Here is a 1128613-nt window from a genome sequence, read left to right as displayed (position 1 = left end):
TTAATATTACAATACCTACTATAATTAATTAACCAATTATTCGTATTACGTAAATTAGTAATCAATACTTGCAGCTATAATATACATTTTAAGGATTATGTAACTATCAGTTTAATAAAGAACACCTACTTCTATAAGTATAAGACAAATTACCGAACAGAGTTAAAGTTAAAAGGTCGACAAAAATTATGAAGTCAAGTCAATGTCAAGAAAACAAATCGTCCAAATTAACTTTTTTATATCTTTATTATTATTTAAATCTTGATTACATAGAGTTAGTAGCATGAGTTTCTTTAAACAATAGACGTCTCAAGGTTAATGCAAAAAACACCCATACTAAAATCGTTTGTGTAGATAATATCTATAGTCGCTGATATAGTCAATCCTAACTAAAATAATTGAGTCTTTTCAGCGTGCATATAGTTTTTGGTGGCCTTAAAGCAAGGTACCTGGTGGAACATTAACCTTTCGAGCGACAGATTGCGCGATCTGATTCACATTTCTCATATCGCAATCTCTAGTTGTAGTCCATAGCCGTTGGCGATAAAACGCGCACCGAGCCCATATCGCTCGATCGGTCCCATTCATGAGGTGAGAGGCTCGACCGTGGCTTAATTACTGACAGATGCTGCAGGCAGCGCGGCTGCAGCCCACGACCTGCCGACCCCAGACAAACGCCGTAACGTCGTATTGTCATACAAATCGCTCAGACGTGTACACGTTCTCACCGAAACGCGATCGTGTTTTTAGAAGTTATTTTTAAACTCGCGTCGATTTTCATTTGAGTGTTTTGTACATTATTTGTGTTCTAGTGCTCGATGATGTGAAGTTTGCGCAAGTGTAACATAACTTAATAAAGTAAGTACCTCACTATGTACGTTCTAAGTAGGTGTTGTTTACTTGCGGGTAGATTAAAATCTTGCTAATCTACATAGTCGTTTCAGCACACTTTTAAAGTTTCGACAGTGAACATGATTTAGGTACATTAAAGAAACAAAATATAAGTTCTTCCGACAATATACAATGCAAACTAACCCATAACTTTTGAAATTAGCTATATTTTGTCAAAGTTATCGTTGACATAATATTAAAATCTAAATTTTACACTATGATGAGCACCCGTGACTCGACGTATGCGCTCTGGTGCAGTTTTATAAGTATTTCTTCTTTTTATGTCTAATACTTTTTGAAGATTGTATCTCATATCCTGTAACATACTATATATTTAAGTTATAGTACGAATTATACGTATAAAGGTAGTTTTTATTTAATTTCATTTCGATTTAACCATTATAAAAATAGGTTGGTAAGTACAAAAGATAGGAAACATTTATAAAACTGAAAAATAATTAAAAACCAATGAGGTAAATACCTACTTGGTAAGCGATTAGGTGAGTACCTATATGAACATAAAAATCAAATTAACCTTTTGATCGTTGATTTTTGACCTCTAATCCAATTAAAAAACTATTACTAAACTATTTTATTAAAGATTGAATTATGGAGTACATATCTAATTACAATGTGAAGTCTAATAAAAACACACATTAATTAATTTTTACTTACCTTGCCACATTTCAGTTATAACCAATTGAGATCGAGTAGGCTTTGATAACAATGAAACAAATCACGTGAAACTATAAACACAGATAGTTATGGTAATAACCAGGATGTGACATAACATTGTGGTGTGCAGGGGCTAAGATCTAGTTCTAGACATTGCAACACCTGCCTACACAAAGGCTATGTTAGTCGTGTAGGATACTCACGCAATCCAATTATATTTACTTATACTGTAATTAGTGCCAACGCGTACGCCTGAGGGCAATTATCGATTAGTTCTCACTATATTTTTCCTTATTTTAGGTGTTGACATGAGAATATACGTAGGTATACAACTTAGTATGTACTCAATTCTTAAATTCCAAACTGCAATAACTATAGAACGTTATTTCCTGTTTGTTTGCGATATCGTAATAATTGCCATATTTTTAACATTACGCTTATATACAAGATATCAAAACAAAAAGAAATACATCAATACTTGGATCAAATACCTACTTGTTCGCAGCAACAGTACCTCTACCCATATTCTGTCGTTCGTAGAAACTAATATTGGATACAGTTGAAGCGCCATTAACATATAAAGGAAATAAGTAGTATTAAGCTATACATTCTATTTCTCACGAAAATATAGCTATTTAGGTTCAATAGAGTATCTAAGTAGGATATCTGTACCTATGGCAATTTTAAAATCGTGTAAAAGATTACGCACGAGAGGAACCACGAACGGATGCTTGTATGTAATCTCGGATAGGTAGATGTTTGATGAGATTTTAATTTGTTTACCAATTTGGTCAAACATGTGGTCAGAATATTTGGTGGATGTGTAGATTTTAGAGGTATACGTAGCATATGGTTATTGATTACGTAATTATTTCTCAATTAGGTAATACTTAAGATGCTTAAGTAAAAAACGACCAAGTGCGAGTAGGGCTCACGCGTCGAGAGTTTTTTCCTAATTTCTAAGCATAGATAATCGAGAATCTGTATTAACAATCGATTGTAAATCTTTCGAGCAATGTTGAATGTTGATGCCTGGAAGTGTGGCCAGCTCTTTGCCATTTTATTTTTGAGAATTAACATAGTTCCTTCCATTGAATGCTCATCATCACATCAGCCTTTATCATTCCACTGCTGGATACAGTTCTTAACCATACTGTGTCACAACTGTATGTCGTTCGTTACGCTCATTCAACTACAGCAATCCAGAGGGCATGGTAGTTTATTACACTGAGTGCTTCAGAGCATTCGTATAAAGATTTGATATAGAAAATATATTATGTCTTAGCTGCGCAGAGGACCTGCATATTCTCTTCATAGTTTAATTATGAGAGAACTTATTATGGCAAAGAATGGGACGATTAGAGATTGGTGCTTTAGTAGCAATTAAAATACTCGTATTTACAGTTTTTTTCTATGATTGTATTATAAAATTATTTATCCACATGATAAAATAAATGTTGATCTCGACTACGAAACCCTTCTCTGCGCGTGTTCCGATACGCACTTGACCGCTTTTATTAGTTAATTTACGTCTTCTGAATGAGTAATTTTCCTACGCTATGCAGTATTAATTACAACTAAATAAATACTTACTTTAATTTAAACACACAGTCTGTATGTTTGTGTGTATGTATGTGGCAATGCTATTTGACTCGCTGACAGCTGTTTGCAAATAGGCTTGCCATTCTTTCGCTATTATCTTGGATAATGTCCTGATTTTCAATTAGCGACAGAGATGTACTGTCGTATGGTCAATAAGGAATGATATTATAATTTTAATATGAAAGTCCAAAAAATAGGCCCGCGACAAATGGTTTATCAGTTTCCGTTTAGAAGTAAATTAAGTAAGTGCTCAACAACAGTTTAAAAAGTCAACAGCAGTAAATTGACTTGCAACACGCAAGTTGCTCGTTAAACAGCATTATTTTTTTATAATATCCGTAATTTCAGCGTACCACCATACTAATTTTTGAGTATTTGTACTAGTAATAATTATGACTGATAAAAATATTATTTGTGCACAATAATATCAATCATTATAATCAAAATATTCATCATCATACTTATAAATATAAACTATTAAATCCGCTAGAAAAGAATCTATAAGGCATTCATTGTATCATTTAATCATAATGAAACAGATCTTCTACTCTGACATTATATAAAAATACATATTTCTGTACAATGGAAAAGTATTCGAGAACAGTTCTCGAAAATTTTCTAAAATTTGTATCTCCTAGTTTTTCAAAATCTAACATAGCAGCCCTACCACCGTGCACATGTGCTCTTAATTCGTGATTGCAAGTTGCGAGGTGTTCGCCTTGGCTCAAAACGGGATCCCAATAATTGTATTTAGTTACCTATACCGACCCACAGATGATTGCCACAGATTTTTGGTCACGCCATATGCCTTAATGCTTTGTAACAATTGCGCAAATAAAAGTAAATAATAATATTATAATCTTATATCCTATATGAGTATATTTTTCTGGATACAATCGAGTTATAAGTATATGTCAATAGTGCTGTCTCCATTTCCTAAAAAAAGCGAATTTAAGTTATTTTGAAAGTTCAAAATCACCCACATATATGTAGGTATATATGTAGGTGACTCAAATTTTGGCATTGAAAAAGTAGGTTAACTATTATTGGTCTCATTTATCACTGGCGCAGAGTTATTGATTGAAATTGATAATAATATTGACGGCAAGATATTGATACGCGTTGGGTAAAACAATCTGATTAAGAAAAACTCACAAAACGGTTTTCAAATGCTCCTGTGCGCGGACGCCTAATAGCCGTTTTAATTAAAAACTCAGAAGACTGTAACTTTGTACGGTTAAGTAGTCACCTCAGCTGCGAAAGCAAACTAAGCGGAACAAAATAGCCACAAGATCGCGGAAAGAGTCGGATAAGTACTGAATAGGAATTCGCTTATGATTTCTCTTTCAGCGCTTTCATACAAGTTTTCAGCCGGTGTAGCAGACATTTTTTTTATAATATAAGAGTAGCAGACGAGCATGTAGTCCACGTCCTGGTAAGTGGCTACTGCCGCCCATGGACATCTGTAATGAGCCCCAGATAGGATTAGATATTCTTACGTGAGATCGGCCACAGATGCTACCCCTGAAGACTAAGCTGAGAAAAAGCCTGCCTCGGAAAAGTCTGTCTCCCTTACCACACCCTTCAAAACGGAACACAGCAGCGCCAACACTGCTGTTAGGCAGAAATAGGTGTGGCGGTGGTGCCGCAGGAGTCGTACCACACAGGGTTCTACCACCTTCAAACATTGCAGACAACCGTGCATTGCGCGGAAATAATCGGGTTCTAGAATTACTTTAATATTTTAATAACATTTTTGCAGTTCAGTGAGTGCTTAGCCTAATAGATATAGGTACATTTACTCAAACATTGGCTGGTTTAACACTCAAAATATGTAAAATAGCAAGATCAAATAAAATTATTAACTGGCAAAGTTCTAATTTTATCCTACAAAATGTGACTTTTAAATTAACCAAAACTTGATGTTGAACATAATTAAAGTAGTAAAATAATAATAAAACAACTCTATTTTAAGTATAGGTACCTATGTACCTACCAGTAACGTTGCTATTCATGTTGTTCTTTTTCTCGGACATTGGCATATTTGAAAAAAGTTTATTTAATTTGTTTCAATAAGAAGTGAGTGCAAGTCATAGGTGACTATACTCTTTGGTGCAAGTCACTAAGTTTATAACTACAAACCAAAACAGGATTAGTTTATTTCACCTTCATTAAATATTGTTAATTTACCATTAACCAAGATGTGTGTTATGGAGTTTCTTTCGCCGCTTCTTCTCCATAACGAAACACCTTGTGAAGTGGTGGTATTTGTATTGACTTTCAAAAAGTGATCTGTAAAGAACCTATTTTGAATAAAAAAAATGATTTGATTTGATTTGATTTATTACGACATACCCCTATCCTCTAGCAATCTTGGCGTGGGTAGGTATCCAGTACCCTTAGTATGAGTTTTCAATCGAGAACTTATATTATAAACTCATTACTCGATAGTTTAAAAGCTCGATTTGAATTACATTACAATATTAAGTAGTGCTAATTGCACTAGTTACAAGCGCTGCATGTATGTATAATACACATATTTATAATATATGTGTATGGGAGAACTCGATATTGAGGATCGAGGATAAAGAGCGTTAGATCCATCCATAGTTATTTTGAGCAAGTATTGGTTGTTAAACTTCACAATATACCTGTATCTTTGTAAACAACATAATATGTAAAACAGACATAATATATACAGTTCCATTATAAAGCTTTCACTACCGTTAAAAACAGTTATACTTATAGTGTTATTAATTTCTGAACAATGCAACCAAACAATCACATTAAGTATAGTCCGCGTAAAACTGCTAGTCCGCTCTGAATATAAAAATGACACGCGTCGCCATATCAAATTGTATGACTAAACCTTCTCGCAACAACTTCTGAGCGGACTAGCAGTTGGCGCGGACTATACTATGATTTGTTGAAAATAGCATTGATGTAGTATACATTGTATCGTAAGACATAGTCATTGTCATACATTTGGGCAATATATTTCAGAATGTTGAACGAGCAGGACTTGATGGTGGCACGCGCCATGGCCGCGGAGTCCAGAGAAAACTCACCAGGTGGCTCTCCTGGACCTTTAAGGAAAACGCCACTTACAAAGGTGGCAGACAGATTAAATACTTTCAGGTAAAATAGTGCTATAATTATTATTTATACCGGCGTTATTCTTCGAACTGCAGAATTTACATAATTAAATTACTTTTATAAAAGCAACAAACAATGACATACTTACGTTTTGTTGCGGCTATTATTTTATTAGGCGCTATTCTTATAATACAAGATTTTCGCAAAAGCATAACGTTAATAATAATAGCTTTAATAACTGAAATATTATATACCATTCAATGTGGATACAACCAAATTTAACACTTTCAAAATATAACATTGTACATAGTTGAAATGATTTAATGGCTACTTGACACTTTTTGGGAAACTGTTTTAATGAATTCATATACGTATTATATATGCCTTTCATTGATCATTTTTTCGAAAAAGGGCTATTTATTAATAAAAAACATATTTTTATTACGGTAAACGGAACGTTACGCCAAAACAGGCGGTCAAGTGTCATTTCGTAGCGTGACGTCAACACATTGAAAATATAGAAATAAACTTCGACGTTACACATATAGTGCCACCAACTTTTCTGTTCAGTAGACAAATCTGGAACTAAAACAAAGCCGACCGCCATTTTGAAATGTCATTCCGCTGTCAATTCTTTGAAGTGTGAGTGCTCTTTGTTTTTCGATTCGAATATAATTGTAATAAGTGATTAAAAATGCCTAAGCCTCTCAAAAGTGATGCACGGGTCATTATTTTAAAGGTTTTAGATTTCATGAGGGAAGAAAAACGCCTGCTAGCTCCGAAAATACCGTTTGAGAAAGTGACAGAACGCGTCGCAGCTGCGACAGGTTAGTGTTGCTATGAAGTGTTGATAGTTAATTAATAGAAAGTCCCGCGTAAATATTTCAGTTATTTTATTTTACTTAGTTAAAGTGTCACTGAGTATTTTTGGTAGTAAATGTTTTTTTATACTTCATGTATTTATATTTTTGCTACAGGAGTAAGCGAACGATTTGTTTACAAGCTCATGAATGAAAAGAAAAAAGCTGAAGAAAGTAATGTCAAACTATCTACTCCCGGTAAGAATAGAGAAAGAAAAACAGGAAAATTGGACATTGATGATTTTGACATTGGCGTCATACGGAGAAAAATTCATGAATTTTATTCATTTAGGAAAGAAATTCCGACTATACCAAAATTATTAAACATACTTAGAGAAGAAATTGATTTCTCTGCAAAACGTGAAACACTTAGAAAACTGCTGCATAAAATAGGATTTCGTTTTAAAAAAACTAAAACAAATAGAAAAGTGCTATGTGAGCGTAATGACATAACTGCGTGGAGGGCTGCATACTTACAAAAAATTCGTGAGAATGAGTCTGGAGAAAAAAAAACCGTCGTTTATTTAGATGAGACCTATATACACTCATCTCACTCAACTGACAAATGTTGGCAAGGCCCAGATGTTGAAGGTGATTTGGAGCCAGTATCAAAAGGGAATAGGTGGATTATAGTTCATGCAGGAGGCGAAGAAGGTTTTGTAGAGAATGCTCTTCTTGTGTTTAAATCAAACACTAAGAGCGGTGACTACCATGATGAAATGAATAATGATAATTTTAAAAGATGGACTATTAAGAAATTGCTGCCGAACCTGCATAAGCATACTCTTATAGTGATGGACAATGCCCCCTATCACAGCATTTGTGTTAATAAATGTCCCAATTCAAACCACACTAAGGCTGTCATGCAATTGTGGCTGAGGGAGAGAAATATAGAATTTTCTGAGCAAATGACGAAACCTCAACTGCAAGAATTAATAAAGCGTAATAAACCAGCTCCTGAATATGAAATAGATAATCTATTAAAAAGTCATGGCCATTCTGTTCTCAGGTTACCGCCATACCACTGTGATTTGAACCCAATCGAGATGGTTTGGAGTTCAATGAAGAGAAATGTCGCTGAGCGAAATGTTGGTAAATCTAGTGCTGAAATGCCCCAGTTAATTCAGAATGCATTCGATAAAATAACAAAAGAAGAGTGGAAAAACCATTGTCACCACGTAAAAAGAATTGAAGAAAAATACAGGAACAATGATGGATATTTAGAAGAACCATTCATTATTAAGTTGCATAGTGATAGCGAAAGCGATTCAAGTGACTCTGATGACGAATTATGTAAATCACTTGGCACAGGCACCTCAGGCGCATCGTCATTATTTCGCTCAGGGATGTCTGGTGTGGAGCCCCTCGAAGTTAGAGATCATGACCATAATTATTTTTATAAAATATAAATTTAATTTTTATAAAATATAAATAATTATAGTTAATAATTCTGGACTTTTTATTTTTCCTGTCCTAGAATATCATTTAAGAATTAAAATTTGACATTATTAACCTAGTTCTTTTTTTTAGGATGTTTACGAAGGTTATTTATCTTTTTAAATATTTTTTACATATTTTATCTAGTAAAAATCATAGGTCTCAAAGTTGTTGAGCTCCCTCTTCAGTAGGCAAATATAATTATATGGTAACATTGGACGCTGCACTAGCGACCCTGTCAACTGAACAGATAAGTTGGTGGCACTATACTTCAGGTTTCCATGTGATCGACAGGTTTCGATGTAGTGACGTCACATGACATTTGAGGCAGCACTGTCGCCGTTTTGGGATTTAAAATCCACAGATAAAAATCGAAAATTTCTTTTTAAAAATTAAAATACTTAGAACATATTAAAAAATAAACGAAATACTGCATAATTTATGTTTACTTATAAGCTATCATATCCAACATATTTCATATTTTATTGTTATAACTGTCAAGTACCCAATTATGGCCCGCAGAATTGTGCTGCTGATCGTCACTAAACTAAAACAGAATTGAATTTAGGCGCTAATTTTCAAATTACGAACGATAATAATAAAAAATTCCATTATTTTTTTATATCCTCTTTTTATCTATTTTTATAACAGCAATAACTCTTTGTTTTTCACTTTTTAGTTCATAAAATATGAACATGTTTAATTAATAACTTGTATTAATATCATAACTTACTACCTATTCTATTTTGATTATGTTTAAATAAAAGTCATTTATAACACGATTTAGTCAGGATCGTTGATTTTTTTACATTGCAATAAATAAAAAATAAATCAGTCAATGTCAATTGTCAATGTCATTGTCAAATTATTACACAGAAAAAAGTGAAGTGAAGTTTAACGTCAATACAATTAAGTTAGACTTATAGGTTAGAAAAATAGTCGCTTTAAACAAAATAAAGGTAAAAGAACTGTATTTGTGTTTAAGAGAAGATTGTTATATTGGTTGATTTTCAATATTCGTTAAAATGGACATCTTCGGTAACAGTGCTGTGAATAGTTACGAGTTTATGTTATGATTATGAACATGGAACATAAGTCAAAACACAAACATCCGACTACAAGCAAAGATAGCGGCGACGAAGAGGAAAGGTAAGTGCGAAGGCGTTCCATCTATTTTCTAAATAAAATATTTCTTTGTTGTTATTTTGAAATGTTCACAATTTCTCTAATAGGACTGTCACATATTTGCCGCGTGTTCCACTTAACGATAGTAACCATTACGCGTGTATAATTCGGCTCCACTATCCACTTGAACAAATAAAGTTGGTGTTCAAATCTTTTTGATGTTAGAATTAAAATAAAAACAAAAATGAGAATAATTTTAAAATAAAAGTGAAACTAATTGTTAAGCGATCACATGACTGCACGCTTATTAGTCACGCTGTAGTTAAGTGGAATAGTAAAGAACAGTGTACACAGATAGTGCAGAAACATCTGCAAATAAAATAATATTTAATTTAAAAATCAAATGATTTAATGCAATCTTAAAAAGTAAACACATTAATTAAATTTAATACATTATGTAAAGCTTAATTATAATATTTCATTATTTTGTTTATTACATTTTGTTGTTCAGCTGTATTTGTAATATGTGTTAGATTGTATTTTTTAAATAAAAGTGCTGGTCATAATATGACAAGGCTTTTGTGTTGCTTATTCCATTTTATTGGAAAAGATAATAAAACATATTACAACAACTGAGGATTAATTAAGAATGTTTCATGTTGTATAAATGTCTTGCCCATATAATAATTTCAATGGATTATAAAATTCTTCTCAAACTATTAATTATAATGAAAACAAAAACCTTGCTGCATAAAAATTATTTATGGCAAAGAAAAGTAATGCAGCTAATTAGACAAATCCAATGACACCGCACATGTTAAAATCCAGCTATTTAGGCCAAAGAATCCGACATACAGACATACACTCAAAAAAATGTACCCTCCACATTTAAATAAAAATTAATAAGATAAACTGACACTTAATAGACTACCTGATATTACATCTGTGGCTAAAGATTAGAAAGCACATACCTATGAGTAATTGAAGAAAGTGAGTAATAAACATAAACTTTGCAATACATTCTACAACTTCAGCTTCAGAAAGTGCATACATAAATTATTAGCGGATGAAAGAGTTAGTAGCTAACAGCTATATACTTTCACTTCTGTAAAGATTAGCATCCGACATTGAGATTTCAGCAACTAAGTGAAATTTTTCATAATTGCTCTCAGTGCATCAATTAGAAAGTTTCACACACAGGTCTTCTGAAAAAGAGATTTAGTCTTAGTCATCATAATTTGTTAGGTTTTCATATTTAACTGGGTTTTTTTATATTTTTTATATTATAATTTGTTAGGTTTTCATATTGGCCATCTCCTGAATTTAACCCCTTAACCATTAGCATAGTCCAAGAAAGAGGAAATGGTGCTAATTGTAGCCACCCAAACTTACATTCCTCACAATAGATTTTCTTTGGTATCATTCATTTTCTACAAATATTCAGTCTACAGGCCAGAGCTGCCGACCGACATACTCAAATATGCGCCACCGTCAGGGCCGGGCCCGGGCCGGATTCGGTCCGCGGATCATTTGGCGAGTGGAAAAATTTCACTTATAAAAGATGGGAAGCCTTCTTTTTCGTCAACCTATTTTTAAAAGGTGGACCAAATTTATATAATTTAAGGTTGTCAAACGCAGGTCGAATACGTCGCTAACGTCCTTCGTAACGGGAACGAATCTCGCGACGTAACAAGGATAACTAAATCTATAATTCTATCTATAATCTATAATTAACGAATATTACTGCGAATATTATCTACTGTGTAATTATTTCGGCATTTTTTTTTTATTATTATATAAGAGTAGCAGACGAGCATGCAGTCCACCTGATGTTAAGCGCCTAACACTGCTGTTATTAGGTAGAAATAGGTGTGGCGGTGGTGCCGCCGGAGTCGAACCACAAAGGGTTCTACCACCTAAAAATATAATATATGGCATAAAAATCGGGTAAAATTCTGAACGATGATTTTCTGATTCAAGATAACTTATGTTGCCAATAATTATTAGTTCAGGTCTATCTAGTAATTATAAATGCTAACGACAGTAAACACTTTAATAGCTGCTGACAAAGCATGAGTTCTTAAAAAGTGATCATTCAGGTGTTTCGTCAAAACACCAGATTTATCACTTAGAGTAATTATGTCGGCGATATTCGCATGTTCATAAAATTATAGGATTTAACGAATACGTAAGTCACCGATGGTATATTATACAGCAAAAATTGTACTTAGGATATCGGTAGCCAGTGTAACGCGTGGTAGGTTTAGAAAAATTGTACAATAATCCGACTAAAAATTACATATTAATCGTGATCGCATTACCCTAGTTTTCTTGGACATTTAAATGAATTTATTTATTTACCAAACTTTTACAAGGCTGTGTATGTTATCAGCGTCTAGAGCGAGCTACCGCGATAAAGCAATATAACACAAAGCCCTGTAATTGTTTGCAATTTTCGAACATTCGATAGTGGCGTATTCCGGTGCCGGTGTATTCCGCGCCTATCATCAGTCGGCCAGTCCCTCCTGAGGCGAGTCCACGTACGCTCGCCTGCGGCGGACTCGGTTTGCCGTGTTTTCGTTACGAATCATTCAAAATTCACGACTCCCCAGCCTTGCAATATTTAACAATCCAGTCGAGCGGGCTTTACGTGTGCAAAATTTTGCAATAAGATTTCTCACCGGCATACCGCCTCGGAAGGTTGCCGTACCCAAACACGCGTGTTGTGAAACTTTACATACATTTTGTCTTAACGTTGTATAATTGCACACCTAATATTTCCGCGGGATATGACGGTCCGTGGCTGCTGAAACATGACGCCCTAATTGTAACGGTCGTGGACGCTGCTAAGGGTTTGTTTAGTGATGTGTTAAAGTTTCTTGAACACGATGCTGTCAATCGATTCCTTGTGGAGCGGGTCCGAGGGGGAACTTTCGAAGTTGAAGGTGGCCAAGGGTGTGGAGAGGTCCGAGTACAGGTTCAGGCGACGAGCGTCGAAGAGCCTGATCCCTCAAGCTCTGTTGCATTCGCTGCCAGACCACCAGCCTCGAGCTCACCGGCAACGGAGATCGGGCACATGGCCGTAAGTTCAAAAACATGTAAAAACTTAACGCAGTAATAAGTCTATAATTTAAATTATTGACTACCCAAAGGTTATCGCTTTTGTGTCAAAGAATAGATGCCCCGTTAATAACTGTACGTTCATTTATACAAAAGTTATCAATGTTTTGTTACAAATTACAAACAACACAAAGATCAATTAATTAAAATTTAATTTTAATATTCTCTGCAATATTAATATCGAAAACAATATTTGTATCGCTTTACAAAGCTTTTGAAAGATCTGTAAAAATAATATTAACTGGGACAAATCTAATACCACTGATGTCAAGTAATGGTCGGTTGTTGACCTTAATCATGTCTTCACGATGTCTGAATACAGTACTGTTCGGCTCTATTTTAGGCCTTGCTAGTCATCTAGCCAGTGCATTGTAAATCTGTTATAGGAGCAGTGACTAATTCCACCCACGGAGAATTTCTTCAGCCTACAAATGTTTTGATGGTTTCATTGCTTTGGTGAACTAAAACGAAATGAACAACAATATTAAATATGAAATCAGTATAGGAAATTAGTTTCTTTGTTTACTCTAGCTTAATCATCTTGATCGAAATGAATTTGCTCAGAGCATGTACCTACTTCCATTTGTTATCCCCCTAAGAGTATGTTTTTGTAATTCCCCATAGTTAATTTCATATTCAAATGAAGAAACCTAGTCATAAAAGTATGTATGACGATTAATATGTTCCTTGGCTCTTTACAAGAATCGTAATACATTACGTGAGCTGGATTAAAATCAGGTGTGCTTATCTGTTCTCATATTTATGGATAAGCAATCGATATGAAAGATAATCTTGGATGAAATTAGGAATTGAGTACACCACACTTATCATGCTTGATACGAACATCGTGATAAAATAACGGATGGACGTCAATATCGGTTATGTATTGGAGAAATATAATATCCTACATTTTGCCGTTATGAGAAATACTTAACAATCTCGAGAAGTTTGAAATTCAGTCAAAATTATTTCATGCTTTTTTTAGCAAATATGCGTCGGGGTTAATAGCATATAGTGTAATATGCGCAGTAGTGTAGCGTGTAACGGTGAAGGAAAATATTGTGAGGAAACCTATGTATATGCTTATGGCAGTTCTTTAACACTTTTCAAAAATATGTGAACTCTACCAATCCACATTTGACCAGCGTAGTTGACTATGGCCTGAACCCTCACTATGAGCAGGGACCAATTAGCAATGACACAATAGTGGATTGAATTAATTTTTAATCCATGAAATATAGGTACAACGTAAATAATGAAGCGTGGAATTTACAAGCGTTACCTCATAAATTTCAGAATTTTTTTCTTCATTGCTTCCAAATACGAGTGAAAGATTAATCAGAAATCCTATGAAGCTTTAATTCCGCATTGCTAATTGGCATAATGGAAGTATGATTAATTAGTTACCTCATAATTATACGGTAACAATTAGGCACCTTTCTCTTCTATTGTTCAGTCATTAGTCGTGCTTTATTTACTGGTTTCAATTTCCATACATTCATCATCTAAATTCGCACTTTGCATAATATTGTTTATTCAATTACAATCTCGAAACAAACTGTTTATAGAGAGAAGATATCCTATTAGTTACATTGAGCAAAAATAGTTTCGAAAATATTTATTGGAGGCATCACATTTACTTCGTAATCTTTTCTTCCAGTGAAGAAATGCATGATTCATAAAATCTAAGCTTAAAAATTAAATTCCGTAATGCTAATGGGCAAATTGGAATCTCATTAATTGCAATTTCGCGCTAAACTTGATCGTTGTACACTAATTACCGACTAGACACCTTTCTCTTTTGCTAGTTCAACTCTTTAGCCTTGCTTTACTTTCTGCCTTCAAGTTTCCATATATCGGCGCCTCGGCAACTAAAACCACGATGCATTATATGCAGAAAGTATACGGGGAAGGAAAAAGCTTGCGCTAATACGACCGTATCACCAAAGTAGAAATACAAGTTTTTAAGCCATGTTTATGAGCGAATATGATTAATCTGCTTATAAAGATAAATGTTTTTATGATTCTGTTATGCACGATTATTATATTTAATTGTTCATACTAACTGAACTGAACTTTTTTGGACCTCCAGGTAAAAAGTTTTCTATCTTTTTCAAAAGTAGTCTTATAGTCAACCTTTACTAGGTCTCTCCTCTTCATTTTTTGGGAAAGCGCCGTATTTTATGATTCAGACCCTTTAATTTATGCTCTTAGCTAATTCTTTGTCTTCATATTCAGAGCCATATTTTCTTCGGTTCCTCTCTCTATTATATTTTCGTCTTCAACCGACCTACATAGGTTTTAGCGCGTAAAACCAACCTTGGATTAAATTGGCATGACTTGAGGCTTAGTATCCACTGGTAAACAATCGTCAAATATTTCACAGTCCTTTCGGATTGGTTTATCCACTTATCGTCCTTTTACAAAACAGTTTTGCTAACGTGTTTAAACATATCCGTAATCATCATGTTATGTTTTGGCTTTTATTTGTCGGGTCGCCGGCCATGTCGATTCCCTATTGATAAGATAACGAAATCGTCGTAAAATTTATTATGTATTTCCTATTGTGATGTCAATGTTTTTGGTATAGGGAGGTTATGTAAAAGAGAAACTAGATGTTAATCTTAAAATAATAATAAGGATTCAATTAGGATGGCAAGACATTCGAAATTCATTGGAAATATTACTTCGAAGATAAAATGTAAATTTATATGAAATTGTAAGTTTCACGAAAATTTAAAAGGTACACCATAAAACGTACTACTATCTGAAAGACCTTGGTTATATCTTATCTTATAGGAAATAGATATGTAACCAACCAACAAGATTCGTACGTGTTCATGTAGATTACTCCTTGTTTAATTTCTCTTTACAAACACGCCCTATTTGCAAAGTTCAGCATTTTAGGTAGGTACTGTAAGCGGTGAGTCGGCTTCTATGGTTTCATTCTGCTCACCCCATTTCGTCTCGGTCGACCCAGATAATTTTTAGCGCGTGAAACCAACCTTGCTGGAGCCAGTATTTCACTAAATCTAACCTTTCATTTGTAGGAATATGACTAACGTCTACGAGCGTTTTTGTTTTGGATGCATTGATGATTAATGATAATTAATTTGGGTAATTAGTGGTCATAGTCTAGTGGCAATTAAGACGAAGTAGTGTTACTTTGAAATGTTAAGGATTTGACTTTCACTGCGTTTATTTTTTAAGTTTTGTTATTGTATGGTATAATTGGTGTGAATAATGATTATTTTTTAAATTGCTGGGCTTATTTGAATTATTATGAGTATACTCCGGACATGGGATGTGCCCATTAGTAAGAGCGATAAATTAAAAAATATATATATCTAAACACTACATTTGATAAAAATATACATTATCTTGGACGACAGATTTTCAGGCTAAAATTCACTACGATACCATTTTGGCTTTTATAAGGCAAAAAGAAGCGTGGCAGAGATGCCGTAGTATTACTGCCAAAGGTTTCTACCACCTTTGAATATCGAGTGATTAATGTTTACTAACAATTTAGAAGTCTACAAAAACTAAGCAGTAATAGAAGGAGATAATTTTCTACAAAGCAGCCAGCTATATTTGTATCAAACCACATTACAACGTAAGAAAACATGTTAGAAAACTTGCATGCCACACATTATATATGAAAAGCAACGTAGATGGCAATACCTTCCAACTGATGTAGAGTCTAGAATAATTAACCTAGGAAACTAGTTTCTTACCACAAGGTGGTTAGAAGGAGGGTTAATATACCATAGTGTAATGTAATAATCTGTACGCATAGCCTATGGTTTGTAAGCAGACATAATATGTACTTTAGTTTTAAATCCAAGGCTATGATTTAAGGAGACAAAAAGTGGATTACCATGTTTCAATGGTAAATACGTTTTTGTTTGATTATTAAATTAATCTGTAATATGTAACAGGAAAAATGAGTGTGTTTTTGTAGATACTACTAATACATATATATATGACGTCATCAGCCGGATATCTAGTTAAGTAGACAGGGTTATACATAAATAAATAGTATATGAAGTGCTCAAACATATATCATACTTAGATTTTAACATCATAATTATGTTGCATGTTTTCCTGCTCCAATGACCTAAAAATATAAAATTCAACCAGAAAAGTAAAAGCGGGAAATTGAAAACAATAGACAAACATTTACATTTAATTATCTGTATTTATAGTTGGTCTTGATCTTGACAATTAACGCCATTGACTCGGAAGTAATCGTATTCGGAAACGGCCGTTGTATAACAAGCCCGTTAAGAGAACCATAGAAAGTCGATCCTGTTTAGGAGTTGGATTTCCTTTTACAAATGCACAGGGACTTAAAGTCTAGACAACTACCTACTAACTTCTGCATATTTTTAATGTACTTATAGTTCGTCTAAAATTACATGCCTAGATTTTGAATTGAAAAAGTTTTGAAATAATAAAAAAAAAAATACCAACTAAAAGTGTTTTACCTTAAAGTTTTTCCTATCTATAATTTTAATTCTACCTATAGTTTCTGCTGGTAAGATTGGTACACATATATTTTCCTCATGTGATCAGCGTAGCATGGCATACCAATGTCAATAAAAATCAGGGAAGGGATGAAAAACAAAAAACAAAAGAATCACGTCAAACCCGCGCGCAAAACAACTCAATATCATAGAGTATCTACTAATCTTAAAGTTTGATATGATGGATGTTTGTAATTCTTTTACGCCAATACGGCTGAACAGATTTGGATAAAATTCGGCATATAGCAAATTAATGACCTAGATTAACACATAGACCTAGATCTTTTTTTTTTTGTTGACGAGGGGGAAACCTTCAAAAGGTACCCGACGCCATGGGAGTGAGGCCGGGTTATGTGGGATTTTTACCGCACTAAAAACCCCCTCGGTGGCCGTCCTCAGCGTTTGGTAGAGAACTCCGGGATCTCCAACGGAACACAACCGGAGTCCTCCTAACGCGATGCCCTTTTATCGGGCTCTGCCCTGGGGGGAGCAATTTACGCTCCTCTCACATCCCCTAGTGATTACAGCGATATGCGATCACACAAACCGCTGTCCTTCCCGGGGTCGCTTGCTGGACGGTTTGAGCTCCCACTCTTGCCGCCCGCAACCCCGGAAGCCCATTTTAGTCGCCTCTTACGACAGGCAAGGGATACCGTAGCCCTATTCTGGTCCCGGTACTACAGGGACACATAGACATAGACCTAGACCTAGACTCTTTACCGTGGTAAATGAAGCCCACGCGGGCAGAGCCGCGGGCGAAACAAATACAATAATAAAACTACCGACAGGTTCAAATTGATTTCTTGGCCAGTTAATAAGCTGTGGGTTTTTATTAGTTATACTAATAGTTTATTTATAAACATGTATGATGTAACGCTACACTTCATATTCATGACAAGTACTAAACATTTAAATTTAGTAATTGACTTGAGCTTTGACTTTAAGTAAACCTTAAATTTTCTTGTACAAGATAATGTTTATTATTTTAAACTTAGTAGCTAAGGCACGTGTAATACCATGCATGTATATTATTAGTAATATATTATTTTATCATATAGGAGCAGTAGATGAGCATGCAATCCACCGGATGGTAAGTGGCTACTGTCGCCCATGGACATCTGTAATCAACTCCAGACAGGATTAGATTCCTACGTGAGGACGAAATTTAGATTTTTTTTTAAATGAGTGTTGTGACGCAAGATTAGTGACGTGGGCATGGAAAACCGTCTTTAAATATTATTATCCTTATCAGAAGCATATAAAATGGTAGGATGATAATAATAATTAAAATTCATGAGTTATCTTCAATTGTCTTAAAGATAATTTCCTTTTTTTATACAACGAACTTGCAGCTATATTTGGGTACAACTTGTTATAAAAAGTATTTTACAAGTAAATGAACGTAAAGGAGTCTTAATATTACTAAATAAGTAAAGCCAAATTAGTTTGTTCAAATATTTACAAACCAGGAAGCTTACAAATTGTTGTTGTTTTGTTAATAGTCAATTGCTAGTGATTGTCAAGCAATGAATAGACTCAAAGGTCCCATTATTGAGGCCCCTAATGATTAGACCGTCTATAAATAACGTTACGAGAATAGATGTCTGGTAGTATACTTTGGCTACCGTACTGTACTTACATAATAGTATTAAGAAGTAACAAAGAAGCTTATACCTATCTAGCCTCTGCCGATTTGTATTCAGCTCCAAATATGAATAGAGTCCTACCTTAGGTCCTACAATTACTAATTGATTAATTAATAATTAGTTATGTCTAAAGACTCATTAGAATCGCCTCGTATATGTGTGTCCCTTACCACACTCTTCAAACCAGGACGTAATAGGTAACGGTTAACATTTTTGTTATAAGGCAGTCGCTGGTGTGTCGGTGTGATGCTGCATCTGGAGTTCAACTACGTGTACGGTGTATGATACGAGCACCTTTACCTTAATTTTGTATGTATATGTATGTACTTACGTTTGACGATTCTTTCTACGAAATCAATCAAGCAATTATAAATAACCTTTTACTAAAAGGGATTATCTAAGGGAAGGGAAGGGAGGATCAGTTCTCAAGGGCAAATGTGATTGTGATTATGTCCTTCCTTTCCAATAAACTGAAATGTAACTGTTCTTCTCGAATGAGTTCGTTCCACGATTATAGTGTTTTTATGATTTAATTTAAAATGTTTTGCCTCATAACGTTTACCTACCTTTTTAAATGACCTTACATTCAATAAGATTTTTAATTTAAGATTGTTAATCATGAGTACCAGAGTAACTAGACAAATCTATACATATCTGACAATTGAAGTGTCCGTTTTTAAAGTCAAAATAACAGTTTTCACTAAATTGAAATTATGAAACTGCATACGATACTTTGTCTGTCTGTATGTTTGTTCTGGCTTATCTCCGAAACGGCTGGACGGATTTTGGCGAGTCTTTCACTGACAATTAGCTGATGTTATAGGAAGTAAGTTAAGCCTCTTTCATTTTAGAAAAAAGTAGGGTTTCGTGAATACGAAACCCTACGAAAACTCCAGAGTATTTAGGTACATTTTTAAACGCTGGTAATACAGCGGGGCACAGTTCTTAAAAATAAAATTATCTTACTATTTTAACGTTAACCAAGGAGGTATTTGTTTTAATGTCATATGTATTTTATTTATTTATTTCTTTCTTAGTAAAAAAACCCTTACGGATATTCCGTGAATATTTTAGCTTGAATCCTGGCAAACCATCAGATTATTTAGTGTGTTCATCAACTTTGCATTTTCGAATTCAGGACAGACCCTCTAACCGGTTCCACTGCTTATTGGCATTCAGGTTTTTGCAACATCTCCAAGGACGAAAGTATCTCGTTCAAACTCCAAAATTCCCCGGTCAAACTGCCGAATAATTCAATTACATCGTCATCCTTATTTTTAAAGGCTTTTAAACACGAAATGCTTAAAATATTATGCATTTTGCATAAAATATCATTTTAATATACGAGTACGTACATTAAATAGGTATCATTTTGATGCTAATTATCTTGCACAATGAAGTTAATATTTTTTGTTGAATGAATGAATGAAATAAAGGTGTTATTCTTATTCAGTCAAAAAGGGCATTTTTTATTGTGAATTACTTCAGTAAGCGTCAAAATTAAATATGACATTCATATTAAATTGAGACACATAAAAATAAGATAAACAAGAGATTGAAATTGTGTTTTATAATTCACGAACATGGTTTAGATTAATTATAAGAGATTTTTTTTCTACCTTTTGTTTTATAACTCCTAAAAAATCATTACGACGCTGTCGAGGTCAGTCTATATGTGACGTACAATGGTTTGTTTGTACCCCTGTTACTATAGCAAAGTCATATGTTACTACATTAGCTAAAAATGTAGTTTCCACAATCAATAGGTACTTATTAGTGTCGCCGGAAATTAAAAATGTATTTGCGTTAATCGATACTGTACTATTGCAGTATTTTAAATATTAATGTTTGCCAAATGAACTTTATCTGTTGTAAATTTAAATTTTCATTCATACGTGTATGGAAGGTGGTAGAAACTTTTGTGGTTCGACTCCGGCGGCACCACCGCTACAACTATTTCTACCTAATAACAGCAGTGTTAGGCGCTGCTATGTTCCGGTTTGAAGGGTGTGGTAAGGGTGGAAAATGGTAAGTGGCTACTGCCGCCTATAGACATTTGTAGTGAACCCCAGATAGGATTACATATTCCTGAGATCGGTAACAGATGCGCCGCTACCCCTGAGGACTAGGCTGGAACGCCCCGGAAAAATATGTCTCCCTCAAAAACTGCATACTCGTTTGATAGTCTATTTCATAAAAGAAGAACATATTACCTACTGCGTTCTAGTTAGATTTTCGTACTCAAGTCACGAACGCTTTTAACCTTATATGGAGTACTCTCGTGCCTCGCATGGGATCTAGTTCAAGCTCCATTGTGCCATTTGCGTCTAAAGGGCGCGATACCTTACAACAATGGCTGTTTTCATTTTGTATGATAAATCCCTTGAGAGGTTTCGATATATGAAGTGCTAATAATTATAACCATAGAATCGTATAAAGGCATTTTTTTTTAATTTAAGTTGAAAACGAGCATGCTTTCCACATGATGGTAAATGGTGACTGCCGCACATTGATGTCTGTTACTTGCGGAATATAAAACAGGTGTCCCATCTGAGGCCGATCACAAATATAGTCCGCGTAAAACTGCTAGTCGCCATAGCAAAGTGTATGACTACACCTGCTCGCAACAACTTCAGAGCGGACTAGCAGTTTGGTGCGGACTATACCTACGTTGATACTCCTGAGGACTAAGATCTTCCAAAATTCCCTTAAAACATGAGTATAATTGGGGATCTTTACACAATACATAATATAATGAAGTCTTTAATATGTAACGGGTGCTCACGATTAAATCGGGTCGAAATATCGGAAATATATAAATTAAAACTGCGTATCGACAATAACCTTTACATATTAAAATGCCACAATTCCGCGATAGTATATGTTTAAAATTATATAATGAAATCGTAAAGAATTCCTTCTTGTTTACATAAGTCATATTTAAATAAAATGTAGCTATTGAAGACAGAATATAAAACAACAGTTTATAAAAATCTGTGTCATTCAAAATTATCTCGATTATTAAAATTAAAATTTTAATGAGCTATAAAAACAAACAAAGAACAAAAAATAGTTACTATCTTAAACAAGGAGGTAATGAAATGGAAATATTACCGCTTCGAACCAAAAAAATGCGGATTCCTTATCTCACAGGCCGCGACCTTATGTCATACGTTACGTCATACATACGAGTATGAATGTTATGTACATATTATGTAGTGTGATAGTGAAAGTCCTATGGACAAACTTATGGCAGCCATTATCGAAACGACGCTTGTCAAGCAGAAATGGTATGAGAATGCTTCAATCATGCCATATATTACATGATACTATCTGCGGCGGTAGAATTATTTTGAATCCAGAGGCACTATCGGCATACCTTTTTGTGCTTCAAAAGAAACGTGTTTCAAGCTTAGGTGCTGGTTTTGAAGAATGTCGTAAGGAGACAAATGATTGTACTTATTTATGCGAGACGTTCCAACTTTGCCCTCAGGGGTAGCAACTAGCAACGCATCTTTGGCCGGCCTCTGGTAGGAATCTAATCTTACCCGGGGTAGATTACAGATGTCCATGGGCAGTAGTAGTCACCCTCTATGAGTTCCTCCCAGTCGTGGGGGCAGCGGAGAGGACATGCGAGACTCCTATCGGCTAAAACCCTACGGTGTTCCTCTGAACGTCCTTCGCTCGGACCACGGGTAGGCTAGGATCACTCGTCCTTGGTCAAAGCTTTTAACAACACATTGTTTTAAAGGAAAATTATAGTATACTAGTTTTTGCTCGCGGCTTCGCCCGCGTTTAAAAGAAAATAATATAACATACTAACATACATAAAACTGTAAATTCGTATCTTCAACCTTACTAAAAATCATCACTTGATCAAATACGTAGTTTACGATTCAATCCTTACTAATATCGGTTAAAATAATCGATGTTTTGGGTCCAAAAGATCTATTCTCCGATTAATCGATCTTAGATCGCCACCCCCAGTTCCCGTGGGATTTCCGGGATAAAAACTATCCGATGTCCTTTCTCAGGTCTCAAACTATCTTTGTATAAAATTTCATAAAAATTGGTTCAGTGGTTTAGGCGTGAAGAAGAGACAACCAGACAGACACACAGACAGACAGAGTTACTTTCGGATTTATAATATAAGTAAGGATTCTAGAACGGTTGACAACCCTAGATGTAATGTGCGCGTATAAGATCACTTTCTGTCACATTTTGACCGCCGAGAAAGCCTCCATCCTCCAGTCTCGACCGCAACTCGTTAACCCAAGCGTCTAATTTCCAATGAGTAGGCGGTTTATAGGTGGCTACTTTCCATTATGATCTTATCCACGTAATGATAGGCTATCGAAATATTATCTGTTATGGACGTAGTAATTTGATAGACTCCTAGTGCCATTTGCATATACTTTCTGCTTGATTTAAAAAATACACTCAGCCGCACATAGTAGGTGCCTCCGCCTTAAAATCGGTAAAAAAGCAATGGAGTATCGTGCTAAAAGCTAAAACAGCAGCACCGGGTCTTTTCCGTAGATTTCGAAAATAATATAATACAGCAGTAGATAAATATATGAGAAGCAACATCTTTCTGCAAAGTTCTCCAAAACCTCCCTAAGAAATCGTAAATTTCGATGGGTTTACACATTAAGCCACTTTGACCGTATTCGACTACAAATAACTTCGGCCACTGCCCAATGTTAGCAGCAATTCGCATTCGCTCATCCACCATGCCAATTCGGTTAACGAATACGGTTAAACCAAATAGAAACGACGCATTCGGTGATTCAATTATGTAATCGGAGCCTAGAACACCCATATACCATAACATAGGATACGAGTACCTATTTGTAACCAAAGTAGGACAATATAGGGAAAATTACCATGACTTCCTTATTTGTATGAATTACCGACAATCACATCAATAAGAAACCACATAAGATGACGTCATTTGAACTTAATAAATCCGTTTCTTTAATATACTGTCCCATGGACGAAATAAACAAATAGACTGCTAATAAGTAGAAGCTTATGATCTTACGCGCGGTATGGTGAGGACGAATGCACGCAAAATATTACACATTCATTGTTTCAAAATGAACGCTGATTGAGTCAGAAAGCACTATGATTGAATCACATTACGTCATAATGTACGTAACCGTAAGAATTCGTAACGAACGTAACGTAACGAAATGCTTAGACGAACGAAGCTCATCGATATAGCTCTCAAAATTAGTAGGTAGTCAACAAAGCTGACACAACATTCTAAGGACCGATAAACCGTATTCATTAGGAAAAGAAGGTTCCCAAGTTGCAATGTCAAAGCAAAAGGAATACAGGGCGCACCGGATTAAGTAGACCAATGAAGAAGACTACAGAAAATGTACTCCAAGCTGAGGAGGTCCAGAGACAGATGTTTTTTTTAAAACAGGAGTAGCAGACGAGCATGCAATCCACCTGATGGTAAGTGGCTACTGCCGCCCATGGACATCTGTAATCAACCCCAGATTGGATTCGATATTCCTACCTGAGGTCGGCCACAGATCCGCCGCTACTCGAGTTGGATCGCCTCAGAAAAGTATGTCTCCCTTACCACACCCTTCAAACTAGAACACAGCAGCGTTTCACACTGCTGTTATGAGGCAGAAATAGGCGTGGCGGTGGTGCCGTCGGAGTCGAACCACAAAGGGTTCTACCACCTTCTTATTGAAAAAATATATTCAATCACTGGCGTATCATTTAGTAGGAAAAAGGACAATATTTACATCATAACATCAAAAAGCACACGGCTTGATTTAGGACTCTATTTTGTTACTTTGTCCACGTAACGGAACCTCGGAAATGCGTTTCAATCAAATCAGGTTTTAGTTTTTTGTGATCGTTATATCATAACTACAAGAGTGACGGCATTCGCATAAAAACAAACGGTATTAATGATTACAAAATACATGTTAAAACGATTTAAGTGTCAGCAGAAGTGCTTCCTGATGTGTTAATATTTAGTTTTCAGTTGTACGATATAAATGCTACTTATATAAATTATGTACAGATTTAACATTTTATAAGGTTTTAAGCAATAATATTGTTATAAGTAAAAAAGCTTATTGCACATAAAGCCCTACACTAAAATTCCCTGTATTTTGGGTGTCATAAACACACACAAAGATATGTACACAAACACCCAGGCCCAGATTAAAAATGTAAATACTTTACTTTACTTAGTACGGCCCAATAGATATATTGGGCCGAGGATCGAACCCGGAACCCTTGCGTGGCAGGCAGGTATCATGACCTCTCCGCACGCGAGTTAAGATCCATTGTAGATAATATATTTTTATCTAATATATTCAAAACATACATTTTCTGGAACATACATACATTTTCTAACAGAAGTGTGATAACGTCGTGGAACTCACTGATTATCACATGCCGGTCGAGTGACCTCCATCACCGATATTAAACAAACAATGTTTTTGTAATCAGTAATGACATGTGCGTTGTACTTACCGTTGGTTTTATCTCACGAAGGCACTTCAACGAGCCGTACTATACAGATTATAAGATTGTAAATATGATCATTTGTAGCATATGAATGGTCATCTATTATAATTACAGGTCAAGTAACACGTGCTCATACTTGCATGCATACATTGCATACTGATAAGTTTTTGCTAGCCCCGTACCGTTCGATCCAGACTGTAAGGACGCATATGGGCATTGGGCAAATAGTGGCCCGCGGGCCGAATGCAGCCCGCCTCTGCTTAGGTAGGATCCGGCCCGCAGTACTTTTAAGGGGCGGGCCGGGCGGTCAGACATCGCAATTAAAAATAAAATTTAAGATTTAAATGGACTTGCAAGCTGATGAGTGCTGCTGCTCATGGAGATCTGATGATTTGAACTTTATTAAATCAATTCTCTTTATTGAAAATATGGATTGAATTCGATCTAATGGTTTTCGTGGAAACACTATAGAATCGCGCAAATTATCAGCAGATTAAACTGAACAGATAAGTAATTCTCACAATTCCACAATTTAAAAAAACAATAAACAGACCGGCAGACATTTTAAACACTATAAATCCGTGCAAGTTAATATGTGGGAATACTCGAACAACAGTAATAATAAACAAAGATTTTAAAATTGATTTCATTTTTTGTTTGCGAAATTAATGTGTGTACTGTGAAATGAGACTTTTTTATAAGAGTGCTTGATGGCAAGTGGTCACTGCCGCATATGGACATCTGTAACAAACTTCACTCTGTGGTTCGACTCGGGCGGCACCACCGCCACATGGTTCTGCCTCACAACAGCAGTGTTAACCGCTGCTGTGTTCTAGTTTGGAAGGTTTAGTATGACATATATATTTATCGGCTTCAAAAATCTACTTATATCTGATTTTATTACGACAATTTATACAAATAACAAAGCTGTCACAGTTCGAAATCTATCACGTATTCGCATGCTATTTGCTGCTTAGATTATGCCATTTAAGCAACATTTCGGAGGAGAGAATTGAGGCCAAATGTATGATTATAATGCATAGTTGATTTCAAAGGTGATCAACTCTACTGTTGCAGATTAGAGGCAACATGCCACGAATTTTTGCCACATAGCAAATTTTATTGCGCTGATTTTGGTTTGAAAATATAGGATGAACTCCTTTTAAAAGGCGTTCTAATTTAGGGCAACAGCGCAGAGAACAGTCGATTTCAGGAAGTATCCTGTTATATTTGGAGTTTGCACATGTATTGATGTTCCTGAAAGGTATTGGGACGCCTCGTTTTGGTGTCTGCGATCGTACACTCAAACCAGAATGCAGCAGCTCTATCATTATTATAAGGCCGAATTGGCCCTTAGGCCTATGCTTCATCGCAATCGAACCACGACCAATTCCACGTCAGATCAAATTTAGTTAAAACATTATGATGTATACAACTATGATATATAAGGGCGGTCATAAGCTCCGAGATCCCCCTTAGCATATAAAAAAGGGGAAAAATTCCTTTAAACAAAACAAATTTCAAGTCTTTTAAAGACTAGCCGATCTTTTTTTCGTTGGCTCCGGTAACACTACTTACTTTATGACCATCCCCTTAACAAACGCATGGCCCATGGCGACTCTGACTACTGATCGTCAAGTCAATTACTAACCCGTTAGCTACTTCTATTACGTAAGAAATAATCGATTACGTAATGCATGTTCGTGCTGCGAATTATATGCATACGTGATGCGTAACTTTGATTTCTGGTACGTGAACGAACGACCCATATATCTGGGTTATTATACTCCTGATTGCAAGTACTAATTGGGTTTGTTTTATATCAAAATATGGAATTAACTTTAAAGAATATTTACGAAAAGGTATTTTATATTTGACTAGCTGCGCCCCGTCGTTTCACTCGTGGTAGCGTCGTTAATAAAATGTAGCATATTACTTCAGAATAATTTGTCTTTCAAATGGTTAAAGATTTATGAAATAGTCATAAGTAGTTGCATGGGGTTATCTTTTACAAACAAAGTTTCCTTTTTGTAATAAAACTACAAATAGACACAGGGAATTGTAATCATCTGTTCAGTATAATAAATACGGTTAGCGTTAGTTTTACAGACATTAAATTAATTTAGGTAACGAAAGACAAGATAGTTAGATTTAAGATTAGATACGCTGGGCTTATGGTGACCACTTCTAGCAAGCTTTATCGACTATATAGTCATACTAATAGGCAACTGCGTCGATACTCATTACACAACATTGCTTTGCTTAGAAATAATGCTACATAGGTATATATTATAATGCTTCCTTAAGTGCTTCAGGAAAACCAACAAACAAACATGGTGCATGCGACAACAGTTTTGAAACCGCCCGTCCCTATGTCGGTCAATGTTGCCGTGTTGACACCTAACACTGGCTCGATCGATTCCAACGGCCAGCCTTGTTCATTACTGCGCAGGAAAATTAGGCACGGTCACGGCGACGCATGGTGTGACTCTCGACCTAATTGTTTAGTTTAGTGTTAAGGACCCGATGTTACTAAGAATAGTTCAACATACATAAAGAGTTTCATTATGTATTAGAAATTAATTATCACTTATTTATACGGCGAACGGTAAACATTGCGAGGAAACCTGCATACCTGAGAAATTAAAAAAAAAAAAACTAGTTTCAAAGGTATGTGAGGTCTACCAATACGCACTTGACCAAAGCGGTGTGCTATGGCCTAATCCTTCTCAATCTGAGAGGAGACCCGTGCCCAGCAGTGAGACAATAATGGGTTGATTATGATGTTGATTATGACGATGATATAAAGAGTATATAACATAATCCACAACAGATACGTAGAAGTAGCAAATTGCAAAATCCACGTGGTTATAAATGAGTACAACCGCGCCCATGAACATCTGTAATGAACCCCTAGATAAGATTACAGTCCTAGCTAAGTTCAGCCGCAGACGCTGCTACCCCTTACCTAAATAGAACACCTCGGATATTATGTCTCCTTTACCATACCCTTCAATTAGAACACAGCAGCATTTAACACTGTTGTTATTGAGCAGAAATAGATGTGGCGGTGGTGCCGCTGGAGTCGAACCACAAAGGGTTGTACCAACGTATACGTTTTAGAGTCTAAAAATGTTCCTTAAGGAGTGCGAAGTCCACCATTCCGCATTTGACCAGAGCGGTGCAGCCGTGTCCAGCAGGACAATAGTAATGGGTAGAAGGAGAGACTTGTTGGTAATAACTTACAGATAAGGTATGTATTGTCGTTTGATTTATATTCAATATTCATCTCAGCTGTGCCGTAAATTACATTTTATAGGCCAGGTCAGTGCAATATGATATATATATATGATTTTTATGTGCACAAACTTACGTAAAATCAGAGTTTAACTGACTATTCGTGAATATTAAATAATCTTAACAGGTTTTCACAATGAAACATGCTTTTAATTATTTTCCGCAATAAAAAACGCATTACAAAGTTAATTTTAACACGCTTTTATTAGCTTGGGTTGTACGTTTGTATGTATGTATGTAACAGTAACGGAATCTTTGAGCCCGATTTTTATCCACTTTGAACGTTCAGTTTAATTCAAAATTTTAAAGAATTATCAAAAACCGATGACAATACACGATTTTAATAATTTTGTACCATTGTCCTTGTCAACAACCTCAGGATTAACGATTTTCGAGGGGAGAAAAAACGCCTTATGGAGCGTACAGGCAAAGTTACTAGATTGATTTTTAGCTATGAGAAATAATAATGCTATTTCCCTATAACTCAAATGTATTGAAACATATCTATAATGCCATCTTTTAGAATGATTTTTAGGATTCCGTACTGAAAGGATAAAACTAGGGTTGTTGCGAATATCAGCATCAGCATCCGCTGATTATCAGCTTTCTTTTAAATATCAGCATCAGCATCCGCAACAAAAGACGCTGATATTTAATACTGATATTGAAGTTGTAACGTGTTCGTTGAAGGCGGGACCGAGCTTAAATCACGTGGAGTTTTAGCCAATCACAGACGGTTTATAAACATAAGTTGTCACTTGTTCCCTCATCAAACAATCATTCGATTGTATTGACAACGTAATTTGGTCAGACATCAATGACTTTCGATCATAGTTCAATCAATCAATAACAGAATTATGTATTCAATTCATGCCACATCCAGTGAAAAGTGCAATATGACCAAATATTTCGTTATTGAACAAAGATACGGCACAGTCTAGTATTTGTAAAAATAAAATAACAAACAAATGCCGACTTCTGTGTCACTGCAAAGTGGAGGGTAGCTGAAGTGGATGTTGGTTTGGTACATGGTTCTGAAGTCGGTGCTAAATATCTTTCGTTGGATAAGGCTGCAAACAGCCTGTTCAATATGAGCAAATCTCTGAAGCCCTCAGAGATTTGTGCTGAGCCAAAATTTGTTTCAGTTGATTTTTGCTTTGTAGTGACATGGCAGTCGATTGTATTTTTAAATATTTTTTTTCACCTTTTTTAGTGATGACATACTAAAAATCTTACAAACGCACTAGTCGCCCTTACGATAACCAATGGAACCACTATAATGTGACAATGTGACAATAATGGAACCACTTTGGAAATATCTTTTTTTCAAACAAAACAAAAAACATTCAGTTCGGTTCATAAACTACGAAGTTATCCGCGATAAAAAATAACATAAAAAATAACATATATGTCGGAGAAGGACGGCTCTCATCGACATCATTGATAGAATCTATGGGTTTTGTGGGCGTTGTCATAGGGTAGATGCAGGCACAAATACAGTAATCACAGTATTTATTGTTCTCTTTACATGATAACTTCGGATTTACAAAATAACTATACTATAATACTACTATTACTTTACAAACAAAGGATTTGAGCAGCAGGTTCAAGGTAGTGACTACACGCTCCAAAGCACAACGAAATAATGATCCACCTCGATCACTCACATCAGTTCTTATCCATGTTTCCCCACCGCGCCGCCACATACCTCGACTCCACTAGAGACCTCTTAAAGGTCTCTGCTCTGATTCTAATACGAAAGCTATACAATGACTTCGATTGATCAAGTACCAATAACATTACTAAAATAGTAAAGTAACAGTATAGCTAAAGCTATATTAAATAACTCTGACTCTTCCTCCGACACGGCCATCCTGACGCTTCACACGTCCTCGTGTGACCTTGAAGGATGAGTGCAATTGTTATCTGAAATGAAACATATTTATTTTGGTAAAACTGTATGGTAGGAATGACCTCGAACGGGGACCACATCTGATCAAAAGGAGACCAGAGTATCCCCCGACCAGGTCGCGCGGATTTGGGTAGGCCTATGTCCAGCAGTGGACTTTTAAGGCTGATAGATGGATGGTTGGAGAGTTGTATGGTTAAATATTAAATAACGAGTCTCACGACACTCAGTCACATTAAGCAATGCTTTCACCCTTCACCCTTTGTTGATTTATTGGCACCCATACATTTGACCATTTAAACAATCTTAAAACAAAAATATTGCAGTTAAAGTGTAATCTTAAGTGGGGTCTTAAAATGTTAATGATTAAGAAATTCTCAAACGTTAAAAACAGGACGCCATATCACTCGAAATCTGTCACGGAACTTAGCCAAAGTCATAAACTAAACCCAACTTGGTTTTCAAGTGGCATTTTTATATTATGAGGTGTCAAATGCCAATGTGTTAAAAATTCTTGGGAGTTTCTTTCCTTTCAAGACATAAGTGGTTATAAATTTGCTCTCTATGACCCTCAACATTATAAAATAAAGAATGTTGTGTTGTGACGATGCATACCTAGCCACTTTACACTTATACTTAATCAATGACTGGTTCTTATTACATTTAACAACCGAGAGTTCAAGTCGGTAAAAATTGCCCCTTAATGTTTTACTTAACTGTATCCCAAATCAATAAAACGTATATACTTTATGTAAGCAATGAAATACTTTCAAGTACCAATGGTCAAAATAAACTTATTCGTTCAACTATTATACAAAAGAAACATTTACCTACACCAAACAATTTTCTATATAATCGGGGCACAAGTAATCTTCCCCTCAGTTAAACAGCCACCACGTCTATTTAACTTATACATAAATATAATTAAAACAGTCTATTAAATGGCCAACTCGCCTATTTAACAAATATATACTCATACTACAACCAGTCCGTTAAATGACCACCTCGCCTATTTAACAAATATATCCACATAATACAACCAGTCCGTTAAATGGCCACCTCGCCTATTTAACAAATATATCCACATAATACAATCAGTCCGCTAAATGGCCACCTCGCCTATTTAACAAATATATCCACATAATACAACCAGTCCCTTAAATGGCCACCTCGCCTATTTAACAAATATATCCACATAATACAACCAGTCCGCTAAATGGCCACCTCGCCTATTTAACAAATATATCCACATAATACAACCAGTCCGTTAAATAGTCACCTCGCTTATTTAACAAATATATCCACATAATACAACCAGTCCGTTAAATAGCCACCTCGCTTATTTAACAAATATATCCACATAATACAACCACTCCGTTAAATAGCCACCTCGCTTATTTAACAAATATATCCACATAATACAACCAGTCCGTTAAATAGCCACCTCGCTTATTTAACAAATATATCCACATAATACAACCACTCCGTTAAATAGCCACCTCGCTTATTTAACAAATATATCCACATAATACAACCACTCCGTTAAATAGCCACCTCGCTTATTTAACAAATACATCCACATAATACAACCAGTTCGTTAAATGGCCACCTCGCCTATTTAACAAATACATACACATAATACAACCAGTCTTTTAAATGGCCACCTCGCTTGCATAGCCTCCACGACGTGTACCTAAGTATTTCCTAAGTATATTCATCCTATTTAAATAGTCATATCACCTTTAGAAGGTATTAACCCCCTTAGTTATTCAAATCTATATACTATTTTAATAGTATACTACACTATAACTGATACACTTACGCTACTAACGTCTATCAACGCTATTAACAAACTTAAAACCCAGTGGAGAGTTGGTACAATTAAGGCCATTGTTATTGTTACTTCTTCTAAGATTATATTTTAAAACCTCGCGCTTTGACATTTAAATAAGTCATATTTGCCCATTTTATTTGCTTACTGTACGAAAAAAAAAAGCATATTTGAAATACATGTACAATTTTCATTATTGCGATTTTGTAGACATCACATAGAAGTTAAGAACTCGGTAGGTTTCCGCACGAAGTGTTCCTTCACGACTATAGTAAGTGATAACCAATTTCTAATACGCACAAAACTTCAAAAAAAAACTAAAAGGTGAGTGCCTGGAGTTGAAACCTAGGTCCCAGCGATCGAGAAGCCATGCTTGAACCCCTAGGCTATCACTGCTTTTTTTTTTCTTAAATATTTTATAATCATAATCCCATCCTATAACTTATTCTAACCACGACGCCAATTAAAGAGCGGCCACTGGTACGTTGATTTAATTTTATACCATCTTAATTATTACGGTTTCTTCTGTACCTTAAACAACTTTTCTTGTAATTAAAAATACTTAGCTAGCCCTATGTGTTAAACACGGCTTGAATTCTACCATGAAGATACGCTAGACTCGAATTTGCAAAATTGATAACTTTAATCCAAATCAATCAAAATTGTATAGTTATCAATTACTAATTTTGATAAAAAGAAATTGAATACTTTAGACTCCGAAACAAATACCAATCCAAACCAAATAAAAATACATAAAACGTATATAGCGACGACACTGGAAGTTCAATGTAAGCCCAAAAAGGTTTTTTTTTGTTTTTTTTTTTATAGTTCGCATTGGTGGAAATATTTCTTATGTCGTTTATACTTCAAATGTACGAGATACATACGAGATATTATGTACAGTTAACTTATCGAAAAAAAAATCTACGGAACAAATGCACTTGTAATGATGTAAACAAGGACACAAGCAACAAAAAAGTAAGAATTATGTTATTTACGGAAAATTTTAAAGTCACAAAGAAATTATACAGTTTTTGTTTATAAATATTTTATGTAGCGAATAATCTCTTTAATAAGTAATTTGACAATGCTTTTGGCATTTTTTTTCTGTGTTACATTATTCTTCAAAAATTCAAACTAGTTTATATCGACGAGAAAAAAATAAAAGATATATCACATCCATTACAGTGTAATATTGACTATCATCACACCAATATCTCAGACATAATCTAGTAAAATATAATTAATATTGTACTGTCACTTTTCGTTTTGATGCGATAGGTGAGCATTTACTTGCGGACACCTTTTATAATAATAGTTTGAAAAATATTACTTTGGATCAAATACTCTAGGAACTCTCAAAATTTAATCCGAATCTTAGTTATTTTTATATTATATAGCGGCGCTATCTCGACAGAAAAAAATAGATCAAACTGCCTGAAACACCAATCCCATACGTAAAACGTTCATTTATCAAAATCTATATGTATGGGTAACAAAATTAGTTATCACTTGTACGAGTATATCTAAAATCGTCAGTCGTCAATCAGATTTGATATATTAACAGTAACATTTTGCAATCCAAAAACTAAACTGTGAAATGCAATCATTGAAAAGAAAACTGCTTTCCTATTAATTCCTTCAAAGTATTCGTAATTTAATTCCTAATTTCCTTCATACGTTAATAATTATCATGTCACAAATATGTAACTAATACCATATGCTTCTATTAACTTGCATGAAACCATACAGACGGCTTTAGAAGTGGCTCTTAAAGGAGATTATAAATGTGGTTAAAATTTTCATACAAAAATGTTATCTTGCGTCACACGAACAGTTATATTATTTGACTTATATTTCAGAATGACTTACGCATTTATTAATAAAATTGGTAACAACTCTTGGATGATAAATTTCCTCCCTTTTTTTTTTATTTAGCTTAAAATACAATTATAACGTCATAAACACAAAGTACTTAAATGTATTTCACAATAAAATGCAAGAATCTACATTTTTTATCATTATATCAGGTATTTTAATTTCTGGCCATTATTTCTCTTTTTTATCCTAATTAGCATCAGAATCAAAAACAAAATGAATATTGCTCACCAAATTGTGTGAAGTACTCGGGCTTTATACAATACACGTCCACTCGTGTACTATGTCCTATACAGTCAGATGGAAGGTTTTACTTGTTTTTAGCTGACCATAATCTCCAACTGCACGTTCTTATATGAAATTCAGCGGCACGCTTATATCATCAGGTGACTTGTAGCCTCGTCATAGCCATCGTCGTATTGAGGCACTTGGAATTTCGTACATAGTGTAGTTTTCCGTTGGTTTAACTGAAACATTTATAACAGCTATGACAAAAAATAACAAATTGTCCACGAGCTAATAAAAAAATGTAAAATCTGGGATAAGATTAAGGTCCTGTATTGTAGACTTTCATATTTTTCTACAATTAAAATGTCACGTTACAAAGGAACGAACTAATAACACATAATTTGTCCTGAATGGACAAAAATAATAGATTATCTAAACTGATCTATGCTGTAGTAATTATATAATATAACCCATCTCGCATAAACATATGGACAACGAAACACTCACAACATTGTAAAATATCACTAATAATCGAGAGAAAAAAAATCTTAAAATTTTACAATATGTATGACAGAATCTTTCATAGTAACACTCAGACAATAAAAGAGAGAGAAAAAAAATACTCCCCTGACTTCAGCTGTTCATCAAACAAACAATCACAGTCGTCAGGTTGCACCTCCTCAGGATGAAACTCAGGTGATGTCTTTAGACCAACTTTCGCAAGTTGCGCAGCTCCTCCACAAGTAATTGTTATATTACTATTTCTCGTTGAACACCGCCGCCGTTATTTGTTACACTCAATTCACTTAAGTCTTTTGTGCCTGCACAGATCCCGCTTCTGATGTCGGAGAAGGACGGCTCTCATCGACATCATTGATAGAATCTATGGGTTTTGTGGGCGTTGTCATAGGGTAGATGCAGGCACAAATACAGTAATCACAGTATTTATTGTTCTCTTTACATGATAACTTCGGATTTACAAAATAACTATACTATAATACTACTATTACTTTACAAACAAAGGATTTGAGCAGCAGGTTCAAGGTAGTGACTACACGCTCCAAAGCACAACGAAATAATGATCCACCTCGATCACTCACATCAGTTCTTATCCATGTTTCCCCACCGCGCCGCCACATACCTCGACTCCACTAGAGACCTCTTAAAGGTCTCTGCTCTGATTCTAATACGAAAGCTATACAATGACTTCGATTGATCAAGTACCAATAACATTACTAAAATAGTAAAGTAACAGTATAGCTAAAGCTATATTAAATAACTCTGACTCTTCCTCCGACATATATATGGTCGAATTGATAAACCGCCTCATTTTGTGAAGTCGGTTAAAACAGACTATTCTCGTAAGGGACGTACAAATACCTCAGCATAAAATATATTTATATTTAGTATTTCTAAATATCAGCATCAGCATCAGCTGATATTAATCGGCAAAAATCAGCATCAGCATCCGCTGATCTAGTAAAAACCTGCATCAGCAACAACCCTGGATAAAACGAAACCCTCCGCTGTCTGTTCGTGAGTCACAGGGAAAAACTGTGGGGTGCTTTTCGAAAATTAATAAGTGGAGCACTCCACGCTTTTTTCACAATTATACAATTTACTGTTCCTTAATTGATTCCTAGATTGAAAATTATTTTCTACTTTTTAGTTGATTTTATCATAAAAGCGTGTTTTTTAGTTTGTTGAACTATATTTATTATTATTCAAAGCTTTAACAAGTGATATAATTTGTTTTTTGTTATTAATAAAGGAAACTCAAACGTATGTTTCTTATCTTTTATAAACCTCCTTGACTTTGGCATATCTAAATAGATAAATAGACAAAACACTTACCTTATCATACTATGCATTTATACATTTTTAATTTGACAAAAGTAATTTGTGTAACATTTGTGAATTAGTATACAAGTTACACTGGTTTAATTATGTTAAATTCAGTTTGGTAACAAACTCTACCTAAAACTTGTTATGTACTGCCATGGTACTCTCGTCTTAATCTTGTTATATGGGTTTACACTTTGTTATATGGGTTATTGGGTTTGTTATTGGGTTTGTTATATGGGTATTTTACACTTGGTAAATTGACTTTATCATACAAGATGTTCTCAAATTGTCGTGTGCATTCTATTGTAATTCAGTTTTTTGTAAAGTTTATAATTAGGATAATCTATTTAGCAAGCATTCTACAATTCAGAAACATAGCGGCCAATATGATACGTTAACATTTACGTAGGTTATTAATAATCAATCTGTCTAATGTTTTGCCAACCAAAAATCCAAATTTGACCATGTCTGTGACAGAAATTGTCAGATATCGATTTTGATTTTTGATTCGCAAAAATTGACTGATTATATTAATTACATATATATGATCTAAGTTTTAATCATGCCGTGGGAACAAAATATCTAATTTACCTGTCACTTAATTATACTGTAGGTGCAATCGTATAATTTAACTTTTTGAGCGATAAATAACAAAAAGTTAGTATTTATGTACGGAGGTGTAACCCCACCTATTCTGCACCTTTAAATTAGTCTTTGTTTTTCTTTGTTCTGATTTTAAAGTATAATCTAAAAAATCACTTACTTTAGCAAACACTTACAAAAAATCTCTGTATAAAATATTTCTCAGGATAGTCTACATACAATTCTTATTCTACTCAAGGCTAATTAGCCAGTCAGGTGTATTTGGGTATTTCCACTTATTTTAAAAACAGAATTGTTTCTTTTATCTTTTTTTCTAAAACTGCTTCATTGTAAAATTGCATAGTCTTGTAAACAAAGCAAGCCAATCTAATTTGCAATGCATTCGCGATTTTGTCGGTCAATGTCCAGACCGTCCCACCACCGCTGTCAACCGCTCTGAATCATCGGTTGCTTATGTTGCAACCATGCTAAGTGGTCTGTGCGACCAAAATTCTTGGTTATAAATTTATGTACTATTTAATGTACAGTCTATACTAATGTGATTTAAAAATAATTGCGCAAACCTAATGTTATTTGTCGATAACAAAAGGTAGTTTGTAAAATTTCCGCAATGACTAATTTTGGAATTTTTGGAAACTACCGAATCAATAGACAAAAACATAAGAATTACAAAGAAATATATTGAAATTCTACAGTAAGCTAGATATTTTGAATACTTGGAAAAACTTTCTTTGCTGCCGAATATGACTCAACATTTTTTTTTATAAATGAATGCGTAGTTCTTTTCTTATGGTGCAAAATATTATATACGTTTTAAATGCGGGTGTTACCGCGGGCCACAGCTCGTTAATAATAAATTAAAATAATCAATCATCACCTTAATCCATTGTATTTTTAAAGCTTTCTGAAGCTGACGGATTAGTTGCATTATATTCGAATCCATGTATTTTACTCACAAGTAAACTTCATCTTATGTCATCTTTAAATTAAAAAAACAGTGTATATTTTCAAAAGTTAACACGGATAACTTAAGTTTGGTATGTCGAATCACGCGAGCTCGTCAAGGTCGCATCTGTCACTCGCGCAATGCCCAAAGGGTGTCGAGTCGAACGAAGCAGGCTTTTAGATGCGCGCGCGCTTCTGCCTGGACGCCGGGCACGCCGCAGTCATACGATTCGCGCGTGCGGACATCTCTCGTGTTGCAATATAAACAGTTCGAAAATATTACGCTATTTTAAAATTATAACTTAAAAAATATCTATAATAAATACCGTAATATCAATAGATTCGATTATGAGTAGTTGGCGATAGTTCCGCTATTTGACAACCTTGGCAGAAACCACTTAATAATCTTAGTACGTACGTACTAAACTTGTAAAAAAACAATGTTCACGGTTTCCCGCGCAAATGGAACTCTACAAGATGTTTGGATGTAACTTAGTGAAACAGTGTTTGTTGTTTATGTGTGTTATATGAGTGATTTTCATTGATTGCACAATGTTGAGAAGGCAATTTTCGCACGAATCGGGCAAAACGGCTCTCGACCATCTTGCTAGAGAGGAATATTTTGATCGGAGGTATGTAAACAACAGTAAATCATACAAATTTTTGGTATAAACAACAAATTATTTTCTATATATCTTTCTCATACTTAGTAGGTAAATTAGTACTTACTTGCGGTTAACACTTAACACCTAGATAAGAACACATGATACTAGTGTTAAAGTGTGCATAGTAGTATCAAAATTAATATACCTACTGATAGTATATAAACAGGTACACGCTACCAGTGCGGAGGTGCAAAGGTACTTCACAAATGACTTCTAATAGAACCGGTAGTTAATAGTGTCTTCTACTTGTAAATAATGGGTATGTAACGATATATTATTGCTATTATTTGTATTTGTAATTAAGTTAATTTACAAATTGAATTTACTTATTCAACCATTTCGATTTGCTGTCCATAAAGTACTACACTAAATTTAGTTACACCGAATTTTATTTTTATTATATCGAAAATAGTACTACCGAATGGTAAGTAGTCAATTATAGCCATAGATAAGTAAAGATTACTCACTCCTAACAAGAAAATGTACCCAGTTTTAAGAATTGAAATAGTTATGTAAAAAAGTTTTGGCACGTCTCCGTGCTAAAATGTCCCTAAAATATTTGATAGAATTATTTATTTATTATGTAAACTACGTAATTATTACGTAAATTAGTTATTTACTCGTAAATTTTCTCTAAAAATGTTTTTATTTGTCAAGGATGCAAAAAAAGAACTTACTAAAATAAGCCGTTTTTGGCTTCATTCAATTTCAAGGCGGCGAAGTATCTTTACTAATCTATGATTGTAGCATAAAAAAATTGTAATTGCTCTTAAATAGTGTCGCAGTTCTATATCAGGTCTATGGCGACCCCTAATGATTAAAGTTCGCTATTAACAATTTTTAGTAAACAGAAATTCCCAATCTCGATCTTACGTACACAAAATATTGGAAAGATTGATTATTATTATTCAATATTAATGAGTCTGAAGTTGTACAGCTAAGTGTCTTCACCCTAGCACATCCTATAAACCGAAACATTAGGTATGCTTTCTAAATAGAACCACAAATGTTCCACCTTTAAAAATATTCGTTTATTTTCCATTACAGTTATACTTATTTATACCTTATATAGTTATACGGCTCGCAGTACTTTGCTCTGAGGTCGCGGGGTCAATGCAAATGTCTACACGTACGAAGACCATGCTTGGGCAATTCGGTTACCTTACGGCCGGTTCACACATGTCTCCGTTTTGCTGTTCCGTTTTATCGTGTACGTGTTTTTTTCGTCGATGGTGTATGGAGTTGTATGAGCGACTTCACACATGGTACTTTCTGCATGGCGGCATGGCGGTTTCTGTATACAGTAAAAAATATCGTTCCGTAAAAAAATGACATTCCGTTTTGTCATCGAATACTGGACGACGGAACAGTAAAAATATACGGATACGTAGAATTTTAACGGATAGATACTGTGTGGGCGGTGTGTGCGGGGTGTAGGACGGGGGAGTGATGCGACAGGTTTTTCATTTTCGAAAAAATGAAAAATTTCGATTCATCACCACGTAACTGACTCATAAGTAAACTGTAAGCACTATAAGCACTCTCTCTAGATCTTTGGGCCATAAGTGGATGCTGCCAATAACGTCGAATGTCCCTTCTCCGACGATAGTACCAATACAACACGACAGTGTCCATCCTTGTAGAATAGCGGCGGTATACTGCGAGTTTTCTGTTCACACATCGCATCCAGTAATGACGAATCCGTTGAACGTTATACGGTGCCTATGTGTGAACAGAGCATAAATTTACGACTTATCCGTTAAAAACGTACCAGTAAAACGGACTCTCATGTGTGAACGGGCCGTTACTGTGAACAACAGCGTGATTCGTGTTATACGGCTACTTTTATGGCGTTCAATTTAATAATTAATAAGAAAAATAATGTTATTTTTGTCATAAAAATGTTGTTACCTTATTACCTACTATCTTAATTAATATTTATATGTTGTGCTTAAAAATAAAACAACTATAAAATACGTAATTACGTATAGTCCGCGTAAAACTGCTAGTCCACTCTGAATATAGAAATGAATCACGTCGCCATAGCAAATTGTATGACTACATCTGCTCGCAACAACTTCAGAGCGGACTAGCAGGTTGGCGCGGACTATAAGAAGTAAAGAAATTTAATCACGATCATACTTGTATCACGAGGGGAACTGTGTAAAGTATTATTATCAGCATCGATTTGAAAACTAAACCGGAGGCATCACCCGCACACCTATCTGCCTAATATTTAACAGTGGCAAGCGCTACTGTGTTCTATGTAGGTTGTAGAGTGTGATCGGAGGCGTTCCAAATTAGTCCTCATGGGTACTCAGCAACGCATCTGCCGCCTACTTCAGGTAGGACTCTAATATTATCTGGGGTTGATTAGATGGATGGTAGGGGTCACAGGACTCAGGATAAGGTTGTGGCAAAGCTGAGACGTTCCAACTTAACGCTAGAGCGGATTTTGTAGTCGACCCCTGATATGACTGATTTGGGGTTAATTACAGAAGTTCGTAGGCAGGAGCGACTACTTTAATCAGGTCGGGTCTATGTGCTTGGTTGCTACTTATAAGAATAAAATAAAACAACTATGCTCGGTTTTAATAGTCACTGTGTGCTATGGACTTTGGTAATCGAAATTATTGGTGGAATCATGGAATGGGTCTCATAAAACGTTAAAGGTTTAGTTAAAGGTCGAAATGCATTGTCACGGTTGGCCTTTCAAACCAAAAATAATTAAATTAAAACATGAAAATCAGTGAAGTATTTAACACTGAAACAACCTGGTTGGATTTAACGTATTCGGTGTGAATATTAATTTATTTAAACCGTACGTCGCGTCGGGGCAAAGTATTAACTGCTCGCGGTGGACGCAGACGTCTTTTACTCAAAATGCGTTCAGGTATTTATTATTTGGTATTTTTATTTTTTTAATAGTAATAATAAGACATGTTTTTATTAATCTACTCAATGGTTGATATACATCATGTACAGAGACTGCGCGGAAAACGGCTTTCGGCGTGTCTAATTTTCGACATTTAGGTACAGTCTCTTTGATGTCAAATAATAAAATAAATTTTGGGTAGTAAAAGTCCGAAATAAACGATGATCTCAAAACATTTTCGGATTTTACCGCTGCGAGTTGATAAATCTCAAAAGTTACCTGGTTAATACTTCGGGGTTTTTGCAGTAACATTCAAATAACAAATATTTATTAATGTATTTAAATTTATTGATTCTACGGTGTCAGTTGTAAAGTCTAATAATAAGTCAATATACCTAATCATGACGAGGAAAAACATTTGATTTGGGCTATACCATTCCTTAATTTTATCGGTGTAATGTGTTAAACGCTGCATATTATGTGCGTACGTTACATTACATATGAGCAGTGAATAATGAATTAAAATTGGACTATAGTAGACCTCAGAATTAGGTACTTCCACCAGTATTTATTTGTTATAAAACATTACTTATAACATGTAGATATTATGAATTTATTTTGTAATTAAAATTACTGTATATTTTATTCCTCAACTCGTATATTCTAAGCACGTAATATGTAGTATGCATGCAGTATAAAAGTTTCATCTCGCATCAGTTGATATTATCTTTATAAATTATTATTTTAATAAAAAGCTTTAAAGTACCAAAGATATTCAGTTATATTATATTATAATATTAAACTTATTACATATATATTTAATCTCTTTATACGTCGCACAAAGATTAAATATCACCAAAATCCGTTGTTAGCCAGATATACTAAAACTTATTTAAAATCAAAATACAAATCAGATTTACATTAAAAATTTAACAAAATTAAATCGCGTTCACCTTAAGTTTTTATTTTTAAATTATTATACCTTATGTAATTGTAATTAAAGTAATTACATATAGGTATGTTAGGTCCTTAAAGTAATCTCTAGGTTCGTCCGTTCTTACGAGGATATACATTTTGTCATTTTTTTTTTTTAATTTTTCCATATACAAACTCATGAACTCTACTTCAAAGACTGCTGTTATAGGGCAAAAATGGATGTAATTGGTATTTTCTTACAAATATTTAAACTAACAAAAGTTGTCTATCCAATTTTTTAAACTTTGAAATTAAGTAGGCAACGATTGATAATGATATTATTAAGTACTAACTAGGTTTCATGTATGATGTGTTTGTATGGATTTAACTCATATTTTATGTTTGTTTTGTTCCAGGAGGACTAGGTCTCTGAACGCCCCGTCGCCCATACAACAGTTCGGACCATGCGGCAGAATAATGAAGAACTCGGCAATGGTCATGTAAGTGATTTATGAAATGTTATGGTCACTACCACACCTTATACAGCGCCGGAGAAGTCTCGGACCTCTAACCAATGAGGAGTTAGAAGCCAATCATAGACACTTTGAAACCCAAGAAAGTTTATAACAAACTTCTTGTAAAAAAATTTATAACTGCATTTTGAAACCAATATACCTACTCGCAGGGGTACAATGGCAGTGGATTTACCTAAACCGAAGGAAAAAAATATAAATAGCTATTATATTATACATTGTTTAATATTTTAATAAATTTAATATTAATTGTTGCCACTTCTCGAAATGGCAATGGTTTAGGCCATCATCCACTATGCTGACCCAGTGCGGATTTGTAAACTTTACCGCCATTTGAGATTTTGTAGTGGTAAATCAATTTAATTTACAATAATATGTTTACAATAATATGTTCTGACTTCGAATTATTACGCGTACCAATCTGAGGTTTTAGTTTATTGTTTAGCCTAACGATTAAGCAGACATGCTAATTGATGGAAAGTAGTCATCGTCGCCTATGGACATTTGTAACACCAGAGAAGTCGCCAATGCATCGCCGGCCTTGGATAAGAGCTTTGCATCTTTCTTGAAGAGAGGTTTGAATCCAGGCTTCCCCACGTGAGAGGCAGGAATACCACTAATGTATGACTGACATTAAGTACTTTAACCATAGATAAGTATAGATATCTCACCGCCTTGTAATTGAAGGAAGCCATTAGCCATGGCTTAAATGGCTGTCATGGTGTAATTTACGCGGAACAATGCAGCCATGTGCATTTAAGTGGTGCAAAATCACGAAATCGAAGAAAAAATGCGAAGAAATATCGTTTCATTCGTAAATGCTCTAAAACCTACATTTTTTAATATTTTTCAAACTTAAAAATATATGACAGTGACAATTTCAATTGTCAATACTGGTTACATTTCGTTGTTAGGAGTGAATAATGTTTACTAATCTATGACTTTAACCATATGTTTCCAGGCAAATCCAGGACCCGGCGTCGCAGCGGCTGACGTGGTACAAGCCGCCGCTGACGGTGCTGGTCATCAAGAAGGTCCACGACGCCACCATCCTCGCGCCCTTCGTCCAACTCGTACATTGGCTGGTTCATGTGAGTTATCCACTATTGTAATTTTATACTAGACTAGCTTACTTTTTTTCTTAACAAACGTGCCCAGTGCAGTGGGAGCGACACAGGTTTATGTGGGATTCTTTCCGCACTAAAACTCCCTCGGTGGCCTTTTTCGGCGTTGTGAAGAGGACTCCGGGATTCCCAACGGAACGCGACCGGAGTCCTCTGAATGCGTTGCCCCTCCGGGCTTCGCCCAATGTGTGGTGAGCACAATACTCACCACATCGCTTGGTGTTTACGGCGGTATTCCACCACCCATACCCCCATCCTTCCCGAGGTCGCTGGCCAGGCGGTTCGAGTTTCTACTCTTCCGCTCTCAACTCCTAAAGCCCTTTTTAGTCGCGTCTTACGACCGACAAGGAATACCGTAGCCCCATTCTGGTCCCGAAACTACAGGGACAGATTAGATTTTTACTCGCGCCAGATGTTATTATTTAACCTTTACCCTTACCCATGTCCTTTTCTGAAGCCCTCACAACGTGTGTACTAAATTTCATGACAATCGGTTATGAGGTTGAGTCATGAAAGTGTAATAAAAAACAAACAACAATGTTGTTAGGATTTTATCGTCGTCGTTAACCCATTATCTGTTGTACAGCTGGGCACGTGTCTACTCTTACAGTGAAAGGGGTTTAGGCAATAGTCAATTGCGCTTACTAAGTGGGGATTGGTAGATTTCACACACTTTGAGAACATTTTCTTTTAAGTACTCTCAGGTTTCGTTTCAATGTTTTCAGTAGCTCTTATAGCATAGCGAGTGATAGTTATTTTCTATTATACACGTGACTTTCAAATTTAAGTGGTTTGCCTGGCTGCCTGAAGTCATGCCTGGGATTCGAACATTGGGCCCCTCGATTTAGACACTGAGTTTCAACCACGAGATTATCACTGTTTGCTATACTACCTATAGCTATCGGTTTTTGTACTTACTTACTTACTTACTTAACAATAGATTTTCAATACAATACTTTATTGTGATCACTTAAAAAGGAAGACAATAACAGACAAATCAGACTAATAAATAAATTCTTCAGGAGCAACAATGCAACCATTGCAATAGCATAAAGAAAAGATAAATAAATAAAGAAAACTTTCTACACTCATAGCCCCCCACTCAGATTTTTCCTGTATCGAGGATAACATGCATCAACCCATTACTGTCCCACTGCTGGGCACAGGTCTCCTCTCAGAATGAGTAGGATTAGGCCATAGTCCACCTCGCTAGCCAAGTGCGAATTTTGTTTTTGTGTAAAGAAATTTCCTCACGGTGTTTTCCTGTGCCTTTTAAGTAAGCGACAATTATTTTTTTATATGCGCGTAACTGAATAATCAGAGGTGCGTGCCTGATAAGTGAGATTTGACCCTCGGACCCCTCGTTCATGAAGCCGAGTTTTTTAACCACTTGGCTATAACTGCATGCACCATGGATACACAAAGCCAACATAAACAAATAAACAAACAAAAACGCTTTCTACACTCACAGCTCCACCCTAGGATTCCCTGTTTCGTGGGTGCCATGGACACACACATAGATAAATACACAAACACCCAGACCCAGAAACAGCAATCTAAATTCATCATTCAGATATCTGTCTGGCCGGGGATCGAACCGGGACCCTTTGCGCGTCAGACCGGTATGGTGACCGCTCCGCCACGCGGGTCGTCAAATGAACACCCTTGAAGTTTCCACATAGAAATACAAATATCATAAACATAGATACGCGCTTTTATTTTATTTATGTGCATAGAAGAGTATGGATTGACCACAATAATAATTGATGAACAGTTAATAGTCAATTTATACGTATCACTCCGCAGTATTTATTACAGTAGATACGGAACATCTATGTGTTGCAGTAGTAGAAGAAGAAGTTTAGTTTTTATTTTTGGTTGTTTATAAAGCATGTACGTATTTTCAAATATTTTCAACTATAAGCTAACAAACTGAAATAAAGGTGATTCAACTGTGCTCCGATTTATAATCACTAGATTGGGCCGTTTGGCCGCAAACTGTTATAAGAGTCGAAACACGCAACACGCGTGGGCATTTTCGTGGAAAGGATTCCATTAAAAATATATACATTTTGTTTCCGCGTAATAACGCTAGTTGCATTTTTAGGGTTCCGTACCCCAGGGGTAAAACCGAACTATCACTAAGCTTCCGCCGTCTGTTCGTCTGTCCCTGAGCTCTATCTCTTGAAACGTAAAAGATATATACTTGATATTTTTACAGAGTCTGTATAATGATCGCTGCTGTAATAACAAATACTAAAAATAAAAAAACTTGAAAATAAATTAGGGTTGCCATACAAGAAACCGCTTTTTTTCGACCTTTTTCGCTTATAAGTAAGCAAGTCAAATGTTCACAATGCATTAACTGTATTTGCTGCTACTTTATAGCTGCTATGATAACAAATACAAAAAAGGCAATGAAAATTCGGTGGTACGGAACCTACGGTACCCTTTAGTTGCAAATTCGCACTTGGCGAATTATTTAATGTCTGTAGTGACTCATTGGAGTTGAAACCGTTTTTGCAAAGTACAATGGTGGGTATACCTGATGCTAATGTGACGGTAAAATACAATTGTACCGGTTTTTGTTGAATTAATACATAAATAAGCACTTAATTATAGATGTATAGTTAAAAAGTAATTAAAAAAATAATAATGTAAGGTAATGACGACACATTAATTAAGAAAAAGCACTTATTACAATTAAGGTATCCAATGTTTTATGTGGCAATCCAAAGACATGAAGTTCACACATTTTTAAGCGGTATTCACAAATGTATTTTTATAACATAGGATTTTTTAGTTTCAGTAGAAGGGTGTGGATATGGACCATCTTAGTCGACAACGCATTAAGTTAAAACAGAATATTTATGAATCTATATGAAGTTGGTCGTCGTCATCATCAGATGGACTGCAAGCTCGTTTGCAACTCGCAATTGACCAATTATTTTTATAATTGGAAAATTCGTAAATAATTTTAAGTATTTATTATCATAGCAGCCATAGAAGGAAATTTATTGTCAAAATTTGAACTGTAAATTCAAATTTTTAAATTTTTAAATTATTATTAAATTTTTAAAATTTGTAAATTTGTATTTGAAATTTATTGTGAAAATTTGAACTATTTACGGTTTAATATTTAAAGCAAAAATTGTCAAGATATAGACCCCTGTGACAGACGGACAGACAGCGGAGGCGTAAATTACACATACCAACAAAATCTAATAATAGGTACATAGTACATACGTTATATTACAGGACAAAAGCATGGTAGTGTTCGTGGAAGCAGCGGTGCTGGACGACACGTTACTGGCGGAGTACGGGGACTTCACGTCCGTCCGCGAGAGGCTCATGACCTTCCGCGCCGGCACCGACGACCTCACCGACAAGATCGACTTCATCATATGTCTGGGTGGCGACGGCACGCTACTGCACGCTAGCTCGCTGTTCCAGGTGGGTTCAATATACAGATACTTCCATAAGTAGAGTAAGAAGATGATGTGTATTGGTATAAAGTGGGTGTAAGTCGCCTGGAGCGCAAACGAAAATGCCGCTCGAGAGGTAAGCCAAAAAAAAACGGTTTAATGTAGGAATTATTTAATGACCGATTTAAAATACACAAAAATAATAACTTTACTTGTCCTTCATTTCGCTGAACTAATTATCAATTACGACTTTGAATTGAAGCATCGAAAGTTTCGTGAAGTCTTAATAGTTCTCTTTAAATCATAAATTATTTACTTTTTCCCCATATAGAACATCATATATTATGGTGAGCACCATAATGGCTGAAATTAAATTAAATTACTTTTCTTACTATTTAAAACATATCGATTTTAGAATGTAGGATAAAGACAAAGAGAAGTTGTATATTTAATAAGAGGACTCTATAGTTTGTAACCTTTTAAACTAATTAATAAAATTTGTCATTTTCAGCAATCCGTCCCTCCTGTGATGGCATTCCACTTGGGTTCGCTGGGCTTCCTCACGCCCTTCGAATTCAACAACTTCCAGGACCAAGTTATGAACGTTCTAGAAGGTATCGTATAGTCATTGTAACTTTTATATGGTTAAAATTGCCGAATATACTAAATAATTTTAACGCCAAGCTATTATTGGTAAAGTCAATAACTTATATCACTGCGAATAATGTCAAATCGATAATAACCATTCCTTTTATTACTTTTTGTTCGCACGCGTGGACCGTGTTTACTGCAATAAAGAATATCCTATGTGTTAATCCAGATCGTAAACTATCTATGTGCTAAACTTCATCCTAATCCAATCTATAGTTTTTGCGTAAAAGAGTACCAAACATCTATCCATCCTCACAAACTGTCGCATTGATAATATTTAATTCAATCTAATAGCCACGGCTAACGATAAATATGATCGATATGATACACTTGATTTCATATTTTTATAGTGCGCGCCAAACTTCTAGTCCGCTCTGAAGTTGTTGCGCGCAGCTGTAGTCAGAGAGCCAATGCGGTCGAACACAAATACAAGCATATACTTCGTAGCAACAATAAGGGCACACTAACGCAGCTTTGTACCCGCGGACGAGAGCGGGCAGCGGAGGGTGCCGGGGGTGTCCCACGCTGTCTTCGTCATGCTAATATCTACAATATTCTGTTGCGACGCGACTCATTTCTATATTCAGTGCGGACTAGTAGTTTGGCGTGGTCTCTACCAGGTTAGATCAAGATCTTTTAATATTTATTCTAAAATAAACATCTTAATCCCAGGTCACGCGGCCCTCACGCTTCGTTCGCGGCTACAATGCGTGGTGCTGCGGAAGGCGAACGACGGCAACGACAAGAAGAAGCCCACCACCATCCTGGTGCTGAACGAGGTGGTCGTGGACCGGGGGCCCTCGCCCTACCTCTCCAATATAGATCTGTTCCTTGATGGGAAACATATCACGTCGGTGCAAGGAGACGGTGGGTGTCTTTTAATGTAAAAACACAGGGTGAAGGTAGTCTGTAATGGAGTTTATAGTATACTTTGATATTTTATTTTTTATATACCACGGTAATGCTTCAGGCTCATTATCTGTAGCAATGGTGAATGGACATCTCTCACCAGGCAAGAAGATCGTACCCGGGGAGCAGTCTTGATCCAATAATTTCAGTTTGAAGCTTGAGTATATAGAATGTGTTAGAAAACTAGAAAATAATTGAGTGATTTAATAGTGGCGAGTGATTTAGTAGTTACTAGTGGCGCCATCTCTTGCGAGTTTCGCAATGTTCTCACGCAGCTATGTATGTAAACAATGTTGCTTTACATTAATATACTCTAAAGTTGATCCATGAAGGGTGTTATCATTTAATGATATTTTTGTTCCGCGTGCGCAGGTCTGATCGTGTCGACGCCGACGGGCAGCACGGCGTACGCGGTGGCGGCCGGCGCCAGCATGATCCACCCCTCCGTGCCCGCCGTCATGGTCACGCCCATCTGCCCGCACTCGCTGTCCTTCCGCCCCATCGTCGTGCCCGCCGGCGTCGAGCTCAAGGTGACCCCCGCCCCCCTACAGCACGACCACCCTCCGTGCCCGCCGTCATGGTCACGCCCATCTGCCCGCACTCGCTGTCCTTCCGCCCCATCGTCGTGCCCGCCGGCGTCGAGCTCAAGGTGACCCCCGCCCCCCTACAGCACGACCACCCTCCGTGCCCGCCGTCATGGTCACGCCCATCTGCCCGCACTCGCTGTCCTTCCGCCCCATCGTCGTGCCCGCCGGCGTCGAGCTCAAGGTGACCCCCGCCCCCCTACAGCACGACCACCCTCCGTGCCCGCCGTCATGGTCACGCCCATCTGCCCGCACTCGCTGTCCTTCCGCCCCATCGTCGTGCCCGCCGGCGTCGAGCTCAAGGTGACCCCCGCCCCCCTACAGCACGACCACCCTCCGTGCCCGCCGTCATGGTCACGCCCATCTGCCCGCACTCGCTGTCCTTCCGCCCCATCGTCGTGCCCGCCGGCGTCGAGCTCAAGGTGACCCCCGCCCCCCTACAGCACGACCACCCTCCGTGCCCGCCGTCATGGTCACGCCCATCTGCCCGCACTCGCTGTCCTTCCGCCCCATCGTCGTGCCCGCCGGCGTCGAGCTCAAGGTGACCCCCGCCCCCCTACAGCACGACCACCCTCCGTGCCCGCCGTCATGGTCACGCCCATCTGCCCGCACTCGCTGTCCTTCCGCCCCATCGTCGTGCCCGCCGGCGTCGAGCTCAAGGTGACCCCCGCCCCCCTACAGCACGACCACCCTCCGTGCCCGCCGTCATGGTCACGCCCATCTGCCCGCACTCGCTGTCCTTCCGCCCCATCGTCGTGCCCGCCGGCGTCGAGCTCAAGGTGACCCCCGCCCCCCTACAGCACGACCACCCTCCGTGCCCGCCGTCATGGTCACGCCCATCTGCCCGCACTCGCTGTCCTTCCGCCCCATCGTCGTGCCCGCCGGCGTCGAGCTCAAGGTGACCCCCGCCCCCCTACAGCACGACCACCCTCCGTGCCCGCCGTCATGGTCACGCCCATCTGCCCGCACTCGCTGTCCTTCCGCCCCATCGTCGTGCCCGCCGGCGTCGAGCTCAAGGTGACCCCCGCCCCCCTACAGCGCGACCACCCTCCGTGCCCGCCGTCATGGTCACGCCCATCTGCCCGCACTCGCTGTCCTTCCGCCCCATCGTCGTGCCCGCCGGCGTCGAGCTCAAGGTGGGATACCCTTATATACATCAAACTTAGTTGCAGAAAGGTCGCAAGGTACCCTTACATATACCGAACTGACTTGCAAAGAATAGACTTCCTTATTGAACCTTTAGTGCGACTACTAAAACTCCGCGTGGATACGGGGCCTTAGAGACACCGCGGATGACCGTCGAGTGCAATTTGTGGTATGTATTGACGGCAATCAACTGATTTGGAGAAATACTACAGGACAAGCAGACGCTAACCGCGTGTGTAAAATACCCGCACTTGTGCGTAAGCTGCTGCTCCTACTATTTTTCAATATAGGCACGTGAGCATTCACCTCAGTTTTTACATACACTCTCAATTACTACAAAGAGCTGAACGTACGAACTAGTGACTGACCGAAGTTAAGATTTCGGTTTGGTCCCTGGGAAAAATGACGTCCATATCAAATCACGGTTTTATGATGCTGTAATCAATACAGAAAACGATATGTGTGATTTAATTTATTTGATTTGAAAACGATGATATACGAAAAAAGCATATCCAGTTATTTTTAAACAGCAACTAAAGAACAATAAACACAAAATTCTAGATAGCGCTTTCCCCGGAAGCGCGGAACGCGATGTGGGTGTCGTTCGACGGCCGCAACCGACAAGCCCTGCAGCACGGAGATAGGTAGCTATGGACCCTTACTCCGAGTTACGCACGCTGTAACACGCTTGTTGTTTAGCATGTCTACATGTAATAACTGTAATGTGTAAGTAGGTACTATTTTGTGTAGTCGGCGTTATGATAATTGTATAGTTGTATTGTAATCGTAGACGAAATAAGGATATAGACTCTTAATCAATAAATTTTTAGCCTTTTGTCGTGTCGACGCCAATCTAAATTTCGTTTCGATTTAAGTTTTTTGTACTGCAGCTGTCAAATAGATGTGTAACTGGTCTTATTTGTGCGAAAAAATCGGCAGTTTGAACTCTATTGATGTGAAAGTTTTATCAAAAACTTTTCCGTCTTTTCTAAAACTAAACTTATACAAACAGAGCTATTCAAATTTAAACAGTTTTTTCTGATCTCTTTTAAATTAACTTAAAATTACAGTTCCTAATTTTATTTTTGAGTCTACTCCATTACTTCGTCCATGATGTTGATAACTGCACGTCCTCTCACCCCAGTCCCATAGATCCCATACACCCCTGCACAAACCAAATGTTTGAGATAAGAGAGCTTGTTTCAGATAAAGCTAAACCTAGACGCGAGACAGGTGGGCAGCGTGTCGTTCGATGGGCGATCGCAAGTGGCCCTCAAGCCTGGGGATAGGTAGGAGTTGATCTTAGGTGGTGACGTGGATAGTGGTACCATATCATACACGACATAAGAGCGTTGTTGTACCATTCATACACACATTTAGTATTAGTTAGGATGTCCTCACACTTTTCGACGCGAAAATGACTAGAGAGTACACGAGCACGAAGTGAAACTATTGCAAAATATGAAAATATTACAAAATGTTTCGTACAATGTTATATTGTATCATATCTTTAATCTGTAAATTAGTAATAAATTAATTGAAAAAAATGTTTATCAATACATTTTTTTCTTCTCATATCGCGCCTAAAAAGTATAACTTAAAAAAATATATTCAATACTAAAGAGCCTATAAACGACATAATAAACGGTAAATGTTGATAGCAATCAGTATCGTCGATGTCAAAATATCTCCGTAGATAAGTGTGACTGGACAGTTATGATCATTGAGTGCAATTAAAGGTGTATGACAACACTGATGGGAAGGAATTTCAATTGAAATTGGAAAGTCAAATTATTGTCAGTCTGATTTTTTTATGAATGGTGTGGTTTTTTCTCAAGTTTGTTGAACGTGTGTATAGAACTACTTCTTGATTATATGGTGAAGGAAAATATTACAAGAAATACGTTTTAATTTCACTTGGGCTAGGTACGAATACAGTGCCCTGTGCATATTATACCGTTATAAGTATAACGAATATGTATAAGTCGAAACGAGTCGTCCAATTAAAGTATGCTACGAATTCTTCAATCCCTTACTAATGGAACATATTTATTAATTAAGAAATAGCTGTACAAGTACTCTCATTTAGTGAAAATTTTGGGAAATGAACTTAATAACCATTGTATTTAATGTATTGTTGTGCCCTGGTTTCGCTTGCATGTTGCTTTTGCTGCGTATAACTTATGAAATACTTCATTTTATATTTAACTATGCTGCATGTATACTAATTTTATATTTAAAAGCCTGGTTGTTGATTTTTCTTGACTGCTTATTTTAAAATTCACTTTATTGTCTATTTTCGATTGTTTTAAGCAAAATAACTTAATGTTTGGTACCCCTCTCTTAATATATATAAATAATGAGGATGAGAATAAATATAATCCATCAACTGTTTCCATTATCCACCGATGGACATAGTCCTTCCAAAAAAACCTATGTTTTTCCACAACAACATTTTCCATAGTCAAATGGTGACTATGGAAGGAGTATCTTATGACTGTAGTTAATATGTTTGCAAAAAATAACAGATTAATGCATAACTCCATAACTTAATATAGTCACACCCAAATTGTATTGGTGTCTACATGAGTACTCAATATTAAACACAAATTAACCCTTTCCAGTCTATACGTGACGACATCGGTGTACCCGGTGCCGTCTATCTGCGCTCAAGACCAGATCTCCGACTGGTTCGACTCCCTCGGCGAGTGTCTGCACTGGAACGTGCGCAAGAAACAGAAGCAGATCGACGAGCTCAGTGACGTCACGCACTCCTCCAGCGACACGCTCGAGGAGCTCGACAACAACCACCACGACGAGCGGCCCGCGGACACGTGACCAACACCCACAACAACCGCAGCGACCGGCCAGACACGTGACCACGACTAGCAATAACCGCGACGCCCAACCAGACACGTGACCACGACCAGCAAGAACAACTGCGAAGGTCGGCCGGCGGACACGTGACCACGACCACACACTGCCGCCGTGACGACTGACCGGACGTGACCAACGCCGACAACAACCGCATCGACAGGCAGACACGTGACCATGTCTAGCAACAACGACGACGATGGTCGGCCGACGGACACGTGACTACGACCGGCTAATCAAGTGACCACGACTAGCAACAACAACGACTGCGGTCGGCCGAAAGACACGTGACCACGACCGACTAATCACGTGACCACAACTGGCAAACGATGGCGGGGGTCTTGGAGTGACGTCGCTCCGTGACCACAACTGGCCAATGGATGGGATTAGATGTAGGTTTATGTTTGTTAAGTATTTTATAATGGATATGGTTGTGTTAAGCAAACTATTAATATAATGGACAAGTTAGACACTTGACTACGAGTGACCAAGGAGTTTTTGACAAAGTTGTCAGACTTCAAAGGTATAGTACTTTTACGCAGGATAGGTGGCGCTGTTGTCGAGTTTTTGGACTTAGACAAATTCTGCCTAGGTCCTGTAGTAAAAATATAAATTGTTTATTTAATATATTATATCAAGAAATAGGATCTGTTAATGATGTTATAATTTTGTAAGTGTCAACTAGTTACAGTTCCGTAGGTACAAGATTTTTTTTTATAATATAGATGAAGCAGACGAGCATGCAGTCCATCTGATGGTAAGTGGCTACTGCCGCCCATGGACATGTGTATTCAACCCCAGATAAGACTAGATTCCTACTTGATGTCGGCAACAGATATGCCACTATCCCTGATAACTAAGCTTGAACGCCACGGAAAAGTTCGAGTATGTTTTATTTTAATCGACTTAATGGTCAGGTTAAAGGTAAAGTTAATGAAATCTTTCTTTATAGTTCACATTTATAGAAGGCAAGGTCATAAAGTATTAATATTTTCAAAATAGTTTGCTTGACGGGAACAATTTCCAAAATGTAAAGTTATTAATAATTATTATGTTTATTATACATGTTTAAAACAACATTCGTTGAATAGTGTGATTTGTAATGTGAAAATAATGTAATGTGTTCAAAAATGGATCATTTCTCAACATTCCCTTTGACAAAAATAATTTATTATGTCTTTATGGGCATACATATATGTTGTCTACTATTTAATTATAAATAATTGGGTATCTCACATTTCATTGAGCCATCTGGCGTTTTCAATATGCAATAATAAATTTTACGACGAAGCGTTTACAACAACACCTTTATATCTACAGACATGACATGTGACATACGGGCCATGATGACATTATCATATTTTCCTATACTATACTATAATCGTATGCAATATCAATATTGTTGATAGGTAAGGCCGCGCAGACGTAGGCCGTACATATCAATAATATTGATATTGAATACGATTATTGTATGGGAAAATATGATCTCAATAATATTAAAAATATTACTTTGTCTGCCACGGTTCGCATTTGACACGTTCACTGTAGATAAAAATGTACTGAAATGCTTGCTTTACAAGCGGGTTTTAGCGAAAAGGGCCTTTTCGGCTAAATTTTTCATTTTGATTCAAAAATCCTCAAACAATTTATGAGATACCTTTCTTTTTGGTGAAATGGATTGTGCATTTGCAATCAATTTTATACCTTTGATGTATAAAAATATGTTAAAAAATACACAAGACATGCATATAACAGTTTTGGTCTCATCTCGGCAGTTAAGACTGATGGCAGTGCCCTCTATGAGAGTTAAATAATAATAGATTTTCATCATTGTACCTAGTTCTAATATATAAAAAAAGTTTATTACAATAATAAAATTTTACTCCTTAATACTTTTATCAACTCTCTATAGATGTGGTGTTTGTCTTAAATTCATAACATCATTGAATTTCATGAATATGCACGATTTAATAAATCAGTAAGGTAGGTTGGGGTATTATTGGCGCTTAGGTAAAACCATATGATTAAAACTGCAGATTATTTGATCTTTTTTCAATTCGCTACATCGTTCAACATTTCTTGATAAGAAAGTGACGTTGCAATGAAAAAAAATGGTCCAATTAGCCTGCAATTTTATTCATATGCCTTTATCCTAACGCCAATATTACACCAACTTACCATATTTGCTTCATAAATAATTAAAATAAGGCTCAATATCTAATCAAAACCATCAAGCTTCGCAGTGAAGCAGTAAAAACAAAAACGGTAAAGGTGCTAACGAAATAATAGTGCCAATGTGAGTTATACATAGAGTTTAGCATTAGACATGCACAAATACTTTGGTATTTCTATCTTTAGTTTTAATAATATTTATCTGAACTCATCGTATAGGTGCTGGATATTTAATAAACTCAAACATTTTTAAACAATAGGCTAATTATAACTGTACAAATAAATTATATAAGAACTATGATGTAATGTGGGAATAATAAGATCTTAAATTTGTTCCTCGTGTGATTTATAATTATTTGATATATTATAAGACATTCTATGTGACAATGCCTAAATGTTTTATTATAAATTATACAGATTACAATATTGATATATGTTTTTTTATTTAATTATTGCCCTAAAATTACTGTAAGAAGAAAATTGAATAGATTTGGCAGGCAGGATTGTGGTAAATATCGAACGAAACTGTATTCGACTGCTAAATATACATTCTTTTTTTAAAATACGCGATTTTCTCTAAAACTACTGAACTAATTTGGATAGTGTTTAGTTTTTGACGTCATATTCATTAACGTTCTCAATAACCTGAGCCAGTAGGATACTCTTTAGGAGACCATGTAGAACCCTAATACTCTTTGGTCCTGAAAAATTGACAATGAAAAGAAACCACGTTAGTTATGTTAGACAAATAATGTAATAATTATATAATTTTATTCAAAAGAAACTGTAATAAACACACAATAAAAAGCTGTTTAAAAACAAGTATAATACATTTTTAAATGGTTAATAAATCAGAGTAATGGAACGACATTGAAGTCTGACACTTACTAATCTATATCTGACACTGACACCATAAGTCACAAGTCGGGCTGTCCCACTGACAATTTTACATAACCTCAAAACAAAACTTAAACCAACAACCAAATCAAAACAATTACTAAAAACCATGTCGAAGATACCTTTGCTAATCAATTACGTTTGGAAACGATCCATATCATTATCAGCACCTCGCGAGGGTAAGAGGAATTTCAGAAAATTTGTGATTGCAAACAAGAGAGGCAGCCGTATTCACAAACAGCAACAAACTGGCCCGAATCCTGAATTAGAGGTGGACAAGCGCGGCGTGCGAGACGTCGGGTACGTTATGAACGGGAAGTTCGTCACTGTACCTGAAATGATACCCGAAATCATCGTTCCTGACTTGAAAGACTGTGATCTCAAACCATACGTCACATACAAAGCCCAAGATGTAGTACAGAGTGAATTTACTGCGCAACAACTCTTCAACGCTGTTTATAGCAAGAAAATAGTCGCGGATTATAAGCAAGGCAAGCTGGACGCGGATGGACAGCCTCTAGAACCTTCAGAAGAAGAATTGTTGCAACCTGACGAAGCTGTGGCAAAAGCTAAAAGAACAGGCTCCGATATATTTTAAATCGATATAAGTAATGTGTATTAGTATGTAATAGTTGTTATTAGTTTAATAAATTATGTTTTACCTGAAGTTGTACACTGATTCACAACTATTTTCTCTATAGAAGAGTGGATACTCTTACTATAAATACTAAATGATAATATTAAAATTCCTGGAGAGTATTGTTGAAAAGTAATGATTTTATTTCCTTATCTTATATAAAAAATTCTCATGTCACAATGTTACTTACCGTACTGCTCTGAAATGGCTTTACTGATTTTCACCAAATTTTATATGTATATTCAATTGGTCTGAGAATCGGCTGCTATCTATTTTTCATACCCCTAAGTGATGAGGGTTTTTTACCCTTAACATTTTTTTATTTATATGTAAACACAAGGTTTACCAGGTCAGCTAGTATTTGTATAACATTCCAAGATTCCTTGAATTGTAGGTGTTAATGTACTCATAGCAAGTAACAAATTTAAACAAAATACTTGTAAACGTATTTAGATTTAACTCAACTGATAATCAAACCAACAATTCAATACATCTGAAAATTAATTTAGTACAAAATAAGAGTTCATTTAATTTATTCAGTCATTTTTATAATGGACTTTTAGTAGTACATACTTCAGTTCTGAAGTATATGTTGGCAAAAAATACAAATATATGAGGTATATAAAAATCACCAAAAGTAATTATTATTTTAAAAGGCATTAATGATAATACTATTTCATAAAACACTCGTACTGTCTACAATTAATTTGACCCAGTACTCTCAATATAATCATTGCGATTATCAGGTCTATAATGATATTGACCCATCAGCTTATCGTCAGAAAGGCTACCTAGTAGCAATAATCAAGTAAGGTAAACAAGAATTACGATACCACTACTTTTGACCTGAGCCGGGTTTATCTAATATTAATAATTCCATTATACATCTCAACAAATACACAGCGTTTATCATTTTAGAGAAATTTATCAATACGCGCGGTCGTGAGCCGTCCTGCGCGTGCGCAAGTCGAATTGTTGATATACCTACATACATACTATAGAATGGGTGGTAATTATTCAGCTATGGATCCGATGGACGTACCCGTCCCCGATATAGCGAAATTGTTTGATCGTGATGGTTATTTGAAGCCTTATGAACGAGAAATTCGGAGAAGGTGAGTAAATAACCATTTTCTAGTGTTATTCTAAATGTTTACCGGCTTTATGTTACCTAAATCAAAGATTAAAATGCAAAGTGCGCCAGTTATAGGTTAGTTCGTCCGTGTTTATGATTTTTTGTCTATCAAGCCAATAAAGCGCTTTCCCAGTTAACGTTACGTATTATTATAAAACTGTTTACTCTAAATATACTTGCATTCTTTGAAATGATTATGAGCAAATATAATAAAATAAGTATTTCAATATAGGATGTAATTATCATTAGATCATTTTATCAAAGTAAACAACTCTCCGCTTGTAAAAGCGCACGCAGCGCTTCTTATCATAAGCGTGACATATTCCAATGTCAAACAAAAGTCGTATCAACTACAACAAGCGCGCAGGACAGGAAACGAAACTTGATTTGTAATATTTGTATAAATTATAAATGAATACCAGTCTTTTGGTGCTTAAATCTTGGGGGCTATTCGTAATTCTATATAAGTTCTATAATATCATTATGATCCTTTGTTGAAATCCCGTATTATATCGGCATTAATTTTGTTCTTGTAGTAGGCACTGTACCTAAGCCTGCACTACTATACCTACAATATAATTTGATACCTAATGATTGTCGAATTTTAGTAATTACGTAATGGGAACAAAAATTATGAATACCTTTATAGGTTTTAAGAGTACCTGCTATTTTAAGAGTATCTTTATAGGTATCTGCTATTTGACGCAATAATATTTATGTTAGATACCCGTATACTTATTAATTGAATAGCCGTGCCTTGGAGCTGGAGAGTTTATGGAGAGCAAGCATGCGTGTCGCAAATGTAAGCTCTTTCTTACAATAAAACATGTTATTCGCTTCTGTCAAATTCTACCCTCTTTTAGGTATTAAAAAGCCGTTAAATAATTTATTTTGTAGTCGTATTTCTTCTTATTTTGTACCAGTATATGCCTACCCTATATAAGGGTTTTTAGTGAAGCGAATGTTTTGTTTATATTTAGAATAAAGTTATCTAGGTATGTCTATAATAGCCTATTTATAAAATTCGTAGGTACTAGGTACTACATTTAAAATATATAAAGTTTACAAACGTGTTATTTTCAGATATGGGTGCTTTAAAGATCTATGGCAACGTATAGAATCATGGGAAGGAGGTTTCAACAGTTTCACCCAGGGATACAAGTATTTCGGGCCGCAATACAATCAAGATGGCTCCGTTGTATGGCGGGAGTGGGCTCCGGGCGCCCATTCCTTGCACCTACAGGGAGAATTTAGTAAGACATTAACTTTTTGTCACATATTTAACAAACAAATTTATTTTCTAACACAAGATCTCCATTTACTATAGAATTTGCCTCATTGACATGCATATTTTACGCAACTTGCTTTGCACGAGACTGGTAAGTTGTTGGCAAATTATAATGATGTTGACAAACCGGTAATTTGTTGTAAACAGATGACGCTGTTGGTATAAAGATAAATCATACAAGCTGCCGACAATATAGGTGATATATACCTACGTATGCGCATCTCAAACCGCTACTTTTTAGACTGGTCGTAAATTATTAAAAATTAAAATTAAATTAAATTATATAAGCTTATAATATAGTTAGATTACGTAGATATACTAATACTATAGCAAGGTACATAAGTAATTAAGGTATCTACAATGTGATTTAGGTTGAAAATTCAATTTTTTTAGATGGCTGGAACTCAAAAAGTCATCCGTTCAAGAAGTTAGAGTACGGGAAATGGGAGCTGGTCATCCCGCCCAACGCAGACGGCTCCTGTGCCTTGAAGCACGAGACTCGGGTGCAGATCATAGTCAACGAGCACCTGTACCGGGTGTCGCCGTGGGCCAGCTACGTCAAACCCTTTGAAGGGTTTACCTACCAACAATTTATATATAAACCGGATAATGTAAGTAAAATACTCTATCTGTTTTCAAAGTCTCTTATCAAAGTTATTAGTAGATTAGTGTTGTTATTTATTATGTTCTTCTGAACTTTCAGTATGGATATTGAAAAGATGTGTTGTTCATAGGCTTAATTTTTATTATGCCTTGAGTTTTGTAATAGATGACGTTTTTTATATACGATTTTAGTGCGATTTGGTTTGCATAAAATGATTCAATTTTTAATTTGCGTATCGATGCATGAAGTGATAGTTCCACTATAATCTCCCTATTTTCATATCCTACCAAAGTAATTAGTTATGGTTATAGATTTGTATATTAGCATGACGGACGCACATAAAAAGATTATAAGTCAAGAGACTTAGATAACAAAAATAAGATTACTACTATTTAATTAAATTTCCCGTAATACCATTTGATGTTGATAATTAAATAATTATAACTTTGTTTTATTTACAGCCTTATAAGTTTAAAAATCCTAAAGTGGATAAGCCAAAGTCATTTCGTATTTACGAGTGCCACGTCGGCATAGCTACCACTGAAGGGAGAGTTGGCACCTACTTGGAATTTAGAGATAATGTGCTACCGAGGATTAAGAAACAAGGTAACATTGGGAATTAACTATCAAATTTGTTTTGCAAATGCAAATGTATGTACAAAATTCTTAGAAAACTTCGGTAGCGTGATTCAGATTACTAGTGCTGCCATCTGTTTATGAGTTGCGGAAAGTCGGCGCATTACTCTCATAAAATTATGTGTAGTAAAATAGATTTGTACAAGGTTATTTAAAAGAAATTGAAGTTTTTAAATATTTTAGGTACAAGTATCGTACGTAGCATAACACTTATTTATGATAATGTATAAAATACTTTATAACAGATATTCATTTGATTTTTAGGTTACAACGCCATTCAGGTCATGGCAATTATGGAGCATGCTTACTACGCTTCCTTTGGATACCAAGTCACAAGTTTCTTTGCAGCTAGCAGGTACGTCTAACTTAAAACTAACTTTTATGGAGTAACATTTTTTCGATGTAATGAATTCCCGGGGAGTTAATTAAAAATCAAATTAACTCTTGGTAACGTTAAGTCGATTATTGCATTTTTTGTGATCGAGGAATTCAAAGGAACGGATGGCGCAACAGTAGAGCAGCGTGGTAGAACATGACCCAGGCTCCTCCAGTTATGCAAAGCCACTCCCAACTACAGGATATAAAAAGTTGCAGCCATTATTCTTTTATATAATGTAGAATTTATAATATACCTGCCATTGCCTATAAATGTCATGTTAGTGATGTATTAATGATGTGTTAGTGATATGTTGAAGGTAATAGAACCCTTTGTGGTTCGACTCCAGTGGCACCACCGTCACACCTATTTCTGCCTCATAACACCAGTGTTAAGCACTGTTGTGTTCCGGTTTGAAGGGTGTGGTAAGGGAGACATACTTTTGCGAGGCGTACCACCTTTGTCCTCAGGAGTAGCGGCGCATCTGTGGCCGACCTCAGGTAGGAATATCCAATCCTATCTGGGGTTGATTACAGATGTCCATGGGCGGCAGTAGCCACTTACCATCAGGTGGACTGCATGCTCGTCTGCTAATCCCATATTATAAAATAAAAAATGTTAATGTTACAATTTCCAGTCGTTACGGCACACCCTGCGAGTTGAAGCAGCTGATCGACAGAGCTCACGAGATGGGTCTGTACGTGTTGCTGGACGTGGTGCACTCGCACGCCTCCAAGAACACGCTGGACGGCCTCAACGAGTTCGACGGCACCAACGCCTGCTACTTCCACGACGGTGCTCGGGGCACACATACCCTCTGGGACAGCCGCCTGTTTAATTATTCCGAGTACGTTTTGTACTTACTTGAGTACTCGTCTTCTATAAAAAGGTCTTAAAGTGTGTAAAGTGGAGAACTTGGTGCAAGTACTATGGCCTGAATATTTCTCATTCAGAGGTGTTTTGTGGCCGGCAGTGGAACAATACCTACAGTTTGTTGATTGTAGTTAACTCTTATGTATAACAAGGAATGTTTATATAATTCATGGTCAAGTTTAATGGACACACATCACTAATGCAATTGTTACTGTAATTCTAAGTTTTCGTTATTTTTGATTCCAGGATTGAAGTTCTGAGATTTTTACTGTCTAATCTAAGGTGGTATCAAGAAGAATATCAGTTTGATGGATTTAGGTAAACACAGTATTTATATGCTTATTATTTTATAAATAATTACCATATTGCCTGAGACTTTTAGCGGCGTAGCATGGCGGAAGAGTAAGCGCGTTTTGCCCTGGGCGTAATTATATGGGGGGCGGCAGAATTATTATGAATGACATTTTTAATCTACTACATTATGCAATTCAATTAACTAAGCTGCTTAGAGATTTTAGAAAAAATGAACAATTAACATACCATAAACTCATAATTTCACTTCTTATTATCCTTGTAATTTTTTTGACCTAAATTTATTCTTAATATTATTATTCAAATTATATATTATAATACCTTTTCAGATTCGATGGTGTCACATCGATGTTGTATCACAGTCGGGGCATCGGGGAGGGTTTCTCGGGGCACTACGACGAGTACTACGGTTTGAACGTAGATACCGAGGCTCTGGTGTACCTCATGCTGGCCAACGAAATGATACACAAGATTGATAGTAGAGCTGTTACTATCGCTGAGGTATTTACTTTCACGTTTAATTATTGCAACGATTTGGTTAAACTTTATGATCCCTAATCGAAGTTCTAATAATTTTCTTACGGTTTGTGCTTTGTAATCATTATGACCTTAACCCCTCACACTAAGATCCGGGTCTCAGCAGCATTGGCAAAATAAGGGAGAGGGAGGGGCAAGACCGTTGCGTCCCGTACTTTTGATCCCGGGACTCCCCCAAAATGTTTGCAAGTTACCTTGTAGACATTTGTAAAAAAATGTAAAATTAGATCAATTTCTTCAACTGGGGACTTCATTCAACATTTCCGTCACATACTTCCGATGAGCTTAGTATCACTGTTTCGCTGTCCAAATTATAATAAGACATTATTTTCAGGATGTATCAGGCATGCCAGCTACCGGCCGACCAGTCGACGAGGGCGGCACCGGGTTCGACTACCGGCTGGGCATGGCCATCCCGGACATGTGGATCAAGCTGCTTAAGGAAGAAAAAGACGAGGACTGGAAGATGGGTCACATTGTCCACACTCTCACTAATAGAAGATGGATGGAGGGAACCGTTGCGTACGCTGAGAGTCACGACCAGGTAAGCTGTTCTTCCTAATGAAAAGTAGTTACCGCCATGGATATCTACAATGTCAGAGAAATCGCCAATGTATCACCAAATTCGAAGAAAAACTCCGCATGACCAAGTTGTTTAAATATAGTAGAATCCTGTGTAGTTCAATTCCGACAACACCATCGCCACAACTATTTCTGCCTAATAACAGCTGTGTTAAGCGATGCTGTTTTCTGGTTTGAAGACTGTGGTAAGGCAGACTATACAAGGAATTCCAGCTTAGTCCTCTAGGGTAGTAGCGCGTCTGTGGCGGACCTCTAGTGGGAATCTTATGTTATCTGCGACAGATTACGGATGTCCATGGGCGACAGTAGCCACTTACCATCATAGGGGCGCGTCTGTGGCCGACCTGAAGTGGGAATATTATCTTATCTGGGGTTAACTACAGATGTCCATGAGTGACACTAGCCACTGTACCATCAGGTGGACTGCATGCTCGTCTACTACTCCTATATTTTAAAAAAGATGTCCATGGGCGGCAATAACCACCACGAGACTGCATACTCATCTAATACTCCTGTAAATAAATCTGGGCCGCAATAGCCACGAGACTGCACACTCATCTACTAGTCCTAATAGGAAAATAAACCATTGTACAGGCGTTGGTGGGCGACAAAACGATCGCGTTCTGGCTGATGGACGCGGCGATGTACACGCACATGAGCACGCTGAGCGAGCCCAGCGCGGTGGTGGAGCGCGGCCTGGCGCTGCACTGCATGATCCGCCTCGTCACGCACGCGCTGGGCGGGGAGGCATACCTCAACTTCATCGGTGAGTTGGATCCAACTATTAACTTATGTATGATTACTACTGACTTATGCAACTACTGACTTATTTATGATTACTACGGACTTATGCAACTACTGACTTATGTATGATTACTACTGACTTATGTATTATGATCTTATCTAATTTCAGTCCAAAACAAAAAAAATATGCCTGCTTAAATAAACCTCAAAGAATTATCTTATATCACTTCCGTAATTTAAACTAATCCAACGACACCTCATATGTTAAAATAAGTCAAGTCGATTGGGTAATAGAGTGTGCCGTATGAGACATACATAAATATCCTCAAAAAACATTACTCTCCTCAGTCAGGTAATAAAAAATAGCAACAAAAAAACGACAAAGAAACCATACAACTATAAAAAAGACCTCTTTTCCTAACGTCGTCCTATTTTGTGGGCGGCAGACTCAAATTGTCCGCTGGACGGCATTTTTTAGGAGGCGGCAATATTTTATTAACTTACCTTACTTAACTGCTAGTATTTACCTATTTTTTTTTAAATAAGTAGATATATTTCTTAGTTTTGCTGCAACACAAGTGGTCGCGTTATTTTAAAATGTTTAGCATACAATTTTTATGTAGTTGTGGTTTCATACATGCTATTTTTATGCAGGTAACGAGTTCGGTCACCCGGAGTGGCTGGATTTCCCGCGAGCTGGGAACAATTCATCGTATCACTACGCGCGTCGCCAGTGGAACCTCGTGGACGACGAATTACTTAAATACAAGTTCCTCAACGAATTCGACAAAGATATGAACGCGTTGGAAGAGAAATATGGCTGGCTCAGATCGGACCCCGTAAGTTTCTGTTCTTACAATTTTATTTATCTTGCTTTGTTAGTTTGTATAAAATTGAGGATTAAATATTGTGAATTAAATTGGTAGTACGTACTTCCCCGTATCACCTGCACAATATGGGTAATAAATGAATGAAACCTTATGATAAGTGGCCATGCCTATTGAGATTTATAACAACCCCAAATAGGATTGAGTTTCTTCTTGAAATCTGAACTTTGCTTTTAATTTTACGTAGGCGTTCATATTTAATTAGTGTAATTGAGACGTCATTAACTTTCTTATTAAATGGATCGGTGGTGTGCTGCATTAACGTTAGCTTAAGTTTTATTTAAATCGAACCTGATTATCATCCCCAAATTCGTTCATGCCGCCTGAAAACTAAGTTGCGAATGCCTCATTTTATTGAATTTCGCTTGATGAATGATACTGACGTGTGTGTTCTGTGATAATAGGTCATTTAATATTTTCATGTATCATAATTATTAATTTGGCAAATTTTCTTAAACTACATTTAATCTCACCAGGGATATGTTTCGTGCAAGCATGAAGGCGACAAGGTGATAGCATTTGAACGCGCTGGTCTCCTGTTCGTGTTCAACTTCCACCCCTATCAGAGCTTCACGGATTACAGGGTCGGAGTTAACGAGCCCGGAAACTACCAGGTGATTATACTTCTTCATAAAATTTCGTATCATATCATAAATCTATACTTGTGAAAACTATTTCTTAACACATCGAATATATAATGATGGTGGAAACCACTAAGAAGAAACACCTTGTACCTACCTAACATTAAAATGTATTAATAAGAAACATATTGATGTCGTTTTTACAGCCAGACAAAATATACATTGCTAGAATAGTATACGCGAATAGGCGAAGATACTATGCGTCAAAAAAATGTACCAAAACTGAGCCTATTATAATATACACTTTTTTGAAGAAACTTCTCTAAAAATATACATCTTATTTTCTTTCAGGCTATTCTATGTACCGACAGCAAGAAATATGGTGGATTTGGTCGCGTGGAAATAGAAGGAGACTCCCATTTAACACAAAATATGCCCTGGGGGAACAGGAGAGATTCGGTGCAGGTACATTATTACCATTAGAAATTTTATATTGCCTTACACATTTTCATGATGTCTTGGATCAAAAGGTTTTTTTTGTATTTTTCAGGTATACATACCGTGCCGCACAGCTATAGTGTATGCCCGTTTCTAGATCTCGAAAATTATTTTTACAATAGTTTTAGAAGCAAAATTGTTTACTTGGCATGTGATTCATATGTTGGCCATTAGCTCAATTGCAATAATATAGGTGTAGTCTCAACAAACCAATGATTAAGTTAGTTTTTGCTTAATTAAGGATTTGTAAGGTAACCTGGAGTCTGGACCCTATATTTGGTGATGAAAAGAAAAGACTTTTATTGAAGTACAAAGATGGTTTATTTAAGAAAAAATATGATAAAATAGTTGAATATTATAATGAGTTTTATTACTTATGTCTAAGATGGTACCCCAATAAGGAAATTATTCTTAGGTGTACATGAAAGTGGATTTAATTTTAAGATCTTTACTTTATAGCCAAATTCCTCTGCTAGTCTTGCACGGTCTGAATCAACTACTATCATACATTTGTCACCCCTTCTTGTTAAGGGATGTTCTTTATGAGTTTGATCTGCTGTGTGGCAAATACACAAATATTGGTCAATGGTCAATTCACTAAACATTTTGCTCCTTGGATAAACTAGTCTGTCGGTAGCATGAAGGGAACCATAACAGCACGGGCAGAGAACAAACCTAGCATTCGCTTTCAAGCATTTATCCAGAACTAAATCACTTGCTATGCCACATGCATGCAATGCTACACCAATGTCAAATTTACCTATAAAAAAGTCTAGATTACATTGAAAGAAATAGACATTTGAAAGACCCATTTCGTGCACTCTGTCTCTTGCTCGTAACAAAGATTGTTCCTTATTCTCTAACAAAATAACTGTACATTTAGGCAGAAGGTGAGCTATTAAAATACCTAGATGCCCACTTCCACTACAAAAATCTACAATAAGATCCCCTTCCTTGGCTACAGACATGACTGTCAAAGTTAAATTTTCTAGTTGTTGTGATTTTCTGAGTATTCTCTCATTTGGTAGATGGCCGGCAGCTGGATTAGCTCCATCTGGGATCATAGTCCAATCAAGTTCATTCACTCTATTATTCAAACATACATTTAATTCCATATCATCTCTGAGGATGCTTAGAGCATTTTCAATGTCATCCTCTTTTGTGAATAGCCTCTTTTTAGGGTTGTGCTTTTTGGGATCTGATTTGTAGAGGCTCACATCATCAGTGGTTGGTACAATTAAATTTTCAGTAATTAAGTATTTGGTATTGAGATTTTTTAAGATATTAGAAATAGATTTTAGTTCAGGGATATTAGCAATACTATTAAACCATTTGTGGGTCAATGGAAGGAGAGATTGAAATATACTTGAGCCTAGAGATTCTATTAAAATATGATAAGAAGGGAACAGTACTAAATCGGCTAATGTTAAAAATGGGCCTTCTGCAAACTGATGGCTTAGATCCAGATCTTCAATCTTGGTGGAACAATCTATTTCAAGTTCTTTCTTAGTCTTTGATTTCCATTTTCTACTCTTAGGTATCCTTGTATTATCTGATGATTCTTTATTTTCCTTTGTTTCTTCAGTTTTATTCAAATTCAAAGCATCTTTCTTGAAGTCCCTTGCTACTTTATATACATTGTGGATCCTAACAGGCTTATGAAGATGGTTTTCAAATCTTACCAAGTTTTCAGGCATCTCTGTCACATTTTGAGCTTTTAGTATATCATGGACAGTCTTTATGACATCAACTTCACAGAACTTAGTCCAGATTGAGACTTCGTTTGGTGCTTGAAGGCAGCTTTTGCGGAAACCGAGCAAGCCGTCCTCATGCTCCTGTGCGGACTGTGGAACTGAGCGATATTTACAGATGTGGCGCGCCACAGCACACAAGCCGGTAATGACCGTATCTTCGTGAATAACAACAGGAAATACGCATGACGAAGCTTGCCATGGCAACTTTCTCTCGTCAATAAAGTTTAATTCACCATTTGTGAACAAATTTAAACTTACTGGTGTATCCTTTGACAGGAACACAAACTTCAAGGTAATCTCTTGAGGAGCGCAGTATTTATACACCCAATATATTAAAAGAGATTCTATTGAAACTTTTATTTCAGGTGATGATTGATATTCTTCGTAAGTGGAACATGCTTCTACATATATTACATTAGGCATGTTTGTGTTTATTTCATATCTTATTACATTCAACTCTTCACTTCGATTTTTATAAATTAAGAACAAAATCGTATTTATTTGTACATAACCACACTTCTCGACATTCACACAAGTTGCGGGTTTCGGGGTTTGTTTTTTGGATACCATAGATATAGGATGTCAAAGATAAACAATGTGAGATTAAACGCATTCCCAAATTTTAGGTGTATGTGTGCGTAATAGTGTTGTTACCTTCATACTTTTTATCGATTGACATCCAATATGAAGGCCTTGGGCAATTCTAGAATTTTGTAAGAAACGTTTTTATTTATTTGTTAATAATTTGAAGTTAAGATCACCTTGCTTAAAACTTATTGTGAAACATTTTACACGTGCAGCCTATGGGCCAAATGTACTAGAGGATCGCTGAATGCCCTACGCGTCCAATGTAATAATGGATTTAGGATGCTAATGATGCTGCGTCGGTATTGTAGCGCGTCTGCTATGGTCGCTGAGGCTCGTGTTGACAGTTTTCAAACGATATTATGCACACGCATAGCCCCAATGATGCAACGGGCGGGACAGGAACATTGGATCCTAAATACCATTCTGGAAAGAGTCAACTGTCCTGTCGTAAAGCACTGGAATGCATACCATATGAAGTCCAGAGCCATATTATTTAATATTAAATAATATGAATGTAATTAAAATGTAAATTTAATTGTATTTGTTTTACTAACATAGATCGTAAGAATATACTAACATTCAATGGACTTTGTCTGAAATGAAATATAATAATAAATGCTTCCTTTGAACCTCAAAAATGAAGCCACTAAATATTATGGGCGGGAAAAACCTCTAAATACTCCGTTGTCGAATTTTCGTACAAGATCGTCAGGTCAGCGAGTTCCTTTAGTCATTAGTGCGATGCGAGCAGGTATATGGCAGATGATTCAAGTTTTTCTTCATCATCTTCTAGAATGAGTATTCATTCATCTTCAGCAGTCATTTTTAATTTAAATACATATTTATTGATAACACGAACGCATGAGCACCATACTGATGGCAGACGGCACTCGCTTTTCGCTTATGACGAAAGAAGCAGTTGTCTTTTTCCGACCATTACGCTGGGTGTATTAACAATATTCGTTTCTAAGCATGCAGGCTAGGGATGGGAATTATCACTTTAATCATTGATATTTTTAAACTTATTTTAAAAGAAATAAAATAAAATAAATTAATTAATTTCTATAGTAACAAATGCTTTATGTATTTTGTAATAAACTAGTAAACTAGTGAGTATAAACAGAAATATTTTAGCCTACATGGATTTTTGAATCAGTATATCTTTACTTATGTCCCAATCTTATTGTCGGAATTTTCCGACATTGGTATTGGACATCAATATTTTTTTAAGAATAATATCAGTTATTTATCTATCTTTAAACATTATAGAAATATAATACAGTGCTATTAAATTTAAAAAAAAATAGATTTTTACGAGTACTGTTATTTGGTCGGAAAAATCCGACGTTGGCGGAATGGGCCCGAAAATATTAGTCGGATAAAAATTCGACATTGGCGGTTAAAAGGTTAATAAACGACGACAACTTCTTTGTATAAAACATTTTTCCTCAAAATGTTATAAGAGTCCATTCTGGCCGATTTATTATTCTTATCCATTTTTCATGTACTTACTTCACTTGATCGACTTGGTATTCTTGAAAATATATAGCTGATACAAATATTATTCGAGTTATAATAACAGGGTATTCCACACAGAAAATCAGAATATATAAATTCAGTCAAGCAAGTTCGTATTGTTCAAATCGCATTTATACTAATTTTGTTATACATAAAATGATCTTTATTATTAAATTATCGATATAATATGACGTCACCATTTTAAGCCCTAGCGTAAATTAATAATTTAATTCTTGGCATATGTCTTTCTCATGTTTTTTTATGCAATTCTAAGTCTATGTTGAATATAAAATTTTATTTTTTTGAATATATACTGTCTTGTATGATAGCTAATTTTATGCTTGTCAGTATATTTTCCGAACGTGAAATCAAAACAATATCCTAAAATCTAAATAAAATAACAACTATGACAAATATATGTTAATCAACAATTTAAGCAAATTATAAGTAATTTACTCATTTTACAACCACAACAAAGCTATGAAGAAGATTCAACTCCTCGTAACAGTTGTGTTATAACGAACATCACTAGTGTGTCGCAAAACCATAGAGTTAATACAGTTTTTTTGTTAGATTTATTACACGGCTTCTTTTATTTTATATGTAATTTCTTACTTAATTTTTCATTTGTTTTTATTTTCTTAATATTCATCAATGAATAGTATTATGCCACTGGCATTAAAAATATATTATTTTTCATCATCAAATGTATCCATGTATGTATATCAATTTTATCTTTGCGTGTATCAAATAAGATGTCAAAATCAAAAAGTCCTAACGTCATTGTCAAGTATTAAAAAAGGTTAAAAATTAAATTAAAAATATAAACATTGCATTTTACTGCTTTAAAATTAAACGTATGAGTTTAATCTAATAAATTTATAGAGAACTTGGCTGTTCTATCTATACAAGTCGATAAAATTACATTTATAAAATAACCTCACAATACGAAAATGCTGGAAGTTATAAATGGGTTCCTTTTAGTTTATTTGACTATTTTATGTGCTGTGAACGTTTTAGTGCCAAGCTTGGTTAAACCGGTAAGTAACACTTCAGTCAAACAATAGTTGAAAATCAGTCATATATTAATTTACGTTGTTTTCATCAGATTGTAGCTTGCTTTGCAAGACCATCCAATGAGGAAAGAACCATTTGGGGCGAAATACTCAAACTTAAAGCAGAACAGAAAACAATTTCGATGAAAGACGAGTTCGCTGCGTACTCCAAACTTCAGCGAAGAATCAACAAACTTGAGACTGAGTTAAAAGACATTTCTCAAAGTCGGATGCGAAAAAGTATCGCCATCAAAGGATCAGTGCATTTAGGACTTCAGGTTTTGTGTATAGTAGTAATGTTTTGTTCTATCGTGTGGTATAGACGTGAACCTATTGTGACATTAAAAGGGAACTTGTTCCCGCTGACAAATGTTCTAACTTATCCGAGTAATACGCCTAACGCTATCTCCACTCACATTTGGGTGTTAATCACTAATGTGTCTTTCAAGTGTCTGATCAAGCCTTTTATGTCATAGGAAATGGGACTCAATAAATAGTATTTAAATGTATAGTATTTATTTATTAGCAGCAAATTAAACTTAAGTGCCAGTAATGGTATGCGATGTTTAGACTTGTGTTGAAAATATTATGAATTTTGGTATTTAACAACTGGGTATAGTCGGCGCCATATTGCTAGTCCACTCTGAAGTTGTTGCGAGCAGGTGTAATCAATTTGCTATGGTGACACAATTCATTTTTATATTCAGATTGGACTAGCAGTTTTATGTGGACCATTAAGTATAAAAGGTAGTAGAAGGGATTCTGTTGTGCCTATCCTGTAAACATTTTTATATAAAAAATATTTTGGTGTATTGTGAAAGACCAAAACAATAAAAAATAATATAAGAAATTGGAAATGAAAACTTGACATTGGTTTTTCTTACCTGTAATAATTAAAATTTACATTTCAGCCTGTTCAATATTAATTCAATCATACTATTAAAGTTGTTTGATGCCCAGCTAGACAGATATCTAAATGATGAATTTAAATTTTTATTTTGAGTTTTAATGTTTCTGTATGTCTTTGTGTATATTAATGGTACACATTACAGGTACAATTCTTGTGTGGGAGGAAGTGTTAATATACTTAATTAGATTTGTGTGGGATTTTTTGATAAATTATTGGGGAGTCAGATTATGCTGTGATATCATCAATTCAAATCATCTGTCTTTATTAAAATAGGAGCCTTAAATGCAACAGGGGCTATGAATATAAGGAATCAATTTATTTTGGTAAATAAACTTTCAAATGTCACATTGGTCTGTTATTTCATTATTTTTTACAACATTGTATATAATGTAAAATCATAATGTATAATATTTTTAATTGCATTTAAAAACCTATCATATGAATTTATAAAGTGTTCTGTCATGTTGCTAAGAGTGAAATAAAAAAACATATATTTTTTTAATTTTATTTATTTATTTAACAAAAGTATCTTATACTCAGTCTGACACATTTCTAATCTGTTCTTACAATACAATCTGTTACAATTTACATAGAACGATTACCCATGTTCCTGCCAAAAAACTATGCCAACATAAAATATCATCAAATGAAGCAATAATCCAAATTTCAAAGTTTTTAATCGCTATCTAAACAAAAAGTCGAACAAATAAAGTGTGCATCTTGACTATTCAGAAACGATCTAAAAGTAAGAGGTATAAAATTGATAGGGAATCAAAACCTAATAATGTGCGTAATATAACTAATATTTACAAGCTCTATATCACAGCTCACAACTTACTATATCTGTGCTAAGGGACTGAAGTTGCGGAAATTTTATATAAAAATCGATTTGATACACAAATCTATTATTTTTCTTACATGCTAAATTTGAAGAAAGTACGGTAAAACGGTAGTTTCACTACGTTGCAAGCAACTTAAGATACGCAGGCACTTAAACATATTAATATTTATTAACCACATAGAATCATTTTTAAGGGCACTATTATAGTCGAGATTTCGTTAACGTTCTGTCACAAGGAATAAGTCGAGTACGCAACGAGTTCGTTGTGTAACCGCAACGTCGTGATATTCAGACACTGCCGCGTGTGCGTAACGAGATCGCAACGAACACTCAATGAAACCGCTTGTACAAATCGCAACTATAACACCACCCTAACAATCAACATAAATATACAAAGATCATCTACAATATTCATTTAAAATTTCGTTTGTTTTATAATCTACTTATTTGGAAATATAACTTTGTAAATGATCGACTAAATTTGCTTGCATCTGACTACGTTATAAGTTATTTTGATATTTTTTAATACAATCTTTTATAAAAAGCTCACAAGAAGCTCTTATTATTGGGCACTGATGAAGTGACTAGTAAAACTGCATATGAATATTATAATTGATATTATATATTAGTTTCAATATAATATTTTGTTTTTAATATAATTTGTGCATAACATTTATCCAGTTGAACAAATTACTAGACTAGAAAAATGTTGACTTCTTTATTATTTGGAATCAAATCACTTAGCATTAACCTTTTTATGGGTGATCATTATAAACGATACTAATATCCTTCACGAATCGAGTTTCTTAATTAGGATGTAGAATTCCTAAAAAAACACAAGATTTTTTCTTTGATTACCGATTATGAAAGGCAAAAAGCTAATTATTTCAAATAGAAGCAGATTTTGAAAATGTGTTGAAAGATACTTCATAAAATGAGAAACGTGTAATTACAATTCTTACGCAGTCACCGCAGATATGAAACACAAGCACCTAAAGATATTGTATAACCATTTACGACCCATAACAGACCAGCACTTTTAGCATCAGCACGTTTAAACGATTTCATCAATGCTGCATCACGTTTTGACGACTTACTGCGTTCAGTCGCGATATTGAAAACGCGTTTCTTTTATTTATGGATCGCATATTTAGCATAAAGTTGGTGTATAGTGTCCAAAAGTAGCTACAACCAGCTCCCAAATATGTACGCTTCTTTGATCGCAAATCGCTGACTGCCGATACTAAAATTTAAAAACCTGTTGGGACTCTTAGAACAATTAGTTCCAAGCTAATTCACTTGATAAACAGTACAATTCATGTGGCGCAATAAATGGACAACACTTAACCCTATTATACATACCTACAATAATTTACAAACAAATATATCATCGAGTTTATTCGCAAATGATCCACCATCATTTATGAGACTAATATAATTCCACAACGACTTGTATTTCAAAATAGATCTACTAAGGGACTTCAATATCCACTATGTGTATATACAGTGACAAGATACATATAACATGTATGTTATAATTCTTGTATTGGCTTGTACTGTCGTTATCACACATATTAGTCGTGGGTCTAAGAGTTTGAACCACTAGGTCCAAGCTTCGGCGACCTAACTACGAAATATTGTTGCAATCATAATTGGTTAATGATCGCTATTGAAGCAGTCTACCTCCTAGCAGTCCTACCTCTTTGACACAAGACAATTTTTAAAAGATTATTAAAAATTGTCCTTAAAACTTTAAGACAGTCCTTATTAAAATTCCTTAAAATATCCTTCTTAAAGCTTTTTAAGCCACATCTTTTAAGGATTCTTAAAATCTTTTTCTTCTTAAGACCCATTCAGGGTTCTTCAACTCTCCCTTAAGTCTGTCCCTTCTTAAGACTCTATAAACCTTCCTTAAGCTGCTTTTAAGACTATCCTTAAAACCTTGTCCTTCTTATGACCTTTTAAGACTGTCCTTACGGCTTTAAGACACCCACTGGGGTAGCACGAACACTACAACGCGATCATACAACAAGGCAACAATCTCGCAATAACAGGGTAGGTCTGGGGTACTATATTTATCACCTCCGGGCGTGTTAGCTAGGTGTTTTCATAGAAGGAACTGTTGAAGTGCGTGGTGAGGAGGTACACCACCGCCTCGTATGTGGACATCATGATCGCCGTGTTGGGTATTTGCCGCACGAGCTGTGTGCCGAGGCCCCTGTGGGTATTAAAGTGTGTAATTAGCTTAACAAGAAATTTTTGATGTTATCCTTTTAAGAGGCATTTGGGAAGAACAATGAAAGTGGTTTTTTATAATAAAACAATGGGCAGAATTTGACACTATTTATTAAGGTATTTAGTGCAAATTTATTATAGGAAATATTGTTTATTAAAAAAAAATTACAACAGTGAAATAATTATTAGGATAAATAATTGTAAACTATGTTGAGTTTTATCCAATTCATAGAACTTTAACTAGGAACTACGGGAATTTATTTCTTTCTTTGATGTTACATCTTTAATAGATTGAGCTTGTCCACAAACATCTGGTTTTGTGTCCTTAAAGTGTATGATTAAAGATCCTTAAAGTATTTTTTAAGTTACCTGTAGACACCACGGTAGCCCTCCTCCAGCCACACAGTGTGCAGTGTTTGCCAGAACTTGCGGTATTTGTCGCCCTCCTCGCGAAGCCGGGTCCTCGCCACCTCTGCAACAATCAGAGATTTGAAATGTAGAACCCTTTGCGGTTCGACTCCGGCGACACCACCGCCACACTTATTTCTACCTTATAACGGCAGTGTTAAGCGCTGATGTGTTCTGGTCTGAAGAATGTGGTAAGGTAGGCATACTTTTCCGAGGCGTTCCAGCTTAGTCCTCAGGCGCGGCGCACATGTGGCCGACCTCTGGTAGAAATATTTAATCCTATCTGGGGTTGATTACAGATGTCCATGGGTGACAGTAGCCACTTACCATCTGGCGGACTGCATGCTCGTCTGCTACTCCCACATTATAAAAAAAAAAACAACACACATCATATAATACTAATTAACAATGGGATGTAATGTTCACCATAAAGGTTTAACATAGTGGATTTCGGGCCTGGGCTCAACCCCAGCCAACCTCTGGGATGGCATCAATTTCAAATTTTTCTGAGACACAAAAATATGAATTTAGACTTATTTGGTTTATGTGTTTCTGGCGTTACCAAGGAGGACCAGGGATGAGACAAAAACAACTTGCACATTCCATCTCTATCGTTTGGCGACATCAAGGGGGATAGCTGCCACTTATAGAAATGCAAAAAAAAAACGATATCCCATACATAAAATGTTCCTCCCTCCCGGGTCATCGGCAGGCGATGTTTTTGAACAAAGGTTATCCTTATGTGGACTATGAGAGCAAAAATACTACTGAGAAATATTCTACTTACAAAAATATAATTTCTATTAGCCACATAGTAAAATATCTGGGGGTACAATCATAGTAAGGTTCATGCTGATGGTACAGTAAATCCTAATACAAACGCACAAACAATTCAATATCTCAAAGGATGGGATGATGATATTACATCTTTAGTCAAGGACAAATAATACTATTCCTTTGGTAGACTTAAGTCATCTTCATTATGTAATTCACACACTTATATCTTATAGCGACTATCTGTAAGACCTTATAGATTGCAACAAAGGCGATAAGGCGACCTACTAACGATTTTTATAGATAAACTAAACATTATGTATGTACATTATATAAGCTATGATAGGCATTGTATAATTTATATGGAGTTTCTGATGGAAAATAGCTTCGCCCATTGTTTACCATATGTTAATTAATAATTAGTTGAATAACATGACAGTTGAAGGACAAGTACATGTGATCAAAACTTTTAAGGTTACAATAATTATTCAGTTGTTAAGTACACGTATTCCGAGATACAAGGCTTTCCTCCTCCTTGATCCACGTTGGTAATATGTTTTCTAAATATTTAGGATATGTTACCCAATTGTTAAGGACACGTATTCCAATATTTAAAGGACACATAGTCGATTTTTAGGACATGTCTACTTTTAAAGACACTTCATTTAATTTTATGGATATACCATCAATTTTTGAGAACACACCATCAAATTTAAGGACACACCATCAATTTTGAGAATATACCGTCAAATTTAAGGCCATACCGTTAATTTTAAGGCCATATCGTAAATTTCTGGTGACTTACCGTCAAATTTTTTAGGACACCATAAATTTTTGAGGACATATCTAATTCTTAAGGGCACACAACTACCCAAACACATCAAAAAACTCACCATGGGGATAGGCGATACACGACGCGACGGTCTTCGAGAAGGCCCCGGCGCCCATGAACTCTATGAAGTCCCGCGGAGAGCGTTGATCGCTCGGCACACCGTCCGCACTCCTGGCCGCCATCAGCCGCGCCTTCACACCCTCGTAGAGCACGAAGTGGACCACAGTTTCGCTTATGCCCATGTAGGACGCCGTTATGCCCTTGTAGAAGCCGCGGATGCCCTGGAATTACAATAATACCATTTTTTATATTCATAGATATTCAAGATGTCACGTGTATTTGTTGCTTGTAGAGGTATTTGGTATTATTATTCGCTTAATTTTTTGATACAAATCATATTAGAATATTGTTTTTGTTTTTTAATTTTTTTTAAATTTTTATTTGGTCATAATACTCATAATAAATAAAATCCTAGTTTTCCCAGTGCTCATATGTGGCGCAAGTCATTTTTCTGCTATAACATCAGTCAAATAAATCTAATATTGTCCCGTCATGAAAAGGCCAATTACTTCACAACCCACGTCAATCAAATTCTCTGCCCACACACCGCAACCGATTCGCAGATCACATCCTACTAACATTGTCGTCCCCCACACAATCTACAAATACACCACCGGCGCCCGTACACATCATATAAGGTCCAAGTGGCATTCGATCATGCGAGTTTACAAACAAGTCAATTAGTGGTGTCCACTAGTGTTGTTGAACTATCGAGATTTTTTATCGACATTTTAACGTGATAATTATCTACATCTTAAATATCGATACGCCGATTGGTGTTACCGATACTTTGGATAGTACCGATAGATAGAAAGCAGGAATAGTATTGATACATTTCAATGCTGTATAGTGAAATGGATATTGGTAATACATACATCAATCGTGTCGATAACATTGTTGTGTATCAATAATATTGCATTTTTATGAAAAAGCCATAATGTTAATATTGTCTAGATGTTAATATCTATAGTAGTTAATTAGTCTTAGTTTAAAAAATAGTAGAGTCTTAGTGATTGGGGACATCACACCTATTTCTGTCGAATAACATCAATGTTAAGCGCTGCTGAGTTCCGGTTTGAAGGTTGTGTTAAGGAAGACACACTGAATTCATGGGTAGCAACGCATCTGTGGCCGACCTTAGGTAGGACTTTTATTATATGGGGTTTAAATATATAAGTCCACGGACAGTTCCCACTTAGCCTCAGTTAGACTACATGTTCGTTTGCTACTTGTGTACCATAAAATCTATCGATATCGATAGTGTACCATCGTACACAACACTAGTGTCCGAGCGTCCACGTACCGTTTTCGCGTATATCCTCTTGATACACTGCACCGCGGTGACGTTCTGCCCGTCGAGTTGTAGCCGCGTCTTCACGAACCAGATGGGGTTCGTCATTGTGCATGACACGAAACCTGGATACAAAGTAACAGGAACTTAAGAAACTAATTACAATATTCTTACATGAAAGAACGTAGTACTTGTAAGAGTTACATAAAAAAGTCAATCATTCGGTGTCAAATTATGCGTTTTATTAACCGTGTTAGTATGGTTTGACCTCCCCGGTACCACCGCCACACCTATTTCTAGCGTGAAGCAATTATTGCGTTTCGGTGGAAGGCTCTGGATGCCGGTTACACATGAGGTCCATTGTAGTTCTCAGAAGTTTTGATGCATAAGGGATCGGCTTCGAGTTCTATGTGGAGTTACAGATGTCCATGAGCGCCAATGATCCCTTAGCATCAGGTTGATTACGTGGTGATACTTCAATGTTATGAAAAATATATTACATACATTATATCAAACAAATCAATTTTCAATGTTTTCACACCCTAATCTTTGAAACCGTTTAAACGATTTCCGATAAGACCGTGCAGGGAAAGAACTTGATTTTTATAAATATTCTGTTTATTATAGCGTAAAATAAAATCACGGTATTCTGTTTTAGTTCTAAGAATTTTTGTTCTTAGAAAGATGTAAGAAGACCGTTCCAACTAGTATCGAAACGTGACAAGTTGACAACACACCTGTGATAAGGTGTAAATGGTTTTACTTCTATACAAGGCTGGTCATAAATATACATTGGCTGAAGGGACACGTAATAACGGGACGCATGCTGTAGACCTATGTCACTCAAATAAAAAAAATCAAGCATTATATTAAAGGGCTGGTAAACAAACAATCCATATTCTATTAAAGTAAATCTCATATCTGTTCTGTATACATTATATAAATGTTTAATCTTCTTCCTAAGAGCATTGCAAAAAATATTGTCATTTACATCAACCGAATAATTTCTCATCATCTCACTGAAATTTAGTACACTTATGTTGGTGTTTCTATTTTCTGTGATTCAATTATAAATGCATGGTGTATTGACCATTCCCTACCTCTTATTTTATAAGTACAGAGACTAAAACTTTGAAAAAAAAAGTAATTCTTTATTTACAGATCACAAGATAAGCTATTAAAAATATCTTTCGAGTCGTGAAAAAACTTTGTAAGTAAATCTTTCTATATAGTTTAATTTCAGGTTGAATATATGCTATTTTTTTACTATACCTATTTGTTATGTTTATTTTTGCGAAAAAAAAAACTGCTTAATTAACTGTAGAACTCTTCGTTAGCGAGTCTCATTGGGATGATTTTTGTATTAATCTTTAACGTAAAGTACTCGTATCTATGTATATCCAACGCGTAATAATGCGTGCAACAATATGGTGAAAGTTTAGTATCCATTATTATTTTGGCGCCAAGCCCTTTCAACATATTATTAGTGAGTATATCTGTTAAGTCAAAGTACAATTTAACTTGGATAAGGTCCAAGAAAGTAAGGAAATAGTAAAACACATGATACATTTAAATTAACATTAAGGTATTTGTATAAAACCATTTGTAAATGTAAAATTTATTTTATTTTCTTTTTTACTATAGAAAACTACTCGTATTGTATACGCGTACAAAAGACTGGAGCGAACATTTTCTCAAAGAAAATTTAAAATCTGGGGCATTAAGAAAATAATTGTTTTAAAGTAGTACCAGCTGGTTTGCAGACTAAAAGTTACTTTTTGTACCTACTAATGGTATTACTGTAGCTTGTGCAGAAAAGAAACAAAAGAAGAGGAAAGAAAAGAAAGAAAAAAGGAAAGGAAATTAGTCATGACCTTTTACTATCCCACATTACGGTCTGTTTCAAAACATTCGATTGGCTAATGGTAAGCTAAATTTACTCTAATGTATTCCAGGCCTCCCTCTATCTGGGGAGACACCTCTAATATGAAAGGAGAGTTGCAACCTATTTTATTATCATCACTATCATCATCATCATCATCATCATTACCAATCCATTATTGGCTCAGTCTCTTCTCAGAATGACAACCACGTTCACCAAGCTGGTCAAATTTTGTTTTTTACACCTCACACACCTGTAGGCAGTTTTTCAAAAACTATCCGCATTTACATTTACCTAGCAAAACGAGATTTGTGTCTGGAATTTAAACCTATAAGTCCCATAACCCACAATATCTGACCTGAATCCGCTACCACTAGGTTATCACCACTTCATCGTATCTCACAACATAACATACCCTAATCAGCTAGCAACAGTTACATAGCGAACATTCCTTACCAAACACTGTCTCCAAACTTCCTAGCACGTTGAAAGAAATCCATCTTATTCACCAACTTCTTGGCACGGAGCGAAAAGATAATTTCTAAATTTAATTAGTCGTGTAGTTCGGAGACATTCACATTGACTCATGAGTTCATGAGTGGTCTCGTCATAAGTGCATTACACATTTATTTAATTTCAAATTGTGTTAACAACAACATACTGACATTTTAATGGATTTTTATAACCGCTGTCATCATAAACGAAATTTATAGAACCGCGTCTGGAACAACGCAGACGTTATCCTGTTTTGAAATAATCTCCATAACTATGCGACTCATCTGGTCCAAAAGAGTCTTACGTTTAAATCTAGGTAGGTACATTGTACAATCATATTGCTGGAACTAACTATGGGTACATAGTTACTCAAAAAGTGTCATTGAATTCGGTTGATAGCTTTCTAAGATTACATTTATATAATACGTAAAATTCTTTTATAAATTAAGAAATAAACTGACAGATATTTATTAAGTTTATAGTTTTTTTTCACAGGATATATTGAAATTTTCAGCTTATAACTGGACAGTTATTTCTAAAATACCATCGCACGCTTAAAATAACTATTTACGCTTACATAACTTAAATATTTTCCGACATAATTATACCATAATGAAATCTATTATAAGAAAACTTCAAATCCGCGAACTCATCGCAACGATAAGATTAAATCTTGAGCGTGGACTTTGAACAGAGCTACTGTTAACACATTATTTATTTTGCACAAAAATTGCGTAGTCTACAAGAAGTATTATCTATCTTTGGCGATTTCTATGAAACCAATATAATTATATCCTTCGTAAGATTTTTATCCGATTGTTTTGACTATCTATAAAAGCTAAATTTAAAAAATGGCTGAACAAATTTTGATGCAACTTCCAAGCAGTGATAGAAAAATTTAAAGATAATTATTTCTGATAGTTTACCATGCTAGATCTAATATTTTATACCTATATGTAAATTAAATCAGATTATATTTGAAGTATAAATAATGTTCAAAAAAACTTGTCTTTAGAAAATCTCACTAAACTTATTACTAACAAACAAAATCATATGTTTCTAAAACGTCGATCTTTCCAAAACCATCCGCGTTATCATTTACAAAACATTTAGGATACATTACGAGACCCGCCTAACACTGTATCTCACGTGATCTTATCAGTAACACGCGTTGGCCGCGAGCCGCGGGGAGCCAATATTGAATAACGAGACATTAATATGATAACGGCCTTAGTTTCTTTAACTAAGTCCAATTGATATAAGTATGGGATGTAGATTTTACTTCATGTCTGCTAATATTCCATTTTTGTCTACAATAATCGCAATATTTTTGGCTAGATCGTGTTGCATTTATAATGTCAATATTACTGAAAAAAGTTACACTCAGACGCTTCACATACGGATATTGTTCCTAAAAGTTGCACTCGCCTACAGCTCTAATTGCTAAATTAAACCCACAGAAAGTTGTTATTTCCTAGTGCTCTAATAGTTGAAACTTTTCCATAGAAACTTTTACTAACAGCTGAATTATTGAAAAGGAAGCACTCAACTGTTCGTTAAAACACTTAGACTATTGCACAGAAACTTGGACTCACCCGCTATTCTAATAACGATACTAGGGCACTGTAAGTTGCATTTATTTGTTTCTCTAACAGTAAAACTATCGCTGAGCAACTTGCTTGCCCGCTGATCTAAGAACTAAACTATTAGTAACCTGCAGTCACACACTACTGTTACATCTAGCGTATATCATAGAAAACTCTAAACTATTACCCAGAAACTTGCACTCACCTGTTACACTAAGAACCAAATCTTCACCAAAAAACGCTTGCATTCACCCGCCGGCAACTAGTACATACCGCGTATCCGGCGGTATGTGCTGGTTGAGTTTCGCCTTCGCTTGCGAGTACGTGCAGAAGTAGATGGCCAGGGATGGCGCTACACCGACTATGTTCGGCCCGAGACCCATGAGGAGCGTCCTTGGGAAACTTGCACTCACCCGTTACACAAAGAACTATTTAACACCACAAAGCTTGCACTCACCCGCCGCGCTGGCCGCAGACAGATGTACGATCGGCGTGTCCGGCGGTATGTGCTGGTTGAGTATCGCCTTCGCTTGCGAGTACGTGCAGAAGTAGATGGCACGGGACGGCGCCACGCCTACTATGTTCGGGCCGAGACCCTTGAAGAGCGCCCGTGGGCCCTCATTCTGGACTATATGCCTGTAAAGTTCAATGTTGTCTTTTACTATTTGAATTTCTTTACTCCGATTTTATTATTATAAGCAGGACAAGGGTTTGTTTGGATCTAGTAGAAAGAATTATCACAATATATTCCATGACGTTTATGTGGGCATTTCATCAGGTAATATGTAGGGAATTCAAATATTTTTCAGCAAATATAATGAAATGAAACAGTAAAATAATGATGGAAAAAAGGCAATTATAAAATCAATTAATCACAAATCTAAATGTAAGATTTTGCATACCTAATTTAATCAATATAACTTTCTTCGTAACTATGCGTGAATAATACAAAAAATAAAAATCCCCGCCATCACCCAATCAACAAATAATAAGCAATACCTTCAAAACGAAAGAATTATAGTTGAGACTTTACAAAGATGACCAACACATTATAATATCACCTTTGCACTATTAATGTGAGCGATTTAACTAATCGGAATTTAATTGATAGCGAAATGTAAACAACGGTTCTCGTGACGTAAATGGGGACCGTATCTGCTTCCATGCAGATAAATTATTGTCAACAATTCTCATGTATATAAATAACCATTTTGAATGGAGTCGTAACCTCGTGAAAGCTTTATTCGGTGTCTGAAACTACGTAATACGAATGATATGTGCATGTGTTTACTCAGGGCGATTCGCAAACATGATCTTGCAATATATTCCCGATTTTCATACCTGTTGCGTTCAAATAAAAATATTTATAGCGGTCGCATGTAAATAAAAATCGTGCATGTTCTGTGTGCGTGATACAACTGCTGTCCCATATTTTGCTTGTTTGTACAATAACAAACTGCAATTTTTATGTTATGTTTGTCTATCGACAGACAGACTGAAAGTGTATACTGCCAAATCTATTTTCGTAAATGGTTGAGTTTATAAAGAAACATTTCATGTAAAGTAAGATTGCATCTTTTAATTACGTGAGGCATTTAGGGTGGGGAAGAGGGTCAATTCATTTGGCTTGACCCTCTTCCCAGTATCACATGGTGATGAGGGGCTCTCGGCATTTATATTTTTGGAAAAAGAAACATATATGTGCACAACAATAAGGCTTACTGCTAGACAATAATACGAATTTAAATTTTGGACGATATAAGGTGGGTTTAGAGGGGATGAAAGGGTCGAGTATTCTGGATCCGATATTTTAAATGTTTAAATGTAAAAAGAAGAATTTATACATATAGATCTCTGTATAGTGATTTTATGTGTGCGATACGACTTCTGTATAATATACATTTTTACATTGTAACCTATTAGCGTACCACTGATAAGTATGTCAGCTGTAACCGGCTCTAACCTCTTCTATTCGCCGGCAAAGTATTTATACAACAAATAACTTGTATCTATACGAATTGCTCAGAATTTTTCCATCAAATATACATACTTGTATGTACCTACTTATACTACGGAAGAACGTGATTCTTCCGTAGTATAAGTAGTTATATTATACGTTATACGAGTATATGCCAATAAATAAAGTTAAGTATAATTTCGTGATATCAAAATAGGCGCCCTTTTTTATTATCAAAGTTTATCTTAATTAAGTCGAAATAAAATCTTTAAACCGTCCGTCAATCTGTCTGTAATTTGTAAATAACGACAGCTAAACAAATTTTGCATAATACTAAAGCTAGATAAATTATGTTTTTGGCAAAAATCTCTAGAAAAACCCGCGCAATGGCTCTCCGTGAACTTCTAATTGAAGATATCAATGTCATACCGTACACGGTCGTATATTACACACTAAATATACTCGTATTATATTAATGGGATGTGCCCTGCGGTTTCACCCGCGCTCAAAAGTGTAAATACTCTGGAGATTTCGTGGGTTTTCATTTTTTTTTGCGCGTAGCTCTCATTATTTTTCTGAAATAAATGTGCCCTAAGTAACTCTTTATAAAATGAGCTAAGTGCCAGTGAAAGTCCCGTTAAATCGGACCAGCCGTTTCGTAGATTAGCCAGAACAACCCGACACATAGACAAACAAAAATTTAAGCAACTGTTATTTTTTTTATATAAGTACCCATCGTATACACTTTCATATACAATCAGTAAATTACTGTTGTTTTGGCACTACAAACGGAAACATCAATTTTATTTATTTCTATACGCCCGTTATTTAATATCAATCTATCCACAAATTTGATTACAAAAGATCAACATTTAAACATTTCTATTGTAATATGCCGAAATTATCCAATTTCTATCTCTGGTAGGCAAAACATTGGATAAGTTGATTATTAATAACAGACGATAGATATACATAGATACGGTCGCTAAAATAAATTATGGCCGGGCGCCAAAAGTATTGATTATGCGCCCTTAACACAACCGCACTATTTCCTACTGTCAGATCCGGTAGCATGAAAGGACGTCTTCACTATGCAAGGTTAATTGCCAAAACATTATAAGCAAAGGTTAATTAAGTTTTTCAGAGCATGTGAATAAATTTGTTAAACATAGTAAGTAAATTGTAAATACCTATACTTTTGTCAAGTACCTACACTTTATGTATTCGACATTGGTTAAGCATATTTAGATTATTCCACTTGGGTATTGTTAATGAACAAGTCTTAATCTAGAGTTCGATTGTATTGTGAATAAAAGATATTCCTAGAAAAAGGAATTTAAGAATGCAGTCTCTGAAATAACTCGGGAAGAGATCCCCCTATATCTACCTATTTGTATTTTGTCGCCCCTTAAAGGCCACGGACGGTCCTGATTTTAGATTTTCCCACGATTTTATATCAAAGAAAGGTAGAAATAGTCCCCGCTCACCCCTTCCCCAGATCAACTATTGAAGGTATTTAGTATCTAGTCACATTTCACAATCTAACAGACAAAGTAACCATCCTAGGCGCCGCAAAAACATCGCATGTCGCGATGCCAAGCGTCGTACGATCGAGTCTCCGACAAAAACATGTGACAGTTGCCAGTAGACTCGTCTATATTCAATAGGTGTTCGGTACATGGCTCTGATTTTTTGTGGCCTTTCAATTTATACTATAAATACTAACGGTCTTATTCATAAAAAATGCTTATAGAAGGTTTTAAGCACTCATTAGTTAAAGTGTTCAATAAGCTTATAAAACGTTCTATAAAATTGCTTATTCATAAACGTTCCATAAACCTTCTATAACTAATGTGTCGCTAAAGTCAACTATAAATGAAAATGTTGCCATTATAGTGAAGTTCGGCGAACAAATTGACGAATATCCATAGATAAACATCATTAAATGACGTTATTTCGTACTAAAAAATATTCTGTCTTGACATTCTTGTCAATGGGTTGTCGATAAAACCAAATCACATGTCAGTGTCATTGTATTTGTAAATACCGCGAATTTAAAAATATTTTATTTGTTAAAATGGGATGTAAAGCAAAAGTTGTTAAAAGATAAAGGAGTGAAAATTGGTTGGATATTAATGTTTTATGTAATATTGATATAATTATATAAAGTTAAATTCAATTAAGTTTCGTTTTGTAAACATTCGCAATATCTTATGGCAGTAAACCCTGTATTTCAGAAGGTGTACCAGGACCTCTGCGATCTAATTTACGATTATTACGTACGGGATCAATTATAAATTTTACTGTCGATTTATTAAAGCGATAACGCTTCCTCTGTTCCTCTGTTGTCTAATGAAAACAGATCACTCTTTCGTGCAATGTTCTTCGAAGTGGACGGTTTTCTAGATTTTTAATAATCTAAGCTTTGTAAAATTTGCATTGTAATTTTAAAGTAGTGATATAATAATGTTATTTATCGGATATTAAAATAAATTATTTCAAGTTTGTATACAAAATGGACATTGACATACGTATTGTCAAATTAGGTTAGTAACATAGATATATTATCTTACTGACGTAGTTAGTAATCACGAATCAGCTGTTGAGAGTCGGCCATCTTTGCCTTATAGCACTGTTATAGTAGGGTTCTGGCCTCTATAAGTTATAGAAGGTTTATAGAACGGTTTAGTGCCTAAAATGCGTTTATGAATAACACTTTTTGACAATCGTACTATAGCAACGTTATAAGTGTGCTATAACTTTTTATGAATAAGACCGTAAGTTTTTTGTGTGAATCTCGGCATTTATTTGCAAACATCATGACATACTCTTGTCCAAAGATTTAAATGATTTTGAGAACAGTATTTTTGATTGTTGTGTTATTGTGTGTGATGCAATTATTATAGTAATTCGTTAGGTGTGCACGATCGCATTGACAATTAGGGTTGCTACCTTTAAAAATATAGTATTTTTATTGTTTGATTTTACAGATTTTCACTAAAAGATAACTGATGTTACTAAGATACAAAGAACGTAGCCTATGGGCTACATTTAATTTAAATGCGGGAGAAACCTAAGGGCACAGCTAGTATAAAATAAAGCAAGTCACGCGATCAATGTTTACTTGTAAAGATGTAAGTACAACACGGATAACTTACTGTTTACATTACACTACCGATAAGGTGTAACATACTTACTAATGTTCTATACCTATCACTATTAACTAGTACTACGTCAAGGCAGTGGCGGATTTACATATTTGCCGCCAGTAGGTTATAAAGATTTTGCCGCTCCTGCCGCCCTATCTAAATGAATACTCGAGTTCAGGACAGTTCATCCAGACAAGATACAGTCGCGGGCCAATACAATTAACTAGTCGTTGCCGCCTTCTATACTTAGCAAAAAGGTACTTTAATTTGCCGCCCTAGTGCAGAGTTTTTTTTATTTATTTTATTGAACTGAAATGGCAAACGAGCAATGCATTCCAACTGATGGTAAGCTACTATCACCCCTTCACATCTATTACCAACCCCAGATAAGATTAGATTCCTGCCTCAGTTTGGCCACATATCCGTTACCGAGGACTAAGTTGCAACGCCTCGGATAAGTATGTCTCCCTTACCACACCCTTCAAAGCGGAACACAGCAGCGCCTAACACTGCTGTTATTATAAACTGCCTACTGGTAAATCCGCCACTGTGTCAAGGTTCCATCTCCGTACACTAGGAAACAGTGGCGTTTCAGTGTTTCACAAATGAAAACCGTTTCGCATTATCACAAATACTTTTGACCCAGATTCCGTATTCATTCGTTTCAGCTCATATTCAATGCAAATACCTACAGTTTAAAACGTGGTATAAGTAATTACGTATATTAACTATTTTATCTATACTCTATAGGTACTTAATGGTTTTGTTTATCAATACTTATTGTTATACGATCATTTAGTCGGCGCAACGAAAGAACAGTTGTAAAGTTACCGAGTTCAATCTTACCTAAGATAACCTAACAATGGGTGCAACTATAAAAGTTATTCTATGATTTGTGCAATTTTAATTTTTTTCTTCTAATTCCTGAGACTTGTGCTCAGCCGTGAGACAGTAATGACTTGACGACGACTAACAACCACTTCACACATTTTTATTAGCCTCTTTGCCTGTAGCAATGTTTATTTGTCTGTAGAATAAGTTCAACATTTTATATACTTATTGTCTATCTCTAATATCCAGTTAACAAGATTTTTTATGTATAAAGTTTGAAGCGTCTTTTAACGCACATGCACGCCAGACGTAAGCTATGAGCTGATAAACTACAACAGTTTATTTACATACATACATGTAGGCATATGTAATTGTATAAAGATGTTAGAAGGTGGTAGAACAATTCCTGATTCCTATCACCTATTTCTGTCTAATTATAACAGTTTTAAGCGCTACCCTAGTCTGGTTTAAAGGGCGACATGCTTCTCCGAGGCGTTGCAACTTAGTCTTAGGGACTTAGGGAAAACAAAGATTATATGGTCGAACTTCTGTAAAATTCCAATCTCAACTAGAGTTGACTACAGTTATCAATGGGTGGCAACCCAACCTTATCATGAGGTGACCTTAATAGTCTTTTGTTATATCAATATTACAAAAAAAAAGAGTAAAAGTTCGTCTGTCAGTCGTGTAAATAAACTGTACGTGTAGTTGCAGCGAACCAACTCTAATTATAACCTTGTTGTTCACACGTGTTGATGGATGCATGATGTGTTAGAAACGTATGGATTTCTACATTCAGGTTATTTATAAGTTTACATTTAGGAAATCGTTGTCCATTACGCACGGAGCGATAAATTGTTAGATTAGCTACTTGTGAATTAATTTGTTTGGACGTTACTGGGAATTATTGCCACGAAATTATATTTAACGATGTGTTTTTGTGTTATAGTAACTGTAAATATATACGAGGAAATTGAAAGAACTTTCTGGAAGCTGAGATCTGGTATTAAAGGGCAAACTTGGCTTAGGGACTCGAGACGTTTCAGTTTAGTCTGGTATAGAGACGAAAGTGGAGCGTACTTAAAACTATTTGATTGATTTTAAGTAGGTACTTCTGTTATGTGTGGTCAAAGTTAAGTCTGTCGATAGCAGGTTGGGTGGTGCAAAGTTTTATGGAAATCGAAACCACTGTTGGGTACATATGCAATATATAATTTTCATTGTTTCTAAAGTATAGTAAACATCTATTGCACCTTATTGATGACTTACCTTGTAAGAAAGACAGTTTGCATTGATTAATTTGACTATTAATATATTATGATTTATGACTATTAATAAAATAATAAGCACTAATCTTTCACTAAAATACTTAGCTCACACAAAGAATTAATTTATGACATACAGAATACAGACAAAACACAATTATCATAAATTTACTCACAACTTGGTATATGTACAAGATGCATACATAGTATTACATAGACTACATCCTCCACAACAGAACATAAAAAAGGCATAAAACATACAATACCATAATTACATAGACTACAAATCACATACAGAAGCAGAACATAAAGTAGGTATAAAACAATAAAACGTCTCACCTGATGCACTGTATAAGGCTCATCCTCGCTGCTGTACGGGCGTGACCGGCGCGCGCGCACTGCTGCACCTGGTAATTGTACGACATCAGCATGCGATCTGCTTGCTTGCTGTATGCGAACATCGCGCCCATCGTGCGTCTGTAGCCCCATTTGGCCTCCTGTATTACACGGCCGATTAATATCGTTAGGGTTTTTTGATGACGTTCTTTCGGACTGTTGTGCCACTTTTGTTTGTTTGAATTTTGGACGAAGTCTGATAAAATAAAGATATCAATGTGAAGGAATTGAACTATTATGAAACCCGCTACCTAGTCAATATCAAAATTAATAAAGAAACTAAAAATGAAAAATTTATCTTCACATTAGTTAGCAGTAGAATTTGCGCCAAACTGTATGACCACTCTAGTGATTTAGCTGATTTTAGTAGCATCCGAGTTTGTTTGTGGTTTACACATCTCTGTGACTGTCATCAGCTACGACTGACATATCTGTACCGAGAGGTTTAATCTGTACATTCATCGTCCATGAAGTTTTCGATACGTTCAAAGTAAATTTGACAAAGCGATCTTATAGAAGTAATGCGTAGTAGGATTTGACCAAAACTTTAAATGGTAACATATTTGGTGCATGCAGAGTAGACCTGTACTGGGTTACTGCCCAATGTCAAAAGTCAATGTACGAGCAGTCATAAAGTTTCACGACGCATTTAATGGTCCATTCAAGGCTACCTTACTTGCTAGGATACTTATTCGGCACTGAGTAGGAGCTCAAAATATTTTTTGTACTCTATCAACGTTAAATAATAATAATCAACAAAGAAAAACATATGAAAAGGACAGGTATACTTCTTCAGACTTCGTCCAAAATACAGGTCAATCGGTCAGTAGAACAGCAGTTCGAAACATCGCCAAAGGACATATCATGATTTAGAGTAAAAACATATTTTTCTTTTTTCAAATTCTTACGGATTTCTTTATTAAAATTTAGGAAGAAACTAGGGACTAAATTAGGAAGAAAATTTAGATATCTATCTAATACATTACTCTGAATCATGACAAACGGTCCCACTAACTGTAAATTACGTTTTGAGAGATAGGTGGGTACCTAAATAAATAATCGAGTTAGATAGTAGGCGTCGGTCGTTATGTAAGCATCAGCAGTGTTACTGCGACAGACAGTCCAATTTCTTTCAAAATTGTTTTGGTGCACACTTTCTTATAAGATAAATCACTTATAATATCTATTACTGCTTTGAAGCCTCGATGTGAAGCTGATTTTTAGGTTTGAACGCTTTGAAGAGTAGATATAAATACTCGTATTAACATAAAGCGTTACAATTTAGTCTTTAGGGGCAGCGAGGCGTTTATATTTAGTAAGGAGTTTGCTATTTGGCGTTAACAATGGGCGTTAAAAATTAGTGTATATCCTATAGATTAAATATTGGACACGGCAAAATAAAAATTTCTTTGACAACAAAAATCTCCTCGGTTACAACAATCCATCAATCGACGTAATTATGACGTCGTTACGGCATCATAGATAACCATATCATTAAAAACTATTTTATTTTCTATGCAAGAGAAGTAGCCGGTACACCGTCATCAACAACAACAAATAACAGAACTTGTGCCTATTATGAGGATAACCTGCGCTTCTCTTACCCATATAAGGACAAAGTTGAAGTCTCGTTTAAATCTGATAACAGGTTATTTATAACATGTTTACAGCTACAATTGAAGTAAGACAATGTTTTATATTCTTTTGTAAATAAATTTCATTTATTTCTAGTTCCTTACTCCTTTCTTTACTTTTCCTTCGTCCGAGAAAAAGATATGTGCTCCTTCCTCTTCTTTAATTTTTATGTATTTTTAACCAAACCAGGGAATCGAAGGCATATTCATATCGATATTTTAATTCGCAAATCAGCCAACTCCACTTTTTGTCAAAATGATTTTTTTTATTTAAAATAAATAAAAATAAAAAGGTATCGATATGTATGTTTAAGTAGGGAATAAGCCGATAGTCTCAAAGAACCAGTTTAACCCTATCAATGTACGTGTTTATGTCGCCTTTTTGTTACGAGAATAGCTCTAGTGCATTTTGATACGCTTACATGCAATGCGACGTAACTAACACACTGCATAATGATTTAACTGAGTTTAGTGCACCAATTAAGCGAATTACGCATTTAGATTAACCAAATTATACGGATTTTACTTTACTACTAACACAACTTGGCTCTACACTGCCGTGCGCTATTTTTAAGATACATATTTACACTGAGATTTATAACAAAATAATTTATGATTTTTTATAAAATTTGAGTAACAAACGGTAACAGTCATTACTTAGTGATGTATGATGGTCTATAGTATCCATGGAGATCTGTAATCAATCCTAATAGGACTGCAGTCCAACCTGAGGTCGAACATAAATAAGTTCCGATTCTAGAGTATGTACTGAATTTCTACACCTCATGTAATTGTATTTACCTCATACTAACACTTAACACTGTTTGTAGATAACAGAAGCAAATGTGTTGATGCCTCATGCCGAACCACGGAGAGTCCTACCACCTTTACTTTAGCATGACTTTGTAAAAGTGTTATCAATTTTTTTCCGTTATCTATGTACACATGTACACATAATTACACTGAATGTCCAGATGTCTCCAGTCATGCTTGTCGCATTCGTGAGACAGCAATAATGTTGCGCTGGACAGTTTATAGGCACGATAAACTCGGCCTTAACTTTTAAGCGAGTTTTTATCAACTGATAGGATAAAAAGATTACGTTTTATAATTTAGAATGTGCGCGTTTATTTTGCGTAAACAAAAATAAAACCTACACTGTGTTAGTATAGCGATTCTTTTTATAGAAACATTATGATCGCGCATTTTTTTTAGGTTCAGTGAACTAACAAAGTCAAGGCCTGTCTAACTCATGAATATTTTTCGGTACTTAACTGAAAAAAATGTAAGAAAATGAAAAATTATATGTAAATTCATTTAATAATATAAATGGATCGATGCGATTATTTAACTCTGTATAGCTTGCCCAAAACTTGGCTTGACCCCTGCCATGCGCCTATCGGAGTATTGAACTATCTATCGCAGTAACTACGAAAACGTAATTTAATTAATAAGTTAATTATAATGCTAATTCTTCCTTCACTCAACGTCACATGAGCGTGGGTCCACAGTAACATGAGTAGACAAACAAACAGAAATCAGAAATTAAATTTCGATGTATGTCTGACCGGGAATCGAACTCGGAACACCTTACGTGCTAACCTCTACGGCGACCACTACGCCACGCTTATATATGCATTTATATTTATATATTAATTTATTCACTCCTATATTTTGTATGAAATCATAGTACTTATTAAGTTGAAATACAATTAAAAGCACCTCATTATAAACAAGTTTCTTAAAGTATTGGTATTTTAAACTCTACGATTTAAGCTTACGTAATCTACTTATATGCCTATTATCTTGTTATTATCAAGGTAGTATGTGTTTGTAATACCATTTAAAATTTCAACGAAATTATAGTATTGTTATTTATTTACGCCGAATTGGTTATACTAAAATAAATGTTAATCCACCGTCTCTTATTTGTTATAGTAAATGCGTATTTCCAAGGCTTCCATGTTTACGAATGCATTGTTTTAGTGTGTTTTGCATAATTTCCTTGACGATATAAACATGACCAATGTGGTACTATAAGTAACTATACTATATGTACGAGCAATACTATGTGTAGGTTATGGTTTAGTTTTGGTTCACGTGTATAGAGTATGTATGTATTTAAACTAGACAATTTATTTATAAATTTTCTACAGAATACAAATCAATATTTTGTTTTTCCATATAGTAATCAGCCAGAGTAACTCGCTTCAAGTACTACGCCCTCATAAATAATCACAAATCTGCTAAATTAAAAAAAATGCATTTTTGGATATAGTATGGTTACATAACCATACTAAAATGATTTTCGATCGTATGTATGTCACAATCTATGGCACGTCCTACAGCCCAAATGACTTGACGGTGAGACTTGATTGTGAGAGTAACATAGGCTACATTGCTTTCTTTTTCACTTAAGTATTTGACAATAGGATTGTTTGTTATTATAACAACTCCTAGTTCTCGAAGCGTGTTGTTATCCCATCAGACAAGATGGCGGCACCAAACACTACTGACTAGACTATCGCAATACAAAACAATTGCATCTAGTTCTAGTAGATGCTAATATTAAAGCTGTTTAGAAATAAACACTGAGTGCATTGTTCTGACATCGGTCGCTCGTATGAACCGCCTTGCCCAGCGGCGGATCGTGTTACAAAAATAGGTACATCGGTTGTTTGTATACATTTTATATATATAAAAACGTAGGCGGCGGGCACAAGTTGCATCGGAATATCCAGTTGTTGCAAGTTTACTTTGTTACGAAATAATGGTGAGTCACTATGTTTAATTTGCACAGGGATAAGTTGAAACTGTGCTCTGAATTGTATTAAGTTCTATACAAAGCTTTACGTTCACAGACGTGTTGCTAATCTTGAGGATTAAGATGATCCCCTCATATACCACAAATAATCCACAATCTTCAACAGTAACGTCGAAATGCTTCACGCTAGAAATAGGTGGGGCGGTGGGATCCCCCAGGTCGAACCATGCTGGTTCTAATAAAAAAACTTCTCTTTCTAATAAAAAAACTAATTTGAAAATTATAACTGTTTGTTTTTAATATCTGAATACTGCCAACCAGTAATGTTTAAGGTTCCGTACCCAAAGGGTGTGAACGGGTTTAAGGTTCCGTACAAAGGGTATTACTAAGCCGCCGCTGTCCGTCACAGGTCGCAGCGCTCTCTTGAACCGTAATAGATAGACACTTCAAATTTATAGAGTGTGTGCAAAGCTACTCGTGTGTCCATCATAACAAGTAATACTTAAAATAAGAAGGTTTACATTTTAAAACAAACAATCGCATAAATAAGACATTATTAAGTCTTATATTTACAGTAATATTTTGTTTACATTTACCAAAAATAGTATTCCAAGAAAAAAATAAGGCATCGCAGGTAAATTTTAACGTAAACAGTCTGTGACAGATGCGATATACTAACAACTGTCATAATAATGTAAACTGACTTAATCATAACAATGGAAAACTACACGCCAAGATACCTACAGAGATAGTACGGAGATGACAATCAACTTCCCTCTCGCGAAATGAATCATCCGTTTAATAGAACCTTCCAAATATAGACGCAACTGATATCTTTAAAGATAACGATAATATAAAATTTTACTTAATTGATGGCGGAATTAATGCGGATAAAGAAGAAAGAAAAAAATTTAGTTTAAGAAATTATATAAAAAACAAACGTTTTCATATTCTTCCCAGCAAAGCAATTTATTTGAGACCAATATAATTGAGGGGATTGATAAAAAAATTCCGCAATCTTAGAGCGTCCACCGTCTTAAATTATTAGTAAGGTTTAAAAAAAAAAACATTTTTTTAATTTGATATCTATTTCATGAGGGTGTATAAAAATAATTGATCCATCATCTTGGAGCCTCCGCCATATAAATAACGACATGTATGAATTAGAAACTAATTTAAAGTCGCGAAAAAAATATGCGCGACGAATTGGGAACTTCTTGCCTTGTAGAGTTACTTAAAATTACACGTGTGTAAAATAGTTAGAAGAATAACAATTAATACCTACTTCTGCTACTTCCTTACAATGACGTGTGAAAAAATACCTGTAGTTTCTTACGAGATGATGTCACACAAATTTGTATCAACTCAAAATAAATATTCAAGTATTTTCTATCAAGTATTTGTTGCGGTACTTCTGTAATGTACACTACATTACATACATGTTTGTTACACGAGATAAAGTTGGAGAGATCCGTTAAGGATTCAATTTGTCCACGCTAACAAACACGCAAATATAAGAGCGTGATTGTCCAATGGACGTTTGCAGTTCAAACTCGTTATTGAGGAGTAGCTAATTTGATTTAATCATAAGACTTGCAATCGTGAGCAAAATATTTAAAGTCGTCTACTACCACTACAAATATGTATTCGAAATATTCCTCTTTGAAGCGTTTTCTATCGACAATATATGGTCTTTTAATCTTAGCAAATGTTAATTTGCCGTTATACAATTATTTACTACTAGCTTTTACCCGCAGTGTGGCTCGCGGTTGAAGGATTTCACCTATTTTACGGAAACGGTTCGGAATAAAACGTCCCTTATGTTCTTTTCTGTACCCTTGACAACGTGTGTACAACATTTCATGAAAATTGGTTAAGGCGTTGTAGCTAGGCGAGAAGTGGGCCTGAAAGTGAAGTAAACACACAAGTCAAGTCACATAAGTCAAGTTTATAAATTTAAGTTTGGATTCGCTCTCATCAATATTACCTAACTGAGTAGGATTTTATATAGCTTCATATTAGTTGGCTTTATAACCAAGAATAATTTTATCATAACAAATACCCAAAGTTTATAATATTAAATATAGTATTATCAATAATATTATAAACAAATCGTTTAATCTTTTTCTATATTTATAATAACGCAGCACGTTCGCCGTGCGTGAACACTCATTCTTTCGATTTTTGTTTGTTATTGTTACGATAAAACCGTTGCATCATATAATATAAACAATTACATTTGCGTCATTTACCCCACGCTTTATCACAAATATATACTTCATATCTTATTTACATACTTTCCAAACCAACATTTTTATGTCCGTAAGATAAATGGTATCATCTAAAATGTCTCTGCATCAATGAATTTTCTGAAAGCTGAAAGATTACTTTTCCTACTAATTCTCTTAATGTTTATTACGGAAAGATTATTTACTTAGCAAAATTTTGAATTTTGGCATGATATGGATGTTTGTCTTGCACCCTTCACATACGCAAGTAGCAGCAAGCACTTGTGGTAAGGGAGACACACTTATTCGAGGCATTCCAATTTAGTCTTCAAAAGTAGCAGCGTAGCCGTGGCCGACGTCTGGTGGGACTTTTCTCACAACTAGTATAGATTACAGATGTCAATGAGCTGCACTGTACACTTACCGTCAGGTGGACTGCATGCGTAAACTAAACGAGCCCACTTCAATATTATAAAAAATCATATCACTTAATAATATAAAAATTCCCCTACTGACGTTTAACGTTGATATCATCCGACCCTGCCCAAGGTCAATATCTGAAAGGCTATCTACTCAACGAGACGAAATAAACGAGCCTAAACACGATACGTCTGCTGTAAGTTATCAAGGAGTTAGGTACTTCGCAGACCGTTCTGGTATCTTCAGGTCACGGCTGTCTTGTTATTGAATTTTTATCCGATTTGCTTCGCGAGTCAAATTTGGTCGATTGTTCTAATGGAAGTTAAATCAATATTCGATGTATGATTGAAATTCGTACGCTAATTTAAAAGTAGAAATTAAAAAAAAAACTATATTGTCCTTTATTTTTTTCACAGTAAACGTCAACAATGAAGTAGCTACCTGATGGATAGTAGTCACCTCTGCCTAGGAACATTTGCAAAACCAGAGAAATCGCCAATGCATCGCCGGCTGTAAAGAAGAGACCTGCACCTTTATTGAAGAGCCACATGTCATAGCGCTGCGGGAATACCTCGAAGTACACAAAAGCGCAGTTTGTGTCCATTTCGGCACTGGATTATTGAGGGTCTGTATTAAGATCATACGGACACGGAGACCATGACATGAAGTTTTATTTATTTATTTACTAGGTCTCTAAGCTAAAATCGATACAAAATGTAAGAAACCGCATGCCCTAATCTATTTTGCAACAGCTAGGTACGCCACAGCTACGATCGATATTACAATAACCTCAGTAGCCGTATGCCTAGGGTTGCCATCTTTATTGGACGCAAAAACTAATTTACTAACTATGATAAAAAAAAACGGAATTGGTCGCCGAAAAGGAGGTCCTCAAGAATAAATTTGGATTTTACGGGAAAAGTTGCGGATTGCCGGCGGCACAAGTATATTGGTATTAAATTTAATTTGGAAGCGCTCTTAAATTGTTTCATTTCGTTAACGTTTTAATATTTTCGTGTATTTTATTGAAACCTAAACTCCTGAGCGTTATTTAGAGTGTTGAGCGGTATTTATTGTCAAATATATTTTAGGACTACCAATTTGCACTTCGCTAGTACAAAAAGATTAGCTAGCGGTGGACTAAATCCCTCTAAACACTTCTAGAGGAGACCCATGCCCAGCAGGACCTAATGATCCATTGAGCTCAAAAATAATAAAGTACGTTTATCGAAATAACTTACGATGATTTATTATAAGTGTAGTAAGTAGTACAAGTGACATTTATACTGTAGGGATGCACTTTATTGACCGCTAAAAGTATAAAGTACTTGTATGCCAAATACTGTATTAAACGGGTGGCAACCCTACCCGCATCTATCGTGAAAGTCACGTCCGGGCAGCATCATCTCATCGCCAATCAAAAGAAAATCTATTAGGCATTTCTATTTATAGAGTTGGAGCTCAGCATTGATGGCTGCGACATTGACCAAGGTCGCTGTCATTATGCAATTGCACTAACAAGGCTCGTTGGTCGGTGGTCAGCAGCTTGTTTGCTTGGCTGTAAGTGGACAATCACCATTCTGCCACAATAGATATGATTCGTCAATAATTTTCTGCAATTGCTAGAGGAAATAAAACGCGATTCATTCTCTAGAATGCACTGATCAAAATTTATTCATAAACTGTTCATTTATACAAAATCTTTTTTTTCCTTAACTTTAATAACTTAATAATAACTTTCTTAAATAAAAAACGAAAATATGATTGCTGCTTATTTATTTGCACCAACAACCCTACTTTATTATCTTTTTTTTCTGTCTTTTAATAACTATTCTCAAACTAGTATTAACACAACAAAAGTATATGTCCCGCAAACAATAGAGACACGATACTTGCAGTTTCATAATAAAAAAATATTGCAATGTACTACAGAAGTGGTGCAAAAAATCTCAAAGGTGATAACAGTGAACGTAACTAATGTATTGATTCTAAACTTCGACATTAGACATTTTTTTAGACATTGATAGTCAAAATTCTGACGTTGGTAGATAGAAATTGATAAATAATTTTCATTACTAACGGCCGTTAGATATAAACGATCGAACGTTTTCCTAATTAAATGAAATAAATAACAATTTTCATACTTCGTACGTATTAACACTACAAAATAACAGACACTGAAGCTGCTAAAACCCACAAAGTTGCAAACTTATTAGCATTCTGCTAACTATTCGCAAATTATAAGTAGATTCATTTGTATACTCGCAAATTATACTTGTATTCCTTTGTGGTTACTATTATGGTGTTTCGGAATAATATTCTAATTGCAGACAACTCATCTTGTATAGAATTGACTTATCAAAATTAGTTTTAGCTCACTATTTCGCAATACTTACAATTTGTATTGCATCAGAAGATTGCACAATACTCTGGGAATTTTCAACTAGACTTACAAATAGGGAACCTATTTGTAATTCTAGGATTTATGATGTAAAGTTTAATTAAAACGTTTTTTTTTTAATATAAGAAAACAAAAAAGGTATTCACAATTTAGTTTGACTGCGTTATTAATTAATTAAACTGTTTAATTATATATAGGTACTGCAATACTAATGGTTAAAATTAAATTGTCCATTTCATAGAACTGACTAATATTACGTTATTATTTTGACCTTGTGAGCAACAAATTACAAATTTTAAGAGTCTACAATTAATCCCCTAATTGTTACATTCCTCTTTCAATTGCATCTATTGTTTTTATAGTTCAAAAGTCGCAAAAACATTTTCATTGAAAAACAAAAGAACTATGCCTTTTGAAATGTCATAGACGAAGCCTGCGTTAGCATAAGTCTTCGGTTGTTCAATCTCATTAGCATGCAAGTCCCTTTTGTCCTGGAGGTCGGCAGCGATCCGGTCAACGACCTCAACATCAATGCTTCAATGTTTATCAACGGAAAGCAATTTTAAGAAACCTTAAACACATTATGAAACGGAAAGCAATTTTAAGAAACCTTTAACACATGGCTCTGTAATGTCACGCTACTGATATAAATATTTGCGATATTAAAAGCAACAATTGGCCAGATGAAAGTTGAAGTCGCATATGGAGTGTTCCTAACCACCAGCATTTTATTTATTTTTTAATTTTTAGTATTTCTTATTATAGCCATTGAAGTAAACGCATTACGAAAGTTTGAACTGCCTATCTGAACACTGTACATTGTAAAAAATCAAGTGTCTATCTATTACGGTTAAGGCGATAGAGCCATGTGACAGACAGACAACAGCGGAAGCTTAGTAACAGGGTTCCGTGTTTACCCTTCGAGTACGGAACCCTAAAAAGCTATGAACGCCTTTCTTTTAAAGATGTATAAAAAGAAAAGGAAGCTTAAAGACAGGAACAAGTGACACTAAGCCTGACTTGGCACGGCTTGCGACCACTCCGCGATCTCTTACGATCCCATCTCACCTACATGAGTACACAAGTACCATTTGCCATGTAATTTTTTTAATAGTAGTAGCAGGCGAGCAGTCTACCTGATGGTAGCCACTTAACCATCAGGTGGACTGCCACCGATAGGATGAGATTCCTACTTGAGGTCGGCCTACAGATGCGCCGCTACCTCTGAGGTATACGCTGAAACGACTCAGCATAGTATGTCTTTCCTACTACATTCTTTAAACCAGAACACAGCAGCACTTAACACTGAAATAAGAGTGGCGGTGGTGCTTCCGGAGTAAAACCATAGGGGGTTCCGATTCCATCTCACCTTCATCAGTACGCAAGTCCCTGTTGCCCTGTACTTGTCCCTGAGTTCGGCAGCTAGGTCGACGGCCCCACAATCTCGATATTAGCGTTTATCTAAATAGGTTGATTTGATTGGAACGGCGTTAGATTACAATGATAGATGTAGTAACGGAAGTTTTGCCTTCGATGTGACGTGGGTATAACGTTGATAGATTTATGTTTTAGCCTAGTTCGTATGAATTACACACCGTGTATGAAAATTAAAAGCGTTTAAGATCTTTTCCCGTGTACCTACTATTACTACTACTATGGTGTACCAGATGGTTTTAATAGGTCTTCAAATCCCACGCATGGACTCGTGTCCCACCCCACCAACAAATTTTGTCACTGGAGCATTCCCCAATATATTTCTCCAGTATCCGATGAAGGAACGGAACCTATGTGGGATGTTTTTTATCAACAGCTCAGAAGACCTCAACCAACGTTTAACATCTGCTTAATGATAGCAACCTGTGTCTACTACTAAACTATCATCAATCTGCAATTGAACTACAAAAAAATATAAAGTAAAACATTCCAACGAAAACAACTGAGATTAAAAACAAACAGTTACTTAATAACTCAGGTTCAGCATCCGCTTAACCTGTGATAATGAATTGGGTGGGATATTGAACAGGAACTAGAAACATTAGCAGATAATGTTCTACCAAGTTATTTATTGACGCTAGCTTCTTATTTATAAACATCCTTGACACGTAAACACGAGCTATACGCGTCTCTACATCTAATTTTATCGTCCATAGCTTACCAATGTGATATAGAGACAACAAGCAGGAATCACAGACAAACACATTTGTAATTCAAAGAGGGGAAATAAAAAAAAACGTTTAAGTAATCATAAAATGGTTATTGCTTTCTACACTAGAAACTACGCTACTAATACTACTCTTGTCGTGGATGATATAGCCATAAACAAAGTCTATTTAAACTTAGACCTGGCAGACAAATCTAAATACTCAATTTAAATGTCTGCCTAACCGAGGATCAAACTCAGAGGCATAATGATCATCGTACCACGTGGTCATACCAACACAGTAGAATTGAGTACTGAAGAATGCTGGCATTTCATCAGTGCTTCGGAAGAATCATAAGATGTAAGTAAGAAAATTGATAAATTTATGTATTTTAAAGGTGGTAGAACCCTTTGTGGTTCGACTCCGGCGGCACCACCGCCACACCTATTTCTACCTAATAACAGCAGTGTTAAGCGCTGCTGTGTTCCGGTTTGAAGGGTGTGGTAAGGGAAATAGACTTTTCCGAGGCGTTCCAGCTTAGTCCTCAGGGGTAGCGGCGCATCTGTGTCCGACCTCAGGTAGGAATATCTAATATTATCTGGGGTTGATTACAGATGTCCATGGGCGGCAGTAGCCACTTACCATCAGGTGGACTGCATGCTCGTCTGCTACTCTTATATTATAAAAAAAAAAAAAAACAAAAAACTGGTTGATGTAAACTGTAGGCGTGGTTCATAAATAATGTAGGTATGTATGGTATGAAATGTGGAATCAGTAAAACGTTTATTTATTATTTATTCATTAATCGCTATATGGATTAATGAATCAATAATACCGTAACTGTTATCATTAAAATTGGATAAGGACAAAAAAATCGACAAAAGCACATGCAATAAAAGATCATCTGGAAAGGTATGAAAAACATGATGCCAATTTAGTTGCTTATAGAGTTATAACTTCGGTGCAAGTTGCAGAAAGTAAGAAAGAAAGTTCTAAAAACAAGAAAAAGTATAGGAATAAATTTGTTGACCCTGATGGAATTCCAGAATTTCAAGATCGGATATTAAGTTGGACATCTGATAATTGAAACAGTACACGGTACATTACTTTTAAATGATTATTATTAAATCACCACTTGTCATGTAAAACCTAGTGGTCGGATATTGATATTTGGCTCGGAACGGATGCTAGGATGCCAACACGCATTGAACAACACAGCTGTTGCGACTTACAAATTAGTTACAGGATTAATGTATTTATGTACCAAAGATGTAAACTGTTTATTAATATGGAATTTTGGAATATTATATCAGATATTTGTAAACACCACCAAAAATTAAAAGGATGTTTATGATCGAAAGATAACTTAATTGTGCGGTCTTTATATTTTGTGTTTTAACAAAAGGTTACTGTATCTTAAATTGATATTTACGCGGTTTTTACAGAGGATTTATGAAGGGCATTTAATATTGACTTCACAAAGTAAATCACCATAAACCATAAAAAAATCTAAGGTCCTCTTACAAAAACCTAAAACTTGCTTCTTTGGTAATAAAAATATTTGCAAAGAACATACCATACATGCCATAATGGGTTAAAAGTAATCATAATTATGTTCCTACACTCATGTGTTAAGGAAACTTCAATCTTTATTAAACTCATGTAACAAAACGTGACAAAACAATTTCCTTCAATAGACGATAGCAAACGAATTAGTCGCATGGATGCCAGTAACCAATTATCGTCATGACTTCCACACAAACAACAACAACGTGTGTTACAACGACATTGTGTGTAACCATATCATCATAAGATCTGGCGTGTGACCGCTCTACATGATTGATTACAGATGGGTCAATATCATTAAATAATTGTGAAATATCTAATTTGAATTCAGTTTTGTATTGGGGCTCACAAATAAAAATACGAGTATGGAGTTGGTACAGAATAGACAACAGACTGTTCCAGGGTAAAAAATGTAATTGTAATTGCAAAATCAAGATATTTCTGTTTTTAAAATTTGTAATAATCAATGTTTTCCTAACAAATTTCGACGTTGACAATTTAATTCCTGCCTAGAAATTGCCAATTTCTATCGTTAATCCATAGATTAGTAAACTCACTCCTAACTAGAAAATGTACCCAGTTTTGAGAATTGAAATACTTGCGTAAAAAAGTTTTGCCACGTCTCCGTGCTAAAATATCCCTAAAATATTTGACATAATTATTTATTTATTATGTAAATTCATGTAAATTACGCAGTATTCGTTATTTATTCGTAAATTTTCTCTAAAAATATTTTTATTTGTCAAGAATTCAAAAAAAGAACTTACGATAATAAGCCATTTGTGGCTTCATTCAATTTCAAGGCGGCGAAGTATCTTTACTAATCTATGCGTTAATCAGCAAACATTGGATACATTCTTTATTAATAAAATGTGCATGACCTTATAAACACGACTGATCTCTACTCTCAATGTTAATTATTTATGGAAACCCCCATACATGGGTTACTTACTTTACGACATACATTTATACATACATGGGTTATTAACTTTACGACAGCTGACTATGTAGTTTAGTGAGAATTTCCACTGTAATTAGCTGTATCACAGTAATGGGGTCAATCGATATCAACGAAGTATGGCACTAACAATTCTTCAGTGGGGTGTTTCACATCACTAACATAATAAGAAATATAAACAAAACATACAATTATTATTGAATAACACGACAAATCTATATTTATTAAAGTGAATGAACCGGAAACAATTATTTCGTATTTATTCCACGTGTATGACCTTTCATTTCAGTCTTATGTCAGAATTTGCGGACAATATTTTATTGCAATTTTAATTAAGATTCAGGTGGGCATTTTCCTAATAATCCGTAGTACTTGGCTGTAAGACCGGTTCGCTGCCATAAATCTACAATTTTACTGGAAATTTTCAATAAATAATAAGTTTGGATTCAGTTCATCCACGGGTCCTGTAGTTAATGCACACAAACTTTCTATTAAATGTTATTTATTACGAGTATTTATTATTTTTTATTAATGATGTTTAAATTAACGCGTACAAAGTGACAAACAAAAGCTGTTACCTATAGCAAAATATCAACTAACAACCAACTCAGTGATATTGTATGAGCCATAGAAACACACATAGCTGTGGGATAGAAAACCACGCATTTTGGCGTGTATGCTCTACATCGTATAGGTAATTTGAACCGGTGCCAACACCAGGTCAGTAGCTCAAGATACTTAATCGCTGATGCAGAGCAGTCAGATGAGGAAGCCAAAGTGTTTTTTGATGTTTTTACAGTTATTTTTACACATTTAGCCCGTACGGTCGACTATGGCATAATCCTTCTTATTCTGAGATGAGACCCGTGCCCATTGGGACAGTAATGGGTTGGCGATACATTCTTTTTATCAGTGACCAAGTGAGTGTCGATGACGAAGACGAAATTCTTTAGAATGAGAAAGATTTAGACTATAAACTAGAATTGAGTAGCTCGCGAGTGAGTGATATAAAAAGATATATATCTTCACCAAAGAGCTAATCACTTATCAACTCCGACGATTTCGAATTATATCTTTATATCCGCGTCACATGGTTATGATCTTAGGTCCATACGATACCGGATATAAGATCTTCTTCAACTCAACAGTGTTATACTCGATCGCGAGTGAGTGATGAGTCAAATGAGCAACTGACTGAGAGAGTCTGATTTTAGTTAAATGGATTGATTGAGATACATAACAGTTACGGTTACGTATTAAACACTGAATTTTTAAGCTATTGCATAGCTTTTATCGCGGGCTTTGAGCGCGGCGACCGAATCGAGAAATTCCGTAACGAAAATAAGTAACACCTTTCAACAAATCGGTTGCCTGGAGACTTGATATCCAACTATCAAGTCTCCAGGCAACCGATTTGTTGATTGTCAATAGAAAAATATGGATATAATTGAATAAAGTATTATTTTACATTCCTTATTATTTTATTTGATATTGGCGACGAGGTGTCGAATGAACTAAAACACAATAAGGAAATACGAGCCACATTACGTGGGTTAATGAAACGAACCGAAAATTACATTTCGGGAATAGAAAAAATTGACATTGAAGAAATAAATATACGACTGAATTCTTTACAAGAAAATTTGAACAAATTCTACGCGATTCAAGAAAAAATTGAATGGCTTACAGAAGAAGAAAATTTAGAAGAGGAAATAAAATACAGGTACGAATTTGAAGAAATATATACAAAGCTAAAATTTAAATTTTTGAATGTACAAAAAGAAAATAATCGGCTAATACCTGAATGTTCTTTTATATCAGCAAGAGCGGAAGTTTATTTGATAAACTGTTAACTGTCAAGGCACGCTTGAGACGTACACCTAATACAAAAGAGTTATCACCTTATCAGTTAATGTTCGGCAGAGAGGTAAGAACCTATATGCATGCCTTATTTAAGAAATCCGCCCCACTATCCAAATTACATTACAATGCACCGCCAACGCAGGAGTTCGGACAAGGTGATAAGGTACAAGTCCGCAGTTACACCAACCCAAGAGTTAAATGGGAGTTCGGAGTCGTCATCCGAAGATTAGGTAGACTCCATTATGAAGTCAGAACTGAAAATGGCATACTGGTGCGCCGTCACCTTGACCAAATGCTGCCGGCGCCCCTGGTGGTGTAAGTGAAAATAGCGGTGGAGGACTGTTGGATATCAAGTCTCCAGGCAACCGAGTTGTTGACTGTCAATAGAAAAATATGGATATAATTGAATAAAGTATTATTTTACATTCCTTATTATTTTATTTGATAACCTTAATTCGTCAACTTGAACACAGATGGCAGTAATACACATTTTTTTATAATCCGTGCAGAAATCTTAAAATTGCGTGAAGTATATTTTATATTCCCATTATAAAATTCAAAATTATATTACCATATTATCCAAATAATATGTTTTATCAACATAAGCTATGTTGAATTTTGGATTGATAAAATAACATAAAAGAGTGTTTGTTATTTTTAAACGTACAATTACAACTGACAGACTTGACAGCACAAAATCAAAACGCCATTATGATTTATGGTACAAATAATTTGTGTACAAAGTGTTTTAAATATGAATAAACAAAGTGCATTTATTAATGAAAAATGCGATGTACCTGTAACATTCGGCCAAATGTCACAGGCACATCGCATTGATCCATTTATATTGCTGGTTGTTAATACTTTATGTCACTTATTAAATACTTTTCTATTTTATATTTTAGAATGTTCAGTCTTGCTTGGAGTTATGAAATGTCAGCTGATATTTGCAATGTCTTATATAATGGAGATATGATAAAATAGTGGATAAAGATGTATTAATGTAAATATTGATGATTATGGAAGAATATATTGTATTTCTGGAATTCTTTCTGAGCGTTTTCATAGCATAAAAAATGCTATGCAATAGCTTTACCGCGGCAGTCTCCGAGTGCCACACGTATTTTTTTTTTCTTTCCTAAGAATATGAAAACAGGGATATACAAATAGTGTTGGCTGTGAAATTCATATAAAATTTCTTGCCAGTTTTGTATTAATTATAAGAATCAAAAATGTTGTCAAAAGATTTTGATCTGATTCTCTGAAATACTGATATAAAATGTAGCTTATATCGTTACAGAGCTACTGAGCTAAAAGAGTGATATATGTACATATATCACTGAGTTCAAAAGATATACTCGTATATTCTTTTCACTTTAGTGATATATTTTGCGCACCTCTACCATAAAGTACTAAATTGGCAAAGTGCGGATTAATAGAACCCACATTTTTGAAACCTATTGAAAATTCTTCCACGATTAATTAAATTCACGTTAAATACGTAGGTACAGCAACGTCCAAAAGCTATACTTTCCGTACTTTTAAGTACCTTTGAGTAATAAACTTATCTTCAGGTAGGAATATCTAATCCTATCTGGGGTTGATCACAGATGTCCATGGACGGCAGTAGCCACTTACCATCAGGTGGACTGCATTCTCGTCTGCTAAAAAAAATATAAATTTTGTATTTATAATGCAATTTGTAAAATTATTTCCTTTAAAAACGACTCTGATACTTTACTTCTATATACTTTTACAGACTTTACTTCTTCACGCTCGAATTACCATGTAAGCGCTGAACCGAAGAACCTACAAGCTTTTGCTCGTTCGACCGATCTTTAGTGGTTAAACTCCACATATTTATATTATCAACGAGGGATCGGAGTATGTTTAAGACTATAAGCAGCCCGGTCACCTTCCGCGTCATAGATATAGGATATCAAAATACAGAATGTCACATAGTATTCATGACCAAACGAAACATGAATCGTAACAAATATGTATGGGACCATATAATCTCTTTCTCATGCTTTGTTGGTCTTAGGGTCAGTACATATCTGACGGAAAATGGCCGAATAACCGAATAGCCGCGACCGATGATATGCTTGACGCATTTTCCGTCGGATATGTAGCGACCCTTAGCGTAGCGAAGTCTATGTCCGCTTATATTCAACCCCTAGTTGTGGATGTTGTAACTAGATGTCGTTGTACCACTTTCTGAATCACGCTAACGATGTTACCGCGTAGCTTGTATAAGTACTGAGGTTTGGCATAATTAGGTGACTTGGGTGTCCGAATATGGGCTGCAGTTACTTAATAATTTTTTGTAATAGCATAAGGCTTAATAGTACTTAATACCCTTATGCTCAGAAATATATAGATCGTCGTGTCTGGTGCATGGCGCATGCCCCATGCAAGTCGTGAAACTTTTGGCATGCGCCAAAATTATAAAAGAGTTTATAGAAATTAAAGTTTAACAATGATAACTTCAATAGTATCAGAAATCAGAATATATACAAAATGTATCATGCATGTCACAAATGTTTTACTTTTGGCAATATCAGTATATATTATCATGCATGGGGATTTCTGCGGATAAATCGCCGTTACAAAGTTTAGCTATTTTCTAATTTTAATTTACGTACATCATTTTCTTGGTCACATATTACAAGAAGTTGCCAAAGTTAACATGAAGTTATGTTCGCGGTATGAAGCATGGATTATAGTTACGAAAAAAGAGAGAAAAAGAACTTCAAGAAACAGAAGCGGGCTTTAGGATCCTACGATCCCAGAACATAATAATATCACAATATTTTACCGTTAAATGTCTACATGTCTCTCATACATTAATATTAGCTTAATTTTTCCGGTTCTGTTATTATCTATCTTATTGTTTTTATTGTTCGCGATTCTCTACACGTGAACTTATCACGTGTGACTGGTCACGCTTCGCATTTGAAAAATAATAACAAAAACTAACGGCGTAATTTCTGATGAAAAATTTCTACGAATTATATTTCTGAGTATGCTGTTTCTGTGTCGAATGCTATTTCTGAATTGAAGAAAACATAAACTTCTAGAGAACTTGCCATTTCTAAAAAGGTTTAAGTACTAATGATATTTCTGCGCATGACGTTTTAAATTGTATTTCTGAGTTGCAATATCCTTCATGACGAACGAATTTTTTACATTTTACATACTAAAATGATACGTTTAATATTGCCATGTCGTTAGCAAACGATTTACTACCGTTAAAATGCAGTGTAAAGACTCCTCTGCTCAAGGTCTCACGTTTTCTCGTCCAGTGTTCTCGTGCTCGCGTTTCGTTGGTCGGTCAATTATCTTGTTATTACCAAGTTGTGTAGTACGCCTAGTTTTAGTGCGATCTCGGTGCGTACTCGCATGCCGGTCGCCTGACACAACCAGTTTTAAGATCGATCTGTCACTATTTTAAGCAAAATTACTGTTGACCTACCGATGCCAAGGATTTCGCTAGATGACACAACCATGAATGTTTACTGTTTTCTTACTACGTTTCGAAGTTTTCTCTCAGAACGAGGAGAGTTATATTCTTTTCTAGGATATTACTAAAATATCTCGGACAGGTTCATACAATGTCTTCCTTCACCATTAAGGCATAAAACAAGTTTAAAAAACCGGAAATAAGATGGCGTTGCGAACATGATTGATAAAACGCATCACTAATACGGAATTATAAACGCAAAAACAAATATAAAATATTATTACATACAATTAAAATAATTAATGATAAACAAAACACTCATTACAAGACGGTATTAACTTGTCTAGAAATACTTAAGAAAGTAATTACATATCTAAACCGAAACAAACATTAATGTCGAAGCAACGCAAATCGATTACAACAACAATATAAAAAAGTGCATTTATTATGCACATAGCAGTGAGAATTGCGCGGTTACGCCGGTTCACATGCTTCTAAAAACACATGTGAGCAAACGTACGTCGTCGTATCAAATTCAAAACATCCACGAATATCGACGCCAGCAGATAGGTCATCTAAAGTTGGAAGCACTAAGGAAATGAGGTTATGTTCAAACACTCGTATAATTGAACAGAGATCTAGCAATAAAACTATTTAGAAAAATGATATTTTTATCGTTTGCACATAAATGCCAGATGATGGATGTTGTCCTAAAGATACTTAATATTTCCTACATTAAATTTAACTAAGAAACATCAAAAATAAGTGTGCCAGGCACAGACCTATATCTAAGTACAGGTCTGTGGTGCCAGGTTATCAGATTTAAACGTATCAATGAATATATATTTTGGATTTTGTCGATTTTTTTGTACAATTTTTCATAAGTTTTTGTCATCAAAAATTTATATGCCAGTGGGCATACTATTTCTGACAATAAACCTGTAAACATGGTTCACGATAATTAAGACTTTCGTGATTGTATTTAAAGGAATAAATAATAAACGAATTTATTTTTTAAGTAAATCAAGAGCAATTGTAAGGCCCAGTTTAGCTGATAAAAAAGATTTAGGAGAAGTAAAACATATCGAACACAATTAGAATGGTCCCATTGTTTTAACGAGGCGAGCTGAATTTGTAGATTAGCAAAACAAAATATAGATGTGTTATTATAGTACCAACAAATACCAAGAAATTTGTATAGCATACCAAGAAATTTGCATATTAAAACCGAGGCAGACTGTTTATTCGATAAAAATATACTCTAAAATGCTATTGTAAAGAATACAGTTAACGTCCTCATAGCAGTTACTGGTAGTAAAACTTAGATTTAAGAGTGTTCAGACATCAGAATTCTCTTTTTATAAAAATAACATATTACAAGTTAACTAGTCCCTAGAAGACCGAATACATTTTATCTAAAAGCACTTGGAAGTCAACCTAAATCCTTACTAATATTATAATCCAAAAGTAACTCTGTCTGGTTGTCTCTTCTTCACGCCTAAACCACTGAACCGTTTTTAATTAAATTTTGTACAAAGATAGTCTGAGACCCGAGAAATGACATAGGATAGTTTTTATCCCGGAAATCCCACGGGACCTAGGAATGGCGATTTAAGATCGATTAATCGGAGAATCGATCTTTTGGACCAAAGAGTCGATTATTTTAATCGATATTAGTAAGGATTGAATCGTAAACTATGCATTTGATCAAGTGATGATTTTTAGCAAAGTCGTTGTCCATGAGCCCACGAAGGTTTCAGAGTTGGTACGACCAATTTTCGCCAGATGGCGCCACTTTAATTCCAACGAAGGTACAAATTTTCAGTTTCATGTATGTTAGTATGTCATATTATTTCTTTGAAACGCGGGCGAAGCCGCGGGCAATTTTACAAAAGTAGCATAAAAAATAAGCTGGATTTAATACGAATGATGCGATTTTAAAGATATTTTAAAATGTATGCTATTACTCAACTAAACCTAAGTTTGAGATTTAGATTTCTCGTCTAGTGATTGAGAGATGATTTCATATGTTCGTCCCAATCGAGCAGTTAAGTAAGAGTTGAGCATTTCCACTCAGAACATACTTATTAGTGTTTTCATACAGAAGTTGTAGATAAGGACGGAAGTACTACTTCATTTGTTATCACAAGTGGGTCCACTATCTTTACAATGCATCCATTAATAGTATTAGCACTTAATGTCTATTGTGAATAACAATTATGTTTACATTTGCAAACGGTGAACCTTTAGTAAGGGCACTCTACACGACGACATTTCTGCAAATTTCAAAAAGGCGGACAAACAGTATTCTTCTTTATTTTTATGTAAAACATTGTTTGTACCTAAGATTGTGTCTGTCAAACACCAACCAACCAACCGGTAGATATCACAAGCTTTTCTCAAGTCATTTTCTCTAGAGAATTTTTGTTTTATTTTTTTAGAATAATCTTTATTCTGGGTCATAGCTTACATCTTTGATTTTATCGACTTTTTTTAAGAGGACACAATCAAAAAACAAATCAACCTAATTGATGCATTAGCGATTGCTCTTGCCCTATGGTTTAAGGATACAGTAATCACCATCTAGGCGTTCATTAGTAGCATGGCATTTACAAGTACTTATATTGCAAGTAATGAATCCCTCTACAATTTTCTGCAATTATTTTTGGCTTATCTTAATAATTATTTTTAGCAATATTTCTTTCGATATAAATGCGTCGAGTCGCAATTTGCGCCAGATAAAATCGCGTTATAAATAAATAATAATCGTGGATCGATGAAAGCTTATAATTATCTCCGAGATAATTTTACGAAGAGGATTTAAGATTTGATTATCAGATCATTACGTTTAGAATAACCTGATCATGATTACGGTAAAAAATTTAGGGCGCGAAATTATTCTGTAAAAAACATCTTAACTTTGTTACAAGGCGATCCAGAAAATAAAATAAAATAAAAATATAAGATCCCCGTGCCCAGCAGTGGGATAGTAATGGGTTGATGATGATGATGATGATCCATAAAAATAAGTGTTTGTAAATTTTCTATATATGAACCTATCAAATGTGTTATTATTTTTTTTAGTTTTTTCCAGAAATATACGTTTTTTTAATATGGAACAACTATTTCAACTGTATTAAGTCGGGTGTTCTCGCCTTTAATCATAAAATTATTTAATATTATGTAACATACGTATAATTTCCCATAACATATCATTCTACATAATTATAAAGACATATGAAGTCGATTTTGAAATGTATGAAAAGCTCTCTCGATGACATTTCTATTAATTATTTAACAGTTTACGGTTTAAGACATTTATTTTTCATTTGAATATAACATGAGAAATACAAGTTACAAATAATGTGGCTGGGTACAGACGGTCGATTAAAAATTATTTTGATTCCAAATAAAATATTTACCTATCTCAAGATAAAAAGGATTAGCTAGCACGGGCTATTATTACTTTAATTTTATCATAATCATTGAATAATTAATAATAAATAACTAGATATGAAGAAATTGGGGGCAATCTTTCGTATTGCGCAGACTGTATTTTTTTATATAAAATTCTATATCTAGGCTAATCTCCACTTATGACTGTTAGAATTAATCAATCTATCCAATATTTGTCTATCAATGTTCTAAAGACGATTGTTGCCTACCTAAAATGTCAAAAATTATCCATGGCAATCAAACATTAGTACAATATATAATAGTAATGTATAGCTTCATTGATGTTAGAAAATTATATTGTACTAATACGCTAACTACAAAATTTTCTATTTTGCATTATGTAACGGAACTAAAATACTTAATTCAAACATCTCAATACCTATCGTTTAATAATAATCTTATATATTAAATTCTCGTGTCACAATGTTAGTTACAGGAATTTTCCGAAACGGCTTTACCGTTTTTCACTTAATTTATATGCATAATCAGTGAGTCTGAGAATCGGCTACTACCTATTTTTCATACGCCTAAGTGATAAGGGTTGTTCACCCTTAACATTTTTTATTTATATGGCACCACAACATTTGCCGGTGTTAGAAAAAGTGAATTATACTAATCTGATAATTTGGAAATTTTCCACTTCATATCATGTAATGGAACTTAAATACTTAATTCGAACATTTCAATACCTATCGTTTAATAATGAGGTGCTTGTTTCTTAAAAGGATATTTTAATTCAAGGTCATTTCTGTTCCTTAATGTAATTCAATTAATATAATTCAAATCAATTATTATTAGGTATAAATTTGTTATTTAAATTGTTAGCTGATTATTAAAATTTGTTAATAGTGAAGAATTTCATACTGGGAAATAATTTTAAATTGTATTTTTTAAATATTCTTATAACATGTATTTTTTTAATTGTAATATTTTAAAATTTAATTAATCTTTATTTCTATTATTAGAAATTAATAAAAATATAACTGTTCCTGGCAAAAAAAAAATTGAGTAAGGCCAAAGTCAAAACTGGTAAATACACATTTATATAAATAAATTTCTTTCATAAATTTCTTAAATACATAATAAGTAGCATGAAAATTGAGAAATATTTCTCAAATATATAATCTTAGAGGCCTTATAATTATGTTACTATTCATAGGTCCCCTTACCTGATGTTTAGGTATCTTGGAGCATACTCTTCTAGAGTTGGCAGCACTGGACGAGGGCGGTTGGGTTGGTGGTACCCCAACACCCTTTGATGACTGGAGACGTGTCTTCACCACTTCTAACGGACATGTTACTACAGCACCAGCTGTTCCTGCTAGCCTGTTGAAAATATTTTGAAAATTATATTTTTAAAATTTTTCATAGCAACAATATTTAACATGACACACAAATAAAAACATATTATGACATTCAATAGCCAATAAATAAAATTCATATCAGTATCTGTCTCAGATTTCAAAATAATAAAAATAACACTTAACATTGCATTATTGTTGTACATTATTTTATATTTTGAACATGTGTCTGTATATCAAATTGTTATGAGAAATTCATAAACTTCTTTATTTAGTGAAAGGTCAAAATTTTTAAATCTTCAAAATAATTTGAAATATGTCTTATTACTTTCTCAGTGATAGCAGTGATAGCCTAGTAGTTTGACGACCCGCATGGCGGAGCGGTCACCATGCCGGTCTGACGCGCAGAGGGTCCCGGGTTCGATCCCCGGCCAGACAGATTTCTAAATGATGAATTTAGATTTCTGTTTCTGGGTCTGGGTGTTTGTGTATTTGTCTCTGTGTGTGTCTATAGCACCCACGAAACAGGGAATCCTAGTGTGGGGCTGTGAGTGTAGAAAGCGTTTTTTTAAAAGTAGTTGAAATTCAGCCTCTCGACAGGGGTCCATGTTTCAAATGCCAGGCACACAGACTAGGCCTCTGATTTATCTAAGTTTTGTTTGTATTAAAAAATAATTATCACTTGCTTTTTTGGTAGAAGAAAAAATTCAGAGACAACCTATATATCTGAGAGTGCTCAGAACAAAAAGTACTAAATGGTGCAAGTCTATAAATTTGTATAATGGCCAGCGTGGCAGACTATAGCCTAAACTGCTGTCACTCTTAGAAGCAACCCGTGTCCAGCAGTGGGACAATAATGGGTTATGACGATGAATCTCTCTCCGTCTTAACATTACCACTACAAAAACTACTTGTTATTTAGCAAATAATTAATGAAACCAATGGGAAATAGGATATAAGAAGCAAATATCAATTTATCACAACATAGAGTATTATATTAAGTGACACTCGTTATAAACTAATAAATTAATAATAACATAATCTTTTCTTAATACCATAAGTAATTTACATCTATGTCCTTAATAACATGAATATCTAACATAAATAGAGTGTATATGTTAAGTATATGCTTATTTTATGTCAATAACTGTATTGTTATAAATTATTGAACTGAATTTGAAAGGCATTAAATTTAAAGCGGAAATAATATTTATTTAGGTGGAAAAGTTATTAAAGTTTGCGCAAATATATACTTGCTCCGCTATAGTATTTTGTGCCATATATAAGTAGCAAATATTGGAATTCAATCATTTTGTTGAAATATTATTTTTATTTATAAAAGTATTGAATTATTTTTATGGCAACACAACGTTTGCTGGGTAAGCTAGTTAAATTATATATCTGTCTGTGTAAATAGATAAAATTAAATAACATTCATTAACTAAAAATGCTATACCAACAAAAAGTAATTTTTAAAATTTTAAACTATCAAAAAATAATTCATTACATTTTCTTAGTAAAAAAATTAGGACATGATATGCCCAATGAAGTATAATAAAACATATTATATTTCTTAATAAAATAAAATAATGTAATCAAAATTATTTTCGATGCGAATATTACATGTAAAACGATCTAATGTTTTATCAATATATCTTATAACCACTAGACTATAACAGTTAACTTTACTTTATTATTATATCTGATTTATTACACATGACATGAATACAATAAAACATGTTTACTTTTGTACGCTGCAAATATTAATCAGCATGTTATTTTAAATAAATACCTACTAATACTTGATTACTTTAGAAATAGATTTCAAATAGATAAGCATATAATTTATGACTGTTTTACATAATAGTGGCAAACACATGCAATGCATCTGTTATTAAGTGTCATTGCCACCAATTGACATCTATGATCTCCATATAGATTAGGAGGCCTACCTGAACTCAATTATAAGATGACTGAAATGAAACAAAAATTACGAAATGATGATTATGAAAATATAGCTACTGTTAAAAATTCATCATCATCATCATCATCATCATCATCATCAACCCATTACTGTCCCACTGCTGGGCATGGGTCTCCTCTCATAATGAGAAGGATTAGGCTTTAGTCCACCGCGCTGACCAAGTGCGTATTGGTAGACTTCACATACCTTTGAGATTTTTTTTATTATATATCTCTCAGGTATGCAGGTTTCGTCACAATGTTTTCCTTCACCGTTTAAGCAAGCGATAATTAATTTCTAATACGCACATAAATTTGAAAATCAGAGGTGCGTGTCTGGGGTTTGAACCTCGGACCCCTCGATCGTGAGACCGCATTTCTTAACCACTAGGCTATCACTGCTTTTTATCACTGTTAAAAATTATAAGGCCAAAATAAGTATAAGAGTAATATCTTCACAAGTCACTTTCAGAGTCACATTTTTTGAACATGTTCATTTACTTTCATTCTATGAGACCTCTCTTTAATATACATTCTACAAATGTTTAAACCATATGAATATTCTATCTCAAATAGAGAAGACATGCGAAATATTACTCTAGCGGGTTATTTTTCCATTAAAAATAATACAAAAACATGTGTCTATATTATGTAAACAGAACGGTATGAAAATGTGGCCGGTTTTATACTTTCTTAGTTACAATTCGTATTAGTCTAGACGACTATGAAATTAATATAAAAAAAACAATTATGCAATTACGGCGTTCTTTAATTAGACTGCCTTGCTAATGAAAAACAAAAGCTGGCATAAACACCTAACCATATCCAAATGTATTATAACTACGAAGTACCAACTGCGTATGTGCGTTCAATTGCATATCATTATAGTTTATTTGACAAATACACTATAAATCCTCACCCTCCAGCCACTAAGTGAATCGCTGTATCCCTTTGAGACATTTTAGCGCCACCGGAAGATTAACATGACTGCAAATTGCGAAGTCTATAAATAAACAAATGCACTAGTACCACCACTTATGAAGCAATCGCTACACAATACTTGTTACAACTCCAACAATATTTCTCAGTAAAGAAACTATATACACTGGCGCAAATACGCAATATTTACGATATTTTTTGTAACCAAAGTCACTATTATTTTATTTAGCAAAATATTTTAGTGCGCACGATACCGACGTTGTCGCGACGTAGTAACGTAACAATCTGTGCAGTAGTGTGCATAGGTAGCGTAGCGGCAAATGAAAGACTGCCGATGTACGCACGTGCACTATCACACGTTTCTCCCTTCATACCATGCTATACGATACTGAAATCTATTGTTCAGAACCGAGAGTTTTATGTAGCTGTTAATAATTTGAGCGAAATGAAAAAACTTAAAGAAAACAACAAAAACAACCCGCGTTGACGGGTAGCTTGTTTACGGAGACTGTTATTAAAATATTTTCCTTGCTACAACGCTTGATTATGAAATACATTTTAAACACCCGATTTATTTAGTTTTACTTAATTAATTAAAATTATTAGATGAATCATATATAATTTAAGCCCCTTTTTCCATGTACAAGATATTTTAATTTAACAGTATACTATGGTTGCTTTAGTAGTAACAGTGACTTTTTTTTTTTTTAAAATTGCGGACATTCTGTTCTGAGAGTAAAAGATAATTATTTCGTTACAAACGAAGTAAAGTAAAATAAGGACGTAAATGTACTTATGTATTTTTTCTCTGCTAGCAAATAACAAGTTCGTTTAATAATTGTGCATAAATAAGGAACAACACTATTATTAAAATAACTTCTAGTGTCAATTGACAATGACACTCAGTGACAGTTCGATTTTGACAACATAAATGTCATCATTTTAAATGCCGTACGCAGTTGCATAATAATTGTCGAACTGCATAAAAATATCTTTCTGGAATATTTAGCTGATAAAATCCGCCGGTTCTTGGCTATTTTTACAGTTGGTGTCCAGTCGCAGTACCAGAAGAGTTTACCATGTTCGCATCACGCAGAGTCGGCTCTCTGATGTAAGGATAATATACTTGAACTTATTACAATATAATAATCATTAACAACATAATTACAATATTTATTAAAGATTATTGCTTTATAATTTAGAAATGCCAAAAGAGCATGAAGTCTACCTGATGGTAAGTAGCGGCTGCCAATTACGGAAATATCTGATCAACTCTAGATGGGCTGTTGTTGCTCGCCGGTAATTTCTGATCAACGACAGATGCGTAGCTACCCTTGAGAACTAAGTTGGGACTTATCGTATAAAATCTTCCTTATCACACCATGTGTAACATGTACAAAATATTGATTTTTATTTCCAATTCCTTTCCCCAACTTAAACTCGCTAGCTAGCCAGCTTGTGGTAAGTAACACAACTCCTCATACGACGCCCTTGCATACACACTTGCTTATGTAGTCATTCACACTTACATGGTCCTTATATGTTCAATATATACAACAGTATGTAAAATTCTTGTAACAATACTCTGGTGGCATAACGGCGACATTTATTAATAGGTGGCATGGGAATGGGGTGCGGTGGAGTTGCATTACAAACCACTACCTTGTATAACACATTGTGTTTTTTTCTTTTCCAGTTGCAGCCGAGTTGCAGGCAGCCGTCAGAAGCACTCTCTCCCCGAGCTGCCATATGAGTACAGCGCCTTAGAGCCCGTTATCAGCCGGGAGATAATGAGCCTGCACCACAGCAAGCATCACGCCACATATGTGAACAACCTGAATGCTGCTGAGGAGAAACTCGCACAAGCCCAGGCGAAAGGTTATAATTTTTATTGATAATCTTAAAAATACATTGCTATACTGATATTTATAGACTTTTTTATATTGTACATACTTAAATAATGTTTTAAATGATTATTTCAATGCAGGCAACAATTCTCACAAGATTAGTTGTTTTTTTTAAAGTAAACTCATGCAAATTTCAATTTAAAATTTATACAAATATTCTTATAGGGCATTGATATAATTTATCTAAATTACGACCTATATACAAGACATCAAATAAATGTTACATATTTTTATTATGTACACAATTTTACAATAGGATGCATGTGACCATAGATTAGTACATGTGACATAACTGTCAAAAAGATCTTAAAATTTGGTTTTCTAATAATCAGATCACTTGCTATTTGTCTCAACAGCAGCAGATACAAATACAATGCTTGCTTTGCTCAGTGCTATCAAGTTTAACGGTGGGGGCCATGTGAATCATGCCATATTCTGGTTGAACCTCACCCCATGCGAAACGGAACCCTCCTGTGCACTCACATGTGCTATTGAGCAGTAATTTTTTTAATGTATTCATTGTAAGGTTTAAGTAAATGTAAAGTATGTAAGGTTAATTAGGGTTTAATCAAAAATGTGGTAGAACCGTAATTATGATTAAAATTTTAGACCAATTTAGTTTTTTTTTTGATTAGCAACATATATGTTACTTTGTTAGTTATGTATGTTGTTGTCTATTTTTGTAAAAGATTGCTAAATGAGCCTACAATTTATATTATACAGTCTTACCCTAGTAGGGTGTGTGTATTAGAAAAGGTGTTAATTTTCATGGAAAAATAGGTAGATACAAGTAATTCCAGTAAATCTGTTTTAATGTAAAATTTTAAATGCCTTTTCTTTTTCTAAATTTCAGTAATCTAAGGTAATTTCTTATTAGGTTCCGATTAGCATAGTATTTTTTTTTAATTTTTGTGTATTTTGTATTCTTATTGAGGAAGTAAATTAATATTACATTTGTTATGTCATACCTTCAACGGATAAACATTGAGCAAAAAAATTAACATTACAAACATTACAACATTACAAATTTAATAATGAAAATCTATATTTGTGATTGTAAAATACCTTTATGCTATATTTACTTACATATTGTAACTTGTATGTATTTATATTATCTTCAGGTGACATCAACACCATAATCAACCTGGCTCCAGCCCTCAAATTCAATGGGGGTGGCCACATTAACCACACCATCTTTTGGCTAAACCTCTCCCCAAATGGTGGGAAACCCTCAGACCAGCTTACCAAGGCTATTGAAACGTAATATTCATAGAATTTTATTTTTTACACTTTACTAATATAATGCTCTACTTATACATCTTATATCAAATATAAAAATATCTATTTTTTTTTCAAGTGTTACCATATATGAGACATTCTTTATTGCTTTATCAAAAGTGGGTAGTTATTAATTCGACAAATAATATTTATATTTAAGGACTTTGAATTTTAAATAATTTACATTTAATTCCCTCATGCCTACATAATTAGTCCTTTTAATATTTATATTGCATTTATATATTTTTGTTATGGCTAAGAAATTTGCAATTATTCACTTTTTTTCTGTACATTTGCATATTATCATATTAAGATGAATTGCAAGTACCTTATGTCCCTGTTGTGGTCTCCCTCTTATCCAGCACTGGATTTACGAGTTGATGGCTATAGTTACATTGATAACGAAAATGTAAAATTGCTCCAATTAAATATGTGCATTGTAAAAAAAGTGTTTACTGTCTCTTTAATCACGAATATTCTTATCTCTTCTTAATTTCAAGACATGTATGTATGTCATGACCTATTGATTAAAGTTATTATAGCTACACTATAACAAATACAATAATAATATTACAATCTTAATTATACATAGAATACTTTACTATATGAATAGTCAGTAGCTATTGTTGTAAATATCTAGTAAATAGTATATGAATAACAGTAATTGTAGTAGAGAAGTTGCTTTGGTTTATTTTTAAGATACATTTTATAGTCATTTTTTTAGCTCTTAAAGTGATAGATTTAAAGGATGATTTAAATCTACATGACCACAGAGGATCTTGGTTGTCCATTTAATATTTTTACGAAAAACGGTAATTCACACTACTAAGGTTTCACTATATCCACAAACAATAATATTTTTTATGTTAAACAATGTTCATTACATAAAAAAATTAATTTACAATTGAATATAATTACAATTATATTAAGTCATAGATTAGTAAAGATTACTCACTCTTAACAAGAAAATGTACCCAGTTTTGAGAATTGAAATAGTTGCCTAAAAAAGTCTCCGTGCTAAAATGTCTCTAAAATATTTGAAAAAAATATTTATTTATTATGTAAATTACGCAATATTAGTCATTTATTAGTAAATTTTCTCTAAAAATGTTTTTATTTGTCAAGAATTAAAGAAAAGAACTTACTAATAAGCCGTTTGTGGCTTCATTCTATTTCAAGGCGGCGAAGTATCTTTATGAATCTATGTATTAAGTGCTAACAATACCCATTAACATAAAATTCATTTTATACGTCACTAATTCTACTATTTTGGGTTGTAATCAAAATTATTTTTTTTCAAGTGATTTTGGATCATGGGAGAACATGAAGAATCAGCTAGCCACTGCCTCCGTTGGCGTGCAGGGCTCGGGTTGGGGTTGGCTCGGTTACAACAAGCAGATGAAGAAGTTACAGATTGCTACATGCCAGAACCAAGACCCATTACAAGCGACCACAGGTAATCTATTTGTATTCAAATATAATATAATTTTACTCTTTCTTTACTGTGCTACACACAGTATAGTACAAAGAGAGACTCAGTTTGTTTTTTTTTTTTTTTTTTTTTTTATTATATAAGAGTAGCAGACGAGCATGCAGTCCACCTGATGTTAAGTGACTACTACCGCTCATGGACATCTGTAATCAACCCCAGATAGGATTAGATATTCGTACATGAGGTCGGCCACAGATGCGCCGCTACCCCTGAGGACTAAGCTGAGGACTAAAATAGTGTGCTGTTATGCTTAATACATTTCTTTTCTTTTTCAGGTCTGGTACCTCTGTTCGGTATTGATGTTTGGGAACATGCATATTACTTACAATACAAGAACGTCAGGGCAGATTACGTAAAAGCCATATTCGACGTTGCCAACTGGAAGGACGTGTCCTCCAGATACGAAAATGCCCTGAAGTAAATTTATCATTCCTTATGAAGACTAATCTCAGCATTTTTGGTTAAACCGTTAGTTGTAAAGCTTTATGCAGTCACATGGTGGTTGTATTCACATGGTGTTTAGATCGTGATCTATTTCAATATTAATAAGATAAAAACCAATCTGTAATTTTTTAATATAGTGCACCCACTAAACATTGTTTGTTTTATTTTAGTTAAGCCTATATCCTCATGTTTATTAACTCTATTTAAGTCATACAATACATACACGTACATAAATGTGTATATGTACATATGTAATGGTTACAAACAATTTGTGTCGTTCAATTAATGACGGAATTGCGTCTTACAATGTTAACAATGCACTTCGGTCTTCCAATAAAATTAATAAGTGTGTCAGACTATAATTATTGTAAGCTTCTGGTATATAGTTACGGTCATAATTAATTTTATCCTTGAGAGCAAACGTTGATATAAATAAAATTGTTATTGAATATCAATTCGAATTACAAAGCAAAAAATCTACACACGAACCGGAAATGATTTATGTTGTTGTTATTCGTTGTATTTTTGAATGACAACGGGCAGTTAGGTATATAAAATATAATTTGATAAATAGTTGGAAAATCTATTAAATATTTAATTAAAAAGAATATGTATTTTTTAATATTCTTAATTAACACATAATAATGTCTGTATATACTTAAAGCTGCGAAATTCCGTGAAATGGAACGTCAAAACTGTCAAAGTGACTGTCCTTTTTAGTCATCTAATTGTCATTGTCATAGGTAACGATCGAATAGTGTTGTGGTTTAAGGTGAAAATAAATAAATAATTCTTTTAATAAGACTTGTATTGCTGTTAGAAAGGGCGCTTGTGGTGAAATAACTTCGGTGCAGCACTTGGAGGCTGGTGAGTAGCTTATTCTGGTAGTTTTGTCTTATAATTGGAGCAATATTCCTGCCCGTCACTCTGTTATTGATTTTTCAGCACATAAAGACTTCAGCCTAGGAGAATGTCTGGTTTATGTATCACTTTTAATTATTGTTTTACTTTGTACAAACACTTTATTGGAGTTGTTATTGACTTTTTCTACTACTAGAATTTTTAACGCACATATAATTATGCGGTGACTTACGTCTGAGGGCTATTATGATGTAGTTCAAAAATTGTATGCAGTTAATTGAACGCATTTAACGAATTAATTTTTAATTCGTATAATAAACAGTAATTTATGTATTAAGCCAGCCACGACTCATAACTATATATTTATTCCTACTATAAATATATGAATGTTATGAAATACTTTCACTTTGAAATTCATAAGGTTTTGTTAATAAGAAAGAATCACTTATCACTATAATTATTTAACACAGATAAGAAGCTATGAACTTGAATCTTTCTTATGTTGCTTAAAATAAATTACATTGTTCTAGTTATCATTTTTTTAATTATTCAGTACTCAATTCATACATTGTTAAAGCAAAATATAATATATAGTCATTATAATTCACAGCCAATATGAATAAAAGGATAAGTGACTAGGCATTTGGTTGAATTATACTCCCTTATTGAGCAAATAAAGCGGTTAAAATATAGGATTGTGAAATACTTTAAATAATAAAATCTTATTTTCTTAGTTCAGACACATCTTTATTTCTCTAAATATTTGACAAGAAGGAATAAATCAGAAAACATTACCAAAGAGTTAGTAACCTATAACAATACTTTTTGGATATGAAGATTATAATATTTACTTATTTACAACAAAAGCCATTGTGTTTTTTTTATATTTGAGCCTAACAATAAAGTGGACGTGCTATCTGATGGAAAGTAGTCAACGTCACCTATGAACATTTACAACACCAGAGGAGTCGCCAATGCATCACCAGCTTTGAAGGAGACCTCTTTTTCCACTTTTTTTGAAGAGCCCTATGTCATGTGTGGAATTGTTTGATTCCATGTTACATAATCATTATTTTATTTTGAGAATTGCATAATATGATATCTTCTTGGTTGGTTGGTGAAGTTAATTTTTTCTATTTTAGTTTATGATTTAATTGTGACTGGATTTGTATGATAAAACATTTTAAGTAATAAAGGATTAATGACATAATATTTAATATTTCATTGGGATTTCTCAAAGATAATCACTCAATATTACTGTCCTCAGGTCAGATTGGAAACAGTAGTGCAGGAAAATATAAGAAACATTAGAAGATTCAAATATGCTGTAAACTGAATAAAAATAAAAAGATTTATGCATAGACATTATTGAAAGACTTGTTAAATCCATTATGGCCAATTCTACACCTCAAAGTACTTATTTATTCTAATAAGTTCATAAAATTGCCCACAATAATGTCCCACAATGTTTTTAAATTTAAAATTTCAGTTACACAGTTAAATGTATTTTAATAATCTTCAATTATATACAAAACAATGCTTTTATTATTACAACAATACAATTATTTTGTGGTCAATGTCTTAATAGTAATTTTTCGTTATGTTTAATATTACGACACATTTTATCATGAAAAAAATCTCTAATACTAGAGAATAAGCTACATAATACAATATTTTATACACAATAAGTTAGTCTCATAGTTACAGATAAGAGATCTTCTGTAGATAACCTTAAACAAAAAAATGCACTAAAAATAATTAATTGGGACAAAAAAAATATAGTTCAAAAAACTAAAAAACACACTTTTATGATAAACTCAACTAAAAAGTAGAAAATAATTTTCCATCTAGGAATCAATTAAGGAACAGTATTTACTGTATAATTGTGGAAAAAGTGTGGGGTGCTTTTCGAAAACTGATAAGTGGAGCACCCTTTTAGTACGGAATCCTCAAAAATCCTCAAAATCATTCCACAAGATGGCATTATAGATATGTTTCAGTACATTTGAGTTATAGGGAAATAACATTATTATTTTTCAAAACTAAAAATCAATCTAGTAACTTTGCCTGAACTTTCCCTAAGGCGCTTTCTCTCGCTTCGAAAATCGTTAATCCTGAGGATGTTGATAAGGACAATGGTACAAAATTATTAAAATCGTGTATTGTCATCCTTTTTTGATAATTCTTCAAAATTTTGAATTAAACTGAATGTTCAAAGTGGATAGAAATCGGGTTCAAAGATTCCGTTACTGTTACGTACATACATACAACACAAGCTAATAAAAGCGTGTTAAAAACAATTCAATAAGTATGGTAAGTCCTACCTCAACATGAAACACTACCCCAAAATATGAAAATTGCATGATTGCAATTATAGGGTTGGAGTTATTAGTCAGAAATAAGTCAGCTATAGGCATAGGTCAGGTTTTACAATAGGGTGTCCATGAGTGTATTTAAAATGACTTTATGAAATCAAGCTTAGAATACTGACTGATAAACATTTAATTACTGATTTAGTTTTTATTTAGTTGGTAATCAACTGACTAGGGTTTAAAAATGAATCGCGTATGATCATTTTTAAAGAATAATTATACAAATAACTTCATTACCTCCTGTGTTATATCCTTGTGAGTAGCCAGATAGCCTGTAAAATAACTCTTGTAGTTACTTTTATAAATACTTACTACTTATACATACTTTTTATAAATAGGTAATGTTATTCATATGCCAAATAAATGTTTTAACAAATAATTTTGTTAATGATGAAATACTTCAGTATGTCATGAAATGTGCTGCAATCCTTTGCAGTCTCCTAGACTTAAGTTCAATTATGTAAAAACATCATTGTTTGTCAATAAATTAGATGAAAGAGATATAGTTTCATGTAATTTATTTCGTTGTTGCTATACATTGACATTTGTAATTTAATTTGTAATAAGTCAAGGTATTCAAAATCACCATTTATTATTTTCGCAACATCTACCATTCACCTTCACTTCAAAACAATCAAAGCGCATTTTGTACATAAAAAGTTTGTTAAAAACATTGATTCCTGACATAATTCCAATAAGTACTGTGTAGATTAAAAACCGATGGTCCCCCTACAACGATGGTTTATCGTGACGGCGCCTCACGCGATCCCCCGTTCGCTAGGTGAATGCACTCTGCAGGCTCATCCATAATAAAATTTAGGCTCGAGGCTCGAAAACTTGTATCCTGTATGTATCCTACATGCTGCTTTGTGTAGGACATTCGCAGAAACTTATTTTGTGAATCGAAATATGTAAGTTCTATTCGAATTGTAATGCGTAATACACTTTGTAGTTTTGCTACCCCTATTTCTTATTAAATATTACTAAAGCTAATAAACTCTTGTTATTTCTTATTTTGAATAGGAAATTTTATTGTAACTACAAGTTTGAAGTTCAAATAGATTTTTTGTTTGATAGTAATTTGCATAGGAGTGTGGGCGGATTCGAGAGCGCAATTAAGAATATCAGTATTTTAGGCTTATAATTTGGTTCTAATTATAATTACCTAACTTAACAAGAACATTAAATGTTTAATGTGTATGATTTTGAGTAGATAAAAAAACTAAAACGTGTCAGCAATTGCTTTTATACCACATTTACTATAACAATATAAGGGCTTGGGTAAGTAATTATTTAAAAAGCTGTATTTTATTGTACTACTATTATAATTGTTAAACCAGTTTCAAGTTTAGCTATTACAATAGTGATCTGTACCTACGTATTCTAGACTAGTCTATACCTATTTGTATCGACATGACGTTGTTTCGTGCGATTCTTTGTTCTCGCGAAGAGAAAGCTTTTATTAAACTCGCTGCTTTGTTTTAAGCCGTCAATAGAATGATAGTGTACTTAAAATAGAAATAGTAATTTTAAATACCTTTAGTAGGACAATGCTTTAGTAAAAAAATGCTTTAGGACAAATGAGTTAAGATTTCAAAGTGGTGGAAATTTTCGTAGTTTGACTCCGGAAGCACCACTGCCCCATCATCTGCCCCACCGTCTGCCTAGTTACATCAGTATTAAAGGACACGCTTATTAGATAGGGCGTTCCAACAAGTCCTCAGGGCTCCGAAGCGTAACGCACTCGCGACCGATCTCCGGTAGGAGTCTTATTCTATAGAGATATCATGAGTGCAGATGCTACTTACCATCACGTCTACTACTATTTTTATATGTATAATAAAAAAAATCCTTTCTATACAATCATGTGCTCCAGACTTTCCTTAGATGTGGAGAAAACCGTACCCAATAGTAAAAGGGTTGTAAATGTTGTAATTAATAATGAAATTAGTTATCTAAATGGTACTTCATCCAAGGAAAAAGGACTTGAAATGTAATTAAGTAAAAGGACCGTTTAAGTAACGGCCGATTTTACTTTAATTTCCATGATATACTACTACTGCGTTGGCGCAACGACCCAAAGCGAGTCTCAGCCGATACTAAGAGACACCATTTCACCCTGTCCTGCGCCATCGCCATGCGCCTCACGCAGGCCCTTCATTACTTCATCTTTCCAGCGATATCTGGGACGGCCGACTGGGCATTTACCACTCGGTCGTCCCAGGTATGCGCGCTTTACCGCCCGATCTTCATCCATTCTCTCAAGATGCCCGAGCCAGCGGAGTCTGTGAGCCTTTATTTTGCCGATGATATTTGTACTGGTCCCAAGATCTTACGCAGCACCTTCCTTTCCGTAACTAACAGTTTCTGTTCTTCTTTTTGAGTCAGGTCTCACAGCCGTACATTAAGATAGTTCTAATGACAGTCTTGTAGATCGTATCTTAGTCCGCTTGACAGTTATTTTAAATATTTACGGTCTTATTCATAAAAAGTTATAGCACACTTATAACGTTGCTATAGTACGATTGTCAAAAAGTGTTATTCATAAACGCATTTTAGGCACTAAACCGTTCTATAAACCTTCTATAACTTATAGAGGCCAGAACCCTACTATAACAGTGCTATAAGGCAAAGATGGCCGACTCTCAACAGCTGATTCGTGATTACTAACCTAAATTGACAATACGTTTTTAATAAATTATGTCAATGTCCATTTTATGATTTTAGACTAAAATTATCGCGGAATTGAGACATTTATTATGTAACGGGTACTCACGATATGCGTTTTTTATTGCCGATATTTCGACCCAGTTGCATGGATCGTGGTCACGGCGAAACTGAGGTGGAGGGGAGAAACCGTTGACAAGTACTAGTGGTAGATTAATCTATCTACCCTACGTCTAGTTCGTTTTTCTTTTCTAGGTTTCATATCACGACACACAACACTGACAATATCCTTACGCACCGTACTTTGCACTATTTGTGACTTGCATAAACTAACCACTGGATTCCACGTTTGGGCTAACTTAAAACCATCTTCTCTATTGAAGTTCCTAGGATGTTTCTTGATCTCTATTGCTTCTCTTACTAAACGAGGAAAGTAATGACGCTCAGTGGAGATCACCTGAGGTTTGTGTAATTCAATCCAGTGGTTACAACCTGAACTGAGGATGTGTTCGGCTACCGCAGATTTCTTAGGGTCATTATTTTTGACTGCGCTGATATGTTCCTTAATGCGTTGTGATATGGCTCGTTTTGTCTGCCCAATATACGAGCTACCACAACTACAGTCAACCTTATAGACCCCTGGGCACTGGTATGGAATAGTATCCTTGGGGGAACGAAGATAGGCCGCGAGCTTTTTAAAAGGCGTAAATATACTTTTTATGTTATATTTTCGATCTAAAATCCTCCCTATCTTATCCGTGACACCTTTCACATACGGGAAATATGCGGAATGCCTTTCTACTACGCTGGTGGTGTTATGATTCAGTTCAGTTCGTTTGGCTATAGTTGCGTGGCCATTGAGACGCAGGACCTTTTCCAGGTGTTCCAACTCCTGCGCCAAATGATCATTGTCACATAATTCATAGGCCCGGTTCGTGAGGGACTTTGCAACCGAAGCTAAGTGTCTGGGGTGGTGGTGTGAAGTGCCGTGTAAGTATCTATCCGTGTGAGTAGGTTTCCGGTAAACTGCGTGACTAAATGTACCATCAGGGCGGGCCTCTAATGCGACATCCAAGAATGCCAACTTCCCATTGTCCTCAATTTCGCAAGTGAATTTCATACTGGCATGTACAGAGTTCAGATAATCTAAATAACTTCCTACCTGTCCCCGTCCTCCTGTTATGATGGCAAAGATGTCATCTACATATCTTCTCCAAACTCTAACGCAATTGGGCCCAGTAGCAATGGCTATCCCCTCGAAATATTCCATCCATATGTTTGCGACTACTGGAGCGACTGGACTACCCATGGCTACACCATTTATTTGAAGAAAATATTTACCGTTATACAGAAAGTAACCAGACCGGAGACAGTGTTCTAATAATTTGACGTAATCTGTGTGCATATTATTATTACGAAGAACATCAGTAACTACCCGTAGACATTCAGTGATTGGAACGTTTGTAAACAACGATTCAACATCAAAACTAACCATACAATCACTTTTTTCTAACTTAATGTCTTTTACGATACTCACGAAATGCCGGGAATCCTTTATGTAAGATGTTGTCCTACCTACCAGCGGCTGCAGCACTCCCGCTACATGTTTTGCAAGTTCGTACGTAGGGGAGTCAATTTGACTGACTATAGGTCTTAAAGGAACGCCGGGTTTGTGAACTTTTGGTAGGCCATAAAGTTTAGGTGGTTGTACTATACGGGGTTTAAGTAAGTATTTAACTGTATCCTCCCCTAATATAGACTGACATTCCTGAACAATTTTACGTGTATGTCGTGTCACTCTAGCAGTCGGGTCGTAATTGACTACTTGGTAAGTGGAGGTGTCGCATAAAAGGTTTGCAATTTTCTGCTCGTAATCCGCACTATTTAAAACGACCGTCGCATTGCCCTTATCTGACTTTAAAATGATAATGTTTTTGTTGTCACGTAACTCCCTAATCGCCGACCGTTCTTCGGGTTTTACGTTGGACGATGGAGGTTTCGACTTCCTTAGTATGATGGAGACATCTTGTCTGAGAGCCTCAGCGTCATTTGGTGGTATTTTATTTCTATTAATAGTCTCCTCGATGTTTCCAATTATCTGACCGAAACCGTTGACAAGTACTAGTGGTAGATTAATCTATCTACCCTACGTCTAGTTCGTTTTTCTTTTCTAGGTTTCATATCACGACACACAACACTGACAATATCCTTACGCACCGTACTTTGCACTATTTGTGACTTGCATAAACTAACCACTGGATTCCACGTTTGGGCTAACTTAAAACCATCTTCTCTATTGAAGTTCCTAGGATGTTAGGACGGTCGTTTTAAATAGTGCGGATTACGAGCAGAAAATTGCAAACCTTTTATGCGACACCTCCACTTACCAAGTAGTCAATTACGACCCGACTGCTAGAGTGACACGACATACACGTAAAATTGTTCAGGAATGTCAGTCTATATTAGGGGAGGATACAGTTAAATACTTACTTAAACCCCGTATAGTACAACCACCTAAACTTTATGGCCTACCAAAAGTTCACAAACCCGGCGTTCCTTTAAGACCTATAGTCAGTCAAATTGACTCCCCTACGTACGAACTTGCAAAACATGTAGCGGGAGTGCTGCAGCCGCTGGTAGGTAGGACAACATCTTACATAAAGGATTCCCGGCATTTCGTGAGTATCGTAAAAGACATTAAGTTAGAAAAAAGTGATTGTATGGTTAGTTTTGATGTTGAATCGTTGTTTACAAACGTTCCAATCACTGAATGTCTACGGGTAGTTACTGATGTTCTTCGTAATAATAATATGCACACAGATTACGTCAAATTATTAGAACACTGTCTCCGGTCTGGTTACTTTCTGTATAACGGTAAATATTTTCTTCAAATAAATGGTGTAGCCATGGGTAGTCCAGTCGCTCCAGTAGTCGCAAACATATGGATGGAATATTTCGAGGGGATAGCCATTGCTACTGGGCCCAATTGCGTTAGAGTTTGGAGAAGATATGTAGATGACATCTTTGCCATCATAATAGGAGGACGGGGACAGGTAGGAAGTTATTTAGATTATCTGAACTCTGTACATGCCAGTATGAAATTCACTTGCGAAATTGAGGACAATGGGAAGTTGGCATTCTTGGATGTCGCATTAGAGGCCCGCCCTGATGGTACATTTAGTCACGCAGTTTACCGGAAACCTACTCACACGGATAGATACTTACACGGCACTTCACACCACCACCCCAGACACTTAGCTTCGGTTGCAAAGTCCCTCACGAACCGGGCCTATGAATTATGTGACAATGATCATTTGGCGCAGGAGTTGGAACACCTGGAAAAGGTCCTGCGTCTCAATGGCCACGCAACTATAGCCAAACGAACTGAACTGAATCATAACACCACCAGCGTAGTAGAAAGGCATTCCGCATATTTCCCGTATGTGAAAGGTGTCACGGATAAGATAGGGAGGATTTTAGATCGGAAATATAACATAAAAAGTATATTTACGCCTTTTAAAAAGCTCGCGGCCTATCTTCGTTCCCCCAAGGATACTATTCCATACCAGTGCCCAGGGGTCTATAAGGTTGACTGTAGTTGTGGTAGCTCGTATATTGGGCAGACAAAACGAGCCATATCACAACGCATTAAGGAACATATCAGCGCAGTCAAAAATAATGACCCTAAGAAATCTGCGGTAGCCGAACACATCCTCAGTTCAGGTTGTAACCACTGGATTGAATTACACAAACCTCAGGTGATCTCCACTGAGCGTCATTACTTTCCTCGTTTAGTAAGAGAAGCAATAGAGATCAAGAAACATCCTAGGAACTTCAATAGAGAAGATGGTTTTAAGTTAGCCCAAACGTGGAATCCAGTGGTTAGTTTATGCAAGTCACAAATAGTGCAAAGTACGGTGCGTAAGGATATTGTCAGTGTTGTGTGTCGTGATATGAAACCTAGAAAAGAAAAACGAACTAGACGTAGGGTAGATAGATTAATCTACCACTAGTACTTGTCAACGGTTTCTCCCCTCCACCTCAGTTTCGCCGTGACCACGATCCATGCAACTGGGTCGAAATATCGGCAATAAAAAACGCATATCGTGAGTACCCGTTACATAATAAAATGTCCATTTTGTATACAAACTTGAAATAATTTATTTTAATATCCGATAAATAACATTATTATATCACTATTTTAAATTACAATGCAAATTTTACAAAGCTTAGATTATTAAAAATCTAGAAAACCGTCCACTTCGAAGAACATTGCACCAAAGAGTGATGTTTTCATTAGACTATAGGAAGCGTTATCGCTTTAATAAATCGACAGTAAATTTTATAATTGATCTCGTACGTAATGATCGTAAATTAGATCGCAGAGGTCCTGGTACACATTCTGAAATACAGGGTTTACTGTTATGGTTTACTGCCATAAGATATTGCGAATGTTTACAAAACGAAACTTAATTGAATTTAACTTTATATAATTATATCAATATTACATAAAACATTAATATACAACCAATTTTCACTCCTTTATCTTTTAACAACTTTTGCTTCACATCCTATTTTAACAAATAAAATATTTTTAAATTCGCGGTATTTACAAATACAATGACACTGACATGTGATTTGGTTTCATCGACAACCCATTGACAAGAATGTCAAGACAGAATATTTTTTAGTACGAAATAATGTCATTTAATGATGTTTATCTATGGATATTCGTCAATTAGTTCGCCGAACTTCACTATAATGGCAACATTTTCATTTATAGTTGACTTTAGCGACACATTAGTTATAGAAGGTTTATGGAACGTTTATGAATAAGCAATTTTATAGAACGTTTTATAAGCTTATTGAACACTTTACCTAATGAGTGCTTAAAACCTTCTATAAGCATTTTTTATGAATAAGACCGTTAATATTTGTACATACCCTGTAAAATTGAGTATCTACAGCCCTGTAACCGACAGATAGATGGACAGATAGCGGAGGCTTAGTAATACACTTCTGATTTTACCCTTTAGGAAAGGAACCCTAATACAAAATAAAATAAAATGGATTACTAGTATACAGTAGCGGTTATAGAGGTGCATTATAAAACGTTTTTTTATTGGTTTATCTTAAGCAGAGTCAAAGTTCTGTAGTTGCATTTTATTATCAACAATGTGTGCTTACTTACATAATTATGTATTTGTGGCATATAAACAGATATGAGTATTTAGCCCTATATAGGTTACTTATCTAAATTTAAATTCGATAATTTAAGTGAAATTTGCAAGGAAAAGTAGTCCCGAATTGGATGCGTGTTTCATTTTTGTAAGTTTATTGCAGAACTTATTTCAACAACATTGTGAAACATTTTAAAATCTGTTGACGGGGCCATCTTGACCGACTCTTACGAAATCAGGATCTTACAGTAAAGCAAATGTTTACTTTTACCACGATAAAAGGAGTAGGATACTGGAGTAAAAGTTGTAACACTCATATGTAACCTGATGTACTTCCGATACTATTGTCAGCTGAATAATATAAAATAAACACATCAGAACCATCTTAGATATATCGATCTATCTACATCCGTATACAATGTTAACCTTCCTAAGTCTTAAGCCCTTTAAGTGTTAGAAGTGGTTTACCGCAATAAACCAACCCGGTTGCACAACACCTGACTCTGTCTTCCTGACCTTTGTAACGGCTTCCTACATAGACGAACTAACTAAATAGACTTAATGCAATACGTTCTATCGGTTTCGGTGACACATCAGTGAAATAGGTATTTTTTATTTTGTCTATGCTTTCATACGGCTTCATGTTTTGTTAACGGTGTACTGTATCGATTGAAATGAAGTAGAATTGCCTCCAGGACATTTTGTATGTATTCATTTATTTTTGATCTATTTTTTTCTCCGTGTATATGATATTTGTACATTTTTTCACTCTCCCTTAATTATGAAAATAATAATACACTTTTTGATAAAGGAAGAGGTTTGCTCCAATGCCCGTGAATTGTGGAAGTGGAATGTAAACATTGCAGCTAATTGTCAGTATATCAAACAGAATCATAGATATAAGCTTAGCGAAAAAATCTAACTCTGTGGACGAAACTATTTGGTACCGCCAAATCTATGTATATAAATGAATGTTTGTCTATATGTCCTTTATAGAGTCGTAAATTATATGCATTTGATCATGTGATGATCTTTAGCACAGTTGTGTATGAGCCCACGAAGGTTTCTGAGTTGGTAACACCAACTTTCTGACAGATGGCGTCACTATCGTTCAATGAAGGAACAAATTTTCAGTTATATGTATGTCATGTTATTTATTTTAAAACAATTTTCTTAGCTTTGGTTGTATCTATGTATGTATTTATGTAACGTAACGGAATCTTTGAACTCGATTTTTAATATTTTTACCCACTTTGAAAGGTCTGATTAATTCAAAATTTTGAATAATTATCAAGAACCGATAACAATACACGATTTTAATAATTTTATCCCATTCATCATTAGGAATCAGGATTTAGCACTACTAGTATAATATAAAATTCAAAATACGTACCATCTACAAGGACGCGTCTCCATAACTTCTAGTTTCGTTTGTTTCGCGTTATTTAATTATGTTTTGCGATTCCCAAGCTTACGCATTCAGTAAGTTTTGCTGAAGACGCTACGCTAATTAGATCCGACAATCTGTTGTCTTCACGAAGTACACGCTTCGTTAGTTTGTCGCTTTTAATTATGTATTCGTATGTAGGTGTGTATATTTCCTGAAGATATTTTGTTTCTTTCTTTCAAAAGATCTTTGTTCTTTTGAAAAGTCTTTTCGTGGCTTAATCTTAGTGTCAACGCATAGGTACTTATTAATGATTTTTTTGTTCTGCATGTTGTAACTAAATTAAAAACGAATTAAAAAATAAAGGCAGTATATATTTTTAAGGCTGCCACATCTATTTCTGACCAATAACTGTAGTTTTAAACTAAGTAGTTTGTCATCAGGCGGAATGCATGCTGGCTAGCTATTTGTATTTATAATTTCAATCCGGTCTTTAGAATGAGATGATATTACAAAGAAAGATTTCGCTGGGTGTGGGAATGAAACAAAGATGTTTTAATCTATAACAATGTATTGTTGAGGTTTAAAAAGAGTTCTGATTGAAAATTAAATAAAATGAAAATGAGTTTTGAATTTGAAAACACATCGATAATTTTAGGTTTTTCACCCAAAAATAATTTTATGAACAGATATTTTATTTACAATTAAAAATAAATGAGTAAGTCTGAAGTACAAAACCATATTTACATGTATGAGTAAGGTTTATTACGTCACAACAGAATACTTTAGGCGCCCTAGTGATTCCCGACCTACATTACATGCAAGCTTCCCTTGTTGACTAACCACTTAGTATACATGGGCGTGTCGGCAAACCTTGTGTCAGTTCTATGACGGGTACGAAGGGACATTAAGTGCTTAAAACCTAAATAAATAAACAAGCAACGATTCATTTGCATTTATTATAGATTTTAATGAAGCGTTTATAATTTCGACACGTTAAATTGCTGTTATGAGGCAGAAATAAGTGTGGCGGTGGTGCCACCGGAGTCGAATCACAAAGGCTTCTTCCACCTTCAAGAATATGGTGCACAGGACCTCGCAGCTATAAGGCAGGAACCGGCATGGCGATGCAGTATTAATGAGGTATACAATGAAGTAGTAACACTAATAAGTAATAATTAATTATAACTATCTACGGGCAATAAAACGAGTGGCTGTAGCCGGCCGTGACGCGTCCAATAACGCAGCGACGCTGGACGTCAAAACATGATGCAAATTTAATTGCGGACTGACGCACGACATCGATGTTTCATTACGCAATTGAGGTTTTGTTCACAGTTTGTATTTGTACGCTGGTTTGCGTATACCACCGTCGTCAGTAAACAATTAAGGATTTTAACTTTTAACACAAATATAAAACATTTATGGTTAATTAGTTCTAACTATTTACCGGCAACGAGTGGCTGTAACCGGCCGTGACGCGTCTATTAACGCCGCGACACTGGACGTCGTCAGCATTTGATGCAAATATAATTACGGGCCGACGTGCGATGTCGACGTTAATTGGTGGTGGTAAAGTGGTGTTTCGCAGTTTGTACTTGAACGCGAAAATAGTTTCATACCTCTGTCAGTAAATAATGAAGAGTAATAACGCAAATAAGTAATAATATTCGTCATTACTTAGCTGCAACTGGCCGTGACGCGTCCATTAACGCAGCGACGCTGGACCTTGTCAGCACTTCATGCAAATTTAATTACGGACCGACGTAAAATATCGATGTTTAATTACGCAATTGGAGATTGTTCCCAGTTTGTACTTGTACACGAATCTAGTTTCATACCTCTGTCAGTAAATAATGAACAGTAATAATAACACAAAAAAGTAATAATATTCGTCATTACTTAGCTGTAACCGGCCGTGACGCGTCCATTAACGCAGCGACGCTGGACCTTGTCAGCATTTGATGCAAATTTAATTACGGGCCGACGCGCGACGTCGACGTTAATTACGCAAGAGGAGTTTGTTCACAGCTTGTACTCTTACGCGAACCTAGTTAATATGCTTATGGAAATGTATATTTTGAAGGTGGTAGAACCCTTTGTGGTTCGACTCCGGCGGCACCACCGCCACACCTATTTCTACCTAATAACAGCAGTGTTAGGCGCTGCTGTGTTCCGGTTTGAAGGGTGTGGTAAGGGAGACAGACTTTTCCGAGGCGTTCCAGCTTAGTCCTCAGGGGTAGCGGCGCATCTGTGGCCGACCTCAGGTAGGAATATCTAATCTTATCTGGGGTTGATTACAGATGTCCATGGGCGGCAGTAGCCACTTACCATCAGGTGGACTGCATGCTCGTCTGCTACTCTTATATTATAAAAAAAAAAAAAAAAAAAAAAAAAAAATGTAAATATGTTGACCTAAATAAAATTCACCTGAATGTCAGCCATAGTTACTCCTACAAATATTAACTAATGGTTTTTTAATTTTTTTAACGAAATTTGGAGGATTTGAAGATAGTGGATTAGCAAAACTTCGATTTGGCCAAAAAATAAATATCTTTCTTTCTGGACAACAAAATGACAAGCCCTCTTATTAAATGTTTATAGAAGACTGTCAGTGTAAGAGAGGGCTTCCCATGAGAGATACGAGGATATATTTGAATATTGAGCCTCTACAACATAACTCATGGTTTAATTCAAATGTAGGGGTCAAAATTACTAAGAACCTTCTCATGCCTTCATGGGTTCTCCAAATTCGCACGTTTTGGTCTATAGCTCTTACAATCATCCTCTGGTACCATCAGCTAATCTACTGTTTTTACCGAACTGCGGACGGTAACTTTTGAGGAGTAGATATGTACTATGTATGTCCCATTCTTTATCAGGCCCAAAAGACTTGACGGGTTGTAACCTACGAGGTGTCGTTGGGTTCGTCTAAATTGTAATAGGTACTCCTACAATTTAGTAGTAGTAGTAGTAGTAGGTACTCCTACAATTTAGACATACAAAAGACATAGGCTTCCTTTTTAACCATTTTTTTGTTTTTATAATAGCTCTCTAGTTACCAGTCATACCAAGTGATTACCAAAATATCCTCACAGTTCCTTAAATATGCAAATTCATTAAAAAGTTGCGTAACCTTCTTCTAGTTTAGCTGTAATACGAAAAAGTCTACTAATTTTGATACTTAGTATTCATGACATTACCAAATTACTTGCAGCAAGGCTATTAATACATCAATTTTTCCAATTCCAAAAAAGTTTTAGATGTCGCGAGTTAATGAAAATATTTATATTCATGGCGCATTGTCGCTGTGGGGTCACAACTTTGCTTGACGCATTATCAAATTTCCCATTATGCCACTTGTAATACGCCTAATTCTTCTTACGACTTCTTTGGTCTGAACAGTTCCTCAAAGTGGAAGATAAGCCCCCTTGTGGGCGCCAGAGATTTACGTGGGGCGGTGAAAAACCCAGAAGAAATTTAGGGAAGTTGAAATTGTTTAAAGTTTAAAGGAGCTTTTTTTTCCTTGATTTATTTTAGAGAAGATTGGTATAAGACAATCATCACTTTTTCGTCACTTGTTCTCAAAGAGCGGATTGAAATTTTTGGAGGTGCTAAAAACATAGTGAGACTAAAAAGACCGATACACGAAATGAGTTTGAGAACCGCTGCTCTAAAACTTTGCCGGATGAAATGAACCCTGTTCCTGTCAAATAGAGACGTGTTTACATTCCACCTTTAAGTCTGGGGTGTCGTTGGGGTGCTTACTTCGGTTCTTATTATAGCTACACCTGCATCTTTGTTACGGAAAAGCAGATCTAGTATTTATTTTCTGCAAGTACTTCACCGGCTTTTTAGGGCAGCGCTCTATTGTTCAGGGCAGTAGGGCAGTTGTTGGTTATCATTTAGTAAGTAAAACCTTTAATTAACTTGTTTTGTTTGTCTGTATGTGATGTATGTGAGCGTCAAGTCTTGCATCATAAGTTAACCCCAAACGATTGACATAAAAGTTTGTATTCATGTTTGTTTTTGATGACAATACACGATTGGTTTAATTATGTTAGTCTACATCCAACATGGCGGATCTAGTTTTACACGATGCATTTCATGCATCCTCATGATATGAATCAAACGAAAGGGTTTGGAGAAGAACACAAAAAATGTTACTAAAAGTCGACTCCGGTGGCATCACCGTCACACCTATAACATTGTTAAGCGCTGCTATGTGTGTGTTCTGGTCTGAAGGGTGTGGTAAGGGAAACAAACTTTTCCGAGGCGTTCAAGTTTAGTCCTTAGGGGTAGCGGCCCGTTTGTGGCCGACCTCAGGTAGGAATATCTAATCCTATCTGGGGTTGATTAGGGATATCCATACGCGGCAGTAACCACTTACCATGAGGTCTGCATGCTTGTCTACTACTCCTGTGTTATAAAAAGGCTTGTTTTATATATAAATAATTTTAATAATAATTTAATAAATATTTTTATACATAACTTTTTAATATAAATTTGTTGTATTATTATTAACCATGTTATTAACCATGTGCTATTGCTTCAAAGGCTTTAAAACCGGCGTCAATCTGTGATGTGATGTCACTTGCGGGTTTGTCTGATACCGACAGCCAGATCGAACCGTTGTCCCCTTCTTTGATTATCTTGACTATAGCATCAGCCGCTGATTCTGCCCTGAAAAGGTTGGGTCTCGTTTTAATATATAAATCTTGTTTTATACATAAAAAAGTTACATTACGTTTGATAGGATAATCTTCGAAACTTGTCAAATGATTTCAGTGATTTTTTTGTTTGTATGATTGGTTTCTAGCTTGCATGATGGTACTTTTGGTCACATTGGACGATACTGTATAATACGCGTTTTAGGGACTATCTTTGAGACGATGTATACTTTTTCTTAATTGATAAATTCGTTTGGAGTACGACGAATTAAATAGCTTACACAGCAAAGGTCTCCCGTTTTATAGTAAAATAAAAAAAAAAAATGTGAGCCGTCACGGGACGCCTGGCAGATGTGAAACATCGACATTATTTTGTAAAAGTAATATGCAGAAAAGAACATATTGTGATAGGAACTAAATATGTCATAATGATAAAATAAAATATTACGATTTTTTTCCAGATAACGATGACTATTTATTGAATAAACATTTATTTTCATTAAATACAAAAATTTACGAATTTATTTCAAATCGTGAGTACTTAATTCGTTTAATCAGTGGTCGATTGCGCATGGCGACGCGTCGCCATACCACAGTACAAATATGGACAGTATGGAAACTAAGCCTAATTTATAAAATAACTACCTAAACTTCATCGAAGCATAGGGTTGTCACTATTTTTTTAAACGGTTTTTTAATAATTGTGTTATTTATTTCTATTTTAGCATTTACTGTGCTGTAATGATCAATCAATCGAATTTCAATAACTATGCAGTTTACAAATAATATAAGTAGGTAATCTCACGGCGTCAGCTAATCCCAGCAAAAGACGATAATCATTATTATTATATTTTTAATAACGGAAAACACTTAAAAATTGATACAACTTGTAATGCAACTTACTTTGATTTTTTGTAGATCTTTAACTTAGTATTAATTACGGCGTAACCTTTTACGAGTTTTGGCGGCAGCATACACGAGCCGCGGTTGTACGAAGACGATTCGTCCGCTCTTCGGAGCGGACGCGCGGGCAGGGAACATTAATCACTCTTTAGGTGTTTGTCACGCATTTTTATGTCAAAAATGCGTGTGATATCTAGTAATTAAACCATTACATAAAAAAATGCTTTATTCTTTATAAATTACAAATTATTTACTGAAAAATATTTTCTTCTGCTACGACAAGTCCGGAATTCTTTATTGTTAAATTTTATAGTATAAAAGATTCTCATTCTTATGAACAGCTTTTTTAAATGAGGTATTGGGAAACAAGGACAAGGTACTGTAAAACTGATTTTATCTAATTCCTTGTAAATAAATTCCGCCACTTTGCAGTTTACGTGTTCTCTCTTAAAGCAACTACGAAAAATGTCATCCATTCACAATTGTTCACAAATTTATTACAATCGGTCACACGGACTTATAATTCGAGTAAGTACCTACAAATTAATTTAATTATACTTCCTATTTTTATAAAGTTTTTATTTGTGTATAATAATTAAATTACTTTGGAATAATATATATAATTTAGTTTAGAATGATGTTTATAATGATATAATATTAGAAACATATGATTTAAAACACCTACAAATTATAATAATAATATTATAACAATAAATCATTCTTACATTTCAAAATCACCAGGAAGTGTAAAAAATGATAACTCCGGTTTTGATGAAGCCGAGTTTAAACAGCCGTATACCACGCAATACTTTCGTGGCATTTTTAAAAAGATCGCAGGAAAAAATAGCAAATAAATAACAACGTGACCGCTCGTTTTGATGCGACACTCGCTACTGAAGCACCGGGAGAACCACTTAAGGGCCTCGTAGATGCGCTTGTTTGTGTGAGTGTGCCGTTTCGAGCGCTTTGTAGGGAGTTTCCGTACTGTCCATATTTCTACTGTGGCCATACCGTACACACTACTGCATATAGACTGTATATATATACCATCGTATAGCGTGGCACGGCATGCGTCGCCACGCCAGAAATCGGTTTTACGTGCGGCTATAGATGTTTCACATCAAAAATGTGAGCCGTCACGGGACGCCTGGCAGATGTGAAACATCGACATTATTTTGTAAAAGTAATATGCAGAAAAGAACATATTGTGATAGGAACTAAATATGTCATAATGATAAAATAAAATAATACGATTTTTTTCCAGATAACGATGACTATTTATTGAATTCGATTGCGCATGGCGACGCGTCGCCACACCGTACACATTACTGCATATAGACTGTATATATATACCATCGTATAGCGTGCACGGCATGCGTCGCCACGCCAGAAATCGGTTTTACGTGCGGCTATAAATGTTTCACATCAAAATGAGTATATTCTGGTACTATTAGATTTACAAAATCTTACATAACATTAATAGTATGTCTTGTGTTTAACTGATCTTGGTGACGTCCAGTTTCAATAATAATATTTTGTGACCCCTGTGATGATTGTTGGGTTCTGAAATATTTATAAAAAATATGTTATTAAAATATACAGAAAAATTTAAATTGGCTCCAACATTTATTAGTAAACTCAAGAATCTTAGCTAGTTATTTCAATATATTACTAAAATCGTAAATTATAAGTATCAATAATGAATGTTTCACAATAAATGCCACTATGATTAGAAAAATTAATTAATTTTTTAATGTTCATATTTATAACAAATAAGAAAAAACTTTCGTGCGCTGCACGCCATCAGCTGATTTTGAAATACAATTCTGTCAGTCTTAATAAATTTATTCTCTGAGAAGAATGAAATTAAAATTAATTAATAATTTAAAAACATTGTATGCAATGAAATTTATGTGAATTTTAATCTACCAAGATAGTAGATTTTACATTTGCTGGCGCTCAAAACACACCAAATATACGCGTGCTTAATGCACAGATAAATGCATACTTTAATTATAAAAAAATAATTAACTTACTGATGACTTGATGGTGTGTCATAGTGTGATTTTGCTTTCTTTGCAGGAGGCTGATCACTTTCACTCTCTAAATTATCACGGTCAGACATTTGATTATTAGAAAAATAATTTGTTTTCAAGCATTGATCTATAACCTGAAGTTACGCCGCAAGCGGGCAAAACTTGAAACATACAAAATACGTCAAGTGGTGTAAAACGAGTTAAAACGACTCCAGTCGCTCTCGCGCGGCGTAGTAATACACACTAATGTCACTGAACACGTTAAACGTCATTATTTTGAATTTTAAGCCTCAAAATGCCTTCTTGTGCAATGCGTAAATGCAAAAATTATGCTCGAAAAAGAAACAAGCTTCATGGAATCACCTATCACACGTAAATAAAGAGAAATTATTAAATTTTGTTTATTTTTCGTGTTCGATCCGCCATGATTACGTGAGTAACCAGAAAGAGACAAAGTATGTTTTTGTCAATGAAAGTGATAAAGATGCAAAATGCATGGTCATAGATCAACAGAACAGAAGTGACATTTTATTGAAGCTCACGATGTTCATATGTCGTATGTTATAGTTTAAGATCCCACTGCTTAATTTTTATATTAGTGTGTTTTTAGTCAAAATATAACTTTTTATAGTTTATTTTAATAAAATAAAAGCGATATATGGGAAATTCTGTATCCTAATCTCTAAATTTTCTTCGATACCTGTGGTAAATAATAAAAAATATTACCATAAAATGTATATAGGATAGTATACGGTATTTTAAAATTTCTTTAATTGAATAAATTAACCTAAACATAATTTAATAAACAATCTTTGTATAGCCAGAAATTAATCCTCAAAAAGACCACGGTAAGATTCGAATCTTATATATAAAATTCGCATGTCACGATGTTAGTTACTTTACTCCTGCGAAACGGCTTTACTGATTTTCATCAAAATTTATATGCATATTCAGTAAGTCTGAGAATTGGCTACTATCTATTTTTCATATCTCTTAAGTGATAAGGGTTGTTCACCCTTAACATTTTTTTTATTTATATGGCAACACAATGTTTGCTGGGTCAGCTAGTACATAACATTTATAAAATGTACACAACTTTGCAATTAATGGTCGTGTGTAAAATAAAACTGAAAATAATAAACATAAATTAGTAAAGATACTTCGCCGCCTTGAAATTGAATGAAGCCACAAACGGCTTATTAGTAAGTTCTTTTTTTTAATTCTTGACAAATAAAAACATTTTTAGAGAAAATTTACAAATAAATAACTAATACTGCGTAATTTACATAATAAATAAATAATTATTTCAAATATTTTAGGGACATTTTAGCACGGAGACGTGGCAAAACTTTTTTACGCAACTATTTCAATTCTCAAAACTGGGTACATTTTCTTGTAAGGAGTGAGTAATCTTTACTAATCTATGATAATAAATATAAACAATTTTTAAATCGTATATTTTAAACCAGTCGATACATCTGTATAGATACATTCTTTCAAATTATATATTTATATAATAATAATTTATTTAGTTAAACTGTACTATAACATTTCTACGTAAACGATGTACTAAAACTATTATCGACAGTTTTGGACATTTTTTACCTTCTGTTCCATTATTTCATTGTCTTTGACAAGCATGCGTATCAATGCGAAAACCACCATACGTCCCGTTTTTAACGGGACAGTCCCTTTTTTCGATGCTTCGTGCCGTTGTCTCCGAAATGAACCGTTGCCATTGTCAATTAAGTAACAGTAAATGTATTATAATTATGAAAAAAACATGGGGTGCTCCATTTATCAGTTTTCATAAAGCGCCCCACATTTTTTGCACAATTATACTATTTACTTTTCCTTAAATGATTCCTAGATTGAAAATTATTTTCTACTTTTTAGTTAATTTTATCATAAAATCGTGTTTTTTATTATTTTTAACTATATTTTTTCAAGTAAAAAGTATTTGACATAAAAAAATCGATGTCCCGTTTTGACTGAAGTAATCATTGGTCACTATATTCCATTGTCAATATTTACGTTTGCGTACACTTGAAACGCAAGGTCAAACACTAGTTGTCTTTTTTTATCACATTGTTCTAATAGCTCTGTCCCTTATAGAACATTTGTCTATGTAGTTAAAGGTAAGCGTCGCCACGCCAGAAATCTTTTTTACGTGCGGCTATAGATGTTTCACATCAAATATAGTCCTCGTAAAACTGCTAGTCCGCTAATATAGAAATGAGTCGCATCGCCATAACAAATTATTTGACTACACCTGTTTGTGACAATTTCAGAGCGGACTAGCAGTTTGGCGCGGACTATACCTATTATACAATATTTCTTGTTATTACCTATAATATTACTTGTCTTTGAAATAAATACAAAAAAATACGATTAGATACATACTTTTGCACATCAACTTCTGTTGAAAGGTAATCAACGATGTCCTTCTTCGTTTTTTCGTCCCAACACCTGCTTCCTAGATTGTCCAGCAACGGTGTGTTGGTAGCGCCTAAGCAGAATGTCAGTATTCTCACACCTGTGTTCTCGTAGAAGGGGGGCATCTTAAAATAATAAAGAGAAGTTAATGGTGAATACTTTTCGATATAAATGCACACTCTAATTATGTAGAACATATTAATAGCAATAAATTATTTTGACTTGATGACATACATTTAATTATATTAATTATGAATTTAATTTAAAATTAAAAGATGAATGGAAGGATGCATGAATGGACTGCATGATACAGACATAACCTGTACAATTTGATAGCCACATTAGGTTTTAAATACCATGGGTACACACAAAGACGCATACCCTAACACCCAGACCCAGATCAGAAATCTAAATTCACCATCTAGACATGTGTCTGGCCTGGGATCGAACCCGGAACCCTCTGAGTATTAGACCGGTATGGTAACCGGAGCAATTTCCATTCTCAAAAGATTTAATATAAAGTCTTAAAAGTGCTGTACCGCATGTGTCTGGCCGGGGATCGTTACCGGATTTCCATTATCAAAAGATCTAATATAAAGTCTTAAAAGTTTTGTACCGATAAACTAAGTCCGAATTGAAGCACGGCCGCCTTACTGCCGCAGTAGATTGGCAAGAAGGTGGTCCTCACAAGAGCCGCCGTGGACGACACGTTGAGAATGGTGCCGCCGGCGCCGCCCTCGTCTACACGCATGTGCTCCACTCCTTTCAGCGTTAATGAGACGAGCCCTCGCTGAAAAAATGTTTTGAAAATGTGAAAGAGCCGCGGACGGTACCGAGTTTTAGTTTTGGCTATGGTACAGGTACTGAGAGGTGTATTCTCTGTATATTAGGTACATGTGGTATTTTTTTTTGCATTTCATACTTTCATATTACGTTGGAAAGTAGTAGTAATGAACCTAGCATTAGATAGAAGAATACTTAGAGTATTTGGTAACAAAAAGTACATGTGGGTATAATTCTACAACTATATCTATATTAATCTATTCTTGTTATTTATCCCAATTTAATCTATAATAATAATAATCTACAAACTCGAAAATGGAAAATACCGGATTATATTGTTATCGTTGTTCACAGTTATTATATGAAAATTTTGGAAATTATAAATTTCTATCAATTATTTACACATTTTAAATAATTATCATAGGAATAGGTAAGTAACAAATCGATAATTCTAAAGATAAGCTTAGGATTTAAAGTAAAAGTTTTATCACAACAAAATATCTAAAGTTATGTGAGAAATATTATCAATTAGATTTTCAGTGCTATAGTGTAGATGCCAAAAATGCTAGCATACACATGATATTTTACGAATTTCCAGATCTAAATACCTAAGGGGTAGGAAAGCATGAAACCAAGCATTTTCTAAGAGATGACAATTTGAAACATTGTCAAAGTTGTTTCTAATTAGGATATCCAGGTAATTTAGAACACTTATCAATGGAATATAGCTGGATAATGGAATATAGCTACTACTCAGTGATCTGCTAAAGCTACGGAAAAAATTTAAAAGATTTTACCCAATTAACATCAACAGATTTTCTCCAATTTTCCGGCGAGTCGTTCATAATACCGGCATTGTTGATGATGGCATCCAGTTTCCCAACATTTTTAAGAACCCGTTCAAACACGTCGCTCAATTGGGCTTCGTCTCCGACGTCGCATTGGTAGAATGCCACTTTTCCTGGATAGATTGTGTTCAGTTTTGCTGTCAGCTCTTCGCCTTTGTCAGCAGCTACGTCTAGAATTGCAATGGACTGCAGAATAAAGAAAAAGGATTACCAGTCGAACTCGCACATGGAGGCTTCCGTACCACCAAAGGTTCATTATTTTTTACTTATTTTTATTCATTTTATTATTTTCAACAATACTTAGTTATATGAAACAATAATAGATGGCGTTGGGGTGACGATGAATGATACGTAAACAACGTACAATAAAATTAACATAACTATATTAAAATATGTTTTATGGTTCTTATTTGTATTTATTTTAATATCAGTTATAGTAGTAAACGGATTGTAAAAAATTCAACAGTTTCCCTAGTACGGTTTAACAGTTAGATCGAAATATGCCGAAAAATACCGGTTTGTTGTATGGAGATCCCGTTGAATATTCAACTTTATTTTATTTTTAGTATTTGTTGTTATAGCTGCCACCGTTATGCATCCTCTGTAAAAAATTAATGTGTCTATCTATTACAGTTCCGGAGATATAGCCTTGTGACAGACGGACAGACGTACAGACAGCGAAGTCTTAGCAATAGGGTTCCGTTTTAGAGCGGACTAGCAGTTTTACGCGGACTATACTAACAGTACTTCCTGATAAAACATGACCTAAGTGTTATTATCATGAAAACAAACAACTATACTTTGAATTTTAAGCTATTGTAAAGCCAGATAAGATAAAAAGTAATTATCCTCGGTCAAATATGCTCTTAATATAATTTTAATTGCAAATTTAGATTTTATGGCGCTATTCCGGTTATTAGGTTTTGACGTAAATTATATTTTTAATGCAATGTCTCTTTAAAATAGAGTGGAACAGTGTTACTCACGAAATAGCGATGTGGGGAAAAATGAAATTTTTAGTTTGATGATTAGATGTATTTTCTATCTGAAGTTGATCACAAATGTGTTGGTAGTCCTAAGAATTCAGATGGTTGCCTCATGTGTAAGTCAGTCGGCCACTCCAACTCCAAGTCGGCTAATCCATTCCCTTCTAACGACACGCAAAACTATTCCATGATAGAAATATGTATGGTGTACAAATAAAGAAGTAGCAACTTCTACCACCAGGTTTGACTAAGACTTTAAACACTTTTTTTGCTTGATTTTAAAGCGATTAAAGTTTATTGGATGTATAATATCGGTTCCAGAAGTTGACTACTGTAATTCGTAATAAAAAAGCCTGTATTTACTATGTCGCACGTAAGAAGTAAAACTTCTTTGGCGTAATTAATAAAAAAAGCTTGTAGAGAGTGTAAGTATCAATGTGTAGGCACGCCAGTCAGGTATAAAATTTACAGTTAAAATACAGTAGCCCTCTCTGAAATACTTTTTGCGATAAGCTATATTTATTGCGTCGATCTTATATTTTCGAAATTGATTATCACTTGCTAAACGGTGAAGGAAAACATCGTGAGGAAACCTGCATACCTGAGAGATATATTAATTAAAAATCTCAAAGGTATGTGAAGTCTACCAATACGCACTTGGCCAGCGCGGTGGACTATGGCCTAATCCTTCTCATTCAGAGACCCGTGCCCAGCAGTGGGACAATAATGGGTTGATGATGATGATATGTCAGTGTTGTAAAAAATCACTCACCTCAACTTTCCACAAACACCCAAAATAATTAAAAAAATATATTTATTCTCACCTTTACTCCTTCTCTCAAAAGCCACTCAGTGTATAGCGCTCCAAGGCCTGAAGCACCACCAGTTACCAGAAATGTCTTGTTCTTGAGATCCCAATGGCCACTCATTTTTATTTTTCTCCAAATTGCCGTATGTTTTTACGCGACGTGTTTCGGTTGTGGGCGTTTATCGTTCACTAATTCGTTTATATATCACTGATATGAAATTCATTATGACAATACAAATTATGTAACGGTTTGCAATTATGTAAGTCATAATGACAATGTAATGAATAATGAAATGAATATTCATAATGAAAATTCTTTGTTGTGGTAAACAAAGGATGTCATTGTTGAATTTAAGATTATTTGTTTTTCATTTTTTATGCTAGAACCCTAAATATTTTAAGGGTAGAAAGTGCCTCATAGGATAGAGTTTGAATGAAGACTGCCTGGAAAATCGATTATCTGTGTCCAAATATATCGGAAATAAGCTACAGATATAAATTACTAAAACGATTTTTTTCGTACTACTCGTATCTTACTGATTTTACTGCCTTTACCACGAGCAATTTCTTACTCATGTGCTTTTACGTTCGGATATTGTGCAAACAAGGCAGACGGCACTTCAGTTTTATTGAACTGTATGCAGTTCAGATAAGGTATTCTTTATTTACATAGATACAGTCACACACAGTTATAAATATTTTTTACATACAATCATGGGTGCTTTACATGTACCTATCATATTCCTACCTAATAACAGCAGTATTAGGCACTGCTGTGTTCTGGTTTGAAGGGTGTGGTGTGGAGACATACTTTTCTGAGGCTTTCCAGCTTAGTCCTCAGCGGCGCTTCTATGGCCGACCTCAGGTAAGAATATTTAATCCTATCTGCGGTTGAATACAGATGTCCATGGGCGGCAGTAGCCACTTGCCATCAGATGGACTGCATGCTCGTCTGCTACTCCTATATTTAAAAAAATCATACTTGGTAGGATTAGCTGTAGAGAAAACATTTAAATAAAATAATAATTAATAGAAACCAACTAACTGTAAGGGGATTGTATGCTAAGCATCTAAAAATGAAAGAAAAAAGAACTTATGTTCGATAACATATTAAAAATACTAGCGTTGTTTTTATTGCTTTACTTTTTTAAATATAATAATATTATGTATTTAGAATTGCAATTAGATCTCTGTCGTGGTCCGTGGATGCTACAAACTCGTATCACTAATTTATGCTACTTAATTATTTTCATATATCTATTCATTCAGGATATTTTCAAAATTTTTGAAAGCGGCGTCAACAGTCGAAGTGATGTCCTTGCCTTCTTTATCATTTACTGATAACCATATCGAACCGTTGGCAGCTTTTTTGTACATGCTGTATAGCGCTGCAGCTGCTGATTCCGCCCTGAAAGTATCATCAACAGCAATATTATCAACAACATCATTATCATTGATTACAATCATCAACATATTAAAAGAACCAGCACCTACTTCTGTCTAATAACAGTTTTAAGCGTTGCTGCGTTTTGGTTTGAAGGGTATTGGAACATTTATGGGTAGGGCATTGGAATACTTATGGGAAATATTAGAACACGATGCGTTCCAAGTTAGTTCCTCAGTGTTAGCAACGAATTTGTGAGGGCGGCACCTTAGGTAGTATTCTAATCCCATCTGGGCTTGATTATAGATGTTTATGGGTGGCAATTTCCATTTACTAACAGAAAGACTGTACGCTCGTTGGCTACTTCGATATAAAATAATTTAACATTATTATCATAATCATCACTGTCATCTTAATTGTCAACAATATCAAATCGCACTTTCTCTTGTGTTAGATATAATTATAGTCCTTAATTAATATTCTGTTTACTTCGTGCTCGAGCTGAATGATAATAATGTCTAATACATGTGTGTTTGTATACTATATCATTTTATTTGAAAATCATAATATTTGTAAAATCTGAGTTACCAACTTAGACCGCTAGATGTGCTAATACTTTAATGTGATCAATTTCGCTTAGGATTACGTTCGGTTATTTAACTCGGAGTTATTGGGTATTTACTTTAGGTCTATTCCTTTAAACTATCTTTTATGAATTCTAAAACAAAAAAAAAACTGTAATATATTCAATATTCATATAAAAACACACGCTTTCTACACTCACAGCCCCACACTAGGATTCCCTGTGTCGTGGGCGCCATGGACACACACGGAGACAAATACACAAACACCCAGACTCAGAAACAGGAATCCAAATTCATCATTTAGATGTCTGTCTGGCCAGGGTTCGAACCCTTCCCCTCTGGACCCTCTGCGCGTCAGACCGGTATGGTTACCGCTCCGCCACGCGGGTCATATTTTCGAACGATATCTCAGTACAATGTAGGTATACCTCTGAACTGGAACAGCAGGTGCAACCATTTTGGTTACATTCTTGCCCAACACCTCGTCCCAAGTTTTGTTTTCAATATTAGACAGCAATGAAGTATCTGTGGCCCCGTAACACATCACCAGTATTCTCACTCCTGTTGTTTCGAAGAAAGGATTTAACTGTAATAAAAAAATGGCAAGTAGACTAAAATTATGAAAAAAACGAGCTATATTTTTTAGTTTGTCATTTATCATTATTTTCAACAATTTTCTCCTTATGAGTAACATTATCGTGAAATAATATGTAAATGTTTCTTTTTTTTCTAAAATGAGCATTGAATCTCTGCTAGAAATATGTTTTATATCACGGCGTGCGTAAATGGACGTTTTACGCACGCTTCGCGTGCGCAAAACCCCCATTTCCGACCCCGTAATATAAAATTTTATACAACACGCGGACGAAAAATATTTTTCTGACTCGTGTGATTGCAGTCCTCGCCTGCGGCTCGGCCTGCAAACTCACACTTGTCAGAAAAAAATTTTTCGTCCTCGTATTGTAATGTACTATTTTGTTATGTGTAATTAGGTATCTTATCTATTACAGTTAAGTTACTATATATATTTTTTGTTAATAAAATCGGCACGTGATATTTTTATGGATTTGTCACAATTACTTATTCTTTTGGAGTTCACCTTCCATGTACACTTGAAAAATTCTTCTAGTACCTATGGCCACAGGAAAACAAGGGTATATGACCTTCTACTAGTAGTAATAGGTATCCTCATAGCATAAATAAGCCTATAGCAACGTGTACCTATCTCTATTAGTAATGTCAAAGATAATAAACATTTATTCTAACAAAGCGAAATTGCTAGATACATAATAATTAGGGTATCTTTAGATTATAGGTATGCGTCTATTCGTTATTATCACATTTGAATATATTTTGTGTAAATTTTCTAATTCTAATACAATTTATTTACGTACGGGTAATACCCAAATATGATCCCTTGTATAATGATGATTATATTGTTAATTGTATCTGATGGTCCTGGTCATTAGGCCATTAGCCCCGTGTGCTCCTATGGTAAAGAAGTTACTGCCTGTAACTTTGCACTGTAACATTGTATCACTGTGGACCAGAAATATTGCTGAAATCACTTATATCATCATAATCATCATCATCGTCAGCAACCCATTACTGTTCCACTCTTGGTCACGGCTCTTTTCAGAATGGCAATAATTCGATAACTAATTTGTAATTTATAGTAAACTTTTGAAAATTAGATATACGAGCCTGGGATTTGAACCTGGGACGTCTCGATTCAAAGGCCGCGAATCAGCCAATAGGCTATCATTGAAATCAGTGGTATTAAGATAGTTATTACTTACTGAAATAGTTTGACTGAAGTGAAGAACAGCTGCTTTACTACCGTTGTAGATTGGCAGATACGGGAATCTCACCAAAGCAGCCACTGACGACACATTGATAATCGTACCACCCTCACCACCTTGGTCTTTTCTCATGTGTTTTATCCCTTTAAGTGTGAGCGAAACTACTCCTTGCTGTAAATACCATTATTTGATTATGTTTAAGATATTCTCAGTTAATAACTGGTGCATTAATTGAAACAAAAAAAGATTCCTTATATTAAAATCCACGACTGCAAAGTTTTAGTTTTTATTAAAATCGGCTTCCTAACTCCTTTTAGCATTTTTGGCTAATCCTTATAAATTCAAATTTGTCTCTGAAGGCCAATTTGAAAAATTCACTCTGTATATTTCAAGAAAGTGATTTAATTACCCAATTAACGTCACATGCTCTTCGCCACACGTTCGGGGTGTCAGCAAATATTCCAGCGTTGTTGATGATGATGTCCACCCTCTTGAAGTCCTCAACTACTCGATCGAAGGCACGAGATATTTGCTCCTCATCAGTCATGTCACATTTGTAGAATAATACTTTTCCTGTATAAAGTAAATTTAGACGAGTCTGTAGCTCTTTGCCTTTCTCTTCTGCTACGTCTAGGATGGCGACCTGATGATGAAATAAATATTGTTGTATTAAAAACGTTTAAGAAATCAAGCATTTTAATTTTTTTTCCCAGAAAACTTTTTAATTTGATACCGATATCATAAGGTTGCATAAAAAATAATGAGTCCGCGAACTTGCGTTGTTCGTTATATTAGTTTTAGAATGACGCCACTAATCTCATTAAAAAAATGTGTATGTAAAATTTTGGGTTCGGTTGGGGCTTACAATTAAATTGCAAAATTTTACCCTCACATACAAAGGTACGAACTAACAAGGTAAGTAATAACAGCTTGTTATAATAAAGTACAACTGCGTTTTACTTTGTAAGTAAACTACATTATCATCATCATCAACCCATTAATGTCCCACTGCTGGGCTCGGGTCTCCTCTCAGAGTGAGAAGGATTAGGCCATAGTCCACCGCGCTGGCCAAGTGCGTATTGGTAGACAACACATACCTTTGAAAACTTTTTTTTTTTTTTAAGATTTCTCAGGTATGCAGGTTTCCTCACGATGTTTTCCTTCACCGTTTAAGCAAGTGATAATTAATTTCTAATACGCACATAACTTTGAAAAATCAGAGGTGGCCTGGGATTTGAACCTCGGACCCCTCGAGCGAGAGGTCGAGTTTCTTAACCACTAGGCTATCACTGCTATCACTGCTAAGTAAACTACATAACAACCCATAAATAAAAATACATATTAATATTCATGAACATAAATTATTCAACGTGTTATTTTGTGCATTGATGAATAGAAAATTTACTTTAGTTTTGTTACGTAATGCGCTTCTGCTATAGTTCGCGCCAAACTGCTAGTCCTCTCTGAAGTTGTTGCGAGCAGGTGTCATACAATTTGCTACGGCGACGTGATTTATTTCTATATTCTGAGCGGACTAGTAGTTTTAGCCGGACTATAGCTACTTTGAATTAGCTCCATCAGAAGGACTGATTGTCTTAGAAGTTCTTTACTGAACGCAGCTTCCCAAAATATCTATATTTTTCACAAAATTGAGCTCTAACAAAATCACTTTAATAAATCGAGGTTTTGCAGAAAAAAACAAATTTAACTTTCAAGATATTATTACCGCAAACAAATTGTTAATAATTTGTATTAAACTTATGATATAACTTGTTACAACTATTCTCTATCAGTTATCAGTGAAGTCATTATTGCTCTTGACACACTAACATAATGAACTATGAAGGACATAATATAGTGAATAATAACATATATGTATCGGCAATACTAAAGGTAGTAGAACTCTCTGGTTCGACTTCGGCGTCACCACCGCCATACCTATTTCTGCCTAATCACAGCAGTGTTAAACGCTGCTGTGTTACGGTTTGAAGGGTGTGGTAAGACATACTTTTTCGTGGCATTCCAGCTTAGTTCTCAGGGGTAGCGGCGCACCTGTGGTCGACCTCAGGTAGGAATATCTAATCCTATGTGGAGTTGATTACAGATGTCAATAGGCGTCAGTAGCAACTTACCATCAGATGGACTACACGCTCGTCTGCTACTTTTTTTTTTTTTTTTTTTTTTTTTTTTATAATGTAGGAGTAGCAGACGAGCATGCAGTCCACCTGATGGTAAGTGGCTACTGCCGCCCATGGACATCTGTAATCAATCCCACACAGGATTAGATATTCCTGTCTGAGGTCGGCCACAAATGCGCCGCTACCCCTGAGGACTAAGCTGGAACGCCTCGGAAAAGTATGTCTCCCTTACCACACCCTTCACACCGGAACACAGCAGCGCCTAACACTGCTGTTATTAGGTAGAAATAGGTGTGGCGGTGGTGCCGCCGGAGTCGAACCACACTGGGTTCTACCACCTTCAATCTACTCTAATAACTACTCTAACTCTCTACTAGCTACTACTACTCTAATAGCTACTCTAATATTATAAAAAAACATACTCGAGCTCCTTCTCTAAGGAACCACTGAACGTTCAGCGCACCTATGCCCGAAGCCCCTCCGGTCACGATACACGTCTTGTCCGCACAACACCATCCTTCCGCCATTGTATCAACTACACTATGAGACACCGCGTTCTGTGTTCGTCTTTTATATCCTTATCGCAATTAACGGTACTTTAACGCTCTTAATATAACGGTATTAAAGTTTATTGTATCTATGTGGGTCGTGTGTCGATTTTTTCGGCCATACTCTGGTTTGTATGTCGATCATTTTTATTGTAATTTTTAGCAAGTAAAATGTTTTTAGTACACTTTTTTAGGTTGACGTGTATCTATCTATGTAGGTGTATGTATGTAACGGAATCTTTGAAGTCGATTTTTACCCACTTTGAACGGTCAGTTTAATTCAACATTTTGAACAATTTTCATGAACCGATGACAATACACGATTTCAATAATTTTGTCCCATTATCCTTACCAGGATCACCAGGGTTAGTAATATTCGAGGTGGTTGTTCGAACTGTTCGAAGTAGGTGACGCGCGGTGATGTGGTTCGGACAAATATCATCTACAAAGTTCACCACCGAACCGCTAGATGGCGTATGAACTGTATTCCGACAATCATGTCGGAATACAGTTCATGGCAAAGTTAGTAGAATCCAACAATTATTACTTTTTAGTATGATTAACTATTAAAGCGTGGTTTTTAGATTTTTAAACTAATTTATTAATTCGTTTAATTATTAAATAGGTACTTCTGCTAATATACTTGTCAATTGGTAATTTCGAAATAATTGACATTTTTAAACGCATTCTCTTATTTGTACAATATTAGTTTAGTTTACACCGACTTTTTTAATTTATCTTTTCGTCCGTTTGTACTTTTGTAGCACTTTAGTGGAACCGATTTTAATGAATATTTCATTGAAAACAATTGAAGAGCCACATCACTTGGAGCTAATTAGATATGGTCAAGGCTATAGCCGTGAGATATATTATGAGTATTATTTAGCTTTATTAAATAACTAGCTGACCCGGCAAACTTTGTACCGCCACAAAATCTATTTATCAAATATATTTTATATAAAATATAGCCTATGTTACTCGTGGATAATGTAGCTTTCGAATGGTGAAAGAATTTTTAAAATCGGTCCAGTAGTTTTTGAGCCTATTCATTAGAATCAAACAAACAAACAGTTTTCCCCTTTATAATATTAGTATAGATAATAAGTTAACATGTCAACTAAATATTGCTAGAATAATTAATATTGGTATTAAGACGAATAAAACAGCAATAAAAACATATCAATTTGTAGTAGAGTGTATGCCACTGGTTTTGGCTGTGAGACTTGTGCCCAGCAGTGGGACAAAAGCTACAGTCACGATAATATTACAAGTTAAAGTGTTTATTGTTTAAAACGAAACGTCTCGGAAACTGACTGAAATGGTCCATAAATTGCATCAGGGAAAATAGCACTACAAGTTATAACTTATGTATGTCTTCCTACGTTACTTTAACTGTAGATACATGTTATTACTTAAGCCAGTGTTTCTCAATCTTTTGTATGGCACGACCCCCTATGTAGGTAAAATACTTCCCGACCCTCGGCTGTTTATAACCTATTGTGTTCGCTATTGTTCACAAGTGGATCGAGCTAGAGTATCAGAATTTTCCTTTTACTTTTGTTTGTCCCATGATTTGCAAGATTGCAAGTAAAATAATAAGCGTAAGACTTATGGGGAAGATTTTAGTTGCAGCGACCATTCGCAGTACTACCAAAGTGCGATGCTTAGGTATCAACTCCACGTTAAAAAATGTATATTTTATTGTGTTACAAACATAAATGTTAAATGAATGTAATATTTATAAAACATTCTTTTTTATTTTTATAATCAGGCGTCGTAATATCCGTTAATTAATATTTTCTTAACAAAAACATTTTTGAACTCTATTATTTTTAAGAGGCGCTGTCGTGTCCCAAGTCAAATCAAATCAAATCAAATCAATTTTTTTTATTCAAAATAGGTTCTTTACAGAGCACTTTTTGAATGTCAAACTACCACCACTTCACAAGATGTTTCGTTATGGAGAAGAAGCGGCGAAAGAAACTCCATAACACACATCTTTAAAAAAAATGGATTTTACAATGTTAAACTTAACCTAATGGTACATGTGGAGCTGGAACTACTTCAGACCACACCGTTTTGTCAGTCAAATAATCACTTAGTTTATAGTACGCTTTTTTACATAGCGTTTGTTTAACGACATGTTTGACATCCCCTTAAGGATGTTGAGATAGGGGGTCGCGACGCGTACTTTGAGAGACACTGTCTTAAGCTATAAAGTGTATAAAGGTCTCACTCGCTCAGCAAGGCAGGCTTGGTATAACAAACTGCAACACTGTTCCTAAGGAATAACTACGACTTTTACGGTTAAGTTAACTTTTAACATGTGTTACGAGCGCCTGCAACATTTATGCATCGTGTGGTGTTGCTATTGATTTTTATATGGTGCGGTCACACACTCGACGAGTGGCGAGGAAGTGGACAATGACGTTGTGTGGCCGCATCTCTCGTCTTGGCCCTCGTCCTGCCACTCGTAATGCCCGGTTACTGGTGGGGCCACACACTCGATGCTTGGCGAGGAAAATAGCAAGGAAGTGAGTTAGGACACCGTGTGGCCTCTCCACTCGTTTTTTCGTTCGTCACGTCCAACTATTCAAATTTTGTTGATTTTTTTATTGAAATTCAAAGTCGCGGGAGTGACCGGCCACACTGTCGCGTTCATCGCAGTAGGTAAGCCCCGAGCACTCGTGGCGTTGCACATATACATGAGTGCGAATGAGTTTATGCGAGCAGGGCAGTGTGCGGCTGCTACGACACTAATTGCGACAGCGCGATGACCATTGTGTGGTCGTAGGGTTAAGTTGCTGGTGTTGGTAACGGGTGAACACATTATTAATCATTGTTATCACCAATTAAAAGGAGTAATAGCCTAGTCGTTAAAACCATTAAATCGAGGAATTTTAATGATATTTAAAATAGTATGTACCAGGTCATCACTTCACTCGTACACATCACGAAAATACAAACAAAAAACATAAAATAATAATTTTAAATGTATAAATGTCTATTTCATACAATTTTATATTATTTTAACATTTTTGGTATGAAAAATAGTTGAGAAACAATTTATTACGGTTCCTTCATACTGACGTTTCTCCAGCGTAGACTTGCGCTAACGTCGCGTATGCGCAACGTTGTCGTGGCGTGTCGTTATGATCATCGAACTCCTACGCTGAAAAAACGCTAGTGTGAAAGAATTCTTAGAGAAGCAAGTATCAGCGCTTCAAATGTTTTGACGTATTATTACGGAGATAACGTAAATTACAGTACCCACTGATAGAAGGATACTCTAAAGAAATAACAAGGTAACTTCTGTAGAACAGTGAGCGTTTTCAACAATATTGTTTCGCTTGTTCTACAATGTTGAAGTTGGAATATGTTTCCGAGTTATAATTTACATTATTTATGATGGCTCTAAGACAAGTGTTGTCTGAAGTTGAGAACAAATGTGTTGCTACCGGAGGAACTAGGCGTAACATCTCATACTCTATGTATGTTAGTGTTTTCTCATTATTTATATGTAAGGTTTATGAGGTATCTTGTTTAAACTTAAGATTATATAGGTATAGTTAGTAATTAAGGTCTTATAGCATTATCTACCAGTCATCCCTTCTTAAAATTGAGTATAAAGGTATTACTTGATAAATAAAAAGCATGTAAAGAAATTAGCAATATTTAATATGCTGCGTATATGGACACCGGAAGATTAATTTATTTAGTCGCTCACTTAATTTTGTATTTTCTTTTATATTTGAAAATATCCTAACAAATTCTATGTAAACGTCCAAGCAAAAATCTTATAATTCTTATATATTATTTTTATTTTATTACATTATTCTTCCGTTTACTCTAAGAATAGTGACAAAGTTATGTAATTTATTCAATCAGTAAGTAATGGGTTGATGGTGTTGTATGAAAAGTAGTCAACCCAGACGAATCATTATTATTTTATTCATCCGGTACATGGATAAATCGTCACTACGTATTTAATATAGGTATCATATACTTAATGCTGCATTATTAGTACATATTTCCACATAAAGAAGAAAATAAAGTCTTATTTATATGTATAACAGAGCTTCTTGTATGTAGCTTCTTACATGTATAGCAGGATTAACATTTTGACTTCAATTATGGTTTTAATCATATCACATACTATATGTAAGTGAATTTACTTGGTACAAATAATAAACCATATTTTCTCTTCTGTTTCAGTTACCAGCTAAAAGGGGATAATATCTCCAGTCGGTAAGTAAGTCAGACGTTATAAATTTCGACTATACCGGGCTTACCCTTGTCGTAAAATTACGGCCGGATGGCAGGTATTTTCATAAAATCTTCATGACGGCATCTTAAAAGCCTTTTACAGCTAGTTTTATACAATGACCCAATTACGTGGAGGTTATTTGATACGTGAGGCGAATAAACCAACTCGGGTGACTAAATAAATTTATAATATAGAAAATAATAATGAACACAGCTTTATAGGTAATGCGTTAGAAAGCAAATGACAATTGTTATCAAACCAGATTTCTTATTGAACTTGGTAAGGCTTTCTGTGTTTACATTTTTGAAATTCAGTTTGATATTTCGGTAAAAACAGCTTGGGGGTTATGTGGGATGTTTCTTTATTTGCCACAATTCATTTTAAAATGATAAAACGCATACGTAATATGAACTAACAATTTGAAATATTTTGTAATTACGACATAGTTCCTTCCAATACAATTAATTTGTATTGTATGAACTACGAACATTGGAAAGGCAAGCGATATTTAGTTAAATATAACGGACGCCGGTCTTTCTCGGCGTGAAAGTGTAGAGCCGATGTAAAATCTCTCGAGAGCCTCCGAGAACCGCTTTGTTCGGCTTTTAGGCTTTTAACTTGATTAATGTTTCATTTTTGTGGAGCCTTGAACTTTATGGACTTGGGACATTGCTTTCTACTTTAGCAAGACGCGTCTGCCTAAATGACAATTTAATGCAATTTAATACAAGCTACATAGATTAGTAAAGATACTTCGCTGCCTTGAAATTGAAGAAACACAAAAGGCTTATTTTAGTAAGTTCTTTTATTGAATTCTTGACACATAAAAACATTTTTAGAGAAAATTTACGAATAAATAACTAATCCTGCGTAATTTACGTAATAAATAAATAATATTATTTCAAATATTTTACGGATATTTTAGCATGGAGACGTGGCAAAACTTTTTTACGCAACTATTTCAATTCTCAAAACTCAGTCCATTTTCTTGTTAGGAGTGAGTAATCTTTACTAATCTATGACAAGCTACCCTTTTGTACTTTTTGGTTTATACAAAAACTGTATATAGATAAACTCAGAAATTAGAACAAACTTGAATATCTATTTAATTTTGTAAAAAGGCAAAGACCAAACGGTTCAGTACCTTTTTCTGTTCTGTTACTGATTTTCTTCCTATTCAGTGTCATTAATAAAAAGTGATAAATTCATATTCATTTGTATTTGAAACATTATCATCATTATTTTACCAGTTTACTTAATTGTAATAAAACGTACAGTAAACGACAATAACATTTAAATCTAATATTTGTAATAAATAACTGTTATAAAATAAGAAAAATCCTGCAATAATTAAAGTATAGAATATTAAAAGTGTATTTAATAAATGTAGCTGTAAATGAGACTCTTTAAATTATTTTTACCTATAAAAGTAAAGCATCGCAGGTGGCGCTCGGGTTCGTCGTCATTTGACGTAATATGACGCCAATTAGGGCCCGTCTGTTTATCTCGCTACAAGGTCCAATTAATAATTCCCAGAATCTATATGAGTAAAGTTATTCAAAATGTTCGGTCGTAATTTTAGAGGTGGTAAAATTGTTTGTTGGTTTTAAAAATCTATTTCTACTTTACTCGTATAGCGGCAGTGTTTATATTTATTTGTAGTTTATGAACATATCAATAATAATATTATAAAGAGGAAAACTTTGTTTGTTTGATTGTAATGAATAGGCTCAAAAACTACTGGACCGATTTTAAAAATTCTTTCACCATTCGAAAGCTACATTATCCACGAGTAACGTAGGATAAATTTTATATGAAATATATTTGATAAATAGATTTTGAGGCGGTACAAAAATTGCCGGGTCAGCTAGTTTCTAGTAAAATAAGAACAAAATCCGTACAATAATCGAAGTATAAAATATTGAACAAATTTCTGACAACTATAATTATAAATGAGGTACTTTTTAAATTATTTTCCCCATAAAAGTAAAGCATCGCAGGTGGCGCTCGGGTTCGTCGTCATTCTGCGACGTAATATGACGCCAATTAGGGCCCGTCTGTTTATCTCGCTACAAGGTCCAATTAATAATTCCCAGAATCTATATAAGTAAATTTATTCAAAATGTTCGTTCGTAATTTTAGAGGTGGTAAATTTGTTTGTCGTTTCTAAAAATCTATCCAACACAGACCGTCGCAGATATTAATTTTTTAAGCAATATTTTGACATGACACGTCTTAACAGTCCACCATGCTCGCCAAGTACGAATTTGAAGATTTCTCACACCCTTGATAACTTATTTCTGGTGTTTGGTTTCTTCACGATTTTCTTCTACTGTACCTGCTTGTAATATATTTTTTAATATGCACATAACTTACAAAAATCTGAGATTCGAACCTCGAACCTGTAGATTGAAAGGCTAAGAGTAAGCCTCGGAGACATCACTGCCTTAAAGTAGAACAATTTACCCGCAATTGTACTTCTTGTTTACTCCCAAGCTGTAGTTATTCGCAATTCTTTAGCTAGACACGACATAGTTACGACTTCGCTGACTTTATTTCCCAGTTAGCCACTAGAAAGGTGATCCAACTTTTTAATTGAATTTGTACTTAAACCCATCGTAGCTAAATGTTCTGCTACTAACGCAGTTCTTTAGATTAAGGCTGAACGGCCACTGGTTACTATCGCTTGACCAAGTAGTAGTTTTGCCCCCGTTTTTAATAATCAATCTATCTGTTTTCACTACCAAAGATCGACTTATCTATCTTGTCTGCCACGGCCCGTGTCTGACACGTTCAATGTCTGTAGATGTAAATAACCCTTTTACTTTAATAACACCATCAACCCATTACTTTCCCACTGCTGGGTACGGGTCTACTCTCAGAATGAGAAGGATTAGGCAATAGTCCACCGCGCTGGCCAATTGCGTATTGGTAGACTTCACATACCTTTGAAAACTTTTTAAGATTTTTCAGCTACGCAGGTTTCTTGACGATGTTATCCTTCACCGTTTAAGCAAATGATAGTTAATTTCTAATATGTACACATTATGCACATACTGAAAAATCAGAGGTGCCTGGGATTTGAACCTCGGACCCTTTAATAACATCAGTTTAGGGTAAATAATTTCAAAGAACACGCATAATAAAATTCAATAAAAGTCCTCTTAGCTTGTTCGAGACTTTTAAGAGATTTTTTATAACAAAAATACTTTCAGACTCTGAGTTTCAGACGAAAAGCATACGTAGTTAATATCGTGTGGCGCGTGTGTCGTCATATGTGATTTATTTATACGCCAGCGACAGCGTGGCGCCGTGTGCCAGATTATTACTATGTTATGTATTATATTTCATATGGAAATATGAGCTCAAGTGAAAACTTTAAATTACGGTTACTGCCTTTTTAAATAATAAATAGAGTTACATTTTTTGTTAAGACGTAAGCGAGTACGTAGTTCAGTTGATGGTAAGTGGCCATGACAGTCAATTAACATATGTATTCCAGAGAAACTTGGTGTTCTAAGGAGTCCTAAAGAGTAAGGTGTCCTAAGGACTTCAAACAGAACACATCTCATTAACACCGTTAGTATAAGGTAATAAGTGAGGCGATGGTGGTCAGGTCCGAATGGCAAAAAGTTTTACTATTTTTTATATATAACAGGAATAGCAGATGAGCATGTAGTCCACCTGATGGTAAGTGGCTACTGCCGCCCATGGACATCTGTAATCAACCCCAGATAAGATTAGATATTCCCACCTGAGGTCGGACACAGATGCGCCGCTACCCCTGAGGACTAAGCTGGAACACCTCAGAAGAGTATGTCTCCCTTACCACACCCTTCAAACCAGAACACAGCAGCGCTTGATACTACTGTTAATAGGCAGAAATAGGTGTGGTAGTGGTACCGCCGGAGTCGAACCACAAAGGGTTCTATCACCTTTATCTTACCACTTAACCCTTTAATAAATTACTTACAATAAAGATGTGCACGCGGGTTTTTTCAATTTAAAAGTGTAATAGAAATGAGATCATATGTTCTGCTTATTTGACTTCTAACAATATAGTGAAGAAGTTATTGATCTGAGATGGGCGCCGTGCCAAAGGCTTAGTTACCTATGCGTTAGGAATAAGTAAGCCACCGGTCTACTTTCGAATAGTTTTCGCTATTGAATAACTGTATTCATCGTGAAATTAATTGGTGATGCTGTTTATAATCTGATGACACGTTTTGAAGGTGGTAGAACCCATTATGGTTTTATATTGGAGGCACTACTACCATATCTATTTCTGTCGAATAAGCGTTGTTGTATTCCGTTTTGAAGAGTGCAAGAGGGACATTCTTATCTGAGGGGTTCCAGTTTAGTCCTCATGGGCTGTAACGTTGGTGACCTCACGTAATAATTCAATCTTATCTGGGGTTTATTTCAGATATCCACAGGTAGCAGCAGCGGATAACTTATCATCAGGTGGACTATATACGTTTGTTACATTTATTAAAAAACATCATGTGGACTGCATTACCATTTACCACGTCCATTATATAATTATTGTGCATATAATAGTAAAGTTTTTTTTTTATATAATATAGAAGTAGCAGACGAGCATGCAGTCCACCTGATGGTAAGTGACTACTGCCGCCCATGGACATTTGTCTTCTGTAATCAACCCCAGATAGGATTAAATATTCCTACCTGAGGTCGGCCACAGATGAGGACTAAGCTGGAACGCCTCAGAAAAGTCTGTCTCCCTTACCACACCCTTCAAGCCGGGACACAGCGGCGCCTAACACTGCTGTTATTAGGTAGAAATAGGTGTGGCGGTGGTGCCGCCGGAGTCGAACCACAAAGGGTTCTACCACCTTGATTATCATCAGGTGGACTATATCCGTTTGTAACATTTATAAAAAAGAAAACACATCAAGTGGACTGCATCACCATTTACAACGTCTATTATATAATTAGTGTGCATATAATAGTAAAGTTTGAACTTTGAAAGCAATCCTAGAAAATGTTTTCCATTAGTAATACCTGGAATGCATGATTGAGTCATAACTATTTGCGAAATACGTCTAGTGACATTGAATAAACGCATTCTTTGCAAAGTGGAGCAAAAACCAACTGCTGGTGGCGTGCGGTATAAAATCCATGACATTTATGACCTTACTATTAACATTCGTAACATTTATACGGAATTTTATAAGGATTTTGGAAATATTTGTATTAAAGTGCTCCTTTTGGGATGTGGTCATTTTGGGGAGTGGACTATATGGAAAGTAGACTGTATGGGAATAGGACGTTTTGGGAAGTGGTCCTTATGAATCTAAAGAGTGTAATCGTATTATCGACGTCAGTAATATTATGATATTAGAGAGTTTGATACATGAGCGACGATTCACATCGCCGACGGTTGCCGATTGTTGTCGGCTGCTGTGAGAGACTTGAAGTGACTCTGAGCTGTCGTCGACATGAACTGTCGTTTGTGTACCTATTCGCTCACTGTCGCTCATGTATCATCACCCTAAAATTTAATCGACGTCAAAAGAAAACACAATATTAAAGACTGTCATTTGTGTGTTCGCTCACTGTCTCTCATGTCTCGTATCATCTGCCTAAAACTTAATCGTAAAAATAAACACAATCTTGAAGAACATATTCATTTCGAATTGGCTCTTAACTATTAAAACTTTTTTATTAGTCTTTGGATTGGAATTGCTTTCTTTGAGACCTTAATTGAATTTTATATTTGTACTTTTCTAATTTGTATTCATTATTAATTTATAATGAAAAGTGAAATCATAGCCTACTTCTTACTTTGTCTAAAGCAAGTAATTTTGTTTGTATAAATATTTGAGCTGTCATCATATTGTGATACAATTAAACTGATTTTTGACTAGCTTGTTACAAGTATATTGAATTTATTATTATACAAGAGTCTTGATTGAAGTATACAATGAAGCATGCTGGTGTGAATTAAGCTATAAATGGAAAGGGTGTTGCCAGTAATTGTCTGAGAGTGCGTTTTAAATGAACATGCGTCATTCAGGCGCTCGCCTACACCCTTTGTACTGTAATTTTAATTCAACTATTCATTCATTCTGTCAATCATTGATTAATTGATACAATCAATCTTCCATTCATTCATCCTTTATTCTACTATTTTAATATATTTAAAATAAAAATGTATTCATGATTAGATATAAAGTCATAAAAAAGTTACCATCATATTGTGACTCAAGTAAGTGATTACCTAATCTTGAATAGCTTCTCATAAGTTTATTGATTCTCTATAAGAGTATTCTGCGATTGAACTATTCAATAAAGCATGATAAAGTGAATTACACTATCGATGACAAAATGGAAAGAGCACGCGACTTTCAGGCTACAAGTGTAGGTCACAAGTTTATTATTTCATATTAATTCATATAAGAATTGATTGAAGTATACAATGAAGCACACCGAAGTGAATTAAGCTATAAATGGAAAGAGCAGCCAGTAATTGTCTGAGAGTGCGTTCTGAAAGCAATGAAAGAGCATCCGACTTACAGGCGCCTGCGCTCGCCTACTCACCCTAACTTAATTTAAATATTAATTCACTCACTCCTTCAATTATTCATTCATATGTCCAGTCACTCATTCATTCGTCTTTCATTTTTATCATATTGTAATCGATTTTAAATAAAAATCGTTTTATTATTCGAACCATGTTGCAGTGGTATGGCAGACATTCTTTTCCGAGGCGTTCCAGTTTAGTCCTCAGGGGTAGCGGCGCATCGATGGTCGACCTCAGGTAGGCCTATCTGGGATTAATTACAGATGTCCATGGGCGGTTGTAGCCACTGACTATCAGGTGGACTGCATGCCCGTCTGCTACTCCTATATTATATAAAAAAAACTTACCATCCTGTGCACTCTATGCTTATTTGCTACTTCCATCGTTTAAAAAAAGTTTCCAAGTTAATGTTGCTAGGGTATTGAATTCAAGACTTGAATGCAAATAGCAAGAGTAGGATTACACTGTATGCCAAGGGTTATTTTCCCGTAATTCCAGGTATTGCGTGTTTTGATATCGCCACCGACTTGCAGGCGCTTACGATAGGAACTGTTATGTTACTCAGTTATAACTTGAGTAACGGTATCGGCAAATACGTAAATAGATATAAAAAGAATCATTTTTGTCAAAACGCAAAAACTTATACTAAGGGTACTCGTTACTAGTTTTACGAAATATTTACGCTAGTCATATGGCTTTATCGAAATCTATAGAAATTAATTATCACTTGCTTAAACGGTGAAGGAAAACATCGTGAGGAAACCTGCATACCTGAGAGATTTATAAAAAAAAAGTCTTAAAGGTATGTGAAGTCTACCAATACGCACTTGGCCAGCGCGGTGGATTATGGCCTAATCCTTCTCATTCTGAGAGGAGACCCGTGCCCAGCAGTGGGACAGTAATGGGTTGATGATGATGATGATGATATGGCTCTATCACGAAGGGTTATTGCTTTCACGAAAAAAATGAAATTAGAAATCAAGCAGTAAACACTTTCGAACATAATTGTTTTAAAGTTTCTTTGTCGCCTAATTTATGTCAATATATACTTTAAGAAGCTTTTAAAAATGTTATGATAAAAAATCTTGTAGTCCAACAGTTATTTATTTTTCATGTAGATAACATTTCAGATTAAACAGAAGTGAATACAAAAACATCAAACATGGATCAATCGAAATTGAAAAAAATCTGATTTACTTTTTTTGATGTCACTGAAAATATATTTACTTATTTGTATACATATGAATATCTTAGTCATTGATAACATTAATGTAGCTCATTAGTCGAGAATATGAACGATCATCAATATCAAATACATCAACGTAGGCAATCTTGAGTGACAGTCTTGAAGGGCTTTAGAATTGTAAAGGTAATATCAGTAATAGCATTGCGTGTTCTGAAGTAGAGTCCGCCTACCGGGCGCCACGCTCTACATTTACGTTCGATAGCCACAACGAAAGTCAATGAGTTTATTCAATGGTTAAAAGGTGGTAGAACTCTATGTGGTTCGGCTTTGAGGCATCATTGCTACATTTATACCTGCTTTGTAATAATAGTGTTAGGTGCTGTTGTGTTCTCGTTTCCCCCAATTTCAGGGGGTAGTAATGCATCTGTAGGTGACCTCAGATAAAATTATAATCCTACCTGGAGTTAATTACAGATGTCCCTGGTAGGCAATTTCCGTTAACATTAGGTGGACTGCATCGTTTAATACTTGTAAGATATATAAACGGTTTTAAGGTCGCCCAGGTCCACAAAGTATTGATGACAAAGTTATAGATGACAAAAATTTCATAGCTTAATTTATAGAAATTGTATTAAATTTCGTAGTTGAAATTATAGAAGTACCAGTTATATCGTTAACTAGCTGACCCGGCAAACTTTGTACCGCCTCAAAATCTATTTATCAAATATATTGCATATAAAATATAGCCTATATTACTCGTGGATAATGTAGCTTTCGAATGGTGAAAGAATTTTTAAAATCGGTCCAGTAGTTTTTGAGCCTATTCATTACAATCAAACAAACAAACAAAGTTTTCCTCTTTATAATATTAGTTTAGATCAGTTAACAACGATTATTGCAACCCATTTTCAAACAGCGTAATAGTTGTACAGCAAAATGGTTCTCGCTTCGCAAAGCAATAATCCATTAGGTACTTCAGGTGCGCGGAACAAAGAGCTAACTGCAATTCTGGAAACAATGGCCGAACTGGTGCAATTGTTTGGACATTTCAAACAGCTGGAAAATCCAGATGTTCGTCGTGCTAGTGCCGTAATATCTAGATTTTTGTTAATTTATGAATGATATATTTTCTTGATCTAACGATATTAATTTTGCGTCAGTACGAAAACAAGCATGTGCCATATTAAAAAAAATGCCGTCTTAGGTATCGCACATTGGATAATCATAAATATTAACTTTTTGAGGCTAGAAATAAATTTAGTAAAAATATGTCCGCAGGAAACTTTTCGAAAATCTTATCTTCTCTTCTTTCTTCCAGAAAAGCATCTTAATTACATGTATTATAATCATAAAAGAAACAATACCTAGTACGTTAGGTATTGCAACCCATTTTCGAATAGCGTAATAGTTGTACAGCAAAATGTTTCTCGCTTCGCAAAGCAATAATCCATTAGGTACTTCAGGTGCGCGGAACAAAGAGCTATCAGAAATTCTCCAACAATGGCCGAACTGGTGCAATTGTTTGGACATTGCAAACAGCTGGAATATCCAGATGTTCATCGTGCTAGCGCCGTAATATCTAGATTTTAGTTAGCTCATTAATGATATAAGGAAAATGAGGATGTTTTAAATACGAATGTCCATTAGTGTGAATGTCTTATTTGCCGTAGCTTGTAATAACTTTAACATGCACTTGTTAAAGTAATGACAATGTATAATTTTTGTAACTAGTTGTAAGTTGTTGTAATAACTTTTTACTTCTACACACATGTTGCCTTATTGTATTCAAACACTGTTATTTAGAAGTTATTCGTTATAATATGTTTCACAATTGCAATCTATCATTATTGAATTTATAATGAGTTTTGATATTATGCAACATAACATAAGTAATTATATTTATAATATACAAGCCATTCAAGCCATTAATTAATGTCGTACCTCAAACAAGGATGACAGTCTTGTATTTATTAGTACGAGTAGGTGAGCAGTCAGAGTAAGTCGGAGTAAGTAAAGTAACTAAGCAGTGATAGCCGAGTGGTTAGGAAACTTGGCCTCTTGATCGAGGGGTCCGAGGTTCACATCCCAGGCATCTTTGTTTTTTCAAAGTTATGTGCGTATTAGATATTAATTATCACTTGCTTAAACAGTGAAGGAAAACATCGTGAGAAAACCTGCATAACTGAGAAATCTTAAAAAAATGTTTTCAAAGGTATGTAAAGTCTACCAATACGCACTTAGCCAGCGCGGTGGACATGTCCTAATCCTTCTCATTCTGAGAGAAGACCCGTGTGCAGCAGTGGGACAGTAATGAGTTGATGATGATGATGATGATGAGGAGGACTGCAAAGGTCTTGTAACCCAATGCATTCCTTGAAACAAAGAAACGTCCGTTATCAACAGGACGTACAAGTATTTCATGTACAAATATGAGTATGTCTCTGTGTGCTGTTGGAAAATTCTAGTTTCCGAGCGGGCGCCAGTCGGACTGCAAGCGTGGGAATCGATGCATGATTCACCACGCTGGCAAATACGGAAAGTGCAGAGGGAATTGTAGGAACTCGTCACAATAACATAGATATCCTTTACAAGTTTTTAAACTTAACAAAGAAATGAAATAACAAGTAGTTTGAAGATTCTGAGTACGAATGGATAAGAAATAAATTTATTGAGTACTAGTTTTACTACCTATTTTGCTTAGTAGTAATAGAACTAAAGAAGGGAAATAAAAATACCCGTGTTACTTCTTATAAGAGAAGATAGACAAACATAATATAATGGTTAATAGTAACTATAACTTACATTAGAATAAGGTTAGGAAGAAGAGTAGTTATAGACTAGTGGTAGGAGCTACGGTCTCTCGTGCAGACGGTCCAGGGGTCAAATCTCGACCATCTGTAATTTTATAATTTTTGGAAGTTATTTTCAAATTAATCATGACTTGTAAATACGTGAAATATTAAAAAAAAAATCTCAAATATGATATCCACTTATCTGCATTTGGCCATTAATATGGTGAGCTCTGGATAAATACTACTCATTCTGAGAAGAGACACGTGCCCAGCAGTGGGCCAGTAACGGGCTACGACGTCGTAGTTGAAATTGAGAAAAGCCTTTCCAGACGTCGTCGACAGAAAATATAATTAATCTAGTAATATAGCTCTACGTATTCTCTTGATTAATTATTCCGCGCAGAGGTAGAGTGATTGAGTACCTCCACGATTGCTTTGGGACCTTTCGATCTCAACTAGCGATGTCTTATCGTAGAAGCCTTTATTGTTCTATGCATTGTTAATATTACCTCATCTCTCTGTAGATTTTACGGAGATGAAGATAAATTTAACAATATAATTGTAGATATGAGTAACTTCAAGTAATGAAAGCAATAATAAAGATTGCAAAAACTGACATCCGTAGTATAAATGTTCTTTATGTTAAATATGAGGAATAAGTTGTACTAGCTGTTTTATTGGGTATCAGTACCTTAGTATGAGGTTTTACGTTTTTATAAAAATGACTATTTTTGTATTTGTTTACGTATTTCCCATATATTTCCAACCAGTTTTCATACAGTCCGCTGGGAGCGCTGATTGGAAATGTATGGGCAAATACGTAAACAAATACAAAAACAGTCATTTCTGTAGAAACGTAAAAACACATCCTAAGGGTATATATAGTCATATTCTGTTTTATTACCCAATACTAACAGTCATACCCTTATCCAATACTAAGGGATAGGGCTAGAAGTGATCGATATACGTCAATCGTATATCACACTGTTGAGCAAGTAGAAATAATATGGCTAACGCGAATCACCGCTGCTAAAAGTAGCTAGTATGGCTACTAGCTACTTTTAGCAGCGGTGATTCGCGTTTTTGCGATTAGATTGATACTGTATCACGTTTTAGGGACGGGCTACCTTGAATTGCAGTATTGATAATTGTTTATCGACTAAATTAAAGTTGCATGACGTTATTTACTTTCAATTACTGCATTGAGTGCTCAAAAGTAGCTGATATCGGCGCTTAAACGCGTGCAAGCTACAACTAGCGCCCGAAAGCAGCTAAATCGTCGATCGCCGATGCTAAAAGTAGCAAGTATACTGGGGTCTTAATTAGACATGTGATAGGTGTAAGCATATGTCCATCAGAGATCCCGGAGTTCTCCACCACCAACCGCTGAGGACGGCCACCGCGGTAAAAATCCCACATAATCCCGTGTCGCTCCCACAGCGTAGGTACCTTTTGAAAGTTTCCCCCTCATTAAAAAAAAGGTGTAAGCATATGTTAGATGCTTAAGCATATTAACTGAATAAGTCAATATGTTTAAGCAAATATCTCTAAAATTTAAAGCAGAAATGAAAAGCGTTTGATCAACTTTGTCCATAAATCGTTGAATTAACGAGCCAATGTTGCCCTAACTGGGTCCGACCTAGTTTCCCATATCGAATCAACGAGGCCCGAATGACGATGACATTAAAGTATTACACTTTCCTCTCCTGCAATAAGGATTAAAGTATCTACCAGTTGGGGAGACTCGTACCCAGTAGTGGAACATCAAAAAAGTGTAGCAAAAAAGAAAAAGATAAGTCAAAAGATCAATACAATTTTGTATGAATTTGTACCAAGTCTATACTATTTCTTTATAATGACTATTTACTATCTTAAACTATTTAACACTAAGATAAAAAAAAACAAGAAACTGTTTAAATGTAGACCATTAACAATATTTAATTTTATTTTTTAATAAAACTAACTTTAAAATTACATTATAATGCTTGTATACACGTAGGTGTTCGCACATACTCGCGTATATGTATACCTGCACCAACAAGTTCGCAAGTTACTCGTATGTAATATAGTTTAACGCAGTTGGCAAGCACTTGGCAACGTTGTATCAGATCGTTAAATGTCGAGCTGCAGGTACTGTAGATAAACTACAGCTTATCTGCAGGTATCCAAAATGTATTCGAGTCTAGTTAATATTGTGATGTTATGTTATTTCAGGATTTGTTTGATAGTTTTTAAAATGACAACTGCCACCCATACACACCTGTAATCAACCACGATTCGGGTTCTACCTGAGGCCGACCACAGATGGGTTGGTACCCCTCATGTCTAAATAAGACTGTCTCTTATATTTAAGTGCCTCTCTCTAATTCAGGTCCAACCAGAACACAGCAGCATTATATGACTGAAATATAGGTGGCGCTAGTGTCTTTACCTGGTAGTGCCTTCAAAGGGTTCTACTACCATTGATTAAAAAAAACACTAACACTAAAATTATTATTCAGTTCACTTGATCAGAAGCAGAAGGCATGGTAAGAGAGAAACTTACACGTGTGTTAAGGGCACCACGGCACTTGTGGTGAGTCTCAAATAGGACTTCAATCCTATTTGGCTTATTTTAGTCCATGGGCAGCAGCATCTTCTACATCACTACTCAATTCACTATTAAGTAATATAAAACTACATTTGTGCACTAAGTAGTAAGTCTTATTTAATTCGATGAAGGGAAAGGTAGAAGGCAGAAGTGCGTGGGGCGAATAACTCACCGGGGAACGGGCAAGAACGCGATTTATAGTGTTGTGTATGCAATTTGTGGCTATCCCGGCTCCAGACCGACCCCTGGCGGTTTGTTTACACTATCCTGGTGTAATTTACTAAGTTGTGGAACTGTAGGGGTCTGGGTCAACCCTAGAACCCGCAAATAGAAGCGTTTGTGGGTTATCTCGTCTGTCTAGCAGCAATATTTAACACGTCGTCAACTTGTTACTGTCCAACTGCTGGGCACGGTTCTCCGCTCAGAATGAAAAGGATTAGGACATAGTCTACCGCGCTGGCCAAGTGCGTACTAGTAGATTTTACATACCTTTGAAGGTAGGTACAGTGTACACTCTTCAAAGCAAAACAGCAGCGCTTTAGATTGCTGTTAGGAAATAGGTATGTTCCTTTGTCCGTCGAAAGCCCTAAAATCGGTATCAGTTACTACTACTGGTGCATACTATCTGCCTACCTACCTTGAATGCATTTTTATTTAGTTAGCAGTGTGAAAAACGTTCAATGCTGCAGTGAGCACTTAACAACTGCAAATGCTAAATATTTCGATAAAATAAAAATCCTCGTCCGAACTCGATGAAAGCTATAGAGTTTTCAACCAAGTGGTACAGCTCGTAGACTCCTAGTTTAGCGTATACGCGAACGCGTGTTATTTATGTGTCCATTCGCACAATTTGTGGCGATCCCGTATTCCAGAACCGATCTCCAGCGGTTTGTTTATTAGCTCGCGATGCAAGCGCGGTCAGTACGAATGTGGATTGGGATTGCATTCGGGTGAGTTGTGTATGAGCTATTGTCGCTTTGGCACTGTTGACTTCGAAATACGTTGGCACTATTGGCGTAGTATAATTTACACCAATTGTGTATACTCAAAGAGAACTAAGAGATATTTATGTTATATATAGAGTGGGCATTGTCAAGATTTTATATATAAACTTTTATGCCGCTTCAAACTGGCATCTCGAATTGATGGACGTTTGACGTTTAATTTAGTCTCATCATAAATTACCAATTTATTACCAAGTTGTGGATAACAATTCCTCCCCCTAACCCAATACCCAGTATATCACTCCTATATAATTGAATATCTTAGTTCATTAATAAATATTAGTATCTTTTTGATATATTGACGTGTATACCTGATACACTTTATATATTGTATGTATATATAGGTTAAAGCTATAAAGTTTTCAACCAAGTGTTAGCTAGTTTAGCGTGTACGCGAGCGCGTATTATTTATGGGTCCATTCGCACAATTTGTGGCGATCCCGTATTCCAGAACCGATCTCCAGCGGTTTGTTTATTAGCTCGCGATGAAAGCGCGGTCAGTACGAATGTGGATTGGGATTGCATTTGGGTGAGTTGTGTGTAAGCTATTGTGGTTTTGGCACTGTTGACTTCGAAATACGTTGGCACTATTAGGGTAGTATAATTTGCGCCAATTGATTATTCCCGACAAGATATATTTATAGGGTTATGGAGTCGATTTTTTCTAAATTTTCACACAAAAACCTTTATCCCGCTTTACCAGTGTAAAGCGTATTTATGAAGTGTCCTTGATTTTAGTTTTAGTTGAATAAATGTTATTGAAAAATCTTAAGTAATTTTCTCGTTTACAACAACCAATCGACCATTATTATAGAGCATTTTTAAAGATTCAAAAAGTTCTTACAATATTATTTGATACCCTACCCTACCGCCTACAGAAAACTTACATATTTTTTGCAAAATAAGTTTAGTATCTATCCATAAAAATTCTATTAAAACAAAAACGAGATTAATGAGAGGTTATAAATAAAGTTCGACCGCCAATCCCGGGGATCAGGCATAATTAGGATTCCGGTACCAACCGACCTTAATGAAGGTTTAAGAGATACGGGCAGTAAATTACCATTTAGATGCCAATGCCTTTGATTTGACCTTTGATAGCGTTACTTCCTATTTATACGTAGCTTTGACATTGCACCTCTGTCGGTATATCAGTATGGTACCAACCAATGATAAAGGCATTTGAAAAGTTCGGTATTTCTTTATGTGAATAAGACAAATATTAATTGCTTTCTACACTTCCATATGGATTGTATGATTGCAGTTGTTGTGGGTGTCACGTACATACAATTCATTTAATTTACTATATTAGTATTCTACAATAGATTATATTTGAATACTATTCAACAATAGATTATATTTGTCATTTAGATGTTTTGTAGCTGAGAATGGGACACTGAAAATATTGTCTGTTCTTACGAGGAAAATAATGCCATCAGCTTTGACAGACCTTCAATTGTCGCGATGATCCCTTTGCAATAGAATCACAAAAAGTAGCACTACAATTGTACTGTAATACACTTGCAATGGTGCTTTTCTTACACATTAAATAAAGTTTGCTCGTCAAACTTACAAAATTACAAAAGCTTACGTATTTTTAACTAAAATCCGATGTTCCATAACAAAAGCTCGCCGTTTTATTCTCTGCGAACAATTACCTTAATGACTCGGAACTGGTCGTAGTTATAAAATACCACGGATGTTTACTACTGTAGTCACGCGAAATTGTCATCAAAGTGTAGCCTGTGATTTGACTCTAAACTACCTAGTAGTAAGAATGAATTAAATTGAGAGTGAAGTAATCTTAGCTAGGTAAGCTGTGTTGTCCCTGTAGTTCCGGGACCAGAATAGGGCTACGGTATCCTCTGCCTGTCGTAAGAGGCGACTAAAAGGGGCTTCCGGGTTTGCGGGCGGCAAGAGTGGGAGCTCAAACCGCCCGGCCAGCGGCCCCGGGAAGGACGGCTGTATGTGTGGTCGCATACCGTCGTGCACACCAGACGGAGTGGCGAGCGTCATGCTCACCTGGGCGGAGCTTGACGGGGCAACGCGCTAAGAGGACCCCGGTTGCGTTCCTTTGGAGACCCCGGAGTCCCCTACGCAGCGCCGAGGACGGCCACCGGGGGGGTTTTAGTGCGGTAAGAATCCCACATAACCCCGTGTCGCTCCCACGGCATAGGGTACCTTTTGAAGGTTTCCCCCTCGTAAACAAAAAAAAAAAGAAAAAGGCCACAGTCTACCGTGCTGGTTAGTGAAACCTCTTTAGCGGCGTTGTGCACTTTTTGTGATGGGTAAAAAATGTTAAACTCGCGTCAGGACACGTGACTCAAGAGTCGAGTTTCAAACTACCAAAACTATCTATCGTTTCAAGAGTGAACCCAGTAATCTATTGGTATTCATTTTCCAACAGACTACTATATTTGTATTGACTTTCCATAAGCAGAGTGGGTAAAAGATTCGACTCTCAGACACGACACATTTTTTTCAATTTTTCCCAGTTGAGCCATAGATTAAAGATTACTCACTCCTAACAAGAAAACGTAACCAGTTTTGACAATCGAAATTGTCACTGTCATCTATTTATGTGTTTGAGAAATATTAAAAAAATCTAGTTTTGAGATCATTTACGAATTAAACGATATTTATCCGCACTTTTCTTCGATATCGTGTTTTTGCACCACTCAACTGCGCATGTCGGCATTGTTCTGCGTAAATTACACCATGACAGCTATTAAATGGCTGACAGAATTGTCTAAGCCATTTAATGGCTTCATTTAATTACAAGGCGGTGACATATCTATACTTATATATGAGTTGAGCAGTCAAATTGAGTTATTACGTAGAATATTAATTTGAATAAAACTTGTTGCTCACTCGTTTCGTCATAAGTAATACGAGTTTAATATTTACTTTTATTACGGCGCAATGTTTTAAGTGTTTGCTTGTTAGTGAAACTTTCGTAAAGTTTTTAATTTCAATAAAAGAGAAAGAAAACACGAAGGTAATTTCCTATTTTCCACGTTTCCTTTATTATTCATTCCGTTTATTTCGATGTTGATTAACAAAGAGCTAAGTGCGAGTAGAGCTCGTAAACAAAGGGTTCCGTAGCACGGTTACTTATCGATTTGTTTGCTGTTATTAAGCAATACATTTTATGTATTGCTTAATAACAGCAAACAAATCGACAAAAGAACATGCTTCTTCAAGTATGGATACCTCTTAGATTTTTTTATTATTTGTTATTATAGCAGCTATAGTTATAATATGAACATATTTTGATAAACTTTGAAGTCTATACAATAGGTAGAATTTAAAAAGTAAGACGTAAACGAAATGCAACAAATTTCTTGTGTGCCCCACACATATTTGTTACTTTTTTGATTTTTTGTATTTTCTGTTATATCGGCCATAGTAGGTAATACAGACCCCATAAGATTTTCAAAAGTGTCATAAAAGTGTCAATCTACTACGGTTCAGTAGACACAGCCCTGTGACATACGGACGGTTAGCCTTAGTAATAGAGTTCCGTTCGCACCCTTTACGCACGGAACCCTAAAAAGTATTTTTCGCACCGAATTCCAAAGCTTATAAAACGCTGTTGGGTTTATTTAGTTTAATTAAATTAATCCTGAGTTAAGTAGAAGTTATGAAGCGCTTAATTTGTTAACGTTCTTACAAAGTATTCCTAAGCCCTTATTGTGGGGTTTGATTACATTACGCCCAACTAGGGTAGCTAAATAGTACAGGAAAAATATCGGGACAAGCCTCATTAAATGATTTTTTAAATATTAGGTATTAATCCTTTTTATAAGTTTTATGTGTAGATAATAGAAGCACAACGTGAATGTATTTAGTTAATGTGAATATGAAATCTAAAAACTATCGCTAAATCCACTAAATCTATAACAAATACTCAAAAAATCAGATATTTAAACGGATATATCTTTATTTACTTGTATTAATTTTTGTGTGAAGGAATGTGTGAAGGGAAGGAAAGGAATGTGAAAAATTACATAAACTTCAAGTGTAAGGGGTGAAAAAACTGTAACGAAATGTATGAGGTTCATTCATAAATAAAGAGCCGTTTGAGGAAGAGCATTCTTAAAAAGAATATTGGAATGTCTCGAATATTCCCTTATGAACGACACCCTACATTTGTCCTTCATTCTCCCACTGGCCTTCATTTTATAGGCTTATCAATGAATGCGGTTCGCTTTAGAATTATATTTTTAAGAAAATACGTAATACAATCTATTTTTGTGTCGATCATACTCATTCGATGAACATTCGTGACAAATTTAATAAAATTTTCTTTGAATCTACACGTTTTTGCAAATAAGTAAAAATAAATGGTTGTTTAACGAAATCCAATTGACTCTTGTCTCGTTCTGTTTTCAAATTAACAGAAATTGTTTTCGTATCTCCATCGTAGGTACTTTGCTGTTAAATGAGGCTGTATAGGTATTATTAGTAACTACTTAGGTACGTGTCTAGAAAAAACGTTACTTATTTTTCATAAGAAGCAAATTACATATGTTGGCAATCGTGTCAACCATATTGTATTTTATATGCGGCTACAGTATGCGAATACATTTTCAAAACAAACTCGAAGCGTTCCATTCTGTCCAATACGAATGTACCAATACAAGCGATACGTCGTTCCTATTACGAACCGGCCAATGGCGTGCGAGCTCGCTGCGCGGCGCATGCGCGCACGTGGGCGTCGGGGTCGATACGCGTGACGTCACGCGCCCCGACCAATGGCGCCGGTCCGCCGCGTCAATCGATGTGAACGATTGTTTTCTCTATTTTACGTCTTATGAATGTAGATACGACGTACCTGCTTTCAGGTACTTGATGGTCAATGAAGTCTTGTTAGGTTTTGGGGACGGTTCGGTCACTGCTTGATATACAAACTTGGTTTGAAGAAACATGTTCGATTTGGTACGATTTTCTTGTTCGGCGTTATCTATTTCATAATGTTTATATTGGGAATTGGTCTTGTTATATGGAGAAAATACCTTTTTACCACCCTTTTATTAGCTTGGGTTGTATGTATGTATGTATGTATGTATCTATGTAACGGAATCTTTGAACTCGATTTTTACCCACTTTGAACGGTTCGATTAAGTTAAAATTTTGAAGAATTATCAAGAACCGATGACAATACACGATTTTAATAATTTTATCCCATTACCCTCATCAGGATCATCAGGAATCAGGATTAACGATTTTCATTGTGTGATTTTAGCGTATTTTTTAGTTTTTAAACTATGTATAATATTCTTAACTATGGTCAATGTATATAATGAAATCCTGTAACAGTTTTGTTATAAGTACAGATTAAAACAGGTTTTCAATTTACATTATTTGTGAACGAAATAACCTCTTTCTATGAGAGGAGATCTGTGGCCAGCAGTAAGACAGTAATGGGTCGAAGACATTAACGATATGTGCAATAGTGCACAGTGTTTACCATACTGATTTGCCCCGCAAAGTTTCAAGTTCGATTCCTTCGAGCGAAAATTTTAACGATACATTCAGAATTATGTTTTGAGTCTGGCTATTTTGTATTTGTAACTGTACGCGAAAAAAAAAACCCATATCAGATCAAATTATTTATGTGGAATTAAGTATTTACGATTACTATTTATTATTGTAAATTGTCTTGAAATTCTACATAAAGATATGCGCTCAAAACAGTACGTTTCTACATAAAAATCACTTACTGCGATACAGTTACACCTTTTTCGAGATTTACGAAGAACAAAGGTCAGCCATCTGAAACGAATCGTACATATATCGTACATAGGTATAACACTGTCTCGCCTCCTAATTCTGTACTGTTTCAGACTGACATCATTTGAGGACGTGATAGCTATTTTCGTCCTAACAGCCTATACCTAAAGCTCAGGCGAAAAAGCTTAGGTGGGTGTAGGATTATCGCTTATTTGTACAAGTATTATATTAATTATTAGCTAGTCTTATAATTTGGGATGTTATGCAAGTGGTAATTAAGAGGTACGTTGGTAAGATATTATTTTATGTAATGTAGAGCTTAGGCGGGTGTAGTTTTGCGCCTTTTTATACAATTATTATTATATTTATACACAAGTCTTATAATGTGGGATGATTTACGCTATTGAGCATAAGAGGTACATTGGTAAGGTATTATTTTAAACAAGTATAGTCCCCGTAAAACTGCGCTCTGAATATAGAAATGAATCGCGTCGCCATAGCAAATTGTATGACTACACCTGCGCGCAACAACTTCAGAGCGGACTAGCAGTTTGGCGCGGACTATACAAGTGTAAATATTGGTAGGTAATAATTCGCCTAAAATATTGCAGACGGCATTTTAGTTTCGACTTCGTGTGATTAACCGTAAGAGCGTTATATAGCTTTTATTCAACTTGCCTTGTTAGTTCGCATGTGTGAAGATCAAATCTTGCATCTGATTTTAAACCAGTTAACCTCAGCCGATTGTGCTGAAATTTTATTGGCCTATTATTTGCTGATTGTGCATATATTTTGTGCTTGGTTGATAATGCTTAGCTTAATGACGTCATTTTAAATCCATGAATGTGGCGGGTGGGTGTCTCAGGCCGTGCGTAATGCGTATTATATTTTATGCACTCCCATGTCTCCCATGACAGTGTATGAACATATAGATATAACAACAACAATATATAGCTAAGAAAAATCTAGCTAGCTGAAGGTGGTAGGACCCTTTGTGGTTCGACTCCGGCGGCACCACCGCCACACCTATTTCTACCTAATAACTGCAGTGTTAGGTGCTGCTGTGTTCCGGTTTGACGGGTGTGGTAAGGGAGACATACTTTTCCGAGGCGTTCCAGCTTAGTCCTCAGGGGTAGCGGCGCATTTGTAGCCGACGTCAGGTAGGAATCTCGTCTGGAATTGATTACAGATGTCCATGGGCGGCAGTAGCCACTTACCGTCAGGTGGACTGCATGCTCGTCTGCTACTCCTATATTATAAAAAAAAAACTCTATGCCAAGTAATATTACTTGGAGTAAGTACCTTAATTGGAGTGTATTTTTGTATTGCACGACTCATGATGCGAAGCATCAGAGAGTGCTTTACGATCGAAAAATTTTTTTCGCTTCATTTTGGCGGCTATTTTTATTATTATAGCCTTGATAGTTCACGGAATCAAGATATTTTGCATACTATTGTCGAGATAATTTAATGGAGATTAATTCCATACTTTTTAAAAATTGATTTACTGCAACAGAATTGGAAAAAAACACCAAAATAGGTCAAAAAATGTTTCCTGTCCGTCATGTGTGAAACCTGAAAACACTGTAACTTGTGAAAAAATCCATCATTTGAGTTATTTTTTTTTTTTTAAATTCTAATCGACGATTGTAGGTCACTGAATGCGAATGATTAATTAATTCAGTGTCGTTTAATTGCAATTAATAAAAAACGAAAAGTACAAGACTGTATATCTATAGATATTATGTACATTTATTCCACCAGGGGCGCTTGTGCAGTACCTTCTTCCTACTACAGCTGTTTTTTCGGCAATTAATTTTGAACGACTTAAGTTTTTTTTTTTTTTTTTTATATTTCATAATTAAATGAGCATTATGAGTCGTGCACTTTTGGATTTTCCAAACTTTCGTTTGTATATACAAACGATACAAAAATACACTCCAATTACGGGGTGCTACAAAATCTACGTAGATATTCAGTGGAGCTCATTAGAATTTTATTTCAATACAAGAAAATGTGTAGGAGGTAATGGGCGAACTAGGTCACAGGCGCCGTTTGAAGCTATATGGGAATGTCTGGGAATAAATCTTGGAGTTTTTATATATTATTGTATTTTGCAGTTAGCGCTTGTGAATTCTGGTCTGTTACGCTTGAGGCCTGGGGTTTGAATTTTAATGTTTGTCTGTCTGAGACCTTATTTTGGGTGGAGGATGACCCTAACAGTGGTTTAGTAATCGTTGATGATAGTTATAATTATATAATGACTGAAATAATCCATTGTAAACAATGATTATAAGTAATTATGTCCCAGACATACAACAATTAATTTTAAGTGGCTATTTAAGTCTACTATAAATTACAATGAACTTTTTAGAAGATGTTTGGATAATTTTAAAAATTAATTCACCTTCATCTCTTAAAATTGGTATTCACTATTTTTTAATAAAGGTCCGATCTTATTACAAGTTTTTATTTATAATTTCATGATATTTTTGCTAAACAGGTACACGTCAGAGAAGTTTTACTTCAAATACACTCAAAGGATACCCTTATATTATATTTGTACACTTTTAAGTTTAAAACTTCTATCTATCTATCATACTCGTATATATAGTTTGACACTAAAAATCTACTGATATTATTTTCTATTTCTATGTGTTTACTAGGCTTTTATGCTGACTTATGTTATCCCATTTGGCTTATGTTGAATGTTTAAATTTCTACCGTCCCATATTTTCTGTTACTTGTAGTGCCAAAAATTTGTGTCATTCTTCATTCCACGTTAATACCGATAGTTTGTACAAATCATAGAAAGTTCTTTTTCGATGTTTTTATGGCCATTATGACACCGTTTTATTTTTTAACTAGTAAATTTTGGCTACACTTTGCAAAATTATTTATTAGGTAATTTTCTGATTTTATAGGAAAAACATTCTTATATAGAAATGCAATGTAGTATGAATTAATAATAATTTGCATATTTTTTTGTTTGTAAAGATTACGATAGTTATTATTAAAAAGCCTTACAATAAAATTTAATATTATTTATTCGTTTTACATTATGATAGGCGGTATGACAATCTTCTCAATTTCCATTACTTTTAAATCTCTATCTGTACAAAAATTTAGGTAAATTTAAAATTACTCACTTATCCTCGCGACATCGTCTGCTGTTTGAAGTATACGTATACTGTTTGAAGTATACGTTTTGATGGGAAACATCTATAGCCGCACGTAAAACCGATTTCTGGCGTGGCGACGCATGCCGTGGCGATGGTGTACATATACAGTCTATATGCAGTAGTGTGTACGGTGTGGCGACGCGTCGCTATGCGCAAAAATCGTAATATTTTATTTTATCATTATGACATATTTAGTTCCTATCACAATATGTTCTTTTCTGCATATTACTTTTACAAAATAATGTCGATGTTTCACATCTGCCAGGCGTCCCGTGACGGCTCACATTGTTTTTTTTTTTTAAATAAACATAATTAATATCCATTTCGTAATTTATGCCTGACATTCAACCTGACATACAAGTTTTATATTAGCGAGGTAGGCGAAGCTTCAACGTTTTTAAAAAGTCGTCACTCATCCCTGACGTGGTTCGGTATGGAATCAAGACCATTGTACACGACATTCTCAAACACCTTATGACCGTTATTGATGACGTGTGTTATGTCCTCCGCGGTACGGTTGTTCATCGAGAGCCACACGGAGCCATTAGCCCCCACTTGGTACATCTTCACCATTGCCGCTACTGCGCTCTCTATCCTGGAATTTTGTGGAAAATAATATTTTTTTGTGTGATTTCACGATTGGGGATCACGATTCTTCCCGAAAAACGACAATTTTTGAATTGATTCGAATAGAAGTGTGATAAATTGATTCACAAAAAAAATCGAGGCCTAAAGAATCGATTCTCCAAAAATCGATCTTCGATCTACTCAGGGGCGAAGTTAGCGAAAAAAAAAGATTCTAGGATGAAATATCGATTCAGTGAATATATCTGTTACTCGAGATCGGATAAAATTATCGATTTTTGGTCTAACAAATCGATTCTTCAATTAATCGATTCAGATCGCTTGCCCTATTTTGTGGCTGTTAACATTTTGTGCTTCGCCACGCCTATTTCTGTCTTATAAACGCTCCCATAATTAAGTTTGAAGGGTGTTGTAAGGGAAACTTACTTACCTAATGTGGTCCAACTTAGTCATCAAGGATAGCAAAGCATCTGTGAACGACCATAAGACCATAGAATGCATAGGACTCTAATCTTATCTGGAATGGAGGAATGGAGGTGATTCAGATTCAGTCCATGGGCGGCAGTCGCCACGCCACTTCGGTGATCTGCATGCTCGTTTGTCATTTTTTATATTTAATTGTCATCAAATATTTCGCAGTTTTTTGAGGAAAAAATATACAAAAATCCAATCTATTATTCCTTAACCAGCAATGTATCGTGACTTTTTACGTCCAAGGATGAATATTTAGCAGGTGGACTGCATGTTCTTATATAGTATAGAATAAACTTACAACTGGTATGTAGAGAAAGAAGATTCAGCCTCCTGTTTCGCTGCGCTCTCTTTGTCAATGGACCTTTCGACCAGGTTTCTCATTAAGTCCGTTCGTGTCGGCCCGATGCAGAACGTCAGTACCCGTATATTCGTTTTTTCGTAGAATGGATGCGCCTGTAAATTTAATGTAATCACAAATATATGTAGCTAGACAATTGTATTTGTACATTTTTTATAAGAGTGTAGATATTGATTATCAATTATTATGATTTATGAAGGCATTATCTTATAAATGTTATACGATTTTATAATCTTTACAATAAATACAATTTATTAATTGTAAATATTATATTAGTTTGACTGGTCAAGGTAATATCGCCACACTTATTTGTGCACAATAAGAGCAGTGTCAAGTGATGTTGCGATCTGGTTTGAAGGGTTTAGTATGGGCTCTCTCTTTAGTCTACTTACACGAGGCTTTTCAACTTAATTTCAATGGAAGCTATGCATTTATGGCCTACCTTAGATAGGATTGACGGATAGTTTCTGGGATTGATAAGTAATGTTAATAGGAGGCATAATCCGGTGGCGCCGAGTCAGGTACATCTGTAATAAGCCCCACAATATAGGTTCCTACTTGTGGTTTGCGACAGCATTGGATCGCTTCTAATAAAGAAATTCTTATTGATGTGAAACATCTATAGCCGCACGTAAATCGATTTCTGGCGTGGCGACGCATGCCGTGGCTATACGATGGTATATATATACAGTCTATATGCAGTAGTGTGTACGGTGTGGCGACGCGTCGCCATGCGCAATAACTACTACCGAAGTCACTGATTAAACGAATTAAGTAGTCACGATTTGAAATAAATTCGTAAATTTTTGTATTTAATGAAAATAAATGTTAATTCAATAAATAGTCATCGTTATCTGGAAAAAAATCGTAATATTTTATTTTATCATTATGACATATTTAGTTCCTATCACAATATGTTCTTTTCTGCATATTACTTTTACAAAATAATGTCGATGTTTCACATCTGCCAGGCGTCCCGTGACGGCTTACATTTTTTTTTACCTCTTTTATACTAATTTACCCTTCGAAGCAGGACATAGCAACACTTAACACTGTGTTATTAGGCAGAAATAAGTGAGGCGATGGTGCTACGGGAATCGATCCGCAGAGGATTCTGCTACCTTTAAATCTATATCATAAATAATTACCGCTAGACATAAACTGAAGTGTAGAACGGCAGCCTTGGAACCGCTGTAAGACGGGATGATGGGTAGTTTCAAGAACGCAGCAATGGAGGAGATGTTGATGATGGTGCCACCAGCGCCACCGTTTTCCTTCCGCATGTGGCTTACACCCTTCCAGGTGAAGGAGAGTAGACCTTGCTAGAAAAAAGATATATTTTAAAAAAACTTTTATTCAGATCCTTCTCAGTATAATGAAGGGGAATACGACCTACGCATATTATGGAGGTGCATGTAAAATATTTCATTGTTTCGCCATCTTCGGGCGTCCGTATATTGGATATAGAATGACGTCACAGGCGTAGGATTTAGAATGACGTCACTAATCGTTGCATTGTCATCTAAACAAAGCGTGTATTTAAAATTTCATCTCAATCGGTGATTTTCAAATGCAACATTTGACTTTGATTTTGCTTAATTCTGACTTAAATTAAAGCCAATTTTATTAATCTTTCTTTATTTTTCCTTTTTTATCATTCCTATTAGAGTATTATAATATTCGATTATGGGTTAAACCCCTCTCATTTAGCGAAATGATTATTGTCCTACTGTTGGCCGTGCCCAATAGTGGGACAATAACGGTCGACATGGCGTGTCATCCATATATTTTAATTTAGCGAAATTATATCTTCAAGATTTAATATTACACTAGTTATTGCCCGCGGCTTCGCCAGCGCTTAAAAGAAAATAATATGACATACTAACATATATAAAACTGAAAATTCGTACCTTCATTGGAACGACAGTGGCCCCATCTGGCGAAAATTGGTCGTACCAACTCTGGAACCTTCGTGGGCTCATGGACAACAACTTTGCTAAAGATTATCACTTGATCAAATGCATAGTTTACGATTAAATCCTTACTAATATCGATTAAAATAATCGATTTTTTTGGTCCAAAAGATCGAAATCCGATTAATCGATCATAAATCGCCATCCCTAGTTCCCGTGGGATTTCCGGGATAAAAACTTTCCTATGTCCTTTCTCGGGTCTCAGACTATCTTTGTACAAAATTTCATTAAAATCGGTTCAGTGGTTTAGGCGTGAAGAAGAGACAACCAGACAGACAGACAGACAGACAGAGTTACTTTCGGATTTATAATATTAGTAAGGAAGTAAGGATTTAAATCGAGTCTCAGAGGTATATAAGTTGTGGTTGAAGATTAGGTTACTGTCACACGATCACTAGTAAAAATACGTTCTTAGATAAGATATTACAAGTGCATTTTTTATTGAATGCAATAACATAACTTATCTAATCGGCCACTGTTTATTGTAGCCGGCGTCCTACTATCATTTATTATGTAATTACGTTCATATATAAATTATGCTCATACAATGTCTGTTTGTCTGTGTGAAAATTAATTTGTTTGAAAACAAGGGTCTGGCTTCAAAGGGTATTAATTCTGTCTTATAAACGATGATTAGGTGCTACTGCTTTTTGATTCGAAGAATGATGAAGCACGCTAAAATCGCACAAGGAAATTTGTTAATCCTGACGATCCTGAGAAGAATGGGACAAAATTATTTAAATCGTGTATCGGTTTTTGATGAGTGTTCAAAATTTTAAATTATTCGGATCTTTCAAAGTGAGTAAAAATTGTGTTCAAAGATTCCGTTACATACATACAGGTCAAGCTAATAAAAGCGTGGTAAAAAGGTGTCTTTCCATCAGAAATATGTTAGGTTAGTTAGTTGAGCATCATGCAAAAATCCATCAATAAGTTTGTTGATTTGATACCACAACCGTTTGATGACGATCGTTACCTCTTTATATCTACAGTGAAAATTCACCCTAATTCTAAGGGAAATCAATACGTCTGTTGCCGACGTCAAATAGACCTTACTTGTGAATGTTCATCGACAGCATTGACTATTTAATACGAAATGGACTTGGCTACTTCAATTTCATAATAAAATGCAAATAGGCATACCCAGTTGACGTCATTCGCCAACCTCCACACATGTTCAGAATCGTTCATAATTCCAGCATTGTTTATGATCACGTCTATACGTTCGAATTTGTCCAACACTTCCTTGAATGCTCTCGTGATGTCTTCCTCCTTACTGACGTCACATTTCACAAATATCGTCCTGTTGTTGTACACCTCGTTGAGTCTCTGTGACAGTTCCTTTCCTGCCTCTTCTGCTATATCTACGATGGCAATACACTGTAAGAGAAAGTCAATTTCAATTCTCGTCAATTTATTTTTGATGTGTACAGAAGAAGTCAGTGTGATGAGGCCTGATGTTAACGAGTGAAAAAAAAACAAAATATATTTGAAAATTAAGCAGCATTGAGATTGTACTCAAATATTATTGCCAATTATCTAATAAAAGTAAAATAATGTCTGTTAATTACGTCCCATTAATTACGATGTTCTATTAGATTCTCGATGGCAATTAAAATGTGCAACTGCCCTTTAAGATTTTTTTAAATAACCACCACCATGTGGCACCACCATGTGGCACCACCGCCACACCTATTTCTACCTTATAACAGCAGTGTTAGGCGCTGCTGTGTTCCGGTTTGAATGGTGTGGTAAGGGAGACAGACTTTTCCGAGGCGTTCCAGCTTAGTCCTCAGGGGTAGCGGCGCATCTGTGGCCGACCTCAGGTAGGAATATCTAATCCTATCTTGGGGTTGATTACAGATGTCCATGGGCGGCAGTAGCCACTTACCATCAGGTGGATTGCATGCTCGTCTGCTACCCTTATATTATAAAAAAAAAAAAAAAAAAAATAAACTAATCATATTGAGTAACAAATGATCTTTTTTCACTTTTCGCGTATTTTTCTTCAACTTAAGTCTTGATGTTAAAGTTTTCTGACCTTATGTGAGATTTATTTGCATGTGATTCTATCATTTATTTGGATTAAGAAGTAGCTTCAAGCATAAACTTATTGATATTTACCTTTGCACCTTCCTTAAGGAAAGCTTCAACGTAAGCTGCTCCCAGGCCATTCGCTCCACCGGTCACTAAGAATGATTTGTCCTCTGCCTGCCACACTTCAGCCATTTCAACTTTTACGTTAATAGTATTTTTATCGATTCTATCAATGAAATGCCGTGTCGATATACACTTTTTTACTATTTATGTGAACGGTGTTTATTGTATTTTATCTTATCGATACTAATGTAAAGTTCACGATGAAATTTAGTTTTATTATCACATACCATAAAAGATTATGAAAATTTGTCCCTAAGAATGTGTTTAATGTGTGCTGGTTGTAAATTATGGTGCTTTGCTCCAGTGTCTTCTTAAAATTACTCTGCTCTGTTGAGAATATTCCAATAATTGTAAAACAGGTGGAAAAAACGTTCAAAAGGCGGTGAAAACAGTATTGCTAGTTAGAGGAAGTAAAGAAGATATGTAGTCACCGGCCAACATATAGAAAAAGTTTAATTATGTTTAGATTTCATTTATTTTGATACTCATATGAAACACATACGGAGAACTAAATACTTAAGGAACTCTTGAGCTCTCGTAAGATCCGCACGGAGCAAATGTCGGTAACCTAGATACTTTCTCGAATAAGCAACAAAAATGTACAGCGGTTTCTGTGTGCGGTGAGCACCTAGACATATATTTTCGCAATTTGCCGCAGCCACTTGGAACACTGAAACCCAGAACTGGAAAAAGTCTAAAAAGAACTTGAAATCGTCAAGTACGTCTGCCGTAGGTATCGTGTAAGTTGAGCAAGTTGTGGTGGTGAGTTGAGATATTGTATTGAGCCGGTTGCGTTATAGATATCTATGTGGTTCTGTAGGAAAAGTGGTGTTGTCTGTACCCTTAGTATGTGTTTTTACGTTTTTACAGAAATGACTGTTTTTGTATTTGTTTACGTATTTGCCCATACATTTTAAATCAGCGCCCCTAGTGGACTGTATCAGAAATGATTGGAAATATATGGGAAATATGTAAACAAATACAAAAATAGTAATTTTTGTAAAAACGTAAAAACTCAAACTAAGGGTACTGTTCCGTGATTCGTTTATTACGATACTATTTAAGTAATGGACACTATTTTGTATACGTGGGGTATTGAATAAATTCAATCTCTTATTATCTACGATTATTTATGTCGGTTAATCGGAATGCAAAAGAAAACACATACAGATACTCCTCCCTATTCTAAGTCGATAGAAAGAAAGGCGTTAGAAATTTTACCTTACTCGAGGGAACGAGCAACTTGCAACCGGCGATCGGGCGGTAACTTGCGCGAGTTTGTCTTGACGCTTTACCTATCACCCGTGTTTACGCCCGCATGCGTGTTCAACTTGTGCACATGAAACTCGCTGCAGTCTTATGGCGGCCAGTTGTATATTTGTGTAAAACGAAAGGACGCACGAAGTGACACGCGTGAAGTTTTGACGCAAAAGCATGCGTGTTACGCATGTTACGCGCGACAGGAAAACTCACCTAAAATTCTAACTATGCTATCTTATGTGGCTTAGCTACATTACACTATACTGTAGTGGAGTGTAGTGCTATCCTACTTGAGCTGTAAGTCTAAAGTGGCGTCTTAATGCACGGTGACAGTTGCGATGAACAAGGGGGATGTAATGAATGTAAAGGGTGCCTTTGTTCATGTTTCAAGTTTATTATGTTCTACGTAAAACAATTGTTAGGCCTTGTTTACACATAACTCTGTCATAAATATTGTTACGTGCAAAACATTTTTGAAGATTAGACAAAATGGACAAAAACAAATAGTTTTTATCACGCAAACAAATATAATATTAGAAGAAAATAGATGTAATGATAGATAGATTCTTCAATTTTTATCTATATCGTTCATTTGATAATGTATGAGATAACATACTCGTGTATTAAAACGTATGTATGTTATGCCTACAGTTTAACTTATTATGTAAACTAGGGTTGATATTGGATTATTTTTACACCCATAAATTTTATATGGTAAAATCACCTTTTTACTAAGGTCTCACTCTTGCGTTCCACACCAAGTATCGCGATGTGACATACATTCTAAAGAGCATTGTAATACGAAGAAAACGATATATCTATCATTGCGATACGTGGAGAAAACACCCAAAAAAACGTACGACACGGCGACCCACTGAGTACATTATAACACTTTGTATCAGTAGTATTGAGTACCCAGGTGGACTGCATGCTTGTCTGCTACTCCCATATTATAAATAAACCCACTGAGTATTAATATATAGATAAGACATACCTATATATCAATTCCGGGTATCTCCGCCAATGTTATAGCCGATTACTGCGCCCCAGAATTCCGAGATATGGTCGTGACGTGGTATCATAAGTGCGCCGCGCCTGCAATAGTATTATATGTATTAAAATACCATGATTTGATACTATTAGTCTTTATGACAACCTAGCTTTAATTAAAGATGCATCATTTAGGAATTTAGGATATATTTACATGAATCGTAACGAAGGATGCTTAATAAAAATTGAATTTCATTAAATGATCTTTTATCTAACTTTTATATTCCAAAACGATTATTTTGTTTCGGTGAGGTGTTTTTATGAGCCGAAACCGAGTCCATCATCAGATTAGCTTATTAAATGTCATAGCATTCACTACAATGTGGTCGAAATTACATATGTAAATATTTATTTCAGGCCAAATTTACAGTACGGTCTTTATTCCAATCACGCGTGTTCCCACGCATTTATGCACATTGCAAATGAGTTGATTCTCTGCAGTTTCGCGACCCACAATCGCGTATGTATGAAACGATAGAATAAGCGGCACGCATGCGTTTGGGACGCGCGTGCGGGTGTAAACGCATGTGCCAGGGAAAAGACTGCGTGATAAACTCATATTTTTTTTATTTAATATAAGAGTAGCAGACGAGCATGCAGTCCACCTGATGGTAAGTGGCTACTGCCGCCCATGAACATCTGTAATCAACCCCAGATAGGATTAAATATTCCTACCGGAGGTCGGCCACAGATGCGCCGCTACCCCTGAGAACTAAGCTGGAACGCCTCGGAAAAGTCTGTCTCCCTTACCACACCCTTCAAACCGGAACACAGCTGCGCCTAACATTGCTGTTATTAGGTGAAAATAGATGTGGCGGTGGTGCCACCAAGGGTTCTACCACCTTTAAAAACGTTTAAACTGAATCTATTTTGTTCCATACTTAAAATTTTAAAATGCAACGGGAGTTACGGAAGCTTTTAAATGAAATGTATGCTTTGTCAGAGTTTAGGATAGTGTAGATACAGGGTGTTTACCTCCTTCATGTCGTTCGGGGTACAAAATATCGAAATATTTTACATATTTTTACATTGAAGTTGACGTTTAACGTTCGTGAGTATTTTTATCGAGGTCGTAGCTTTGCCCCAGATTGTGGCCCCATAATTTTAAAACTAAATATTACATTTGTATTTTTTTAATCAGGTGATTATTTCAGATATGTCTTCAGATGTCCTCGGATGGGCATAAGATATATAGAAAGCTCCTTATAAAGTAAATGGATGTGCTAAATAATTTGCCTGGAAAGATCTAGATTCAGTTTTTCCGATAAAGATTCTTTATGTAAGCCTTTCTGTATTTTATTGCTGTTATTTATGGTTACGGATCACATGTGTTATTCTTTATGGCTCGACTGCAGCGGCATCCATTTTTTTCGTCACTTGCAACACGAGATAAGTTCAGATAGTAGTAAGATTACTAGTACATAAATATTTATTGGCATTGATAAAGTACCTATCTATATTAATATGTGATATATATTAAAGATACAGTGAAAATAATTGTATATTAATACAATTTTGAAAACAATATACCGTCTATAAAGGACGTGGGTGGGGAGCCTATAAGCGGAATAAGTCTGCCCACGCACTAAAATTGTTCTGTTGAAATTGTTTTAATAAGAAATAAAACCTATTATTTCTGTTTCTGGGAACTTACCTATTCCAATTTCGTTATAAGTATTATGAGGTTTAAAACTGTGGGGTGTTATTTTACAATAACGCTCATAGTACATAATTGTACGCATAATACATACAATACTACGTATATACAAACATGATTGTCATTACTACTACGAGTAATACGAGTAGAAGGCAGAAATAGTTGTGACGATTGTGACGTCATCGAACCTGGCAAAATTCTAAATGATTATAATGGTTTTCACAATCGTAGTTGTCATCGTCAAGTCGTATCGTATATTTACTGTCCCACTGGGCAAGTGTCGTCGAGGCCAGGGACATATAGTCCATAGTCCACCATGGTTTTTGGTTGATTTCTTACACGCACTTAACTCTGAAAAAATCACAGATCCTCAGGGTTTTATCCTCGGACCCCCGATTTAGGGCAAGTTTCTACTGCTAGGCAATCATAGTATCACACTGGAATTCCTTGTTTTAAATATCACACACACACACACACACATAACTAAGGATGAATAAAGGATAGAAAATTGATTAGGTAGGAATACATGTGTAGAGTCAAGAATGCATAATAAGTAAAATTATGAAATGATGTACTTTCTGTGCCTTGAATATTATGTAAATATGATTTCTGCTTTCAAAGGGTTTCCAACAAATATTATCTTTGCAAATAAATAAAGCCGTAATCTCAAAAGCAATTTACGATTGAGATAGCTTTCTCTGCAAAATCAACATTTATTTCGCGTAGCTAGTAGCTACGGAGACATGATTCGTAGAGCTTTCGTAGCACTGCTACGACTTCGGAAATTTCAGTGACAGTGATAAAATTAAATGTATCTTTCTAATGTACGTTGGTTTCTTTAATAGGCATGTTAAGAGCTCTTAAAGGTAGGATAAAATGTTTTGTTCTATTTTAAATGTTATTTTGGCCAAACCGCTGGAAGGTTTAAGTATTTCATTGACCCTGTGGTATATAGTGTACATACACACATACAAATATAACACATAGTAGGCAAGAGACATTGTTAAATGAGTGGAGGGCGGGGTCGCATGCATTAAAAAGGTTCTCGCGAATGCCCTTCGTAGCCACTCAATGTTACTTGTAATATCTACGTTACAAGAGATATAGTTATACTAGCTGACCCGGCAAACGTTGTGTTGCCATATAAATAAAAAAATGTTAAGGGTGAACAACCCTTATTACTTACGGGTTTGAAAAACAGAATATTTGAAACTGCGATGGTAGCGAAGTCTGTCGAATCCAATGTGAAACATTCTAAAATCAACAACTACTTACGAATTATAAAATTAATTAAAAAAACCTATTCCCACGGACTAAATTGTGAAACCATTCTCAAGTCCCCTTGAACACACACAACAAATTTCATCAAAATCAGTCCAGTCGTTTAGAAGGAGTTCAGTGACATACACACGCATATAAGAAATATATATATATATATAAAGATGTTAGATGATATAATTTGGATGGTAGAATAAATGTGTCACCTATTTCTGAGGTGAAGGTGCAGGTGGAAGGGTGTAGAATGTAGATGCCGAGTGACTTACATATAAGGCAACATATCTGTTGTATACTTTATACAAAACCCATGTTCTATGTCGCGTTGGTTACAAGTTAATTGGCGGCTGCTGGCCCATTTGTTATATACTTCAATTTTATGAAACAAATTGTTATGTAACGTGTTAAGGTAAGAACAGTAACGGAATACACATTTATTAAAACAGAAAATCTGTTATAATGAAACATAATATAGAAAGTACGTATGATAAGTGCGGTTTACTTATTATATTTATAAAATGTTATTATTACAATATAGTTAGTGGTATAGCATCAGGCACGCGAAAGCTCGTGGAGTGCCAAGTGGTCATTGTGATTTGCGCTCATTGAGGTCAGGTTAGTACTCGTATGTCCCCAATAAACGCGACCCATGACGAAAAATACAGCTAAAATATTTATATTTGTATTAATAACTTAATTATCGTGGTAACTGCATTAATTGTAACAGTTTTACAAGCTTGTATTTAACTTAGTTAACTTACTTAACTTACTAGATCATTAGTTCCAATCATGTAAAAGAATGTTAAACAGATAGATTTGAAATTTTTGAAAATATAAGTTTTGCTTTGGCGATAGTGCATGAGCACTTACTGACGTCACTTCAAACCAATATGGCGAACGCTTCAAAGTGGCGGATCAATTTTTTTTTCGGACCCCACGATACCCATCCAATTAAAGGGTTTAATATGGAGAAAAAGAAAAAGTGAAGCTATTTTTCAGTATTATATAAACGAATTCGTTAATTAATACTGAAAAAATTACAAGTTTCATCCTCGTCGTCGTGACCTTTCATGATTCGTGATCATTGCGAAATGATCATCAATCAACATAAAATATATTGAAAGTATTTATATTTTTGGGTTACATTACATGAATGCATTCCAAAAAAATAAATTAATAAATTCACGTTAAATCCAGTCTTACTTGTTTCAGTCTGTCTAGAAAAGGAATATACGAAAGTTTTTATCTTGATCTATTAGAACAGTAAGTAAGTTTATTTTAAGTGGGAGTCCTCGTGTTCCCAGTCGTCCATGCACCGTGCAGTGACTCACACAGACACATGTCGTTAGTCTGGAGTTGAGTCGGTGTATCATCGAGTGACTCATTCGATGCACTGAGCCAAAATGTGCATTTAAAGGTCATGTATATGAAACATGGTAATGAATGACGAATTGCAGGCCACCCGCCAAATTAGGGGCGGTTGGTCCTTGACTGAGAAACTTGAAGAGCTTTTCTGTGCTACGAAGGAGTTTGGGGGTCATAAGTCTTTATGTGATTCAGCACATATCTACATATAAGTTAGTAATTTGGTTAGATTTGAGTAGATACCATAGAATTACGCGTGTAATCAATCTATCCAGTGTTTTGTTTTAAATATTGAAAATTAACAATTTCTGCCTATTAGAAATAAGCGATCTTTGGTACGAAAAATTACATAAATAATTGCGTAATAAATTATATAAATTATAAGCGTAAGTGAATCATAATATGAGATTGAAAAAAATAGTTTTTTTGGAATCATACTCGACTTATTATTTATTTATGTTCACAGATGTTGGTATATATGTTAAAATCTACAGTAAAGACGATTCAAGCGCATTATGCAAAGTATTTATAATATAAGGTTATATGTCTGGCACTCAGACAGTCTGAAGATTTCTTAAAAATATATACATTTTATTCATGACTTGATTTTTCTTTTCAATGTAATCTTTGAAGTGTAGCAATTGCGAAAACGATTTATTTTTGAAGGCAATTAATCTTATTCAGAGCGATTTATTTAATGAAATTGTTCGTAATACATGTTTGTCTTGAAGGGTTGTGAATATTGATCGTATGTCTACATACCCTAGGGTAACCTGACCCCCACGGCCCACGCAATCCAATGACAGTTATTTGAGTGGCGTACGCAAAATATATTGCTTAAAGCTGTCACTGACTAAAATGATTTGAATTATTTTAAGATTTCTTGTATAGACATTCTAGACTATCCTGATTGTAGAGTTCTGTAGAGTTGAGGAGCTAATAAGATGTTATATATAAGATGGTAGGATAGATTGTGGACTGGATAAACTCAGACTATTGCGGGATTCTCATAGCAAGTATAAGTAAGTAGTGTCTGCTGTAATGTTTTAATAAGTGTATTGCAGGCAAATTCTTCCATATATCGTTTAGACCTTTTGAATGTTGTTTAAGCGTTAAAGGTGCGTGTGGAAAGCGTTAACAAATTATTAATTAATCCATTAAATTTGAATTAGATAGACCTAAGTCACGCCGAACATTTGTAAGCAATCCTAGATAGAAAAAATGTTATACCGACCTGAGATTGATCATAGATTTTTTATCTATACCTTATCACACGTCCCTTAAACTAAAACGCATTTTTTTATTGTCAGATAGTTAATTGTATCAGAGGTTACTTTGCGGAAATCCATGCTATTAAGCTAGGATTAAAACTACTTGGGAAGTAATATACATACTGTGTGGTTTAAAATATATACCATCATACTTATTAGTAGCCGATTGTTGCGAAGTAGTTTTATCCTCACAATTTTTATTCCTTTTAAAGGGCAGAAAGCAATATAGGAGCGGAGCTACGTATAACCTGGTATCACCCACAATTTTACACACCCTAGGAGCTGTAGGAAACGGTCATGTACACCATAAATAAATGTGTTTTGAAAAAGTTCATTTGGTAATAATGATGTCGCCGGCGCCGACCGCGCAAACATTTCAGTTTTAATTGTACATTCGCGTGTTACTTTTCCGTAATTTAACATGAGTTTTGATGTTCTACTTCCGATATTAATGACAGTTCATGTCATATTGATAATGCATAACATACCTTGTTCTAAAAAAGACGTATGTCATAATACCTGAAAAAAATTGAAAACTTTTTTCATAGAATAGAATTTGCTAATAATGTAAGAGATGGCCATCTTATCCTCAGCTGTGGCAAAGCATCTGTAATCGGCTTCAGGTTCTAAATGGAGTCGGTTAGAAATGTCCATGGAGGGCAATTACGTACTATCAAGTGCATGTCTTATAAAAATATGACATTCGAATTTCCTTAGAAGAAAAACACATATTTAATCATTATCATGACCTTGTACTTAATATGTTTAAATTAAAAAAGAACTAATTTTTCACATTACAATATCGGAAATCTGAGGATATAAAAAAAGTTTTTATATGTTTGCGGACGGTACGTCAAATAGTAAATTTATTCATCATTCATACATAATAAACCATCTCCGCGTCTATTTTGATAAAATAAAACATCCCATTAATTCCTATCAGATCTCATACATTGTTAATTCTCTCGCTAAGAACCCATACATTACAACTGGCCGTTTTCAGCTGACCTGTCGTCTTCGAGGCGCCTTCATGAATATTTTAATATTTAACAAGCCCTCGATGCCTTGAAACGAGTCAGTGTCGGCGAGTGAACACTGCGAGTGAGGTGATAGCGGGCAGAGGCGCGGGTAGTGACGCGGGTAGTAACGCGGGTAGTGACGCGGCTAGCCGAGAAACTCCTTTAAGGTAATAGCGATGACTATCTTAATAGTTGAATGCTATCCGCTAGCTAGAACGAGATTAACGATGTACCTAAGATCTTGGTTAAATATTTTGGTTATATTACCGTCTCTTTTGTGTTGCTAGCAATGGCTACCTCGCTACCGACTACCTTGTTTTTGTTCTTCGTTGTTTTTCCAGTTAGACGTATACAGCGCCTCGTTGACTGTACCAGGTATTGTCAAGTTAACATTATGCGTCGATATAGCCACGTTACGATAGTATCAACTCATCTCATTATCGCATTAATCTCACAACAAATGTTGCCTAAACGACGCCAAAATCTGAGTCTGCATACCATACGTTTAGGTTTTAGTCATATACTACCTCTACATTCTATTAAACCTAGCTCATAAAGCTTAAAGCTTTTCGGAATCGCTTAAGAACAACATAGGTATAGGTTCTATAAGCTTAAACTTAAAACATTCCGTCTATTTTCGACTTGAAGAGCTTAATATTGGAGAAACTTGTAAACTGATGTCACCCGCTAGCTCGCTGCAATCGATATGAGGAATATAACGCATGTTTAACGTACATATACTAGTAAAGTAACGTCCGGTTTTAATAATCAATCTATCAGAGGTGGACATTTGACAATTTGTGTATACCAAAAAATGTTATATTTTGTTCTTTGGTTGGCTCAAATTAGATAAATTGGTCAATGATCATTTATAACAGGCGAAAATAGAATTGCCCAAACGTTACATATTGTAAATGCCTTTTTTAATAATATAGTAGTAGCAACCATAGAAGAGAAAAGCAAGTTTTTCTGTTTCATGGTAGCAACCGAGTACGCAGTCCACCAGATGGTAAGTGGCTACCGTTGCCTACGGACATCTGTTACCAATCCCAGATAAGATTAGATTCCTAGCTGAGACCTAAATTTCCACGGATGTCTTGCTACCTCTGAGTGCTAAGTTGAAACACCTCGGATATGAATGCCTCCTTTACTACATTTTTTTTATAATATAAGAGTACCAGACAAGCATGCAGTCCACCTGACGGTAAGTGGCTATTGCCTGGACGTCTGGAATCAACCCCAGATAGGATTAGATATTCCTACCTGAGGTCGGCCACAGATGCGCCGCTACCCTTGAGGACTAAGCTGGAACGCCTCGGAAAAGTCTGTCTCCCTTACCACACCCTTCAAACCGGAACACAGCAGCGCCTAACACTGCTGTTATTAGGTAAAAATAGATGTGGCGGTGGTGCCGCCGGAGTCGAACCACAAAGGGTTCTACCACCTTAAATACACTACATACCCGTCAAAGTGGTGACAATAGTTAATCCACCTTTAATTTGTTTTACATACCTATCGTTTTTATATTAGTTTTATTAAACCCTACAAAATGGCGTGGACCGGAGGCAGTCGAGAGCATAATCAATACTCCTCTAGCCGACACATACAGCACACCTACATGCATACCTGTGTATACTTTAGCCGTTTGACAGAGATAAAATACTTGAGTAATCCCATTTCACGAGAAATGGGATAATTTGTCAATTTGCCTACTTTACCCTCTCGGGTTATATAAATTTAGGCATGTAATTTTGATGTGAAAATCGCAGTTAAAACTAAAGACTAAATTTAAATGTCTCATTTAGTAAGCCATATACTTCATGAGGCGTTCTAATTTAGTTCTGGCTGGATCTAAACTGAATTTGATACTAAACTAAATCTTTACGGATCTGAAAGGTGGTTCATGTTGATCCGTACCTAGTGGAAACACAAGAACTGCTTTATGATAGAAATAAGTGTGACAGTGGTACCTCCCCGGTCGAACGATATTGCCTCTACCACCTTTCAAATTAAATTTCAATTATAATTTCGAATCTTTGTTTTTAATTGGCGGTTTTTGTTCTTCCACGAATAAATTAGATTCAAATTACATGATTCTTTGAGATGTATTCGACGAGTAATATAACAAAATGTCATACAATGTTGTGTAGCATCGCTTCTTTTAATAAATAAAAAGCCGTCGTTTAATAATCAAGTGTACAACAGAATGCAACATAGGTACAAAGCCGGGCGTGGGTCAAAGTTCAAGCGCTCAATCAATACTAGTCGACTGGGAGTAGGTATGCTGTCGTGTTTAAAGTATTACATCTCGGAACAGTGACGAGGCACTTGCAATTCTTTGTTTACAAATATCCAATACAATACAATTTTTGAAGGTGGTAGAACCCTTTGTGGTTCGACTCCGGCGATACCACCGCCACATTTATCAAATCAAATCAAATCAAATCAAATACTCTTTAATGTACCCAATAAAAGAAGATACATATAAAAAATAAACAACTAATTTAAAGACAATACAAAAGGCGGTCTTATCGCTAACCAGCGATCTCTTCCAGACAACCTTTAGGTAAGGAGTTATAGTAGGGATGAATAGAAAAATAGGTAGGGTTCAAATAATAATAAAAAATATAATTATAGGACTAAGATAGCATAAACATGTTGGAATAAATAAAATATAGCATACACTAAGCACCAGTAAAAGAAGGAGACTAAAATAGAATGGGAGAGATGATTGAAAAATAAAATAGCAAAGGAAAATAATAATAATAATAATATTAAAAAATAAAAATAAACAAAATTAAGAAGAAATAAAATCAAAACCAGAGTTATAGTTGTAAGTAATGAGACTTAACCAGATTTTTAAATGAGTATAAGGATTTAGCAGTACGTATGGAAACAGGAAGGGAGTTCCAAAGACGGATGGCCACTACCGTGAAGGATTTCTTGTAGAAGGAGGTAGAGTGGGAAGGAGTACAGAGAGCAAGGTTTTCAGAAGAGCGAAGGGATCGATCATGGGATGAGTGAAGAAATTGAAAGCGCTGCTTGAGGTAAGGAGGGGTATTCGGATTAAATAAAACGCCATAAAGAAGAGATAGAATGTGGGCATTCCGGCGAAGGCGAATTGGGAGCCACTTGAGTTTCGCGCGATATTCAGAAACATGGTCATATTTACGTAGTCCAAATATGAATCGTATACACAAATTTTGGAGACGCTCAAGCTTATTTAATTGCTCCTCGGTAATGTCAGGATAACACACATCAGCATAGTCAAGTATTGGGAGAAGAAGAGACTGCGCAAGCGTTATTTTAGTGGGAATAGGTAAAACATTTTTCAACCTTCGAAGGAAGCTCACGGCAGCAAACAGCTTCTTGCTGACTTCAGTAATCTGCGGTATCCATGATAAATGTTGGTCTATGCAGACACCGAGATTTTTAACCTTGTTACTGTAATGAATAGTAACATTGTCTAGTTTAATAGGAGGTAACTTTTGCCAATCAATTTTTGACATCAGCCGCGAACTTCCTATGACTATCGCCTGGGACTTAGCAGCATTCAGTTTGAGGCCAAAATTTTTGCTCCAAATCGAAATAGAAGTCAGATCCGTGTTGGTTATATTTATAGCATTGGCTAAATCATTCAGGCTAGTTTGGTTGTAAATTTGCAAATCGTCTGCATAAAGATGGTAGAGAGAGGTGAGGTGTAGAGTAATAGAATTTATGAAAATAGTAAAGAGGAGTGGAGACAACACGCCACCTTGTGGAACGCCGGCAGTGGTACTGGACCAGTTGGAGAATTTGTCATCAATTTGAATACGTTGCCGACGCCCACACAAGTAACTATGAAACCAATCAATTGCCGTCGGAGATATGTAGAGTGAACGCAAAACTCCAAGGAGGACATCAAAGTCAACAGTGTTAAACGCATTGCTGAAGTCCAGCAGCGTCAGCACCGTCAGCTGCTGATTGTCCATCCCCATGCGAATGTCGTCTGTGATTTTTAGCAACGCAGTAGCCGCACTATGACCAGGACGGAAACCGGATTGCAATGGATTTAGCAGAGCATGAGCAGAAAGAAAGGAGCTAAGCTGTTGGTGGATGAGGCGTTCCAGGACTTTAGAAAGGAAAGGGAGTATGGATATAGGTCTAAAATCAGCAAAGTCGGATGGATTGGATTTTTTAGGCAAAGGGATCACATGGGCGTCTTTCCAGGAGGAAGGGAAGGAATTTTTACTAATGGAGCTGTTTAGGATGAACGTCAAAGAAGGTAGGAGTATGTCAAGAAGAGGGATGATCATTTTACGGCTAACGCAGTCGCTACCAACCGCATTAGATGGTATTGAAAGTAGCGCTCTCTCGACATCACGATCCGAAAATTGACTAAAAGAAAATAGTGAATAATTTGGATTGGGAAAATGAGAAAGGTGATTAAGAGTATTTTCTTTTGTTTTGCCATCTATGCAAGAAGTGACGGAAAAATGACAATTTAAATTGTTTAAATCAAGATTGTGCGGAAGAGATTTTTTTGTTGATTTCCCATTTCCTAATGTAATTTATTTCTTTCTTATTAAGTGCTCTTGCTGTGTTCTGGTTTGAAGGGTGTGGTAAAGACATACTTTTCCGAGGCGTCCCAGCTTAGTCCTCAGGGGTAGCGGCGCATCTGTGGCCGACCTCACGTAGGAATCTTATCCTATCTGTGGTTGATTACAAATGTCCATATGCGGTAGTAGCCGCTTACGGTCAGATTTTATGCTCATCTGCTACTCCTATATTATAAATAACGTATTTTTACCACCTTCAACATGTCTTTGTTCTTGTAGTCGTTGTTGTCTATGTAGGTGTAGGTGTATGTTCTCATTGGTTAGATTTTCCTGAGTAGGTATGAATAATGCGTATATTCTAGTTTCCACACTCTTGGATATATCAGAGCATCGGCAAAAGGTCAGACCACTCAACAGACGATCAATACGCGTCAACACATAGCCATTTTAACATAGTTTAACAAAAGCTTTTATAAGTTTAAAGTGACTATTAAAATAGGCTAATGTACTAATAGATAAAGGTGGTAGAATTCATCGTGGTTCGCCTCCGGATGCAACACCGCAGCACCTATTTCTGCTTTATAACAATAGTGTTAAGTGCTACTGTGTCCTGGTTTGAAATGTGTGAAAGGTATTTATGCGAGGCGTTTCTACTTATCATATGAGGCAGACCTCAAGTAGGACTCTAAGGCAGGATGCCTTGATTTTATAGATGTTCAGAGCGGCAGTCGTCACTTACCAGCAAGTGGATTTTATGCTCGTTTAAAATAAACAGCGCTGAAATTCCAACTAATTCTTAGTTCCAAATACTCTCTACTTCAGTAAACATAAATGTCGTCATATCTAAATATAGTGCTACTGAGCTTGGCAGAGTTTTGTCGTCCATTATATCAGACAAATTGGTGCAAGAAATACCATATTTCGTTACTATAATGATTCATGGAATAGTCTGCAAGTTCAAATGCGCATTGTTTTCAAAACCTTCCCTTCTTCTTCATTCATATCTACATACTTAGAACGTATTAGACGTGTGCCGTGGCAGACATATTTTTCCGCACTAAACCCCCCAGTGGCCGTTCTCAGCGCTTGTTGGAGAACTCCGGGATCTCGGACGGAACACTACCGGAGTCCTCCAAGCGTGATGCCCCGAACGGGCCCTGCCCTGGGGAGCAGTTTTCTCTCCTCCCACACCAGTTTACACTGGTATGCGACCACATATACCGCCGTCTTTCCCGGGGTCGCTTACTGGACGGTTCGAGCTCCCACTCTTACCGCCCGCAACCCCGGAATCCCCCTTTTAGGCGCCTCTTACGACAGGCAGGGGATACTGTAAACCTATTCTAGTCCCGGAACTGCTGGGATAATAACAATGGTGTATGCTACGGCCCGTCTCTGTCACGTTAAATGTCTGTAGATGTAAACAGGGCTTTGGAAGCGAAGCCAGGTTAAAAGGCTACTTCAGAAATACCTTAAAGGGCAAGGACGCACTTCCTTTGAGATTGTATTTGCATTTGGAGTGCATTTCCTTTCAGATCCCTAAGCGCTATACGTAAGTCACAAGTAAGAAGAGTTCTTGGTACCTTACTAGATATCTCTAAGAAAAAGTAGTGTAATATAATAATATAATATTTATCTCTTAATCTCTCGCAATAATTTTAGTTCCAGTTTATATTAATGCTTTGTGAGAGGCTGGAGGCCTTAGGAAAACCTGTATGACAGATCTCCAGGCCCTCGCTCAGGAGAGATTGTTGTGACTATTTAAAACATTAATACAGAAATTGGTAACATAAATGAAACAGTAATTATTTTTGTGTTTTGGGTTTGTGTGTGTGTGTGTGTGTGTGTGTGTAAAACAAAGCACATTATCGGTTTGAACTGGTATAAACTCGCCAAGTTCAGAAATGTTTTCTGAAATTCAGTACGACGCTCTAGATTTTGTTCATGTATTACGTAATCTGTATTTTAGGCTTTAATGTGAAGCGAGGGTGGAAAGGTCATAACCACGTCGGTCAATCGATACCCGATAATCATACTATACAAATTGCTAGATAAGCGGCTATCCACCAGATCTCTGGCTGACGTCAGTAAACAAATAATTGGCCAAGTGTAAGTCAAACTCGCACACGGAGGGTTCTGTATAACAAAATGTTCATTTATTTTTTTATTTTTAGTATTATTTTCGTAGCCATACAAGTATATGCAATATGCATTGTGAAATTTTGAACTGTCTACCTATTATGGTAATAATAATAGATAAACGCCGAAATTCCGAACACGAAAACGCCGGAACACATCGGCGACCCCCATTTATTTAAGACCTTATTTTATTTTTAGCTATTTGTCGTTATGCTATAACGTTGGCCTTATACATACGGTGTAAACTTTTTATGTGTTTAACTTATCTTTTAAATTGCCATAGATAGAGTAATGTGACAGGCGGATAGATAGCAGAGGTACAGAATAATATCTTTTTATTTTGTGGCGGAGGCTTAATAATAGGGTTACGGTTTAACCCTTTGAGTACGGATCCCCATAAAAGGCTCAATAAATTAAATACATATGTATTATGTTACTTAATATGGCGGTGGGAGCGTGGGAATAAGTCACAAAGGGCAACATAAATTGTATCTTCAAGCGTGGCTTTAATCCAGACTCATGTTTGTCCAGACATAGAATACTCTTTTCTTTCGACTCGAAAGAGTTAAGAAGTAGATAAAGAAAGATGTTTTGAGAAGTTTTCTCTACTTATTTATGATATGAAGCATTTTAACCCCATTTTCTTTTGGTTTTGGCATCCCTCATGTCGTTGAATTTTTTTGCATATTTTTTCTTTTAAATTTAACTGGATAGATATAGTTCAAACCAATTAAAGTTTATATTTTTTGTATGCGACACAAATTAATTATAATGTTTATAATGTTACAATTTAATTATAATATTTATTTTGTTTTTTTTTTCCTTTATGTAGTTATAGGTTTGTCTCCAGTTGTGTTCCTTTGGAGGTCCCGGAGTCCTCTACGCAGCGCTGAGGACGGTCACCGGGGGGGTTTTAGTACGGTAAAAGTCCCACATAACCCGTCGTTGCTCCCAAGGCGTCGGGTACCTTTTGAAGGTTTCCCCTTCGTCAACAAAAAAAAATGTTATAGGTTTGTAGCTTTCCACCATTTAAGGTCCAGACACATGTACCGATGAACTTTAAAAAGCTTACGAAATACCGAACTGTAAGACTACATGTAAGGTTGGTTTACACTTGTCTTATATATAAAATTCTCGTGTCACAATGTTAGTTACCGTACTCCTCCGAAACGGCTTTACCGATTTTCACCAATTTTTATATGCATATTTAGTAGGTCGGCTACTATCTATTTTTCATACCCCTAAGTGATGTGGGTTGTTCACCCTTAATATTTTTTATTTATATGGCAACAACGTTTGCCGGGTCAGCTAGTGTAATCTAGATTCGTTAGGCTTATGAGATCGGTGATGCCGCAAGTCTCACCAAACATTCAGTGACTAAATACAAATGGAAACAAAAATGTATTCGTTGAACTTGAGGAAATTGAAACAATACGTTATGTACGCAGTCGCAGTAACCATGTAGCTCAGTCAAGATCAATATGCGATGTTACAAGGACAGGAATGTTATAATTTTATAGAGAATGAATTGTCTGTAAATATAGTTACAGTACTTCATGTCTCTTTTTTTCTCCACTATGAAATCTCCATAAGGAATGATTTAAAAAAAAAACCTTTCCATCGTGATCAGTTTAATTGTATAGGATCCCTGTGATTCAGTGTTTGACCTTGTTAGAAAATGAAATTTCAAAAAATATTTGTTAGTGCTTAACAATTTTTTTAGGAGAGTCCTGCGCTACAAACTTCCAAACAAAGAAATAAAAGCAGTCGGGTAAATACTAAAAATAGCATTCCTATGAGTTTGTTTTCATACCTAGGCATTTCGGATCGATCAAAACAATCAAAGTTTAATGACTGATAAGATTAAAAAAATGATCGACTTCCCCTGATAATCTAGTCAATTGAAAATTGATAAAGCGTACACGTGTACGCGTAATATATTTAAAATATAGTATTATTTATTGAAAACTATTTTTAACCAATATGTAGAAATTAATAAGTATAGAAAGAAAATAAATGTTTGTCATAAATATTCTAAATTGGTTACGAACAGAATAATGTAAGTGATTTTCTTTTCATTCGACAATTTCAGATTGAATTGGATAGATAACGGACGTAAAACAAACGTGGATTATTGTCTGTACTTTTATCTGCTACTTAAGAGAGTAAAAGAAAACCAATGTTAGTTTCAAACACTGTTGCTACCTTGTAACTCTTTAAACTCGTGAATGCGGACCCGGTAATCTTAAACTGCCATAAAGCTGGCAGTCTTAGCCTTAATACCCAGGGTTAGGTCCAGAACCACATCCCTTAAGTGCAACAAAATATAAATTCTCTTATCTTAAATGACTTAGCTAAGACTTTAACTATGTGTAGACTAATCTCTGGTAAGGTTTAGTTGAGTTACTTTGTTACGTTTACAAATGGGAAATAGAAGGTATAGGAGGTATGACGTCACCAGATTTGCTACCGAAGAAATGGTGAAACAGACTTAATGGAAAATAATTGTGTCTAACAGACAAAGTTTAGGCGGCATACGGCGTGACCGGCGTAAGATGTTGAAGAGATGTAGATATAAGTCATAGATTAGTAAAGATACTTCGCCGCCTTGAAATTGAATGGAGCCACAAACGGCTTATTTTAGTAAGTTCTTTTTTTGAATTCTAAATAACTAATACTGCGTAATTTACGTAATAAATAAATAATTATTTCAAATATTCTAGGGACATTTTAGCACGAAGACGTGGCGAAACTTTTCTACGCAACTATTTCAATTCTCAAAACTGGGTACATTTTCTTGTTAGGAGTGAATAATCTTTACTAATCTATGATATAAGTATTAAAGTTAAAATTTTAATTTCCACGATCCTGTGGTCACTACAATACATAAACAATTATCATACTCAGGAGAACGCCAAAAACTGACTAGACTATTTGCAAATAACCTTTTTAAATTCAATATAACCTTGTCACTGAAAGTTTAATTAACAAATTTGCTTACCATTTACTAAAAGCGACTATATTGAAAATCTGTAAAACAGTGCAAAAAGACATAGGAGTAGAAGCGCTAAACCTAGAAATAAAAGCAATCAAGAAACTTATACGGGCTAATAGAAAGTAGTGGCAGCAACAAACTGCGGAGCGTAGTCGGGAGGTGCTCTATGTTCTAATTAGAGGTCTTTGTCAGGGGAATAAACATCGTTTGAGCTCGCTGGCTACTAAAGTTTAATGAAACGTCGCACTTCGCAGATGTAATTTTAAGTAGGATGCCGCTAGGGTTATTTGGTGTTAATTTTGTGGAGTTTCTAGGCTATTGTTTCTCAGGCACTTCGTTTTTGAATTCGTAATCCGAATCCGTAAAGTCGAGCCAGAAAAGTAAAGAGCCAGAAAGTTTGTTAGTAATTTGGTAACATCTTATTTTGTTCTTCCTTAATTGCAAGGTTTTTAGCCGACTTCGGAGGGTAATGTTTTTTGACCGTATGTATGTAATGATGTTGTATGACTCATTCTTTAGCACGATCTGTAGCCCAAACGGATAGAAGGATTTAAACATAGACTATCGTTGGGTTTGACTAAATTATGTGGAGGAGTGACATATCTTAAAGCAGAAAGTTTTTTTGTTTTAATAATAATTCTCTAGCTGCTACCGGAAATGTTCCGGAAAAAAGAATTATCCATTGATAACACAAATCTTCATTATTCTTACAAAATGTAATGTGCAAGTAAACTACTAGACAGACTATAATATCGAAATTGAATTGCATGATAGAAGCAGAAAAATGCATCGTGACGTGATCTGATTTTAAAAGAAACTGTCGCCCATTGACATTTATAACCAACCTCAAATAGGACAAGAGTCCTACTTAAAGTCGGCCATATGCATTGTGCTTAGGACTAAATTAGAACATCGCAAGTAAATATGCCGTATTTCTCACCAATTGAAATCCAGAATACAGAAATCGATACTTATCTTTATAAATATATTTCTTATATGTGTGTGTATGTCACTGAACTCCTCTTAAACGACTCGACTGATCTTGATGAAATTTGTTGTGTGTGTTCAAGGGCACTTGAGAATAGTTTAGTTTTACAATTTAGTCCGTGGGAAAAGGTTTTTTTAATTAATTTTTAATTCGTAAGCAGTTGTTGATTTTGGAATGTTTCAATTGGATTCGACAGACTTCGCTACCATCGCAGTTTAAAATATTCTATCTATTTTTCAAACCCGTAAGCATAGATTAGTAAAGATTACTCACTCCTAACTAGAAAATGTACCCAGTTTTGACAATTGAAATACTTGCGTAAAAAAAAAATTGCCACGTCTCCGTGCTAAAATATCCCTAAAATATTTGAAATAATTATTTATTTATTATGTAAATTCATGTAAATTACGCAGTATTAGTTATTTATTCGTAGATTTTCTCTAAAAATGTTTTTATTTGTCAAGAATTCAAAAAAAGAACTTACGATAATAAGCCATTTGTGGCTTCATTCAATTTCAAGGCGGCAAAGTATCTTTACTAATCTATGCCCGTAAGTGATAAGGGTTGTTCACCCTTAACATTTTTTTTATTTATATGGCAACACAACGTTTTCCGGGTCAGCTATTATATTATAGATATTATCGATACCGTTCCTGCAACAAGGGAAATAAGCAGTGGAAGAAGGGATAAGTTACAGATTTTTTATCAACTTTTCTTTAGATTTTTTCAGTATCTTTTAGTTAAATAACATTGTCTCTGGGATAGTGATACTTGTCGAGAATTGACAACGCACACATTTTATTATCTATGATGGCTCATGGTTTATGCCACGTGCCGCTAGTAATATTTACTCCTCTATGTTTGTCTTTGGTTTGTCTATGCAAAATTGTCTATCATTGTCATCTAAACAAATACAATATTTTGCGTTACTGGATGAACTATTACAAAAATGTACACTGATATCGACTTTTCATAAAAGTTGCAGGACAAGCAAATGTTTTACAACATGTTACCCTAGATGTAGGTCAAATGCATAAATTAAAGAGCGTTGAATCGAGTGCCAATATTTGACTGATCCTACATGCCAAATTGCTTTACGCAGACCTCTGAATATTTTAGGATCAAGAACGGAACACTCAAATACTGACAAAAATGCTGAAATTGAGTTTCTATGGCCTTAGCAAAGCTATAGTTTTCACGAAGAATAAAAAAGCCCACATCACAGCCCTTAGGAATTTTTGATTATTGCAAATAACTCCATCCCAGGCCAGCCAGGCTCATGGAAGCCAGATTACCACTAGGCTATAAACCTATTAGTTTAAAATGTAAGCAAGGTATTTTAATACCCAAAGGCAAAAGTTCAAGACCAAGGCAAGGCAAAAGTTCTAGACCCAAGTAGTTATTGACCCGAACCATCTATTCAACAGTTTTAAATGCAACTTCTGGTCATAGGCTTCACCTAATCGGAACTATTAACCTCGAATTGACTGTAGCTAACCGAATTTATTATAAATGGATAATACTAAACGGAGACTACAATGAATACTAGTTATCATTATTTCCAGGCAAAATATGTTTTAGACTCGCTACGTTATGGAAAATTATCTTTGTTCAGAAGAATGTAGGTTCCAGCCACTGCTTGACATTTAAGCGAGTTTACCAGGAAATCCCGTTAAAGATTTCTCCGATAATACTCTCCACAGGGACCGGTAGCCACTATCTCGGAACAAACTTCAATTTCACGGCAATATTTGTAACGGAATCTCCAGGGAAGTAGTCCTTCTGCTCGCTCTAGAAAGATATATCGACTTCTAGATGTAAAAGATTTTTTTTTATTTTTTTATTTATAATATAGGAGTAGCTGACGAGCATGCAGTCCACCTGATGGTAAGTTGCCACTGCCGCCCATGGACATCTGTAATCAATCCCAGATAGGATTAGATATTCCTACCCACGGCCACATTTGCGCCGAGGACTGCACTGCACTGAGGACTAAGTCGGAAAAGTATGTATCCTTCCCTTCAAACCAGAACACAACAGTGCTTTTCACTGCTGTTATTAGGCAGAAATAGGTGTGGCGGTGGTACCGCCGAAGTCAAATCACAAAGGGTTAAAAATAACCAATGTTAAATAAACAATGTCCAATAGTGGAATACGTCCGATAAAATGTAAATGGGTTCTAGATAAACGTTTGCAAGCGCTTTAAGATAAAATCCTTTTAAGGAATTTTCCAATCATTTTGTCTGCTGGGACTAAGAAGTGCTCGGGTCGAAGTTTTTGACAGCAATATTTGTAACGAAGCCTCTAGAGAGATAGCCCTTTCAGATCTTTCTGAGTTACGAAAAATGAAAGGGTTCTGAGAAATAAAAGCTTTGATACTTTTTTTTCAATGAAATGGAAGTAGCAAACGGGAATTAACCTGTACCCTTACCATGAGTTTTTACGTTTTGACAAATATGACTGTTTTGGTGTTTACGTATTGGCCCATACAATTTCCAAGTTCTGTTATAATCCGCGAGGGGCGCTGAATACGTAAACCAAGACAGTCACTTTTGTCAAAACGTAAAAACTCATGGTAAGGGTACTGATAGAGAATTATTGCTGCCGCCCATGTACATTTGTAATCAACCTCAGGATAGGATAAGATCTACCTGAGGCCAGCCAAAGATGCCTTGCTACCCCTGAGGACTAAGCTTGATCGTCTCATGTAAGTGTTTTTGTCTACGACGCCGATCAAAGCAGAACACAGCAGCGCTGCGTAGATTACTTGCCGAATAAACAGGCTGAAATACAATGGACCGATAAGCATTGGGAATGAAAGGTTCTTGAGTGTTGATCACGTTTCTTCAAGAGGAATCCGGAATACCTCTGATCAGTCCAACTGATCTGAGGTATTCCGGATTCTTTTTAGTTTAGTTCGGAGTTTTCCCGCTGTTATCTTAAGGTCCACCTTAAGATAACAGCGGGAAAACTTGGATTCAGAATGCATAATAAGTTAAAGAGACTCGAAGTAGGGAATGTTCAGAATTGGCCTCAAAAGCTACAAATTAACCACTTTAAGCCAAACGTTGCCATTTTACCGAGTTTAACGTAAAATTCTTTTAAAGAATCCTCCATCAATACCCCTGAGACGGAGACCACTCGTACGGGTCGAACTTCAATTTCATAGCAATATTTGTAACGTTACCCCAAGGGAGGCAGCCCTGCCACTGTTCCAGAAACCGAGCATCATAACCGTGATTGGACCAGACTGTTTTCCTTTGTTGCACTTGAAATCAGAACAGTTTTCTATGATTGATTGTTTCTTCTAGTTGAAAACTGTTTCTAGTGGAATTAGTATATTTATTTTGTAAAGTATTTCTTTGTTGGTGTAAATAATAGTCATAAAAGCTAGTACGTGACGTTAACCTTGTTTTTTATTAACTCTGAAATATTTTTACAGGAACTTTGCATGAGGTATTCAAACCATATCCTATTGGACATATTAAAAATACTTCAAAATGAACACTTCATTGTTTAAACGTCTAATATTTTAGTAACTTGTTATTCCTACTTTATACCTTTCTGCAAGATAACGCCTGATGCTATTGATTTTATTATTTCCAATTTAAGAAAGGGCATCTATGTAAATAGGATTCCATTTAGTTTGTGACGAATTCAGAACGAAGAACTCTATAATAGGCAATCGTATAGAAATCCATATAGGTCTAATTCGTCTGTTATCAATATAGGGGATAAACTTACCCCCAAGGCATTCACGTGAAATAGAAATTACGTTATAGCTAATACAACGATGTGTTAACAGTGGGTACTTTACAACGGGTTAATGGGAACCCTCGGCAGGTGTAAAGGGGTACTAATTGAACACGTTGAACAAACAGCGACATTTGTGGGTTATAAGGGGTGAATATTGTACATGGTTGAATGTGTTACGACCATAGATTAGTAAAGATACTTCACCTCCTTGAAATTGAATGAAGCCACAAACGGCTTACTAGTAAGTTCTTTTTTTGAATTCTTGACAAATAAAAACATTTTTAGAGAAAATTTACGAATAAGTAACTAATACTGCGTAATTTACGTAATAAATAAATAATTATTTCAAATATTATAGGGACATTTTAGCACGGAGACGTGGCAAAACTTTTTTACGTAACTATTTCAATTCTCAAAACTGGGTACATTTTATTCTTCGGAGTGAGTAATCTTTACTAATCTATGGTTATGACGATAAGAGTCAAATTTGAGCTGTTTGTGTAACATATTATCTACAAATTAATTTGGCGTTGAGTTTGATTTAACGTAGAAATAATGAAGCAAAGTAAGGACCTTCCATTACTACTTTTTAAGCAGATGCCGAATATTTTTGATTATTGTATATAATAATTCTATACTTATTGCATAAGCTTCCTATAATAGTTTCTAAACAAATAGTGGGACAGTTAAAAGAATTGTCTACAAATTTGTATTGGTGGTAATGATCTCAAATTATCAGATGGACTGCATCTCATTTACTACGTCATTAAATCATTCCTTCTTGTACAGAGACCTGAAATTAATGTGTATCTGAAATAAATTTAATTTCATTGCTCATGACCAGATTTAAATAATAACTGTAAAAAGAGAAAGCCTTTCTCTTCAGTTTTTTTTTTAGTATATTGTATTAAATAGCTTTTGAATAAAGTTCAATAACAATAATATTTTATGAGCCCTAAAATTGAAACAATCGAAAAGCTACAACTTAACAGCCCATATGGGTTTTAAAATTGAACACTTTGTATAATAAGTACCGATACAGTCGTTTACGGGTTACCAGACGAGGGTCAAACCCGTAAATGATAATATGGTGATCGTGGTTTAACGAGACATTTTACTGTTGAGTGGTCTCTACACTGTTTTAGTACTTTAGGGTTGTACGTTTGATATGGAATGACGAAAGGGTCGTTATTAGACCAAATACAAAGATGACGCCTTGCAGAACATTGTATAAGAGCATAGTTTAAACAAGTGTGACTTTAATTGTCATTAAGATCTCATCATTGAACTAATGTAAAGTTTTTATGTTGAATTTTATTTGCACCACTGAGGTCTTGTAGGACTTTTCCCAAAGTTTTGTTATTTACGGAAAATAATTGCTTCTTTGCATTGGATTGGCATCGGCAGAAATTTGGTAAGCTTCTTTTTAATTTGAGGATCGAGTTTATGTCTATCTTTTTTGGTCTAAGGACTCAATGCGTTGATATGTTAAGGTAAAAGATATATACAGAATCGTACTTCGTTATCATTTTAGATAGTATTTTGCGTACATAAAGAAAAGACATAAGATTCTCCATACGAACAATTTTCATATGCACATCACATTATGCATATAAGATTGTACGTAACTCTGCTAGTGAAATTTCATAAAATATCCATTTTTCAGCGATAAAATATTCAGTTTTCTGCACGTAGATATAATGACATTTGCAATGTCAAGAAATATTAGCCTCAATTTTAAAATACGATTGGAATACACTGGGTTTTAGTGCCTCATAAATATTAAATTTAAAATTGATTCTCAATGCTAATTTCGCTTTAAATAAAAGTAGGTATGTCTGAACGTAAAACGATTTGCCTCGGTGTTTTATAAAACTCAAGAATGCCTTTTTATTGCTATAAATATACTTTAATTTTATTGTTACAAGGCTCTTTTAGAATATTTAATGTAGTTAAACTGAAACCTTGATCTTATATTATGCGTTTAAAATAGTTTTGAAGGTGGTAGAACCCTTTGTGGTTCGACTCCGGCGGTACCATCGCCGCACCTATTTCTACCTAACAACAGCAGTGTTAGGCGCTGCTGTGTTCCGGTTTTAAGGGGGTGGTAAGGGTGACAGACTTTTCCGAGGCATTCCAGCTTAGTCCTCAGAGGTAGCGGCGCAACTGTGGCCGACCTCAGGTGGGAATGTCTCATCCTATCTGGGGTTGATTACAGATGTCCAGGGACGGAAGTAGCCACTTATCATCAGGTGGACTGTATACTCGTCTGCTACTCCTATATTATAAAAAAAAAGTAAACGTGCATACAGCCCACTTAATGCTTAGTGATTAATAATATATGATGAACTACTGTAGTCAAGCCTAAAAGAGATTCGAGTGTTAGCTTAACTGAGGCACTGATTTGTTTCGAAACATGAGGATTCAAAGAGAACGGCTAAGTTGCTACGAGTAACTTGTCTTTTAACCAGAATAAGGCAGCTCTTAAAACTGCTGTTATTAATTAGAAGTACAGTGTTATGCGTTGCAGTAGAAACACGAAGAATTATACCATCTTAAAATTGTAAACACAATTTGTGTGCCTTCCTCTAACATAAGTTTCTAAACTCAAAAACATACCTATCCTAATTTTTTATAATATTTAAATTGGTAATAGTGCAAAAATTGAGTTTCAAATTTTAATCTACACCGAAAGATGTTATAGGCTAATATCATCTTCGGAGGTTTTAATATAGGCAACTTTATAAGAGTAAGATCTTTTACCGATAACTAATACCTGTACAAGATTCCTGCTTACAAACCGCGCAGGGAACTTAAGTTAAAACTCGAGCAATTTTTATAGCCGCCTCATCGTCTTATAAGAATTTATGCTGCGCTGCCGAGGCATTTAATTAAAAACTTTAAAATAGCACTTGCGTAGGGGTTGGGGATGTTCGCCTCCCTCCGTAAATAGGTCTTGCGTGTAGCTCTGATGTCAGATGCTAAGATTGAAGCCTAGACGTAACCTCGTTTGCGTAGCGTGTTGGTGTTCAATGGAGAGTAATTTGACCCGTAAGATTGGCCCGTGCTCAGCTGTTTATACTTTTTTAAGCGTTCTAATGTTGTCCACGGTGGTAGCACTAGCAATGTACCTGTGGTCAACCTCAGGTAGGAATCAAATTTGTACCCTTACCATGACTTTTCAAAACATCCACATTTTTACGTCACGTTTACCATCCATTATTCTGTTCCGTTTGCTTCACTAGACTGAGTAAACGTAACAATAAGTAAGTACTCAAATCTTTTTGTCTGCCTCACATGTTCGCTAAAAAAAAGACAAAACATAAAGCGCCCTTTTGTCTATTTAGACATTTAATGTTGCGTTACTGACACTATAGTTCTGATACAATCCGCTAGGGGCGCTGATTTGAATTTGTATGGACAAATACGTAAACGAATACCAAAACAGCCATATTTGTCACAACGTAAAAACTCATGGTAAGGGTACTGACCGAGTTGGGATTACCATAAGTCTACTGTATAATACGAGTATATCTATGTAGTTGGTTTTGTAATAAGTAACCGTCTCGCAGGAAAAGGAGGAACATGTTGAGGATTTGTTGCCTTTCCTGGAATACTTACGTTCATTCCTGTTGTACGTTTGCCGTTTCCGCCAAATATGCCACGTGCTAGTGTTGTGTAACACCTCGGATCTACATGAGTATAGACATAGATTAGTAAAGATTACTCACTCCTAATAAGAAAATGTACCCAGTTTTAAGAATTGAAATAGTTGCGTAAAAAAGATTTGCCACGTCTCCGTGCTAAAATGTCCTTAAAATATTTGAAATAATTATTTATTACTATGTAAATTACGCAGTATTAGTTATTTATTCGTAAATTTTCTCTAAAAATGTTTTTATTTGTCAAGAATTAAAAAAAAATACTTACTAATAAGCCGTTTGTGGCTTCATTCAATTTTAAGGCGGCGAAGTATCTTTATTAATCTATGAGTATAGAGTTATGGACACATTTTCGGATATTCAATAGTTTTAAGACATAATCCTACTTGATTTAATGATTATCGTTTGTTTCAAATAATCGTTGCAATTACTTTTACCCGTACTTTTTTTTCTTACCCAATTGAAATTAATTAAAGTTTTCAATGAATTATAACCTTTATTGTAATGTTTGTTTGGCTAATAATAATCACGTGAACAAAAGATGTTAATTTAAATTTCACTCTTAACGAGACTGAGTTAAATTATTTAAAATATATTTTGCGGAAATAAATATATCCGGAACACTTATTTCGTATTCGGATATTTTTATATCGGATATCCGTGTCGTTAAGGGATCCCTGCAACATCCCTAATACGTCGGCTGTCGCATATAGACGACGCATTTCATTTCTACATGTCGCTGTTGAATTATATTAGACGTTTCATTCGCATTTTATGCGACAAGCAGAAACAAATTTGATTATTTCTTATGGAAATGGAGCAATTTCAATCAAAAATGTTTCTTATTTTACAAAAGTAAATTGCAATATGTTAATTATAAAGAGATTTTACATAGCTAAAATAATATAAAAATCATAAGGGTACCTTTAAATTTCGATTAAGTATTATAATGAAATTGTGACGTGAAATTACGTCGCAAAGCAATATACGTCAAATTAATGTTAATTGAATTTTCCGCGTATATTTGGAAAACAATTAAAAAGCTCTACGGTTAGCGGGCTGCTAATTAATTCATTAGACCCTTGAACTTTGGCTTGAATGGTAGCGAGCACTCTCCACCTTTCGACTTCTTGGTAGTTTGTAAAAGGCGCAAGTTTGGTTTTGTCTGAGTAGTTCGGAGAATTCAGTGTTTAAACATATCCGAGCTTAAAATTTGCACTTAATTTTATACTATTGCGATAGACATTTTTGTTTCTTTTTAATTTCTGGTCATAAAGAAAGTATTAAAGAAATGATGACGTTGTGGTAATTTTATTGTTTTAATTTTATGTACGTCTATAGGACGAATTAAACAACAATATTCGCGTGTAAGGGGAATACCACAATCAGCATGTTCTACGCAACAACAGGTAATAAGCATTTTGGTTTGTGTGAAAACTGCAATACGAGTAGATAGATAGAATAACTTCGCATGAACATTTTCAACCGATGTCTTAGTTTAAAGTTTATATATTTCTTCTGCAACTAAATGGATAAAGGACGAGAAGAGGTAGCAAAATTCTTTACTTTCAAGACTCTGAACTACACATTTATATATACAGACTAACTTAGAAAACAATAAACTCATTTTGACGCATTTTTACGACAAACATAGACGACTTTATTTAATGTGATGTAAATTTTTGCATATCTAAGTTTTGTGTCTAAAATATCTAAAGCTCTTACATAAAATAAAAATACAAGAGTGCACGATATAAATAGCTGCACACGAGACTTTTTTTCGAAAATCTCATGCTTGTAAAGTCTAAAAAGCGAGTGTAGATTTATCGAGGGCGGAACGTTCGTAGTCAACAGCTCGCCGCATTTTTAAGAACGTCCTTATGCAAAGTCAAAAGGCTTTGAAAAAGAATCTACAAGGCCGGAAAGGTTAGGAGAAAAGGGTGGCTGTATGACGAATATTAATGAGTAGATTAGAGTCATCATGATAATAAATTAACTGATAATGATTACGTATTAATATGACTTGCTGATTTATATGCTGTGTATATTTTAGTTTTTAATGCTAATATTTTTGAGGTACAAGGCTATGCGACATTCTGACTTTGGATGTAAAAGGTAATCTCGAGAATTAGTTATTAGTTCGATTGTGAAAATTCTTTTACAAATGAAATGTTAAATACAATGATGAATTTTCAGTGATTATTACAATATCTGTGATTTACTAGTAAGTCAAAAAGGTCATCTGATGCAAATAAATTCCGTTTCATACAACACCATACAATAGAGTAAGTACTTAAGAGGGAAACGACGTGAGTCCAATTCGAAATTCTGGATATTCGGTGAATACGAGCGAAGTCGACTAGGAAAGGTCGCCTTTTTTAATAATAGAGGATTATTCGAAGAGCATGCATTTCACCTTCATTGCATTGCACCTTTCATGCATAAGTTGCTACTGCCGCCCATGGACATTTGTAATCAACCCCGGATAGGATTAGACTCCTACCTGAGGCCGTCATTGTCCCATGACATACCATTGATGTGATGTTGAGGGCTAAGCTGGAACGCCTCGAAAAGTATGTCCTCCTTCCCACACCTTCAAACCATAACACAGCAGCGCTTAACACTGCTGTTATTAGTTAGAAATGGGTGTGGCGGTGTTGCCGCCGGAGTCGTACCGTAAAGAGTTCTACCACCTTTGAAAGTCTTCGATATAAACCGGAAGTGTTTGCAATTTTCTGTAATTTTCCTTGAATTTCCCCGAGTACCCGGAAAGGTCCTGGGTCCCAGCTCCGGTAACTTTCATAAAGTTGTCTTTATTGCGGCGTTACGTTGTAATGCGCACCCGAAAGGCAATTTGCGTAATCGCAGGTTGTAAAGCGGTCGGTTCGATAGAACCTATACTGTGGTATCAAATCAAATCAAATCAAATAGTTTATTTGTTAATAGATATAGGACAATATAGGTATACATGGTGGTTTACATATTACTGACAGTTCCATTATATCTAGTCATATTGTTATGACATACAAATATTCTAATAATTATTTATAATACAAAAGATAAAAAAATACAAAATTGAAGCAGAATATAAGTCAGCCTATAAATTAGTCAGTATAATAAATTAGTCAAGTAGAATTTCCATTGTAATTGTTCAGTATTTAGAACTGGTCGAAATACTGATTATAAATACAAGGAGTAAATTCAAAATTTAAAGGTTGACGTTTCTGTCATAACACACATTGTACAGACAGTCGGTATTCAGATTTCGTCACGGGACGTATAATATAATTTATATTTATTACGGGGGTCCTGGGGACCTATTTGGAGTCGCGAGTGTGTGTGCATCACGGTCGATCGGTCGCCGAAGGGAGCACCGCACAGTTCTACGGTATTTATACATATATTCACCTACATTATTGTTTCTAGCGCACAAGGGTTCCAAATTATATATCGGATTAGAAACCAGCGACCTAAAACTCTACATTTTGGTCACTTCGAGTCGGGATTCGGGTTTCCGTGCTCGCAAGTATATTCTTGTGTGTTGGTGAACAGTAGTGTAGACATCGGCACACGTCCACGTCGTTTGTAAATACTTTGCCGGATTATAAGTATATACAGCGGCTGGACAACATCAAAAAACGGGTGTACTCTACAATTATTACGTAGTTACACGTATTTATTTCGGTTACTATTTTATTTATGTACATCGGGTACTACAAGAAACGTCAACGGTTTTAGGCGTTTTTTTCGGACTATTATTAGTGTTTCGGTCGGGCTTGTATTGAGCATTCTCCTGTTTCGGTTTGTTTCGGTTGTAGGTGGTTCGCAACACCACCGCCACATCTATTTCTGCCATTGCAGCAGTGTTTGGAGCTGCTGTATTTTGGTTTGAAAAAGGTGTGGTAAGGGAGATATACTTAATCGAGGCGTTCCAACTTAGTCCTCAAGAGTAACAGCGCACGTGTGGTCATTTACACCAGGTGGAGGTGGACTGCATGGTCGTTGTCTACTCTATTATTTCGGTCGGTTTTATTTCGGTTTGGATTTTTATTATTGCGGATTATAATTTATATTCGGTAATATTTTGTGCTTTCATATTTGTCAGGTCGGTTGACATATAATTTTGTGACAGCGTTCTATCGGTTTAAATTTAATTTAATTTTTTCTTATTTCATTTTTTTGAAATGGCTCCTAAATCTAAACAAAGGTTGAATAAATTAAAATACGATTTAGCAATTCATAATTTGGATTCTATTTACGATCTTTCTCAGCGGGAACCTAAATCTGAAATAGATAAAAATAATTTTAAAATACGGTATCTTGATTTGGATCGTAATTATGAAGATTTTACGTCGATGTTTTTGGAACTGCAATCGGAATTGGACGAAGGCTCTGATGTGGATTATTCGGACGATTTTAAAAAATATAATGGAATATATTATGATATCAAGAGGAAGTTTTTAGAAATATCATCTTCGGAGACTGAACATGGTTCGGAGTTCAGATCAATGGATGATGGTGACAAGCGGAAGCGGGTGGTTTTACCACGAATACAAATTCCTACATTTTCGGGAAAAATAGAAGAATTTGTTTCATTTATGGATTTATTCAATTCTTTGATATGTGAAGATAATGCTTTATCTGATTCGGAGAAAATGTATTACTTATTAGGTTCATTGGCTGGAGAGCCAAAGGTTTTATTGCAACACTTATCTATTTCGGGAGATAATTTTTCGGTTGCTATGGATCTATTGAACAATAGATATAATAATAAAAGATTGTTAGCAGATAAACTATTTTATAATTTGTTTTATATTTCACATGTCACCAAACATTTAAATTCTATTAAATTATTTTTAAATACATTGCTAGAAAATACGAAAGCGCTAGAAAAGATGAATTTTCCGGTTGATCAGTGGACTCATTTATTGTTTTATATTAATTTTCAAAAATTAGATAATAGTCTAAAAAAAGGTTTTGAAGAACGGTTTACAGGAAAGGACTTTCCGGAATTTAAGGATTTAATAAGGTTTTTGGAAAATGAACTTAGGATTTTAGAGTCAAGTGGTGATTCACATCGGGCATATGGCACTACTAAAACTCATGCGGCATTTCAGGAAAATAGGCAGGTAGGCTGCAAATGTTGTAAAAAGGGAATACACCATCTTTCCAAATGTAATAAATTTTTATCTTTAAGGGTGGGTCTTAGGAAAGACTTTATTAAAGAAAATAAACTGTGTTTTAGATGTTTTAACTCTCATAAGATAGCGGACTGTCAATCTTCATGGGTTTGCTTTAAGTGTAAGTCACCTAAGCATCATCATCTTATTCACATGGATTTACGTCACTACCAGACAGCATCGAGCAGTGCAAGGTCGGCGGCGATACCTACTGTGACCGGTAACAGTAGGGCACATGCTTCTAATGTTGTCGCGGATAGGGTGGAGGATAATCCATATACTGCATCTGTTAGCGGATCTAACAGGGCAAATATTACGGTTTCGAATCAAGGTGGTGCTTCGTTGACTTCTAACATGATTGAAGGTAACATGTTTAATCGTACGGTCCTTTTGTCTACGGCCATGGTGCATATTAAGGATGCACATGGGCAATATCAAGAAGCGCGTGCGTTATTAGACAACGGTAGTCAAGGCAGCTTTATTTCAGAGAGTTGTGCCAATAGATTAGGTTTAAGGCGGTTTAAAACAAATGCTTCTACAGTCACGGGACTGAGTGGCATAACAGTGGATAGTGGTAGAAATGGAGTTAGTTTAACGATTCGGCCGCGGTTTTCATGTCGACCGTTATTGGTAACTACCGCTACTATTTTAAATAAAATAACTAATCAGTTGCCTAGTTTTAATTTACCTCAAGAGATTTGTAGTCATTACAAAGATTTACCTCTTGCGGATGAATATTTTTACCTTAGTCGGGAGGTTGATATTTTAATCGGTGCGGATTTATTAGGAGAGGTTATGCTCAGGGATATTGTTAAAATAAATAATAATTTGCCTCACGCTATACAAACTATTTTTGGTTATGTATTGTCCGGGCCTTTTTCATACGCGGTAAATAATGATGAAGGTGCCCAGAATATTAATGTTTGCCAAACATTCACAAACGTTAAATCGGATAATTTTGTACATAAAGTTAGGGACACTAACGATAATCCTAGCGTCATTGCGGATCCAAGATATTTCGATCATAAAATTTATAATAAAAATAATCATCAACGGGATGATACACGGCGATATGCGGTAGATTCGTCATATTTACCATATACGTTTACGGTAAATAACTCTTTTGCATCAGTGAGAAAACGGTTCTCTGATATGGAAAAACGACGTACGGTAAATAAATTTCGAAAAAGATATTAATTTGATTTAGCGGTTTTACGGTTTTATTTTAGTTATATTTTTTATGGCTTTAGTTCTGTTATTTTTTTAATTGGGAAAGGTCTATTGTTTTCATTGTAGAATATTTTGTTTTTTGGTCAAATGGATTGACACATTTAATGGTTTCGTTACCTACGGATAGGGTGAATACCACCGGGGTATTTCACACTGCAAACGGATCTTGTTTTTCTTTTGTTTTAAAGATTTTCCTTATTTATCGGGGTTTCGTGGTTAAGGAATCCTAAAGCCTTATGGTGTATATCTTTTTGAGTTTTTCTTTGTTCTTGTGCAAAGGTTGTACAATGAACATTTAGTGTCAACGATTTGACGACGGAAGGTTTTCTTGTAGCATTAACTACATTTACTTCTCGGCGGGTTCTTTCACATGTCATTCGGTTTGACTGTGGGACAAATAATACAGCTGCAAGAAGACATCTAGATGAAGAACAAACATTATTAGATCAAGAAGTACTGATTAATGATGCTGCTGTAAGGGATATAATATGGTTATCTATTATACCTTCGGCACCTCATGTTGGTGATTTATTGGAAGCGGCTGTAAAGTCAGCAATAACTTTGTTGAAACGGGTAATCGCTGAACTTGTTTTAATTTATAAAGAGCTGGAAACTGTATTTACCAGGATGGAAGCAGTTCTCAACTCTAGACTATTGCGTGTGGTTACGGAAGATTCTTTGGGTTTGACGTATTAACGCCAGCTCATTTTTAATAGGTAAATCTTATTATTGGAACTGGAATATAACTTGGCGGATTTACCAAACAATACATTGAAGAGATGTTAATTGGCGCAAGCTCTTTATTAAAGATTTCGGAGAAGACGGAGTAGTATATATCTTCACTTGCTTCAAACTAGAAGTAAATGGATAAAACCTGGAGGATTATTTAAAATTGGAGATTTAGTTTTATTAAAAGAAGAGAACTTGCCTTCTTTAAAAATGGAAATTAGTGTGGATTTTGTGTTACTGCCTGAGAAGGATTGTATTATTCGGATAAACTGAAAACAACATCGGTTATATTTATTCGGCCTATGGTTAAGTTTTGTAGGCTGCCTTCGGAATAGGGTTGTCACAAACTTGTTTGTGTTAATTTATGTTTATTATATGTTCGGTGTAAGCGTTTATTCTTTGGATTTTGGTTGATAAAGGCTTGGCCTTTCTCGGGCGGGGGTATGTTCAGTATTTAGAACTGGTCGAAATACTGATTATAAATACAAGGAGTAAATTCAAAATTTAAAGGTTGACGTTTCTGTCATAACACACATTGTACAGACAGTCGGTATTCAGATTTCGTCACGGGACGTATAATATAATTTATATTTATTACGGGGGTCCTGGGGACCTATTTGGAGTCGCGAGTGTGTGTGCATCACGGTCGATCGGTCGCCGAAGGGAGCACCGCACAGTTCTACGGTATTTATACATATATTCACCTACATTATTGTTTCTAGCGCACAAGGGTTCCAAATTATATATCGGATTAGAAACCAGCGACCTAAAACTCTACAGTAATCATGTTTTACACTTTAGTGACGACACTGTCGTAGGAGTGGGAGGAATTATTAAAAATAAAGAAGTTATAAAAGCATCTGACCAAAGCTTCCAAAATAATACTTATTTCTTCTCAAAACTGTCAGACTTCGCTTTATGGTATAGTATGATAGTGTCTTCTATTTTCAAATACGCGTCTCTCTCTGTACGTAAAAGTGGTTTGTTCAATAACTTCCATACTAAGTTGTTAGTAATAGACAAACAAAATTTAATAATAATAAAAAAAATCTATATTTTAGTATCATCCTAAAAAATATTTCTTAAGCTCATTTAGTTAAATTATTGTACCTATATTTATTAGTACTGGCATTATATTATTTCAGTTTTATGGATTTCTATAGATCTTACTTACTGCATTATTAGATACTTTGTCCATTACATTTATATAAATACCGTATTTTGTAAAAAAAAACCTAATAATTCCATTTTTTATGGCAAATCAATTATAATGGTACCTATACTTAAATTAAAATTATGCATTAAAAGTTAAAAGAATAACTGACATAGTATGGATTGCATTACGTGTATCTATTTGGCCATGAAACAAGCCTCGGAAATAGAACCTTGACATCATCCTTCACCGAGCCATTAAGGTAAGATGTATGACCTTCCAAGTAGCTAGGCTATATTGAATATGTAACAGGACTGGAAGCTTCGTGCAATGTGGGTCTTAAAAGCTGTAGATGGATTTTATAGAAACGTATTCAAAAATTCAATTATGAGTCGATGTTATCTTGAATAACATCTACATATTGTGAATATTAGGAGAAAATGAAATAAAAAAAAAATGAGACGTGTCAAGGGACACCCCGATGGGACGAAGTTCCTTTCGAGTGAAGGAATTGTAATAAAATTGTATTTCCTTTAAGTTATAATTAAAATAATAATTTATTATTTATTAAGTATGTGCAAAAAACTTTTATACACTCAACAAAAATAATCGTCGCAACACCACACTGTCCAATGCGAAAGACGAAACGAAAGTAACTGGCTTGCTTTCTATGAGAGAGCGAGACAGACAGAGAAACGCACGCCGCACGGCTTACAACTATAGCAATAGCAAAAGTGTCGTGAGGATTTTTCGTGACGGTCGCCTAGCCCCCTTACCCAGCGTACCGCGCGGTGAGGAACTACGTTCCAAAAAGTAATTATCTTGGTATTAAATATTTCAGTGTAACTTCCGATACATTCAAACGTAAAATGAGTTTATGTACTTATGGATATACGTAAGAAGTTATACTTCTTTAGCGTTTTTATCTAAAAAATTAAGAAGGGCTCACATATCAATAAGGGCGCAAAGAGTGAAAGTATTACGAAACAAAAAAAATATACCGGCCGAATTGATAGGTTATCAACCTTTTAGAAGTCGGTTAAAAATATGACAAAGTAAGCCGATACAACACGACACGATTCAGGACGACACGTCGCGAAGTGACTGTATGTATCGTATCGTAATGTAACGTTTCGTATCGTATCGTATCTTGTAAAAATATTATTTTGTCAGTCATGTTACGCAAATGATACACTTTTTGTATGTAGATAAAAATTACATTCAATCGGTATATCTTACAAATCCTACATAGTATAAGCACACTAACATAAATAGTATGTGTACACATATTTTTAGTGTCGTTAGATAGATGGCGCTGTATACGATAAAATTTATCGTTTTAATGTAGGTACGCTTAGTTACAAGAAACTGAAATCACTGCTCGGCTTTAAATAGATTTTGTATGGTTTCCACGTGTACATTGATTTCTTCCGCACAACTTAACCGTAATTTTTATAACAGTCGGTTACTACGAATACAAGTTTATTAACTCAATCAACTTTGGGTACCAATCAGTAGCACTACCATGAGTTGGCATAGAAACGCCACTATAGAAATTGTAAATAGAAAACTATTGTCATTTTGCTAGTGAATAACATAACTACTATCGTTACGGTATTTCTTGACAACGTCTGTCAAATTAATGACTCATGGGACCGAATTTGTATGGCAATAGATCATAATGACATTCGCTAGCGATTTGATTTCGATAGGTTTTTTACGTTACGAGTGGCTCACACTACGGAATTTAGTTCTACGAGTAACCACCAGAGGCGCTGTACAATTTTTCATACATTTATTTTACGCAGTCGCTAGCGAGTAATACTATTGTAAACTCATGGTAGTGCTACAGATAAGATCTATGAGCTAATTAAAATGTATTTCTAACTGTAATACTTATTAATAAAATAAAACGAGGTCAAATAACAAATGTTCGTTCTAAAACTACATTGTTCGTTCTACATACTTTTTTTTTGCGTTAGGGCTAAAAGATATACGAGTACAAACGATACGACGTCGCATCGTGGCATGTTGGAACGATTTATTTTTATGATCGACGATCTTCTTAAGATGCCTCGTAGAGTCGCACGTGTTAAAGTTATAGAAATGCACGACACACGACACGTCGTATCGTATGTATGTGTTTGAGTCCTTACCCATTTCTTGTTGTTACATTTATTTTAAAGTAAGACATGAATACTAAAACGTTTATGTATTTTAAATATGAGGTCTACGTGATGCACCCCCCGAACCACTCAAAACATTAAGGGTGCTGTGGAGGGGTATAAATGTATTTGCTACAATGAAATTTTATTTTGATCGCTGCTACTTTGGTTTCCTGGTTTGGAAATACTCGTATCTTTGATGCTGTGTTGGTTCAGACCATTATTGATAATTTACTGAACAATCATAATCGTAATCAGTGATGCATTGTTGAGTCTAGTCTAGTGATTGACTTGTAACATTTTGATTGAGGTGTAATGTATTGCGTTACAACTCGAGTACTACACTACTTAATATAGCGAAACGAGCTGCTTCGAATGCTACATTACATGTAATGTTGTATGTAAGTCTCGCCATTTATTATTTAGTTTACTTTAAAGTACCAACACGCACTTGTCCAGCGCGGTGGACTATGGCCTAATCCTTCTCATTATGAGAGGAGACCCGTGCCCAGCAGTGGGACAGTAATGGGTTGCTGATGATTACTTTAAATTTCAAAGATAAAAAATGTGCTAATAAGATAAATAATTTAACGTTAACGAAAATAATGTAAATAAATGATGCTAATGTGAATGCTCTAAAGTGAAATTTGCTTCTATCAGTCTTTCCTCGCTCCTCTCAAATAACATTTGAGAATGTCCAAAATTGGACTAAACAACAAAATTGTAACGATTTTGGGTTTGGGTTCAAATGAATATTTAATGTTCGCATGCGCATATCACCGTTGAATTTATTTGTATAAAATGGTAGCACTTTCATTGCTAATTTTTGTGTTGCCATTTTATGTATCTTAAGTTTTCTATTTACCTATATCCCACTATTTTGTAAATAATTAACATAATTGTCGTCGTAATGTGTGTGTACAATGCATTACGTAATAAAGTTATTTCTTTCTTTCTTTCTTTGATCTTATCGTTGGCAATCTTTACTGTTGCGTTTCTTGTACAATACGTTATCTTTCTTCAGTATCTGCGCTCCGTTCTTTCGGCTATCTTTACTTACGATCGAGTATAATTTTAGATGGGTTTCGCTTGGGTTTCGTAAAGTTAATTCAGAATCGACTTTTCTTACTTCTGATTCGAATTGGCCTTACAATAAAGTTAATTAAAACAGCCTTGTTATTTGTAGGTTTTATTTTTATAAAATTGTTTAATTAGGAATGTTAGTCTGAAACAAAAGATCCAATGCTGTGAAAATCGTATCTCGAAAAGTTCTACCAAATATTATGGCATCCTCCGCGCTTTCTCGGACGAATTGTCGCATCTACTCCTAGAATCATATATGATTTTATGAGCCTCCTACCAATCCGATTGAAGTGAGGGAAAGTGAAGTAAATTGACATATTTCGGCTTTGACAAGTAAAATAGAAAGATACTTTACTACCTTTAAATTGGATGAATACAAAAGGCTGACTTGTCAGTTATTTTTCATTCTTGACAAATAAAAACACATTTTAAGAGAAAATGTACGTATAAATAACTAATACTACATAATTTACTTAATAAATCAATAAGTATTTCAAACATTTTAGGGGCATTTAAGCACGTAGACGTGGCAGAACTTTATTGACGCAACAATTTCAATACTCAAAACTGGTTACATGTTCTTGTTAGGAGTGATATATCTATGTATTTTGCTCATCTAAGTATTCCGGCCTAACTTCCCCTCCAGACGGCAGATGCTCCGGGACCGGACTGGGACCAATCGATACGGGCACGTTGCGTCATCGCGCGCGCTCGTTCGAATAAGTGCGTAGTTTGTCTAGTTCCTTGACCCACGCATCTTTCTCTGCTTTTGTTGTTACTGTTAAAGGGGTTTAAAAGAACTGACAGCCTACTGGTTAGAAACTTGGCCTCTTTCGAGAGGTCCGATATTCGAATCCTAGACGTGGACCATTGATTTTTCGAATTATGAACGCGTTGGAAATTAATTATCACTTAAATTGCGATTAAACGGTGAATTAAAACATTGTGAGGATACTTAAGAGCTCTAAAATAAGAAAGAGTTTGCAAGCCAGCGCGGTGGACTATGGCTTCAGTTCCATTCACTCGAACTCGAACTTTCTTTCAAAGGAGACCCGTGCTCTGTTATGGGATAGTAATGGGTTGACAACGGCGTTAAGGAATCATTAATGCCTTGCTGTCTCACTGCTGGGCTTTCTTAGAATGGTTTTGGTCATACTACCAACATACCAAGTGCAGATTACGTAAATATTTCGTGCCTTTGAGAGATTTTACGTTCATTAATATTTTTTCCTCTTGAAATTCTAATGTTGAAGGATTAATTAAGCAAAATGGTCAGTAAGAAGATGTGTTGAAACTTTTTACTTTAGATTTATCGAGACGCATTATAATTTACACAATGGCATGTAAAGGTTTATGATATGGAATAAATTTACTAGATTATACGTTATTTATATTTATATGTTTTTTATCTTATTTCGCAAGTGGATCTTTAATGTATTAGAACTAACAAGGTCATACAGTTCATTTGTGTTAAGTGGCTTCCCACGGACATCTGTAATCAACTTTGAGCAGAACATGAGTCCTTCTAAAGGTCGTTTTTTATGCTTTGCTTATTCAGTTTTGGTTAGGATTAAGTTGGAACTCGTCATATAAAAAAGCTGAGGAAGCAATTATTTAAATCGATCCAGCAATCAGCACCTGCTCAGTGCGATAGACTATGGTGTAAACCCCTGTCGAGAGGAGACCAGTGCCCAGACATGGCACATCTACTGTCGCATTAATGGGTTGACGATACTGAGACAGAAACACATTTAAGAGAGACGTTGATATCGCCACAATTAAAGTTCAAACATTTATCGCCATGTCGACCGACAATGAGACTTGACCGGAGCGCCTTGCTCTAAACGCTTCGATAACAAACGCAACGCCACATCTTCACCCTCGTCGAGCTGACTAGGGTAAGTTGGTAGCAATACAAGTTGTAAAAACATGTTTTGCATTAAGATTAATTACACAAGATGATATATTTTCATCGAAAAGATTGAAAAGGGTGCGAAAATGATCAAGATTTTCATATAAAAACTTTCACCCGGGCTTTACACTGATACTATCTTGGATTGATTGACTTTTGACATATTTTTCAGAACAACTTATTACCAATTGGTGATAAGTCCTGAATGACACTTTCCTCCCCATGTCCGATCTATGACTACTATATTGATGAATGTCTTAGGTTTATTATTATAGGGTATTATGTTATCCTTCGAAATTTCCCTAGAAATACACAAATGTTTCCTTCGACATTATTATCTCATGAATGTACGTTTGGTTTGTAAGGGACGCATATTTTTCCAACGTTATCTGAAGGATCGGATCGCCTACTTGTCCTAAATTCAAAGCAGATCTTCCATGACCGATCAAGTCGATCGGGCGACTGAAATCAAAGAGAACGTGATCTGAATACCCATAACAGGTTTCATTTCGGCTCCCCCGTCCACTGTCATTTGCATTTAAAATATACCAAGATATTATGGTACTTTTATAGTATAAAATTATAAATTCAGTAACCTATAGGTTGCGATGTCGACACACACGTATATATCTACTACGCTTCCATTATTCATCGCCCTTAAGTACTTAAGTAAACGGCTTTCCACCTAGACGCTTAAGGGATGACAGCCCGAGAACATTCGATGACGTGTCTAGTAATGGAATTAAAGCGTTGACCCATTCAAGCCAACTCTTTTACCAAAGGTGAGCCGTCACAAAAATGTAACAATAATTAGGGTTGAATTCAGCTATGTTCAATGAGTATAGTAGTGTACGAAATGGTCGGTTTTGTGGATTTGTTAACGTTATTTGCGGTGTTGGATGCGCAGCGGGGTTTCCGCGCAGCGCGGCGTTAGATCGAAGGCGCCGGGGGTGGCGCGCATGCGCGGCGGCGCTCCGCCGATGCCTCCGCCGCTGGTCCGCAGTCGCACCGCGCATCCGTCGGCGACGCCATGCCGACCGACGCTGAGACTTGACCGGAGCGCCCTGCTCTAAACGCTTCGATAACAAACGCAACGCCACATCTTCACCCTCGTCGAGCTGACTAGGGTAAGTTGGTAGCGGCTCGCTCTCATTCCCATTCGGGCCTCGTTCGAGTGCAGTGTCCAAGGTTAAAAGCTTCCGATGTGCTTTTCCCGGATCTGAAAACTGAAGGGGGACAGAGGGCGCTGGCGTGCGCGGTGAGTCATCTCTGCGGCGACACGTTTTCATGGCCGCCTCTTCCACTCGATCTCATGAAGTTTCGCTGGCGATCCCGATGTTCGAAGATGTAGGTTGCAGTGGATGTTACGTAAGTGCGTGAGGAGTGCAGCGGCCGTGGCGCCGGTACTTTCGACTCCGTGTTCAGCCGACCGTATTCAATTACGGCACGCGAGGATCGCTTTCAGGAAAACATTCACCATTTTATATCCGAACCTCGCGGCGTTCGCATCGTGAATTTCGTCGATAGTTTCGTGTCGAGCCGTCATGCGGTCGCTTTTAACTGTGGATCGATCGAATGCCGTATTTTTCGAAATGGACATTGTGTGATTTCTTTGTTGTATTGTGATAGTGGTTTACGTTTTGTAAGCGCTGCAATAGTGTTGCGGTCGGACATATTTGTATCGATTTGTAATTTGTTGCGTCGGTTCGTTTTACGTGGTAGTGTGGGGAGTGTGAGGGTTTCGCAAGTAAGTTAATAGTTTTTTTTTATTTTGGTGCTGTATTTTCGGGATTATGAATGCGACCTTTGTCCGCGTATCGTTCTGAATCAGCTGATGAGGCGCACGCGCACGGCTCCGATGTGTATCGGGCCGTGACGGTGATCGGAGTAACGGCTCTTGACCCGTTATGATCGCCTTGCTGAATCGAGTAGCCAAATTACGTTGTGCATTTACGGTACACACAAATTGCAGTTATTAAGTGGCAAGTAGGTAGTACTTTAAAAATATTTAACTGTTTACTACTAGAAAAAATGTTTCAAAAATATAAATATAACATTTTTATAATAATTGCGCTTACCAAAACAAAACAGTTACTTTTCAGTAATCATTGACGATCTCTGAGATGTTTACCGTAGCGTATATTGATTTGAAAATCTGGGTCAGTTACCTTATCTTAATCTTATGTTACCTTTAATCTGTTTAAATTCGAAGCATTTTTATAAGAATACATTAAATTGTACAAATAATATGCAGATTTCTAATATAACAACATTTTGTTCGGACAACGAAATGTAAATGTTGTGCAATATCATAATGTGGCTTATTTTAAAATTAGCATTTAAACAAACCATACTTTATATGTTATTTTAACTTTCACTTTGGAATTAATTCTAAAATTTCAGGCAAATATTTCACGATTATGTAAGTAATAAAACATAGTTTAATAAATTATTAGAAGTGAACAGTTCAGATTAAATGGTTTTAAATAGTTGCTATTCTCCATTCAATAAATGTTTTTGAAATGTTTACTATAGAATTGACAAAATCAAGTAACCGAACGACACTTTTAAGGACATTTAAATTCGTTAATTTGATATTAAACGCCCGTGAACTAAATTTTGATTTATGATTAGAAAAAATGGGGCCGACGGCAAACGGATCGATACAAATTAATTTTAAATGCTTTGTATTTAGATGACTTGTAGGTTATGTTAAAGTGTTTTAACTTTCAAGTCAAATATCGTTTGCGTAATTTGCATTTGTCTCGTGAATATTTTTCGAAGTATTGCAGAGGGTAATGTTTTTGAGTGTACATACATTTTGTATGTATGTCTCATTTTTTGTATGTTTCATTTTTTGACATGTCTTACAGCCAAAACGTCTTAACGCCTTTGAACATATGAGATGTCATTACATTTATCAAAAATGTTGGAGTGACATATTTTTTTAAGCGGTCAGTTTTTTTGTTTTTATAATATTTCTGTGGTTTATTAAAACTTTGCCATCGCAATTTTGAAATTATACGTACCTATGACTACATTCACCTCAGAGTTAACTTCTCTAAATTCAACCCTAGTCGTATTTAAATGGCTCCCAAAGAAGAGGGTCTCAATGTATCACGTAATATTAACTTTTTAAATTTAAAAAGAGATCTAAAAGTTAATAGGTATTCGTAAAGCAAACAATTTGAGTACGTATTCAAATAGGTAATATAAAACTATCTACATTACACTTTTATTTCCCGTCTCGTTTTCCCGACCTCATTAGGCGCACTTAAGGACCATTTCCCGTCGGGAATGAAAATTGAAAATACAATTTCATACTGCGTTTTTGTGAATGAACTGCACCTTAAGGCTTAATTGCATTAAGCAATTTACAGTCTACTATTTGGACTGGCAATTCATTGTTGAGGTTTTATAAAGACCCTTTGTTAAGCCAACCTTGAAATTTAATCGTGTTTAACTGAGAGTTAGTTAAATGAATCATTTTAGTAGTATAATAATAATGCTTATTGCTTGACTTTTCGTACGTATAAGTAACGAAATAATATCTTACTTTAAAATTTTCTAATAGTTAATTAACCAATTATGATTGATATAATATATGATTGCATATAGCAATAACAATTATGGTTGATATAATATTATTGTTTGAACGTTATTTATTTTGGAAAAGTAGATTTGTAATTGGACATTACAATTGTAGTAACATTTTAACATTATTTTAATCTGCAACAAATATATTGGTGCAACACAACATATTAGAATCTAAAAACCATAAATTTTCACGTTGATAGAAAAGTTTTGTGATTTCTTGCTTATAAATAAATTTTGAACTATGATAATTTCCCGATGAACTGGAGACTATGAATTATTAAAAAACCTTAATCATTAATCGTGTTCCTGAAAGTAGGCCTCGTTTGAACTATTGAGTCATTGTCAACACTAATTAACTTGACTCTATTATTTTTATTTCAATCCATTCATTGCGCGTCTTCATCCTATACTGTTACAATTGACGAAACCATGCCTCGTTTGAACTATATCCCGTTGTCCCCAGGTGCACGTTACGCGTAGTACCGATGTGTTAGTGGCGCGGCGGGCGAGCATCAGCAGCCATGTCGTCGGTGAAGGTGGCGGTGAGGGTCCGCCCCTTCAACTCGCGCGAGATCTCTCGCGAGTGCAAATGCATCATAGAGATGTCTGGCAATACAACAGGTATGTTTGTGTTTGTTTTGTGCTGTACCCTTAGTTTGAGTTTTTACGTATTTACAAAAATGACTGTTTAGGTATTTGCCCATACATTTCCAATAAGCGCCTCTAGCGGATTGTATCAGAACTGATTGGAAATGTATGGTAAATACGTAAACAAATACAAAAACAGTAATTTTTGTCAAAACGTAGAAACTCATGTACCTACTGTTCTTTTTTTTGGTGTATCATGCTGTTTTTTATTGTTTGTTTTTATAGTAATGGTAACTTAGCGGTTTTAACAGTGTTCTAACAGTGGATTTGGTTTATTTCTTATGTAATTGATTTTAAAATTTGGAAATTGATTGATTTTAAAATTTCTTAAGTAATTGATTTTAAAATTTGGGATTTACTAAGAATGTAAGTATAACACAACTAGGACACCTGATAAATGTTTAAAGATTGTTGATTATTTTACGGTTGAACATCATATCACACATGTCAAACACTGCTGCCTTCCGGTTTTACGGGTGTAGTAACATTTAAATTACATGACTAGCTATATGAAATCAAGGGACCGTTACCATACAACCGTTATCAGGCTATTTGGTATATATTTTTCAGAATTTTGAACCCATTTTTTCATTATAATCTGTACTGAGACATTGTAAAATACGCCTTAAGAAACACTAAACTTTACCGAATATTATATAAAGTGTAATCTGTGAAATTTCTTCTTTTAAAACCTTGAAATGTTTTTAGTAGAATAAAAGTTATTTACAAGGGTTTCTATAAAATTTCATTACCGCGACATTTACGGCCGCTAAATGAAGGTTTACGGGCTGGCTCTTAGGATTTATTACTTTAACCTTAATGCTCTTTTAAATTAAGCTTTTCGTAAAAATGTAGACTCTGCTACTTTGGCTCAGGATTAAAGACATAATGTCCATAAAATAATTTAACGCTTAAGTTATCTTTCTTTACTATGATTCGTTCGTAATAAGTCTTTATATTGTTACTAGCTGACCCGGCAAACTTTGTACCGCCTTAAAATCTTTTTATCAAACATATTTCATATAAAATATACCCTATATTACTCGTGGGTAATGTAGCTTTCGAATGGTGAAAGAATTTTTAAAATCGGTCCAGTAGTTTTTGAGCCTATTCATTACAATCAAACAAACAAAGTTTTCCTTAGTATATATAAGAATTTATGGAATGTATGGAATGTATCTCTTTCCAAAATTGGGGGTTCAGTTGTACCTTGCTTCAAATTGAACTTTTAGGGGAATATTCAAGTTTTTCAATCAGTTTCGATGTGATAACGGACCTGTAGATCTGTTGAAAGTAGTAGAACGTCTTGTGGTTCAATTCCGGTGGCACCAAATCCACATACGTGTATGCTTTATAACAGCAGTGTTAAGCTGTAATCTGTCCTAGTTTGAAGGGATGGTAAAGACATATTTATCCGAGGCCTCAAATAGGTGTCTAATATTATCTGGGTTGATTACAAAAACATATTTTCTACTTCCTTAAGCTACCTTAGAAATTTATAAGAAACCAGGATACAGTACAGTCGCGTGACCTCACAATATATAAACCAGTATAGATATCCGCGACCCGCGGTTGAGTACCCCTGTTCTGTAACGAAAAGTGACGTTTACGGCGCAGGGCAGTAAACCGCTTTCAACCCCTGTTGTTCATTGATGGGCTGTGAAGCCCTGGCCAATAAAAGCTTCCTTAATGAATATTGATAGAACCTTCATTGGCCGATTGGGTGGAGGCTTATCAGTTTCGAATTAGCAGTAATGTATGATTAGCAGTTTTGATCGTGGTAAAGTATTTTGTTAGTAGAAGTTAATGTTAGTAACGTATACTTGCATATATGTCCAATGTATATTTACATATATACCAAATATACTATATGAAAATAGTGTTATAAAAACACTATCATTTCACATAGTACATTTGGATTAGGCTTATTCAATACACGACGTATTCAAAAGAATCCATTTTGTACGATCAACATTGGACATTGGACGTAGTATTGATACAGTATTCATTAATGTATGTAAGTAAAAAGGACTGCGCGCGTTCGAATGTACTATTTAATGATAATATTACGAATGTTGTGTGACAAATCTCAATATATCCTTCTAATACTTCTTAATGGTCCAATTTTGAACATTACCTTTCCCCAGTAAAGGTTTTGTCACAGTTACGACACTAATGCACATCAGTGACAATTACCAAGGGACAACAGAGCAGCAGTAGATAAATAACTAACTTAGAAGATGCTGACTATTTCTTCCACCCTTACCCGTTTGCGACATTTACCTCTTACTTATGACATTACGGCCAGAGAGATAGTGAGTCTCTACCACACGGCAAGAGAGATAGTTAGTCTCTACCACTCGGAAAGAGAGATAGTTAGCCTCTACTACTCGGAAAGAGAGATAGTGACTCTCTACCATTCGGCAAGAGAGATAGTCACTCTCTACCATTCGGCAAGAGAGATAGTGAGTCCCTACCACTCAGCAAGAGAGATAGTTAGTCCCTACCACTCGGAAAGAGAGATAGTGAGTCTCTACCACTAGGCAAGAGATATAGTTAGTTTCTATCATTCGGCAAGAGAGATAGTTAGTTTCTATCATTCGGCAAGAGAGATAGTGAGTCTCTACCATTCGGCAAAAGAGATAGTGAGTCTCTACCACTCAGGAAGAGAGATAGTCTCTACCACTTGGCAAGAGATATAGTGAGTCTCTACCATTCGACAAGTTCGACAAGACAAATCGTCTATTACTCCAAGGCCCTTTTGGTTTGGTTCCGACTTCGCCTGACATTCATAATGCTCCCATTTTTTATTTTAAATCATATAGCCACCACCTTCACAGGAACTAATAGAGTGATGTCTTTCATGGCCAAACGGCAATCAATAAAATCATTACTTAAGACGCCAGAGGTTTGGTTCTGAATTCGCGTGTCGCATACCATTCGACCATTATGTTGAAGGACATATACAGAAACCTTCCAAGTTATCAATGTCGGATCAATCCGCCGAAATAGTGCGGTTTGTGTGGTTTTCTGACATTAATCACTCGATTTACCTTGGTCAAGTTGGCTCTGTTAGGGTAGAAGAGACTTTTTAAATTTAATTATATTAGCTGATTAGGAGAAACTTTTAAAATTCAATAGTATATAGAAGTAGTAGTATAGAAGTAGCAGACGAGCATACAGTCCACCTGAAGGTAAGTGGCTACTGCCGCCCGCGGACATCTGTAATCCTACCTGAGGTCGGCCACAGATGCGCCGCTACCCCTGAGGACTAAGCTGGAACGCCTCGGAAAAGTGTCTCCCTTCAAAACGGAACGCAGCAGCGCCTAAAACTGCTGTTATTAGGCAGAAATAGGTGTGGCGGTGGTGCCGCCGGAGTCGAATCACAAAGGGCTCTACCACCTTAAAATAACACTAAAACGACCTCACAGCATTATGTGCCCGTGGAGATCTGTAATCAACCACTGATAAATTATATTCCTACCTGAAATCTGCCGCAGGTGCGCCGTTACCTTTGAGGACTTAACTGTAATCCCTTGAAAAAGTTTTTCTTCTTTCAAACTAAAACACGTTAGTGCTAAACGCTGCTGTTAATAGGCAAATAGGTGTGGCAGTGGTGCCGCTAGAGTCGAACCATAGAGAGTTCTACCACCTTCAGATAATTACATGTTTACTAATCCTATTACATATCTAAAAGAGAGCGGTATCTTTTTAATTAAAAAGGTCCACTCCACCATATTAGCCAAAGGTTTGTAGATTTAAGCTTTGAAAGTTTTTTTGGGATATACGTACATTGGTTAGGAGAAAAATGTTCTCACAAATTTGTTACTTAATATTACTTAGGCATTTTAGTTGCAGCCTCTAACTTATAAACTATGACTTATACTCTTAACTAAGTTATACTTAGGAGTAAGGCTGTATACTCTCGTAAATTACTTTTGTTCCTAGGACCAAGTTTAACAAAGACGTAATTCTAGAAGTTTCTAGAACTTAAGACTCACTGTGTATCTTTGTGGAGGCGCTCTTCAGTAAGTTTGTAATTCAAGCTTTACTTTCCATCAGCGGTTCTCAACTTGAAGTATTATTGTTTTATTACGAACGTCTTTCGCGTTGATTAACTCGAGTCCTTGCGCGAATTTTATTATTGTTCTTTAAATTTCAATGTCACACTTAAAAGTGGTGAAGGGGTTGACCTCTGTGGTGCGACTCCGACGGCACACCGCCAAAGCTATTTCTACTTCATAACAGCAGTGTTAAACGCTACCGTGTTCTGGTTTGAAGGGAGACATACTTTTCCGAGGCGTTCCAGCTTAGTCATCAGGTTAGCGGCGCATCAAATCAAAATCAAATCAAAAGGACAATGCTCATGAAAGTATGGACCGCCGTCCAGAGTTGCATCAAATTGAAACTTGTTGTGGACGATGTATAATTAACCAAATACTACCACCAATAATTATTTTTTAGATCAGCACCCGGGTTCTGAAGTAATTTACCGAAATGTTACATAACCTCAAAATCGAAAATATCCAACGATAGATTGATGGTCGGTTTTAATTGATAGTAGGTACCTATAATGTAGTTCGATTAACATATTCCATTTACTTTTAAAGGTAGTAGGTAAAAAAACCTTAAATAATCCCAAAAACCTAAAATAATGAATTTCGAGTATAAAATACCGCCATTATAATTTTTAAGAACAACAATCAACATTTAGGCCGAGAACGCACTGCGGTTAAACGCAGACTGAATAAAAATAGCTGAAAACGCCAAAACGCATACGAACACGCACTGCGGTTTTCTTTTGGCTTAATTTTATTTCAGTCTCATCATGGATTTCAGGCGAACAGCACGTGTTGTGGGGTTAGTTTCATCGCTCGCCCATCGAGACTGAATAAAAAACCAATGATATTTAAAACTATAGATATGTTACCTGCCCACTAAACTACACTAATAAGTGAGCGTACCGCGAGCGCATTGACACATAAATGCACGTTTTTTATTTTGCTTACTTGATATTTTATAAGTGACGGAGCTATTGGAACAATGTGGTAAAAAAGACAACTAGTGTTTGCGTTTCAAGATTCATTCGTACGTACGTAATATCTATATATCTCTTTTTTGTCAGTTACATAATTATGGCGGACCAAACACGAAAAATAATCAAGATACACCTAATGATTTCTCCTCATTTACTTGTGATATGTGATTTCATGAAGCTTGTGTATTTTATACATAATTTGTACATGCACGCATTGCACAAGAAGGCATTTTGAGGGTTAGAAGACTAAAATAATGACGTGTACAGTGACATACATACGTATCAGTTACTACGCCGGGTGAGAGCGACTGGAGTCGATTCACTCCAATTGGTGTATTTTTTATATTTCATGTTTTACCCGCTAGTAACATATCTTTACTTTATATCAATGCGCCACCATACAATTACTATGGGAGACAAAAAAACCGCGCTTTAAACAAGCCGCGGTCAAAATGTAACAATAAATCAGTCGCCTGAAAAAGTCACTAGTGCGTGCACTTGTATGGAAAGCAATATGTTTTATATTTTTGCGGTTTCAGTCTTGCGGTTAAACGCGCGCGTTTAATCGCAGTGCGGTCTCAGCCTTAGTCTTATTTTATCTTAAATGGAACCCCCTTGTTGAAAGAAACTATTCTGATCGACAAACTATGTAAAAAAATCAAAAAATAATTTTAATATTACTTTCATTTTGACGCATGAGAAAAATCAGTACCAAGAATGGGCATTCTCCTTTTTTATTCAAAATAGGTTCTTTACAGAGCACTTTTTGAATGTCAATACAACTACCACCACTTCACAATCTGTCGCCGACCTCAGGTAGGAATCCAATCTTACCTGGGATCGATTGCAGATGTTCATGGACGGCAATGGCCACTTACCATCAGGCGGACTGAACGCTCGTCTGCTACTCTTATATTACAAAAAAAGAAACCTTTCGTTCTGAGGGCCTTTCATTTTCTTAAGAATGGCCACGTATGGATTGGTCAACTTCACACATCTTCGAGAACCCCATGTTTTCTTCACAGTTCAAACACGTGAAAATTAATTTCTAAAACGCGTATAATTTCAAAAAGCTGTTTAAAATTCATAGATCTAGACTATCACTGTAATTTATCCATAGAGTAATTTTCAAAAGCTCATTTCAAGTCGAGAACATTTTAATGAAGATCAGTTCCCGCTGCTCAGTTCGTTTTAACGAGCTGCGTAGTTGGAATTGCTTTTTGCCGCCAATTTGTACCTAAAGTTTTTATTTTTGAATTCTTACTATAGATTTCCTATAGTTTGTTCTCGTTTTAATGGCACTGTTACGTTTCAGACCGGTTTTTTAGAGTATCGTTCAAGTTTTAAAACTAACAATGTCAAATTTTACAGTGACTATTACGGTATTTTTTACCAATGTAGTTTAAATTGAAAAAATATATACCATATTCGAAATCCATCTGTTGTATGTAAAAATACTGTTGTGTCAACATTTAAATAATGTCCGCTTAAAAAAGTATTAAATATTAATCCTTATTTGAAACAATAGGGGACAACTTATTCGTAATTAAATTACTTCCCTAAAGTTTTAGAACCACTGACTGTCTATGACTCATTTTATCTTTCCTTTAAAGCGATATCAGCTAGAGATATCATTTATTTATATGACTGTCAAGTTCATTGTCGACACGGGCGACATGTGCGCATGACGTCACCGTGGTCCGTGACGCACGAGCGCCCGGCACCATAAATACACGTTAGCATAGACCTCGTAAAAGCTCTGCTATGCTTTTATTGTAAGTCTGATTGAAAGCTTTCGTAGCTCCGGTTAACTACGCTTCATTGGGTTATGAAAGCGGCCCTAGTTTAGTCAGTTTCGATTTTGTTATACTTAAGTGTCTTTGTCTGTTATTAATCTATACTACGAGTAATATTATAAAGATGAAAACTTTGTTTGTTTGTTTGATTGTAATGAATAGGCTCAAAAACTACTGGACCGATTTTAAAAATTCTTTCACCATTCGAAAGCTACATTATCCACGAGTAACATAGGCTATATTTTATATGAAATATATTTGATAAATAGATTTTGAGGCGGTACAAAGTTTGCCGGGTCAGCTAGTTAGTTATATATGTATGTAGTCTAGGTATCCTAATTTAATCTGGCTATCTTTAAGGACATTGGAGAATCACCTAGTGTTGCAAATGTCCATAGGGGACGATTATCGCGTTCCACCAGGTTGCCCGTCTGCCTTATCGTTGGGTTAAATTATAAAAAAAAACCTACAACGATTTAAACACACTTTACAGAGGAAATAGATTACGTGTACTACCCAAATTGATATATTGGACGTAATTAATGTCATTATCCAGCGACTTCCTATATAACCGTATTTTAAGAAATTAAGAGTGAACTGAGTGAACATCATACTGAACCAACATTATATTTCAAATTATTTGTTACTTTGAACTACTGTTAGGATCGGTTGCAGTTTTTGCTAACCATTGTGTGTGAAATAGGTATAGGCGCAAACGTAATGATTACTCAAAAATGTAGGACCTGAATGTTATTATGTCACGTCCAATCAATATAGCAATAGCAATATATATCAATATGGACAATATGATCAATATATCAGTGTGTTTTGTCCACAGTTCTTTTTCCGATCAAGTAGATTTTTTTATTTAATTTTATTGGTTTTTGCGCTTGGGTATTTGCAAGTGTTAATGACACCCACAAGATTTTTTTTTGTATGATATAGGAGTAGCACACAAGCATGCAGCCCTCCTGATGGTAAGTGGCTACTGCCGCCCATGGACATTTTGACGACCCGCGTGGCGGAGCGGTCACCATACTGGTCTGACGGACAAAGGGTCCCGGGTTCGATCCCTGGCCAGACAGATATCTAAATGATGAATTTAGACTTCTGTTCCTGGGTCTGGGTGTTCGTGTCTATGTCTATGTTTATGTCCATGGCACCAACGACACAGGGAATCCTAGTGTGGGCTTGTGAGTGTAGAAAGCGTTTATATATAATCAATCCCAGATAAGATCAGTTTCCTATCTGAGGTTGGCCACATGCGCCGCTACTCCTGGGAACAAAGCTGAAATCCCTCGAAAACGAGTATCTCTCGTACCACACTTTTTTATACTAATAACAAGCATTTACGTATTTTATGCTATTTACGTTTAGGCAAAAGTCTATGTAAACGGTTAAATAAAATCTGAAATATTCGCTCAATGGCCTCATGGAATCCCGCTAAGCTAGTTCATAGCCCATTAACCGATCTTTACGAGCTGAACTCCATGGGGTGCTGATTGATATGCGATGTGGCATTTCAAGCACTTTTTATTAAGTAAATTGCGGTGAAATAAAAATATTGAATGGAAAAATATTTTATGTTCTGATCATTATTTTAAGCGATATTTAATTTACAAATTAATTTAAGGAAATTAACTTTGAATATTTCTTTTTGCGAGCAAGTCAATATATTTGGCGTAATTAAAGGACCGAATTAAAAATTAAAAAATACATATTTAGTGGAACTGTGTCATGTGGCATAGCAAATATAAATACCTTATTACTACAAATAGAAATGTTATTTTATTATAGAAATAAAATTTTAAATAAAAAAAAAATAAATGTATAAAAAATTCTTTGTGGTTTGAGTGCGGATCCCCAATCCCACACAAGTATATTTTTGCTTACGAACAGCAGTGTAAAGAGCTGTTGTGTTCTGCATTGTAGGGTAAGGTTGTAAGGGAGATATATTTATCCGAGGCGTTCCGAATTAGTGCTCATGGGTAGCAGCGTACCTGTGACTGACCTCAGGTAGGAATCTAATTCTAGCTGAGGTTGATAACAGATGACAGGATTGCTTGCTCGTTTGATACTTCAATATAATAAAAAAACAAAAGTGGTGTACAGCTGGAACTGGTTTATGGATAATTTTCACCGGCATTTAACTGGAATTTTAGGTCTTCTTTTGAGTTTAAGACATTTCTGTGTCCTACTTTGAGGGATGAAAAGAAAAAGCCTAATTGCGGACTTAAGGAAGCAATTGTGTCTGACAGATCTGCAAAGTCCTGTACCCAGTGCCTTGTATTTTTCTCAGCTTAATAATTGGACATTTAGTCCAGATTGAAATATTATTTTATTAATTGAATTTAATGCAAATACATATTATGAATATATATAATATATATATATTCATAATATGTATATATACATATATATATATATATATATATATATATATAATATAAGAGTAGCAGATGGTAAGTGGCTACTGCCGCCCATGGACATCTGTTATCAACCCCAGATAGGACTAGATATTCCTACCTGAGGTCGGCCATAGATGCGCCGCTACCCCTGAGGACTAAGCTGGAACGCCTCGGAAAAGTCTGTCTCCCTTACCACACCCTTCAAACCGGAACACAGCAGCGCCTAACACTGCTGTTATTAGGTAGAAATAGGTGTGGCGGTAGTGCCGCCGGAGTCGAATCACAAAGGGTTCTACCACCTTCAAAATACATATATCCTAATTCGTAGTTTTTATTTTTCCAGAATAAAACATACGGTACTTTCATTTTCATGACATTAGACTACAGTACTTCTTTCAGACTCTAGAATCTAGAGTGTAGGCTATAGTCTTTCGTATAGTCTTTCGTGAAGACCCGATGATTTAACTAACGAAAGCGGAACGAGACGTTGAAGGAAGTTACAATTATATTTATTCTATTCTACACACTATTGCTTACCTAACAGTTTAATAACATACAAATCGATTCATAGTAATATTACGTCGATATGACGTCAAGACCTTGCTAGGCGTAAATAATTCAAAGGTAGGCGAAGTCGGCAGTACGTATGGTAGAAAACTTCGATCTGGTTCAATTGATCGAAGGGAGATAGATACATATAGATAGGGAGGTAGGGAGTATTTTACAATAGAGTAATAGCTCTGTATATTAATATAGAGTCTAACTGATATATGTATTATGTTGTATGGGTGAAGTCTTAAGTCTATCGGCGCTTATAAAATGGAGAAAGCGTAATATAACTCTTAATTCAATCAAATAAAAAAATCAAAAATCCTAATCCCAAATTTTTTTGCCTGTTTGGTGAAGATGATTAATCAATGATGTGTAAACGGAGCTACCTGAAGCTGATCACAGATGCTTTGCCACTCTCGAGGGCATCCATATCCTTATATATGATATCCGATATGGTATTCCTAGCGATGGTACGTCCTCGGTCGACCACCTAGTTCTACCACCTTTCAAAAGTTCAGCTTTTTATTCCTCAAAAATCTCTTCACATCCGCCTTCACAACCCTTCATTATCACATCCTTATAATCGATTACTTGAACATTTAACACGAGTTTCAGTCCACAAAACCGCCTACGTATTTCAGCGAAGCTATTCGAAAGAGTATTAAGGCGAATCGTGTGAAAGGATTTAGAAATTTCCATTAAAGTTCTCGGAAAGCACTCGGCGGCCATTTTAACGATTTTCGCCCACACGCGACCCATGTTTCAATAAAGTTCCGGGGTTTCAGCGAGATTGAACGAGGGTTTCATAATGTGGAGTTGAAGCCCACGTTAAAATGTTAAAATGGTTAATTAAAGTCGAATTGAGAACAAAGAGTTTAATGTCATGTAGTTTTAAAAATACTAGGAAGTGAAAATAAATCTTAATGCGAGTTTTTGAAAATTTTATATGGATGAAGAACGATACGCCATAGGAACCAATTTTTTTTTTTCAAAATAATATTTTTTATTGCACATATATATGTCGGAGTGGTCACCTGTGACGTCATAAAATGGGTACTTCAGAACACAAGCTACGCCTAAAGCACTTGGTGGAGCTTCGACAGAGTCTCGGTGCGGCGGTCGTAAGGGACGAACGCATAGAGAGCGACTTGGGACCCGACGAGTGAAGTAGACTTGCGCGCACCGAGGAACTGTCTCCGTTTTGATAGTGTCCATTTAGTTGTAGTTGTATTAATTAGAATATTCTCAGTAAAGTTATTTAGGGACTATGTAAAGTATTACCAGTGATTGAGTTAAGAGACATAAGCTAGTGATAAGAATATCTGTGACTGTATACGTGATACCTGTATCATAATTATCCTGACAAATATGAAGTAACAAAGATGTCGGTTCGGGAACACATACAAAATCAACTAATTCGGCCATCCTGTTCCGACATCAGAAGTGGGATCTGAACGAGAAAATGTGAGCAATTACGATAACCATAGTGGATCTCAGTGTAAGATAATGTTTGATATGAAGAACAAGAAAAATGCGTGCTGTAATACAAACGCTAAAACGTCAGATGTTGTTTTAATTGAATTGGATCCAGATAAGTAAGATGCTGGTGCACAAGCGCGTGAATTACCGCTGATTTATGTCCTGCCGATCACCCACTTGAAAAGAGCAAACATAAAGTAAGATAACGTAAAATCCGACGGCATCTACATGGTTCGCTCGTGCCACTTACCCTGGCACAATATAGAAGAAATTTCAAGAGATTTTGTGAATAGGAGCTACTGAAACAATTATCACTACGTTAATAACCCTGAGCACTGATAAAACTTATGAGGGTGAAACAAGTGTTGCTTATGCGAGCCACTTGTTCTCTAATGAACCTATAGAAAAACATAAGCACCAAAGAAATGATAATACCAAATGCGTACTGAACATTTAAACTATTGAACAGAAGCGATTCACGCAGACAAACAAATAAAAAAAAGGATGTTAAAAGATGATGGTAAAAGAACATAAGATGACAAAGTGCTGACTAACGACTGTGGTTATGATAAAGAGCAAGATGTCAGCATCTACAACACCGGGATCAACTAAGCATGATAATCCGGAGAACACATCTACGATCGTCGTACGGGCTACGGGTGCAACGCAGCGGGACACATGCTCTCGCAAGAAGCCGACCAGCAGCGGCGTCGGTGCAGCGTGTGTTGGTGCAGGGCGGGCGCAACGAGTATTGGCGCAGGGAGGACGGCGTGGCGCCTAAACGTATGCGCGGTGAAACCGCCTACCGGAAAAGTAAATCAGGTGTGTTGTTTTCATGTTGATGCGGGTGCTGAATACTTGGTAGATAAAGGCTATGACAGTAAAAACCATATCTGGAAGACGAAATCTTAATACAATATCATAAATGGGTGTTGTTCAAGCAACAGTATTCAGTACCACGCAGATCTTGTTGTTATGAAAGGAGTTGTGGATACCCTATAGCGATTTTATTTTGTGTCTTGCCATAGTTTATGTGAATAGCAACTTAACGTTGAGCCGACAATTTTATAAATTAGGGTTTTGGAGCGGTCGGCGTCAGAGTTCTCAAGTGTGGAGAAATGTTTACAAGTGGACAGATTGTTCAAAGAGTATTTTTTGTGATTAATGCAAAGTTAATACAATACAATAATAAAACGAATAAAAAAAATATAAAGATAACAAACGATTAATAATAGAGACTCAATGCAGACACTGCAGACGAATGTGAAATGATTCAAAGGAATAGGGCTAATGAGATATCCCGACTTAATATTATTAGGCTTAGTCTATTTTAATAACGAAAATGCAGATGCAGAAATTAAATCAAAAGGCGATACTATGTGAATAGATTATCGTAAAGTTACCAATAACTATAGATCGAAATTTGCGATCATGAAACGATCGTTTCTTTACAGAGTAAGACTTTGCTAGTGGTTTATTTGATTCCGATAAAAGATAACAAACCTAGAACGGACTGCATTTATAGCGGCAGGTGGGTTGTATGTAAATCTAGGCATAACGTTATAGTTACTGAATACTATTTTTATTCTAACGAGTAATTATTAAAGCCCGAATATCGCTAAGATTATACTCACGTGGTTGTTTACGCTGGTGACGTTTTCATTGTATCGAAATTGATTATGGAAATTATAGAAAGTTTAAGAATAGTTTATGAAACATTGACTAAAGAAGAGTTCTTTATAAATCTTAAAACATTCGTTTTTTTTTTAAAACTACCGTAAAGACCTGGGAATATCTTGCCACAAGGTTCAGGCAAACAAAATAAGACCTAGTAAATGAACTTTATCGGCAGAGTCAAAATATAATTTTATGAACTTGAAAGTCTCAATATTGTTAACGCTATTATACGATTTTAACACTTTTGTAATGTATTACACAAAAATGTTCTTGTAAAAAAAAGAGAAAGAATAAAAAAGGGGAACAGTTTGTTTTAATAGACGCATTTACTAATTTCGTGTAATTATGACACATTTGAATATTGATACCGAGAGGAGTATTATAGCTAACAAGAAAAGTATTGATGTATCTGGTAGTCCATCGAGGATTCTTGCTAAATGAAATAAACTTGATTTTGTACTACATTATTATTTAAAGACTTTTGTGTAAATGAGTTGACAAGTATACCGAGTAATGAGTGTCTCAAAATCTATGCTCACTAAGGTAGGGACGCCCGACAATAAATCGTTACAAGATACGAAATACTTAGGCCAATTTTAGGTGGCAATAAACAGCACTAATAATCCTATTATAAAAGGGAAAGATTTAGAAGTAACGATAGAAAAAAATGCGCGTGCAATATCTTTAATGACATGAAAACTAACTATAGAAGTTGAAATATTTATTATCGATTATAGATGAGATGCTATGTAAAATTAATAGAATGATAAATTAAACTAAATTAAAATGATAAAAAAACGATGGAAACAAAGACAAGAGTTGAATAAATTCTCTGTGTAATGATATAATGAATTTATTTTGAAAATTTGTTCTGATAGAATTGAAAAAGGAATGAAATATTAAATGATGATCAATAGTTCACATGCAAGCGATTGAATTATGAATTTGAAGGTGTAATGAAAAATTTGCACACAAAAAAAAATGGTTAGTGATCAAGGAAACATTGAACAGTTTAAAATTGAAAAGGAAAGTTTTAAGTTTAGAAGAGGTGGAGTAGCGAAAATAGCTTGCATTCGTTAACATATGAGTGAAAAGTTGGCACCAACGGTTTCCGTAGCCGTAGGGTAATTGAAATCGGTATCTACTTTACGTAGGGCGTGCCTGGGCGGAGTGCGGTTACCTTGGTGGAGATTGGTTTCGAGGAAACCAAAGAGGAATGGTTCCTGGGCCTAAAGGCTAAGTTTGTACTGGGTATCCGCCCTGGAGCGGTTATCCTGGTAGAGATTGGTTTCGAGGAAACCAGAGAGGAATGGTTCCTGGGCCTAAAGGCTAAGTTTGTACTGGGTATCCGCCCTGGAGCGGTTATCCTGGTAGAGATTGGTTTCGAGGAAACCAGAGAGGAATGGTTCCTGGGCCTAAAGGCTAAGTTTGCACTGGGTTTCCGCAACGTTTGCGGTTGCACCGGTGGGGTTTGCACTGGGTATCCGCCCTGGAGCGGTTATCCTGGTGGAGTTTGGTTTCGAGGAAACCATTGAGGAACATTCCTGGGCTTGAGGCCGCGAACACTTGAGTTAAATAATGCAGAGCTATTGTTGCGCTATGTTTATGTTACTTGAGAGTTAAACAAAGAGCAGAGTTAATGTGAACTGAGGTTCGATTGTTCATCAATGCTTCCTTGTTCAAAGATTTTGTTTATAAAGCTTAAATTAATTGAGTTGAGTTGAGTGTGTTTAGTTTAGATTACTGTTTACCAAAAGAATTGAAAGCTTGCATTGTGTAAAGTTGAGAATCTAATTAGTGTAATTGAGACTTGTTAAAGACTTAAGAAATGGTCAGAGTTGGCCGAGCGAATGATACTATTCGAAAATTTGCAATACAGAGTAGGTAAACACACGAGGACGTGTGTCTCGCAGGATGGCCGTGTCGGAGTGGTCACCTGTGACGTCATAAAATGGGTACTTCAGAACACAAGCTACGCCTAAAGCACTTGGTGGAGCTTCGACAGAGTCTCGGTGCGGCGGTCGTAAGGGACGAACGCATAGAGAGCGACTTGGGACCCGACGAGTGAAGTAGACTTGCGCGCACCGAGGAACTGTCTCCGTTTTGATAGTGTCCATTTAGTTGTAGTTGTATTAATTAGAATATTCTCAGTAAAGTTATTTAGGGACTATGTAAAGTATTACCAGTGATTGAGTTAAGAGACATAAGCTAGTGATAAGAATATCTGTGACTGTATACGTGATACCTGTATCATAATTATCCTGACAAATATGAAGTAACAAAGATGTCGGTTCGGGAACACATACAAAATCAACTAATTCGGCCATCCTGTTCCGACATATATATGTATTGAGTACACATATGTACTTGTATATGAGTCCATACTTAGTCATCATCAACCCTTCATTGTTCCGCTTCCTGGCATGTGGCTTCTCTTATAATAATCTTATTATGAGAGTAGCCACACACCCAGAATTCACCAATAGTCTCGTACGGATTCGTAGACTTCAGACACCTTTGAGAACTTTTTACAGAATTTTCAGGCAATGTGCGTTATTTGACGAGATTTTCCTAAAGAAACCACTTTGTAATCTTATCGAAGAGTTATTACATTAATTCTCTAATTTTATATATTTTTTTCGAAACATATACCATACTACATATAAGATTTAAAACTAACCACCCACAGTGTACCTAAATACAGGCTTTTATGTCAATCTAAGCGTAGACCGATATAGGCCATTCACTTGACTGAAAGTTGAAAAGTTCTAAGAAGCTTTCGTTGTATTTTTACCTTTCTTTAAAGTCGATAAAAGAAATGCGAAACCAGGCCGTGGCACTTCAGGCGGGTTTCTATACCGAACGACTTGCGGAGCTTTCATTTAGTGGGAAAGTTATAAATGTAAGTGAGCTGGGTGTTAGCACTTAACACGTTCAGAAATGTGTACTGGTTTTCATGTAAGTGTTGCGAATGGGTATGTGGTATAGTTGTAAAGTGGTTATTATTCATTTTTTGTTTACACACGAAACGTATGAATTTTAAGTCGTTGGCTTTATTTCCGAACTAGCTGACCCGGCAAACTTTGTACCACTCAAAATCTATTTATGAAATATATTTCATATAAAATATAGCCTATGTTACTCGTGGATAATGTAGCTTTCGAATGGTGAAAGAGTTGTTAAAATCGGTCCAGTAGTTTTTGAGCCTATTCATTACAATCAAACAAACAAACAAAGTTTTCCTCTTTATAATATTAGTATAGATGACAAGTTAGGCAGCTTGTATTCTGGTTAGAATAGTGTGGGTGGTATACCACTGTCTATTCGTGCAAATATTTAGCGATCTTAAAAATTTAACCCTCATAGCGATAGCGTTGCTTGATGAATTTAACCCCCATGTTTACTCTTTACGATGCCTCTGAAATAGTTATAATTGATCACGATGTAGAATGATATTTGACTTATCCTCTAGACTTTTTTATTTTTATTATTGTTATAGCGGCTATGAGAAACTTTGTAAAAAATCAAGTGGCTTACTATTACGATGTAAGAGATACACCCCGTGACAGACGGACACACATACGAGGCTTAGTAATTAAGTTCCATTCACCCCTTGGGTATGAAACCTAAAAAAGAATGAATAATAAATTTAAAACTTTTTCAAAGTGAAGTGACCTGGAACCATTTGGCAACCATTTTAAGAACGAAGAAACTCCAGTTAACCGTGATTTGTGGCCACTATCGTATGCCGTCAAGTGCCAAAATATGGGTTAACCGTTCAACCATTCGTAAACTGGTTCATTTACTCCCCTACCGAATTTCACACGTCACTACGTAACAATAGCGGCCCCTTTGTGAGACTTACCACTAGGATTGTTCACTTAACCCTGCGTGCGTCGACCTCATTCGGTTATGTCCCATGAGGTCGTGGGATCTTTGACCGCACGCTTTCGGCCCGATCTCAGGGTAATTGATCAATCGGTCATAAGTACACTTCACACTTATGTGGCGGGTAATATAACGGATCGTTTTGGTTACGCGTCATAAAAAATAACGAATAACGAAATTAACGTATAACGGCTATTTTCGGACGCGTAAAGGGCAGATTTATGTTTAAATTAAGTTATTTATAACGTTTTGCGTTGTCAATAGCAGGCCTGCCTATGACGTAAGAGTAGAATGTCACAGGCAGGTCTGCTTCGATTGTTTTTGTTGTTGTTTCAGCGCCTCTAGCGGATTGTATCAGAACTGATTGGAAATATATGGGAAATACGTAAACAAAAACAAAATAAGGTCATTTTTGTAAAAACGTAAAAACTCATACTACCCTTAGTATTACTGATCTGTATTGTACTTTACAAAACAATACAATACAGATCTGTGGTTTGATCGTTGTTCTATTCTTGAAACTGTATTTATAAATATTAGATAATAGGTAATAGTACTCTTAGTTGACAAGGATACAACATAATAATAAATAGAGTTGAAATCTAAACAGTAACCAGTATTTTCAGAGATGGTTTTAGAATAGTTCGACCTGAAAGGTACTACTGCTAAACATATTTCTAATGTGTAGTTGTTTTGTGTTTTGTTAGAAGGATGTGGAAGCAAACTGACTTTGAGGGACCATCTTAGTCTTCGAGAGTGGCAACAAATCCGTGGTTGATTATACGTAGAAACCCTGTTCCATGTGGAGTTGAGTACAGATATAGGTACATAGGAGGTAATGTCCAGTAACCATCAGGTGGACTGAATATGCGTTTTCTATTTCAATCATATGTAAATAACTAGCTGCCCTGCTTTTAATTGTTAAGGGTGAACAACCCCTTGATAAGTGATCTTAGGGGTATGAAAAATAGATAGTAGCCGATTTTCAGACCTACTGAATATGCATATAAACATTAGTTAAAATCGGTAAAGCCGTTACGGAGGAGTACGGTAACTAACATTGTGACACGAGAATTTTATATATAAGATTAACAATGTTTGACACTGTTTTGCCTTATCAATGTAATTTCTAACTGTTTCTACTAAACTGACTGAATTTCATGGTCATTGGTTCGCAGTAAATCTTAAGTTGTTTCAAATTGACCTAAGAGTAATACTTTTCGTAATAGAGAAAATCTTTGTTCCTTATGTACTTGATATTGTTTCGATATCGCGCGATTTTTGACCTCGGTAGCGTTTTTGTGACATTAGCCATGCTGTCAATCATATTTCCTTACACACTACTACTTAACTTATAATTTTATATTATTTGGACGATTGTACTAAATGGCAGTTTTTTCAAGATAATAATTATCATATAGTTGCCTTATACACTACTACTACTACTAAACATATAACGTAGCTTATAATTTTATATAAAGGTAACTAGTAGACGGTTTTTTCGAAATATTAAAAAAATAATATTGCTTATGTTACATTTCTTACTTCATGTAGTCCTCTATCTTCGGATAAAGTCGTAAAAAGTCAAATTCTTAATAGTAAAAAGAGTCTTATTAGTAAAACTATTAATAAATGAATTTTTGGTCTCGTGAAAATAAGCAAAGCATAGGAATAGAGAAAATGACAGCTCTTTTAAAATGATAAATAGACACCACCATTTTCATAAGTAACTAATTTTAATACGAAACTACAGCTTACAACAACCATACAACCAAAGCGTACGTAAACGTAGAATTTAGTAAAATAACGTTATAAAGCTACAATGCGTTTATTGTTACATATCGCCAGTTAAGAGCCAGTTTCCGACCTTGAGCCCGTTCAGTTTCCTAACAATGCCCATGAACGGAGCTGGCTTCCGGACCCTCGGCGTGATAGTGCATTATGCGCGGTTCCGTTTTTCGTTGCATATTCAACTTCAGTTTTCAATTGTCCAGTTATTGTTAGGAGTTAACGTTATTTACAATATAGTTGTGACAGTAACGTTACATTTTTTAATAATGTTATAACTTTATGTTTTGATAACGTTACGTTATTATAACGGTTATTGTTGTAACGTTAAATCAAAATATTCTTTAATTTGAAAACTCACAATGTATCTTATCTACGGAAAGGGTGGATAAATGCAACATGCAGCCCATTACTGTCCCATTATCCCATACACCTCTATAAAGATTGGGAAGACACAGTGTCCAAGAATGCTGCAACCCACTGCTGGGCAAAGATTTCTCCCCACGAATGGAAGAGGCCTGGCGCGTGTTCCACCACGTACTCCAATGCGAATTGCTTGAAGTGTCATCAATACAAACAACCCGAACCATGCCAGACCATTTCGTTGAAAGCTATAAAGATAAACCGTAGTATGGGTAGTGAATATGTAACCATATTAAATTCTGAACGGAATCTCGGATTTTAACTAGAATCCGAATATTTCATACACCTGAGTCCAATAATATAATACATTTACAACATAAAGTACACTAAACATTTTATTGAAAATTTAAAATTAGTCCTGGCGCTGTAAAATAAGGTTTCAGCGGCCATAAAAGTTTCAGTTCATACAGGACATAACTCGTGGATCTGAAATTATAGCTCTATACTCCTGTCGCTGGGGATGCTATAAAGGGTAGTTTAACGACTTTCCACCTTATACTCTGTGGGGTAAGATAAAACTCGTGTGTTTTGTTGCTGACGGTACTGCAAGGGGTGCAAGTTGATGACTCATAAAAGTCTACGTGTTTGCTATTGGGAGTCAGTTGCATCTAGTTTTATGCTCTCCTGGTAGTTTATTTAACGTAAAGTGGAATTTATTTTAAGTCGGCAATGAAATGTTAATGAATTGTTAGTAAAACGGCAAATATGAGCTTAAGTCTGAGCGCCAATAGGCTATTGCTTGAGCAAGATGGTTAACGCGACTGTCAGAAATTCCTCGGCGAGGATTTAGAAGACTTTGCGACACTTTGATTCAGTCGCGTAAATAAATCCGATTTTTTGGTAACAAAATAAAACCTGTACCGCGTCAGTCAAACAACAAATTGAACGACGAGCGACTGCGGATTAAGCGATTACTTAGTGACTTCAATAAAATTAATACAGATCACCCATCTATCGATTAAGCGATTGTAAATGGGTGTTCAATCAGAAAAATGACTAGAAGATTATTTTTCATAACATCATAATGCATTTAATTTTTAATTTCCATCTAATTTAAGCGAAATTCTTGTGTAAAACTTACGCACAATATTCGGCTCTCAACAATTTTTGCATTAAATATATTTATCTATTTTAAAGAAATAAGTAACCATTGATAAATTACGGTAACTTTAATTTCAAATGAAGTCTAAAATAAATTGTGTTTACCTTTCTAACAATAAAACTAATTGAGACTGGAAACTTTTGCCAACTACTTTGAATATAAATTAACATGTTGTGTGCCTGACGGCAAATTAGAATTCTATTTCAGACGGTCACCAACCCCTACAGATTTTGTCTAGTCAAATTAATTTATAAATTTAGAATGATATAATTTAAATTAAATATTTATGTAGCTAATAAGACACTATTTTATTTTGTTATTCGACTTTTCCATCGGAATATAAATATTCTATTGAAAGTACACTCTATCTTACTTTTAAATAGAGTTTTATACGTGTTATTTTTTGTTTAATTTTTATCATCTTACTTATGAATGCACATACGAGTACAATGCTGCGTGCGTATTTGTATGCGTATTTGCATTTTAGTTATATTCTTCATATATTTAATGACAGTTAGAAAATTTAAATAAATCTTTTGACATTTTATGTGAAATAATATTCACAGATTGACTACCACTGTTTCTTAGAATACTGTTTCTATTGAATTCATAAAAATTTACATTAATTTGTATACAAAGGAAAAGTATACAAAATACACTCTAAGTAAATATTTGTTTCAAAACATAATACCGTTACATAATATCAAGCGGACATAAGCCTCACATTCGTAGCTTCTTATCGATTTAAACCCTATTCGTAAGATCCCCGAACCCTCGCGCGAGGCTTTGCGACGCCGTGGCGGCGGCGGCTCGCCCGGTCGATACGTCGCGACGGAGCGACGACGCACACCGCGACGACGCACAAAGAAGCTTGCAAACACTAGATGTTGTTTAGCTTAACGTGACTATTTGCGAAGTAATCGCCTGAATTGCTACGAGGTCTTGAATTGCATAAGACAAGGCGGAAAGTAAAACATTGAACATCGTAATATTGTTTATGTATCGTTTGTCGATGTCGGGAAAACGTACCTTCCGTAAAATGCTGGCTATAATTAAAATTTTATTTTTGCTTATCATTACCAATTATATTAATACTTATATAATAATGAAATATGTATCCTATCTGTAGTTTATCGAATGCTTTTCTTATTAAATAATTTCACTCGGTTTGGTCTACCAAAAATTACTAAAAGGTGTCTTAGACATAGCCTTTAGCTATATTTTAAAAATAAATTTTAATTATTAACAAGTAAAATGTGGCTAATGTGATGGGGTAAAATGGTGGAATGCGTTTAGGTACAATAAATATGTATATTAGGAGCGACACAAGATTGTATGAAGTGTTTAAATATTTCCTTTCATTTATTTTAACCGAATCTAACATCCGTTCGTCTAGTCAAGCTTAAAATCAGTTTTTTTTCTATCAACTTTTGACATATTTTCTTTATATAGTTCTCTATTAGTTTTGTTTTGTTCCGTGTTCTATATAATTATGTATTATAAAAATGACTTACTTTTAATGTATATAGGATTACATAAATCATCATTTCTAAAATATTAATGTCTTGTTTTTATTGTTACAGTTATAGTTAATCCTAAAGCTCCTCCGGGCAACAAGGATGCCGCGAAAAGCTTCAACTTTGATTTCTCATACTGGTCGCACAATGTAAGTATTTTTATTATCTAATAATTATACAATATATTTTATTGTATACTTTCGGTGCTTATATCTTCAATCACGAATAGGAACTATGAATCGAAGGCTCATAGAGTAAATGGGTCATTATAAAAGCTTCGTTGCAGATTTCGTATGAATCAGGGACCATACTGACGACATACACACGTACATGCAACATACACACATTCTAATATAATACATAACTATTTCAATCCATTGCGTCTGTGAAAAATCTTTATATACCCCTATTAGAGATGACTGTACCCCTCGTGTACAACGCACACTCATGCATTCGTGAAACTTCAGTGATTCATATTTATAAAACTCACTGTGTAGTGAGGCATCAATCAAATGCATTATCGTCAGTTTGTATTTATTGTCTGCAGACTACCAGGCGCCTTAGGGTGCTATCACACTCACATCGATAGACATTAGACACTGATTGATGATTGATTGTCCGATATAGAATGTATTAAATGTGAAAGGTCGTTAATCGACTGTCCGATTTAAAATTATATGGTATTTGTTATCTATTTAATATTAAATTATGTGTATAACATTTAATTCATGATATCGTGAAAATTCTAAATTCAAACGTCACGAAATATAACACAACATCCATTATTATCACGAGAATACAAAGATAAACAAAAAATCAAAAACGTATCAATATGTTTGGTTATTATATATTTTATTGTGTCAACTTTTTTTATCATTGACAATTACGTAATCTATGCTATTTATTAAGAAAAAAATGGTTCGGAAACATAATCTACATGACATTACACTTATTGACGATAAAAACGTAAATACACAACTAATTCTTCGTACGTTAAGCTTATCTTTTAATATATTTAACCTTTTACTGGTAATAAAAACGGATATGAGCGTTGAACTTTGCTGCCATCAAATCAGTTTAGGCCCCGACCGTACGAGGATGAAAGGGGCTAAGTAGTAATTAAGATATATGAGGTTATTGAACCAGTGCCATGTGTCTGTGACCTTATGGGAAGACAGCTCTACTTTACTTTTATCTTGGGGTTTAATAACTGCTAGCTGTAATTAAATCTAAATATATATAACTCAAAGGAGACTGACTGACATAGTGATCTATCAACGCACAGCCCAAACCACTGGACGGATCGGGCTGAAATTTGGCATGCAGGTAGATGTTATGACGTAGGCAACCGCTAAGAAACGATTTTGATTAATTCTACCCCCAAGGGGATAAAATAGGGGATGAAAATATTACTTCGTAACGCGAGCCAACCCGCGGGCAAAAGCTCGTCTTTAATAGAAGATTCGTACATTCGTAACGTGGTTTTCAGTAAAATTAGAAAATTTTCGACAATATTTGAAGTATTCTAAAAACATCATAATATTTTTAAGAGGGATTTTGTCTGTACCATTTAATTTTACTTAAAGTTGTGCTTTCTCTCTTATAAATTGCGGACGGACCACGGATAAAATACAGATAATTAAAAAAAGATGTATTGACAATGACATTTCTTTAAAAAAACATAATCCTTTGTTTTCGAACGTTGCAATAATTTACAAATAATAAGGAATAGTAGCAATGACAGTAACACGAAATAAAAACAATTTCATGTTACGTATTGTTTGTTTTCGAACATTGTTCCAAAGATAGTATTGTCAATCAATATCGAATAGAGATTGGCCGTGATTCGAAATTAGAATTTCCTGCGTCGACGAGGGGAGATGGGAAATTAATGGAAACCCGGAGACCGCACCGCCGTCTCGCTATTGGTTTTGAATTACCTCCCGAAGTAAACATTGTTGCCAGACGGCGCATGACGTTCACAGACAACAAAGAGTCGTTGTACCCTATACTTTTGATGGATGAGGGATAATTACAGCGGAATAACTTTATACGGGCGGTTTTTATACGTGTTTAGGTTTTCGGAAATGGTTCTAACGATTTGTATTTCTGTAATATGTCTCTTTTACATTCATATGTAGTAATTAAAATATTTTCATTTAGTAACGCTATGTACTGACGACTCATAAACTTTTGACGAGTGACGTGTTTTATCTCTGAAAAGGAACTTTACAAGAAAAAAAAATAATTTGTCAATTCATCATTTGCTTCAATGTTGTTTTAACTTATTTATATTGAACGCCATTTTGAATTTTCGCATATATGACACATTTTTTTTTCTTATTTGATATACGTTTGCATTTTCGACCAGCTTACTAATTTTAAAAAACAGTGTCTAATAGTTTCCATAGAAATGTCATAGTTCAAGCGCTGTGAATGAAATCGTATATTTTTGAGGGCAGTCATGTTGGATTTATCCGCAACACGATTATAGGATTACTTATCTGTGGAACGTTCTAACTCGCAAAGTACGGCTTCGGTATTGAATAGCTGGCTGATTAAAAGAAAAAATATAAGATCCTTATTATGCCCTGTAATTCTGTGAATGAGTAATTTATATTTTATATAATTTGTGTTCGAGTTAGAGGTGAATAGAGAATTTTATTCATCGCCATTGATTATAAAAGAAAAAAAAATCGTTAAATATTGCTTACGAATTAAAAAAAAATCAGTTATTTGAACGATAATAATAATTTAAAAATAAATATCATTAAATCAATAAATATCAAACACATCTTCTGATTTATAAGATTTATTTATACAATCGTCTCATTGTATTGATCAAAAAATTAGTCGCTGTATTCCTTCTGGAAATAACAAACAATTTTGGTATCCATAATGAATAAACGAGCTCTACCCCTTTTTAATCAAGCTTTGGGAGACAGATTTCCATAGATTTGCAATTGTAACGAGATATTTAGGAGATAAGTCCGATTTATGTTGATTTATGCGTCAGTTGGGCCGATTAAAGGACTTTATTTCGATTCACGTCGACTTTAATATGAGTAGTGACGTAGCTATCGTTATAGGATTTTAATAGAAGTTGTATACGAGCATAATATGAGTAAGTGGTATAGTCCGCGTAAAACTACTAGTCCGCTCGGAATATAGAAATGAATTGCGTCGCCATAGCAAATTGTGTGACTACACCTGCTCGCAACAACTTCAGAGCGGACTAGCAGTTTGGCGCAGACTATAACAGATGTTCAAGGAATAATAGGAGATATGAAGAGCCAAATTTCAAGATGGTCAAAGATGCGAAGCTACCCTTAAGGACTAAATTGGAATGCTTCGTATGAGTGTCAGGAACGCTTGACACTGCTTTTATGTGAAAGAAGTAGTTATGTCGAAGAAAATCTAACAACCCTAAAGCGCAAAATTTAGTGATTCTTTAACAAGACATTCCAACTTAGTCGTCAGGGCTAGCACGGCATCTGTAGATCGTGATCAGATAGCACTTCCATCACATTTATTGTTGACTATGTCCATAGTCGATAGTGGCTTACCATCAGCTCATCAATTATTGTAAGGGTATTTAAATAAAAAAAACAGTGTAATACTTTAATTCCACAACAAAAATGAAAATACTAATGCTGCTCCAATATAAAGCCCCTGTCATATCATATGTGGTCATAAGCACAGTGGTTATATTATCTTTGTAACGCACTGTTATATAACCTCGATGTATGTAAATGTATTCGGCTCCGCTGAATGGTATTGGTCGTTGTGGCTTGCAATTTGAATATTGTAATGCCCCACAAGTATTATACTTTGAATCTATTGCGGTGGCCATTATAATCCTTGCTTTGTTTGCGATGATGAAATAGTACATGGATTATATTCGGTTATCGTTGTTTTTATAATATACGGGAAAAAGTTGGTAATATGACAGGAACTTAATATTAAATACGGTCTTGAGTTCTCTTTCCTTTTAAAAGGAAACAGAATTAACAGGTATTGATAGAAATAATATATTGTATGTTTTTTTCTGTGATTTTAAAACACACATTTTTGTGGTGTACGAATAATAATTGGGTATTTTCTTATTCATGTATGTGCTATTTTATATATAGGTAAGTATATAGTATACTCGCGCGTTAGTAGCGATGTAAATCTGCATTTATAAAACGCATTACTAAATCACTACAATATATCGCCCTATAAGTAAGTCGCTTATAAGTTGTGTCGTGTTGAAATGGACCGAACTGTTTCTAAAGATTCTTTCACTATTTTATAGTTGGCACACAGACTCAAGACAGACACGCACACACACACGAAACAGCAGGCAATATTTAGTTAATAATAATATGATAAAGATAAGAACGAATACTCCCGGATATAACGGGAGTACCATTTACGAGACTGTTTTCTTCCCGGAAATGAGGGTTCCGTGTTTCCGTGCCCTTTCACATATCCTCAATTTGAATACCAACTTAACGCACACTGATTACAATTCGCAGGTATTTAATGTTTTGGAAATGTCTGTTTGTAAAACGAGTAGGTAGATCATGTTATTTTTTATATTTTCGTCCGTTTTAATATTTGTGGAAATTTAGAAAAACGTTAGGTAAATAAATTGTCTATAATGTGCTTGAAAAACTGTTTTTTGTTTGCAGCCCTCCGATCCCGAATTCTCCTCGCAAATCATGGTGTACAAAGACATCGGAGAGGAGATGTTGCAACATGCCTTCGACGGTAAGTGGAAATATTATAAGATTTATTTACAAACATTCTATGGGGTATCGTGGATGTCATGGACACACATAAAGTCGAATACATAAGAACTCTGACTTAGAGAGATCGAACCCGAAACCCACGCCGTGTCATACCGGTATCAAAGGGTTAATATCCCTCGCCACAAATTTCTTGATTTCACATCCCTCTGAAGTAGTTTTAGTGTAAAAAGAAGCATTTTATATTCCCTGTAATTCCCAGTAAGTAATGAGACAAAATGGGTTGGTATCAAATACATCCATAGTTCTATAATAACTGAAATTAGGTAGAGTTATATATTATGTATAACGTTCGCTTTAATGAAATAGCACTGGTAATAATTAGTAATGTGATCAGTTAAATCAGAGAGCCGTTATTATCGGCGTTAGCTAACGAGATTACTCGTTATTAACATTCATGGCCTCGCTAACGACGAAATGTTACACACACTCGTATATTTGTGGTTATGTTAGTAGCTATAGTTACAACGTTAATCATTATTTAAAGGTACATTTAGTGGCTCGACTGTGAAGCACCACAACTATAGAGAGTACCTATTTATGACTTGTAATAGCAAAGTTACTGCTATGTTCGTTAGTCCGCAGGTGTAAATTTTTAACAGCGATCCATCCAGCGTCAGGGTCCAGGCACCACTTAACGTCATGGTAGTGTTGCTGATTGCCAATGATCTATTCCGTCAGCGAAATAAATAAAAACTCCTATTTCTGTCGGTTGAAAATAAAAAGTCTTGAAATCCCCTATTCCCGTTCCCCTATTTTACAAGGCTACAAACGCCCCTCTTGTTTCAGGCTACAACATATGCATATTCGCGTACGGGCAGACCGGCGCGGGCAAGTCCTACACGATGATGGGCCGCGGCGAGGACGGCCAGGAGGGCATCATCCCGCAGATCTGCAAGGACCTCTTCAGGCGTATACGACAGACCACCAGCGATGACCTCACCTACTCGGTAACATTTATTTACTAACGCCTATTACATTATTAAGCTATGCAATTTTTTAGTAAGCTGATTTTGTAAATTTCGATCTACATAAAAAGTAGCTACATTCAAAGTACTTATTTATAATGTAGCTCCTTTTCTATGTGTTTGTGACTTACGTCATCTTTCGCTTTAGTTTTCTATTATAGCTCTAGGTCTCTACCAGTTGTGAGGAGAGAGCCGTGCCGAGCAGTGAGACTTAAAAACCGTTGGAAAGCTCTATGCACAAAATATTTTTTCCATTAATAATTTAACCACTGCTATCTAAAGCTTATCAAAAAATCGATTGATATGAAAATGAATAGGTTCCTACCTATTATTAGCTTTTGTTTGGAGTATTGGAGATTAACTAAATGTTATTTATTTTATAGCGTTTTTGCAGCTGGAGAATAAATATCATAGCATACTCTTATAAGCTTTTTCATAACAAATCATTCGCTGAATTTATATTCATCATCAACCTATTACTGTCCCACTGCTGGGCACGGGTCTCCTCTCAGAATGAGAAGGATTAGGCCATAGTCCACCGCGCTGGCCAAGTGCGTATTGGTAGACTTCACATACCTTTAAGATTTTTTTTTTATAAATCTCTCAGGTATGCAGGTTTCCTCACGATGTTTTCCTTCACCGTTTTAAGCAAGTGATAATTAATTTCTACTACGTACATAAATTTGAAAATCAGAGGTGCGTGCCTGGGATTTGAACCTCGGACCCCTCGATCGAGAGGCCGCGTTTCTTAACCACTAGGCTATCACTGCTATAATTTATATTGAAACTAATAAATTTTCCAAACAATTTAATTCGTCTACAAAATATCCCTAATATGTACTAATTTTAAAATCCATTTATTTCTTATCATCACGTAAACTTCACATATGTAACATTTGGTTCACAGGTGGAAGTATCATACATGGAGATTTATTGCGAGCGCGTCCGCGACTTGCTCAACCCTAAAAATAAGGGCAACTTGCGTGTCCGCGAGCACCCGGCCCTCGGACCCTACGTGGAGGACCTCAGCAAACTGGCCGTGACCTCCTACCAGGACATTTACGATCTTATTGATGAAGGCAATAAGGCTAGGTGAGTCTTTCACATAACACGATATTTAGGTGTCATAGGAAGTAAAACACTTTATACATAGGTACAATACAAATATAAAAGTACTTCAAAATTATTAAAAGGAAAATACATACAGCCAATACAGAACCTAGTAATCTATGAGAGAACAGAAGTAATACAAATTTCGAAGTTATAAAAGTAAAAGGTTCATATGTCCTTTTCGCTCTTTGAGCCGTAAAGTCCGAAATATGTACTCGTATACACGATAATACGTGATATTTGAAAATAAAAAAAGTCTTAAACCTTCTAAACATACAAACACAAAAAATAATATGTTTAAATTGTGCTGTGTACATAATTATTAAATATGTTATGAGTACTAATATAATCGGTCAGCAAATAATCTGGCTACAGCATACTGTAGTCGGAACGCGTCATGTCCTCGCCTTTGTAACTTTCAGGCTAATCATCGGAGTAGCTTAGATATAAATATACGTTATAGATACATTCACTTGATAGTTGATAGCTATGATGGAGCGAGCAATCCATTAGGGATTAAAAGACATTAAGGACATACGTAGTCATATCCATATGAAGTCAACTCGATCATAATGGTCGTTGCGCAACAAGGTAAGCTACCGCCGTATCAGCCGGGGCCCCCAGGGACAGGGGCCCATGTGTGTTAGTGTTAAATAATAAATATAATATAACTATAGTTTGTAGATATAGTTTGTAATATAAGTATTGATTAGTATGTAGTTGCTCAAGCTGTTCGCACCTGTAATTGAGGTGGCACTTAAAAATCTCTCATTGTTTTATCAAAATAATTTGTATCAGTGTTCACCTTGTTGGTGCGACTTTTCAATAAATAAATAAATAAATGTTCACAATTCTATTGAAGCACTTAGGCCGCACTCTTACGCCATAAAAAACAGAACAAAAAACGTGTTAAAGAAGAAATAAGTAGAACAGAGTAGTTTTGGGGGCCCTTGCTCGCTTAATATAGAAAAATTGGGGGCCCCAATATTTTTGGGCCTATCTAAGGCTTGTTACGCAACTGTTACGCAAGCATTAATTATGATTCTAAATCTGTCGCGACTTTGTCTTACGTCAATGGGTTTAGGCGATGTGCGCAGAGGGTGAATTTGGTAACATTTTCCGATGATTATTTTTAGATTATCTGTGTTTTGAAGTCGATTATATAAAGGCAATTGACGTCATGGTTTATAATTGTATAATACGTTTTAAAGATTTAAGCAAACAAAAGTGTCTTGCTATAATGCCTCATTTGAAATCATCAAAATTAAATCTAGGAAGAGGCGAAATATGATGTATTGGATTCATTTTTATTTTATGAATACTAAGGTACCCAACATGGTATTAAGGTTACATGCAATCTTTTTGATGATGAGTAGTTACTGATATCCATAAATCTGTAATCAACTGCATACGGGATTGGAATCCTAGCTGAGATCATCCACCTGATTTCAAGGACCAAGTGAGAAGTCCTTGTGAGCCTTTGCTTGTCTCCTACTGCTATTTGTTTTTATTTGGGTGCAGTACACATGCTTACGTGAGCCATTATGAATCGGGCGTAATATGTGCTGTAACTATATAAGAGAAACATGCTTAAATAATAATTTAAACACTTTGTTCTCAGAACGGTGGCAGCCACCAACATGAACGAGACGTCGTCCCGCTCGCACGCCGTCTTCACAATATTCTTCACGCAGCAGCGCCATGACAAAACCACGGATCTGATGTCCGAGAAGGTAACTTATTGAAATACTCATTATGCTACTTATCCTTATGATGTTGCGGTTTTGTGTTGTTTGATGTAAGAATATTATTGTTCGATATTGGCGGATCAAGAATTTTTGTCAAATTGGATGGTGAAACAAAAATGTCTTCCCAACAGTAGAAATATAGATATGCAGTCTCTGTAATCCGTCAAGAGTCAGTAAAAATCTAGATTTAGGGTGCTTAGGCATTCCTATTTTTCTTCATTTTCGCTTCTTAAAAGGTCACGAATGAAATTAACAGATAGTTGATATTACATTTTGAGGGGCTTGAGCCCTCTTAGTCCCTGTATCCATAAGTATTGGTCAAAGTAATAGAAAATTAAAAATAAATAAAATTCTTTACAAAAAACAAAACACTAACATAATGTTATACATGTAGATAATAATATTACAATTTTATGATGCAGGTATCGAAGATATCTCTGGTTGACTTGGCCGGCTCCGAGCGAGCTGACTCCACGGGCGCCAAGGGCACCCGCCTCAAGGAGGGCGCGAACATCAACAAATCTCTCACCACACTCGGAAAAGTCATCTCTGCTCTCGCCGAAATCGTAAGTTGCACTGAATCGTCTTTAGATTGGTTGGAATGTGGTGTCATTGCTAGTTTACTGTAGAATAGTATGTGTTACATGTGATGATTTAAAAAAGATTGATTAATATTGCATTTTAATTTTAATTTGGTCGGAGATGTAAAGTTACATTCAATAAAGAGTGGAAACTTGCTTAATATTAAGATGTATATGGTGTGTTTGTATGTGTGTGTATGTATGTCTATAAGTGAATACCACTTTCATCTATTATTTTTCATAACTAACTAACGTTCTTAAAAATATTACTAACTTCCTAATAATGTCTTGCAAGATACTATTAATAAAAAAATACTATCATATAATTTTACTAACAAGTGTATATTTTATGTTATGTTAGAAGTAGATATGTCTATCTCTTTCTCTGTGTATGTATGTGTGTTAATTATTTTTTATGTAGTGAACTTACACTTTCCTTTGTACATTTCACTGCTTCTCTATCGCTCGGACGTGTACAGTCGGTAAGAATGTGTTTCTATTCTATGCAATTTTAAAAAGCTTTACATAATCTATCATGGACACAGATAACTCAAAATTTTGCACATAAATTATTATAGTGTTGTTATGCAATTAATAAAGTATTTGTAATCTCGTCTGAATATTGGTGCTTGGTAAAAACTATTACAAATACAGGTCACACAAAATTTTGCACAAAAATATGTGATTATAATGTTTTTATAAAACTTATGAAGCATTTTTAATCTTGTGTGAATATTGGCGCTTGGTAAATATTTCGTGCTTCAAAGAGAAATAAACTGACAGACATACACTATATTAAATTAATGTATGTCTTTCATTATTTACAAAAATGTTGTGCCACAATATTTTACTGTTTTAAACTTGTTGGCGTACTTATCATTATTGCACATAGTCTAAAAGTTACCCAAATAGATGAAGTATTAGATAAAAAAGATTTTATAATCCCATCAAGATTTTTGGGAGTCTAGTACTTCTTGTCTGGGATATTAGCGCGTTCAAACAATCTCTGTAACTTTATAATTTTGAAAATAGTTGTAAGAGATGCGTTAAGAACATCAATGCAGTATATGTCTGTCTGTTTATTTTACCTACATTTATAAGAACATATTAATTTACAATTATCTGTTAAAGGCGTCAAAGAGCAAGAAGTCGAAGAAGGCTGACTTCATTCCGTACCGTGACTCTGTACTCACTTGGCTCCTACGAGAGAACCTCGGTGGCAACTCCAAGACAGCTATGATAGCGGCCATATCACCCGCTGATATCAACTATGACGAGACTCTTAGCACCCTGAGGTTTGTATTTGGTACTTTTTATTATAATCAAAGAGTAGCACACGAACACGCAGTCCACCCGCTCATATACATCTGAAATCACCAAACAATATTTTGAAAGCGCAATAAAAGCCTCTTGCAGGCACCCATAAAAATCCGAACTGCGCCTGAAGTTCAATAACTTTGTACTTTGTGTTTGTCAGTTATGAATATGACAATTAAATGTAAATTATATTATCTATGCTATTACCATTCTGTCATCATCATCAACCCATTACTGTCCCACTGCTGGGCACGGGTCTCCTCTCTGAATGAGAAGGATTATGCCATAGTCCACCGCGCTGGCCAAGTGCGTATTGGTAGACTTCACATACCTTTGAGTTTTTTTTTTTAATTTTTACCATTCTGTGATGCGAGTTATTTTCTTAAATTAACATTCTTAAAGTAACTAATCATTTTCGAGTAGGTACAGTCTTACATAATTTACAATCACTACGAATGCTATTTTGAAACATTACTAAAAAGTTTGTTTTAAAGCAGCGAAGGCAATATATTTTCTATCGAATAAATCTGAATAGTTATCTTTTAAATCTATCTAAGTGGAATACAATTATATTCTTATGAAACATGAGCCTCGCCTGAAGGTCGAAACGATCGACTGCTCTGTAAAATACAAAACAGATATCGGAACTATAGAAATGCAAGTGTTTCTTCGGTATCCTAGTGTCGTTTCCTTAGTCTGTAATACCATAGTTTTCGTATAATTGTGATAATGGTTAGTAAGTGTGGATTTCTTAAAGTGGTGTTAATAAATTTACCAGAATTTGAATAGTTTAAAAAGGCGCGTGTCATTCTTTTAAATTAACCAATATTCAATATTTGTCGGTACTACACAGTAAAGTATTTTATTGTTAAATATTTTTTTGGTTTTATAAATAATTTGTTTTTGTTTAAATCAATTTGTGTTCGATTAAATAATAGGATAATGAATAGAAAATAGAAAATGTTGTGCCTTGCGAAATATTTCATTTCTCCGCATTATATTTACGTATTTGCAAAAAAATCAAAATACACACATATTCAGTTTTTAGTTTAAAAAGTGTATTAGAAAAATGGCTCGGACTCATTGACATATTTCAAAGTATAGTGATAATGTGTTCTTATATAATATTTATTAAATTGTTATTATTTATGTGTGATAGATACGCGGACCGCGCCAAGCAGATCGTCTGCAAGGCGGTGGTCAACGAGGACGCGAACGCCAAGCTCATCCGCGAGCTCAAGGAGGAGATACTCAAACTGCGCGAACTACTCAAAGCGGAGGGCATTGAAGTCGAAGAAGGTGAGCTACTCCCGTAACCGGTCCAAACCAGTTAGGTCTAGACGTCATGTGACCACATAGAACCGTCTTGTGAGTGTTGCATAGTGTGTACATAACCATGCTAGCGGACACAGTAACGCCACGAATGTAATTAATGAATAACCACCGTTGATTATGATTATTAACTTACTAAACTTAACTTTTGTTTCAAACGTGAAGGACCAGATGGTAGAGTCGTTTATGAAAAGAAAGAACCGCCTACCAGTAAGTAAATGTAAAGAGGCTTACGCATTGCCTGTGTACACCCCACCTGTACGCTTGGCCTCATTGACTCGGGGTTGCCAGATCGGAAATTATTTATTTACCCGATATTTTGGATTTACTCTGGCAACCCGACACGAATATATAAAGTGAGCAACTCTGCACCCTTACCCAAAGCTTGTGGCGTCGTAGGCAAACATAGTGTTTTTGTAATATTTCGTCACTTCACAATTATTAGAGTATCTATATATTTATATAATGGAGCGTCATTACATGCATACGTAAACTTTTTTATATTTGCGCTTACATATATATCTGGTGTTGGTTATGCGTATGGGGACGGGCCCGTTGTGGACATATACAATATGTATGATATTATATTTATTGATATGTAACTTTTGAATTCTAAATGTGTATCGATTGTTGAGCATTCGACTCTACTGAGCATTTTAAAGTGTATATAATGTGAAGATGAACAATTTTTTTATGTTCGATTATAATTATAGCGGTCGATTGGTTACTAATCGTAAAGTAACATTTTGCTGATATTATATTCTAAATTAATATTTTCCAAAATTGTATTAAAATGTGTGTAAATGCATTTATTTGTATGAATTTGACGAGTTTTATATTGACGGGACAATACATCGGTTTACTTAACTTGATAATTATTATTTTGTATTCAGTGTGCGAATTAATGCGTGTGATAAAAAAAAACATATTTTTCTATTTACTAATCGTTTAATCCTTTAACAAAATTAAAACAAACTATCTTCCGGTTAATTTATGTGAAAGTTTAATAAACCTTCCATTCTTCTTAAAATGCTCAGTGCTTGCAACCGTATATCCTACCGTTCGCGGCCATTTTGATTTAACACTGAAAATTGGCTGAAAAAAGATCTAAAAATTATTGAAAACCAAAAAAAAAGAGAAAGCATTTGAACTATGCTATGTACAAAAAAAAGAATTAAAATATTTTTGAATAAGGTCGCGAACGGATATAAATTTAAATGTTGCTATAATAAATAAAGCTTTATAGCTTCGACAGCCTCTGCATGTTTCTTACTCTTTGTGTCTTAGACTTTACTTTCAAATCTTATAATAGTTTTCTTATAAATATGACGACCGTACTTCCTTATCGTATAGGATAATTATAGTGTTAAATTAAATGTTGTTTTTGCAAAGAGCACTCCCAAACAGTGAGACGGGGTACACGATTTTCCACTATTTCACATCTTGTTGTTTTTGTGGCAAAAACATTGTAATTATTCACAATTTTTCCAATAGAAGTACCTATTTCAAAAAGTATAATGTTGTCCTATTCTTAAATTGGTTACTCTTATTTTGTGTCTTGTCTATGACAAGATATTTAGCCTACATAAGCCCGCTGACATTTGTAATGACAATTGCCATATTTTAAAAAAAACCTTTGATTAACTGATTTGTATTAAGAAATATTTTCCAAAATAAATTAAATGCAATAAATTTTCCCTTTTAGTCTTCCTACCCAAAAAACATGAAAATACCAAAATTTTATCTGAATTTATTAGAGCTACCCTGTCGGTTACCTTTCTCTCTCTTACGAAAAGTTAACGTATGAATGGTATGGTAACAACCCTATCGGGACTTCCCTTTCTCACCCTTACGAATGTTAATGTATGAACTGTATGGAAACAGGGGAGGAGTCACCATCACGCAAGAAGAGTGAGGAGACGGCGCTGTCGCCGAAGCTGTCGCGTGCCGCTACCACTATCGCTGAAGAGGCAGTGGACCAGCTGCAGGCCTCGGAGAAACTTATTGCTGGTATAGTATTGGACAAACTTGTATGAGTTAGGACCGGTGTCTATTAGAGTGAATATGAGATGGAACGGAGATATTTCGTAGGCGATAAATAGGAGAGGAGAGATGTTTATTAAAAAAATTCAACTGATTCAGATAATTTAAACCACTTCCCAGAGTGGATTAAACTTACCTTTCAAGATGTAATAAGAGTTTGACACGGCGACGGGTGAAAGCAAATAAAAGGTTGAAGAGATAAATATGTCTTATAGGATATTTAGAAAGAATACTAGCATTTTGACGTAAACAAAAAGATTTAGCTTACACTAGACTTGTTCCATAACAGCAAAATAATTATGGTAATTTTTGAGACTATTTATCTAATTATTATCGAGCCATAAACACTTACATAATTATATCAAACAAAAACAAAATCTTATACATTTTTTTTGTAGTTATCTGTTCTCAAATCTCAAAGAGCCTTTGAGATTTGATCGACTAGCCGGAATAAGTCGATAGCATCGACTTATTCCGGCTATTTTCCTACCAAACAACTTGCTTATAAATTGAAAAATCGTAATCATGTTTACCTATTCGACAACATTACAGTTTATTAATACAAATGATATAATGTACAACGGCACTTAATTAGAAAAATAAACACCAAATGATACAACACTACCTTCCAGAGCTCAATGAAACCTGGGAGGAGAAACTCAAGCGCACAGAACAGATCCGCGTGCAGCGCGAGGCCGTGTTCGCGGAGATGGGCGTGGCCGTGAAGGAGGGCATCACTGTCGGCGTCTACTCGCCCAAGAAGACCCCGCATCTCGTCAACTTGAACGAGGATCCTAATCTGTCTGAATGTCTCATTTATTATATCAAGGACGGTTAGTATGCGTTAAAAGAAGTTATAAAATTTGGTCTGTATATGTTTTGTTCATGACGAGTAGTAATTTATTTTTATTATATTTACATGTAAAAAAGCGAAAATATAATTTGAATCCGATGAAATAAATGAATTATGAACTTTGAAGTTTAGTAAGTAGTTAGTAGTCTTATTATCATTATTAAGTTTTTAAATATTCTTTTTCAAATATTTTATGGATAGCGCAATATCTGATTTTCAGTACATTTCGGGTTTTGGTTGACAATTGACATAGAGAAAATATGAATTGTAATTTATTAATATATTGACTAGTGCACACATATTTCCCCCAATTTTTGCGATATACCTACCTCATATTGCTTATTATTATACATATTTTGATTCATAAATAATGTGTGTCAAGGTAGCCTAAATCGGTGCTTTAATTACACTATAACTAACAGATGCACAAATAATTGTACATACCTATATAAAGATATCTGAAGATGCATTATAAACCGAAATTAATATAAACTCTCTCGCACACAACAGGCGTGACCCGCCTCGGCACCGCGGAGGCGAACGTGCCGCAGGACATCCAGCTGAGCGGCTCGCACATCCTGCACGAGCACTGCATCTTCGAGAACACGGACGGCGTCATCTGCCTCGTGCCGCACCGCGGCGCGCTGGTGTACGTCAACGGGCGTGAGGTGAGTGGGCTAGCGGGTGTTGAGTGTAGTGTGCGGTGGACTTTATGTTCCCCTTTTAGTTTTTTAACTATTTTATACAGAACTATTAACTAATTACAAAAGGCAAAGTTTGTGATCCTCTTTTAATTTTATAATGGTTTTATTACACAGAGATAACTATTAAGTAAATACAAAAGGGAATGTGTGATAAGAATGTCAGTGATTTTGCTCTTACTTAAATGTTAATGTAACTGCCATTACTAGACTAAGCTGTCATTTTTTTTATTCCATGAAATAAGCAAATTTTAGGGGCAATCCCTTTAATCCATTCTCCATAATCTACATTGGCATGCAGAGTAATTATATTCAGTACGTAAAATACTTAAATTTTGTCTGAACATTTTTTATATATACTTCCCACAACTTGACCACTTCAAACCAGAACGGAACAGTGCCACACAAGTCCTGGATGGCGATAGGATTAGACTGTAGTACCGTCACACTCAAACTGTGATGAACCCACTTTTAATACATCATTCCTTTGATGCAGGTGACAGAACCAATAATCCTGAAGACCGGCTCCCGGGTGATCCTGGGCAAGAACCACGTGTTCCGCTTCACGCACCCCGGCCAGCCGCGCGAGGAGGCCGTCTCCAACAAGACCGACAACACCAGCGCCGTTGAACGTGAGTTACATTCCCCTCCGTTTACATTACCCTCCGTTTACATTACTCTCCGTTTACATTATCCGCCGTTTATATTAAGCTCCATTTACATTACCCTCAGTTTACAATACTCCCTATTTAGAAAGCAATCCGTCGGACATGTAGCCATTAGGGCTTAAAGATCGGCACTAAAATAAGGTCGGGCCATTCTTATTTTTTAAAGAGTTTCAGTGCGACTTTCTTTACAATTCGGGAATAATATGAAATAATTTCTTAATAAGAATGTTTAAACTTAATTTTAGTATTTACTTATTTCTTATGTTTTCTAGCATAAACTGAAAAAAATATTAATGATAGATGATGTATGTAATATCATTGTAAAAAAAAACTTTATTTCATAAGTAAATAATTAATAAAAAATGTAACATTTAATGCCAATTATCGCATAGGAAAAGAAAGCCTTTCACAATACAAATATTTCATTCGTTCAATCGATTATAACACTCATTCACTTTTATTAATTTACACAGCAAGCCTTTCATAAAACAAATATTTAATTCTTTCAATCAGTTATTACATTCACTCATACTTTTAACTATTATTAGATACACTCATTCGATCTTACTGATTTACGCACCAAACCTTTCGTAAAACAAATATTTAATTCATCCAATAAATGATTAGATTCACTCATTCTTACCCATTTACCCATACAGCTGAGAAAGAATCAGAGAACGTTGACTGGGACTTCGCGCAATGCGAGCTGCTGGAGAAGCAGGGCATCGACCTCAAGGCGGAGATGCAGAAGCGGCTGATGGCGCTCGAGGAGCAGTTCCGACGAGAGAAGGAGCATGCTGATCAACAGTTTGAGGAGCAGAGGAAGGTTGGTTGGGTGTTTGTAATATATCTTAGAATAGAACATTTACGGCACTTGATTGTTAGGAGATCTTAACTTTTAGTTACATATTATAACATGCTCGACATTTTTCAATTTGATCCTGTTAAAACTCTAAATTATAAAATAACTAGCTGAAGCAAAAGTTGTGTTGCCATATAAATAAAAAAATGTTAAGGACGAACTACCCTTATCACTTAGGGGTACGAAAAATAGATAGTGGCCGATTCTCAGACCTACTGAATATGCATATAAAATTAGGTGAAAATCGGTAAAGCCGTTTCGGAGGAGCACGGTAACTAATATTGTGACACGAGAATTTTATATATAAGATTATAACACCTCAAATCGATAATAATCTTATTATCCAATCCGCTTTTCGCAATAATATAATATTTTAATTCCTATATGAATAAAACTTGAAATATCACGCTGAATCGAAAAATATGTATTATGCACAAATAAATGTTAATATACTGAATTATTTTGTAACTATAATAAACATCATTGTGCAAAAAAACAAATACATTGATAACCAATTTCGAGCCATTAAATTAATATTTTTTCATCATCAACCAATTCCTGTTCTACTACTGCTGGATACGGATTTCCTTCGATTGTACATAGTAAAAAAATCACTCAGAGAGGAGATCCATACCCAATATAGCCGTTAGGGTACAGGCTACGTAATTACTAACATAATGTTTATGTTTATGCCAGAACTACGAGGCCCGCATCGACGCACTGCAGCGCCAGGTGGAGGAGCAGAGCGTCACGATGTCCATGTACAGCTCGTACACGCCCGAGGACTTCCACAACGACGAGGACATCTTTGGTGACTTGCGTTCTTTATTCATTACACTTTGCTTGTTTAACTGAGACTTGATTAAACCGGTTATAACCGGTTTGGTTGAGAATAGGGTTGCAAGAATTAATTTAATTTAAATTTAATTGAATTAGTTTAATTGTCAATTTTCTATATATAACTATGGGGCAGATTAAAAAGGTTTTATAACACTTTTTTCTAATGATAATGTGTTATGAGTATTTCATTAGATTTACTATCTACGTCGTGTGATGGATGAGTTGTTTCCTCACTCGTTCATTCATTTTCTTATGTTCTGCTGTTAAGAGTGATTCTATTTGGGGCAATCATCAAATTACATTATACATATTTTGAAGATGGTAGAATACTTTTTGGTACAATTCTAGAGGCACCACCGCCTCACCTTTTTCTGCCTAATAACACCAGTCTTAAGAGCTGCTGTGTTCCTCTTTGAAAAACGAGGTAAGGGCGACATATAACGCCGCAGGAGGCGTTCTAACTTCTTCCTCACGGGTAGCATCGCGTCTGTAGCCGAGCGCAATTAGGACCCTAATCTCATCTAGCTTGATTACAGATGTCCATGGGCGGAAGTAGCCTCTTACCATCAGGTGTTATGCTCGTTTATTACTTCTATATCGTAAAAAAAAACATATTGTAGGGGATAATCTTACCTTAACGTCCAGATTAATATGTATGTGTTATGTTTGCTGGCGGCGGCGCGGCAGTGAACCCGCTGTTCGAGACGGAGTGCTGGTCCGCGCGCGAGGTCGGCCTGGCCGCCTGGGCCTTCCGCAAGTGGAAGTACCACCAGTTCACCTCGCTGCGGGACGACCTGTGGGGGAACGCGATCTTCCTCAAGGTAAATGATGACGCAAGTCAAGATTTTGCCAAATGTGTTGCGAGATGATCTCTGGGGGAACGCGATGTTACTCAAGGTATAGACCACCCAAATCAAGATTTTCGCTAAATATTTGCGAGGTAATGTAAATATTACAAAAGTTTGCAGTAAGTAAATTTAAGGAAAAATATTCTGTAATATCTAATATCTAAAAGGCACTGAATAAAGTTTGACTACAATTAAACAAACGATTTGTCATGGGACGAGTTTTTGTAAAAGTGATCGTCATTTTTTGGTGTAATTTTTAGCTCTGAAATAATAAAGAGCTTTCCCTGTATCATAAATATTATTATCTTATGAAAGTTAAAGTTTTACGTTACGTAACGTTACGAATTGTATAAGCATTGAACCCATTCATGCATTCACGGAATGGATGCACTGATTCACAAATATTAGTTAGTGGGATGACGCGAGGACCCAAAATGAGTCTTGGCCTCCGACAATAAGCACCTCCATTTCGGTCTGTGCTGCGCCTACTCCCGCCAATCGTCCACCCAAAAGCCGCAAAGATACTTTTCCACTTCATCTTCCCAGCGACACTTGGGACGGCCTGGTGGCCGTCCACTCGGCAGGCCCAAGTACGCCCAAGTAGTCTGATGAGTACAAATATTATTAAATGAAATTAATACTTTCATTCAGTGTTAACTATACAAAATACTCCTATCTCACACAGGAAGCAAACGCAATATCAGTGGAGCTGCGCAAGAAGGTGCAGTTCCAGTTCACCCTCCTGACCGACACCCCCTACTCCCCCCTCGCGGGCGAGCTGGCCCCGCGCGAGGACGCCGACGACGAGTTCCGTCCTTGCGCCCCCACTGTTGTTGCCGTTGAGGTCACGGATACCAAGAACGGCGCTACACACTATTGGACGCTTGAGAAACTCCGGTTAGTATACAAATTACATTATACGTAGACAGTGTACTTGTTGTACACACCAATTGCCAAAGATCGAGGTTTTACCTGCATCGAATCGGCACGTGATCATTTAGTAAATTCGTACCAGTACTTGTTGTCGCATGTCTAAGGATGATCTGCATCGAATGGTCACGTGATCAGCTAGTAAACTTAAGTGGATTACCTGATTAGACTTCGCCGTTATACATAGTCAATGTTACAATGATTACGTGATCAGTTAGATCACTAGACTCAAGTGGATTTACCTCATTAGACGTCGCAGAAGATCCCTGTTGCGTCAAATATTAGAAGGGTATGTGGCGCGACAGGGATAAGGTTAGGGTTTCTTAGAATAAACTGGTCACGTGACAGCCACTAAGGTTCGGTTTGCATATTATTTCTGATGAAGAACAAATTTCTTAGATTCCATAAGAATTTGATTAGGGGTTCTTAAAAAATATGCCATAATTTACGGTAATGAATTAAAGATTCCTTAAATATTGTTATTATTCAGTACAATATATTTTTTTGGTTTATTTAATAAAACGACAGCCTACGTCATAGGTAACAACATTGTTATCTTAAAAAATACCAAAATTAAATTTCAAAGCAAAACTTACTCTTATTATAAATCAACGAACTATGTTATAAGCAGGTACGAAATAATATTAATGCATGGTAAATTCTACTAAAAAAACAAGTTACTAAAACATTATATAAGTATAGTCAGTAACTAAAATTTAGAATTGTGTGAATAATAGTAGTGTATGAGTGCGTCTGTAGAAGGTGCGAGTCGTGTGTGATGTTAGCTGAATTATACATATGAATTATACACATGAAATACTACCATATAAAGATATACATCATTAGAATTTAATTCATTTTTTTTCATATATTTATTTTCACATTATATAAATTTCAAGTTTACTCTGTACATTTTTCACTGTCTTATATTTTATCTTTATTTTTAGTTGCATTTTGTTATTATGTAATTTTTGAGTTTTTACCACATTCATCATTACCATAAGGAAAAAAGACTATCTTTTTGCTGTAGCAATATGACATAACCCCTGTTAAAAGAATAAGTGATACGTATTTTCTATATTATATAATATATATTGTAATAGATAAATAATATTAAGAATAGGTAAGTATTTTTTACTGTATTAGGTCTGGAGAATGACTAGTTAGCTATGTACCTTACATTTTCAATAGTGCTTGTTTTAGTTGCCGCTTCATTTTTATTATTTTTCATTATACTCCCGTGCTATATACCTACATATACATTATTCTATATACTCTATTCCTTAATTAGGTGATGTTATGAATGCTATTGAATTTCTACGACTTTTTTTAATCGTTTTAAAGCGTTATTAGTAACATGATTGATTGATCACCCGTTAGTGTGATTGAACAAATCAGTATTAGGTAATTGGGATATGCTCAACACATCAACATCTGACATATCGGGTAGATACTCGTACGAACGAGGGTAGGTCAGTCTGGGCGGGTGGTTGGCACTGCAAGGCGTATTGGTTGTAGCCACCGGCTGGAGCTAATGCGCCAGATATACAACATGAACGAGAGCGCGTACGGCGAGGAGGAGGAGCCGGCGCCGGCGCCGCCCCCGCCGCCGCCGCCGCCCGAGGCGCTGCTGCAGTGCATATCGGCGTGCGCGACGCAGACGCGGCTGTCGCTCGCCAACCTGCTGCCCTCGAGGTTTGCGCCCTCGGCCCGCCCGCCTTCATCGCTCACAGTCTTTCTCCAGATGTCGCTTTCGCCGCATTATCCTCGCCGTAGTACCAAAGAAAGACTAGAAATTTACCCTAAGAAAAATAAGTAGAATTCAGTACCTCTTTTATTAAGCTGGTTAAATATTAAATTTGTTTAAGGACCTGTTTTTAAATAACTATATTATAAGTATACGTAATGAAACGTCTATTTTATAAGTAAACTATTTAAAAACTCGACTTCAACCCTTCAGTTTTCAGTGTAAACCCAAAACGTTACCCGCCGTGTTTCGTCATCAAATGTTTTCATTATTAGCAATCGTCATTTACAAAATATTACATTACTACTAAATAATTAAACAATCCTAAATGCGTAGCTACATGGCTTACAAGCCGTCATGCAATTCGAAGAATAGAAAAAATCGCATATTTTTGATACGGTTCTAGAACTTTTCACTATCAAAATGATAATAAAACAACTCAAACTTATTTTTTTTTAATCTCATCTTAATGTCAGGTGAATTGACTATCTGGAGAAATTCTTTGAGACAATATATCTCCCATTCCTTCAAAACCACCAATATGTTATTTAGCGTCTTGCGTCGTATCAGCAAGCATATCAAATTTTTATTTCTGTTTTTTATTATTTCGTTTAGCTTTAATTGTATCATTGTAAAGAAATGTATATAGTTACAAAATCATAGAATATATAAACGTTAAAAAGCACTGCGTAGGAATATTTTATACCCACTTATTTTTATATTACATTAAAATTGTAATATACTGTTTATCCGTTACTTTGATTTTATAAATTGTTCGTTTAAACGTTCATTCAAAAGAATGTTTATTATTGTATCATCATTCAATATAAATATTATTCGAATTATAAAATATTTTTGAAATTATAAGATGTGATTGAAGATTACACATATGCAAAAATAATTAATTAATTCATTTTAATTATCCAATAAATATTTATTTATTAAATGTAATTTGAAATTCAATTTAAAGATTTTATTAAACATTTACATTATTTAAACAAGTTGGACACCTGTATATATTGAACATATACAAAAAATTGGCTTATATTTTCATACAAATTATCACAATATAAAACATTATCATTGCTTATGTTATTCAAGCTTAAAAGTAAAAAAATACATTTTATATAGGTATTTATTTTTCAATTTGTGAATACATATTAAATAAATGGAAATTTGGCGATCCTCTTAGGACAATTGGAGATTATGAAAGTACAAAATAGGTCCTGCAGTTTCCATATCACCATGCATACAACACCTAGTCGCACCTCGTTTAATTAAATACAATTTTATGATTTTCATTTACTCTAATAGATAAATTATTGGAACATTTTGTACATAAAATTTGTGTCTATTTCGATAAAATTACGATATGAAAAAATCTTGTAAAATGTAAAATTATCCAATGTATAAGTTTATCCTATGTTTCAAAACTTTAAACATCAAGTATTTGGACATCTCATTTTTATGTATAATGTTGGAAATGTATTTGTAAAGCACTGAAACCCTTAGTTATACGTGTTATAAACATTGTCGACTTTTATTTTGCAAGCACGCGCTTAAGCTTAAAGCATGTTATACGTGTTGTCTTTTTATTTTCTAGAAAATGTAACCTTGTATGTAAATCTTATCCTATAGCGTACTAAAATTGTAAAATTAATTACAATTAAATAGGACATTATAAGAATACCTCTTTTGGTTTGTGTGTATCTATGTTTAGTATAGAGTAGAAAATGATACAATATACATAATTTTATATCTAGGATTAGTGCAAATAGATGAGTGAAAGCGTTGAATATATATAACTTAAACATTTCTTTCTACATCGTTACCTCTAGTTTATTAAGGTCGACTACAGATTAGCAATTATCGACGTTTTCGTTTCAAAACAGTTAAGATATATTTTTTATATTACCGCTAAAGGAAACGGTCTTTTTCAAGGTCCTTTTGCGACCCTTTTCAAGGGCCTATTGAGAGTATTTTATTGATATTGGAATGAATAACAGGCAAAGACTGGAGCTGATGCGTGAGATGTACCACAACGAGGCGGAGTTATCGCCGACGTCGCCCGACCACAACATCGAGTCCGTCACCGGCGGAGATCCCTTCTACGATAGATTCCCGTGGTTCCGTATGGTCGGACGGTGAGTGACCCTCGTCTATGCCAAAAATACTTTAATTTTAATTGGTTATTTCATTGTTTCTTCTATTATTTATAGATAATATAATATTTAGGAGTTTTTTTATAAATATGTTGTTTTTAGTTCTGTTATTAGAAGGTGCTATTAGAAAATATAACAAAAAATCTATTCCAACTAAAAGTTCATCATAGATTCGTTGTAACGCTTGAGAGTATGAAGCTTTCATAGAAATGACTCCTTTGAACTAGGAATACAAATAAAAATGATCTTGATCGTGATACCATAACACTCAAACCGTAAGATTGGTTTAACAATAAATACGATATTTAAACACTTAAAAATGCAATAATGAAATTTCCTTACAAATTGAATGAATGAAAGATGCCTTCTTTGTTGTTAAACGAAAATACCAGTCAATAGAAACATCTGTGTAAAATCAGCAAATTAAAAAATATTTGTTATTGTAATCTTTACTATATACAATAATATTAATTGTATAAATATTTATTCACAGGAGCTTCGTATACCTGTCGAACCTGCTGTACCCGGTTCCGCTCATTCACAAGGTCGCGATCGTGAACGAGAAAGGAGACGTGAAGGGCTACCTGCGGGTGGCCGTACAAGCGGTTATCGACGCTGAGAAAAGTTTGTATTATTTTATTGTAACTTATATTATCAACATAATTCGAAGTTAATATAATATCGTATAATTAGATGATAAATAAATTAGATAATATCTTAAATAACTTGGTTAAAAAATTACAAAATTTATTAAGGATAAAGGTTTTTTTTAATAGCATTTGCTTAAAGAATTAGGTGTTTTCATACGACTTAATATTGTTATTTCGTTTATCAATGTAAATCAGGAAGCCTAATCTTTTATGCTACAGCATTAAAACTCTACTACTAAAATGACTTTTTAAATGAATCTGCTTATAGTAAAATTTAAATTCTTTTGTTTCTCATTTTAACAGCAATAATTTGTTTACGTTTTATATATGAATGAATGAGTGTAAAAATCAAATTATAATCATTCATTCATTGATTCATTCGTTCACTATATTAATTTGCATTACTTGTGATAATAACCGACATAAATTGATCGAGTGTTTAGTGGAAACTTTACTAATTTATGTATTATCTTTAAGATATAATAAACGTACTATGTATTCGGTTGTTTCTATATAAATAAATATGACCACCAGACAACGCAGAGTTCGCTGCGGGCGTGAAGCAGTCCGCTAAGATATCGTTCGACGACGACGTGGCGCCGGCCCGCTCGCGGCTGAAGGCGCTCACCGCGGTCGAGAAGAACAACGCTATCAACGCGCTCGCGCTTGACGATCGTCCCGATACTGACTCTAATATTAAGATTGAAGGTATGTATGATATTGTGATAAGATTGGCTATTTATGTACCTTGTTTCTAATGTTTATTTTATGTAACTTATGTGCATGGATCTGAAAACTGAAAAACTGAAAATAATTAATACAATGTTCAGAAAGTCGCCAAAACTCAGATGGACATGGAAGTCACCGGATGGCGTAACTAAAAATGAAATAGACTATATAGCTTCAAACTTTCCAAAAACAAACATAGAAAATATAGACGTTCTTAGTAACTTCAAACATCCAAGTGACCATCGTTTAGTCAGAGTTACTTTCAATATTGTAAAGAAAAAACAAAACCGATTAATTTACAATAGGAAAAAACAAAACTACATAAATAGCGAAAGCTTAAAAGCACAAATAACTACGCAAATATATATCTCGGAAGGTTCAATCCAAGAACAGTATAATATTATACAGACAGCAATTTTAAATAGTACAAAAAGCTCAACTATCACCACAAAAGCTGCAAGAAAAAAATTCGTTTTCACGGACGAAATTACGGATATGATTAACCAGAGACAACACCTTAAAAATAAAGAAAATAAAACAAGACAAGAGAAAAACTACTTGAGCAAATTATATAGAAATATTAATAACAAGATAACACTTAACTTACACAACTATAGACTTAATATGATAGAAAAATATATCCAAACTTCTGGAGCAGTTAAGAAGGCGTACAAAAATCTAAATACTACAAAACAACTTATGACCCAACTACAAAACTCTTCTGGAACCAAAGTTAGTAATAGACAAGATTTGACGAAAGTAGCGACTCAATTTTATAAAACATTATATTCGAAGACCATTCAAGCTTCTGAAAATACTTCAGTGATATCGCATATTGATGAACCAGTTCCGAACTTTAACGAAAATGAAATTGAACTATCAATAAACAACTTAAAATTAGAAAAGAGCCCAGGTCCAGATGGTATAACTAATGAGATGATAAAGGCAGGAAAAGCTGAATTAATTAAGCCACTCACTAAATTATTTAATTTAATATTGCAAAAAAATGAAATACCAGACCAATGGACTTGCTCTGAGATAAAGCTCCTGTACAAAAAAGGCGACTCTACATTATTATCGAACTACAGACCTATTAGCCTCATGTCATGTCTTTATAAAGTATTTTCGTCTACATTATTAAGAAGAATAACGAGAACAATCGATGAAAACCAAACCATAGAGCAGGCAGGATTTATGAAGAACCGGTCAACAATAGATCACATACATACGGTAAAAATGGTTATTGAAAAATATAACGAATATAACATGCCGTTATACTTATGTTTTGTCGACTACTCACGTGCGTTTGACTCTATTTCGCACGACTCTATGTGGAAAGCACTAAAAGAGCAAGGATTAAATAAAACATATATAAATATCATCAAAGAAATATACAAAAATAGCAAAGCAAGAATAAAATTAGATGTACCCGGACCAATCTTCAATATAGAGCGAGGTTTAAGGCAAGGAGATCCCCTCTCTACAAAGATGTTTATAGCCGTTTTAGAACAAATATTTAGAGCATTAAACTGGAAAGAAATTGGTATAAAAATACACGGACAATACTTATCACATTTAAGGTTTGCTGATGACATTGTCTTGTTCTCAGAAAGCCCAACAGAACTACAGTATATGATAGAAACATTAAACAAGGAAAGTAAAACTGTGGGACTAGAACTTAATCAGAGCAAAACTAAATTGATGACAAACAGAACAAAAATTGAAATGACAATAAACTCTACACCGCTAGAATGGGTTCAAGAATATGTATATTTAGGTCACCTAATAGCCATTAAAGATTGCACACAAAAAGAAATAGACCGTAGGATTAAGAACACATGGAGCAAATACTGGGCAATGAAGGAAATCTTTAAGAATAAACTGCCAACTAAAATAAAAACCAAGGTAATGGATGTCTGTTTGTTACCATGCTTAACGTATGCTTGTCAAACATGGCCACTAACAAAGAAATCACTAAATAAACTTAGAGTCTGCCAATGTGCCATAGAAAGAAGCTACATGGGATTTAAATTAAAAGACAAAATTAAAAATAGTACAATAAGAGAACAAACCCAATCTAGAGACGTAATTAAAGAAATTCGTAAGCTAAAGTGGAAGTGGGCAGGGCATATACAAAGAGTACAAGACGAAAGATGGACAAAAACGACAACAAACTGGTATCCAATCAATAAAAAACGTAAGAAAGGTAGACCATACAAGAGATGGAGTGACGATATAGCATTAATGTTAGGAAAAACTTGGAGCAGACTTGCTAGGGATAGAGTTGAATGGCAACGAATGGAGGAGGCTTTTACCGCCTTAGGCGGTCCTTAAGACTTACCTATATTAGAATTCTTATAAGTAAATATTATATAGATAAAATATTAAATATTGTATTCATAGACATAGATTAATAATAATAATAATATATCATAATTAAATCAAATGAAATTAATTAGGTATTAAATGAATTAAATTAAATAAATTAAAATTATAGTAAATCGCTATTTGTAAATATTTTATTAAAACTAAATAGACTAAGATGACATGTTTTGTAAGAATTAAGGAATCAATAAAAGCTTTATTTATTTATTTATTTATTTTATGTGCATGGATCTATAATAGCTTAATATTAATAGGCCAGGTTTACTATTTGGTAATTATTAATCTTTGTTAATAAAGCTTTCTTTACTCAAGTGAACACACCCTGAAAATGAACCATCACTACAACTTGATTTAGTCGAAGCTCATATAAAGTCCGTTTTAAATACGCCTTTTCAATGGAACCTCTACATCATTACATCCTGAGTGAGTCGCAGCTCACATAAAGTCTATGTTAAACACGCCCATTCAATCAAACTCCAACATCACTACACCCTGCGTTAGTCTCAGCTCACATAAAGCCTGTGTCGCAGAGCTGGCTGTGGGCGAGTGCGACGCGGACAGCGGCCGCGGCGACAGCTCTCTAGCCTCCGAGCTCAAGGATGAAGAGCTACCTGAGCACCTAGCTCTCGGAAGGGAGTTCACCTTCCGCGTCACCGTGCTGCAAGCTCACAGCATCTCTACTGACTACGCGGATGTGTTCTGCCAGTTCAAGTAAGTGTACTAGAGATATATGTCCCTTCCACATATCGATGTTTTTTAATACAAAGGGTGAATTTTTCAAATGGGCCTTCGGGACCAAATCCGAAATTACGCGGATTAGCAAAAATGCTGAAATGAGCTACTAGGACAATTTTGATAAAAGAAATGAACTGCATCATTCGTTTTTTAAAGAAAAATAATCCACAAACAAATACTGTTGCTTATAAGGATTAAATTCTGGATACATGTCAAAATAAAGGAAAAGGCCAATTTTAAAGAAAATACATATGCCATTGTGATTAACAAATTATTTCTATTGCAGCTTCTTACACCGAAATGAAGACGCATTTTCAACCGAGCCTGTCAAGAATGCCGGCAAGAATACTCCACTCGGATTCTACCACGTACAGAACGTAAGTATATCTTTATTTTTATTTAAATGTATGTTTTTATCTGAGGGAAGTTTGGAGTTTAGTGCTTATTGCTTAAATTGAGGGTAATTATTAAGCTATTAGGTATAGCCCAGAAGCCTCTAGTAAAGCTTAACGTAAAATTAATAACATAACATAAGTACCTACACTTATTAAAAGTAACCTGATGACGACTCGCGTGGCGGAGCGGCCGCCATACCGGTCTGACGCGCAAAGGGTCCCGGGTTCGATCCCCGGCCAGATAGGCATATCTAATTGATGAATTTAGATTTCGTTTGTGTATTTGTCTATGTGTGTGTCCATAGCACCCACGACACAGGGAATCCTAGTGTGGGGCTGTGAGTGTAGAAACCGTTAAAAAGTAACCGTTGTCCGGGTGTATACATTACTGTATATAGATTCTTAGGAACTCGTTACGATTTCATTAGAAATATGCCGACTAGCTCATGCTAAGAAATTATTTACTCAAAAAAGTGCATATTATGAGATCTGCAGCAGTCGCAGACGTGTCTCAATATATCTTATATTACAATAATTTATGTAACAATTAACGCTCCACGCCTTTATTTTTTTAATTACCTCATTTATCTATTTTTATTTTATTAAACATTAATGATCTTTAAATTATGATTTACTTACGATTTTAAAAATTTACTATTTTTTTGCAGATCACTGTACCCGTGACGAAATCATTTGTGGAATACATCAAGACTCAGCCGATCGTGTTCGAAGTGTTCGGACACTACCAACAACACCCTCTGCACAAGGTACATAATGTTAGTAAATAGGTATTTATTATCTTCATTATAGTAAAGTATCGTAATGTAGCATGAAAGTGTCATAGTTTAATGTTTGAAAGCTTAATTATAATATTATAAATATCACAGAAATATGTAGAATACATATAATTTCGAATTAGAAAGTAGATTGAATTATTTTAGAATATTAATTCCACTGTATATGGTAGTATACATAAAAATGCTATGAGGGCTAGCCTTTGAGGGCTAATATTGTTAATCTTTTTGTATGATGCATGTTGATATTTTACTTTCATTTTGAAAAAAGTTATAATTTGCAATAATGTTGTATTTTATTAAAATTCGTCATATGGTCGTAATAGCGTTTTATGTCAAAGTAAATAGTAGCATAGTAGTCAAATACAAATAATTATAATTTGTCGATTAAAATTCGTGTTATGTGTTAGTGTTAGGATAGCATGCGCAACGTGCAAAACTTGTAAAAGTATACAAATACTGTATTGTAACGCGTAAATATTGTATAATGTGTGTCACGCATACACGCCAGGCGTGTGTTACATACGTGCGTCACAAAATAATAATGTCAAATTTGTGTGTCACGTATCACGCATGCAACATGCATCACGCGTGTTACAAACGAATCTCACTTACCTATCCTGTGTCCAGGACGCGAAACAAGAGCTCTGCGCCGGTCGGGCTCCACCCCGCCGCATGCTGCCCCCGTCTCTGCCGATCTCGGCGCCGGTGCGGAGCCCCAAGTGGGGCGCGGCGAGCGCTCCGCCCCCCTGCTGCTCGTCGCACCTGCACTCCAAGCACGACCTGCTCGTGTGGTTCGAGATCTGCGAGCTCGCGCCCAACGGCGAATACGTGCCCGCTGTGAGATTTCATTGACTCATACTAATTTTTGTTTTTATTTTCCTTTTGGTTACAGTTGTGACGGATTAAATAATTGTGTTCTCGAATGACATCTTCAATAAATTTGAAAAAAAAGAAACACTACTTTAAAGCTGAATGTCGGAACAGGATGGCTAAATTTGTTATTTTTATGTATGCAAACCAATGTTTTTGTTACTTCTCATTTCTCAGGATAATGTCACATATGAGCACTTCAAGAAATATTTTATAACTTACAATAATTAACTGCTTTCGTATACTAATGTCATACAGTTTAACTATGCTAAATCAAACAGCATTTTATATCTTATAACGGCGAATTTCAAATTCACTCTTAAATTATTCTATTACTACCTACCTTCATACTTAATATTTTTCCAGTTTCTTCTTGTTCTTCCCTTTGTCAAATGGCATTTTATTGTTTAACGAATTCTGAAGACAAAATATAAAAACGGAATTAAATATAAACCCTTACAATTTCTCTAGCAGGAGTTATTTACATAAACATTTCACCTATCCTCTGTAGGTGGTGGAGCACAGCGACGAGCTGCCGTGCCGCGGCGTGTTCCTGCTGCACCAGGGCATCCAGCGCCGCATCCGCATCACCATCCTGCACGAGCCCTCCTCCGACCTGCACTGGAGCGACGTGCGCGAACTCGTCATTGGTGAGACACTCGTTTTTTTATGTAACGCATTCTTTTTTATAATATAGGAGTAGCAGACGAGCATGCAGTTCATCTGTCTGTAAGTGGCTGTAACCTTTCATGGACATCTGTAATCAAACCCGGACAGGATTAGATTCCTATTTCAGGTCGGTCACAAATACGCTGCTACTTCTCAGGACTAAGTTGAAAAACCTCAGAAGATTATGTCTCCTTTGCCATAATTTTGTGTAGCTGTGGTGCGGCCGGAGTCGAAACACTTCAAGTTATACCTCTTACGCTAATTTCAGTCCTCCTTCCCACACTCTCTTTCAACATCTCACTTATTCTCTGTCTTTCCCTACATCTTTAAAATAATCGATGTGTGCGAGAGTATATTGCAATTTTATCACAACTTATTTGTGTGAAATGTTACAATGTTTTAAACGCTATCTACAGAGAAATCTTCACATTTAATAACTTGTTTTAGGACGCATTCGCAACACGCCGGAGGCCAACGAAGACACTACTGATGGAGACGAAGACGGAGCTTTGTCTCTTGGACTATTCCCCGGCGAACGACCCACACTCGATGACCGCGCTGTATTTAGGTAGTAGAATAATACAGTTTTTTTAATATTACATGTGTAGTAACAGGTTATCTATTTTTTTTTAACTTTTTTAATAGTTTATAGGAGCTCATTTTGAGATTTAGCAATGTGCATATTTTAGATTTCAATTTTAATAAATATAATACGAGTTTCACTCTCAGGTAGAAGCTACGAATCTAGTAAAACTGGGATGACTTCACGTCACACAATCTGACGATCGGTTCTTCGCCGTAATCAATCCATTGACACCGTATAAACTAGTAATTTCAAAATTATTTTAGTGAGCCATTATTTTTGTATAATTTCCTAAGTAAAAAAGATATAAAAAAATTATTAGGTGCAGTACAACGAAACATAGTCTTTAAGTAGTTATGACGTTTAGTGTTATATTTACGTGTATGTTATTAGGTTCGAGGCGGCCTGGGACAGCAGTCTCCACGGCTCCCCGCTGCTCAACCGTGTCAGCGCTAACGGAGAGGTCGTGTACATTACACTCAGCGCTTATCTCGAGGTAAGATTCGCTTATTTATCTGTTTTATGAATTAAAAGTTTATTGGACTTGAATATATTATATTCAAGAAAAATGTTGATTTTAAAATTGATTTGGATCGAAGTTTGAAGATTATATCTACAAAGATTATAGAGGACTACATGTTCGGTTTCTTATAAAATGATTTTTAATTTGTTTTATTGTTGCTCTGGAAATATTTTGGCGATTAAATATATGAAAATAAAATGACATTTTTCGGGCATTTCAGATCGATTAATTAGTAATTATTAATTAGTATCGATTAAAAAGATCGATATTTTTGTTTCGAAAAATCGATTAGTCAATTAGTTCAATTATAGATCTCAGATTGGCATCATGTCGTTAATTTACTAAGAATCTTTTTCCTGTCACTTGAATTCACTTCTGGATGTGTGTTCTACCCTCACGCGTGAATGGTCGTGGCACCCGTGACAGAAAAACTACCTATCTATAAAACGATAGGACGCAAGTGGTACATATGCGGACCAGATCCCGCACAAACCCTTGTGACCAGAAACAGACCCTCAAAATGTGTTTCGTTATCCTTCAGTTGGATAGGAAACGACAGGACGCAAGTGGTACGCATGCGGACCGGAATCGCACAAACACAAATCCTTTTGACAGGAAAGAGGCGCTTATATATAATATGTGTTTTGTTTTCGCCAAATCCGCACAAACACAAACCCGCATGACAAAAAAGAGACCCTAATAATGTTATCATTATCGTCCAGTTGGAGAACTGCGGCCGGCCAGCGATAGTGACGAAGGACCTGTCGGTGGTGGTGGTGGGGCGCGACGCGCGCACCGGCCGCTCGCTGCGCCGCGCGCTGTTCGGCTCGCGGGCCGCGCGCGCCGACCACCTCACCGGCGTGTACGAGCTGAGTCTGCACCGCGCGCTTGAGCCCGGTACGTAAGGGTGTAAACGCATGGAGCGTTTTGCCGCATTCGTGCGTAAGCAAGGAAAACGGCCGTGACGACGATACGCATGGGCTGCTAGCTTCGTCGCGTGCTCGAAGCCGTTGCGATTGTCTATTTATAATTACGTGGTTTTTATATTACGGTTATTATTATGGTAACTTGCCTCAACTTGTTAAGACACGGCGTATTAAGTATTCGCCATCACATTATTCTGTCGAAATTAAAACTATGGGATTACAGCCGCCGCTGAGAGACGGACAGAGCCTAATATGACATAAAATACAAATACACCATCCATTTTCTTTAAAAAATTTAATCTTATTTTTCTACATCAAAACATAAAAAGAGTTACACGATTACAAGATAACTTAACAGTTTACACGATAAAAAATGAGAATACTAAATGACACGTTACCTGTTTAGACGAATCCAACGACACCTCATACGTTAACATTCAATCTACAAGGCGTGCCAAAGAATGAGACATACACACAAATACATACGCTCGAAAAACAATATCCCTTCAGCACTTTCATAAAAACTTTTTTTTTATATCCCCAGGTGTCCAACGCCGCCAGCGCCGTGTGCTGGACACGAGTGGCACCTACGTCCGCGGAGAGGAGAATCTGCACGGTTGGAGACCGCGCGGCGACTCGCTCATCTTCGACCACCAGGTGACCACTCACTCACACGTACTAGGCACCACACATCCAAATAATAATAAAAAAACAAAACGTTAGAATTAGGCATAATATAACGTCAGAGTAAGGCTGTAAATGATGATGCAAAATAATAAAAAAAAATCGACAATGACAGCTGTCACTTGTCAAATGTTAAGAAATTATCAACTGCTGGAAAGATAAAAATAGATTAGAAAATAACAAGGGACATACTGGAGGATAGTAATTTAAATATTACTTTCATCATTTATGAAACTGTTTCATTTCTTATTTACTATGATACTTTAGTAAACCTATACTTAAGTAAGCTTAAATGTTGAAAATATATTCTATCTTAATTTTACTATTGACAAACATATTCTTTCTAATAAGATTGAAACTGTTTTTATGTAATGTGCTTATCGGTAACAGACATTAAAGTACAAAGTAAATCCTAATACTTACTACGATTGAGTTGGTTAATGTTGCTATGCTGTAAAAATGTCTTGTCTTGGCTATTATCGTTGTATTGACGAAGTTATACTTCTTTACGTTTTTTAAGAATAGTGGTCGAATTAGGTTGAAAAAGGACTTAAAATATAGTTAATATTATCATATAATATACTTATGTAGTTAAATTTTAGAAATTTATTACTTTTAGTGTCATACTTATTTATGCTTTTGGCCTTATATTTATTTCTTATGTAAGTAGATTATATAGTATTTTTAAATACACTTTATGACGTCTATAGAAGGATTTTATTAAACATATTTTGAAAAACAATCTAATACACAGCTTTAATTTAAAGAAGTATAACTTCTGACGCGCGTAGATAAGTACATGCATCTAATTTGGTGTGTAGATTTCTAACTCAGTTCCTATGCAAACTTCTCATATATAGGTAAAGTCAAACTTTATGACCGCTTATGTAACTATACAAAGAAGTGTGTCAGTGGTGCCTACGGAGTAGAGCTACGAACTATTCTACGACTTTTCCAAGATACCGCCTCAAAAAAGGCACATTTACGAATAACTGTACAATATGTAACGACCATATTGAACCCCTTGCTAACCCACTAGATCTGAAATCAAATATATTAGGGCGGTCATAAAGTTTGTCGAAAATAATTCTTGTCTAGGTACATCACTAATTGAACATTTTCTCCTCGCAACAGAAACGTTTCTGGCGCAAACTGATGTTTGATTGGGCGCGGGACATAATCGATAGATTGCAGGTCCACAAATATGTTTCCTTAGCTATTTAGTATGTGCCGCATTCATTCATTCGATGTGTTTACTTACTATACCATGTTCATACTAAATAGCTATTGAAAAGTAATTTGTGTGCCACCGCGATATTATATCATCGCCGCTTCAATCAAAATTTATACACACTTATTATGTTTTCAAAGTCGCAACTGTATATTATATTGTGATAATTGCTTTGGTGTGGATTTATCATTAATTTAAGGACGCATCCACACTTTTCAAATTGGGGTTTTCTTGCTTTCTTCATGATAATTTTATTCATAATATTGATTACATGTTATCATTATGGTGTAGGCCTCAAAATTTTCTGCACCGTTAATTAATTATTGGTTTCCTTTTATAATGTAATTGTTGCTGCTATATTCACTTTAGTAGCAAGTGTATATATGTATATATTTTAACATACCTAGACATACTCATGTTTAAGTCTTTGGAAAAACTGCAAACGTCTACTTTTGCATTAGCTATTATTAATATTATATTTCAAATATCTATTACCTTTCTATTATCAACGGGGTGCAATAATTATTAGATAACTTTGCAACAACTATTTTAACTTTTCATACGTACAACGAATCCTCCATATTGCTTTTTTCACCGAAAAGAGCGCCGAATCTACCTGTCTAAATGACAACTAGTGCTGGACATCAACAGTAGTGATGTGTCTAACATAATGTAAGATATGCAATCTTAAGTATAGTTATGCTATTTATATATAAAAATGTGCCGATGCGTCCTCCATTCATTAGAAAAAGAAATGCATTTCTCTGCATTTTTCGTCGTTTTGTGATGTCATTTATAAATATGGAAATGTTTGGTGCACACGTTAATGTCCTACTTAATTATTATCGATGCATGATGTCCATGGTTTGTGATTTTTAATAATGTGTTTGGTTATGATGATAGTTACGTGATAGATTTATTTATATTTTTAATTTCAGTTATCAGTGTACCCAAATTTAGAAATGTTATTTTAAAAGTTATGTGAGCTCAATATTATAATTCCATGCGTGTGACCAAGCATGCCTCCAAATCAACCTTTAGTTTATTAACAGATTTGGGGTTTGATAAAAAGAAACAATATGGTTGCAATTTTATCATCTATATTTTTTAATTTTCATCGCTCCTTAGCAATCTATTATCTTCCACATTTTCTCGTATTATGGTCGTACCTATTATATATATTATATAGTTTAATTTCGTATTCTCACTTAAATTTTATAAATTCTCATTTAATCTCGCATCAATTTCATTCAATATTATGCTTTAGTGTTGTGTTCTTTAAGCCTTTCTTCTATCTGTTGTGTTCATTTTGTTTTTTTAGTTTAAATGAAAAAAATGTTTACAGTTAAAACTATAGGAATTATATCTAAAATATAATTCAAATAATTTTCACTTTTTTAGAATAACTTCGTCATGGAATAATTGGCTGACTAACTATTTATCTTTTAATTTTTAAAAATAATTCATTATTTTTAAAAAGTTGCAAAAAGTCTATAATGAAATGTTCTCCATCTATGCACATAAAAATAATGGGTAATATGTTATGTGTGTGACAGTGGGAGTTGGAGAAGATGACCCGGCTGGAGCAGGTGGGCCGCACGCGCCACTTCCTCGCGCTGCGCGAGCGCCTGCGCCACGGACACGAGAACACCGTCGCGCCCAACGACTTCACCAAGACGGAGAAGGTGGGTAGTATGCAGTGGGGGCTGGAGAAGATAAGCTTTAGCAATAATCCGGCGAGAGCAGGTAGTCACTGCTCGGTTGAGGTTCAAGACGGTTCTAGCGACTAGAACCAGTATAGCTAAATAATTGATCGATGATGATTTATGTCAGTTTAGAACGTAAGTAACTTTAGTATTTTCAATCCCTTCTTTGACTTATATGTAAATTATAATTGTGCAAACATCTCTATAACAATCAACATAAATGTGGGCTCTAACATACTGGGAAGCACTGAGCAATGACGATAACAATCTCATACAAAATCTGAATGTCTCTATGATCGAGTAGAGATCACTTATACCCTTTTATTAGACACGATTCTCCAACAAAAACATATTTTTTTGTACGCAGGAGGTATCGAACATGGCGGCCAAGGCAGCCGGCGAGAGCGCCCTAGCGCGCGAGGACGCGGGCGAGCCGTGGGAGATGACGCCCCGCGAGAAGGAACTCGCCACTAAATACATCAAGCTCATACAAGGCAACTATGGTAATGTATCACTCTCACTGTCATTAATGCCACAGTTTCTTTTATTAGAATACAAAAGAAATACAGAATACCATATTTAGGAATGATAGTATAAAAAGGCCTATTATATACAGTTAAATTTCACTCAAATCGAAATACATTTAATTGGGAAATTTAATACAATATTATAATTATCTTTTGTGGAACCTCCATATTATTAAGTTACTAAAATATATAAATACCCATCTTTGTGAGTAGCTTTTCTTCACTTGTATTAAACCATTAAACTATTGTTTTTATTGAAGATGAAGGAAATTGATAGCGACACTCTTAATACCAATTTCATTTTATAGTATTTCTATGAACATGCTAAAATTAACTCATTTTAACTCTATTTTCATTTAAGTCATATTAGCAGTATTATGCAAATTTGACCGTTCTCTATTTTATTATCAAAATAATAAGTTATTTAAAGTCCATGTATATACCACAAAAGTAGCTTGAACAAACGTCAAATAAGCTCGAGTATAATAACGCGTAGGCCGCATAGGCGCGGGCAAGGACGTGGAGGCGGCGTCGCCCGCCACGCCCGTCGACGAGGGCGTGTCCGCGGACATCTCCACGCCCAGCCTGCTCTCCTCAATACACAGCGCGAGCAGCTTCGAGTGAGTATACCTTGGTTTAAGCCCGCTCTACAATCTCACGAGAATCTCGCGAGAAAAGCGTACGTATCGGCTCCACATTCTCGTTTCTCATGCTTTTCTTGCGTTCCCGTGAGATTCTAGTGAGCATGTGGCTTTAGTAATTAGATAGAAATCTTGCCAAATGTCTTTTCTTATTATATAGGAGTAGTAGATGAGCATGTAGTTCACCTGATGGTAAGTGGCTTTTGACGCCTCTGGACAGCTGTAATCAACCCCAGGTAGGATTTCATATCCTACCTGAGGGAGGCCACAGATTCGCCGTTACACCTGAGGACTAAGGTAGAACGCTTATGGTGGAAAAATATGACGTCCATTACCACGCCCTTCAAACCAGAAAACAGCAGTGTTGAACACTTCTGTGGCGATGGTTCCGCCGGAGTAGAACCACAAAGATTTCTCCACCTTGAGACCAATGTAAAAATATGTTGTTTTTTCACTGTTTAAAAACTTATACTGTTTCTATAGACGCTGTATATGTTATGCGTCAATTTTAACCTATCATACGACAATGTTAGCCCTCCGTAGACTACGGAAAGGGTAATAATAATATTTAATACTCTTACGTACTCTAAAGAGTATATGCTGTTCTATTATTATTAATAATAAACCCTAACTTAACCTCCCCATACCTTTCGTACGGATGCAAAAAGAACAGTAACTAATCAAACCTCCCCACGCGTCCAGGCTGTGTTCCCCGGAGCGCGCGCTGCTGGAGAAGTCGATGGCGGCGTGGGGCGGCGGCGGCGCGGCGGCGGCGGGCGCGCTGTACGTGCCGGAGTGCGAGGAGGTGCGCGTGTCGGCCGCCGTGGCGCGCCGCGGACACCTCAACGTGCTGCAGCACGGCACGCACGGCTGGAAGAAGCGCTGGCTGGTCAGTGGCGAGAAACTCTTGAGCCCACTCGACATTCTCGCGAGAATCTCGCGAAAACGCGAGAAAAACCCGATTCGTATCGACTCCACGTTCTCATTTCTAGTGCTTTTCTCGTGTTCTCGCGAGAATGTGGAACGATCTTTATAATAATATGTTTAGCCAAGATAAAGAATACATCAATATACTGCACAACCTGGTTGTGGAATATCTCAACGTGCTGTAATAGGATTAAGTCCGTCAAATCATGAGTATGTCACATGGAAGGAGTTCATGTGTGTAGTTAGACACTTTTACAGAAAAATTGGAAAAGAACCGACATTTATGTTAGAATACAAGAGTTAAGATTAGGTTGTTCATATTTTCATGAATCATAGATAATCTCAATTCATTAATTTAAGAGTCATAGACAGGGTAGAACTTTAAATAAGGATTTAATAAAATAAATATCAAAACGTTCCTGACCCTTGAGCTACATGAGACTAACACTTATTTTAAACTGCTATGATATATATTGTTAATCTAACAAGTAGAATTCAATACATACATACAACCATACAACCATATTCAAAATCTTAACAAAGTCTTATAAACATATCCTTTAATAAATACCCTTTTGTGTTATCGTTTGTCGAACCACTAATTGAGTATTATACTTAACCGAAAAAGTCCATCTAATTTTGATTTGATTTGCGTGGTTTCCAGGTGGTCCGTCGGCCGTACGTGTTCATGTACCGCGACGAGCGCGACCCGCTGGAGCGCGCCGTCATCAACCTCGCCAACGCGCACGTCGAGTACTCCGAGGACCAGGAGCAGATGGTGCGCATGCCCAACACCTTCAGGTACGTCACACTTCAGCTTATTCCTAATATTTATATTTGGAGATAGGAGTAATATTGGAGAAGCAGACGAGCAAGCTGTCCCCCTGATGGTAAGTGACTACTGACTTCCTACCTGAGGTCGGCCACAGTTCCGTTATTCCTGAGAGCTAAAAAAATATGTCTCCCTTACCACATCATTACACTGAAACGCAGCAGAGCTTAACATCGCTGTTATAAGGTAAAAATAGGTGTGCCGGCGGTAGTGCCGCCAGAGTCGAACTACAAAGGGTTCTACCACCTTTAAACCTCATTATTTATCAGTTTTTCTTGTTATATTATAGTTTATTATCTCTCTCTTTCTCTTACGCTCTCATCTCTTTAAGTCGATCCGTGTCTTCTATCCTTTTCTATCTTTTATAATCTTTTAATATCTTTCTTGTCTTATAAGATACCTATAAACTATACGAGATATAGGTATACCTATAAACTAGTATAAACTGATAAATTGAACAAGCTGAAGTTTAGAAAATCACTCCCTTATCTCTTAAAAACTTTCAAATCTTGAATTGTTATCTCCAGCGTGGTGAGCAAGGAGCGCGGCTACCTGCTGCAGACCCTGGGTGACAAGGAAGTCCATGACTGGCTCTACGCAATCAATCCACTGCTCGCCGGACAGATCAGGTGAGCACCACTAACACTTGATAACTGACTCTACTTATTACTCACTTCATAAACCTTTCTCAATTACTAGGCTCTCATAGAATGTAGATTCTTCTTAGTCGAAAAAAGCCTAAATCAACTGAATTAAATTATTTTAGAAACATATTAAATTGCATTAAATATTAACTAAATATGACTCGAAATAGTTTCTTACTTCAAAATAGTGTTGCTTTTTTCTATTAACTATTAATTGCACTATTATTTGCACTGAATCTTGCTTAGAAATAAATTAAAATATATATCTTTAAACCTTTAAGTTTTTTTTCCATATAACAATATAAATAGAATCGTAAAACTGAATTCTAATATGTTGCTCAATGATTTTAGTGCAATATGTAATTATTATATTATTATTAATATATTTTCTGTGTATCGTTGAATGGTTAAATTTCAGTTTCAGTTCAGCTATATTCTCGTAGGTATTGTATGCGTGGAGTTGTGCATGAGCTGTCTCTATTTTCTTATTTCGTATTTCTTTTCGTAAGTATTTATAAAAATAATAGCAGAGTAAACGGTAAATTAGAAAATATAATAGTTAAATTATTTTTCTTCTATAATATAAGTATATTTATTAGATTATTATTCTTAATGACTTTTTAATTTAAGGATAACATAAAGTTAATAATAAAAATATTATTTTGATAAATAATTTTGATATTTAATGACATAAATATGAAAGTAGTCAGTTAAATTAACTGATAGTCACTTATGTCTGTGAAAATTAATATTTACATTTAAGGTTTAAGTACAAATTAATTTTCTTTTAAGGTAGTTTAAAACATTTAATAATTTATTGAAGAAGTATTTTCTTAAGCAATGATAGTTTTTATTTTTAAATTTAAATGCTATAGTAGAGGAAACACTTATACGAGTTGTTTAAAAGTTACGATAAGGTTAACAATCCTATTTAGGGTCGGTTATTGATTACGATTTGCAATGATCTACGAGAATGACTACTAGTACTACTTTTTAAGAATATAGTAAATAAGTATCGTCGTTGTGCCTGACAACTTTTTTTATAAAATTCATCGGAAATATAACACAATGATCAATCAATATAATATTTTACCTATCAAGACCTTTTTCTATCCATAAGTTGTCAAATTAATATGTATAAAGATTATTTATTAATAACGGGTTACTAAAAACGAAATGCAGATAAGTTTAGAATTTAAAGACAAAAAAAGTAATTATTAATCTGTTACGGTTCAAGAGATAGAGCTTTGTGACAGGCGGGTAGACAGCAGTGGTGTAGTAATAGGGTACCTAATTTCGTACTCATATGGTACCTAAAGGGAGAAAAAGAGTACAAAAGAGAAAGAGTTCAAATTCCAGGTTTGTACCTCTGATTTTTCAAAATAATGTGCGTTTTAGAAAATAATATTCACTTGTTTAAACGGTGACGGAAAACATCGTGAGGAAATCCTGTATACCTGAGAGATTAAAAAAAAATCTCAAAGGTATGTGAAGTCCAACAATACGCATTTGGCCAGATGGCCTAATCTTTCTCATTCTGAGAAGAGACCCATGTTCAGCAGTGGGATAATAAAGAGTTTATGATGATGATCCAAAGGATAAAAATGGGGAATTAAGGAACGTTAGTTGCCGTCATTCTGAGAGGGAACCCGTATTCAGCAGTGGTACAAAACATGTAATAGGTTGATTATGATGATTCAAAGGGTGAAAAGGGGGAATTAAGAAACGTTAGTTGTCGTCATTTTGAGCACAGGTCCCCTACCTGTGCCTAGTGGGACAATAATAGGTTGATGACTCCAAGGTTAAAAACGGTAGTAAGATACTTAAGTTGTCGGGCGCAACGTGTATAACCCGCCGAAGCCCTCGTGCCAGTGGCGGCCCACATCAATATACACGCGGAAGGTGCGGGCCCGCAGGTCGCGCTCGGCGCGGCGCGGCGCGGCGGCGCCGGGCGGCGCGTGAGACCCGCTCACTATGGAGTCTATCCTCGTGGTTTAGCCGCGCACACGGCGACAGCGCGCCACCCGCTAGGCGTTGAACACACACCCAGTGACGTGCCAGTGACGTGTAACATATGATCAAAATATGACATATAAAACACATCGAATACATATATTGACTTTAAAACATGTATGTAATCGTTAAAGTATTATGAAGTGTATATGAAACTTAATATTTAACATACACCTAAGATCCCTTACTACGATGATTAGCGTCCGTAATTTATAATTAATCTATTCAAATTATGTCTATGAAAGATCGCAAAATAACAATATCTATAAAGAAATTGTGAAATGTAGATCTTTCATAGACCAAACATTAGACAGATTGATTTAATAACAGGTGTTTGTCAACAAGAGCTATTTAACAGAATAATTTTATCTATTAAGAGATTGTCAACATATAAAAGACTGTAATATTAAAGACAGGCATCGATGTACAAGTAAAACATATAATAAAACTTTCATATACTCTCCATTTTACCTTTACGAATTTATTATATTATTGTATACTATTGACAACATACATTACAACATATTACATATATATGCTTATATATTTGTACCTTAAATATCAACACTTCTTGTAATGAACGCTGTTTATAACTCAAAATGCAAATCTTTATGCATATATGTGATATGTCACCTCTTATGTGTTATATGTTACTGGCATATACCCGTTAACTAACCTTTGTATTCAACTGACGGAAAAACTTAATAGGGCTACAATATAATGAGAATCTCTTAAAAATAATCTCCTTCGTAATATGTATTCCTGAAACATAATAATATGGGAATAACTACTACAATGAAATACATAACTCAATAAAAGCATTTAATTAATAAAATACGGGTATTATAGAATCAGTCATTCAAGAATGAACATGTGATAGATCAAAAATGAATGATATTGTTGAAATGGAATGTTTAGGATGAATGGGAGGGATTTCTGTGGCTGGTTTGGTGGTAATGAGATATTAAAAAATTAAATGTTTTATTATTCGATGTGATTCCGGGGTTACACGTGGCTTTTTAACAAGGTATTTGAGAAGGCATAGGATTGAAGGTTTCACTGCGGTGTTGCTATTGTCAAACTTACTTAACACCAATTTAAACTTTACAGAAAAGTGATTAAATGCTGTGGTAATAGAAATCGTTTATAACTTGACTCGTTCCTCTGTAAGAGGTACAAAACACGTTGAGGATTCAGGCATAATAATAATAATATGCTTATAGAGATCACTCACTATCAAGTGACCTGCCCATGAGAGCCAGGGAGTAGCAAAATACTTTTTTAAACAGGGATGGCATCTGTCTTTCCACTGTATAAAATGTTAACTAACGTTGTATTAATCCTTGTAATAGAACATGAATATGGAATTTATTGTCCTTACTTCGAACTAAGCCCGTGTAACGCCGGCAAAGAAAAGTATTTAATCAAAATATTTATTCTTTACGTTCATTTAAATGTAATATTTGGGGCAACTGCGAATCGTAACATGAAAGGGTGGTAATGGCCTTGCAATATCAAAGAGGGTTTAAAATGGAATCAATTATTTTAGCATATCCCCATTCGGTAGCAGTATTAGTAGTGGCATTTAATGCGATATACGGTCTATACGTAAATAGATATATATATGTATGTGTTTTATATATGTTATATATCGTTTACAACGTACAATATATAGATTTTTATAGTAATTTGGGATGTTAGTTGGGACCAAACTGGCGCGGGACGGGGTACATAGGAGCTATAGGAACCGTTGGAACAATAATAAATGTAATTAAATCGAGTACTGGGTGGCTGTTTCAATGTCTAGCGTAGGGAGCACGGCGTTTTGTTCACACACCATTAATATACTTAATGTTATCGTCCTTGTGCCACACTGTGTTATGTAAATTTGTAGCGTTTTCGAAAAAAAAATATATATGTACTTAAGTAAGTGAACTCATTTGTGTTGTATTTCTGCATTGTTGATTTAGTATCGATATATGTAATCGACTTAATAAAAAATACTTGTAAAGGTATTGTTTCGAAAGTCTATCTTTAAAACAATACTTATAGTTAATACCTATTATTAATATAAAATAATATTGCATGTACGTTCTCTAGACATAATGTTTAAATGTGGATAATGTAACGTAGTTAATTCGTGATGTATTTAACCTAGCGATCATAAATCATTGTCTAAAGAACGGATATTAACGAAAGATGCACAGAGATGTTTTAATATTCCAAATCTAATCGGTTAAGACGCACGGCACTATGAAAGCTGGAATCATTGAACTTATAACAAAATAAAAACGTCGGAAAGTGCATCTTTTGTCGTAAAGGGGTGGCACATTGACTGTAACGTTTCAAGAACGACAGATACCTACATATGATTTTGTAAATGTATGTGGAATCCATTAATACGTTGCGCACAAATATTTTATATCGGCGGCGACGCGACAGACTCCATACGTGACACAAGATGACACAAGATTGGAAGAACGTATTGTGAAAATACACTGAAAATATCTATATAGATTTTCCCATAATATTCCATTACTAAATGTAATTTACCTTGTATATACGTATGACACGAACGGTAGAATAAATATATTTTGAGGCTGAAGAGCCGGAGGTGGTCCGTATGACGTCATACGTAAGATTGATTTCACTCTAGTATTGACTGTAAATACATATAGTTATTACGATAACATTGTAGTTGTAGTCTACGCGTTTCAAATGAAATTTATTTAAATAATTGTTTCTAGTTCAGAATTACATTGTGTCCGTTTTATCGTAACACGTACTGTGGTTTCTCTCTTGTTTGTATGTGATTCGGTTCCTAGTACAACACCTTTATTGTTGGATTGTATAAAGTAGGTTAATGTTACCGGCGTAGCGTCGCGGTCGTGTCGTGATCGTGTCGGATCGTCTCCACTCGGTTTTGTTTGGTGGTCGCCCTCATCCATTCCGGACGTCTAGTCATGTACTCCCCGTAGGTACATTGTATGTGATAGAGTAGCTCCATAGTTACATCAAATTTATGCTGTGCTGCGAACAATCACGTGTAGTCTGTTAATACATGTATTGGTGTTACGTTGTAATTTCGAGTATGGCGAGTGTGTCGCTAAGGCGATGCGAGGTTAGTAGAAGACGTCTGATGATTAGGAAATATCTCCAATTTGAATGATTTTGCTCATTCGTTTCGTTCATTCGCGACGCACTCGCCGAACTCTCATTCACTCCTCAATGGTGTTAAGCAGATATGTAATTTATGATACAGTAGTTAGAATAATCGATGTGAACGTAGTTTTATATTAATCGTTTACTTTTTCTATTTAATTTCGATGTATCTCAAGTCTGTTGTAAGTCCAAGCAATTCTTAATCTTGTTACCGCTTCGATTAATGTTGAATAAAAAAAAACTATTATTGTCACTATACTATCGCTTCTAGGTGACTATTTTCCATTCGAAAAATAAATCGAGCGTATTATTATTATTATATAGATCTATTTCATGACAACTTTGTAAGCTTAAGTGAATTTTAGTCGTTGTAAATAATTAATCTTCGAATAGTTCGTTTGGTACTTATATGGGTTACAGAAATGTTAAAAAAAAATCGATATAACATACATCGCTTTCTTCTGTGTTTAAGATGTCCAATCACAAGCTTGCACACTGAATCGTAGACAAATACTCGGCTAAACACTAGAATATCCTGATAATAATTTAGCATAGAGTTAAAATAGGTGTAAGATCAAAAAGTATTATCCAAATTTAGAGATGCTGTGTGTTATAATATTTCTTAAAATTGAAATTAATACAATGGTTATTGTCGAGATACTGATATATTATTCTTAATGTGGATAAATGTTTCCGTTACCGCGCCGCGAGGATGCCGTATCTATTTCTCTTATTCCCAAAAGAGATTATTATTTGATAGGTTTTTGCGGCGCCGCGTCACTCATAATCAACGGTATAATATACGTCTAAATTGTACGTAGAGCGAACGATACGCAAAGAATAACAAACGCATGTAATATGTGTACGTGCAATAATAATACCTTCATCTGGTCAACACAAAAGTATAAGAATTAAAGGTCTTGTTTTATGCTGATTCTTCACTTATGTCGTTTAATCTAGACGTATATAATATCTTTGCTCATAATACGTCCTTTTCGTCGTTAAAGCGACCCTTTACTGTTTATCCTTCACCGCGCTGACATCGCTATTTGTGTAATTCTCTTATTATATTTATTGTAATGAATGATAACGATCTCATGATGAATGGATACCATTATTTATAGTACTTTCCTTTTCTAGTCATTTTTTTTCTACGACACATTCCAAAGTTTGTAAATTATTTCCTTTTTTCATATAACTAGGGTAATGTATTTTGCATAGCAAAATGGTGTTTATGTAGATGAATAGAGAGCAGGATTATTAAGATCGCGGAGTGCCGTGCGTCGATGTAATATATTTTTCTTATAAATGACATTTTGATTATTTCTATCGTTCCGTTCGCGAAGCTTGTCTTTTTGTTATATTTTTGTAGATCCAAAAGACCTTTTTAAATTAGAGATACAGCTTAAGCTGAATTATATATATATTTTTATAGAGTATACTCTAAAGCTATACTGTTATTTTTATAGGACTAGCTGTTGTTTTCGGATTGTTTTGTTTAGTTTATTTCGGATCGTTTGTTTGGGTGCGAAGGAGGGGCGGGGCTTGGTTCAGTCGCTTTCTGTATACTGCAGCGGTCGCGTCCATCTCGATCGTGATTGTTGATTGTTGGGTGAGAATGATGTTTGGGGAATTATATATTCTATATATAATTTATGAATTTCATTCAATTTATAAAATAAGAACAATGTAATGATTGGTAATATTACTCATTGCTCTAAATGTACTATCAAAATATATTATACACAGTGTTAAAGGTCATAAATAAAAGGCTTTGAAAATTTCCATATTGTTGTTTCTTTTCACGTACACCTACCCTTATCATCCAATGTCACCTCAAAGGTATTTAATATAAGATTTGAAATAAAAATTTAAGCCGAACAAACCTAAAATTGATCATAACACCACTTTTACTAAATTTAATACAAATTATACATAAGGCCAAGTTTACGTATGAATGCGTATATGCGTATAATACGTATCTTAAATTACATAGTTTTTGAAGTTACACTTTTTATGGGGTGAATTTTTATAATTCATCGGTTATTAAGTTGCTTTTTTGTGGTGATAAACGATGTCGCTGTTGGATTCATATAACTTTTCCAAATAAATTATATCGAAAATTAAGTCGATGTTGGTAATATTTAATTATTTTTTTAAATTATCCATATACTAAAATAATCAATGAATCCATATACTATACGAATTATCCATATACTAAAATAATATGCGTTGCAATTGACCGGGAATTTCATCGCATCGATATTCGCGTTATACATCTGTGATAACAACTAACGACAGGAACACGTAAATATACATACATTTTTGTTTGTGAACTGGCATAAAAAATAATTCATTTTTACCACGCTTTTATTAGCTTGACCTATATTTATGTATGTATGTAACGGAATCTTTGAACTCTATTTTTACCCACTTTGACCAGTCCGATTAATTTAAAAAATTGAACACTTATGAAGAACCGATGACAATACACAATCTTAATAATTATATCCCATTTACCTCATTAGGATTGTCAGGAATCAGGACTAATGATTTTTTTTTGTGCGATTTTACCGTGGTTTTTAATTTTTAAACTACGATCATTAACTTATTGCGTTTTATACTCAGTGAATTGAAGGTGAGAAAATTCAAAGTTGAAAAGTAAGAATTTTATTGCTGTCAAGGTAGATCTATATCTTAAATACGCTTTATCTGAGTGTAAAGTTAAAAAATCTGAGGTCTATTTTAGAATATTTTAAACTTATAAGTCTAATATAATAAAGTCCACATTTTGTTTATATTTTATTATCACAAATTCATATATAATATAGGAGATATAATACAACTGAGATGAATACAATATTTGCAGCATTTACATCTTACAAGCTATTAAAACTAAAATGACAATGATTCGATGATCCAACGATTTTAATTCCCAAAGGAATGCTTAAAATATTCAAATTAACTTATGTAATAATTAAAAAAAATGTTTATAATTTATAATATTATAAATAGTGTTCGAATACAGTTAAATACGCTTCCTACACTTACAGCCCCACACTAGGATTCCCTGTATCGTGGATGCCATGGACACACACAGAGACGAATACACAAACACCCAGACACAGACAGAATCTCAATTCATTATTCAGATATCTGTCTGGCCGGGGATCGAACCCGGAACCCTCTGCGCGTTTGACCGACGTGGTAACCGCTTCGCCACGCGGGTCAGTGATGTTTAAAAACAAAAGAAATATTGTAAATTATACTAATTATCGCTAGCTAATGCTGTATTACAGTTTTATATTGCCAATTAATACAATATACAATTATATATAAAATACATTATTAAACTAAGTAAATTATTTTTGAATACAAAGCAGACATAAATGGGTGCTATCTAACAAAACTACGAAAAAAATCAATAGACACTAGCTTATTTATATTTTTCTAACAATTTAGAATGTTTAGTAATTACATTTTGGTATTTTATGACTGAAGAGATAACAAATGTTTCAACATATACACGAAATAATAAATAAACATTTCCGAAACGAATTTAGATCTAAACGACATATTTCACTTAATAACGCCTAGCTGTAGTGAAAACACACGACTTTCAAAGCATCGATATAAAGAAAAGGCACATGATTCTACGATATTCATAGGGCCTAATAGAAGGGCCCTTTATTATTAATTTATTTAAAAACAAATATTTCCTATCTTTAATATTACCATAGCTTTTTTCTAGTGTCCATAGTAAACCCCAAACAAGCTAACAGAATTAATAGTCACAAATGTGTTGCTCATTTAAGACTATTTCATAACTAACCATGAAAGTATCTTATTGTAAGTAACAGAAAGTCGCAACGACAGTTCTTATGCTTGTTAGACATTACAATAATAATTAGCAACATACTTTTAATTTTAAGTGCGAATAAACTTACATTTTATCGAGTGAGAAAACATACGCGATGACACTTTACAAATTTATTGGACGATCTCTATTTCTTATGTCGATGCCTCAAAAGTCAAGAAGCGTACAGGAATGCATTGCTAATTACACAAACATTTAATCTCACGAGAACGGATTCAAGTTTTTATCATAATCATCGTCTTCACCAAAGGGATTTGTTGCATCATTGGATTCATCTGCGAATGGATTCTTAGCCTCATCGTAGTTCTCGTCCTCGAATGGATTCTTAGTATCATTGGTTATAGCGGCGGATATTCTCTGTGATTTATCGTTCTGGTTCTTCCTCGCTGTGGACGGGGAAGCGAACGGAGAAGACTTGGGGGCGTGTACTTGTGGTTCTAGCTTCACCATGTTGGCCTCGAGGCTAGAGCTGTACTTCTCCATTAGTCGCATCCTGCCTTCAGGCACCGGGACTACGGAGGTTCCCTTTGGTGCTACCTGTTTAGCTGCATTCGCTACGAACACTGAAATGTTACATACACAAAAATAAAGAGTAACATCAATTTGATGTAAATATGCAGAATGTTTTAATTTCAATTTGTAATTTCAAGATATTCTTTACTTTATATGGCAAATTACAGATGCATTGCTACCAATGAGGACTAAGTTAGAAATCCTCTTAAAAATATTGATCACTATTTTTATTAACTGCGGTGCCTTAAAACTGTTATAAAGCATAAAATATTACGCATGGCAATCGTGCATTCAGATTGGAACAAGAGTTAGTTTACTCATCATTATCACGATACAGCTGTGTCTTTGTGTAAAAATACCTTTATTAATTTATTACTTGTGTTGTTTGTTTTATATAATATAGGAGTAGCAGACGAGCATGCAGACTGCTGCCCATTGACATTGGTAATCCATTCCAGATAATATTATATTCCTAACTGAAGTCGGCCATAGATACGCTGCCTGAGGTGTAAGTTGGAACGCCTCGGATAAATGTCTCCCTTACCACACCCTTACCAAACTAGAACACAGCAGCGCTTAACACTCCCGTTATTATTTAGAAATACGTGCGTCAAAGTCGAACCATAAAGGCTCTACCACCTTAAAAATAAGTAAAAACACTTGCCCTGTTTACTCTGTCCCTCCTGCAACCTGAGCTTAGCCTCGGCGCCGGGCCCGTAGGTCTGTGTGATGGGCACCTTCACGGGCGCGGGCGCGGGCACGTGCGTGGGCAAGTGCGTGGGCGTGGGCTGCTGCACCGTGGGCGTGGGCTCCGGGCACTCCGTCACCACTGTCACCTTGTTGAACAGCCCCCGACCGAAGTACTCGGATACCACGGAGTAACTGGAATTCAAGTTGCAATGTGTTAGTTTATTGCTAATTACAATATTCATTGAAGTTTTAATTTTAATTTATAATAAAAAAATAATAAGAATGAACATATTAAATAAGAAAATTAATGTGTATTGAACTCATTACTGGTTCTTACTATAGCAGATGTTTATGAATACTGTATTTATTGTATACTGTTTGTTTTTGTTACTGTACTACTTGTTTTTGTATAATGGTAGAGGTCGGAAATGCAGGAGGTGCGGGTTGGATGGCTGGACAAATAATTATTATTCATTCAGATTTTTTATACTTATGTTGTCTTTGTTTTTATAGCATTCAACACAAGGTATTAACCATACGTACGTGGCTTTAAATTTAAAATGCATTATTAGGAATATACGACGAACCACATGTCGAAGCAGCTGACACCAAAAGGGTTCGGAGTTCATTTCCCGGTCAGACAGATATGTAATGGATGGATTTGGTTTCTGTTCTAGGTCTGGGTGTTTTCTTATCACCCACTTTATTGTTGTTATTTGGCCTATTTGTACAGACATACAAACGTAAATACGTTTACAAATATTTTAAGACTATTAATTACTAGTTTCTAATCACTAATATTTTTTATTGACTGAAAGTGTATTTCGTCATAAAAACACGTACTCTCAAGTAATGTTTCATAAACTTATTTATATTTCACGTACTTATTTATGGCCATATTAACAACTGTTTCCAAGCGTGATTATTGTTAGTGTAATTAAATAATTAAGTTTAAAAAATAACCAAAATACTATCGAATCACAATTTTTTCCACATAAGTTCCTATATTTAAAACCAGGTAACATAACATAATGGCAACTTTAGTAGAGCCCAAAATGCTTGAAAAGCTGAATGTTATTATTTTCATCACACTTTTTAAAATTATCATCAAACGCATGGAAAAAATCATAGTATTTTTTTTAATTAATCTTTTTTCGCATAACTTTCTGTGTAATGGTTTCTACACGTGTACGAAACATATAAACTAAAAATATTTTCTTATTTAGTAACACGATTTTATCACTTGTAATCGACTTAATAAAAAATAATTGTAAAGGTATTGTTTCGAAAGTCTATCTTTAAAACAATACTTATAGTTAATACCTATTATTAATATAAAATAATATTGCATGTACGTTCTCTAGACATAATGTTTAAACACGATTTTATCACACTTTTCAACAATAAAAGATAAAAAAAACATATTTACCCTTCATACCTGTCATCGGCGAAATTACGAAAACACCAAGAGAACGGCGAAATCATTACAAAAGAAAAACATTAGTTAAACATGTATGTATGTAACTCACTATCGTCCTTATCGGTACATGTACAACAAAATTTATGGGCACTGATATGGATAATTAATTTATTTATTGGTAAATAATATTGCTAAGTAAAACGCGTGCGTTTCATCAGCGAAGTTACGTTTGACTGATATTGCTAGTGTTGAGAAAGTAAGGTCGTTTCGCTATTTCGGTTATTACGACGGCCAACAACTTTATTTTGTGTTAATTAACTTTTTCTTATTGTGATGGCAAAAGAAATAAATTAGGATGGGTCTGAATTGACCGTTGGTAAATTCGTGTAACTTAACAGGATTTATCGATAAAGTTGAATTCATGGTCACATTATAATAAGAATTATTTTTATTTAAATGTATAATGTACATTTGTTAGTAATGTTTGTTCAGCTGACGATACGTTACGCTTTGTGAGTTTTGCAATGAATTTTTTCAAGTTCACTACATATATGAGGTTTTAATAACATGTTACATATTTTTAAATATGTTGTTATACGTACGGACTAATTATACTATGGTAGGACTTAATAAGACAAAAAAATACGTGATTACATATTTAATTATAAAATATGATCATTTGTAATAAAGTTTAGCATTGTTTATTAGTTACTGCTAAATAAGCAGTTAATGCTGATATTGATTTGTATTTTACGTTTAAAAACGTTATATGTCGCCCCTAAAACGTATTCCTCCCTTTGGCATGCTTTTGTCGTAGATGTATGATGTTAGTGGTTCGTACGAATCTCAAGCATGCCCCTTTGTATTTTAAAATTATGTAGTAGAAATTAATTATCATTCGTTATAATGGTGACAGAAAACATCGTGGGGAAACCTACACCCCTGAATTTGAAAAAAGTTCTTAAGTGTGTTAAGTCTACTAATTCGCACTTGGTTATCAAATAATGGTCTAAATTATTTTAGCTCTAAGAGGAAACCTACACTAATCAGTGGAACGGTAATGAGCTAATGACAAGATACTGATTTTCATACATGTATGTGTAGCCACACTTGTATGGTGTGTGTTCTCTACTCGGCAAGTGCTGCGTAATCGGCAAGTAATCACGTGACGGGTAGGAACAGCCTAGCGACAGTTGCAGTGTACTCACGGGTCGCGATGAGTACGCTACGTGTACTAATGTGTCGGGTAATGTCGGGATAGCGGAGTAGCGCTATTGGTAGCGGTATTCACGGGTCGTGGTGAGCGCGCAGCGTGTACTCTCTTGCCGGGTAGCGGTAGCGGTAGCGGTGCGTGTTCTGACGGGTCGTGGTCGGCGTACAGCTTATACTCACGCACATGATAGCGGTATCGGTATGGTGCGTGTACTCACGGGTGGCGATCGGCGCGCAGCGTGTACTCACACGCTGGATGGTGTCGGGGTAGCGGTGCGTGTACTCACGGTCGTGGTCAGCGCACAGCGTGTACTCTCTTACCATGTATCGTTATCGGTATCGGGGCGGGTACTCACGGGTGGTGGTCGGCGTGCAGCGGCTCTTGTTAGGTATCGGTATCGGTGCGTGTACTCACGTGCCGGGTAGCGGTACCGGTAGCGATATGGTGCGTGTACTCACGGGTCGTGGTCGGCGTGCAGGCGGGCGTGCAGCGCGTCGGCGGCGCGCGAGGGCGGGCGGCGCGCCGGCTGAGCGCACTTCATGCACTCCGACTCCGACTCCGAGTAGCTCTGGAAACAACTGCGAGAGCACCACAATTAGATATATTGCAAAAGAAATAATATATTAATATATAATCCTTTCTGGGATTGATTACAAATGTCCATGGGCGGCAATAACTACTTACCATCAGGTGGACAGCATGCTCGTCTGCTACTACTATATTATAAAAAAAATATATGTCACTCACTGAACATGATACGAGTGTTGGCACAGAAAGTGCACAGTGGGTAGCTCCAGTGATCTACTGCACACAGCACATCTGGAACTCTGGAAGGTGACCGGTTCGTTCTGGATCATCTGAATGTGGGCCTTCATCTTCTCACTCTCAGCTCTATACTTGGACGCTAGCTCCTGTTCGCGCGTGATCACGTCGTTTTCTGATTTCAACACATCCATAAGGTATCTGAAAGAGGAACGTGTTTTGAAAAAAATATAAAAATTGAATTTTTCATGGCGAATTCCGAAGGTATATGGATAAGCGAAAAATGGTGAGAGTTATGGTGGTTATTTATTAAAATGGTGACAGATGGGGACGATAAGGAGTCTGTTTTAAACAGAATTCACATTTAAAATGTATGACATAAAAATACTTACTTCCGCACATCTCCAAGTGTATACGACGGAGTGCTGGCGAGACAGTCTATGACTAGAATTGGTGACAGGAGTTTTTCGCTCGCTGTAAAACAATTTAATCATTATCATTAATCAATTATTATACAGTTTTTAATGTTGACAGAAACTTCATTAAATCTTAATTAAATTTAATGGTGAATAAAATAAATATATAAGTATTAATACTGTCTGTACTGTAATAATAAGTATTAATAGTAGTAGTGTAATAAGTATTAATAGTATCCTTAAGGATAAGAGACGATTATTGACCAACCCAATATTGAATCTGCCTGTAAAAAAATTCCTAGCTGAATATCACTGTCATCTGCTTCGAAATTGAGCTCGCGTAACCATGAAGCAACAGCAGCACAACCCGTAAAGTAATAGTGAGTTACGTTAGGTACGTTACGATGACAAACAGGCGATGCATTTATTTCTGGAACGTACGCACACGCGTACCGATGATTTGCAGGAAACACAGCCGATTCTCGCAACGTGAGCAACACGCGTATACGTACCGATCATGTGCAGACGGTAGCCCGTTCCTGCAACATGTTTAACATGTGCGGTACGTACCGACCACGTGCAGCAGCTCGGGCAGGCAGCGCGCGGGCGGCGGCGCCCACAGCACGTCGAGCCACAGCCGCGGGCACGCCGCGCCGCGCCGCCGGCACACCGCCAGCGCCCGCTCCGCTTCGCCGCCGCGTATGTGCAACGCCACTTGTTCACGCCATCTACATAAAAACAAAAATAAACTTAGTAGAGTCTGCGCCAAACTTCTCTTCCGCTCTGAATATAGAAACGAGTCGCGTCGCAACAACAAGTTGTAGATATAAGCGGGACGTTAAACAGCGCGGGATAAGGATTAGCAAAAAATGCTGAAAGATAAAAACTAAAACTACATCATAATTTTTTTTAAATATCTTTTTCTTTAGCCAAGAATCGAACGAGTTCATTTTGATAAAAATACACCCTCTATATTATTCCACTATCTGATAGTGTTGCTTATAAGGATCAAATTCGGGGAAGTAATGATAAATGACAAACTAAAGGAAATGCCTCAATTTTAAGAAAATACATATTTTTTCATATTAACTTGGCAGTTAAGTTCCCGCCATTCATTAATGTCTCAAGTAACTATACATTAAAGTATTCGATTGCCTAGCGAAGCAACCAACATTTAAAGATATTTAAACGTTCACTGAATTATTGATAACACAGGGGTTTCTAAACCAAGACTATATTAACCAAGACTAAATTTTGCACCAAAGTTCCTTCTATATATTTTTGAAAATTCTACCCCTAATGAAACTAAATGATATACGTTACTTGTGGCGGTACCGCAAATGCGGAACCGGCATCACTATTATACATATCGCGTCAGCAAGCAACGTCATCGTCCCGACGCCATGTATAAATAATCTACTATAAGGCCCAAAGAACTCAATTTTCACACTTACAATTTTTTCTCCTCGTACAAATGGAGTACTCCCGAAGTGAAGCCAAGCATTTGACATATTATAAGGGTCTGATCTTTATCGTAATTGGCCTCTGGGTCTTTGAGAACTTTCAATACTTTCTCTTCGTACGCTTCCTTTTCTTCTTCAATAGCTTTTGACCTGTAACCAAAGTGATAGTTTAAAATAACTACAGTACATAAAATTAAATATTTTCGAAAATAAATTTCTTTATGCATTTGGTAGGGGTAAGAAGGTACAAATCTAACTACGCCCCCTGCCCCACCCCTTAGCATAGCCGAGAAAAGAAAAGTTCTTTACACGGGAGGATCTTTTTCTTTTTTGTCGACAAAATTTCAAAGAGCGATTGGGACAATTAACAAACGATAAGGCAATTAACCAAGAAAGACCTTTGCGCACGCGCTTGAATGTTTGTGTGTGTGTGTGAGTGTGAGTGTGTGCGTGAGAGAAAGAGAGTGTGTATTGAGAGAAACGCCTGTGCGTGTAAATACTTACCAGACATGTATAAAGTGTTCTATGAGCACGTTATACACGAGGCTGGAGCAGTTAGGTCACTGGCGATCATGTGCCAGGAAATCGAACAGTTGCTCGGAGTTGCTCAGGAACATGCGTATGAAGTCGTCCGATGTGGCGTGGTCCGGCGGTTAACCTATCATAATCATACAGGGACAAACACTTACCATACATGTATATAATGTTCTATGAGTGCGTTGTACACCAAGGAGGAGCAATTGGGATCACTAGCGATCATGTGCTGGAGGAAGTCGATCAGTTGCTCGGAGTTGCTCAGGAACATGTGTATGAAGTCGTCCGGTACGGAGCGGTCCGGCGATTAACTTACCATATATGACCTATCATACAGGGACAAACACTTACCATACATGTATATAGTGTTCTATGAGCGCGTTATAAACAAGACTAGAGCAGTTGGGGTCGCTGGCGATCATGTGCTCGAGGAAGTCGATCAGTTGCTCGGAGTTGCTCAGGAACATGTGTATGAAGTCGTCCGGTATGGCGCGGTCAGGCTCGCGGTGATTGCCCGACAGTGACGATTCGTCCACTAGCGGTTTGTTGCGGGGCTTGTAGTCTGTGCATAGTACTGGAAGAGGGTTTTATTTCGTTTTTAAACAGGCTACTTGATTGGGGGGCCAGAGCCTTATTTTGCTAGGATAGGTAAAATAATAATATAACGTATCGACACAGTAACTAACTTAATAACCATTCAATGTAAGATATAATCGTTTAAATCATAAATCTGTTAAATATATCAGATGTGCACACCTATGAATATGAAAGAGTTAAAATTTATTTAACATGAATTCCGTGATGGATTAAGATTTCGTACATAGCATTCACAAAGAGGCAGTGGGTAAACTATATCCATATAAGTTAAATAAGCATTAAGTAGACCATCTCTCTTAACTGAATATAATATGGAAGAAAGGCCCGGCCCTGCTGATGAAGAAACGTCCCCAAAAGCATGAAGATATAAAAGAATAAAAGGAATTGTGCCATCAGGTAGATTTATTGCCTAAAAATGACAGCAAGTAATCCCTGGATGGATAGATAAAAAATATATTCTTAGCTGTCGTAACTAAAGAGAGATGGATGAATAGCTACAAAATTAACTAATATCGACTTACATTTCAAAAGCTTGTTGCTCTCCTCCGGTTCATGTTGTATCAACTTGTGACCATACTTCTTCATGAACAGCTCAGCGTCTTCAAACTCCAGATCCGCTATATAGTCTATCGCCTGTTTGTATTCCTTCTTGTCTTCTATGATCATCTTCAGGTACCAGTCGTGGCGTTTGTGGATCGCCGCTAACGACAGAGCGTCGTCTACGCTTACTTGACGGACAACCTGAAATTTAAGATTATTTTTGTAAAAATTCCTTAGACACGTTTGCAACTTTTACAGGAAAAATGTTATGGGTTCAAATGTGGTGGGTGTTAAGCGCTGTCTCTGTTAAGTACGGACTATGAGTATGTTTTAAAAGATTATTTCTAGCAACATAGTGTGTCCATTGCTTAATGCATCGACTCATGTGAGAATTATAAACAATTTTTTAGCATCTTTTCGCTTATTTTCTACAACTGTCTAGTTTCTACGACTGGTTTTTTATAACAATCAACACTGAAATGATAAACATAGAAGGGTGCTTTATACACATATTTTCAGAATGTCTAAAGGAGTGTAATTTAAACATAATCAATCAATTTCGTTTTGCATTACCTTGATAGCAACATCCACATCAAACCCAATCGCCTTGTCCTTAGAATTGATAAACTCCTTCAGCTTCCCTTGCTGGTCGTGCTGATCTATCTTCACGTAACACGTGAGCAGCAAGGTGGTGTGGTCCTCGGTGGCGTAGCCCTTCTTGTGCAACTCTTCAAGGTACTGCACTAGTGGCTCCAGGTGGCGGGATTCAAGGTACTTGCGAATGACATATGAGGTTTCGAGCCAACCGATCGTTTTCACGTATTGCTCTATTGCGCCTTTTAAATCACCCTAGAATACAAGAACACATTCACATCTATACAGATTAAGTTATATGGAAATCTCTGCTTAAGTTTTCTCTACATCTTAAATTGCCTGTGGGGAGTAAGATTACTAGTATTTAAAAATAGATTTACTTTTCTATGAATACAAGTAAAATTAAAGTGAATTTTTGTTAAAAATTTACTTTTGTTTAAAATATTACACTAATAAGGTTGAAACAAAAAGACACAGAAAATAAAAACACTGTGTACATATGACTATGATTTATAAATATTTTAAAAAATCTAATATATTTATAAAAGATTTCTTTAACATAATGTACGAAGGTAAAACTTTTATTAAAAGGTGCAACATATAACATTGTTAGTTAGTAATCAAATACAATTTAACTCACCTTACTGTACAAATGATCGCCATACTGCTTGTATATCTCAATCAGACCTTGCACATCATAGTGCTGACTGCTGGCTATCCGAATGGCCACATCATACAAATTCTTCTTGAACAGCAACGACAGTTTCGACTGTAGATCCTTTTCATCCAAATAAATCATCTCTTTATTCTTCAATAGTATGTAGAATGACCCCCATTCAGTGAGTACCGCATCGATTTCCTCAAAAGGTTTCGAAAACACTATAAATTTGTTCTGTATGTCCAGTATTGTGACATGGTGGGCTTTCGGCGCTGGCCCGGTACTAGTGGAAGCTGTCTTGATGGGTGTTTCGTTGGTTGTGATGACGAGGTAGCTACGGAACCAGTTGAGACGGACCTTCTCGCCTTCGAGCGCGTAACACGGACCTCGGCCTTCGGTCGTGTAGCAGTATATGGCCTGGTAACAAGTTACGTTGTCTGAATTCAATGTTTCTTTGTGACACTACAGTCGAAGTTATTTACTATGTAATAACAATATTAGATTATATAAGGTTTTCAGCAACTGTATTTATCCTTCAGGAATTGCATACTACATGCGCTTACTTGAGATAGTCATTGAAGTTCATGTATGTATAAATATTAAATATGTCCAATAATTTATTCAAAATATCTAAAATTGTTTTAGTTTGCTAAATTTGGATAGATGCGAGTATGATTATGGGCGATAATCAAATTATTAAATTAAATTTAGTATCAAGGTTCCTCTGAGGTTTTTTGGATTAGGGTGAAAACGCTGCACGCCATACGTCACCACAGCAAACGATGTGTTGCGTGCGGTACGTGTGGTGCGTGCAGTGCGTGCGACGCGTGTGGTGAGTGTGGTGCGTGCCGTGCGTGTGGTGCAGTGGTATTTAAAGCAGTGAGCCGTTCGCCATAACGAGAAAATTTAGATTTATTTATTTAGCACCGTGCACGGTGCAAAAGAATCACAGTGAGCCGTGGCGTCATAACTTTGTATTTTTTTTCGCTCTTTGCCATCCTCTCATTTATATGATTGGACCTGTATATAAAAGATATACACTAATCGGTGATATAGTGAAGTGTGCTTACGTCGTTAGTAGCGACGGTGAGGCGGTGCCGGTCGGCCAGCACGCTGCACGCTCAGCGAGCACACCATCGTGCACGCGCGGGACACCATGTACAGCTTGTCCGCACCAAACATCTAGTCCGCTCAAGTTGTTGCGCACAGGTTTAATTAGCACATACTCCGTAACGTAAGGGCACACTAACGCAGCTGTGTACCCGCGGGTGAGAGCGCTGTCTTTGTCCCCCAAATATCCATATTTGGCTATTGCGACGGGACTCTTCTATATTCGGAGTGGACTAGCAGTTTGGCGCGGACTCTACCACCAGGTGGACTGAACGCTCGCCTGCTACTCCTATTTTATAAAAAAACAATAATATTTTCGAGTAATAATACTCACATCGTTAGTAGCGACGGTGAGGCGGTGCCGGTCGGCCAGCACGCTGCAGGCGGGCGCGGCGCCCATGCAGTCCAGCACGGCGCAGCGCTCGCCGCTCAGCGAGCACACCATCGTGCACGCCCGGGACACTATGAACAGCTTGTCCGCACCCCTGGGTATACATCGAACACGTACACATATAGGTTCAATTCAGACTTAAAAATCTAGTCAGCCTCTCAAAAGTAATTTACTCTTACTTTATTTTAACCGCTAATAAAAGGTACAATAATGTTAAGTTGTAGATATAAAGATTGTTGTTGATATGAGGATAAATTTACGGTCATTTTAAGTTAGTTATAATAAAACTTTACTCTAATAAACAAGCCTTTCAATCGAACCATCACTGACATCACTACAAACTATAGAATTAAACAGAAATTCAGTGCAAAACTGAACAGATTATAATAAATTACATTACATTTATACATATTTTATTGTTGTAAATTGACTTTAGAATACCAGTGGGTTAATACATTTTATGATAAATCTAATTAACTCACCTAATCAGTGCATTGATAAGGGACTGTATTTTGAGATAATTAGTAAATAATATATGTTTCCATGCGATAGTAAAAGTACTAAAATAACTTACTTGAAGGCTAGTCCAGTGATAGGACTTGTGCCAGTCTCAGGTAAGGTCTTCATTTTGCCGCTGCGTTGCCTCGCAATGTCGCCACGAAACAGTGACACTGAGCCATCTTGAAAACCAACAGCTAAGAGACCCTGGGATAAGAGTTGTTTAGTTAACTTCACAATAAAAAAAAAATTGTAAAATATAATAATGGTTCATAAAGATATTTATTTAACTCTTTCTTTAACATCTGCAATCATCATCATCATCTACATCACCAATAAATTTAATCAACCCCAGATAAGATTTGATACCTACCTGAAGTTGGCAACACATGTTACCTCCCAAGGATTAAGTTGGAACACCTCGGTTAAGTATGTGTCTCATACATCACCCCTACTATTTGACAGAAATACAGGTGGCAGTGGTGCTTAAAAGTAAAAAAAACAGAGGGTTCTACCACCTTCAAATATAACATATTAAACTAACCTTATTCTCATGTACAGCGAGTGCAGTAGCTGGGGTAGGCCGCATATGCGAGGGTACAGCTCGGGACACCCTCGCGCACTGTGGGTTGCCATGTCTGTCTGTGCGAGACCAATCCCACACCTTCACTAATGGTGTTACGCCTGCTTCATCATCCTGTAATAATAGTTTTTATACAGCTATTATAAATACATGTGTGTTATTATTTTTTTTAATAAACTGAATGGTGATATATATATTTTTTTGTGATTAAAATCCAAAGGCAAAAAACAACCCCTCAAAAGCACCTGTATACCTCTTTTACCACAAATTTTACTTTTGTTTAATTAGTCTAATTACAATATGATTTAATTTGAGAATTGATAAAAACAGCCAAATATCAAATGTAATCTACATGTTTTGTTAATTAAATTAACCAATATAGGTCATTTACAAGAATTTTGACTATTTGATAAAAACACATTTAATTGCAGTAACAAGCAAAATAACAAGCCACATATTATCATAAAAAGTAATCTATCTACCCATATTAGTATTCACAAATAAATTTATCTTTTATTCAATTGTTAATTATCAAACATACAGCAATAATTTGTTTTATATATTTCGTTGCTAGCTTTTTTCCATGGTTTTGCTCTCATTCGGAGGTTTTGGTAACTGTATGTTTTTTGGAATAATACCATATGTCCATTTCTGGACCCCTGACAATGTGTATACAAAATTTCATAACAATCATTTGGTCATATGCTGAAGGCGTAAAAAGTGTACCAAAAAAAAAACTCAAATTCTCATTTATAATATTATTTGGGATATTCAGGATAATATTGTTGAGCTAAGGCAACACAATAAAATATGTAACTATCATACAAGATTTGAGTACAATATTAAAAACCAAACATTATTTATAAAGCAACTCACCCCAATGGTAACTAAATATGGATCATGAGGCAGTTGTTGCGCGAGGCTGACTGTCAGCTCGTAGGCTTTGAAGGAAGTTATCTCCCAGTTGCGTGAGATCAGATGCGCCCAGCCTGTGACATCGCACAGGATCACATGGTTGTTACCGCTTGTAGCCACTGTCACATTTGTATCCTGAAGCGCATTAAAATCTATTATATAGATTAATTACTAATTTAAATAAAAAACTTCATAAACCCATTACTGTCAGGCCCTACGATTAGGCCTCTAAGAGATTCCCTTGGCCCTGTAGGGCCCTGTAGGGAATCTCTTAGAGGAGGGTTTAAGTCATAGTTCACTCTGCTTGACAAGTGTGACATCACACACACTTGAAAACTCCTTTTTTAAGAACTCTTCTCTTCCAGATTAGCGAGAAGCAGACTTCTACTTTGGTAAAAGGGTGTGGATGTCGGCTGATTTATATATAAGGCAACATTGTTATGTTAACAATTGTTAATGTCGAACAATTAAAAAATACAGGTCAACAACCTTGATTTCAAGTACTCCATCACCAATAACCAGATACAATGTGTATAAATACATTCAAAAACACACTTATGTGGTGGTACGAATGTAGTCTCATACTCACTTGAAGACATTCCGCAATCTTTCCATTGTCGATGTTTTTATGAATGTCGAAGAACGTAAAGCGACGCCACTGTGGAATAAAGGAAATAAATTTAACAACAATAAAATTGCAACATCATTATATCACGTTAAAAATTAATTATAATACGCAATACAAAAACGAATTTCTATCACTGATACGACAATGAATCAATAGGATATATGAAATTAAATCAAATAAGATTTTAACAACAATATTATAAACTAAATACACCTTTCGAGTACACATTCTCATACAACCTTTCGGTACTAATGAACATTGGTTTTACCTCCAGGAAAGCCATTATTCCTGTTTTTAATGTGATTTAATCATTGTGTTGGTTAAAATAATCAGTTTTTCATTAATATCCTCCTCCCAACGGTGAAAATAAATTAATTGCAAAGCAAACATGAGTCAAACAAAACTGTCAAAGTCAAACAAATGTCAGAAGTGTCAGTTGTCTAATCCATGTATGATTGCGTTCATAAATATGTACACTTCAAACTACGTTCAGTTAAATTGGGTACTTGACACTAATAATAATAAAATATGAAATATGATCGATATGATAGCTTATAAGTAAACATAAATTATGCAATATTTAGTTTAATTTTTAATACACTATAAGTATTTTTATTTCTAAAAAGAAATTTTCGATTTTTTATCTGTGGATTGTAAATTCCAAAACGGGGACGGTGCTGCTTGAAATGTCATGTGACGTCACTACACGCATAATAAACAAGACAATAATTATATCGTTTGCTGTTAGAGTTGGTTGAATTTATGTTGTGAATCGATATAAATCCACACTATATTAAAGTTGATAGCGTGTATCTGCTTACAGAAGATATACAGTGCAATAAATAAAAATTAATACAAAAACTTCCACGAAATAACCTATGGAAATCACAAATAAACAACGTAAGTAAAATATTCTTTACATTTAATCATTTCGGACAGTTAAAACATTTCTTAGCCGACTTCCGATAGAAGAAAGGTTATGTTTAAGTGATTATCAAGTTTTTTTTAAACTATACTTATACTGTTATGTGAACTGCTTTAAGGTTATTTATTGGTTATATTTATAATTTCAGATCCTCGCGACAGCATTATAGTGACGACGCTATAGGGTATGTGCAGTTTAATAAGAAGGCAAGCTTGTGTTTCATGAAAAGTAAAAGTTGTCCTGAACACAAGGTACATCAGATGTCATGCACAGTGTCTATGATTGTATATGAAAAGGAAAGTATTAAATGGGATTACTGTCCTGCCTCCCAAGGATGCTGCAAACATGCAGTAGCATTTTTAATGTGGAGTTGTAGAAGAAGTGAGGAACCAAAAGTTTCGAAAGTGTATAAACAGTAGTTCTTTACTTGCATAAACTACCCAAAAAGATGAAGGAAGGAAAACTACCATACAGTTGCTGTTATTGGACTACAGATTTAATTATGAAAATGACAGTGATAAAAAATATATTCAGTTGTTACAGAAAATAATTTTAGAAATTAAGAAAAGCATTAACGCAAGCAGCACACAAATTCAGCTTATATATAAACAAAGGAAATAACAGCTTCAGAATGCTTTGAGGTGATCTGTAGTAATTATTGTAACTGTAACATATGACGATAAATATATACAAAAGTTCTACTGTGTGTACTCAATAGAACCATATAAACCAAATAAACAAATAAAAGACTAATATTAGCAAATCATGTATTTTTAATTATATAGTCCTATAAGTTAATCAGTGCACATGCACAAGCAATAATAACACAGTCATGAAATATTTTAATTGTGTCCTATTAATTACAGAATGGGCCCTTAAAACAGAATTCTCATAGACGTCTTATAATTCTATTCTTATCATAGACATCTATATATTATATTAAATATATGAATACTTCCACTCGCTGTTTTGTTTTGATTACGTCCCGTTCCAATGATTTGGAATTGACGAATCACTCGAGAGTTACTACATTTATTCCTTTTTCTCAATAATACTTCTCTTAAATAAATAGTATAAAATGTCATTGCTTGCAAACAGAGGATTTAAACATATAAGAATCTGCAAGTTCTTTAACGTTTATAAGATTTGGGTTTAGGAACTTGTATAAGCAAATTTGTTAGGATATTTAGCGATTGTACTTGTACATATCGTCACTGCACACGCCTTGTAATTTGACATTCTTGCAATTGTACTAATAAAAGTTAAATAATTCCCAAGATTTCCCCTGAAGTATGTGTAGCGTCGAAGTTTATTTCTATATTTTCAATGTGTTGACGTCACGCTTCGAAATGACACTTGACCGCCTGTTTTGGCGTAACGTTCCGTTTACCGTAATAAAAATGTGTTTTTTATTAATAAATAACCCTTTTTTCGAAAAAATGATCAATGAAAGGCATATATAATACGTATATGAATTCATTAAAACAGTTTCCCAAAAAGTGTCAAGTAGCTAATTATAAGAAGTTTTCTGCACTGGCGGAACGGCATCATAGAGGTATTTTTTTTATTAAATTTCAGATGCACAGCAAGAATACCGCCGCTTTATATGCCGACGATCATAAAAAAAAAAATTTTTTTAGTCCTCGATTCAATTTTACACATCCTTAAACGAAATTTTACAAATTGTTCTTACTAATATTACTTTTTAATTTTATGGTTTTTAGATGCCATAAATCATTTGATTTGCCTCTAGTAGTCGATTTGTACCTTTTGTCTATTCTATACAAAGATGTTATAAAAATACAAGTACCCACACTTGTACTTACTTCTATTAAATTATATATTGGATTAGTATGGGTAATATAACTATGTAAAGTATAAAGAAGGTAATAAATACAAAATAAAAGGGTTTTATACTTAAAATATTTACTCTGTCGTATGAAAATCAACTTGGATTTGTGTAAAAAGACGTTTGAACTCTACGTTGACTACTTTGTAGGAGAGGCTTATAAGGCCATCAATCGAATGTATGGGCGTTGTCGCATGAGATGTGTCGTGTCTATAAAAATAAAAAGAAATAATTAGAATAGTACACATAGAAGTAGAGTAGGACATAAAAAGGCTTGCATTTTATTATTTTCAACAATACTTAGTTATATGACACAACAATAGATGGCGTTGGAGTGATGATAAATGATACGTAAATTTTCAACAATACAAGGTATAGTAAAATTAAAATAACTATATATATTAAAATATGTTTTATGGTTCTTATTTGTATTTATTATAGTAGTAAATGGATTGTAAAAATTTCAACCGTCTTCCTAGTACGGTTTAACAGTTAGTTCGAAAAATGCCGAAAAATACCGGTTTGTTGTATGGAGACCCCCTTTAATATTTAACTTTATTTTATTTTTAGTATTAGTACTTATAGCGGCCCTTATGCATCCTCTGTAAATATTTCATGTGTCTATATATTTTGTATAAACATAGAATGTCTGGCTTTTTGATCATTCATATTTTAAAATAATATTTTATTACTTACCTACATATTATTTGAAATTCCAAAAAGTACCTGGTAATATTATGATCAGGAATGTGATGTAAGGTAGTATATTTGCCAATGGAAGCTCTATTTGTCTGTATTGTATGATTCCCTGCCATCAACCTGAAACATTATCAAATCCTTAATGAAGAATTTTTAAATGTCTATGCAATAACCTAGTAGTTTAGCATTTATCGCAATTTATACTAATTAGTAATTTGGTTCTATTTACCTTTCATACATATGTACATAATCTTGATCGTTTCGCCAATCGAGGTTAGAGAATCCGTTTATCTTTTTAAAAAACCAAGGAGTCATACTCACAGCTCCACCAAACCTGCGAATGGGATAAACACATCTGGAACATACAATCCAATCATTATAATATAAATATGCCCACTAAATGATGCTAGTAATTTGTTCTTGTCATGCCATCTTTTGTTTATGATTCCTAGAAATGTTAGTCACGAATGTTAGTAGTAAACATACAAAATACTATATTAGATAGTAGAAGGCATTTTACATAACACAAACATTAGGTAAAGGCAAGCATGCCGCGGGGCAGGCTTCCCCCAGGCGGCACTTTTGCTTTTCGACGTCAAAAAATCACAAATCACACTTTTATTTGATGGTAAGTTAGCAAATTTTCAATTTTATTTAGAAAACTTTTTAAAATATTTAGTAAATTTTTGTATCGAACAGTTCATGAAATAATTATTTCCTGCAGAAATATCTTTTTTCATCAGGTTATTGCTTGAGTACTTCTAATCTACGCCTCGACGTGGAACTAACGATACGCTACGAGCATATAATAATGAAGGGGAATTAACTAACATGTCCCTAATAGGTAGGAAACTAGGAACAAAACAAATAAGTAAATACCCACTTGTGCAGCTTACGTTGTTGTGAAATCAATCGTCTCGGCCATTTGCCACAACGATATAAGTTCCGCGTGTCCGTCGGCACAAGGTATGCGTCGTGGAATACCATACAACTCCAGCCACTTCTCTTCATCCTTTGAGCTTCTAGGAACCCACTGTTTAGAAGCTTACCTCTTGCGAAAGATTCTGATGGCTCACCTTTTGAAGGACATTAAAAATCTAATACTGTGTGATATTTAATATAATTTATAATGCCTATAATGATGCACTAATAAAAATGTTCACCAAATACTAACCTTGTACAATCACAAATATTTGATATTGTGTTTGCTGTTTCATTAGGAATGGGTGAATATAATATAAAAACGTTCCAATATAATTCTTCCAGATTCTGAAGTTTAGAAATAAATTCTAATGTAGTTTAGAGTAGCTACATAAATAACAAAACAACCTTTCAACAACCAATATTTCGATAGAAGTATTTTTTCTATACTTTGCTGAATTGACAAATAATTATATATTATTTATACAACCCGCAAATAGCAATAACCCGCAACAAATACCACTTATCCACCACTTATCCACATACACTACAGGGTAGGTGAATACAATCAGAGGCAATGAGTGCTAGTGGCGTAGGGCAGCAGAACCTTATATATAAACAACTTAATGATATCGGTATAATGTGAATGTACGACACAGACAGTAAGATAGTAAGGTACGGCACTTTTAGTGGACGACAAATGGATTGTTAGGCCTGGGCGGTACAAACTCAAATCATATTATCATCGTTAATCACATTAACTTACGGGTAAATAAATATAATTAACCTGTCCACTTTTTGCATTGGTACAATAATCGCGACGCTCTGCCGTGCAATACAATGTGGGGGATTATAAATACCCCCTGGATTCAAGAAGGTGTACATACCATCTATGTCAGTCAATTGTATGATCGATATATCATATCTTACAGGACCTGAAAAATACCTACAAAATTAGCATCCTTAATGTTTTTATAGGTTCGAGACAGATTATCCCTGTAGTTTCGGGACTAGAATAGGGTTACAGTACAGTATCCCCTGCCTGTCGTAAGAGGCGACTAAAAGGGGGCTTCTGGCGTCGTGAGTGGCTAGAGTGGGAGCTCGAACCACCCAGCCAGCGACCCCGGGAAGGGCGGCGGTATGTGTGGTCGCATACCGTCGTACGCACCAGACGGTGCGGCGAGCCTCAAGCTCACCTGGATGGAGCCCGACGGGGCAACGCGCTAAGAGGACTCCGGTTGCGTTCCTTTGGAGATCCCGGAGTCCTCAACGCAGCGCCGAGGACAGCCACCGGGGGGGTTTCAGTGCGGTAAGAATCCCACATAACCCTGCGTCGCTCCCACGGCACCGGATACATTTTGAAGGTTTCCCCCTCGTAAATAAAAAAAGGTTCGAGACAGATAGGATGAAAGGGGTAGTACATAATTTTCGTAACGTTTAATGTGGTCCCCACAGACTCACTAACAACTCGTCAATCTCTCGGCATTACTAGCGATTGACGGCACTCAAAAGTCGCAACTATTGGAAGTCTACATTTATTGTCACATTTTCGTTAAATATTTTGTTGCAATATTTTATTATATATAGACATAGATTAGTAATTTTGTATATAGGATGCTTTTGAAGAATCGAGTCCACATTTTGATTTACAAATCACGACAAATACCACATTTAATTAGTGTGGACTTACCTAACCCCGGAGGTACTTTGGGACATAAATCGTACAAACTATCCTGTATGACGACTAAGTCATTTAATCCATTCACAGTCGTGATACTAGTTTCAGAAATAACCAGCCCTGTTGGACAATCTGTTGAATTTTTATCACATATCAACATAGTTTTCAGAATATCCCAATGTGCAGTTGCTCCGATTATTTCCTGGTTATATCTGTAGGCAATTTAACTTATTTGAACGAGAATTTACTGAAATTCAATCCTATAAGTACTTAATCATAAGTTAGACCAGTTTACAACTTTTATTATTCCCGCGCAAAATACAACTCTCCCGCCGAGAGCGTTATTTTTATATTTTATGCTAATGCATACAATCGTGTAATGCATACAGCCAGTGATTATATAAGTGAACTTTTATAATAATAATAATAAAATAAAATTATTTATTTCTAATAATATTAATATAGTTTCACGAAAATATCTACCTACTCGGGGCTACAATTCACACTTAAAAATTTACATTGTATAATTCTATTCCGTCTTCGAGATGCACATCAAGTTGATAGACCCGATTTGTATCAATCATTGGTAGCCGTTAAACCTTGTCGGAAGTTATAGAGGCGGTTTGGTTATTTTCGATAACGATTGGCAACTAACTCGCGCCAAACCACATTAAAGAGGCAACCTCCAGGCTTTTCTCAATTGTCGAGAGACATTGTATTCATAGCGGGATTTAAGAAGAATTTACATAATTTTATTTAAATAAAACCACATTATGTATAAAACTATATTTTTACCCATAAAAACTGACAAACTTACAGATATTTTAGCCCTTTATTCAGCACATATTTAACTAATATTTAATTTTACCAACCTAAGTTCTTCTATTCGAATCCGATATCTGTTGCCATAAATACAAAAAGTAATGCTTGCTATATTAAGTAAAACGGCTATTATTAAACAATATGTAACCACGCGCAATGTTCTAGTACGCATCATATACGCATTGAAAATAATTATTATAATGGTAACTATTTAAATACAAAAAAGATATAAACAAAGTAGATATAAATAAGTCATTACAAATTTTGATAGAAACAGAGCTATCATAGTATCTTTTTTAAAAATGAATGTAGTTTTTATACTCAAAATGTTTCGGAAAAAGCCGTTATGTTTGTTATGTAAAATAATATAAAAATACAAACATACAATATACTTACACATATAGTTTTGTATGTTCACCAGTTTAAATATATGTTAAATAGTATGGTAAAAAGTTTAATAATAAATCTGACGATAAAAATAGTACTTATTTACTTGCATTTATGTGACACCTTCATACTAGTTTTAAGTGCAATGAGATCTTTTTAATGTTCTTAAATTTAAAAATAATAATGACATCAATGACGCAATCACATAGTACCTATAAAGGACATAATAAAGGTACAACTCCATGTCGTTTCGGGACAAATGCGTGCTTATGTTTGTTTAATATTTTTTTGCAAAATTTTAATTTGAAAGATGCCGAAATATTACAGGTTTAGGGCAACGACACCAACTCGTAGACCACGGAAAAGTAAAGAGAGAGAAAAAGAGACGGAGGTGGGAAAGTAAGTCTTATTATTTTAACGACATCTAGCCATTTGGGTAAAAGGGAGGTGGTAGAACCCTTTGTGGTTCGACTCCGGCGGCACCACCGCCACACCTATTTCTACCTAATAACAGCAGTGTTAGGCGCTGCTGTGTTCCGGTTTGAAGGGTGTGGTAAGGGAGACAGACTTTCCGAGGCGTTCCAGCTTACTCCTCAGGGGTACCGGCGCATCTGTGGCCGACCTCGGGTAGGAATACCTAATCCTATCTGGGGTTCATTACAGATGTCCATGGGCGGCAGTAGCCACATCAGGTGGACTGCATGCTCGTCTGCTACTCTTATATTATAAAAAAAAGTAGTAATCTTATTTCTAAAAGGGGACCACAGATGTGACTTAACAAATAATGGTATTTGTTCGTGATCTAGTTGCAATGTTGGAAATCATGTAGGTACTTTCATTTTCAGAATAAGCTGAAACAAAATTGAAGTAGATATCTATTAGGTACCCATCTATCAAACCAAAAATATTTTGGCAATCCTTCATCATAATAAAAATCAGCCAACACTTCAAGAGTTAGATATATTGGTGGGTTGTCACATGCCACACACCAGAAAAAAAACTTTAGACAAATTATGTAGATACATAATTAGTTAATCCAAAATTTTACTTAATTAAAATTCCTTGGCACAGGACCAAGAAGGAGACCGAAACAAGTTGGCTAGACTTAACACTGGCATGTATGCCGGCGCCATCTTGGTATCTACGACGCACATCTTGGCGGGAGACGCCGCCACTGATGAGCTTTCCGCGCCAACTAGCCACAGGACTGCGTGCGTCTTTACAACTCAGCAATCGACCCGTTTTCGTCTTTAAGATCCCTACATCGTCAAGTTATTCTTAATCGGATCGAATGATGCGTCATTTGAATGATGTCGTTACAATAAATTATCTGTGATTTTACTTTCCCGCTCTTTTATTATTTTTTTGTTCTAGCCCGAAGCCACGGTAGATGTATTTTTTGTTTGTTCATAATGTAGAATGGTAAATTTTTGTTTATGTGATGTGGTTATTAAAATATTTAAAAAGCAATTGCCTTTTTAGTTACGAGTAGGTTAAGCATGTTGGACCATCTTTTCACTGGTCGTTACGAAAGTTGCATTGTGATGTTTGTAGTAGGACCATTGATCTATAACTAAAGATCCGCCACAAGCGGGCAAAACTTGAAACATACAAAATACGGCAAGTGGTGTAAAACGACTCCAGCCAAGTCCAGTCGCTCTCGCGCGGCGTAGTAATACACACGAATGTTACTGAACACGTTAAACGTCATTATTTTGAATTTAAAGCCTCAAAATGCCTTCTTGTGCAATGCGTAAATGCAAAAATTATGCTCGAAATAGAAACAAACTTCATGGAATCACCTATCACACGTAAATGAAGAGAAATTATTAAATTTTGTTTATTTTTCGTGTTCGATCCGCCATGATTACGTGAGTAACCAGAAAGAGACAAAGTATGTTTTTGTCAATGAAAGTGATAAAGACGCAAAATGCATGGTCATAGATCAACAGAACAGAAGTGACATTTTATTGAATCTGACGATGTTCATATGTCGTATGTTATAGTTTAAGATCCCACTGCTTAATTTTTATATTAGTGTGTTTTTAGTCAAAATATAACATTTTATGGTTTATTTTAATAAAATAAAATCGATATATGGGAAATTCTGTATCCTAATCTTTAAATTTCCTTCGATACCTGTGGTAAATAATAAAAAATATTACCATAAAATTTATATAGGATAGTATACGGTATTTTAAAATTTCTTTAATTGAATAAATATTTCAATCATTAAGGTCGTATTTCTTCCTTAACCTAAACATAATTTAATAAACAATCTTTGTATAGCCAGAAATTAATCCTAAAAAAAACACGGTAAAATTAGAATCTTATATATAAAATTCTCATGTCACAATGTTAGTTACTCTGTACCTACTCCTGCGAAACGGCTTTACTGATTTTCACCAAAATTTATACGCATATTCAGTAAGTCTGAGAATTGGCTACTATCTATTTCTCATATCTCTTAAGTGATAAGGGTTGTTCACCCTTAACATTTTTTTTATTTATATGGCAGCACAATGTTTGCTGGGTCAGCTAGTACATTTATAAAATTTACACAACTTTGCAATTAATGGTCGTGTGTAAAATAAAACTGATAATAATAAACATAGATTAGTAAAGATACTTCGCCGCCTTGAAATTGAAATAAGCCACAAACGGCTTAATAGTAAGTTCTTTTTTGAATTCTTGACAAATAAAAACATTTTTAGAGAAAATTTACGAATAAATAACTAATACTGCGTAATTTACATAATAAATAAATAATTATTTCAAATATTTTAGAGACATTTTAGCACGGAGACGTGGGAAAACTTTTTACGCAACTATTTCAATTCTCAAAACTGGGTACATTTTCTTGTTAGGAGTGAGTAATATTTACTAATCTATGATAATAAATATAAACAATTTTTAAATCGTATATTTTAAACCAGTCGATACATCTGTATAGATACATTCTTTCAAATTATATTTTTATATAATAATAATTTATTTAGTTAAACTGTACTATAACATTTCTACGTAAACGACATACTAAAACTATTATCGACAGTTTTGGACATTTTTTACCTTCTGTTCCATTATTTCTTTGTCTTTGACAAGCATGCGGATCAATGGGAAAGCCACCATACGTCCCGTTTTTACGGCACAGTCCCTTTTTTCGATGCTTCGTGCCGTTGTCTCCGAAATGAACCGTTGCCATTGTCAATTAAGTAACAGTAAATAGTATAATTGTGAAAAAAAACATGGGGTGCTCCATTTATCAGTTTTCATAAAGCGCCCCACATTTTTTGCACAATTATACTATTTACTGTTCCTTAAATGATACCTATATTGAAAATTATTTTCTACTTTTTAGATAATTTTATCATAAAAGCGTGTTTTTTATTTTTAACTATATTTTTTCAAGTAAAAAGTATTTGACATAAAAAAATCGATGTCCCGTTTTGACTGAAGTAATCATTGGTCACTATATTCCATGGTCAATATTTACGTTTGCGTACACTTAAACGCAAGGTCAAACACTAGTTGTCTTTTTTTATCACATTGTTCTAATATCTCTGTCCCTTATAGAACATTTGTCTATGTAGTTAAAGGTAAGTAAATTAAAAAACGTGCATGTGTGCTATCAAAGCAGTTTCGCTCAAGTTTTGTCTTAAGTTAGTGGGCGTATAACGTGTCTAGTATAAAATGTCATTGAGTAGGACTTACTCTGGGGTGGGGCATGCCTACTCCGTGTTTTGTGATGTGGAGTGTTGTGATGTGTTGCATATAAGTGGGCTTTATATTGTATCGCTTGGCATTCTTATTTCTCACGTTCATCTGAGAGTTTAGTTGGAAGCCCTCATATAAATGAGTAACACGTTACTGGTCTAATCAGATTTTAGAACCAAAAACAAATACAGTAAAACCTTGTGTATAGTATGTTAAAATAGTTAGGATTATATTAAATAAAACCAAACAACGTATTTAAAAACAAACAATATATTCATAAAAACAATTGTACATTAACTAAGTAATGCGCAGTTATAGTAAGTAGTTAAGTAACTTAACGGTCTATAATCTATCCGTCTACATTACATTTGGATGGCTAAGCGGAAACTTTACACTATAAATATGCGTAACTTCTGCATGTATAAAATGTTATTTTATTTACATATAATGCGAGTTATTATATTAATAATATAATACAAGCACTTAAAATATGGTTTTAAGCCGCTTACCACAGATGCATAATAACGCCGCTTTATTTAAAGTGCCCGGTCATAATACATTATGATGTGATTATTGCCGAAAGAAATCCTGTAGTTTTTATTGACGGGATCGCATAGATATACTACTAATAACGTCTTTATTAGTAGTATATCGATACGGGATCGTATGTCTGTCAGATTGAAGAGAATTTATAAGCGCCAAGGACCTCAATAATACATTATATGCTGCGTCTAAAATCGTGGCAGTCGTACGCATCGTTTGAAGCGGTCTTATAAATTAATATAATTTCATTGATAATAGACATTTTTATCAGTGTACATTATTTGTATATGTATATAATATAATAAATAGAAAACCATTTAAACTTCTTGTAATACAACATTTATTGATTTTAAGTAATTAATAAAGTCCAAATAAATATACTACAACAAATTCAAAATAAAAAGTGTATAATATTAGGAAAATAAATTAAAGGAAAAGTAATAAATCTACTAAAAGTAGCATACAATTACTTTTTGGTGTGATGCACGTAATATTTATTTGATACTAAGGCTTATTAATTCTTAATAATACACTAAAATAATCATAAAGCAACTCTGTCAACCGCTTAATTGTACTTAGCAACTTGTAACTATCATTACTTTACTTTGTATAGGAAAAATACCAAATGCACCTAAATTATTGACTTCCGAAAGTATTATATCTTAATATATTGTAATTTGTAATTATTAGTAAATAGTATTGTATTAGAACTAAATGTAACTATATTGGTTTATTTAACTTAGGATTTAACTAAATTACACAGATAGTCGTACCTTTTTTAACTTGAACAGAATTAAAATAATATAAAAAATCACAAACAGGAATGCAGTCAACCTCACATAAAGTGGTCCTATTTATTTTATCTCTTTTTCTCTTAGTAACCTCAAATACACCGGAGCCTTATTTGTGATCCAATCCTACCTGTATTACCTACTACCTTTGCTGGTGAAAAGGTAAGATGGAATGCTATAAAGTACACTCTGTCTGTGGACCTCTGACAACGGTTCAGTGTGAGAACTAAGGTATATTATGATTTCAAACTTGAATACAATTAATTAATCACCAGATAAGTATCATATTTCAAACTAAATCATGGTATTTCATCTTTAACAATTAGGAATCAATACTCAATAGGTGACCTGCAAACGTTTGTATTGCGTATTCATTACTTTACTGTAAGCCATTGGTTCCCAGCCATGGTCCTTGAAGATAAATAGAAGATCATTATCATCACCGCACAGCTTCAAACGTTTACTTTTACTGCTTGGAACACTCTGTTTGAGAAACAATGTCTTGAATCAGGATAAATAACATTAATTCTAGAATAAGACGTAAATTTAGGCATAAACATTTTAAATATTTTTTTAGACATTTTACAGGAAACATTTCTTACATTAGGCCAAACAAAATATTTTGCTATATTTTATTGCTTAGAAGTAAATTGTTTATAAAAAATACAAATCACAATTCCTTTATCCTTGGTAACGCCAAAGTATGTAACAATCCAAATAATAAAAATAAAATTAACTTCAAAATTACATATCACTGCAGCGCTACCTCATGCTGAAAGAAAATATTACAATAACATTATCATATAATGCATGCGGTACTTTTTAGTTACAATAAGTCTAAAAAGAAGTTCATCACTATTATAAAAATTACACACCACATCTTATTAAATTTTACTTTTTAATATAAACATAATTAATAAATTTGTAATTCATATTGGTTACTGTTGTGATAGCCATTGCAATCTATTTAGGTAAGGCTAATGCTACCCCATTATAACTAAACTGGACCAGACCTATTTACTGCAGCCTATCTGCGGCATATTTTAATTAAATATGTTATCCCATTATTTAAATATTGTTGAGGTGTTAAGCTAAGAAGGACAACTTCGCACGTTTTTGAATAAATACAGTGTGCGTAACATGCAGAAAGCTTTGATATTCTAAAATAAGCTTGGAAATAAGAGCATAATATTATGAAGAACTGCATAACAACAGTACGAAGGCGCACTCACTATTTTTTGACGTAGGTATGTATATAATTATGATTTGAGCAACATATGTTTAACTTTTATTTCAATTAATTTTGTATCACAATGTACCTTAGGACTAAACTGTATTTTAATAAATAATGTTTAATGTAACACAATGTCCAAATCTCATTTCTATCACAAATGAAGACAAGTAATAATTTTAATATAATTTCGATTAATTTTATAGAATTAGCTATATTTGGATAATTTAAGTAGATTATAGAATGATTGAGTTTTAGAACGGCGTATTTTTACTATATAAGAAGCTATATACAAGGATTATATCAAATATTAAGTAAGTACGATTCTTGTACATATCAATACTCATAACAAGGTTACGGGGATGTCAGTAATTATTAAATAGGAATATGAATAGTTTATACATTAATGAGTAAGATAGGTAGATGTTCAAAACAAAAAGCATTTTGAAAGAACCTTATTATCATTACTCTTTTGTATTCAATTTTTTTACATGTAATGTCGCATTCAATTTCATAATTAATCAAATGTATAATCATTCAAGTTATATCTTAACAAACACAAGTTTCAATTGTACAGAATTTACAAAGACTTTTCTAAACCAAAATTAAATCGAACCAGAATAAAAAGTTACAAATTAGTTAATAAGGGATTTATTGATATTCTACCTTCTATCATCCCTCCTTATATCTGCTTTTATAAATAATAAAATAAAAATCTATATTGATAAATTGGATCTAGAGGAAGATGTTTTTCGCGAATTTGTATTATTGTAGTTTTCATATTTCGTTGCTATTATAACAGCATATAGGTACGGTTAGTTATAAATATTTAATTTAAAGTATTCTAGGGATATTTTGTTTTATTTACTGTAATGTGATATGTATTATATTGATGTATGAGAATGGGGTATAAAAAACTTTTCATACTTTTAATTCTCTGCGAAATTATTAGGCCACAATCAGACTAACGAAAATATCGTCTTGACAATTTACTTTTTATTACATACATATTACAAAATCATATTTTCTTGTATTAACTAATTGCATGTGTTTGAACATGGCAGAACCTTAATTATGTTACATAGTTATTAGAATAATTTTGTTCCGATTTTGTAACTTAAATTAATATTGTATTTTGCTAGTTTTTCGTAAATGTACAAAGTCTTTACCGAGTTTAATTTTTATATACATAATGATCATAGAAGTTATTAAATTTGACAGAACAAACTACTCATACGCGGGAAAGTTGTTCTTTCAATTACTTAGCGTTAATATTTTGTCTGTACGGAGTTTTATACATAGAGTAGAAGGGCAGAAGAGCGCTCTTATTTTTCGTCTGCATTTTTGACGTATTTTAGCTCAGCGTCCATCTTTTTTTAAAATATCCAGTAAGATTGTAGATATTTGTTATTGGCTTAGAAAGGACAAAACTATTTTGAGCTAGTTTACATTGTTCTAATAAGAACAATGTTATTGAAATATAAAACGCCAATATGTATCCGACATATTTATCTTGCTGAATTCGCTAAATCTTCTTATTCTTTACTCAGTACACAAAAAAGCGAAATCTGATTTTATTGTCAGGTAAAAAGGCTGTCGGGTTACATTTAATAAAATGAACAATGAAAAGATACACATGACGTAATCAAATTATTATAATCATTGTAAATTATTAAGCACTAACGACTAGCTATAATATTTAAACATGAAACCATTAAAAGCCCATAATTATATACTTTTCTTAACACTATTATTACATATTGATTTTAGCTTATTTAACTTTATAATTATTTGACTTATTGACTCAAAGTACCCATAGTTGATGTATTATTACTATTTTACATTATTGTTCATTGACGAATCTCCGATCAATAAATTACAGAGTTTAGTATAGATTCGGAGAATTTAAAAAATAATTAATATTTCGTTAAGGAGCTTGATAAACATTTAATTACGTATAAGACTATTTATAAATGTTATAAATATGGTAATTGTTGTTTAAATGCTAAATTACTCAATATTTATGCCCGAATACAAAGTGGTTTGTACGTAAGGGGTTTTGGCCACAAGGATTCTCGTTGTTTAATAAGGATCATGTTATATTAATTAGTATCAGCCCCATGTAACATATTATTTGCGTAAGTTAGACTTGCACACGTTTGTATGACAAGTTTTTTGATGTGAAACATCTATAGCCGCACGTAAAACCATATATATACAGTCTATATGCAGTAGTGTGTACGGTGTGGCGACGCGTCGCCATGCGGATCGTAATATTTTATTTTATCATTATGACATATTTAGTTCCTATCACAATATGTTCTTTTCTGCATATTACTTTTATAAAATAATGTCGATGTTTCACATCTGCCAGGCGTCCCGTGACGGCTCACATTTTTTTTATGTAAACTTTGCTATTTTTCGCACCTGGATAATGCGTACTGTTTTTAATAATTTCGCAAATAAAATTTCTGATAATGTAGCTGAGGTAACATTTGCTCAAATTCTTTACGTTATATTTTGCGCAAGTCCAAACTTAAGCAAATAAATTATTAAATGTGTGTGGCTGACATAATGTTGCAAGCGTCGACCATAGATAAAACGCTATGGCGATGTGCCCTTATGTTAAGTAGGTATCAGTGTGTATTATGTACTAAGAGCTAGTCTGTATCGGAGACGCCGTTCATTGAGAGATCATTACAATTCTAGGTAACCATTATATTTTATGTAACAGGACCACAACATTATGTACTAAGTAATATTGATTACAAAAAACATGTATTTATGTACATTGTGTTTGTTTTAATCTCTATGTACCTATAACATGTATGTAATTGACATTTTACGTTTTTATGTAATTGATGTATTAATGGTTAGAAAGTGATGCTTATTTGTGAATACAAATTCCCGCCAAACAATATGGCCGCACTGAAATTGGGCTTGAAATATGTTTTAACATCTATCTGAACATTTTTAATTATTGTTTATAAAACGTAGTTAATTAAAACGTAATACGGTTGCGTAATTCATGGGGTCGTAAAGTTTGGCGTCCTATACAAATAGTAATTTATAATTTATTTCATAACACGTTACTTAATATTATACAATTAATAAAAGCATATCTATTTTATAACGGCAACACTATCTATTGACATTTACATTGATTGATTGATTTATTGTTCATTCCTCACTGACCTACACTATTCAGCGTCCTTCACTCTTGATAGTGTATAGTGCAAAAGTAACGCGGGAATCCTTCATAGTACCACACAGTTCATGCACAGAACATGTAAGGATGTTACCGATCATCGCCAAACAACAGTTTGACGAGATACGTCCGTCAGCTGCGCTCGTCGATGTTCGCCACGATGTGTGTGTACAGGTGGTGCTGCACCACTCGCACCAGCTCGTACTCGAGTGTGGATAGACCGTCCTTTTGGAATGTTTTGCTCGTTTGCGAAAGTAATTGGTATCTAGAAATAAGAGGAGAGAGTAATAAAAATTTTAAATCAAAACAAAAATATTTCGCTATTTAAAATATTTTAAAATAAATAATGTTTAGTATTATTCATTTATAAGCAAACCTTCCATCCATCCATCTATCTTCACATTAAGGGTTGCTTTTTACATTTTTATGTACTTAAATATTATAATATATTTTATTATTAACCCAATTATATGTCTCATTGTATTTATATATTTTGTTTATAAGAAATACGTTACACAAATATAAATATTTAATAATATACAATTAATAAAAAAATACAAGTTTATAAAGTGTTACATACTATAAAAGTAATTACCTTTTAGGATTAGGCGCGGATTTCTTATGATCTAACATTGCATATCGTGCTATAGACATCTTGTATCTTGCTATGTGATAATTCATTTTCTTCAACCTGCAAAAATAGATGTTCATTATAATTTTACCTTAACATTCATTCAGTGGCGCATTAAAAATAAATTAAGGTTTGCCGCCGCTGGTTTTTGCCGCCCCTGCTTCTACAATTGGCATGTCCAGTGACGAATTGAAAAAAATTTAAGGTCTAGGCTGGATAGTTTTTGCCGCCCCTGCTTCTACAATTGTCATGTCTTACTAGAGGTGAGGCGTATATACTGGTTCAGGGACTAGGTAGTTTCCCGGACTAGGTGGTATTAGGTAGCTTGCGCTCCTGTTTTTTTTTACTCGCCACGTTGGTTCAGAACATGTTTCCCGTTGTTTTTTTGGTTGTTACGCCGGCTTATGATACGGTTCCCGTTTTTTTTTGCTCGTCACGCCAATTCATGACACGTTTAAGGCATGAACGAACTAGCTTCCTACTTAGCAAAAAAACATTCGGTCCCCAAATTTGCTGCCCCAAAAATCTGCCGCCCTAGGCTGAAGCCTACTCAGCCTGCTGGTAAGTCCGCCACTGCATTCATTATGAGTATAATAAATACAAGAGCAATAAATAATAGACAGAATAGAATAGAGCAATAAATATAAGCGTTATAAAAAATAAATTAAACTCCTTATATAATCATCATATTTACAAAGACGGAAAGATATATACAATATACATATGTATGCATAAGACACTGTCAACTCTCTGTATCTTTATTGTTAGCTGGTAGCAAATGGCATACAGTTTCCAATAAGTATAGTAAAATAAATAATAGTAAAATATCACTATTCCTTGCATATCTGAAGTCAGTAAACACATTTTAAAATCTAAATATATATAACTCAAAGGTGACTGACTGACGTAGTGATTTATCAACGCACAGCCCAAACCACTGGACGGATCGGGCTGAAATTTGGCATGCAGGTAGATGTTATGACGTAGGCATCCGCTAAGAAAGGATTTTAATCAATTCTACCCCCAAGGGGATAAAATAGGGGATGAAAATATTACTTCGTAACGCGAGCGGAGCCGCGGGCAAAGCTCGTACAACATAATAATAGTGTCAGTATTACACTTTTACAAAGGTAGAGAGAGATATGTGTACATACGTATTACTTCTATCCCCGAAAACAAAACATAAAGTTCTGCTATTTTCCAAATAACCTACCTATAAAACATGTCATCATCTTCGCCGCCCCATCCCCAGTACTTGTTGGAGAAACCGTTGACTTTCTGAAACTGTTCTAAAGTCATCGCGGACACTCCACCGAATATGTCCTCATAAGGTAACCTGGAAAGAAAGAAATTACATTTATCCTTATCCTTACTAATATTATAAATCCGAAAGTAACTCTGTCTGTCTGGCTGTTTGTCTGGTTGTCTTTCCTTCACGCCTAAACCACTGAACCTAAATATTTTAATGAAATTTTGTACAAAGATAGTCTAAAACCCGAGAAAGGACATAAAATAGTTTTTATCCCGGAAATCCCATGGGAACTAGGGATGGCGATCTAAGATCGATTAATCGGAGAATCGATGTTTTAGATCAAAAAGTCGATTATTTTAATCGATATCAGTCAGGATTGAATCGTAAACTAATCATTTGATCAAGTGATGATATTTAGCAAAGTTGTTGTCCATGAGCCCACGAAGGATTCAGAATTTCGCCAGATGGCGCCACTGTCATTCCAAATTTCCAATGAAGGTACGAATTTTAAATTTTATGTATGTTATTATTTTCTTTTAAACGCGGGCGAAGCCGCGGGCGAAAACTAGTAGCATATGTTTAAAAGTTATAATGTTTGCTTTTTAATAAAAAATCTTATTTATTAGAAAGCATTTTTATCAGTTTAAATTCAACCCCAATAGCGTTTGGTATTTTAAAATAAGAGCCGTTTGAAAAAATCTATTTGTGAAGTAGATAAGGTCTTGCTAAATTGTCAATTATTAAGTTTTTCGTTAAGTTATGAGACCTTACTTATTTCTAATTTTTAATTAGTGTTTCTACTTGCTTTTTAGGTTTAAAGAACACGGTACAGAAGAAATACTCGCATAACATGACGATGATAATATGTAGATAGCCATATATCTTAGGCGGCCACAGATGGGCCTTTTTGTGGATGTCTATGGGCAGTCGTGACTTCATTTTATTGGGTAAACTTCATGCTCGTTTGTTTCAAAAAACTTAACACGGACGATTAACTAGCACAGTAGATAAAGAAACTTACCTAAAGTTAAGTTTGTCTATAGAAGCGGACATATGCCTCGGCTGGCGCGGACAGGAGTACATGTTCCGCTCGTCCAGGGGCAGCAGGTCGATGTCGTGGAAAATGAAGCACTGCCAACCCCCCGGCTTCTGCTTCTGGCTCTCCACGAACCCCACATTCATTAGCTTGGCTCGGTTGAATTCACTGGTCCCTGGAAATAAGGGGTCCCACACTCTAAGTTACGTATTAGGATTTTTCTTGTGTCATGGTTACCTTAAACAAACACAAAGATAAGGCTTTCTACTCTCAAAGTCTCATACTAGGATTTTTCCTGTGTCGTGGTTACATTAGACACACACACGAAGACGAATATATCAATACCGAGACACAAAACAGTAATCTTAATTCGTCATCCGGATATCTGGGACTCATTCATCATTCAGATGTTTGTCTGGTCGGGGATCAAACCCGCAACTCCCTGCATATCAGACTGCTACGGTGGACTGGTCCGCCATACGAATAATGAAGATATTATTTGCCTATGGGCCTACAAAAAGGCAAAACTTTTGATATTACTGCAATACATTCCGGAAAACTATAGTAATGATGTTACCTTTAGCAGGTATGTATCATCTGATTTAGTTAAGGGATGAAAAAAATATATAATCATTATAAGTCATCTTACAAACTTCGCTCACTATGTAGTTCTCAAAAAATTTTTCTTAAAGCTGAAATAGTTAACGTACCATCTTGTTCAACAATAAATATTCCATATTCTATTTGTTGCTTCATCAAGAACGGGTGCATGTGGTTAAGGAATATCGCTAAATGTTGCTGTCGATCCCTGAAATTAAGTAACAATATTTTGGTTTAAAAAAATATGCAAAGGAATATTTTAGACCTTGATATGTTAACGAATGTATGCCTCATAGTTATATATTCTTTGAAAGAATAGATAGAGATACTCAATGAAAGGTATAGAGAAAAATAGATGTTCAATTCCGAGTCAGAATTCTAAAAAAAAATGCTTTTAAAATTGTTTAACTTAAAATAATTTGTCGACCAATCGCATAAAATCTTATAATGACGCAAGTGTCTGTAAACAAGAAGGTATTTGTCAGCTAAAACATAAGAATACTTCGTTGGATAGCAGGGGAGTATTATTGGACAAGGTTCGAATGTCGCCATTCCGAGCACCTTTTGCCACCCTAATTTATAGGTGTATTCGATAAACGGTCCCCTCGCAAATTATCCGCTAAACTGCTGATTTTCACTTACACAATCTTGGTTGCAATTTATCGTTCTTCCGCAAACATAAATTCTCCGTGCCCTTAAGGGAAGTGGAGGTAGAAAGGGACAAGTTCCGTAGGTGAGAGATAAACAAGTTAGCTTGCCTGGCCCCAAAAGATTAAACCAGACGTATTTAGAATTTTAAATCTACGTAATAATGTGTAGCAGTTTTCATAATTTATAAAGAAATTGTGAAAGACAATATTTATTCTGTGAGTCAACCGATTTTTATTATTTGTTAGCAATAAAAAAGTATGAATAAGTAATGATTTAAGCGTCGAATTACTAACAGAACAATAAATATTAATTTACGAGTCATTATATTTATACTAATCTCCAAAATCGGTGGCGCTGTTGTTCAAAATTTAAAATTATTTTTGTTGCAATTTAACATCTACTCTGGCCCACTAGCTATATATAAATATTGAAGCTATACATATAAACAAAATCAACCCCAGTTGTCAAAAGCACGTCTAGATGAAAAATTCAGCTTTCAGAAATTATGACCAAAACTAAGGGAGGTTCTTACTTCAGCAATATTTCGTGAAGTTTGCCGAGTCGTGTGATGTCCTATTAGTATGAAATATTAGGGTCGTGTTGCCATTTGCCTCAGAAGTTCTTTGATAATATGGCTCTAAATGGACTTAGGCTGTTTCGCTATAGTTTCAACTAGGATTTTATTTATATCACTTACATTATATGTATGTTACTACTTACATTATATTTTTGTTAAATACTTGGTTATTTTGTTAATTAAAAACGCAAATGAAAATAGGTATTATAAATTGCCGTAAATTTTGCAGTAATTTTTTTCCGAAATGTATAGTCACATAAAGAAATGAAAATGAAAACAATGGTCATAAAGAAAATATTAAAAATACTATAATTATCAAAACTTACCTGAAAGGTACAATAATGGCAACTTTGTGCCTGGCAGTACAATTCGGTGGTGAGTACATACCACCTTTTTGGACCTCTGGGTATTTCTTCTCCACCCAATCAAGATCCAAATCAGTCTTGTTAACTGGTATAGGACCTGCAAAAATACAAACAGATGTAACGTTTCACAACGGATCTTGTCTACAGGGACGGAATCCGATATTTCCGGGATAAAAAAATAAATATGTATTTACAAGTGCTCTAATTTTACGTGAAAGCGAAATTAAAATCAGTTCAGTTATTTCTAGTACTATTTATTTATAGGGCTTGGCAATTTATCAATTATTCTGAACTACAGAAGAACGCTACATATTCATCTAGTTTTATATAATAATCTTGATTTTATTTATTAATTTTATAAGTTTTTGTACACGGTAAATTAATTGATCGGTTATTTTTAATTAACATGAAAATAAAAACCCGCCTGCTTAAAATGATTAATTCAAACGGGAAGTAATGGAGCCGAACGCCTCATATGTTAAAATAGTGTGCCAAAGAATGGTAGTAATGGGACATACATGCGCTCAAAAACCATATATCGGCGCCGTCGGATAAAAATCCTAACGTGTGGCGACTTCTCGCTACTCGTCAAGTGATGGTACTAAATGTATTCTGAATCACGCTATCGAAGTTTTCACAACATCTTGCATATATACAACATTTTGAAGGTAGTAGAACCCTTTGTGGTTCGACTCCGGCGGCACCACCGCCACACCTATATCTACCTAATAACAGCAGTGTTAAGCGCTGCTGTGTTCCGGTTTGAAGGGTGTGGTAAGAGAGACAGACTTTTCCGAGGCGTTTCAGCTTAGTCCTCAGGGGTAGCGGCGCATTTGTGGCCGACCTCAGGTAGGAATGTCTAATCCTATCTGGGGTTGATTACAGATGTCCATGAGCGGCAGTAGCCACTTACCGTCAGATGGACTGCATTCTCGTCTGCTACTCCTATATTATAAAAAAAAAGCTCCGAACTGAGACTGTTGGAGCACAGGCACTCCTCGGGCAACTAGCCCGGCGGGAGATCTTTGACAAAAACGCATCAGAAGCTTACCTAAATCTGGAGGCTCATCTTCACAGAGCGACATCACAGGCTCTATATTCTTTAATTCCTCATCTTCTGGGGTCACCAAATTCTTCAATCCCTCCACTATTTTTGTGATTAACAACGGAGTACTGGTATCCACGGCGTTAGAACCAGTCATATTCGATGATATATCCTTATTAGCTTGTGAAGTAGTATTATTTACGATAGGGTTAGTATGGTTCGGAGGTCGCGTTTCGGGATTCTGAACGTCGATAGCCGAAACTGGTAATCTTTTAGCCCAGGCGGCCAATCGGTCGTGGACTCTGAAAATGAAGATAGGTGATTATTTAAAAAAGGTTGTTTTAATTACTAGAAATCATTAAAATGAATTTGTATAAGGTCGCCAAAGAGATGTGTGACAAAGTTAGAAAGGAATTTCAGAAATAATAATAATACATAGTAGTGAATATTTTTTTTTTGTATTTTGCCGTGTCAAATTATATTTAATCATTAAGTTTATTTCAATTACCGAGTGTAATCAAAATTACTTATTAAGAAGATTCGCACATTATTTTGGACTTCCTTGCATAATGAATATGAGCATCAAGCAAATCTTTATGGAGCCGTATACTTAGCAGTCACTGAAAGATCCTTATTTAGTTAAATAGGGGATAACAATGTACACAAACTTGTCAGTAGGCTGCGAAGCGTTATACAGCGGCGTGTAGAGGTAAGTGCGGAGCGGTGACGCGTCGAGGATGGAGCCGAAGAGGTACTCCACAGCCGCCAGCGCGAGCACCAGCAGCAGCAGCAGGCGGAGCGCCCGCGCCGCCCGCCCGCCGCCCGGCACTGCGCCCATCAACGCATGCGATGCGTACGCGCACGCACCGACCGCTGTTGGGAAAAATAATCATTATAGGTCTGGTCGTTTGTCCACTGCACCGTCACCAAGCCGATACCGAGAACGAGATTATTTTGGGCCGATTTTAAATATGCCGTGACGGCGATAGTGTGTCCACTGCGACGGATATCGGCGGTTCATTTTGTTCCAGCTGTCACTCGTGTGACGGCTGTGTATGGACAAGATCCAATGTTTTTTTTTTTTTTTTTTTTTTTATATATTTGACCCTGACGATAAAGCAGACGTGCTACCTGATGGAAAGTAGTTAACGTCGCCTATGGACATTTGCAACACCAGAGGAGTCGCCAATGCATCGCCGGCTTTGAAGGAGAGCTCTTTTTGCACCTTTTTTGAAGATGTGTTTTACATTGCCGGCACATCGGCCCGTCAAAAACTCGGTGCTGATCTAGCGGTTACGCCGATCTACTCGGAATATCGGCGGCCAGGATGACGGTGTTCGGGTGACGGTCGTGCGGTGGAGAAGCTGCTATAGTAAATATATGTACGCCACTTCGGCGCCGTCACTAATTATCGGTATCACCGATACCGATAATTAGTGACGGCGCCGAAGTTGGTGGACAAACAGCGTTACGCTGCAAAAACATCATCAACAACCTGTTTCTAACCTACTGTTGGGCATGGATCTCCTCTGAGAGTGAGAAGGATTGAGTCTAGGATTAGGATATAGGAGTTTCAAACGACTGTACAATCACATCATACACATCTACAATCAACCTCAGATACTCGTACATGGGTGCCGGCGGGGAGGTGCAAGGGGGGGCACTTGCACCCCCCAAGCTAGAAAAGTCCACTTCGCTTACGAAGAAATCTCTGAAACATGTATTTATTAACTAAAAAAAACTCGTCAGAACCAAACAGGAAATACGTCTCCGTCAGCGAAACCACTTTTCGCACCACACCATGCACCCCACTGAAAATAATCCTGGCGGCGCCCACGTTCAGATACGATGAAATTCCACTAGATGCACCACAACCCCTGCAGAGTAAGTTGAAACGTAAATAATCGTAAGTAAGTCCTGTTCAATTTTAAAGGGTTACGCTTGACGTCATCGCATGCATTTATGATATTCTTCGTCGTTTCACTCGCAGCCATGCGGTTCTCAACCTCCGAAGAATTCTCTCCGACGAGGAATGGTTTAAAAATTCGGGGCCTTATAAAATATGTCACAGTTGAAGAACAATGGCATTGCTGACAATGGAACGATGAATTTTATGAAAGGGGTTGAGTCTATTAGCACAGAATAAGAAGTAGGTACATTAAATACGTTGTATAAAGCTTATAATTTGAAATGTACCGTTTAGGGAGCGAATAATTTGAAATATGCTGTTTAATGGTGGAAAGAGTTGAGTAATTATAATAGTTTATTGGTTGATAGCCTAGTGGCAAGAAGTGATAGCCTAGTGGTTAAGAAACCCGGTCTCTCGATCGAGAGGTCCGAGGTTCAAATCCCAGGCACGCGCCTCTGATTTTTCTAAATCATGTGCTTATTATAAATTAATTATCACTTGCTTAAAACGGTGAAGGAAAACGTCGTGAGGAAACCTGCATATCTGAGCGATTTATATAAAAAAAACACTCAAAGGTATGTGAAGTCCACCAATACGCACTTGGCCAGCGCGGTGGACTATGGCCTAATCCTTCTCATTCTGAGAGGAGAGCCATGCCCAGCAGTGGGACAATAATGGGTTCACGATGATGATGATTCTACTAAACATTGTTTTAAATTTTAGGATTCTTCATGAGCTATTGAAAGATAACCTCTTCTTATAAAATGCTAAATTTTGTTTATATAACTCATAGTAAGAATTTATTATAGCATAAAATGGCAATGAAAATGTTATTTATACCTTTTTTCAGAAGAACAGGAATCTTCGTCTAGACTAGATTGCAGCGCCGTAAAATAGTCTGTAGCACTACCATGAGTTCACAAAAGTATTACTCGCTAGCGACTGCGTAAAATAAATGTATGAAAAATTGTACAGCGCCTCTGGTGGTTACTCGTAGAACTAAATTCCGTAGTGTGAGCCACTCGTAACGTAAAAAACCTATCGAAATCAAATCGCTAGCGAATGTCATTATGATCTATTGCCATACAAATTCGGTCCCATGAGTCATTAATTTGACAGACGTTGTCAAGAAATACCGTAACGATAGTAGTTATGTTATTCACTAGCAAAATGACAATAGTTTTCTATTTACAATTTCTATAGTGGCGTTTCTATGCCAACTCATGGTAGTGCTACTGATATTAAAAATAAACCGTCCGTTTGCAGCTGTACTATGAATTTTAGTAACGTATAGCGAATGTGTATGAATAAATGATGGAAATCTGGCTTCTTCCGTTCACCGGTTATAGTGTGGACCTAGTTCGTGAATAATCTATTTATAAACGGCCACACATGGCTAGCGTTTATTTTGAGTTCGCAAAACGAGAGTATTAGATTTTTTCATGTTCTACAAACATCAACATCATCTGACGACCCGCGTGGCGGAGCGGTCACCATACCGGTCTGACGCGCAAAGGGTCCCGGGTTCGATCCCCGGCCAGACAGATATTTAAATGATGAATTTAGATATCTGTTCCTGGGTCTGGGTGTTTCTGTATTTGTCTATGTGTGTGTCCATGGCACCCACGACACAGGGAATCCTAGTGTGGGGCTGTGAGTGTAGAAAGCGTAAAGCGTTTATCTTGCCTTTGCAATATAGAGGCAAAAAATGACATGGAGTCCATCTGATAAGAGGCTATTGCTGCTGATAGCCTTTTGTTATCCACCCAGATAAGATTTCGTGTCCTACCGACCTCAAGGCGTAGGTACGAATACCTCTGAGGACTAAGTCGCCTAGACTAGAACGCCTCGGATAACAATGTCTCCCTTACCACCCTTTAAAGCGGAACGCAGCAGTCCTAAATACTGCTGTTATTAGGGAGAAATAGTATATATTCAGTAATAACTATCGGATATAAACCTATCGCCTTAAAAATAATTGATCATTTGTTATCATGAAAACAAATTATTAAAATTACTTACGAATACAAGTTTTATACAAAACTTTTACCGTTTCTACATCAAAAATCATTAAAACGGTTTACTATGTCGTTTACAATAGTTATGTGTTACGGTATTGCAAAATTCATTATCATAATCGACGAATACAAAAGAATTATAGATTTTCAATTATCGCTTATTTGCAATTTCTGATTAATGAAATAATGACATGAAGGAACGGTGAAACTAAGAGAGAGGTAGATTGAGATAAAAAATATTTTGAAGTGCATACTTAGGTGTATGAGATATTTGGATGGTAAGTGACCACTGCTTTTCAAGGACATTTGTAGGTAATCAACCTCAGATAGAATTAGAGTTCTTTTTTATAATATAGGAGTAGCAGACGAGCATGCAGTCCACCTGATGGTAAGTGGCTACTGCCGCTCATGGACATGTGTAATCAGCCCCAGATAGGATTAGATAATCCTACTTGAGGTCGGCCACAGATGCGCCGCTACCCCTGAAGACTAAGCTGGAACGCCTCGGAATGTCTGTCTCCCTTACCACACCCTTCAAAACGGAACACAGTAGCGCCTAACACTGTTATTAGGTAGAAATAGGTGTAGCGGTGGTGCCGCCGGAGTCGAACTACAAAGGGTTCTACCACCTTCAAGCGTTCTCTCTGAATTCTGCTACAGATGCGGTACTATCCCTGAGGACAAAGTTAGAACGTCGCGTTTGAACGTTTATTAGATCTACTATTTTTTTTTTCTCACTGCTATTTTTGCTCTCGTTCAGCTATATTTGCGGTTTTTATTCCACGAAACTTAGACAAAAGCACACCTGTTGGTATTTTCAGTCCTTTGTAAGTTTCACCTAAGAAATATAAGGTCCGGAAGATTTTTAAACATTTATGAATATACAGTTCTTGTGTAGGTTACGCATAACAATATAATATTAAGCAATAAAACCTATAACACTATATTTTTACTAGTTTTTTTTTATTAAGTTTTCGTCACTAAATTTCTTTATAGGCACGTCTGTAGTCTTCATTAGGCTTTTCTAAAGTTCAGATAGACTTCATAAATGAACATAGTTACAATATTTGCGTTTTTCCTCGTGGTTTGAACAAAATATATTTAAATAATTTATGACACATGTTTTTGCGAAGACGACATCATATTTTTCATCATCATTTCATCATTAAAAGTGAGACTACCGTAAAAAACATAAATACCAACGCCTAAGTATTGTATAATTTGCATTTATTATTGTATACTGAATAGATACCTAATCGTCATATCATATAGTATAGCCTACTTTAGTCAGCAACACGGTGTTAAATATTTCCGGTATAATATTTGGAATATGCAGGAAATTATGATATGATAGCACACAATTGTGCAAAATAGGTTTAAATGATGCAATTGACGTTATTTTGCACAAAAAATATATATACGAAAACAGATAAGCTTTTTGAGCGATAAACGTTTTGTAAGTCAACCAGATAATATATCCACCTGATGGTACGTGGTTCTGCCGCCCATGGACATCTGTAATCGACCCTAGATAAAATTAATGTCCTATATTACTTCGGCCACTGATGCATCGCTGCTTCTGAGGGCGAAGCTGGAATGCCTCAGAAAATTATGTCAGTCGGAAAAGTATTAGACGACCTACATAAAAGGTGACAATCTCCTCAGATGGAAAGCCTACCTTAGAATTGACAACGCAACTGTAGTCGGCTTCAGCTACAACCGCTGTTTCATATGGAGATACAGATGCCTATGTATGCTCGTTTAGTACTTAACCTTTTTTATTTTTTATTTATTTATTTATTGTTAATTAGAACGATACATTAATCACTTACACTAATTAACATGTCAAATTCAATGTCATAATACAGGAGACTTCATTATTAAATAGAATAAACATTTATATAATAGCTGAAAGTTAAATAGTAACATTTAAGAATTAATAAGAAATATATATAAAAAGATTTCTTTTTTTAGTCTGGGTGTTTTCATTTTTATGTGTTTTCATGGTACGGCAAAGATAATGTTGCTGTGGGGCTATGAGTGTAGAAAGCTGTTTTTGGCACAACAAAAGTTCCTTAAATACATTTATAATAATATAAGTATTTACGTAAGGTTTTCAAATATAATTTTCACATTTTCACATTATAAAGCTGAGATTCGTATCAGCAGGTATCTTCACGCTCCCCTGGTTCCCGAATCATAAATTATTTACATGTATTGGTTCAATTTGGGGTAATGCCCGCTCGTAGCGCCAATATTTTAATATTTCCCGAGGTTTCTTATATTTGAACGCTGAAACGGTTCAAGAATATTTTATAATATTTAGCCTCAATAAAATTTGTGTATTCCGTTAAATGACTGTAAAACTTAAGGTTGCGATATCTTTTTCTGTTCTTATGTTAATTTTTTTAATTCATTTTGTATAAAGTTATCTAATCTTATATATAAAATTCTCGTCTCACAATGTTAAATTTTTACCAAATTTTATATTCATATTGAGTAGGTCTGAGAATCGGTTACTATCTATTTTTCATACACCTAAGTGATAAGGGTTGCTCATGCTTACCCTTAACATTTTTTTATTTATATGGCAACACAACGTTTGCCGGGTCCGCTAGTATTATGTAAAATCATCATTCTTTTCATCCTCTATCTTAGTAATTTGTACAAGAATACAATTTATTTGTAAACATTTTTAAAGAAAGTCAATTGAAATACGAATACGATTCAATATATATGTTTCTTTTTTAATTGGAATATTCATAGTGATCACATAGCTTTGTTATTGTCCCTATGAATTTTATTCGGATTTTGTGAACGAAAGAAGTTTAAGGAAAAAACGTAGTATTTAGGTATTCTATTGACATGATGACACCAATAAGAGCGAATGAAGTCATGCCTTAATACAAATATACACAATCTTTGTGACTTTCCTCATGGAGCACTGACAAAATGCAAAGTCGTGACGTCACCAGGACGCCATGAAGCCTTGAGCGTTTGCGCCCAATTAAAAAGAAGAAAAAATAAATTATTTGCGTTTAAACTTATAATATACAAGTGCTAGCTGACCCGACAAACGTCGTGTTGCCATATAAATAAAAAAAATGTTAAGGGTGAACAACGCTTATCACTTGGGGGTATGAAAAATAGATAGTAGCCGATTCTCCGACCTACTCAATATGTTTATAAAATTTGGTGAAAATCGGTAAAGTTTCGGCAGAGTACGGTAACTAACATTGTGACACGAGAATTTTATATATAAGATTATACGTTAATATCGAAGGGGATTTAAAAATCTCTTATCCTGATTAGAACTGTACCTGTAGGGCTAACTGACCTTAGCTTGGATACTGTTCAAAGATGGAGCTCGATGGAAGTGGCCCATTGTCCTCACTGCAAGTGTTTACGTGGATTTCTTTGGGTGGCCATCGTTATTGATCTGAAAAGACGGAAAACATTTATATATAATAACCCGCTACTAATATGTATTTTGAATCATGCAGTATGTCTCCTCTGCCTCACTCATAGGATACACGTTTTTTTATAATATGCAGTTCACCTGCTGGTAAGCGACTATAGCTGCCTATGGACATCTGTAATTAAGCCCAGATAAGATTAAATTCCTATCTGAGGTCGGCCATATATGCGCCGCTACCCCTGAGGACTTTACTTCGGAAAAGTATGTATCCCTTACCACATCCATTAAACCAAACCACAGCAGCACTTAACACTGCTGTTATTAGGCAGAAAAAGCAACACATGCAAAAAAATATACATCACGAAACACACATCCAAAAAATGGTTTCGCTCCAAAACAGAGCATCATTATGGTAAGTAGACATAACAACGCTAAGTCGCTTAGCGCTATTAACTATTCTTACTAATATTATAAATGCGAATGTGAGTTTGTTTGTTTGTTACGCCTTAACTACATAACGTATTGTCATGAAATTTTGTGCACAACTTGTCAAAGGTTTAGAAAAGGACATAGGATACATTTTATCCTGAAATGAAATATATTTATTTGTATAGGACAACGGCGAAACTTACTAATTGTCAGTTACAATATTTTCTTAAACTACTACCGGGTCGTAACGCCACCTCTACTGAGAAGATCCGGTAAGAAACTCAGTGGGTTTGTCTTTTTTTTAATAATAATAATTTTCTTTTTCCCTTTTTTTAATGCCATCATTTTTACGTGTAATTAATAATAATTGAATATTAATTTAATAATTGTGAAAAAAAGTACTGTTCCCGAGTGATAGATAAATTCTTACCGCATGCGAAGCCGTGAGTAAAAGCTAATACAACATTAGTAAAATGGTGGTCACAGATTTATCTCGTAAATGTCAAAATATAATACCCTTCCCGGGCTAGCTTACGTTTGCAAGGGAACCAAGGGTGAAATTAGCTGGCGTTGTGCATTCGTAGGCAGTAAACGCAATTGTTTGGCATGCTACCAAATTAAAAAGCTTTTTAATTCTCTATTTGTGTCTTATAACAATGTAAGCTGTTGTGGGTCTGGTCGCAATGATATGGTAAGAAAGACAGCATTACGAAATCTATATATATATATTTCTTATGTGCTTATGTATGTCACTGAACTCCTCAACGATGGACTGATTTTGATGAAAGTTGTTGTGTGTGTTCAAGGGGACTTGAGAATGGTTTAGATTCACAATTTAGTCCATGGGAAAAGTTTTTTTAAATTAATTTTTAATTCGTAAGTAGTTATAGAATCGGAAACTATGCATTTGATCAAGTGATGATCTTTAGCAAAGTTGTTGTCCAAGAGCCACGAGGGTTTGGGAGTTTTTTTTTTTTTTTTTTTTTTTTTATAATATAGAAGTAGCAGACGAGCATGCAGTCCATCTGATGGTAAGTGGCTACTGCCGCCCATGGACATCTGTAGTCAACCCCAGATAGGAATAGATATTCCTACCTGAGGTCGGCCACAGATGCGCTGCTACCCCTGAGGACTAAGCTGGAACGCCTCGGAAAAGTCTGTCTCCCTTACCACACCCTTCAAACCGGAACACAGCAGCGCCTAACACTGCTGTTATTAGGTAGAAATAGGTGTGGCGGTGGTGCCGCCGGAGTCGAACCACAAAAGGTTCTACCACCTTCATTGGTAAGACTAATTATCGACAGATGGCACCACTGTCATTCCAATGCAGGTACAAAGTTTCCGTTTTATGTATGTCATATTATTTCTTTAAAATGCGGCTGAAGCCGCGGGCACCACTAGTTGTTATATAGTTAGAGTTCTCAGGGGGTAGATAGTACTCTTCGTACTAAGGCAAGATTTGTATGATTTTTTATAAGATTCAAGTAGAAAAGGACCATGCAGTTCACCTGATGGTAAGTGGTCACTGCCGCCCTTGGAAATCTCTGACCAATTCCATAGGAATAGAACAGTACCCTTACCATGAGTTTTTACTTTTTTACAAATATGACTGTTTTGGTATTTGTTTACGTATTTGCCCCTACTATTTACAACCAGCGCCCCTGCGGATTGTGTCAGAACTTGAAAACTGTATAGGCCAATACTTAAACAAATACCAAAACAGTCATATTTGTTAAAACGTAAAAACTCATGGTAAGGGTACAGGGGTTCTACTTAAGGCGTCGCATAGACAGATGCGTCGCCACTCCTGATGACTGTAATGGTCGTGCCATAAGTCTATTTGGGGCCAATTATCTTCATAGACGAGAGTGGCTACTTAACTTCGGAGTCCAGTGTCAAGACAGATTATATTAAATAATCATAATAATTACATTTAGCCTGTGTGCGCCGGCATCTGTTGGTACATGTACATTTCTGTGTGTGAGTCTTTGGGTAAAACAATGCACACGTCGGTCAAAACATATTGTGCCATTTAAATTTTAACAACCAACCCAGTCGAATTGCCAATCCATATAAAATAATATATTTGATTAAATTATTAATTCGAAACCAGAACGGATGTTGGAGCGAATCCATTAAAGTATGAGATGTTTGGCATCATACCAAAATGGTGAAAATTCCGGAAATAAAGGTCGGGAAAACTGTAAATTTAATTTTGTAAATTGAATTTTCGTAATGCAATTTTAAATCGCGTGGAAGTTTCGCTCGGAACTTACAATCATTGTGTTTGACTTGTTTTTCTTATCTTTAATGAAACTAACCGTTTTTATTTCGAAATGTTGGAGTGAAGGTGGTAGAACCCTTTGTGGTCCGACTCCGGCGGCATCACCGCCACACCTATATCTACCTAATAACAGCAGTGTTAGGCGCTGCTGTGTTCCGGTTTGAAGGGTGTGGTAAGGGAGACAGACTTTTCCGAGGCGTTCCAGCTTAGTCCTCAGGGGTAGCGGCGCATCTGTGGTCGACCTCAGGTAGGAATATCTAATCCTGTCTGGGGTTGATTACAGATATCCATGGGCGGCAGTAGCCACTTATCATCAGATGGACTGCATGCTCGTCTGCTACTCTTATATTATATAAAAAAAGAAGAAATTTTATGAAAATAAAAGATGTGCATTTAATTAAATTGCTGACAATTGAAAATTGGAACTTTGGAAACTTGACTCGCTAGTACTATGCCGGGTGACTTATATACGAAGTGACCAAGTTAAACCTTACTACGAGTAGTTTGTTAGTACCAACCAACCAAATCAAACCAAAAAGAAAAGAAGTGATTCTTTCGTGGATAAAAAGTCCCGTAACACACGTCTTTTCTATTAAATAGATATTTCATTTACAAAATATATAAAGATATGATTTATTATCTATCTATTTATTATCATTATTGATGTGAAATATCTATAGCCGCACGTAAAACCGATTTCTGGCGTGGCGACGCGTCGCCACGCTATACGATGGTATATATATACAGTCTATATGCAGTAGTGTGTACGGTGTGGCGACGCGTCGCCATGCGCAATCGAATTCAATAAATAGTCATCGTTATCTGGAAAAAAAACGTAATATTTTATTTTATCATTATGACATATTTAGTTCCTATCACAATATGTTCTTTTCTGCATATTACTTTTACAAAATAATGTCGATGTTTCACATCTGCCAGGCGTCCCGTGACGGCTCACATTTTTTTATCATTTTATTTTAGCTTTAAAAACTTGCATAAAAATATTTAAACTTCAGTCTTTCATAGTCATTATTATTTTTGTTTGTTCTTAAAATTTATAGAATTTTCGCTTCAATATTCCTCGTCTCCTAATGGCGAGGCACAAAGCCACCACTTGTAGCGGTCGCGTATTTTTTTACACCCCCGCCATTGTTATTTTTACTCTTTGAATGCTTCTAAGCTAGATACTGAAATATTTCTAGGGTCTTTATTATTTTTCACGGTATAATGAGTAAGGAAAAATTGGGGAAAATATTTTTCATTTCGTATTTTTAAAGGAGTGTAGTGGTAAATGAAGTTACGGTCTATAAGATGGTAGGTGACCTCACGATATCCAGGAGTGCTTAAGTTATAAATTAAATAAACCATTCAGAATAGAATTTTGAAAGATTATATATACTATATACAGTCACAACCCCACACTAGGATTACCTGTGTCATGGGTGCCATGGACACATACATAAAACGAATACACAAACACACAGACACATAAAAGGACAATATCCAAATTCATCATTCAGGTGTCTGGCCGGAGATCGAACCCGGAACCCAAGGCGCGTCCGGAAGACCGGTATGGTGACCGCCCCGTCACGCGGATCGCTAACGATATCATTTTGATTTTCGGTTTGTTATTTTAAAGTTAAGATTCCACCAGTGATATGAAAATGATAAGACATTTTCAAGGGTATGAATAATTTTCCCATATATTATCCTAGTATAATATATCTATGATTTTTCCTATTCAATCTGACAATAACGTGGATGTGTGGGTATGTGGGTCACTCAATAGTAGAACGGTAAAAGTAAAATATTTTTACACAAAAGTTAAAACATGTGACATGTTTTAAACTCCAAAAAGTTGTTTTCATCTGGTTTGAGCGCCAGTTGTGTACAGCGGAACACGTGTTTGTTCACAAACATCAATGTTTAGAATGTTTTAAGGCGAAGTTTTAATTTTATCAGAGGAATTAGTTTTAAGCGAGCTAGTCACACACCTGCCGCAGGGGCAGTATAGGGTGTAAGAGTGGGGGATGACCCTTAAGCCTGTAATTGTGATGTATGTAGGCAAGCAGGGGCAATTTCCGAAATCGGCCCTGTGGCAGTGTAGCAGGGGCGCGAAGCCACCCTTGGTCCCTAGATTGCCCCTGCGGCAAGTGTGTGAGTAGCGTCTATGAGTAGTATCTTAATTTCAGCGTGACAAGCGAACTTTTGTTAAGAACTGTTACCCAAATGGAAATGTCGTGTCTGAAAATGTAAGAGAGGTTCCGATAAGTATAAGTGAAATTAAGTAGTGTTTGTAGACGCCTTACGTATTCAACTACCAAGGTACCACAGACTCATGTTGCCTAATAATAGCAGTGTTAAATGCTGACGTAAGTTAGCCTGTGGGGTACGGCGGAGACACTAACTTAGTTCACATCTTAGTTCAGTGTTCAAACAGGCATTCTAACTTATTTCGCAGAGATAACCCGTCTCAGAACTCCAAGGTTTCATGTACACTTACAATACTATAAATCGGAATGCATGATCAATTTTAACCGACTGCGGAGGGTAAAGTACAGCTCAAACGGCTTGACAGATTTTAACATATAAGATTTCGTTAGATTCGTCTAAATCGAGGGATGATCACAGGCCATGTTTTTATGTGTCCAGTTTTTGTTTTTGCAACAATTCTCAAACAAGTCTCAAAAATAAACGTCATTAATTTAATAAAGTAAATAAGCATAATCGTACTATGATAAAACAATTGCTAATGAGATTATTCAATAATTTTAACATGACGAATCAATTTCGCCATAACTCAAAATATCGGCTAATCCACCTGTGCAATCATAATCACACATTTATCTCAAAAGCTAACGTTTTTATCTTTATCGTGCAACGATTATCTTTATTGTATCGCTTACTCACTCTGTAAGAAATGAGTACGAGAAATGAGTCGACTAAAGGATAGGTGTTCATAGAAATTAAATGAAATAAAGTATACCTATTTATTTTTCGTATAGGCCTTTTTTGTTTACGAGGAGGAAACCTTCAAAAGGGACCCGGTGCCGAGGGAGCGACGCAGGGTTATGTGGGATTTTTACCGCACTAAAACCCCCCCGGTGGCCGTCCTCGGAGCTGCGTAGAGGGCTCCGGGATCTCCAAAGGAACGCAACCGGAGTCCTCTTAGCGCGTTGCTTGTCGGGCTCCGCCCAGGTGAGCTTGACGCTCGCCACACCGTCTGGTGCGTACGACGGCATGCGACCACACACACCGCCGCCCTTCCCGGGGTTGCTTACCGGGCGGTTCGAACTACCCACTCTTGCCGCCCGCAACCCCGGAAGCCCCCTTTCAGTCGCCTCTTACGACAGGCAGGGGATACCGTAGCCCTATTCTGGTCCCGGAACTCTTTCAGAGCGTTTCAGTTTTAGTCTTACTTTTCAGATATCAACTCCTTTGTGGCCGATCTTAGATATAAGCCTTATCTACGGTTGATTAAAAAATTCCTTGAATGGCAGTGACCACGCATATTCCAGTGAATTGCACGCTCATTTGCCAACCTGTATATAATAATAATAGTAATTAAATCAGTATTGTCATCCAGGTATTCATAAAAGTAAACTTACCTTAGCTAACGGATCCAAATCTACATATATGTGCGTTCCGTTATATCAATAAAAATATTTTGCACATGGCGGGGTGGGAAAAATCTCGCACAAAAGGGTTGAACCATTTCCCGGGATACGGGATCCGACGGAAGCGGGGTTAGAGTTAGGGTCGGTTCACGGGAATTATAACGACGTTTCATGCTTTTTATATTAATAAAAGCTCAAATTTTAACCTTGATTATTTATGCCGACGGTTTAGGGCTTTGTTTCTATAATTTTGAAAAGCTATTGTCATTAGAATGAAGTAAATTATGATTCGATTATGTTTCAAATTTAATGTAGGTAATGTTTCTTTCATTTGAAATTATTTTAATGTTATATAAATTATTGAAATAGACGAATTACATATTATAAAAACAAAAAACGGACTGCTTAAAAATTAAACCTATGTTTAGGCGAGTCGACACCTCATAATATGTTAAAACTCGTTAAGTAGCTGGAGCTGAGGTCGAGCCAAAGAATGTATTATATTAAAATCTTTGCTCAATTTTTTGAATTCAAACTATAATTTCAAAGAAGCATGTGAACCAACCCTTACCTACGTCCATTTCAACAAACGTTGACCAAACGGGACTTGAAAATTTTTCCCGGGTTTATTTAAAATAATGTATTTTACGTCATTCAGTAGCACGTGACCTGCTTCGTAAGTTGTTATGGCTTTTAGGGCCGTAGCAGACATGCTACTTTTGACTTCCCATTTCGCGATTCGCATTTTGATTGCGATTTCGCGATTGTATGGATGCTGTATTAAGTTTTGACTGCTTGGTGAATTAGGTGTTATTGAAGTCGCGCATTTTAGTGACTGCATTCGTACTGCAATGCGTTTTGTTGCTGCGTCGAGCGTTTAAAAATAGTTGCGTGTAATAAGTGTGTTTAAACGCTGCAGGTAAATAGTCGATCGCCCATGCTAAACGATTATGGAATTAAAATGTTAAATATAAAATTAAAATGTTACGGAGATTCGTAACCGTAACCGAATCCAATATGGAAGTTTCGAATAATTTCGAAACAGGGAGTTTAAATGAGAGACCATTATGAAGTTATCGACCGACCTAGCCGAGACTGAACAGATACTTTACAAATAAAATCAAACAATATTTTCTTTCCTTTCTAAATTCCTTTAAAATGCCATATCCATAACCTAAAGTATCGGATAATCTGAAACCGATATAATATATTTTTTAAATCCGTACCCATAGCCAGGGGGTCTGCCACCATCTTTTAAAAAGCATCATAGTTCAGGAAACTTTTATTTCCTCTTTACAACAGTAAAATATTCCGTCATACACAGTTGAATAAACTTAAACCCTTATTAATTTTTATCGCTTATCCATTGTATAAAACCAACTGAAATTGTCACATTTTGCTTAAAAAGTTAAATTTCCTGCAAAAAAAGTAAAAGTATGATTAAAATAATATTGTTTTATGAGATGGTAGTAACCCCCCCGATCCGAGATTTCATCCACAACATCCCTACCTAAAAGTATGTCTGCTGCAGCCCTACAAAATTACTTTTCCAAAACGCCATTTTAACAGACGGTTCTACATTTAATTCTTTATTTGGGAGTGATGCGAATTAGTACGTAAATGTTTTCCTCTCGGCGTTTCGCGGACGGAATTGTAATGAACGTATTTGATATTAAACAAAGAATGGCTAACGTTTAAATTAATTTGGTTTGTTCTGAATATTAACATTTTCATAAAAATGTATCATTGAATTTTTAATAAAAAAATTTGTTTAGGTTAATATCGGAGTCACTTTTCTAGGGTTCCGCTGTCTGTCCGTCTGTCATTGAGCTCTCTCTCGAAGAAGAAGAAAAATAAAATAAAATGATAATTATGTGGAACGGAAACCTTCGTATGCAAGATTGACTCGTACAATCAATTATTACACTTTTGTTGTCATTAAGATAAAACTTCGAAGGTGGTAGAACCCTTTGTGGTTCGACTCCGGCGGCACCACCGCCACACCTATTTCTACCTAATAACAGCAGTGTTAGGCGCTGCTGTGTTCCGGTTTGAAGGGTGTGGTAAGGGAGACAGACTTTTCCGAGGCGTTCCAGCTTAGTCCTCAGGGGTAGCGGCGCATCTGTGGCCGACCTCAGGTAGGAATATCTAATCCTATCTGGGGTTGATTACAGATGTCCATGGGCGGCAGTAGCCACTTACCATCAGGTGGACTGCATGCTCGTCTGCTACTCTTATATTATAAAAAAAAAAAAACTTAAACTTTGGCGGCTCCACTGCCACCCATTTCTACATTATAACACCAGTGTTGTGGTTTGAAAGGACGGTAACGGAGTAACGTGGTAACGGAGACATACTTTTCCGAGGCGTTCCAGCTTAATCCCCAGAGGCAGCGGCAACCTCAGGGGTAGCGGCGCATCTGTGGCCGACCTCAGGTAGGAATCTAATCCTATCTGGGGTTAATTACAGATGTCTATGGGCGGCAGTAGCCACTTACCATCAGGTGAATTGCATGCTCGCCTGCTGCTCCTATATTATAATAGAAATTAACCTCACCGTAATGTAGTCTTTCTCGATATTATCGACGTGCGGTGAATAATATCTAGTACTTAATACGGCTTTTATGTTTTAATTTTATCGTTATCGTTTCGGTTATCGGTTATCGTTTTATACACTATATCACAGATCAGGAAAAACTGTTGTCACTTATCAATAGTGGCCTTCGACGCGGCGATTATAATAAGTTACTAGTAGTCACTGCTGTTATTAGGCAGAAATATGTGAGCAGAAATAAGTGATTGTCTCATGTTACGACCCTAGCGGGCTAGACATTTTTATCCGCTGCGGAGGGTAATGTATTTGTGTATGTTTCATTTATTGGCACGCCCTGCAGAACAAATGGCTTGAAATTAAATATAAACATAAAAAAAAATCTATAAACATTAAAATGAAATGATAGCTAAATTATTGAAGTTGGCGGTTGATCTTAGCCGTTGTCCAGAAAACAAAAATATCTAGTCAATTTATTATGCGAAAATAAAAAAATAGGTCGGCAATATTACCTCACCTCTGACTTAAAAAAATAGTCTGCCAAATCTGTATGAAAAATATACCAAACTAACACAGTAACGAATATTCACAATTATATTCACACGAATTTCAGTTTTAAACCACTTCCTTAACCAAAAGAATTCTATTTTCCAAAAACTACACAACGTGTCGCATTCGTATCACTACTAAACGTACTAACGTTAATAATTTATCGTAATCATTATCTGTGCGTGTGTTATCTCGTACATACACGGAGATATTGATTAAAACTGGTTTTAGGCATTGGGAAATAATTATTTTATTACTTTAACTAGTTAATAGGTATTTTTTTTTTGTTAACTTCAAAAGGTACCCGGTACCGTGGGAGCGACACAGGGTTATGTGGGATTCTTACCGCACTAAAACCCTCCCGGTCGTCGTCCTCGGCGCTGTATAAAGGACTCCGGGATCTCCAAAGGAACGCAACTGGAGTCCGCTTAGCGCGTTGCCCCGTTGGGCTCCGCCCAGGTGAGCATCTGATGTACACGACGGATGTATGCATCCCACACATACCGCTATTCTTCCCGGGGGTCGCTGGCCAGGCGGTTCGTGCTCCCATTCTTGCCACCCGCAACCCTGGAAGCCCCCTTTTAGTCGCCTCTTACGACAGTCAGGGGATACTGTAGCCCTATTCTGGTCCCGGAACTACAGCGACAATATATAGGGGGTAACAACCACTACGAAATATTTAACACAATATAAAAATTAAAGCAGTATTCTTATAATTTGTTACTCACTACGGAGGTTAAAGTTTTTCAAGCGTATGTAAAAAATAGAGCCTTTGTCACTTCTACAATTTAGACAAATTCAACGACACTTCATATGTTAAAATCCGTCAAGCTACGTGCCAAAAATGAGACATACCTACATACCTACTTTGAAGGTGGTAGAACCCTTTGTGGTTCGACTCTGGCGACACCGCGGCCACACCTATTTCTGCCTTATAATGACAGTGTTAGGCGCTGCTGTGTTCCGTTTTGAAGGGTGTGGTAAGGGAGACAAACTTCTCTGAGGCGTTCCAGCTTAGTCTTTAGGGGTAGCGGCGCATCTGTGGCCGATCTCACGTAGAAATATCTAATCCTATCTGGGGTTGATTACAAATGTCCATGGGCGGCAGTAGCCACTTACCATCAGGTGGACTGCATGCATCGTCTGCTACTCCTATATTATAAATATATATATATATATATATATATATATATATATATATATATATATATATATATATATATATATATATTCAGGCATATTGCATACATAAATATATTTGTTCCAAAAACATTCCCCTCCGCGGTCGGGTAAAAAATATATTGTAGGATTGTTTTTGTACCTGATGAATGCGAGCATTATGCTTGTGAAAATAATGCATGCCTTTTTATTTCACTGAAAATAATCTGAAAACTAAACGAGCGTGTGCCACTTGGTCGCGGTGGCATTTTAAGCCGGATATAAAGTCCCGATCTGTGAATTGCAAAAAAAGTATTCATGTCATGCCAGTCGGCCATTTCGCTTTCAAAATTTTAAAATAAAACCGAAATATAGTGGCTGTGGGTATTTCAAAAGATCAAAGCATAATATTTAATTTAAATTACGCTTTATTTTTTTTAGTTTTTATAATTTTTTATTATTAGACTTATTCATGGCAGTCGGCCATTTTGCTTTCAAAATTTTAAAATAAAACCGACATATAGATAGTGGCCGTGGTATTTCAAAAGATCAAAGCATAATATGAAATTTAAAATACGCTTTATTTTTTTAGCTTTTATATTTTTTTATTATTACACTTATTCATGGCAGTCGGTCATTTTGCTTTCAAAATTTTAAAACAAAACGGAAATACGGTGGCCGTGGGCATTTCTGTAGCACTACCATGAGTTTACAAAAGTATTACTCGCTAGCGACTGCGTAAAATAAATGTATGAAAAATTGTACAGCGCCTCTGGTGGTTACTCGTAGAACTAAAATCCGTAGTGTGAGCCACTACGTAACTCGATACGTAAAAAACCTATCGAAATCAAATCGCTAGCGAATGTCATTATGATCTATTGCCATACAAATTCGGTCCCATGAGTCATTAATTTGACAGACGTTGTCAAGAAATACCGTAACGATAGTAGTTATGTTATTCACTAGAAAATGACAATAGTTTTCTATTTACAATTTCTATAGTGGCGTTTCTATGCCAACTCATGGTAGTGCTACAGGTAATCGAAGCGTAATGTAAAATATCAAATTATGGACATTTAAAAATGAATTCATCTTCCATCATTTAATTTGTATGTCTTTTTATTTCTCTCGCTTTACAATTTTGCGATTCACGTTTTACTTTTAAAATATTTATGACTAGTATAATTATGAATCCTTTAGAGCAATTAAACTAAACTGTTCGTCTGTGTTTCCTAAAATTATAAGAGCTCCTTTTAACCTCTTTGTCTTTTTGTTTGCCACTGTGTCTGGTTTATCTTAATGGCTCTTTATATCTCGCAAACTAATAATTAACTTATAATTTTGGAATGTTAGACTCCTTTTAAATGGAAACAGCTAAAGAAATATAATAGATGTAATTGGTTAAAAACAGTTTCTAATAAGAAATAGATACACGTGTGTCGTGTACATATTAAGACGTGAAACTATTACAAAACAAAAAATATCATTATCATATCATATCTATTCATAAATCTTTATATATTCCAATAATCTTCTTTATATCTCTTCATAGATAATAATTAAATATCGTTAATGTAACGTAATGTCCCAGTGTCACCTTTTACGTAACAAATGTTTCATCTAAAAAGTTGGACTTCTGTGAACTGCAAATTATATCTGGCTCTCATTTAGATAAACTTTTTAAAAATTTCCCTCCAGTCACTAAAAAGGCACAAAACTTAGAATAGAGCCACCTAGGACAAAATAATCACCAATGCCGATCTGTAATACCTGAGTGCAATTATGCGAATGGAGACGCTTTTGCTTCACTTTCAAACAACTCTATTGCATCTTTTCAAAAAGCCCCACCTCCCCAAATAATGAGAGATTATAGCCCTTCTAACCCCAATCTCCCCTAAACCTGTGTGAAAACGTCCCCAACGCAACATTTTTCAGCGCCTGATTAATGTTGCGTCACTGCCACTCGTTGTGATTCATTACTCACGCAGTTACGTAAAAATCGTTTGATTAAACCCTTTTTTGGGGGTTGAACTTCGATGGACGTGTTTTTTGTTAATTAAGTCGCAAATGGAAGCGGCCCACCTGTGAGTAATGAGGTTAAAAGTTAAAAGCGAGAGGTACTATATGTGATTTTAAATAGGTGGTTTCAAATTGCTGGCTGTGTTCTGGTTTGAATGGTGTCGTAAGGTTGACATACTTTTCCGAGGCGTTTCAGCTTCTTCCTTCAGTCCTCAGCGGTAGCGGTGCATCTGTGGCCGACCTCAGGTAGGAATATCTAATCCTGTCTGGGGTTGATAACAAATATCCATGGGCGGCAGTAGCCACTTACCATCAGGTGGACTCCACGCTCGTCTGCTACTCCTATATAATAAAAAAACTACAAATTCTGTATATTTATCAAATATAAAACACTTAAGCCGCATGCCTCATGAGTGGATTTAAATCGATTTACTAAAAGACCTTAATAAAGAAAGAGCTTTTTGGAAAATAACGTCACGTCAGCCAGCATAAAGAACACATTTTACCGATATCGCTACTTATCAACAATATACGACCACCTAATCCACTTTTTAGGTCGTGAACTGTATCGATGGGTCCTACGTAAACTGGTGCAAGTGCGTTTTCACAACTTTACAGTAGAGCGATGTGAATCTTCTAATGCATGTAACTTTAACATTATTCAACACACATAGTTAAAATTTTAAAATGGTATTAATATTGAATCCTTTTGAAAAAAAAAACTACATTATACGTGAATAATGTTAAAGTTACACGCATCAGAACATTCAAATCGCTCTACTGTAAAGTTGTGAAAACGCACTTGCACCAGTTTACGTAGGACCCGTCGGTATATTAGGTATATACTATATTGGATAGACTAGGTGAAAATTGCCTTGTTTATAATATCATTTGGGGAATATGATGTCACCTCGGTTTTATTATTTTTATATCATCGAAGTACATACGAGTATATGGCAGTTGTTTATGAACATCTGCAATCAATCCCAGATAAGGTAAGAGTTCTACCTAACGTCGACCACTGATACCCTGCTACCGTGATAGAGTAATTTCTTCGTATTTGTTTTACCACGAATTTTAAACACATCACAAAACAGAGTTACCCATCACGTCGTATCGCGGAGATCTACCATCTTAAGAGTATCGTGTCATATTTTATATAATGTATGTGATATTTATTTTGTATTATCATACACTATGAACAAGTTTAATGACCAAAATATACAATGATGGAAACACTGAAACAAATTTAATCGTTTTCATATTTTATTACGTTTATCAATTAATTATGAGTTGGTTAATGAGCGAACGAAAATAATTTAACTCAGTTACAGATTAATTAAGCACTAACTACAAGAAAGTTGTTTTCTTAGCTTCAATTCAAGGAAATTCCTTAATGAAGTATTAAGTTCTAAGAAAACTATGATCTATGAGTTATTTTCGTCACAATTTTATTTTGGGTGGTATTACAGCTTAAAATCCTTTTGACAGAGGTTGAATTTATTTTGATGAAGCAGTGATAGGCTACTTAAGCAATAAATATCGTTCAAAAAACTAAAAAACACGCTTTTATGATAAAATCAACTATTCCTAGATTGAAAATTATTTTCTACTTTTTAGTGGATTTTATCATAAAAGCGTGTTTTTTAGTTTTTTGAACTATATTTATTTTATTAATTTTTAGTATTTGTTGTTATACGGCCGGTCTCAATAATCTACTAACAGTTAAACTCGGTTAGCTACCAGAGTTTTATTGTGACATTCAAACTATCTGTTACTGTCGTCTCAATAATTTTTTTTCACAACGCCAACTAAAGTTAACGTCAGATAGATTCCTTATCTTCGGTAAGCAAATGTGTCCCTCTGAAGCGTTCCGTTTTTGCATTTCAACAAAACTGATTTATGTTTAATATCGTCAAGTAAATTATTAATTTCACTTTAGTGGTGTTAGCTTATGTAATATTATGCCTTTTTCAAATCTTCATTCATAATTATACATAAAAAGGTAGATTTCCTAAATTATGAATTCCAATAAAATATTTACGAACCTGAAATAACAAAACGCACTTTGACGTTTGACAGCAGATGCCGCCTATTTAATATAAAATATAATTGGGATATTTAACAAAAAAAACAAGAAAATAATCGAATATTCTTTATTTACTTTATATAACAAATACATGTTTTGTTATATTTTTGTACTATATCCACATGTGTTAGTTACATGTTATTAAAATGTGTTCCTTGATTACTGAATACTTACAACTTATTACTCATGACAATATTTTAATATATGTACACTATTAATTCCACGTCAAACTAATGTCCCACTGCTGGACATGGATCTCTTCAAAGTAAGCGAGTTTTAGGTCAAATTCCACTGCGCTGGGCAAATGCGAATTGGTAGACTTCACTCGCGCTTCAGAACATTTTTAAAGAACTCTTGTGTGTTTCATCACGTTATTGTCCTTCACAGTAATAGCAAATGAAAACGAATTACTAATAAGCACTTTTTAACACAACTTTGTAAAATCATAGGTCGACCTTCGACTTAGGTCGTGTGTTTTACAGCTTCTGTTTTTGCACCAGAATTAAATATACCGGCCTCATACTTCTTATTTTCACTTTAATCACAAATAACACCGTAATTGTAGGAAACAATATTATTTATAATGCTTTGTCTGGCGATTACTGCCCGATTTTGAGAGATAGCAAAATATTGACATATGGTATCTCAAACTAACTAAAGTAAGCTGTCAGAATGTTATTGAAACGCTTTATGTCATTTTTGTATGGCTCAACCTAACTATGGTAAGCGCAAAGCCCTCCCAAAGATAGATAAATAGTAAAAGTTAAAATTTCTAACTATCTTGAGTTATTGAAACGCAAATAACTGTCATCAGCTACTTTTGGTAGCTAATTTAACTTTTAGTTAAAGGTTAGTAGATTATTGAGACCGGCCGATAGCGACCATCATTATGCATCGTCTGTAAAAAAATCAAGTGTCTATCTATTACGGTTTAAGAGATAAAGCCCTGTTACTCACGAACAGACAGCGGAGGGTTTCGTTTTATCCTTTGAGTACGGAATCCTAAAAATCATTCTAAAAGATGGCATTATAGATATGTTTCAATACATTTGAGTTATAGGGAAATAACATTATAATTTTTCATAGCTAAAAATCAATCTAGTAACTTTGCCTGTACGCTCTGTTATATTCAATATTCCTAAGCAATATACTGCCGACCTCATCATTCTTAATTACTATATAACGCCTTGCAACCATGTGGCCGGCAGTTGCACGTAATCCGCGTCCGCGAAACATTTAAGTTTTAACATTATAAAAGAAAAGTGAGGGGATAATTTCTCTGTAGTTTTTAAAGACATTAAACCAGTAGTGACAGCAGAGTGTGTTTTTTTTTAAAGACAATCAGGGGCTGCCGCGTAACATTGGTGTCAGAAGTGGGATCTCGTAAGTGGTTTTAGAAGAGAACCCTGAGATCCCGAACCCCTGGCAGGTCCCCTCGATAGTTCATATTGACCGACGGTCAGTCTCAGTCAGCTCTGAGCCCGCGTCAGGCACCAGCAGTCGCTACAGGAGAAGCATCGTGGTCGACAGTTAGTCTCACAAATTAAGTGAGCCTGCACCCGATCAGCAGCAGAAACCCTCGTCCAACTACAACCAGCTCGTGCAACTCAACCAACGTCGGACACGTCATCGTCCTGACGGAGCCACGTCATCATCGCGTCGCCGTCAGCGAAGCAAGGCCAGGTCATCGTTTGTGCTGAAAGGACTAAGTGATAACTAGTGATGATCGCGCTTCTAATAGTTTTGTGAGTAACTAAATGTAATTACTTTGACTACATATACTTTCACTATAATTATTTTACATTAACTTATATTTTGTAATTGTATTTCTATTTGTGTTCCAACTTGTGTTATTAATTAACTATTTCTTTTGTGCTGTATAACTGTAACTTTTATTAATTCAAGTTAAAATGTCTCTAAAAGGCGAACCTGCTGATAAATCCGATAAAATGACGTTAAACTTTTTGACGAAATTCATAAGACCCTATAACGGCGATAGGGATACCTTACCAGCATTTTTAACAAATTGTGAGAATGCCATGTCATTAGCTTCTGCAGACCAACAAGTCATATTATGCAAATATATAATATCGCAATTGGAAGGTAAAGCCCAAATAGCTTGCAGTCTCAAAACTTTTTCAACTTGGCAGGATTTAAAACATTTTTTAAAAACAAATTTTGGCGAAAAGAAACATTCCTCGCATTTGCTTATTGATCTGCAGAACTGTCGTCAGTCACCATCCGAATCTGTATCTCAATTTTCCCTTAGGTTGGAGACGTGTTTAACCCGTATCCAAGCAGATATCCACTACTCTTGTTCTGATAGGTCCCAATTAGCAGGTAGAATAGCGGCAATGGAAGATCTAGCTTTAAATACGTTTTTATTGGGGCTTAACCCCAATATCTCCACCATAGTTAGATGTAAAAATCCGTCGTCTCTCAACGAAGCCATTAATAGTGCCGTTGAAGAAGAAAAAATATACAAACTAACCAGAATAACTCAACGCCCCTCGAAACACTGTTCTCTATGTAACAAGCAAGGGCATCTTTCGTCAGACTGTTATAGGAACCATCATAAATCCTATCACATGCCAAATCCTGCCATACCTAATTCATTTCCAAACAATATAAATAGTAATAAGTTCTGTAATTATTGTAAAAATAAAGGCCATATGATAACCGAGTGTCGTAAACGTGAGTTCAACAACCGGCGTCGAGTTACAGAGTTCAAGTCGCAACCTGAGCCAGGTCAATCTACTCAAAACAGCAACGTTAACTCTAATGCAGCAAATAATGCAATTAATTATTGTGCAGAAAACGACACTTATTACGGTTATAATTATAATAATGAGGATGGTAATTTAAACTAAAAGGGATTTCGGATCAGTGCCCTCCGAAATCGTCAATTTCAAGTGGCACAGTTACCATTAGATATCACCCAACTCGGTCCAACCCTTCGAGTTTTTATAATATGATTTCATCTCAGTTTCAACAGCTGAGTCCTTCCAAGTCCAATGCATCTCAGTCCAAGTCGCTGAGTCCTTCTAAAGCCAACGCATCTCAGTCTAAGCCACTGATTCCACAAGCATCTCAGTCCAAGCCGCTGAGTCTTTCTAAAGCCAATGCATCTCAGTCCAAGCCACTGAGTCTTTCCAAGTCCAATGCATCTCAGTCCAAGTCGCTGAGTCCTTCTAAAGCCAACGCATCTCAGTCTAAGCCACTGAGTCCACAAGCATCTCAGTCCAAGCCGCTGAGTCTTTCTAAAGCCAACGCATCTCAGTCTAAGCCACTGAGTCCACAAACATCTCAGTTCAAGCTGCTGAGTCCTTCTAAACCTAACGCATCTCAGTCTAAGCCGCTGAGTCCTTTTGCCTCCGATACGCTTCAGGTTCTAAATCATCCTAAAACCTACGCAGAATGCTTATTACAACCGAAGTCACTGAGTCCTACCAAGTTATGTACAAAACCTGAAAGTCAATGTGGTGGTAGGCCTCTCCCACCTCAGCCACAGAAGCTGAGTCATAATACAATGTCTCGTTTGCCTACAAATTCAAAACATTCAGTGCCTATTTTCGAAACTTGCGTAAATAAATACAAAGTCTCTTTACCTTTCATAAACATGATGACAAAATACTCACAGAGACCACTTAGTTTTCTTATTGATACGGGTGCTAGCGTGAGTATAATCAAAGAATCAAGTTTAGTAAATAAACCTCAATTTTCTTGTGACATTATAAAACTCAAAGGCATTAATGATAACGACACCTACAGTGAAACTCTGGGTTCATTTAATTTACAACTAGATTTGTCTGACAAAACTTTACAACACAAGTTTCACGTTATTGGTGATGGAGTAAATTTAAAATATGATGGAATCATCGGCACAGATTTTCTTAGATACTTTAATGCTAATATAGATTATGACTCTAAATGCTTGTCTTTATACGGTCAGAGCGTCCCAATTTTATATGATAAACCTATTTATATCGTCCCAGCTCGCTCAGAAGCTGTAATTGAATGCATAGTAGCAAACAAATCATCAGACTTACCTAATCTGCGCTCAGCGCTCATTTTAGATCAAAGCGTCTGTGATGGCGTTTACGTCGCTAATTGTATTGTGTCTTTAAAACCAAATAACCGTGTTAATGTTTCCGTCTTAAATACAACAGAATCCGAAGTTCGTATTAACGAATTCAAAGTTAATTTAACCCCAATTGATTTTATAGAAATTTCAAAAATAATTCCCAGCACCGAAATGATAAACACAATCTCGTCCTCACCCTCAGATCGTATTGATCGCGTTCTTAATTTAATACGACACGAACATCTTAACTCAGAAGAGAAGCAAGCCCTTCTAAATTGTTGTTCCAAGTATTCAGATATATTCTACCTAGAAGGTGATCCTCTCACGCATACAAATGCCATACAACGTTCAATAAATACCGGAAATGCCGCACCTATTAATGTTAAATCTTATCGTTTTCCTGATTGCCATAAAGAAGAAGTCGACTCGCAAATAAAAAAAATGTTAAGCCAAAAAATTATACGACCTTCTATCTCTCCCTGGAGCGCCCCAGTTTGGGTAGTACCCAAGAAATTGGACGCTTCAGGTGTAAAAAAGTGGCGTATTGTAATTGACTACAGACGCCTTAATGACGTAACCGTTAACGAAACTTTCCCTATACCGTTAATAACCGATATTTTAGATCAACTAGGGCATTCAAAATATTTTACTACATTGGACTTAGCCTCTGGCTTTCATCAAGTAGAATTAAATCCTGAAGATGCATCCAAAACCGGATTTACTATTATTAATACTAACGGCACATCAGGCCACTACGAATTCACCAGAATGCCGTTTGGCCTCAAAAATGCGCCCGCTACCTTCCAACGCCTTATGAATACCGTCCTTTCAGGTCTTCAAGGCCTCCACTGCTATGTATACTTAGATGATTGCATTATTTATAGCCACGATTTATCTACACACATAAACAAACTACAATTAGTATTCGATAGATTCAGAGAATATAATTTAAAACTACAACCCGATAAATGTGAATTTTTGCGTCGAGAAGTATCTTACCTTGGACACATCATTACCGATAAAGGTGTATCCCCGAACCCAGACAAGGTCAAAGCAGTCTCTTCCTATCCAGCCCCATCAAATCCAAAGGAAATAAAATCATTTTTAGGCCTGATTGGCTATTATCGTCGCTTTATCGATAACTTTTCTAAAATCACTAAACCGCTTACTTCTTTGTTAAAAAAGGATGTTACTTTTCACTGGGGCCAAGATCAACAAAATGCATTCGAACTATTGAAGGAAAAACTAATCACAGCTCCACTTCTCCAATATCCGGATTTTTCGCAGCCTTTTATAGTCACTACAGATGCAAGTAATTACGCCGTAGGCGCAGTTCTCTCCCAGGGCATAGTAGGAAAAGATAAACCGATAGCATACGCGTCCAGGACATTAAATAAACAAGAAGGAAATTATTCTACGACAGAGAAGGAATTACTGGCAATTTTATTTGCGGTCAAGACCTTTCGTCCATACCTTTATGGCTATAAGTTCAAAATTATAACCGATCACAGACCACTTGTGTGGCTCTTTAACGTCAAGGATCCAGGTAGCAGACTCATTCGTTGGCGCCTTAAACTCGAAGAATATGACTACGAGATCGTATATAAACAAGGTCGTCTAAACTCAAATGCCGACGCGTTATCACGCTATCCCGTAAATCTCGTCGATATCAATAGTCTAAATAATTTTTCTTATGAACAATATTTTAAAGCTCAATTTTCTAACAAAACTCCTAATTCTAATACTATAATTGAAGAATGCACACAAGGACTGCATTTATCCAAATTAAATATAATCGCATGCCCAGTCTCTTTAGATTTTGACTATTCTATGCCCCATTGCGAAGAAATCCTGTCTCAATTAGATAACACGGCTGATATACTAAATTCAGAACGCGAACCTCATACAATATTTCACGTCAATGATAAATCCAAAAATTTCTATTTTCTATTCACTAAAGTTCATCATTATGAACAGACGCAATTGAGAGATGTTTATAATTTATTAATGAAACTAAGAAATATTCTAATCACAAATTCAGACATTACAGATCTAGCACTTCCCGATTTCTCTGACCCCTTTTCTAAATTAGCTTATAGTAAAATTTACAACATGATTTCATATATATTCCACAATACTAATATTAAAATTAATATCTATAAAAATCAATTAATCTATCCTACTCCTGTAGAAATCCCTAAAATTCTTAAGGAAAACCATGATTCCGCAATTGCCGGTCACCCCGGATCACAAAGGATGTATAAACGGATTAAATCAAGCTACTACTGGAAAGGTATGCGCTCCGACATTGAAAACTATGTTAAAAAATGTAGGTTGTGTCAAATTAATAAACCGCTAAGAAAATCTAATAAAGCTCCAATGGAGATAACTTCTACCTCTACTAAACCGTTTGAACGCCTAGCGCTTGACGTCGTAGGTCCATTACCCGAAGCAGGTTTTCAAAATTTTAAATTTATTCTAACTCTACAAGATGACTTAACAAAATTCACTAATGCTTATCCAATGATTACAGCCACTAGCGAAGAAATAGCACGAAATCTGGTTCATTTCATGTCTCTATTCGGTTTCCCAAAAAATATTCTAACAGATCTAGGTACTTGCTTTACATCAGATTTATTTAAACAACTAACTGATATATTAAAAGTAAAAGCAAAATTTACTACCCCGTATCATCCCCAAACTAATGGTGCCCTAGAGCGCTCACATGCAACCTTGAAAGAATATCTAAAATCGTTTGTAAATGAAAACCAAAACGATTGGCACTGTTATCTATTTACAGCGATACTCGCTTATAATACTACTCCGCATTGTACAACCAATTATACCCCTCACGAACTATTATTCGGTTATAAACCCAGTATCCCTAGCTCCTTATATGAATCAGTAAGTAATACAACTTATCACGAATATATCCGTGCATTACAATATAGAATGCGTTTCAGTCGCGAAAAAGCTATTCAAAATATTATCAACAGTAAAGAAAAATCGAAACAATATTATGACATTAGTTCTCGTGAAACAACATATAAAGTAGGAGATATGGTATATCTAAAGCATCACCATAGACTTCGTAAAGCATTATCACCCATTTGGAAGGGTCCATATAAAATAATTAAAGTCCATAACAAACATAACGTGACCTTACAAATAGGCCGGAAAAAAATTAAATATCACACAAATGAAATTAAACCCGCTATATCTTAATTCAATCTAAAATAATATTATTAAATATTTTTATATTTAATTTAAAATAAAGATATATTATTTCATTATTTTTTTTATATTACTTTAATCATTATAATGTTTTGTTGTATTTATTATTGTAACACATCTTGAAAATAAAAACTTACAACATTTCTATTGCCATAAAAATTCAATCTGCCAACAATAAATTAACGTCTTTATTGCATATCATAAACGAAAAATCTATTAAAACATTCGCATTAATTCAACCTTCTAACTCATTTATTTCTCTAAGTGACGACAGGATGCATTATGCTATGTCGGACACGTTAGATAAATGCAAAATTATTGATAGCAACCTTTCTATTTATGAACTAACTACAATTTATTCTTGTTTAATTAATTCAAACTGCGAGTCCAAAATTCTTACTGAGGTCTTCTTCGTCTTACGTCCTACTTTCGTTATCCTGTGAATGTAATTCTAAAATTTTATATGGCCAAATAGATATTTAGCAAAAATTTAAAAAATAATAAATGGATTTTCGTGCAGTTTATGCCAAATAAGCTTACCATTCGTTGTAATAATGATATTGTCGACCATTCTATTGTCGGCAAATCCTTCCAATTCCTATGTTTCTGTTATAAAATCTCTTTTAGATAAATTTTGATATAACAGCAGATGACTGTTGTAAAAGGGACTTATTTAATGAAAGTTTACCACATTTATCTCCTATTTCCTTAAGTAGAATAAATTTATATTCTTTAAAACATAATAATCGTCAGCTAAATAATTTAGAACAAGAATTAAATAATATAGAAAAGGAATCTCATTTTGTTAAATATGGCCCTTATTATTCTACATTCACCTGTATACTAATTGTATTCTTATTTATAAATGTTTCAAAAACTAAAATAATAATTCCGGATGCTGTATTCCAATTTTTAATCAATGCTATAACAAAGAGGCTCATAAAACTAAATCGAAGATATCAAACTCTGTTGAGATAAAAGAAATTACCAATTCCTCGGAGCCTGAAAACCTCTATACTTCAAATCGTCACTTGAGTAACAACAAATATTTAATACATTTGTATTTAGTATTTTAAAATTTAAATAATATTACTGAATTTTCTTATATACTGAAATGTTCTCTTGCTATTTACACTTATAACTACTTTTCATATTTTTTCAATTATTTTCAACTACCTATCGAACTATTGTTAAAATGCTTTATTTAAATATGTATGTAATAAATTAAATACATATAAATGTCTCAAAATTATCGAATTAAGATTTAAATAATAATAAGTTAATGTGACTATTACTTAATTGTTTACTTATAATTAATGCAACGATAAATTAAACCTTTTCTTTATATTTTATAAGGATGAATCTCGATGTAAACCTCATTTTTCTTTTCTTTTAACTCCGCTTCAACCTTAAAAAGGATAAAGCTTCATTTAAGGGGGGGAGATGTTATATTCAATATTCCTAAGCAATATACTGCCGACCTCATCATTCTTAATTACTATATAACGCCTTGCAACCATGTGGCCGGCAGTTGCACGTAATCCGCGTCCGCGAAACATTTAAGTTTTAACATTATAAAAGAAAAGTGAGGGGATAATTTCTCTGTAGTTTTTAAAGACATTAAACCAGTAGTGACAGCAGAGTGTGTTTTTTTTTAAAGACAATCAGGGGCTGCCGCGTAACAGCTCCATAAGGCGCTTTCTCTCGCCTGTAAAAAAATCAAGTGTCTATCTATTACGGTTTAAGTGATAAAGCCCTGTGACTCACGAACAGACAGCGGAGGGTTTCGTTTTATCCTTTTAGTACGGAATCCTAAAATTCACTCTAAAAGATGGCATTATAGATATGTTTCAATACATTTGAGTTATAGGCAAATAACATTATTATTTCTCATAGCTAAAAATCAATCTAGTAACTTTGCCTGTACGCTCCATAAGGCGCTTTCTCTCCCCTCGAAAATCGTTAATCCTGAGGATGTTGATAAGGACAATGGTACAAAATTATTAAAATCGTGTATTGTCATCGGTTTTTGATAATTCTTTAAAATTTTGAATTAAACTGAACGTTCAAAGTGGATAAAAATCGGGCTCAAAGATTCCGTTACTGTTACATACATACATACATACATACAAACATACAACCCTAGCTAATAAAAGCGTGTTAAAAAGCTCTGATTTTACAAAGTTGTGTTCGTATTAGAATTCATGATCAGTTGTTATAATGGTATGGTAAAGAAAACTTTATAAACCTACATGCCTGACAGTTTGAATTTTTAAAAAAGGTTCTTTTACTTTTGAGATTTGTAAGTTGATAAATTAGTAAAACCATAGCTAAATCTATTTTTTTCGCTATAAACATTTGGCAAGCGCCCTGGACTTCGCTTTAATCCTGTCACACTGAGAGGGCACCCGTGCTCATCATAGGGAGGGACTGTGGGTTTTCGACGACGAGCTAAAGCACTTTGTCAAAATAGATAGAAATAAATAAAAATAGTAGTAATGGATAGATTGACAAGAAAAAGACTGAAATGTTACAATATAAAGTTGGAAGGTCACATCAAACAAATATTGAAGTAATCCTACATATGCCCTTAAGTAATTTGGATAAAATATCCAAAAGGTTGTCAGATGTTTATCTATAATTCGATGGGTCTACAGACTCAGGATTGTCGACTAGGGTTGCAAAAAGACACTGAGTTATATTATTACCCTTGTCCGAATACGATTCAATCTCCATTATTTATTTGAGACCAGTCTATTCGAACTGAAAAAAGGTCGCTAAATGTAGACATTTTGTGCGAAGACAATATTGAATTACTTTGGGTAATAAAAGGACTTTGGTATGTATTCAGATTTGGGAAAATGCTCTCGTTGAAGTGGGCATATGGTTACCGTAAAAAAATGTTGAAAAATCGTTTGTAAAAAAAATGTTAAGGTAGAACATGCTTAATAACAAAACTGACAATAGCTATAAAATCGCAATTTTACAGTTATATCGTGTCGTACATTGTGACAAAAAAAACAACAAAGTGAAAGTCGCACTCGCGCATCGACAGTTTCATACAAACAGCATATTATATTAAGTTAATTAATAACAGAACGAACAGGAAATAATAAGTTTGTAGACATTTTTCCTTTACATTGGCAACAAGTCATTATTTCTTGACATATTTCATGATTCTACGTCAACGGGGAGTGAACTTCAGATCTCATGCGAAATCGCAAATTGTGGAAAGTAGACGTTTATACATATATTTTAAACGGTTTTATTAAGCTTGACCCGTGTGCTTGGGTCAAATTTATTATAGATTGTAGACATAAGTATTTAATTTTTTCAACTTAGTACGGAGTACGCATTTCTCAGAGAAAGAACAGAGACAGACAGACAACAAAGACAACCTATAAGGGTTCTTTTTGAGGTATGGAATCCTGAAATCGGGTTCATTCCACATCCAAGTTTGATTATAACAAACGAACATTAGACGCTTCCAGGTGTTAATAACTCAATTTACGCGAACGCCGTAAATCAGAATCGCGGGATGAAATCAACGTAACTCAGCGCAAAGTCAGATAACGTGAGAATGAAACGAAGAATAAGCTACGTAATAACGTAACGCGTCAAACCCACGTAATTTGCTCAAAGGTTACGTTGGGAGGGTATAAAACATGAACCTGATAGAATTCAACGCATAAATATTAGATTAATTTTGTTTTACATATAGCTGAGGAGCTTCAAAATTGTTACAAAAAATACAGTCACCCAATTGTATGTCGTCTCCATACCACGCACCGAATACCAATGTGATATAATAAAAATATGATACATAATTTGACCTATTTTATTTCATAGTTTCATTTTTTGAGTTCTTCATCTATGTCTTTCACTTTTTCTATCGTTAATTTGAAATTAATTCAATAACCGTTGCCGTCAAAATCCACACATACAAAATGAACACTTGAAACCCGAACAATGCGGATGTGGGAAAGCGTAAAATTACGTCAATTTACGAACAAACAATAGGGTTACGTGAGTTATCGTGGCACCGCTATTTTACGATTAATTACGCTTGATTGGAGCACGGGAACAATAAGATGTTCATTAAATGCGTCGTGTTCCTTTTACTCAATTTACGGGGGTGCCGTAAATTAGCGCCGGGTCGATGGTATGTAACCCGTAATATGAGCGCAAAAGGGCGAGTGATACAGGTATCTTTTTTAAATGTGGATTATTTACGTGTGATTACGGATTATGTACTTATGCATGCGCTTTATATTGCAGCAGGTTTGTTGCGCAGAAGGTTCGAATTTCGATCCCCGAATAGAGATCTAATTTAAAAGATGTATTTAGATTTTTTGCTGTGAGTATTTGTTTATTAAATAGACAATATAATGACGGGCCAATGGCCAAAAATGGGACCTGCGTCTTTAGGAGTGGCGTGGAGTGATCACCTTCCATCGTGGACTGCATCTTTGTTTACTCTATAGAAATATAACTATTTGTAATATGGCTAACTTAGTCGTTTATTTCTACTATTACTATTTCAATAAAAAATAATCATAATTAACAAACGTAATAATACGTCAAAGTTGACAGCTTTCATTAACGTGTTCATTCCAGCATTCAGTGTCATGAAAATTGAGTAATCCTACAAGAGATCATATTTCAAACGTACAAAGGATGGAAAGCGGTATTCATTGAACCACAAACAATTATTCCGTGATTAATGCCCATAGCGCCTCACAGAGATTGTTTGAGCGGATTTATTTCACTTGTGGAGATTTGTTTTTCGGTTTTCGTTCTGTACAGGAAGGAACCCTATTGAGGTTTGTTTTTATTTACACAAGACATGATAGACTAAACAATACTTTTCCATACAACTTGTTTTAATGTATTTATATCTACACTGCGGCGTGGCGTAATTTTGTACAGGAAAATATTATTTTGCCTGCCAGAGCACGTGTCTGGCACGTTCATTGCCTACAGAATCAGATATAAATGCATCTTTACAAAGCAAATGTCGTTTGTCGGTCCGTCCATCCAGGAGTTTTTATTTTTAAAGTGATTCACTTTTATACCGTAATATTACGTTATAAGAAGAATTTAATAAAAACCTTCCGTTTGACGATATTATTTGATTTGTGTTTGAACAGAAGTGCATAATTATTCTGTGTACAAACAGATACTAATAAGTAGATATTTAATCCTGACTAAAACCAACACGTGATCCAAAATATGTTAATGACAAATACGCTCAAATGTTGGAAATGCGACTATTATTTGGTATTCAGCAATTAGGAACAAAACATCCGAATTTCAGTCAACGAAGCATTAAAGCCATCTGAATACTGAATAATTTGTTGGGTAGGTATTACATTATTTTGATTTAAACTGTAAGAGTTTTGAACATTTGAAATTAATTACTTTGGGAGGTCTGATAAAACAATTAGCTCATTGAGTCACACATTTACAAGTTAGTTGGGGGTTAAATAAAGAAAAATCAACTTATATAACGTCTCTGCGTTATAAAACAATACAGAGGTAGCAAGAAAAAAAATGCCGATATTTACCACAGACAAATTTTGTAAAAATATTTGGGATTCATAACGGTTTCTTTTCCGTTAATCGAAATTCCTAAGGAGACAGCGAAATAAATTTTGTAATTAGTAGATCGCATAATGGCCGTGATTAGTAATTAATCTATCCAATTTACTACCAAAGATCGAAATTTGACAATGTTTAAATCAAATCAAATCAAATCAATTTTTTTATTCAAAATAGGTTCTTTACAGAGCACCACCACTTCACAAGGTGTTTCGTTATGGAGAAGAAGCTAATAGGAAGAAATTGTCAAATGTTGACCTTTGGTCAAAATATTCGATAGATAGATTGATTAGATTAATACCGATCAAATTTCAAACAGAGTGATCCTAAAATTAAAAAGGCGCCTTTTAAAATACATATTAAAATTAAAATTAAAAAGCATTTTGAGATAATGATGATGCTTTGGCACAAACTTATGTACCTACGATTCCTTTCTACATATTTAATTGACCTCCACTTTGTGATATTCGGCCCTTCCATTAGAGTAATCTCACGTTACTGAATATTCACATTAAAATCCCTATGAGATGTCTCTCACATTCTCCATTTGATCTACACGTGTTATATCACAAATCGTGCTAATTTATCACGTAGGTACGAACAGCTGCTTTCCAATTTGATTTTCTGTTAGGCGAACTGGTCTGAAATTTGACAATTTAGGTAGGCTAAAATTGTTAGATTTCCATCTTTGGGCATCTGAAACCAGGCGTTAATAAGGTGTGGTACAATTATTAAACACATATATTAGATTTGGAAATTAACGCTTTTTAACGCTTTAACGCTTTCTACACTCACAGCCCCACACTAGGATTCCCTGTATCGTGGGTGCCATGGACACACACAGAGACAAATACACAAACACCCAGACCCAGAAACAGAAATCTAAATTCATCATTTTAGAAATCTGTCTGGCCGGGGATCGAACCCAGGACCCTCTGCGCGTAAGACCGGCATGGTGACCGCTCCGCCACGCGGGTCGTCCATTATCGTCGTCGAAATTAAGCTCCTTGTTAGGGTTCCGTACCCAAAAGGTAACGGAACCCTATTCCTAAGACTCCGCTGTCTGTCCGTTTGTCCGTCCGTCCGTCTGTCACAAGGCTCTACCGCTTAAACCGTAACCGACACTTGAAATGTTTACAATACATATATATCGTGGGCACCTATAATAACAAATACTAAAAATAAAAAAAGATTAATATAAAAGAGGGTCCAAATACAAGAAATCAACGTTACCTGTAACGCCATTTTTTATTTAGGCTGTAGTTCCATGTTTCAATGAATTGTGTGAAAATTTATTTTAAATATTTTAAACTTTTCGATGTTAACAATATTGAAAATATCATTTCCTTAAAGTACGGAAACCTACACGATAAAGAGTTTAGTGATAAAACAGCTTTTTTTAATTTCGTTACGAGTAAATTCATCAATTTACACCAAGTATTAAGCTCTCATTCTCACTTTGAGAGGAGATCCGTGTTCAAGCAGCAAGACAGCAAGCAGTAAGACAACAATAGATAAATGATGCTGATAAAAATATTTTTTTTGCATGTTTTTTTTTATAATATAGGAGTAGAAGACGTGCATGCAATCCACTTGATGGTAAGTGGCTACTGCCACTCATGGACATCTGTAATCAACCCCAGATAGGATTAAATAGTCCTTTCTGAGTTCGGCCACAGATACACCGCTACCACTGAGAACTAAGTTGGATCGCCTCGGAAAAGTATGTCTCCCTTACCACACCCTTCAAAACGGAACACAGCAGCGCCTAACACTGCTGTTATTAGGCAGAAACAGGTGTGACAGTGGTGCCGCCGGAGTCGAACCGCAAAGCGTTCTACCACCTTCAAATACCGTTCATGTACAGATACAATTTTCATGTTTGTAGTCATTTTGATTAATGTCCATTATCGGTGCCTATTTGCTTATCGATTGGAAATAAAATTATAAATGAAATTGGACACGCGATAAAATACTGAGGGGTGTGACCCCTAATTGGATCGTTTTGTTTGTTTTAATTTTGTGAAGCGTAAAGCGCTTAATCATGTAAGCGCTTTAATTACGCTTTGTACTCGATCTATTTAAAATTATTGTAATCATAAATGTTAACGATTGTTCTCATAACGTACAAACACTATAATTATTGAATTAAATATTGTCTATTTTTATCGAACTGTCGAAGGTAATGTTAGAGTGTAGCTATTTATGTATATGTCTAATTCTTTGGCATGTCCTACAAACGGTTCAAACGGCTTGACTTATTTTAACATAGAGTGTCGTTTGATTTGTCTAAATTAAATTAAACGCTTTCTACACTCACAACCCCACACTATGATACCTTGTATCGTAGGTGTCATGGACAAACACAAAGACGAATACACAAACACCAAGACCCAGAACAAATATCTCAATTCATCATTCAGATATCTGTCTGGCCGGGGATCGAACCCGGGACCCTTTGCGCGTCAGACCGGTATGGTGACCGCTACGCCACTCGGGTCTTCAATTGCGAGAGCGACTTATGTTTAGCAGTCTCGCAATTTTTTTACTTATGTTTATTTAGTTGTTTTTCTTAAAACATCTTAATAGCGATCTTCGTAACTTAAATTACAAATATAAAGGTGGTCTAAAGCTATTGTATCAATTTATGTGGAACTGAGATTAAATATCTTTTCATCGCGAGGTCACATATTGTTTCAAACTTTCTCAGATCGCGCTCGACCGCACTAGTTTAACAGTTTTCCAACATTTGTTGGTAAATTAGTTTTGGATGCCAAGAAAATACATTTGACACAAATTGGAGAAAAATAGCTGACAAGGAAACGATTGTAAGTTTTTTAAGGGTCGTCTTACTTATCGTGGTGAGCTGATTACCTTTTCTTTTTTTTTTTTTTTCTCGAGGGGGAAACCTTCAAAAGGTACCCGACGACGTGGGAGCGACGCCGGGTTTATGTGGGATTTTTACCGCACCCCCCCCCCCCCTGGTGGCCGTCCTCAGCGCTTGTTGGAGAACTCCGGGATCTCCGACGGAACGCAACCGGAGTCCTCCAAGCGCGATGCCCCGATCGGGCTCTACCATGGGAGAGCAGTTTTCGCTCCTACAACATCTGGTGTTCACGACGGTATGCGACCACACATACCGCCGTCCTTCCCGGGGTCGCTTTCTGGACGGTTCGAGCTTCCACTCTTGCCGCCCGCAGGTCAGCTGATTACCTACTGTCCCATTGCTAGGCACAGGTCCCCTCTCAGTGTGACGGTTTTGGGCCAAAGTCCACCACTATGGTTATAGCGGATTAGTAGACTTCAATGTTTCCTCGTGACGTTTTTTAACTCTTCAAGCAAGTTAAATTAATTTCATTTGTTCAGAGGTTAAACCTCAATCCCTCCGAATGAGAGGTCGAATTTACAGTACTAAGCTATCACTGCTACTTTTCTTTTTGTTATCGAGGGGGAAACCTTCAAAAGGTACCCGACAACGTGGGAGCGACGCCGGGTTATGTAGGATTTTTACCGCACTAAAACCCCCCCGGTGGCCGTCTTCTGCCTTGCGTAGAGGGCTCCGGGATCTCCAAAGGAACGCAACCGGAGTCCTCTTAGCGCGTTGCCCCGTCGGGCTCCGTCCAGGTGAGCTTGACGCTTGCCACACCGTGTGGTGCGTACGACGGTATGCAACCACACATATCGTCGTCCTTCCCCGGGGCCGCTGGCCGGGCGGTTCGAGCTTCCACTCTTGCCTCTTGCTGCTACTAACATCTTCGTAATTCATCTTTCTACTTAAACAATATTTATTCTTCAAATTTATTATAGGTAGGCCTTAATAAACTTTAAAATTAACAAATTGCTTTAAGGACTTGATCAAATTGTTTCAAAGACCAACCCCTCCTTCATCGTTCAAAATAATTAATATTCCTGTTTACGAAAGTTATCAAATCAACGACGACCTTCTAGATTTTCATTCACTATATTATGAGAAATTTCACAATATTTGGATTTTGGGCTCTTGGGCCGTGGTCGTGTATTCTAGATATTAATTAAAATAATTATAGTTCAAAAAACTAAAACACACGCTTTTATGATAAAATCAACTAAAAAGTAGGAAATAATTTTCAATCTAGGAGTCAATTAAGGAACAGTAAATTGTAAAAAAAGCGTGGAGTGCTCCACTTATCAATTTTAGAAAAGCACCCCACACTTTTTCCACGAACAGACAGCGGAGGGTTTCGTTTTATCCTTTGAGTACGGAATCCTAAAAACCATTTTACAAGATGGCATTATAGATATGTTTCAGTACATTTGAGTTATATGGAAATAACATTATTATTTTCCAAAGCTAAAAATCAATCTAGTAACTTTGCCTGAACGCTCCATAAGGCGCTTTCTCTCGCCTCGAAAATCGTTAATCCTGAAGATATTTATAAGGACAATGGTACAAAATTATTAAAATCGTGTATTGTCATCGGTTTTTGATAATTCTTCAATTTTTTGAATTAAACTGAACGTTCAATGTGGATAGAAATCGGGCTCAAAGATTCCTTTACTGTTACGTACATACGAGATACATACAAACGTACAACCCAAGCTAATAAAAGCGTGTTAATTAAGAAGTGCTAACTATGTAGTTGAAATTTCTGCCATAATTATATTATTCATTTTTTATGATAACTCGAAAGCTCTTCAATAGCTACCAAAAATTGTGTACAACCAAAAGAGACATTCCAAATACCGCCTGATATGTTTGTCAGCCGGTATTCACCCTTCCACCGAAACACAAACAATAGCTGCTGTGGCAGTACCTGCCCGGTCCAACCAACCGGTCCTCATCATGAAATCATTATTGTCACACTGCTGGGCACGGGTCTCCTCTCAGAATGAGAAGGATTAGGCCATAGCCCACCGCGCTGGCCAAGTGCGTAAAGATAGACTTCACATACCTTTGAGATTTTTTTTATAAATCTCTCAGGTATGCAGGTTTCCTCACGATGTTTTCTTTTTAGCAAGCAAGTGATAATTAATTTCTAATACGCACATAATTTCGAAAAATCAGAGGTGTGTGCCTGGGATATTGACCTACGACCTTTTGATCGAGAGGCCGAGTTTCTTAACCTAATTAGCCTATCACCAACCGGTTCGACCACCTTTCAAATAAGCATAAAACAAACCAAAACTATCGTAAAGTAAATGTTACACAATGAATATATTTCAGGTGGAAACCTTTCGGAGCTTTTCGCTCATTTTCCCTGGGAAATTATTCAAAAATCGGTATAGCAATTAGAGTTATAGGCTTAAGTTCTACCGCACATTTCAGTTTACGCCACTAGAGACTCGGCAATGAAGTAAGTGAAATTAGCCGACCGGAAATTTTAGTTCTCTTCGATTGATTAAATGTAATACTTAGGCAGTAAGTATTACATTTAATCAAGACCTCTTCCTAAATATACTGACGACCCGAGTGGCGGAGCGGTCACCATTCCGGTCTGACGCGCAAAGGTCCCGGGTTTGATCTCCGACCAGACATAAATCTAAATGATGAATTTAGGTGTCTGTTTCTGGGTCTGGGTGTTTGTGTGTGGCAACCACGATACAGGGAATCCTAGTGTGGGGCCGTGAGTGTAGAAAGCGTTATACTCGTAAAACAAAACTATCGTAAAGTAAATGTTACACAATGAATATATTTCAGGTGGAAACCTTTCGGAGTATTTCGCTCATTTTCCCTGGGAAATTATTCAGAAATCGGCATAGCAATTAGAGTCATAGGCTTAAGTTCTACCGCACATTTCAGTTTACGCCACTAGAGACTCGGCAATGAAGTAAGTGAAATTAGCAGACCGGAAATTTTAGTTCTCTTCGAGTTTCTAGGTAGCGAACAACCCTAGGGGATTTTTATAGAGCAATAAGATTTATTACCGTAAATTAATACCTGAATGTAAGGGAGAGGTCTTGATTGAATGTAATACTTACTGCCTATCGTGGTTTTCGTTTTTGATCACCTTAACTTGAATTGGACTTTGTGTTTTAGGCTACACTTAGAAATTAATTGGTAGAATACTTTGTGGTTCGATCCCGAGGGCTCTACCGCCCCACATATCTCTGCCTAATAACACCAGTATTAAGCGTTGCTCTGTTCCGAAACATTCTTACCCAAGGCGTTCCAATTTAGTCCCCAGAGTTAGCGACGTATCTGTGGCTGACATCAAGTAGGTATGTAATCTTATCTGGGTTTAATCACAGATCATGGGCGGCAGTAGCTACTTACCATCAAATAGACTGTATGCTTGTTTTACTTCAATATGACATGTGAAATCGCACAGATCTAAATGAATTTATTACGTAATACCTACAATGTATACATACATACATACATACATGCAGTATATAATATTTAAGTACAGAGCATATCAATATACTGTATACACAATCCTTATATCAACTTTGTTCTTGTTTCATCAGGATCTCAGTATCCAATAAAAAGTTCTGAAGTTATAATGATGTTAGAGATCTGTGAACCGAACTATATTCATCTTAGACGTATCCGTTTGAGTTTCATAGATTCCGACACCTTATGATAGATCACCATGAAAATTGGCAGACCAGGTTTTTTACTTGACTGCGGAGAGTAATCCGAGCGAATGTTTTATTAACACGCTTTTTTTAGTTTGGATTGTATGTATGTATGTAACTATGTATGTATGGGGCGCTTTTCGAAAAATGATAAATGGAGCACCCCACGCTTTTTCACAATTATACGATTTACCGTACCTTAATTGATTCCTAGATTGAAACTTATTTTCTACTTTTTAGTTGATTTTATCATAAAAGCGTGTTTTTTAGTTTTTTAAACTGTATTTATTTTTATATAATATTCGAGTAGCAGACGAGCATGCAGTCCACCTGATGGTAAGTGGCTACTGCCGCCCATGGACGTCTGTAATCAACCCCAGATAGAATTAGATATACCTGAATGAAGTCGGCCACAGATGCGCCGCTACCCCTGAGGATTAAGGTGGAACGCCTCAGAAAAGTATGCCTCCCTTACCACGTCCTTCAAAACACAGCACCGCTTAACACTGTTGTTGTTAGGCAGAAATAAATGTGGCGTTGGTGCCGCCGGAGTCGAACCACAAAGGATTCTACCACCTTTGAATGTGTCTCTTCGGCACACCCTGCAACTCAAACGGCGTGACGAATTTTAACATGTTTCGTTTGATTCGTATGAATGGTGGGAGCGACATAGGGTATATTTTTAGGCAGTCAGGATTATGTTTGTGTCAGCGATCCCGGGAAGGACGGCGGTATGTGTGGTCGCATACCGTCGTGCACACCAGACGGTGTCGCGAGCGTCACGCTCACTTGGGCGGAGCCCGCAGGGGCAACGCGCTAAGAGGACTCCGGTTGCGTTCCTCTGGAGATCCCGGAGTCTTCTAAGCAGCGCCAAGGACGGCCACCGGGGGGGTTTTAGTGCGGTAAGGATCCCATATAACCCCGTGCCGCTCCCAGGCATGGGGTACCTTTTGAAGGTTTCCCCCTCGTAAACAAAAAAAAAAAGATTATGTTTGTGTGTGTATGTGTATAAACCGTAGTGATACCCTTATGAAACCAACTAGTCTGAAAGTTTAAAAAAATGACAGTTGTGTGAAGTCCAGTGTAAATACGCCAAGCAGTTTAGCACGTCCTGCAGGTCAAAGAATAAGACATACACACAAACACACACACTCGAAAAACATTACCCCCTGCTGTCGAGTAAAAAAGAAATACACACTACCAATAACAATACAAACACTTCTTATACTTAAAGACCAAATAAAAGCTTTCCTTTATTACAATACCACGCTATTTAACGATGAGAAAACAATGGACCGTACTTTGTTAGCTTTTCCTAGGGACGGAGGTATTTGCTACACGAAAATATTATTCAAAGAGTTTTTTTATATCTTTATTACTTTTATCTTCTCGCGAAGTCGGTCATTGTCTCTGGGTGCTAAATTCCTCGGCTCATTGTGAATAGCTTAGATAAAATTGGCAAGGCGAAGGGAACACAGTTAAGGGTTGGGGATTTTTTTAAAGATTAATATTATTTTATAATTATTATTTTTATTATTAATATTATAAATCGTAAAGTAACTCTGTCTGTCTGTCTGGTTGTCTCTTCTTCACGCCCAAACCACCGAACCGATTTTAATGAAATTTTGTACAAATAGTCTGAGACCCGAGAAAGGACATAGGATAGTTTTTATCCCGGAAATCCCACGGGAACTAGGGATGGCGATCTAAGATCGATTAATCGGAGAATCGATCTTTTGGACACAAAACATCGATTATTTTAATCGATATTAGTAAGGATTCAATCGCAAACTATGCATCTGATCAAGTGACGATCTTTAGCAAAGTTATATTATTCTCTTTTAAACGCGGGCGAAGCCGCGGGCAAAATCAAGTTTATTATATATATTATGAAGATAATTTTTTTTAATCGAAATCTGAAGAATCGGTCCGCCAGCCATTCAATTAATAGCGTAGCCTTTACTTCACGGTACCATTCAACTAGCTTCGTGATAAGTAATATTGAGGTATCTAGATCTAAATAGATTTTTCTGAAAATCGATTTTTGATATATCGACCAATCTGGAAATACATCTTCAAAAAATTTGCCTCTATGCGATCTAATATTGATCTAGTATCTAATATCGATTCGCTCTGTAAATTATTTGCTTGGTATAGATTTAAATAAATGTTTTTAGTACAATAAATCGATTCTTCGATTATTAAATCCTAAAAGGCAATGCCTATAGCTAGGAATATACTATGAAACAAACCGTTGTTATGTACAAAACGAAAATAGGAATCTATTAATTAATTTTATCAGTTTTTGTTCTAATAAGTCTAATCATCGTGTTTTTTGCTATGTTTTCCTTTCAGATTAAATGTCTGTTTAATTGAAATATCAAAAGTATTAGTACTTTTTAGGGTTCCGTACCTAAAGGGTAACACGGAACCCTATTACTAAGTCTCCGCAACCTGTCCGTCTGTCACAGGGTTTTATCTTTGAACTGTAACATTATCAACATGTTACACTTTTACATGTAAAAAAAACTTTTACATGTAAAAACAGTCATATTATGTAGACGCTGTTAAATTTTTTACAGTGTATGTATAACAGTCGCCGCTGCTATAAAAATAAATATTAATTAAATATCTTCAAAATAAACGGGGGTCGCCTTCCAAGAAACCGTTATTTTTTAAAGTTTTCCCCTTATCTATTGAAACCGATTCCTATGATAACAAATAGTCGTACTAAAAATAAAAAAAATGAAAATTTGCGTGTGCGGGATGTGCGGGTGTCACGGGGTCATGACCCCCGAAACCCCCGAGTCGACTCTTACTGGGTCATATTTTTATTGTAGGAAAAACCCCTTTTTCTTTCTCGAGCGGGAAACCTTCAAAAGGTACCCGGTCCCATGAGAGCGACACGAGGTTATGTGGGACTTTTACCGCACTAAAGCCCCCCCGGTGGCCGTCCTCGCCGCTGCGTAGAGGAGTCCGGGATCTCCAAAGGAGCGCGACCGGAGTCCTCTCAGCGCACTGCCCCGTTGGGCTCCGCTCAGGTGAGTTGGTATATACGACGGAACACCGTCTGGTGTATACGACGGAATGCGACCACACATACCGCCGTCCTTCCCGGGGTCGCTGGCCGGGCGGTTCGAGCTCTTGCCGCGCGCAACCCCGAAAGCCCCTTTTAGTCGCCTCTTACGACAGGCAGGGGATACCGTAACCCTATTCTGGTCCCGGAACTACAAAGACATGTAGGAAAATCCTGCATTCTCTGCAACCCAGGATTCCTCTCAGCTGCGGGGATAACCGAGAGGATATGCCGGACTTTACAATAAATACAAAGATACGAGTACACATTTAAAACGCGATAGTAAAAAATGGTCTAATTCAATCAACTTTCCCCTGTGAAAAAAATCCTATGCTGCGATCGCGCCTGCAGCCCATCTGATAGTGGCTACTGCCCCATTGATAACTGTTATAAACACCAGATAGCATTAGATATTCCTACATGAAGTCGGCTACAGATGCGCCGCTTCTCCTGAAGACTAAGCTGTAACGCCTCGGAAAAGTCTCCCTTACCACCAGAACACAGCCGCGTTTAACACTGCTGTTATGAGGCAGAAATCGGCGTATATACCAAACAACATACATAATAATACTGTTTACCTAATCTACAAGGGTTTGTGAGCCATTAGTTTGTGTACACATCCTGTCGTGGCTTCAATTAATGGTCGACAGGCTAAAGCTTCCGGCGAAGCCTTCGGCAACGTCATTTCGGAAATTGACAAGGATGTCAATTTAGTTAAGCCTCTTGTGAATGGCGCTTTGCAAATACCGATCAATAGTACTTGTCACGAAATGTTAATTTAGATGTTAATTAACTCATTGTTTTATGATCTATGTATGTATATCTTTATATATATATTTCTTATGTGCGTGTGTATGTCACTGAACTCCTCCTAAACGACTGGACTCATTTTGATGAAATTTGTTGTGTGTTCAAGGGGACTTGAGAATGGTTTAGATTCACAATTTAGCCCGTAGGAAAAGGTCTTTTTAATTAATTTTTAATTCGTAAGTACTTGTTATTTTTGGAATGTTTCACATTAGATTCGACAGAGTTCGCTACCATCGCAGCAAATATTCTATCTATTTTTTAGAATTAGTTACGTAATACCTACAATACATACATACATGCAGTATATAATATTAAGTACCAAGCCTATCAATATACTGTAAACACAAACCTTTTATCAACTTTGTGCTTATTTCATCAGGATCTCAATATCAATATCCAATAAAAAGTTCTGAAGTTATAATGATGTTAGAGATCCGTAAACCGAACTATATTCATCTTAGTCGTATCTTATGACAGATTACCACGAAAATTGGCACACCAGACTTTTTTTTTGTAATATAGGAGTAGCAGACGAGCATGCAGTCCACCTGATGGTAAGTGGCTACTGCCGCCCATGGACGTCTGTAATCAACCCCAGATAGAATTAGATATTCCTGAATGAAGTCGGCCACAGATGCGCCGCTACCCCTGAGGATTAAGGTGGAACGCCTCGGAAAAGTATGTCTCCCTTACCACATCCTTCAACACAGAACACAGCACCGCTTAACACTGTTGTTGTTAGGCAGAAATAAATGTGGCGTTGGTGCCGCCGGAGTCGAACCACAAAGGATTCTACCACCTTTGAATGTGTCTCTTCGGCACACCCTGCAACTCAAACGGCGTGACGAATTTTAACATGTTTCGTTTGATTCGTATGAATGGTGGGAGCGACATAGGGTATATTTTTAGGCAGTCAGGATTATGTTTGTGTCAGCGATCCCGGGAAGGACGGCGGTATGTGTGGTCGCATACCGTCGTGCACACCAGACGGTGTCGCGAGCGTCACGCTCACCTGGGCGGAGCCCGCAGGGGCAACGCGCTAAGAGGACTCCGGTTGCGTTCCTCTGGAGATCCCGGAGTCTTCTAAGCAGCGCCAAGGACGGCCACCGGGGGGGTTTTAGTGCGGTAAGGATCCCATATAACCCGGCGTCGCTCCCACGTTGTCGGGTACCTTTTGAAGGTTTCCCCCTCGTAAACAAAAAAAAAAAGATTATGTTTGTGTGTGTATATGTAAAAACCGTAGTGATACCCTAATGAAACCAACTAGTCTGACAGTTTAAAAAAATGACAGTTGTGTGAAGTCCAGTGTAAATACGCCAAGCAGTTTAGCACGTCCTGCAGGTCAAAGAATAAGACAGACACACAAACACAGACACTCGAAAAACATTACCCTCTGCTGTCGAGTAAAAAAGAAATACACACTACCAATAACAATACAAGCACTTCTTATACTTAAAGACCAAATAAAAGCTTTCCTTTATTACAATACCACGCTATTTAACGATGAGAAAACAATGAACCGTACTTTGTTAGCTTTTCCTAGGGACGGAGGTATTTGCTACACGAAAATATTATTCAAAGAGTTTTTTAAGCTATTGCATAGCTTTTATCGCGGGCTTTGAGCGCGGCGACCGAATCGAGAAATTCCGTAACGAAAATAAGTAACACCTTTCAACAACTCGGTTGCCTGGAGACTTGATATCCAACTATCAAGTCTCCAGGCAACCGAGTTGTTGACTGTCAATAGAAAAATATGGATATAATTGAATAAAGTATTATTTTACATTCCTTATTATTTTATTTGATAACCTTAATTCGTCAACTTGAACACAGATGGCAGTAATACACATTTTTTTATAATCCGTGCAGAAATCTTAAAATTGCGTGAAGTATATTTTATATTCCCATTATAAAATTCAAAATTATATTACCATATTATCCAAATAATATGTTTTATCAACATAAGCTATGTTGAATTCTGGATTGATAAAATAACGTAAAAGAGTGTTTGTTATTTTTAAACGTACAATTACAACTGACAGACTTGACAGCACAAAATCAAAACGCCATTATGATTTATGGTACAAATAATTTGTGTACAAAGTGTTTTAAATATGAATAAACAAAGTGCATTTATTAATGAAAAATGCGATGTACCTGTAACATTCGGCCAAATGTCACAGGCACATCGCATTGATCCATTTATATTGCTGGTTGTTAATACTTTATGTCACTTATTAAATACTTTTCTATTTTATATTTTAGAATGTTCAGTCTTGCTTGGAGTTATGAAATGTCAGCTGATATTTGCAATGTCTTATATAATGGAGATATGATAAAATAGTGGATAAAGATGTATTAATGTAAATGTTGATGATTATGGAAGAATATATTGTATTTCTGGAATTCCTTCTGAGCGTTTTCATAGCATAAAAAATGCTATGCAATAGCTTTACCGCGGCAGTCTTCGAGTGCCACACGTATTTTTTTATATCTTTATTACTTTTATCTTCTCGCGAAGTCGGTCATTGTCTCCGGGCGCTAAATTCCTCGGCTCATTGTGAATAGCTTAGATAAAATTGGCAAGGCGAAGGGAACACAGTTAAGGGTTGGGGATTTTTTTAAAGATTAATATTATTTTATAATTATTATTTTTATTATTAATATTATAAATCGGAAAGTAACTCTGTCGGTCTGTCTGTCTGTCTGGTTGTCTCTTCTTCACGCCCAAACCACTGAACCGATTTTAATGAAATTTTGTACAAATATAGTCTGAGACCCGAGAAAGGACATAGGATAGTTTTTATCCCGGAAATCCCACGGGAACTAGGGATGGCGATCTAAGATCGATTAATCGGAGAATCGATCTTTTGGACACAAAACATCGATTATTTTAATCGATATTAGTAAGGATTCAATCGCAAACTATGCATCTGATCAAGTGACGATCTTTAGCAAAGTTATATTATTCTCTTTTAAACGCGGGCGAAGCCGCGGGCAAAATCAAGTTTATTATATATATTATGAAGATAATTTTTTTTAATCGAAATCTGAAGAATCGGTCCGCCAGCCATTCAATTAATAGCGTAGCCTTTACTTCACGGTACCATTCAACTAGCTTCGTGATAAGTAATATTGAGGTATCTAGATCTAAATAGATTTTTCTGAAAATCGATTTTTGATATATCGACCAATCTGGAAATACATCTTCAAAAAATTTGCCTCTATGCGATCTAATATTGATCTAGTATCTAATATCGATTCGCTCTGTAAATTATTTGCTTGGTATAGATTTAAATAAATGTTTTTAGTACAATAAATCGATTCTTCGATTATTAAATCCTAAAAGGCAATGCCTATAGCTAGGAATATACTATGAAACAAACCGTTGTTATGTACAAAACGAAAATAGGAATCTATTAATTAATTTTATCAGTTTTTGTTCTAATAAGTCTAATCATCGTGTTTTTTGCTATGTTTTCCTTTCAGATTAAATGTCTGTTTAATTGAAATATCAAAAGTATTAGTACTTTTTAGGGTTCCGTACCTAAAGGGTAACACGGAACCCTATTACTAAGTCTCCGCAACCTGTCCGTCTGTCACAGGGTTTTATCTTTGAACTGTAACATTATCAACATGTTACACTTTTACATGTAAAAAAAACTTTTACATGTAAAAACAGTCATATAATGTAGACGCTGTTAAATTTTTTACAGTGTATGTATAACAGTCGCCGCTGCTATAAAAATAAATATTAATTAAATATCTTCAAAATAAACGGGGGTCGCCTTCCAAGAAACCGTTATTTTTTAAAGTTTTCCCCTTATCTATTGAAACCGATTCCTATGATAACAAATAGTCGTACTAAAAATAAAAAAAATGAAAATTTGCGTGTGCGGGATGTGCGGGTGTCACGGGGTCATGACCCCCGAAACCCCCGAGTCGACTCTTACTGGGTCATATTTTTATTGTAGGAAAAACCCCTTTTTCTTTCTCGAGCGGGAAACCTTCAAAAGGTACCCGGTCCCATGAGAGCGACACGAGGTTATGTGGGACTTTTACCGCACTAAAGCCCCCCCGGTGGCCGTCCTCGCCGCTGCGTAGAGGAGTCCGGGATCTCCAAAGGAGCGCGACCGGAGTCCTCTCAGCGCACTGCCCCGTTGGGCTCCGCTCAGGTGAGTTGGTATATACGACGGAACACCGTCTGGTGTATACGACGGAATGCGACCACACATACCGCCGTCCTTCCCGGGGTCGCTGGCCGGGCGGTTCGAGCTCTTGCCGCGCGCAACCCCGAAAGCCCCTTTTAGTCGCCTCTTACGACAGGCAGGGGATACCGTAACCCTATTCTGGTCCCGGAACTACAAAGACATGTAGGAAAATCCTGCATTCTCTGCAACCCAGGATTCCTCTCAGCTGCGGGGATAACCGAGAGGATATGCCGGACTTTACAATAAATACAAAGATACGAGTACACATTTAAAACGCGATAGTAAAAAATGGTCTAATTCAATCAACTTTCCCCTGTGAAAAAAATCCTATGCTGCGATCGCGCCTGCAGCCCATCTGATAGTGGCTACTGCCCCATTGATAACTGTTATAAACACCAGATAGCATTAGATATTCCTACATGAAGTCGGCTACAGATGCGCCGCTTCTCCTGAAGACTAAGCTGTAACGCCTCGGAAAAGTCTCCCTTACCACACCCTTAAAACCAGAACACAGCCGCGTTTAACACTGCTGTTATGAGGCGGAAATCGGTGTATATACCAAACAACATACATAATAATACTGTTTACCTAATCTACAAGGGTCTGTGAGCCATTAGTTTGTGTACACATCCTGTCGTGGCTTCAATTAATGGTCGACAGGCTAAAGCTTCCGGCGAAGCCTTCGGCAACGTCATTTCGGAAATTGACAAGGATGTCAATTTAGTTAAGCCTCTTGTGAATGGCGCTTTGCAAATACCGATCAATAGTACTTGTCACGAAATGTTAATTTAGATGTTAATTAACTCATTGTTTTATGATCTATGTATGTATATCTTTATATATATATTTCTTATGTGCGTGTGTATGTCACTGAACTCCTCCTAAACGACTGGACTCATTTTGATGAAATTTGTTGTGTGTTCAAGGGGACTTGAGAATGGTTTAGATTCACAATTTAGCCCGTAGGAAAAGGTCTTTTTAATTAATTTTTAATTCGTAAGTACTTGTTATTTTTGGAATGTTTCACATTAGATTCGACAGAGTTCGCTACCATCGCAGCAAATATTCTATCTATTTTTAATACGCTTTTATATTAGCTTCAGACGTATGTATGTTAGTATGTAACGGAATCTTTTAACATGATTTTAACCCCCTTCAAAACGTCGGATTAACTTGAAATTTGGCATACTTATTAAGGACCGATGACAATTCAATATTTTAAACATTCTGACCCGTTATCCTGACTAGGATAATCAGGATCAGCGATTTTTGTTTTCCTGAGACCCGGAAGGTCTGCGTTAAGACCAATAAAGGAATCTACCAGGCGCGCCGATCACCTAACCTAACCTAACCTGACCTGACCTGACCTGACCTGACCTGACCTCAACTTCGAAGCGTCCGTTGTTAATAGCATCATGAAGCGGTGTCTCATCATCCTTATTCATTCAGCACTTCAACATCTGCACCTTCCTTTAACAAGATTTCCACTATTTCATTGTTCCCATTTATTGCTGCCAAATGTAAAAGCATATATGATTTCAGCTCATCGTCATAGTCACAACTTATATTATTAACTCGAGCTGTAAAATTAATTAAACTACTAACAGTTTTAAAATCTCTGCAGGCAGCAGCAACACAAAGAGAAGAAATTCTAGAATTATTTTTGATATTAACATCATCATGCTGTAATATTAAATCGATGGTTGGACGACGTCCTTTTGAAATGGCTAAATGTAAAGCAGTTGACCGTTTTTCTCTTGAGTATTGCCATCAGCGCCTGTTTTTAAAAGATGCTCTATCATCCTTTTTCCGTGATTACTTTTATCCAAGATAGAGGACCTGGGATATGGTATAAATTATGAAAGAAAGCAGTTAGCATTGGCAATTCGGATGTCATTCAACAACTCCTCTGGCATTTTCACGTTAACAATAAAAATAAACACCAATGTAAAACACCACTTCATACAGCTGTGTTAAAAAATGACCCAATATTCATTTTTGCACTGCTAAGCAAAGGTGCTGATGCTGATTCGAAAGATAAACTTGATAATACGCTACGTAATAATCGTTAAAGTAATCGCTAAAATAATCACTAAAAAATGAAAAATAAATAATAGTTAAAAAAAACTAAAAAATACGCTTTTATAAAAAATTCGACCAAAAAATGAAAAATAAATAATAGTTTAAAAAAACTAAAAAAATACACTTTTTATAGAAAATCCAACTAAAAAATAGAAAATAAAATTTTTAAAATTTGAATTAAGAATAGTGTAAATAAGATAAAAATATTTTTTATTGTAAAAAAAGCGTGGGGTGCTTTTTAAGATATTATCAAAATGATAATCCTTCTACTCAATATCTATCAATAAAATATTTATAACTATTGACACCATGCACCCCACGCTTTTTTTAACAATAAAAATATTTTTATCTTATTTACACTATTCTTAATTCAAATTTTAAAAATTTTATTTTCTATTTTTTAGTTGGATTTTCTATAAAAAGTGTATTTTTTTAGTTTTTTTAAACTATTATTTATTTTTCATTTTTTGGTCGAATTTTTTATAAAAGCGTATTTTTTAGTTTTTTTTAACTATTATTTATTTTTCAAACCCGTAAGTGATAAGGGTTGTTCACTCTTAACATTTTTTTTATTTGTATGGCAACACAACGTTTGCCGGGTCAGCTAGTAATTATATGATACTATTGGTTGTCTGTTAGATCACATTTTAAATAATGGACCTAGTTTGATGATTCTTTTTAATTTCAAAGCTGATAACAAAAGAAGTAAAACATAGATCACATTAGAAGAGTATAGAGTGAATGATTTTAGGGCGCTACAACAAATAAGGAACCGAATGTTCCTCTCTTCGATGGACAGGATGTTCTTGTTCGAAGAAGGTTAAGTGGACTGTATATACAAAAATAAGATGCAAAGTGCTACAGGGTCGCGCACTTACCTGCTGCTGATGGGCGCAGCCTCTTGTGTTAGGTATAAGGCACCTTCGACTCACCCTAAGCTCGAGCTCGCTGCTAGTCTTACCTCGGAATAGTCTATCAGCTACCTCTACCTTCTTCCTCTTCTCACGTGACGTCAATTTTACAGCACGTTGCACCACGAACTATGGATTTAACGTGAATTTAAATGTACGCTACGAATACGAATAGTGGCGTCTATATCTGAGTATATAATGAAAACGACAATTGCGCGAGCGCGACCTACCACTCCGAAGCTTTACGACAAAGTTTTATCCCGGTGGCGGCATACACCACCGCGGACGACACGATTACAACGATCTACAACGAACTTCGGAGTAAATTGCGCGAGCGCGACTGACGCATCCGAACGACATGACGACAACGGAACTAAAATTCAAATTAGAATCTCTATGGCTCTTGATTACCAACCTACAGATCCAAATTAATACCATTATTACTAGCGACAGATTATTAATACGTTGAATACGATAACGGAATAGTTATGTGCGTATTAGATATTAATTATCACTTGCTTAAAACGGTGAAGGAAAATATCGTGAGGAAACCTGCACACCTAAGAGATTTATATACAAAATATCTCAAAGGTACGAGTATTGAAGTCTTTTTTTTTATAATATAGGAGTAGCAGACGAGCATGCAGTCCACCTGATGGTAAGTGGCTACTGCCGCCCATGGACCCCAAAGAGGATTAGATATTCCTACCTGAGGTCGGCCACAGATGCGCCGCAGACCCCTGAGGACTAAGCTGGAACGCCTCGGAAGAGTCTGTCTCCCTTATCACACCTTTCAAACCAGAACACAGCAGCGCTTAACACTGATGTTATTAGGCAGAAATAGGTGTAGCAATTTTACCGACGGAGTCGAACCACAAAGGTTATGCCTTCAATACAATTGTACCCGGTCCGTGGCTGACACGTTCAAAGTCTGTAGGTACAAACGGGACCTAAACGATCTATAAATACACCACAAAGGAAACTACAAAGCGTCTGTGAGCATACATGTACATATCGGAGTATTTGAACAGGCAACTTGTAGGTAAAGTTTATGAGTTTGCGGCTTGCGGCCTCCACATCGTGTGTAATATGTATACATATCGTTTGTTAATGATGAAATTATGGTTTCACAAGGGTATGGGTATTTTAGAAGTGTATATGTCCGCATTATTAATAGACTTGTGCCGTACTTTTGAGATATGTATGAGAACATCTAAGGCAGAACGTTATCTTTTGCTAGGTGTCCTTGACGGTCCGGTTTTGTTCCATTGGAGCTCTTCGCCAAGCTCTGAGGACGACCATCGGGGGGTTTTTAGTGCGGTAAAAATCCCACATAACCCGGCGTCGCTCCCTACGGCGTCGCGTACCTTTTGAAGGTTTCCCCCTCATGAACGAGAAAATATGTATCCTTGGTTCAAAATCATAAAACCAGACTGCTTAAAAATATACCATATGTGTTATGTGACCACTATTCAGACGAATAAACTTAATTGTGAATGTGACGCCGTAAAATGAGACATACATACCTATACTGGAAAACCGTTTTTCTCTGCAGTTTGGTAAAAAACTTATTATCCTGTATGTGAAAAAACAAAGAAATGTAACATATGTTTACAATAAACAAAATTATATCGAATATATTAGAAATTATATATAGTACGTATATCATATCTATATCCAACAGGGCCATTGCCCCAAAAGGTACTTAGGATTTCCTATTATACCCAGGTTTACAGTTACACCAATATCAGGTGTCTGGTAGCGAATTCACTAATTGATACTAGCTAATTCGAGGCTTCATTCGTGTAATGATGTTCTCACAAACATTTTGATCTGATCGTAGGTAGATCTATCGTTTCTGACTTCTGATAATTATACTATAGTCTCTTTATAAAGACAGCCTTAAAACATTTTCAGAGGCAAAAAATAAGAAACCCAAGAAAATTGTATTTTCTTAAAAATAAGCATTTTCTTTTAATTTGTATATTTTAAATAAATTTGCAAAATGAATTGAATCTATATTTTCAGATTTGGCAATACACGTACAAATAAAAAGGTCATCTTATATACTCCATATGTAATACACATAATTATGTAGTGTAATATAATATGTCAGAGAGACAAACGCTATGTTACCAACATTGTAATCACTTTGTGCCGACCGATAAAGATTTCTGGTTATCATTACCGTAATATGAACGATCGCGGCTAACGAGCTCATTGAAATAAAGGTAATAAAATAAAAATAAAAAGCCCTTTATTCCTTACATTAATATTATAAAAAATACACATGCATTATTTATTTCATTGTTTTGTTATTAATAGTTTTTATTCACGTTCAGCATACTGATATTTTAACATTTGTTTATTAATTTATTATTATATGTTAATTTGTTTATTATATGTTATTACATTAATTATTACAATTTATTGTCAACTTATTATTATCTTTATTTATGTATGATATTATTTACGTATCTTTTACTTTAATTAATTATTTTCAACATTTGTTAATCTTGAAATAAATGTAATAGATATACATTATACAATACATAATAATATCAGATTTAATTAAAGTTTTGCTGTGAAAACAAAGTATTCATATATACCATTATGGAACCCTACTACTATTTCAACACAACAGGATACTACGTCATACATGTGAGAGAGACAATCGCTAATGTGTTACCAACATTGTAAAGTACGCCTTGTTCCGACCAATAGTAATGTACCACGCTTTGTCCCGACCGATAAAGTTGTCCGACTACCATTACCGTAATAAGGACGGCCGCGGCTAACGAGCTCGTTGAAACAGTTGCAATACGCGACGTTACGTAACGTCGTGCACGTTTACGGTCCGTTTACGTGTTTTGTCAGTATTATAAATAGTTTAAAAATGTTCCTCTTTCATATCAAAGAATTATATTTTATCGTTTTAAAAGAATAAAATATTAAAAGAGAATATAGTAATACTTCAGCATTATATAAGGATAATTAAAATTATTAAGGGTATTTTATAAACGTGTGAAGGATAAACACGAATGTTTGCTAGCAGTAGTAAAAGACTACGCTTTGTTCCGACCGGTAAAGTTAGAATACACTCGCATCTAATCGTGTGCATTCGGCGAGTATTTTAGATACTCACCGAGAGCCTTGCATTACGCTTTGTCCCGACCGATAAAGTTGTCCGGCTATCAATATTGTAATAAGAACGACTGCGGCTAACGAGCTCGTTGTAACAGTTGCAATACACGACGTTATGTAATGCACGTTTGCGGTCCGTTTACTAGTAGTTTCCGTATTTTGTCATAATTTGATAAGGCTGTAACTACATTATAATCCCACACAATTATTACCTATTGTATTATAGGTGTTTTCAAAATTGTAAAATCATATTATATTCTCAGTTTAATATGAGGATGATGTGCTAATACTTTTAGTAATGTACCACGCTTTGTTCCAACCGATAGTAATGTCACTCTTTGTCTCGATCGATAAAGTTGTCCGGCTACCATTGCCGTAATAAGGACGACCGCGGCTAACGAGCTCGTTGAAACAGTTGCAATACACGACGTTATGTAACGTGCACGTTTGCGGTCCGTTTACGTGTTTTGTCAGTATCATAAATAGTTTAAAAATGTTCCTCTTTCATATCAATAAAGTATAATTTATCGTTTTAAAATAATACAATATTAAACGAGAATATAGTAATACTTAAGCATTATATAAAGATAATTAAAATTATTGGGGGTATTTTATAAACGTGTGAAGGATAAACACGAATGTTTGCTAGCAGTAGTAAAAGACTACGCTATGTTCCGACCGGTAAAGTTAGAATACACTCGCATCTAATCGTGTGCATTCGGCGAGTATTTTAGATACTCGCAGAGTGCCTTGCATTAAGCTTTGTCCCGACCGATAAACTTGTCCGGCTATCATTACCGTAATTAGGACGACCGCAGCTAACGAGCTCGTTGAAACAGTTGCAATACACGACGTTATGTAACGTGCACGTTTGCGGTCCGTTTACGAGTAGATTCTGTATTTTGTCATTATATGAGAGGGCTTTAAATATATTTCAACCCCATATTACATTACCTATTATGTAATAGGTGTATGCAAAATGTTGAAGGTGTATGGGAACGATTAATTCTTTATTTGTAGCTTTAGCCATTCTAGTAGCTTTGCTGTCATTAGGCTTTTTAACTCACTTGAAATAAATGTGCTGTCAATTGGGATCTGTCAATATATGATGAATAATTCGCAGACCTGACGTGACAATAAGCTAATAAAATGTTACATAAACAGCAACACAATATAATAAACACTGTATGTAAAATCATATTATTTTCTCAGTTTAATATGAGAATGATGTGCTTAACTTTTAGTAATGTACCACGCTTTATTCCGACCGGTAGTAATGTACCACGCTTTGTCCTGACCGATAAAGTTGTCCGGCTATCATTACCGTAATAAGGACGACCGCGGCTAACGAGCTCGTTGAAACAGTTGCAATACGCGACGTTATGTAATGCACGTTTGCGGTCCGTTTACGTGTTTTGTCAGTATTGTAAATAGTTTAAAAATGTTCCTCTTTCATATCAATAAATTATAATTTATCGTTTTAAAATAATAAAATATTAAAAGAGAATATAGTAATACTTAAGCATTATATAAGGATAATTAAAATTATTGAGGGTATTATATAAACGTGTGAAGAATAAACACGAATGTTTGCTAGCAGTAGTAAAAGACTACGCTTTGTTCCGACCGGTAAAGTTAGAATACACTCGCATCTAATCGTGTGCATTCGGCGAGTATTTTAGATACTCCCCGAGAGCCTTGCCCCGACCGATAAAGTTGTCTAGCTATCATTACCGTAATAAGAACGACCGCGGCTAACGAGCTCGTTGTAACAGTTGCAATACACGACGTTACGTAATACACGTTTGTGGTCCTTTTACGAGTAGTTTCCGAGTTTCCGAGTGTCATTATTTGAGAATGTTGTAACCACATTTTAACCCCATACCATTATTATCTATTGTGTTATAGGTGTTTTCAAACTGCTGAATGTAGATATATAGCTACTATTAATTCTTTACTTGATTCTAGCCATTAGGCTTTTTAACTCATTTATTTAAAATAAAAATGCCTTCTAGCGGGATCTGCCAATGTATAATAAATAAGTCGCAGACCTTTTTTCTGATGTGAGAGTAAGCTAATAAACTGTTTCATAAACAGCAACATAATATAACAAACACTTTATGTAAAAGCATAATATTCTCATAAAGATTAATATGAGGATGTTGTGCTAATACTTTTAGTAATGTACTACGTTTTGTTCTAACCGTTAGTATTGTTAGATATAATAAAGTTATGTTATGTTAAGATTATAAAGTTGTCCGTAATACGACCGGCCGCGACTAACGAGCTCGTTGTAACAGTTTGTGGTCCTTTTACGAGTAGTTTCCATGTTTTGTCGTTATTTAGGGATGTTTTAACCACATATTCAATGCAGTATGCATTAAGTTTCAATATGCTGCATCTGCTATTATTTTGCATATTATGCAGATCGAGAAAAATGCAGTTACAAAATGTTTTTGAGAATTTTGGTCATCGTTCGTAGGTAATATCTCAATCGGGCTTTTTTGAGATTAAGAATAAATATAAATGGAGTTTCAAATAGTTCAGAACCCTTATACCTACCCTCTATATTAAGTTCGTTATAGATGTCCATAGGTGATAGTACATTGTCCCTGTAGTACCGGGACTAGAATAGGGCTACGGTATCCCCTGCCTGTCGTAAGAGGCGACTAAAAGGGGGCTTCCGGGGTTGCGGGCGGCAAGAGTGGGAGCTCGAACCGTCCAGTAAGCGACCCCGGGAAGGACAGCGGTTTTATGTGGTCGCATATCGCTGTAATCACCAGGGGATGTGAGAGGAGCGTAAATTGCTCCCCCAGGGCAGAGCCCGATAGAAGAGCATCGCGTTAGGAGGACTCCGGTTGTGTTCCGTCGGATATCCCGGAGTTCTCCACCAAGCGCTGAGGACGGCCACCGGGGGGGTTTTAGTGCGGTAAAAACCCCACATAACCCGGAGTCACTCCCATGGCGTCGGGTACCTTTTGAAGGTTTCCCCCTCGTCAACAAAAAAAAAAAGGTGGTAGTATAACCAATAGGGATTCTACCACCTTCAAAACATAGTTATTCAAAATACAATTTGATATTGCATTACTTGCATTATTTAATTAGCAAGTATAGCATGACATGCATCATTTTCAAACTATATATAACAATATATATAACTGTATATAACAATAAGGAAATGGTTGCAACAAACAATCATATTGAGATATTGCTAACCTAACCAATTAGCGACAATATTAAGAATATTCAATGTCATTCTCATAACAATAAAATTATCCGCAAATTGCGTAAATCATTGTGATGTATATATACATATCCATGCGAAAACAATACAACAATACAATCCAAGCTAATAAAAGCATGATAAAAATCGGGTGAAAAGAACTAAACCACTCCTTGATTTACTTAAGTACTTGTATGTGCGAGTATTTATATCACAACTTCTACACACCACAACATATTTGAAGCGAGCATTCATATAACTTCTTTTCACTATTACAAGAAGGCTTAAAAACCGTTACCAGAAACATTTTCGTAACAACTCTATTTCCATGTACGCAAGCACATTAATTTCTGAAAGCAATCAAGCACGTTCTATAAACGTTCAATGTGCCCTTTCCACTCTATCGATCAACGCAGCGGGCTAAACGAACAATTGAGGGCTCGTGACTAGAGGCGGCGCCTTGCGTCTGTTCGGTATAATGAGTTCCGAATGTCTGGTGCCAGATATATCACAAGTGTTCAATATTTTTTGAAGTGAAAACGCCTTTAGCGGCGTTGTGCAGTTTTTGTGTTTCTTAAAAAACAAAAAACTCGCGCCAGGATCACGTGTCCTGATCGAAAATTCGTAAGACGGCAAAGCAAAGTGCAAAAGTCAAGATGTCATCCGGTGTCAGCATAGAGATATTTCTCTGCCAGATATATCGCAGAAAAGTTCAACAATCATATTTCATCATAATATAGGATTATAGACGAGTATGCAGTCTGATGGTGAGTGGTTACTGTCGCCCATGAACATCTGTAATCAAACCCAGATAAGATTAGATCGAAGATCGGCTACAGGTGCGCCACTATCTATGAGGACCAAGCTGGAACGCCTCGCAAAAGTACACCCCTCTTACGTCACGCTTTAATTGAGAACACAGCAGTGCTTAACACTGCTTATTAGGCAGAAATAGTTCATGTTTAAAGAGTGTTATTCATCAACGCCACGGGCTAAATGAACGATTGAGGGCTCGTGACTAGAGGCGGCGCCTTGTGTCTGTTCGGAATAATGAGTTCCGAATATCTGTTACCAGATATATCATAGAAGTGTTCAACAATCATATTTCATCATAATATAGGATCATAGACCAGCATACAGTCTGATGGTCAGCGGCCGCTGCCGTGGATGTCTGTAAATAACTTAAAATAGAAGAGTATTTCTACCTAACGTCCATTACAGATACGTTGCCACTTTCAATGACTAAGATGGAGCTCATACCTCGGTTATATCCCTTCCCAATTACTATTCAGTGGTATTACTACTCGCGTGACATTATACGCCATCTTGGTAGAGCCAAATTAAATCCTCAAACATCAAATAATAAATCCAGATATTCAAGACTCGCTATATATAAACGTGTTTTATCGTTCATTCGTCAACGTGTTCCTACTACGAGAATATGAGATAGGTATATAAGGCTCTAGAAAGTATTCTTTATTAAAATTAAGAAATAAAGTCGCTCGACTCCAGACTTTCAGGGCTTCGAGAGATTTGACGTTCAATATAATAAGTTTTTTACGAGATTCCTGTTATCCCGTCTCCAGCGAGGCTTATGAAAGAGCCAATGTGTTCGCAAGATTACGCCACGACGTCAAAGAACGTTTCTTCGGTAATATAGACGTAATGACGTCGACAGCAACGTCTAATATTGCGTAAGAAACGTCTAATTTCGCCCTAAAAGCACCATAATATTTGATACTCAACAACCTTAATGTTTGACAATTAGAATCGTATACATTTAGATGTTTGTGTAAGGTTTATTTTATGTTTCTCTCTGAATGGATTCTGTTAATGAATTGAAATGTTAATTATAATGAAACATCCTTTTAATGAACTGGACATGATATTTTAATTAATTTCTATGAGTTTCCTTAGCTTGTTTGTAATGCGAACATAATTGCGTTACATATAATTGCGTTGTATATAAAATAAGTAAGATATTTAGAAAACATTGAAAGCGTGATTCATGTAGCGCCTTCCGTTGAGTAGCACAGGTCCGTTGTAGACATCCTTTGAGGATGTTGTGTTTCAAGCAAAAGTTAATAACACATGAATCAATTTGCTGCAGTCTTTCCGGGATCCCGTATGTACGATGCAAGAACCACACGTGGGCCGCAAACGTTACTGTAATAGTAAGTTTAATATTTTAATAATATGGCAGAATCATTTAATACCGAAACGGTTATAAACTAGTACCTTGTAAAATTACAAGTGAAATTATTACAAGTTATAAACATGGTATTACAGCTATATATGCACAGAATGGGCAATGACGTCACGAGAAAAAAAATAGAAATCGCCACTTAGTTTTCTAAAAACTATAGTGTTTTCTGTATGTTAAATTTATTTTAGTCACTTCAATGTGTAATATAATCATAATAAAAAAATATATTACCTTTTATCACTGTAAAAAATGTAAAAGACAAAGCGTAAAGCTTCAAAATTCCACCTCTATTAGGTACAATAATCCCGCCGAAAAACGTCTACAAAATCCCGAAGTTTTCAAGCCATTACCTTTAATAAACGAAACGAAAAAGCAAACGTAAAATTTTAAGACGCCCCTCCCCAGGTATTCTGGGTAAGGTTTGTCGAATCTCGTTTTATTAGTACAGCGAGATGTCAATTTGTTCAAGTAATGAGCCCCCATTTTCGTTATGGGTGATAATGAAAATTCCGGTGACTTTTTTTGCACACCTTTTTTAATATACAGTAAAAATATCAATTTATGTATATCTGAGAATATTCACGTGTTAAATATTTTCATATTATCATTATTATATCATTTGTGAAATAGAGAAATTTGATTAGAAAACTTTTCTCACAAGATGAATTACTCGATTAATTTTATCGTAAGACAAAGGCTAAATAGTTTATAGATCAAGCAGTTTGTTAAAATAAATTTGAGTTTACTTGTAACACATATTTTTGCGACGGAGTTGTGCGCATCGATGTAACACACGCAACTGTTTATTAGTATTTAACATTGCCTATTGGTTGTTAGGTCAGTTAAATTTGTTTGAAAGCATTATAATATCTTTTTAATTATATCAAAGAAGTTCTTACTTACTGATACGTGTTTTTTTACAAAATAGGATAATTATGCGAAATCTAATATTTACCAAAGAATAAACAGTTGGAATAACTGAATATTCCAATTTCACAGACACCTTAATTTTATTGATTTCAATATTCCTTTCCTAGTTCAACAAAGCTCGGTTTGTTTTAATAAGAGCTTTCAATTAGGACTGGCGAAGCTTGAGCTTTGACTTTCTTATTATTTGTTCTCTAAAGATCGTTTCTGCAAAATTGAAAATTTCCGTTTCATTAATTTTATGACTAGCTATGTTTTTTTACTTATTACACAATTATACCTCCTTCAGGACTTAATGTTTTTATTTGTCAGTAGCTTACGTAACAATTATGTTTTATATATCTTGTTCCACTCATCGAAGGTTATGAAGGTATAGAAAATGGACAGATTTTTTAAGACTTATGAGAACGTACTCGTACATAATTCTTTAAAATTTTATAGAGATTTACAAACTTATGGAAGTATTTGTATAAATACCTCTATTAGGACCGAGAGTCACGAATGTTTCGACTGAGCCGAATGTCCGGCCGATGTCGGATTATATAGGAGGACCCTCAAAGTAGTTTCAGAACGTCAAAGAACTCATTTAAACGAATTTTGCTACAAAGGGACGAGAATAGAGTGGGAATGATCATTATAAATGCGGCTGCTCGGGATTAGTAGACAGAGCAAGTTGTGAAAATTAAAGTTGAATTTTAAAAAAGACAAGTAACGTAATGACAACTAGTTTTACTTTATGAAGCACTTTACGATGGTAAGCGATCTCTGATCAAGGGGTCATAATGAACCCCAAACAGGATTGGAAATTTGTCCGAGGTCAACCGTTACTTCTGATGAGTAAGTTTGAAGCGTTGCCTCCAACCAACCAACCAACAAAAAAACAACCAACCAAATGCTACTGAATCCAATGGTTCAATTAAGGAAAAAATGGGCCGTGGGTTTTGAAAAATCGGTTCCAATTACGTATTATTCCAATTCAAATTAAGTTATTGCGAAAAAGTTTAATTGCTCACTCCGCGATTTGAAGGCGGAGGTGAGCGAGTGGGGAAAAAAATAATGTGCAAAGTTTTAAATGGCACTTTGTGCAACTCGACCGGTGGGAGTGTTCCGACAAATGAGGGGCACTAACGTTTTAACACTTCGGGATCTGTTTGTCTGTGGGCGTTTTTTTATGGTAAAGGAGTAGCGTGAGCACGCAGTCCACCTTATGGCAAATGGCTATTGCTGCCCATGGACTTCAGATATGCATAGTTAACTTCAGATAAGATTACATTACTATCCTAGGTCGGTCAGATTCTACGGTATCCCCTGCACGACAGGCAGATCACTAAAATTAGAGGCAACTAAAAGGGGGCTTCTGGGGTCGCGGGTGGCAAAAGTGGGAGTTCGAACCACCCGGCCAGCGGCCCCGGGGAGGACGGCGGTATGTGTGGTCGCATACCGCCGAATGCACCAGACGGTGAGGCGAGCGTAAAGCTCTCATGGGTGGGAGCCCGACGGGGCAACCCGCTAAAAGGACTCCGGTTGCGTTCCTTAGGAGATCCCGAAGCCTACGAAGCTCTACGCAGCGTCGAGGACGGCCACCAGGGGTGTTTTAGTTCGGTAAGAATCCCACCCTGCGTCGCTCCCACGGCACCGAGTACTTTTTGAAGGTTGCTCCCTCGTGAACAAAAAATAAATAAAAAAGGGTCGGTCAGATGCACCGCTACAACTAACGACTAACTTAAAATGCCCTGGAAGAGTATGTCTTCTTTACCAAAACACAGCAGAGCTTAAGACTAATGAAGAACAGGCAGAAATTAAAATAGGTCGGGCCAGAATATCACAAGTGCTTCTCTTACTCTTTGCATAGGTTCTTACCCTTACCTCCTATCACTCTCGGCTGAAACCGGTTTTAAAGTTTCTATGACAGGAATAGATACAAAATTCGTCGTATTATTTTTATTTTTATACTTATTATAAATAATATGTAACCGGACAAATACAGATTAAAAAGGCGAAAAGAGATTTGAAAACCACTTACAGATAATTTTATTTATATCCCAAGACTCGTATTTACGATTTTCTCGAAAACTTTTGACACAAACAAGTACAATAACACCGTCCCAGGTGTTATATAAGTATTTTGCAAATAAAATTTATGTTAATCTGTTGAATTTGTTTCGTCGTCTGTTTTGAGCGCTTATTAGAGTATCCGACACGACCACGATAAAAATATCGTTGACGCTTTCTACACTTATAAACTAATTTTCGTGGGTAATAAATGTCCCGTACCATAACTCTTCAAATATCCATATATATCATACCATACGAGTATACATTCATGGTAGCTCTTAACGCTCTTGGATATAAATAGGTGTAAGTCAATTATTTATGAATAAACACTAGTTTTTTGGGAAATCGGTATCAGTAACGACTACCGACATATCGCTACCGTGTCGTATAGTGTAAAACGCAATAAGCGGATAGACGAATTTGGAAATCAATCGACTCTATTGTTCGGCTTTTGTTCGCATTAGTTACTGTGTAGTTAATCTACGGATTATAGTCGTAAATTCGATGTGGCTTAGGAGAACAGCTTTAGAAATGCTTTAGAAACAGATTATGATTTCGGCTTAGACAGTGTTATTTGGGTTAAGTCTTGTAAATGGTTACATTGTAGTGTAGTTAGAAGTGCTTATTCATTGAGGACATTTAGTCTAAGGTTTTACTACATTTTCCTATGACTTCATCTGCATAAATCTGGTAAATGTAACTATGCTTTCTTTTTATTCATTTAATATGAATGCATTTAGTAGCTTATCTTCAGGTCATTGTACTAGATTTTGAGAAACATATCGCGTCAAGGATAAATATTTCATCCACGTCCTCAGGACGCTAAGTTGGGCACGGGTTTCCTCTCAGAGCGTATTCCGCGAATTGGTAAACTTCATAAACTTTTCACAACTCTCAGGATTGCTGGTTTCCTCACTGTTTTCGAATAACTTTTTATAAGCACATTTTGAAAAATCGAAGCTGCCTGGGTTTCAAACCCCTCAATTGCGAAGTCGAGTTTCAATCACTAGGCTGCCACTCACTTTCTTTTGACACAGTACAAAGTGCTGAAAAAAGCATAACAAATTTTCAAAGAGCAGGGGGCCTACCACCATCTTTTAAAAACCATCCTAGTTCACGAAAGTTTTATTTCCTCCTTAAAACAGTAAAATATTCCGTCATACACAGTTGAATAAACTTAAACCCTTACTAATTTTTCGCTTATCCATTGTATAAAACCAACTGAAATTGTCATATTTTGATTAAAAAGTTAAATTTCCTGCAAAAAAAGTAAAAGTATGATTAAAATAATATTGTGTTACGAGATGGTAGTAACCCCCCCGAATAAGTGAGAGAAGAGAAGAGAGCATCTGCATTTTTTAAGAGTAGTTTAAGATAGAAATGTTACATAGATATTATAGTCATATAACCTAATAAGTCTTAATCCTATTTATAGTACAAACTGGGTTATCTGTGTAGAATGTTGATTAACATTACCCTGCAATATTGGCAGCTTTAATCTTATCAGTATTCCGGCGCAGTGCAGTCTTCTGAAGTTGGCCGTTTAGTTGTGCAGTCATAGCTGCTTTGCATTTTACTTTAAGCGTAATGTTTTTTACAATTACTACTTTAAAAAAAATATAATTAATTATTTAAAACAGATATTTAAAACAGTAGTTATTTTTAAAATATCTCTATTTGAATGTGCCACGAAGTTTTCTACCCTTCGCTACCCTTAAGGACTTAGCTGGAAACCTTAACTCATACCAGAATACAGCAGCGCATAACACTGCTGTGATTCGGCAGAAATAGGCGATAGCGTCTCCGGAGAACCACAGAGGGTTCTACCTTGCAAATAATAGTCATGGTACCTCATAAGCGTTGTAATTGCAAGGGTTCCCTAAAATTTTAATATCAGAATCAACTTTTACACATCCACTCGTGAAATTCCGTTTGTGAGCGCTGATAAATATTTCACGTAATGTGTTTCAGTAAGAGTTGATGTCCTCTCGAAATATTCAACGGTTACAGAATAATTTCCGCATATTAATTTGCCATTCAAACGCTTCTGAAACGAGAGTATTTATATGATTTTACGAAATATACATTTTGAATTTATTATTTACGATTTTATACTATGATAAATTGACGTGGTAATTGACACGCACACAATGACAATACTAACACCGAAACACACAGAAATACGTACATGATTACTAGGCCGTGTATAGAAGTCCAGAACATCGTGACACAGTTGCTAAAGATAAATTAAGAAAGTTAAAGTGATATCTCACAAAACCATAAGAACTTTTTATGGAAAATTTGATTTTTTTAATTAATTTATTATAATGTTTTAGGAGACAAAGCTATTCTGAATTATTTTCAAATGGTTAAACTCTCACAGTTGTATTTTTACTTTATAACAGTAGTGTAGTGCTGTAATGAACTGCTTAGAAGGTAGACACATTTTTTAAGACTTTGCTTCTTAGTCCTCATCTGAAAGCAACTCATCTGTGAACGACTTCAGGAACTTTGAATTAGATGGAGTAAGTGATAACTGATACAATCGACAATTATCACTTACATCATGCTGCATAATTGTTACTTCCAATAAACATAGATGATCTAGTTATTAGTAACAACGAAAGCCTGAATATTCATAACTGCAATTAGCGGTGTACTTTTATCAACTTACAAGCCCTCGATAAGCCCTGACACTCATTACAAGTTGATTGTGAGCCAGTCAGCCGTAACCTGAGTACTACATACATATACATATCTACCCTAGTGGAATGCATGTATGTAAGTACTCGCAAGATACACTCTGCATGAAATCCGAAGTTTCGGACATCCCAAATAGACTCCGTATTTACGGATGTCTCTATCGGATCAACTTCCCGAATAACTAACACTATTCATTAAAAACCCTTCAATCTTACTACTGAGCTATATTTTTATAGCTCAGAAGTAACCTTATGATGTTTTTCTTTACCGGAAGAGAAAATAAATTTCTAATATGCATATAGAATTAAAATTTAGAGATTTAGGATACAACCGCGGATAGGATTCAACCGCGGACCACCTGATCGAACGGCCGACATTCAACAACTAAGCTTTCAATTATGAATTATAATACAATGTGTACGGGCCACGACCGTACATTTTGTAGCATCAGCAGTTTACGCTACATTGATGCATTTAAGTTAGTACGCTAATGAGCTCTATCAATATCGGGCGCGTGCTCCTCTATCATTCACTATCATCTTAGCAATAGCAGTTCGTAATAAATCAGTTATTTCTATCAATCTCTATCATTTTCTATCATCCAAATATTGTATTGGGTCACGTCTCAACCCATACATATTTGTGGTCCTTCGAGCCGTCGTAACTTGTGGACTCGCGTGCGTCAGGGGCACTTCGCCAGTGCTTCAATCAGTGTTCACAATCAAGGACACGGGACTTTAACAATATTTCTTATATACAGTCTTATCTATAATTCATTTGATTTTATAAAAAATTGTCTATCACCTTGTTATTATCATAAGCTCATCTCCATCTCTTGCCCTGGGAGCATGTACGGGCCACGACCGTACATTTTGTAGCATCAGCAGTTTACGCTACATTGATGCATTTAAGTTAGTACGCTAATGAGCTCTATCAATATCGGGCGCGTGCTCCTCTATCATTCACTATCATCTTAGCAATAGCAGTTCGTAATAAATCAGTTATTTCTATCAATCTCTATCATTTTCTATCATCCAAATATTGTATTGGGTCACGTCTCAACCCACACATATTTGTGGTCCTTCGAGCAATCGTAACTCGTGGAGGACTCGCGTGCGTGTGCATGTTCGTGGACTATTTGTGGTGGACTACCTGAACTGTGAGTGTGTACCGCAAGTGAGAAGAAACCAGCAAGAGACATCTTCTATCATCAACGTTTGGCGTTGGTTAGCAACAACGCTCATCTTTCGGCAAGCTAAGCAGATCTAACAAGTAAGATCTTTCCTTTTTAACTATCAATATGGCTAGCATGGAGGATATGCTGGCTAACCAGCAACAGTTACTGAGTGCTATAGAGCAAGTTTATACCAATTTTAAAAAGGATAGCGCCGATCGAAAGACTTCTGACTATATTAAACGAAGATTAGATACGCTTGATAAATACTGGCAGGAGTTTCAATTAAATCATAAAAAATTGTGTGAGATAGAGTTCGCTTTATCTCATTCCTATTTTAAAAACAATGAGTACGAATTCGCACGAGAAAGGTACGAAAACATCAGAGCAGCTATTGCTAATTATCAGGTTAGGGACGACAGGCCCACGACACCTGTCTTAAAACCAGCAACTCCGTTAGCCGTGCCTGGACCTTCCCGGCAGCCGTCGCCTCAGGTGCCTTCGACTCAGGCCCAGGGCACGAACAGTAAGACGGATGAAATGTTACGGAAGCAAAATAGTAACCTTAAGGCGTTCGAACACACAGTATCTAACATTAATTTAGAGTCGGTATCAGAAAAATGGGAATTTGAACATTTATTGCGTGCCGTACAATCGCGTTGGTCTATCATTGATAACATGCATTGGGAGTTGGACAGTGAGTTAGGGGGTAGGAATCCAGATTATGAAACAATGTTCTTTACGTACGAAGCAAAATATAATGAGGTTATTAAGTCTATCAATCGAAAACTATATTCCGTATCGCATAGAGAACAATCTACACCCCATGTAGACATACCAACATTTAGTGGTAGCTATCATCAATGGAGTTCATTCAAAGATCTTTTCATTGAAACCATCCACGGGAATCCAACGTTGTCTAATGCACAGAAAATGCAATTTCTTAAAACAAAGGCTAAGCATAAAGCAGAAAAAACGACCAAGACGTGGAAACAGAAAATATAATTTTGCTACAGTTGCGACATCTATATTGTTATTTTTCATGACTCTTGTTTCAAATACCTATTCACTATACACTATCAATAAAATACAAAATAACACTGGCTTATATTTCGATAAAATCATAAACATGCAATTGATAGCAAGTGACTGGCGACTGGTCGTCTACTATGATTTAATCCCGTACTGGGACGGAATGGCCGCGTCTACAAAGTACATGAGATACCTAGAAACCATCTGTTCGAAGATAAAAGACCATTCACAATGCGAGAGTGTCATGTATCAATTAAATCACGAGCGGTCGGAACTAAAGCATTATAATAAAATTTTGCTAAATAAGCAGAATGACGAGCCCGCGCGCAAGCGCCGGGGTCTTATCAATGGCGTAGGTAGCATCGCTAATTCACTTTTTGGGATATTAGATAATAATTTTGCGGAAAAATATGAAGAAGATATAAACTTAATTAGAAAAAATCAAAGACATCTAGCCAAGCTATGGAGAAATCAGACATCGGTCGTAGAATCGGAGCTCAATCTTATTAAGAGAATGGAATCTATTATGGAGCAAAATAACAAGGTTGTCAACGAGAAAGTAGTTAATCTACAAAATTCTATTAATGTGTTACAGATGGACATACGAAACAGTTCCTATATCAATGAGTTTACTTTATCAGCAATGATTACCAACAATATACTAAACCAGTTGAAGGATATTCAAATTTATCTTCTGGATACTATCACTGATCTGTTTCATGGGAAGTTTAACATTCATCTTATAACCCCCGAACAAATGCAACAAGAGTTAAGCGTCATATCTGCCCAAATATCTAAAGACCTATCATTACCAACTGAGTACGCGAATTTATCAAACTTATACAAATTACTTAATGTTAAGGCACGTCTATCAAAGTCATATCTCATATTTGAAATACGAATCCCATTAGTATCTCAAGACCGTTACGACGTACTTAAAGTAATTCCTATACCTAAACAATCCGGGAGCAACATGGTCACCATAGTACCTATCAGCGAATTTTTAGCTTTCAATATGAATAAAGATTCATTCCTTACAATATCACTTACCGATCTGCACGATTGCATGGAAAGAGATTTAGATACTGTGATGTGTCGATTCAAGAAGCCTATCTATCACATGAAAAGTGACAAGAGTTTGTGTGAGAAGAATGAAGAGTCTGGTAGCTGTAAAACTATCATCAGTACTTGTAAAAATATTTTTTTACCTATCAAGAAGCTGAATACATATTTTTATTTTTGTTGCAATAACTGCAACTTCAAGCTGCTATGTGAGGATCAAGTTACCGCAATTAAAATAAGTCAAATTGGGCTGCTTACAGTAAGCCAAGGCTGTCTTATCAAATCAGACGATTTTCATATTTACTCGTCGCAGCTAGAAATGAGCAAGATTACAGTGAAACCTGATATTAATATACCTGAATTGGCCCCGATTAATCATCTCATCAATGTTTCGTTACCTGAATTGAATTCCAGTACAAGCCATAACGTCGAGACTTTCAATAAGAATCAGCTGATTGCTATTCAAGAACAGTTAGATATTATGAAACGAGAGGAGCCATTGACAGAGGGCATATCATATCACGACATTCATCATTATGCTCTCATCTACCTGGTGGTTGCTGGTGCAGCAACATTCGTCGGTGTCTACGTGTATCGACGCGTGCGTCGCTCGCGGAGGCGGGCAGGGCGCGATCGCGGAGAAAATCAGTGTAGTGTTACAAAGTGTAATAGTGAAGTGCAGTGTGTGGAAATGCAAACGTATGCGGAGATTAGTAGTCGGGACACTCGTGACATTAAAAGCGAATTAAATGACAAATTTAAAACCGCGCGTAAACACATGCAAAGCAGGGGCACTTCGCCAGTGCTTCAATCAGTGTTCACAATCAAGGACACGGGACTTTAACAATATTTCTTATATACAGTCTTATCTATAATTCATTTGATTTTATAAAAAATTGTCTATCACCTTGTTATTATCATAAGCTCATCTCCATCTCTTGCCCTGGGAGCATGTACGGGCCACGACCGTACATTTTGTAGCATCAGCAGTTTACGCTACATTGATGCATTTAAGTTAGTACGCTAATGAGCTCTATCAATATCGGGCGCGTGCTCCTCTATCATTCACTATCATCTTAGCAATAGCAGTTCGTAATAAATCAGTTATTTCTATCAATCTCTATCATTTTCTATCATCCAAATATTGTATTGGGTCACGTCTCAACCCATACACAATGAACATAACTTTTATGGCATTCATGAATTTATGACATTTAATATAAGTTAGTTAACGTTTAATATAGTAATAATATATAATGTAATGTTGAATCTTTGTGAATTAATTATATTTAATTATATTGAAATTGTAATATTTGCATGCTATTAAATTAATATAACTGAATATGATACTAATGTATATATTGTAAGACCTGTAATGACTGTAATATTCCTGGCAAATAAATGATTAAATGATAATAGGAACATTTCTAACAAGGTTATTATGAAGACCTCTGGACAAAAACTGCGACGGTAATAAAAACCCTGAACAGAATTAACAATGAAACCTCGAAACTTCTTTGATAATTTATAACGCTGCTGCGCTTAATTACTGATGAGATTAAAGATAAGAGAGAACGGAACGATGGTGAAATTCTTCCTGGTGCAAGGATAGAACTTTAGAGGTATACGTATTTCAACGTATCTGTGATAAATTGTAATTGACGACCCGCGTGGCGGAGCGGTCACCATACCGGTCTGACGAAAGGGTCCCGGGTTCGATCCCCGGCCAGACAGATATCTAAATGATGAATTTAGATTTCTGTTCCTGGGTCTGGGTGTTTGTGTATTTGTCTATGTGTGTGTCCATGGCACCCACGACGCAGGGAATCCTAGTGTGGGGCTGTGAGTGTAGAAAGCGTTTTATTTTTAAAATGTTGAGCAGAAGTTCAATAATATCCACTGTTATAGTGGTAAAACATCTTTGTATAACTCCAGAAGCCCCTAGCGTCACACCTTTTTCTGCCTAACAAGAGCATTGTTCAGCGCTGCTCTCTTCCGGTTTGAAGAGTGCGGTAAAAGTGGCATGCTCTAAAGGCGTTCCAACTTAGTCCTTAAGGGTAGGAAAGCATCTGTGTCCAACCTCAGGTACTAGTTTTCTTTAGAGATGATACTGTAATTATGTTGTTACTAAAATATTACAAAGTGTGTTCATAATTGGTAGTGGTATTTACCATTAAGAAGACTCAAAGCTTATTTAATTCTGCTGCTGAAAGTTGAACTACGAATTCCTCAAAATAAATTCTTGTATCAATATAGGGCATGAACATATTTTCAGTTTATTTCCACGTGTAGAACAACTCTGATAAAGTGCAAAGTTCACGCCGTACAATAGCCGTGCAGTTCAAATAAACCGCAGTATCAAGTTCAAAACTTAATCCTAAAGTTTATCTAAACCGGAGTGCTGGGTGCTCAGCTGGCGATCTGATTAAAACGTTAACCTGAAACTTTCATGGAACGCATTGCAGCTGTGCGATAGATAGCTATTGCAGTTATTTATTTATTATTTTGTTTTTGAGCAAATATTTTTATATCTCAATGCTTTTTTATATCTATACCTAAACGATCAGGCAGACGGGCTACCTGGTGGAAAACAGTCACCTACGCCTATGGACATTTGCAACAACAGAAGAGTCGCCAATGCATCACCGGCTTTGGAGGAGAGCTCTTTGTACACCTTTTTTGAAGAGCCCCATGTTAGAACGCTCCGGGAGACCTCAGTAGGAAGTTGTGCACGGGTCTTGACATAACTAGGAATGGCTCGAAGGAAACTCCATCATGCAGCTTCAATGCGCATTGGTGTTGCTTAATATTATTATTGATTAGTTATAATAACGCTTTACTTTATTGTCAACGTCTTAAATTTGAGGTAAATAAATTTAACAAAATATTAATAATTATTTAACTAAATTGAAGTCAGTAGTTATAACGCTACAATTTAAAAGGTTGAAGAACCAGTAAGATAAAAACGAGAAGGTCCCCCGCCACACTAATTACTATCGTGAAGCAGTTCTGCTTTCCGTGGAAAAATGTGACCGGCTGACTACAATATGAGGCCTTAGTCCATAGAAGTCCATAGAAGAAACAACGCGTCTGTGATCGTGTTCATGCAAAATTCCTGTTCTATATGCAGTATAACAGATGTTTACGGGCGGCAGTCTCCGTAGACTGCAAGTAAACTGCATGCTCGTTCCTTATTTCAATCTTAAAAACTAACCCTAAATCTACAACCGCTTTACAGAACAGATTAGAACGCGACGAGCTTCAAGTACGCAATGCAGGTAATCTGCGCGATAGCTACAGCAATGTTCGTTAAGCGCTTTAGCGCTACAGTGTTCCAAATACCACCATCATCCTAATTTCGTGTTTATCAGTTAAGCTGGTATGATACTGTGATGTTGTCAATTTATCTTTAGTATGTATTAGTGAAATTTACAAAATATTGAATTAAACCTGCTACAGTTTAAAATGTGTAAATTAAGTTGAGCAAAAACTGGCAATTTTCGTATTTTGACAGTATTTTTACCAGAATTCGGAACTACTATTAAAGTCCCCGCCAAACTGCTAGTCCGCTCTGAAGTTGTTGCGAGCAGGTGAAGTCATACAATTTGCTATGGCGACGCGATTCATTTCTATATTCAGAGCGGACTAGCAGTTTTATGCGGACTATACCTAGTTTACGATTGATTATGGCATCATATAAATTGGTAGACGAAAAATAATTCAGAATCATTCTCTTCTTCCTTTTTCACTTGATATTTTTTTTGTTTGGAAGCTTGCTGAGCTGTTTTTTAGAATTTTTATCGACAATATTTTATGATATAGTTAACACGTAGCTATTTCTTACCAGTTTGACCGAATTCACAACAAAAAAAAGTCACCTCAGTCTTTGTAATTCATTGAAAGCTTTCAAATAAAATATTTTTGCATCGTTATACCTCAAGCCGGCCATTTGTTCAGTACAATTCACTTTGGATCTTTAGAAAATCGCAACGGCGACGCCATTTTTAGAATTCTTTGTTATATTTTTCGGACTGAAAATTTGTCGCGAAAAAATATCGCGGGAAAAAATATCGAGGGATGACTTTCGTGATATTGGTATGCTTGTGGCTTTGTGGTACTGGTGTGTTACAAACGATGTGTCACTTAAAAAAATTGAACTGTTTAAATTGCACGATCTTAGCAGTAGATCTATTACAAAAGTTAAGTGAGGTTGGGCGCGGTTGGTGGTTGGATGGGTGATTGCTTTGATTAATTTCGCCAATGATTCAATCACGAAGGATTGAATCATTGGTGCAGTTATTGATTGTTGCAGTTGTTATATTAGGGCAGTTATTAATTGTTATCACTGGATGGGATTAAGATTTTCTAACAACACTTCTTTCTTATACGTAGTTTGAGTATATACAAGAGGCAAATATTGAATATTAACTTGTACCTTTCTCAAAGAATTGTGAAGCACACAAATCTGAACGTTCTTGTCAGCGTGGTGGATTATGGCCTAATCCCTCTTACTTTAAGAGAAAACCCGCGCCCAGCACTGGGGCAAAAATAGGTCGACGACGACATACTTCGTAGTATTCTATTATGATTTACGATAAATCAAATAAATTTTATTTTTATTCGAAACAATCAAAAAGTTACGCTTTAAAAGATTTACGCGCGATAGCTTTAAAACTGATAAAAAAATAAACGATCTGTGAACGAGTGAATGCATTCAGATTCGAATGAATGAGCAGAATGATCCCGTAAAGAATTTATTTTATTATCTGTATTTACCGAATTTATTATTTGAAAATAAATCCAATTCTATTTTTATCGAACTTGTATTTAAAAATGCGAGAATTCATTCTTTGTTTTATATATTTTTAGAAAATATAAATAATATATCCCGCGGTATATACTTTTAAAAATATTATTAATATAGTATATAAATCATAGATTAGTAAAGATATTTCGCCGCCTTAAAATGGAATGAAGCCACAAACGGCTTATTAGTAAGTTTTTTTTTAATTCTCGACAAATAAAAACATTTTTAGAGAAAATTTACGAATAAATAACTAATACTGCGTAATTTACATTATAAATAAATAATTATTTCAAATATTTTAGGGACATTTTAGCACGGAGACGTGGCAAAACTTTTTTACGCAACTATTTCAATTCTCAAAACTGGTTACATTTTCTTGTTAGGAGTGAGTAATCTTTACTAATCTATGATATAAATAGTAATATCGTATATAAATAGTAAACTGTGCGTTGATTTAATGAATAATACCATACAATAACATTCGGAATTAAATCGCATTGTAAATTAATACTAGGAACCTTACTACTACTAATACTAGGAATACTAGCAAGAAGCCAGTGAGAAGTATACGCCCATACCTGCAACAAGGAAAGTTAAATATAATTAATTTCAATATATTTGCAGTATTGACCTTGCAATTGGGGAAAGTACATTTTTTTATAATATAGGAGTAGCAGATGACCATGCAGTCCACCTGATGGTAAGTGGCTTCTGCCGCCCATGGACATCTGTAATCAACCCCAGATAGGATTAGATATTCCTACCTGAGGTCGGCCACACATGCGCCGCTACCCCTGAGGACTAAGCTGGAACGCCTCGAAAAGGTCTGACTCCCTTACCACACCCTATTTATTATTAAGTACATAGAACATAGATTAGTAAAGATATTTCGCCGCCTTGAAATTGAATGAAGCCACAAACGACATATTTTAGTTATTTTTTTGAATTCTTAACAAATAAAAACATTTTTAGAGAAAATTTACGAATAAGTAACTATACTACGAATACTGCGTAATTTACGTAATAAATAAATAATTATTTCAAATATTTTAGGGATATTTTAGCACGGAGACGTGGCAAAACTTTTTTACGCAACTATTTCAATTGTCAAAACTGGGTACATTTTCTTGTTAGGAGTGACTAATTTTTATTAATCTATAACATAGAATTACACAGTCAACTAGCATGCAGTCCATCTGATGGTAGTGGTCACTATTCATAGACATTAGTAATCAACCAAAAATGAGTTGCTACCCTTAACTGCTTCCATTCCCGACTGGACATCTGCAATCAACCTAAGATAAGATTCCTATCTGAGATCGGCCACAGATGTGCCGCTACCTCTGAGAACTAAGCTGCTATCCCTTTGCTGCTGCTGAAAAGTTTATGTCTATACGCTTTATCTTCAAGTGAAAGGCGCGTTTTAATAATTGTTCCGCTTTCAAGAATAAACCGTTTAGAAACAATTAGATATGTGATCAAAACTTATTAGTGATCGAAGGATCAAAATCATAAAATGGCAAATATTTAAATTTAAACCCGTCCATACATATTTTATTGTGAAATAACATACACTTCGTATTTATTTATTTATTTATTTATCTTATACAATCTTACTTACAACTAACCTTACAGGGTAACCTAATGCGTTAATTTAAGTTACATATATGTATATTATTACACTTATATAATATTATTTAAATGACAAACAATTATTTACATATTACATAATAACGGGCTTGTTTGTTGTTTGTTATTGTATTTATTTGTGTATATCATAATATTTTGTATATTATGTACAGATCGCAAACATACAACGGAATACAGATTAAGCAAATCCCAAAGATAATAAATCTAACAGGATCTCGTACACGTGGAGCGCACACCCGGTGCACTCGAATGTAATCCTTTAAGAGAAATAGCCATATTATAGAAAAACCGAATGCTACATACTTTTCCGAAGCGTTCTAGCTTAGTCCTCAGATAACGCTTTCTACACTCACAGCCCCACACTAGGATTCCCTGTATCGTGGGTGCTATGGACGCACACAGAGACAAATACACAAACACCCAGACCCAGAAACAGAAATCTATATTCATCATTTAGAAATCTGTCTTGACCGGGGATCGAACCCGGGACCCTCTGCGCGTCAGACCGGTATGGTGACCGCTCCGCCACGCGGGTCGTCATAGATAATATAGAGGTGAACCTATCTAATCTCATCAGGAGTTGATTACAGGTGTCCATGCGCGGCAGAAGCTACCATCAGATGGACTGCATGCTCGTCTGCTACTCCCATACAAAAAATCCCACAACGTATATACGATTACTCTTTACATATATGTCAATGTACAATAAGGCGTAGAATATATCCGATATACGTAGCCTCGTTCAAACGTTCATTTTGGCGGTTTATGACGTAATAAGGGATTTTATGTACTGTAAGCTCTGAATCGCTGTAATGAAGCAGAATTGTCGGAGTTACTTTGGAAGTGGCTATGAAATATAAAATTATTCATAAATTTTAATAAATATGTATGTATATGGATCGTAAATAGGGTCCTGTGTAAATTGATTCATTTAATACCGCCATTTTGAATGCCATAGAATATCTTTGCTCAATTTTTTGTTGGAATGAATTTTTAGCTTTTAGCTATTGTACCTGTAGGGGGGGGGCTATTGCACTTAAGGAGGGACAGGGGAGGGGGGGGGGGGCTTTGTAGCTAATGTTTTCGTTCAGGAGCTGAACGTGATGATTTATAGCAACCTTTTGTAACATCATCAACAATCCATTACTGTCCCACAGCTGGACACGGGTCTCCTCTCATAATAAGAAGGATATTAGGTCATAATCCACCGCGCTGGCCAAGGGCGTATTGGTAGACTTCATATACCTTTGAGATTTTTTTTTATAAATCTCAGGTATGCAGGTTTCCTCACGATGTGTTCCTTCACCGTTTAGCAAGTGATTATTAATTTCTAATACTTTGAAAAATTTAAAAACTTAACTTAACTTTGAAAAATCAGAGGTGCGTGCCTGGGATTTCAACCTCGGACCCCTCGATCAAGAGGCTAGGTTTCTTAAACACTAGGCTATCACTGCTTTTGTAACATATGTACATATATATAACATACAAAGCTAAACTAGAAAAAAATAGTGGAGATTTAAAAGAAACATGGAAAATTATAAAAGATGTATGTAACATTAACCAATCTAAGCAAACTCCCTGCGAGCTATTAAGTATCTATTCAAATCCAATAGATTCTCTAAATGAAGTAAATCAATTTTTTACATCAGTGGGGCAAAACCTTGCAGATATAATCCTTAATAAGTTAAATGTAACAGAAGACGAGCTAGCCCAAAATTGTAAAGTAACGAATAAACCACTAAATTCCCTATCCCTATTTTTAACCGATGAACTAGAAGTAAAATCTGTAATATATTCTTTACGTACGGCAAGTGCACCTGGATGGGACAACATAACCACAACAACCTTAAAACAAATTTCTTCATTTGTCACTGCTCCTATAGCATATTTGTGTAATCTAAGTTTTGAACAGGGGATATTTCCTAATATTTGCAAAATAGCTAGAGTATGCCCAATCTATAAAACAGGCGATAAATGTAATCCTACAAATTATAGACCCATATCTCTATTAAGTAATTTATCTAAAATATTTGAAAAACTAGCTAATAAACGTCTTCTAAATTTTCTGGAAAAATATAATCTTCTATGCAATAACCAATTCGGCTTCAGAAGAAAAAAATCAACTGAAGATGCTGTACTTAAACTTACAAGCTTAATTAAAGACCACTTAGACCGTGGTGAACAATGTATAGGGGTGTTCCTGGACCTACAAAAGGCCTTTGATACCGTGTCCATCCCGATTTTGCTGGCCAGACTTGAAAGCTCAGGCGTTAGAGGTATAGCTCTAAAATGGTTTAAAAGCTACCTAACTGATCGAGAGCAAAGAGTCAAAATCGGCGAGTTTGAGAGCAACGCTGGATTTAGTAGATTCGGTTTGCCTCAAGGTAGTACGTTGGGTCCATCCCTATTCTTAGTTTATGTTAATGAGCTTTGTAAAATATCACATCCAGGAATGGATCTTTTAATGTTTGCCGATGACACTGTACTTCTATTCTATGGAAAGTCTTGGCAAGACGTTACTGAACTGGCTGAAAATGGTCTCTGTAGAGTGACAGAATGGTTGGAAAACAATCTCTTATCGCTTAACATTAGCAAAACAAAATATATCTGTTTTAATAAAACCCCATCAACAGGACCTACAACCGACCTCAAATTGCCAATTCATACATACCCCTGTAATCGTCAGTTAAAACATATGTACAGTAATTGCGATTGTGAAAAGGTAGCTCGTACAGATAATATTAAATACCTGGGTGTGATAGTAGATTCTAACCTAAATTGGAACTGCCATATTAGTACACTAGCAAATAGAGTAAGAAAAATAATATATATATTCAAAAATCTACGAACAATTGCTAGCTCTACTTTATTACTACAAATATATAAAGCCCTGTGCGAATGCATCATTAATTACTGTGTATGCGTCTGGGGCAACGCAGCCAAAACATATATTATTGCTGTTGAAAGGGCACAAAGAGCGGTTCTTAAAGTCCTCCTGTACTTACCATACAGACATCCCACTACCGACGTCTATAGAAGAGCGAATGTACTTTCTGTAAGAAAAATATTTATAATCCAAGTGCTAAAGAGATATCATGTTAACATAGTGCCATTTTTGAAGCCTTCTAATAAACGTGTAGACCGCTGCCCAGTGCCCCGAGCTCGTTGTAAACTTGCTCGTAAGCATTTCGACGTAGTTGCTCCATTATTGTATAATAGACTAAATAATAAAGAAAAAGTTAAAAAGTATTCAATTCATCAATTAAAAAAAGTTATAATTACCTGGCTCAATGATCTAGATTATGAACAGGTTGAAGATATTTTGGGTAGTATATAAATTACACACACAAACACACCCGCACACACGCACACACACATGCAAGCACGCACACACACACATACAGACACACACGCACACACAGAGACACACACGCACGCGCACACACACACACACACACACACACAGACACACAATTATTCACTAGTATTCACAAACATATTTATTATTTTCGTTTCAATGTCTGTTTATGTAAGTGATATATTACTCGATAATGGGAGAAGACGCTGGTTCCTGAAACACAGTTTCGACTAACTCAGGAACCAGAGGCTTCAAACTTCTGAAATGTACTTACAATTTTTGTGTCAATAAAGTTATTATTATTATTATTATTATTATACATAATATATAAAGCAAACGAGCTCCCAGTCTACCTGATGATAAAAAATCATTACCACCAATATTTGTGACTAACTCTATATAAAACAGGTTTTACCTGAAGCCAATCACAAATGCATTACACCTTCGATGACTAAGGAAGTCGTCTCATATGCATGACAATGCTTTATAATATGTAAGGTATATTTAAAGGGTCTAAGTTCCCCGCGGTCCTAAAAGATAAGTAAGCCGTTACTCCCGTTTACTGTAATCCATAAAAAAACTGGCAACCATATCCTTAATTTAATGGCAGTCGCCCCTAATAAATGTTAACGTTTGAAGGAAATGGTCTCATTGAACATGTAGTCCACATCAAACCGTGTTGGTTTGTAAAACTTCCGTTTTGAAGACGGTAGAACCCTTTGTGGTTCGACTCCGGCGGCACCACCGCCACACCTATGTCTACCTTATAACAGCAGTGTTAGGCGCTGCTGTGTTCCGGTTTGAAGGGTGTGGTAAGGGAGACAGACTTTTCCGAGGCGTTCCAGCTTAGTCCTCAGGGATAGCGGCGCATCTGTGGCCGAACTCTGGTAGGAATATCTAATCCTATCTGGGGTTGATTACAGATGTTCATGGGCGTCAGTAGCCACTTACCATCAGGTGGACCGCATGCTCGTCTGCTACTCTTGTATTATAAAAAAAAACTTCCACCAAGTCATGAAAACCATACATGGACATTCAAATTTAATTAAAATTGAAATCCTGACGAGAGTTATAGATGCTACTTCTTAGAGTACGGGAAGAGACAACCCCAACAAAAGGCATTCTTCCCTTACCCTTCAGCAAAATTCAACGTGCATTTTTGCAGTATTGTCTTTAAATTTTGTTTAAGGACCGAAAAAAAAATAAAATAAATTCCCAATATTTACTACTTCAAATTGAATCGGGGTTATTTAAATATGCTTTATATACCCGTATCTATTTTCAAATATTAACTGAAGCTAACCAAAAATAACTAACCTAGCCTAACCTAACCTACACCTAACTATACTACCCCTAAGTCCCATCACTTCAATTATGTATGTACATAATATTTCCTTATCCTTCAAACTAAAACAGCGATGCAAGCATCTTTTCCATGTGTGAAGTTGTGCATAACCACATTTATAATAAGATAAAAAATGTAAACAATTCTTACAAAGTAAAGGCGACACGCCAACCGCCATCTTAACTCGATTAAAAGCAAACTTCACTGCGTCCGCAGTATTCATGGACGAAGTAAGTAAATAGACTCGGGCTGTATACTTTCTGCTTTACATCTGTCAAAGAAATCTTACGTGAAGTGAAAAAAGGAATTAAAGAAGGTACAGTCTGGCCTAATTAAATGACTTTACCTTCACCACGATAAAAATGTGAGATGTTTACAAAACACCTATAATTATGCCTACAGAAAAAAAAAAATATCTAGAGATTACGACCGGAATAGCATAATGCTATCCGATATATGTCAACGCACAAAAAAATAAAACCCTTGCACTTCATCAACTCATGACCGTGACCGACGATGCCTAATCTTGTAAATGAGTTGTTGTGAGACAAATTGTTAAGATTTACAAAAGCCTCGGGGTCATACAAAGTTCAGCACAGGCTAAAGCTAAGCTACAGACCTTAAGCTTTTAATATGTTTTTTAGGAGTCTATTCGGTAGGTTAATCCACGACCCAATACAGCGTGCCTCAATTTCATTAAATATCGCTCCTACCGCACAAAATCGAATATCCTGAACATTTTTGGTCTAGTCCCATGGTACAACTTCACTTTACGTAATCTACTTAAAGCATTGATAGACAGAGCACGACCTTAATTGAAGTAAATTCAAAAAGGTTTATTTTTTATAAATTTATAAATACGAGTAGTAGTAGTTGAGCAGTAAGTTTAGAAGATGCTAGAATTCCGGTGGTACAATTCCGGTGGCACCACAGCCACACATTTTCTGCCTAATTTTGCCTCTGAATATATATAAGTGCATCAACGTAAAATAATACATTTTTTTGATGAATTTGTGTAAACTTGTTACTACCTAATGTTCTAAATTCAAATGTGTACTTACTAAACGTCAAATATCGTATTTCCTTAGAAAAAATAATACTCTTAATCCGGCCAGTGCTTCTCAACTTAGCGCACAGACAAACAGATAGACATCTTATTTTATAAAATATACATTTTATAAGGCAATCATGCAAATTAGTATTAATTTCTGTTAGTGCTACAGTGATCAAACAGCTCTACATAAACAATAAAATAATTAAATAAAGTTTATTGTTTTCACAAAAGCGACCTCGTTACCAATCAAAGGTAAAAACAATTTTTTACCAATCAAAGGTAAAAACAAACGCTTTTAATATACGAAAGACCTTTATTTGCAGACAATTTCCGATGCAATGAATAGCAACGTCGCCTTTGAATTATGTAACAGGTGAGGTGCTGAGATCTGAATAAATGTAATAATGAAGCCTTTTTTGTGTATGCGAGTATATCTTCAACACGAGAAATATTGACGTTAAAACGCTTTATGGTAAATTCTTTATGGTGAATTCAATCTGCATCATGATTTATTTATGAACTTAATTTTTTATTCAGTCATCACTGAGGCGAATAAGTGAAAATGGCAAAGATTTTCACGCTTTACAGCCTATTTACTTTGAATTAAGATGATTAGTAATGCAATAGAAATAGTATAAAATAAAAATAAAAATCGACTATTTCAAAATAATTAAGTAAAAGGAATATAAGCTAAAATTTGAATAAATGTAATAATGAAGACTCTTTTGTATATGCGAGTATATCTCAAACACGAGAAATATTAACGTTAAAACGTGATGGTAAATTTAATCTGCAATCATGATTAATTTATGAACGAATTTTTTATTCCGTCAACACTGAGGCGGGTAAGTGAAAAGGGCAAGGATTTTCTCGCTTTACAACCTATTTAGTTTGAATTAAGATGGTTAGTTAGTAAACCAATAAAACAATATAAAATGAAAATTAAAAATAAAAAATGGCCTATATAAAAATAATTAAGTGGAAAGGAAAGGAATGTAGGCACTGTCACTCCCGCAATTTAGACCAATTAAACACACTTCACAATATGTTAAAATCCGTCAAGCGTTTTGGGCTGCATGTAGGATATGCAAAAGAATAAGGTATACAAACGCTCAAAAAACACTACCTTCCATAATTCGTATCTTTATATTATTTACATAATAAAATATTCTCCGCAGCAAATATAACAAAACATAGGTAATGTCATTTATTTAAAATTTTATTGTGAATCGAAATCAAAAATGTTTTAGGCGAAAAGCAAATATTTAAAAATGGAGGTGGAATAATCCAAGTATCTTGTCCCCAAAATCTGAAAACAATACGGCTGTGAATAAAATGAACCGTTCATTGAATATAAATGAAGACTATTGAATCACTTTAGCTGTTTTTATTATTATAATGGATACAGCAATGTATTAATAGAATTTGGAAATCTCAGGAATATCAACACATGCAATTACTGCATTTGGGAGTGGTTCTAAATATCTATGAGTGGCACTCGAAGTAACTGCTTTTTTTATAAGATTTAAGCAACAAACGAGCGTGTAGCCCATCTAATAAACGCAGCACATTTACATCTGCAGGTAAATTAAAAAAGAACAGGAATTTATACCTGAAATCCCCGGTAAGTAACGTATCCTTCCACCGAAACGCAAAAAATTCTGAACGTTAAAATAGATGTGGCTACATCACCATCATCATCAACCCATTATTGTCCCACTGCTGGGCACGGGTCTCCTCTCAGAATGAGAAGGATTAGGCCATAGTTCACGGCGCTGGCCAAGTGCGTATTGGTAGACTTCACATACCTTTATTTTTTTTTTATAAATCTCTCAGGTCTGCAGGTCTTCCTCACGATGTTTTCCTTCACCGTTTAAGTAAGTGATAATTGATTTCTAATACGCACATAAATTTGAAGATCAGAGGTGCGTGCCTGGGATTTGAACCTCGGACCCCTCGATCGAGAGGCCGCGTTTCTTAACCACTAGGCTATCACTGCGTTGCTACATCCTACGTAACTACATCGTACATAATCTTTGTCATAAACTACCATCTCGTCTTGTGCTTACAATAATTAAGTATACGAAAGTCAACATAATTATTACGCAAAATAACAAGTTATAACGAGATATAACACGTTATACGTTATATTCATTATAGAGATTTCGTTATAATGAAAAGGAAAACGTTATATTTTATTTCGTAGTTATAATACTAATCTATGAGTTATAAAAACACATTTTTTTAATTCACCAAGAGTAAATATTATAATTGTGTACGTTTTGCTCAATGGTAATTAAACTAAATTAATAACATAACCTTTTAATTACCATCAGGTTAATTTAAGCCTTAATTTTTAATTACCCGGATATTTTGTTGGATATTAAATTATTATGTCATTATGAAAAATCTGGTAGGTACAATTACATTTTCATTGTGAGGATTAATTACTGAACTTGCTGAAAAAGGAACTTGCTGAAGAAAATTACTGATTATAATTATGACGATGTTATATTTTAAAATGTTATAATTAGCTACAAACTTGACTTCTCAAATTCAGGAGGAGAATTGAGCACTACAGACCGAAGTAAAAAAATGTTAAAATTTGAATATAAAAATCTTTATGCATCAAATCAATAATGACTATTCATCATCATCAACTCATTACAGTCCCAGTGCTACAGTCCCAAGGGTCTCTTTTCAGAGTGAGAAGGATTAGGCCATAGTCCACCGCGCTGGCAAGTGCGTATTGGTAGACTTCACATACCTTTGAAAACTTTTTTTCAGAAGTATGCAGGTGTCCTCACGATGTTTTCCTTCACCGTTAATAATGACTACTGTTATGTATTTAAATAACTATTACACTACCAAAATATTTTAATTGTATGATACGGATGATTGAAATATAAAAAAAAATATATAAGGATAAAATATTGGTTTCACGAAAAGGGATTGATCACTAAACTAATTAGTAAACATATAAAAAAGATAAGACTTCTTTAGTTTTCGTTTGCTACTTTTTAGAAAGTTCTTTAAAATAACTTTTGAGTTACCGGAACTATGCAATCTGTATTTTCTACGATTGAAACTGTATTTCTCTCGGTAAAGTTGCAAAGAACGTAGTAGGGATTGACATCCCTACTACGTTCTTTGCAACTTTACCGAGAGAAATAACGAGCTACAATACGCTACATAACTGTAGCTTCGTTATAGTAACCGAAACTATAGGATATCCGAGAGAAAAATATATCCGAAACTGTGGTTACTATTTACAGAATACGATATAAAAGTTTCGAAGAATTCCGTGTAGGGCGAAGTTAAAATAACAAACTATTATGAAAAAGTTTCACCCCACAAAGCCGACGCCGTTCAGTTACTTTACAAATAAAATAAAATCATTATCAATTTGAATTCATTTCATTCATTTTTAGAATTCCTTAGAAATCTATGTCACTAAACTATCGTATAATCCGAAATATTTAGTTCCACATCAGCAACGATATCCGAAACTGTAAAAATCTGAAAAATCCGTATTCATATCCGGATCCGAAATTCTAAACTATAACATCCCTAGACCGCACGTGAAGCTATTCCAAGGAAAGAAAAATATATCTTAAGAGGAAAGGCGGAAATAAAGAGCTTTCAGGTTTCAAGACGTTTCTATCTACATTTACTATCTCAGTGGTTTTACAATTTTACAGTAACTTAACCTGGCCCATCATTATCGTTTTACATTTTGAGTGCGTAGTGAAATGAAGTGGAATTCGATTTTACAACTTTGAATTTACATACATTTTATTATATTTTATTTTTAAAGTATGTTAAATAAAGGCTACCATGCCAATTGAGTCGCTATCAAAAACACAACGTATTTTCTTCCGTTTTGGAAAGTACGAAATTACAACATTAAAGAAAACCAAAAAAAGGCAAAGCATTAAAACTTCCAACATGTGGATGGATCGTTTGACTTGATTTGTCTAGATTTGGAAGCTTGTAGCCGATCCAATAGTGTTGGTGTGGTTCCAACATAATACAAATAGCTACAGCCGAACACAATATCTCCTTTATCAAAGTCGGTAAAACATTGGATATCACGTGGATCAACTAATTACAACTTAAGATGGTTAAAACTAAATTTATTTACCCAGACAGGCATACTTAGATTTATCTTGATTGATTAACTGGATTATTTCTAAGGCAATCAAATACGATTCTTCTGTTTTTAAGTGTCACACATCTAAATAGTTGAAAACTTATTTAACAACTACTCACAACTTAATATAATTAATACTAAATCTATTTACCCAGTCAGGCATACTTAGATTTATCTTGATTGATTAACTGGATTATTTCTAAGGCAATCAAAAACGATTCTTCTCTATTTAAGTCTCACACATCTAAATAGTTGAAAACGTATTTAACAACTACTTATAACTTAATATAATTAATACTAAATCTATTTACCCAGACAGGCATACTTAGATTTATCTTGATTGATTAAATGGATTATTTCTAAGGCAATCAAAAACGATTCTTCTGTTTTTAAATCTCACATATCTAAACCGTTGAAAACGTACTTACCTACTTCTAAAACGAGAACAGAATCCCAATGCAATCGTTTTCCCCGATTTATCTTTTGTTGTGGCCATAAATCGACCGCTTGGTCACTTTAATTACCGCGGTGTCGGAGCTAAACAAAGGATTTGCATTTTAAAATGTTGTTAAGGTAATTATTCGCATAATAGAGGTTTAGGGTCGAAAGGACTAACATACGACTTCCTAAGGGACTTTAATGAAACAATGAATGAGTAATTGAGTATGTGTTTATGTAATACCATTATTATAGTAAAGTAGTGTTCCAAATAGAAAGTGGTCATTACAGTGTAAAGTCGAAAATTGACAGCGATTTTAAAATTAAAAAATAGCGGATATTTTAAAGCTGCTATTTTATTAGTTGATATGCTATTTAAACGAAAACCAAATCATAAAAGAAACAATTTAAAAAATATTATCTCTGTGTGTTGTGGACAGATAGCTCAATATTATGCATTTTATTAAAACTCGTATGTAATGGTAACCTTAATGTTTGAATTAGTTTAAAATACATAATGGAATTGTAAAAAATCGCTATTATAAGCAAGACTATATTTGCAACAGCTAATGACAAGACATTTAAAGGTCATTCATTTGGATCGACAAAGCAATCTTTTTATATTTTTGTAATAGCTTAAAATACAAATTGCTATTACAAGCAATAATAATTCTTCAACAACACAATATACTGACGACTTTTAAAGACCATTTATTTACTTGTATCGTCGTACCAGTTTTTTATTTCCCCAATAGCTTCCAATACAAATAGCATTAATCACTTCGCCCATGCCGTTTTAATCAAGTCGTGAGAGCCATGGTTCAGTCCATTCCGAGGCGAGTTAGTGGCCGCCATCCATCAAAGTCTAGTTGGCTGCATTTGTGAGCTAAAGTGATTAGATTCCATTCAATTTGGAAATTGATTTGATTTTAACTTTATATGTATAAGCGATGCGACAGACCCCGTGGTATAGGTATAATTTAGGTCTGGGTATATTTTGTCTGAAAAAAAGAACTGTAGATATTACCAAATACTATGTTTATTATATAATAGCAGTTATTTTAAAGGGAACCAAATAATAAAATACACTATTTAAAACATATATCTTTGTATTTAAAAAATATGCATTTTATTAAAACGCGCAAGAGTACACCGTCATAATTTTAATTAGTAAGCTGGCACAAAATACATTATGAAACTGTAATAAATCGCTTTTACAAGCGGGACTAAGTCTTCAACAACACACTATATTAACGACTTTTAAAGATCATTTATTTACTTGTATCGTCGTACCAGTTTTTTATATTCAATAGCTTCCAATATAAATAGCATTAATCACTTCGCCCATGCCGTTTTAATCAAGTCGTGAGAGCTATGGTTCAGTCCACTCCGAGGCGAGTTAGTGGCTCCCATCCATCAAAGTCTAGTTGGCTGTATTTGTGAGCTAAAGTGATTAGATTCCATTCAATTTGGAAATTGATTTGATTTTAACTTTATATGTACGAGTATATGCGAGTTTTGACTGATCCCGTAGTGTGGGTCTGAGTTTATTCTGTGTAAAAAAATAACTACAGATTTTATCAAATGTTCTGTTCATTAGATAATAGCAGTTATTTTAAAACTGTTGTTTTAGTTGGTATGTTATTTATACTCGTACATCAACAAATGATAAAAAAGACACCTTTTTTTTTTGTTGACGAGGGGGAAACCTTTAAAAGGTACCCTATGCCGTGGGAGCGGCACGGGGTTATGTGGGATTCTTACCGCCCGGTGGCCGTCCTCGGCGTTGCGTAGAGGACTCCGGGATCTCTAACGGAACGCAACCGGAGTCCACTTGGCGCGTTGCCCCGTCGGGCTCCGTCCAGGTGAGCTTGCAACTCACCACACTATCTGGTGTTCACGACGGTATGCGACCACACATACCGCCGTCCATCTCGGGGTTGCTGGCCGGGCGGTTCGAGCTCCCACTCTTGCCGCCCGCAACCCCGGAAGCCCCCTTTTAGTCGTCTCTTACGACAGGCAGGGGATACCGTAGCCCTTTTCTGGTCCCGGAACTACAGGGACAAAAGAAGACACTTACTATTTAATTAAGTATGCATATCACATAATCAAGTAATATAAATAAATAAATCGCGTAATAGTTAAGGCCCAGGCAATTTAATTGGTAAATTACTATTAAATATTCTATGTCGTTACGTACATTGCATGTTATCTTTTTAATCTATATATATAAAAATCAATTGCTGTTCGTGAGTCTTGCTAAAACTCGAAAACGGCTGGACCGATTTGGCTTATACTAGAAAGTTAATTAAAAGTTAGTTAATTACCAAAATTAATCTTATATATAAAATTCTCGTGTCACAATGTTAGTAACCGTACTCCTCCGAAACGGCTTTAGCGATTTTCACCAAATTTTATATGCATATTCAGTAGGTCTGAGAATCGGCTATCTATTTTTCTTACCTCTAAGTGATAAGGGTTGTTCACCCTTAACATTTTTTTATTTATATGGCAACACGTTTGCCGGGTCAGCTAGTAGTTATAAATAAAGTCAATTTAACTTTTCTCGACCTAAATTTCAGATATTCAGACCAAGACGGAGGAGTTATTATCAAATTTAACGCTACAGTGATCAAACAGCTCTACATAAACAATAAAATAATTAAATAAAGTTTATTGTTTTCACAAATGCGACCTCGTTACCAATCAAAGGTAAAAACAAAAGCACTTTTAATATACGAAAGACTTTTATTTGCAGACAATTTACGATGCAATGAATGGCAACGTCGCCTTTGAATTATGTAACAGGTGAGGTGCTGAGATCTGAATAAATGTAATAATGAAGCCTCTTTTGTGTATGCGAGTATATCTCCAACACGAGAAATATTGACGTTAAAACGCTTTATGGTAAATTCTTTATGGTGAATTTAATCTGCATCATGATTTATTTATGAACTTAATTTTTCTGAGGCGGATAAGTGAAAATGGCAAAGATTTTCACGCTTTACAGCCTATTTAGTTAAAAAAATAATTAAGTGAAAAGGAAAGGAATGTAAGCTAAAGATATGAATAAATGTAATAATGAAGAATCTTTTGTATATGCGAGTATATCTCCAACACGAGAAATATTGACGTTAAAATGTTTTGTGGTAAATTCTTTATGGTAAATTCAATCTGCAATCATGATTTATTTATTACGTATTTTTTTATTCAGACAAAAATGAAGCGGGTAAGTGAAAAGGGCAAAGATTTTCTTGCTTTACAGCCTATTTAGTTTGAATTAACATAGTTAGTGATGCAATAGAAACAATATAAAATTAAAATTAAAAATAAAAATATGGCCTACTTAAAAATAATTAAGTGAAAAGGAAAGAAATGTAGGATCTGTCACTCCCACAATTTAGACCAATCAAATAGCACTTCACAATATGTTAAAATCCGTAAAGCGTTTTGGGCTGCATATGGGATGTGCAAAAGAATAAGGTATACAAACGCTCAAAAAACATTACCTTCCATAATTGGTATCATTATACCAATTGAATGACGTGCGCCAGTGCTTCCTTTTTAAATGTATTTATATTTTGTTGTTTATTTATATTTCATCTACATACATCTTGCAACAATTGATTTGTAAAAAAGCATTACCTTCCATAATTGATATCTTTAGATTATTTAAATAATAAAATATTCGCAGCAAATGTAACAAAACATAATTTCATTTATTTAAAATTTTATTGTGAATCGAAATAAAAAATGTTTTTATGAAAAGCAAATATTTAAAAATGGAGATGGAATAATCCAAGTATCTTGTCCCCAAAATCTGAAAACAATACGGCTGTGAATAAAATGAACCGTTCATTGAATATAAATGAAGACTATTTTATTGAATAACTTTAGCTGTTTTTATTAATAAAATGGATACAACAATGAATAAATAGAATTTGAAAACCTCAGGGACAATCATATATTTGTGATTACTACGTTATACGATACGATTCGATATGATAGGATATATATAGCCGGCAATCCAAGTGATGGTTTTCCATAAGATAACTCGTATTTTGTAGTAAAATTCTTTGCGGTTCCACTTCCGCACTGATGTTACTCCTAAGGGCTCAGATGACATTATATGTAAGACAGCCATCATCTAGGTTTAGGTTTAGGTTCAAAGAATTTTATTGTCTAAAGAAATAAAATGTCACTTATAAGACAAACTTTAGCTAATACAATAAAATAACTTCAGTAAGCGTGCTAGAGTTATAAATACATAATGAGTCACTCTAATTAAATTTCAATATTTTAAATGACGTGCGCCAGTGCTTCCTTTTTGAATGTATTTATATTTTGTTGTTTATTTATATTTAATCTACATACATGTTTACAGTAAAACACAAGAAATGTTTCAGAATAACAAGGATATGGCGATGGTACCTCTCTCGCTGTACCATACTGGTCGTACCACCTTTCAATTTTATATGATTTAATTAATCTTTGTCATTCGACTTTACCATCTCGTCTTGTAGTTACAATAATTATATGAAAATGAACATTAAATATTACGAAAAATAACTAACACCTTATAACGATATATAACATTATATTCATTATAGAGATTTCGTTATAACCAAAAGGAAAACGTTATATTTTATTTCGTAGTTATAAAAACACAATTTAATTAACAACGAGTAAATATTATATGGTATACGTTTTGCTCAAAGGTAATTAAACTAAATTAATGACGTAACCTTTTAATTACCATCAGGTTCATTTAAGCCTTAATTTTTAATTACCCGGATATTTTGTTGGATATTAAATTATTATGTCATTATGAAAAATCTGGTAGGTACAATTACATTTTCATTGTCAAGATTCATTACTTAACTTACTGAAAAATGAACCTACTGAAGAAAATTACTCAATATAATTATGACGATGTTATATTTTAAAATCTTATAATTAGCTACAGGCTTGACTTCTCAAAACAAGGATCTATTGGGCACTACGAAGAAAAAAAAAGTTAAAATTTGAGTATAAAAATCTTATTGCATAAAATCAATAATGACTATTGTTATGTATTTGAGTAACTATAACAGTACCAAAATATTTTGTATTAGTTACTAATTGCGAGAATTGTATGATACGGGTAATTCAAATATTAAAGTTTATATATTTTAAGGGTAAAATATTGGTTTCAAGATAAGGGCTAAAAGTTACTCCCTGCTCGTAATCATATAAAAGAACAGATAAAAATTATTTATAGGTTTAGTATTCCTAGAATCAATTTACTTACAATTTTTTAGAAAGTTCTTTAAAATAACTTTTACAGGAACTAAGCAATCTGTATTTTCTACGATTGAAACTGTATTTCTCTCGGTAAAGTTGCAAAGAACGTAGTAGGGATGTTATGTAGCTCCGTTAGTAACCGAAACTATAGGATATCCGAAAGAAAAATATATCCGAAACTGTGGTTACAATATATAAAAGTTTCGAAGAATTCCGTATAGGGCGGAGTCGAAATAACAAACTATTATGAAAATTCACCCCACAAAGCCAACGCTGTTCAGATACTTTACAAATAAAATAAAAGCATTATCAATTTGAATTCATTTCTTTCATTTTTAGAATTCCTTGAAAATCTAATAACTGTCACCAAAACTATCGGATGATCCGAAATATTTCCATATCAGCAACGATATCCGAAATTGTAAAAATCTGAACAATCCGTATTCATATCTTGATCCGAAATTCTGAACTATAATATCCCTAGACCACACGTGAAGCTGTTCCAAGGAAAGAAAAATATATCTTAAGAGGAAAGGCGAAAATAAAGAGCTTTCAGGTTTCAAGACGTTTCTATCTACATTTACTATCTCAGTGGTTTTACAGTAACTTAACCTGGCACATCATTATCGTTTTACATTTTGAGTGCGGAGTGAAATGAAGTGGAATTCGATTTTACAACTTTGAATTTACATTTTATTGTATTTTATTTTTAAAGTATGTTAAATAAAGGCTACCATGCGAATTGAGTCGCTATCAAAACACAACGTATTTTCTTCCGTTTTGGAAAGTACGAAATTACAACATTAAAGAAAGCCAAAAAACGGCAAAGCATTAAAACTTCCAACATGTGGATGGATCGTTTGACTTGATTTGTCTAGATTTGGAAGCGCTTGTAGCCGCTCCAATAGTGTTGGTGTGGTTCCAGCATTATACAAATAGGTACAGCCGAACACAACATCTCCTTCTTTCTCGAATTCTACTTTATCGAAGTCGGTAAAACATTAGATATCACGTGGAACAACTACTTATAACTTAAGATGGTTAAAACTAAATCTGTTTACCCAGACAGGCATACTTAGATTTATCTTGATTGATTAACTGGATTATTTCAGGTATTATAATTCAATTAGTAACAAATTTTAATTTATGTTTTATATAATTTTGTTGATTTTTTTTGTATTGTATTATTTATGTACATAATATCTGTGTAATAACTGTGTTCTAGCAAATAAAGAATTTGAATTTGAATTTTAAGGCAATCAAAATCGATTCTTCTGTTTTTAAATCTCACACATCTAAACCGTTGAAAACGTACTTTCTAAAACGAGCACAGAATCCCAATGCAATCGTTTTCCCCGATTTATCTTTTGTTGTGGCCATAAATCGACCTCTTGGTCACTTTAATTACCGCGGTGTCGGAGTTAAACAAAGGATTTGCATTTTAAAATGTTGTTAAGGTAATTATTCGCATAATAGAGGTTTAGGGTCGAAAGGTCTAACATACGACTTCCTAAGGGACTTTAATGAAACGATGAATGAGTATGTGTTTGTGTAATACCCTTATTATAGTAAAATAGTGTTCTTGATACAAAGTGGTCATAGCAGTCTAAAGTAAAATGTGACAGACAGTGCGATTTTAAAATTAAGAAAATAGTTGTTTTTGAAAACTGCTATTTTTCAGTTGATATGCTATTTAAACAACACAAAGCATAAAGTATATATAAAACATATTGTGTATACATATATGTGGATGTATGCTATTAAGGAGCGATAGCTCAGATTTTTATTAAAACGCGTGTTACACGATGGTAATCTTATTATATACTCGTATTTGAGTTAGTATATTTTTTTTTAATAAAATTGTAATAACATCGCTATTACGATGTAAGTCTTCAACAACATAATATACGGACGAGTTTTAAAGATCATTTATTTACTTGTATCGACGTACCAGTTTTTTATTTCCCTATATCCTATAGCTTCCAATACAAATAGCATTAATCACTTCGCCCATGCCGTTTTAATCAAGTCGTGAGAGCTATGGTTCAGTCCACTCCGAGGCGAGTTAGTGGCTCCCATCCATCAAAGTCTAGTTGGCTGTATTTGTGAGCTAAAGTGATTAGATTCCATTCAATTTGGAAATTGATTTGATTTTAACTTTATATGTATAAGCGATGCGACAGACCCCGTGGTATAGGTATAACTTAGGTCTGGGTATATTTTGTCTTAAAAAAAAAGAACTGTAGATATATTACCAAATACTATGTTTATTATATAATAGCAGTTATTTTAAAGGGAACCAAATCATAAAATACACTATTTAAAACATATATCTTTGTATTTAAAAAATAAGCATTTTATTAAAACGCGCAAGAGTACACCGTCATAATTTTAATTAGTAAGCTGGCATAAAATACATTATGAAACTGTAATAAATCGCTTTTACAAGCGGGACTAAGTCTTCAGCAACACACTATATTAACGACTTTTAAAGATCATTTATTTACTTGTATCGACGTACCAGTTTTTTATATCCAAAAGCTTCCAATACAAATAGCATTAATCACTTCGCCCATGCCGTTTTAATCAAGTCGTGAGAGCCATGGTTCAGTCCACTCCGAGGCGAGTTAGTGGCTCCCATCCATCAAAGTCTAGTTGGCTGTATTTGTGAGCTAAAGTGATTAGATTCCATTCAATTTGGAAATTGATTTGATTTTAACTTTATATGTATATGCGACTTTTGACTGATCCCGTGTGGGTCTGAGTATATTCCGTGTAATGAAAAAAACTATAGATTTTACCAAATATTCTGTTTATTAGATAATAACAGTTTTTTTTTTAACTAAGAAAATTAGTTGTTAAGCTAATTATATAACGCAAATCATAAAATAACCTATTTTAAAAACGTCCTCGTATTAAAAATATGCATTTTTATTTAAACGCATAAGTAGCACACTGTCGCAATTTTAATTAGTGAGCTGGAAAAAATACATTATGAAACTGTAATAAATAACCGTTACAAGCGTTATTAATTTTTCAACAACAATATACTGACGACACTTAAAGATCATTCATTTGTATCGTCAAACAATTTTTTTTTTCCAATAGCTTCCAATACAAATAGCATTAATCAGTTCGCCCATGCCGTTTTAATCAAGTCGTGAGAGCCATGGTTCAGTCCACTCGAGGCGAGTTAGTGGCTCCCATCCATCAAAGTCCTGTGAGCTAAAGTGATTAGATTCGATTCAATTTGGAAATTGATTTGATTTTAACTTTATATGTATAAGCGATGCGTCAGACCCCGTGGTATAACGTGGTATAACGTGGGGAACCAAGTCATAAAATAAACTATTTAAAAAATATGCATTTTATTAAAACGCGCAAGAGTACACCGTCATAATTTTAATTAGTAAGCTGGCATAAAATACATTATGAAACTGTAATAAATCTCTTTTCAAGCGGGACTAAGTCTTCAACAACACAATATTCTGACGACACTTAAAGATCATTCATTTGTATCGGCAAAGCATTTTTTATCACTTCGCCCATGCCGTTTTAATCAAGTCGTGAGAGCCATGGTTCAGTCCACTCCGAGGCGAGTTAGTGGCTCCCATCCATCAAAGTCTAGTTGGCTGTATTTGTGAGCTAAAGTGATTAGATTCCATTCAATTTGGAAATTGATTTGATTTTAACTTTATATGTACGAGTATATGCGAGTTTTGACTGATCCCGTGGCGTGGGTCTGAGTTTATTCTGTGTAAAAAAATAACTACAGATTTTATCAAATATTGTGTTCATTAGATAATAGCAGTTATTTTAAAACTGTTGTTTTCTAGTTGGTATGTCATTTATACTCGTACATCAACAAATGATAAAGAAGACTACTCTTTTTTTTTTGTTGACGAGGGGGAAACCTTCAAAAGGTACCCTATGCCGTGGGAGCGGCACGGGGTTATGTGGGATTCTTACCGCATTAAAACCCCCCCGGTGGCCGTCCTCGGCGCTGCGTAGAGGACTTCGGGATCTCCAACGGAACGCAACCGGAGTCCACTTGGCGCGTTGCCCCGTCGGGCTCCGTCCAGGTGAGCTAGCAACTCACCACACCATCTGGTGTTCACGACGGTATGCGACCACACATACCGCCGTCCATCCCGGGGTTGCTGGCCGGGCGGTTCGAGCTCCCACTCTTGCCGTCCGCAACCCCGGAAGCCCCCTTTAGTCGCCTCTTACGACAGGCAGGGGATACCGTAGCCCTATTCTGGTCCCGGAACTACAGGGACAAAAGAAGATACTTACTATTTAATTAAGTATGCATATCACATAATCAAGTAATATAAATAAATAAATCGCGTAATAATTAAGGCCCAGGCAATTTTAATTAGTAAATTACTATTAAATATTCTATGTCGTTACGTACATTGCATGTTATCTTTTTAATCTATATATATAAAAATCAATTGCTGTTCGTGAGTCTCGCTAAAACTCGAAAACGGCTGGACCGATTTGGCTAATACTATAAAGTTAATTAAAAGTTAGTTAATTACCAAAATTAATCTTATATATAAAATTCTCGTGCCACAATGTTAGTAACCGTACTCCTCCGAAACGGCTTTAGCGATTTTCACCAAATTTTATATGCATATTCAGTAGGTCTGAGAATCGGCTATCTATTTTTCTTACCTCTAAGTGATAAGGGTTGTTCACGTTTTGACACGTTTGCCGGGTCGGCTAATAGTTATAAATAAAGTCAATTTAACTTTTCTCGACCTTCATTTTAGATTTTCAGACCAAGTCATTCCAAGAGGGAGGAGTTATTATCAAATTTAACGCGCTGTCAAAACAACTTCGTTTACGGGTGTCCGATAAATTATCGAGCTCTACGTCGATGGAACTTTCGAGTTGTAACTTTGAAAGTTCGCCAATCTCGAGAATGTTTCGAACGATTTGAGAGTAGGTACATTGCTCGTGTCTTAGTGTAAAGTTATTAATTAATTTATTTTATATCTTAGACATACAATTTAAATAGTAAGTAAGTATACGATTTATTTTAAGGCTTCGCTCTGTATATTCGTCGTATGACCGAACATAATATGTTATTCAATAACCCTACTAATACAATTACGCTAAGTGACACCCATAAAGTTATTCAGTACTTACTCGTATATCATACGTGTGATGGAAAAGAAAAATATGTGTGATATGTGTAAAAATAAATGAACATTAATCTAGAAAAAAATTAAAAATATTTTTTACTAAAATAGAGGAGTTTCCAAAAAATAAATTAATCAAACCTACAAGAATATTTAAGGATAAAAAGGCATTAGTTACGTTATGGTAAATCATGTTTGTTTTACACAAAAATCATTATGTGAAAATAGAAAATAGAAAAGTTTTTGATAGAACGGCCTTCAATACTGACATAAGGAAGGTTCAAATAAGCTCATGAAATCAATTACCACACGACGGCAGAGCCTGCGGAACCGATCTGGACGGCACTCGGCAAGTTCCTTGGCAGGTCGCCAGACGCTTACAGCAAGTGATCGGAGGTGCCTGCCAGACACTACACTAAGATGAAAGCTTCTCCGGATTGTCGTGAAATTATTGAATTGTGACAGATGACACTGACAGGTCACGTGATCATACTAGTGCCTCAATATTAGGTGGCGTAATAAAAGCGCAATAGAATTTCCAAGGAAGTGCCTTCATTCCGCGCTTATATACCATTTTCGGGCAAAATTGGCCTAAAATCATATAAAACGCCTAATATTTCGACGTAAGGAAGGTTCAAATAAGCTCATGAAATCAATTACCGCACGACGGCAGAGCCTGCGGAACCGATCTGGCACTCGGCAAGTTCCTTGACAGGCCGCCAGTCGCTTACAGCAATTGATCGGAGGTGCCTGCCAGACACTACACTGAGATGAAGTGCTGTCAAATTATCAAATTTTGAATTTTTGTTTACTAAAGTACAGTGCTTGAGAAATTATTATTCATATACAACTACTAAGTCTTCACATACATTTTAAAAGTTAAAGGACTTATTTAAATCTCTAAGAGATGAAGTTCTTTGTCCAAGGCACAGCAAGTTGGCTTGAAGCAAGTGAAAAATGATTTTTACTGCGCACTACTTTATTAAGGACGTCGAAAAATGAAATATTTTTTACAGTAGGTATAATTGTATTTATCTTTCATTTCTTTAGTATAATAAATAATATATAGCACTTTTTATGTAATGTTTAATAACGATATTATTATTAAGCAATAAATTTTGGACTCAAGGCCACCTACGATCGTGAAAAAGTCTACAAAAAAGAAGCAATTATAATGATTGCGGAGCGACGAAGCAGCAAACATCTTCTTAAAGAAACTGAGAAGTTTTAAGCTTTCTTTATCAGAAAATAAATTATGAAAAACTCAAATCTTTTTCATTACGTAGACGATAAAGCGCGGAGAAATAAACCGGCGTACTTGAAAAGTTCTAATTTCGCAAACTTTTATACTGCGACGAAGAAAGAAGTGTTGTTACTTAGGGGGCTACTAAACGAGCGACAGCTCATGTCTACAAACGTTGTCGACTGTCGCCTCATGACGTCAGCTACCGTCGTAGACTTTTGACAAGTCCTCCCCCTCACTTACTATCATCGCCTATCATAAACGCCTGTCACGGGCAGTCGACAACTACCATCGATTGTTACCACCTGGGCAATTGGTGACCGTCGGAGACATGAGATGTCGTTTGCTTATTAGCTCATTGTCGCTCATGTGTTATACATGTGTTTTGAAGGTGGTAGATCCCTTTGAGGTTCGACTCCAGCGGCACCACCGCCACACCTATTTCTACCTAATAACAGCGGTGTTAAGCGCTGCTGTGTTCCGGTTTGAAGGGTGTGGTAAGGGAGACAGACTTTTCCGAGGCGTTCCAGCTTAGTCCTCAGGGGTACCGGCGTATCTCTGGCCGACCTCAGGTAGGAATATCTAATCCTATCTGGGGTTGATTACAGATGTCCATGGGCGGCAGTAGCCACTTACCATCAGGTGGACTGCATGCTCGTCTGCTACTCGTATACTATAAAAAAAACCCTTAGTCAAATGATTGGAAAATATTGCGAAAGTTTAATGGTGCTAACTGCTTATTTTTCATTGTAAATTTCGGATGACAGTCCTAGGTTTGATTTCCACCAAAATAAGAATCTAAATATTGGCCATATTTAGTTTGGGACGATCCCATATTCTCGCCCAGGTGTGAATGCAGATGTTGAGTTTAGTTGTAAGGCAATTAAAATTACTGATCAAAGAGAGCAACGTATCTGAGCAGAAAGGTTACTGACATCAAAAGGTGGACTGCATGCTAGTCTATAACTTCTATATTACACGAAAACAATGGGACCCCCTGTGAAACTAGCCGCATACAATGGTGTATGAATCATGTCGATCGGTCGCGGCATCGCGGAGAAATCGCTGAACAAACATAAAAAGCATATATACGGTCGAATTGAGTAACCTCCTCCTTTTATGAAGTCGGTTAAAAAAGCCTCCTCATTCTGAAGAAACCTAGCAGTATATTACCAATGTGCGTAAATGTGCGTGTATTACTTATACCAAGTAAATCGTAAACAATTAGCATTATGAGTGCGCCGCGAATTATACAAATGGCCGTTGAAAGCAGGCAGGAAAATATTCCAAATCAATTCCAGCGTAGGAGGCTGCGGCAACCCCTACCCAAAGGGCACTTGTGGGTTCTTTGGCGCGCCGCCAGCCGCTTACATCAGTTGACCGAAGGTGCTTGGCAGAAAATACCGCAATACTTCAGTTATTATGTAAATTAATGTAAATGTTCAAGTTAGTCACAAATAAAGTAGGGAAATAATACGTACTAAAACAATAAGAAATGAAGTGTAGTGTAGTGTGAAGATATCAGAATTTTATTTAGATTACTTAGGTTGAATACGGTTTTTATTACTTTCTTTCTTTGACTTGTTAGTTCTATAGTAATGCTAGTATCAAATGTTAAGGATCATTACGATTAATGTTAAGGATCAAATGTTAAAACTGAATTTTTAACAAGATAACTGTTAACCCCAACCAATTGAGCTGAAATATTACATACATGTTTATATTGACGACCCGCGTGGCGGAGCGGTCACCATACCGGTCTGACGCGCAGAGGGTCCCGGGTTCGATATCCCGGCTGGACAGAAATGTAAATGATGAATTTAGGTTTCTGTTTCTGGGTCTGGGTTTTTGTGTATTTGTCTCTGTGTGTGTCCATAGCACCTACGATACAGGGAATCCTAGTGTGGGGCTGTGAGTGTTGAAAGCGGTTTATTGGGTAACAACATAGATAAGTAAAGATTACTCACTCCTAACAAGAAAATGTACCCATTTTTGAGAATTGAAATAGTTGCGTAAAGAAGTTTTGCCACGTCTCCGTGCTAAAATGTCCCTAAAATATTTGAGACAATTATTTAATTATTACGTAAATTACGTAATTATTACGTAAATTAGTTATTTATTCGTAAATTTTCTCTAAAAATGATTTATTTGTCAAGGATTCAAAAAAAGAACTTACTAAAATAAGCTGTTTGTGGCTTCATTCAATTTCAAGGCGGCGAAGTATCTTTACTAATCTATGGGTAACAATGTACGATTAACTAAGTGCCATTATTCTAAATCCAAAATAACATACCATACCAAATGAAAGATTTTGTAAGACTACGAAAAAATGTTGTACTTAAAAAAAAATAACATGAAAATTTATTCTGAATATGATGTATAGTTTAGTCACGTTATTTGTCACGGAATTTGAGCTCGGTTAGACAAATAACCCTCTATTTGTCGAATTGTAGAGCTTGATGACACGACTGCAGTGTCATCTCAGACACATCTGTTTGAAGATTATGTATAACAGGTGTGTCACTGCGACAGCAAGTGTCACTGCTGTTAGACATTTGTAACTTAGCTCTGAGCTGGTTTTATTCAAATCACATGAGCGAGTAACGGAACTATAGTTCAATTACAAAATAAATGATTATTATTATGGTTAGTTGGTATAATTTTAATCGGTTTTTAAGCTAAAATCGTGCAATTTTTTTCATTAATGATTTATTTCTTAATTTTGTTTCTACATAATACTCATTCATTTTACACTTTTGACTTAAGTTCAACTTTAAGTTTAATATAACAAAAATACGAAACGTTTCTTGTTTGTGAGATTTTGTTTTGTTACGATATTAGCCATAATAAGACACTTTTAATTATTCAGAATTTCAACCGTTTATCTACAATATTTCTTTAAAAGATACACTCATATAAATGTAGGGTAGAAAACTGAAAAATCCAAATTCTTCCCTCTTCCGTAAGTATTAAGACATACATATTCCATACATAGATTAAGTGGTAAGAATTTCTACAAAATACAGCAAAGCACGAACTATACCATGAAAACTGTAAGTTATATAAAAAGCCACAGCTGTCGCAACTTCGTTGGCACTTCCGCTGGGTTTTTTCGAACGCATGCAGAATATGGACATCCCAATTTGAACATCGTACGGTATATCGCAAATGTACGGCACTTGGAGTTAAGTTTGGAAAGTATGTGTGTAGTAGATGTATATTTTATATAATAGATGAGTATGCTTTCTACCTAACGGTAAGTGGCTACTGCCGCCCATGTAAACCTCAGATAACATTCCCATCCGAGATCGGCTAAAGATGCACCGATGCCCCCAAAGACTAATTTGGAATGCTTCGGAAAAGTATGTCCTCCTTACCGCATCTTTTAAACGAGAACAGCGGCGATTAACACAGCTGTTATGCTGCAGAAATAGGTGCGGGCGGTGGTGCGCCCAAATCGAACCACAGAGGGTTCTAACCCCACCACCTTTAAGTAGTCCCAAAAATACGAAACATTTAAAACTGAATAGCAAAATATGATCTAAAATGCATAAACAAGTTTCTTACAATATTTTTTCTTAATGTGGGGGTTAATTTTTTCATGTCAAAGCTCTTAAATATATGTAACCGTTTGCACAAATTGGTTATTAAATTACACTTAACGTCGTAACAGATTATCAAAGTGGTAAATAACCCTTAATAATTTATATTATTCCAAAATTACAATGTGGCACAAAAGCAAACTTTTGTCTCTACATACATACTAGTCTTACCATACAAGAAACTGTATTCGCTTTCAATAACCCCTTTATATTTAGCCTTAAGATCTTTCCGTAGAGTTAAAATGTGGAGTACCTGAAACAAATAAGTTTATATTAATTAAAGAATTGTTACTTTAAAAGCTACTAACATTATGTTGTCAATAACTTGTTTCGATATAAATTTTAATACAAAATGGCTACATTCCTCTTTGCCTCTCGACCTCTGTCATGTGTGAACAAGAAACATAATATATAAAACTTTATTAACGATGCAATAAATAAATATAAATAAAGTAATAAATAATTTTACTCTTATATACATTTTGATTTTTATATCAAGAGTCAGTTTGTAGTGACTATGGAAGTGCGCCAAATACTTCTCTTTCTCTGCTTAAACTTATTTATAGGCGATTAAAACGAGAACTAACTTTCTGCAATTACGTAACTCAAAAAAGTCTATTCTTAGTTCAAACAGTTCTTTAACTAAAGTTAGCTCGCTAAATACCAATAAAATGGAAAATGGAACTGTTTCCGCTTGGTTTTTCTTTGGGAACTGACTTAATAGAATTAGGGTTGAGAATCGATTTAAAGCATTGTTCCGCCATTTAAAAGATTAAAGCAGAGTGGGTTCCGCAAAGGATCGGTTAAAACCCGGGAACAATCTTTAAAGTATTGAGTTTATTGTAGAAACGAACAAACGGATTTATAGTTTACAGTGTTTTTTATATATGAAATGAAATGAAATGTATTTATTTATTTGTATAGGCCAACGGCAGCACTTACAAATTGTCAGTTACAATATTTTCTTAAACTACTACCGGATCGGAACTAGCACTGCGCGATTGTTACTAAAAACAATCGAATTATTCGATTGTTATTGTGTTCGATTGTATTCGAATAACTATCGAAATTCTTCGATTGTATTCGAATAACTATCGAACAATCTAAATTGTTCGATTGTTGGTCGATTGTTCGTCGATTGTTCGATTGTTCGTCGATTGTTCGATTGTTCGATTGTTCGATTGTTCGATAGTTCGATTGTTCGTCGATTGTTCGATTGTTGGTCGATTGTTTAGTACACGCAAAACTAGTAACAGCGCAGTCAAGCGATACGCGATTATTACGTAAAAATAGAAGTATCGAAGCTATTTGGTTTTTGGTCAATTATTTAGTACATACAAAGCTACTAGCAGCGAGGAGCCCCTAATTTCTGTGTTTAAGAAATCTGAGTCAGTCTTATATATTTGGTGGGGGGAAGCGCACGTGCGTCGTGCACCCTTCCGCTGCTTCGTTGCATTGCGTTATTTAATGATGCGTCCACACCTTGCTTCTCGCACTGCTCACTGCGCCTCGTGGCCACACACTTTCACACCCTACTCGCGTTGTTAACATTATTTTTCTTCAAAAATATAGTATTTCACCAATTAATTTAAATGCAACTATGAGTAAATAATTTTTGTGATAACTTTTATCTATAATATACGCTAAAAAGACATATTTTATATTTACTGATAATCTTTTTCTATAATATCCGCCATGAAGACGTATATTATATTTTTCAGATGACCTCTTTTTGAAAACGTTGTCATGAAACGAACTTAGGGGATTTATACTGTCGTAGTGACATCTGGATTATCGATGATACTCCATAGTATTTGATACAAAATGATTTATGGTATAAATATTTCTCAACAATATATAGTACAATTGACTAAAATGTAATACAATACTTTACATTTTCCAACCAGTGGCAAGTGACGATAGCTTTGCAACACGACGCACCTGCCCATTGTCCTGAGCATACGTATGTGGCCGCGCGGTATAATTTCTATTCGGTCGTCGATTGTTATTCCAAGGTCGATTTTTATTCGTACGTCGATTGTTATTTCAAGGTCGATTTTTATTCGAACGTCGATTGTTATTCGTACGTCGATTGTTATAAGTACGTCGATTGTTATTCGTACGTCGATTTTTATTCGAACGTCGATTGTTATTCGTACGTCGATTGTTATTCGTACGTCGATTGTTATTCGTACGTCGATTGTTATTCGAACGTCGATTGTTATTCGAACGTCGATTGTTATTCGATTGTTTTTTTGTTACTACGAATAAATCGACAATCGATTGTTGATTCCGTCGATTGTCGATTTATTCGATTGTTTTTTTTAGAACAATCGCCCATCGCTAATCGGAACGCGACCTCTACTGAGAAGATCCGGTAAGAAACTCAGTGGGTTTGTCTTTTTTAATTTTAAAAATAATTATTCTCTTTTTCATTTTTTTTAAATGCCATTATTTACATATAATTAATAAAGCATTAGCTCCAGTATCTTGCTTTACATTTATCTAAAAAAAAGAAGCTTGTTCAGCAAATGTTCAGCATATACAAATGTAGAGATGTAACAGGCTCATGTATATCGAAAGACGTGTTGCTTGCATGATGTCTTTATTCTAACTGATGACATTGATGATTTAGATCATCTTCATTTGGTAGCCTTCTTAGTTTTATTTTTCTTTCATCTTCTGTGACCGTTTAAGATGTTTAAGGGGCTCGCAGACTACCAAAAATAAGCTCTAGATCATCTCTACCTAAATAGTACAAGGGGTGCTTGCAGTATTTTCGTTGTCGATCTATTATTCTCCCACTGCCAGGCACTGGATTCCACTCAGAGTGGTTCAAGCCATCGTCCACCGCGCTAGCAGAATGCGAATTTGTAGACTTCTCACAGCTTGTAAGAACTTTTGCGACGAAAATGTTTACTTTAAATGGAATTCCCTTAAGACTACCCATATTTAACGCTGTTATAGGATAAACTTAAAATGAAAATCAATAATTTTGTTGCTGTAATAACTTTTAAAGTCCTATATAACATCCTTTCTAATAATTCATGATCAACCTACCAAATCGGTCGAGAATTCTCGAACCTTTTACTACGAGTACTAAAGACGAATAAGTATGATCTCGAACCTTCTATACTTGGAAAAAGAAATAACTTTGTTGTTGTAATAACTTTTAAAGTACTATAACATCCTTTCTAATAATTCATGATCAACCTACCAAATCGGTCGAGAATTCTCGAACCTTTTACTACGAGTACTAAAGACGAATAAGTATGATCTCGAACCTTCTATACTTGGAAAAAGAAATAATTTTGTTGTTGTAATAACTTTTAAAGTACTATAACATCCTTTCTAATAATTCATGATCAACCTACCAAATCGGTCGAGAATTCTCGAACCTTTTACTACGAGTACTAAAGACGAATAAGTATGATCTCGAACCTTCTATACTTGGAAAAAGAAATAATTTTGTTGTTGTAATAACTTTTAAAGTACTATAACATCCTTTCTAATAATTCATGATCAACCTACCAAATCGGTCGAGAATTCTCGAACCTTTTACTACGAGTACTAAAGACGAATAAGTATGATCTCGAACCTTCTATACTTGGAAAAAGAAATAATTTTGTTGTTGTAATAACTTTTAAAGTACTATAACATCCTTTCTAATAATTCATGATCAACCTACCAAATCGGTCGAGAATTCTCGAACCTTTTACTACGAGTACTAAAGACGAATAAGTATGATCTCGAACCTTCTATACTTGGAAAAAGGAATATTTTTTTTGTTGTAATAACTTTTAAAGTGCTATATAACATCCTTGCTAATAATTCATGATCAACCTACCAAATCGGTCGAGAATTCTCGAACCTTTTACTACCATATTGGTCGAGAGTTCTCGAACCTTTTACTACGAGTACTAAAGACGAATAAGTTTGATCTCGAACCTTCTATACATGGAAAAAGAAACAGATGTGACGGTAACTCCAATTCCACTAACTAATCTATAATAATACGCATTAGTTCCAACATAAACTTTTTTCTATATAATACGTTATATCGGTTTCGATTGAACGAACAACTTGAAGTAATCCGCTCAATCTATATACGAAAGGCTCTTCGTAGTAGAATAATATCATTCCAAATAGCAACTTGACCTAATCCGGTTCTACTAATTATATCAAGGGCCCTTTGGTGCTAGAAATAATAATCAGTTCTATGATCAGGGAGTATGCTAATTCATGAATGAATATAAATGATCATTTTCTATGAGATTAAGGGTCCGTACACATGTGGCTTTTATCTCCATTATTAATCCAATTCTATCCCACTGCTGGGCATGTGGTTGCCCTTAGAGTGAGAAGAATCTGTACCATAGTTTACCCTGTCAAGTGGGGATCGTAGACTTCATGCATTTTTAAGATCCTTTTATAGACTCAGGTATGTAGATTTCGTCACGATTTTCCTACTTTATAAAAATAAATTATAATTTAATAGTAATATTAACAGAATGTTAGATAAGGTTGTAGCTACGTGATAATGTTAAAAGCGTAGCACGGTTATGCGTAGGTCTACGAAGTATTGGGATCGTGAGCGCTACGGTTTTGCTACGAATAGTAACTAAACAGATAAGTCGGAGCAAATACGGCAGTTCTCCTATTATAAAATAAAATGATTAAACACCTGAGGTAAAACTACCTGCATCTTAAATAGGAAAACAAGTGCACGTGCGCCGGTCCTATAAAAAGGGCCGTACTGGCGACATCCGAGGCATTACTGCTCGAGCTGTGGGACAGTGCGAACCTCCTTAGGATGTCGTTATGCTCTAGATCATCTCTACCTAAATAGTACAAGGGGTGCTTGCAGTATTTTCGTCGTCGATCTATTATTCTCCCACTGCCAGGCACTGGATTCCACTCAGAGTGGTTCAAGCCATCGTCCACCGCGCTAGCAGAATGCGAATTTGTAGACTTCTCACAGCTTGTAAGAACTTTTGCGACGAAAATGTTTACTTTAAATGGAATTCCCTTAAGACTACCCATATTTAACGCTGTTATAGGATAAACTTAAAATGAAAATCAATAATTTTGTTGCTGTAATAACTAAACAAGTGCACGTGCGCCGGTCCTATAAAAAGGGCCGTACTGGCGACATCCGAGGCATTACTGCTCGAGCTGTGGGACAGTGCGAACCTCCTTAGGATGTCGTTATGCTGCCCGAAGAATAAACGAAGGTTAACAATTCTGGTGTGGTTTGCTTTCAAAGGGTTGTACCATGAGTCGTCACCAACATTACAACAATTGTGACGTCAGCGGTGCTGACGTCACGCCTTTTCACGCCTTTTTACTCCGTTAGATATAAGTATAATGAAAACTCAAAGTAAAATTAAAACTTTCTATTTTTGAACTATCTTTTTTATGTTTATGTATCTTTTTTATTGTTGTGTATCTGGCGGCAGCAGTCGGTAATCTAGATAATCTAGAAGATATTAATATTAGATTTTTTGCATTAAAGTTGAAAATCGTTAACGCTAAATAATTCTATTTAACAATTTGCATTATATTACAGTATTAAGAGGTAAATAATGATTAAAAAAATATGACTAATCAAGTAAAGTATCCAAATAATATACATAGTTATAATAAAAAATGTTAGCATTTAAGTAACATATTACATACACACATATTAATAACATTTCTCATTTCAACATACTCATTTCCCTTTGCAATTATTCCTTAATACCCCAAATGTCTTGTACAGTAAATGCTGTACAGCCCTATAAATAAGGGAATACTGTCAGTTTTATGCTACCATTTTCGTTAATCACAGCTATCTGGTGCACTACACATATTTCATGATTACTGCTCCAAATTAACTATATTTTGCCTTTAATAAAATGGTTGCTGTTTACGAAATGTTTCTGTAATTATGAAATCAATTTAAATTAAGTAAAAATTGTCTGAAATGTGGGTCAAGTCCATAAAGTCACATTTAGCCTGCATAGTGGACTAAGGCCTTCTTTTTTTTTGTTTTTTTTGTTTACGAGGGGGAAACCTTCAAAAGGTACCCTATGCCGTGGGAGCGGCACGACACGGGAGCGGTGGGTACGACAGTATGCGACCACACATACCGCCGTCCTTCCTGGGGTCACTAGCCGGGCGGTTCGAGCTCCCACTCTTGCCGCCCGCAACCCCGGAAGCCCCTTTTAGTCGCCTCTTACGACAGGCAGGGGATACCGTAGCTCTATTCTGGTCCCGGAACAAGTGGACTAAGGCCTTCTTATTCTAAGAGAAGACCCGTAAAACAGTGGAGCTGTAAAACTAAGAAACAGCTGAGCCGGTTTTGTTGAGACTTTCACGCAAAATTACATTATTTGTAATTAATCAACCTTAACAGTTATTCTATAGCCCAGCGATAAAATAATTGTAAGTTTTACAAAAATACGGATTTGTTACAAAGTTTTAATCCACTTTATCGGAATAACTATCCGGATTATTTTGGCTTAACGTACTAACTTAGCCATTACAGGAGATTACAATCGATGTTGTGTAATACAGAAGTTTCTACAACCTAGCTACGACATGAGTATTACATGTAATATTCGCTACAACATAATACCGTTTTTTGCCTTGTGATAATTGAAGGGAGATGAAGGGAGGGGAGTAGTTGCTAGTTTTGAAGGTGGTAGAACCCTTTGTGGTTCGACTCCTCCGGCACTACCGCCACATCTATTTCTGCCTAATAACAGCAGTGTCGAACGCTGCTGTGTTCCGTTTTGAAGGGTGTGGTAAGGGAAAGATACTTTTCGGAGGTGTTCCAGCTTAGTCCTCAGGGGTAGCGGCGCATCTGTGGCCGACCTCAGGTAGGAATATCTAATTCTATCTGGGGTTGATTACAGATGTCCATGGGCGGCAGTAGCCACTTACCATCAGGTGAACTGCAATCTCGTTTGCTATTGCATTCTTATAAAAATGATTTGGCGCAGAAGCGTTCAGCTTAATACTTATCTGGGATTGGTTACAGATATCTACGGGCAACCGTTGTCACTTAGTATCACTTACAAGTACTTTTATATATATTTTTAGGGGTCCATTGTACCCACACAGAATCCTTACGTGTCTCTATAATTGTACAAGGGGTTACTCTTGCAAAAATAAACACTGTTCATATCATGGGTTTTGCTAAAACATTTGCAAACTGTACACATTTCAGTAATTAGACTTCAGCCCTACTAAAGGTTGATTACAAAGGTTGCCTTAACTGGGAACTAAGTTGGAACTTCTTATCTCCCATCGTACAGGCCTGCTACTTAGAAACACAAATGTATTAAGGTCGCACCTCCGTTTCAACCCAACACAGGTTCCTAACAACTTTTACCTTATATACGTATAATATTACCTCCTTCAATATTTAATATTAGAATTTCCTGCCGCAAAATGGCGGAGAAATCTTTATAGATATATTAATTGCCAAGTGCAAGTCTAGCTCGCATTCAGATGGTTCCGTACCACGGTTATTTCTTTGTGGGGAAACGTAAATATTTATATTTCTAAAAATTAGTCAGTTAGACTTGTTAAAACAATCTAGAGGATTCGAAAAAAGAAACGTTTCTTAAATTATAACTACCGTATCCTTTATACGTACCATCTGTTCTGTACCGCATTAGGTAAAAATAATTTATTTTGACATTAGAGTCATTTCAATTTTATACATTTGTACAGATTAATTCCGTGGTTGGATGGATCTACTTTAATACCCATTCATAAACTGAACATTAATTAACCATTCAACGAAAATAATTTCGAATGAAAGTGAATGATGCGGATGTCACTCAAAATTCGGATCTGTTCACTTAAATTAGCATTTCAAATTGCAACACTATATTCTGCTGCAAATGGATTTCTCCCCACCATTGGGGAAGGCCTGGAGCCAAAATGACATTTTTTTATATGTGATGGTACGTGGCTGTCACTGCACCTGGACCTCTGTAAATAAGATTCCTATCTAAAGTTGTCCACAGATAAAAAAAACTGTGTGTGTGTCAGCTACGACGCACGATTGGAGTTTACTCCTTACGAACGATAATTATGATATATATCGAATAGAAAATACCAATTAACCGCATCCATGTGTTTTTTGGATTCTTCTTCATTATCATCTAAATCAATTTCTTGCATATTTTCAAATATTTTTTCAACTTTAATCACTTGATGATTTGTTTAATAGTACATAAAAATACACGTATCAATGAATAGAAGTACAAGAAAACTTTAAAATCAAAACATTAAAACTTGATGGTTAGGTTGCTGTTTATGTAGGTACGTTGTATATAGATGTATATATGGGCGCATGGGTATAATAGCGCCATCTAGTGGCAAGTTTTATAAATTGAAAGTTTGCAAGTTTATCAATCTATGTATTTTGGTTCCAAATATTATAATGGTAACTTAACATAATTGTTTATATTAAAGTAAATTTTAATATAATATAATTATTTATATTTAAAACAATGTTAAACGTTTTATAACTTAAAACTTAATAATTATAATTTCTTTGCCATCTATAAAATATCCTTGTTGCAATTTACGGATGCAATTTATATGAGACTCAATAAACATGTTATTATATGTAATTTGGATTGTTTCTGAATGTTTTATAATTCTAGAATTCATTTAAAACGTATTGCTTATTTTATATAACTTATTTTGAACATAATTCATTAGCAATAATTCTGTAATAAATATTAAATAATACTGTTTTGATTTTGCCCGTTTATCGTTGATAGATGGTGCTGATCAATAATGAATCCATTTTTATAAGTTAAATTAATATATCAGTAACTTACAAAAGCCTCTTTATGTTAAAAACTTATTTTGCTAATATTATATCTTATTCAATTGCTTACTGATTTTATATGTTACTCTTCTTTAAAAACGTCCATAAAAGATTGTTAATCATATTATGGCGCCAATGTTCATATTTTTCACAGTGTTTATAAATGATCAAACCTATAACTTAATTTATGCAAAAATGTAAACAAATTAGTTAATGACGTTTTAATGTTTTATATATTGCTAATTATTTTTATTGTAATAATTACTTTCATATGGGATTTGAACTTACTGTATTTTAAATTAATAAAAGCACTCTTGATTCATATTTTGGTTAAAAACGCTACTTCCTTTTTGAGAGGATATGATGATTATAATAAAAAGGAGGGATTGTAATGGATCATTAATATATTCGTATTTGGCTTATTTTAAATTATCTATGTTTTATTTGTGGCTAAAAATACTTTTAATATGTAGTCTGTGAACCTATTTTACCGATACAACGCATTCCTTCACGTCACTAGTCGTAAAGTGTGTGTTCAATATTCAAATTTGTGTTCAATATTCAAATAATTTGTATATGATAGTTCCGTAATATTAAACTAGATGGCGCTGCTAAAACAGCCGTTGAATCACGCTGTTGAGAACCTTTCGTAGATACTATAAGAGGCCCCTTGTAAATTTATTAATATATATTCAGTGGAACATATAAGTCGAAAATTTACTGTCATGTTTGTGCACGATAACGCAATAAATAAATGTTGAATTTTACCACATAAATGATAGTACTTTTATACTGATAATTAAAGCAATTCGTGCAAGATTATTCCCTAACCATTCCAAAATATCAAAAATGCACAACGTTAATATTTAAGTTTTCACTTCTGCCGGCATTCCCAGAGAAGCCTTTGTTTTTTTTCTATAAATAACTATGATTATAACGCTTATGTATTACGTATATAGTTTGTGTTTGTCCCGAAATTCTATTTGGAATTTATTAGTGAACATTATCCATAAGCAACAATTACTTCTTAATTTAGGCGGATCATATAATTATACCTTGTTCGTTATTTAAATATGGTAAAAAAGGTAATTTTATAAGTCTGCAAGTAAGTAAGCAGTTTATAACTATTCCGCTGCTGGGTACAGGTATCTTCTTAGAATGAGAGGGACTAGATAACGAAAACGTAAACCAAATATTTCCTTCGTATTATATCGTAATAACTACACGACTAGACGTATTATATACGCACCAGATATTAGATATACACCAGAGACCACCCCTCTAGCCGCCATCTTGTTAATCCCCAACTTGACAGATGTCGAATCACACCAAAACCACAAGCCACTTGGGGCGCGTTTGATGCCTGCGCTTGTTAAAAAGCTGTTTTTTCACGCCCGAGCTCTACACGATTTTTTATAACATGTATTGTAAAAAAAAAACAGCTTTTCACTATCTAACACTTTTTTTGTTCACTTCACTTTGTCACTCTTCAACACATTTTAATTGAATTGACTTCACTTGACATATATAATACAAAAACCAGTGAAATATTTCCTTCATATTATATACATATATATCGAGATAACTCACTGTTGCAAAATGTTTTCGAAACCCGCTAATGTGAATTCAAATTTCCAAAAAATGTATCCATTTTGATACTTTAAAGTCGCTAGAAAAGTTCAAAATCTTGTAATCCCCGACTTACTTGACAGATGTCAAATCACACCAAAACTACCCATATTTAGGACGCGTTCGATGCCTGTGCCTGATAAAAAGCTGTTTTTGATGCACGAGCTGTACACGACCTTTTATAAAATGTCAATAGGGTTCTCAATACCTTACCTACAAGTGAACTGAATAAAATGTGTTGAAAAGTAACAAAGATTTGTTGTAATAATGTATTATTTATTAAAATACATTATTACAACAAACCTTTGTACATGCAAATGCGCGTATGTGCATGCATGTGTGTGTATATGTATTACGTATGCATTAGTATAAACCATGCGAAAACCAATTAAAAACTAGATTCTAAAAAAGTATATGGTTTGAAATTTTACAAGAGACTAATTAAGATAAAAATACAAAAAATGGTACCGTCGAGATGGTCGTATTATATGAAATTTATGTAGCAAATAAGTTTAGAATGTAAGTCTTCCAGGTGGATCAAGAATTGGAATCATACTCGGAAGTTAAAAGAAGCGTTGCTACCCCTGAAGACTAAGTGAAACCTTTCGTGGTTTAATGCTTCTACTTTATCACACCCTTCAAGCAAGAATAGAGCAAGCCTAAGGTATTCAGTGACATTAGAATCGAACAACAAAGGGCCCTACCACCTTCCGAAAATCTTTTCTTCTACAGTCCGGAAATTTTTATCTGGTAAATTTAATTTATTTTCACTTTATAACTAAAATTGATTCGGAGTGCTCTGTCGCTGTGACCCATAAAGAGTACAAAGGTAAGGAAAAATGAACGGGAATAAATCCAGTAACAGGAACAGGTTCAAAACAATGGGGATACACCCTCGGCACTGCCCGGGGCTCGCTTTCAGGGATATCTGCACTTATGGAGAGGTTTAAAACGCCTTATGTATGTTTTTGTCAAGGTAAGGGTGGCTTTTTGTGGTTTATTGCGTCATTTTTTTATTTACCCGACTGCGTAAGGGTAATGTTTTCAATAATTTGTATGTAGGTATGTACGTATGTCTAATTCTTTGGCACGGCCTGTAGCCCAAACAACTTGGCGAAATTAACATATGACGTGTCATTGGATTTGTCTAAATTGTGAAAATTACATTAGCAATATTTTTCAGCATTTGGGTATTTTGGATTTATAATAATTCTCTAGTCAAAGTTATACTATTTTGACACGCTGTAAAAGTGAAAGTAGTATGGTGAAACTATTTTTGGAACGGAAGTGGTTACGTTATGATTATCATATTTAATTATTATCGATTTATATATCACACGACACGAAGCAATTTATAATATTCTATATCTCACCAAAACGCTACCTTTCCGCTTAAAATAGCGTTCATTAAACCTCACTTGTTATAAATGAATTCTTCATTTATAACAAGTGAAGTTTAATAACTGACGCTCTAAAGAATATACGTAAAAATAGCAAAACTTGGCTGCTTCTGTCTGTTACATAACTGTACGTAACGTTAGCCCCACGAAGTCAGTAAAATAAATGGATTTAGCACATAACCCAGTGATCTAGTGCCAAGACGGGCGTCTCGAGTAGGCGCGGGCGGAACGTGATCCTACATAATGCTATTATCCACAGCGCAGCCGGGGGAATACACATGTAAATAAATAGTTTGAGCACGTTTTTAATGGTGGCACATGCCACTAATGTAAAGATTTTGTTTATTAAAAAAAGGGCAGATAATTACACACCTTTAGAAATTTGATAACGTAAGTGCCCATATGGCCAAACGAGCTTTGTAGAAAAAAACTCTTTAAAAAGTGCCAAACTGTCCAATACAACAATATTGACATTTTTTAAAGTATCATGCACTTTATAAAATGTCAATATTGTTGGCATTTATATCATAGTAATACTAAAGGTATCATGAATTTAAGAGTAAGAACTCGGGAATGTTTTTTTCTGCATTGCTGCTTTGGATATCGATTTATAGATTTATATGATAGGATAATATACGGAATAATATAACGTGAATATATCTTAAAGATAATAAGTAAAATAACAAATCTTGGCTGCTTCTGTCTGTTACATAACTGTACGTAACGTTAGCCCCACGAAGTCAGTAAAATAAATGGATTTAGCACATAACCCAGTGATCTAGTGCCAAGACGGGCGTCTCGAGTAGGCGCGGGCGGAACGTGATCCTACATAATGCTATTATCCACAGCGCAGCCGGGGGAATAGACATAGACATGTACCTAAATACATAGCTTGAGTATGTTCATTTCTATATATAAGTTTGTTGAAATGTAGGTGCCTCTAGTCCAGTTTTTTTTTTAGAAAAAGTCAGCTATTATAGCGAGAGGGTTGCAATCTCGCATTGACGTGTTATAATATATGACGTCAACCGTTGACCGTTGACTGCTCATCGTAATTTGTACTCAATCCTAATAAAATTGAAGTCAATCCTAGATCGATCACAGGTGCATTGTTGCCCTAAGAACTAAGTTTGAACGCATCCCATCAGTATAGATATCAGGCAGAGGGCTGAACATGTTTCGAACTGGAAAACTTTATTCGGCTGTCAAAAGACGGAAATAGGCGCCTTAGGCCTATTCAAAATTCAAAAATATCTAAGTAACATCTCTGATTTATAGGAATTTATTAAGGATAACAACTTTAGTACCTCAATTAAAATTATGCATAAATAAAATCCTGCCCTTCCGTTTAAAATCGTAACTCATAGCGAATATTATAATTCCAAGATTATCCGGTCTAAGTATAAGTGAAATAAACGTTGAAATAACTTTGAGCGCTTGACAGGGAACTTTACAAACTTCTAATTATCTGGTAATTACACTCAACTTGGTTCCAAATAAAGCAGTTAACAGTTAACTGCTCTTGACGTGCGGTTAAATTAACCCTTCATTCTTCATTCTATATTTATTGGATTTTGTTTCGTTTGCGGCCTAAAAATACCACTCCTTATTTAAATGTTTAAGCTAAAGCCACTTCAAAGTCTTAAATATATAAGAGATAGAAGAGGGTTCTATAGAATCTTTTCCATAGAACCGTTTCTATAACGTTCTTCTAGAACAAGTAGACTATATAACCCTAGCTTTTAAGTAGTGAGGTTTAAATGATGAGTTTAAGCGAGTTGTTTTAGCTATGTCTCGGGTTCGGTGCTTTTTAACAATAAAATTAAAAATGAAATTTTATTAACCACAACATCTTAAATTAAAATTATTAGTAAATAAAATCCTACCTTTCCATTTAAAATTGTAACTCATTGCGAAGATTATAATTCTGAGATTATCCGGTTTAAGTATAAGTAAAATAAACGTTGAAATAACTTGAGCGTAATAGATTAACTACAAAAGATTGCAAAATAAAAAGGTATTTTAAATTATTATAACTAATTTATTAAACAAAAGTTGTCTTACACATTGAAACAGAACTAAGATTTCAATATAATTAAACTAAATTTGCCATTGAAATTAAGTGAACATGAAATATCAGCATTTAAGAACAAAACTAAGATTTTAATTATAATATAATGAATTTACAATTAAAATTAAGACAATATACAATAACAGTATCGTACCTGAGTTTATTATCCTGTTTTTATTTAAATTATTGTATATTATATTTTCGTACTGCGTATTTGCCCGAAGACAAGATGCGTCGTAATTCGAATAACCAAAAAGAAGAAAATAGAAGAAAATAACCGCACTTGTTTTTCCAGCCAGTTAAATATTATAAAATTTAATACTTACACAAATTAATATTTTAATACTTATGTTAATTAAGTTCATTATATTCAAATAATTAAATTTTAATATAAATAAAAAATATACATTTCTTAAAATTTGCATCATACAGAAAATATAAACCTTATTATAGCGTAACAGTGGCTCGTAAGTGCTGTTGATGTTTAAAAAAACAATAACGTGTCTGAACAATACACTTTCAGTACTCATGACTTATTATTATTTGGAGGATAAATATTAAACAAGATAAAAATAGCTTTATCTTGTTTAATATCATACTTTAACATTATTGAAAAATAGTTTCATAAATTACAAGGAACAGCTTTGTCAGTTATTTCATAAACAATTTAAAAATAAGACTAATACTAAATTGTAATTCTGTCACGGCCATACTGACATGTACTTCGTTCTCGAAGTACCTAAAAGTACATAAAAAAAAACAAAAATAAGTCTTAAATCAAATTTAAATTTACATTCTCTTACTTATATAATTAAATACATTTAAATCATAGATCTCATTTACTAACATTTAATTTTCTCTCCTTTGATATCAATATTATGATATCAATATTTCATTATAATACTTCTCTTTCTACTTTTTTATGTATTACCGGTTACCTCGACATGCTTATCCCCTCTACCCGTTGCTTGTAGGCTAGATAAGCACCAAGTAAACGGTCGACCAACGGAATACATATGGTTTCTTACATTTTTTTTTTTACGTATTACCGGTTACCTAGACATGCTTATCCCATCTACCCGTTGCTTGTAGGCTAGATAAGCACCAAGTAAGCGGTCGACCAACGGAATATGTGTTATTTTCATGATTAATTGCATAGACATACTAGCTCCCTCCACCCGCTGCCAGTGGGATAAACTAGTACCAAACAATTAACCGACCAGCGGATACACACAATACACATAGCATAATTAAGAACAATTATAATTAAAAATATTGATTAATTCAGTAAGTAAAAATATATATAAATCACTAACAATAAATTTCTAATTGACACACACTGTAACTAGTTAATAAAACTTACAATTTAGGTTAGGACATTTTCAACAGCAATGTTTTCATGAAGTTGTTCTCTTGGGCAAAAGCGTAATTTTTCTTTAGCAACGTTTAAGTATGTTCCTTAAATTATTTCTACCTTTGAGAGCAAAGCGATCATTAGGAAGAAAAATATTAAAAACCTTTAAACTTAGGTTTTAATTTATCATTCCGGCGAATATTCACAAATACTAAAACACCTATTGAAAAATTATTTTCAGCTGCTTGTGTCAATCTCTGGTTTGCTAATTGACGATCTGCCTGTGTGTTGATTAAAGGCACCATATAGTTATTATCAAGAACATCTACCTATCAAAAACTTATAGGAGAGAATATAGTTGATTTCTATACTGTAGTGTTTATAGATCGTTGAAGTCTCTACAGTTTGTTTGGCCATTCTGACATACCATTACAGACTGTACTAATCACATGTGTAACTGTAGAGACATACCGTAACACTTTCCCCTTTACTTCTAGGGGTGCCTGTAGATATTAAATGATGGTAAATTTCGAGTTCTTTAAACTTTGTTTAGGACCATGATGCCCTTTTTAACAGTACATACTAAACAATGACTTAAATATTTTTTTACAAATGAAAACATCCCCGGGAATCAAAAATGTTTACTAATTTTATGATATGTCTTATCAAATTCAACATGAAAATTCTCATCATGAAATAGTTTTAAAACAATTAAACGAGTACCTTTGAATGAATTAACTAATGCTGAAACTTTGGTTTTGCTTGGCTATCTTTATACCTAAATATACAATAGTTTAAATAAAATAATGTGTTTTTTTTTTAGGTTAATAGAAAATCCAGCAGTACTGAGGGCTACAATAGTTAGCTCTAGATATTGTAGGCCTTGTTCAATAGTTGTAAATGGTATATGGATGTATTCAATATAAATCAACAAAAAGTCTAAATGTTTAACTGCTTTTATTATTGCACATTGAAATACTGAAGGACCAAAGCCAAAAGATATTTTTTTTAAAACCCAGTATCCATGCGGAGTGACAAAAACTGTATATTAAATAGATTTAGGAGAGATTGGTATCTGATAGAATCCATTTTTCATATCTATTGAAATAAAATACTTTGCTTTATTACGTCTATCTATCTGGTCTTCTATCAAAGGCGGAGGGTATTTATTTATTTATTTATTTATTTATTTATTTTTGTACACCTTAAACTAAGGGTTACAAAGGGTAAACTTAATGCCTAATGGCATTCTCTGCCAGTCGACCCTGGGTGATGGCGATAGCATGTGGTAGGCATAAACATAAGCAGTAATAAAATATCAATAAATACAACTATGGAAAAAACATACAATATCTACATATAATAATTATAAATAAATATAAATAATATATAAATATATAATAAAAATATAATATATACAAATAAATATATACAACACAGTGAATTAAGGAGAGTTTAAAGACTCAAGTATTGGAGGACATACGTAAGTAATGCTCCCGAACCATTCTCTTGAAGGTATTCCTACAAGTGGCTTTCCTAATGTTTTCGGGCAGGGCGTTCCAAAGTAGTATCGCCTGTACTGTGAAGGAATACTGGAAAAAACCACTATTATGCGGTGGAATATTGACTTTAAGAATTCTGGACGAACGTAGTCCACTGCCGTGAAACGAACAGTGAAACTGAAAATTTTCCTTTAGATACGGAGGAGAAGCTGGATTATGTAAAATAGAATACAGAACCAGGAGAATTCTAGAGTTACGCCTTTGACGAATAGTTAGCCATTTAAGCTGACGTCTATATTTAGAGATATGATCATACTTACGTAGGTTGAAAATAAATCGGATACAATTATTAAGAAGGCGCTCTAGCTTATCAAGAAATTCATCCGTCAGGTCTGGATAACACACATCCGCGTAATCAATAACAGGCAGAACGAGACTGTGAATTAGCGCAACTTTAGTTCTGTGCGGCAGAAAATTTTTAAGCCGATATAGGCATTGTAGCGTGGCATTTACTTTTCGGCTCAGCTCGGTGACTTGCATTCGCCAGCTCAAACTACTATCAATGACAAGCCCAAGGTTTTTCACGGCATTGCACAGAGGAATAGTGATATTGTCATATGTAATAGCGGGTAAATTCGCAAAGTCGACTTTAGACAGCAGTCTCGAACTACCTACTATAATGGCCTGACACTTCAAAGGATTAACAGAAACACCATACTGACTAGACCAATCCTTCACAGCCTGTAAGTTACTGTTGATAGCCTGAATAGCTTTGTCAACTTCACCGATACTTGTCTGCACATATAATTGTAAATCATCAGCATATAGATGATACGAACAGTTAATAAGTGAAGTGATGGAGTTAATGTATAACGAAAATAATAAAGGAGAAAGTATACCGCCTTGCGGAACCCCAGCAGTAAGGTCAGCCCACTTAGAGCTCTTGCGCTCTAGACGAACTGCCTGCTGACGGTCGCGAAGATATGATGCAAACCACTTAAGGGTACATGGGGCGAAATTTAAGTGCGAAAGGATGGAAAGGAGAATATCGTGGTCGACTGTGTTAAAAGCGTTTGAAAAGTCAATTAGCACCATTACTGTGACCATTCTGTTATCCATGGCCCGTCTTAGATCATCAGTGATTTTGATCAATGCAGAAGTGGTGCTATGACCAGGACGGAACCCAGACTGATATACGCTCAGTAGGTTATGGTTACACACAAAAGAGGAAAGTTGCTTGTGAACACAGACTTCCAAAACTTTAGAAAGGAATGGAAGTATAGAGATTGGGCGATAGTGATTTGGTAGGGAAGGAGTTGAGACTTTAGGAAGAGGTCGCACAAAGGCTTTCTTCCAAATAGAAGGATAGTGGCCCGATAGTAAAGAAAAATTTATAATGTGCGTAATTGTTGGTAAAAGATTTTTTACTATCTGACAAATCATGGTCCTACTAATGTCATCACACCCCATGGCCCTTGATTTAATTGACGTAATGGCTGTCATCACTTCTTTCTGGGTCACAGGAGACAGCTGAAAACTGGGAAAGCAGGGTGATTGCATGGCTGCAATTGAAATCTGAGTTTTACGTCTGATTGCAGGGTCCAATGTCGTAGTAGTGACAAAATAATCATTAATCGCATCAAGAGTGAGAAACGGACCGCAATCATAGGTTTGTGGTTTACAAAATCCAAGAGAGCGAAGAAATTTCCACACTTCAGCGGGAGAAGAATTAAAGATGTTATCGTGAAAATAGCGGCGTTTGGCTGTTCGTACCATCTGATTGCAACGATTTCTCGCTGCTTTAAAAGTTGACCAATTGGAATCGGTGCGGTCCCTCTTGAATACACGGAAGGCCCGATCCCGCCTTCTCATCGCCATTTGAATCCCCTTGGACATCCAGGGAGCCGGAGCACGCTTCAACCTCACGCTGTGAATAGGAGCATGGACATCATACAAATTAATGACAGAAGTGTTGAAGTAAGAGATTTTATCATTAATTGTTGACGCCTCAGTCACCGATTGGAGGTCTATACCAGAAGCATCACTCAGCAGCTTCCCAGTGTCCATCCTTCTGAAATTTCTTAAATTAACAATTGCAGGTTCATATCTTGGAGGTCTACAGTTATAGGAGACGTAAATGAGGTCATGGCGAGAGAGTTTTTTATCTTTTTCAAGAATTTAGTTCAGTGTTCTGTAATCAATACAGTCTATCAGAAGCCTTTTTTTAACTAAAAGAACTGGGCTGGCAAAAGTAGAACCACTTTCTCGAATGATATTGGTAATTAAAAGATTTTGAATTATATCTTTCACCTTCTCCCTTTCGTAGGGTGACTGTATGGGCGATAATGCTTACTAATATTATAAATCCAAAAGTAACTCTGTCTGTCTGTCTGTCTGTCTGTCTGATTGTCTCTTCTGCACGCCTAAACCACTGAACTGATTTTAATGCAATTTTGTACAAAGATAGTCTGAGACCCGAGAAAAAAACATAGGATAGTTTTTATCCTGGAAATCCAACGGGAACTAGGGATGGCGATCTAAGATCGATTAATCGGAGAATCAATCTTTTGGACCAAAGAAATCGATTATTTTAATCGATATTAGTAAGGATTGAATCGTAAACTATGCATTTGATCAAGTGATGATCTTTAGCAAAGTTGTTATCTGTCCCACAAAGGTTTCAGTGTTGGTACGACCAATTTTCGCCAGATGGCGCCACTGTCATTCCAATGAAGGTACGAATTTTCAGTTTTATGTATGTTAGTATGTCATATTATTTTCTTTTAAACGCGGGAGAAGCCGCGGGCAAAAACTAGTTTATTACTATTGCTTTTTAATCTTAATGTTAACTGCTGGGTTGTAACTTTTCCCGCATTACTTTAAATATTACTATATTTTCTGAAAGACATTTATTATACCCCTTTTTGTCAATCTGAATCTAAATGCTTAATTACAGTTAATAAATCTAATTCATCGTAGATACAATTAACATTATTTATTATGTTAGGATATTGCCTTGATATTATTTTACTACCGTTAATATCTGTAACTATTTCAATTTCTGAATGTTGAGTAATATTCCTACCAATTAACAAATCATACTTAAAATCATTATCATTCACTACATCTAGTTCTACACACACACATCCTCAAATGAAACAAGGACAATAATGAAACAGAACGACTGTAATAAGCCCTTACCACCCTACTTAGCTGTATTGACTGTGGTTTAATGCTGCAATACAAACGATTTACTAAATATTTATTTTAATTAAACTACAATTAGCTCCAGTATCTATAAGAGCTAAAATACCTTATCCATAAACTGACGCTGATGTCAGTTTTAATTGTACCCTAAAAATTAACCGTGGAACTATTTTATTTTTTCATTAGATATTAACACGTGCTTTGTGAAAACATATAGTTTCATCATGCCCGTTTTTTTACAAAATGAGCAAAATTTAATAAGTCTAATTTTATTGTTGTTGCTGTTTAGTATTTTAAATGTACCTTTTCACAAGTAAACTTATATTTGGGATAAAAATTGTCTTGTTTCAATCGCTTAAATCTGTTCTCATTGATATTATTTAAAGTGCTGTTCTCTAAAGGCTTTTTCTTTTGTTTTACATACGTAGAAAAAAATTAAATTAACTCTGACGTTGTTTTCACATTGCTGTTAAAAGATGCCATTTTTACATGTATATCAACTATACACCACACATAAGTTCTACTAGCTTTACTTCAGTATAAAAAAATATTTGTGCTGCAAAGCAATCTTATTTTCTCCCTTGCGTATTCGCAGTATTATTCTGTTGTTTCTGAAGTACGTACAGTTGCTTTTGTTAACTTTTCCGAAAGGCTTAGTTTTTCATGATAAAAAGCCGTAACTATTTTTGGAATATATAACATGAACGACCCGCAGATGGACTCCAGGACTCATACCACAATAATGCTGAGCCCTTAAGGACCTTACCCGCCTTAGCGACGCTGGCCACGCTGCTCCACTGAAATTCCTTGGCAATCGTCTCGACATTATGGCACCACCCAGCCGCTCGGTTGTCGCTCGTCACTGGGTCAAACACAGTCAGCGCAACGTCTTCGTCTGCATGGCGTTGAACGGCATTCCGAATAGCCCCAAGGAGGCCCTCTAAGACGGCTGGATCCATATTGTATTGTCTAAATAAATCTGAAACTTGTAGGAAAAGGTGTCAGAATACACACTTTCGATCCCACTTCTGATAATAGATTAACTACAAAAGATTGCAAAATAAAAAGGTATTTTAAATTATTATAACTAATTTATTAAACAAAAGTTGTCTTACACATTGAAACAGAACTAAGATTTCAATATAATTAAACTAAATTTGCCATTGAAATTAAGTGAACATGAAATATCAGCATTTAAGAACAAAACTAAGATTTTAATTATAATATAATGAATTTACAATTAAAATTAAGACAATATACAATAACAGTATCGTACTTGAGTTTATTATCCTGTTTTTATTTAAATTATTGTATATTATATTTTCGTACTGCGTATTTGCCCGAAGACAAGATGCGTCGTAATTCGAATAACCAAAAAGAAGAAAATAGAAGAAAATAACCGCACTTGTTTTTCCAGCCAGTTAAATATTATAAAATTTAATACTTACACAAATTAATATTTTAATACTTATGTTAATTAAGTTCATTATATTCAAATAATTAAATTTTAATATAAATAAAAAATATACATTTCTTAAAATTTGCATCATACAGAAAATATAAACCTTATTATAGCGTAACAGTGGCTCGTAAGTGCTGTTGATGTTTAAAAAAACAATAACGTGTCTGAACAATACACTTTCAGTACTCATGACTTATTATTATTTGGAGGATAAATATTAAACAAGATAAAAATAGCTTTATCTTGTTTAATATCATACTTTAACATTATTGAAAAATAGTTTCATAAATTACAAGGAACAGCTTTGTCAGTTATTTCATAAACAATTTAAAAATAAGACTAATACTAAATTGTAATTCTGTCAAGCGCTTGACAGAAAACTTTACAAACTTCTAATTATCTGGTAATTAGACTGAACTTGGTTCCAAATAAAGCAGTTAACAGTTAACAGCTCTTGACGTGCGGTTAAATTAACCTTTCATTCTATATTTATTGGATTTTGTTTCGTTTGCGGTATCAAAATACTTAGGAAATTTTCAGGTATTCTTGATGCACTTCAGCTAATTTAAATGTTAAAGCTAAAGTAAGCCAGCCACTTTTAAGTGTAAACTATTTAAGAGATAGAAGGGGGTTCTATAGAATATTTTCTACAGAACCGCTTCTATAACGTTCTTCTAGAAGAATTACACTATATTAGCCTACTAGCTTATAAACGGTGAGGTTTAAATGATGAGCGGCAGCGAGTTGTTTTAAAATATCTAAAATATTTAAGAGATAGAAGAGGATTCTATACTCGTAGTAAATATTTCTATATTGTTTTAGGTATGCCTCGGCGACGGGGCTTTTTTGGGATAAAAAGTACCCTACGTACTTTTCTGAACCTGACAATGTACCAAATTTCATGATAATAAGTCATGTGGTTAATTAGTGAAAGTGTAGTAAAAAAACAAAGTAACATTCACATTATCCATCCATCAGCCTTTAATAGTCCACTGCTGGACATAGGCCTCCCCTAATCTGCGCCACTCCGACCGGTCTTGAGCAATCTGGATCCAGCGGTTGACCCGCCGTCCGCTTCAGGTCCAACTGGTCAAGGGGCGTTCTGTACTCCTTTTGCCGAGACGTGGTCTCCATTCGAAGACCTTCCTACCCCATCGGTTATCTGACCTACGAACTACTCGTATGTGGCCAGCCCATTGCCACTTCAGCTTGCTTATTTTGAGAGCTATGTCGGTAACTTTCGTTCTCCTACGGATTTCCTCGTTACGGAATTTGTCACACATTCGCATTATAGTCGACCCGCGTTTGACGACCCGCGTGGCGGAGCGGCCACCATATCGGTCTGACGCGCAAGGGGTCCCGGGTTCGATCCCCGGCCAGACGGATATCTAAATGATGAATTTAGATTTCTGTTAATGGGTCTGGGTGTTTGTGTATTTGTCTATGTGTGTGTCCATGGCACCCACGACACAGGGAATCCTAGTGTGGGGCTGTGAGTGTAGAAAGCGTTTATTATTATTATTTATTATAGTTTTAGTTAATATGACAAAAATCCATACGCCGTACGCACTTAACTTATAATTTTTGTAAGTAGGTAGGTAGTAGGTAGGTATAAGTGCGTGACTTATAAATATTCAGCCTGAATACGTGACAGTAAGCCGTACTTCAGAATATGTTGGAAAATGTAATAAAACACCTGATTCTTTGTCTAATGCCAAATAATTCCAACTACATAGGGGTTTTATAAAAGTGGTGATATTAAACGTATGTTCAAAAGTCTTTAAAATATGTTTTAGGTAACGTACCTAATGTTCGTACTTTTCAGATAAATCTTTAAGAAAGAAATACATCTTCCAAATTGGGGCATCTGCCATAATGGATTTGATGTTACTAAGCTAATTATTCACTATCCTTTGAACCAAACATGTATACAACATTTTACCCTCTCATACATTACTACTATCAAAGCAAATTAAAAAAACTTGTAACTAGTTTTTGTAAAAAAAAAAATACCTTACTGTTACTCCCACAATTTAGACGAGTTCAACGACACCTCATATATTAAAATCTATCGAGCCGTGTGGGCCAAAGAACGAAAAATACATACGCTTGAATACATTACCCTATGCACTGTGCAAAAAGAACTTTGATAGCACTCATACACAAGTAAACATGCACACGCATGCATGCACGCACACAAATACAGATTCACACAAACATTTGTTTTATCTATACATTTAACGCAAACCGCAATAAACATTAGCATTGCAAACAGGTCAATGGTACGGCATTCACCCTGTTATGCCCTCGTAGGGATTCAGTTACATCGTAATGCAGTCGCGAGTGTAACCCACATTCGCTTCTTGACGGGTCAATAATGCCTATACTGCGGCATTCAACGGGTTAGCGATAGTATTTTTTTTTACAATCTAGATGTAATACTAAATACAATATGTTTTTTTTTTCAAATGAGATGTACAACCTGATGTTAAGTAGCCAACACTAGTTTACATGAGAATTCTATCTGAGGTCGGCCGCACATGTGCAGCTATCCCTTAGGACTAAGTTGGACCGCCTCGGATAAGTCTCCTTCAAACCCGAAAACAGCAGCCCTTAATACTGCTGTTATTAAGCAGAAAAAGATGTGGCGGCGATGTCTCCGGAGTCTACATCTAAGTTGTAGTGCGGAAAATAACCCTCTAAATGTTGAATGCTTAAAAATAGCGCATTCGATTAGTTAACTGTAATTGAATTGTTTGAAAATAGAATTACAAGTTTAAATCCATTTAAAGGATTTACATGTAATGAATTAGCGTACGAATTATGGTGCAAGACACGTAGAAGCGACATGAGGCGTGGACGTGCAGTGTTGTCTTACATTTCGCTGCTAAAATTAGTTTTGTATGAAAGCGGTTAAAAGACAAATGTAAGAATCCCTACACACACACACGCGCGCACCTCCATTTAAATACATAATTAGATACATTATCCTATTCTTGGAGGAGGTCAGGCAAGAAAAGTAATTTAACGCCATAACATCAACTTTCCAAAAAATATTTTTTTCCATGAAAAAGCCACACATTTTCAAAAATTAAAATAATAGCCCAGTTCAGGACACAGGCTTTATTATTATGCAGTAGCCGCTCATAAATATTTCATCGCAATCAAGTTATTAAATCAGGAGACACGAATTTGATTCAAAATATATTTTCAACCCAACATGCATGAGGAAACGCGATAAAAATACTAATAAAATCAACGACCCGCCTATAATGGACGTCATGGCCTCACGCCTTAAATGATCGTCAGGTTTGTGCTGAAAAACGACCGAACAAAAAGTGCTACAAACCATTAAAAGTACTACAATGTTACTTGATATGATATCAAAACAATTTTGAACACGCAATTTGGCGCAAATGTGAAAAAAAGTGATATGAGTTTTTCGACGATTATAATAAAGCTTGAAGGTATGATGTTAACCATATGGTTATATGTTATAATATAATATTATATTGCTGTCATTTAGGTTGATGATTATAACGTTGAAACTTTATTATATTGATAATGAAATAGTTAATCAGATTATTAATTATATTGTAGACAAAAAATATTTTGTCTGCCACGGCCTGTGTCTGACACGATCAATGTCTGTATTGACACGATCAATACAGACATCACGATCAATACGACAAATGAGTATTATGGTTTATAATTATTATATCAGTAAATATAAAAATATTTTCTTGCGACACTTTTTCCGTAAATTCGCCATCATTTCTACCAAACCTAATGATTAACGTGTAGAATAAACAGAAATACGAATAAACATTGCCAAGTCAAGTATTTAGCTAAATTAATTCCATAAACAAACTTAATTAACGCTAAAATTAATCAACACATTTCCTTCCAAGAGCTTGATAAAATAAACTGAATAGTAATTTACTACAAAGGCAGAAGTTAATAGATTCGAGAGAATATTAAAATAAGTGAGGAAGCTAGTTTAATATTAAAATAACTAAGGAGACGGCACCTCGTACCTTCCTTGTAATTTGATTCGCGTCTATAAAATTAACTTGTTCTCCGTATCCTGATAAAGATGCTGGGTTTTATAAAATCTTTTGAGGAAGTGGGTACGGCGTATTATCATTATTTTTAAGGTGGTTGGTGGCTATGTGGTTCACCTTTCTCTGTCTAACAACAGCAGTGTTAAACGCTGCTGTGTTCTGGTTTGGTCTGCTTCTTCTCCATAACAAAACACCTTGTGAAGTGGTGGTAGTTTTACTGACATTCAAAAAGTGCTCTGTAAAGAACATATTTCGAATAAAAATAATTATAGTTCAAAAAACTAAAAAACACGCTTTTATGATAAAATCAACTAAAAAGTAGAAAATAATTTTCAATCTAAGAATCAATTAAGGAACAGTAAATAGTATAATTGTCGAAAAAGTGTGGGGTGCTTTTCGAACCTGATAAATGGAGCACCCCACACTTTTTCGACAATTATACTATTTACTGTACCTTAATTGATTCTTAGATTGAAAATTATTTTCTACTTTTTAGTTGATTTTATCATAAAAGCGTGTTTTTTAGTTTTTTGAACTATAATTATTTATTAATTTTTAGTATTTCTCGTTATAGCGACCACTATTATTTATCGTTTGTAAAAAAATCAAGTGTCTATTTATTACGATTTAAGAGATAAAGCCCAACGACAGACGAACAGACCGCAGAGGGTTTCGTTTTAACCTTTGAGTACGGAATCCTAAAAATCATTCTACAAGACGGCATTATAGATATGTTTCAGAACATTTGAGTTATAGGGAAATAACATTATTATTTTCTAAACTAAAAATCACGATATAAAAGTTACGCCTATTGAAACTAAATAGCAATAATTTGCAATCTAAAGTTGCGATGAACTTTGCTGAAGGTGCTTGAAAAATCTCGCCTCGAAAATCGTTAATCCTGAGGATGTTGATAAGGACAATGGTACAAAATTATTAATGTTTAAAATATCGAATTGTCATCGGTCCTTAATAAGTATGCCAAATTTCGAGTTAATCCGACGTTTTGAAGGGGGTTAAAATCATGTTCAAAGATTCCGTTACATACTAACATACCAACATACATACGTCTGAAGCTAATAAAAGCGTGTTAAAAATGATTTGATTTGAAAAGGTTGATACTTTTCCGAGGCATGCCAGCCTAGTCCTCAGGGGTCCTGTACCCTTACCAGGAGTTTTTACGTTTCGACATATATGACTGTTTTGGTATTTGTTTACGTATTGGCCCATACGATTTCCTAGTTCTGACACAATCCGCTGGGGGCGGTGGTTGGAATTTGTATGGGCAAATACGTAAACAAATACCAAAACAGTCATATTTGTCGAAACGTAAAAATTCCTGGTAAGGGTACTGTGGCCGACCTCAGGTAGGAATCTGATCCTATCTGGGATTGATTACAGATGTCCATGGGCGGCGGTAGCCACTTATCATCAGGTGGGCTGCATGCTCGTCTTATACTCCTATATTATAAAAAAAAAAACTTATTTTCATTATTTCGTAGATGGTTTGACTACGATAGTGCTACATATTTTATTTCTGCCTTATTACAGTAGGTATTGTTAAGCGCTGTTGTATTCCGCTTTGAAGGATAACGGACACAAACTATTTAATTTGTATTTCATCTCAGGAAGGAATCTAATCTAATATGGTGTTGATTATAGATATCAACAGACAATAGTCACTTACCATTAGATGAACTTATTCTTCTTCTTCTTCTTCTTAATTTACAAAAGTTATCACTTACCATTAGATAAACTTATTCTTTTTCTTCTTAATTTATAACCGTATTTTCCCGTGTATTAACTAATTGTAGTCACTATTTAAAAACCGAGCCAAATTCTGTTGAATGGAAACAAAGCTTGTAGCAAATGTGGAGACCGTTACGTAAATTGAACTAAAACTTGGATGTCGGTAGCATTGTACCAAATCCCTTGTAATACCTATAGTAGACCTAATTTAATTTTGTTGGAGAATAAACATCTTTGCTTTGTCGAAATTTTTGGAAAGGCCTAAGCCTTAGCCTACGTGACCGACAAATAATGATTTACTTAGTTACATCCATAGAAATAAATAAATTGCTGTCTCTTGTTGATTTATTAAATAATTCCTATTAAGTAACAATTTAATTACCCCTAGGGCGGAGTAGGCACAATCCAATTCCAGTGTCAAGGGCTCGAGATGTCGTGTGTGCGTTCTGCACGCTCATCTCATGAGGGTCACCAATGAGAGAGGCCCTCTGGGGACGTGGCTGGCGTTAATACCAGCACCAATTTAATGCTCACGCTCCTCATGACCCGGCACCGAGCGTCCAGAGGAACGCCGCGGAGATTTAGTCGGTATTAGTCCGACATACTCCTTTTGCCCGCGTAAAAAAAAAGCAGAGTAGGCACAATACCAATACCCTTTAAACACTGCTGTTATTGGGTATAAATAAGTGTGACGGAGGTGCTGCTGGAGTCGAAACACAGAGGATTCTACTACCTTCATAATAAACATAACTTTCTTAAAAAAAAAGTTTTACTAACTCTGATGCGTACCAACCCGCCACTATTACCTAAACTTTCAACCGATTTAGCCCAATAGTGGGACAGTTAAGGGTTTCGATCGCAGATTAAAAACAATGGGGTTCGATTCCGACCCGCAATGATAAGGGTCGCGTCGACACCACCCTAAATAATTAATGGACCAATAACGAATAGTAATCGGAACCCGCGATTTATTTAAGGACCTTGCCTTCAATAATGATTTGAAGGGGGTAGAAGTCTTGTGGTTCGAATGTGGTAGCACTCGACCTATTTTTACCAGCGGAGGGTAATGTTATTTTTACCTGACTCATCATCATCAACAACCCATTACTGTTCCAGTGCTGGGCACGGCTGTCCTCTCATAATGAGAAGGATTAGGCCATAGTCCACCGCGCTGGCCAAGTGCGTATTGGTAGACTTCACATACCTTCGAGATTTTTTTTGTTTATTAATCTCTCAGGTATGCAGGTTTCCTCACGATGTTTTCCTTCACCCTTTAGCAAGTGATAATTAATTTCTAATACGCACATAACTTTGAAAAATCAGAGGTGCGTGCCTGGGATTTGAACCTCGGACCCCTCGATCGAGGGGCTGAGTTTCTTAACCACTAGGCTATCACTTACTTTTACCTGACTGCGGAAGTGTAATTACATTATTTTAATGTTATGTTTAACTGGAGATCGAACCCAGAACTGTATTCGTTTTTGGGCAGTATGGTGACCGCAAGATCTTTGGTTATGGTATTACGACAGATTCGTGTATATAAACATTACATTACATTAGAAAGATTTAATAAAAACTTCGTTCATTTATCGGCCCATAGTTTCCATGGAAAATATCAATATAGTGACAGAATTGATTACCGTTATCATTTCATTACGCGTTCTTATCTATACAATATTAATACACATGACAAAATGAAATATTTTATGAGTAAAGGGTTTTTTTTATATTTTTACCTAACGATAAGGCAGACGAGCTACCTGGTGGAAAGCAGTCACCGTTGCCTATGGACATTTGCAACACCAGAGGAGTCGCCTATGCATCGTCGGGTTTGGAGGAGAACTCTTTTTGCATCGCTCTTGAAGAGACCCATGATATAGCGCTCAGGGAATACCTCAGGGTAAATGGAGTTCTTTCATATTACTTTACCCTTTTCATGATATTCGTTTCCTGTTCTAACGTAACAATTACTAACATTTTTTAAACCACACATTAGACCTATGTCTATGAATCTGCATATTATTCACTAGCTGACCCGGCAAACTTTGTACCGCCTCAAAATCTATTAACAAATACATTTCATATAAAATATAGCCTATGTTACTCGTGGATAATGTAGCTTTCGAATGGTGAAAGAATTTTTAAAATCAGTGCTGTAGTTTTTGAGCCTATTCACTACAATCAAACAAAGAAACCAAGTTTTCCTCTTTATAATATTAGTATAGATAGATAAACTTTATACATTTACTTCTGTATGTAATGACAAGAGACGCTAGTAGCATTTAAAATGTATTTTGATATAAACTGCAATATTAAATACTAAAGCGGCCTTTTCCCTAATGCATAAATAGCTTATTATTATAAGCAATTTTGTTAAAATACAGGTACATATGTGTATATGGTCACGCGCAAAATAATGAGTAACATTTGTAACCGCTGGCGAATGCCGAGTGGTTTACCATGTTAAATCATATCGTTGGTTCATAATGACGCAAATTAATCAAGCTATCAGGCAATCCATATTTAGAATGAACACTGGTAAATATAATTAGCAATAATAAATTCAGGAATGGTATGAATGTGCAAAACAGGCTAATGCTGCATCCACACTCTTGACTTGCTACAGACTTCAAACTTGTATAAAGTCATCATCGTCGCGTCATCATCGTTGCGGCAAATTCTCTACTTTGCCCTTAGAATCCGAAAAGGTATTGTCCTTTTGGAGTTCTAAGGGCTCTGAGTATTAATTAACTTCATGTATATGTTATAGGCAAACTCCGAAGCTCCGGCGCTCCTAGGTTGGACTGGTCAATCCTCAGGTCAGACTGAATGACTTAGTCAAAGCCCAAACAAATGTAAATTTTCGGCCTTTGACTAAACAATTTTCGTCAAACCTGGGAGAGACTAATTTGGTCAGGCAAACGTCAAAACACAATTTTATTAAATCGGGGTTTGACGAGTCAAACTCCGATATAGGTATGAAGTGTCTTATCTTCGTATATTTGGAAGCATTTTATCATTTAAGCAGCTTTCAAGTCTTAAGAACCGCTTAACTCTGCCAGTTCTGACACCTGATTGGTCAGCTTACGTGATTTTCACTTTTATATTTGAGATGCTTTGAGAGAATGCCGTGTGGCATTAGGCCCACCTTTTGTACGATGTGCAATAAAGTATAAAATAAATGCTTTGGAATATACGGAGGTTAGTTTGTAAGATTAGGTATAAAAAAATAACATTTTTAAAATTTTGATGTTTATTGTTTTAATAATTTAAAAAAACCTAACCTAACCTAACCTAACCTATATATATATATATACATATTATATATCTTTCTCACAAATCAGAATCAATTTTTAAATTGTCTTAAAACATTTTTGCTTATTAATAGCTTTAATTAAAAAATCCTGCTTGGGGCCGCCCGTATAAAATTGCGAGGACCTCTCAGCAGTATAATCTTGTAAACCCGCCTTCAGCGGAAAAAAGAAAAACCTAACCTAACCTAACCTAACCTCACTCATCTTCAATTTTACACAATTACACGCCCGCACGCTCAATGAACGAACATGAAATGACAAAACAATCGGTCGGAACACCGCGAGAGACATTATGAACCTGTTTAAACATGTTCAGATCAACGTTTGACCGAGTTTTGCAGTCGCTTTTAGGATTGACTAGGCCAAAACCGAAACAGAATAATTTACTTTCGACGTTTGACGGAGCTCCTAGGTTTGACTAAAAATACTTCAGGCAAAGGGCGAAATTGAAATGTATTTCGGGGATTGCCTGATGGCTTTGGCCAAACCTAGGATAAACCAGTCCTTCCGCGAAGAGACTGTGTATCGGACTTTGACTATAACATATATAACTCAAAAGTGACTGACTGCCATAGTGATCTATCAACGCACAGCCCAAACCACTGGACGGAACGTAGATGTTATGACGTGGGCATCCGCTAAGAAAGGATTTTTATCAATTCGACCCCCAAGGGGATAAAATAGGGGATGAAAATATTACTTCGTAACGCGAGCGAAGCCGCGGGCAAAAGCTCGTTAACTCATATACAGATACGGAATCGTGATAAAAATTAACGCTTTGTATTTTATTCCGCTTTTATTAATACCACATCTATATTTGCTTCATAACAGCAGTATAAAGCGCTGAGGTGCACAGGTTTGAAGGATGTGGTAATAGAGAGCCACTTATATGGAACGTTCCAATTTAGCCTTCAAGAATAGCAACGCTCCGGTGACTGACCTCAAGACTAATCCTATGTGAGATTGATTACGCAAGCCCAAGGGCGGATGTAGTACCTACTTACATCTGTGGACTGTACGTTTGTTGGCTACTTATATTTCATAAAATAAAATCAATAAAAATGTTAAAATAAAATGGGTTAACAGAATTTTTTTGTTAATTTATTAAAGCAACATATGCAAAACATTGTAACTTAAATTTTTATATCAATAATCATTGAAATATTTCATGATAGGGGTTTACTAACTTTTCACAATGCACTGACTTCCATGGCTGCTATGTAAACAAATACTAAAAATAAAAAGTGATTGAAAGTTTGGTGGTACACACCATTCCGTTCGACTCGCACTTGGCCAATTATTTCAAGTAACATATACAAGCCTCTTCAATTTAATATAACTTCTAAGCTACAAACGTCCAATTAATATGATATTCCAACAGAATTCCCACATTTACACATCACATGCTTCAAAGTATCGATTTTACTTGATAACAAAACCTGACGGCCTCTGGTCCTCTCCAAATTACGAGTACCCCGTCCATTGTTTTAGAACAAAAATGACTTTAATGGGCTTTAGTTATGCTCTAATAGAATTTAGGTCTGATTTAATTAGTTACAAAAGGCTTGATTAGTAGGGAATTCGGGAACATAGGGAATACGAAACTACATGATTCGTTTTGACTTACTTTAATTAATTGGACTGACTTTGATGCAAAATGTGTTTAAACACTAGAATTTAACTGATATATTTTGTGTTGACATAATAACGGGGGCGGCAGTGAAAGATAAAACCATCTTCTCATGAAAATATGTACTAAAGGTGTGGTGAGTTAGACATGGCAAAAACGATAACAAAATATATAATATATAAAACATAAATATATAAAACAAAATATATAAAATAAAGATAATAAACGATGACAAAATGATAAAATATACTTATATTCATCCATCCATCAGCATTTTTAAGTCCACAGCTGGACATAGGCACCTTTTAATCTACTGATTGACTGATCATAACTATTTAGCAAGTGGCCAAGTGTAGCCTCACTTGCCTTTGATTCATTAATAACAAAATATCCGATATTGGACATATTCTTATACTAGATTCCTACCTGAGGTCGGCTACAGATGCGCCGCTGTCTGAGAACTAAGCTGGAACGGTTCGCAAAAGTATGTCTCCACACCTTTTAAACCAGAATACAGCCGAGCTTAACACTGCTGTTATTATGTAGAAATAGGTGTAGCGGTGGAGCCGCCAAAATTGAACCACAAAGGATTCTATCGAGAACTGTATACATATGTCACACATAGAGAACTTATGTATCTTGGATCAGATACAAATTGCGGCATATAGGCTACAGAGACGTACGATGTAGACAGAGAGGCGACGTGTAAGTAGATTACATATTGTTGCCGGCCCGGGGCTTAGGCGACAGGTTAATACCGTGCCAGATTGAATGATACTGCTAAGTGTGATTACGTGACAAAAGGTCTAAAGGATAGGTAATTCTGGTGAAATCATTAGTAAATTAATTTCATATGAAGCTTGTTCTGATAATCTCCTTATTATTAGTTCAGTCTAAGCCTCTTGTAAATCTAAACCGTGTTTAAAAATAATGAGTACACACTGTTCACTACTATTCCACTGTTCTTTTTCTAGACCATACATTCTCCACTTGAAAAAAATCTCAAAAACAATTTTCATTGACCTCTCGCGTATATGACGGACATACTAGAGAGAAGGCAAGCTGGAAACCCAGGTTCATATTACTAATTTTCATAAGTTATCGCTTAAAACCTTTTCCATTAAATACATTAAGAAATAAACGCGATCACATTAATATTAGTATGGTAGTGAGATCCCTATCTATTCTAATATATAAAATTCTCGTGTCACAGTTTTCGTTGCCATACTCCTCCGAAACGGCTTGACCGATTTTGATGAAAGTTTTTGTGCTTATCCGGTATCTATGAGAATCGGCCAACATCTATTTTTCATCCCCCTAAGTGATAAGGGTTGTTCACCCTTAACATTTTTTTATTTATATGGCAACACGACGTTTGTCGGGTCAGCTAGTTATACGATAATATCCTATTACTTCCATAAGTAAGTACTCAAATTACATGTCGGATCAAAGCAAGACTGCTTCAAGAATAGGAGGGAAGAAATAATCAATACCTCTCGTCTTCTCATTACAATACATTTAAAAGGCCACATTGCATATGTGGCCTTTTAAATGATAACTGCACTCCATTTCGGATTTCTAGAAGTTTCTTATATTCTAGAGACGTGTGTTTTTTTAATAATATAGGAGCAGCAAACGAACATGCAATCCATCTGATGGTAAGTGGCTATTGCCGCCCACGGACATATTTAATCAATCCCAGATAAGACTAGATCGGGTCGGATCGGATCCTATCGGGTGTTTGCTGCAGACGTGTTACTACCCTTGACTAAGTTAGAAAGCCCCGCTTAAGGAAGTCACCCGTGCCACACTCTTCAAAGCGGAATAGAGCAGCGCTTAACACTTTATTAGCGTTATTAGATCGAAACAAGTCCTAGATAGGAAATAAATTAGTAACACTCAGTAAGCACTCAGAACAAATTTCGAATCACGAAATCGCAAATTTCGAAAGCTACACTCCTTGAAGAATAGGAGTAAAGCACAAATCAATACCTCCGTCTTCACACAATACATTTAAAAGGCCACATATGCAAGTTGGTAACAACATGTTTACTTCACTCCATTTCGGGTTGCGGCTTGCAACTGACAGGCGAGGGAGTTCGCGGAAATGCACTTCGCTACATACTTTAAATCTGTTACGAATTTCCAGAACTTTAATATATGCTAGAGACGTGTTACGGATAGTGTGTAAATAAATGTAAAAGTCTTAGTTCGACTTGCGGTTCTGCTACTTATTTGTATTGTGTAGCAGGAGTATATTTATAGCGTCTTGATAAATTTAGTTTATATTTATGACTGTATTTATGTGTTTTTAAAACTGATAGAACCCTTTGTTTTAGCTTTGGAGATGCCATCGCCATACCTATTGCAACTTAATAATCTTTTTATATTATAAGAGTAGCAGACGAGCATGCAGTCCACCTGATGGTAAGTGGTTACTGCCGCCCATGGACATCTGTTATCAACTCCAGATAGGATTAGGTATTCCTACCTGAGGTCACAGATGCGCCGCTACCCTTGAGGACTAAGCTGGAACGCCTCGGAAAAGTCTGTCTCCCTTACCACACCCTTCAAACTGGAACACAGCAGCGCCTAACACTGCTGTTATTAGGTAGAAATAGGTGTGGCGGTGGTGCCGCTGGAGTCGAACCACAAAGGGTTATACCACCTTCAAATCTTCAATCTTTGTCACTCGCACAATTTTGATGAATACAAAGACGCCGGCGAATCCTTCCTAGTATTATAAATGCTAAAGCCAGCTTGTTTGTTTGTGTGCTACAATCTCACGCAATTGCATAACCGATTGTAAAGAAATTTTGTACACAGATTATCAGGGGTTCAGAAAAGGATGTAGGGTACCTTTTATTCCGAAAGTACAATTCCCGAAGGAAAAATAAACACCTCTGACCGCGAGCAAAACCACTAGTAGAAGCTAACGTATAATGAACGCTTCCAAAAGTAAAAATAAAGATCCGTTTAGTAGTTTACGTATCATATTGGACATGCTAAGTAACCTAATATTAGTACGACGAGGACTTCCCAACATCCGCTCCAGTGAATAACCAAGCAGACACATAAAACTTCGTTCAACGCTCGCGGCCAACTTCGAGTTTCGCATAAAAACTGAATCAGAATAGGTATTTTGCTAAACTTTGTCATTTTTATCACATTAACCAACTTTGATGTTAAAAAAATTACTACGCTTGGTCTATCTTTGCTTGGACTGAGGAATTAGAATTTTTATTAAGTTGAAAATTTCGCAGTGAATACTTTTGAAATTAGTAAAATTATATTAAAAGCCCGTACTGGGGTAGTACCGCCATACTTATTTCTAGCGTAAGGTCGCTTGTCCACCGCACCGCCACCGAGCCGATAACGAGAACGAGACTATTTCGGGCTGATTTTAATTACGTCTTGACGGCGATAGTTTGTCCACCGCGATCGATATCGGCGGTTTATTTTGTTCGATTGATGACGGCGTGTGAACGCAGTGTATGGGCAAGTTCCAACGTGTTTTATATTGCCGACACATCGGCCCGTCCACATCTCGGTGCCGATCTAACGATCACGCCGATCTACTTGAAATATCGGCGGCCGGGATGACGGTGCTCGGGTGACGGACGTGCGATGGACAAGCGGATATAGTAAATGTATGTACCGCTACTTCGGCGCCGACATTAATTATCGGTATCGGCTCGGTGACGTTGGCGGTGGACAAACAGCGTAAAACTGTGCGGTGTTTGGATGTGAATACCGGATGACGTACATATGAGAGAAATACCCTAGTACTCAGGAGTAACACATTTGCAATTCATTTTATGTAGATTACATCTGTATTATTCCCTCTGTCATTTCCTGGTATATATAGTATGCGGTAAGGCTCCTCAATATCAGACTGAACATATGTTTTAGGAACGTGACAGATACCTATCTCTGCCTAATAACAGCAGTTTTAAGCGCTGCTGTATTCTGGTTGGAAGGGTGTGGTAAAGGAGAAATACTTTTCGAAGCATTCTAGCTTTGTCTTCAGGGTTAGCAGCGGATTTATGTGCGACTTCGGGTAGGAATCTAAGCTTGATTACAAATGGTCATGGACGGCAGTATCCACTTATTAACAGGTGGACTGCATGCTCGTCTGCTACTCTTATATAATAAAGAATAGTGTCTAACGTCCAATTGAATGGATAGCACATTATGTAGACGCGATTAATAACATATCTATGAAGTGAGTGATTGATGGGAAGAAAGATCTATCGGAAAAGTAACTAAAAGAATCACTCAAATGTATTGGTTAAGGAAGTGCCAGCTAATATGACAGACTGACATGATAGATTGAGCTGGACGCGCTGAGCTAGCTCTTTTTATCTTTTACCCTTAAGATACGTCGGCGGCATACAGGCTACAGAGACGTACGATGTAGACAGAGAGGCGACGTGTAAGTAGATTACATATTGTTGCCGGCCCGGGGCTTAGGCGACAGGTTAATACCGTGCCAGATTGAATGATACTGCTAAGTGTGATTGCGTGACAAAAGGTCTAAAGGATAGGTAATTCTGGTGAAATCATTAGTAAATTAATTTCATATGAAGCTTGTTCTGATAATCTCCTTATTATTAGTTCAGTCTAAGTCTCTTGTATATCTAAACTGTGTTTAAAAATAATGAGTACACACTGTTCACTACTATTCCACTGTTCTTTTTCTAGACCATACATTCTCCACTTGAAAAAAATCTCAAAAACAATTTTCATTGACCTCTCGCGTATATGACGGACATACTAGAGAGAAGGCAAGCTGGAAACCCAGGTTCATATTACTAATTTTCATAAGTTATCGCTTAAAACCTTTTCAATTAAATACATTAAGAAATAAACGCGATCACATTAATATTAGTATGGTAGTGAGATCCCTATCTATCTAATATATAAAATTCTCGTGTCACAGTTTTCGTTGCCATACTCCTCCGAAACGGCTTGACCGATTTTGATGAAATTTTTTGTGCTTATCCGGTATCTATGAGAATCGGCCAACATCTATTTTTCATCCCCCTAAGTGATAAGGGTTGTTCACCCTTAACATTTTTTTATTTATATGGCAACACGACGTTTGTCGGGTCAGCTAGTTATACGATAATATCCTATTACTTCCATAAGTAAGTACTCAAATTACATGTCGGATCAAAGCTAGACTCCTTCAAGAATAGGAGGGAAGAAAAAATCAATACCTCTCGTCTTCTCATTACAAAACATTTAAAAGGCCACATATGCAACATGATAACTGCACTCCATTTCGGATTTCTAGAAGTTTCTTATATTCTAGAGACGTGTGTTTTTTTAATAATATAGGAGTAGCAAACGAACACGCAATCCATCTGATGGTAAGTGGATATTGCCGCCCACGGACATATTTAATCAATCCCAGATAAGACTAGATCGGGTCGGATCGGATCCTATCGGGTGTTTGCTACAGACGTGTTACTACCCTTGACTAAGTTAGAAAGCCTTGCTTAAGGAAGTCACCCGTGCCACACTCTTCAAAGCGGAATAGAGCAGCGCTAACACTTTAATTAGCGTTATTAGATCGAAATATGTTCTAGTTAGGAAATAAATTAGTAGCACTCAGTAAGCACTCAGAACAAATTTCGAATCACGAAATCGCAAATTTCGAAAGCTACACTCCTTGAAGAATAGGAGTAAAGCACAAATCAATACCTCCGTCTTCACACAATACATTTAAAAGGCCACATATGCAAGTTGGTAACAACATGTTTACTTCACTCCATTTCGGGTTGCGGCTTGCAACTGACAGGCGAGGGAGTTCGCGGAAATGCACTTCGCTACATACTTTAAATCTGTTACGAATTTCCAGAAGTTTAATATATGCTAGAGACGTGTTACGGATAGTGTGTAAATAAATGTAAAAGTCTTAGTTCGACTTGCGGTTCTGCTACTTATTTGTATTGTGTAGCAGGAGTATATTTATAGCGTCTTAATAAATGTAGTTTATATTTATGACTGTATTTATGTGTTTTGAAACTGGTAGAACCCTTTGTTTTAGCTTTGGAGATGCCATCACCATACCTATTGCAACTTAATAATCTTTTTATATTATAGGAGTAGCAGACGAGCATGCAGTCCGCCTGATGGTAAGTGGTTACTGCCGCCCATGGACATCTGTAATCAACCCCAGATAGGATTAGGTATTCCTACCTGAGGTCGGCCACAGATGCGCCGCTACCCTTGAGGACTAAGCTGGAACGCCTCGGAAAAGTCTGTCTCCTTTACGACACCCTTCAAACCGGAACACAGCAGCGCCTAACACTGCTGTTATTAGGTAGAAATAGATGTGGCGGTGGTGCCGCCGGAGTCGAACCACAAAGGGTTATACCACCTTCAAATCTTCAATCTTTGTCATTCGCACAATTTTGATGAATACAAAGACGCCGGCGAATCCTTCCTAGTATTATAAATGCTAAAGTCAGATTGTTTGTTTGTGTGCTACAATCTCACGCAATTACATAACCCATTGTAAAGAAATTTTGTACACAGATTATCAGGGGTTCAGAAAAGGATGTAGGGTACCTTTTAGTCCGAAAGTACAATTCCCGAAGGAAAAATAAAAACCTCTGACCGCGAGCAAAACCACTAGTAGAAGCTAATGTATAATGAACGCTTCCAAAAGTAAATATAAAGATTCCGTTTAGTAGTTTACGTATCATATTGGACATGCTAAGTAACCTAATATTAGTACGATGAGGACTTCCCAACATCCGCTCCAGTGAATAACCAAGCAGACACATAAAACTTCGTTCAACGCTCGCGGCCAACTTCGAGTTTCGCATAAAAACTGAATCAGAATAGGTACTTTGCTAAATTTTGTCATTTTTGTCACATTAACCAACTTTGATGTTAAAAAGATTACGACGCTCGGTCTATCTGTGCTTGGACTGAGGAATCGCAATTTTTATGAAGTTGAAAATTTCGCAGTGAATACTTTTGAAATTAGTAAAACTAAATTAAAAGCCCGTACTGTACCCTTACCATGAGTTTTTACGTTTTGACAAATGTGACTGTTTTGGTATTTGTTTACGTATTTGCCCATACAATTTCCAATCAGCGCCTCTAGCGGATTGTATCAGAACTATAGTGTCAGTAACGTAACATTAAATGTCCAAATTGACAAAATGTCTCTCTTTTTATCGAACATGTGAGGCAGACAAAAAGACTTGAACACTTACTTATTGTTACGTTAACTCAGTCTACTGAAGCAAACAGAACAGAATAATGTATTGAGTAAACGTAACGTAAAATTGTCAGAAGTTTTGAAAACTCATGGTAAGGGTACTGGGGTAGTATAGCGCCATACTTATTTCTAGAGTAAGGTCGTTTGTCCACCTCACCGCCACCGAGCCGATAACGAGAACGAGACTATTTCGGGCTGATTTTAATTACGTCTTGACGGCGATAGTTTGTCCACCGCGACCGATATCGGCGGTTTATTTTGTTCGATCGATGTCGGCGTGTGACCGCAGTGTATGGGCAAGTTCCAATGTGTTTTATTTTGCCGGCACATCGGCCGGTCGACATCTCGGTGCCGATATAGCGGTCACGCCGATCTACTCGATATCCGCGGCCAGGATGACGGTGCTCGGGTGACGGACGTGCGATGGACAAGCGACTATAGCAAATGTATGTACCGCTACTTCGGCGCCGACATTAATTATCGGTATCGGCTCGGTGACGTTGGCGGTGGACAAACTGTGCGATGTTTGGATGCGAATACCGGATGACGTACATATGAGAGAAATACCCTAGTACTCAGGAGTAACACATTTGCAATTCATTTTATGTAGATTACATCTGTATTATCTGTATTCCCTCTGTCGTTTCCTGGTATGTATAGTATACGGTAAGGCTCAATATCAGACTGAACATATGTTTTAGGAACGTGACAGAGGCATACCTATCTCTGCCTAATAACAGCATTTTTAAGCGCTGCTGTATTCTGGTTTGAAGGGTGTGGTAAAGGAGAAATACTTTTCGAAGCATTCTAGCTTTGTCCTCAGAGTTAGCAGCGGATTTATGCGCGACTTCGGGTAGGAATCTAAGCTTGATTACAAATGGTCATGGACGGCAGTATTCACTTATTAACAGGTGGACTGCATGCTCGTCTGCTACTCCTATATAATAAAGAATAGTCTCTAACGGCGAATTGAATGAATAGCATATTAACTAGTCGCGAATAATAACATATCTATGAAGTGAGTGATTGATGGGAAGAAAGATCTATCGGAAAAGTAACTAAAAGAATCACTCAAATGTATTGGTTAAGGAAGTGCCAGCTAATATGACAGACTGACATGATAGATTGAGCTGGACGCGCTGACCTAGCTCATTTTACCTTTTACCCTTAAGAGAAATGTACAAAATTAAATTAGTAAAACTTGGCAAGTTTCTTAGCTCACTAGACGATAGCGAAACAAAAATCTGGTCCTTAAGTTTTTTTTTTGGATTTTGGAAACGGGTGTATCGATTTTAACAAAATATACACCATAATGATATTGACTATTTACACGAAAGCGAAGGGCATGTGTACTTATATATGTCTCATTTTTGGCACTCCTTACAGGACAAACGGTGACAGATTTTAACATATGTATGACATGTCGTTAGATTCGTCGAAATTGTGGGAATAACTATATTTTTACACCGTCAGATATTTTTATAATAATTGTTACTTTATTCCGTAAAAGGGCTTCTTAGTAAATAGGAAATTCGTAAAAGTAATTGAAGCTCATCAGTAGTTCTCTGGCGAGTGGCGTGGAAGCCACACACATCGATTGGAGAAAATGAGCTCAGTTCGAAACTAGAGCTAGCGGTGGGTTTTATTAGCGGGACTCGCTGTAATGAAACCCAGGGCGACTGGTAGATTTATTGGCACCGAACCGGCCGCTGACAAATTAGTTCTTTCCGAATCAATTCTGCTGATCGGATTCACTTTGCGTGAATACCGTATTTAATTGCATAAGGATTGCTACGTCGGTCTGTACTGGAATAATATAATGGTTCCGGGTTCGATCCCCGGTCAAACAAATAAGACAGATATCTAAATGACGAATTTAGATATCTTTTCTGGGTCTGGGTGTTTATGTATTCGTCTTTTTGTGTGTTCATGGTACCGAAAACACAGGGAATCCTAGTGTGTCACTCCCACAATTTCGAATCCAACGGCTATATTTTTAAGCAGTCAGGTTTTTGTTTCTAATATCATAGCTACTTTCTTCCGAACACATTTAGGGTTCCTTAGAAAACCAGATATTCGTAAAAGGGATTCTAGCTCATCAGTAGTTCTCTAGCGAATGGCGTGGAAGCCACACACATCGATTAAAGAAAATGAGCTCAGTTCGAAACTAGAGCTAGCTGTGGGTTTTATTAGCGGGATTCGCTGTAATGAAACCCAAGGCGACTGGTAGATTTATTGGCACCGAACCGGCCGCTGACAAATTAGTTCTTTCCGAATCTATTCCGCTGATCGGGTTCACTTTGTGTGAATACCGTATTTAATTGCATAAGGATTGCTACGTCGGTCTGTACTGGAATAATATAATGATTCGGGGTTCGATCCCCGGTCAAACAAATAAGACAGATATCTAAATGACGAATTTAGATATCTTTTCTGGGTCTGGGTGTTTATGTATTCGTCTTTTTGTGTGTTCATGGTACCGAAAACACAGGGAATCCTAGCGTGTGACTCCCACAATTTCGAATCCAACGGCTATATTTTTAAGCAGTCAGGTTTTTGTTTTTATTATCATAGCTACTTTCTTCCGAACACATTTAGGGTTCCTTAGAAAACCAGATATTCGTAAAAGCGATTCTAGCTCATCAGTAGTTCTCTAGCGAATGGCGTGGAAGCCACACACATCGATTAGAGAAAATGAGCTTAGTTCGAAACTAGATCTAGCTGTGGGTTTTATTAGCGGGACTCGCTGTAATGAAACCCAGGGCGACTGGTAGATTTATTGGCACCGAACCGGCCGCTGACAAATTAGTTCTTCCCGAATCTATTCTGCTGATCGGGTTCACTTTGTGTGAATACTGTATTTAATTGAATAGGGATTGTTACATTGTCTTGTACTGGAATAACGGAAATACCATATTTTTAGTTGACCGTGAGACGTGTCTAGGCATTGCCCGTGTAGCGGAGCAGACGCCATACCGGTCTGACGCGCAAAAGGTTCCGGGTTGGATCCCCGGCAAGACAAATATCTGAATGACGCATTTAGATATCTAATGTGGGTCTAGTTAATTGTTATATCAGCATAGTACTGGAACAATGGAAGCGTCACATTTTTCAAGAATATGATTAAATAGTTAGCTGACATGTGCATGCATTATCATTAAAAGCATACAGTGAAAACAACGAAAAGGCCAATAAAATTATGCGCGGAACCCCTTTTTTTAGTCCCTCTTTGTTATCATAAGAACTACTTTAATACTCCTTACATAAAAATCCATAAAATAAAAAGTGTCTATCTATTACGTTTTTAAATATACCTACAGCGTTATGACAGAAAAGAGTTACGCTGTTTATCCACCGACCACCGATACCGCGCCGATACCAATAATTAATGACAGCGCCGAAGTAGCGTACATACATTTACTATAGCCGCTTGTCCACCGCACGTCCGTCACCCGAGCACCGTCATCCCAGCCGCCTATATTCCGAGTAGATCAGCGTTACCGCTAGATCGGCACCGAGTTTTTAACGAGCCGATGTGCCGGCAATGTAAAACACATTGGAACTTGTCCATACACTGCCGTCACACGAGTAACATCTGGAACAAATTAAACCGCCGATATCGGTCGCAGTGGACAAACTATCGCCGTCACGACATAATTAAAATCGGGCCGAAATAATCTAGTTCTCGGTATCGGCTCGGTGACGGTGCAGTGGACAAATAGCCTTACAGTAGCAACCTTTTTGTACGGAACCCTAAACACAAAATTTAAGTTAAGAAAAAAATAATTTTAACACTGTCTGTCTATGTAGCCTATAAAAACTTTGTGAGCCTAATTTTATTACCTGATTTCTAAGACGTTTCAATAAAATTAAGGAAGGCTCATAAAGGAGGATTTATTGCTTAAAGTTTAGCTTTCATAAAGTTACTTTATTGGATTTTGATAAATTACATTTCGATGTTTTCTTTATTCATTTATATTGGAGGTGTTATTCTAGGTGCCCGCGTCTATGGGACTCATGCAGACGTACAGTATTTTTAAGAAAAAAATATCAGAAGGAATAATCTATTTCCCACAATTTTGTTCTAATTAAGTTTCCATATTGTCATGGTACTAACATCTTATCATGGCGGTTACGTCACCATCGCATCATGAAGTTTTAGCACTTTCAATCATTATCATGATTATTTTATGGCATGTCCTATAAATATTTTGGCTACAGATACTAACACTGCGGACCAAATTGAAACGCTTTGTATACCTGTTTCACTCTTATCAAACCCTGAAAACTTGAAGACAGCAACTTAACATTCTTATTATAAGGCAGAAACAGAAATGGTTGTGGTGGTAGCTCGAGCTATCCAAACTACAAAATATTCAAAAAATTAAAAATATCGCGTTCTACAAAAATAATTGTTATATAAACTACTAGCGGACCCGGCACACGTTGTGTTGGCATATAAATAAAAAAAAATAAGGGTGAACAGCCTTTATCACTTAGGGGTATGAAAAAAACATAGTAGCCGAATAGCAGTAGTAGCCAGACCTTATGAATAGGCATATAAAATTTGGTAAAAATCGGTTAAATTTTATATATAAGATGGTGCCACGGTGCTATAAAATCGAACCACAAATAATTCTACAACCTTATAAACGATTAAAATACCGCACATACTACAGAAATGCCTGTGATAAAACACAATTATGCGAAAACACGAGCTCTCATATTATTGGAGGAACTCCTTACTGTACCAAACTGCATTGCGACATCCCAAGTGCATGTAATTTGCTAACTTATTATTCCATGCCTGCTTGCAGAATTCCCAAATCCCGCATAGACGAAGAATATGCGGGGGTTAATCTAAATAATGTTTAGATTTAAGCTGAACTTGGAACATTTCTCTAAAACAAGCTTTAAATGACTTTTATACAAGACACAATTTTAAAAATTATCCCATTGTGTTTTAGAAAGGATTGGAAAGAAGTAAATTACCATCATGTAATTGATTTAGAAACTCGAATAATTGTAGGAATTGCTTTTGAAAATCGAGAAATTGTAATAATTTCTTTAGAAATTCTAGAACTTGTAGTTAATCATTAGGAATTTATTAAGTATTAATTGGTTTAATAATTCTAGAAATTGTAATATACCTGTTTCTCCTTTATCAGTGATTATGAAGCAGAATTAGGTATGACGGTGGTGCATTTAATTAGCCAAATTTCAAGAGCCACCTGTCAAAAAATTAAAAACACCGCGTACTACAAAATATCATTGTAATATTAACTATGTGCCTATAGAACCTTTTAGACGATAGAAATACCACACATTCTGCAGGAATGGCTATGATATAACACAATTATGCGAAAACACGAGCTCTCATATTATTTGGGGAACTACTTACTGCACCAAACTGCATTGCGACATCCCAAGTGCATGTAATTTGCTAACTTATTATTCCATGCCTGCTTGCAGAATTCCCAAATCCCGCATAGACGAAGAATATGCGGGGGTTAATCTAAATACTGTTTAGATTTAAGCTGAACTTGGAACATTTCTCTAAAACAATCTTTAAATGACTTTTATACATGACACAATTTTAAAAATTATCCCTTTGTGTTTTAGAAAGGATTGGAAAGAAGTCAATTACCGTCATGTAATTGATTTAGAAACTCGAGTAATTGCTTTATAATTCTAGAAATTTTAGTATTGCTTTAGGAAATTCTAGAAATAGAAATTTTGACTAAGAAATTGTAATTGTATTGAATGAACATATTTGTATTATTATTAAATGCTTTACAAATTATAGAAATTTTAGTATACCTGTTTCTCCTTTATCAGTAACTATGAGACAGAATTAGGTATGACGGTGTGCCTCTAGCTGTCCAAACTACAAAAGGCTCTAACCATCTATAAAAAAAAAACACCGCGTACTACAAAATGTCATTGTAATATAAACTATGGTCCTATAGAACCTTTTAGACGAATAAAATACCGCAAACACTACAGAAATGCCTGTGATATAACACAATTATGCGATAACACGAGCTCTCATATTATTTGGGGACCTTACTGCACCAAACTGCATTGCGACATCCCAAGTGCATGTAATTTACTAACTTATTATTCCATGCCTGCTTGCAGAATTCCCAAATCCCGCATAGACGAAGAATATGCGGGGGTTAATCTAAATACTGTTTAGATTTAAGCTGAACTTGGAACATTTCTCTAAAACAATCTTTAAATGACTTTTATACAAGACACAATTTTAAAAATTATCCCTTTGTGTTTTAGAAAGGATTGGAAAGAAGTCAATTACCGTCATGTAATTGATTTAGAAACTCGAGTAATTGCTTTATAATTCTAGAAATTTTAGTATTGCTTTAGGAAATTCTAGAAATAGAAATTTTGACTAAGAAATTGTAATTGTATTGAATGAACATATTTGTATTATTATTAAATGCTTTACAAATTATAGAAATTTTAGTATACCTGTTTCTCCTTTATCAGTAACTATGAGACAGAATTAGGTATGACGGTGTGCCTCTAGCTGTCCAAACTACAAAAGGCTCTAACCATCTATAAAAAAAAACACCGCGTACTACAAAATGTCATTGTAATATAAACTATGGTCCTATAGAACCTTTTAGACGAATAAAATACCGCAAACACTACAGAAATGCCTGTGATATAACACAATTATGCGATAACACGAGCTCCTATATTATTTGGGGACCTTACTGCACCAAACTGCATTGCGACATCCCAAGTGCATGTAATTTACTAACTTATTATTCCATGCCTGCTTGCAGAATTCCCAAATCCCGCATAGACGAAGAATATGCGGGGGTTAATCTAAATACTGTTTAGATTTAAGCTGGGGTTGGAAAATGTGTCTAAAATAATGTTAAACCAAATTAGGTACACTTGTATACAAGACATAAATTTAAAACGAATGCTATTGTGTTTTAAAAATTATTGAAAGGAAGTAAGTAATCACTGTCATGTTATTGATTTAGACAATTCGAGTAATTATAGTAACTGATTTAGAAAATTGAGTATTGTAGTAATTCCTTTAGAAATTCTAGAAACTGAAATTTGATTAACATATTCAAGTAAGTAAGTGTATTGATTGCTTTACAAATTTAAATAAATGTAGTAGGTATTTGATTAAGAAATTCTATAAAGTAATTATAGTAATTTGTTAAGAAATTATTTTTATTTTTAAAATGTAGCCTACGAAACTTCAGAGATAGAAATAAATCTTACAACAGCCCATATGTTAACATCCATCGAGCCATTTGGGTTACAGAGCGTGCCAAGGCAATTTACATATGTACTCGAACTCATACGACAATACATATGCCAAAGAATATACATACCTGATAAACTTTATTGCAAATACTACGATAATATGTACGTATACATAGTTTTACACACATGCATAGATGTATGGTATAAAATGTTATTGCACACATGTATGTATTTGCGTGCACTTGAAAATCTACAAGGAATAATAACCATATTGATTTTTGTAAAAATAGGCCTTACATTTTTTTTACCCATAAAGAAGTCATAAAAATGGAATCGAATATAAGGAGGTTGTTGCTAATGAGTTGAATAAAACAAATTTATTGAAATTACATGTAAATAAAGATGGATTGACGCGAAAAATATTCATTCGTAAGACAGAGAAAGTATTTACATAAAAAAGATTGACATGAATCAACTTATTGTAGCTTTCGATCATCTCAAACTTTTCTCCGTCTTTTCATATATAAAATCGTATATCCGTCGAAACGGCTTTACCGATTTTCATCAAATTTTATATGCATATTCAGTAGGTCTGAGAATCGGCTACTATCTATTTTTCATACTCCTAAATGATAAGGGTTGTTCACCTTAACATTTTTAGTTATATGGCAACACACTGTTTGCCGGGTCAGCTAGTACAATATAATACTTATTATTACATGTTGTTATAACACATTATTGATTACTTTATTCTTACCCCGGGATCAAAAAGAACCGGCTATTCTTACCTGGAAAAGAAAACAGTAAACATTAATTAGTATATTCCAATAAATTAAATTATAGCAGATTGGATAAGAGTCATTTTTTGTGTCCAATATATATCGCTGCTTCGCAGGAATAATGACAACTAAAAATTCATTTTTCTGTTAAAGATACAATTTAATCCCAAATAAGTCCTATTTTAATGTGTCCTAACAGTAAGAACTGTGGTTATATTAATAACTACTTATAATTGTATTTATCATTATTTAAATTCTCATTTATATAAAAGATTTCGTAACAAAAACATTGTTTAATTTTAAACTGGCTCTCCCGGAAAATATTTTTTTTTACTTTTGCCATTATTCTTGCAACGCAGCGATATTAGTTAATATGAATGTAGCTCTTTTTTTCTTTCAAAATACTTTTTACACAAAATGACCGTTTTTGTTTTTGTTTACGTATTTGCATATCTCCAATCAGCGCCCCCAGCGGACTGTATCAGAACTGATTGTAAATGTATAGGAAATACGTAAACTACTACTATTTTTGTAAAAACGTAGAAACTCATACTCAGGGTACAGTACCAGGGTACACTTCCAGGGTACAGTTCACTTACAGTTAAACAAGTGAGTATTACTTTCTAATACGCAAATAACGGTCAAAAGTCAGAGATTGCCGGATTCAGATTTTTAATCCCATAAAGAGCTCGAATTTAAAACCACTAGACATACCTATATTTCCAAAATACAAACCCCAATCTAACCGCCACCACACCAGAAACAAGCTTATCAGCTAAGTCCGCATAAATAAACCGCTAACCATTTATCAGAGGTCCACATTTATCAGAGGTCCACACGCAAACTGAGTATTTGTGATTCAAAAAGACCTTTACCAATGCCATTGCCCTGTTTAGAATTAGGTTTGGCTGGACCCTTGTTCTGTTGAATGGTTTGTTCGAAGAAGAAAGGAGTGGAGTGGTGTCTGAACTAATAAATTATTCTTTAAACATATTTAAATGTAATCCATAATCGTGCTCAGATCAAATTACAAAATCTCAAAACACATAAATATGTCGCACTAATCAACCCCATATTTTAAAATAAACTTAACATATAAGACAATTGTCTTATATGTTAAGTTTTATTTATACTTTTATAGAGCTTCTCAAGTGCAAGTTTTGATAACTAGTTCTTTTTTCTGTAAACGTATGTGAATATATTACTTACACATATAATAAAATTGAGCGAATTTGGTTAAAAAGAGTTTTCAATTTACTGTTAATTTATCGGCAACTACCCAAGTAAATGTTTTGAATGTTTGAATATTTGAATTGTGAATTATTCAGATACCCAATACCCTTCCCGATCTCATGGGACATGAGTTTCGGGACTTCAAACCAGGGAACTGGCTACACGTACAAACTGATCCATTATTCAATCTAATATATAATGTATGACGTTATCAAAGGCTGACAATGAATTTAAGTACTCTGTAGGCGCTGATGTCTGTTAAATTGGTCCTAACCCTTCTATAGGGCCGCTAAACAAATTCACCCTTGAAAACTTTTATGCCCGATTTTATTATTGTATGTAAAAAAGAAAATAGTTGAAAAAATACATTTTTCCAACTGGGCTTTTAATATGTTTCATTTTATATAATTTATTATAACATATTATTGTTATAATATTCATCATAAAAGCTCACAAAAAGTAAAAAAGCAGCTACGTATAATCGTTTAGTAACTAGAAAATCATTGTAAACACCAGGTTGCTGATAATATAGCCTATACATATACAATTTAGACGAATCCAACGACACCTCATAATTTTAAAGTCCGCCAAAAATTTGTGTCGTAGACCGTTCTAAAGAATGAGATATACATATTTAGCTATTTAAATTCACTCGAAAAACATTACCTTCCGCTGTCGGGTAAATTACAGATATTTAATGCTATTGTAGTCCGCGTAAAATTGCTAGTCCGCTCTGAATATAGAAATAAATCGCGTCGCCATAGCAAATTGTATGACTACACCTGCTCGCAACAACTTCAGAGCGGACTAGCAGTGTAGCGCGGACTATACACAGAGACGAACGGTAACTTAATAAGGATTATTTTACGGAACATTCAATCAGAAGCCAGTTTATATTGCAGTCTTCGTTTTCGTTGAAAAAAGTTGTAGAAGATAGTTTTACTGACTATTCTCCATTGCGTGGTTTTCCCAGGAGATCGTTTCAAAGTTGGTAGACAACATTGATAGATATTCCCAAGAGATACGAATTAAACGGCTCGCAATTATTGAGATAATTGGTCAGTGAGTTTGAGTGAATTGATTACATTTAAATGTATTATACTCGGGAGTAGTGATAGCCTAGTGGTTAAAAAGCTCGGCCTCTTGATCGAGGGGTCCGTGATTAAAATCCTAGATGCACCTATGATTTTTCAAAGTAATGTACGTATTAGAAATTAAGTATCACATGCTTAAACGGTGAAGAAATAATCGTAAGGAAACCTGCATACCTGAGAAATCTTAAAAAAATCTTCAAAAGTATGCGAATTCTACCAATTCGCACTTGGCCAGGGCGGTGAACTTTTGCCTAATCCTTTTCGTTCTGGTAGGAGATCGCAAGCTAAACAGTGCGACAGTTATGGGTTGATGATGTATATACTCATAATATATAAGAGCACATTAAAGAAAGTCGTTTGTAGAAATCATTCTGGATTGACTTCGGAGACACTACCGTGAAAGATACAACTTCTGCCTCATAATAGCAAGTTTTAAGCATTGCTATGTCCTGGTTTTAAGGGCTTTGTAAGGGAGATCCAGTCACGAAACATTCCAACTTAATGGTAATAACGATACAGATGTTCAAACAGCAGTCACCACTTGAAACTAAGTGGATTTCATATTCGGTTGCTACTTATGTTATGAAAAGAAAACAACAAGTAAATCTATCAGCCATCATTTCACTCGACTGGGAAATGAACCCGGATCTTCGTGTCATACGCATACTGGCATGGAACCCCACGCCACGCAAGTGTCGAAATCAAAATTCTTACAATTCAAACCCCTTAATAACTTCACAGATTCCGTGCTTTCAAATTTGTTGGAAGTTTCCACGGAACATCAATATTCCATTAATTTTACGATTTCATATATTTCAAAGATGGTTGAGTTAAATGGCGCGGAATTACGATCGATGGAAACTGAGCGGAGGTTTCAGCGGAAATACTTGCTGAGATAAATAATAATGTGGGTCGTCGTAAATCTATTACTGTCCCACTGTTGGGCTCGGGTTTCCTGTCAGAGTGAGAGAGGTTAAGGCTATAATCCAACGCGCTAAGTGAGAGATGAGAGCTGTACGGGCCATTCACAACACAATTTTCATGGAGGTTCAGAATTATGCCTCGCCTATGTGGCGAAACTTTGTGAGACGGGTTATCAGATAGGAGATAGGTATTTTGGTAGCCCTCCACACATAGCTCTATTATTATTATTATTTAAATTGAATTAAATTGTAATGTTCATAATACTTACTAAACTAGATTTAAGTTCTTACTAACACACATGGATCAATGTAATCTGTTAAATTAAATTAAATTAAGTACGAATTGGTTGATTTCACACTCCTTTGAGTTTATTGTTACGCTTTTATTATCTTGATCTGTATGTATGTATATAACGGAATCTTTGAAATCGATTTTACCCACTTTGAACAGTCAGTTTAATTAAAAATTTTGGACAAATATCAAGAATCGATGACAATACACTAATTTAATAATTTTGTCCCATTTTCCTCATCGGGATCATCAAGATTAACGATTTTCGAAGCGATTCGAGTGCCTTAGAAGTTCATGACAAAGTTTTAGATTGCAACAATAATTATTTTTTAGTTCGATATACTATAATAATAATTCAATATTCATTTTAAAGAACTAAGTCCTGCATATTTTTTCAAAATATCCCTCAATATTGGAGCAAGTTTAATTTTTAACACTTCTGTCAATAAAACCTTTCACAGAAGGCGGTAAGGGTGGGTTTTTTGACCCGCATACAACGGTACAGTTAACGAATGTGCAAATATGTGCACGTTGCACTGTAGGGACCCGAGAAATATCTGTGGACAAAGTAGAATTTTGCATGGTACAGCTGTATAGTTTAAAGGTCCATATACACAAGAACGTATGGATAACATTTTTTATATATCACAAAGGATTTTTTGTGTAATAAAAGGTGGTAGAACCTTTGTGATTTTATTCCGGAGGCATCATCGCCACACCGATTTCTGCTTAATAACAGTGTGTTAAGTGCTTTTGTGTGGTTAGGGAGACATACTTATCTGAGGAATTCCAAGTTAGTAGCATCGCATCTGTGGCCAACCTCTGGTAGGAATCTTATTTGAGGTTGATTAAAGATTCATGTTCGGCAGTAGCCACTTACCATTAGGCGGTTTGCAGCTCGTTAGCAACTTCAATATTATATAAATAAGACACTAAACAATAATAATAATCCATAGTTGTCGACGCAAGTTTACGCCTCTCTATAAATTCCCCCCGACATCCTCGAAATCCCCGAAATGCATATCCGCATACGCCATTGCGGACAGAGCAATAAAACCCGCGCCACATGCGACGTTGAAACTGTAAGTATTTAAAATATTCACACAAGATGTATCTGCTTTAACGACTCTGTTATAATGTTTTAAATAAATACCTACTAGCTTTTATCCGCGGATTCGCTCGTACTCAGTTTTTTAACTATACCTCGAGAACGGTACTTTTTTTGGGGATAAAAGGTACTTTTTGTCCTTTTCTGAACACTTGACAATGTACGCCCAAAATCACATTAACATTTATAATATTAGGAAGGATGATTTTCTTTTAAGAACTGAAAGTAGGAAACGAAAATGCAATCTACTTGATGGTAAGTAGCAACTGCCGTTCATGCTTATGCCAGAAATCCCCGAAATGCATATCCGCATACGCCATTGCGGACGGAGCAATAAAACTCGCGCTACATGCGACTTTTAAACTATAAGTGTTTAAAATATTAACACAAGATGGAGTGATGTATATGCGTCGACGACTCTGTTATGACCACGGCTTTAATCATAAGATAGGTTCGAACCTTACCTGAGATCACTCACAGATGCGTTGCTTATGGGGACTAATTTGGAATGCCTCACACAAGTGTCTACCTTACCACGTCTTTCAAACCAGAACACACATTTATTCAGCACCAGACAGAAACATGTGTGGCGGTGGAATGTCTAAAATGAAACCATAGAAATCTACCACCTTAATATATAATGGATGAAAGTAAAAAAAAAACGAAAATAATTTACAAACATATTTTTGCTTCACTATTAACAGATATTTATATAAATGTCAAAAATCATAATAACCCTTAGCAGTCGGCCTCTCTATAAATTCTCCCCGAAATCCCCGAAATGCATTTTCGCATACGCCATTGCGGACGGAGCAATAAAACCCGCGCCTCATGCGGCGTTTAAAATGTAAGTGTTTAAAATATTCACACAAGATGTATGCAAGTATCTGCTTTAACGACTTTTATGACGGCTTGGAGAAGAACGTTTTATGGTACTTAGGTATGTATAAAAATGTTTATTTATGTTGATATATTTTTGTTTTCTTTTTAGGGTTGCGTACACAAAGAGTATAAACGGAACTATTACTAAGCTTCCGCTGTTTGTCCGTTTGACAGTCTGTCATAGGGCTCTATCTCCTGGACCTCAATGGAGGCCGCTATAACAACAAGTACTAAAAATAAAAAAGTTCAAAATAAATGGGGATCGCTATACAAGAAACCGCTATTTTTCGAAATTTTTCGCTTTATATATTTAACCGTATATATTTAATAGGTAGACAGTTCAAATTTTCACAATATATGTACTTCAATGGCTCCTATAAAAACAGATACTAATAATAAAAAAAAACTTTGGTGGTACGGAACTCTCCGGGTTCGAGATCGACTTACATTTGGTCATAACCGAAAGGCAAAAAGTACTTTAAGAAAATGCTTGAAGAAGGCATGCTGTTCCACCGGAGATCGAACCCAGTATCCCCTATATCAGTGTCAGGTTAAGTGACTGTCCCATGAAGTTTTGTACCCGAATCTATTGTTTCTAATTAAAGCGTTTAATTTAACTCACATTTAATCTTCCCATACCATGTCGTGTCCCATACATGCTTCTAAAATAATAATGTAAAGTAAAACAAAGGTGGTTTACAATGTCAATAATGTTATTAATATTCACACTTCGGTTGTTTTAACCGTAAATCATTTAGTTGAGAGCTTTCCTCATAACAGCGCGGGCGCTACCCTAAAGTTTATATGAACGGATATAAATCTTTAATATTTATTGCAGACAGCAAAGGGTTATTAAACGCGTATTAAATACTAGGTATGTTGTGCGGTTTTGCCGGTGTTTACAAGTAGTTTTCATACTTCCAATGCACACCCATTCACCCCTATTTTTTTCTTAGGTAAAAAAGCAGCATGGCGCGGTGTCCTTGTAGTACCGGGACCAGAATAGGGCTACGGTATCCCTTGCCTTTCGTAAGAGGCGACTAAAAGGGGCTTCCGGGGTTGCGGGCGGCAAGAGTGGGAGCTCAAACCGTCCAGCAAGCGACCCCGGGAAGGACAGCGGTTTGTGTGGTCGCATATCGCTGTAATCACCAGGGGATGTGAGAGGAGCGTAAATTGCCCCCCCCCCCAAACAAAAAAAAAATGGGGCGAATGGGTGGGCATTGGAAGTATGAAAACTAAAAAAAAAAGGTAAAAAAGCAGCATGGCCGCATTCAGTGACCTCCTGAATGACGGTCCATACTAGAGAGGTCGGTCACGCTGATTCTCCTGTTATAGATTACAGATTTGGAATACTTATAGCCTAAAATCTTCTTGAATAAATAGTCTATTGAATTATAATTAACATTATGAAATCTGAAAGATACTTCCAAAATAGTACATTTAAGCAAACTTTAGAAGGTGGTAGAACCCTATGTGGTTCGACTCCGGCGGCACCACCGCCACACCTATTTCTACCTAATAACAGCAGTGTTAGGCGCTGCTGTGTTCCGGTTTGAAGGGTGTGGAGACAGACATTTCTGAGGCGTTCCAGCTTAGTCCTCAGGGGTGGCGGCGCATCTGTGGTCGACCTCAGGTAGGAATACCTAATTCTATCTGGGGTTGATTACAGATGTCCATGAGCGGCAGTAGCCACTTACAATCAGGTGGACTGCATGCTCGTCTGCTACTCCTATATTATAAAAAAGAAACTTTACATTTATAATAATAGGTGTACTTACATAGACTTCAATTAAAATATTCTGCATGTCGATAAATATTTTGACGACGAAAAAGTACTTTCAAGAATGATCGATTGAAAGCTTTTCAAGTACTTAAAGCTCCCGTAAAAGCTCCTGACGGTTTTTGAAGTTCTTCCTTGTACGCGTTGGAATTGGAATGTTAAGTAACACAAGTTGCGTAAAATGACGATTGTCGTCAGCTTTATGGGAACTAAATGGAACACATTTAATTATTATCTTTGGTTTCTTTTTAGTTACTTTATTAAACTCACTTAAAACCGAGAGTGAGGATAAATGGTCATTAAAATAAATACGAGTACATATCGAAAAGGAATTAAGTATAAGTTATCATGCTCCCATACGAATGCATGTCTGAAACTTTAAAATAAATCGTGCCTAGAAAGTATATATTATATAAAAATAAAGTATATGTAAAGTACATAGCCATAAGCACAAAAAAAACAATAATATGTATGAAAAGTATTTTAACATCATATACTTCAAATTATTTTTTTCTATAGGTAAACTTAATTCTTTAACCGTTTTCGTATTTTCTCTTTCGTAAATATTCATCTCGGCCTCTAATAAAACTGCAATTTAGGCGATGTTGGCACTGCAGTGCAATATCGTTCAACAAAAGGCTGCTTACCATATCTGACGGACAACGCAATTCGATATCCTTGATCCTCACCCGGAATTAAAATTTCCCGTATTTTCCATCCGCTCGGGAGAAGTAATATTGGAATAGATCCGCGACACTCAAAGGCGAGTCGCCAAAAGTTCTGGTTATTGATTGGGATATTTCGAGTTTTGTCGTCATTAATACTGCTCGCTGAGTCTACAGCTTATTATATCAAAAGAGTGCGTAAAATATATTTCAAAAAAATCAAAGTGCGAAAAATTATAAAGAAAAATTTCCATGTTTGGACTTTAAACTGCAATTTAGGCAACGTTGGCACTGCAGTGCAATATCGCTCAACAAAAGGCTGCTTACCATATCTGACGGACAACGCAATTCCATATCCTTGATCCTCGTCCGGAATTAAAATTTCCCGTATTCCCCATCCGCTCTAGAGAACTAATACCGGAATAGATCCGCGACACTCAAAGGCGAGTTGCCAAAAGTTCTGGTTATTGATTGGGATATTTCGGGCTCTTCAGTCGTTTAAAAGCACTCATATTGCTAGTTATATTTTGCCCACTGGATTTGTTATTACGAAGAATGTAGCATTATTTATTATGCTTTAGTAATTGGATCGCCTTTCTTCCTTAATTAATATAATTTGTGAAGTATATACCTGGATTTATTATTACGAAGAATGTAGCATTATTTATTAATATGCTTTAGTAATTGGATCGCCTTTCTTTCTTAATTAACATTATTTGTAGACTATATAAATATTCTCCATACGGAGGGTCGAAACATAAGCCTAATTAATTGGCACGAAATAAGATTATATGACAAGCCCTAATAAATAATGAAACATGTTATGAAGACTGAAAGTAGCTAGTCGTCTGTGACCCTTAAAGGGCTTAACTCAAGCAATGAAGTCAATAATTGGACATTTTGGCAACAAAACAAGTTTATTGTTATTATTATAATGTGAAATAGTTTGTACTTATATTATAAAAAAATGTACCTAAACCCACTTCGCAACCTCGTACTGTATAAGAATACATTACGGTCGCTTTCAAAACTAGGTAAAACCCTAGAAAATCCCAACAAATGGCCACTCTAGCACCCACGAACCTCCAATACAATGTAAAAGGGCAATAAATATTTTCCAACAAACATTCTGTAGGAAATCGGTCCTGAAACCATAAAACATATTTGCTATTGAGCCAAAGAACCGCTCGGACACAATCTGAACAAATAGAATGTTTTTTATAGTGGATCTGAAGTGGAAATAGGGATTCTTGGATATTATGTCTTGTTCCTCCGCGACAGAAATCCGATAGTCCGAGTAAATGTCATCACTGGCACTTGAGATATTTGTAAATATTATAAGTGGCACTAAGTCATTTGTAAATGTACAATCTGAACAAATATAATGTTATTTATGGTGGATCTGAAGTGGACAACGGGGATTCTTGGATATTACGTCTTGTTCCTCCGCGACAGAAATGTGATAGTCCGAGTAAATGTCATCACTGGCACTTGAGATATTTGTAAATGTTATAAGTGGCACTAAGCCATTTGTAAATGTACAATCTGAACAAATATAATGTTATTTATAGTGGATCTGAAGTGGAAATGGGGATTCATGGATATTACGTTTTGTTCTACTCTGCGACAAAATTCCGATAGTTCGAGTAAATGTCATCACTGGCACTTGAGATATTTGTAAACGTTATAAGTGGCACAAAGCCACTTATAAATGTTAGACGCTCTTTGCTCGTTGTAATACTGTACTTATTTATGACAACCAAGGTTAAATATATAGAGCTATTGTATGAGCATTATCAAAGTTATGAAAGTGAGTGCTCACAGTTTCTGTTCCAGCCAAAGTATCGGTATCGTTTAAAAATCGTACATCGTGATCTTACGCGATGCATTAGCCTTTACTCGAACGTTTGACTAGCAGACGTTCCTCGTCTCAACGTCGCCGAGGAGCCGCATCTGACTAAACACAAATTTATTTTTGTACCCCCATTTGATGTAAATTATAAAACACAACTTGGCCAAACGCTCCTATGAATGCGTAATTCTCTAAATTGTAATGTCTAAAATTTCAGTTCAGGTCATATAACGGCAGTTAAGGTTCAATTTCGGCTGGAAAACCAGTTTCAATCACTCACCAATTATCATACAAAAGCTTTCATCACACATAAAAGACTCAATAATCAAAATGTAGATTTTCATCGGATCTCCCACGTCGTTACCATATATCATCACTTATTGAAACGATCGTATCAATAAATCGAAGAACGAACTTCCAGACTATGAGATTCCCAAACGGAAACTTAGTACGATCAAATTTATCTCCCCTAACGACGCCATTGTACCTATTAACGTTAGAATAAGGTCGATGATATCGTCATTAACTTTCCAACCATACGCGACCTTTCAACTTCCCTTGGACGAAGTTGAGCAACAAAATTACAGCATATATCACACATAACGGCTCCGTTCCATGCGACGTCTTAAAACATACGTTCGTGAACTTTTGGGTTGCGTTTCAGGATGCCAACGAGCACTTTTCATTAAAAAAAGCAGGGGTAACTTCATAAATCAGTATTTTCATGAATGTGCAAATCTCAAAATTCCTCGAAATTTTGTAAATTTAATTTATTTCAAGTATACAGGTTGGGGCATTGCTTTGACACCAAAGGTTCGTTTTCGATTTCGGATCAAATAAATACTTTCGATCGTTCACCAATAATCAAAATGTAGATTTTCATCGGATCTCTCCCACGTCGTTACCATACATCAGCACTTATTGAAACGATCGTATCAATAAATCGAAGATCGAACTTCTAGACTGTGAGATTCCCAAACGGAAACTTAGTACGATCGAATTTATCTCCCCTAACGACGCCATTGTACCTATTAACGTTAGAATAAGGTCGATGATAGCGTCAATAGCTTTTCAACCATACGCGACCTTTCAACTTCCCTTGGACCAAGTTAAGCGACAAAATTACAGCATTTATCACACATAACGGCTCTGTTCCATGCGATGTCATATAAATTACTATAAACGTTTATATATCACACCGTAATAGAAGAAAAGGTACGGAATTGGTTTCAATTTAATTACCGACTCGCGCACTCGAAGATGTAGTATCTTTATTGGGTGTAATGTTAATTAAAAAAACATAAATTGACATATGTAAATTTATTGCATAAACATAACTATAGTTTTGACAAAAGTAGTCGAGGTCGGCGAGAATTTCGACTGTTTCACATTTTCCACCTACGAGTAAAAACGATAAAGCCCTATGTGCGCTCACGTATGTATTAGTAAAAACTGGCAAAATAAAGGTAGAAACACAGTAAAAAAGGTAGTAATAAGGAGCTACACCCTCTAAAACCAACAAAAGTACCTTTAAGATTAAATACTTCTTCAAATGCAATAACTAAATTAAAATCCAATCGAAACCAAATTGAAAGAAAACACAAGAATTGTTTCGGATATAAAAATCGTCTTCACTTTTCCACGAAAACGGTACAGTTTTTTTTCGACCGAGTCAAAGTGATAATTACATACGATTACTACAATATACATGAGAACGAACCATGAAAAAATCCAACAACAACAGTCTTCAATAAAAGTTCCCTTTCGTTATCAGAAATCAATATAAAATGGCCGTGAAGCTTTCCAGACGCAACCCGCTAAACACGATAAGCACTGATGACGTGGACGTTGACGTAAGCCTTGGAAGCACCACTTATGAACGCATAAAGCTGTTTACGCACTTACCCTGCGAAGATATCAGCTATCGAGACTAGGAAAGCATTATTTTTCATGAAAAATATTAAGCAGTAGAATTAGATAAAGCGATAAAACGTCGAATATTTTTTTTGTTATAGCGGCCACCGTTACACATATTCTGTATATATTATTCTGCAAATATTTCAAGCTTACGATTTACGGTTTATTCAAATTGAAATCTCATTTATTCAAAATTGATTCATATAGAATACTTTTTGAAAGTCAACAAACTACCACCGCTTCGGAAGGTATTTCGCTATGGAGAAGCAGCGGCGCAAGAAACTCCATATGTGTGCAGTGTTTGTGTGTTAAGAGTGTTAAGACATATGTATATCCCTGTGACAGACGAACAGATCGAGAAGGCTTAGTAATAATGTTCCGTTTTTACCCTTCCGGTACGGAACCCTAACAATTAAAGCGAATTGTAAAAGACAAATCAATTTGTAAAGGTCGTGAATATTTTATTTCTTTTTTTGTCTGAACTAATGTTAGAATCAGTAGAAAATATTTTAACATATGGCGACCCCCATTTGTCTTCCATGCTAAGATATCTACCATCAGACTAATTTCTCCCCTATAGGTCCCGACATGTGCGTAGATAGGCGTATAATAAGGCGTTCCTGCTTTGTTTTCAAGCGTAGCATCGCCAAAGAACTCTGGCTTTATTTGGGATTTAATTTAAACCTTTTTGCTTTAAGACAGATCCATTATAAATCATGAACAGCGCACAGCATTGTGATACTGAAGATTATAACTTATGCAGAATGTTACAAAGTTACCAACTTTTGGCTTACTTGAGAGTTGGATGAGTTTAATTTTACCCGCTTCCGGGAACACATAAGGCCAGTTGTTATCATTGGATAGCTGTCGTCAAACCTTGGCGCTGAAACGCCTTCGCTCTCTCAATTAGAGCGAAGTGGAGGTTGTGAGATTTGTGTCCAATGGTTCAAAAATCTAAATACATATAACTCAAAGGTGACTGACTGACATAGTGATCTATCAACGCACAGCCCAAACCACTGGACGGATCGGGCTGAAATTTGGCATGCAGGTAGATGTTATGACGTAGGCATCCGCTAAGAAAGGATTTTGATCAATTCTACCCCCAAGAGGATAAAATACGGGATCCAAATATTACTTCGTAACGCGAGCGAAGCCGCGGGCAAAAGCTCGTATGAAATAAGCAACGTATGTTGTCTCTACCATAAAGACATTGCCTCGCCAACCCATTGCAGTCCCACTGCTGAGCAAAGGTTTCTCAGTTGAAGGTGGTAGAACCCTTTGACGTTCGACTCCGGCGGCACCACCGCCACATCTATTTCCACCTAATAACAGCAGTGTTAGGCGCTGCTGCGTTCCGGTTTGAAGGGTGTGGTAAGGGAGACAGACTTTTCCGAGGCGTTTCAGCTTAGTCCTCAAGGGTAGCGGCGCATCTGTGGGCGACCTCAAGTAGGAATATCTAATCCTATCTGGGGTTGATTACAGATGTCTATGGGCGGCAGTAGCCACTTACCATCAGGTGGACTGCATGCTCGTCTGCTACTCTTATATTACAAAAAAAAAAAAGTTCTCACTCAGAGCATCTATCCATCACGATAGTCAAGTGCGGATTCTTCACCAATTTAGAGAACTTTTAGGGAGAAAATTTATGTGGAATTCAATTACTTTTTGTAAGCGAAGCCCTGTTACGGATATCAGGGAACATCACACACATACGAACGTGTCTACACGTCACGCCAGACAACAATGAGCGTCACCCAGTTGACGGCAAAGCCGGGCGCCGCTTCGACGACACATTTTTGCTTATTTGTTTCATAGTATTTGGGGTAGAATTAAAACAGGCTGCGTACTTTTTTATGCATGTGTAATGTATAGATTATTCATATTAAAGGTTTTGAACCAAGTTTTTAAGGGAAACGAAGATTGTGGGTATCTTCAACCCATTATTGTGGTAGGGCTGGGCACGGGTATTAACCCGTGAGACATGACATACTTTTTCTAAATAAGTCTCAGACGTGTAGGTTTCCTCATTAAGTTTTCCTTCACTCTTATGACAAGGGATAGTAAAATCTGTAATAATCACATAGCTTTGAAAAATCTGAGTTGCGAGCACGGGATTCGATCTTTGGAGCCCGACGACAGCTTGGTGGCTCTCAGTGTGAGAAGGATTTATGGGCCATGAATTTGAAGCGAGAAAAATGACGAATTTAAATTATATCGAATTATTTTTTGTTCCCGTTACGAATATCATGGAACATCACACGTTTACGAACATGCCACACATCACGCCATACAACAATGAGCGTCATCCAGTTGACGGCAAAGCCGGGCGCCGCTTCGGCGACACATTTTTGCTTATTTGTTTCACTGTGTTCAGCCTAGAATTAAAATAGGTTTTGTGTATGTACATATGTAAAGCGTTTAAACTATATTATTTAAAGGTAACAAATCTGGGTGGGAGTCGTCACCCCACTATTGTCCCGCTGCTGAGCATGGGTTGATTTGACAGACATTTCACAATTTTGAAAACTCTTTTTGAGGAATTTTCAGGCGTGTAGGTTTTCTCACGATGTTCTCCTTCACAGTTTTGACAAAGGATTATGAATGTGCAATACTCACATAGCTTTGAAAAATCTGAGATGCGAGCACGGGAGTCGATCTTGGGACCCCGACGATGGTTTGGTGATTCTCAGTATGAGAGGGATTTATAGACCATGAATTTGTAGCGAGAGACATGACGTATTTTTTTTATAATTTAAGAGTAGCAGACGAGCATGCAGTCCACCTGATGGTAAGTGGCTACTGCCGCCCATGGACATCTGTAATCAACCCCAGATAGGATTAGATATTCCTACCTGAGGTCGGCCACAGATGCGCCGCTACCCCTGAGGACTAAGCTGGAACGCCTCGGAAAAGTCTGTCTCACTTACCATACCCTTCAAACCGGAACACAGCAGCGCCTAACACTGCTGTTATTAAGTAGAAATAGGTGTGGCGGTGGTGCCGCCGGAGTCGAACCACAAAGGGTTCTACCACCTTTAAATGAAATCAAATTATTATCCAATTATTTTGTCCCCGTTATGTATGTGATGCAACATCACACACATACGAACGTGTCTACACGTCACACCAGACAATAATGCACGTCACCCAGTTGACGGCAAAGCCGGGCGCCGCTTTGGCGACACATTTTTGCTTATTTGTTTCATTGTATTCGGTCTAGAACTAAAATAGGCTGTGTCCTTTTTATGCTTATGTATTTGCATATGTGAAACGTTTGAACCAAATACAAATACGTTTGTTCATTCATTCATCAAATGCGTGATCTTCACTAAATAAATAACATTTTCTATAGTAGAAGAGTTTCTTTCGCCGCTTCTTCTCCATAACAAAAAGGAGGTATATTGTCGTTCAAAAAGAGTTCTGTAAAGAAGAATTTTTTTGGAGTTTATTGGAGTTTACTCCTTAAGAAACGATTTGAGTTATAAGGCCCGGTACGGAAATTTTATGAGGAGTAAAATCAAGTGTAACACGAAAAGTTGAGGCGTAACGTAGAAAGAGACAAACATATATATCCACACTTTTTTATTACAATCATCATATCCTCTCAAAAAGGAAGTAGCGTTTTTATCCAAAATATGAATCAAGAGTGCTTTTATTAATTTAAAATACAGTAAGTTCAAATCCCATATGAAAGTAATTATTACAATAAAAATAATTAGCAATATATAAAACATTAAAACGTCATTAACTAATTTGTTTACATTTTTGCATAAATTAAGTTATAGGTTTGATAATTTATAAACACTGTGAAAAATATGAATATTGGCGCCATAATATTTTATTTATGAACGTTTTTAAAGAAGAGTAACATATAAAATCAGTAAGCAATTGAATAAGATATAATATTAGCAAAATAAGTTTTTATCATAAGAGGCTTTTGTAAGTTACTGATATATTAATTTAACTTATAAAAATGGATGCATTATTGACCAGCACCATCTATCAACGATAAACGGGCAAAATCAAAACAGTATTATATAATATTTATTACAGAATTATTGCTAATGAATTATGTTCAAAATAAGTTATATAAAATTAGCAATACGTTTTAAATGAATTCTAGAATTATAAAACATTCAGAAACAATCCAAATTACATATAATAACATGTTTATTGAGTCTCATATAAATTGCATCCGTAAATTGCAACAAGGATATTTTATAGATGGCAAAGAAATTATAATTATTAAGTTTTAAGTTATAAAACGTTTAACATTGTTTTAAATATAAATAATTATATTATATTAAAATTTATATTAAGTTACCATTATAATATTTGGAACCAAAATACATAGATTGATAAACTTGCAAACTTACAATTTATAAAACTTGCCACTAGATGGCGCTATTATACCCATGCGCCCATATATACATCTATATGTACAACGTACATAAACAGCAACCTAACCATCAAGTTTTAATGTTTTGATTTTAAAGTTTTCTTGTACTTCTATGCATTGATACGTGTATTTTTATGTACTATTAAACAAATCATCAAGTGATTAAAGTTGAAAAAATATTTGAAAATATGCAAGAAATTGATTTAGATGATAATGAAGAAGAATCCAAAAAACACATGGATGCGGTTAATTGGTAAGCTTATCGTTTACATTTATGAATAATATACATTTTAAATACGAACAGCTAGATCTTTTATTTAGTGTTTTTATTATTATTATTTTTAATCAATTGATTAAATATATTTTATATTTATATAATATTTTGTAATACTTATATTAAATTATTACGACCCATTTCTATTTTTGAAGTAATATAAATAATCCGAATAATTACAGATATATGTTTGTTTCTCTTATCATTTTAGCACATGCGTTCATTTACCCTTTTTTTCTATTCGATATATATCATAATTATCGTTCGTAAGAAGTAAACTCCAATCGTGCGTCGTAGCTGACACACACACGCTTTTTTTATATTACGTTTTTAACTTCAGTTGGATTTTGGTTGCCAAATTACTAAAATCACCTCATATAGTTAATCACTTGATGTTAATTAGACAGTAACTACTCACCATGGTGGTCATTAGTATTTGCGATCACAGTTTCATAAACAAAATAAGTCTCGTAATAGCCTTGAAAAGCATCGATCGATGTTGTGAGTGGGTATATCGTGTTATGGTATCAGGTAACATCTCTTTATAATAACTCTTTAGAATAACATTATGTGAATACATTTGTACCCTTACCGTGCTGCCATAAAATAACATTGTAATTAAATAACAAAGTAATGACTCAAAGTAATGATTATACTATCAGAACAATATCTTAAGAAGTTAATATTAAAGGTGGTAAAATCGTTCCTGGTTGAACTTTTTGACTTTGAGACACGACTGCCACGCACTATGTACCTACCTTTTCAGAGTATCGATCGAACTTGCACTCAAATTTATGGTAAGTGAATTGTACCCCATAGACATGTATGACAAACTCCATATAGAAAAAGGTTTTTTTCTGAAACCGGTTGTAATAGGTTTCTCATAGGGACTAAGATGAGCAACGGACAAAAATGAAGCCTTTTTAAATCAGCGATTACCTACATCTTTATACTATATATATTTCTTATGTGCGTGTGTATGTCACTGAACTCCTAAACGACTGGACTGATTTTGATGAAATTTGTTGTGTGTGTTCAAGGGGCCTTGAGAATGGTTTAGATTCACAATTTAGTCCGTGGGAAAAGGTTTTTTTAATTAATTTTTAATTCTTAAGTAGTTATAGAATCGGAAACTATGCATTTGATCAAGTGATGAACTTTAGCAAAGTTTTTGTCCAAGAGCCCACGAGGGTTTGGGAGTTGGTACCAATTTTCGACAGATGGCACCACTGTCATTCCAATGCAGGTACAAATTTTCCGTTTTATGTATGTCATATTATTTCTTTAAAATGCGGGCGAAGCCGCGGACACCACTAGTTTATTTATATGTGCCGTTTAACACGAGATCCTACAGTGGAACTGATTATTAAAACAAATGGGTCACCTAATAGGATAATGTCATATTAACATAATTTCAACCATCAACCCAACCGCGATGTAATCCAAGCCATAATAAGCTTACATGAAAACATACCCAATCGAGCCGCCAGTCAAGTGTCAAATAACTAACCTAACCTAACCTAACCTAACCTAACCTAACCTAACCTAACCTAACCCAACCGCGATGTAATCCAAGCCATAATAAGCTTACATGAAAACATACCCAATCGAGCCGCCAGTCAAGTGTCAAATAACTCGTAAATAAATCGCTTACATTATTTATTCATGCCGGGCAGACACGTGTTAACGTTCGGTGCATAAATATCTACATACATCTGTAATAAGATAAACCCGTATATTAAAGGTTTTATTAAACAGAAAACTAGGTGACATTAGCAATAGTATATGAGTGACATATGTTTTAATCATTTAAATCTTTTATGGCGTTTTCACCACATTCTTCCCCGCTGATATTATTATGTTGTATAATCTTGAAAATATAATGGCGGGCGCCGTATTCTTCCTGATCTTCTTACTATAGGTTCTTGAGGTGAACTCAAAGGAGATGAATATACTGAATGCGGAGAGGAGTGTGGTGATGATAATTCAACTTCTTCTTCTATTTCAGAACCTGTTGGTGCAAGGATTCTATTAGACGTTGTTACCTCTAATAGAAACTATTATTACCTATTATTATTTATTTATCTATTGTTACCTTTACTTCGTCCACTATTGGGTCATACTTAGATTTTGGTGTAGGATTTCGTCTGTATACTTTATTCCCTGGACATAACCAGGAGGGAAACATTTGATCAGGAGAATAACGCCTTGCATGATTAAACATCCTTTCATGGGGAGTTGCGTTTGTCGCTGTACAAAGTAATGATCTTATGTTTAACAAGGCTTCAGGTAATACGGTTTCCCAGTCTGCAATAGATAGATTTCTGGATCTCAGAACGAGACGAATCGTAAGCCATAGCGTACCATTCAGACGTTCAATTTGACCATTCCCTCTAGGATTATACGGTGCGGAATGACTTACAGCTATTCCCTTTTTGTTTAAAAATTCTCTTAACTGCGTCGAGATGAAACCTGAACCTCGGTCAGTATGGATGTATGAAGGTATTCCAAAAATAGAGAATAAATCTTTTAAACAATTTATGATTGTTTCACTGCTCATATCTGAGCATGGATATGCGAAGGGAAATCTCGAGTATTCATCAATAATGGTTAGAAGATACTTATTTTTACCCTTCGACGGCAATGGCCCCTTGAAATCAAGTGCTAACCTTTCCAATGGAGTTGTTGCTTTAATAAGTGTTCCAGTACACTTTAAGAATCTGGGTTTGATTTCTGCACAAATTCTACATTGTGATACAATCCTCTTAACATCATCTGTTGAATATGGTAAGTTCTTACTTCGTACATAGTGTGTTAAGCGAGTTATACCAGGATGACCCAGATCATTATGGAGTGTAGATAGCTGATTCTCTCTGACTGAAGCACATGTTTGCCTTGACAAAGCATCAGCTACAATATTTTCTGATCCCGGCCGATACATAATATCAAAATTATAATTCGATAGCTCTAACCTCCATCTTTGTATCTTTTCGTTTTTAATCTTGCTTGCATTATTCTGTAACATGTAGGCTACCGATTTTTGATCTGTTATTAAATAAAACCGACGGCCAAGAAGGTAATGTCTCCATTTCTTTATACTTTCGACGATAGCATAAGCTTCCTTCTCTATAATAGGATATTTCTTTTCACTATCACTCAGTGATCTAGAGAAAAATGCCACAGGTCTTCCATTTTGTGTAAGAGTGGCTGCGATAGAGACATCAGAAGCATCAGTTTCAACTGTTAAAGGTACATTAGGGTCAATTACAGTTAACGATGATTTAGCTATGAGTTCCTTAAGCGATTCAAAAGCAGCTTTTTTGATTTTCATCAAGAGGAAATCGTTCAGTGATGACGAGAGGATGTAGTTTATTAGAAAAATCTGGTATCCACTTCGAATAATGCGCAAACAACCCTATAGCACGCTTCAAAGATGCTGAATCTTGAGTAACAGGCATGTCTAGAAGTGATTTAAGCCTATCTGGGTCCGGTTTGACTGTCCCATCAGCAATGTTATAACCAAGAATATTGATACTCTGTTTTGAAAATTCAGATTTGTCTTGGTTAACAGTTAATGAATATGTATCAACTGCTTCCATGAATTTTTTTAGTTTCTTATCATGATCAATTTGATCATTTCCACATATTGTAATATCATCCAAATACGCAAATACTCCTTCTAGTTTACATTTTTCGATGATCTTATCAATTGCCCGTTGGAAACAAGCTACTCCATTAATTACTCCAAAGGGAATACGACAGAACTGATACAAGTTTCCACACGCTTCAAACGCCGTATATGGCCTGTTACTTTTAAGAATAGGAATTTGGTGATACGCTGACTTAAGATCTATTTTTGAAAAAAATCTGTATTTGGATATTCTGGATACTATATCTTCTATATTTGGCAAAGGATAAGCATCAAGTTGTGTGAATTTATTAATTGTTTGAGAATAATCAATACACATTCGTTTCTTGTGATACGTTCCAGACGTCACGATGGCTTGAGCTCTCCATGGAGAATTACTTTCTTCTATAATTCCATCGGACAATAATTTTCGGACTTCATTTTGTATGAATGCAAAAACATCAGGAGCATATTTTCTAGATTTTATAGCTATTGGTTTGCAGTCAGATGTCAAATGAGGAAATAGATCCACTGGCTCTATTACTGCTTCTTTAAGAACCGCTACACGTAGGGCTGGTCTTGGTCCGTTAAATTTAATTTCCACTGACGAACATTGTTCTAGAACATCATGACCCAATATAATATCTGAACATAAATTTTTCATTACTCGCAGAGGTGTAGAAAAAGATTCATTATATATTGTAATAGCTGCGATGCATACTGATTCAATATCAAAACGAAATGATGAGTTTGCCATTGAAACAGCTTGACGCCAAGGATGCACAGGAAAATTGTTAAGTTTGACTATACTCTCATTAATAAAACTTGCTGTGCTACCTGTATCAATTAAGGCCTTAAGAGGTAAGCCATTTACTGTGACCAAAACAGTGCACTTCTTCAAGCCTACTGAAGCTGATATTAAACAAGAAGTCATTTCATCTGTGTCGTTTACTGTGGCCACAGGAGGCAAACTTCTGCATACTTTAGCAAAATGTCCTTGTTTGCCACATTTTAAACAAGTAGTATTTGAAGCTGGGCAGAACCGACGAGCATGTAAGGAACCACCGCAGAAATAGCATTTATTATTTTTTTTAATATCAGGTATTGACTGATGGTCACTTTGCTTGGAGTTATTTCTGATAGAAATAGACTTATTTACGGCCACAACATGTGGAAAAGTGAAGCTTTCAGATTGTACTTGGGCCGACTCTAGTGCGCGTGCTTTGTTATAAGCTTCGTCTAAGGTCAAAGTTAAATTTTCTAATAATCTCTGTCTTATGTGTGATGAAGACATTCCAGCAATAAAAGCTCCACGAATAGAATCTTTTTCATTTTCTTCTGCAGAAACAGACTTAAAATTGCATTCTTTCGATAATAGCTTCAAAGCCTGAATAAATTGATCAATGGATTCTCCTGGTTGTTGAGTTCGAGTAAATAGTTTGTGGCGTGCAAATATTTCACTTTTAGGTTTAACGTAAATTGATTCTAAGGTGGATAAAGCTGAGTTGTACGTACTGCATGACGAGATGTAATCGTATATAGCTGGCGAGATGTGATTTATCAATAGCCTTAATTTTACTTCTTCGGAAAATTTTATTTCAGTGTCTGACGTACTTCTTTGAGATTCTTCTAAAAAATTCTCGAACGTTCTTTTCCAATGTATCCACTGCGATGATGCATTTTGGGACGACGTTGGATCAATATCAAATCTGTCTGGTTTTAGGAATCGATACATATTGTATAATCATTGATAATTTCTGTTTAATAAATTGTAATAAGATAAACCCGTATATTAAAGGTTTTATTAAACAGAAAACTAGGTGACATTAGCAATAGTATATGAGTGACATATGTTTTAATAATTTAAATCTTTTATGGCGTTTTCACCACAACATCGTAACACCACCGTATAAAATATTATTTTAACTAACACGAAATAACGTTTCGTGTTAGTTAAGAAAGATAAATGTTAATAAAGATAAATCGTTTTTAACATATTATAAACTATTGATGAATTCGTCTAAAATCTAAATTGTGGTAGTGACATAGGTTATATTTCTAAGCTATTGTTTTTTGTTTTCAATCCAATCAATCAATCAATTGAAAATCCTCTAGATCCGCGTTTCCCAACCTGTGGTCCGCGGACCCCTGGGGTTCCGCGAGTATATGCATGGGGGTCCGCGGTGTCATCTCTGGACCATACATAAATCGCTCATTAAATGCAAAAGGGTCGTAAAACGAAAAATCACCAAAACCAGTTTTATTAGAAAAATATATTTTTTTCATATTTTTCATAATAAAAAGTTATAATTACATTTTGTATTCGTTTTTTTTGTATCTGTAATAACTAAAATAAATACCTAATCCGTTTTTTTTGCTGTTTATTTTAAGGGGGCCCGTGAAAACTGTGCTTGATTTCCTAAGGGTCCGTGGACTGAAAAAGGCTGGGAAACGCTGCTCTAGATTATAATATAGAAGTAGCAAAGGAGCACTTAAAACTAATATAAACATGTTGTTATAATCCACAAACCATAATGCTTTAATTAAAACATACACTACAATCGAGCCGCCAGTCAAGTTACAAATAACACGTAAATAACTCGCTAAACATTATTTATTCATGCCGGGCAGACACGTGTCAACGCTCACGGTGCATAAATATAGATATTTATACATCGTACGTCTCCGACACGTTCCGTTGCAAAACAGAATTATATTACACTTATTTATTTTCCGTAACATAAAAATATATGACTTCGACTAACACGAAACGTTCAATGTTTATAGGCATAGAATAGATTATAAACCTTACTTGAAAACACGCTGCAATCGAAGCGCGGGTCAAGCATCAAATAACTCGTAAATAAATCGCTAAACATTATTTATTCATGACGGGCAGACACGTGTTAATGTGCACGAGGCATAAATATCTGCATACATCGTAACACCACGGCGTCGATACGGGCCACTCCTGTCAAAATATTGTATAAAAATTTTTATTGACTAACACGATACGTTTAATGTTTATAGATATGAATTGAATTTGACATATATTATGAGGTTGATTTGGTCTAAAATCTAAATTTTGGGAATGACATAGGGTATATTTTTAACCAACTTCGAGGAGGTTCTGTATTCGGTTGTATGATTTATTTAAGATACCGGTTCTTCGCTTTAATAATAATTATCTAGATTATATTATAGGAGCAAACAAGCATTATTGTAGGTTTCTTATTCCATTTTTAACCGACTTCAAAAAGGTGGTTATCAATTCGGCCGGTATCTTTTTTTTTTCTTTTTTTTTTATGTATGTACACCAATTACTCCGCCGTTAGTGGACCGATTTTAATAATTATTTTTTTATTGTGTATAGACGAGCTGGAAGTTGGTCCCATTTAAATATGGTTAGGATCCATCGATTGGTTCTGGAGAAAAAGAGGGGAACTCCTCCACCCATGTAAATATAACAGCCATAACTTCACCGTTTATGAACCTATTTTAATGCCTTTAATTTCGTGTGCGGACAATTGCTACAAGTTAGTCCCATTTAAATATGATGAGGATCAGCTGGGTGGAGACAAAATATGTAACTCCTCAACCGATGGATATAATTGAGTTTTGTTTGAAGATATTTGGTGTAGGTTCTAATGAAATTGCAAAACCAGTTTATCATTGACTATTTAAGAGTCTGATAATGTGGCTCGGAGTCAAAATATGTAACTCCTCAACCGATGGGAATAATTGAGTTGTGTTTGAAGATATTTGGTGTAGGTTCCAATGAAATTGCAAAGCCAGTTCATCATTGACTATTTAAGAGTCTGATAATGTGGCTCGGAGACAAAATATGTAACTCCTCAACCGATGGGAATAATTGAGTTGTGTTTGAAGATATTTGGTGTAGGTTCTAACGAAATTGCAAAGCCAGTTCATCATTGACTATTTAAGGGTCTGATAATGTGGCTCGGAGACAAAATATGTAACTCCTCAACCGATGGGAATAATTTAGTTGTGTTTGAAGATATTTGGTGTATGTTCTAATGAAATTGCAAAGCCAGTTCATCATTGACTATTTAGTTAGGTTAGGTTGGAACATATAAGACAATATAAAATTAAGCGAGCAGGGCGCGGCAGCGCCCTGCGAGCGGGCGGTTCCAATCAATGTAAATTCAGACCTTACCTTAATTCATGATCACTTTTATACAATTTTATATTGTATTAATATAAATGTTTTTATGTCATCAATAAAAAGGGTGAAAAAAAATTTTTAACAAAAAATACAACCGACTTCTATGTCACTACAAAGTAAAAAATAATTCAAATAAATGTTGGTTTAGTACATATTTCTGAAGTCGACGCTCGTATTAGACACGCTGTTTACATCGTTATCCAACGAAATATATTGAGCGCCGACTTCAGAAATATGTACTAAACCAACATTTATTTGAATTATTTTTTACTTTGTAGTGACATAGAAGTCGGTTGTATTTTTTGTTAATTTTTTTTTAACCAATATATATTTAAACATGTTATTATAATCCACAAACCATAATAAGCTTACATGAAAATATACGTTCCATTGCAGCTGCAGGTCAAATAACTACTCGTAAATAAATCGCTAAACATTATTTATTCAATTCGGGCGCACACGTGTTAACGCTCACGGGGTATAAATATCTACAATTCTACATTTTTTTTATAATATAAGGGTAGAAGACGAGCATGCAGTCCACCTTATGGTAACTGGTGCTGCCGCCCATGGACATCTGTAATCAACCCCAGATAGGATTAGATATTCTTACTTGAGGGCCACAGATGCGCCGCTACCCCTGAGGACTAAGCTGGAACGCCTCGGAAAAGTCTGTCTCCCTTACCACACCCTTCAAACCGGAACACAGTAGCGCCTAACACTGCTGTTATTAGGTAGAAATAGGTGTGGCGGTGATGCCGCCGGAGTCGAACCACAAAGGGTTCTACCACATTCAACATACATCGCTTTAAGCGATTTATTCGGTTGGTTTCCAAGGTGTCTGTGTCTTGAGGACTGTGGCACAACTACGGCCGACCTGAGGTAGAAAAGTAATCTTACCTGGGGTTGATAACAGATGTTCATGGGGAAGTAGCCACTTACCATCACGTGGACTGCAAGTTCGTCTCCTACCTATATTAAAAAAGAAACTTACCGTGACAATAAAAAACGATATAATTGTTTTAACAGGGATCGTGTCAAACACGTATCGTACGTGTATCTGTTGATATAAATGCACAACAAATCGCTCCACATTCTTTATTCATGCCAGCCACGTGGTAACGGTCACATGCCTTGTAACTTCGGGGGATAAGTATTAGTCAAACAGTTTCGCTAAATGATAATAATAACGCTTTGTACGCTTGTAAGACATTTATTTTTCCTGTCTTGTGAGTGTTACACATAAAGATTTATACGCAAATACTTGGACCCAAATCAGAAATGTAAATTAATCCTTACGTCGTCTGGCCAGGAACAGAACCAGGAAGCTCACTACTAAAAACGAATATACCCAATACATTTTCCTTACTATTTAAAGAGATGAATATTTTAAAATTTAAAAAAAATTTATCCACGACATCTCCTGATATCACACTTATCTTTAAAACATTCGGTAGTCACCTCAAATGTGGAAAACTGCTATAAATTATCTGAACGAAACTTTCATACCATTTTTTTTTCGAAAGACGGGACAAGTAGCTTCAAACCAACCGGAAAATATTTGCGTAAGGGCATCGGAACATGAAAATATTATAGCTGCTTTCTGGTTCTTACGTTTAATATCAAAACACCGCATGTTTTTATGTTTTACTTTATTGGAACAACACGACAGGGCCTTAACACCGACAGTATTAGAAAATCAAGTACCATTTATTTATTTTCAATACACTTAAATATAGTACCGGGTAGCAACCCTAGCTCTGACTGACACACATAAGTACCCATAATATCATTTAATCACGTTATCCTATTTCCAAAAATCTAGTAGTGGTCCGGCTCTTCTTTATTGCGACGATACCGGCACGGTACGGCAGGGCACGGCCTTGTCGCATAATTGCATATGCTAAATCGGTCAAGCTGTTTGAGCTGTCGGATGTACCAAAGAATGAGACAAAGATACATTTTATCCTCGAAAAACGTTATTGCAATCGGATAAGAATACCTGCCGCTGTCGTACCGGTGCCGTGTCGTGCCGGTGTCGCCTAAACGAAGATCCCGTCGTTGACCGGAAAGTATTTACGAAATTTATTTACGCAATGAAACATGAAATATGAAGAGTACTGTCTACCGCCCTCAGGTTTAATATCCGAATACCGTCAAAACACCGCGTATAGTTAGAGCAAATAACACAGTTTTGTAAGAGTATAATAAGTGTTTCGAAAAATGCTTCCCGTCGACTTTTTTTCAGTTAGTAGGAATTATATTTTACTACTTTGATTCTCTACTCCGCTTAGAGAAATATATGTTTTGACCCGACTACAACATAAGAAACTTACACCTACGACTTGTGCCTCCTAAGATGTCCTATTAATTTAAATAAGGTTTTTTTTGTATAATATAGGAGTAGCAGGCGTTCCATCCGATGGTAAGAGGCTACTCTCGCCCATCAGTAATCAACATTAGATAGATGCCTACCTGAGGTCGGCCACAGAAACGCCTTAGTAGGGTAGGGCGGGGCTAGTTGAGCAGAGAGGCAAGTTGGGCAATCAAAATATCTCGCAAACTATTCACCGTACGCATAGACATCTAATGGCGAAAAGAAGGAGTAGTGGGAGAGGTAATCATCACGGGATCGCTAGAGCCGGCTGGATGAGCCAGTAAAGCTCACGTGCGTTTTGTTTATTTTGTGACCAAAAAGTAAAAACGTCGTTTATCGCAAGTTTTCGTCTGTATTAGTCAATAGATATTTGTTTTCAATAAGGTAAGTGTTAATCTTTCAGAGAATTATTGTATTTTTGATATGTGAAGTGGTTCTGGGTATATTTATTATGATTTTTTTATAACCTCACATTTGTTTTAAAATTCCGGGTTGGGGTTAGTTGAGCTATAGTTGCTCAACTTACCCCACGACTCAAATAACTAAAGTAATTGATGTTTTACTATAAATTATTATTATAAAGTAATTGATGCGTTACTAAAACTAATAGAAGAAAGAGGAAAGCTGCAATATTAACAGACACTCCGAAAAAATGCTTTAGAAGAACAGCAAAATAAAACCACAAAAAGTTAAGAAGCTAGATAAGAAAATGGATAAGAAAAAGAAGAAGGGTGTCTGTAAAAAATACTCCAGTCAAGTGAGGAACGTGATGATGATGATTATTCCTGTCTGATTTGTTGCGAAGGCTATGCTGAAAGTTTACCAGGAGAAAATTGGATCCAATGTCAAGCTTGCAGGGAATGGGCACATACAAAATGTGTTCCAGGTGCTGGTCTAACGTTCGTTTGTGTCAATTGCAACAGTGACATCGACGATTAAGTTAAGAACTTATTAATATATATATTTTTTAAGATATTCAAGTCTGATTTGAAACAAATAGACTAATTTTAATCCTGAGTTTCTCTTAAGATACGTTTATGTTTTGTTGATTCTAATTTTGGTTAATTGTTCTAAGAAAATAACTTTAAGTGTTGTTGTTCTGTAACTAAAAGACGATAAATAAAGAGCTGATTGTCAAACACATATTTTAGTTGATCCTTAGTCAACATTGGACATGATATTCTTAACGTAATTCATGCTCAACTTGCCCCATACCCTTGCTCAACTTACCCCACCAATGGGGTACATTGAGCATAATTGCCTTCCTGCATGTAAATAGCTGCAGCTCTTAAATTCGCCTACTTACAAAAAAATACTAGGGACACTTTTGCTGAGGGATAAATTACGAATCCATCAAGCCGCTTAACAACTCATTGAGACTTATCATTGAGGAGCTATATCAGTTCAAGTAAAAAATTGCTCAACTAGCCCCGCCCTACCCTACTAAGCTAGAACGCCTCGGAAAAGTATGTCTCTCTTATTCACACCCTTCAAACCAGAACACAGCTGCTTAACACTGCTATTATAAGGCGGAAATAGATGTGGCGACGTCGAATTACAGAGGGTTCTGGCTTCCAACTAAACTGTAAGCTTTATTAAATCTAGCTGTGCTCCGCGGTTTCACCCGCGTTAAAAAGAAATCTAACAATATACATAACATTAAATATAAGTAGCCTAAGTTACTCCTTATTACATCAGCTACCTGCTAATAAAAGTCCCGTCAAATCGGTCCAGCCATTTCAGAAAGTAGCCAGAACAAACAGACAGACAGAAAAAAATTGTAAAAAATGTTATTTTGGTATATGTACCGTATGTATATTCATATGCATGTAGTAAAAAGCGGTTATTTCAATATTAAAACAGGCACTCCAATTTTATTTATACGTAAAGATTTCCGAAATAATTCCATGATCCATGAAATTTTATGCCAATCTTGCTACATTTGTTTCTACTCTAAATATGTTTTCCTCCGCGCATGAGATAACACGGATACCAAAAACACATTACGTCATGTGGAATTCCTGTCGATTTATTTTCGTTTAATGGAAGAATAAAGACTGTCTACCGTGTAAGCTTGGGATAGCAAAAAATAGGGAAAACTGCCTAAGTGCGAGTCGATAACGTGCGCGGAGGGTTCCGTACTATCAATTTTCTTATTTTCGTATAGGTGAGTATAATTTATACTACGAGGGGTCTTAAGTTCAAATTCCAGGCTCGCACCTCGTAGCTATGTGCGTATTAGAAATTAATTAGCACTTGCTTAAACGGCGAAGAAAAACATCGTGAAGGAACCTGCGTACCTGAGAAATCTTAAAAAAAATTTTTAAAGGTATGTGAAGTCTACTAATACGCACTTGGCCAGCGCGGTGGACTATGGACTAATCCTTCTCACTCAGAGAGGAGATCCCTACTCAGCAGTGGGACAGTACTAGGTTGATAATGGCGTGCATGATAAGACCATAATAAAAAAATACAAAATATACAAATAACCTAATGTTAGGTATAAGTTTGCAAAAAGTAATTCTAAGTACTATTTTTAATAGTCATCATTAAACGTTATCATAATTGAGTCCAATCGTCACAATGTTTAGTGCGGTATAAAAAGCACTTCAGTTATTAGTCCCTACGTCAGAATGGCAGTTTTATGTTGATTAAAATATTAATAGGCACATTACACTATACCTAGGATATGATTTTAAACTGATTAGGAAAATCACTTTCTACACTCACAGCCCCACACTAGGATTCAGTGTCGTGGGTGCCATGGACACACACAGACTAATACACAAACACCCAGACCCAGAAACAGATCTAAATTCATAATTTTAAATATCTGTATGGACGGCGATCGTACATACCCGGGTCCCTCTGCACGTCAGACCGGTGATCGCTCCGCCACGCGGATCGTCATAGTCATTAGTAGTACTGAATACCAGAAAAGCTGTAATAGCCTAATGTTTCGTCGTCGACCCATTATCGTCCCACTGGGATCGAGTGTCACCTCAGAGAGGTTAGGCCATAGTGCGCTGTGCTGGTCTAATGCACATTGGTCGTCTTCACACATTCTTGTGAACATCTTTTCCCAAAAATTCTACACCTTAAGAATTCTTATGGTGTAGAATCTACACACACACTACACTGTAGATGATTCGAAAGGTTTTTTTTTTTAAAGATTCTTAAGGTGTTTGTAGTTTACCAATGCGTACTGTACTGGTTCGGTTAGTACAAATATAATACCAATCGGTTCACTACTGTCCTACTCGCACGACGTCCACACTAAGAGTGACGTACCAGACCAACTGACAGCTAACTCGATGTCGCCAGATGCGCACCACTACCGCACGTCATACTAGTACTCGTATCTATGTTTAATGTCCAATTATGAGGGTACTTACTAATACACTACACGTACTAAACCACCATGGTGCTCTGTAGCATAAACCTGCCTCATTTTAAGAGACTTGTGCCCAGCAGTGGGACAGTAACATATAGATTACTAAAAGAGGATTTAATCACAAAAATCTCGCCAAATACTAATCAAAAACTACAGTTGTAAGTTCTCTTTCTCACAAAGTTAAATTTTAAGTTTGTCTACCGTACGCAATTCAATGATTAAATTAATGCTTGTTTTAGATGATCATTACCTATAGGTTTAAAAGCCTAATAATTTCAGCCTAGGCACTAATACTAAATTCTCCGAAATACCAATGACATCAAGTACAGTTAATTACTTCGCAAACACAAAGTAAATGCCCCTTTGATGTAGCCGATTGGGCTTTCCGACATTTCCAATACACGTAACATTCGTGTTCACGTGTTAGCTATTTTGCAAAATATTGGCTTAATCCCACCTCGCATGTAATACATCTTTGAAAGAAGTGAGGAATACACCAGGTGCTACCAGAATCGAACCATAGAGTTCGAGAAACCGTTACCGTTTTTAAGTGGTAGAACACTTAGTGCTGACTCTACACTACTGCGGCAATTTGCCTAATAACAATACAGTAGAACCGAGTTCTGGTTTGAAAGTTGTGGTATGTGAGTTGATACCAAACCGAGGCATTCCAATTTAGTCGTCAAGAATAGAAACGCGTCCCATTTTAGGTAGCACTTCAATTTTAATTAAAGTGGATTACAGATGTCCATGGACGGCAGTATTCACATCTTGCATGTAAATTCAGTTAGTTATTCTTATAATATCAACATTTTTTAACCGGCACAAATTTAAAAAATGACCAAATTACTTTGTAAATTCCTTATCACATTAGTACAGCTATCCAGCTAATATAATTAAAATTACGTCGTCTTTTATAAAATCTTTTCCAATAAATCCACACCACTGAGCTATAAGCGGTATAATTTCATACTTGAAGTGAAGTGGCTCGTTCAAATATTTGAAGGCGACTTAATGTCGTCCCATATTTCGAAGCGGTAAGGCTTCCGCGCTGATGCGGCACTAAAAAGGACTCCTTCATATTTCCTCCCCAATATCTTTTATAAAACCTTAGATAAATTTCGATATAGAAATTCCTAGCCTTTCATCGGCTTCCTAGTATGTTATTGGTAACAATAAATTATGATAGCTACTATAACTATATTACTTAAAGTAGAATACAAATAGATTTACTGGAAATTATACATTAGGAATTACGGTTTGAAGGAGGTAGAACCCTCTGTGGTTCGACTCCGGCGTCACCACCGCCACACCTATTTCTGCCTCATAACAGCAGCGTTAAGCGTTGCTGTGTTGTGATTTGAAGGGTTTGGTAAGAGAGACATACTTTTCCGAGGCGTTCCAACTTAGTCTTCAAGATTAGTGGCGCATCTATGACCGATTTAGGTAGAAATATGTCATCCTATCTGGGGTTGATTACAGATGTCCATGGGCGGCAGTAGCCACATACCATCAGGCGGACTGCATGCTCGTCTGCTACTCCTATATTATTAAAAAAAATCTACAACCAACAATAATGTGGTCGATACACGAATCAATATGACTGCAACACAATACTGATTTTATTTATATATAACGATTTTAGATTGCCTATAAATAATCTATAACCTTGGTCGGTTTCTCTCAAGTTTATTTTAGACGACGGTGTGACAAATTGCCTTCCCGGTGACCGGCGGCTTATAAAAGACTTATTTCCTAGGAAATGGCAGGAAATAACCGGTCAGGAAAAATACAGTTTACTTACCCGCTTCTTACCTTTAGGTATTGTTGTTTTAGATTTAATGTAAAAAGTTTATTATTAGGGTTATAAGGTAATAAAATTTTTTTAACAAAAAATACAACCGACTTCTATGTCACTACAAAGTAACAAATAATTGAAATAAATGTTGGTTTAGTACATATTTCTGAAGTCGGCGCTCAATATATTTCGTTGGATAACGATGTAAACAGCGTGTCTAATATGAGCGCCGACTTCAGAAATATGTACTAAACCAACATTTATTTCAATTATTTTTTACTTTGTAGTGACATAGAAGTCGGTTGTATTTTTTGTTAAAAAATTTTTTTCACCCTTTTTAGTGATGACATACTAACATTTATATTAATACAATATAAAATTGTATAAACGTGATCATAAATGAAGGTAAGGTCTGAATTTACATTGATTGGAACAGCCCGCTCGCAGGGCGCTGCCGCGCCCTGCTCGCTTAGTTTTATATTGTCTTATATGTTCCAACCTAACCTAAATAAATAGTCAATGATGAACTGGCTTTGCAATTTCATTAGAACCTACGCCAAATATCTTCAAACACAACTCAATTCTTCCCATCGGTTGAGGAGTTACATATTTTGTCTCCGAGCCACATTATCAGACCCTTAAATAGTTAATGATGAACTGGCCTTGCAATTTCATTAGAACCTACACCAAATATCTTCAAACACAACTCAATTATTCCCATCGGTTGAGGAGTTACATATTTTGTCTCCGAGCCACATTATCAGACCCTTAAATAGTCAATGATGAACTGGCTTTGTAATTTCATTAGAACCTACACCAAATATCTTCAAACACAACTCAATTATTCCCATCGGTTGAGGAGTTACATATTTTGTCTCCGAGCCACATTATCAGACCCTTAAATAGTCAATGATAAACTGGTTTTGCAATTTCATTAGAACCTACACCAAATATCTTCAAACAAAACTCAATAATACCCATCGGTTGAGGAGTTACATATTTTGTCTCCAGAACCCGCTCTGATCATCATCATATTTAAATGGGACCAACTTGTAGCAATTGTACACACACGAAATGAAAGGCATTAAAATAAGTTCATAAACAGCGAAGTTATATTTACATTGGTGGAGGAGTTCCCCTCATTTTCTTCAGAACCCATCGATGGATCCTAACCATATTTAAATGGGACCAACTTCCAGCTCGTCTCTATACAATAAAAAAAGAATTATTAAAATCGGTCCACTAACGGCGGAGTAATTCGTGTACATACATAAAAAAAAAGATACCGGCCGAATTGATAACCTCCTCCTTTTTGAAGTCGGTTAAAAAGGCAAAAGCCGTCTAGCTATAGTAGTCATTAGAATTTCATACGATACAAAGAGATTGCTAGATGGCTAGATCAACCACTCGGCCACTCAACTGCGGAGTTTAAGGTAAGAATCCCCGGCACGCACTTTCATTTTTTGAAGTTATTTGCGTGTAAGAAATTAATTATCAATTGCTTTACGGTAAAGGAAAATATCGTAAGGAAAACTTCACCCTTGGGAATTCTTTAAATAATGGTATCAAATCAATTTGAGTTGTAATAATCCGGATTAAGCCAGCGTTATAGACTATAGCCTAGACCTCTCTCACTCTAACCCGTCCAGCAGTGGGACAGTAATGAGTTGACCTGATCAAATAACAGTACAATTATTTTTTTTGCTGTCACTTTGTACTCAATCTTTAAGACAAATCACTTAACCTTCATTACAACGGCTATGTTAAAATAAAATCTATATTTAACGAGACATCTGAGGTCCGGCGATCTTTACCTCTCAATTGGCCATACATCTGTATTACTGTTACCAAGTCTACGTAAAATATGGCTGTAATAAGACGCTTCGGAAGATTTAATATATTTTAAGATTTATCGGCAGGAATTTTCAATTTCACGTAGACTCCTACTTAATATTATTAAGTGCTTGATATTCCTTGCAAGGAATTGATTTTTTTTAAGAAATATTGAAAAGTACGAAACATATACCTATCTGTTTGATACTTAGGTATTTGAATGATTTGACTTTAAATTCAAAAGAAATAAAAATTTGAAATCTGATCGAAAATTTGATCGAACCCGTAATTTATTTGATGCTGCGAAACTAAAATAATACTTATTTTTGTTAATCATCGTACCGTAGTACTTCATTGTATAGTTAACAATTTTGTAATTAGGCATTCAATATTCTAATTGGGCTCACAATATTACGTACAAATTATTACGTCTCAAAAATCTATCACAAATTACGCGTTCTAACGACAAAAATCTAATTAAGGTGTTTGCAGACTGCATCAAAAACTTCGATCGAATTTTTCGAAGAGTGATATTAAAACAACCAAGTGTTCGCGTCACCTGTCCGTCGCCTGTCATCGGCAAAATCGAAAACAATGGCGTTTGGCAGCGAGCCAGCGCTCAAAAACCGGACAATCGCTGTACCTAGGGCCCTTTGTCCACCGTCACCGAAGCGATGCCGAGAACTCTAGTGGCTTAAGGGGGGGGAACAAACTATGAAATGTGTATCAGTCAGCGAAAAAAAAATGGTCACCAAATCACAGGCGAATGGGGGTCTCCATTCAACTTTCGCCCCAAGCCTCCGACCACCTTAGTCCGCCACTGGCCGAGAACGAGATTATTTCGGGCCGATTTTAAAATGACGTGACAGCGATAGTTTTTCCAGAGCGACTTATGTCGCCCGTTTATTTTGTCCCAGCTGTCACGCGTGTGACGGTAATGTATGGACAAGTTCCAACGTGTTTTATATTCTAGCGGCAATCTAGCGGTCACGCCGATCTACTCGAAATATCGGTGGCCGGGATGACGATGCTCGGGTGACGGATGTGCGGTGGACGCGCGGCTATAGTACGAGTAAATGTATGTACCGCTACTTCGGCACCGTCATCTCTTTCTCGGTATCGACTCGTATCGGTGACGGTGGCGGTGGACAAACGACGTAACACTAAAGTGATGTGACGTTTTAATACTTTTTGATGCCTGAAGAACGGCACTGAGCAGAGGAATTTCCATGCAACAGTTTAAATGAGTTTTATGGACGACTACAGCACCATCGCCAATCGTTCCCTGCCATAAAAATGTACGGTTACGTAGTAAAGATTTTAGCACTTTGCTGTTTAGGTTTGCAGCGTTTATTAATAAGTAGAACAAAGTACTTAAAAATCGCTTATTTTCATCCACAGACCTGTATTTGTTATTTTGTCTCTCTTACTCTTCAATTGAACATTTCAAGAATAGATTACATACAGACGAATATTGGCTTATGATTACATATGTATCAAGGATTAACACATAGATTGGCGAACATTCATGAGAAATTAATAACGTGAAGCATCGTGTATTGTTAGCTCATCTCGACTTACCCACTGACGGGATGTTCGGAGTTTCACAGCACAATTTTCGAGCATTACGTTTCACATGAATGCACCTAGTTAGTCGCCACCTTAACTCCATCTAGTATTAAATATTGCAGGGTAAAGGAATTAAAAAAGTGTAGTATGACTATACTAGTAATTTCGACGCAGCTCAGAAATTCCAAAGAACTTCAAAAAATATTAAAGCCAATGAAGCTACATAGCTTTAAAGAAGGTAAAACCCTTCATGCAATGTAATACTCATAAGACTTACTTTTTAGTATGTGAAAGGATTTATGTTATTTATCTGCATATTAGGAATTGATTATAACTTGCTTTCAGTTAAGGTAAGCAACCTTCTAGCTCTTCATATATTTTTAAGGAATAAGCCTACGAAGCTGTACCCATCATAGTAAGCTGTGCCTTAAAACCTTACAGAGAGAACACAGTTGCAGCTTAACAACGTTCTGAACATTAATTTATTTGCAAACATCCCATGACTGGACATTTCAGATGTCGGAAAATATTTCTGTAATTTCTCATATGTGGCCGTCCCGCTTACTGGACAAGTTTGAAGCAATTTCAACTTTGTTCCCGTTAGTTACAGCTTAAAATTAACGCTGCATTTCGGAGTGTTGGCATTGTGTGGAAATTTTGCCGAAAGTTTGCGAAATTGGCGCAGATGTAATGTTTAATATTGTACATTGCTTTAGTGGACCGTACATGTATGGGATGTCGTGCTCCACTTCGGGATCATTTGTTATTTTAATTTCAAATGGTGCAAGCTCTAAATAATTATGCCTGGCAAATTTTATGTACTGTAAGGGAAACTTCCTTAAGAATAATCTAATCTAAATATACTCGTATATAACTCAAACATAGTGATCTATCAACGCACAGCTCAAACCACTGGACGAATCGGGCTGAAATTTGGCATGCAGGTAGATGTTATGACGTAGGCATCCGCTAAGAAAAGATTTTGATAAATTCTACTCCCAAGGGGATAAAATAGGGGATGAAAGTTGAAGATGAAAGTACCTATAAATCTTCTTAGTTAATAATATTACTTCGTAACGCGAGCGAAGCCGCGGGCAAAAGCTCGTAGTTTATATAAATGTGTGTGTTAATTAATGTGTTTATTGGTGCAGTTTCTCAAGAAGAGTTAACTATATGAAACACTATTTTATATTGTTTTAAAATAAACGTACAATTCAATTTAATACAAAAAAACATCTGACCGTGAAACATGTTTAAAAAACTTCGAACAAACTCCTTTTTGTGGAGGAAAAATAAAACTCAATTATTTATCTAAATAGTAGTAAGTATTTAAGAAGTAATAAATAAGTACCTATATCTCCTTTACCACGCCTAACACTGTTCTTATTTGGTAGAAATTTAGGTATGCTGGTGGTACCTTCGGAGCCACGAAGGATTCTTCAATAGTAACTACAGTAACATTTCCAAAATTCTTTACAACTCTACTAAGTTCCATTTTAATTATTCACAAAATTGGTCAATAAAATCGTTTTTGTTATCAGGCCAGCTATAAATCAGATCCCGTAGAGTATTACTGAATGCGTGTACCTAGATTTTGTTTTCAGATAAAATGGAACGGGTTCGGCTAGCTTATATAATGTGCAACATGTATGTACATGTCCCATTAATTTTGTATGACCCAGTTAAAAATATTATCGTATACAATGCACGATTTTGCCGGCATAATAACAATATCATTGCTACTTGTAAGTACAGACCTACTTCGTTCTATAAGGTCGTTTAGGCGACTAAGTATTTTTATAACATAGGAGTAGCAGACAAGCATGCAGTATACCTGATGGTAAATGGCTACTACCGCCCATGGACATCTCTAATCATTATTATATTATTATTACCTCATTTGTGTTTACTCGTGGGGCTGGAGACCCTCTTACAAATATAGTTTGCCTCAATTTTTGCTTACCTGCAAAAAAGATAATATTACTGGGTTACACCAATTTATAATACATCATTTATTGTATCAGGGGTACTTAAATTTGACAGTTATAATAATCTTCTTAACTTTTTACCGGACACCGCACCCAAGTTGTGTCATATCAGGCGCAGCGGAGAGGTGCAGCTGGTTTTTTTCATTGAAAGGATTTGTTAAATTATGGTAGTATTATGTGCAATTAGAAGAATTGAATTGAATTGAATTTATTTATTTGTAAAAGCATGCGTTTATAAAGTAGTTCATACGAGTACATAGTAATTGCGTTCGGCATACTCTACCGATTGATCCGGTGTACAAATCTTTGTTTTATTATTATAAATAAACATTAATTTACATACTTAGTTGTCCATTACAATTTACATATAAAATTTAAAGTGTTATAAATATTTATTACAATATATTGTCACTATAATTAAATCATGTCATTTATTAAATTATATTTATAATCAATTACTTTAATTTGTCATCAAAAAAGTCCTTAACACTATAATACTGTTTGTTTAATAATATATTTAATAGCTCATATTTAAATTTTGTCAATTCTAATTTTTTCAGTCTGTCCGGCAAATGATTATATATTTTTATTGCCATACAATATGCATTTGTTTTAAATTGTTTTATCTTTGTCAGACATTAGACACGATCATAATAGGTACAGTCAACTCCAAAAGGAGATGAAAAGCTTAAGGTTTCAAAAATACCTGTACAGTTATACACCCAAGCGTTCAAAAGTAGATAAACACTACAATGTCAAAAGTAGCTGAACAATGACATATCATATTAGTGACATTAGCCATTTTGTACATACAGTGATCAGCTAATGTAGACACATTAGTGTTCATCTTATTATGATGTTAGAGGTGTTTAGCTACTAATGAGGCTTTTTATTATGTAACGGGTACTCACGATATGCGTTTTTTATTGCCGATATTTCGACCCAGTTGCATGGATCGTGGTCACGGCGAAACTGAGGTGGAGGGGAGAAACCGTTGACAAGTACTAGTGGTAGATTAATCTATCTACCCTACGTCTAGTTCGTTTTTCTTTTCTAGGTTTCATATCACGACACACAACACTGACAATATCCTTACGTTCCGTACTTTGCACTATTTGTGACTTGCACAAACTAACCACTGGATTCCACGTTTGGGCTAACTTAAAACCATCTTCTCTATTGAAGTTCCTAGGATGTTTCTTGATCTCTATTGCTTCTCTTACTAAACGAGGAAAGTAATGACGCTCAGTGGAGATCACCTGAGGTTTGTGTAATTCAATCCAGTGGTTACAACCTGAACTGAGGATGTGTTCGGCTACCGCAGATTTCTTAGGGTCATTATTTTTGACTGCGCTGATATGTTCCTTAATGCGTTGTGATATGGCTCGTTTTGTCTGCCCAATATACGAGCTACCACAACTACAGTCAACCTTATAGACCCCTGGGCACTGGTATGGAATAGTATCCTTGGGGGAACGAAGATCCACCACCTCCACCTCAGTTTCGCCGTGACCACGATCCATGCAACTGGGTCGAAATATCGGCAATAAAAAACGCATATCGTGAGTACCCGTTACATAATAAAATGTCTCAATTCCGCGATAATTTTAGTCTAAAATCACTAATGAGGCTGACTGTATATGGTAAGTAAGAAGTAGTACGGTACAAGAATAGTATCAGGACTTTTACAGTTATGTGAAGAATTGGTTGCCCTATAGTGGAACCTAAAATCACGTATAAGAAAACTATCGTCCGTCGCCATTACTTCCAAGTAGATGCCTTTAGGAAAGCAGTTTATAGCCGATTCTAGTTTAAGATTCTCCTAAACGTGGGGAATCTCATTTCCAACGCGAGATTGTCGGAAACTGAAATCTCTCAATTCTACTATGAAACTATACCTAACGTTTTTTTTTATCTACACTATATAATCTATACTAATATTATAAAGAGGAAAACTTTGTTTGTTTGTTTGATTGTAATGAATAGGCTCCAAAACTACTGGACCGATTTTAAAAATTATTTCATCATTCGAAAGCTACATTATCCACGAGTAACATGAGCTATATTTTATATGAAATATATTTAATAAATAGATTTTGAGGCGGTACAAAGTTTGCCGGGTCAGCTAGTATACTCGTACATTAAATAGCAAACGAGCATGCGGTCCAGCTGATGGTAAGTTGCTACTGCGGCCCATGGGTATGTGTAGTAAGAAAATGGTAATCAACTTCAGATAAAATTAGATTTCTACCTGAGGTCAGTCATAAATACTTTGCTAACTTCTGTGGATAAGTTGGAACGTCTCGGATACATACGAGGGTGCGTTTTTAAGTCCGCGGAATGGCAGGGTTGGAGGGGGGATAGCGGGCTCGTTAAGGGCGGTACGTGTTAAGTGACTCATAAATAGTATAAATATAAAGTTTTATCACAATTGCATCATTAGTTTTAAAACTATCGACAATTAAACAACTCAATCCGGAAGAAAATTGGAAGTATGGAGAAAATCGAGCATCGCGTCGTTATAAAGTTCCTTACCAAGCAAGGAAAGTCTGTGCAAATCATAATGGAAGAGATGTCATCGGTTTACGGGGACTCTTGCCCTGGAAAAACGATGGTTTACAAGTGGAACAACCTTTTTAAGCAAGGCAGGGATTCACTTGAAGACGACCCACGACCAGGACGGTCTGTTGAGGTGACCATTCCGGAAACGATAGCGGAAGTCGAAAAATTAGTACTGGAAGATGCTCGGCTAAAGAAGAAACAGCTTGCAGAAATGGTTGGAGTATCGGATACAACCATTTTTAAAATTCTGCATGACCATCGGCATGACTAAGGTCAGCGCGCGGTGGGTGCCGATAATGCTCACGCCGCCTCAGAAACAACAGCGCGTTGAATGTTCCCGTGCGTTTTTGAACCTCTGTGGAGAAGATAAGGATATTGTACTGAATCGAATTGTTACTGGAGATGAAACTTGGGTTCACCATTATGAACCTGAGTCTAAACAAGACTCCATGCAGTGGCATAAAAAGGGTACAGCACCTCCTAAAAAGTTTAAGGTGTCACAATCGGCCGGCAAACTCATGGCGACAGTCTTTTGGGATGCAGAAGGAATTTTGTTAATAGATTACAAAGATAAAGGTGTCTCTATAACCGGAGAATATTACGCAACAATCTTGGAGCGGTTAAAAGAAGCCATCAAAGAAAAAAGACGAGGAAAATTATCCAGAGGTGTCCTGCTGTTGCACGACAATGCGCCCGTACACAAGAGCCGTATTGCACTGGCTGCCCTGCATAAGGTGGGCTTTGATATTTTAAATCACCCACCCTATAGTCCAGACCTGGCTCCCAGCGATTATTATCTCTTTCCAAAAATGAAAAAAGAGCTTCGTGGAAAGAAATTTTCTACAGACGAAGAAGTAAAGGACGCAATTTCCTCGTATTTTTCCGACAAGGACAAAACATTTTTTTATGAGGGTTTAAATAAGTTAATACAAAGATCTGAAAAATGCATTCGTCTTGCAGGAGAATATGTAGAAAAAGAAAAATAATTTTGACATTTTATTTTCGCTCCTTGTCCCTCATTCCGCGAACTTAAAAACGTACCCTCGTAAGTCTCCCTTATCGCACCCTTTAAAGCCGAACACAGCATTACTTAACACTGCTGTCAAAAGTCAGAAATAGGTATGGCGGTGGTGCCGCCGGAGTCGAACCACTAATGGTTCTAACACTTTCAATTGTGTTTGTAGATTTGTATTTATAGATAAGTTACACTGTATATTTGCCATGTTTGTTAACTAATGTTATTAATTTGCAAATTATTGAAGTATCCAAATATTTTTCTTCAGTTTTGAAATAAGACCCGTAATTAATATTCAATCTATCTAATTTTCACCCACGAGAGATTGAAATTTGACAATGTCTATTATAAAAACACAATGAGACATCGTTTCAATTCCATCCTCCTCAAAAAGTGGATTTTAATTTTATCTTTAAACTTATCTTATTATCATCTCATAACATAGGATAATATCTATTCATATCATATCCACGGTTCGGTTTGCAAGTTCGTTCTCGCCACGAACGTGCAAAATGTGGAATGAACTCCGCCTAAGGTATTCCCGGAGTTCTATGACATGGGGCTCTTCTAAAACGGTGCAAAAAGAGCTCTACTCCAAATCCGGCGATGCATTGACGACTCCTCTGGTGTTGCAAATGCCCATAGGCGACGGTGACTGCTTGCCATCCCATCCCGCCTGCCTCATCGTTTAGGTATAAATATAAAAAAAAAAAATATTTGGCATACCAAACATCAACATTTGATTATTTCTGTTTATTACAAATTGACAAATTACGACCTTGAGTTAACCAAACCTATCTAAGATTGAATATTAGTAACAAGCTTAAGTTCTTTGAGTAAACATTTGGCCAGACTTGGTAGTAGAATTAGTCTTCTCTTGCTCTAAAACTTTCAGCATATAAATGACTTTCCGGAAATTTTCCGCTGCGTGATTTATTTGTCGCAAGATTGAAAAATATTTTCGTCGGCAATATCAGTTTTTCAATTTTTCATCTTAGAGCACATACCAGTTGTATATCTAACATATCTACATTGAAACAATAATACATTTTGATATAAAGAAGATTTGAATTAAACGTGTGTTTAAAAACGAAGCAACGATAAGCATTGAACATGTCGAAAGATAATCTCCTTATACATGTAGCCAATAAGTATAATAATTGAAGGTGGTAGAACACTTTGTGGTTCGACTCCGGCGGCACCACCGCCACACCTATTTCTACCTAATAACAGCAGTGTTAGGCGCTGCTGTGTTCCGGTTTGAAGGGTGTGGTAAAGGAGACAGACTTTTCCGAGGCGTTCCAGCTTAGTCCTTAGGGGTAGCGGCGCATCTGTGGCCGACCTCAGGTAGGAATATCTAATCCTATCTGGGGTTGATTACAGATGTCCATGGGCGGCAGTAGCCACTTACCATCAGGTGGACTGCATGCTCGTCTGCTACTCTTATATTATAAAAAAAAAAAAAAAATCTCGACCGATGCTTACAAATATAGTTAGGTATAGTCATTGCCATACAATTTAGATGAATTCTACTACACCCCATATGTAAAAATTCGTCAAGCTGTTTTACTGTAGGGCGTGCCCAAAATGTGACATACGAGTGCATATACATACATGCGCTCGAAAATATGTATTTTATGGTCTAAGATATAAGACGACCTTCACAGAGCTGCTTAATGGATGAAACGTATTTTTTATCAAATTAAATATGTCAAAAAGTGTATTGCAAATGGGTTGACTTAAAAATTACCTACTCTCCGCAGTTGGGAAAAATATAAAAGGAAATGAAATTATTATACACATAGGTACATACGTAAACGACATAGAATTATGAATTTATTGGTACACTAACTATATCACTGTTACGCAGTGCTTTTGCAGTAGCGAAATTCCAAAATATGAAAATGAAAAATCACTGACATATTTATTTTCCCAAGAAAAAATCCTGCAGAGTTTAGTAGCCAATCGTGTTACTTCATTGAAATCAATTAAATAAATATAATATATTATATAACCATTTTAATTGAAATCTTGTTTCAGGCAGTTTTTCAGATGTTTCCTCAGCCGTAGTTTATTTCAGCTGCTATCTAAGAATAGCACTTTGTTTACATTTGACTGCACTTGTTTAGTCTGCCTAGATTTGTAAAACACAGACACTTCCAGCAATAATAATATGAATTCATTTAATTGCGAAAATGTATTCTGAAATTCAGATGTGCTTTGCTTTCGAATTTAATACGACTGATCTCTCTAATTTTGAAACAAACTTTCAACTTCTCTTTAACATGTCAAAAATCTGGTCCTAGTGGGTTCTTTGAAAAGCCGCGTGGCGTACCTGTAACCATACCTGTCTGACGCGCAAAGGGTTCGATCCCCGGCCAGACAGATATCTGAACGATTTAGATATCTGTTTCTAGGTCTGGGTGTTTGTGTCTTCGACTTTATGTGTGTCCATGGCACCCAAGATACAGAGAATCCTAGTGTGGCGCTGTGAGTGAATGTGTGTGAATATTATTAGCAGCAGTTTCCGTAGTTTACAGTCTGCGATGACGAATCAGTCAATCAGGACAAGTCATTTATATTTAGGTATAGAAGAGACATAACCTACCGGTTTACCGAATTCAATAACTAGCCAAGTGCAAGTCGAACTAGCACATGGAGGGTTCATATTTTTTTATTTTTAGTTTTTGTTAGTATAGCAGACACTGGAGTAAATGCAATGTGAATATTTGAACTGTATATCTATTACAGTTCAATATGTAAAGCGAAAAACGTGGAAAAATAGCCGGCGACCCCCATTTATTTTCTACTTTTTTATTTTTAGTGATTGTTGTTATACACCCTTATATATATTCTATGAAAATGCAAGTGTCTATATATTATGTATTATGAGATAGAGCCCTATGCCAGATGGACAGACAGCGGAGGCCTAGTAATAAGGTTCCGTTTTTACCCTTTTATTAATATTAACGATATTTTTGGAGATAAGCGCAATGAAATAAACAATCTTTTTTTTATAATATAGGAGTAGCAGACGAGCATGCAGTCCACCTGATGGTAAGTGGCTACTGCCGCCCATGGACATCTGTAATCAACTCCAGATAGAATTATATAGGGGGCAACCTCAGGTAGGAACTGAGGTTGCCAACAGATGCGCCATACCCCTGAGGACTAATCTCTTCGGCTTTATAACATTACTTAGACGTATATAAGTAGATAGTATTATTATTCATTATTATTTCACGAAATCGCGAGCAAAACTTAGTCCTAGCAATCCTAGCATACAATAAATCAATTTATAACAATTTACTTCGTTGAAGAAACAAACAAACAAGTTATTGAAAGTAGAGAACGGAATACGCGAGTCTCATTAATTAATGTCGTAGAACTGTTTCATTCCAACTTCGACGTACGGTTTAATGAAAGTAGTATTGGAGTTCTGTACCATTACGAACGACTTTACTTTGACAGAGTTCTAATTGTTAGTAGGAGAATAATGAGCAATCCTTGTTCAACGGAGTTTATTGATGGTAATGTTCCATACTTGGGTATAATGGATGTATGTACTGACAATTTAGGGCTAAAACATGTACAAATTTATACGATACGATGTCAAATAATCACATCTTATGTCGACGTCGTGTTGCGAAACGATGGTGTGTCGTGTCGTGTAAATCTAGGATTTGCATCGTAAAAAATCACGATACGACAATTGCCGGCGCGGGCTGTCTCTCTTGTATTAGCCTCCTATAAGGCGCTTGTATGTTAGCTCTCTTAATCACAGTACTGCCTTTAAATAGTTATAAGTGCTCATAATAAGATATCAACAGATTTTTACCCAACAGTGAAGAGTGCTTTTTGAACTACATATATTTTTTTTATATAGGAGTAGTGGACGAGCATGCAGCCCACCTGATGGTAGACGGCTGCAGCCCATGGACATCTGTAATCAACCCCAGATACGATTACATATCCCTACCCGAGGTCGACCACAGGTGCGCTGCTACCTCTGAGGACTAAGCTGGAACGCCTAAAAAAAGTATGTCTCTCTTACCACACCACACAGCAGCATTGAACACCGCTATTATTAGACACAGTTAGGTTCGGCGGTGAAGCCGGCGAAGTCGAACCACTGAGAATTCTACCACCTTTCGTTTCGTTTGATATATTCCAATTGAGTGTAGCATTACTGAGTGTTATTTTAGTATATTCGACATGTCGAGCGAAATGGTCATATCAACAAACATTATCATTGGTACGAACATACGAGTAATATCACATGCGTTATATGATACTGGCATATCAATATGTTATCTCAGCAGATGCATACTAGTTCGGGATTGACTATTGATTAGCATTCTGATTCTAAATTACAAACCAACTCTATCTTTAGATACCAATGTGTTTGAAGTCGGCTTTAAACTTCAATCCAATTTGAAGGGGGTAGAACCCTTTGTGGTTGAATCAGGAGGCCCCCTTGCCACACCCACTTCTGCTTAATAATACCATTGTTAAGGGCGTGTACTGGTTTGAAGGGTGTGATAAGGGAAACATACGAAGCGTTGCAACTTAGTCCTCAAGGGTAACGTATCTGTGGAAAATCTCAGGTAGGACTTTAATTTTATCTGGGGTTGACACTTACCATCTGCATGCTCGTTTGCTATAATAATTAAAAAAAGTTAGGTTGATTACAGATCACTAACGACAGTGATACTTAACATCACATTGACTCATCCTTGCTATTTCCTTTTATAAAAACAGACTCCTATTACACGTTGCCGTGGTTACAGAATTGGCCTCTATTTCGTAAAGAAGCGACCTCAGATCGAAGCCGCCCCGTTGGGGATTTGCAATCCTTTTTCGATCGATTTCAGTGGATCTCAATGAAAGGATTAACCCAGAACATCGTAGATATTAAAACTCAGCTTGTAAATTTTTAGTTTTGTAGCACAAATACTTTTTTGTTTGACAGTAATGTGTGTGTCTAAAATCTTTTACACTCTTAGATACTAAATCTAACTATAATACATTGATTGACATCCAAATTTAAAAAAAAAAAAAAAACAACAACATTAATTCAGCTCTAGTAATAATAGTAAAAAGAGCATTATACAAGATTGTAATCATAAGCTTTTAAATTACAACAAAATATACGGTAGTTTTGTTAAAATCAAAGTAATTTTGCATAACAAACAATGTCTTCGTAAACTTGTAAAACGATGTAAAATGTCGTAAAAAATTAATCATGGTAAAGTCACTTCATACTTGATAGACTTCGCATTTCCATATTGAAAGATTTACAGAAGATGATGTATTTTACAGTTTTACAGCTTTAGTATTTTACAATAATCTACCATTCTATAGTATTTTTTACGGAAAACCGCCAACTACGATTTTACGAGTAGCGGGGATTGAATCAGATAATTTGCGGGTAAGCGCCCGAAGATCCCCACTGTCCCGTGGGATTTGCTCCACTTACCCCGGCGATTTCAGCCTTTTTACTGCTTCTAGACATTTTTGAACGAATTACTTAGGTTTTCTAGGGTTCCGTACCCAAAGGGTAAAAACGGAACACTAACTCTAAGTTACGAGGCACTTGAATTTTTTACAGAGTATGAACAAAAGTGGCCGCTATACTAAAAATAAAACAACAAATACTAAAAATAAAAAAGTCGAATATAAATGGGGGTCATACAACAAACCGGTATTATTCCACGTTTTTCGCTTTATCTATTAAACCGTAATAGATAGAAAAAATATAATCATCGAATAATCTTCATCAATTGTCGATAGACTTCACATTTTTATGTCAAATAAACGATTTGCAGAATAAGACGTACTTTACAATTTTACAGCTTTCGTATTTTACAATAATTTACAACTCTACAGGCTTTTTTACGGAAAACCGCAAATTACGATTTTACGAGTAGCGAGGATTGAATCAGATAATTTGCGGGTAAGCACCCGAAGATCCCCACTGTCCCCTAGGATTTGCTTCACTTACCCCGGTGATTTCAGCCTTTTTACTGCTTCTAGACATAAAAATGTGACATAAAAACATGAACGAGTTGCCTATTAAGGTCTTTTTATTGCTAAAACCTAGGAGTTCGAATCCTCGGATTATTGAATGTTTTTGCAGTGCATCTGATGTGACCACTGACATCTGTGACCGACTTCATATAGAACATTCTACCTGAAGCCTATCACAGATGCGTCTCCTGAGGGCTAAGATGGCCTCATGTGTAAGTCAATCGACATCTACACCCTTTTACCGTAAGGAAAGAACTATTTCACACTAAAAATAGGTGAAGCAGTGGTATATCTCCGGTGGATCGCCGTGAACTAATAACTATTTGGTAACTATATAGAATCGATCAACACGTATATAAAGCTTAGAGTTGTGATAACATACAGCTGATAATTACAATGATATGCATCTTAAACTTTGAAAATTTTCATTAATTTTTGAACCAACCGACAATTTATTACTTTGTCTAAACAATATCGACTTAATTATGAAACGGCTCAATCGTGAGCCCTTATTGGTTAACAAATATAATTACGTGGATTACGTATAATTGCGACTAATCCCTAACGGTGGTTAAGAAGCTTCAATATTACAAACTATTGAGTAACTTACCCAGCAAACTGTGACTTGGAATTTAGATTATATTGACGACTCGGGTGGCGACAACGGTTCTAGTTTCTAACACGTTCATTCCTCATCACTTCTTTACTATTTGTCTCACTTCTGAGTGAAGATTAAAGAAAAAAATCTAGCAAATCCAAAAACAAATGTGACAGATTTACCACCCTTATATGCGAGTATCGGGTCAGGATAATTTCTCATGAACCAGTAGCACTACCATGAGTTTACAAAAGTATTACTAGCTAGCGACTGCATAAAATAAATGTATGAAAAATTGTACAGCGCCTCTGGTGGTTACTCGTAGAACTAAAATCCGTAGTGACGTAACTCGATACGTAAAAAACCTATCGAAATCAAATCGCTAGCGAATGTCATTATGATCTATTGCCATACAAATTCGGTCCCATGAGTCATTAATTTGACAGACGTTGTCAAGAAATACCGTAACGATAGTAGTTATGTTATTCACTAGCAAAATGACAATAGTTTTCTATTTACCATTTCTATAGTGGCGTTTCTATGCCAACTCATGGTAGTGCTACAGTAATCACCAGTACACCATCAGTATTTATATTATCTATGGTTATTCAGTACATGTGAGTGAAGGCCACAGATAATTTATTACGAGCGTAAATAAAAGCGCATCGCAAAACTGGCGGGCACGAGCAGAATTCATTACGGAGATTAAAGCCCTCTTCTAATGAAACGTCAATATATTTTATAGATATTACAGCGTTGGGAACGCGTTGTAGCGAGAAAGAGTAGAGATAAGCGATCTTTTATAAATTGAATAAAGACACAAGCATCTAGTATGATGGTGGCATCTAGTAGGATAAGTGGTCACTGCAATCTTAGAACATCTGAAGGAGTGAAGGTGGTAGAACCCTCTGTGGTTCGACTCCGGCGACACCACCGCCACATCTATTTCTACCTAATAACAGCAGTGTTAGGCGCTGCTGTGTTCCGGTTTAAAGAATGTGGTAAAAGAGACAGACTTTTCCGAAGCGTTCCAGCTTAGTCCTCAGGGGTAGCGGTGCATCTGTGGCCGACCTCAGGTAGGAATACCTAATCCTATCTGGGGTTGCTTACAGATGTCCATGGGCGGCAGTAGCCACTTGCCATCAGGTGGACTGCATGCTCGTCTGCTACTCCTATATGTTAAAAAAAATCTGTAATCATTTCCAAATGGTATTAAAGTATTTTTAAGACCTCAAATCACACTTTGTCCTCAAGGGTAACCACCCTATAGGAATATAGTAATTCCTCAAGTGTCTCTCTCAAACATCTCTTCCTTGTGACACCCTTTTCACCAGAACACATCAACGCTGGACACTGCTGTTATGAGGCAGAAATAGTTGTGGTGGTAGTGCCACCAGATTCAAACTATAGAACTCTCTACCACCTTTATATCTATACTTTAAAATAAAATTAATTGATGAGAAAAAGATACCGAAGAGGCAAACAAAGTGGTTTATATGTGCTACTTTTCACAAGAAAATCTTTTATGGAAATCCATCACCTTTTTAAAGATTTTCACTATTGCCCATAGATTAGTAAAGATACTTCGCCGCCTTGAAATTGATTGAAGCCGCAAATGGCTTATTATAGTAAGTTCTTTTTTTGAATTCTTGACAAATAAAAACATTTTTAGAGAAAATTTACGAATAAATAACTAATACTGCGTAATTTTCATGATAATTAAATAATTTATAATAATAATTTCAAATATTTTAAGGACACTTTAGCACGGAGACGTGGCAAAACTTTTTTACGCAACTGTTTCAATTCTCAAAACTGGGTACATTTTCTTGTTAGGAGTGAGTAATCTTTACTAATCTATGCTATTGCCTATCAAAGTAAAACATGGCAAATATATAAACCATGTATGTATATGTGTAAAATAATCGTTCATCGCTTGTGATGTGATCGAGTCGAGACTTAGTAATAAAGCTTAAGCCGTTGTTGGTAGACAAACAGCTGTGTAGGTATTATATAATCGTGTATTATTGCTATAATAACTTTGGAATGTCTAAGGGAATCTCATAGATCTAGTGCAATACATACACTAACAAATCGCACTTTGATAGTATCCGAATTGCAAAAGATCTTTAACGTGTTTTATAAGCATACTGGCATCCGTTATTAAAAATCAATCTATCCAACGTTTTGCATCCCAAAGCTCGACCATTTCTTCATACTAGACATTGTCCAATTGCGACCTTTAGTAGGTGAACTTGGATACATTCATTATTATGTGTATGTTAGGACCTTATAAAAAGTGCCAAAATTAAAATATCCAGATGTTACAATTAATGCTCGTGTTATTACTGTAAATTCCGCTAGATGGAAGTAGTATCAACGTCGAATTGAGAGGAATGCCGGCCATACGTGTGTATTGTTACGGTGGCCGTAACACTACGGTGGCCGTAGTGTTACGGTGCACCGGAGAAGTCTACCTGTTTAGGTATATCTGCGCCATAGATTAGTAAAGATACTTCGCCGCTTTAAAATTGAATGAAGCTACAAACGGCTTATTAGTAAGTTCTTTTTTTGAATTATTGACAAATAAAAACATTTTTAGAGAAAATTTACGAATAAATAACTAATACTGCGTAATTTAAGTAATAAATTAATAATTATTTCAAATATTTTAGGGACATTTTAGCACGGAGACGTGGCAAAACTTTTTACGCAACTATTTCAATTGTCAAAACTGGGTACATTTTCTTGTTAGGAGTTAGTAATCTTTACTAATCAATGACCGTAGCATGTATGGCTTACATAGCTACACCTGATACAAGTGCATTTTTCTCGAGTACATGTTATTTGCACTTACGTCATTGTAATTAAGTGTCATATACATATTTAATCTTTGTGTGAAACAGACACAGACACAGATAAAAAACATTGACGATAAACTTTTACATCTGTACTACGTCAATTGGCATCATAAATAATAGTCGTTTTAAATTTCATAAAGTATGTCCACCATGCGTTTCCATTTCACCGATTTTATACAGAACTTAACATAGATCTAAAAATATATTACTTGTTACAATAAAGATAGGAAGTGAAATGGACCTCTTGTTGTAGAGCCATAAATAGGTTTATTTTGAGAAATTTAGAATAATGTTATACCATGCCATGTCATGGCGACCACGCGTAGGTAAAAGGAGTACAGGCCGCCCCCCGACCAGGTGGACCGACGACCTGAAGAAGACCGCGGGAAACCGCTGGCTTCAAAGGGCACAGGATCGGTTGGAGTGGCGCCAATTAGGGGAGGCCTATGTCCAGCAGTGGACCTCAAAAGGCTGATGGATGGATGATGCCATGTCATGCCAATGATGCTATGCACGAATTAAAATTAAAGCATTTAAAATAGCTATAATTTGAAATAGCTATAAATAAGTTTTGCCGTTTGTCGTATCACCCGTCATTATGTGTACCACAGATAAAAAATATTCTAATTTAGCTGTCATTAGTCATGTCATCTGACATTGTAGGTACCACAGATAAAAAAGACGATGAACTGTACACATCTGTACAGTATCAACTGGGCGTCATAAATTGCGAGTGGCGTTTTAAATTTGATGACGAATGATCTCCCCGCGGTTCCCGTTACGTTTGGTTACGCCAATTCCATGATTTATGTGGGCGATAGCTGGCTGCGAAGAAAAAACTACGCTGAAAGGACGTTTTACGACCATTTTGGACTCGTATTTCGTTCATAAATTATAAATAGTTTGATCGTTTTTTTGTTTTTTAGATACAGAGAATTGTGAGTCTACGGCACCAGGTCACAGAAAATCCTAGATCGGGGCTTTGGATGTAGGGATTTTTTTATAGAAATTGATAATAATTTAATAACGCTCATATTAAAATTAAGTTACACGAAAATATTTTTTAAAATTAGCTGTCACTTGTCACGTCATTGTAGGTACCACAGACAAATAAACTTTTATTTAGCTGTCATTTGTCATGTCATTGTAAATAGCGCAGATAAAAACGATAAACTTTCTACGCCTGTACAGTGTCCACTGGGCGTCATAAATTGAGAGTGAGGTTTAAAATTTCATGACGAATGATCTCCCCGCGGTTCCCGTTACGTTTGGTTACGCCAATTCCATGATTTATGCGGGCGATAGCTGCCTGCGAAGAAAAAACTACGCTGAAAGTAGGTTTATGCGGCCATTTGGAATTTACTGGTTGAAATGCGAATTTAAATTCCAATTTCAAATATTTTATGGTCTACATAACGTTTTGTAATTACAGGCTTTTATTCTACTTGTTTTGTTAGTAACTTCGTAGGTATATGAGTGTTGAAATTTGACCCATTTTTGATCTAAAGTTACATAAAACTATTGTTTTTATTTTAAAATATTTTTTTTTATCTTTTTAAAATATTTTTGTCGTTCCTAAGATCGAAGTCAACTGGCACTAAAAAAATACATTGCTACTGTCGTGTTGTATCGTTATGAACAAACAGACATAGTGACTTATAATTACTAACAGATATTTATTTACATGAAAAGACGGAAAAACTTTTCTTGGATGAGTAACACGGTAACAGCGTAATTGAAAATGCATTAAAACACAAATCTTTTTTGAAAACGCAAAAAATCCTACGCCTGGAAGCCAGTTCAAACTTAAGGTTATATTTTCACAAAAGGGCATTCATCAAACTAGGCTGAATAGCGTCCGTTGCCTTTTCCACAAGTAAAATGGAGGGAAAACCGTAAAATGGCGGCAACGAGGAAAACTCGGCTAAGGAGGTTATGTTTCCGCAAAATGTTGGAAAACTAGTTTATATGAGCCTAATGAAGACTTTAAAGGTTTTTCCAACTACACACATGCATAGCTCCTAATTATTTCGCTAATTAAATGTTAATGACAAGAAAATAATGAAATCAAACCATTTTAATTCTTAATTTACATAACATAGATTAGTAAAGATTACTCACTCCTAACAACATTACATACATACATTTGCCCCAGTTTTGAGAAATGAAATAGTTACGTAAAAAAGTTTTGCCACGTCTCGGTGCTAAAATGTCCCTAAAATATTTGAAATAATTATTTATTTATTACTTAAATTACGCAGTATTAGTTATTTATTCGTAAATTTTCTCTAAAAATGTTTTTATTTGTCAAGAATTCAAAAAAGTTTGGAAAATCCAAAAGTGCACGACTCATAATGCTCATTTATTTATGAAATATATAAAAAAAAAAAAAAAACTTAAGTCGTTCAAAATTAATTGCCGAAAAAACAGCTGTAGTAGGAAGAAGGTACTGCACAAGCGCCCCTGGTGGAATAAATGTACATAATATCTATAGATATACAGTCTTGTAGTTTTCGTTTTTTATTAATTGCAATTAAACGACACTGAATTAATTAATCATTCGCATTCAGTGACCTACAATCGTCGATTAGAATTTTTTTAATTTTTTTTTAACTCAAATGATGGATTTTTTTACTAGCTACAGTGTTTTCAGGTTTCACACATGACGGACAGGAAATTTTTTTGACCTATTTTGGTGTTTTTTTCCAATTCTATTGCAGTAAATCAATTTTTAAAAAATATGGAATTAATCTCCATTAAATTATCTCGACAATAGTATGCAAAATATCTTGATTCCGTGAACTATCAAGGCTATAATAATAAAAATAGCGGCCAAAATGAAGCGAAAAAAATTTTTCGATCGTAAAGCACTCTCTGATGCTTCGCGAGTCGTGCAAATCATGCATCATGAGTCGTGCAAAAAGAACTTACTTAAATAAGCCGTTTGTGGCTTCATTCAATTTCAAGGCGGCGAAGTATCTTTACTAATCTATGTTACATAACAAGATGTCGTTAGCATTTACGTTTAGATATTTGGCTTTCATTTTAAATATTATTTGGTATTCAATATCAGTATTATTGAAATGAAAACATTAAAGAAATAGCTTTAGATAAGGCACAGGTTCGACCGCGTATTTCAATAAGTAAGAAGTAAGTTTCGTTACGTATTTCAATAAGTAATAATTTGGCTATTAATAATAATTAGCATTATTTCCTTACACATTCGCCATAAGAATTAAGATACTACGTACATCATGTCTTGGTTTAAGGCTACGAAAATAATAATTATTACTGCGCCGCGGTATTACCCACGTTAAAAAGTAAATCTAACGCGGATGAAACCGCGGGGCACAGCTTGTTCTAAAATATAAGTAGCCTAAGTTACTCCTTATTACATCAGATACCTGCCGATTAAAGTCGCGTCAAAATCGGTCCAGCCATTTCAGAGATTAGCCAAACAGACAGGCAGACAAAAATCGTAAAAATAGTTATTTTAGTGTATGTCCCGTATGTATATTCATATAGTAAAAAGCGGTTATTTCGCATTCCAATTCTATTTACATATATGTATAGATTAGATGGCAAGAGAAATTTTTTATAATAAGAATTTTTCGTTACTTACAAACCCTCATATTTTCTCGCCTAATCTGTATTCGCTCAGGGTAAGACAAGTAACTTAGGGGTCGGGAGAAATATTTGATTTCACTTGTAATTTGCTTGTTTAATATCCACTGAATAAATAAGACCTCAAATACTGACAACATTTTGAGTGTGTTTGTAGATATAGTACGTAAATTGTAGAGAACATAATTTGATGATTATTGAATATGAATGTTGTATACATAGATTAGTTAAGATACTTCGCCGCCTTGAAATTGAATGAAGCCAGAAACGGCTTTATAGTAAGTTATTTTTTTGAATTCTTGACAATAAAAAACATTTTTAGAGAAAATTTAGGAATAAATAACTAATACTGCGTAATTTATATAATAAATAAATAATTATTTCAAATATTTTAGGGACATTTTAGCACGGAGACGTGGCAAAACTTTTTTACGCAACTATTTCAATTCTCAAAACTAGGTACATTTTCTTGTTAGGAGTGAGTAATCTTTACTGATCTATGGTTATATACGAGAAATTACATACGAAAAATAACATGACGACATGACCATACCATACAACTTTGTCCTGTAGTTCCGGGACTAGAATTGGGCTTCCCCTTCGATTACTAATAGGAACCGAAGGATTGCCCTCGAAAAAATTAAATAAAAAAAGGTGTTACAACTTGTAAGGGGGTAAAAACACATTTTCGGGTAACTTCGATACAATTCTACTCTTATCTAAGCTTAAATTATAAATGTTCGTGAGCGGTAGAAGCCACTTACCATCAGGTAAATTGCAAGCTTATATACTACTATAAAATACCTTCTTTGCTCATCTCATGTTACTTTCTCTTCATTGTATTTATTTCGTAGATATTTAGCGAAGCTTAAAGGCCTGAAGATCTTAAATGACCTGCCAAGTTACATTGACCCATCGACCTAAATAAATCCACTATTCTCTTTTCCGCATGGAATACTATCTACTGGCGATACTCCAAGTAAAAATCACTCGACTTACATATGGGTTGAATCGATAACTCGCAAATAACAACGTTGAATACATGATATGTATTTAAAGATTTTGAAAGAAATAAGCATATTCTGAAGAATTAGGACTTACCAGACGATTCTTAATAAAAGTAGGTACTTTGAAAGGTTGAACGGGTTTGACCTGGGAGGCACTACCGTCACAACAATGTGTTTCTACCCCTACTTTTATTTGTCTTGGTTTTCGTTGGATGGGTTTGGATGCTGACTGACTTGCATATGACCTTAGTACTAGGGAGTAGGGACTCATCTGTCATCGGCTTCAGGTTGTGATCTATACAGATTTAGTTACAGTAGTCTTAGGCAGCAGTGACCACTATCAAATGATCTGTAAGCTCGATTGCTAGTTCAATCTTATACTAAAAACTTGCTCGATGCTATGCTCTGAGAAAGTACTCAGACATGGTTCTGACATACCAAAAAGCATAACTTGATAATCAAAACTCCATCCAAATTGGATCAGGTGGCCTACCACCATCGTTTAAAAACCATCATAGTTCAGGAAAGATTTATTTCCTCCTTAAAACAGTAATATATTCCGTCATGCACAGTTGGACAAACTTAAATCCTTATCAATTTTTCGCTTATCCATTGTATAAAACCAACTGAAATTGTCATATTTTGCTTAAAAAGTTATTTCCTGCAAAAAAGTAAAAGTATGATTAAAATAATATTGTTTTAAGAGATGGTAGTAACCCCCCAGTAATTTCTGAGAAAATAGCGGGCATAACAGTGTACATAAATACAAACATACATAGGTAAATAGCGGTCGAATACAGAAGCTCTTTTTGAAGTCTGTTAAAAAAGGCATGATTGCACCTAAACTGAACTGAGAAGTTAGAATAGTCAGTTGACATAGGAATTTTATATTTGGCACAGCTTCTGTTACATACAAACAAAGAAGTCTGATAAATTTGTCAAGGGCGAGTCGGTTTCAGTGCAGAGTTACGCAGTGCAGATCTTTCTATCTTTTCAAACTTTTATGGATGATTTTGCTATCTTACTTTATCTTATCTTATTTATTTGCTGTAGGTTGATCTTTTTCATGTTGGGAAGAATGACGCCATTCACTTTAGATTAGAGTTGCGCAAAATGTATCACTAAAGTGAAAAGAGTGATATATATCTTTTGAACTCAGTGATATATATCACTCTTTTAGCTCAATAGCTCACTTTAGCTCAGTAGCTCTGTAAAGATACGCGACATTTTATATCAGTATATCAGAGAATCAGATCAAAATGTTTTGACAACATTTTTGATTCCTATAATTAATACAAAACTGGCAAGAAATTATATATGAATTATCACAGCCAACGCTATTTGTATATCCCGGTTTCCATGTTCTTAGCAATAAAATATTTTAATTTAGTGTTTAATACGTAACCGTAACTGTTATATATCTCAATCAACGCATTTGACTCGAATCAGGCTCACTACTCACTCTCAGTCAGTCGCTCATTTGACTCATCGCTCACTCGCGAGCTAGTATAACACTGTTGAGTTGAAGAAGATCTTATATCCGGAATCGTTTGAATCTATGAACTAAACCATGTGATGCGGATATAAAGATATAATTCAAATCCGTCGGAATTGATGAGTGATTAGCTCTTTGGTGAAGATATATATCTTTTATATCACTCACTCGCGAGCTACACAATTCTACTTTAGATACATTTATATAAATTATTATTGTAACAAGTCTTTAAAATAAAACGTACAATATTAAAAAGTGTTTTTTTTTTTTAAGTTACGTCATTTGGTTTTCGGTTTCTCACAGAACTTTCATTTAATAACCATATCAGGACCAATTCTTTTTTCGATAGAATTTTTGCGTGGCTACCCTTTTGATATTATACTATTTTTCACATTGATGTATTTTTAGCGTGGGTCGGAGTTGGGCGCGGTGATGTAACACATAATTTATTTATAGTATTAACTTTCGTCTATTAGTCGGTGCTTAGTTAAAAATTGTCGAAATGCATATTCCTAAACAACTATGTGAATGAACTTCTTTTTATCTAAGATTCCTAATTCTTCATAAGCTTCAAACGCCCTCGAAACCACTCACTTCTATGAACGTACCTAACGAGAAAGCTCATAGGCTTAAACCTGCTTACAGAGAATTTTGTGCTTTCCCGGAAAATCTTAACAAAAAATTTTAAGAAAATATTACTACCTACAAAATTCAATTACGCTTTCGCCTAGAACGGGTTAAAAGCTCTGTGCAGTAGCTTAGTAGTAAAATAAGTGTTTTAAGTAGATGGTGAGAAAATGTTCACAAGGTGCCGTACCGTGTCGATTTTAAAGAAACTTTGATATAATCCAGTAGAAGTTCGTTTTACTTAACAACTAACTAACTACTTTAGACAACAACTAACTAACTTTAGAAGGTGGTGGAACTCTTTGTGTTTAGACTCCGGCGGCACCGACGCCACACCTATTTCTGCCTAATAACAGCAAAGTTAGGCGCTGCTGTGATCCGTTTTGAAGGGTGTGGTAAGGGAGACATACTTTTCTGAGGCGTTCCAGCTTAGTCCTCAGGGGTAGCGGCGCATCTGTGACCGACCTCAGGTAGGAATATGTAATCCTATCTGGGGTTGATTACAGATGTCCGTGGGCGGCAGTAGCCACTTACCATCAGGTGGACTACATGCTCGTCTGCTACTCCAATATTATAAAAAAAAAACTTTGCAATAAGATTGCTTTTGCTTATTTTTATTTCCTCTCATCTGATCACTTACCACCGGTTGAACCGTCACCGGATGCTTCATCATCATCAACAACCCATTACCGTCCCACTGCTGGGCACGGGTCTCCTCTCAGAATGAGAAGGATAGGCCACCGCGCTGGCCAAGTGCGAATTGGTGGACTTCACACTTCACTTTTCAGTTTTTTTTTTAAATCTCAGGTATTCAGGTTTCCTCACGTTTCCCTTCAACGTTTTAAGCAAGTGATAATTAATTTCTAATTTCTAATTTCTAATCGCACATAGCTTGGAAAAATCAGTGGTCTGGGATTTGAACCTCGGACCCTTCGGTCAAGAAAATGAGTTCCTAAAGCACTAGGCTATCACTGTTAGCTAGATATCGTATTCTTGCTAGATACATACTCCGTAGCAAAAAAAGTATATGTTTTGTACATTACGTATTACACATAAACGTTACTGACGAAGGGCTAAGGGCGAACCTTTTCATTTAATGAAACGAACATTTATGGAGATTAATAAGGGTCTGAGTAGGTGTGAAAGCCTAGATCATTACGGATTAAACTAAAGTGCTAAGCTCGTATACGAGTCATGATTAATAATTCAATGTAATGAAGAACTGGGATGTTGAATAAAATGAAAGTGAATGAAGTGTCTTTATTATTTAGTAGGAACTAGTAATCGGGGGTCCGAGGCTCAAATCTCTGTTTTCAAAGTCATGTGCGTATAAGAAATTAATTATCATTGCTATAAACATAGTAAGGAAAACACACCTGAAGGTTTTTTAAAAAAGTTCTAAAAAGTGTGTAAAGTCTACATATTCGCCCTTGGGTAGCGTAGCGGACTTTTTTTTATAATATAGGAGTAGCAGACGAGCATGCAGTCCACCTGATGGTAAGTGGCTACTGCCGCCCATGGACATCTGTAATCAACCCCAGATAGGATTAGATATTCGTACCTGAGGTGGGCCACAGATGCGCCGCTACCCCTGAGGACTCAGCTGGAACGCCTCGGAAAAGTCTGTTTCCCTTACCACACCCTTCAAAACGGAACACAGCAGCGCCTAACACTGCTGTTATTAGGTAGAAATAGGTGTCGCGGTGGTGCCACCGGAGTCGAACCACAAAGGGTTCTACCACTTTCATACTATGACTTAAATCCCTCTCACTCCAGGAAGAGACCCGTGCCCAGCAGTGGGACAGTAATGTGTAACGTCGATTGCCTTTGGATTTAATTATGATACTGAATGTAAATAATACTAATATATACTGTTGGTTTAATTAAAAATAATCCGTGTCACAATGTATTAATCTGTGATAATTTATTTTTGTCTATTTTATATGATGTTTGTTTGTATATAATTATTTTTTTCCGTTTGCCGTTTACAATTTATAAACAACTAGCTAACCCGGCAAGTGTTGTGTTGCCATATAAATAAAAAAAATGTTAAGGGTGAACAACCCTTATCACTTAGGTGTATGAAAAATAGATAGTAGCCGATTCTCAGACCTACTGAATATGCATATAAAATTTGCTAACATTGTGACACGAGAATTTTATATATAAGATTAAGATTAAATTCCACAAAAATAACTACACTATGTCCAATGTCCGATCCGCAGCTGTTTGTAGTCGAAAGCCGTAGCGTTGCAGCCGAAAGGGAGTTTTAATTTAGTTCGTCGCTAAGTTGGAACGCCTCTAGCGCTTAAGTTCACTGGTGTAAAGTCCAGCCTAAGTTTAGTTACAACTCTGTCGCTATAGGCGTTTTATTTAAGTAGCTAAGTTAAAACGACGGTACCCTTTGAGTACTTTCTTATTATTTACTTTGTATACTTTAAAACCCTCTGTGGTTAGACTCCGGCACCACCGTCACACCTTTTTCTACCTAATAACAGGATTTTAATGCTGTTGTGTTCTGGTTTGAAGAGTGTGGGAGACATACTTTTCTGAGGCATTCCCAACTTAGTCTTCAGATGTAGCGGCGCATCTGTGACCGAACTTAGGTGGAAATGTAATGCTATCTGTGGTTGATTACAGATGTCCATGGGCGGCACTAGTCACTTACCATCAGATGGACTGCATGCTCGTCTGCTACTTCTATATTATAGAAAAAAACTATATCTTCTTCTACAAGAAAGTAAAGTTATTTTTCTGTCTACAGAATATACGGTATCGTAGGTTTCAGATGGATACGGTAACTCAGACTTATCGCCCGATGAGTTGCCCGATCAATCAAGGTGGCCGTCGCTACTTCGAAAGCGTGGGAGGCAGCCCACGTGTGACGACAATACCCTATACACGTCAGCATTAGCCATTAGTCATTTTCTTCGTTTTCTATATAACCTGTACTAATAAAAAGGGTTTCATACAATCAGATATAATATGTATCACTATGTATACTTATTATATTTATACCTAAGACATAGATTAGTAAAGATACTTCGCCGCCTTGAAATTGAATGAAGCCACAAATGGCTTATTATCGTAAGGTCTTTTTTTGAATTCTTGACAAATAAAAACATTTTGAGAGAAAATTTACGAATAAATAACTAATACTGCTTAATTTACAATTACAATGTACAATTTACATAATGAATAAATAATTATTTTAAATATTTTAGGGACATTTTAGCTCGGAGATGTGGCACAACTTTTTTACGCAACTATTTCAATTCTCAAAACTGGGTACATTTTCTTGTTAGGAGTGAGTAATCTTTACTAATCTATGACCTAAGATTAAAGTAGCAATTAAACATGCAGACCATCTGATGGTAAGTGGTCATTACCGGCTATGGACATCTGTAACCAACCCCAGATAAGTCTTACTTGACGTCGATCACATGCGTCGCTACAGATAGAAGGGTTCTACCTGAAACCGATCACAGATGTGTTGCCACTCCTGAGAACTAGATCTAGACAGTCTAAGATTTAAATTTAAATATTTTAATTAAGTACCTATATAAACTTGTAGTTCATTTTATAAAACCAATAAAGCGCATGCAGCTTTCACAGCAAAAAAGAGTATGTTACTAGAAAATACATGTGCTATTTTTATTTGATATGTGAAGTTAATAGATAAAATAAAAATGTGCTAAGAACAGACGTGACAAACGTACTTAATCAATCAATATACCTATATCTTACGTTGTTATTACTTTCTTCAGTAAATAACGTGTTACTTTTCCGAGGCGTTCCAGCTTAGTCTTTAGGGTCAGAGGCGGATCTGTGGCCGACCTCAGGTAAGAATTTAATGTAATCTGGGGTTGATTACAGATGCCCCTGGGAGTCAGAAGCTACTTACCATCAGGTAGACAGCATACTCGTCTACGACTATATTATAAAACAAATCTTACATTCTTATAACTTTGTCCACTAAATAACCTATCCAGTGTCCATATCTTTATATGTAACTTCTAATTCTTTACTTTAGCAAACGGTGCGGGAAACAAACTGTGGACGTTTGGGAAACTTTCAATTCTTATCGGAAGAACTTTCGACCCACTATCGGCAATGTCGGTTCAACGTGATCCATGAATCCGCCAGTAATCTCCAATATCTTCATATTGAGGATTGCTGAGTTATGGGTTTTAGCCGCTCTAAGAATTGTAAAGATACGTACTTCGTTTTTTTGTTATTGAACTACCTAAGGTCTTAATATTGAGGATTGCTGAGTTGGGGGTTTTTGCCACTCTTAGAATTCCAACTCTAAGGATTGTGAAGATTCTTCGTTTTTAGGGTTCCGTACCCAAAGGGTAAAAACGGAACCCTATTACTAAGACTCCGCTGTCTGTCAGTCTCTCACAGGGCTCTACCTCTTGAACCGTAATAGATAGGCTTTTTCATTTTTTACAGAGGATGCATAACGGTCATAAAAGGATTTCAGATGTTTAGTGGTAATATTTGTAATCAGCTCCAAATAAACAAAAATATATAAATCTATCATCTCTAAAGGTATCGAAATCTATCTCAAATCTGAATCTCTCCTAAGAACTATCTTGTAACGTTTATTTAAAATTACTATCTTTCAAATCGTACATCAGAAAAGTGAGGTTATGTGTGCTTGTGAGCTTGTTGATAGTTGATTTTTTTTCGGTTTCAGATAGAACACATAGAACCAGACTCAAAACAAAACTCTTTTAATATGTCTCACAACGAATCGAACACGTAACTCTCTCCACATCAGATCCTTACGATGACAACTACGTACAAGGGCCAGGAAGAAAGTCGATAAGTCATTACTTCAAAGCGATCCAACACAAACACGTTTCCGAAAACCGCCTACAAACCCACTTCTTGGCTAAACATTCAATGAACATAAAGTGACCTCCATAAAGAGGGTAATGTTCATATTATGCTATCCTTGGGGGAGAATCCAAACGAGGGCTGATACCGTCTTAATTACGAACGACCTTTGCACGAAGCCATCTTGGTAATTTAGCCCTTATGACTAGTATTATTGTTTGTTGACTATTACTAGTATTTTTGTTATTGACTAGTACTTTTGTTTTTAAGACGATGTCTACACTTACAACCCCATACTAGGATTCCCTGTGTCTTTGGTATTACAAATAACCAGACTTAGAACATCTGTGTCTAGCCAGGCTCAAAAATGAAACCCTTTTTGCAACAATTTTCATAATTGTTTATTTTATTCCGAAATACAGAATAAGTTTATAAAGCACCCCACGCTTTTAGAGCAATAACATTAATTTTCGTCAATCACTCTATTAAAAACTAGCTTTTAAACGCAGCTTTGCTCGCCGTTAGAAGTTTAAAACTCTTCCTGGGAACGGTACTTTTTTCGGGATAAAAAGTACTACGGTATGTTCTTTTCTGTAGCCCTGACAACGTGTGTACAAAATTTCACGAAAATTGCCTATAATTAAGGTGTGAAAGGCAAATAAACAAACTCACATTCGCATTTATAATGTTAATTAGGATTATTTGTTACTTTTTAGTTTGATTAACTATAAAAAAGAATTATAAAGGCATAGTTTTGATTTTTTTAACTATAATGTATTGTATAAAAGCCTTAATAATAAATTAATTAAGCAATGTGTTGTGAGGGATCTTTCAATTAGACTTGTCAAGTACTACGCAAGTTTTCCTGTCCCTTCGGGCAAGCGACGCTAATGTCAGGGGTCGTGAACCTTTATTATTTTCATTTAATAAATTATTTTAAACTAAATTAAACTTTAAGTGGTATGCTACATTAAATAAGGTACTAGAAGCATTATTTTGATGTTCGCTAGAAAGTAATCTGAGCTCTTTTTTACCCGATTGCGGAGGGTAATGTTTCTCGAGCATTGCTTTTGTATTTTTGTATGTCTTCTTATTTGCCACGCTCTGCAACGCAAACGGCTTAACGGCTTTTTTAATATAAGTCGTGAGGAAAGTCGTAAGGAATCATTTCAATTGTACAAGTTTTTATGCTTCGCTAATATCAGATAATAATTGTTATAAATGTTATTTTCGCGGCTATCTTTTACGGTTCGTTTTTACGTTTTTACGCGAATTATTTTATATATTTTAGCCGTATGTATGTTTCATATATTTATATTATATTACTTGAACACATTTTCATAAAATATATCTTGACTACGCGAATATTTTTTGTAATATTACGAAGCTTCAATGAGAACATTCAAAATATTATACATTTTCGTGAAAATGTTCTCTTAATTACACAGAGGAAAGCGTCGAGCGTCGTGAGGAAAGTCGTATGGAATCTTTTCAATTGTACAAGTTTTTCTGCTTCGCTAATGTCAGGGGTTGCCAACCTGTCTCGTGCGGGGAGACGCTTGAATAATTGTTATGTGACTTCTTAATGTTATTTGCAGCTAAGTGGGCTGGTTTTTACGAGAATAATTTTACATATTTTGTAGGTAGGTACTTCGTATTTAAATTGTACAATAAACCGCTAATATTAGCTTTGGAAGCCTACTTTAAAGGTATCTGCTAGCATTAGACAATCAAACACATCTTTTAAATAACCATTTTTTTATAATACAGGAAAAAATCGCGATAAAACCTGAATATCTAAAGATTTCTCATAGTGTTTTCATAGCCTTGTGAAGTCTACCAATCTGCACTTGACCAAGATGGTGGAATAACACTTTAAACTTTGTTTATGTAAAGTCCTATACTCTCTAGGGCAGTTAGTAAACATACAAAGGACTCTTAGGTTAAGTCACTATAAATACGATTTAGTTATAAAACATCTTTACTATTTGTCAAAGGTATAGGCAAACAACACATATTATAAGTACGATCCCAAATCCCTTATGATATTTACCATCACAAACCTATAGAACATCCATAACACAAAACAAAAACGTTATTAAAGGTACAGGATACATTCCTTTGTCAAAACACATCTCGTTAAAGAGCTCGGGGCAATAAAAATACGAATACCCGTATACTGAGTGAATAATAAAACCGAATGGAAAAACCGTCAAAGGTTAAGAACGTTTGGTCCCTACAATGGATCTTTACGATCCGGAAACTAAGCTCATTGCTACAGTTTTTTTTAATATAGGAGTAGCAGACGAGCATGCAGTCTACCTGTTGGTAAGTGGTTACTGCCGCTGATAGACATCTAATCAACCCGAGATAAGATTAGTTTCCTACCTGAGGTCAGCCACAGACGCGCCGCTACCAGACTAAGGTGAAATGCTTGGGAAAAGTATGTCTCCCTTACCATACCCTACAAATCAGCACACAGCAGCGCTTAACACTGCTATTAATTGGCTTATATAGAATGAGAATAAACTGCTGTTATATGAGAATAATTAGGCAGAAATTGGTGTGGTGGTGGTCACGCCGGAACCAGTGAGACAAGTGGAACCCCTGCCATTTTCAAACCCTACAATAGATCTTTACGATACCCGGAAACTAAGCTAATAGCTACAGTTGCAAATTCCATTAACACAATATAGGTCATAACTGCTTTAACGGCGAATTTTAGCCCTTAAAGATTATTATGGTCATGAAATCCACCATCATACGGCTAACTGAAATAATAACCACACGCCGTAAAGACCGCTATGAAAATTCCGCGGATTAATTGCTGTTTGTTATGAAAACTTCTTTGTTACGTTTTTAAGTGATGTCTCAGTGAATGTGTCCTTTACTTAGCCCCTAAGGGGAGTTTTTTTAAATTAATTATTAAAAGCTGCTATGTACGTTATATAAAAGTATGAAATAAATATAAAAATATGAAAAAATAAAAAAATAAAAAAAATAAAAAAATATGAAAAAAATGTGCTTCATTTACAATTGTGGATTATATGTGTGCTTTGTTTGTTAGTCGGTATTATTCAGAAAAAAATCACCTGTGTATATGGGAACAGTTTTATAAAATGTTATCACAATGTTTAGTAGGTAAAAATTGAACAAACTTGTTTGATTAACGTAAATTTTCACTGTATTCCTTAACATTCGTTAAAATTGTCTAAGTTTTCATAACAGTCCCTAACGACAGTTAAAAGTGGACCTGAAACTGCAGTAATAAGGCTGGGTAATATAATAATTTTTCGCAGCCGTAAGAACCGCGATAAAAATTCCGCGGGAAATTAACTTACGTCATAACATAAACCTTCTTTGGTTCAAATTACTTTTAATTGTAAAACCTAAGTGTTTGCTGTAATATAAATTACATGTTAAATGTTATGTTAACGAGTAACAAGTAAATTTAATTAGATTTGTCAAAGTTAGAGGTAGGTAAAACCGACTTAAAGAATTGATTACATCGTTTTATAATAAGTTGGTTTGACACAATTTTTGATTACATCTTACAAAATTAGTTAGTAATAACGGAATCTAGTTAGTGTGTTAAAAACCCCCGACTCCAACCAGAAGTTATCTATGATAAGATAATGATCATACAAAAATACAAAATTAACGAACAATGCCACAGAGAAACCCTCAAATACACACACTTTCTAACGCTTCTGTTTTTGCATCTAGGGTTAAAAACAATAATATCCGTATCATTATACCTTGTCCATAGGTTCGTAAGACTGATAGCAGCATTATTTGCGGTTGTAGGATTGTAGGGCCGCATTAGTGTAGGGCCGAAAGCCGAAAAAATTGTACGTTTGCGGTCACAACCACGCTTTCCTACCGATATATAGTAGACTATGGTGTATGATTTAAGAGGTATGACCCAATCCTCGTCCTGGTAGATGAGTAGACGAAACCACCAACCTTGCCTTCAAAGTCGATCTGCGGGCTCGATTCGTGTCACGGGTGATAGGCACGGCGCTGTCATAGAGCTCAAAGAAGTAAGCACCTGATCTTCCTGACCTTTGCACTTCACAATACACACGCGGTAGAACGGCTAGTCCACGTGGAAATCGAGCGAGAGAGCACGTACAGAACGTCTGTATGATCTCGCCGCGCGCAACACAACGACTGATCGCACGAAGCGACATTTACAAGGCAACTCCGGTGGATTTACATCTACCTACCTAAGTTTACAATAATTGTACAGCGATTATTACCTTAAATACACCTTCGAGTCATTTTGATTAATAAATGTATTACCTGAAAAGAAAAATCAATTGTTAGTAAACATACTACATGGTATCTATTTTTTCGTACTCAATTCTAACATTTCCAAATATTTCTAAAAGTACTTAAACACAATTTTAAAATATCACAAGCAACAAAATAAAGAAATCTTCCAGAGGTAAGCAAAATCAAATAATGTATGAATAAAATATCCTTTTTTATTCGCAAATATCCTCCAGTGACGTTCCGGTCGTAATTTGATCGAACGCTCTCGTGTTGAAGAGCATGGAGAACCCTCTACGTTGATTTGAGGAGCGAGATATCTCCTTACGTGTATCATTCCTTGTGTGCTTCCATGTGTCATTTTTATATAAAAAGTGTACCAAGAGCATAGTTTACTGAAAGGGAAGTAGCAACTGCCGCGTATGGACATCTGTAATCTATCCCAGATAAGATCACAGTCCTAACTGAGGTCAGCCACTAATGCTTTAGAATAAATCCCCTAGGACTAAGTTTGAACGCCTTAAATAACTTTGTCTCTCTTATTACATAAATAAAAAATCTTTTAGTTTATAAATAAAATTTCCTTTTTTATTCGCAAATATCCTCCTCCAATAGTGACGTTCCGGTCGTAATTTGATAGACCGCTCTCGTGTTGAAGAGCGTGGAGAACCCTCCGCGTTGATTTGAGGAGCAAGATATCTCCTTACGTGTATCATTTGTTTTTTACATAAAAATTGTGCTAAGAGCATGCAGTCCACTGAAAAGTAAGTAGCAACTGCCTCGTATGGACATCTGTAATCTATATCAGATAACATCGAAATCCCACCTGACGTCGGCCACTGATACGTTGCTATCCGTAAGGAAAAGTTGCAACGCCTTAAAAAAGTACGTCTCCCTTACAACACCCATTAAACCTAAGCACAACAGCGCACATACATGAATACACATGTATACAATTTCCTTTTTTATTCGCAAATATCCTCCTTCAATAGTGACGTTCCGGTCGTAATTCGATAGACCGCTCTCGTATTGAAGAGCGTGGAGAACCCTCCGCGTTGATTTGAGGAGCAAGATATCTCCTTACGTGTATCATTTTACTACATTCCGTGTATAATATAGAACGGGTATTGTTATGTATATTATCCCAGTGGAAAAATAGTGACTGATAAAGTCATGACTCTTATATAATAGTATGATTTTTTCATGATTGTGTTGATTAAAAATATTTCATGATAGCATATTTTGTTGTTTTTTAAGGTGACACATTTGTCGTTTTAATCGTTATTTATTAGGATAGCGGAATATTTATGATATTAAAATCATACATATATATTGAAAAAAGAAGGTATATTAATATACCATAAAAATTGTATGAAACTGTGAACATAAAAAAAATCTACTAATTATAACCGTGACTGCAATTAACCATATAAACGATAAAATCGTAATCTAGTATTTTTTTCATCATAAAGATTTCATATAAAAATTTCACGAAAAAGAAAACATTTGTCACACAAAAATATCCATAGTCCATACACAGCACCCGAATAAAAACTAAAAACGTCTCGTAAATTAGTTCGTTATTTCTAGCGAATGCGACGAAAACGGAACAAGTGACACTATAAACGGGGTAAAGTTAATTAAAAGTTCCTTGGGAGCTGGAATAAAACCCTCGGTATAAGCTCATCAAGTTTCGAGTGCTCTAAAATAAGCGAAGGCGGATTAAGTCGCGGCGGTGTCGTGTGAAAGGATATGTGCTTACTATGTGGCCTATATAGCGAAGTTTACGAGGAATTGATATTTCTTTAAAAGTTTTATGTTCTATTGTATAATTATAGTTAGTATTAAAACTTTACAGCTTTCGACTCTAATATTAATACTTTTTAACCGACTTCGAAAAAGGAGGAGGTTACTCAATTCGACCGTATATATTTTTTTTTTTTTTTTTTTTTTTTTTATGTTTGTTCGGCGATTTTTTCGCGATGCCGCGACCGATCGACATGATTCATACACCATTGTATGCGGCTAGTTTCACAGGGGGTCCCATTTCGAGGAAATTTGAAAATTTCCGCCAGTTTTCCCGGAAAATTGGAAAAACCCGATTTCATATAAACTTGAATAAGTCGAGTATTTCTTAATTAATTTTAATTTTCTTTTTTTCATATGAAAGGGTGTTTCGTTGCGGTACTTTCCTACCTTAACATTAGTACGCTCTGATGATTAGAATTTAAGTTATGGGGTGGAACTCATCATCACTACCCCTGCTTTTTACATATTTTATGACAACTTACCTTCTGCCCACTCAATCCTCATGAAACTTAAAATGAACATTGAGTGTCTAGGTTATCATGATATGATGGAAAATTTGACCTTCAACTCTTCAACCCTGGTAATGCAGAAGTGCCTCCTGCCTTAACCATACAAGTTAGGCATTTGGAACTTATGGATATTTAATAAAGTCGATAAGTTGAGATATATGATGGAAAATTTGACCTTCCACTCTTCAACTCTGATAATGCAGAGGTGCCTCCTGCCTCAGCCATACAAGTTAGGCATTTGATGCTTATGAATATTCAATAAGGTTGATAGGTAGAGATATATGATGGAAAATTTGACCTTCTACTCTTCAACTCTGATAATGCAGAAGTGCCTCCTGCCTCAACCATACAACTTTGGCATTTAGAGCTTACGGATATATGATAAGGTCTTTGAGTAGAGACATATGATGGAAGATATGACCTTCAATTCTTCAATCCTGATGATGCAGAGGTGCCTCCCATGTAAAGTATATAGATTAGACATTTGTTGTAATGAAGTAGCTAGACAGAGATATATGATGAAAAATTTGACCATCAACTCCTTTTTCTTTTCTTAACTATTGAATTAAGGTAAATTGGACCGGTTCACTCGCAGAGTTTTACCACCTAGTTTGATTTATTTACTTATCTGTTCCTACCTAACCTAGCCAATAACAAGTATCTCATAAAGCTTCGCCTATAGTGTTTCGTATTGAATTGGTTAGGTTAGGTTGGAACATATAAGACAATATAAAACTAAGCGAGAAGGGCGCGGCAGCGCCCTGCGAGCGGGTGGGTCCAATCCGTATCTATTCAGACCTTACCTTTATTCATGATCACATTTATACAGTTTTACATAATATTAATACAAACGTTAGCATATCATCACTAAAAAGGGTGAAAAAAAAAATTTTTAACAAAACAATAAAACCGACTTCTATGTCACTACAAAGTAAAAAATAATTGAAATAAATGTTGGTTTAGTACATATTTCTGAAGTCGGCGCTCATATTGGACACGCTGTTATCAAACGAAATATATTGAGCGCCGACTTCAGAAATATGTACTAAACCAACATTTATTTCAATTATTTTTTACTTTGTAGTGACATAGAAGTCGGTTTTATTGTTTTGTTAAAAAATTTTTTTAAATAGCCTTAACTGTACTAAAATTATTTCCTAAGAAGAAAGGTGTATGTATGTACGTAGGATGTGTTACACAACGAATATGAGAAAACTTCAAAATATAATCGAAGAAATAAAATATTACAGGAGCAGGTAACATTTCTCACACAAAAATATCCACAGCATCCGAATAAAAACTAAAAAGGTCTCGTAAATTAGTTCGTTAATTCTAGCGAATGCGACGAAGACGGAACACTACGCTCGCTAAAACAGGGTAAAGCTAATTAAAAGTTCCTTGGGGGCTGGAATAAAACCCTCGGTATAAGCTCATCAACTTTCGAGTGCTCTAAAATAAGCGAAGGCGGATTAAGTCGCGGCGGTGTCGTGTGAAAGGATATGTGCTTATTATGTGGCTTATATAACAATGTTTACGATAAAACGATCGTTCATTAAAAGTGTAATGTTGTACATTCTCGTATTTTTAGTTGGTACATTGGTATATTGTATATTGGTATGGTATATTGGTATGGTTGGTATATTGTATTTATATCTTCATTGATATCCTACCTACATACCTACGCTAAGGTTGACGACGATACCGAACCAATTTTATGTCATGAGATTTTTCAAACCTTGATTCAATGTTGCAAGTAACTAACAACAATTAAGACAGCGGCCTCGCCTACTCAATGAGTGTAAATTAACATGCAATTTATTATTAAAAAAATATATAAATATACAATAAACTGTTGTAAAAAACACCGAAAACTGCAACTCATTTGACCTCATTACACATTTCGTTTACCCGAGTGGGTCTTACAAACCGCAGACCAAGTAACAAAAGCCCCGTTACCAGATGGCAATAACCCATTTAACGCTACGTCATGTCAAACGATAAGCCCTACCACTTTGACTTAAGTACGTACTTAACTGGGAAAGAGCGAATGACATTTTTGTGGGGCGCGGATCAAAGGGAAGTTGACGTAAGGTGTTATGTAATTATATCCAGTGCGGTGGTGCAAGGGTTTGTTCGGACAAGTTAGGGTTGTCACATCAGTTAAATCTGAAACCTAATATAGGCGTACTTGAAAAGACCGTATATAAATACCAGACATTGTATTTATATCTTCACTGGTAATGTACTTATGTCCTCATACCACATATGCTAAAGTTGACGATATCGAACCAATTTCATGATATGAAATTTTTCAAACCTTAATTTAATGTTGCAAGTGACTAACAACAATAAAGAAGCGACCTAGCTTAATCAACGAGTCTAAATTAATATGCAATTTATTATTAAAAAGGCCGAAAACTGCAACTCATTTGACATTTCGTTTACCCGAGTGGGTTATACAAACCGCAGTCCAAGTAACAAAAGCCCCGTTACCAGATGGCAATAACCCATTTAACGCTACGTCACGTCAAACGCTAAGCCCTACCACTTTGACTTAAGTACGTACTTAACTGGGAAAGAGCGAATGACATTTTTGTGGGGCGCGGATCAAAGGGAAGTTGACGTAAGGTGTTATGTAATTAAATCCAGTGCGGTAGTGAAAGGGTTTGTTCTGGCAAGTTAGGGTTGTCGCAAACGTTCATTAAACCCGAAAATGTCTATAAGTTGATTAGGAATTTTAATAGGTATTTAAAACTATAGACGTATATAGGCGTGATCATATAGAATATAGACTACTTGCTCTTACCCGCGGCTTTGTTCGCGATTAGAGGTTTTAATCTATTCATAGGGAACGATATTTTTTTGGAATAAAAGGTAGCATACATCCTTTTCTGGACACTTAAAAACCTAGGAAAAACCGTATGTACAATCAGCCCCAAAAGTAGATGACGAATAAATGATTAATAAATAAATGCCTATAAGATTGAAATTGCAAACCAGCAAGATGTCTACCTTATCGTAAGTGGTCATGCCACCTAGTAGCTTACTTCATATAAAATTGGGTTTCTACCTGAAGCCAATCAGATACGTTGCCACTTAGGTCTTTTTTTTTGTTGACGATGGGAAAACCTTAAAAAGTACCCGATGCCTTGGGAGCGACACAGGGTTATGTGGGACTCTTACCGCACTAAACCCCCCCCGGTGGCCGTCCTCAGCGCTGCGTAGAGGACTCCGGGATCTCCAAAGGAACACAACCGGAGTCCTCATAGCGCGTTGCCCCGTCGGGCTCCGCCCAGATGAGCTTATCGCTCACCGCACCGTCTGGTGCGTACGATGGTATGCGATCACACATACTGATACATATGCCACTTCTTAGGTCTAAGGTGGCCACCACATTTTTACGACAACTAGCATTCATAGAAAAGGTTTCCTATTATCGTATTATCTAATCTATAATCCACTTCTCTCTACGTATTTATCTAATACAGAAGAATAGAAACGCATTTGCATCGACAATCAATTTCCCCGGAAAATCGATACAAACAATCTTTTTCCTCTTTTATATGCCGTTACAGATAAAAATACGATGAGTATAGCGCATACATTATCGACTTGTCGCACTGCAAGAGAGTGAACGATAAGCGATATTTTTATACGTAGCAACAAAGGAAAATACAGCAATGCTTTTTTCTACGACGTGCGTTGCAGAGTTATCATACCTGTCTGCACTTCGGGTTCAATCCCCGGTCAGACAGATATCTGAATTTAGTTTCCTGTTTTGTTTCTGTTTTGGGTGTTTATGTATTCTTCTTTGTCTGTGATCATGTAGTTCTATGAGTTTAATAAAGCGTTATATTTCTGCGGCAAGTGACTTCTAAAAAATTCAAAGTTTAAGTTTTTAAGAAATTTATTCTAATAAAAAAACATACAGTCTCGCTTATAATGAAATACAAGATTTATAATTATATGCTTACTATATTGTTGCCTCTGGTCTGCTTTAAAAGTAGACTTATTATTTACAATATATTAGTGTTTAGGTATTTTTAAGTTCATTTTTATAACACTTAAAGGTTTACATTATTTTATGTAATTTGGCAACATATTGTACAGCTGTACTCCTTCAAACAAACGGATTATATTTATTTCTAAAGTCACTCGTTTCTCGTCGCCAGTGGAACTTATCCTTATCTATCTACATACATATACGGATAGCTTTGGCCTTCCTACTCTATTGTACTGGAATGATAAATGAAGTAAACGGGTTCGAAAGAAAAATACATCCCCTAAGTGCGGGCAGCCTCAAAATGATGACCATTGAATTCTCTACTTCTATACCTTCGTATAGTAGTACTTATAAAGGTCTAGTCGATGAAAGGGTTCAGATTAGTGATGAAATATGCGCAATTTTTTGAGTCCTATTGAATAGACGCATTCTTAGACTCAGGACTTGTCAAGTCCTTTTAATGTAGTTTTATTAAAAGGTTGCCAACATGATCCCAAATAGATGAGAAGAAATAAGACTGACTGGTAGACTACTTGACTGACAAAGAATGCTTATAGCATTACGTCCTTTGCTCCTATACAGATTTTTTGTAAGAAATACAAGATATCTAATTATATATAACTCAAGGGTGACTGACTGACATAGTGATCTATCAACGCACAACCCAAACCACTGGACGGTTCGGGCTGAAATTTGGCATGCAGGTAGATGTTATGACGTAGGCATTCGCTAAGAAAGGATTTTGATCAATTCTACCCCCAAGGGGATAAAATAGGGGATGAAAATATTACTTCGTAACGCGAGCGAAGCCGCGGGCAAAAGCTCGTTCAATAAATAAAAATACTAAAGGACAAAATAGTATCTTTAAGATAGTATTTAGACAAAGCTTTCTATGAGTACTAAGGCTTACAATAAATCGATTGTTTCAACCTTTTAGAAAACTAAACCACATGTTATTAAGGCAACATATAACAAAATCAACGTCTTGAAAACGATAATAAAAGTAAATCTAACGTACTCATTTGAACCGCCTAGGCCCTAGGGCATAAAATTCTTGAACGAAAAACGTTCTGAACGTAACAAAACCTAATTCCTTTCCTAACAATAAAGACGTTTAAGGTCTATAAAGCGGTGCTCGAGGGCACAATGAGGTAAAGGGGTGTGCACATTAAATTTTAACATATAAGTATGCGCTTCAACCAAAGTGTCCCCTAGGGCGGCAATGTTGAGTTTGGTAACTCATTTTTTGACGTGCAAAAAGGAGGTTTCGATGATCGGATTGACTCGCCGTTATAATACTGCTTAGAGAGGCAAAATGTTCTGGGTTTCCAGTCCATTCAAGTTGATGTCTGAGTAACAATAATACAATTTTACAACGAAACTCATCTAATGTACATAAAATATTAACATATAAGTATGCGCTTGAACCAAAGTGTCCCCTAGGGCGGCAATGTTGAGTTGGGTAACTCATTTTTTGACGTGCAAAAAGTAGGTTTCGATGATCGGATTGACTCGATTCCGGTCCATCCAAGTTGTCTAAGTTATTGTGACTTTGTACACATTTGTACAACCAAAGTCATATATTGCACATTAAATATAAATATTTAAGTATACAATACATTTAAGTACACTACATTGAATAGTTAACAAGCTTACAGTTAGTCTGATAGTAAATATAGCTATAGACGTCTGTATGCAACCCCAGATAAGATAAGACGATCTGACGTCAGATCATCTTGCTCCGATGCATTGCTCCCCTGAGGATTAAGTTGGAAAACACCAGATAAGTATTTCTCTTACCCCTTCAAACCAGAACACAGCAGCGCTTAACACTGCTGTTATTAGCAGAAATATGAGTAGGTGTGGCAGTGATGCCGTCGGAGTCGAACTACCGTCAAAGATGATCCTGGTTAACTGGATATACCATAAAACATCTAGACTTCACCACAAGTATGAGTAACATACATACAATAAGCTTATTTTAAGAATCAGTGTCAACCCAAAGTCATACATCTCCAAAACACCACATTCACATCATCATCATCATCAACAACCCATTATTGTCCCACTGGTGGGCACGGGTCTCCTCTTATCATCAGAAGGATTAGGCCATAGTCCACCACGCTGGTCAAGTGCGTATTGGTAGGCTTCACATACCTTTGAGATTTTTTTTTTAATCTCTCAGGTATGCAGGTTTCCTCACGATGTTTTCCTTCACCGTTTAGCAAGTGATAATTAATTTCTAATACGCAACTTTGAAAAATCAGAGGTTCGTGCCTGGGATTTGAACCTCGGACCCCTCTATCGAGAGGCCGAGTTTCTTCACCACTAGGCTATCACTGTCAAAAAACACACACATTCACATCCCACACTAAAATTTCAATCTAACATTTCAAAGTTAAATTTTACGGTTAAACTTTGTCAAACGGGCGACTGACTTTATTGACGTAGCGACTTCGTAGTTAAGCTGAAGTTTCGCAAAGTGGTATATCAAACAGTAGTTGCCGGCGAGGTGCGAATGTAGGTGGTAGATTAGATTTATCTGTTAGACCTTCTAATTGTTATAGGGTGGTTAGAGAGAAGACTTGAATGCTGAGTTGTTTGTCACAGGTACAGGCGGCGTCAACTCATTACTGTTCTACTACTGGGCATGGGTCTCCTCTCAGAATGAGGATTAGGCCGTAGTCCACCGAGCTGGCTAAATGCGTGTTGACAGACTTCACACACCTTAGAGATTTATTTTATAGAATTTATAGACACACGAGGTTCAAAATGGCGCACCTTACAAGATTGTCATTAATTAAAAAAAATAAAGCATATCAAATATATAGATATTAGATATCAAGTTAAAGGGCCTTAAAAGCGTACTTCAAATATCTAGGAGTTCGCCGTGGTCCCGCCAAGTTAAACAAAAAACCTACCTTGGTATAGTCCGCGCCAAACTGCTAGTCCGCTCTGAAGTTGTTGCGAGTAGGTGTATTCATACAAATTACTATGGCGACGCGATTCATTTCTATATTCAGATCGGACTAGCAGTTTTACGCGGACCGTACAATCATTTAAATATTTATAAAGAATAAACGAATATATGTATCGTCAATTACCATAATGATAGATCTACTACTCATAAATGATCCAACAAATACATTTCTATTCGACCAGAGAACATAATAACTATTTACCTAATATCCTTAGTAAATCACTTGAACGACGGCGCCTCAATAGATTGATTCATTAATCATAACACAACAAGAATAAGTACAATTGATCTATCTACTGCTGAGACTCTGAATAATGTAAATAAATAAATAATACCCGTTTTCGGTAACAATTCTATATTAGTTAAGATACTTTTAGATTTATATCCTAACTAGTTTACGCCCGCGGCTTCGCCCGCGTTTAAAAGAAAATAATATGACATACTAACAATACTAACATACATAAAACTGAAAATTCGTACCTTCATTGGAATGATAGTGTCGCCATCTGGCGAAAATTGGTCGTACTCTGAAACCTTCGTGGGCTCATAGACAACAACTTTGCTAAAGATCATCACTTGATCAAATGCATAGTTTACGATTCAACCCTTACTAATATCGATTAAAATATCGATTTTTTTGATCCAAAAGTACGATTCTCCGATTAATCGATCTTAGATCGCCATCCCTAGGTCAAGTGGGATTTCCAGGATAAAAACTATCCTATGTCCTTTCTCGGGTCTCAGACTATCTTTGTACAAAATTTCATTAAAATCGGTTCAGTGGTTTAGGCGAGAAGAAGAGACAACCAGACAGACAGACAGACAGACAGAGTTACTTTCGGATTTATAATATTAGTAAGAATGTATAAATTTGAATGTGCGTGTGTTTCTTTGTTACGCTTTCACGCCTTAATTACGTAACCGATTGTTATGAAATTTTGTACACACGTTGTCAGGGGTTCAGAAAAGGACATAGGGTACTTTTTATCCCAAAAAAGTACTGTTCCCGAGGTGTAGAGAGACTTGGAGCACGGACGCACCTAACTTGTCACACAGACTGGCAAGAGATCTTCCTTTGTTGAACATTGCTATTTGATTCTAATTATTTTCCATCATTACCTTTTTAATACAACTACTAGCTAGTACGTCGTTTATGTATATTTCAAATAAGTTCCTGAAAACATACTAATTATGTCAATCGCATTAGGTATATAACTAAACTAGTTGACCCTGCAAACGTTGTGTTGCCATGTGAAAAGAAAAATGTTAAAGGTGAACAACTCCTATCACTTATCACTTAGGGATATGAAAAATAGATAGTAGCCGATTCTCAGACTTACTGAATATGCATATAAAATTTGGTGAAAATCGGTAAAGTCGTTTCAGAGGAGTACGGTAACTAACATTGTGACACGAGAATTTTATATATAAGATTTATTTGAATTAAATATTATTAGGTAATGTCATAAAATTCCTTGTTAAATTATTGCATAGTTTTTTCCTTAGTGATTTGATTAAGCAAGAGTCGCTAAGGAAAACCAGTTGTTACTAGGTCATTCATTAAACTTCATTTTCCCCAATTTGGGGTTTGGGGAAAACGAAGTTTAATGTGCATTAGTTTTATTCAGTCAAAATAAGTAATTAATAATAAATTAATCATATAAACCGGAAAACAAACGCTATTAAATATTTATTATATCTTTACAGATAATTTGGTAGGAAGTGTGGTACGAGTACTATTAAAGGTAGGCTGTCGCGTTCTTAGGGTTCGATACTGGTCGAGACAGAAATCTAAATGAATTTAGATATCTGTTCGGGGTCTGGGTGTTTTGTCCCTGTAGTTTCGGGACTAGAATATGGCTACGGTATCCCCTGCATGTCATAAGAGACGACTTAAAGGGGGCTTTCGGGGTTGCGGGCGACAAGAGTGGGAGCTCGAACCGTCCATTAAGCGACCCCAGGAAAGACGGCGGTATGTGTGGTCGCATACCGTCGTAAACACTATATGGTGTGGGAGGGACGAAAACTGCTCCCCCAGGGTAGAGCCCGATCGGGGCATCGCGCTTGGAGGACTCCGGTTGTGTTCCGTCGGAGATACCGGAGTTCTCCAACAAGCGTTGAGGACGGCTACCGGGGGGGTTTTAGTGCAGTAAAAATCCCACATAACCCGGCGACGCTCCTACGTCGTCGGGTACCTTTTGAAGGTTTCCCCCTCGAAAAAAAAAGGGTCTGGGTGTTTGTGTATTTCATATTTGTGTGTGTTCATGCTACCTACGACTCAGGTAATCAGGGGGAGCAAAAATCGTTTATATAACTATGTTCTAACAGACTTAATATTTTTCCCTCATAACAAATATCTTGTGGTAAATAAAAACATTTATTAAAAAAACTTTGTAACACTAATAACATAAATAACGAGTAACTAGAATCAACCTAAAAGCAAATTGGTAAATCTCTTTCGCATAAGTAGTCATACGAAATTCTTACCTATAAACATAACCGAGTATACCAGCTATAGGATTCATCGGGCCCGATTCATGGATTTATCCCCGTATAAACCACTTACCCGGCAGACTGGTCGGAGCAAAAGAAAATAAACCCTCCCACGCTTTCCAGAACTGCGAAATCCTCAATCAGAGGCGCCCACGCGGTTACAAATGACCCCGAGCTTGAATGTAATACGGGGATATGAAGTATTATTGCGAAGCGGTCCGCGGGTGTACATACGGGGCGATAGTACGTACCGGACCGTTACGATTATTTAGCACTGTTTAAATATATTGTTTACTTGTTGATTACAAATGCTTATATAAGTGAGATTTTATAGCCAAAACTAATGTATTTTTTAATAATTATTGATTACTAAAATAATTTATTTACTGTTAGATAGCAACGAAATTAGTGACGGCAAGCGGGGAAAGTCTTCGACTGACGCAGCCTGGCGCCGGTATCTGGTTGCTCATTTTCGTTCGTGTGTTACCTCCCTTAGTAACTATTTGAAAATATCCTATGAAAATGTCCCCATTGACAGCACAATGTTATTGCAGCGAGTAATGGAAAATTAAAAAGCAATACAACGATATACACATGTCATGGTGACTGTTTACACCATTAACCACAAATAAGCATTCATAACCACAAACTTTTTAATCAAGGAAAATGATTCGATGCCAAAACAATTAAATATTACGTATAATATTATACTGTTAGCCGTATAAAATGGTAATTTGAGTTTACGACGCTGGGGGGACATACTTTTAAATTTTCAGATGTTAGTATCAAAATTATGCATAAGTACTATTTCTTTGCCTAAAATTATTGATAATGTATTAACAGCATTACACTACACATAAAACAGCAGCCACAACGCACGGTAATTTCTTCCGTATGCCATTTATACCATTGTCGGGAACAGAGATTTCGCTGCAAAATTCCTCTGCAGAATTTACTCCATCAATCATAATTTGTCCACGTAGGCGGAGCTTCAGCATTTAACATTAGCCAGCCAGCCTCATTAGTACCGTTTAAGGGGAAATTTCTGTTACATTTATCACACATTTTCTTAATTACACCTAACGATTTAATTGTCAACCTTAATGAACATTTAATCCATTTTAAAGGGTATTCCACTAATGAGCATTTGTTTATTCGCAGTAATAGCGTTCTAATTACGGTTTAACTTGTATTTTGCCTTTAGTTAGTATAAAAATGTTTAGATTCTAGTTTATTTCTGTCTAATTATAGTTTGTTTTATAATATAGGAGTAGCAGACGAGCATGCAGTCCACGTGATGGTAAGTGGCTACTGCCGCCCATGGACATCTGTAATGAACCCCAGATAGAATTAGATATTCCTACCTAAGGTCGGCCACAGATGCACCGGTACCCCTGAGGACTAAGCTGGAACGCCTCTGAAAAATCTGTCTCCCTTACCACACCCTTCAAACCGGAACACAGCAGCGCCTAACACGATTGTTATTAAATTTAGGTAGAAATAGGTGTGGCGGTAATGCCGCCGAAGTCGAACCACAAAGGGTTCTACCACCTTCACATTGTGTCCTTATCCGAAGCATTCCAACTTAGTCATAAAGGTCGGTCACAGGACTAAGTTGGAACGCCTCGGACATGTATCTCACCCCTACCATTCATTCAAGACAAGTGAAATATTTTTTCATTAGTACTGGCAGAATTTGATTATTATTCTGATCACGATTGAAACAACACCACCCAATCATCTATGAATACTTGAGTTTCCGTTACTTATTACTGTGATAAATAACGCCATACATACATACATTATATGTATATAGACACGTAAGCAAGGTTGTGTTGTTGTCATAGAGAATATAGAACCTTGAGCTCTCTACTAACGTTCTGTGTCAAGACACTAAAGTCGCCGTTAATGCGGTGATTAAGGGAAGAATTATTTGTATTTTAACCCTCAGTAAAACAGAAACCGCAATTATGGTAAAAACAGAAATTATTGTGTTTGTGTTGTGTGTTAAAGACACTATAAGAATCCAACGTATTCATTTTATGTTTTATTTTCTAATTGGATGATCGGTTAAAACATAATATTTTGTCAGATTGATTCATTTAACGTATTATATATAAAAATCAATTGCTGTTCGTTAGTCTCGCTAAAAGCCGAGAACCTCTGTACCGACTTGGCTAATTTTGCTTTTGAATTATTCGTAGAAGCCTAGCGAAGGTTTAAAAGATGAATAAATATGAAATATATTTCATACATAGATTCTGAGGTGATACTTGATAATGGTGATACGAAGTTTGCCGGGTCAGCTAGTTTTTAATATAATTTAATAAATATAACCTAAAATTTTAATCGTCGCAAATCTATTTACAGTCCCACTGCTGGACACGGGTGTCCTCTCAAAGTTATAGATCACCATAGACCACCACGCTACCCAAATGTAGAATGATAGACTTTACACATATATAAGAACTATTCCATAAAAAATAAACATTATAAGATATAGCTAAAGTATATAACTATACGACGAGATAAAGATTACGGATTAAGGATGGGATTTACGCAAAACTGAGGAAGGAAAAGATTATCCCGCGGCTGATGAATAAATGAGAACACTAAATGGCTTAACGGAATAAAGACCCTTTATACAAACATTTAAGATAAATCTACAGCAATTATTATAGAAACAAAAACAAATGCTTTAATTAAAATGTAGCCTATGTCTCTCAAAGTTTAGACGAATACAACGACGCTCATACGTCAACCGTTTGGGCTGCAGAGCCTGCCAAAGAATGGCAAATACATACAATACACATGTCATACATATATAAGCTCTAAAATTTTACCTAACAGTTAAGTATAAAATATTTTGTACGTGAGAAAAATAAGTTAAACAATTAATTATTTTACATTTTTCGTCGACCATCAATATTAATTAATGTTAACCAATTTTTGTCTATCAAACTTCGAAGTTTGACAATTTTTGCGTACCTAAAATATCTTTCGTACGGCCCGTGTTGGATAAATAATAGCTAAGATTGATTACTAACGGGTAATGCGTTTCTTTTTTAACCGACTTCCCAAAAAAAAGAGGTTATGAAAAAGAAACTCATATAAAGATATTTGGTAGATCACATTACAGATCAAATATCGATTTATTTTAGTACCCTTTTGTTGATTTGACCCAAAAAATAAGTTAATTTAAGAATCGGGAAGAAGAATTCGGGATAAATAAATTCATCATTTCCACATTCTTATGAATAACACCAAATGTCAGTACAGTCTAACAAATAAAAAAAAGGAAATCGATTGATAAACAAAATACAAAGGCAGAACGGTTTCACCTTTGCCTATTTAAATACAACTAGAGTAGGGCCTTTAAAAAAGATAGTAGGTCCGGACCCATCAGGTAATATTGTTATAAACGAACCGGAACGGACAGTAGGATTATGGACTTAAGAACGGAATTAATAACAACCGTTAAGCCGGAGGATGACCGGATAATTCTGTTGCGGATAAATTAATGGAGATAATTATAATATTGGGAAAACTTGGTCGGCCGACCGTTTAGGGTTTGTTTGTGTAATCTGTCGATATTATTTGTTTATAGTCTGTGGCTTAGTTTATTTATGTTTTATTTATACTTTTTGTGTATGTTTTTAATAGTATTTTTAATAAAAAGTTTATTTTTAAAAAAGCCTAGTGCTTATTCAGTTACATCTGTTCATACATGAGTAAAATACTTTTTGTCTATGTTTTTAATAGTATCTTTATTAAAAAGTTTATTTTTAAAAAATCCTAGTGCTTATTCAGTTACATCTGTTCATACATGAGTAAAACACAAAAATCCTGCTTTAAGAAATATAATTTGGATTAACATTAGTTTAATATACTTAAGATTAGAGTTATGCAAACAACACATAAATTGCATTGAAAAACATAAAGAAAATAATTTAGTACTTTTATAAAATTTTAGGCCCGATTTTAAATAAAGCAACAAAGCGTTCTACAGAAAAACCGGGAAAGATTAGTCTTAAGAAGCAGGATTAGAGCCACGAGGCCACAATAAAGAGAATTTTCGGAAAATTAATGAACAAATTATTAAATTCAGATGGCTCTGATAAAGGTTTGATGGAGTTGCCCGCAAATAATTTCTCAATTATAACTTACTAACAAATATACAATGTTTACAATAAATTTGAAGTAATTTTATTCATAACATCAAATTAAAAGTTATCATAACATGAATGCTGCAAATAATTGAGCGAACGAGCATGTAGTCCACCTGATGGTAAGGAGCTAATGTCGACCATGGACCAAATCCAGATAAGATGAGATTCCTACCTGAGGTCAGCCATCGCTGCCTCACTACCCCTGTCGACTAAATTGTAACACCTCCAAAAAGCAAGTACTCACTTACCACACCCTTCAAACCAGAATGTTTTGGTCTTACACCACAACACCCTTAACTAGTTAATTTAACTTGACTGTTAAGTGAACCCTTTGTGGTTCTACTCCGGCGGCACCACCGCCACACCTATTTCTGCCTCATAACAGCAGTGTTAGGCGCTGCTGTGTTCTAGTTTAAAAGGTGTGGTAAGGGAGACATACTTTTCCGAGGCGTGCCAGCCTAGTCCTCAACCGTAGCGGCGCATCTGTGGTCAACCTCACGTAGGAATATCTAATCCTATCTGGTGTTGATTACATGTCTATAGGCGGCAGTACCCACTTACCATCAGGTGGACCGCATGCTCGTCTGCTACTCCTATATTATTATAAAGTAAAAAAAAAAACAGGGAATAGAGTTAGAAGGCGGTAGAACCCTTTGTAGTTCGACTCCGGCGGCACCACCGCCACACCTATTTCTACCTAATAACAGCAGTGTTAGGCGCTGCTGTGTTCCGGTTTGAAGGGTGTGGTAAGGGAGACAGACTTTTCCGAGGCGTTCCAGCTTAGTCCTCAGGGGTAGCGGCGCATCTGTGGCCGACCTCAGGTAGGAATATGTAATCCTATCTGGGGTTGTTTACAGATGTCCATGGGCGGCAGTAGCCACTTACCATCAGGTGGACTGCATGCTCGTCTACTACCCTTATATTATAAAAAAAGAGTAGCTATAAAGCATAAATACAACATTCCCAGCAAGAAAGATGTCAAAGGAACCCATTAATTAATTTCCACGGCGACAAAGCTAAACAAGAGTGTATTGATTTCATTACTACAATAGAATGATTGTCTTGTCCTTGTGAACAATGCTTTATGCTCTCGCTGCAACGTTAAAAACATGTGGTTTGTGTTAATAATAATAATGTGTGTTAATAAAATGTAGCTAAAAAACTAAAACAAATGTACAGTCAAAGTTAATTCATACAATTAGCGGCTAAGGCCATGTTCATACTAAGTGGTGGTCATGAAGGTGGTAGAACCCTCTGTGGTTCAACTCCGGCGGCAGCACCCACACCTATTTCTGCTTTATAACAGGAGTGTTAAGCGCTGCTGTGTTCTGGTTTGAAGGGTGTAAAAGAGACGAGAGAAGAGAGATTCCAGCTTAGTAGTCAAGGACAGCGGCGCAGCTATGACCTACTTCAGGTAGGAATCTAATCTTATCTGGGGTTGACTAGATGGGCAGCAGTAACCACTTACCATCAGGTGGACTACATGCTCGTCTATTCCTATATTATAAAAAAGCCTAATCATTTATCGATTTAACTTTTTGAGGGTTAAAAAGTGCCAAAGATCCCAATAGATATACCGCACAAAGATCCCAGATAGTCCGTTAATACAAGTTTTGGTTTAGGGTTAATGGACCTTAATCCGGGTCGTAGAGTAATAGGTACGACACCCTCTGTAATTAATCTTCGTCAAATGAAAGCCTTTGACAAGGGATAGTAAGGTTGTTTGGGCCCAATCGACCCTATCTTCAATGGATCGAAATTATACCAAGTATGTAAATGGGTGTTTTGTGCGAATCATGCTAATGTAAAGGTTTTGTTAGGTCCTTGTCGTCAAACCGCTAATGTCCCACTGCTGGGAATGGGTGTCCTCGCAGAGTGATCGGTTTGGGCATTAGTCCATTACACTGGCGAGTAGATTTGTAGAATTCACAGAAACTAGAGAATAATTTTACCCGACTACGGAAGGAAATGTTTTTTAAGCGTATATATCTATGTAAGTATACTTGTTTTTCGCTATGTCTTTGGCACGCCCTGTCCTTAAACAACACCTCATGAGGTGTTGTTAAATTCGTCTAAATTATGGATTGTACCCAGCATCCAAAGTTAGTAATTATAGTAGGAACAAATAGTGTGTAAATATTTTACTATGATTTTATTAGGTTGGACTGTATGTATGAAGGTATGTACTCGTATGTAAACCTATATGTAAGTATGTAGCGGATTTTTTCGACTCCGGCGGCACCACTGCCACACCTATTTTTACCTAATAATAGCAGTGTTAGGCGCTGCTGTGTTCCGGTTTGAAGGGTGTGGTAAGGGAGATAGACTTTTCCGAGGCGTTCCAGCTTAGTCCTCAGGGGTAGCGGCTCATCTGTGGCCGACCTTAGATGGGAATATCTAATCCTATCTGGAGTTGATTACAGATGTCCATGCTCAACTGCATGCTACTGCTATATTATAAAAAAAATGTCTTTGGCACGCCCTGCAGTGCAACGGCTTGACGGATTTTAACATATACCTAAGCTGTTGTTAAATTCGTCTAAATTATGAATTGTACCCAGCATCCACAATCAGTAATTATAGTAGGAATAGAAAGTGTGTAAATATTTTACTATGCTTTTCTTAGGTTGGACTGTATGTATGTAGGTATGTATGTAAATCTATATGTATGTATGTAACGGAATTTTTGAAATCGGATTTTACCCACTTTTATCGGTCACTGTAATTCTTTTTATTCTTACTTTTACTTGAGCTACTTCTTGTTCTACAAATCTAATCAGCGTTCGAAATCAGTTTTATTAAATTAAAGCTAAGCTTTATTCAAATTTAACTTTTAAGTTTTATTTATATTCTTAAATTATTCAATACTTAACGTTGAAAATGTGTCCCAAAATACCTACTTAAATACCTATTATATCCGCACAATTACCTCACAATACTTTCTCGAAAGTAAAACAGTAACGAAGAAAGGCTGAAAAAACAGAGGTTTTGTGAAGAATGAATAAGCGTTTCGAACTTATTACAAAACAGTTACTTTCTTTAGAATACGTTTTTAAGTGATGTTTTTAAAGTTTAAAATTCAGACATCTATTTTTAAAGAGTATTGTAGGATGTAGAATTAGGTATAGTCCGCGCCATACTGTTAGTCCGCTCTGAAGTTGTTGCGATCAAGCGACGCGATTCATTTCTATATTCAGAGCGGACTGGCAGTTTTACGTGGACTATACCAGATTTTAAACACAACAAAAACAACACAGTTTCGTGTGATCTATTAACACAATGCAGTGTGGGGCTAAGCCTTGTATTATGTGAGTTATTTTTAGAGTACAATTAAGTTACTCAGAATAAAACATCGTTCAATTTAGACGCCAGTCACTACACGAGCCACACTACACTACAACATGAATATTACACTAATTTTAGAGATATTGAATATCCTTTAAAATCTTTAAATATCATGATTTATTATGTAGTAACGTCCATCTACCATTTACATCTAAATAATAATATTACGATACCTTAAGTTCTGTCAGAAGCAGCGATAGCCTAGTGGTTAACAAACGCGGCCTCTCCATCGAGAGGTCCGAGGTTCAATTCCCAGGCACGCACCTCTGATTTTGAAAATTATGTGCGTATTAGAAATTAATTATCACTTGCTTAAACGTTGAAGGAAAAAATCGTGAGGAAACCTGCATACCTGAGAGATTAATAAAAATAAAAATCTCAAAGGTATGTGAAGTCTACCAATACGCACTTGGCCAGCGCGGTGGACTATGGCCTAATCCTTCTCATTCTGAGAGGAGACCCGTGCCCAGCAGTGGGACAGTAATGGGTTGATGATGAAGTTCTGTCAACCTTTATCAATGGAAACTGTCCGTTAACTGTAAGATTCTTACCTGAGGGTGGCCGCAGATGCCTTGTCATCTGTGATGACAGTGATGACTAAAGAACATCACGGATAAATATTACTCCCTAACCACATCCATGAAACCAGAACACAGTAGCGCTTAACATTCCTGTTATTAGCAGAAATAGTTGTGTCGGTAGTGCCACCAGAATCAAACCACCTTCATCTTCAAGTAAAATAAAAGCTTTAAAAAACATAATAAGTACAGCCACCAACATTCTTAATTTCTTTAATTAAGAATGTTGGTGGCTGTACTTATTATGTGTTTGTACTTATTATATAAGTTGTCGCCTCTTCCAGTTTTATTCTAACCCTTTCTGCGTAGTATTACTACACAAAATAGAACAAAGGAACGTAAGCATTAAGAACAAATGCGCCATAGCGAAGGTCTGAGGGAAAGTATTAGCGATTGGATGGCCCTTGGAAATGGGAGCAACTGTATCTAACACTTTACTTGATCTTCGGAAAGAAATGTATCGAACAATAGAATAAGAATACTTAATAAATGTATTCTTTGCGGTTTTTCTTATAGCGGAAATATCGGTGATTTGTTTTGTGCTATAATATTTAAAGTTCGACTACTATGTATAACACTACATTTTTCGTCCTATTGAGGATTGATCGCTAATGCCGCACTTACATAAAAAAATTCACAAAAATAAAAAACTACTTAGTTTTTTTTTCACTTTCCAAAAATAATATTTATGTTTTTCATCAAATATTCAAATTTTTAAGGCGTAATTATAGCAAAATAGTAATAAGTTCTGTTTTTCCAATTTATATAGTGCACAAAAAATAATACAGAACATTATATTGTTTTTTTGTCTTTACACATCACTATGTCAACCCCACAAACAGCGCAAAGTGCGCTACATAACATTTGTTCAATGTAGCGCTGCATGGTGTATGTCCCGCTGATATTACATTCATGATGCAGCAGCCGCAAATTGTGTGCCGAAATGTACACTTATACCAAATATTGTACTGCAGCGGAATATTGAACGAAATTTATCAGAAGATACAAAAGCTTTTGAAGTGTATATTGTTGTTAAAAGTGGAATATTGTTAGGTTTTTATGTGATAAAGAGAGCATAACCTTGCAGCTTGTGTAGTTTATAACCGATCTACAATGTTATATAACTTTTTTTAATAAAATACATAAAAAATGCTTCGTTATCGAATAATTTGACTGGCATGCATCAAACCTATTACCTCAACAAAACCATCAAAAACACTAATTCCGTGGAAATTTACCTTAAAAACGAACTTTGAAGTATTTAAAATACAAAAGAGACACATGTGTGCAACTATTTTGTTCTTAATGCTACACATGATGCAAATAAAAATCGAACTCTTTTCATATCAGCCGCAAACAGCGCAAACAGCGCTACATAACATTTGTTCAATGTAGCGCTGCATGGTGTATGTCCCGCTGATATTACATTCATGATGCAGCAGCCGCAAATTGCGAGCGAAGTGTATACTTATACCAAACATTGTACTGTAGCGGAATATTGAACGAAATTTATCAGAAAATACAAAAGCTTTGGAAGTGGAAAGTAGAATATTGTTGTTTTTATGTGATAAAAAGCTTGTGTGGTTAATAACCAATCTACAATGATAAATAACTTTTTAAGTAAAATACTTAAAACATACTACGTAATCAAATAATTTGTCTAAGCATCATCAAACGTATTATCTCAACAAAACCATCAAAGATCAAATACACTAGTTCCGTGTGAATTAACCGTAAAAACGAACTTTGAAGTATTTAAAACACAAAAGAGACACATGAGTACAACTTATTCTGTGCTTTATGCTACACATGATACAAATAAAAACAGAACACTTGTCATATTCGCCGCAAACAGCGCAAATAGCGCTACATAACATTTGTTCAATGTAGCGCTGCATGGTGTATGTCCCGCTGATATTACATTCATGATGCAGCAGCCGCAAATTGCGAGCGAAGTGTATACTTATACCAAATATTGTACTGCAGCGGAATATTGAACGAAATTTATCAGAAAATACGAAGGCTTTTGAAGTGGAAAGTAGAATATTGTTGTTTTTATGTGATAAAGAGTGCATAACCTCGCAGCTTGTGTGGTTAATAACCAATCTACAATGATAAATAACTTTTTAAGTAAAATACTTACTACGTAATCAAATAATTTGTCTAGGCATCATCAAACGTATTATCTCAACAAAACCATCAAAGATCAAATACACTACTTCCGTGTGAATTAACCGTAAAACGAACTTTGAAGTATTTAAAACACAAAAGAGACACATGAGTACAACTATTTTGTTCTTTATGCTACACATGATACAAATAAAAACAGAACACTTGTCATATCCGCCGCAAACAGCGCAAATAGCGCTACATAACATTTGTTCAATGTAGCGCTGCATGGTGTATGTCCCGCTGATATTACATTCATGATGCAGCAGCCGCAAATTGCGAGCGAAGTGTATACTTATACCAAATATTGTACTGCAGCGGAATATTGAACGAAATTTATCAGAAAATACGAAGGCTTTTGAAGTATAAATTGTTGTTAAAAGTGGAATATTGTTGTTTTTATATGACAAAGCATAAACTCGCGACTTATGTGCACTATAACCGATTTACAAAGACAACGTCGACGACTAGGAACTTAGATGGGTAACCGCGAGTGGAAACATTTGTAGCGCTTCAAAAACAACAGAGAGCGTAGCTGTCATTGACGGTCATAGATTAGTAAAGATACTTCGCCGCCTTAAAATTGAATGAAGTCACAAACGGCCTTAGTAAGTTCTTTTTTTGAATTATTGATAAATAAAAACATTTTTAGAGAAAATTACGAATAAATAACTAATATTGCGTAATTAACATAAAAAATAAATATTTTATACATTATTTATTTATTATGTTTTAATAAATAAATAATTTCTAAAATATAATATTTTAGGGACATTTTAGCACGGAGACGTGGCAAAACTTTTTTACGCAACTATTTCAATTCTTAAAACTGGGTACATTTTCTTGTTAGGAGTGAGTAATCTTTACTAATCTATGTTGACGGTTGATGTCATTGAATTGTAGTCATTATATAAATTTTCAATTTTAATTTCTAGAAGCGCTATAATATAGTCATGATTCCGGGCTTCCTTAGTTGTAAGAAGACACATGTTCTCTTTAATAAACATATCATCAAAATGTTTAATAATATTAATAATGTTCTTGGTTTTGTTCTTCCAAGTGTTAGCAAGACACCTATTCAAATTATTGGTGTGTTATTTTTATAATAATAAGTTCTTATTTATTGTACTTGTCACTGGCTAGTACGATGCATGAGTCATCACAAACAGAAAAAGAACGGTCTTGATGTTTAAGCGAAAATAATAAAAGTTGTAAGTTGACTCAAGACATAGTTTAATTCTTTCACAAGATTAACAACACCGCCCATAAATCCCTCAGATCTCAAAAGTAATACACTAGTCATTAACATGTAGCAGGCAATGTTGCGCCACATTTTCCACAACCGCCCAGCCATAGATTAAGGTAAGTAATGACCCCCAGTTGTACACAGCAAGAACTAAAACCCCTTCGAGGGAGATTTGTTAAGAACGGACGAGATAATTCCTAACAACAGACGTGAAATGTTCTAGAAAAGAAAGATATCTTCCTTTTTATTTGCCTAAAGTAATGAATTCTTTGAATTATAAAAAAAAGCGGTGGAATGTGGTAGGAGCCTTTGGAGTTCGACTTCGGCGGCACCACCGCCACACCTATGTCTGCCTCATAACAGCAGCCTTAAGCGCTGCTGTGTTCTGGTTTGAAGGGTGTGGTAAGGGAGACATAGATAGATAGATATTCTTTATTGCACACTTCAACAGAATATAACTATGATATACAATTATATAGTTAATCGTATGCAATAGGCGGCCTTATCGCTAAGCAGCGATCTCTTCCAGACAACCTATGCATGGAAAAGTAAGGAAGATAGTGAGGAAAGTGGGAAGTGACTATGTATACTTACAAGGGAACTTCTAGACATTTCGTGGCCTCCCAGGAACCGACCGTGCTATATTCCGCCAGTGATTACTATGTTCTTACATTGTCTAGCATCATCCGATTACTGTACCACCGCTGGGCACGGCTCTCCTCTCAGAATGAGAAGGATTATGCCATAATTCACCGCGCTGGCTAGATACGAATTGGCAGACTTCACATACCTTTAAAATCGTTTTTTTGTTGTTTTTTTAGATTTCTCAGGTATGCAGGTTTCCTCACGATATTTTGCCTCACCGTTTTAAGCAAGTGATAATTAATTTGTAATACACACAACTTTGAAAAATCACACAACTTTGAAAAAATCGGTGCGTGCCTGGGTTTGACCCTAGGAGCCCTCGATCAAAAGGCCGAGTTTCTTAACCACTACGCTATCACTTCTGTGGTATCACATTGTCTACACAAATTTAAATAATCGTTGCATGAAACTAAACCATGTGTGCTCATTTACTATCTATCTAGATAATGAAACACATGTTTAGCATTATGACGTCACAACTGCTAATGAAATGCATGATTCCTGAAGCAGTAAGGGTGCGGGTTACCACACGTACATGAATTTTAATCAGGATTAGCAATGTGGTTTATATTATACTAACAAAACATTAACTATGTATACTATGTAGGTGTAACTAGTTCCAATAAATATAGTAACCCAGAATGACTGTATTTGTTTGTATTATGTTCACACCATATATAAAATGAAAGAGGTAGAAATTTCGTTGGTTTAGTTTACTTACATATAAGTAATTTTCAATCTAAATATATATAACTCAAACGTGACTGACTGACATAGTGATCTATCAACGCACAGCCCAAACCACTGAACGGATCGGGCTGAAATTTGTCTTGCAGGTAGATGTTATGACGTAGGTATCCGCTAAGAGAGGATTTTGATCAATTCTACCCCCAAGGGGATAAAATAGGGGATGAAAATATTACTTAGTAACGCGAGCGAAGCCGCGGGCAAAAGCTCGTACGCACATAGAACACAAAAAAAGTCAGAAGTGGTCCGGTAGTCGAACCTACGTGCTCCTACCGAGAGGCCGATTTTCAACCACTAAGCTATCACTGCTACTGTTCGTAATAGTTACTTGTAAAACATTAAAATGTAAAAATTTGCCAAGTACGAGTCGAATTGCTCATGGAGGGTCCTGTACCTCCAAATGTTCATATTTTTATTTTTATTATTTGTTAATTTGTTATGCACAAATAGTTTTTTTTTATATATAATAAAGGAGTAGCTGACGAGCATGCAGTCCACCTGATGGCAAGTGGCTACTGCTCCCCATGGATATCTTTAATCAACCCCAGATAGGATTAGATATTTCTACCTGAGGTCGGCCACAGATGCGCCGCTACCCCTGAGGACTAAGTTGGAACGCCTCGGAAAAGTCTGTCTCCTTTACCACACCCTTCAAAACGGAACACAGCAGCGCCTAACACTGCTGTTATTAGGTAGAAATAGGTGTGGCGGTGGTGCCGCCGGAGTCGATCCACAAAGGGTTCTACCTTCGAAGTACATGCCCTTAAAAATTTAAATAGACAGACAGCGGAGTCTAAATAATAGGGTTCCGTGTTTACACTTTTGGTACGGAAATTTAATAGCTAAATTATTTATGCATACGAGTCATACGCAACGTAATTATATTGCATGCTGATAACTAGGTGACCGCATATCAAACATATGCATGCTATTTATAAATCGCAAACTATTTGCAGAGCTAACCCGCTAATTTAACTACAGGTACTCGTAACTAGTTTCGTGGTAATTTCTGACGAGTTGTCGAGGTATGTCGCGTGGCGGAGCGGTCACCATACCGGTTTGACGCGCAGAGGGTCCCGCGTTCGGTCCCCGGCCAGACAGACTTCTAAATTAGGAATTTAGATTTCTGTTTCTAGGTCTGGGTGTTTGTGTATTTGTCTTTGTGCGTGTCCATAGCACCCACGATACAGGGAATCCTAGTGTGGGGCTGTGAGTGTAAAAAGCGTCTATATGACATAACGTAGTAGGTACAATATGTACTACAATACAGTATGTATGTAGTACAATATGTATGTACGGTACAATATATATGTAATATGAGCTTCTACTATCCATAGATATTTATAATCAACCCCAGATAGGATGACAGGTCGAATAAAGACGTGTTGCTACCCCTGAGGACTCGTTTTGAAGAATCGTATATTTCTCTTAGAAACGCTCTTTAAACCAGAGAATGATACGTAACACTGTCGTAATTACGTAGATAAACATGTTGTGGTACTCCCTCGAAAGTCGAACCATGAGGATGATGAGGCATTCTACTTTCTGTGTTCTGCTTAAGAAAATGTGTGAAGACAAAGACATCGATATCAAGAATTCCAGCTTAGTCTAGAGAGGCAGCAACACTTCAATCCATCTTAGTTAGAATCCTTGCTCTATGTTAGGTCTTAAAATATGTAAATTAGCACCAGTGGCCACTAATCTTTTTTTTTTATAATATAGGAGCAGCAGACGAGCATACAGTCCACCTGATGGTAAGTAGCTACTGCCGCCCATGTACATCTGAAACCAACCCCAGATAGGATCAGATATTTCGCCCTGAGGCCGGCCACAGATGCGCCGCTACCCTTAAGGACTAAGCTGGAACGCCTCGGAAAAGTTTGTGTCCCTTACCACACCCTTCAAGCCGGAACACAGCGGCGCCTAACACTGTTGTTATTAGGCAGAAATAGGTGTGGCGGTGGTGCCGCCGGAGTCGAACCACAAAGGGTTCTACCACCTTCAAAAACAATGACTGCAAGCTAATAATAACTTAGGTATATAGAACGGTTAGTTCTAAGAAGTCATGTAATAAGTAATGCTGACCCGCTGTATCAAGCGTTATGTAATGATACCTGCAACAGACAGTAGGTTCACGGCCACTGCAGGTGGGCGCTCTGCCAATGTGTAAGGTTTTACAAATGTTATGTTCTCTCCGCTCTTGAACTTCTGTAATCAATCCCAGATAGGATTAAATTCCTATCTGAGGTTGGCCAGAGATTGGCCATTACTCTTGAAGACTTAGCTGGAACGCCTCGGTGTAGAATCCTTTGTGGTAAGACTTCGGCAGTACTATCGCCACACCTATTTGCACCTAATCAGCAGTGTTAAACGCTACTGTGTTCTGGTTTGAAGGGTGTGGTAAGGGAGAACTACTTATCCAAGGCATTCCAGCTTAGTCCTCAGGGGTAGCGGCACATTTGTAGGCGACTTAAGGTAGGAATCTAATCTTGTCTGAGGCGATTGCATACGAGTATATCCATGGGCGGCAGTAGCCACTTAGACACCCTCAGGTGGACTGCATTCTCGTCTGCTACTCCTATATTAGAAAAAAGTGTCTTATAAGCAACTATGTAGTGTTGATGTAAGTTGGTTTCCGACGGACAGATTTTTCGTAAAAGTTTTTTTAAAATGTTTTAAATGTATTTTACGGGCGTATCCGCAATATTCTCAAAAACATAATATACGGACGTTTGCCCTATATAATTTTAAACATTTCTCAGCTTACTATATGTCATACAGACACTCAGATATTATAAATAATCAAATCAAGATGTTTTACATACATACATACTAATCATAGTATATAATCCTGTTGTATTTATTCCAGTTGCTCGTAACAAACGTTTTTCTTTCTTTGTTTCTTTCTTTCCTTATAACCTCAACAATATGCGCAAAGTGTTCCTAGTAGTCAACAGAAACATTCAAAGTAATGTAATATCTTAATCTCATAACACAATCGCGTATGATAAGACACACAGAAGTTTGCACATTAATAAGACCAAAGTCGCTTATAAACATAAATTGTGTTCTTGAGAACAACAAATTGTTCTTTGCCTCAAGTCAACGGCTTAATTTCCTGAGTTGTGACGTCATTGCCGAAATTGTTGTTATGAAACAACAATTATAAATAGTAATTGGCATAAAAAACAATCTGTTTCGATATCAATAATTAATTAATTAACCTTTTAAGTTTTGGGTACCAAATATCTTCAGTGAGCAAATCATTGATTAAATTAATTATTCATAATAATGAGTGTGAGCGTTACACAATGTTCGCAAATACATATTTGTATGTGTAAACTTACCCATGTATGTGTTTAAAATAAAATCAGTCTATTATGCCACATGGAGTCATGGAAGCTCAGACATAATAAATAATCAAATCAAGATTTTTTTAACGTAATTACGTTAAGGATTATATTCATTCCTGTTGCTCGTAACAAATGTTTTTCTTTCTTTGTTTTTTTCTTCAAAACCCCAACAATATGCGCAAGGGGTTCCAAGTAGTCAACAGAACCATTCAAAGTAATGTAATATCTTAATCTCATAACAACACAATCGCGTATGATAAACACACAACTTTGCACATTAATAACACCAAAGTCGCTTATGAACATAAATTGTGTTCTTGAGAACAACAAATTGTTCTTTGCCTCACGTCAACGGCATAATGTCCTGAGTTGTGACGTCATAGCATAAGTTGTTATATAACAACAATTACAAATTGTAATTGGCATAAAAAACAATCTGTTTCGATATTAATAATGAATCTTTTTACGTTTACACTGAAAATCAGTGGCCGTGGTTCGCCGCGGTGAGGCTGAGTGTGGACCCTTTTGTTAAATTTTACTGCAGCATTGTTCTGATTTGGGAATCATGTTACTGTTAATTATGCCATATAATGTTGTAGTATTATTTGCAAATAAATATTTCTTTCTTTCTTTCTTTTGCGTACCAAATATCTTCAGTGATCAATACATTGATTAAATTAATTATTCATAATAATGAGTGTGAGCGCTTCCACAATGTTCAAATACATATTTGTATGTGTAAACTTACCCAGTATGTGTTTAAAATAAAATCAGCCTATTATGCCACATGGAGTCATGGAAGCTCAGATATAATAATATTTTTAACGTAATTAATTGTTACATATAATCCTTTTGTATTCATTCCTGTTGCTCGTAACAAATGTTTTTCTTTCTTTGTTTCTTTCTTTTCTTATAACCTCAACAATATGCGCAAAGGGTTCCAAGTAGTCAACAGGACCATTCAAAGTAATGTAATATCTTAATCTCATAACACAATCGCGTATGATAAGACACACAACTTTGCACATTAATAAGACCAAAGTCGCTTATGAACATAAATTGTGTTCTTGAGAACAACAAATTGTTCTTTGCCTCAAGTCAACGGCTTAATTTCCTGAGTTGTGACGTCATAGCATAAGTTGTTGTTATAAAAGACTAGTAATTAGCATAAAAACATTTTTTTTTTTATATTTTAGCAGCCATTGAAGTACATACACTGAAACTGTCTGAACTGTTTGAACTGTCTGCCTATAACTGTTCAACAGTTAATATCGTTCGAAAGTTGGAAAAATATCGAATAATACCAGTTCGTTGTATGGGGACTCCTTTTTATATTTAAGTGTTTTTTATTTTCAGTATTTGTTGCTATAGCGGCCAACATTTCGCATCATCTTTAAAAATGTCAAGTGTCTATCTATTACAGATCCAGAGATAGAGCCCTGTGACAGACAGACAGACAGACAGCGAAGCCTTAGTAATAGGGTTCCGTTTCTACCCTTTGGGTACGGAACCCTAGAAACGACTACTTAAATATAATTAGTTATGTAAGCCTACGTCTATCCCACAATTTAGACGAATCTAACATCTCATATGTTAAAACCCGTCAAGCCACTTAGCCTGCCAGCTGTGCCAAAAACGAAATATACATATATACGAGAACGCTTAAAAATATTACCATCCGCAGTGGAGTAATATTGAAGTCGTTTCTTTTTAACATTTCACATAGTTTGGACATCGTTTTATAACATGAATTGCGTGTCACAGATAATATAAAAACGTTTCCTACAATTCCAATGAATACAAAAATGCAGATAATTTATTTTTATAGCTGTTAGGTAGATTGAATTCTTTTACAATCTATAGCGTTGTGTAAGAGTTAGTTTTAATGCAATGTTTAATGAGTAAGCGGTTCTATATTTTATTATTTTTTAGACATTACAGTGAAACTTGGTTAAGTGGGACCTGGATAAGTGAGAAACCTCCATAACTGGAACTCATGCTGAGGTCCCAACACTTTGGCACTGAATTACCTCTGTTAGTGGGACGAGGTAAACCTCTATATCTGGGATTTGTTCTTTCGATTTATCATCATAGTTACCTCTATAACTGAGACAGCGAGTAAATTTTATATGCATAAACCTCTGTAACTGAGATAACATTGTTTGTTTACTCATTCTTATTCTACCCACACGTAATTCCAAGAACGTAAGTACAAATTTTGAGCTTCAATTACCTTCAGTTTTAGTTTCGCTTTACTATCATACAGATGTTTATTTGAAAAATGTCAAAACGAAAGCTACAATCGTTATCATTACGTGAAAAACTGAAGTTAATATCCGTTTATAAAGGTGGGGAGACACGCGAAGAAGTTTGTGCCGAATTTAATGTGCCAAAATCTACTCTTTGTAGAATAATTCAGAGTAAACATAAAATTGAATCACAATGTTCTGAAGGACAAGGAAAACTAAAACGTGTAATTTTAGGAATAAAAACACACAAGTGAGAAATTTAAATATAAAATATAAAAACAAATCTATACAGAAAACAAATACCACTAAATTTTTAGGATTACATATAGACAATAAATTATCTTGGCAAACACACATTGAAAACCTTAGTAAGAAAATAAATGCATTTTCGTTTGCTTTATACAAGTTAAATAAGATTGTGAACCTACCTACAACCTTAAGTGCATATCATGCGTATGTTGGAAGTATGTTGCGATATGGAATAATTTTTTGGGGTAACGCAGTTAGTGCTGAAAGGGCATTTAAGGCACAAAAGAAATGTATCCGTTCTATATGTAAATTAAGACAAACTGATTCTTGTAAGTCACATTTTCGAAATTTAAAAATATTAACTCTCCCTTCGTTATATATATATGAGATTGCATCGATGGTAAATGGAGATATTGACAATTACGAAAAATTAACATTGACTAGAAATATTAATAAATTAAGGACAATAAAGTCGAGAACAAAGCTCTACCACAACAGTGTATTTTGTATGGGTCCTAAAATATATAATAAACTCCCTGATTATATAAAATCTGCAACTGGCTATAAATTTAAAAGATTGCTTAAATTACACCTTATTGATAATGCGTACTATTCCGTTAAAGAATTTTTAAACGACAATGTATAGAATGATAATGACATATATAATTTAATAATAATAATTTAATAATATTGTTATGTTAATGTTTTAAAATTATAAATTGACTGTTTAAAATTTATTTGAATAATAAGAAGACAATTATGTATTAATTAAAATTTTGCATACCTCTAAGAGGTGTAATATAGAGGACAATTTTGAGGATATAACAACTGTATACCTATATTAAGCAAAATAAATGATTTGATTTGATTTGATTTGATTTGATTTGATTTGTGTACGTTTATCAGAATATCCTGAACTTGAACAGTGTTTGCTAACATGGGTTAAGCAACTTCGTAACAAAAACTGAGACAAAACTGAGACACTGGGTAAGTGGAATACCTCTATAAGTGAAACGACATTGCAGGTCCCTTGATGTCTCACTTAACCAGGTTTCACTGTATTAACCCATTAACGTCCTTATAGGGCATGGGTTTCCTCTCAGTGTATGAAAGTTTAGGCTATGGTTAGCTACGATGGGGTAATGCGTATTGGTTATATTCTGTACCCTTACCATGAGTTTTTACGTTTTGACAAATATGACTGCTTTGGTATTTGTTTACGTATTTGCTCATACTAATTCCAACCAGCGCCCCTAGCGGCTTGTGTCAGAACTTGGAATTTTGTATGGGCCAATACGTAAACAAATACCAAAACAGTCATATTTACCGAAACGAAAAACTTATGGTAAGGGTACTGACCCTTTTTAACATATATTCAACAGCTGATATATTCTTTTGCAATGTTCGATTTTATGCATACTATGTCTTTTAGTAACTAATATTTGTTTACCTGCACGTAAGTGATGTATTACACGTTTCTCGTGTATTGTAACCTCACTAGCGGTTGCGACGACCACTCGAGACTCTCGACCCCCTCGCCTATTGTTTGCTAAGAAATGCAGCCGACTACTCTACTTATTCGCTGTGCTTGCAACCCACTGCTTCGTTGTAGACTTAATCCGGTAGATTCTATTGTGGAAATTTAGGTACAATAAAATCGTTGACATGTTATTTTTTTGGTACAAAAAATATAGAAGAATCATGTTTTCATTAGAAAATTTCATTTCACTTTAGATATGTCTTTTATTATCTTGTATTTGTTTTGCCGCTCACGACTTTGTATGTTAGTATCTATTTGTTTTTCTGTACATTACTTATGTTTTATACACGTTTCTTCTGTATTGTAACCTCACTAGCGGTTGCGACGACCACTCGAGACTCTCGACCCCTTCGCCTATTGTTTGCTAAGAAATGCAGCCGACTACTCTACTTATTCGCTGTGCTTGCAACCCACTGTTTCGTTTGTAGATTTAATCCAGTAGATTCTCTATTTGAAAATTAAATTTAAAAACAGAATTCGTTGAAACATTCTTAAGAAATAAAATATTATTATATGTATTATATACAACGACTGTTGTCTCCTGAAAGTAATTACCATGTTAAATATTTTTCAGCAAAATAACTTGGTGTATTTTTGACTTATTAAAAATAATCGTTGATTACACGCATAAAATCATACAATTACGAATGTTTACGTTCGGATATAGTAAACAATAGTTATTTATACATGTAATGAAATCTTATATATAAAATCCTAGTGTCACTATGTTAGTTACCGTACTCCTCCGAAACGGCTTCACCGATTTTCACCAAATTTTATATGCATATACAGTAGGTCTGAGAATCGACTACTATCTATTTTTCATACCCCTAAGTGATAAGGGTTGTTCACCCTTAACAATTTTTTATTTATATGGCAACACAACGATTGCCGGGTCGGCTAGTATTTAGATAAAAATATATAAATACCTATTTTCGTTTTTACTTACATTTAAATATCTTTAGTATGGTCTCCCTATACAGATTGAATAATTGTGCAATAAATCTGAACGTGCATTTTGAAATAGAGCTGAATATTCTAGCGTAAATCGAAAAAATTAAAATAAAGCTCGAATATTTTTACATACAACCATTTACAAATAACTTCCAGGAAAGCTAAAATATTTTGGTGGCAACACTAACACGTTTCCAACGGAACGCGCTCGCATTTTATCTTGTTACGCCAACGGTTTTCTTTTTCGTTGCCAAAGCGCGAAGCGAACTCAACTGTATTCAGCCAACGCTGCCATGTCAAAACGTAATTTATTTTAACCTATTTTGAAGGAAATATATATCTTAAATAAGTTATTTTCAAAGTTAACGTTATACGGCATATGACGATATTAAATAATTGGATAATTAGCCACGTGTCGATTACTTTCATAAGATTACATCCTTATATTGTTATTATGATAAAATTCATATTACTTATGGTAAAACTACTATGATAAAATCTTGATCTTGATGTACATTGTTCATGTATGATATATATAATCATTTATTTTATTTTAAAACTAACGTCAAGGACCTTTCCATGAAACCCCTAGAATTGTATTATAGGTTTCACAGAGTACTGTAAGTCTATTTATCATTAAATTTTAATATTATTAATTGATACACCAAAGTGTCATCAGTTAATGGAAAAAAAAACAACAATTTTATATTACGAGTAACTCATGCGTTTTTTTACATGTATACATGTAAGTAAAACTGCTAGTCCACTCTGAATATAGAAATGAATTGCGTGGCCATAGAAAATTGTATGACTACACCAGCTCGCAACAACTTCAGAGCGGACTAGCAGTTTGGCATACATACGCTCGAAAAACATTACCTTCGCAGTCGGGTAATAACATAGAAAGAAAAATAAAATAAGCAAACGGAATTAAATAAACATTTATATTGTAACGTAATCTCACTTACCTTTTTTATTCTACCTTAACGTATATGAAATGGAAATTACCTAAAACAAATAAAGGAATTGTTATTACAAAAAAGTATACGAAGGAATGAGCAATAAGATGACAACATATGTAACAAATACAGGCCTTAATAGCTAAGAACAGGTACAAATTACATTTCAATTGGAATCTATTTATTTATTTTTTATATCCGTCATTATTTAGTTTTTATTTATTAACATCCTGTTCCGAGGCGTTCCAGTTTAGTCCTCAGGGGTAGCGGCGCATCTGTGGCCGACCTCAGGTAGGAATATCTAATCCTATCTGGGGTTGATTACAGTTGTACATGGACGGTAGTAGCCACTCACCATTAGGTGGACTGCACGCTCGTCTGCTACTGCTATATTATAAAAAAATACCATGAACCATTTGAAAAAATCACCCTATCTATGTCCATAGGCGACAATAGCTATAATACTTACTGACTGCATGCTCGTTTGTTATTTCGATCAACAAAAATCTTTTACGATCACAAACAACTCGTGAGATAAAACATATTTTAAACTTAATAAAATTATCCATGGTAAAATCCAGTGTAGGTACTCTCCAAAACGGTTTTTATATTAATGGAAAACCTACATGAAAAGGGCCAGTTAATTACCCTTAATTGGACGAGTAAGAAATAATGATCATGTTGCGACATTAAGCGATGGTTACGTAATCGTTGTTGGCTATTCAAATTTATTATCTGTTTTATCCTCAATCCAACAACCCCTTAATTGTGATGAATTTTAGAATTAAGAGAAACGAGCCTAAAAGTGCTAGTCACGGCGTAATTTAGGTGTTTCGTTATTTAAAAGTAACAGAATACATAATGATGTTAAATTTACAATACGTACCACAACCCAAACGAATTAGACGACACCCATAGATTAGTAAAGATTAGTCACTCCTAACAAGAAAATGTACCCAGTTTTGAGAATTGAAATAGTTGCGTAAAAAAGTTTTGCCACGTCTCCGTGCTAAAATGTCCCTAAAATATTTGAAATAATTATTTATTTATTGCGTAAATTACGCAGTATTAGTTATTTATTCGTAAATTTTCTCTAAAAATGTTTTTATTTGTCAAGAATTAAAAAAAAAGAACTTACTAAAATAAGCCGTTTGTGGGTTCATTCAATTTCAAGGCGGCGAAGTATCTTTACTAATCTATGACGATACCTCATACATTATATTGAAACCTGTCAAGGCCTTTGGGCATTCAGTAGATGTATCTAGTAGATACTTGTACTGTGGTTTGGGCCTGCCGAGGAATCACACTAAAAAGAGAGAGAGTTCGAAGGGGTAGTAGCTAAGCAGTATGTGAAAATAGCTGCCAAATGGCTAAGACCTTTGTTTCTTTGTTGTAGTTTGTTTGTAGTTAGCAGTGATCCCGTGGAGAGTAATGAGGGTGAAGACGAAGAGGCGATTTTGGTGAGGTTCCTACAAGGCCAACATACAGAGTCCCAAAGACAATATTTTTATTCGAGCCTAACGGTAAAGGAGACGTGCTACCTGATAAAAAGTAGTCAACGTCGCCTATGTACATTTATAACACTAGGAAGTCCCCAATGCATCGCCGGCTGAAGGAGAGATCTTTTTAGACCTTTTTTGAGGAACCTTGATTCTATGATACGTGATTGTATTTTTTCCCTTGAAGAAAAAACATACATACGTAAATGAGCTCGAAATCATTACCCTCCGACGCTGTAAAAATACACCTTCATTAACCAATCAATCATTTTTTTACTAATACCGGAGTTAATTAACTACCGCACGTTTAAAACCGTTTTGCTTTCAACTTTCAATTCGCGTAAAACTCAAAAAGAGCAGCTAGATTTTCATTTAGATTCCCCGTCTATTATAGTGTTGAAAACTATGGATTTGCATGAAAATAAGAGGAAAATGAAATGGGATTCAATTCGCAGCGTTTGATGTGAATGGTAATATTATCTAAGTATGGGAATGTGGAGCTTTCATGTGCTTTAAACTGATTGGCAGAGTAAGCGGCTTATTTGCGCTTGCGGAAAATAAACGGTAGTATGAAGAGAGTAGGTGTCGCTTACTTTTGATTATGAGTCCCTGGTGTGGCGAAACGCCAAGATAATTGGGTTTCCGTACCCAAAGTCTAAAAAAGGGATTATATTACCTAGTCTTCGCCGTCTGCCAAAAACACTTGAAATTTTTACAGAGTATGTTATTAGTATTACTATAGCAATTATAGCAACAAATACTAAAAAAAAGAGTTAAAAATAACGGGTGGCGTAAGCCAGATTCTCGGTGTCTATTGTAACGGGATATTTAGACACTTCAAATTTGCACAATAAATGTACTTATATAGCAGCTATGACAACTAATACCAAAAAGAACATTCGAATATATAGTGGTACAAAACATTTTGTGCGAGTTTAATGGCATTTAGCCGCTTTAGCATCAGCGAATTTTGTTTTGGCGATTAACTACATTGATGCTGCGTCGCATTTTTGGAACTTGCTCCATGCAGTCGCGTTATCGAAAAAGCGCAGTTATGACTGCATTAATACTGCATCGTGTTTCCCGCGTTAAGATACGAGTACATCGAGCGCCAAAAAGTAGCTACGACAAGCGACCAAATGTACGGGGTGAAGCGTTTTATCACATTTAGTTTTAAAAGCATTTCTCTTTCAAATTAGCTTCCTAGAAGTACATTCGAAGGTGGTAGTACCCTTTGTGATTTGACTGCGCGGCACCACCGCCACACCTATTTCTGCCTCATAACAGCAGTGTTAAACGCTGCTGTGTTTATTTATTTATTAAAATTACCAACGATTATTACATTTATATGTGCCACCTTTACTTAAGAACTAGGAATATTGTTAACAATAAATGCATATTGCATAATCACTTATAGCTGAGTATCACCTGTGTTCTGGTTCGAAGGGTGTATTAAGGGAGACACATTTATCCGAGGTATTTTGTCGTAGTCTTCAGGGGTACCGTATCTGTGGTCGACTTCAGGTAGGATTGATCTGGTCAGCTAATCGATCTGGGGTTGATTAGAGATTTCCATGGCCGGCAGTGGCCACTTACCATCAGGTGGACTGCATGCTCGTCTGCTACTCCTATATCATAATAAAAAAAAGCTGCGGCCAGCGACCAAATGTAAGTAGTGACGCGTTTGAACGCTGAATTTAGCTTCTTAACGCATGTTGTATATTACCGAAGCTGAAAGTAGCATGGCTTCTGGAGCCTTTATCCATCCTTGATGTGGCGAAAACGCCAAAATTATACAATCTTAAACTTGAAGCGTAAACGAGCAAAATAACTGCATTCTCTTAAACTTTCCACAGAAGAAGTTACAACTTTAGTCGTTTACATGAAATTTTAAATACTTTTTATTTTGAATTAAAATGGTCTGAACCTACTTCACCATGCTGCTCCAATGTGCTTTGGTAGAGAAAGTAAAATACTTAGCTCTAAAATAAATAGCTAAGTAAAAGTTAAATAGTCGTTTTAAACTACCAACGCGGCCTGTAGCAATAGAAAATATGCATAAAATAATATCAATAAAAAATCTTGTGATTGTTTTTGCAGCGACGACTTAAATTAAACCGAAATCCGATCCTCACTGGGAAGTTCCCCATTGACGCGATTTTTTCCAAAAGGTGGCAAGCGTGCTATGACTACGAGTATATCACATTCTGTAGTAGATATCAAAAACCGACATGCGTTTGCGTAATCATTATGTACAACATTTACACTTGCACATTAACATTTTATTCAATATCCAAGAGCTAAAATTCATACGAAACTTAGATATCTCGAAATAACCAAAATAACTATTTGTTTAGGTTAAACAACAAATTTATAATCTGACCCCTTGGAATAAGCTGGAACCCTTCGTCTGAACAAACAGTGCTCACTAAGCATCTTTGTGATGGGCAAATAAGAACAGATTCAAATCACCGTTGGGTCTATTTTAATATAAGCGAGGTGAACTAGGAATAACTTCAAACATAGTACAATAAATATTGTCGTATTGACGACCCGTGTGGCGGAGCGGTCACCATACCGGTCTGACGCGCAGAGGGTCCCGGGTTCGATCCCCGGCCAGACGGATATCTAAATGATCAATTTAGATTTCTGTTTCTGGGTCTGGGTGTTTGTGTATTTGTCTATGTGTGTGTCCAAGGGACCCACGACACAGGGATTCCTCGTGTGGGTCTGTGAGTGTAGAAAGCGTTTTGTTTTGTTTGTATACATAGTTGTAAACAATGATTATAAGCAGTGATTAAGGAAAGAAAGTGATTAAGGTTAAGAAACTCGACCTATTGATCAAGGGGTCAGAGGTTTAAATCCCCGGCACTCACCCTTGAATTTTCAAAGCTTTGTGCGTATTAGAAATTAATTAAAACTTGCTTAAAACGATGAAGGATAACATCATGAGGAAACCTGCATACCTGAGAAAAAAGTTCTCAAAGGTATGTGAAGTCTATCAACCCGCACTTCGCGCGATGGACTATGGCCTAACCCTTCTCATTCTGAGACCCATGCCCAGCAGTGGTACAATTATGGGTGGGTAAAATAATGATTCAAAAATCATTGGTCATCATTTGGATGACAATACACGATTTTGATAATTTTGTACCATTGTCCTTATCAACATCCTCAGGATTAACGATTTTCGAGGCGAGAGAAAGCGCCTTAGGGAAAGTTCAGGCAAAGTTACTAGATTGATTTTTAGTTTTGAAAGATAATATGTTATTTCCCTATAACTCAAATGTACTGAAACATATCTATAATACCATCTTGTAGAATGATTTTTAGGATTCCGTACTCAAAGGGTAAAACGAAACCCTCCGCTGTCTGTTCGTGAGTCACAGGGCTTTATCTCTTAAACCGTAATAGAGAGACACTTGATTTTTTTACAGACGATGCATAATGATGGTCGCTATAACAACAAATACTAAAAAATAATAAAATAAACATAGTTCAAAAAACTAAAAAACACAGGTGTTTTTTAGTTTTTTTGAACTATATTTATTTAATGAACCACATCAATTGTACATCAAAACATTGCCGCCGTAATATGCTCCTAAACATGTTATTTACACAACTCAAGACATCCGCACGAGAAGCTCATCTCGGCAGTCTAATCCAGTTTATGCTTAATTGTATTAAGCGATGTCTCTCGCAGGCTTTGGATCTCGTTAAGTCTATTTAAGTGAACTGTTTACGTGAAAATTTACTCATTACTGTCTTGGAGTGGAAAAAATCTAGGTGTTACACAGTACAGTGACATCTGACGATTAAATTACTTGATTTTATCACGTCTTAGACTTCTTAGAGAGTGGTTTTCATAATATTTCTTAAAAATATATGTATAAGAAAACCTGTAAAAAATTGTACCCTTATAGACCAATTCAACTTTACGTTGAATGTGGTATACCCTTAGAGGTCCGATTCCAGAAGCTTCACCCCGACTTCTTTTTCTGTCTAATAACAGTGTTAAGCACAGCTATGTTCTGGTAAAAAAAATGTTCAAAGGTATGTGCAGTCTAACAATTCGCACTTGGCCAGCGTGGTGGACTATGGTCTAACCCTTCTCATTCTGAGAGGCCCACGCCCAGAGTGGATTGATGATGATGATGATGTTCTGGTTTGACGAAGGTAGTATAAGAGAAGCTTTTCTGAGGCATTCCAACTTAGACTTGCAGCCGACTTCAGAGAGAACTCTTAACCTTATCTGGGGTTAATGAAAGACTACCATGGAAGATAGAGGACGATCCATCATGTGGATACTCATTCCAATCTTTGTATGTTGTATGGATAAATGAATGTGTTTCCATTCAAGAAGAATACCTACTTGGCAAGATACCTATTTATTTGCGTTGAAACCTTATCATACTTATATCCTCCTAAATTCTTATTACATATGAATACTAGAATATATATAAGATTATCCGCAAATATACTGTATCCCAATCTCTAGGCAACACGTTGGCAATCCCAGCTTAATTGTATTACGTGTAGATGCCTGTAGATGTCGCTTCAGCCCTCGGAACTCATTAACCCCGCTTGAGGTTTCTCCGCAAGTATGGTATGAACAGTCACTGTTTCAAATGTAACTGCCATCTTAGTACATTATTGGTAAGCCGTATTAACCTTATTCTATAGTTTACATTGTATGCGATAAGTAATTAAATTATTATTTCCGTTAAACAAAATGATAAAAGAGTATTTTAAATAATATATGATGACGAATATAAATCATGTTCATGTTAATCGACTAAATAGATTATCCTCAGTAAATTTTCAAATATGGAGGCTACGCGGCAATTTTTGTTACTGTTTTCTACAAGTGAGTTACTTGGCGTTTGATTAAGTCCAAGATAAATTTTAGGTAGTTATGCAGTTTGGCTACTTTTCCGAAAATCAATGCAATATTTTTTTTTAGCATGGGTGGCTTCAATTAGTCACCATTGATGATATTCCGTCGGGGGAGGCTAACATTGTATAATTACCTTTTTTTTCACCCTTTTTAGAGATGACATGCTAAAGTCTATATTAATATAATATAAAATTGTATAAACTTGATCATGAATAAAGGTAAGGTCTGTATTGAACCCACCCGCCCGCAGGGCGCTCCCGCGCCCTGCTCGCTTAGTTTTATATTGTCTTATATGTTCCAACCTAACCTAACCAATTCAATAGGAAATATTAGCCTCCCCGACGGAATATCATCAATGGTGACGAAATGAAACCACCCATGCTAAAAAAAATTGCATTGATTTTCAGAAAAGTAGCCAAACTGCATAATTACCAAATTTTAATAACAATCTTTCATAACTGAAAGAATATTTTGAGAAACACCCGTGTAATCAATCTAACAAAGAAAATCTTTACGCATGAGCCAAAAACTACATAAAACGATTTTAATGATTACACTAATTAACATTTAGTGATCCTAATTTAAACGATTCCAACGTGCTCCACATATAATTATGTACATGTGTGGAGCTACACGAAACGAAACGTTTTAATTAATAATTAAAACCGCAAAATGCCACAGCTGACTTGGTCCGGTAGGGATGTCGATAGGTCGATTATTCCATGTGAATCGACTTTTTCGAAAAAATATCGATTCTTTTCTATCGCGCTAAACTATGAATCCATTTGTGACCATTATTATCAATGAAAGAATCAAATAATTTGCAAATCAAAAAACTAAATTTGACAATTTATACCTACTGAAAAGTTGAAAATCAACATTTAATTATTTTTGTAACAATTAAATAAAAACTTGACACTTTTATCACGTTAAGTTTCATATTGTTTTTTTTCGTCGACTTCATTTCTGGACGGCAAGGGAAATAGATTGGCCAATATATTCCAAGAACATCAGTAAAATATATCACAATTTGATTTCCTAAGAACCCACTAGATCTCGATATTTCAGCGTATCGATTTTTCAGATTTCGATTGAACTCGATTTCCAAATCGATATTTCCGGGAACAATCACGTCCCTAGCCCGAGCAGAATTACAGGCACACGCTGAATAAACAGCTGGTAGAGTTGCACTCCAACGTGAATTAAGCGACAAATTAAATGAAATTCGCCACATTAAAAGCTCAGCCTACGTATAAAGCTGGTTAATTACATTATGCAAAAGCTTTTGCTCTTGGACCACGTATCAGCAACTTTTAATTATATGAAACTGTTTGGAGTTTATTTAAAACGATGAAATACGTAACGGATGTCAGTTGGAGACGGCGTTGCACAAAATAAGAAAATTGATTTTCGTCAAAACTTGAGCAAAAATATGGCTTACGAGCTTTTGCCCGCGGCTTCGCTCGCGTTACGAAGTAATATTTTCATCCCCTATTTTATCCCCTTGGGGGTAGAATTGATCAAAATCCTTCCTTAGCGGATGCCTACGTCATAAAATCTACCTGCATGCCAAATTTCAGCCCGATCCGTCCGTCAGTGGTATGGGCTGTGCGTTGATAGATCACTATGTCAGTCAGTCACCCTTGAGTTATATATATTTAGATTAGAAGAAGTTATTCAAAATTAAACAAATGTTTGGTCTGCTAAAGCTAGACTAAAACTTAAGATATTTCAAATTAGGAACTTTGGTGAGCAAAAAATTTAATAAATAACAAGTGTATATGCATACTTCTAAATTAAACAGAATAATTTTAACCGCCGTGCTTATCTATCCTAATATTATAAAGAGGAAAACTTTGTTTGTTTAATTGTAATGAATAGGCTCATAAATTACTGGACCGATTTTAAAAATCCTTTCATCATTCGAAAGCTACATTATCTACGAGTAACATAGGCTATATTTTATATGAACTATATTTGATAAATAGATTTTGAGGTGGTACAAAGTTTGCCGGGTCAGCTAGTTATATATATATATACCCAAAAATATCATGAAATGGGGTCCGAAATCCACACCGTAAACTTATTATCAGATTACTCTGTCGAAAGTCGAAGATAAAGTTAAACCTTTTCAAACAGTAAGTTGCTGATGAAATTTGTTCGGAGTAATTTCGTCAGTAATTCGTTCCATTTAGCCAGAACTTATTTTGAATGTTGATGATATACGTCAGAAACTAATGGATAAGTGAATTTTAACTTATGTGTCTTAGAATTTAGTTAGTTCTCGGAAGAAGGATCTTTAATTGACTTCTACAAGAGTAAGTTTCAAAGTGTAACAAAGCTGGAAAAGTTACTTTCGTCAAACCATACTATCTTTCAGCACTTTTCTCAGTATGATACGGTTAAGTTCATACTGCTGTCCAAAAGCTTTCAGCGCTTTTCACTTCTCAGTATGAGACGGGTTAAGTTCATAGTCCACCATGCTGTCCAAATACAGTTTAAAAGACTTCAGATATCACTGAGACCGTAATTAAATCGTCAAGGTTTTTCACATCATTTTCCTTTGTAGCGATGAGTTACGGAAAATCATTGCTCTCCCTTCAGCAACCAATGACAATGAACTCGTACCATGCTTAAATCATATTTAAAACGAACACGATTTCAATTTAAAACTATACTCTGATTCATAATTAGGTGTCCAAAATGTAAACAAAGGTGTTGACCTATCAAGAAAATACGTTAGAAATGGTAGTTTTTATTTTTGTCCATATTTAAGTAATACAACAATAATAAAATAATAATCTAAATAAATTAAGGTTAATTCACATTTTTTAATATTTATATCACCTCAATTTCATTCCATACAGTAATAATAATAAAAAACAAAGTTTATGGTAGAAAATTAAAATGTGATAATGGTAACACAATCGGAACCCAAGGCATTTCTTGTGCTGTCATTTTTAAGTTTCGTTACTGATATTATTCATTTTCGTGATTGTGATCAAACTCTAATGTTTTCTCGTTTACATAATGCGTTTGTTAAATTGTGTATATTTGTTAATTTTTCGTTTTTTGTTGAGTTTGTTAAAGTTTGTGTTTCTTGTTAATTTTGACAGTGACATTTCTTTGTTTACATTTTGGACACCTAATTATGAATCAGACTATAGCTCCGTTGTTTACAGACACATGTAATATTCGTGACGTCACACGTCATTTCAACGTAACCGTTGCCCGCAGCGGCTGTCCACGTGACATGATGAAGGTTGAACTGCCCGAAGGCATATGCCAAAGTACCCGCAAGTAATTAATGGAACGCTTACGTTTCCGTATAGGCTAAACAGTATGTTAAAAGAGAAACAATTTTTTTTAAATATAAAATTTAAGCAAGCAACAAACATGCAGCCCTCGTGATTTTATTCATTACAGCCGCCCATAGATATTTGTTTCAAAAAGTTAGGTAATAGGTATCTTCTTTGAGATCGATCATAAATACGTTGTTGCCTCCAAAATAAGTTGAAATATTAATACACATAATGGTATCCTACCACTCTCAACTCTCTACAATCCAGAAATTAGCACCTGCTTACGGTTGTTATAATCCTCTATTGAACTTGAAAATAAATTGAAAGAAATTGCACCACCTTCAAACCTCCACGTTCCATGCAGACCATTTGATTTTAAACTCACTAAAGATTTTGCAGAACTAACCTAACCTAACCACATCGGAATACTCCCAGAAGTCAATCAAAGATGTATTGCTACTTCTAATGAGTTAGAAACATTATACACGTATGTAAAACTAAATTATCCATTAGTTTCCGAGGTATATCATCAACATTCAGGATAAGTTCTTCCGAAATGGAACGAATTACTAACTAAATTACTCTGAACAAATTTCATCAGCAACTTGCTCTTTCAAAAGGTTTAACTTTATCTTCGACTTTTGGTCAACAGAGTAATCTGATAATAAGTTTACTGTGCGGATTTCAGAGTCTATTTTTACGATATTTTGTCGTTTTGGGTTATAAAGATGCTGTTAATAAATATTCTGTTTAAGTTTAGAAGTATACATTTAATAAGCAATAAATAGTGCTCTATTTTAATTATATTATACATATGATTATATTGTTATTGTTGAAAAGTTATCTGCGACGTTTTAAGAGTTTAAATTTCTATTTTATTTTTTGACGGCGGTAGAATTTATTTTTGTAATGTACTAGTTATGAGACTATCTGCATAGCAGTTTTTTTAAAAACTATATTTGCTTTAGACAATCATATTATCACTTATGAGACCATTGAATAGACTGTATTATTTCACAAAATTAGTCGTACACAAATTAAAAGTTTAATTTGTTTATTATTAGTACTTCCCAATAAAACTTTTTGTTTCGCACAAACGCTACATATTTTCAAGTCTTAAAATCTCAAAATCAGCAACAGTTAAATATCTAATTATTTTACACAAAGTAGTCGATTTCAAAATCCTTTGTCCCAAATTCAGGCAGAAGGAAACAGCTTCCTTTTCAGGATGGGAACAATTTTGAATAAAAACACCGTTTGTAGGCTGCCTCGGGGATTTGAAAGTAAAATTTGGACGTTCCCGAAACAAAACCTGAATTGTAGACCCTTTTACCTTTTCAGGGTTATTGCATCCATATGCAAGAGGTGCTATTAGTTACAATTATATGGGAAAAGAGGATATATACATGTTTTTCCAAAACTTATAGTCATATTTTTTTTGTTATTAAATGTTGACACTTAATAACAAAAAAAATATGACTAACTACGATAGTTAATGGGCTATGGGTAGGTCCTTAAATTAAGCGAAAAAATACTAATATAAAAATCTAGAAACCTTTGATACATGATAGTTTCACACGTACAACTAAATTAAGTTGGTACCCACTGGTTGGCAAGAACATCGTCAACCCATTACTGTACCATTGTTCGGCAATACACCCTCTTAGAATGAGAGCGGTTTAGGCACTGGCCCACCGTGCTGGCCAAACTGGTAGAGTAATTAAAAACAATCCCTTACCAATCAAAAACACCCCTTACCAGTAATTTAATATGGTTCCAACTTTTGAAAATTCGAACTCAGAAACAAAATATTTCATATTTCCCAAGTGTCAGTTTAAAACAGTTAATCATGATAAAGTGAAGTATAAATCGAATGTATTGTACCGTAAACTGTAAACCCACACTTATTGCGAATAAACCAATTTGAATTCGAGTGTAGCGGTGCTTTAAAGCAAGAACCCTCGATGCACAAGTACCTCCTTTATTAAACCTAATTAAAGTACATGTTTTCATATGATTAAAGCACAGCGCCATACGCAGTTGAGTGGATCAATGTACTTGATAAATTAAGCCTTAAATGAAAGTGGCTACGTCAAATTGGGCCGCTACGTTGCTACGCCGCTACGGTATGGCTACGCGCCAGCTATTCAAACTGCTACGTTGCTACGAGTTACGAAATTTCAATTAAAGGCTATTGTAGGACTTTTTGTACTTCTTTTTAATGAATAATTTTGTTCCAGTTTTATTTTTTTCATTGAATTAGACCAGTCATTAGATATTGTCGGCGGCCTTTCAATGCTATCCGCATTGGCTTAAGGCTTTCTCTTGTTGAGAAAAGAGACCAGTAAAGGTTTCTCCGAAAACTGTTATTCGTCAGATGGTTAATGAATGACTTATGAGAGAACTTTAAATAACACTCCCTAAAAATAAAAAACAAAATTCCTCATTCAAGTGTTACTCATAATAATTATCAACTTAAGACAATTTTTAATTGTATCAAGAATACTTTAAACAGTTTCTAAATACACTAAAACAGGATATCTATCACCCTAGCAATAGATACTATCTCCCAGCGACATTTTAGAGTTAACGCTAAATAAACGAGAAAAGTTTTATTAACTTACTGAAAACAGGACGAAACAGGGGTCACGGAAAGTTGGATAAACTTCTGTCAAAATTTCCAGCGAAATCTCAATGATTTTGATAATGAAACGACATTAGCGGGAACTCGGGCTCTCTCATCTCTCTCATGATAGAAAAGGACAGAGCAACTGCGGAAGTTAAGCGGTGATCGTTAACAAATCATAAGAGGACGATGCAATCCCGCAATTGTATACTGATATTGCATTGTGCTTTGATTGGTAAGAATGTTAAATAGTCAATGGGCATGCAGTCCAGCTGATAATAAATATCACCACACTGGATCTGTAGAACCTAGAACTAGAACCAAATTAATTGCAGAATGATGGTGAAACATTTTGTGATCGCCTCCGGAGGCACCACCGCTACTCTTAATTGTCACTTATAACAACAGGGTTAAGCGATGCTTCGTTCTGGTTTCAAAGGTGCAGTAAGGGAGACATACTCATCCTTGGCGGTCCAATTTAGTCCTCAAAGGTGGCAACATATTTGTGGCCGATCTCTAATAAGGCTGTAATCTTATCTGGAGCTCATTGACGTCAATAGCTACTTAATGTCAGGTAAGTGTATACAAGTTTACTATATGATGTGTTTTGCATTTATTACATTTATTCTTGAAAGGATAACATAATTTTCCGAGGCGTCCCAGTTCTCAGGAATATCAATGCATCTATGGCCGACTGTAGGTAAGACAAATCTTATGTGTAGTTGATTACAAACGTAAATAGTATCAGGTGCAGTCCACCCGTATGCTAATATGATATGTTTTTGCACGTTTAAATTGAAACCATTTGGGAGCATATAACAGGCAATATACATACATGCCCTAAGCGCAACCCTCGCTCCTGATAACTTTCAAAATCGAAACACGGATCGGGCGCCGCGAAAATTGAAATTCGTGGAACGGAAATTTTGGAGCACCCTCGCAGAAAAGTTTCGAACAAGTTATAAAGGATTTTATGTATCATAAGTATAGGTAAACTTTATACATATGATTTTTGCTTGGATTTTTGATGCGTTTGAAATATAATTTAGTCGGTTCACCTAATATATTATCTGACCGGAAGACATGATGCCAATATAGAAAAAATGTTAAGATTTATTTATTTATTTATTTATTCACAACTTACATCTAACATTACAGGAAAAAAATCCGTGTAGCTTAAAAATAACAATAATTGACGTCCAAATTACATAAAATATACAATATACATAATATATACAAGTAAACTAATTAATAATTTTCAATTACATGGAAGGCTACCCTCGTGAACTCTCCAAGTGTGCAACAGAACAAGTCGATATGGTCTGCTATAGTGTTAAGTGTGCGCAATGCTCGTGTTAAGGGTGCGTCGCGCATCAGGTTGGTGCGTGCGTGTGGCAACGCCAGAAGACGCGGACGTCGCCGGCGCTCCACGCTTCTATCCAGCACACACAACTTCAGATATTGTAAATAGAACAGTTAAAAATTAAATAAAAAAAGTAATGAAACATCAATAATAAAAATATGTAACCATAACGATATAATATAAAAAATTAATTAGCGTATCATGATATTCATGAGTACCCGTTACATATTAAAAATGTCTCGATTCCGCCGTAATATTGCCAATGAAGGATTTATGTAACTCTCCATTATCCTTTAAATGTTTATTACTATTCATTTAACACTTATTACTTTAAATAAAATATAAAAACACATCGTAAATACATACATAGAATAACAGATCGCTTACTTGAAGAAACCGTTCGATACAAAATCACAATACAACTTGATCTCTCAGCTCGTGAGCTCCAAACAAAAAGAAACGGTTGATAGTCCACTGACCACACAAGGGATAAGGCTAGATTCTGACGAGCGATTGTCGCAAAAAATATTTTTTATATTTGGAAAGACGTTGAAACTGAGACAACCTGACCTTCCTTCCATTTTCCATGACCTGAATTTATCAACCCGGCATATTAGTGGTATACATAGATATGTTATGCATGGCAATGGCATGCGGGACGAGTTAAGTCCCATTTTAAAGTGCAAGTGCTCGAATCCAAAAAAAACTGGTTGAAATTTAAACTATGTGAGAAAAGAAATATACCAAAGCGACCATTTTTAACAACCAGAACAAACGAATTCATTCAAAATCTTAATGTTTATAACTTACAACAATGCACTTGAACAGCGCGAATCATGATTCTACGCTTAACACTTTCTCAACACTGCACAACTGTTCATTTTAAATATCATTCACTGATGACTGACTTAATAGAAACGAAGAAAAAAAAATTATACATTATTATGTCATAATCGCTTAATCCTGCAATTATTTAATATTGAATCTCTAAAACAATATTCATAGTAGAAGATCCGAAGCTAAGTCGAACTGGACCGAGCTGATAATAGAATGAAACTCATTTTATAACGAAATTAGTACATTGGGTAATACATTAAAAATGGGTTTGCTAAAAAAATCCTGGACAGGATAATTTTTTTTTTTTTTTTGAAAAAATAATTTTCATTTTGCAGACAACCCTATATCAGCGTGTTCACGATAAAACAGCGCTTCTACTGATATAAAATTTTATCTATTATCATCATGAGTGAAAGTAGTTGCCAGCGAAATACCTGTTTATACCTGACAACCCAGTAGTTCGTCCACGTAAATAATAGGCAACCCAAAGCCTGCACATTCGGTATGTTTTTAACATTCACTCAGAATAGAATTTTCTTATTATCTTGATGTTGCAAAATTTAATTTTCAATTAAATTTTAATTTTTCAAAAAATAATTAAAATTATCCTGTCCAGGATTTTTTTAGCAAACCCATTTTTAATGTATTACCCAATGTACTAATTTCGTTATAAAATGAGTTTCATTCTATTATCAGCTCGGTCCAGTTCGACTTAGCTTCGGATCTTAGACCATCAGTGAAAGTCTAATTCTTAATACGCGATTACTAATATTCGATTATGTGTACCGGGCCTTATTCATATTTGCTAGCACAGTTCGAGTCCCAGGCGGAGCGAGAGCGAATCAATATGTATTTGAATCTCAAAGCCATGAAAATAGATATTACCCTCACGTCTGAACAACGGAAACAGGCAATATAGCTTCCACCGGGCTTAGGGCTGCTTGATGTTGCACCTCACGTAAACAAGTTATTTCTGAAGTTTTACTTCTTTTGGCGTGTGGATATAATGTGAAATAGGCTCACATGAGATTTTCTCACTTTTATAAAGAAATGAGAACAGACAAACAGATATTTCTGAAGGTGGTAGAACCCGTTGTGATTCGACTCCGGCGGCACCTCCCGCACACCTATTTCTACCCCATAACAGCAGTGTTAAACGCTGCTGTGTTCTGGTGTGAAGGATGTGGTAAGGGAGACATACTCGTACTTATCCGACGTGTCCCAGCTTAGCCCTCAGGGGTAGCGGCGCACCTGTGACCGAACTCAGGTAGGAATATATAATCCTATATGGGATTGATTACAAATGTCTATGGGCGGCAGTAGCCACTTACCATCAGGTGGACTGCATGCTCGTCTGCTACTCCTATATTATAAAAAAAATATTGTAGCTGTAGCTCCGCCCAACGGGCTTAGGGCTGCTTGGTGTTGTACCTCACGTAAACAAGTCATTCTTGAAGTTTAACTTCTTTTGGCGTGTGGGAAATAAAGTCAATCAGGCTCACATGAGATTTTCTCTGTTTTATAAGAGAAAATTGTAACCCTTAAAATATAATAGAAGTACATAAAACAGAAATTATAGGGTATAAATGTTAACCGACTGCGGAGGGTAATGTTTTTGAGTGTATTTATATGTCTCATACTTTGGAAAAACGTGCAGGTCAAAACGGCTTGATGGATTTTAACATAATACGAGTATGTTGATTTTAACGTAATATGAAGAATCGTTGGAAGCGTCAAAAATTTTGAGTGTTTTTTTGAGGCAGGCGGTTTTTTCGTTTCTATAATTACTAGTTTGAGATCACATATTCATTACTAACAAATGTATTTTGTATTTAAAAACATATTTTAGTCTTGATCTTATTTAATTTAATTTCTTAAATCCTTTAAACAAAGACGACGGCCGCAGCTGTTAAAAATAAAACAGGATATAGAAAAGCTGCAGTGCGCTTAGAAAGTTCTAGAACGTTTCTAAAGTTGGAAAGCTTTGGCTTTCAAGTTTTATTGTTTCCTACGACAACACAGCGCGAGAAAACAAATGTAATTAAGTCCTTTAAGACAAAATGTGTAAGAAATGTTTGTTTATGGTCCGTTGCTATGCTAGAAAACTTTGAAAGTCTTTAAAACTAAATTAATGTAACTATTATTAACTATAAAACTGAAATATAAATATGTAACTACTATTTAACTGCATTATAACTATATAACTGACTAGATGACCCGGCAAGCTTTGTACCGCTTCAAAATCTATTTATGAAATATATTTCATATAAAATATAGCCTATGTTACTCGTGGATAATGTAGCTTTCGAATGGTGAAAGAATTTTTAAAATCGGTCTAGTAGTTTTTGAGCCTATTCATTACAACTAAATAAACAAACAAAGTTTTCCTCTTTATAATATTAGTGTAGATATATAACTATACAACTGCTAAATAACTGCGTCCTTTTAAAAATCAATTATACTCCGTGCGTCATTTTAAAATCTCTGCAATTTCCTAAATTTCTGGACACAGAATGATAATTAATTCAAAACCTGTAGGTAATAATTAATCTATGCATCTGTATTTATGACTTCACATTGACAACAACACTATACATATATAGACTGAATACATAAAAGTAATAAAATAAACTCTAAAATAAAAAAGAATTAATTTACAAAATATACAAGAAAACTATAAATAAAATAAGCCAACTAAAAGTGCCGTGTCAGGCATGGTTCCCAAAACGCTGGAGGTGTTTGAAATAGAAATAGGTACATAATAAAAAATTAAATTGTTTTACTTCCCGTTGTCGTCGCGGTGTACTACAAATACTTTACATTACAGAAATTTCAAAATTACCTAATTTAGTACGTTTGATTTAACATAGACTAATTGAGTTCAAAATTTTCAAAGCACTGCACAATGCACAGTCGTGCACGCTCGCGACATCCCGCGCGTCACCTCATTTCAAATAAATTGAGTCATTAGCATGCCAGAATTGCTCGCATATTTCGTTGTGACCGCAAATATTAGTGAATTTTCTACAAATTCGCGACGTAGTTAGCAAAAAGTCACAAATGTAGCAAATGACGTCGTGCCTAAATGACTTAAAGACCCATAAATCTCGCAAACGTCGCCGAGATTCAGCATCATTAGGCCTGTAAGAAACACCAACTAACTTTAGGCACATTATAATGTTACTTATAGTTATACCTAAATATAAGGCATGAAAGACTGTTTCTCATATTATACTGAAATAACAGACGAGCATGCAGTCCACCTGATGCTAAGTGGCTACTGCCGTCCATGGAAATATGTACGCAACCCCAGATAAGATTATATACTCCCCCACTACCTCTGAGGATTAAGCAGGAACGCCTCGGAAAAGTATGTGTCCCCACACCCTTTTAACCAGAACACAGTAGCGCTTAACACTACCGTTATTAGGCAGAAATAGGTGTACTGCTGTTATGGGGCTACTGTTATTTAGGCAGAAATAGGTGTTGTTACTTAACACTGCTGTCATAAGGTTTTAGAGGGAGAGTAAGATATATTCTAACTCCTAATTCAGGAAACATGAGGCATAAAGCAGCACTCACTTTAAATGACTCACGTATGAACACCAACCAGGTAAGACACGAATTTGAATGTGTTCGTTCCCAGAGATATATCGTTCAATTTGTCCGTGTACGCGAGACAAATATACAGCAATTCGGTACAGCACTGTAACTTGTTACTGACGTCGAATTCGACACTATCAATTAATCTTTCGTACGCATTGCTGGTGCTATAAACTTGATGTAAATTTTATACAGTAAGGGTGTGAACGCATGGAGCGGTTTTCAGTAGTGAGCTCGACTAAGTCGCTGTTTTATTTCAAATCGCGAGATCGCAGTTTTGTGCGGTTATGTAACCGCCGCGCTTACTGAGGCGCCCGGAAAGTCGATGAAACAAGATCGCAAATGGGACGAAAAGTTCGATACAATTTACCTAACGTTACATACGATACAATTTGACAAACTTGCACGCCGCGAAAATAAATCGCACCGTGAAAACTAAAACTGTCATTTACCTTAAGAATGTGTAACGTCCGCGGCGCAAGCGGAAAAACGCTCCGTGAGTTTTCATCACTAAAACGCTGTTATTAGATAGAAAACAGTTGCGGCGATAGTCTCCGGAGTCGATCAACAAAGCCTGCAACTTGAAGTTGTCTTGTAGAATGTGTGAGTACTACGGCTCTAGCTAACGTACGAGTACATACGTCAAATATACAGCAATTCGGTACAGCACTGTAACTTGTTACTGACGTCGAATTCGACACTATCAATTAATCTTTCGTACGCATTGCTGGTGCTATAAACTTGATGCGAATTTTATACAGTAAGGGTGTGAACGCATGGAGCGGTTTTCAGTTGTGAGCTCGACTAAGTCGCTGTTTTATTTTAAATCGCGAGATCGCAGATTTGTGCGTATACTTAGCCGCCGCGGTTACAAGTCGCCCGCATAAACGGTGGAAATAGAACCGCAAGTCAGACGGATATAAAACCATATACGGTTGGCCACTTGTTACAGTGGAAACAGCGCACGCCACGGAAAAAATGCACCGTGAAAATTCCAAATATCATTTAATTACGTTTCATATTTTCACGAGTTTTATGGTTTAACGTTCGCAGTAGAGGCGGAAGAAAAACGCACCGTGAGTTTTCATCACCAAAACAATGTTGGACGGAAAAGGTGCGGCAGTGCCGCCGGAGTCGATCTACAAAGGGTTCTACTACTTGAAGTTAATAGTCAATGTAGAATGTGTGAATAGACACTATCGCTAGGAAGCTTAGTACTTGTGAATAGACATTATACCACGGAAACAAACGAACATATGTCAAATATTCAGCAATTTGGTACAATACCAGGTTGACAGGTTATATCCTTGACAGGTTATATCCTTACTAATATTATAAATCCGAAAGTAACTCTGTCTGTCTGTCTGGTTGTCTCTTCTTCACGTCTAAACAACTGAACCGATTTCCATGAAATTTTGTACAAAGACAGTCTGAGGCCCGAGAAAGGACATAGGATAGTTTTTATCCCGGAAATTCCACGGGAACTAGGGATGGCGATCTAAGATCGATTAATCGGAGAATCGATCTTTTGGACCCAAACATCGTTATTTTAATCGATATTAGTAAGGATTGAATCTATGTAATCTATGCATTTGATCAAGTGATGATCTTTAGCAAAGTTGAACAGTTTTATGTATGTTAGTATGTTATATTATTTTCTTTTAAAGGCGGGCGAAGCCGCGGGCAAAAGCTAGTACATTATTAAAATAGATGTAGGGGTTGATAGATGCGTTGGTACTCGTGACACCTAAGCTGGAACGCCTCGGATAAGTATTTTTCTCTTGCCACACTCTTTAAACCAGACTTATTAGGCAAATATAAGTGCCGCCGGAGAATACCTTGAATTCATCGTTAAGGAGTGGTTGTATGTGTGACAGCTCGGAAGCTTCTAGTATGTGTGAATAGACTATACCACGGAAACAAACGAACATACTTAAAATTTTCAGCAATTCGGTACAGTCCGCGTAAAACTGCTAGTCCGCTCTGAATATAGAAATAAATGCCACCATAGCAAATTGTATGACTACACCTACTCTCAACAACTTCAGAGCGGACTTGCAGTTTGGCGCGGACTATACAATACAACGCGGCGTTACTGACGTCCCGTTCGACACTATCTATTAATCTTATATACGCATTGCCGCAGCAATAAACTTGATGCGAATTTTATACAGCTAAGCTGAATAATTCTGGCTTGACAGGTTTATACACGCTATTAAAATAGATGTAGTTTCTAGGGGTTTATTTTAAGTAGGCAGTTGGTACATTTACAGAAAATTATAGTCATTTAACGAGCCACGTGGCGGAGCGGTCGCTATACCGGTGTGCGCAATGGGTTCCGGGTTCGATCCCCGGCCAGACATGTTAATCATTTTGATATCTGTACCCTTACCATGAGTTTTTACGTTTTGACAAATATGACTGTTTTGGTATTTGTTTACGTATTTGCCTATACAAATTCCAATCAGCGCCCCTAGCGGATTATATCAGAACTATAGTGTCAGTAACGTAACATTAAATGTCTAAATTGACAAAATGGCGCTTTATGTTTTGTCTCTCTTTTTTGCGAACATGTGAGGCAGACAAAAATACTTGAACACTTATTGTTACGTTTACTCAGTCTACTGAAGCAAACGGAATAGAATAATGGATTGAGTAAACGTAACGTAAAATTGAGGGACGTTTTGAAAACTCATGGTAAGGGTACTGTTCTGGGTCTAGGTGTACGTGTATGTGCGTGTGTGTGTCAATGGCACCAACGCCACAGGGATTCTTGTGTGTGTGTGCGTGCGTGTGTGTGTGTGTGTGTGTGTGTGTGTGTGTGTGTGTGTGTGTGTGCGCGCGAGTGTGTGTGTGTGTGTGTGTGTGTGTGCGCGCGTGTGTGTGCGTGCGAGTGCGTGTGCAGTGCGTGTGCGTGTGCGTGTGCGTGTGCATGTGTGTGTGTTCGTGTGGTAGTCTATGATAGCCTGTGGTTGAAAATCAGCATTTGGTTCGAGGGGTCCGAGATTCAATTTTTCAAAGAGCATCTTGAAAATTAATGATCACTTGAAAAACATTACCCTCCACGGTTGTGCAAAAATACAGCAAAAAAAATAAGTACTACCTTCTCCCCACTTCAAATAACGACCTCATATTTAATATAATAAGAATAAGCAAGAAATATCCAACAAAAGGTTGCATAGAAAAGTCCTGAATACCGCACAATGTATTCACTTGAAAATAATAGTGTTCTTATTCAAATTTGCATAACAATAAGATCTACGGTGCACGGAACTATTTACTAACTCCACTGTAATCTTTTGTTATGCTATTCATTAAATAAATAAATTATTTAATTAAAGTAACCGTATTATGATTATTGTAAGGGATATGGAGCCGTCTATTGAAGAAATATAAAGGTGTTTTCGTGCGAAGGAAACCTTACTCGATATTTAAACACCGCTACTATATGGCAGGCCAAATCTAATGATCCTTATTAAAATATGGTTTCTTCTCGCGATGTTTTTATAATATAGGAGTAGCAGACAAGCATGCAGCCCACCTGATAGTAAGTGGCTACTGCCATCCTTGAACATCTGTAATCAGCCTCAGATATGATTGGATATTCCTACCAGAGGACTACCCCCTTCGCTGCTACCCCTGAGGACTAAGCTAGACCGTCTCGGAATTGAGTAGCTCCCTTACGAACCTTCAAACTAGAACATAGCAGCGCTCCAGGCTGCTGTTATTAGGCAGAAATAGGTGTGCCGGTAGTGTGGCCGTACTCGAACCACAAAGGGTTCTATCCAAACGTGCTAGAATCACTATGGTTCGACTGAGGAGATATCACGGCCATGCTTGTTTCTAAGGTCTAGAGCTATATACAATGATTCAATTTTTACAACCGATGATAAAAATACTAAAAATAAAAAATTAATGAACGTTCGGCGGTAAGGAACCTCCAATGTTTGACTCGAACTTGGCCAATTATTGACAAATGTTTATTTGGTATTTACAAATATTTTTTAAGGTCAAAAGAAACTACAAGTGTTACTCTCGTAACTCGAAACTAGAACATGTCACGCGTCGTTAAACGTGACAGATTGTTTATATTCGTGACAAATTCTTGTCCCAACTCACTTATCGTGACGAATGTATTCACATTGTATAACAAGTTTCAGAAATTGTGTAAAATATAATGTTATGTGTAAAAATAGCCGTTGATATTAAGTGGGTTAGAATGGACTATAATAAAAAATATTTTCATTTTAAAATAAGAATATCAATTTATTTTTGCGTATATTTCTATTTACTTAAATTACTTATTTATGTAAAAGCTCACCCTTGTTAACTGTAATTTAAAGCTATAAATAAATATAAAGCCTATATTTCGCAAAAAAAATGCCTAAGTAAATAAAATTAGAAATGTCTTAAAAATGAAAAAGGAATACCGATTTGATACGACTGCTCCCAAAACATAAACTATACAGGAAATATTATAAGTTATTTTTATTCCGAAAATATCAACAATGAAAACCTGTTTATCAAAAATAAATCAAACTGAATTTCGAAATATACCAAGAGAATTTAATAAGATTTCCATAACGAATGCCGAATCGATTCATGTCCGAAATAAAGACAATAAGCAAATCATAATTACAATTTCGCAATTAAGCCTTTTAAATAATTCATTCTGTAATAAATAAGACCACGAGGCAATTTATTGCGCAACCAAGTAATCAGAGGGCATAAGCGACTTGTTTCACTGTAAGCGAATAAACGTCAAGCGATGATATTATTTTATTTGATTTGAGATTTATTATTACTTGCTTTTATTTTAAAAAACTTTGTTAGTTCGTATGTGTAGCTCAAATCTTAGTTAAGTAGCCAGGGATTACCCCCTTAAGAATTGCCCGAGTAAAGTGGGCGTCTATAAGATTCAAAAAAATTATACTATGATGTTACAAATCCTAGAATTGAACATTATTTTGCAAGTATGTATGACGTTTTGAAATGTCACTTTAACAGCACAAAACATCAAAGCTACAAATCTTATAAGTGGCGTCGGAAAAAATGCAACATCTTATTGAAATGAAAAGCAGTGAACAGCCTTCTAGCGCATAATCATTTTCACTCATTTAAGCTCTATCTGTCTACGTAGTCTAAGGAAATGTGCTCCATCTTTATATATATATTTCTTATGTGCGTGTGTATGTCACTGAACTCCTCCTAAACGACTGGACTGATTTTGATGAAATTTGTTGTGTGTGTTCAAGGGGACTTGAGAATGGTTTAGATTCACAATTTAGTCCGTGGGAAAAGGTTTTTTTAATTAATTTTTAATTCGTAAGTAGTTATAGTATATCGGAAACTATGCATTTGATCATGTTCAATGTCAAAGTTGTTGTCCAAGAGCCCACGAGGGTTTGGGAGTTGGTAAGACCAATTTTCGACAGATAACACCACTGTCATTCCAATGCAGGTGCAAATTTTCCATTTTATGTATGTCATATTATTTCTTTAAAATGCGGGCGAAGCCGCGGGCACCACTAGTATTATATAATTTTCAGAGAACCTTTGTGCGTCGACTCCGGTAGCACCACAGCCATACTTATTTCTGCCTGATGACAAAAGTGTTAAGCACTGCTGTTTTACGGCTTAAAGGATGTGGGACATATATTTTTCCGAGGCATTCCAACCTCAAGTAGGAAAAGGAATAAGATTAGATTAATTATATCTGGGGTTAATTGCAAATGTCCGTGAGCGGCAGTAGCCACTTACCATCAGGTTGACCGCATGCTCGTCTGATATTACTGTACAACTATATTATAAAAAAAACAGTCAGATCGTTTGCCCTTCAAACAAGTCCCTTATGTTGATAAAATCAGCATTTCAATCTGTTATTTCTAAGCCAATGATATTCAAATATCTACTGCAAATATTCAAGATTTCACAAATGCTGTATTTATTTTATTCGTCTCCTATTTGTGTATTCATTTATTGGTTCAATTCAGACGAATCATCAACTTAACAAACATTTTAATTTAAACAAAAGAGCCACTATTTACTTTTTAACACGCTTTTATTAGCTTGAGTTATATGTATATATGTAACTATGTAACGGAATCTTTGAACCTGATTTCTATTCACTTTGAACGTTTAGTTTAATTTAAATTTACGCTTTTTGAGAACTGATAAATGAAGCACCCCACGCTTTTTTCACAATTATACTATTTACTGTTCCTTAATTGATTCCTAGATTGAAAATTATTTTCTACTTTTTAGTTGATTTTATCACAAAAGCGTGTTTTTTAGTTCTTTTTTTTTAATTTATTTATTACCATTGGTATTTATCATGGCAGTTACCGAATAATTATATTATGAAAATGTAAAGTGTCTACCTATTACGGTTTAAGAGACGGACAGACGGCAAAAACATAGTTTTAGAGTGCCGCTTTTATAGTAATTTTAACTTACGTAAATCAATCTTTGTATTAGGAACAAGAATTATGACTTATTATTTTTCAAACCCATACCTAATACAATTTCAAAGTTATTTGAGAAAAATGCGAAGTACCGTGCGCTTGTGCAACCAATCAGGGCATTCCGATAGTGAATTGCATTCCAACTTAGCCAAGAAGGAATGTTGGACGTCTATGCCACAGATTATAACTTGCAATCTATTGTCAGAGCCAATGCAAATATTTAGTATTGTCTCAATAATGTAAACGTAGTAGTTCCATTGATTTATATAAGTCTATAAGCGTTTTGAAATAGTTACCATGCCGTCCATCTGATCGTAAGTGTCTCCTGCCACCCATCTGTATCTTATGATTACAGATCTCCATGGGCAGTAGCCATTTACCAAATAAGACTAGATTCCTACCTGAGTTTGACCATAGATTGCTACCCGAATAAGTTAGAACGCCTCGATAAGTAACTATGTCCCCCTTACCGCACCCTTCAAAGCGAAACACCGCAGAGCTTGACATTACTGTAATAGAAAAATAGCATGCTCATTTGCAAAATAATAATAATAACGTTTATTTACGAAAACAAGCAATTATTATAACAAAACACAAAATTGATTTCGACTTATAAATATACCTACTATTTTGCGGATAATGTTTTGTATACCGTGCTGCAGGCCAAGCTCGCAAAAAGGTAACCGGAACTCAGCGTAAGTCGCGAAAACATAGGTACACGACACTGATTTTCAGTCCGGTCTTTTACATAACTACTATTAGACAAATAAGCATAGTTTACCGACAATTTGACTACAAAATACACTTCCACACCTATCCAAGCACTTAGTTTCAAAAGCTTTTATCGCGTACCAATTCTTACGTCATAAATCCTTACATTGAGCATAGTTGAATAGCGTCGATAACATGGCGTTGACAGTTAAGACCGTTAAAAGGAACGTTCAGAATAGACGATGAACCTGAAAGGAGTGGAGTCGTGAACAACCCTTATCACTTAGGGGTATGAAAAAAGGTAGTAGCCGATTCTCAGACCTACTGAACATGCATGTAAATTTAGTGAAAATCGGTAAAGCCGTTTCGGAGGAGTACATTGTGACACGAGAATTTTATATATAAGACGTTTGTCTTTTGATTTACCGACACTTCGATTACAACATATTTAACATCCACACCTACCCAAGCACTTAGTTTCAAAAGCTTTTATCGCGTACCAATTCTTACGTCATAAATCCTTACATTGAGCATAGTTGAATAGCGTCGATAAACGGCGTTGACAGTTAAGACCGTGAAAAGGAACGTTCAGAATAGACGATGAACCTGAAAGGAGTGGAGTCGTTCAAAACCTCAATGCGCTTTGAAAAATGTACGCGATATTAGGATTTTAGGCGTAAATGTGTTGGCTATCTCGTGGTTTTAAAAAGAAGATTATGTGGGTGGATTCTCAGTTACGAACGAAAACCAAGTCATACCTATTATTTATATTTTATACTCGTATGTATCAATATATATATTATCATAAGTTCATAACTCTACCAATATTCGTATTCTTGCTGTTTTTCTACTCTTAAGAAGTTCTTAAGAATGGATCTGGTCAATATTTATAGGCTAAGGGTTGGCTGTAAAAACCTTCTAACAAAGGTAGCCTTTAGGCCGAGAACCCACTGCGGTTAAACGCAGACTGAATAAATATAGCTGAAAACGCCAAAACGCATACGAACACGCACTGCGGTTTTCTTTTGCCTTAATTTTATTTCAGTCTCATCATGGATTTCAGGCGAACAGCACGTGTTGACTGTTGTGGGGTTAGTTTCATCGCTCGCCCATCGAGACTGAATAAAAAGCCAATGATATTTAAAACTATAGATATGTTACCTGCCCACTAAACAACACAAATAAGTGAGCGGACCGCGAGCGCATTGACACACCAATGCACGTTTTCCATTTTGCTTACTTGATATAAGTGACAGAGCTGTTGGAACAATGTGATAAAAAAGACAACTAGTGTTTACTATTGTGTGTCAAGATTCATTCATACGTAAATATCTACGTAAATTTTGGTTCACTATCACTACTTGTGGAAGGAATACGTTATCTCTTTTTTGTCAGTTACGTAGTTATGGCGAACCAAACACGAAAAATAATCAAGATATAATGATTTCTCCTCATTTACTTGTGATATGTGATTCCATGAAGCTTGTGTATTTTTGTACATAATTTGTACATTTACGCATTGCACAAGAAGGCATGTTGAGGCTTAGAAGACTAAAATAATGACGTTTAACGTGTAACGTGACATACATACGTGTCAGTTACTACGCCGCGCGAGAGCGACTGGAGTCGATTCACTCCAATTGGTGTATTTTGTATATTTCATGTTTTGCCCGCTAGTAACATATCTTTACTTTATATCAATGCGCCACCATACAATTACTATGGGAGACATAAAAACGCGCTTTAAACACGCGGTCAAAATGTAATAATAAATCAGTCGCCTGAAAAAGTCACTAGTGCGTGCACTTGTATAGAAAGCAATATGTTTTATATTTTTGCGGTTTCAGTCTTGCGGTTAGACGCGCGCGTTCAATCGAAGTGCTCACGGTGGCTCACGGAAACAATAAGAAATTTTGTATATTAAATTTTTATTTATAAAATGATTCTTTGAAATTATTTAAGTAATGTAAGTATGAAACGCGCAATCACATGTGTTCAGGAGTACGCTCTAGAATTTGTCGGAATTTCTCTAACTAGATAAGCTAAGCGACTGGCTTTTAGCGTTCGCTATACTATATTATAATACCGAGGTTAACTACGTTACTTATTGACTACTACGTTACTTACTAATGTTTCTAGACGAAAACTTAACTTTGATGCAGCAAAGAATATTGTGAAGATTTTTTTTTTCGAGGGAGAACCTTCAAAAGGTACCCGACGACGTGGGATCGACGCCGGGTTATGTGGATATACATGTCTATCAAGCTTTGGTATTTTTATCTGACTGAAGTGCAGCAAGATGTTCCTACTTTGTCATGGAACTCCAGAAAATGTTGTAAGGAGAAAGTCCCACCCAGCAATGAGACAAAAAAATAAGACAAATCGTAAAATATTACCAAAAAAGGCATTAAAGTCGGCCATTGTTACAACCACAGATTAGAGAGAAATCTCTACTACTCTATGGCATTAACCATTCAAAGGCCTAGCCGCTCAAATCCGTTCAGTAAAGACGAAATCTACTTTTACACTTCTGCGGACGCTTTGAATATTTACCCTAATCGGATTTGACTACAATGTTTAAGCTTTAAGCGGTGTCTTTAGGCTCTAATACTCAAACGGGTTTCGGTACACTTGACGTCAAGAGTTAAAATAGTTCAAAGAAACAAATTCGCCAAAAATCATAAAGATTAGAGATGAAATACTACTAAAAATAATCGAGCAGTATATTGTAATTTTAACATGTCTGGTGACAATCCTTCTCAGGTGGATTTGCGCGAGTTTTTACCAAGAACGTAGTTAAGTTGCGGGTAGGGAGATGTAACTTTTAAAAAAGAATTTATTTAATAAAAGAGAGCACAACCGATCGCTCTGGCGTTTCTTACAGAACTAGTTACTACTACTACATAATTTCTTAAGGCTACGTTATCTAAACGGTAACACTACACTTCTCACTTCCACTTATTGTTCGTTATGCTAACGTAACTCCTCCCCCCTTTAGAGAGAAGCGCGCCGAAGAATGCTGCTGCTGTATCTGCTGCACGTCTGCTGGCGCTGCTGCTGCTGCTGCTGCTGCTGACGTCTTTTTGCGGTACGTCAAGTACCACCTGATGACCAATACTGCGCTGATTGATATGATGATGATGTAGAGGGAGATGGATGACCAGCTAGGCCTCGATGATACTGGCGGCATGTAGACAGGTTCCTCGAGCTCTTTAGCTTTCTGTAGGATGTCTTCGAGGTTGTCCAATGGGACATCTTCCAACTTCACACTTATTGTGAAATTACTCGGGATGCTATACGTCTTAGGTAGCGGGATGCTCTCTTGGACGTTCAGGAACCTCCGATGCGTTGTTAGTGTTCTTTCTGCGATCTTCACTCTGCATTTATTGTTCACAGTAATAAGGGATACCCCCCTGCTGCGTTGATATATGACATCATTTCCGCAAGTGGATTTAATTACTTCTTCTCTTTTCAGGACAACGATCCAACTATTTTCTTTTACTTGTTGAATTATATTGTTTTCAAAGCTTGCCTTTGCATAAGAACAGTTATGCGGTTTTTCATGTTGAATTAGCTGCGCAATGCAATCTTCTGACTTCTTCAGGGCCTGCCATTCTACGTGTCGGCATATAACTTCGGAATCTGTTACATGTATACACTGCTCGCGAGGATACGCAAACTCGTTACTTCCCAAGATAAGGTAAGGACTTTTTGGAATAAGGAGCGTGTTGTTTTCATTAGGGATTCCATATAGATGGAGCAAGGAGTAAGGTTTGTTAGTTACTAACGGTATTTCTAATATGAAGTTAAGAGATTCATTTGTACTATAGGCTTTGACGGTAATTGACTTTATTAGAACGTGTATGTTATCTATCGTAGGTTTATACGGAATTTGTAAATCTATTTCTCCTTCTATGTTTTTTAATTCTTCTAATAGGTGACTTGAATCTACTACACTTGGATGCAGTTGACCCAGGTTGGAGAAGGTTACCGCGTTCTCTAAGGTGAGTAACCTATCATATATTTGCTGTAAGCATACCGTGATTTGATTGTATATTGCTGCCGCATTAATGTAACCTTGCATGTGCTTAATTTCATTTATAGCTACCTCTATTCTTTCTTGGTTTTTCTTAATTTTATTTAAATTATCATTATATTGAGCTATAAATTCTTTCATTAGTCCTACTGTTTGCCTATTCTTATTTTCACTAGCTACAGACCAGCTTTTAATCTCTTTTATTTGACTTTCAAACCTCCTAGCATCTTCTTGGTCTAAATTTCCTGTTATTGCTTTAACTACAGAGCCTAATCCATCAATTAATCCTCTTTTTGCTCTTCTATTTACTCCTGCTAATCCTATTCTTTCTAATCCTAAGTATACTAACTTATTTTCTATGTTTCCCACTAAATACTCTATTTGATGTTTACTAATTATATTTCCCTTATAGCTAGATATATTTTGATTATTGTAATTTTAAGTTCGTTGTTTCATCTTTATCCGTGATCCTTTGTATTCTAATCATTTCGCCTAATGTGGAATGAAGCCTTTCTACTGGTGAATTAGAATTCGGATTATATGGTGTCGTGAAGTGAATATTTATGTTATGCATAGCACATATTTCAGTTATAACTTCATTGTCAAACTTAGGGTCTGAATCTGTTGTAATTTTATGCGGTACTCCTATTATTGAAAATAAGGTAAGCAAAGCTTCTGCTATATGAATACTAGTTGAAGCTACAAGTGGGATGGCTTGTGCGTATTTGGAAAAATTATCAATTATAGTTAAAAATGTTACACCTCCACTGCTATATAAGTCCATAAATATGTGCTCCATTGGCTTATGTGGGGTATCAGTGAGGGATAGCGGTAATCTTAATGGATTTCGTTCGTATTTAGTCCTTAAGCATTTGTCGCATTGGTTTATAAATTTTTGCACTGATAATAACATGTTTGGCCAATGATAGTTCCGATGTAGCTGTTTATAAGTTTCTTGTATACCTCTATGGATAGTTTTGCCTTCATGATATTTTTTAATTAAATGTACTTGATCATTTATACTTTCTACGAATGTAACTCTAGATTTACAACACACTAATTTTGGGTCACGATTTCCAAATATTGTTTTATAAATTTTACAAAAAACTGGGTACAGTTCTTCGTCATGAAAGAAACAATGAAATGTACGATCTGCAATTGTATGTTCTTTAAGAAATTTAATTATTTGTGGTTCCGTATCGTTTATTGGTATAAATACATCTTTTATCACTATTCTTCCTTTAGATCTATCCTCTACCCTATATTCATTTCCTGGTGATCTTTTTATTAGAAATTGTTTTAATTGCCTATCTATTGCGTCAGGTATTTCAGGAATTTTATAGTTTGTTTCATTTTCCTGTGAAGTCGGGGTTTGATTTGGACTGAATAGGTCTTCTATAATATTATCTGTCCTATCTGTTGGAATAACCGATGTATCTAATAGTGATTCGATATCTATATTTTCCCAATTAGTATCTATAACTTGTGATGGTCCTGGCTGAACACTAGTAGTATTTTCGAGTTCTTGTTCCCTATCTAAAATTAAATCTACAATTTCCCCTGGTATATTTTCAGCTTCCACCTCATTGTTGTATATAATTTTTACACGCGACAATGCATCTGCATTGGTGTTTGCTTTCCCTTTTTTATGAATGATTTGATAATCATATTCGGCTAATTTTAAACGCCATCTAGTTAATTTCGAATTAGGGTCTTTAAGAGACATAATCCACGTCAACGGCCTATGATCTGTATAAATTGTGAACCTTCTACCATACAAGTACGGACGAAAGTATTTTACTGCCCATACTATACTCAACAATTCCTTTTCTATCGTTGAATACCTTTGTTCCGTGTCTGAAAGAGTACGCGAGGCGAATGCTACTGGTTTGTCCTTGCCTACCGTACCTTGCGATAGTACTGCGCCTAACGCAACGTCTGAAGCGTCTGTAGTAAGAATAAAAGGTTTTTCGAAGTCCGGGTATTGCAAAATAGGGGCGTTAATTAAGACTTCCTTACATTTTTCGAATGCTTCTTCATATTCTTTTGAGATATCAATTTTCGCGTTCTTTTTTAGACATTTAGTTAAAGGTTTTGTTAGTTTAGCGAAATCTTTAATAAATTTTCTGTAGTACCCTACCAATCCGAGGAAGGATTTGATTTCCTTCTGCGTTTTAGGTAGTGGAAATTTTTGTACAGCTGCTATTTTATCTGAATTAGGTTTAAGACCTTCATTCGTCAGAGTATGACCTAAAAATTTAACTTGTTTCTGCAAAAATTCCGACTTATTCAATTGTATTTTCAAATTATGAATTCTAAATCTCTCGAAAACTTGTCTACATGTATCTAGGTGCTGTTTTAATGAAGTAGAATATATAATTACATCATCTAAGTATGTAAGTACATTATCTAGTCCTCGAAGAACTGAATCCATTAACCTTTGGAAAGTGCTAGGTGCGTTTTTTAAACCAAACGGCATCCTTAAAAATTCGTAATGGCCTCTTTCCGTACTAAACGCTGTTTTCTCTATATCGGCTGAATCCATTTCGACTTGATGATAACCTGATGCTAAGTCTAACGTTGTAAAGTATTGTGCACGTCCTAATTTGTCTAAAATATCGTTAATATTAGGCAATGGGTATTTGTCTTCTATTGTTTTCTCGTTAAGGCGTCTATAGTCTATTACTAACCTCCATTTCTTTTCACCTGAAGCATCTTCTTTCTTTGGCACTAGATGCACGGGGCACGACCACGGTGATATGCTTTCCTGTATAATATTTTGACGTAACAAATTGTCTACCTGCTTTTCTATTTCCTGTTTTTGTTGTGGTGCCTGTCTATAATTACGCACAAAAATAGGGGTACTATCTGTTAATCGAAGTTTATGTTTAACCTGGTGTGTAAAAGTTAAAGGAATTTCTTCACAATAAAATCAATCCCTGTAATTAAAACAAAGTTTCCTAATGTCCCTCTTTTCTTCTTCGTTCATATGTTCTGTCCGTAATCGATTTAAATTTGCCTTTAATAAATCGTCACTATATGCTACATTAGTGTATACGGGATGTTCATTATTTACTTCACATAACGGATCTAAGTATGTCATTTTAACCGGGTAACCTTTCCGTAATCTTATTTTATTTTCCGATTTATTTATAACTGTTGTCTTAATAACTCCACTTTTTACTGCTACTAAAGCCGCGGGAAACAATAAACCACTTTCGGTTTCTTGTTCTTCTAGTTCATAGATGCCTTCGCTATAATTGCAAGCTAATGATATTAGTTGTTCAGTGTATGGATGGATTGTGATGTATGATTTAATATCGTTTTTGATTGGAATAATTGTCGATTCAGTTTTTAAGATCATGTTTTTCATGTCTATTTGTGCACCTAAATAGCCTAATAGGTCGACTCCTATTAGTCCGATAAAGTCCTTGTCAAACTCAAACAAAAGAAACTTATGTGTTAGATTACACCTAAACATCCTCGGCAATTTCAGATAAGCGACTTCATTATGCCTTGTTATACCATGCGGCGTTTTAGGTACAGTTACACATGCTAGTTAGTAGCACGAAAGCATGCTACTTTTGAGCAATTGCTACTTAGTGGTACGTGTGTCGAAACATTGCTAATAATGAGCATGCTAATTACGAGTATGCTCAAAAATCGACGGCCGTGCGATTTTTGGGCATGCTACCTGCGGCGCGGGTGGAAGGGGGCGTGCTTTTAGCGCGTGTGAACAGGTTTGCTTATTGAGCATGCTAGTAGCGATCAGTCGTTCACAGTAGATGCGCGTGCACAATTTCGCGCCAAAAATGTCTCGCTGGGGCGATGAAAAAACCTTGAAATTTGTAATTTTATATCGGAACAACGAGTGCCTATGGAATCCGCATATACCACAGTACAAAAATAATATTGCAAGAAATAATGCATATCAAGATTTAATAACCAACATGGACGATCCTACTTTGACAGTGAAAATTATAAAATCAAAAATCAAGAACTTGAGGTCCGTTTACCACAGCGAATTAAAAAAAATTGAGAATTCCAAGCGATCCGGTTCTGGTGCCGCTACTGTGTACAACCCATCCATGTCCTGGTTTCACGAAATGCATTCTTTCCTTGGAGACACTGGCGATTACAGGGACCCTATTTCTATGGAATTGGTGAGTTTTGGTTTACAATACTTAAATAAAAATGCACGTAACTGTTAGTAACACACAATTATTTAATATCATAGAATAAGTAGTACAGCATTTTCTATGTATTAATTTAAATCATATGGCCTTGCCACGGTACCGCCTCTGTAGTTTCAAAGAGCTGCGCATAGGTGTCTCTTATCGCTCCTGCCTGTCGAGAAGCGTGGTTAGCGTAGCGTGTAGGTGGTAAGCCTTCCAAAGCAGTCCGTAGTTGTGCCCTCCATGATCCTGGTACCACAACACGTTGTTGTGTATCTTCAAAGTCGACGCATCTTTGCGTGATGTACATATCAGATGTTTTCCGAAGCCAATTGTGTAAAGAGCAGGCAGCTAATGTAATTCTATCGACATTTTTGGGGGCCATATCTATGGCATCCATAAAAACTCGAAATCGTGTCACTAAAATACCAAACGCATTTTCAACGATTCGTCTGGCTCTCGATAAACGGTAGTTAAATATCTTTTCTTTACGCGTTGGAGTTGTTCGATAGGGCTTCATAAGGTATAACTTTAGAGGAAAAGCAGCGTCTGCCACAATAACTGATTGGTCCGGAAAATTGAGAGTATTATTTTCCAAAGCTTGTGCTAAATTAGATTTTTGATAAACACCTCCATCAGAAGCTCTACCATTAGTCCCAACATTTACGTATGAAAAACAATAGTCATCATCAACTAATGCCAGAAGTATGATGCTATGAGCGCCCTTGTAGTTATAGTAGTCAGAAGTATCATCAGGGGCGAATATATTTATATGTTTGCCATCCAACGCTCCAACACAACCTGGAAAGTTCCATTTAGTTCTAAATCCATGTTCAATGCGTTTCCAATCTTCAGAACCAGGAATCTGTAAAAAAAAACAAATAAGTATTTTATAAACTTAATAGATTTTTTTTACAGAGAGACGAGCCATCGCAAGATTCACAACCAAGTGACGCTGTTTCATATTCAAACTCGTTGACGCCGCAATCGATGAATGTGTTATCACCCTCTCCTAGTCCAACTACAGAAGATCGATCACAATCGCGTTCATCTAATAACTCATCAACACGACGTAGAAAAAGAAGCTTACAAGAAGAACCCATTACATATGCTCTCGATCGTTTACAAAATATTAGTTCTGCGATAAATGCACCGCCTAATTACGACGAATTCCATTATTTTGCTCAAAATGTTGCAGCTCAATTGCGAACTCTACCATTGTACGACGCATTAGATGTACAACATGAGATCCAAACAATTCTGACTGCAGCAAGACGTCGACGCCAGTACCCAAATTTGTCTCCCTTTACACAAACAATGACTTTCATACCTCCCAGTACAAACACAAATACAGTCACTTACACACCTCCTACTACAAACACACAGACAATGACTTTCATACCTCCCAGTACAAACACAAATACAGTCACTTACACACCTCCTACTACAAACACACAGACAATGACTTTCATACCTCCCAGTACAAACACAAATACAGTCACTTACACACCTCCTACTACAAACACACAGACAATGGCTTTCATACCTCCCAGTACAAACACAAATACAGTCACTTACACACTTCCTTACGCGTTATCCCAATCAGATTCTACTGTCCCTGAAGAAGATTTGTTGAACAAAGCATGGAAAATGTGTTAAAGTTAAATTTAGTTTAGTAAGTTTTTAATCTAGATTTTAAACAATAAATACTTGATCTAAACTAATAATCACTGGTTTACTTTACTTACCCGCATATAATCCTTCAGAGCATTGTATATTGCATCACACACTTCAGGTATAAATAGAGATATAGTAGACCTTGCAACTCTGTGAAGTGCTTCTAATGTGTATAACGAATCTCCAGTTGCTAGATACCTCAATGTCACTTCCAGTTTCACTTTTGGTGGAATAGCATTTCGCATGTGTGTATCTTGTTTCTTTATAGCGCTTTCAACTTTAGATAGTAACTCGTCAAACTGATGCGGTAACATGCGCAAATGATTTTTGTAACCATCAATATCTTCTTCTCGCATTTCTACTAGCAATCGAGTACTTGCTCCAAGTTGTTCCCTTCTACTTAGCCAATCACGGACCCAAATCTTCCTATTCCTTTTACATTGGTTTTTTCTCTTTCTACCTGAGAGAAGTCTTCGGATGCATTGCAACGATAGCAAAAGAATAACTTTATTAAGCTCCGTACGGATGGTTGTTTCATCGTCCATGTTTGAACTGAGCATGCTAAAATCGCATTTGTGTTTGGAGTGTTTGCTTTGAGCATGCTTATTAAGTAGCATACTTAAAACTAGCATGCTTATTGCTAGCAAATGTAAACAGTTCATAAGCATACTCATATTAAGCATACTTATAGCACGTTTTTTAGCATGCTATTCTAGAGCATGTGTAACTGTAGCTTTAATGTAATGGGTCTCGGCTTTTATCTGCATGTTTATCTTTAAGTTTCGGGCTACATCCGGGCTTATAAGAGACTGCGAAGCTCCGGTGTCTAATAAAAATCTGCCGCCTAGTTCGCTAATGTAAATATACGGCAATTTATTACTCTTATTAATATTAACATATACTAAGTTTCTTCTTTTATTTCCTCGAGAAAAAGAAAATTTTCCTCTTCATTTTCCTGTGGATAAAATAATTGAGGTTCCGGCTCAAATTCTATCGTTTCGTTTTCTAATTCGTTGTATTGAACATTTAACCTATGCTGCGCCGGTTTAATGTTCGGCGGGATGTTTGAATTTTGTTGCGCGAAGCGCGGTTGAGCAGCACCCTGAGGCCGAATATATTTATTACCGACCTGTGGCGGTATGCCACGTTGCGCCTGATAATTTGCCGGTGGCACTGGGTACCTATAATAATTGTTAGGGATTACATTTTGCCTAGGAGGCATTATTTGCCTCATCCTATTCTCCGATACTTTCCTGTTTTTTAGTTTTAGTTCTTCTTGTTTAGCTATGGCTATGGCAGCCTCTAGTTGTTCTGTTCCCCTAACACGAACACTGAGAGATATTAAAGGATCTAATTGATCTAAAAACACATTTAATGCCATTTTTTCATAAAACTGTTTTTTATCGATGTCAAAGCTAATTAATGCGTAAGCAATATCCCTAACCTTTTCTGCGAATTGGTCTATCCCCAACCTATCTTTCGTGAGTTGCATTAACTCCTGGACCAGTTGCACCTCGTCCCTAAAATCTCCGAATCTGTTTTTCAATATGTTTTTTATATCTTCCCACGTACGGAAATCACTGTTTTGGGAAAGCGCCTCTACCGCTTTACCCGTAAGTTTGTTTCTAATTATACTAGCTACTGCTGATTCTTGCACGATCTCTATGTCTTCTAAGACACTTTCTACTCCTTTAATAAAAAATTCTAACGTTTTTTTATTACCGTCGTACGATGGTAATAATATTGACAACGTTTTAAAATCAATTGCCGTTTTTTCATTTTTTGATTCCTGAGCCATTTTAGCACAAATGAATTCAATAAAACACAATAAAAATAACACACACACACAGTAAAATAACACAAATTAAATAATTCAAATAACAAAAACACTAAAACAATGTTAGTTATATGAGGTAAAATGTAGGAGTCTCGGGAGTAATCAGAGTAAATGCTTACCCCACGAGCATTGCCGATTTCATGGCGTGAGTTCCGAAGAGCTGGAGCTGGATCGGCGTGTCTGGACCCGCTGAGGTTCTTCTTTGGATTCGCGTCGCGGATTACCCGAAGTCACCAGTTCACACACAGATACTGTCCGTTTTAACTGATTTTACACGGGAAACCGTTAATTCAGATCGCGAATCCTACCGACTGCGCCAGTTAAGTTGCGGGTAGGGAGATGTAACTTTTAAAAAAGAATTTATTTAATAAAAGAGAGCACAACCGATCGCTCTGGCGTTTCTTACAGAACTAGTTACTACTACTACATAATTTCTTAAGGCTACGTTATCTAAACGGTAACACTACACTTCTCACTTCCACTTATTGTTCGTTATGCTAACGTAACTACGTGCAAGATTTATTTATTATATAAAACCACGCGCACAACACGCTAGTATGTGGTGTAACTTTCTCCCGAGGTATTTCCCATAACATGGGGCTCTTCAAGAAATGCAAATTGCGATACATTCTCGATTCCTATGGTGTTGCACATGTCCATTGACGACTGTGACTACTTTTCAATAAAGTTTAACACATACATACATTGAAGGTGGTAGAACCTTTTGTGGTTCGACTCCGGCGGCACCACCGCCACACCTATTTCTACCTAATAATAGCAGTGTTAAGCGCGGCTGTGTTCCGGTTTGAAGGGTGTGGTAAGGGAGACAAACTTTTCCGAGGCGTTCCAGCTTAGTCCTCAGGGGTAGCGGCGCATCTGTGGCCGACCTCAGGTAGGAATATCTAATCCTATCTGGGGTTGATTACAGATGTCCATGGGCGGCAGTAGCCACTTACCATCAGGTGGACTGCATGCTCGTCTGCTACTCTTATATTATAAAAAAAAAACATACATACATACACACATGAACTCACGCACACATACGCACAAACAAAGAGTAGAAAACGAGTCAATATTACTGCTGAGACACCAAAAGACGTTTCACAATTGACATTGTTTTTTATATTAACTTCTTGGCTCGGTTATCCTGTTATAAACCATTCGTTCTATTCGGAGGACACAAAAACTAAACATGGACACTAATTTTAACAATCTGGAATGATAATGAGGTTATTTATGACGTAATCAAGATTTGTGGTAAAGCAATTAGGTTCCGCATTATTTCAAATATTGCTGCTTATAAAATTTTGCTGCTGCAAAAAATATTCAATATGACGGGAAAACTAATGGACGAGTAACTCTTTCTCAAAGATAAATCTATTTTAAAGATAAGTAACTGCTTTGTATTTATCAAATAGCTATCGTCGTACAGATTGCCAAAAATATTATTTGTATATACGAGTATATACATATATAATGTAATTTGCGTTTATAAAATAAATCTATTTATAATATTCATCTCATCGCATAATTTCAACCCAAATATTATTTTTTAGGTATGTATCAAAACAAATCAGAGTGTATTTTTAGCTGAGGACGGATATACGCGCCCATGCATATTATTATCGCCATCGAGAAAAGAATAATAATTATACAAGTTCGTATTTTTTTGATAGAATTGTCCAATATGTATTTTTATGATTGATGAACAATTAGCTCAGCCAAAGCCTATCTTATTAAACAAGTAATTAATTTAAAAAATCAAAAACCCGACTGCACCAAAAAGGCTGAAGTAGAATTTCCAAAAGCAGTAAAATAGGCATTTCATTATTTTTATCCAGAAAGCCAAATACAAAGTTTTATAGTAGGTGTCTGCTTAAAAAACAAAAGATGTTCATAAAATATTATCCTATTTTATCCTCGTAGTGTTCATTTACGCTATATAAAGAACCTATGCGTATAATTCCAGCACGCTTAAGTTCAGCGTTTCCCTTTGCGTTGATCTCTGGCACAGCAACTCACTCATTTAGTCAGACAGTCATCTCGATGTGTATATACGAGTGTATATGTACTAGCTGACCCGGCAAACGTTGTGTTGCCATATAAATAAAAAAAATGTTAAGGGTGAAAAACCCTTATCACTTAAGGGTAAAAAAAATAGATAGTGGCCGATTCTCACTACTGAATATGTATATAAAATTTGGTGAAAATCGGTGAAGCCGTTTCGGAGGAGTATGGTAACTAAGACGATAATTTTATATATAAGATATATTATATAATGTATGTGTAATCTCCTCTTAAATTCCTTTATTTTGACACCCTACTCGATAGGTTTGGTTAACTTTTTTAAAACGTGTTAGTATTTCGCGAAAAAATCCACCATTTACGGTCTATAAAATATATAACTTCAGTAAATCAAACTTTTGGTCATTATTTTACCTCGTTAGAGGTAGAATTTCATTATTTTATCCAACAAGCTTGATACAAAATTTCATAGTGTTTGCTTCAAAATTGACGACTGTTCAAATGAACTTTTAACCCTTATTTTACCCTCTACGGGGTTGATTTTTCGGAGGGGGATAAATAAGTGCATCCTTGTTCCTATCCAGAAAGCCAAATACAAAATTTTATAGTAGTTGCTTCAAAATTAAAGGATTTCAAAAAAACTGTTTTCCCCTATTTTACCCTCTTAAGGGTAGAATTTCCAAAAGGCCTTTCTTAGTACTTATTCACGCTATATAGAGAACCTATGTGCAAAATTTCAGAACTGTAAGGTCCTTGGTTTAAGCTTTACGTTGATTTCTGAAAAATGAAAAAGTTATTTAGTTAGTCAGTCAGTCAGTCACCTTGCTGTTTTATATATATACAAATATGTTTTTATAATCTCCGTTTAATTTCCTTTCATTTGATACCCTACTCGATAGGTTCGCTTAACTTTTTTTTTAAATGTGTTACTATTTCGCGCCAAAAATCCGCCATTTTGACTTGTTTTTTACTAACACCTATCTAAGGACACTCGGGTCATAGAGACAAATATAATGACACCTTAACTGTTGAAATTCATCTAGCCGTTTGTTAGATAGGATCAAATAAAGAAAGACAAACATACAAGATACGCGCGAAAAACATAACCCTTCCTTGGCAGTCGGGTAAAAATAGGTGAATCCTACTGAAAGCAATTGCCGTGGTTAATAAAGATCTGTAGCTAGATGGTCCGGGACGCTTACGGAAGACTTTATACGAAATGTTTTATTTGTATTTTGCAATTTATTAATATTTATTCCATAGATACGTATAGATATCTCACCGCCTTGTAAGTGTCAGCCGTTTACGCGGCAAATTACGCGAAATAATGCCGACATGAAATCGAAGAAAAAGTGCGAAGAAATATCGGTTCATTCGTAAATGATCTAAAAACTCTATTTTTTAAATATTTCTCAAACACGAAAATAGATGACAGTGACAATTGTCAAAAGGTTACATTTTCTTGTTACTCGTAGGAGCGAGTAACCTTTACTAATCTATGATTTATTCATGTATTTTTAGTTAACCTGCGAGCATGAATTATCATTATGTTGAATATGTTGATTAGGAGATAAGGGAGACATATTTTACTCTTTTTTCCAGCTTAGTCCTCAGGGGTAGCGCTAGCGGCGTATCTGTCGCCGAGCTCAGGTAGGAAACTAATTTTATCTGGAGTTTATTACAGATGTCCATTACCGGCATGCTCATCTGCTACTCCTATATTAATACCGAATAATGCTGGTCATGTATTGGTATACCTATACTATCTAATGCGCTATATAATAACGAGTATAGGAACACAAAGCGTTCCCTCTCCTTCTATGTATTCTCTTTGCCTTCTGGTTATGCGCGGTAATTTTCCGCCCCTTTGTACAATTAGCTGCGCTCCAATTTTATTTCCACCCCCTTTTGCTAGTTTGTTGTTATTATACCATTTTTGTATTTTTGTAGATATGGACCTAATCACTGTGAAATTCGTGAAAGCTCTGGATTTTTTTGTGTTTAACTAAGTGTTTGATTAAGGTGAAAATTGTAAAAAGTGTACATTTTTTTCATAACATTGAAGTTTTACTACTTTGCCACATTTTATTTTTTATACAGGGTTACTGATAATTCGATACATTCCCTTTGAGGGGTAAAAGTAGAGCTCATTTGCAATAGATTTTGTCATTAAGTACCCTAGCCGATAGTGATTTGTTTTTGAGATATTCAAGTTTTTGTGTTTTATTTCTAAATACCGATTTCAGGTAAAAAATAAAATGTTCCTAAGTGAATGTCCTATTTTGATCCTATTTTTGTGCATAATCTTATACCTAACATCGCAACACTTCCTTAAAATAACAATACGCTGTAGTAGTACTCTTAAACTTTACGTTATGCAGGTTAATTTGCTAGGGTTCGATACGATGTTCTGAATATTTGTTTTTAACTAATAACTTTTGTATTAAAATGAATACCATAATATTTCGTAGCAATTTAGTTAGCTAGTGAAATAGGGCTATTATTTTGATAATTTTTACAACACATTCCATACATCCTTTTTATGCAAACTCACTCTGAAGTGGAAATAAAAAGGGTTGTTGTATCGAACCCTAGCAAATTAACCTGCATAACGTAAAGTTTAAGAGTACTACTACAGCGTATTGTTATTTTAAGGAAGTGTTGCGATGTTAGGTATAAGATTATGCACAAAAATAGGATCAAAATAGGACATTCACTTAGGAACATTTTATTGTTTGCCTGAAATCGGTATTTAGTAATAAAACACAAAAACTTGAATATCTCAAAAACAAATCACTATCGGCTAGGGTGCTTAATGACAAAATCTATTGCAAATGAGCTCTACTTTTACCCCTCCAAGGGATTGTATCGAATTGCCGGTAACCCTGTATAATATGGGAGTAGCAGACGAGCATGCAGTCTACCTGATGGTAAGTGGCTACTTCCGCCCATGGACATCTGTTATCAACCCCAGATAGGATTGAATATTCCTACCTGAAGTCAGCCACAGATGCGCTGCTACCCCTGAGGACTAAGGTAATACGCCTCGGAAAAGTATGTCTCCCTTACCACACCCTTCAACCCGGAACACACCAGTACTTAACACTGCTGTTATGAGGCAGAAATTGGTGTGGCGGTGATGCCGCCGGATCCGAACCATAAAGGGTTCTACCACTTTCTACATGAACGACTGACAGGTTCTACCTGAAGCCGATCACAGAGTAGCCACCCCTGAGGAATAAGATATCTCATATATAGTTATGTAACTTTCAAAAATAAATAAATATTTTACACAGATTTAGATACAAAGAAAGAAATTATTTATCCCAATTTCATTATGGTGGTTGATGTTTTAATATTTTTTTTCATTTATCAATATTTCGTTAAAACCAGTGACGCCTGAAATCAACCTATAATTACCGATATCTAGCCATAAAATTTATTGCCTAACAAATTTTCCCTCGGGCCTACTGAATCAATAATGGAGCGTGTGCGATGGAGCCTTAAATAAGGTATGTCAAAATGTCATACATCATAACACCTTTGGCCCCTCGGCCCAACGTGCGATCAACCTTAATAATCCGAGCCAGCTGAAATAGATCAAGTATTTCACTTTACCGCAGTATTTTTTCAGGGATTGCTTTGATTTGGATTTACGATTTTTTTTATTTTTCGTTTTGCGCCATAATGTCGAAAATAAGGTTAAAAATAAAGAATGAAATAATAAAAATACATAAAATTGATTTTTGTCCACTATTAAAGCATGAAATAATACTGTCATCTATGAAATATAAAAAATACTAATTTCGGTACAATCAATATAAAAACGTGTTAATTTTTATTCGTATCGTTGTAATTTAAAATGTTTATACAATTTTTATCTGTATTTTATTATTGTTCTGGAGGTATATAACGTGCAAATGGTCTATAACAGGTACATAAGGTACCTGTATAGAATTATTACAGCCACGCATTTCTTACGTACAGTTTATTTTTTTTAATTCCTATGGTACCCCAACAATATAGATAAAATGGCAATACCAGCCCAGTTGGAAAATTCCACATAAATCCTTGGAAATTTATCATAAAGAAGCGTAAAGTTCCAAGAGGCAATCCATCAATTATGTATTTCATCAGAGAGAGTAACCAATCCTCTTGAAAACCTACTGACGACTCATAAAATGTCTAAGTTTGAGAAGAAAGTTGTGTATGAGGTAAACACATACATGTAAACACATTTGAACCGTAAGTGTATAGTTATCGCCAAACTGCTAGTCTGCTCTGAAGTTGTTCCAAGCATGTGTAGTCATACAATTTCCTATGGCGACGCGATTCATTTCTATATTCAGACCGGACTAGCAGTTTTACGAAGACCATATATGTATAAATAAAGTAAATTACATAATTTAACCAATTTGTCAGGAATTGCAAGTTAAAACTATGTAGTAGAAGTCAAAATGTTTTTGAGAATGAGGAAAAGAAATTGGTGACTTTTCAAAAATATTTCTTTTTTTTTTTTGTGATTGTTTATTCAAGCGTGACATGTGTTAGATGTGTGAGTATCTCTTTGTTTGCAGTGCTGTTGTGTTCCGAAATCTATTTTATTTTTTGTATCTTTCTTTTTTACTTATATCTTTACCATTAAAACCGTACAGCGAGTTTTAAGTGTGTAAGATTGTTAAAAATACAGAGTACTAGTGTTCGCCTAATAGATAATTCAATCACAATTTTAAATTTAACTTTATCAATAAAAACTTTAAAACTCGTCTTTACCTATCAAAAATAAACAAGTCTGCAAACAAACAAATAAAATATACTTAACTATTTTGTCTAAATTTATTTATATACATATGTATTACATTTATAAAATAGTGAATATACTTTTACGATAGAAAACGTCGATTCTATTCTTGCAAAACTTTTGCTTCCTTCAAATTCGCATCCGGAGCACTCCATCGCAATAGGATTATAGAAGTTCGGAATAGAAAAGTGCTTTTCAACATTTTCGAGAAAACATCAAACGACTGAAACGTTTGTTTCGTAAAGGTAGATTCTAGTCCGGTCTAGATTCGTTGGGTCAAGTATTGTGTAAGATTTATTTCACTAGAAACTGTAAAGTTGGCACAAGAATTTTAAGGAAATAAATTGAAGACGGTTCACTTACGAGAATAAAAATGTACAGAATTCTGCAATACAATATTGGTAAGTTTCGTATCACAATCGCAAGAATATTTGTATTTCTATAATCTATAATAATCGTTCGTCCATACTGTAAAAAATATAATTGAAGTTAGGAGAAAATGATCAGTGTATTTACAAATAGAAAATGTTGCCCCAATTACGGAAGTTTCACAGCGATAGCAAAACTGTTGAAGGCCAAATATTTGTATTGTATATGTAAACAAGGCAGTAGGCTTAGGACTTACCATCAGGTAGACTGCATGCTTGTCTGCTACTCCTATATTATATTAAAAATAACTAAAACCTACAAAGCATATTTTATATTCATTCGGTTCTTTATAAATAAATGAATATAAAACTGGAAGTCCATACTCTGTTTTGATAGCGATCAAATCATTCATCGGCGTATTTGCATACCTTTTGAATTAAAAAGCTTTCAGATTTATAAAGCATATTTTGATTTTATATTTCATGGATAGCGGTCAAACGGTACGCAGAAACGCAGAAATGGATCCATGGTAGCAGGGTAATATATGTATAAAATGTATAAATAGATGCTTAAGTTATGTAGTTTGAACATGAAAGGTGGTAGAAACTGCATGATTCGACATGGTACCACCGCCGCACCTATTCCAGAGATGTTGTGGTCCGGTGGATGGGTGTGGATACCGCGTGATTTACAATGAGGCGACCATCTACAAGAACCAATAGGTTAGGTTAGTCCTCTTACAAGAACCAATTCTACAGTTGGTTACAAATTTCCACAGGCGACAGTAACTCCTTTTTTATAATATAAGAGTAGCAGACGAGCATGCAGTCTATCTGATGGCAATTATGACTGGTAATGCCTTGCATAAGCATATCTCCCTTACCAACCCCATACTGGAATACAGCAGCGCTTATCATTTCTGTCAGTAGGCAGAAATAGATGTAGCAGTGGTGCTGCCGGAGTCGAACCAGAGAGGCTTCTGGGGGCCTTTAAACGACATACTTAACTTAACAACACTGTATTCAGTTTGCAACTACAACTATTTCAACAACTTAATTATTTCAACAACTTAATTGAAGGTGGTAGAACCCTTTGAGGTTCGACTCCGGCAGCACCACCGCCACACCTATTTCTACCTCATAACAGCAGTGTTAGGCGCTGCTGTGTTCCGGTTTGAAGGGTGTGGTAAGGGAGACAGACTTTTCCGAGGCGTTCCAGCTTAGTCCTCAGGGGTAGCGACGCATCTGTGGCCGCCTAATAATATCTAATCTAATATCTAATCCTATCTGGGGTTGATTACAGATGTCCATGGGCGGAAGTAGCCACTTACCATCAGGTGGACTGCATGCTCGTCTGTTACTCTTATATTATAAAAAAAAAAAACAAAAACTTCCATACCTTACAGGTATTTAATAACATAACTACATATCGCGATAACGTTACTATGATAATTTCCATATTATTACAACGATCGTGCGGTTTCATAAAAAGTAATCGCCGAATTAAAGCCTAGTAATAGTAGGATTAGTGAACAAAGCTGGAAGAACGCGCTGGTCATTCTCACTCCAATTTCGACGGATTAAGCGATTGGAGCGGAATCCACTCGCCGTATTAGCTTCCCTTTCAAATTAATTTCATTTTAGCACTACGGACGTATTTAAAGGATTTTGTGGAATAGTAACGCGTAATCCTGATGGTAAGTGATCACTGCTGCCTTTGGACATCTGTAAACAATCCCCGATAAGATTAATCCTATCTGAGGTCGATCGCAGAGGCGTTGCTAGTACAGAGTACCGTTAGTGTAATAATTTATGGCATATACGAGTATATTATGTAAGTCACAAATAGTGCAATGTACAAGTGCGTAAAGATATTGTTAGTGTTGTGTCGTGATATGGAACCTAGAAAAGAAAAACGAACTAGACGTAGGGTAGATAGATTAATCTATCACTAATACTTGTCAATTAGTTTCTCCCCGCCATCTCAGTTTCGCCGTGACCACGATCCATGCAACCGGGTCGAAATATCGGCAATATAAAATTAAAAAACGCATATCGTAAGTACCCGTTACATAATAAAAAATCTCATTTCCGTGACAATTTTAGTCTAAAATAATTTCATTTATGCAATGATTTATTTACCGAAGATCGCAATTTGACAATTTCTGATTCAAAAATTGTCAAACGTCGATCGTTGGTGGGCAAATTATTGGATTGATTATTAATAATGGGCGTTTAGTCGAAATGTCTCGTAAAGTGTCTCCCTTACCACACCTTTTTACTCAGAACTCCCCCGTCCAAGGCATTCCATTTTAAAATTTTAAAACATTTGTTAATACCGATGAAGAGACTGAAGGCTAAAGCCTTCGATATCGTCAATATTATTTTTAAATATCGGTACAGAATCAGCAGGAGTGCTTATCCCTATCCAAAATAAATATTAATATTTGTATATTCCAATTCCGAAGTTTTAGAAAAAAATAATTAAGTACGAACGGAAAAGCCATCAAGTCAAATATTTGTTGGCTGCAAATATTTTCCGGAACTGGAAACCGAGCTTGATCAATCGCAGGAATTATTATTTATTTTGAACACCAAGTATTTCAGGTAATAATGTAGAGCGAAAATAAATGTGGTCTGTTCATGGTATTGGTAAAAGCATTGGCTGAAATCTGACTACAGCGACTTCAAAAGGTTCATTAAATTGATATAATTATATTCAGTGTAAAATGTACGCTGTTGCACGCTTAATGGTCCTGTCAGAGTGGTGGCTTATGAAAGGTAGAACGAATATAATTAGACCAAAAAGGCGCTACAGCTATTTCTCCCATGAAACAGTTTTTGTGTTTCGGGGCAGAGTGTGAATGCCAGATCACTTACATGGAAACAACTACCTTACTTCTGAGGAGAGGCAATGCATCTGTGATCGACTTTCAGCAAAACTCCTGTTCTATATGGAGTTGGTTACAGATGTCCATAGGCGACAGTGGCCATTTACCCACTGGCTCTATTCTCATTTGCTACTTATGAAAAAGGCATCACTAAGTTTCAATCATCATCATCAACCCATTATTGTCCTACTGCTGGGCACAGGACTGGTCTCCTCTCAGAATGAGAAGGATTAGGCCATTATCCACGTTGGCCAAGTACGTATTGTTAGACTTCACATACCTTAGAGATTTTTTTTTATAAAATCTCTCAGGTGTGCAGGTTTCTTCACGATGTTTTCCTTCACCGTTTGAGCAAGTGATAATTAATTTCTAATACGCACATAACTTTGAAAAATCAGAGGTGCGTGCCTGGGATTCAACCTCGGATCCCCCGATCGACAGGCCGAGTTTCTTAATGACTAGGCTATCACTGCATTTGATGCAAAAGGTTTCAATGCTACATTACTTAACAGCACGCTTGCCTTTTCAAAAACAGATCCATCCAGCCAATAGTCCTTTTAACAACCTAAAGTTTACTGGCCAATTTGCATGCTATCTATTCAACTGCCGGATACTTTGATCTAAAGTCTAGCTAGAGCAGAGCTAGTTCAGTCTCAAAGCTTGTCCTGCCTTTGAGACTGCAAAAGATGTTAAAGATAGGAAATTCTTGTTATTCCAGACTTCGTAATAAGAGCCCGAGTGGCCTTTTCCAGTATAAAAAGTTGTATCTCATATAATTGAGCTATCCATCTCCGCTGCATAGACGGCTTTATGAATGAGAAATAAGCCACGTCATAAAAAATAAAAGGAGTACCTACTTAAATTCTGAATAAAGTTGTAATAAAAATGTTAGCATTAAGGGACTCTTTCTTGTCACGCGGACTCGTGCCCGCGTGCGAACCTGATTAGTATGCATGCCACACGCATTCAGTCATTTCATACATGAAAAGTTTCCGAAAAATGACTGGATGCGGTCACACACATGGGGACCAGTACCCTTACCATGAGTTTTTACGTGTCGACAAATATGACTGTTTTGGTATTTGTTTACGTATTGGCCCATACTATTTTCAAGTTCCGACACAATCCGCTAGGGGCGCTGTTTGGAAATACAATAGTATGGGCCAATACGTAAACAAATACCAAAACAGTCATATTTGTCGACACGTAAAAACTCATGGTAAGGGTACAGATTACAATGCAGACATAAACCCGCATGATAGGAAAAATCCCACAGGACATTATTACAGTTTACGTGATCTTCTGTGTAAAGGGTTTCTCGTTCGATTTCCAGATAAATCAGATTTTTTTTATAATTTAGTTACATAATCACCTATTTTATGTTTACAAACAACTTATACATAAAATTCTCGTGTCACAATGTTAGTTACCGTACTCCTCCGAAACGGCTTTACCGATTTTCACCAAATTTTATATGCATATTCAGTAGGTCTGGGAATCGGCTACTATCTATTTTTCATACCCCTAAGTTATAGGGGTTGTTCACCCTTAACATTTTTTTTATTTATATGGCAACACACCGTTTGCCGGGTCAGCTAGTATAATATAAATGCATTAGGCATACACACACAGACGCACAGAGAAATATATGTATATACACTGTGTTTGTGTTATAAATGTATGGATTTTTAGAATATAGGAGTAGCAGACGAGCATGCAATCCACCTGATGGTAAGTGGCTACTGCCGCCCATGGACATCTATAATCAACCCTAGATACGATTAGATATTCCTACCTGAGGTCGGCCACAGATGCGCCGCTACCCGTGAAGACTAAGCTGGAACGCCTCGGAAAAGTCTGTCTCCCTTACCACACCTTTCAAACCGGAACACAGCAGCGCCTAACACTGCTGTTATTAAGAAGAAATATCGTATTTAAAGAAAAATAATACTATTTGTACTTTTAACATTTACTGACACCATTCTGCCACTTAAAAAAATTGGCACACGAAAGGAATATCGTATGCCATATTTTGTAAGCCGAGAGAAAACGTAATAGAGTCCTTAATATAAACAATTTGAATACGGGATCACGTAGCAACGTTACGTTATCCACAAGATTTTGGTTATTGCGAGAATATCGCCAGTTGACAAAGCACAGAATATATTATTAGATTAACATATATAACCAATTAGTAGTGGTTTGAACCGCGGCCTATTTAATAGGGGTTCCAAGTTTTGAATACCTAGCACGCATCTCTGATTTTTTAGTTATATACATATTCTAAATTAATTATCACTCACTTTTACGGTGAAGTAAAACATCGTAAGGAAACCTACCTGAGAGATATGCAAAAAATCTCAAAGGTATGTGAAATCTACCAATACGCATTTGGCCAGCGCGGTGGACTACTTAAGGCCTTTTTACTTTTGCTCAGTACCCTTACCAGGAGTTTTTACGTTTCGACAAATATTACTGTTTTGGTATTTATTTACGTATTTGCCCTTACAAATTCCAATCAGCGCCCCTAGCGGATTATGTCAGAACTAGGAAATCGTATGGGCCAATACGCAAACATTTTTTTTTTTTTATAATATAAGAGTAGCAGACGAGCATGCAGTCCACCTGATGGTAAGTGGCTACTGCCGCCCATGGACATCTGTAATAAACCCCAGATAGGATTAGATATTCCTACCTGAGGTCGGCCACAGATGCGCCGCTACCCCTGAGGACTAAGCTGGAATGCCTCGGAAAAGTCTTTCTCCCTTACCACACCCTTCAAACCGGAACACAGCAGTATCTAACACTGCAGTTATTAGGTAGAAATAGGTGTGGCGGCGGTGCCGCCGGAGTCGAACCACAAAGGGTTCTACCACCTTCAAACTTCAAATACCAAAACAGTCATATTTGTCGAATCGTAAAAACTCCTGATAAGGGTACAGTATTGGGAGAATAATGGGTTGAGGACGACAATAAGAGTGATAGACGTTTGGATGCGATCCCACGGGTTCTACCCATAACCACTATAGGAGAATGATAAGTATTGTATCCAAACCTCTGTTGGCACAATTTACTCCGTACCAAATCACTTATATTACTGGGAAAATGTACGTCGCTGTAATAATAACATATTTTTGTACGCCAAAAATCAATTTACAGTAATCTGACGTCACAAACAGGCCAACTTACGATAGTTTTTGTAGACGAACCGCAACTATTTCCTATCGTGTTTTAGTTCAATTAACTGTTTTAAATGGGGTATTCGTGTTTCAGAGTCCTTGAAACAATGACAAAATAACAGAAACTATAAATCTGCGATGTAACTTTCATTTCATTATTGTATCTACTAACTTAGGTTAAGTTTTTATATGATAGGACTGTAATTCACATTTATTAAATGGTCACTGCTGCCACTGATAATTGTTTCTGTTATCAATAATCAAATCTATCCAAATTTGTTTTTCAAAAATTTAAATTTTATCAATTTCTAGTACGAAGTAATAATTGATAAATCTCGATCTTGTAGTTTGGCACAACATTGGATAGGTCGATAATTAATAATGGCTGTGTGTAGAAAAAACAAAGCAATACAGATATAAATTTCAAATTAAAAAAACAAATGGAACAAATTCCAAATCAAATAAAAGCGTCTAAAATACTTGAAACTATATGTAACCGACGTTAATTAACCTTAACATTTTTAAAATTAAGTAACTAATCGTGTAATGTTCTAAAACCGCTTAAAAATATAGCCACTAGCAAAATGTGAATGAACGGCAGATGACTAAGACCTTAGCATTTCCGGAGCGCTGACCTTGAAATATTGTCTTAAACTCGTAAGCATAAAAAGCGCTCTCTTTTTTAAAAGCATAAAAACCAGCGTCACTTCATGATCTTATATTGCAAATGCAGATGAAAAATTGTATTTAAAAAATGTATTGTACAAGAGGAGGGGGTTACTCCTCTTTTAAAATACAATTTTGTGTTTTCATATTTAGATTTAAAATTGTTTTATTTTTTGTGATTGCTATAACATGTTCATTTTGCAATATATTTATAGTTTTTTAAGTTGTTTCGTATAAATTAAAAAGTAAACGTTGAAATCCACACTTTTGTGAAAATGTTTGTATAAAACATAATGCCGTGAAATTCCAGGATTTCCCATCCATGCAGATGTAGTTGGTTTTACAAAAGGGTTTTCAAAGAAAAGAAAAGGTCCTTTTTCCCCGGGGCACTTCGCGTGCTGTAATCATCGTCATACCTATATAATACATGTAACTATAGTCTTCAGAAGACTATACTAATTACAACTTAACTTTAGTAATACTATTTATTTTAACGGCTCATCAGTTCGTTTGTAACTGACTTTTAAAAAAAAGAGGTTTTGTTTCCGTCGTGTATTCTTGATGTATTAGCCAGCGATTATTTTGCGATGCCGCGACCGAACGACATTATTTTAACTCCATTGTTTGCGGCTAGAAAAACATAGAAGTCGGTTGTATTTTTTTTTTTGGTTATCATCATCAATTTACAGTTCGTAAATATTACCAAATATAAATACCGTCTACATTTTAAGCGTCTAGATTACCGAAATCTAGATTTTATATGAATTATTTACTTTGATGGAACTAAAAAACAAAAAACATACAAACTAACAATCATACATTATAAACTGCAGCAATGTTCTGATTTGAGTATCATGTTTACTATTATTTATGCCATATAATGTTGTAGTACCTATTATTTACAAATAAATATTTCTTTCTTTCTTTCTATAAAAAAACTTATTATTCAAATTGTGTCGATTACATATTATGGTATGGCATCTGTAGTAATAAATATAGGAAATATATTTTGATGTTAGGGATAGTGTACGTCGTATCACAATAACGATGCTATTCCAAAATGATATCAGTTGTATTCACCTCTCACTCCTTCTCTATAATCTTATCGAAAAACGGACAAAAGCGGCTATTTTCTTTCCCATACTTTATGCAGACAAGTTATACCATACCTTCCTTACCACTGCCTTTTTAAAGGACACAAAAGTTATGGCTTGAGGATATTCCACGAGGAAGGCGAGACTGAATAGCCCTGCAATTACAGCCGCGGGCCAGGACGTAATGCACGTCCTACAGGAAGTACGTACGAAAATGTTCACGTTCCTACTATGTACTACGAAAGTCTATGCTTTCTTGGCTTTTCTATTTGTTTCCTTGTAAATCCGGGAAAAACGAAAGCTTATCTTTTGCCGCAATGTATATGTATACCTTCAATTAAGCTTCAATACTTCGTTTGGGTTATAATTAAATAATAATGGGTCGCAGATGCGCTTGTATTAACTATTATACCATTCCATTGTTGGCTAAGAAATTTCTTTTTTGCAAACGAGCATGTAATCCACATTTACAACGAAGATCTATTTAGAAAATAACTCATTCATTGAACAGAAGTCCTTTCTAAAGTACCTTTACCACTCCATCAACTATACCCAACCCTATCAATTAAAACCACATTTCATATTCAAACAGAGTTGTTATTACCACCGCACCTCTCCAATTATTCCATTTATTATAAACTAAATTGAAAAACGCACGACGTGTTCATATTATTCTATAAACAGTAATTGCTCTGTGATTACGCTGACTTTGAGGGTTGCCAACATTTTTTGGTGATAAATTTTTTATTATTTTTATTTTATAAAAAAGGAAGAGTACTATTTTATTGCTTAACAAAGTAGTTTCTCCAAAAACCCGAAATTTAGAAAAAATATGTCAATTACCTATTATTATTATTTTATTATTACATTATTTCATCTATTCATATTTCTCGCCTATTGTCAATCACTTCAACTACATCTTTAATATTAAATATTATTTTTTAATTCACAATATATTTTTTTTAAATTGCAGTCATCGTTATCAGTGGAGTGAGCTGTTTATATTTTTTTTATTTACTCCCGAAATATGGTGCAATAATATATTACATACTATAATACTACAAGGCGATTGGCAACCCTATTCACTTCAACAGTCACTCTCAATAGTTTCGATCAATAGATGATGATGTGCCACGTTATCAGTCATTTGCCACAAATTACAAAATCACGAACGCTCATTTACATATGAGTAAGGAAAATCATGTTATTTGTGATAATTTATCACAAATAACATGATTTTCCTTGCTATTGTAATAAATAATCAAAACATATTTTATTGTTTAAAACCACATGTTAATGTGTTAAACGTATACTTATACGTTATCCTTATTGTTTTTAACTAACTTCAAAAAGGAGGAGGTTTCTCAATTCGCCCGTATATACGTTTTTTCATGTTTGTTCGGGGATAACTTTGTCGTTTATGAACCGATCTTGGTGATTTTTTTTGTTGGAAAATAGGTTTTTCCAAGGCTCATATTGGACACACTGTTTACGCCATTATCCAACGAAATTTATTGAGCGCCGACTTCAGAACTATGTACTAAACCAACATTTATATCAATTATTTTTTACTTTGTACTGATATAGAAATTGTTTGTATTTTTTTTTTAATTGTATTTACATGAGTGAAGCCGTAGAACCAATATGGTAGACCACGGATATTCGGACGTTGTCATGAACGTGCAAGATGCCGAGTGAACTTCCTCCTGAGATATTCCCGGAGCGCTATGACATGGGGCTCTTCAAAAAAGGTGCAGAAAGAGCGCTCCTTCAAAGCCGGCGATGCATTGGCGACTCCTCTGGTGTTGCAAATGTCCATAGGCGACGTTGACTACTTTTCATCAAGTAGCACGTGTGTTTTATCGTTAGGTTGAACTATTAATATGTATATTGTGTTACCTTTTGGGTACGGAACCCTAAAAAGGTATAGACAAAAATAGGTATCGACTGTAAAAAATCTATAAATTTTTCTAGGTCACAATTAACTCATACCTACCTATTTTAAGCGTGAAAATTCCTGTTACGATAAAATTATTTGTATTGCCTACATTTTACGTAATTTTAATTTATTTAACTGGTTACTTCGAAGGCTATTTATTATGTCGAATAATTACTATAACAGACTATAAATAATTAAATATTGGCTTGGCTATAAGCTATGTTTAGTCTACTGTTATTTTTGCGCCATCTTTTTACGTTATATTCATAATATTTAATACAATTGTCTAATCATGTTCTTAGATAGGTCGCGTTATAAATACGTATATGAGCTGTCAGGTGCCATTGAAGAGAAAAACCATGAGGCTTTCAATAAGAGACATCGTCAAATTAATGTAAAAAAAAAACTAAATGTACGTCATACATAATATATGCGAGTGTGCGTGCGACCCACACTACGTTTTATGCAGGCGCGTTTCCATTTAACAGTTTACGAAAAGCGCCCCAGACTTTTTCCACAATTATATTATTTACTGTTCCTTAATTAATACCTATATTGAAAATTATTTTCTACTTTTTAGTTGATTTTATCATGAAAGCGTGTTTTTTTAGTTTTTTTTTTTACCATATTTTATGTGTAACGTTTGAAACTTTACTTTCAAATGATGCTACCTTAGTATCACTGGCAACGTCAAATTTATTCACAAAATTTAACCAAACAGACAGACTCACGAGTATAGTTACTTTCTATACATAGGCCTTTTAACAATGTATATAATACAACAATAGAAAACCGTAACCATATCATTCTCGCATTAAATAATGCTTTTGTTTTGGAAATAATAACAAAAGATCTTTGAAAATTTAGTCGACATTGAAAAATTTAAAAGGATTGTTATACAACAGGATTACATGAAGGCCGAATGCTATTGTTTTACGAAATGACATGTAAAATGCGTTGCGCGGTAAAAATACGTTGTTACTGACCTTCACTTGATAAAGATCGGAAAACTAGAAACCTTCAGATCCACAATGAAAATGAACGTTCTTACTACAGGTACGTTTTGTTAGCGTCGAAAAATAATTTTGTAAAGAATCTATTATATTTTAATATATAAAATTCTCCTGTCACAATGTTATTTACTGTACTCCTCCGAAACGGCTTTACCGATTTTCACCAAATTTTATGCATATTCAGTAGGTCTGAGAATCGGCTACTATCTATTTTTCATACCCCTAAGTGATAAGGGTTAACACCTTAACATTTTTTTATTTATATGGCAACACAACGTTTGCCGGGTCAGCTAGTTTTGAATAAAATATTTTTGTTTTGATTTAATAAGCGAAGCAATAAATGTGTTATGCGTACCTACAATATTATCTTTGGAAAATACATTTGAACATTTTCATGAAAAAAATATTATTTTTAAAACAAAGGGAACTTAAAAACAAAGGGAAAAGCAGGCCTTATCCAAACTATTTAAAAAAAATAGAACTAAAGACCATACTAATAATATAAAAGCACATTCATACTAATCGCAACCATGAAGTTTTATGGAGAGTAAACATAACATTCGTTCAGGAACCATAGAGTACGTTCGAGAACGAATGAAAGTTGTCAAGTTGTCATCGGTGACATTATAATTAAAAACGAAGCGATATAAACCGACAAGTTTAAGAAGTACGATAGTTTTTAATACGCCCTATAATAATTTAGGACCTATTTAATTAAGTAACGTAAACATGTCGACGTTACAATGCACAGAATGTAAACAACGCATAACAAGGATTTATTTATTTATGTAAAAAGTTGACGGTCACAGGTAATTAAGTACATCAATTTAATGACAATACATTAGGTACATGTATTGTATGCAATGCATAGAAGTTTCTCGATGTGTAGATAAAGTAAACACAAAGGCCGTAGATAAGTCAAATAGAAAGATACTTCACCGCCTTGAAATTGAATGAAGCCACAAAACGATGATTTTATAATTTATTTTTTGAATTCTTGACAAATAAAACACATTTTTAAAGAAAATTTACGCATAAATAACTAATACTACGTAGTTTACTTAATAAACACACAAGTATTTCAAATGAGTATCTCAATTTTAGAACCGAGACGTGGCAAAACTTTATTTATGCAACAATTTCAATTCTCAGAACTGGTTACACTTACTTGTTAGGAGTAATCTATCTATGTATTTTAGTAATCTAAGACAAAGGCACACATTTAATTATTATCAAGTTATTTTTATTTTTATTACCTGCAACGATGTATTGTAAATAAAAATATTTTCTCTTAAGCTGATAAATTATCTTCGCTTAACCTTTGACTGCATTATCACGATTTAATAATATTGAAACCACAGATACAGATTGCATTTGCAATGCAATATTATATTAAATTGATAACATAGCGATGATATTCAGGGTCAAATACTGGGGCCGGAAGGTAATTGTAACAATAATTTACATTTGATCCACATTTTTTATAATATGGGAGTAGCAGACGAGCATGCAATTCACCTGATGGTAAGTGGCTACTGCCGCCCATGGACATCTCTAATCAAGCCCAAATAGGATTAGATATTCCTACCTGAGGTCGGCCACAGATGCACCGCTACCCCTGAGGACTAAGCTGGAACGCCTCGGAAAAGTATAGGTATCCATGTGTACTGTGCTGTGTATATCTCCCTTACCACACCCTTCAAACCAGAACACAGCAGCGCTTAACACTGCTTTTATGAGGCAGAAATAGGTTTGGCGGTGGTGCCGCCGGAGTCGAATCACAAAAGCTTCTACTACCTTCAAACCACCAAATTAAATTATTATTTTCAGTTATTCACTATCCACATCCACATACCATAATATCATCATATCCAGGTCGACATTCAGTCAATTATAATGATTAAACAAAATAACTAGATTTTGATGTAAATATAACGCCCTAAAAGTCAGACCGATTTGATGCCGTGACGACAAACGCTATGACGTTCTCATATGACGTCATACTCAGTCGCCATGCGTACAAAAATAGATGTATGTTTTATTTTTATAATTTTACTTATTAGAGTTGTATTTTTTCTATAATCCGGGTATTTCATTTAATTTCCGGGCATCCGTGCCGAGTGTCGTCTACACATTGTTAATTTTAAAACCAGATTTATGATATTAATCTACTCACGGAATACACGTAATCTTAAATCTCCTCACGATCAGCATTTTCCTCACTAACAATGCTGAGTAAACAATAATACGCGCTTTAGTTTTACGTAACAATTGTTTAGATTTACAATCATCGCTATTCCCAATGAATCCTATCAATTAAATTACGTCGGAATGCCGTGGATTCAGATTACAATCCAGTGAGTCAGGCAATTAGGTCACAGGTTTTTGTGCCTATTGTAATTCGACGTTCGTAACAATAGACAATCAAAATAAATGAATCTAGCGATACGGTTATTTAGTGTAGTTTGGACAATAGTATCAAGATGGTAGAGTTGCAAGACTCGAGTCTTTAAGTCTGTATAAATGGACTTGATTGATAAACAAAACGACGCAATAGACTCAGAGACTAGAGAACTAAAGTCTTTACGAGCTTTCTTCTCTTCAATTATTGTAAATAAATAAACAAGGATCAATCTTTTTACAAGCTTTTTATTTTAACTACAGTCCCTCCACAGCTCAGGTTTATCTTATAAAATTTAAATTCCAAGTCCTCAGGTCCCGTCGTACATCAAGTGCGCTATATACTCGTTTTCATTACATAAAAATATCATAAATCAATAATAAAAAAGCAAAATTATGTGCGTATTAGAAATTAATTATCACTTGCTTAAAAGGTGAAGGAAAACATCGTAAGGAAACCTGCATACCTGAGAGATTTATAAAAAAAAATCTCAAAGGTATGTGAAGTTCACCAATACATACTTGGCCAGCGCGGTGGACTATGCTCTATTACTTCTCATTCTGAGAGGAGACCGGTGCCCAGCAGAGGGACAATAATGGGTTGATGATGAAATCAATAATATTTATACAAATACATTGGACTGAAGTGCGACAGCTTCGATTTCCCCATTACATTTCTGTGTTTCACTAAAAGAAAAAGTAGTGCCGGATAGGAGGAAATGAAACACTTTATTTCGTTCAATGTCAACTTTGTTAGATAGGTCCCAGTGCGCTTCTATGATTTATACCTCAATATAATATCTTTCTATGGAATAGATAATCCAGTGGTTTTAATTCCAGCCTTTATGCTGCGGGTTTCAAGTTCAAATACCAAGATTTTACATCGTTAAGTTGTGTACAAGATTAATCATAATCACATACTTAAACGGCTAATTTACGTAGCGACCAGTTTAGTCCTCAGGATTGGCAATGCATCCGTAATAGGCATTAGGTAAAATTCCTTTTATATAAGGAGTTGGTAAATGAAAGATGTCCATGAATGGCAGTTGCCACTAACCAGTAGATGACCTGCACGCGCGATTACTACGTCAATCTTTTAAAGAAAATAGTGAAGATATACGACTCGAGGAAACCTGACCGAGTTCTCTCAAAAACTTGTAAAGAGTGTGAACTCTACCATACCAATCGGCCAGCGTGATGCACTACGACCTAACTTCTTCTCATTCTGAGGGGAGATTTGTGTCTAGCAGTGATATATAGATATAGTATTGATGATACGATAGCTTGACATTTTAAACCTTTTTACATCTCTTTGCTGGGCCCATCTTTCGCCATAGTTCCGAAAATTCCGGAAGTCCATCAAACCTTTCCTATGCGAAATAATGGAGATAACTAGACATTTCCTATAATAAAATTTTACGTAATTGCATGTAAGTGCATTCAAGTGTCGACGTAGGTGTTAAATAATAATTATATTGTAATTTGTGTTGTTGTAGTGGAAAATTATTTAAGTACTTAACTATATATGTAGTTCTATGTTGACAATGCCCTATGTATCATCATATTTTCAAGTTTATTAGCATACGTTTCTATTGAAGAAATAACCACTGGGAATTGGTATAGAAGTTAAGGAAATTTTCCTACATCCTTAAACATGCGATATATTTTGTCTCATTTGCGCAAAAGTAGGAAAAATCAGAGAGAGATGCGCGCCTTTAAGAACCTCTGAATAAAAATATGTAATATGTTGAATACCATCGAGGCACAAAGTTGTTAGCAAAAATTTATAAGAATTCATTCTTATTCGAGGCATTCCAACAATCCTGTAGCCGACCTCACGTATGTTTTGAAGGTGGTAAAACCATTTGTGGTTCGACTCCGGCAGTACCACCGCCACATCTATCTCTGCCTTATAACAACAGTATTAAGCGCTGCTGTGTTCTCGTTTGACGGGAGACAACCTTTCCGAGGTGTTACAGCTTAGTTCTCAGAGGTAACGGCGCATCGTTGGCCGACCTCAGGTAGGAATATCTAATTCTATGTGGGGTTGATTGCAGATGTACACGGGCAGCAGTAGCCACTTACCATCAGGTGGACTGCATCGTCTGCTACTCCTATATTATAAAAAAAAATCTTACCTGGGATTGATAACAGATATCCATGAGCGACGGTAACTTACCATCAGATGCACTGCAAACTTATTTGCTATTTGAATATAAAAATCATACTAAAACTATGTTAGAACTTTTAAACCTATTCTCCACAACCTGCAACCGAGATACTCGAGATTCTCAATACGCATGACGTGAAAATCCCGATCGAACGTATTTCCACTCAGGGGAAAGAATGTTGCACTTTTCACCGCTCTGCCATTCGAGTGCGAGCCTCCTCGCATACCGTTTAACGTGTGAATATGTAGAATTGCAACGATGTGGGTTGAAATAAAATTCGATTTTCAAAATAATGACAATCTTTTGCTTTCGTTCGTTATTATAATAATATATACATTTTGCTTGTATATCATTTATTGATGAATGAACATTGTACTTATGACTTACTTATATGTTTTTAATTTGATGTTATTAAATTACTAATCACATTAATCAAGAAATTGTTGATGATTTCATTTTCAAATGAAATGCAAACGTGACAAATTTAACGGACGTCAGAATTATTGCAATGTTCCAAATGCATCATAAAGTATCATACAATATTATTATTCAGAAAAGAAATTTATGACGTAGTCTCGTAATCATTTATTGGCTCCAACAACAGTGATAATTCAGTTAGAACAGTTAGATATAAAACATCTGAAATCTCTGAAAATTAGCAAAAACCGCAGACTATTGAGCGGAATTTCGGCACGCTTATTTCATCGAAATATTTTCCTTCTGCGTTAAAACGAGTAAATAATATTTAATTAATTAAAATGAATTATATAGCAGTGATAGCCTAGTGGTTAAGAAACTCGTCCTCTCGATCGAGGGGTCCGCGGTACAAATACCAGGCACTCACCTTTGATTTTCAAAGTTATGTACGTATTAGAAATTAATTATCACTTGCTTAAAATGGTGAAGGAAATCATCGTGAGGAAAGCATATCTGAGAGTCATAAAAAATCTCAACGGTATGTGAAGTCTACCAATACGCACTAGGTCAGCGCGGTGGACTATGCCCCTTCTCATTCTGAGAGAAGACCCGTGCCCAGCAGTGGGACAATAATAGGTTGATGATGAAATCAATAACATTCATAAAAATACGTTGATGTATGCGACAGCTTCGATTTCCACATTATATTTCTGTGCAACCGTTTTACTAAAAGAACTGAAGCTAATAAAAGCGTGTTAAAAAGTAGTGCCGGATAGGAGGAAATGAAACACTTTATTTCGTTCAATGTCAACTTTGTTGGATGGGTCCCAGTGCGCTTCTATGATTTATACCTCAATATATCTTTCTATGGAATAGATAATCCAGTGGTTTTAACTACAGCCTTTTACGCTGAGGGTTTCAGGTTCTAATACCAAGATTTGACTTCGTTAAGTTGTGTATAAAATTAATCATAATCACATACTTAAACGGCTAATTTACGTAGCGATCATCTTAGTCCCCAGGATTAGCAATGCATCCGTGATAGGCATTAGGTAAAATTCCTGTTATATAAGGAGTAGGTAAATGAAAGATGTCCATGAATGGCAGTTGCCACTAACCAGTAGATGACCTGCACGCGCGATTACTACGTCAAACTTTTAAAGAAAACAGTGAAGCATTACGACTTGAGGAACTGCCAGAGTTCTATCAAAAAGTTGTAAAAGGTGTGTAAACTCTACCAAATCGTATTCGGCCAGCCTGGTGCATTTCGATCTAACTTCTTTTCATTCTGAGGGAGGAATTGTTTCCAGAAGTGATATAATCATAGATATAGTAATGATGAAACGTTATCTTGACATTTTTAACCTTTTTACATCTCTTTGGTGGGCCCACCTTTCGCCATAGTTGCGGAAATTCCGGAAGTCCATCAAACTATGTATGCGAAATAATGGAGATAACTAGACATTCCCTATAATACAACATTACGTAATTGCATGTAACTGCATTCAAGTATCGACGTAGGTGTGTTAAATAATAATTATATTGTAATTTGTGTTGTTGTAGTGGAAAATTATTTAAGTACTTAACTATATATGTAGTTCTATATTGACAATGCCCTATTTAATTTAAAAACATCGTATTTACAAGTTTATTAGCATACGTTTCTATTGTAGCAATCACCTCTGGGAATTGGGATAGAATTTTCTTATATCCCTAAACATGCGATATATTTTTTCTCATTTGCGCAAAAGTAGGAAAAATCAGAGATGCGCGCCTTTTTGAAACTCTGAATTAAGATATGTAATATGTTGAATACCATCGAGGCACAAAGTTGTTAGCAACAATTTATAAGAATAACGTACTTATCCGAGACATTCCAACAATTCTGTAGCCGACCTCACGTAGGTTTTGAAGATGATAGAACCATTTGTGGTTCGACTCCGGCAGCACCACCGCCACACCTATATCTGCCTTATAACGGCAGTATTAAGTGCTGCTGTGTTCTCGTTTGAAGGGAGACAACCTTTCCGAGGTGTTACAGCTTAGTTCTCAGAGGTAACGGCGCATCGTTGGCCGACCTCAGGTATCTAAATCTATCTGGGATTGATAACAGATATCCATGAGCGACGGTGACTGACTTATTTGAGTATAAAAATCATACTACAACTATGTTAGAACTTTAAAACCTATTCTCCACAACCTGCAACCAAGATACTCGAGATTCTCAATACGCATGACATGGAAATCCCGATCGAACGTATTTCCACTCCGGGAAAAGAATGTTGCACTTTTCACCGCTCTGCCATTCGAGTGCGAGCCTCCTCGCATACCGTTTAACGTGTGAATATGTAGAATTGCAACGATGTGGGTTGAAATAAAATTCGATTTTCAAAATAATGACAATCTTTTGCTTTCGTTCGTTATTACAATAATATATACATTTTGCTTGTATATAATTTATTGATGAATGGATATTGTACCTACTTATGAGTTACTTATATGTTTTTAATTTGATGTTATTAAGTTACTAATCACATTAATCAAGAAATTGTTGATGATTTCATTTTCAAATGAAATGCAAACGTGACAAATTTAACGGACGTCAGAATTATTGCAATGTTCCAAAATGCATTATAAAGTATAATACATTATTATTATTTTGAGAAGAAATTTATGACGTAGTCTCATAATCATTAATTGGCTCCAACAACACAGTGATAATTCAGTTAGATATAAAAACATCTGAAATCTCTGAAAATTAGCAAAAACCGTAGACTATTGAGCGGAATTTCGGCACGCTTATTTCATCAAAATATTTTCTTTCCGCGTTAAAACAAGTAAATAATATTTAATTAATTAAAATGAATTATATAGCAGTGATAGGCTAGTGGTTAAGAAACTCGACCTCTCGATCGAGGGATCCGAGGTTCAAATCCCAGGCACCTTTGATTTTGCAAAGTTATGTGCGTATTAGAAATTAATTATCACTTGCTTAAAACGGTGAAGGAAAACATTGTGAGGAAAGCTGCATATCTGAGAGTCATAAAAAATCTCAACGGCATGTGAAGTCTACCAATACGCACTAGGTCAGCGCGGCAGACTATGGCCTAATCCTTCTCATTCTAAGAGGAGACCCGTGCTCAGCAGTGAGACAATAATGGGTGAATGATGATGAATTAAGACGAATAGGAAATATTTATACAATACCACATCGCTTTAAAAATCATAACAACATACCGAGATTTATAACTTAGACATTCAGAAAACAATACTACCACTAAATGACTAAATCATACCAGTTCACGTCCAAGACTATTTACATATCTATTGAGAACAAGGTTAGTTTAGTTATATTTTCAGTTTGTTTGCACGCTTCAATAGATTTCACGTATGCTTAATGTACTTAATTAGCGACGCTGTTGGTACCGTGTCCAATCGTGGTTTGGTAATAATATTGAACAATACAATTGATGTTGTAAGACTTTGCTTGCCTGTAAAATATCATTAACATTTTTACGAAATTAGAAAAAATAACTACTACGACGATACTATTATGAAAATACCTACTACGAAGAATATTATTTGACGTAGATTATACAATATACATATTTCCATACTACTCGTATCTATGCAAGTAGCAAAGAGCATGCAGCGCCTAAAGATAGATAAGTGGCAACTGCTGCCCATGGACGTCTGTACTACCCGGGAAAGGATAAAATGCTCAACACGTAGGTTGTAGTTAATAGAAATGAATTACAATAATATCGAAAGGTTAGTTAAGTCTTAGTATGAAAAAATCTTCAAATTCTGATTTCATTTATCACCACTTTCGAGCAATTTTATCCTTATAAGCGAGTTTATCCGATGGTGAAATAGTGTTTTTAATGAACTCGTTCGATGTAAGGACGTAGGCTTTTTGAAAATGTAATATTACAATTTTAGTTCCATCTAAATCGCAACTCCCTTCCGGATTTTTCGCTATTTCATATAGCATCAGATTTGGCCCACCACACACTTGAAAATTCACCCTGTAGCACTACCATGAGTTTACAAAAGTATTACTCGCTAACGACTGCGTAAAATAAATGTATGAAAAATTGTACAGCGCCTCTGGTGGTTACTCGTAGAACTAAATTCCGTAGTGTGAGCCACTCGTAACGTATAAAACCTATCGAAATCAAATCGCTAGCGAATGTCATTATGATCTATTGCCATACAAATTCGGTCCCATGAGTCATTAATTTGACAGACGTTGTCAAGAAATACCGTAACGATAGTAGTTATGTTATTCATTAGCAAAATGACAATAGTTTTCTATTTACAATTTCTATAGTGGCGTTTCTATGCCAACTCATGGTAGTGCTACTGTACATAAAAACTATTTTCTATTATAGACCTACCTATTTTCATTCCCATCTCTGTAGGTACACTTCCTTTAAACATGATACGCAAGATAAAGATTTCCACGAACATTCGTATAAGCGGATTAAATATCAAGGTCTCGTTACTCATAATTGGGCCTGTTGTGGCAGAACCAGATATCAAAGTGTAAATATTGATACCAGATACTCGTATCGTAGGATGACATTCAGTGTTTGTTAGGACATTACATATTTTACAGGACGACACGACATATGCAGTCGTGTCGGGAAAATATAAACGCGGTCGATTGATAATGGTCTTCAAAATTACGATTGTTTAATTTTAGATGAATACAGACTATTTTAGAATTATACTATTAGTAGAATTGAAATTGTATTTGCTTTTTATGATTAAACGAGCTTTTGCCCGCGGCTTCGCTCGCGTTACGAAGTAATATTATTAACCAATAAGATTTTTACAAACTTTCATCCCCTATTTCATCCCCTTGGGGGTAGAATTGATCAAAATCCTTTCTTAGCGGATGCCTACGTCATAATATCTATCTGCATGCCAAATTTCAGCTCGATCCGTCCAGTGGTTTGGGCTGTGCGTTGATAGATCACTATGTCAGTCAGTCACCTTTGAGTTATATATATTTAGATAAAGATAATAAAGTAGCATGCAGTTGATGGTAAGTAGTCACTGCCACCCATGGACTTGGTAAATAACACATAATAGAACAGAAGCTCTATACCGATCACAGATGCATTGCCACTCCAGGACTAAGTTGGAACGCCTCGGATAAGTACGTCTCCTTTACCACACCCTTCAAACTAATACACAGCCCTAACACTGTTATTATTAGGCATAAATGTATGTAGCAGTTTTAGCTCCGGACTCAACCAACAAATAATTCCACCACCTCCAGCACAATTTTACAAATACAGAAAAAGTGCGAAAACATAACCCTTCCTCGCAATCAGATAAAAACTCAACTTACAAATACGTAATTTAATATTCAGTGTGATTCCACTTCACTACACCAATCATCTCGGGGCGGTAAATAAAACAAAAGAACACCCAGCTTATTGGATCTTGAAAAAACTCAATTTGTTTACAGGGCTTGTTCATTTTCCACTCGACTGGCGATGCTCATTGTCAGACCTTCTCCGAAATGAAAATTGCTTAAGTAAAGAGGCATAACTGTTTTATTCAGATCCTAGCGCTTGTTAAACGTTAAGTGGATAACCATAGCATACCGATCTTCGATCTCCTATACTACATTGGCAACAGATACACAAAATAATCTAAGTCGTGCCAGACTGCAAATGCATATGAGCATAGATCTCTCCCCATTTCTAACTACGGTGTAGCGCAACTTGCTTCAAATGCGATGGAACAGGGAACAAAGACACTCCCGTTATTATATCGTTAATATCTATTTTTTCCTAACCAAAGATCGTAATATGACAATATCGAGTATGAAGAAATCATCAAATGGGTAGGCAAACTTTGGACAGATTGAATGTTAATAACAAGCGTTATACGTAGTATACGTGAAGGTGAAGGTGGTTGAACCCTTTGTGGTTCGACTCCGGCGGCACCACCGCCACACCTATTTCTAGAAAACTGCAGTGCAGTGTTAATGTTATATGTGTTAGTGTTAATAACTGCAGTGTTAGGTGCTGCTGTGTTCCGGTTTGAAGGGTGTGGTAAGGGAGAAAGACTTTTCCGAGTCATTCCAGCTTAGTCCTCAGGGGTAGCGGCGCATCTGTGGCCAACCTCAGGTGAGAATATCTAATCCTATCTGGGGTTTATTACAGATGTCCATGGGCGGCAGTAGCCACTTACCATCAGGTGGACTGCATGCTCGTCTGCTACTCTTATATTAATAAAAAAAAAAAACGTACTACATAGTTTCGCAAAACCTTGTAAAGATCAACATCATTTGAGCGAGTTAGTACCTAAGTGAATTATATCCAGCATAGTGCATGATCTAATGTAAAACATACCCTCTCAGTATCCTAAAAGGTCTAAGCATTATACATTGAGTTAGGCGCTACCTTTTTCAGCGCCGCACACAGTTCAAGTCAGACCCGCATATCTATGAATAGCAACGCCATTACGTATTAACTTGCTATGAAATGAGTATTAATTAACGTAGCCTTAACTAATAATTACAAGCCCTCATAACCTCACTGCAAACACCTCAAAAAAACCTCCCCACGTAAAAATAAGAAGTATTGAAACGATTACAGTATAAAAATACGATTTTTTAAGTTATTGTTTCTTTGTTATTTATTAAGTTTTAACTGTGCCGTGTTAAGACAGAATCAAAACGGGGAAAATAAGACTATTCATAGCGGAGAGCGAACAACAATAATATTGCGTTTTTTACGTTTTACATTATTTTTTTGTAACAGTCGTTTATAAATTATTTGACAGACATTTATTAAAATTTAAATTTCATATGTATAAATCAACATTACACAACAAGTTAATATTTTTTTGCCAGCGGTAAGCACATATCTGGCGAATGACGTCACGTTTGACTTTCGTCTACTTGGCATGGTCGAGTAGTACGCACTTTTCTAAACTAAGGTAACTAAGAGTCCACCCAAACCAAAACATCTTTATTGACACATATTCATACCGTAATATTAAAAGGTAAATATGTTCCCCAGCATATAAAAATGTTCATTTCTGTTATATTTCTCGAATATATACAGATACATGCTATACGTCATTAGACAACCACAGAGAAAAACAAATATAACGAGCAATTTGTATTTGTATCCTGTCATTTTGGAGGGATTGGAAGGTTCAACTTCAGGATCGGACTGGATTTCTTGGGATTCTTCCTTGCTAATTGGACGCTTGAGGTTTTCCAGGGAAAGGTTTCTTGTTTTGGGATCAAATGGGATCTGGAAATGTAAATATTATTATGAATGTTTTCGTCTAAACAATTTTATTAGGTCTTTGTTTATTAATTACTGACGTCACAATCTGGGTCGACTTTATTAGCATCAAAACAAGCAATCATACTACTATTACAGCTATGAATATATTAAACTTCAAGTCTGTTTAACTCATATACCTAAAAATCTAATCTATTTTTTTTTTGTAATGGTAGATAAGTGGTTTTATATTTGTCCTCTCACGCTGGGGTCCGAAGTTTGGATCCTAAACACGCATCTCTGATTAAATTACATGGTTAGATATTAGAAATAACTTGTCACTTGTCACATTTCTTATTTACAGAATTCTTACTTACGATGGGAAAATATAGGTAAAATACCTATATTTTCATGGTAAGTCATACATACAGGGTAAAATACCTATATTTTCATCGTAAGTCATACATACCAAAGAAGTCTACCAATCCGCACTTGACCAGCGCGATAAACTATGACCTAAACTATTCTTACTGAGGCCTGTGCTCAGCAGAAGGACAGTAATGATTCGAAGACGATATCATTCTATTATTAAAAATTGGTAGATATTAATTTTCAATTATTTAAATTGTGAAGTTCTAACAATGTGAGGGGTACCTTGTTATTAATTTAAATTAATCTGTATGTTAATTACTAGCTGACCCGGCAAACGTTGTGTTGCCATATAAATAAAAAAATGTTAAGGGTGAACAACCCTTATCACTTAGTGGTATGAAAAATAGATAGTAGCCGATTCTCATACCTACTGAATATGCACATAAAATTTGGTGAAAATCGGTAAAGCCGTTTCGGAGGAGTACGGTAACTAACATTGTGACACGAGAATTTTATATATAAGATATAGGTAATAATGTAATCGTAGAGTATAGAAAAACCCTTTAGTCATATTAGCGTGAGTAGGACATACGTGACATTTATATTAAACATGAAACGAAGATAACAATTTCATTATAATTCGCACGCCATTAACAAATATAATGTATTTAGTGCCAAAACCTAAATTCAATGAAACAGTGTGTAATCTAATATTCGGAATATTACCGAATATCCATTAGTGGAATACATTTAATAGGCTTTGACAAACTGTAACCGCAGATCTGCCTAATTGTGCCGGTAATGTTACTGAATGCCGAAAGATCTCACTAATTATATCAATAACTGTGTACCAAAAGCGTTAATAATGTTAATAATTAATAATGCACCTATTATTAAAGTAGCAATTAATATAAAAACAAAACGACTTTAAAAATATAGTCTATCTTTACTCGTATAATTTGTACGAATCCTTTTTTTCTTTTTTTCTTGTTATCGAGGGGAAAACCTTCAAAAGGTACCCGGTGCCAACACAGAGTTATGTGGGATTCTTACCGCACTAAAACCCCCCCAGTGGCCGTCCTCGGCGCTGCGTAGAGGACTCCGGGAGGGAGGGTCAGATTCATCAAGTTATTCGGGCTGTACTGCGTGCCACAGTATGAGACGCTCGAAAAACATTACCCTCCTAGTCGTACGTCGGATAAAACCTTTAATTCTATTTCTAACCCAAAATTTTTGTAAGAGCCCCTAGTATACACTTATTTCTGCCTTATTTACACTTTGCGCTACTGTGTTCCGATTCGAAAGATAAGATAAAAAAAGATAGATAAGACATTGCAACTCGAGGGTTCAAATAAAAAGATAAACTAAACTCGCTGTACATTGCACTTAAGCACAACTTGTACTTGGGTTAACAAACGCCATAATAGATTATGCAAAATTTGTGAATATTAATTTTATATCTTATCGAATAAGAAAACTGACCAACCGCGAAACTAAGTTGGAATGCCTCGTACCCTTCAATACTACTATTATAAGGCACATTAGTCTTTTTTTAAACGCTTCGGAAAAGTATGTCTACCTTAGCAAACTTCTTAGGTGCAACGATTGTGCCTCTAAAGTCAAAATACGAAATTTTGACGTCCATACTTTCAAATTATGTACATAATAAGTAGTTTATATATGAGGGTGGTAGAACCCTTTGTGGTTCGACTCCGGCGGCACCACCGCCACACCTATTTCTACCTAATAACAGCAGTGTTAGGCGCTGCTGTGTTCCGGTTTGAAGGGTGTGGTAAGGGAGACAGACTTTTCCGAGCCGTTCCAGCTTAGTCCTCAGGGGTAGCTGCGCATCTGTGGCCGACCTCAGGTAGGAATATCAAATCCTATCTGGGGTTGATTACAGATGTCCATGGGCGGCAGTAGCCACTTACCATCAGGTGGACTGCATGCTCGTCTGCTACTCTTATATTATAAATAAAAATAAGTAGTTTACCGTAGGTACATCTGGACATGTGGTTCAATAACAAAACAAGATTAAAGTTAGGCCACATTACCAAAACCAATATACACAACCGCTTATGTTAATTATTGAGGAAACCCGACGTTTTAGTTCTTATTCGCTCTAATGTTATATATTACAGCACGAATTAGTTACGTGATGTAAAACTTGTAACAATCCGTTGCCGCGGATCGGTACTCTTCACACGTATTACTCGTACAACCACAGCCACAACGACCGCGCTCTTGCGCTTTGTGTAAAAATGAATAAATGCTGACCACATCGTAAACACAAGTGAGACCAAGGCCGAGATGATGATAACTCACGGTGATGATGATGATACCTCATGATGATGATGATAACTTCATGATGGTGATATCTCTAAAGCAATCACAATAACAAGACACAGTAAAAAGTTAGTGGTTGAAACTCAGCCTTTCGATTAGAGAGTCCGTGGCTCGAAACCCAAGCACCCACCTTTAATTTTCAAAGTCATGCGTATTTGAAATTAGTTTTTTGCTATAACGATGAAAGACAATACGTGAGGACTCCCACACACCAGAGTTATTTACAAAGAGCTCACGAAATATGTTTTAAGTCTACCAATCTGCACATGGGTAGCACGGTGGACTAAGGCCAAAATCCTCTCACTCTGAGATAAAACCCGTACCAGTAGCTCAGGTATAGGAAATGAAACAAACGTACTTGTTTGCCGACATTACGAGTATGTCGCTGCCCTATGTTGTAGTACGTGTGACTAGACACCAATACGTAATTACTTTTACTCTAAGTAACATTGTAAACGCAATATACGCAGTACTACGAAAACGTTATATGTTGGGTTTACTTATCTGAACAATTAAGTATAACTAATCACTTTTTAAATTAGGTTTTTACGTTATATAGTGACACATAGTCATCGTCAACTGTCCCACTGCTAGGCACAGGTCTCCTCTCGGAACGATAAGCATTAAGCTATAGTCCGCAGCACTTGCCAAGTGCGTATTAGTAAACTACACATACCTTCGAGAACTTGTTTATTTTTTTGTATTACATATTTATTTTTTCGACAAATACACATATGCACACATAGAAGTAGTGAAGTGAGCTCTAGATGTGAAGGGGGACCCATGTCCAACAATGTATAGGCAGCATAGACAGGTCAGTCGCATATTAATTGTATTCAAATACCACAGTTAAGCCACTTATAAGAATTATTCTAAAGTGTCAAAATCATATCATACATTTATTTGTATTAGCTTTTGTATATAAATGACATCATATAGACTTATACAGGAAAAGACCACCAACCATGTAGGTGATTCAATAGGTATGTGTTAGATAGGAATAAAATGTAGGTTTATATGTAGTTATATACTATCTAAATAAGTGTACACAATTGCCGGTAATAGCTGTCATTTGAAATTCAGGTACTCAACCTGGGGGTTCGAGGTTCGAATCCGATTTTAATCTACATGTTATTGAAGTAATAATTAACTATGGCAGTCCTTTTCAGCTTAGTCTTTAGGAGTAACACTGCATCTGTGTCAGACTTCATGTAAGAATTTACAATTAAATTGTTACAATACAATTAAAATCTGAAGTTGTAATCCGATAACAGATGTCTCAGGGCGGTTCAAGGCCTTATCATCAGATAGACTGCATGCCCATATCCTACACCTGTATTATAAAAAAAAAGTCTCTAAGCACTCCAAATAAAGTACGTACCTAATGCTTCCCAACACAATTAAATAATAACCGGTCAACAACACTATATGTCAGTCAGGTTATCATCAAAGAAATTAAACTAACACCTCAATGGCTCACATCCTCCTGACACCGTTTAGATCTAGACAGTAGTGGAGGTCAATTCAATGTCTACAAGATGCAGACTCATCTTAAATTCTTGCACGCTTTATGAATCAAACTTTGAGATGACAAAGCATTTAATAATCATAAAAACAATAATGAAACTAAGTCAAAAGTAGGATTTTCCTTTTTTTTAGAATATAGGAGTAACAGACGAGCAATCAGTCCACCTGATAGTAAGTGGCTATTGCCACCAGTGGATATTTCCAATTAACCCCAGATAGAATGAAATTCCTACCTAAGGTTTGCCAAAGACATGCCACTACCCCTGAGGACTAAGCTGCAACACCTCGGAGTGTGTCTTCCTTACCACACCCTTCAAACCAGAAAACAGCAGAGTTTAACACTGCTGTTAGGTAGAAAAAGCTGTTGCGGATAAAAAATGATAAATTATGCAACATAAATATTGATTAAAATTAACTTTTGTGTATTATAAAAGCATGCATGGTAACTGAGAAGCTGTCCACAGACATCTATAATCAAGCCCAGATAGGATAAGAGTCCTATCTGAGAATCTACCTAAGATAGAATACCACATGTAAGTAAATCTTCCTTACTACACCCTAGAAACTGACCCGTCCAATGACAATGAAAAATGAAAATGAAAAAAAAAACAATGAAAGCACAACACTGCTGTTATAATGAAGAAATATATTTAAATGCTTTATATATTTAATTGTTTCTGGGCACTATGCCACAAGAAAGGGTTTTGGACGACATTTTTATTTTATAAGTTTAATTTTGTTATTATTTATATTTTAATTTAAAATGGTTATGTTTAGTTAATTTAATTATTAGTATATACTTTAATTTATTTTAATTAATATTGTCTTTGATTAAATATTAATTACATTGGGTTAAAATAAAAAAAAATAAAAAAAGTTATATAACATACGTAAATTTTTATTAGCAAATATTCTTTAAGTATGTACATAAATATATCAATCATATAATTCCTTTATCAATTTACACTTATTTTATCAATATAATTTGTCCAATGGTTAAACAGTATATATTTTTCCTCTTATAATAAAATTGATATTATATACAAAATGTGTAAACCATGTAATAACAATATTAATAATTTCTTCTTATTAACAACTTCCTGTCAATGATTAGCTATTATAAATTTGTATGTTGTTTTCCCTCCTACGATTGATTTTTTCCCACACTTTTATTAGCTTGTCCATAGATTAGTAAAGATACTTCGCCGCCTTGAAATTGAATGAAGCCACAAAAGGCTTATTTTAGTAAGTTCTTTTTTTGAATTCTTGACGAATAAAAACATTTTTAGAGAAAATTTACGAATAAATAACTAATCTTGCGCAATTTACGTAATAAATAAATAATTATTTCAAATATTCTATGGACATTTTAGCACGGAGACGTGGTAAAACTTTTTTACGCAACTATTTCAATTCTCAAAACTGGGTACATTTTCTTGTTAGGAGTGAGTAATCTTTACTAATCTATGAGCTTGACCTGTATGTTTGTAATGGAATCTTTAAACTCGATTTTTACCCACTTTGAACAGTTCGATTTATTTAAAATTTTAAACAATTATCAAGAACCGATGACAATACACGATTTTTATAAGTTTAGCCCATCCTCCTCATCAGCATCGTCAGGACTCAGGATTGTCAATTTTCCTTATGCGATTTTAGCATGGATTTTAGTTTCTAAACTATAGTTATTATAATATAGGAGTAGTAGATGAGAGTGCAGTCTACTTGATGGTAAGAGGTTACTGCCGCCCATGGACATCTGTAATCAACCCCAGATAGGATTCGAAATTCCTATCTGAGGTTGGCCACGGATGCTCCACTACCCTGAGGACTAAGCTGCAATGCCTCAGAAAAGTATGTCTCCTTTACCATACTCTTCAGAGAAGAAAACAACAAGTGTATAATACTGTGTCAAACCACAAATGGTTCTACCACCTTCAAAGGTATGTAAGTATGTCTCATTCTTTGACATACCCTACACCCCCAAATTGCTTAATGAATTATAACATAAGGTATAGTTCGATTCATCAAATATAAGCATAAACTTTCATGTTTTTATAATAACTACTTATATATATTTTTTTTTTGTGTTAGCATCTGCGATCAGTCTGTCTGCGACTATAAACAGATGTGTTGAGAGTTTTGTAAGGCTGTTAGGGAACTGCTCCCAGCGGAGCCAACCCTTTCTTTCTTTTGGGAATATTACTACTTATATAGTTAACAATTTTTTTAATAGGTCAATTTGATATTTTTTCCATTTACATTATTGAAACTCTAAAGATGCTATTTAATTTTCTAATGTGCTTGAACTTGAAATTTCAAACATTGAACAACTGAGTTGAATTACAAAAGCTTCAGAGTATAAAGTTTATTATTAGTGCTTTTTGATTAAGTTTTTGAATTCTTCTTGGTATAAATAAATCCATGAAAAGTATAATTATTTACTATATCGATTTTTATAAAGAAATGTATGTAGATTACATTACATGATTATAAAATTGTATGAACCTTACGTTTTACTTAAATAAAAAGTAAAATATAGAAAAAGAGAGATGATAAGTAAATTAAGATCATTAATAATACTTATTTATAATAAGTTATTTTTATATCTCTACAATGAAACTTCAAGTTATAAATACATTAATGGGCAAATTGATAAATATTACATTTAATTTGTTTGTCATGCTTTAGCGCTGTTATCAATGAAGTAAATAATATGAGGTCCCAAAGATAGGTTTAAAATATTTATATTGTAAGTCAGATTAAACTTTTAGAGATGTTTTTTTAATCGCCTAAAGTTTATTTTTTTGAGTTTTTTTTTTGAGGTAAATTTATTTTTATAAATAAATTGGAAGTTCTAAATTAATCAAAATTGTTTAAACACAAAAAAATGCTCCAAGAGGAAAGTTTACTAGATCGGTATGTGCTTCGAAAAACCCCCTCAGAGGCAACATTCTATATATAGACGACGGACGCACTCCTCTCAAAACAAATTGTTTACCAATACACAAGTCATGTTTTGCAATAGTTTATTAAGCTCAAACTTGGGTCACTTACCTTTTACACCATCCGTCGAAAGATTACAAATAACTTGCGCCAAAAACAGATGCAAAATTTGCACACAAAAACTAGACAGTCCAGAAAAAAGCACCTATAATGTATTTAGATCATTCACACGTTTCCGAACAGTTTCACGGATTATTCCAAGTAAACACACTGGTTACAGTAATATACTACACAATGTTTTCAGAAAATAGCGGTGAAAGTGCGAATTTTACTGTATTGTGTACAATAATAATTCGCGACTAGTCACCTTCTATCGCAGACCGCAATGTTCAACTGACGTTTTTACTTTTAGAGCGGCGGCAAATGCGATGTTGCAAGCATTCAATCCTAAATCACCACATTCTAGAGTTTATGTCATATTTATTCCTTGCGAATTATTCCTTTCCGAATAAAATTTCAGATTAAAGCAATTATGTTGATTTTATATAGTTTTACTTAATTCTTTGTTTTTTTTTGTGCCTTAAAATAATATTTAAGTGAATGTTCAAATAGTACATTCACAAGAATACTTTCTTGCTTGCAGACATATTTGATAGTCAGTCGTATTTACTCGTTAAATATTGCTTGCTATTTTTGCATTAATAACGAAGATATTATTTACGTCGCGTATGAGTGATTTTATTTAGACAACACGAATAAAGGCAAATTTAATTGCCTTGGTAACACTGTTCATTCAGTAGATGATAGACGTTCCTTTCCTAAAAGATATTTGTTTCAATATTATTTTACCTAATTAATAATTAGTAAACAATGTTTTTAATGATTTTTAGGAACTTAAAATATATATTAATAAGGATCATTCTTATAAATTAACTTAACCTGCCAGCAAATGAGGTAAAAATGTTTTATTTTTTTCTCTAACATGGTATTTATAAATCGGTATGTAGTTTTATTTTTATTAATATTTTCAAATGCACATATTTTCATGCAACCCAAAACGTGTGTATTATTCTTCTGTAGATATTTTATCCTTCTTTTTTATTTAATGTGGTCCATCGACATCGTACTCAAGTGCGCTAACACGATAATATGTCCTCATTCGTCAATCGGTTGATCCAGGTAGAATAAGTAGATATCCTTTTTTATATGACATTCGTTATTGTTTGTTACTTCATACATAAGAGGGTTCCATGGCTTGTAGGCTGAGCGAAGACTTCATGGATCTCAATGGATATCGACCTCGGTCTGAGCAGGGATGATATGGTCATTTCCTGCAACTCGTCAAGAGATGGCGCTACACTTTTCTGAATCACGCTCTTGATGTTTTTCAACATCATGGGGTATCTTAATGACCTACGTGGTGGAGCGGACCTACCGTTCAGACGCGCAGGGGATCCCGGATTCAATCCCCGGTCAGACCGAACTCTAAAGGATGAATTTAGGTTACTGTTCCAACAACAGTCTGGGTTCTGGGTGTTTGTGTATTTGTCTCTGTGTCCATAGCAATCACGATACAGGGAATCGTAGTGTGGGGCTGTGAGTGTAGAAAGCTTTTTATGGTTTTTTTTATCACTGTGTAGTTCTTTCGTTAAAAGGATTTATATCGACGACTATATGAGTGTAGAGATGTCTCTCCGTGATGGAGATTAGTTTATATTCTAGAGTCGTTAAGCCGTCCTGTCTGTACTTGCCTATCCCCCCGCGAATATGGTTGTATCTGTAACAGAAAACATAATAGCGATTTTTTTATATATAATATAGGAGTAGCAGACGAGCATAGACCCTACCTGATGGTATGTGGCTACTGCCACCCATGGACATATGTAATCAATCCTGTGCTGCTTAGTCACATTATATTCATTATAATAAATTATAATTTAATATCCTATTAAGAACCCGTTTCGCAGCATTCACAAAATCTACCATGGCGCTCAAAGTTATTCATACAAATTTTAGTTCAATCTATAAATGGAATGGTTCCGTACCCAAGAGGTAAATACGGAACCTTATCGCTAAGGCCGTTTGTCCACCGCCACCGTCACCGAGACGATATCGAGAACAAGATTATTAAGGGCCGATTTTAATATGACGTGACGGTCATAGTTTGTTCACCGCGACCGATATCGCCGGTTTAGTTTGTTCCAGCTGTCAGGCCGTTTTTCCACCGCCACCGTCACCGAACCGATACCGGGAACGAGATTATTTCGGGCCAATTTAAGATGACGTGACGACGATAGTTTGTCCACCGCGACCGATATCGGCGTTTTATTGTGTTCCAGCTGTCATGCGTGTGACGGCAATGTATGGACAAGTTCCAACGTATTTTATATTGCCGGCACTTCGGCCCGTCAAAATCTCAGCGCCGATCTACTCGAAATATCGGCAAACGGGATGATGGTGCTCGGGTGACGGACGTGCAGTGAACAAGCGGCTATAGTAAATGTATGTACGTACGCCGTCATTAATTATCGGTATTTTTCGGCGTTGTCCGCTTTATTAATTAAACCGTAATAGATAGACAGTTCAAATCTTCATCGCATTTATTACCATAGCTGCACTATAACAAATACTAAAAATAAAAAACGAAAATTCTGTGATACGGAACCCTCTGTTGCGAGTTCGACTTGTACTTGGCCAATTATTTAGACTTGATTGAAATTAATTAAATATTTGTAACATTCGTAGACATCAACAATAACTTCATTCAACCGAGTCGGTGGGTTGCGGGCTATCTCAGTTATCTTGCACCTGGCTGCTTTTGCATACCGATAACATATCTGGGATATTGATTGGAATCTCGATCTAAATTCCTGTCTAAAACCATTTATATAATTGATACAGATTAGAGACCTCTATGCTTACATACTGACACTAAAATACCAGTGTTTTAATAGGTTGTAGTAGCAGACGAGCATGTAGTGCACCTGAAGGTAAGTGGCTACTGCCGCTCATGGACCTTCAATCAATCCCAGATAAGATTGGTTTCCTACCTGAGGTCGCCCACAGATGCGCCGCTACCCCTGAGGACTAAGCTGGAACGCATCGGAAAAGTCTGTCTCCTTTACCACACCCTTCAAACCGGAACACAGCAAAGCCTAACACTGCTGTTATTAGGTAGAAATAGGTGTGAAGGTGGTGCCGCCGGAGTCAACCACGAAGGGTTCTACAACCTTCGATGGCTGTATGTATGGCTGTATGAACTTTTTACCATATTAAGTAGGTACTATACTTTTTAATTTCGTTCTAAACATCCATAAATGTTAACTCACATGTAGTTTTGCGCTCAACACCGCGTCCAATTCGAATGTACGATAAATTTAATATGTACGATAAATTTCATATACATACCCATAGGTACATAGAACGCCTGATATTGAAGCTATCCAATCGAGTTAAAACGATCTACATGTACACACACATGTATTACATGGGTTTAAAGGATTGCCGGCAAACGTTTCGCGTGATTATAATCCTGCTTTTTGGATTTTCATCGGATGAATCGATGACTGTTTGAAGCTATCAAATGGATGTTGTTTGTCGTGTGATTTTTGTTGAATTAATAACCATAAGTATCTGTGTAAATTAGGGGGCATCCATTAATCATCCCCCATCCCCCCTGGTGACATGTCGTAAGATTTAGACAACCCCCTCCCCTCCCCCTTAATCTCACGTAAGACTTTTCAAGATTTGTTTTACTAGTGTAAATGCGTTGAATTTATTCTAAATATGAAAAAAACAACTTACTTAAGTATTATTTTTATTTAATAACAGTTAAGACTAGCACTTAAGATTGCATAAAATAAGTAATTTTCTCGCCATTTCACTTTGTTACTTGTTGAAAAAATACGTCATATTTGCCGACACCACCCCTATCACGCCAAAGTAAGATTAGATGAAATCTAGATAGAAAGAGAGTGTACCTATGCTCGTTTGCTTATCCAACAATACCAATATAAAGATCATAATACCTTTATCATATATGCCATTAAACTTACCTCAACGGGTTCCGTAGCGATATGGGGTGCGGTAAGGAAGTATACCTCGCGATCGCTCTGTTGTACCGCGTTATAGGGAAGCCGAGGAAGCGGAGCCTGCAAAAAGTTTGTTGCTCAAAGGATCTATCTCTTTAATGGGGCTATAAAAAAGCAATGGGCAGAGTTAATTGAAGGGGCTATGTAGGTTACTGATGCTGCTATCCTTGATTTATTTCTTTAGATGACTTCGTGTCTCAGAAAGTAGAAATAAAATATATTGGGAAACGTGTAAAGTAGTACAGTGGAGCTTTGTCCCTTTGGCGTTTTCAATCAGAAGCTCGGATCATAGGATCTCTAAATTTTCGAAGTTATTTGCGTATTAGAAATTAATGATTACTGGGTTAGCACTAAAGACAAAATTTGTGAAAAACCTAAACGCCTAAGAGTTATTTAAAAAAACTGAAAGGTATGTGAAATTTATGAATTCTCACTTGACTAGTTTTGTACAAAATGGCCTAAAGTTTAAACTCTACTCTTTTGAATCTCTCTCCAATTTTTAAGCCAGACTTCGTGCTAGAAACAAACGGATTGGTAGTCCTCAAAGCCTATTAATTACGTAGTGAAAATTCGATATTGATATGACTAAACTGTCAATGATTAAACTCCTGAGCGTGACGTCATAATGAGACTTACCTCCAAAACATATCATGGTCCTCGCCTCCCCAACCCCAATACAAATTCGAGTATCCATTAAGTTTTTCATATTGGGCTGGAGTCATTGATGTCACGCCACCAAAAAGGGAATGGTATGTAGGACTGGAAGCAAATAATAAAATAATAATATCTGTGTATTAACCATCTATTTCTGAATTATAGCCAAGCATTTCACCATCAGAAATGATCGCATGATCGTTTGGTACTATGATTTAACAAAAAAAATATTATTAATAAATAAAACTGTGCTACTTCTCTGTAATAAAATAATGATCATATTTTTTTTATAATATGGAGTAGCAGACGAGCATGCAGTCCACCTGATGGTAAGTGGCTAATATCGCCCATGGACATCTATAATCGACCCCAGATAGAATTAGATATTCCTACGTGAGGGCGGCCATAGATGCGCCGCTACCCCTGAGGACTAAGCTGGAACGCCTCGGAAAAGTATGTCTCTTTTACCACACCCAAACCGGAACACAGCAGCGCCTAACACTGCTGTTATTAGGTAGAAATAGGTGTGGCGGTGGTGCCGCCGGAGTCGAACCACAATGGATTCTACCACCTTCTAAAGGTTTCTGTACCACCAATTTCTATTTTTAGTATTACAGCAGTTATATAATTACATACCTTTTTCATAATCTAGTTCATTGGGCGATAAGAGAAAGACAATTTATCAAGAGACACCCTGTTATCAGTGTGTTAAGTAATTTAAGGCATTGGACCCTATCTGTCTACGAGTATAAACAAATATATAACAAGTAGTATGTACTTAAATATTAAAACGATAAGGTAAAATCATTGTTTGAGCCAAAGAAGTAAATATGTCGGTGTCGTATGTTATATTTATATTAAAAGTGAAATAAAATTCATATGTAGTATAGACCGTGCCAAACTGCTAGTCCGCTCTGAAGTCTAGTCTGAAGAACCACGCTAAAATCGCTCTAGGAAAATTAATCCTGATTCCTGACTTTCCTGATGTGGTGAATCGGATAAAATTATTTTAATTAGGTATGTACTGTCATCGGTTCTTGATAATTGTTCCAAAATTGAAATTAACCGATCAAAGTGGGTAAAAATCGAGTTCAAAGATTCCATTACATACATACATACAGGTCAAGCTAATAAAAGCGTGGTAAAAAATCGAGTTTTTTTTTTTTTTTTTTTTTTTTTTTTATATAATATAAGAGTAGCAGACGAGCATGCAGTCCACCTGATGGTAAGTGGCTACTGCCGCCCATGGACATCTGTAATCAACCCCAGATAGGATTAGATATTCCTACCTGAGGTCGGCCACAGATGCGCCGCTACCCCTGAGGACTAAGCTGGAACGCCTCGGAAAAGTCTGTCTCCCTTACCACACCCTTCAAACCGGAACACAGCAGCGCTTAACACTGCTGTTATTAGGTTGAAATAGGTGTGGCGGTGGTGCCGCCGGAGTCGAACCACAAAGGGTTCTACCACCTTCTAAAGTTCAAAGATTCCGTTACATACATACATACAGGTCAAGCTAATAAAAGCGTAATAAAAAGTGGTTAATTAATTTACTGTATTGCTCACTTCATTATCATTAATTTAATACTTTATCCGCATTTCGAGTTGGTTTTGGAATATCTTACTCATCAGCTTTCTCAACAACGGTCCCACACATGTGCCTGGGCCAAGAGGGGCAGGAGTACAGGATCCTCTCGTCCAAAGGTATCAGATCTAGGTCATGGAACACGATGCATCCCCATGCTCCATACTTTTTCATCTCCTTGAACCCAGCGTTGAAGAGGCGACCCTTGTTGAAGGTGTCGGTTCCTGTCCAAAAGCAAAATACTACCTAAGTTTATTTTTATAATACAGGAGTAGCAGACGAGCATGCAGTCCACCTGACGGCAAGTGGCTACTGCCGCCCATGGACATCTGTAATGAACCCCAGATAGGATTAGACATACCTGAGGTCGGCCACAGTTACGCCGCTACTCCTGAGGACTAAGCTAGAGCCAAACCAGAACATAGCAGCGTTTAAAACTGCTGTTATGAGGTGCAAATAGGTGTCGCGGTGGTGCCGCCGGAGTCGAACCACAAAGGGTTCTAGCATTCTATTGTCCAAAATATAATGATTCGAAACTTCCAATAAGTGTATGAAATATGATCAGATGACATCACCTTTAACACCGTATTATGAACTAGTTATCAGATAATCCTGATGAGCAGATAAACAGATACAAACGTTATCTATCAACGAAATATAGTGATAGGTAGGATAAGTAGCCCCCCCAACGGGTTGCCACCTTGTCGTGGTGGGGGGGCTTGTGTGTTCTAATGATCCCCGAGGCTATACGGCAGAGTTACTCATACCGGAAGGCGAAGGGTGAAGGACCAGACTAAGAGCGACCCAGGGGAGCTCACCCCTTCAAAGACGCAAATATGGATAAGGCCAATTGTGAATGTAGTCCCCAGGTGGGTACCCGCAAGGGAGAATCCCACCCCTCTGCTACGGCGGAGGGCAGCCCCTCGTACTCTGGGGGGGGCAGCAATTGCCTCGTAGGTCGGCAATCCGTCGACCTTCGTGAACACGACCACAGCAAACGTTTAACGGACACCGAGACCCTTAGTGAGATGGATAAAATGGCCGCTGTACAAACGGTGGCGAGGAAGGCTCGGCCGGTTAGGAGGAAGGCAGTAGCCCCTCCTAAATCAGCTATATCGTCCGACGCTGATGAGCTATCAAACTGCTCTATAATGTCGATTGTGTCGGGACAGTCAGCAGCCACGTCGGTGAGCACCGCACGAAAGAGGGCGCTGCCAACATGCACTAGCGAAGGCGACCGGCCCAAGAAGAAGCCTGTAAAGCCTCGTTCAGGCAAAGATGACGACTTCTTGGATCCTCTAGTTCCAGTTGCGAAAACTAGGTCGAAGGCCTCCCTCCCTAGTACTGAAGAACTGAGCCGGGAAATGGTTGAACAGCACACGGACGACCTAGGTTCTCGAATAATAGAGAACCTAGAGATCATAGAAAAGGTCGCGGACAAGTCCCGCAACCTAAAAGGCGACATGGTGCGCGCCATCCGTGTCGCTGTGCGCAACATTCAGGCAGCGTCAACCGAGGTTGTGCAGCGGGCTGCCACTGCACACCTTGAAAAAGAGAATGCAACGCTGCGCTCCCAGCTAGCTAGCCTGAATGGGAGGGTGGAGACCCTAACGGCAGAGCTGAACCGGCTACGCAAAAACCAGGAGCCGCCCCGAGTTGATGCGAGGAGGGCCGGGATCGGAGAGGATGCTCTCATGGACAAGATTGGGTCCATGATTGACCAAAAACTAGCGTCCTTTAGGGATGAACTGTTGCACGGCAGAGCTATCAGGCCTCCCCTAGGACAGAAAACCATGCCCGTTGCAGGGCACGTAGAGTCGGCCACAATTTTGATGCCGCCACCGGCCGCGTCGACCTTGACTGAACCTACCTGGTCCAAAGTTGTGGGGCGGAAAGCTAGAGCCAAGGCACGCGTCCCTCCGCAGGTGGAGACCGTTCGGAGGCAATCGCCAAGCCGTGAGTGCTTGAAAAGGGCCACTCACCGGCAACCTCCAGCGTTGGCCGTTAAGGCGCAGGAACCAGCTCGGACAGGGACTAAAAGGAAGGCGGCCAAAAAGCAGAGGATCCCGAGACTGCCAAAATCAGCGGCAGTCACAGTAACAGTTCCTGAGGGCTCAGACATCACCTACGCAGAGGTGATGTCGACGGCGAAGAGCCGGATTCAGCTGCCTGATTTGGGAATTGCTGAAATCAGACAGAAGAGAGCCTTAAACGGTGGGTTGCTCCTGGAAGTGGCTGGAGAGAGATGCTCTGAAAAAGCCGATGCCCTTGCGAGCAGGCTGCAGGAGGCCGTTTCGGATATGGGCGCCAAAGTCGCGAGACCCAGCAAGCAAGGGGAGGCCAGGGTGATGGATCTAGACGATTCCGTCACCCAACAAGATGTCGCAAACGCCATCGCGGCATTGTGCGGTTGCCTCGCTGGCGACATCAAAGTCGGCGAAATCCGTAGGAGGCGTTCGGCATTGGGGACGGTATGGGTGCGTTGTCCTCTTACGGCCGTCCGCAAGCTGGCCACCGCGAAACGTGGGCTGGGTCTCGGCCAGGGTGGAAGTGCTACCTGCTAGACAGCTGCAGTGTTTCCGATGCTTAGAGACAGGACACGCCCGGCATCAGTGCACGAGTGCCACGGACAGGAGCGCTCTGTGCTACGCATGTGGTGAGCCTAATCACAAGGCGAGCCAATGCGGGGCTCGGGCGCCAAAGTGCGCCTTGTGTGCTGACCTGGGTCGTCGTTCGGACCATCGTCTCGGCAGCAGGAACTGCAAGCCTCCGAAAAGGAGAACACGGGGCAGCGGCGGAAACCAGAAAGTGGCTTCGGTTGCCACTTCGACACGGGCAGATGGGTCTGCGCATGCCAGCGCTTCGTCCCATTGCCCACCAGAGGAAGTGATGGACACATAATGTATAGGTCTCCGTCACTTAAAATACTGCAGGGGAACCTGAACCACTGCCGCAGGGCGCAGGACTTGTTTCAGCAATGCCTTGCGGAGTGTTCAATTTCTTTGGCAGTGGTGGCGGAGCCCTATACCGTTCCTGATCATCCTAGGTGGTTCGGAGATGACTCGCACTCTGTTGCGATATACTGGGCAGGCGGCGAAGGAGACCCTCCATGCTCCATATTCCACGCAGAGCGGGGCTTGGTAGCAGTGGAGTGGGGTCCCCTGTCCGTGTTGGGATGTTACATCTCTCCCAACTGTAGCTTGACAGAGTACGAGTCATACCTGGATCGAGTGGAGAGCTGTGTTCGTGGTTGCTTGCCGCGACCCGTGTTTATCCTGGGAGATTTTAACGCCCACTCCAGGGCTTGGGGTAACGGCAGAGATAACGCTAGAGGTGAGGCTGTACTCAATTGGGCGGCGGGACTGGACCTGCGCCTATTGAACCGGGGCTCGGTCAGCACGTGCGTGCGTTGGCAGGGGGAGTCGATCGTGGACCTTTCGTGGGCGACTGCCTCTGCCGAGCGCTTGGCAGCGGGCTGGAGAGTGGCGGAGGAAATAGTAACACTGTCAGACCACCGCCACATCCTGTTCGACGTGACTGTAAGGCTCCCGGTTCACACTGGCCGTCAGGGCGAAGAATTCCCACGACGATGGGCTTTGAAGCGGCTGGACCGAGACATGCTCGTCGCCGCTGCCCACGTCGTGGACTGGTCCGGAACTACAGTCGAAGATGCAGACCTCGAGCAACAAGCTGCCCGACTCCAGGCGGACATGGCCTCGATTTGCGACGCTGCCATGCCGCGGATTCGATCCGGCAAAAGGGCGCCGGTATACTGGTGGTCCGAACAAATTGCGCAGCTGCGCACGGCTTGCCTGCGAGCCAGACGCAGGTTTACCCGCGCCCGCAGGCGTCGGACCGCCGGTGCCGAAGAGAAGGTGCAAAGGTACAGGGAGTACCGTGACTTGACTGTGGCACTTCAGACTGCTATCTCGGACAGCAAGTCTCGAAGTTGGTGGGACTCTTGGATGGTCTGGACAGGGACCCGTGGGGCCGCCCGTATAGAATGGTGTTAGGCAAGCTGCGCCCACGGGTTCCCCCGTTGACGGAGACCCTCGATCCCGGCTTTGTCGCAGAAGTCATGGAAAACTTGTTTCCTTTCCCTTCGGATGGCCCTGATGCCGTGAACGGGGTATTGATCCCGTCTGTGTGGTCAGAAACGCACAATGTTACCGAGGCTGAGGTGGAGTGGGCGGTAAAACGGTTGGCCGCGAAAAACACTGCTCCAGGCCCTGACGGAATCCCGGGTCGGTCTTGGGTAGTTGCGTTGCCCGTGTTGGGAGAAAGATTGCGGCGCCTCTTTACCAACTGCCTCCGTTTTGGGAAGTTCCCTGCGCAATGGAGGGTAGCGAAGGTGGTGCTCCTGCACAAGGCGGGTCGCCCCATGGACTTACCAGCGTCCTACAGGCCGATATGTCTGCTGAATGAGGCAGGAAAGATCTTCGAGCGGATAATTGCCGCTCGCGTCAGCAGACATCTATCGTGCATTGGCCCGGACCTGTCCGACAATCAGTTCGGTTTCCGCGTTGGGCGTTCGACAGTGGACGCCGTTCTTCGCGTCCGAGCGCTCACGGAGAGGGCTTTTTCCAGAGGCAGAGTAGTCTTGGCAATAAGTCTCGACATAGTTAATGCCTTTAACGCTCTGCCCTGGAAAGCGATAAGGGAGGCCCTCGTACATCATCAGGTGCCTCCCTATCTGCGGAACGTTTTGGCGGCCTATCTGTCGGACAGGAACGTCATCTACCCGGGCCGATACGGAAGAGTCCATGAGAGGGGCGTCGTGTGCGGGGTTCCGCAGGGGTCAGTACGAGGGCCGCTGCTTTGGAACCTCGCATACGATATAGTGCTGCGGACAGCGCTTCCTGCAGGAGTCACCATCGTTTGCTACGCAGACGACACCTTGGTCCTGGCGGAGGGAGAGTCCTATGAAAGGACGGCGAGGTTAGCCGAACTAGGGGTGGCACGCGTTGTCGACAAAATAAACGCCTTGGGTCTTCGCATAGCATCGAGCAAGACCGAGGCGTTATGGTTCCACGGCCTAAGGCCGAACGTGGGACCACCCTGCATGTCAGTGCGGGTAGGTGACGCAGTCATCGAAGTGGGCAGATACTTAAAGTATCTTGGACTAGTGTTGGACAGCCGCTGGAATTTCGACGAGCATTTTAGCCGTCTTGTCCCCCGGATTCATAAGGTAGCGGGTGCGTTGCATAGACTGCTGCCAAATCTCGGGGGACCGAAGGAGGAAGTCCGTCGCCTCTACGCAGGTGTCGTGCACTCTGTCGCTCTCTACGGTGCGCCCGTATGGTCGCAAAGACTGTCGGGCTGCCGGCGCCGCGCGGCCAAATTGAATGCCGCGCAGCGTTTGATCGCGATCAGAGTCGCGCGAGGGTACCGTACAATATCGTACGAGGCGGCTACACTCCTGGGGCGGTTCCCACCCCTGGACATTCTGGCGGATATGACGGCAGAGATCTTCTTTAAGATCCGCGGTCTCCGCCAGAGGGCTGATCCAGAGACGGTTAGAATGCTTCGGACGAGAGCCAGCTGGCGCGCTCTAAGACGCTGGCGTGAGCGGCTGCAGGAGCCACGGGGCGCACGCCAACGCATAGTCCGTGCAGTACTGCCCAACTTCCGAGCATGGCTCAAAAGGAGGAAATGCGTCACCTACCGGCTGACACAGATGCTCACCGGACATGGCTGCTTCGGTGAGTATCTGCATAGAATAGGCAGGGAAGCGACAGCGCAGTGCCATCACTGCGGGCATGCCCAGGATTCCGCGCAGCACACGCTCGAGCACTGTCCAGCGTGGCAGTCCGAGCGGCGGATCCTGGTGCAACATGTAGGACCAGACCTCTCTCCGGAGGCTGTCGTCGCGGCAATGGTCCGTTCCGGCGAGGCATGGGATAGCGTGGTCGCCTTCTGCGACCGTGTTATGGTCGCTAAGGAAGACGCCGAACGGGCCAGGGAACGAGCAGATCCCGCGCGAAGGAGGAGGCGCCGCGGGCGTAGGTGACGCCCCACGGCGCGGTGTCCCTGTAGTACCGGGATCAGAATAGGGCTACGGTATCCCCTGCCTGTCGTAAGAGGCGACTAAAAGGGGGCTTCCGGGGTTGCGGGCGGCAAGAGTGGGAGCTCGAACCGTCCAGCAAGCAACCCCGGGAAGGACGACGATATGTGTGGTCGCATACCGACGTAAACACCAGACGGTTTGGGAGGAGCCAAAAGTGCTCCCCCAGGGCAGAGCCCGATCGGGCATCGCGCTCGGAGGCCTCCGGTTGTGTTCCCTCGGAGATCCCGGAGTTCTCCAAAAAGCGTTGAGGGCGGCCACCGGGGGGGTTTTAGTGCGGTAAAAATCCCACATAACCCGGCGTCGCTCCCACGTCGTCGGGTACCTTTTGAAGGTTTCCCCCTCGTAAACAAAAAAAAAAAAACAAAAAAAAAAAAAAAAAAAAAAAAAAAAAGGTAGGATAAGTAGATATAATGTTCCTAATACTTTTCTACGTATTTATAATCTGACAGACATTTCTGTGCGTTTGGCGGTTTTGTGAAAACATTCAATTATGAAGGCCTTTTAATTTCCCCAGGTTAAAAAAAATAGTTATTGCGTTAATCTTATAAAATTGCAATGTTAAAAACTAAAACTTATGTTATTTGTCAATCAAATTAATAATTTTTAAGATTATTAAATATTAGAGATTCGTAATAATAATAGATGTTCATAAATATAGTCCTTAAAATTGTCTCTTTGCCACACTAACAAATAAGTAGTCAGTTATTATATTTTTTTAAATACTACTTCAAACACGACGAATAGATAACTAAATTGACGCTACCTCAACGACGAATAGATAACTAAATTGACGCTACCTCAGACCCTTACACGATCCAAAACAATATTCTTCTAAACAAAGCCAACTTCACACCACTCCAAACCCTTAGCGAAGCAAAACATGATTACCGTTCTCAGTACCACCATAACAACGTAAAAGGAAGTTACAAAGTTACAGCAAACCTGAGTCAGCTAAAGATTTACGTGTCTCTTTAAATTCAACCCACGTACCGTATTGTTCGACAACAAATATTCTGTATTCCAATTTTTGTTTCATTAGAAATGGATGTATGTTGTAAAGGAATATTGCCAAATTTCTTTCGCGATCCCTGTAAAAAAAACATTGAAAATATTACTTATAATATAATAGGCTTGATGACAGTATTAAAAATCACAGAATAAATGATTTTAGCAAAAATAATATATTAAAAGGATTCTCAAAATGATCCAGTTTTAAAAAAATCTTTAACATTTATTATATTTTCAATAAAATAAAATTATAAATTAATGCAGTCGACCATGTTGTCTAAAACGCTAATCGGGTCGAATGACGTCATTTTTTAGGTGTGTCCGTGAAATGCTTGAACTTTTGTATGAGATGTCATAACGTGACGTCACCAGCGGACGCCATGACACCCGCGAGCGTTTTCGCGCTTAATTCAAAATCGATATAAAAATGGTATTATTTTCGTTAATACTGAATTTATTGCCGAAATAATACGATTTTTGGAATCAGTAGACATGTACGTGTCATCATGCCAATTCTCCCCGTTTCCCTGTTTTTATACATATTATATAACAATTTGTAATTGGCAAAATGGTCATAAAACCGAGAAACCGTCACATAAAACAAAAAAAATATTGAAGATAGGTAAGTATAGTTCTCCCCAAACTGTTAGTCCGCTCTAAAGTTGTTGCGAGCAGGTGTAGTCATACAATTTGCTATGGCGACGCGATTCATTTCTATATTCAGAGCGGACTAGCAGTTTCACGCAGACTATACTTACTTAAATTCCACAGACAAAAAATATGTTTCTTATGAACGCAGTAGTCCGCGTAAGCATACTTTTTAAAACTTAACTACAGTTGCTTCCACCAGATATTCCAAATTAATTCTGAAAAGTACCAACTTAGCAAAAGTCAGGCACTCTAATCCTATCTAAGATTGATTACAGATGTACGTACCTAACTAGTTGACAGCGACCAATTACAATCAGCTGAACTACATTGACTACATGCTCGTTGGCTAATTAAAAAGAGATTTAAATGCATTCCTTACCTGTAAGGAACTAAAATTCCAACTTTGTGCCTGGAATGGCAATCCAAAGGCGAATAATATCCTCCTCTCGATATTTCAGGATACTGATTTTCTAAGGATATTCCCTTTGGAGGTGTTTTTACCTTGAAATGTCCTGAAATAAAGACACTCATATGATACTAAATGTAGTCTTACAATAAAAATAAAACAAAAAAATGAAGGTGGTAGAACCCTTACCCTTACCCTTAGGTGGTGGAAAGTGAGGTGGTGGTGGTAGATTCCGGCGACACCACCGCCACACGTATTTCTGCCTCATAACACTGTGTTAGACGCTGCTGTAATCTAGTTTAAAGGGTGTGGTAAGGGAGACATACTTTTGCGAGGTGTTCCAGCTTAGTCCTCAGAGGTAGCGGCACATCTGTGACCAACCTTAGGTAGAAATATCTAATCCTATCTGGCATTGATTGTAGATGTCCATGGGCGGCGGTAGCCACTTACCATCAGGTGGATTTCATGCTCGTCTACTACTTCTATATTATAAAAAAGAAAACAAAAATAAGTATTTACTTAAGTACTTACCAAGCAGACTGTTGTTCACCATACAGATAGGTAAATTTTTAGCTGGACTGTAAGTTCTTACATCTGTAACATAATCCTATTCATTTCACAACAACCAAAAATACATATTTTATAATAACTAACAAATTAGTTAAACAAAAAGTAATTGCTGGAAAAGCCTATTTCACTCCCACAATTAAGAATTTTAAACTAATCCAACGACATATTTTATGTCCAAATCCGTCAAGATGTTTGTGCTGCAAGACGTGCCAAAAAATACATACATACATACATACATACATACATACATACATACATACATACATACACACATACATACATACATACATACATACATACATACATATATACATACATACATACATACATACATACATACATACATACACACATACATACATACATACATACATACATACATACATATATACATACACACATACATACATACATACATACATACATACATACATACATACATACATACATATATACATACATACACACATACATACATACACATCTGTGAACGAGGCACCACATCTGTGATCGGCTTCAGGAAGAAAATTCTATATGGAGTTGGTTACATAATTTGCGGCAGATTACCATCAAATTGACTTCATGTTTCTACAACCTTACATAAAAACTCCTCATTTTATGCAACCGTCATTTGAGTTTCTATAATTTTCAATTACAATCTTTCTTAAAATACTTAAAGATTATTAAAGAATATTTACCATTTTCATATTTGAATGTTGTAACATCAATCTTAATTGTGTTCTCTATCTTTTGCATAACTTTCGCTGCATTATTATCGTACGAATGTCTCATATTTTTATAATTACGGTTTAAAAAGCGCGACTTTTCGAATGCTATCAAATCAAATATGTAGTAAATGGTAGGGAAGATAAACACGAAAATGAGCCAAAGTCGCCACGACTCTCTCCTTGTCTCCAAAGGTCTGTCAAGACATTCCGATAATGAAGAAGGTATACGTTCATGTTCTTGGCCTGAAAATAAAATACAATAACTTCTATTTTAAGTTTATAACAGACTAGCTGACCCGGCAAACTTTGTAACGTCTCAAAATCTATTTATCAAATATATTTCATATAAAATATAGCCTATGTTACTCGTGGATAATGTAGCTTTCGAATGGTGAAAGAATTTTTAAAATTGGTCCAGTAGTTTTTGAGCCTATTCATTACAACCAAACAAACAAACAAAGTTTTCCTCTTTATAATATTAGTGTAGTCTATAAAAAGAAACGAATTTTTTCTTGAATAAATTGAGCTCCATATAATGCCAACTCCTCCAGTGTTACAAATATTAATAGGCGTTGGTGAAGATTTTTTTAATATATTAAATTAAACTTACGTGTGTTTGATTTTGATTGTCTTCGTAAAGTTTTAATAATTTTTCTTATTGGTAAATAATTGCAGAACATTTTACTTAAAAAACTTTTTACACCTTAAGTACTTACTAAAAGTTCACTACAAAGTTATAAAAAAGTAATGAAACAATAATTGTATTTTTAAAGAAATCTACAATGTGCGTGAATCGATTACGTTTAACAAGTAACGCATTGCAAGGTACACAACGCAGGATGTTATAATACGTATACACAATAATGAATTGAACTTACATTCGTTCCTGGCTTTGCTGGGCATTTAATTCTACGTCTAATCATTACAAACTGTCGAAAGTAAATTTGAAATAAAATCAACAAAAGTACCATAATAGCTATAATTGCCAAAATATTATATGGGTAGGGTAAATTTAAAAGATGGTATACAGTGAGTATGGTTCGCCCAGGGCGGTAGCACCGCTACAGCTTCTTTTTGTGGAGAAACCCTGCATACCTCTCAGCCGCGAGGGCAGCGGACAACATATGCCGGACTCCTACAAGTTAAAACCTTGTGGTGTTCCTCTGGACGCCCTTTGTCAGGTCCACGGATACACTAATAGCACTTGTCCGCGGTCCCGACGGTACCACCACAACACCTACTCCTAGCCTGAAGCCGTACTGCGTTTTGATGGAAAATTGTTAATTGCGACTAACTAATATACCTATGTAGGTATCCATGCAGCTCCGATTTGCATTGTTAGATCACAACTAGCGACGACACGCGTGGCGAAACGGTTACCATGCCGGTCTGACGCGCAGAGGGTCCCGGGTTGGATTCCCGGCCAGACAGATATCTAAATGGTAAATTTAGATTTCTATTTCTGGGTCTGGGTGTTTGTGTATTTGTCTATGTGTGTGTGCATGACACCCACGACACAGAGAATCCTAGTGGTGTGGGGCTGTGAGTGTAGAAAGCGTTTAAAGTTTAACGTTTAACGTTTAACGTTTAACGTTTAACTTACATAGCCGAAATCTCATGCTAATAGAAATAACATCAACCATAAGACATAAACCGCTTACAAATAACGACTGGAAATCTGAATTTCAATAGGCAATTGTAATCGTTACAGACGATCCACGGATTCGCTAATCACCGCAATTTGTTGGAGCACAATGGCTCTCGTCTGCGATTACGAGGCTTGCTTACAAATAAATGTAAATTAGGAAAAATATTTGAAGGTGGTAGAACCCTTTGAGGTTCGACTCCGGCGGTACCACCGCCACACCTATTTCTACCTAATAACAGCAGTGTTAGGCGCTGCTGTGTTCCGGTTTGAAGGGTGTGGTAAGGGAGATAGACTTTTCCGAGGCGTTCCAGCTTAGTCCTCAGGGGTAGCGGCGCATCTGTGGCCGACCTCAGGTAGGAATGTCTAATCCTATCTGGGGTTGATTACAGATGTCCATGGGCGGCAGTAGCCACTTACCATCAGGTGGACTGCATGCTCGTCTGCTACTCTCATATTATAAAAAAAAAAAAAAAATATAGTATGTCTAGAGTATCTAGACGCAAGTGCTTGTCAGACTGCAGGCCTCTTCATAGTACATTTATATCTACAGAGAACAAACATGTCCCACTGCTGGGCACGGGTCTCCTCTCATAATGAGAAGGATTAGGCCATAGTCCACCGCGCTGGCCAAGTGCGTATTGGTAGACTTTACATACCTTTGAGATTTTTTTTTATAAATCTCTCAGGTATGCAGGTTTCCTCACGATGTTTTCCTTCACCGTTTAGCAAGTGATAATTAAAATCTAATACGCACATAACTTTTGAATCAAATCAGAGGTGCGTGCCTGGGATTTGAACCTCGACCCCTCGATCGAGAGGCCGAGTTTCTTAACCACTAGGGTATCACTGCTTCACTAAACTAGCTAGATATAAACTCGGGCTATCAAAACGGGTAAGACAATATCTTAGAATTATTAGGTGGTAGAACCCCCTTTGGTTCGACTCCAGCGGCACCACCGACACATCTATTTCTGCTTAATACCAACAGTGTTAACGCTGCTGCTTTCTGATTTGAAGGGTGTCATAAGGGAGTTATACTTTTCCGAGGCGTTCGAGCTTAGTTCTCAGGCGTAGCTGTGCATTTGTGGCCGACCTTAGGAATCGAATGTTATTACCATCCATCAGATGCCGATTGCCATCAGATGATGCAAGCTCGACTGCTACTCCTATATAATAAAAAAGCAGCGGCGCATCTGGTTGTAAACTCATTTGCAAAGGTAACCTTTAGTATATTAAAACGTAGACACCTTTTCAATTCTATTTGTATAGACGTATTGTGAGAACCATTCAAAGTGTTCCGTGAATTCAATGCTAATCTCCACGATTTGTTATTGAGAGAGATCTCGTTTATATTCAAATGCGAACGCCAACACCAAACAAGTTTGTAGCTAAGTAACTCATCCTATTAGGATTGAAGGTGGAAGATCACCTTATGGTTCCAATTCAATGGCACCGGTACACCTATTTCCTCCTCCTCTTTCTCCTATTTTCTCTGGAGATCCCGGAGTACTTTACGCAGCGCCGAGGACGGCCACCGGGGGGGTTTTAGTGCGGTAAGAATCCCAATAACTCTGTTTCCCACGGCCGCTCCCACGGCACCGGGCACCTTTCGAAGCTTTCCCCCCAAAAAAAAAATACCTATTTCTGCTTAATAACAATAGTGTTAAGCGCTGCGATGTCCTGGTTTGAAGGGTGTGTTAAGGGAGATATGCGTATTACAGGCGTTCCAGTTTAGTCCTCACGGGCAGCTACATATTTCTGGCTGACCTCAGGAAAGTCAAATCTTATCTGGGGTTGAATACATGTCCATGGGCGGCAGTAACCAAGGTATGAGTATTGATTCTTCTATTAACCTACTTTCAAGTGTCTTTTACTCGGCACTCGCAATCGGTTAGAGACCTTGAAAATCCTAATAGCATTATGAAAATCGATACTTTTCATAAATCATTTACATGGTCTTATCCGCAAGTATACGTAGAGGTACTCTACTACTCTCTACTTGCAATACAAACAGACAACTTATCGTATATAAGTATATGTATGTGTATTTGTATCGTTTATGAAACATAAATATAAACTTCCCAAAAATTCCACCAACGGTTCAGTCAACTTCATAACAATTCTTTTAAATATAATGTCTCAAAATATGCTTATAAGCATCGCTGATAAGTATAACGCTCTATTCATATGTTAAGAACAGACGAAAAATAATATTTGTTGTAAAATAACGTGTATAATAAGTGGAGATAAGGAAATTAATTTGAAAAGGGTTTGGATATGGCTGAACGGTGAAAGGATTACGTTACTTTTAGATTGAATGGTATAAATTAGTAGGAAAGAAAAAAGTAATATGGCTGCCAATATAACAAACAAAGAATCGTTCATCTTGCAATGTGGTTTGTGGTGTATTTGGGAGACAACTTTAAACGTTACGAAGAAAGAATTAAAACGTTTGTTAAAGCACATTTCGATTATTGTTATAGTTTTTGTGTTAATATACTTCAATTACAAATATCATTATAACCATTCTACTACTTGGAAACTTTTAAAATTTAAATTAAGAAGAACCACAACCCTAATGGATTCGAATAGATATTCGGGTAAGTTCAAATTTAAATTCATTTTATGTTAATTGTAACCTAACCTAACCTAATCTATTTAACTAAATACTTGTATTTGTATTATGTTTTGCATTTATTCTATTTTCAGGTAGATTTGTCACCACCTATGACTGGTTCAAGAGGATGAAACATCGATTTAAAAGAATAGGTAAACTTTTAAAAATGGTTTTAGTCATGCACCTTTTTGTTTTTCTTATAAGATTGAATAACTTGCGGTCTACCTCATGGACGGTGACCATTACCTCAGTAGGGTAGAAATGGGTGTAACGTTGTTACCTCCCTGGTCAAACCATACTGACCTTTCAAGATTATTTCTATTATATTTGAGTGTATATTTGTTATATAATATGATCGTAATAAATTGTCTACTTTTCAGGCAACAAGGACATGCCCAGTTACTCTAAAAATACGCTAATTTGTAAACTAAACATCACAACACTAGGTATGGAAGTACTCATAACGTCACATAGATACATTTTGGATATGTTAACTGTGTACTTAAAATAGGAATCCGAAGCTAAAAATAAGAATTTTAGATTACCTAACAGTATTGGCGTTCTGCATATAGGTCTAACATCCAGTCCTGGGTTCGAATACTGGCTGAGTATTCAAACCCAGTACGTGAAAAAATGTGAAACAAAAACATGGGGTGCAGACAACGCCAAATTATTTTTCAAATTTTAGATGAACTGTAAACACATTTATTAATCTTACCAATGTGCTAATTTGTTTTATTTTAAATGATCATCTTCTTTTTAGCCCGTTATTATAAACTTTTAGAATTTTTTATTTTTATTAATTATTTAACTAGCAATCGGCCAACCTAAAAGAAATAATAAACCTATAATAACTATAGTTTTAGTACTTAAGAAATTTATTAACATTCGACTTACATAAACAAATGACCTCATTAACACTCCAAAAGTCTGAATTGCTAATAAGCTTCCCACACCAATATTTGCTGTTAAACCGGCCACATTTTGCATTCTACAAACACGTTTTCTACCTTAGTCCAATCCATCACTGTCTGCTCCTAGGGCCGATATTAGTTAATAAAACAGAGCTGGAATTGAAGTGGGTGGAGGCAAAGTACCCTGAAATACGGGGTGGATTTTACGCGCCTACAAATTGCCGAGCCAGGCATAAGGTAGCCGTTTTAGTGCCCTATAGGTAAGTACTGTTTTCGTATTACAGTAACGCTAAGAGAGGGTTTTTTATACAGGTTGTGAGATTTTTGCCTGGAGAGAATAACGTTTTTCGGGTTTATTTATGTATGTATGTAAATATAATGTATGTATATTTTTTATCTTTGGCAGTTTAACATATAAGGTTAGGAGAGTTACAGAACATACGGTGGGGTAACCACCCTTTGTGGTTCGACTCCGGAGGCACTACCGCAAAGCCTAATAACAATAATGTTAAGTGTTGCTGTGTGGTAAAGAAGGTTGCGTTGGTAAAAAAGTGGCACTTATACAAAACATTTCAATTTAATCTTCAGGAGGAAATAATCAAGTAAGACCTCATCCTATCTGGGTTTGACTACATAATATATATATATATATATATATATATATATATATATATAAATATATGGGCAGCAACGTGATGATACTCGCCGACAGATGCACCTAATTCTTTTTTCCTACTCCTATTCTATAATAATTGGCCAATTGCGAGTCGAGCTCGCACGCGAAGGGTTTGTACCAGCAAATTTCCATTTTTACCTTGTAACAGGTGAACAGACATCCGTGGCTTAGGTATTAATAGGTTTCCGTTTTTACCCTTTGGTATGGAATCCTAAAAAATGAAGAAAAAATAATACAAGCACACTGCCACTACGCATACACTTGAAAGATCTGTCTCTATTATATAATAGATCCAGATCTTTCATAAACACAGATCAACAAATTGTTCCAGAAATCGTAAACGAAACTTGATAATCTTCTTGAATCACATGCACACATTTCTGAAGAAACAGCTGTTGGAGTATCGTATATTTGTTATTGAACAGTTTGGTAAGTTCAATTCTCTTTTTATACATCTCTCACAGTTTTTTTTTTTCATATAATAAAAGAGTAACAAACCAGCATGCAGTCCACCTGATGGTGGCTACTGCCGCTCATGTACAACTGTAATCAACCCCAGATAAGTACCCTATTCCTGTCTAATAACAGCAACGCTTAACATTGCTGTTAGACAGAAATAGACGCGACAGTGGTGCTGCCGGAGTCGAACTATAAAGATTCTACCATAGTAATAATATATTGCTGACTCCAGACCACAATATTACAAAATACCTACAAATATGTAATTAAGTAAGCACCAGCTACATTTTATATTTCACTTGGTTGTTAAGTAAATTTAAAATAATTCGAGAAAGATCTTGTTAGAACACCAAACCTTCATTACTTCTATCTGACACGCAAAGGGTTCCTGGTTCGATCCCCGGCCAGACAGATATCTGAATGATGAATTTAGATACCTGTTCTGGGTCTGAGTTTGTGCATTCGTCTTTGTGTGTGTCGATGGCACCCACGATACAGGAAATCCTAGTGTGGGGCTGTGAGTGTAAAATGCGTTTATTTTATGTATTTATTTTTTTATCATCAATTCTTAAATCCATACGAGAACAGGAACAAAGAAGTTCAACAAGGGATCGCTATACAACGTTGGTTTCTTGGAGAGCCAGCGGTACGGTGACTGGCACTGCCTGGTGTTCCACGACGTGGACCTGCTGCCGCTGGACGAAAGGATCCTGTACTCCTGTCCACGGAAACCTACCCACATGTCATCAGCTGTAGAGTCAAATGGATACAGGTACCGTATTTAATACAACAAGTTCACTATTAATGAGTGTTGTGTTCTGGTTTCAGGTGGTAAGGAGACACGCATAGGTATGTTGTCTCTCAGAAAATATATAATTCCATTTATAGACAGGTTGAGTCATTAAGTTGAAATTCATTTCAAAATCCAATTTTCATTTCTAAAGAAGCAGTTACTAAGTAGGTACCTAAATATTTTTTACTTTCAACCTCCTCTCAATTTTTTACTTTCAAGTCTTGAAAGTAAAAAATCTTCTTTCCATTAGGAAATTGGTGGAAATTGCTGAAGGAAGACATTTTCTATGAAGGTTGGCTACAACAAAAGGTAGTTTTATAAAGCTAGACTCACTGAAACTTTTTCAGATTACAATACAATCAGCTGTTTGGTGGCGTGACAGCGCTAACCCCTGCTCAATTCGAAGCTGTCAATGGGTACTCGAACCTCTACTGGGATTGGGGTGCTGAAGACGACGACATGTTTATACGGTTGGTAGGCTTTACTATTACTTACTACAAATACATCTATATACATATATAAAGGCGATATAATATAGACTAGTTTAGACACTACTAGCTTAAACTGCGCTGAGCCTTGTAATGTATATTGTCTGTTCTATAAAAATGAAGTGACGTCTGATACGGCCAGGGCTTGGATGGGTGGCCGCTTGTAGCTAGTAAATACGTGATCTGGAATGGAACGCTTTTCCTGCGTTATGACATAAGCCTACAACCTACTACCCACTTACTTTTCTCCTTCAATTTTCCAACTTATCTATCCTGACCGTGCGAAAAATGATAATCACTTGTTTTCCACGATACTTAAGTATAAAACAATAAAACTGTCAAGGCCGGAAAAATTCTCACCAACTCCCAAACAATTGGCTACTTATTACACAAATATTTATTACTCGAATATTTAGAAAACCTCCGGTTCCGGTAGATTTTTATTCATAATCCAAGCAATTTACATAATTTATTGCTCACGAAAAATCCCTAAGGAAATTAATTAGGAAAACTGAACAGCGAATTTGTATAATAAACAAAAGAAAAATATTAATAAAATTGACCTGCAAATAATTGTGAAGGTGGTAGAAGCCTTTTTGGTTCGACTCCGACGGCACCACCGCCACACCTATTTATGTCTAATAACAGCAGTGTTAAACGCTGCTATAATCTGATTTGAAGGGTGTGGTAAGGGAGATATACTTTTCCGAGGCGTTCCAGCTTAGTCCTCAGGGGTAGCGGCGCATCTGTGGCCGACCTCAGGTAGGAATATCTAATCCTATCTGGGGTTGATTACAGATGTCCATGGGCGGCAGTAGCCACTTACCATCAGGTGGACTACATGCTCGTCAGCTACTCTTATATTATAAAAAAAGGCGACTGCCTGTCTTTCTTGTATCCTTTCTTAAGTGTTTTATGTTCTTCATTTTAGATTACAGGCAAGTAGATTCCCAGTACTACGCTATGGTCAGTCGATAGCAAGATACGCCGCTTTGCCACATGGAAATAGTAGTCGGAATGGAATGAGGTACTAATACTTTAGAAAATAACTCTTTTAAACACACTAGTTAGAATCTACCGTCACGACAATTTTTTAAACAATTTAATATGTAACGGGCACTCACTATACACGGTTTTAATTTTGTTATTGTTGATGTTTCGACCCTGTTATATGGATCATGGTGACAAGCACTAGTGGTAGATTAATCTACCCTACACCTTGTTCGTTTTCTGTTTTAGATTTCATGTACACGAACACGACAAACCTACGCTACGAACTTTGCACTATTAAATAGTGATATTGTCCATATTTTGATTTTTTATGTTACTTACAAAAATTGTACAAAACAAATTAATACCGCATATTATATCGTTAGGTACATATTAAATATTCTAATATCGCTATAAAATTGCTCTTTAATCATATTCTTTTAAACTAATCATTACAAGCTTAAATCCTTTTTAAGAGATTTCCAAACGGACGCTAATTGAAGATTCTCAATTAGACCTTTTTTTTACAGGCTTCGTGTCTTAAGATATGCTAAACGAAGATTCAGGTTGGAGGGTCTCAATACTGTCCAGTATGTACTCATCAACTCTACGAAAAGAAAATTATTCACACACTTCCTGGCAGATGTAAACCCTTTTAACCACAATGTGTAATAAAAATGTACTTAAAATGTTTTCGTTTTAGTCATAGATTAGTAAAGATACTTCGCCGCCCTGAAATTGAATGAAGCCACAAACGGCTTATTAGTAAGTTCTTTTTTTGAATTCTTGACAAATACAAACATTTTTAGAGAAAATTTACGAATAAATAACCAATGCTACGTAATTTACATAATAAATAAATAATTATTTCAAATATTTTAGGGACATTTTAGCACGGAGACGTGGCAAAACTTTTTTACGCAACTATTTCAATTCTCAAAACTGGGTACATTTTCTTGTTAGGACTGAGTAATCTTTACTAATCTATGGTTTTAGTCTGCATACTTTTGTAAAAAGTTTTTAAGTAAAGTATGTTTCGGTAATAAGATTTTTTTCCTTAAAATTTTTTTTTTCCTGAGATCCTCTTTCACGTCTGAATAATAATTTAACAGATTAATTAATTCACCGATTGTAGAAGCAATTTATTTATCTTTGGTTTTGTTTGAAGATATTTAAAGTTTAAACATAATTTCTATTGAGAACATAGACTTAATTGACTAAAGAATTCATTCTTGACTTGGCAAATAATCTCCAAGTAACTTATTAAGGGTTAACTTTGTTGAGACATCGTGGAATTGAAAACGTTTTTTTTTTTTTTTTTAATAAAATAAAATGTAATTATCATTTATATTTTACATTAACTACTCACATACTTGGGTAGTAGGTAGTAGTAAGCTACCGTGGTTAGTAAAGTCACACATAAAAAAAAGAATCAGTTGCATACATCAGCATTTTAAGAGAAATATTACAAATTGATAAATAAATTCACACGTTTATTTATTCAGACAACATAATAATGAAAAGAAAATAAACATATTTACCTATCGTACGAAAACATATACACATCTCCAATAAATAACCAAGTGACAAAACGTGAGCAAATTTAATCGACTTGTAATTTGTTTTATCTTTCTTCTTTTTTCTCTATAAGTTTTGTATCTCTTCAGCTAAATTTACAATCGCAAATTTCTTCACCTTGTGCAAAATCTTGCAAATTTGAGGATCCGAGACAAATTTGCAAACATAAATATCATTATTATCAGTATCTTTTTCTAGACGCTTCATAACACTCGTCACTTCTTGTAAATACGGCGTTACCTTTTCTTCTGGCAAAAGCAAGAAGTGCCATGGTAAACAAATGTTCAAGACATTCCATATAACAGATTGACTGACTGCGTACAGAATGTTTGGATCTTCTTGTGGTTCACTTTTATGTTCTTCTTCCACTACCTCTTTCTCTTCCACCTTTTCTTCAACAAGCTCAGTTTCCTCTTCGCATGGTCTACAAATGTACGTAGTTTTCACATCTGTAGCAGATTGGGTTAATTTGCTGCGACTCGTTATACTCTTCTGTAACTTTGGCACTCTCGCGCTATGAGTACTCTCTATTTTTTTAGCTTTACCACCTTTGCCTTTTTTACCCTTTTTATCTGTTTCTGGTGCAGGTTCAGTGTACTCCAATTCTACAATTGTCGTTCCTTCGCATGTATTAACAACATTTGTTATTACTTTGTCTAAGAATTGCTGTGTACACTTATGGGCACAAGCCAAACAATCATCCCTGTATTTTTTAAGCTTGATCAACTTACAAACCACATCTTCACATTCCTCTAGAATATAACAAATCTTCTTGCCTACTGCCATAGATAATACTGTTGCAAAACCTTCAATACAATTGGTACTCTTACAAAAAGCTAGTAAAAATGCTGAATAGTTCATAACATCTTCTGAAGTTTCGAATAGTTCAAATAAAAAATGTTTTACCAAATTCTTTCTTAACTGCTCGTTTTTATCATCCGGGTCGAAATCATCTTCAAACCATAAAACTTCATTCATAAAATTATCTCTTGATATCAATTCCAGAGATTCAAGATCTTTGCAACGAAACGCTTTACGTATCTGGAGTAATTCATCGATCGTCGGGTATCTAATATCCAGACAATAAATTAAGAAGTCTCTCCAATCGATGTAAGCAGTTTCGCCAAAAATCGAATAGACTAACTTTGGTATTTGTTCGGGATCTAAGCGTTTCCAGGTATCTGGGAAGAATGGTCCCTGACAAGATTCTTTTCCGTAAAATATAAAATCTTGCAAGGAATAAATGAATGCCTGTTGCAAAGCTATTCCCGTGGGAGCAACTATCTTAAGCTGTGATCGTAGCCTGGCTAGTTGAGATAACTTAAAGTCTCTAGTTTCAGCCACTTTGCAGACTTCCAAAGGTGCTTCAGGTGGAACAAATTGCAATAGATTTGGATCTATAACAAACGTGTCGTTTTCGAGTATAAGACTTTCGGGTATTCGTTTCGCATTTTCTACAGCCATTTGAAGATACTTACAAAGTCTATCGACAGATTTAATTTCATTTAGATAATAGTTGTTTATATCATTTTGGACTTCTATGAAAGTTCTGTATATATTGTCATTAAATAATTTCATATCTTGATAACATTTATATTGTAAGGCCATGATACGAAGACTGGCTCTAAACATTTCGCCATTAATACCCATCGTCCATTCTTCGATACATTTTAGAGCATTTAGTTTAAAAATTTCTTCAACATTTATGGATTCTTCTGATGTGGATTCATCCTTACGTTTTGCAGCTGGTACAATTCTAGCTATTTCAGTATATTCCCTGCTTATAAGTGATCTATAGGAATCATTGATGTCTTTAATAACTTTTAAGGCAAACTTGACATTGTTCTCTATTACTGCGTTAAATGGATTATTACTGAAGTCAATCTCAATATTTTTTGTTTGCAGATCTAGAAATGTATTTTTTAATTGTCGATACAATTTATCTTCTCCTCCTTTCTTACTTCCCGAAGCCTCGTCAGACTCTTTAAATATCTTAAACAATTCTTTAGAAGATAATCTTTCATTAGGTGGTGAACGCTTTATCATTGCAAAGTAAAAATCATGCAAAGTTTGAAAAGTTAATACCGCCCTGAAACAATATTTAAATTATAAGTAATTTAGTAATACGGTCTCATCTTTGTAAAGATACATGATGATATAGAGAAATAAGAAAAGATGATATACATAAGACGTAAGATTTAGTAAAAGTTTCTTGAGGACTTTTATGTCGCCCTGTCTACCCCTGTCTCTGTCCCCTGTCTCTCTCAGGCGATTACAAACACTATCAATCACACTGTAGTGTGACCACCAAATACAGATCCCTAAATAGAGTTTGGTATACGGGTGTTGTATATCGCCAAACCGCTCTAAAACTTCCAACATGATTTCAAGACTGCTATCCAATTATAAAAACAGGGACCGGACACTGCATGTTAGCACTTTGAACCACGAAATATTTACTTAAAATGAACAATTACGTACTTACCTATTTAATTCCGTTTGCAAACAAGAAATATATGTGTTGGCCATAGTAGTTAGTTCTTCCATCGTCCAATTATCGTTGATAAGGGCCTGTCTATGATTTTGGGCATTAAGTTTTCTTTCATCACAAATGTTATACAATCTATTTTGTAATTCCTTAACTCTACAATGCCACTCATTTTTAGTCAAATTGATATCTCGCCAGTCATTTTCAAAATCATTGTATTCCTTTTGGAAAGCGTTAACCAAGTCTTGTTTACAAGATGGTAGAGTTATTATTTGCTCCATTTTATCTTTAATGAATCTCGTGTATGGTATAACACAATTCATTTGTAAACGCTTAGCAAAGAAAAGTTGTTCCATATCGTGAATATATCCTTTTTCTATTCCTTCCCAACATGTTGCCAATGCCGGACCTATAGTTTCTGGTATAGGTAAGTCACCGTAAACCCAATCTTCTTCTCCGGCCAATACTTTTACTTCATCGAAACTTATCGTAGAGTTACTTATATTTTCCTCTTCCATCACTTGTTCTGGTACTGAAACTATCTCATCTGGTACAGTCTCAAGTACCTCGGGTTCTTTTATAATCTCTAAATCATTGCTCAAACTTAGACGACTCATTTTAGAACCACGTCTTAATTTATCTTTTGATCTTCCATTAGAAACCTCGGGTTTCACAATTTTAGATTTAGTTCTTTTATCATCAGAAGTAGGAAAGTCCAAAAGGCTTAAAATATTTTCCCCAAATAGACGATCACAGGATTGTAATGGCATTGAGAGATCACCGATAATATATTTGCATATCTGTGCAAGAAGTTCCTTATCTATAATTTCATAGTACATACTATAATTTATTCCTAAGGTTGCATAAAATCGGTCGATAAATTCTGAATTATCTTTCGTTAAATCCCAAACTACTAACTCCTGGAGAATATCTTCCGTCTCTTTCAGCCTCAAGTAAGAAGAAAAGTAACTTTCAAAGGGCTTATCCGTTTTTTTCTTATGAGGGTCACTTACGAGTTTGGAAAAGCGTACGTCTATGTACGGGTCCTTCTCTATCTTTCGGTGCTTGGAAATACTTTCCTCTAAATAAATATCATCTGTGTCGTTCAGTTCCTCTTCATCTGGTGGAGCACGACCCGAAAACGTCTCCTCAAGAATTTGGGCTTCGCGGTAAGAATTTGGGTAGTTTATTATTACGAAACCGTCTATATCTTGTTGATTTCTAAGATACTCCACTATAATGGCTGCTAAAAGATGATCTGTCAATGAATCCCCGGAATATAAAGATTCGTATGCATATCTTCCAAGGTCTGCAGCTATTGACAATGTGATCTCTTCTTCTGGAATAGTTTTTGGCGTTTGAGTTTGTTTTACATTAGCAGGTATGGGTCCAGATATAGCTAAAAAGTTGGCTTCATTGCTTTTATTTAAGATATCGTCTTCAACTTTCATTAGTCTTATGAGTTCTTTCTCATCGTCATCCTGTGTATTTACCATAAATTTATCGAAAGATAAATCAATATCGGTACACCCAATCATTTCCAGTTTAAATTTTCTCAAACAAAAATTTATAGCTGTTTCAAGGCGGACAACATGTATTTTACGGGAATTTAATAATGACTGCATTGCTACTGTTATGGATCTGTCTGGAAGACCACGTAATAAAGCCTTTGCTGAAAAATCTGGCAAATCAGCTGTTGGTCTCGGCGGTGGATACGGATATTTCATTTCTAGCAGTGTATAAACTACGTGACCGAGTATATGAATTCCTAATTTCTCGTATTTTCTTTCATCAGATTCAGGGTTAAAATTAGGTATTAGAAAATCTAAATTCCAAGGATCTGTATAATTATGGTACTCTTCAAATTCGCCCTTATTCAAAGTATCCTGGCGGTCTAACTCCAATCTAATAATTTCTTCTTCTTGTGGTGACACTTCTTCGTCCTCCTCTCTCTCTTTTAAAACATTTTCCATAGGGTCGAGTATATCAAAAACCGGCTGTTTCTTAAAATATAACATTTTCCATTCATGTATGAAGTGTTCCGGGATATCATCGCCGATAAGTCGTTTAAAATAGGCAAACTTTGTAGCATAATCCACTAAAGATAACGTCGTTTCATAACAGATCTCGTAATAATGTTGTCGTTTTCGTTTCATTTTCTCTGCGTACAATTTTTTATGTAACGTATTTTGCCTTGCCTTTTCAAAGTCAATTTCAACTAGCCCCAAATTAATTTCTTCTTTAATATTATCCAGAAATTGGTCAAATTGCTGAGCTCTCTGTTCTGCAAATTCTTTTTCGCCTTGAATCCTGTTCTTCACTAAATTACGCGCTTGTTGCTTTGTTTCCATAATTTGTGTACACATTTGTTTTTCAAATTGTGACAATTTCATGACTTTTTTCGTAAGCTCCGTATCAAGGTTACATTCTTCTTCGGCAACAGTCATGTCCCACATTGAACTAGTAACTGCGTTACTTAATCGTCTTTGAAATTCTTCAGAATCAGATTTTTTGTTCATTTTAACATGTAGATTATTCAAATACTTGTTCGACCACTCCGAATCTGCCAAAGTTTTCTTTCTTTCTACGGATTTCTCTTCTAAAGCAAGTAGTTGTTCATAAGTATAATTTTTAAACGTACACGGATATCTTAAACCAAAATTATCCATGGCTTTTTTATCCTTCTCTGGTAGCTTTCGAGCCTGAGGAGAACTTGGTCGTAGTGGTGTTTGAGATTCATTTATTCGTGCAAGCGTTTTACAATATTTGTGCCGCATATATTCGTAAGTCTCTTTGACCTCTTCAGTCTTTTTTCTTTGCCATTCTATAAATTGTCTTTCATCTAATAAAGGCTTAGAAAGGTCATCTACGATCGGTTCCTTCTCTTCGGCGACTCGACCTATTTTGAACCTGTTTGTCATTTTCTCTACAAGCCCGGAAACCATTTTTCTCTCCTGTTTAATAAAGTCTGTTCGATCTTTTTTATCTAAGTGGAGAAAAAGCTGATAAAACAATTTTAGTAATGTAGATCCCCGTCCTTCCATAACATTGTTAAGATCCGTGTCACTCAAATTTATTTCTATGTCACGCAACCATATTGCTAAAACTCTCCAGTTGTTCTTAATATCTTCATTGTGATTACCAGTCCGAACTACGTAAAATTTTTCATCGGTGATTACATGGTAGCTTCGAAGCACTTCGGCAATGATATACCCATTTTTCATCATGTCACCAAATTCTTCCGCATCCCATTTAATACTGCGTTGGAGTCGCTGTGTAAGCCATTCCTTCAAAATTTCAGACATCGTCTGGTATATTTTTAGCTTAAATTAAGCAATTAATAAAGTAAAGATATACATTTGGATCACATAAAAAAAGTAATTTTGAGATAAGTTAATGACAGCTCAATTTATGATTAACAATAAAATATTTTTTATGACAATGGTCGAAGAATATAATTAAGATGCATTGGTAAAATATATGAATTTAAATGTAACGTAAAATAATTTTTTTTTTAAGATTCCGTACAAAATTGAAATAAATTAAAATTATTCTTAGTTCAAGTATCAGGCACGACCACTTTATGTACTTGCTTTCTGAATTTGCTCTTACAATAGCAGGTTTTATTAAGCGGTGTTGTGTTCTGGTTTAAAAGGCATGATGAGGCTAAAATACTATTTAAGGCGTCCGAACTTACTTTAACTTAGATCTAAGAGTCTACTTACTGTTTGATGCATTTTCTACTGGTGTGTTAAAACACGGGATAAAAAGGAACTACCCTAAGGGCTACTTTAAAATTATTACCAGTACAGTATACTTAAATTTCCTACGAATCAAACGGCTTATGCGGTGACCTTTAGAATAGTTTCTTGAAAATTACAGCTTTTCTACGCACTCGTAGTTTAAAATTAATCAATTTATTAAACAACTCAAATTAAAGTATATGGCATAAAATGTAAAAGTTTCTTACTTGGAAAAACGAAATTTTTAATACACGTAGATATTGGCAACATTCGAACTTACATGTCATCGCTTATTATGACTTTTTTGTGATGTTTATTTTCACACGGTTTCTGCGTACATATTTTCATAAAATACATTTAAAATCGAATCATAATGAAATGCAATGAATTCGGAAAAAATGTATGTAGATTTCCGCTTTAATATGTGTGTATGATTTTAAAAAGTACAGTTTTCTAAAACCGCTTAATTACGTTGTTTACAGACGTCTCGCCATCACATGAATCTGGATAATTTGGATAAAGCCTTACACGACTTGGGTATGTTGAGTGCAATAACAGAGGCGCGACGGGAGTTCCTCCGCGAATCGAAGTCTAGTTACGGCGTGATGCGGCTGAACACTAGGTACGTGTCGAATGTAACCGTGGGGTATTGTATGAAACGGAGTTTGAACAAAAACAGGCTCTGCCCTTACGTTTTGCCCATGAGGCACAGAACTAAGAGTGAGAACTCTGACGTGATCGGTAGTGACGTGGGCGAAGGTTGTGAGATCAAGTACAGTTTGCTGGAGCCGTCGACGAGTGGATGTGCACGGGACGTGTTCGATTCCGTCAAGAGCCCGACGAAACGCTGTCAATCGCTCGAAAACCTGACCCTGTCCGTCGACCCGCCTCCCAAGGTCGAGATCTCGCCCGAAATGGACTGCGTATCCACAAGGATACAGAAACTACAAGTGGACGAATGACAAACAGAATCTCTTAACACCTTACACTAGGAACCGCCATGAAAATGTGGCTGTGTCGCCTCCTATTATTAATGGATTGTCAGTTTCAATCTGTCACATGGTTTATTTTGGTTACCATTACACTCCAGTGTTCGTACCAGATGTAATCAAAATTGTATGAAAGTGGTAGTATAGTCGCGTAAGTGGACTGTAAGGCACCTATCACTTATTGTAAGTGGCATAGTCGGAGGACAACTAAGGGTGCGGTTGTATTGGACAATGGATGTATTTTCTGTGTATGTGTTAATGCATGGACATAATTAGTAGCGAATGTTGAATGTAAATTAAATGTTCCTAGTACCTCGATGTAATTAATTTTTCATGTGTACCTTGATGTGAAATTAAATTATTAGTTTAAATTGTCAATGATATCACATTCATGTAGCAGATTCTTGTGTAGGAGTACTAATTTGTTAATAATTCGACAAAATAATCTTAAAATTTAAAGTACAACATTAACCATGACATTAACATGTCATGGTTATTCAGTCATTTTGAATTTTTGAATGTCTCCCGAGTCACTATTTAGTTTGTATTAACTGGATATTTTTGACCTTAGTACCCTACACACCTAAGGGTCTCAGCAGTCATGATACTTTTAGCATTGTTAATCGATGATTCAGCTGCTTCTCGAACGCTAAATGCAAAGATTAACTACTCCTCTCTGTGAACATTAAAATCTCATCTTATGTTATGAGAAGCAACATCTTAGACTTTAACCTCTCCAAATATAAAGCAATGCATATAGTCACGCCAATGTGATGCATGCAATCTCTAAAACTCATGCTTTGGATGTCTTAACCAATGCAGCATGTCATCAAAACACGATGGTCCATTGATGCAATCACTGAAATGTAAATTGCTAAAAATACCATGTATGCTAGACCCATTATTGTTATATGTCTAATAATTATGGCAATTCTAAAGTTTATAACTATCTTTGTTGTCAAGCTCACTGGTGGAGTAAGCAACTTAGACCTAACACAACAATGTGTTAGAAGAATTGCTCAAAATTTAAGTGTGTACAAATAAAAGGTACCTAATTGTTTGGTCCTAGATAATTGTTTGATAGTTAATGAGTTTGTTGACTCTGGATGTTTTAATAAGTTTTATAGTTACCTAATAATAATGAACTAGTGAATGTTGAGATCAAATTTTATTGTGTTCTAAGTCACAGATGCACATAATGTTGTGATGGCTTCCATTAAATCTTAGGTGTTTTTTATTTTATCTGTTTTTAATTTATTTTCCTCTCAGATACAAGGGGCTATTCAAGTATTATATAAGCAGGTTTTCAGTTGTCCTTAACCTATAAGCGAATTCCTTTCGCCCTTTTGGAATTAGAACTTACAAAAGTTTTCAAAAAAAAAAATATTGCTGACATAACGACCATTTGATAACCCTTGATGATGATTGACCATTGACATAACCCTTGTGGCACCCTTGTCATAAAAAATAAGCAAATCAAAGACTCCCCAGCCTTTTTAGTGCTTATGTAATACTTTGACCCCACAAGAGTTGTGTTTACAAGTTTTCAATGTGTTTTAAATGTTGCACGGATAATATTAGACATAATTATTATAGATCTCATGTCAATGCAAAATTGTAGTAAAATTATCTCGGTATAATCTTACGTTTTGTTAACATATTTTATTTTTTTCTTATTTAATAACAAATATTTGAAATAAAAATTGCTTTGAAAAGTGTATTTTTCTTTTTTCTAATATATAATTATAATAACATACAAACATGTTTTAATAATATGGGGAGTGAATAAAGGTGGTAGAACCCTTTGTGGTTCGACTCCGACAGCACCACCTCCACGCTTATTTCTACCTAATAACAGCAGTGTTAGGCACTGCTGTGTTCCGGTTTGAAGGGTGTGGAAAGGGAGACAGGATTTTCCGAGGTGTTCCAGCTTAATCCTCAGGGGTAGTGGCGCTTCTGTGGCCGACCTTAGGTAGGAATATCTAATCCTATCTGGGGTTGATTACAGATGTCCACGGGCGGCAGTAGCCACTTACCATCAGGTGGACTGCATGCTCGTATGCTACTCCTATATTATAAAAAGAAAGACAATTACATTTTTGAAACTGAATTTATTTATTCGGATTGATTGAGTAAAATTAACACTTAATAGGTAAATAACAAATATTTTTAAACAATAATATTGGGTTTATTTTATTGTTCACTACTTCATCTTGTTCACAAATAGGTTTTTTAACAGTAAAATAAATTTTAAACAAAGATTCAACGAAAGTCCTTATGTATTTTTAATTCAGTCCTGAATGGTCCTGACAAAAATTTCTTGTGACACAAATAATTCCCGATTTTTTCTGAGCACAGGACAGTAGATGAAATATTTTGCACCATGTTGCTCAAAGGGCTTTTACTTTGAGTTGCTTCATTTTGGGATTCTTGCGTTTTTGTTGGCGCTTTTGTTCCTTCAACTCCCAACGACGCTGCTTCTCAGGATCATCCTCCTAGAATTAAGAAAATGTATAAATTTAATACACACACATATATATTTTTTATATAACGGGTATTCACGATAAGCAGTTTTGTATTTCGATTTTGACATCGTTTTCGCCGTGACCATGATCCATGCAACTGGGTCGAAATATCGGCAAAAGAGAAATTAAAAACCACGTATTGTGAGTACCTGTTACATATTAACGTATTATAACATGCATCTTTTCCTTAGTAGAAATAGTACTTAATAATTAAATAAAATAAATGAATACTTAATTAGGACTATAAACTGTATAATTATCATTATTAACCTATTTCTATCTCACTACTGAGTCTCATCTCAGGTGACAAGAATGAAGGTTGTAGTTTATCAAGCTAGCTCTAGCTATCTGACTTTACACATCTAATATTTTACTCTCTGATCATTATGAACAACTGTCACTGAGCTGCCAGACCTGTAAATAGCCTAATTTTATCCAGTCTGAACCTATCCCCAGCCAGATATCTGAATGATAAATTTAGATATATGTTCCGGATCTGCATGCTTGTATATTTGTCTCTCTGTGTACTCAACGCACCTACGACTAGATCGCAGTGTGGCGCGATGGATGATACAAAACGTCTTATTTAAAAATACGGATAACACGTGATAAGTAGACATTGGGGTGTACATACAGCAAGGATACGCTCCTTCTCCTGCTTGCGTTTCTCCTCGCGGCGTTGCGCGGCCTGCTCCGCGCGGGCCGCGTGGGCGCCCCGCATCCACGCCTCAGCCACTTTCTGTCGTCGCTTCTCGCACTTCGCTAGGGCCTGGACACAAAATTATCTTAATAATACACGCAACTAATACGCACGATAAATACCAAATGGGCAAACTGATGGTGAGTGTGCAATGTTATTCATGTATATGTGAAATAAACGCCAGATTTCTATCGAAGATCGGCCTCAGATGTGACGATATCTATCAGAATTAAATTGGTAAGCCTCATGTAAGAATAGCCCGTTCTATGCCACATTCTTGAAGCCAAACCACAGCAGTACTTCAAACTGCTTTTATTAAACAAAAATAGATGTAAAGTGATCATTACCGTCCTTAGACATCCATAACCAAGCACAAATAAAGAATGGAGTTTTACTTGCATTATATACGCTATAAATCTGCCGAACTTACTTTCGGTTACTTTCACAGCATTATGTCTTATGGCATTCTGCTATGGGGCAGTGCTGCTGACATATAGTCTGATTCATAATTAGGTGTCCAAAATGTAAACAAAGGTGTTGACCTTTCAAGAAAAAACGTTAGAAATGGTAGTTTCTTATTTTTGACAATATCAAATTAATACAACAATAATAAAATAATAATCTAAAAAAAATAAGATGAATTCACATTTTCTAATATTTATATTACCTCAATTTCGTTCCATACAGTAATAATAATAAAAAACAAGGTTTATGGTAGAAAATTAAAATGTGATAATGGTAACACAATCGGAACCCCGAACATTTCTTGTGCAGTCATTTTTAAGTTTCGTAGCTGATGTTATTCATTTTCGTGATTGTAATTGAACTCGAATGTATTATCTGTTTCATAGCGCGTTTGTTAAACTGTGAATAATTGTAAAGTTTTCAATTTTCGTTGAGTTTGTTAAAATTTTTGTTTCTTGTTAATTTTGACAGTGACATTTGTTTGTTTACATTTTGGACACCTAATTATGAATCAGACTATAGACTATATTTACTATTCAAAAAAGAGCAACAAGGTCAATATATAGTCTGAGTCCCTGAGAGAACTGTTTCCCACTATTAACATATTGACGGTAAATAGTCACCTCCTTGCTGAGCCGCAGCCGCTTCAGTTTGTCCATCAGGTAGAACACGAGCAGCAGCAGCGGCCGCAGCTCGTCGCCGCCGCCGTCGGGGCCGAGCGCCAAACTGACTAGCATCACGCGCTCAGTGTCCGGGGGCTTCGTTACTGCTGTCTCCCTGACACATATTGAAATAAGATAAAATTTAGAATATTAAAAAACAGAGATAGATTTAAAATCTAAGACGCATTTTTTGAGATTCAAATTTTATTATCTTGCATAATTAACGAGAACATAAATCATACTACATAGAACAAAATCATACTACATATTTATTTTCATTTTACTGATTTTAGGGTACGATACAAATTTTACACATTTTTAGGGATGCTAGAATTCCGATATTACCGCCAGCTTAGTTATGCAAAAGTTAAATTAAATAGATGACCGTTAGAGGCAGACAACATTCTATGGGTGCTTACATGCGGAGGGCACGTAAAGCTGTCTCTCTTAATTGTTATCACACCAGTCATTAAACCTCATCGGAGACCTTAAGTGGTTTCAAAACATCTAACACGAATTGGCCTGTAACTGTGCCATCTTCACTATCACGCATCGAAGCAACACTACAGGCCTCTCCCAGTTGTAGGAAGCGACTTAGCAGTGGAACAAAAAAAGCGTTGGAGGTATCGCCTCCGGACACTCCGACATCACCGCCGCACTCGGCCACACGGCAACACGACACTCACTCCATCTGCTTGGGGCCGGAGTACCGGTCGGACACGTGCACGTACTGCACGTGCTTGTGGTACTGCGCGAGCGCGGCGCACACGCGCGCGTCCAGCAGCGCGCCCGTCGCCTCCGGACACTCCGACATCACGGCCGCGCTCGGCCACACGGCAACACGACACTCACTCCATCTGCTTGGGGCCGGAGTACCGGTCGGACACGTGCACGTACTGCACGTGCTTGTGGTACTGCGCGAGCGCGGCGCACACGCGCGCGTCCAGCAGCGCGCCCGTCGCCTCCGGACACTCCGACATCACGGCCGCGCTCGGCCACACGGCAACACGACACTCACTCCATCTGCTTGGGGCCGGAGTACCGGTCGGACACGTGCACGTACTGCACGTGCTTGTGGTACTGCGCGAGCGCGGCGCACACGCGCGCGTCCAGCAGCGCGCCCGTCGCCTCCGGACACTCCGACATCACGGCCGCGCTCGGCCACACGGCAACACGACACTCACTCCATCTGCTTGGGGCCGGAGTACCGGTCGGACACGTGCACGTACTGCACGTGCTTGTGGTACTGCGCGAGCGCGGCGCACACGCGCGCGTCCAGCAGCGCGCCCGTCGCCTCCGGACACTCCGACATCACGGCCGCGCTCGGCCACACGGCAACACGACACTCACTCCATCTGCTTGGGGCCGGAGTACCGGTCGGACACGTGCACGTACTGCACGTGCTTGTGGTACTGCGCGAGCGCGGCGCACACGCGCGCGTCCAGCAGCGCGCCCGTCGCCTCCGGACACTCCGACATCACGGCCGCGCTCGGCCACACGGCAACACGACACTCACTCCATCTGCTTGGGGCCGGAGTACCGGTCGGACACGTGCACGTACTGCACGTGCTTGTGGTACTGCGCGAGCGCGGCGCACACGCGCGCGTCCAGCAGCGCGCCCGTCGCCTCCGGACACTCCGACATCACGGCCGCGCTCGGCCACACGGCAACACGACACTCACTCCATCTGCTTGGGGCCGGAGTACCGGTCGGACACGTGCACGTACTGCACGTGCTTGTGGTACTGCGCGAGCGCGGCGCACACGCGCGCGTCCAGCAGCGCGCCCGTCGCCTCCGGACACTCCGACATCACGGCCAGCGCGCCCGGCAGCCCGTGCTTGTCGCCAGGCCGCCGCTCCGGGCAGAACACGCTCTGTAACACAATTTCATATCATGTTTCATGGGTTAATGACGGCAGAACAATCAGAAGATTAGAACGATGACGTCAGAGTTAGAATCATTTATGACGTCGAGAGAACAATCGGAAGATTTAATCAATGACGTCAGAGCGAGAATCATTAATGACGTCGAGAGAACAATCAGAGGATTTGATCAATGACGTCAGAGCAAGAATCGTTAATAACGTTAAAAGAACAATCAGAAGATTAGATTAAGGATGATAGAGCGAGAATCATTAATAACTTCGAAAGAACAATCAGAAGATTGTATCAATAACGTCAGAGATAGAATCATTAATGACGTCGAGAGAACAATCAGAGGATTAGATCGATGACGTCAGAGCCGAATCAGTCAGAGCGAGAATCATTAATGACATTGAAATCATGTTAGAGGCAGAATCATTAATCGACGGTAATTTTTGTCGACTTTTGAAGTCAAACTAAATTGATTAGAAAGTTGTATGATAACAAGTAATAAAACATACCAAGTCCTGCATTTCCTTGGAGAGGCGCGTGGCGATCTTCTTCTGAGCGACGCATAGTACGAAGGGATCGCTGTCGTCTTTGCCTAGTTCCACACGAATCAGTAGGGTGTCTGGAGTTGGTCTGACCAAGCCCAGCAACTCGTGGATTAAGTCTTGACGCTGGAACAAAAAGTATGGAACTTAGACATTAGTTCTTTAATGATGATCCGTGTAGCAAAGCAATGAATTCACTGACAAATTCAATTTATTTAAAAGGCTCATGAAATTTATAAGGCGTGGTTTGGCTATCAAATGGCTAGTATCGTTTATTTTTGGTGAATTGCCATTGGTCTCATTACTGAAACCGACAAAACATGGACCCATAGAACAACGTTATTATTTCATGGTTAGGCTCTAAGGCTCTTAGGTTTTGGTCCTGAGACACAGTGACTAGCAGTGTGCCATGTGCCGGTCTCGCCTGGTCACAACGCGAGGGTACCTTGATCAGCTTGAGCGTGAGCAGCATGCCCTCGCAGCACTGGCGGCCGCTGCACCACATGGTGAAGCAGTGCTCCGCCTCGCGCCGCCAGCCGCGCTCCGCCTCGCCGCACACCGCCTCCGGACCGGACTCACCTACATACAAAATCATTATAAAAAAATATGTAATATAAAAACAGACAATTTTAAAATTTCATGTATCCAATATGTCCAACTCAAGCTTAGGCTTCGACCACCTTCAGTCAAAATACCCACATTCATTAAAACTTCACTTTCGGCCAAAACATGAATCAATTTTGAATATTGTTCCTCAGTGGAGTTCCTTAGATCAATTTATTTGAATCACTTACTTAGGTACTTACTTACTGAAAAGTGCCATGTTATTTTTTATCATCTCTATAATTTCTAATCTTATAAACAGTCAAAAAAAATCTTAAATTTTCAATCTAACATTGATTATCAATTTAGGCTTTTAAATTAGAATTTATAATTATTTTCTGTATTAATTATAATACACAGACCTAACCACAACTGAAGGGAATTTAACATTAGCAATTTTTTATTTTATTCTAACATACATCTTACTTACACAGGCAATAAATTTTTCAAGCTATTTAATCACTCACCAACTAATGTGAAGTTTTCATCCAACAACGGCTTATGCATCTTGAGGAAGTTGACTGCGATGGAGGTATTCTTCGAGCGACCAATGATATAGTTGCAGGCGTACGCAACCAGCCCGCACAGCAGTATCGCCTCCAGCCAGTACGAGTCCCATTTGGGCTTCACTCTTATAGGAACCTGAGGAAATTTGTATAATGACATTTTCTAAATTCTTTGAATCAACTAATTAAGTATATAGTGTACACTAAATTTCACATTACAAGTGTGTAGTTACAAAATTAAAGATGGTACCAGAAGAATTTTTGGAATTACGTTACCAAAGTCTTCAAAAGTTTTTTGGTAATATACTTTTTGAATTAAAAATATTCGAATGTGGTCACTTCCAATTAATGGTTTTCCATGTAGGTGCTTGATCAGGTATTGAAGTGAAAACAGTCAATACTAATGAAGTCAGAACCTTCTGTGATGCAGAACAATGTAATGATTACTATGCAATATAAGTCACTAATTAATTATTAAGTTATTGATACGAAAAAGCTGTTTAGAACGAGTAGATTTATAAACTACCCCCATCTACAGAATTTCTTACAAGCTACACTAAAAACATGAACTAAAATTTTAAAAACTTAGGCATGGACATGGGTTTTTATAAATACCTTTGATATGACAATCTTTGGCTGTTCAACTGTGAGCGGAGAGTCCTGGAAGCCTTCAAACTCCTCAGGATCTTGGAAGTGTTCAAACTCATTGTCCTCATCCTGAAATTATAAAAAAATGACATTAACCTTTTTTATAACCTTTTATTTCAAGTCATCTGTATAAGTTGCAGAGTCCATTAAACACAAATAAATAATTTTAGGAGTACAAATAGTTATCAAATTGAAATAAAAATTGTATAATGGTATAATGATTTTAATTGAATAATTAATCTGTTTTAAAAACTTCAAAGTTACCTCCACGATCATTTCATCTTCAATATCCTTACTAGCAACAGTTTCAATATCTTTAGCTCTCAAAGGAATATCATCTTCATCAAAGTCTGGAAAAGAAACACACAATATTACATTTTTATAAAATAAGTCACCTCTTGCTTGTCATATCATCCATAATTATTGTTATTCATCATTTTAGAAAACGACCCCTATCATGTTAACAAACTCAGGAACCTACGTATATCATAAATCTAAAAACCACTCGAAATTATGAAAAATCTACCTATAAATTACTTGAATAAGGTAACAGCGATGGTAAAATCAAGAAAAAACCAATCATATATTGTCATTAATCAGAGAGTTTAATCCCAAGCCCCATAGCTAAATGAGTATATAGTTTTGTTCTGAGTTTCGGTGTTTGTGTATTCGTCTTTATTCATGGTACCAACAACATAGAAAAATCATAGTATACGAGTTATACTCTCATAAAAAGTATCTTAATATATCTTACCGGAGACAGCACCCTCATCTTCATCCGTATCAAACTGTTCAAATTCAGCAAAGTCATCATCTTCCAGTGTTGTGTCCTCAAAGCCCCGAGTCAAACACACGCTACATAGCAACAGCGCTAACGCTATTGACGATAGGATAAAACGCATTTTACCCGCTGTAATAAGAAATTAATAATATTTTATACGAATATTGTAGCACAAGTTCTTCACAGATAAATAATTGTAAGTATTATATTTTAATGCCTAATGTTATTTAATTTTATGGAATAAACAAAATAAATTAATAAGTTGCTAAAATTTAAGTAGTCGTAGCTTAGTTAGTTTGTTTCGCAGAGTCTCTATCTGTTGGTCCAGGGTTCGAGCCCCAGACAAACACAAAATTTATAGAGAGCATATTAGAAATTGATTTCACTTTCTTTAACGGAAAAGGAAAATATTATGATGGAACATTCTTAAGCATGTGACATCTCTAAACTTCTCTCTAACATTCATCTCTTGGCACCTGGCCAATATAATGAAGAACGGCCAAAGTTCCGAGGCAAGTTTTAGTGGCAGATAATTTTTTGCACAAATTAGATATCTATATATATAAAAGAAAGTCGTGTTAGTTACTCCACTTATAACTCAAGAACGGCTGAACCGATTTGGCTGAAAATTGGTGGAGAGGTAGCTTAGAACCAGGAGACGGACATAGGATACTTTTTATCCCGTTCGACCGCGTTTTCGTGAAGCATTTTATAACTCAACAACGGCTGAACCAATTTGACTGAAAATTGGTGGAGAGGTAGCTTAGAACCAGGAGACAGACATAGGATACTTTTTATCCTGTTCGACCGCGTTTCCGTGAATAAATAAGAGTTGAAAGTTTGTATTAAAGTCCCCCAGTTTTGATGCAAATCTATATGAAAATTGGTATTTGATAGGATTTCGATAGAAAGTAATTAAATATCTATTTTACGATATTTGCAAAATCAACCCTTAAGTTGGTTAAGTAGGGGTTGGAATTTTATATTAAAATCCGTTAATTTGGAAGCAAAAACTGTAAAAATTTGCATTTGGCTTTAGAAGACACTTCGTTTAGAAATCGGCAGATTTTGAAGCAAAGTCTATGAAAATTGGAATTTAGCTTTTTGATTCAAAATAATAGAACACATTTTTCACCGTTTTTGGAAAATCAACCTTTAGGGTCGTTTAATCGGGTATGAAACTTTAATTTAATATCCGTTAATTTGGAGCACTAAGAAAATTATCATAAGACATAATGAAGCATCTGAGTCACTGTTTGTTTTTTTAGATCAACCCTTAAGACTGTTATAAATCGCCTTTCTATTTACACACCTGTTTCAGCATTTTTAGCTATTCAACAACCCGATTAGAGTACTATAAGTAAATAAACTTTCTTTAAAAAAACCGTTATTGAAGTTATAGGTACTTCTTTTCGCGTGTTTGTAAAAAAAATAACAAAAAATACAACCGACTTCTATGTCACTACAAAGTAAAAAATAATTCGAACGAAATATATTGAGCGCCGACTTCAGAAATATGTACTAAACCAACATTTATTTGAATTATTTTTTACTATGTAGTGACATAGAAGTCGGTTGTATTTTTTGTTAATTTTTTTTTTACCCTTTTTAGTGATGACATAATAACATTTATATTAATACAATATAAAATTGTATAAACGTGATCATGAATTAAGGTACGGTCTGAATTTACATTGATTGGAACCGCCCGCTCGCAGGGTGCTGCCGCGCCCTGCCCGCTTAGTTTTATATTGTCTTATGTGTTCCAACCTAACCTAACTAAATAGTCAATGATTTGCAATTTCATTAGAACCTCCTACACCAAATATCTTCAAACACGACTCAATTATTCCCATCGGTTGAGGAGTTACATATTTTGTCTCCGAGCCACATTATCAGACCCTTAAATAGTCAATGATGAACTGACTTTGCAATTTCGTTAGAACTTACACCAAATATCTTCAAACACAACTCAAATATCCCCATCGGTTGAGGAGTTACATATTTTGTCTCCGAGCCACATTATCAGACCCTTAAATAGTCAATGATGAACTGACTTTGTAATTTCATTAGAACCTACAATAAAAAATAACACAATAAAAAAATAATTATTAAAATCGGTTAACTAACGGCGGAGTAATTCGTGTACATACATAAAAAAAATATACCGGCCGAATTGATAACCACCTCCTTTTTGAAGTCGGTAAAAAAATAACAGAGTGCAGAGAGGTAGAGTGAATTTTATTTAATTGTATTTTTTATTTTCCTGTTCTCCTGTGGCCATTTCCTAATATTTACCAGTAGTTTATGGACATAATACATAAATTACACGAGTGAAACCACGAGGTACAGATAGTCACTCATAATTAGGTGGTACGAAGTTCACCGGGTCATCTAGTTAATTATAAAACATAATAAAAGCTACCATTCCAGTTGGAAAAGCAATATAATACAATAATCACTTTGTATACAAAATGAATACCACTAACTGATAAAACTACACATGTTTATCATTGATAAGTATTATCTAGTTAGCTGTACTAGTTTTTAATTATTAAGTAATGTTCAAGTTAATTCACAGTATTAAGTGTTTCTTTCAAAAAATTGTGTAAAATTTTGATATCCTCACTAAACAACTTTGCCTAAAAACCTTAAAGGACTGTAAAGTAGAGATAAAAAAATATAACAAGGAACTCACCTAATTGTCGGATTTAAATGATTTTAACAGTCATAAAAATTAATAATAGAATTAACATAATCAATAATTATGTGAATTTATATTATTTATATTATGTGCTTTTATTAACTTGACCTGTATCTATGTATCTGGGTATGTAATGAAATCTTTGAACTCAATTTTTACCCCCTATGAACAAACAGATTAATTAAAAAATTTGAACTATATCATCATATCTATATCTATTTTTGAAGGTGGTAGAACCCTTTGTGGTTCGACTCCGGTGGCACCACCGCCACACCTATTTCTACCTAATAACAGCAGTGTTAGGCGCTGCTGTGTTTCAGTTTGAAGGGTGTGGTAAGGGAGACAGACTTTTCCGAGGCATTCCAGGTTTGTCCTCAGGGGCAGTGGCACATCTGTGGCCGACCTCAGGTAGGAATATCTAATCCTATCTGGGGTTGAATTCAAATGTCCATGGGCGGCAGTAGCGACTTACTATCAGGTGGACTGCATGCTCGTCTGCTACTCCTATATTATAAAAAAAATCAAGATGACAAAGCACAATTTTATAGTTTTGTCCCATTGTTCTCACCACAATTGTAACGGTTAACTATTTTCCTTGTACAATTTAAGCATGGCTTCTAGTTTTATGAACTATAATATTTTTTGTAAATATTTCAAGTTCAAACCAATCCTCTGTAAATTTTACTCAATGTTGCCTAGTAAAAATCACTTTCATTTGTAAACTTTACAGACTTTTGAGAACATTAAGGTAAATCAAATAAACAGAAGTTTCCTTCTCCATTAAACTAAAGTGGTAACTTCTAATTCATACAGGATAAGACTCACAAGGCATTGTGCCCTTGAGTTTTAAAACATACTTCTTAAAAGTATTTCAGGCCTTTTGAGTTATTCAGGCCAGCAAAGATTCAGAAAATTTAAAAAGCTCTAGCAAACTCGTCTATAGGTTATTTGTATATGAATATTAATTTAATATCTAGGTAATATTTTAGTTACAGAAATTGATGAATATAACTAATTAATTATCATCTGTTTTCTGTGATTTCTACTTTTCAAACAATCATAAAAAATAATAGTAAATCCATGATAAAATAATCGAGATTGTTCTGACATTGAGTTTTTATTTTTTCAGTCATGGCCTAAATTTGCTAGTCATGTTGTAGAGATGTAAAATAGTTACTTTCCCGCGTTGTAATTCTTCATTAAATAAACGTAAAACACGTCACAGTCACGAAAATATTTCACTGATATTACTATACTCACTTTCATTCAAGAAAAGGCTCAGTCGTAGCTCTAAATATACACTATAAGCACTGAAAGTAAAGAAATATTTTCGTTCAATTTATACAGTAAGTAAATTAATAAAAGTGAATTACCTTGCCCGCTATATGCCTCGTATTATCCACTAAATCAGTTCATTTGTCTTAATTAGATTAAAATCACAAAATTCTTACTCTAATTTAAACTATTCTACTTTATTGCAGCAATGATAGACAGATAGAATCCAATTGATACGTTCTCTAATTAAGATATTAATAGAGTAAAGATTTAAACGAAACACCATTGGCCAAAATAAAACGCTATATTTAAGTGACCAATAGAAAAGAAGGACACGGTGGCAAAATATGTCAAAATCGTAAATGAGAACGTAGGCTTAGACGATGACATTATAATGACAATACATGGATGTCACGTCGTCACAAGACATGAATGACATATGTAAATCATTGCCAGTGTGAAATTATTGTACACAAGTTGCCACTTAAAACTTATAAATCACAACGATAAAAAATAAATAAGATCCAAGTTTAATAATTTATAATAATATATATTTGATAAACAACTATAATAGTAACACTATTTATTTCACTCTGGGTTAGAATTTTTTAAATTTGACTTTGCTTCTTTGCGGAATAATAACATACGGATGGACCGGACCTGATAAAATTAATATACTTATGATAGTAAATTATTATCCTCATTAATTGTAAGCGGAAAATCTTTAGTGGAAATACTTGTACATAAGTATTTCTCCAAGGTTTACGACGAATTAAATAATCAATATAAGTTTTTGTATTATGTGAATAATAAATCTATAATAATCAATATCTCTTGTATACATTCAAGCGTATCTATTCATTATACTTTTGCCCCAACTAAAGCAACTCAAGCAATTATAGGCTTATATTAAGATTAACTGAGTATTTATTCTCGTATATCGGCCCTTGTACCTAAGTCTGCAAGCTCTCTCAAAAGGTTGTGGGGTGGATCTACTTTTATTAATCTTCTAGGCTACATATGTTCCTTCTACCAAGAGGATTTACGCCCTTAGTTGCTTCCTTCTGGAAAACATGGAATTGTGGAAATATATCAATGTTTATGATGCTAAAGGTCAACTAATAACGTACACTAATTTCATAAATCATTGTCTATCTGTCATATTAGTTGAATAAATACCTCTAATTCAATGCTGTGTTACTAATAAAATCCGGTTCACAATGTTGAATCACAAATTGGAATTTTAAGGACGTTGACTTCATGCTACATAGCAGTTCGATTGGAAAAAAATATAACGTCAAATTTGGTAAACCGTTATAAATACATTCGTATTTTTAACCGTAACTACTTAACTGACGTAGCATTACGTATTTTTAAAAGATAATATCCTCTTTTTATTAAAATGCTGTAATATTCTTAATAAGCCGAGTAACGCAGCGTCCCGATGTACCATTTCGAAGTGACACGCTGAGGGTTCCGTGTTCGATTTCCGAAATTTAAATGGGGAATCTTCTATCTTCTGAATTTGAATGTTTCTATATTCGTTTCGTTTATTACCCAGAATACAAGGAAAAGCCTTTTTATTAAAATTTAGGTACTTTGAAGGTGGTAGAACCCTTTGTGGTTCGACTCCGGCGGCACCATCACCACACCTATTTCTACCTAATAACAGCAGTGTTAGGCGCTGCTGTGTTCCGGTTTGAAGGGTGTGGTAAGGGAGACAGACTAGACAGCTTAGTCCTCAGGGGTAGCGGCGCATCCGTGGCCGACCTCAGGTGGGAATATCTAATCCTATCTGGGGTTGATTACAGATGTCCATGGGCGGGCCATCAGGTGGACTGTATGTTCGTCTGCTACTCCTATATTATAAAAAAAAACTTATCACCGATTACAAAAAAGGGCGTGACCTAAACTAAATCCGAAATCGCATCCTGGATCATTAAGAACACGGCCCTGTGACTCAATAATATTACAAACTTGACTCAGCCGTTGTAGCCATGACATTCAAATTTCAAAATGTAGAACTCTGACCAATAAGTTAACATGTAAGTTACTTGTACCATTGTGTAGTTTTTGCAAGACAATCACACGACAACATAATCTGTATCTACACCAAAAAAATATTATAAAGACATTAGTTCAAAAATACATTAAGTTGCAATACGTGTGTACTAAATATCAAGTTTAAACGGCCTTGATTTTGCAGTCTGTGTTGTGTACAGTATAAGCGCACAGATATTTTATAAAGGCAAAGATACAGGCTATTGCTTTTCCCGCCATTTGTATTAAACCTGTGTATGAAGCCACAGATAAATTTTGTAATTACACCCATACAATATACGCACACGGATTTTTATTTATATAACTTGATTGAGTTTGTTTTTCCATTGAAATAATATACAGATCAGTACTATAATTTTGTTTATAACATATCTGTTATCGAATTTCTAAGAACAATGCGTGAACAGCTGGTTTACAACAAAAAAAAACAATAGTTCTTGGTTTGGACAAGGGTTTTCCCTCCCGATGTTTCGTGATGTCACGATGTGTAAATTATTAATACGTGAGAAGTTGCCATACAGCATCTGCATACATTTTCTTTTATTAATCAATTCTTGGTACCTAATCCTAAAAAAATCCTTAATTTTAAGAACAATAAAATGCATATAGAAATTGAATTTAAATTCACATATAATAGAGTAGGTATAGTCCGCGCCAAACTGCTAGTCCCCTCTGAAGTTGTTGCGAGTAGGTGTAGTCATACAATTTGCTATGACGACGCGATTAATTTCTATATTCAGAGCGGACCAGCAGTGTTACGCGGACTAAACTTACTTATAAGTAGGTATGTGTATGCTGAGAAGACTCCTTTTAGAAAGGAACTGCCTCAATCTCCATTACAATGTTGACTTGATTTATAACAAGAATAAATAAAAACCTGCGTTCTGATATTTAAAAATGTAATATCTGTCCAGTATAATAGTAAAGTAGGGAGTACAAGTCTCGAGATTAAATCTTGGCCTCTCAATGATGGGACCGAGGTTCGAATCCCAGTAAAGCACTTATGATTTTTTAAGTTATTATAGGTGTACGCGCATTAGGAGTTAATTATTACTTGCTTAAATAACAGCGAAGGAACCATTGTAAGAAAACCTAGACGGATAGTTGTTAAAAATGTGCCCAACGGTGTGTAAAGTAGATTTGCACTTGACCAGCGCGGTTGTCTATGGCCTGATGGCCTCTCACCCTGGGTCACCCGTGATCCCGTGCGAAAGTAATGGGTTGGCAACCATATTATTAAAGTTATAAATAAAATATAATCTGAATAAAAAAAAATACAAATAATGGAGTCTTACTGAGAAATCAATTACATACAATGCCCGTACAATTGCTTCTTTAAAGTTATACGACAATTAAATAAATAGTCACTAGGAGACTAAACAACAATTAACACAACTATTAAGCTCGTTTAGTAATAAACCTCAACAGCAAAATGTTAGCAATGCTATAATTATAAATGTTATTTTTCATAATGCGCAATAATAATAAACGTATTAACGGTTTCTTACTACTAATTAAGGTACATATGTGTTATAGGTAGTTATTTATATGACATAGGTATGTGTAGCTGTGTGTCGATGGACATACAATTATATTATCATCACTAGAAAGGAAATATGTTAAATGATGACAGTCTTAAAAAAACAAAGAATAAATGATTTAAGTAAATACAATATATTGAAAGGATTCTCAAAAATGATTCAGTTTTATAAAGAACTTTAAGATTTATTATATTTTCAATTTGAAAAAAGTATAAAATACCGCAGTCGGCCATCTTGTCTGAAACGCTAACGGGGCGCGAATGACGTCATTTTTGGGTATGTCACTGAATTGCTTGAAAGGAGATGTTTCATTTTCGGCCATCTCATGTACACTATATCTAAAAAACACGAATAATTTGTATAATTGAAGAAAAATACACATATATTTTGATAACCTAAAATATTCCTGTTTAAAAATATTTAAAATAAGCATTCCTCATTGAAATATTAAATATGGCGGAAAACTGTCAATTTCAAGTTTTCAAAACTGTCGATGTCGGTCAGGGAACCTATGTGTACCCCACACATAGGTTACTATACTCTTTGGATGTCGGTAATTCTGTATTTCGCTGTTTTTGTCGTAAAGTTATTGTTACCTTAGTACTTTACAGCCTGGCTTTTGTTTTGGGTATCCCGTCATTATTTCTGAATTTAATTAATTATTTATAATAATTATAACAAAACCACCTTTTAAATAGTATCTGGTTTTATAGATGTAATTGACATGTCAAATTAAAAAAGAAGAAGTTGTCAATTTGATATGTGTAAAAGTGGATATACATATTTAGTAAACGTGCAATAAATATGTACTGATGAGAAGATTCCATTTCAATTCTGAATATGTTTCTGCTCTGTGCTGCTTACGATTTTGGACTGATTCTACCTTACTTGCTTACCCAGCTTATGTTTTATGGACTCTTGTCATTTTCGTGCGATCACTGTGGATTGTGTTGACAAGGATTCAATATCATCAGGTAAAATATACATCAATTAGTTGTATTTATCGTGAAATATTCGTTAATAATTTTAAACTAGAGAAGCTAATCTTTTTACATTTCTTTTTTAATTGTTATATCTTTATTGCAACAAACTTTAAATATATCTACATTACATTATTTATAAAAAAAAAACATATTTACAATAACTATATTATAACTATATTTATGTACATAATAATATATACAAAAAAGGGGAATAAAAACAATAATCACTATAAATAAAACAAACCATCTAAAATTGCCGTGTGAGGCATGGTTCCCAAAACGCTGGCGGCGTTCCCTTGCTGCACTGCTAGGCTCAATCTTTGGGCGAAGTAGCCGCCAGCTCTTTGGTCACCAGAAGCGAGGACAAGTCTGGTCGACATATCTGACATGAATTTCTTCATGTCAGATGACCATGGACCCATTGTCTCTACTGCAAGCGCCGCAAACAAATAATTATCCAATATATTACTATATTTGCGGCGCTTTAGTATCTGGGCATGGTCGGCTGCAGCCCCAGCGCTCACAGAGGTATTACCAACGTGAGATGGGGCTAGAGTGTCGACACAGGTCGCGTCCCATACCAGGGGTCGTCCGAGACTCCACGGCACCAAAGTGATACCATCGGGTCTCTTGCCATCGTCTCTGAATAGACCAGAAGGTTCCAGTGTCGCTGGTACAGAAACGGTAGCAAGAGCCCGACGAATAAGATCGTTAAGAGTCCCGTGACGATAAAGCCGACCGGCACTCCTGGTACAGGACAAGCCATGCCGACCCAACGTGTCCACCGCCTGCCCACACGGACAAAAGTGAGACTCGCATACCTTGGCACCGAGCCGGAGACCTACAGAAATTCTTAAGGTAACTGGATCCAGCACGGTGCCAATATTACTAGACGGTAGCGCATGTAACCAATAGCCTGACTCGCTTTGGGCAACAGCTAGTAAACGGGCCCTATCGAAGTTATCCGAACATCGTTCAAGAAGGCAGGCAAAAACAGATTTAATTGCTGGCATATCCCAAAAGTATTGTTTAGATTTATCTATAATTGAGGTATCTTCAGACGGAAATAAAGCACTCCAGGCCTCCGTAGCCTCCGACATGTACGCTACCCGAACATCATCCATAGAAATGTTTAAGATGTCGGCGATGAGGGTAGTCGTACTATGACAAGAGGCCAGGAAAGCCGGGAGCGCCAAACTTTCCGTCCTGCGGATACCTATGCCACCGAACTTAATCGGAAGAGTTGCCTGCATCCAGGAACGATCATCAAATTTTAAATTTAGAATTTTGGACACACAATTTTTTAATGATAAGTCTAAAATGTGAGTAAACGTAGGAAATTTCCAAATAGGACAACAACGAAGTAAGTACAAGAATTTAGGTGCGAATAGGCAAAGGCGTAAAATGTAGATAGCCATATGCGGTTTTATGTCGTAAAGTCGTTCCGAATTTAATTCAAAGTGTGTCAATTTAGAATTTATAATGGGCAAAAATGCATCTTCAAATATTGGAGCACCTAATAACGTTAAATTTTCTTTATCTACAATAGTTATATTTGGAGATAATAAATTAAATTGTTCGTAAATATGATGACAACTTTCGACTGATAATTTGTCCGAAAAAAAAATTTCACACTTATTAAAATTTAAATTTAAACCAATTTGGTTAAAGCGATCGATTATAAATTGAAGGTCCTCCAATACAGTTGATGCATTTCCTCCCAAAGAACCATCATCAAGGTACCATACATTAAATTTTGAATTTAGTTGTGTAATAATTGGTTGTATTGCCAGACTAAACATAACTGGGCCAAGAGGGTCGCCTTGCTGACATCCCACACAAGATTCAATAACTTTATCGCCAAATAATAATTTTGATGGGGTACCATAACACTGCCACATGTAGTCAAATATTTCAGGCATTTCTTTTTGAATTTCCGCAAGAAGAGGTGCCCTGTCTACCGAATTAAATGCATTTTTTACATCAATTTTAACAAACACATCGTAGTCATTTTTGTTTAAAAATGTACGAGCAGCGTGTACAGCTGCCTCGCAACCACCCTTGACTCCGAAGCCAAGCTGCCGAGGCTGAAGCTGCCTGGACAAAAGCTCATTATAATTTCGGCAGCATAACTTGGAAACCAATCGTCGAAGAGTACATCCCACTGCGATAGGTCGAATGCCTCCATCTTTCTTTTTGAGAGCAACGAGGTTGGCTCCATAGATTATAGGTGTTATACTGGAAGGAACCCGTCCTTCTAACATTAAATTAATGAGAGCGGTGAGTTCCTTCAGTAATCCCTTTCCTACTTCACCTAACAAAGGATCCGTAAGGTCTTTGAAGTGTTGAGGTGTAAGGCCATCTAAGCCACCAGCAGATCCGTTGGGAAAAGAACGAATGGCGGTTCTTTTTTTAGATAATTACAATAGCAAGACAAGGACATTCTTGGGATGACAAAATAATCAGTTATTATTGCAACTGCATCGCTGGGCAACGAACCGTACTCGTAGGCTCACATTATGACCATTGCTTGATGTTTGGGCTGAGCTCGTCACAGGATATTACAGAACCTGCTACATGATTGGATGAAAATATTGATAAGGGAAGATATTGAAAATGAATAAATAATGTATCTAAGTGAAGAATAAATAAAATATTATTTAAATGTGTACTTAAAGTTGTTTTATTTATACACTTAAATGTTTTAACTAAAATAAATTGGTATAGAAGTACATATTTTGATATGTTTGTTTTAGGTCAAGATTTATGAAAGTAAATATAATAAGTGTTTATCAAATATAGGTATTGTTTCTCAATACATACAATACAATATTTATATATCTACGCCCATTCGCGTAAAAATTAATAAAAAAGTATATAATGTATATAGTAAGTTAAAATAGAATGACAGATAACATTATTACGGTAATCACTACCGCCATGATGTTTTTCTACTGTTGTGTTGCAAGTTTAAGTGTATTGTTTTTAAACAGTTAAACGAACATGATTTGAAGAAAATGAACCCCTACGAATTGTTCTTTGCATATTTTCTTAGTTTTTATAATAGTGTACAAAAGGTGGCCGGGAGCCCATACATTTTGAAACATCTCCTTTTGTATGGGATGTTCTAACCTGGCGTCACCAACGGACGCCATGACACTCGCGAGCGTTTTCGCGCTTAATTCAAAATGGCTATAAACAAATGCTATTATTTTCATTAATACTGAATTTATTACCGAAATAATACGATTTTTGGAATCCGTACACATGTACCTACGTTATAGAAGGGGTTTTCAAAATTTGTCATCATGCCTATTGGAGCTATAGTTTTGTTAGTGGGGTTCAAAATTTGTCGACGAAAAAAGTTTTTTTTTTTCGCCTATACTACATGGGTCAGGATACCCATATAATCAATCTCAAATAGAACAAAAATGCCATTCGAAGTCCTTGTAGTCTATGATACAACCGGTGACATCAGTGAAAACTAAACTGGAACGTTTATCACATATTTATGTGTTTTAGTTTTTATTTATTACAAGCTTACCGCCAAATTCAAACCAGATAATTCCATAAATGCGCGTTTTCGTCAAAAAGTATAATAAGTAGGTACCTATATGATAGAGATATGATAAGATTTTCTGAAGCTGAACATGGTTGGAACCTGGAAAGCGAATTGGGGCATTTAAAAAAATTATATGAGTTGGTTACAAAAAGTAAATATTATGTAGGTGTAGGTAGGTAACTAGGTACTTCCATAAACTGGAAAAATAAAAAAAAAAGTAACTTTGTTAAAGGGGAATTGGAGATAGAACAATAAAATATAAAACAGTATCTAAAATTTATAGCATCATTTTCAATCCTATTATCGAAAATCATTAAAAACGGTGGTACTTACGAATTATAATTTATTGTGTAATAATTTGAAAAGGTTTAATGTGATACTTAAATCCCGAATCAAACAAAATACGACCTATAAAAAGATTTTTAAGTATGTACCTACTCAATACAAAAACATGTCAAACGATCACCCGAACCCTATATAAAATTTTAGTGCAAACTTTTAACAAAAACATTTCATTCAGTTGGCAATGTCTTATTGAGACCCTACTTAGTATAGTAACAAGAATATTATAGCTAGATATAGCGGAGATCTACTAAAAGGTGTTTTCGGAGGTCCTGATATTTACAATTGAGATTAGTGACTGCCACAGTAAAGTTAACCATCAGTTTGGCTCTACCATTACAGCTCCACTTCTGGGCACGGGTCTCCTCTCAAAATGAGAAGCATTAGTCCATAGTTCACCGTGCTGGCTTAATGTGAATACGGCTTCACACGAATTTGAGAACTTTCTTTTATTTAGAGAAATTTTAGGGGTCTTCTTCAACGTTACAGCAATTGATTATTAATTTCCAACACTTACGCACATAAGGAATTTGGAAAAGTCAGAGGTGGCTTGAGATTGAATCTCTGGTTCCTCTATAGAAAGGCAACCATTCAACCATTAATCTATCTCTGTCCCTACCTCTGCCTGCAAAAAATTAGAAATGTATGAAATGCCAATATGTAAATTTAAATACTTATAGACCTAAAACATAATATACAGATCTATCTGTACCTACTGTCTTTCTGTTTGTCTGTCAATCTTCAAATCTGTAAAAATCAGTAAAAACACGAGACGCCCAGCTCAGAAGCTCATAAAATCATAAACAAACTTGCAGATTCGATAATTCTGTATATGTCAGTGATACGCATCGGCCATATAAGCTGAAGTAAGGCCACGTTCATTGCCAGTCGTCGGAGTACCGCGCGAAGACACGACGTTTTAAACGCTTTATATTTATTTTTTACAAAATTATTAAGTTAGGAGTTATGGCGTCAGCCGTGATTAAGTTAAGTGCCATATTGTTGCTGGTCGGCCTCTGCGCAGCTGATATTGGTTTGTAATGCTTACTTACTATTTATAAAATAGATAAGTTTATCTATAATTTAAAAATAACTGCCGTTTTTATGCAAACTTTAAGCATTTCCTTTTAAGCGTATATTTATGCATACAAGGAAAATAGCTTTGAATTATAGATAATCACATAAGTCAGTCACCAACCCGTATAGCACAGTTATCACCTGGCTATTCGTTGGTCTTGTCCTGGATTCAATTCCCGGCCGGGTAGACATGTGACTATGGGTGTTATTACTTACCTTTAATATAGTTATATGAGTTGTATGGATAGCTTGCACAATTAATTATGATCGTTGCTTACACGTTCATATTGAAAGAAAATCTACAAATTCAATAAATAAATGAATAAAAACAACTTATTTAACAAACCTTCAAAACTTGAAAACTAATTTGACCTTCAGATCAATTAAAATCTACAAAATCTCCGCTACTTCCGCAAAAGCATAAAAGTATAAGGTGGTAGAACCCTTTGTGGTTCGACTCCGGCGGCACCACCGCCACACCTATTTCTACCTAATAACAGCAGTGTTAGGCGCAGCTGTGTTCCGGTTTGAAGGGTGTGGTAAGGGAGATAGACTTTTCCGAGGCGTTCCAGCTTAGTCCTCAGGGGTAGCGGCGCATCTGTGGCCGACCTCAGGTAGGAATATCTAATCCTATCTGGGGTTGATTTCCGATGTCCATGGGCGGCAGTAGTCACTTACCATCAGGTGGACTGCATGCTCGTCTGCTACTCTCATATTATAAAAAAAAAAAAAAAAAAAAAAGTATTATCTACCTATATATATCTAGATACAATTTCCTAGCCGTTACTAGTAATTCTAACTAATCTAAAGATTTTCCAATAAAGATAAAAGCTTTGTAGAAACAAAGACTTGATTTTATTGTTAAGAGGTGCTCAAGACAGGTCAATGCTACGTGATTGATCAGCCTTTTGTTATTTACGCAGAATATCAGAAAATACTTTACTTTATTTTTTAAAGAAGATAAGTTTAACAATGTTTTAACTAAAATAAATTTGTTACTGTTGGAATATAGCAAAAACTCAAGCCTCTTATAATGTATAATATTCAAGTAGGTTATATATGATAAAGCTGGCAGCTGAAAAACATATATTTTTACTTCTTCTAATTTGTCATTCTGTCAATGATTCGATATAATAAAAAGTATCTTTTTGGAGTGAATTTTATTTTATTATATTTCATAGTTTATTTTCTCGTTCTCCTGTGGCCTATTCCCAACAGGTTATGGGCCCAGGCTACGCTATCGTAAAATATAGTCATCTACTAAGTATAAAATTTATGTAATATTTTAAACATGGAGTCGCGGAAGAAAAAGACACATGAAAAATGTTTTGATGGCGAACGGCGATGGCAAACAATAATATATAAGTGTCTAAACCAATACTGTCTACGGCGAAAACAATAATGGATGACTTAAATAAAATTACGAATGGAGAATTTTTTGGCTACACAATTATTTTGACTGCGTAAGAAACAACTTAATTTGGAATTGCGACCAGATATCAAGCGCTGATACAACTTATTTTAATGATTGAGTAATATGATCACTAACTTGGTGCTAAACTTGATTAAATGGATCAATGGATGAAATGGATCGACGGATTATGGATCAAAGGATGAAACGAATCGACGGAATGCATATAATTCAATGTCTCATCTTTTAGATTCAATGAATACATTCAAAATATTCAAAGTAAAATTGAGACCTGAAACAAATGAACTTCAAATATCACACGCTTGTAAAAATATAAATTTTAATATAGAAAGATGTGTAAACTACTACAAGAATACTTACTACATCATGCAGATACACAAGCTAATATGAATTTTTATCATGGAAACTGTTGGTGTAAAAATTATATTTTTTGCGATCTGATCCCGTCGCTATTACTGATGCTAACTGTCATTATATCAAGTACCTAATTGAAACAAAATGGAGACAGTAGTAGCTATATAACTGTAAATGCATTGGACACTGCAAATAAAAATAAGGACAGTTTCGCTTTTATGTCTTAAAAATGAAATTTATTTGATTTTTGTTCCAATTCTAACCCTGACACTTGTTTTTCTTTTAGATTTGAAAACTCTGATCACTTTGAAAATACAAAGGATTAATATGTGTCAAATGACAGACTACGTTTAAAATTGGAGGAGCTAAAGATTTGGTAAAGGTCAAAAACAAAGAATTTAAAATTCTATACTGTTCACCAAAAGTTCTGTGGAACTTTAGTTCTATGGAACTTAAGCTGTACCTATGCAGCTTCTTAGTAAATCGAATTGAAAAATAAAAGGTATGTGCCGGTTATTAAAAAATGAAGGGCATATTTATAAAAATAGTAAATGTCTAATATATAGTATAAAGGATGATAGTATCATTATTTTTCATAAAATGATAGATCACAGTATAAAATAAACTTAATTCAAAGTTAGAAATCGTATTAGTTATGGCACAAACGGTCATTTGAATAAACAGAAATTAAATTTGAATAGCAGTGATAGCCTAATGGTTAAGAAACTCGACCTGTTTAACGAAGGGTCCGAGGTTCAAATCCCAGGCAATCACCTCTGAATTTTTTCAAAGTTATGTGTGTATTAGAAATTAATTATTACTTGCTTAAAAGGTAAAGGAAAACATCGTGAAGAAATCTTCTACACCTGAAAGATATATATAATAAAAAATCTGAAAGGTATGTGAGTCTACCAATACTCACTTGGCTAACGCGATGGATTATGACCTAAACCTTCTCATTCTGATAGGAGACTCATGCCCAGCAGTGGGACAATAAATGGGTTGATGAAATTTGAATATTTTTAAAGATTTTATTATTGACCGTCATGTGACAATCTTGAATACTTATATGTAATCTGTGATCTTGAATTTCTGAAAGTCAAGACTGACCAGCTAATGGTAAAAAAGAAAAACATTTTTTTTTATTATTCACTGTGATGTTTGCGATTCGATAACGTCGACTTCCTTTGATGACAAAAATTGTCTTTATGTTACATTTATTTTAAATGGGAAATAAGTATCATTTTAAAAGTCTAAAAGTGAAAATGTATCCTATAGTAACATTATTCATTTACATTATGATAATGATCGAGAATATATTTCTGAAATAATGAACTTAAGGAATTTTTGTTGGCAAGATAATTATGTATCATTAAAATTTACCTTATAAAACACAATAAAATGGTGAAACAGAGCAAATGAATCGTATATTAACCGAAATGGTTGTAAATGCGAAATTAAATAAAGCTTTTGGGGTGAAGCTGTTACAACAGTCATATACCTACTTATATTTATAAAAAATATACATATTCCCCACTAAAGCTCTGATAATAAATAAATAAAACACCATGTAAATTGTGGCAAGGTAAAAACAAAATCGATCATATGAAAATGTTTTGGTGCTACTGCTACGTTCGTAACACAGTTAGCAAGATTAAAGATAAAAATATTTTAGATCCAGCCTAGTTGGTAAAGATTTTAATGGATATACATTATTAAATATTAAAAGTAATGAAATGTCCATAGCTGCTAAGCAGGTCATGTAGTTGATGAATTAAATATTGAAAATAATGACAACAAACATTGAGCATTACATATCAATATAAAATTTAGAAAGCCTGACTCTGATTCGGCGAAACTAATTGAAAGCTAACAACAACATTCCTTAAATGATAATGCGTCAACAATAACTATTAAATACTTGATCAATCCCTGAATTATTATATACGGATGCACAATCCTGATAGCTGATCTTTATTAAGTACTTTGCAATAATTACCTAAATAATTTAAAGGTATTTTAAGGTGCCTATTAAATGGTGAAAAGCAGTACAAAGTGAAATTAAGCCACAAAGGAGCAATCAAATCTGATATTTTGTTTACAGACCTAAATATGTTAACATTATTAGTTGCAAGTGGGTATTTACCACAAATAATAATAAACTAAGTAGGTAAATCAGAAAAAATAACAAAGCTCGTTTAGTTGCTCGAAGTTTCACTAAGAAATTCAGTTTTCAGTAAGAAATTTTACAGGATTAAGTTGTAACGTTCGCACCAATAGCCAGATTTACTACATTTAGATAGATTTAAATGTACACCATATGGACGAAAATACTACCTTTGTAAATTTCATTTGATATAACTAGAAAAATATATTATAATGGTTTTCATACAGAGAATATTTATATGGTAGTACCAGAAGGTAAAGGTTGCTAAAGATAAAGAAGGTTGCCTAAAGATAATAAAGTAAGTAAATTAAATAAAAGCTTTAACGGCTTAAAGCAGACATCTCGGCTTTGGTTTGAACGTCTTCATGTTATACTTAAATATAGGGTTTAAAAACTCTTAAAGGTACATTCTCATGCAGATGCATGTAGATAAATTTTTAAATATACCTATATAAGATAAATTAATACGGATAAGAATAGATATATGTATAGAATAAGATATATGTATAGTCCCACACGTATGTATATGGTTTAATAATTTCAACAAAATAAGCATTAATTAAATTATTAAAAACATAAATTTGCAAAAACATTTTAATGCAAATAATTTATATTACAAATACAAAATAAATAACATAATTTCTTGATATAGATGTTGAAAGAATAGCAAATACAATATCACTTAATCAGTCTACTAATGTGCAAAATGTGTTAAAAATATTCTATAAGTGTAATTTATCCTAATCACTTTCCTTATAAATTATTCAGTATTAAATACTGACTTATACCATGGTGCACATTGTAGAGTTAAATTAAAGTAGTATTGTATAGAAATGTAAAAGTAAATGTACTTACGCATCCAGATTTTTTGTCTTAAATGTGTAAATATTTAATACATCTTTTAATGTTATATAAAAGATATAAATAGTTAAACCTTATCAATGAAAGCTGTAATTATAAGTAGTTAATTATTGCTTATGTGGACTCTGACTGAGAAACTGAGAACGCGACGAGACGCACAAACATAGTATTAGAAACTATTTGTTCAAAGTAATTAAAACTGCATAATTTCGTGAAACACACGAAAACAATGTAGACACTGTCGCAGTCTCATCAGCTAAAGCAGAGTACGAGTATAAGGTTTTGTTTGAAGTTTTCTTTGTATATTTGACTGATAAATCGATGTGGTCTGAAGTATCTTCAGCTCCACATGTGCCATGGTTAAGTTTGCCATTGTAAAAACATTTATATTTATTGTAAAAAGATGTGTGTTATGGAGTTTCTTTCGCCGCTTCTTCTCCATAACGAAACACCTTGTGAAGTGGTGGTAGATGTAATGACATTCAAGAAGTGTTCTGCAAAGAACGTATTTATAAATTGTTTTATACTTGAATTTTTGAGGGAGGCTGTTGGAATATAGCAAAAACTCAAGCCTCTTATAATGTATAATATTCAAGTAGGTTATATATGATAAAGCTGGCAGCTGAAAAACATATATTTTTACTTCTTCTAATTTGTCATTCTGTCAATGATTCGATATAATAAAAAGTATCTTTTTGGAGTGAATTTTATTTTATTATATTTCATAGTTTATTTTCTCGTTCTCCTGTGGCCTATTCCCAACAGTTACAATTATTATGAAATATACTTAAACTAAATTAGATAGATTTTCTTTCAATATGAACGTGTAAGCAACGATCATAATTGTAACAAATTTATTTTAGTTAAAACATTTAAGTGTGTAAATGTCAAAAATAATATTCATGAATAAATTCCCCGTTTTGTAAAATTAACCCTTAAGGTCGTTAAATAAGGGTTGGAACTTTGTTTATAATCCGTTAATTTGGAAGGAAGTTTAACATATTGCAGCAGAAAATAAGACTTTGTTCTTATCCGAGGCGTTCCAACTTAGTACCTAAGGGTAGCAAGTCTGTGGACGACCTCAGGTAGGAGAATAAGTATACCTCATAGGTGTATTTATTTTTAAGTTATTTATCTTCCTTATGTCACTTAATTATTTTTAAGGTCATGTTCAATTATTAAAAGACAAGTTAAGCTTACACATTACATATTATTAAGTTTATTAACCATAGATTCAGAAACCATTAGTTAATTTAGATGTCTTGGTAGAGTCGAGTTCATTTGAAGGTTATTCATGTGGTAGCAACGGTGCTGTTGTTTGCTTTGCATATCTATAAATAAAAAGTTAATAATAATATTATAAATAAAATTACCATGTAGATATTAAAAATAACTACGCTCATATACCTAGACATTACGTTTCTTTATATGTGACACTGGTACGTTAATTATATCATGTTAATTATTTTTATGCTTGGACTCACCTTGTAAACTGAAGCGATTTTACAGGATTTTAACATAAAGATGATAGGGAATTAAATAAGCTATTGTATATGTCTCAGGAAATATTTAGTGTTCGCTGTTTAAATTAAAAACTGGTGCACGGTACAAAATACGGGCGGAACCATAGAGAGAAACTCATCTATACTCAAATTTCAATTTTGACGACAAATATGCTAGTGATTTTTGTAAAAAACCTTATATGTATTAGGTGTGTTGACTTTATGATGAGTCTGTGAATATCCTAGGGTCATAAAATCAATTCTTAATTTTAGACTATCTCTAGCTCGTTGACAACTGTCACATATAAATATATTATAATTATATCAAACAATATTTTAAGTTATTCACGTAGATACTCGTATCCTTAAAATAATCTTAAAGAAGTATTTTATTAATTTTAATTTACAATACAATCATAGATGAAGGTTAATTAGCAAGTCAGCTGTAATCAGTGTTCTTAATGTAGAGTCGGCAGATCTTACATAAATAGGTATGTTATAACTTCTCCATTCTAAACAGCACGAAGTAAAAAAACTTTTTTAAATGAATTCTCAAATTTAATCACCGTCTAAGTAGGTGGGTATATGTCTGAACCTATTTTTGAAAATATCCGTATCTTAAAAGTTAAAAAGTTCAGATCACGATATCGTGATACTATCCACGAATAGTTTAACCTCGATAAATAATTATTACCTAAATATTATTCACCACGTTTGACTTATGGTTCAAGTGATTTATTTTCTTCAACATTTAACTATCAGTCCTTAAAATGGATATGTCAACAGCTATGGTCAACAGATTAGTGTGCCGATACACTGATAGAAAAGTCAGAGGGTCAAGAAATATTGCAGTTGCTTACATAAACAGTAAACATGATTATGACTGTGTAAACACAATTGAGACATACCGTAGCTAAGTGTGTGACGATATTAAGAAAGAAGACCGTAAGATAAAAGTAGAGCTATATTTTTTAAGTTATATTGAAGTTGACCTATCCTTAAAAGCGCCTTAAGAGGAAATTATATATACATAATAAAAATTTTAAGTGTCTCATATATTACGGTTCAAGAGATAGAGCCTTGTGAGAGACGGACAGACAGCGGAGGCTTAGTAATAGAGTTCCGTTTTTAGTTTTTACCCTTTAACGATTTATGTAACGGAAGCGGTTACTCTGGAGCGTAACATTATTTTAATAATATTTAGTAATTATGGATGTTTATAAGCTAATTAAAATTTAACCATGTTCTAATATTAAACTCTTTTCCAAATGTTTTATTGACAAAAAGCTCGTCAAAAGCTAACAAATAGAAAAAAGAAAAAGGAATAACAAAAGACAGGTAAAACAGAAATACCTTATATATGTGTATCTGAGTACATAACTATATAACAATAAGAAGTACTACTTGAGTGTGAAATCACAGACAAAGGCTTTAATTTTATTTATTTATACGAATGGTCAATTACCCAAAGGATAATTATATATTAAATACATAATTGTACTTATTCAATGATCGATTTGACGTTTGAATAACCCTTATTACGGTTTACAAGTATTGTTAATAAGATTTATATGAGGCTTATTATATACTTTACATTACCTGGGAAGTGTAATTTAAATCACATTATAAGTAGTACGTAAGTAGTACATCATTACATTGATTTATTAATAATTAATAAGTCAAAATCGTAATGTATTGTAAGTCGCAATCTATCGTACATAATTACTATAATTTAATACATAAATTTTGCATTGAAAATCAAAACATAAGTATTTATTGGAATACAGAACTAAAAAGTACTTAACTAAGTTTATTTAAAATATTATGTTTCTTGCTATGCGTTATTTTTTTAAGATTTTTTTTATATTACCTATCGGTAATTTCTAATATAGCTACAAAGGTTTCTATATCTTCTGAGTTATATTATATTCGATGTCAAACATATTTTGAGGAAACGGTGAAGACATCTGTAGAATTTTACCAACAATAGGTATTTTTTTTCAGACACCTACTAAGGTAAGTAGGTGTCTGAAAAAAATTCAGAGAATCCGTTTATATTATCCGAATCCGAATCCGTTTATATTATCAGAAATATGGGAAGCAAATCACTTTTCATAGTAGATAATTACACAAATAAACCTTCTCAAACTCTTTACCTACCTTTTGAAACTATAAAGACCAATTAATTATTCGAAAAAAGTCACATCAATAACCGTAAACTTAGAGTTCATTGACTTTCCACAGACTTGATAGAAATTCCACTAGAATTCCACAGAATAGAAACAAAAATACATTGCATTAATATGTACCTTGACATTGAATACTAGAATCTAGAAATATGTACAAGTTTGAAGCAGTTTCTGCTTATATTGAAGCATGTGGTCAAACGGGTTGCGTAGGGTCCAGTCGCAACTCCGGCTCAGAAAAGCATATTAAAATGCTAAACAGAAATAAAATAACCGTTCTTTACATATCCTTCAAAAACTTGCCTTTTGTCGTTGTAGAATTTAAAAGAAACGGATCGTAAACGTATTGAAGGTACTAACTTATTCCATAGTTCATTTTTCATCAACCTCTATTAAATTTACCATCCCAACTATCCCAAATAACACTTTATACCATCCCAATGAAATAGACTATCCCAACAAACACGGAACTTATCACAGAATGAACTAGAAAGTAATTATGATAACTTCTAATATGAAGGTAGTTAGAAATTACAAAAATCTAAATAAAAGTCCCTAAATAGTCCTCAGGAGTAGCAACGCGTCTGTTGCCAATCTCAGATAGGAATCTTATCGGGGAATTAATACAAATATCCATGGGCGGCAGTGGCCACTTAGCATCTGGTGGACTGCATGTTCGTAGGCTACTTCATTATTATCATTAGGGTATTGTCCCTGTAGTTCCGGGACCGGAATAGGGCTACGGTATCCCCTGCCTGTCGTAAGAGGCGACTAAAAGGGGCTTCCAGGGTTGCGGGCGGCAAGAGTGGGAGCTCGAACCGCCCGGCTTGTGACCCCGGGAAGGACGGCGGTATGTGTGGTCGCATACCGTTGTGCCCACCAGATGGTGTGGCGAGCGTCAAGCTCACCTGGGCGGAGCCCGATGGGGCAACGCGCTAAGAGGACTCCGGTTGCGTACGCAGCGTCGAGGACGGCTACCGGGGGGGGTTTTAGTGCGGTAAGAATCCCACATTACCCCATGCCGCTCCCACGGCATAGGGTACCTTTTGAAGGTTTACCCCTCGTAAACAAAAAAAAATAATGGCTACTTCATATTGTAAAACATGCATAATTTACATGGCATCAAATACTTTATACCAAAATAAACAATGCAGAATAGCAACCCTACTAAAAGAGTATTATTTATATAAACTGCATAAAACCAAAATTGACTTTGACCTTCATTGTGTATGCCAAGGCATCGGCCTTGGATATCGTCCACCCGGATGGGCTTGTAGAGTGAATCACAAAATTTGCAATGGAGGTTATTTCCATAAGCAATACGGTATTGACTGCATTCGTGACCGATGACAGTCTACACAAAAGAATAAATAAAATTATAGTCTGCCATTTCAAGTTGGTACCTACTTTTTGTAAATTAATATGAAAAGGTTGGCTCAATTACGTATTGGAATACTAAATAGTACATTACAATACGAGGACGAAAAATTTTTTTCTGACAAGTGTGAGTTTGCAGGCCGAGCCGCAGGCGAGGACTGCAATCACACGAGTCAGAAAAACATTTTTCGTCCGCGTGTTGTATAAAATTTTATATTACGGGGTCGGAAATGGGGGTTTTGCGCACGCGAAGCGTGCGTAAAACGTCCATTTACGCACGCCGTGATATAAAGATTATTATGTAGGTACTTCTTGAATGTAAAGAGAAGCGCTGGGCAGATCTGTAGGAATCGTAAAAGATTTGATTTGTCGTTATAAGTTAGGTATCTTATTTTACGGGTTATACAATTTTCATTTTCCTATTGAAATCCTAAAAATCGTTATAGTTCTTTCATGTAAAGAGAAGCGCTGGGCAGATTTATCTTTTGTAATCGTAAAAGATTTGAATTCTCGTTATAAGTTAGGTATTTTATGTATCTTCTTTTATGTGTTAGACAATTTTGAATTTTATTTGTAGGTATACATCAGCCATTACAATCATTACATATGTTAACAAAAAAATAGAGCATACGAGTATTCGATCCCACGCAGCTTCTGTATTCGGTGCGCGGCATATCCGTAACTTGCTAAAAATACACTCGGATCATTTTTATACCACGTCATAAGAAGTATAGTCCGCGTCAAACTGCTAGACCGCTCTGAAGTTGTTGCGAGCAGGTGTAGGCATACAATTGCCTATGGCAATGCGACTCATTTGTCAGAGCGGACTAGCAGTTTAACACGGACTATACCTATACTATATTTTTTTTAACGACTATATTTTTTTTTAACGAGGGAGAAACCTTCAAAAGGTACCCGACGACGTGGGAGCAATGTCGAGTTATGTGGGATTTTTACTTTAAAAACCAATGTCTGACGCTATGTCGAAAGCACACACGGGCCGACATCCTTTTGAAGCCTTTTGGGCCAAGGATCCAGGCATTTTGCCAGTCCTATCTATTTTTGGATTGTTAGTCATGGTTAGTACAGTATGGATTCACATTAGTTATGTCCTTTTTCTTGTAAACTTAAACTTATGATACACGATGTGATTCTACCTATTTCAGCTATGATAAAACTTGACGCCTGCTTATTAACTTTTCGCATATTTGTCCAGGTTAATTTTTGAAACATAATCTGATTTTAACAAGAAGCAGTTTAGATTTTTTATTAGGAATATGTATGAAAGTTCTTACAATAAGTAAGCGACCTTTAAACAAGACAAAACGAAAAAATGGACATATGTAAACAAACATCCCGCAAACATACTCGTATATAAACCTGTCATGTAAATAAGACTGTTTTTACATAAAGATCAGTATAAAATCATACGGACTGACATTTATATCTACGGATGGATGAATATGTATGTATGTAGCCATTCAAATGCGGAAGCTGAGTGACGTATTTCATTGATCACAGAACTACGCAATAAGAATTTTCAAAATATAAATAAATAATAAAATTATTGTTTTAAGGTACAAGTTATTACAAACAAGAAAGTTTAGAGACATTATTAAAAAGCAATAACGTCCTGTATACGACTTGGGGATCCCTGTATTTCAGGATCTAATTGCTTTCCAACTTTACTTACTTATTTTCTTTTCCAAAATCTAACATACACGTACAACATATAGATTTTTTCAAACGTGGTGCATAATACCAAAATAAAAATATTTTGTGGTAATACGTTATTTATTTAACCGACCAAATAACGTTATAGAGAGTTATAGGTACGATGCTCGACAGGCAAATATGTAAATGATAAATATAAATTTCTGTGAGATGTAGAATGTTTGTCTACTTGCTTTACCTATTTCTATTATAGAATTCGCTAGATAGTATCCTACTAAGAACTAGAAGTGTAGAAAGACTTACTTAACCAAACAAATTATTTATTATTGCATGTATTATTATTTGTAAACTTATTATAAGCACTCGATAATTATTTTTAAAAATATCCGTTTCGCACTGTTACTCTTAATTACTACTTAACTATTATTGTAGTTGCAAATAAAAATAATTGTTACAACTTTTGAGTGGAATTCCCATAGAGTTTTTTCTCGCACGTCAAATCAAGTGCCGGAGTTCTTCAAGTGCCGGAAAGCAATTGTGTGTCGTCATCTCGTGTATTATTATAGACAATAACGTTAATGTTTACAAGCCGGACTTTACATTCTTTGAAATACTTAGAACCAATCTGTGGACTTGTTCATTTACATCTACAAACGTTCGTTGTTCATTATCTATCTAATCTTTTGCCTATGAGATCTAAAGTTGACAATTTCTGCTTAGGCCAAATTGTCACATTTAGATCTTTGGTTGGCAAATATTGAATAGATTGTTTTATTAATAACGGACGATATATCTATTAGATAGGTAGACTCAACAGTCTACCGTTCAGAATGAGTTTTATAGGAATTCGTTTTAAATTTAAATTTGAATATTCCATGACAAATTGCCTTTTCCTATAAAGTCTCTACTTCCATCAATGTGAAGAATGCAGTAATACACACGCGTGAGTCTTATTAAAATCGATACAGCCATTTCTCACATTAAAACGCATCAAAAGGATTCGTCTAGTATAAAATAAGAAATAAAAAACTGTTATACTATTAAGTGGTATCGTTGAACAAGTCAAAATAGTATAAATAAACAGGTTTTCTACGCATATAAAATTACGCACAGACACTTATTTTTTATTAATTTATATAGATTACCCTTTGATTCATAAAATTGAAACAAAGCAACATAACAACGAAATGACACATTGAAATACCATTATTAACATTAGCATTATAAATAGTGCATCGGATTACTTTTAAACCAGTTTTGAACCGGACGCATTCTCATGTGTTGAACATGAGCATGAACAGGGGGGTTACTACCATCTCTTAAAACAATACTATTTTATACATATATCATACATTGAAATTTCGTGCCACGACCTCGTTAAAGTAAGATTGTTTTTATAGTATTACAATAAGCAGTTTTGTATTACGTATGTCGGTCGAAATTATTCATTCCATTTTTTGCAGGAAGCATAACTTTTTAAGCAAAATATGTCAATTTCAGTTGGTTTTATACAATGGATAAGCGAAAAATGAATAAGGGTTTAAGTTTGTTCAACTGTGTTTGTTCAAATGTGACGGAACACAATCAAGACCATGGTGCGAAAGAGATGACACTAGTTTCGATGTCCCGTTTCTCTCGACAAATTACTCATCCTTTTACATCACTCGGCAGGAATAAAACAATACTGTTTTAAAGAGGTCGTGGTACGAAACAAAATAATATTGATACAATATTGAAATAAAACTTTCCTGAACTATGATGGGTTTTAAAAGATGGTGGTAAACCCTAGTGCATGCATATGCAGTGTTCTCACCGGATCCGCACAAGGTCCGTACCTTGACCTCCCTTTACTCAAATTTATAGCTCTGTTGTTTGTGGTTACGCATTATCATAAATAATTTCACGTTTGCTTACATCAATACCTTAAATACGAGTATAAGGATAATTTGATTAAAGTATGAGCTATTAGTTATATTAGTCATTTTACTAGTCAATGCTTAAAGGAAAACGAACTATTATGTATTTGCCAAAGTTCTCAGAAACATACTTTTAACATTCGGAATGAAAACAATTAGTTTCTACTCTTTGTTAAATTATAATTAGTTACCGATGTCCATGGATACCACTTAAAATCAAATGGACTACACGTTTTCTAACATTACATATAAAATTTTTACAACATCTAAAAGTTTTTTTGACACCGATTTCAATCGAGATTCAATTTAATCGGAAACTTTGGTCGAATTATATTTCGTTTACCTTTTGAAAATCTTCTATGATGTTCTTATATACTTACCTGTTACTCAAACACCCTTATTTTTCAACTTAGCTATGAATGAAACATTGCGGTATTATATAATGGAAACGACCATTAAAGCACTCTAAGGTTTAACTTTCTTTTATTGTCATGTCATGTCTTAACATACCTTTTATTAAAAAACCCTGATGTTTCCATATAAATTTAAATGAAACATTATAGCATCTGATGTACCTTCCATTCAAATCACTGCGATGTTTTAACGTACCTTTTGATACATAACGCGATGTTTCAATGTACCTTGTGATGTGCCTTAATACATGCTTTCCTCATATTTTTACAGGAGAGCGGCCAGTCACAGAAGTGTGTCTTGGATGCATCTGCCAGGCAGTCTCTGGTTGCAAACTGGGCCAGCAGTGTGAAGGTGACCACTGCGGTCTGTTCCACATCACATGGGCCTACTGGGCTGATGCTGGCAAGCCCACACTTCCGGGTATATCCCCTGATTCCCCCGAAGGTGAGTTTATAAACCAATTGTATATATTTAGGTATTTGGCAATCGTGGCTTCTGTCCCACTATTTGGAATTGATCTTCAAAAAGGAGATTTTAAGAACCGTGAACCGTGAGATAAATTGAGGAATTGGCCAATAGTCTAATGTTTGGCACCTTTGAGTACATCATCGAAAACTATTAATGTGCTTAATTTTACGACACATTTTTGCAAATAAGTTCTAAGTTAATTTTAAAATCCTTAAATTATTATTTCTTACTCAGCTGGTTTCCAACGACCAACACTTTTATCGAAAGAATAGTATTTAAATACTTACTTAGAAATTATATTGTTATATATTTATCTAAGTATAATCAACTTGTAATTTATTATTTCAGCATACTCCAGCTGCACCAACGAGCCTCGTTGCGCGGCCCTCACCGTTCAGGGCTACATGCGTAAATTCGGACAGGTAAGCTTGTCATGTATAGAATAATCATTTTTACATACTTAAATCAACGTGAAGATAAGTGGCCATTGCCGCCCATGGATACATGTAATCAACCCCACATAAGATTAGATTGCTACCAGAGGTCGGCCACAGATGTGGACCTGACAGACCTCTGAGAATTAAATATCTCTCCCTTACTTACCACAAGTACCTAAGTGTGTGTACTTTAAACTTTTTTTTTTTATAATATAAGAGTAGCAGACGAGCATGCAGTCCACCTGATGGTAAGTGGCTACTGCCGCCCATGGACATCTGTATTCAACCCCAGATAGGATTAGATATTCCTACCTGAGGTCGGCCACAGATGCGCCGCTATCCCTGAGGACAAAATGGAACGCCTCGGAAAAGTATGTCTCCCTTACGACTCAAACCCTTACCCTTCAAACGGGAACACAGCAGCGCCTAACACTGCTGTTATTAGGTAGAAATAGGTGTGGCGGTGGTGCCGCCGGAGTCGAACCACAAAGGGTTCTACCACCTTCATGTACACTCAAACTCAAACTAAACACAGCAGCGGTTAAAATTGCTATTGTATTAGGCAGAAATAGTTTTAGCGGTTGTTTCTCCGAAGTCAAAAAATTACGACGAAAACGTTATAATTTGAATGTTTCCATATTAAGTACCAGCTACCAAATAAAAAGAAGGAAATCAAACAATCAAAAAAGTCATTAGACTCTTTTGCCTTTACCTATCTACATACCTACCTATAGGTATATAAATTCGTCAACAAACTTGATATTTTTTATTGTATATCTAAAACGTACATCATAGTCACTATTGTCATGTCTTTAATACTAATAAACATCGTATTTAAATCCTTTATTATCGTCTGTTATATCATAACATCCTCTCTTATGCCATAAATTACTTTTTGTCCCACCATTGACGCAGTTTTTATCAATATGTTGTCATCCAAATCCGTGATCGGGTTGTGGGCGAGGCGATGTGTAATAAATAGCATTGTGACATTGCCATTGAGATTTGCATATGGTAGCGTGACATCATCAGCTAATGCCAAAAGTCGTGTAAACAATCGTTTTACGTTACATTTTAGATGATTTGATATACCTTAGGGCACAGCGGATACAGGATGATCTAAGGAGCAAACTCCGTATTCTAAAATAACTAACTAAATAAATAAAATCCTATCCATCCGTGAACTTTTAGGGACAAAATTAAAAAATAATCCCAAAAATCTAAAATGACATATTGATGAAGTCAGTCTATGATCTTTTAGGGGGAGGCCAAATATTTGAATTAAGTGATTTTGCCGTTCCTATAACTCTTTTCGGAAGCTTTTATATTTATGTTTCTTCTCATACGAAAACATTTCTCATAAAGCCTTCGGTTGTCAAATAAGAATTTTCCATATGCGCTTCTAGGTTTTGTCAAAAAAGCATTACTACCAATTCTACCTATCTTTTGAAGTGGTTGATCTTGGTAACCCAAAAAATAGCCTTACACAGCATAACCCTTTTTTTCGAAGGACAGTTGTCAGCAGTTTCCCTGTCATTTGTATCCATCGTATGCACCCACGCATAATGAATTGTATCGCGACGCGCTCTCGTCACGCACACATCGATTTAAAATCAAGGCATAAACTAGATTCCGATGTCAAATATTATACCGATGATATCATAACTGGCGTAGAATTATTATAAATCATGTTGTGGAGACTATATGTTTCCATGACACTTGCATTGCAATAGCGTCGCGTAACATATTATGCCATCAAAAACAATGCTTGTAAAAAGATCCAAGTCTCGCCATTCAGTTCTTCTACCGTAAAAAGTTTTGAGATCTATGTAAAACCAAGCCGGTAAATGTATGCAGTCCCTTCTTAAGGGACCTTCTGTCTTAAGGTATTATCTCACTATCTAACTTAACAACATCTCATGGGACCATACCAATATTAAAAATCTTTTATGTTCTAAATAAATCGACGTGGCAATCGTACTGCAAGTCACATTGTGTTTTCATCTTATCATATCGCATCACACAGGTAACATTAGTACGATTGCCACGTCGATTTATTTAGAACATAAAAGATTTTTAATATTGGTATGGTCCCATGAGATGTTGTTAAGTTAGATAGTGAGATAATACCTTAAGACAGAAGGTCCCTTAAGAAGGGACTGCATACATTTACCGGCTTGGTTTTACATAGATCTCAAAACTTTTTACGGTAGAAGAACTGAATGGCGAGACTTGGATCTTTTTACAAGCATTGTTTTTGATGGCATCTCATTCCTTTTTGTAGATATTTCTACTCTTTTCCTTTCCGGTACCTTCTCCTAGTTGAATCTCAACAACAGATTTTTTAAAGCCAATTAATTTTTTGTAGTTAGTCTTTGTAGTTATGTAAATAATCTTGCCATTCATCATCACTTTCATTCGAACATGACAATAAATTAAATCTAAAAAAGTTACTATTTTGACAACTGAAATTATTCCCATTATCCTCAGGAAAAAACATCTGTACTGATTGTGATTTATTTATTTATTTATTTATTGTGATTTAACGTGTCTTCGTATTAAATAATCGACATCCCTTACTTTCTTCTGAATATCCGACAAAAATCATTGGTAATCTTTCACTGACTTCGTCGGACTCCGGTTTTTGATATAAACCACAGTATTTACTGCTCTTGCTCAAAATCGTTTCAATTTATAATAGACTTCTGACTTCTGAAATGAAATGAAATATTTATTGAATAATGATAACATTCGTTTTAGACTTCTCGCATTTACAATAATAGTTCTGTTAGCTGTTTCAACCACAACAATTTGTTTAGGGGTATATAGTATCGCCTTCTGATGTAGAATTCCATTTGTTGACAAGAAAATATTGAAAGCTCTATTACAAAATTTCGTCCCACTATCTGATCTCATACATTTGTTCGACTTGCTAGTTCCCTTTTCAACACTTTATATTTTTGAAATTTCTTAAAGACTCACTCTTATGTTTTAGAAAATAAACATTCATCGTGTCATTCGAGAATAATAGTCGATAAATAATAACATGTACCTTGAACCGTTGAGTGAAGTAGCTCCCATGGGACCACATAAATCTGTATGTACGATCTCCAGTATATTGTTCGTTCGCGTTCAGAGGTTTGGAAATGGTTTTTTACTAGTCGTCATATCCGTCGTAATGTTCACATTATCAAGACCAGTCACAATATTCTTTAAAATTCGCATATATTCCGGATTAATATGGGCTAGTCTTCTATGCCAATATTTATTTGACATTGTCAAATTAGATATCGGTGATTTGACAAATTGTTTAAATTTATATATACCATTTACGTTGTGGCCAGTTGCGATGATATTATCCACAGAGTTACTAATAGTGCAACCGTTTTTCAATAAATTAACAGTAAATCCTTTTTCAATAAGTTTACTCACCGCTAACAAATTCATACTTAAATTATTAGTCTGCATTTGTCTTTTGCATTCAACTGTAGTTATTTTTAGAATTATTATTTGCAGAGTATATTAATAATACATATTTTCAGCTAGACTATATTTTTATTCACTTCTATTTAAAACTTAACTCACCGTACAATATAATTTTATATATAGCTATTATAGATTACAAATAATTTATATTAAAAAGGTTTCTTATAATAGTTTCCACGTTTTTTCCGGGTAGGTATTACCACAAAATAAAAACTAACAGAAGTCAATCTTCATACAAAGTGGGCTGGAGTAACGCACACATAGAGACCACTTACCGACTAGTTATCTCGGGGGGACTCGACTCGACTCGTGCGCGACTGTCAGTTCATTTCTTACACGCATTTGTAACTGTTTTGTACAAGCAATGGAGCAAAAAAATACCCTAATTGTGCAATGGACGGTTGTTTAAATTCAACATTAAACTGTGGATTTTCGTTTTTTTTATAGCTATCAATTATCAAGCCACTAGGAGCTGATATTTTTGGTGATCATGGCAAGAATATGTTATAAAGTGGCTATCTAAGCTCGATTTATATAACAGTTTCCTATTTCGAATCACTTGAAATGAATATAACTAAATTTTTGTAATATTGCGTTGAAATGTTAGGTACCTAATATTACGTAAGTTGAAAACATGATTTTTTGTTCGTATATATATTGGTTTGTCTTTAATGCCATTTGGTAGGTTTAGGTCTAAAACGGATAGGGCAAAAGGAATTGTGTAATTAGGGTAATCCTTTTAGAAATTAAATTTTTATATGTAAGCTTATTTTCATAGACATTTATTTATGCGCAATAAGGCCGAAATTTGCCTAAACACTTGTTTCCTTGGAAACAAACTTATTATTATTTTATAATACGGTTAGAGCCGGTCCACACGGCGCGTTGCGTCAGCGTTGCGTCGTCGCAACGCAAAGGTTTTACGCATAGCCGGCCACACGGGCGCTGCGCCAACGCAGCGTTACTACGACGGAGTCGTAACGCTCCGTAAGTGAGTACTCCCCCGCCCGCTTCGTCTCGTGCGCTGCAGCTCAGTCGCGTATGCGCTGCGTCGACGCAGCGCACCGTGTGTACACTATGATTATTAGTATGTAAAACGACGCAGCCACAGCGCTACGTCGACGCAACGCTGACGCAACGCGCCGTGTGGACCGGCTCTTACAGTTGCTTTACCTCACGACAATTATTGTATTTTGTGTATGTTGCCGTTAGATTGTAGAATACGTTAGCATACATATTAACTAGGCAGTCTTAAGATTAGCTAGAAAATATGCAGATTAACTATGTAGTTAAAATTTGAAATATCTTTTCAGACTTGTTCTTAGGACTAAAACACATGCCTTTTTACGACACGACGACGTAGTGTGATACATAGCGACATCGTGCCGCAAAGCGATATTGTTTCGTGAAAATATACAAAGTTTGTCGTAAATTCATGACACGACGACGCATCATAGCATGCATGGGTCGACGTCAAGGGGTAAAAATTGATACAATCTTCGTTTTGTACTTTAGGTAATGGACAAGCTAATCTGCGTTTTAACTGATTTAGGCACATTAGCCGTAACATCTAGTTTTCTTCTTATGACATTTGTCAGAAATTCGGAATGTTTTTGATATTATATAACTTTTTAGGGTTCCATACCCAAAGAGTAAAAACGGAACCCTATTTCTAAGCTGTCCGTTTGTCTGTCTGACATAGAGCTCTATTTCTGGATCCTTAATAGATAGAAACTTAAATTTTTTACGGCATATTTATAATGGTGGCCGCTTTAACAACAAGTAATAAAAGTAAAAAGAAAAACTTTCAAATAAAGGAGAGTTGCCATACAAAGACCTTCTTTTTCTTTATGAAGAGGAGGAAACCTTCAAAAGGTACTCAACGACGTGGGAGTGACGCCGGGTTATGTGGGACTTTAGCCGCACTAAAATCCTTCGGTGGCCGTCCTCAACGTTTGTCGGAGAACTCCGGGATCTCCGACTGAACGCAACCGAAGTCCTCTAAGCGCGATGCCTCGATCGAGCTCTGCGTTGGGAGAACAGTTTTCGCTCCTCCTAAACTATCCGGTGTTTTTTTTTTCTTTTTTTTTATAATGTAAGAGTAGCAGACGAGCATGCAGTCCACCTGATGGTAAGTGGCTACTGCCGCCCATGGACATCTGTAATCAACCCCAGATAAGATAAAATATTCCTACCTGAGGTCGGCCACGGATGCGCCGCTACCCCTGAGGACTAAGCTGAAACGCCTCGGAAAAATCTGTCTCCCTTACCACACCCTTCAACCGGAACACAGCAACTCCTAACACTGCTGATATTAGGTAGAAATAGGTGTGGCGTTGGTGCCACCGGAGTCGAACCACAAAGGGTTCTATCACCTTCAAACACTTTGTTCACGACGGTATGCGACTACACATACCGCCGTCCTTCCCGCGGACACTTATTGGACGGTTCGAGCTCCCTCTTGCCACTCCCAACTCCGGAAGCCCCCTTTTAGTCGCTTTTTACGACAGGCACGGGATATCGAAGCCCTTTTTTAGTCCAGGAACTACAGGGACAAATATATAAGGACCTGCTATTTTTTGGCGTTTTTCATTTTATCTATTGAACCATAATAGATGTTACAGTTGAAATGTTCACAATGCATTATATGGCTGCTATAATATCAATTAGTAAAAATAAAAATAAAATAAACAAATGTTTTTGTGGTACGGAACCCTCAGTGTACGAGTTCGATTCGCACTTCACCCATTATTTGAATTGAATTTAAATTGAAGTTGGAATTGAAAACGTCTTTTGTCTCGAGAATAAAAACAATTGACGTCGCCTATAATAGTAGGGGAGCCCAAGACGGGATTTCGAGAGTGACTCGAACGCGGCAGATTAAGATATGGGAGATACCTTACATCCTATAGAGTATCTTAAACTATCCATTTGGGGGGGTTCAACCAGGGAAGTCCATCAGACTATTAATAAAAAATTGTATTATCTATAGTAGCTTAATTACATTCTGAAAACAATAAATTTATAATCTGATGATTTGAGGGCGGCGTTAGGGAGTAATAAGGTTGCAAAAAAATCTATACCTGGACATACTCGAGTGCGGTAATTTTTTTAATATAAAGGAAATAATGCTAGAAAATATGCACTATCTGATAGCGCCATTTATTAGCTTGGATCCCTGGAAAGTAATGGTGTATAACAAACTAAAGGAAAAGGCAAATTTTATGGAAAATACATTATTCTTCATACATTCTCATTCTATTTTTTTTTCAAATCGTCAGTATAAAAAACCCCTCCACTAAATCGTCAGATGAAGGGTTATGATAAGTAAAACATCAGTTGGAATTTCCTGTATAATAATCTTATCCTGTATAATAATCTTCGAAGAGTCCTATTTCTACCTAATAACAGCAGTGTTAGGCGCTGCTGTGTTCCGGTTTGAAGGGTGTGGTAAGGGAGACAGACTTTTCCGAGGCGTTCCAGCTTAGTCCTCAGGGGTAGCGGCGCATCTGTGGCCGACCTCAGGTAGGAATATCTAATCCTATCTGGGGTTGATTACAGATGTCCATGGGCGGCAGTAGCCACTTACCATCAGGTGGACTGCATGCTCGTCTGCTACTCTTATATTATATATATAAAAAAAAAAGAGTCACTGACAGTCTTTCGAATCGAATCGTCAGTTTTTCGAATGGGCGACTCATCTGAGGTAGCTTCATATCCCCTTTGAAAATTTAATGCGCTGGTTACTTTTTTTTCCATTTTTACCTCTCGTATGACTGTCCCAAACCAGCAGATAAACATATTTCCGGCATCAGAGATATATACTCTATCACTAACCTGCCGCGCCTTGAGTATGTCTGACTCTGCTTTTAACATCTTTCGAATCATCTAGACACTATTCCCACGGTGAATCGAAAAATATCACACAACCTTTTCTTCACTCTAACGTGTAATCTACACAATCGTATAGGACCTATCGGCGCTCGAGTTTCTACCCATTTAACATCATCGGCTCCCCTACTACTCTTACATTTCGCGGACAGAAACACAGATTCATTAACTGCAAATGTAACTTTGTCATCCTATATAACTTATATAGGATACAAAGTTATTTAATGTAGTTGGTGTATCTAGATAACTGGACAGAAATTGCAAAATATTTTAGTTTTCCCATGAGTTATATACTAAACACTAATTGTATTCTCAATTTCAACCTTCTATGTCTGCTAGAAGTGCCTTAAACTTTTGATGATCGGTCAGTCAGTGAGTGAGTGACAAAATTACGAACTTTGACTACTTGTAATTCTTAAACTACTGGTTCAAATTTAATGAAATTTGAAATATACCGTGTCTACACAATGCTTGCTTGGCTCCTGAAAATTCAGGCTTCTAGCTTCATGTGCAACGAAGTTACAGGAGGTCGAAAATGGGCCGAATTGCTTCGAGAAAAGTATGCTACGGCCGTGCCGCTTTTTTTGGCTTTGGCTCGACTTGGCGGAGGCACTGCCGTGCCTCCAGATAATTCACACTTTGTTGCTAACAAAATCTATGGGACAGTATCTAATCAAAATTTCCATACATAAGAACATATATTACAATGTAGTCCTTAGCGATAAAATTACATACGTGTACATTTTAAACAAAGAGATTTAATAAATTATTAAATAATTTTGCTTGCATAGTTGGCACAAGATTGTTGGTACACGCATTGTCAAGATATTCATACAAAAACTATACTCCCCCGTTCAAATTTACACTATCTCGGATTGATTGATATTTTTTTAACGATAATTGGATTTTCGAATATTAACGAAATTCCACAGACCTGTATGGTCTGTGCGGAATTCTTTATTAGAATAAAAATTTCAAAAACTTGACGGGTAATTAGAGGACTAAGAAAACAAGTGTTCTTTATTTACCTGAAGGCATTTCCTGCCAGTATCTGTCACTCAAATTTATAAAGGTGATATTTAAATTTCCAGGATTGCAACGGCGATGGCGTAGTGAACTGCTACGACTACATGGCGATCCACAAACTGGGAGGATACGGATGCACTGGCCAGCTTCCCTACCAATACGTGACAGTCTTCAACCAGTGCGTGGCCGCCGTTGCCTCTCAACAGGGCTAAAACGATCCAGATGAGGACAGCCAGCTGCCTACCGTCAAATTTTCATGTGCGAACTGGCCATAATATTTATTAATAATCTGTCTCGTTGACATTAAGAAGAAAAATATGTCAACAGATCCATAATTTTGAAAATTAAAGAAAATTTACGATAATTTTTAACCGAAATAGTCCAAGGACATGAAAACATGGAGATATACAAAAATTAAAGAATAATGACGTATAAATTAATGATCTGGCATATTCAGTGATAAAACTAGCAGTATGGTATCTGTCCTTATCCTGAGTTCCACCTGACTACCAAAACGACTACGTATAACATTTTGCTATAACTTTTTGTTCTAAAATATCTCATAAAACATTACAAGACAGTAGTCGTCACTGGCGTTTAGTGGAAAACTCGAAAATTGCGCCATTTTAGCTATAGGATAGAAATAAATAGATATTAATAAAATTTCGTGTGTTTTATTATTTGTTATCAAGCTGTAAAAAGGTGGTAGAACCCTTTGTGGTTCGACTCCGGCGGCACTACCGCCACACCTATTTCTACCTAATAACAGCAGTGTTAGGCGCTGCTGTGTTCCGGATGATGATTGAATGATGATGATTGAAGGATGTGGTAAGGGAGGGAGACAGACTTTTCCGAGGCGCTCCAGCTTAGTCCTCGGGGTAGCGACGCATCTGTGGCCGACCTCAAGTAGGAATATCTAATCCTATCTGGGGTTGATTACAGATGTCCATGGGCGGCAGTAGCCACTTACCATCAGGTGGAGTGCATGCTCGTCTGCTACTCCTATATTATAAAAAAAAAGTACGTATTCGAGGTCCAAATCTTGCAACTGAATTTTAAACCATTTAACCCAACAGACTGGGCTTAAATTTTGTATACACATTTGGTTTGTATGACACTGCAGGATTAGCTTAGTGACGTCATTTTAAATCCAATATGGCCGATACCTTAAGATGGTGAATCAATTGTTTTCATGTAGATCCTAATCCCATACTATTGTATACTCTAAGCTGTGGGTGTCACATGCACATGTACGGATAATAACAAAAAAACATAAAAACTTAAAGGATACGAATGAAAAATATGGATAATTTATCATTTACGTGTGTCTGTTTTCTAGGGACCAAACCCGGGACCAGTATAGTTCGTTCCAAATGAATGGACTTAAAATAAGTAAACATACAACTGATATGAATCACTCACATGTGCAAGTTTCTTATTATTTATCACATTACACATGTCAAAAACCCTGTGACAACAGTGTTAATGCTGGTATGTTCTGGAGGAGGAGGAGGAGGTAAGCCTCCTTCAAACCATATCATACTTTTCCGAGGCTTTCCAGCTTAGTCCTGACGGGTAGCGGCGCATTTGTGGCTGATCTCATGTAAGAATCTAATCTTATCTGGGGTTAATTACAGATGTTCATAGGTGGCAGTAGCCACTTTCCATCAGGTGGACTACATGCTCGTATGCTCTCTCCTATATTATAAAAAGAACCTTTTTATCATATTTCACATATTACATACTTAAAAGTTTATCTATTTTTGGCCATTTTTTCATATTTCAGTCTCAGGTGAATACTTTATTATCTTCTCTTTGAATGCATATGTATGTGTTTCCCGCAATTTTATTCTGAGTTTAGAAAAACATGGACTTTTTGGGAAACTGATTAATATTAAGAAAATAAACAAGAATTACCGTGTTTTATTTACATTATCATTAATTTTATTTCACCCCTCGTACATGATTAAATACGTATAATATAATTATTTTGTACAATTGTAACCTCTAGTGTACATACATAAGATGCATTTAAGCATTATAGTAGCTACCTACGAGTAGCTGCCTTCATCTACAATTCTGGATCATTCTAGCTCTGCTAACGGCCCACACCGGCTACACACTGGTTGAAGTCTGCCACATATTTGGAAGGAAGCTGGCCAGTGCATCCGTATCCTCCCAGCTTGTGGATCGCCATGTAGTCGTAGCAGTCGACTACGCCGTCGCCGTTGCAATCCTGGAAATTTCAATATCACCTTTAATTTCAATTTGAGTAACAAATACTGTCAGAAAGGGCTTTCAGGTTTATAAAGGTGACTTGAGTTCTCAGTCCTCTGATAAACCGTTAAACGTATTGTAAAATTTTATTTTATTAATAAAAAAATTAGTGTTCAAGGATAGCATCGCATCTGTGGTAGAAACTGAATCTTATCTGGGGTTTATTACATGTTTCGATAGTGGCCATTTACCTTCAGGTGGAATACGTGCTCATTTGCTGCTATAATATTACGTATGTAAATAAAAAATACCAAAACGCAATCCTTCTCATTCTGAGAGGAGACCCGTGCCCAGCAGTGGGGCAATAATGGGTTGATGATGATGATGAAATACAAAATATTATGTTGTACATAATAAAGGTATTTTGACTTACCTGTGCAAATTTACGCATGTAGCCCTGGACTGTAAGGGCCGCGCAACGAGGATCGTTAGTGCAGCTGGAGTATGCTGAAATAATAAGTTACAATTAATTATAAATAAATATGAACATACTTAAGTAATTATTATTCTTTCGAGCAAGAACTTAATAATTCTTAACACTCATTTACAGAGTAATAAATTCGCAAGAAATATATCGCAAAATGTAAATCTTCATAATTTCATACCTCTATTACATCGGTGTTTAGGTAGATTTCGATGATGTTCCTAAAAGTATCAAGCATAGAACTAGAGGACACCACCTGAATTCATCATATTGTATTAAAATTTAGGATTATTTTCCGAATAAAAGAAACAACATGGTTTCAGGGAAATCTTTCAAAAAATTATTACCAACCAATTAAATTATTTCAACAAGCCACGGGGCATACCTCGCCTGGTTTATGGAGGTTAAAAATCCGAGCCCGGATCCCATGATTAACAGATGCCAAATATATACCTATTAACTGCTTATGAATCTACCTTCAGGGGAATCAGGGGACACACCGGGCGGTGTACACTTGCCAGCGTCAGCCCAATAGGCCCACGTGATTTGTAACGGACCACATCGGTCGCCCTCACATCTCAGGCTCAGATCGCAACCAGAAACTGCCTGGCAGATGCATCTTATACACTCTTCTGAGACTGGCTCATCTGAAATTATATGAGTAAAGAATATAAATATATAAGAATAGGTACAGCACAAGGTACATTGAAACATTGTGTTATCTAAAAGTACGTTAAAACATTGGATTATCTAATGTTTATTTTCATCTTATTTTTAATGTTAATTATTTTCTTTATTCTTTCTTATTCATTTGCTGTTTCATGTATAGTAAATATATTAAATGCTCTAAAGTTTCATTAAAAGCATAGTTGAAACGTAAGGATATTTGAATGGTAGGTACGGTAGAACATGACGGGAGATCTTCAAAAGGTATACAAAATGTCATTTGGGCTAAATTGAATCCGCTAAGATGAGAATATTGTCAGCAAAACGGAGATGAGAAATGTACTCCATCCATCCCAGGATATTTGAATAGGCAAGTGACTTACGTAATATGTATACTTAGTTCGAAGAAATATTTTCATCGTGTACACAAATACATGAAGAAAATACTTAAAAATCAGCTTCAAAACGGTAGATATTTTAAAATTACATACAGATCACATATTGGTATCTGGTATAAAATTAAGCGATAAACATGAACCAATACCTACCAGTTGCGCAGAGCCCGACCAGCAAAAATATGGCGCTTAACTTAATCACGATTAACGCCATAACTCCTAACTTAATATTCTATAAAAAAATAAATATAAAGCGTGCACAACGTCGTGTCTTCACAAGGTATCCCAACAACTAGCATTGAACGTGACCTTACGTCAGCTTATATGAGCGATGTGATGGTGTATCACTGATATATGCAGAATTATGGATCATATACAGAATTATGCAAGTTTGTTTATGTTATGAGCCTTTGCGCCTGGCGTCACTTGATTTAACTGGCGGTTTTACAGCCATGGGCGCCGGAAGGTACAAGTCGGTGCATTTGCACCACCCTGGCCGGAAATTAAACGCATAGGCGAAGAAACCTCTGAAATGCTCTTGCGGCTTAAGGGGGGGCGGCAGGGGTGGTCCACCCCGGGCCTCAGACCCTGGGGGGCCTCCAAACACAGTTGCTAAAAAAAGGTCGTCAGATTCAAACAATCTATGAAATGTGTATCACTTATCGAAAAAAAAAGTCATCGAATCACAGGTGACTAATTCTATGGCACATTTGTCATTTTGTAAAGTCAAATAAACTTTTTACACTTTTGGGGGCCTCCATTCAACTGTCAGCCCCGGGCCTCCGACGATCTTAGTCCGCCACTGCTGAAATGTATATTTATTAGCAAAAAAAGGTTGCCAAGCCCAAACAATCTGAGATATGTGTATATATATCAGCGAAAATAATCTTAAAATGTGTAAAGGTAGGTATTTCAGTGCAACAAAAGGTTGTCCTTGTACTTGTCAGGCCGTGAGCGTGAAACGGCTATGCATCTCCCTGAAAATAATCCTGACGGCGCCCATGTTTACAGGCTTTAAGGTAGACAGACAAACAGAAAGACAGTAAGTACAATTAGATCTGTATGTTTTATACGCTGCACAAGGATATACCTAAACTTAGGAATACATTCGATTTATTTATAGTTTGTTGAAGTCTTGCTAATAGTGAAGTTTATTGATACATAGTTAAAATTCTGCCTTTGAATCGGAGCGTGCTAGGTACAATCTCCACGTACCGTTGATTTTTGGAAATTATCTCTGTATTAAAATTAATCATTTCTTACTGTAACGGCGAAGAGGACTAAGCAGAAATGCTTCGGAAAAGTATGTCTTCCTTACTACACCCTTCAAACCAGAACACAGCAGCGCTTAACACTTCTATTATGAGGAAGAAATAGATGTAACGGTGGTGCCGCCGGAGTGAAACCACGAAGTGTTCTACCATCTTCAAAGTACAATATCCTATCCCCGATTAAAATATTAAAAGAAAAGCGATAAAAATAACATGTTTTAATCAAAACATGCTATTTTTTAATCTTCACCGCAATAAGAACATCGATTCTCAGTAATCTGTACGAAACCTTCATCTAAGCGGCATACTAGGTATCGATACCGGAACCTAATTTATATACAGGGTATCCGGTAAGTGGTATAGTATGATATATAATACAGTGAAATATAATCAGTTTTATCGCCAGCATGTCTTAAATATATTGTATCCCCAACTTCTTATTTTTTCATATTTCTAAGTACGTAAAAAAAGGATTGATAGTAGATTACCCCTTTTTTATATGAGGGGGAAACCGTCTAAAGGTACTCGACGACATGGGAGCGACACCGGGTTATGTGGGATTTTTACCGCACTAAAACCCCCCTAGTGGCCGTCCTCAACGCTTGTTGGAGAACTCCGGGATCTCCGACGGAACACAACCGGAGTCCTCCAAGTGCGATGCCCCGATCGGCTTCTGCCCTGGGGGAGCAGTTTTCGCTCTTCCCACACCATCTGGTGTTTACGACGGTATGCGACCACACATAACGCTGTCCTTCCCAGGGTCGCTTACTGGACGGTTCGAGCTCCCAATCTTGCCAGGCAGGGGATACCTTAGCCCTATTCTAGTCCCGGTACTACAGGGAAGTATAGTAGATTACCCCTTTTAAATGCTCCTTAAAAATGCAAATGAAGCTATGCAATTGCAATTTTGCAGTCAGGTTAACATAATTCATGATTTATCGATGTCATAAAAACTTGACGATATTTCACATCATTAATGCTCCGATATTACTTATTAGACATCCTGTATGCCATTTGACTATTTCCGCGTCAGATTATCAAAAAGAACATTAAAATCTAGATTTTTATTTTCAAAACCTTTAATATCATGCCAATATAAATTGACAGACGATGACGCGCTACCGTTATCCAACAGATCTCTATAACTGAACTAATTTATTCTTACCGTTCAAATCGAAATAAATCTCGTAAGTAGATACGTGACCCATGTTCGAGCGGAGGTTTTTGCTAAACGCTATTTAGATCCTGTTTCTAAAGTACCTTTTACATTAAGCGATGCCGTGAAGTAAATATCTGAAGTAGAGTCCCATTGCAAATGCTTGGTTATATCGGGGCATGACTATGAGCTTGGGCGTATATGAGATGGGGTGGAGACGGATCCCCCATTCCTAAAAAAGTGGGACCTTTTTTGTTTTTTCTGCCGACAATTTTATTTTATTTTATGTATTTATTCTGGGCCTCCCCCCCTTTTCCTACTATAGGAATAATAGAGACTATAAATTTTAGAGTCTGTTTTTTGCTAGCTGCGCCACTGATCGAAACGGGTTTATGAAAACAAGTGCCTTAGTCATACACAAGTTTCTTGGGACTCCTAATTTCCTGAAATAAATCCTCATTTTTCTATTTAAAAAAAAATAACCCTAGTTTTTAAAAGTTTATTTTCTTAAAAGTAAAAAGAAGTATTCACCAGAATAATCACACGAAGAATTCAATTACAACAATAAATACCTACTACTTAATATGTATAGTCCGCGCCAAACTGCTAGTCCGCTCTGAAGTTGTTGCGAGCTGGGGTCATACAAAAATCAATATTACGCGCGATAAGGTACATTTTGTATAATGTAAAGGGTACTTTACTGTATTCTTTAAGTGTTTTTGTCACCAACTTTTAAATGATTCTCTAAGCTTCAACTCAGTTCATTGTCGGTCCTCAATGTACTCGGTAGATGATCCTGATCGTGAGATCGGATTTAATTAAAAACTAAACAATGGTGTGCGCAAAAACTTGGGCTACCTGTGTTGTGAGTGCGTTATGGTATCTACACACTGTTTTGGGTATGTATTAATTTTTTGCCTATGATTTTTTACACAGTTTTTAAGAATTGGTTGAAGTAATATTACATTAATTATTTTCATCACTACAGAAATAACAATTGGTTGAAGGGTATTATTATTCAGTAATAATTACAATGTACCTCTTGTTAGTTCAAAATTTATTTTAAATTTAAGTATTTTTCGTGATGAATTAGGTAGTCTGCTGTTTGCTTACCTACTTAAATACTGATAATCCTATTGTTAAACGAAGCAAAATCATTTTGAAAAATATTGCATGGCTGTGAGTTTTCTGTATTAGTGACGTGCCACATATCCGTATCCATGTCCGTGGATTTATTATTTTTACGATCCGGAACATCACTAGTCTGTACATATCTTTAAGGTATTTGAACTTTAGCCATTCAACTTTGGACACGGTGGACTTTCCATCTTATTTTACATCTTATCTTAGTCTTGCCAATGTGTAGAAACCTACGTTCAATGGGCCATTCAATTAAATGTTTATTTTCGTTATTATTTATTTCAAATTTTGTTTCCTGTCAAGCTTAACCGTTTCTTTCAATTTATCCAGTATACTTAGTGTTTTTGTTTAATTTTCTATCATAACGTTTATTTTGTAGATTAACATAATTATTTCTAAGTTGGTAGACCCTTTGCGGTTCACCATCAGAGGCGCCATCGCCACATCTATTTCTGCCTAATATGGGCAGTGTTAAGCGCTGCTGTTCCGCTTTGTAGGATGTGGTAAGAGATATATATTTATCCAAAGCGTTCCAACTTAGTCCTCAGAGTTAACAACGTACATTTGGTCAACTTCCGGTAGAAATCTAGTCTTATTTGAGGTTGATTAAAGATCTACATAAGCGGCAGTATCGAAATACCACCAGGTGGACTGCATTTTCATTCTCTACTTCAGCATAAAAAAATATTTAATCTTTACAGGAATACACGTATCAAATCTAAACGAATCGTGTCTAAGGTGTCTCTGTCATGTGGCCGGCTGCGATCTGACCCATGGTTGCACTGGCGGTTACTGCGGACCCTTCTACATCTCCAGGGTGTACTGGGTGGACGCCGGAAAGCCTACACTGCCTGACGACAACCCTGAGAGAAAAGAAGGTAACACATATTTCATGATATTAGAGCTTTTTCTAGTGCGACGGTAGGTACCACCGACATGTCTGTATGTTATATAAAAAGAGGGTAAAAATATATGTGAAAAAGCCGTACTTCCTTGGCGTTAATAATAAAATATTTGTATGTATTCAAACAAATTTTAATTGAGCAAATTACCAATAAGTAAATGGGTACCACTCTGATAATACAGTTTGATCTATTTTCCAGTGATCACAATGTAAAATGTAAAATGACTAATATAGTCACGGATATCCGTAAGTGCACGGGAGTAGGAACTTCATACATACTGAGTAGAACGGGTCATTTGAACTCGTTTGAACGACTTTGTACTCGTAAATTTAAAAAAAACATGTTATCTAAAACTTATAAACATGGTGATTTGTAGATGGAGATATGTTAAGGGCTGCTGTATAAGACATATTTCGACGGTCCCTACGTATAAAGCGACATGTCAAAAACGCAGGTTTACAAGAGAGCGTAATTAATGTTCAAACGACTCTAGAAATAATTCTCTATACCATTTTAAGAATATTTTTTTTATAATGTTGTTATAGCTTTCGAAACTTTGTACTAGTATTTTTAAATATTGATTTCAATCTTATATATCCAAAGCCTTAAAATGTATGCAATAAAAAAATGCAATTTTTGACATGTCGCTTTATACGTAGGGACCGTCGATTTATTCAACTTAGTCCTCGGGGGTAGCAAACTAATATTATCATAACGGGGGTTGATTACAGATTCCCATGGACGGCAGTAGCCATCCCGTCATGTGGACTGCATGTTCGTTTGTTCATTCAATATTATACACACACAGTCATAGGAAATATTAAAATGACACATCGATAAAATAATCAGAAAAAGAATGAGAACAATCGATTAGTAACTATAAATAAATACAAAATCATGACACGACCGCGTCACCTCGACCTTTAACATAAATCTTTTTAATGGAACCTTTGAAAAGTAAAATAGATAGATATTTCATCATTCAATTGAATGATGCCACAAAAAGATGATTTTATAATTTATTTTTTAATTCTTGACAAAAAACATTTTTAGAGAAAATTTACGTATAAATATAAAATACTACGTAATTTACGTAATATTGTAATGGTTTTTTTTTCAATCATGTTAAGGACATTTTAGAACGAAGACGTAGCAAAACTTTATTTACGCAACAATTTCAATTCTCAAAACTGGTTACTTTCTTGTTAGGAGTGATCAATCTATGTATTTTACTCATCTAAGAATGGAACCGCTATTGTAATGCAAATACTCAATGCTTCATGAGGACGTGATGAGTTCTGTATTACTATTATTACTAATATAATTGAAGATGAATCCATTAGTGTAAATAAAATTGAATCGAAAAAACGTTTTTATTTATGTTACGAAGGTTATGTTGTGGTTAGAAGTACCGGAACTGAACTTATGATTATGCATATGATTTGATGATAAATGATTAATATACGCAAATACATTATAATATTGCATAGGTAGGTATGAAGTTAAATAATAATTATACATTTTAAAATATACCTTAAAATAATATTTTAAAATGAAATATTATGTTTATAAAGCAAATATATAATAGATTAACATTGCCAATATAAAATAAATTGTAGATTATTTTTAAACTTTGCGTTTTCTATTGCGTTTGGACAGCTAAAATTTGTTATTGATTATAAACGAAAAGAAAAGTGCGAATAACATTACTTTTGTGTATTTATTACAGCATACGAAGATTGTGCAAGAGATTACTACTGCTCCCTGAAAATTGTTGAGGCTTATATGGCGAAATTCGGAAAGGTAATGACAAATTCTGTTGAAGTCACATTCATAATAATCGAGTTAAATAAGATATATATACTGTATGTCTGTTTTATGCTTATTTCACCTTTTATTCATATATCTTACTATTTGAAAATAAGATTGTCGAGACGTAAAAATATAATTGACATCTTGTATTTTTTATTTTGAAACACACTAAATATTTTATAAACATGTATATTTTTATACATTATAAAATCAGCGTACAAAAATATGCCTATGACTTAAAGCCTATAACTTAAAACTTTATTGCAGGACTGCAACGAGGATGGTGTTACCAACTGTTACGACTACATGATGATCAACCATCACGGAGGACGGGCCTGCTCTGCACCACTCTTCCTCACCACTCTCGGCTTACAACGACTAAAATTGTATAAGCAATGTAAATTTTAGATTTTTTTATTTCCTCGATGGCGTAAAAGTTATAGACTAACCCATAGATTAGTAAAGATACTTCGCCGCCTTGATATTGAATGAAGCCACAAACGGCTTATTAATAAGTTCTTTTTTTGAATTCTTGACAAATAAAAACATTTTTAGAGAAAATTTACGAATAAATAACTAACACTACGTAATTTACATAATAAATAACTAATTATTTCAAATATTTTAGGGACATTTTAGCACGGAGACGTAGCAAAACTTTTTTACGCAACTATTTCAATTCTCAAAACTGGGTACATTTTGTTGTTAAGAGTGAGTAATCTTTACTAATCTATGGACTAACCTATGTCATTAGACACGCTTTTGATGTAAAATTAGACTAATCTAATATATGTAGTTTTATGTTATAGCCCATGAACATATTTTAGCTAATTTTCTAATACATATTTAAAACTGCTAGTCCGCTCTGAATATAGAAATGAATCGCGTTGCCATAGTAAATTGTATGACTTCACCTGCTCGCAACAACTTCAGAGCGGACTAACAGTTTGGCGCGGACCATACCTTAGTTTCAATTGGTAAATCTCTGCCTGCCTAACTGGCTGTATCTACTACTGACTGGCTTTTTATCTAATTTATCTAATAACCTTTGAGCAGTGGCGTAGCTAGGTAACCAAGGGCCCTGGGGCAAATAAAAAATGGGGCCCCACTGCTATGGAAACTGATTAGGTTTTATCAAACAAAAATATGAAATATACAAATACTTTATAAATGCTGCTAAGCTATTTAAGCCCTTTTTTGTGCAGTGCAGGGCAGGTAATAAAACTATTAAACAGTAACAACATAAATTACAATAAATACTGGATGTAGGTTTGGCTAATAAAACGAAATAAGATCGTCAAGGATTTATCATATAAAGGTCGGGCCTAACTGACTAAATAACTATTTTATTTACATTTTTTCCTATCTTTAGTTTCCGCAAAAGTATAACGTTTCCACATAAATCAAAAATGTTTCACTGTAGGGACATTTGTTCTTAAAATAGGCAGATCAAAGCGTCATAGGACCACGATTGGATACGATCCAAAAATTGACGAAAAAATACGTATTTTCTTCAAAATTTTCCTTTTCCTTTAATTTGTCACATAACATTACTTACTTAAATAAATTAAGGGTCCATGTGTCGGCGCACCCCGATTTGATACGATTGCGCATTAACATGCCGATCAATACATTTATTGATTTATATATATACTCGTATATGTCTACCAAACCGCAATATACTAACAAATAAACACAAAAAAAACAATGTCTGCAAACTATTCACATTTGTGCATAGGTGGTCTGCACCGTATCCCTTAGCCGGTTCTTACGGCACCCACGGAAAGAGAGGGGGAGGCCCTATTTTACAACGCCGGGGCCCCACGGCGGAATACTTCCGTTAGGTCGCATTCTAGCACTCCATATTTGCTCATTATTTCCTTGCATGATTGGTGAACAGTCCATGCTTGAGTTAGTTGAGGTAAAACTAAGTACTAGTACAGAAATAATTTAGGGGAATTCCCTAGGCATAACTTTTAAATTACTTTCAACTGAGTTGTCATGTTTAAAGTGGGGTTGCAACATTTCATATTTATTTTGAAAATGGGAGAAATTTCCAAAAGTTCCGTTCAATCGAGATTTCTGGTAAGGGTTCGAGGGCCCCCTGAGTTTGAGGGCCCCGGGGCACTGCCCCGCCTAGCCCCTAGGTAGCTACGCCACTGCCTTTGAGCATTTTGTACTAATGTGTGTTACGTCTATGTGTGTTTAGGTCACTGATTCTTAACATGTAGGTTTATGTATATTTTAATAGTATTTTTTAATGTTTAATATTCCGAGATTAATGGCGATAAGTTCTAGTTTTTTTACCTGTTCTTCATTACTTGTAGTATTAATAAGATTAGTTTCAGTATTATTATCATAGATTATTAATAAATACGTGTAGATAGAATATACGTGATCAAATAAGCAATAAATAAAAAATCATGTATTTCTATTTTTTGCGCTTAATGTAAGATGATCATACAATATTTCTTATTAGGGAAATAACTAATCATTTAATTTATTTTTATTTGTCTAAATAAAATTATGAGTAAGTATTAAGTAATATAATAAATAAAACGAAAAATATTTTATCTTTATTGTATTACAGTATTTAAACTGGTGGCACCTTATTTACGAGCTAAAGCCTCATATACTTGTATTAACTTTAAAACACATTATTCACTTTAAAATATACTTATATTAAATTCTATATAAGTAACCAAAATAGTATATTTTTCAAAATTACTTGTAAAAGTTCCTCGACTTTTCATTTAGATAAATAGATTGAATGAACCAAATTATATACAACATAAGTACGTAAAATCGTCAATGTATTCGTGGATAATACCTACCTCAGATTTAATTACGTCAATGTATTCGTAGGTAATATCTACCTACGTCATATTAATAACTAATTACCAATAAATTTATATTCGTCATCCTTATAAATAACTGTACATAGTAAAAAATACCTAAGCAATATAAAAAATAAAGCATATAAAAGTTCATAAAATTGTAAAGCTGTTACCTAAATACATTTAATCCAATGTCTCTCATTTGAAACTTAAACTAATTATGTATTACAGTAGTTTAAAACTACAAAATGCGTCATTAAAGCTGACCACCCATTGGCCAGTCGCTCGGTTGTTGCGTACGCTACGAGTTTGTCGCTTAAACCACTTGAGCCGCTGCCGTTCGAACATTGAATCTATTTTTTTGAAACATTTCATTTTAGTCAAAATATCTCTGTTAACAGTCGATCGCATACACGATAGTACCATAAACGATTAAATATTCATTTCGTTTCGATCATTTCATTTTCGCCGTTACCACAATCCATGCAACTGGGTCGAAATATCAGCAGAAAAGAAATTAAAACCGCGTTACATACCCGTTACATACGAGTATTACAATTTCTCAATTTCACGATAGTTTTAGTCTAAAATCATATTATTAAATATTCGCCAAACAACTTTTTCTATACTATTTCAGTCGCGTTAACCACTACTTAATCGCTAAATCTACCAATTGCTCAAGTGTTAGTAGCCTATGGGCAGTCAGCGTAAAGGTAAGGTTCAGGCGAAAGTGACGAGCGGAGCGGGCGACTGCCATTGCTCGTTGTCCGTTTCTTCGTCAGACTCCTCGGCAAATTGTACCTGAAGTAAACAAATGTAACACGTAGTAAGTACACTTTTCTCGGTTTGAAGGGGATACATAACCGATGTGTTTCGACTTAGTCTCCTAGCAACGCATAACAAATGCAAATCCTCAGGTAGGAATCTAATCTTATCGGTATATTACTTAGCCACTTTGGAATAACCTTGAAATTAAAAAGTATAAAAAATCTCAAAAATCATCGGCTTACTTTATTCCTAAATGACAAAATATTAAGATTGAAAAATTTTTCTTACCAACTTCATCCAATTCGATACATTTTTATATTTTCAATCAACATTTATTTTAAGTTGAATCATATACATACATATTTTGACTATTTAAACGTTCGTTTTTAAGGAATTGGAATTTACTAACAAATAATATTTAAAAAATATATATAATTTTTATTCTATATTTACCCATGGAGTAACAAGGCGTTTGCCTCCCGACTGCAAGGAGCTGCTCGCGTTCGCCTGCCAAGCCTGAAAACAAGGAAACGGTCATGTTTATTTAACTTACGATAACTCTCAGACAACCACAACATCACTACACTTAAAATAGTTCAGTTAGTAAACAACTGGTTGCGTAAGAAATGGATGGTAATTAAATTGTAATGGTAGCAAAGTTCTACAGAATCAAAATATGTTTATTTAGTTCAGCTTTTAACTGCTACAAATTCAAGTAAATAATATGTTTATGCTTATTTACAAATTAACCATTAAAATATCTGATATACATTTTCGATATACTAATGTTTAATTTAGATTTCACAAATGGTAATATTATTGACTAATAATATTGGAAATTCGTTGCTAGGTAATGGTCTCTTCCAAGTCTAGATAGATTGGTACACAAATGTTCGAGAACAGTCGTGTAAATTTCCTCACGAAGGTTTTTTCACCGTTGAACGATGATTAGTGTGCAACACTCATAAGACTTCGAGATATTCATAATGACTGCCTGAGACTTAAAACCTGAATTCCCAATGTAAAAGTTTGAAATTTTTATAACTAGGCGATTACTTATGTAGTGACACCACCATCGTACATGACCGTAAGGTCTGATTTTTTCTTATTATATATTATTATAGTTTATTTTTTTAATTTATTTCTTAAGTTTTATTTATTTATTAGTGATACCTGATATGCATCATTAAATGCGTGTGCAAGGGAGAGAGCCAAAGCTCTGGCCTGTTTTCGCCTGGCACATACGAAAACATGAACCACATGTGATTCGTTGGCACCTGCGCGTTTGCCCTCCACCACCGCGAAGACCCTGGCGTTAGCTGCGTCAGCTGAACAGTATGAGATTCTGAAATATTCCAAAGTCATAAATGTAGTACTGTAATTGTAAAAGTAAAGTTTTGAAGATGGTAGAGTTTGTGGTTCGACTACACATGTCCATAGACAGCAGTAGCCACTTACGATCAGGTGGACTGCATGCTCGTCTGCCACTCCTATATTATATAAAAAAGTAAGAACATTTTTAAATGTGGAACCCTTTGTAGATCGAGTACGGGAGCACGAACATCGCACTTCTTTCTGCCTAATGCAGTGTTAAGCGTGGCTGTGTGTTCTAGTTTGGAGGGTGTGGTAAGGTATATTTATTCCAGGTGAGAAAACTCAGTCCATAGAGAAAGCAGCTGTGACTAACCTCAGGAGACTCTGATTTTATCTTGATTTCAGATACACATGGACAGCAGTGGCTACTTACCATCGCATTCACATAATGCCTGGTCGTTTGCTACTACTATAAAACAACACAAATGACACAACATAACAAAACAAATGAAACCACAAAATTGTGTTCTTCATCTTTAAACAATTTGTAGTCTGCTTTGTGGAAAGTTATGCTTGGACAGCTATATTCCGACCAGTGACTGGCAAAACGTTTCCAATTTCCGCTTACGACTTTTAACTTTTATACTTAATATAAAAATCTTCTCCAAGTGTCCTACATACTTTTATAACGGATAACCTTAGTGTAACGCAACGCAATATCTACGACACATTTGCCGCGGTTAACGTTCTCATTTTGCCTGATTAAAGGACATAATATATCAATCTCGTACAAGAAATATTAATGCAATGATATAAATACCCGGCAGATATATTGATGTTATAATGAGTGGCGGAAAAATCAGTCAGTGGACCCTTAATTGATATGTATTTATCTCAAGTACAATGTCTCACTTCATTGTTGATAGAAGTAATTGACTGGATGAATCGAAATCAATCAAATTACATACTTATTACGCGATAGGGAATTTAATAATTTACATTTAACTAAGTGCCAATTACGACTTATTTATCGAAATTAATTTCAATTGGGCAAATTAATGTTTGGCCTTCGAGTCAAATGATAAAAATTACAAATATTTTTCATAATATTATTGCAATTTGTGTATAACTGATAACATAATTTCGCATTAATGAATGAAAACAAATACTATTACTACGTATTTGTGTTACAAGGTAAGTTCGGAGACTTTAGTTAAATATCAGTAACAAATATAAATAATTACCTGTAAATTGAGACACTCAGAACATTTTCTTGTGTTTCAGCGTCCGAAACTACGACTCCCTTTGGGCTGATCTCTAAATTCACTTTTTGCAGTTTCTTGTTCTGAGCTGTAATATTGTTAAGTAATGGGTTGCATTATGTAATATTCATCATAATTATGTGTAAGGGCTAAAGCTATAAGTCTGGTTAAGTAGGTATTTGTAATTACTTAAGCCAGTGTTAGGTAACAATATTAAATTATAGAACATAATTCTTAAAGCTTTTATATTTTTACTTAGTTTGATGATTTTTTAATCTCGAAGAAAGTGATTTTAGCATTCAACAATATAGGTAAGTAATTAAAAATATGGTCTATAAATAACCTTTATATCTATTTATTGTTCATATATCATTATCATATTTACGATTTACTAAACTAATATACAACTATATTGCAAAAACAAATAAATATAACAACTTACATTTAGCCGCCTGTAGCGCCGAGCGCACAGCAAGAGCGGTAGCGGGCGCGGAGGCGGCGCGCTCCACGGGCGCCACGCCCGCGTACCGCACGTCACCCTGTCCGCGCCCTTCCCGCCCGTTACGCGCCTCTCGCCACCAATCACCCTCGCATTCAGCAAGGGCCCATTCTTCACAAAGTTCTAAAATAATGATAAAAAGGTTTTGTTACATGATATCACCGTAAAAAAACATGAAAGCTAGGCTTTTCCTTAGAAACAATATTGTATTGAGGCATATTTTTACCTACTTTTGCAAATTTGCTTAGTAAACATACAGTATTAAAGTTTATTTAAACGTAATGTTAAGCTTAATTAACACACAAATATAATGCAAATAATGTAGATTGCGTTTACTTTGTAACTACGTTAAATGCAAGAAAAAAAATCGGTAGAGTCGTTACATTACGTTTTTGTATGAGACGTGTTAAATGCTTTCAAGAGTCATCGTGGGTTTTGTGGGCTAAACGTACAGACCTACAATATTTTTATGTGACAAAGGACTTGAGAACTTGAGAAGAGAGTAAATCGAGCTACAACACGATGACGACCAAAAAATAAAATACCTTTTTATTTTGTGCTACGACGCTACGACGCGTTCAACATTTCAAAACTTTATTTTTTAGGAAAACCCGGTTTCAAATTTTAATTGCTCTTGAATCTTTCCTCAATGAAATATTTATTCGATTGATATACCCAAACGAGAAAGCATAGATCGTTTAACTTGAACAACCGCAAGCGATAAACTGCATTTCCTGTCGATATAACAACTTTGTTATCTACTCGAAAAAATTCATTGAAACACGATTAACATATGCGCTTACATTTAATTTCTCAGAACTGATAAAATATCTAAATGACAGATTTTCTTAGCAAATCTACTGAGCATAAAATTATACCTATGACGCTGCAGTACCTTCCTTTTTATAACATACACAGAAGTGGATGCTGTTAACCTGATGGTACCTAAATAACCCGCGCATGGACATCTGTAACCAATCTCAATCTCACCTCAAGTTCTTGATAGACATGTTGCTACTTCCGAGAAGCAAGGTGGAGATCTCGTATAAGCATCTCTCCTCTATCACATCCTTGAAATCATACATTGAAAGTGTTTGTTGATCTTTATTTCTCATAGAAGACAATTGTCATTTCAATTGAAAATTGCCTACCACAACCGCGTTAAAAAAATATTGTTTTTACAATTATACAATAAGCAGTTTTTATAATGTCGTTCGAAATCATTAATTTTTTTTGCATGAAATTTGACTTTTTAAGCAAAATATGACAAATTCAGTTGGTTTTATACAATAGCAACGCTTAACACAGCTGATATTCGGCAGAAAGAAGTGTGACGGTTGTTTCCGGAGATTCTACTACTACCTTTAAAAAAATAGTGTGACTCAATATTAACATAGGTTATATTTTTTCCCTACATCTTCTCAAGTGTAGAACCCTTCTCTCTGTTTTATAAGACACGCAATCTCTCTGTTTTATTAATTAGTAATAATGCAAACAGCGGCAAATCAAAGAGTTAGTTCCCTGTAAGATAATACATGCGTTTCGTAATCTAGTGACACAAGCGTTGATACAGGTCAAAGGGATATAAGATTAGCAACACGAGTATTAAGAGTAATCAGCAAAATGGACCATTAAATAATATAGGAATATCATCGAGAGTCTAGGAATTTCTGTCTGTGTTCTGTCTGCGTCATTTATGTTAGTTATGCATTAATTTATCGTATATCGTGTAGTATAATTACTCGTAGTTATTAATTATTGCATTAAGAAGAAATGAAAAATATGAAGATAAACACATACTTGCACGTGGCACATAAAAATTGTATGTTAGTTCTGGAATATCCAATCAGTTAGGATCCAGTGTGGTGACTTACGTAGAATAGGAGCACTCTTCTATATTATGTCCTAATAGTCCAATATATCCTAGAAGGAATACAATTGTTTGCAACCCTTTCTATGGCCGTTAGTAATCTGTTTCTCCACCAAAACTCGATACAATATTGGCATTTCAAAAATTGTATCCAAACGCATATAAATAACTTTTCATCGAAGTCTTTGCACCAACAAAATAAGGAAAAAAACATCTTCAATACACTTTTAGATGTGTAATTCGATTCACTGTCGCACATAATTCTACTAAACCAAAAGATGAATTCTTTGATTAATCGATATGATAGAGAGATACGCTCATGCTTTATTCAACATAGACTAGTAAGATTAGTAAAGATACTTCACCGACTTGAAATTGAATGAAGCCACAAACGGCTTATTAGTAAGTTCTTTTTTGAATTCTTGACAAATAAAAACATTTATAGAGAAAATTTACGAATAAATAATTAATGCTGCGTAATTTAAATAATAAACAAATAATTATTTCAAATATTTTAGACACATTTTAGCACGGAGACGTGGCAAAACTTTTTTACGCAACTATTTCAATTCTCAAAACTGGGTTCATTTTCTTGTTAGGAGTGAGTAATCTTTACTAATATATGTCTTCAAAGTAATATCGAAATTACCTACTAATAATTGAGTCACAATGTCACGGCGCAGTATCAAGAGGAAGTTACACATGTGACACAGGTTCAAGTGCGAAATGATAGATAAATGAAAACTCAAAGTAAACATTGTGACGAGATTTATTGAAGCAAGAATGTTTTTTGATTGACATAAGTCCAAGGAGAACATAACATAACAAGAAGCTGTTGAAATTTAATACTTGCCTGCAATAATTATTACATTCAATAACCCGTGTAAGATATAGATGAAATTAGGTAATATGGTGGTTAATACAGCAATCTCAGATCGAATTGAACTATACCCAAACGCTGGGTTGGCATAACGGGCGGCCCCAAGGTACGCATACCTTCAGGAGATCGCATTTTGCCGATCCACATGTCTGTGCAATATTGCAATTGGTGAAAAAGAGATGGTCAACATTTTCAAACTTCATTGATAGATAAACCTCTCCACTGGAATCCCTCGAAACTTTTAAGTAGGAAGATAATATAACTCGACGAAAGTTAATTAAAGATACGAGAAGTTCTACCAGAAATGTAATCATATATTAAGCATTTCAACAAAAAACGACTTTTGATCAACATAATACTTAAGCAATAACAACAATAGATTTCACTTCACACATTTCTTAAAAACATGTTATGAAACTGACGTACATAGATAGGACATATTAGAGCATTTCTATTGATAACAATAATTAAATATGAATTTAATTTCAAGCGAGTTTCTTGCAAACGTTAGAAAAAGCTCAATTTGCCACATATCTGGACCAGTTGCATTATGCGCTCTCTCCGCAGCCGAGAATGCTTCTCTACACTTATTATGGTGTGACAATAAAACGGCGACGGTACCTACAATTAACTTCATACTGTTAAGACATCATCTGGGTGTTATAGGCGTAGCAGACGAGCCTGTAGTCCAACTGATGGGTAGACCATCTACAAGCAGTTACAGCCCAAATCGCTTGAAGAATTTTGAAATATGAATTTGTAAACAAATTGTTTGTGTAACATAGGCTTCTTCCCTTTTCGTTTTCTTATTTTTTTATGTACACGGGTTTATGTCATTAATTACCTATTTTATCCTACTTATTAACTTCTTTCCAGATACTTGACAAAAGCGCAGCACACTCCTAAAACATCGAAGTCTAAGCTTTCGATTCCGTATTAAAACCACTCAGTAAAGTGCGAAGTATTGTGGCTAATCACTACTCCGTCTCCACTCCCCTGCAATTTCCTTCAAGCTTACTCGTTATAGTTACAGGTTGTGGTGATTTTAATATATTAGACACGAGGTTTCATAAGCGCTGCTCGATATTGATCATGCAAATTGCTCACGGTAATAGCCTTAGAGGCTTTCTATTAAGGTTTTCATGGAAATAACGAAGTCGATCACGTGTACGAGGTAACAATCAACGATTTAAGTAAACTAAGTACATTTGATAAAATAAATATAGTTCAAAAAACTAAAAAACACGCTTTTATGATAAAATCAACTAAAAAGTAGAAAAGTATTCTATTTCATTCTTTCATGCATGCAGGGTAAGGTAAGGATGTATGTTGATCTCTTTCTACTGAAAAACGGAGTTACTCACTGACAAACATTAAGCGATAATATATAAAGCGTGCAAAAATATAAAGCGTGCAAAAATACTTACTTAAACGAATAAATTTTGTAACTTGACAATTGTCCGTATCTTAAAAGAATAGCAGTTTTACCAGCAACAAACCAGCAGACAATCGACCTGATGGACACTACGACCGATGGATATCTTTTATCGACGGAAAACTCACTAGAGCCCTGAAGTAGGCCACAGACACATTGGCCCTGAAGAGTAAATTGGAATAAATAATAAATGGATAAAGCATCTCTTGCATGCAATCCATCTGATACGAGTAGTATGGTCATTGGAAGTGTATTGTTAATCCCAAAAAGCATTAGGCCCTACGAACCACCAACACGTGGCTACCTCTGAGGACTAAATTAGAATCGCTCTTGTAAGTACATCCTTTATCTAACAAATTCATAAAATTAGCAAAACAAACAAATCAAGTGACGTCACAACATCACATTCAACAAATAAGCAAAGAGCACACAATCCGAAATTGTTTAACAACAACTTTGTTTGATAACAAGTGTTTTACTGCGCAGAAGGGCGCGGAGGCGTCGGGAGAGACATTTGGCACTATCAGTCGTGTTATATTCCTTTATCTAGGCCAGACAGGCATCGATAGTGAAACTAGGCCAGAGGTCAGCTTATTAGGCGTAGTTCCTATGTTATCAAAGATTCGGATCTCAATTATGACGACTAATCTTGTTTCATGAACTATGTACAGTTACAGTATGAATACTAGTATAAATTTAACTTTTAATAGTGTATGATGTAAGTTTGTTAAAGTAGTAGGTAGGTACGCGGTCTACCTGATATTAATTGGTCATTGTCGCCCATCACTTTTCGTAATATCCATCAATCCTCTGCTGACATGGGTCTCGCCCAGAAAGCAGGGTTATAACGTATTCATCACGCTTGGATGTGTAGATTGTTGAGTCGATAAACAACTCCGCTGAAAGGACGCTGAAGAAATTAGGTAAGTATAGTCCGCGTAAAACTGCTAGTCCGCTCTGAATATAGAAAGGAATCGCGTCGCCATAGTAAATTGTATGACTACACCTGATCGCAACAACTTTAGAGTGCACTAGCAGTTTGACGGGGACTATACCTACTGCTTAGTTTAATTTGAAACTAGTTAAAGTAAGTATGTACGGCGCTATTTTCAATTTATAATGGCCACTTGTTTAAACCTATGAGTATGTACATTACTTATACTCATACGAGTATATTTATGACGACTGATATTATGACGACGACGATATTTATGACGACCCGCGCGGCGGAGCGGTCACCATACCGTTCTGACGCGAACAGGGTCCCAGGTTCGATTCCGGCCAGACAGATTGATGAATTTAGATTTCTGTTTCTGCGTTTGGGTGGTTGTGTATTTGTCTCTGTTTGCGTCCATAGCACCGACCATTCAAGAAATCTTAGTGTAGGGCTATGAGTGTAGAAAGCGTTTATTTATTTAGATTTATTCAGAGTTTTGTCCTGAGAGTCCTAGCCTAGGTGATTTTTTCAGATCCGTACCTACCTTGCATGTGTAATTGTGTACGTTGGATGTGAAGTATTATCAAAGTGGACTATAGTCCTTCTCGTAAGAGGAAATCCGAGTAAACGGTAAAGCTATAATAGGCTCATAGTCAGTCAACAGTCTTGTCCCAGATATATGGTCGGTATTTCCTGGACGTAATCACTAATTCACTGTAATAAAATTACCATTACTTGTTTCATAAAATTACAGCCGCAAATTACGCAACTTGAAGAATTACAGGTATTAGATACATTACTGCAGCTAGACCATAAATTTGATATTTATTTCATTTTTACAATTGATCGGCGCGTAATTTTATAGATTTTCTGACATTAAAATAATTCATTGCTCTACTTATTCATTAATGAGACTGCCGAAGTAATGACATAGATACTTATGCTTCAGTTCTTAACTATGTATTGATTTATTTATTTTATGTTCTTAGAATTACAACGACAGCCTGCTTGCGGAAAAAATCACTACAGGAAAAAAGTCACTTCAGGAAAATTCAAACTAATATACAATAAAATATACATAGGTACCTATCTATCTATTTTAGTGTAGAATGGTACCTACATAAACATCAATACAGTACCTATATAGTATTTTACAGGGTGGGTATTTTACATTTGTGGAAATGATAAAGTAACAAAAATCTAGAATATTTGGACTTAGTCGCAAAGCTCCGTCCTAATTTAACACATTTCGATTTTTTTGTGCATTCGTCATCGCAAAATTAAAAAATATATTGGAGGATTTATAAATTTGCCACCACAGTTTATGCTTCATATACATATACCTGATTACCAAATGATTATTAGGTATTGTTTTATGTGCAAGCTCATAGGTACATTACTGTATTGTTTTCTTTCGCCCTGAGTCTATTTTATTTTATGACCCATTGCCATCGAAACTATATAAAGAGGCTACTATTTGTCATTGTAAAGTATTTACTAAAATAACTCATAATAATTATATTGCGGTAAAAAACAAACACAAGTACCTACCACATGATATGACGTAGGTAGGAAATTCCCTAAAAAATCCGTGTATTTTGATTCAAAATGTATAAGAGGCATTTAGCTCACCATTAAGTGAATATATATGTTTAATTGATTGATACTTCTAAGTTCTAAGAGCATTATTGTCCCACTTAGTTCGCGCTAACCCAGCGATTTAGCGGGAATGCCGTCTCGCAGCAACGCAATCTCTATTTCAAAACACCTTTCTTCCATCAATTATTTATCACCTTCCGAGAAATGATGGCACTCGTGTCCGCTTTTTACGTTCAATAAAACACTGGAATCGTAAGAAACACCTGATGTTACGGTTACTTTTAAATCTCCCTCAGATACATTTCATACATTTTAATTAAAAAATAAAAAAAAATATTCCAAAGGATTTTATTATTTATATGTATTTCGATACACCTTATCATATTTGACCAAAGTGACAGAGTATCTTCACCGCCTTTTTTATAAGTTGTAAGACTTAAGATAATTATACCGAAATTGATAACCACGATGTAAGAAACCCAGTTTTGAAGAGATCGCCTTAAAATTCAGCACTAAAATGGCTATCGATCTTAGCTCTGCCCTCGAATACAGAAGGCCTTAATCAACATTTTTGCGAAATTCAGTTTTTTACAAAAATGACATCAGAAGAGTAGCGTTAAAACTTAACATACATAAAAAGTTTATTTGTAAATTTATACTAGTGAAGTAATTGCGTCTAATATTTCATGCATTAATTAATTAATAATAATTGTTGATACATTTTAAATTCAGTTGCACATAATCTTCAATAAGTATTATACAACTATAAATCAATTAAGTAATTTAAATGTATTTTAAGATTACGCGGTAAATAACAATATAAAAAGTAAGCTTAAAACAATTTATTTTGCTGTTAGGAAGTTATCATCACATACAATGTTGTGTTGCGAGACAATTAAAGAAATAAAAGGGACAATACTCCCACTAGTGGGCAATGCCCTGGGCAATAGACGGAGGGTAGAGACACTCTACATAAACACTTCTGAATATTCGCAAACTTTCAATAATGATACATTTTCGATATATTTCATTTCTCAAATCTGTTGTGTATGAAGTATTGTGGAGAATACATATAGCCATTATATTAGTTATAATCTTTACATAAAGTCACAATCAAAATACACATTACCTCCTATATTAGATACTCAGCTTAGACTTGTAATTTTTCTCTACGACCTCGGGTAGCTACTAGCCAGTGACAAATAAACACACAGTTGTCTATACTTTTGATTCGGAATTTGAATTTAGCATTTCTTTTTTATACTTTTTTGGGAAGATATGTTTTTATGGCAGGCCAGTGAAAAAGAAGAGTCGTACCTAACACGACGTTTTTTAATTATCACCGACTAACAGTAAGCGCTATAATATGCCTAATAGCCAATAAAGAAGCAAATGCCCGAGACGAGCCTTGTTCAGAAACCGACACAGCGGGTTTCCCGCCTCTCCGCCTTGTAGGGCCAGTGAGATCTCCTAACTCCTCGTAATTAGAGAGAAACCAGCCAACGCCCTAAAGGTAGCCGCGAACTTGATGGGCTTATACGGAAGCAGATTATGATGCGTAAAAGTAATTAACGGATCTCAGCTACTCATTAATGATTAAGAAGAAAATTAAACGGTTTATGACAAAACCAGCCTATAGGATAAAGTACCTAAATTCTTCAATAGGACTTCCCGGAGAGGTTATCAATTCATATTTATAATATGTTCTACTTGACGAACATGATGACCGCAATTTTATGCAATTACATGCAACACAGTAGTATTTTAAGATGGGCCTCCTCATATGAAAGGGGCACAAAATCTTGGACTTTTGTAACCCCAAAAAATAAGATTTTTCTGAGACTAACAGTACCAACAGACGAGATAGACTTTCTGAGATAACATATATTGGAATACTACAACTGGAGACTGGAATACTACAACTGGAAAAATTGGCATATCTAATGTAGGTAATAGCCGTGTCCTCCCCTTTCCCCTTTTCACTACAACACGAGAATATTACAGCAGCAGCAGCAACTACGTGATTTTCAGCTTCAAAAGAGCTTCTGTTAAAAATTTTGTATGTGAGCCCAAATTATTTAATTATTGTACGCGCAACTCAATATCTTATTTTAATTTTAAATTGGTCTATTACTTTTGTAATAAATAATTCGTTTTATTTGACTTTTTGTATAATATAAGTATAACCTACCTTCCATTCAAGTTAATTTTAAATGCATAATAGAAATATTTGTTTAAGTTATTTTAATTAGAAGACTTTTATAAAATTTAAACCTAAGTATACGAGCTTAATCGTTCATAATTCGCTTTGCTTTTTTATAAAATAGCAATAATTTAAAAATTCAGTAAATATGTAATTGACAATAAATATACAATTTAAAAATACTCACTTTTGTGCTTCGAATGGTTCTTCCACATTTTTCTCAAAAGCGTAGTCATTGCTTTATTTGTCTATGATTTTAAAAAATATAATTCAAATAATATGTTCGAAGGCAACTTTTCGCGCGCGTGGTCCCGAGATAACTGCAACGTTCGCGCACCCCGTACAGAGTATGGACCCGAGATGCAGGAGTTTACTCTTGTAAACATATATTATACTTACTAACTACTATACAATCACTTACTTCGATAGTGCGCAATTTGATATGCAATAACTTGACATTTGACAAAAATTCGTACATCATAATTTAGGATATTTATCTATAAAACAAATTATTAATAAAACTAAACGAAACGAACTTAAGAGGAAAATACAGTAGATATACTTAATAATTAAATCAATTTATTAAAATAAATACAATAATTACACGAAAATAATACCAAAAAATTAACCGCAAAACTAACTTATTTTTTATTCGTATACCTACTAATTGGACAAGTGAGTTTTTTATTATTTGTGTATGTCATTATATATAAACTTATAAAATATAAATATTTTATTATAAGTCTCACAGTTTTTGTTAAAATAATATAAAGGTTATTTTTTTAACACCATTTATTTAAAATATATTTGTTCTCAGTAGCTTCGTAAATTAACGAATACGTGTTTAGGTATTAAATATGAAAATATTTATTATAAATATTTTATGGACCACACATGGACCACATAATATTGTGTATATTGCTATATTTTTATCGTTTTGCAAATCAAATGTATTTTTTCTAAGATATCGGTCTTTTATTAATTATCTATCATTTAAACATTATTGAATAAGTATCTCACCTGAAATTAATTGTTGACCCCTGGGCTAACATTTAATTATAATTGATTTTCCTTGGTAGCAAAACCGATAAATTGACACAAACTAACATAGCAATTATATTGTTAATTAAATCACTATTTCAGGGTGTATCAACTTGTACAATAGAAACTGTGTCAAGTATTGCTGTGATTCGGTTTGAAGAGTAAAGGAAATACTAGAATGAGACATGAGGCATTCCAATTTCGTTTTCAAAGGAACTAACCTCACTGTTGCCCACTTCAGATAGAATTTAAGCCCTATTCGAGGTTTACCCTACGTATAGGTAAAGCAGAATTGCGAATTAATTACTTAGATTGTAAATAAATTATTAAATTGATACACTTGTAATGCTGCAGTCAATCACAATCAGTAGGTACATACTAAAACAACATAATAATTTCAACTTAATTTAGTTGTCTAATTAATTATATGATTAAATAAAATACATAAATAATTAAGTTAATAATTACTACTCATTGAAAGTACTACTACTACCTACCACAAATAAAATTATGAACTTCTTAAACAAAGTATATTTAGGTACTTTATTAATAAGTAAAGCTTAACTAAAGTTAATAACTAATTTTAGGCAACCAAGAAAATTGGCATCACAAATTGCACTACACGCCTGACGCAAGCGCGTGCGTTTGCCGATCATGGCTGACGCAAGAACAGAGCTTTTGCTCTCAGGCCGTAATGAAACCCCACAGGTTTTTTGCCTCCAAATAATTACCACTTAATGTCCCAATACGCCCCTTGGAATGCGAGCTACAAGGAGTCATGATAATGAATGATTCACTTGTTGCATATAAAGTTGATTTTGTTTTTTACAGGATGTATTTTTAGCTAGCATTACGGCTGACTTAGCCCAAATATTTTTTCATATTCTTTGGCTGCAACTCTTTATATTCAAGTGGCTGGGCTCATGTCTCCTCTCAGAAGATAATTTGGCTATAGTCTACTGCGCTGTCTAAGTGAGAATTGGTAAACTTCACACGCCTTTGAGGTTTTTTTTAAAGCGTATAGGTTCCCTCACGATATTATCCTTCACCATTAATGAAAGTTATAGTTAATTTCTATTACGCATATTATTATAACTTTGAAAAATCTGTGGTGCGTGCCTTGGAACTATACCTCGGATCACACGATTAGAGCCAGGTTTCAACCACTAGGATGTCACTATCTGTTATACTATCACTGTCTTTATAATAGCATCGATTTTATTGTATACTAGCTGTGTCCCGCGGTCTCACCCGCTTTAAAAAGAAAGAACGCGGTTGAAACCGCGGGGCTCAGCTAGTTCTAAAATATAAGTAGCCTAAGTTACTCCTTATTACATTAGCTACCTGTCATTATATTTAAACTTATTTTAAGTCTCGTCAAAATCGGTCCAGCCATTTCAGAAATTAGCCAGAACAAACAGACAGACAGACAAAAATTAAAAAAAAAATATTTTGGTGTATGTACCGTATATATATTCATATGCATGAAGAAAAAGCGATTATTTCAATATTAAAAACAGACACTCCAATTTTATTTATATGTATAGATTTACAATAGAATGAAATAATTTTATTATATGTGCGCCTACTCAAATGGCAAGGCAATATCGCTTACTCGCGGTTCTATTTAATTTCATAAAAACTTCCAACCAATTTAGTTTGATCAGGATATCTATGCAGGGGCAGCAAATTTAACTTACCATGGTGCTTGTTAAGCCGTGTGGTGTCGGCCCCGAATAGCACCACTCCCTTTCTTCCCGTGGATGTCGTAAGAGTCGACTAAGGGACAATACCAGGAGATGGGCAGCAGCATCTTCCTGTGTAAAATAAATAACACCCACTGCGGTCACCAACACGCATGCCAGGCGCGGTGACTATGGCAATAAACCCCCTATGAAAGGTGCAGAAAAGCCACGGCCCCCAGTCCCCGGCGGCCCCGCTATTCCGGGCTATGGTAGCGGCCAAGGTAACGGCGGGGCAGGGGGTGCTAAGAATCCCCGGAAGAGAGTCGGCTACCACACACGACGACTTCTGCACCTGGCAACATACAATACCAGGACACTGAGGACCGACGAGAAGATACAGGAGCTGGAAGAAGAGATAGACAAGTTAAACTGGAGTGTTTTAGGATTATCAGAAGTCCGAAGACAGGGGGAGGACACGGTAATCCTTAAATCCGGTAACTTGTTCTATCACCGGGAGGGCGAACACCTGTCTCAAGGAGGTGTCGGGTTCCTCGTCCACAAATCCCTCGTAAACAACTTGGTAACGGTCGACAGTGTGTCGGCAAGGGTAGCGTACCTTATACTCAGAATATCTAAACGGTATTCGCTGAAGGTCATACAGGTATATGCGCCGACGTCGACACACCCAGACGATGAGGTTGAGGTTATGTATGAGGACATAAGTAGAGCCATACATACCTCAAAAACCCATTATACCGTTGTTATGGGAGATTTTAACGCAAGACTGGGCGTGCGGAATGGTGACGAACTGAAGGTGGGGCCCTTTGGAGTTGGACAACGAAACCATCGAGGCCACTTGCTTGCCAACTTCTTGGAGAGGGAAGACTTCTTTATGATGAACTCCTTCTACAAGAAGAAGGCACAGCGAAAGTGGACTTGGATAAGTCCCGATGGTACCGTTAAGAACGAGATAGACTTCATTTTGGCAGACAAACGGCACATATTTAATGATGTCTCTGTGATCAACAGGGTGAAAACCGGAAGTGATCACCGGATGGTAAGAGGCACATTAAATATCAACGTTAAGCTCGAACGGTCACGCCTGATGAAGTCTACGCTCCGCCCAACACCTGTCCAGATCCAGGGCTCCGAAGACTTTCAAATTGAGTTACGAAACCGTTTCGCGTGCCTCGATTCTTGCGTTTCCGTGGACGATATTAACACCCAGGTTGTAGCAACTGTCCACGAGGTAGGGTCTAAGTACTTCAAGGCCCCCTCCGGTGGTAAGTCTCGAGTTCTCTCAGAGCATACTCTCGGTCTTATGCGGGAGAGACGAGAACTATGTGTGCAGTCTCCAACCTCAATGTCGAAATACAGGCTGCTAAATAAACAGATCTCCCAAAGTAGGCGACGCGATTGGCGTTCTTATAACGCTAATCGCGTAAAAGACGCTATTGAGCGAAACCGCGGCTTGAAAGTGTTCGCAGGAGATCTGTGCATTGGGCAGAGTCTGTTGACGAGGTTGAAGACCGAGTCGGGCACCATAGTTTCGTCTAAGCCCGAAGTTCTGAGAGAAATCGAGAATTACTACGGACAGCTGTATACTTCCGCACGAGTTCCAGCCCGTAAGATGGTGAACGACAAACGTGCCAAGCTGACCCGACACTACACCGAGGACCTCCCGGAAGTCAGCCTGTACGAGATTAGAGGGGCTCTCAAACAGCTTAAAAACAACAAGGCACCGGGAGATGACGGAATCACAACAGAGCTGCTAAAAGCTGGCGGGAAACCCGTACTAGTGGCGCTCCAAAAGTTGTTTGATTCCGCGATCAATAGCGGAACTACCCCGGAAGCGTGGAGCAGAAGCGTAGTGGTACTGTTCTTCAAAAAGGGCGATAAAACCCTACTGAAGAACTACAGGCCCATTGCGCTTCTGAGCCATGTTTATAAGCTCTTTTCGAGGGTCCTCACTAACCGTATTGCACGCAGGCTTGACGACTTTCAGCCTCCCGAACAAGCCGGATTCCGAAAAGGCTACAGCACCATGGACCACATACACACGCTCCGGCAGATTATACAGAAGACCGAGGAGTATAATCTGCCGCTATGTGTTGCCTATGTGGACTATGAGAAAGCCTTCGATTCTATCGAGACCTGGGCGGTGCTGGAGTCCCTTCAGCGATGCCAGATCGACTATAGGTACATCGAGGTGTTGAAGTGTGTATACAAAGCCGCCACCATGTCAGTCCGAGTACACGACCAGAGGACGAACCCTATCCAATTGCAGCGGGGAGTCAGACAAGGCGACGTCGTATCGCCGAAGCTGTTCACCGCTGCGTTGGAAGATGTGTTCAAGCTGATGGAGTGGAAAGGTCTTGGCGTTAACATCAATGGTGAACACCTCACACACCTTCGATTTGCCGATGATATAGTCATCTTGGCAGACTCGCTGAGGGACCTCAGTAAAATGCTAGGAGACCTCAACAGTGCCTCACAACGGGTGGGTCTTAAGATGAACATGGACAAGACGAAAATCATGTCCAATGTCCATGTCACACCCGTACCGGTAGTTGTTGATGGCACTCCTCTCGAAGTTGTCGACGAGTACAATTACCTGGGACAAACGATCCGGATGGGTAAGTCCAACTTTGAGAGGGAGGTCACTCGAAGAATCCAACTCGGCTGGGCTGCGTTCGGGAAATTACGGAGCATCTTCTCGTCCAAAATTCCTCAGTGCCTGAAGTCGAAACTATTCGAGCAATGTGTGTTGCCAGTGATGACCTACGGCGCCGAAACGTGGTCCTTTACCGTAGGCCTCGTTCGAAAGCTCAGAGTCGCTCAGCGTGCTATGGAGAGAGCTATGCTTGGTATTTCGCTACGAGACATGATTCGTAATGATGAAATCCGTAGACGAACTAAGCTTACCGACATAGCTCTCAAAATTAGCAGGCTGAAGTGGCAATGGGCCGGCCACATCGCTCGGAGGACCGATAACCGATGGGGAAGAAAGGTCCTCGAGTGGCGACCACGCGGAGGCAAAAGGAGTTCAGGCCGCCCCCCGACCAGGTGGACCGACGACCTGAAGAAGACGGCGAGAAACCGCTGGATTCAAAGGGCACGGGACCGGTTGGAGTGGCGCCAATTAGGGGAGGCCTATGTCCAGCAGTGGACCTCAAAAGGCTGATGGATGGATGGATGGGTGCTTGTTACATACTCATTTTTTGTCAAATTGTTGTCAACTTGACAAATTGTTATTATTAACAACTGAGACTTACTTAGAAGCAGTTAGAAAGCAGAAAGTTAGAAAGCAGAAGAAAGAAGGCAGAATCCGACTTGTGTCTGAAATTGAGAACTCTCTGGAGCGGGTCTCGGAATGGGGTCGACTTAACCATGTTGAGTTCAACCCCACGAAGACACAAGTCTACGCGTTTACCGCTATAAAAACCCCATTCGGCATAGCGCCTAAGTTCCAAGGTACCCCGCTCACCGTTGGTAAAAGTGTAGGGATCCTGGGAGTTGACATCTCATGTGACGTGCAGTATCGGAGTCAATTGGAAGTTAAAGCCAAGTGGCATCAAGAAACTAGGCGTCCTGAACAGAGCCAAGGGGTACTTCACTGGGGGCAACTCCTTTTGCTTTATAAAGCACAAGTGAGGCCCCACATGGCGCACTGCTCGCATTTCTGGGCAGGGGCGCCACAATGCCAGCTTAACCCGCTTGACTCCGTACTGAAACACGCGGTGCGAATCGTCGATTGACCTAGCGATCTCGGATCGGTTAGAACCCTTAAGCCTGCGGAGGGGCATAGGTTCCCTCTGCGTTTTCTACTGGCTTTACAATGGTGGGTGTTCTGAGGAACTGTTCGATCTGGTGCCTACATCACCCTTTCTTCATCGCACCACTCGCCGAAGGATAAAGTTCCATCCACTTCAACTTGACCCGTGGCGGTCCTCGACGGCTCGGTTTGCACGGTCACGGTTTTTGCCGCGTACGTGCAAAATGTGGAATGAACTTCTTCGACAACGGAAGGACAATGACATGGGGCTCTTCAAGAAAGGTGTAAAAAGAGCTCTCCTTCAAAGCCGGCGATGCATTGGCGACTGGTGTTGCAAATGTCCATAGGCGACGGTGCCTACTTTCCATCAGGCAGCCCGTCTGCATTATCGTTAGGTTAAAAATTAAAAAAAAAAAGTTATAGCCTCGTGGTTGAGCGGCCTCTCAATCGTGGATCTTGATTGTGGTTTAAAACCTAGGCACCCTCCTCTAATTTTTCAGTTATGTGCGTATTATAAATTAATTAGCACTTGCTCTAACGATGAAAAAAATCGTGAAGAAACCTACATAACTGAGAAATCTTTAAAAAAACCGTTCTCAAATGTTTCACATACATTTGAAAACGGGTCTACCAGTACACACTTGGCCAGCGCAGTGATTATGTGGATGAGGGATTCTCTCATTCTGAGAGATCCGTGCTCAGCAGTGGGACAGTGATGAGTTTATGATGAGCCACTTTAGGTTACTTTGCGAGGGTTTTTCAAACTACATTAAACTTTTTGCTGTAAGGTACAAGTTATGGTTCCTTTCGGCTTTTGGAGGTCTATTGCTTTAAATAGTCCTCCCCTAATCCACGCCTCTTACCAGTCGTGCCTATATTTGTGCTTATAATAGATATCTGGTTAGAGTTTAAGAACAAAAACACCAAATTATTTGCACTAATATATTAATGAGTTTCATTAAGGCAACATATTATCATTATTCTACATCTTTAACAAGTGTCTTTCTCCATAATAATAATGTAAGATTTCAGTCATATGTGGGTCGTCATAAGATTCTCTGCCATACAGTTTGCTAAATGAAGAATTTTGTAATCCTTTATTTAGCAGCTATTTGTTACCACTGAGCAATTAATACGTTAGATTTAATACTCAATGCAAGATTACAAGATAATATAATATATTATGAGCTATGTTAGAATAAAGACGCAGGCAACAAAGGAAAGATGCAAGATTGTTCTTATAATATACAAGTAACAATGAGCATGCAGCACACATGGTCGTAAATAAATGGTCATTAAAATCTGTAATCTACCCTGAATAGAACTGAGGACCTGAAGTCGCCCACAAATGTTACCTGAGGACTAAATTGGAACCCCTTTGTACCTATTACAATACCCTTCAAACCAGATTGCAGCATTTCTTAACACTGCTTTTATAAGGCAGAAATAGGTAACGATTGTGCCTGTATCTCGAACCATGAAAGGTTCTACCATTTTTATTTTTACATGACAATATGAATCAGGCTTCCTAAAGTGGTCCTTTCCTATGTGGACTGCGTCTTATCATTATAAAGGCGGCTTTAATACTTAACTAAATCACCAAATTAGTTTAAAACAACTAGGTACATTTAACTAAATAACACACATAAATGTATGTATATTCTATTGTTACGAATAATTCATCAGAACTATGCACATTTAGCAACAGAGAAATCATAATATTTCAACATATTCCTCGTATCATGTCTAATATTTATTTTAAGTTTTATTTGTATATTATAGTAATTGTAAACTAATTTGGTACTGACAAATTACAGCTAAATATTCTTAACCATTAATATACTGCTACTAGGATCCTCAAATATATTATAAACATCAGCTAAATATATGAAAACTCTTCATTTAAATACAAATCTAGATAATTAAGAAAATAATAAGTAATAACTTACATACTTCACTGTAGATTACTATACCACACTTATAATTTTGTTCATTATAAATTAAACAGGCAACAAAGCACATATTTGTAAATTTAGTAATCCTTAACTTATTCAAATACTAGTCTTAATAAGATTCGGTGCAAAGTGTATATACTTACTTAATACTCTTTTATAAAACTCAATTTATTATGCTTAAAATACTAATGACCTCATTTTTTGTGCTCTCGCATCACTTAAATTATGTATACAATTTTTATACATAATAAATTTATATGGTATATAGTCCACCAAAGCCTCATATCAATAAGCCAAATAAGCTGCTCATTCATGTAAGCTTATTTAAATGGTATTTTGTTTTATCAGATAACAATATAGCAAACAGGCTATCTGATGGAAAGCCATCGTCCCTTATGGACATTTGCGACACCAGATCATGTCAATGCTTTTTGAAGAAAACTGCAACTTATTATAAAGGCCACATTGAGTTCTCTGGGAATACCTCAAGAAGAAATTAATTCCAAATTATGCACTTACATGGCAAGAATGTATAGAATTAATGTTAACATAATGGTTGATGCAGTCCATACAAATAACCAATTCCAAAAATTAATCTGAAATTTCTCATACATGCATCACAGCAATGGCTAAATGAGAACATGACCATATAAGTCTCTCTGTCACAAATCTATAACATACACAGCTGCCATTAAACAAAAAATGTTATGCAGTTGTGCTGCAGCAATCAAACTAGAAAATCCCATATCATCTTTGACTGTTACTTTTATCTACTTAATGAGATGAATATCAAACCCATTATTTTATATTGTGGAACAAAAACATAGCTTTCCAAATTCATAGAATTACTCTATTCAATCATAATGAATATAAATCTTGTTCACTTCTAATGATGATTTTTTAATAGTAAAAACCTTATTGAAAATGCATGTAGCAGAATACTGCTTGTTTTTATTTAACCTATATAATTTTTCAATACATGATAAATGTTATTGTACCTGATATAATTCAAATGAGACAATATTTTATAACTTGATTGTAATTAAGTACCTAATAACAAAGCAGTGTAAGATACACTTACACATATAAATTATACTTAAAACTTGTCCGTGTGAATAATGGCTAAACAGTAAAAAAATGTAAAAACACAGTAATTACTTTTAAATCAATGTACAAAGCCAAGATATTTGCTACTGATTTTTTATCTTATTCTACTTTGCTTATTTATCAACCAATAATATGAGTAGGATGGGTTTTTTCTCAGTAAGTATTGACAAACTATATCATTATGAAAAAAATGTGCAAACAACAGTAAATACATATTTTCCTCTAATTAAAAAAAAAACTGTGATGTATATGAATTTTGACCACAAAATATACTACTGTTAATTTAAATACCCGACAATAGCAAAACCTTATCTTGAAAAATTACATAAATTGTAATATCATACAAATGTTATTAACCTATATTATTGATAATATTGACTTTATCAGTTGTAACCAACGTTATGAAATCAAAAAGTACCTACAAGTTTTATTTGGTGTTCATACTCCTCTATAATTAGATTAATAATAGAATATAAGATATATATGTGTTATGTGTATATACTTTTGCTGGAGATAAATTATGTAATTATGTTAATGTATAGGTAATCCAAATATATTAAGGTCAATTGGGGTGATATTGGAGCCTGGGTCAACCACACAATATGAATTGTAGACTGAATTCTCGAAATTGATGACTTCATACACCACAACATGAAAATGATGTATAATGTATCATATTGATGCTTAAAAGGCAATTCTTACTAAGCGACATTGAATAAACTTTACAGAAGAGTGATTTGAAGTTGATTTAACAAAAAAAATACATTAATCTCAGATTGTACATATTTCTGTCTTTTTAAATAATTAAAATCAAACATTTTTTTTTAAGTTTCGACTTTAAATCATTGTATTTTAAAATTTACACAATGTTGAGCTCCATTGCGTAAATGTAGGGATTGCCTATGAAGCATCATATGTTGCCAATTTTTAAAATACAGTCAAAACAGATCCAACATCACCTTACTTGCCTAGTCATTAGAACTATGAAACTAAATACTTCAATAAAAACTACATTTCATCAATATTGCAGCTTACAATTTGGCATCACACAAGTTCATAGTATCAGAGTGCATCTGCATTTAATTTTTTTTTGTATGTATTAGTGAGATATGCCTTTCATTTACAAATTAAGCACTTTCAAAGATTCACATTATAAAATTTAATCTAAATAATATATTTGGAAGATACCTATACAAAACAGATTACTTCTCAAATTGAAAATGTTCACTTTCACTTTCTCACTAAAGACTGAAGTACTCATTCTCCGTAAAATATATTACTAAAACATTATCATTATAAATAATTATTTACAATAATAATTTGATCAAATGTTATTTACTAAAAATAATTTAATTAACTATTCGCAATAACTACTTGTAGGCAGAAATGTGTAATTATGACAAAGTTATATCTAGTATAAAATCTACTATAAGACTAAGATTTCACTTCTTTCTTTACATTAACAGTCTTATCTGGTTTCCCATTCGCTGGTTTGATTGTCAATCATTTCTTCTTCCGATCTTGGGTACATTTAGGGCAGTACCATTTACCTTTGGGCTTAATTTTAAGGTCGACACATGCAAAATGGAACCACTCAATAGGACAGTCAGGGTTGTCACAACCTATCATTTCACCGTAAGATACTTGATGACACAGGCAGTATGTTGGTTCATTAGGGTCTACTGGCATGTCTAGCACGTCGCTAGGATGCGCCATGCCGGCCACAGAGTCCAGGTCCGCATTTTCTTCCTGCTCCTTAGCAGCATTTGCTGTAGTATTGACACCTTTCCTTCCTTGTGCCTTCTTTTTAGCGATAGACCTCCCGTTCGCGATCGCGTCCTCTTCGCTAGATGCGCCCGCGCGCTTTTTCTTGCCCGTCGACGCGGCGGCCTTCTCGCTTCGATTATGTTTCTTCCTGCCTTTCTTAACAGTGGTAGTATTAGTTTCCTGGTCCGCGGGGGTCTGTTGCGCGACACGAGAATTCATTACTTTCTCTTGAATTTCGGACTCGAAACGCGCGAGGTCAGAGTCAAGACGCCGTATGTGCTTATCTACCAACTCATACGTCTGTATGGCCAACTGCACTTTGTCGTCGCCGTACTCTTTAGCTTTGTTAAAGAGCCCCTGTATGGTATTTACCTTCTCCTTCTTAGTTTCTTCGTCCATTTTAGGCACGTTCGGCAATAATTCATCTGCCATAAGATCGATTGTCCTCATTAGTCCATGCGCCCTGTCGTCGAGATCTCTCATCAATTTAAAATTTCTTTGTAATTCTATAGGTAAGTGCTGAAGACTATCAAGGTAGTGCTCCAAATATAGTGCTGAAGTCATGTTGCAATATTTTGTAATATCTTTCAGTAAATATGAATGATTACAGCGTTATAATAAACTGTAACGCTGTATTATTTCACTTAAATTTTGTATTAACCACACCAAATTTGAAATAAGTGCATTCACTAATAACCGAAAACTTTCGTAACTTAATTTTCATTACAATTAATACATTTCAAAAAGCTAAAGAAATAATAATGAACAAACACCAAAGTCACCAAACCAAAGTGAAAAAAAACGAAATTGAATGAACAATTTGCGAAGTACGTTCCATTTGACACAAGCGTAACGGAAGGATGTTACCTTATTTCAAATTTAAAATGAAACTTCTGGTAAGATAAAAACATTTACTATAAATATATTATCATTAACATATTAAATTAAGCTATTTTGTAATAAAAGTATGAAATTATATTAAAATCGTTTTATATTGATTGCAAGTACTGTTTTTGTTAGATTTAATATTGTTAATAATTAGTATTTAGAGCAAACGAAACGTAACTAATCAAGCGTCGACGTTCCAATGTGCACGTAGAATGTAAATGCTTGGCGCGTTGATAATGCGGGTTCGTTGTCTACGTACAAATAAAATTTCTATGTAACTTAAAAATATATAATTTAACTTAACGTAATATAATATGTATTTTCATAATACTAGTAAATATTGTTGGAATAAATTGTTGATCATTATAGCTTAGATTAAAATATAGAAAGAAACATTATTTTAAAAAGTAAAACTAAATTTGAATCTTTGCGTGGTTGAAAGGAACATAATTGCGGGAATTACAAAATTAGGTCATGTTGTTGCAAATTTTTCAAAGACGACTCCTGGTGATAAGTTGTTTACTTCAAGACTTTTCAAGGGATGAAGATTTCAATAAGAAAACTCGTCGTTTTAGATCTTATAGTAGATAGATACATTCACATTTATCATAATTTTATAATTTTTTAATCTTCGACTTACACCTCTATTCAGAATAATAATATATTAGAATATTACCAACTAGTTTTTGCCTGCGGCTTCGCCCGCGTTTAAAAGAAAATAATATAACATACATAAAACTGAAAATTCGTACCTTAAACTTTGCTAAAAACATTACTTGATCAAATGCATAGTTTACGATTCAATCATTACTAATATCGATTAAAATAATCGGCTTTTTAGTCTAAAGATCGATTCTCCAAAGAATCGATCTTAGATCGCCAACCCTAGTTCCCGTGGGTTTTCCGGGATAAAAACTATCCTTTCCTATCTTAAAAACCATGTCCTTTCTCGGGTCTCAGACTATCTTTGTACAAAATTTCATTAAAATGAATTCAGTGGTTTAGGCGTGAAGAAGAGACAACCAGACAGACAGACAGAGTTACTTTCGGATTTATAATATTAGTAAGGATAAGGATGATTGTATTTTAATTAAATAGTATAAGCGGAAATTTTATTAAAAAGACGGGCGAATATTAATACAAGAAAACGCTATGCATAATTTAAAATTGTTAAAATAAAATCAATTATATTTATCGCATACCAAAAACATTCAAATATATTTTATATGATTTAGGTCTATTTTACTATACATTCTATAAAATTCTAAATTTTTTCTATTCTTTTTGAACTAACAGATGCAGCAAAAGAGCTTTAGACCACTTTAGATGTTGTTTATGAGATTATGAATTGTCGACGAATCTGATTGAGCAGATTGATTGCGCATATCTCTCTTAGAACTTCGTAGAACAAATTGAAATAAGATATACATTATGTTACAATACAGGACTTCATATCCACCTTTGTATGGTTGAAATAGGTAACAATGATGCTAATAAAGTTGAACAAGAGTTTTACCACCTTCAACACTGAGTTCAACGTGATTGCGTTTAACATAGGTGTTTCAATTTTGGTTATCAGGTAAAAATAAAAAACGTTGAAATATTTTTAATTGTTTTATTGTATTAGCAAATAAACAAGTCATAAAATATTTTCTTAAATAGAAATGACGCCATAGTCCGACTGGAGCATATGTGTTACATAATTGCGTTGTAATTTTTATATTAATTTCGCAACATATGTTTTATATTCAAATTAAAAATTTAAATTGCTAGTTCCAGTGTTTCGTTTTTAAATGTAATTTATTTTTTTGGAAGATTTATGCATTCAAACAACTAATACTATATAAAAACACAAAGCAATTATTTATTGTTCTTTCTGGACTATTATTTAACTTTAGCGATTACAACAACTTGCTTCAGAATTTAACATTAAAAATTATAAACATTTAAGATATAAAAAATGCAAATAAATAATTAGCGTTGCCAAATTGCGGCAAAATAAAGAGGCGTTTACATAATCTACATATATAAAACATGCTTTAATTCTTTCTTAACCTATACTTTACACGTCTTAATTCTAATCATGATCATATACGCAAGGTATGTATTATACTACTACGGTAGGTACTATGCTACAATGCTCACTTCAATAATATTTTGCAACATAAATATATCCAGGAGAGCTGATTATACAGAATATTTGATTACGCATGTTGTATTTGGGAATATTTTAGATTAAATACGTTCACTCCGTTGATTTTACGAGTGGTACATATTATGTACAAAAAGTGCTATTTGTTGATACGGGTGTGACGTAATACTGAGTGTCCAGAGTATCCCAAACAGCCAAACACTTCAATAATTGAAGTTCTTACACAATTTCTCGTCCCCTACTCTGGCACAACCTAGATTATAGAAATACCAAATACACATTATAAATGAATTAAAAACTTAAGTCTAGCTAGGTACAATTCTACACATTAAGAAAATTTGGTACACATTTCGTTGCTCTTTTCAACATTAATTGTAATAAAAAAAGTCGCATGGCAACACCAAGCAACTAAATGTACTGGAATGCATGTTACCGTTAGAAAATGCAAACAGAATCTTTACATAACATCATAACCATTACATATACGACATAACTATAAAGTAAATCTGATAGAATCGCTAAGATCTCTAGTATGAAAAATGTAATATGCCTACGTTTCGTTACTATACATAATACAGATACATTTTACTATAAAATGGAAGCTATTGATTTAACCAATAAACACAATTATATGAGATAATTGGCACTAATTATACAGGTCACAATATCGTATGAAATTACAAAACTGCCTTTAATTATATAGGTACAACAGTACAAAGTCGTAGAATTATAACACTCATGATCATAAGAACACTGATCACACATCACATGACATCACCAAAAAAAAATACTTTTACGGCAAAAAATAAACAGAAGTAACACACCTACATAAATTTTCAAATTCATATACTAACATTATAATAGAGCAACATATTATTTTCCAATCTGTTATTAAAGCATTACAAAGTAAATTAAAGATATAATAAAATCTCAAACATGACTTCACAACCGCTAATAAAAGAGATTTTACAAGTAAAAAAGATGTTATTTAACAAGCAAAGCACCATTGAAAAAGATTGTGCTTGGGTGGGATTATTCTTGGTAAGGATTGGGTAATTATTATAGATAATTTATCATAATTGACTCCCTATAAGTAGAGTTCAGATTTATCTTATAACAGAACATATATTGTATTATAAACTCATTACTGTCCCACTGCTGGGAATGTCTCCTTTTCGATATGAGAAGGAATAAGGCCAGATCATATATATCTTGTAAAAACTTAGTATAACTACTCTTGCAAACTTCTGACACATATATGGACGTAGCTATGCAAAATAGATCCAACCCACAAAAGCCGTTTTTTTAGCTACTATCTATCACAAATGGCATCTCCACATCAACTTTCGTATATGATAATTTTTTTATTTTCAAACATCAGTGATACCAACCATAAATTAAGCAATTTAACTTTTACTAAAAGACCTATTTTCTCAAAAGCTAGTTTTTGTAGTTGAATCTATTTTGCATAACTATGTCCATATATGGATGTAGATAATAACACTAATATGCCTAACCATGTCTTGTATCTATAATCGATTTAACTTCATTATAGTTTTTGGTTTAAATAAAAAAACAAGGATTCTTACCCTTAATCACTAATAATATTGGGTACATATTAAACAGATATCATAAGATACATACAAACACTACTTGACACTCCTTTACGTGCCTACAGGAATATTATATTTAGATAATAAGTAATACCACACAATGCATAAATTTTACGCGCACTCAATCTCGAAAACCGTAAACGTTATTACGGTGCGAGATATTCTTACATAATACAAACTATCACAATTCGACATGCATGGAATAGGGCGGTAGAAGGGCCAGTATACTATACTAATGTCTCATATTTGTCTAGGACGTGACCTTGATTGTTTTCGTCTCCGTGCGAGCGGGAGCGCGGGCGAGCGGTGGTTTCCGCTCCGGCGCTCTTGGCTCGAGTCTTCTTGTCGTGACCGCAGGTGCATGCCACCGACGACTGCCGTTTCAAAGTCTGAGCTCGGGATCCGGCCCACTGAGGATCGAGCGACTCGCTCCGTGCGTACATCTGACGTTTGTTGCGGCCCATAGTCGCGTGCGTGAAGGACGCACCTTGACCGCTATCCGAAGACGGACGCATCGACTCGCTGCGCATGCAAAGGTTCCCTCCGGCGCGTCGGAATGAATCCAAAACTCTTTCCTCAATTTCTTCTATGTCCTTCTTCTTAACGAGCCAGATTTCCTCGGAGCCTCGGGTGAAGTAGCTCGAACCCTTGCTCACGGAGTACTTTTCTTTATTTTTAAATTTACAAGTCTTAAAATTATTTTGAGTATTTACATCATCGTTGACTTTGTGTACGTTGGTGCGGGCGGGATCGGGGGACGCGACGTTCCGGAACGCGGTGCCGTGAGATGGGAACTGGTCTGCTATCTTTGCTCCGAGGCTCGGAGAACGGATCGTGACTTCGACGGGCGACGACATCGTTTTAAATTCCGGTTTTATTATTTTCTGTGGCTCCGGCTTTTGAATAACCTTTTCCTCGGTAGAGTTGCTATCGCTTCTTTGCCATCTCAAAGATGCTAAGTTCCCAGAATTCCTAGTGAGACTTTGCTGTCTTTCGAGGGGTGCTGTAAAATTTACATGGTGCGCCTCTATTGAAGCACTCTTTTCAGATACATTACCCAACTCAAAGTGTATGTTGTCTTTAAAAGGGGTGGCGGGTGGTGGAAGATCTTCCTTACTATCAGATCCTAATCTTTCGGTGCGAGAGCGCCCGCGGACTGATCCAGGGCGAGAGAGCCGTCCCACACTAGCGCTCGCGTCTTCAGCGGCTTTTTCAAATTTCTTTATTTTATCTCCTACGCCATTAGACTCCTCATTTTTTGCAACCTCCGAAGCATTCGCCACAGGCTCATTCTTGTTCAAGCTCCCATTTTCATCATTACAATTTTTTAATTTATTTATGTCATTACCATCTGACATGAGGGATAATTTTTCGCTTTTAATCGGGATTTCCTTCCCTGCTGCAGAATCCTTTTTATTTTTAGAAAATAATATATTCTCTTCTGTAATTGAATTTCCTCTGTTTAATTCAAACGCAGAAACCGGAGGCGATGTCACATCTTTATTTGGTGCAGGAGAAGTGATTTGATTCTTGAATGGCAACGAAGCAATATCTTTTTTAGGCGGGGGAGATAGGACTTCATTCACGGGTGGAGGTGAAGTGACTTTCGGGGGCGTATTAACTTCCTTTTTGGGTGGCGACGTGACATCCTTTTGTGTGGGTGACAGCACCACCTCTTTCTTCGGCGGCATCGATACTTGCTTCTTTGGTGATGACGTTTCATTTTTGGGCGGGGACGCAGTTCCCGGGTTGGGTGTAACTTTCTTCGGAAGCGACACATCCCTCTTCGGGGGAGTGATTTCCTTGACGGGGGGCGACTTCGTCTTCGCACCGATCTCGACCTTCGCCTTCTGCGCCTCGATGTCGCGACTGAGGAACGAGGAGTTGCGTACATAGCACTGATCGTCCGGGCGTTCCTCGGGAGTGCGAACGTTCGCATCAGCCGTAGCGTCTTGCCGCGCGTGCTCGCGTACCGTATCCGGTTGGCTGTCGCCGTCGACCGTGTTGGTCCGCTCGGGCTTGATCGTGATCGCGACGCGCTCGCCGCGGTCGGGCGATCGGTCGGGCGGGCGGTCGGGCGGGCGGTCGTGCGGCTCGTGGCGCGGCGAGGCGCGACGTCACGCGCGGGACTCGGTCCACTGGTCGGAGTCGTCGGAGTCGGAGTCCGCGCCGGAGCTGGTGTCGCTCAGCTCGACGGCCACGCGGCGCGCGAGGATCGACGCCACGTCGAGGAACGCGGGCGCGCCGCGCAAGGTGTCGTACCGCCCAGTGTTCTCGTCGCATCGTTTTTCCACTTTGCGTAGTTTTATACCTGGTAATAATTACATTTCATTAATTTCCTTTATATGTGTACAGTCACACCCAAAAAAAAAACTAAACATCGCACCTATAGAACTACAACAATGTTAGGGCAAAAATTGTCAATTGACCTTTGTACACAAAACCCTCAATTTATTTAAAGGGTTCTGCTAAATGAAAGTTAAAGGCAACAAACACATCAAATTTAAATGTATTTCTTTGAATGCATTGTATTTGCACCCATATCTCATCCTAATTCCAGGTCCAATTCCATGTAAATTGTTTTGAGAAAAATTAAGATTATAGTTTGCCAAATGTAGGAACTGATAAGAAAAAACATTTCTTATCCACATATGATTTCCAAACGTAAGAGATGCTCCCATTAAATAGATACATGAACACGACTCAATAATTAAAAAGTATAAAATCTCTTTTTTAATAACAAAATACACACCATCACGTATAGCCTTGAGCAAATCGGAGCGCGGATCGGGCTGCGGGTCGGGCTGCGGGCGCGGCGGCTTGAGGGCGGAGGCGCCGCGGGCGAGCGCGCCGGGCGAGGGCGCGCGCGGGCGCTCCGCGGAGTCGCGCGCGCTGCCGTCGGGGGGCGGCGGCGCGGGCGGCGCCGGCGGCGGCGTCGGCGCGCGGGGGGCTACGCTCTCCTCGGAGGACATCATGCCTGCAGAGGGAATAATAATCGTTACGAAAATAAAGATATTATGCAACATGCATTCAGGCAAAGGTATAATAACCCTTCGTGGCTCGACTTCGTAAACATTACCTGCATTCCTATACAGTGATATAACGGCATATCAAGTGCTTTTGTATTCTAGAATCAACGGTGTGCTAAGGAGGAAACAGGAAAAGAAGAAACTTAACTAAATTTCCAGAAATTAACTACCTGTGGCTGACGTTAAGGACTCCAATCAAATGTGAGTTGAGTTGATTGCAGATGTCTATGGATAAAAATTGTCTTTACAATCAAGTGGACTGCTTACTAGTTTGCTACATCTGTATTACAAAAACAATGCGTTACTAACTTTTCAAAATATTCAAACGATAACAAATTTCACATCCATGTTCACATGTACATATACGTACATGTATAACATACCCATGACATTTTGTAAAATCTAAATATATATAACTCAAAGGAGACTGACTGACTGACATAGTGATCTATCAAAGCACAGCCCAAACCACTGGACGGATCGGGCTGAAATTTGGCATGCAGGTAGATGTTATGACATAGGCATCCGCTAAGATTGGATTTTGATCAATTCTACCCCCAAGGGGATAAAATAGGTAATGAAAATATTACTTCGTAACGCGAGCGAAGCCGCGAGTTAAAACCCGTCGTTCATAAGTGTCAGCAAACTTCACGACAAAAATGTAGAAGTTCGTAGATGCAAACGTACCGATAACAGCGTGCATATGGTCGAGGTGAGCATCCAGAGCAGAACGATGCGGTGGAGATGCCCCGTTCATAGCGGCGGTGACTTCGGGGGGCGGCGGCGGCGGGGGCAACGACGACCTAGATATTTAAAATAACTAATTTAAATCTAGATTACGTTTTGGTTATTTATTAGCTTTTCTTATAACAATTATTTATTTATTAACGGTGCAGTTATAACATCATTATAATCCGTGACTCCCTATGACACACGACATTCCATGCCAATAATGCATTGTATGCGCTATAATATCATGTATTTCTTTCAAAATATGTTGTTATTGTTTACCCTAGTGAGATAAACAGTTTCACACAGTTTTAGTAGCAAGTTTGAATGGGGCTAAACTGTAACAGATTGTGATCCGGAAGCGAAGGATGGTTTTGGTCCCCGTTGTCGGATTCCTTTATCATACGCCTTCACTTAAAAATCAAAGATGCGTGCCTAGGATTCATACCTCGGACCTGATTGATTGACCTTGATTGTGAGTTTATTTTTCAACCACAAGAATACCAATGTATCCAATGTTTTGTCTACTAAAGAACAAAATCTGTATATAATAATAGATATATGTATAATAGGCTGCAACTGCCACATTTCGATCCTTGGTATGCAAATCATTACATATATGATTCATTAATAACGATCCTAAATATGAAATCTTACCACACATAGACACACAGCATCTCCACTAAAGCTGTGCACTGACATGTGAGGTAGGTATCATCAATCATCATATCTCCACTAAAGCCGTGCCTCACATGTGACATATCACAGTATCTCCACTAAAGCTGCGCACTCACCGTGTGGGCGTGTGGTTGGGCGTGGTGTCGTGCAGCGGCGCGGGCGGCGCCGGCGGCGGCACGGACGGGCGCGCGCGACGCGGCGTTCCCGCTGCGCTGCCGCCGTATATCGGCTCCGCTGTGCCGTACGGAGACTCCTCGGCGACCACCACTGCGAAACAGAATACATTTAAAGACAATGATGACAATGACAAATTACAGAGATCCAACAGTATTTATATATTTTTTATTGTTATAATGAAATTTTAAAATTGCAAAATATATAATATTTTTTATTGTAGGTTCCAATTAATAACATTGACTAAACGAGTAAAACGTAAGGTATCGTGGAAATCTACGATGGGAATCATTACTAGATCCTGATCTACACAGCGTGTTTTAGCCATAAGAAAAAAAATTGTAAAACGTCTAAAGAAAATGTCAAAATTATAAAATTTTAACGCAACCATATTATAATATTATGCATAATATTTTAAATGTTTCAGTAATTATTGATATTTATAGGATAAACAATTATAGTGATACAATAGGTACGCGTGATCGATTAGGTTAGATTAACGCAGAAATGTAAGATAAATAGTGGATCAATGTTTAACAACATGTGCGAACGAGTTTCTAAAATAAATCTAAAACGCATAATGCTTCAAGCGTTAAGCGGTAATAGAAGTATTTATATTTACCATGTCCATTTCCAGTGAGCCTGGACGGTCTGTACTGTTCATTCTCGATCTCGATAGAGTTAGGCCTGGCCGGTTGAGTCGACGGTGCTCTGTTCTGTGGCGCTCTATAGCCGCCATCCGTCACGTTTGTAGCTAAAACAAATCGAATAAAAACATAAATGATCTATTTATTGCCTGAAAATAGAAATGAATATTAAATAGAAATAATCAAGGTGGTGATATAAATCAAATAGATGGAGTAAGCATCCTGCACGTATGAGGGATTGACTGAGGAAAGAAGAACTTTTTAAAGCCTGTCCATCATAGCAGCACTGACACCTACATATTTTTTGTCTTATAGCAGTAGCTACTGTTAAATCAGTTCGAAGGTGACATTCTAAAAAATATTTTGTGTGTTGTGTTTTATTTTATTGTTTTATTTTATCCGTCAAGAGAAATCAGCTCTAGTGGAAAGGGATGAAAGTACCTAGCTGATAATCCTTCGAGATTTGCCTGTAGGCGCATCACTACACATCTATTTCTGCTTTATATTAACAGTGTTAAGCGAGGCTTAAAGGGCTTCTGGTTTAAAGGGTGTGGTAAATGCGTCGCTCACGTGTCGAATGCAGTGTGCCGGACACACCCGCCGCACACCTCGACTTTAGCGTACATATCAGACCACTTACTCTGGTAGAGCGTCTCGGGGCGGTACTGCGGCTCGATGTTGTAGTGCCGCAGCTGCGCGGGCGCCATGATGTGTTCGCCGCGCGTGACGGCCGCCGCCTTCTGCCGCTCGCGCGTGGAGTGCGGCGCGCGCACCCGCCGCGTGCCGCGCCCGTCTGCACCGCCGCCGCTGCGAGGTTGACGCACCTGGGGGAACATTATTTATTATTACACGTAATTATACTTTATTATACTTTATGGCCGATCGACCCGCGTGGCGGAGCGACCACTATACTAGTCAGACGCGGTTCCGGTTCGATCTCCAGCTGATGCATTTAGATTTCTGTCTTGGGTCTGGATATTTGTATCTTTGTCTATGTGTGTGTCTAACACTGACAACCTAAAAAAAATTTGGCTAGAAACTACAACCCTACGTCACTTCTAAACGTTTGTATGAAAGCCCCATCAGAAACAATGCAAAAGTTTTCTCTATAAAATATTCAATACAATTCGGTTATATTAGCACAAATTATAAAGTACTAATACACACAAATAATAAATTATAATTAGATATTAGGTGATTTGTATTTCGAAGTACAAATTGGAGCATTCCATTAAGCGCATATCTCATTTGGGTAATACACCTTATATTTTATCACATAACTAAGTATTTGCTACTACTGTTATGATAAAAAAAAAACCTCACCTTCTTCCCCCTATCGTGCTGTATACGCTCTGTATCTTGCAGCATCTCCCTACGCCACAGCTCGAAGAAGTAGTCCGGATCCGTATAGAACTTCCTCGCGTCCCTGCCGTCGTCTCTAAACTCGTTGAGTTTCTCGAGCGGCGGCGGACGATCGCATCGGGCGTACGTAGCGAGCATCGCCGAGGGCATACTGTTCCGCGAGAACAGCTGCTGTTGGAACGTACGCGACGAACGGAACGCCTTGCGCATCTGTATGTCTTGCAGCGAAACTGGAAACGAGACGAACACTATTCTTACAGTAAGTCTGGTGGATCCGATCGTTTATTAGTCTATGTTAATGTTGTATTATTATGTTGTAACTAATTTTCACAAACCATATCTGGAAATTTGACAACTTTTGTAGGTAGTAATTTTCAAATTTCGAGCATTATTAGACACACATTGGTAAAAGTTATTATTAGTATTAACGGACGATTGTGAATCAATATAATAATTTTAATTAACGGTAAAATATATCAATTATTCAACAAGCACGTAAAAAAGTCTATAACCAATCGAATAAGTGAGTATACAAACGGTCAAAATAATGATCTTGATAATTAGATCTAATTAAAAAATAATAATTTTGGATTCCCTTGAGACATCCTATATATATGGAAAGATATCCAGAATAAACTATTTCAGAAATAAAAATGAAATCAATAAAAAAAATTTGCAATATATTCTAAGTATCTCAGGCAAATGGCTCACCTTCTTCAACGCCAGAGTCCAGCTGGGTGACCTTGACGGCCAGCCGGTCTATCCTGGCCTGCAGCACGTTCGTCCTCTCCGCCAGGTTGGTCGCCTCCCGCGTCAGCTCGCCAAACATATCCTCTGCATGTTTCGATAGTGACGACAATTGTCTGCAAACGATCAAAACACCAGTTTAGTAAGAGAATGATGGGGTAGCTTAGGTAAGATTTAGCGGGTTTGGGGCAAATTATAGGTGATTTTATAACAAGTCGACAGCTAAACTCGACAACATAAGAGATTTGTAAAGAACGGGACCAAAAATGTCATTTTAAATCATTAAATATAAAAGAAAGGGCATTGCTGCATTACGTTCATATATTCCCGATGACTAGAATATTAAGGCATTTATACATAATACGATAGAATATAAGAAAAATAAATAGACACGCCATCATGGCCTGCATTGTCTTTTAGGTATTAACAATTAAAACGTTACTGCATTAATTGTCCTTTAAAGTAAGACAAATTAAATAGAAAGAAAAACGAGTTTTTATGTTACAATATCCTTAAAATTAGGTAAATGGAGCTTAGAAGGTGACAATTAGTTTTAAATTGAATGCTAAATAGACATTTAAATTCTACCTATAATTAAAATGTACACACATGCAGGCATCACACACGCAAGCACTTGCACAAGTACGCAAATCCCACCTGACGGTGTTCGCGAGAGTGCCATTGGTGACCGCCTCGAGCTCGGAGGGCACCGGGGTCCGCTAGAGCACAGTGCTCCGCGACACGTGCACCGGGTCCACGCAGCACTTCAACAACACTTACGCGCGCATTCACACACAAAAGTACACTAGTCCTACCTGACGGTGGTCGCGAGAGTGCCATTGGTGACCGCCTCGAACTCGGAGGGCACCGGGGCCCGCTCGGGCACAGTGCTGCGCGACACGTGCACCGGGTCCACGCAGCACTTCAACAACACTTACGCGCGCATTCACACACAAAATAACACTAGTCCTACCTGACGGTGTTCGCGAGAGTGCCATTGGTGACTGCTTCGAGCTCGGAGGGCACCGGGGTCCGCTCGGGCACGGTGCCCCGCGACACGTGCACCGGGTCCACACAGCGCTTCGGCAGCGGCATTGCTGCGCGCTCCTCTCGCTTGCTACCTCGTAAACATCACTGGAATCAAGAAAATTATACGTTAGATTTGTCATATTATACAATTATGCATACTATTACCATTTTGTCAGGGAAATGGATTTATGGAGCTTTTACGTTTTAACCTATTATAATTCATGCTTTTAAAAATTCTCAGTTACAACATTTTTTCTGATTATATCACTGGAGTACTATTTGTAAATAATACAAGATGCGCTACTGCTCGTAATCAATTGTAAAAGTTAACTTATAGACGTTAGATATTTAATGAACTGTAAATAATTTTCTGAATGTTACATTAAGGAAATTGGTATTAATGTAATAAACAATACATGTTTGTAATTATTTCCTTACAACATAATGTATAACTGTATTACATTATTACCTACGTACTAACTGAGTACAGACGTCGCGAATTTTGCTGGCCATTAAAAATATTGACTAATTTTTTATAACTGGAGCGAGTAATGGCCCCGGCAGACCGCAGACATGGTACTTTTAGTATCGACGATTCGACTAATGACGATTTAGTTGCTTTCCGGAAAGTAAATGCAGCGTTCAAACGCCACACCCCGCACTTATTTGAGCGCCGCGCTTTAGTCGCTGATACTTTACAACGCTCAATGCAGTGTTATTGCAGCTAAAACATAAGTGGTCGATGCTACAACTGCTGACGACTCGCGTGTCCAAGCGGTTACCATACCGGTCTGAAGCGCAAAGGGTTTCGGGTTCGATCCCCGGCCAGTCTGTGTAATGAATTTAGAACTGTCATGGATGTAGTTGTTTGTGTAATCGTTTCGGTGTGTTCATGGCCACCACGAAACAGGGAATCCTAGTGTGGGACTGTGAGTATAAAAAGCAATTTTATGTCTGCTATGGCCGTAATAGTCCGTATATAGCGGCCCAAGTTTACGTAAGTAAGTAGGCGTTCTTAATGTGCAATAATCGCAGTAATCGTGATACCGATAAGTTTCGGCAAATATTGAGCTGCGAGATAAGAGCGTCATACCATAGCACCATTACTAATTTATTTTATTGTATGAAATTTATATCGTATATAATGTATTGATATAATGTTTGTAATATTTTGCTTACATAATGGTAAGCAAAATGTTACAAACATTATATGTGAATGCATTCTATAAATAATTTTCTAATTAAAACGAAGTAGCAAATAAACAAGCAGTTACTCCCATGGTAGAGTGTAATTGCCGCCCATGGACGTCTATAATCAATCCCTGATAAGATTACCGTCAGTCATAGATGCGTTGCTACTTGTTAACAGTAAGGACTACTTTGGAATGGCTCGTTTAATCTATTATCACTGATCGAAGATTATCACACCTATTTTTTTTAAACCAGAATAGAGTACTAAAAACTGTTACTATAAGGCATAAGGGTTAGGACTTTCCCGAGACCTTAGACATTTTGCTCTTTAGTGGAACTTTTAACATGAATTATTTCGCACGTATTCTACCTTAATTCAAAGTGTAATTTAGCGAAGACTTAGTTCAACTCACAATTTAAAATTCCATACCACATTATGCTACTTTCAAGCACGAGTTCACCACGTTATTGTCAAACACTTCCTACATACATTCCAAATTGAGTCAATAATTTGTCCGTGACATCGGAACACACACTAACCCATATGATTATCATAAAAATGCATGCGATGCAGTTGCCAGCCACGAAAGAATGATCGATTGTATGTAGCGTGATCACCTTGTTTTAAAAGAATAATATGATTTCTTACAAAATATAGTAGTTTAGAAAAAATATAGTAAATACTCGCTATCACAATTTAATATAGACCAAGACTACCTACATTTCTCCTATGAACTATTTGCCGATTCGTAAAACATAAGCTAATACCAAATACTTGCTATTTTTGCCAAAATATTTCTAAATAGACGAAACACCTTGTGAAGTGGTAGTAGTTGTACTGACATTCAAAAAGTGCTCTGTAAAGAACCAATTTTGAATAAAAAAATTGATTTAATTTGACATATTGCACCTACTAATCATAGATTTTACGGAGAGGGCACTACGTCTGGATTACCGATGAAAATAATAAGGATCTTACATTGTAAAATATATAGTATATTTAACTAAAATACAGTACACTACTATTACATTATAGTAGTGGTGGCAACCCTAATCGTATGACCCGTCGATACATTACTCCAACTAAGTATGCACGCCGACTGACTTTTACTATCGTCTCCTTCCGAGTTTTCAACTTCCGTCACCGGTTCCTAGTAATTATGTCGATAATTTAACGTGGCGTGCGATGCGCGGTATGCGTGATCAACTACCGTAGCCGGTGGAAATGATGGCTTTTCGATTTCTTCACCCCAATTTCACCAAAGTAAGAATTACTACTTTAATTGTGAATCTTCCCTGGTTTGTGTTGGTTTATGTTACTTAATAAGATGATTGATATTGACCTACATGATTACTAAATCCACTAAATTTTTTTGCAAAAAATATAAAGTTCAAAATAAGCAAAAGTACATGTACGAGGTATTCCAACTTATTTATAGGTAGCAACTCATCAGTGGCTGACCTCAGCTAAGAGTCCAATCCCATATAGGGTTAAATACCATCTGTACATAGGTCCCTTATCATGATGTAAACTAGGTACTGCTTTGCTACTTCTTCTTCTATATAAAAAAAAATACAAATTCCAGAGAATATGTTCAAAAACAAATTCCATTCTTTTACTAAATACTGACAACAATATATTACCGAGAAGCAAAGACAAATAAATGTACTTAAATCTTTTGTGCTCTTTTCAAAAATGCAGAATTCTATCAGACACAAAGCAAGTTCATTAATAAAATAAAATGTAAAGAAAGGTGAGAAAAAAAGAAAAACCGTTTGAATGATTGAATAAGACGTGACAGAAGGCAGAAGTGACGCAATGGACCAAATTATGCAACGTGACCTAAATTGGCATTTCTAGTAGAAAATGTGAAGTTTGTGAAAGCTGTGGTAAAGTAACTGTCCATTACTGTTTTACTGATCGTCATCGTCAAACCATTACTGTCTGGACTTTAGGCCACAGTCCACCGCACTGGTTAAGTGCCAACTTTTTTTTTTTTTTTTTTTATAATATAAGAGTAGCAGACGAGCATGCAGTCCACCTGATGGTAAGTGGCTACTGCCGCCCATGGACATCTGTAATCAACCCCAGATAGGATTAGATATTCCTACCTGAGGTCGGCCACAGATGCGCCGCTACCCCTGAGGACTAAGCTGGAACGCCTCGGAAAAGTCTGTCTCCCTTACCACACCCTTCAAACCGGAACACAGCAGCGCCTAACACTGCTGTTATTAGGTAGAAATAGGTGTGGCGGTGGTGCCGCCGGAGTCGAACCACAAAGGGTTCTACCACCTTCCCCAACTGGCCAACTGGTAGCTTCACACACCTTCGTCCTTTTAAAAAAACTCTTTTTTCCTTCCGATGTTTTTCTTCACCTTTATATTTATAATAAATTGTCATAATATCCGAATTTAATAATTATTTTTAAACAATTTTATAATAAAACCTTATAGGTATAGAGTATTCGGATACTCTATACCTACAAGGTTTTATTATAAAATTATAACGTGATAATTGTGACATGTCGAATTAAGAAAAGAAAAATAGTTGTCAGTGTTTAAAAATGGAAGGTAGTTGAGGCGGGAGAAAAATTCATTATGGTGACTAGAATAAATATAAATAATATATTGTGTTAAAAATGTGGAATAAAGCAAACTAGGAAAAGTTAATTAAAGACAGAAGTGACGTTTCGAATTAAGATGGTGTTAAATATATGTATAAGTGGAATCTGATGTGATCATTGAATAAATATGTACTACATAAATTTGTTCCGAAAATAAGGTACGCGCCTCAGGTTCGAACCTCGGACCCCCTAACAGAGGTCCAGTTCCAACCATTAGGCTTCTAACGCCTGCTTATTTTACCGTTCACTTCCACAGCGGCTAAGTTGGTTAAGTTCATTGTTTTGACATTTAAAGTGATATAAACAATAGCTGAGTGCGACCGCCTGTCACACCATATAAGGTCTCTCTAGGTAGTCTAGCTCTATGAGCACGATCACGTCTGTCGTCGTATGCCTCCGGTAGAGTAGGTATTATTACGATAACATTATTATGATAACTGTACATAGAGATGACTTCGTAAATGTCAAATAGTCTCATCGTGACCCGTAATCTAGTCGGAAGTAGTACGGTGTAGCTCTACACATTGGTGTAACTTAGATTTTTCTTTCTAAGTGTTTCTGCTTCTGATTTTTTTAGGAATTCCGACATTCCAATTAAACGATCTTCCGTGTACTCAACCCAGCTCAAAGATCATAACAGTTAAGAAATTCATCATCCAAGAACTAATCAAAACTCTGGTAGGTAAGTGCTTCCACGAGTGCTACTTGTTCCTTAGCCAAAATTCGTAAGTAGGCTCGTATCTACATACATACAACATCTACATACTAGGAGAAGGGATTCTCTTCAACCCTCACTGCTGCTTCATATGTGACCAAATTCGAGTGGTATTCCTATTCCACTTATGAGATAATCACTTTAAAGGTTTTACAATTTAAGGGGTTAAGTATCCTACTGCTTTTTGTCTCAACACGAACAAAATACCATGCCAAAAAGGTTTAGGGTGAACGGGGGCAGTTACTCTGATGGAACTGATAAGTTGGCAACAAACGAAATGATACAAATCTATACTGCACTGAACGAAACGATTATACAACGCAGAGGTTGAATGGTTAAGCAGTTAACAGAAGTAAAAATAACACATCCTGACTCCCAGGTTCAATAGTTCATTAGAATAATTATGTTATTTTTAAAGTAGTCTTAAAGTAGCATATAAGCATGCATTCGATCTGATGGTAAGTGCCTACTACTGCCCATAGACAAACACATAGCCCAGGTGATACAAGAGTCCTAACCGAGGTCGGCCACAGATGCGCCGCTACCCCTGAGAACTAAGGTGGAACGCCTCGGAAAAGTAGGTCTCGCTTACTACACCCTTCAAACCAGAACATAGCAGCGCTTAACATTGCTGTTATGAGGCAGAAATAGGTGTGGCGATGGTGCCGCCGGAGTCTAACTACAAAGGATGCTGCCACCTTCAATACTACATTGAAACGTTTTGTATAACGAAGCAACGATTAAAAGGCAGAAACAAGTGCTACGGTGGGTTCCCCACAAAATTATTAAAAACCTTTAATATAGACATTATGACATTAAACATTCGAAAATACTACGTCACACCACAAATAAAAACAAACAAAACAACAGTAGAACATAACACAAACCGCCATCCAGCGAACGGGTATTTCTGTAGCGACATTCAAACGGTTTCATCCTGCCTCTGATAAGATTATCCTACAATAGGCCGTTTTACGTACACGCTATACGTATTATATAGTGTATATTGTAGCATATAACACACATGTACTGTACAAGGCATTTGTGAAGTCAACGACATTTTATTGTAAGTAATCAACCTACTTCACAAATCGCTTTACGTTTAATTGAGGTACATACATAAATTACTTTACGTCGATCAATATTTCTCATGTAATTTTAAATTGGTTAAACCATTCTAGATCATTATAGAAATAATATCGTGCAATCCCGTTAATTAAGTCTGTATTTTTTAAACAGCTAAACATGCACGTATGAAACAAATAGTTTATGGCTTGGAGTAAAACAGTCGACACAGAATCGCAGACGATGTCGGAGGTATTCGCTACTATATAAAATATTTTATTTTATGCGGGACAAAATTTTAGCTCAAGCGGTGGGGATTTACACGTTTATAATTTCGTTGCAAAACTTTACCCTACCCTCACAGACATACAAACTGTCAAAAAATACAAACACTTTCAATTTATATAATTCTACTATAGATAAAGGATGAGAACTAAATTCCCACAAAATTTCACCGTTGGTCGTGTAATGAGGAGATTACATCACTAATTAACTCGCATTAAGCCTGTACTTGCCGATAAGCTGACTTTACAAGCGAATCCTCGTTGGATCAAATAATGTAGAGTTATGCGCTACTTATTTACCTTAAATATTTATAAACCCTTTATTTTCGTAGCTTTTCTTCTAGCTCTAGAATTTTCTGACTTAGAAAAATTAATAAACTACAACGTTGTACGTTATAACTTTCTATACTATCCGGAAAGGTGGTATGGTTCGACCGGCCGTTTGTATAAGGAAAAAGTATCTCTATACTAATTATACAACATATCCTTATTAGTACATTGAGTTTCATAAAATAATTTTACCTCCTAAACGGTTTCATCCTGCCTCTGATAAGATTATCCTACAATAGGCCGTTTTACGTACACACTATACGTATTATATAGTGTATGTAGCATATATAACACACATGAATGGAACAGTTATCCTTTTTCGTATTTGGGGATAAGCGAAAACTTCGTAGATCCAATCAACAAAGTGGTACCGACTATTTTGTTAAAAGCCTATTGTAGCCTAGATTAAAACCTTTATCCCTACTAATAAACAAACTTGGAATGTTTTTCTCTGTACATTTCAAATACATAATACCTTTTCTAAATGTATTTATATTTTTATCATTGGCTTACGGCCAGTCTCAATAATCTACTAACAGTTAAACTCGGTTAGCTACCAGAGTTTTTCTGTGACATTCAAACTATCTGTTACTGTCGTCTCAATATTTTTTTTTCGCAACGCCAACTATAGTTAAAGTCAGATAGATTCCTTATCTTCGGTAAGCAAATGTGTCCCTCCGATGCGTTCTGTTTTTTGCATTTCAACAAAACTGATCCATGTTTAATATTGTCAAATTAATTATTAATTTCACTTTAGTAGTGTTAGCTTAAGTAATATTATGCCTTTTTTAAATCTTCATTCATAATTATACATAAAAAGGTAGATTTCCTACATTACGATATAATTGTAATGAAATACTTACGAAGTTACGAACCTGCAGTGACAAAAAGCACTTTGACGTTTGACAGCTGATGCCGCCTAATGAATATAAAATATAATATGATTGGGATATTTAACAATAAGAACTAGAAAATAATCGAATATTCTTTATTTACTTTATATAACAAATACATGTTTTGCAATATTTTTGTACTATATCCAGATACATGTTATTAAAGCGTTTTCCGTCATCCTTGATTACGGAATACTTACAACTTATTACATAGTATAACAATATTTTATTATATGTACACTAATAATTGCAAATCAAGCTATTGTCCCACTGCTGGACATGGATGTCCTTTCAAAGTAAGCGAGATTTCGGTCAAATTCATTGGACAAAACTCAAATATCACTGCGCTGGCTAAATGCGAATTGGTAGACTTCACACGCGTTTGAGAACATTTTTTAAAGCATGTTTGTGTGTTTCATCACGTTATTGTCCTTCGTCGTAATAGCAAACGAAAACTAATTACGAATAAGCACTTTTTGAACACAACTTTGTAAAATCATAGGTCGACCTTCGACTTAGGTCGTGCGTTCTACAGCTTCTGTTTTTGCACCAGAATCAAATATACCGTCCTCATACTTCTTATTATCACTTTAATCACAAAATTACACCATTATTCTAAGAAAAAGTATTATTTATAATGCTTTATCTGGCGATTACCGCCCGATTTTGAGAGATAGCAAAATATTGACAGATGGTATCTCAAACTAACTAAAGTAAGCTGTCAGAATGTTATTGAAACGCTTTATGTCATTTTTGTATGGCTCAACCTAACTATGGTAAGCACAAAGCCCTCCCACAGATAGATAAATAGTAAAAGTTAAATTTTCTAACTATCTTGAGTTATTGAAACGCAAACAACTGTCATCAGCTACTTTTGGTAGCTAATTTCACTTTTAGTTAAAGGTTAGTAGATTATTGAGACCGGCCGTTAATAAAAAATAGGCCAAGTGTAAGTATATTTGAATTTTTACACGATTTGTATCATCTACTAAAGCCGCTACCAACAAATAATAAAATGTTCTAAAGGTTAAAAATTCCTCCGTTTGGAAGTGCGAGTCGCAATTGGCCGAATATATTTCAGATTTGTTTAAAGATTTTATCTCTCAATCTCTCGTAAACTTCTTCAATCACCACTATCAAAAAATTAATATCCTTGGGAAGTAATCTTCTCCGATCACGTAATTAGACAATTATAGTCCCATTTCAGATGAACAGCGGTGCTCCCGCTCATTTCCTGTTATTTTCAGAAGCGAACAGGCTAGGGAACTTAAAGATGATTGCATTCAAGGTCATATCCGTCCATCAATTTTTATTTGTAAGTGTTGCATGTTCCTATGTTGTTTATCGATAGTAGGGATAAAAATAGATCATGAGTAAATTGCTTTTAAAGTTCCCCAAAAGTCGTCAGGTTTGGTGACCACTTTAAAAGCAATTTACTGGTATGCTGCGAATGCTATCGTCATGGCATGATACTATCGGTAGAATTATATTGAATACTATCCCAATCGGTAAATACTATTTACATCTTAAGAATCTTTGGACAGCATAATCGACAACGTAAGTATATTATCGGAAAACTCATCGATACATCGATTTTTCTATAAAATTGTTTAGCATGCCCACACCTATCTAAACAAATTATAGCACAACTTGAGGCGTTTTTCCTGTCGCGCGTGCATACTATACCCGGGCGTCTGGCCCGCACGCGTCACACATTCATCTTATCGCTTAATAAGCACACGCACACACCTCGCGAAGAGACTGCAGCGAATTAATTCATGTGTGCAAGTAGAACACGCGTGTGATCGTAAACACGCGTGACAAGAAAAACGCCCTTAGCCTATTCTGCTAACGAGAATGTTGCGCAACTATAGACACATACGTAATATGTATGTATATTCAACTTAATAGAAGCGACGAGTTGTCTAGGACCAATTTTAGATTACAGTATTAAGTAGGTCGGTTACGTAAATAGGATCACAACGCTACGCAAGTACTTCACACCTACGGTGTAACGAGATGTGGCAAAACAAATTTAATACCTATTGTCAACGAGTTTCCACCCGCGGTTGCGCCCACGTATGTTCCCGGACAATAAAATTCAGACCCTTAATTGAGGTGTTCGAGATTCGTATCCCAGGTAGACTACCTGTGATTTTTCAAATTTATGTGCGTAGTAAAAATTGATAACCACTTGCTAGAAAGGTCGTAAGGAAAATAAGACAATTGAGGGTTTTAAAAAAAATCTCAAGAGTCTGTAAAGAGCCAGTGCCAGTGCAATTTGGTCACCAATCACAATGAGAGAAGAGGCCCCTACCCTGCAAGGAGATAATAAGTTAAGGACAGCAGTCGTACTCGGTTTTTCGATTTTACGCGAGAACTCTAAACATTCTCGTTAAAAAGTTGTCTGTGTCACATTCCTTAATATCTTCTGTCATCACTTGACGTCTGTCGTTTAAAATCATGTCAATCGTTTCTAAGACTAATAGAAAAATCAGATTGAAAAAAAAAACCTTTAAGATTCAATACATTGGCTGTTGTTTATTGAAGTGACGACCATTTCCCTAAATTTTATTTATTTGTATAGGGTCATAATATTTTATCAGCTGCCTGAGAAATCATCTCACATCTTGTCATCACCAAGAGGTTAAGGTACACTAAACGACCGGCTACTTGATATCCCTAACGCGTCTTTATCGTCTGTTTGCCCTTTACGTAAATTCCGTTTGCCTCATTACACGACGTGTCTTTGAACTTTGACATTATTCATAACAAATCATACCTATCCTATACCCCGTTCATTCCACGCGTGGGCGGGATAAATTCGACACATCCGTAGTGTTAACGCGTTCACTTCACGTTCGAACAATATTGAGTCACTCATCTATCTTTTTTATAATATAGGAGTAGGAAATGAACATTCAGTCCAACTAATGGTATGCGGTCACTGCCGCCAAGGACATCCAAGGATTAGTCTTCCCTGATGCCGGCCACAGATGCGATGCTATTGCTACTTCGTGAAGCTAAGTTCGAACGTTTTCTATAAGAGTCAGAATAGGACACTATAGCATTTCACACTGATGTTATATATCAGGAATAGTCGTGGCGGTGTTTCCTTTGGTTTTAAACAACTTACAAAAATATATCAACCTTTAATCTACTACTCAATATAAACTAGGGGTCGCAATACCGGACCATCTAAGCAAAACCGGTATTTTCGGTACTGACCCTAGACAATCCCGGTATTCCGGTTTTTTCGATATTTCCGAGATTAAGATAAAGTTACTAATTTTTATTGAGCATTTTACTATGTAATGTTAATTTAGTGGTATTCCGAAGGAAAATAGGTCCTATTACTTAATACCAAGTTAATTACAGAAGTTTATGATTTATTAACGACCTTATGAGTTCCGAATTCATCAATAAATAAATTATATAAAAATATAATTATGTGGAAAGCTGGAAAAAAATATCTCTGTAGTCGTGCACTCTTGACAGAGTGGTCGTGGCATGATGATGACAACTGGTCAGTCATCCACAGGTGCCTTGAACAGTTGCTCTTGCGATCCTTCGCCACCGCCTTCTATGCTGGCCTTGCGGCAACACTCGACGAGGGAACATTGTGTGCTAGATTTTATAAGGTCTGTTCAGCGTACTCGCTGAACAGACCTTATAAAATCTAAATCCAGCGGCGATCTGCCGCGTGACCTCTTTCCTTCTACCCTTCACTGAACTACAAGCCGTACTACTGAGTTCTCGTCCCTAAATATGTGGCCGAAATATTTTAGTATACTAATCCAGATAATCGTAGATCCAGGGAATAGTATTTCTAGGGCATCAATTTTACGGCGATTGCATCCGAATCGTCTACGTCTCCGCAGCGTACAGAAAGATAGGAAAAACTAGGAGGAGTCGCCAATGCATCGCCTGCTTCGAAGGAGAGCTCTTTTTACACCCCTCTTGAAGAGCCCCATGTCATAGTCCTGAGGGAACACCTCAGGAGGAAGTTCATTCCACATTTTGCACGTACGCGGCAAAAATGAATGATCAAACCGAACCGTGGAGGACCGCCACGGGTGCAGTTGATGTGGATGGAACTACATCCTTCGGATTTAGTTCCTTCAGAGTATTCTTGATTTCAGACACAAGTCGGATTCTGCTTTCTTCCACGAATGTCCGAGAGGTGTCCGCACGGCCTGTGTACATAGCATCTCCCGTGCTATCATCTGCATAGCAATGAATGCCACCGGTTTGTAGCAGCAAATCATTGATATGCACAATAAAAAGCGTTGGAGATAATACAGACTCTTGGGGCACGCCAGCGTTGATGAGCTTCGTGTCTGAGCAGCACCCGTCAACTACGACCTTAATATGCCGCTCAGACAGAAAACTGGCTGTCCATGTGCACAACCTCTCGGAAAGACCTTAAGATGGTAACTTCGCGAGCCCGAGCTTAGGGCCCTTCCCTATGCCAGACCCGGTCAAAGGCCTTAGCGATGTCCAGGCTTACGGCCAATGCCTCCCCGTTGCTCTCAACAGCTTGTGCCCAACGTTGAGTGAGGTACACAAGAAGATCACCAGCTGATCGGCCCTTTCGAAAACCATATTGGTCTGTCTTGGTGTTTTTTGATATGTTGCGGTTCCTCCAAATCTTATCAAGCCTATCGACAGCAGATCTTGTTAAAGCGAAGATCGTGTTGGCGGGTTGTTTTTTGAAGCCAATTGTCATAATTGTCATTGTTATAATATATTTATGAAAAGTATATCTTCCTCTAAATGTTTCTTTCATTGTGATACACCAGAAATATAGCATAAAACTATAGCTACTGCACTTCCTTGTCGACCCTTTTGTATGAAGTGTAATGAAAATAGAGTGGGCCCAGTGTCGTGGTCACTTCCATTTTCCCAGACGCGATTACATATGGTAGGCAACATGTCAACCTCGAGTTCATCCATTGATCGAAACACTTCAATAGGAATATCATCTGTGTCAATTGCTTTGTCGCGTTTTAATAAATTAAATAGCAGCGCGTACTTCATCTTTGAATATACATAGATGGTTCTTTTTATATAATATTTTATATCACGGCGTGCGTAAATGGACGTTTTACGCACGCTTCGCGTGCGCAAAACCCCCATTTCCGACCCCGTAATATAAAATTTTATACAACACGCGGACGAAAAATGTTTTTCTGACTCGTGTGATTGCAAACCTCGCCTGCGGCTCGGCCTGCAAACTCACACTTGTCAGAAAAAAATTTTTCGTCCTCGTATTGTAATGTACTATTTTGGCATATGTTGTGTGTAAGGTTGCACTATTAGAGAAAAGTGCAGTATTTTTGCCATACTTTGACGATTTCCTTAATTTCGGTAACAATCACACCATCAGAATCCTTAATAGCCCATGTTCTGGATTTAAATTGATGGGTTATATATCGGATTTTTTAAAGAGATCTTTTATTTCAAATCGATCAGAGTGTCCTTCTAACTCTACGATGATGTTTTTAAGATGAGTATTAAGATTTCTTCTGCATCCAGCTTGTATTTGTGCGTTCAGTTGATTTAGGTTCTGAATAGACGAACCTTTTCTTTAGCTCTCCGACGAAGTTATACAATACGCCAAGTCTCACCTGACATCCAATGCTGATGTTTGTTGATTTTCATAGGTTGTGTCGATTGTAACGCTTGTTTAATATGGACTTTTGCATTGTGCCAGAGTCCATTGGAGTCAATTTGTATGACTTTAACTTTATTTTGTTTTATTTTACTAAAAACCGAAAATACCGACTATCCCGGTTTTTGTAAAATTAAAACCGGTATTAATAAGACCTAAATTTGGCCCGGTATCCCGGTATTTTCGAAATCTCGAATACCGGATTGCGACCCCTAATATAAACTTCCCCTAATCTGCGCCATTTTGACCGGTTCTAAGCCCCCAGAATCCATTGTATTTCAATTCTATGGGTTATCATTTCACGTAGTCGTGATACCATGTAGTCTTTTGCCCAGCCGTTGTCTCCATTCAAGGATTTCCACTCGAGTCACACATATTACAATCTAAATCTATGCATGACAGAAACAATAACATGCAATACTACGATCGAAATTACAATAACAACTAATTTATATGACGTTATTTATGGTCGTTAAATGGAAACTGCTTTAGAGAGACTCAGTAAAGAGTATATTGTGTGTCTGTCTGTTATACCTTTCATATCTGTGTTTGCTTAAAAATGTTTAAAAAGATGTTATATAACACACTATCTTACATTTTTTCAAAAAGTCACCAAACGTAAAATACCTGATTAGGTCCGCAACAAAACTTTATTTAGGGCTAACAAATGTCATTGTTAAGTGCTTTAGACGAAGATGTCAAACAATATGACTATTGTCTTTGGCAAGGAAGTACTAAAAGAGTTTTCGTTGCACTAAATGTAGGCTCCAATGCTTATTGATTGGAGACAAATTGAGCACAAACAGATACAAAATATTGGGGTGTGACCATTATAAACAAAAAGGTAGAATAATGAGATTAATTTATTTATACTCTATGGATTTCTTGTCTATAGAAAAATGAACTATGCTTGAAAAGTACTGAATCGATATCGATTATTCCAGGTATAGATAGAGGACTTTACAAAGATACAAATACGATACAGTACGATATAATATCCTCATACGAAAATAACGTAATCGGTCGAAACGTTGCATTGAAACTACCCTATCTAGTGAGAGGCCGATAATAATTATCGGTTTAGCGTTACAAACAGCTGTGTTACACGCGAATCGCAGCGTTTAACAGCTATATCGGTGTTGCTGTTTTAATCGCCGGCCTAATTTTATTCGACATGTTTTCTCCCGCGGCACGCACGATACCGCTCTGATACGTCATCAAGTGGAGCGGGTCGCCGCCGTTACGTCTGATTAGGGATGCAACGATATAACGAACCCAAACTATCGATAGAGATATCGATACCGATACGATATTTGCCATATCGGAAAAAAAATCGATAACGAAAGTTTTAATATTATATACTGACAAGTGTAATTGGCGGAAAAAAAGGTTGTCAACATTTATAATCTTTGAACTTAGACCGAGAAAGAGAGACCTCGTCCTTGAATACTCTATGAGTTAGGATAACATCGCGTAAAATTTTCGTCGATATTTTCGAGCCTTCGATACAAATATCGATATTTTTTTAAAATGTGCATCCCTACGCCTGGTCTCCCGGGGGGATGCCGCGCGCTTTTCACACGGGCAATTTGATAATTTAACAGTTCACTTGGGCAAAGTCCGAGCGGGGAAAGGATATACATAGGGAGTTCGTTGTTGTTGGTAATTATAAAGCTTTCAGAGGTTTATGATATCTGCATTAAAACATTCGTTTTCGTTGCTGTTTTTAAGTAAATAGTGTGGCATGAAAAAAATACTGTTGCATTTCTATTCCACAGAGGTATTGACGTGGATAGAGTTATGTCCTATTTGGAGTTGAATACAGTCTATCACGGGCAAGGCTCATTCGCTACTTTTATCACATAAAAAACACGAGAGTGCAGAAAAAAAAAATTCTTTTCACAGAGCTTTCTAGAAGTATTTCAAGTAAAATTGGTGAACATTAGCACTTTGTAAGAGGTGTCATATTATAACATGGATACCCTTTTATAATTGTAGATATGTATGACTATTGACTATATGGTGATCAATTACTGGTCAACTGGTCATATTGATGACCGACATTTGTAGGAATTAGTTTCAAGAGATTCCTGAACGTCTAAATTGTCTGTCGTTCGAGATTCGGCCCAGACCGATCTCACAATCTCATCTCATTGTATTTGTTTATCTTAGCACCGAATAAACAAATATTCAAATGAGTCGATGAAAGTTATAAACAGTCAAATATTACAAAGTAAATATAAACTGTATTCTGGCAACCAAGTCTTCATTTTAAAACACCCTATATTTGAGCTAAAATTTACGAGCAAAAATAAAATATGGCGTATAATAAATATCCGGAAAACACGTTTAATTAAAAAATATGATATTAAAATGAAAAATGCGAACAAAAAATATCAGTACAACGGTCACATGTGAAAGCATAAGAAAATATTTTTTATAATATGAAACCACAACAAGCAAATAATAAATGCAAGCGAACCACTTTGCTCCATTTGTTAAGGCTACTACTACTGTTTATTCATTTCTTCATCTGCATTATCTTAATTAAAAGATTTCTCATGTTTACTGCTGTACTAGAGACATATTAAAATAACCTATATTTTAAAAACACTATTGTAACAGCAATGTTAAGCACTGCTGTGTTCTGGTTTGAAGGGAGACGAACCCACTGTGTCGAAGTCACTGGTTCGACTCCGGAGGCACCACCTCCACACCCATTTCTGCCTAATAACAGCAGTGTTAACCGCTGCTGTGTTCTGCTTTGAAAGGTTGTAAGGGTGACATACTTTTCCGAGGCATTCCAGCTTAGACCTCAGGGGCAGTGGCGCATTTGTGGCTGAACTTGGGTGGGAATCTGGTCTTATCTCGGGTTGATTGTAAATGTCGTTGGGCGGCAGTAGCTTACTATGATTTAGAAAATGGCTAATGTGTAATAGTCTAATATTTTTTATTCATACTGCGATTTTCCACTCAAAGGGTTCTGGGTACGCGACATCCTCGCTAGCTAGACATCTCAATGTTAAAATTAGATTTCTGTACTGGGCCCCTTTATTTCAGAGTTCATGGTTCCCACGACACTGAAAACCTTAGTATGGGATTACGACAATAAAAAGCGTCGTCTTAAACTTTAAAGTTAGTAAGTACCTACTTTGCAAAAAGAGATACAGCTGCTATTCGGAAATAAAACCACAAAGTGATATCCATTGCGATGCCGCAGTGGAAAGTGTAACAAGTGCCTCGAACGGGGTTGTTAAGGTTCAAGAGGATCGACGTTGTGCTGAGAACGGGATCATGAACCTCGCGCAGGTTTTATAAAAAGAGTTCATGTTTACGGTTAGCAAATTTACGTTTTCGCCATTTATATTAGGGGGTACTGGCCGGAAGTATCTAAGTACTATTACGGTATGGAATTAAATAACAGTTTTAGCAGATTTGAGATCTGACAATTGTCTTTTATCAAATAGATCAAAGGAAATATATTAATCTGCCGTGCCATTTGGATTTAAGGATCCGACACCTTGTAGCTAATAGGCTGAATCATAAAATATAAAAACAAACGCCGACAGCCAAAGCTTTTGAAAGCTTACGAAAAGTTCGCAACCGTCACGTCAGTATTGTTGACACTGGGATGCAACTATCAGAATCTACAATATTATTAATCATAATCATCAACCCATTACTGTCCCAGCAGTGGGACAGTAATGGGTCTCCTCCAGAATGAGAAGGATTAGGCCATAGTCCACCGCGCGGGTCTCCTCCAGAATGAGAAGGATTAGGCCATAGTCCACCGCGCATGCCAAGTGCGAATTGGTAGATTTCTCATACCTTTCAAAACTTTTTTTTAAGAATTTTCAGGTATGCAGATTTCCTCACGAAATTTTCCTTCACCGTTTAAAGAAGTGATAATTAATATCTAACACGCACATAACTTTGAAAAATCAGAGGTGCGTGCGTGGGATTTGAACCTCGAACCCCTCGATCAAGAGGCCGAGTTTCTTAACCACTAGGCTATCACTGCTTATAATTATTAATATTCAACAAAACTACGCAAATTAAAAAAGCTTATTAATATTATAAATATGCAGGAAAAGATAAAAATAAATTTTAAACTCGGCGAAACTTAGAAACAGATATAAGTGAGTGGCTGATAAGCTGAATTTGCACTGAAAGGTGAATTATGAAACGCAGCGCCGGCAATCGAAAGTGCGACTCTTTAGAAAGCTTATAAAAAGTTCCTAAAAATTAACGCGATAAAAATTATTACATAAATAAATCTAGCCTAATAAAAATAGTTAATGATTACATAAATTTTGCAAATATTGAAAAAACTGACCTTTGTAAAACGGTGGTCTGTAAGACGTTACAAAAGCCCGTGTTCTTCATTATTCACAAGTGATTGAAAGGAATATTAGAATTTTGCTTTTTCAAATTCAAATTCTTTATTGCTGATTCTTATTTTCATAGGTCTTACAAATTAATGATAGTGCAAGCATGCACCCTGCTAGGGTATTGCAATGTAATATTTACAATTTTCTTTTTTAACATTGAAATATCTTTATCATTATTAAACAAATACCTCTTGTATGCCCCGTGATATGCAAATTCATAAGTAAAATTAATTTAACTTATCGGGAAGATTTTAATCGTAGTGACCGTATCCATTCGCGGTACAACTAACCGAACTAAATGTAACTTGATGTAACAAAATACATTTCCTACCTTCGATTTCCTGCCATCAAATGCAAAGGACCAAAAACGTGAGACTTGAAATCATATAAACATTTCAGAAATGTCATGTCATAAGTCTGAACACTGGAACACAAAAACTAACGCGGTTTAGTGAAAGTACGATGTTACTGCATAACTTAAGTAGAAGGTTAAGTATAATTAAATACATGAATTAAGAATGTCTTTGATATTCATGCGCGGAAGTTGCACGCATTGCGGATGTTTTGTTACTATTATGCAGTTCTGATTAATTTCAGTTTCGTAATGTATCCGTTAAAGTTTATTTATTATACAAAACAAGCTGAAAACAAACTGGCATTGCAACTTAAATATAATCTTGTCGGCGACACGTACAGCCCCCCGTGTTAGCTCAGTGACGCTCGTGTGTTACTTTCCTTATGAGGATTACAGCCTTATAGGAGAGTTTACAAACTCAAAAAGATATAAGTTGAAATGTTTTATACTACTGAAGTAGCAAAAGAGCATACAGTCCACCTCATGGTATTTCGCTACTGCCACCGAAGGACATCTTTATCTTTATCATCCCTAAATTAGAAAAAGTAAACTGTTATTTACATTTACTGACTACATTCCTACTTGATGTTGACAACAGAATCATTGCTACCCTTGAGGAATAAGTTGGAATGCCTCGAATTAGTAAGTTTCTCGTAACACATCCTTCAAAATAGAACACATCAGGAATAAACACTGCTGTTATTAAGCAGAAATAGTTGTTATTGCAAACAATAGCAAAGCTTACAAGATCTTTGTTTATCCCGATTAGTATAAACGCACGGCGCACATAAGCCCTAGGTTATTCATACTTTTTTATATCGATGACATAACGCTATTAGATATTACGCAATATTTTATTCACATCTCCGTAGTCCAACATAATGCTGAATGCATATCGAAGTGTAAGTCCTTTAGTCCGCGCATCATCGTCCTATTATCTGTATTGTTCTCAAACTGATACGGGCCGTGTCTCAAAATGAGATAGGTTAAGGTCGCAGACAATCGCATCCTGATGTTTTCCTTGTTTAAACAGTAATCATAGATTAGTAAAGATATTTCGCCGCCTTGAATTGAATGAAGCCACAAACGGCTTATTTTAGTAAGTTCTTTTTTTGAATTCTTGACAAATAAAAACATTTTTAGAGAAAATTTACGTATAACTAATTAATACTGCGTAATTTATGTAATAAATAAATAATTATTTCAAATATTTTAGGGACATTTTAGCACGGAGACGTGGCAAAACTTTTTTACGCAACTATATCAATTCTCAAAACTGGGTACATTTTCTTGTTAGGAGTGAGTAATCTTTACTAATCTATGGCAATAATAGAGTTGTCGTGTGAAACTGGGTTTCTCAATCGGGGGATTCGAATCATAATCACCACTGAGTTTTCAAAGTTATGTGCATTTTAGAAATTAGCTATCACTAGCTTTTAATCTAGGACGAAAACAGATCAATTTGCTCTCGCGAAACCCGTCTTATCCTAAAAGATGAGTCATCTTCCCACCAATGAAACGGTACTGGATTGACGATCGACGTTTTCCTTATAGTAAATACGTATAAGTACGTAGTTCGTCGTAAAATCATATCCCTTAGGTTTGAACTGACACCTAGTGAAGATTACTACTGGATTACCCTTCCTTAGATACGGACAAGAACTACAACAAAAAATCCAGTATCTACCAAACCGAATATTTAAAACGTAGAGAATTTTCATTTTGTATGACAAGCGTAGGTAATGGCACTCGAAAAGATACTCATAGATGCCAAATATAATTGGATTCATTGCAAATTCACTGTGAATGGCGACTGAGCAATTAGACGTGTCAAAAGCATCTTATAAATTTCACTTATGCCAATGAACTAGAGACTAGACGAAGTAATTATGCATTGAGAAAAAAATTGAATGCCAATTAGTTTTATTAGGCTTGATTTCATGAGGAATTTTAAAGAGTGAAACTGACATACGAATGGTGATGTAAGTAACTACTTTTTAGAAATAAACAACTAATACTTTCTTTTAGTTAATGTAATAGATTCTTTGAGACGAAGCCTATAATTTAGTTACGTCAATATATTGTAAATGCATATAAAGTATTCTACATTTAAAATGAGCTCTAATAAGAAAATCATACTATTTTTTGGGAGTCTTTGAAAAATTACCCTTAGACCAGATTAAAATAGCAGAATAAATAATATGGAAAATTATGCTTCATTAGATTTATCTATGTGTAATAGGTGTATGTGTCATAGTGTACATTGCATGTATTTTATATACTATATATCATCAGATAAAAAATTGGGGGAAATAGGACAAAATTTCATCATTATCATCATGGTAAGTGTTAACATGCATGTATAGTATACGAGTATTTAGTTATTACATTTATTACATCAAATGTTATGGTCACATTAAAATATTTTCAAAGAATATTTATCAGAAAACAAAAAGCTTGAATATGATTACTGAATATGGTTTGTGTTGCCTGAAGTTTTATGGGAGAAAGTGATTCATCACCCCATATCAGGGTGTATATGAGTCATGATTATTATAGTAACTGACATGGTTAAAATTTGCATATTGTTTTTATTCAGAACACATGTTCAATTAGAATGTTGAGTACCTCTTTTAGAACTTATAATAGTATTATGTGTCTTATTATTTGGTAAATAAAATGGCATTGTTCTAATTATGTAAGAAGTATTTATTGCTTTAAATATGAATAGGTAAGAACATTGACATCATTTTTTTTTTTTTTATAATATAGAAGTAGCAGACGAACATGCAGTCCACCTGGTGGTAAGTGGCTACTGCCGCCCATGGACATCTATAATCAACCTCAGATAGGATTAGATACTCCTACCTGAGGTCGGCCACAAATGCGCCGCTACCCCTGAGGACTAAGCTGGAACACCTCGGAAAAGTGTGTCTCTCTTATCACACCCTTCAAAACGGAACACAGCAGCGCCTAACACTGCTGTTATTAGGCAGAAATAGATGATGCGGTGGTGCCACCGGAGTCAAACCACATAAGGTTCTACCACCATCATTAGTGATACTCTACATACTTACACACTGTTTCGAACATTTTTGGTATTATATCTGGTATATTATACATTAACAATACTCTAGAATGTGATAATTTTCATTTATGTAGTTGGTATTAGGAAATGGGTTATTTCATTTATGTTGTGTTATAAGTGAAAGAACTTTCTGTGTTTCGACTTCCGAGTCATATCTTTTTCTGCCAGTGGTAAGCATTACTAATTTCTAGTTTGAAGAGTATGAAAAGTGAGACATACATACATATTATCTGAGTCTTCCCAACTTAGTCTTCAGGGCAGTGATGCATCTTTTTTCAAACTCAGGTAGTTTTATCTTATTGGGGGTCGATCTCGGACGCCATAGTCACTTAACATCAGCAATTTCAATATCATAAAAAATGTAATTTATGTAATAAATAAGCATAATGTTAACATAAGGTTAGGTTCTCACTCCTCTTTAGCAACATCAATAATCAACCCCAGATTATCTTCATACACTTGGAAATAATATAAACTTAATTCAAGCTCTGGAAACTAACCACAAAAAGCTCTATGCCCTTTAAGTGATCATAACTGTATTTCTGTATTGCAATACCAGACCAATGACAGCACCATTACTGCTACCAAGTAAAAGTAACCCATTTTAAACCAATTTTATAATCTGATTTGAATTTGTTATCCAACTGCAAGAAATACTGTTGTATAACAAATTCATGACAACAGCATGAAACTTTCATTGACATTCTTCGTAGCCAGCCACTAAAACATTAAATGATGCCTTTCTTTTCAACGCAACAGAATAATTTGTCTTTTTAAAACATGTTTTGTAGAAAAATGGGAAATGTGATGTTTTTTTTTATAATGCAGAAGTAGAAAAAAAAGGATGCAGTCCATGTGGCTATTGCGGCCGGTGGACATCAGTAATCCTGATGAGATTAGAGGCTACCAGAGGTTGACCACAGTTGCATTGCACCCTTCGGGGCTGGTTGGAATACAACAGAAAAGTATGTCTTCCTTACCACAACTTTTAAATCAGAATGCAGCAGCGCTTTACACTGTTGTTATTAAGTAGAAATATGATGATGTCACCGAAGTCGAAACAGAAAGTTCTATTGCCTTGAAATGTCCATACCGTACAATATATCAATTAATAAATCTTACAAGTTTTTTATTTATTTTATTACCTTATTTTATTCATTCTCGAGATAACACATTGATACAAAAAAAAGATTTGGAAAATTCTATGAAGTAACTATGTGGGGGGTCCACATTCTTCACATATTCATCATTTGTGTCATGTGTATATCACACATATGAAATATGAGGGATGTCTATCAATGATACAAAAATATAGACAGAATATAAACCAGTAAAAACTACTACCACTAATGAAACAATGTATTTATGTTTGTATTACATATTCAAGTGTTATGTCCTGGTAACACTAATATATTTCTGTCTAACAAACAAGTACATTATCTAAAAATACTGATTAGCAAAATTTCCTGTATGACATTAGTCTATTCAAACTGGAACTATTATTTTTATGACAAATATGTTTGCAATAAATACTACAGAATAAACAATAAACAAGGCGTAATTTTATTGTACATTAATATAGTACAAATAATTGTTTATATTCAAAAATGGAAAAGCAAATGCCAATTTCAATTTTGTAAAATGTGTTAACAATTTAACATTCTAATTAAACATTTATCAAATAGGAATCGGTCGTTAAGAAAATGATAACAGTCACTACGCCACAACCATCCAGGTGACAAATTACGAGGCTGACAATATAATATGAATGAAGTACGAATCATACATTGATACCACCTTCACTATACCAAGTCTAACGCCCATTAATACATATCGCAGCAAAGGGCATGGCTTAGTGACTGACATTAATAAATTATACACCTAGAACGATTAATAAATTTCACGTACGTAAATTCAGTGAGAATGTACTAAAAGCAAAGCCTATACCGCGAATGAGTGAAATACGAACAGAAATCTACTCACCCGATCCACCCAAGGAAGTCAACAATTACTCGTCGTTACAAACACACAAATCCTTCGTGTGATGTATCACACTTCGAAACGAACACACAACCAGATAGTTTCAATTACGAACGTATGAGTCAATACAATGCAGTCAATTCAAAGATATTTCACGACCACTGCCGCTATAACCGTGCCACAAAACGAAAATGGCAGCGTTGATATTCTTCAACTCAAAAAATAAATTTTAAAATGACAACACCAAAGTGCTGCCAGATAGCTGATTATTCCGGTGCTTGATTTCGTAGTTAATGATTTCTGTTTACAAGTTTGTTTAATCTTCTCTAAAATTTGTATGTTTGTGATTAAAATGTTAAAAAGAAAAAGGTTTACAAAATTTAATTATACTGAATGTTAAACATAGTTGATATGTTTTCTAAGAGGTAAAAGTTACTCGAAAAATACCTCGGACTAAATTGAGATAAGTCTGTCTGTAAGTCTAAAAGTCATAAACTGAAAAGTAAATATAATAACAAACGAGGTTCGTAGCTAAACTACGCAAATGCAAAATATTTTCTTATACATTTCATTCTGCACATACTAGATTGTTCAATACAAAAAAAAAGTCATAAACTCATAATATACTTGTATCATGTTGTGGGCATAAACTCTCGAAAAGTTTACAGCATAATATCCAGCTAGTCGCTAGTGTACGGAAAAGTATTGATTTATATGTTGTTGGTGCTTAAACTATAAAATTCTTGATAACAAAATATATTATACATTCTGTGTCTGTTTTGTGTACTTTGTCCATTAAGTCGAAAAGCAAGAAGTCGAGGCTTAGAAAAAGGTCACAACTTTCATGTGAAGATGTTGACGTTTGATGTGACATAATTTCTGACATTCGATGTCCAGCCGTCGTTCAGTGTTGTTGATACTGTTGAATTTGAAATTTTAGTTTACGTTTCAGTTAATACGCGAGTATTAAATTACCTTGACCTTTTTACCTCATCATGAATAAAATGAGTGAAATAATTACGGCAGTAGCACCTGTAAATATAGCAGTAATAAAATACTGGGGGAAACGTGATGAAAATTTAATTTTACCGTTAAACGATTCGGTCAGTGCTACTTTGGATACTAATATTATGTGTGCTAAAACTTCCGTTTGCGCCAGCCTGGATTTCACTGAAAACGAATTGTGGCTAAATGGAAAGAAGGACTCATTCACAAGTAAGAGAATCATTAATTGTCTTAATAAAATAAAAGAAATAGCGACCGAACAGAAGAGCGTTCCCGCAGACTTCTTAACTTGGAAGGTACGCGTTTGTTCTGAGAATAACTTCCCGACGGCCGCTGGATTGGCGTCTTCTGCAGCAGGGTTTGCGTGTCTCGTATCTGCTTTGGCAAAACTTTACAAGATTAATACGGATATCAGCGCTATAGCTCGGATGGGATCAGGTAGCGCTTGCAGGAGCGTTTACGGCGGCTTCGTCCAGTGGCATGCTGGTGTTGAAACCGATGGGAGCGATTCAATTGCGACACAAATTGTCCCCTCGTCTCACTGGCCAGAAATGAGAGTACTAATCCTTGTTGTGGGCGATACAAAGAAACACACAAGCTCGACTGATGGAATGCAGCTCAGTGTTAAAACATCTGCCTTCTTGAAACACAGAGTAGAACATTGTGTACCAAAACATGTGGCTAGTATTCGCAAAGCTATACAAGAAAAGGATTTCACTACATTTGCAGAATTAACTATGAAAGACAGCAATCAATTCCATGCAGTATGCCTCGACACATACCCACCATGTGTGTATATGACTGATGTATCATTTAAAATTGTTGAATTGATCCATGCTTTTAACAAGCAATCTGGAGAAGTGAAGGCTGCCTACACATTTGATGCTGGTCCAAATGCCTGTATATATCTATTAGAAAAAGATGTTCCTGAATTGCTTTCACTAATCAAACACATTTTCCCATCATCAAATCCTGAAACATTTGTGAAAGGTCTAAGTATCACAGAAGTTTCAAACCCTGAGTTGTTATGTAGTTTTTCATCTCTTCGTCAGAAAGAAGATCTGATTAAATATGTAATACACACAAAAGTTGGAAATGGACCAGAATTCATAAATGAATCTCATCTTTTAAATGGAAGTGGAGAGCCAATTCAGATCTCATAGTTTATATTTTTATAGATGTTATTTATTATATTAGGATTTAGGTTTGTGAGCATTTATTTTATATCTTCAGTATTGTTTTTCCATTCCAAAAAGTAGGAATTACTTATTAGTTTTAATGGTGTAGAAAAATATTAGACATACTTTTTATAAATAGTATAAATAGGAGATCCATACTACCTACAAAATTTTTTATGCATTAGTGTTTTGAGCAGTTTTAATGAGTGTATAAAAGGTGAAGGTATATTAGAAATTAATAATATTTGTTTTATTAATTCGCTTATATAAGACTATATTTAAAAAATGTAATCACTTGTTTTTTATAATGGTGTGTATGTTAGTATTTAAAAAGACATTTAATTATGAATGTATAATTAAGTATATAAGCTTTTATTTATTGGTGCTATATTCAAATTGCTATAATCATTATAATTGTTATCTATAAAATACCATGATTAAAAGTTAAAAATATGATTATGTGAATTATTATTTCAAACTGCAATTTTAACTAAGTAAACTGTTTGGTCAGTTAGTCACTCATGAATTAGGGGTAGGGAGTTACCCTTTACAGGAATATTTTTGGCAATGCACTTATTATGAAAGTTTTTGATGTAGCCTTAGGCTCAATTCACATTGCCGCGGAATGGAATGGAAGCTAATTTTTGCAAACAAATTCTGCATAGCATATGAACTTTATGTCAATTGTGACAAAATCCACAGACGGCGCCGACAGTTGTTTAGGGAATTCTCGAGAATGCGCGAGGATTCCCCGGAAAACGCGCAACCTTTTTTCGGCACGTATTTAGTTTGTACGTTCCACACATAGATAAGTGTTCCACAATTAAAGTTCATTATGCTATGCAGAATTGTTTGCAAAAATTAGCTTCCATTCCATTCCGCGGCAATGTAAATTGAGCCTTAGTGGTTAGTGAAACTAACCTTTTTATTCATAGGATAGGTTTTGAAGGTGGTAGAACCCTTTGTGGTCCGACTCCGGCGGCACCATCGCCACACCTATTTCTGCTTTTTAACAGCAGTGTTAAGCGCTGCTGTGTTCTGGTTTAAAGGGTGTGGTAAAGGAGACATACTTTTCCGAGGCGTTCCAGCTTAGTCCTCAGAGGTAGCGGCGCATCTGTGGCCGACCTCAGGTAGGAATATCTAATCCTATCTGGGGTTGATTACAGATGTCCATGGGCGGCAGTAGCCACTTACAATCAGGTGGAGGGCATGCTCGTCTGCTCCTCCTATATTATATTAAAAAAATCATCAAAATAAATTGCTAATAAATGTGTTGGAGTTATTTATCAATGTTCGAGCTTTAAATGCTTTGGTATCACAATCTACATTATCTTAACAACTACCTGTACTGGTATGTGGAAGTGTGAATTTTTAAAACTAGATTCTAAATAAATCTACTAGTTTAACTTTAAAATGTAATTTACTTATATATTTATGAAATATATCTATGTATTTTATTTTTGCATTCTCTTCATCTTTAACTACTAATGGTCCATTATAAATTGATACCTAGGTAAAATACAATTAATCACCAGTCTCATTTCTATCAAGCACTAAATTGCCATTGGTAAGACTGTTTTTTCGCTCTACGAAGCAACGAAGTGGCGTGCAACTGTCAAATTGTCTGTGTACTCCCCTGATAAAACAACCTGCTATATGCTCTACAGGGCATAGTCACAAATCATACAAACAGATCGTGGCCGAAAAAACTGTTTTTTCAACAGAGAATAGAGTTCGCCATAATAATTTGATTGACACAGGGATTGCTTTCTCATAGCTTGTACTAAAAGTGATATAAAAGCATGTGGGATAGCTGCCTAGTTTTTAAACCACATATTGACATGTGCCTTCAGGGTTACTAATCAATGTATTTATATTTGTTATTGTTGAGATTACCAATACTCAGATGTGTTTTCTATTTTTAGACAAACATGGGGAGTGGATGCCAAAGATCAATTATTACAAAAATACTATCTCGTTGACATCATACACTTTATTAACATAACAAAGAATTATTTACATAAACTTCCTATTGAGTAGGAATATTAAAAATATAACTTAACTTAGCCTAACTTACAAGGAGATCACAATAAAAATGCTAATATATTCGTCAAACAATTCCATTTATTTTTATACTAAGTCATACCTATGTAAGAGCACAAAAATAAATGAAATCTTTCCTTAACATAAAAGTTATCGCGCCGAGACTGAGACCTGCCAGACTCTGATAATGTTGTCCGAGTAGCCAGCAAAGAGGGTCTGGCCATCGGTGGACCAAGCCAGGGAGAGGCACGAAGGAGGATCAGACTTGACGTTTTGATGATTCTGGTTGATGATTTCTGGCTTGAGTTCTTCAACCATCTCCTTGCTTTCCAGATCCTGTTAAGAACAGTTATATTAATTTAAATATATTTCTTAAATAGATTCTGAGGTGGTATAAAGTTTGTTAGGTCAGCTAGTAATATACAAAGATTAAACTAAGAGTATGATTGTGTCAGTTGAATTTTGCCAAGTTACTTACCCAAATCTTAATGGAAGGTCCATATGCAGCACACAGCCAGTATCTGTTGGGGGAGAAGCAGAGTGCCGTGATGATGTCATTGTGGTCCAGGGTGTGGAGATGCTTGCCGTCATTCAAGTCCCAAAGCATGGCCTTCATGTCCTTGCCTCCAGACGCACACAGGGAACCATCAGGGGAGACAGTAACTGTGTTCAGGTAGCCAGAGTGACCGAGATGGTTAATCTTGAGCTTGCAATTGGTCAAGTGCCAAACCTATAAAGAAAAATGATTAGTTTCATAATTAAACCTTACTTTTTGTAATGATAGTATAAATTGGGAATTTAAAGACTTACAATAAGAGATCTTTCTTGAATGGATATGGCTAAAGTTAACAGAACACTCACCTTAACGGTACGGTCCCATCCAGCAGACACAATGATGGGGTTGGCATGGTTAGGTGAGAATCGTACGCACGACACCCAGTCAGTGTGGCCATCATCTTGGATGGTGTACTTGCATTCAGCAAGGGTGTTCCACAGCTTGATAGTCTTGTCCCGGGAGCCAGATACGATCTGACGGTTGTCTACTGAGAACGCCACTGACAGCACATCCTGTACAAATAAAAATTGTGAGAAAAATGTTTGTATTAAAATGTATTAAATATAATCAGTGTTAGGTAGATTTGGTTTTCAAGGTGCAATTGGTCATAATATACTACATTCTACAATACGATAGTGTTACTACACGACATGTAGGTACATGCTACAACTTACTTATCTGTAAACCAGTGTGGGCCAGAATCTTCCGCCTCGCAAAGGCACAACCACACGTCTTCTGCCTCGAAAAGGCGCTATACACTGACACAAACCATATGAAAACAACATGTTCTATCACACCTTAGTATGATCTTCAAAACGCCTAGTAGTCTTGCCCGCTGCAAGATCCCACAGACGCAGGGTCTTGTCCCACGAGCCAGATAGGGCGTAGTTCCCGTCACTCGAGAGCACCACGTCGGAGATGAAGTGAGAGTGGCCGTACAGACGCTTCTGCGGCAAGCCGTATGTAACGTCGTCACGCGTCAATTTCCACACGATCAAGGTCTTGTCTGAAACATATTTCTTGCGTTAATTTTAATCTTTACTATTGTGTAATAAATTGAGATAGCAAAATGATATCAGCCCCATATCCGCTTGCCGCTCAGGAATCGCGTGGCAAAGTTTTGTTTCATCACAATCGTAAAGTACAAAATATAATTTAAATGACTTACTTCTGCTCAATAAATATCAATATTACTTATCAATTGAAAAAAATACTTCTTATGAAAGCAGATGTAAAGAGATTACATGAGGTGTTGCCGAAATCGAGGCGGTAAGAATGTAAGCAAAATATGGCCTTACCTCGTGAAGATGACAGAATCATATCCGGGTATTTAGGGTTTGTGGCAATTTGGGTAACCCACCCATTGTGACCGCAAAGGGTACCCCGAAGTTTTAGTGTTTCCGACATTTTCCTAAACACGACGGACTACAACAAACCGACCACCGGACTCGCCTCGCAATAAAAGAAAGAAAGAACGGGTTTGTCAAATATCAATGACATGAACGAATGAGTATGAATGAAAGAATGAGAATGAATGAAGAAATCAATCTTTTTAATACATTTTTGCATGGCTACGGCTTCCTGCCTTTCAACCAAACTTATATAGCCATCATAACCTTGAAGTATAGACAATAATTTACATCACAGATTAAAATCATATACTCTATGACTAAATTAACAAAAACCGGGTTGAATATTATATTTATCAATATAATATCATAGGTTACTATACTCTTTGATTATATCTATTTACTTTGTGTTCAATTTATTGAATTGGTAAAATCGGCGCAGTGCTTATTAAATAATTACATATATTTACATTAGATTTAAATAGGCTGCGCATATTAAACCTTACTATAAAATAATCAACGTCAAAAACCAAAAAGTATTAAATAAAACAATAAAAAGTAAATTGATAGTTGAAGTTGACATTCCTCTTATTGCAAAAAATTTACTATTTTCTATCGAATTAAAGTTTTTTCAAATGTAATTAGATAAAACAAAAATATATTTTAATTATCAATAACTATTGCGATTAAATGGACTTTGCCGTAGAACCACCACAAACTTTATCCATGGCGAAAGCTAAAATCATACCCTCCACTACTTTTAAAGTAAGTCAAATTTAAGTTCTTTACAACATAACAATTTTTGTAAGTAAACAAACAATATTAAAGACTTTTTTTATATCATTTCATTGATCTCACATTTATGTAATATCTCTGCTTTTTATACTATTTTGATCGCAACTATAGTTGATTGGAATTTCGGATCTTGGAGTGATATATATCATGTAAAGTACCCGAACTAATGTCATTTACTATATATTAATGGAAATTAATATAAATTGACATATTAATTTTTATAAAGTTACGAAGAGCTGTTGTTAACTTTTTGTGAACGCATGAAATATTGGCATCACGCTGTAGTACCTTTGATTTCCGCTTGGGGGATTTTGTCGTTCTTTTGAACTGAACCAAATTGACGTCACGCAAGTAGTACCTACGCCATTTTGTAAGTGTCTGCTGTAGTCAGTATTTCGGGGCATAGTGTAAAATAGGAAATTCGCATGGTTTTGTGTACATTTCAAAGATAAAAACATCTCAAAACCAAGTTAACGTCTCGTACGTTAATTTCCCAGACTCAAAGTATGGAGGACAAGGCGTCGTTAAAGGAACTGGATCAATGGATAGAACAGCTAAACGAATGCAAGCAATTGACAGAAAACCAAGTGAAAACGTTATGCGATAAGGTAAAGCATCATTGTAATTCTTTATAATTGTAAGGATTCGTGCGGTGATCGATTCAGTTAGTAGTGTGTACGTTTGTCTAGGTTTGTGTGTAGTTATAGTTATGTTGAATGATTCATGTACCTACATTGACGATAACCGAGTCGAGATCGCGTATGTAGTCGGTTGGAGAGGCTACCAGTAGTTCGGTGGGTGATCGGTCTGGGATACAGTGGTGAGTGCGGAGTGGCGACTCCATCCCGGCTTTTGACAGCACCACACCCAGGTACCGATGCTAGTTCGGATAGATATTAGCCTAATTGAACCGGGGATATTTTTAGCCGAGCCACGGAAATGATGTTAACAATTATTCTCCATGATATAAACTTGTTTACGGTTTTATATTTATGAGTAAATTGTATGGGTGTAAAAACTTAACCTATACAACTAATGATATCAGTCATAACTAAATTCACACAATAGAATACTCTGACTCATCCAGACTGCCTTGTTATGGTTCTGATCTAAATGATTACCAAATTTGACATTTCATAATTTTACCTATAACATTTGCACAAATTTTCCACAAGATTGTGTGATGGTAAACAACAATATGCATTTTATATACTAATGATACATTAATTGCATAGGTAAAAAGATATTATACATCTCTTATAGTTATTTCCAATAATAAATAAAAAAAACATTACAAGACAAGTTTTTATCAAAGTTATTTTTACCAGGCCAATGTGCCATAGTTGGATCAAAATCAATTTTGTTCTATTTTTGTTTGCAAGTAGAAAGTGGAATCTAATTTTGTCCGATACAAAACATCTCATGCATTTATATCAATGTTTCTTATCAATTACTTTAGATCTTGTTATACAAAGATTCCTAGGTCAGTCTTCAACTTCTCACAAAGATACTAATTTAGAACCAATTATGGTACTATTGTACTTTTATTAGAGGTTTAATGATTGAAGAGACATAATATTTTGTTTTTTACTGGTAATCTTTACAATGGTCAAGTTACGTGAAATTCTCTCATTTTTTGATAAAATATTATCATTTTTGTTTATTAGAGTTAAGAGGGTTCTTATTAGGATGTGTGATATTTGTTAGTTAATTTCCAACACCTATTTAAACTCTTTATATCCTCATGTGTTACTCATAAACAACATTAATATATATGTTTGCTTTAATTATGTTACTTTTAATTACTGTTAATTGTGTATTAATGTATTATTTCTTGTTATACTAGTAAAACTAGATGTTTATCGACCTTATATAGGTTCTTTACTATTATCACTTGTATTTTCCACTAGTGGTAATGTTACAAATAATTTGTGTTTAACAGAATTGCATAAGCATTAAAAATATTTAGTTATTCTACATAATTGCATCTCAATTTGAGATTGAGGTATTATTTTCTAACTCTGAACCCTTTGAACTCTCTATGTTAGTAAATTTATCATATCTTGCACTTATTTCAGCATATTAAGCTGGAAAAGATTTGAGAGAAGTAGCAATACTGTTGCATCAATTTCTTTCATGGAGAAATGTATTAATTATATTTCTACAATCATGCAATACAAATAATATAATATACATTCTTACAGCTGACGATTCAAACTGCTACTATTTTTACATTTTCCCCAGATGGGCAAACGTTGTTCCATAATTTGAACTGTAAATATTATTTTTATTTCCATGCTAATATATTATATTGCATTTATTTCAATGACTTCCTTCAAGTCGAGTTATACAAGTTTTTGTATTGACCTTACATATAAAAGTTATGTTTTGCTGTCTTGAGCAAGTCTGACTTCACAACTCGTGCAAGATAATCCAATTTGATACTGTGTAAACAACCAGATAATGTTTCAGTGTCAAATTCAATAGACTCTTCATATATACTTGTTGTTACATGCACATTTGTCTCCAATAAGACTGAATATGTTAGGATTTATTGTTATTTGATTTATATTTTCTGAAACTTAACAAAATTAATTAAATAAATTAATGGTAAAGTTATGTAACATTCTTTGATAGACAAATTGGAAATATTTGTTTTGTCTACGGAATTAAATCTCATTATGGAGTAAAATCTATGCCTTTTTATATAATTGTCTATGTGGATTGTGAATATTTTTAGATTCACAAAATCTATCAAGTGTGTTTTTGTTATTGCTAAACAGATATGATAAAAATCTAATAGGAACCTTATCTGCTGTTTGATTATGATATGGATTAAACTATGATATTTATTGCACCCTAATATTTTACAGAAAGGGACTATGTAATATTTTTTCTATCATTGTTGTAAAAATTTCAAGTGTATAATTCCTTTATCATAGGATACAATCCTTGTTTGTTTGCTATTTTGCTTTTTTCAAATCTAACATGAAAGAAGTTTTATGAAATGAAATTGTAGACCAATTATTTAAATAAAAGGAATGTCATCCAGTAGTGTTAGAAGTGTCATAAACACCCTTAACTTTCATTGCAAACGAGTCAGACTGGTCATAAAAAGTTTGGGTATAAATTGAAATGGTCAAATTCGTCCGCGTCAAGGTCGCGCGCGAATATTGCGCGCGCGCTGGACATTGACTGCTCTTCCCGTTTTAATAAATTATTTCCATTTTTAAATCAATACAATTATTTCTCAGTAGTTGGAGTTTTTACGATGCTATTGTCATTTAACGATATTCAGTTTGTGTGCGTCGTGACGAAAAACAGCGATACGTTAGTCATATTTTTTTTTTATAAATTATAGGTTTTCCACGCAGATATATCTAATTCGAATACAGCACTGATGTTTGCTGTGATGTGCGTCTTAGAAAGAATTATCACTAAGATGAAAGAATGGCACAAGCCATTACGACGGCAACCCTGAAAGTTCACCTTAAAACTCTCAAGATACTTTGCATACTTTTGAGATAATTTATTAGCTTTATGACTGTGAATGTTCGATGGCGTAATGTTGGCACTGATTCTCCAAATCCCGTGGTTCCGGTGTTATTCTCGGAAGCAAATTCGTTATAGGACTCCCTATGAGTATAAAGGGTAACCTACTTATGGTTGTTAAGTATGTAGTAGGAAAGAGTCCAAAAACACGCGACTCCACGTACCTTTTATATTTAGGAAGTTTCTTTTAGAATCCCAGTAATGGATCGAACTTTGTATTGACAGTGATTCAGGACGGATAGACGTTGATTTGATTGTTTACTTCCGATTAATTGTCGACGTTACGTTACTTCGTATGGACGTATGTATTCAATGTACTATTACATAGATTTCCGTTCATGTCTCCGCTTGATGTATTTGACCCGAAAATCTTTTGTATTGGCTTTCCAATGACGATGAAATGAAGCACATACGCTTAAATCTAATCTTCTAAAAACGTAACATGTTTTTAGCCTTTTAGCCTACCTATGGTATGAAAATTGATCCGCTATTCTTGTCGCGCGTGTTTATTGCCTTAGTTCCTTTGCGACCCATATGTGCGTAGTGCGGATGAAACGATAGGATGCAAGTGGCACGCATGCGAGAGGGACACGCGTGGGGCTATTAACACGCGCGACAGGAAACGCCCGTAAATTACAATAATTCTAATTCTATTTATTACCTTTTGTTATAAAAGTGTAGGCTTCATTTTTATACATTTCTAAAGATAGCCACTTGAAAGAAGGTGTAAGAAATCTGGCAAGTGTGTTCTGCGTGTTTCACAGAATTTATTGTTTGTTTCGATTTCTCGTCGAACCGCGCACGGCCACGCACTTTACAGTTATCTCTATTTCTAATGTGTTTTATCGATTGTACTTCCGACTGGCATTTCGCTTATGATACTGTCAGGGTAAACTATACCAGTTTCTGTCGAATGGTCGACATATGATCATGATCGTTATTGAAAATTTGAGGACAAATCAAAAAAATATGGCCTAAACTCTTTTCATCTATGGAGAAACTCAAGCTCAGCAGTGGGGATGAGTTGATTGTAAATAGAAGGAGTTAACATTGCTTTACTTTGCTATTGTATTACCATTTAGTTAATTAGAGAATTATTTAAACACAAATAACGCGACTGCTGAAAAATATAACCTATGTATAAATATAACTCCCACAATTTAGATAAATCTAACACCTCATATGGTAAAATCCGTCAAGCCCTTTGAACTGCAGGACTAACGAAAAATTAGATTTACATACATATACATATACTAGTGGTGCCCGCGGCTTCGCCCGCATTTTAAAGGAATAATATGACATACATAAAACGGAAAATTTACAAAAAGTACCTGCATTGGAACGACAGTGGTGCTATCTGTCGAAAATTAGTCTTACCACTCTTACCAACTCCCTAACCCTCGTGGGCTCTTGGACAACAATTTTGCTAAAGATTATCACTTGATTAAATGCATAGTTTCCGAATCTATAACTACTTACGCATTAAAAATTATTAAAAAAAAACCTTTTCCCACGGACTAAATTGTGAATATAAACCATTCTCAAGTCCCCTTGAACACACACAACAAATTTCTTCAAAATCAGTCCAGTCGTTTAGGAGGAGTTCAGTGACATACACACGCACATAAGAAATATATATATATATATAAAGATTTCTATATACGCTCGAAAAACTTTACTCTTCGCAGTCGGGTAAAAATATATTTAAAGCTCGTCAGCCGTTTTACAATTTTGTAGTTTAAAATGGGTTAAATTCTGCATACTTCTAGGTTTTTTTCCGGTGATTGTTAGGCAACGGTTGAAAATGCCTCGAAAGCCGAGAAAACATTTATGCAACGGTTAGTTATTTTTGCGTTTATTTTTATGGACTATGTTATTACTGCGCATTTTATTTAACTTTTCATCTGGTAACGTTCATAAAATAATTTCTTATTTTACGTTTAAATTGAGAAAGCGTATAATGCAGGGAAAATGTATGCAGCTCTTGAATATGAATAAATTATTATATTTTAGTTTTCGTTATGTAATAAATGAAACGAAGGTTATTATTGTATTTTGGTTTCTGTTATGTAACAAACGGAAGATAGATATTTTAAGTCGGAGGTAATATAAAAAAAATGTTTGCAATTGGGATATGGACGCTAGAAGTCAAAAACTTTGTGGATCGGAGGTTGTATGCCTTTTTTGGAGTTTTCTGTCATTCAATCAGTGGTGTTAAGTTAAAGTATAAAGCATTGTCTTGTCTTGTTCAATTCGCTTGGTTATTCATAAAACGAAGATTACGCGAGTCATTTAAAAAATGTGGTTCATGTTTTTTAGAAGTTGACTAAAGCGTATTGTCGACCTGCCGTCTAACGCACTTGCCTATTGAAGCAAGTCCTCGTGGAGTCATTATTTTTATACGCTACTTTTTACTGTTAAGTTGCAGTTTTTTATGTTTTGTTTTAAAGTATTATTCTACATACTATACGGTCTTTTATCATCATCAACCCGTAAATGTCTTTGTGCTGGGCAGTGGGAATCGGTCTCGTAGATTTTTTTTATAAAATTCAGATAACAAATGAGCTAGTGGTTTTTTTTTTTATAATTATACCTAAACGATAAGTAGCAGACGGGCTACTTGATGGAAATCAGTCACCGTCGCCTATGGACATTTGCAACACCAGAGGAGTCGCCAATGCATCGCCGGGTTTAGAGGAGAGCTCTTTATACACCATTTTGAAGAGCCCCATGTCTTCATGGTTCTTTGATGTTAAGTGGTCACTGTCGCCCACAGACTAACTTAATATCGAGTATGGTTTCAACCTAAATGCGATCATATATGAATTATCACGGGCATATATAAGTACTGGTAGCCTTGTAATTATATAAGACAGCCGGCAACCACACCCTTCCACTAAAACGCAAGGGCTGCTTCACGCAAAAAATAAGCGTGACATGGTGCCTACCCAATCTATTGGTCTACCGTCTTTCAAAAACATTTACTACACATACATAAAATTGTAGAATATTAGCTAGCAGTAAAACATTATGCGCGGATGCCACGATACACAGCGAACACAATCAGCCTCCGACGCCGGGGATCGGGAATTAAATAATACCATGTTACGTCAGTCGTTGCTTGATGGCTTTATTGTAACTGTGGATGGGGATACGTAGTGTTATGCGCATGGTCTGTTTACACAAACATATGTCTTGCACATGACGACTTGCACATATGTTCGTTTTATTACTCGGAAAATTAATAAAAAAGAAAATACTGAAAGAACTGTATGTTCTTTCTATTATGTTATATATAAAATTCTCGTGTCACAATGTTAGTTACCGTACTCCTCTGAAACGGCTTTACCGATTTTCACCAAATTTTATATGCATATCCAGTAGGTCTGAGAATCGGCTACTATCTATTTTTCATACCCCTAAGTGATAAGGGTTGTTCACCCTTAACATTTTTTTTATTTATATGGCAACACGACGTTTGCCGGGTCAGCTAGTTCTATATACTAGGACTAATTTCGGTAAGCAATGATATATTTGAAGCTGCTAGAACCAGAGTGGCCTAACTGCATTTTAATGACTTTTGACCTATCTGTATTTTCGTAATTTAAAGATGTTGCACAATGTTACTTTTCTCCATATTGTAAATCATGTTTTTGTAGTTAGGCTACTTTGGTTCTAAGAGACTCATTTTTTATTATACATGTCATAAGTTGCCAGGATATAGGGAAGGGCGACCAGCATACGATGCGAATATTCTTTATAGAAGTTTTTTTATATGTCTGTGTATTTTGTAAATGTATTTATTGATTTATAGTTTGCGTATTTTATAAATTACACTAAAATTTACCTTTTTATTAGGGAGTGTTTTCCAGTCATGCTCTTAAACTGCTAGTAGTTTACCTAATGTATTCAAATCTTCATCTTTATATAAAAAAAAAAAACTAATAAGTTTTACGCGATGCTCACTGACAGTTAATTATACTATTAAAACGAAGGTTCGTATATAATTTACAAAGTATAATTTGACTTGTTACTTGTTCAAGGATGTTTGCTAACAATTTGGTGGATTGTATCCTAATAAAGCAATCATCTTTGTAGCTTACTTGACTAAAGTAAAAATATACTTAAATATTAATTTAAAAAAATCTCAATCGGGAAAAGGATGGTACGGCCGTGCCGCTTCTTTTGGCTCGACTTGGCGGAGGCACTGCCGTGCCTCCAGATTCTTAATGACTAGAGAATATGAGAGACTGGTAATAATTTTGCGATATAACAGATAGAATGCAAAGGTGGTAGAACAAGTATCGTTCGACCGGGTAGGTACCAACGGCACACCTATTTCTAGCGTAAAGAAGTTCTTGCGTTCCGGTCGAAAGTGTAAATGTCTGCTGATATACCTATGAGGCGACCATTTTAGTTCTTGGAACTGACGCATCTGTGATTGGTTGCATATAGAACCCCTTTACTGTATGGAGTTGATTGCATTTGCATGTGCAGGGGCGGTTGTAACTTACACAGGTGGTTTGCAAGCTCGTTTGCAACTTCAATTTTCGAAATAAATGACAGAGAAGCAGAACAAAACTTGGCGGATGATACTTTTCTTTGTGATTGTATGATTTCTAGAGATCGTAACTAGATCAATAACCGGTTAGGTGGATGGGAGGCGTGAGCGTTCCGATGGGCTCTAAAAGAAAATAAACTATAATGTTCTCGCACTATAGGAGCATCTTATCTAAAACAAAATCTGCATGATCTCTTTCCCTGTGATCGGTTTTCTAAACATCGTAACTGGATCGATAACCGTTTAAGACGTTTAAGTGGATGGGATATTCTAGTTCTAAAGTTCCGATTTTGCTTAAAAAGTATTCGGGCCAGTGTAGCCCCATATCAATCTAGATTTTGCTTAAAAAGTTCAAGTATTTGGGCCTATACATATATTATTGTACAAGTATATGTAGTTGTCTACTTTACCGATATTACTATATTTGACACGGCATCTGTTTGCTTTGTTCGATTTTATACGTCATGCACCGTGCTAAATTGCATATTGTTGTCACTGATCTTTGATTTTCCTTCGATTTATTGGAGCATTGTTACCACTGATAGCATCTATTATTGCAGTTGTATGCCAGTCAATAAAATGCACTTTATGTGCCTTTTATGTGATAGAAGTAGGCACAATCGGGCGCTTATTTCTGTCACCTGATTTAGATCAGTTACTACTGCCCTTGGTCAAATGCGTCCTACTTTGAACTCTAAATGACGGTAGAATCATTCGTGGTTCCAGCTATGTACTACGGCCAGTCCGCTACACCTATTTTTGCCTAATAACAGCAGTGTTAAGCGCTGTTGCGTTCTACTTGGAGGTTGTGGTGAGGCCTAAGGGAAACATACTTATCCCAGGCGTTTCAACTTAGTCCTTGGGGATAACAAGTAGCGACGCATCTGTGGTCAATCATAATCTTAGCTGTTGTTGATTATAGATGTCCAGGGGCGGCAGTAGCCTCTCAGGTGATGCCATACACTTGTGAGGCTACTGCCGCTCCTTTGCTATTTAAATATTATAATAATACTTTGCTAAAGTCGAGCTTTACGCTTAGCTCAAACTTACTGCCATACAGTGTGAATAAATGCCACACAGCCGTCGTAATCGAACCTCAAATAATTCTACCACTTACTACTTAAATGTGGCCTTTCGTATCATTGTTTCTACATTAAGTTTCGCTTACAAATCTCCACTTTGTCGATGGCGCAATGTTTACTTCGCGATTTCCTAACGTTTTCGTCAATATCGTTTATCAAGCATATACATTTTATTTACAATTTGTTTAATATAACTTAAGGTTAATCCTTACAAAACTACTCCAAGAAAGTCGATAAGAGCAGAGATTTGTTCACGGGCTAAGTGTGTCAAGGGCGTGTAGCCTTTAGTACTGGTGTGGAACGACCGCGCCAATGTTGAGGGTATTTTTTAATTGATAGCGCAAGACCCAGTTTGTTAGGGTCAGTTATAGTTAACCCTTTCTAGCCCTCGTGTGACCCGACTAGAGTAAGTAGGCTGTTTTTATGTTGCGTAGGAATATGCTTCGGTATAAAATATTATTTTTTTAAGCGTGTAAATAATTACTCGTCAAAATAATATTTCTTTTTCAATTTGTGTTTACTCTCTGCTTTGTATAGGTATTTCTATTCAGCAGAACATTCCGTTCTCATCCAATGATGGCCTGCTGTTTTGGTTCGGTCTTCCAGGCCCCCGTTCGAGGACGTTTCCTTGTGGTTATGTTTAGTTCTATGTCAAGTAGTCTCGTCTTCTTCCTGAGCTCTGCCTTAAGAATACGGCCTCTCAAGTCGCAAGGTAACACGTAATAATAAGGTAATGGATACTTCCATCTTTTGTTACGTAACATGTGAATATATTAGTATATTAAAAATTCGTTTGGAGGACTTAATCAGTGACCCACATGACGATACACTACAATAGTATTATCAAGTGTTACAGAGGATGTTACATTAGGCAAGTTGACAAACAAATTGTACTAAACTGTTGATAAATTTTCATGTTGCTCGCTTGTTCGTATTTAGTGTACATTACAAATATGTTTCAATTGCAGTATTTTAATAATAACGATGTTGATAATTTGAGAATGCATTCTAATGCCATAATATTTATTTTTCAAATGATCCTATGTTAACTACTATATGATTTGTCACTTAGGTGTTATGATTAACTTATACCATAGCAATCCGCATGCTTCTTAGCGATTGAAAATTATTATGTCGATTGTTGTAGGATTTGCGACATTGTCGAGTCACATTTTTATCAATGGTACAAAATACCCACTATTTAGTACTTTCTAAGCTATAAGAGCGGTTTTTAGTGACATTAGATCTACCGAATATCATGATAGGTATTATAATGTGAACAGTAAGACCGCCATTAGCCCGCAGTCCGAAAATGGCGAATTGACTGGCCGACCTATTGTGACCTCTTACAGTTTTATAAATTTACTTAATTCAATCAATAATAATTAAAACAGCCGAACATATTAACCCCCTCCTTTTCACAACCTCCTTTTCCTATAACACAAAATCTGTATCCTTCACATCGTTTTGTGGACCATTTATCATTACAATGCTCAACAAGAAATGAAAGTAAATTTACAGCGGAAGTTTTAAAAATATAACACACTGACAGTGGTTTTCATTTCAAAACTAAAAAATCTTGCGGAAAACCAGTAACCTCGTTTAATGTTTCAGGCCGAATGTATTATGTATTTCCTATTCTACCTTAGACGAGTAGAATACATAGATTGATCACTCCCAACAAGAAAGTGTAACCTTTGAGAAAGCTTTGAGAATTGAAATTTTTGCGTAAATAAAGTGTTGCTACGTCTCCGTTCTAAAATGTCACTAAAATGTTTGAAATATTTAATTCTTGATTACGTAAATTACGTAGTGTAAAATTATTTATATGGGAATTTTCTCTAAAAATGTTTTTTATTTGTCTAGAAGTCAAACAATAAATGATAAAATCCTTTTGTGGCTTAATTAATTTTATGGCGGTGAAGTATCTTTCTTTTTTACTTATCAAAGTATTCTACGTTCAGTTCAGAAAGGGGCTTAAAAAGTTTATCGTGCCATTTTACGTTCACGGGGCGAAGCGATGGCGATTCGCATTGAATATCTTACGTTTATTGGAAATGAATTTGCAAACGTATTCGACGAAAACATGCAATGTATATTTTGTTGACTGTCTGCTGTTTGAAATTTTGCGTTCTATGAAAGTTATCGTGAATGGTGTGCGAGTGGTTTTAGGAATAGTTCCTCTGATGTAAATGTTTGTACTAATCATCAAATGGCCCACTGCTGGGCACGGGTCAGACTTAGAGGAACTTAGGTCATAGTCCACTGCGGTGGCCAAGTGCAGATTGGTAGACTTTATATGCCTTTAAGAACATAAATAAATATAGTTCAAAAAACTAATAACACGCTTTTATGATAAAATCAACTAAAAAGTAGAAAATAATTTTCAATCTAGGAATCAATTAAGGAACAGTAAATTGGATAATTGTGAAAAAAGCGTGGAGTGCTCCACTTATCAATTTTCGAAAAGCATTCTTCAAATTGTATTCACATTGTACTTATTATTGTTTATTTTGCCTTTCACAAAAAAAAAACAATGCAAATTATTCCAATCAGAAAAAAATAAATTGGCACTTTAATTGTCTGAAAATTTAAACAATTATTAATCTTAAAATAATCGTCATATTAATTTATAAAATAGGTAGGTACTTCCTACATTTCTATATTATACCTAACTTAATTTATTAATTTAATTAACCTTAGCTCTCATGTTCAGTAATTTATTATCATATTATATAATATTGTTATTAAATATGAAATTCACATTAATTTTAAGAGTAATTAGGTACATAATTGATTAAATAAACCTAAACTTGCGTCTTTATTTATTTTTTTTTTGGTCAATTTAAGGCCTTGGACAGTCATAGTATGAACATATTATGTAATAGGCAATCTCATATGTCGTTTTATTTAAATTAAAATTTAATTATTTATGTAATCCTTAATAGTAATTTCTAACGGTGGTAGAAAGTATACCGGCGTCACCAACATCACATTTGGAGTCCCCTAAGACCCCTGAATCTCCCGGTGGTTCTACCAATGTCATTATTAAATTTTAAACATTTTTCTTATAAAGTTGATGTTACATTATCATTTTTATTTTTAATAATATGTGTTTCAAGTACATTGTTTGCACGGTTCAAGTATTATATTACGTTACCTAATAATGTATGACCTTACGATATTGGAAGCAACATCTCATGATTTCCATACGACTTTTATTATATTCGGATGAAAGTCAAAGCGTAACCAAATCGTATTTGGATGAAAACTTTCAATATTTTTGCATTTGATTAGTAAAAATTCCCTTTATATTATTAAAACTGCAGCTTTGCTAATACGGGGATGAATTAAGACGATATGTATAAAATTTTGGATAATCTTATCTTAATATGTAAAATCACGTATTGATTTCGTACAATCTAACCTCCGACACTACTCATAAGATTTTAATGAAATTTTGTGTGTATGGTTGGTTCCCGATAAATGGCACTGCTGCCGAAATTTTAGTCTTTATTTCTGCACTCTATTACAAAATAAATAATTACTTTGTTGGAACATAATATGTTCTACAGTTAAATTTAAAACAAACAGAAACATAATCGATTTTGCTTGCGAATAGTTATGCAATACATGAGAGGAATAATGCTGTTTACCAAAAAGGGAACTTCGGATTTGCTAACAATTTACAACTATCAATCATCGCTATTGTGAATGAGAAAGTGATTTTTATTAGTCTCTTCCTACTCCACATCTGTCATTTGAAGCTACAGAGAAAAACCTTTTCATGTGCCAATTTTTACACTTTTATTTTACTCCAATGTCGAGGGCAATGTTTTCGAGTATACATACGTATATATGTAATTGTGTAATTCTTAGACACCCTTTGCAGCAAGCAGTTTGCTTGATGCATTTAAAAAAAGGGATATATTCTTGGATTCATCAAAATTTTGAAGTGACCTGGGCTACATTGTTAAGCTTTTTTTTGTTTATATAATAATTCTGTAGTTTACAAAACTGACAGGCGTATTTTAGTAATTCAAACTGTAATTTGTCTCTCTTTCCCTATAGAAATCTATTTATATATATTTACATTGTTTACATTCTATGCTACCTCTGTAAATTATATTGTTAATAAGTGTAGTTGGTATATAACCGTTCTTTTTAAAAATAAATGAAATATTTAATTTTCATTTTGTCACGATGTTTCCCGTTACCATTGGAACGAGTGGTTAATGGTTTATTTTACTAAGGCTTATATTTCGTAGTATTTCATGTCAATGTGAGACAATTATTACATTCTACAGTAGATAAAAATACTACATATATAAATATTCAGTATTTCATTTCTTTCGGTTTAATTAATTTCGGTTAATTGTTCTTAAATTTCGTAGTATGTCATATAATGTGAGACAATTCCTTAAATTCCACAGTAGATAAAGAAACTATACTATGTACATATTGAAGTATGATTTCTTAACACCGGCCGCTTGTTATATAATATGTTAATTAGCAAGTAAGCCACATAATAAGTACGCCTACATCGAGGCTTAACTTTTGTGCAATTGTTTAGCATTGAGATTCCGTTCACTAATATTTGTGTAATGACATAGTATGTACGATGTATGTATTTGTATCGTGTACTTTATAAAAATATTTGTTTACATGGTTACATACTTTCTTAAAAGTCGACCAATTTTTGCCTACCGAAGGTCGAAACTTTAAAATGTAGGCAAAGTTTGGTTAAGATTTATTTTAGGTAATGAGCGTTGTTTACATGGTTACATACATTTTCAAAATAATATCAATTTTTTGCCTACCAAGTTCTAAATATAACAATCTTTCTAGGCAGTAATTGTCAAAATAATAACAATTTTTTGCCTACCAAGTTCTAAATTTAACAATCTTTCTAGGCAGTAATTTTCAAAATACTAACAATTTTTTGCCCACCAAGTTCTAAATTTAACAATCTTTCTAGGCAGTAATTTTCAAAATACTAACAATTTTTTGCCTACCAACTTCTAAATTTAACGATCTTTCTAGGCAGTAATTTTCAAAATAATAACAATTTTTTGCCTACCAAATTCTAAATCTAACAATCTTTCTAGGCAGTAATTTTCAAAACAATAACAATTTTTTGCCTACCAAGTTCTAAATTTAATAATCTTTCTAGGCAGTAATTTACGAAATAATAACATTTTTTTGCCTACCAAGTTCTAAATTTAACAATTTTTCTAAGCCACAATCAATCAAAAATCAAATTTCCAATATTTGTAAGTAAAATTTGGTCAAGATTGATTATTACTAATGGACGTTAACGAGAATATTTCCATCCATTGGCCTAATTATTATAAATATTTCCTCTCTTTATTTATAGGAAAACCGTTTAACCAATTTGGTAATGAGTTCTCACGTTGCGTCATTTAGGTATTTATTAATCCTTTGTTCCTATATAACTAAACGGTTTACTGTTAAAAGGACCTTCCATTGCCATCTTTGACTAAAGGAGTTTGGATTTGTATTACAGCGGCTATCGTTTTACGAGGCTATTCATTATTTTTGGACAAAAAACACTTTGTTATTCTATTTAGACTACTAGACACTTTGTCAGATGTTGAATCATAATTAAGTCATATTTACGTCAGAGTTTTTTCTTAATAGTCGTAGTCGTTAAAATGCAATAGTAGCCTCTAAAATTAATCTGCGAAAAAAGATCCTCCTGTTTTAAGAATTTTTCGTTTCTAGCATTTACTTAGAAGGACCCACCTAAGAACCCCAAGTTCTTTTTACAACCGTTCCATTAAAACATTATGTTATGTGCAGACCCAACGCAAAACAAAGCAGTTCTGTATTTTGTATCACTTGTATATTTCTGTCATATCTAACGTATTCCTCTCGTTGTTTTGCAGGCAAAGGAGATATTAACCAAGGAGTCGAATGTCCAAGAGGTGAAATGCCCGGTGACGGTGTGCGGCGACGTGCACGGCCAGTTCCACGACCTGATGGAGCTGTTCCGCATCGGCGGTCGCTCGCCGGACACCAACTACCTGTTCATGGGCGACTACGTGGACCGCGGTTACTACAGCGTGGAGACTGTCACACTGCTCGTTGCACTTAAGGTATGTTGAGGGTTTTGGGTCAGGATAGATTTGATGATCTCTGTGGTCCGACTCTGGCGGCACCACCGCCATATCTATGCCTGCTTAATAACAGTAGTATTAAGAGCTTCTTCCTAATTACATTCTGATTTCTGCCTAATAACAGCAGTGTTAAATGCTGCTGTGTTCTGGTTTGTAGGATGGGATAAGGGAGACATACTTATCCGTAGCGTGTCAGCTTATTCCTCTGGAGTAGCGGCGCACTTGTGAGCGACTACCGGTAGGAATCTCATCTTATCTGGGGTTGATTACAGATGTTCATGGGCGGCATTTGCCAATTATTATCAGGTGGAATGCAGGCTCGTCTGCTACTCCTATATTATAAAAAAAGTAATACTGTGAATAAAGAGTGTGGTTGTTTGTACAAATTGTAGTATATATGATTTAGACTGGTTGTCTCCAAAATTTGCGAAACTGGTTCAGCTGTTTGATATGGGAAACGATGGTTCTGGATTCGATGATTGGATCACCAATTTTGTATTTTTGATGCGGTATTCGTGATGAACTAGTCAGACCATAATAAGGCTTCAAATTATACTTTATCTTCGTGCGTTCTTAAATCTTTGATTTATGGTACCTTTATTGATGTCTCGAGAAACTAAGACATGGCCCTTCGATAATGATATCCAACCCCATAGTTCGGAATCTTCATGTGACAAAATAATTCATCATCCAACTTCATCCAACACGAATTCATACAAGTATAATAGAAAAGAAATATCCGATAAGCTATTATACTATTTCTATTGTAATGTTTGTCTCATAAGATCTTTTAACTGTCGGTAAACTTCCTGTTAATGTTAATCAACTTTCTTTCCAGTGAACCAGAGTCACTTTCCAATGATTTTAGATATTATTTATCATGTACGTGTAATCGTGCAATGTTGAAGCGTGTCATTCATATAATCTTATCTGATATCTGTGGGACGATAATTGATTACTTCTATTTTAATGTTATTTTAATTTTCGAAAAGACAAAAAAAATGCTGTCGTATTTGCGTGTTCATTCATAAATGATGATTATTTCTACATCATAATCCATAGTACCAGGGCTTTTTAAGATGTCAACATGTCATGTAGTTGGATGGGTAACCGCTAGTGGTTTATATTTCATGTGCGTTTCCCCTCTTCAAAGAAAACGTTTAACTATCGGTGTTATCATAAGGTCGTACTCGTTAAACCTTGATACGGGTGATTCGAAAATATCTGATACGAGTTGGACCCATAAATGTCCAATTGGCCAATAGAAGATGGTATTTGTAATTTGACTCCGGTGGCACCGCCGCCATACATATTTCTGCCTAACAAAAGTAGTGTCAAGCGCTTCTGTGTTCTAGTTTGAACGGTGTGGTAAGGGAGACATAATTTTCCGAGGCGTTCCAGCTTAGTCATCAGGGGGAGCGGCGCACCTGTGGCCGACTTTAGGTCCTTATAAATATCTAATCATATCTGGGGTAGATTACAGATGTCCATGGGCATCAGTAGCCACTTACCATCAGGTGGACTTCATATTTGTCTGCTACTCCTATATTATAAAAGAAACAAAAAGTTTGCATTGGACCTGCGGACTTTTTGTTTGAAGAGATAACCATGCCTAGAAGTGGTACATAAAAAATTAAAAATGGTTGCATTTATATTATCTGTTCTTTGAACAACAAGCTTACAAAGTGGCCTTAAAATAAACAACTCCGTTCTACCATTTCTATTCAAATGTTGTATGCTATGTCAACGTTCACCGTGGATCGTTAAAACCAACATGCCACGTAATGTTACTTGATTAACGTGTAGCCCAGTCATTTACGCGCTTATGTAAGTAATTAAATGTAATTGCTGGATAGTTTCAGCCTTTTCCTACAATGGGGATGTTTAATTCTAAAAACATCAACCATTATAGTCGTGGGCACGGCTTCCTCTTCAAAATGAAAGGTTTTAACTGCGCTGAATAAATGTGGGTTGGTCGAGTTCAAATATGTTGACAAGTTATCATGAATTTTGAAGATCTTGAGGTTAGTTGCAGTGTCTTGGAACCTAAAAGTTACTTGGTTCAACGTTTGATGACAAAATTTTTCGCACCATGATTGCTCTTGATGTAAGCAGCTGGCAGAAATAACCCTTTCATTTATGTGTTTTAGTCAAATATGACGAGTCCTCTTTATTAGATTTAGCTTTAAAGTCATTCTCATTCTCATTCTGAGAGGTGATCGGTACATCAGCGAGCCAGTAATGGTTTGATGATGATTGTGCACCTTTGATGATATTAACCACATAAACTCCGCCGCATGCATGCATGCATTTTTCTTTTTTTTTATATAATATAGGAGTAGCAGACGAGCATGCTGTCCACCTGATGGTAAGTAGCTACTGTCGCCAATGAACATCTGTAAGCAACCCCAGATAGGATTAGATATCCCTACCTGAGGTCGGCCACAGATGCGCCGCTACCCCTGAGGACTAAGCTGGAACGCCTCGGAAAAGTCTGCCTCCCTTACCACACCCTTCAAGACGGAACACAGCAGCGCCTAACACTGCTGTTATTAGGTAGAAATAGGTGTGGCGGTGGTGCCGCCGGAGGGACCACAAAGGGTTCTACCACCTTCAAAATATATGTGTCGGAGAAGGACGGCTCTCATCGACATCATTGATAGAATCTATGGGTTTTGTGGGCGTTGTCATAGGGTAGATGCAGGCACAAATACAGTAATCACAGTATTTATTGTTCTCTTAACATGACAACTTCGGATTTACAAAATAACTATCTATACTACTACTATTACTTTACAAATAACAAATTGTCCACAAGCTAATAAAAAATGTAAAATCTGGGATAAGATTAAGGTCCTGTATTGTAGACTTTCATATTTTTCTACAAATAAAATGTCACGTTACAAAGGAACGAACTAATAACATATAATTTGTCCTGAATGGACTAAATTATTTTATTTTATCTAAAATGATCTATGCTGTAGTAATTATATCATATAACCCATATCGCATAAACATATGGACAACGAAACACTCACAACATTGTAAAATATCACATATAACCGAGAGAAAAAAAAAATCTTAAAATTTTACAATCTTTATGACAGAATCTTTCATAGTAACACTCAAAAAATAAAAGAGAGAAAAAAATACTCCCCTGACTTCAGCTGTTCATCAACCAAACAATCACAGGTTGCACCTCCTCAGGATGAAACTCAGGTTATGTCTTTAGACCAACTTTCGCAAGTTGCGCAGCTCCTCCACAAGTAATTTGTTATTTTACTATTTCTCGTTGAACACCGCCGCCGTTATTTGTTACACTCAATTCACTTAAGTCTTTTGTGCCTGCACAGATCCCACTTCTGATGTCGGAGAAGGACGGCTCTCATCGACATCATTGATAGAATCTATGGGTTTTGTGGGCGTTGTCATAGGGTAGATGCAGGCACAAATACAGTAATCACAGTATTTATTGTTCTCTTAACATGACAACTTCGGATTTACAAAATAACTATCTATACTACTACTATTACTTTACAAACAAAGGATTTGAGCAGAAGGTTCAAGGTAGTGACTACACGCTCCAAAGCACAACGAAATAATGATCCACCTCGATCACTCACATCAGTTCTTATCAAAGTTTCCCCACCGCGCCGCCACATACCTCGACCCCACTAGAGACCTTTTAAGTCTCTGCTCTGATACTAATACGAAAGCTATACAATGACTTCGATTGATCAAGTACCAATAACATTACTAAAATACTAAAGTAACAGTATAGCTAAAGCTATATTAAATAACTCTGACTCTTCCTCCGACATATGCATAAAGCATTGTTATGAATAAATTGTTCTGTTTGATATTGATTAGTCTCGAAGGACTTGGTTCCTTATCATTCTAAGTATTAAGATGAGAATAAAAAGGGACAAGACAGTTTTTACACTCCTTGAAATTATTTAAAGAGTCTGACATCCTAAATGTTAGGTTATCACCCTTGCTTAAATTTGCATTCATTGTCTGTAAATATGGTCGACCTCTATGACCTCAAACAAAAGAGTGGCAAACACAGATGTTTGACATTCTGTTTAATGTTTACTGTTGTTATACTATAATCAATTTGAAGGTTAAGACCTACGCTTTCATTATCCCCAAAATCAATTTCGTTATCATCATTAATGATTCTACTTATCTCAATTGTCTGTTTTATATCGATATCATGAATGGTGGCTTTATGAATAAAAGTATTTCAAGTGCCTAATTCATAAAGTTTGGGAGACAACACAATGATAATTAGTGTGAGCAATAAATCTGTTGACTTTTTACTTGCTTGGGGAGATGAGTTCGTGACTTTGCTATGCACTTTGTTTAATATGGACGGATTCTGTTGAAACAGGTGTCAAACAAGTACTTTTATCTAATCTTAATTGTTAAGAAGAAATATGTCATAATGCAGGCACTGGAAGGTAGGTAATACTATAAATAACACACAGTTATAGTGTCTATGTAATGTCACCCACACTATAAAATGAATCAATTAACCTACAGAGGTCTGTGATTTGATTTCGGATAACACTGCATCTATTGTTGTCTTATTTTAATGCTTACGCTTTGATGTAATATAGATGACATATGAAATCTTATCCGTCTCAGGCCTTCAGCAGTAAAATGTCTATAGTTCATCTTACTTGTTATATGAATTACGGTTAATATTTAAAATAGGACAGACGTCATGTCAGTATACTTTTTTAAAATTACCGCAACCTTTTTACCCATCGTCAAACCATTACTTTTTCATTGCTGGGAACGGGTCTCGTCTCAGTCCCACTCCACCACCCTGGCAAATTGCGGATAAACATCTTTTTTTAAACTCAGGCATTTAGGTTTCATTGCGATGTTTTCTTTCCAAACATTTCTTCCAAAAGTTAGATGTATCTGGAATTCGCACCTCGTTTTATTTTTTATTCAATTTCACCAAATGATTCCTAATCGATCGACCATCTGGGCAATGTTCTATTATTGGATTCTATGCAACATCAAAGCCGAAGTCGCTTACGTGAGAGCGAATGCCTTATCATCGGTATCTGCGATAAAGTTCGGTCACTGTTTGTGTTCGTTTATCTCGCCAAGATTGCCGGCGTCGGTTCACTTTCGCAAATGAGCCTCTTCAGCGTTAGGTCACCGTTCTCCAGTTGATATGCGGCTGCGAAATTATCACAGTTTGTTTGTGGACGACTTTGCTTATTCTGATGATAGGGGCGTATTCTAGTTTGAAGTATGGCAGAGGAAAATGCAAAATACATGAGGTATTTTATCTTGTTCTCAAGCAGCTATCCATGTGTGATCGAAGACCAATTTCTTTTGAAGTAGCTCCTTTGTTAATATGATTTCATAAAAATATCCTGGCGTATTGAGTCAAAGAGTGCATTAAGTAAAATACCCATTATCACGGTCATTTATTTTTATTTAAGGTATCTTTGAATGTCAAATCGTGGTACATATTGTACAATTGTAAATATGATTTTCATCTTTTGCAACCGAGTTTTGTATTGCAGTGTCATGGAAACGATAAATAAGTAAACTTATACTTACTTGTATAAGTAATATTATACTTTATGAAAAATCATTTTGCAAACCTAACATCGAAAACATTGTCCCGTGCAAGCTTATCTGTATAATTCTCATTAAACAGTCGAGTTTGCGCCTTTTTAATTCGAGTCACGTCGCCGATTTCCTCTCGGGCTTGTCCGATAGCGAAACGATGATATTGCTCGTACGAAACTAATGTTTTCAAATAACACGTAAATTGTGATTATAATATGCATTTTGAGATGATTGTTTCCGTACTTGATAGGTTACGAAATGTGCGAAGTTATTCTTGGCCAAGTATTACTTCTTTGACGAAGGGAGTCCTATTTCTCTGCGATCATATTTTGACACACAAATTGGCCAGAAACACTCCTCTATGGTAATTTCTATTTTAATCATACATAGACAAATAAATATCGCATACAAATACACAAGCATACTGGAAGATATAGTTTACATATTGTTTGTTATTTTCTTTTTTGAAACTCGAGATAATGTTAAGTTTATCTTACTGTGATACGAATTTAATCTTATCTTGTCAAAACATTGGCTCCATAAAGAGTGTTGAATGTAATGCGTTTTTGTTTTAACTTCGTTCTAAGCACATATGACAATAGGTCTTACGCTTCATAACCTGTGACCTATTATAAGGAATTTCAATTTTCTTTGTCGGGCACTAAAAGCGGTGATAGCCTAGTGATTGAAACTTGGCTTCTCAATCTGGAGGTCCGAGGTAGGGATAGTCCCTAGGTATACACCTCTACATTAGAAATTAATTATCACTTGTTATAACGTGCTCTAACTGTGTGAAATTATCGCGAGGAAACCTACTCATCAGAGTTCTTTAAAATAACTATCTCAGAAGGTGTGAAGTCTACCAATTCGCAATTGGACAATGCGGTGGGCCATAGTCTAAACCCCTGTTACGCTTGCTATTGAGACTGTAATGGGTTGACGACGACGTTGGGTGCAAAACGTTTGGTTTCTTAGGTAATTCTAAACTAACAAAGTAAAGGTTGGTTAGATCAAGTCGTGCCATATATGCTCTGACCTTTAGTCTGGTTAAGTCTAATCTCTATTGTCGTCGGTTCCAGTATTGTCCGGTTCGGATTGGTATGGTCTCGTCTAATCCGGTTTGTCTCCAATACATCCTACTATTGAGGATTAAAACGCAATGTCTCACAATCAAGGGCGTAGCTATCGTCGATACGGGGCCCCCGAGCGACAGGGGCCCCATGTGTATTACTGTGTTAAATGTTATTCACGTATTCACTGAAACTCTTAGGCTGCACTTACCGGGAAAAAAACATAACATAAAAACGTGTTAAAGCAGGGGTTTAACTTAAAAAATAAGTAAAAAAAGAGAAAATTTGGGGGCCCCAAACACGCTACGCCGCTGCTAGCAACTCTAGCGTACCTAAAGCTCCAATAAGAAGCGGTTCTATCACCAATTCGTTTATATGTCAGCCGTTGGCAAACATTTCACATTTAGAGGCGATTGCTTATTTACACAGACCGCTTTGTAGTCAAAGCATTGGATCTTAATTTGTTTTGATAACACCTATCACGGCGCCAAGGTCGGCGCGTGTGCTCTTTGAAATAGTAAAAAGTAAATAGTCTCGATCGGTATCCGTGTTTTTATCACAGAATCCAGTCTCATTATAAGCTAATCAGTTAATTAATATAATATAAACTTAGATTTTATTGAATCAGTTTACTACGACCTTTTTTTGTAGTGGGGAAATAATGGTTGGAGTATGATTTTTCTCGGAACTTTCGGGATATTTAGCTATAGCAGCATAATTGTTAGGACAAATGCCTTTTTTTTAATGGTCTTTGGCTTTAAAATCCCTTGTATTCCGTTTTCTCTTATAATAGAACTTTCCTAAAAATGTAAGTACAAATACGACGGAAGAAACTATCTTATGTATCCTTTAAATTACTTCCACAAAGAGGAAAAACTTATCGTTATTATTATGAAGAAAACATGATCTGTATTTTTTATTATAAAGTATTCTTATCGTTTTTTTGTTAATCAAGTACGTTTCTTGCGAGCGAAATACTGAGTCGTGTCGTTGTCCACTTCCAGGTTAGATACCGCGAGAGAATAACGATCCTGCGCGGCAACCACGAGTCGCGCCAGATCACCCAAGTGTACGGTTTCTACGACGAGTGCCTCCGCAAATACGGCAACGCGTCCGTGTGGAAGCACTTCACGGACCTGTTCGACTTCCTGCCGCTCACCGCGCTGGTGGACGGCCAGATCTTCTGCCTGCACGGCGGCCTCAGCCCGTCCATCGACACGCTCGACCACATCAGGGCGCTCGACCGCGTGCAAGAGGTGCCCCACGAGGGGCCCATGTGCGACCTCCTCTGGAGCGACCCCGATGACAGGTCAGTTGTTGGGTTTTTTGTTGATGATTATGTATAAACAGTTGTGTTTGGGTACTGAGACTAGTATTTGCACCTGCACGTCTTTTGATTTCTGTCGACCGGAACTGAATTATTTATTATTTTTCAAATGAACACTTTTTTGTAGGTTCGTGGATTTTGCTTATAAATCAATAGAAATAAAAAACTTTGAGTGTAATATTATAATAATAAATTATTAATGATTCAGCAAAAATATTCTTAGAATAATTGTAAGAAAAGAACAAGTGAAACACACATTATGACATTATGAGTAACGATTGTCAATTCGATGTAAAAATCTTGATGGTGACGTAGGTACGAATAGTATTTACGTATAAGAAAAAAGTATAAAATCTTAATATGTATTTGTAAATAAATCGTTAACCTAAATATGTAATATGTTGAATATTGCAAATTTGTATAATGCTCCTTAGAAAAAAAATCTCTTACTTTGTCCCCAACATAAAGTATTCACTCATAAATGATGGAAACATTGTAAAATACATTTCTATTCGTAGCTTCTACAAAAATATCTTAAACCACAAATACTGGCATAATATAATAATATAAATATAAGGCACTGATAGCCTAGTGGTTAAGAAACTCGGCCTCCCAATCGAGAGGTCCGAGGTTCAAATCCCAGGCACGCACCTCTGATTTTTCAAAGTTATGTGCGTATTAGAAATTAATTATCACTTGCTAAACGGTGAAGGAAAACATCGTGAGGAAACCTGCATACCTGAGAGATTTATAAAAAAAAAATCTCAAAGGTATGTGAAGTCTACCAATACGCACTTGGCCAGCGCGGTGGACTATGGCCTAATCCTTCTCATTATGAGAGGAGACCAGTGCCCAGTAGTGGGATAGTAATGGGTTGATGACGATAATAATATTGTTCACCTACAGAACAAAGCCATATTACATTCGTCTAGTGTACGATCTCAAAAAGGTTTCGTGTTATAAATAGATTCCATGCATAAAGCATTTGCAGAAATGTCAAACTCGGATAAAATTAGCGGTCCCGACTAGCAGGTAACACGCGACGGCGTTCAAAACGTTTATCGATTGGTAAAAGTTATTTTAGCACCTAATACATACCACTCACATGATTTTCATACGTCATTGCTTATTAGAAAATTAATCGCTTATGAGTCTTCTATTTTGAAAATAAATTGCTTGTATATTTTTATCACAAAATATATTTTAAAAGATAACTAGTGATTATTGTAAATACAAAAACTTTTTCTAATTATGTTAAGACCAGTCAACCTGTTTTGACTGGAGCGCATATCAAATAATGAAGCATACAATATTAATACATATATATGCGCGAAAAACATTACTCTCTGCAGTCGGGAAAAAATTAAAAACATAGTATTCAACAATTAGGGTTTAATTACATATACAGACCCTATAATAAGAACCTTATAATAAATAACATAATTATTGGTGTTCACAATAATTGGAAACCGCTGCTTTAATGTTATATTCTCTTATAATTAAATTCAAAGTATAATAAGCAAAAAATAACAATAACAAGTGTGCCATTGATGGAATATTAATCACTAAAACCTGTTTTATAATAGACATACCATTAATATAATATTGCGCTCTTATTCCGAAACCTTAATGTTTTATATCATTAAATATTTTTCTAGTAGCATTTATAGTGTAGTATGATCATCAACCCATTATTGTCCCACTACTACTCACGGGTCTCCTTTCAGGACGAGAAGGATTAGGCCATAGTCCACCGCGCTGGCCAAGTGCGTATTGGTAGACTTCACATACCTTTGAAAACTATTTTTTTTTTATATTGTAGTGTTGTATATTGTAGTATACGATTCCATCTAAGTTATTTTATAGAAACTACAAATAAACGAGACGTACGATTTATATCTAAAAGTCTTATACTCTGTCTTAAAGAAAATATCAGTAAACGTATAAAAACGATTTTACCAAACTTGCAGTTATGTTTCTATGTCGGAACAAATACAAAAATAATCCGGTTACGTTTAATTAACTTTACTTAGTTGGAATTATTTTTGAGAGACCAATTACAAGAATTGACCGTTTAATTTTGCTTACATTGCACAATCGGAATGATTGCGGTGCACAGCACGTAAAACGATAATTAGTAGCATCCTTGTGCGAAGTAATTAGTGCCCGAAGCGATAATACGAAGACGTGCTACAGATTTTCTTCATTATCACTTCACTTTGTTATGCATTGTGTACCTGCCACACACACAAAAAGGAATTGGTCACATTATATTATTGTTTAGTTAATTTATCATTTAAAAAGGTAGTTTCACTAATATCCTATGAATATAACTTTTTTGTATGTTTATTTGGTGTATGATCTTTTGAAGGTGGTAGAACACCTATTTCTACTTAATAACATCAGTGTTAGGCGCTGCTGTGTTCCGTTTTGAATGGTGTGGTAAGGGAGACATACGTTTTCGAGGCGTTCCAGCTTAGTCCTCAGGGTTAGCAGCGCATCTGTGTCCGACCTCAGGTAGGAATAGAGATGGGCAAAGAACCCGGTTTAAACCCTGTGCAGGGTTTAAACCCAATAAATACCCGTTTATTTCCTCCCACTGGGTATTTATCTGGGTGTTTATAAAATGAGTTAATAAAATCTACACAAAGCTTTTAAAATAGTTCAAATGTTTATTTAATAGATATACTATAGGTTTTTACTGTATTTCTAATGTTTTTACATTTTTAAATAAAACATTTTTAGGGGTTCATCTATTTTTATTACATTTTTAATTATTATTTGTTTGACGAAACAAATATCGCACAACTAAAACAAATAAATATACCTCTCGTATACTATTGCACAGGTGGTGTAGGAATATGGGCATATAATGTAAAATGTAATTCTTACGTAATATCTTAATAATTATAGCTTTAAGAAAAAAAATATAAACATTATTTTATAGAAAATTTTAAGTGCTACAACTTTGGTCCAAGGTACTTTTCGATAAAATTTACCGTTTTCGAGAAAAATCCAGAAAGCCGAAAATTTTGACGTTTGACCCCGAATAAGTGCCGACACACACATCGATGAGGACTTTTAGAACTCTACTTGTGATGGTAAACCCAAGGTCTCTACGGAAATTTAGCTTTATGTTATTTCATTACTATTTTTATGTCTAAATTGACCGGACTATAAAAACTCCTCTATCAAAATGTTTCAATGTCATTTTCTGTAAATTAATTAGAAAAAAGTTAAAAAAGGTCTTCCCAAAGTTTAATCTATTATTGTTATTATCTTTGTTATTTCTGGTTTAACGACAAAAAGTTATAGAACTAAAATTATAGATAAATCAATTTGAAACCATAATTGTTCTTACTAAATTTCTGTGCGACGAATAGTTTGCCTGGTAGAGCGTAAAAACGCTTAGTGCCCCTTTTTTCAAGATGGCGGCCGAGGGACAACAGTTGGGACTCCACAAATTAGGATTTAACTGTACACTAAGCCCTTTACACTAATCATTGACATCTATAAAATAAAATCGGGTCTTCGAAAATTGCAACCCAAATGTAACACATCCGAATGGACTATAACATGACTATAACAGCGTAGTTAAATGAAATATGTGCTTTTAGAGTGCATATTTAGTGAATTGTTTACAATATTATTTTAAAAATGATATTACACGAAGAAAATAAAAATATGAATGACAATAGTTTACACCCGCTGTTTGGGTGTTTATTTGGGTTTAAACCCTATTTCACCCAAAATACCCGGTTTAAACCCGTATCCACCCATTGGGTTTAAACCCTCTGCCCATCTCTAGGTAGGAATATCTAATCCTATCTGAGGTTGAATACAGATGTCCATGGGCGGCAGTAGCCACTTACCATCAGGTGGACTGCATTCTCGTCTGCTACTCCTATATTATAAAAAAAAAAATATATCTTTGTGGATTTAATTTAGATCATTTTGAATACAAACAGGGCTGGCTGCAGCCCTTTTGAGATCCCAATGCTATCACATCACGCCATACCCTATTTTGCCTAATAAGGACAGATTCAAGCGCTACTGTGTTCTGTTTTAAAGGGTGTGTTAAGGACGACATACTAATCTGAGGCTTTCCAACTTATTCCTCAGGGGTAGCGTCTATGACCAATCTCAGGTAGGAGGAATCTAATCGTTTCAGGGGTTGATAACAGATGTCCATGGGCGGCAGTAGCCACTTACCATCAGGTAGACTGCATGCTCATCTGTCGCATCTTTAATATTAGAAAGGGCACGATTTTCCTGACATTTGAAGAGGTTTGACGCATACTTACCACGCTGTTCCAATGAGAGTTATTACTAGGTTATCACTGATAATATCCATGTATGTTAAGTTCATGGAAGAATATTTATATAAACAAAAACAATAACAATGTTTACTATGAGGTACATGTTTATGTAAGGCATATTAGAATATTTATTTCTATTTTTAGACGGTTTGCAACTTTTGTCGGTACATTATATACACTTGAAAAAAATTGTTTTACTTCACATCTAAGCGGGAATTACACGTCAGCCTTTTATGAGTTTATCTTGAGGAAAAGTAACAAGTATAAGATTATTTATTACCAGTAAAGTAGGTATGTTGTTGGATATGTTTCCTTACGAAAATCTTGTGAAGCTTAATAAATATAGCACAATACACAACAGGATAATAAATGCCACACATGTTATTTTCACAATTATATATTTTATGTATAATATATCTATTAATACCTCTTAATTAGGATTTCAAAATGTTTGTAATATCAGAAAATCGAATTCCATACATGTGATTTTGCAATATTTATATTTTCCTAATCCTTGAAAAAAAAATTATTCATACCATATAAAAAGTCGATACTACTTTAAATGTAAGTAAAATACAACACTTTGTTACTATTTGCTTTATATATCGCTATACGAATGTTATAAGGAATACCTACATTCCGGCTCTTGGGCTAACTAAAGTTTTTAATAAAATCAATCTGACCTACTAATGTCTGGCTTACAGAAGATCGACAATATTTTGACTAGATGCGGCCAAATATCGATATTAGTGGATTAAAATTGGATATGTAGTTTGAAATTTATTACATGACATTGACTTGTGATTTGTCTCAAATAAATATTCACATAGACATCAATCCATTGTCCCTGTAGTTCCGGGACCACAATAGGGCTACGGTATCCAATGCCTGTCGTAAGAGGCGACTAAAAGGGAGCTTCTGGGGTCGTGGGTGGGTCGACCCGCCCGGCCAGCGACCCCGGGAAGGACGGCGGTATGTGTGGTCTCATACCGTCGTACACACCAGACGGTCAGACGAGCGTCAATCTCACCTGGGTGGATCCCGACGAGGCAACCCGCTAAGAGGATTCCGGTTGCATTCCTTTGAAGATCCCGGAGCCCTCTACACAGCGCCGACCACGGCCACCACCGGTTTTAGTGCGATAAGAATCCCACATAACCTTGCGTCGCTCTCACGGCACCGGGGACCTTTTGAAGGTTTCCCCCTCATAAACAAAAAAAAAGACATCCATCCATATATTAACATACTTTTACGTTTGTTAACAGAGGCGGATGGGGCATATCCCCCCGCGGCGCCGGCTACACGTTCGGCCAGGACATCTCGGAGACGTTCAACCACAGCAACGGCCTCACGCTGGTCTCGCGCGCCCACCAGCTCGTCATGGAGGGCTACAACTGGTGCCACGACAGGAACGTCGTCACTATATTCTCAGCGCCCAACTACTGCTATAGGTGTGTTGTAGTTTTTATATTATAATATAGATGGTGTAATTTTCATGTTGGTTGGACTCCGGAGACATCACCGCTACACTTACTTCTAGCCAATAACAGTGGTGTAAAGCGCTGTTGTGTTGTGGTGTGAAGGGTGTGGTAAGGGAGATATAGTTTTCCGAGGCTTTCTAGCTTATGCCTCAGGGGTAGCAGTACGTCTGTGGCTGAATTTAGGTGAAGATCTGGGCATTGCAAGTTTGATTACAGATGTCTATGGGTGACAGTATTACTTACCATCAAGTGGATAGCATGCTCGTCTGCTACTCTTACTTCTATTGTTATCTAAGGCCAACTTTCAAATCATCACACAGCTGCAGTTTAACATTGCCGTTATAAAGCAGGTGTGGCGGTGGTGCTACAGGAGATGATTCCAGAAACAGATTATCACTCAAAATTGTGTGAATTAACTTTGTGACGCTCAGATGCATGACACAGTCAGTTAGCTCATGCCTGGGTACATTTTTTTTTAATCGTGATTCTTCAATATTCCTAATTTTTTTTTAAATCATTACGTAATTTTAAATAATTTGTGTAATTTGTTGTTTCAGATGTGGTAATCAAGCAGCCATAATGGAATTGGATGATGCGCTTAAGTATTCATTGTGAGTATTCAAATTGCTTTTATGAATTATTATTATTTTGTATAAAATTTAAATTTTATTAATGTTTATTTATTATTGTATGTCCGTGAAACGCAAACAGAATTCTATTTTGTTTTTTTATTTGTATAAATTTAAATAATGTGACATTTATTTTAGAATGTCGTTTCATAATAAACTGATAATGTTTGATATGAAATAATAAATAGGAAATTCTTGTGTTGTTATCAATTGGTGAGGCTTAAAAGCAATCTCGGGTCAAAGGCCTTGTGTAAATTGTGTTGTTTGACATTGTATATCTTATCGCATTCATTGAATAATTTTAATCTATCCGGATTTTTATGTGATTATTTTGTTAACCCTGTCAAAATGGCCATATTTAGAATTGTGTATCTTTTATCATGTATAACACATATTTATAAAAAAATCGAATGCATATGTCTAACTGTTTAAGAGACAACGACTCTTGTGACAGATGGATAGGCAGCAGGGGCTTAGTACTAGGGTCTCGTTTTTACTCTATTGTTCTAATAAGTAATAACACATGTTATTTATAACATAGTAATGATTATTAGTGTTTAAAATTTTAATGCCATTGAACAATACCTTGTTACAGGCAAGTAAAATGGCTTAAAATTAATTTTACATAAATATTTTAAATGCTAGGATGTTGAGAAAGACACGTTTTGGTATGATTAGCAGCGCAAAGTGATGACAATATTCGATTTGTGCAAACGAATCAATAAAACGGACGACTTCGCGTCGCCGCCTGTGGATATTTAAGTTTTATGACCGTGCCATGATTTACATATGTTGGTGTTTGTTATGTGTACGTGTATTGATGTGTGTTCGTGTGTTTGTTCGCAGCCTTCAGTTCGACCCGGCCCCGCGACGCGGCGAGCCGCACGTCACACGGCGGACGCCGGATTACTTCATGTAGGCTGCACGTGAGTATTGACTTTGTGTTGTTTATGTTATGTAATATACATATGAGCTTTTCCGTTGATTAATTATTGTAAGCAAACAGAACAATTTATTTCTGTTGCAATGTATCATTTTGAAATTAAATTTTAACAGTTGACAATTGTTTGGTTATGATGTTTAAATAACTACTAAATTAAAGGTCTTAATTATAGTATAAATGACGATAAATTACGCTTGAGTAGGTCCACTGAAATGCCCGTTGATTATTTTTTATAATTTATATATTTTTTTATCTATTAAACATCGAAATTGAGCAATGTTAAGAAACTGCAAATGGGACAAAATGTGTTGTCGTTTAGTATTTGCCGAAAACTCCAAACCTGTACATATGTTTGTTAGATCAAAAACTTTTCTGTAAACCTAAAGAAACTTATCAAACGTTCCATCCACACGTTTGAGTTTGTGACGGTTAAGCAAACTTGCAAACGCGGTACTAATATTATATATTTATACGGATATTAATGAATTTTTATACGGATATTAATGAATTTTGTGGAGTAGTATTTAAGATTTTTTCTATAAACAACTGTTTTTTGCCAAGAAATTGTTATTTGATAACACAGGGCATAAATTTATAACATGTTTGTTGTTTCCCAGTGGCGGCGCACTCCCCGCGCGCGGCCGTGGGCGCTGGGCGGGCGGGCGGGCCGCTGCGCCGCCGCCGCCGCGCCGCCCGCCCCGCGCTCGCCGCCCGCCTCGCGCGCTGCCTGCACTGGCTCGCCTCGCTCTGACCGCCGCCCGCCCCGCCGCCCTCACCGCCCTGACCGCCGCCCTGACCCGCACCGCCGGCCGACACGCCGCGCGATTAGGGAACAACTCGACCACGTGCTCGGTCCGCTCCTCATTCTCGCGAGAATCTTGCGAGGGTCGCGCGAGAACGCGAGGAAAACCCGTTTCGTATAGGCTCCACGCTCTCGGTTCTCATGCTTTTCTCGCGTTCTCGCGAAATTCTCGCGAGAATGTGGAGCGGGCTTTAGGATTTGTCCTCTTTTTTTTTCATGCGCGTTGAGTTTGTACGGTGACAGGTGATTTAAGTATAGATCGATGGGTTCGCAGCTCAAGGAGCGTAAAGACACTTTTATTCAATAACAAAGCATCGTCATGCCCGAAATTTTATGTCCTTTGATCTCAGAAGTATGGATTATACGCCCGTATTAATAATCGATCCATCCAATGTTTACCTTCTAGAGATCAAAATTTGACATTATGTAATATGCAAAAATTGTCAAATATCGATCTTCAGTACGCAAAGCATAGATAGACTAATTATTAATTAAAAGGCGGCAATGTGCTCACCTGTCTTTGTATACGCATTTAACGCCCGCCAATCGGAGAATCGACGCGAATGAAACCCGTCGCAATCGTTCGATCGCAGCGTTACATTCACTCCTCCCAGTTGAAACTCATGCCAGTTAGTTCGAATTCCTTTAGTTAAGCTTAAGAGTTGCACAGACATTTCTTTTATCGTGTAACTAGAAGTGTTCTAATTGTATGTTGTACGCATTCGTCTATATATTTATATATATATACTAAAAGTAATATTGTAAGTTCGTGCATCAACGGGCGGTGCGACGTGCTGAGACGGTGTTCGCACGCTTCGTTTAAACTAGAAGCGCTAAGAAGTATGCGAGTAGGTAACGATAAATTAATTGTAACGAGTGGCGTGCAGTGTGAGCTCGTTGACGGAGACGGTACGGCGGCGGTATGGCGGTATGTTCATTGCGCGACCGGATACACTATTGTATGTATAACTCTCGATGTATCAAAGACACTTAGACCTCATTAAACGGCGTACGTTTGCTATCACGGTAGTTTTATTTCCGCCATTCGAATATAATATGTCACCATAGTATCGTCCCGACCGGGGAATGGACATACCACCATAATGATCTTTGGTGACTATCACACATTCACCGCATGGAAGCTGGGTTGTCACGTCATACACGAGTTATTAATGATGGGAATATTATTTTCGAGTATGTTACATGTAGATCAAAAAATTGTAGAGTCCCATTTTGTATCTTTAGTTTTAATCTTTACAATTGATCTATTTAAAATGGACTATTCAGTTATGTAATTTTTTTATGTACAATGACTCGTTACGCTTCTCCCGAGCAATGCGCGGTGCTCGCCGACGGACCGCGCGTCCGTTGGCGTGTACTTGCGTCGAACAATAGTGTGCATTTAATTTTATGACAGAATGGCGTAGATTTATGGTAAATATTTACGTAAGTTATAATATACGCGCCTGATGTGGAAGCGAACGAAGAGAGTATTAGATATTTAGATAAATGTAGATTGAAATGCGGCCATTCTGTCACAAAATGTCCGAATAGTATAATAATTCGAGGTTAGTTTTCTAAATTCTCCTGTTCTTGTGCCACAGTACCTGTTTAACATGGAATAAAGTGATTCACAAGAGTGGAGCTTTAATAGTTTTTTTTTTTATTATACATTTTCATTATTATTTTAGGTAATGTGTAAATACCTAAATACAAGGCGTTTCATTTCATAAGTTTACAGTTGAAAATATTGATGTTCCCCAAATGTACTGTCACGCAACATCCAAGGGAGGCAATAACAGAAATATTACATAGTATTTTATATGAAAATGTTAGTGACGTGTTATGGAAAGCGGGATAAGTTTTAAACAGATCAATAAACATCTTAGCAATAAATTAATCTGGTAGTGGCTATTTAAAATCTAATTTAATCATAAATTGTGAATATTTTAGTAATGCCTACATTTCATTTAGCGACAGGCATCTCCTTCCCTCTAATGTAATCTACTGACAGAAGTAATTCCACACAACACCAACACTTATTTAGACTTTGACATTGAGTTGTTTCTTTTGTCAGTGCCATCGTTAATTTTAAGGCAATTCCTGGTATTTGAAGTCGCATACAAACTTACATTTCCAAATTTATTATTTTCATGCACTTCAATTCGATATATAAAAACGTGTGTACTGATTTATACAAAGACTTTACCCACCAATGACATCTAAAGCCACACGTTTCGTCGATCTAAGTATTAAGTATGTAAGTTATAGGTAATCATCAATAAAATATCCAAAAAAACACAAAAAAAATGTATAAAAGTGAGCTTCACTTGTGTGAAATGAAAATTATAATTTTAATTCGATGACATTGTTGCGTAAGGTTAATTTTACGGCTTTTGCTAGCATTATTTCACGCAATCGAAGCTCAAACTTAAATTAAGGCTTTCCTGGCAAACTGCATAGGTAATCTACGTTTCGAAAAAAAATAACAAGCGTGTAAGATCTTTTATATGAAGCGGATGTTGTAAAATGGAGTGAACGGCACTGTATGATATTGCGCTAATTATAATTGTATATGATATTCAAACTTCTGAAACACTTCTATATACAGCAATGGCAATAAACTAAATATAAAAGAAACCGTTTAAAACAATTTATTCTTACAACTCTGTACTATGCCCGTTGATAGGAATTAGATAATAAAATTAATTATAATAAACACATTTCTATTATTTCTTCATATCCCATGGTTTAGGGATTAATTTTATTAACCATTTTGTTTTTTTCTCCTATAGTATTATTATTTATTTATATAAGTATAATCATTTAAACTATTTTGAGTTGCTATAATTAAATATATTGTAGGTCTATTTTGGGGCCACTAAATATTTATAAACTACCATACATGAAATAGTTTATCTAAGTATAGCTCGACAATCTCACTAACAAACTACGAATACGCATTATATCTGATTAGAAATTCAAATCTTGCCTTACATTACTACGCACTAGGAAGTAAAAAATGGCTCTATCGTTGGCCAAAATAGTATAATATGATCTTTAAGACGATCAGTGGGCTAGCAGTCAATATTAGCGAATAAATTGTACGAATGACTCCGGGAGGTAGTCTGTATGCAGTTGTGTGTTGTTGTAATTGACTGCACGCGGTTCCTTGTGACTTTTATAGTTTAGTAGCTCAATGCAGTTTTATTTCGTAATAACCATACTTTGAATTGAATATTCGTTGTAAATGAAGTGACAAGTTTAGTAATATTTACCAACATCTAGCACATTTAATCAAAAAATATATTTGTGAGTTTATAATAAAGTAAAAAATCAAATGCACGCGTGAAATTCGTGCAATAGAACCTCAACGAGGCGAAGGAAATGAAACAAATTTTGAAAAAATATATATCCTTATATTTAAAATTACATTTTGCACTGTAAAGCAAGTCTGGTGTGTCACATTTTTATTTATTATAGAATACAATAGTTTGGTCGTAAATTCTGTTACAATTTTTGTTCTTAAATTTTATGAAATAGATAAACAATTGCACGTTTTACATAATGCACTTTTGGTAACGAAATAAATAACAAATTAATTAAATGTTACTACATTAACTGCATACAAAAATAAATATTGCCTACGACAAATAAATATAATTGAATTTAAATTGACAACCTACGTAAAGAAATTATTACAACAGTATTTAAGTAATAACATCACTTATATAAATCAATATCTTAATAAATAAGTTTATAATGCCTACTACATCAAAGGGAAATTATGGTTCCCCCAAGTTATTTTATAGTAGATTCGTAAAGTACTTTCTTCTACATTGTAGGAAAGGTTTATGTACTTAGTACTTGCAGTTATTAGTTTTTGTGACAAAACATTTCAAAATTGCAAAGAGTTCCTTCTAAAAAGAATGTTGTTTTGAACAAGGCATCTTTGAAATACTGTTTTACATCTCACTTACCATTATTATTTTTTATAAAAATAAGGGGCTCTTTTTTTAAATGTATGACTTATTATTTTAACAAATTGTTAGACATTAGAAATTATTCTTCATTTAGTTGTTTTTGAAATTTTAAACTCCTTTATATCTTTCAGTTTCGCAAGTAGTTTGTGACTTTACGTGGATATTTAAATGAAAGGGCACCGCCAGACATTAATCTTTTGGCAACGGCAATTGACGATTTAGTTTTACCAAAATTAGATGTAGCGATCGAAAGCTACACCCCATGTTTGAGCGTCGTGAGACAATTGATTTGGGCGCTAGATAAAACAATTGAACGCTAAAATATGTGTCTATGTCGCGACTGAACGCAACAATCGACAAAACATGATTTTGCATCTATGCAATTCCCAATGCTTCAGGCCTAACTTACGATTTTGCTAGATGCGATCTCCGATGCTTCAGGAGTAGCTTACTAGGGCCGTAATCTAATACCTATTCACGATGGTATAGGGCGCTATCATTCATACTAGCAACATCAACTTGACTTTGAGATATAAATCTCATTTTAAGAGTTCATCTGAAGGTCTTTCCACCGCGCACAAGATAAGCACCACAAGTACAGACGTGGATGGAATCTTAATATGTTGGAGTCGACGGGTTGAAGATATATTATGACGTAAGCACTATGTACATGTCATTTATATCAGTTACAATGTATGAATCTAAAATTGTATTTATACAATTCAGTCATTTTCTTAAACAAATTTACTTGGTACTTATTGTTTATTTTTTATTATTACTTAGAATACCCGATTCATATTTTAAGTCATATTCAAAATATAGACAGTCATAGAGTATATAATAATCGTTTTTTAAATATTTAAATGCAAGGGCATTAGCATAAAATAACTTATACCACGAAATAAGAATAGAAGTAATACAATTGAGATGTCAAAAATCCAAGACCTGCTTTTAAAATAACACTTCCCCTATATTAGGGATTTTTTTCTTGCCTTTCTTTAACTTGGTCGCTTACTAAAAAGCTTTTATAAGGCGTTAATTAGATATCGAGAGCGCATACATTAACCAAATGCTGATACTGCAGAAATTTAGCAGTAGCATGCAATAATTTAATATACGTTTTAAATAATGTAATAATTTTTATACCATTTTTTAACAAAGACCAGACCAGAATCAAATATTGTATTCACATACATATTGTTCTTGTTTCTCAATCGTTTTAATAAAACTATTTGGAAGCATAGCTTTCAATACAATATAATATATTGTTTATTATTATTACACACAACCGCCCTGTACAGTTCCTTCACCTATCAAAATACAGTCTTAAAACATCTATTGTCTTGTCTATGTAAAAATACTGTACTATTTCCTTATGCCGCCACTTACTAACTTACTGGGGAGATTATGCTGTAGTCATGGATAAAGAATAAAAATAGACTCCTACAATCTCTTGAAGACTCTTGAATGACAAAACAAATCTTATTTTAATACATTACCATTACATGGCGTGCTAATACAAATCTATCATTGCTTATGAGTTCATAAGCCTTTTCTTTACGAAAAATGATTACGAATTAGGAGTCTATTTTCTCTTGTCTATGGCTTACGACCTCCAGTAGTAAAACGTAGTCAACACATCTTCTACGAGACCTTCATGCCGGTGTCCAGTTGGAGGAGTTGCTTCATAAGCTCGTAGGTGGAGAAGGATGTGGCTACCATTGGGATCGCTCGGATGTAGTTGATGCTCATGCCGCGGTACAAACCCTTCACTATACCGTTCTCGCGGTATATGAGGGTCAGGGTCTTCACCATACCCATGCTGTGAATTTTAAAAGACAAGATAAAGAAAGGTTACTACATAGTTGATGCAAAGCTAACTTTATGACTGAAAAGCACTTTATGTCGTGACTATGGTTATGCAATGATAGCCTAGTAGTTAAGAAACTCGGCCTCTCGATCGAGGGGTCCGAGGTTCTAATCACAGGCAAGTACCTCTGGTTTTTTTTAATTACGTGCCTATTAGAAATTAATTATCACTCGCTGAAACGGTGAAGGGAAACGTCGTGAGGAAACCTGCATACCTGAGAGATTTATAAAAAAAAATCGCAAAGGTATTTGAAATCTACCAATACGCACTTGGCCAGCGCTGTGGACTATGGCCTAATCCTTCTCATTATGAGAGGAGACCCGTGCCCAGCAGTGGGGCAGTAATGGGTTGATGATGATGGTTATGTAAGTGATACATTTATTGTTAACCACAGAAAGTGTACGCAACGAATTTTATTGACAACACACTATGGAACTCTATCGGGTTCTTTAACTCTGAGAATGCAATGAATTTCGATATAACTCGAATATGTATTTATTTCTATCACTTAGTGAAGCATTTGATTTTTTTGGCTTCTAAACATCACTTTAATTATATTTAGCAATCGTGACATTGCAGCTTTGTGAAGGAATTTATATGATCGTTACGTTCGTAAAAATATAATTTAATATTAAAATTAACAAGTACATAATTAGAATGTTGCTTAATTAAGACTCCATTCACTTTAATTAATTTAATTATGTTTGAATTAAATCGTAAAATTAAGACTCATGACAGGTTATTAAATTGCATTTTGCATTAATAAATACGTTTTAATACTTTTGGCCTTTTAGGTTTTCAGGTACATATCATATTTATACTTATAAATGCCGGAACATTATTTCTGTTCCTCTATGGAAGTTTCTTATAGGTATAACGTTGAGAAAAATGCAATTGCCCAATCACCATAATGGTATTATGTCAAGATATCATGCATATTAAAAGATGTAAGCGACATACGAGCTTTTGCCCGCAGCTTCGCTCGCGTTACAAAGTAATATTTTCATCCCCTATTTTATCCCCTTGGGGGTAGAATTGATCAAAATCCTTTCTTGGCGGATGCCGACGTCATAACATCGGGCTAAAATTTGTCATACCTGCATGACAAATTTCAGCCCGATCCGTCCAGTGGTTTGGGCTGTGCGTTGATAGATCACTATGTCAGTCAGTCACCTTTGAGTTATATATATTTAGATTTATCTATTATATACAATAGTCCGACCGAATTACGACGGTTATTGATACTCAATCTACCCAAATTTTGCTTACCAAAGATCAAATATTGACAATTACTAATACGTCGAAATGGTCCAATTCCAATCTTTAGTAGGCAAGACATTAGATAGACTGATTATAAATAACAGGGGATTATGTGAACTGGCGCATAGATATATGTTATGAATATTATGAACATAAAATAAATGATTTAATAGATGAACAATAAAAAAATCTATACCAACCTTCTGTTAGTGTTGCCAACACCATGTGCAAGAATTATGCAATCAGAAACAATACATAGGTTAATATTATACAGGAATAGTTAAGATTATGATAGTGTACAGATACTTATAAGGTGCAAGACTTAAAAATTAAAATATTGTGCAAGAACATTATTACTTATTTACATAAAAATAATATAACTAGATATAATAAACATAGTTTGGAAATAAAATTAATGACTATGCTTGGATGTTAATAATAAACTATTTATATTAAAATTGAAGATTAATTTCTATTACCATAGATTAAAGTTTAAATTTTCAAAGAAAATATAGTTGAATGATTACAGCAAAAAATCACTATTTTTCATATAATTACACTTATGTTTTTTGCGCTTTAGCAGCTGTGATAAAACTAGTGTTCTGGTTTAAAAGGTTGACTATGATAAACACTATGGTAACGTAAGGATTAGGTACTTCAATATTGACATTGAATTAAGATTGCACTGCAGTGACTACGTATCATAAGGAACTGCACGCTTCTTTGTTATTCAAAATAAAATAATATAAAATTTTAACGTTGTGTCTTATGTTTATTTCAAAGGTGTAGAGGCATGCTATACATATGTACATACATATCCGAGTCACATCTATCTCATTTTGCAATCAATCAAAATATTTAACATAGCATATGCGACACAATGACTAAATATAGCTATCATCAACAATATGCACACAGCGTTGAATTCAAACCGATCATAATGTTTGGCATCACGTAGCGGAAAATAATTAGCGGTTTCCGCGTTGTGGTTTTAAACACGCGATTATATTCTTATATTTATAATAAATGTAATGTACGGATTATTGTATAAATTCATATGTATTTAGGTTTTCTTATCAGATGTAATAAAAATTCGAGCCTTTGTATGCATTATGTGTAAGTTATGCTTTAGTCCGTTGTTGTTTAGGTTCCCGTGAGTCCCGTTAAGATCGGTTTAGTTGTTTTCCTAATATTACAGTTATTATTGATTTTAACTGTATAAAAGACATTTAAAAGAGGAGCAAAGGAAATTCAGAAAAAAATCCAAACACAATTAATATTTATATATGTTTTATAGGTTTTACTTAGTATTTCATATAAAGTTTTATCTTAATGCGTGTCTAAAAAAATAACCGAGCACCTTTTTAAGCTGATAGAATTTACAGACCAAGATATATTTTATACTCCTCTAAGTCGCCATTTTAAAGCCAACTAAGAGTTTGACGAGCCGTGTGGCGGAGCGTGTGTGTCCCGGTTTCGAACCTCGATCAGGCAGATACATATTTAAATGATAAATTTAGGTGTCTGTTTCTGGATCTGGGTGTTTGAGCATATATCTATGTGTGTGTCCATGGCACCCACGACACAGGGAATCCTAGTGTGGGGCTGTGAGTGCATAATATACAGTGCCTATCAGTTACGCCTATTTTTATTTATTTACTCTTTATTGACCATGTAAAAACAATGCGGTGTAGAAGGCGGACTTAATGCTAAATAGCATTTTCTCCCAGTCAAGCTTAGGGATGTGTAGAAAAATTGAATTGAATTGTTTTTTTTTTTAAGTCAAGTTTAGAAGATATCAATTGGTCAGTGCTCACCCGAACTTCTCAGTGCGCGGGTCCATGCAGGCGAGCTGCATGCGGCGGCGCGTGACGTCGAGCGGGTACGACACGGACTGCGCCGCCGCGCCCGCCAGCCCGCCGCACACCAGCTTGCCCGGCACCGTCAGCACCAGACCACCTGTTATATGTTATTTAGCATTAGCCTTTCAAACCTATTTTTTAATTTAAAAAAATAACGTATAAAATATCAAATTCAATATATCTATACGTATAAATAAAATTGGAGTACCTATTTCTATTATTGAAATAACCGCTTTTTACTACATGCATATGAATATACAGGGTGAATTTTTCAAACGGGCCTTCAGGGCCAAATGCGAAACTATAAGGATTAGCGAAAAATGGTGAAAGGAGTTACGAGGCCGATTTTGATAAAAACTAAAACTGCATCATTACTTTTTTAAAATAACTTGTTCCCTAGCCGGGAATCGAACGAGTTCATTTTGAAAAAAAAATACACCTTCTATATTATTCCACTATCTGATAGTGTCTGATAGGGAAGTAATGTTATGTGACAAATTAAAGGAAAAGGATTTTTTTAAAGAAAATACATATTTTTTCATACATTGGCATACTAATCCTTAAGGATTATACATAACATATGATTTAAGGATTTATGACTTAATATCCTTAAAGACTATACATAAGTCATAACATCGAAGAATTTGTTGGTTAATTAACTAATTCTTCGATGTTATGACCTTGACATACGGCTTAGTATGAGAAAGTAATAGGTTGGAAACTAAGTTTCCGCCGATTTTAAGATTGATTTTTTAATAAAAATAGATAACTGATTAATTAGTAAAATTTTATGTTTGTTGTTTAAAACTTATTTTCAACGTTAGATATGATTTTCTTTATCTCTTTGTTTAGTAATCAATCGGTTTTGGCTCATTCGCCAACGCCATTCTCGCAAATAGTCAACTATACATCTGTATTAAACGCAACTCCGCACGTAGGAAGTTGAAAATCTATTATAATGGTCCTAAAAATAACCTTAACCAAGTCCAACATAAATATATAATTTATTGGAGAACAAAACGTTAGCTTTCGAATGATTTAAAATAATAGGCCCCAAAAAATTTTTGTTCGCCAAATGTTTATATTAATGAATGGCGGGAACTTAACTGCCAAATTAATATGAAAAAATATGTATTTTCCTTAAATTGAGGCTTTTCCTTCAGTTTGTCATTTATCATTACTTCCCAGAATTTGATCCTTATAAGCAACACTATCACATAGAGGAATAATATAGAGGATGTATTTTTTTCAAAATTAACTGGTTCGATTCCCGGCTAGGGAAAAAGATATTTTAAAAAACTAATGATGCAGTTTTAGTTTTTATCAAAATCGGCCTCGTAACTCCTTTCAGCATTTTTCGCTAATCCTTATAGTTTCGGATTTGGCCCTGAAGGCCCGTTTGAAAAATTCACCCTGTATATACGGTACATACACCAAAATACCATTTTTTTTTAATTTTTGTCTGTCTGTCTGTTTGTTCTGGCTAATCTCTGAAATGGCTGGACCGATTTTGACGGGACTTTTATTAGCTGGTAGCTGATGTAATAAGGAGATAATGATGAGGATGTAATTCAGACTTAACACACTGTACGTTAAATTGGTAGTATTGTTGTAGAGCGGAATTTAATCTGAAATAGTGTGTTGTTATATTACGGTGGATTTATATCCAATAATTATTAGTATTTATGGTCGAAAATGGTCGAATCTTCCGTGGTTCGACTCCGATGGCATACCACTACAGGTATTTTTTTTACCCCACTGGAGTTGATTACAGATGTTCATGGGCGGCTGTAGCCACTTACCATCACATGGACTGCAGACTAGACTCATCTGCTACTCCTATATTAAAAATATACATTATACATATATTATGCATATTACATACCCGTGTTCCGCTCGCATTTCCGACACAGCGTAGTAGGTAAATACTTCATACAGAGGTACTTGAGCGACTCGAAGCAGTAGAAGCTGAAGCCGGCGTACGGGACCATTCCCACCATGGTTGGTACAAACCCTCGGTACAGCGCGCGGATGCCACCCTCCTGAGAATGGGTATAATTATAATTTGCAATCCTGTACCGATGTGCGATTGCTTATTAATATCGGGGACATTCTATGATTGCTAGGAACATTCTGAAATATTCATGTAAATGCAGTCAATTGCGATAATACCTGATAGCCTTTAGTGATTTACCACTATGGTCAATCTCTATGGGCTTAATCGTTACGACAGTGTATTGTGATGTGACACAGTTAACCAAAAGGTAATTCCTGAGTTTCTTACCGGGGAGGACGACGGTAGGGTGGGTATTTTACGGGGAATTTCGACCAAGAGAAATCCCTTTTCGTTCGAGTAAAACTACTAAAGTTTTCAGTAAGAAAATACTGATGTAAGCTGTCAACCATCACAAACTTACAGTCTTAAACATAGTAGTAGCCGCATGCGCGATGCCGGTGTACCGATGTTCCCCCGTGATCTGGAAGGCCAGCCTCGCGCGGATGGTGTCCAGCGGGTAGGTGAGCGTGACCGCCGTGACGCCCGCCGCCGCGCCCGCTATGAACTTGTCGCCGTGTTGCACTAGGGGTATGCTGAGGCCGCTTAGGTACTGTAAGGGTTAGGTTGGGTTGGGTTATGTTGCACTTGAAAGTACGTTAGCGAATCACTTCAGTATGCAAGGAGGCTGCGGAGAGGGAGAGAGAGAGAACCTCAGACCTCCTTATCCGCAGCCGGAAAACCGGGCGTAGCAGAAGGGTTCCCCACGCCCATCTCCTACCCTCATAACGGAGGCATGGCGTAGGGCACGGGGGTGTCCTGCGTCATAAATAGGCCTCGAGGTGGCGCGCGTGGCAGAGAGGAACCCATGAGGGTTTCCCCACGTATAAAAGAAAAAAAACAAAAATGTTGCAATTGAAAAATCTAATGCTGTCGGATTTATGGAGTAATAGGATGCCTTGTCTCCACTAAGGCGTCTAGAGGAACACTATGAGGCCTCAATAGAAGTTCTCTGTGACTTCGCGAAATAAGTTTATTCCTAAGAAAACAGAATAAAAAAATATTAATTAGCTGACGGTGCTTTTGTAGTTTCTCATAACAGGTGGCACCTGAGTTTTCAATTGACCGGTGTACACATAATTAAAAATATTGCATAAAATGTAAATTTGAATGTCAAGCAACACCAAGCTCACATTTAAAATAATTTCTTTGGATATACGACGCGAATAATTAGTAGGTATATTATGCAACCAAATGTGCTTTTTGCGTGACTCGTTAAAATTCATCAAGCTAATTTTTCATAATAATTAACAAAATTAATAAATTGCAATTATGTATTTCATTCTTTATAATCTATGTATCGTTTATTTAGTGAGGTTTTATAAATAAATATAATTAAACATGTATAGGAATTGTGAGGCCATGTTGACGTCATTTATAAACATTTATAATTTATAACTGAATATAACAATTATTTTGAAATTAATGTTAGATATTAATTTCTTAAATGAAAACAATTTAAGTAAATTAATGTTATTATTTGCGTAGTTGAGGTGTTTCCTGTCATAACGTTGCAATTATTAAATTGTTATTTCATTACATTAAATGTTCATGCAAAAAAGCATAAGAACTTAGAAAATGGTAGTTATTTTTAATTACCGAAGAAATTACCTTTAAAATATTCATGTTCTAGAAGAATTAAAATGGTGAGAGGTTTTGAGGAACTATATGACCTGGTGCATATGTCATTCTTCCTTCATCACACCACTCGCCGAAATATGAAGTTCCATCCACATCAAATTGTAGCAAAAAGAGCTCTCCTTCAAAGCTGAGGATCAATAGCAACTCTTCTGGTGTTGCAAAGGTCGATAGGCGACGGTGACGACTTTCCATTAGGTAGCTCGTCAGTCTTATCGATTTTTATGATTAATTACGTGGTTTAATTATAAAAAAATACAGACAAGTTGGTACTTAGGTGTGTGTAATTACTTATATGTGTTAAATAAACAGTATATGTGTTTGTATGTGTTCGTGCCCACGTCAGCGACCTACCGTGTCCGAATTAATGAGGTGAAAATTAGTTTGTTGGTCGAACGTGCTTCAGATTTTAAATACTTACGGTCTTATTCATAAAAAATGCTTATAGAAGGTTTTAAGCACTCATTAGTTAAAGTGTTCAATAAGCTTATAAAACGTTCTATAAAATTGCTTATTCATAAACGTTCCATAAACCTTCTATAACTAATGTGTCGCTAAAGTCAACTATAAATGAAAATGTTGCCATTATAGTGAAGTTCGGCGAACAAATTGACGAATATCCATAGATAAACATCATTAAATGACATTATTTCGTACTAAAAAATATTCTGTCTTGACATTCTTGTCAATGGGTTGTGGATAAAACCAAATCACATGTCAGTGTCATTGTATTTGTAAATACCGCGAATTTAAAAATATTTTATTTGTTAAAATGGGATGTGAAGCAAAAGTTGTTAAAAGATAAAGGAGTGAAAATTGGTTGGATATTAATGTTTTATGTAATATTGATATAATTATATAAAGTTAAATTCAATTAAGTTTCGTTTTGTAAACATTCGCAATATCTTATGGCAGGAAACCCTGTATTTCAGAAGGTGTACCAGGACCTCTGCGATCTAATTTACGATCATTACGTACGAGATCAATTATAAAATTTACTGTCGATTTATTAAAGCGATAACGCTTCCTATAATCTAATGAAAACAGATCACTCTTTGGTGCAATGTTCTTCGAAGTGGACGGTTTTCTAGATTTTTAATAATCTAAGCTTTGTAAAATTTGCATTGTAATTTAAAATAGTGATATAATAATGTTATTTATCGGATATTAAAATAAATTATTTCAAGTTTGTATACAAAATGGACATTGACATAATTTATTAAAAACGTATTGTCAAATTAGGTTAGTAATCACGAATCAGCTGTTGAGAGTCGGCCATCTTTGCCTTATAGCACTGTTATAGTAGGGTTCTGGCCTCTATAAGAGCCGGTCCACACGGCGCGTTGCGTCAGCGTTGCGTCGTCGCAACGCAAAGGTTTTACGCATAGCCGGCCACACGGGCGCTGCGCCAACGCAGCGTTACTACGACGGAGTCGTAACGCTCCGTAAGTGAGTACTCCCCCGCCCGCTTCGTCTCGTGCGCTGCAGCTCAGTCGCGTATGCGCTGCGTCGACGCAGCGCACCGTGTGTACACTATGATTATTAGTATGTAAAACGACGCAGCCACAGCGCTACGTCGACGCAACGCTGACGCAACGCGCCGTGTGGACCGGCTCTAAGTTATAGAAGGTTTATAGAACGGTTTAGTGCCTAAAATGCGTTTATGAATAACACTTTTTGACAATCGTTCTATAGCAACGTTATAAGTGTGCTATAACTTTTTATGAATAAGACCGTTAGCTTACAATGTATTGCTATTGAGTATCCTAATAATTATATAAACTTGAAGGTGGCCACAAATGTTTGTGGTTCATGGAGCATAGTGCTGATTCTTGCCTGGCAACGTAGTTATCCTTATCGTTACTCTTGTAAGAATCAACAAGAGTTCTGGAATTAAAGTTGAGTTCTTAAGTGTAGTAAGAGCGTAATATAACTGCTTTCGCACTCACAGCCCCATACTAGGAACTTGCCCTGATTGCATTGGCCACACACAAACGAATAGACAAGTACCCCGAATAGAAATTTAGTCTGACCGGGGATCGAACCCGAAACTGTTTTTGCGTGTCTGTCCGATATGGTCATCACTCCGTTAAGCGGGCCGTCAATGTTCTATTGACAATAAAGTTTTGTACGTATTTTAGTATTAAAGTACTGAGATCCAATATTGTTAGAGAGAATAGACTTATTTCTAGTTTCAGTAAAACATATTATAACTTAAATTATATAACATAAATATAAAACAATTTTGTAAGATTTGTCTCTCTAGATAATTTATTGAATAATAATAAGGTTATATACAATATTTGAAACAATAAAATTAAATACTAATTAAACAAAAAAATATATATATACTAATAGAAACTTATTTACAAAATGTACATATATACAAAAACGAAATACAAAAATATAAAAACATAAAAACTACCATAAAAAATGATCACCATCGCTGTCCTTAAAGTACTTGTTAAGCTTTATAGTAAACTAAAAAAAACTTATTCCGAGAGAAGCATCTACAAAAGGCATATGTTTATCACGGAATTTATGCTGACAAATGGATGCACTGTTATAAAATAATATGAAAATGTTCTATTGACATTACGATTATGAAAGTATTCACAATATTAATGCCCTGTTAAACTTTGCAGTAAACTAAAAACTCACGATCACGTAAGCAACTGTATTTATTTTGATCTGTATATAAATAGAATGGACTTTGCTATAGTCGAACTAATTGCCTGAGGATTAGACGAGATAAGCATGGGTTTTTCTTAACACAACAGTTTAACATAAGATAAAACGGGGTTTAAAATAATTTACAGGTGTTTTAGGGGTTTCAAATTGATAGAACACTTCGCCTTGTTTCTGAAATGTTATCTCAGTGTATGTTAAATAAGGTGTCCTGAATAAATAGTGTATTTATATAGATGTCCATTGAACCACCAATATGGACCTATGTATGTCTTATTATAGCAGCCTAAAGCATTTTAGAATTTCGAACCGTAAGGGTAATAAAGAAAGACAAACACACAAGATACGTGCGAAAAACATAACCCTTCCTTGGCAGTTGGGTAAAAACGGAACTCTATTACTAATCCGCTGCTGCCTGTCCGTCTGTCTGTCACCGTCCTCTATGTCTTGAACCACAATAGACAGACAGTTTAAATTTTCACAAATTTTGAATTCATATGACCGTTCGAAGAGAGTAAAAATTGAGTTCACATTTCGTAATACCATACAAATACATACACGATAATCCAGATACATACATAAAGGTCAAGATTATATAAGCGTGGTAAAAATATATGATTCTGTCTGACCCGAGTGACACGACACGTTCAACGTCTGGTGATATAAATTGGGTATTATCTACCTACTATTTTACCTACATACTACATCATCATCAACCCATTACTGTCCCACTGCTGGGCATGGGTCTCCTCTTCACATACCTTAGAGATTTTTTTATAAATCTCTCAAGTATGAAGGTTTCCTCACGATGTTTCCTCATGATGATAATTAATTTGTAATACTCACATAACTTTGAAAAATCAGAGGTTCGTGCCTGGGATTTGAACTTCAGACCCCTCGATCGAGAGGCCGAGTTCTTAACCACTAGGCTATCACTGCTTTCTTACACAAGAGTCATTTTGTGATAAATGTCACAAAGTATGGTACCCCTTTCTTCAAGTGCAAAAGATGTATTTTAGTTCGTACGATGAAGGTTTACACGTCATGATTACATTGTAGACAACGAAATGAGCAATTCTATATTTTTTCTATTTATTATTAGGACAGTTGCCTTTATAATACTACATACGCGAAATTCAGGAAGCCGACTCAGCGCCCAATCTGTAGGTATCTTATATAAAAAGTTCTTAGAATCGCATATGCGCCTGATTACTAACAATGAGCAGATGAGTTCGCGCGCCGCCGCCATTGTAGGCCACTTAACGGTCACCTCAGGCGGCTGACCGGCTCGACTCGCCTGTATAATTAATATATTTTACTCAGTATATGTGAATCCCAGGCACCTTTGATTATTCAAGTTATGGGAGCATAAAAACTTCCTTAAACGGTGCAGGAAAATATCGTGCGGTACCTGGGAGTTCATAAAACCACTCAAGGTTGTGTGAAGTCCACCAATTTGCACTTGGCCAGCGTCGTGGACTATGACCTAAAACGCATTTTAGTCTGATAGGAGACCCGTGCCCAACAGTAGGGAAGTAATGAGTTGAATAGACAGCACTTTATAAGACTACAGACAGAGCAATTAATACGACATCACTCAAGTTTCGTAATCACAAAACATTAATTAAATACTTAATTTTAAATTAAAAATACTTTCCGCAAAACATACAGTATAATATAAGCTCATACGACAACGGGATTGATGTAAGTGACATTTAACTTGGTTCTGGAATTTTAATACAAATAATATTCTACAATCAAAGTGTGTCTCGTGGTATATAGGTAATTATGTGGTCTGTCTGCGTGTAAACAGCGAAAGTTTACCACAGCGAGCGCGGAACATGAATGGCTAGACTGGCCAGACAGGCAATCAGGGTCAGGTGGAACATTAGGACATATTTCACGGTTTTCACTCGTACAACTTCAAAGAGGAGTGTCTGCTTTCAACTTGTACGTATAACGACTAGGGTTGCATTTTATTAAAAATAATAAAATTGATATTATGTACCTATCATACAAATAAAGTTATTTGATGCTTTTAGCAACACTTAACTTAATTAATATATGTTCTTAACCCCATATTTATCTTCTGCTTACTTCAGTGAAGAAGATATAGTTTATTTTGTATACCTATAAGGACAGTATTTTATCTATTATTTATTTTTATAAAGTATTTAAATCACATTCAATAGTCCAAATAGGTATAAAATATGTATAAACGAAATATTTATTTTCATGTACTTTATTGCTTTCTCAAAGTATATGTCCAATAACGTACAATACTTTATTATAAAGTAGCGGTGGCAGCCCTAATTTTTACTCATTAAAAGAGTCTTCATTCGCGAGGTCACGTACCTGGAGGGAAGATTCACGATTTTAATCAATTTCGCAGAGATCCTAAATATTATGAAAGGAATTATTGTGAAAGGCAGAGTCAGGGAGGTATAACCGCCACACTATTTTAAGCGTAAAGTAGTTCTTGCAATTCGGTCAAAGGGTGGGAATTGGGGCTAATTTGCAATAGTTCGAGCTGGGAGGTACTTTGTTAGTGTGAAACAATTCTTGAGCTTCAGTGAAAGGGTCCATCCCTGGCTTACTTACACATGAGACTTTTTTGAAATGTTTTAGACAACAATATTTTCTACATAAAACAAATATTTACCTATTATACGAGATTTTTCTTTACATTTTGTGATAAATGTCTTAACTTATGGTAACCCTTTCTCCACGTGGAATAGAGTTATTTTAGTTCGTACGAAGAAGGTTTACACGTCACGATTACATTGTAGACAACGAAATGAGCAATTCAATATTTTCTATTTATTATTAGGACAGTTGCCAGTTTTTACCACGTGTCATCGTACGAGGACGTCCATGTTTCATGTTTTGAACGAGACTGTTCTGTCTACGGTATTATTTGATGTTATAAAGGTAATGTTTCTAATTTTAAAATAAAAAAATACATAATAATTTCAATAAATTAACGACGGCCAGTTTGGTTGCATGTCAGCGAATATGTAAAAAAAAATATACCTAATAAACATTATAATACAGTATGGACTAGAAAAGGTTGTATATTTCATTAAAGGTATATTTTTTGTTAATAATACTTTTCAATTTTGGATAAAAAATAATAAAAACGTTTTCTAAAAAACTCTTACATCCATTAGTAATATAATCAATCTAAAAATAGTTCCCTAAAACATAAAATGTAGGGAGACAAAACTTGGTTGTAAATGTCCCTAAGTTGCTGGTCGCTGAATTGTACGTTTGTTTTTTTACATTTCATACATTAACCTTAAAAAAAGACACACGAAATTTTCTCAGAATGCCCAAGTCCTGATTGAAGTGCTTCAAAATATGGTTACATTATCACTAAGAGCACAGTATACAATCTTTTTATACAACACTTTACATTATGTACATACAACGTACTAATCAGATATAAGTTTGTAGCTAATTAGTGTTCATAACTTACTTATATTAAGCCGAGGGCAGACATGTGTACCTGTATAGTATTATGTAGTAATATTTGAAATGCTACTGTTGCCAGACAAATAATAGTACCAATATTTCAAATCTCAGTTATCGAAAAGATCGTCAGGAAGTATAACGAAATCATGAACGCAGTACGTTGTTTCTCTGCGCAACGGAGTTTGCGAAAGTGTGGGAGACTATGCAAACATTTGAATACTTTGATGTTCGCTAAGCCGACATGGAACGGAAGTACAAAGGTGTGTTTCATCTTTGCATATATTCATTATGTTCAAACACGCTTACCACACAGTATGACTTTTAAAGGTTGCTACACTTTCACGCCTTAACTACATGACCGATTGTCACAAATTTTTATACACATGTTATCAGGGGTTCAAATATAAACATAGGGGACCTTTATTCGAAAAAAGTACCGTTCCCAAGATATAAAACTTAAAAAAACCTGACCTCAAGCGAAGTCGCGGGTAAAACTTAGTTTAAAATAAATGTAATGAGTGTTTTTCTTGAGTTACGGAACTAAGCACGTAAGTAGGTACGTTAAGTAATAACCTATTCTAGTGTAAGTGATGTGAATGACCCAACGTAGTCGCTGGGTGTGACATCGCCTAAGAATTTTTAAGACGAAAACCGGTGTGACGGCAGGTGCGCCCGCGTGTGACGTATCTACAAGTTTATATATCGGTGGCATATGTGTAAGTAGCTTTATCGGCCACAGTGTTAGTGAGTTTAGTGACATCTATTTCAATTGGGCTATGAACTACTTTTCTTTGTTTAAAGAAAATCGTTGATTCCATAAATTCATCCATCGATTCATTATTTTAGCCGAAATATTGTGCTACTAAAAAGTTAATGTTATTTTTACAATAAATAAAGAGGGTGAAATTTGCAAGTGGGCCTTGACGGCGAAATCTGAAACTATATGAATTAACGATGATTTTGCATTAGTATTGAACGAAACTCCGCGCCTAGCTACTTGACCTATGAACTTGACATTCCATTTTAATTATCTGGAAAATGAGTAACCTATATTAATTGCAACGTAAAATATAAATACCGGGAAAATAAAACGTCCCCCTTCTAATAATTCGAAATATTAGGCCACATTAATTTAGGCTAAACATGTAATTTGAAAACGGTACGTAAAAATAAATAAAACGTGAAAACTTAGTTCTCAAGTGTAATATTAAGAAATTTGTAGACTGCATTAGTGGAATGTTATTCCCGTTATCAAAATATTCGATAAGATTGGCGCAGTATATACATTACACACAAATAAATCGGGTCTCGTTTTAACTAATCTAATACGATGATTAATCCAGTTTTAGTTGTGTCACAATGTGGGATTAGAGGCTAATATCATAATTTACATTTTATTTAATAAAACTGTTACTATTTACCTAATCTATGCTTTTTACACAAAAAAATAAAATTAAAATAAATGTAAAAGTCCTAAAAAAACTGGACTTTAAACTAAATTTAGAATTTACATTTAGTTTAAAGTCCAGTTTTTTTTTAGGACGTTTACGTTTATTTTAATTTTAATTTTAAATCAAAATTTTAAACCTTTGCACTCCAAACTTATTGATGGTGTTGACGTTGTACTTTTGTGAAATCTACCTATCCGTTTTACGTTGTTGTCAGACAAACTAGAATCCACAAACAAAGTATGTTAAGTGGTTTTAAACGATGCCAACTTTCTACATTAAGACATACAGAGTTATGGCAATTAAGGACTATGTTTTTATCCTCTCAAACTCAGACCTGGTTGAATCTAATGTAGGTGACCGACAGGCTACAGCTGGATCATACAGTTCATAAAAAAATATGGTTATCTGTTTAGAAAACTTTAAGAAGTATATTTTTCATAATATCGAAATAGCAAATGAATATGCAGTCGACCTGAATATACGACTAAATGGCTACTGTCATGGACATTAGACATGTCTAATCAATCCCAGATAGTATTGGAGTTGTCCCTATAGTTCCGTGACCAGAATAAGGCTATGGTATCCTCTGCCTGTCGTAAGAGGCGACTAAAAGGAAGCTTTCGGGGTTGCGGGCGGCAAGATTGGGAGCTCTAACCGCCCTGCTAGCGACCCCGAGAAGAACGATGGTATGTGTGACCGCATATCATCGTATGCTCTACAAAGAGTGACGAGCGTCATGATAATCTGGGCGGAGCCCGACGGGGCAACGCGTTAAGAGGATTCCGGTTGCGTTCTTTTTGAAGGTTTTCCCCTCATCAAAAAAAAAAAGATAATATTGAAGTACTCCATAAAGTCAGCCACAACTGCATTGCTACCCTCGTGGACTACGCTGGAATGTCTCATATTAGCAAATATGTATATGGCATTGTTACCAGTAGCTATAGCGTTTGTAGGTGCACATTGTTTGAGAGATATAATAATCTAATTCAAGTGTAAATGTTTGACGATAACAGCTATTGTCTTATCCAACATAGGATTAGGCGAGCCATGGTATTACTATTGTAAGTACAGTTTAATATACCTCCTATACATGCATTTTATGTTACACAAGTTTTTGCCCGCGGCTTCGCCCGCGTTTAAAAGAAAATAACATAACATACTAACATACATAAAAATCAAAATTCGTACCTTCAACTTTACTAAAGATCATCACTTGATCAAATGCATAGTTTACGATTAAATCCTTACTAATATCGAATAAAATAATCGATGTTTTGGGTCTAAAAGATCGATTCTCCGATTAATCGATTTTAGATCGCCATCCCTAGTTCCCGTGGGATTTTCGGGATAAAAACTATCCTATGTCCTTTCTCGGGTCTCAGACTATCTTTGTACAAAATTTCATTAAATAAATAAATAAATAAATAAATAAATAATATTAAGTAAGGAATAAGGATATGAATACGAATATATTGTACATATTCTATCGAGTATAACATCAAAAAACTCACCTACTTGTGTACTAAAGTGTAAAAGACAATTTTTCTATGCAAAAAATATAAAAGTAATTTCTAATTTTCGTAGGTATAGATTGGTTAAAACTAATTATTAGTAACGGGTAGTGGAGTAATCTCCAGGGTGTTTTTATAATGTAGAACTAGCAAAGAAGCATGCAGAATGAAAATGAGCAAATGAGAAGTGGCTACATGCCCATGGACATCTGTAATCAAGCTGCTACTCTTTAGAACTATGTTGGAATGTCTCGGAAAAATATGTCTAACTCACCACACCTTTCAAACCAGAACACAACAGCACACTATTGTAATTTAGTAGAAATAGGTGTGGCGGAAGTACTGTCAGAGTCAAACCACAAGTCTACCTCTGCATAAAGACATGTGAAACTTACCTTTTTATAAATCTCGAAGCTTGTGAACTGAGTAGCAGCGTAGGGGAATATCCGGACCATTTGAGCACCATTGCCTTTGTACAGCGCAATGAGGGATTCCTGCTTCACTATCGCCACGAGTCCTCCGAACACACCATGGTGTTTATAGTGTGACGACTGTGCTTGGAGCAGGATTTTGATACGGTCTAACGGTGCTACTGTTGTTTTCGCACACATGCCAGCCACACCTGTTGATAAAGATCTTTGTTTACATGCACAATTTTAATGTTTATGTAGGAATCTTAGATAATTTTAGGGTATGCAGCCAATTTGATGAGAGCAGTAATAGCCTAGCTCTTAGTAATATGGCCTTGCAGTGTGGATCCCATGGTTCAAAATCCCAGGAAAGGACCTTTAATTTTTCTGAAAATATGAAGGAAATGCACTCCTGGGTGTTGTTAAAGAAAAGATTTTAAAGGTATGTAAAGTCTACTAATTCAAGTCAAATAAGAATAAGCCCATGAAGGACAACATATTTTGGGAAATCACAGACTGACTCATTTTGAGCATTAAATATTTATATAGGTGTCTATAAAATTATATGACAATAAAATCTATCCATAAGTATACCATCATGGATTACAGCGAAGGGTTTGAATATTTTTTTCAATTAACATAGTAAAAGGAAATTACAAAATTACGAGTGACATTTGTCCATAGACCATATTTACTGGTATATTTTTACCTTTTTTAAACCTTTGTATTAGTTTTTAATTTTTGTGTTACATGTTATTATAAACTTTTTTCACTTTTATCCAAAAAATTGTTGATAAAGCCCTGGTATTGACTGTTCTGTTGCTGTGAAGTCAGAGTATATGTATGACATAATATTATATAATAACTAAGGCAATACATATTTCAAAAAATCTTTCTTCTAAAATACAAAACTTGTTTTCAACTTTGATGGTTTTACATATGTATATTTTTCATATCTTACTCTATATCAACACAAAACAATATTTGATAGTGTCTATAAACCTCATACGTAATTTTAACTTGATTAAAATTATGAATATTATTTCATAAGCATCTGATAAAAATAGTAACTCATTAATAACAAATTAACGTTATCAATGACTTCTAAAACGAGTGATCTATCAAAGATTGTGTTTGGTTTATTTTATTTTTTTAAACAAATAGGTCACGTAAATACCTCCAGCTAATAGATTCTTCAGAATAAAATCAAGGTCGTTCTTCTGTTCCATTTTTAAAGCCATTGTCCACTTCACAACAGTACAAAAACAAACTTCACAAATCCTATCGTTGAGCGAAATCAGTTCGAATTGTGCACTCGAAAACGGAATAAATTCACATTAATTATGGGCCTCCAGCGGTGGGCATATATTCACGATTTGGCACGCAACATTTTTAACATACTTTCACCAGCCGCCGATTATTAAACTCTTCATACTTCGAACATCCGTAAGGAAAAGCGAGATGCTACTTCACAAGCTAAATTTAAATTGGCTCATTAATTAAATAATGTAATTCCACTACGATACAATGTAAATCACCAATCCTATCATAATTATAATTTATTCGTCACCGAATTATATCTACATTTCTACTTTTACAACGTCTACGATACAACGCATCCGCCGAGCGAATTCAACTCCGAATAACTGATGAACTGACGTTCGCTTGACAATGAGAGATAATGTCAAAATGACAAACGTCGGTGTCATTAGGGACGTAAAACGTTTTGAAACCTATTGTAAAAATTGCGAAATAGCCCAAAATTGAAATATTTTTTTTATTGTTTAATATTATAAGTATTGTTGTAAGATTATTTTAAAAGAGTATTTTTTTTATGTAAGTGATGAACGTGATAATATTTTTGTTAGTACGGACATCTATTATGCGTTTTAGTAAATAAATGTTTGCCTACATTTTCCCTAGATGTCTCTGCTAATATGATTTTAAAATGCCACGCCCTGCCCTTAAAAGCTCTTTATATTAAAGAATACAGAGATTTACGTCAAAAATCAACAAAATGAAAGTTTTTAATTATGTTGTAAAAATATAACAATTAAAAGCTTCTTCATTTCGTATTCTCAAAATAAAAATTCTCTGAAATCGTCTTTGACTACTTAGCTTTGAAGGTCACCTTGAAAGCGGGAACGCTCAAATGATCCGAAAGAGGACGCGACCAAAAGCATTTCGTTACATGCCTGGAAGCACGTTACGTTAGGCCAAAACTTGATGTATACGTCCCAATGTAAATAAAGGACAGTCAGTCGCTCAGGATTTCACCACGTTGCGAGTGCGTTACGTTTAAATATATGCACTGAGCGAGTTTAGTTCGAAGTTATTTTCCTCTGTTAATAGTAAATGTGCGTTCAGCCAGTAGTGTTGCGTTTTGGCTAGTTTTTATTTAAAGGGAAATAATTATAATAATAGATGTAAATCATAATAATAATAAATACTTTATGTGTTAATATTTATTTCTATTTAAATTTAATATCAAAGTGCGCGAAAATGGATGTGCCAGCTAAAGGAAACGTCTTGGGACGTAAGTTATCATTGTTTACTAACTTCTTTAATTTTATGAGTGGGTATTGTCGTATGCCTTTTATAATTTAGAATGTAGGGTATATTGACATAGTTAATTTTAAAATTACCGCAGTTTTATTTAATTTAAATAAATATTAGTTATCTATATTTTATTCAATTAAAGTTTATTGTAACTTTTGTCTATTTAATTTTAGATAATTTGTGAATATTTTTTCTTATGTTCAGAGTTCAAGTTATCTATTTTCATCCTTAATATTGAAAGAAAGACATTTTATTTATGGAATTAGGAGTATAATTAATTAATAATACCTTCTCGTGAATGATGTTACATAGCGTTGATTACACTTGGTTTTATTGTTTAGTTAGAAATAGACAATAACAATAAAACCGCAGATGCTGTTGCATATTGCATTTACGCACAGAGTGTTCCGTATACACACTTATATAAATATTTATTTGTATACTTACTCATAATTTGTTTTTATTAATTCTAAAAAGATCGTTTCATGTGTCCAAATCATAGGTTTATCTGATTTTAACTATTACTAAGCAATGTTAAATACAATGTATCATTGTTATTAATTAATTTATTTATTTCGTCTTTAGAATAAGGGTGCCATTAAGTTAATATGTTTACCGTTTGAACGATAGAGTAGAAAGCAGGTAATGAAGAAAGAAGAAGTGTATAAATAAAATAATATTAATAACTTTCAGGCAAAGGATTCCTACATATAATTACAATACTTATAACGTTTTAGTGTTAACAAAACATATGAAAGTTGAAACTATTGTACGAAGAGATTGGCGGTCTACAAAGTTAATATAAATTCGCCCGCTACAAATCTATTATAAGCAATGACATTCTATACTTATAGATCAATGATTATAAGGTAAAATCATGGTAAAATATAGATAAATGCAATAGTAATGCAGAATAAATGCAAGGTTATCTGCAAAGGTATCTGAGTAAATGCAAGGTTTAGTAACGACTAACCCAACGAAACTTATTTCGTGCTTGTATGTTGTATGATACAAATAAAAATCTTACATGTGTTTTGTTTATTTCCTAAAATGTGTTTTTTTTTATTTTAATTAAATATCCCTGTAATTAAGGTTTAGAATTTTTGCTTTGTGGAATTGTTGAAAGAGACCCAGTATAATTCACATCAACTTTATTGATAAACGAGTCATTACAATTTGTAGATAGTATCATAGATAAATTTGTAGTAAAATACACTTACTTACTAGCTTACTACACATATAGTTTCACGACAATTTTGACATATAAGTATTATTAGTATTAAAAGTATGGATATTAAAATTCATAGCTTTTGAGTTTAACATTTATTCAAAAGTAAATGAAACAAAGATAATTGTCTCAGTATGTAATTAAACACTTATTTTGTTCGCATTTAAGGTAAAACCATCTTATCATCAAAGAGTATGATTATTAAGTATGTCCTTATATTTAAAAAATAATAAATACATACATTATAGGACGCCAGTAGTAGAAACATACAAAAAATATAGATTTATTATGATAGTTAAAAAAAAGTAAATAAATCTTTATAACAAATACAGTAATGATACTTGGTAATGTAGTCAAATAAGTTACTTAGTTTTACATGAACACGTAGTAATAAACATCTATTTAAACAAATGCTCTTTTATAAAATAAAAATACATAATACTGATTTAAGCGTTATTTGAGGTTACTGCCACCATAACGACTATTTGTGTCATCCGAATAGTTTAAAGAAGAAGCTGTTCCCTGAAAAGGAAATAGATCAGTTTCATGAAAAGGAAATGGAGGAGTTTCTTCAAAAGGAAATGGAAGAGTTTCCTGGAAAGGAAATGAAGCTGTTTCCTGGAAAGGAATTGGATCAGTTCCAGGAAAAGGGGATGGCAGTGGAGTTGAAATAACTTCTCCGTTTTCATCTAGAATGTGATTTCTATCGTATTGTACTGTTGCGTCTCCCACTTTTGTGTAAATTATATGATGGATTTTATTAGGCTGTACGGGTTCAACGGAAAAGCCGTAGAAATGGCCGGGGTCCAGATCAGGAGGCGGCTGGAGTCCTTCCATAAAGTTTGGGTTTGTTGAAGGAAAGATGTGCTTCACCAAACCTATCACCTCCTGGGCATCTTTCTCCAAGAAGAACAATACAGCATTCGGTCCAGTGTCAAATGTGTAGCCCACTCTGATAGTTCCGCAAAGTCTGTTGTAGACACGAACAACTTCTACAATTTTATTTGAAACATCATTTTTATGTATTCGCGGTGGATACGTGTCGACATTGATAGCGTGGAACTGATTGTTATCTCTCATTATAACGTCAGCGAATAATTCAAATTTCTTTTCTTTTATGGTCTTGATGACTCGCTTTACGTTGGTGGGCACACATTCTTTTGTGCGGTAAGCTATATATTTAGACCAGCGAATAATTTTTTTGTAGCCATTATTTGGGGGTTCCTTTGTGGGTGTCACTACAACGAGAACCAAAACCCTCAATTCGGGCCAGTGTTTGCCCTCAGCGATTACTTTGCCTTTAAAGTTTTTCGTATTGGCGTATAGTTCACGCGACTGAACAAAGCCACCGCAGTTGAAGTTCATTAAATCGGGAAACATAGGTTGATTTCTGACACTGTTAGGCCTTATTTTGTAAAGCTTGCACAAGGCCGTCATCAGAGAAATGAACCCGGCGGAGAAAGACGAAGTTCCGAAGGCTGGTAGAAATTTATTTTCGCAAGCCACATGCACCTTCCGTGTAAGGAACTCCACACTAACACTTCGCTGATTTGCCGCTCTGTATTTCACTTCGTTCAGGCAGAACTGTAGTTCTATACGGGCCTCTACTCCGTTCAGCCAAAATTTATCTTCGGTAAACTCTCGTCTTGCACATACCGATGCCTTAGCACTCACAACGTTCGGATCTAGGGTCACTGTGACATAGTCGGTAATCGGAAAAAGGTTCTTTACATTAGGATCGCTCAAATATTTAATGATCCCCACGTTGATTGGCGCCGTCGTCGTGATTATAGCCGCATTGTCGTTCATTTTGGTTGCAAAAAAACGTTTAAACATAAAGAAATAAAAGCCGCGTAATTGCGCAGTTACGTGTAGTCTAGTCCGTCTGAATATAACACTGAAACTAGGAGCCTTCTGATGAAAATCCCGGGCGCACCGATCAATACAACAGGTGGGTGCATTCTATGTATTAAATCTATGTAGATATGAACCACCCGGACCCCACTGCACCCACCGACGAGAGTAAACAAGCTAATCGACACTTTTTACTATTTCCTTGAATTTTCACATGAAAATATTATTAATTATATTTCTTGTTTGATTAAAGTCAAGTAGATTTGGAAGTTGATTCTCATTGTCTTTGAAGGAACACTGTTTTGTCTCACTTTTACATAAAAAAAAACATATCTTTACTTAAAAATGTGAATTACGAGTATAATTTAACTAATAGTGAGTAGATGATTTGCTATTATAAACATGAAATCCGATTTAAATACCATTTTTTTCTGTTTCCAAAAAAAAATATAATGTTAAGTACTTAAGTATGCAATTATGATTGCGATTGGGAAAAAATACTGTAATTCTGAAATGTTGACTTGTCGTGTTTTGGTAGTGGATAGCATCCCGTCAGACCTCCCGATAAGGGGATGAGGGAGGGTTCCAACGCATGCGCGCTCCCTCTTTGTGTTTGTGTGCTGTAGATCAGAACGTGTGGGCTGTCTGGGATCCGGGGAGGGTTTATAAATAGACTTATGATATACGATATTAAATCAATGTATCCTAGGAAGTAGACTCCTCGTTGTTTGAGCCCTGAACTGCTCAGTCACCACCGTCACACTTTTTTTCTGATTTTAAGTAGGAGTGTGTAAAGATAAACCTTTTTTAAGCGACTTTGAAAAAGGAGATCTGTTCGGAAAAACGATGAAAAAAAAAAAGATGTCATTCCTGAAGACAAAGTTGGAACGCCTCGTATAAATGTTTTTTACCACATCTTTCAAATCAGAACACAGCAACTATTAACACCACTTTTAAAATACAGCAATGGTGATGCAGAAGTGCCTTCGGAATCGAGCAACAGAGGCTTCTACCTCCTAAAGCTAGACGTTATATACCTATTTTAGACACCACTATATATCATACTAGCTTTTAAGTCGCTGAAAATAGGTGTTTTTGTCTAAGTATCTCGGGAATAATACTTTTTTTTTTGACTATTTCTTTTACTGGATCCCTGATAACGTGTGTAAAAAACGTGCGTAGCAAACAAACAAACTCACATTCGCATTGATAATATTGGTTAGGATCCAACGACGTAGATAAGGGAAGATAGTTTGGAATAGGATACAAGTTACAACATAGTAGATAAGGTCTGGTCACAGGGGACGCTGCAAGACGCAAGCGTCATCGGGGAGTTCTCGATGACGTCACAGTGACACGGACACAAAAAGATAAACTGAGCCTTCAAACAAAGTAATTTTCTACGGGGAAGCAGTCACAAAGGCTCACACCCCATACACCTCATATAGGCTCCGACACGCTAAGTGTAATAAATAGTGCTTTCAGAGCGCTTTAGACCAAAAAAGATAGAAATAAAGCCTCTCGAACAAAGCAAATTTGTTTTTCTTTCCGTAAATATCAAAGCGCACTTGTAGGTTTTTAGAACCTTAAAAATATGATATTGCGTAGGATTGCCAGTCTTTTTTTAAGGAAAATATTATTCGGTAAATTACAAAAATTACATTATTCACCAACTCACACTCGCGCTTTTCATATGTAGAAAATTAAAAATTACGGACCTATGATTCCAATGTATCACAGTTTTAAAAGGACGAGGCCAACGACCTCTTCTACTATCGAATCACCGGACGCATTAAAAATAATTAGCGACGAACAGTATCTATAATTCAGTCCACACATTTTTCTATAAAATTTATATTATACTACATTTTTTCTTTTATAAATAATACCTGATGAATTTAAAGACTGTTGTGCAGGATCCCACTCGCAGAATGAGTAATTACTCAAAATTATATGATATTTTGTAATGTTTTTGGTAATACTTTAGTTAATGAAAGTAGTTAAGAAGTTGATGAAAATAAAATAATTTTAAATGATGAATTCTTGTGTGTTTTTGGTTTTTCCGAAACGTCTCTACCTGTATGCCACGTTTTTTTAAACCAGATTTTCGATTCATAATATTTACATTGAACTAGGGAATCGCGAAGTATTTTCACAAGGGGTCGTCCTATAAAACGATTGGAAACAACTGATCTATGATTAGCTTAGATCAGCGTTTCCCAACCTTTTTCAGTCCACGGACCCTTAGGAAATCAAGCACAGTTTTCACGGACCCCCTTAATAAAATAAACAGTAAAAAAACGGATTCGGTATTTATTTTAGTTATTAGAGATACAAAAAAAAACAAATACAGAAGGTAATTATAACTGTTTATTATGAAAAATATGAAGAAAAAATGTGAATGTTGGTGTTGTTTTTTTGCAACTAAATCAGGGATATTCGGGTTGATGTTGCTACTAAGCTGTTATCTCAACTTGGATTCTACTTGTAATCTGTTTCTGTATTGTTGAAAAAAGCAGTAGAGCGGACCTTTTGCATTTAGTGAGCGATTTATGTATGGTCCAGAGATGACACAGTTTGGGAAACGCGGGCTTAGATAAGTTTAGTGTAATTCTATAATTAAATTCTTTTTTCCAGGGGTGGTGCCCGCGCGTTACATCCTCGCGGTGTTAGGGTCCATCGGTATGGCGATAGTGTACGGGCTGAAGGTGAATCTTTCGGTGGCGATGGTGGGCATGTTAAACCACACGGCCATCAAGCTGGCTGTGCACGGTGAGAAAATTGAGAACGCGACCGTCGACACCGAGCTGGAGTGCCAGCCTACTGCTAGCAAGGGGAATGTTACGGTATGTGTTACTATTTGTTCTTCAATCTTACCGTTATTAACTCATTTCTGTCCTAATATTGCGTACGGGTCTTCTTACAAATCGAGAAGAGTTTAGCATTAGAGTCATCGTCAACCATGTACGCGAAGTGTAGGTACCTATAAGAATTTGTACTAAGTATGGACACATCTTTCAGAACTTTTCACAATACTTTTAGCCATCTAGATTTAAAGCAAGGAAATATAATTTTTAATAGTTTGAAAACATAAGTTTAAAAATACATATATATATACAAAAATGGGTATATTGAATTTCACACGCCACTATCTCTACTCTACCACTATTTCTATTAACATGTGTTTGAAGGGCGTTAGCGGGGTTTAGTGTTTGTTCTGAAAATTGAGGATTGTTGAAGATGTACATTATTGGCCATCTCATCCTTTAAGCTTGAACGTTCTAAACTAGGTACTTTAACTCACAAACTTATTTATTGCTACAACTGACAATTCCTTTCTAATAAATAGCAAATAACGGAGCTATTAGACAAATGAATGATTCCACTAATGAGTTCCACTAATCGTGATATTTATAAATAAAGTGCTAATGGAGCACGACCAGAGGAGAATGACCGATACTGACGTATGACCGACGGTACGACCAATCATACTTAACATTACATTTTTTCACCTAACAATGTAGTAATGTTGATTACAAGTTTACCGACTTCAAAAAGGTTACAACAACAACAACAACAACATATTCTTTATTTGTACACCAAATATAAGCAACATAGAAAAACAATATATGAGACAGCATACAAATAGGCGGTCTTATCGCTTAGAAGCGATCTCTTCCAGACAACCTATGGGATGGAGTTAAATATACTAATAAGAGATAAGGTATAAGAGGTTACTGTTACTATGTTCGGTTGTAACTATGTATTTTTTTATATAGCAAATTTCCAGATTACTAATTAAATATACTGCTACAAAATGTAAATACAATAATAATAATTGTTTTAGTCACATAAACATATTATGCACATAGCATTCCAAACCATTTACTTACTGCAGTAGACGTAAATATCATAAAACGACGTCACTAAATTACTGTAACCGTTTCATTAAAATTATTTGTAAACGTGCTGCGTTTTCAGGAACTAGGTCGACCGTAAACATGCGTTTATTGTTGGTCGTAAACGTCTCATGTCCGTTAAAGTCCCACTGCTGGGTAAGCGTTTCTTATAATGGGAAATAAGGGTTCGGGCTACTTGACAATCCAGTACCATACTGCTAACAAGCGCATTGGTAGACTTCATACATCTGAACTCCTAGCTCAGCAGTGGTAGAGTTGACAACACATCTTTTGTCGACGGTTTTAAATAAAAAAGTCAACTTCTACACTCACCGCCGCACACTAAGATTCCTTTTCTCGTGGGTTCAATAAACACATACAAAGACACCCAGACCCAGAACAGATATCCAAATTTAAAACGCCGTTACACCCCTCAACGGGTTCAACGGCTGAATTTGAAGGATAAAAAGTGTGTACACACCTTTAACGACTTAACTCTAAATAATACGTAAAAGTTTTGCCACTAAGGGTAACCCATTCATTTGTCGACCGCGCTCGATGTTGCTTTACTACGTTGATCTTACAAACTACAGCGTCTTATATGAAAAACAAGATACTGAAGATCTAGGGCCAAAAATATCTGTTCTGAGTACCTTAGGGCAATAAAACTTTTATACTAACTTTATCTGACCTTGTAGTAGGTCATAACAGACAGCTGGTGCGCGGTTATCTGAAATTCAGTTTATATTTTTGAACTGTTTTGGATCGATTCCAAAATGCCAAGATAATGGAATGGATATTTAGGTACGAATAACAATCGTTAACTATTCTGTAGGGATAGCAGCGCTTTTGTGACCGAATTAGATATAATCTATCTTAAACAATAACAATAAACGCTTTCTACACTCACAGCCCCACACTAGGATTCCCTGTGTTGTGGGTGCCATGGACATACACATAGACAAATGCACAAACACCCAGACCCAGGAACAGAAATCTAAATTCATCATTTAGATATCTGTCTAGCCGGGGATCGAACCCGGGACCCTTTGCGCGTCAGACCGGTATGGTGGCCGCTCTGCCACGCGGGTCGCGGGTATCTTAGGGTAAGTATCATGACTATGGGTATTAGAATTATAATTTGCCGCCCCTATATCGATGCTGTACTTTAAGGCTATCCAGACGATACGATCGCAATGGTAAACACTACTTGTTGCCGCCCTTTAGTCAAATTAGAAGAAGGTCGATAAGATGAAATATCTTTACTTGACGAAAAAATATAGTCCAATGTACATTTGCCGCCCTATGCAGCCCTACTCGGCCTATTGGTACATTCAATATTGAGTACAGTCGTCGAGTCGTCAAAAAATACGGTAATAGTTACTGTATTTCTTTTATCAGAAAGTTATGTTACCATAAATCGTTATTTCCCTTATGTGTCTGTTTATTAAATGTCGTGGGCTTATAACAAGGCAGTTACCAAGAAATAGCACGGAGACGAATCAATTTTAGAAGTAGTTTGACCTGACTAAATTACCGTTTATCTCAGTAGGTACACTCAAAATAATATACACCAATCGATTTCAATGAAAACAAACGACCCCTTAATAGCGGGTTCTGTTGTGACAAACATCACGATGGAATTTCAATTCGTTCAATTTGATATTATGATTTTCGGAATTACGATTGATGGGATTTTTGTTGTTGTTATGTTTGTTGTTTGTTATGTAAAATCTCCGTCTTACTATAGGCAAGCGTTATTTTCTTTCATACGTTGTTTTTGGAAGTCCACTATTAGACATTTGAGTTTAAATATTAGCATTAAGGAGAACTAGGTATATCAAATGAGTTTTTACCTGAGGAGCTGCCGTGTTTCACTAGTCTCAATTAGGCTTTTCTATACGAGTTACGAGTAAAAAAGCCTCTGTGTGAATAACTTCGCAATCATACAGTTACCTACTATTCCTCTCATCTAGGAGGGATTTAAAAACAATTACAAAACACACGGCGAACGGTGGTTTGAAGGTGGTAGAACCCTTTATGGTTCGACTCCGGCGGCACCACCGCCACACCTATTTCTGCCTAATAACAGCAGTGTTAGGCGCTGCTGTGTTCTGTTTTGAAGGGTGTGGTAAGGGAGACATACTTTTCCGAGGCGTTCCTGCTTAGTCCTCAGGGGTAGCGGCGCATATGTGGCCGACCTCAGGTAGGAATATTTAATCGTATCTGGGGTTGATTACAGATGTCCATGGGCGGCAGCAGCCACTTACCATCAGGTGGACTGCATGCTCATCTGCTACTCCTCTATTATAAAAAAAAATACGGGATAAGAGGCATTGGATAACCATCAAGATTATACAGCCATCCACTTCATACCTAGTTCATTCCTTCCTAAGGCATTTATTATTAACCTAATAGAAAGAGCTGCATCACAAAATGTTATGTCGTTGAGGTTAACTAACTCTGAATTATCATTATGAATTGGAACTGTGTTTTGAATTCTAATCAGGGCTTATAAAATTTTATATGTTCCGGAAACCTGTCTTTCTTAACTCATACTGTCAATAAAATAAACAGACTACACTCACTTTAAGTAAAACCTGTCGTGGATAGGGATCGCTAGACTTATCACTTTGATTACCTTTACTTGGGTATTGAATATAAGCAATTTATGGTATGTTGTATGTAAATCACGAAAAGTACTTAACTTACTTCCCATTACTATTTTTAAGTAACTAGGTAGGTACTGAGTAGCGCTAAATACTTTTCTCAGGTGTAATTTAAAAACGTTTAAACCCTATCAATCACTGAGAAGAATTATCTGACAGAATGTGCATACTTACTATAATGTTATAAATAACTGCGATTGCAATGCAGAGTCCAATAATAGATTGACGACTGAAATAAGTATATGGAATTTGCAAACAAACAATCTGCGAAAGGAATGACAATATTTTTGGCAAAGAATTTTAAACTATATTTGGTAATGTAAATGTTACTTTGGAATGGTAGGTAATTATTTTGTAAATTGGTGTTTTTTCAGGAGTTGGAGGGCCCATTCGATTGGACGTCCGAAGTGCAGGGCATTGTCCTCAGCTGCTACTTTTGGGGATACTTCGTCTCCCAAATACCTGGTAAGTAACGTTTCACTAAATACAGACTTCTTTATTTTTATTGGTACACATTTCAGGTTTATGGTTTGATTTATGGTTGAATAAAAACGGTACAATACAGTCCACACTTAGCATTTTTAGGTCTTATGTCAGTTTACCAACTAACAATTGAATTTGTTCTGTACTTATAGGAAAATCAAGTGCGTGTATTGTTGTAAATTTGAAGTAAACAACTAAGTGGAAGTGGAATGATGATTTTTGTTGATGTGGTTTTTGAATACGTGATTCAGGTGGGTTCAGAATATACCTATACATATGCCTACTAGGTAGTTTAAATAGGTAATTAAATTCTGCGAATTCCTAATTTTGCGACAATTCTTTGTGAATATAGTTTGACATACAATACATCTACCATTTTTTTTTTGTTTTCGAGGGGGAAACCTTCAAAAGGTACCCGACGACGTGGGAGCGACGCCGGGTTATGTGGGATTTTTACCGCACTAAAACCCCCCCGGTGGCCGTCCTCAGCGCTTGGTGGAGAACTCCGGGATCTCCAATGGAACACAACCGGAGTCCTCCAAGCGCGATACCCCAGTCGGGCTCTGCCCTGGGGGGAGCACTTTACGCTCCTCCCTCACATCTAGTGTTTACGACGGCATGCGACCACACATGCCGCCGTCCTTCTCGGGGTTGCTCTACGGACGGTTTGAGCTCCCACTCTTGCCGCCGGCAACCCCGGAAGCCCCCTTTTAGTCGCCTCTTACGACAGGCAGGGGATACCGTAGCCCTATTCTAGTCCCGGAACTAACAATACATCTACCTACTTATTTATACTTAGTAGGTAGGTCATAGGTGTATTGTTTCAGGTTTTGTTCAATACACTCATATTGTGGTTTTAAACACATTTAATTAACTAGTTGTAGCAAATAGTACCTTTTGCCTTGTCTACTATTAAGATTTAATCATCGCTATCATCAGTCAGCCAGTAATAAGTCATCGCCTTTTGTAGCATAACAACGCTTTCTACACTCACAGCCCCACACTAGGATTCCCTGTGTCGTGGGTGCTATGGACACACACAGAGACAAATACACAAACACCCAAACCCAGAAACAGAAATCTAAATTCATCATTTAGAAATCTGTCTGGCCGGGGATCGAACCCGGGACCCTCTGCGTGTGCTCCGCCACGCGGGTCGTCATAACAGGAAAATTATTGCACCAGGGGTACGTAATACCTATACACCTATCGCACTTAAGGTGTTAATTGTAAATCCAAGTCTAGACACGTATAATACTAAAACTGATTTCCAATTATTATTGGTAAGTGTGTTGAACATCTGGGTACTATTAACCGGTTAATGTACCTATTACCTACTTTCTTCAATTCTAGAGAAGGGTAACTTATGTTCTTAAATATATATAATACTAGTGGTGCCCGCGGCTTCGCCCGCATCATAAAGAAATAATATGACATACATAAAACGGAAAATTTGTACCTGCATTGGAATGACAGTGGTTCCATTTGTCGAAAATTGGTTTTACCAACTCCCAAACTCTCGTGGGCTCTTGGACAACAACTTTGCTAAAGATCATAACTTGATCAAATGCATAGTTTCCGATTCTATAACTACTTACGAATTAAAAATTAATTAAAACACCTTTTCCCACGGACTAAATTTTGAATCTAAACCATTCTCAAGTCCCCTTGAACACACACAACAAATTTCATCAAAATCAGTCCAGTCGTTAAGGAGGAGTTCAGTGACATACACACGCACTAAGAAATATATATATAAAGCTAAAGTTCTTATTTAAGATAATGTAGTCTTAGTTCTTATTTAAAACATTAAAGGAAAGTTGTAGCAGTCACTGTATATTTAGTTGCGTGATTGCGTGATTCCTCTCCACGTGTGGAGCTGCACGTAGCCGAATGAATCATTTCCAGTCCGGCTAAGAAATCCGTCAAATTGTTGTGTAAATAGCAATGACTATAAACATTGCTATGTAATAAACATTAATTTATCCCACTATTTGCAAACTTATACATTTAGAGATTGATTTGACATCATTTATTGGAATGTTACATACCGTTCGGTAGGTACATGAAATTCTTAAATAAAGTGAATCGGACTATAAATAAGGCTGCTAGAATCAGAGTGGCCTAACTGCATTTTAATCACATTTAAACTACTTATCTGTATTTTCGTAATTTAAAAAAAAATCAAAGTTTTACTTTTCTCCATATTGTAATTCATGCTTTTGTAGTTAGTCACTCTGGTTCTAAGCTCTAAAAACCTCAAATATTAATTGATAATTATGTAATTAAACCTTTATTACCGTACATATTTCATTAACGCGAACAAGGATGTTTAGGATCAGTCGAAATGTGTTAGAGCAAACGACTCTGTTGTCAGCTTCAGACAAAACCTGCTCTATATGCAGTAGGCAGTCACCACTTAAAATCAGCTACATTATCATGCCTGGTTTTTATCTTTTTTTTTTAATCTTAGGTGCGCGAGTAGCGGAGTTGTTCTCCGCCAAATGGGTAATGTTCTTCAGCGTGAGCATCAACGTGGTGTGCACTCTACTGACGCCGGTGATGGCGGAGGCGCATTACATTGCTGTCGTCATCATGCGAGTTGGGGAAGGGATTGGAGGGGTAAATATTTACTAACAAATGTATGCATAAGGAGTTAGAGATAGTTTGCTATTTACTTTTTTTTATGTCTTCATATACGTAGATCTGTCTTAAGGAATGCCGGAGCCTGTGGGCACACAAGCAATAGGGGCCCTTTAGGGTGGAAATATTGTAATAAACACTTAAAACTAGATTACATAAATTTCAAAACTTCAATTTAGAAATGTGTAAATCTAAGCGTGTGGTGTGGGCTTTTTGGATATAAATATATTGGCTTATGGAATTTCTCCTATATGGGGGCCCTGAGTACTGACCCTTGGAGCACCAGCACCACGACCATTTACCTCAGGACCTCGGGAACTTAGTCTTCTGGGGATTGATTACAGATGTTCATGGGCGGCAGTAGCCACTTACCATCCGGTGGACTACGTTGTCGTCTGCTACTCCTACATTACAATAAAACCTTTATGATGACCTCCGTCACCATACAGGTAAAATCTTGACCTCCGCCACGCGGGGTCAAGATTTTTATTAAAAAAGTCACTGATTATGTGTTTGTATGCGTGTGTCAGGGTGTCACGTTTCCGTCGATGCACGTGTTGCTGTCGAAGTGGGCGCCGCCGGCGGAGCGCAGCGTCATGGCGGCGCTGGTGTACGCCGGCACGTCGCTCGGCACCGTCATCTCCATGCTCATGGCCGGAGTGCTCACCGCTCATTTGGGTGAGTTTTACTCATTGGGTGAGATCATAAACGGTTTTCAACTCATTTTGGGTGGGGTTTTATTTACTTCGGTAAGTTTTATTATTTAGGTCTAGAAGTAGGTTTTTCTTATTAAGGTGATAAGAATAGGTATATGAAGCAAGTAAGAAAACTAAAAAAAAACAAGTGAACTGTGGTGCACTTGTTTCAGGTTTCCTCATTTATGTGGATTATTTTCCATTTGGACCATTTATCCCCTATTTGAGTGATGTGAGTAAATTGTAACTTATTTGAGTAAATTGGTACCTACTCATTTAGTTGATATTTTACTCAACTGAGTTTTCATTTATTTGAATGAATCGTAATTTATATGGGTGAGTTTTTACTCATTTGGGAAAAGTCCATCTAGGAAATATAACGCTTAACAAGAATATGAGTAAAGACGGAAATATTAGGATTTCATACCGTCGTATACTGTCTATTTGGGTAATTTAGTAGTACTTAAGAATTCAGATTGGATCAAGTCTGATGTTTTACAAAATATTCTTAAATTTTGTATTCGTGTGTTCAGGTTGGGAGAGCGTGTTCTACGTGATGGGCGGGCTGTCGTGTCTCTGGTGCGTGCTGTGGGTGCTGCTCGTACAGGACTCGCCGCAGCAGCAGCCGCTCATCAGCGCGGAGGAACGCGAGATGATCGTCACCTCGCTCGGTGGCAAGACTAATGATCATTCGCATAAGGTTCGTTAAACAGAAAATGTATAGTTTAAATCTAAATTTGGTTTGCCCTTAATCGGGCACAGCGAGCTATTTTCTCACCCTCTCAATTAATGTTTTTTTAACTAGTTCAGTGGTAATTCCTGATAATCTTGTATGTCGAATTTGTGTCCAAATAATCATTACTATATATTTCGAAATTATTTGTACTACACATTTGTAGTACAAATATTTTTTTAGCTACCGTTGTAGGTAGGTACTATAAAAAACATAGGTTGTTAGTAAACAATAAAGAACTTTTTTGATAAAATCGAAGTATCAATATAGCATTCAGTTATTCTACCTAGGCTGGTAAGACAGTCATTTATTGCTAGAAGCTACCCCTGTGGACTAAGTTGAAACACCTCATAACATATTTTTTTCAAAATCTTGTATTTCTGTAATGTTATAAAGATGGTAAAACTTCGTTCAACTTTTGAGGATATCACATAACCCTTCTCAACTTAAAAATCAAGTTCTATACATAATTTCACTCAGCACTAAACATTTTCACAATTTCTAGAAGCGCTCAGTGCCGTGGCGCGCGGTGCTGACGTCACCGGCCTTCCTGGCGATCCTGGTGTCGCACGCCTGCTCCAACTGGGGCTGGTACATGCTGCTCATCGAGCTGCCCTTCTACATGAAACAGGTGCTCAAGTTCAATATGACTGAGGTGAGTTATTTCAGAAGTTCTAAATATAAATAAGTAATCGAGCATGTAGTCCACTTGATGGTAAGAGGTCACAGGCGCCCGCGGACTTTTTTTATATATTTATAGGAGTACTAGACGAGCATGCAGTCCACCTGATGGTAAGTGGCAACTGCCGTCTATGGACATATGCAATCAAGCCATAGGGTTATATATTGCTACCTGAGGTCGGCCACAGATGCGCCGCTACTCTTGAGGAATAAGCTGGAACGCCTCGGAAAAGTATGTCTCCCTTACCAAAACAACCTTACTCATCAAACCAACACACAGCGCCTTTTACACTGCTGTTATGAGGCAGAAATAGGTGTGGCGGTGGTGCCGCCGGAGTCGAATCAAAAAGGGTTCTACCACCTTCAAATGTATGTAGTTCATCTGATGTAAGATGTCCAAAACCGTCGAGCCCGACTCACACTTTGTCATTTTTTTTTGTGAGGAAACCTTGCTAAAAAACGTGGTCTAATTTAACCAAAATTCCCGTGACTACCTCCCCAAATCTTATACTGAGATCGCGCTTACGTACATAAGTTAGCCGGAATAACATATGGTCAAGAAGTCATTTACAAAATATTGTCCTAATGCGTGTATACCAAAAAACTATTTGGTAGTAAATGTATTATAACATTATTGATATAATGTGTTTTTTTTTCTCAGAATGCGGTGACTACCTCCATGCCGTTCCTATCTCTGTGGATCTTCAGCATTGCGCTCAGCAAGACCCTCGACTGGATGCGCGGCAAGAAGTATATCACCACCACCACCGCTAGGAAAATTGGAACCTTGTTTGGTAAGAGATTCATTAAAAATTGACAAAAAATGTACTTTTGCAATTTCCCCACTTAAAGTTTTTACTTTAAAAAATGACAACCCTATAAATTCCTGTTAATTCTAAAAAGTATTACATAATTATTAAAGCCTCAATAACATGTTAAACATGATCGTTAAATTGAAAATTTCCGCTAGTTGGATAGTTTTGACAACCTAGCAACATTATTGGCAATGGCGTCCCCGTCTCACGCATTAGGGAACATACCCATACTACAGACTCGTTTTACATTTTTAACCCCCTCCCCTTCTTTTGGTGACCACGCGTAGTATTTGCTAAGACCTTCTGTAGTCTTCTGGAGACAACCTGTAGAGATTATTGACTACAAGATGAAAACCTAAGACCGACCTCCCCTCCCCGCCTCTGTAACAAAGCGTAGTATTTTTAAACCGCAATGAACTGGTCATGTAGTAGGGGTACGATTCGTGACGTAGCCGTCTACAGTCCTTCTCTCTCCCCCTTCCCCCGCTAAGGAAGCATCAGTAATGTCTTACTGTTGATAGCGTATAACTTGCGCCAAACTTCTAGTCCGCTCTGAAGTCTTTGCGCGCAGGAGGCGCAGGTGTAGTCAGCGAACCAATGCGGTCAATACAACTACAAGAACATACTAACGCAGTTATGTCCCCGCGGGCGAGAGCGGGCAGCGGAGGGTTCCGGGGGGTCTCGCGCTGTCTTCGTCCCGCTGATATCAACAACGCGACTCGTTTCTGTATTCGGAGCGGCCTAGCAGTTTAACTCGGACTCTACAGCCGACCCTCCCCGCTAACGCACCGTCCCCCCAGCATCATGACGTAGCCGCGTACACCCGTCCCCCAAGCTAACGCAGCCCGTGTTCCAGCGTCGGCGGTGCCGGGCGCGTGCCTGCTGGCGCTGTGCTACGTGGGCTGCGCGCGCGGCGCGGCGGTGGCGCTCACGGCGCTCGGCGTCACCGGCATCGGCGGCATGTTCTGCGGGTTCCTCTCCAACCACATCGACATCGCGCCTAACTTCGCTGGTATGTACGCCTTTGTATTTACGTGTAGTAAATGTGTCGGGCCCGGCCTTTTTATAATATACAAGTAGCAGACGAGCATGCAGTCCACCTGATGGTAAGTAGCTACTGCCACTCATGGACATCTGTAATAGCCCCAGATAGGATTAGATATTCCTACCTGAGGTCGGCCACAGATGCGCCGCTACCCCTGAGGACTAAGCTGGAACGCCTCGGAAAAGTATGTCCACACCCTTACACAGCAGCGGTTAACACTGCTGTTATGAGGCAGTAATAGATGTGGCGGTGGTGCCGCCGAAGCTGAACCACAGAGGATTTTACCAACTTCAAAATTATTATTATTATTATTTATATTAATTTATGAAAAAACTTTGTCGCTGTGTGAACATATCCCCCCGTAAAACCACAATACGAAACAATCTATCCATCATAAATAGTGAATTATATGCACCACCATATAAAATTGTGTAATATTTACTTTTTTAAATATGTCAGATAGAATCATATATTTATATACAATATTTTGACAAGCACGGCCCGCGTGCGCGGTTGTGTTACAGTGTATATAAATCCCGGAATTTGGTGGACGCTCAGACGTGCGTTCATATTAATCTAATACAAATTGTATAGGACAATATGTACTATTTTGACTGCCATATTAAATGTAAAATTAAATTAAGTAGAAGCTTAGAATAACTTTACGTACATTTATAATATCTTGTGTACAGGAACACTGATGGCCATCACCAACACAGTTGCGACAATTCCCGGTATCGTCGTTCCTATATTCGTCGGTGTTCTCACCCATGGAAATGTGAGTAAAAATAGTAATAATATCTATATCATTATTGGAAAAAAATGATACTACGAGCCTAGTTTAGTCATAATTTAAAATTATTGTAAGCACTGAATAAAAATATGACGTAAGTATTTTAATCTATGGTCTACTTTTATCTTATTTTTTAATATATTTTACAGCAAACGATATCAGCCTGGCGCGTGATATTCTTCGTCACGATAGGGTTGTACATCATCGAAATCCTGGCGTACACTATTTTCGGTTCCGGCGAGGAGCAGCCCTGGAACAACCTCCCCGAAGAGGAAACTGTCAGCGCTGAAGAAAAACCCCTTAATAACGACACAGAAAAGACTCGTGTATAGATAGATTTTACTACATGACTTATTACAAAAAATCTTGATGTGGCTTTTATATAAAGTTTTTGTAGTTACCCATTTTTTATGATATGCGATTGCGCGCAGATTATGGATATTGCCAGCCCTTGAATAAGTTACGTAACAGATAGAAAACTTACAAGCACATTTTAGGTATTTAGTCCTTGAAGACTAAGATAGAACGCTTCATGTGTGTATTATGACAAGCTTCAAACTAAAAGCCAGCTGTAAGTTTGGTGTAGCAGACAAAGTTGCATGGGAGTTATATGCACTTTTCGAAGCAGTAAAGAATATTGGTAACTTAAAAGAGATAAATGATATATTTGTCCGGCGATATTATATTGGAATGTACTTATTTTTTAATATATTATTCCTGATCTATAAACGCTTTATTAGACTTAAATATCTATTGAACGTTTTACTGCTTTCTCTAAAACAAGATTTCATATTTTGTGTCTTAGGGGTGAATAAAAAAAATATTACTATTCATCTCATTATATAAGTTTTGTGCAAAAATTAATGCTTCCACAAATATGTGCTATATTGTCTGTCAGTGTTAGATTTATAGAGTATTTCTTGAATGTTATAGTTATAGAGGCTATAATAACGTGCAATAGGTTTATAATAAGGATTTTAAAATAATTATTATGTACTTATTTCATTTACAAAGTACTTATTTTACTATTTTGACTGTTAATCTCATCATATTTAGTGAAATAATGTTATTTAATTATATTTTAATATAGTACATTACAATACGAGGACGAAAAATTTTTTTCTGACAAGTGTGAGTTTGCAGGCCGAGCCGCAGGCGAGGACTGCAATCACACGAGTCAGAAAAACATTTTTCGTCCGCGTGTTGTATAAAATTTTATATTACGGGGTCGGAAATGGGGGTTTTGCGCACGCGAAGCGTGCGTAAAACGTCAATTTACGCACGCCGTGATATAAAATAATTATGAAGTTTCCTAATATTATTGCTAAAGGCATTATAGAATGTTTATAATTTTAAATACTTGAGTCTCTTTTGTGGCCATATTGTTCTTACTATCACAGATATAAGTAGTTATAAGTTAAGTATAGTATTAACATTTAATTTTAATAAAGTATTTCTAAAAATAATTTTATAAATAATTTGAATGTTGTATAACAATAAAGAGTTATTTTTAATTTAAACTTATGTAATTGTACTTAATATTAAGCAAATCATTTTGAGCCATGTACTAATAAATTTATAATATATTTTTGAACTGAATGCATTTATGATTCTAATTTATAATAAAGTTTATATTTCTACACGAATATTTTTTTAGCTTTTGTATGTCAATTGAAATAAGTGTTGTATAAGAAAATGAAAAATAAAAAAATCACGCTTACCAAAGCCAGCATAAATAAATAATTTTATTGGCGACTTAAATTTATATAAAAAATGCAAAAGAAATGTTTTCATAACTTATATAGTAATAAATGATATGATTGAACGAATAAACTTTTATTGACCCATTTTATTTAATGAATTATTAGAAGTAAAAACATACTATAAAATTGTTTTGAACAATATTTCGACCCATTGTTATTTTGAACAATCCATTTCAAATGGCTGAACTGGAGTCGTAGTATAAGTTAAACACCATTTTATATTTCAATATTTATTTATAAATGCGTTTGTAGTGAATTTATCAATAACTAATGAAAGATAGAAATGATATATTCCTCACTTTATTTATACACATTGTGTGTCACATCTAATTACGACAAGGTCACTCTATAAATTGATAAATAGATTGTGAGCCCCCATTAAAAGTATGGGCGAATTTCTGACTGAAAGTTATCGGAGACAGCTAAGTGCTACATTGTTATACAATATAAATTATGTTTTGTTAAATCATTCACCTTTCACATGACGCGTCATGAGTACCATTTCTTTTTTAGTATTTAAATGATTGAATAGATCTGCTTTGGTTCAAAACATACGTAATGTTACTGGTGGTCCCAGACCATCCAACCCGTCATAAATTCAAAAGTGTGGATAGAAGTTTTGACATTGTTTGTGTATCTATTGTATCAAACAAATTGAGCCGAACATTTGTAAAGGTTTGTAGTTTACAACAAGTACTAAGTTTGCAAACGTAACATAATAAATACAGAGGGTTATTTACTAACATAATAACAATAAAATTTGGTCTATCTGACCCTCACGAGTCGCGATATATACGCCGGTCCGAAGTTGGCAGTTATATCGGGCAGTATTAGTTGTCCATACTGCGGCCGACCGGGCCCGCGACACACGTGTAATGTACTGCTCAGTGCGTTGAAAGGCGCTGATAAATCCCTGAAATCCAATTATTTGCTTACTTTATTTATTTATTAACATTTGCAGGCGTTTACATTAAAATCTACAGCAGGACCTCTTTAATCCGAACCCCCTCTAGTCCGAACACCTCTGTAATTCGAACCCCCGACCCGAGTCCGCGCTGTCTCGCTCTCGCCCGCCAGTTACTTTCCGAACGTCGAGTAGGTATTACGCGTATTTGATTTTGTTATCCGTACGCCATTTTGTGTAGCTATTGTGTCGCTCGTGCATTTTGACTGTTATTTGTGCTTTTGCATCATGGCTTCGACGTCAAAGAAAAGGAAACACGTTACCCTGACTATTTCCCAGAAATGCGAGATTTTGGATCAACTTAAAGAAGGTATTTCTTTTAGCTTTCTTGCTCAAAAATATAATGTGGGCAAATCTACCATTTTCGATATTAAAAAGAAGGAAGAACAAATACGATCTTATGTTGTGAAAACTGAAAAGGGTCCAGGTGCTCGAAAGACGTTGAAAACACCCGAAAATCCACAACTCGAAGATGCATTATTTACGTGGTTTATAGAACAACGTCGAAAAAATGTTCCCTTGTCAGGTGATATTTTAATGGAGAAGGCGAAATACTTTCATGGAAGGCTTGGGCGCGGAGAGTTTTCTGCTAGTAAAGGTTGGTTGGAAAAATTTAAAAAGAGACACGGTATACGGCAATTAAAAATGACCGGCGAGAAAATATCAAATAACGAAGACGCCGTTAAACCATTTCAGGTTAAATTTATGGATATTATCAAGGAGAAAGATTTATGTGCAGACCAAATCTATAATGCGGATGAGTCTGGCTTGTATTGGAAAACAATACCAGATAAAACGCTGGCTTCTGAATTAGAACGTACAGCCCCAGGTTCTAAAATTTCTAAAGAAAGAATAACATTTATGCCTTGTGCGAATGCTTCTGGGACGCACAAACTGCCTTTGTTGGTCATTGGCAAAGCACAAAAACCACGTGCTTTTGCTTCTGTACGAAAACTACCCGTACAGTACATGGGGCAAAAGAATGCATGGGTGACGAGATCTATATTTCTGGAGTGGCTTAAAACATACTTTATCCCTGAAGTAAAAAAATACTTAAGTAAAAAGAATCTGCCACTGAAAGCGCTATTGCTTCTCGATAACGCACCAGCACATCCGATTGATGAAGACCTGCAATCCATTGATGAAGATTTTACAGTTTTATATATGCCTCCTAATTGCACAGCTCTTATCCAGCCAATGGACCAAAACGTTATCCAAAATATAAAGGTGAATTACAAGAAAAAACTTTTACTGCAAGTTTTTGCTCAGCAAGAATTGGAATCTGAATGTACTGTATCTGATGTCCTTAAGAAGACCACCATGAAAGATGCTGTTTTCTTACTGGCTGAAAGCTGGCATCACTTGAATGCGGACCTAATAAAAAAATCTTGGTCTGCCTTGTGGCCTCAATCACACATCGAAGAACATACAGGCGAAGACTTTGAATCCGAAGATGACATTCCTTTAGCATTTTTCGTTGATAGAGGCTACTCTGAGGCTGAAATTAATAACTTCTTACTAAGCAATGATGACCTAAATGAAACTGAACCTCTTACTGACGATGAAATTATACGGCAAGTAACACAGGAATGTGATGGTGAAAATGAAGAGATTTCACACGCTAAACCCGTGGCAAGCGTTTCCCATTCAAGCGCCATGTCTGCCTTAAATACATGTCTTGAATGGGCTGATCAAGTGGATATTCCTTTGCCAGAAAAAATGCTTTTACGTAAATTACGAGACAAAGCTTTTTATTTGTCATTAAACACCACACGACAAACCAAAATACTGGATTTCTTTAAAAATGTTGAATAAAATATGTAACGTTTATAGATGAATACAAATATTGTATTATGTATGTATCTATTATGTAGTTTTATTCACAAAAAATACCCTTATCATCTATACCCCTATAATCCGAACGCTCCACCAATCCGAACGGGGGCTAAATTTTCAGAGTTCGGATTAAAGAGGTCCTACTGTATATGTGTATGTTAACCTTATTATTACAAGCTGTATAATTCCTTTATGTATGCCCCCACAGTGCACGTAAATAAATGACTGATCTAAATAAATGAACTTATAATAAGTACAGATCTACAACAGCATGTGTTACTACACTAAGGAAACGAAAATATTAAGAGATCATAACACAACGGACTTTTTTATTTTGCCTGATTATGATTTGCTTGATTTTGCTCCAATGCAGTTATTTGACTGTAAGTGATGACTAAGTTATATTACCCCACTTGTCACATTAGAACACAGGAGCACTTAATACTACTGTAAGAAATAGTTAAGGCTATGGTGCCACTAGATCAAAAGGATAATATAGTTAGCAAAATATAATTTTCTTTAAAATTTCTAGGATAGAATTATATTCCAGATAGGATTAGGTAGTCGGCCACAGTTGCGCCGCTACACTTGAGGACTAAGCTGAAACGCTTCGGTAGAGTATATATGTAACATTTATTATGAGCTACCCTTACCTTTACCTTTCATACCAGAACACAGCAGCACTCAACACTGGTGTTATAAGGGAGAAATGGAGGTGAGACGGTAGTGGCGGCGGAGTCGAACCACAAAGGGTTCTACCACCTTCATAACCATAACTTAAACTTACTTGATAGTAGCGACGATGGCGTGGTTCTCGAAGGCATGTTTGAGCGCCATGTGCACGACGCCGTCGTTCTGTATGGGGCTCAACGAACACGTCGAGTACACCACGGCCCCGCCCACTTTCACTAGCCTCAACGCGTTACTGGGGAGTAATATATTTAAAGATTATAATATTATATACTTTGGTACATCCATCTAATAGCAAATGAACGCATTACTGGGGAAAAAAATAGAAGATGTTATTTATTTTAGTATTTCGTTTCATTATGAATGAATTTTAGGGTGATTTCAAATTTTATAAAGAAAAATAAAACGCGAATGTTTAATTTATAGATGCATTTATGTGTGTGTAATAAACTTGGTATTTAATATTTAGTAAAAAAATATACTTAATACAACTCCTTTATTAATATACTGTTTAAATTTGTAAATTATTTAATCGTGTGAATTGCAACCTAATTGCTCATAATAAATGTTCCATTAATACAATTATATGAACACAGAGAAAAGATTTTACAAAATTAATCTTCCAAGCGGTTTAAAAACAGAATGATAGCTATTCTAATTCTAGTTTGTTATTTCTTAGTCCATTCGTCCTTTCTTTCATTTTTTCGTTTGTTCGTTCGTCAACTTGTTTTGTGTGCTATTTAAAAAGAACAAATTGTTCACTTACACAAGTAGTTGTGACTGTAGTTCTGGTATCTTCAGCCTTTCCCTAATTCTGTCCGACCTGAATATATTGTTCTCGTCCTCCATCACAGAGTGTCTGTCTGTTGTGCACGGCACGTCTACTAGAACCTGGAAAATACACTTTTAGGCGTTTAGAGCATGAAGGTTGATGATACAGCTGTCAATAAGTCTATTATAATAGTCTTTACAACTAGTGTTTCACCCATCTCTTGGCTAAATAACCTGGTATGAAGAGAAATACTGCATGACTTAAATTTATTACCGTATATGTAAAATACGTATATGATATTAATATTAATTGAAAGGTAGGATCGTTCGTCATCATAGTCTGAGACGGGTAGGTACCCCCCCATATGTGTCTAGCGTGAAGCAGTTCTAGTGTTTTGATGGAGGGTGTGGATGACTTACATATGAAGCGACCACTTAGTGAGAGATCTCAGGAGCGGCAACTTACAACGCATCTGTGATTTGCTTCCGGTAGAGTCCCTGTTCTATAATATATGACGTTGGTTACAGATGAATAGTCAACAAGTAGTGAATTTCAAAGTCATCAGGTGGAATCCATTCCACACTCGTTTATTTCTATCTTATTAAAAAGAGGTGTGGCGTTATCAAGCGCGACATTACATGGCAAATAAAAATGTATTACCTTATCAAAACCCAAGTCGTCAGTAAAGTTTCGTCCGTCGCTGTGAGTTTGGACCACTCTCTCCCGCCACTTGTTGCTGCTTTCGAAGTCTATCAGGTAGTCACGAAATATTCTGTTCATCCTGTATAAAGGAGTAAGGAGGAAATACTTAATATTTATATAAGATATGCTTCTAACATGCAATAATAATCATCATTAGAAACATATTGTGAAGGAAAAACGGTATGTTGAATCACGCTACTGAAGTAGCATTGGCTGACCTGCCATTTATTGACCACATGTAAGGGTCGTACAAAATGAACACGAAGGAGAACGGGAAACATGTTCTGATGGCGATATTGCGACGTAGGAACTACACAGTCAACTCCTAGACTGAATCACAAACATCGCTCGCCCGCCGCCCCGCCCCGCGCCGCACCGCCCCGCCCCGCACCTGTTCAGCCGCGACACGGACGCGTCGTTGCACACGAGCACGTCCGGCAGCAGCGTCTGCAGCGCGGCCAGCGCCTTGCCGCCCGGCGCCGCGCACACGTCCAGCGCGCGCTCGCCCGCCGCCCCGCCCCGCGCCGCACCGCCCCGCCCCGCACCTGTTCAACCGCGACACGGACGCGTCGTTGCACACGAGCACGTCCGGCAGCAGCGTCTGCAGCGCGGCCAGCGCCTTGCCGCCCGGCGCCGCGCACACGTCCAGCGCGCGCTCGCCCGCCGCCCCGCCCCGCGCCGCACCGCCCCGCCCCGCACCTGTTCAACCGCGACACGGACGCGTCGTTGCACACGAGCACGTCCGGCAGCAGCGTCTGCAGCGCGGCCAGCGCCTTGCCGCCCGGCGCCGCGCACACGTCCAGCGCGCGCTCGCCCGCCGCCCCGCCCCGCGCCGCACCGCCCCGCCCCGCACCTGTTCAACCGCGACACGGACGCGTCGTTGCACACGAGCACGTCCGGCAGCAGCGTCTGCAGCGCGGCCAGCGCCTTGCCGCCCGGCGCCGCGCACACGTCCAGCGCGCGCTCGCCCGCCGCCCCGCCCCGCGCAGCACCGCCCCGCCCCGCACCTGTTCAACCGCGACACGGACGCGTCGTTGCACACGAGCACGTCCGGCAGCAGCGTCTGCAGCGCGGCCAGCGCCTTGCCGCCCGGCGCCGCGCACACGTCCAGCGCGCGCTCGCCCGCCGCCCCGCCCCGCGCAGCACCGCCCCGCCCCGCACCTGTTCAACCGCGACACGGACGCGTCGTTGCACACGAGCACGTCCGGCAGCAGCGTCTGCAGCGCGGCCAGCGCCTTGCCGCCCGGCGCCGCGCACACGTCCAGCGCGCGCTCGCCCGCCGCCCCGCCCCGCGCAGCACCGCCCCGCCCCGCACCTGTTCAACCGCGACACGGACGCGTCGTTGCACACGAGCACGTCCGGCAGCAGCGTCTGCAGCGCGGCCAGCGCCTTGCCGCCCGGCGCCGCGCACACGTCCAGCGCGCGCTCGCCCGCCGCCACGCCCAGCGCCAGCACCGACACCACGCTCGCGCCGTCCATGGGGTAGTAGTTGAATACACCTGGAGGACAAATTGAATACATCACACTGTCACAATTGAATATACTTAAAGGCATGGCACTGGTACCGTACCGCAACGATTTTGCCGCGTGGTGGTGTTACATAGTACATTAATATTAACACACCACTGCAACTAGTTGTGTGCATCAGCACCCAGTGTGAGGGTTTATACTCAGTATAGATAAAAAATACCTCAGTACGGCTTTAGTTCTATCCTTTTTCAAGGTAACAGTTTTTTTAAATATCAAGATACCTAAATAACAATTTACCTGTATTAGATCTCTTAGGTTCCGGAAATGAAGTATATTCACTGTCCTTTTCAAAAGTCATTACTTTCAGGTGTTCAGGAAAGCTGAATTCAGTTTCCGGTTCTATAACTAGTGGAAAGTCTTTTCCCTCTGCAATGATAAACAATAAATTAACATTACTATTTGTCATATGTTATTAAAAAATCAAATATTTTCACTTTTCAATAAAATATTTCAAATGTTAAGGAAGAAAAAGTATATATATAGAATATGTAAAATGCAGCAGTTAACGAATAACAGGATTATATTATGCATTCAGTCATCATGCAATTCAATATTGTTTATTTGGTATGTAATTGTTAAATAAGTAAGTGCTATTAAATTTATTCTACATCCTAATTGTTATGCTATAATATGTACTAAACATGTTCTGATGCTACAAAATATACATACTAGAATAATATGAATAGTGCAGTGATTCTGGCACCCATTCCTCCATTCCCTTCAGCTTAGTGGCGGGTACATATTGATAGAGAGCCTCAGAGCTGATGCCCATGGAGGGGTCAATGATCCGGGACTCATCTATTTCTGCTTTTTCTAACGCTTCATCTAATGTTCTTGGTGGGGTACTGAAAAAAGTAAATGATATAGTAATGTACTAAATACATACAGTAGTCCAAAAGCACTTAAGAGTATTTAAATTCATGATTTATATTTCTATTTGGCTTTGACAGATTGGTAGCCATGTCATAAGCATGCAGATCTTCTGATTGAGACGAAACATAAAGAGAAATAAAACATATACAAACCTCAGACCCCCAATTGATAAGCTGCTTTTTACTACTAGGCTACACTGTTCATGTGTTATACAAATCGATACTCACACATCCTCTTTAAGTTTTGTCTCTTCCTCAGCAGCCTTTAAAGAAATATCACTAAGATCTAGTCTCTCAGGTACATTCTCACTATTTGGGTATAGACTGGCTATCTCATCCTGCTGCAGTTGTGATATGTAGCTGTCCACAGCCTTGGGGGAGCTAGCAGACTCTGGTTGTGATAATGTTGGATTGTATTGTTTGTGGAAATCTTGTTGAATCGACATAAGATTTTTTAGGCAATGTGCACCTGGAATTATATAAGGCATATGATATACATTGATATTATGATGACATTACTTCATATGGAGTATGAAGTAGTATTAGATATTGGGTGTAGGAAAATATTGTGAGGAAACCTTCACACCTGAGTTGTTTAAACAAGTTTGCAAAGGTATGCATGGTGCATTATGATCTAAACCCCTTTCAATATGCAAAACCCATGCCCAGCATTCACATGCTGGGCATGGGCACTGGATTGACGACAACAAATGACTTTTATATATAAACTATAATGATAAGCTGTACTGCAGAGGTATCACCGTTGCACTCAAAAATTCATAAAGTTAGAGAAGCATACCCAGTATTTAAACTTCAGACCCTCCGATTGAGAGTTTGAACTTCAAATCACTAAGCTACTTACACTGCTGTTGTGGGTTTCATATATTTATATTGACATACAATAAGTGTTAGCAATGTTTAAACAATAACCTCTATTTGTAAGATATTCCATCGTTTCTTCCGTGTCTCCGTAGTTATTGACGAGAGCGACGTACTTGGGCCGGCGTAACAGCGCCTCTCGTATTCCCGCCCATTGCCCGCCAAACACTGAACCGTAAAAATCATCGAAATGATGCAAAGCTTTGTATTTTGGACCGGTTTTCTTTTTTAATTTTGCCTGTAGTAACAAAAACATTTTATTGTTAGTTTTACGCCTTAAATTACTTAATGGTTTAATAAATTACAATAAGTCGTGTTTTAATTACTCAGGAATTAAGACCGAGACTGTCTGAGTTCAACAAAATCGGCGAATAGTTTCTAGACTTACCCAATGAGTTTTTGATTTATATCTTGCTTGTTGTATTAAATACGCACTGGCTGTAGCCGGCTTACAGATCTTCAATATAGTTAGCATTCTTTTAATTTACCCTGTGTAGGTAAGAAATTTCTTTTATTATTATAATTAAATTTTAGGTGTAATCATTGAGGTTATGTTATGTTTCTTCCTGGCAAATGACATTGACAGTTGACAATCACAACGACCCATAGTTGATGTCTTAAACAGGCTAAAGCTAAGATGTTATTATGATTTAAAAGTAATAAGATTCATATGTTATGTGTAAAAATAAGACATAATTGTTAATAATAATTTTTGACATTATTGTAGTTAATTTAGTCGTTCTTTTAATTAAAAAAATAATTACACATTATTGCAATTGGAATAAAATTTACGTCAAAATGACGTTTGGTATCCAGAGTGACAGAGAAATAAACATCTTTCTCATCTATTTCCTCTTACGCCCGCGAATACCAAATTGGAGAGTATTGATTTGTTTACAAGGAGTGAACTGGAAGATTTTGAGTATCATATAGAAACATATACTATGTGTTAGGTATGTCCTACAACCTTGTCAAAACGATTGAGAGATAATACTTCGACTTAATTACTGGTTTACGTGTGGTGTTTATCACTGAACCGTGCCAGCTGAACGGGCGCGCCGAGCGAAGTTTGGAGGGTTTTAAAAGCTTAATTACCTCAAGCGAGCCGTTTTATCGATTGCACATTCCTTCCGTGCCCTGCTACGGGGAATCTCAGATTCGATAAGGATCTCAAAAATGCGCGGTGAATTTACTATGTGTGTTAGATTTTGCAAACTGATGCATAGGTAAGTAGGTCATTTCTCGGCTAGATAATTGTGAGGCGAAGTGTAGCGTACAACATGTGTTTTTTGTTTAAGGCGCGCGAACGTCGCATCTATAATGAAGAGTGAGGAAATTGTGAATTAGAGAGTTTTCTGAAAGAGCTATAGTCATGTATGGGATGTTGGATGTCGGATCGAAGGTGCGCAACAAGGTGGTATGGATAGCGGCAGGTTGGAGGCGGTCCCTCCCGGGACGGTGCACCTGGATACAGTGAGGGCGCTCCACCAAACCGTGGTATCGCTCCGGACTGCTCTGGAAGTGTCCAAGAATGAACTGAAAGAGCTGAAGCAGAAGTACGAACAGCATTCCCGCTGCGTGGAGTACGCTGATGTTATAGAAAAGTTGACTTTGGAAAATCATATACTGCGCAGGAAGATAATAGACTCAGGATATGAAGATAGGGAACCTGATGAGAAGCTAAAATTGGAAGTTGGTTACAGTCCTCATTCAGAACTTATAAGTGACACAGGTGTTGTGATTGAAACAGCTACAACTCAAGAAACCAGTGTTGGTGAGATTGATAACAAGTTTTGTGGGACTGATCGCTTGGAAGAGATTTTGGAAGAAAATTCCAAATCTGAGTCCATTATATCTGACAGCACACCACATTTACCTAACGGCACAAGCAGTCCGTTAATAGAGGATGTGAATAGCCAGATTTCACTGCCTAAAGTTGAGTCTGAGGAACATAAACCAAGTTTTAAGACTAAGCTTGAGTTGCTGTCCAAATTTGATGTGAGAATAAAAGTGAGAACTCTTAAAGAAGGCAGTGGTTTATCGAGCACTACTTCAGACAGTGACTCTATAGAAGACAAAAGACGTAAGAAGGATCAAGAGAGGAAAGGGTCCCCTGATTCTCACGCAAGTTTCCACTTTGAAGAAAAAAGGGAACATTTTGAGAATTTGAAAAATTCTGTCGGTGATACCATTAATTTGAGGACTGTGTCAACAGATAACGTTAAAATGGCAGTACCTAACGAAGCTGAGGTTAAGTCTAAAGCTGACAAGTTTGATGTGCAAGTCAGGATCACGTCGGAAGAGAATCTGGTTGTTAAGGAAAACTTTGAAAGGTTGAGACGGAAAGACACCCTCAATTTAGACGTGGATGATCTCAGCTTGAGGTGAGTAATTTGTTTAATGCCTTGTTTCTACTTATCGGATATATTGCTGGACTCCCCTAATTGTGGGGAGTTGGTTTTTTCAGTGCCCAGTTGTGGGCTACGCAAAAGTTAGCAACCAAATGCGTTTTGTAAACATTATTTTTTTAACAATAATTTAATTTATTAATCTCCATTACCTCATTAATGTCAATGTTATTAAATATGTGTCTTCTCTCACCATTTGGGTTGTTATCTAAAATTAGACATAAATACTGAAGATTCAAAATATGTATGTATCTCTTAGAAAATTTTTAGAACTCTTAGATGCAATAAAGTACTGATTCTGAAAGTATTACTGAAAGTACGAAATGTAGTTGGGGTTGTATACCAGCTTGCTTGTAAGCCACATCTCCAAGTGAAGTAACATTTACAAAAAGTTTAACTCAATGTTATGTTTCTAGGTCTATGTCAGAAGGGGATAACTCGGTATTTTCCGAAGGCGGGACTACACCGGTAGAGCCGGGTGGCGCTCATGATGAGAAGCATGACCAAGAAAACGTCAGTGGCAATGAGTCTGAAGAAGTGGACGATATAGAACTTATATTTACCACAGACGAGTCTAAGGATATTAGTAACTTACAGGTAAGTGACTTGAAATTTTGAACACATTTCTCTAAAGTCATATAGCATGTTTCCGCTATTTATCAAGAGATGGCGCTGTACGATTCTGAATCACGCTATCGAAGGTTTCTTAACAACTTGCATATATACGAATTCAGAACTAAGACTTGACTGATGCTCCGCATGGCAACTCCTTAGCCATGATCAACTACTCTGGTGAGAGATCCTCCTTTGTCAAAATTAGATTCGCATTGATATGAAAAATAATTAATATTTTTATATCATTATATTACCATGAGATACTTTGCAGTAGTACCCGTAGTGATTAACTCTCCCAATGTTTTAGCTTATAATGGAAATCCACTTAGCCAAAATACCTGTACTTTTGAAACAGTATATTGTCGTATAAGATACGACTTGCATCCCAGTTAATACCTATTAGATCGTAGGTGGTCAGCAAGTGAACTGATGATCCATTCTAGCGGAGAAATAACTCAAATAACGGATAGGGAGGGAAAAAAGTCGTAATCATTAACGTATAATTTATCATGCTGACAATTTAGGGATAAAATCTAGGCCAGCAGAATGATAGTCAGCCGTTTTTCCCTTTTATTAAGTCAGCTAAGCGCTAATGACGTCTTCAGATATATTATTTAACCTTTATAAAGGACAAGAAATGTATGTTCTCATATATTTTAGCAAATGAGTTGTTATAGTAAAATTTTGTAAGTTTACCGTAATCAACCTATGTCGCAAGTTCTGGAACTTTGATTACTAACTCCAAAACTACTATAAATTTCAATTAAATACTAAAATTAGAACAACCGTACAAATTAAGCAAAGACTTGTGTGTACCTATCTACTATTTATTTGGTTATGAACAACAGTGAATTTTAATTAAACTAAGTCTAGTAAGTTCATTATTCTACCTTATTAAAACAGCAGCGTTAAGCGCTGCTCTGTTCTGGTTAGGAGGGTATGGTAAAGAAGTAACATTTACATAAGGCGTATGAAGTAAAGCCTCAGTGGTGGCAATATTATTGAGGCCGTACACATGTAAGACTTAACACATTTGAATTGATTACCGATATACATGGTTGGCACCGAGTTACCATCGTAACCATATAGGCTGCACGTTCATTTGCCACTTCTCATAAAAAGTACTTCTGAAAGTACCAAGTACCAACTTATATACATATCAACATTAAAGAAATATGTTCACTTCTGTATTCTTGGTGTGAGAATAAGTAATAAATCAGACACCATTTGTGCTCCAGGCGAGCAGTTTGCGTGCAAATGTGACATTACTCCAGTTAGTTCAATTCGCGACATAAATCCTGAACTAGCACTCGAAGGAGGCATTGAGTGGTGTTTTCCATAAATTTCCATTAGTTTCCTGCTATGCCGTCTACTCACGGAATCGTTTTGTAGCAACTACTGGAGCTGTGTACTTAATATAAAGAAAAGTAATCTACAGTTACTTATACGTTAGTCGAGTCACGAATAGTTTCTTTATTGTCTTGAAACATGCTCATAAGCCACTGTAATTGGGGCAATAATCAACAGGTTGTAACTGTGTACAATATTTTAATTATTTATATGATGGATTGTTTGTCGAATACCCATGTCCTACCTACCTAGTTTTTTATGTAACTCTAGCAAGCGGGCATGCAATCCAACTTATGCTAAGTGGGCTTTGTCGCCTATGAAAATTTATAAGCAAGATTTACGATTTAGCTGTTCTGCCTTAAACTGAAGTAGAACATGCCACCACACACACACACTCACACTACGATAGCATGTTATCGCCATCACCCAGGGTCGACTGGCAGAGAATGCCATTAGGCATTAAGTTTACCCTTTGTAACCCTTAGTTTAAGGTGTACAAAAATAAATAAATAAATAAACATGGCAGTGATACAACAATATTGGTCTTTATTTCATCCATCCAACTATCCATCCATCAGCCTTTAAGAGTCCACTGCTGGACATAGGCCTCCTCTACTCTGCGCCACTCCGACCCGTCTTGGCCCTTTTGAATCCAGCGGTAACCCGCCGTCCGCTTCATCAGTCCAACTGGTCGGAGGGCGTCCTGTACCCCTTTTGCCGAGACTTTATTTCATAGCTGTTGATATTGATTATTTTTCAGGAGGATTTAGTTTCAATACGCGAGACGGACCAATGGGCTCCAAACTCCGCTTCTACCACCCACTCCACGCCCGTTCTGATCAAGTTCCACACGTTAGACCCGGACTATCAGACCAGAACGGCTGATAACGACGAGAATAAGAACCGGGAACCCAGCGGCTTCCAAGGTTCCTTAGCTGAAGCTTCCTTGAAAGTCAAACGAGTATCTCTGCCCAATGATAAGGAGATACGTCACGTTGCTTTCAATGGCAAAGGTGGCTTAGAACTGCCTGGGCGAGGGATCCTAAAAAGCAACAAATCAGACAATATGCTGTACAGGAAAAGCCCGAATGCCAGTACCAGGCGGTTAGACAGCGTAGACAGTTTGACCTGTGAGTACAATAGAGGTCTCAGCTTTGACAACACGAAGTCGTCGAGCTTCGAACTGGGCTCCAGTATGGATATCCTGCACAGAGACGAGAGTGTCGATAGTTTCCAAAAGACAAATAGACTTGGGCACAGGTTTTCTGTGTTCGCTGCGACGGATATATCGAAGTGCGGTATTTCCGAAGACGATCTCGTTGGCAATCTGTCGACGAGGCGCAACACCTGCCCTAATCCGTTTCAGTATCGGTAAGAGTTTTGTGTGTGCAAATAATTATCTTGTTTATATTGTGAGAATTAAATCAGTAGAAAAGCGTGGTAAGAAGTGTTACTTGATAGCATTTACACCTACGTTGCCTCTTACAACGTGTGTGCCAGCGATATCCCCGGATGTAAGTGGCTTCTGTCACCCTTGAGCTGTAATCATCTTCAGAATTCCAATCCGTCCGAATTGCGCAACCACTTCACAGGATTGAAATTTAAGTAAATATTTTTTTTCACTTCTGCATAGGCCATATTCTTATAATGAGATTATTTGTTTTTGCTGTTCAGTGTTTCATTAACTTTTTTTTACTGTTCTTTGCAAAGGCCGCCGTTATACCGCGGGCCTCGTCCGGTACGGGGGGTGGTGCCCGCGAGCCGCGCCCGCCCCGTCCTGCGGGAACCGCTGGGCCCTCGCCGGGAGAGTTCCGCGCAAACTGACGTGTCAGCGCTACCGTCTAAATGGACCTCCGATGGGTATCTTGCTTATAAGGTGGGTTGATACTTAATATTGTATGGCACTTTTGAAGCATGTTTATTTTATATACTTTTGCTAACCTTGTAGTTCAGCTGATGGTGAGATTGGTAAGTAGTCATTGCCGCTCATGCACATCTGCAACCGTATAGAATAGGGCCTCTACCTGTAGCAGATCACAGATGCGTTGCCAATCCTGAGGGCTTTGGGGGTTTTGGGGGCTTTGGGGGCTTTGTGGGTCAGTCGGCACTCAGCTCTTCACACTTTTCTACAGAAACGCAAGAAGTGTTTCACGCTAGAAATAAGTGCAAGTACCACCAACTTCCCCGGTTGAAGCTGTGCCGAGCAAAATTAATATATGTATTGTCGCTCACAATAAATAGGCTGTCAGTCAGTTGCTCGCAACCAATGTACTTGTGCACGGAATAAATCAGTTTGTACTATTGGCTGTTTCTGTTACGACGCCTCTTCTATACACACCTACACGCAGCGAGCACAAAGCATAGTGGTAGTATAATCCGCGCCAAACTTCTAGTCCGCTTTGAAGTTGCTATGTACTCGTGGGCGAGAGCGGGCAGCGACCGGGGGTTCGTTGCTGTCCCGCTAACATCTACAATTTGCTATTGTGCTATTGTGTGCGTTTCTATATCCGGAGCGGACTAGCAGTTTGGCGCGGACTATACCACTTTTAAAAAATGGACAATAAAGAAGTCTCCCCCTATCCCTCAGAGTGCGGTGCCACTGGTGCCGCCGACGTTGCCGGGGCGGAGCGCGCGGCCGCCGGAGCCTCGCACGCCGCGACGCACGGACGAGGCGCGCCGCGTGCTGCTCAGTGATATCGGTCAGTGGTAGTGCCTCCAAGGTGCCGTTTTGTTGGTGCTATACACGTTGCTGGGGCGGGTCCCGTGTTGTTTAGCGGCGTCAATCAGTTATGGTCCCTTTAGAGCCGGGCTCGCAAGTGCTTCCAATGCTGCCGGGAGGCCCTGCTTGAACTTGAGGTTGCTTAACAATACTTTCATTGAAATATTTTCACGTTTTATGAATATTTTTTTTATATTAAACAAATTGGGTACTTGACAGTTATAACAATAAAATATGAAATATGTTGGATATGATAGCTTATAAGTAAACATAAATTATGCAGTATTTCGTTTATTTTTTAATATGTTCTAAGTATTTTAATTTTTAAAAAGAAATTTTCGATTTTTTATCTGTGGATTTTAAATCCCAAAACGGCGACAGTGCTGCCTCAAATGTCATGTGACGTCACTACATCGAAACCTGTCGATCACATCGAAACCTGAAGTATGTGTAACGTCGAAGTTTATTTCTATATTTTCAATGTGTTGACGTCACGCTACGAAATGACACTTGACCGCCTGTTTTGGCGTAACGTTCCGTTTACCGTAATAAAAATATGTTTTTTATTAATAAATAGCCCTTTTTCGAAAAAATGATCAATGAAAGGCATATATAATACGTATATGAATTCATTAAAACAGTTTCCCAAAAAGTGTCAAGTAGCCAATTACCTATTTAATAATTACGTTTACTGTATTTTTCATTATTGTACTTTCGCATCTTTGTTTTTTTGTATTTTCGCACCAAACGGTATAATTAATGTTTCTTAACTTAAACAAATAATTACAAGTAGTGCGCCATTAAAGGATTTCTCTATTTCGTAGCAATATTCTTTTCTTTGTTTGTAAAATATTCCTGTACCACGATATGAGCAGGTTTCACGTCGATGGTGCCGGAGCTGTCGCGCTCGGCGGAGCCGCTGTGGACGCTGCGCCAGGCGACGCCGCAGGAGGCACGCGAGCACGGCTACCCGCCGCACTCGCCGCACTCGCCGCAACCACGGTAATATTGGAAACTCGCGCTTACGATCCTGTTTTATTATTATTATTATTTTTATAATATAGGATTAGCAGACAAGCATGCAGTCCACCTGATGGTAAGTGGCTAGTGCCGCCCACGGACATCTGTAATCAACCTCATATAGGATTAGATATTCCTACCTGAGGTCGGCCACAGATGCGCCGCTGCTCCTGAGGGCTAAGCTGGAACCCCTCGGAAAAGTATGCCTCTCTTACCACACCTTTCAAACCAGAACACAGCAGCGTTTAACACTGCTTTTATGAGGCAGAAATAGATGTAGCAGAAAAATTGTAAAGTGTTCCCGTTTACAAGTTAAGTCATTAAAGATTTGAATTAGAATCCTAGGTGGCATGCGAACTCGTGCTGTCTCGCTTACATTGTATTTGCGTCATAGTTCTACTGTTAAATAGAATAAATGTAATTTGGAGCTTTGTATATATGCAGAATCTTTAAACTTGTGTAAATTGATTTAGGTTACGTGTGCTGCCATCTGTTTTCAATTTGCAGAAAGTTCACATAAAATTATGATGTAAAAATCATTTGAAATAGCGCTGATTTCAAGATTGTGTTTGGATCCGTAGACTATGTGTCACTATCGACCCCTAAAGTAAGAAAATAATATGTTTTGTAAAACTAATTCTAAAAAAATGTAAATTACAGTTTCGTGTCCCGCGGTTCATCATATCGCTCACCGAGCCTCAGTGTGGATCGTAGTACCGATTGGATTTCTCAAGGCGCCTATGTACCTCCGGCTAGAGGTTATTTAGAACAATTGTTACTATATTTTTTCAATTTCCCCTAAAAGTATTATTTTGAAAGGACAACTTTTAAAATGTGCGAAATCCAAAAGTATGAAAAAAGTGAAAAATGCTTAACACCAGTTAAGTTACAAGATAAATTAGATTTAATCTATTTTGTAGGATAATCAAACATTCATTTTGATAAAAAATCACATCCTATATTAAGGTGTCTGCTTTTAAGAATCAGCAGTAGAGCACTACATAAACCGGTTATTGGCTAGAAATGTGTGCAATAATGGTACCGATGGTACCTACAGAATCGAACTATAAATGATTCCACCAAATTATTATTATTTTGTCTATACCAACTATAGATAACTAATCTATATCAGTTAAATTCGTGTCTATGTCCAGAGTGTCGCCTGTGGCGCGGCTCGCTGCCGGACGTGCGTCGTGACGACACGGACGAGCTGCTGCGCGACGCCGAGGCCTTCGTGCGGCGCTCCATCGACAACCTGCGCGACCAGCAGGAACGTACGTACCGGGGGAGGGGGCAGTGGGGGGAGAGGGGGGACGACATGTGCCATGTTGGGATGCCAATATGTGATGAGTGTACATTATGGCATTTTCATGTCGCATCAAATAAAAGATTCAATCAGTTGGCCAGCGCGGTTAACTAATACTTAGAACCCTTCTGTCGTCTCTGAACCCTAGGTCACTCAGAGACCCGTGCATAGCAGTGGGAGTAATGTGTTGACGTCGACCTTTAGGCTCTCTTCAACTGGGACATGATGGAAGACGCCCATGACGGTATTTTAATTCGGTGCAACCATTGATGCAGGAAGGACGGGTCGGTGAACAAGTATAGTCTATGTATAGAATACTCATAGTAATGCTTTAAAAACCCTTAATTAATTAATAATTTTTGATAATTAAAGTATATGTTACATAATTTCATTCATTTACGTCAACAACAACGAATTTATATTAGATTAAATAATTGTTGTATTTACTTTAACAGTATTCTCTACTTATTAAAAAAATAATATAAAATATAATATCCAAGTAAGAAAAAAAATATTGGTAACATTTTCAGTGGACGGCCCCAGCGAGCGGATCGGTCAGCCGTACATTCCCTCTGAAGCGCGTCAGTTGCGCCTGGGACACACCGTCAAGATAATAACGCCCCAAGGACGCTTAGCCGTCGGCAAAGTCAGGTAATATAGTCATTCATGCACTAACTCATTCTTTCATTCTGTCATTCATTTTCTTAGTCTAACATTCATTTATAATTTTCCTTATAAATCAATACTACAGGTTTATGTATTATTACTGTTATTTTACAAAAAATATTTTTAATTGGTTTGGTTCAACAGCTGTACAGTAAGTATAGTCCGCGCTAAATTTCATGTCCGCTCTGAGGTAAACGCGCGCAGGTGACAGTCACCGAGTCAATGTGGTCGAACACACCTACCAGCATGTACTCCGTAGCAACGTTAGGGTATAACGCAGCTATGTATCCGCGGGCGAGAGCGCCCGCTGCCTAGCGGAGGGTACCGGGCTCCACGCTGTCTTCGTCCCGCTAATATCTACAATTTGCTGTTGCGACGCGACTCGTTTCTATATTCAGAGCGGATTAGAAGTTTGGTGCGGACTCTACAGTATATAGTACATCACCTATGACCGGTACATTATTACAGGTACGTGGGCCTAGCGGGTGGGTCAGCAGCCTCCAGCGGCGTGTACGTGGGCGCGGAGCTGGCGGGGGCGGGGGCGGGGGCGCGCAACGACGGCACGCTGGGCGGCCGCCGCTACTTCCGCGCGCGCCCGCAACACACCGCGCTCTTTGTGCCCTTCCATAAGGTTGTCATGGCTTGGGCGCACTGAGCGGACGTGAACTAGTAAAGCCGATAAGACATGACGAGAAGCTGGATGAAATGTGTGTATGAATGTGAAAGGAAATAAAATTGGCGTGGAATTTGTATAAAACAGAGGAATGTCAGAATGCCATAATTTGCACGTGTTACAAGGTAGAGCCGGAGGAAGGAAGAACTGAGCGGGGCGCCGACTTTTGCACCATCTTCACGTATGTATGAATGTACAAGACTGGCCCAGATTATTGGAAATATATTAACAAGGTAACACAAATACAGATACAAATATTAATATAGAGAAAATACCTAAGGCAAGGGCTACTTGGAAACACTGTCACATAGAAAAGTAGAATATATCCGGCTCAGAGGACCATTTTAATTTTTGAAAATGATGTATAAATATTTCAGACATATATGAAATGATATCATATGAAATCAAACCAAATACCGAAGAACTTTTTAATCGTGATTGAAGACCATTGTCAATTGTGAAAAGTGAATAGAATTTTAAATACGCAAGGATAGGAACTAAAATGTTTTTAACTTGACGAAGTTTATTAAATTCAAATGAATACAATAAATATATTATAATGAGAAACAGTGAAAAAGATCATTTGTATAAAATGTGTATCCGGATCGAAGGACCATAATTCATTAAATCAAGTGAATAAAAACGCAATCTTCATAGGATTATAATGAACTATGCACAAGCAAAAAAGTGTGTCAGTGTTATTAGTTACAACCTTTTTGCAAATATTAATAATAATCTAGTTTGAATAACTTAACGTAGATTATAAGTTGGTACTTGTGGTAAAAAAAATGTTTTCTATCTAGTTTCAAATATTGGAATAAGGACTTTAAAGTGGAACGGAATGTATCGATTCGAAGTATTACTGGAAAAAACAAGCAAATGTAAAATTTGTACAAAATTAAAAATTATATATTAATATTTAATACTTTTGATCCTATCGATATGTATTTGGTATAAAATATGATAAACTTTGATTAAATTTCACAAGGCCTATAATAAGGGGAAAGCGGCTTTACAACCCAAATTTCATAAGAACTTTTTATGTACTTTAAGTGGTAAATTTTATATTTAGCATATATAAGTGCTAACTGCTGTACTGTAACTGATCTTAAATTGAGGTTCATCTGAAGTCAAAAATATTACAGATGTGTGCCCTTGAAGACTATATTGGACTGCCTTATGCATCTACGGCTTTCAAAGACAGAACAGCTTCATAAAGTTATAAGTTACATATAGGCATCCGTTTTATCGCAGTTGAAAAACCAATATTTTTTATGAACTTTCCTGCTTTTCCTGCTTTCCCTAACTAGGTTAATACTTTGGCTATTTTCTTAAACCATTTCTTGAAACAAACTGTAACTTTTTTTTCTTAAATAAGGCCTAAACTAACAATAAGTTTAAATAAGCTTAAAATATCACGGGTTGCTGAATAAATATGGAATTGACTCTGTGATTGTTTTACGCGAGAGATAATTATTCTTAACAGTATTTTTTCTTGACAATATATCTCAAACTTAATAGTTTATTTGTAAAGCTAAGGTAATCGTTAATTTTGCTACCAAACTCTTTACTCTCTCTCATATATTTTTGGAATAACATTGTCTCTTAGTAGTTCGGTAATTTTACAGCTGTTTGGAAAATAAAGCTCTGTTCACATCTGTAGATACTACATGGCGTACACGTGTCGTGGTAGACACGTAGCGTGGCAGACACGTCACGTGACAGGCACGTGGTACATGTTATGTAGTATAGGATCCCAATATAGGTCGATCTGCACCGAGATGGTTAATGGATGAAGAGCTTTTTATATCAAATTAAATATGTCAAAAAATATTTTGCATTTTAGTAATACAGTAGTAAATACACGGCACTAAAATTCTTTAGTCAACTCATTTGCAATATATTTTTAGACATAAGTATTTAATTTGATTTATAAACGTTTCATCTACGATATCTGTTTGCAACTATTAACTACGTCTATAGATGTGAACAGAGCTTAACTCAATGCTATAGACTACCTTCTAAATAGTAATTTGTAAGATACGGTTTTGATGTTAGACAAAACGGGCTAAAATTTTAAACTTAATATAAAGGAATAAGGTTCAATTTTGAATGTGTGTTCAATGTTTAAAATTAACTCTTCTAGGCTAGTTATATGCATATATGTGTGTATAAAAATACGCCTAAGTCACTGTACTGTCAACTATCTCTTTCCTTCATATTATATTGACGATATAAAGGTAATAGGGAGTAAAAAGGATAGCTATATGTTTCTGTATTTAGTATTTAGATGTGTACTCCGTAGCGGCATATTTACTTAACTATGTATACATTTGTGTAATAATATTAGCTATTGAAGTCGTTATTGTATTTGAACTGCAATGGTGTACCGAAATGCTTTAAATATGGAAGTGTATGTTGACAAGTTATCTGTGTCAGTGACATGTCCAGTGTTCAACCCCCAGTCAACGATTTTTACCGAATTGCCGAATTATAAATCGTCATTTTCACAAGTAAATGATGCTATTCAAAAACATTTTTTTAATTGAAAACTAATACTAAGGGTACAAACTTTATGTGACCTCATTAATTGTGAAACATAAATGGGTTACACTTCTATATCTATTACATTTCGGAATTCAATGGGGTTCAACTGTTTTATATTGGTTAATAAAAAATAGAATTACAAATTTAAAAATTAATGTATGTGATTTGATGTTGCATTGAGTAGAATATATAATATTTATCATTTTACTACTATAAATATAAATGTCACTTGCTCACTTTTTTAAATGTTATGGTGCTCTGAATTTTATATTATTTGAATTTATATTACACAATTTTTACTTTTATTCTGAAATAATTTTAAAGACTTTTCGACAACAGATAATGAAACTTGATTAATATTTTAAATACTGAACTTTTAGCTACTTTTAACTATTTTGGCAACACACTTTACAATTTTTTATCAAAATTTTGAAATCACATTGACGGTAATATAACCTTTTATATATTGAACAGTCAATATCTCTCAAATATATTTTTTTCTGTCATGACAATTTTTTTTACTTGCTACGTATATTATGCACATTTTTAATTGCCAAAGCACTGTACTAATTTTATATTTATTTTCTATTATAATGATCTTATTATACTTTTTATTTAAGAAAATGTTTAGTTTAAGCTTTAACTATACTTTTATCGATATATTTACTTAAACACATTTAAATCCATATGATGATCTTTCAAAAATTTAACTCGCGATGAAAAATTAGGACGATATTTTCAAATTTTAATTTATAAGTAACTTTATGGATGTCAAATAATTGTCGAGATAAATCATTATGTTATTAATATTGACATTATTTATGGGTTATCGTTATGATCTTAAATTTGTTGTATATTTCCATTTTCAACTTGAAAGCATATCATGTATAGACTGAGAGCCTGACACATTACCTGTGGCAGTGAGTATATACCGTTAAAAGTCTCGTTAAAATAGTTATAACTAGTTCCAGGATATGACTATAGAGATAGACGAATAAAAATAAACTTTTGTAGAAGACTCTTAATTTCCATTTTTGTCCCCTTAGGGGATATATTTAAAAATCAATTCTCATGTACTCTGAATTCTGATACTACGTTTATGCTTCTAGGCCCCTGGTTTAGGTAAGTGTCTGTGAATGTTAGAGTTTTAATAAGTAGATTGGTGTATATAACCTTTTTTGTATTTCACATTTTTTGGCAAAATATAGACAAATAGTATGATCGTTCAATCTAAGTTAGTGCTAAGTCATACAAGACCTGTCATAAAATCAATATAATAGGCTCTTGGTCTAATAATTTAACTACCGTTAATAAACCCGGTTATTAATAATCGATCTATCCAACGTTTGTCTAGCAAAGATCGAAAAATTACATGTCTAGTATAAATGGTGAAGCTGTCATTGGTGAGCAAAACATTGGAGAGATTGATAATTGATAATGGGCATAAGTATTTCCGTATTTTCTATAATGTATTATATTATATGGCATATATCTGTGTAGTGTTAAATATGTCTAACTCTGTAGGACTCGATGTAAATTGGATATTTCAGTAAGTGTTCGTCGTTAGGATTAAATTTTTAATCTTTTACATAATATAGGACTTCAAATAAATCATAGAAATGGTTAAGCAATGGCCTGACTATTGGACTTTAACGTTTTACTTGTATCTTACAAAAATATATACTCACGACTATTTACTATAAAATAAAGTATTGTCATGATTACCTATATTATAGATTACCCATAGGATCTATACGTATTATTAAGTATGAATTTTTTGTATTAGCAATCTCATTATCCGATTCCGACTGGTTATATGTCCTATAAGGGATGCGGTTATTCACTTTCTGCTTGATTTCATTAGTCGTGTTCGTGTTTCTGAATAATTGTACCCTATAATAGTTGTATCAAATGTCTTTCCTAACATGGAACAAATATAGGCACATTATGTGTAATGCAACTTGCTTGCAATGAGGCTAGTTTATCGAAACTTTGTTAATAACGAAAATTTAATCAGTATTCCTAACTTTTTTTGGATACAAACTAATCAAACGAGTCAATATGAAAACCGCTATACGAAAGTTTAACGTGATTCTTAAAATAGATGAGCATATAATATAAACGTTGCAGGCTTCAAAGCATTTGCTATTTGGCTAAATCAGACTCCCTGTTTCTTTGTCAAAGTATTTTATTTTCTTTCATAATGCCACAAATATATAGCTGCCGATGTTTTCAATCGCTATGTAACTTTGGCAATTTCAATATGGAATTGAGGATGTGATTTTGTGACAGTGTCTTATTAGAATGATAGGATATAGTTTCCTGCGTTTGTGGTAGGTATGTTGTTTGTGGATGTACATATTAAATTAATTATGTTTTTTGATGTCGAAAATTATGTTTGTAACTTTAATTGTACCAAATTCCTGTTATTATGTTCTTTTGCTTGCTAATCATTAATTTAAACAGTTTAACTTTAAATTATCGCGATGCGCACTTTTGCCAGTTATAACTTTAATTAAATTGATTATAATCGTATTTTTCAGTTAATTTCAAATTTACTACCGCAAAAGAGTAGGCCCTTAGGGGCCTTGTAAAAATGAATACATCTTTGAATGATTTTTTGAAATATTTTTATTATTTTAATATGGACATTCGCAAATAACTAGGTTTGGGTAAATTAAGGATAGGGGATAAGGTTTGCTGTATAAGGTTGTATGGAGAGCTGTTTTATTTCTATTTTCTGCGCTATTGATACTATGAAAACTTATGAAACTTCGCATTTCATACAAATGAAGTTAACTTCCTGATGCTATAATATAATGCTTCATGCTGCGCTAGTAAGATATAACAGGCAATGTCGTTTGGTTGTTAAAACCTACCTCCTTCGATAAATGTGGATTTGTAATCGAGTATATAATATAGTAAAATTGTTTCATACAATTTTCGTAGATGTGGCCATCTTCTTCATTTATAAAGTTACTGAAAATAATAAATAGTACTTCTAATTTACATTTATGTGAGTAATATGATGTTGTAATGTGTCGCTAAATGTGTAGAAGTATATGCTGATCTCAATGATAAGTATCTACAATTTGAATTTGATAAAGTTTTATTTCTATTTAATATTTAAATTTATTTTTACTTCATTTCTAGTCTCTTCACTGTGATTTATTTTATAAGATTTCAAGTGATTTACGCTAAAGATTTTATTTTATAAAATTTACTTATTTATACATAAAATAAAACTATAATATACAATAATCTTTATTTAATTTAAGTTTCTTACCAAAGCACAAATGCACACCATTTGAAATAAGTTACGAATGCTATATTTTTGTTATCGGTTGTTTTTGTATAATATAATGTGATTTTAACCATTCACATCACTATTTCTTTAAGTGTGAAACTGAAGTGAGTGCATGTACTTATGTACATGGAAGTTATACTTCTTTAGTGTAGTTAAGAATAAAAAAATGTTATAATTTTGGTTCTATATAAAAATTCAACAACGGATTATAAACCTTTTATTTTTTGGATAACTTTGGGTTGTATTTTCTTCAGTGCAGTCTTCGCGGACGCAGGAATCTGACAACCTGACGTTTTCGTGTGACGGTATACACGTGCATGTTACAATTTCACTCTTATGTTATTTTTTAAACTAGTACACTCAAAGAAGTATAACTTCTCTTATAGATTATCGAAGTCTGTACATTGCTAATGCTGTAATTAAAGCTGGGTAGATCTATCTATCGATTGCTTGGGTTATCATAAATATAAGAACAGTGTTCACAGTGATGTGCCAAATGTTGGCTATTTGTGTTACGGAGAACGTTGATGTGAAGTTACTTTGTTTCTGTAACTGTAAAATGTGGAACTGGAAAGTAATCTTCGTTCTATCTTTATCTTTGGTCTAAGACAAAGTTTTCAAATGGACTTGCTAGAATTGTAACGCTTTTTGTGGCCCATATGTGGGGATTCTAACATTGTTTCTTCACTGCGTTTTAATGAAAATAATGAACAATATATGGGTAATAATTTTTCATACCACGCGCGACTCATACTTGTTACTATTTCTATGCTGCAAAATAATACTAACAATATTTCCGGCATGTTAAAAGAGATAATTTTGTGGGATATTGAAAAGTGTATGTGTTTTATTAGGAGTCTATTTGGTCATTTTGTCTATGGCATAAGATAAACTGTGAAAATTGTATCTTTCGGCTGCGGGCTGTTTTATTTCCAAACTGTCCGTATTTTTATTTTAAGAATGTGACAAAAAAACATTTGTATTGTGATTTAAGGTCCATTTAAAAATACCATTCATTTATGCAGAGAAAAGTTTGTTTCACTTTTGTCTATAGTTATGTCAAAGAAATTGTAAGTCGCAGTCGCAGCCCCAAGATACAATAAGCAAAAATCTATAAAAATCATAAATACTATTATGGTGTGAGTAACAATATAAGTACCTAAATTGTCTTAGTTTGTCAACTATAGTAAATATCTCATTTTACAAAATTGTTGTGTTGTGAAGCTCTCTGTACTTAAGAGTAACTAATGCTCGCCCCTAATTTGTAATTGCGGGGTGTATGTATTCCGAAATGTCTTTTGTATTTATCATTTTGATTTTAATCCTAAACACCTAAACTTAATTATAAAATATAGTGGCATTAAACATAATTGACTTAAATATAAAAAAAAAGTTTTGTTTATGGTCAAACTTTGTCTCCTTTACATAAAGCTGTATACATACAATGTTATTATTGTCTTTCGTGTTTATGGCACACTGATTGTTTACTCTCTTGATACCGCAACAACAAGTCAGGGAAGAGCATAATGGTTAGTATGTATGTATTGTATATGTTTATAAGTGTGTACCTGTATAACAGAGTATATCGTTCATGTAGCAAGCTAGTAGTCTTCTAGTTACTCTAATGTACTAACTATCCGTAACTCTGCTGTTATTGAGGTCAAAAGAATCTATTTTAAATATCAATGTATGAGATATATGTTAACTGTATGATAATAAAAGGTAAAAATGAGTTATATCTTTTCTTAAAATTCTATATAATGTATGTTAATGTATGTATGTATGTATGTATATATATATAATGTATGTTAATAATGTATGTTAAGAAATTCGTTCGATTTTAAAAATTTAAAGACATTCAAAATTCTTTTCTGTGCTTTTGTTCGTAGCCATTTGGAGTACTGTTCACAAATTTGGAACCCTCAATATAATATATATATTGATAGAATTGAGCGTGTCCAAAAACGTTTCCTTCGCTTCCTGCAGTTTAAAGCGAAAAAATATATATCGACCTATAACTTGCGGTGTATCAAATTCCACATGCTTCCCTTATATGAGCGGCGGTCTATTGCGGATTTAGCATTCCTATCTAAAATAGCTAGGGGCATAATTGACTGTCCTGAGCTGTTAAGCAAACTAACACTCCGTGTGCCTTTACATAATTTTCGAAAACTACCTCTTCTGTCAGTCCCGCTTGTAAAACGTAAATATCGACGCAACTCATTTTTTCCGCGATCTTGCAGATCATTTAACGAAATTGCTCGTACTGTTGACTTAGACCTCTTCCATACCAACGATTCTCAACTTAAATCTAAGCTAGCTAATAATTTCTTTACCTACTCTGTTTGATTACACTTTTTTTTTTTAACTTGTTGTCTTCTGACTTGTTTTTTCTTTTAAATAATTTAATTTAAGTCCATATGTGGAAACTTATAAATGGCCATTATTGTACTACGATTTCATGTTATACTATGTACTAGCTGTAAGTTTTCCTAAATAAAATAAAATAAAATAAAATAAAATGTGTGTTTTTTTATGAATTGTGGAGAGTTTTTATTGATTGATCCGGGCAGCTTTTTTGTCTAATATTTTTTTAAATGTGAAAAGTGTGTCACCTTCAGCTCTTCACTCTTCAATCCCTATAGAGCCTGCATGACCATCTGATCTGATTTAATGTCGTTATTATGGCTCAAAATTATATAATCAGTTTAATATTTTATATGATCAGAACTAGGACATAATTTTCATTTCATTAAGTTTGAACTCGATTAGTGCCTTAACATGCTCTAACTAGAACAAAGCTGGCACTACACCACTAAGAGTTGTGCTACCTTTTTAAGGTTCATTTATATCGTGGTACGTTAAGCACCAGATATGGAACGTGGCAGACAAAATTATATTTTTTATCCAATATTCTGATTGTCATGGTCCTGCTTCGCGAACTGTCTATGCTGCTGTGTCACCTTAGATATAAATACGTGAATATTCCTTGAATAGGACAATATATTTTGTCTCCCATGGACTCGTCTGACACTCTATGTCTGTAGGTATAAAATAAACTTTTTTTTTTTTTACCTTCGCCCTTATTATTCAGAGTATACATTGTTGATGATAGGCTAATGATGATGACTATACAATAGTAGGGATAATAAAACAAGGAATCAACGTAACAATTTAATAAAAACGTAGAAAAAATAGTAACAAAAATGTGCGTCTCCATTATATCCTAAAAGCACCAGGTAGTTTTTATCAATAATATTACTTAGAGGTAGTGATAGTTATAGTTTAGAATAACAGATAGGTATGGAAAAGAATAGAAGTAAAGTGGTTGGGTATTTGCAGAATGGAAACTGAAGATAGGAATACAGAAAATGTAAGTAAGATTGAAAGTGTGAAGAATTCTAGGATAGAGATGAATTAAGTCAGAAAAGTATGTGAGAAGTAAGTGTAGTAGTAGTAAGATAATAAAAGAAGAAGTCAAGATATAAGTGAGTGAAGTAAGTAAAAATTCAGATAAATGAAAAGCAAAAGAAAAAAATAGAGTTCTCATCACGTCTTAGGTCACATTAGTTTCACCATTCGTTTTAATCTAGTTTAAGTACTAGCTTGTATTAATTTGATAGCTAATATTTTTTTACTTAGTCAGATGTGACGTCACAAAGTTTTCGGTAACTATCCTTGGTCTTGCTGTAGGTAATCTTTGGACCAAATATTCTAGAGTACTTATATGTAAGTGACGTAATTGATTCAGTAATAGAGAGAGAAATATAACAAAAGAGAGAGAAGAGAAGTGTAAGAAGAAAAATAAGATGAAAGGAAGCATAGATTTCAGATGCAAAAGATAGTAAGCATACAAGTAGCAGGAAATAGAAATGTAAAGGTGTAGAATTAAGTAAATGAAATATGTGAAGCTTAAACTAGTGCATGAGTAAGTTTAGCTAACTATGATATAAAAAAGATATCATAGATAATGTAGAATAAAGAAAAGCAGAAAGAGTAGAAAAGAAGAATGATAGAAATAGGGAAAAAAAGGCGACAAGAGGTGACAGGAATGAAGAGTATAGTGCAAAGATAGCGGTTTCATATAGTTTAAAGAAGAAGCACAAAAGTAAAAAAAGATCTAAAGCATTTGTGAAGCAGTTTAAGGATGTTAATTTGTGTGAAGATAAAAACGAAAATGGAAGGTAAGAAGAAAATAATTTAAAATATAATAATTTTAAATGTTTTTATGAATACGTATTTTATATTCTGTGTCTGAATGAAAGTATAAGCATAGCATAAAGATGTACAAGAAAAGAAAAGAAATAAAGCGTAGGAAAAGATTTTAAGAGATAAAGATAGGTTACCGATAGTTAAGTAATGACTAATTAACTATGTGGTGCTATGGTATATAATATGTATGGCATTTAAATGAAAACAAAAGATGTGAAAAACAAAGACAGAAAAAGTAAGCAAAATGTATATAAAAGCTAATGTTGAAAGTTGAGAAGAATATGATAAGAATGTAAAATTGATAGTATCGTAAAAAACAATAAGAGTTATGGAAAAGAATAGAAAATAAAGGTATATGTATAACTCAAGAGGTATTTAAAGTTATAGTTCGGAAGTGAAGATTGGTATGGAAAATAATAGAAGAAAATATGGATTGTGTAATTGCAGAAAATGAATGAAGAAGGAAAAGTGTAGAAAAAGTGAGTGTAATTGACGTAAGGTAAAATAATAAAAGAAGATAACTGAAGATATAAGGTGTGAATTCAGATAAATGAAATAGTATTTTTATAAAAGAAATAGAGTTTTTAGAATAACTTAATAATATTAAGAAATTGTAGAAGAGAAGTACTGAAATATTGGTGAAATCATTTAAAATATTGAGTTCTGAAGTATATGACAGTACGGTAATAAATAATGTCAATAGATGTGTATGTAATTTACTGTTATAAGTGTAGGAAAGAGTAAGAAGCAGAGTTTAATGACGTGGAAGACAAGAGTAGAAAATATAAAAAAAATAATGATAGTAAAATTATGAAATGTAGTAAGAAAATGTAGTAATAGAATAGAAGAACAAATCAAATATTGCATTGCATAGAAGGAGGCAAGAAATATGCGTTTCTGTTAACGTTAAATATAGTAAAATCAGGCATATTTGCTCGTTTGAACGGTATGCTGTATTGTAAAGCTGTTATTATAAATACAATTGGTATGAAAAAATTCAATACAACACCTGTAACGCAACGAATCAACGAGAAGTATTATGAATGAAAGAAGGGAAGTGAAGATAAGAAAATAAAATATAGTTATTCTAGTAAAAGCCATGTGTAATATAGGTCGAGTAGCAGTAATTAAAAAGAAAATGTAGTAAATGAAATATAGGATAGTAGATAGATGTAGAAGTATGGAAATATCGAAGTAAAGAGTTTAAGTAAGAAAATTAAACATAACAAGGAAGCACATGATAGAAAATATAAGAGTGAAAAGATTGATGTAAAGTATTAAAGAAAAATGTGTGTAAGTAGAAGAAAAAAAGATGAATAATGGGATCGACGTTTTTCATAATTATGAATACTGATCTATGTTTAGTGTGAGTGAAAGTGAACATTAAAGTATACATAGATACACGTTTAGCAGTATAGAGGAAGGCTGTAAGTATTAAAATAAACGTTTGATAAAGTTTATAAAAGTTTACAAAGCGTGTTTACAACATGCTAATAGTTTTATGTAAAGAAAGAAGAAGTGTGAAGTAAATATGGAATGATGTAATAATTACCGAGGTGAAGTTCAAACAAGAATGTTTATATAGTTATAGTGAAGTGGAAAGGTGTGAAAGAACCTTGAAATTTTTGCGTAAGATATGAGTATCAAGATAAATGGAATTAAGTTTAAGACAAAGTTGAAGAAACAGTAATGAAGATAAGAGTAAGAATAGAATATATTTAAGTAGATTTTTTTAAGAAGTGGAAGAAAAAAATGATAGATCACTGGAAGTTTATATAATAGAATAAAAGAATTAAAATGAAAAAAAGATAAGATATAGAAAAAAAGATTAAGTAAAGATGTAAGTAAAAATAATGCAAAAAGAATAAGTAAAGAATGCTAAGTTAAGAAATAGTTTAGAAAAAGTCTTTAATTATAAAAATATTAATTAAAAAATAAAAATAATTAAAGAGACAGAATTTAGGAGAAGAGAAATTAAAAGAGAAAGTGTAATATAAAATAGGGGAGAAAATAAACAGAGAAGGTGACGTTTGTTTAAAGCTGTATAAGTATAAGAAAACTATAATAAATCGTAGTATAAGAGGAACTTGTGAACTTTTAAAGGTATGTAAAGAAGGAAGGTGTATAAAATTGAAAAGCAAGATTGAAAAGTGAAAAATGTAATATAAGAAATAAAGATATAAGTAAATAAGAGAAATAAATAGAAAAAGAAAAGCAAAAGGATATAAAGAAAGCGATAGAAATAATAGAGAAGATTTGATGCAATAAAACTAGGACTTTTATCTTTGTAAGTATACAAAAATGTGAAAGAAAATAAAAGTAGTATAGTGCAGGAGAAAGAAAAGCACAATGTAAGAATATAATTTTGTAAGAAAAATAGTATATAAGATAAGAGATACGAGAGAAGAAAAGAAAAAATATAAATATAATGCATGAAAACATGTAAGGTGTGGAATGAAGTATTGAATGAAATGTATAAACATAATATATACGAATTATGAGATAAGAAAGGGATAATATATATTATCTTCATTATATAAAAAGAAAAAAGGATTTTTATAAAAGTAAACCGACTGAGCAGAGTTATAAATAGATAGAATAGTATAGAGTCATATGGTATTATAGAGAAGATAATCAGAAAAAAAAGAAAGGATAAGAATCATCGAAAACGTAAGTGGTTAAGAGACAGGCGAAAATGTATATTTCGTGTATTCTGTGTTTCACGGAAATTGAAATGAGTATATTTTTATTGAAGTATATTTTGGAAATAGGTGTATGTAGAAGCGAAATGATGAAAAAAAAAGAATAAGATATAGAAAGAAAAAGAAGTTCAAGAAAAAATAAAAAAAGTTAAAGAAGATGTTTCATGGTTGTAAATGTAAAAAGAAAATATAATAGATAAAGCATAGCGTCGTGAAAAGAAGAACAAGTAGTCAGGCAAGTAATAAAGCATAAGAATAGAAATTATAGATGGAAAAAAATAAAACTATAAGTCAAAAATACACATTTTAGTTTATAAAATAGAGAACTGAAAAGAATATTGTGTATGATAGAGTTACGAATATAGTTATGAAAAAAATAAGTTAAGATAAGAAAATAGTGTAAAGAAAGATTAGGAAAGATAAGTTTTATAAGATAAATGACGATAAGGAATAATAATCAAGTGCAAGACACAAAATCTATTATATTAAAGCGGAAGAATTAAATATTTAACTTAAAATAAATTATAGTAACTTAATAGGTTTTAGAAAAAAAAATCTCAATGCTAAATAAGGTATAGATAAGTTAGTAAGTAAAGAACAAGAATAATGTTTTATGTGAAAAACAAGATAACCTTTCATGTGAATGCGAAAGTCTTAAATAGTAAACTTATGAATGATAGTAACTTAATATGATACTTGAGGAAGATAAGTAATGTGAAAATAATGATTATTATCGTTTACCATCACCAGTGAATTATTTGAAATGAAACTAGAAAAAAACAGAAAAAACTTTGTATTAACAATAACAACATGAGTATAACAACATAGAATGAAGGAAACAAAGCAGAAAGAGAAGGCGAGCGTGACACAAGAAGCGTGAAAGAGATAGAACTAGTAGACACAATAGCATTTGCAGTGAAAGCATTTCATAAAGGTAACATGAAGGAAATAAAGTGATTACAAAATTACTTTTTAATAGTAATACTAGAGTAATACAGGAAGATATTAGAAAAGCGCAAGTAATGAAATAGTTTTATAGTGAAATAAAGTTTGTTTATGATGAATGAGAGAAATTAAAGATAGTCTTAGTTATGATGACATTAACAGTACATACAGTAAAGGAAATAGAAGAATGCAAGAAAAAACGTGATCATTGAACTACCATGGTGCATATCACAGTGTACTTTTCAATATAAATCTGTTTATAACTTAAGTCTAATTCAAGGAACTTTAATTGCGAAAAGTGCATTATTCAGCTAAATTGACCGTCTAAAACAAATGTGCGGTAATTCGGCTTCTAAACTAAACTATAATATCACTTGAAATGAATACTGTCTTTGGTAACATTTGGATATTAAATTGCCTTAATTTCGTTGACGGCAAGTGATTTGAGGCAATTAATTGATATTCTTTTAACCTAGAAATATTTTAACAGTTAATATTACTTCCCGTAGCCATGGTCTTCTTGGTTGTTGACTGGGTAGTCAGCGTACCATCCGAAAGCGCCGTGGTCCCCGGTATGGGCGCCAAAGTCTACGTATTCACCGAAGTCTGGTGGGCGTTCAGCAAATTGGGCAGGACCACCTTGAGAGGGTGCTTCAGCTGAGTCAGCCTGTGGCTGTGCTTGTTGTCTTGCGGCTTCTGGGAGGGGCGGTGGAGCGAGGGCTGCATCTGAAAACAGATAATAAAGAATTGAGAAATTATGGGCAAACTATTAATATATCTGTGTTTTAATACCTGCAGGAAAACGTAGGTATTTATCATAATCCGTGAGTCTAAATAAAAATACAAAAAATTAAGTAGTTGAAATGAGATTTTTTTTTAGAATTCGCTTTAAGCGTCAATAGACTTCAGGATCGCTAGCATGATCAGCGAATAGTAAAGAAAAATGTTCACTGCTGCTTTATCGCAAGCCTCCTTGAAGGCCTAATATATCCAATAGTTAATCTACATATAATAATTATAAATATAGACGCTTACTCTAATTTATGGTATCACACTACAGTATTGAACGAATCTAATGTTACGTTACATAATAACGTTTGTTATTTGAGAGGCTATGAGGATAGATCCATCAGTTCACGTCAGGTGAGTGGGTCAAACTAATAGACCTTACAGATACAAATGGTCTGCACAATGATTGTAACTTGTGACGAATGATCTGAAATCTCCGAACAATATATTGAGTTACGCAACTGTAGTACATTCTAGGCAATAGAGAACTGTATCAAGTATTAAATTCTAATTATTATAGCTAGATATATTCTTAGACTGTTGTTATTCCAGATAATGAATTTGAATGAGAATATGCAGCTATTGTAAGATCTATGAAAATAAGTAGAATTCAACTAAAATACGAAAAAGTTAGAAGGATCACAAGTATACTTGTAAACGAAAAGGGAATGATAATTTATCTTGATTTATTCGTAACCAGAAAAATGTTTCTTTAAACCAGTCAAACTTTTATTAAAATTGCTTTGACATGTAGGTACGTACACATTTACGTCCATATTTATTACGTTATTAATAATTATAAAAAATGCAAAGATGTTACGTGAGATAATGACCGTAGAGGCAAAAAATATTTAAGGATAGAAACTAATAAATTATGCTGCAATGTTTTGTATTGAAGTATACTGGTATCCAATAAGAAATATTCAAACCCAGAAAAGATGAGAGAAGGTTAAGTTAACTAATGAAATGTCTACTCGATTGGAGCTATGAACTTATCACACTAATAAAGAAGAAAAACTAAGTAACTTCAGTCTAAGTAGTAACAAAACCTATAGACACGTCGACATGTACTCGTACAAGAATGAAACACGTATGTAAACCACACTACAAATTGCCCAACGAAACGCAGTACACAGAGTCGGCATAAAAAGTGGTTAATGCTGTCAACGTTAGTAATTGCGGCGTGGAAGTAAGTGGGTGAATTGAAAGTGGTTTAACTATCGCGATCACGTAGCCATTCGAAACTGGTTTTACATAACCGCTTCGCAAGGGAGCTATCCAGTTACATAACCGAGATTTCATCGCTAGACAACAATGGCGAGCAATACGAAACCATGTTCCGATTTATCTAAACGGTTAATGTAAAACAAGTTTACTAGAAAGTAAAATCCTTTGTGATGCAGAGAAAGTGACGGGTACAGCCGATGCTGACGGATGGCCGTGGTAATCCGACATGGATTCAATACGCTCTCTTTGACATTTACAAGGTAGTAGGAATCTGTAAGCCGTATATCAATTTAATGTATGCCTAGTAACGATGACTGGTTCGATTTTATTGTCGTAACAAGCTTATTTATTGCAAATCATATCCGTGAATAAGTGTATAGGCATGAATATCGTTATTTAATACAATATCTATATAATATCTAATAGTTTTTTTTTTATAATATAAGCGTAGTAGACGAGCATGCAGTCCACCTGATGGTAAGTGGCTACTGCCGCCCATGGACATCTGTAATCAACCCTAGATAGGATTATATATTCCTACCTGAGGTCGGCCACAGATGCGCCGCTACCCCTGAGGACTAAGCTGGAACGCCTCGGAAAAGTCTGTCTCCCTTACCACACCCTTCAAACCGGAACACAGCAGCGTTTAACACTGCTGTTATTAGGTAGAAATAGGTGTGGCGGTGGTGCCGCCGGAGTCGAACCACAAAGGGTTCTACCACCATCAAACCACCAGTTACCAGTTTACGAACGCGTGTAGTTAATTTATAACGACGTGTATGTACAGCATGTTTAGCGTCCGGTAAAATTATCTATAACAAGCTCGCATAACTATCGTTAACCACGTTTGGACTTGCTACAGAGTTATAGTAATTGATCTTGTTTTGCTCTTACACCTTCCGGTTATACACGACTTAGTAATTACAACTGGCAGGGCCAGTTTTGTTTGGTGCCATATCTGGCAACTGCGTTCATATTGCTGTGTTCTAAATCTTATAAAAATGTCTTGGCAATTTGAACGCGCCTTGAATTCTAAGCATGAAGTTACATTTTTGCACATGTTGTGTAATTTTCAAAGTACTGTTACAAAGATATAAAGTCCACCTGATTTTAAGTCGCTCCCGCGAGTCAAGAATGCTTGGGACCTAATTTATTTTAGGCTTCGCAGAGTTTTGAACTCAAATCATACTTATGTAAACTTTTATATAGAAGTCCAACGAAGTGTAAAAAAATCATGTGAATCCATTGCCTACTTTACGAGTTTTGCGGACACAAACAAAGTAAACAAACATGCAGTCTATCTGATGGTAATTGGCAACTACTGCACGTGGACATCCATTATCAACACCATACAATATGAGTACTATCAGAGGTCGGCCATTGGTACATTACCATCGCACTCTTCACTCAAAGCTCTTAACACTAACTAATGAAGCAGTAATTAAACTTACTCGGTTGTTGAAAGTTCTGTATAGGTATCGCGTGCTGTATGCCCTGGTAGTCATCATACAGGGCCTGCAGAGGGGCGGGTGGTGCCAGGGCCTCCCGTGGTACTCGTCGTGCCCTCAGCGCCGTCAGGTCGACGAACGCTATCTGGTCGGCAGGCAACGCTATGTACGACGGCATAGCACTCGCGGTGCAAATCAAACCGAGGAGTAGGAGATTCTGTAAAGAGGTTATAAGGTTAGTTTACAGGGTAATGAGGAATTTAGTTGTAAATTAACAGTAATCAAAAGTGTAATTGATATTTATGCAAGAATTGAATCCTCTGGAAAGCAGAGGAAGTTGCTAGGGTTATAAGTACTGATGATAAAATTATGATGATGGTGATACAATTATGGAATTATTCATGTCATGATTGAGTAAAAACAATGAAGTACCTAAGTAATAAATATAATTATATTATCTCAATAATGGCTCAAGAATTTTAACAGACATGTTACAAAATAGTACTCGGAATACCTAGTACTATACTACTAACAAAAGTAGAATGTAAAAAAGTAATAAAATAAATATATAAAAAAGCACGATGTCAGGCACAGCGGACACACACAAAGCATCTACCCTATTTAGTACAACGACACATTTATGAATTCTAACATTAAACAACTTTAAATCCCTAAGTTTCCGGTAATCGAATCCGGTGCCCCGAAAACTGATCCGTATTACTAATGAATGTTTCAACATCTCAGTTTACTAATCATTATTTAAATACGTACTTGGTCTCGGTCAATAAACTTTGCACGTAAACATTGAGCCATCAACACTAATTCAAATTACTCACGCACATTGCTATTTCTTCGTGGTTAACGACCATATGAGGCTGTCTTTAACCACGAGCTTGCAAAATGTTATTACTCCACAAATTCGCATTGGAAGTGTGTTAGACTTGCTCTACGCCTTCTACCCTGGCTGTGGGGAGCTGGGCAAGGAATAGTCCAGGAGTAGGACATAAGAGTTGTGGTTATTGGTGCCCTATGCAATTTAATTTTCTATAGGTACGATGTTATTTGTAGGATCCTAATTTTTATGGAGTTGTCAAGTACTTAAGAAACTTAAAAATTGAAGGTAATAAATGTTTACAAAGAAATATAAAAGATTCCTCAAAGATTTCGATGCATTTAGAGACTTTGGCCCATTCAGGCAACCTGACAGGATTTTTTATCGTCAAAAAGAACTTGAATCCAAACATATCGCATCTATGTTAGGAAAATATCACAGTGAAGGACATACTTAATTGAAACTAACTCTTGAAGTAATCATTACGCCATATAGACAATTTATTCCCTAAAATAGCAATTTATAGTACCTAACTTCCATCTTAGTCACACCTAGGTTCTCACCAGCTAATCCTAAATTCGATACAATCAATATCCCATCTTATCTGTCTATAAACCTAAGTAATCAATAGTATTGAGTCATATACCTAGTAACTGGATAGCCCCGTCATAAATGAAGCTGAAAATTCAATCAGAATTACACGATTAGTTTTGATAAACGTTTTTTACAATGACTTTAGGAGAGTGTGATACTTTTGATAAAAGTAATGGACTTTTAAATGGAAAATGGTTCCAGGTTATCTGATAATAAAGTCAACTTTACTTTGACTAAACATTCATGGTACGTGACATGGCCGCATGTTACTTTCATGGCATAATAATATATCTTGGTTTACTGGACAATACATATAACATTAGAAGTATTGGCATGGCAGAGTGCTGGCATGCATTTTGCTCAAAGAATTGGTATAGCAATTCAGACAGGAAATGCTGCCAGCGTCTTGGGAACCTTGCCCAAAGACAGTGATGGCGACAATTTTTTATGGTAGTGTTTTTGTTTTTATATTTTTGTTTTTCATTTTTGTATATATGTAAATTTTGTAAATAAGTTATTTTATATTTATAGTTTAATTTATTATTTTTAATTTTCTGTAAATTTAATTATAATTGTAAATATTTTTCAGTTAATAAATTGAAGTATTGGCCACCACATTATAAATATTTCGCAAGGGGAGTATATCTGGTCACCAACATATCAAGTGAAGTACGAGTATGTCAACGAGATGTGGTAAGCATTCGTCACGGGCCGCGGTTGCGCAATGTACGAGTAATTGGAGCTGTCGGGCGCAGACCGTAGCCGCTAGCTTTTGTTTCTTTCAAAGGAAAGCGGTAACCTTATACCTATTGTCTATCTAGATCTACTTATGCCTATGTATCTACACTTACTGACTACAGTGTATGAACGTTGAACATGTTTTGTTTTATTGTATGGAGGAACGGGCCTAGCAATAGGACATAATATGTTTTTTTATGAATAGTGAACGAGCGTGCAATCCACCTTTAAAAATTCATAATCAGTCACAAATAGGATTCAAGTTAGAATACCTCCTCCTCTTTTATCACACCTTAAAAAGTAGAGCAAAACAATTGATAACAGTTGTTCCAGAGCTAGAATTAGGTAGATGCAGACAGAACCATAAAGAGCTCTAAATTCTAAACCACAATTAAATTAGTTGTATTCATATTTGAACAATAGGTTTACAATTGACAAGTAGTTTAGATACGGCTGTCGAATTTTAAAGGGCTGAGTGGGCGTTGAAGACTGACTCGCCCACTCAGTCAACCTTATCTTTCGAAGTTAGAACTCCTCCTACGTAGCTTACATCAACATATTTAAGTTAATAACCCTTGTTTCGTGTTTCTAGTAATTGATAGGATCATCATCATTCATTACATCACACGCCTTGAGTGTTTTATGGAGAAATCAAGCACGTATTTTCGTCACGATTTTATTCACCGTCAAACCAAGTGATAATTATTTCACGCGCATGACTTCGGAAACCAGAAGTAATTTCCGTTAGAAGAAATGCTAGTGTTGTCATAGGTAAATATCACAAATTATAATTTAATAGATTTAATGTGACTAATTAGTAACATAACAATGCAGGAATATTAAAACCTACGCACAGTTCAGCGTTACGAGGCTGGGAATTACTGCTATTAAAGTATCATTAGGTTTTAAGTACGTACTATACAAACATATTTACAATTTTGGATAATAATGATCTTAAGCGTATACAAAACAGTATTTGAAGTCCTGTTTACAGGCAACATACTTTAATGTTAGTAAACAGTTTATAAACTTCAAAGGTAATCAGTGAATTTTTATTTTTACCGTTCAAAGTTGTTGCTACATTGCAAAACAGTTACCAACGGTTCACTTTCAAATAGTTTTCATATCAAGCGCAATTACATAAGGAACGCTATCTCACTTTTCGATTTGACTCCGAGTGGCGACTTCAAGTTGTTTTTGAAAAATAAACGGACATTACCGTAGAAAGTGAAAACAGAATTCGTTGTGGTTCAAATCGTTAAAATGCGGTAACATTACTACCACACATTTTTGCATGTAACAGCGGTTTTAGCTGTGTTGAAGGGTGTGTTAAGGCAGCTAAGATGCATTTCCACTTACCTACCTAGAACTTAGGAACTGACTTTTTTGAGTAGCTTACACGTTTTCATGGGCAATAACATACTAATCTATGGGCAATAATGCCTAGTTTCTTAACAGCAGATGGACTGCATACCTTTTATTATTTCTGTTACGATGAAATGGAAAGTAAATGACACGTTTTAAGTAGATACAACGGAAAAGTGATATCGACGATCAATAAATCGAAACGGACAAAAAGTTAATGGATTTCAATGAAATTGCAGAGTTCAAGATCTTGATGTCGGGACTCGGTGGTCATGATACCGATCTCAATTACTTTCTAGTCGGATTGTGCAACAAGGGAAATTACATTAGGAAGCCATAAATGTTCAGAGCAATTACTTTTCCGTTATCTGATTTTGAGTAATCATTTCCTATTCAGAAAATCTATTATAGATTACTTAGAGGTGACACATAATTATAAGGTTAGAAAATGTTTGTGTTTCCAAAAATAGTATCATTTGCGTATTATTTTTATTTTTTGATTGCTTTATGATCCACCTAGGGATTTTCGTCAGACATAAAAGGAATAATAACGGCAACCCTTTCTTTTCAATAAGGAAAATACAAAGAAGTATTATCGTAACATTTGTCTGAAATAACTTCGTTGCAAGTTCCTAACAAAGAAACTTAGGAAGCAGCCATGTCGGTATCAAAGCTTCACCACCGCCCATTCCAGTTTGCCTTCAGCTGGTTCCGTCCAGGTGAAAGGTCTCAATGCCATACCAGCTAGCCGTAAGTGTAACGAGAGCGACAGTGGTACACGATATTTCCGTCGTACGAAATCAAGGTCTTACAAAATCACTTTTACTTATTTTAACGTTCCATTACTGTCATGTTTATGACGTGCCAACTTACGTTATGTAAATTAGAAGTCGTGTAAAATAATGCAATGATATATTCTGCAATAGTTTTCAAATTAAAGTTTCTAGAAAATGCTACGGGTTACGACTTTGTGTTACTATTTTGTGCACTGTTGCATGATAATTATGTAACTGTTTTTATCAAGTACGAAGAGTGCCGGCTAAAAGCTTTTGAACCATAAATTCATAAATGCTGAGTTAAGATAAGCTAAATGTAATAATTTATTTATTCCAGTTTCATAATTATTATAACAAATAAGCTAGCTGCTAGACATTAGAAACCTACGAACAAACTGGCAATGTACCTATAGAACTTATTTACCTATGCCCTTTAAATTGTGAAAAGAACAATCCATAAATAAGTCCGACCTTTAAAGAACGGTAGGTTGGAATTAAAATCAATTTATTGGCCACAATAACTTGTAAAGTAATTTACTTCAGGTGCAGTAATTCCTTGTCAGGGTTGCGACTCGCCAGATCAAGGTTGGCTTGTGAAATTTTATTATCTGATGTTGAGTGGACAATGTATTTATTCTGTCACGGCCAGACTGTTATTGAATTATCTAATGGTATTTAATAAGCAACGAAAGTAGGTATACGGTTAGTCTAACTGCAATTAAAACATTAATTGACGTTGCAAAATTTATTTGCTCGACAAGAAATACGTAAACGCTATATTTTAGTTAACCTACTTCAAATTATATCTATATTTTTTAGTAAAGTAGTAGTAAGTGAGCTATAAAAAGTTTTTACTAAAAAGTTCTGAAACAAGTATGTATTAATTGAATTAAACGTTCGTAGCTTAATAAAGCTCTACATAGGGCTCTACGCTACGATATTAGTTATGTAACGTCGATTAGCTAGGATATTTATTACTTTTGCACAATTTCTGGCATTGAAATAATTAATTAAAGCTTAAACTTAGGAATTATCTAAAAGTTTATAGTTCTGAAACCTGAAAAACAATTATAATTACATACTAAGAGTTACCGAAATATTATTATGAGTAAATACTACATTTGGCATTATAAATGACGTAAAGTTTGTCTGGTACTTATTAAACTTATTCATGTAAAGGTTGTACAATAAAAAGCGTGAAACTTGAATGTCAAGATCCTGTTTTTGTGACACTTGCACGGGAATGTATTTTCCAAACGAAAAGTAACCGATAATGGACCTTGAGATTTTGACAAAGGCGTGTCTGATAAAGCATTTATCTTTTTTAACACTAGATTGTTATTATGATACTTAGCTCAGTATTAGTCTTTAAATGATGTTAAATTAGATTACATTTTTTCTTTATAAAAATATTTAGCTATAGCAAGACTTTCAGGAAGATCGTTTAGCTCGAATTTCAAAATTGTAAAAAAGTACCTAAGTAAAAGATTTTATAGTTTTGATTGGACGGAGATTGTAATTACAAGAATTTAACTAAGCAGCGTATGCTTAGTTTTTACATGATGTGTGCTTTGATATATCTAAGTATGCAAATTATATTTTTTAAACTATTTAACATCACTCTTTTGAATATAGTCGCACGCTCTACATTTTCCAATTTACTGTTCTATAGATAAAGGATCAAAAATATCCCATTTATTATTTTTGCGCCCAAAAACCTGAAACTTTAGCTTTAGCTTTTTAATTGTCAGTTACTAACCTACTAAACTCAATTTCAATAAACAGACAAACATTTCGTAAATAAATTAGTTATGTAAACTTTTTGTTTAGCAACCGAGTACCGAACAACAATTAGTGAGATGTTATCTGTGGGACCAATTAACAATAGTGGGATTTTTACATTATTAGTTCTTAAGATTGCATTATTTTGTGCATTGTGTAAATACTTATTGAATTTTGAAAGAGTTTGCGAATATTTCTAACCGGCCTTGCATTCCGTTTTACGCTCTGGTAAACTTATTGTCGGTTACATTAACTTGTAATAGTTAATTGGGGTGATTTTGTAGTTAGTTATCTTAGGGTATAAATACCATGTAAATTGGTTTGATGATTACATAAATTAGTTACAGATATTAATTTAAAAGTGAAAAAATATTATGGGTAATAGTTTATAGATTTTATTATATATACATAGTAGGTACTCCGATAATTGTAAATATTATGAAAAAAAATATAAAAAGAATGTGTCTGCAGTTTCATGGATTAAACAAATAAAATATTTACTTAAATAATAAAATAATAATAAAATAAGACAAAATGGTTCTTTACAATTAAATATTACCAGATTAAATTAAATCATACTTACGTGTCTGTCGCGGAAATTCATTGCCTATTATTCAGACATTTACATATACGGATAAATAATATAAAGTATTTTATTACTACTACCAAGTAATAACTATAATATTAAATTATGCAATAAGTGTTCTTATAACAAATAAGTTTAAGCACCCATACTTAAATTAAAAATTAAGTTACTTAATGATGTCGTAAAAATATGAAAGTGAAGTAAATATTTACAGTCAATAATTGAAAATCTTAAATATCGATAAATTTGAAATTGATTATACCATTTAAAATCTCGAAAAATTTCAATGAATTGACCACTGTTCAAAAAACCGAATCACTACAAAATTCGCAGGCACCAATCGACTGTAAATACATTGTTATGGGAACACTAAAAAAATAAAGAACTGACCATTTTCACAGCGGCAACACCGGGCACCGGCAGCGCGGGAACGACTGAGCCCGGCGGAGCGCTTGCTACAATTTTTATAGCAACCTTTCGACAAAGTAGTTTCACTTTCTACATGGCCCAGTCAAACATGATCCACTTTTTTATGGTGTTCTACCTTTAAAGGTAAACAAAGAGTACCTTCGGGTGTGGTTAATCTCAGATAATAGGGCTCTGTCACTTAGGAGTTCAATTTATCTACTCTATTTACTACTTCCCCGGGTAATCTATTTGTAATATTTACTCAACAACTAGTTACCAATTTATAATAGCTTTGATCTTAATATGATTTCGTTTTAACTCGTAATTTTCTTTAGTAAGTTATCTAAGGTTTTGTTACACACTTTCTTTAGTCAGTTAATAAGAGAGAAACATAAGTGATATTTCATACCCACGGAACAAGAAAAACTATTATTTTTCCGTGTTCAAACCCAAAATATATGTTTGACCGGAAATTTTTTCGTTATCATTAAGTTCATTATTATCGTTACACGAGCTTTTGCCCGCGGCTTCGCTCGCGTTACGAAGTAATATTTTCATCCCCTATTTTATCCCCTTGGGGGTAGAATTGATCAAAATCCTTAGCGAGTGCCTACGCCATAACATCTACTTGCATGCCAACAGTGGTTTGGGCTGTGCGTTGATAGATCACTATGTCAGTCAGTCACCTACCTTTGAGTTATATATATTGAGATGGAGGTACATAAAAAATATGAACGGTAATCCTACTTATAATAATAAAAAACGTCTGTTACTTATCATAAAATGATAGTGTCTTTTACAATATTACAATGTAGGTTTTGTCTTTGTTGGACTTTTAGAATAAAAGTTAAAAAGCAGGATTTGAAATGTATTCCACATTCCTCCTTGTACTTTATTGATATAAACTTATTATTAAACTTATTAACCTACAATAAAGATGAAGGTAAAGATGTATGAACATTTGCCTTCGGAAAAATGAATGCGAACGGTGGCAAAATATCATTATGTATTTCAATCATGTTTATTTCGCATTATTCTTTAGCTAAAGGGTAGTCGTTTATTAATACATTTCTTGCTACCGTAACAAGTTTATATTTCTGGCAATTAATTACACGCCGGCATGTATCAATTTACTTATTAGCTACGAGTACATTGCAATATTATTCTGCTCATAACCTTTACTTTATATGTCAAAAGTGTAGTTTTGTTTATTACTTATAACTATTTTAATTATTGCTGTCGTCGAGCAACAAAATTGTCTCCAAATACTATTATATTAAAAGGAAATTCCTAATTAAAAAAACGTAATAAGTGTGCTAATTAAGAATTGAGTAAGCTTAGTTCTTATTTCCCAAGCTTTGAATGTGCTTAGATCTTGGGAATCTTCTGATGTTATGCCCACGTGAGAGGGGAATTTATCTAAGAGAGGTACGAGCGAACGTAATTCTTGGGATTTTGGCGTGTCCACGGGAAAAGGAAATTTATCTAGAGGTTACACATAGCGAACCTCAGCTTATACACGAAAGTTCATGTAAGTAGCTTTTTTTAGAAGTAGCTAGCGAACATGTAGTCTACATGATGGCAAGTGGTCACTGCCGCCATAGACATCTGTAACTTTAATCATTTTGTTTACGACCTCTTAGGTTTTTTTTTTTTTTTTTTTTTTTTTTTATTAATAATTGTTATTTCCTGCTGGTATTTATTTTCCAGCATCTTTCATTCTTTAATTACATATTAAAATTACTATATTATTACATTATGATTATGAATGATTTTATATAATTTAATGCAATTATTGCTCACATATTAATCAATGTACATATTCTGTATTAAATGTACTTAGCCTATATACAAGCTTTACTTATTATTGTTCTATTTTTTATATGACATATTATTTTACTACATTTACTTAATTACTTAATTTAATTATTGGTACACATTAATTAATTAAATTATTTATATACATTGTTTCAAATTATAAGTTGTAGATTTAATTTTGAGTTCCATGTTCGACCTCTTAGGTTGTTGAATGCCTTTATTATTCGAGAAACTAGAACATTCGAAAATATTGAACTTCAAAAGGTGACAAAGCACAATAGTGTCTGCAATTGTTCGTTGGTGCCGATATATTATTATTGTTGTCATATCGGTAATAAAAAAACACTCGTTAAATGTAGTAGGAGGCCTACTTCGGGTGATTATTGTTCAATGTTGAAGTGATGTGTGTTCGACAAGAGTCAAGAATAATCAGGTTTTCCATTGCAGATCATTGGAGCAGTATGGTGGAGATTGCTGCAGGGTGTTTTTGGGTAAGGTTTTAAGGTTTTAGTGCAATGCCCTGTATATAAGACTCAATGGATCGCCAGCTTTATACCATTATTTCTCATAGTAACACTCCCTTATTGATCAGTAAAGGTCACAGGAAAGCATTTCAAATAGGTATATAAATAAATTAAAGTATTTTTTAAAGATGTCGTCAAGGGAACAATGTAAGTAATTGATTACCAAAGTGGGCGGAGACTAGGCAAGTTAAAGAGCCTCTGCTTTACCCGACTACATTTTGGTTATGTTGTAAAGGTTCAAAGCCACGCGCGGGCGTATACTAAGTGTTTGAATAAAATACGATTACCACTGACCAAACACTTATATAATTTACTAGATTTTCTCGTCGTCACCCAGCCTTGGCTTTATTTTTCCGTGGGTGTTTCCTTCACCCACGTTAAATAGAAAATGTCGAACGCTATCTGGTACCAATCGTAAACCTTGGCCAACGTTTATGGTAAATAGCGAACCATTATTCAATCGATAACTATCGAATTAGGTACTGACTATAATTGCCGTTACGGTAATGAGGTGTTAGTTTACTCAATCCAGGTTTTCATGGAGTTTCTTCAATTAGTTGTAAGTATCTTACTCTTATACTTTCTCAAAATAAATCTACTACATACCTATTAAGGTGGTGAAACTCAACCCGAGGTTCAACTCGAAAGGCACCATTGTCACATGGAGGTATTTCTGCCTAATAATAGTTAGTAATAAGCGCTTCAGTGTCCTAGAGGGTGTGGTAAAGGAGATACAGTTGTAAAGGACATTCCATTAGTCCTCAGGGGTAGCGACGTAACTGTTGTCGTTCTCAGATGGAATTATAATCGTAAGGTTAATTATAAATGTTCACGAGCCACTTTACATCAGGTGGACTGCATGCTCTTTTGCTATAATAATAAAATACTTTAGACAAAAGACTAAATGCACTCTAAAACAAACTACCTTAGAAAATGCCAGAGACTACTTTAGATATTCAAATTTGCGTATTTTAAGATTTATTTTAATAAATTCGAAACATCTTAACTAAGGCTTAAGACAGGTGCCTAATTATATAGACGAGAGCAAGCAACATTTCTGGCTGTATTATTATTCATATTTGAATACTTTGACCCGTATACACCTAAAGGTAGATATATTATTTGTCTAAATATTTATTGCAGATATTATGAGTGCACTTTTAACTAACGACAAATGCTTTATGACTTGCATAGTAAAACTAGAAAAACAGTGGTTTAAAATAATGTATTTCTGGTACATTAAACTCTGACACTTAAAGGTTAATTCTAAATGTAGGTAAGACATGATTTATATAAAAAATAAAATATAAATACTTATTTGCAAGCGACGGTTTATATTAGGGATGGGTTACGGTGGATTATAAAGTTTTTTCCCGACAAAGATCGATTTTGAAATCGGTTCGAATGGACGTAGCAAGAATCGATTCATAACTCGAAGACGAAAGTATCACTATTTCAAAAATTGAGTTTAGATTTATTTTATTACTGCTCTGGAAAAATAAAGGTCTAATGTCTTATGTGCCGTCCAGTGATCGAAAATACAAAGAAATTAACACAAAAAGTGTTTATGTACAAAATGACAAAACATCGGAATTTTTTTTTGGGTATCGTACATTGATTTACTAATTGTATTTGTTAGTAGTTATTGTTCAGTATCGATTAAAAATCGATTCTTTAATTAGTCGATTTTAGATGGACATCCCTAATTCACATTAGTCACGATCTGATTGGCCGCTCTACAAATACTAGGTAATGCTAATGGCGAGATGACTTGTATAATCCTTAGCGGTTTTTGATTTGACTCGTGTATAAAATACTCCATAAAAACAGCAGGACATATATACGGATTTTGGTTATAGACCAGTGCAGATAACTATAAACAAGGTAAGAAGTGAAAAAATATAGTTGAATAAAACCTATTGGAAAAGGCAGAGAATATAACAATTATCAATGTATTCTCTTCCTATTTCAATGGCTTTTATACTACTATTTATTTTTAAATAAAGGTCTATTAAATTCTCAAGAGGCTACTTGAGACGGAATCAATGTCAGTTTGCTACTATGATAATGCAAAAAAAAAACATCTGACAATCGTGGCAAAAGTTAAGTAGGCGGATGATATTTAAAAAGTGGAGACAACAAAAGGACACATTCCTAATCGGTCTGCAGCTATCGGTGACTTTAATTGCAAATGCAAAACTTCCTGCTTCTTTATCAAACATTACTTGTTCTACCAATTTGAATAACAAGGCAATTACCACTTCGAATATGTTTAAATACACCGGTTACACCAGAAACCAAATAATTATTGCAATTATGTATGTATTTAAGACAAAACCTTAAAAATACTTAGGTGGTAGAACCCTCTGTGGTTCGACTCCGGCGGCACCACCGCCACACCTATTTCTGCCTAATAAAAGCATTATTAAGCGCTGCTGTGTTGGTCATTTGAAAAGTGTGGTAAGGGAGAAATACTTCTTTAAGACATTCCAGCTTAGTTCCCAGGGGTAGCGGTGCATCTGTACCTCAGACCGGAATCTAATTAAATATGGGGTTGATTACAGATGTCCATTGGCGGCAGTAGGTACTGCGTGATCGTATGCTACTCCTATATAAAAATATGTTGCTATAGTATTTAAGAAAAAACCACATGGTTTACACTTAAAATCATTTCATATTTAAGGTCGAGAGAACAATTAAAAAGTAATCACAATAAACTCGTTACAAACCCTGCCAAAAATATATGGAGATGTGTAATACCTTTGTGTGCTTAAGATGGTAATGTTATTCAGTTTCAATGAAGGATTGACAGTACGACTTTACATTATTTCGAATTAATTGTTTTGGTACTTCATAATAATATTTTTAATATAAAACAGTGATTTTCACAACTTTTACATATCTTTTAATTTAGCAAGAAATTACAAATTATATAGAGTCACTTTTACCCGCTTACGCCAGAAGGAGCTTAAACTAAGTAAAGCCACTAATATATAAGAACATTTTATAAAATTATCAAAATTAATATAATTAAGAACCTTTTTAGTTCAATTCACACCTGTTTTGCATAATAACAGCAGTATTCGGTGCAGCTGTGTTCCGGTTTGAACGGTGTGGTAAGAGAGACATACTTATCCGAGGCATTCCAATTTGGTCCTCAGATAGGACTTATGAGGGTTGACGATGCCCTTAGGAGGCAGTAGCTACTTACTAACAGATGGACTAGACGCTAACTTGCTTTTTTTTATAATATAAGAGTAGCAGACGAGTATGCAGTCCACCTGATGGTAAGTGGCTGCTGCCGCCCATGGACATCTGTAATCAACCCCAGGTAGGATTAGATATTCCTACCTGAGGTCGGCCACAGATGCGCCGCTACGCCTGAGGACTAAGCTGGAACGCCTCGGAAAAGTCTGTCTCCCTTACCTTTTGCTACTTCTAATAAAAAAGAAAAAGTATACCTATTCGTAAAACATATAAGTATTATGTTTTAAACCTTGCGTCCATTACTTATAACTAAGTATACGTTGGTACTACAGTTGCAAAACTCCGGGCCCGTATCTCACCATCGCGGAATGGAAGTAACGATAATGCACTTTTACTCGTACTTACCATCAACACCGACCGTAATCCTTTCCCTTTTATAACTCGGTGCATTCACTTTGAACATTGCAATGTGTATCAAAATTTGGTGTTTTAAAATGTAAATTATATTGCGGCATTAACATTTACAAAATTTAACTGACTGATTGATACGCATAATTTAAGTCGGTGGGTCTTGAAGCATGAAATTTTATATATTTACTTAGATCTTTATTTAATTTAGATGACTAAGAATTATTATTTGGATATTCTTTGTCTAAGTGGACAGAATAGACGAGGAAATGTTGTTAATGAAGAAAAACTTTAGTTTACTCTAGTGAACAATGTCTGAGATATTTTACATTTTACAAACTTACTTATTAGAAAAGAAATTAATCGTTTTAAAAAACATTGTTAGGAAACTTACACGCTTTGACAAAGTTCTTAAGGCCATATGAAGTCCATTGTGCTGTTGGCCAGCGCAGTAGACTACGGCCTGGGGTGTACCATCCCTTAAGACAATATTATTTTAATCACACATTGAAATTTCGTACCACGACCTCGTTAAAGTAAAATTGTTTTAAAACATTACAATAAGCAGTTTTGTATTATGTCGGTCGAAATTATTAAAATTTTTTTTTCAGGAAACTTAACTTTTTAAGCAAAATATGACAATTTAAGTTGGTTTTACAATGGGTAAGCGAAAAATTAATAAGGGTTTAAGGTTGTTCAACTGCGTATGACGGAATATTTTACTGTTTTAAGGAGGTCGTGGTACGAATCAAAATAATGTTGATGCAATATTGAAATAAAAGTTTCCTGAACTATGATGGATTTTAAAAGATGGTGGTTTTGTCCCTGTAGTCCTGGGACTAGAATAGGGCTACGGTATCCCCTGCCTGTCGTAAAAGGGGGCTAAAAGGGGGCTTCCGGGATTGCGGGCGGCAAGAGTGGGGGCTCGAACCGTCCAACAAGCAACCCCGGGAAGGACGGCGGTGTGTGTGGCCGCATACCGTCGTAAACACCAGGTGTGCGGGACGAGCGTAAATTGCTCCCCCAAGGGCAGAGCCCGATAGGGGCATCGCGCTCGGAAGACTCCGGTTATGTTCCATCGGAGATCCCGGAGTTCTCCGCCAAGCGCTCAGGACTTTTACCGGGGGGGTTTTAGTGCGGTAAAAGTCCCGGCGTCGCTCGCACGTCGTGGGTACCTTTTGAAGGTTTCCCCCTCGTAAACAAAAAAAAAGGGCCTCTGAACTCTTTTCATTCTGATATCCATGCCCAGCAGTGGGACATTAATAGGTTGACCTCGATGACTACAACGTTTAGTTAATTTGGACAGGAAAAATATGAAGTATAACGAAAACAATCTTTCTAATTTGACATGCGTATTTATATAATACGAGAGCGTTTAGCCTTACGCCACTGACCAATTTCCCGTTACCAGAAACGAATCGACCGTACAATTTGACGTTTAGTCTCGGTACGATGATATAACAATTAATTATTTGTTTGCCATTGGGCAAAACTTGGTGCTTTTGTTCGAGAAAGTTTTATACTTCTAAAATGCGAAACCGACTAGGGATGCCGTGGACTTTGTTCTTCTTCCTGCCTAAAATAGTGAAGCTATTTTCTATCGTAAAGAGTATGGCAAAGACCATATACATGATGTGTTCGAACTTAAACCTCAGGGTTGGGTTAGGTTTGGTAAAAAAAAAAGGGCAAACGCCGTCAGAACAGCGAACAACGAATGCATTTAGCGTAGGTACCTGCAGTCCCAACAAAGGGCGTCCAGAGGAACACCGTCGGTTTTAGTTGGTAGGATTCTGACATATCCTCTTTGCTGCCTCTACGGCTGAAAGGAACCTGTCAGGGTTTCCCCACGTAAAAAAATAAAAAGACTTACCTTGATTAGGTATACCTTGGTGATACCTTCCTTTTATCATAAACACACCTCATAAATTCCTTACTAACGAAGTACCTACTTATTCGTAAATAATTCAATGTGAAAAATATGTGTAACAATTTTGGAGTCATTGTCTCTTTGATTACATTGCTCAATGTTGTTAGCTCAGCTGCCAGTATGGTGTTGGCCCCACTGACCCAGTACGACCGCATTTTTGCCTGGGAGAATGATGTCGGAACGATAGCTTATGGACTATGCTTATGTTTTATGAGTAACTTGACTATTGTACTCCCGTGATCAGTTTGTCAACTTATGTGGGAGAGTTATGAGACAGGTTAAAGGCAATTTTTGAGTGTGGCGGAGCGGTCACGGATATCGGTCTGACACGCTATGGTTCCGGGTTCGATCCTCGTCCAGAAAGACGAAAGATGTAGATGATGTATGTATTTACTTTTGGGATTACAGATCTGGATTTTTGTGTGTATTTATGGTATCCACGTACAGGAAAGTCTAAGGTTTGTCTACGACAGGGCGAAACTGCACGTTTCTAAATTTGATCTTTACAACAGTCGTGTACACAATGCTGTTTTTCAAAGTAGCGAGAAAGAGTTGCGTTTTTTGACGTGACAACGTCTTAAATTAGGTTGCGGCTGGGAGTCACTTATGAAAAAGTGTAACGCCCGGTAACGTTACGATGAGTCACCGAACGAGAGAGAGGCCCGCCGAATGCCTTGCGTCTCTCTCCCACTCAACTATGATCGGTCTGCCGCGCGCGCAGCACTAGAGAATTAGGCGCATTGAATCGGCGCATGCTTGTGTCTCTGTCTTTGTCTTTCTCGAACGTTCTTGGCGTTGGAAAAACAAGAAAGCGTCACAATACAAGTTCACACGTGTGGTTAAAGTATCGTCAGCTGTGTCTGTAGTGAAAATATGGAGTGCTTAGATTCGTCATTTATCATTTACAACAACTGTTAAAATTTGTGCAATTCTTATTTTCATTCAATTCCTTGTTCCTATTGTGCAATTTAATTATATTCATATCAATAAATATTCTACCGAGAAAAAGACGTTGTCACGTAAAATCTTCGCCCGTAAAACCGACTTTACAGGCAACCATTTTTTTGACCAAGTTCATTTAGTTTTTACCTGAAGCCGATTAAAAATGAGTTGGCTCATCCACACCTCTACTGAAACGCCAGAAATAAACATGGCGGTGGTATCTTCCAGACGATAATAGTACTTCTACCATCATTACATATGCATAAATGCTTTACATACATAGTTTCACATGCATGATTAACACATTGGCTACAAACCTTTCTCGCATTACCAGGAATCAAACCTAGAATGCGGTAAAGTTACTCAATATCATGAGATCTAAGCTTATAGGAAACGATACTGTGGTAAGCAGTTATTAACATGTCAACGCTTACACCATGACTTGATGGAGTGATTTTAACATTCACCCGACAAGGGAGGGTAATGTATTTTACACTATATCTTCAAACATACATTTTATACTTAGATATAACGTACTTTTTGCTAAGTTATACTAAGTTCTAAGTCCTAGTACCTATCCGTATTAAGTAAAATAATATCTAATTGAAAATTAGACGAGCTTACCTGTAAGCGAAGTCTGATTATAATTTTATGAATGGTGATCTGAAATATAATTGAGAATTACAATGTAGTATCCTTCTTCCCACTCGTCGGCATCGCAATTGTTTAGCCTTTAAAAACAAAAAAGTTTTAAGACCACTGACACTGCGTATGACAGTGACACTATATTGACAGCTACCTCACTTAATTTAGAGTCTATCATTTCCAACTTAGTCTCCTTGATAATATGCATGCTGTCTATATCTAGGAGACTCTTTTGTTCTTATTGTTGCAGTATGGGTTTTGATTTTGGGAGGGTGGGTAATTATATTTCAGATCACCATTCATAAAATTATAATCAGACTTCGCTTACAGGTAAGCTCGTCTAATTTTCAATTTTATTTCATGGTGATCTGAAATATAATTGAGAATTACAATGTAGATGTTTAGAGACAACTGCAACAATGGGACATGTAATTAAATTAAAGATTTATTACCATACATATATATTATTATATGAATTTAATTACATTGCTGAATATTTATTCGTTCTGCATCATATGGATGAGATGTTGTGAAATCCATAGTGCTTAGTGAGATTTATTCTCAATAATAAGAAAAATATATATATAAAAATACAATATGAAAATATCATATTAATAAGATTTTTTTCTTTTAATTAGGTATAATTATAAAATATATGTAATTATTAGGATTGCTAACTGAATATGTGTGAGAGAGAGTGAGAGTGAGATTCCCTCTGAATTAGATGAAATAATATTCAGTGCAATAATAATGCTATATTTTTCTCTAAATATATTATTACTAAAATTGGCCAACAATAATAATAATAGTAATATTGTAATTTAGTCAGTATTAATGATTATTCAATTCAAGCTTTTGCACCTTGCAAAAAATAAATACATACAAGGTCGAAAATATGTTTTCTACCCTCCATAGTATGTCATAATTATGTGTAGAATGAATTACTTGGTCAATTTTATTGACACAAATAATACTATTTCCTTTGCTATAAAGCAATATATGTATAAATATGTTTCATATGTGATGTGCACTATATAATAATGTACTTTTATATAATACTATACTTATATGTACCAGTAGGTACATTGTATGTATTCCAATATTATTAAAATAGGAAGCCATCCCATGTTGAATATTAAGGAATTAATACCATTATTTATTGACAAATTATGATTGGGGATTGAGATCAATTTATATTTTATGTTGTAGGTATACTCGGTATAATATTGGGTGTTATACCTACTTTGTTTCATTATATTAGTGTTCATGTTCAAGAGGGACATGATCATTCTTAGATCAATGAAACATTTTAGTTTTATATGACTTCCTGTTTTTGTAGGTATGTATCGGATTTGCGAAAGTTACTTATACTTTATGCTGTACCATGCTTATGCATGCCCTCTGTAAAGTTACATATCTATATGGTTGGTTGGAAAGCTTATGATGCGTTTCCTTTTGAAATCCAATCTGACTTTCGATCTAACATCTTTTCCTAAAAATGTGTGTAACTATCAGTTATGTGTATGTATAAGTTGATATCAGTTTTCATAACAGTATTTATGTATATGATTATTTCAAACCCCATTCATGACTACACCAGAAAAGCTTATCTTTACTCAAAAGTATTTATGCTGAGCATTCCCAGGATTAATTCAGTTTTAATAAGTCAAATATTTTATAACTTCCATGGGGTTCTGGCTTACTTAGCCTGTAATGATTACTAACACAACTGGTTCTAGTTACAGCTCTGACAGTGATAAATTATAAAGTTATTTTACCCACAAGTTAAGTTAAGTTACCCACATTTTTCTCCATCTTAATTCTTTAAGAACAGGAAAGTAGATAAATCTTCTATATATTATAATTATAATAATAATTTATATATATAATATAGTTTTCTTTGTTCCAGGCAAGATGTCTGCCATGTGTGTCCTATATAGTAATGTTAGAGTCCTATATAGTAACGTTCATCACACATACCCCTAAGGAATTCCTATTAATTCTAGGGATGCTAGATTTACATTTGAAAATTGATTGGACATGCAGCTTACTTTCTTTGTTGTTTTATGTTTTATAAGAGCATCTAGGTATACACACTAGACATAAAAAACCCAAAGAAGATATCATATTAATGGCTGGTCATTCACATGATATAATATTATTGTTATTAATTTTATATCATTAATGTGTCACATATTACCATGGTGGACATTATTTACCCTTAGCCTAAGCTTCATTATGAAATGATAACAATTTCAGCTTTAGTGTAACTAACATAGACATTATGAAGGCTTAAGTGCAATAGCAATTCTCATATTATGCTTGTCTTTATTCCAGGATTAATGGACTGCTGTGTTATTTGTTGACCTGATGACTGGTGTATAAATGTATGATGCATGTTTCTATATAAACCCGGTGTTGCTGAAGGAAATGTTTAAGCAACAATATAAATAATATATTATTATTTGATTGCTTTTTGTAATGTTGGGAGTACCAGGCTTCTGTTGTAGAACATTACATAGGTACTACCAATCTTTAGTAAATTTTTTCATGATGATCAACCTCATATTTTAAGCAGTTATGTACAGTAAAAGTGAAAAAAATATGTGCAGATATTTAATAATTATCCGTATGTTTGTGGACTGAACTTCCAAACCTTTAATTATTACTGTATTTATTCCTATTGAGTCACTGAAAGATAAGTGTAACGAAATTCAAAATGTTAATTTTGTATAAATTCTCACATTTGTACATAAAGTTCACTCTTGACATTCACATATTTGCATTTATGTCACATATGCCACATAAATAAGTAATACTAAACAAGGTTTACTAAACAAGGAATTATTTACAAGTATGGACATTTATTATTTAGCACATTTGTAATGTTATAGTATTACAGGTATTGTTATAGTACCTGGCCTTAGAATAAATCATAAAGGTATTTGTGTCCAAAGACAACTCCAGACTTCTGGATTGATTATCACTGTAAACCAGTGTATTAAATAGATAATTTAAAAACTTCAATTCAAGTTACATCTATATATAATAGAGTTATATATATTATGTAAGCTCAATGACTTTAAGTAGGTACTCTGTACCAGTAGTTAAGTGGTGCATTATAGTTCTGATTGTACTCCTTGATACAAATCTCCTTAGAGTTATACCTTAATAATACGAGTATTTCCTGAAATCCGCAATATCTTGAAATACACCTAATCTGGATGTTAGGATATTCATATACCTAGCCCACAAGATATCAAATCAAACAGCTTTATATAGCTGGTAACTGATTAAATTTTATTATACATAATTTGTATATATGTGAGTAAGAGGTACTACAATATAACCCATGTAATATTGTTTACTTTGAGCCATGTATAGGTACCTGTTATTTGCTTATAAAACAGCTGAAATTGAGTAGGAACTATAGAGTATCCATAACAAATCAATGAACTCTGCTCAATTGTGTTGAGGTATTAACACAGAATGCTACTATCAAAGCTAGGACTTCAGACGCTGGATCCAATATATGGGATACTTATAGTATTCTTTCTTCATGTGACTAAAAATATATTGGACAGATATGTGTCAGTATCAATAAGCCGGAGTCTTGTTTGCTTAATCATTGTCCTCCTGAGGTGGTTCTTTTGAGAGAACATGCCTTCTGTTCTATATCAGGTTAACATGAAACAGTTGTCATGTATATACGCCAGTGTGTATGTGATAATGTGAAGAGCACATCTATTACCATTTGAGATCGAGCATTGGATTAACTAGTATACAAAAATAATTTTGTCATCAATGTTGTAAGATTTTTATCTTGATGACATATAATCAATTTTAATATCATATAACACAATTGATTTGTGTGGAACAACCAATCTCAACCAATTTCAAATTGGCAACGGGGTGCTGCATAAAACATTTATGTCACAAATGTCTATTTTAGACATTGTTTTCTGATAAGATAGTTAGTCTTCTATCATTTGTAATGCAGCTAAGTGAGTTTCAATGTCTTCAGTATGATTCCGTTACATGAGCTCATGAGCATCATGCTGTGCAGTGAATCCTGATAAGATTCTTATATGCACGGGGTTATATTTGTTTTGGGTTAGCGCACCAGCAATGTGATGATTCCTATTTTCTGTTCTCCACCATGTATTACATATATTTTTATCGTGTGTATTGTGGTGGAGCATAAATGACCTATTATGACCTTTATAGGTAGCACTAGTTAAAGTGTTATTCTGAGAAGAGCATCAAAATGTACCAGGTTGATTTCCTCAGTTCTCATTGGAATATGTCATTCATCCAGTTGCTTCACACATACCTCCCAATTTTAGAGAACTCTGATGATATTATTGTATTCACTCGTTGTCCCAGTATGTTGACATAATATTTTCCATTTCTGTTAGGACACTGTTTTGTCATATAGTTACAAATATGTTTTGCTATTTGCAATAACTCCATGAATGATTCCTGAAATTATAGCTGGTTCTGAAAATTATTTTGTCAGAGTTGGTATAACAGGGTTGGCATAACCTTGTGTTGTAGCAGCTCTAGCTTGGTGCTTATAAATCATTCATGCTTTAAACTGTGTATAGTTAGTGCAATAGCTAGTGATGGAAGCATTCAAGCCATTTGCCACATATAAATGTTAGCGCAGGTATCTCGTACTCAATGGCGAATGAGTGAAAGGTTTAGTGTCAACAAAGTAACACTTGGAGTATCTCGTACTCGACGGTTCTGATGCTTTGTATATTCGACCACTTGCAACATAGAAATGTTAGCGCGAGTATCTCGTACTCAATGGCGAATGAGTGAAACGTTAAGTGTCAACAAAGTAACACTTGGAGTATCTTGTATTCGACGGTTCTGATGCTTTGTATATTCGACCACTTGCCACATAGAAATGTTAGCGCGAGTATCTCGTACTCAATGGCGAATGAGTGAACCGTTTAGTGTCAACAAAGTAAAACTAGGAGTATCTCGTACTCGACGGTTGTGACTCTTTGAATATTCGAACATTTGTCACATATAAATGTTAGGGCCAGCATCTCGTGCTTAATGATGAACATGGGAACCATTTAGTGTCGACAAAGCAACGCCACGAGTATCTCGTACTCGGGTGGGTGGTACTCGTGGCTCGGGTGCATTTTATATTTGGACCATTAATTGCTAAATTATATGCATAAAAATGCAAGCATCTTACGGTTAATGGCGAATATGAGCACCGTTTGGTGTCTGTAACGTGCAAGAGCGAGATTGGCGTGCGTGAATAGTTTTGAAGTTGTAGATACGAGAAAGTTTTTCAAACAATATAGTTTCTTTCTAAGCATATGTTAGTTATTTAGGCATTTTTATAGTTGTGCACACATAACTGTAAAAAATGAATACATTATTTTCTTACATACCTGGTAAGTGATTTGTACATAACCTATGAACCGGTGATCCAATCCGAGGAATTGCTTCGTAAATTCTTGCTACTGCGACCACAACTACGCGGACGTGATTCTTCATTCCTAGTTTCCATTTTTTCACTAGTTTTGCTTCACTATACACGTTTAACAAAACTTTGAAAAAATAATATCACGATGCCTTGGAAGCGCGAAAAAGAAGTGAGGTAGCTGTCAATATAGTGTCACTGTCATACGCAGTGTCAGTGGTCTTAAAACTTTTTTGTTTTTAAAGGCTAAACAATTGCGATGCCGACGAGTGGGAAGAAGGATACTACATTGTAATTCTCAATTATATTTCAGATCACCATGAAATAAAATTAGACATAACGGACCATACTTTTTGTTAAGTTATACTAAGTTCTAAGTCCTAAGTACCTATCCGTATAAAATAAAATGTATAACTGGCCAATGCTCGAAATCTATATTGTTAGCACAGCTGTAAAAGTTTTATGTTTTTTTTTGTTTTAATGGAAAAGAAATGTTAAATTAAAGAATTCTTTCTCATTAAAATCAAAAAAGACCCAGTATACTGATGGCCTACATGCTTACTATTTATACTATTATTGACTCAAATAAGCGTTATTTATTACCAGTAATTACATCTGTTATTAATAATCGATCTATCCAATGTTTTATCTAGTAAAGAATTTCTAGTAGGCAGTATCCAATTTCCATCTTTGGCAGACAAATATTGCATAGATAAATTATAAATAACAGACTTAAGAAAGACCACTCATTTCTTTTTTTTTTTTTTGATAATTTCATCAAAACCAAGTACCTACATATTACAAAATGAAACTTTTATAATGAATACAATTACAATAATGATATGTCTGAGGCAATATTTACATAATACTTATATTACCGCGACGCAATTATTTCTATGATGGTGATGGAAAACATCGTGAGGAAATCTACACGCTTGAGAACCTATTTATGGTTTTAAAAGCGTGTGAAATGTACAAACACAAAATTTGTTAGCATAGTAAAGTAATCATTTAATCTACTTTAATACTAACGGATTCAGGGAGGGATCTAAGGGATCATGTCCCTCTGTAACTTATGTACCTACCTACTTAATTCCATCCATGGCCATATAAAATTTTAAAGACATTGGTTCTGCAATTGACAAAGGTTCTCCTTTTCTCATCAACTATAAATAATTTTGGAGACTATCTACCTATTTTTTTTCTTTGTCCTTGATCTGGTTTTGTTTTTGCTGTGTTAATTTTATATTATCAGATGATAACTGTTCCTAACAGCGGAATAGGTAGAGGACCCTTGACCCCCTAAACCCCCATAAACACGCCCATGCCGCTTTATAATAAAGACATTGCTGCTGCTAAAATAGGCTTTTTATATTCTAGTCCGTATAATAAAATCTGGTAATATGTTGCGTAATAAAGCGCAGTTCGTATGCATTACTCGTACGATTGTACACGATATGCGACTACAGACACAAAACCGTACACTGAATAAAATTAAACTACTCAGTCTACTTAGTTATTTTTAAAATAATGACTAAAACAAGGTCTTATATCCACAAGTATTTTTCATGTCCACTACGTGCGGAATAAATTATAAATTACTTGTACCTACACAATTTATAAAATATAGGTATGTGAGTGTTCACCCGGAATAAACCTACCAATCTTAATTATCACACCTTAATATCTATCATAATTAGTTGTAATAAATATAGATAGAATACAACTAGTAGGTTTTTGTACATAAATTTATATTAAAAAAGTTACTTTAGTCTTGACGTATCTATCAACTAACTAGCAATCACTATAAAAACCGACTGCTTAAAAATAACCTAGTTATATCACTTCTATAATTTTGACGAATCCAATGATACCTCATACAATACAATCCGTCAAGCCGTTTCAGCTGCAGGGCGTGCTAAAGAATTAGACATACCATAAGCACATAACATTACCTTCGGCACTCGCGTAAAAAGAGTAAAATGTGTCAAACAACTTCTAATCTAATGCATAAAATGTCACAATGTAACGCAGATACGACAAACTTGCGCAAAATGGAAGGCAAGTATGCCTGCAATGTAAACACATGACGGTAGAGACAAGCATAATTACCTATTCCTAACCACAAAGCCACCGCTTTGATTTAAACGCCAAGTTAACGGCTTAATGCCTTAAATCATAATGATTATTCGTGAAACACATAAATTAAATTAAACCAGGGCTTCTCAAAGTTGGATACGCTCGTTGGATAAAGTAGGAGTCGCATACACTTATTTCTTGAGGTACGCTTTAATAGTCGTAAAGGATCCGAAAATTACGTAATGGTGATTATTAGCTTATTCTGTATCTAAATTGCTCTAAGAATTGACTTAATTTTCGAGGAGAATCAAGGACACCTTAATTTATTCCTCTTATGTGACAGCACTATAGCCAGTCCTTTTAATAAGGTTCGTAATTATTCTCATCACAGAATAGCTTTAAGTTTTAGAATCCCTGTTCTAGGCCAACAAAATGTATCTATCATTATTCATACATCATTAAATCATTAACTTTATACGCTTGTAAAATGTGATTTTTAGTGCTTATAGTAAAGGAAAAGGAACTGTATCGCTTTATTTTTGAGCCCATGTTTGTTAGACCTTAGACGTAAATAGAGCTATTGTGTATCTCCGTGCACGAAATATTTAAATGTCGTTACTTTTCCAGCGTCGTGTGATCCGTTTGTGACCTACAAACTGAATAATGGTTACAAGCATATGTTTGAGCAAGTTATATCGTTCAATATGATCAAATATGTTTTATTTACAGACTTCCCAAAGAAAAACAGGTTATCTATTAGTCATGTAGGTTATTTTTAAAGGAAGTTCAGCGATTTTAATGAAGTAGGATAGATAATTACTTACTTACCTAAGACATTAATATCGTCGAGGAATTTGATATTTTGGCAAAGGGAGATTCTCCCGCCGGGCTAGGTGATCATGCCCGGGGAGCGGCCGTGCTCCGACAGTCTCAGTTCGGAACTTGTATATATACCAGATGTTTAGAAAACTTCGATAGCGTGATTCAGAATACTCGTGGCGCCATCTCTTGACGAGTAGCGGGAGGTCGCCACATCACCCCCTGCTCAGACCGGAGGTCGATACCCGTTGATTTCTTCAGAATTCCGCGAAGTCTTCGTTCAGCTTACAAATACCTCGGAACGCCCTCGTAAGTCTGCGGTGAGTCGAGATGTAAGGACGAACCGAGGCCTCGAGGTTGAAGTGAAGAGAGACGGCGAGCTGGGCTACTCGAGCCGTCCGGGCAGTCGCGGAGAGCAGCTGGATCAGGCACAGGAAGTGTCTTCACGATGCACTGCGATGCACTTGATGAACTGCTGAACGGATGCTGAGGAGGTTGCAGTCCATCCAGGGAGTGAGGTTGCCACCATCGATGAGGGTCAGAAGGGACGTGTTCTTTGTCTGGGGTCACCACTTTGGCAAAGGGAGATCTCCCGCCGGGCTAGGTGATCATACCCGGGGGGCGGCCGTGCTCCGACAGTCTCAGTTCGGAGCTTGTATATATGCAAGATATTTAGAAACCTTCGATAGCGTGATTCAGAATACTCGTGGCGCCATCTCTTGACGAGTAGCGGGAGGTCGCCACAATATCTATCTCGAAATTAGTAAGATCATTCCCTACAAAAAATATGACAGATAATTATATGCACCTACTTGCACATTTTTTTGCTGTACCTACTCTACCCCTAAGAAGCAGAGGTAGAGTAGGAATTAATGTAAAGTAATGTAAGTTTACGACCGGTAAATTACCTAAGCACTTATCGTTTCAAGGTAATATAGCCTACGTTAATAAATAATCGGTATAAATAAAATATGATTTTGTACGTGATAAATTTTAATGTCATATGTAATGTAGGTCTGACAATTATAAAAAATAATCATAAGAAAATTTAAAACTAACAATATCCTTTAGGTTCGCGCCTCACAATAAATTTTACAATATTATTTTGGTCATGATATGATAATATAAGAAATTATTTATGCCCGCGATTGAACGCCACACCAAAAGTTTACATGAGTGTTTTTATATTTTAAACGATAATCTTTAGTACATGGTATATACGTAATGTTACTTATTCTGTAGCACTATACCTATATACTTATTCGATACATTTTTATATTATATAATAACTTAAAAAATAGCTTTAATTGTATGCAGAATTAAATATGGCGCAAGCGGTTACCTGTAACCTCGGTCGAATATATGCAATCGATTAATTTTGCAGCGCTACGTAGGCACTCGTAATTGTTACTTATTGCAGCTATGCAAATGAATAATATTTTCCGTTGATAATAAGTATTATAAATAAGTGTATTTATCTCTACTTATAGCCTATTTAAAACTATAAGTAAAGGGTATAGTGGGTACCATGTAAGGTGAAAATATATAACAAAATAACCAATAACTATTTCTGTAAGTGCTTGAGGCTTAAACTAAACTCTCAAATACTTACGTAGATAATTACTTATTATTTATTATAGAACTATAATTACTTCTATAATTTACCTATTGAAATACAGAACTGTTATATTTTCTGCTTAGATATCATATTTACCAAAGTCTTTCGATTCGACAGTACCTATAACATGAGTAGTTTCTGGTGCGATAAATAAATGCAAGTTATTCGAATATAACGGCAAAACCAACACTACCACCAAATCTATTAATTACTTGTAGCACCAATATAGCTGTTGTTTTCTGGTTTTAAAGGTGTGCTAATACACATGTACCTCATCATATATATCATCCACTTATATGTATGATGACTTTAATAATGGATCATCAACAGATGATCAGACAGCTGTAATGATTTATGTATCTGCACGTCACAGGTGTGATTAAGTAGCAGGTGAGCGCTTGAGTCATCATCATCAACCTATTGCAACCTACGTTGCGGCTTGGACAAAACATCTGCACAAGTTAAATGGTGCCGGGTGTGTTTCGAGGATTGGATGGATGACCTTGGTTCCATATGTACAGGGCACGTTAAGCCGTTGACTCTAATTGCTTTCGTATGGTAAGTATAGTTTGAAAACGTCTGTTATGGACAACTAACTCGTACCTTCCTCTAGAATCCTTCGAGATTTTTTTATAATATAAGAGTAGCAAACGAGCATGCAGTCCACCTGATGAAAGTAGCTACTGCCACCCATCTGTAATCAACACCAGATAGGATTAGATATTCCTACCTGAGGTCGGCCATAGACGCGTCGTTACTCCTGAGGACTAAGCTGGAACGCCTCGGAAAAGTATGTCTTCCGTCCCACACCCAAACATAAAGCAGACTCTACGCTCGTAAAACATTAGACATTCTACTACATAAAAATATTATACGAGACAAACTACTTAACCAATTAATATGTTATATAATAAATTCTATATACTAATATAATCAATTATTGTCGTTATTGTAATTTATTGATATTTAAGTAATCGTAAATTAGAAATTGATTTATGCGAGTAATTTGCGCATGGAATGAATGAATGAGCGTGCCTATGTGAACATCGTTCGATACAAATAGTATTTACGCTCTATTACTTAGTTGTGTGTCAATGTGCCTTATATTTGGATTGAGTGGGTAAACAAAGTTGCTCAGTTTTAAAGGATTCGAAGTACGAACTCACTTATATTCGTATTTCGAAATTTATTTATAGTGAAGAGTTGTGTAGTATCTGGTAATCTATACTAAGTAATATTATAAAGAGGAAAACTTTGTTTGTTTGTTTGATTGTAATGAATAGGCTCAAAAACTTCTGGACCGATTTTAAAAATTTTTTCACCATTCGAAAGCTACTTTATCCATGAGTAACTAAGGCTATATTTTATATGAAATATATTTGATAAATAAATTTTGAGGCGGTACAAAGTTTGCCGGGTCAGCTAGTATAGTAGGTAATAGCTGGTTCGCATTTCAAACCTAAAATTACGAAAGCGGTTATTATTGTATCATCAATCTATTTTTTTCCTATTGCTACGTCTATTCTCATAACGAGCAAGGTCTAAGCCTTACCCATATTGGCCAAGTGTAGATTCGTAGACTTCATACACCCTCGAGATCTTTTTTAACCGACTTCAGAAAACCAGGAGGTTTCTCAATTCGACCGTATATATGGTTTTTATGTTTGTTCGCGGATAACTTCGTCGTTTATGAACTGATTTTGATGTTTTTTTTTGTTGAAAAAAAATATATTTCAAAGGTGGTCCCATTAAAAGGAAATCATTAAAAATCTCTAGGGCACTTTTCCTCACAACGGTTTTTCTTAGGTACTATTGGCCGCACTTTTCCTCAAGGTTTACTGCACCGTGAGGAAAAGTGCGGCAAGTGATCATTAATTAAGATTACGTACATTACTTTGAAAAATCTGTATTGCGTGTCAGCGTTTCGAAATCCATAGCCCCAGCGTAAGAGGCCCAATATCAAACCTTTAGACAATGACTGCTTCAGCCATTATTGAAACTAGTCACCTTCCTTTCATTAAATTACTTAAACTCCTTTAATTTAGCCTAAAGGAGCAATTACTTTAATCGTCTTTAATGTAATTATATTATATATCCGCGAGTTTTGTTTGTATCTATTATAGTAAATCTGACGAATAGTAACTAGGTAGTTGCGTATCTAATTACATTACGACACGACTGTTCTGTGGTCTGTAATTATCACAAGAGAAAGTGACAACTGACGCGGGTTAATCCATTAATGATATCCGTGACCTCTTCGGCCGGGAAATTACAGATTAACTCTAACCCTACTTACAAACAAACAAATTAAAGTTGTTACCCTACTAACAAATAGTAGGGAAAAGTGCACCTTTTTAGCAGGTCTAAAAAGTCTGTGAAATTTGTCTATGCGCACTCGGCCAGGGCGGTGAACTATGGCCTTATACAGTAGTATAGACAAATAGTTGACAAAAGGAAGTCGAACTAATACCGTTTGCCGATAAAGGTACCACCACCACATCGATTACTGCCGTGAAGCAGTTCTACATTTCGGTAGAGGGCTGATAAGTAGTGATAGGCGATACATAGATGGGGTGACTTGCATATTATTTCTGGTTTATATCAGCCTGCTTTTTTTGATTTGAAAGGTGTGAGGTACCTCACGTACCTCTCGTACGTTTCAACTTACTCCTCATGGATAGAAAATCTCCATAGATTTGCTATTATATTGAAGCTACCATTACCTTCAATCCTTATCTTAATGAAATATCTGTATATCTACGCATATGGATGGTCATTGCCATTGAACTGCATGTCCGTTTGCTACTTATGTGCCTATTTAATTAAAATATAACATAAATTTTCTTTCCCTTACTTAGTTGCAAATACGAGAAATCGCAATGTCAATCGGTTAGTTATCACCACTGGAAACACACTTTCGCAAGCCAGTTACCATATTTCTTGCCTCGAGCCGGCGTGGCTCACCCAGTTCCTAACGTGCCTAGCTCTTGTGAAAGTCTATTTCTAGTACTATAGCACTAGATAAACCTGAAGTTCTATTATTTATGTACTTACCTATTTATCGAGCGTCATGAGCCCCGTACGTTTTCTTGGGAAAGTTTGATAGCGAAGGGAAAGCTGATGACAATTAAAACGATCGCTCTAATGGTACTAAACGTAGGTATAAAGTATTACGACATATTATTATTATACTAAACGCTCGCGTTTAGTATAATAAGAGCCGTTATGACTTAAAGTAAAATTATAATTGCCATAGGTAAATGTCTCTTTCTGAAAGCTTCAATTCTTATACCCACCGCGTGTCACTACTTGTTTTATTTGCCTTCGGTTGCAGTTAAATTGGTTTCAATTACCACTTAATGTCAATTGGATGGCAAGCTCACGTGCTATTAAACATATTAAAGACATACTTAAACCTCTCATCAAATTAGTGTGGGCAATTACATATCAATTATTCTATGAAATAGTAGGTTGCCGACAAGAATTTTAGAGATATTATTATGTTCTAAGGATTACAGAATAGGTAATTAGCTACCTAAAGATTTCGTAATTCCTTTTACTGTATAGTATTTATGACTACCATAAATACCCACAGAGCCTTTTACACAACACCTTTGTACAGTCCAATTTAGTAAAGACTCAATCTTACTATTTCTCGTAACTATTAAAATGGATTACACAACTGATTGCTACTTGGACCGACAAAATAAAATCCATCAGCGACATAACAGGCAATCGAAAAGTAAATAAACCTGTAACTGAGCTGTAAAAACCGGAAGTCGGAGGCTTCATGGGCGATTAGTCGAACGATGTCGGTACACATTTTTTACGAGTTTACGCAACACTTTCGTTTGCACTTCGACTTCATGACAGAACAATAGCAAAGCGTAATTCATAAGCGACTAGCGTTTGAAACGTCCACGATCCTACACATGAAAACGAGACCCCTGTATCAACGTTGTATATTATATAACTTGAATTTGGGCGGCTTTTTCCGAAAGCTACTCTTTCCGCGTCCACTTGGCTCTCGGAGGCGATTTCAGAGGAATCCAAGTCTAGTCTTGAATAATCGAGCTATCGTGTATGCGTGTATCTTTCTGCAGACTCATCTTATGAGGCACTCCAACAAGGGGGACCTTTCCCTCACTGATGCATGTAGACGGGGAAGGGAGGGGGGAGGTCAGGGGGTATGGTAAGGGAAACATTTTTCGATCCTAATCCGAATGCATATTCATCTACTATTGTTATATTATAAAAAAAAACATTTATTTTTTACTATTATCACGCTTCGTCTTATAACTTGGGTCACAGGCCAACGGTATTAGTTTAACGACCGCCATCAGTTGGAAACCGTTTCAAAAGCGAAATAGATAATAATTTGCGGTGAGAGCCCGCGCCCTGTCTTGCCTTTCGTGACCATTGTCGTGAACCAACGTGCATTATGTACGCTGTATGGCCTAATCATGGTTTAGGTCGCTTGATTACGCGTAATATGTACGATTATTCTACGGTTTGCACGCGTCTTTAGGTAGATGGACATGAGAAATCGTATTTATGATTTGCATCGTTTTCATTTTTAGGGTTCCGTGTCCAAAGGGTAAAAACAGAACCACATTACTAAGTGTCTGCTGTCTCTAGGGCTCCCAAACCGTAATAGAATGATACTTGATATTTTTACAGAATATGTATTGCTAATTGCTGTGGTCGCTATATCAACTAATGGGTCCGTAAATAAAAAAGGGAGCTCCCATACAGGAAACGTAATAGGAAGACAATTAATATTGCACAATAATTCGTCTCGGGCCAAATATTTTTTATGTTATAAAATGGAAAACACACTTGACATTCCCATCCATCGATTTCTATAATCAACTCCAAACAGTATCTTGATTTAACCACTTACTGGAACATTATATATTTAAAAGTACCTTAGCAAAATAAAACACATTCATATAACTATTCATTTAATATAAAGAAACAAAGATCAAAAACTTACAGTAACAAATATTCGAGATTAGTCAGTTTGTTTGTTCTAAAATAACATAAAAATAAAGGAAACAATATTATGACATTTTTATGCTTAAGAGACATCTTTTTTAATGAATTTAAAAGATAATGCCTCGTTTACACTGTCATTAGTTAAGTAGCTTAGTAGCAAGATTTAACTTTGTCTGAATTAAATTATTTTAAGTATACTCATACCCAAATCTCACGATACTTTACAAAACGCAAACAATAACATATTGTAATGCTTAGATTGAAATTAGAGATGAAATACCGGGTTGGCAGTGTAAAGTATAGTTTCTATCTCAAAGTTATTTACTATGATTCAAGAAGACATAATAAATATGGTTACTTCATAAAAAATACATTTAAAGTGCAAAACTAACACTGTACTCTACTAACCATAATTAAATAGACAAATAGTAAATTTGGATAGCTGTCAACTTATCCAGCCGACAAATACTATGTTCGTAACTATCAATGTACTAAATCGTCTACTTACCCGCTACAACTATCTTAAGTGTAAACGAGTCATAATATACTCAGGGCCTTTTGAAAAAAATAAATTATTATAGAAATGCCTCCATATGGCACTAGCATTGTTCAAGATAAGACTTGTTCTGTTTAGCCAATGATATAAAAACTGTAGATACGTTACACGAGTAAAGTAATGACGTTTAACGTATACAGTGACATACGTATCAACTATTACGTCGCGCGAGAGCGACTGAGTCGACTACAATTATCGGCTTTTGTATGTTTCAAGCTTTGCCCGCTTGTAACGTATCTTTAACTATTATATCATTGCTGTTTACCACACAGAATTTAATAAGTTAAACTTATTTTAAGATTTTATCTATAAAGTAAGAATACAAAATATTATATAAGATGTATATTTTATACTATAAAATAATTCTTTTATGGCGTTCACTTCTGACTATACAAGATGAATTTTTAAAACGGGCCTTCAGGGCCAAATCCGAAACTATGAGGATTAGCGAAAAATGCTGAAAGGAGTTACGAGGCCGATTTTGATAAAAACTAAAACTGCATCATTAGTTTTTTAAAATATTTGTTTCCTTAGCCAGGAATCGAACGAGTTCATTTTGAAAACAATGACACCTCTATATTATTCCACTATCTGATAGTGTCGCTTATAAGGATCAAATTCTGGGAAGTAATGTTATGTGACAAATTAAAGGAAACGGAAAATTTTGAAGAAAATACGTATTTTTCCATACATTGGCATACTAATTTGTACTTAACTTTACTAACTTACTAATTGTACTTACTAATTTGTGTAACTTTGTACTGTGTTTCTATTATGTTATTTATTTATTACTTTCTCTGTGTACAAAAACTTATAAAATAAATAAATAAATAAATAATCCTTAAGGATTATACATAACAAATGATTTATGTATAATTCTTTAGAAACAGACATAAGTCATACCATTGAAGAATTTGTTGGTTAATCAACTAATTATTCGAGGTTATGACTATGACATACGGCTTAGTATGAGAAAGTAATAGTTTGGCAAATAAGTTACCGCCGTTTTTAGGATTTATTTTATAATGAAAATAGATAACTGATTAAATAGTAAATTCTTATTGTTTGTTGTTTACAACTTCGTTTCAACGTTAAATATGATTTTCTATATCTCTTTTTTTAGTAATCACTCGGATTTGACTCTAAAAAGTAATTCTCGCAAATTGTCAACTTTACATCTGTATTAAACGAAACTCCGCCCATAGCAAGTAAATCTATTTTAATGGTCCTAAAAATAACCTTAGCTAAGTCGGACATAAAAATATAAATTATTGGGAAACAAAACATCCGTTTCGAATGATTAGAAACATTGAGCCAAAAAAAATGTTAATACACGAAATGTTTAAATTGATGAATGGCGGGAACTTAACTGCCAAATTAATATGAAAAAATATGTATTTTCTTAAAATTGAGGCTTTTCCTTTAGTTTGTCATTTATCATTACTTTCCAGATTTTGATCCTTATAAGCAACACTATCAGATAGTGGAATAATATAGAGGGATGCATTTTTTTCAAAATGAACTCGTTCGATTCCCGGCTAGGGAAAAAGTTATTTTAAAAAAGTAATGATGCAGTTTTAGTTTTTATCAAAATCGGCCTCGTAACTCCTTTTAGCATTTTTCGCTAATCCTTATAGTTTCGGATTTGGCCCTGAAGGCCCGTTTTAAAAATTCACCCTGTATATTTTTTAAAAGTTAACCCAAACGCTTCCTAATATTTATTAGAAAAGTACAAAAATACAATTTATGACTTTATTTATAGCATACATATAAATAAATAATAATCTGTGGGATATTACTTCACAAGTTAAATAACATTTTTTGTTTCATAACAAGAATGAGATACATATACTTTTTACCTATTATATATTATATTTGTTTGCTAACAATTAATTCTATAATAAAAATGTGCTAAACGCAACTTATGTGTATTGTGCGCTTAGTATACTTATCTTGTTAATAATAACTTTAAATAGAAATCTTATATATGTCTAATGACAATTCTGAGGCATGAGGCAACTAAATGGACAACGATTATAACTTACTTATTTTTTTTGGAATGAAGGCTCTGTCATACATACAGCGTACCGATCGCTTGGCTAGAGATTATTTTGTAATAATCACTTGAATATTGTCACGTAGAGATGCACTAGAAATACGCCATGATCAACAGTTAGCGATATATCGAAGCGAAGCACTAGCGATATTATTGTAGTTGTCTTTGCACACTGTGAGAGAACTCAGTGTGCGTCTCTATTGATAGTTGTTTTCCATTCGCTTTTACTAAAAATCGCTTTGTGTATGACAGAACCTTACACGTATATTAAGTTTACAAATTATTTTGTATTTATATAATAAACATGAAAACTGGGTAGTTCAAATATAATACAGTAATACCCCGACTTACGCGAATTCGGAGTTACGCCATTTTCAAATCTCGTCGATTCGCTTATGGATTGTGTGTCCCGCAATTCCAGATTATAAAAAATAAGCTTACTAATCCTACAATTATTCATGTAAACATGTGAAATTGTTGCGCGAAGTCAACATAAACACAACAAGACACAAAACATTCGAAATCATACAATACGATGGTATATACATGCATACCCCGACGTACGCGAATTCGACTTACGCGGTTATCACTCGGTCCCACCAATCGTGTAAGTCCGAAGTATTATTGTATATTTATGTGATTTCCTTCGGGAATAGTTATAAATACTTACAGGATACTCATGTGTGAGTGTGTACGTATTTTGAATACCATTTGCACACACGCTTAAACCTAATAAGCGATACTATTACAACGATCTACAATCTACAACAATCACAGTTTATTAATTAGGATACAATTATTTACAACAGCGAAAATATCGTAGCCAAAGCCTCTTAAATATCCTCTCAAGCTCTAATATTCTACATGTATTATGTTTTTCTGTCATTTGTCAGAATAAAATGATCAATACATACTAGTTAAAAAATCAGAATTAGTTACAAAGTTATATTATAAAAGTAACTAACGACTATAGTTCATCTGATGATAAGCGGCTATTGCCGTCTATGGACATCTATAATCAACTCTAGATACGATTGGGGTCCGCCCTGAAGTTGGCTACAGGTGCATTTGCTACAGATGCTATCCAATGTTCTTCAAAGATTTTAGACTTTTTTCCAAAGATCGAAAATTGAAATTTTTTAGTAGGCAGAAATTGTCAATCAGTTTTTAACTAGCAGAAAAAAACACAGTTCGTTAGAAAAATTAGAACTAGGGATAGAATTAAGAGCATTTGGTACGATTTTTATAGGTGGGGCTACAACATCTATATCCCAAAATTGGGTATAAATTCTAGGATCCCAACCATACTGGTGGGTGATTTTTTAATTTGTTAGTTACAAATATTTTTAACAATAAAATTAAAACTTTATAAGGCTTTTTACACACTGCGCAATTATTTCTGATATAACAATTCGACAAAGAATATTATTATTATGTGTTACGGAATATTAATTTAAATTTAATTAATTTAGAGAATAAGTTTTTATTATAATATTTATTCTGCTCCGAACCGCATCATTCATAGCTGAGACGATATATCGTTTATATGCTTTCGTTTTTTTGTTTCTAATTTTAGTAAAAGAAATATGCAAAGCAATTCAATGCACCGTGTGTAGGCCGCCTTTAAAATACAAAAATATGTGCCTACGCTACATATTGCATTGCATTTTAATATGAACCTCTTTGAAAATACATATGAAACACTTAAACGTAAATATCTCAACAATAATAATATAGTTTTATAAAAAAGATACATATAAGTAGTGTAACGTTAACTTTTTTTTATAATATAGGTGTAGCAGACGAGCAAGCAGTCCACCCGACACTGCCGCCCATGGGCATCTGTAATCAACCCCAGATAGGATTAGATATTCCTACCTGAGGTCGGCCACAGATGCGCCGCTACCCCTGAGGACTAAGCGGGAACGCTTCGGAAAAGTCTGTCTCCCTTACCACACCCTTCAAACCGGAACACAGCAGCGCCTAACACCGCTGTTATTAGGTAGACATAGGGGTGGCGGTGATGCCGCCGGAGTCGAACCACAAAGGGTTCTACCACCTTCAAAATTATTTAAGACGTGTCATTAACCCTTTGTAATCAAAGATTTCAATGACAATATAACAATTTAACGTCGCCTCTTGTTGACCTTTATCTAATAGATAAAATAAACAACAGACTAGTACTGTGGAACTAACTAAATCTTATATCTAAAGCTGTATTCAAATTAAAATTATTCGATTTACGTATGGACCTCGTTAAAGTTTTTTTTTTTTCAATGCTTCAATGCCAGAAACTATACGTGTTGTTAAATATATATTTTATATTATATAAGTTTATTTTATTTTATTATTATTATTATTAAATATATATATGTAATATTAAACAGATCATCAAAAGAGTTATGCATGATCAGAAAACTTTAGTTTGTTTATAGAAAATACAAATAATAAGTACATACTCATCAATCGGTCATATTTTAGAGATTTAATTAAAATAATGTAATTTTATGTAATTTGCCAATTAAAAAGAAAACAATAAAAAAATATTTAAATAAGTAAATGTTTGGTATGGAACCTAAAAATTTTAGATAGTAACAAACACATAGTTAATTAATCAGAAATAAGGATGCATCTTAACATTATTTTTTCTGAATATTAAAATTAATAAACATATTTTTAAACATAAATATTTAAAAATAATGCTATAAATATAGCAGATTCACTTATGCTTACATATTACTTTATGCCTACAAATATTTATCAAATATGAAAAAAAAACTTAAATGTAGGCTCACGAGCTTATGACCGTTCTATTTGATAAAAAAAACAACTCTTTGAAAAAAATGAGGTATCAATCCGTATTATACTTGTGGTCCTTGGATGTAAAAAGAATTTGTAATTATTAGGAATGCAACCACAATCGAACCCAAGACCATCGTGGTGATCATTAACAAATTACAATACAATACAAAAATGCACACCAAAGAAAAATAAAATAAGAAACAATAACAAATAATTAAGAGTAAAATTACCAAAATTAATATAATAGTTTTTAAAATGAGCCATAAGCTCGTGCGCCTACTATATATAAAGATATCATATACGTCTATATCTCATGCTAACACATACTTCAGCAAACACAGGCATAGTGAAGTGAAGGTACACTATGTACGTATGTGTGTACCTTTACATAGATAATTGAAAATCCAGTCTATTTTTATATGTTTAGCAAGTTCAATCCAGATATGTGTATATTTTTAATACGCTGCATGTCTACTTATAAATTAATCTCAATAACAATTCCAACAAACTCCATACATACAAACAACTAAAAATAGACAACTACTTATGTACCTCATGCCTGCCGAGCTGCTCTAGGTTACTATGATGGGAGTCTATCCTGTTCATGTTCGCTTTGAACTCATCTATTGGCTTCTTGGTGTGTATGGGTGTATGGGGGGTGTCTCCGCGTGAGTGGCCTAAGGTTTCTGACTCTAAGGCCTGTTTCTCAGCGCCAATGAAGTCCTCCTGGGAGCCGTTGACGAGAGGCGTGGCCGGCTCGGGGTAGGAGAGGTCGAAGTTTGATATTGATTTCAGTTTGTCTGCGCTCTCAAGCCCCGATTGCATCGATTTTGATGCAGCAAGCTTTTCGCTGTCTGTAAAACAATTTGTGTTTTTTTTTAATGCAAAATGTAAATATTGTTTGTCAAATCTACACTAATAGTATAAAGGGGAAACTTTGTTTGTTTGTTTGGTTGTAATGAATAGGCTCAAAAACTACTGGACCGATTTTAAAAATTCTTTCACCATTCGAAAGCTACATTATCCACGAGTAACATAGGCTATATTTTATATGAAATATCTTTGATAAATAGATTTTGAGGCGGTACAAAGTTTGCCGGGTCAGCTAGTCTAAAATAAAATAAAAAATAAACATTCCAACGGTCATGCGCTATAAATTGTGATCTCATGCAAGTAGTGGATCTTTTAAATTCTAATTCTTGTGCAAGGTTAAAATCCCATCATTTTTTTAAATGATGTACGCATTACAGATTAACTATCATTTTCTTTAAGGGTGAACGAAAACCTCGTAAGAAAACTTACGTAGCAGGTATTTTTAAAAAGACAAAAGTACTAGAAACATATAAAGTCTAACAATAATTGGCTAGCGCGGTAGACTATGGCTTATACCCCCTTTACTCTGAGAGGAGATCCGTGCCCGACATTTATTGGTAGTGATACTATAGAAATATACCTGATGTATATCTGAAGATTTCCGATGGCAAGCAATAGAGACAACATACAGATTAATTAAATTACGTAATTATATACAATTTTTACACATTATACACGTTGATACGTCATATATATTATTATTATACGTGAACATTTTTTAATATGAACTCAATTAAAAAAGTTCCTTATTTTGAAATAACTGTCACTTACAAAATTAATTGTACGAACATTTTATTTATTGTATTAATTTATTTATTTTATATATATTTATTTTATAAGAAACTTTTAGTCGCGCATTCTCGCGGTCAGAGGCTTCTATCTATCCCGCGGGAATTATACTTTTTTCGGAATAAACGTCACCCCATGTCCTTTTCGAACCCGTTACAACATGTGTAAAAAGATTCATGACAATCGCTTAAGTAGTAGTAGGCTTGAGTGTAGAATATAATCAAACAAACTCACATTTGCATTGACAATGTTAGTTAGGTTAGGTTAGGGAAGTTAGATCCATGAGGATTTCTCCGCGTTAAAAAAAAAAAAGAAAAAAAAAAGGTTAGGGCAAGTTAGGACGTGCCGATATTGCTATAAATTGTACCATTATGGAACTTACCTGTGGGGGAGTCCAATTTCCGCTCGTGTCCATTTCTATCGTCCTTATGGTCCTTGGGGACGGAGGATGACCTTCCGGGACCAGGCAGCATTCCTAAAACTCTGAAATATATGTAAATAATTGTATTGTTAAATTAAATATCATTTAAGCTAAATTTTTCTAAAATAACTAAGTTTCAGTATTATTATGCCGTATATAAAAATGCAACGTTGAGAAAATGTTTCATTCAATGCATTAACTACTTTTGGACTAAAAATAATTATATGTATAAAGTATTATATTTATATACAGAATTAATTTTTCGAGTGTGCATGAAAGGCGAAATCGGAGAGGAGGATATTAATGAAAATTAAAACTTCATTAAAGTAATTGTAGAATTTAATGAATTTTAATATTCCTGGTATCAAAATTTTAATATTCTAGTTATCTTCTCGAGAGTCGCGTGAGGGGGACATAAATTATATAGTGATTTACGCTGCAGCCTCTTCTCGAACCGTGTACGTTGTGTGTATGACACGACAGGATTCAAATGTGCACTCTTACGACTTGCATGCACGAATGGGCATAAACAGACGGCCAAGAAAAACGTCTTTAATCTAAGAAATAATTTTAAAGTAAGTTTTTCGTAGGTAACATTACCTAGAATAAAAATAAAAATATTTTATTAATCTTAACACCTACAATTTAAGTACATAATATAATAACTAGCTTTTTATAGTCTCTTTTTAATGCTGTTTATGTATTTGGTTGGTTTGCCATTTTCTAAATAAATAAATAAACACAGTCACATTTACAAGTCGCAAGAGCCCTGTACTTGGGTCTAGAGCTGTTTACCTGGAGTTGCTGAGGTCCCCGAAGGGCGTGTGCGGCGAGTGCGGCGGCGGCGACGGCCGCGGGGACGCGCTGGCCACCGCCCAGCCCTCCGCCACCAGCACCTCGCCGATGTCTATCGAACCCTCTGCGAACGGACCAAGATATACCGATAATTTTGTACACCAACTTTCCAAAATTCGATAAGAGATAGCGCTACTAGATCCTAATACACGCTATCGTGTCTATCGACCCCTCTACGAAGGAACCAAGATATACCGTTAATTTTGTACAGCAACTTTCCAGAATTAAATAAGAGATGGCGCTACTAGATCCTGAATCACGCTATCGAAGTTTTTAAATATTTTTCTATATTTAAAAGCTCTGAAATAAGTGGTTGGTTATTTAATCTGGTGAGTGAACTCTCTTTGAAAAAGACTGTTTGTTTGATACATGGTGGAAACAAGCCACAAAACGTTATTTTTATTAATTAATTATTGAACAAAAAAACAATTTCTAGAATTGATGTTTTCTTAATTTTGATTCCATATAGTTAGTTACTTCGGTTATACACTACTAATGCTAGATATAATTTACTTAATGATATATGGTATCTTACCATCGGTGTTGTCAAACAGTTTGATTCCGGGTATTTCCCTCTCTTTCTCTCCTACGGCGGCTGTCTTCTTGTACGTGCAAGTCCTAGACAGGAGAGGCTTCCATCTCGCTACCTAAACCAATACGAAAATGTGATAGATATATAAACGAATTGTTAAAAACAAAATAAAATACGTCCCAGTGCACTACAGTCCAATCCTTCCTTTTCAATCCTTTTCATCTGAAAGGATACTTATTCTAAACAGTGGGACAGTAATGTAAAACTGTACAAACACATTCTCCTTAATATACACAGTATACCACATTAATTATATGATTTATGTGTATTGAATTATGAAATGTGTTGACCAATAAATACTTCAATAGGAAAACCTGCTACAACTCAATAACACTTAGTTTACAATACATTAATATTAGATTATTAAAATACATTTTTCTCATTTAAGCATATACACTTATTTCATTACTGTAATTTTTTATTATTATGTTTATTAATTTATTTGTTCATCAAATTATTCAACGAGAGACCGCTAAGCTATCTCCTCACGGATCTTACGAATACCTGTCGTTTTTGTGTGACGTTCACTTTAAGTATACATACCTGTGTGAGTTCCTCGAAGCGTTCAACAGCCTGAGGATGCCACTTGGGCCAGCGCGGAGCCCCCGATGCTGTCTTCTCGTCCTCGCCCGCCGGCTTCACGCCCGCCAGGAAACACTCCATTGCCTTGCAAATAGAACACATCATCACTATCTTCATCAACAACAACAATCATCATCATTATAAAGTTAGCGTTATCACTAGTAACATTATCACCACCTTCATTGAAGACTCGTGTGGCGGAGTGGTCGCTATACCGGTCTGACATGCAAAGTTTCGGGTTCGAACCCCGCCCAGACAGATCTAAATGATTGATCTGTTCTAGGTGTACGTGTATAAGTAATTTATATGTCCATGATACCTACGACACAGGTATTCTTAGTGTGAGGCTGTAGATGAATGTAGGAAACGTTACCATCAACATCATCATCATCATTATTTTTGCTGACTTATTTTTGATGAGAGCAGCTCTTAACACTGCTATTAAAAAGCAAAAATAAAGTGAAGCAGCACATCTGGAATCTAACTAAAAACCAAATTTCTATCACCGTTAAGCCTATCTATTAGCGAAGATCTTTCTGTAATTATCTTTTTCTTTTTTCTTAATCTCTTCGTATTTCTGTATTACATAAAAAATAGAGAACTATAAAACATATGAAAGAAAGTTTTTTTTTAATATGAACCTGGAAACGAAGTCTCAACAGGTCCGCTCGCAGTTCGCACAACTCGTGCGTCGCCACGTACTCGCTGTCGCCGTAGTCCAGGTAGAAAACATCCGCTACCTGAACAAATACAAAACATTTAAAAAAACAGTTAAAAATATTTTTTGTTTGGTGGCCATTGTCAAACAAAGATAACATTTAAAACAGAACAGTTAAGAACATTTTTCTTTTGTGTATCAGACATTTTTTATGTTTGATAGTTGTCGCCGGGCTTTAATGGACGTCTACAGAGAGTGTGAATATTGTGATATGTAAGTATTAGAAGCTTTTAATTACTATGTAGCCACTATGTAATCAATAATACTAAACGCCGAATACCAGAATCCTGCTGTTGGGCTCATTCGAGCATAATGGTCATGGTGACAGATTTCCTTCTATGGAAGGAGAGCTTTTTTTGCACCTTTTTTTAAAAGCTCCACGTGTGTATGCGCTTGTGAGCGTGTACGCGTTTATATATGCGTGTATCTGTGTATGTGTGTGTGCGTGTGTGTGTGTGCACGTGTGCCTGTGCATGTGTGTGCGTGCGTGTGTGTGTGCGTGTCACCTGTTGCGTGGCGTCGAACTCGTTGGGGCGGAGGTCGTGCACGCGCGCGCGGTACCAGCGCCCGTCGTGCCGGAACACCGCCGCCACCACCTGTCCCACCGCCACCTGACGCAGCTGGAGACAAACACATACAAGTAAGTTATTTTAATAATATATGAGTAGCAGACGAACATGCAGTCCACCTGATGGTGAGTGGCTACTGCCGCTCATGGACATCTGTAATAAACCCCAGATAGAATTAAATATTCCTACCTGAGGTCGACCACAGATGAGCCGCTATCCCTGAGGACGAAGCTAGAACGCCTCGTAAAAGTATGTCTCCCTTGCCACACCCTTCAAACCGGAACACAGCAGCGCCTAACACTGCTGTTATTAGGCAGAAATAGATGTAACGGTGGTGCCGCCGGAGTCGAACCACAAAGGGTTCTACCACCTTCAGCTGCGCCATCTGAGGACCCACGAACTAGACCCAGAAGATGGCGAGGATACAGCTGTAATTGTACATTGCACTCACAGCGTGCGCGCTCCTGTTCTCTTTGTTCCCGTAGTAGTCCGTCATGTGGGAGACCAGCTCGTCCAGCTGCGCCACCTGGGGACCCACGAACTGGACCCAGAAGCGGGATGGCGAGGATACAGCTGACACGTACACTTCGATCGATGACGTCGCCGCTTCTGTGGTGGTATATTTGTTAATTTTTATACACTTTTTATACACTAATATGAGTTTAGGACGTCGAGTAAAGTAGTAAATTTACGGAGTGTTTCCAAATAGTAGATTGGATATTTAAAAAAAAATGCAACATCACACAACTTTAAAATTAAAGATTTGTGTGTTGTGTGTACTTTAAAATTAAATTTCTGGTGTATTATGTTACCGATTAAACAAATGGCCAATTTAATCTACAATTTAACGACTTAATTACATATTCGATTTTTCACTTTTCCATTTTGTAGTTATTTCCATTTTGAAGTTCAGACGTTAGTGGATGTCGACCCGAAAACATTTCATTTATATGCCAATAAAGCCGACTTTAAAATAGGTACTACTATATTGAAATCTCAGTGCTATAGTCGTCACAATTTAATAGGCCCATTTTGACACATGCCATCCTAATGTCATTAATGTTTTGAACTAACTTTTTAGTAGGCAGTTTTCGATCACGTGACGGCTAGAGCTTGCGGCTTCAAAGCATACGCAAGAAACCATAATCGATTAACTTTCAAACAATAGAAACATAGAATTACCAATAATTAAAGGAAAAAAACAAAGTTTACGAACGATTCTTTAATTAATCTCTTGAACATGATTAAATTTTTAAATTACATTAGAATTTATTTTCTTTTCTCCTTTTTATTAAATATTTAGATGATTTAGAAAATATTAGATAAATATTCTGTTTACAAAATATTAAGTAATCTATACAATACGATGTGGGGTTGTAATCGATTTGTCGTAAAAATCGGTTTCTTTGGTCATCGATTTGTATATCACACGCTTAGTGCCTAGCGATGGCATGTGTCAAAATGGGCCTATTAAATTGTGACGACTAGTTTTAAAAACAACACACGTCAAACCTCTGCATAACCTATTACCAATTACCCAACCCATCTTTCACCTTCATAAAGCCAAACAATACATCTAATGTTATCAATTTTTCTGCACATCCCTAAGGTTGACTGAGAGAAAATGCTATTTAGCATTAAATCCGCCTTTTTTACCACACTGTTTTAACATGGCCAATAAAGAGTAAATAAATAAATAAATAATGTAAAAAAAACTCCAATAAATAAATAGCCAAATGCAATATCCTCATATACGACTAAAATATAAGTCTATTTTTTTTTAATACACACAATTGTGAAATGGCTGATATCATTTCTCGATATTTTTAAAATCGCTACAGGTAAATATGCATTTCGCTTAATTAATGTATAGTGCACGCCAAACTTCTAGTCCGCTCTGAAGTTGTTGCTCGCAGGTTTTATTTAGTATATACTCCGTAACGTAAGGGCACACTAACGCAGTTATGTATCCGGCAAGAGCGGACACCGGACGGGTGTCGGGGGAGTCCCGCGCTGACTTCGTCCCGCTGATATCTGCAATTTGCTATTGTGACGCGACTCGTTTCTATATTCAGAGCGAACTAGCAGTTTGGCGCGAACTCTAACAATAATAGTTGTTTAGTGATGAATACTATTCAAATTGCTATAGCGAATAACCGCTGCAAACGCGCCAAAAATATAATATATAATATAATATATATATATATAAATAAATAACTATTTACCAATAAATATTACTATACCAAAAATTTCAATTTTCTCATTAAAATTATTATAATTTACTTTTCATTACATACATTCTATTTCAAACGTTACAGAATCAATACCTATAAAAACTATCGTTGTATTGCATTCGAAAAATACATATAATTTATAAAATAGTGCACACACGCAAGCATCCATACCCAACACAAACTACACACAGTGCCAAAACGTCACAGGGTACAAACTAGGGAGGAACATATAATACTAACTACATACAAAGGTCTGTAATACAATGTCTACTCATACATAAATAATGATTATAGATAATTGATGGAAACAGCGCCATCTAGTTCGCAATAGTGGTGTTTTGTACTTAAAGACGAGAAAATTATATAATATCTATTTAAATGTCTAAATTATAATACTATAATGTTTTTATTCAAAGTAGACATTGCGATAAGGTGTATAATAGGTAGTTACATAAATAAAATATAATAAATAGTACATTTCCTACACCTTCAAATATTTATTACAATGTACTCTCTCACCTTCAGGGTCAACTTCACTTAATTCATTCATTTCTAGAAAAAAATAATATAACTTTCTTATTATTTTTATTATTGTTACTCTCGCTTTGTAGTCTTTGTTTATGATGTTACATATGTAAGTAAAACCAACCAATGAAACATAACGACATAATAATAAAATACATCAGTCAAATAAATATTAAATAAAACACCTAGTATTGGTCTAACTCTAAACCAATCAAGCTCAAAAATGTTTAACGTCTACCAACCCTCACTTGGCTAGCATGATGGTTCATTTTCTAAACTAAGATACAATAACAATGCAGATATTTTTTTAATTTAAGTCTACTCGTTACAACCTATTTTTATCACTTAAATAACTATTATTACAGTATTCCTAGTTTTACTTTGATTTGATTTCTTTAAATATAAAAAAATAAATAACGCAAAGAAAAAGGAAAAGAATTAAAAATGGATTAAAAGATTTGATATCGTATTTTGCATTATATTAGTGAAAAGTAGAAAGCCTTCTACATTTATATGAAAAGTCCTGCAAAGTACCTAAGAGGAAAAATCATATATTTGTTGATAACATTATATTTATATAACATCACTTTAAAACAAATATGGCCAAAAGTTATCAAGAAATATATAAGACTAAAATATATATCTAAGTAAAAAATTAAAAAAATTTTCTTCAGCAAAAGAATTTTCTTGCTAATCGATTTAAAGCAGAATTAAATTAAGAAACATGATAGTAGCTGAGAGGTGAAGAAAAAATTATATTACAAATGAAATAAAATGACAATGTTTCAAACATCATGATTTCAACATACAAAATCTGTCTATATTTTTAACAGACTTCGAAAAAGGTTCTGTATTTGTATGTATTTTTTAAAATTTAACAATAACAATTGATGGTAAATGTAAACATCATCATATCATCTTCATATCATCAATAAAATATTAAAACTTATTTATAATATTAACCCTAGCAACACTATTTCCCCCACCTCTCAGCGCCACCTGTCGGTTCACGCCGCAAACTCAGTGCATGCTGTTAGCCAGTCTTACCAGGGCGCTTACACTTGGCATGCTTGATGTCACCTGTGGGGTCCTCGCGGGGCGGCGGCGACGGGGCCAGCCGGGGCCTCTTGGCCTGCTCGATCTCACGACGGCATTTCTCTTGTGCTACCTGTGTATTACCGATAATGTAATGTCGATATTTAGGATTTTTTGGGTTACAAAAAAAGGTCAAATGCACACTAGTAATTGATAATGCTTATTTTATTTTATAATACTGAAGAAGCAAATTAGCAAGCAGTTCATAAAATGGTAAGTGACTGCTGCTTGCTTGAATGGTGGGTGACACGTTATTAGGACTAAATCATTTTTTTTTTTTAATTCCAAATAGGTTCTTTACACAGCACTTTTTGAATGTCAATAAATGGTCCCAGTGGTGGGCCGGGAGGTGCCCCAGGTGGAGGTGGCCCTGGGGGAGCGCCTGATAGGGGGCCAGGGGGAGCACCATGGGGTATGCCGGGTGGTAATCCCGGAAAAATAAATGTTTTTTTATAATGGCAAACTTAACCTAATGGTACATGTGGAGCTACTTCAGACCACACAGTTTTATCAATCAAATAATCACTTACGTACGTTAATTTATAGTACGCTTTACGTAGAATTTGTTTAATGACATGTTTAAACTTTTTTTCTGTGAGATTCAAGAACTAGACTGGGTTGAAATACCTCATATAAATGTTTCTCCCTTATCACAATTATCAAACCAGATCTCAGCAGAGCTTAAAATTGTAGTTATTTGGCAGAAATATTTAAGAAAAATATTTACTTCCTCAAAACTTTAAAAAAAAAGTTGAATTTAGCCACATTTTAAAAACTTGATTTAAGCGACTTAAAACAATTCACATGTAAGAGTAATATGTTTGTGTAACTCACGCAATTCTCTATAAGACCCTTGGCGACAACAATCTGCTCCTTAGTTCCACGGAAGGTGACCTGTCGCTGAGCGCTACCATCTCCCGGGGACTCGAGCTTCACGCGGGCGCCACTCCTGTGACTTATGTCGTTTATGGTCTCTCCCCCCGTTCCTATGGGAAGTGTTATTCATTAAAGGCCTGGCCACACAGAGTGCGTACTCTAGCACCGCGCTAGGGCGTTAGCGTTAGTAGTAAATCCTGACGCCGCTGAGTTGTATTGTACTGAGTAACTTGTAAGAGGTCACAAAGAGCGCGTACGCATGTACTCGTACGCCCGCGCGTAATTTTTCCCATACAATGACGCTTGTACGTACGTACAAATCTGTAAAAAAATATAACGCCCGGCGACAAGAACGCCGAGCGCCGCGACAAGCGTACGCGTACGCGCTCTGTGTGGCCGCTCAGTAGAACCCAGTACAACACAACTCTGCGCTAGAGCGCGGCGTCAGGACTTTGTTCTAGCGCTGACGCCTAGCGCGGCGCTAAAATACGCGTTCTGTTTGGCCGGGCCTTAATATGTTTTTATACCATAAGCCTATTCTATTTATTTTGGGGCTTTGTAACCGGAAATACTAAATCCAAAAAAACATGTTAAAATTTTTATTTTTTTTGTCTGGCATTGACGTGACTAGTTTTGTATTTAGAACACTTTTTGTATTTTACTGCACGACATATTATCTGACCTTGCTGCTTCAATGCGGGTTGATACAGTTACGAATTAATGGCAAATCCATTAATGCTTTCCAGTGAGCGGAGGCTTAATCTGCCTTCCTAAACGTGTAGAAAATTTAGTCACTACTGGTTATTCTTTGAACTCCTGTCTTACGTCTACTACATACTTACTTTTAGAATCAATTATGTTTGGCACCCCCTTTTTTCTTTCGATCAGCGAAAAGAAGATGAATTTACCAATAATTCTTCGGTAATATAACGGAACTCGTTGACCATAGTCTCTGCGGTGTGCATCGCGAGCGTCGGCCCGCGGATCACGTACACGACTGAACCCGGGCTTGCACTTGAATTATAATACGAACTTACCAATAATTCTGCTGTGCTGGGCACAGTAATATGCTCTTCCACTATGACGAGTTATGAAATCGTGGACCATAGTCTCTGCGTTTTGCGTCGCGAGCGTCGGCCCGCGGATCACCGATACATTGTAGTCCATGCATATAGATAAATTATAATACGAACTTACCAATAATTCTGCCACAGGACCAGCTCGGGACAGTAATATGCTCTTCAACTATAACGGGTTGTTGCTTGATGAACTCATGGACCATCGTCTCGGCGATCTGCGTCGCGAGCGTCGGCCCGCGGATCACGCACACGTCGTGGTCCTTGTCACTGAACTTCTTGAAGTTGATCATTGCGCCCGATTTGTTCGATATGTCCTTTATGTTGCTACCGTTGCGGCCTGAAGTTGCAAATAAGATTTTTTTAAATCTTAACATTTGTTATAAAGAAAAATCGTATAAATACAAAATTAAGTTTTATTCCACTGCTGGGCGCAAGACTTCTCTCAGTTGATTTCTCTCACTATGGCCTAAAGTCTTCACACTGGACGGTGCGAATTGGTAGATTTTATGCACCTTTAAGAACTTTCTTTTTAAGTCTGACGTTTGTAGGTTTCCTCACATTGTTTTCCTTCAAATTCATAAGTAACTTTCTGATACGCTCTTCGTAGGCTCTTCGTAGGCTCGTGCCTAGGATTGGAACCTCTGATCTATCGATTGACAGACCGAGTTTTAACCACTAGGCTATCACTGATTGTTCCAATGTTAATCTTATATATAAAATTCTCGTGTCACAATATTAGTTACCGTACTCATCCGAAATAGCTTAACCGATTTTTACCAAATATTACATTCATATTCAGTAGGTCTGAGAATCGGCTACTATCTACTTTTTATACACCTAAGTGATAAGGGTTGTTCACCCTTAACATTTTTTTATTTATATAGCAACACAATGTTTGCCGGGTCAGCTAGTATTATATAATATGTGAAGTAAATAAAAATACATGACTGTGCTAATTTGAATTCACAACTTGTATAACTTTCAAATACCTAATACCTACATAATTTATGTAATATGACATTCATTCCTCTAACTAAACGCCCACTATGTTTGAACTCTATATTATGCTTGATTTACATTGCTGGATTACTATAAAATGTCCTTGCTACCTGTTTAACAGCAACTGATATATAAATAACAATATTTGAGTTATTACAATGTTGCTAGCCTTGTAGAAGCAACAATCTAACTCTATTCTAATTAGAAAATTTAACTCTGCTTTTAATATTTCGAAAATCATCATTTTAAAATAAAATTATTTCCCTTAATTAAGTGCGAAAAATAGAATTAACAGGACAACTAACGCAGGTGTAACCCTAACTTTATAAGGTACACAATACATTATTTTTCTTTTGTTGCTAAATATAATTTTAAACAGGTATATCCTTCTCATTCTAAGAGGAGACCCATGCCCAGCAGGGGGACTTTGGCACTTTACATAACTGATGAAATAGTAGAGGTAAGAAAACATGAAAGGGAGCCGAATCAGTATCGTTAGACCGCAGATGAACCACTGCCACATTTCTGGACTGAAGCCGTTCTTGCATTCGAAAAGGTGTGGATGCTGGCTAGTTTAAGGGGCAACCTTAGTGCTCATAACCAGCAAGACATTTGTGATCAGCTACAAGTAGAACCCTTATTGTTATTCTATGAATTCACTTAAAGATATCCCAACACAGCAGTAACCACTTACAATCATTATCAGCGACCCATCATTGTCCCACTGCTGGGCACGGGTCTACTTTCATAATGAGAAGGGTTAGGCCATAGTCCACCGCGCTGGCCCAGTGCGAATTGGTAGACTGCACATACCTTTGAGATTTTTTTTTTAAAAATCTCTCAAGTATGCAGGTTTCTTCACGATGTTTTCCTTCACCGTTTAGCAAGTGATAATTGATTTCTAATATGCACATAATTTGAAAAATCAGAGGTGCCTGCCTGGGATTTGTACCTCGGATCCCTTGATCGAGAGGCCGAGTTTCTTAACCACTAGGCTATCACTGCCACTTACAATCAGGTAGACTCATAGATTGTCTGTTACTTCAATATAAAAACAATACTAAATATAAAACATGCTATTATTTTAAAAAATCTCCCAATCATTCAAGTCAGTATTTGACACACAAGGCTGAAGGTATACATTGCATGAACAAAATATTATATTTCCGAGTGTTACTTATTTATAAATAAAACAGTATAAAAGTTAACCTTGAAGTAAAGTAAACGTAAAGTAAGTTTACAAACTGTAAATTAATCACAGTTAAACTAAACTTACTTTGCCAAGTTTTTTTTTTTATAATATTGGAGTAGCTGATGAGCATGCAGTATACCTGATGGTAAGTGGCTACTGCCACCCATGGACATCTGTAATCAACCCGAGACAGCATTAGATATTCCTACCCGTGGTCGGCCACAGATGTGCTGCTACCCCTGAGGACTAAGCTGGTACGCGTCGGAAAATTTGTCTCCTTTACCACACCCTTCAAACCGGAACACAGCAGCGCCTAACACTGCTGTTATTACGTAGAAATAGGTGTGGCGGTGGTGCCGTCGGACTCGAACCACAAAGGGTTCTACCACCTTCGAAGGTTTGTTTAAAGTGAAATTAATAATGTTAGAAATGAATATAAAGTTAGGAAGGGTACAAGATCATTTCATCTTAAGTGGATTCCTGCTAAGTATTCATTTTATATGAAGTAGGATGAGTCATAAGAAATAATAGGAATATATGTAATTACTAGCTGACCCGGCAAATGTTGTGTTGCCATATAAATAAAAAATGTTAAGGGTGAACAACCCTTATCACTTAGGGGTATGAAAAATAGATATTAGCCGATTCTCAGACCTACTGAATATGCATATAAAATTTGGTGAAAATCAGTAAAGCTGTTTCAGAGGAGTATGGTGTGACACGAGAATTTTATATATAAGATTGTTATTATAACAGACCAATATTAACTTAGGTTTAGGGTTCAATCACATTAATATTATATAATCAGTATATTGTTGACAGCAGAATGTGAGCAGGCTTATGGAGGACATTGGGAGTGCATTTATGACTGTGACTGTATATAGCATAGTGGCATATTGTTGGTTTGGTATGAACGTAAGTTGAATATGAATAGTAACTGCTTCATACTTGCTGACAGTTTTTAGCTGACAATACATTAGGTGTGAAAGTTGCCTTATAGTTATATAGTTAAAGATACAAAGAATATTCCAACACTAATAAAACTAATGCATAAACATTTTCAATTGACCAATCAGATATCTAATAAAAATAAACAAATTATTGTGATGATAAGTAACTTACCAATCAGAGCAGGAACAATGCTCTTCTGTACCGAGACCTCAATGACATTAATTTTTGAGGTCTTGACTGTCTCCTCCTCCGATTGTTCCTCATCTTTTTTCAAAACGTAATATGCTACAAAAGCTGTGACTGTCACAAGGGAGACACCCAAAACTACTGGAAGGATCAACTTGGTGTTTATTGGCATTTTCTGAAAAAGTGTATTATTTTTTAATTGACATTGTACATTTTTATGGCCAGTAACATGTTAAATAAATGTAAATATTAACACTGCTGTGATGTCAGTTAATTTGTTTAGACAAACGATCTACTACATAAGCAGTAGATTTATAATCTCAATTCTTCTGTGAATCCATCTTCTCACTTATTTATTATATTATAACTTCAAACAATGATATTAAGTAAAAAAGCTGATGAAATCCATTTATTTACTGAAAGTACAGTCTGTAAATAGGAAATTGTATTTTATTGGACAGAACTATTAATTTATTTACTATTCTAAGTGCACCTCTTAAATAACATTTGCAAAAAAGTATAAGTGTGTCACCGTGTTTGTTTTTGAAACAGTTTGACACACACTTATAAAGATCGATGAATAAGAAAGTTCAAAGATTGATTTCGCAATCGTACTATTTATATTCTGACGGAAAGTTTGAAATCTTTCAACACTTTGAATGAATGACAACGTAAACTTTTTAAATAATGAGTAAATAAATACTACGATTTGGGTTTCGCCGCATGTAAATAAGCATCGTGATTTAACTTACAGCAATCTATTAGCGGCTATGACATAATAATGAAAGAAAAGTTAGTTCACAAGTAATATGACACCTGTTACATATATTACGAGTCAACAATAGGCCTTACCGCGTATTTTTATGTCTTTCCTTATAGAGTTCGGGAAATAACCTTTAATATTAGGACCGCTATAACTTTGTTTATAAAACAAATCGCTCGTGTTTCGCGTTCGTATCGTTAAAACACACGACCGATAATATATTTATTTTCGGTCGACAAACTTACATAAAATGACAATGACAGCACATGCGTGACGGACAGATGTCAGTTATTCGTCACAGTTCTATAACATGCATTTTTTACCACGCTTTTTATATTCTGTGTCGGGCTGTCAATTAAAATTATTTTTTAAAACTTCGTGTCACGTCTTACGTTATTCCCTTTTTATGACGACTTAACTTTATAATGAAAGCCCATAAATAAAATGTTTGAAGCGCCTCGGCTCCGCCCGAACCACAAAAGTCCGCGGCGTAGCTTATCGCAACGCAAAATTTTGCGTTGGGCACCTCGTATTTCGGTACTGTTTGAAAAATGGTATCAGTAACATAGATTAGATCGGTAATGATATGAGGTGGTGCCGAAACTCTTCAAGCAGTCTTGAAGCATTGATCAGCAGCAGATTTGTTGCATTGCAACGTTTTTATGTGTGTACCAATTATATGTACAATACCTTTTTATATCAATGATAGGTAGTACATTGGTTTGTACATTAATATTAAAAAGAAAAAAATATGTCTTTTCCACGTCATTTTTATAATATTATTACAGCAGTCTATGCAGACATATTTTGAGTTTTGTAGGTTTTAACATAGTCATTTTTAAATCAAATCTTGTGATACATTAATTTAAGGTACGAGTATGTTAATCATAATTGTACGTTAATTACTAACTTGACAAGCCCATATTACTTTTTCAATTGCAAAACATGCAAATCTTTTCCAGGCCTTTGGTTCCAAGCTATTAGAATAATAATAATTTTAAACTGAATTAATTTCTCAAATTGACAATGGCGTGGGACATAACATTGGGTAAGGTACCTGTTTCTACAATAATTGCGATTGTGCGACCTTCAAGCCATCCAATTTCATTCCATGTCGTACAAAAATAAAATTACCCCTCGTATACGATAATATGGTAGCAAAGATTTGATACTATTCTCGGACTTGTTTCTTGAATAGGTAGGGTCAATAATACTCTATGGGTAGGGTATAACATTTTTGTTACATATAGTTACATATATTATGTTATAAATATATTATTTGTATTGTTCTATAAATAAATGCATTTAGCTTGATTAAATTATTAAAAAGAACCATTTATATACTGTAACAAAATTATTATTTATTACCATAAATGAGCCGGCTTATCCTAATTTTAAAATAACGGCTGCATTTCAATATTCATAAGCATAGGCTATGTCACGTAATATTAGGACTAGTGCAAATTCTGACATTGCTAATTATGCATTATCCATTTCAATATCTATAATTATTTAGAGTCTCAATATTTTTCGCAACTTCATAGACACCCTACACCAGGACCGAGCGTGCGCTCCAATAAAGCGTAATAGTCAGATATGTCATATTTTTTTATCGTGCCTGCCTCACGAAAGACACGATCGGACGGACTGCCAGTATGCTTGGATACTCTGAGAACTAAACTCGAGCAGTTTCTTTGTATTTTTATTGTTCTAATTACCCGTAAAAATCATGCAGCGCCCTTATCGACGTCGATACTTACGCCCGAATAATATGCAAGAGGCTTTTTATGGCGGTAAAATTAGTTAATAACTAGATTAATTAACATTTTGTGAGCCAGTGGTTAAAAGTACGACCGCTTGCTCTAGAGATTCAGGGTTCGAATCTCAGGCATGAGTGATTGTATGCTTACTAAAGATTTAAAAAGTGGTACTCGTTGTAACTTTTCTTAATCTTTTCAAAGTTGTGTCTATCCAAACTTGACCAGTGTGGTAAAATCTGGCATAAATTCTTCTTGTTCTGAAAAGAGACTTGTGCTTAGCAGTTGAGCAATAATGAGTGCATGTTACCTGCCTTGTCAATATCTTATATATAAAATTCTCGTATCACAATGTTAGTTACCGTACTCCTCCGAAACGTTTTTACCGATTTTCACCAAATTTTATATGCATATTCAGTTGGTCTGAGAATCGGCTACTATCTATTTTCCATACCCCTAATTGATAAGGATTGATATGGAATAATTCAGCCCTTTGCATTATTTTTAACTATTATATTGCCTTAATTTCTGATACTATTATGAATTTCTTATACTACTTAGTACTGATTTGCTCATCAGATTTCGAGTATGTCGTGACAAAGAAGGCTCCACCTCGAATATGCTTCGGTACGGGCCTCGATCGCGAAGTGTTACCAATAAAAGGGCCTACATTAAGTCCCTTCATGCGAAGAAACGCGCCGGAAGTGAAGCCTAATTTAGGGCCGGGCACGTACGACGATGGTCGCGACGCCTTCTACGATCTCACGCATAGGGTAGGTTTTATGGTCCATCAATCTTTAATAGGTAACAGGGTGGTATTTATATCTTTGTGTGGAATGTTAAAGCTGAATCTACGTCTATGTCTCTCTGGACACCTATTTTTGCTTAGAAAAGTTAAGCATTATGTGTTCTGTTTGAGATATACTGAGATACACTTAGAGATATTTCAACTTCAGCTTATACTGAGGGAGAGACACTTAAGATGTATTTCAACTTCAGCTTCTGATGTTGGGGCATGGGATTTCAATCTATTTGGAATGCTTACAGATCAGTCAGGGCGGCAGTCCACTTAGACAGCATGCTCCATTGGAGTGGTTTTTCGAAATTGATCATAGATACATAGATAGGGTTTCGATATCATGACTTATGAATGCGTCTTCTAGTCTGAATTTTGGTTCAATTAGTGCCGGATTATTTGCCAGAATCCTAGTTTTTAGCATATGTTGCGTTTATTATAATCATTTTTTATAATCGTTTATTATAATCATTTAAATTTCTTTGGCTTTCATATTCGTCTAAATCAAGCTCATATTTTAGATTTATAGCAAATGTGTCTTTGGTCCGAAAACTCCACGATGGCTGGTCAAACACGAGTACCAGCCTCCACCGCGGGACCTGCCACCGAAGGTACCGCCTAAACAGAATTGTGCGCCCTTCAATTCTACATCTAAGAGAAAAGGACTGTTTAAAGCTAGTGATTATCCGGCGTAAGAAATGTTTGATTTAATATTTTGCTTACTAATTAAATGTTTCACATATTTGTTTTACATTATGCCGTACTTAACATAAATGTACTCAAATGGATCAAAGGAATCATTGCTTTTAAATCAAGACTATAGCCGCAATTATAACAGAGATAAGTATTTTGGTTATAATCATTATATATATATTATTTCTCATAATATATTATGGCTTGTCCTTATGCTGAGCGTCATATATACGATTGTATATTTCAGCCCTTGCGACTACTGCCCTGAGTACAAAAAGAGACAAATGAAATTTGCATTCAGTTTCTCGGGGAAGAAAGTTTTGCGGTGTCCCGTCGAGGTATGTGAACAATAGCTGCTTGGTAAAATTACATAAGAGAGCTTTAGCTAATCGATTCCTTTGATGGCATCCCATTTATAAATTGACAAAAGTACACCTAATTTGTCTGTAAACATTTACAATGGAATCATTTGCCTGCACGCGATGTTTTCCAACTTTTACTCCGTACTTTGTCATTTATGTTAAGTTCAATAAAGTATGTTTTAGTGACCATAATAAATTAGAGATGTAGGACACCCAAATAAGTGTATTTTTACCTAGTTAACATTAGTAAACTAGGTAAAAATATAGTTTTACGTCTATTGTATATCCGCGCCAAACTGCTAGTCCGCTTTGACGTTGTTACAAGCAGGTGTAGTCATTTTGCTATGGTGACGCGATTTATTTCTATATTCAGAGCGGACTAGGAGTTTTACGCGGACTATAACAAGATATTTACTCAATCACGTAGCTCCTCCCATAGGCTACTATACCCTTTGGCTTCTTCAAACCGTACATTACGTCACATATTTTTTATTCAACAGATTAAGTGCGTGCCTTATAATTTAGACGCATGCGCGGCTTGTGGTTGTTCTTGCTCGGCGCAGGGTGACTACTGGCAGTACGAGAACCGTATATTTTTGTGCAGGAAACATTACACACGATTGTTCAAACATTGCTTATCTAAGTTTCAAGGCGCTAAACTAGCTGAATTTAAGGTAATTATTTGAAACTATAGTCCGCGCGAAACTGCTAGTCCGCTCTCAAGTTGTTGCGAGGAAGTGTAATAATACAATTTAATATGGCGACGCGATTCATTTCTATATTCAGAACGGACTCGTTTTAGCAGCGACTAGCAGTCTTACGCGGACTATATCAACTTTCAACCCTTATTACGTAACGATTATTTTGCTCATTTATCATGAAGCGAATGTCGCGGAAGATATGCAGACAATTTGTCTTGAAATAATACAATTTTATTCCAATATTTTCTTTCATATTTTCAGTCGGTGAGAGATTGCTTCTTTGCTCACGCTCATAACAGTTGCAAAGCTGCCTTGAAGATCATGAAAAGTGAAGAAATTGAAAAGAAACTTCGAAAGGAAGCATACTTAGATTTATATTTCCCACAGCGTAGATTCTGTCACGATTAATTTAGTATTTATAAATTATATAACTGTATAATATAGTACGGACCCACTTTCAATAAAAATAATATTTGACGAAACGTATTTAGCTCACTGAAGTTACATTTGTGTTTTATTCCAAAGACATTTATAAAAGTAATACAAAAAATATGTGATATAGAGTATTACTCATACTTGACGTACCGATTAGACCATAAGATATAATGTAATACAGTGTTTTTTCAACCTTTGATTATTTCACTCGACTTCCATCAATACGCAATACAATTGATCAAAAAATATAATTGAAAAAGGTTTTTAACGGCTATTCTCAATCGGACAAAACATTTAAGGCAAATCCTTTCTAAAAAGGTCCTTTCGAAGTAAAAACTAGAAATACCCTATCACGTGATTAAGGACCCGCCACGCAAGATCTGTAACTCGGCGAACAGTAAAACTGTTGAAGCGATAAAACGTACCCTAAGTATAATATTAATTTAAGTGTCTTGATAAAATTAGGAGAATCCTTCTTTAAAATCTATAGAGATTGTTGTGTTTGAATTACACAGGTTATAAAAAGTTTATTTTATTATGTCAGTTTGTATTTATGGCAACTTTTTCTCATCAATCATCTGACTTTGGGCATAGTAGGGCTGCTATTATTTATTTTGTTAAAGAATCAATATAGGGTAACACTCCCAATTATTGGCACTTTAAGCATCACTATCCAATGAAGTCGTGAAAACTATCTTTATTAAGTGTTGTCAGAAACAAAAAAATATAAAGAAGACAAAAATCTTGTTAATTAACAATTTTAAATTAATGAAACACCTGCTAGATACATATTTAATAATGTTTTTTATAGTATTTATTCAAAAACACGATTTTCCCAATTACTGGCATACTTTGACCAATTATCTACATGCCTAGGTCCATTTATTGGCCTATCAGATTGTTCCTTATTAAAAAGGAAAGTTGTATATAGAAAACAAGGATAAAATAAAAAAGGCTAGTAAATAAGTAATCCCATTTATTTATGTGGTTACTTAAACATCCAGAAAACAAAATAAAAACAACACAGTGCAACCTTAGCAATCATTTGGTTCATATAAAGTAGTATCAAAATAACCATTCCGTTAAAATTTTAGGAAAATCAACAATTAGGTATAAAATAATATCTTTTATAACTACACAATAACTTAAACGTAAGAGATCAATAGTAGTAACTGGGTAGTTATACCTAAATATCTAAATTATTGTACTAATCTACCTAATTAAGCTTCAAATTCAGTCAAAAACTTCTCTATATCAGCGTCAGTGTATAATATCTTGTTTTGTTTTCTATCCTTATTTTCAGGTGTTAAATTAGCGTAGTCTATGTCATTTTCCTTTTCCTCTTGTTTGTCATCCGGTGTATAGTCTACATTTGCAATTTGGGGTGGAATTAAGGTATGGTATTTCTTCAAAACTGTGTTTGGTCTTTTTTGGCTTTTCTTAACTTTCGATTTAGTGTCTGGTACCTTTAGTTTTGTCTGCTTAATTTTTGCTTCTAATTTTTTTTTTTCCCTTTCTTCTTTTCTTCTCTTTATGCCTTCTTCTTTTTCTTGTTTGACTCGTAGTTTTTCGCTTTCTATAGATCTCCATTCATCAGATGTCAGCACAAAAGGGGCTCTCTTTATGTTTCTAACGCCTTTTCGTTGAGGTGATTTAGGCAATACGAGGATATCCGTTAATTTAATAGGAGTAAGATTTAACATGGCAGTAGTATGTTTTTGAACCCTTAGAGGCGCTGGATCTATATAAGTTTCTATTTTGTCAAAATCGGAACTTTGTTTTTGTGGAACTGTATCGACGCGTTCCGTTTCTTGAAGCAGAACAGAAATTTTATTGTTTTGAGTCTTGACATCATGCATTTCTGCTTTATGAGATAAATGTAAAACTCCTTGTGAATTGTCAGATAAATTATCGTCAAAGTCTTCTGCTGTTACAATTACTTCCGCGGCAGGTGAAGGTGCGCATTCAGAAAAGTCTTCTTTCAATTCTCTGCTTATAATAACTGGCATATTTTCAATATCCATTGCATTGAATGTCATTTCAACATCTTGTTGCCTGGAAGTATTATTTTTGTTTAAATTTGTACCTTTTTGTGCTTCCGTGAAAAAGTTCCATATTTTTTTTAAATGATAGTCTTCGGGTAAGGACCACACATCTTGTTCGATTTGATTTAGTTTGCTTGCTCCTACAATATTCTTAAAATCATCTTTGGTCATCACTTTTTCTTTGTTAGCTTCATTAAAAGTTTCTGCATGCTGAATATTTGCTTTGCCTAGACATTTTGTATAGTCTACGGCATTTACATTCCACGGGTAAAGACCTGTAGCTTTAAATCCATTAATAACTGTTAATGCCGAGATCGTGTCTTTGATAGTCTTGTTTAGAAGCGGTACAAAATTGATCTTAGTGAGAGCTACTGATGGATTATTTCGCCTCCACTCCAAAACAGTTTTCTGCCATCCAGATTTTAATGGTTTGAATGCTGACACATCAGCTGGCTGTAGTAATCTGGTACAGTTGGGGTATAAAGCAATCAGGACAATTTCCAACTTCTTGCATAGCTCACTAATGGCATATGTTAAATGGGTTTTGTGACCGTCGACAAATAGTATTATGGGAAATTGAGTTCCTTTTTTGATCAAGTGAGGGTGTAGTACACTCTCAATGTAATCGTGAAAAACTTCGGCCTTCATCCATCCATTGTCACTTAGCCCTATACCCCAGTCTGATGGAACTTTGGACGTAATGTCAGCTGATAATCGTTTATTCGGAAATATAACCATTGGAGGTGTGAGATCTCCATTAGCAGAAAATGTGAACATTACAGTCAAGGAAGTTTTAGCCAGCGCATTGTCTATCTCGTAGACATTTTTTTCGCCTTTAGGAGCCAATACAATTCCTGTTTTAGGACACAGAAGGAAATTTGTCTCATCGCCGTTAAATACTCGGGATGAATCTGAAAGTATATTAAATAAATCGTTTTCTTTAAGGTAAACTTCAATTTGATTGAACCAGGCCCTCACGTCTTTTTCTGACACGGCAGCACTTGCTGCTGTGACTGCCTCAGGTGTGCGTACAGAAATGTTTGGATGTCGTTGAAGAAATAGTTTATACCACTTTTCGCCGTTCTTAAAAACGCTGGCCCTGTTACTATTTTTCAGAAAATTGGCTACACTACTAATTAAATCATCTTTCCGTTTTGGGAATCCTTTTCGACAACTAAGTAATATCCAATTTTCAAGGTCTTTTTCCTCCTTTTCCGTCAGAATAGTAGGAGGGCCTGGACGTGACCGGTGCTCAGGGTTCTTAATCCTATATTGCAAAGTAGCCCGCGGCACTTGATAGGTCTTTGCTGCCAATTTCTTACTCATTCCTTCTTTGACAGCTTGCAAGGCTTGATCTAAGTTCTCCGAGTCGTATATCTTACGTCGACGTATTTGTCTGTTTTTTTTTTCTAGACATCTTAGGTGTAATTTTATGTTTCATGTTCAGATAAATCGGGTAGACTGAAAATAAAATCATAAGTAAGATGACACCAATTACGAGCATACTTATGCCTAATTATTGGCTTTAGTGTCGACAATTGGTAATTTCGCAATTGGCACCGGTGCCAGGATTTGGACAAAAATGCGTTTTTACTTGTATTTATTAATTATATAAAATGAGGTGGTCCACTATTCATATAATTCACAAAATAAACCTCCAAAAACAAGTAATCTGAAAAACCAACTATTGTCATTAGTGCCAATAAATTGGAATATGGATATTTTTGGATACCAAATGTTGGCACCAGAATAAAATATTAATAAACAATGCAATTCTTAGAAATAGATTGTGAAATAGGGGGAATAATATATGTTGAATATCCTTTCAGTGATAAGTTACATTATAAACACTTGATTACTAAGATTCGAAGATATTAAAAGAGCTCTTACCTTAACAAAAAACTAGTTTTCACTAATCAAGTCGAGACACGCTCAGATGTTTCTATCGTTTCGACGCCATTATAATTTATTTTTGGTAGATGTTGCCAGTTTGGAAGCTCAAGATTCTACTACTCTTATTTAAATAAGTTGCAACACCGTGAAATTAGTTGTTTTCTTATTAAAGCAGATAAATCACAGAAGTGCCAATAATTAGTGGGGTGCCAAAATTAGGTCACTTTACCCTACTTTGCTGGAATATCCAGATTAAACGATGAAACTGGACTCAAATAATAAGATGATAAATAGTGACGGTGGTGCCGAGACCCCCGATGAGATTGTGGATCCACGTCAAAACGCTGAAGACATAATTGACGAGATACTCGCTGAATTTACAGAGTCCCGGTCACCTGATGCTCTGAGGAACGGTAACGGAGTACCGGAGAACCTATTTAATATAATCCAGCCACCGCAGACGAGAACTCCGGCTAATTCTTTCTCCGAAAACTCAATTGATGACATTGACCCTTCATCCGATTTGGGGGCATCCATACGAAACAAGTGTTTGGAACTGGAAGAGATCTTGCAAAGTCTGAAATCGCGGCTCAATCACGTCGTACTGGACGAAAACATTATGCTCAGCCCCGAAGCTAACTCTCTGGAGGCGCAACTGGAACACGACTTGGACACAGATTGTCAAGAGGACATTTCTCTACAGGAATTCTTAGAGCTCCTACATTCCCAGAACAAAATAAGCCCGAGCGGCGTACAGTGATCCCCTACGTTATTCATATTAATTGTAAGATAAAATGAATTTATTGTGTGCAAATTTGAGATTAGATTTTATTGTGAAACAATTAAACAATCAGGCCTATTGTCTGTTTCATTTATATTAATTATAAACATTGTTTTTATGATGAAAATTAATAGTATCAATAGTTTAAATAAAACTCAATATGATAACAAAATATGTTTATTATTGTATAAAAATAGATGTTAGTATGCCAATGTTAGTATTTTATACCATTTTGGTTAATACATAACTTAAAATAAAATTATAATTTAAACAATATCAAGGAGTAATGTTAACAAAAGCTTTATAGTAACACTTGTGACACTATTTTCTGATCCAACACCAGAGTACATAATCAAAATTTTGATAATGTAATTCCCATAATTTGAAATATATGGAATTTCAGCTGGTATATATTTTTGTTGTTTTTCATTGTTATTTCTTACTTTTTAATACATTTTAAATGATAATGTTAAAATTACATGTCTTCTAAAAATTTTTTCATTTGCGAACTTATAGTCAAATTAGTTAAGTTTGGCTGCGTGTCATTCTCATATAACTGACTATCACCCTGGTCTCCATTCTCGAAGTTGCTTGAATCATTCTCATTCTTAAGAATAAACCCTAATTTCTTTGAATCAATCAATTCTATTACGTTATTCTTCTTATTATCTAACAGTTCCATCTTAAAACCTTTCAACCAGTTGTTATAATATGAAGGGTCAGAGTTCACACATTCTGTTCTGAAAAATTCCAAACATTTCAATGCTTTCGAATATGTACCATCAATATTAGTGTGTATTAAGCATTCTATGGCTTCAGTCATTTGTGGGGAGAGATCTCCAAGTGATTTTCCATTGTTTTTAAGAGTTTGATAATCACTAATTGGATCAGTAGTGCCTATGTTAGAAACTTCTTTAGTTTTCAATAGATAGCTCAAATCAACTTTTGGCACATCATGCATTTCTACATCATTGTCATTTGCAGTAGAATCTGATGGCTTAATCCCTTGATCTTGATCCAATGCTGACTCATTATTTTTGCTTCTTGTTTTCACTTCAACTTTCTTTAACACAAACATGTTTTTAAGTTTTTCTATTGGCTCCTTAGATCGTTTCTCTACTAAAGGCGGTTTTTCGAACAATTTCATTATATCATCTCTTGGCTGTGGTAAGGGTTTATCGGGATTCATAGCTCTAAAAGCAATACAGTCTAAGATGTATTGAGCAGTTGGGCTAGCTGTTTCAGCTATCGGAAATGCTTCTGCATCATCAACATCTATATCATCATAGGCTTTTGTTAAATCCATTGCTTTGATAAGATCCTTGAAAGCATCAACTTGTTCTTCTGTGCATGCATATTTCTTTAAATTTGTCGGTGGGAATGCCATGTTTTTAATTTCTTCTTTGTAACACATACCAACCATTGAAAGGCAAACAAAGTTATTAGAGTCAATGACAGGCATTAGAGCAAACATTTTGGGAGCATTTCCTTTGTTGAAAACTCTTCTCACAACTCCCACCAGATTTTGTTCTTGAAGACACTCAACAAGGCATCTAATAGCTTGTTGTGCTTTCTTATCACCTTTCCTTCCAAATACATACAGAAGATTATCTCCATTCAAATGATGCCAGGTAATGTTGTCGGCATTTGTGAAACCATACACTTTTAAGGATTTCTCCCCTGATTCATATAGCATTCTCTTCTTATAATCAGATACGGGTATAATTTGCTGACCATAATGGTAGCCTTCTATTAGGTCACTGGATTCAACAACAGCTTGATTTTCTAAGTTGACATGCGTTTTGTGGTGAACAATACCCTCTGTTGAGCTTGCACTCTTTGTGACCGGATCTTTGACGGCTTTCATCCATTTTTTAACGACTGGTTCATCTTTAAGTTTGACAAAGCATGAAACTGGTATTTTGACATCGGGAGTAAAACTTAGGTCTACATTCCATGGTATGCAGTTAACAGCTTTCTTTTGGTGAAAGAGCAAGAATTTCATACAGTAGTCAAATGTGACTGACACACCACCGGTAGCATGAACTAGTTTCTGGGCTAGATCAAGATCTGGACTTTTGTAAGAGTTCTCATAGATATGCGGGCCAAATATATCTACTTCAAACTTTTCTTCTTTAAATCCGTTTATAACCTGCAATGGACAATGTTGTCATTATAAAGCAGATATTGGCTGAAGATACAAAACAAATGACTCATCCTTTACATAGTGATAAGATATGATAGCAGTAATGAAATTTCATTGGCCATAAAATAAAAACATAATGGAATATACTCAGTGATAAGGGATCATTCAAGTATAACATAAGCTGAATTTTAGTAATTTTTAACCCCCGCCATCCTCCTTGTCAAAGCTGGTCAAGTGTGTATATTAGCATGATACACTACACATAACTTTTGAGAGCATATTTTTTAACTGTCTCTCAGATATACATGTTTCCTCACAATGTAGAAGGTGGTAGAACCTTTTGTTCTTTAGAGTCCAGCTCATATTAGACACGCTGTTTACATTGTTATACAACTAAATATATTGAGCGCCGACTTAAGAAATATGTACTAAACCAACATTTATTTCAATTATTTTTTACTTTGTAGTGACATAGAAGTCGGTTGTATTTTTTTGTTAAAATTTTTTTTTGTAACACCTAGTTGACTTGTCAAGAAACATTGTAAGTTCAAGTATTATATCGTCATATTTAGACTTACCGTTTCAACACTGTTACTGTCAAAGTCAGATGATGACTTAAAGTTAGTCATTAATATGATTTGCTTATTTGTGAACTTGACACCTTCAACTCCATTCTTAAGATGGTCTGCTGCTACTATAAGTGAATCAAACCAGTCCCCCTCTGAGTTTGTTGCCTGTAAGAAAAATAAGTTTAAGTGAGGCATAAATACATATTTGATAAGGGGAATCTTTAGCGTAAGAAGTGGCAATGCATCTGTGGTAGGTTTTGGTATAAAAAAACATTTTTGTAGCAGTAATTGTGAACCAAAGCTTCTGATGGAAATAATTTATGGTTGTGTGCCAACTTCAGGGTCAGTATTCTTCATATTTTGAGTTGATCCTATAGAAAGTAAAGACAACTTGCCAGCAGATGGACTGCATCCTCGTTTGTTACTTCTACCTCATAAATATATTTCTAAGAGGTTTATACACTGAACCTATTACTATTTGCTTTGATAAGTAAAGATACTTGACCGCCTTGAAATTAAATGAAGCCACAAAAGGCTGATTTGTCGGTTATTTTTTTTTAATTCTTGACAAATAAAAACATTTTTAGAGAAAATTTACGAATAAATAACCAATACTGCGTAATTTACATAATAAATAAATAATTATTTCAAATATTTTAGGGATATTTTAGCACGGAGACGTGGCAAAACGCAACTATTTCAATTCTTAAAACTGGTTACATTTTCTTGTTAGGAGTGAGTAATCTTTAATAATCTATGACTACTTGTGAGAGTATTAAACTGAGTGTAGAGGACTTGATGATGAGAAAATACTTATAATAAAATGTAAAACTTACTTTTTCTGGTAAATCACGTATCAACTGCCAAGTAGGGTTCTGAAGTTCTGCAAACAAGTCAATGTGCTTGAACGTGCCGGAACACTGCAGTGCCATATTATTTTTTGTCTTCTTAGTCCCTAGCAAGATAATACCCAGGTAATTTTTATCCTGTGATAGTATTTTTCGTTCTATGATCCTGCCGGTGCATTCTCTTGCATTTTCGAAGAAACTTTTCTCGTTTTTCTCCTCTGGTGTAGATACATTTCTTCCAATATCCAAAATTATGAGGGTAGCACGATCTATCTTCTTTGAACCCATGTTGGAATATAAAATTAATATTTTATTTACTGCAGGATAAGTTTCAATGCAAATTGAATTTGAAACTTTACATTTAAATTTCAATCATGTTCTTGTTCATACAGGTATAAACAAGTTTGACAAATGACCAGTGTTGTCAATTCTTCCGAACCAAAAAAACAATAAAGTGTCCTTAAAAACAATAGTACTACTGCTGGCAAATTTCAAATGTGATCAAATAATTATGAGGACAAAGAAATAATTGACGGAAAAAATATTTCCAAGACCACAAAATCTCAGAATCTCAAGCCACACAAATATTTATTAGCGAAAAACAATAAGAAAAGGTCATGTTTTATAAAATTTCGTGTCCACAAATTGATTTCGGAAATTATTTCTTCATAAAATAAATGTCAAACAGTACAAAAAAGGTGTTAAAGGGGATAAAAACAGAAGATATTGAAATAACATTCGGCTTCTAAAACAGTAGAGTTGGCAACACTAAAAACAATAACAAAAACAATGACAATATTGATTTGACATTGACATTTCTAATACCATTCGACAAATTATTTATGCTTGGTATTTTGCTGTTTAGTTGCTACAAAATACAATTTGAATCTGGATTGAATTATAACAAGTAAACATGTAAACAGTTATGTGAGCTTAGGTTTTTCTAGAAGAAATGAGTGGACTAGGAATAGATTAGTGTTTTATGTGCAGGCTAAAGGCAATATGATGAAGTTTTCGTTTCAACACCGGGCGTTTTATTGCTACCTGGGTATGAGTTTATGGATTTTCTTTTTAATAACAGGTAAGATATGACTACTATAGTGCTTAATTTATCTTGTGTAAGTCATAAGTCAATTGGTAAATTGATATGTGGACTATATGTTATGATACGTTCTTAAGTGGAATCTGTGAAAGAAAACTAGGAAATAGCAGAGTTTAACAGTATATTCAGTGCTTTGCGACCGTTCTGTGTGAAGGCTACAGCAAGAATACCGATGACATTTTCTAAATTCAAAACAGAGTGTTTCTACAGCATTCTATTTTTGGTTTACAAAAAGTATCAATATCTAACAATCTGCTGCTTAAGAACGTTCGTAATCACTTCTAAAAACTTATGTTGTTGGAATGTCTCTTGCGATTATGTCTGCATTACTGTATTAGACAGACCGTAAATTAGTACATATAAACAAACTTTTAAACATACATTTTGCCTAAAAATCATATTCGCATCACATATTTTGCTAAATTTTCCACTTAAAAATATTATGTACTTGCATCAGCAATGCATAAAGTACTGTACTTGGTTTGATAAATTCAAATTTTCTGACCAGTCAGGTAGTTAAATATAAACAATCTTTAAAACTACTTTATGTGCTTAGCTCAGATAATATAATAATTTGTATATTTCAGTTGTTTACAAATATATGTCAGTGGGTGAAGAGACTGTAGCCGTGAAAGTGGTGCCCAATGAATTTGTATCAGTTAATGATATGAAATACAAGAGGGTTTACCTGAGGGCCTGTAACCCTCCTGAGAACATTGTCAGAGGGTCAGAAGGTAACAGAATAATAGAGAATAGGCTTTTAATTTTGATTTATTATTAAATATTGTTTATTTCTTATTATTCGCATTATCTATATAATAATGTACTATTATTAATTGTTTTATTAATTAACCTTCAAGTTTAAAAATTATCTTATATAATAATATGAAATGTGCCATTTTTAAAAACACTACTACACTTTAAGAAGAATCCTAATAAACAAAACTAAAATTACGAAATATTTCATAAAATGGTGCAATGTTACCTAAGTAAAGTACTTAGCTGCTTATTAAAATAGATAGAAACATTTTGTTCACATTATTTCTGTGAATAACATAAATTTTTATTTCAATTTTTCATTTGCTTAAATTGTTTGTGTACATGTTATATTATTTACTTAAATTCTTATTTTCTTTTAGGTGCTGTAGACAATGATGCTTGGCTCCTTCAAGGGGTGTTAGCGTTAACAAGGCATGGTGATAGAGGTCCCCTCACACACCTGAGGGGTGGTGACAAGTTACCGTGCGACACTGAACCCGTGTCTTCCTTGCTCAAAAGGTAAAGCAAAAGGTATTTCTTGATTTTGTTTATTTCAACTAACAATATATTTTCAATACTAAACATGGACTTAATAAAATAAACTAAAATGCTTGTTTAGTTTTGTCTATGGTTCTACATATTGATTATCTGTTGTTGGTATTAATTTGAATCTTTAGACTGGCAATTAAAAGCATAGAGATTCTAGTTTGAATTTAGTTCTGTTGTCGTCGTGTCGTTTGCAGTGGTGTATGCTGCCACCAAAATGCTGTTTATGTATCAAGATTATTAAGATAAGATGCCTATGTTTACGAGTGATATATAAAACAAACTTCAGGGATAAACAATGTTGTCATTTTTGTCAAACAAATTATTCATGTGATTTCACAATTTAGATTTATGTAGTCATGCATACTATACCTTTATCTTGTGAATATGGTTTTAGATTTATTTATTGTTCATTTATAAAATAATATGTTAAATAAAAGGTCATTTCTAAATCTACAACATATTTTTATGACATTGGATGCAATTTTGTCTATGTGTAACAGCAGTGTTAAAAACTGCAATATTCTGGCTTGAAGAGTAGGGGAGACATACTTATTCATGGCTTTCCAATTTAGTTCTCAGGGGTAGCAACATTTTGGGTGTCAACTTCAGGTAGGAGTTTAGTGTTATATGGGGTTGATGATTACAGATGTCCATAGTCAGCAGTAGCCTTTGACCATCTGGTGGATTGCTCGTTTGCTACTCCAGTTATTTTTTCTAAAATAGGAGCTGTAGATGAGCATGCAGTTCACCTGATGGTAAGTGGCTACTGCCGCCCATAGACATCTGTAATCAACCCCAGATAGGTTTAGATATTCGTACTTGAGGTCGACCACAGATGCGCCAATTCCCCTGAGGACTAAGCTGGAACACCTAGGAAAAGTATGTCTCCCTTATCACACCCTTCAAAACGAAACACAGCAGCGCCTAACACTGCTGTTATGCAGCAGAAATAGGTGTGGCGGTGGTGTCGCCGGAGTCGCACCACCATTTTCCAAAAATATATTATAAAAATATATTGTATCATTGTAGCTATGTGGAGTTTGTGTCGAACGCGAGCGCCGGGGGCCGAGCGTGGTGGGTGGCGGGCGCGGGGCCCTTCCACAACTTCCCGTCGCTGCCCCGCGCCGCGGCCACGCGCTGTGCGCTCGGCCAGCTCACCCCGCGCGGAGTTCTGCAGATGCTAACTGTGGGTGAGCGCGCCGTCGTCACTATCATCATTGTTGATCATTATCATCATCATCTGGCGTGTTAACGGTGAGCTGGCGTGAGCGTGGTGGGTGGCGGGTGTGGGGCCCTTCCACAACTTCCTATCTCTGCCCCATGCCGCTGCCACGTGCTGTGCGCTCGGTCAGCTCACCCCGCGCGGAGTTCTGCAGATGCTAACCGTGGGTGAGCGTGCCGTCGTCACTATCATCACTGTTGATCATTATCATTATCATTTGGCGTGTTAACGGCGAGCTGGGGTGAGCGTGGTTGTGGCGGGTGTGAGGCTCTTCCACAACTTCCCGTCGCTGCCCCGCGCGGCGGCCACGCGCTGTGCGCTGGGCCAGCTCACCCCGCGCGGAGTTCTGCAGATGCTAACTGTGAGTGAGCGCGCCATCGTCACTATCATCATTATCATCATAGGGCTTGATAACATTTAACTGGGTGCTACGTGCTATCTAAAGGTCAACATACCATTTACTTATTGTCATTGTAGATCATCATTATTATTATCAACTGGTGTGATGATGATGGGCTGTTTTCAGCTAGCCGCGGGGTCGGGGATTATTGCAGATGCTGTGTGGATGATGATATCATTATCATTATCTTCATTGTTTACCTTGATTATCGTCATTATTATCTTTGTTATCACACTATGCTAAAAAGATAAAAATAAAGCAAAAGATCATAAAGATTTTTTTGTAATTTAAGGGTATAAAAAGAATTGACTTGGAATTAATAAAATTAGATTACAACAGAATAATATTAAGAAAATTGTACTTGAAATTGAATTATTATTATCGGATTGATAAAATATGTAATGTATTATATTCCAGGTAACATTTTAAAGGATGCTTACAGTGACAAATTAGGAGTAGAAAATATGGATCTGACTGGCAAGAAAGAAACAGGTTAGTTTTATGCTTCACTCATCACATATGTAAAATAATGGTAAGGTCCTATAATAAAAATGATAAAGAGAGGAAGATTGACGTTAACGATAGGCGGCGGTGTTCATTGACCAAAGTTAGCGATAGACGGTCACCGTCGGCGACGGTCCTCAAGTGACAGAGTTAGTGACCGACGATAGGCGGCGACTGTCGGCGGCACTCGTCAACTCTCGCCGGCTATCGTTGACGATGGTCGGCGATGCGGGATGTCGGTCGTGCCTAAGAGTGCATATGGTAGTCGCCAGCTGTCGCTGGCTGTCGTTATCGACTGCTGCCGACCGTCGGCTGTGGTCGGCGGTGCGGATTACCACTCGTATATTAGATCCCTTTTTTTTCATTTGTGGGGAAACCCTTCATGGGTTCCTCTTGGCTGCGGAGGCAGCGGAGAGGATACGCCGGTTTCTTACCGGATAAAACCCCACGGTGTTCATCTGAACGCCCTTTGTCGGGACCACGGGTACGCTAATAGCACTCGTCCGCGGCCCCGACGGCGTATATTAGAGCCATAAGTGAGCTTGTTACGGTTGTGCAGGCGGCGTGGCGTACAGCACGCGGTACCGGCGCACGTTCCAGTCGCTGCAGGCGCTGGCGTGGGGCGCGTCGCGCGGCGCGGCGGCGGCGCGCGAGGCGCACAGCGTCGCCTTCTGCTTCCGCCACTGCGCGTGCCAGGCGCAACACGCGCTGAACAGGTTTGATAGCTTTTGATTCGAAGGTGGTGGAATCCTTTGTGGTTTACTCCGGCTGCACCGCCACACCTATGTCTGCCTCATAACAGCGGTGTTAGCGCTACTGTGTTCTGATTTAAAGCGTGTGGTAAGGGAGACATACTTTTCTGAGGCCTTCGAGTTTAGTCCTCAGGGATAGAGGCGCATCTGTGGCCGACCTTGGATAAGAATATCTAATCCAATCTAGGGTTGAGTACAGATGTCTACGGGCGGCAGTCGCCATATACTGACGGTGGACTGCATGCTCATCTGCTACTCCTTTTTTATAAAAATAGAAAAACAGGTAATTGAAGGTATGTATAGCAATGGAGCTACCATATGATGAACTAGGCGTAAGTGTGGACGCGGTCTACACCACCAGTTTCTGCGGAGTAATGGTAAATTTTCGATGATTTTCAAATCATGCTTTTTTCCATTTCAACTATATTTTTTTTGAGTTTAACTTGATATAACATTTTACAACATTAACCCAAAACAAGTAAACATCGTATCTAGAAAATTCATTTTCAAAATTTAAAACTAAAGTTATTGTCTCTTTGTTAACTTATTTTAATATAACGTCTGTTTGTTTTCAGAAAAATAAGTACTCAAGCAAAAAGCCGTCTAGAATCTAACCCGGCTGTACGGGATCTCATCAACAAACTGTCCAAAGTGCTATTCGAATCTCAAGAGTATACGGATGCTGACGTGGTTAGAGACGCACTCCTAGCGTACATGTGTCACGAAGCACCTTTACCATGTACAGAAAAAACAAAGAAATCTCCTAAATTAGATCTGCACAAACGTAAACGGAAATTCAGAGGCGATAACCCAGCTCTACGGAGCCTCTTAGATGTAGACATAGATACATTGAATATGGAGCTCGACTATATTAATAACAATCAGTTGGATTTCAATAACGAAATAGGCCGTAAAGCCAGAGATATTATTGGCAAGTTTGATAAAGATAAACAGAAGGCTCCCTTAGATTTCGACGCACAGATGGAAAGAGAGAAACTATTATACTACCAGCAAAGGTACTTAGACAATGCGGACGGTTACGAAGACGTGGTAATAGTTAAGAAGAATTTGGACGCAGATTTCAATTTTCCGAACGATGCAAGAATCGATACGGATTTCGATGAGGACTATAGGGAACCAACGCCAGAAGTCACTGAGGAGTTTTGTATCAAGAAGGAACACGTTTTATCTCTGTTCGCGTACTTAGAATGGAGTTATCGGCAAGAAGTGAAGAATATTCACAACAGGCGCAGGGGACTGTTAATAGCGTACGGTTTAATACATAACATAGTACAGAACATGATAAGAATGATATCAGAAAACAAACCCAAATTTGTTCTTTACTCCGGCCACGATAAAACACTACAAGCGTTGATTCTGGCTCTAGGGTTGAACAGCTATCAACATTATAACATACAGTACGCGTCGCGAATGATTTTCGAAGTGTACAGAAAAAGCGATTTAAGGGACGAATTCAAATTTACAAAACGAAAAGCAGTGGCCCAAGATTTTTACTTCCGTGTCGTTTATAACGGTGAGGACGTCACGAATAAGTTAAGTTTCTGTAGAACACGACAGAATATTGTCATGAAGGTGGTCGACCCTATTGATGATATGAAGATCTATAATACTTACCTGTGTCCTATAGAGAGTATAGTTAGGTTTATACATGATGACTATTTCGCTGGGTTCAATGTTAGTAACTACAAAGACGCATGTGCTACTTACGCCGTTAATAAACACGCTTAGGCTAAGAAAACCTCTTAAATTAGGGTTTTAAGTATTTAAAATTCGCATAACAAAATATTAGCGATCTTTGTAAATATCATAGAGGGCACAAAATGATATCGTTAATTTAAAAATGTGTTGTAAGATGTTTGTATATTGATCTTCGTTTTAAAGAGACATTTTAAGGTCTAGGAATATAGAGATCTATCCAGGATTTAATTTCTAAAAGCATTTTTGTTAGATTGATATTATAAACTGCGTACTTAAATTTTCTTTTGGTAAAATTGCATATTTTTAAGTTTCATATTTAAAATCCTCCTTAAACATTAATCAGAGGCTTAGTCGTTATTATATCGTAAATTATTTATAAAGTTAAATAATCATGAAAAATTAATTTATGAAGATCTCAAATAACTTATTGTATCTTTAGAATTAGAATGACGTAAGTGTAAATACCATAAATTTAAGGAAACAATATTGGAATTCTGGTTTATTTACATCTACAGACATTGAGCGTGTCAGACACGTGCCGTGGCAGACAGATAGCATTCTAATATACAATATATGATAAATTCATTACCACTTTGGCAAAGGGGGATCTCCCGCCGGGCTAGGTGATCATACCCGGGGAGCGGCCGTGCTCCGACATTCTCAGTTCGGAGCTTGTATATATGCAAGATATTTAGAAATCTTCGATAGCGTGATTCAGCAGCGCCATCTCTTGACGAGTAGCGGGAAGCTACATCACATATTGTTTATTGATTATTGTATTGGCCATGCCTGTGTATTGAATAAGATATTGTACAGAAATATATGATCGTCGCTACCTCGGGCCGTGCCTGACACTTTAATGTATGTATGTAGATATAATTAACTGTCAGACATTTGGCTTTAATTCGCTTAAACTAATATTGTCACTACTTCTATCTAGTGTAATTTGTGATAACAACACGAAAGTCAATTGAGAATGAATGAATGGCAATTTTTAGTATTTTTGTCCGGTCATATGATAATTTTTTTGCCCTTACGTCATAGTAATTCTAAAGTTTTTTTTTATATCTCTATTAATGCCATAAAACTAAAAGTCCAAAGTCCAAATATATTAATAAATATAATATAGTAAATAGAAATCATCAAAGCTTAGTTTTAGCTGTAAAAAACAACGGCAGTAAGACTTTTTTATTTTTAGTTATAACCCTTTTTTGTCCATTGTCCTTGTAACGACAGTAATTAGTTATAATTGTGTTTGTAACTTTTGAATCTATAACATATCAAAACATATCAGTTTGAGATGTACTTACTTTTAATTATATTATAACAAATGTAAGCTTATATATACATTACGATATTTAAGATGCATATTTAACACGGCAATGGTGGATCCAGGAGTTTCGTTTGGAGTTTGTCTTGTTCAGCCGTAGGTAGCAAAAATTGTTACACTTCATAGAGACGGGCCTTCAAGAATAGGACTGAAAATATCCAAATAGGTCTGAAGTCGTTGAAAAAAGATCTCCCATTTTTTGACATTTGCGGCTCCTAAGAGGTTTTGGGGGGCTTGTGAAACAAGGTATCTTCGCTCGGCACCTGTCCTTAGATAGCGTAACGAAAATATTATGTGACCATATTTCCATTACTTTGCGAAAATATGAGTGGAAGCGCGATATTTTCAAATTCTATTTCTAAAGAGATCCGAGACAAGGAATGAAGTATTATTTTGTGGCCATATACCTTTAAATATTGTAACAAAGTTGACCTGTAGTACGCTAGAAAGGGTTTGGGTTGGTTAGTTGGGGTTAGGTTAGGTTAGACGGAGGTGCCGAGTGAATCCGTTTGGTTATGTTAAATCTCCAATACTAGCAAGGGTGCCGCCAGCCATTCATTGAGAGTCAGCTGCCTCTGTTATCGGCCCTAAGGCCGTTTGTCCACCGCCACCGTTACCGAGCCGATACCGAAAACGAGATTACTTCGGGTCGATTTCAATATGCCGTGACGGCGATAGTTTGTCCACCGCGACCGATATTGGCGGTTTATTTTGTTCCAGATGTCACGCGTGTGACGGCAGTGTATGGAAAAGTTCCAACGTGTTTTATATTGCCGACACATCGGCCCGTCAAAATCTCGGTGCCGATCTAGCGATCACGCCGATCTTCTCGAAATATCGGCGGCCGGGATGACGATGCTTGGGTGACTAACGTGCGATGGACAAGCGGATATAGTAAATGTATGTACGCTACTCGGCGCCGTCATTAATTATCGGTATCGGCTCGGTGACAGTGACAGTGGACAAACGGCGTAAACTAGAATTCCCAAGTGTAGGGTGACTTTTGAATCTCTATAAGGGAGGAGAATCCTGCCGCCTGTACCACCTTAATGCCCTTGAATACTAGCTATATTCCAATGGAGGAATAACTATTTATTTATTAGTGTATACTTAAAAGAAAGTAATAATTAGTTTTGAAATTTTATTTGTGATTTTTGCAATTTTGAGATTATTTATTACACAAATAGAAGTAATTAGAAATGTCCCGTACATATTGTGTGTTATGTCTTCTCTATAAAACTGTAAAAACATTTTTTTAAAAGAGAACATTTATTATTGTTATGATCATCATCTTCATCATGATTACAATCTTTCATGTTTAAGTAAAGCCAATAAGAGTAGCAAACTGAATGTAGATTTTATAGAAAAAATAGTATCAACTGATTTATATAAAATACGAAAATTGGCATTTACGAGTTGTAATTATGATTTTAAAGATATTGTAATGGTTTAGATCTAGGTAATAGATCAAGATACCGTGTGGAGTAATAATAGTGAGGAAAAATCGTATTTAATTGATATATATTAGGAGTATATGTTATGCACATTATTATATGTTATATTATACACTGTTAATTCTATGTGAGAGTGTAAATGAATGGTAAGAAAAAAGATGCCATTTAGTAATTATTTCAACGTTTCTTAAATATCTTCTCGAAATACGCAATAAAGCTTATGCTATATAACGCACAAAAAGTTATTACACAGTTGTTTTTGTTTAAAACAAAAAAATGCTATGGTAAAACAGTGCTATGGGAAATGCGGCTTTATATTTATTTATTATTGCAAAAACTTAATTCCGATCTCATTATTATGAATAGATTTAGCTTATACAAAAAATGTTTCTGTTAATAATGTACTTATTAATTATCTATACTACATATCCACGTCACCTAGAGAGTCAACGTCAAAAAATACTTTTTTACCCCCTTTAATAAGTAAACCGTATAGAAATTTTCTCATGAAACTTTAATACGGCCTTGTACCATGTACTTAATATAATCGTTATTATATTAAACCCTTTACCGTCCTAACAGCAGCATCCAATGCAGTTTTAACAGCATTATGAACACAATGTTTACCTACACAGCACGTGTTAATCAATTCTAATTCCAAAATTTTGTGGTGATTAAGATTCAAACATTGTATCTCCATTTCGAGAGGCCAAACTCATTGCAGAGCTATTACTATTTTGTAATAATTATTCGCTTCTATAAACATGACAACTACCTTTGTTTGCATTTATAACGAATATATTTATCTCAGTTCCCGAGTCGCCAGTTTGCTTGAAAATAATATTTTCATAATTATGTATTAATAATTTATCATTGTGTTCGTACACGCTAAATCTCCGAAGTCACTACACCCATTTTAATATAATTTTGTTATTGTCTATGGCTGTTTCCTATTGGTTCCAGCTTGATAGAGGATACTTTAGAAATCGATAGGAGGCGCTATTAGATATATTTTTTGTGGCAGGCTAACATATTCGCAGGTCCACTAGTATCTTTGTTTTTTATTGTTCCTTTTTTAATTTAACTAAAGGCTGTATTAATATTTCTTTTTCTTTACTTAATTGTAATTTTATGTTCAGTCGTGTATGGTTTATCTAATTTATTGTATTTTTATCGTAAAAATGTAATAATAAGTATGTGTTTTGAACATATCTAAATACATCACAAAATAAATGTGCAATATTAATAACGAACGACGTTTTATTTGAATGTTCTGTCTTCGTCGAAGGATGAGTAAGTTTATTATATAATAGTGTATAATAATAATAATAAGAGGCACCGACGAATAACTCCCAGGGTTTTAAGGCTCGTTATGACCGAGGCTAATTCACCTTAACAAGTCAGCTGTAAATCCATTGTTATCTTTCAAAAATATATATTTTTTGATGATTACTGCCACTCCGTTTGTGGTCAAATCCAAGAGGAATTGAAGGAACTTAACTCACTTCATATATGAGAGATTAAGACTGAGGACTATAAGTTAGAATGTCCCGTGTAACACCCACAGCCTTAACCCTGAAGGTGTTCAAACCAGAATAAAGCAGCGCGACACTTCTTTTATAAGTCCACAACCATTTCTGCCTTAGCAGAAATGGTTGTGGAAGTGGTAAACCTAAAAAATGTTCTTTATAAAACCGGCAAGTTTTATCGTTCATTTATGAACCAAATGGTTATGTATTACTTGGGCATACATGCACTTGTTTACACATATGGTAGCTCGGTCAACACAACATTGGCTCAAGTGTGGCGTTGGCATTCTTCATAATAATGTTTAGCTCATGCAAAACAAATGACTCACTCTCTATTGCTGAATGAACTTTATTGTGCACTTGTGTTGAATTTATTGTAGGTACACGTGTTTTGACACACACATTGAAGTATTTCATTTGTTTGCTTGTATTGATTTAGTTTTGAGTTCAATATTACTTCTTTTTAATTAGGTAGGTGTTGAGCATTCATAAGCGTATTTGTCTCGCTTGTTGAGCGTTTTGTCTTTTGCTACCATAAAATATTGAATATTAAGGACTTATTAGTTAAGGATTATTGGACGGACAAGGACTAAAACACTGTATTTGAGGTGAAAGACGTTGGATTTTACGCTTGTTTCGTAGCCTCAATCGTTGTAATTTTCACTCAAAGATAATGGATAGACGCATCAGATAGATATTCATTCGAAATTTTTGAGGTTTCCAGAGGTATGTAACTATGTAGGTACAAATAAACGAGCTCAATGGTCTCCTAGCCAAAGACTCAGGAAAGTGATTTCTCCGTTTAGCTGCTAGATAAAGCCTACAATTTTTAACAAGTTGTATTGATCTGGAACTGGTTAGAATAGGTTTCTCCTATTTAGGAGTAGTTCCTCGTAATTATCCAAATTACAAAGTTTTATAAGTTTTATAAGTTAAACAAATTACAAATTTCCCGTTTAAAATTTCTGGCACCACACAGCCAATGTGATTATGACGTAGTTCTTAATTGATAAAACAATTCATCTATTTTGGTCTCCAATTCTTCCTACCCATTTTTTCCTAAGATTACCTACAGTTGCGTTAACTAAAGTAAAAGCATTGCATTAGCAAATAAAGACATTTTCCCTTTTTACAATCTTTAGGAGTTCCTAACTTTTCAATATATTGATTTATTTTTATTTGGGAAACATACAACGCAATATAACAATTAAAATAGGTTATAAAATAAGGGCACATAACAGTAAAGTTTCCACTAATATATTTCTCACTGTCATATGTAGAATTAGAGGCATGAAAACAGAAATCAAGTAAGCTTAGGCTATATTTATTCATATGTTCTTGTTTAATATCGTGTAAATATGTTAGATTGACTGAAGTAGGCATTACGTAATCAAATAATTTCTTCAAACTCATATTCATAGTAACCTTGGCAGTGACCGAATTTATGCAACTGAAGGTTACGTCAGTCACGCATTGCTGATTCACAACGCGCTTCAGCACATTACGACGATAGCAATGGGTAGCTGGTAGGCACTAATGGACCGCAAATGTTTTGTTAAAAGTAAGGTGAAGTGTTGAGTGGTAGAACCCTTTGCGGTTCGACTCCGGCAGCACCACCGCCACACCTATTTCTGCCTCATAACAGCGATGTTGAGCGCTGCTGTGTTCTGATTTGAGGGTGTGGTAATACTTTTCTGAGTCGTTTCAGGTTAGTCCTCAGGGGTAGCGGCGCATCTGTGGCCGACCTCACGTAGAAATATCTAATTATATCTGGGGTTGATTACAGATGTCGAAGGGCGGCAGTAGCCACTTACTTACATCAGGTGGACTGCATGCTCGTCTGCTACTCCTATATTATAAAAGAGGTGGTAAATGAAATAAAATATGAAAGTACGGAGTTGTTTCCTGTGGCTGTACCATCGATTTAACTACCCTGTATATAATAATACTCTATGGATTTAACTAAGTTAGAAAAGTTAAGCGTCCCTGTTTTGTGGAAGTGTTTCGACTTAGACTTGAAGGGTAGAGAAATCTAGTTAAGTCAGGCTTTGTCATAAAAACAATCAGTCCACAATAGCTATGTAGCTATGTAAGTACTTAAAGACATAGTGAACAAGAAAAATATAAAAATGCTTTCCAATATTTTGTTGATAAAGAAGAGATGTCTGATAGATATTGGATTGTCGGCAGTTAGTTTGTCAAGTCTATTGAGGTAGTCACCGACATAATCACAGGATAGATGACCAAAGTAACCTTGGTGGTACGACCGAGTTAGACCGAGATGCGGTTAACATCTGCATATGAAGTTAACCTTGACAGTGACCGATTTCACGTACCCAAAGGTGATTGAAGGTTCCATTGGTCGCGCGGTGCAGATTCTTCACGCTTGATCATACTTCTATTGCGATTTTTCTACACTAATATCATAAAGAGGAAAACTTTGTTTGTTTGGTTATAATGAATAGGTTCAAAAACTACTGGACCGATTTTAAAAAATCTTTCACCTTTCGCAAGTTACATTATCTACGAGTAACATAGGCTATATTTTATATGAAATATATGTGATAAATAGATTTTGAGGCGGTACAAAGTCTGCCGGGTTAGCTAGTCTGATAAAATAGTATATAACATCGGTTGGTTTTTGTGTAAGGTGTGAAAAAATTGTGTTAGCTTCTACTAGGAGCAGATGCACTGACACAACAGCAAAGGAACATGCAGTCATAATGGTAAGTTGGCACTGCCACCAATAGTCATTTGCAAACAGCTCCATTTACCTGAAGCAGATCACAGATGTTATGGCCCGTGTGGTAAGTATGGTCTTAGGGGAGTCATCTCCACGCCTGTTCAAGTTTATCTTTGGTTCTGTCCGTAATTTCCCCCGAAGTTTCGGATATTTGTTTCTCAGGATTCATAATGGATACCTGTTTCTGATAGATTTCGTGAAGAATAGGTCAAAACTAAAAGGTCTTTACCACAGCTTATTATGTGAAAATACTTAGCTACTTACTTCATCGTTTGAACAATTTACTTTTAAACGGAGCGTTAAATTTGTTGATGAATGTATGGATCTTCCGAAGGTTATCTTCGCCGAATCGAAGAAACGAGAACTAACAATTCTTGCGGATTGAAGAAAAAGTATGTATGTGGTGTTCCGCAAATAAATAAGCAATTAGATTCTTGGCCAAGTTCCACAAACTTCATCGGAACAGGAAATTTTTCGCGTTATAAAACTCTCGCTAAAAATATAATCTTGTTGAGTAAAAATAAAATTTCTGGAGAGTATTAATAAACACAAGAATGTGAAAATGTTAGATTATGATATGTAATCGTTCACTTTTCTATAATATAAGTCTCTCATTTGTAATACGGGAAGTTTTTCAAGGACTGTATAACGCTGTTTATTTTTGTGTCAGTATTTTGAACAATGTATTATTTTTGATAAGTATTTTGTCACTGTAAAATTGTGATTTCAGCTGTTAGAGGCTAGGTGGTAGAACACTTTGTGGTTTTAACTCTGGAGGTACCACCGCCACACCTATGTCTAATAAAACCAGAGCTGTAGTGTTTCGGTTCCGCGAGGAGTTCCAACTCAGTCCTAACGGGTAGACAACGCATCTGTGGCCGACATCAGGTAGGAAACTAATCCTATCTGGGATTAATGGGCGGCAGCGAGCACTTACCGTCACGTGGACTGGATGCTCATCTGGTACTCCTGTATAATAATAAAGAACTTATCATCAAACGGACTGCATGTTCACAATTGCATAATATAAATATTATAAAAAATGTGTAAAGATAAATTTCCCTCTCATGTTTTTGCCGCCTTTTTTGTCAGTCTTTCGTATTAGAACCGGAAAGAAAAGAATGAAGAGTTGGAAGACATCCATACCCAAAAGCAGTAGAGAAACCGTTTGATACTGGTTTTAAAAGTATGTAAAAAAATACTAATATACTCGTATTAATTTATTTTTCTGCATTAATTATGCACCGTATTTCGCAATAGTAATGACCGATACGATCGTTCTAACATTGCATTAAATTAATTGTTTTGTTTGTGACATAAGCTATGCAATACGAAGTCACGGTTCTTAATACGTAGCTTACTATTATAGGTATGCATATTATAAACGTTATTGAGCATACCTACATCACGCCATTGCACTACTTGCATTCCTTTTAATGTCGTTGTGTTTATGTTATTTACTTTGCATACTTTATTTTAAGCATTCGTTTGGTATTAGCTCTCTTATGATGTCATTTTGAAAAGTCCCTCGTGGACCCATAGATTAGTATGCTTGGGCCATTTTTATTTTATTAAGATGAGTTTAGCCCGACAGATTAAAATGTGCGTTTTCTGTCAATTAGTAAATGATAGATAGAGTTTTATTAGATAAGTAGTAAACGTTAAGTAGTTACCTATTTGAGGAAAATACAGGTATTAAAATTTTCTTTATCAAAAATAGGCTAGATATAAGTAATACCTAAGTATTACTCAGGTATTATCTCTAACAGTTCGTTCTTTATGAATCAATGCGATAATTATTAAAATACAAATAATGTGGATTTTTATTATTATCACTTTCTAACCACTTTAGTTTCATTTGCCACTTAAGTAAAGGGTCATTTGATGTACCATAGAGTATTATTATATACAGATGAGAGATGCACTAATATAAACATGAATTATTTAGGTAGGTACCTATACCTATGCCTATTTATCACAGCGGAATATCGACCACAGATAAATTATTGTAGCTATTATATAATTTATTAAAGATGACGCGACGTAGCTGATACATAATACATTATTATTACGTAGTAAGGAGGTAAATAGGTATTTAGGTAATTCATGCCACGTCCATATCACGTTTTCTTGTTTGTAAATACGGAGGTGTGGCTGCTGCGTACTTGTTGAGTCATTTTCTAGTAAAAACAATAACCAGTCTAGTAAACAACATTCAAGGCTACTCTTTTTAGATTCCTGAGTGTTTTCGATGTTAATATCACCTTGGGATTATACCTGTATACTAGATTTCTGTTGTAAATACCATTTGCATTTTTTTCTAAGAAAAATAAATATTGGCACAGTTTAATGTTATGCTATGGCCGTCCTGATTAATGTTTTATTTTATATTCCAACATTTTTCCTGTTTATTCAAAATAGGTTTATGGAAAATTTTATACGTAAACTAATTTTAATGCGTATTTTATTTTAATTTAATAATGTAATGCATTATATTAAAATCATATTTAAACATCTAATCACAGCAAACATATAAGTATACTTATTTATACACAATAATAATATAATTTGAAAGAATGTAATTATGTTTTTGAGTACTTAATAAGTAATTAAGATACTCAGAAAAATTAAAATTTAATAGTTAAATCATAGATTAGTAAAGATACTTCGCCGCCTTCAAATTGAATGAAGCCACAAACGGCATATTTGTAAGTTTTTTTTGAATTCTTGGCAAATAAAAACATTATTTGAGAAAACTTACGAATAAATAGCTAATACTGCGTAATTTACATAATAAATAAATAATTATTTCAAATATTTTAGGGACATTTTAGTACGAGTACGTGGCAAACCTTTTTTTCGCAACTATTTCAATTCTCAAAACTGGTTACATTATCTTGTTAGGAGTGAGTAATCTTTACTAATCTATTAGTTAAATAAATAAAACAAAAATAGTTTTGAAACATATGGCGCAAATATTGTGCAAAATAAACAAAATGCAAATGATTTGCAGGTCAGCATGCGCTCAGCTCGAAAATATTTCTCAGAAGGATACAATAGAGCATTTATATTCAAAATCATTCAAAATGTATGTCTGTCCCCAGTAGAAACACATAGAATTTTGATGAGATTCGGTACCTACTAGCATATCGCTTTTTATTTATGCTATTTTTTTAACTATAGAATTTTGATGAGATTTGGTAACTAGTATATTGTTTCTTATTTATATATTCTTTTAACTGTAAATTGATGCTTGCGCAATGCTGGTGCATGGGTCATAAATTGCTTACGGAACCCTAAATAATTTTGGAACAAGCAGTCTCATTTGTAAGTGAAAAGTCTTTATAAACCTGGATTACTTAGTTGTTTTCGAAATACACAACCTTGACATCGTGCGACCAAGACAAAATATTACGTGCACACAAGCACGTTAAATACCTATGTAGAGTGTGTTAACTGTACCCTTACCAAGAGTTTTTACGTTTCGACAAATATGACTGTTTTGGTATTTGTTTACGTATTGGCCTATACGATTTCCTAGTTCCAACACAATCCGCTAGCGGCGCTGATTGGAATTTGTATGGGCAAATACGTAAGCAAATACCAAAACAGTCATATTTGTCGAAACGTAAAAAATCCTGGTAAGGGTACTGTTCACCTACAGTGTAGTGTTATGCCGCTGTTAATGTAAACCTACATAATATATGTTATTTATTTATTGCAGTTATTCACGATTTCATAACTTTGCCACGTTATAAAGCAGATCTAATGTATAAGTATATATAATATAGCTGATTAAGCCCTGTAGACTTTTTCTAAATATTAAATTTTCAACTAATAGCCCAAGTTTAGAAAACCTCATAATTATATAAAGCCGGTACATTATATGCGGTGTTCTTATCCTCTAATATACAAACAATAACTTTGCACATAACACAAAAAGGTGGTAGAACCCTTTGTGGTTCGATTCCGGCGGCACCACCGTCACACCTATTTCTGCCTAATAACAGCAGTGTTAGACGCTACTATGTTCCGGTTTGAAGGGTGTGGTAAGGGAGACAGACTTTTCCGAGGCGTTCCAGCTTAGTCCTCAGGGGTAGCGGCGCATCTGTGGCCGACATCATGTAGGAATATCTAATCCTATCTGAGGTTGATTACAGATGTCCGTGGGCGGCAGTAGCCACTTACCATCAGGTGGACTGCATGCTCCTCTGCTACTCCTATATTATAAAAAAAAATGAGTAGTTGCAGCCGTCCAAGTGGAACCACGAAGATTTCTAATTATTTCTATAGCTACGTATCTATATATAAATATGTATATATCTGCTTAAATAATAATATGCGTCTCACGTTACAAATTATTACAGCTCTGTGCTTGCCTAATCTTAAGATGGATGTATGTATTCGTCTTAAGTCACGAGCGGGCACGGTCAAGGTTGCCGCGCTCCATGAATTACCAATGTGTTGCCATTCTGAGTGACGCTTGCTTCGTACTGCTCAAAGTAATGACGATAAGATAAAGATAATTAAATACATTGTGATTTTATAAGATAGAAATAGAAAACGAGCGTGTCTACCTGGTGGTAAGTCGCCGCTGCAGCCTATGGAGTGCCATGAACGTCAGTAATCTATCCGTATAAAACAAGGGTTCTAGTTAAAGCTGATTACATATGCAATGCATATGCAATAAAATAAATAAAATGCAAGTAATCTCTTGAGGACTAAGAGGTCTTCTTATGTGTATTTTACAGCCTAAATAATTACTTTTTGAATTTCACTTATCGTAGTAAGTGCTACATATCGGCAAGCATTCGTTTTGATGTGTTATTTCTAATATAATTGTGTCTTTTTTGCATATTTTTTACTGATCAAACTCTTTCTTATGGTTGTCTGAAAATGACAACATGAGACAGCTTTTAATTTTAAAATATGTTTTATCTGTAATTCTTTATACTCCTGTAGCCCAATTTGTGTTAAAATCCAAATAATAATACTATATCTAATTGTCCAACTTACGTTATATAATTTTTTATCAGCCAGCGATGTAGGTGCGAGTAATAATATCGCTTGAATTAAAAAAAGAGGAAGTGTAGGTGGCCTTGACGCGTGACATCATGTTTTGGCGCGCTCAACTACCAAACATTGCCCTACTTTGCGGTGTATATTGAAAACAGAACGTCATTTACTTTCTCATAAAATAGAATTAATGGCTGCAACGTGAATCATAAGGGCAGATGTACAGAATATAAATTTTGGTTAATAATTTCCTGTCATAGAGAAGTTTATGATGTTATCTGTGCGTTGTATGTAATCTAAGATGGCTATATTAGGAAATCTAAATCTTAATGAAGCTTATGTGCATTTATAATACTTTCATATAAAGTACATATTTATTAAAATAATCCCCATGGAACTTGTAATTATTCATGTTTTTAAAACGATTGATTGCTTTGTTTTTATGCTTTATAGGAGGGAAAAGATTGTGCTTTTAGCGAGGGAAACCGATGGGTGAAATTTTATAAGGGGATTCATTCCACCCGTATCTGTAGTGCATACCTATTACTAATGTAAAATGTAGCAGATTTGGCTGACAGTAGAATGAACCTCGGTCTCCCACATTGGTAATCTTAGTTCAAGGCACAGATATATACGAGCATGTAATGATCATAGATTAGTAAAGATTACTCTCTCCTAACAAGAAAATGTATCCAGTTTTGAGAATTGAAATTGTTGCGTAAAAAAGTTACGTCTCCGTGCTAAAATGTCCCTGAAATATTTGAAATAATTATTTATTTATTATGTTAATTACGCAGTATTAGTTATTTATTCGTAAATTTTCTCTAAAAATGTTTTTATTTGTCAAGAATTCAAAAAATGAACTTACTAATAAGCCGTTTGTGGCTTCATTCAATTTCAAGGCGGCGAAGTATCTTTACTAATCTATGGTAATGATATATAAAATAAAAACTAATATCATCGCGGGCATGCCATTTTAAATATTTTATGAGTAGCAATATATCGCAGGAAAAAAAAGCTACCGGCCGAATTGATAACCACCTCCTTTTTGAAGTCGGTTAAAAACGCAGGTTTAAGAGTTTTTCATAAATTTTCCAAGGTACAGAGTTATAGAAAACGTTCTAACCTGCACTTGGTTAGCGTAGAAAATCATGTCCTTAACTCTACATATTTTGAAAAGAAACTATTCCCAACAGCATCAAAGTTTATTGACGGTGATATTAACATAGTTATTAGGTATTTGGTTACTTGTTTGTTAAATTGTTTAATTAATTCATTCAACGTAACAAAGTAAGTACTAAAAGTAGTCTATATGCTAGATAATACCGTATTTGCAACATTTTCCTTCTAAAATACGCTATTTAAATATTCATACACCTTAAATTGTTATTTTAGTGTATTGTTATAGCTAATTTAGTTTAAACGTAACTGCGTAGTACGCGATAGTGAATAAAAACAAGGTAAGTACGTATTGTATTGTTAATGCGAATGAATTAACGGAAATAAGTCATAGACTAACAAAATTTACGAAAATGTAAATGAAGTATTAAGTATGTATAATAAGACTCGAATCAATGTTTATTATGTTTCAGCATAGATTAGTTAAGATTACTCACTTCTAAGAAGAAAATTTAACCAGTTTTGACGATTGACACTGTCATCTATTTTCGTGTTCGAAAAATATTAAAAAAATGTAGTTTTTAGATCATTTACGAATGAAACGATATTTCTCCATACTTTTTATTCGATTTCGTGTCTTAACTGCGCATGTCGGCATTGTTCCGCGTAAATTACACGATGACAGCCATTTAATGGCTGTGTCATGGTGTAATATTACTTATCTATGTGTTTCAGTTACATTATTTATTATTATATTCGAGATTCAATCTCGTTGTGAAAATTCATTGATAGTTTTTAATGTTTTAATTGTTTAAATTTTTCACAAGGAGGGGAAGTCATACAATGAAAGGTTGAATATGTGATAAGGTTCAAATACTAGAACGTTGTATTTATAAAAAGACTCTTTTACACATTTCTGAGCTATGTTTGATAAATATCAATCACTAAATATTCTAATGCATATTTCTATTGTTTTATCTTGCTTTTATCGCCTGCGCTTGTAATTTGCCCTGCGCCGGTAATCCTGATAATCAGCTGAATTGTTTAAAACACGTGACGCGCTGAGATAAAACTATAATAAGCTCTTCATAGTGACACCGTGACACACATACACGCGTGCTGTTTGACACGTTGGCCTTATGTTTTGGAGATATATTATGTAGTTACTGTACCTAATTGACTATTAGCGTGAATAGCTCGCGTAAGTGGACCAAAAGTAGAGCATATCATCGTTTGTCTATCGTAATTGATTTATTTATTTATAAGTTTTTGTACACGGAAAAAAAACAATTATTAACAGCAAACATTATGAAAATAGAGTACAAAGGACTGCTTATTTCAAAATGAAATCTCTTCCAGCAGCCCTGAGATCGGAATGCTCATATGAAAACAAATTTAGCGTGCATAAAAACAAAACTATAAACTATTAAACTAATAATTAAGAATATTGATATGTAAATTTAAACAACATCGGGCACTGTTAGGAATCGGATTACGGATCAGTTGGGTTAGGTTAGGTTAGGTTAGAATCGAATGACTTAGTAAGACTTGAATTGAATACTTAATAGTCGTTAAATCTACTCGGAGGCTGTATGGATGATTCGAAACATTCGTCACGTGATTACCATTAAACTGTAGCTTCCTCCACCCATCTGCATTTGAGCAGGGCGTTGCAATGCAGCTAGTAAAGCGCGTAGCAGTGTGGTTTCCAGCTAAATAAATAAAAATATCTTTACTTAAATAACGTATCACCATCTTTTAAAAACCATCATAGTTCAAGAAAGGTTTTTTTCAATATTGCATAAACATTATTTTGTTTCGTACCCCTCGATCGTACCACTTAAAACTTCAAACTGTATTGTTTTATTCTTGCCGAGTGATGTAAAAGAATGAGTTATTTGTCTATTCCTTATCCAAGAGGAAACGAGACATCGAAACTAGTGTCATGTCTTTCGCACCACGGTCTTGATTGTGTTCCGTCATACACAGTTGAACAAACTTAAACCCTTATTCATTTTTCGCTTATCTATTGCATAAAACCAAGTGAACTTGTCATATTTTGCTTAAAAAGTTAAATTTCTTGCAAAAAAAATGAATAATTTCAACCGACATAATACAAAATTGCTTACTGTAATATTATAAAAACAATCTTACTTAAACGAGGCCGTGGTACGAAATTTCAATGTATGACTAAAAATTCAATGTATGGTTGTTACTACCATCTCTACCGTGTTCTAAGTGACAGAGATGTGTGTGTTAGTCAATGGCATTCAGAAGACAGCTAATTATATATAGTCCGATTCATAATTAGGTGTCCAAAATGTAAGCAAAGGTGTTTACATTTTGGACCTATCAAGAAAATATTGACACATCAAATGGCAGGTTCTTATTTTTGACAATATTAAATTAATACATCGATAATAAAATAATAATTTAAATAAATTAAAATCAATTCACATTTTCCAATATTTATATTAACTCAATTTCATTTTATACAGTAATAATAATAAAAAACAAGATTTATGAGAGAAAATTAAATTGTGATAATGGTCACACAATCGGCATCCAAAACATTTTTTGTGCCGCCATTTTAAGTTTCGTAGTTGATATTATTCATTTTCGTGATCGTGAATCGAACTCGAATTTTTCTAGTTTTCTTAGCGCGTTTTTTTAATTGTGTGCAGTTATTAAGTTTTTGTTTTATGTTGAATTTTGTGAAATTTTTCGTTTCTTGTTAATTTGTTAAGGTTTGCAATACCTGTAATCGAATTTTGACAATGACATTTCTTTGTTTACATTTTGGACACCTAATTATGAATCAGACTATAGTGTCGTAGATTTGAAACACAGAGATTTTCTTAAGTCCTTGAACAGTTTACTCTTTAACTATAACAAATAAATGTCATTTTGAAGTAATATTTAGGTCTGTTGGTACCTACTAACCACAATATCCAATTCTATCCGATTAAAATAAACCGTGTTACATTAAACCTGATTACTGTTATCGGCTTTTAAATATTTTACGATTCTTGTGTTAAACATTCAGGTAATCTTTTGAGTAAATTAAAATCGTGTTATCGCAAGAAATATAATCTTGAGTTCTTAAATATGCTCGATGTTATTAAAATATAAGGAGAGAATTATTATAACAAATAAAGACACTGCTAAAGCATATATCCTAAATCACTAACTCAATTTATACGAATTTAACGACACTTATGCTAAAATTCGTCAATCTTTTTGGGTTTTAAGTTGTGCCAAAGAATGAGACATCAGAGGAAATAATATAATATATTTAAACATACACTTTAAACTATTACTAGTTTTACTGAGTAGGTTCGGAGGTTACGAGGTAGGTAGGTTTTACAGATAAGATATTTCAAAAAATATAATAATTAACTACTACTTGAGCTCTGCATTCATATGTTCAATTTATTTTATCCGTTTATACCATAAACATTAACTTTAGCAAAGTTAAGCAAAAACGTTTTATAGACATAATAATCAATAGCATAAATATTATTCATTAAAAACAGAAAGGTACGTAATTAGACATTTTTAATTATAAATGTTATTTTATTATGGAATGGTTTCTAGGTAGGTAATGGCGTCGTTTGTTATTGTTTATGATTGTTGTTTATTATCATATCACTTCGCATAATCTTGCATTTGATATCTGTTGCAGGAAGCATTAGATAAGTTATGAAATCATTTACGGAAAAATATTCTATATTTAGGTACAATTTAAATAAAATATCAATAACCAAAGTATCAACGTAACACAAACGAGCAGTGTTTAACTTTGCTTTTTAGTCGAGGCGTCCTAGGTTCGAAACCCAGGCACGAAATTCTGATTTTTCAAAAGTATGAGCGCATCAGAAATTAATTATCAGCCAGGGTAAAAAAAAACGTCGCATGGAAACATTTCTAAGAGTTCTCAAAGGTGTGTGGTGTCTACAGTTCGCACTTGACCAGCGCAGTAAACTATGGCCTAAAGTCCTTCACTCTGAAATAAGACCCAAGTGACCCAAGTGGGACAATAATGGATTGGTAATTTCATGTACATAAAACATGGAGTCAAGTAATTTTACGAAAGAGCCAACTCTTTATTCTGAACCAGAATAATGCAGAAAGTATTTGTTTGCAGTAAATTCCTAAAAAACTAAGGAAGCGAACCTTACTTCCAAAAAATCTGCAAACTGTAGGCAAACTCTACAATATGAGTATTAGTATTTAAGCAAATGATAAACAAATTTCCATTTAAAATCGGTAAACGATTTCACCATTTAGTCGATATCACGGTCGTAAATCAACGAGATTATTAACACGTTCACTGCGGTTCACCCACAATCGGCCCGACGCGGTGCCAAACCAATATGCGCACAGGAAAAATAGGTCTTTCTCGCTAGTGCGAAACCTGTTTCTTGGGTATTTTTACGAATATGACAAAGACAAATATAGTTTTCGATTTGTGACCAACAATGTAGAAATATAGCAATCTAATAATGCGGCAGGCCTTTTTCGACCTCCGCCGCATAGAACATAAAAAAAGTTATCTCAGTGCGGGGGCAGGCCTGTTTTGGTGGATGACCGCTTGCGACCTGTTGCCGCACTGTGCAGATGCGTACGCGTTGAGCCGCCCGTAGTGTTGTGCTAGCTTCGGGAGGAGGACGCGCTCGCGCTACTCGGTTTCCTGCAAGCTTCGTTACAATGGCGCATCGTAAAAAAAAATAGTACTAGAAAATGATAGTGATAACGAAGAAGAATACGGTGGTTCATATTTCGCAATCCCTAAACGAAATAAATACAGAAAAATATTTCAAAAACAAGAAGTTAAGCCATCCACCAGCAGAATTACAATTTTGGAAAATAAAATAATCCGCTCGTCAAATAAACATCGAAGTTTTCTTAGCGATGACAGTGAAAGTGACGAAGAAATTTTGTCGAAAAGAAAAAAAAATGAGTCTCCTGGTTCTAGAAATCATATTTACGTCAGCCCTAGTGGGACAAAACTTCATGTGATAAATCTGTCTCCAACTATACAAAAACGCGTAAGTTTAAAATCAGTACTGTTATTTAATTTGATTTATCTATCAGTAATTATTAAAAGAGTTTGCATCATCTTACTTTTCAGACGATCAGAGATACAGCTTGCATTGTCTTAACAAGCTGGGTATAACTAAGACAGTGATATTTATATATTATGCATATTATATTGTATTATAAACTTAATAAAATTAATGACTCGATATTTTCTTTTCTTTTACTTTCCCATCACTACAAAAATTACACTCTAGTGCGGTATCGGGCCTCATCGACCAGACATTTTCGATTGCTAATCGCTCATTTTCTATTTGGAGGAGCCAGGGGCGGGACTAATGTATAGACAAGTGATTCATGAGGATTTTAAGAGTATAAAAATTGGTAATGTAAAATGCGACTTGACTAAGATAATAGGACTTCAATACCACCCAGAGGTGTCGGGTCGAAAAGGCCTGCCACGCACAATAAGAAAGTCATGTGGATGCATTTTTGGACTGCCGTCGCACTAGCTGAAAGTTACTGTTTTTTTTTACGCAGCCAACGTGTTAAACAGGATTGAGTTTACAGTTTACTTACGTTGATATTGAAATTAGGTTGAGTATTCAGTATTATACTGTCCACTTATTTACTTTAAAACGGGACATCATTGCTATGTAGCCAATGTTTTTCAAAAAATATCGAAAATGTTTGGGTCAATTTATTATTTCAGTGTCATATGAAGTATATCCCTCGTGGTTATGTACTGGAAACACCACTGCCTTTTTTATTCCTAACATAATGTCAGCACCATATAGCGCTGTTGTGTTCCGGTTTGAAGAGAGTAAGGGAGACATACCTATCCAAGGTGTTCCATCAGTGGCCAACGTCTAGTTGATTTCAGATGTCCGTGGGCCGCAGTAGCCCCTTACCATCAAGTGAACTTAATGATCTTTTTGCTACTTCTAACATTATAAATAAAATCTTCTAATATTATAAAAAATCACGGCTGCCCGAAGAAGCTGAAGATGACGCTCTCTATAAGGAGTTAATTTACAAAAAATAAAAAATTTCTAGGCACTTAACCAATTTTTTTTTATTTCTAAAACGGAATTTTTTGCTTCCCGGAGTTGTTCATTCAAAACGGGATGTATGGTCATGTTAAATATTAATAATAATACAGAGGAGGATAAATTCTACGTGGGTTACCGTATTATTTATAAACAGCTGTTTAATATTAGTATCGCTCCGTTGGGCAAACCGTGTTATAATTGTACGAAAGGTGGGATTCACCTTTTGTACTGAAACCGGGAGTTCAATCTTTATTAAATGTGAGAATCTTTTATTTTAAGTTGTTGGTAAAATTTGACATAATGTCGATTTATTTCTGTAAAGAATAATCAAAACCTACTTACAATGAATTATTTAATAAATTGGTTTAAGTAAAATTACAATAGTTTTCTTTTTTAAAAAGATAATTATAATAATTGTTTTTTTTTACATCTTAATACGGTGTTTTTAATGTAAAGTTACACTACACAATAAAAATAGTTTTTTTATTATCATTGAATGGAAAAAGAACGACTAATTAAAGAATAAATAAAAAAAATATTTCTATATTAACGCAATTTATATAATTACATGTACTTGTACACGTATAAATTGCGTAGTCTACTATAAAATTACATTCAGTTATAAAAACATTCAAAGTATAATTACTATTTATGGACAATAGTGCCTCTGAATAGAGGCAGCATACCTACTCTTTAATTACCTGTATTAAAATCCTATACGAAATATTGCGCAATATTTTAACAGGACAAAACATATGACGAAAATTTTCCACATTAAAAAAGAATTAAGGTTACATAATTCAGAATATGAACATTTTCGTTTATTTAATAGAAGCATACAATTGATTTGCGTGTAGAGTCGTGATCGATAAGACGTGTTTGCACAGATTGGCATGCGATATCTACACTGCCAGTAGGCTGGCTATATTTTCACCAAAACGCGAGACGTACTACAGAAAACGCCGGACTTGTAATGGATCGTAAGAAATTGGTTCTAAATGTATAAAGTAGACTTTGATATAAAGGAATAAGGGCAGATTGGCATGCGATACCTACACAACTTGTAGGCTGGCCACGTCTACATACATAAAATTGTGGGAAGTGGTACAAATAATAATAAGCCGAACCAAGTACCTTTTTCAAAGTTGATAAAAAGTCGGATGTACTCATCAAGGGTCTGAAGAAATTGGCATGAATTGGCATTAAAAGTAGAACTAGTAGATTTTGATAGATCAATAATTGCAGATTGGCAATTTATCTTTATATACAGCCTAGTAGGATGGCCGGATTTTCAGCAAAATGCAGGACAAGGGTGAAAAACAACAGGATTTAACAAAATATTAATGCAACTGTCATAAACTATACCAAACACGGGGTAAGAAGAATCCAGCTTTCGTGTAAGACATTCTCCAAATACTACAAATGGGACTATCCCCGCTCTTAAGGAACGTTTGTGTACCCTATTCCCTACCTCTTTATTAAACGGAATAATACAGGCCGTTCTACTAAAATTCTTCAGGTTTCGCAATAGTGAGACTAACTGGTACCCTAGGTAGCTGATTAGAATTTATGAACTAGGCATTGTCTCGGATAACGACAGCCTACAGACAATTATGACAAATATTGTAATTGGAAATTCAAATTGTATCCAAGAATAAACGTAGGTACCTAGTTTATATTATTTCAATTTCTCGTTTCATAAGGTAAAACAACATTAACTGTTATAAAAATTTTGAAATAAATTGTTTAGAGTTATGTAAATCCTTGTCTTTTAAAACTCAAGATAATAGTTTATAGGCTAATAAACGTATAGTTAATAATTAAAGAGAGATTAGTAAGGTCACATAATGAAGTTTAAAAGTCGTTTTTGAATCGACCATAGCAATACACAGTCTCTATAAAAATATGTATCTATTATCGTTCAAGAGATAGAGTTCTATGACAGATGAAGACGGATACACAGCAGATGGTTAGGTTAGGTTAGGTAATAGAGTGCCATTGTTTACCTTTTGGATATGAAATCCTCAAAATGATCAGTAATGTGTAATCTTGTAAATATCGACAGTGCGTTTTTACGTTACCTACATTATAAAATTTTGAAATAAGTTAATAAAATATAAAATATGAAAATGCTGCAAAACTACTATAATATTCATTTATTTTGAACAGTTACGTTAATTTTAAAGGCTTATTCGAATGGTAATGTAAGAAAAAATACAATGTGGTTATATCATAAATCTTGAAATTCACATTTCCTAGACATGTAATTCGGTCTTTTATTATTTTATTCAATTAATAAATAACTAATATTATTTGATTTTAATTCATTTGATTATAATAATTTTATCACAATCATATTTAACGCATTAATTATATCAATATAATAATGTCATCACGTGTTATGTCAAACTTGTTTTTTTTACAAAGATCAAGGTCAGTCTCACTTACAGCGTATAAACGAGCAAATTTAAAAATTACTAAAAAAACTGCAAGTGGCTGCCTATATTGAATTTTATTTCGTAAGTATAAGATTGAATTTTGTTTAAGAGATATGTGTGTATATGATTGATAAATTGGCCGTGTGCTCAAGAAAAGTGCGTCGTTTTTGCGTCGATAAAATGTAGCTGTGATAAATCCTCGGTTGGCAACAACGTGATCGGAACGTAAATATTATGGTAGGTTTATACCTACACTTATAGGCTACTTATAAATTGTTACGACTGTTTATGTTCGCCTTAGGTTTCGTTTTAGAATTTAAAATCATACCTTTTCGATTCTAGAATAATTCTAACGTAAACAAGGTTGTGTTGTAAAAAATATGTTTGACAATAAGGTGTGTTGAATTGCAAAGTATCTAGCAGTGGGACTTCTGTGGTATTGTTTGTCTAGTTAAATGTCACGTTGCTGTGTTTTATTAAATAACAGTACTTAGCAAACGACTATCCCACTTGGTGTTAAGTAGTCATTGCCACTTATGGACATAAAAGCTTCATTGAAATAAAGTTCTACCGTATGCATTGCCACTTCTAAGGATTAAGATGAAATCGTAAGTTTGAGACTGAAGTAGACGTGGCGGTAGTGCCATCAGGCAACGTTTTAGAGTTCTACCACTTTATTTTATTTTCTAAAATATTCTAAAAAGTACTTATAAAGTTACAACACCAGATTTCGTTTGAAGTTGTAACTTATAGTATGTCGAACTTACTTACGTCTTTTTTGGAGTTATAGGTTTAAGAGTTGAACGTTTACGAATAGGTACATCTAAAAGAAAATAATAAAAAACAATGTTAAGTATACTAGTTTCGTTACGCTAATAGTTTCAAGGTAATTCGGTTTAATTTCGCCGCATTATAGCGTTATTTAAAACAGTTAACGTTATTTATTTGAAATTAAAACGACTAATTTCGTTTCCGGTTTCGTCTCGTCTAGTAAATTCGAGTCTGTTTTGCACCCGGCGCGTATTTCTATATTCTTGGAAATAAGGTTACTAGAACGAACTTTATATTTATAATTTTTTCTATTACAATAGTATATAGAGATTTTAGATTTTTTTATAATATAGGGGTGGATCATGCAGTCTACCTAATGGTATGTGGCTACTGTCGCCCATGGACATTTGTAATCAAACGTGGATAAGGTTCCTATCTGAGGTCTGAGGTTCCGGCCACTGATGTGCCGCTACCTCTGAGAACTAAGCTGGATTGCCTCGGAAAAGTATATCTCCCTTACTTACACAGCCCTCAAATCAGAACACAGCAACGTGGTGGTGGGGCCTCTGAAGTCGAATCACAAAAGGGTTCCTTCAAAATGTAAACAACCATCAAATACCACCTTTTATATAAGTTAACCACTCAAATTTCTAGGTTAAGGCGGCTCTACCAATATTGTGATTAATTTATAAATTCTCTGCACTCTTAATTCTTATTATATCTATATTATTATGATAAATTATATTCTCAATTTAGGCGTAGTAAAGCAGATTTTATCTTGAAGTTAAGACTAAGTCAGTATTTATACACTTATCATAGAATTTGTTTCAGGGATAGTAGAGCTTAATAGAATCGGGACCATATCGGGACAGACATAAATTATTTAATGTTCATAAATTACTACATAAATCTTATTTTGCATTGTCAACGTAATAGATTGACTGTGCTATCAGGTTTTGCGAAAGTGCTCTAACATATTATATTAAGTTCATTATTATGTGCAGTGTTTAATGCTTTCAGATTTATGGTTTAAGGATCTTTATATATCTAATTTAGGAGTCTTTAAGCAATGACCACTGAATATCGCGTGGACACATGGTATAGTCCGCGCCAAACTGTTAGTCCGCTCTAAAGTTGCTGCGAGGAGGTGTAGTCATACAATTTACCATGGCGACGCGATTCATTTCTATATTCAGAGCGGACTATCAGTTTTACGCGGACTACCAGTTTTATGCGGACTACTCTGCATAAATAATTCAATTCTTATAATTCTTATAACAGGAAATCTATTTTATTTCCAAAATTTTGAAGCGAAATAAAACGTGACAGAGATAAAAGTATAAATGTCTTTATCATATGTAAAATCACTCTCGATACATATTTTGACAGTTTATCTACTATGATCGAGTGTGTGATATAAAATCAGCTTTAGTTATAATATCAACTAGTGCCTAAACTAAAAACTACGCATTAGTAAGTCGTGCAAGTGTGTGTTGTTCGTAAGATAACAACGTTGATAATGTATGTGTCAAAGAGTAGTTCACACGTGGTATAGAGTGCTCTGTGGCATGTAGGTAGAAACTATGGAGATTGTATTTTTAATGGAAGTAAATGAGTGGTTCTTAACGATAAAAACAAAACAAATCTGATGATTTTTAGGGTTCCGTACTCAAAGGATAAAAACGGAACCCTATTACTAAAACTTCGCTGTCTGTCCGTCTGTCACAGGGCTCTATCTCTGGTACTGTAATAGATAGACTCTGTGATTTTTACAGAGGATGCATAATGGTGGCCGCTATACAACAAATACTAAAAATTGAAAAAAAAAAACTGAATATGAAAAGGGGTCCCCACGCAACAAACTGGTATTTTTCGATATTTTTCGAATTAACCGTTATAGGTAGACAGTTCAAATTTTCACAATGTATGTACTTCAATGGCCGCTATATTAACAAATACTAGAAATTTAAAAGAGGAAAATTTTGGTGGTACGGAACTCTCCGGATACGGGTTCGACTAGTACTTGGCCAATTATTTTTATACGAGTAGCAAACAAGCTTGTAGTATATTTGATGCTAAGTGTTCACAGCCACTCATGAACATGTGACCAACTACACAGCAAGTGCTATCCGAAGGAACACGAAGGATACAAATTGATTGCCATTCCTGAGGAGTAACATGCCCAAATTATGTAAGTCAGCTGGCATTCACAATCTTCCATCTCATACACGCTTTATGCTAGAAATGGCTGTGGCGGTAGAAGCTCCCTAATCGAACCGTACTGCCTCTACCATCTTTCATTTTTTTATTTATTTATTTAACTAGCGCACAGTTTGATTTATAATTTTGAATTGAAAATAATTAGCTAGAATCACACACAGGTTGTAAATTAGTAGAATATTTTGTGATTGTTGAGTTTCGGGAGAATTTTCATAGTAAGATACTTTGTGTCCCGCACATACAATTATTGTAATATAGTTTGAATTCCACGTTTATTTCAGCGAGTGTCTCTGTGAGGCTCACATCAAATAGGGTAAAAACTATCTTACCGATCGCTGTATAATCTATACGTGTTTTGATGTTACTAGCTCGCAAATGTGTGTCATGATTACACTCCACGCGTCAGTGTGCGTGCCCGCCGGCCGAACGTATTTATTTTAGGTGGCTGTTACACTCGGCTCAGTCTTTGCCACTCCGACCTGCTGTTTGTGACAGTGATTGTGATATCAGAAATAAAGTTTAATTAAAAATGTCAGCGTCACCGATTGCGAGGCAGGCGACCGGCAGCCAGGCCATCCCAGCCAGACGGGTCCTCATCACAGACCCAGCGATGATGCCCGATGTTTACTCCAGCACACCTGGAGGCACCATCTACTCCACGACTCCTGGAGGTAAAGACTTATCAATATATAAAAAAATATTTGATTTTTTTTTTACAAAATTTGATCAAGTACGTGTGTACTACAGTAAACACATGGTACATAAATACCTTGAACAGCTAAAAATGTAAGCACAAACGGGGCCAGGGATACCGAGTATAAAAGCTTTCAATTCTATGGCTCTACGTATTAAAGACACGTTTTCGAGCGGAAACTCTATCTTCAGGGCGCTTACGTAATACCACGTGGTGTCGTATTATGATTAGTTGGCGAATTATGCGAACAACAACAAAGGTATCCGTGGGAAAGAAAGGCACCTGAATATTGCAACTTGACAAGAATAATAAACTAGCAACCTGTTGTAAAGTTAGTCTAAGTACTTAGTCGTTTAGACAGTGTTACTCAAATTATCAAGTGACTTGATAAGTAAATTATTTTTTATTACGTTTTATTCAGACAGGGGACATAATTATAAAAAGAGTTATTCATTTTTTAATGTACCTGGTTGAATAATATTAGATTATTGTAAAAGTGAAATTATTAATTATTATAATCGAATAATTAATAATTTCACTTTTACAATTACAATGACAAGATAAATTGAAACCATATTGACATAACATTATTATACGTACACTTACTGGTATTACATTCACATTTATTAATACGCACTTAGTATATACTTATTAGGTACGTGAAGCGTATATTTACGATAGCGATTTAAAGATTTACCTATTATGACCACCGGTTTGTGAGGTGTTTACTATGTTTAAAATAATATTACCTACTCACATTTACATAAAATAATATTGGGTAATATCACAGAGGTGCGGTAGAATTAATTACATGAAAATTACATGAAACAAGGAATCTATTATTATTGGGTGGGGCTATCCATGTGTGAGATTATAGGAGGAGGGGGGGAAGGGTTGTTTGGGGGTTCCGAACCCCTAACTCATTAGCATAGACAAGGAAACTTTATTCAAATAGACGGACCTCTTTGTTGCTGATAAATTACGAAGCCATGCTTTGCTACCATTTTGGACCTCTTCAGAAAGCAACAGTTCACTAATAGCTATAAAGCTACTCCTGTCTTCCTCTGACCTATTATATTTAGTACCAAATGACCAGATACTTTTCAATGTCAGGTCATTCGTACTCCACCCTCCGCGCTCTATCACCAACAAACTCAACTAAACATTAAGATTTATTGACATAGGCTGATAGGCTTCACAAACAGAACACATAGAATATTGGAATCTCCTTGCAAGGTTCAGTAACCTCCTGTTGTATCCAGTTGAAACTGGTACAATTATGTCCACTATTGTGGACAAGTAGTATTATAGTAGCGTAAAATTAGACGCGCCATCGACCTGCGTGTGGGCTGCAGTAATCATAAGGCCTTGGCGTGCGCGTACGCACACAAAACACGTAAAATAGGTAATGGTTTAATATTTACATTTCTATGTGTACAATATTATTATGTCAAGTCATTTCGTACATAGTATGTTGATGGGGCAAAATTTAGTGCTTTGGTGAGTGGTGAATAAGTATATGAAACTTTTTTACTTTAATATTTTATTGCAGTATTCTTATTTAGTAGTATAGTATTGATGCTACTAATGTTAAATGTACAAAATGTAATTAACATGAGGTATTTCAATAAAAAAATGTTATGAAAGATATTTTCTCTCTTGAGCCTTTTTTATAGTCATCCTACGGTGGTAAGGTTGCCATTAGATGCGAGTGTATTAAGCTACATAATATAAGGTAGGTAGAAACGTATCTATGATTAAATTTTGTATGGGATTTATCCTGTGTGGTTTTTGTGGCTGTTGTCTATGGGCTATGGGCTATGGTCCATGTGGTGTTAAGTGCCCACTCACTTAACACCACATGGACTATAGTCCACGTGTGTTCGATACCATTTGCCCGTTTTCTATTATCACCAATGAATTTCTAACGACACTAAAATAGAAGCAAGTAATAATTACTTAACTATGTAATACACACCTTATCTCAGTTGGAACATATCAAACGATATATCCTCTGATTAAATCCTGAATTTTAATAATCCCATATGATTTTTAGTAGGTATAGGTCGATTATATTGTTTAATAACTTCTTCTCCATAACGAAACACTTTGTGAAGTGGTGGTAGTTGTATTGACATTCAAAAGTGCTCTGTAAAGAACCTATTTTGAATTAAAAAAAAATGATTTGATTTGATAATGTCATGTAAATTTTGAATATATTTATATCAAATAGGAAGTCATTATTATTCGCATTCATTTACATTTTTGTATAGAAATTATGTAAATGTAAAGTCATATGACTGGATTATTAATTTCAGTTTATTATTATTTCGATTTAGAATGATTTGATTAGTGGCATTGGCTACTGTTTTTCGACCAAATATAAGGGAGGTTAATACACGAGTAACAGTTCGTGCCGAAGATTGTCAACGACGGTCCCTGGCGACATAAAACAATTTGGTCGAGGTGATAGAACCCTCTGTGGTTCGACTCCGGCGGCACCACTACCACACCTATTTCTACCTAATTACAACAGTCTTAAGCGATGCTGTGTTGTGGTTTGAAGGGAGTGGTAAGGGAGACATACTTTTCCGAGCCGGTACAGCTTAGTCCTCAGGGGTAGCGGCGCATTTTTGGCTTACGTCAGGTAGGAATAACGAATCTCATCTGGGATTCATAACAGACAGGCGACAGTAACCACTTACCATTAGGTGTTCTGCTACTCCTATGTAAAAAGTATATATATTCGTTCCACCTGAAGGCAACCCCAGACGCGTTTCCATTTGCAGCTGGAATCCATACTCTTCCACCAAAATGCAAGAACTACTTCACACTAGAAATAAGTGTGGCAAGGTTATATACCTCTACCGTCAAACCATTCAACAACGTTCCAATATCCCGAAAATGTTTCAAAAATTCCAAATCTAGTCGCCTCAGTAGCTTCAAAACAACTTAATATGAAAATAGAGTCACGACATCAGCTTAGCTTCGCCTGCTTATTATTCAGGGTCAAAGTCACTCGATAAAAATGGAAATCACACTAGAAATGCGAGATAACAAACACTATTTCACTCATAACTGGTTTATTGGTACGTGGTTTGTAGTGGTAGAAATAAAATGACGTGTTTAATAAGGATTCTACCCTTCGTGTCTCGTGGTACGATTTCCAAGTCACTAGTTACACACTATTGTTTTTAGGCAGGTAGGAGTGGCGATTCCTACCTCTGGCTAAAACAATAGTGTTAAACTCGGCTATGATCTGGATTGAAGCGTGGTAAGGGAGGTGTTCCTATTTAGTCTTCTGGGTAATTTTTGATTTTTTCTTCGGTTTAGCAATAGCGCAGCGTATTTAATTTTGTTGCCAGCTTCATTTACTCTATACTAATACTATCAGGGGTTTATTATAGTACTTAGTAGGTATACATAAATCCTTACATAGGTGGGGCAGTGGTCATTTATTACGCAGTGGATTGCTCATTGTCTACTTGTATAATATAAGAAATATTTTGTATATAAAAGGAGTTATCTATTAATAAATTAAATAGTTTAAGTTTAATCAAGGTCGTCAGACATAAACAAACAAATACATTAACATTTATTTAGTTATCTACGAAAATTGTGTCGACGACCTGTTTGGCGCAGCGGTCACGTATCGGTCATGTAGTTAGACGGATCCGGGATCGATTCCTGATCAAGAAGAGATATTTATTTTATAATTTTGTATCGGGTGTTTGTGTACTCATTTTTGTGTGTGCCGGGTACTTATTGAACTGATAAAAGAGGCACACTTACATGAAGCGTTCCACTGTAGTCCTCAGGGGATACTATAGGAGTAGTAGACGAGCATGCAGTCCACCTGATGGTAAGTGCCTACTGCCGCCCATGAACATCTGTAATCAACCCCAGATAGGATTAGATATTACTACCTGAGGTCGGCCACAGATGCACCGCTACCCCTGAGGACTAAGCTGGAATGCCTCGGAAAAGTATGTCTTCCTTATCAAACCCTTCAAAACGGAACACAGCAGCGCCTAACACTGCTGTTATAGGTTGCTGTTAATAGGTGTCGTGGTGGTGCCGCCGGTGTCGAACCACAAATGGTTCTACCACCTTCAAATTGTGTATCTGTGGTCTAGATGATCGAAGGTCTGGATTGGTTTTAGATGTTCATGGGCAGTAACTGCCATTTATTATCAGGTGGAATGCATGCTCGTTCGTTACTTCTACAATATAAAAACCCACAACATAGGAAATTCTAAGTATTAGAGTAGAAAGCGTTATTTATTTCTGTTTATACATGCTTCATCAGTTAATTTAGTATTTAAATAAATAAAAGAACTGTAATACATTCAATGATCCCTTTCCTGTCGTAGATATGTCAGTAGACGAGTGTGGGTGCTATTTCTGGATGTTGACTCATGAACACTAATTTGTCAGAAAGATCTACGTTGCGTCAAGTTCTAAATATTTGACACGCCTGTCTAAACATCAAACATCACGTATTTAAGATCATATTGCTATAGTAAGTGTATCTCTTTTAAATATTTAACCAAAACTCTGAGGTAAAGTTTTTACCGTAATGTAATGTATTAATAAGTCTTAAATTTTTAGTAATTTGGTTTTCAATGTGACTATTTGTACAGGTACTGGACTAATAAATTATATTTATTCGTACAGTTATTCAATTTTTTTTTTAAATATATTTATTCGTACATTTATTCAATTTTTTTTTTCTTTGAACAATGGGACAAATTCAATTTTTTTTTTTAAATATATTTATGCGTAGGTACATTTATTCAATTGGTTAGGTTAGGTTAGGTAAGGTTAGGTTTTTTTTTTTTTTGTTTTTCTTTTTTTTTTTTTTTAAATATATTTATTCATACATTTATTCAATTGGTTAGGTTAGGTTAGGTTTTTTTTTGTTTTTGTTTTTTTTTTTTAAATATATTTATTCGTACATTTATTCAATTGGTTAGGTTAGGTTAGGTTAGGTTTTTTTTTTTTTTTAAGTTATTAAAAAAAAAACATTTCAAAAAAAATTTTTTGTACTTTTTTTGAGATTTCTCAAAATCTACCGGTTCAAATCGGATAATAATAAATTGTTTGTCCAGTACCCGTATTAATAATTATAAATTATTCGTACGGTAACCGTATTAATAGACTCAGCCTTTGGTTTTACTTTTTTGCCGTAACAGAATTGTTTTATATACTGATATTTTAAATATACTAAATTAACTGTCCTATTGTTTAATATGGGTCTTTTGTCACAAGTGGGGGAGTTCTGAAGAATAATCCATCACCATCAACAACTTTAATGTGGATTGTTGAGATTTTTACTAAATAAATAACAATTCTAAATTCTGTAAGTATTGATTCTTGATTATTAGTAAAGTTGTGTTAATAATTATAATTAAGGGATTGAGCTCGTATTTTAAAAGTAAAACTAATTAAATTCAACCCTTTTCAAAGTATGTACTTTACACATGCAATTATTTTAAGTGCACCTTTGAATCGCAGTGAAGGGGAGATATAAATTGCATTACTTTTATTTCGGCGGAAGAAAGTATAGGGGAATAGGGACCCTTTCTTAGAGTCCCACTTATTCTGTGTAATGTGTTCTGTTGGTCCTGGACCTACGTATATCCCTCAATGAAGTTAAGGCTCCATCAAATATTTCTCCACTATACAATTTATTCCTATAGTCACAATTACAACCATTCCATTCCTTCTAAGGTCCATCGGTGGACATAGACCTCACTAATTGCTGCCACTCCAACCGTACCCGTGCCCATTGAATCCAGTGATTTCCCGGCGTCTTCTTTAGGTCAGTCGACCTATTCAGGGAGCGACCTTTGCTCCTTTTGCCTCCTTACTACTACTACTATAACAATATTATTAGCACCACTGTCATCTGGAGGTCTATTCTATGTCATCGAAACTACCATACTAATGCGCTTATGAGCGATAGTTCGGCTTGTATATAAAGTGACTTAAATTACATTAAAGAGTTATAGACAGATTTTGTAAGAACACTACAACACCGACGAGAAATAAAGTGCAGTATTCTTTTGAACTTTACTACTTAGTAACCAATTACCCACTAGGGACAGAACAAAAGACATTTGGGGGAGTTAAGAAGCTATAATTTGCACACTTTACATAAGTGATACTATACGTAAAGTGTGGCTCTGTAAAGTGTGCTAAAGTGAATATCATTTTAATATACTTATCATCTTCACTCATGGTTGTTTCTGTAATAATGCCGGCATTTTAAGTATCCATAAATATGGATAACATATCGACTATTATCATTTATTTCTGCATGATGTAACAGCGTGAAGTATAATTTAGATTATTCGTAAACATAAGTAAATAAATCACCAAACTTTCGGCGTTAGATCTGTCAAATAGATCTTATATCCAGGTCAGTCGCAATTGGACAGCGAGATGGACTATGGCCTTGACCTTACTATGAGATCTATGTCCGGTTATGAGACTATAAGGATATGGCGTTCATTTATTTTATTAGAATATACTACTTTTGCATAAGCATTAAGCAGAGTTTGCTCCATCCAGGATCGCCAGAGATGGGAGAGATTCGTGCTTCACATTCATACGTACAGTCAATTTCAAAAGTAGAGGAACAGATTAAGGTTTTAAAAATACCTATATATCCAGCTTTCTTAAGAAGCTAAACACAACTAGTACCATAATCAGATGAGCGTCGTGAAGTATGAACGTTTGGGTGTATAAGTGTTTTTGGAATTTTGAGCTGCTCATCTACTAATGAAGCTGGCTGTACTTAAAAGTGTTAATACAATGACGTAACAAGAAATATCCAATGAAACATTGGATTTCGAGTAATTACCGTAAATTTAGCTAGATGCAAGTAATATAAATGTCGGTTTGGAAAATACCCGAAAAAAAAGGTGGCAAAATTCTTGATTAAAATCCATTTTGTCAAGAGCATGGTATTAGCACTTATGTCATTATATATGGTATGTTAATAGGTGTACTTAGCTGTTAAATAGGGGCTTTTATAGCGTCAATTTGTTCCAACGCCAGGCAATTATCCACTTGGAGTTGCAACAAAAGATTTGAAGAACTGCAGGGGAGCTGAAGGCTGTTGTGCAATGCTGCTTAAGATTGCAGTTCTTTTCTCTGCACTTTTTAACGTGGACTTTAACAGTACAAAACACATTTAACTGTATTTAAATATTATTTGTATTGTTAATTTTTTTTTGGAATTCTTGTCATGATAGCGTCATTTTTGCACGAATAGGAAATATATATTTTTTATCATTACAGGTTGATCCTAGAAATTTGATCGATTTGATGGGGATTTCACAATAATGATATAAAAACTTATTGGGAGTAACATAGGATACTTTTTACATGGAAAATAAATAGGGTTCCGTGTTAATATCTGAATGAAAACTTTAATTTTATGAAAATTTTTGTTCATTTTCCAAAAAATCAACGCGTAAAGGAAATTAAGGTCATTTAATTTTTTGTAATGATTATTTCCGTAGAGTTGTACTAACTAGCCCAGTTATAAAACTTGTGGTATTAAATAGGTAGTTTTAATACTGTGACCCTGTATTCAGTTGTTGAGATTAAGTACTTGTAGGGTTGCCAACTATTTGCTATTATATAAAACGCTGGAGATTTTGTTAAAAATAATGATGTTCTTGATAATGCTTGAATTTATTAGTTGAAGTTGGTTATCAATATTTAAACTATGGTGTCTCTTAAAATAAGTTATTTGTGATATATTTGTTGTATATTTGTGGTTTTAATTTTAATCCGTTTAATTAAATTATTTTGAAAAAAGTCACAACAGTATAAGTACAAAAACATTAGTGTTCATTTATTATTTATTTTCTTGCTTAATTTGTTTATTTTGTATAAATAATAAGCTTTTCTATCACCACTTTTGAACCTCATTTTTATCGTAATTAAGTATTATTATAATTTTGTTAACTTTATGGAGCTCTTTATTTACAGTCATTGTACAATAATTTAAAAACAAAAAAAAAAACTATATTTTAAATAATATAGAAAAGTGTTTAATAATCGTACCACCTAATGTGTGGTCACCTATCAACCCTGTTCCTAAGCCTCTATTAGTACGTAAATATTAACGACACAACGGCTTATGTAAAATACCATTAATTTAAATTACTACTTCAACTGCGTAACACGAACGTAATGATAAATAAACCCAGTTTCCGTCGCTGCTCTCATCAATTTTATCGAGCTCTATAAATATTCAATAACTCTACAATTTTGTGACTCTACAATTGTTATTCGGTACGGCGTGTTTTTCGTTTTGTTATCAATCACGAGTTCTTGGAGAGCATCCAAGAGAATTTATTTATTTTTGCAATTTATACAATATGTTTCTTCTATTAATATAAATATTGTGATTTTATTAGAGGTCATCTTGGAATACGAGAGTTTAATATTATGGTAGTTTCAATGTCAATTTGTTCAGGGTCTCCTAAAGTAGCTAATTACTAAAACATTGATGATATACTAGGGTATCCTAGAATAGGACATTCCTATTTCTGATAAATGGCGCGTTGCTATGAATGAATACTAAGTTGTATTTCTCCTAGTCCTACATCGCTATTAAAAAGCAGTATGCGAAGATGTTACTGAAAAATTTATAGAAATGTCTTATAATATCTACTTGAAATTCATTAATTTATTTGATAACTAGAGGACCCGGCAAACGTTGTGTTGCCATATAAATAAAAAAATGTTAAGGGTGAACAACTCTTATTATTAGGGATATAAAAAATAGATAGTAGCCGATTATCAGATCTACTGAATATGCATGTAAAATATGGTGAAAATCGGTAAAGCCGTTTCGGAGGTGTAGGGTTACTAACATTGTGACACAAGAATTTTAAATACAAGATAACATGGTTATAATAAGGCGTTAGTAGGTATGTATAATTTTTCATCATCTGTTCAACCCTCTAGAGCTTGATTTGTCCAATATCCTTTAAAGATAATCATTTAAATTATATTTTGACCTACTTCACTGCAATACTTGATGTGTCTGGAACTATCAGTTTTGTTTTATTAGGAACATCTTACACTCTGTTTATAATTATCATTCAGAATATATAACAACATTCTACATTATCAAAAACAAGTGCTATAAATACAAAAAGTTATAAAACTCGTTTTATTTCATACGAGTATCTGTATTGAAATCTACGTCAACGATTTTTTATTTCACGTGCAAAGTTGTTATTGGATTAACTGCTGGCAGACATATGACGTCGAAATTTATTATTCCGGTATAATGGGTTTACGTGATGCGTGATAATATGAGTAGGCACCTATTGTGAGCGAAATGTGTTTAAAATTTTATCGTGCTTCGTAATAGAGTACAATATTATACGTTTTAATATTACTTCATGATTGTACCACCTATACTTTATGACTTACTCGTGGGACCACCAGACCTCACTTTTGAGAAATTTAATTTAAACTCATATAAGTTCAAAAAAATCAGAAGTTTAATCGTAAGTTGTATCGATATTTAACTTACTTTTTCGGAATACAACTATTTTAATATGGGTTTAATATGAATGGGTATAATGAGCATAAAGCATCGGGCATAAGCATGTCTTTTACACCTGGTTATTTAAAAAAATATGTAGTTTCGTTTAGTTCACGCCAAACTGCTAGTCCGCTCTGAAGATGTTGCGAGCAGGTATAGCAAATTGTATGCTGCAGGCGAGCAGAATACAATTTGCTGACGACGCGTTTTTTATATTCAGAGAGGACTAGCAGTTTTACGCGAACTATAATATTGAAGTTATTTCTAATTATCTAACTCCTTTATCTTTCCAGGTACCCGGATAGTATACGAGAGGTCATTCATGATGTCTCTGAGGGAGTCACCGATCTCAAGAACGCCACCGAAGTGCGCATTACCAGCTGCCCTTCTAAAGAACCCTGGTTCCGTACCAGCGCAGCTGCAGACCACACCAGAGGCCAAGCCCCGCTCGAATTCCATCTCCTTTGACGAGTCACAGGAGACCTTCAGTATGGATCTCTAGATTTTAGACTAAGATTTCATGGAAATGGGTGCTCGCGTGTTAACACGGATAAAGTGAAAAGGGTTATAAAATACCAGAGTAATTACACCATCGTCGCTTACTTGCGTGTGGCGGAAAATTAACCCCTAAAAAAATTTATGTGCTGTTTCATCTGGTCTAGATCTACATTTTTTTGTCTTTAAGGAAAGGAGCTACGATTTGTGTCTATCATGTGTGGAATGTGCCGTAGAGGGTAGAGGGAGCCAAGAAATGTTAAGCTTATGTTTTTTTCGAATCCGATAATCAGCTGTCTTTTTCATTATTTAATATTTAGCGGAGCAGTTTTAAGTGACGCAATTTATGAGCTTAGTTACTTTTCGTAGATAATTCTGATCACTTTTTGTCCAAATGACCACGTAGCACATTTTCTACTGATATTAGGTCATAGAATATTATTTTCAATATTTTAAGTGATGATTTTACAGTATATATTGCTGTGTAGTCATTTTTATTTAGATATTTAGTTTATGGAAACAATTCTTAAAAAATCTGTTTTTCTTTTTATTCATTAGAGTAAATAGACGCAATGATATTAAATTTGTTACTACTGTTTAAAAATCTTTAGTTGATTATGAATAAAATGTGTTTCTGCTTTTTAATTATGCGTGACTGAAAAGTTTCCTTGCGTTACAAACGCAAACCTTAGCCACATCGTAAATCTTAAAAAAATACAAAACAAAATGTAAAATACCAAAAATACCAATCTAATTATTAATGGAATGGCCGATATAAGTCTGTGAAAGTACAAGTTAGAAGAATGTATGCGTGACCACATTATTTTGACTTTTAAAAATGCTTTTACCTAGATACAAATTGAGAAGAAAATATGGTTAATTTACTTTTAAACTTTGTTTCGAATAAGACATATTTTTATGTTAAATAAAAATTTGTCCATGAAATTTATGTTAACTCTGTTTTTGATCTTTCTAATTAAATTGGAATTCTGTTTAATCGGGCAACACATTTTCATATAAAATTTACCATTGACATTTAAGACAAAAGTTTATTTTTTTAATGAGTATGTCAAAGTAATATGGTTGCTGTTGTTATTATTTTTAAAAAGTGGCCAAGGATTTGTATTCTTGTAAATATTTAGATTTAGTTCGCGTCAAACGCACGTATTTAGGTTGACAAGTATTTTTTCTTAAGCAAGTGCCATGATATAGAAGTTAATTTATATTGAATAATTTACTTCTGAGGTTGGTGTTGCGATATTGAAATCTCATTATTTTGAGATAATAATATAATATAATAATAATTATTGGTGTTATTTTAGTCGTAGTTACGGTGCGTTTATATATAAAGTCGAAGTTTGGTGTAAAAAAGCGTTGATGTATTTGATCTTCATATTTTTATCGTTTGATACTAAAATTAGGTAATCATCACGCTGGATGCGTCAAAACGGCTGTATTATAAACGCACTTATAGATATTACTGGTCACAGTTTATATTATTAAGGTCGATTAGTATCTAAAAGAACTTTAAATGCGATCCGTTATGTATTAAGGGGAACACATATTTTTTTTAATATTCGAGTCCTCAGGCAGACCAGAAACTGTGTAGGTAAGCCTAATCTGTAACGCAATACGTATTTTCCTCCGAAGTTTCAAACATTGTCTATTCTACAACACTTACGGATGTCAAACAATAAATTAGTAGCTAATATGTACGCACATTGGTCGTCCAATTGCCTTTAAAACATTTTATTTTTAGTATATAACAGATCGCACTTAAAGCTCTTACTATGTATTCGCAAAAGGTTATTGTACTCGAGGTGAGAAATAAATGATATTAGCTCACGCGTTGCCCTAAGGATATAATAAATGTCAACTGACGTGACCCCAGACTGTAATTAGGATAACATATGAGTGGGTCGGTTTTGAGGTCATATGTGTTACACCCGGAGGATTTCGTTTCATGTGTACGTTGAGCATTTTAACATTTCTGCCATTTTATTGTGACTTATTTTTGTTTTGACCGAAAACATGACGACGATTGTAATTTGAAATGAAAATTAAATACCAAAACAAAAAATTCCAATGAAAGAAACTACTAAAGAAAGAATTAGCGACGTAATTTTTTAATTAATTTTACATATTATCGGTATCAAATATTTGTTTTTTGGGCAACGCCATTGTGTATAATGTTTAGACTGTAATCGGCAAAGATATTTTTAAACTTGAATGGCTCAGTCATTCATTTCGTTGTTCCAAAGCATTTATCTAATCATACTTAATGGTGAAAGTCTCTCTTTAAGGCTAGTATGTAATCTGATTGTTATAACAATAACAAACGCACAATTAAAATTATGATGATGTAGGTGCAAAAATCTTAAGTCCGCTCCACAGTCTCGCGAGAACGCGGGAAAAGCACGAGAAACAAGAATGTGGAGCTAATAAGAATCGGGTTTTTCACGCTCTCGCAAGATTCTCGCCAGAATGTGGATCGGGCTTTACAAAAAATCCACAAAGTTTCAAACTATTCATTGTCACATTGACGCGCGTGTAATTACCGTAAATTATGCTAGATGGCGGTAGTGTCAATGACTGATTGAAAGGGAATTGTGGCAGAAAGCAAAATTAAAATTAATGTTTCTTGAGTGCGTGATATTTGCACTTATATCATTGTAATTTTGAAAGTGCAGAATATAGCTTGCGAAGTACAAAATATACTGCCTGTGACAAACTTAGTCGCTTTCTTTGTGTACTTATGCGACTGAAATGTTAGTTTCTTTTTAGGCTAATTTCAAAAACATTTTTTTGAAAATAAAATTTCAATGTAATGTTGACTGTCTGAATTTTAATAATTAATATTATGTAACCTATTTTGATATCATGTACAACTTCGACTGCCAATAATTGAAAATAAAATATTAAAGAAAAATATGTGTTTTCATATAAATACTGAAATTTGTCCACAGCACAGCCGTGCGTTTTGATTTATGGTTTTCAAATTCCGTGTTCTGTTTGGCAGAACTACTGTATAATGTTATTCTATTTGTTTTAATTAAGTGGTTTAGTTTAGGCCTTCGATTCGACCTTTAGTACCTCGGCGATACTCGGACACGGAGGATTCCGTAAAACCATTTTTTTATTTATTTTTAATTTTTAGTATTTGTTATCATCGTAGTAAAATTTGAATTATCTATCTATTATTAGATTTGAAATAAAACGACTTGATCATTTAAACTGTGTCAGCAGAAGAGATTTATTCAACGACCAAAGATTTTAAACAAAGCAAAGTCATAGAGTACAGACGGTCTATGGCACAGACAATATTGCTGATGAACACTGGCAGTTTACAGATAATAAATAACTTATTATTTTGGTACAAAACCAACAAGAGTTAAGGGATAGAGCCCTGCTACAGAAAGCCGAATCTTAGTAATAGAGTTCCGTTTTTACCCCTCGTGCACGTAACTCTAAAAATTATAAAGAATTCTTACATTATTTATTTCTATCAGTCTCAATCACGTCCGTGGTCTCAATCCATCTCAGTCGGCACATGAATTAAACAGTGTTTCGAGTCGCTTCAAAGCGTTGGAAAAACTCAGTCAATTTTAGGTTTAAAGCGCATATGGCCTAATTAAAAAAAGCGCCAATGGCAGCGCCAGAAATAGAGCTTTTCGACTTTTGCTTTGAGGTCGTGATAAACTTGTCCAATAAAGCAAGCTATGCTATACAATATTTGACTATACATAAGGTGTACCTGCTAATACTACCATAGTCTATTTATTCCTGCTCCAGGGGTCCTACCACCATTTTTTAAAACTATCATAATTCAGGAAAGGTTTTTTTCAATATTGCATCAACATTATTTTGTTTCGTACCACTACCTCCTTTTAACAGTTTTGTTTTATTCCTGCCGAGCGATGTAAACTTAAACCCTTATTCATTTTTCGCTTAACCTTTGTATAAACCAACTGAAATTTTCATAATTCTTAAAAAAAAAATACTGCCAAAAAAAATGTGAGCCGTCACGGGACGCCTGGCAGATGTGAAACATCGACATTATTTTGTAAAAGTAATATGCAGAAAAGAACATATTGTGATACCGCGTGGGAACTAAATATGTCATAATGATAAAATAAAGTATTACGTTTTTTTTCCAGATAACGATGACTATTTAGGTATTGAATAAACATTTATTTTCATTAAATACAAAAATTTACGAATTTATTTCAAATCGTGACTACTTAATTGTCGATTGCGCATGGCGACGCGTCGCCACACCGTACACACTACTGCATATAGATTGTTTATATATACCATCGTATAGCGTGGCGACGCGTCACGGCATGCGTCGCCACGCCAGAAATTTGTTTTACGTGCGGCTATAGATGTTTCACATCAAAAAAGAATGAATAATTTCGACCGACATCATACAAAATTGCTTATTGTAATATTACAAAAACAATCCTACTTTAACGAGATCGTGGTACGAAATTTCAATGTATGATTAAACTAATATTGTTTTAAGAGATGGTAGTAGGCCCCCAGTTCTGAAGATAGGACTTCTGCCTGTTTGAAAGGGATTTGAGCGATGATCCACTGGTGTGTTTCGACTCTCCATAAGTCGTTTTACAAGATTTACAAACTTCTTTATAATAAAAACATTTAATTCGAGAACTTAACACGTTCTCCAAGATACATAGACTCGCATGAAAATTAGACTTTAGTAGTCAGCACAGATCTGTATTTGTTTTGTTTAGATATAGGTCTGTGGTAGTCAGCTACCTAATTACCTACTAGCTCCCGACCGCACTCAACTGTTTAACTATTTAGATCAGATGCGTAGTAACTTAGATCATGACTACAATACAGCTAAGAAGTAGCATACCTTGCTATGTGGCATTATTTTGATGTGGAACTATTTAAGGTAAGGATAGAAGAAAACCTGTTTGAGGTCTAATTATGTAATGCCAATATTGTCCAGTATAAATCGGGTTAAATCAAGTTTATTCATCGTCAATCCATAATTGTCTTACTGCTCGGCACAGGTCTTTTCTCAAATTGGCGCTAGGGCAAGATATAATTCAGTTCTAATGTGTACATTTTTTAAAAATCTGAGTTCCAGGAGGCTAAGTTTGTAGTTATTGAAATTATTACTGCCTTAGTAAGTCAGTTTGAAAAACGTTGAAATATAAATAAAAAATAACATTTTAAATTATTAAATCGATCGATATTTGAAACACAACTAATAGAAAAATATTTTATAAAATAAGACCGGTGCACCAAGCACAGTAACAAGTTTAAAAGTGAAATTAAATATCTTTCTCGCGTCTAATAATGTAGGTTGTCCCGTCTGCGACCTCGTTACGAGTTGAAGTGCGTCGTCCGACTGCAGTACTCTCCACCTATTGCTGGGAACCACTAGTGAACACTTGAAAAGAATCATTAAAAATAAATAGCCAATGAGATCTAATTATATCCGTATAGGCTATAATAATATCCGTGTAGGCTATAATAATATCCGTATAGGCTAATGAGCTTGAGGCAGTTGAGAACTATTCACTAACTGGGAGAGGCCTGGACGATAGTCTACCACATTGTTCCATTAGTGGTACTTGTGGTTGCAGAATATCTCTTCCAATGTGTCTCAAAAATATGTGGGAAAGTTTTTTTTTTTTTTTATAATATAAGAGTAGCAGACGAGCATGCAGTCTACCTGATGGTAAGTGGCTACTGCCGCCCATAGACATCTGAAATAACCCCCAGATAGGATTAGATATTCCTACCTGAGTTCGGCCACAGATGCGCCGCTACCCCTGAGGACTAAGCTGGAATGCCTCGGAAAAGTCTTTCTCCCTTACCACACCCTTCAAACCGGAACACATCAGCACCTAACACTGCAGTTATTAGGTAGAAATAGGTGTGGCGGTGGTGCCGCCGGAGTCGAACCACAAAGGGTTCTACCACCTTCAAAAAGTGGGGTTTATTTGGCGTGGTCCATCTAATGGTAAGTGGCTACTGCCGCCCATGGACACTTGTAATCAACCCCAGATAAGATAAGATTCCTACCTGATGCCGGCTGCAGTTGTGCCACAACCCCTGAGGACTAAGTTGGAATACCTCGGAAAAGTATGACGAAGTATGAGTATGAAAAGTATATCTTACATCGCTTAACACTACTGTTAATAGGCAGAAATTGGTGTGGTGGTGGTGCCGCCGGAGTCGAACCACAAAGGGTTCTACAACCTTCAATTACCACCTGTAATCATCGAAATTCCAAAACTTCCAAAATTAATTTCCAAAATATCAAAGTGTTGTTGTTTTGACAAACTTGACAGGAGGCTACGTCTTAAGGGTTAGTTTTAACATAACCCCGTCTGTTAATCAATAAGGTGGGCGCCATTGGGGTGTGTTAATTCAATAATGTCGAACTCAACAGGAGTGTAGGGTTGTTTTTCCTTAGCACTAAAGTTTTAGTTAATGGCAAAATAAAAAATATATATGTTTAAATTAATCCAAATGCATAAAAATGACAGTATGAGTCGGTACTTAAAAATAAACGATTTTGTAAATTTTTTGTTTATTTATAATCGCAGCCGTATTGACTTATGAACAAAATTTAATTTGATGTTATGAAACGAAAATAGAGAATTTACGACCATAACTAAATCTTTGTTTAAAAAATACATGAAAAAGATTATTGACGCAATATTTGAATATATAGGTAATATTTGTTTATGGAACGATGAATATATTGAACATTTTATTGAGGTTAAACAATTTTTCGAAATATATCTTTTTAAAATCGTTGACAATAATAACAAAAGATAAGAATAACAAATTTCGAAGACAAATTACTTTAGCCATAAGCTTTTATTTAGTTAGAGAGCGTTGAAGCGTTAAGCCCGCTAAATGTTTGGAAACTTCACACGAAATCATGCAAAATCTTATCTGACTTATTATTTACAAAACAAATCGCTTAATATGAATGTGAATCATGTTTTGGCGAGGTTCATTGAACTTTTGCATTGTGGTGCCTTTCGAAACCATCACATAAATGTTTTTTACGGCACTTTTGACCCTACGCTCGAGTACTTAAGACTGATTTTTAGTCACGGGTCTTTCAACCCTTAGTTCACCCTCGCTCGCCAACCCCGTAATCTGTCTGGAACTAATCGGTTTTGATATTTACTACTAGTTGGTCTATATTGTGGGATTAGAATTGAAACGTCATGCAGTTTCGACAGGAGAGCTTAGTTCATACAGAAGCCATATAGGCGGTATACGACTATTTTTAAGGTGTAATAATCGCTTAAGTATAGTGAAGTATACCTATTATTAATAATATACGTTTGTATACTATTGATTTGCGGCTGTATACTAAAAATACATATGAAGTTAAAATTTAGTTTAATAATAACTTTTTAACCATACCCATTATTTGTGTGAAATTTCGTATCCCGCTCGGAGGACCAACTTCACTTTTTATGAAGTATAAACATGACATTTACATATAACATTTTGATAAATTTAAGCTCTAGAATAATTATACCTTAAATATAGTAATCATATTAGACATTAACATGATCAGATGCGTCTATCGTCTATTAGTCTATCAATGTCCCGTATCGTAGAAGTCTACGGATAGATTTTAGTCATAGTGACCTTATCCATTCGCGGTCTAAAGATGACAACTATTTAATAAACCCAATCTCAAAGTCAACTACACCACAGATGAACAATAAAAAATATATCAGATACGTCGACCAAGCTTGTAACTGTTTCCGGTGACCAAACAGCTGGTGGCTACTTTGCTCAAAGGCTAAGCCTTGCCGTTCAACAAGGAAACGCCGCCAGCGTTTTGGGAACCATGCCTCACACGGCAATTTTAGACGGTTTATTTTATTTATGGTTTTATCTTTTTTACTCTTAATTGTATATTTTGTTAATTGTTATTGTTAATTGAAATAATTTGTATATATTTTAGCTTTAATAATTTCTTGTTATTTAGTTTTAAATTTATTATCCTGGTTTCAATATAATAAAGAGGAATGTTGTGATTTATAAAAATATAAAATGACAAAAAAAAGTTATTCAATGCGCATAAATGAAAAAAAAAAAGTATTGAAAATGAGCGATCATGAGCACCCTGTATAGGATTGTTTGCAGGATTTGTCAGCGAAATCATTTCCGCTGCGATTCCTGTCGCCGCTTGTCTGGGAACGTGATTATGCAATCGTACATGAGGCGTTCCGATATAGGTTCGTGAACGTGAGTAGGGTATACTTAGGCGTTGCAATATATCTTTCAGTTCAAGTTCGGCTCAAACAAAATGTATTGTTGTAAGTAACTTTTAAATAATTGCGGTGGAAATGCGAATGTAGGTTTGTATTACTTACCCCATCCATGTATCTATCGTTAAAGAAGTTTTGTAGTGATGTAGACTCATGGTAGATTACTCTTTATTGATACATTTTTAATTACTAACATACATTAAATGTTAAATATAAACTAAAAATGGACTTATTTACAAAATATATACAAGAAAATTATAAATAAAATAAGCCATCTAAAATTGCCGTGTGAGGCATGGTTCCCAAAACGCTGGCGGCGTTTCCTTGCTGCACGGCAAGACTTAATCTTTGTGCAAAATAGCCGCCAGCTTTTTGGTCACCGGAAGCAGTGACAAGTTTGGTCGACATATCTGACATGATTTTTTTCATGTCAGATGACCATGGACCCATTGTCTCTAAAGCAAGCGCCGCAAATAAGTAATTGTCTAATAAATTACTAAAACGTCTAAAACTGAACGTCCTTGAGATGTTGATCACTTTCTATCACATCCATAAAAATAACTTGGCATACTAAGTTTCCTAGATAAATTACTTTAGTCAAAAGCGGTATATGTTATTATTTAATTATTACTTGGCATACTATATTCTTATAGCTTATTATTTAATAGCTGTTAAAATATCTAAAAAAGACATCGAGACATTCTACGACAAACACACACTTTAATAGGCCTGTCTTGAAGTGTCTCAAACAAAACTCATCGACGTTGACTCATCGACAAGACAACAAGGGCTTAGCGTAGTGAGGCTTCTAAACTCATTACCATCGGCCTCGCCTGCAGATCTGATTTGTGATACGCTGTGTTCGCCGCTTCTACCATATAATGCTAATTTCACCAGTTCTTTTTTTTAATAGATTAGTAGCAGACGAGCATGCAGTCCACCTGATGGTAATTGCCTACTGCCACCCGTGAATATCTGTAATCAATCCCAGATATGATTAGATATCCTACCTTAAGTCGACCACGTATACACCGCTACCCCTTGGAGTGCTCAGGGGTAGCGGCGAATACGTGCGGCGAAGCTGGAATGCCTCAGAAAGTATGTCTCCCTTACCACACCCTTCAAACCAGAACACTGCAGCGCTTAGTACTGCTGTCATGAGGCAGAAATAGGTGTCGTGGTGGTGCCGCCGGAGTCGAACCACAAAGGGTTCTACCACCTTCAAAGTTTATAAATATAGCGTGCTCAGGACCTAAATTTATCTACTTTTCCAAGTAGTACAGAGCATGCTTTTTATTAGATGTTAAGCGATTTTACCCATGGATTTGTTTTACAAATTTATATGCTTTCAGGGGAATATCAGTATACTAATATACTGTTTTTTTTAAATATAGGAGTAGTAGACGAGCATGCAGTTCATCTGATGGTAATTGGCTACTGCCGCTCATGGATATCTGTAATCAATCCCCGATATTGATTCCTACCTGAGGTCGGTCACAGACGCGCCGCTACCCCCGCGAAATATACTGGAATGCCTCGAAAAATATGTCTGCCTTCAAACCAGAGCACAGCAGCGCTTAACACTGTTATTAGGTAGAAATAGGCAATGGTGCCGTTGAAGTCGAACCCCAAAGGGTTCTTTCACCTTTTCCATTAGGTGTACTGTTAATACGAATAGCCAAGTGTACCACGCAAGTGATGCATCTATATGTTTCTTTCGAGATCTCGCTGTTTTTCTATGTGCAAAGTGCCCCTTAAGGATTTAAGTGAGTGAAAATATCACTGAATTTGACCTTTCCCCCAAAAGGTCGGGTATCTTTAGAAGATGACCTGAAAGTAAAAAGAGCAGTTTTAGTTTACCTACGTTTTGGACGATGTTTGTTTTAAGGCACTTTTAAATAAAGGTGTTGTTCAAACATACGTATGTAGTTTACAGTTTAGCAATGTATGTGTGAATTGGCATAACTCTTCTTTTCTTTTATCGCATGATTTCGGACTCTGAAATTTAAAAGATGATACAATGCAACGACTTTCCTGTGGATAGACTCATATCATCAGGTAATACCCTGCAACCTGGTGAATTCCTTTTTAAATGGATTTAAAATCGTGTCGTACACGTCACGATTTTTCTTCAAAGTTAGAGACCCTATTACGCAAGTCATGATGTTCTTATAATGCCCCGACCTTGCTTCAGCGGCGGAAACGTGCGTGGAGCTGTAGCCGGAAATGAAAACTGTATAATAAGAAACGTATGAAGTAAGCCCTTGTGTTCGGGAAAATTACCTTCGAGAAGTCAGACTACCATTTAAATTAACTGATAGACGTAACAGAAATTGAATATAAACATGCAGCCTCCTTATGATAAGTAATCACTGCCTTTCAAATATATATTTAATCAATACCAAATAGGTTTGATGATCTACCTACCGGTGTTGAAAGATCGTTTATTCGCAAAGAATATTACAATTCAGGTAAATGAGATTTTAAAATCTTTAAATTACGCAATATAGTTATTATATTAATGACTACTACGTACTATATATAATATAATGTATTATGAGGGATTATGAGGGTAGACGGCAAATAATATCAGGATGTTAACAAACTTATAAATAACACTTAGACGGTAGCATAGATAGAATTACTGCTAACAAAAGGTAATATAAATATGTATAAAGTTAGAATACCTCGTATAAGCCTGTACCTAAACATAGCCACCACATTAGAATATAACAATGCGTGAAACTGTCGATGTGAAATAGAAAAATATTTAGCGACCGTTCTTGTGTATTCGAATCACGGATCTTCCCAATTGAGGCTGTGTCGATACGGTAATGGTTAAACATATTGCAACGGACAAGTTCTAAATGCCAGTGCAAGTTGTAAGTAATATACGATGAAAATACATTATAAAAGTGCAAGTGAAAGTGATGTTAAAATAGTATCACAACTTCTTTGTCAGTGCAAATAAAGCAAAAACGCAAAACATCTTAACTTTATCTACTTAGATAAAACATCTAAAAATAGTTTGCTTATGACAAAAGATCCCTTGACGTTTGCAGATAAATATCTCGATAAACACGGCTATCCCAAGATGAGGTCTTTGTTCGTCCTGTCTTTGTGTAGATTGTAAAGACACAGAGAGTTATGAAGCTTTTACATTGATGTGGAGTTTTTCCAGGAATCTCGTACGTCTATCGGCATGTTATTTTTGGATCTTATATTTATTTTAATAAACAAGGGGTCTTTTGAAGTCGGTCTCTCGAAAATATTGACATGAACACGATATGTCCAACGGGAAAACAATTGAAGCATTATGTATTACTCGTAGTGTAAGGAAAACTTATTAGCATTACTTAATAAAGAGCACGCAGTTCATCTGATGGTAATTGGTCATTACCATCCATAGAAATATGTAACTAACTTCATATAGCACCTTCATATTTTGAAGGTGGTAGAATCCTTTGTGGTTCGACTCCGGCGGCACCACCGCCACACCTATTTCTACCTAATAACAGCAGTGTTAGGCGCTGCTGTGTTCCGGTTTGAAGGGTGTGGTAAGGGAGACATACTTTTCCGAGGCGTTCCAGCTTAGTCCTCAGGGGTAGCGACGCATCTGTGGCCGACCTCAGGTGGGAATATCTAATCCTATCTGGGGTTGATTACAGATGTTCATGGTCGGCAGTAGCCACTTACCATCAGGTAGACTGTATGCTCGTCTGGTACTCCTAAATTATAAAAAAAATGCAGTTCACCTGATGTTAATTGGGCATCCATCCATAGATAACTAACTTCATACATATATATCATGTTTTACTTAGTTGAAACCTGTCACAAATATGTTGCCACTCAAGACGGTCATTTTATGTATACCTATAAGTCAGTCGAAATTCACATTCTTCCTCCTGAAAAGAACTGCTACTTCCGCCTAAGAACTGCTTCAAGAACTAGATGCGGCAATGGATGGTAACCCTCCGGTAACTTATTTTTTTTATTTCATAATAAAAATATGTCTCTTTAGAAATAAAATTTACACTGAATCATTAAAACAAGCGTGGGAGTATGCGCCTCCACGGAACTAGTTGGAGGCGACGATTTCTCGCTGAATTTCTTTGTTTGAGCCGCAATATAGCCTTCTATTTCCATTGTCTGTATTCTTGAATAACTCTGATCATTATTTTCCCTCTACAGTTAATTTTTCTAGGTGCAAATAATTCACTGTATCTTACAATTGCTGTCATTATTTTAGATCGGTTTTAAATTGTAGATGACAAATAGAAGACAAAAAGCTGATATAGCCTCTATGGTTTGTATTATTTATATTAGCAGCGATACAGCAGCAGAATACCTTTTTTTAAATTTATATCTATAAGCTATGTATTTTAGGAAGTATAGTATTGTATGTAAGCGTGTTGTAAGCAATCCTAAAAGCAGACTTAAATTAAAAGTCCCCACGAGTAGGTACTAAAGCTTTCAAATTCCTCGGCTGCGGAAGCTTTTAAGCTCGTGTCGGTATTTTTAATGAAAATTGTATTCAGGTCAGGTGGCGCATATCTAGGTTGATTTTTGATGTAGGAAATTCAACGGGAGAAACAAACGCCAAGCGTAAGATTCGATTAAAGGAGGCAGATGAGCCAGCTGCAAGCTGGGATGCCGCAATATTATATAACTTCCGCAGGTTAATCATCCCACAGCTGAGCCACAGACCGTTCGATAAAGCCTCAATCACTCCACCGAGTGTTCGAAACGCAGGACTCCATCGACCAGACGGTAATAAGTCGGTTAATCGACGTCGACTTATCTCGATCGGTAATTCAGTGATTTACGGGAGACGGTTTGTTTACCGGGGCGGGTGGGGTCCAGCGGAGCGGCGCGGCGGCGCGGCGGCGCGGCGGCGGTCAGCTGGGTGCGCGCGGCGCGGTCGATAGGCACGTGGCGCAGGGCGCAGGCGCGCCGCCATCGAGCCCGCACACACGGGCCGCCGCCGCCGCGAGCCGCACACGCGATGCATGCCGGGACTTAGCGGTTGCACGCGCGCGGGCCTCATGGGCACCGTGCTGAGCTTCAGCCCGCGGGAGCGGCGCCCGCCCGCCGCCGCTCCGCCGCCCGACCGCGCCGCGCTCGCATACTCCTACGAGCGACTCAACAACGCCAAGAACAGGGAGAACCGCGACGCGCCCCGGGACGAGCGGCGCGCCACTCTCGACGATGCCGCCAAAATTATCTCCGAGAAGACTGCCCTCGAGAAGAACCTGAAGAAACATTCGCTGTTCATCAACGCGCTGTCGTGGAAGAGATTCTCGACGGCGAACAACAACAAGAAGAAGCTCGAATGCAAGAGCAAGAGCGTCTCCGCGTTCCGGGCGCCCCTCACGGACAATGCGCCGCTCGATCGCAACAAGAACGTCAGCGTCGGCGGGGCGATATACGGACGGGCGCCGCCGCCGCCCCTGCCGCCGCCGCCCGCCGAGGTGACGCGGACCAACACCATCAACAACAATGTGTGTTACACGGAGAAGCTGCCGACGTCGGCGGTGGGAGTGGCTCCTGTGGCGGCGCCGCGGAAGACCGTGATCCAGGCGTCGACGTCGGAGCTCCTCAAGTGCCTCGGCATGTTCCTGCACACGCGCTGCCACCGCCTGCGCGACTTCCAGGCGGGCGACGCCGTCATGTGGCTGCGGACGGTGGACCGGTCGCTGCTGCTGCAAGGCTGGCAGGTAAATATGCCGCGGGATGCGCACGCACTGCGCAGCGCTGATCCTTTGCGCATACCAAACATAAATGTTTTGGAAAGCATTCCTAACTTTAGCTAAAAGCGTGTATTATTTAGCCAACTTCAACTAATTATTACAGCACTTATTTGCAAGAGAATAACCAAGAAGTAAACTCTACTTATATTATTGGGGTTTAAATATGACATCAACAATAACACACATACCTTTACGGGGAGGCATTATCGATTAAACTGGATTCTGGGACACCTTATAAGCGCGACATGTCGGCGGTTTCTGTTCGTTATTCAAGATCATATTTGCAGTATTATAATGTAGCGTACACGGTGACCCGGGCTGGAGTGTGCAGTTGAATGCAAGCGTCCATGACATGTATTTGGTAGCTGTCTGCACGCATTAATATTTTACGATACATCGATTGCATATTTAAAGTGTCTACTGATTAGTAGGTATTTATGGTACTTATTGATTTAATATTACTATATAATACTTTATTAATGTCACCAATAGCATAGGTACATGAACAGACCTACGCTATAATTAGTGACATTAATGAAATAAATTGAGCCAGGGCTGACCACAATTACTAACAATGTCATATAAGTATCTTAATTATTTATTGCTTAATATTGAAATAAAAATCGTTCTATATTTCCTTATTTAGGAATAAATATATAAGCGTGTATAGAAATACAGTTGTAGTAAAATATAATATTATAAATATTATATATTATAAATAAATAAATATTTTCTGCCACGGACATTTACGGATATTTAAGGGCTGCTATATTATGATTTGAAGGGTGTGGTAAGGGGGACACAATACGGCGTTCCGATTGTCCTTAAGGGAAAAAAGTATCTGTAACAAATTCTAGGTGGGAATCTTATGCTATTTAATTTGATATGGATGTTTGAGTGGCAATGAGCACTAATCATCTTGGATTTCATCTTCATTTACTACTTCTATTACATAAAAATACAATGATAATAATTGAGGGTTGATATGATTTGACATATGGTACTTCTTACGAGTATATGTATATACATTTAACTGCTAAAAGGTTAATTATTAATTTCAAGTCTGAAGAACATTAACTAGAACTTAATAGAATTAGAGGAACTAAAAGCAATGAATGAGAAAACTGAAATAGTTTTTGTAACAGTTAAAGTACAAGTAGCCTACAGTGAATAAAGAACAAAATGGATACCCTATAAGTACAGGAAACCAAAAGATTACTTAATCATCTATCAATCGATAATATACAGTAGATACTACGAGTTTTATCATTTCGTAGAATGCGGTATTTGTGTTGGGAAAAGTGTCATAACTGAATTTGACCTACACACAGCGACAGGCCAAAAATAAGCTCAATCCTAAGTACTTATTAAAAATAGAGTTTTTATTCAATTTTGGAAGGAGATAAATCTGTCATGTAAATAAAGCCCGCTCCACATTCTCGCGAGAACGCGAGAAAAGCATGAGAGACGAGAATGTGGAGCCGATACGAATCGCGTTCTTGCGAGATTCTCACGAGAATGTGGAGCGGGATTAAAATTATATCGTGTAATTCTTGTCATAGACGCATAGGCATATCGCATATACGCATTTCGAGCTTAGTCCTCAGGGGCAGCGAGAGCGACATATCTGTGGTCGACTCCAGGTAGTTAGATTAAATATGTTCATGGATAGTTGTTGCCACTTACCATTAGGTGGACTGCACACTCATTTGCTAATTTTATAATATGAAAAGTTCCTTCCTAAATTAATTCCCAATTAGGTAATAACCTCAATAATAAAGTTATTTTTATACTTGTCTTCGTGGAAGAGGAATGTTCTGTCAAATCTTATAACGTTGTGATAACTATGTTAATGTTCAAATGTTTCCTCATTTTAAGGGTGAGGGGTGAAGAGGGTCGGGAAGGGGAAGTAGGGTTTCGGCTGCCAAAACGCTGACCTTATATAATTAAATTTTTCTGCAATACAGGTTTTCGATTTACAATAAAACGTTGATATTATGTTGTAAAATTAGATAGAGCGGAAATTGGTGGACGAGATCCAATTTAGATTTTGACATGTAGTAAAAATTTATAACTACGTTCATAATTGGGTTCTTAGAATTTTAAATACACCTTTAACCATTTCCAAGGAAGCCGTATAAATCGATTTAAATTTCTAAAATGTCAGTTATTTCTACCTAAAAAATACCTACCTAATAAAAATAAGTAACACTGACTGACAGATAAATAAACGAGGCACAACATGAACCAGTCAAATCTAGAACCGAAATTAGGAGTTCATTAGAAAACACAAAGAAAGGTTTTTTAAAGCTAAACAGAAAACGAAAGAGCACTAACAAAAGATTTTTGAAAGGGCTTAACCGTAAATTAAAGCTGTGTATGTGTATAATAATTCGATATCCCGAAATTCTTGCCGGCTGAAGTTAGGGGAGTGGTAACTCGATACCAAGTCAATTGCATTTGCGTGTCGCGAAATTTTATACTTTAATGAGGAAATTGGGTATGTCTGCGAGGGGAGTTTGCTTTGCTCTAACGTTTTATCCTCAAGAACTATATATAGCACATATACGTACGTAAATATATGAATCATATACACATTCTTTCCCATTCTTAATATAAACAAGTGTTTCCTACTTAATTAATCCCAATTACGGATTTGTGTACATTTTATGTAACAATTTTTTGCAATTATTAAAAATTTGGCTGTTGTTGATGTAATTTTTGGGATCTTGCGAGTGTGTGCTTGTGTGCGTTTGCTTTTAAATTGTAAATTATTTATATGACGTGCAAAGTTAAATAATACTTCTAAAAACAAATCGAAAATCAAATCATAATCATTGTTCTCCATTTTCTCCACTTGTTCTTTTTATCAGGATCTACTTTTCGTAAAATGTTCGTAGCAAAGACAACTTAAGGTTGTCAGACCTTGAATCTTAAGAAGCAAAGCCACGGGAACTCATTAGAGATTACAAACCGTACATTTCTTTTTAACTCAAACCATTTCGGGACTCAGTTATTCTTTAGCGCATTGCGGTAAAAATAACTGAGTATACAAAGAAATACGTCTCAATAACCTCGATTGTAATACGTATGATAATTTCAGGGCTACACGTGATTTCGTTATCAGGCTTCTGTTGTATGGTATATGTAAGCCACGTGTCTTAACACTAGATTTATGTGTGTTCACTTACATATGTGGTGACCATCTCGGTCATTAGAAGGAGGGAGGTTTGTGGCTCGACTCCGGCGGCACCACCGCCACACCTATTCCTGCCTTATAACAGCAGTGTTAAGTTCTGCTGTGTTCTGTTTTGAAGGGTGTAGTAAGGGAGATGTACTTCTCCGAGGCGGTCCAACTTAGTCCTCAGGGGTAGCGGCGCATCTGTGGCAAACCTCGGGTAGGAGTATCTAATCCTATCTGGGGTTGATTGCAGATGTCCACGGGCGGCAGTAGCTACTTACCATCAGGTGAACTGCATGTTCATCTGTTACTCCCATATTATAAAACAACAAGGAGGCAAAGCTTCTGTGATCGGCTTCAGGTTTCAGGTAGAATCTGTTCTGTGTGGTGTTGGTCACAATTATCCATGGGCTGCAGTGACCACTCACCATCAGGGGTGCTGTAAGCTTGTATGGTACACGAATCTTAAATATAATGAATTAATGATCATCGTTATATTATTGCACTGTTAGATTTTAGTATCAGAGTCAGTAGTTCAGGCCGTAGTGCTTTTGCCAAGTGCGGATTAGTAAACTTGACACATTTCTGTGGACCTTATTGAGATCTCTCAGACTTATAGCTTTCTTGACGATATTTCCGTCTCGTCTTATGCCCTTCTATCGACTTTTTGACAATAAAAGATCGATATTTGACCATTTCTGTATACTAGAAACTGTCAATTTTCGATTATTAGTAAGCAAAAAATAGGTAGATAACAGGCTGTATAAAGTGTCGTAAATCTTTTAACTTTAACATCAGTTTGGTGCGTCAACATAGTGCGACGTATCACCGCGAATGAATACGGTGTGTCGTGGGTTCCATGGACACACACAAAGAAGAATACACAAACACCCAGACCCAGAACAGGAATCAAAATTCATCATTTAGATATATATCTGGCCGGGTATCGAACCCGGTAAGGTGCTCGCTTCTCCACGGGGTTCGTAAAATTACATAATGTCACTTGTGAGGTTTCTTATTAAAAGCAAAATTCTAATATTCCTACTCGATCCACTTATGAACGATATAAAACCGAAGCCTGTGAAACTGAACATTAAATTTAATATCTTCTTAACCTCTTAAAATAGACAATATATATTAATACTTTTCTCTTTTAAAGAGTGTGTGGGATTGAAGCCGTTATTACAAATGGAATTGTTCTACACGTGTCGATATTTCTTGGAGCATTAAGTAATAGGATCTGCTACATGCTATATTAAATTCTAAGTTACTGCAGCTATTAATATTTCTCATATACGTTTTCATTGTGAGAACTTCGATGAAGTTTATTACTAACCTATTTCTGAGATACTGAGCACGTATTATAATTAAAGGTTATATAACTATAGATCAAAACATTAGTGAGAGGATAATAATAGTACACACATTATGGATGATTGTAACATAAATATTCCGTCAGAATGTTTTCATTTATCGTTATAGCAAGTCATATATTTTTGACACTATAGGAGTAGTAAAGGAGCATTAAGCCTCACATAAGTCTCTCCCTTATTGCAACCTTGAAATCAGAACACAGCAGCGCCAAATACGATTTTCAAACGGCAGAAAAAGGTATGGTGGTGTTACCACTGGAGTTAAACTACAACTTACCACCATTTTTATAATTTACTCCGCATTTTAGCAACGTGGTAGAGAATTTTAGAAGCCTCCAATAATATTAATAAATCCTCCAATATTATATATGAGGAGGCCCCTCCTCATTAGAGGGGAAGAAAAAGTTTACAGCGTCATTTATAAAAATCGAAAATTTGGGTCCAGGGATTTGAACACGGGACTTGTTCGATCAAAAATAATTATCGCTTGTATCAAAACGTGAATCATGAATATTTATAAACTTTCATACTCTACGCTACGCTACACTGCGCTACGAATGCTACGGATTAATTACAGCAAAAAGTTACTCGTAGAGTAAGTGGGAGAACTATTGCGGTTTGAGTGGTAAGGGAAAGACGAGGTGTTCCAACTTGATTAATTAAATGTTAAACAAAATTTATCATAAACTATTATGGTATATACTTATATAATATTAACCCCTCTTATCTAGTGGACTTGAACGAAACAATGTTATAGCTCTGTTAATTATGGAAACGCCATAAATGTTTCTTTTCCACACTTCGTTCATAAATTCAAATCAAACTTCGTAAATAACAGTGAGGGATAGAAAAATATATTCAATTGTTTAATAATATAAAGAAAAACATTTTCTTTAGATTTATGTATAAGATCTTAAATGGTAATTAATTGTAACGCGGAAAAAAGGGCATTTGGGCTATAATTTAGGATACAAGCACATTGCGTAGCATGCATGATGACGGCAAAATGATTTTTTATCATTCCTCACTTTTGTACCCTTACCTTGAGTTTCCAAAACATCCCACAATTTTACGTTACGTTCATTCAATCCATTATTCTGTTCTGTTTGCTTCAGTAGACTGAGTAAACGTAACAATAAGTAAGTGCTCAAGGGAGATCAAAAAGAGAGACAAAACATAAAGCGCCATTTTGTCAACTTAGACATTTAATGTTACCTTACTGACACTATAGTTCTGATAAAAGCCGCTACGGGCGCTGATTGGAAATTGTATGGGCAAATACGTAAACAAATACCAAAACAGTCATATTTGTCAAAACGAAAAAACTCACCATCAGGTGGACTGCATGCTCGACTGCTACTCCTATATTATTAAAAAAAACTCATGGTAAGGGTACTGGTCACAGATTTTCTCTCAGACAGACCATAGGGTATAAAACGCCGCAAGGGCTGTGAGGATTGATAGACTTCACATATGAGATATTTTTGAGATCTAAAATTTACGATAAATATATAAAGTCTTATGAAATTTAAACAGTGACTAAACTATGTTAAACTAAAGTGCTGAAATATTAAAGTAACGTCACAATTCTTGAGATCTCTAATGCTTAAATCTAACGTATTTTTATAAAATTGCTCCCACAACTCTTATCATTGCTATTAAATAAGTAATTTTCGTCGTTTCTTTAGCCTTAATAGCTAAGAACAGCATCATTTTCTTCCCACGTTTCTGTAGGTAACAGCTAAGTGATTAAATACAGATAATAGATTGCAACGTTTTCGGAACTTTTTATTTTATCGCGTACATTACGTAATGTTAATACTTGTTTGAAGGATGTTGGGTTTAATGTCTATCTTTGCTCGTGGAAATCTATCTTACACTGTACTTCTATATTATTTATGTTACTTTTCATTTTAAGCCCATTTTTTTAATATAAAAAGTATTTCAGAGTATCCTAATTTTAAGTATCTTGACATGTTTGACTCGTATTGTCTTACTAATACACATGTGTCTTCATTCAGAGGTCACACCATCATAGCAAATGACCGTAGTAACTTAGAAACATACATAACAAAACGATTTACCTAACTCACCGTGACGCATGAGCTACGTTGCCAGCGATTTATTATTGAAACATTCGTAAGTTAACGAATTGGTGACGTTGCCAAACCGTCGCCAAGCGAGAAACCTGTGATTTATTTGAATACGTTTTGTATGAGACGTTACAGAGGACGTAGCTGTGGTGTTCTAGTAAAATAAGGGCCTTATAGTTTTAACCGTTTACATGTTATCACATAACATGTAAACGGTTAACGGTTAACGGTTTACATGTTATCACATAACATGTAAACGGTTAACGGTAACATAGCGGTAGAAAAAATAATATACTACTAAAAGATTATACTTATGTAATAGAAATGTTTCTGAACTTATCGCAGACTGTGATTGCGGCTTATTGGTTACAAGCATACGTAGGCGTCGTAGGCGTAGCGTAGGTTTTGCATAAGATCTATTTGACATATGTATTCCCAGAGCTTATGTCATGAAGAGAATAATTTATTTAAAATTTACAATAGAATTTAGACTATTACGCGCTATACACGTTGCAGATTTTTTGACAGGCAATAAAGAGAACTGGAAAACGACGCTTCCAAAATAGTGTTAATAAAACTAAATAGAGTACCTATTTTTCTGTCAGCTATTAATAGTTCCAGTATTTCAAAGTTCTATATGGAGAACGCTGAAAAAAAAATTAATATGCACGTTTAAGTTTACGTTTCATTTTATTTTCAGTCAGTATCTTCAAAATTTGATCAGTATATTTTAAAAAACACTCTTTTAACAACAAGAACTATCTATTGAATTGGATTTAGCAAACATTAGAAATAAAATGTCTATTTCTCAGTCACTAAAGAAGTACTTTTATATTTTTAATGTGGCATTTGTGTCTCCCTTCTATTATCTCTATAATCTATTGATCTTATTGTATTACAGAAAATATGATAATACATCAGTACAACCCTAATATTGCTTATGGACCCAATTTATATCACCGTAATAGTTCCAAAGGTGCTTCGAACCCCAGCTCTGTATCTTCGGTAGATGTATTACCGACATTACCATCTACCCTGAGACCTACGCGAGGTTGACGGTGTAATATTTCTTCCGCAAGGTGGCGCCGTGGCAAGACACTTCATTCAATATGTATGGGCCAGTGAAGCATCGATTGGGGGCCGGAAATTCCCAATTTCGTAATTCCCGGAATTTTAGATGACTCTCTCTACTCTAGTTCGGAATACAATTTTCCGGGTCAATTTGCATCTTCGGGCCCGTTTTGGATGGACAGTTTTGTTGAAACGAATGAAATGGGATTTTCGAGTGTCCATTTCAATAGCAAATTGGTTATCACTTTAGAAAACACTTCTGGAAACGTTTAAGAATGAATAAATAAATGGGTTTGTTTCAGCATGATCTGATATGAATATATATTATATTATATTATATTTATGATTATATTTTGTGGATGCTTGTCGTAAAATATAATTAAACAGTTATTAGCGGTTGGCCATAGGAGTGTTATTACTTTTCAGAACTAAGTTGGAATGTATTATTTTTAATATTCCATGTTTAACATAACGAATTTAAAATATTTATTGAAAGCGAACCTAATTTGAAACGTTATTGTAACACAAAGACTCTCTGAAACAGCCACAAGTCTCATAACTGTTGAAAGTGCTCGAAGTATCGATTTTCAGCAACATTCAGCGGAAGTTGCCCACTTCCGCTGAATGTTGCTGAAAATCGATACTCTTAGTCACTTCTGAGATTTTTAAGCTTCGTTTTAATTAGGACAAGTCTTTGTAAAAGAATTGGATTAATTTTTATTTATTTACTAACTAACTCGGAAAAACGTTGTGCTGCCATATAAATAAAAAAAAATATTAAGGATGAACACTTAGGGGTATGAAAAATAGATAGTAGCCGATTCACAGACCTACTGAATATGCATATAAAATTTGGTGAAAATCGGTAAAGCCGTTTCGGAGGAGTATGGTAACTAACATTGTGACACGAGAATTTTATATATAAGATTATTTGTAAGAAGACTGTGGCTGAGCAGTCACCTTACCGAGGTTCGATCCCTGGATATCTGAATGACGAATTTGGATATCCTTCTGGGTCTGGGTGTATGTGTATTCGTCTTTGTGTGTGTCCATGACACCACTAGGGAATCCTAGTGTGGTGCTGTGAGCGTAGAAAGAGATGTTATTATACTTATATTCGCAATTCTTTGGTTTTATTGTTAATTTTACAAACAATAATACAGTTAATTTGATGATGAGTGGTTACTGTCGCTCACGGATATATATAATCTACCCTGGATAGAATTATTCCTAACGAATCTAATGAATAATCAACTCCTCATTGAAAATAATCAGCTGTAAATAAATGTATTTTGATTTTATTTTTGATACTATACGTATTGTTCGTGTTTTCTCAACAGTGCTTGAAAAGGAAACGTCCCCCGGGCAAAATCTTTTGCCTATTCAGTTTGTATCAAAATAAACACAATGTTTGTTGGTTGTTTGGAAGGCTTCCCTTGAGATCGAGTGCTGTTGAGCGAGGTTTTGTTATCTCCTGTTTGTATTGACGTTTGTTGAAGTACTTTCTACTTATTTGTAATACGTATATAAATACAACGTAGTGTTCAAAGAAAAACCGAATATGAGAACTAACTTTTATTTGCCTTGTGTAAAGCTCCGATCTTCCTTTGCTAATGCTTGGTACAGCGAGTCAATATTATATTTTGTGCCCTGTGCCACTAACGACGAAGATTTTGGTTCAAATCAAAATATTTATTGAATGTAGATTCTTTACTAAATTGAAAATTCTTTTTGAATGCTAATATGGTATTTATTACTTCGAAAGGTATATCGTTACAGAGAAGAAGTGACGGACATAAGATACATCATCATCACCATTATCACCATCAACCCATTACGGTCCCACTGCTGGGCACGGGTCTTCTCTCAGAATGAGAAAGATTAGGCCATAGTCCACCGCGGTGGCCAAGTGCGCATTGGTAGACTTCACATACCTTTAAGATTTTTTTTTTTATAAATCTTTCAGGTATGCAGGTTTCCTCACGATGTTTTCCTTCACCGTTTAGCAAGTGATAATTAATTTCTAATACGCACATAATTTTGGAAATCAGAGGTGCCTGGGATTTGAACCTCGGACCCCTCGATCGAGAGGCCGCGTTTCTTAACCACTAGGCTATCACTGCTGCTACATGCGATAAGATACATGCTTTCGTAAAAGTTTGGATTTCAAGTCAATAATATTCTTCATGTTACTTTAATTCCAATGATTGCTATAAGAATTCCTATATTAATATATAGTGTATACATGTTATTACGGACGGGCGCTCGGCTTTTAAATAAATTTAAATTTCCAACGTTCTGTAACTATATGGCTTTATATACACTCTACCGCTACGGCGTAGCACATTGATCAATTTGCTGATTTAATGGATCTCATGGGTTGAATTTAATCTTTTTAAACCATTTTACAGTGACGTATTTCAGTATCCATTAAGGTCAAATATACTTTGTAGTTCAGGTAATATTGTATTGATTTGGTAATGGTAATTTTGATTGTTAGTCGTTATTAATAATCTATCCAATTTATGCACACCGATTACTACTTGTCAAAAGTAGTGACAGTTGGTTAAGAAACTCAGCCTCTTGATCGAAGGGTCCGAGGCTCAAATACCAGGCACACCTATCCTTTTTCAAAGTTATGTGCGTTTTAGAAATTAACTACCGCTTGCTTAAATGAAGAAGAACATTGTGAGGAAACCTGTATACTTGAGAGAACTGATTTTTTTTCAAAGGTGAAGTCTACTAATTTGCACTTGGTCAGCGCTGTGGACTATGGTCTAATCCTTATCTTTCTGAGAGAAGACCCGTCCCCAGCAGAGTGACAGTCATGGGTTAATGATGATGATGAAATTTGTCAAATGTGGTAGACAAATTGTCGAGACTGGCGTAAGAGAGGCATTAACAGGATTGTAGAGAAACATTGCCTGAAGTCGTTCGTCTACGTACGTATTTGATATGTAAATACATAAAGGCAAATGACTTTGTGTTTATCAATGGCACTCACAATACCATTTGAGGGATTCCTAGTACGAAGCTATGAGCTTACAAATTGTAGGAAACGAAAGTTCAATGTTATTGTTATGGCAGAAAGTTGTGGCGTCACTGTTGTCTTTACAATCTCCAAAAATTAACGTTTCGTATACTTGAAAATTCAAGGAAAAAATTGTTATATATAAAATTTTCAAACTTTCGGCTTTTGTGATGTTTTCCACGTATTAAAACCCCCGAATTGCTACGAATTCTAATTAAACATTGATCTTCCTCAGCAAAGTTATTTGCATCCCCTTTTGAGACAGGGGTGAACTGTAACGTAATAGGACAGTGCAACAAGGGTAAAACAAAAGCAAGGGGTTTCTCCCCCACCCCCTAGCACTTAGCTGGCGACCAGCAATAATTGACTGTGGCCTACAGTACAGATATAGATCGAAGGGTTGTTAAGTTGTCAGACGTCGATATTATCCATTCGTTGGACTCTCCAATGTTTTATAACGATAATCAAGTTTTATTTTGTATTTTTAGCATGTGGCAAGGGAAGCAAGATGTATCTTTGGTCGATCTCGGGCAGGTTTAATTTTTTTTCTGGACTCGTTTATGGATTTCAGTGGTGGCATTAGTCATTTCCCATAAGATATATACATAAGTCATTGATTCCATGAACTTACGCAACAACAAAAATTTAAATAACAATGATATAGATGGGAAAACATATTAACACAGAAATATAATAAGTTATGAAGTAAATTTACAAAATTATTGCTATTATTGCATACTTGTTTGCTATTCCTATATTATAAAATTACATAATACATATATTCAACATAATATGTTAACTTACACTGCCTTATCTTACGAGAATAGCCTTGACGCAGTGTGAACGGTCCAAGTCTCCACAATTGGCTTATGGCCATTAGTAAGCAGTAGCCAACCTACGCATAGTCGTCAAGGTACGAGTAACATGGTGATTCATTCAAATAAACGCAATCCAATTGTGGAATTGTTTTTCTTTTGGGGTGTTTGGGAAAGGTAATGAGTGTTACTTTTTGCAAAGACGAAGGATAAAAAATTGACACCATACAATTATAAATTGCAACTTTTGTACTCTTTCTTTTAGGTATATGATGCGATAGGATACGTATCGAATATTGTTGTCTACAATGTCCCACCATGAGCGGACTACCTTGGAAATGTCTTCTTTCCAACAAAAAAAAAATCATCAAAATCGGTTCATAAACGACGGAGTTATCCCCGAACAGGCATAAAAAACATATATACGGTCGAATTGAGAAACCTCCCCCATTTTTAGTCGGTTAAAAAACAAATAAAGAGTCACAGTCTAAGAGAAGCTCCCTATGCCTAGCAGAGGGACAGTAGTAAGTTAACTACGAAAGTCGCCACATTACAACATAATATAGTGGAATAATATAATTATGTGGATATATTACCACAAATCTTGCCCATTGAGTAGTTTTACGAATAATCCTGTCATATATATGGACACTTGCGTTAGTGACGACCCAAGTTATTCCATTCCTCCCTCTTTCATTACGAAACATATAATTCTGAAGGTTATTTCGGGCAATCGATACCATACAGCGCCGCGGTATAAATAGACGTTATAACGACCAATATCGTATATGTCATTTAATCCTTTCATGTATTTTCACGATGATATTTATAATTTGACGTATATTTATCGTAGAGTAACGTACAAATGTAATGTATAAAAATAAATCTTACAAGTACAGTAGAATTCGTGTTTTAAACGTACCTAAGCGCTAGATTTCTTTGCGTGTATTTATGAGGTTTTCTAGTGGTCCCGTTAAGGCGATTGTCTCACAGATCTAGATATTCTGCGGCTAGATCCTACGCTGTATCGAATAAAGAAAATGTACACATACACATATGTACACACACATACACACAGACACTTTTATACACATTGATATAGTATTGGTGGTTAGTAATAAATAGTAAGTGATCGTATTTATTTAATTGAAATACCGATAAAATGTAAATCTTTAATTGGTACCATAATTAAACATGACAACTGTATTATACTTAAAGGGCTGTGAATTTTTGAAAATTTGTTAATAAAATAAGAAATAGAAATAGTAAATTATAGACAAAATCATAATAATATAAGTTACTTTGGATTTTAAAATAAGGATTCATCTAAGGCTTTCTTCTTTTAAGCTTTTGTTTTGTTGTTTCACTTTTGTATAAGGCAAATAATTTACATTTCTTTTAACTAAGGAAACTAATAAAGGTTGCTCAATGAAAGGTATATAGCTTTCGTGACTCACGTAAGAATTACCTTTTACATGTTAGGTAAGGCAACATTCATTATTAAAACACCATTGGCGTAAAGTTAATTAGGCACTGCGGCGATCTACTAATACTAGAACTTTTTAGGTTATACTGAAAGACAATCAATGCCCTTAGTATGAGTTTTTACGTTTTTACAAAAATGACTGTATTTGTTTTTGTTTACGTATTTCCCATACTATTCCAATCAGTTCTGACACAATCCGCTAGGGGCGCTGATTGGAAATGTATGGGCAAATACGTAAACAAATACCAAAACAGTATTTTTTGTAAAAACGTAAAAACTCATACTAAAGGTACAGATATTTATTGTTTTATTATATCGAAGAGTGCTGAATTTTCAAAAAAAATAAATACTATATAATATACGAGACTTATTCACGCATCTGAGATCAGTTTCAAGTAGAAGCTCAGTTCTACTTGGAGGTAAATATGGCGGAAGTACGTCCGTTACTGAACTACGTAGAGCTGTAACACCTCCAAATCTATGACATAAAAATTGTTTAAGATCACTTCTATATTGATGGAATTTAATTGTTGCTTTATTTTTTCCAGGACGTGGCGTTCATCAACCCGGCGAACGTCGTCTTCGTCTACATGTTGGTGCGAGAGCTGGTCGACGGGGAGCGGATAGGCCGTCCGCAGGAACTCCAGGCCGTCGTCCTCACCTGCCTCTACCTGTCCTACTCCTACATGGGGAACGAAATATCCTACCCGCTCAAACCCTTCCTAGTCGAAGACTCCAAAGATAAATTCTGGGACCGATGTCTATTGATCGTGGACCGACTATCTTTTAATATGTTAAGAATCAACTCCGAGCCGGGTTTCTTCACGGAGGTGTTCACGGAGCTGAAGGCGTGCGGGACGGTGGACAGCCCTCCCCCCGCGCCGCCGCACCCCGCCCCCGCGCCCCCCCACGCCCTCACGGCCGCCTGACACACGGAGGTCGCGGTCCTCAGGTTGGCTCTAACTGACCGCCCCAGTCGTGTTTGATGTCGGCTTCTTACCGTCGAAGCTCTTGGTCAATCGTCATTGATTCACAAATAGAAAGCTGTAAGAATACGAAATATCCGAATTTAAATTCTCACGCAAAAATATATTGGATAGGTATGAGGAGTTTAGAGGTGCTGTTAAAATGAAGGGGTGGAAATTAATTAGTCAATACTCTAAACAAACAGTCGAGTGAACAGTTTAATAATCAATAATATGATCAGTCGATCACGCTAGGAAAGTTTGCGTAAGAAAATGAAAGGCAGTCTTTCAGAACAATAATGAAGCTTTTAATTTACTTTAGAGTTAGTCATTCTAGATCGAAGTGACGAGCTGTTGTAGATATACTTTAAAATATGAAAACGACTTCATGTGCCTCTTTATCAATCTACTGAAGTATAAATTGATGAAGTTTGACAATGTTTGCTCTATTAGGGATAGATCTACAAAATTATGTATGAAAAATACAATTGTTGAGAGCGCGTACTAGCGTATAATGGTTCACGTAGAGTCGTGATTGTAGAGCAGTGCCGTGTCTTTTACACCTGTTCTAGAGATTCCTGGCAGAATCTTAACACCCTTATGTCATTTGGGTGTGCAGAGAGTCTAGGGATCCATTTCTGAATGGGCTGAAAAAGAAAGTAAGAAGAAATCTAAGTGATGAATTTTCATTTCTAATATCAGTCTAAGAATTTGTAATCAAAGGATGAACTTGCTACTTTATTTCCATTAGTTGCGTGACCAAGTAAATATTCCTTATGCATTTTCCGGCATGACATCAGTCAATTAAAACGTATGTACAGACACGCGTACGAACTCTATTGGTCTATTTATGTGTCGCGATTGTCCGAGCCAATCAGCTTGCATTCCTACGCATACCGTAGCAAGTTCACAGATTTATCCTTTAAAAAGTGTCCCTACTTAATTTAGGGCTATTTGGCTGCTAAATTTATTTCTAAGCGGTCACTACAGCAAGAAGAATCTAATGATATAAATCCATGTTCCTAACATGGTTTATGATTGACCAAAGCTTTTTATTATAATTACTAGTCGAAATACCAAATATCTTTATTGATTACACGATTCAATCGCGGTTGATGTGATTGATAAATGTGATAACACGAGAGCGACGGAGGACTCGTTAGAAATATATAAGAATGGATTCATGTTTACTCTACTAGAATAATACCTAAACTGTAATAATAGAACTGTGTACAGCGGAGTGGTTCAAAGAGGTATACTTAGGGATGCTGATCTAAGAATAGCACCTGACTTGGCTTTTAGTTCGACTTATGATGCGAAATGACACATCACTATTTTTATTGACACACTACGAGTATAACTTGTGCACTATGAGTAATTTGCGAGTGTACCTATGGTATTAATTCTAAAACTATAAAAATTGATTTGAATAAGATCGTGTGAAGTCAAAGTATTAACAAATCTTAGTTGGCAGCCCTAAGTTACCTCTGCGTATCGCTGTTTGAACCCTTTTTGGGGAACATCCATATGAGATGCCCACTTAATACTGCATTTCTGTCACTGGGTGTGTAAGTTGTGTTACTGTAATGTTTATGTAGGTCTGTAATTGTCTGGTAAAGTTATTTTAAGCTGCTGGCCAACTCCGGTTTAGTCCAATAGCGCAGCAGTTAGGTAAGTTAAGAGTTTCGTATTGTAGTTAATCGTATTGCCATGTAGTTAGATGACATTAGTCTCGCAGGCGGGAGGATGCAATAAAGCGGTAATCCGTCATGTCTAATCCGGTTAACCCTTCAATAATGTGTACGTATTAATATATGACCGGCTCAAAGCGGGATGTCTTTATGCGGTCGGGTGAAGTTAAAATAGGTCAAATTTTGCGAATGAATAAGCGTTTTGTACAGTAATAACGAGTAAAATATATAAAATAAGTCTTAAACGTTAGTCTAGTCTAGACAAATGGGTGGCAGGTATTAAATACGCCCAGAGAGGCACTCGGTCATAATATAAATAGCATTGCATTTGGGTGTTAATGAATTTCCCGAAGAATGATGTGTGAATGTAATTTAAGATCAGTATGTTTGCCTTTGCCCATTTCTCAATCATGTTTAATAGCCGTATTTGACTGATAACTAGCATTTGACTTTAACAAATCTAGATTCACAGTAGTAGGTTTTCTATATTAAACTGAACCGTCAATCACTCACATTTAGATTAGAATAAATGTAACTTGGGTTGATAATGTAGGTCACACAAGCGGTTCCAGTTCTAACATTCCAGTATTTTATATCTTACATTCTTCAGAAATAATGAGTAGGGAAGCGTGGCTCCGTTTTGAAAAAGTTCGCAGCTTAACACAGAGGGCGCTGCTGTCAAGGAGCTGCCATTCAATGGCTTTGCAGAATGAAATTATTCACTCATTTTGCACCTCGCTTGTTCGCCACATTTCAAAGCGAATCGTGTTACTTAAACTTTTTAAGTTTGTGCGTGTTTCGTGTTTAGCTTCATAAACGTTTATACCACACTTTCGCTTTCGGGGTTAAATTTCCATACTTATTATATGGATATTACACAGGTAAACAGCTCAAAAGCTTAGAAATAGGTTCTAATTATCTTATATATTATATATTACCTCTTTGAGTGATATTTACCCGATTATAATAACTTATGTACCACATCGGCTTCGTACCGAGTGCCGTAGATAAGAAAATTGTTTAGTGGATTGAGTGTTAAGAAGGTAAAATAATTCGGCCATCTTTAAAATACGTAATTTCCACTTAATGTAATGGAAGAAACATGAGTTGTTCACGATTCTTTTAAGAGTCCTTATAAGTAATTCTTTTCTTACTCAACTTCGGACAAATGGCGTGTTTGTTAAAATATAATTAAAATTTCCTAATTGAAATGGATGATAATAATTTAGTAAATTTATTTTAACCACTTTTTAAAGTAAGTAATCGATCAAATAAAGAATTGTGAACGCTGGCCGTATTTTACTGGTGGTCATTTAGTGAGTACTATTTAATATTTTATTAAAAAAAAAAACAAGGAATCTCAGATAAAGTGTTGCAACTCATTTAATATTAGGAAAATTAGTTATCTGTGATGTTTATTGATTTAGTTTTGTGTTGGTGTTATACTTATTATTGTTTTGCTAGTTTTAAATTATTGTGTAATTTGTTTTTAATTGTGCTGACAAGACTTATGTAGACATTAGGTTCAAGTGGACATTCGGAGGTAGCGACATCTATGATCAAACTTGTGTTACTCTTCCTATACTGCGGTTAGAGACGATTTAAAATTATTTATCTTGCCGTATACTATAATGTAAATCGCTTTTATGTAGATACGACCTAAGATTGAGAATAGATGTCCAAAGTAATGTCACATGTTAATGAACTTAAGCATTCCCTTATTCCTTTGTTGTTTTAAAATATGTTTTGAATTTATAGGCCAATGTCTTAGGAGCCTTTGTACGTATGTATGTTTACTTGTAATGGACACTATTGATCGAAATTAGCCTCAATTTTTCATTGCGCAGATATCTTAGTGATGAATTCAGATATTTGTTATAGATTGGCTATGTAAAGTCAGTACCTATTTATTTATTAATGATCTCTAACATACCTACTTAATTGTATACAAGTGCCTGTAAGACATGGCTTGGAAATAATTTCAAATTGTCAAGCTTTTTAATTCAATACTAATTTGGTGTTTATAAAAACAATTTAACGATGCCGTCTGCAGTGTTACCATGTATAGTCTAGCTCCTTCTAGACAAATTATAATTTTATAATTAAGGTTATGTAAAACAAAATCCCCATTGGTTTATTTATGTTACAAAATATTTTAAAACAAATAATTCAAGTATTATTAAGGTAGATCTGTACATTCCATTTAAATACATTATGATAAATTGGTTTTAAAAATATGAAAAAATAAAAACCTCATACATTATAACTTAATAAGTACTACGGACTTATAGCAATCAATGGTTACCTAAGGCTAATCTATGAATTACGTCACACGAGATGATCCTTATGACGTCACATCACAAAAAATGTATTAATTAAAAAAAAGTTGCAAATTTTCGATGTCATAACGGGGAGCGAAAGGTCACAAATAATGTGTTACAAGAATTTTAAAATATCTTTGAATGAACTCTTAAGGTGAGGCTTCACTTGATGTATGTGCTTAATATTTTAATAGGCTTTATTGCGTAAAATATTCACAATTAAAACCCAAAAAGTGCACGTATACGTCAGTGAAGGTTTCAAATCATGATTTTTGGAGTATCGATATAATACATTTTAATAAGAATTACTATTCTATGGTAACGCTGACAATACACTCAATTTCTTATGCTCATTACCAATATAAACAAAATTTGTAACTATACCGACATTGTATGTACCTAGACCAAAAATGTTGGCTAATATAGCCCCATCAATATTATACACTAAGTGCAGCCCCACCTTCACGTACACATGTGATTATGTTTAACAAGATCTTGGACAGAATAAAAAACTTTAATATGCGAGTAATTTACGAATAATCTGACGTAATATTGTAAAATTGATTGTTCATGATAGAAGCTTTACAATTATATATAGGTAATTCCAATTTCCAATGATCTCTGATATTGTACACTTTGATATTGACGTGTGGATGCTGTATTGAAGGTATTGAAGTACTGTTCAGGTACCTCTTCTAACATTATTCATGTAACTCATATTTGTTAATTAACCTATTGTAAATATACCCGATTATTAAAAAAAGTTCGTATATACAGCTTATGTGTTTTATTTTTACTCTATAAGAAGCAGAACCCGAAAGAAGTTATCCTGATTCCTGGTTGTTTTTATCTTTTTTCTTCCTTTATATCAATAGGTCAAAGGTGGTAGAACCAATACAGATTGACCGAGAGGTGTTAATGTTGGTCCTCAAGAGTGGCAATACATCTATGATCGGCTTTGGGTAGAACTATTGTGCCATATAACTATTTGTACAGAGTTAGAAATGTCCATGGGTGACTAACAATCGTGAGGTGGTGTAATTGTAAAAAACAATAATGATATCTATAGTCCGCGTAAAACTGCTAGTCCGCTCTGAATATAGAAATGAATCGTGTCGCCATAGCAAATTGTATGACTACACCTGCTCGCAACAACTTCAGAGCGGACTAGAAGTTTGGCGCGGACTATACTTATGTAATCTAAAATCTCGTTATCTCTCCTTTACTGCCCTAGGCTATGGCATGCTGGCTAAGTGCGAATTAATAGGTCCATACCAAAGGTTCATGCACTTTATAATTTTTTACACCAAATTCTAAAGCGTTATTTGTAATTAGTACGCACATAACATTACTTCGCGTTTCTTTCTTCTTTCTTCGTAGTTTTGTGCGTTTGGTTCAGAGGATATATTAAGAAAGATACACCACCACCAGTCGTTTCAACTTAAACCTCCGGGGTAATTAATATATATATTCTTTTTACTTATGATAAATTCTACTAACATAGGTTTTTAAGTACAATTTAAATACTAACAAATTATGGACTATGTCTGAGTTAAATGGAAATAAATAAAATATATAAATGATCTCAAAATGGGCACCTGCGTCCATTTAATATCGCATGAACTGCGTGCACTGCGTTTGTGTTTCAGTTCAGAAATACAGAAAGTATTTCAATTCAATATAATATTAAAAATATTAAGAAAAAATAATCTAAGCCTGAAATATAGTCCAGTACCCTTACCAGGAGTTTTTATGTTTCGACAAATATGACTGTTTTGGTATTTGTTTACGTATGGGCCAATACGATTTCCTAGTTCTGACACAATCCGCTAGGGGCGCTGATTGGAATTTGTATGGGCAAATACGTAAACAAATACCAAAACAGTCATATTTGTCGAAACGTCAGGGTACAGCTTTAAAAGTTCGACTATTGTCACTGTCAAATTTTACCGGTGTTGTCTCAGAATAATAACTAGCATAGAATACGAGGAAAAATATTACCTACATCGCGTATACTGTATCTCTTTTTATTTATGGTAGTGATAGTGCGCAAAAGAGACATTAGAAACGCTCCTTTTCGTTTTAATGGACGTTGTCACAAGTTAAGATTTTGCTAGTGATATGATCGATATTCATTACTAGTATATTTTATCAATTATATTCTGATAAAATCTTTTGTTACAGCCGAATATCTATCATATACAATATTTATAATTAAAAGGATAACAGTTTATGGTCAATATTGTTTTCAGATATAATTTAATAAAAAAAAACACATTATAAAATGATTTTCGCGGTCCCGTCTGTCTATATGAATTGAATATGTACTATCAGAAACATGTAAACCTGCATAGATACATTGCCGTATTGTACTAGAGAATTGTAGACCTACAACGTAGATTATTCACTCCTAACAAGAAAATGTAACCAGTTTTGACAATTGAAATTGTCACTGTCATCTATTTTCGTGTTAGACAAATATTAAAAAAAAATAGTTTTTAGAGCATTTACGAATGAAACGATATTTCTCTGCACTTTTTCTTCGATTTCGTGTTGTTTTTGCACCACTTAACTGCACACGTCGGTATTGTTCCGCGTAAATTAGACCATGACAGTTGGAGACGTAACGGGAAATATAGATGTGCCGAGTCAGGTACTCGAGTACTTACATAAACTCGCATACTCGAGTACCAATAATGATACTCGAGTACCAGTAATACTCGAATAATGACGATACTCGTACACTACAACTACTACTCGTACAAGTAAATACTTGTTTAATTTTGTGTAGTGAGTGGCGTTTTTTTTTTGCTCTTCCGTGCTATTGGACTGTATGTTGTGTGCAAAGTACTCGAGTACTTTGTGAGTACTTTGGACTGGAGTACTGACTCGATTCTTTTTTATATGAGTACTAAAGTACTCGAATACCAAAAATGGCCGACTCGGCACATCATTAGGCGCGATGCACGCGTGAGGGATGGCGCGAAAATTTGTGCGATTCAAAAATGTTGCGAAAATTAAATGGCTTCAAAGTTAATCAAACAATTATTAAATTTATTTATGCATACTTACAGTGACAGAATATGTATTTATGTATCGAAGTTTATTTCTATATTTTCAATATGTTGACGTCACGCTACGAAATGACACTTGACCGCCTGTTTTGGCGTAACGTTCCGTTTACCGTAATAAAAATATATTTTTTATTAATAAATAGCCCTTTTTTCGAAAAAATGATCAATGAAAGGCATATATAATACGTATATGAATTCATTAAAACAGTTTCCCAAAAAGTGTCAAGTAGCCAATTATCGTACATTTGCGTACGATAATGACTCGCAATCGTACATCGTACGGTGGTATCAAATTATCGTACATGTACGATAATTATCGTACGGTTGCCAACACTGTCCACACCGCACCACACCACAGATTAAAATTCACTGCGCTACAAAATGTAACATTATTTTCGAAGCTATTTTCTTGCTTCTTAGTCTAAAGTAACTTCATAGTAATGGCCTCTTCTAATGCAGGTAAAACCGTGGGTCTCATGTATCACAAAATAAAAGACAAAAAAAGCGAAAAACATTTATTCTATGATTTTTAAAATAAATATAGAAGATGCGTTCACATATGCATATATGTGCACATAAAGAATTATAATTAGATAAATTAACAATTAAGTATTTATTAATATGCGAGAATAGTGATACAGCGAGGCAATGTAGCCAGCGTTTTAGGAACACACTCCAAGGACTATAATTCGGATCATGCTGCTGAAGCTGCTTGAAAAAATGAGTTGAACCGATTTTACATTATACATAATTCTGGTCTATTAATACATTGACTCCATTTAATCTTGATCGCTTCATCGTTATGAAACCTGTAACAATATTAGTTTGATTACTTGATCAAATTTATCGATAACAATTTTTACAACACTAATAACCTATAGGTACTTGCATTTATTTTCTTTACAATACAATCCGTATATTACAGCAAATACGTGTATTATCTTAAGTAGACAGACATACAGTACTACTTTTTCTTAGATACTATAATTTTTATATTCCCAATATGATACCAGAACATAAAATATTTGTCTAAACTTACCGGTGAAATGTTAAAGATTCAGCAATGACATTTTATACTAGACATGTTATACGCCCACTAACTTTAGAGAAAACTTGAGCGAAACTGCTTTGATAGCACACATGCACGTTTTTTTATTTTACTTACCTTTAACTACATAGACAAATGTTCTATAAGGGACAGAGCTATTAGAACAATGTGATAAAAAAAGACAACTAGTGTTTGACCTTGCGTTTCAAGTGTACGCAAACGTAAATATTGACCATGGAATATAGTGACCAATGATTACTTCAGTCAAAACGGGACATCGATTTTTTTATGTCAAATACTTTTTACTTGAAAAAATATAGTTAAAAATAATAAAAAACACGCTTTTATGATAAAATTAACTAAAAAGTAGAAAATAATTTTCAATCTAGGAATCATTTAAGGAACAGTAAATAGTATAATTGTGCAAAAAATGTGGGGCGCTTTATGAAAACTGATAAATGGAGCACCCCATGTTTTTTTTTCACAATTATACTATTTACTGTTACTTAATTGACAATGGCAACGGTTCATTTTCGGAGACAACGGCACGAAGCATCGAAAAAGGGACTGTCCCGTTAAAAACGGGACGTATGGTGGCTTTCCCATTGATCCGCATGCTTGTCAAAGACAAAGAAATAATGGAACAGAAGGTAAAAAATGTCCAAAACTGTCGATAATAGTTTTAATACGTCGTTTACGTAGAAATGTTATAGTACAGTTTAACCAGATAAATTATTATTATATAAAAATATAATTTGAAAGAATGTATCTATACAGATGTATCGACTGGTTTAAAATATACGATTTAAAAATTGTTTATATTTATTATCATAGATTAGTAAAGATTACTCACTCCTAACAAGAAAATGTACCCAGTTTTGAGAATTGAAATAGTTGCGTAAAAAAGTTTTGCTACGTCTCCGTGCTAAAATGTCCCTAAAATATTTGAAATAATTATTTATTTATTATGTAAATTACGCAGTATTAGTTATTTATTCGTAAATTTTCTCTAAAAATGTTTTTATTTGTCAAGAATTCAAAAAAATAACTTACTAATAAGCCGTTTGTGGCTTATTTCAATTTCAAGGCGGCGAAGTATCTTTACTAATCTATGTTTATTATTATCAGTTTTATTTTACACATGACCATTAATTGCAAAGTTGTGTAAATTTTATAAATGTACTAGCTGACCCAGCAAACATTGTGTTGCTATATAAATAAAAAAAATGTTAAGAGTGAACAACCCTTATCACTTAAGAGATATGAAAAATAGATAGTAGCCAATTCTCAGACTTACTGAATATGCATATAAATTTTGCTGAAAATCAGTAAAGCCGTTTCGCAGGAATACAGTAACTAACATTGTGACATGAGAATTTTATATATGAGATTCTAATTTTACCGTGGTCTTTTTGAGCGTTAATTTCTGGCTATACAAAGATTGTTTATTAAATTATGTTTAGGTTAAGGAAGAAATACGACCTTAACGATTGAAATATTTATTCAATTAAAGAAATTTTAAAATACCGTATACTATCCTATATACATTTTATGGTAATATTTTTTATTATTTACCACAGGTATCGAAGAAAATTTAGAGATTAGGATACAGAATTTCCCATATATCGATTTTATTTTATTAAAATAAACTATAAAAAGTTATATTTGGACTAAAAACACACTAATATAAAAATTAAGCAGTGGGATCTAAAACTATAACATACGACATATGAACATCGTCAGCTTCAATAAGATGTCACTTCTGTTCTGTTGATCTATGACCATGCATTTTGCGTCTTTATCACTTTCATTGACAAAAACATACTTTGTCTCTTTCTGGTTACTCACGTAATCATGGCGGATCGAACACGAAAAATAAACAAAATTTAATAATTTCTCTTCATTTACGTGTGATAGGTGATTCCATGAAGTTTGTTTCTTTTTCGAGCATAATTTTTGCATTTACGCATTGCACAAGAAGGCATTTTGAGGCTTAAAATTCAAAATAATGACGCTTAACGTGTTCAGTGACATTCGTGTGTATTACTACGCCGCGCGAGAGCGACTGTCGTCGTTTTAACTCGTTTTACACCACTTGCCGTATTTTGTATGTTTCAAGTTTTGCCCGCTTACGGCGTATCTTCAGGTTATAGATCAATGAGATTCAGTATCGTTTTCTTTCCGCGAACTATGGGCTTTACACCCTTCAACAACACAAGACATTTTATGCTGACACTCTTTATCTCGCAATTATACGTTCTAAGCACATTTTCAAAGGGAAATTTATAAATTTCTCGCAAATTTTACACAACTACTCACGATTCGCATCAGAAACCATAATACTTACTTCAAAATTATGATGACGAGATCACTCAAAGTCAAAGTACATTTGACGATTGGATAGTATTTTTAAATTTGTATGTATTATAAGAGGACCAAAGGTGACCATTTGACGTTTATCATTTCTATTTTAGTGACACCTTCAGAATAGATCGAAACAAACAACGATGTTTTGTTTCATTCCCACACATGAAATGCTATTAGACAATAATGAATAAAATATAGTTGGGTTAGTTTTTATTTTAGACCATCTTCTATATAGTATTGTTCTGAGGTTTTTAGGCTCGCTTGACGTTTGATATTGTCAATCTACCCTACGTCAGTAGAATAATATATCTATGGTTCCGAGCATTTAGCGACTGTCGGGCTGAAAGGCAAAAAGCCAAATCCGTAAAATACCATTTAAAAAAAAAAGTAGAGACTGTCAGTGTCACTAAAAATCAAATTTGTCAATCAAGAAGTCAAGATTCAAACAAAATCAATGATATTGATTATTGAATTCAATTTGATTGAACTATAAAAATATATATTAGTATTAATGCTATCTTATAAAATCAAGTTTAAAGCAGTAACCTCTAGGTATAGGTTGCTTTTAATCTAGCTTATATGAATAACGTATAGGTTAAGTGTACAAGTTTTGTTTACTCATTTATAAGCCGCGAAAAAGCTATTCATTCAAAATGAGTGACTTTCCTGATCCTGAGGAGGAGTATGAACTCATGTATGCAGATGAGTTTGAGATGTTAAAAGAAAGAGATGATGATAGGGGTAAGATTATACAAATTTATATATATCCGTTATCTTTTTAGGCGCACATAATGAATCTGTAAGTGTCCTCCCTTATAAAGCTTTAAGCTATATTGCACGACAAATGCCCACATCTTTGAAATAAAAAACACCTTGAATTTGAAGCCTGGACTTAGAGTATGTTAGACAACACTAGGCTGCTTTGCTAAGTATCAGTGATTCTGCTAAATTAAAGCCACAGTTATGAAATTTATATTTAATAGCATCCATTTACGTAATTACAACACTCTAGGCAATATAATATTATGATGTAAATTTACCACATATTTGCTTCTATACTATCTAGTTCTAGTTAAGTTTAGTTTTTATTTAATCTATTTCAGAGCCAAACATGGTCAAAAAGAAGACACTACCAGCGAAACGAAGCTTAGACTTTTCTAGTCCATCCCAAAAGCCACTCACTCAACCAAAACACTTGACCCCTGTTGCCCCTGCTAGCGACAAGATCATTACATTAACCCCATCCCTGCAACCCTTAGAAAGTACACAGTTACCAGTGTCCAACAAAAGAACTGCAGCAGAATTATTTGGTGATATAGATGATATTGATTTCGAAAATTTTGAACTGCCAAGCAAGAAACAGAAGACTGAGGAAGAAAATGACTTGGAGTTGATTGAAAGGATTATTCAAGAAAGGAAATTGAGACAGATCCTGTCTGAGCCATCTAGGATACAAAATGCAGCTAAACCTTCATATGAAGCTAAGGATAATATTTCAATTACTATACCAAGGTATTTGCATTGCATATTTTTGTAGAAATATGGGTAAATTAAGAATAACTTACCTTAAAAAAAAGCAGTGATAGCCTAGTGGTTAAGAAACGTGGCCTCTCGATCGAGGGGTCCGAGGTTGAAATCAGAGGTGCGTACCTCTGATTTTCAAATTTATGTGCGTATTAGAAATTTATTATCACTTGCTTAAAGGATGAAGGAATACATCTTGAGGAAACCTGCATACCTGAGAGATTTATAAAAAAAAATTTCAAAGGTATGTGAAGTCTACCAATACGCACTTGGCCTATGGTGGACTATGGCCTAATCCTTCTCATTATGAGGGGAGACCCGTGCCCAGCAGTGGGACAGTAATGGGTTGATGATGAAGAGATAACTTAGTGACAACACAGTATCCATATATTTATTGACATTCATTACTTACCTATATCACAATATAGCAAAGACACTGACACAATATAGCAGATATAAATCTGCAGCCACATAACATGTATTTATGTATGTATGTACCAAATAAATGCTGTATGTATGCTTGTCAAAGTACTTTATAGAGAAAAACTTTGTTTTGTCGAACATTCAATTGTCATTCAATGAGAAATGGAGCCTTATAACTGTTATTTAATAACCACTAGTCTTGAAATTAGAAACATAAAAAACAAATTTATTTATCCTCTAATTGTTTTAATGTTGAAGGCACTTTATGAGTATAAATGGCAATTTATTAAATATTTGTAATACTTTTCCATTTCAGATGGGCATTTTTTCCCTTGACAAATTCTGATGGTGATCGTATTTATGTCAGACTAGAATCTGAGGAGTTTTGGGAGGCATCTTTAGATACAGGTCCAGAAAAGTTATCACTACAATCTACATATGCCAGTGCGTGGGAGGAAGCACGGAAATATGTTGGTAACATTGCTTTTATTATTCCTAACATTGTTATGGTGTTATGATGTGACAAATATGTTTAATTTGATGTATTGTGTATGTTTACTATTTAGTATGGGTTCGTACACAAAACTGCGATGCGACGTCGCATCGCAAAAATCTGCGAGCTCCCTCGACGCATCGCAAGAACTTGCGAATTGATTCGCATCGCACAGTGGTTGTTGTTGTTGGTCACCCTGAGAGACGCTACGCCGCACGATATCGCATCGCAGCAATTCGCATCGCAATTTTCTGCGTTGCGAATTCGCATCGCGTCGCATCGCAGTTTTGTGTTCAAGCCCTATATGACCATATTGTGTTACTTAGTAACTATTCATACATTGTTTAAGCCTAATATTTTGTAAAAAAAAATGTTATTGTTATATCATCCATCATATTAGATTGTACCTTAATTTTTCTAAGGATGAATTCCTTTAAGTTTCGGTTAGAAAACATGATCCAAATTCAAATTCAATACTTTATATGATCATATTGTCGTCTCCAAACTTATATAAAGGTATATAAAAATGAAATAGGTATAGTAGAATTCATATTATGTTAATATGCATGTTCATGTGTAAATTATTTGCAGTTAGAAAAAAAAGAACAACAAGCGATAGAAAATCAAACGTCCCAAGAGGAGCCATTACCAGATGAGCATGAAACAGCAGTCAGTACTGATCTCTGGGTAGAGAAGTACCGGCCTAGTTCCTACGTAGAGCTGTTGTCTGAAGAGCCTGTAAACAGGGCTCTATTACACTGGTTGCATTTGTGGGATAAGGTGAATATTTTTGGTACTATAAATTGGATGGTAAAATATATTAGTTTACAATTTATTATTGTAAGAAAAGTGTCTATTCCAATATTATGCATGATTATGTGATGCAATCAAATGAATGATTATCACAATTTAAAATAGTCTCCTAATATTTTTTTAAATTATATTTACTTAAGTTCTATCTGTTACCTTTTATATGTCCACTGCTAAAATTTAGGTCTCTTTACACTCTAGGGGAAGCCTGCAGTATACTCCCCCAATGTAGATTGGTCCACTACTTAAAAGCCATGGTAAAAACTAAGACAGCAGCCAATTTCTATTTCATGTATTCAAACTACCTTTAATGTTGATAAACTACACTAAATGAAAGCTATGCAGACATAAACAATTTCAAAATTTCTTTCTCAATACATCTAAAGTACTCAAAATGTCACAAAATATCCAGGTGGTGTTCAAAAAAGAGGTGAAAACCAAGGAACCCCAACAGCGGAACAGTTTCAGCAAGCGCACCGGGCAGTTCCAGCTGACGGACAAGTGGAAGGGCAAGAGGGAGTTAGAGCCGGAGCTGGACGAGGACGGCCGCCCGCACCACAAGGTGGCGCTGCTGTGCGGCCCGCCTGGTGTCGGGAAGACTACGTTGGCGCATCTGTTGGCTAAATTGGCTGGTGAGGCTTTAAATTCAATGTCTTATCTTATATACAAAATTCTCGTGTCACAATGTTAGTTACCGTACTCCTCCAAAACGGCTTTACCGATTTTCACCAAATTTTATATCTATGTTCAGTAGGTCTGAGAATTGGCTACTATCTATTTTTCATACCCCTAAATGATAAAGTGTTCACCCTTGACATTTTTTTATTTATATGGCTACACAACGTTTGCCGGGTCAGCTAGTAGCTACTATAAATTAATTTTAGTGTCATAGTTAAAGTTATATAAGGGTAAAGAAAACTCATGTGTTTTTCTTTTTGTGCATTTTTCGTTTTAGTTTTGTATTTATATTAAATCAATATAGTCAACACTCCTTCATAGCGTTAAATAGATGAATTTTTTATCTTTGATCTATCATTCTAAAATAGTTTGCTAGGAGAGAATATTAGATTTTATGTACACAAAATAATAATTTTTAAATGTTGTTTCTTTGTTTTAATATTGTGTCGTAATATAATTATTATTGTGATGTGAACACAAATATTTTGTATTTTTTTAAAATAATTTTATTATTTTTCCAGGTTACAGGCCAGTGGAGTTGAACGCATCAGATGAGCGCAGTACGGAGGCGTTCCGCACTGCGTTGCAAAACGCCACGCTCATGCGATCCGTGCTCGATGCGGATAGACGGCCCAATTGTCTCATATTAGGTAACGTTAGCGTTTTAGTCATAATGAAATATATAAATAAAAAACTATATATAATAGAAATAGTATTTAATTTTATATTATATACTAGATACTGATGGTGGTAGAACCCTGTGGTTCGACTCCGGCGGCACCACCGCCATACCTATTTCTACCTAATAACAGCAGTGTTAGGGGCTGCTGTGTTCCGGTTTGAAGGGTGTGGTAAGGGAGACAGACTTTTCCGAGGCGTTCTAGCTTAGTCCTCAGGTGTAGCGGCGCATATGTGGCCGACCTCAGGTAGGAATATGTAATCCTATCTGGGGTTGATTACAAATGTCCATGGGCGGCAGTAGCCACTTACCATCAGGTGGACTGCATGCTCGTCTGCTACTCTTATATTATAAAAAAATAAAAAATATTGAATACATTTTTTTTTCATACTTACGAAGGTACTTATATAGTAATATGTTGATGGTCATACAATGACTTATAAATAGTTAGGTTAAATAGATTTAGAGATGTATTAGAGTAGAAATGTATATGACAATTATATACTTTTATTGATGTTTTTATACTATTTTTTGTAAGCTGTAATATCAATGTAATTTCAGATGAAATTGACGGCGCGCCAATCCAAACGGTAGAACTACTAGTCAAGTGGTGTACAGCTACCACGAAGAAGGATGAAGGGGGTAAGAAGAAAGGCAAATCGCAGCCCTTACGCCGGCCCGTTATTGCTATTTGCAATGACTTGTATGCTACATCATTAAGACCTTTGAGGTAAGTTTAGTTTACTTGCTGTTATCTATTATCATAATTCTCCCTCTTTTTGTTATTTTTTTATATAAAATTGTTATGTCACTGTGTTAGTTACCGTACTTCTCCGAAACGGCTTTACCGATTTTCACCAATTATTATATGCATATTGAGTAGGTCTGAGAATCGGCTACTATGTATTTTTCATACCCCTAAGTGATAATGGTTGTTCACCCTTAAAGTTTATTTATTTATATGGCAACACAACGTTTGCCGGGACACCTAGTTTTTTATGTTATCTTAAATTTATTGGATACATGTGTTTCGTTTTAACTATAGCAGGCATCAGGTTATTGTATTTATATCTATCCTAGTCCGGTCACTAATCGCTACTCAGTATTTGGTACTCTTCACAATCCGTATCCATTCTCTGCCGTATATAAAAAGCAAAAAAAAATTATTACGTTGAGGAGCCTTTGCTTCGCCGTCGTGACTTTAATACTTTTTATAGGCCGGTGTCGCTGGTGGTGTCGGTGCGAGCGGCGGGCGGCGCGCGGCTGACCGCACGTCTGGTGGCGGTGGCGGCGCGCGAGCGACTGCGTGTTTGCCCGCGCGCGCTGGCGGCGCTGGCGGCGCGCGCGGCCGGCGACGTGCGCGCCGCGCTGCACGTGCTCAGCTTCCTGCGCGCGCGCGGCCGCCAGGTGGACGATCATTGTTTCATTAGTCCCCGACAGAAACTGGTAGAGTCCGCGCCAAACATCTAGTCCGCTCTGAATGTATAAACGAGTCGCATCACTACAGCAAATTGTAGACAAAAGCGGGACGAAGACAGCGCGAGTCCCCGGCACCCTCCACCGCCCGCTCACGCCCATGGGTACATGCGCTGCGTTAGTGTGCTTTTACTGTTGCTACGGAGTATATGCGTGTAGTTGTGTTCGACCGCATTAGCTCTGTGACTACACCTGCGCGCGCGAACTATATCTGTTCTAATTCGACGAATTCACTTGGCTATGACATTGTTGAAAAAGTCTTCTCATTAACCCAAAAACTTTTTGAATTTAGTTATGGCATAAGTAGCTAAAAACCTACAAGTCTTCCTACAAAAACCTACAAAAAAGAAATAATAATAATCAAGTAATGAGAAAAATAATCTGTCTATTGTAGTTGAATGTGGAAGATGTGGAGAATGCAGCAATAGGAACCAAGGACTGTACGAAGAGCTTCATGCAAGCTCTGCAAGCGGTGTTCACGCTCAACGACCAGAAGAATGACATACTGAGGACTGTCTACGCCGCTGGGGAGTACGACAGGTACTATAAATATATGTTTAGTATTTTTATGTACATTTCGAGTGTAATATTAATAGTTTGTACTGAGATTCTTTATCGAAAGGCTTATTTAAAAATTATCTTTATTGATAATGAGGAGATCAGTTGCATGGTTTCTCTGTTCATGTGTCATTAATACATACCGTATTTGAGCATACAGTATTTCAATATATCGCAATAAAGTAATCCATAACACACTTTTAATAAGAAATATTCAAGTTTGTTTTTTCTTTTTTTCTGCAAACGCCTATACTGGAAGACAAAATTTTTGGTAAGTGTTGTTGTTATACAAACTATTTACATATTTTTACTTTTTTTTTATTTTAGTACATTTTTTGTCGACTGATAATATGTTGAAAATAAAAATCAGCATTCAGATTAAAATAGAAAATAATATTCCTACGTTGGTGGCATTTCTATTAACCTTTAATCCTTTGTTTATTATGCCTGTAGAAACCTGAAGAAAAGCCGTAATGTTTGCTCATATTCTTTTCCGAAATAATCAATATTTGTTTCATTTCACAGAATAGTAGACGGCATATTCGAGAACTACCTATCCGCCCGCGTGGACGCGCGACTCCTCATAGCGTGCGAGACGACGTCGTGGCTACGACTGTACGACACGATGTACGCCTGGACGCTGCGGAACCAGAACTACACGCTGTACGGGATGCTGCCGTACTGCATCGTGAGGTGTCATCAGCTGCTCGCGTCCAGAGCGCCGCAGAGAGTGAAGTTTCCTCTGCAAGCACAGGAGGTACGGTCCTGGTTTAATCAGACATTTTAGAAATTAAGAATAGTGTTTTAATTTAGTTTTTTATTGTCAGGCTTAAGAATGCATTTATGATTCATCAAAATTCTTAGATTTTGTATTATAAAGAAGAAAGAAAGAAAATAATTTATTCGGCAAAATATACAATAAACACAATAGCATAAAAAAAATGCATACAAAAAATATTATAAAAATTTGACCGAAAAGGTCTCCACTCAGCTTAATGTTTCAGGTAAACTTAGTCACATGCAATGCTGGTATTATGTATATGAGTTAATTGTTGACAACACTTTAAGTCACTATAAAATTGGATACATTAGAGACCCATTTGGTAATAACGCGCATTATTATGATATGATGTCATTATCTATAACTTTTATCATAACTTTAAGTAATTAATAGATTTTATTTATTAGCGTAGTAACTTGCAACCACAATTAAATATAATTTTATCTGTATCGCTCTCTCTCTCTCTCTCTCTCTGTCTCTATATATCTCTTTTGACAGGATATATTTGATTATTTTTTGTAATTAAAATATTACTAGCGTGATTATAAACAGCTTTACATTGGATCAAACTCCTTGCAATATAATTAAGATGCGTAGGTACATAATATGCTTTCTTTTGTCACCAGATGTCGCGAAAGAAGGCGGAGTTGGACAGCATTCTGTATTCAGTGTGGCGAGGCAGCGCCCCCGGAGTGGTGACCAGTAGGGATGCGTTGCGGCTGGACGTCTTACCTTTATTGCCGTATCTGTTAACACCTACACTGCGGTCCGCTAACTTACAGGTACCGTGTCTGCATATATTGTTATAACAATAAAAGGGAAAGTTGATGAATCCCACTCTGCTATTGGCTAATTTACAGGTAAGGTGTGGTATGTATTGTTACGCAAGAAGGAGGAGTTGCGCAACATCTTGTGATGACTTTCCGCTACTCGTCAAACAAAAAATAAGGCTAACTAATTTTGCCTTTCGTATGCACATTCCTGTCCCAGGGTTGCTGGAAGAAATTTCATTTTGGAATAAGCAATCCTTTGTACTTCATTTCTATCTCTTCTGTATTGTTATCTTTTTTTATGTACAAAAATTTATTAAATAAATAAATAAGATTCTATCGTCATTGCAGTTATGCAGCGAGTCTGAGCGCAAGACACTCCGAACATGTGCAGGCGCGTTGTGTGACTACGGGCTGCATTATGTGCAACAACGCACCGCGGACGGACTCTACCCGTATGTCCTGGAGCCCGACATATATAGAGTGGCGTTCTTTGGTGAGTATCTTGCAGACTAACTGACAGCTAATTATTAATAAGAGATGTCCCTCTTATAGTGAATTTATGTCTAAAGACGTCCTACGTGTCAGACACGACCCGTAGCAAGACATATTTATATCGTTCCATGCAACATGAGTCGTAATTCCGTCGTGGATATCGGTAACAAAATTCTTTTTTTTTAATACGACAGCTGGCATCGATTCCCTTGCACCGGAACACAAATTTGTTTCATCCTGCAAATAGGTGTGGCGGTGGTAACTCCCTTATCGAACCATATCAGTTCGATCACCTTTACTTTGATTACTAGTACACTACTACTATCAATAATTACTATAATGTACTTAATTACTAATTTATTATTCAGGCAGTGAAGAGCGCGTGCGTCCTCCGCCAGCGATTCGGCAAGCCATCGCAAGGGAACAGCAACAGGAAATAATTAGGCGTAATGAAGAAATGGTATGATTCTATTAAGCATTCAAAAATAAGCCATCACAAAATATTGACAAATACAATACGACCATCAATATATTTGATGTTATGTTTTTTGGGAAAATAATGAGTGTTACTTTACAATACCGACATTTAAAATCAACACCATAAAATTGGATGGTAAATATTGGTAATTTTGTAGAAAAGTCTATATAAAACCTTATATAGTCCGCATAAAACTGCTAGTCCTCTCTGAATATAGAAATGAATCGCGTCGCCATAGCAAATTGTATGACTACAACTGCTCGCAGCAACTTCAGAGCGGACTAGCAGTTTGGCGCGGACTATACACTTTATTTATTACGTATGATATGATATTACGTACAATATTTGCCTCAGTTCCTCACACAAAACTATTTTACAGGCTAACAGGGTTGCCAGTAAATCGAAACCGAAAGAAGGCAATCCGTTCAAGCAACCAGAAAAGAAGAGCATAGAAGACAAGACTATGAATAAAGAAGTACGTCTGCCGAACCACTTGCAACGTCTCCAACCAAAAGCCGTTACTAAAGCTGCACCACAGGTAAGTGATATTCTAATTAAATTTATATTAAAAAATGATTATCACTTAATCGAACGCTGGAATGAATGGAATGGTTGAATGGACGATTGAACAGAACAGCAAAAAAAAAAGATCATAAAGAAGTGATTACACATTATTAAAAGTGTGAGATTTTTTTTAGATAAGTGAAATTTTTAATAAACTTAAACCAAGTTGATTAAAAAATAAAATTTTACCGATTTTTTTATTGTAACTCATATCGAAATATATTTATTGTACAAAATATTAATTTTGAACCAAATATTCTTTATTTTATTTTTTCGTTGCACTCTCAATGTTTTGTGGCCGGCTTAATATGCTTCTGAAGACTAATTTAGTACACCTCATATTGCCCCTGCCAAACCAAAACACAGCAGTGCGTTAAAATGTCGCTCTTATATAGTGTCTACTGTTATTTATAAATCATATTACACTAATATTATCGCGGAATTGAGGCATTAATATGTAACGGTTTCTCACGATACGCCGTTTTTAATTTCTTTTAGGTCGAAATATAGGTAAAATTATTAAGAAATCTTATCTACAATGAATATATTTAATGAGTTAATAGTCTATCAATTATCTCTAGATAAATTCAAACGCCACTATTGTCATACTATAAACGACGTATAAAAATCACTCCTAGTCTCATTCTTCCAGAATAAGGTCTATGTAAGCATGTTTAAAATTCCCATTCCATCTGTTATTTGAGGTCGCCCTCAGCTCGCCGGCCCGCGGTTACATCGCTCGACAAATAACAGCTAGCTAATCAGGGACTACACTTTGTGGTTTAGCGAGATTGTCCAGGAAAAACCTTCCCTACATGTTTATATCAGCAATATGAACTTAATTTATTTTATTCAGATATGTTAAGGGCGTTTTTCTTGTTATGCGTGTTTATGCGTGTCTCATTAGCATGCGCGCCATTTGTATTGTCTCACATACGAACAAAGTATTTTTCAGAAAATTTCCAGCATTATTTTGTTGTTTAGATGTTTTTTTTTTGCTCAAATGTCGTATGTAGACATAGTAGAGCTAATGCGGTTTAGGGGCGGCAGAAGAGCTCGTTACAGAGTGAATGTTGCCTATGTAGCTTCAGATCTCCTTACCAATATAATTCAGTTACGTCCATTTTTCTCAAATGTCCAGCATTTTCCCCCCGCACAGTGGACACAGTTGAGCTAATACAAGCTAACGTGGTTCGTGGACGGAAGAAGAGCTCGTTACGGTGTGAATGTTAAAAATATTCAGAGTATGTTTATTCCTAAATGTCCGGCATTTTCCCCCCGTACAGTGGACACAGTTGAGCTAATGCAAGCTAACGCGGCTCGGGGGCGGCAGAGGAGCTCGTTACGGCGTGAATGTTAAATATATTTAGAGTATGTTTATTCCTACATGTCCGGCATTTTCCCCCCGCACAGTGGACACAGTTGAGCTAATACAAGCTAACGCGGTTCGGGGGCGGCAGAGGAGCTCGTTACGGCGTGAAAGTTAAATATATTTATAGTCCGATTCATAATTAGGTGTCCAAAATGTAAACAAAGGTGTTGACCTATCAAGAAAATATGTGTCAAATGGCAGTTTCTTATTTTTGACAATATTAAATTAATACATCGATAATAAAATAATAATCTAAATAAATTAAAATCAATTCACATTTTCCAATATTTATATTAACTCAATTTCATTTCATACAGTAATAATAATAAAAAACAAGATTTATGAGAGAAAATTAAATTGTGATAATGGTCACACAATCGGCATCCAAAACATTTTATGTGCCGCCATTTTTAAGTTTCGTAGTTGATATTATTCATTTTCGTGATCGTGATCGAACTCGAATTTTTTCTAGTTTTCATAGCGCGTTTTTTTTAATTGTGTGCAGTTATTAAGTTTTTGTTTTATGTTGAATTTTGTGAAAGTTTTTGTTTCTTGTTAATTTGTTAAGGTTTGCAATACCTGTAATCGAATTTTGACAATGACATTTCTTTGTTTACATTTTGGACACCTAATTATGAATCAGACTATAGAGTATGTTTATTCCTACATGTCCGGCATTTTCCCCCCGCACAATGGACACAGTTGAGCTAATACAAGCTAATGCGGTTCGGGGGCGGCAGAGGAGCTCGTTACGGCGTGAATGTTAAATATATTTAGAGTATGTTTATTCCTACATGTCCGGCATTTTCCCCCCGCACAATGGACACAGTTGAGCTAATACAAGCTAACGCGGTTCGGGGGCGGCAGAGGAGCTCGTTACGGCGTGAATGTTAAATATATTTAGAGTATGTTTATTCCTACATGTCCGGCATTTTCCCCCCGCACAATGGACACAGTTGAGCTAATACAAGCTAACGCGGTTCGGGGGCGGCAGAGGAGCTCGTTACGGCGTGAATGTTAAATATATTTAGAGTATGTTTATTCCTACATGTCCGGCATTTTCCCCCCGCACAATGGACACAGTTGAGCTAATACAAGCTAACGCGGTTCGGGGGCGGCAGAGGAGCTCGTTACGGCGTGAATGTTAAATATATTTAGAGTATGTTTATTCCTACATGTCCGGCATTTTCCCCCCGCACAATGGACACAGTTGAGCTAATACAAGCTAACGCGGTTCGGGGGCGGCAGAGGAGCTCGTTACGGCGTGAATGTTAAATATATTTAGAGTATGTTTATTCCTACATGTCCGGCATTTTCCCCCCGCACAATGGACACAGTTGAGCTAATACAAGCTAACGCGGTTCGGGGGCGGCAGAGGAGCTCGTTACGGCGTGAATGTTAAATATATTTAGAGTATGTTTATTCCTACATGTCCGGCATTTTCCCCCCGCACAATGGACACAGTTGAGCTAATACAAGCTAACGCGGTTCGGGGGCGGCAGAGGAGCTCGTTACGGCGTGAATGCCGCGCGCAGATTGCAGTTTACTCGCCTGATGGAATATATTAACGCTGCGATGTGATGTGACCCGCGTGTCACTCGGTACGCTAATATGAAGACTTTAGATTTACGTGTATCATTTGGATCCACAGAAAAGTTTACACGACTTGGACGGTCGATATCGAAATATCAGCCTTTGTTAGTGAATTATAATTAATAGAGAATTAATACGTATGATAAAGAAAATAATTATTCGTATATTTAGATGTATGTGATAATTATTCGTATAGTTAGTTGTAGTATGGTATGGCACATGTTTTTAATTGCCAAATCTCACTTTTTTTTGTTTCTATAAAGACTAATACTCCGTAAAATATTTAAGAGTCTGAGGTTATTGAACAGTTTGAAGAATCTGCATACTTAGGTTTGTGAACTACCGATGATATTTTTATGATCGAATCTTATTTTACCCTAGCTTAAATGAAATGGCATAATATGAAAAAAAAAAATTATTATTATAATTTTTTTGCTGTTATATCAACACCGACATAAGGGATTATTTACTTAGAAACATGTCAAATTGAGATTGTAAAATTTAAAAAAAAAAACTTTTTCAAAGTTGATTAAAAATAATAATAGGTATGTCATTCGTTCCCGAACCATAAACATTTGAACGATTAAATATTATCTACATCACATTTTATATTTCATATTAATTCCGAATATACCACATTTTCGAAGTCTTTTTCTCATGTACCGTGTCACACGAAGCGCACTCTACGAATCTCGCTAATTAAAACTGTGTTTGCTAAATCCAGCGCGTATTGTGTCGGCCTGAAAGCAGTCTTGCCATAGAGTAGCGTCGAGTTCAGTAATGTATGTCAAATAGCTGTTTAAAGTTGTTTGTATATGTTACTGGTTGGTGCCTATTCTGTACGGTTTAATTTATCTTGCCTCTTTCAATGATGTAACTTTGTTTGATTTTTGTGTGAGTTTGAAATTGCATACGAGCCACACGCTTTTTTTTAAATATTTATGCGACAGTCAGTCGCTATTACTTGAACACCTGTAATAGACCCTAAATAGGTCATGTGTTCTACCTAAGGTAATCCTTATATACGTTATTACTCAAAACTGTCTATTTGTATATCTCACCCTTACTAATACACCCTTGAAATCCGAACACAGCAGTGGTTGATACTTTGGCTGTTAGGGGTTACTTCTCATATAAGGCAAAATCATAAATTGTTTCACCATTTTAAAAGTGTAGTGAATATTTCTGGTAATCTTGAATACAGCTCTCCGAACATTTTAAGTGGAATCATAGAACTCAGTAATTCAGGTTTTCAAACCTTGACTTCGTTTCGCATTCTGTATTTTGTTAACTGCCTGAAGTTCGAACCGCATACAGCGTATTTTTCATACCTCACATAAAAATAAAGCATCAACATATACTTGGCCAAAGTGCTTTGTGGCACAGCGCGACTAGAGTCGTAATCACGGCAATTTTCCACCGAGGGCCCGCACAAAAAGAAATAATTAACCCATCGTCTCACTCCTCATACTTTACGGAATGCTACTTCTGACTTATAGTTATCGTCGACAACTGACTGTCCCACTGCTGGACACGGCTCTCAGAATGAGAAGGATTAGGCCATAGTCCACCGCGCTGGTCAAGTGCGTATTGGCAGACTTTACATGCCGTTAAGAACTTTTTGTTTAAAGATTTTCAGATATGCAGGTTTCCTCGCGATGTTTTCCTTCGCCATAAAAGCAAGTGATAATTAATTACTAATATGCACATAATTTTGAAAAATCAGAAGTGCGTGTCTGAGTTTCGAACCTGTCCGAGTTTCGAAAATCCTCCTTCGATCGAGATCTCGAGTTTCAACGGCTAGGCGTTATTTTAACTAAGTCTGAAGCCCTAAAGCATACACCATCATATTGCTGGAATGTGCATTACATGGTTTGGCGACCAACTAGTGTCGAACTAAGTAAAAAAAAGACCTCATTATTTTACTTAGTTCGACCGCTATTGCCTAAAAGCGGTCGTCGTCCAACTTACAAACTCCTTGCTTAATTTAATAAATCTATTCTTACTATCGTTTATCTTATTTACTAATTGCCTGCTTTTATTTTTTAAACTTATTTTATAGTAAGAGACTTTATAACTAAAATATGAGCGCTAGGTGGCGTGGTATGGTGGTATTTACAACATAAATTCAAGTGTTCTTATTAAACAAACAACGAACTTTTTATAACAATTTTTCATTCAAATAATTTCCCGAAATATCATTCAACATTTAGAATTATATCTCAAAAAACTTTCGAATCAGTGGAGTCCGTCAAAGAAGTTAAAATTATGAGTGTCAAAACAGGAGTTCCAATTTTAATTTCCTTTAAGGGATGATGTCGGAATTGTCAATGCGGCCGCCCCTGTAAATACAATAACTAATCACAATAAAAGGGTTGCGGCCGCCTCTCTATTAAAAACTCAGTAAGAATTCCATCAGAGGGTTTGGTAAAGCACGACGTACAGTGAAAGTGTTGATTATTTTTCGTTTTATTTTCTTTTTCTACGTTGGAGTGCATTTTTTTATCTTAGTCTCCTCAAAAGCTTCCACTATGATGTGACTACAGTCGTTCAAGTAGTATGGAATAAAACTAAAAAAATTAAAATACTTTTTGCAATGCATTGTACATCATATATATTTACATACATTCATATCATCGCAAATACATCATACATGCATATTTACAGTAAGCGTACAATTTTGATTAAGTATATTGAAATGATATTCGTTTCAATTAAATAATTTAATTGTTATTTCTTTTCAAATTAGTTTTACCTACTAATTTTTGCCATATTACAATGACGATTTCTTGTCGCGACTTTTTTATGAAGTTACATTATTTGTACAAATAAATGAAATTAAATAACAATAAAGTTTTAATAATAAATCAGTCGATCTTAGTGTGCGTTGCCCCTTACATCCGTTTTTCTTACAAGTTTTTCCTCCCGCTAATGGTCTGGGGCGGTTGGAGCCCGTCAATTCTTTGCGTTTCAACTCCTAAGAAAATTTTCTCCTTAAATAATTAACATAGTCTGTTCTATCAAGTTATTTTTTTGTTATTAAACAGTTTTATATTGAATTTATATGAAAATGAGGCGAATTGGGCAATATTTACCAACAATTTACAGTTGCAATTTTATTAAAAGAAATCATTAACCTTGGATAACAGCGTATTGCATATATCGAGTGAAGTACCATACACAGCGTTCAAGCATTACAAGGTTTTTAGCAAGATCATTTAGTTTTTCAAAATCTCCTTACATTTGTTATGCATATCATGGGGTGCAAAAAAAATTGGCACCCCATCTTTGGGCGTCACTAATCCCATCATGCATTGTCATCCAAACTAATATCAGCTCTATCGGATACCGGGAAGTAGTTCATATGTTACTAGCAAGATTTGACCCCCACGTTGACGATATGAACGTTTTCGGTGACGGTTCGGTGACGGTGGCGGTGGACAAACGGCCTGGCTACACGGTGGCGTCTTATGTTATCGCCCTAACACACGACACAACACTTGCTCTGTTATGAAAAAATAATTAAAACCATATTTAAACAATGTCACCCAAACTATAATGTTAGAACTGAGATAGATTAACTATATTTTATGAGTTTACACATAAAAATTGATACTGTTACGCGTAAGTATAATTGCCTACCAAGCTACATTCATTGTTTTATCTCTGAATATTTTGTGTTTTATTTAAATTTTTTAATTTTGATTCCTCTTTTTTTAAACTTGTACATTTTGTATAAGCTTATATATAGATATAGTCTGCGTATTTAATTTTAATGTAATTTTTATATGTAAATAAAGTATGAAGTATAATTACATAGAAATAAATAAACGAAACAATAGTAATTTACATGTTATATCTAGTATTGTAGAGGTCGCGTGTTGGGCGGTGGGCTAACTGCGAGGATATTTATCACTTGGGCGGTCCACCGGCCAGTGTAATGGCCGCTCTAAGTGCTCTAATGCTAATACACACTAATAGGTTCCTTTAAACGGCGCAGTATTTATCTGTTTTAGATTACTGTGCGTTTTATCTGTATGTTCAGTTGCCCATATTTATCGAATAGGATAAAATTGTTTAGTCGTCGACCCATTATTGTCTCTTTGTTAAGGATGGATCTACCTACACCCACAGAAGACTAAAGATATATGTATTCCACTTTTTTTTATTATATCACAGAAATACGAGTATATAGAAGCAGGGAGAGCCTAGTGGTTTGAAACACGGCCTCAACTGGGAGTCCGAGGTTCGAATCACATTTGATCTTGAAAGCAATGTGCATTTCGAATTTAATTTAAGACTTAAGATACCCGTTGTATTTGGTAGTTCTACATATGGAGAGTTCTTAAAAAAGTATGTGAGTGAATATAGAGTAGGACACATTTGTTTATATGCATAAAGGATTGCTCCAAAACACTAAAAGCGTGAATTAATTTTGAAAAGTGTCCAAAAACGAGCATAATCCTATTCAGAGTTGAAACCGCATAAAAACGACGTCGGGCGCGCCGTTTCGTTCCTTTACCTCGTAACGATAAGCATTAAGCTCCCGACGCTCGTAATAGAGGCAATAACACTCAGACGCGGAAGGAGTTGCCCCTATAATGCCCCGGGTAAACGAATATGCGAGGAAATTGCCGAAGGAGGCGAGCACAGATGTGATTGCGAGCGTCCGGATACTGGCAATCATCAATCTACGCCCCCGCCACCCGCCCGCCAGTAAATCACGCTCACAATGGTCGCAGGAAGTTCTTAAGAAGAAAAACTATAGGTCATATCCTTCCTGGGAGGCGGCCAATCGGAAGCCGGTACCCAGCGGCCCCCGCGCCCCTCGAAGGGTTATTCGTTTAGGGCGAGATTTTTCCACGTCTGCCCTGAGGCGTCGAGTCGTCCGTCATCCGAGGATTAGCAGCCCTCGGATGGGCTCGAATAGGCCATGATGCGCCGCTTTCGCTCTGCATTATTTATTCTTTGTCTGACACCGATCAGTCGGATCGATTACGTTTGCATCGATTTCCATTCGATAACTCGAATGAATGAATGAATGAACGAATGGGTAGCTACTACGACGAATGTCTTGATTTAAGAAATAAGTTTGTATCTATTTAATGATTAGAGACTTATAAAGACTAAACAGAAAAACGAGAAAAAAAGCTTTCGCCTTGTTTTTTTTAAATCCTAAGTGTCCAGAACTTATTCATAATTTCAAAACTAAAAACAAACTAAAGTATTTTTGATTTATTTAACATTGGCTCTGACTAAGAATCGATTTGGATGGAACCCGTTTGAATAGCTGTGCCACTAACGCCAAATTCATTAACATCGAACCACTACATTGTTTTTACAATACAGTTCCTAATGAAGTCTCGAAGTTATACTTCGGTAGGCACGGCATGAGAGGAAAAATACCTTTTTTTATTTTTGTTCACGAAGGGGAAACCTTCAAAATGTACCCGATGCCGTGAGAGCGAGACAAGGTTATGTAGGATTCTTACCGCACTAAAACTCCCCCGGTGGCCGTCCTCAACGCTGCGTAGAGGACTCCGGGATCTCCAAAGGAACGCAACCGGAGTCCTCTTAGCGCTGTGCCCCGTCGGGCTCCGCCCAGGTGAGCTTATCGCTCACCGCACCGTCTGGTGTGTACGACGGTACGTGACCACACATACCGCCGTCCTTCCCGGGGCCGTTGGCTGGGCGGTTCGAGATCCCACTCTTGCCACCCACGACCCCAGAAGCCCCCTTTTAGTCGCCTCTTACGACAGGCAGGGGATACCGTAGCCTGTCGTAGCTCTGTCGTAAGAAAAAGACCTAAAAAATATTTTTGTTACAGAAACGGTTACGCTGAAGCGTTACGTTCCGATAATAATATTTAATTATTATCGACTAATAGATGATATAAATAGAATAGGATATGTAATTCCTCTGTAAATAAAATGTCAGAATAAAAAATCGGTATTTTTACAAGCTGTTTTTAAAACTACGCAAAAGATTTTTTTTTTTTATATTTGAACCTGACGATAAAGCAGACGTGCTACCTGATGGAAAGTAGTTAACGTCGCCTATGGACATTTGCAACACCATAGGAGTCACCAATGCATCGCCGGCTTTGAAGGAGAGCTCTTTTTGCACCTTTTTTGAAGAGCCCCATGTCATAGCGCTCCGGGAATACCTCGGGAGGAAGCTCATTCCACATCTTACACGTCCGTGGCAAGAACGTCCGTGCAAACCGAACCGTGGAGGACCGCCAGGAGTCCAGCTGGTGTGGATGGAACTTCATCCTTCGGCGAGTGGCGCGATGGAGGAATGGTGACGTAGGCAAATAGTATAATATTGCTGGCTAGAATAATTCTGGCTTGCTTGCATATACACTTAATTACTATTTCTTTGACTTTGGGGTACTACATGAGTTGTATGACAGCTCGCAATCAAATGTAAAACACAAAGCAATCGCTCCCGTCATATATTTACAGTTCCCCGGGTTCGCGGCGTGAATTAGACCGCCGCGAGCGCGACTCGCTTGTTAGCTAGTTTTTGCACCCCTTTGTACTCTATTGCATCAATTTGCACCTGTGCAATATTTAGACGATTTTACTTTGGATTCGTTAGGGCCCCTGGAAGGTAATTCCCTGCGCGAGGTAGAGACAAAGTGCAACATTGATTTTTACAAGCTTCCGCTAATCCTTATAGTTTCGGATTTGGCCCTGAAGGCCCATTTGAAAAAATCACCCTGTATATTATGTAAGTGTGAAATCTTGTAACAGAATTTTGAATGAGTTAATCTTAACCGATTGAACCGAAATCTTGCATACATTTTTGGTTTAGATGAAAATGCAATATTAGGTTAATGATGTTCATTTGTGCTATTCGTCATTTTGAGTTGCACCAAATAAGCTCATAACACCCATTCTCTTACATAATGCTTCTGTTGAATTTAATTATAGTGGAAATGTATAATGTAAATGTAATATGATGTATAAATGTAAACACCAGGCTGTTTTATATACATTTTTAATGTCATAAAAATGGGTTAGAATTTTTTTTTATTTTTCTAATTGCTACATTATTCTATCCATTTATGATGATTCACTACTATGAAAGTGTTTGTCAGTGTCACTACACTGACCGAGAAATCACTTCAATTAGGTTATTTATTGACTAAAAGTGTGGGTTTTGAATCCAGGCGTAAGCACTGCAAGGTTACACGTTCGTAGCTCGTTTTTCCGCAGTGCATCTTTCCCCTTTGTGCTCAGTTACACCGTTTTACATGTGTGTTGAATATTTACACGCTTCGGCTTTTTGATTCATTTTCATTCAGTATTCGAGCCCTGCGTTTTTGATTTTGTAATGTTACAATTTTTAAGTAACGATTGTTGTTCCTTTGGACTGAGTAACTGAAAATATGGTTAGTAAGAAATGTAAAAGCCATACAAATGTAGTTGTACTATTTTTTAGGAAATATGTGTGTACGTGTCCACGCTCGCGTGTGTGTTAGTGAGTGAGTAAGTTAGAGTCTGAGTGAATTATTGAAGTTGGGAATGAGTGAGTTAGTGACTGATTCACTAGTCCTAAGCTTGCTTGTGTAAGTGTAAAGTGTGAATCGCCTACGCATTAACACAATAACATTATTTTCTAATGTTGATAAAAGTCCATAAAGATGTACAAATAACATCTTAATGATGTAAATCTTAATGTTGTAAGGTGCTGCTCATGTTAAATGTGCATTAAGAGCACAAAATCTCATTAAATTTTGGGCGTCGACTTCAAATTTAAAATAGCATGAAAGAAATATGGTGGGTACAAATAGGCAATAGGCGTAGCGGCGCCCGCGGGTGGAGGGCCGTCCGTTTGCAAATTCAAATAATAGTGTAATGAGTTGAGACGTGTGAGTGACTAAGCGGGCCAGTAATTGAGCGAGCGAGGGAATGAATGAAGGAGGGACTGAGCGAGGTGAGTGACGGAGTCAGTGTCTGTTTCAAATGTGAATTGCCTGTATATTGCCTGCGTATAAAACCAATAACATTTTTTTCTAATTTTATTAGTGTTGTAAAATGTCGTTATATTATTAAGACGTATATTGCATGGGTATCATCCGCGTAAAACTGTTAGTCCGCTCTGAATGTAGAAAAAAAACGCGTCGCCATAGCAAATTGTATGACTACACCTGCTCGGAACAACTTTAGAGCGGACTAGCAGTTTGGCGCGAACTATAATAGTGTATCGAGCTGCGACGTGTGACTGACTGAGCGGGTCAGTAATTGAGCGAGTGAGTGAATGAGTGAATAAGTGAAGGACTGAGCGAGTGAGTCAGTGAGTCAGTGAGTGAGTGTGTTTCCTTGGGTGAGTGTGAAATGTGAATTACCTTGATTATGCCTGCGTATAAACTCAATAACATTTTTTTTTCTAATTTAATAAAAAAAAACTTCATATAAATAAAAAAAGTAATATTGTATGGGTACATATAATCTCGAGTACAAAATCTCATTACAGCTCCAAATTTGAAATAGCATGAAAGAAATATGGTGGTTACAAATAGGCAATAGGCGTAGCGGCGCCCGCGGGTGGAGGGCCGTTCGTTTGCAAATTCAAATAATAGTGTAACGAGTTGCGGCGAGAGGGCGTGCCGATCGCATTTCACTCCAATTGTAGTGCTTTTTTATCTTTGATTAAATTGATCATTGAATTTTTTTACATCTAAATTATTGGTACCTTTGGTCTTGTGTATTTTGTGCAAGTTGCTTTTTATTAATGATACATGTATGTGTATGAAGTATTGAGTAGGTACAAAATAATTTTACTGATATTTGTATATTCTACTTTTATTATGTTGTTGTAGGTGTACAAAATATAGTTATTTCAATGAAATCTAAACGTATCTATGTAAAGTTAAAGGCTAATTTTGGAAAGAACATAAGATTCCATAGATATATAGTTTACGATTGATAGACGTTATTTACGAGCATGTGTAGACTTGATTACTGGGTTGAATAAAAAATTAAATTTAGTATAGTTGTAGGTACAATAGATATTATGTAGGTGGTAGAAGACCCCTCTGTGGTTCGACTGCGGCATCACCACCGCCACACCGATCTCTGCCTAATAACAGCAGTGTTAAACGTTGCTGTGTTTTGGTTTGAAGGGTGTGGTAAGAAAGACATACTTATCCGAGGCATTCCAGTTTTTTCAGTAGTACCTTCAGAGGTAGCGGCGTATGTGTGGGTGACCTCAGGTAGGAATCTAGTCTTATTTGGTGTTGATGACAGATGTCCATGGGTGTAGAGTTGCGCAAAATGTATCACTAAAGTGAAAAGAGTGATATATATCTTTTGAACTCAGTGATATATATCACTCTTTTAGCTCAATAGCTCACTTTAGCTCAGTAGCTCTGTAAAGATACGCGACATTTTATATCAGTATATCAGAGAATCAGATCAAAATGTTTTGACAACATTTTTGATTCCTATAATTAATACAAAACTGGCAAGAAATTATATATGAATTATCACAGCCAACGCTATTTGTATATCCCGGTTTCCATGTTCTTAGCAATAAAATATTTTAATTTAGTGTTTAATACGTAACCGTAACTGTTATATATCTCAATCAACGCATTTGACTCGAATCAGGCTCACTACTCACTCTCAGTCAGTCGCTCATTTGACTCATCGCTCACTCGCGAGCTAGTATAACACTGTTGAGTTGAAGAAGATCTTATATCCGGAATCGTTTGAATCTATGAACTAAACCATGTGATGCGGATATAAAGATATAATTCAAATCCGTCGGAGTTGAAGAGTGATTAGCTCTTTGGTGAAGATATATATCTTTTATATCACTCACTCGCGAGCTACACAATTCTACATGGGTGGCAGTAGCCACTTACCACTAGATGGACTGTATATTCGTCTGTTATTCTTATATTATAAAAAAAGATAAATATAATTTGGCAATTTGGATAGTATTTCTTTGTAGACACCTGCATCTATTAAATACATAGTGAGTTGTCGAATTGAAAGATTATACACTCCTAAACGTGCTTATTACAATTAATACGCTTGCAAACTACATACATTTAGTTAAACAAATTTTCTTCGCGTCAAACGTACAGGCATTGTATTTGTCCCCTCGCAGTAACTAATCTTGTCACTAATCCTAGTCCGATTACAAATTGCGGTCCCCAAATTCAAACACTCGATGCGTTTCGAGAATTTAAACGCGCGTATAATTTTCAAATTGGGTTCTAGGGTTGTCAACTGTATTTAACTAGTTGTACTTTCTTCCAAAAACAATTGTAGATTTATTGTTGATTACAAAATTGGTAAAACATGCAAAAAATATATAATACTATACTTTTGAAAAAGTAAAGTACGAGTAAATACATTATCGTCTTTTTTAGTGTTTTCATAAAACACTATATTTTTGTAACTTACAAGTTGGCACTGGGCCGTTGTTCTGGTACAAAAATATTATTTAATCTGGATTTTGGACAATAACGTGAAGTTCCATCGATACCAACTTAACTAGTGGCGGTCCTTCACGGTTCGATTTGCCACGTACGTGAAAAATATGGAATGAACTTCCTCCTTAGATATTCCCGGAATGCTATAAAGCTCTACAAAAATGATTCAAAAAGAACTCAACTCTAAAACTGGCGATAGATTGGCTACTCCACTGGTGTTGTATATATCCATAAGCGACGGTGACTATTTATCAGGTAGCCAGCCTGCCTTGTCGTTAGGTGTCACGAAGGTAACCTGTCTGGTTTAACATTGTCGATTAAAAAAAATAGTATAATTCAACCCTATCGAGTACGCGAGCGCCATATGCACCGCCGCCGGCGTAGCGCGGCGCCGGCACGTCTGCGTCGCGACGCGGTTAACAAGCGTGCGCGAATGTATTCAGTGTAAAGCGATTGTAAACATTTTTATTGGTTTCACGGACGAATGATGAGCTTTTGTCATGTTTTTGGATATAATAGTGTATTTGTAGAATGAAGATAGTGTAATCAATTGCCCGTACTAAAGATTCGAATTTAAATACTACGTTTACCTTACTACGTTTTGGTTGTTGAAATGTGTATTTTTTTTATTTATAAAAGAGTAGCAGACGAGCATGCAGTCCACCTGATCGTAAGTGGCTACTGCCGCCCATGGACATCTGTAATCAACCCCAGATAGGATTAGATATTCCTACCTGAGGTCGGCCACAGATGCGCCGCTACCCCTGAGGACTAAGCTGGAACGACTCGGAAAAGTCTGTCTCCCTTACCACACCCTTCAAACCGGAACACAGCAGCGCCTAACACTGCTGTTATTAGGTAGAAATAGGTGTGGCGGTGGTGCCGCCGGAGTCGAACCAAATGTGATAATTCGGTGGTTTAATCACTTTTCTTGTCTCGAATATGGATACGTTACGGTACGGTACTCATGACAGGAAAGTATGACACGTTAGCATACTACTTCTTGACGTTCGCTTGATGTAGTGGTTACTACAAATAGCGCCCTGATGGACATATTGTTTCGGGTTCAAATCTCGGTTTAGAGACATCGAATACATAAATTTTGATATTTGTTGTGGGTGTTTGTATACACATCTTTCGCGTACGTCTATAGTTCCTGTGATACTGGGAATGATATTAGGCTATGTGTGGGTATAGACAGTATCACATCTTTGCTATTTTGAACCTAGATATGACTACACAAATCAGGAACTCCCTTTGAAAAAAAAAATAGAACACAATCATGCAATCCAACGATGTCGCCGCAAACTGCATAAAAAGAAATGCGCTCAAACAATTTGCAATTAACCCTTGCGTTCTCATTTGCCCGCGAGGCCTCACTCAAAGCGGTGGGCAGGCAGGCCTTTCAGAATTGTTTGCGTTAATCAGATAGGGTGGTCGCAATATGCCCGGTGTTTGTGTTCGCACAAAAAGATGATTACCGCAACGTTGGCAGCAACTGTTGCTTTTGAACTGTACGCCGCGGGGTTCAATGCTGTAATGAGGATGGGGTTATGAATTTGTGCGTGTGTGTCGTGACACCTATTTGGTGTTCTGGTCAGTGATCTCGGATAAAATGTCTTTAATTTTGAAGGAGTAAACAAAATAAGATATTCAAATTGCCTTACGAAATATCCTCTCGTTCCGGATAAATATGGAATTGGTAGTCAATGTAAACGTATTTTTCATCTTAGAAATCAGTCAAAAACACGTTAAAGACAACAAATTTGGTAATATCAGCGATATTTCTAAGGAGGATCTACCACCACCGTTATCATAAGACCACGCCCTGTCGTGAAGTGTCCGACTATAGAGAAACTTACCAAAATGTAACAAAAAGTACCCTGGCAAAAATGTCCTTAAATATAATCAAAATCACCAGCCCAATGGAAGTAGTTGTTAAATGGCTATTTTTTTTTTGTTTTTAATAAAGTTATTTAAAACCCATAAAAAAAGAACATAATATAAAAGACAAAATCTTTTTATCAACATAATATTTCTAAACATCATTAATTTATTTGCACAAGGCGCCCACTTAATAAATAATATCTTATTTTACCCTTACTTAAAACCCAAGACGCGCTGCTCTCACACAAATTACATCCGAAAACGATTTGTTACTCAAGTTAAAACAGAAATGATACTTCCCGAAGGAGAATTACTGATCGATCGCCTATCAATGTCAATTGAGAATTTAAAAAGTAATCTCCAACAACATTAGGGGGTTTGGGATTAAAATGTAATTTATTTTTCGGATTCCTGTTATTTTTTACAACAAAGAAACAAAGAAATAACAAACGATTCAGACCACCTGATGGTAAGTGGGCTACAGGACAGCTACAATTAACCTATAACACATGAGATTAGATTCCTATATAAAGTTCTGAAAGGTGTGTCATCATCAACCCATTAATGTCCCACTGCTGTCTCTCTCAGAGTGAGCATGGTTCTCCTCTTAGAGTGAGAAGGATTAGGCCTCAGTCTGCCGCGCTGGCCAAGTGCGAATTGGTAGACTTCACGTACCTTTGAAATCTTTTTTTAAGATCTCTCAGGTGCTCAGGTTTCCACATGATGTTTTCTGTCACCGTTGAAGCAAGTGATAATTAATTTATAATAGGCACATAGTTTTGAAAAATCAGAGGTGCCTGGGATTTCAACCTCGGACTCTCCAACTCAATTGAAAGGCCGCTTTTCAACCACTGTGTGTGAAGTCTTCCAATTCGCACTTGGCCAGGGCGGTGGCTTAAGATGTTAAGTCCTTTCAATGAGAGCAGATCCCTACCCACTAGTGGAACAGTAATATGCTGTCAACGATATCGATATGTATATATGTATATGTAAAAATTATACATATAGATATATACAGTAGATACCTATATACAATTTTCGTCCATGTATTAAAACATAACGTAGGAAACGTATCACAGCCAAATAAAAGTAACTTATAATGGACCTAAGTAAATAAAAATCCTTACTTACATGGCCATATATTTTTCTCCACTTACGTTGGGTCTTCGTGAATTGTTTATGGGCTTAAAGGCTATTTACAAGGGTCAGGCCACCGATACTTTAGGAGGCTTTTATTACTGCCCATAATATGAAATGAAAGTAAGACCACTATTGTCATAATATCACTGATATAAAGGAACATGATCAAAGACAATAAAATATTGGCCAAGTTAAGTACAATACACTTAAATGTATATTTAAGTCTGCTTTAGTATTATTGACGTTATACGTCTTCGGCCGGGCAATGAGAGGAAAAAACGGTTTGGTGAAACGGTCTTTGTAACGGAAGCGATTACGCTGGAGCGTTACGTTACGATAAATCATATTCAAATCTCATAAAATTTAATCATGATAGATTTTTATAAATATACTGCTGTGACTTCATCACTAGATATGAGATGATACTATACGAATAAGTCAGAACACGATATTATTTGATTTAAATTTTTAGGTTAATTACGCAAATAAAGTGAGTATTATACGCTCTTATTAATATTATAGGTTTGAACGTATATTTGTGTATTTGAAGGTGGTAGAACCCTTTGTGGTTCGACTCCGGCGGCACCACCGCCACACCTATGTCTACCTAATAACAGCAGTGTTAGGCGCTGCTGTGTTCCGGTTTGAAGGGTGTGGTAAGGGAGACAGACTTTTCCGAGGCGTTCCAGCTTAGTCCTCAAGGGTAGCGGCGCATCTGTGGCCGACCTCAGGTAGGAATATCTAATCCTATCTGGGGTTGACCACAGATGTCCATGGGCGGCAGTAGCCACTAACCATCAGGTGGACTGCATGCTCGTCTGCTACTCTTATATTATAAAAAAAAAAAATAGTGGAAGAGCTACAAAGGGCCCGATGGTAAGTGGTAATTGCTGTCCATGGATATCTGCAACTGTAAATTAATTCGTTCTTAAGTCAGGTCAGTTGTGTTCCTTCTGTGTGGTTCGTATCTTATCCTTCAAATAGACAGAGCTGAAATAGGTGTGGCGGTGGTATATATGAAAGATTCCCCTAACTTTGTATGTAATCTCTTAATAATAAACACAATATATTCAAGAAAAACTAAGAGTAATTGTAACAAGGATTTTCGAATAATTCCCGATACTATTAACCCTAAGATCGGAAAGTCACTCTAGCGTTAGAAAAAAGTCGAATGTGTGTAACCGCGTCATTCATTGTCCTTACGGTGAGCTCAACGCCAATTTTTTTCTCATAAAACTTTGAAACAAGCTCCACTAGTTCCATATAGCTCGTAAACACAATATCGTGTAAGCGCGGGGTGTTTTCTATTTACGAGTAGGAACAAATAAGTATCGGGTGCGGCCCTGCCCGGGGCTCGGAACAATGAAAAATGACCGGCGGAAAATTGCGCGGATTCGAAGAGATCCGCGCGCGATACCGCTCGATCCCACTTGAAATGCTGGTGCGGATTCTTGGGCTTTTGCCGTTTTTTGTTTCTTTATTCTGATTGAATTTGATTTCGTAATCATTTAAGACAAAGTACCTCTATACCTATGTAGAATTGGATTTGTATGCGTTATGGTTTCCTTGAAGGGTTTAATTGAGTGTGATGAGAAGCTTTTTTCTAAGTTCTTTCCGGTTAGAAAGTTCTGTCATTTTTTAACAAAGGTATTTTTTTAAATCTAGAATCATTTTCTTTTTCAATTGTTCGACTATTATTCTGATTTTTTACTTGACGAAAAATTTTCCGTCCTTTGTATGTCGGGTAGGTAAATGTTGTCCTATTCTTGCGGCTTTCTCTATTCATTAATTTAAAAATCTTTTTTGTTGTCTTCGTAGAGGTCCAAGATCTTTTAAGGTCCCATATGGTGTATAGGTTACCATCCGACATATTCCTATCTGATACATTGTTTTCGTTAAGGAGGACTAATCGTTAAGTATCTATATGTCATCACTTCAAACAGAACTCGTATTTTCCTCGAAGATGGTTATTGGTATACAATGGGTACAGTAATCACGTAAAATCCGTGTGACCTTTAAAGCTCTTTATTCTAAGTAATTGTAAGTGGACCAACGTGGTTGCCAAGTGAATATATAAATATATATTCTGTATGAAGTTGGTTGTAATGGTCCATGGTCCATTTCACTGTTATGAAAAAAGCCTTTTCAAGTGTGAATCTTTCATTAACGCCAGTTCCTCGCCTAAGTAAAGCAATGGAATCCCTCACGAACCAGTCAAAATGGAAATGACTCAACATGGGATCCAGTATCAAGAAAACAGCTTAAAGGTGTCGCAGTCGGCACGCCGGCGCCCGAGGCGGCCCTGTCTCGTCGCGCACTCTATTTTCCTATTTGCGCGGCAGATTGGCTCTGATTGTATTGTTTGCGGCGGGGCGGGGCATCACCCCCCTTTCACCCCCTCCCCCCGGCACCCCCATGCACTCGCGCGGAAAAATGTTGTCTACGCGAAGTATCTATGTTTGCGATAAATATTTGAGAACAGAATGAATGTTTAAACTTATTTTCGTGTGCGGTCAGGGTGCTTGGTATACCATATTGGAGGATATTGAGGGTATGATTGTTTCAAGTAAACTGCTTCTTCTCTCTTGGATCTAATGTGATAATCATCGAATGTAGCAACACATCAGGGATTGACTTCATGGTCTTACCTGCGAAAATGATTATGATAAGCCCACAGACAGACTTGAAGGTGGTAGAACCCTTTGTGGTTCGACTCCGGCGACACCACCGCCACACCTATTTCTACCTAATAACAGCAGGGTTAAGCGCTGCTGTGTTCCGGTTTGAAGGGTGTGGTAATGGAGACAGACTTTTCCGAGGCGTTCCAGCTTAGTCCTCAGGGGTAGCAGCGCAACTGTGGCCGACCTCAGGTAGGAATATCTAATCCTATCTGGGGTTGATTACAGATGTCCATGGGCGGCAGTAGCCACTTATCATCAGGTGGACTGCATGCTCGTCTGCTACTCTTATATTATAAAAAAAAGACAGACCTTTATGTCTGAACTCGTCTACAACCACTCTTGTATAATATATGGTATTTTAAAGTATTAGGTATATGTGGCTATAAAAGCATATTTGACGACCCGGGTGGCAGAGCGGCCACCATACCGGTCTGACGCGCAAAGGGTCCCGGGTTCGATCCCCGGCCAGACAGATATCTAAATGATGAATTTAGATTTCTGTTTCTGGGTCTGGGTGTTTGTGTATTTGTTTATGTGTGTTTCCATGGCACCCACGACACAGGGAATCCTAGTGTGGGGCTGTGAGTGTAGAAAGCGTTTATTATTATTATTATATTTATCATTATTAGGTAATCATGATTGGAGTATCATCGGATTTGTCACAGAAAAATATCTAAAACAACCAATAAATCCACATTATATTACTTTCATCCCACACCATCCCCTCTGAACATTATTAACCTATCAAGTTGCGGGCAAATCATCACGTGATTGACAATAAGCCCGATATAGCCAATATCGGCTCGTAACGTACCGTCGTGTACCGATAACTTTTATGAGTGCGAAATTGTGTTTATGCCCGTATGTGTCGCGATTTACCGCCGGAGCGCGCGGGAGACGCGTAATCGGAAATATTGCGCCTGAACGAAGTTACGGCCTGGGCCAAGTTGTAAGCGACGGAGTAGCGGTAGCGGTGTTGCTAACGGATATTTTGTAACTACCGTAGGTCTCTACATACTAAATGTATCGAACAGTAAGTATATGCTGGTTTTCATAAAAATACAGATCTATACCCTTACCAGGAGTTTTTACGTTTCGACAAATATGACTGTTTTGGTATTTGTTTACGTATTGGCCCATATGATTTCCTATTTCTGACATGATCTGCTAGGGGCGCTGATTGGAAATTGTATGGGCAAATACGTAAAGAAACACCAAAATAGTCATATTTGTCGAAATGTAAAAACTCCTGGTAAGGGTACTGTATATTCTGAAACGTAGCACGGTATTTTAAGCTAGTTGTAGTGACAATATTGTGAACACAAATCACGTTGGGGTCGCAGTAAAACAAAACGATTGCGAAAATATTGTAACACAATGTAGTAGGCAGATAAACATGTCGTATGTTTAGTACTGTTTTCTTTCGAAAACAACATATTCTTAACAAAGGCGATTTTTAATCTCTAAAAGTCATCGTGATAATCGGGGCAAAAGACAGGAATTATTCATTCTTAGTTTCGCACGAGGATTTTTTTTGATTTGCCATTAACTCTCGATTCACAATCAGATTAATTCACAATTTGTTTTATAAATTAATGTTTATAGTTGTGATTTGAAAAATGGTGATACTTTAAAAAACGTAATCGCTTATCGCTTGTACCGCCTCTCCGCCGCCGGTCCAACGTTATTGCGACTTCGGTCTCAGTAACAAACTAGTAATTGGTTTGCTATTGTCTGCTGTTTGTTCTATTGATACTGTTTGCCTATCAATTCATTCGTATTCGTTATTATTGTTACTGACGTAATGACAAGTCGTTAATGGGGGTGGATGGTTTTAGTAAGGATTACTTGTTTCGTTTTAAGAGGTTTCTTTATTTGTCTGTGTTGTAATGAGTAATTATTTGTTTAAATAGTAACCTTTTGCACTTTTCACGCGTTAAACTGTCGGTTGCTATTTTTTTTTATAATATAAGAGTAGCAGACGAGCATGCAGTCCACCTGATGGTAAGTGGCTACTGCCGCCCATGGACATCTGTAATCAACCCCAGATAGGATTAGATATTCCTACCTGAGGTTGGCCACACATGCGCCGCTACCACTGAGGACTAGCTGGAACGCCTCGGAAAAGTCTGTCTCCCTTACCACACCCTTCAAACCGGAACACAGCAGCGCCTAACACAGCTGTTATTAGGTAGAAATAGGTGTGGCGGTGGAGCCGCCGGACTCGAACCTCAAAGGGTTTCCACCACCACCTTCAAACTACTTGTTTCGTTTTAGGAGGTTTTTTTATTTGTCTGTGTTGTAATGACTAATTGTTTGTTTAAACTTTTAGTAACCTTTTGTACTTTTCACGCGTTAAGCTGTCGGTTGCTATTATAAGATAGCAATCGTTACATTCAGTTGAAGGCCTGCTGGGCGGTTTGAAAAAATGCTCTTGTTGGAGCCAGAATGGAGTATGCTTCAGGGCTACATTAAGTTGTCAGGCGTAACCCGCGGTCAGCAGTGAGCTAAAAAAATAATTGCCAACTGTAGCCCTTTACAGCTTGTCATTTCTTTTCATCTAATTTAAATAACAACTGTGTAGGAAATCCACCTAATTCTTTGGTTACTTCACCTAATAGACATTTGTATGTATTTAGTGCGAGATAAGATAAGATAAAATACTCTTTATTGCACACTTACAGTTGAAATTTTACAATACACAATATACATAACAGGTGAAACAGTATGCAATAGGCGGTCTTATCGCTAAGTAGCGATCTCTTCCAGACAACCTATGCATGAAAGAGAAAAGAGAGACGAGCGAAGAAAGAAGGATAGTGTGCGTGAAGTTAGAGAAGAGTGCGAGTTATAAAATATAATTTTTTCATAACCATATTAACATACATATCCATAATCCTCAAAACTATGTTAACCCATCATCTGAAAGCACGTAAACAAAGGTGTTCAGGGCGGTTATTTTTTTAACGGAGCAAGAAGAGTAACGTGTCGAGTGGTCGCACTCGTGTCGCACCGCGCGATAACGACACGCCGCCGCGACCGCTAACGACCGCGCCTCCTTAGCGCCGCGGTAACCTCCTAACTAGTCGCTTAGGGATCGCTCATAGCGTAGCGGACGTATGGTGTTGAGTTTTTAAGATATTTTTTTATAGAATTCCCACTTTTCACATTTTCATTTCAGGATTGAAATCTCAATTTTTCGATGTTATGACATTATAAGACACATCATTTAAAGTTAAAGAAAAAATGCAAGAAAATCAACCTGCATCTTATTTTTTTTGCGTAATCTACGGAAAAAAACCTTACCGGACCGCGCCTCCTTAGTGCCGCGGTAACCTCCTAACTAGTCGCTTAGGGCTTAGCCATAGTGTAGCGTAATGGGCGTCTTGTGTTGAGTTATCGCGCAAATTAATCGATGCTACAGTTGTTAATCTAAAAATCTAAATCAACACGCATAACAGTATTCTTTTTATACAAAGTCATGAATTAAGAGTGTAAAATGAACTTCTCTAAACGTAAAAGATTACTGTACAATTTTTGTTATTGTGATCTGATATGGTAAGATTTCTTACTACTATTTACAAGTAGATAAGTATACAAATAAAATTCAAAGTTGTACGTAAGCAGTGCTTTCCGCTCCGCTGTACTAAGCATAGAGCCTAAACTCTCCTAATTGGCGATGCGCCGCCGCGGGCGGGACCTACGCCGCAAATGATATGTTTTTTAATTGCGCGCGAGAAACACGTTTGCGCACCCAACATTAGTTACGAGCATTTTCAAATTACAGACCAAAAGTGTTTATACTTATGTGGCTAATGAAACTGTATTGTTATTGTGTGAATTTATGTTTAGGGGTGGTAGAATATTTCAGCGGTTGGACTGCGGAGATACCACCGCAATATTTATTTCTTCTTAATAATGGCAGTGTTAAGCGCAACTGTTTTCTGGTTTAATTAGTGAGGCTGTCGCTTATAGACTACTAATTGAGTGAAAATCTAAATTAGTATTATAAGTTAGTTAGATATAGAATGTAACTGGAGCCGTAGTAAAGTAGGACATCAGGGTCTGAAACTATTGTCCGTGGATGGCCACTTCCAGCATTGCATACTTGCCTTTCTTTACTTCTATTTCATAAAAAATGTAGTCATCAAAACCCTAAAACTATTTTTTTTGTTCTAGGTTCACAAGGACTTCTTTGGGCGGATAGTACCAATCGCACAGATGCAAAAACAAGGTAACATAGTTTTTTTTTTTTATAAAAATAATCTTTTTCGAATATCAGAACGTTTGTGCTGAATTATATTTCTTTGTTAAAAGATTAAATCAAAAAACGAACAAGCAGTTCATCTCTGGGTAAGGTCTATTGTCTATGACGTAAAGTTTATTTGGGACTCTAATTAAAAAAATATCAAGACATCTATGACAAGAAAGTCCATTATGTATATTCTATAACATATATTCATCTCAATTAAAACAGTCGAAGCGATTACACAGTAAAACAAACACTCGCCCCCACCACCACACATTTGAAAACGAGCGCTCATCCCCTTTATTATCACATAACGTTAATCATACGTCGAGTTACTCGCCCGCCTATTATTTTCAATTACCCCGCCAGGAAGGGTTGTTAATATTCATTCGCCGTCACCCGCCCGGGAATCGAACACCTGATCCACGGTAATCGCCGTACTTAACCGATTGTCTACCGTTCTCATATTAATCCAGATAATTTAGTCGTGAATGGAAATTGTAATAGATGTTTGATTTCGTGGATGGTAAGTGAGATCGGGTTATGTTTAGCTAGTTATATTCGCGACGAGATTCTTATAAAATGTTTTCTAATTTTAATATTTTTGTTTTATTGTTGGGACATTCTGTGTCACTTGTGTTATTAAAAATAGTTGGTATGATTTCAGTATTAAATTAATATTTTAGATGTTTTAATTTTTCATATGAATAATGCCCTAATATTACGAGAATACAATTATCTGTTTTAGTTAAAGTTTACTCCGATGCAACATTTAAAACTATACATAAACTAAATAAGTTATTATAAAATTGAATTTTAATATAATATAGGAAAATAATACTTATAAGTCAAAATACCTGCTTTTGACAGAGAAAACAGAACGCAGAATGATTTCTATGATTAATATGAAAGCAATTTTAAGGAATAACAGCTATTTTAATTTTCGTAATTATCTTATTTCCTAATGTTTCTGACCTTTACCAGTCTCAGAATTCAAGGTATTATCTCAACGCGATTTATAAATAGCATTGAATGAGACTTAACGCTAGTCACGTAGCTCCTCAACGAGACACCGGCGCGTCTACGGGTCTACGGCCAGTTGTCGTAGCTGCGCTACGGTTACAGAATGTGATTGATATGAAAATTATTTTATATGTAACATGATTTTGTGATTGCGATGATTGATTGTATTTTGAATATTATGTATGAAAATGTTCTTATATAAGGTAGAGCTAAGAAATTCATAGATTGTAGTACCAATCTCTACGACATCCAAGGACAAGTATTAAACTCGGCTTTAGATCTACAATAATTCCAGTTGTCAGTTAATTACACGTTTAGATCAGATCTCAAATGTAAGTACATTCATGTGAAACTCGCGTAGAGCGGTTAATCCCGAGTCTCAAACAATGGCGGGCAAGTTGTAATGAGCCGCTGTATAAACTAATTGTACGGGCGGTGCGTCGGAATTGACTCGGTTGTTTGATTTAACATTAATATTCCATTTATTTTAATTTGCCGTCTGAGAATAGATTACTCTTGTGTTGTTTAAGACTTGGTACTAAGCTTAAGCTTTGGTGCTTTAGAACTATCTAACCTTTATTACTAATCGATTTGACAAACTTTTACCTCCCAAAGATCGAATGGTACTGTGAAGTAAAATTTAAATAGATTGAGTATTAATTAACTGGTTTCCGGTAACCGATTTCCGTATCGAAAAAATTTGTCAAATGTCTATCTTTCATAGGTAAAACGTAGGATAGATAGAATGTTAGTAGGCTCATGAAAAATTGCCAACCGATACGCAGCTCGATCAGCTTCGTATCCTATGGCTTAAATGCACTAGGTGTAACTTACTACCCAATTAACTACTGAATTCCACGTTGATGTTGACTTAAAACTATCTACTCCATTTAAGTTATAAGTGACATTTGTGCCTTGTGGTAGTCATTTACGAATCCAATGGTCTAGCGATCGTTATACTAATCTACAAATCTAAGAATTCTTAATTCGATTCCCGACCAATTAAACATCTAAATTCTATTTTATGTCTTTATGTGTGGCCATGGAAAGATGTATGCATCTGTGTAGAAAGCGTCAAGCGTGATCTCTCTATCTCTATTATCATGAGTATCTCAAACAAAACTCAAAATCCTAATCACGAAATCATTATTTTAATAACCACCCACTAGAACAATTAATTAAAACTAACGAACAAAACCAATACAATTTCAATTTTCAACAAGTTCCAAAATTATCAATTTACTTAATGATACCGGCCGTAATTTACTTTAGCCAATAGCGATACGGCGAAACAATGAAATCGAGCGGTAAATTAAACCAGAGGGAATATTAACAGAATTTGAGGAATCAAGTAATCAGGCGGGTTATTACAGTGGGAGCGCTGTGAGCAAATCAAACAACGGAGTCGATTTGAACGCAACGCTCCGAACAATTTGTGCTGTTAACATTGTCTGTATTGGTGTCTCATAAGATTTTTGTGGCACAAAAGGGGTAAACAGACGTGAAGCACTAGTAGTAAGTAGACTGTGGTTGGATGCAGGTGCGCATCTGTGATTTTTCGGTTCTACGTGCGCATGAAAACTTAAAAAGCTTATTAAAAATCAATTGCAATTATCATGGAATTAAATGGATTGGAAGCAAAAGCGTGGTGGAGTAAGAACCAGTATTTTTCGGTTATGAGGAAAATTTCCCCAGCTGTAGGCAGACTTTCCCCAATTTTGGGGAGAGTTTCTATAGTTATGGGGAATTCACCCAGGTATGGTGTTTCCCTAGGTGTGGGGTAAGTGTCCCCAGTTGTAGGAGATACGTGAGCTCAGTTATGGGACAAAGAAAAGATCGCAGTTATATCTTGAAAGACAGCCACTGAATAAACCTTTAACAGTTTTTCCATTCTCACATCATTTTATCAAGCCTGAAGGTGGGATCGTTTCAGTTCAGTAATGAGGGTCTATTCAGCTCGCCAGCTCGAGTAGGTCAGCGGAGCCCTGGTGGACAGGCGCATTGGAGTCACTGTGCGGCGATACTCTGATCACTATCGCTTTGGACACTGTGCCGCGGGGTTTAAACATAGGTGATTTGAATTTAAAACCTCATTGTAATGGACAACATATATGAGTATACTTTATGACTGATTATGAAAAAGAATATAAGTAAAGAATTAAGAATTAACTATGTAACCCGCGGTGTATTAAAATGCGGTCCTCAGCTAATACACCATTGCAAGGTAATCTTTTTAGACCAATCCGCAGAAGAAGCGCGGTGGAGTGAGATCCAGTCTTCCCCGGTTATGGGAAAAATTTCCCCAGATCTGGGCAGTTTTCGGAAGAGTTTTTATAGTTATGGGGAATTTATCTAGGTATGGAGATGTTGCGGGACGAGTGTACCCAATTGAAACGTGAGCCCACTTATAAGACAAAAAAGGTTTTTTATTGGACTACAATCTTAAAAGACAGCCACTGAAAAATCTTTAACAGTTTTTCCATTCTCACATCATTTTATCAAGGCTGAACGAGGGATCGTTTCAGTTCAGTAATGAGGGTCTATTCAGCTCGCCAGCTCGAGTAGGTCAGCGGAGCCCTGGTGGACAGGCGCATTGGAGCCACTGTGCGGCGATACTCTGATCACTATCGCTTTGAACACTGTGCCGCGGGGCTTAGATTGTAAGGGTGCGTACGCATGAGGCGTGAAAAAAGACGACGTACGTCTTCTGTAAAGAAATGTAAAAAAAAAAAGTGTGTATGTGTCAGCTACGACGCACGATTGGAGTTTACTCCTTACGAACGATAATTATGATATATATCGAATAGAAAAAAAGGGTAAATGAACGCATCTGCTAAAATGATAAGAGAAACAAACATATATCTATAATTATTCGGATTATTTATATTACTTCAATAATGCGTATTACATAAAGTATGTTACAAAATAATATAAATAATAATAACAAGAAAACTTTAAAATCAAAACATTAAAACTTGATGGTTAGGTTGCTGTTTATGTACGTTGTATATAGATGTATACAATAGATGCTACTATATGCATTTATTATACAGCATGCATACCCTGTACTCGGCAGTATACAAGTTGTGGCAGAACTTCGTAATACGCAGGCGCGCAACACACACGTACAAACATACGCACACATTCAACTCTCAGACTGGAGGTAGTGAACTATACAGTGAGACTACGAAGTATCGCGCAAAGAGGAGACCCCGAGAATGAGATACGCTGTGTAATGTATTCCATCTCATTCTTTTACACGTTCAATCCTACAGATATATATGTTTGTCTCTTTCTACGTTACGCCTCAACTTTTCGTGTTACACTTGATTTTACTCCTCATAAAATTTCCGTACCGGGCCTTATAACTCAAATCGTTTCTTAAGGAGTAAACTCCAAAAACATTTTTTAAAAGATTGTAACTAATATAGACGTGTATATTTTTATGCGTCTGTTGGGGGTAATGTTTTTGAGCGTATGCATACATCTGAAACGACTTTTCGGATTTTCACGTATGAGGTGTGTGAGGTGAGGTGGGCACGGATTTCGTTTTACAATGAGAGGGTTTAAGGTATACTTCCCGCGAACCAAACGTGTATTTATGGACCTTTGAGAACTTATTTTACAGAATTTTTAGGCATATATGTTTCCTTACGATATTTTTCTTAAAGCAAGTCATAATTAGTTTGTAATATGCACATAACTTTAAAATAATCAGAAAAAACTTAGGAATTATGAATTATGAAGTCTTTCTGGCATGAATTTTAAACTATTACGCTTTTAGTCCATACGTTAACTGTTATGAAAACCATAAGAAAAGTCCTGAATAAATACACCTCCGTGTGCACCAAGCGCGCAAAGGGGGTGATTAAAGAAAACAAGTACCACCAGCGCGCAAGATTACATAATGCGATAGCGCGCACAATGGGTGCAATTAACTTGCGCAAACACCCGGCTGGATTGTGCCGCGCCCCGCCCACTGCACTCACTGTGCCTAATGGATTTGTCTAAATTGTGAGAGTAATGAAGGCTACATTCCTTCAAGGCACAGATCTCCTCCCAGAGTGGAAGGACCTGGGGGCATAGTTTCCGCTGGACAATCTAGGATTATCCACACTTCACACCCATTTGAGACTTTTTATTAAATTACTGGCCACGTAGGTTTCCGTTCGATACTTTTCCCAAATAATCTCGTAGTTAAGGGTTGATATGCGCATAATTTCATTCCAGCTTGAGATGCTGAATTTTAAATTACTATGCTACTCGTAATAGTCCAAACCGTAATGCTGGTATTTTTTCAGAACTTTCCGTATGGAAAGGTTACGTGAAATTGCACCAAGCACGCAAAGGGGGTGATTAAAGACAACAAGTACCACCAGCGCGCAAGATTACATAATGCGATAGCGCGCACAATGGGTGCAATTAACTTGCGCAAACACCCGGCTGGATTGTGCCGCGCCCCGCCCACTGCACTCACTGTGCCTAATGGATTTGTCAGCGATGTACGGTGGGATTCGTTTTTAGTCTCATTTTGAGCTATTAGTATATTATGTCCTATATACGAGTACATCCTTAAACGAGGTTTCGGATTCTGTGGAAAGTAAATTTGACATATCCGATAAAATGTATGTCATTTATCTTTGGATGGCTGGCTTTACAGCCAGCTGTCTGTAAAAATACTATTTAGCATAAAAGACAGTTTGATACAGAAATTATGTAGTCGGACTTAGCCTATAAAGTGGCATATTGAAGATTTTTATAATGGTTAGATAAGGGTTAAAGATGATCACCTAACTATGGTATCTATAGACTATATGATACAATTGTCCCAGGCATCTACAATAAGTTATGGTAGAAGTATAGCGGGGTTTAGCGAACTTGATGCAACCACGAATGTCTACCATATGTATGACGAGCCTAACATTATCAATGTCATAAAAGTTTCCAGGCAGGACATGTAGAAAAGATGTGTGAAACCCAAAGTGAGAGTATCCAAACGTCTACTAAATGGTAAACCAGATGGGCGATGAAATCGTGGAAGGCCCGAACTCAAATGGCCAAACGGAGTTGAACAGGACCTGAAAACTCTGGACGTGAAGAAATGGGAGAGAAAGCCAAGAATAGACCAAATTGGAAGAATACGCTGGACTAGGCCAAGGCCCACGCCGTAGCGCCTTAGATGATGACCTACCATAAGTTACTTCTATAGAAACTTAACTAATCAAAACTAAACATACATAACAATATCTGACGACCCGCGTGGCGGAGCGGTCACCATACCGGTCTGCCACGCAGAGGGTCCCGGGTTCGATCCCCGGCCAGACAGATACCTAAATGATGAATTTAGATTTCTGTTTCTGGGTCTGGGTGTTTGTGTATTTGTCTATGTGTGTGTCCATGGCACCCACGATACAGGGAATCCTAGTGTGGGGCTGTGACTGTAGAAAGCGTTTGTTTTGTTTTTGTTTTGATTAGAGATGTGCCGAGTCAGGTCGACTCAAGTCAGTACTCGAGTATTTACATAAAATCGCATACTCGTGTACTAAAAAAGTACTCGAGTCAGTATTCGAGTACCCGTAATACTCGAATATTGACGGTACTCATACACTGACTCCAATCTTATGTACCTTATATAGGCAAAGGAGTCGTTTTTTTGCTCTTCCGTGCTATTGGATTGTGTGTTACAAAGTACTCGAGTACTTCATGCTAACTCGAGTGCATTGTGAATACTCTGGACTCGAGTACTGACTCGATTCTTTTTTATATGAGTACTAAAGTACTCGAAGACCAAAAATGGCCGACTCGGGACATCATTATATCTAAGTATATAACAGAAATAACCCTTACTTAATGCGTTCAAAATGTTGTCGCAAATGCACAGTATCGGTTATCCAACAGGCAATAATTCTCGTTTAATTGAAATTAATAACCGTGTGTGGACATTTATTGCTCTGAACGCATCTGCTACCAAAATTTACTTACGTTTTACCTACCGTGTACTGTGGATAACCGTATAGGATGTGCGAACGTGGTAGCAGTCGGCGACGCCTATTTCTGCCTTGCAAAAGCAGTTTAATGTTTTGAAAAGTGGGACGTTGAGTTGAGTTGAGGTGTTCCAGTTAGTCCACAAAAGTTCCAACGATCACAAACTATTGGATGTGTGAAAGTGGGAGCAGTCGAAGCCTATTTCTGCCTTGCAAGGCGGTTAAATGTATTGTAAAATGTGATAGGCATATGAGGTGCTCCAATTTGTCCTCAAAGGTTCCAACACATTTGGGGTCGGGTTTAGGTAGGACTTTTCTTTTTATTACATAGGAGCAGCATACGAGCATGCAGTCCACCTGATGGTAAGTGGCTACTGCCGCCCATATACATCAGTAATCAACCCCAGATAGGATTAGATATTCCTACCTGACGTTGGCCACAGATGCGCCGCTACCCCTGAGGACTAAGCTGGAACGCCTCGAAAAAGTCTGTCTCCCTTACCACACCCTTCAAAACGGAACACAGCAGCGCTTAACACTGCTGTTATTAGGAAGAAATAGGTGTGGCGGTGGTGCCGCCGGAGTCGAACCACAAAGGGTTCTACCACCTTCATACCTCCTCCTAATGTTATTCGGGTTTATATGTATAATACATCGATATCTATGTACGGTAATGATGTTTTAAGTCTATTATTGATTTACAAGTTACTCGTTTGCATAATAAGGCATAGTGGCGTTCCTCAGATGTATTTAAACCTCCCTTACTAATATTTTATTCCATTTTTGTCAATCAAAGTTCGAAATATGGCAATTTCTAGTAGGAATAAATTATCAAATTTTGTTCTTTGGTAAGCAAAGTAAACATTGGATAGATTGGTTGTTAATAAATAACAATAGGCGTTAGATATGTGAAGCCTACCAACCACCAATTATTGACTCGGTAATGACCAAAATTCATTTTAGTTTAAGATGAGACTGCTGCACAAAGATGGAACAGTATTGAATTGCCAATCGGTGCTAATATGACTGCTGCCCAGCGGTGGGACAGTAATGTATCGATGCTAATATAGTGTTTTTGTCCTCAGATGCTGTGGCCGACGTCATCTCATCGAGCAACGTGTTTTATCAGTATCGTGAGGGATTCAACAACGCCGTTCGACGCAATGTACGGATGCGAGACTTATTGTAATGCCAAAGGCAACATAATGTTGTTGGAGAAACTAACGAGTGCACAGTCCACCATATGTTGTGATATAGTTTAATTACAATCATAAGAATATCTCTTTTTAGTGGTCTTCGGCAGTAATGTTCAATACTTTACTAAAACTCTTATCATGATCATTGGTGCTATTTCTGGCATAACAAGTGAGATATGATCTAAAATTCCCTGTGTATTATATAAAACTTGGTTTTTACATTGTCTTCAGTTACCTACTTAATAAATTGATTAATAAATTAAACTGTTTGATGTTTAACTTGTTGTTTCATTTATTTATACATCTTATCTCTTTAAAATATTAGAGACTGTTATTAATAAAATCGAACTATTCCAGTTTCCTACCAAACACTGAGATTTGGACAATTTTTGCCTAGGCTTACTAAAATTCTGAAATTTCGATATCTTTACTTGAAAAAAAATCGATAAGTCGATTATGAAAACTGTTTCTTGTCCATGTTGTCCACTGAAGTAGTGAGCTCTTCCTAAACATGTTGGACATGACTCCATAATTCTGATTGAAACTATGTACGGGCAGATCATAGATTAGTAAAGATTACTCACTCCTAACAAGAAAATGTACCCAGTTTTGACAATTGAAATAGTTGCGTAAAAAAGTTTTGCCACGTCTCCGTGCTAAAATGTCCCTAAAATATTTGAAATTATTATTATAAATTATTTATTTAATATGTAAATAATTACGCATTATTAGTTATTTATTCGTAAATTTTCTCTAAAAATGTTTTTATTTGTCAAGAATTCAAAAAAAGAACTTACTATAATAAGCTGTTTGTGGCTTCATTCAATTCAAGGCGGTGAAGTATCTTTACTAATCTATGGGGCAGATAAGACATTTTTTTTTATTTTGGTCTCACGCAATAATACTTAGAAAATTGCAATTGCAAAACATAAATCTTACAAATCCTTAAGTTTCCTTAGGTACATACCAACTTTTATCACCTAAAAGTTTGTGTTTAAATAACACAGCGTAATTAATAAAGGGAGAAGCAAGAACAAACTTCGTTCATAAATACATCAACATTGCTATTTATGAGAGTTGTTCCAACTTATTAATATTTATGGGAGAATGTTCCTTTCTTACGGTATTAAATGAAAATGCAACACGAATCTGTCCTAGGTTCTTATTACTTCAACTTTCTGAGTACATAACACTTTGTTATTAATAAAAGCGTGTAATTTACGTACATTGTTCTTGCAACTTCATTCATAAATACGTCAAAGTGACATTTACGAGTATTGTTCTGTTTTTGGCGCGAATTGCGGTGATTAACTACACGGTGCTTTTAGGTTTAGCTTTAATTGTTCTTGCTTGTTGCTTCCCATTTTACAACACTTTTGAGACGGTAGAACAAAATTTTCAACTCATCTTAAAAGGGAATAGTCGCTCAAGCCAAGATATTTTATTTTGAACGTTCAGTACCCTTACCATGAGCTTTTACGTTTTGACAAATATGACTGTTTTGGTATTTGTTTATGTATTTGCCCATACAATTTCCAATAGCCCCTAGCGGATTGTGTCAGAACTAGGAAATCGTATGGGCCAATATGTTATATATTGGCCTTAATCACCATAGTTAGAAATTAGAATTAAACAAAATTACTAGAAAGACATCCGATCCTGCACCGCCGCCGTGCCGTGGGAACGCTGACTCCGCACCACCGCTCCGTTTCCATCGTACAGTCCCGAACGTGGGAATTCACCCTGGGCGCTAACATTGCCCCACTTAGGATAGTTAGTTATAATTTAGGTTACATTTAATCCAAAACATGTAACATTCTGTTTTGATTAAATACATATATATAAGTAATTCGGTCTTTCTGTATCCTGGCTGCTGCATCCCGACGCATTATATAACTAATACGTAAACAATAACCAAAACAGCCATATTTGTCAAAACATTATAACTTATGGTAAGGGTACTGATCGTCTTATGCACTGTCGAGTGCGATCGGAGGTTGGATGGGTGACCAGCAGTAACTAAACAGCAGCAGCGTATGCTTCGGATTCCCAATTTGAACATGGGGTAGCAGTTGTTATGTTTTAATTAAACACACTTTGAAGGTGGTAGAACCCAGTGTGGTTCGACTCCGGCGGCACCACCGCCACACCTATTTCTACCTAATAACAGCAGTGTTAGGCGCTGCTGTGTTCCGGTTTGAAGGGTGTGGTAAGGGAGACATACTTTTCCGAGGCGTTCCAGCTTAGTCCTCAGGGGTAGCGGCGCATTTGTGGCCGACCTCAGACAGGAATATCTAATCCTGTCTGGGATTGATTACAGATGTCCATGGGTGGCAGAAGCCACTTACCATCAGGTGGTCTGCATGCTCGTCTGCTACTCCTATATTATAAAAAAAAAACACATTACATGCATTCACATACGTTCAGTTTTTCTTATACGATTGTTGCTGCTACAAAGGTGCGGGAATTTGTGTTATAATAAAATAGTTTGAATAGATTTCAAACAGTACTTTATGTTTTCAATAGGATAATCATTTTAATATTCATTAGAGCGTTTTCAGATTATCCGATCCGATATCGGTGTCGGACGACGATAGCCGACATCCGATAGCCGACGCCATGTGCTATTTTCACATATTTCCGACAAAATCGTTCCGATACGGCCATTTGCTCGATAGCTTAGTGCGGACAGGTCATCATGGCAGACTATAATAGAAAACTTTATTTGCTGTATCTCTTATATTTGAGACGCAAAAAAAGATCTGTTCACAGACAGTATTGGATACATCCTATTGTGGAAGCTAGATATTCAGAGGGAGCATTTTACACTCTTTTTAGCAAGCTACAACACGCACCTAGAAAGTTTTTTAATTACTTTCGTATGAGTGAATCCACATTCAATTATTTGCTAATTCATCTCACAAACAGTATCAAGAAACAAGACACACATTTTCGAATGGCTGTGGGGCCTAAAGAATAAGAAAGAACCATGCTCGTGAGTTTTATCCCACAAGCATGGTTTAGATTCTACCAGTTCAATTAATGTAATTATATCGTATTTAAATGATGACGACGCCATGATGACAACCAAACTAGTAAACAAGCTCAAAGTGGCCGCCGCGCATAGGGCTCTACGCACACAGAGACAATTTAGATACACGTAGAGCACACATACAAACATTATCGCCCGACGGCTCACGGGCGTCCGATGGTGTCGCCAGCATATCGCTGTCGGCTCCGATATCCGATATCGAAACGGACAATGTGAAAGGCAGGTACATGTTTCATACATTTTACTTACCCCGATATCGTATCGGCGTCCGATACCGATATCGGATCGGATAATGTGAAAACGCTCTTAGGTGTAGAAATTATCGGTATTGGTGACATTCTTTTAACCCGGTCCATTTTTCCTTTAAGTTATTTAGATTACCTAAGTTTTTTTTATATAGATAGTAGAAATGTCTACGTTACCTACTCGTCTAATTTTATTTCATTTTTAAATTAGTATAGTGGTTATAAATTGTAGCTGTTAGAACCAGAGTAGCTTAACCACAACAAAACGATTTACAATATGGAGAAAAGTAAAAGTGTAAAGTCCGCTCTGAATTTGTTGCGGGGAGGTGTAGTCAACTAGACATACAATTTACTATGGCGACGCGATTCATTTCTATATTCAAAGCGGACTAGCAGTTTTACGTGGACTATACAACATTTTTAAATTACGAAAATACAAATACATTACTATGAGTGTTATTATATAGGTACATAGTGATGCTTAAAGAATTATTTTTTTGAATTTCTTTACACACGCAAACGTTGCTACGTGCGTAAGGGCCCCAACAAACTAGCCTTTTTTGAAATGAAATGATGGTAAATGAAATTATGTTTTATGAAAGCTACATGCAGCAACGACACGAGTACCTCCTAATCCAATCGCCTTAGCGTGAATCGTCAATGCTAAAAGCTTTTGAAGATGGTAGAACCCTTTGTGGTTCGACTCCGGCGGCACCACCGCCACACCTATTTCTACCTGATAACAGCAGTGTTAGGCGCTGCTGTGTTCCGGTTTGAAGGGTGTGGTAAGGGAGATAGACTTTTCCGAGGCGTTCCAGCTTAGTCCTCAGGGGTAGCGGCGCATCTGTGGCCGACCTCAGGTAGGAATATCTAATCCTATCTGGGGTTGATTACAGATGACCATGGGCGGCAGTAGCCACTTACCATCAGGTGGACTGCATGCTCGTCTGCTACTCTCATATTATAAAAAAAAGCTACATAATAGGTGTGCAGTTTCTTAGGGCTGTAAGCTAGCTGATATATCATTAATTTGGAAAAAAATATTTTCACGATATGCAAGTAATGGGCGATGTCATATCTGTGGTAAGTATACCGGTAAGAGATTACCTTTACAGTCTTTTATTATTTTTATTAATTAATAATTACTTTACATCACGACAAGACAAGAACTTACGTTTGTAATCTTTAGATGAGTAAAATACATAGATTGATCACTTCTAACAAGAAAGTGTAACCAGTTTTGTATTGAAATTGTTGCGTAACTAAAGTGTTGTCATATCTCCAGTCTAAAATGTTTAAAATATTTATTACGTAAATTACGTAGTATTCGTTATTTATACGTAAATATTCTCTAATAATGTTTTTTATTTGCCAAGAATTCAAACAATAAATGATAAAATGATCATTTTGAAGCTTCATTCAGTTTCAAGGCAGTGAAGTATCTTTCTATTTTACATATCAAAGTTGTAACGTTACAAGGAAAGGTAAAAAAATAACACACCAATATATTCGTACATAATGTTATATTTCGTAATAATTGAAACAACTAATCGTGTACTATTCAGTAGGTACATAAGGTAATTACATATGTATACTATGTTACAGGCGCCAACAATTCCACGAATCGTGCATAGTGCAGTATTCATATTCCCCTCTTTTCTCATATATATACAAACATGGCGCTTTCTACAGATACATTAACAAGTTTTACTATTCTATTTGTAAAATAATGGTTTGACGGAAAATAAAAAATGTTGAGAGTACAATCTTTTAAGTAGTAGTTTGTCATTTTTTTCTCAACGGAATGTATTAGAGCCTAGTAATAATTTTACAATTCAAAAATACTAGTGTAATAGTATTTGTAAGATTTACAAAATAATACAATTATTACACAACACATATAACAATTTTGATACATATAATTAAGTTAATGTCATGATAGCTGTTCTAGACTTTGATTTTTTAATCTATGTTTTAGCCATCCGTACTTTAGTTTTAAGTCTAAATTATTTTTTTATTATAAATAGTGAGGTCGGTTAAATGTATTTAATTTTGAAATAAGTAATACTTTTATATATTATGACTGATAATTTTTAAATCTTGTGTTAAATCTATTCCTGGAAATATAAAGGAAAATACTTAGTTTTCTTAAATTTAATATACTTGCAGTAAAAGTTAACTATCAACTACATACAGCATACAAATTTGAAATTGCTACGAATTTTAGTCATAACTATTATATTATGCGTTATTTACACTAGCTTAATCTAAAGACAACAGAAAAACTTCACAACAATTTGGTCGAATACTGCAACGGTAATAATGTTAAAGGTATATTTACAAATAATAAGAATATTTTTAATTTACAGTTTTACTTACTCTAGATAATAATGAGACTTATTTTTATACTATTAATATACATTTTTACGTTATTTAATTAAAATTTAATTGTAAGAGATACATCTTTGTAGATGCGACCTGCGTTATAATATGTCAAATGTGTCAAAATATTTAAAAATGCACATGTGTTGCCAGTCATTATGTTATGTTGCCAGCACACCGACACATAGATCTAGAACAAATCGGCAAAGCAATCCAATGAAGTTCTGTATGGGGAAAATAATGTGTTACGCATATATATATAGGATAGCGTAACGAAAAAACCTATGGTTACAAGTTTATGATAGGGAATATGCATGGAATTTAAAAAGCGATTAAACCTGAAAACCGTAAACAATAACTTTATATGCATATAATTATCTACACCAAACACGCTCCGTGACGTCGTTCAAAGAGCGCGTAAAATGACAGCGTTGAAACCTGTCAAATTTTATCGATACTTTAAATCATTTAAAAAAATATATTACAAGCAATAATAACATTGTTTATATGTTTTACTATGTTAAAACGAAGTGTTAAGTGATTTAAAAATAATAAAATAAAAATGTGCACATTCCCTATTACGCAGTTTATTATCTGTCATACTTATATTGAATTTTAAATATATCTGAGAAGTATATCGGTGTTTACCGAGGCAAGTGTGTTATCGTAGATTTTTTACGAAACGTTATTTTTAAATTACTTAATTTTTAAGTGAAGCGCTAATCAACTGACCAAATCAGAAAATGCTGAGGTTTTATTTTCGAAAAGTGGCTTAAACATTATATATACATTATACACAACTAAAAGATTTCTTAGTTACAATATTTTCAAAACCAATAAACAAATATATCCTTAAAAATAAAATGACATTAATAAAAACATTTTTTTTTATTTTAATTCAATATGGCACCAAAATTTGGTAAATTGTTTGATTTTTATGGCACATGGGAATTCACATATTTATTTCATCGCCATAAAGTACCTCATAATACTATACATAATTGTA

General features: G+C 35.7%; 44 protein-coding genes and 3 long non-coding RNA genes across 56 annotated transcripts; 26 read left to right on the top strand and 21 right to left on the bottom strand.

Annotated features, from left to right (window-relative positions):
- Positions 1-6171: 6171 nt before the first annotated feature.
- Positions 6172-54062, top strand: LOC140753852 (NAD kinase). 3 transcript variants are annotated; one of them, XM_073088657.1, is made up of 9 exons: positions 6172-6306; positions 42893-42976; positions 43971-44100; positions 47392-47586; positions 48070-48172; positions 48882-49076; positions 49491-49648; positions 51410-51492; positions 53473-54062. In XM_073088657.1, the coding sequence occupies exons 1-9, from the start codon at positions 6173-6175 to the stop codon at positions 53684-53686; spliced, it is 1296 nt and encodes a 431-aa protein (XP_072944758.1). In that variant the 5' UTR covers position 6172; the 3' UTR covers positions 53687-54062. The 3 variants fall into 3 exon arrangements, with proteins under 3 accessions (XP_072944758.1, XP_072944757.1, XP_072944759.1); XM_073088656.1 differs by lacking the exon at positions 6172-6306 and adding an exon at positions 12182-12768; XM_073088658.1 differs by lacking the exon at positions 6172-6306 and adding an exon at positions 38212-38653.
- On the top strand, positions 6805-8533 carry LOC140753820 (uncharacterized). The gene is made up of 2 exons (XM_073088613.1): positions 6805-7091; positions 7242-8533. The coding sequence occupies exons 1-2, from the start codon at positions 6959-6961 to the stop codon at positions 8531-8533; spliced, it is 1425 nt and encodes a 474-aa protein (XP_072944714.1). The 5' UTR covers positions 6805-6958.
- A 2734-nt stretch (positions 54063-56796) lies between the features above and the next one.
- On the top strand, positions 56797-57458 carry mRpL41 (mitochondrial ribosomal protein L41). Its single transcript, XM_073088912.1, has one exon. The coding sequence runs from the start codon at positions 56901-56903 to the stop codon at positions 57387-57389; it is 489 nt and encodes a 162-aa protein (XP_072945013.1). The 5' UTR covers positions 56797-56900; the 3' UTR covers positions 57390-57458.
- Positions 57459-58363: 905 nt separating this feature from the next.
- Positions 58364-66842, top strand: AGBE (1,4-alpha-glucan-branching enzyme). The gene is made up of 14 exons (XM_073088476.1): positions 58364-58543; positions 59647-59816; positions 60245-60462; positions 60917-61061; positions 61356-61446; positions 62105-62314; positions 62587-62658; positions 62982-63153; positions 63524-63733; positions 64366-64537; positions 65170-65354; positions 65879-66016; positions 66335-66448; positions 66534-66842. Exons 1-14 carry the CDS (start codon positions 58431-58433, stop codon positions 66576-66578), a joined length of 2055 nt encoding a protein of 684 aa, XP_072944577.1. The 5' UTR covers positions 58364-58430; the 3' UTR covers positions 66579-66842.
- On the bottom strand, positions 66779-68939 carry LOC140753713 (glutathione S-transferase C-terminal domain-containing protein homolog). Its single transcript, XM_073088477.1, has one exon. It carries the CDS (start codon positions 68803-68805, stop codon positions 66862-66864), a length of 1944 nt encoding a protein of 647 aa, XP_072944578.1. The 5' UTR covers positions 68806-68939; the 3' UTR covers positions 66779-66861.
- Positions 68940-71214: 2275 nt separating this feature from the next.
- LOC140753767 (guided entry of tail-anchored proteins factor 1) lies at positions 71215-72061 on the top strand. The gene is made up of 2 exons (XM_073088542.1): positions 71215-71381; positions 71450-72061. Exons 1-2 carry the CDS (start codon positions 71295-71297, stop codon positions 71870-71872), a joined length of 510 nt encoding a protein of 169 aa, XP_072944643.1. The 5' UTR covers positions 71215-71294; the 3' UTR covers positions 71873-72061.
- Positions 72062-72797: 736 nt separating this feature from the next.
- Rim2 (replication in mitochondria 2) lies at positions 72798-117876 on the bottom strand. 2 transcript variants are annotated; one of them, XM_073089050.1, is made up of 8 exons: positions 117385-117876; positions 114372-114528; positions 90252-90319; positions 83168-83346; positions 78760-78872; positions 77458-77677; positions 75752-75854; positions 72798-75365 (listed from the first exon to the last, which is right to left on the bottom strand). In XM_073089050.1, the coding sequence occupies exons 1-8, from the start codon at positions 117423-117425 to the stop codon at positions 75245-75247; spliced, it is 1002 nt and encodes a 333-aa protein (XP_072945151.1). In that variant the 5' UTR covers positions 117426-117876; the 3' UTR covers positions 72798-75244. The 2 variants fall into 2 exon arrangements, with proteins under 2 accessions (XP_072945151.1, XP_072945150.1); XM_073089049.1 differs by having other exon boundaries at positions 90252-90409; positions 117385-117869.
- Positions 117877-118321: 445 nt separating this feature from the next.
- Sod2 (superoxide dismutase 2) lies at positions 118322-122677 on the top strand. 2 transcript variants are annotated; one of them, XM_073089052.1, is made up of 5 exons: positions 118322-118515; positions 119101-119282; positions 119668-119809; positions 121891-122045; positions 122357-122677. In XM_073089052.1, the coding sequence occupies exons 1-5, from the start codon at positions 118484-118486 to the stop codon at positions 122500-122502; spliced, it is 657 nt and encodes a 218-aa protein (XP_072945153.1). In that variant the 5' UTR covers positions 118322-118483; the 3' UTR covers positions 122503-122677. The 2 variants fall into 2 exon arrangements, with proteins under 2 accessions (XP_072945153.1, XP_072945154.1); XM_073089053.1 differs by lacking the exon at positions 119668-119809 and adding an exon at positions 120433-120571 and having other exon boundaries at positions 118327-118515.
- A 16786-nt stretch (positions 122678-139463) lies between these two features.
- LOC140754078 (uncharacterized) lies at positions 139464-154924 on the bottom strand. Its single transcript, XM_073088990.1, has 10 exons — positions 154793-154924; positions 152642-152875; positions 152230-152403; positions 150859-151016; positions 149726-149870; positions 148479-148613; positions 146618-146854; positions 145654-145827; positions 145005-145162; positions 139464-139675 (listed from the first exon to the last, which is right to left on the bottom strand). Exons 1-10 carry the CDS (start codon positions 154895-154897, stop codon positions 139525-139527), a joined length of 1671 nt encoding a protein of 556 aa, XP_072945091.1. The 5' UTR covers positions 154898-154924; the 3' UTR covers positions 139464-139524.
- A 27641-nt stretch (positions 154925-182565) lies between these two features.
- On the bottom strand, positions 182566-187841 carry LOC140753848 (15-hydroxyprostaglandin dehydrogenase [NAD(+)]-like). The gene is made up of 5 exons (XM_073088651.1): positions 187737-187841; positions 186756-186992; positions 184788-184961; positions 183580-183734; positions 182566-182817 (listed from the first exon to the last, which is right to left on the bottom strand). The coding sequence occupies exons 1-5, from the start codon at positions 187839-187841 to the stop codon at positions 182631-182633; spliced, it is 858 nt and encodes a 285-aa protein (XP_072944752.1). The 3' UTR covers positions 182566-182630.
- Positions 187842-229544: 41703 nt separating this feature from the next.
- On the top strand, positions 229545-296845 carry LOC140753851 (kinesin-like protein unc-104). Its single transcript, XM_073088655.1, has 39 exons — positions 229545-229943; positions 232257-232414; positions 254176-254258; positions 258786-258864; positions 259692-259852; positions 260778-260962; positions 262602-262713; positions 263151-263294; positions 264441-264604; positions 265786-265925; positions 266124-266168; positions 267843-267968; positions 268634-268834; positions 269365-269522; positions 270052-270187; positions 270883-271049; positions 271782-271896; positions 272613-272746; positions 273459-273670; positions 275222-275398; positions 277457-277594; positions 278106-278236; positions 278797-278970; positions 281907-282087; positions 282398-282488; positions 283175-283273; positions 283931-284140; positions 284685-284823; positions 285290-285410; positions 285819-285921; positions 286671-286845; positions 287419-287531; positions 290346-290474; positions 290863-290998; positions 291519-291642; positions 292366-292552; positions 293255-293391; positions 293950-294051; positions 295969-296845. Exons 2-39 carry the CDS (start codon positions 232315-232317, stop codon positions 296102-296104), a joined length of 5265 nt encoding a protein of 1754 aa, XP_072944756.1. The 5' UTR covers positions 229545-229943; positions 232257-232314; the 3' UTR covers positions 296105-296845.
- Positions 296846-302030: 5185 nt separating this feature from the next.
- On the bottom strand, positions 302031-317055 carry Vps11 (vacuolar protein sorting 11). The gene is made up of 17 exons (XM_073088478.1): positions 316912-317055; positions 316605-316673; positions 315977-316150; positions 315062-315214; positions 314594-314724; positions 313963-314113; positions 312501-312935; positions 311840-312115; positions 311248-311467; positions 310481-310703; positions 309587-309745; positions 308703-308860; positions 308109-308190; positions 307702-307917; positions 307413-307532; positions 304296-304513; positions 302031-303681 (listed from the first exon to the last, which is right to left on the bottom strand). The coding sequence occupies exons 1-17, from the start codon at positions 316924-316926 to the stop codon at positions 303320-303322; spliced, it is 3162 nt and encodes a 1053-aa protein (XP_072944579.1). The 5' UTR covers positions 316927-317055; the 3' UTR covers positions 302031-303319.
- A 430-nt stretch (positions 317056-317485) lies between these two features.
- On the top strand, positions 317486-318331 carry LOC140753881 (uncharacterized). Of its 2 annotated transcripts, none has more exons than XR_012103607.1 (2): positions 317486-317543; positions 317717-318331. It is a non-coding gene; the product is annotated as an uncharacterized LOC140753881 (long non-coding RNA). The 2 variants fall into 2 exon arrangements; XR_012103608.1 differs by having other exon boundaries at positions 317523-317619.
- A 1812-nt stretch (positions 318332-320143) lies between these two features.
- On the bottom strand, positions 320144-321968 carry LOC140753717 (uncharacterized). Of its 2 annotated transcripts, none has more exons than XR_012103597.1 (5): positions 321804-321968; positions 321291-321385; positions 321000-321192; positions 320346-320450; positions 320144-320236 (listed from the first exon to the last, which is right to left on the bottom strand). It is a non-coding gene; the product is annotated as an uncharacterized LOC140753717 (long non-coding RNA). The 2 variants fall into 2 exon arrangements; XR_012103596.1 differs by having other exon boundaries at positions 321825-321968.
- A 2196-nt stretch (positions 321969-324164) lies between these two features.
- On the top strand, positions 324165-325266 carry LOC140753716 (uncharacterized). The gene is made up of 2 exons (XM_073088479.1): positions 324165-324323; positions 324996-325266. Exons 1-2 carry the CDS (start codon positions 324235-324237, stop codon positions 325204-325206), a joined length of 300 nt encoding a protein of 99 aa, XP_072944580.1. The 5' UTR covers positions 324165-324234; the 3' UTR covers positions 325207-325266.
- A 7340-nt stretch (positions 325267-332606) lies between these two features.
- _Bre4 (glycosyltransferase) lies at positions 332607-664259 on the bottom strand. The gene is made up of 10 exons (XM_073088507.1): positions 663959-664259; positions 346836-346937; positions 340240-340444; positions 339578-339873; positions 338488-338623; positions 337044-337141; positions 336319-336508; positions 335259-335381; positions 334010-334105; positions 332607-333679 (listed from the first exon to the last, which is right to left on the bottom strand). The coding sequence occupies exons 3-10, from the start codon at positions 340407-340409 to the stop codon at positions 333547-333549; spliced, it is 1242 nt and encodes a 413-aa protein (XP_072944608.1). The 5' UTR covers positions 340410-340444; positions 346836-346937; positions 663959-664259; the 3' UTR covers positions 332607-333546.
- Positions 362762-364917, top strand: LOC140753742 (uncharacterized). The gene has a single exon (XM_073088509.1). The coding sequence runs from the start codon at positions 363522-363524 to the stop codon at positions 364479-364481; it is 960 nt and encodes a 319-aa protein (XP_072944610.1). The 5' UTR covers positions 362762-363521; the 3' UTR covers positions 364482-364917.
- Positions 622290-624646, top strand: LOC140753741 (uncharacterized). Its single transcript, XM_073088508.1, has 2 exons — positions 622290-622907; positions 623838-624646. The coding sequence occupies exons 1-2, from the start codon at positions 622530-622532 to the stop codon at positions 624576-624578; spliced, it is 1119 nt and encodes a 372-aa protein (XP_072944609.1). The 5' UTR covers positions 622290-622529; the 3' UTR covers positions 624579-624646.
- Positions 664260-665388: 1129 nt separating the features above from the next.
- LOC140753743 (beta-1,4-N-acetylgalactosaminyltransferase bre-4) lies at positions 665389-677280 on the bottom strand. Its single transcript, XM_073088511.1, has 5 exons — positions 677235-677280; positions 670218-670401; positions 668575-668697; positions 667903-667998; positions 665389-665624 (listed from the first exon to the last, which is right to left on the bottom strand). Exons 1-5 carry the CDS (start codon positions 677278-677280, stop codon positions 665477-665479), a joined length of 597 nt encoding a protein of 198 aa, XP_072944612.1. The 3' UTR covers positions 665389-665476.
- Positions 677281-683962: 6682 nt separating this feature from the next.
- Positions 683963-688236, top strand: LOC140754077 (beta-1,4-galactosyltransferase 4-like). Its single transcript, XM_073088989.1, has 7 exons — positions 683963-684024; positions 684253-684318; positions 684914-685046; positions 685794-685886; positions 686505-686693; positions 687062-687184; positions 688134-688236. Exons 1-7 carry the CDS (start codon positions 684000-684002, stop codon positions 688234-688236), a joined length of 732 nt encoding a protein of 243 aa, XP_072945090.1. The 5' UTR covers positions 683963-683999.
- A 1436-nt stretch (positions 688237-689672) lies between these two features.
- LOC140754031 (sperm flagellar protein 2) lies at positions 689673-695666 on the bottom strand. The gene is made up of 2 exons (XM_073088936.1): positions 692256-695666; positions 689673-691859 (listed from the first exon to the last, which is right to left on the bottom strand). The coding sequence occupies exons 1-2, from the start codon at positions 695561-695563 to the stop codon at positions 689837-689839; spliced, it is 5331 nt and encodes a 1776-aa protein (XP_072945037.1). The 5' UTR covers positions 695564-695666; the 3' UTR covers positions 689673-689836.
- A 577-nt stretch (positions 695667-696243) lies between these two features.
- On the top strand, positions 696244-697308 carry LOC140753878 (uncharacterized). The gene is made up of 2 exons (XM_073088682.1): positions 696244-696401; positions 696484-697308. Exons 1-2 carry the CDS (start codon positions 696375-696377, stop codon positions 696961-696963), a joined length of 507 nt encoding a protein of 168 aa, XP_072944783.1. The 5' UTR covers positions 696244-696374; the 3' UTR covers positions 696964-697308.
- A 1773-nt stretch (positions 697309-699081) lies between these two features.
- LOC140753830 (PAT complex subunit CCDC47) lies at positions 699082-710542 on the bottom strand. The gene is made up of 11 exons (XM_073088626.1): positions 710374-710542; positions 706270-706425; positions 705780-705865; positions 705483-705584; positions 704829-705003; positions 704204-704337; positions 703726-703884; positions 703025-703215; positions 701304-701457; positions 700150-700284; positions 699082-699485 (listed from the first exon to the last, which is right to left on the bottom strand). Exons 2-11 carry the CDS (start codon positions 706415-706417, stop codon positions 699381-699383), a joined length of 1389 nt encoding a protein of 462 aa, XP_072944727.1. The 5' UTR covers positions 706418-706425; positions 710374-710542; the 3' UTR covers positions 699082-699380.
- Positions 710543-719634: 9092 nt separating this feature from the next.
- LOC140753999 (lysozyme-like) lies at positions 719635-743695 on the top strand. The gene is made up of 4 exons (XM_073088892.1): positions 719635-719797; positions 733995-734168; positions 734541-734614; positions 743098-743695. Exons 1-4 carry the CDS (start codon positions 719731-719733, stop codon positions 743242-743244), a joined length of 462 nt encoding a protein of 153 aa, XP_072944993.1. The 5' UTR covers positions 719635-719730; the 3' UTR covers positions 743245-743695.
- Positions 743696-745096: 1401 nt separating this feature from the next.
- Positions 745097-747081, bottom strand: LOC140753909 (lysozyme-like). The gene is made up of 4 exons (XM_073088740.1): positions 746948-747081; positions 746210-746380; positions 745683-745756; positions 745097-745268 (listed from the first exon to the last, which is right to left on the bottom strand). Exons 1-4 carry the CDS (start codon positions 747006-747008, stop codon positions 745131-745133), a joined length of 444 nt encoding a protein of 147 aa, XP_072944841.1. The 5' UTR covers positions 747009-747081; the 3' UTR covers positions 745097-745130.
- A 2837-nt stretch (positions 747082-749918) lies between these two features.
- On the top strand, positions 749919-753525 carry LOC140754000 (lysozyme). The gene is made up of 4 exons (XM_073088893.1): positions 749919-750120; positions 751063-751239; positions 752996-753069; positions 753346-753525. Exons 1-4 carry the CDS (start codon positions 750054-750056, stop codon positions 753484-753486), a joined length of 459 nt encoding a protein of 152 aa, XP_072944994.1. The 5' UTR covers positions 749919-750053; the 3' UTR covers positions 753487-753525.
- Positions 753526-756298: 2773 nt separating this feature from the next.
- On the bottom strand, positions 756299-769050 carry LOC140753998 (low density lipoprotein receptor adapter protein 1). Its single transcript, XM_073088891.1, has 6 exons — positions 768870-769050; positions 759702-759881; positions 759242-759347; positions 757857-758028; positions 757137-757199; positions 756299-756716 (listed from the first exon to the last, which is right to left on the bottom strand). The coding sequence occupies exons 1-6, from the start codon at positions 768916-768918 to the stop codon at positions 756636-756638; spliced, it is 651 nt and encodes a 216-aa protein (XP_072944992.1). The 5' UTR covers positions 768919-769050; the 3' UTR covers positions 756299-756635.
- Positions 769051-776871: 7821 nt separating this feature from the next.
- On the bottom strand, positions 776872-780823 carry Ing5 (inhibitor of growth protein 5). Its single transcript, XM_073088890.1, has one exon. It carries the CDS (start codon positions 780574-780576, stop codon positions 779749-779751), a length of 828 nt encoding a protein of 275 aa, XP_072944991.1. The 5' UTR covers positions 780577-780823; the 3' UTR covers positions 776872-779748.
- Positions 780824-782501: 1678 nt separating this feature from the next.
- SCAR (wiskott-Aldrich syndrome protein family member 3 SCAR) lies at positions 782502-815883 on the bottom strand. The gene is given in 10 exon segments (XM_073088394.1): positions 782502-786976; positions 787418-787642; positions 788382-788497; positions 789218-789368; positions 789898-790029; positions 790563-790746; positions 791246-791514; positions 791996-792147; positions 793005-793165; positions 815654-815883. Coding segments are annotated over 9 exon segments (3435 nt in total). The 5' UTR covers positions 793127-793165; positions 815654-815883; the 3' UTR covers positions 782502-784892.
- A 652-nt stretch (positions 815884-816535) lies between these two features.
- On the top strand, positions 816536-818270 carry Mvd (mevalonate diphosphate decarboxylase). Its single transcript, XM_073088393.1, has one exon. The coding sequence runs from the start codon at positions 816646-816648 to the stop codon at positions 817816-817818; it is 1173 nt and encodes a 390-aa protein (XP_072944494.1). The 5' UTR covers positions 816536-816645; the 3' UTR covers positions 817819-818270.
- Positions 818271-819937: 1667 nt separating this feature from the next.
- Rack1 (Receptor of activated protein kinase C 1) lies at positions 819938-821916 on the bottom strand. The gene is made up of 5 exons (XM_073088391.1): positions 821731-821916; positions 821230-821438; positions 820738-820944; positions 820355-820606; positions 819938-820212 (listed from the first exon to the last, which is right to left on the bottom strand). The coding sequence occupies exons 1-5, from the start codon at positions 821837-821839 to the stop codon at positions 820027-820029; spliced, it is 963 nt and encodes a 320-aa protein (XP_072944492.1). The 5' UTR covers positions 821840-821916; the 3' UTR covers positions 819938-820026.
- Positions 821917-822902: 986 nt separating this feature from the next.
- Positions 822903-856802, top strand: mts (protein phosphatase 2 catalytic subunit mts). The gene is made up of 7 exons (XM_073089117.1): positions 822903-823184; positions 837681-837890; positions 845587-845891; positions 851494-851679; positions 852267-852320; positions 853185-853264; positions 853899-856802. Exons 1-6 carry the CDS (start codon positions 823083-823085, stop codon positions 853255-853257), a joined length of 930 nt encoding a protein of 309 aa, XP_072945218.1. The 5' UTR covers positions 822903-823082; the 3' UTR covers positions 853258-853264; positions 853899-856802.
- Positions 856803-859607: 2805 nt separating this feature from the next.
- On the bottom strand, positions 859608-877950 carry LOC140754002 (solute carrier family 25 member 16). The gene is made up of 6 exons (XM_073088896.1): positions 877461-877950; positions 876269-876495; positions 865476-865664; positions 864944-865100; positions 863014-863155; positions 859608-859888 (listed from the first exon to the last, which is right to left on the bottom strand). Exons 1-6 carry the CDS (start codon positions 877522-877524, stop codon positions 859711-859713), a joined length of 957 nt encoding a protein of 318 aa, XP_072944997.1. The 5' UTR covers positions 877525-877950; the 3' UTR covers positions 859608-859710.
- A 490-nt stretch (positions 877951-878440) lies between these two features.
- Positions 878441-897686, top strand: MFS3 (major facilitator superfamily transporter 3). Its single transcript, XM_073088895.1, has 11 exons — positions 878441-878819; positions 884562-884770; positions 888867-888957; positions 891449-891597; positions 892149-892296; positions 892847-893013; positions 893552-893701; positions 894389-894521; positions 895399-895554; positions 896280-896365; positions 896530-897686. The coding sequence occupies exons 1-11, from the start codon at positions 878786-878788 to the stop codon at positions 896710-896712; spliced, it is 1506 nt and encodes a 501-aa protein (XP_072944996.1). The 5' UTR covers positions 878441-878785; the 3' UTR covers positions 896713-897686.
- Positions 897687-898357: 671 nt separating this feature from the next.
- Positions 898358-906979, bottom strand: l(2)10685 (5-methylcytosine rRNA methyltransferase l(2)10685). Its single transcript, XM_073088897.1, has 10 exons — positions 906777-906979; positions 906440-906626; positions 905738-905978; positions 905307-905482; positions 904875-905003; positions 904423-904606; positions 903066-903186; positions 902400-902524; positions 901731-901868; positions 898358-899056 (listed from the first exon to the last, which is right to left on the bottom strand). The coding sequence occupies exons 1-10, from the start codon at positions 906861-906863 to the stop codon at positions 898909-898911; spliced, it is 1536 nt and encodes a 511-aa protein (XP_072944998.1). The 5' UTR covers positions 906864-906979; the 3' UTR covers positions 898358-898908.
- Positions 906980-907256: 277 nt separating this feature from the next.
- LOC140754119 (uncharacterized) lies at positions 907257-917227 on the top strand. Its single transcript, XM_073089037.1, has 12 exons — positions 907257-907614; positions 907687-908772; positions 909213-909393; positions 911522-912132; positions 912472-912641; positions 912956-912957; positions 913349-913460; positions 914356-914482; positions 915161-915258; positions 915655-915774; positions 916337-916457; positions 916941-917227. The coding sequence occupies exons 2-12, from the start codon at positions 907808-907810 to the stop codon at positions 917125-917127; spliced, it is 2694 nt and encodes an 897-aa protein (XP_072945138.1). The 5' UTR covers positions 907257-907614; positions 907687-907807; the 3' UTR covers positions 917128-917227.
- An 8933-nt stretch (positions 917228-926160) lies between these two features.
- LOC140753744 (uncharacterized) lies at positions 926161-941504 on the bottom strand. Its single transcript, XM_073088512.1, has 3 exons — positions 941386-941504; positions 934326-934539; positions 926161-931584 (listed from the first exon to the last, which is right to left on the bottom strand). Exons 1-3 carry the CDS (start codon positions 941386-941388, stop codon positions 931355-931357), a joined length of 447 nt encoding a protein of 148 aa, XP_072944613.1. The 5' UTR covers positions 941389-941504; the 3' UTR covers positions 926161-931354.
- A 10563-nt stretch (positions 941505-952067) lies between these two features.
- On the top strand, positions 952068-953686 carry LOC140753880 (uncharacterized). The gene is made up of 2 exons (XR_012103606.1): positions 952068-952213; positions 952784-953686. It is a non-coding gene; the product is annotated as an uncharacterized LOC140753880 (long non-coding RNA).
- A 17742-nt stretch (positions 953687-971428) lies between these two features.
- On the bottom strand, positions 971429-986843 carry papi (tudor and KH domain containing protein papi). 3 transcript variants are annotated; one of them, XM_073088555.1, is made up of 14 exons: positions 986640-986843; positions 985773-985962; positions 982578-982796; positions 981339-981490; positions 980457-980577; positions 979404-979436; positions 977102-977259; positions 976588-976701; positions 976005-976103; positions 975325-975447; positions 974725-974836; positions 974130-974253; positions 973296-973396; positions 971429-972105 (listed from the first exon to the last, which is right to left on the bottom strand). In XM_073088555.1, exons 2-14 carry the CDS (start codon positions 985957-985959, stop codon positions 971792-971794), a joined length of 1857 nt encoding a protein of 618 aa, XP_072944656.1. In that variant the 5' UTR covers positions 985960-985962; positions 986640-986843; the 3' UTR covers positions 971429-971791. The 3 variants fall into 3 exon arrangements, with proteins under 3 accessions (XP_072944656.1, XP_072944657.1, XP_072944659.1); XM_073088556.1 differs by lacking the exon at positions 979404-979436 and having other exon boundaries at positions 986640-986842; XM_073088558.1 differs by lacking the exon at positions 979404-979436 and having other exon boundaries at positions 980490-980577; positions 986640-986842.
- Positions 986844-987500: 657 nt separating this feature from the next.
- Positions 987501-991363, top strand: LOC140753930 (uncharacterized). Its single transcript, XM_073088772.1, has 6 exons — positions 987501-987598; positions 988887-989080; positions 989625-989794; positions 990044-990134; positions 990659-990832; positions 991121-991363. The coding sequence occupies exons 1-6, from the start codon at positions 987577-987579 to the stop codon at positions 991265-991267; spliced, it is 798 nt and encodes a 265-aa protein (XP_072944873.1). The 5' UTR covers positions 987501-987576; the 3' UTR covers positions 991268-991363.
- Positions 991364-992253: 890 nt separating this feature from the next.
- Positions 992254-994773, bottom strand: LOC140754076 (uncharacterized; the record flags this gene model as incomplete). The annotated part of the gene is made up of 1 exon (XM_073088988.1): positions 992254-994773. A coding segment is annotated over one exon (2259 nt), but the record flags the coding sequence as incomplete, so codon positions are not given.
- A 695-nt stretch (positions 994774-995468) lies between these two features.
- On the top strand, positions 995469-996091 carry LOC140754013 (uncharacterized). Its single transcript, XM_073088910.1, has one exon. It carries the CDS (start codon positions 995492-995494, stop codon positions 995990-995992), a length of 501 nt encoding a protein of 166 aa, XP_072945011.1. The 5' UTR covers positions 995469-995491; the 3' UTR covers positions 995993-996091.
- Positions 996092-996174: 83 nt separating this feature from the next.
- On the bottom strand, positions 996175-999966 carry LOC140754012 (X-ray repair cross-complementing protein 5). Its single transcript, XM_073088909.1, has 3 exons — positions 999565-999966; positions 998738-998893; positions 996175-998165 (listed from the first exon to the last, which is right to left on the bottom strand). The coding sequence occupies exons 1-3, from the start codon at positions 999862-999864 to the stop codon at positions 996489-996491; spliced, it is 2133 nt and encodes a 710-aa protein (XP_072945010.1). The 5' UTR covers positions 999865-999966; the 3' UTR covers positions 996175-996488.
- A 432-nt stretch (positions 999967-1000398) lies between these two features.
- LOC140753857 (2-phosphoxylose phosphatase 1) lies at positions 1000399-1008762 on the top strand. Its single transcript, XM_073088661.1, has 7 exons — positions 1000399-1000657; positions 1001266-1001412; positions 1001818-1001956; positions 1003016-1003176; positions 1004026-1004100; positions 1004672-1004828; positions 1005440-1008762. Exons 1-7 carry the CDS (start codon positions 1000579-1000581, stop codon positions 1006611-1006613), a joined length of 1932 nt encoding a protein of 643 aa, XP_072944762.1. The 5' UTR covers positions 1000399-1000578; the 3' UTR covers positions 1006614-1008762.
- A 22982-nt stretch (positions 1008763-1031744) lies between these two features.
- Thor (eukaryotic translation initiation factor 4E binding protein thor) lies at positions 1031745-1044993 on the top strand. The gene is made up of 2 exons (XM_073088605.1): positions 1031745-1031966; positions 1041863-1044993. Exons 1-2 carry the CDS (start codon positions 1031825-1031827, stop codon positions 1042069-1042071), a joined length of 351 nt encoding a protein of 116 aa, XP_072944706.1. The 5' UTR covers positions 1031745-1031824; the 3' UTR covers positions 1042072-1044993.
- A 10318-nt stretch (positions 1044994-1055311) lies between these two features.
- Cdk5alpha (Cdk5 activator-like protein) lies at positions 1055312-1074906 on the top strand. Its single transcript, XM_073088741.1, has 2 exons — positions 1055312-1056072; positions 1069704-1074906. The coding sequence occupies exons 1-2, from the start codon at positions 1055365-1055367 to the stop codon at positions 1070082-1070084; spliced, it is 1089 nt and encodes a 362-aa protein (XP_072944842.1). The 5' UTR covers positions 1055312-1055364; the 3' UTR covers positions 1070085-1074906.
- Positions 1074907-1081016: 6110 nt separating this feature from the next.
- Positions 1081017-1122207, top strand: cutlet (chromosome transmission fidelity protein 18 homolog). Of its 2 annotated transcripts, none has more exons than XM_073088638.1 (16): positions 1081017-1081362; positions 1081725-1082133; positions 1082885-1083038; positions 1083653-1083841; positions 1084284-1084503; positions 1085071-1085199; positions 1085790-1085958; positions 1086446-1086635; positions 1087099-1087244; positions 1087788-1088019; positions 1088670-1088825; positions 1089165-1089309; positions 1089677-1089768; positions 1090166-1090324; positions 1113656-1113710; positions 1121818-1122207. In XM_073088638.1, exons 1-16 carry the CDS (start codon positions 1081275-1081277, stop codon positions 1121919-1121921), a joined length of 2637 nt encoding a protein of 878 aa, XP_072944739.1. In that variant the 5' UTR covers positions 1081017-1081274; the 3' UTR covers positions 1121922-1122207. The 2 variants fall into 2 exon arrangements, with proteins under 2 accessions (XP_072944739.1, XP_072944740.1); XM_073088639.1 differs by having other exon boundaries at positions 1081033-1081173.
- Positions 1122208-1128613: the final 6406 nt, after the last annotated feature.

Source organism: Epargyreus clarus, unplaced genomic scaffold, assembly GCF_041222505.1.
Source record: "Epargyreus clarus isolate Ecla_fem2 unplaced genomic scaffold, WU_Ecla_fem_2.2 ptg000027l, whole genome shotgun sequence".
NCBI lineage: Eukaryota > Metazoa > Arthropoda > Insecta > Lepidoptera > Hesperiidae > Epargyreus > Epargyreus clarus.
The sequence above is the reverse complement of the archived record's forward strand: the minus strand, read 5'-3'. Positions and strand labels throughout refer to the sequence as shown.

Bases quoted from the DNA above. Each gene is read 5' to 3' on its own strand.
- LOC140753820 (XM_073088613.1), top strand. From the start codon at position 6,959: ATGCCTAAGCCTCTCAAAAGTGATGCACGGGTCATTATTTTAAAGGTT. The intron at 7,092-7,241 runs GTTAGTGTTGCT...TTTTTGCTACAG, and splicing joins ACGCGTCGCAGCTGCGACAG to GAGTAAGCGAACGATTTGTT.
- LOC140753852 (XM_073088656.1), top strand. From the start codon at position 12,575: ATGCTGTCAATCGATTCCTTGTGGAGCGGGTCCGAGGGGGAACTTTCG. The intron at 47,587-48,069 runs GTGGGTTCAATA...TGTCATTTTCAG, and splicing joins ACGCTAGCTCGCTGTTCCAG to CAATCCGTCCCTCCTGTGAT. The intron at 49,077-49,490 runs GTGGGTGTCTTT...CCGCGTGCGCAG, and splicing joins CACGTCGGTGCAAGGAGACG to GTCTGATCGTGTCGACGCCG.
- mRpL41 (XM_073088912.1), top strand. From the start codon at position 56,901: ATGTCGAAGATACCTTTGCTAATCAATTACGTTTGGAAACGATCCATA.
- AGBE (XM_073088476.1), top strand. From the start codon at position 58,431: ATGGGTGGTAATTATTCAGCTATGGATCCGATGGACGTACCCGTCCCC. The intron at 61,447-62,104 runs GTACGTCTAACT...TACAATTTCCAG, and splicing joins AGTTTCTTTGCAGCTAGCAG to TCGTTACGGCACACCCTGCG. The intron at 66,017-66,334 runs GTGATTATACTT...ATTTTCTTTCAG, and splicing joins ACGAGCCCGGAAACTACCAG to GCTATTCTATGTACCGACAG.
- LOC140753713 (XM_073088477.1), bottom strand. From the start codon at position 68,805: ATGGTATCCAAAAAACAAACCCCGAAACCCGCAACTTGTGTGAATGTC.
- LOC140753767 (XM_073088542.1), top strand. From the start codon at position 71,295: ATGCTGGAAGTTATAAATGGGTTCCTTTTAGTTTATTTGACTATTTTA. The intron at 71,382-71,449 runs GTAAGTAACACT...TGTTTTCATCAG, and splicing joins TGCCAAGCTTGGTTAAACCG to ATTGTAGCTTGCTTTGCAAG.
- Rim2 (XM_073089049.1), bottom strand. From the start codon at position 117,425: ATGTCTCAAAGGGATACAGCGATTCACTTAGTGGCTGGAGG. The intron at 114,529-117,384 runs GTGAGGATTTAT...TATTTTCAACAG, and splicing joins ATTCACTTAGTGGCTGGAGG to GCTAGCAGGAACAGCTGGTG. The intron at 75,366-75,751 runs GTAACTTAAAAA...TAATACCCACAG, and splicing joins GGCTACCGTGGTGTCTACAG to GGGCCTCGGCACACAGCTCG.
- Sod2 (XM_073089052.1), top strand. From the start codon at position 118,484: ATGTTCGCATCACGCAGAGTCGGCTCTCTGAT. The intron at 119,283-119,667 runs GTTATAATTTTT...TTGTCTCAACAG, and splicing joins CGCACAAGCCCAGGCGAAAG to CAGCAGATACAAATACAATG. The intron at 119,810-121,890 runs GTAATTTTTTTA...TTTTTTTTCAAG, and splicing joins CTCACATGTGCTATTGAGCA to TGATTTTGGATCATGGGAGA.
- LOC140754078 (XM_073088990.1), bottom strand. From the start codon at position 154,897: ATGGCGGAAGGATGGTGTTGTGCGGACAAGACGTGTATCGTGACCGGA. The intron at 148,614-149,725 runs GAATAGATATAT...CACGTCGCGTAA, and splicing joins ATTTTGAAAATATCCTGAAT to AAACATACGGCAATTTGGAG. The intron at 139,676-145,004 runs GTATGTATCTAA...CAACCTTTTCAG, and splicing joins ACAGAAGTTGATGTGCAAAA to GGCAGAATCAGCGGCTGATG.
- LOC140753848 (XM_073088651.1), bottom strand. From the start codon at position 187,841: ATGGCTGAAGTGTGGCAGGCAGAGGACAAATCATTCTTAGTGACCGGT. The intron at 184,962-186,755 runs GTATGCCTATTT...TCTTTTTTCTAG, and splicing joins TGGCGAATGACGTCAACTGG to CAAGGTCTACTCTCCTTCAC. The intron at 183,735-184,787 runs GTAATTATTTAT...TTAAATTTACAG, and splicing joins ACTTCAGTTTATGTCTAGCG to GCGCATCCATTCTACGAAAA.
- LOC140753851 (XM_073088655.1), top strand. From the start codon at position 232,315: ATGTCGTCGGTGAAGGTGGCGGTGAGGGTCCGCCCCTTCAACTCGCGC. The intron at 259,853-260,777 runs GTAACATTTATT...TTTGGTTCACAG, and splicing joins GCGATGACCTCACCTACTCG to GTGGAAGTATCATACATGGA. The intron at 260,963-262,601 runs GTGAGTCTTTCA...CTTTGTTCTCAG, and splicing joins GATGAAGGCAATAAGGCTAG to AACGGTGGCAGCCACCAACA.
- Vps11 (XM_073088478.1), bottom strand. The intron at 314,114-314,593 runs GTAAGTTATTTT...ATGTATACCCAG, and splicing joins ATCACTGGACTAGCCTTCAA to GGGTGCGGACAAGCTGTTCA. The intron at 308,191-308,702 runs GTACGTACCGCA...ATTGTTTTACAG, and splicing joins CGAGCTGCTGCACGTGGTCG to CGAGCGAAAAACTCCTGTCA.
- LOC140753716 (XM_073088479.1), top strand. From the start codon at position 324,235: ATGCCGAAATATTACAGGTTTAGGGCAACGACACCAACTCGTAGACCA. The intron at 324,324-324,995 runs GTAAGTCTTATT...TCCTTGGCACAG, and splicing joins AAAGAGACGGAGGTGGGAAA to GACCAAGAAGGAGACCGAAA.
- _Bre4 (XM_073088507.1), bottom strand. From the start codon at position 340,409: ATGGGCGCAGTGCCGGGCGGCGGGCGGGCGGCGCGGGCGCTCCGCCTG. The intron at 336,509-337,043 runs GTACGTTAACTA...CCTTATTTCCAG, and splicing joins ATTTATTGTTGAACAAGATG to GGACCAGTGAATTCAACCGA. The intron at 335,382-336,318 runs GTAAGTTTCTTT...CTTTCTTTCCAG, and splicing joins ATAGACAAACTTAACTTTAG to GTTACCTTATGAGGACATAT.
- LOC140753742 (XM_073088509.1), top strand. From the start codon at position 363,522: ATGTCTCTAAAAGGCGAACCTGCTGATAAATCCGATAAAATGACGTTA.
- LOC140753741 (XM_073088508.1), top strand. From the start codon at position 622,530: ATGCGCGTGCACAATTTCGCGCCAAAAATGTCTCGCTGGGGCGATGAA. The intron at 622,908-623,837 runs GTGAGTTTTGGT...TTTTTTTTACAG, and splicing joins ACCCTATTTCTATGGAATTG to AGAGACGAGCCATCGCAAGA.
- LOC140753743 (XM_073088511.1), bottom strand. From the start codon at position 677,280: ATGAAACAAAAATTGGAATACAGAATATTTGTTGTCGAACAATACG. The intron at 668,698-670,217 runs GTAAGATATTCC...ATTTGCTTCCAG, and splicing joins GTTGTTGAGAAAGCTGATGA to TCCTACATACCATTCCCTTT. The intron at 667,999-668,574 runs GTAAGTCTCATT...AACTTTTTGCAG, and splicing joins GACCATGATATGTTTTGGAG to GCTCCGCTTCCTCGGCTTCC.
- LOC140754077 (XM_073088989.1), top strand. From the start codon at position 684,000: ATGAAACATCGATTTAAAAGAATAG. The intron at 684,025-684,252 runs GTAAACTTTTAA...TCTACTTTTCAG, and splicing joins ACATCGATTTAAAAGAATAG to GCAACAAGGACATGCCCAGT. The intron at 685,047-685,793 runs GTAAGTACTGTT...AAATTGTTCCAG, and splicing joins GCCGTTTTAGTGCCCTATAG to AAATCGTAAACGAAACTTGA.
- LOC140754031 (XM_073088936.1), bottom strand. From the start codon at position 695,563: ATGTCTGAAATTTTGAAGGAATGGCTTACACAGCGACTCCAACGCAGT. The intron at 691,860-692,255 runs GTAAGTACGTAA...ATATTGTTTCAG, and splicing joins TTGCAAACGGAATTAAATAG to GGCGGTATTAACTTTTCAAA.
- LOC140753878 (XM_073088682.1), top strand. From the start codon at position 696,375: ATGAAATGCAATGAATTCGGAAAAAAT. The intron at 696,402-696,483 runs GTATGTAGATTT...CGTTGTTTACAG, and splicing joins GCAATGAATTCGGAAAAAAT to ACGTCTCGCCATCACATGAA.
- LOC140753830 (XM_073088626.1), bottom strand. From the start codon at position 706,417: ATGCGTTTTATCCTATCGTCAATAGCGTTAGCGCTGTTGCTATGTAGC. The intron at 705,866-706,269 runs GTAAGATATATT...TTTCTTTTCCAG, and splicing joins AGATGAGGGTGCTGTCTCCG to ACTTTGATGAAGATGATATT. The intron at 701,458-703,024 runs GTGAGTGTCGTG...AATATGTGTCAG, and splicing joins TCCGGCCCCAAGCAGATGGA to GGAGACAGCAGTAACGAAGC.
- LOC140753999 (XM_073088892.1), top strand. From the start codon at position 719,731: ATGGCGTCAGCCGTGATTAAGTTAAGTGCCATATTGTTGCTGGTCGGC. The intron at 734,169-734,540 runs GTGAGTTTATAA...TTATTATTTCAG, and splicing joins ATCCCCTGATTCCCCCGAAG to CATACTCCAGCTGCACCAAC. The intron at 734,615-743,097 runs GTAAGCTTGTCA...TTAAATTTCCAG, and splicing joins ACATGCGTAAATTCGGACAG to GATTGCAACGGCGATGGCGT.
- LOC140753909 (XM_073088740.1), bottom strand. From the start codon at position 747,008: ATGGCGTTAATCGTGATTAAGTTAAGCGCCATATTTTTGCTGGTCGGG. The intron at 745,757-746,209 runs GTAGATTCATAA...TTATTATTTCAG, and splicing joins GTCCCCTGATTCCCCTGAAG to CATACTCCAGCTGCACTAAC. The intron at 745,269-745,682 runs GTAAGTCAAAAT...TGAAATTTCCAG, and splicing joins ACATGCGTAAATTTGCACAG to GATTGCAACGGCGACGGCGT.
- LOC140754000 (XM_073088893.1), top strand. From the start codon at position 750,054: ATGGTGTGCGCAAAAACTTGGGCTACCTGTGTTGTGAGTGCGTTATGG. The intron at 751,240-752,995 runs GTAACACATATT...TATTTATTACAG, and splicing joins CAACCCTGAGAGAAAAGAAG to CATACGAAGATTGTGCAAGA. The intron at 753,070-753,345 runs GTAATGACAAAT...ACTTTATTGCAG, and splicing joins ATATGGCGAAATTCGGAAAG to GACTGCAACGAGGATGGTGT.
- LOC140753998 (XM_073088891.1), bottom strand. From the start codon at position 768,918: ATGACTACGCTTTTGAGAAAAATGTGGAAGAACCATTCGAAGCACAAA. The intron at 759,882-768,869 runs GTGAGTATTTTT...TCATTATTTTAG, and splicing joins GAACCATTCGAAGCACAAAA to AACTTTGTGAAGAATGGGCC. The intron at 756,717-757,136 runs GTAAATATAGAA...TGTTTACTTCAG, and splicing joins AACGCCTTGTTACTCCATGG to GTACAATTTGCCGAGGAGTC.
- Ing5 (XM_073088890.1), bottom strand. From the start codon at position 780,576: ATGACTTCAGCACTATATTTGGAGCACTACCTTGATAGTCTTCAGCAC.
- Mvd (XM_073088393.1), top strand. From the start codon at position 816,646: ATGAATAAAATGAGTGAAATAATTACGGCAGTAGCACCTGTAAATATA.
- Rack1 (XM_073088391.1), bottom strand. From the start codon at position 821,839: ATGTCGGAAACACTAAAACTTCGGGGTACCCTTTGCGGTCACAATGGG. The intron at 820,607-820,737 runs GTGAGTGTTCTG...TTTTCTTTATAG, and splicing joins GATGGGACCGTACCGTTAAG to GTTTGGCACTTGACCAATTG. The intron at 820,213-820,354 runs GTAAGTAACTTG...TGTTCTTAACAG, and splicing joins GACCTTCCATTAAGATTTGG to GATCTGGAAAGCAAGGAGAT.
- mts (XM_073089117.1), top strand. From the start codon at position 823,083: ATGGAGGACAAGGCGTCGTTAAAGGAACTGGATCAATGGATAGAACAG. The intron at 845,892-851,493 runs GTCAGTTGTTGG...GTTTGTTAACAG, and splicing joins TGGAGCGACCCCGATGACAG to AGGCGGATGGGGCATATCCC. The intron at 851,680-852,266 runs GTGTGTTGTAGT...TTGTTGTTTCAG, and splicing joins GCGCCCAACTACTGCTATAG to ATGTGGTAATCAAGCAGCCA.
- LOC140754002 (XM_073088896.1), bottom strand. From the start codon at position 877,524: ATGGCTTTAAAAATGGAACAGAAGAACGACCTTGATTTTATTCTGAAG. The intron at 865,665-876,268 runs GTAAGTTTCACA...TAACCCTTACAG, and splicing joins GCTTCGAGATTTATAAAAAG to TACCTAAGCGGCCTCAGCAT. The intron at 865,101-865,475 runs GTAAGTTTGTGA...ACCCATTCTCAG, and splicing joins CTACTACTATGTTTAAGACT to GAGGGTGGCATCCGCGCGCT.
- MFS3 (XM_073088895.1), top strand. From the start codon at position 878,786: ATGGATGTGCCAGCTAAAGGAAACGTCTTGGGAC. The intron at 884,771-888,866 runs GTATGTGTTACT...GTGTTTTTTCAG, and splicing joins CTAGCAAGGGGAATGTTACG to GAGTTGGAGGGCCCATTCGA. The intron at 888,958-891,448 runs GTAAGTAACGTT...TTTTAATCTTAG, and splicing joins CTTCGTCTCCCAAATACCTG to GTGCGCGAGTAGCGGAGTTG.
- LOC140754119 (XM_073089037.1), top strand. From the start codon at position 907,808: ATGGATAGCGGCAGGTTGGAGGCGGTCCCTCCCGGGACGGTGCACCTG. The intron at 908,773-909,212 runs GTGAGTAATTTG...TTATGTTTCTAG, and splicing joins GTGGATGATCTCAGCTTGAG to GTCTATGTCAGAAGGGGATA. The intron at 912,133-912,471 runs GTAAGAGTTTTG...TTCTTTGCAAAG, and splicing joins CCTAATCCGTTTCAGTATCG to GCCGCCGTTATACCGCGGGC.
- LOC140753744 (XM_073088512.1), bottom strand. The intron at 931,585-934,325 runs GTAAGTTTAATT...ATCTGTTTTCAG, and splicing joins ACAGAACTTTCAACAACCGA to ATGCAGCCCTCGCTCCACCG.
- papi (XM_073088555.1), bottom strand. From the start codon at position 985,959: ATGCCAATAAACACCAAGTTGATCCTTCCAGTAGTTTTGGGTGTCTCC. The intron at 980,578-981,338 runs GTGAGTTACACA...GGTAATACACAG, and splicing joins AGGGTCTTATAGAGAATTGC to GTAGCACAAGAGAAATGCCG. The intron at 976,104-976,587 runs GTGACACGCACA...GTATTTGTTCAG, and splicing joins AGTTCGACGCCACGCAACAG to GTAGCGGATGTTTTCTACCT.
- LOC140753930 (XM_073088772.1), top strand. From the start codon at position 987,577: ATGGCGTGGGACATAACATTGG. The intron at 989,795-990,043 runs GTAAGAAATGTT...TGTATATTTCAG, and splicing joins AAAGCTAGTGATTATCCGGC to CCCTTGCGACTACTGCCCTG. The intron at 990,135-990,658 runs GTATGTGAACAA...TTTATTCAACAG, and splicing joins TTTTGCGGTGTCCCGTCGAG to ATTAAGTGCGTGCCTTATAA.
- LOC140754013 (XM_073088910.1), top strand. From the start codon at position 995,492: ATGAAACTGGACTCAAATAATAAGATGATAAATAGTGACGGTGGTGCC.
- LOC140754012 (XM_073088909.1), bottom strand. From the start codon at position 999,864: ATGGGTTCAAAGAAGATAGATCGTGCTACCCTCATAATTTTGGATATT. The intron at 998,894-999,564 runs GTAAGTTTTACA...TTTTTCTTACAG, and splicing joins TACGTGATTTACCAGAAAAA to GCAACAAACTCAGAGGGGGA. The intron at 998,166-998,737 runs GTAAGTCTAAAT...TGTCCATTGCAG, and splicing joins ACAGTAACAGTGTTGAAACG to GTTATAAACGGATTTAAAGA.
- LOC140753857 (XM_073088661.1), top strand. From the start codon at position 1,000,579: ATGATGAAGTTTTCGTTTCAACACCGGGCGTTTTATTGCTACCTGGGT. The intron at 1,003,177-1,004,025 runs GTGAGCGCGCCG...ATTATATTCCAG, and splicing joins TCTGCAGATGCTAACTGTGG to GTAACATTTTAAAGGATGCT. The intron at 1,004,829-1,005,439 runs GTTTGATAGCTT...GTTTGTTTTCAG, and splicing joins GCGCAACACGCGCTGAACAG to AAAAATAAGTACTCAAGCAA.
- Thor (XM_073088605.1), top strand. From the start codon at position 1,031,825: ATGTCAGCGTCACCGATTGCGAGGCAGGCGACCGGCAGCCAGGCCATC. The intron at 1,031,967-1,041,862 runs GTAAAGACTTAT...TTATCTTTCCAG, and splicing joins CTACTCCACGACTCCTGGAG to GTACCCGGATAGTATACGAG.
- Cdk5alpha (XM_073088741.1), top strand. From the start codon at position 1,055,365: ATGCCGGGACTTAGCGGTTGCACGCGCGCGGGCCTCATGGGCACCGTG. The intron at 1,056,073-1,069,703 runs GTAAATATGCCG...TATTTTTTCCAG, and splicing joins TGCTGCTGCAAGGCTGGCAG to GACGTGGCGTTCATCAACCC.
- cutlet (XM_073088638.1), top strand. From the start codon at position 1,081,275: ATGAGTGACTTTCCTGATCCTGAGGAGGAGTATGAACTCATGTATGCA. The intron at 1,086,636-1,087,098 runs GTGGACGATCAT...TGTCTATTGTAG, and splicing joins TGCGCGCGCGCGGCCGCCAG to TTGAATGTGGAAGATGTGGA. The intron at 1,090,325-1,113,655 runs GTAAGTGATATT...TTTTTGTTCTAG, and splicing joins TTACTAAAGCTGCACCACAG to GTTCACAAGGACTTCTTTGG.